Here is a 1,153,433-nt window from a genome sequence, read left to right as displayed (position 1 = left end):
GACTGATTCAAAGAGCATATAATCACTACGGACTGATTGTCCCAGCAAAACAAAACAGAGATTTGTGCATCTACCCGACGAAAAGTGTATGGAAAAGTTTGGGGTAGACATCACATTTTCAAACCACCCACCACACATAATGAACAAGTCGAAGATATTCAGTTATTTGTAGCTGACTATACAATATATATTACAGCGGGTCACCAACTCACCAGTAGCCTAACCGGTAACATATCGAAATTATAATAACACTTGTACAACATTCCCTTAGGTGACATAATGGATTACAACAAAGGAAGTGGCCAATTTGTGACACAATCATTAACAGTAACAAATGATAAAATGCGCACACGATTGAGATTGTCATGTCCGGTGACAAGTTACATATGTAAAACAAACATTGCCTTACACAATCTGTTTTTCGATAAAATTAAGTACCTATTTGGTTGGCCTGGACTTTCAAACAAACTATAAATACAATATTCCCAGTCTCATCCTCAAAAAAACAACAATCTTTAATTTTGAAATTGCTACTGTTAGGCGTACGTAAGTGTGTTGAAATTATGCATTTCACATCACGCATCCGCACCGCACTCCGCAGCTCCCACGCCGTGTCAAAGAGTCCAATTCATCACGAAAACAATACGGTACCACAATCACCACCTCAATAAACACTTTTTACTCGACAATAAACAAGTGAGAGTTATTAGTTTAACTTCAAGAAGATCTTATATGCTCCGGAAGTAGACACATTTATACGTCTTTTTGAAACGCACAACAGCTAGTCGGCACAACATTAAATTTAGCCTACTAATTCGTAGGTAGGTAAGTACTTATTACTGGGGCAGATATTACAATAGTTGACCAAAGACTACTTATCCTCCGACCAGCCCGCTTATATGTGAGCTCGAGATTAGTAACTTTTCGACTGATTAGGGGTCAACTTTTAACTGGTTTTAGTGGTAAAGCAAAGTGTTTCCCACGCAAGATGTGTTGATGTTGATGGAGATGGTACACTTTGATTATTCGGGACTTTGGGATTAACTTTTATCACTACTGAGATTTGGCACAAAAATCCACCCGGACTAATATCATTTTCACAGCTAAAGTAGGTACCAAATGAACTCTATTATACTAGTTAGCAAGTAGCCAACATAGGACTTGGATTACATATACGTCATCATTCTCTTTTAAGTAGAAATTATGCGTAATCCGAATATTCGAAACGTTATTTAAAGTATGAGCATCAGTAGGTACCTAACTTCAGTAAGTTACTACACCTAATGTTATCCAAACTAGCAATAAAATCCTCCGCGTCACCGTAGGTAGCAAAACAGGACGGAGATTGCCCATAAGCGTCCAATAACGACCACCCCGTTGACGCTTTAGTTACGCTGAAATGACGCTCAGGTTACGCTCATGTTACGTTCAGCCGTGGGAGCGGGTCGCTCCTAAATCTGACCTTTACAGTGCAATCTGAGATGTGTGATAACAGTTCGGATCTATTGCATGAGAGGTCGTTCCTCTTACAGATCCTGAGCTGTTTTATTTATGATACCTATAGGTACCTAAATAGACAGAATCAGAAGAATCGCTTGACGGTAAGCGGTTACCGTCACCCATGGGTACCCGCAATACCAGAGGGGTCGTACCAGGGTGCGTGCCAGCCTTCAAGATGGGAGTATCATTTTTCTTGAAGGTTTTCATTCATAAGAGGCTCTTATTATATTTTAACTTCAATGTTCCAATAAAGTTCTAAATTGTTGAATGATTTTTATTATTCATTTCTTATTTGCCAGTCCGGCACTGGAACAAACCCAAAGAGCATCTTATCAACTACATCGCGTCGGTACTCGCTCATACACAGAGTTGAGTCACACACATTGTCCACGACTCACTCTGAATGCATTTAATGAACTTGCGACATTTGAAGCTAATTATTCTCGTAATATTACACATAATACATTCAATCAAACCTAGTTTTGTTCAGCTAGTTTAGTTTAAACATATATTATAGAAAATACATATACCTAAATGTATGAACCCTTTTGTCAAATGTTAGGGATATGAAATCTTAACCAACAAGTCATGCAACTCACCCACCTACTCCCTTGATATTTAATTTTATGCATACGTGATTTTAACATTCGATATTCGATATGTCGATCCTAATCCCTCAACAGTCTACCCACCACTTTTATCGTTATCGAGTGTTGGTAAACAAACCAAATATGGCTGTCATCCGCCCCCGACATGGCCTTGTAGCCCTTACTGCTTGCGCAAGCGCTTTTCGGTATTAACAAAAAGTGCATCGATCGATTACTAGGATTATAAACTTTATTAACAACTATTAAAGTTAAAATTAGATTGAGCCTGAGGAAGGACTTGATGCCTTTTAATGTAGACGGTGATTGATTATAGGTCGCTCGTAAGTTGACAATCAATTATTAAAAAAGTGTTTCGCATAATTTCACCCGTCAATTAAAACATGTTATTGGTGTAATTGTGAGCCTTTTTTAAGTTCTTATGGATTTTAATGGCAGTTATTAATGACATTTTGTTTATTGGTAATGCATAATGTTGTTACTATATGGTTGATATGATATTGTATCTTCGTATCCTTATAAGAATATAATTTATAATTGTATGGTGGATTAAGTCCTTACACGTACCATCAATTTACCATATTTGGAAGAGGAATGGATGCTCACCCGCTGCAAAAACCATTTATAACGTATGTATTGTACAGTTCCTTGTATTTTTGATATTTTTAATGCTTAAATACGTACCAAAAAAAATCCATTTCGTCTAGCATTATTTCTAAATTTGATATAATTTAACCACATCCAATTTTGAGCAAAAGGAAGTCAATCCTATTTAATGTTAAAAAATTCATAAGTTTCATAACCAATACATATATTTAACATGCCCAAACTCGTCCGTAATGTAATAAAATAAGTCTTTATACGAATATAATGTTGTGCTGCGGTTGTCTATTTCACCAAATTTGGGGCAATCGTGGGCGCACGCGCACCCACGGCAGGTCAAAAGGAGAGGCTTCATCGTAGGAAGGTACTACGTACTTATGAGTAACATCACGTGAGAATTTGATCGTGATCTCTCTGTAAGGCACAGCTACTGGTGCCCTATTCTCTCTATATTTGCATTATAAAGATAACGATGCGAAAAGCACCTAAAAGTGTCGTTAGGGTCACACAGGATTATATGTATTTACTACGGTTGATTTATAAGGACTGCATCTTTATCGGGCGATTTAGTCACTTCTCTCTAATGAGCATTGAGCAAAGCATGCAAGGACTTTTTGAACGTCAGACTTTATAGACTTTCCATGTAACCTGTATACTTTCAAGCAAGGCTTACAGTTGCTAATAATGCCCTATGGAAGACATTTAAGGACTAGAAAAAAAAAGGCACTCGCTCCAAAGGTTATAGAAACGATCTCACTCAAAATCTAATCCCCTAAAGTTTATAAGTAACAGACACTACATTATTAAATTTGTTCATTAGCCTAACCTAACACTATTCCGTAGGCGTATATCGACATGTTACACGTTCCATCGAGGCCCTTCGAATGCCCCGTTATGGACCATATGGCCCGATAAGGCCTTACGCGGCCGCCCACGGACTGTGGGCGGGCGGTAGATCATTTTGAATGTAAACAACTTGTTGCGATTTGATAAAGTGCGTTCGGAATACAAAGGGATATAATAAGCTAGTTTGTAATACAATATGCGAGAAACTTCAGTGCCTATTCATTTCTTAGGAAAGTTGTAAAGGTTCAGGAAAACTCACGCGGCTATTTTTATACATTATTTATATAAGTTTCGATTGCCGTTTTCTATCATATCAACGATAGAAAACGGCCCTTGTCTTGGCCCTCAGGATTTGGCCGTATTTCAAAAAAGATTTCATGCCTATTTCAAACAGAATCGGCAGGAGTTAATTGATCGATGGATATAGCGTATTATACACGCATTAATAGTAACTAATATAAGGCAATTTAATGAACGTTCCACTAAATACATATTTATCGAATATTTAGATTTTGAAACAGAAAGTTGCCATCATCCACCACACAAGAAAGTTTCGTTTGATCACAACAACAGTGAAGATGAAACACTAACAAGGTGATTCTTTCCCAAATCGATTCCACGAAGACAGAAGCGCACAGCTATTCCGAATGCGTAGCTTATTTACAATGGGGAAGTGTTTAAGGGTTCAACCGCGGATTTATTTTACTCGTGGAAAAGTACAGTCAACCACATTTTTATTATTTAGGTACCATCACGAACCGCGATGGTTGAGCCAGGTTCTAGGTAAATTGGTTGTTTCAATACATACGTTATGGAATGTCCAATTATAGCTAGAACCCTAAATGGCTCAACAATCGCGGTTCGTGACTGTACTGTATGAAAATTTTAACATTAGATGTAGTTTTTTGAGAAGAACTGAAAACTATAGTGTCCATATCGTCGTCCACTAAATAACATCATTCATTTATTAATCTGGGCCCAGTTTTATAAAGTTACAAGTTACAGGTTACAAGAGTACAGGCTACAGGCACCTGTAATGCACTGTGAACGGCTACAGGTGTTTTATAAATACACATAAATAATTACAGTTGTAAAGAACCACGGTCAATCTCGATTACATGTGAAATCTACAGGTGTGAAGGACATCACTATTTAAAAAAAAACGTGTGTCATAGATACTCGGTTCTCTACTAAATTATGTGTTTTTGTTTGCTGTAAAATATTAATTACTGGAAAAATGGCCAGAAATGAAGGAAAAATCGAGTGGTTGAGAGCGGCGTTCCATGCCAAGGATATACTTTTTGGGCCGTTTTCAGATTCAGATTAAGTTAGATTTAATTAAATATTTACGTAATAAGTAAATAACATGTAAATAAGTACTCTTTCACATTCTTACATTAAAATGTATCGTTTCGGTAGCGGCTGTATCGAAAATTATGAATAGTACACTTTACCATAATGTGAATGCACTATACTTAAATAAAGAGACGAATGCTAATAAATCAACGACAAATATCGGCAATAATCCCTTTCCATTTCCTAGTAGATAAAATAAAACAAATCGTCAATAAAATCAATATCAAACATATTGTCACTTTATTTCCTATTTACTATATACTTATTTCAGATACATTAACAAAAACTGATAAGGTCAGTGCATGGAAAAGTATGCATGCCCTGGCACAATCGTTGGCGTTGGTGCTTAACAATAAAGAGTAAAGTTTAAAATCTCTCAGAAAACGAGTCTACAAGTAACTGCTGTTGTGCTGTTACAGGACTCAAGACGTATGTAAGTTTTTGTTACAAGTGTACCAATCTACACTTGTAATTTACAATATTTTTATAAAACGCTTGTTCGATTATGAGTTTAAAACTATAAAACTCCCGTATTTTCGTCTATGGTTGAGCTACAGGCACTTGTACCTGTAACCTGTAAAATTGTAACACAGTACTTTTATAAAACGCAAATTGTAAAAAACGGAGCAAGTGTTGCCAGTAAACGCCTGTAAACTTGTAACTTGTAACTTTATAAAACTGGGCCCTGATGGCAGTGTCCGTTCGAATTGGCGAATGCTAAACCTTCTAAAAGTTCTAAAGTGGAAGCCCGCTAACACCCGCAGTCGTGACAAACTCATGAATGGAAGGACGACATCTATCATCAATCTAGCAAAAAGCACGAGGCAATGGACAGAAGAAACAGGGGTGAAGAAATGGAGAGCCAGCCAGCCTACAGCCAGGTCAACCTGCGTGCATTCGGGCAAAGTTCACGACGACGCGTCGAATAGGCGTCGCATTGCAGTTTCCAAGTCAATATGTAGGTATGATTTGTCTAACACCGACTGTACCAGTGGAAAGACCACCCAACAACAAGCGCGCTTTGTTTGGTAAGGTCGAGGATGGCCGGACATGTTTTACTGCCAGCTTTACGAGTTCCTGACCAGATACAATAAGTACGCTTTGCCTGAGCCCTCAACTACGAAACCGAACGGTAAAAATGACGATCGTTACAGAGATCATACACAGGCCGCTTTTTCAACAAGTAGTGCAATAATCTATGAAGTAAATATACGCATAATTTTTACAATGGGACCCAACTCTAAATAATGAAAAACGGATTGATCCAACTAAAGTAAGTCAGTAAAACTAAATTTATTTTCGGTCCCTTCCACCATGAAACTCATGAAAGGGTTTAATGTTAATTGCAACGGTGCGTGCGCGTACACTGCGCGTGCGCGCATCCGGTGCGTGTTTACTTGCGCCGGCGCACCCCTTCCGCGCGAACTTGACATTGTCTTTGCTCTATTCCCGCGCCGGAAACAGGCCATTAGCACAAGTAAAATTTTCAGTACACTGCCCAACTAACAAATTGGTCATAAGATCTGAACCTTTTACGACTGATTAAACGTAGATGCGTCGTAAATAAGCAAGGTTTACAACGTGACGTTGTATAAATGTCATTTTTACAGTCGTATAAATGTCGTGTACAAACGTTTGTATAACATAGTAATAAAGCAATTTAGTCATTATCGTATAAAAGTTTTAACCATGACCTTTTCCCGGATTTACAACTTCAATATGACATCTTACAGCACTTTGGTCATAGAAAAGCTTTATGAGTTACTACTGTACAACTAGTCATAACATCAGCTTTTTACAGCTGTTAAATTGCTAAAATGCCATACAACAGTCATAAACATGACCGTCTTATAGCTACTGATGATCAGGGTAATGGCGGCCGTATCGTGTCGGCTTACGAGTTATAAGTCGTATATGAGTCATATAACTAATCAAAGATAAATATTCAATGAATTTATTAAATTATATATAATAAATAAACAATATTTAGAGGGGGCATTAAAAATGACTTACAAAACCTAGTAACATTCGTCGAAAATATTATGTTCGCATGCGTATCTGATTTGTTATACTCGTATCTAGTAGATGTCGAGTTACTAGTACTTAAAATGGTAAAAAGTATAATACTAATACTTATTACTGCTTTTCACAAATTGTTTGACCTGTTATGATACTTATGATTGAAACTGCTTCGCTGTTGCATTTCACCGACTCATATGTCGTACAAACGTCTGCGTTATGATCACTCTACAAGCAATTGCACTTACAAAGCGAGAACTTACGATACTTTTCCGACTAAAAAGACGTTTAATATATTTTTTATGACAGCTGTAGGACTAAATGTGCTTGCTTATGGCGATTGAGTGACCACTCTACGACTGTTTAGCCATAAAAACTGCGCCAAAATCGCGTTGTATAAACGTTTGTATGCCTAAAATTGCATACCAATAAGTTTTAAGAAAAACGTTTGTAAAACATATTTATGACTTATTTTTGCTAGTTGGGTGAACATTTACTTTTACTTACTTACTATAAGTCTACGTACCTAAATGTAAATGCCGAAAAAACTACTCACTATAGATATTTGGAAAGTGCGTGTTGGAAGAACTAAAACTGATGATAATGCATTACATACCTACATATACTATGAACGAAATAGGTATAAACTTTCCTGAACCAAATTGTTTATATTGTTGGATCATTTTGTCAACAGATTTTGTGGCAAGAGAGTAGGTAAAAAACTTAGCATACCTATCAACCTATAACGACCTACATATAACCTTGAGCTTACTGTGGGACTTTGTCAATCTGTGTAAGAATGTCCTATGTCCTATAAGTATGCTAGTACCTACACAAGAAATGTTGGAGTGAAGACCAGAGGTCGGTCAAGAGTTTGCGTTTTATTAGTGCCCATGAATACTTTCGGTATTTATTTAGACCATTTTGTTCGTAAAAGGTAACTACTATAACAATGCATTGTCACTCTCCAGAGATCTGAATTAGTTATGGGTCTAATTCAGAAGGAACCTGTTATTAAATCGGAATACGCCTGTGGAGCTTCGTTAGTTTTGCTTCAGCTCGAGCATTGAAAACATAACTGGTTGGTGCTATCAATTATTATTTTTAATTCGTTTGTCTTCAAATATTATGAATGCAGATAATTTACATCATTTACATGCAGATAATATTGTACTGGTAATAATTGTACTGTACAGGAAATGAAGGGGTAACAATGTTTCAGGGAACCGCCATCGCCACCGTGTACTGTACACTAACTGCAACGTGGTGCACATTCGCTTTTAGGTTCTCTATTTATGGAGTTAACTAAACACTTATGACACTGAGTCCAACGGGACGTTGCAATTACAATCATATAGAGTTAGACCAAGAACAGTCTGCAACAATGTTGATAGCACACGCAGTGCAAGTGTTATTTTAATAAACTTCAAACTTTTATGAAATTATGTCGTATTGAATATTTTAAATAACACCTGCACTGCGTGTGCTATCAAAATCGCTGCAGACTTTTCTAGATCTAACTCTACCGATATACCTACATATAATTAGAAATCCTTATTCGATCTATTTCAGATTGTATTTATTATGTCAATCTTTGTAAATTATAGGTACATACATAAAACGCTAAAATGTTATTATCGTCATTTTAGTTTATGGTTTGTCCCTTGTAATGCAAGGGGTTAAAGATTAATTATATTAACTCTCCCTTTTCAGAACAATTTCTGCTGAGAGGGACAGACCTTTATAAACTTAGCACCGGCCTCCTGTTTCCAAACCGTGAGATCCACACAACTGATTATCGTTACCGTAAGTAGAAGATCTCATGAGCGTCTTTGATTGAAATAGACGTCGGGATAATAAACGTCAGATCCGGTGGAGAGCATCTGTCCGTTATTCCCACACCCGCACTTTTTTCACTTTTCAAATTTCGAACGCATGTTTTTTTTTCTTAATTTATTGTTTCGGCGCATACGCCGAAGCTTTTTGTGATGGATTTCTGTGAGGACTGAGTTGAGTAGGTATAGACGGTCAAGCAAATCTTGTCAGTAGAAAAAGGCGCGAAATTCAAATTTTCTATGAGACGATCTCCCTTCGCGCCTACATTTTTCAAATTTGCCGCCTTTTTCTACTGACAAGATCTGCTTGACCAAGTATACCTACGGTATTTAATGCCAAATTATAATGCTAAAGTAGTTGTAATTTTTTTGACCATCAAAAATTTATTGCATCATAATAATATTTAATTACAATAATGTTTTTTTTTTCTACCAAAATAGTTTTGCTACGTACAGGCTACAATAAGTAGGTAGGGAACCCGTTTGCTATGCCTATAATAAATTTAAAATTCTTTGCCTTGTTATGATCGATTCAATAGGTAACAATCATTTCCCAAACCGCAATTTAGAAGGCGTGGCATAGCCTACAGACGCCGTATGGGGCGAGACAGGTGTTAAATCTGTAGTTCCCACAGCACAATGGCGTTTTTGCCGATTCCGAACAAGTGCCATCACTAGCTCTCGTAGACATGTCGAAAAAAATAATAAGAATAGAGATGGGAAGGTTGGATTTAGAAAGGTGTCGGTGAAAGGAATAAAAGTTTGTAAGAATAATTACTTAAACAACTTATTATGAGACCTGAACTGTCCTATAATAATTTAGTGCAGTATGGGTACCTCTACCTACTACTTGGGTTATACGTAATACGAAATATTTAGGGGTATAAACTAAAGAGCATTATTTTGAATTTGAATTCTCAAATGTGGTCTAAAACCATATTAAATATTTGTTCCGACGAATTAAAACTTCAGGTTTCCTGGCTAGTTCAGATTGATGTGCGCCTCGATGATAATAATACAGTCGAATCCAATCCAAAGTAGCTAACGGAACCAGCGACTAAGTGCAAATATTTATAAGTCAGATTTAGTAAGAAATAATTTAACGGTCCTGTAGCAAAAAGATAAATAAATTGTAAATCTACCTACTGCATTAATAAATATAAATAATCTTTAGTAGTAATTTTTCTGGAACTATCGACAATGATATGTCATCGTGTCATCACTAGACTTAGGTAACGAGCCTGGCATCTTCCGTACTCCCATGCATTATGGCCGCAACTACTATATCTTACAGTGTAACGAGCGGGAACTAGGAACAGAACACAATGTATTCATAGCGATAACATGCATGCTTCCTTGTTGCAAATTAGCTTGTACGCGGATTGGTAAGACCTATTTGCATCTAGCTCTGTCACCTCCTGTCCTGTGTAAGTTAATTAGGTATACTAAAGCTAATTTGATCAGGATCCCAGGTGACATCAGCATGTCGTGGCAAAAAACTAGAAGGCCCGGGACTAACGGCAGTATAGGCAACACATTTGACCATGATAGACCTTAACTCGTCAGAATAAGGTAGGTATACGAATGTTCAAGAGACTGTGACGATGGTACCTTAGGGCCGTAATTGCGAACTATGAACGCAGGAAGCTGGAAACAAGGCATCATCCAATTCTATTGTAAGTCGGCTGCAGGGTTGACACAAGTTTCTATATACGATTATCCGTTATTCCTTTACTTGAAGGTTCAGATTAATTAGGCAGGATCACACAGAACTAGCCGCCTCGCGAGATAATTGCCGCGCGAAGCAGCTCGTTTTGCGCGGGCGTTTAGGGCGGAGTAAACGCAATGCCTCGGGCGAGGCACGTCTCCACAGACCAAGCTGCCTCGCGCGGCAATGTCATCGCGAGGCGTCTAGTTCTGGGCCCGGCTATTTGTTAAAATGGAGTATTTGAACATAAATTAAAGAATCGGGGTGGCAGAACCTAATATCATAGAGAAATAAGCTCGTAGATCATTAGTTTCACCCCGTATTGCTTCCTCCGTCTTGCAAAAAATAAAGGAAGATCGATAACGGATACCTGGCCGCGCAGCCAAAATGCCAATCGCTTACGCTCCGTAGCGATCGAAACGCAACTGTCACTGTCGCGCTAATATGGAAGAGTGATAGAGAGACATAATGCTTTTCGTTATCGAAGCGATATCAATTGTAACCTTGGCTAGGCCGGCTGATGGCCTAGCCAAGATGACAATAAGTGATAGAAAACGCCAATCGAAACTTAAATAATGGATGGAAAAGGTCACGTGAATATTCGTAGCATCTGACGTCCCGACTCCCAATATTTTTTTTCTTTTCGTTTGGCGTTTGTCGTGGTGAAAGTCCTGCTAGCTAGATGTCCCAGGCAGGTATCGCCGACGTGACATAGGTGAAAATAATCTATGCGATCTGTGCGTCAATATATTGCCGAAAAATAGCGCAGGACCAAGAAAGATGGGACATTTGCGTGGCCAAATCACACTTTGGATTGACACTATTCCTCATACGCTCATAAATACTTCAGTAGCTAGGTTAAACTAGCAACCCTAGCTCAGAAACATTGTAAGAGCTTGAGAATGTTCACAATGAGGATGTGGCTAACTGCGACTACTCAGGTACGGTGGAGCGATCCACGTGACTGTGAGACTGTGACACAGTGGCTACCATAAATATCAGTACTCTAACTATAGGAACAAAGGAATATTAAGGGCCCGTTTACACATTGATTAGTGTTAAAAGTGCGAGATCATACATTTGCTAGTAAACGCAAGTAGGTACTTAACAAATGTATGAATTCGCACTAATCACTAATCAAAGTGTAAACAGGGCCTAAGACGCGCAAAGTCGTTTTAACATTTCTAACGCCTATTGAACACCTCGCATGGATTCGTAGGGATGGCAAAAATATAAAACATCAAGAATCATACTAATTATGCCTATTTATGATTTCTCCACTTATAACATAAAAACAAATAATATACATGAATTGTACAACAACAAAGAAATAGTCAAGTATCAACATTATCACAGCAACAACTAGGTATGCTTTGAAATCAAACAAAAATACATATAAAAAATACGGAACACTAAAAAACCTACCTACTGTTTTGAACATATTAGTACAAATGCGTAAAGTAAGCGGTTACCAAAGCCTGTGGACGCTTGCAACTCCAGCATACGTGCGCGCTGCCGAACATTCAAAAGGCTATACTGTGTGCAACCCTATTCAAAATGGTATTAGTTACTACACACACTACACATGGTATTAGGACATAAATATACTTCCTAAAAACTCCACACTTTATTAATGTACTATCGTCCACAAAAGGTCTAAACGTAGAGCTATAAGCCCTTATGCATGTCATAAAGCACAGCACAGAGCCTGTAGAGAGGCAAGCCCACTACAGTGAAGTAATCTCCTTCAACTCTCTCTACGAATGTGCCGCCCACGCCCTGGATGCCGTAGCCGCCTGCCTTGTCCCTGGTAAGATAAGATAAAACAAGGTAAAGATAACATTAGATTATATCAGGGGTCGGCAAACCACGGCTGGCGAGCCGCATACGGCTGTTTTGAAGTGAGAACTGGTGATCTCTAGTGTGGTTAGCTCTTTTTCACAATAGTTTGCCAATCCCTGGATTAGGTAATAGATTATATAACAAAGGATAAGATGGAGTGATAAACGTAGTAGAACTAAACCCAGATATCCCAGGAATTTGAATTTACCTACTTGGTATGGTATTTAAATATTTACTAGATTATAAGGCTGCATTTTCAAGAATGGCAATTTATTTATTGAGAGGCTGCAGTGTCCCACTGCTGGAAAAAGGCCTCTTCCCGATCCGGTGCAGTCTCTGGCCATTCCTTTAAAAAGCAGTCTAACTTGTCTGACCATCACGGACATGGTCTGCCTGATCCTCATTTTGAGCTGTTTAGGAATGTAACCTTTAGTATATCCCTTAAATTTGGTAACTTACATAGGTTCACCAGTAGCAATGTACCCGTTGATCTGGTCTTCATTCAGTTTGCCAAATATGACATCAGTCTTCTCGGTGAACTTGACTGTTTCGTTCTTGGCCTTCACCACCACTCCGGTGTATACTGTGTGTCCCCGCCCTGATAATCTGCCATTAAAAAATTAAATAACAATTACTTGTACCACCAAAACTATGTAAAATACAACCCAACTATTTACGAGTGAGCATAAGGCAATCAATAAGTCACGTACAACAATACAAATTTATGTCTGCCACTAAGATTAAAGATAAAGAAAATATCTTGGTTAAACTATTTGGATGAGCTAAACTAATGAAATGATATAACCAACAAACCTAACAACCTTGACAACATCTGAAAAGCGTCTGCTACAGACGTAGGCTTGCCAAACATCTCTCCATCCAGAGTCACCATAGTATCCGCTCCTATAACTATGTCTGGAGCCTTGCCCTGCCCAATCAGACGATTCTCAACTTCTAGAACTTTCTGCAACGCTGTCTCTTCCACAAAGTCCGAGAAATTCTTAAAACTTTTAGGATCAAGGTTCTCTTCAAATAGAGATGGACACAATCCTACTTTTAACCCCTAAAACAAGATTCACATATTAAAATTACCATGTTGTCGGTGCGTAAACCTAAAATGAAATCTACAAACAAGATAATACTTACTATATTTTCTATCAACTCTTTCCTCCTAGGCGAGCCAGAAGCTAGAATAATATTTTTCTGCTTCAAAACATGCATAACTGGTTGCAACATTTTGATAACGTTCGAACTTTATTCGCAGTAACGGAAAGGTCAATGGAATGTGCAGGACGCCTCGTTCTTAAAATTTCTAAAATATTCGGATAGTTTAATCACAAAAATATAGAACACTTTCAATATTTTGTATTTTCCAATTCTATCATTTTCGTTCGACTCCAAAATCCAAATCCGCATGAGGTTGACATTGACACTGACATTTTTAGGGCGTCTTTCATTATTATTAACTTCAAACGCGTTCTTAGAAGCTTGCTTTGTTGTAATGATAACTCCTTTGGATAAAAACTGTTCAAGCCATTGTTATAATCGCGGTACCGATGTTTAAAAAAATAGAAAGCCGGTTTTTTTATCGTAAATAATCGGTTTTCAACGAAATGTAATTAGCGTCAACGAAACGAATCGGTGGATATCGGTTTCGTTGTGCTTTTCCTTTTGTCGAACGTCGTTTTCGCATTTTAAACAGAAATACAACCTACAAATGGTGATGGAAACATAATTTTAATAAGATGAAGTCCGTTGTGGCTTATGTGCGCAATCTTCTAGGTTGGTGTGATGATGACCCAGCCATTAGAACAAGCTTCAAACGAGACAGGTATGACACTTGTTTACAACGTTTTAGTTATGGCGGCAAAGACCGTGAAAACTCAATCTTATTAGCTGATATACGAAGGAAAATATGTATAAAATACCCTTAAAAGTAGCCTCGAGGTTTTGGAAGTAAGTTATCTTCATATGGACGCGAATTGCGCATTGTAAACGGTGTTCACAGCGAGTTCTCTTTCAGGACGGATGACGATGTTTTGTGCGACGAGGCGCCGGCACTTAAGCGACTCAAGCAGCTGAGAAGCACCAATTTCCCCAACATTATGTCTTCTAATGGTGAGATTAAGTTCAAAATACTGTGTTCGCGTCTTACTATTAGTTTCATAACCATGCTGTTGTTTTAGATGCCTGGGAAAAAAAGGAAAAAAACGTTCGGTATGTTCCTATACAAGTAGAGAGTGGGCACCCTAGCACATCAACTCCACTGGAGGTGAATCGTTCAGGCGGCCGAGGCCGGACTGTGCCGCTGAAGTTAGTGGATGTGACGGGACATGAGCCGGCTACTCCACTGCGGAAGCCTCGGATGCACACCCCATTGCGACCAGTGATGCATCATGTGGTTGATGATGATGATGACGATGATGAGGAAGAGGTATGCTAATAGTGTATTTAGTCATGGATTAGTTAAAGTTGTCAGCCCAATTTTCCAACATGTAAGACAAGCCAGTCTCATTTCAAATCTTTCTACTATCAGAGACTTTTATAGTGATTTACATAAAAGTGGAGGATAATTTTTACAAGATACTGTTCTTATAATGTATTTTAATATATTTTAAGCCCGCTGTGAATAAGTAAGCCACAAATGCAGTCTTTATCTAACATAACTAATATACCGTTGAATATTTTTACTTACACATCTGTGTTGTTGTATTCACAATAGTAACAAAGTCAATCATTTAATTTTGTTCATCATGTGCACTGCTAGCTATTGATTACTATTTTGAGCATTGTGTTTGTCTAATATCTAATCACTCAGTAAAGTTGACATTATTATGTAAAATTCACAAATAATGTCATTTTAGGTCACATGGGTGGAGAGCAAGCCAGGAAAATCTAAAAAACCAGAAGTGTACATAGATCTAGAAGATGATGACCATGACCCGGAGGAAACTGAGAATGACGTCATATTCGTCAAGAAAGTCTCTGATCCCCAGGGAAAACCCTTCAAATTCTTTGTAACAAAAAATGATAGAAAAGAACCTACAAAAGATGTACCATACTACAGGATAAATAGAAAATTGAATGATAGACACTCCCTGTCACCTAGAAGTTACACTAAGTTTAAAGCCCCAGCTGGCATCATGAAAACTTATAAAAAAACAGCCATTCCTAAGTGGATGCAACCACAGAAACCCTGCGCCTTCCCACGGAGTAGACTGCTAGACACCAACGGTTCAAACATTAGATCAACACTATCAGAAGTATTCAATTTAGATGAGAAGAGAAATTACCAAGAGTTGATTAGAAGAGTAGCAGGTACTACAAAACCAGTATCATTCTCCAAGCCAATAGATATAGTAAATATAGCTGACGATTCTGCATCGTTCCGAAATACGCAAAGAGCGCAGAGGAAGTCTTTAAATGAAATAAGATTAGTTGAGAAAGGTCTCTTAGCGGAGCGAGAGGGCGAAGCATCTAAAGAATATGACCCTATTACAGTTGCATCAATCAACTCCTCAGACTCTGAAGTAGAAGTAGTACCTTCAGAGTCGTCAACTTCATCTTCAGTTAGAATCAACCCCATTAACTCGTTAAAAGACTCGTACAGAGATAAAGACATTACCTCGACGGATTGGCTCGCGAAAATAGATTCTAAGTATAGAAAGAAAAGGCAAGAAACTCAAGAGAAGTTAAAAGATGCGCGACGCGAATCTGACATTATTTCTAAGGTTAACTATGAACAGAAGTTAGCACATTTAGAGCATAAGTTGAAATATGAGCTGAGCATACCAGAGAGTCTCATTGAGGAGCCCCAGCCAACTGTGGAGCTTCCGGAGCTGACTCCGGAGCAAGAGAAACTGATTAATAGGGCCATAGGCCCTGGACCGTCGGGACAATTGATTATAGAAAAATTCAATTTAAGAATACACAGGTACGGTATTCCTACGAGTTTTGATTATAAAGCATTTAAATTAGCTAGGATTTATTCTAAAGATCAAATTGTTTACTACTTGTATTCTACTACTATGCACGACTAAGCTACCTCTTTTTCAAATTCGGTACATATATGGAATTCAAATGACTTTGCTGCGAAATTGAGTCACACTGTGGGCTTAAATTTGACTCACATTTACATAAAAACCGAAGTTTTTAAGATTTACATAAAGTCCGTAACAATCAAAATTGAATCCTAGATTTAAAACTTTAATGTTTGTTTTTGTCAGCAAATATACACCTCTGGGAGTTGAGTTTATATAATTATAACACACAAGAGCGAAACAAAACAACAACATTCATTTAAACATTCTTGCGTGTCTTTGTTGCACCTTTTCAGTACAAAAGAACCCATTGTATCCCAGTTTAAAATGGTGATAAAAACTAACATTTGTATTTCAGACGCGACCTCCAAACGCTGAGCGGGCTGAACTGGCTGAACGACGAGGTGATCAACTTCTACATGAACCTGATCATGCAGCGCTGCGAGGAGCGCCAGGACTTGCCCAAGACATACGCGGCCAACACCTTCTTCTACCCCAAGCTCATGCAGAGCGGCCAGGCCGGCCTCCGCCGGTGGACCAGGAAGGTGAGATATGCTCTCCTCATCATGCAGCGCTGCGAGGAGCGCCAGGACTTGCCCAAGACATACGCGGCCAACACCTTCTTCTACCCCAAGCTCATGCAGAGCGGCCAGGCCGGCCTCCGCCGGTGGACCAGGAAGGTGAGATATGCTCTTTTTAATACAGAAACCGAATCCAAAAAAAAATATGAATTCGCGACGATTCGTAGGAACGTAGACCTACATCCATAAAGGAGTACAACGCGCTTAACCCTAAGCTAAGGGATATATTTCCCACATACGGCACTTCAAACATGTGTTCTATTTTCAATCAGTAAGACTGACAGTCGATTGCCATTTTTGAACTATCAGCGTGGTAAAGGGTTAAGGTCCTCAGACCCCTATCCCACATATAAAATATTGGGAACACAGAATAACAAGTGTAGTCTAAAGCTTGCTGCTGTAGCTCTGCCTATTCTTGTGCAAATATACGACAAATAACTAGGTTCAGATTGTATTTTCATTGTGATGTTATGGAATGTCTTAATGGTAGTAAAAACGTCGCTCACTAAACTAGGCTTTTACAATTTATATCAATCTTTTTTTCCATTTTTTGCGTCATCTCATGCACTCTTGTCACGTGCAAATTTTCAATACTGGGTACTTACTCCTAGTTTTATTTGAAACTGAAAAACCGGTATCGTCTTGGGTCGTCCCATTCGTTTTTCATTAACTTCTTAAATTAGTCCTATTCTGCTTTCGTCACTCATTCTACATTGAAAGCCACCGCCGATTGTGACGAATGTAGAATGGGTGACGAAAGCAGAATAGGACTAATTTAAGAACTTGACGAAAAACGAATGGGACGACCCAAGACGATACCGAAAAACCAGCTAGGTAAGCACTAAACATAGCCACAGAACCTAATCAATTTAACTTGCAATGTTGGTCAACGCATGTAGACTATCCACTATCCCATACTTATCCACTACTTTATTGGAAAGAGACTTGATTCAGAATTTACTTTTGTTAGGTACGAATACCTGTTGTTTGAAGTCGGTCAATGTCATAAATGGTGCAGTGAAATCATCCGTCACGGCAGACTAAAGCAACTCATGACGTCAACTCCTACGAGTCGATTTTATTACGACGTACACTAAAACACTGACACTAATAAATAATAATACACAATATACGGTGGCGCACTATATCTCATTAGGCGCATGAGATTACTCGAGTCTCGTGCCGCCCAATGTACATTAGGATGTATACTCAGTTTCGATGGAATATTAACCTTCATTAAAAACAAAGTAGGTAGCATTTCATTTGTCTCGTAAAATTTTCGAACATACGAAATTCATCCCAATTGAAAATACACCTAGATTTTAACATCCTAGGCTATAATTTTGTATGGTGGGCGACACGCAATATTAAATATCGCTGGCTCAATATTAAGCTTCAGGTTTAAAGATATTTATTCTCTTAAAATACATACAAGTCACTATTTATTCTCTTAAAATACATACATACAATACACGAGGACAGACTTACAAATATTACGTTCTATGACATTGTTCAAATTTCAGTTCGATAAAAGTAAAACATAGAACCCTGTAATATTGGGCCCGCGATTTCTTAGTCATAAAATGACTAGTATGAATGTGGAGTTGTGTACAGAGTGAGCGTTCCAGGCTTACATATTTCTCTGTCGAAACATACAAAATTTCGACACAAATACGCGACTCTCCCGGAAGTTTTCGAATCAGCCACACCCGTTTACGCAGCAGAATGTATAACAAAATTGCGACGCATAAGACACGTCACTTCGTATTCGCCGCGTCAAGTTGCGGTGTTAGCATAGTTTAGTTTTATACTTCTTCTTCCTAGCGTTATCCCGGCATTTTGCCACGGCTCATGGGAGCCTAGGGTCCGCTTGACAACTAATCCCAAGAATTGACGTAGGCACTAGTTTTTACGGAAGCGACTGCCATCTGACCTTCCAACCCAGAGGGGAAACTAGGCCTTGTTGGGATTAGCCGGGTTTCCTCACGATGTTTTCCTTCACCGAAAAACTTATTGGTACGAGCCGGGGTCTGAACCCGCGACCTCCGGATTGAAAATCGGACGTCATATTCATATCCACTCGGCCACCACCGCTTTTATATTTAAGAGTCGCTAGATCAGTGCCCCAAACGCGTTAGTTCAGCGTAGCATTATTCCCGATCGCATTTTTCCCCACTAGCGTTAGTTCCGCGTTCCGCGTAGCCTTAGTTCACAACTTAGCTAAACGGAGCCCCGCGGGGCTCCTAATTCTGGGCGGTTTGCCCTTCTAACCTAATCTATTAATTTAGTGTGACATCCATGAAAAGTGGGGAAAAATGCGACCGGGAATAATGCTGCGCGGAACCAACGCGAGTGGGGAAATATGCGATCGGGAATAATGCTACGCGGAACTAACGCGTTTGGGGCACTGATTTAGCTACTCATATTTAATTGTTACTATGTATCGTTCCAGGTGGACATATTCGCGCACGACCTCATGGTGGTCCCCGTGCACCTCGGCGTGCACTGGTGCATGAGCATGGTCGACTTCCGGGCCAAGAGGATCCAGTACTTGGACAGCATGGGAGGAAAGAACCAGCCGTGCCTCAACGCGCTGCTGCAGTACTTGAAGGACGAACATCAGGATAAGAAGGGGCAGCCGTTTGATGATAGTGGGTGGAAACTGGAGTGTTTGAGTAAGGTGAGTGTAAAACATTGTACATTTTATTTATACTACGTCGGTGGCAAACAAGCATACGCCCCATGTTGGTAAGCAGTCACTGTAGCCTATGGACGCCTGTAACTCTCGTTGAGCTCTGGCAACCTTACCGGTAGGAACACAACACTATATGAGTAGGGTATAGTGTTATTTTACTGCGGTTTTCTTTAAGGTAAATCATTATCTTTTAATAAACTTAAGAGGATTCAGTACCCGGACAGTATAGGCGACAGATTCTTACTCTACTCCAATGACCCAAGGATTAATTCCAAAATAAGAAGGGACAACTTTTCAAACCAAAATGATAAGGGATGGACTATTTAAGGTGAAGTAACAGATATATTTTTAATAGCAGTATAAACGCAGCTTTGTACGTTTATTTCTGTAAATATTATGTAAAGCTGTGTTGTGTGCAATAAAGTGATTACTACTACTAAATATTAAGTAGCAGTTTCAGCTGGCAATTTCCCGAACATCCAAGCTAATATAAACCTATAATTGCAGGACATCCCGCAGCAGATGAACGGCAGCGACTGCGGTATGTTCTCGTGCACTTTCGCCGAGTTCTCAGCCCGCAACGCGCCCTATTCCTTCTCACAACAACACATGCCCTATCTGCGCCGCAAGGCCGCCTTGGAGATCATCACTGGACGATTGTTGCTGTAAAACTACTCATAGAACACTGTAGTTATCATCAATTGGTCAGATTACAAACTAGGGAAGTTCAAATGATACATTGTTGGAAGGCGGCCCTAGAGATCATTACCGGCCGGCTACTGCTGTAAAACTATAGATTGTAACCATCATAGCTTATCCATACAGGCCCCGTAGACAACATGCCAATTGCTAACGCTCCTTAGCGAACGAAACGCAACTTTCACTGTCACACTAACATGGAAGAGTGATAGAGAGGATGAGATGATGACATGCCTTATATCGGCCGCAGGGCAACCTTAAAGATCATTACTGGATGACTGCTGTTGTAGTCACAGGACATTGTAGTCATGGCCTATCCAGACAGCAAACTAGTGAAGAAAATAATTCCACATATCAAGAGAAATTACAAACATACTTTATCTTGGCCACTAGACAGCTTTAAAGATTACTGAATGGCTGCACATGATGCACTCTATGGGACAATGCAGTCTATATAGAAAACCAGAGAAAATGTATTGCCACACTAGTGTGAGGAAATGGAATGAGATAAAGGAATAATGGAACCTTACTTACATCAACTTAACGCTCCTATAGTGACTCCATCCATACAGCATACCAATAAAGTGAATGGGCTATATAGTGTTATTTATTTTCTTTATAATCTTATTGGAATAAAGATGTTGCCCACTATAAAAACCAGTGAACTTACAATCTTTAGTGAAGTGAATATACCATTTTTAAGGACTGGCGTTTATGGCCTTTATCCGTAAAGTGAAAGTAAAATGAAATGCGTAAGTGAAATGGTTTATCAGTAAACTCTACTTGGATTTGAAACATTTGCCTAAAGTGTTTGTCAAAGTTTTTTATCAGAAGCACTTTCTGTAGTTATTCTCCTTTTAAAAAAATTAAATACGATCAGAAACCATTCATCTACATAAATCTCTAATCTTATGTATTTTGCTTTCAAAAATATTTCAAGCTACAGAAAGTGCTTTGACAATTAAAGTTTTGTCAAAAATGCAAATGTGATAGGTTCTACAGTGAACCAATGAAGTGATTTGACAATAGGTGTGCAGAGGTTCCTAGGGTAGTCTAGGAGCTAAGAAATATTGTATTTACAATAAGTGTAACATCAGCATTTAATTTATTTACTAATCAGCCAATTTCATATTGCAAACCACATTAAATGTATTGCTGTTTATATCCTTATAATTGTTATTTACATTTATGCATCCAGATAAACCTATTCTGTTATATTAATTTGAGGGCTAACTAAAACTCCGGAAAATGGTAATTTTAAATCCCACAAATCTGCACTAAACTAAAAGCACATAGGTACTCTAGTAGTATTTATTAAGACACCTTGAATTTCAGAAGCATAAGTGTTAAATAAAAGTGCTTCTAGCATAGTAGATACTTCAGTTTTCTTTTTTTTCCGAAATCATCCCAATGCACCTATTAGTATTCATTGACACAAATAAATGTTCAAAATAAACAAATTTTGTAATGGAATTAATTCTAAGGCAATTCATATCATTTGCATTGACATTTTTCAATTATTATACTAAAATTTATTTCTACATCAAGAAATATATTTGCCCTGTCCATTATAGGATATGCTAACTGCTTATCTCCAGACCACCAGACCACCGAACCACCGGACCAGATCTCCGAACAGCTGGAGCTACCTGTTACCACCGCCTTCCATCAAGCATCAGACCGCAACAGTTGGAGGCAATTTATAAATCGCAAGTGGAGTCACGATCCTCAGCAATGGGGGAGCGATTAAGAAGAGAAGAGAGAACTGCTTATAATGAGTGTATGAACGATTTTTTCAGTGGGGGTAATTAATTTATTGCCAGCAAAATATTTGTATTAAACGATTTTTTTATTTAATTGAGGTTATGAATGAGTTTGATAAATAGCAATTTATTATTAAGTTCTTAAATGTGTATTTAACTCGAAAGCTGTAAAATTGTAACAGTTATTTAGATTATAATTGTTTGTACCTACTTCATCTAATGTGTAATTATTGTAAAAACACTAATGGACAGAGGCCTCATAGTTAACAAAATTTTGAATATTACAAACTAGACATTAGTGTTGACTCAAGCGTCAAAAAGCTTACTGTAATAGCTTTCCATCAGGGGCAGTATGCTTGCTTCCACCAAAGTTGTGTAAAAACACTAAATCAAGCAATTAAAGAATGATTTAGTCATTGCACTCAACGTTATGATCTTGTGATACTGGATTGCGACATTTCAGCACGTAAAAATACTTATTCAATGCAACTGGTGTATATAAACAAATTTAAGTGACACGTTTAATCTTTAGGATCACCAGAATGTCAGAAAAGCGCTTATCAACTCAGTGAGTATTAGCAGCTTTTATTTAATTTGTATAATTTAAAAGACTGAGGCACTGCCACCCCAGTTGTAATATTCTTCTCAAATAATTTTCTGTACATTTTTAAGATATATAATTGATTCACAGAATAGTGTTCTTCGAGCAACGCCGGCTTCCGCCATGTCGGAAGGGAGGAGCCCAAGCGATATCATACCGTACAAATCATTCTGCAGTTTTTGCGGGGGTAAACGTGCACACAGTCGCACTTTCCGTCAAAGACAAATTTTGCAAACCTCGATCTCTTTTTGTGTACCGATGAATCACTCCATGCATCGCCATAGGTACAGTTGTACCTATGCTTCGGCAGAGGGGAAATAGTACGAATGAGGTCTCCCTTCCCGTTGTTGCTCGAAGGTGTTGCTAAATGATTTGAAAAACTTATCACTTATGTTGTAAACAGTTACTTATATATTAAACATTTTAAAAGATATCTGTATATTGCGCATGTGCCACGTAAGCCGGACTCGACTTACTTTTAACGTAGACGATGTTTGATAATCAATCGGATAATAATTTATTATCGACCAGCAAAACTCATTGGATTGCGATCAAACTGAGTATTTGATATTTATGAATCGGGGTTCGTAATAAGATAATTATTCTCCTTGATAAATATCAGATAATATAATCGTTGGGTGATATTGATATATGTGTCCCTTAACTTCAAAATCGGGTAAATCCATTGGACCCTCTCAGCAAATATCTACCCTAAATACCAAAATCGCATAATCTGACAGATGGATTTACCCGAGTTTGAAGTTAAGCGACTCATATATATTTTGTAAGTGAATAAAAATGTCTTGCGGTGAATTTCTCTCAAGTTATTATTACGATAATTATCAAGATTATTATCCATTCGAACCCTGTTATGAATCTTGCTTGACAAAGATATGGGGGAGACGGTGTGTTGAGTAATTTGGGTTTGGATGGGTTTGATATTGATGTGTGTATGTATTAAAAATATAATTTATTCATACTTATTTCTCTAAGTGCTTTTTAGCGAGGTAAGATTCTATGCTAGACGAAATAAATTAGAATAAAAGCAGTGGAACTGAAGTTGATCATAGAAACAAACACATCTTAATAAGAATAAAAAAAATAAACTTAGGAAAGTGCTTAAAACAATTACTAAAGTCTATTTTTTATTCGGTAGACTAAAATGACATTTCATAATATGAACATTAAATAACATTCCATAGTATGAAATGTCATTTTAGTGTACGGAAAGAAAAAATAGATTTTAGTAACAATGTAAATGAAAAATTTATCAGAATTTGTACTTTTCATAAGCTGTTTCTTTGGAAAGAAATTTGTATGAGTGAAATGCCAAAGGTAGAAAGTGTATAGATTTCTCCCCATTTCTTTGTCAAAGTCTAGCTTAACGTTTCCTATTGTAAATTACCGTATTTTGTAATGTAATGTAATGTAAGTTACACTAAGTTATAATCATCAAAGTTGTTTTTGTTTCCACTAGTAATAGTCCCGAGAATTTTCTAATAAATAAATCTAGAAATAAATGAGGAGAATATGAATTTACACTTTTTTTATTTTTTTGTTTGATACGAGACTAACGGCTCGACTTCAAATGATTTACTTAGTACACGAAATTGTGTCATAAAAATAACAATAATTCATAATTCAAGACTCAAGAGGCTATCTCTATAATTAGGTACAACATTATAAAAGATAAGAACAACAACAACAACATTATAAACACACATTACAACAACATTAACAACATTATAAAGATTAACAACATAAAGATTAATAACATTAACAACATTATAAAGATTTTTTTCAGGCATATCTACAACATATATAATTACTATTCAGATTAATATTAAAGATAAGAAATATGAGATACTTAATAAAACATTTTTTTCATCTTTACCACTTGTACGTCACCATATCGAATTTAAATTCACAATAGGGATATTTTGGAAGACAACATAATGTTTACATTACTTATCACAAATTTAGCTTTGACTATTAACCCGCCGTGGTGACTCGCAATGAATGCGCAATGTAAATAAAAAAATATTTGATAGATCTAGCAACCGAATGTTAAGAGAGCTTAGGAGATGGATAGACCAACAAATGTCTTTAGCGATTTTGATAACCGTCGCAGTACAAGTTGTTATTTATACGACATTCATAATTTAATAGAAGTTTACATTTAAAATAACAGTTGCACTGCGTGGACTATCAAAATCATTGCAGACTTCTTGGTCTAACTCTAAGTACCTTCCTTGTTTAAGGGTAGCTACTCCTACGCTAAGGGCGGCGTAATGAAGACTAAAAGAGATTAAGAATGGCAGGATACTCTGATAAGTCTCTCCCGAAATATCGCTTAGGCCCAGTTGCACCGACCTCATTTAGCAGACTGATCAACGTCAATCAAGGGTGACAAGGGTATTTTGAAAATTGGCGCCCCGAGCCAATACATTTCGCCGCCCCAGAAGTCAAGGAAGAAAAACAAAATGCAATCCGGCAGGGGCAGCTTACGCCGCCCCTGGCGGATCTTTGGCGCCCCGGGCCATGGCCATAAATACGCCCCTGACAAACGGTTTGGTGCAACCGACCTAAACAGTCTATCACCGGTAAAGCGTAACTTAAACACGGCGGTAAGCGTTATTATATGGGAAGTTTCATACAGTTGACGTTAATCAGTCTGTTAAATGTGGTTGGTGCAACTGGCCCTTAGTCTTATGCACCATACCGTCTGTCACCGTTAAAATGCTCGCAAAATTGTATTACATGGGAAGTACATACAGCTTGGCAAAAAAGAGTAGAAATTAAAAATTGGCAACACTGTAGTGTCGTCCCGTATTCTTATATAAATTGGTTTGAAAGGGACGACACTACAGTGTTGCCACTTTTAAATTTCTACTCATTTTTGCCTAGTTATAAGGGAAGTTACACAGTTTACTGGTGAGTGGCGTTGATCATTGCGTCAATAGTGGCCCTTACACTAAGGCCTGAGTGGACGCTCGAGTTGAGCGTGCAGCGAGGCGGGGCGTGCGGCGTGCATGTTAAGGCTCCTCTTCACGTTGGGCCAACGCCAACGCCAACGAGGGTCGCAGCCATACGGTATAATGCGATAGCAATATCACTTGCTCCCTCTAACGCATAAATGCGTCCCTCGTTGGCGTTGGTGTTGGCCCAACGTGAAGAGGAGCCTTTAAACAAATGCAAACCTATAGGAGCGGCCTTAGTGCACGCTGCTCAAATCACTTGTGAGTCCGACGCCACGCTGCACGCCCCGCCGAACGCTCCGCTCCGAGCGTCCACTCAGGTCTTACACTTAGGGCCAGTTGCACCAACCACATTTGGCAGACTGATCAACGTCAGCCGGCGCGCCACGGCGCTTTACTATGAAACTTTCCATACATAAAAATTTAGCGAACTCTAACGATACGAACAGTTTGGTGCAACCGACCCTTAGTCTGCGTTGATCCTCAACAACCTCAGCTTGCCGTCGTCCAGCAAAGCTACGCCGGAGTCGTTGGTGCCGCCGCAGTAGCGCGAAGATGAAAACACAGAGACCAGTCGCCCGCGCAGCTGACACTGTCAATAAGTTTTTGGCAAAAATTTGTTGACTATACTTTTCTTTCCACAGGCAACTAATGCTCATCGAGACAATTCTAAAAACCCCAAACACAATTAGGTTTCGTTGTTTTATCACATAGTTCCTATGGCCACCTCCGGTCTACATCATCAGATCAGCTCGATGACACCATAATATTGCATTGTCACCCGACTTACGTATGTATGCAAAATTTCAGCTCAATCGGAAACCGGGAACTGGATCAAATTTAACTTGCAAGATTTGATTACAGATAGACAGACAACGGTCAGGTGAAAGTAAATAAAAGCTTGTAAAAAATCGAAATCAGTCAGCAGGTGCTCTGCCCTCTAGTTCACGCGACCTCCCTTGCTCGTTGGAGGGTCTGCCATCTTGTGGCCTAAATCGGAAACTTAGCATTATCATTTCGCGCCAAATGGGGGGGCTCCTCTGACTTGGCTGCCTGTCTTCATCTCTTTGAGTTCGTAATGCGCTCCAAAATGCTTATACTCGTAATATGATGATAGTGCTGATGGTGATGATAATGATGATTCATCAAAATATTATGATAACCTACCATAAACCCAGCCTGATGCACCTCGTGCGCTCGAAGTACGTGCGACAGCTGATTCGCTAGCAGGAATCTAAGGAATAACAAGTAAAGCTATTATGTACAGTCGCTATCAGATATAAAGGAGCGGCCGAGGTGCTTAAAAATATCTGAACACGCACTCTAACGCCTTGACAATAGAGGAGTTACTTTGTGAGCACCTTGGCCGCTCCGATATGATGATAGCGACTGTCCATCCTTGAAGTAGGTACTTTTAGTGCCTCAAAAGAAGTTGTAGCCCGAACAAAAGAGTAATTTAATGACAGCCAAGTGCACTTCCTACAACACACAACACCAAGTAATTTTTCAGAATAAACTGTTCTATTAGTACAGTCAGCCAAGAAAGTGGTCTACCACTTTTCGACTCTATCAATCGGAAGATACCGTACCTATATTTTTTTAAGAAATTGATTGTTATAAATTTCGTGTACTCTAGGCCGGAGCATAGTAAATCTTTGCAGCTAAATTGTGCCTACACCCAAATCCTAATGTTCAGAAATTACGTCTGAGCCAGTTATCGAACACATTAAGACGAGGTGTGTCAGGCAACTGATAAAGTAAACAAAGTAACCGGTCAAGCGCGTTCTGGTCGAATACGTGTCCGGTTCCGCGTTTGGAGTTCGCCGCGAACCCCTCGTTGGCGGCCAGCTCCAACGCCTGCGTAGCCGTGATCTTGTGCGGTCTGCAGGACAAACAGAAAACTTGATAAACAGCCGTAGCCAATCTGGAAAGCCTAAGCCCATAAATAGATTGCGTTCCCATAGGCCGCTGTAAGAGAACCTGAAGTGGGGCGCCCTAAACGAGGCGTCCATGTTGGACGACCATTTAAACGCAGCACATCTGTCTTGTCCAACGTACCTAATCGCATGCCTGCTCTAGTATAAAAACCGAGCGCCAGAACGTTTAGAGCCGCTGCTTTTTGTTCCACATAGACTGAAATCTATTATTAGGTATACACTAGAAGAAGATTCGATCACAATTTAGGTACGTGAGCGTGAGTCCACACCACACTTACGCCAATCCGTTTGCGCTGTATTTGTAAGAAATTGGATCATGAGGATGGGGACATAACTATATGTCTACGTACTTGACAGGGTCGTTCCACAGAAGCTCCCAAGCTATAGAGCTCTGCTCAGAGGGCTTCGGTAGTGGAACGGGGACCTTATCGATAGCTGATATTAGCGGGCACACCCACGGTGGGGGGATGCCGCCGTGGCAGCAGAATACCTGTAACCAAAACCAAACCAAAGCGTAACATGACGATGATGTGTGCTGCTAACTAGTGCGACCACTACATTATAAAACGCGTTTAAATTGTAGAAGAATCCGTTGCTGCAAGTATAATTATTTCAATTTAGGCCATAAGACGGCAGACCCCCTGCATACCGTCCCCAATATAGATTAGCTTTTAGCAATAGGTATATAATAGCCCCACACAATAAAAGAACACCGACCTGGCTATTCCCACCGGTTATCACCAATTTATGCAGAATTACAAACTGGCAACTATTTGATTACTTTTTTCCATCATAAAAACAAATTATTGTGTATTGGTGCGTGAGTTCGTATCCTACCGACTGCGCCATATTTTACTAATTTAAAAATTATTTCCTTATCTTTTACAGATATTTCAACTAACCCAAAGTAACATTTTTTTTCTAGCAACTCACCTTGTCGTCGACGACGGCAGCTAGTGGCAGCGCGTCAAAGACGTTGTTGATCGCCGACCACACTCTCGTGCCCTCTACTTCACCATACTTGGTTAGGCATTCACTGCAAAAAAGTTGTCTTCAAGTACTAGCGAGCAGCAAAAATAACTAAATGTGGTACCTATGCAAAATGACGTGCACACACTTGACTTCACTGAGCCCCACACTGAACACATTGCAACTTCAGAGGGCCTACCCCGAACCACGTTCGACGTGTTGCCTCCCTGTCGCACTTGTGAATTCGTATATACTTAGTGTGACAGTGAGGCAACACGTCGAACGTGGTACGCGGTAGGAATGCTAGTTGCAACGTTACTCATCATCAGAAACATAGAATTCGTTCTTACAAAATAAGCAGAAGTATATTGAAGTACTTTTTCCTGTTGAGCTGCTCGTGATCGAAAGAATGAACTGTGCCCTTAGTATCTCTTAGCATTTAGGTAACTAATTTCAAATTATTTAATCTGTTTGAAGTAAATTCCTAGGACTATTTTACCTAGCCTGTCATAAATATATTCTGCATAACTTACGCATGAAACGTGAACATTTTCTGTATATCCCTCGTCTCGTGATTCCCCCGGATCAATAGCACCGACTGCGGCCTCTGCAGCTTGGCCGCCAGCAGATACGCCATCAGCTCGCAGCCGTGCGGCCCGCGGTCCACATAGTCCCCCAGGAAGAGGAAGTGGGTCGGGGCCAACGTTGGACCCATCGGCCAGAAGGCGGTCTCCATCGCGAGGAGCGCCGATAAGTTGCCGTGGAGATCACCTGAAGGCGTAATGGGAGTAACGAGGGAAGAGTTAAAACGGAAAAAAGGTTTTTCTCTTGTTGAATCTTCTTACATAATAGTATCATAGCTAAACTGTAAAATTGTATCTGATGGAATTCCCTATTTTGTCAAAACATGCCATACGACTAATAATCGTATACGAGGGGCAAACTGAAAGTGTTTAGAATAGAAAAAGCTGAAGTAAATAGGACGTTACTCTTTATTTTAATGCGTGCTTTATCTCTTTCTGACCACGCGTACAAATTTTCATTAGGATAGGATTACCCCGAAGCGCACACAGCTCATTCTTCCAATGCCTTTTTTGTATGGCGATTTTAGGTCCTCGGAGGTTTTGTATGAAATTCATGAGGTACCCACCGGGATTCAAGCTTTTTTTGACACAAAATAATTTAAGCAAGATTTTTTTAACAGTGTCATATGAATACTGAGGGATATCAAAAACTACTGATATACAATTTTTTGCCAGTATTTTTTATTAACCGCACAACTTTGCGATGTAAACTTTTGACGTCACTCTTGAATGACATGCTTCTCTATGATCATCCATTGAATAACTACAAAAGCGATTAAATGTGTCATTTAAAAAATAAACAGACGTACAAGAACTAGGCTTCATTATGAAACTATAACTGAAGCCTACTGTAACTCTGTTGTTGGCTGAGCTCACAATGAAAATCGTTATAAATAGTAATACGTAAAAATTCTTAGGTCGAAATTGGAATAACGCTCGACGTACAATTTCCAAATTGCCATCAATCCTGAAACACAGATAACGACCAAATTGCATATACCTTAAAAAAAGTATAAAGAGTTATATTTTCATAAATAATATGCCTCTTTTTGTTATATGATCTCTAAGTAGCCTTTTCTAAGAACTTTCAGAGTTGCCTACGTAATGAAGCCAAATTCCTAGTTTTGAAACAATGGAAGATATCGCGTCAAAAAAAGTTAGGTACCACTAGGAGTAAGTCCGACGAGCGCGATAGTAGGTAATCGTAAGTACCTACACCACAACCCAAGTCAAAAACCTTGTGGGCTCGAGGAGTTTAAAGGTTAGAAACTCCAAAACGAAAACTTCAAAGATCATCAAGGGCTTCTCAAATTAGGGCACCTAGGTACCTGAGACCTCAGGCCACTAGTCGTCAGATCCAAGTTCGCATAAATAATTTCGAAATAAAATACACAGGAGGTAGGTAAGGTAAAGCAGTCATCTGGGAAATTTTAAAGGAGTATCTACAAAAAGTTATAAGTTTGGGAAAATTCAAATAATCTCACCCACAGCGTATATAGGCGATCGTATCCGCAGCATTCTCGGCTCATTGGCGCAGATGGGAGCCACTGCGTCTGCGAGCTTGATGATCAGGTTTCCCAAATCAGCCTCTTCGGCTTTATTGGCCCAGGCCCACGCCAGCTTGGCCGGGTTCACTTGGTTGCCGGCTACTGACGGCCGTTTCTGGACAAACAATTTTTACAAGCTTTTATTTCCTCTTGAGACCTGGTAGTATATACTTGTTTTGTAATTGAATTACAAACTCTGCAATGCAAAGTTATGCAAAGTTCAAAACAGATTTAAGATATGTACAAAAAATTTAACCCGGTGTCTCAGGAGGTTAAATTGCAATGTGTGGTGTGAATGTTCGGGTCAGATGCAGATGCACTTACGGTGTTAACGCTACTAATGGCGGTGGCGAAGTATCTGACAGCAGTGAGCGCGGCTACAGGTGCCGTGGATGGGCCCAGGACCTCTAGCGACAGGGAACCTAGAATTTTCGCTGTTGAGGGTGTCACCGCGTCTTCTGTCATAGAAATAAACAGTAACAGAACTGCGTAAAGTTAAACAATAAGATTACATAGGTTAGATACATGCGAATCCCATCGAGTTGAATTAGCAGCAGCCGAAGCAAGGAGGCATCCACTTACCTATCTACAAATAGAAGATAGGTAATGCCCAAATAAATTCTTCTTTGCTACATAAAGACTTTATTACCTACATAATACTTAGACCCATCCATGTTTGCATACCATACCATCTGTTATGCAGGTGAGAAGATATATTGGGTAACCTATGCAGTTCCAAAATGTGTATATGGCTATTAAACTGTCAGCACAGCGGAACACTTGTGACATAAAGTCAAATCCATATTAAAATACCAGAGTACCTCTCTGCCTAGAGGTACCTGAATAGTAATATTTGCGCTCGCTCGGTCTCCTATATTTATATTTCCAAATTTGGGTTCCGCCACATAAGCGAAAATCATTCTCCATTAACGTAACGTACTTTTGCTACACAAGACATTTTTTTTAAATGTGAAGCTAAGCAAGGAGGATGAGCCGACTATTGTGGTCGGATCCAACAGCCTTCCCTGTTAGATTAAAAAATCTCAATAGATACTTAAGGAAAATAACCAACAGAAAAGATCCAAATTCACAGCCAGTTCCCCGAGAAACGCTAGCGCCCCGTCCACAAGCACCAATTCAGCTTTCAAATACAGTCAAATAAGTGCTGGGCTGGGCCGGTTTTACTTCTGGAAAATAGTGGAGTAGATGAAGTACCGTCTATGGAAGCGAGTTCTAGCATCTCGTTGGTGCGGCGTCTCACTCGCACCGAGTAAGCTGCCACGGCATAGTCTACGCGGCGAGGAGAACTCCCACTCAGTTTACCTCGTCGGGATACACCGCTTTCTACTGTCTGCTGTCCGAAGGCTGTCGGGATAAATAATTACTTTTCAATCCAAGGGCCTAGCCAACACGACAATCGTTGATATAAAATGTCAATCGAAACTTAAATAATATTTAGAAATAGTCACGTATACTGCAGTATTCGAACTTCAAGATATTCACAAGAGACGACACGTACTAGATACATTCTAGATACGTTATAGTTTAGATATCAACTAGTTCTCTTTTGCAGAGAAATTCGGGCAACCAATGTCACTTTTACGTTAGATAGAGTAAGATATCTATTAGATGTTTAATTGGATCTCTAAGTCATATCCTGTGGAAATCGTCAAGAGTATCTCCAGAATCGCGCAAATGTTAAATTTGACAGGTTAGATCTTAAACATATCGTTATCGTATCTTGGTGATGTGTAAAAGATATCAAATAGATGTCTATTTCAAAATCCGAATCGGGCCCATAACCTCTGTCATCCTGATACTTTTTTTTCCGTTTGGCGTTTGTCGATTATCTTGGCTAGCCCCCCCAATTTGGCAGTTATTAGATCCCTGATATATCATAGATATTATAACTACGAAAGTAGGTACTTAACTGTCTTCTATCTCTTACCTCTTCATGTTTAAATTGAACCGATTTAGATGACATTTGGTACGAAAATGATTTTTAAATTTCGGGGAGGAACAAGATAGTTATTATACGCAGAGGAATTCGAAAGACATGCCAGGGAACAATCTGGATCTGGTAACGTTTAGAAACGGATCAGAAGAGCTTCAGCGTCAAAGAGTGGCCACAAATAATTTCTTTTTCACCACACCAGCTCGGAAATGCTTACTTTGCACTTCAAAAACTGATAGCAAAGTTGCATTTTATTCACATGTGAGGCAAAGTAATCAAATGCAAATTTTGAATTGTTTTCTTATGTTTGCTGGTAGGATTGACTTTTAAATGATGAATTTGGATGATAAATATTTAATAATGTTCATTTGGATTTGATTAGGTTTGATTTGGTTTGATATTTTACATTTATATTTGCTTCGGGTTGGTGTGGTGAAAAATTTTGTGTTTCACTCGGGGGCAAATTTTGTTTAACCCTCGTGCTTTGAAACCCTCGCAACGCTCAAGATTCCATTTTTCGAACCACTCGTTACGCTCGTGGTTCAATTTTGGAATCTTTCGCTTGCTCGGGTATCAATATTAGCACGAGCGATTAAACAATAACTTTGCCCCCTTGTAAAACAAATAACTATAGTTAGAGTTTAGTTTAAACCTACCTTTATGTTACTTATTAGGAATTCTGAAGTAGCTTGCGCACTTAAGTAGAATATCTATATCTAATATCAATGAGTAGGAAAACTTACAACGAGTCTGCACAGCTTTTGCCAAGTGTGGCGGTACTTGAGTAGGTAGAGGGCTGAAATCAGAGTATACAATAAAATTATCATGAAGAGTCTGTTTTTACTGTCACACAAATTATACCTAGACCGACCGCTTAAATGAGTCCTCGGGGCGCCTCCATTAACGAAACCAAAATTCGGAAAACAGGTTGCACGTTAAAAAAGTAAACTTACTGTTGGTCTTGAGCCTGTGGGCGAATCTGCTTCATTTGCCTGTCTCAAACAAAGTAATGAATGATTAGCTCAAATAACTGAAATCAAATCAGTCATAAAAATGTTCAATATTTCCAGAAAATAATATTTCAAGAAAGCTGTTGATAATTCTTTTGAACTGGGTTATTGTAACTAAAAATTTACTTAAGGCTGCTTTGTCTACTGAGGCGGAATCAAGCGGAGGTGTGGGGAATCGACCATCAGCAGAGGTTATAGAACAAAACGCGTCTATTACGACAGATATGGCCGCTAGGTGGCGCAAGCGCGAGCAGGCGTCCGTTCCGTAGCGGTGCGCGGCAATTACTATGGCTAGACACCAACATTGGTGTGGGCCGCATGTAGGTACTTGTAGCGACGCGAGTCGCGACGAAATCGCGGAGTGAGCCACGCCTGACGCAATGTTGATTGATACTCACTGAAGATCGATTAGGTAGTTGGCGATGCCTCGTTTGGCGCGCAGCATGGCGCTGGTCCCTCGGAGACGGGCTTCGCTGACCCCACGTAAGTAGTCCGTCATAGACAATTGGGAGTTGGGCTGTAAGTTCAGCTGCCTATTTCAACAGGAGCAATAATGGTTAAGGTGGAAGTTAGGTGAACTACCTACTTAAATTGTTTCTTTTTGACTATGGTAACCCCGTTAAAGGCATCCACGCCCGAAGTCATAGGTACCTCCCAAATTATACTCCAAGACATCTCAAAATTAAGAAAACTGACTGTGCCTTATCGACACTCATCTGACTCAGTCACTCATCTCACTCTCACTGATAAAAATAGGATGGTAGACGTAAACCCATATGGGAAGTATGTTACCTACCTGTGGGCCCTGATGTGGCACATTTATTGAAAGAGTAATATCTAATAAGTGTTACCTGTAAACATTGTCGGCGTCGCGAGCTACGCTCAATGCGTCAATAGGGACTTGCCGTGCAGCGCGAGCCGCCGCAACAAGTTCTTTAAACTCTACGTATTCCAACTTCTGGTCGCGATCGCTGTCGAAGTATCTGTGGAAACCCCTCCCTTATTGCAATTGATTAAGGTGAAGAAATGTAGGTATACATATTTATGAACTCGACTGTACATGCTTCGGTAAAACTATTACAGTGTATGATTTCGTAAAGGTAACAGAAAAAGTCAACGATGATGTGTCAATGAAAAGGTTTTGCTTTACCATTATTCAGATAAGAGTTATTACTTATAGCTTTATGAAAGGCTGAAGCCCGGTCCACATATTGACATAAGGGACGCAGTAGAGATTACCTGAAAATGTACTTGCACCGGATTTCCGCTGTAGAGCCGCTGTGCTGCGTAACGGGCTCCAGGGCAGCTGTCCACATCAGCAGATCGTGAAACGAGAGCCCGCCCCGGTTTGTCATGTCTGCAGCTCTGAAGCACAACCAAATAGTGAATGGACAATACTAATATTAATAAACATAAGTATACTTAAGTAGTATAAGCTGTATAATTAGAAAACCTGAGTTACTTTCACATAATTTTAGCGCAGGGGTCAGCAATTTTTTTGACCAAAAGGCAGAAGATGGGCGACTGTTTCTTTTGCGCTGTCCGACTTGTTTTGAAGTTGGCACTTTTTGCAGGTCGATTGCCCTATTGGCAGGGTTGAGTGCCGGAGTTTTGAGACTGCTGCTTATTGTCGCTCCACGTGTTTCGATTCATTTTTAGGATCATCTACCGATGCAACACTTGCAGCGTGTGCAAAAGGCCCGTGTATAGGTAGTAGGAATATGAGCAGTATTATCCTTGCATACAAATTTCTATGCAGAGAGGTGTTCAGTTATTCCTACAGCTTACTGTGCTTGCTGCGAGCGGCGTCGGCAGTGCGGGGACAGATCTACCTCTTTGGTTTTTATAGTTTTTGTCAACCTTGGTAGAAAAAATAGAGGGGTTAAGTATGTTAAAAAGGAATACCTAAACAGCCCCGGGCACTGCGGGTACTGCCAGCCAATATCCAACATGAGCTGCTTGAACAGATGCGGGCTCATGTACTGTGCGGGGTACACCATCTCCGTGAACTCACGGTACAAGCGGATCTGGTCTGCAAAAGTAACATAGGTATCAAGGTATAAATCCGCTAGGCTGATCGCGGTGAATCTACAGAACGGTAGAATGAGATCGAGAAAGGCGTTGCTCCGCTAATGTATAAAGGTAATTACGTCCCGTCCCGTACTTGTACCGTGTTTGGTTGGATCGAATTTCAGAGAGCAGAGTTAAAAAAATAAATTAATAATTTGACGACCGCTCTGGCCTAGTGGGTAGTGACCCTGCCGTGATGAAAATACTATCGCTACAAGACAGATAATTTAGCGCATGTTTAGAGGAAATGTTAAGACGACATTAACCTTCTTGGCTAGAAAATGTTGATGTCAACTTGAGCCAGTCTTCGAGACCACGGGGACAACGCCGTCCTCGAAACGTCGGAGGTAAATCTTAAAACTTAAATACGCGATTAAGTCCCGTTGTGCAATTTAATAATATTAACCTTCTTTCTTGTAATTAGCAGCGGCGAGCAGCTGACATTGCTGCAGCGCGGCGCCAACGAGGCTGCCCGCACAGTCCGGCCCAATCAGCGTGTTTTCTTCGCACACTTCGACCAACATACTGCTCTTCAGCTCTTGCTATTGGAAGTAAATTATCGTTTATAATATAAATAAACGAATAAATAAAATAAATATTAATTATGGTTAGTATAGCAACTTCGTGGTTTTCGAGGTTTTTGACATCTTATATAGTCAAAGTCATAGTTCATAACACTATGAAAATGCTTACACTTTCTTGGTCCTTGCATTGGTCCCCAGTAGCCAAGGCAGCCAACATGGCGATCTCTGGGCTGCGAAGACTGCAGTGTGCACGTAGACGATCCAACTCGACTGAGTTCACCCATTGACGGGTTTTGGCTCCCTAGTTTAAAAATATTATGAAAACTTGGATATCAAAAACATGATCACTTGATTTTTGCACAGGAGCGAAGCTTCACGACAATATCTGCCCGCGAGATAGATTTTTCGAATCCCTGCGGTTGAAAACTAGGATAACTAGTAAATCTTTTAACCCTTTATTTCCAGCCGCATCAATTTACAAGGTTATCCCAAATATAACCCATCTTTGACGATTAATTTGAAGACAACTCACATTTCGCGAAAGTGCAATCTAATTAAAACCTTAAATCGGAATGCTAAAGTTGAAATTCCATTGGCGCAAATGTGGTCGATAAATCGTACTATGCCTGGAATGGAAAAGGGTTAATAAAACGTATCTCCATGGGAGATTGTAGTATTGACTTACGCTGGCATTTTTAATCTTCATCCTTTTCTTGAGCTCAGACTTAACAGCGGTCTTGTAGACGACATGGTACACGCACGCGCTCTCGTGATCCGGCAGCCAGGTCTTTATGACCTGGAGCGGCTGGCATGCGCTCGCTTCGCTGCCGAATATCTAAACACCAACATTAACAAATCATAAACTGAAATAGATGCCATACAGGGCGTTGGGACGTATATAGTCTTGGGAGACTATGGGACATCACGGGAAAGTACCTTAAATATCGTAGATAGGATATTTTGCTAAAACAAGACATTATTTTAATTTAAAAAAACAATTTAAACTGCATTCATAGATTTTTAGGGTTCCGTATAGCCAAATGGAAAAAAAATCAGTTCTATGTACGGGAACCCCAAAATTTATTGTTTGTTTTTTCTATTTTTGTGTGAAATTCTTAATGCGGTTCACAGAATACATCTACTTACCAAGTTTCAACAGTAGGTATAGTTCTTATAGATTCGGAAAAAAGTGGCTGTGACATACGGACGGACAGACAGACATGACGAATCCATAAGGCTTCCGCTTTTTGCCATTTCGCTACGGAACCCTAAAAAGTGACCAAGCCCTCCAGTGGCCGAGGCTGGAAACGAACCGGCGTCTTTAGCTTATGCTGCGGGTATAACGTCCTCTACCTCTAGGGCGCCGTGGACATCTAGGTCACACCCTTGGCCACGACGACGGTACTCGCTCGTGTCAAATTTCGAGTAAGCATTATGCAATCTTTGAAAGGCTAGAGTCTGTGCGGAAAGAGTCGTGGCCCAATACATTTCACGACTTTGCTCTTTCCGGACAGACTCTACTCGTATACAGGATGTCCCAGAATTCGACGTCAAGCCGTAAACGGATTTAGACCAAGTCATAACAGATAACATAAATCCAACCCATGTTTTTTAAAAATTATGGTCACTTTAAAAATTCACAAAAAAATCCACACCCTGTAATGGTTCTTTAACTCTTGTTACTACAAATTCTACAAACTCATATGGAGTTGGATTTTTTTTTTGTATTTTTATGATAACTGTTATGACTTGGTTTATCATCCGTTTACGGCTTGACGTCGAATTCTAGGACACCCTGTATATAAGCGTGCTTGCACAGTAAGTACCTACTTTACGAATATCTTACGGCGAGTGTGACATGTGATTTATAACATTACTAGCTTTTGCCCGCGACTTCGTCGGCGTGGAATTAGTTCCAGGTTAGAGTAATTCTAGCGCCAGAATAAAATCTGATGGCAATATTTTTGAGCAGAATAATATGCTTTAAGTAATTGATTACACCATTTAACAGGCACCTCATTAATTTTCTCATTTCCACCCCCCCTTGCCACCGTCCATAGGAATGACCCGACGACTATGTCCTTCCCCGGGACTCAAACTCTATGCCAAATTTAAACATTAGGGGTTAGGGGAGCACCTGGCGACATCTATCGTAACAGTAGTACACTATCTTAACGGCACGCGGCGCCTGAACCCTGGTTGACTGAATTGAATACTGTCTTATACTGTAGGGTTGAGTTAGTCCAAGGGTTTTAAAAGAATCAGCAACGCACTAGTGATTAGGTACTAGTAGCTATAAATTTAATAACTTAATACAGTAACAGTAGGTACCTACCATTTAACTATCAAGCGGGCCGTACACTAGTTAGCCACCAATTAATTTGAATATAAATAATACCTAGTTGAATCGATGCAGTAACTAAACGCTGCATAAAATTGGAAAATACCAAAATTTAATTATACAATAATTTGGTACCTCTACATTAATTTTCTGGGCTGTCATATTCCAACAGTTTTTCTCGCTTTTGCTAGAAGGTAGCCAATATTCACCGTTAGCCTCTCGATTCAGCAAGTATGATCTTTCGGCAGAACAGTATGCCAATAAGGAAACAACATCGCACAAATCTTTGTAGTGCTTGAACATTTTGTTAACTTGTTTTTGAATGTATTTTGTTAGTACCGAAGTTCATGTATGATCTCTGATACTTTTAGATTTAGGTAATTTAGAAAGATACTAACAGGGTATAATAATATATGTGCAGTAATGATAATATTGATAATATTTATGTTCATCTGTCATCTCATAAATGCCATTTTTGTCAGCTTGATACCCTATGAACTATCTATGAACGAATTGATACCTAATTCGAGCTCATTTTGTCATTTCATAAAAATAGTAAAGAGAATGAAATAAAATGAACTCGATAACTGTTACGGAAAAATATCGAATAAGAAAAATGTTAAAAATAAAACACTATTTTTTTACTTGCACTAACTAAACGTTATCTATGTACATTTGTAAACAAATACAACAGATGGCGCTAAAAGCGTTATAATATAACATACGAGCTCGGTTGATTATTTTACATAAAACGCACAATCGATTACGAAAAATATAGTACAAATAAATCTGATTATTCAAGCCATAACTTCCTATGAAGCTGAGAAATTAACTGAAGTTCCCAAAATGACGATTTCGAGAGTATTGATCTCTAGGTGTATTATACGAAGTTTCTTATGTATATTGTGACGTCGTGATCACGCCACCTTTCTAGGATCAGTTGCTGCAATGTGATTGGCCGAAGCCGCTACTCGCCCCCCCTACTAATCAAAATACGGGACATTCAACATGTCTAGTGACGAACCAAACGATTCGATATTTTATTTCCACGTCAAAGTGAAATCGATTATTAACTCGATTGCTAATAAATGATATTGTTGTAAGAAACTGATAAACTTCACAAATTAGCTTGAAATTCTAAGTTTATTTCATTTTATGCTAGTGTTTATATGTTCAAATATTGTAAGCCTTCAATACGTAAAAATAGTGAAGCGATAGACCATAACGATTGTGATATTCCGAATAACTTTAAAAAAACATCGACTCGGTATCGGTCGCACTAAACTTCAAAATGACAACAAGAAAAACACAACACTAGTATGTACGAAATCGAAGAACGTTGAGTGTTTATTTCGCGTTTATTTAAAGTTTGGTGATAATTTACAAGTGAAACATTACGAAGAGGTGCGCAGAAATCTAAGGTATGTACATGTAATTAAAGTTCGCACTTAAAAATTGCGTTGAAAGCCTTTTGTGCGTTCCATGCATAACCTATAAGAAAAAACCGCTCACAAAATTTTGGCCTCGATTTTCTACTTTCCGAAAACGTGTGCCTATTTAACAACGTTGCGTAAATTAGTAATTGGTCCTAAGGAACCTCGAATTCTGACGGCATGAAATGCCACTCATTCTTTCATTTAACTTTTTCATACTCTTTTCCTACCTACACTTTCGAGTAAGAATTACGACTGTGCGTCTCCGAAATAGAAATCCGATGTCCGCACATGCATGCTTTGTCTCTCTTGTACTTTGTTTGTTGAAGAAACTAATATTAAGAATTCAGGAATTACTACACTTATGTTTTTTATGTTATCCCTTGTAACTATTTACACCAATAATACGTCTTTGTATCGAAATCATTAAGTTTACTTGGCGACACTGTTTATATGAAATATTACCTCCTCTTTGAGGCAATTAGAAATAGGATTGCATAAATTTTGATAAATATGGTTAAGATTACTAACAAACTATAATGAGTCATAAGCTATTAGAAACTGTTATGCTCTCCATATTGGTTAAGAAAACTGAAGGACCTATACTTACAGATTAAGGCTTCATTTAAATATAGTAGTAAAAGGGTATTATGATTAAAAATTTTGTTTGTGTAATCAACAATAAAACATTTTTTTCTTTTTTATTCTCTAATTTATTTTTGTAACGGCTGAGTGGTAAGTGTGTATGGACTCTAACTCAATGTTTTGTGTACAGCATGATAACTCCTGTAAATATTGGTTGCGATTAATAAAATCACTGATCCCTTATCACTTGAGTGACTGATAGTGATAAAAAACTGATAAAGTACAAATAAAAACATGATGTATTACTCGCTGATGGTCTGATTGTGATAATCCTATACAATGGCTCTTAAACTTTTGCCAGTTAGGCCTTTTAGAAATAGAAATAAATTATTATTATTATAGCTCGTTTTTTTTAGCATTAGAAAGAACTTGCAAGAAGGTAAACGATCTTAACATGTCTTTTAATTGATAAACGCTTTTTAAAAATCAAAAACCATTACTTATGAAAGCAGAAGAATATAAATAATCGTATTAGATTCATAATTGTTACATATTTGCTGTAACTTATTTTTAAAATGTATTTTTCAATTAAAAGACACATCAAGATTGTTTACCTTATTTCTAATGCTAAAAAAAACGAACTATAGAAATAGAAATACTTTTCGACTTTTCCTCATGAATGAATGATTATGACCATAATTAAGTTTTTGCTTTATGCAGAATGACTAAATATATTTTTATTTGATTATTAGTCATTAATTTTTTGGTTCTGAGTAAACTTTATGCATATTGTAGGTGTTTTGGGTAGAGCCCTAAGTCATCATCGTCCATTACTTTTAATGTTTAGTTTAGTTCTATGTGAATATTGCAGCTTAAAATGGTAGTAGAAATAATTGTATGGATCAGAGAAGAAAACAAGGGTTTTGAAACTTTTGAACCTTAACTTAACCGCAGTTAACTTAACCTAGAGAGTCCAGAGACTAAAATGTCAGCATAAGTAGATTAGGCAGGTTATAAGTAAATAACTGTTGTGGCTTCCAACCGCTGTGGCGATCGGTCATAGATAGACTGACCGACATACATATTTACATACATATTTGAAACTACAGACATTTAAATTCAAAATTAGACACCAACAACCAGAGGACAAAATCACATCAGTACACAACAGACAACCGAAGGAGGCAGACGAAGATGTCCGCACAATGACTTAATAAAAAATAATATATTACCATTACCACACCTTAAAGCTAATAGTAAGAATGATTGTGGTATCATTTATACATTAAACATTTATACTTTTATTTACAGAAAAGATAAAAATTCTCATTTAGTAAATAAAACAACTATGACACTCAGGTATAAATGTGCTGGTGCAACTGCTAGCAAAGTATTGTCGTATTATAACCTCGTAAGACCCAAGCCAATTTTAGGACTTTTGAATTTCGAACTTTCTTTATTTCTGTAAGAATTCATAACTCGAATTTAATTTGTTCTTGTACAAGTACGCGGGGACTTACGAGGTACACGGTTCACTCTTAGTCAGCAATGTTTATGTAAGATTGTTACCCGATTATAACATTCTGATTAAAAGTCCTGTTCTGAGAAAACGATTTCAATGGGCGGACGGGCGGTAGACAACAAAGTGATCCTATAAGGGTTCCGTTTTTCCAGTTTCAGGTACGAAAACGGAACCCTAAATCGACAAGACTCGAGTACTATCGCCCACACAGTTAATTGTACATCGGTGGAACTTACGCCTTTTGTAATAAGGTCCACCTGTGTACAGTTAGGAGTGTTACAACTCTAGGTCCGCGGAGGGGTCCTAATTGAGTCAGTGGCGGCGGAAGTTCAAAGTGCACGTCCTTGTTCCCCCAGAGACGGTCCGCCTATAAATATCTGTGCAATAGCTCAGTAGCAACGTGATTACCTGTGTTAGTAATCAGTAATTACTAATATCAATTGTACAATCGTATAAGATATGTAAATCCTAAAAAATCCTGGATCGCGCTGTTTCATGGTAACTGAATTGTCAAACTTTAAACGATAACTTGAGGTGGCGCCATCTACATAAGCTGCCTAAATCGAAATACGAATTAGTCTCAGATTGTACAGTCGACGTCAAAGAGATCTTTACGACTAACGTTACAAAAAATTATTTACACGACTTTATTGTCATAGCATTTAGGTCGTGTAAACATTTTTTTGTTACTTTGGCTGTAAATTTCTCTTTGACGTCGACTGTACAAAAGTGTAAACTGCGAGAGATGAAGATGATGATACATAAAGATACGAGCAATCTTTACGGCAGTAGGTATAGTTGATCTAAATCTGAATATTACCACAGAATAAATAATAGTACCTACTACCATACAGAAAGGAAGCTTCCTACAAAACCGAAGTTTGACAGCGGTTCAGGGTCGAATCATCCCAACTAACAAATTGGTCATAAGATCTGAACCTTTTACGACTGATTAATCGTAGATGCGTCGTAAATAAGCAAGGTTTACAACGTGACGTTGTATAAATGTCATTTATACAGCACTTTAGTTTTAAAGCAAATTGTGCTTAAATCACAGTTGTACAAACGTTTGTATAACATAGTAATAAAGTTTTTATACGACAATTTAGTCATTGTCGTATAAAAGTTTTAACCAAGATTTTTTCCCGGATTTACAACTTCAATATGACATCTTACAGCACTTTGGTCATAGAAAAGCTTTATGAGTGACTATTGTACAACTAGTCATAATATCAGCTTTTTACAGCTGTTAAATTGCTAAAATGCCATACAACAGTCATAAACACGACCGTCTTATAGTTAAAAGATAGGGATTACGACTTATAACTGTTAAGTTCTCAATACAGTGTTGATACGCAGAATGTTAAAATTAGATTGGAAAAAGTGGAAGCAGTTCAAAAGGAGCGGTACTTATAGACGCAAGGTTCGTCAGAATTGTGCTTCTTTACTTACTAGCACAGACATAACTTCAAAACGGTTTGTTTCGCCTAGTAGTGTAAGTACCCAGCACCTGCAGCCAAGAGAAATAAACGTACCGGAGAGTGATGGTTCCGTACATAATTTTTTTATTGAACGTACGTGTGATGAGGATTTCCATGAAAAAGAGAGTATTGTAAGCGATGATAGTAGTGATAATAACGAAAATGATAGTCAGAATATTATTAAAGATTCAGAATTCCGCGCAGAAGTGGCTAAATGGGCTTTAGAGCACAATATCCCGCATACTGCTCTAAAGGATTTATCTTGTATTTTATCTAAAAGACTGCCACACGTATTACCAAAAGATCCAAGAACACTGCTAATGACAAATAAGGAAGACTTGAGTATTACAGTTGTGGATTCTGGAAATTATTGGCACAACGGATTACTACGTCCCTTAAAGGAACGTTTGGAAAAGATTAGTGATGTGCCAGACAATATATCCCTAAATATTAATATAGATGGATTGCCAATTTACAATAGCTCGAAACATCAGTTATGGCCAATACTGTGCAACATTTATGAAATTCCCAGTTTACCAGTGTTTGTTATAGGCATATATGCCGGTGAAAATAAGCCCACTGATTTAAATGGCTACTTTAGTTGTTTTGTGGCTGAAATGAACGGTCTTGAAAATGGCTTAATAATTACCGACAAAAACGGATTGGAAAAAAATATTCAAGTGAAAATAAGGGCTTTTCTTTGCGACTCACCAGCTAGAGCGTTGATAAAAGGTAAATTATATTATTACATATATATTATTTTACATACATACTGTATAAAAACTTCACTAGTGATTTATTTTATTGAAATAAATCACTAGTGAAGTTTTTACCTATACCTAAATTTTATTTCTCGATACAGGCATATTAATACTTATGTTTCTGTATGAACTTGTTAGGTATACTTAGTTTTTATTTTATTTATTTCACTCTGCAAACTTGTATAGTTACTTATTAATTCTTTTTTATTCCGAATTATTTAAATTGGTAATTAATTTTGAGTTATGTTTCAGGAGTTTGCAACTTTAATGGGAAAAATGGCTGTCTGAAGTGCACTGTATTAGGCGAATATTCACATCGAAGCCACACCGTGATATTTACCAGAGTGGGCTGCCCAAAACGAAATAATGAAGATTTTCGCTTAAAGAAGTATGGGTTACACCACAAAAGTGACTCGCCTCTACTTCAACTACCCATCGACATGGTTGAAGATTTTCCTGTCAGTGATTCACTGCACCTTATCGATCTAGGAATCATGAAAAGACTGTTAACCGGCTGGAGGGATGGCAATTTTGGCACGTATGTAACAAAGTGGCGTGCCCGAGATATCGAAACAGTTTCTCAGTTTCTCTTAGGTTGCACCCTACCCAAAGAAATACACAGGAAAATGAGAGCTCTTAATGTATTAGCTTACTGGAAAGGGTCAGAGTTTCGCTGTTTCTTATATTACTTGAGTTTCATTGTCTTGAAAGATGTATTGTGTGGAGAAGCTTATCATCACTTTTTAGCCTTCTTTTGCGCCATAACTATATGTTCCAATGAGGAACATTTCATGTTTCTTCGCTTAGCCGAGCAGCTCTTATTTTTCTTTTTAGAACACTTTAGAGATTTATATGGAGAGGAATGTATGACAAGCAATATTCATAACTTGTCACACATTATTGATGAAGTACAAAAGTTTGGTAAACTTCAAAATTTTAACACTTATCCTTTTGAAAATAAACTCAACCAAATAAAGCAATTAATAAGACAGGGAAATAGCCCACTTGCTCAAATCGCAAAACGTTTAAATGAAAAAAATATTATTGAAATAGAAATGATAAGTGGTATTCAGAAAACAATCCCGTATATTAAAGTGTGCAGAAGTAAAGATGGTCCTATTACAGTTCTTTTTCTTGAAAGTTTTATTTTGTCTACACAATGGCAAAATAAGTGGTTTTTGACAACTACAAATGATGTTGTCGAAGTAAAATCAATTAATAACAGTGGGGATGGTAATATTTGTTTGACTGGATGTTCTATTCAAAATCTCCAAGACGTTTTTAAAACACCAGTAAAATCTTCATTATTTCACATATATAAATGTGCAAGTGACGTTATAATAAAACAAAAGAAAGTTTACCAATTATCTCATATAAAATGTAAGCTTGTTGTGACTAATTATAAATCAGAGTATTATTTTGTACCTTTGTTACATACACTGTAATTTATTTAATAAACAGTTAAATTTAAACAATCACGATTATTTTATTTATTTAGCAGTAACGAGTTATTATGTCGGTGGTGGCACGCTTTTTAATACCAAATTAAAGTAGATTTTTTCTTTGCTTTAGATAGAGGTTCAACGTTGACGTAGACGACGCACTTGATAAATAAAATAAACATATCTGCGAGAAAAAAAAAAAAAAAGTAAAAAAAAATTACAGTAGGTATGTTAGTAGTATGTAGGTATGTATGTTAAATTACAGTAGTATGCAAAAGCGTAATCTGCAAAACGTAATTCAAGACCAAAAAATGAGAGAGGCTGTATCAGGGACACAGCCGCTATGGCTGACGTGAAACGTGGTGTGGACCGCCAATGCGAAGGCCGAAGGCCGAGCTCCGCGTAGGGCCGAAGGCCCGAAGCGTCCAGGATTTAAGTGCTTTAACATAGAACAATAGTAAAAGTGTCTAAATGCGAAGGCCGAAGGCCGAGTTCCGCGTAGGGCCGAAGTCCCGGAGCGTCCAGAATTTAAGTGCTATAACACAGAAAAATAGTACAAGTGTCTAAATGCGAAGGCCGAAGGCCGAGCTCCGCGTAGGGCCGAAGGCCCGAAGCGTCCAAGATGTCAGAGCTTTAGCACAGAAAAATAGTAAAAGTGTCTAAATGCGAAGGCCGAGGGCCGAGCTCCGCGTAGGGCCGAAGGCCCGAAGCGTCCAGGATTTAAGTGCTATAACACAGAACAATAGTAAGTGTCTAAATGCGAAGGCCGAAGGCCGAGCTCCGCGTAGGGCCGAAGGCCCGAAGCGTCCAGAATGTTAGTGCTTTAACACAGAACAATAGTACAAGTGTCTAAATGCGAAGGCCGAAGGCCGAGCTTCGCGTAGGGCCGAAGGCCCGAAGCGTCCAGGATTTAAGTGCTATAACACAGAACAATAGTAAGTGTCTAAATGCGAAGGCCGAAGGCCGAGCTCCGCGTAGGGCCGAAGGCCCGAAGCGTCCAGAATGTTAGTGCTTTAACACAGAACAATAGTACAAGTGTCTAAATGCGAAGGCCGAAGGCCGAGCTCCGCGTAGGGCCGAAGGCCCGAAGCGTCCAGGACATCAGTGTTTTAGCACAGAACAATAATACAAGTGTCTAAATGCGAAGGCCGAAGGCCGAGCTCCGCGTAGGGCCGAAGGCCCGAAGCGTCCAAGATTTAAGTGCTATAACACGGAACAATAGTACAAGTGTCTAAATGCGAAGACCGAAGGCCGAGCTCCGCGTAGGGCCGAAGGCCCGAAGCGTCCAGAATGTTAGTGCTTTAACACAGAACAATAGTACAAGTGTCTAAATGCGAAGGCCGAAGGCCGAGCTCCGCGTAGGGCCGAAGGCCCGAAGCGTCCAGGATTTAAGCACTATAACACAAAACAATAGTACAAGTGTCTAAATGCGAAGGCCGAAGGCCGAGCTCCGCGTAGGGCCGAAGGCCCGAAGCGTCCAGGACATCAGTGTTTTAGCACAGAACAATAATACAAGTGTCTAAATGCGAAGGCCGAAGGCCGAGCTCCGCGTAGGGCCGAAGGCCCGAAGCGTCCAGGATGTTAGTGCTTAAACACAGAACTGACAGACTGGACGCTTCGGGCCTTCGGCCCTACGCGGAGCTCGGCTTTCGGCCTTCGCATTTAGACACTTGTAATATTATTCTGTGTTAAAGCACTGACATCCTGGACACTTCTTGCCTTCGGCCTTACGTAGAGCGCAGCCTTCGACCTTCGCGTTTAGTTAGACTCTTGTACTATTGCTTTGTGTTTGAATACCGAAGTCGCACATCTCGCGAATGCGTTATGTATTATAATAATTTTGGATAATATCTAAATTTTATCTGTAAAGATTATTTGGGGTCATAATGATTCACTGTATCTAGATGAACTTGAATGCAGCATTTGATGGGTAATTTTAAAATAATTAATTACAGCGTCACACCTATTTAAATAATTAAATGATCAATTCATTTTGGAGTAATGAATGTAACGATTAGGTACAATTTTTTTTGTAAATAACACACCAAAATTACGAGAATAGATATTTTATACGGGTAATACACGTTTTATAGCAAACTCCTTCGTGTCTTTCCTGTAGCCATCGCATTTAAGGGAATCTAAGGGTCTCCCCAAATATATCGACGCGCATTCGGCAAAAGCCGATAGGAAAAAGCTTTATGTCGGCGCAATAAGAGCGAAAAAGTCGTCGTTCGGCTCGGCTCGCATCGGCCGGCTTCTTCGCTCTTATTGCGTGGACATAAAGCTTTTTCCTATCGGCTTTTGCCGAATGCGCGTCGATATATTTGGGGAGACCCTAAAAGCATTTTTTTACGCAGCACCTTTACAGGCAGAATATTTCATTCAATACTTGAGACTCAAATGAGAAAAACGGGATATATATGAACCACAGTCGTTACCTTTTATAGTACCTAGTGTCCACAGAAGTGACCTTTTCTAAATTATGTTTTACCCATTACATCAGAAAGTACCTAACTAAGATTACTATATACTTACTAGCATTAGGAACTCGGGATTGTCAAGCAGCCGTCATACGTTATATGTGTTCTATCAAAGTACCTAACTCGCGCCGCCGCGCCGCCTTAGATGCTAATGCATTATTTGAGGAGATGAGCATGTATTACTACGGTGAATGTGGTATTAAAAGAACCGTTATTGCTTTATCTTACTATTTCAGGTATATTTTGTCAGTTTTGCGCCCTATTTTTCGCACACGGTGGCCTCAAACAAGAGCAGTGATAAAAATTCTGTAAAAACTGTCACATTTTTATGTTTTAGCAGCTTATTATAATTCCACGTACTTTATTTTACTCATTTTTCATTAAAATAAAATAAGATCTATCAAATGGCACCAATTTTACCGAAATCGGTTAATGGGCTGATGAGTCATTACTAAATGAACACTGAAAATAAGGGTCATTTTAGCTCCGAATACGTCGTGTCTAGCGCAGAATCAGCGCCATCTATGTCAGCGGCACGTACTGTTCCGAGTAATGGCTACTTTCTTCTATATATCTATATCAAAACTATGTTTGTAGGTATTATAGTTTCTGAGATATAAGCCGCCGCGCCATAACACTTTTCGTTACACTTGGTTTTTGGTCCGGCACCTCTACTACGGCTTTTTAAAGACGTTTCACGTCAAAAAAGTAAGAAATGTTGCCACTTTTTTACTAGCGCTTCTTGTATTTATGTAAAAATATTATTTTAATCGTAGGAGTAATATTACTAATAATAAATAAATTATCTTAGATCTTATTTACAAACAAATTATTGCAGTGGCAACATTGTCTTACTTTTTTTGGTCTTGAATTACGTTTTGCAGTATAGTTCTATCAATTTACTAAGGAAAAATAAATAGTAAGGAAAAGAAACTGCTGGATTTTTTACTGTATTTGTTTATTCAAAATTATCCGTGGCCTACTTGCTCACTTCTTCACACTCCCTTATAATCTAAATAATTGAAAGACACAGTCGCCATCAAATATATTAATGATATACACCCTGAAGTTCAGGGTGATCAAAAGCAACTGAACATGGACTCTGATAACACCCAGCCCCTCTAGCACATCTTACAATGCCACTTCGATCGCGCGCGATAGAGAATACCCGTCTCTTTTTAAGTGTACTATAACCTGAAAAAGAGGGTAGTCCCACTCGCGCCGCTTCTCGAGTTGCGCGGTTAAGGTGGAGGTTCGCGCCGCGACATAAACAAGCGACCGAGACAGAAGACCGCGACCGGAGACCGAGACCGTCACTTGACGTTAGGCAACGTATAAGCGACAGTTCGCGAAGAGACAGAGACTCTCGCGTCTCTGTCGCCTGTATCTGTCTCGCGAGCGAACTGTCGCTTATATGTTGCCTAACGTCAAATGACGGTCGCCGTCTTCGGTCACGGTCTTCTGTCTCGGTCGCTTGTCTCTGCCGCGGCGCGAACTTCCACCTTTACTAGAGGGGCTGACAATTGAGTCGTGTTCAGGTTTTTGTGAGTAAATAATTCGCTCCGATATATCTAATGGCGATAGTACTTACACTTTTATTAAAAACAGATATACTTACATAAAATAAAACTCAAAAAACAACTATTTGGGTAAACTTTAAACTCACAAACAAAACCCATATTGTGGAAAATTAGAACAATGCTAACAAATTTTATAAATCAATAAGAATAACTAAATTATTGATGGACAATTGTCTCATACAAAAATATTGTACACCTATGTACTAAATGAACATAAAAAAACTTTTTTTTTTAACAGAACATCCTTGTCACAATGTTGACACCGTAGGTTAATAATGGAAAGTTGGAAAAAATCGAACAATTTTTATAAATCAATAAGAAAAACTAAATTATTGATGGACAATTGTCTCATACAAAAATATTGTACATGTAAGTACTAAAGGAACATACAAAAACGTTTTTTTTTAAACAGAACATCCTTGTCACAATGTTGACACCATAGGTTGATAATGGAAGGTTGGAAAAAATCGAACAATTTTTATAAATCAATAAAAAAACTAAATGAATATTTTAAAAGTAGACTCACCATACAGTCAGCAGCAGAAGTTGCTAAGCGGGCGATGTATTCAAATTGATCTTGACGCGACTTTATTGTTAAGAGAATAAGAGCGTGTCAATGTAATTTTGAACAGCTCGCCCGCTTAGCAACTTCTGCTGCTGACTGTACAAAAATAATGGAATGAAATGGATATATACTGAGGGGACGTAAATGAACTTAATTTTTTTATAACAAATCACTATCATCACTGGAATTATTGTCTTGGGTAATTTTATGCGGATCTTGGTCGGATATGTTTGCTGCATTTACTTTTGTTTGTTTAGGTAGATCTGACAACGCTTGAATTTTTTGTTTGGTGCCTTTAGGCCTATTTCTACTAGTAGAGGCTCGAATTTGCTTGCAATTACTCCGGGAGACAGAGTTCCGCAGGACACTTTTAAAAAACATCGTACATTCCTTTTTTGTAAAGTGCTTGTCAGACATTCTGACTAAATCGAAAAAGAAATCGAATATGCGTATGTAAGCTCGAAAACATATCTTTGGTTCTTCTGTTTTAGAGCCTCCAGTCCAAGAACACTGATTCATAAACTCCCTACAAAATATTAAGTCAACAAATATGTATGCATTGTCAGCTCCTTTTCCTTTCTCTCTACCACACACCACAGAAAACTTTTTTACTAGTTCTGCTTTATAAGTAGCATCCTTTAGTTTCATTTCTAGTGTCTCAGCCTCTTCTGCGCTAGTGATTAATTTGAAATTTACTTCCTTCGTTTCAGACGTGACACACTTTTTAATTAACTCGTCGAATTGCGTACTAAGCTCTACCGTTTTAAGAAGAATGTGGTTTTGGTTTTCGCTTAACAGTTGTTGGTTTTGTAGAATTAATTTCTGGTTTTCTAATATTTGTGTCAAAGTTTCGTTTATTTTATCTGTGGTTGTTCCTAATTGTTCTTGATGTGGCGTGGTATGCAGTAGATAATTATAAGTTTCATCATTCATCACCACTTCTTGAGATTTGTTGAGTACTTCGTCTCTAGGTGATAAGAAACCTATTTCTATAGTATTCGGAAACGGCGACTGCTGGGTAGCAGGTTGAGCTGTTGAATTTTCGCCTCTTTCTGGAGTGATAGGATACGGAAACTCCGATACATTCGGCTGGCCGGTTGATATTGTGGCATTTGATGGTGTAAGCGTTGGATTTTGGGTAACTGTTTTCATTACCGATGCCGGACTTTTAATACGCGAACTTTGTTTCTCATAATCCTGAAAATTAAATTATAATATTAACTTTACAAACATAGGAAATCACAATAAGCGGCTTGTATGTGGGATAATTTGTAGTTTTTAGCTAAATAAACATTAATTATATAAAATATTAGTACACTTAAGGGAAGTACGGGCTAGTGCTCGTCACTCCATATAAAAAGTTGCATTTCGAGCTGCATCAGTCGCCTAATCTGCAAAACGTAATTTAAGACCAAAGTAAGACAATGTTGCCACTGCCATAATTTGTTTGTAAAATAGTAAATTCCTTTTGATAAATAATCACGCTAGGATAATTTATTCATTAGTAATTTTACTCCTATTATTTAAAAAAGTACTTTAATTTACTTATTTGTACATAAATAGAAGACGCGCTAGTAAAAAAATGGCAATATTTCTTACATTTTTTGATCTTGAATTACGTTTTGCAGTTTAGTTACTTTATTATCCTATTTATGTGAAAAACTATTTAATCTCACCTGATTTGGGAGGTGGAAATAGGGGACTACCGCAGCTTGAAATGCAACTTTATATATCAAGCGAACGCCATAATTACATTTCTACTCTTAGGGCTGGTGCCCACTAGTGTTTTTGACGGCGGTTTCTCGGCGGAGCGGGAATTCGGCATGCTCGCGGCGAGTACGGAAAGGTATCTCTGCGATTATTTACCGCCTTCAAGCCACCGCGGTGTCGTCGCGTGGGTGCGATGTCACCGCAGCGGCATGACTGAGACCGTAAATTTTCTACGCGTGCACGATTCCGCGGAGACACCACCGCCAAAAATGCCAGTGTTCACAGGCTCTTAGTTCCTGGGCTACCCAGGCGCTAGTTTCACGAATCTAAACAAACGACAGATACTCACCTCTAAACACTCTAGAGCCAAATTATCGAAGTTTCTGTTATGAAATGTTGTGGGCTGAAGCTTGTGAAGCCTTCTTTTTTGTTTAGCTGGACCTGGGTCTTCATTTTCTGTATCTGCATAAGGTTCAGTGTCCGAGTAATCGCACATTCTCTCTATTTCTTTTTCTGCTTCTTCATGTGATTCTATGTGTCTCCTTTTAACAGTGCAACGTGATTTGAGCCAGTTCTCTTCCGGACCATTATTATCATTTTTTTTTAATTTTTCAGCGTTTTTTTTAGGCCACTTCAAAATCCCATTATCCTCCCAAGTATCTGGAATGCTGGTTAAAACAGATTTCCCCTTTTCCACCGTTTGCACTATTTTATACGGCATGGCTGAAATCATGAAAGAAAAATATGAGCCAATAAGGAAAACGTCAGTGTGCTCGACTCGCTAGTGCCCATTAAATGACACCTATCACCTTTAATGGCATTGACATAATTCTAAAGATGACATGTATTGGGACAGCGTCGAGCTCAAGAACATCTATCTTAGTAATTAAAAATATGTAGTAGGACGACGATGAACCGGATCATGCCCCTAGGACAAAGGGGAAGGGGGTTTTCACGTCTAGCTGAGCATTTCTCAAAAAGTTTGTACTTATAACTATTACGATCACATCTTAGATTTCTATAAAAATTGGTATGCTGGTAAAGTACACGAAGCTGAACAACTTCCACCATATTTTCCAAAATGTCCCAGAAAGTTTCTATGAAACATTCCTTTTTTTTACCAAATGTGTAAGGAAATCTGGTAACAAAACAGGAATGTTTCATAGAAACTTTCTGGGACATTTTGGAAAATATGGTGGAAGTTGTTCAGCTTCGTGTACTTTACCAGCATAGGTACCAATTTTTATAGAAATCTAAGATGTGATCGAAATGTACAAAAATAAATTAATTCTACAAAACCAACAACTGTCAAGCGAAAACCAAAACCACATTCTTCTTAAAACCAAAGACATATGTAACTTCGTATAAGATGAATAAAGTCTAAGGAAAAAACGTGCCTCGGAAACAAGAAAATGTCATTCTCGGATAGATGCCGCACACACCTTTAGCCTAGTCTCGGCTAGATGGCGTGACGACACCGTTTCATATTTAACAATTTTAACACATATGTAGATATCAGTGAATGAACATGGATCAAAATGATACAAAAATAATAAAATCATTCATCATTTATCCATATGTATACATTTTTTAAATCCATAAAATCATTTATCCCTATGTATACATTTTTTTGATAATTTTATACGTTTTCATTTTGAGTTTTAGTCGTGTGTGTGTGATGGCAGTAAATTTACTGTGACTACAAAATTTACTATGACAGGACCCCTCTAAAACTCTAAAACAAAAAGAATAGATAGTAATCTATTCTTTTTGTTAAAACGGTAGAGCTTAGTGCGTAATTCGACGAGTTAATTAAAAAGTGTGTCACGTCTGAAACGAAGGAAGTAAATTTCAAATTAATCACTAGCGCAGAAGAGGCTGAGACACTAGAAATGAAACTAAAGGATGCTACTTATAAAGCAGAACTAGTAAAAAAGTTTTCTGTGGTGTGTGGTAGAGAGAAAGGAAAAGGAGCTGACAATGCATACATACATATTTATTGACTTAATATTTTGTAGGGAGTTTCTGAATCAGCTAGTGTTCTTGGGCTGGAGACTCTAAATCAGGAGAACCAAAGATATGAACTTTTTGAGAATTGCTCAGCTAACGAGTTACAAATTACAAGCGGTAAAAGTCTGTTTGCATCGAGACGTAAGTATTGATAAAAGACTTCCGCTAATATTTTTTTAACTTGTTGCTTCATGAAACGGACCACTGGTGTTGAAGAAATAGACATTAACCTTTATCTAAGTATATCAAGATTCCTAAAAATACGTAGGTATGTTGTATTAGCGATTTGATCGATGCTCCACAGCATATCTACTCCCCACGCGTCTCAGTCGCCAACTAAAACACGTCCTGACAAGCGCTGAGCGCTGCGCACTAGGGTTGCCAACTTTTTTTTGGTGCAATATAGTATTTTCCAGAATAAGGCATCAGGACTATAGTACATTTCAAAAAAATATAGTACTATACGTTTAATGGGAAATATAGTATTTCAGCGTACTATATATTTTTCCAAAAGTATATAGTACGGAGAGCCAAAATATAGTACAATTCTATATAATATGTAACGGTGCGTATAACGAAACGTTATGGCTCCTCTACACGATGGCCCAACCTATTGATCCAATATGTTGGGCGAACGTGTAGAGGGGGTATTGGTGTCGGTTGGCTTATATAGCGCGCGGGATGGCGATTTGTTGGCCGTGGTGTCGGTTTTTCGGCCACACATCAAAGGGATTGGGCAAGCGATGGCGGTACGCATCTACACGTGGCCGAATCCACAGTGCGTACTCGAACGCGGTCGAGTGCGGATGTTTGTGCTCAGTATCAATTTTCGTTTTTTTTTTTATTAAAATGACTAGTACGTGGCCTCGTTATGGAAGTAATGAAGGAATAGGAAATTTACGCAGACAGTACATTTACAATTTAAATAAATAAATATAACAATACATACTTATACTTAAATAAATGAATATTAGATACATATCTAACTGTATATAGTAAGTACCTACATTGCACAATTTGCACAGCTATGTTGGTAAGCAAGTAACAAAATTAAATAAAAATTATAATATGCTCTAAAATAATTTAAGCAAATTATAAGGTAACATGAAATTATAAAAGATATTTAATTAATTTAATTCTTTAAATAAAATCTAACATTAATTTATTTTCGGGAAGTAGGTATCATCAAAAAACTCTTGCAGCTACTACGACATTTTTTTGAATTACTTTATGATGCAACGGCTAATGCTTCCACGTCCATCTTGGAAACCAGTTAGATCGGTACTGAATGTGGCCATCGTGTAGACAAGGTCATCTCGTTGGTGCAGCGCTCGGCCATCGTGTAGAGGAGCCATTACACTATCAACCTTCATACTATTTCTGGCACCATACAAATTCAAAATTACCTTTTCAAATTCAAACCCTATTCCAAATTCCATTCAATGATTTTTATTTTCAGTTCGATGACATACTATCTGATCGATCAACATTATAATTTATTCTAACATACTGTACTTCAGTTTCTAAACACGTCCTAAAGTCTTAAAACTGCGATTTTAATAGTGAAACGTAATACATAAATGCTGTGCGGTACTATAGTGTTTGTTTAGTGGCCCTGCACACCTTCCAGATACCTACATTATCATCAAGGCACATATTGTGCCTTTTTATTTACATTAATAAATACCCATTCGTCCTAGATCCTGCCTTTGACTTACTATCATCCCCGTGAGGCTCCATCCACCTACCCCCTCACATAATATAGTACGGTTGGCAACCCTACTGCGCACTGTCCGGCGCCGGCTGTCGCAAAAAGGGCTCCTCTACACGATGGGCCAACGCCGGCCACTCCAAGGGACGCAGCCATGCGGTAGAATGAGATAGCAATATCAGTTGCTGCCTCTAACGCATAAATGCGTCCTTTGGAGTGGCTGGCGTTGGCCCATCGTGTAGAGGAGCCATTAGAATTTATTTTTCTCGTGGAATTACCAGTGTTGGGCAAAAAGTAATTGAATTACTAATTAACAATTGCAATTACAAAATGTAATTCCAACAAATAATTTCCATTACATGTGGAAAGTAATTAAAATTTTAATTACTAATTACAATTGCAAAATGTAATTAGTAATTAAATTATTAATTACATTTTGTAATTGAAATTTGTAATTTAATTACTTTTTTGAATTACAATTACTTTTATAGAATGCAAGTTTTTGATCATCTTTATTTCCAAAATCAGATGAACATTTTGAATGGTTTTAAATTTGACTAAGCAACATTGTAAATGTTAACTTTGGTTCATTTGGTTGGACTGTAGCAAAGGGAGGGCTGGGAGTTAGAATTTTTTTCTGATTAAGTGGTGTCATTATGATACTATTTTTAAATGATTGTAATGTGTAGATCACGTCAAAATAAGCATCTTTTACTGGAAAAACTTTTCTCTAAAATAAAAAATGGCTGAGTTAGACGCCTCCAAAGATTGATGTTTTTAAAGGGAGCTGGGACTTAGAAAATTTTCATCGCGAGTGGTGTCATTATGACATATATTTTAAATGATTGTTATAGAACACGTCAAAATAAGCTACTTTTACTTGAAAAACTTTTTTCTAAAACTTTATTAATAACTGTTTTAAAACCCCTGTTTCTTTCATTTTCTCAAAAAAAATTCTAAGTCCCAGATACAGTCCGCTATTTTCAATTTTAGAAAAAAGTTTTTCAAGTAAAAGTAGCCTATTTTAACGTGTTCTATACGTTACAATCATTTAAAATATATGTCATAATGACACCACTCGCGATGAAAATTTTCTAAGTCCCAGCTCCCTTTAAAAACATCAATCTTTGGAGGCATCTAACTCAGCCATTTTTTATTTTAGAGAAAAGTTTTTCCAGTAAAAGATGCTTATTTTGACGTGATCTACACATTACAATCATTTAAAAATAGTGTCATAATAACACCACTTTGTCAAAAAAAATTCTAAGTCCCAGCCCCCCCTTTGCTACAGTCCAACCCGAAAGGCACCTTAGGTCGGCGCTTACGTCATTATTAGCGGCGCCCCAATACTAATGCGGTGCTACGCGACGTAAGCGCCAACCGCCATATTCAACGTGGTTTGTCACATAGTACCCTGTAAAGGTATGATTCCAGGGATAAAAAATATGTTATAACGTTATCCAGCGTATAATGGAATTTATGGAATTCATAAAAGTTATTCTTTATAATTACTCCAAGTAAATTTGTTCATATTTGCATATTATTAAAAAGGTAAATGAAAAGTAATTGAGTAATTTAATTACTAATTAATGTAATTACAATTGCAAATTACACAGAAAATTTAATTACATGTAATTAAATTTTATGTAATTCAATTACATTGTAATTCAATTACATGTAATTCAATTAGTAATTAAATTACACGAGTAATTAATTACGCCCAACACTGGGAATTACCCATGACGGCTTGCCGTTCGCTCACATCGCACGCGATAGAAAAAAATGGCCATGGCGTCGGGGTTGCGCTATGCAGTGAATCTTCTGTACGTAGTAGGTACTATTATTTATTCTGTGGTATAAACACCTACGTTACGATTGGATCAACTATACAGGGTGATCAATCCAAATGGGTCAGTATGGAGAAGTCAGAAACTATGAGAGATAGTGAAATCTGTTCTTAGGAACCATGGCATCGATTTTAGATTTAATAATAATGGCATTCAATTTTTTTTAAATCCATCATACATAACCGGGATTCGAACCTGAATAGAATAGAATAGAATAGAATAGAATAGTTTATTTGTGTAAAAAAGGGTATAAATCGATGTTACATAATAATTGTTTCCAATCCTTAATTTACCATAATACATGGCGTACAAATATTCTTAAATTACTATCTAAAAAGTCGGCCATTTTGAATTTTTTTAATGTAGTTTGTTTTGTCTCGGGGCCCTCTATGATATTTGGTCGAGCACCCCCCACCTATCACGCATCTTATAAACGTATAAGTTGTCATACAAACAAATACTACACGCGATTACATAAAGAATATTGACCAGGGTCGAACCCCGGTTATGTATGACAAATTAAAAAAAAATTGAATGTTATTATTCTTAAATCTAAAATCGATGCCATGGTTCCTAAGAACAGATTTCGCTATCCCTTATAGTTTCTGACTTCTCCATACTGACCCATTTGGATTGATCACCCTGTATAGACTAACTACCCTAACGTTAACTGCGTTATGTAATATCGCTTTACATAAGAAGTGTGCTTACCACGACTTTAAAATTTACATTAGAATAAATACTCGTTATAGCGTCTACGTCAACTTACTGTCATGTCAGTCTGCATGCAACTGTAGTTTACGAGATGCAAACGTAAAATAGTTTACTACACAGCAACTATGATAGGTAGGTCTGAGTACATAGGAGACGGATACGGACATAAAGCCAGCCGTATGCCTGCATGCCATTGTAATATAAAAAAAGTTACATAAATCAATAAAGGACACGTACCATTAAAGAAGACGAGCGACGTTAGTGTTTTGATAACTCGCAACAGATACTACATTCATCGCTAGGATAATGATCATATATAGCGAAAACTTTGCAGTGTTGGCACCAAAAAAAATTAAACCGAATAAGCATTCTTATCATATTATTATTTGTTACGACAAAATGTTCAGGAATAGTTGATACCGTTGGGAAACCACAATTTATACATTTTGCATTTTTTATAAAATGCGTTACATGCCAGGGCCATCTTAATTCAATCAGTAATTCGAAATCTTCTTTCTTTAGGAAAACGTCGACATCCATAAAACCCCTCATTTTTTTTTGTTATTCGATCGTTCTACAAAAAAAGACGAATTACGGTTATTTAAAAAATAAATATCATTTTAAAACTTTTTGAGACATATTCATATTCATTTCTCCATATATGAGTGTTTTTAGGTTCACCATGCAGGTTCACCAGGGAACCCTGAATTAGGGCGATGGCGGCCGTATCGTGTCGGCTTACGAGTGTTTAGTCGTAAACTAGTGCTTTTAGTTATAAATGAGTCATATAACTAATCAGAGGTAAAAAAATAATTAATTTATTAAATTTAATATATTAAATAAACAATATTTAAAGGGGGCATTAAAAATTTCTTACAAAACCTAGTAACATTCATCGAAAATATTATGTTCGCATGCGTAAATGCGTGCGTCTGATTTGTTATACTTACCCATTTTAGTTACACTAGTAGATGTCATAAAGTACTTAAAATGGTAAAAAGTATAATACTTACTGTTTTTCTTGAATTGTTTGACCCGGCGTTCGATCCATACATTGATAGTACACAAACGTAGTTATGTTATGATTGAAACTGCTTCGCTATTGCACTTCACCGACTCATTTGTCGTACAAACGTCTGCGTTATGATCACTATACGAGCAAATGCACTTACAAAGCGAGAACTTACGATACTTTTCCGACTAAAGTGTCGTTTAATATATTTTTTATGACCGATGTAGGACTAAATGTGCTTGCTTATGACGATTGAGTGACCACTCTACGACTATTTAGCCATAAAAACTGCGCCAAAATCCCGTCATTTAAACGTTTGTATGACTAAAATTGCATACCATCAAGTTGTATGAAAAACGTTTGTACAACATTTATATGACTAATTTTTGCTAGTTGGGATGCTATCCCTTTCTAATACATGGCACTATCCCTTTCGGCCAATTAGGGTTGTCAAAATTCAAGTGATTATCTTATCTGTGGTCGTGCACGCAAAAGGAAGTCAAGTGGTGCCAACCCTAATAATTGCTCGGAGCAATGCTGAGCCGAGCGGAGCCGAGTTTGGCCGAAGTCAGGAGCTTCGCACCCCCTGATATTACTGTAAGTGTAAAGTAAATGTCAGGTCAGGGGTACTAGGCCTTTAACATCCTCCTTCTTATCTTACGAGTTACGAGACATAACATGACCTTTGCCTCCTAATGTAACGTAACCATAAAAAATAAGTAAAATAACACAAACACTCTTGCGACTTTGTAATATGTTTTGTAAACAAGCAGTGGAAATCGTAAAAAAACTAACAAAGTACCAAATGATATTAGCTTTCAAAAAAATACTAACGATAGTTATGTCCGCTTTCTAACTCTCTATAACTTAAGAAAAACGGACGGTCTATAAAAAATGTCATTGTCTACTTATAAAGACAATTCATTAAACTGAATATCAAACACGTAGAAGAAAATTAAGCAAAACTCGGTTTTACGATTTCCAAATTGTTTTGTAATATATATATATATATATTTGAGACAATTCTCAAATATGTTTTTCTGACACGTCCGGAAGAATGGTCTTTAGTCAATAATATTGTCGGAATACATAGGTGGATAGGTGACGTACCTATGTGACGAATTTTTCATGAGAAAATGAAAATGGTACCTACTTACCTACTGAAAATTAGTTTTAATAACCACATACCTACTATAATTCAGATAATCGCCGTCGAAATAGCTAAACCAATTAGAACTTAGTCAACTGAGTCAAGATTTGTTTTCAATCAGAATTTAAGACATTTGTGTCTGGTAACCCTTTTAAGAAGACCTCTGACCGTCCTCAAAACTTTCCTCTAAGTCACAGCGACTGGCCCAAAGTCCAACCTCCAGACATCATACGATATGACAATCCTAGCTGACCTACTGGTCGAAATCGATACGATGTCCCACAAACTTATCTGCGGACTTAAGACAAACTAATTGCCAATTGGACAAGTTAATTAATTTTAGTGGACTTTAGGATGCAGCTGGAAGGATCATGCAGATTTTAATGTAGTTTTCCTATGTAAAAAACTTCACTGCATAGTACATTGTGTATTAGTGGGCTGTAAACAAGAATTTACGATCGAGGATCGAGTGTGAACTGATCTACGCACCCGTGGGACGCACTGTTTTTAATCAAATAATCACACTTGCGAGGAAAAAATTAAAACTTCTGGCTAATTTCAGACGAAAATTACAGCCCTAGGCCGAAATTTAAGTTTTACGGACCGCATTGCCTATGTGATAAATAACACCTTTTACAAGCAAGTTCGATGATTTTTTTCTTCTTTGTAAATAACGGGCCTAGATAAAGTAACGTCTGTTCGTCCGTATTAGCCGTAGGTACCTTTTGACTTTTATTGTTATTTTTTTGTAAACATTTGGTATACGATTTTTTTTCATGTGAAGACTGTACGGCGGTCGCACAGCCACGATAACTCGTCGAGGACAATTAGAGCAGATCTGAAGCTTATTGAATCCTCGTCATGTACGTTCAGCCATTTTTAGTTCGTAGTGAATGGTGAATGTAGTTCGTAGTGCGTCAGTAACTGGCAGAAAGTTGCGCAGGATTGGGACAGATGGCACGCTCTCGTTTCGGAGGCCAAGATTCTCTTTGGATCGCTGAGCCGAAACAGTTAGTTAGTGATTGTAGTAATGTCGGAAAGCACTAAGAAAATGTGGCGTTCCATGCTCCTTTTCGAAGTCGTTTCGAGTAATACGGACACTATGTGCGCCTGGCGTCCGTTGGCTCGTTCGGTGGACGACATTCTGAAGATCACTGCGGGGTCACTTCTGAAGAGAGGCCTTAGTTCAGCAGCGGGCGATAAAAGGCTGAAATGATGAGAGATGATGAACGCTTTATGCATGGAACGCCACAAAAATAGAGATGGTACGTAAATGAATTGGCCTAACCTGCTGAACAAGGGGCCTAGTATCTAAAGTAGTATAAGCTGTAGTCCTTAAAGTAGTATTTAAGCTGTATCGTTGCCGCTGTTTATCGTGATAGCGATCATTACGGAGCCCCAGAAACGTCGATTAAACACGTTGTGTCAATAGTGGCGTTATAGTATTTATCGTTATATCGCGCTTACATACGATAATGGACAACGAGACATTTATAGAAGGCACGACCCAGTAGTGTTAACTAATATTATAATAGAGTAGTTGTCTTATTATTATGTTGATTAGAAATATAACAGTAATATTCTAGGCATGTGTCAGTGGCAGGGGGGGGGGGGGTAATGGGAATGGGGTTAGTCTCCGGTCTGCACATGATAGCACTGCACACTGCATATTTTTAAATAGGCACTTACATAAAAAAAAATCTTGTAAATCTCTACAGCGGGCTGAATGATTTCATTCATAAAGTGTCTACGCAATTTTGCAGCTAATTTTGTACCTAATAAACTAGGTACCTATCTAATTTCAAATAAAAATACGACATGTTCAATGATCATTTTCTCAAAATAGAATATAAACAGTTAATCCCTATAACCCTTGCAATTTTCTTTTATGAATGTTAGATAAAACAATTAACATACAATGAAAATTTACATACAAAGTAAAAAAATAATAATGTACATTAACATCTGTAAATATTAAAATTTTACACATTATGTATGATTAGACGCGAACTTGTAGGTAACTAAGAAGTGGTTTTAAGGTTTATTTAATTTGTTTTTCACATTAAGTAGGTACATTTTCATAGTAGCATTTTTATATAAGTAGGTACATAAATAAAAAAAATGCTTATTGTGATCTAACAAATCAAATGAACGCCCCTCAACCAATTATTTTAATTTGAAACAATAACAGAAATAAAATAAAGTCAATACTCAATATCAAATACTCCGCCCAATCGCATGATACCAACGATTATTTTTCTTAGTTGTACAAAGTCAAATACACCTACCATTGTCAAGAACAAACTAAAGATAATAACAATGTACGAGTAATAGTACTAAAGACTACTGTGATTAGCAACGTAGACGTGCTCTCTACTCTACAAATATGCCTAACGCAAAATGCGATACGCGTAAAAATAACTCTATAACCAATTAGGGACCTTCTGCGTATCAACAGAGGGTATGAAGTCCTCTGTGGGTCGTACCACGTGCATCAATATTGACACGCGTGGATTATAGGTTATTGTAACAATTTAATGCTCTGGTTTTATGACGTGGCCGGTCAAGGGACGCGATAACTGCAAGCATTGCTTGGATATAGACTAGTGGTAGTGGCCATGCGTATTGGTTTTGAAAATGACCAGTCATTGGTTTATTTTTGCATTAAAAGATAAAGGTTAAGGTACCGACTACTGGTGGGGTGCCAACAGTATGGTAGTTTGCCCTACTAAGTATACTGTTAAGCCACAAAAGAAATAATAGTACTACCGTACCAGAAAGGACACTTCCTACAAACCCGAAGTTTGACAGCGATTCAGGGTCGAATCATGCTATCCCTTTTTAATACTATCCATTTCGGCTATTTAGGGTTGTCAAAATTCAAGTGATTATCTTATCTGTGGTCGTGCATGCACAAGGAAGTCAAGTGGTACCAACCCTAATAATTGCTCGGAGCATTGCTGAGCCGAACGGAACCGAGTTCGACCGAAGTCAGGAGTGTCTCCCCACTTGAACTAAGCTTGAATGGCGGTATGCATCTGACACATACCTACATCTGAGAGCATTTCGCGAAGACTTATCTATTTAGATTGAGACTAATAGCTTTCAACATTAAGTACTAATCGCTTTGTTCTATACATTCGCTCTAGCTCACTAAGGAAGCGTATTCGAACTATAAAGAAGCAGATACGACCTTCAAACCTTCAAGAAAAGAGCGTACTCGCGCCTTAAAGGCCGGCAACGCACTTGCAACCCTTTTGGTTTTTGGTGTTGCGGGTGTCCATGTGCGGCGGTAATCGCTTATCATCAGGTGATCCGTCTGCTCGTTTGCCCTCTATATCATCAAAAAAATAGATAACGAAATATTGATTTTCGCGGTAGGCCATTTTGGGTAGGTACGCTCGTTACTCAAATAAATTCTTATGAAAGCGACTTCCACCTGAAATTTCAACCCACATACTAGGCCTCGTTGGGATGTCTTCCTTTACCACAAACCGTACTGGTAAATATCAAATAAAACTAATAGGTATTTTCGAACTTAAATAAGTTTAAAAAAATACTACTTAGTATATAAACCGGGGAAACCTATAATAAAAACTAGTGACTCAGTGCCTCACAAAAGAAAACGTCAAGAGTTGCCCCACTGACCTCTGCCCTATTCCCGCCCTTTGATCCGTGCTAAACCAGCGATGCTACTTCATTCATTTCCTTGTACTATGCCATTATTTAATTAAAACCATTGCATTACGTTTAACTCATTGATAGGGTTAATAATACCATTGATCACACTTGGCTGATATTCTTAAACCTTATTACGAAGATGATAAGGTCCACCGCGGGTCAATCAGGGAACCTAACAATGTTGCCGTAGTTTGTGCAATAAAGGCGATATGATAGGTTTTATGACTAATTTTTGCAATATCATTATCTCTAGTCTTAAAAATACTTAAACAAATCTTCTCACTAGCGAGCATTTTTAAGATCATAAAATGATTATTATTACAATAAAAATTAAAATTGGTTCGCCATTTTGTTTTTATTTGACATGTCATATTGGTATACTATTTAGCGCCAAGTTAACAGTAAATAGAGTACCATCGCCCACACTGTTAACTGTACATTGGTGAACCTTATGCCTTTTATAATAAGGTCCACCGATATACAGTTAGGAGTGTGGCTGTTAGTACTATCGTCCACACTGTTTACCTAATCCTTATTGCAAAAAGTCCACCGACGGTCAGTAGATATACAATATTGCTTATAGTTGGCTCTTTCTTAGTAGACGCAGCTCTATAGTGATGCGTGGAGGTTAACCGTTGAAACGAACCTCGGTCGATATCATACAAATTGTTTGGGGAAACCAGACCGCAAACGAGTTATGCTATGATTTAGTTTAGGTTGTAATTAGTTTTTCCTATATCATACCGAAACAGCGTGAGGACTAAGGAAGACCGCGAAATTGAATAAGAGAGAGACAAGTTACAAAATTTGACCATAGAAGATAATAGCTAAAAGTGAACAACAGGTGGATAAAGAACGAGTGACGAAAATATAGAATGCCACGAAATAAGAAATAAACCAACGAAAAACGAGTGAGAAGACCGATGGTGAAACCGTTTTACACTATCAGCTATCTGTGTGTCCCACTGCTGGGCAAAGGCCTCCCCTCTCCCTTCCTTGAGCAAGATCCCTCCAATCCCGCTGGAATGCATCCAGGTCGTCCCGCCATCTCTTTCTCGGTCTGCCTCTGCCTCGACTACCCTGGGGATGCCAGCTAGTATTAGATACAATACGATACTCCGCTACCTCCTTTACCTCTCGTTGTTTCTTACCTAAGACTGACCCTTCACGTTACATAATATTCATCTATTAACCGTCAAGTGTACTGCCCACATGTTAACTCACAATTCATATACCTTATTCCAAAAACATAAGATCCGCCGACCATTTACTGGCTGGGACAACTCACATACTCACACCTCAGTGTTTCTTATCACTCATTGTGAATCATTAAACAAACACACATTTGGACCGCGACCTGTCCATGCACGATAAACCCTTCGACCTGAATGATATATAGTTCTATATTAAAGTTCCAAGTCCTACGAGCCATGTCACGTATGAATGACCTAGCTGACGTTGACATTCCTCGATGGACTAGTTTTCCTTATTGTAACATCTACTATGTAGGCAACTTGTATCTAGGCTACTTCTAAGTAGTAATAGCAAGTAAGCGGTACAATCGCCATCACGCCTATTTATCGCCTATTTTATCGACTTGACAATTGACAATTTCATGCACATTTCTGGGTTGGTAATTAACGCGGTACATAGCGTCAATCAATGCTTACTTCTTGGACCAGTAATGTACGGTGAACTGTTAATGTCAGGAGGCAATTCTCAGTGTGGTGAAGCAGGGGCCAGATATACCGAAGCAGCAGATTTGTTCATAAATATTTGAACACCCATTCAAAGTTGTCATAGGATAGAATACCTATTTGGGCACACTGACTACCCGGATAGTGACTGTAGTTATACCTATCGTTGGATAGAGAATTTAATATAGAACAGTAGCTCATAACTCATAAACTTTGGTCCGCGTACCCTGGAAGCATCTCAAGAGTGGATCATAGATCAGCAGAACAATCTTGCTTTGACTTTCGTTAATGTATTTACTCGTGATAGACCTCCCCACAGTGGCCGATAAAAGACTATAAAAGGATGATTTATTTACCTCCAAACAGTTGCCAGAAAAAAATTGGTTGGTTCCTTGTTCCTTATCAATGAAAGAATTTACTACTTATAAACGATCACACAGTGACCCTCGTGCTATTCCAGTATGGACTTTGCCCCCATCGTCGCCATCCGGCCGCGCCATCCGCTCGATAATGTCACCAAACTTCTGCATTCTGAAAACACTACACGAGAGTAACTTGGCTGGTTACTCAATTCATATCTCACAAAAAGGTGTCTATTCATGATCTATTCTATTGGAGGTTGTATCTGTTCTCCTGATACTAACCTACTAACCTAACAATTTGTCTAAATCTGTATTCACTATTTTATATCTTCATTCTACTATTAAGTTCGACAAGGCTCAGTGAATTTGCACTCAAATACTTATTCAGTTTATTATCAGAAGGACAAAAATTCGATAGGTACGTTCGTTCATCAGTTCATGCGGATATTACGGGTATTATCAACACAATCTCATCATTAGAGTTAACCGTTTCTATTAGTTTTTAAAACAAATGTTAATCAATAATGATGGAAGTAACTATTCAAGTAAATATTTTAAATTTTGTCTTGGCCAAATCCTTTATTCGCCGATATACACATTATCGCCTTCGAAATAAAGTAAAAATGTGTCTTAGTGTTTCTGACCGCGGTTGTGAAAGGCATAGCGATAAAAATATTCGTAATACTTTGATGAATCATATCGAACCATATATGCTACGTCCAAAGGTTTTTCAACTCTCGGTGGGTTTTTGAATAAGTTAATACTCCACGTGCCACGTCAAATATCCAGGTGATATTTTAAAGTGTGTGTATAATTTCTAGAATACAGAATCTCATGTCGTAAGTTCAAACCGGTTTTAGAAATTTTTGATCGCACAGAAATACTTTTCTAGGGTTATAGCTATAGCAATCATTAGTTTTGAAACTTCTACGCTAAAAACCAGAAGCCAATAGTTTGCGATTAAGTAGGTATTCAAACATTGGTAGTATTGGTACCGTACATCAAAAATGTTAAAAGATAAGTACCTTTAGAAATTGAACTTATAGGTTCACATTTCATTTAAAACATTTAATAAAATCATGGTAGTAAAAATGTAAAACATTACAAAATATTTAATGAATTTCTGAATACAAGTGGAGTATAAGTATATAACACGTTAACACGACACTCGGTTGTCTTTGGACTTCGTACCCTATTATAGGAACAATAGCTCATCTAATTCGCAGTTTTCAGTCTTTTGTTACTGTAACGGCACATAAACGTACCATTGTGTCATTCTGAGGCTAAAGTACCACATTGTCGCTTGTCAACAAGGCACATACACTTATAGGCTTAGGCGCCTCTACATGATGGGCCAGCGCCGGCCAATCCAAGGGACGCAGCCATGCGGTAGAATGAGATAGCAATATCACTTCCTCCCTCTAACGCATAAATGCGTCCCTTGGAGTGGCCGGCGTTGGCCAAACAGATGCAATAAAGATTAGCTACCGTAAGAATTCACTTCTAGGGGACCTGCTGTAGCACTGTTCAGGTCAAAAGTCTTTATTTATGAGATTTTACGAATATTTCGATTCACTGAAAAAATGTTTGAAAAGGTAAAACTGTGTTATTTTACTTGAAATCATGGTCACTCGCTCACAACTCATTCCGAGACACGTTCCATTTCCATTGTCTCACGTGTAGGAGTCCTAACCACAGACATATCGCAAGTAGACATCGATCTGGAATATCTGGATCATATTTTCGTCTTGTCAGTGCGACCAACTGAGGCCCGTGGCCAATTTTGGCCTGTGCTCACTTCCTGTCTCGTGCCAGGGCCATTTTGTCCACTTTGCCATCTTATAGTTACATTACAACACTTTGACTTGTTCCGTGTCCAGAACTAAAACTACTTATACTTTTGAGTTTCTTTTCTCCATTGGTTTATTTCACTCCCTGTGATTTTTTCTTGCTAACTTAGGGCCCCCCCACATCTGGCGTCTTTCGAGCGTCGGCGTCTACAATTCTATGGCCGACGTCGACGCAACGTCGACGCAGCGTCGACGCAACTGCGCAGCGACGTCATTTTCCATAGCGCTGGACCGACGCCGACAGACGCCGACGCTCGAAAGACGCCAGATGTGGGGGGGCCCTTAGATTACACCTATTTTCTTACCATACATACACCTTTATCACGCGGCCGCAGTAGTCCTAAGAAGCGCTGGTTGATCGTCGTAATAGCGGATATGGAAGAAAACAATCTCACAGCTGAGGATGCCGAAGACCGGACAAAGGGGAGAAAAATAAGTAGGAATGCGGACCCTGGCGCTAAGCCTTTTTTGTCAGCTTGAAACAGAATTGACATACCTCTTGCCAGAGTGGTCGTGGTCATCATTGTGGATCTCAATGAGTGATGATCTTGCTAATACGGCGCCATTCGTCGCGGACTGCAGCTTTCCGGGTTTCAAAGCTGTAGGTTACTGATAAATTCATACTATCTTTTTAAAATTGACTACTTATATATATCTGGTGCCTGATCACGACTGCGAGTGACACCGTACTTCCTTCATCCATTAACACCATTGCATCCTATTCCAAAGCACTAAGATTCATTTTCGAACTTCAGTGAGATATTTTTAGCTCCCTGCTTGATATTATTCTATCAGGGGCGAGATTATTGTCTCGATTAATGTTCAGTAATAGCTTATTGATCGAAAGTGATACTTTATTATGGAATTTGTGAAACTAGTGACGCCAGAATTTGCAAAAAACTGACAAGTGGAATAAACCGCCTTTTGCCTAGCAGTTGGGTATCTATAATAATAGCTGAGAGCTGTCAAGATGCAGCTGCAGAACACTAACTCCTATACAATCGGAGTGTTCATATAATTGTGGGCACCTTAGCCGCTTTGATATCTCTGATAGAGATTGAACAATCAAAAGTTTGAGTTAGAGCCAAGTTCTTTGGTGGCGCTTGGCAGGTTATCTGACTTATCTGAAACTCGTTAATGTATTATGTATTTGGCTGTGCTAAATATTTAGGAATCTACTTAAACTCACGTGTACAGTATATCATGTGGTGCTATTCCCGTAATAGCTTCAAGACTGGACACACTAAATGTTGTTTGTTGATCTTTTTTTTTTGTGTTTTAGGGCAGGTTATATCTAACTTTTATTCTTGATATTCATATTGTTTAAATCATTTACTGAATAAAGCATATATGATCAAGTTCTGAAGTTAAATTAAATTGCGATGCGAACCTTCTCGTTTTCTAAAATTGGTTTCTTAAAAGATTCCGCTATTAGGTAAATAATATACAACAACATAACAATAAATGAGTCACTCGGACAGAAAATATATTTCTTGTGATTAGAATTTATTGTTACAATTTACATACAATAATGCCGGTTGAGTCCATACGTAATAAAGGCGTGTCTTCAATTACGTGACCTATCCCAAAGTCTATGAATCACATATTCTCCAGAATTTGAGTCGCCCCAAATTCTCCCATCTTCGTACAACTGAAAATAGGCTATTATGAACTCTATCCCTTTATAATAAGCTCAAATAATCCATTACTGGTTGATATTCCAGTACAGCTATTTCTGCTCCAATGCTTATAGGGCTGTCAACAAAAAATGCATTTGGACTTATTAATGAAGCCGCGGATGAAGCGAGTTTGTTTATCGCTGACGTGGTAGCCCTAGACGTGGTACAGACACCGCCAGACCTGGAAATCAAAAGGGCTTATTTACATGGATGTATTGATGACTTACGACTTTTGCAGCAGGCTTCTCTAACGTTATGGAATCTCTTCCAATCGCTCCGCAGCGTTTATGTGAACCAGTATTATTGTGTGGAGAGCAATATGCATAGTTCTTAAAGATCCAGGTCAGGGTGAACTGGTTAGAGTAAGCAACGTTACACTCCTAAGCTCCGTAAACAGTGAGAACTCTCGCCCGGCATAGCTCAGTTTCCGAACGCACGCCGCACCGATCAGACGCGTGGCGTGTTAACCAAAATTACACCATCTTGCCCCCAAAACAGTGGCTGTGATACCATAGTGATAGTTTTAATTGTAAGCTTATTGGAACTTGTTTAGGTGAGTCTTTTCTTTTATATAAATGTCCATTGCCGACCACGTGAGCGGTACAAAGTTTAACTTGGAGACTGACAGCAACGTTTTGTGCGTCTTTACCCTTTTTTTTGATACGTGGTTGATATAAAACAGAATTGAGTCAAAGATAATTCAGGTTTTGTTTCACTTTTGCGTGCGCGTCAAATTTCGCAACGAAATACTACAACAATACAACGCATCAGCGAAAAAACTATTTATGTGTGACCTACTTCATTTCAGTTGTTAAAAAATATAAATAATTTTTCGCTGCCTAGGTGATCTTGAATTCGCTTTTTAGCAATAAGAAGTTTCGCTGCTTATTGTCTAGGTACCTTAAAATTTCTCCCTCGTGGTTTTAAACTGTGCAAAGAAAATTTATTGTACCCATTGTCACTAGCAAAAGCGGTTTCTAACCTTTTCAGCATTGTTAACCCGATGAACTATCAGGGAGGCTGATTTTGTCCCCAAAACAAAATTGTTTTAATCAATCAATTCAAGAAAATGATGGATAAATTTTACAACTATACAAACTTAGCAACTATACAACGGTACATACTCAGCTATTTTACTTCCACTGGGGGAATTACCCCCAGATTCGGAATATATCTGCTAAAGATACGAAGTGATTACCTTCATTTCATACGTTCTTGCTTGCCCTCCTCTTAACAAGTTGTGTACATATATTTGAAAACTCTCTGCTCTGCTCATTTATTATACTAATTACTAAGGTTCACTGCGGATATTGTCGTTGGAACTTCAAAGTATTGAATATTGAGATATTTCCAAAAACCCTACCGCCCGGATGTCGTCGTTCCTTCGTTAAGTTTTTGTTTACATTCGGCCTCTATTCGTCATTAGTGTTGCGCCACGCTCCGGTCAATAACTTACAACGGCAGCCGAATTAGGAAACCACAACTTTCATAAATTTGTATACACTGCTCCTCCTAACGTCTTTACGATAAGGAGAAAATATGTATACATGCTTACGACTGTGCGTATTCGCGTGTTCATGTTAAACGCTTTGCCACGCATTTACAAACTGTTGCCGGTGAACAGCTAGGTAAAAATAAAGAAAATATACATGAAAAATATTTTTTCACAACATGTGGTGCGTAGTAATGTTAGAAAACATAATCAATATCACTAAAGTAGAAAAAAATTGTATGTGGCCTCAGGGTGTAAGGTGTAAGCGACGAAAATTAGGTTTAAAGATTCTCATAAAAGACATACAAGTCACATACTCGATTTGTTTTCCGAAGTCGAGTTCAATTCAATAAATAATAGAATAGAAAATAATGTACCCAAATATGACAGATCTTGTTGACATTTGACAACGTTATTTACGAAAGTTGTTTTCACTGAAATGTTACATATCATAAATTTGAATTGATATAAATAAAAGCTTTAAGTAAGTCTGTTGATAGATCATAATTTTCCTAAAAGGTTGCGATATTACAAAGAAATGAAGGTAAATTGGATGTTTACGTTATTCGCAATTTATTCGCAATTTTACATCTGTCGTATAATATTCAAGGTATATTTTGTTTCCTTTTGTTAGTGTATCATCGTAACGAGAACACACTCTTATTAAATCAGAGTATGAAGTATTTCCAGCTCCTTAAGGCCTAACAAATTGGATGACCCACCAAGTTGTTACTTGTAATAAGGCAGTCTCACTAATTCGGTTACCTTTTCTTCGGTGCTTTGATATTCCTTGCGGAGTCTGCCAAAACATTGAGCGAAATAACCGAATTACGAAAGAGGAATTTTGTAACATTCTCATTCTGTTAAAAATTGTACGGATTCTTTAAGGTTACCAAAATATCCGAAAGGGCATTCTTACAAAAGTCTACTTTGTCGGGATCGTGACGCGTACGGCAGCTAACGTAATAACCTGCAGAAATCTGTATACGGTTGAATTTGAAGCTAGGTACGTTAAAGGTTATCGTGCTAAATATGGTATTCTTAGCTTTATCAGAAACGTTAAAATATAGCGTCACCCGACACTTTTCTGGAATGCCTCAAAGAATTCATAAGAATCAATAATTTTCCGACTTGTCGTCAAGAACGGATGACGGAATCGTCATAAACAGGTACAAGAGATACAGATCAATACAAATAGCTGTGATATTACACCTTCCGGGAGCATACGGACTTATCGCCTACCTATGTCAATATTTGTTGTTGTGATTATTGTGCCCTTGGAGAACTTTAATCTTGAGATGTTGATTATTTAGATGTTGATTTTGGAGTTAACGTTACCTTGTTCGGTTTGAGGCTGTTTAATTATTTATACAGGAATCTAAACTTTACTTTACAAATGCAGTAGGACAGTAATTTGCCTTTACAAGATTTCGGAAAATCTTCACCACATTCATATATAAATTGACTTACCTGGGAAACTTCTTTAGTATGGAAAATCAAAAGATATACAAAACCGTCAGCAAAAACACCACGGTCAGATCAAAAGAGCTAAGATATACCGTTAATTATACTCTTAAAATTGCATGGTTTTTAAAATTCTTATTTGTTCGTCGCAAGGTTGTTTTTACGATGTAGTACTTACACACGATCACATGGCCGTTATTCTTGGCTAAACATTTCGTATTAGTCCATTCAGGCGTATCCCATCTGTTTTGCTCAGAGTTCATTGAACTGCACTATTTAAATGAAAACATTTAAATAACCATCATTATTATCATTAACATCTGTTTAAAGAAATTGACTTGCTAAGTACCTATACTAAATAGTTCTTTAGTCAGCAATTAGACTGCAGTCGAGAGGGTAGTCGCTTTTATTTTAAGTCTGTGACGAGCTCCCGAGTGGCATGTTATATTTGTAGAGGAATATTTTCGTCATTTCACAAATGATTGAAATTTTCAAAATAAAGTCTATTTATATTTAGCCTTTATTTTCCGTTTTCGCAATTGAGTTTGGCAATTAACTTCTGTTACGAAACGTTCAAAAATACTCTTTTTTTGATCCTTGTTCGTTGTAACTGTACTAATAATTAAAAAAAATCTGCTTATTAAATGTCCATACAATTTTAATTCAAGCTAAATAAATAATCTTATAAATCTTATAATTAATGCTATTCATATTGAAATTCATATTGAATTAAAATATTAAATTAAATGTATAAATTCACCAATCATTTAAAGCTCTATGTTAGAATTTAAGTATGACAATTTTATATTCAAAGCTTTGACAGTTAGAGCTTTCAAAACTTAATTTGTCATCCGAATTTCCAACTGTTATTCACTTTGCCACTCTGTATTTATGTAATTTAGAAAGTAAACCAGCGTTAATATTACGGTCTATTCATTATTTCACCACCTTTACAACACCTGAGATTAGCGAAATTTTTACATGGTCCTTCCTTTTTACAAGGAGCAAAAAAACTTCTATTTGAGAATTATTGATGCTTAAAAAGAAACACTTATTAACAATCAACTATGGAACAACGATAAGTATTGTTTTTTTTTTAAATAATGAAATTATTTAAATTAATTAATAACAAAGAAATTTCCGCTATAGAAGTAAATTGCGGAACTCAATAGCGAAAACGGTAAATATCTTCTTTATTTTAAAGTAATCAATTGTGATAGGAGACTTTCAAACTATGAGGATATGCATAGTGATCGAGTGACGACACGATTGTAATTCATTAATTGGGATTGGATACCTTAAACCATATGTAAAACCATGAACCGGCTCCATCAACATCATGCATTAGTAACTATGCCACCAAGATTTAGGCCCAAACTAGCTATCTTACCTGCCTTCTAGAAAACCACCGCGCAACTGATTTACCAACCTATATATTAAGTTGTGGGGTTGTTGCATTATTACGGACCATTATATAGCATTTGACCGGGTGAAGCATTTGTCGCTTCTGTGTTTTTGAAAGAACCTCAAAAGACCTGCACGAAAGACCGGTGTCCGTCGATAACCCTCAGGTTATCAGCGCAGGCGCTTAGACAACGATAAGGCCTAATTAACCCCTGCACCCAGATAATGGTGTTGCTGGGAACACTATCGAAAACAACATATCTTTGTTCAGTGTTGTCTTATCTGGCTTCAAAAATAATGAATTATACAATTTCATTCTGGACCTAGCGAACAGGTCAATGGGTCACTGTTCATGTTTGTTACACGATATTTTGAGTATTATTTAACCAATATTCATGAAATTTGGAAGGAACGTAGTTCACATAAATATAAATTGTTTTTAGCAATTCCTTTGATTCAACAACACTGCACCAAAACATAATTTACGATGTCTGGTTATGACACATCGAATCCCACGCGTGTGGAGCCTCGAGCACATTTATTGAATAGCAAACCAAAGCCATACCATACCTATTATGACTTCTGTATTTACTCCGGATATTGCCCGGATCAGACCGGATCGACAGAAGTCTATCGCCATATTTATATTTACCCTCCATCTGCTACAGATAATAAAACAAAACGATTCAATTTCACGGCCATCTGTTTATACCATCTACACTGTTTACTGATTATTCTTAAAACTTATTTCAAAGGCGTAAGGCTCACAGTTGGTCAATTAAGTGTTGCTCTTAGTATATTTATTCCAGCTTATCTTTAAAGTGGATTTGGCAAAAGGAAATGTTTATGGACCAAATTTTTCAGGAAAATGCCGTCAGTAGCTAACTTGACAAGATTTATAAATGAATTTGTAAGAGTCCGTTGTTGAACAGTGGCAAAAGTAGCAAAGCAAGCGAGCTGTTCAAAATGATTTGTATACATCTTTATTCGTAAGAGAATGCCGCTTAATAACCGCATCTACTTTTACTTCACTGGCTCAGTAACCCAAAAAGGTACTTGGCATGTGACATAAGAAAATGCCACTTTGCCTTATTCTGCGTCACTTCTATCGCCACTTGGAAGTGTCCAACTAGGGCGGAACTTTAGGGCTTCGTCACTCCAACGGTATATGGGACGCCCGGATGGACGTTTTCCACGTTTGCTGAATATGTATAGCAGAGCGTAATGTCATAAACCAAAATCTCTGTGATTATGACTGATCCACTAAGAGTACTAAGACAGGGGTTTTTAAAATTTCGGAAGTCACAAAGACAAAATCGGCCCCAGTAAGCTATATATAAAACGTGTATAGCGCTGTCTAGCTCACACAAGAGCGGTGTGATAACCGTGTAATGTAAGTAGCTTGGAAGCGACCTTGACATTGAAACGACCGGAGGGTTGAGGAGCGTGCGGCGTGCGGCCTCATTATCTGAGGCAGGTTTATTGCTCCGAGCCACAGGACCGTCGGTAATGAGTGTTTTAGGGTTCCATGCTTAAAAACTCGATAAAAATACCACGACCATAGACCCAAAAATAGTTGAATATAACCGGCTTCTGAATAGCTTCAGATCAGGATTTCTTTCTTGGTCTAAGACTATTATTCTTATATCACCACGGTGGCCATAAAGCGTGCCGCCATGTGCCCTGGTTCAGATATTTGCGAACACTTTGTCGAGTCCAATATATTTGATTGTGAATGTACACGCACAATATCATTATAATGTTCACCCGCCCGTGACTCAATTCCACGCATTGTTACGGCACCAAGTATTAATACTGACTTACTAGGGATAAAGATATTTGTATCTGTAACGAGTGCTTAGATATTTGCGAGCACCTTCTCTGCTCCAATACATTTGGTGACTATATCCACGCTCCACGCTCTGTCATTTGTTACTAAGTTTTCCCGCTCAATGCATTTGCATATGCGTGTGACACAGTTCCTCACAATCTTACAGCACGATACATATTAACTCACATTATAGACGGGTTGAGTTAATATGTATTCAAAACGCGAAAGTTTAAAATATTATATTACAGCACGATGTATTAGTTGTACATAGTACTGCAAGTTCTGGAGACAAAGGAGTGTATTGACTCTGTTACTCACCGGTGGATGAACTACTGTTGTAATCCTTTTGTTTATTTTATTGTTCCTTACTGTAGCGGTGGGCGAATGTACGATAGCGTCGATGTGTTTGTTTTGGATCCATACATAGCAAAGTCCATAGTCTTATGAGATTAACATATCTTGGTTGTTGCTAAGTGAATGTACAGTCACCTGCAATAATATATTACACAACGAAGGCAGCAAAAATATCTGACACGATCTTATTTGTAGAGTCATAAGAGCGTGTCACATATTTTTGCGGCTTTTAAAGAGTAACATATTATTGCAGGTGACTGTACGTTCCAGTTCCTCTGCAATCTAATCAAAACAATTATCGGCAGTATAACCAAAAGAACGTGGCTTACTGCAGATTTATTCTTTGTTTTTTATTAGTAACTTGGAATCAAACTGTAATAAATAAAGTAATTATTATTAATACCTAATTAATCTCATACCGTGAATGTTTACGCGCCATGGGTAATAAAACTAATAAAGTAAAATTTTTCGTCATGAATATTCCGGATTTTAGTAGATACTATATTGTGTTCCGGTAAATCATCTTCCGGATCAGAATTGATCTTTGGAATCTTAAAGCACGTCCTTTAACTTTACTATACAGTAGTTGTTGTTTGTGCTATTCGGTTAGCACGTACACCTACTCCTATAAAATATTGACGATATGCTGTCTCGTCAATCAAAACCAACACGACCGGCAGTACAAACGATGAATGGCCCATCAACAAAGTCCAAAGTAATCCCAACCTGACCTAAACGCCAGTAATACCACCGTTGTCAACAGAGCTCTGTTCACCAACTGACTTGCACTCGTTTCTTATTTCGACCATTTCAGAGGCCCAATCAAGTCCATCTCGATATATTTTTTCTATTCAATTGTCGTTTGCCTTCTGACCAGTCGTTACCCTTATTGCACTGAAAAAGGTACACAGTATACACCAATTTAACTGATTTATAATCATTATCACTAAAAAAATATTCAAAATGATACTTTGGGTTGGATCCTACCATTTGGCTTTTAAAACTGTTCCCTTTGTATCCAAAAACCCAACAACAACAAGACAAGACAACCTAAATCTAAGGACTGTTCAGTTTACTAAGCGGACACTCTTACACCTCTTTTAATCGGCGAATTTAAAATCAATTGACGTACAGCTCATAACAATATAATTAACAATCCCTCATTTATCAATTGCTACATATTTGTTCCCATAATAGTCAAATATTTTTCCCGAAGGACCGAACGAATTTGGAACATAGCAAGTTAGTTCTGCAATAAGGATGCACAGGCTAGTATTCACTGCGAAAAATCGTAAATATGTACAAATTTTCCAAGTTAAACGTGAATAAAATAATTAAAACATTTGCAGAGCATTATATGCTTGAAGATTTTACAAAATCCCGGCACAGAAGCGGCCCGGCCAATCCAGAAACAAAAGTATTGTCATGCGGCTGTTAAAATCAATAAATTACTTATCGGTTCGCGAAATTTCTAAGACAGCAGGCGTTAGAGTAGGCACAGATTAAAATATAAGAAGTATGTACAATAAATGGACCCATAGAAAGAAAAAAATGGACAAAAGAATTACAGAGCAGCGAAAGCAATCGAAAAAAAGAAGCGTCAAACTGTACTACATTTTACATTAAGATAAATTTCGTAGCATTTTAATGGACAACGGAAAATGCGTAAAATGTTGCTGTAGTACGTTACCAATGGCCCTGATGCTACCATGCCGTTGTAGAAGATCATATATTCGACGAGGAGAGTAACATCAAAATTGACCAATTCATGAAGAAAGTCCTTGTCTGGCAGGCAATTGGTTCCTGTGGCCTTAAAAAGTTTGTTCTATTTTGCGACATGAACTTTGGTTGCGACATTTACAGAAAATAATGCATCTAATAACGAGTACTTTCCGTCTATCAGACGCATAATGTCACCTCTTCATTTCGGCCTGATTTGGCAAGTGCCCACTATGCTGGTCAGAAAGTGAAGCTACTGAATTTGAAAAACATTGATTTCGTTCAAAAACAAGTCAACTCATCTAATTGCCCGGAGCTCCACTCCATCGAGTGGCACTAGACCAATGTGAAGATGCACTTAAAAAAGGGTAGATGAGAAGCTAAAACATTGAAAGAATTCAAACGAATGTTGTTTACAACTTGTCAAAAAGTGTCAAAAATTGATGTGCAGGCACTTGAACGGCGCAACCGTGTAAAAGTACGAAAATCTTACCGATGTTATTATATTATACTATATTTACATTAAAATGTTTTGCGTTGGTTTCCGTTTTTATTATATTTATCTAAATAAAGCGATTCCAGAATTAAAAAAATGTAATTTATACTTTTTTGTGTGTCCGCTTAATAAAATGAACAGTCCTTAATTAGGACCAACAAGATTTATACAAAATCGTAGGTCAGACGTACACTGGTCTAACTAAAAAGCCTGAATTGCTTTTCATGAATGGTCCCCTCGTGTCACGCTGTCCCGTGATGGTCAAAGTCCATGTTTTCGTGCCTCAGGCCATTCTTGTCCGCGTCCTCACTACAATTGCCTGCTGAACTTTGAGCAGCATTGTGGGCTTGTTTTGAATGATAGGCATAGTACACAAATGCGAGCTTGTTGTCTTTTGGACTAACATTGTTTTGGAATCCTGGCAAGTCTGGCAACCGACATGTTTGGAAATATGAATGATTATATTTACTGTTGTGCTTTTATTCAGCGTATGTTGTGTTGGTCTTGCTTGTTTTCATAATCCTTGATTATTCCATTATTTTCCGCCATCTACGCCCGGGAGGCCGCGTTAACTTAAATTTGACAAGATATAAAATTGGACACTTTACGTTTTCGATGCGGGCATTTCCGATGTTAAACCAGTTTGATCTACGTTCTAACAACTCAACAAAGAGCTTTGTGTGCGCAAACACGAATTGCTAAAGTTGAAATGAACACAAGAAAGTGAATGTTCCGTCGTTTCATTCGGAATGCTCTCAGTCCAAACTCTGTTCTGAGAGAATTGCAAACATTTCTAACTGAAGTTGAATTTTGTCGCGTGGTGCATAGTATTTGTTATAAACTTATATTCAGTAGGTAATAACTCGTTTCCTATAAATGTGTGTATTTATAGGAAACAAGAGTTATTACTACAAATACACATCTTTACAGACACAATGAAATACACGGTCAAAATTATTCTTGTGCTATTAATTATTTTGAAATCAAAGACTATAAATAGGTTTACACAAGGAGATGTGGCTGATTTGATTGGTCCTGCCTACTTGAGGCGCACAAACTCTTTTCTCGCTGTTTATCACCTATTCCTCAACTAAACATCAGGAAATGTTGATAATTTCATCGTTTCCCTCTCCATCTCGCCTGCACCTTCACGCACGCGGCATTAGTTTTTGAGATTTCATCTTGTCTTGATTCGTTTGCTGTCTTGTTTTCTTTTCGTCGAAAATCTCTTGAGTCCTCTCGTCTGCACCTCGCACTATGCTGGGACCTTCACGATCACGTGCGGCATCATTCCCCAGTATAGTGCTGGCGGCGCTAGCGCACGCCAGATCGTCTGTATACCTCCTGCGAATAAACACCATCTTAGTGTTAGTGCCCCGTAAACGATGAAGTAAGTCTTTTTTGGAATTTATGGTTTTGTTTTTGGTCGCTTCATTTCCATACCCATGGCGAAAGTTTTGTAATATCTTGAAACCCTGATTTTAAATCGTTCTTAAGGTAAATCTTGGGGCTCTGTTATTGGGGTATTGTTTAATTCAGCACAGTAGATTAACCAGCTTGGGTGAGATTAAAACTCATCTCATAGAAACTACGTTTCGGATTTTCTGGGAAATTTGTTGTATGATCCATCCTGAATCTTGACCCATAACGGTCGCTTCACATTCACACTATGACCATGATGCTCATATGTGTAGGGCATTTGACAGAAAGTGTTGAATGCATCTGTCGTAATTTTTAAACTCTTCTGTATTTAATTGAAATTCTTCATACCTAAATTTCATGCATTTTACCTCTCCAGCAGTGATTATTCCTGTTCGGAACGCTGCATTAAATTCACACACTGACCTAGTGATACTGACCCATTGCTTACTCATCTGTTTGACCTATGATTCGAAGATGTGCTAGGAAAACGTAATCATTACTTCCGTGTATTAAAATGTTGTTTGTAAAACAACAGTTTTGATACCGAGAAAACATAATTAGTCATACCATGTCGTGTTTCAACTGTCAACCAGGAACCTTGAAATGCCCGAATACCTGTCGATCAGGTTTACCTGATAAGAATTCAAAACTGGATGGGTAATCGCAGGCAGTCCGGGCTACCAAATGAATGTATGTACCTTACTTCTGTTAAGTTAGCGTACTCGTACAACTTGATTTCTCAGTTACAAAAACGTATGTGAAAGAAATACAGACACAGAAGTGAAGTGATCTAGACATCAACCGCGAAAATCTAAAATTGTAGATGTTTAGTCTATGTATTATTGATATCTTCATCTTATAGCTCTAGTGACAGCGATGTCAGGGACACAGACAATTTTCATTTCAAATATCGATATCCCGTTAGATTTTACACGGGGCAGTCAAAACTGACATATTATATTTATTCTTCTTTTTGCCCGATATCTACTTAACCCACAATGCGTATGCCTTATTGCAAATATTGCTAAGATCAGACGGCCAGTTAAGAATATTTCTGTTAGTACTTGAAATTCATACGGTAAATGTTCTAAATTACAAGAAGCATTCCAAGCATAATTAAGGTCTAGCCCCAGTTTTAATGGAATTAACACCACGACCGTGTGGAGGTTGACTCAATTCCGTCTCAATGTTGTGTCACAATTAGCTGCCTTGATCACTTGTAGTTAGCTCATAAACAAATTTGGATTCTAATTTGTCTTACCAACCTAATGCCGATCAGTTCCTAAGTGTTTGAGTATCCATTGCCCTCCCAAACCAAAGCTGGAACCCCGGAAATCCTCGATAGTAAATATCGAGGTTACTTGTAACTGGTTACTTGTTGAAACAAATTATTCGAGAAATGCATGAATTTTTGAAGTGAAAACTTCTTTAGCGGCGCTGAGCACTTTTTGCGGTGGGGAAAAAATGATAAACTCGATTCAGCGTAACGCGTAAAGTAACGCTGACGTCATGTGTCACGGACAATGTTATTCACCAAAGAATTTTAGTCATAACGTATCATAATCAGGTCAATTATTTAAAACTGGACTTTTATATTAAGCAATAAAGCTCAATGTTTTAATCTTGTACGGGCTGAAATAAGCGCTGGTGGCCTAGCGGTAAGAGCGTGCGACTTGCAATCCGGAGGTCGCGGGTTCAAACCCCGGCTCGTACCAATGAGTTTTTCGGAACTTATGTACGAAATATCATTTGATATTTACCAGTCGCTTTTCGGTGAAGGAAAACATCGTGAGGAAACCTGCATACATCTGCGAAGAAATTCTAAGGTGTATGTGAAGTCCCCAATCCGCATTGGGCTAGCGTGGGGACTATAGCCCAAGCCCTCTCGCGCTCGAGAGGAGGCCTGTGCCCAGCAGTGGGACGTATAAGTATAGGCTGAGATGATGATGACGGGCTGAAATACGAGGATCTCACAGTTACATTCTAACTTTATATCACTCAAATATAATTCAATAAAGCTACTTCTTGAAATCGCTAATAAAAGTGAACTCTAGTACTGGTGAATAAAACTCAAAATATCATGACCAAATATATTTAGATGCGAGGTCTGCAAGGTAACTTTACAATTTCTATTCGAATTTTAAACAATTAACGCTACAAATTTAAGCTCACTGGCCAGCAGTTTCGGAACTATAAAGTTTTTCAATAAAAAGGAGGATGGGTCAATTTATGCATAGTGCTGCAGACATTTTGGACTAATCATTGAGTGTTCACTTTTACGCTACAAATTTAAGCTCACTAGCCAGCAATTTCGGAACTAAAGTTTTTCAATAGAAAGGAGGATGGGTCAATTATAGTGCTGCAGACATTTTGGACTACTTGGACTAGTCATTGAGTTTTCACTTCTGTCGGCACTCCCGGAGTGCAACCCGTTGTTTTTTTTTTAGTTTTTCATGCAAGCCTATTGGAACATTAAAACTGTTTCTTTTGGTCTCAATATGATGAGATCAATTCGAATATATTTCCAGTATTTGTAGATCGTCTTGATAAATGTGGCTTTCCATTACAAAAGGGTCCTTATGGTTCAAGTGCAATAAGGACGTTTCCATCTGAAATTGCTACAGGAATTCTGATAGAAACGTCCTTATTGCAGATGAAGCATAAGGGCCCTTCTCTGATGAGAAGCCGATGAAGCCGATGGTCCCGGGTTCGAATCCTGGTAAGGGCAATTTAATTGTATGATGATACAGATATTTGTTCCTGAGTCATGGTTGTTTTCTATGTATTTAAGTATTTATATATTATATATATCGTTGTATTTATATATTATATTATATAAGCTTTCTTGAGCTTACCGTGGGGCTCAGTCAATTTGTGAAAAATGTCCTGTAATATTTATTTATTTATTTTATTTTATTATTTATGAGAAGCCACAAATATCTTTAGTCTTCTTTTACTTGCATTGTTCTAATGCCCATGGAGAATTGCACATTGTTATACTAATATAGACTTCGCATTTGTTCTGAAGTACCTCTAACACTAATCATCTCTATACTGCGCAGTAAGGCTACTCTGTTTGTGAAAAGCCATAATCAGAATGAAGTGAGTTTTCCTTCATTAATATTTATAGCTTACTCATTCACAGCGCGATAATGTTTGTGCAACAGATGCTACACAGGTACATTCGTTATATATATTAACAACACTCTGGCCATAGTTGGTCCTTAATGTGTTTGAGTTAAGGTTCATCTAATGTCAATTAACATCAGTTTGGTACCGTACTTTATCAGGCAATGTCAGGTCTGATGTTGACCCGGTTCTCTTGACATTGAAACATCCTATCTTTAATGTTACCAACTCCATGATCGTGTTTATCGAAAATAATGTTGTTTATTTAATTTAATGTATTATGTTATGTGTAATAGGTATATTACTAAAAATGCCAAGTCCTCGGTTGCGTTTGTTTTCCAATGTAGTTTGCAAATTTGTTAGTTGTTAGTTTGCACACTTATAATGATGCAAAAAATATAATATATCAATCCATGACATTCCTTCGTTTTGGCTTAGCGCGCGAAAGTGTAAGAAATATATTTTCTACCCATAAGCTTTTTAAGATTCGCTCCCAACTCCCGACGTATTTTTTCTATCCAATCTATAATTTTTACTATGTACAGTACACAATAGTGTACAATAGTCTGTTACTCTTCGAAGGCCGCAAAAATATGTAAAACGCTCTTGTGGGTGTACCAATAATATCGTGTCAGAATTTTTGCGGCCTTCGTTGTGTAAGATATTGTTGCAGGTGACTGTACAAATGAAGATGCGCTTAAAATGCCCATCAGTATTCAGTATAATAACATCACATAACTTTATACTTGCCTTGATACTCGTAGTATATCGAAAGCAGGCAGGTGCCGAAATATCTGTATGATCCATTTATTAAGCAACGTCATTAAAATATGCAAAGGCAATTTTACAAATGCATTGTGTTTAGCATAACTAGCGGTCGTAGGCAGAATAGCGATCGAGTCAGCTGTCAATTCCGCTTGCTAAATATAGTGGGAGGCGCGTCGCGGGAGTGGTTTACTGTTTTTCATAGAAACTATTTTAAACCGAATATTTAGTTAACCGGTTTCACTGTGAGGCAATGACCGAATTTGCGTTTGCAATTTTAGCACTTTCCAGCAGTTTAATCATTCAAAGTAGAATATAAATGATGACTAGCGAATTTAAACAGCATCTGGATATGACTAACAAGTGCGAGTGCTGGAAAATGCATAGTCAAAATTTGGAAACCGGTTATTGCTTCTATCGGGCCAACGTGTTTTTTAAGTTATACTGAGATAAATATCTAATCGGTCTTTCCTTTTGGGTTCAAGAGTCTAATCGAAGATTAAACAGGTAGAAATTGTCTTTCCCCGTCAGTCATTGAAGTAGGTCAATATTTAATTGAATGGCAAAATTATATCATCCGTTTATTCTATTTTAGTCTGTAGACCAGTGGTTCTTAACCTTTTCAGTCCGGTCACCCCTATGACTAACTAGGGAACCTGATTTTACCCCTCCTCCCAATGGTAATAAAAAATAAAACGTGTACGTTTGTTGTATTATTATATTAGGTTAGTTTATTACCCCCGTAAAATACCAGTTTTACCCCCACGGGGGTAATTACCCCCAGGTTAAGAACCACTGCTGTAGACTATTTTAGTATAACAGAATTTCGTGTTTTGTTTTCACAACACTAATATTTACGTCTTTCTCATGAATAAGTCAACGTGAATAAAGTTACGTCTGTTATTTCTCAAAAAATGTTCCAATTAGAGTTTTCCAATAACAAGCTTCCTGGCCCCTGTTTCACCAACGTGACAGGTGCGACGAATTGTAAAATCACTGTTGCTGACGTCACAGGCATCCATGGGCTACGGTTACCGCTTACCATCGGGCGGGCCGTATTCCTGTTTGCCACCATCATTGTATTATTACAAAAAACTTTATGATATCGGGAAAAAACAGATATTTCTCTTGCTAAGTTTATGACAATTGTCACAAGAAACACTACAATTGTCACGAAATTCCGACATATAACTCATTGCCTGTCAAGAATTACCTACAATTCTTCTAAATCTTTGACAATTGTCAGAAACTTCGCAGGAGAAATATCAGTTTTTTTCCGATATAATAAAGTTTTTTTAAAATAATACAATGATGGTGGCAAACAGGAATACGGCCCGCCCGATGGTAAGTGGTAATCGTAGCCCATGGATGCCTGTGACGTCAGAAACAGTGATTTTACAATTCGTCGCACCTGTCACCGGTGTGAAATTGGGGCCTGTTATCTATCAGTTTTTATACCGATGTTGCCGTTACGTGATTGAATACAAATAGAACCAGCTTGTTAATCTTTGGTTCGGTCGGGTCACTCAAGGTTGATATGGGGTAGTAAACACCGCTGGTGAATGTCACTTGATACCTACGTGTGTAAATCTTTTACTCGTCAGATGAATAGGTAATATATTATTATGATGAGCACAGACAATTGTTTCTTGGTCATGGGTTTTTTCTATGTATATAGTCTTTGTATATTTTATATATCGTTGTGTGTGTACCCACAATACATATAAATATATCTATATCTTTTAGATCTAACTGTGGAGCTTGGTTAATTTGTGTAGGGATGTCCTAAAATAATAATTAATATAATTCTGGTGTTTCATACACATATCTTCAGTCATTTTAATTTCAAATAGCCTTTGATGATTGTCGAAATAAATATATTTTATTATTATAATTGTTGCTCTTGTAGTGTTGTATCCTTTGTCGCTGGAAATGAAAATGTTTATCAGGCGGCAGTAATGCCTGTCAGAGCTCAAGTCGTTTATCCATATAATACCCAACATATAGCAGCTTATGTGGCGCAGTACACGTTTCAATTTCAAAAGTTAACCGATCCTTAAATTAGGGATTATTATAATGAATTATACTTTTAGTCAGTTTAGTGGAACAATTACCTTGGATGCACCGATACCTTTTATTGTTCAACTCACCTTTTCAAGTTAATAGCCCATAAAATTGTTATTTATTTAATAACTAGCTGTGGCAACAGATACAAACACTGGTATAACTAGAAACTTTATAGCCGTGACGTGAAATAATATTTTTTTAGTTCTATTTAGTAGAGCGCGCTGTGCATTTGTTCGTTTTATAAATTTAGCGGATTAAAACCCTAAATACTACAGACAATTACGAATATCAAAATACACAAAAATTTGTTAAAGTAACCGAAATAATTTTAAGCGGTAATAATGTCATAAGTGTTAACAATCTTGTCCTCAAGAATATCTTATTAATGTTATAATAACTTATCGATGTTCTTTTGTTACAGGTCAAAGCATACGGAAATGTTTATAGACGAAAACGAAGTGTAAGTACATCAGTATATGTTTACATCAACTGTTTATGAGATAGGTCAACAACAACAAGCTCTGCCGGGTTCCGCCGCTTGAAAGCTTTTTAATGGGAACGTTATACGTCACTTCTCCCCACACTCCCCTCATAAACCTACTCGTGTTTAGGAAATTCATACCTGGGCCCTATTTCACCAACGTGACAAATGTCGCATTTGTCGACATCACTGTTACTGACGTCACAGGCATCCATAGACTACGGTAACCGCTTACCATTAGATGGGCGGTGTGGTTGATTGCCACCAACATGTTAATTAAAAAAAATCTCCACTATATCGCCAGTAAATAAGTATTTATTTTGCGAAGCTAATGACAATTGTCACGAAATTCCGACACAGAACTCATTTGCTGTCAAGAATTATCGATAGTTCTATGAAATCTTGTGACAATTGTCATCATTATCATCATAAACATCACAAGAGAAATAGCTGTTTTTTGCCGATATAATAAAGTTTTTTTAAATAATACACTGATGGTGACAAACAGGAATACGGCCCGTCCGATGGTAAGCGATAACCGTAGCCCATGGATGCCTGTGACGTCAGCAACAATGAGACTTGTCGTATTGTCGCACCTGTCACGTTGGTGAAATAGGGGCCTGGTGACAAACGGGATGACTGGCATTTTGCTACATTGACAGTCGATAATAAACTAGAGCACTTTCAACCGGTTGACGAAACGTAGACACTATCATAGCGAATATTAATTAAATTGTTATTGCAATGCCATTTATTGCAATAACAATTTAATTAATTTTTGTGTTATTTTTACTTTAAAATCGTCGCGATAGTGAAAATTATTCAAACTGAAGTTGCTGAAGGTTAAAATTTGTGTATAATTGATTGTAGTTGACGCCCGTTGCATGTTGCCAACTGAGCGAGTGTTATGATTTGATTGGTTACTATACTCACTACTATCTTGAATTATCTTATCCAGGTTTTAAAATAATATTTACAAGTTTACTATTACGATAGAAAAATATGTAACTATATTTTACGATACTTAACGAAGGTATAATACCGTTATAACTATTTACGTACCTACATAATTTTAAACAAACCGCCATATTGAAATTGTCACTGAATGATGATTTCAATATGGCGGTTTGTTTACATAGTTAGCAAGTTCTATAGAATGACACTTTATCAATGTTGTGCCACACCAAAGAGTAGTTAGAACGGGTCGTGGCATAGGTATGTAACATATTCATACACATTGACCCATTTTTATTCGAATTTATATATTTATTCCCGGGGACCCGGGGGGGACCCGGGTATGTCCTTAAACTACGTCCAGGACCCGGGTATGTCCTTAAACCACGTCCAAACCACCGGTGGACGGGCAGCAGCGTCCCTCAAATTCGGTGTACTCGACTGCGATCGCCAACCCGCCTGCCAAGCGTGGCGATTATGGCATTCACCCCCCAAAAAAGGGGGAGGCCTATGTTCAGCAGTGGACGTCTTATGGCTGAGATGATGATGATGATGATGATATATTTATTATATGTCTTAGCGCGGCATGAATAATAATTTAATATCGATACTAGGAAAAAAAAACGATAAAAAATAAAGTCTTGGATTTACAACCTATAATAGGTACATAAAGTGGAAAAATAATAAGAACATAGATAAATCTCACAGGCAATAAGCGATAGTCAGACAATTCACAATAGATCATTAATTCATTACATACAGACAGCTGTTTACTACCTTTAATAATAGTCGGATTAGCCTAAATCTAAGGCTATGTGGGGGTAATACAGTGTTGCCAACTCGGATTTTGAAAAAATGCTAGACTAATGTCTAGATTATGCCAAAATTATACCAAAGATTTTTGAAACACCTATGCTAAAAAAATGCTAAAATATCACTTGAAATTAGACACTTAAAACACACACTTTTTTCAAATTTACTGCCTTTTTCTACTGACAAGATCTGCTTGACCAACTTTATATAGTCCGTTGACGTCCATCCGTCCGCAAAAGTCAAAATTCATATGAAAATATGAACCACATAAGGCGATGGCGCATATTGTTGCTGCCAAGTTGGTGCAAACTTGGCTTAAACTAAATTATGCTAAAAAATATGCCAGATGCTAAATGGAAAATTTTGGTGCCAAAGCGAGTGAAAATATGCCAGATCTGGCATCATTTATGCCAAGTTGGCAACACTGGGGTAATTAAGATATCGTCTAATGTACGTGTAGGGTCATAGGCTTTGATTTTATATTCGCAAGATTAAAAAAATTCTCTATCCTTGACTCTGAAAGTTTGTACTGACATGTTATAAGGAAACATTTACAAAAATGCTTACCACGGAATTTATTGCGGTTTGACTGGACTTTGGATTTTAGGTAACGGAACGACTGTAATAATGACTTTATGAAACAGGATAAATGCGGTTACATTTCACTACATATGTCTTAATGACAACATATAATAGTTGAATTTTGACCCGCTGTGCTGTTTGTAGGCCTAGTCCTTAGGCTTATCGACACCAAAAAATTGCAAGTACCTACAGTAGTCATCATTTAATTATCTTTATCTCCTCTATTATAAATATTATAATAGATAGTTTTCTGATCAATGCCTCTAGCAATGAAGACATTCAGATATTTTCAGACTCATTTTTTTATCAAAATAAAATACCTTCTTGGTGTGAACAATGTAGGTACTATATATATCTAGGTAGTTTATTTTTACGGTTTCTTGTAAAAAATGTAAAGCCAGAACTAATGAAAACAATTATAATTAATAGTTAAAGCCACTAAACCCATTTAATTTATTGTTTTGTTTTATGACTAACTATTATGTAGGTATGTATGTATGTATAAACTCTTTATAGTACAAATCACAAATTTATGGCATTGGATATGCAGTACAAAGGCGAACTTTTCGTTTAAGGGATTTCTTTCAGTTATTATTTTCCTATTTAGTATTTTATACGAGTAGATCCATAGGGTCTCCCCAAATATATCGACGCGCATTCGGCAAAAGCCGATAGGAAAAAGTTTTATGTCCACGCAATAAGTGCGAAGAAGCCGACGACGCGTCGGCCGGCGCCGGCCGATGCGAGCCGAGCCGAACGACGACTTTTTCGCTCTTATTGCGCGGACATAAAGCTTTTTACTATCGGCTTTTGCCGAATGCGCGTCGATATATTTGGGGAGACCCATAGCCGTCAGGTGTTCTACCGATATCTATTAAAAATAACTAACACGAGTTTATAATCTAATCAATACCACATTTCGTAACTAGCCGCGGGTCCGTCTTGAAATCCGTCTCCCAAGTTATCAGATAATGTATCGCGTATTAGATAAATACACTAGCCTACGTTATAATAATCATAGTCAGTCGTGTTTCATACCAAGTGCGAATAGGATGATTTCTGTCAAACGATACGGGTGAGTGATTATGATTAGGTAAGGAGCATTCCACGGGCTGTCCCGTACAAACGCATTTTATTTCCAGTGTTGCGACTTTTTTCTCGGCATTTAAAGCAGGCGACTATTTTTCTGTGCATATTTTTGACCATTTGTCATAGAAAAGGAAAATCTTATAAGTACCTTTAAATCTTCAGAAACTTCGCGTTTGTACAACGGTAGACGATTTCGTCGAATGCTCCTTAAGTATAATAGTATTAAGTATTGAATCAATTGCGTGACTGAGCTATTTTTCTATCCTAGGTACTAAAATAACAGTTTGAAAAGCCATCTTAATACTCAATCACCCTGATTTTTTACCAATTTTGTACTGTACAATAACACATGCTTCAAATAAAAATGTTTTAGATTATAATTGAAGTAAAAGTGCTACGGCGGGCCATAGAAGGATATAAAATGAAAGTTTTAGAGATAGATTGTTATACGATAGTCTATATATCTACATATTCATTGTGCCAGCAATCTTTAGTGTGTATTAGCTTTTAATTTTCAACTTAAAAGTTTTGACTTCTTTACATTAAAGAGTAATGACCTAACGACTTCCTAATCATATTGATGTGATAAGTATCTGGCGTTTAATGATATAATTAATTGGAAGTAGTTCTTACGATATAGAAAGTATAGAAACAACAATAAATGATTACTTAGAATCACTGATTTATTATGTATGTATGCATAGAGTCGCCGGTCCTAATGTAAACAGAAAAGTTCTCTAGAGAGGTTTTCTAATGTAGACCCATCTATTTGCGGTTTTGGACATATTACTCTTGGCGTCAGTTTATCCCTGGGGCAAGCATTTTCAGAGATAAAACACATATTTTTTTCTCGACTAGAGTCTTCTGACCTTACAAAAGTTACAAATAGGGCACGTACAGTCGTACATTTAATTGATAGGTAACACCAAAACGCAAAGTAGTCATAAGGTTGGTCATAGGTAATTGTAACTTTTTTTCTTATTTAACTATTTGTTTACTGTATGTTATTTCTGTCTTTTTTCTTCTTGTCTGTTACCTTCCGTGATTCTTCTCACTTGGTGGTCTCATCGGAAGATCAGCGCTGGAAGCCACAGCAACATGCGGAGATGGGGCCATTTCGTGGCACTATAATCTTATTTTGTATTTCCTTCTATAAAATGTATTGTACCGATTGTTTATGCTTACGAATAAATCAATTCTGTTCTATTCTATTCTAATTCATGGAACAATTATAATTATAACATTTATTACTACAAAAAAAATAGTTAATACTTCTTAGTACGACCTCTACAGACTTTGCCCGGCATGTTTTCTTTGACCCACTATCAAAGGTTATGTATCGTCTATCACATCCTGATACGATATTGCATTACTAAGTGGACGTGGTTAACTATTCGTATACCTTGTATCAATAGGTATAATGTCTATCAATGTTCATTTACTCTTATGACTGTAACTGATACTACCGCGTGTTGAGAATACGTTTGTGTCATATGGATTAATATTTGGGTAAAATAGTTTTTTAATTATTCCTAAAATAACAAAAATATGCTATAATTGACATTAATCGGTTTTTAAGAACATTATTTTTAAAAAGTGTTTTGCTATATCCGCATTTTACTATTAGGATAATTACACTATGTTCACAGAAAATTATCACAAAAGTGACATATCCAACACTTATGTGTCATATATCATACATTGTACGTTTAACATTTACTCATCAAAAACGGATATGGCAGTAATAAAATAGTTATTTGTTTTACAAGGGGGCAAAGTTGTTGTTTAACCTCTCGTGCTAATATTGGTATTGATACCCGAGTAAGCGAAATATTCCAAAATAGAAACCACGAGCGTAGCGAGTGATTCGAGAAGTGGAATCTTGAGCGTTGCGAAGGTTACAAGGCACGAGGGTGAAACTATTTATCATCCAAAATCATCATTTAAAAGTCCATTCTATCAGCCAACATGAGCAAACAACTCAAAATTTGCATAATATTACTTTGCCTTACATGTGGTTAAAATGCAACTTTCTTATCAGTTTTTGAAGTGCAAAGTAAGCCTTTCCGAGCTCGTGTGGTGAAAATACTTTTATTTCATGATTACCACTATATTCAAAATATCTGTATGGTACTATAAATAGTACACATATGTGCCTAAATGATAAATAAGTTCAATATTTCGTAAATGTAAACTTTTCAAGAAAAATTTTTGTTGCTTCTTTTCGCTCTCCTATAAACCAATGTAAGTGGCGTATGGTACAAATGTGTTCTCACCCGCCGATTCACCTTGAGAGGTTACTTTTTATGCAATTTTAATTGCATCGTAATGAGACTGACGTAAACGATGAATTGTTTTCTTTTGCACTTTGGAACATTGTTGTTCCAAAAAATCGGTGCTATGTACCTACTAGTAGTTCGAACTGTTCGAAGTAAAATTTTAGGCTAGCATGGATTACGTTCTGCCGAATATGCCTTAATTTTCTGGAATTTAACGAACATATTTTGCTGTAAGTATATGCCAGTGGACTACGAACGTGTTAAATAAAATTATCCTCATTACATTACTATTATACCAATTGTTACTCACATGATGTAATAGAGGCTGTCATGCGAAGCGTGCTTACTTTCACCGCAGGGCCGATGGACCAGAACCTTAGCCAAATGCCGACGATTTAGGCAATAGTGAACTTTCGGATAACGTCGTAAGGGCTTTCAGATTGCACTCGCAGTTGGTAATTGCCCTTTAGGAGAAAATTTCAAGTAGTTTCTAAAATATGTTTTAACCTTTGGCTCAATGACTTTAGTCTAGAAACTTCTAGAAGTCAGCTCGAAGTTAAAGCGAGTCCGGTTAAAAGCTAGGTTGTGTTTCTATGATTAAATAGACGCTTAGGTTCGCCAGTTTTGTACTAAAATTAATTAAATAACAAATCATACATATTGACAGTCAAATCAAAACATTACTTGGTTCACCAAAATAAAAAGGATCAACCTAAATAACAATAAATGACAAAATGAATTAACCAAAAATTGGTTCATTGTTCTTAATGATAATGCTGTTACGTTACTGAACTAAATTGACACAGTGACATAAATTGTATTAGAATTAATCACTTCATCTAATAGTGATTAATAATAGTAGTCGCTTGTAAACATGAACGAGTCGGAATCGATCAATGGAAATGAAACACATCTTAATAAGATGTTGCTGGGAAAAGATCTTTTCTAAGGATATTCGCAACGACTTGAACCACTTTTCCCTCATCTATACCTACGTACCTACGAGTACCTTGTCCATAGTGTTGACGATGGTACAGTTAAAGAATTTATTTTCCGTACCCTTTCGTACCTTGTCACAGTGACAATCAATACAAAAGTCACTTGGGACCTCATACTATTGTCACTGTGACAAGGTACAAAATGGTACTGATTGAATTCCTTGACTTGACCGTACATCGCGTTGATAACGAAAAGGGTAGGATTTACCCACGGGGTTGGACACGAGCAACTTCCGGCGACGTTTTAAAAATGTTTCCAAGCGATATTCCCTGGTGCTTTTCCTCGGAAAATGAAGACAATAGTGAAATAACGACCCCTAAATTTGTTAATCCAAATTTGTTAACAGTAACTGAAATATTTATTGTAATAAAATAGGGTGGAAATAGCGGAAATTCGGTTAAAAATTTCCTAAAAAGTTACACACTTTTTTGCGATCTCGAAGGTAGTAAAAGCTGCCCAGTATGACGTAGCTAAGACTGTTTGAAGTTTGAACCTAGACACAAATAAACACTGCTGGTAAAATACTCGTACACGTGTAACAATTAGCTATTCCGCTTAACTTTTATAACCTCTCACAATCATTATCTTCTTAAACACCAATAAATATCACATTTTCTACGTAATATTGCACTCCTTTAACATGTGATGTGTGGTACAAAGGGTAATGACTTTTTTACCCCACTTTGATAGCCGTATCTTAGATAACGAGGCGGATTTCGTGACTGATACACAATATGCATTGTTTGAAGAAAATATATATTGAATAAATAGCTACCACCATTATTTTAAGGCTCCTGTTCACGTTGGGCCAACGCCAACGCCAACGAGGAACGCAGCCATGCGGTAGAATGAGATAGCAATATCACTTGCTCCCTATAACGCATAAATGCGTCCCTCGTTGGCGTTGGCCCAACGTGAAGAGGAGCCTTTACTCGCAGGATATTTTTACGAGTTTACACACTACACACACTGACTGAGTACACTGACATAATTCGCTAGCGACTGCTTAAACTAAGTCATAATGCATAGCTCCCTCGTATTGACCTACTGACATTGGTGCAAGCGAGATGCACGTCATTTGAGTTGACGCAGTCGCGTTTATGGCCCCGTAAAACTCATGGTGAGGGTATTTATATCAATTGTAAATCGTGATTCGTTTTTTGTTTAGTTTACTTAATATGTAACAGCCCGGGAATCCTACAGTGTAAGAAAATAGCATTGATATTACATTGTTTAAAAATTACACGAATAAAGCAAATGCAACTCTGCTTCAATTAAAACGATATAAATTTCATCTAACTCAATAAGTAGTTGTTTATTGTTTATTCACAAACACCACACCAGCTTACAGTATATACCAAAACGCTTACATGCTGTATCATAAGATTAATAAAGAATTTACAATATATACTTACACAAAAAGTTAAACATCACAATCTAGGTACAAACACTTAAAAACATATATAGTTAGTAGGAGGCTGGAGGCCTATACTTGGATTTTCTTAGTCGTGCCCTACAACTTTTATTTACGGAACCATAGTGACAATCTTAATCCGAATCATTACACTGTACTTAATATTTTAGTAGTAGTAGTAAACTCTTTATTGTACAAAGAGACATATTAAAAATAACATACAATTAGCAAGAAGTACAAAGGCGAACTTATCCCTTTGAGGGATCTCTTCCAGTTAACCTTTGAGTAGATGAGAGGAGAGAGTGAAAAGAGGGTGACAAATGCAGCAAAATGTACAACAAGGTACCAGAAAGATAAAGGATATAAATACATACAAAATATTACAGGAGTGATCGTAAACTATCCCTTATCTAAGGCTTCTGTCATTACTTAAGCGACAACGTGACTCTCGTTAACTTTATTAATTGGACAATAACGCCTGAGAGCTGGTACATGATTAGTTGATTACATGCATATTTGCATAATTGTACATTTGTAATCTAGCTTCTACTAAGTGTATGTAGTTTTATGTTTTACACCATATAAAGTATTTCTATTCTATTCTAATTGTAAGTTGTTAAACTCCCACTCCCTTCCTCTTAGTATTTCCCTTTGTAATCGTAATTGCATCCTATTAGGGGATTAATTTTGGGACAAAAAACCCCTAAGTCCAGGTTATAAATTGCATTGTGAAAACTCTTCGAAATTCGATCAACCGGTTGCGTTAGGATGAAGAAACACCCGAACATACCAACTTCCACATTTATAATATTAGTACTAATGGATATTTTCTTCGTCATACTGTATGTAGTTAATTCATACTATTCACAATATCGAACAGTCATCATGTTTTGGGTTTTTAGAGTGACAATATTCTTATTAGTGGAATATGTAACTACATCTACGGAATTCAAAAGCTTATATCAAAAATGAAATATTTGAAAAAAAAAACTTATTTCGTCATAGGTGGTACACATCTACAATATGTGCATAAGTATAGGTAAATAAAGTACCTACTTATGTAGATCTTGAAAGCATCAATAATGAAATTGGCTACGACTTGTTATGTTTGGCAGGCATAAGACCTGAAAACATCAGCAGCAGATTTATATGAAGGTGAAAAATTATTCATATAAATAATCTACGGTGCAGGTTCTACTGCTCATAGAATTAACCTTTTTTTACTGTTTGTTGTTCATATGTAGTATACACTTTACCATGTCAATGGCCGTCCGTTTCAAGGGTATTTTCCTCACCTCACTGTTTTAATTGTAATGATTTACGGTCAGCCAAGAATGTGGTCTACCACTTTTCAACGCTATCAATCAGATGATAGTCAAAAAGAGGTAGACCACTTTCTTGGCTGTCTGTACCAGTGTACTCGTCCGATAGTCATTAACTCATTACAAGATAAAAACAAGAGTTGTAAAGTCCGGATTAAAAATGATTTGGCATTAAATGTGTAAATATCTTTTGAGTCCTGAAATTTTCGCATTTTTCTCTTTTGCCAAAACTTTCAAGAATGTTGGGGGCTTGGCACACAAAAAACTGCGGACACACTTTTCTGCATGTTCTATATTTACATGCGTATAGAAATAGTGAGTGAATAGATAAATCGGTCCGAAGTCCGCCCGCCAAGGCGCCGCTCAAGGTTCCTGATAATGATATAAGATTTCATGCGACCCGCTTGTTTGTGCCACTTGACGTGCTAATTGACTGATATGAGATACGGGATCTTATTACTTAAGGAATAAGGTAGTAGGACTAATAGGTAACAAAGACTCTGTACCAGACACACACCGACCGTTTCTGTTAAATGAGAAGGAGCGTAAAGCCGGCTTGCGAGGACTTTATCTGGCCCACCGCCGGTCCTTCGAAATAATTATTATACATGTGGCCCGCAAGGCGAAATAATGAAAATGCAGCTTAGCTGCAATTCTAGCCCTCCTCTGAAATGTCTTAAACTTTCTGGTACCCCATAAAACAAGACGTTGGCTGTGTTGTCTTGTTTAAAACATGTAAAAATTTAGTATACTTAAATACTACAATTTTGCGTTAGTCCATTAGTCTATCGCAAGATTATAATGATTAATGATACTTGGTTGTCAGGATTGCCTTCTTGACTAACGTAGGGCCCTAGGGCCTACGAGCGTACGTGATTGTGTAAGAGGCGTAACAAATTGCTCATACTAGAAGTATCCGTAGAGATGTACAAAAGGATAAGGTCCGTTAATGGTCTATTAGTTCTATTACGTAAACGTATCTGCTGATATGACATGACATGACTGACGCCTTTGCACTTCCGTATAGGTAAGTAATTTTTTTTTTCTTATTAGCCTGTAAGAGTGTCCCACTACTGGGCCTCCCCTCTTTCCCGCCATATGGTCCTATCTGAGGTACCTAACTGAACATCCTTATTGTTTTGAGGAAACTTGATTCCTCAGGTACAAGAGAAAATTGTTCATTTCTAAAATCCATTAAAGTAGCAGATCACAATATTCAATAAACATAGACACGGTATTGGTTGGGTTTGGCTCAGTTATTAGAAAAAATAATTGTAACCGTACAGTAGATGGCACATGTTCGTGAAGTTAAATATACAAAATCGTATTTTGAACAGTGATAAGAAAAAATGTTATGAGAAACACCAAAAAAATACCTCAAAAAGCTGTCTTGACTCTATAAGTAGCTAAATCTAATTCTCCAAGCTATTCAAGAGGCCTTGATTGAATTAAAAATGGAGCAATAAACCGATTCAGCGAAAAAGCTTTCTATAAATAAATACTACCAGTAATTCAGCAGAATATTAACAGCCCTTTTCAGTTAGTGACGTAGGTGTTCAAGTGTTGAGTGGGTGGCACTCTAGTGCAGCTTCCAATAAGTTCTCAGCTTTTCTCAAATAGACTCATATTCCTATTAGGAAGGTGGAATTTATTAAGCTTCCTCGTGTTTGAATCTTAGGAGACTTCCTTGTAGGTAATTTCGCTCTTAATAGAGTAATTGTGTTTATCATTTCAGCTGTTAGCTGTTTACTTTATGATTTTGAACTTATTGTGTGTTTATCCTTGCGTTGCCATTGCAAAATCATAGATTCATTCATTCAGATTGCGTAAGGATATAACTTATAACGACCTGATGGGTCGGTAAAGTTTTATGTCTGACTTAGTTGAATCGTTCCTTTTCGTCGGTGTCTTCGATCAATCTTTAACATTTCATCAGTCTTATTTGTTTTAAATAAGTATTTATATTGGCATACAGCGCAATGTTCAGTACTCTTGGTGTGGATCTAAGTATGAAGACTTGTTGAGTACTAACCTTGCTAAAATTACCTTTAATACTGAGTTAATCAAGTGACAACTTTAAGACACATCCATGGCGTATGCGCGTTTTTTCTTATGCCACTATGCACCTTGCCTTGTCTATGTTTCCGCCATGTTTCCCAAACCGGCCTTTTTGCGTGCTATGCCATTATGACGACATCTGCCCATTATAGTCGCATGTTATCGCCATAAAAGGTAAATTGCAGGTTGGTATACGCAGTTTCTTGCTGAACAGAACTTTAAATTATCTGTACCTACTCGTTTTCTAATGGCTCCTCTACACGAAGGGCCACCATGCTAAGCCTACTAAGATGGGCCAGCGTGTGGAGAGATGCAGCTTATGGCGCGGCGGAATGACGATGGGATGGCCACGGTGTCGGTTTTTCTAAAGTCTTTTCTTCTAATGTGACCATGTTATTTGCTTCTCCATGTAACGCCCTCTATATATTAGATATCTCTATATATCATGCACTATTATGAAATAATTAGCAGAAAAATGAATAGTAAATGGATGTTTTAGCCAGCGCTTCCTTAAAATATAACGTTTTATGTTGACTAGTTATGACAATAGTGCAGGTTAACATGTCAAAACTATACGATAACAATCTCGCATCTACATCGCAACATCCGACCGTGTAATGGCGACAGCGACGCGATATCATCGAAAATAATTGTGATTACACACGCCAGTCCTATGGACGAAACTATGTCGTTTTGCGACCGCTAGGTACTTTATTTTGCAATATTGTTGACGGACAAGGTTAGAAATAATGATGTGGACAAAGTTGTCAAGCATATGAATAATATGTTGTAAATGGCGGACAGATCGTAAAGATATTATATATCTATACTTTTAGTTACATTTATGAATATATTTTTGTCGCGCAGAAAAAAAATGCATCGTGCTTTGGTCATTTTAAATAAGAATATAATAATTAATAAGGCTCTACTAGCCACGAATAGATATAGCAAAGCATGCACTCACCAGCCAGAAAACGTCCTTATTTAAAAGTTGAACTTTTACTCGAGAAAGCCAGAGTTAATTATTAGTGTGATATTGACAATATGTCAATGATAAACCTTGAATACCCGCTAGACACCTCCTAAATGAAATATGTATGATAACAGTAATCATTAAAAAATAATGTTGTCTGAGTCAGTCCGAAAATGGACAAATATCGACATACACACGCAAAGTAATAATTATGAGCATTGCGGAACGTAATACGAGTAGGTATCTGTGGCCACCTGAGCATGTTAATATCCTAGCTCCAGGTACTCTAAATTTCCTAAAAAAAGTTCTCATTATGCCAGCAGGTGCCGTGGCTTCATAACTTAACTTTAACACCTGCTGAAGAATTTAATTAAATTCATAAGTATCATGACCAGACAGTCTAGCCAAATGTAATTAGTTTTACTTATTCCCATCCAAAAACTGCAGACAGAATTTAACTAAACTACGGACTCGGATAAACTACTCGTTTTCTGTTAGAAATGGGAAGTTTTGCAGGAGTTTAGGTAGCGTTTACGTTCTGGTGAAATTGCTCTGGCGATGTCCATTTGCGCAAATTAATGGTGATAATGAGGCCATTTGACCTTTCGGAATTACGCTTGCTGTCATCGTGTAAGCGTAAAACGAGAACGAGCTTTGTGTTGTCGGACGGGACTCGGGTTTACCTTGTTATGTTAGGCGTTAAATGTGATTAGTTATTCGGCTTTTACCCTTTTACGAAGCAATTTTATTCGACGCGGCTCAAATCAGCATTATAATATTTATAATTCCTCAGGTCGTGTAGTGGATTACAAAAAGCGAATGTTCAGAATGTAGAAATAGCCAATTGAGAGACGGTAACAAAATTATATAAAGAATATTTGATTTATCTGTAATTAGCTGAGTAACATTTAGCAAAATTTGGATTGCTTTTTCTGGCATCTCGACGAACGACAAAACGAGGCGTTAAACGAAATTGCATTTCCATTTGCGACAACTTTTTTGACCGTGACTTGTGCTACTTGGATCTAAGCCAGTTGCAACAATTCTCGTTGGACTCTCTATGAGATTAGTTGAGTCGTTAAACCAAATCACCATAACTTACTTCACTAACACTTTCGCTGCGGCAAATTGTTATAACACAGTTAAACATAGTGCATCGGGCCAAAACGACCTATAGCCGCAGCAACGTGTTAAAATTATCTTAAACTCTTGATCGCGATGCTTTAAAGTGTGAATGATGATGGTAATTCTTTTTTATTTCGCCACTTCTACTATTGTCCAAACCAGAATAGCAGAATTTTACATTTAGCACCCGACGCTATTCTCTTTCGTGTAGGCGGAATCTATTCTGTAGATAGTGTAGATTTTGGACTCAAAATTTAAATGTATGTCGAATTTATGGTAATTCTATCCCATATTTTCAATATAATACGAACATAAACGACGTTAGTCGCCATCATAGTGTCTTTATCGTTATATAAGAATCTGAAACCTGCAATTTACCAAGCCTTATTGTCCAATGTGTCACCACACATGGTAAAAGCTTTTATTGATATGACAAAGCGAGTTGGCTACGGTCCCGCAAGCTGCATACGAGTATGTAAGCGAACATCTAAATGTAGAACATGAAAAAAAGTTCGTGTATACGCATAACGCAACTTAGGGCTGGCAGAAGCTAACAAAGATGTATTGTGTAAATGTTACGGTTTCTCTCTCATTGTCCTGCTTAATTATTTTATGGGCCTTGATAAGACAAGCCAACCTTAATTGAGATTAGGGTCTGTAGGTTTCATGAAAGTTTTCTCTATTTATTTCTGATTTATTTATAAACTGTGTTATTTATAACTTACAAATGTTTACTTCTAGTCCTCCCGGGTTTCCTTAGCAACTGATCTACGTTTACTTTGCGTGATAACTGATAAATAATAATTTCGTTGATCTTTCCTACACTTCTTAGTGAAGGAAACGTAGACGTGGTTGTTACTGGTGCATCTATCATGGCGCCATTCACAAAATAAAGTACAATTTTGAGGGAGATGCGTTAGTCAGTTCAGGGGGTTATGACCATACCACCACACCATACCACAAAATGACCATTTTGTAGAAGATAGTTCTTGAATTTGTTTGCCAACTATATTGACTTTTCCAGACTCATATTATCATTCCAGATCATAGATCTTGTGGCATACCTACGCCTAAACATCACATGGCCGGATAAGATGTATACTTTTATCCTAACATGCCTTTTGCTGCCGAATATCCGGAGTCATATAGTCGTCGATAAATAATTACACTTTCAGATTTTCAGCCCTGCAGCTTATCCGTTCACAACCCATTCTCTACCCATCTGCAGCTATTACAACTTGAACCCCAACCCTCAACAAATACTTCCAACCTTAGAGTTCACGTAAACTGGTCACACATCCACACACACTGACAATGTGTAACCCTTATTGCAAACACATAAGATCTACGAACGATCAGAGCAGAGCGTTGTTGTTGTTAGTCTTTGTCTGTACAGTACGCATGCGCGATGCGTTCGCTTGTGGGTCACGGTCGCGGCAGGATGCATCCGGACTCCCCGCTGTGACACTGACCTATCTCGGACGCGATGGACATATCATTATACCTATATTTAAAATACTTGTAGCTCTACCTCATGCTGGCTGGCTATCACTCGTAGGTCGTAGGTGTATACACCGTTTTGATCGATAACCAAGCTATTTATGGAGTATTCAGGTTTGCTTTAGGTTAGGTGGGACTATCCTCTGATCGACACATACATACTCGTAGGTAAAGGTATTAGGAAAATCACGTCTTAATTAATACAAGTGGGTCACTCAGTAGGGTCTATGTAAAATAGGACCAATCATTTCTAATGGGCACAGATCTATTTATTGGCTAAAGTTGACTGTAATTGTTTTTTTGACGTTAACGGATTGAAAGTTGTGTCAATAATATTGTAAATTTAATTTAGTAGGTACCTATTCCTTTACTGACTATTCGTAAAATACAAAAACATTTAATATGCACTTAAAATGCAAAATACTTTAGTTTATTAAATGTGAAACAAGTTCGGTGGGTTACCATATATTTGTACTCGAAAAACAAAGTATTCGACTTAACCATACATCAGGCTACCTTTAAACTTGAGGCAACTTCAAGAAATCAGTATATCGGTATTTTTTTTCCGTAACTATTAACACCACTAATAACAACTCGATAAAAAGCACTCAACAGATGACTCAAAAGCACCTGACCGTATATATTTTTATTTTTACGCTGCAAGCTACTTGTAAAACAAAGTGTTCGACTTAATCGGGCGACCTCTAAATTCGCGGCGAACCCAAGGAAGCTCCGCCGGTTTCCGGCCCCGCGGCCTCGGCGTGGCAATGACCCCGTGCGAATCGCGGGCATCGCGGCCAATTGTACATTCTGTTTATTTCATCTAATGTCTGCAAATCTACGCGAATTGCTTAAGGTTTTATCAAATCCTAGCGTCAACCCGCGACTTCGTCTGCGTGGAATGTTCCTTCCTTGGGAGTCAAGCCAACTTCATCTAAATCGGTTCAGCGGTTTCAACATGAAGGGCTAGCACCTAGCAGATATAATACTTTAGCCTTTATAATACCTATTGGTAGGGAATTAGGGAATATCCTGAAATGAACTGCATCCGAAAGCAATGAAAACTGGTCACATTGTATAAAGGCCTCCGTACGAACTGACCTGTTCGCTCGTGAGCGGGTGTAGTTAGAAATTAAAAGTTGTCAGCCATTGCGTGCGTGATTTAAGTACAATGTTGGAACACTAAAAGTTGTTAGCAATTCGTTGGGTTTTATGTTCAAGGATTTACGAGCACCAGTCACATTACTATTTTATCGCTTATTCATTATTCTGAAACTAGTATTAAGTAATACTAGGAACATACATACATCACTGGCTTAGTGACCCAAAGAGGATCTTGGCCTCTGACACAAGAGAGCGCCATTCTGCCCTATTCTGCGCCACTTCACGCCAGTTGGGTATTCCGAGGGCGGACAGGTCTTTTTGGGCTTCGTCACTCCAGCGGTATCTGGGACGCCCAGACGGACGTTTTCCGCCCGGGTGCCCCACATACGCTCTTCTCACAGCACGATTCTCTTCCATCCTCTCCAGGTGACCAAGCCAGCGGAGTCGTGTTGCTTTGATCTCGCCAATTATATACTATAATAACAATTATAATACTAGGAACAATATCTTACAATTAATTGTTAATTGTTAGATTCTATTCCTATTGTTAGAAACAGAAATACTCAAATCTCCTTATGGTTTTTCAGACCGTATTATTACGGCTGGGAATATTTAATTTTAATTTCCTTCCTAAATTCCAAAATTAACATGATACATTCTGTAGAGCATGTTCCGTAACTTAGGAAAATGACGTTCACTTGAGTTGGAAATAGCTATAAAATTACCTGTATACCTTGATCCCTTTCATTGAAATGCTGTTTTTCCGCAACTGCGATTAGTCCCTTCTAGGGCACTAGATTGGCGCTTAAGGATTTTTCAATTAACTTAATGATACGGATAGCCTTTAGATTCCCTTAGGAAGCAACGATAGGAATGCGACGTTGGGGATATCCTTCATTGCTATTGTTAATCATGTAGTAACGATTTGAACTGAAGTTTACGGTGTCGAAATATTATTATAGGGACCTCGGTAAAAAAAAACCCCAAAAAATATTAGGCATGTAAGAACCAAAGTGTACCTATTACCTAAGAAGCGTGCATTTCATCATTATTACCAATTTACTTAGTCGACTTCGGTATATTCGCTGGCCCAATATTATACAGGGTTGTATGTTCCATTTTTAAGATAGTGGAAATTCGAGTTATTATAATATTTTAAACTTTCGCGTTTTGAATACATATTAACTCACATTATAGACGGGTCTAACGCGAATTATATTCAATTACCTTTATTTACCGACGTTTCGACACAGGTTTCACTGGTCGTGGTCGCGGCTGACTGATTGTCCCAGCAAAATGTCAAAACAGAGATTTGTGCATCTACCCGACGAAAAGTGTATGGAAAAGTTTGGGGTAGACATCACATTTTCAAACCACCCACCACACATAATGTTAATTATTGTCAATAGTCCGACACGCAACACTCACAATATCCACGCACTCGTCCGAAGATAGATCCTTTGGCTTTAGCTTCTGTATCACTGGTTCCCAAGTTGGCGATAAGTTGAAACCATCCTCCCTATTAAAATTCCTGGGGTGTTTCTTGATTTCAATTGCTTCTCGCACAACTCGAGGATAACCACTGAACGCCATTATTATCCTCGAGCCATTATTATGTATTCGAGTTATTGTCACTTTGACAATGTTCAAATTTCAGTTCACTTAAAGTGAAACATAAAACCCTGTAATATTGGGACAGCGATATGTTATCTGCTGAAGAGGCACCTGACCATTCTGAGCGTATGCATCTCTGAGATTGAAGCGTTAAAATTCCATGAACCAATTCTCCTTAGTATCTCGACTCGGACCAAAGTATCTCTGCAGAAACGTTGCAGAACCAGAGGGGGGCAGTGTCGCAGTAAACGAGTTTTTTTCTATTTTGGCACCAGCACTTCATCACGCCAAAGTCTTCAAGATAAACTTGGTTCGCAATGTTTTGTGCCCATTAAGGATAGTTATTAATCTCAGTAGGGACTCTAACACGAAAACTAAGCATATGATATTTTCGTCTGGAACGATACACATGTACGAACATCCGTTTACCATCGTCAACTGTTAACTGTCTATTCTTAAACCTTATCGCAATGATATAAGATCTAAATACGATCCGTTAAGTATGTTGTTATTAATACATTAGTCGATTATGTAACACACGACATTTTCTCCCCTGTTTGCAAATTTAGCTGTTGTTGTTTGCTTGTTGCTTTCATCTCGCAACTCCCAATTTACAAACAATAGGCATGTCGAAAGCGCCACGGAGGGAATTTAGTCCTCAACAACAACATTTGTTTACTTGACAAAAATAACTTTTAATTAATTTTGCCGGTTAATCCTGCCGGTACGCTATTCCATCAAAATCATTTGCATACTAACATCAATTGGGAATAGGAGATAAATTCAAACCTAAATCACTGTTCGCCCTATTTGCTTAGATGGTTTCACTGTATTTGGTTTCATTATAGGTAGTTCAGTTAATGTTTGATGTGGCTCCGCTGATAGGAAATGGCAAGCGAAATTGCCATTTGTGCTGCAATCGTTGGTTTGGGCTCATCGATGCTTTGACGAGTGACGACACAAAGTCATAATTCATAACGAATTGCTAGGTAGTTTTGGTCAGATTTAAGATATCGATATCAATGACATTTGAATATCATATTCAAATTTAATTAAAATTTTTGAAATCCGCCACTTCAACCGATATAAGAAACTACGAGTAATTCTTATTGGCATTAGATTTTGACAATTTTAGGTAGAATTTCTCAAGCCGCTTGTTGACCTTCTTAAGTTGACTTAACTGCGTGAGTTTTCTCATCGGAAGATCAGCGCTTAAAGTCACCAGCAACATGCTGAGATGAGGCTATTTGGTGGCACTTTCTTCTTGTACATCTTTCTTATTTATATTTTGTTTCCTTTGTGTTTATTTTTACAAATATAAATACTCCATTCTATTCTACTGTTATAACCTCTTGACGCCTTCACTAAATAGTTGTTAACGTTTGTTCCAGGCCGGAGTCATGGTGGGTCTCGCTGGCGCTGAAGGCGATCCGAGCGGTCGCGCTCGTGTTCGACGTGCTCACCTTCCCCGTGCACCTGGTGCTGCAGCGGCCATGGCGCAAGAGGGCCATGTCCCGCCGGATCAAGGTATACTTTGTCCATACTTTTATAGGTTGCCACTTATCTCAGGCGGTTAGTTGTATGTCAGCTACATAGCCGGAGTCATGGCGGGTCTCGCTGGCGCTGAAGGCGGTCCGGGCGGTCGCGCTCGTGTTCGACGTGCTCACGTTCCCCGTGCATCTGGTGCTGCAGCGGCCGTGGCGCAAGAGGGCCATGTCCCGCCGGATCAAGGTATACTTTGTCCATACTTTTATAGGTTGCCAGTTATCTCAGGCGGTTAGTTGTAAATAGGTGAGCTATGGAATTAAAAGCTCTGTTTTATTGGTCGATAACACGGCACGCGGGGATTCCCCGCAGGCGATTTAGTGACTGGTAAAGCACCGGGTAGCGATAGCTCAGTCAATGCTGCATGCATGCGGAAAACTTTCCGTAAGTGGAAAGCCGGTAAGCCTAGTGAAACTCGTAATGGCATGAGTTTTGGTAATCACCCGTATACCTCCCATCGACCATTCAAAACATTTCCCCGAATGTTGGCCCTATGGCATGCTTTATGGAAATCTTCCATACCCCACATGCAGGGCACGCATCGATCAATGAACTGAGCCTTTAAACTATATACTTTAATGCCAAAATAGTATATCTGAATTGATAAAAAATCGTTAAGTCGCTATTGTACAGAAAATTCGTTTTGCGAAAGATAAACAAGTACCTACCTAATGACGACGATAAAAACTTGCTTGGTAGGTACACTAACCAGTAGTGTACCTACTAATTTACTAAATGCGATTAAAACAGTATATAGGTGTTCCCAATACAGTGAGCTCATTTGTCTGAGCTCATTCTCCCAAACGTCTCAAAGCCCTCAAAGGTATATAAGACACACACAGTCCCTGATAATATTGCGTTGCTCTATTGAAAGCCGAACTGTCTAGACTCGGATTTAGCCCGCATCGCACACATAGTAATCTAATCTCGAATCCGCGTCTAATTTCTATATAAATCTGTCATGCCATATTTATTTATGATCATCTAGCGACCTTCACCAAGGAGGAGTTTTGGCCGAAGGGTGTCAAGTTTCGGCGGTTCCGCGGCCGGCTCCCTGACACTGCGGGGTTGCGTAATGCATCGCAGCCATAATGTGATTTGTAGTGTTTAGTTTTAAAATATATTTTTATAATATGTATGCTAGTTTTAAGGTATTTATGTATGGGCCACTAGTTGCCTGAAATAAAGATTTTCATTTCATTCATTCATTCATTATCAAGCCGATTAAACAGTGTCATTTTGATTAAACCGGAAACATAGAAAGGCCTTCGATTATCAGCAGCGTTTTTAAAACAATAACACGTCAGTGATCAATTTCAAACCCAAATATCTGTTTCCATATTTTTTCTGTTTTCTGCTTTACTCTCACTGGTTTGCTGGCAATTAGAATTAAGACTACCTTCTTCGCATCGTTATTACTATTATTGTGTTGAAACATCGTGGTTGCTGAGTGGCATTACGTTATTCGGTCATCAAGAATCTCACATGTTGAATACATACTCGTATACATTATTTTATTATTAAAAACATTCGTTCTTTCAAGTAAAATTAAATGAAATTAAAATAAACTTACTAACTTCTCCTTCGCTAAGATAAACTGACATAATTCGCACTGTCCATTGCAATCAGATGACCAATTAAAACTGTCACTTAACCGCATCAGCATTAATTAAGTGTACCCAAGCGTAAACCGCCTACATCCGATACTAAACCACATGTGCTGTATTTTCCACCACTCTAGCAAACTAGGTTATCTGAGCTAACTATCCATTCAAAACATTAGGAATTTATACATGAGACTGTTGAGACACTTTCAATATTACACGTCTATTTTCAAAGAGAAAATGTAATCCCTCTTGTACAGTCGCCATCAGATACGTACATGTCTTTCTTGTGCCAGTCTTTTAATTTGAAAGAAATGATTGGCGATTACTCCACCGACAAGAGCAAAGCTCTTAAGTTATGATGATGATGATACGTACATTACAACAACTTGTACAAAGATGAACTTGTCCCCCTCCAGCTAATTATGCGCCAGTTAGAGATATTAAGATTTAAAACCCATTCATGAAGACTTAAATATATACACGACCGAACGTCGCATCGAAAATCGAGCGATCATAAACTATTGCACACTCATGGTATTAACAATTTATATTTGCCTTCCAGGCCCGCATAATCCAAAGCAGCAGCGACAGCGTGACCGTCCGCTCCGTCGCTGAGCCCACCGAGCTCCACCTCCGCATGGTGCGCGACAACGTGCTCAGCATGGAGGGCATGCTGCGCGCCGCCGCCGCTCGCTGGGCTGAGAAACCTGCACTGGGAACCAGGACGGTGCTAGGTGAAGAGGATGAACCACAGCCTAACGGACGGGTCTTCAAGAAGGTGAGTCACCGAGCTCCACCTCCGCATGGTGCGCGACAACGTGCTAGCATGGAGGGCATGCTGCGCACCGCCGCCGCTCGCTGGGCTGAGAAACCTGCACTGGGAACCAGGACGGTGCTAGGTGAAGAGGATGAACCACAGCCTAACGGACGGGTCTTCAAGAAGGTGAGTCACCGAGCTCCACCTCCGCATGGTGCGCGACAACGTGCACAGCATGGAGGGCATGCTGCGCGCCGCCGCCGCTCGCTGGGCTGAGAAACCTGCACTGGGAACCAGGACGGTGCTAGGTGAAGAGGATGAACCACAGCCTAACGGACGGGTCTTCAAGAAGGTGAGTCACCGAGCTCCACCTCCGCATGGTGCGCGACAACGTGCTAGCATGGAGGGCATGCTGCGCGCCGCCGCCGCTCGCTGGGCTGAGAAACCTGCACTGGGAACCAGGACGGTGCTAGGTGAAGAGGATGAACCACAGCCTAACGGACGGGTCTTCAAGAAGGTGAGTCACCGAGCTCCATCTCCGCATGGTGCGCGACAACGTGCACAGCATGGAGGGCATGCTGCGCGCCGCCGCCGCTCGCTGGGCTGAGAAACCTGCACTGGGAACCAGGACGGTGCTAGGTGAAGAGGATGAACCACAGCCTAACGGACGGGTCTTCAAGAAGGTGAGTCACCGAGCTCCACCTCCGCATGGTGCGCGACACTGTCCTCACCATGGAGAGCAGGTTTGAAGTGTCACACTGATTAATTATCAGACATATATAGATTAACATTAAAAACGTATCCTAATTTCCAACCCTCTCACATTGCTCAGTCTCTAGTGTTACACACTAAACCAATCAATCAGTGCTATCCACACGGGATTAGAGTATAGTAAGTACCTACTCGACAAAGCGGATTGCGAGATGCGAAGCCTCACAAGAGACACGGGAGAGCATTCCCACGCTCGACCGGCCGATCGATCTGTATTAGTTAATACGTGTTTACATATACTTACACAGAATAATTGTAATAACGTTATAGTCGTAATCTTTTAGGCATGGCATGATATGCTTTTAGACACCTATGACCCCTAAAATGTAAAAACTCTTCAAATGGAGATCAGAAATTTGCGACTTCGTAGACGTGATATTTGTAAATTTTGTAATCGAAGAAAATTCCGATCATGTGTATGTACAGACCGGATTCATTTCTTTCAAATAATGTTAATTCATTTGCGACTTTACTTTGTGGTATTTTCTCCCATGATATCCAACAGCAGCTTTGGAAACATACTTTATCTTTTCATTTACTAGTAAGAGTTCTCATGGCCACGATCTTAACGTATGTATACATTTCCAGTTCAAGATGGGGTCATATACGTGGCGGTCGTACACGGACGTGGAGAACGAGGCGAGCCTGTTCGCGGCCGGGCTGCGCGAGCTGGGCTGCGCGCCGCGGCGCAACGTGGTCATGTTCGCCGAGACGCGCGCCGAGTGGATGGTCGCTGCCCACGGCTGCTTCAAACAGAGCATTCCCGGTATTTATACATAAACTATAGGAAATAGAATTTAGTCGCGGTTGGACTTGGAGAGCTGGGTTGCGCGCTTATTTCTCCAGATCCGCAAATGAGTCTATAGATGCGCGAACGACATATCCTGTTTGTAATTATTGCTTTAAACCCATGAAAAGTTGTTCCGCTATTTGAATCTCTGTCACATTAAGAATGATAAATAAATATTATTTTATTGCGTTGTCCAGAAAATAAAACCTCAAAAAGTTTATAATCAACTTCCCAAGGACTGCAATAAAACGTTATAGATCAATTCACCATTGAGTCCGAAGTACGCTCTAACCAATTTTCTATCAAAATGCTTGATAATCTATAATAATACTTAATATAATTTTTTTCCACAGTGGTAACCATCTACGCGACCCTCGGCGACGACGCCATCGCGCACGGCATCAACGAGACAGAAGTCTCCACCGTCATCACCACACACGAACTGCTGCCCAAGTTCAAGAAGATCCTGGCTAAAACACCCCTGGTCGACACCATCATCTACATGGAAGACCAGCTCAAGTCTACTGATACTAAGGGATACAAAGAGGGCATTAGGATTGTGGCATATAAGGATGTTCTGGAAAAGGGGAAATTCTCCAAAATTGGTGAGTACTTTATATCTATATAGACACCTAATTCAGACAGAAGTCTCCACTGTTATCACCACACACGAACTGCTTCCCAAGTTCAAGAAGATCTTGGCCAAAAGACCCCTGGTTGATACTATTACCTATATGGAAGACGTTGAAATCCATGGATACTAAGGAATACAAAGAAGGCATTGTGGGGATGTTCTGGAAAAGGAAAAAGTTCTGTCTTGGGTTGCTCTTACCATTCATAACACTGTCATTTTGTCCACAGAGTCGGTCCCGCCGTCGGCCGCGGACACCGCCATCATCATGTACACGTCGGGCTCCACCGGGGTGCCTAAGGGCGTCATCCTCTCCCACCGCAACATGCTGTCCACTCTCAAGGCTTTCGTCGACGCCGTGCCCATTTATGAAAGGTATTGGCTTGCTTTCCGAAACAATTATAGTAGATTCATAGAAAAATCGGATGCTAGACAGATTATATGAAAATAAGATCACAAATAAATTCTTGAACGGTGTTCACGCAACTGGAATTGTCGCACAACAAACCACTAACCTAAAAAGCCATTGCGTCTTGTAGCTATACAGTATGTGTCTGACCATGGGGCTTTAATTCCAGGGCTTGATTTGAGGGCTCCAGGGCTTGAGGTACTTTTACTATGGGACCAACCCTAAAATCGGGGAATTTTTTTTGGCTTTTCCATAGAAAACGTCGACATCTGATCAGCCAAAATGTATGAAAAAGTAAAAAAAAAAATTCGGAGTTGGTGCCATAATAAAAGTAGCTCAGTTTAGCGAGTAGAATCGAGCCCTGGATTTAAAGCCCTATGGTCAGTAACACCCTGTATATGTTATTAGTGAAAAACGACGTCGATGAAAGACACCTTCGCCTTTCTATGTCTTCTTCTTCTTCCTGGCGTTATCCCGGCATTTTGCCACGGCTCATGGGAGCCTGGGGTCCGCTTGACAACTAATCCCACCATTGGACGTAAGCACTACCTTCCTTCGCTTGTCTATGTATAAGTACTTTAATAATGTGGTTTATATTGTTTATAATTTGTATTGTTTTTATAGCGACGTGCTGATGGGTTTCTTGCCGCTGGCGCACGTATTTGAGCTGCTCGCCGAGAGTCTTTGCATCATCGCTGGTGAGTTACATTTTTACCTTACCATACCTTTAGCATTCACTCCAGTTGGGTATTTCGAGTGCGGACAGGTCTTGGGCTGAAGTGAAGTGGCGCAGAACAGAGCAAAGTGGCGTTCACTTGTGTCAGAGGCCAAGATACTTTTTGGTTCATTAAAGATTGGTTTCCCTAGGATAGCGGTGCCGTCATATAGCGGCCGTCTCCATACTAAATAATACGACTAAATATGGATGTCGTAGTATTTGTATAGAGACGGCCGCTATATGACGGCACCGCTTTCCTAGGAAACTAGAGCACAATCCAGTGATGTTTGTATGTATGTACTATGTATGTATATCTTTAGCATGGCACCGGCTCTGCATACGCCGGTTTTACTGCAACATGTCAATTCAGTGACGCTTTTATTTAATTATTCGTTAATTTCAGGCGTCCCGATCGGTTACTCCACTCCGCTGACCATGTTGGACTCGTCGAGCAAGATCATGAAGGGCACGAAGGGAGACGCCACCGTGCTGAAGCCTACCTGCATGACCACTGTACCTGTGAGTGATCTAAGTTTTTTACTTTCTCTATTTTAGACAAATTATATAACTTCTGACATGCTCGAGTAATTACAAAAATTCCCTCTTAGGCTCTCCTACTATATGTGGTTATGTCTGTGTCATGTTATCACCAATAAAATGTCAATCGATTCATTTTTAGGGTTCCGTACTTAGTGGTCAGTACTTGGATGGGTGACCGTTTTCTTTTTGCATTTTTTTCCGTTTTTTTTTTGCTTTATGGTACGGAACCCTTCGTGCGCGAGTCCGACTCGCACTTGCCCGGTTTTTATGATGCGGATGACACAGGGTACGTTTTAAAATTTTTAAAATTCTTAAACTGAATTGAACGAAAAAAGACTTTATAACGAAAAACAACTGTGTCAATCGAGATCAACATTTTTAAACTTTTTTTAATTAACTTTATTGTTGTGTAGCTAATCATGGACCGCATCAGCAAGGGCATCACGGATAAAGTAACCCGCTCGGGACCCATGGCGGCTGCTGCCTTCAAGTGGGCCTACACCTACAAGCTCACCTGGATGCGACGTGGATATGATACTCCTCTGCTTAATAAATTTGTAAGTGGCATTTTCATCCATGCATCAGTCAAAAGATGTGTATTATTGATTTATTGTACATCAATCCGCGTATTCTTAAAACTTAGCTAACCTCTGTTTTTACCCTTTCTAACAAAAGCAAATGTCATCATAAGGGTTTGTTAGATTTACCTAATGATACATTAAATTCAGATAAGTTATAGGCGTTTTAAAATTGAAGCGCTCACCTTGTACAAATTGTACAAGGTCATTCACCGCCAAATATGTCAAATAACGCGGCTACAGTTTAACATCAACGTTCGTGTATTCCCACTAGGATTTAAACTCAAATGATTTGGCGTGGCGTTCAGAGGGTGTTAGGGACGGTTGCACCAAACAGTCTGTCACCGTTAAAGCGTTCGCTATATTGTATGGGAAGTTTAATAGTTGACTGCTGAGTGGTTTCGATCAGTCCGCCAAATGTGGTTGGTGTAACTGGTCCTTATTAAGAGTCAACAGGAGTGGTCATTTCTCCATACAAACGTACTCGACTGTTTCTTCTGTGGGTTTTGACGCTAGAGTAATGATTTTTTTCAACGCAGATTAATATTGTCAATATATCCGTATCAGACCGTTTTGGGTTTTTTTTGTTTGTTTTTTAAGGTGCTAGAGTCCTTCAAAAACGGCCAAAATGGCTTAATTGACTATGCCGCAATGAGAAGCGTAGTATTCAAAACTGATATCAATTAGCCAAAAAGCAAAACGGTCCGATACGGATAATTTCATAATCATTTAGATTTCGAAGTTTGGTTAGGATTGGTTAAGTTTTGGAGGAGGAAACAGTCGAGTACATAACCTCGATTTTTGGGATTTTTATGCGGGATTTTTCGCTTTGTTCTTATTGCACTAGTTTTAGGAGTCGCTTCCGTTAGCGAGACGGGTATATTTACCTATAGTACATTATTGTCGAGGCTCGGAAGTAGCTACTTGCAGGCTGAGGATTCGTTTTAAACGGACGACCTTGGGAGTCCGTTTAATTGAATCCGAAGCCAGCAAGTAGCCTTCCAGCCGAGTCATATATAGTGCTTTTCTCAAAAATGGTGCAAGAAATATAAATATCATAGAAATATTTTACAAAAGCAACGTTCTTGCATGTATATTTTGACAGAAAAAGCCCTTGCCGCCTTTTTATTTTTTTAATAAAAAAAATAGAAGTGTATTTTTCTGCCAAATATACGCCAACCTATTTGAGACATCTAAATAGTCGCGGTACTAATCATCTGTTTGGCTGTTTAATGGGCCTGTGCCTTCATTTGATATGGTCATATCAACTTTTAAAAAGTTTGGAATTCGACAAATAATGGAATTTGTATGCAACATTGCAGTCCCAAAATCGAGACTGCAATGTTTTTAACTTTTTAATTTTTGACTAACCATAAACTACGCGCTTCGCGACCTATTTTTTAGATGGCAAAGTCGACTTTGCAGTCCATTTTTGAGAAAAAATATTTAAAGCTCAGCTCCCGGTTCGTCTTAATCTCGTGTCCCGTTTGTGCAGATGTTCTCTAAAGTGTCGGCGCTGCTGGGCGGGCGCATGCGGCTGATGATCTCGGGCGGCGCGCCGCTGTCGCCCGACACGCACGCGCAGGTGCGCGTGTGCCTGTGCTGCGACGTGGTCACCGGCTACGGCCTCACCGAGACCACCTCCTGCGCCACCGTCGCCGACGCGCACGACCGGTAAGCACCCGCATACCACTCTTTACCCCACTCTTATGTTCATTGTTCTTATATTCGGGGGCCGCCCCCGCCCCCGCCCCGCGCGGGAGGACTCGGGTAAGCGCGAGGTGTATAAAGCGTCGCAGTCGCACAATGGTCTACAGCAGCGGTCGGCACCGGCGGCCCGCGAGGCTCTCCCTTGCGGGCCGCGAGTCTCCCTGGCTATTTTGTATGTAATATTGACAAATGACAATGTCTAATAGAGTCATAAATATTAACGAGGTGCGGCCCGCGTCAATTTCGTTAAACGTAGCAGTATGTGGCCCTCGGTTGCTAAAGGGTCGCCGACCGCTGGTCTATAGTGAACTAAAGATTTACTTAGGTTGGAATCTCGTATATCGTTAATATAACTTGAAGTACAGTGAGCGCCCGACTTGAGACCCCACGTCACCATACTAGCTATGGGAATGTGCACAGATCACGCGAAGTGTTTTCGGCTACTTTTTGACCCCCCACCCCCCTCGCTATTTTGAAGTGCAGAGTGAAAATTTATGTCTTAACAAAAAACCCCAAGAAAAAGTACCTACTAGTTTCGTTCACTGTAAAAAATACACGTAAGATCCCTTACGCTCCCCCTCCCCCGACGTGATTTTTTCGTGACCCCCCCTCCCCCTATAGAACCTCGCGTGATTTATACACAAATCCTATATAGAAAAATGAATACTACTTATATTAAGGCTCCGACTCTACTGAGGCTTAATTTTTTATCCAGATCCACGGGTCGCGTGGGTGCTCCCACTACTGGCACGGACATCCGGCTCGTCACATGGGAGGAGGGCAACTACCGCGTCACCAACAAGCCATTCCCGCAGGTCAATATCCAGTTATCATCATATCATGTTCATCATAATAACTCTCTTTTTTTTTTTTTTTTTAATTATGCATGGGTTTACTCATGGCCACAGACTAGCCGAGGCGTAGACGCGGCCTACGATGGAGCGAGCTCGCCCAGAAGCTCTTGTTTTGCAATATAAAGTATTACTACAATGTCCTGCCGCCAGAGTGCAACAATAGCACAAACTATAGAATAACTTGTCTATATATTTATACTATGCCGTAACCAGTTTTTTGACAAGTTAGCACAAATTATTTGCTACGATTGAATATGATATTGATTCATCACTTCACCGCCTTGAGGCGGTTTGTTTACTATTTATGCTAGTGGCGCTCCCTACGCAGAGTTTTTCGTAATACTCCCTATTACAAATATTTAACCTTTCCCCTTATAGGGTGAATTTATAATTGATTGTTAATTTTTTCAGGGTGAGATTGTAATTGGTGGTGGCAGCGTGGCCGAGGGCTACTACCGTAATCCGGAGAAGACCCGGGAAGAATTCTTCGATATGGAAGGCCGCCGCTGGTTCCGCTCCGGAGACATTGGGGAACTGCACCATGACGGATGCATTAAGATCATCGGTTAGTATTTTATATACTTATAGGAATTTCTTGATAATGACACTACACCCCCTTGCTTTAACGTCCTGTCCGTGTGTATCTCATAACCCATACTTACATTTTAAAGTTAAAATGTATGGGTTAAATTTTACCGAATGGTTCCTTGTCACAGAAAGATAAAGAAAAAAGGCGCTAACCTAACTTTTAAAATATTTCCAGATCGTAAGAAGGACCTGGTGAAGCTGCAAGCCGGCGAATACGTCTCTCTAGGCAAAGTCGAGGCCGAGCTGAAGACCTGTCCCATCGTCGAGAACATCTGCGTGTACGGAGACAGCTCCAAGAATCACACCGTGGCGCTATTGGTTCCTCATCCTCAGCACCTCGCTGAACTGGCTGCCAGGTAGGCTCCGCCGGTTTGAAAAGTTTATATACAATAACTGAGTCGACAAAAAATCGTATGTTTTGGATTATTTAATCTGTTTTCAAATTTATACAATAATCGGTTGAGAAATGCGATGTAGACGAGAATAGACGGATATACGCTATTTTTGTTGTTCACATTCGTAAAATTATGTGAACCCATACACGAATTTTTGTACTGAAGTACGGAATTGTACGGAATTTTTGTTCCGAATTGAAGTTTAGAAAGTTAATTTCTTTTGATAGTTTTTTGAGTCTGAAAAATAGGTTTATAGGTACTACATAGAGCAACTCGGGTTTTTGCCAACTCCATTCATCTAAAACACTACACCTTTCTAACGCTAAAACGCTTATTCCAGGGCCGGCATCTACGAAAAAGACTTCGACAAACTGTGCAAGAACCCCCAAGTGGAACAGCTGGTGGTGAAAGAGCTCGCCGAGCACGCGAAGAAATGCGGCCTCGAGCGCTTCGAGGTGCCCACCGCCGTGAAGCTGTGCACCGAGGTGTGGTCGCCCGACATGGGGCTCGTCACCGCCGCCTTCAAGATCAAGCGGAAAGACATCCAGGACAGGTACAAGGAGGACATCAAGCGCATGTACGCCTCGTGAGCCGCCCGCTAGCCGCCGGCCGCCCGCCGCCCGCCTCTCGCACAAGGACGGCAAACAGGTTAAACCTAGTTAACATTCATCAAATATAATTATGTCATAATAATTGTTGGAGAAATTCCTTGTCGCTGTGACATTAGTTGGGACGTTTCAAACTGCGTATCGAAAGTTGTTTCCGATGCAGCTGAATGTGAACGATTGTACTGTAATACTAATTTAATTCGATGACATATTCGATATTCCTTGTTATAATTTCATCATATTAAATACGTTAGTCGAGATAGTAAATAGACAGTCTATATATTTAACAGTGATCTAAATTAAATTTGCGTGAAAAATACTTAAACTAGGTTTAACTTTGCGGTCGCCGTTTTTATGCAAAATCTAGTGTTCCCCTGATATTCTAGGTCTTTCAAATCGATAGTTAATTCTCTAATCATCGTCGGAACACTAGACGTAGCTGTAGGATACTTAGATATTGAATCGGGTCATCTGCTCACATTTCAATATGAAATATTGTAATAATGACATGTGAGTATATGATTTGCTTGTAAAAACTAGTTTCGTGTCAAACTAATTAATGTACCGGTACCGAAAGATTACCGGTAATTTTCTGCAGTACCGGAAATTCTACAAGTGTAGCCACGCGTCGGCAGGTCCGCGTTGTCTTGGCAATTCGAAACCATAATTTAACAACTTCTAGGTCATAACAAATGTATCGCTACTGATATCTATTAGGCAAAAATGGCTTGTTTCATGAAATCTAATAGTTTTACCATACTGATTCTATTGTTGATGGCTATTTTATGAACGATAGAGGGCCTTATGTATTCTCTTGTCATAACCATGAGCTTACAGCGTCAAAATACCGTAAACCTGAACCGAAACATCTACAGGTGAGACTATTCTAACATCACATATTTGACTGTTATGAATTCACCCTTATAGATATGACGCTAAGATCTGCCGTTTAACTGATAGCCTTAAAGTCATACATATAAGGGTCAATTTGTAACTGTCAAATATATGATGTTAAAATAATTTCACTGTAATATATTATGATATGACAGTAACCATTCCAGTGTTAGGTAAACTCAAGCACATTTAAAATACCAATTTTACAGAGTTATTTAAACGAAGCTTGCCTATCGTAGACATCAGTACCCGTACCCGCAAGGTTTCGTGCCGTGCCCATAGTCGGCGATTTCTGTACATAGATGTTATAATAAATATTATAAAGGATATGAGAAGCGCCTCTGTGAGGCGACCGCTGTTGTATTTATTTATTTCAATCGGGACCGTTAAATTACTCGCGTGGTAAACGGTCCTCGGGACCGTTAGGAAATGTACAGATTTCTTCAATGTAGTTTTGTATTTTGTAAATTATTTATGAAAATAATAGGTAGCTTAGCGGACCGACTAGGCCTCATTTTTTATAGAATTATTTGTATATCGTGCACATCACATAATCTTTTTTAGATATGTAAACGTTTTAAATATTTTATGCCAAATACAGTGTGTAAAGAACGAAATAGCACCGTAGTAAATACTATTTATACTCGGGGACTTTTTATATTAGCTATTTCTTTGATAGTTATAGATATTTTCCAGTAAAAGTCATTTTTATGTCAATTTGGTCCTCATATAGACATAGATTTACTAACGATGCGATTTCGTTCTAAAATAGAAATCACGCATTTGAACCCACAGCACCAAACTGTAACAAACATTCGCAGGAATCTTCCTTCGGCTCTAAGTTTCTATATTATAAATTATAATAATTTTGATATAAGTGTTGTACATATTTATGTCGAAATAGTTTTAACGGTAGCAATGCAACATGTGTGAATGGTCTCGATATATTGTATAGTACATCGCAACCATGTTCAGAGATTTCATGAGATTTATGTATATTTAAGACCCTCATGTCATATGCAGATCTGAATCATGTTGAGTGTGTGTGACTGTTTGGAGTTCGGTCTAACATTTAAGTTATGGGTTCGTGGCAATTATATAACCGAATTTATTGGATAAATAAACTTTTTCATGTCACTACCTGCTATGGTTACGGTGTGTCACTCTTTAAATCCTAAGGCATTTTAATTATTTACACATTTTTAGAGCACCTTACAAAACTTTGATCGCGGTGCTCTTATGGGATCACTTCGGTCTTGTTTGGTAGATAAGTATAGCCCCTTTGGGCCGTCTGCTTTACAGATGGGACAGAATAACAACAAGAAATAATTTGTTAACCCAATTGTATAATTGCCACGACCAATTTTGATAAAAACTACAGTTGGTTAGCGTCTCGAGGACGCTGAATGAGTGAGTGTAAGAACATGATTGGACCGCGCTCCGAATCGACTCGTAATAAATACTGAAATTCTTTAGAGTAAGTTAATTGTTATATTAGGGGCGGGGATGTTTTGCTGCTGTTGAACTTTAATAATAATTTTGCAATAATAGTTTCGATTAGTTCGGGATATAGCATGTAATGCATTAGGGTAGCTCAGTTGCGTTATTTTAGCCAAATCGTTTTATGATTTAGGATCGTGGGCGTCCGCCCTTAAAATTGTTACTTAGTTTTATATTTATCATGGCTATTATGCATTTTATTTCCGGGCGCATTTTGCTGAGCATTTACTCACCCCAGTTTGGTATTTCGTATAATGGAATTTAAAAATCAATGTACCTATACCCGTGCATAGAGTAGGTATATGTTACCTAGCTGTACGCATATTCCATCGATGTATTTAATGTGAACATGATTGTTACTATAATAGGTAGCATCATATTTTTCGATGTATGTAATCGTTTTGAATAACAAAATGGTATTAGCAAGTTATTGCTCAGTTTATGTGACTGCATTTTATTTGAAATTCTTAAAATACAATTGAAAACAATAAATGTTAATAAAATCATTATTTTCTGTTTTATTTCACCCTTTTAGGTATTTGTAAGTAACTCGTGATCCATGATAAAACTGACCCAATAAACATATGTTGGTACTTACATTCATAGTAAATGCTGAGATATATTAGGAATATTACTAATATTAGGTAACAGAAAGGTTGCCTTGAATTAAAACAAAGTTTGATGCTGTATTATTTATTCAGTAAATAAATAACATCTTAATTTCACAACTTCTACACGGAAGTTTAAGCTTAGAACAATAACGATGTCTTCTCCCTCGATGATAAATTATAATCTGACTATGGAAGGTCTTTGTCAAACTTTAATTTGGTCTCGACAATTCCCGGTACGTTACTCTATGTATGTAAGTATACGGGTGTTTTTCAACTCTTGGCTAAAACTTCATACTAAGCACTGACTGAGCAACTTTTGTTATGGGACCATCCCGAAATAAATGAAAAATTGGCTCATATAACACATCAACATCTGCAGACGAAATGTATGAAACAATTTTTTTTTTGCGGTTTCGGGATTGGTCCTATAGTAAAAGGTACTCGGTATGACCTGTATATTGACCTCGCAAGATACGTGTTTGAAATAACACCCTGTATAGATGATTACCTTGTGACGAATGCCGTCTTGGTTCGAGAAGTATGTTTGTAAAATATGTGTAAAATGATTTGACGTCAACAAAAATATAATATTCCCCATTGGAATACGGTCTATCAATAGATTAACTAAAGATGAGAAGAACAATGGAAATGAAATAAATATAATCACTTATTTCATAAAAAAGTGCTTACACATAATCAAGCATTTTCTATAGCGGGATACCCTTTGTAAGTAACAAAATTAGACTGCGCTAAACAAAATGGATTTTCTTACAAGAGAGTATGAAGGATGCTCAAAAGCATATTCAATGTCTGCAATAGTCTAGTCCACATAGAATACAGGGCGTCTTAATACCAGTGCTACGTCCTCGGCATATTTAATTATAAGGTGACCCATTACCCTTTTGAGAAAGACGTCAACTGACGCGCGCGGCTACAGGCAAATATCTAATCAACGTTCGCGCATTGCGTGGCGTTCAAAGGGGCTTTACCCTTGAAATAATCATATTGTTGTCAATTGTCTTATCAATCGTATTTCTCTAGTCGCTGGAATATACAGGCTGCATTCTATCATTTTGTCGATTTATATTACATGCTGTATGTTAATAATCGAGCCATCGAGTTGGCTAGCCCGGTATGCATTGCGCGCGGCTGCCGCGCGAGCCATTGTTCGATGGTTTGCCGCGCGATATGGAGACAAGGCTTTTATTTAGGTTCTCAGCAGAAAATTATACAGGATGTTACTCTGAAGTTATACAGGGTGTTTACGCGGTGCTCATCTTGCAGAGATGGCGTAGCTGCATGATCTTGATGTCGTCGGTGCCGAACTTGACCACGCCCTCCTGGTTCTCGATACTGATGAGCTGCCCGACGGCTTCGCGCTCTTCGCCGGCCACCACCTGGGATATTACATAATATTATAAGCTACGCCTATGTGATAGCCCTAGATAAAGTTGACATCTAGATTGCTTGTTGGTATTGGAGGCTTGTTGGAGAATAAAGGCAATAAGGTACATACAATATTTTGACTAACTTTGTGGTTTGGTAAAATAAAGGGTCAAAATTATTTCCCTTTTTCATAAAGATGCGATGAGATGGAATTTTCTAAGTGGTGGTATTAGCATGTCGGCCTACCTTGACTCTTTCTCCAGATGCGGGTACAACTGGCTCTAACAAAGCCCCGGGCACGTTGACAACGCGGTCTTCCCTGGGCAAGTAGACCGCGCACATAGCCCCGGACAGACCGCGGACCACGCCGGTTTGTCCGGCGAGACCGGCCAGACCGTCGTCTTCTGAGCCACGGATTCGGACTTCCACCTGAGAATTAAATGTTTGTTATACAGTCATTTAAGTCTCTTTATAATAGAACAGAGAATTGGTATCATAATCACATTAATTTAAACGTTAACTATCTTTACACATTACAAACTTAAATAAGACTTACTTAGATTTACGAAAAGTGTAATTTAAAAACTTAATTACATGCGATTAATTGTATTACGCAATTTGTATATGGGTACTGCCTGAAATAAAAGCTTTTTATTTATTTATTTATTTTTTATTTAAGTCCCGTTTCCGTAAAAAGTATTCTCTCGCAGGCTCGCATCTCCCGCCATTTTTAATTTTTACTTTTTAAATAGTGACGAGCAGAGAGAACAAGGATTACCGGTTATTTCTGGGTTAAAAACCGGTAAAAATTGTCAGTGAAGGATCACCTTTAGCACGATACATAGACAATAAATGCACTTTTTAAATGGGATATGCATAACGTGCATAGTCTGTCAAGTCATTTTCGTCAAGCCCCCTCCACACTCGTGCGCGAATCGGGGCTTCGTGCCGCGATTCACGCACGAAAAAAAAAATTTGGCGCTAAGGGTTATCTGGGATAATAGTCCCAGAGAAAAATAGGAATTTCGCGCCTTTTGCTACTGACAAACTTGTTTGACCAGCTATATTTATAGAATATTATCCTACTGATATAGAAATAGCCTATGGCTCTTATGGGGAAAATTCGAATTCGATCATTGAACATTGAATAGAGAATCTTCATGGCAAAACTAATCGAGGGTAACAAGATCACAAGGATTGCATTTTTTTGACACGCTAAAAATCTTAATGAGAAAATACATTTTCGTAGTATATATATTTTTTAAATCTAACTCACCTCTGTGGTGTGCCAGTCTCCGGCCGCCTCTCCGGCGAACGGGCTTCTCGGCGAATACCCGGCCGGCGACGGCGTACCCAAATAACCCGCCGCGTACCCTGCCGGCGACGGCGACGGCTGGTACGGGCTGTAGCTGTGGTCCGACCCGTACATCGTGCCCGGGGTTTGAGGCGTGAACGGCCCCGCTGCGTACGGAGCGGGATATGAAGCCGGGGATTCATCGAGACCGTAGTCAAAGTCGGTCCTAGCCGGAGTGGCGGCCGCCGCGGGATCCCAGGCACCGTGAGCGGGCGTACGCGACCCGTCGTGGGAAGGCGTCGCCGAGCCGTAGTGAGGCGTACGGTTCCCGACATCGTATATAGGTGTCTGGGAGCCGTGCATGGGAGTCTTGAGGCCGGTGTCGCGGTACGTGGGCGTGGCTGCGCCGGCGGCCGTCGGCGTCCGGCCGGGGGTACGGCTGTAGAAGGACGAGGAACCGTCTTTGGAAGGAGCTCCGACGTTCGCAATGTGACTCCGGTCGACTGAGATAGTTTGACAAGCGGAGTGGAGTTCGACTCTGGCTGTACTTCCTGTGGCATCTTTAACGATACCGACGTTGCCTTTGTATGGTCCTCCAGTGATTTTGATGGTTTGTCCGATGAGCTCTCTGTCTCTGGTGACGCCTCCGCCTCGACCCGCACCGCGACCTCTGCCTCTAGGCGTAGCCCCACCTCTGCCAGAAGGATGCATTGGAGATTGAATGCGAGGAGACATAAACCCAAGCGATAATTGGTTAGTAGCTGATGGATTTTTGTTACCACCGGCTAGCTGAAGATGTCGAGTCTTACATACGAATATACCACCGTTATCTAAGTACATTCTCGACTGCAGAAAAGCGAAATTTCTATACAGATGTTTAATCTCTCCATTGCGACCTGCGTGTGGTCCGTCAATAACTTTCACTATATCTTTCTTCTGTATCGTGTTTTGCTCGGAATCTAACGCTTTTGTGAAGCGATTTTCGCGTCTTTTCTGCAAAGCTTGAGGCTTACATTCAATCACTTTCCCTTGCATGCCTAAGACGTGGAAATTCTCCTTTTCTAGTCGAACTATGACTCCAACGGTCTGTGGATCTAATTGGACCATATCGCCCCATTGGAACTGTCCAAGGGAATCGACACCGGTCGCCATATCCGAGCAAAGCTGGAGATCTCTTGGTAACACTTCCAGCTCATGCATAGTCAAATCTGAGACTAATACAACTCTGTGAGGTTCTACTCTGACGATGAGACCAGTGTCGCCTTCATATCGACCAGCTAAAACCTTTACGTGATCACCCTGCTTGAAGTACTTTCTTAACTCATTAGGTTTGAAGACGAGAGGGTCTTTCAGAGCATCGTGTTTAGGCATGACGGTGATCATAGAGCCATCTATAGCTATAATCCTAGCTTGCAAGTTAGCCAGATCACCAGAGCACACTTCAACATTGTCACCCATAGAGAAAGAGTGCAGACTTGTCGGATCATCTTTGGCAGGCGCTGCAAGCTCGATATCTATTCCTTCTGGCTGCTCTTCAAATCTTTCCAATTCCATCAAAGTCGGCTTAACACCTTCAGCCAATATGGCTGACATCGTAAAGTTTTTATAAAGGAAGCCTTTTCTGGAGTATCTGTTGCCTTCAAATAGTAAGAAGTCGCCGTCAGACGTGACTTCGCCGCCGATAGCTCTAATGGCTTCGGGGTCGAATGGTTTGGCAGCGGGGCGTTTCTTCTTCTTACGTTTTGCTGCTTCACTCTCACTCTGAACTGTTCTTAAAGCTCCTCGCAGTCTAGTGTAGTCTATTCTAGGGAGCAGTTTGAGATGCACTTGGTTCTGAGCCAGATCCACATAGTCCACCTGAGCTATATCATCTTTGTATAAACCTCTCTTCAACCTTACCCATTGCTTGGATTTCAATCCTGACTGTTCCTTCACTACTCTCAATACATCTGTCATTTCCTTAATGGGAACCATGTCCTGTTTCCAAATACCCATCCTAAGCGTCCCCACATTATTAATAAGCGCTTTCACATGAGTTTGCTTGTACGCCTCAATGTAAATATACCCTTTCACGCCTTCTGGAGCGACAACGGATTTGATTTGGAATGGTTCTTCAGAAAACTGATAAGCAATGAACTTTCTCATAAGGAGCAACACTGTGGCTTTTTCTTCACCAATTCTGCATTTTACCATCCATAGATTAGGGTCTTTAATGCCTGGTAAGAGAGTCTGCTGTGTGATTTCATCAGACATTTCCTCGCCACCTTCACCAAAGTGTCTCAACGCAACGGATTCATCGGCATACTTGTTGCGGAAGTACTCCTCAATCTTCTCAGCCTTCTGTGTGTCCCAGAGGTTGGTGCCGCGACGCCGGCCTTCAATCTCTCGGGCCGTGGGCCCCATCTCGTCCACCTCGTTGCCGACGATGCCCATCTCTTGGGCTCCCTCTTCCCATTCGTCATCTTCTTCGACTTCATCATCTACCTACAAAGAGAGAAGCAGGTTTATGTATTGCTTTGCTTGGCCACTCCGCAAACAATATTTGAAATTCCTTAGTAGGATTTTTACTGCAGTTGGCTGTCCTGACAAGTTTGTGAACTCTAGATGTTTGTTGCAGTACCTACAAATATTTGCGAATAACTTTGGCACAATTAAATGGCATTTTTTTATTTTATTATGCAATTAAGTTGCATTTACCATTCAAGCTCATTAGTAGAGCTGATGAATGTTGTCTTTAGTTAGGATTAGGACACTGCTAAACTTCAGTTCTATGAGTCAAAACTTGGGGCTGCATTAGTAAAAACAGTAAAAATGGTAGAGTTGAAATTTTTTTACTGATAACATTTTTTACTACTATTATAATATTTTAACCATGTTTTGGACAAAGACTAGGTTTCTGAACCCTCAGTTTTGATCTTGACAAAAATTCAGTTTTTTGTTCACAGGCACTTTCCTCTACCTACGGTTTTTCCGTGTTGTCGGGAACGTTAGTAGCGTGTAGCTTGCCTGGCACTGAATGTGATAACATACTTGGGACTCGGTGCATGATGCATATGTAATCATTATGCAATAAATTTTACAGAACATTAACTAAGTATGACATGGGTTCATGGATTGCACTACAAGATGATGATAAACTACGAGTTGCAGTTGCACTTATGCAACCAACCTTTAGATTAGTGATTACAGAAAGAACAGCGGAAAGTTACCTCAGCCTCATCAATGATGAAGCCTCCATAGCGACTGTCCTTCTTCCGTTTCTTCCTGTGCCGTGCCTCTTCTTCATCTTCGTCATACTCTTCCGAGTCCACAAGGTCCTCGCCTTCTGGCTCTTCCTCATCCTAGAATTACAAGGAATTAGTTGTTGAAAATATATAGTATAGAGCATCGGTTGCCAACCTTTCAGCAGCCTAGGGCCACATAGTAGTTAAGGAAGTTGATACGGGCTGCACTTCGTTAATATGTGTGACTTTATCAGACATTGACAATATTACATATAAAAACGGCCAGGGGGGTTTGCGGGCTGCCTGTTGCCGACCGCTGGTTTACACTATGCACATAATCAACACAAGTGCACTTTAATACAAAAGCCATTATGGAAATAGAAACAAGGAATGATAAAATGGCTTCTTTAGTATATATCAACAATGCCCCCACTGTATTTATATTTGCATATAAGATTTAATATAGAAGGGTTTCTAATACTGACCTCAACTTCTTCATCACCAGAAGCCTCCTTGGCCTCGTTGTCTCGGTTACGGCTGCCTCCAGACCCGGCAGACCTACTCCTGTAACATTAACATTATAATTAGGTCTAATCTAATTTAAACTTAGATGTAAGTGTAACAGATTGTAAATCTGCATCACTGCGTGGCAAGTAGAGTTGCAGCACAAATAAAAAGAGTACAGAATTACACTTACAAATTTAATAATGTAGGACGTTATAGGAAGATAAACAGCTACTAAAATTATGGTTTTACCTTGATCGTGAGCGCGATCGTGAACGCGAAGGCGACCGGGAGCAGGAGCGCGAGCGGCTCGGGCTCCGGCTCGGCGTGCGGCTCCCCGAGCGGGACCGAGAGCGGGACACCGAGCGAGACCTCGCAGACCTATTCGACGCGGCACTCCGCCTGGAACGGTTCGACACCACGCTACCAGCCTCCGAACCGCTCCCGGAGTAATTACTGCCCTCCGAATCAGACATGACGATTTCAAACTATCACTGACTTGAAGCCATGTAATTATTTGGGAAAACTCACTACACTGCACTACAATATTACGCGTCTGTACCTCACGACACAACACAGCCAAATAAAATGTAAAATGGTTGAAGATAATGACAGCGGACATAAATCGTTCAGGTCAACAACAAAACCGCCTCGTTTTGAAATTCTTGTTTTCAATCAAAATTAAGATATGCTGAAAACAAGGTAAAGACAGTAAAATAAAATTATAGTACTCACTATCAAACGTTATCATAAAATATTAATTTTACACAAGTCCACACGAGTCAAACAACTTTCTACACTTTCTAAAAAAAACAAAAGTGCTGCATTTTGTCAATGGTAGTTGAGAGAAAAATTGCGATAAAAAATCTTTTCTTGTCTATTGATTCATCCATCGTTGCCCCACCGACTGATGTGAAATTTTCTCGATAAATTATTTAATTTATCGTTTTATAAGAAAATTCTACTTAGAATTAACGTATAGACTAACGGGGCAATCGTTAAATTCAACCAAAATATAGACTCGTGTCGCAAAACGTCTTAAACCCTCTTCCTGTATGTCACCTGTGCGTTCATCGGGCGACAGCTTCCGATCGGTTTCGCACGTCCTACAATAAACAATAGTTTGTTTTTGCGGCGTATTCACGCGGGCGATCGATCGCGTGCGGTGTTGTGCAGTGGTAATGGTCGGTGCAGTGGCAGTGGAGGTGGAGATGCATCAGTGAAGGGAAGGAGCGCTAGCAGCAGGGCTCGCCAGGGACTCAGATGTTGGAGACGCGAACCGCGCGCGCCGCAGACTCGGTGTGGGCGAGCAAGCCGCTGCCGGCGCCGCACGCCATGGCCAACCCGAGACATGGGAAAAACGCTCAGGTAACTACCACTCTTTACTGAACATCACCCTGCATTAGTCACTGACCTCAGTGTATCACTGAACCACATAGATACTAGTATCTTTGTAGCCAGCAACAAGTCTGTACCAGTTCCTTTGACAACCAGGAAGTTGATTGTTATGGAAGTGGAACCAGGCTACCCAATATAATATAGTCATTCTGGCTTAGAAAGAATAGATCAATTTGATTCTAGACTACTTTATAGATTCTTGATTCTGAGTTTAAATCTAGGACAAGGTTGAATCATAAAATCTGAATCTGGGAATCCCTACAGTATTTCTTTGACTCATATAACTATTGAAAGTCATATTGAAGTTATAAGACCCATGCCATTACCAGGGTAAAACCCATGATAGTATTATACTGAAACATTTTAAAATTCTTATAAGAATTGTAATGTCTTATAATTAAAGATATTTAGTAATTTCATAATGATCATCTGCAACCTACATTCCGTGGCTAAGGCCATGGTGCTAAGATCTTTTCCCCTGAGGACAGTCCTCTTTCTGTGGATTAATTGCATATTTTTGTATTTTGCATGAAAAATGAGGTAGCGTACTCTAACCACCCCAGCTAAATAAAGCTAACCAGTGTTTTCAGGTTGCTAAGTGCCTCCTTTACTGTACACGGAGTCCTTGAATAGGTATTTGTTCCTGTACATACTTTTACCTGTTTACAGTCTAGTTTTGTTGTTTCCTCTTTTGCTACAATACAGACAGATAGCATATAAACAGATAGCCCCATGTCACAGAATAAATAATAGTACTACCGTACAGAAAGGAAACTTCCTACAAAACCGAAGTTTGACAGCGGTTCAGGGTCGAATCATGCTATCCCTTTTTAATACATGACACTATCCCTTTCGGCTATTTAGGGTTGTCAAAATTCAAGTGATTATCTTATCTGTGGTTGTGCACGCAAAAGGAAGTCAAGTGGTGCCAACCCTAAAAATTGCTCTGAGCAATGCTGAGCTAAGCGGAGCCGAGTTTGGCCGAAGTCAGGAGATTCGCACCCCTGCCCATGTGCAGAGTGTGCATGGAAGTGTTTGTTTAGTGTGTTGTGTACTGTAATTAATGCTACTATTATAAGGGGAATAAGAGTAGGTGAATCATTTGAAGCTACTGATTTTCTGCTGCTGACTGTATCATATTGCAAATCTTATTATTACATTGCCATTTAACACATCTGTTTGTAATCTTTGTATAAGGATTTGTTTCATGTCCGAAATGTCTGATGATGTCTAACCTTGTGTATCATTATTAAACATGCAAGTAAACATTCATTTATGTAGTAATTCATGCCAATTTGTTAGTGTTACCAGGCGTGGCTCACTCCGCGATTTCATCGCTTTGCTACAGGTAGCTAAAAGTACATCCGTTTGGCCCCAATTTTGGGGTTTGCCATAAGCCGCGCGTGGCGCTGTCGCCACCTAGCGGCCATATCTGTGATGATCGTGACAGACGCGTTTTGTTAGAGAGTGAGTCTTCTGTACCTAGTACTATTATTTATTCTGTTGTGTTACTTTGCAGTGGCGGCGCGTCAAAAATCCGGGGCTAATTTGGCTTAAGGTGTATTCGGGTAATACCGAATGTCGGATAATTCCGAAAGGGGACTTTTATTATGATGGAATTAAGGGTGATTTTCATCTGAATTACAGTTTTCGACATTACCCGAATTACCCGAATCGGAATTACCCGAGTAAACCTTAGATATTCCCTTTACTCTCTGCTCAAACGTCCGTTCTTAAATAAATAATCCTTTAATGATCATACTTATGTCTGATTGACTAGTTTATTTTTAATTGTAATGGGACCACATAACATCATAATGTAGCAGCAAGAATGTAGACATTTTGTAATTATATGAGTCAGTTAATTAAAACAGTAAATTAGAAGGACTAGGTAGTGTTTTATTGCCATTCTAGCTCATAGGAAAATTCAAGGACATATGTTTTGTAGTCAACCAATTTTAACTCTGCACAATTTTGAATTGTGAATAGTCAGTTCTAATGGAGTTGGTAACTGTCTATGGTTTTTATAGATGGTGCGAGCATATGTTTCCCCTGTTTCTAGTTTTGCTCTATCCATCGGGCTAGCATTCTGGCTATTTACAGTCACTCCACACACTATTATTTAATAGGATTGACACGAAAAACTGGCCAACTCTATTATTCGCAAGGTAATATTCTGGGACTGGTTTTATATGTAAACACGCGCCGCTCACGCACCGCCCGGAAAACGCGCCTGTGTGACGAAGCCTTAAGCAAGTTTAGTACTAGCATATAATTGGTAAGGTTCTATTCACATGAATATTAATGTTTTTAAGCAAAGCACTGAAATCTGGGTCTTGTGAGTTGTTATGGTTAATTAAATTCGATAAAGCTGCATAGCAACTTTTACGTAAATATCGTACATAGTTTGATCAAGTTGTACGCTTTACATGCGCTCACGTCTGTTCATCTAAACTAAACTAAACGAAAGGCGCAATTCGATTCGCTATTTTCTATCGAGTTGCTTTATTTGCTATAGTTAAGAATTAAGTGACACATTGCAACAATGAACTACGAAGTGAGTAGTGAGTTCGAATAAGAGTAAAGTTATAATGTAGTCCTAACTGCTGTCAAAAAAATGATGTAATTAAAAATAAAATTGGTAATGCTTCCATACATATTTCTTTATTAATTTGTCGTCCAGCATTTCCCAAACTAAAAAGCCATGAGAGAATATTGAGTGGGCCCCGGAATTAATAGGGCATCTGAGCGTTACCAATAATATTTTCTGCCCCCTTTTTAAGGCAGCCAAGAGGTGGGTCCCGAACTTAGCAGTTTTTGTTAGGTGGGTCGGAGCCCAGTCAACTTTGGGAACCACTGACGTAGTCTGATCAGGCTTGGCATTTATCTCTGGCAAAAACCAACAAAAAAACCAATTTTATAAAACTATTAAAACCTCATTACGCAATGTTTACGTAGTTGTTTACAAAACCATATTATGTTGTCTTTATAAACATCCCTACATAATTGGTTGCGCACATAGACACCGCACTGGCATGTTAACTAATGTTACTAATTAACAGAGCCAGAGGAAATGTGACGCAGTGTCTGTCCTGAAGTGTTAAAATATAGTTGATTTGCCGTACGAGCTATGGATAATGTTAAAAACTATTTTAAATCTGATTAATTATTAAAATGGTTTTTCAGTGTTGTTGTTCATGTAATAATCTTGGCAGAGGAAACTGTTTTCTGGTACGTTACGGTTTTGTTCGATCTTAATGTGCTATTTCCTGAGAACCATACGGTTTTATACCACGCCGGTACAGCCTCGTCTCCATATCGCGCGGCAAACCATCGAACATTGGCTCGCGCCAGTGTTGCCAGGGCTCTGGAGTCCTAAGTTACGTTTCGTTTCCCTAAAAGTCACATTTTTGCTGCTCAAGTCACATTTTTATATTATTGTATTGTATGGGTAGTAGCTGGTATAGCTGGTCAAGCAAATCTTGTCAGTACAAAAAGGCGCGAAATTCAAATTTTCTATGAGACGATATCCTTTTGCGCCTACATTTTTCAATTTCGCCGCCTTTTTCTACTGACAATACATGTTTAACCAACTTTAAATCGATTTAGTTAGAAAAAAAAAAATTCAGAAAATAATATTTAAAAAAAAACTACTAACTTTACATGATTTTTCTTTTTGAAACACCCACATTTTCATACTTAATGCTATTTGTGATCGATTTCATGAATTTTAAGGCGTATCCAGACTAGTGAAACTCTTCGCCAATCTGATTAAATTGCCCGATCGAATCAGAGGCTGCCAGAGGCGTATAGATAACTACTAGGTATAATATCAAACTAAATAACACCGTCATGTCAAGGTAACAAGTCTAATTTTGCCACGACTATTATAATAAACATGATGGTGGATGTAACGTCAAAGTGCCACTGCAAGTGTCAACTTGGGTGCGTTAATCACTGCGTTTCTAAATAATACAAATTGCAGAATTAAACTTGTCCAAAATTCAACTAGCTTCAAAAGTCACAAAAATTGCCTCATGATCGAAAGTCACGCACATGTCACACGAGAAGGCGAAAAGTCACGAAAAATTTGACTTTTGTGACCATCTGGCAACACTGGCTCGCGCGGCAGCCGCGCGCAATGCAAACTCGATAGCTTGCGCGGCAGCCCGGTATCCTTTGCGCGCGGCTGCCGCGCGAGCCAATGTTCGTTAGATTGCCGCGTGATATGGAGACGGGGCTTACCAGTTACCACTCGGCTGCCAATTCGTTCACTGCTAGACTACGCTCGTAGCGCTACCTCGTCAACGATAGAATTGTTTTCTCGATATGAAGCGAAAATACTTTTTAGAAGTGTAACGATAATGTGTCATGATTAGGGCCCCCCCACATCTGGCGTCTTTCGAGCGTCGGCGTCTGTCGGCGTCGGTCCAGCGCTATGGAAAATGACGTCGCTGCGCAGTTGCGTCGACGCTGCGCTGACGTTGCGTCGACGTCAGCCATAGAATTGTAGACGCCGACGCTCGAAAGACGCCAGATGTGGGGGGGGGGCCTTAGTGCTGATTGTGTTAATAAGCGGTGCCTAAACCTTGCGAATAATCCTTGATTTTTGGAGTAGATGCTTAGGGCCGTGGGAAAACTTCGCTGTTCGGTATTTTAATGAGTTTTTTTAAGAAAAATCTCGTTAGATCTAAACATGTGTAACTGCTGGCAACTGCAAAAACATTAGGGAGTTCATACATGATACATACAAGTATATTTAGATTACTTCAGGTAATCCAAATATACTTTATACAAAACTGCTAAACAGTGCTAATCTTTCAGGAGGACGTGTGCTACGTGGTCGCGAAATACGACTACGCAGCGCAAGGCGCCCAAGAGCTCGATCTCCGCAAGAACGAGCGCTACCTCCTGCTCGACGACTCGAAACATTGGTGGCGTGTACAGAATGCGCGCTCCCAGTCGGGCTACGTACCTAGCAACTATGTCAAGAAGGAGAAACCTTCGCTCTTTGACAGGTAACACTAGTTCAGCAACCTACACGTGTGCTACGTGGTCGCGAAATACGACTACGCAGCGCAGGGCGCCCAAGAGCTCGATCTCCGCAAGAACGAGCGCTACCTCCTGCTCGACGACTCGAAACAATGGTAGCGTGTACAGAATACGCGCTCCCGCTCAGGCTACGTACCTATAGCAACTATGTCAAGAAGGAGAAACCTTCGCTCTTTAACAGGTAACACTAGTTCAGCAACCTACACGTGTGCTACGTGGTCGCGAAATACGACTACGCAGCGCAGGGCGCCCAAGAGCTCGATCTGCGCCAGAAGTGGCCAGAACGAGCGTTACCTCCTGCTCGACGACTCGAAACACTGGTGTACAGAATGCGCGCTCCCTTTCGGGCTACGTACCTAGCAACTATGTCAAGAAGGAGAAACCTTCGCTCCTTGACAGGTAAGTCACAAATCCTTATGGCATTAAGTCCGCATTTTGGTTAAATAAATATATAAAGAACTAACATCTTCTTCATCAGGAGTTTCGTTCAGAGTTGATGAGACGCGCGTGCCAGAGAGACGTAGAGATTAAGTGGCCAGTAAGCATCACCTTAAAATAACCTGTAGATTTTCTTAGGTTGCCCTGATACAATATTGAAAAAGGCGCATTTTTCGCAAATAATAACAATTCACTCGTTTACATTTTATCTAATTTTGGTGTCACACGCGGCGTATACGCGCACCAAAAAATTCGGACAATATGAGATAAAATATTTAAATACCGCTCAAACGCTATTAGCTCATTATGAACGCTCGCAATTGTGCTTCGGGAACTTTAAATTGCTCATCTGTCATCTGATGAATGAATCAAATGTGGTACAACTATAAGGAAAATATATTCAACCGAATAACTAAATGACGAATAATTTTATTACTAGGAAAACCAACAAAATTTCGGTCGAAATAAATGCATTCGATCCCAGTAAGGGGATTTATTAGTATGATGTCCACGGATAACACGATTTTTTTCCTGGATTATGGGTGTTTAAAGATAAATATTGTATATCAAATTAAGGTATATTATAATACGTGTCTGTCAAAACTACCGGCGCAAGAAACTCGGTGGGCTTGAGACTATATCGTGTAAGATTGTCCCATAATATGTATTTATTTGTATAATTTTTGTTTCAGTATTAAGAAGAAAGTGAAAAAAGGCTCCGGTTCCAAGACGCTTCCCTCGAACAGCTCTCCAGTCCGCGGCGGCACGGAGTCGCCCGGAGCGAGGCGCGTCGCAGAACCCACGGAGGCACTAGGGACCGCCGTCGTCAAGTACAACTATCAAGTAAGCTCCCATTAAATCACTTATTACAAAACCTTTCGTGGAAAATCCCTTAACTCGCTTCAATAGGTACCTTGTTATGCTACCTTACCTTTCCTCTGTCGAACTTCAAACTTTTAGCTATAACCCTGAAACTTGCTAAGTGCCCCCGCAATCTTGACTTGACATGTCAACGAAAATGCTAACTTGTGGCCCTTTGCGCGTTGGAGGGTCTGACATCTTTTAGAATAGAATAGAAATAGAAATAGAAAATATTTATTTGGCGTAAAATAACATACATTTGGTAGGTACAACATAAAGATTATAAAATAAACATACACCAAATAGGATGCCGCTCAGCATATGCAGTGTCTGTAAGATACTGCGCTGGTTTTCAGGGCACCCAAAATTAAAAACTAAAACTTAAAACTAATAAACAGGATTTTGGCACACGTCTGAAATCTATGCTTAAAACTTGGGCTTCTGTGCTGTCTTCTACAGTTCACGCTGGCTCCACATGGTTTTGTAATTTTTGGTTATCCCTACTGCCCCATATTGATTAAATGACGATAAGTCTATTCAACTACTGACTACTACTACTACTACTACTACTTAATGGCGCAGCGACCCAAAATGAGCCTTGGTCTCCGACACGTGTACACGACAGTTGTCTCGATCCTGTGCCATCTCCCGCCTACGCAACTGACGCGCACGGAATTTCGGCATTCCTACAAGGTTCACGATGACGCGCCGCACACCATAGCCGTGCTATTACTCCACATAACCAATAAATAACCGAGCAAACTGTTTTTCAGGCGCAGCAACCCGACGAGCTGTCGCTCACCAAAGGGACCAGGATCCTGATCCTGGAGAAGAGCAACGATGGCTGGTGGCGGGGGCAGTACCAGGGGCACACTGGATGGTGAGTCATCACCTCCTGGTCGTAGTGCTTTCAGGGTTTAATCTGTCGCTAAAGGGGCCCATCTGATTAACAGTTCGCCGGACGGTATCGGCCTGTCAGTTAGAACAACATTTTGACAGTTCCAAAGAACTGACAGGCCGATACCGTCCGGCGGACTGTTAATCAGTGGGCCTCTTAAGAAAGAACTTATATTTACGAAGGCGACTCCCATGTTACCTTCCAACCAAGAGGGATAACTAGACGTAGTAATTACTGGAATTAGTTCAGTTTCCTTACAATGTTTTCCTTTGCCGAAAAGCAATTCAATATGAATGCTACAAAGCATTATAAAAGTTAGTTAAAGAAGGAGGCAGAAGAGGCTTTAATAGCTAGTTTTTCTTGCTTATTTAATTAATAAATTATTTTAATAATTGCCTATAAATCGGATGATCTGTTTGTCAAGGTTTCCTTCGAACTACACGAGCGAAGAGGGCGATGCCGAGGACCCGGTCCACACTTACGCTATGGCGGAGAACGTTCTAGATATTGTTGTAAGTGCACACTTTTACAACATCTATTATATATTTAAACTTTTTAATACATCTGGATAGAAGTGCGATATAAATATATGGTTTTGTTTTATTGTTGTATTTACAGCAATCGATATTTCCGGAGAGTACGGAAATCCCATTATGTATTTTAATTTACTTTAAATCAAGTTTTAGAATTTTACCAGTCTTTACATAAATTGGTCTTAAATAACAAATGTTAAATATTAAACGAAAAATTGTACCAAAGTTTTCCTAAAGTTTCAAGAATTTCTGGCACCGCTCTGGAACTTCTGATTCTGGTAAAATTATGCAGTGAGTCGTGAGAGAACTCATCCGTTTCATCTTCTTAGTTTATTTTTTGAAGAAAATTACCTAAAATATAAGGTTTCGATGCTTCAGGTGGCGTTATACTCGTTCACATCGAACAACGAGCAAGAGCTGTCGTTCGAGAAGGGCGATCGCCTGGAGATCGTCGAGAGACCTCCCTCCGACCCCGAGTGGTACCGCGCGCGCGACTCGCGCGGCCGCCAGGGGCTCGTGCCGCGCAACTACCTGCAGGAGCTCGCCGACTACCTCGCCATGCCCTACAGGTAGCCTAGCCTACCCGCATTATACCGGGAGCGACCCCCCTCCGACCCCGAGTGGTACCGCGCGCGCGACTCGCGCGGCCGCCAGGGGCTCGTGCCGCGCAACTACCTGCAGGAGCTCGCCGACTACCTCGCCATGCCCTACAGGTAGCCTAGCCTACCCGCATTATACCGGGAGCGACCCCCCTCCGACCCCGAGTGGTACCGCGCGCGCGACTCGCGCGGCCGCCAGGGGCTCGTGCCGCGCAACTACCTGCAGGAGCTCGCCGACTACCTCGCCATGCCCTACAGGTAGCCTAGCCTACCCGCATTATACCGGGAGCGACCCCCCTCCGACCCCGAGTGGTACCGCGCGCGCGACTCGCGCGGCCGCCAGGGGCTCGTGCCGCGCAACTACCTGCAGGAGCTCGCCGACTACCTCGCCATGCCCTACAGGTAGCCTAGCCTACCCGCATTATACCGGGAGCGACCCCCCTCCGACCCCGAGTGGTACCGCGCGCGCGACTCGCGCGGCCGCCAGGGGCTCGTGCCGCGCAACTACCTGCAGGAGCTCGCCGACTACCTCGCCATGCCCTACAGGTAGCCTAGCCTACCCGCATTATACCGGGAGCGACCCCCCTCCGACCCCGAGTGGTACCGCGCGCGCGACTCGCGCGGCCGCCAGGGGCTCGTGCCGCGCAACTACCTGCAGGAGCTCGCCGACTACCTCGCCATGCCCTACAGGTAGCCTAGCCTACCCGCATTATACCGGGAGCGACCCCCCTCCGACCCCGAGTGGTACCGCGCGCGCGACTCGCGCGGCCGCCAGGGGCTCGTGCCGCGCAACTACCTGCAGGAGCTCGCCGACTACCTCGCCATGCCCTACAGGTAGCCTAGCCTACCCGCATTATACCGGGAGCGACCCCCCTCCGACCCCGAGTGGTACCGCGCGCGCGACTCGCGCGGCCGCCAGGGGCTCGTGCCGCGCAACTACCTGCAGGAGCTCGCCGACTACCTCGCCATGCCCTACAGGTAGCCTAGCCTACCCGCATTATACCGGGAGCGACCCCCCTCCGACCCCGAGTGGTACCGCGCGCGCGACTCGCGCGGCCGCCAGGGGCTCGTGCCGCGCAACTACCTGCAGGAGCTCGCCGACTACCTCGCCATGCCCTACAGGTAGCCTAGCCTACCCGCATTATACCGGGAGCGACCCCCCTCCGACCCCGAGTGGTACCGCGCGCGCGACTCGCGCGGCCGCCAGGGGCTCGTGCCGCGCAACTACCTGCAGGAGCTCGCCGACTACCTCGCCATGCCCTACAGGTAGCCTAGCCTACCCGCATTATACCGGGAGCGACCCCCCTCCGACCCCGAGTGGTACCGCGCGCGCGACTCGCGCGGCCGCCAGGGGCTCGTGCCGCGCAACTACCTGCAGGAGCTCGCCGACTACCTCGCCATGCCCTACAGGTAGCCTAGCCTACCCGCATTATACCGGGAGCGACCCCCCTCCGACCCCGAGTGGTACCGCGCGCGCGACTCGCGCGGCCGCCAGGGGCTCGTGCCGCGCAACTACCTGCAGGAGCTCGCCGACTACCTCGCCATGCCCTACAGGTAGCCTAGCCTACCCGCATTATACCGGGAGCGACCCCCCTCCGACCCCGAGTGGTACCGCGCGCGCGACTCGCGCGGCCGCCAGGGGCTCGTGCCGCGCAACTACCTGCAGGAGCTCGCCGACTACCTCGCCATGCCCTACAGGTAGCCTAGCCTACCCGCATTATACCGGGAGCGACCCCCCTCCGACCCCGAGTGGTACCGCGCGCGCGACTCGCGCGGCCGCCAGGGGCTCGTGCCGCGCAACTACCTGCAGGAGCTCGCCGACTACCTCGCCATGCCCTACAGGTAGCCTAGCCTACCCGCATTATACCGGGAGCGACCCCCCTCCGACCCCGAGTGGTACCGCGCGCGCGACTCGCGCGGCCGCCAGGGGCTCGTGCCGCGCAACTACCTGCAGGAGCTCGCCGACTACCTCGCCATGCCCTACAGGTAGCCTAGCCTACCCGCATTATACCGGGAGCGACCCCCCTCCGACCCCGAGTGGTACCGCGCGCGCGACTCGCGCGGCCGCCAGGGGCTCGTGCCGCGCAACTACCTGCAGGAGCTCGCCGACTACCTCGCCATGCCCTACAGGTAGCCTAGCCTACCCGCATTATACCGGGAGCGACCCCCCTCCGACCCCGAGTGGTACCGCGCGCGCGACTCGCGCGGCCGCCAGGGGCTCGTGCCGCGCAACTACCTGCAGGAGCTCGCCGACTACCTCGCCATGCCCTACAGGTAGCCTAGCCTACCCGCATTATACCGGGAGCGACCCCCCTCCGACCCCGAGTGGTACCGCGCGCGCGACTCGCGCGGCCGCCAGGGGCTCGTGCCGCGCAACTACCTGCAGGAGCTCGCCGACTACCTCGCCATGCCCTACAGGTAGCCTAGCCTACCCGCATTATACCGGGAGCGACCCCCCTCCGACCCCGAGTGGTACCGCGCGCGCGACTCGCGCGGCCGCCAGGGGCTCGTGCCGCGCAACTACCTGCAGGAGCTCGCCGACTACCTCGCCATGCCCTACAGGTAGCCTAGCCTACCCGCATTATACCGGGAGCGACCCCCCTCCGACCCCGAGTGGTACCGCGCGCGCGACTCGCGCGGCCGCCAGGGGCTCGTGCCGCGCAACTACCTGCAGGAGCTCGCCGACTACCTCGCCATGCCCTACAGGTAGCCTAGCCTACCCGCATTATACCGGGAGCGACCCCCCTCCGACCCCGAGTGGTACCGCGCGCGCGACTCGCGCGGCCGCCAGGGGCTCGTGCCGCGCAACTACCTGCAGGAGCTCGCCGACTACCTCGCCATGCCCTACAGGTAGCCTAGCCTACCCGCATTATACCGGGAGCGACCCCCCTCCGACCCCGAGTGGTACCGCGCGCGCGACTCGCGCGGCCGCCAGGGGCTCGTGCCGCGCAACTACCTGCAGGAGCTCGCCGACTACCTCGCCATGCCCTACAGGTAGCCTAGCCTACCCGCATTATACCGGGAGCGACCCCCCTCCGACCCCGAGTGGTACCGCGCGCGCGACTCGCGCGGCCGCCAGGGGCTCGTGCCGCGCAACTACCTGCAGGAGCTCGCCGACTACCTCGCCATGCCCTACAGGTAGCCTAGCCTACCCGCATTATACCGGGAGCGACCCCCCTCCGACCCCGAGTGGTACCGCGCGCGCGACTCGCGCGGCCGCCAGGGGCTCGTGCCGCGCAACTACCTGCAGGAGCTCGCCGACTACCTCGCCATGCCCTACAGGTAGCCTAGCCTACCCGCATTATACCGGGAGCGACCCCCCTCCGACCCCGAGTGGTACCGCGCGCGCGACTCGCGCGGCCGCCAGGGGCTCGTGCCGCGCAACTACCTGCAGGAGCTCGCCGACTACCTCGCCATGCCCTACAGGTAGCCTAGCCTACCCGCATTATACCGGGAGCGACCCCCCTCCGACCCCGAGTGGTACCGCGCGCGCGACTCGCGCGGCCGCCAGGGGCTCGTGCCGCGCAACTACCTGCAGGAGCTCGCCGACTACCTCGCCATGCCCTACAGGTAGCCTAGCCTACCCGCATTATACCGGGAGCGACCCCCCTCCGACCCCGAGTGGTACCGCGCGCGCGACTCGCGCGGCCGCCAGGGGCTCGTGCCGCGCAACTACCTGCAGGAGCTCGCCGACTACCTCGCCATGCCCTACAGGTAGCCTAGCCTACCCGCATTATACCGGGAGCGACCCCCCTCCGACCCCGAGTGGTACCGCGCGCGCGACTCGCGCGGCCGCCAGGGGCTCGTGCCGCGCAACTACCTGCAGGAGCTCGCCGACTACCTCGCCATGCCCTACAGGTAGCCTAGCCTACCCGCATTATACCGGGAGCGACCCCCCTCCGACCCCGAGTGGTACCGCGCGCGCGACTCGCGCGGCCGCCAGGGGCTCGTGCCGCGCAACTACCTGCAGGAGCTCGCCGACTACCTCGCCATGCCCTACAGGTAGCCTAGCCTACCCGCATTATACCGGGAGCGACCCCCCTCCGACCCCGAGTGGTACCGCGCGCGCGACTCGCGCGGCCGCCAGGGGCTCGTGCCGCGCAACTACCTGCAGGAGCTCGCCGACTACCTCGCCATGCCCTACAGGTAGCCTAGCCTACCCGCATTATACCGGGAGCGACCCCCCTCCGACCCCGAGTGGTACCGCGCGCGCGACTCGCGCGGCCGCCAGGGGCTCGTGCCGCGCAACTACCTGCAGGAGCTCGCCGACTACCTCGCCATGCCCTACAGGTAGCCTAGCCTACCCGCATTATACCGGGAGCGACCCCCCTCCGACCCCGAGTGGTACCGCGCGCGCGACTCGCGCGGCCGCCAGGGGCTCGTGCCGCGCAACTACCTGCAGGAGCTCGCCGACTACCTCGCCATGCCCTACAGGTAGCCTAGCCTACCCGCATTATACCGGGAGCGACCCCCCTCCGACCCCGAGTGGTACCGCGCGCGCGACTCGCGCGGCCGCCAGGGGCTCGTGCCGCGCAACTACCTGCAGGAGCTCGCCGACTACCTCGCCATGCCCTACAGGTAGCCTAGCCTACCCGCATTATACCGGGAGCGACCCCCCTCCGACCCCGAGTGGTACCGCGCGCGCGACTCGCGCGGCCGCCAGGGGCTCGTGCCGCGCAACTACCTGCAGGAGCTCGCCGACTACCTCGCCATGCCCTACAGGTAGCCTAGCCTACCCGCATTATACCGGGAGCGACCCCCCTCCGACCCCGAGTGGTACCGCGCGCGCGACTCGCGCGGCCGCCAGGGGCTCGTGCCGCGCAACTACCTGCAGGAGCTCGCCGACTACCTCGCCATGCCCTACAGGTAGCCTAGCCTACCCGCATTATACCGGGAGCGACCCCCCTCCGACCCCGAGTGGTACCGCGCGCGCGACTCGCGCGGCCGCCAGGGGCTCGTGCCGCGCAACTACCTGCAGGAGCTCGCCGACTACCTCGCCATGCCCTACAGGTAGCCTAGCCTACCCGCATTATACCGGGAGCGACCCCCCTCCGACCCCGAGTGGTACCGCGCGCGCGACTCGCGCGGCCGCCAGGGGCTCGTGCCGCGCAACTACCTGCAGGAGCTCGCCGACTACCTCGCCATGCCCTACAGGTAGCCTAGCCTACCCGCATTATACCGGGAGCGACCCCCCTCCGACCCCGAGTGGTACCGCGCGCGCGACTCGCGCGGCCGCCAGGGGCTCGTGCCGCGCAACTACCTGCAGGAGCTCGCCGACTACCTCGCCATGCCCTACAGGTAGCCTAGCCTACCCGCATTATACCGGGAGCGACCCCCCTCCGACCCCGAGTGGTACCGCGCGCGCGACTCGCGCGGCCGCCAGGGGCTCGTGCCGCGCAACTACCTGCAGGAGCTCGCCGACTACCTCGCCATGCCCTACAGGTAGCCTAGCCTACCCGCATTATACCGGGAGCGACCCCCCTCCGACCCCGAGTGGTACCGCGCGCGCGACTCGCGCGGCCGCCAGGGGCTCGTGCCGCGCAACTACCTGCAGGAGCTCGCCGACTACCTCGCCATGCCCTACAGGTAGCCTAGCCTACCCGCATTATACCGGGAGCGACCCCCCTCCGACCCCGAGTGGTACCGCGCGCGCGACTCGCGCGGCCGCCAGGGGCTCGTGCCGCGCAACTACCTGCAGGAGCTCGCCGACTACCTCGCCATGCCCTACAGGTAGCCTAGCCTACCCGCATTATACCGGGAGCGACCCCCCTCCGACCCCGAGTGGTACCGCGCGCGCGACTCGCGCGGCCGCCAGGGGCTCGTGCCGCGCAACTACCTGCAGGAGCTCGCCGACTACCTCGCCATGCCCTACAGGTAGCCTAGCCTACCCGCATTATACCGGGAGCGACCCCCCTCCGACCCCGAGTGGTACCGCGCGCGCGACTCGCGCGGCCGCCAGGGGCTCGTGCCGCGCAACTACCTGCAGGAGCTCGCCGACTACCTCGCCATGCCCTACAGGTAGCCTAGCCTACCCGCATTATACCGGGAGCGACCCCCCTCCGACCCCGAGTGGTACCGCGCGCGCGACTCGCGCGGCCGCCAGGGGCTCGTGCCGCGCAACTACCTGCAGGAGCTCGCCGACTACCTCGCCATGCCCTACAGGTAGCCTAGCCTACCCGCATTATACCGGGAGCGACCCCCCTCCGACCCCGAGTGGTACCGCGCGCGCGACTCGCGCGGCCGCCAGGGGCTCGTGCCGCGCAACTACCTGCAGGAGCTCGCCGACTACCTCGCCATGCCCTACAGGTAGCCTAGCCTACCCGCATTATACCGGGAGCGACCCCCCTCCGACCCCGAGTGGTACCGCGCGCGCGACTCGCGCGGCCGCCAGGGGCTCGTGCCGCGCAACTACCTGCAGGAGCTCGCCGACTACCTCGCCATGCCCTACAGGTAGCCTAGCCTACCCGCATTATACCGGGAGCGACCCCCCTCCGACCCCGAGTGGTACCGCGCGCGCGACTCGCGCGGCCGCCAGGGGCTCGTGCCGCGCAACTACCTGCAGGAGCTCGCCGACTACCTCGCCATGCCCTACAGGTAGCCTAGCCTACCCGCATTATACCGGGAGCGACCCCCCTCCGACCCCGAGTGGTACCGCGCGCGCGACTCGCGCGGCCGCCAGGGGCTCGTGCCGCGCAACTACCTGCAGGAGCTCGCCGACTACCTCGCCATGCCCTACAGGTAGCCTAGCCTACCCGCATTATACCGGGAGCGACCCCCCTCCGACCCCGAGTGGTACCGCGCGCGCGACTCGCGCGGCCGCCAGGGGCTCGTGCCGCGCAACTACCTGCAGGAGCTCGCCGACTACCTCGCCATGCCCTACAGGTAGCCTAGCCTACCCGCATTATACCGGGAGCGACCCCCCTCCGACCCCGAGTGGTACCGCGCGCGCGACTCGCGCGGCCGCCAGGGGCTCGTGCCGCGCAACTACCTGCAGGAGCTCGCCGACTACCTCGCCATGCCCTACAGGTAGCCTAGCCTACCCGCATTATAACGTGCTGGTTGTTTTTCAACCGTTTCTAGAGGCAGTTCGAGGTATCTCTGTATATATTGACTTGGCAACCAACAGTGTCTAATTCCTTTATAGGTTTTTTAAATATCGTGTTGTATTTAATCAAGATTTATAAAGATCCTCTAAAATTTCAGTTTAATTTAATCAAATTTTTGAACATTTGTAGTGAAGCGACGGAAGGCGGTCGAGCCGTGGCCGGCACCGGAGCGCAGGGCCGCGCCTGGTACTACGGCGCCATCACGCGCACGCAGTGCGACACGCTGCTCAACCAGCACGGACACGACGGCGACTTCCTCATCAGAGACTCCGAGACTAATGTTAGTATAACTACGCATACACGCGTATGCAAGTGTAATGTGCACACACATACGCTAGCGTACGTATACATAATTACAGACACACATGCACTCACGCGCACATACGGGCAATACACGCACGCCAGTACGCAAGCGCATGCACGCACGCACACACATACACGCATGCGAGACCTTTACACACACACACATACGCTAGCACGCACGTACACACACACATACACACGCACGCACGTATATTTAAGTCGTTTAAGATTTTAATACGTTAGATAGCACAATTTTTTTTGGAATATTGGAGCTAAATAATTGAAATATTCGTTAAGCAATAAAAGTTTAATTATTACAGCATGTAAAACTACGTATTTTTTAACAAAACATTTCGTTTTCAGGTCGGTGATTTCTCAGTATCCCTAAAAGCGCCGGGCCGTAACAAGCACTTCCGCGTCCACGTCTCCGGTTCCCTGTACTGCATCGGACAGCGCAAGTTCCCCACGCTCGACCAGCTGGTCGCACATTACCAACGGGCACCCATCTACACCAATAAGGTATTGTATTTATTTAATTTATTGTTATTCAAACGTACAGAGGTAAGGAATAATCCTGTACCATCATATATATATTTACGGAAATACATGAACGTGGTATGTTATTTCAGTCAGTTTTAGTACAAAAAGTATTAGGGTCGACTGAAGTAGTTTTGGAAAAGGATTATTCACTTCATCTGTATAGGTACTTAACGGGCCCACCGATTAATAGTCCGCCGGACGGTATCGGCCTTTCAGTTGTTCGGAATTGTCAAAATTTTGTTCTGACTGACAGGTTGATACCGTCCGGCGGACTGATAATCAATGGGCCCCTTTAGGACACATGGAACCGGGGCACAGCAATGACTACAATATCAGGCCAATATCGGGTAATTTGTACAGTCGACGTCAAAGATATGTTTACACTTTTGCACCTTTCTCCTTTGTAATAAGGCGAATAGCGTAAACATATGTTTGTCGGGGACAGTATACTGCAAAACGTAATTCAAAACCAAAAAAAGTAAGACAATGTTGCCACTGCAATAATTTGTTTGTAAAATAGTAAATTCATTTTGATAAATAATCACGCTAAGATATTTTATTTATTAGTAATTTTACTCCTGCAATTTAAAAAAGTACTTTTCTTTTACTTACTTATTTTTACATAAATACAAGACGCGCTAGTAAAAAAGTGGCAACATTTCTTACTTTTTTTGGTCTTGATTTACGATTTGCAGTTTAGTTCCGTATGAGGTTGTGACATGCCGGTGTTGCAGGCGGGCGAGAAGCTGTACCTCGTGCGTCCGCTGCCGCGCGCCGACCCGCCCTGCTGAGCCACACTAGCCACCACACCCGCCACCGCCACACTAGCCACCACACCCGCCACCGCCACACTAGCCACCACCGCCACTCCACACCGGTAGCCGCCATGCCATTATACAGCCTTTACTTTACACCAGCGGTCGGCAACCTTTTAGCGGCCGAGGGCCACGTAGTAGTTGAGGAAGTTGACGTGGGCCGCACTTTTGTTAATATGTGTGACTTTATCAGACATTGATGTTTGACAATATTACATACGAAATACCCAGGGGGCTCGCAGGCCGCAAGCGAGAAGTTCCCAGGCCGCTTGTTGCTGACCGTTAGACTATTTACTTATCCTAACGGCCAACTTTACTGTTTCGCGAACTGTTTCCATTAATCCGAACTGAACTGTTTTAATATCTATATCTAAATAAAACATCCCTAAACAGTATGCGAAAAAAAGAATTAAAATGGCGGAACCAAGCGAGGCGGATACTATAATTAACTTTAGATACCGTAATGAAATTACTGACTTTCGACGCTTCCTTTACTAATATTCCTCATTTCATTCAAAGTCAATTTGTAAACAACATTCATTCCAGTATACTGTAAAATTAAACTATGCAGGGCCTTGTATCAAAAATTATTAATCGTTCTGACTTAGTTTTAAAAATATGATTGTTTGATTGTTTTAAAAGTATATAAACTTGCTACAAAGCTGTATCAATCAAAAACAATTCAGTTTGCTCCTTATTCCATAAAAATAAAATCTGACCAAGTAACAGACAGAAATTTTGAATAACAAGGCCCTGTTAAGTTTAACTATAGGTACCTTGAACGATGAACATGACGTCAAATTGCGAATTTTCTCAGTATTTCATTGTTTTCAATGAAACAGAAAAAAAATCGCACTAAAAGTGTTCGCCATGTTTCCGACGCCAAGCTTTAAAACGCATTTCATATTTGCCAACCACAACATTGCATCTCTTTTCTTTGGCATAAAAAAATTAGAGATGCAATTATTCAGCCTTTGGCCTTATAAAGTTAGTCAAAACAGGGCCAATGTTTCATTAGTAACTTATCTTTGTTTCATATAGTACAAGTTTATAGGGTTTTTATACTAATGAAATATCGAACCCCTTAAGTAAATATACTCGAAGTGCCGATTTCGAATCCTACAAGAAATTTTAACATATGCATTACTGCATACGGTTTGTGTCTGTACCTTTTAAGGCCTAATTGCATAGTGTCCTACAAAAAAACCTTGCTGATCGACAAATCTTAAAAAAACTTGAGTCCGTCTGAACCATATGACTAGGAATCCTCTAGACCGAATTTAGAGCAATTATTTCATGCAAATGATGATGCCAAAAATGCGAGGGTGCGCGGGACGAGGCGAGCGAAGTCCCGTGCCGTGATTGGTCCGTCCAAAGACACGGACGTCACACAAAGACACTTTCGACTCGAACATGGAGTAAAATTACCGTATGCGTGGCAGAGGGGGTAGCGCGACTATGCTCAGTCTGGAGGATGTTTTGTCTGTAGCCACTCACATGCTTGATATTTTTCAGTGACCTCTATTATTATAGTAAAATAAGGGTGACAGCTGGTAGCTACAGTTACCAAAAGCATGTGAGTGGGTAGTCTGAACACCCAGACTGTCAGTCATAAAGTGTGGTATAGGTAGAAGACCACACCACACTTTATGACTGACAAAAGCTCGGAATTTAGGTAAAAAAAAACTTTTTGAGTAAATTAAATTCTTTGTAGGAGTACGAAATCGGCCACTTGTCTAGTTTAATACGGCGTTGATGCAACGCCGAAATATTAATAATTACAATAATAAACCAAAAATTGGCTTCTTTATTGCATCTCTACTAGCATAAGAGCATTTTCTATATCATATTATTTAGGTAAGTTACGAGTAGAGTAATGTAAAATGTTTCTATAGTTCATGTGTAGATACATGAGACGTGTGTGCGTCATAGTTTAAATGCTTCATACAAATTAATATATGAGTGATTGCAAAAAGGGCGGTTCGGTCAAGTTTTGATGTGTAAATAAGTTAATTATATTTTGACTACCAAGATCTTAAAAGCATGTAAATGAAAAATCACGTGACTTGCCCCCTTATTCATAAAACTTTACGGGCCTGATTTAGTAAATGTATATTTCATCCATAGTCTAACAAAACATGGTCTTCTCTTCCCAGAGTGACACAAGCCTACGTCACAATAACATTGCCACTTTGTATAGCGCTATCGCATATTATCATATAGCGCTGTCGCATGATGACGTAGGCTTGTGTCAGTCACGTGACCACGAAAAGACGGGAAGAGAGTACCAGGCGGAGTATATTATTATACCATGGTTTCATCCATTTCTTACAAATACATAAGTCAAAATGACAGATAAAGACAAACGATTATTAGCTAAGTGAGGCATGGAGCGCGTTTATGAATAAGGCTAGTCGTTAAGCAGATGATGTTATAGATATATAATGGTACATACCTCATTGGCCGAATGACCTAGTCATGTGGTTTATTTAGTTTACAAGTTTTTAAGATCTATATTAAATAGATTATAGATTCCTAAATAATATAGGTAGGATCTGCCAAAACGCCATAGATTCTTTTTTTATAAAATGACTGTGGATTCTGAGTGTGTATAGTTATTATTTAGATTTATTATACAGTAGTCGAATAATAATTTGCTCTTGACTACGGAAGATGATTATAAGTAGGTACTTTATTATAACTTTGACCTTTTGTAAACTTCTTGGTCTATAAATGGTTAATAAAAACTTCCCTTTTTGCAATTGTCAATCTTAACACATTTTATACACACCAGTACGCATATACGTTGTGATGTTTGGCCACGTAAGTTATATGTAAGTCATTCAGGGAAGTCGCGGGTCGGGGGATTTTGTACTTTTTTATAAAAGGGCATAGTGCCCTAGTAATACCTATATAATACCGGAGACTAGATAGTTGCAAAGTTAAAGAAAAACATGACGTGAATAATTTTACTATGATTTTCTCTCGTTAAATCTAAACGGTTTGGGCGTTTTGAGGAGGGTTCCTATACAAATCGTCTGATAGTATATGGTTTTGTGTAGTAATACAATTAAATATCTATGCATCTATGGTAAGATAAACCAGAGAATGACATGTGAATGGCTAATTTGCCATGGAACAATGGAGGTAGCCTGTCACGGTCGCCATGTAAGGTGCCAAAATGAAAGAACAACCTAATGATGAGTAAATACTAATTTATTTAGAATTATATCGGATAAACATGTGGCCAGTGGCTACGATATTCCCTACACGCGTCACGTTTTTCTTTAATTCTGCCACTATTACAATGTCTCTGTTTAAACAAAGTCAATGAGACAAAATAGTTTATTCTGATGCGTAATTATTAATTAATAATTATCATAGCGCTGGCTAGATAAATCACTATATTATTTCGTCTTATTGACGTTGTTTTGCGTAGAATAAAGTCTGATTAGGAACGCGTAGACTGTTTCAGCAACTATAGTCTTTTGACAACGAATTAGGTCCCAGTGCGAGGGAGACGGTCGCAGTTCAAACTGACATTCAATTATTTTTATTTAGTATTTAGTAACCATAACCCGAGCTATATTTCAAATAAATAACTATAAGATCTCGGTTTCATAATAGTTATTTATTTGAAATGTAGCATAGTTTAAGTTCTGATTTTATATCCCAGCCCACATACCTACTAAAATAACAGTGCATTGAAAATTTTCCTAATCATCCTGGTTTTGTGCCAATTTTGTACTAAAATTACAGATTGGTTGGACATTTTGACTCAATCGAACTATAATTTTTAGTATCTACCAGTTTTTAGTGTCTTTTTGTATATGTAGTTCTTCATAACTCAGATAAATGTACAGCACTTATAAATAAAACATTCCCTTAAAAACTTTGACGACCTGGAAACATATCGTGACTACTTTGAAAAATACTCGTATCTTGTTCTATCAATGAAAAGAAAAATGTGGTAACTATGTCTGGGATGCAAATAGAGTTTACTGCGTTTTAACACTTAACTTTGAGTAGCAGTGCGAGATACGAGATTTTATCGAAGTAGTGACGATATAAAAAAAAAATATTTTACTATAACTTTTTTACTATCTAAAGTGTGGACTTAGCAATCTTAGCATCAAGGTTTTTTGCCACTGTCTTAAAAAAAAGATGTCGTTTGAACTGCGACGGGTAGGATTGGAATCTCAGATTTCCGCTGATGTGACTCTCACTAGTCATAACGCCGGCATCACAATCAGCGCTTCGCTTTACATTATAACATTTATAACTGTCAGATTATACATTACATTTTATTTACGCGGTTATCACACGGCGCGAGCGAGACAGCGATATGCACATATAGCGATGTCTCGCTCCGACCAATGTGAAGACCGCTTTAATATACGACGGGTGCGGGAATCGTATATGTCTATGTTGAAATTGTGTAAAAGTAGACCTAATGTTGTTGCTGTAAGGTATAAAATAGTGGAACTACTTAATGAACTTTATAGTCAGGAAAAAGAACAAAAAATATATTATAATTTTAATATGCCGTGGATGAAGAGTAATACTTAAGCTGTGTAAGGTTTGGGGCAATTCTGTAAACATTAGGGCAAATGTAATTACTTTAGAATTATAACTAATCATTTATAGATTATTATGGCGAATTTTGCCAGTCAGGATTAGACAAAAAACTTTGGAAGTGCATCTATAACCCTTACCTATTAGTTGTTTTCTAGTATGTATATTTGCCCTAACGTTGATAAAAACATAGGTGTATACGATTCCTGTATATTTTTGTGTGAAATGAACGACGGCAGCTGTTGTGTTGTTTTTTTTATATATATTTATGTTAATTTTGTAGATATTTTAATTTTAACGCAATATATCACATCGATTTGTATTTTGGACTGATGTATGAGTTTAGTGTGGATGTGGTTTGTATACAGTCGTGGGTATTGACCGTATTAGGAACAGTCTTGACTGCCCATTATGGAGGTCCATCTCACAATTCGTTAACCTTATAGAAAAGAGGTGGACTCGGAATAATCTTAAATATCGTGTGCCCATCAATGATATCATATAACTATAGATAGGTTATATTGGTTCATAAGCAGCACAAGCATAAAAAATACTTCCATATTTTTTTCTATACCTGCGAAGAAATCTGTCATTTTTTATTTATACTCGCATTCCCTCTTTCATATTTGTTGTGTTGTTCGTGTGTCTCTTTCTCTTTTGGTGTGCGGGAGCTCGTTAGCGCGTGCACATCTCTCGCTTGCCTAGGCACGACTAAAGGCAACTTGTACAATTTGTACAAGGTAAGCGCTTCAATTTTGGAACGCCTATAACCTATCTTTAGTTATAATGTCATTGGTATCCATGTGTCAAGTGTAAAATTTTGATGGATCATCTTTTCGAAAATATTTCACATTCAGTTTCAATTTTATGCTCGCAATTTTATGTTCTTATTGTGGGAATGTGCAGTTTTATTTAAATTCTAACTATTCCTAGCCTAGCAACTACAGGATTGTGTATCGTCCAAGTAAGAGCTCCAATATAATGTATATGTTTAGGGTACATTCGGATACTTTTATAGTTAAAAATCCCATTACGTATTTAAATATCATGAAAAAGTTAATATGAGTTACTTTACCTGAGAAACATCTTTATATTCGGTAGTTGCGAATGAAAATTACTTCATTGGTATCCAAATGTACTTCAAAGAAATTATAAAAGTGTATCAGGTCAGGTGGGGTAAAAGGAAGAAAGTTTATTCTGCACGGGGTAAGAAATAGAATTATGATTCCAACATTTTTGCAATTTTTTAAGCATCAGGCTTAAAATAATTCTAGACGAACCAAAATAGTAAGAAAAACCCGTACCCAGCTTTTTTAAATAATGCCCCAGCATTCGTTTACACCGCCTATCTTCATATTGGCAGCGATTACATTTTGTATTGACACTTTCAACTGAATAATATTATTTTTATACAACATTTTGCTTAGCAGAGACATGCACCAAGAATAGGGTTTTGTATGTAGAATAAGATATAGAACTGTATAGATCGATCTCTATGTGACACGCACTGAATGTGTGTTGAGTAAACAACACGCACTGAATGTGTGTTGAGTAAACGACACGCACTGAATGTGTGTTGAGTACAGGGTGTTTTCCGTTCGCTTCCAGTATTTTATACAAGCATTTATTTTCTATATGTCCAGGATTGAATAGCTATAGTATTTAATTGAGACTCCACAGTAACATGTACCTTCATGAATTTTATGAGTTAGAATACAGACAGCTTTTGTGTAGGAAAACACCCTTTTGATTTTGAAATTACGTTTGCGAGTTTGGCATATGACTTGAGTTAATTACCTACAGCAAATAACTTGTCAGTATTATCCAATTTTAAAATTGAAATAATAATGATTTAGGAACCAATACATTATTTCGATGTCGTTCATTGTTGTGTGTTGACGACATGTATGTATTCTACGCATTTAATTGCAAATAAGTGTCTTTATGATGGCGATAAATATATTGATATTGTCAAAAAACCGCAAAACTCAAATGATATGCCAAACGCTTGACGAGATCTTTTTGATGTATTGTACTTTTGTACTCGGTAACGTAGAATGACAAATGTAGTGTTGTACATATTTTATATGATACCCTATTATTGACCAGGATATTTAATAAACATCGCAAGTCTTACGTTATACCGTTTACCGCTATACGTGAAACGAAAACACATTAAATATAAGAATTGGTTTGAAATGTAATTTTTTTTATATCAATGTCAAATCACTAAACGGACAATAAATTCCGAAAGACGCATTTAAAAAGCCGTAAACGTCGAAACACATAACTTTGGCAAGAAATTATCTAATATAAATAACGCTTAAAATTTAACAAAGGTTAAAAACCGATTAACGTATTAACAAAATTGTTGTTTGACTTTAAACTGTTAATTTTAACAGATGGTTACGTCTTTTTTCCATCACTCATCATAATTATATGGAGCTTATCATGTGGCTATGGCGTATAAACATAAATGATATTAGAATGTAGCTGGTGGTTCAAATCGAAGGTCGATTACGTCAGCTATCTTCGGGCGCACGAGCGCCGAACTATAAGTTCGTTTTTTTAGCATTAGAAATAAGGTAAACAATCTTGATGTGTCTTTTAATTGAAAAAAAAATCCATTTTAAAAATAAGTTACGGCAAATATGTAACAATTATGATGAATCTACGATCATTTTCATCATATTCTTCTGCTTTCATAAGTAATAGTTTTTGATTTTTAAAAAGCGTTTTTCAATCAAAAGACATGTCAAGATCGCTTACCTTCTTGCAAGTTCTTTCTAATGCTAAAAAAACGAAATATAACTAGGAGTCGAAGTGGTCGCCATGACCGAAATCAGCCGGAAGGATCATCATTAACAGATCATTACCATGATAGAATTGACAAATGCTTGCAGAAAAGGATGGTTGTATTAAATTCTAAACTGCATTAGTCTTCCTATTTCGATATCGTTCGGCACAAACACTTACGGGTCATAAAAACGACAAGTGTCAGTCATATTTGTTACTAAAATACATTTGACATTAGATAGCACTAACGTATCCTTAAAGTTTCACACTCGACTTTAAACCGCGCGGTTTGTAGATCAAAATACCGAAGGTTTGATATCCGGTGTGGCTCGGATTAAAAAAGGAAGCTTTACTTAAACATTGCCAAAAGTAGAGGAATTACGCAAACTTACATTCCTAAGCTTACACTAAAATAAACTGACATATTCGATGTACATTTCGAAACAAATTTGTACCTTAATAATAACCTAATTAGGTGCATTTTTGTTTTCAAAATTGTAAAGATTATGGTCATTTTGGTACCAAAGTACCTCCACCGGAATGAAGCTAGCTGTATTAAAATAAGGTTAGAGTTATAGAGTGATTGAGTTTTTTTTTATTTTTGTATTGCTCAAAGTGTAATTTAATTTGTAACCATGTGTTTGTACGTTTTCGTGTATATTCCCGTAACGATGATATGATACCATTGTAAGTGCAGTGTATAATATTTAACTATATAATTTATTTATTAATTTGCAAAATGGTTTTTATTTCATGTTCCTATCTTTCCCGTTTCAATGTCGTAATTGAAAAAGTGACTTATGTACATTCACTTAAGGTTCAATTCAATATTGAGTAATCTGTATTAATGCCCCCTAGAATCGGCTGTTTAAAAATAGTTAAATATATTAGGGGTCGATCGCTATTAGACTTTTGACGGATAATATCCTCTGGTCGTACTGTCACAGCAATAAATAGCAATTAAATTATCTGAACTACACAAAGAGCACCAATTTTTTGTAGGAGTGTCACTAGCTGCTATCGACTTCTAATAATACTGTTTTTTTTCTATAAACTATAGAACATTTTGATAACAATTCTCCTAGTACAAGTTGGTACTATTGTACCTGTTCTATCGTTTGTAGGGGCAACAAGCAGTTAACGTATAACAAACAAAAATAAAATAGGTCATCTTGTTGACTTAGCAACTACTATTGATTCAACAACTTAAAACTTCATTTAAAACAGTTGTATTTGCTGCTCGTTCGCTATGCTGTCACGTCGGGATAAGCTGTACGTTCAGCCATGGGAGGAAAGGAGGTTCCAGGACCATAGATCGAAGGTAAGCTTTGTCATTCAAAAAAATACTTGCACCATATAGGTATACTGAATTCTCTCTGGGCTATAACCGCGAAAATCGAAGTTCGCAAATTGCGGGGATTTTTCTCTGACACTCTAATTACGCCTTCATTGGAGTAAAATAGAAAGATCCCAGCAATTTGCGCATTTCGGTTTTCGCGGTAGCCGCTCTGACCATGACCACATCTAGTGTCTCTAGTGAGAGCGTTTTCATTCGGATCGGACAATGTGAATCACAAGCTTATCGAGTTACTCCAAATTAAAACCTTGTAGTGCCATGCCTTATGGGAAACGGTCGCAGAGATAGTTCAGAGCCGGAAACCGCTACCAACTTTTAGTATGTTGTTAGGCATGGCATTGGGTCTCCAAAACTGCCGAGAGACGGCGGCGCCGGCCACCTACTTCAGCGGAATGACGTCATCAAAATGACTCCCGCTTCGTTGCGAATATTGCATACTGCACCCAAATTATGCATAGCACATACACGTGTGGGGTATTAAATGAAAGCCAATTAAATAAACTATATTTTATTCATACAAAGTGTATCAAAATATGCAACAGTTTAAGAGAAATTTACAAAATAATAAAAATTACGTAAAAAAATATTCGATTATTTGGGTTTTACAACCAAACCAAAAGTCGGACGATAAAGCAATGTACTACAACATTAAAGATGACGTCTCAAGCCATACACTGATATCAATAAAATCAAAATTGGACCAAATATGTGGAAATTATGTATCAAAATGTAGATATTCGCCCATACAAATGCATAAAAGTTAAAAAAATCAAAATTGGTCATTTTCAGGATAATCCACATAAGCTTCTAGTATGTTATTAGCAATATGACCTGGAGTCTAAAACTGCCGGGAGACCATCGCTGTTGTTCCTCAGTTACAAATAATGACGTCATATAAATAATCACTGCCGAATTTCGTAAAATGTAAATTATAGCTATACCACGAGTCTCACATACACGTGAGTTACATGTAACGAAAGGTTATTAAATGTATTATGATTCACCTAAACATTGTTTGTAAAAAAAATGTACGGTTTCAGAGCTAGAAACAACGAAATACCACTTTTTATGGAAAAAGTAGATATGTATCAATTTTATAGCTAAACTAAAACCGTCAAAAAAATTTTGCGTATAACATTTAAAAAACTTATTATTCAACTATATATCACAATTTAAATTTTACATTTCCGACAAAAACTGTGGAAGTTGTGGAAAAAAAACTAAAGCGCCCCAACAATTCTACCTTAATACGCTCATATTATGCAAAGAATAGTTCTATTTATCGAGTATTAAATGAATGAACATTACATAAAATACATGAAAACGACATTTTCGAATGGAACCATAATTAAAAAAATAATAATTTACTTGATAAGTAAGCAAAATATTGTTTCTTTAAGTACCTAATCTCCTCCTTTCAAAGTCGGTTAAAATGTAGCTTTTGTGACCTGGGCTACAAAGACAAATAAATTGACACCTCATTTATCAAAATCAGTTCAGTAGTTTCATGCAAACGGTACCTACACATGCACGCATAGATAGCAAATTCTGCCGTAGTCGGACAAAAAATAAAAATTCAATAATTAGACCTTTACTATTATGGCCTGGCGTGGCTTGGCATCTAACGTTGAAACTCTCAGGCCGTAGATGTTAGCAGGCCTAGCGGGCGTCGTCTCGATGAGTTAGCAAGATGCCTTATGGAGGATTCGAATGATCAGAGGGAGGATCAGAGGGAAAATTCTGCCAGCCTTCTCAGCTCAGCCTTGAAACCCTTGCACCACTCAAGATTCCACTTTTATAAGAAGATCCTCTTTGCTTTGGGTCACTGAGCCAGTGATGTATGTATGTACAAGGCTAATCGAGGCTTAAATATATAATTATGTATAAGTGAACTGATAGGGCATTTACCTCGATAAGGCATTTTGTATTAGGCATGTACCTACTTACTGGCATGTAACTTTACATTTCTCTAATAATGTAGCGTTAGGCCATGACAATAAGAGTCTATTTCATATTAATATTTACCGCAACTACAGCAGGAACTGCTATCTACGTATGTAATTATGTATTTTTTACATGAAACAACTGAACTGATTTTGATAAATGAGGTGTCAATTTATTTGTCTTTGTAGCCCAGGTCACAAAAGCCACATTTTAACCGACTTTGAAATGAGGAGATTAGGTACTTAAAGAAACAGTATTTTGCTTACTTATCAACTAAATTATTATTTTTTTAATTAAGGTTCCATTTTAAAATGTCGTTTTCATGTATTTTATGTAATGTTCATTCATTTAATACTCGATAAATAGAACTATTATTTGCATAATATGAGCGCATTAAGGTAGAATTGTTGGGGCGCTTTAGTTTTTTTTCCACAACTTCCACAGTTTTTGTCGGAAATGTAAAATTTAAATTGTGATATATAGTTGAATAACAAGTTTTTCAAATGTTATACGCAAAATTTTTTTGACGGTTTTAGTTTAGCTATAAAATTGATACATATCTACTTTTTCCATAAAAAGTGGTATTTCGTTGTTTCTAGCTCTGAAACCGTACATTTTTTTTACAAACAATGTTTAGGTGAATCATAATACATTTAATAACCTTTCGTTACATGTAACTCACGTGTATGTGAGACTCGTGGTATAGCTATAATTTACATTTTACGAAATTCGGCAGTGATTATTTATATGACGTCATTATTTGTAACTGAGGAACAACAGAGATGGTCTTCCGGCAGTTTTAGACTCCAGGTCATATTGCTAATAACATACTAGAAGCTTATGCGGATTATCCTGAAAATGACCAATTTTGATTTTGTTAACTTTTATGCCTTTGTATGGGCGAATATCTACATTTTAATGCATAATTTCCACATATTTGGTCCAATTTTGATTTTATTGATATCAGTGTATGGCTTGAGACGTCATCTTCCCTAGTAGCATTTTCGTTGGGGCCCACGGTGCCAACGGTAGGGAAAACGTTGGGATGAGGTTCGTTCCGTAGCCAACATTAATTTTGTATTGGCCCACCATCGCATTTACCAACATTCGCTGTGGCACAGATGCCCAACAATGGGCCTTTGTGTATTTTGGTACCGTTGGCTGAACAACGATAATATTCGTTGGCCCAATGATGACATATATCGCATTTACCAACATTGGCAGTGGCAGTGATGCCCAACAATGGGCCTTTGTGTATTTTGCTACCGTTCGCTAAACAACGATAACATTCGTTGGCCAAATGGTGACGAATACCGCATTTACCAACATTGGCTGTGGCACGGATGCCCAACAATGGGCCTTTGTGTATTTTGGTAACGTTGGCTAGTCAACGATATCATCCGATGGCCCAATGATGACAAATATCGCATTTACCAACATTGGCTGTGGCACTGATGCCCAACAATGGGCCTTTGTTTATTTTGGTAACGTTGGCTAATCAACGATATCATCCGATGGCCCAATGACGACAAATATCGCATTTACCAACATTGGCTGTAGCATTGATGCCCAACAATGGGCCTTTGTGTATTTTGAAAACGTTGGCTAATCAACGATATCATCCGATGGCCCAATGATGACAAATATCGCATTTACCAACATTGGCTGTGGCACTGATGCCCAACAATGGGCCTTTGTTTATTTTGGTAACGTTGGCTAATCAACGATATCGTCCGATGGCCCAATGACGACAAATATCGCATTTACCAACATTGGCTGTAGCATTGATGCCCAACAACGGGCCTTTGTTTATTTTGGTAACGTTGGCTAATCAACGATATCATCCGATGGCCCAATGACGACAAATATCGCATTTACCAACATTGGCTGTAGCATTGTTGCCCAACAATGGGCCTTTGTGTATTTTGGTAACGTTGGCTAATCAACGATATCATGCGATGGCCCAATGATGACAAATATCGCATTTATCAACATTGGCTGTGGCACTGATGCCCAACAATGGGTCTTTGTTTATTTTGGTAACGTTGGCTAATCAACGATATCATCCGATGGCCCAATGACGACAAATATTGCATTTACCAACATTGGCTGTAGCATTGATGCCCAACAATGGGCCTTTGTGTATTTTGGTAACGTTGGCTAATCAACGATATCATCCGATGGCCCATTGGTGACAAATATCGCATTTACCAGCATTGGCTGTGGCACTGATGCCCAACAATGGGCCTTTGTGTATTTTGCTACCGTTCGCTAAACAACGATAACATTCGTTGGCCCAATGGTGACGAATACCGCATTTACCAACGTTGGCTGTGGGACGGATGCCCAACAATGGGCCTTTGTGTATTTTGGTAACGTTGGCTAGTTAACGATATCATCCGATGGCCCAATGATGACAAATATCGCATTTACCAACATTGGCTGTGGCACTGACGCCTAACAATGGGCCTTTGTGTATTTTGGTACCGGTGGCTAAACAACGATAACATTCGTTGGCCCAGAGAGCACAAATATCGCATTTACCAACATTGGCTGTGGTACTGATGCCCAATAATGGGCCTGTGTGTATTTTGGTACCGGTGGCTAAACAACGATAATATTCTTTGGCCCAATGATGACATATATCGCATTTACCAACATTGGCAGTGGCACTGAAGCCCAACAATGGGCCTTTGTGTATTTTAGTAACGTTGGCTAATCAACGATATCATTCGATGGCCCAGTGAGGACAAATGTCGCATTTATAACTATAGCCGGCCAAGCAAGTTTGTCACTAGAAAAGGTCGCGAAATTCAAATTTTATATGGGACGATAACCCTTCACGCCTACATTTTTTAAATTTGTCGCTGTTTTCTAATGACGGAAATGGCTTGACAGAGTATAACACCATAAACAAATAAATAAATATCACACGAGCATTTTAACAGAGGCCAGGGGCTGCGTGACGTCATCAAAATAGCTACCAGTTGAGTTTGCTTGTGGCGTCACTAGATGGCGTTACTGTCTCCAAACATCGAAGTTATAGTTATTTTCTCGATTATTCCGGATATAATCATAATATTTTTTTAAAGTAACTTATAAATCTAATAGCTATAACTATAAAATGTATACATACATTTAAAAAGTTGTATTTTACCAACATTTTCTCAATTTAAATTTCAAAAAACATAAATCTCGCTTACGAAGTTTCGAAGTGCGGTTAGTATATATACAAATTAGAGTGTATAGTAAGTGTACTTGCTTCGGCAGTACATATACTAAAATTGGAACGATACAGAGAAGATTAACAACAACTGCTGCCTAGGGCCTTCACGTGGATACAACCAATGCCTACCGTAGTGTAATTGTAATATTTATCAGCAAAGGCCCAACGTTGTATTACACAACCACTTACCTAACGTAGGGTAACTGTAGGACTCGTAAACAAAAGCCCATTATATAATTAGACTGTAGGCACACTATAAATTACACAACTATTTACCTACGGTAGTATTGTAAGAATCCTACACAAGGCCCAACGTTAAAGTTACAATGTTGGCCCTTTGTGGGACAAGCTGTGTTGGGCCTTCAATCTGGTGCACGACTACCTACCGACCTACCTGACTTGCCGTTGGGTAATTGTTGAATTTGCAAACAGAAGCACAACGAAAAAATTGCCCTTTTTTATTTTTTTGCAGTTGGCCCTACAGCAACTCATACGGCCAAATGTAACAATTAACCAACGATCAAACAATGTGTATAGGCCCAACCACGGCCCAACCAAAACCACCACCGTTGAATAATTGTATGATTTATTTAAATAGGCCCAACGAAAAATTTACTCTTATGGCCCTCTGTTGGGAATCTTCGGGAGGGCCTTTGTCGAGGGCCCTCCAGCAAATCGTACGGCCAAATATAACGGTTGCCCAACTAATACGAAAACAAAGGCCCAACAAAATCCCTACAAGAATTATGTATTTTTTACATGAAACAACTGAACTGATTTTGATAAATGAGGTGTCAATTTATTTGTCTTTGTAGCCCAGGTCACAAAAGCCACATTTTAACCGACTTTGAAATGAGGAGATTAGGTACTTAAAGAAACAGTATTTTGCTTACTTATCAACTAAATTATTATTTTTTTAATTAAGGTTCCATTTTAAAATGTCGTTTTCATGTATTTTATGTAATGTTCATTCATTTAATACTCGATAAATAGAACTATTATTTGCATAATATGAGCGCATTAAGGTAGAATTGTTGGGGCGCTTTAGTTTTTTTTCCACAACTTCCACAGTTTTTGTCGGAAATGTAAAATTTAAATTGTGATATATAGTTGAATAACAAGTTTTTCAAATGTTATACGCAAAATTTTTTTGACGGTTTTAGTTTAGCTATAAAATTGATACATATCTACTTTTTCCATAAAAAGTGGTATTTCGTTGTTTCTAGCTCTGAAACCGTACATTTTTTTTACAAACAATGTTTAGGTGAATCATAATACATTTAATAACCTTTCGTTACATGTAACTCACGTGTATGTGAGACTCGTGGTATAGCTATAATTTACATTTTACGAAATTCGGCAGTGATTATTTATATGACGTCATTATTTGTAACTGAGGAACAACAGAGATGGTCTTCCGGCAGTTTTAGACTCCAGGTCATATTGCTAATAACATACTAGAAGCTTATGCGGATTATCCTGAAAATGACCAATTTTGATTTTGTTAACTTTTATGCCTTTGTATGGGCGAATATCTACATTTTAATGCATAATTTCCACATATTTGGTCCAATTTTGATTTTATTGATATCAGTGTATGGCTTGAGACGTCATCTTTAATGTTGTAGTACATTGCTTTATCGTCCGACTTTTGGTTTGGTTGTAAAACCCAAATAATCGAATATTTTTTTACGTGATTTTTATTATTTTGTAAATTTCTCTTAAACTGTTGCATTTTTTGATACACTTTGTATGAATAAAATATAGTTTATTTAATTGGCTTTCATTTAATACCCCACACGTGTATGTGCTATGCATAATTTGGGTGCAGTATGCAATATTCGCAACGAAGCGGGAGTCATTTTGATGACGTCATTCCGCTGAAGTAGATGGCCGGCGCCGCCGTCTCCCGGCAGTTTTGGAGACCCAATGCCATGCCCAACAACATACTAAAAGTTGGTAGCAGTTTCCGGCTCTGAACTATATTCCCATAAGGCATATGACTATTGAGCGTAGCGAGAAGGTCAACAGGCATAAAGTGCAAATTTTGCACATATCTATACAAGTTTCAATTAATTTCAGCAGCGAGATTAAGTATATGTTTATTATTTAGAGCGACGCGTATAGCTGAGTCGGAACCCTTGTGTTTTTGCTGCAATGCACACAGAGTACAGCAAGTAAACCCATTTTTCGTGTTTAAGTATTTTTTATTGTTAATTAAACTCTGTGCATATTTTAGTTTTGTTCTTTGTAATGTACCTATTTGTAAATTGTGTTTTTGCACCATCCAAATAAACGTTTTATATATCATTTATTTTTTTAAATTAAGTAGGTACCAAGCTAGCATTGGAGGTACCGGTACCTGAAATGTAAAATTATATTTTATCAATAAAGACTTTGAAGTAGGTACCTACCTATATACCTACTACTATCGACTTTATATACCTATATTATTATGAATCATCATATTGTCAAGGTCCGCTCAGCGCTCCCTGCCATAGATGACCGACCCCCTCCCCCGCGCGCTCATGTCGCCGTGAAACTGAAGAAGTACCAACGAGAGGCCGACCGAGCCCGCAAGATAGAGCAGGACAACTATAGCTTGCTGCAGCGGCTCTCTTCTATAATGAAGACCAAGCGGCTTGATAACTGCTGGGAGACGCCACTGCCCAAGTAGGTGTGCCTATTAAAGGCTTTTTCACTACACCAACTCGGAAAGGCTTACTTTGCACTTCAAAAACTGATAGCAAAGTTGCATTTTATTCACATGTGAGGCAAAGTAATCAAATGCAAATTTTGAGTTGTTTTCTTATGTTTGCTGGTAAAATTGACTTTTAAATAATGATTTTGGATGATAAATATTTAATAACATTCATTTGGATTTGATTTTGTTTGATATTTAACATTTAATATTTGCTTCGGATTGGTACATATGTGGTGAAAAATTTTGTGTTTCACTCGGGGGCAAATTTTGTTTAACCCTCGTGCTTTGAAACCCTCGCAACGCTCAAGATTCCATTTTCGAACAACTCGCTACGCTCCACACAGGCGAAAAATCAATAAAAGTCGGACAAAACCAAAAAACTTCTAAGTAGCCCCAACAGGCAAAAACCAATCTTAGCGGGTAGTCCAATAAACAGTGCACGCTACTCGCATAATCATTTTCATGTTAGAGTCATCTACGCGACACGTTCTCATTCCAAAGTTCGACTTGTTCAAAGGCGAATATTTTAGTGCTCTGCGAAGTGTTACTTATGTGCTTACTTATTTATCGTTTGCTTTCAGAAAGTTGTGATTTAATGATGGATACCCTTCCAGGAGGTAATAACCTAATTACTAATAGTTACTTTTGATAGCTATGCTTGCTTGTTTATTATAAAAAAAAATAAGTGTAATGTCTTGTATTTTTTGCACATTGTTCAACTTCACCAAGGAGAAAAGTACAACTTCCTGATAGATCCGGTTTTGATATTATCAATTTTAGAAACTACAGAACTTGGGTTTTAACATACAACCATTATTTTATGCGACCTTACGCGACATTTTAACAAAATTTTCATTTTAATCGATGACTAGTTTAATCAAAAATGTGACTAAGCGACATTTTTTTTAGGCAAATGGCTATGGAAGACACTTTCAAGAGACTTTTAGTGTCTTCCGATCCTTATATAACAGGACTAAGAAAATTGGGTGGTAAAAAGTCGCTTCCCAAGAAGCTTCGCTTTTAGAAGAAGATATTATGATCAAAATTTAATAAAATGTCATAATATAATTGTAATTTTGTTTTTATTAGTTGGCAAACCTGCATTAATACGATTTCTATAATAATCCTAAATGTTTAGGTTTTGTCCGACTTTTATTGATTTTTCGCCTGTGTGGAGCGGTTAAACAACAACTTTGCCCCCTTGTAAAACAAATAACTATTTCTACTCACCGACTAGAGTTAGACCAAGCTAAGCTGGCAGCGCTTTTGATAGCTCAGACTGTGCAAGCGTTATTTTAAACGTCAAGCTTCTATGAATTAATTACCTACTTTTAAATAACACTTGCACAGTTAGTGATCTAACTCTAAAATACTTACTAGTTGAATTAAGACTTCGCGTACTATGAGTTCCAGACTTCACTATTAATTACTTCTTTGCTAAATTGTCTGAAAATTCTGATTATCATCAATTATCGCCAGTTTCCGTCATAAAGTGGGCAAGTTCTACGAAGAAGACGCACTGAGCGGGCGGGTGGCGGCGCGAGCTTGCTCGCAAGTGTCCGAAGACTCCTCCTACTCGGGGAATGTTAAATGCTTTGCCTGCTACCATAAGAGGGTAAGTTTCAAACATAAACCTAGTATTACATAGATGAGCTCTACGCGTGCCTCCGTGAGGGACAAAACATACGCAAAGCGACAATATTAAAAGCACGTTTTAACATTCCTGACAACATACCAAAAACAATCTACGTAATTCGGCCGGGTTATTTGTTGCCCACCATAAACCATACTAAATTCTTGGTGGGGAACAAACAAAAAGTGAGACTGTGACAAGGACAAGCAATAATACCGCTTTCTCTGCTACTTCTGAAATTTCCGTAAGAGCATCTCGTTCGGTCGTTTAGTCCCTCCCCCGTGTCATCTCTATATTATTATACCTCTATGGTTTCAAATGATACGCTTTACGAGTCTAAATAACAGTATTCATGTCATCAAATGTCTTGTGTTGGAGGCCAAGACTCATTTTGGGTCATCTCGCCAAACTAGTAGTAGTGTCGTCAAAAAAAATATTCTCATACCAATAACAATGTATTTGTTACAGAAAACCGTGCTTCAGCTCAATAAGGTGTACGGCAAACGCTCCTCTTCCTCCACCCTGCCTTCTATTTGACTGATTTTTTAAACTAAATAATACAATTATTATCTAAATAAGATGTAACTTTTTTGGTACACCATTTATAGTATAGTAAGGTTTGCGAATTGTAGTCACTTGTGTCATTAATTGTACCTATTTGTGGTGGTGTAACACGTATGAATCGTTTATCTAAACAACCACACACACTGTTCATCAGACTGATTTTGTATCATAAACAAAACAATAAACTGATATACCGTCAACATATTTTTTTATACACCTTTTATTATATAATTGGACTGAATACTTTGCAAATCTATTAATTATTTTTCGATACCTTTCCGAGTCGCAACTCTATCGTGCTGATAAATATGTAAAATTGTTTCAATGAAAATAAAACAACGATAAAATTGGACAGAATTTATTGATATAGATACAAATGGGCTCAATGTCATACTGAACATAATTTCATAGAGCCTACGCTCTTACGTTCTGAGTTAAAATGAAACATAAATACTATGTTATATCAAAAGCTGTCGATGCATACGCTAGTAACTCACGACGCTTTCATTAAAGCTATTTGAGTCATACAGACAGAAAAACGAACTGTCTCTCTTGTTACCGAAAATTAAGTGCACTGAATTCTATTTTTTGCCACAACAAAGTGCACAAAAAATATTAAACACAATCTTATTTTTATTAGAGCCATAAGAGCGTGTCGTATTTTTTCTCCAGTGAACTTAATTTTCGGTTACAGAAAAGGCCTCTGTACGACTCGTTTTCGTGTTTGTCCATCATATTACGAAATCGATAAAACAAGTGAAAAAAAAACAATAGATCATCACATTAGAGTTATCACAACGAAGCCGCAGCACCGTCGGCAGCCGATTTAACTTTACATCAATTATAGGAGAAAGTGTTGTACCTGTGAACACCATTTATCTTGTAAAATAAAATCCTGAACGTAACGATTGAAATGTATCCGTTTTTTTTTTACGTGTGGCAACACCAAGTTGCTGCGAGATTTCATTCGTTTCATTCATTCAACTCTGCAACGATTTTGACAACACATTGTGCAAGATTATTTATACGTCATTAGTTTCATAGAAGTTTGACGTCTAAAATAACACTTGCACAGAATGGTCTAACTCTATTTTACAAGATATCAATGGTGTCGACAACACTTAGTTTACCTAGTTTATACAATGTCGGTGCTAGGGCCTTTTTGCGCCGCCGAGCGGACGTGAAGTCGCTTAGTTTACTTACAGCTAGCCCCGCCGCCCGAGTATGGCGAAATAAATACGAACGTGTACAGTAGTTCACGATATACTTACATCATTCACCACAGACAATAAAACCATATTTAAAAAATAATTCATGACGTCTTATGAAGCTATATTAGCGTCATCTATTACAAAAGCATCTTTCTGACTTTAATTATTGTCTGTGGTCTGACATATATTATATTATGTAAGTTTATCGTTGGGTGATTTTGGCATAAGATGCTGTGGTAGTTTGTCTGACACCCTTCTTTTAAATCACTAAAAATATTTCAAGTACATTTTTAAATAAATGTTCTAATATATATATATAAATAATTGGAAACAATTAATTAACAACTGGAAGTATTCTATTTTGAATTTTCTTTTATTGTACAGTCAGCCACCACAAAATATACATCCAAATCGAGAAAAACATCTAAATTCCATATCAAATTTTAGCCACATTACTGGCTAACCGTACCTAAGTTGGTATCGTCTTGGGTCGTCCCATTCGTTTTTCGTCAAGTACTTAAATTAGTCCTATTCTGCTTTCGTCACTCATTCTACATTCATCACAATCGTCGGTGGCTTTCAATGTAGAATGAGTGACGAAAGCAGAATAGGACTAATTTAAGAACTTGACGAAAAACGAATGGGACGAACCAAGACGATACCCCTAAGTTATATAATCATTATACTAGGGCATCAAACAAACGGATACCACCGTCCATAATACCGCTATAATGGCTGCCTGCGATAATGGACGAAGGCACAAGCATCTAAACAACCTCCCTGCTAAATACATTCACTACAAAATCATTGTACAAAAATTACCTATTTACTTTTGAATCACGTGTATAAGTTATAACTCTGTATACATTTTTAGTAAAACGTCGCCATCCTATATATTTATTATATAAGAGGCAAACGAGCGGACTAATCGTCTGATTGTAAGCAATTACCGTCGCAAATGGATACCTGCAACACCAGTGGGGTTGTGTGTTCCCGACATTTAATGCTTATTTTATTCTAATTAAAGACTGGCTATATATTCTTAAGTTTATGGCGTAGGAACTAATTTTTAAGGAAGCGACTGCCATCCGACCTTTAAGCTTAAGCTTAAGTTGAAGGCAATATGAAAAATGTATACATATTTTTAACTATACAAATCACAAATATTTAATATCAACAGGGAGGTTGTTTTAAAATTCACTAAAGATACGTTCACGATTACTTAGGGTTTTAGTTGTTTAAGCGTGCTAAATAACACGATTATAACCGAAAGGGACGCCGCTATACGTGGGAGTGGGAGAGCATTACTTTCGCCATAAATCAATCGTGTCATAGAGCAAAGGCTTTGGGATTAAATCAAAACGTCATTCCTAGACTTATATACAAGCATTTAGTCTTATTACGACTTGTGTATGACTTTTTTGTATTCGTTCGACCCCAGCCCCCATTTTATAAAATGTTATTATAAGATTTAAATTACGATTACAAAAAGTCACAACCGTTTGTGAGTCACATGTGCGTCAAGGTGCAGCTTCTATCACATGAGATTCATGCATTTTAGTCGCGTGTAAAGTTCACGCGAATTTATGAATAATAATATTTTTTATGATGTTGTAGTTAACATATGCTATTGTGATAGTTACGCCCAACACATTTGTTGTAGTGCGTCTCGAGAAAAAATTGCGGCAAAGTAATTTAATTTCTTTAAATCCAAAGGGCGACACAATACATGTAGTCACCGCAAAGCAAGAACTGGCCCTTTTATAAACAAAACTAAGACCTACCGTTCAACTGATAGTCTTTGCGATATAAATCAATTATCTCAATAGGGTTATAACTGTCAAATTATATCAAGTGTAACGTTGCAACCACTGTAACAACGTATACACAGCAGCTATCCGTTTCGACGATCTCTGATCAAGCTAGAGCTGATATCACATGTGACTCACTCGCACTCTCGTGAAGCTTGTCTGCGTGCGCGGCGGGGTGGCGGGGCGACGCGGGGCGGGGAAGCCCTCGCGGGGTGTGGAGCGGCGCGGGGCGGGGCCGCCTAGAAGTGGAAGCCGTCGTGCGCGCCGCCCTGCGCGGGGTCGAACGTGAAGCCGCCGTCCGCCGCCGCCGGCACCAGCGTCGCGTCCTCCTCCTGCAATATTCAATATAAAGTTTGTCAAAGGACACTCATTTCAATCATAGACAGAGACAATCTTACTATCTTTGTCTTACACTGGTACTAGCACCCAAAAGAAAAGGATGAGTAGTTTTCCCAGTTTTTACAAACTGATAATTGGTTTGACCAACTATAGTCAACTTATTGACAAAAATCTCATTTTTGATACAAACTTTTACCGCTAAATTGTATTATTCTTTCAACAGTCACGTTGATAACGAAGCCTACGAGTGAAACTAAAAAAAACTTGTAAAAGACGGTTACTGACCTCGTCAGCAAAGTATTGCTCGATGATATCATAGGCCATCTTGTAGATCTCGTTCTTCTCGTGGCTCTGTAGGGCTTCGATGCGGTCCAGGCCTCCGCACTCCTCGATGAGGTTGGCCACTTCCACTGCGCCTTCGCCAGCCATCTTCAGCATGTTGCTGAGGCCGTCAAGCACCACCTATGGAGCAAAGATTTACATTTAGACTATGACATAATTCTTAACAAACACACTGATAAGGGCGTATTATCTCTTTCCCGCTCTCACTTATAGCTTCGTCCTTAACTAGCTAGGTCCGGCACGACCGTCTGTTACAGCGTTTAGTGTAACTCGTATTTAAGCATATCTTGTATCGCGTGCCGCTAAGAATCATCTTGACAGACAAGTTTATTGGTTACAAAGAAAAACTAGTGTAATTCAAACGCGTCAGGTATTGTATTGTATTGTAGTTCGGGTGATTTTCCGCAACTCGACGTCTTGCGCCTATTTTGCGTGATACTCATACTCATTCTTTATTTATTGGTAATAGGTAATTAGATAGGGGGTGGACTAGTCCTGCCAGCCTAGCTCCTCGAGGAATCCTATCAAACCTTTAATGTTGAGTAGGACCTCGGGGAGGTCTCTCGGGGATCCGAGATGTTTTGCCCTGTATGAGGCCAATCCGCTGCAGTATAACACCCCGTGAGAGGCTGTTTATTATGCATTAAAAGGATGTTTGCTTTTAACAAGGTGAATGTATTGACAGTTTAACAACAATGGCTTTAAATTTGTAGAAATGTTTTTATCTAAATTTATAACGTAATTCATGTTTTCAAACAATGAGTCATACTCTTGTTTGAGAATAAATCTGACGTCTGTTTAAACAAGTTCTTAGAATAAACATGTTTTTTTAATTTTAGCTTGTCTTTTAATTTGTCAATACGATTAGTGATGTAAATGAAAGTATTCTTCATTGAAACTGCATAAACAACTGGTGCAAGGAACTCTGGGGTTGATAGATCAAACGGCTTTCGTGTAAGCACTGGCCTGCGCCAATCTTTACCAAATGGTTACCAAAGCGGTCAGATTCCTTTAGGATGCAATCAAAACATGTACAGTCACCTGCAATAGTATGTTACTCTTCGAAGGCCGCAAAAATATGTGACACGCTCTTATGGCTCTACATATAAGATCGTATCAGATATTTTTGCGGCCTTTATTGTGTAACATATTATTGCAGGTGACTGTAGGTAAGTTAAAGCGTAATAGTGTTCAGAGGTAAAAGTTGCAGAAGGCTGTAACATGTCAACTTACATTAATAACTTGCGTGTCCTTGCAGCTGAGAAGATTGCAGAAAGGCGGTATGACCCCACACTGTATCAGTGTAGCAACCTGTTCCTTGGTCCCGCTGATGCTCAGGTTGGACACGGCCCAGGCGGCCTCCTTCTGCGTCTGGAACTCTCCCTTGCTGAGGTTCTCGATGATCTTGGGGAGGAGACCGGCGTCGATCACCGCTTGTACTTGCTTCTTGTTGCCCGCTGTGATGTTAGATAGGAACCATACTGCTTCTTTGCATATCTTTTCTTTCTGCGGACAAAGAAAAGTTGATTTTTGATTTTATTTTGTTGATTTGACTGTCGGGATTCGCGAAACACGAATAGAGGAATAATCGTCAGAAGTAGTTTTAGAGAGTGCAGTTACATAAAATTGTTAGTATAGACAGGACGAGTCCTAACCATTTTAAAATGTTAGGAAGTCTACAAATTGAAGCACTCGCACTGTAATGAATGGATAGATATTGATATAGCTTCCGAAATAATAAGCTAAAAGGTAATAGTAGGCAATTATTTAACACGCCTGTTGCTATGTGTATTGCACACACATATTTATATTGCTGTAAAACTCGCAGTGACATTACCAACCGACATCATGGGCGAGATAGCAATATAATTATGCGCGTGCAATAGAGACAGCACCAGGCGGGTCAATGTATGAAAATCTTTGTGGAAAGCGTCTCTTCTTTATATATTTTCACATTTTACTATTTCTTGTATTATAACTGCAGATGTAACACACAGAATGGAATAAATTGTCTGAATCAAATTTTTATTGTTTTTTTCTTCCTATCTTAAATGTCAGTACTTAAACTTGAAAATGTGTGTTATATTCACTAAAACAAAACTATAATGTTACCTGGTGTGAGAGCAGAGCAGGGAAGTGTGACAGCGCGTCACAGTTGAGCACCACCTGTGTCTGCTCGTCCGTGCCCGTCACAATGTTGCCCACAGCCCTCAGCGCGGCCGTCTGCACCTTCACCTCCTTGTGGGAGAGCAGCGGGATCAGCTTGGGCACAATGCCTGACTCGATCACCATCTGTATCTGGTCGTTGCCACCGTCTGTTAGGTAGCTGATCGCCCATACTGTGTCTACTAGTACCTGGAACAAGAGATTGTACAATTTATAATCTAATATTTTTAATTGTTAGTTTACTCATGAGTAAACGTAAAAGTTGGCAGGGTGGTATCCGTGTTGGTGGTCACCTAATCAGTAACTTGCGATTCGCCGATGACACGACCATAATAGGCGCCAATGAGACAGAACTCGCCGCATTTCTGAACAGGGTCGAATTATTCAGTGCGCAATACGGCCTCCATATCAACCGGAAGACAAAGCTGATGTTCATCGACAGAGCTGGGCAGATGCAGAGGACGGGGGAACTGCGTGACCTGGACTTGGTAGAAGACTTTGTCTACTTGGGCTCGCAGATATCCAGTAACGGAGATTGCATGAAGGAGGTCATAAGAAGGTCACAAATCGCAAAAACAGCAGTGAAGCGCTTGGAGAAGATTTGGAGAAACAGGAACATATACCGCCACACGAAAGTCCGACTTATGCGCACCCTTATCTTCTCCATATTCCTCTACGCCTCTGAGACATGGGTATGGAAGCCACGTGTGAGAGCAAAAATAGACGCATTCGAGATGTGGTGCTGGCGCAAAATGTTGGGCATATCCTGGACGCAACGCCGCACCAACGCGTCTATTCTCGAAGAGCTACATATTACCACCCGGCTTTCAACTACATGCTTCCAGAGAATGTTGACCTTCTTTGGCCATGTGGCCCGCCAAGACCCGTCCAGCTTTGAAAAAGCTCGTTCTGGTTGGGTGCGTCGAAGGGAGAAGGAGTAGAGGCAGGGCTCCAACTCGGTGGTCTGATGCCATACGCGACGCTACGGGCGTCAACATCCAGGGGTCAATACAGCTGGCCCAAGACAGAGGGGTTTGGAGAGCGGTGGTGAAGAACTGCACTCCTGATGGTCACGACCCTCAGCCTTGAGGAACCGACTAAGAAGAAGACTCATGAGTAGCGGCACTCTCAAGAACATTCTCCATTTTGCACAGAAAATGTTCTTGCCCGAGAATGCCACAGCTGAGGGCACTTGCAATTCCTGCTAAATAGGGAGACAAGCAGGTTGGCTACAGAGATCACTTTCAAATGTCCATTAAAAACTGGTTGAAGTCAGTTTGTTGAAATATTCATAGTGTTCTAAATTATCAATGAAACACACTACTTAATGGAATATTAACATTAGCTATTTCAATGACTTCTAAAGTGGTTATAAGATGTCTACAGGATCTATTACATGATTTGTGGCAATTTCAAAGGATATCAGTACTCAAAGCAAATGACTTCATGAAACAGTTTAAAACACTTATTTTCCTAGTCCCCAATTCTATCAACTTTTATTTAAAATGTAGTTTAAAAAGGTCTTTGTCAATAATTTCATTATTTGGATTTGGAATTCATGATAATTAAAAAAAAACGAGATACAATAAAGTAAATTCTGCTTTAAATGTAATTTTAAATTGCGCGCATTTCATTTTAAGTTAGTAGTGAAAATGGCAGTTCATTTAAAATATTCTTGTTATGATTAACTAATAAGGTCAAGTCAGGTCACTTGTTTGACGAACCAAGGCCATTCAAGTGAATGAACCCATTGCATAACTACTTGTAATATGTGAGAGATGTCCTTTAGGCAACTTCTGGAAAGTTTGTTTGTAAAATACCTTCTAAAATTAGGAAAATAAAATTAGTTTTAGACAAATTTATACATTCCTTTTTTCACTGGCGTTAATTATATACCTTAGATCTTGGTACTTACACATTATTATGTGTTCTTTTAAACTAACATAGTCAATTAAAAGTGAAACTACCCTCCATCTGTTACTTAGCATTTCGTAAATAACAGTCATTTTATATTGTGAAGGAATTACATCAAAACACATGGATCATCAAATTTTAACTTCCACACTTTCTACAACAAAATTTGACAATATCCATCAAAACAACACCCTACCTGCAAGAAATGATTTGATTTGATACAACTGTTATTGTTATGAATTTGATCACTAATAACAACAATCATTCAACTAGAAACATGCCTATAAAAATGTACAAATAATTGTCACAACTTTAATCTATTTTAGGAAACAAGGTTTGCCAACTAATTTTGTGAACTAAATGTATTCTCAGAACCAAGGATTAGTTAAACTGGTAAACAACAAATGAGTGTAATTTGAGAAAGTCAATTAAATGTAATTACCTCTTGGAAAATACTTAGCACCTTTGTATGTAAATAGAGCTATGGTGCAACATGTGGCAATTTTTGCCTTTCAGCGGTCCAGTTTACAAGATTGCTTGTATTTAAACTAAACATGTTGATGCAAAATGCAATGTTTTGTTAAGGTTTCGTCACACAGGCGCATTTTCCGGGCAGAGCTTGAGCGGTTTATATGTAAAAGCGGCGCGTCCCGCTCCCGCCCCGCCCGGAAAACGCTCCTGTGTGACGAAACCTTTATCTATTTGTAAAACAATAGTGTTTGTTATTTTGTTTATAATACTTACATTAATGTCACTGTGCATGATGAGTATGTTGAGTGCGGGGAGGATTTCTTGGATGGTCTTGACTGGCGGCGGCGGATCCTTACTCCTACACAGGTTCACAATCACCCAGGTAACGTTGCGCAGGAACGAAATAGGGATATCAGGCTTGATGAAGCTCAGGAGGGGCTGCACCATTCCTAAGTCGATAACAAAGTCTCGGAGCACTGGACCGTCACCAATGATGTTTCCCAGCGCCCATACGGCTTGTTCACAGACATTCTCGTGCGGGGACATCAGGAGTTGGAGGAAGCAGGGCACGGCGCCCGCGTGTACGACTTTGTTGGTTTGCGCGGACGTGCCAGAGGCGATGTTGGTGAGCGCCCAGGCCGCCTCGAACTGCAGCGTCGGGTTGTCAGCACGCGACAGGCACAGCACGAGCACGGGCAGGATGCCGGTGGCGATGAGCTCGTCGATCGGCGGGTTCTTGTCTGACGAGAGCAGCTTGCGGCACTGCTGCACGGCCGCCAGCTGTACTTCGGGGTTTTCGCCATTTGCCGCGTTCATCACCAGCTCCTTCAAGTCTGTCGACGCCAACGTCCTCTCGATCTCGTCCTCGTCCGTCGAATCACCGATGGGCACATTTCGCCGCTTTTGAAGGGTTTCCTCTCTTTTATTCTTCCTCAGCTCGACTGTCACTTCGTTTCTCCGCCTGCGCATTTCCTGCAAACGTACAAACGAAATTAGCAACTGTTATTAACAATTCCTTCATTTGTTTGAAGTGTTTCATGGGATAAAGAAATCAGTAAATACTTACGTCGACATCTTTGCCTGTGTTCTTGAAAACTTGCATGCGGTTTTTCGTTGGGTCAGTCGCCATTTTAATTGTGCTCGTGCACCGAGCGCTTTAAACGTGGTTATTACACAATGAAATAAAGAACTAACTTAAAATAAAGCTACGGGGAACTAAACAAACATGTTTTAACGGCACTTTATACGTTGCTGATTCATTAACCTATTTAACACGGAAAAATGTACAACTCCGTCACCCCTTGGATTTCTATTATTTTTTCTTTCTTTGTGAACGCGTAGACAAGATAGACTAAATGTCATAGACGCAACGGATTTGTAGTTTTTTTTTTAAATAGGGATGTCTAGCGTTTACCGGTTTACGTTTGGTTGCTTCATTCCTGTGTTGGCGGGCAGTGGGCGTGTGTGCAAGGGCCTTTAGGTGACTATTTTTACTTGTGGCAACATTATAGTTATTGATGTATGCAGTGGGCGGGAGGGTGAATTTTCCTTCTTTTTCCCCGCGCAGTTTGGGTGCGCGACGGGTTTGAAATATACGTAGTTACAAATAGAAAATATTTGCTGAATTTATTTAAATCTATATACGGGCAATATACGCCATTCATCATGACTATATTAACGAAGCCGAATGCTTTCATCCAAATAAAGAAGGACATGACAAAATGTCCCGTGGCCGACGAAACTATTTTAGTGGAGGAGGTGAGTATTTTGATTAATATTTCAGAATTTTCCTCCTTTCTTTACATTCATAAATTATATTATGGAAATTCCACTTTGACATGCTAGGAAGGAGTATATATATATTTATAATACGATTAAGGATTAAAGAACCGCATATCTACTGCGTGATACGTGTACATAAGCGATCTTGTGGACCATGAGAGACAACAATAGGGGCCAAAATCGATTGAAGGCGATCTGGGGCTGGCGCATACTATACTTTCTTTTTGCAGATATATGTAAATCGAATCGTTACCCATACCTTTTGCGTATAGTTGTAGAATTGCAGATTGCTTGTGGTTTTATTGGTGATCTCTTAATTGGAATCAACTGGGTCATATCAAGTTAATATGATTTGCGCCGGTCGGACCCTCGTTCGATGCGATGAAATGCTACTAAATCATGATATTGAGTGGCTAACACTGAGTCGGCTATAAAAACAAATAAAATTGGATAGTAGGTAATAGGTATGATAAGAGGATTTATGGTCAGGAAAAGGCTATACAGCTTTAATACCTACCAGTATTTCTAGAAATGTATGCATAAATCACAGCTAGAAGAGATGTTGTTTATCTGGTTATAGGTATCTTTTTTTCTGAGCTATTTAGAAACGCCAGTAAGGTTCACCAGTACCTAAAGTAATGCGCCACCTATACTAAATCATTGTATAGGTGGCGCATTATCGTATTATCTACCAGAATCATTATTTTGTGTTGTGTTTTTGTTTTTCCATTTGTAATTTATTGCTAAGCTTCATGGTATCGTTTGCAGCTGCTTGATACAAAATTAATTCAGACTATAATTACTCTACGCTACTCCACCTCAACTTAATCGTGTTGAAAACAGACACTACTTATTAAGTAGGTACCGTAAAATCAGGTAACTTTAGTCCATAGCTTACAACTATGGTCCAAATTCATTCAAACGCGAGTCCAACTCGACCAGTAGGGAAACCGGAGTTAATTTGCTTTCCTTTAACACATTCAGTGCCAGCCCGAGCTACGCGCTACGAGCGTAGCCGATAACACGGGAAAAACCGTATGTAGCGAAAAGCGCCTACGAACAGTGAACTCCCCTAGGGAGTCGCTGGGAATGAATGTGTTAAATTACCTACTAAAAGCACTAAACTGGCTGAAAGTTAGGCAAGCCGGTGGGAATCGAGATCTATGAACGATCCGTCACTGCCATTAAACCAAGTCGTGTTGAAACAGTGGGCCTACCGCGAACCACGTTCGACATGTTGCCTCCCTGTCACACTAACGTACGAATTTACAAGTGCGACAGAGAGGCAACATGTCGAACGTGGTTCGCGGTATAGGCCATCTGGACGTCCGCGGCGTATTCGCACTCGCGGACATTGTTTACTTTCTAAATTGTCTAAGTTTAGTTTCGTTTACTCTCTAGAACCTTGAGTTTTCACTACCAAGATTGTGTAATTAATCAAACAAACATCGAGAAACATACAAAATCTTACATGAATATAATTACTTAATGGCCTTATTTGTAATCTATTTAATTAGGAGTTATAAACACAATGGTTGTCGATTTGCGGAAAATGCCCAGTAAAATTAACTATTAACTACCACTGCTTTGTTTCATTACATTCCAATTAATCGTCATTATTATTTATTTTACTTGATTAGTGTAAGCGTTGTAGGCGCTTTGTTATAGTACTTACTGTAAGCCTTTTAAGGTAATTAAGTTAATATAAACTAAATGAAGCTCTAACGCCTCTGACTGTTGAGTTCAACTGTGACGTAGGTCGCGATCAACTTGGTTTTAGCTGTTTTAATGATACTTTTTTGAATTGTGATTAATTTCACTGATTGCAGTTAAAATGGGCATAATGGTCCTACTCAATTTATATGTAAATTAAATCGCTGAGGGAAAACCAAGGTCAGAAGTGGTTATTCGCCTATAACAATTTCACACGTGAATAAGCTAAAAATAGTTGAAAAGTAAACTTCTAGGAATCGTTTACAATAATAAAGAAATATAAATTGTCCTATAATGGTACCTTGGGGTAACCAATAATTTTGTACCTGTGGCGGTTAGGTCTAGCGAAGGACCCGGCCGGGGCGTTGCGCGAAATATAGGTCATGCCATGACCTTTTACATTTCGTTTACCTAGGGACTACGCAGGATGCTTTGATTGCTATTTGTTTACCAAACTATTAATTGGGAATTATAGTGTGTGACGGTTTGTTATTGCATGTTTTGAGTTTGAGGTACGGGTTGTTTGTTGACGGCTGTAATGATGCGATAGATGCGAACGTTACGTAGTAAGTACTTATACTACGAGTATAGGAATACTTACAATACATGCAAATAAAATAGGTACCGTGGTCTAAAAACAATGATTTTAAAATGTTAAAAAGGGTTCTATTTTATTTAGTCTTCGACTCCTTCTTTGACTTGACTGTGTAGGTAATTAAATTCATTCATTATTGAAAGCTATTTAAAAAAAGACCTCACAAAAATAGGAAATTAGGCACTAGACGTCGATATCGCGATAGACCAGCTAACAATATGATTTAACTGTGTTCAAAACCCGATAGTTTAAAATGATTTATATTATAACGTTCCACAGGAGAAGGTGGAAACCTACACCCCTAAGCCGGCCCCATGCGGCGGCGTGAGCGTGGGGCTGATGGTGATCCTCCTCTCCGTGGTGGGGATCTACTCTGGGATGTACCTGTTCCGGCGCTGCCTGCAGCCGCAGCCGCGTTATCAGGGCTTCTGCTCCATCCCTATTGATACCAAGCAGGTACGTTTAACAACATACAGATACAGATATAGGTAGTACTGAACTCGCGCTGGTGCTCTGCGTCGGTGTGTGGGTGGACCTGACGGTGACAGGTCCGTGGTGGGGATCTATTCGGGGAAGGATCTATCTCGGCGCTCCCTGCAGCCGCAGTCAGCCGTGCTACCAGGGCTTCTGCTTCATCCCTATTGATACCAAACAGGTACGTTTAATCAACGCTAGAGATACAGATATAGGTAGTATTGAACTCGCGCTGGGGCTCTGCGTCGGTGTGTGGGTGGAGCTGATGGTGACAGCTCCGTGGTGGGGATCTATTCGGGGATAGATCTATCTCGGCGCTCCCTGCAGCCACAGTCAGCCGTGCTACCAGGGCTTCTGCTCCATCCCTGTTGATACCAAGCAGGTACGTTTAACAACATACAGATACAGATATAGGTAGTACTGAACTCGCGCTGGTGCTCTGCGTCGGTGTGTGGGTGGACCTGATGGTGACAGGTCCGTGGTGGGGATCTATTCGGGGAAGGATCTATCTCGGCGCTCCCTGCAGCCGCAGTCAGCCGTGCTACCAGGGCTTCTGCTTCATCCCTATTGATACCAAACAGGTACGTTTAATCAACGCTAGAGATACAGATATAGGTAGTATTGAACTCGCGCTGGGGCTCTGCGTCGGTGTGTGGGTGGAGCTGATGGTGACAGCTCCGTGGTGGGGATCTATTCGGGGATAGATCTATCTCGGCGCTCCCTGCAGCCACAGTCAGCCGTGCTACCCGGGCTTCTGCTTCATCCCTATTGATACCAAACAGGTACGTTTAACAATACCAGAGATACAGATAGAGGTACCAGGTACCTAGTATCGAGCTAGCGCTGGGACAACGTGAATGTGGGGCTGATGTCGATAACTCCGTCAACTCCGTGGTCGGCTTCTACTCGAGATGTATGTACATAAATACGTGTATGTATAATAGGTACCTTAATTATCTGAAGTAGGTATAGGTACATTTCGTATAGGTAGACATTTCTAACATTGAAATAGCATATGAGAACATGCTTTAAAATTCCTTCTAAATGTTCCTACCTATAATAGCGCATAATAAAATCTGCACTTCGTCGTTTCCCAGACAGCCTGACGGGGTCATACTAAAGTCGAACAGTTTAGTGCTTACTTATACAAATCAATAGTACCTAATACAAACAGGAAAGCATGCATGTATAAATATATCGACAGCATCGCAAGCTGTTTATAGATGAGGTAAGTAACATACGATTTAATTTAATAAAATACTGTCGTTTAGAATATAAATACGTTTTTGGCAAAAATTTCATTTTTGGTACAAGCTTTTATCGCTGACTGTACTTTTCTTACGACAGACAACTAATACTCATCGAGACAATTCTAAAAACCCCTAACACAATTAGGTTGCGTTGTTTCATCACAGAGTTCCTACGGCCACCTCCTGTCTCCATCATCAGATCAGTTCCACAGTACCATATTATTGTATTGTCATCAGAACTACAATACAGCTGCCAATTTTCGTGACGCTACGAGCCTTGGAAGATGGTTAAATTAGTTACCTTACATTCCATTACATAGTTAGTTACATACAGGTCAACCTAATAAAAGCTTGTTAATTAAACAGTCGTGATATTTGCAAAATAGTAAGTAAGATCCATACTTGATTTCATCCTTTTATGAGAATTAGCTATATATCCATTCCTTATAGGCCTTCAGGTAAAAATGTTCGATTTCAAATATTATGGTGGGTATATACAAAATGACAAACCATGGATTATATTATATTAGAAGCAAATGTTTGAAGATTAATGAAAAAACAAAGTAAACTATAGCAATCTGCAATGGAAATTATTTATATCTGCCATTTTTTTTTCAAATCAGTTAAGTAGTTTAGCCGTGAAAGGTAACTAAAAGACTAAAAGTACTTTCTCATTTATACAAACAATACCATGGTAGGTCATATTAATCATACCATATAGGTAATTCATTTTTAGATTAAAAAAAAATCTTACTTAAGAAAAGCCTGTTTGAAACAACAGCAAATAATAAGAAACAAGAGTAACTACTTATATTTGTTCATGTTACACCAACAGAACCACTGTATAGGTAGCTTAGTAGATATTGTAATTAATAAATGCAAATGCATGTTTAATTTTTTCCGCTTAACCACAAAAGAGCAAACATGTGATGATTAATTATCGTCAACCCATAGGTCTTTACTGGATTTACAGTCGCAAATAACTAATTATAACCTCTGAGGTATTTTGAATTCCCGACAGCTAAATAGTTTTGACCATCAATCAAACTTTTAAAATCAGTTCTTGATTTGATATATTATACAATGCGAATTCTTACTCGTGCAATCATAATTATGTCATGATGGATTTTGTTTTCTTTATACGCCATTCAATTGCCAATTGTTTAGTTAACATTATACGAAGTAAGTATTCGGTGTTTCTTTGTTGTTGGTGTGCAAAGGGCCTCTCATACAATATTGTTATAGCCTATTCGTTAAACGAGTTCCATTAATAATAGTGTTAGTAACCTTAAACCCTAGACCCTGATAATGATGATGATCCACAGATTATTTTGAATCCAGCAAAGCCCTTCATAAATAAGTTGTTATGAAACACTGATTTAAACTTTCATGATTAGAAATTAAACATTATCAAACTGCACAACGGGACTTACACACATGGAATCCAGTCATTAGTAAATGTAAGCGGAAACGAATATCGACAGTCGATAAATCGAATATCGTTAGTGTTGTGTGTCGACAGAGTGACATCCCTAGTGCGTAAAACGTTCAAACTGATAAACAAGACCAACTGCGGGTAGTTCGAAAAACTCGCGCGGCTAGAAGATGTTGATGTCAACTTGAGCCAGTGTTCTTCGAGACCACGGGGACAACGCCGTCCTCGAAACGTCGGATGTAAATCTTAAAACTTAAATACGCTATTAAGTCCCGTTGTGCAGTTTGATAAAGTTGTTATGATATGAGATTTGACTGGAATTGATAAAACAATAATATTGGTAAAAATAAATAAATTTCCAGTTGCAGGAGTCAGCCCTGATCGAGCCGAACTACCGCATGCTCCCCATCCGCTGGTCGTCCTCCCCCGACCCCGACGTGCAGATATTCGCGCCCGACGACTCCGCCGCCAACGACGTCGCCAACTTCCTCCGCGAGGAGCTGGACATCGGCGACGAGGTGGAGAAGATCACCGTCTTCGATAATGGACGGCAGACCAGCTTCATTCACGACTTTGGCGCTAACTTTACTGGTAGGTCCTAACTTTATGGCGGTTGTCACACTGCCGCCGCGTCTCGTTGCGAGACGCGAAGCAACGGACTCGCATGCGGAGACAACGCACCAACGTCCGAGTTTTCTCCGCATCTCCGTCCGGAGCTGCGATGCGCGACGTCCCGCGTTGCTTCCGTCTCGCGTTCATTTCACATTCGAACATTAAGGTGAAAACAGTTCCTATTTGTCGATAAAATGGAAACGGAACTTATTCAGAACGCTGCGGTGATACTTTCAGTTTGTTTTTTGTACAATCGAGTCATAAAACGCAGAAGACACTGCATGGGTACATCCCTATTTACAAACCAGACCTATAAATGGGTTTTTTCCTAGATTACCAAGATTTAAGGCAACACGTAGAATTTTTTTTAATTGCACCCGTATGTCAACCTCGTCATTTGATTATTTGCTAAGCAAAATATTCGTCGCATTTAATATTCCAAATTGCTGGACGACTTTCAATTACAAAAATAAACTTATCGACGTCGATATCCATTGCGTCTACATCCTTCTTGCACTAAAATCCGTACGGCACTGCGGAGCTCGGTGTGACATACCCTGCGGCACGCACCGTGTCTCCGTCCGAGCGCGCGAGTCGTCGTGCGTCTCGCGCCTCCGCGCGTCGAGGCGGAGCCAGTGTGTCGTATCATGCGTTTTTTCTATACAAAATCAAGATTCTACATACAAAGTTAAAAAACGCATCAACGGACGCCGCTGCGAGATGCGGACCAGTGTGACGACCGCCTATGACCGTAAACTATAATTCTTTCTTTCCTTCCTTCCCTACCTCTTCTTTCTTTCCTTTCGTGTTTCTAAAAAAAAGTTTCTTAATAAGCGAACCACCAGGTCGAGAGTCCATTAGACCTTTGAAATCCCGCGAAAGCCGATGGTCCAAGGCCCGAAGCAAATCGAGGGAATGCTTTTGTTCGCGAGACCAAAGGCCGGGACCTTTAACACGACTTACACGACCCAATGGTAAAAGTGTCTTAAAAAGCGAACCGGCGAAGCGCGCCCAAGGCCCGGCGGTGACCTACAAAAGCTCCCAAGAAAGGTCTATGGAGAGGCCTCAGGAGAGCTTTTCATATGCCTCCAGTGTGTTCTATCGCTTGTATAATTGATTGTGCTGAAACAAATCTAAGAAGAGTAACATTTTTCAGGCATTGTGGACACCGACCGCTGCTTCACCATGGAGCTCGACCCTCAACTGGTCCTGGCTCCTGAAGCCTTCGTGCTGAGCATCCAGCAGGGCGGCGACTTCGACGTGACCCGAGTGCGCTCCACGCTCCGCGCGCTGCTACCTGCTCTGCCGCGCCGAATCCTGCCGGAACTGTGCCGCGCTAAGCCCGTCTACCGTCTGCAGAGCTCCGAGACAACCAGTATGTATCACGCCTTGCCACGCAAAGACTTGAAGAAAAGCCAATAATTCTAGAATTTAATCATTCAAGCTGAAGGCTGACCACGTAGGGACGAAGAGCCGGAGAGACCACGACTGCCACGGGCTAAAGGTGACATTCGGATGTCCACTGCAGTTGCATTACTGTTACGGCGTTCTTGTTGCCGCCACTATCCGCTAATGCTATCGCTAATGCCGATCAGTCAACGGCTTCGATAAAATTAATGACGGAATGAACGTCATAATATATTTTTATACTAATCCACTCCACTTTCAATATATTTTTGTTATTGTTATATTAATGTCATTATTTTATATACATAGTAGCCTGCTAGATTGCTATCTATAATTCTATAGTTCTAAACCAACCATTGTACCATTCCAGTCCGCAAACGCTCCGTGGAGCCGCCGGCCGACTACGTGCAGTTCTCCGGTCGCCACATCCACGAGATCGAGATCGAGAACCTCAACGAACTCATTCAGAACGAGAAGGAGAACTAAACTCTCCCGCGGCGTCAGCGGAGTCCGACAGGAATGTAAGTTCACACGATACGAAACAGTTGATTAATTTATTTTTCATGCTTAGAATCGGACTGAGCTAACTCCACACAAACTTTGCAAGTAAGTATCGTCAAATTTCTATGAAAATATGTGGGGACAATTACATTACAAGGCTTTGCGGGAGATCTTAGATTTACATGAATGTCCGTCAATAGAGATCTCAAAAATTCTGATATAAACCCAGAGACGACCCAAAAACACTCTGGAGAGCTGACCCCAAAATATAAAAAGGTATAAGACCTGAAAAAGAAGAAGAATAAGGTTTAGACAGTTATAAACTTTGACATGCAAACATGGGTGCAGAGTTAGCTTGTTCCGATTATACTAAAATGACAATTTGATGGTGACAATTTTTCCAACGGACCTGTCAATAAAGGTACAGGTCCATAATAATTTGGTAGTAATTGAACTGTCATTATAGATTTAGGTGGGATAGAAATAATAAAATAGCAAAAAATAGGGTTGGTTACAGAAATCAGTGGCTAGGCGTTTACAAAAGTCGATTCTGGCAAGACACATTTGAATATTAATCTAGACCTAAAGAATCTAAAGCTGCTAGCATTAAAGTTAACAACAGAGCTAAGCTCTTACCTTACAAAATTATGATCAGATTTCATTAGTGAAAGATATTCAGTAAAGGATGTTGCTGGTTTGTTACTTATTCCCATTTCCAAACCAGTTCATCCTGTAAGATTTAAGAAATTTAAAAACATTGAAAGGGGTCTTGGCATTGAATGAAGCACCTGATTTTCCTGGTGCGGTATAAAAGTGATTGGATTTAGAGAAGAGGATAAGAAAAGTTGGAAAATTAAGCAAAAATCTGGTTTTATTTCTCATTGAAAATCTATAACTATGTCCGAGACGGAGATAACAATGTGCTTAGGGAAAACAGAAACTTTCTGTTCACAATTGCTAGAGAGGAAAGGAGATTTAAAGTAAACAAGAATCTCAAAAGTATGATGGTCAACTTATATTTTTAATAACAAATAGGTGGTTGATTGAATAACATTATGAATCAGATGACAAAAGGAAAAGTGTCAAAAATACCACAGCTTTTGCAATTAAAACATTCTGTTTGTAAAATATAAAGTTCCATTGTCTACAAAGTTGGCTGACGAATCGTGAATCTTATTACAAAGACATAAGATCTACAGATGGTCAGTTAACTGTCGCTCTTAGTTCAGATCAGTATTCTGTCTGTTGCTGTGGGAAATCAGATGTGTGACTCCTAAATCAGACTTGGCAAACATCTAGCGTCGAATGACACGTCTAATTTCCGTCATCTTCACCAGAAAGTCATGTCTGAACTTTCTGCAAATAGCAAAATTTTGTTAGTTTCTACGAGGTTGTGAGCGCTCACCACGACTTAAGTAACGCTCAGCAAGATAAAGAAAACGCAAAGATGTTTGTTATGAAGAGCGCTTAACAAATAACAATAACGGGAAAATATACAAGATGTTTGAGAAAAAAGTTTTAAAGAAGGTCGTACAAGTTTCAAAATCTCCGTCTTCCAATGAATTTAATCAAGATTTACTGATGTAAAATCTAAATTGATGTGTGGCGGCATTACATACATTTTTCTGGGGAAAAACATTCATATTCAGTTTGTCCTTTTTGTGTGGTTTAACAACTTCGCACACTGGTCCATTTAACGCACAAAAAGGATACTACGGATTTGTGGAATTACGATTAATATGCGTTGAAATTTAACTATGCTGAAACCAAGTTTTAATCTGGATGGAAATGAAAAGTTTAGGAACGAAGCACAAAATCTCTCTGGGGAATTAGGATAGGGCAAACAAATATTTATAAAGTAAGATGTTCTAAATGTTATCATCTTAGAAAGACCCAATGAAATCAGGTCACTAACTGGCATGGTTTACTAATTAATATGCAGCGTTGCGTAGTAATGGTTTAGAGGGTGATCACAGATTCTGATCAATAATGTAAACTTAGAATTAAGATGGTTGTATTTGATGGTACTCTTATCGGTATGAGTCGTGTTGGATTCCACTGACGTCACATTCCGATTCTAGCAATTAAGTCTACCTTAGAAGATGGATTGAAGATCGAAAGAAAGTATTTCTCCTCTTTTGAGGATCAACATTCCATTTTCATCTTCAAACCATATTCTGACGAAATAAAATGAATTATTTAGAAATAGTCCAATTTAAATTATAAAATCGATAAGCACTTATATTTCCAAAGTACTTCGACACGACTTTAGTTTTAAGAACACATCACGGAATATAGCCAAAGATTCATATTAACTGTGTGATAGATATACATCTCATAGCTCACGGTATAGTCGAGATATAAAGATAAACAATATATAATGCAATAGTTGTAAGATTAGTTAAGTTCAATGGTAAATGTGCCATAGTGTTACGAGCACGCTAAATGTATTCGTCTTTTAAACGCAATGAGTATAATCGCTTCTAAAATCATGGACTTTTGAGGAGCTTGGACAACAAACTGAGTTTAGATTTGACAAAAATTCAGAGCGGAGTGTAAACCATCTAGGATACAAGATCACACGGCAGTGAGAAATTTTTAAAGGCAAGGATTTCTACTGTATCCAGGATCGTTTAGCTTCGGTATATGAGTTCGCGTCCGTGGTTCATACGTTCGAAGGCAAGTACTCTGCATAACATCAAATTTGAACGGTTGAACTACGTCCGCTTACCCGAAACTGGGCGCCATTTGCGATATTTCAATGAACAGCGAGGTCTTTTAGATTGTTCATCAGGAGGACATGGTTTCAAGCCTTCGTAGTTTTTGTATAGAAATATGCCAGTCGCGTCCAGTGTTCGGAACACGGACTCGATATTTCGTGGTTCTTGTCTCGGGCCATGGGATATTAACTTTGTGTTCTTGTACGGGAACTATTATTTGGGACGACATTCTATATTTAGTGGTCCTTTTGGAACTGATTCACGACTTTAGTGTTCTTATTTTAAAGCACCAGTTTTCCAAATCCAAACACCTTTGGAATTTCGTGAGTTAATTTTATTTTATTGCTTTTGTGAATTTCTTTTTGACCATAATATTACAGCTAATGTTTTTAAAAGTTTGGGTTAGAACGCCGCGCGGCCCGTGATATCAATAACATGTAATATCGTTATACTTTTTTTTAATTTTTAATAAATAAGAAAACAAAGTAGTTAGGGATAGTTCTCGGCCACTAAGTGTTCTATGTGAGTGTTCCTTAATTTGTTTTTATTTCTTTACCTGAACATCATTTCAATATCCACCAGTACTTGGCCACTGCTGGGTATTTTATACAGTGTTCGGATTTTCAATGGAACATGAGTTCAAATATTTCGATTTGTAAGTTCAAAAGCAGGGGCGAAATATTTAACAAAAAGTGTTCCCGTCGACCTAAAATACCTCATTATGTAGTTATAGTAAATGAAGCATTTAAGGTCGAGAAACTGTGAATTTTTAAATTCTAAATCCATTTTGCGGTGTTTATTTTTCTTTTAAGCGCATATTTTAAGAAGCGATTTACTGGTTGCATTTGAAAGCGTATTGGTTAGTGTGGACACGGTCTAAATCGTTGGCTACTACCGCCACCTAGTGGCGTGAGTTTTGCGTATGTTGCTTGATGTGAAGCTTGCAGCCGTTGTAGTTCCTGAGGGCAACGATAGGTGGCGCTGCAAGCGAACCAGATTTAGCCCCTTTCACGCTAACGACTCAATTATTAATAATTATTATAGGTATACCAACAATAGCATAATTATTGACGTACATTATATAACTAGGGATGTTTCCACTCGCCTATTTTTATTAGAGTATAGTTATTTGTGATAGACTTCCGTTCATCGTACCATACCACGTTGACCTACTCGGGCACCCTGTATTAGATTTTAGTTCTCATGTCGAATATTTGGTTCTGATCTGAAAGTTTTGCCTGAATAAATATTGCAAATGTCAGTGGTGTTATTTTTAGGTCATAAGCTGTGCAATGTGCATTCTTACTAATAAAATAAATAAAAGTAACCGTGTTTTTTATTTTCATTCCTTCCCGTATCCACCACTCCGTATGACCTATCATATATATCAAGACGTACGTCTGGAGCAGGAACAGCTTTATACGGAAGCGAGACATGGACACGAACCCAACGTGATGCAAACAGATCGAGCGCTTTTAAAAACTGGACATGGAGAAGAATAGAAAATATAAGCTACAAAGAGAGAAAAATAATATATAGTAGGCGGCTTCGAGCAACACCGGCTTCCGACACGTCGGAAGGGAGGGGCCCAAGCGATATCTCGCCGTACAAATCTTTCTGCCATTTTTCGCGGGGGGAAAGGTGCACACAGTCGCATTTCTCACACACTTACATACAAAATCCAATCTGTAATGATGACACAAATACATAGAAAATGACACACGTCAAAGACAAATCTTGCAAACCTCGATCTCTTTTTGTGTACGGACGAGTGACTAGTGTCACAACACGCACACTAACACATTTTCGTTGAAGTATGTCATTGTATTCTGAGAGATGAGAAGTCGGATTTGTCGCTCGACCGATCCGCAATTTGTACTGAGCGAGCAAAATCGATAAATCCAACAATTACTTGAGACTAAAATATAATAATTGTATTTAACTCGGCTAGTCTGTGGCCATGAGTAAGCCCATTCATAATTAAAAAAAAAAAATTAAATGTAATTTAACGTATGATATGTAAAAAAAAATATTACATGTGAAATGTAACACTTTCTTTTTGTAAATTTGATGTCCCCGACCTCTTTTTATAACAAAAAACCGAGCAAATAGGCATTTTTGTGCAGCAGTGTTCCCGCGCGCGTCTGGACTCGGTCTAGTGAAAAATCCAAGTGCAACTAGTTTTATTACCCGCGCTAGATTAGATTGACGCGCTAATCTTATATCTCGGCAGAGGGGAAATAGTGCGAATGCCGCCTCCCTTCCGTGTTGCTCGAAGGTAGGCGGACCTGGTACTCTCTTCCCGTCTTTTCGTGGTCACGTGACTGACACAAGGCTACGTCATCATGTGACAGCGCTATATGATAATATGCGATAGCGCTATATAAAGTGGCAATGTTATTGTGACGTATGCTTGTGTCACTCTGGGAAGAGAAGACCATGTTTTATTAGAACTATGTTTTAGGGGGACCTTACTCAGATCAACCTAGCCCCTAACTACCCTAGTAGCATTTTCGTTGGGGCCGACGGTGCCAACGGTAGGGAAAACGTTGGGATGAGGTTCGTTCCGTAGCCAACATTAATTTTGTATTGGCCCACCATCGCATTTACCAACATTCGCTGTGGCACAGATGCCCAACAATGGGCCTTTGTGTATTTTGGTACCGTTGGCTAAACAACGATAATATTCGTTGGCCCAATGATGACATATATCGCATTTACCAACATTGGCAGTGGCAGTGATGCCCAAAAATGGGCCTTTGTGTATTTTGCTACCGTTCGCTAAACAACGATAACATTCGTTGGCCCAATGGTGACGAATACCGCATTTACCAACATTGGCTGTGGCATGGATGCCCAACAATGGGCCTTTGTGTATTTTGGTAACGTTGGCTAGTCAACGATATCATCCGATGGCCCAATGATGACAAATATCGCATTTACCAACATTGGCTGTGGCACTGATGCCCAACAATGGACCTTTGTGTATTTTGGTAACGTTGGCTAATCAACGATATCATCCGATGGCCCAATGATGACAAAAATCGCATTTACCAACATTGGCTGTGGCACTGATGCCCAACAATGGGCCTTTGTTTATTTTGGTAACGTTGGCTAATCAACGATATCATCCGATGGCCCAATAACGACAAATATCGCATTTACCAACATTGGCTGTAGCATTGATGCCCAACAACGGGCCTTTGTTTATTTTGGTAACGTTGGCTAATCAACGATATCATCCGATGGCCCAATGACGACAAATATCGCATTTACCAACATTGACTGTAGCATTGATGCCCAACAATGGGCCTTTGTGTATTTTGGTAACGTTGGCTAATCATCGATATCATCCGATGGCCCAATGATGACAAATATCGCATTTACTAACATTGGCTGTGGCACTGATGCCCAACAATGGGCCTTTGTTTATTTTGGTAACGTTGGCTAATCAACGATATCATTCGATGGCCCAATGACGACTAATATTGCATTTACCAACATTGGCTGTGGCACTGATGCCCAACAATGGGCCTTTTATTATTTTGGTAACGTTGGCTAATCAACGATAACATTCGTTGGCCCTATGGTGACGAATACCGCATTTACCAACATTGGCTGTGGCACGGATGCCCAACAATGGGCTTTTATGTATTTTGGTAACATTGGCTAATCAACGATATCATCCGATGGCCCAATGACGACAAATATCGCATTTACCAACATTGACTGTAGCATTGATGCCCAACAATGGGCCTTTGTGTATTTTGGTAACGTTGGCTAATCAACGATATCATCCGATGGCCCAATGATGACAAATATCGCATTTACCAACATTGTTTGCGGCACTGATGCCCAACAATGGGCCTTTGTTTATTTTGGTAACGTTGGCTAATCAACGGTATCATCCGATGGCCCAATGATGACAAATATCGCATTTACCAACATTGGCTGTGGCACTGATGCCCAACAATGGGCCTTTGTTTATTTTGGTAACGTTGGCTAATCAACGATAACATTCGTTGGCCCAATGGTGACGAATACCGCATTTACCAACATTGGCTGTGGCACGGATGCCAAACAATGGGCCTTTGTGTATTTTGGTAACGTTGGCTAGTCAAAGATATCATCCGATGGCCCAATGATGACAAATATCGTATTTACCAACATTGGCTGTGGCACTGACGCCTAACAATGGGCCTTTGTGTATTTTGGTACCGGTGGCTAAACAACGATAACATTCGTTGGCCCAGTGAGCACAAATATCGCATTTACCAACATTGGCTGTGGTACTGATGCCCAACAATACCAGTTGAGTTTGCTTGTGGCGTCACTAGATGGCGTTACTGTCTCCAAACATCGATGTTATAGTTATTTTCTCGATTATTCCGGATAAAATCACAATATTTTTTAAAAGTAACTTATAAATCTAATAGCTATAACTTTAAAATTTATACATAAATTTAGAAAATTGTATTTTACCATCATTTTCTCAATTTAAATCTCAAAAAACATAAATCTCGCTTACGAAGTTTCGAAGTGCGGTTAGTATATATACAAATTAGAGTGTATAGTAAGTGTACTTGCTTCGGCAGTACATATACTAAAATTGGAACGATACAGAGAAGATTATCAACAACTGCTGCCTAGGGCCTTCATGTGGATACAACCAATGCCTACCGTAGTGTAATTGTAATATTTATCAGCAAAGGCCCAACGTCGTATTACACAACCACTTACTTAACGTAGGGTAACCTGTAGGACTCGTAAACAAAAGCCCATTACATAATTAGACTGTAGGCACACTATAAATTACACAACTATTTACCTACGGTAGTATTGTAAGAATCCTACACAAGGCCCAACGTTAAAGTTACAATGTTGGCCCTTTGTGAGACAAGCTGTGTTGGGCCTTCAACCTGGTGCACGACTACCTACCGACCTACCTGACTTGCCGTTGGGTAATTGTTGAATTTGCAAACAGAAGCACAACGAAAAAATTGCCCTTTTTTATTTTTTTGCAGTTGGCCCTAGAGCAAGCCATACGGCCAAATGTAACAATTAACCAACCATCAAACAAATGTGTATAGGCCCAACCACGGCCCAACCAAAACCACCACCGTTGAATAATTGTATGATTTATTTAAATAGGCCCAACGAAAAAATTACTCTAATGGCCCTCTGTTGGGAATCTTCGGGAGGGCCTTTGTCGAGGGCCCTCCAGCAAATCGTACGGCCAAATGTAACAATTAACCAACCATCAAACAAATGTGTATAGGCCCAACCACGGCCCAACCAAAACCACCACCGTTGAATAATTGTATGATTTATTTAAATAGGCCCAACGAAAAAATTACTCTTATGGCCCTCTGTTGGGAATCTTCGGGAGGGCCTTTGTCGAGGGCCCTCCAGCAAATCGTACGGCCAAATATAACGGTTGCCCAACTAATACGTAAACAAAGGCCCAACAAAATCCCTACAAGAAAATGCTATTAGGGTAAGCTTGTACCACAAATAAATGCCCTTACCTGGATTCGACCCAGGACCATCGGCTTCACAGGCAGGAAGGGTCACTATTTACTCACTAGGTCAGCCCAGACCGGTCGTCAGATAAAAAAGGAGAGGCAGAGGAAGACCGATGCGTGTATTCTCGAACCAAGTTAAAGAGAAAATCAACGTAGTGACGTAGCAGGAGCACAAAACAGTAGCAGAGAGAAGAACGGAATGCCGATTACTCCACCGACAAGAGCCAGGCTATTACAATTATGATGATGGCGATGAACATAACATTACTGTGGTATGCAAGAGTAGGTTACGTCTTCTGCTCTACAGGATTTGGTAAGCATTTTCGATTCAGCTTTTGGAACTTTTTCAACTTTTGGGATTCGTGGTGTGCTACTCTGCAGCGGCGCCACCATAATGAATACCAATGAATTATATGGTGAAATGATGTACCTAAAGAGTACATCATGTACCTATAATGTTTACGGCCGTACCTGTGCTAGGAAACGAAATAATCGGCATTGAAAGTGGCGCCGCTGGGGAGCATACTCCCCAGCGGCGCCACACAGTACTCATAGATAGAAATGATATTAGCTATTTTTTTCTTATGTAAATTGATGTACTAATGCTGTTTATTACGTACCTATTAAAAAAAGAATTATTTGGCATTGATTAGTGATTTTATTTACATTTTAATTCCGCGTTCCGCCTAAACGGTATGAGTTGTAAGAGAGGCGCGCGGGTGAGCGAGATGGAGATAGAAATTCTTCCCGCGGCACCGCGCTCCCGCGGCCCGCTCCGATTTTCAATAATAAATATATGTATTTGTTTATGCTTTCGTTATGTTTCTGTGTCTGTACTTCTGTATCAAAAGGAATAGTACATTATTGTCGAGGCTCGGAAGTAGCTACTTGCAGGCTGAGGATTCGTTTTAAACGGACGACCTTGGGAGTCCGTTTAATTGAATCCGAAGCCAGCAAGTAGCCTTCCAGCCGAGTCATATATAGTGCTTTTCTCAAAAATGGTGCAAGAAATATAAATATCATAGAAATATTTTACAAAAGCAACGTTCTTACATATATATTTTGACAGAAAAAAGTCCTTGCCGCCTTTTTATTTTTTTTAATAAAAAAATAGAAGTGTATTTTTCTGCCGAAAATACGCCAACCTATTTGAGACATCTAAATAGTCGCGGTACTAATCATCTGTTTGGCTGTTTAATGGGCCTGTGCCTTCATTTGATATGGTCATTTCAACTTTTAAAAAATTTGGAATTCGACAAATAATGGAATTTGTATGCAACATTGCAGTCCCAAAATCGAGACTGCAATGTTTTTAACTTTTTAATTTTTGACTGACCATAAACTACGCGCTTCGCGACCTATTTTTTAGACGGCAAAGTCGACTTTGCCGTCCATTTTTGAGAAAAATTATATTAAGTACGTTGTATTTTTTTTATATTTAAAAGTATATAATTAAATAACATTTTCTGTATGATAGAGTCAGACCACAGAAAGTATGCAGCGCTAAATAAAAAGTAGCTTTTAGAAATCAGTATGTGCCAACACCATAGAAAATACTTGTGAAATTTCGACCATATTTCGTCATACGTTGTATTTTTTTATAATTAAAAGCTGATAAATAAAATATAATGTTAGCTTGAGATAAGAATTTTATCTTGTTTCATTGCGATTTTCAGTAGTCGGGTTATTGTTTTTGAACTTATTTTTATCAATAATATTTTTGTTTTGGCTTTCGTTATGTTTATGTTTCTGTAAAAAGAAAAATAGTTGTTTTACAAGGAGGAAAAGTTGTTGTTTAACCGCTCGTTTTCAAGCTAAAGCATGGTTTCAAAGCATGAGCGATAGTTTCAAAAGTCAATTCTGCTAGCAAACATAAGAAAACAACTCAAAATTTGCATTTGATTGCTTTGCCTCACATGTGAATAAAATGCAACTTTGCTATCAGTTTTGTAGTGAAGCGGTTGGTGTAGTGAAAATTAAATTACTTAATGCAAATTTTGAGTTGTTAACTTATACGTTACGTATTAGGTATAATATGTATTGTCTTCGGTTACCGCGATTGTACGGTTTAACTCTAGAGTTGAACCGTACATAGAAGCTGTCACTCCACCTGAACAAGCTGGGTTCCGAAGTGAAAGAAGCTGCACGGACCAAGTACTGGCCCTTACGACTCATATTGAAGCTGGATACTAAAAAGCCTTGAAGTCCACAGCAGTGTTTATAGACCTGACAATTGCTTATGATACGGTGTGGAAACAATGTCTAGTTTACAAATTATTATCGGTGATTCCAAGCAATGAGATAGCGGATCTCATAACTGGTATGTTGAGCGAGCGGGAGTTCGAAGTGTTCTTGGGAGACGCTAAAAGCAAGAGAAAGAAACTAAATAATGGCTTGCCACAAGGGTTTGTTCTAGCTCCTCAGCTCTTCAATTTATATATCCACGACCTCCCATCTACAGACGCTACAAAATTCATATACGCTGATGACATTGCACTAGTAGCCCAGTGCAAAAATTTTACGTCTGGAGAAACAACCCTTATACCGACGACCTAGAAAAGCTAACAAAATACTTTCAACACTGGCGCCCAATACCCAGTGCAAGCAAGACTGAAGGTATCGTGCTTCCATCTGAGTAACCAAATGGCTACCTATTAACCAACATATACCGTTGGGAAAAACAAAGGGAAAAAGCTCAAATACAACCAGCACCCAAAATATCTTGGAATTACTCTGGATAGATATTTCACGTACAATGAACATCTTGTGAAGCTTTCCCAGAAACTATCAACGCGAAATAATATCCTGCATAGGCTATGTGGCACCTCATGGGGAGCATCTGCCGATTGCCTGCGCACCACTGGTATCGCACTGGTTTAATCAGCAGCGGAATACTGTGCCCCAGTGTGGTCAGAAAGCGCTCACGTGGGCAAGGTGGATACCAAACTGAATGAGACTATGCGATGTATATCAGGAACGGTTAAGTCCACTTCTTCCCATTGGCTACCAATACTATGCCACATAGCACCTCCACGCTTGAGGAGAAAACATACGCTCAGGAAAGAAGCTGAGCAGATCAGTTCCAAACCAGCATTGCCTACCCACAATGAGTTTTTCTACCCACCACCCCAACGCCTAAAGGCCCGAAGTACTGCGTATGCTGCTGCTCAAACTCTAAATTTATTTCTACAGAAACATAAACATAACGAAAGCCAAAACAAAAATATTATTGATAAAAATAAGTTCAAAAACAATAACCCGACTACTGAAAATCGCAATGAAACAAGATAAAATTCTTATCTCAAGCTAACATTATATTTTATTTATCAGCTTTTAATTATAAAAAAATACAACGTATGACGAAATATGGTCGAAATTTCACAAGTATCAAGACTATTTAATCCATTTTCTATGGTGTTGGCACATACTGATTTCTAAAAGCTACTTTTTATTTAGCGCTGCATACTTTCTGTGGTCTGACTCTATCATACAGAAAATGTTATTTAATTATATACTTTTAAATATAAAAAAAATACAACGTACTTAATATAATTTTCCTTTTGATACAGAAGTACAGACACAGAAACATAACGAAAGCATAAACAAATACATATATTTATTATTGAAAATCGGAGCGGGCCGCGGGAGCGCGGTGCCGCGGGAAGAATTTCTATCTCCATCTCGCTCACCCGCGCGCCTCTCTTACAACTCATACCGTTTAGGCGGAACGCGGAATTAAAATGTAAATAAAATCACTAATCAATGCAAAATAATTCTTTTTTTAATAGGTACGTAATAAACAGCATTAGTACATCAATTTACATAAGAAAAAAATAGCTAATATCATTTCTATCTATGAGTACTGTGTGGCGCCGCTGGGGAGTATGCTCCCCAGCGGCGCCACTTTCAATGCCGATTATTTCGTTTCCTAGCACAGGTACGGCCGTAAACATTATAGGTACATGATGTACTCTTTAGGTACATCATTTCACCATATAATTCATTGGTATTCATTATGGTGGCGCCGCTGCAGAGTAGCACACGATTCGTGAGGTCTACACCACAGAGCCACTAGTTGTTTAACGATGAGTATATACTTAAATAGAAGCAGCTGCACAGTTTTCAGATTTAACTATCCTTTCCCTAAGTCAATTCCAGCAGAAAATCATTTAGTTTAGGTGACGACATTTACATAATTCACGCAGATATCAAATCGGAGCCGGGCGCGGATGCGTATGGATTACCATATCTAATCAGATTCGGGCCAGCTTCTTTGACGACGATCGCATCTCGATCGAGGAATCTAAATCACTTCTTAATATTCAACGTCCGACTGCAAGATATTGACGAGAATAAATAAAATAATCTAAAGTTTGATTAGATTTCGCACTCTTAGTTACCCGCTAAACGAGATCGCGATAAAAGTAAGACGTAATTAAATGTAATGGTATGTCACGCCAAGTTTAAACGAGCGGGGATAAAAGAACAATCAAACTCAATTAGCTCTTAGTACTATCAGGAGTCGGATACAATGGCGGGTATAAAGGGAAATGCTATCGCAATACAAGTTAAAAGATAATGCTGGCGTACTCTCCTAATAACATTTGCATATCTTAATGCCGCCGACGCGATATATAGGAACGCGCCGCCGATATCAGCTAATATTGACAATAAACAAGGAACATGGAACGCAAACAAAGCGAAGAGCACCGGCGAATCGTAATTATGGATTAATAATAATGGATACGTTACTTAATTGTTGAAATATGGTAATTGGAGCGGATTAACTAGTGTTTACAGAGTTTAAGTACACATTCTTCGCTGATATGAGGCTTAAGACGAGTAATTATTGCTGGTGTTTCGGGACCTGATTCAATTTAGCAAACTTTATAGATAAATACATAATCGTATAGTAGTGTTACAGCTATATACTTAAGATGGGCTTTTTTGGCACAAGCTTTTATCGCAGACTGTACTTTTCTTTCCACATGCAAAAAATATTAGGATAGGATATCAAGAAGTGGTTGAAATATGGATTGCAATATTCGAAAAAAAAAAAGTTAGTTACATACGAACATGTCAAGTTAAATAAATGCTTGTAAAAATCGTTACCCTGCATACCAAAGCACAATCACTTTAGTATAAAGTATTTAAGCTAGTGATATAATATGATAAATTTTAAACAGAAGTATTTTTAGAAGAAGGAGATACAAGGCAAAAACCCGCGTTAGCGATTTCTTCCGTCGCATGTTTCGCGCGGCGTGGCATATCTTTCGTCCCCTTCTAATTTCCTGGCTTTACGTCCCCTCTTGAACCAGAGGTAGACAATAGTTTGGCTAGTTAGGAACTACGAACTATCGACTTTACTAGTTACATAAATAGTTCGCTTGTTAGACTTTGGTGGAAGAGTGGAGTGGTAAAATTAAAAAAAATGGATCTAGGTAGATTTCATTGTTAGAAAAAGTCGTTTTCCCGGGTTTCAGGCAAAAAGCTAGAATGGTCTGACACTAATTTAGGTGCAGATTTATCTTTTCTGTACCCAAAAGTTAACAATGTACGTGTATTAATAATTGTCACAATTTAGGTAGGTACAGCCCAAAACTGTTTCAGATTTAACAATTTCTTATGGTTTTAATCATCATTGGATCTAACCTTGAAGATTGCTCATTCTGATTGGTGCATGCAGAATGAATTTAAAGTCGTGTGTGAGATGCGCGCCAATCATCAAGACGATCGGCAAGGTCGTATCAAAACCATAACAAATGTTAAATTAGAATCGATGTCTGAATGCCGAATAAATTAATTGAATTTAGAAGTTACAAGTGTAGTGCGTAATAAGTTTACTTTCGCAATATTCAATTAACAATTACACTTCTAGCATATTTAGGTATAGAGCTGATACAGTGTAGCTACTTCCGCTGCCGTCGCGAGGTCGCAAGAACAATATGGGGTTTTATTAATTAAAAACTTTGAAGCTTCATATTTAACCCAACACATTCTATAGAAGCTTTGTGCAATAAACTGAAATAAGTCCATACAAAATGTAAGGTATTGTGTCGCACAAAACGCCCGGTGCCCGCCAAAATACGTCCGTTCCGTCCCACAATTCCATTTTTGAATCTCCAGCGTGCAGCGGCATTCATGCCGTCGCTTTGTGCGCTCCTGAATGGCGGTCCTTTCAACGGGAACACACGTGAAGTTCGTCAAGTACGCACTGTATTTTACAAATACGGGACAATCTACGAGAAGATTGAAAGAAAAATTATTTGGTGACTGTCAATTATTCCTGTGTCAAATTCATCATACGATGTTTTCTTTCACCTAAAAGCTAGTGGTGAGTATCAAAATAATATTTCGTGGGTACATACATAAGTTCCGACAAACTCATTGGTGCGAGACAGTCGGACGTCAGATCCATTCGCCCACCGCCGCTTTTAATTATGAAGTCGGTAAAACCATAAGTATGTAAAAACGTTAACACAGTAGTGATATTACGTGTCATGTAATTAATTCGGTTGGTAATACTATTAGTAGGAAACCTTAGTACCATTGCTATTAAGCGGCTTAGAGCCCAGCGACGTGGAATTGCTAATAACTAATAACGGTCGATTGATACCGTTAATTGTTCAGTTTTAAAGATGAATACTAACGTATTATCCTAGGTATGTACTTATTTATGTTTTCAATTGCAAAGTTTTGCTATTTAATGCGTTTCTTGTGAAATTTTGTGAGCAGGTTTCATGATTAAATAGGTATATTTTTGTCGATTCAGTTTTTTTGGAAATTACTCAATTATATTAATTTTAAGTTATGCTCGCGAGGTCTACAGCTCACAAAGCCAGAGCCACTAAGAGTAAAATGGTTTGTTCCTCTTCACAGTTAAACCGCTAAACTGATTTAGATGCCATTTGGTATGGAAATAGTTTAATGAGATCCAGGAAAGGGGAAGTGTTTTAGTAGTTCCACGCAGAGGAAGTCACGGGCGGATGCTAGTATAAAAATAAATCAGTAATTTCGCTTCCCACTCATTTCGACAAAGCATCATCCGCCTTTGGCGCTCTACCTACAACCCTGCCTGATTTCACGCATTACTGCATCCAAATACTAGGGTCACCTTCTGACCTTCCGTAATTATAGTTCGGGAGTGATACCGATTGCTTTTCGAGACCAAGAGACTCTTATTATTTATTTATTTAAAACTTTATTGCGCATAAAATTATAAGTACAAATGGCGGACTTAATGCCATAAGGCATTCTCTACCAGTCAACCACTGGGCCAAAAAGAGACTGTTGTTAGGTGCAGGTTTTATAATTTTGAATTGTTTTAATTGTTTTTTGTTTTGTTTTAATGTTAGATTCTGAGCAACATAACTGTTATTATTCATTAGTGGAAACTGTGTGGCTTGTGAATGTGTTATCTGATTTACTATATGTGTTGTTTTTGCCTGTTTGTTTCCCAAAGGTTTAAATAAATAAATAATAGAAAAGTTAAAACGATAATCACAAAACTACTACTACTATTTACAAAATAAACACTAATTAACATACGATGAAATAATAAACTCATCATCATAATCCATCCATCCATCCATCCATCCACCATCATCATGTGCCCCCTCTTACACAGAGGGGGCACATGATTCTGGTTAGTACAAAAACAGTTCTCGCTAGCAATTTCTAAACTGAAGGGAATGTACACTGCAAAGGCCAGGTATAGTCTCTCGATTTGGCGCACAAAATATCAGACTTTAATTTTAGCCAGGCCTATGTTATTTCCATACGACTTGCTTCCAAAGGCTGATCCTTTCGAACATTTTATTACAATAACGGTTTTATAACGCGGTTCACAGTTTACGACCAATCGATTGGGGTTCATCGGTTCTGCTGCTACAAGATAATCTTAAGATGTCCTTAGTATGATACTTTAATCTTAATTTTGTACGCTGCGAAGAAAATGTTTACTTTATTTAATTTATTAAAACAGCTTTTTACATAAATAAATTGAATCTTGGAAAACCGTTCTATTTATTTACGAAATATAAATAAAAGATTAAGGTATAATTATATCCATTTCCAGTGTCAAATCTCGACGCTTGTAGCACCTCAAGATTTGTCACAGTATAATGTTCGTCATCCGGACATCCGTGTAACGACCGTCCGGAAAAAACCGGACCCTTACAAGCCTTCCGGACCCGGACTAATGGCAGCATTTATCAAAATTGTAACATAAAAATACGGTTTTATTACATAATTAATTTTAATGATATGATCATGAGACCCTGATGACGCATTATGTGGGACATTGTGTTTAAGGGTGTGTTTTCCACTAGGTACCTACATTATAATATTATGTTGTTGGTATTCAGCGGTGCATAGTGGAGGTTGGTGTAGTATTGGTGTTTAAAAAATATGATAAGGTTTATTCTTATTTCATAAGGTACAAAATAGAACGACTTCAATATGAGTTGCACAGACTGATGTCAAAATGAGATCCTAATGAGTTCGTTTAGTGAAATTCAAATAGGTCTTCGAGCGACGTTCACATTTTTGAAGTTCGTAGATCAAATCCTTGTCAAAGTTACCCAAACTTCCTAATTCCAATTATAATAAACATTTTTTCTAATTAGCTCCTGGAACATGACTGATTTTCTTTTAATCTTTCGGTACAACGGCCTTGCTTATAAAATTAAATTTTGGACCTAAGGGTATAGATAGCGGCAAGATGGAGCCCGTGTTTTCAATAAAGTATTTTATGCTGGTCCTAGGAAACGTACATTGGAAAATTATGCAAATTGCTTTTGGAAAAATATATATTGAGGATAAATTTTGTAAAATAGGGCAAAGGTTTACGGAATATGTTATTATTAATTTATTCTCTTATCTAAGGTTTATCCAGAAATGAAAATATCAAAGGTGCATGCATACACAGTATAAAAACTTATTAAGTATTGTAACTTACCATATAAGTTAAATACGTCATAATTTCTGTAAATTATGATTTAATTTTCAATTCGGGTTTTAATGTATCGAAATAGCCACGTGACTTTTCGTTTTTCGTTTGTCAATGTACGCTTGTCATCTTGGCTAGGCCTTCAGATGTACAACTATTAAGCAAAATGGTGACCTTAGACCACTTTAAATTCGCAATAAGAGTTCTTTTATTTATGGCGGGGTAATAGAGTTATCATTTACCTAACCAATGAAAGAAGCGGTGGTGGCCGAGTGGATCTGACGTCCGACTTTCAATCCGGAGGTCGCGGGTTCAAATCCTGGCTCGTAACAATGAGTTTTTCGGAACTTATGTTCGGAATATCATTTTATATTTTACCACTAGCTTTTCGGTGAAGGAAAAACATCGTGAGGAAACCTGCATACATCCGCGAAGAAATTCAAACGTGTATGTGAAGTCCCCAACCCGCTTTGAGCTAGTGTGGGGACTATAGCCCAATTCCTCTAGTGCTTGAGAAGCCTGCGCCCAGCAGTGGGACGTATAATAGGCTAAATTATTTATTTTATTAATTACCAATGCCAGCCTTAGAAAAACACCAAACCGCACAATAAACGTAAATACATGCATAACCTCAGCTAAATTAAATGTGTGGCGCCACGTCACCTTGGTATGCCATTCCAAGGCTGGAGTCACAGGCCCGTGAAATTGCACGCGCACGTCACCTTTGTAAAGGTGGAACAAATAATTAAACTTAGACCAAGATAAGTCTGCAACGATTTTGATAGCACACGCAGTGCAGGTATTATTTTAAACGTCAAATATCTATGACATGATGACCTATAAACAACATAGTCTAATTCTAAGTATTACATTTTAAACACTCTAGTATTCGAATACTTTATGCCTATCGGGCTTAGATTTTTCTCGCCATATTTATTTACCAAATCATAAAATATAACTATATACTACTAGGTACTATATTATAGTACAAACTAGTTTACCGTATCGCCTTAGTAAAAACGCGTTTTACTTAGTTAAAAGTGCCAGTGTCACAAAGTGTCTTGGTGAAAACCAGTTACTATGTTATGGGTGTTTTTGGTTAGGTACCTATCTATTTAAATACGTTTATTTGTTATGTAAGTATTACAATGCTATTTAATATTTATTATTGAGCCTACGCATTTATTTCTTTCTGTCTAGACAGATAGATAAACATCTAAGCTGTCATTTGGATTTGTACTTATTTTACTTTGACTTAATTAAACGATTTATATTAACACGAAATACAGTACTTTCATAATCATTATAAACTTGAATAAAAATGTTAAATACGGAATTAAATGTAATAGTAATTATAATATATAAGATCATTATATAATAATTATAATATATAAGGCTATAAGAAACAGCATTCAAATTTTAAAAAGCTCTGATATTGCTTTTACTCTCAAAGAAGCGCGTAAAGTAGGTAAATAAGCGTGATGCACTAAGAGTAATATAATGGGGCCAGTTATGACATCAAAATGTTCGATTGAATTGGCATCCAGTTATCAAAATCAGAATAAGCCTCCAGATACAATTTTTAGAAGATTTTTGAATTATTAATGCCGCTCGTAAAAAGTCTTGCACTTGCTTGGCTTACATATTAATGCAGCTTTTAGCATACTTCCTCAAGATTTTATCAGATACAAAGTAATAGAGTAATAAAATATTGCAACAGATAATTTATTATGATTATAAAACTACAATGTTAGTGCTACGAGAGTGCTACAAGGCTACGGCGTAGCGCATAGACCCGATCGTAGCAACATACTTAACCGTAGCACGGCCACCATAAAATTAAAGTTAGCTTAATTAATTTAATATATCCATTAAGTCGATGCGAATTTGACAATTTGTTAAGGTTTTGAACTGGTTTTGATATGATCTTTACGATCATCTTTTATACTTTATAACAAACTTATACCATGTTATAATATTATTTTAAACTATTACAAAAAAACTGCTTTACACATCGAAAAAGAAAAAAAATACTGATTTTAAAAGTATATGAAATATATTATTGTACTTACGACAAAATGTCCCTTACGACATTTGAAATTCCCACTATCGATATACAACAGCCACACACTCATAAGTAAAGTCTAACAAGACAGCGCGTCATTGTGTTGTGGGGTTCGATTCCCGCGGCACTTGAAGCGCCATGTTTATCGCGACTATAAAACTGTTGGCCGCAGGTTACGATGATTTGCGGCACACCACCATAGAGCTAATAATGTAGACAGTACGTGTTGTATTAGTTTTGTACAGTGCAGAAAAATCTATGAAGAAAATGAAGTATATAAAAAAGGAGTATGTACAGGGTAGCTCGAAAATACTTTAACAGTAAAAAAATTGAATATTTTTCTTATTTAGACACCTTTATTAATATTAATTAAAAAGCAAAACTACAATCTTTTAACTGAAACAAAATGCTCGTCAAAATATTCTCTTCAGCTTTGATACAGAAACGCAAACATTTGTTAAAATGACCAAAAATATGCACAGTAAAAATTTTTGCCAACGTATTTTTGGGCCAACCTGAAGTTACTTTACAGTGGCTGCTGTTCCTCAACCCATAAACGGAGCGACAGCTGACGTCCACGAGGACTCATTACACATCGCCCGTAACGATTTTTACGAGTTTTCACCCGGGATACGATGACCGCCGAAATTTGCACTTAACTTGCGGTCTAGTTGTACCTTGTCACAGTAACAATCAGTTTGAAAGCCGCTGGGCAGATGTAGTGCATAATTATTTTCCATCGTATTTTCACGGAAACGTACGAGCATGTCTTGTTACAAAAAAAGTTCAGTCAGTTTTGGTACAATAAAATACTGACATTGACTAAAGTAGCATAACAAATACGAACGTTTCCGAGAAAATACGATGGAAAACAATTATTCACTAGTACATCTGTAGATCTCATATTCTACTGTGACGATATATTTCTAATTGTAGATAAAAACTAATTTTATGAACAAGACATGTAGTTTGTGGACAATTTCTCCGATATACCCTCGAGAGCTCCTAGACGTTTATGCTCAGGGACTAAAGTCCGGCTGAAGTTGATCGAACTTGGGTATTCGCGGAACTTCACGAACTTCGCCAAAGATCGCAATAATTGCTACTCCTCGCGCTTCACTAGCCGGAGCATAATTTTACGAGAGAGACCAAAATAGTGAATAGAATCAGGCGTTACTTTGCGGAAATCCATATTAATTAAAACCAAAATATTACTTTGCTAATCCGCGTAAAAAGATAACGTGCTAGTCAATCAGTGCTAACCCGTTATACTTACTTGCGTATTTTTTGCATACAATTAATTTTCCCACCCTCCCACCGCAAAAATAAATACGCAAATAAACATAACAAACCACCACCAAAAGAATAATACTCGACACGTGTTTCGCCTCTCTACGAGGCATCCTCAGGAGCTGTTGACGGTCTGACATCCGGCAACGGAACCCACGTCAGGAGCTGTTGCCGTAATATTTTGGTTTTAATTGAGAGAGACCAAGAAAAGTCTGCAGTGACTTTGATGGTATAGGCAGTGCAAGTGTTATTTTAAACGTCAAACTTCTATGAAATTATGACGTATAAATGACACTTGCACTGCGTATAGTATTAAAATCGCTGCAGACTTTTCTTGGTCTAACTCTATATAGTACAATGGAACCGCGATAGTACGAATCTCAAGGGAAACGCCAATAAGTTCTTGTTTAGGTTTGGTCTTATATCTTCTTCTTCTTCCTCGCGTTATCCCAGCATTCTGCCACGGCTCATGGGAGAGCCTGGGGTCCACTTGACAACTAATCCCATGATTTGACGTAGGCACGGATTTGCCGTAGTTTCCTTCACCGAAAAGCGAATGGTAAATATCAAATGATATTTCGTACATAAGTTCCGAAAAACTCATTGGTACGAGCCGGGGTTTGAACCCGCGACCTCCAGATTGCAAGTCGCACGCTCTCACCGCTAGGCCACCAGCGCTCCAAGAGGTTTGGTCTTATACCGGGTGTGGCCTGTAACATGAGCAAATAATTAAAACATAGATTGTACTTCTCAAACGGTGACACTTTTATTCAACAACTTTTAAAAATTACGAAATATTTAGACTTCCTATTTTTCATACAAATTAAATATTATATTCAATGGACGCCATCGCCATGCCATATCATTTATGATTGACGTTACTTGTCATGCCTTAAACATAACAAATTCGCAATACATTGCGTCTTAGAATAAACTTTAAAGTGTATTAAAAATCAAACCACAAATTATTTTTAAAAGTTGCTGAACAAATGTTGGTCAGTATGAGGAGTACAGCCTACAGTTAAATTTTTTGCTCATGTTACAGGCCACACCCGGTATATCGCATCGATATTTTCATAGGTTATTCTTCGTTTTAAAGAGATGCCATTTACATAAGTAAACCGCATGAAAAATTCGTATTAGAATGTAATTACCTATATACTCGTAATCGCGTAAAGTACAATCTTATTTTTTATTTCGATTTACAGGGGTTTTTGTATCTTCTCGGGTCGGGTGTACTTAGGGTGAAAACCGGTGGAAGATTTCCTTTTTTTCATTCATCAAGCGCATTGTAAAATGCCTAAATCGAAGAAAACCCAATCTTTCTCGTATAAAATTAGTACAGAGCGCCTTCGAATTAATCCAAAATTTCAAGAGAGGGTTCAGCGACTACCGGCGCGATTCGGGAAATGAATTAGAGATGCACCAGATAAGATATAGTAAAGATATGTGACGTTCCACGGCGAAAGGTATCATTACCCCGACTGAATATTAGAGCGGCGTTAATAATAAGCGTAAGCGCCAGCTGCCATAACGTACCTTTTGTCTTGGAACGTCACATATCTTTACTATTTCATATCTAGTGAATGTCTAACGGCGCGATATCTTAAAGTTCGAATCGCGCCGTACGGTTCATCTCGAATTGGAAGTAGCCCAACTGGAATAACATCACCTTACTGTATACTTAGTGAAGATAACGTTGTTTCTGATGGCGACTAAGGTTGTCTAAGGTTACGAGTACGTTTAAAGCTATACTAGCCTCAGTCTGCGACTTGGTCTGCGTAGAAAAAAAAAATCCAACGACAGCTGCACTACCGTTCATTTTACTATGGAAATTGGCAATAACACCGACGCGTTCGGTACCAGTAGTGCAGCTGCAGTCAGAAATGGAATGTTACCATTATAGTTCATTGTTTTAGACGCAGACAGGAAATTCGTTTAGTGAAATTTGGTTTATAAAATTTATAAAATACTATTAAAATAGGTATTTATTTACCATTACTCTCTGTGAATGGAGCAACTTTTTCCCCTAGATCCGTGACTGCGCCAGTTTTGCCCGCCAGCTCCATCTATTGTCTGCTCGCGTCACTACAGACCGCGGAAGCCATATTTTTCGCGGTCGACGTTTATTTGTGGTTTTTCGGATTACAGTGCGGAGGAGTAGTGTCTATAATAAATGTCTGGTCGCGTTTTTCATTCTTTATTACGCGGGGTCTACACAATCGAAGTCGGATTGAATAATAAAATGCAGGTTTTGTTTCGTGCTTTTGTTTTATAGAAATTAAATACTTATCGTCAGGTTATGAGTACCAATGCATTATGAAAAAAATATTATCTCCTTATATTATTAATTAGCATAGCCAAAAAAAAAAAAAGAAATAACATCCCGGTTGTTCGGAAAGACACTAGAAGGAAAACGCGACGGTCAGTGAAGAATCAAAAGCCTTGTTAAATAAAGAAATTACATAGTTTTTATTTTAATAAATACGTATCACACAATAAAAATATAATTTTATTAGCAAAACCTGGACCGATCATGTAAGTTAACATGGGAAAAATATCGATATTCGAGTTTATTGATATTGGAACAGGTAGGGTAACTGTCGTTTAATTTTGCTCCCTAAAATATGATATCGGCTTGGCACAATCATGTGTCAAGTACCTTCTTCTAAACGCATATTACATAATTCATATGTCCCTAATGTTTTTTTGTTATTTATTGTTCATAATAATTGAGCAAAAACGCGCTAGAATAGCAATACGCAACCTTTTTTATCAGGTCTACACAAAGGCGGTTTTGCCTTGGAGTCCCGGGTCGCAAGATAAGTTTGTTCTATGGTGACATTCATATGGCAAGGTATCAATACCAGGATCACCTTGCGTGTTGCCTAAATGTAAAAATGCATAAATTAAATTATTGCAGGTGACTAAAAAACACCCTATAAGTATTTTATTTCTGAATCAGGCCCTTTCAATCAATTAATCAGTCATTTATTTCGAACAAAAGTCCATAATGTGTTAGTAACAAACTAATACTTAAATCTAGGGTTATTACAAACATAACATTAAAATAGATTTTTACAAAATGGGGCAGTGCTTCAGCCACAACATACTACCCACCCACAATCTCTTTGCTTTGCCTAAAGGTTGACTGGTAGAGAATGCCTCATGGCATTAAGTCTGCCTTTTGTATTGTAAGGTTTTCTTTTGTGAAATAAAGGTTATATAAATAAATAATACTCACATTTAATTTCTATTTACTTTCATTGCTGACTCCCACAAACCTTCCTCGCTGGATTGACTCCACCATATTTACTTAGGGCGCCCGCAAACATTATGCCCAATTCTGAGATAATAGTTCCGGAAGAATATTGTCTTTGTTTGCTTATACAACACGTTTGTACGAACAAAAACACTCTTCACTGTCCATTGATGGACCTTATTACAAAAGACATAAGGTCCACCGATGGACAGTTATGAGTGTGGACGTTTGTACGAACACTAGCCGACTTGTGAATCTAATATAATAGACTTGGTTTGTTGTGATTTGAAACCGACCTGTAAAACGGTTATTCTCCATAGGGTTAAGTACAATAGATTTCTCATTTATTTGAAATGTAAAGTTAGTTTCGATTTTGAGTTATGATTTAGTTATGTATTGAGGCTGGGTTCACTTAGACGGCGCGGGAACTCGCATGCAAGTTAGGTAGGTACATGACGGTATTTGATCGGTCGGCTGAAAGAAGATGATTAAGATTTTATATATTACCTCTTTGGTAACATCAATCTTTTCTAGCCTTAGGTATGTAATTAGGTACATACTGAACTTAAGTCACGGATGAACAGATCACACATAACTTCCTTGTTGATAGAACCCTAAAACCTCAGTTTCCAATACAAACTAAAAATATTTCAGCCGACATGTCACAGAACCGTCTGAAAAGCCAGTCAGAAACTTCGTAACTATAAAGTCCCGCACAGAAAACGAAGTCCCCACACGGCCGAGGGAACTTTCTTAAAATCTCGAATTATTTTTCCTTCTGCCATTAACTTACTTTACTTGCATGGCGCGGGGAGCAAAGATTATATTAATTATAGATGCGGTATCCTTTTTTCAGGGGAAAGGGGGAGGCCTATGTTCAGCAGTGGACGTCGTATGGCTGAGATGATGATGATGATGATGATGATCCTTTTTTATAATATAGGAGGCAAACGAGCATACGAATTGCCTGATGGTAAGCAAACACCGCCATTCATGGACACCTGCAATAACAGAGGGATTGCAAGTCGGTCTATTGCTTCGGACCTTCAGTCTATAATAGATTACCCGATTCCATTAGAAATGCAACTTCCATTGAAGGATTTAAATCTAAACTAAAAAAGTGGCTTCTTGAGAAGATGTTTTACGATTATAGTGAGTTTTTTGACATTCCACTAGTAATTTGATAACTAATACCTACAGGCGTGACATTTGTATATTACTATATAAGTAGACTACATTTCTCATTGTTAATAATAATTTAGACATCTATATTGCTAATTTTAACAATTAATTTTATTTATATTTATATAATTTGGATTGTGTTTACAGGTATATGCACATTAATATACTAGACAAATACTAGTACTCAGTAAAAATTACATGTAACAATTGTTATCAATAAATTTTTCATTTCATTTCATTTCATTTCATTTCATTTCATTTCATTTCATTTCAAGCTTTACCGCGGACGACAGTTCATTCCACAATATGTCGACTTTTTAGGGCCCGATGGTTGACTGCCTTAAGGCATTAAGTCCGCTATTTGTACTTATAATTATATCTGCAATAAAGTTTAAATAAATAAATATGCTTATCTGTTAAAAGCAGGCAGTTTCTCGAGGAACGCGTACCGAGTAAATATAACAAAATATACCCCATGTGTGACGGTGATTGCTTCCCATCATGCGATTTGCATGCTCGTTTGTCTCAATTATCATTAAAAAAAGCGAATATAAATGTGTTCCCAAATTATTGAAGCGACGTATCAGACCCGTAATCCATCGTTGAAAGTAAAAACGCTAAGAAAGTGGGTAGGTATGTTATGAAATGTAGATGATATTAAAATGCCGCGATGGGGGAGAAAATATGTAAATCCTATCGCCTCACAGGGAGGCAGAGGTTATCCGAGTTCCCATATTCATCCCCAGTTTAATATAGTTAGGGATTTTGAAATTGTATGTGTGGAGAGATTTGCATACGCTAAGAAGAATGTAGACATTAAGTGAAGTAAGGAGTGCGAATTTGCGGCGTTTAAAGATTTGGAGTGGCAACTCAGATTTTATATATCTTAATTTGATTTGTTGTCTTGGCATGACACATCTGGTATGACTTGTTATAAGTTATGTTTTTGTTATGATACTAACTTGACACGACTCCCTTTCGTGCACCAATAATTGTGAACGATCGCTCGTATCGAAACAAGACAGCAAGATCAAAACCATTTAATTAGAATTGGCTTTTTTTCAACTGCAGCTACATTACTGGTGAGGCGTCGTTGTTTCCGCCGCTGTATCTGTCGATTGCCTTGATAAAAGGAGTGACGGCATAAACGTCATAATAGCGGCAGTAATGCAGCGGCGAATGTCACTATTTTATAAAGGAAATTACAGTAAAAAAAATACAGCGGCAAAAAAATTGATGCCGCATCAGTAATACAACTGCTTTTGACATTCGAATGTCACCTTATTGATGCTCGAGATGACAGCATGTCGTTTCAAGTTCTTATCTTAACAATAATAAATCAAGTTGGGATTTATATAGTTCGAATAGGCGTGTATTTAAAGGATTCTTCGTAATCTTTATTGCTTCGTAGACAATATTATTATTCAATTTTTATTAGGCATATTAAGTAAAGCTCTTACAAGCGTGGCATGAATAAAATAAGTTATCAAAACACTCAAAGAAAACGAAATACATAAATATTTTCTGCCTCATAATAAAACACTTTATAGCAAATAAGTTGTTAGGATTGTCATGGACGAATATTTTCAGTTTCATGTGAGGAATATTTTAATAATTTGTTACGATCATGAATTTGTTTTGATGCGACCTTGGCAAATCGTCTTTGTGATTGGTGTGCATCTTACCTATAATTCTTTTTTTTTAGCATTAGAAAGAACTCCACAGAAGCAAGCGTGCAGTTTTTATCAGGCTCTTTAATTGTTAATAATTATTGAATTATCTAATGTAGCATGGTCAATACATATAATTTACTTCAAATTATTACCGCTAAAAGTGCCGGATTTGGAACCACAAGCTTACTTCTGCGAAGTTCTTTCTAATGCTAAAAAAAACGAACTATACGTACCTACATTTTTCAGTACGTGCGTGAGCGATTTTTAAGATCATACCAAAAAATCAAAAATGTAAAAAAAAGTTAAATCTGACTCAGTCTCTAGTCTTTATTCGGTCTGCCTTCCCCTTGACAGCCATTTGTAGAATCCGTTGGGTTGGGTAGTGGGCATTGTACCTATTTTTAATTGATTTTTAGCATTATTTAAGAGCTCATCAACGTGCACACTAGCGCCAGTGCTAAGTAATCGTGATTATTTAAATTTAACGAAAGATATTTAAAAAAAGGGGGCATAGATTGACGAATCCAGCAACATAAAAACCAGTCTGATGACGATACTTAAATACAAGATACAGTACGTAGCGGCCCCCTTTTTTAAATATATTTCGTTGAATTTAAATAATCACGATTATTTAGCAGTGGCGCTAGTGTGCACATTGATGGGATTCTTAAATTAGGTACGTATTCTCGAAAACTCTACGGGACGCAATTATGCGTGAGATGGAGAAAACGTTGATCCCATTTCGTTCTACCGCATGGAGGAACATTCCAGTGTCCATTGTGTTGGCAGCAGACATACCCACGTGCATAATGAAGTCTCTTTTCAATATTTAAACTACTTTGAACGTCTTCTATAACCTAAACTTCTAGACCAGTAGTCGTGGCTATCCATATTTTCCTCCCGGGGACCGTAATGGTTAAGCCGCGATATAAGAATGTCTTATGACCCATTGAGTCTCTCCAGTGTTACGTCTTTTCAAAATGTTGCTATTAAACTGTTCCGAAACGTCGTATCTATCCTTCGCTTTTGACTGAATTTAACTCCTTTTCATATGTACCAACGAAAACGCATATACTTACGTGACACGTGACTATATACCTTAACTTGGCGCAATAAGGTTTGGAATTGATTAAGAAAAGTTAAGTGCGTTTTCGTTTGTGGCATTATGGTACACAGCCAAAGCCTCTATTTGCCAAGCTTTTTATAGAACTTGTGTGTCTTTTGTATCTTGGATAACAATATCCATGATATTTGATGAACTATTATAGTTAATACTTATACTCTGGCACACCCTATTTTTCAGTAAAAAAAGGCGCGAAATTCAAGTTTTCTATAGGAGGACAAGCTTCGCGCCTACATTTTTTTCCGCCTTTTACTACTGATGAACAGGGTGTGCTAGAGTATATATCAACCATAAAATTGGTCTTAAGCCCTTTAAAGGCCACCAAGAATACCTCATGGCGACCAAATTAATCGTGCATACCGCCAAGAGCGTTTATAGGAGTTAAGGACGACTCACGTTAGACCGGGCCGTGTCCGGGCCGGAGCTTCCAGCGCTTACTTTTATGACATAACAGGCGGTCGCGTCATGCTTTTCATTGAAAACGGTGCGCCGCAAGCTCCGGGGCGGACACGGTCCGGTCTAACGTGAGTCACCCTTTATAGCGTACACCGTCAACGACAGTTTAAATAGCAATGAGTTAGGCATGTACAAGATACATGAACTTTTTCTAATAAAAAATGGGGATAATAACTCATTAAGCCAAGAATACACTTTTGAGTCCTGGTCAAGGCTCGGAACCGGTTTTTTTTAATCCCAAAGTAGCCCAAAATTTTTAATTAATTTATGCACTTTAAGTAGGACTGTATCATGTATTTAGGTAACAACTTCGTATAATTAGATTATCTCATTAAAAATAAAATAATAAACCATAGAACGAAAAAGAACGTAATAATCCCGGTATTTTTTGTATGACGAAAAAACCGGTTCCGAGCCTTGGTTCTGGTTTGTTCTATAGGTTTTTTTTGTGCTCGAAGATTTGTATCTAACAACACAACTTTTCTTTGCAACGCCATATGCTTTGGACGCATGTTAACTCTACGCTGCCTACTGAACTATGTATGATATTCGGTCGCTTATAACCATTTGGTGAACTATGAATTTCTATCAGCTCTCCTTGGACGCTGCTGGAGTTAGGTCTTGTTATGGGTTGAGATGTTTTTAAAATCTCATCGTTTTCAGCAGTTTTATGAATTTTAATGTGGGTTTTTTAATTAGGATAGGATTATAAATCATCATTCTACGATTATAAATGGTATGAAATAGAACAATTGAACTAGTTAAAACAGTTTTAATAAAAAGAGAACACAAAATAATGGCAGTAACAAGTATATTTGCATTAGGTACTAAAGTACCTAGACTAGTAGACTTTAACTAAAGTTAAAGTCTGACTCTAGATATTTCTTTTAAAACAATGTTCTAAATATGCTAAGCATCTAATATTTCTCTCTGTTATAAATTCAAAATATCGGCAAAAATCTCAAACTTGGTATTGCAAAGTCTGCAATTTCGCTATATTTTAAGGTGACAGCATAATTTTATATTAAAGCTCAACCGAATATAGGCACTCGTAGAAGCAGAAAGAAAATATCCAATTTCATAGAAACTTGTGTTCAGCATCCGATCAATAGAGGCAGAATACTCAGAATAGACTGAGCTTACTCTGACCGGGTATACCTACCGATACTATACAGAGAGTTACTGACCATGGGGCTTTAAATCCAGGGCTCTTATTATGGCACCAACCCTGAAATAGGTACCGAAATTTTTTTTACTTTTTCATACATTTTGGCTGATCAGATGTGGACGTTTTCTATGGAAAAGCCAAAATTTATTCCCCGATTTTAGGGTTGGTCCCAGATAGTAAAAGTAGCTCAGTTTAGCGAGTAAAATCAAGCCTTGGAATTAAAGCCCCATGGTCAGACACATAAGGTTTACTCGGTTCCGAATGTCGAAAACTGTCGGGAACTCCGAAAGGAGACTTTTATTATGATGGAATTAAGGGTGATTTTCATCTGAATTTCGGAATTATCCGACATTCGGTATTATCCGAATACACCTTACTGTATGCCTACGATTTAATCGATAGCCCGATAAAAAAGTAGAAATTAAATAATGTTTGATAAAATAATTTGTGCAACCAGAGACTTCTAACTGATATGTATGTAAAGGGCGATATAAAGAAACGCGATGTGACTTCAATGGCGGTTTATTCTAAACTAAAAACATGGTCAAGCGCGAGCGGCATACCCACATATTTATATCTATAACTTATTAGTTATGTCTACCTACATCTAGTAATGTGATATACTAAAATGTCATTCTATGGAACTTGCTAACTATGTAAACAAAAGTCACTAGTAAATAGATTGATATTCGGAGACAATTTTAATATGGCGGTTTGCTTACATAGTTAGCAAGTTCTATAAAATGATACTCTACTTTCCCCCTTACCGATAGGTTCGATCTTGTACGTACAATCGACACTAGATAAGTACACACTAACTGCAACATTAGATTTTTGAAATGAAACGTGTCAAAAAATATGCTATAAAACTCAAAAGTTATCTACAAACACAAAAATTATAGTATTCACATAACTATTTATTTGAATGTCGCACTTCGCAGTTTTGAGGCAACGTATTTTTAAGGAAGAAAAATCTCAGGCAATACCAAAGGTAATCATAATCATTTATTCATACAATTGGTATTGATACTAACTTAACTATAATGTGAAGAACTTGTGGTATTAAGCGTGGTTTTACAGTACCTTAAAAACACAAAAAACTAGTGTAAAATCAAAACGCTCGCGATCCTAAGCTGTAGTCTATTTGTTTAGACAACGTATCACGACAGGAAACATAAAGATAATTTATACGCGGCGCTGGACTGTTGGACGATACTCGCCTGTTTTATAACTTATTCCGGCCTGGCACGGCACAGTGTGCATGAACTGGAGAGGGCAGCACTAGAGCCCCGTGTTTATTGGAGTTGGAGTTAAAGTTTTCCAATTAGGACAGAAGATGGCGAAATCTACAACCCACAAGGCAGCACTGCTTATTTTTGAAACTGATATTGTCAAGTTACATTTTTCAATTTTGGCGAGCAGTTTAGCCTAGTCGGTACTTTGGTAGTGACCCTGCCTATGAAACCTATATTTGTGTTAAGAGCACAGGTATTTGTTCGGGGATAATGGGTGTTTTATACGTAATTTTAAGTATTTGTATATTAATATCTTTGTCTGATTACCCACAATACAAGCCTTCTTGGGCTTACTGTGGAGCTTAGTCAATTTGTGTAAAGATCAGATATTATTTATAATTTAGGTCACAGGGCAGACTCCAACCGCACTCCTATTACCGTGACACTACAAACTGCGTCATCGTCAGAGTTACTGCATAATATACGAAGCCACAAAGCGTCATTTACTTCACTTATCAAATTCTAAGCACGAATTTGCCTTAGACTTTATACATCTTATACAATAAATGAATCTTTTCCACTCCCTTTAAGTATACATATATAAGCGCGTTAAAAACAATCACCGAACCCATTTGTTTCCGGAACATTTCTCCAAATGGCGCCCAAAACATACACGTTCCCTAGTTTTTATCTGTCCCATAAAATTTCATTAAGACCCAAACCCAATTACATACGTACCCATTACACCCTTTGAAAGCCTAATACGCATTTAAATTGAGTGTCCCGTACAATGGAGTGAACAAAGGTTACATTAGAGGCGTCTCAGGTAATGCATCGGTTTGCACGAGAAAGGACCAGATTTAGGGATGTGTATTATGAGTTATATATTAGATGATAAACTAAAAAATGTACCTACGGGTAATGTATAAACAAATTTTGGCCGACGACCAAGGTTATGATTTTCTTTTCTCTCTCTCTCTTGTCTATCTTAATACTACTTTGATTTGGCTCAAACTTTTAACCACTTCTAATCGATTATTCAATTTATGTACGCGTTTGCGATAAATTAAATGGATTCTGTACTGATTTTGACTGAGTCTTTGGTTATCCTATTTTCTAATAACCAATAATTACGAATAACGATGTAAAAAGTACTTAATCAGTCAAAAAACTTTTAGTATATGGGTCAAAATCGATCTAAGCCTTATATAGATATGTTGATACATAACACACAACACTTATACAGAAATCAACAAAAAAAATACCACCCATAAACGCGCACAAGCAAAAAATCCCAAACAGTTTTGGCAACCCTGCTTAATGAGCATATTATAAGGAGTTCCATTCATGAGAATAAATTAGAGTTCCGCGGACAATAGAACCGACCCACGCCGTAATTATTGTGTCGGGAACATTCGGGTTTTTCCGAGATGATTGAACGACTATTGTGAACTATAATGAAACTATATTTAGTATTTTGTTCGTTTGAGCCGAAATAGTTTGGGCTTATCTCTTGTTGATTTAGGTTTGCGTTCGTGGGTAATAGAATAGATAGTTATTAATAATAACTTATTAGAGTCTGTGCGGAAAGAGAAGAGTCGTGGGATTTGAGGGCGCGCCAGTGCTATTTTATGGTTTTTGCTATGCTGACAGCACTGGTCACGTGATTATAGTACGACACTAAAGGTCATGATACTTGAATCCCTTTTGTTCCGGTTTTTTACCACGGCTTACTAAACGGAGCCTGGTGGTGGTGTCGGCTCATCAACTCAATCCCCTGATTTAGCGCAGGCACTAGTTTTCTTTTTAAAACACACTTGTTTTTATGTCTCAGATACTAAAAAGTGACAGTGCGATTGATAAAACTGCTAAAAGTGCTAAAACTAGTTAAGAATCTGCCCAATACAACTGTAATTTTAGTACCAAACAAGATAGTCTCATTTATGTACTGCCTAATCTGTGCAGTCCAACAGTTATTAAAACCGGGTAAATCGGGTAGAAATTGGGCAATATAACTGTAATTTTATCTGGGATATATTTCACCCATTGTAAACTTGACTTGTAATGTATGTGTACATTATTAATAATAAATATGGATATGAATAAAAATAGTGCATAAGGAATCATCCATTAATTACGTCTCACGAATTTCTAGGTTTTTTGACCCCTCCCCCCCTCCTTGTCACACTTGGTCACATTTTGCAAATCCCTCCCCACCTTGTGTGACGTCACATTTAGGCAATTTTGTTTTCAACGAAATCGGCAATACTAACTCGGCTGTATTTTTTTTATAAAAAATATTTTTTGTAAAAGAAATATTAGTAATTTTATAACGCAAAACCAATTAGGAACGAAAATTACATTCCTACCTACCTCATTATTTAAATGTACAGCGATTAAAAAAATATAAATTAATTTTCGGTTACTGATGAATATTGATGAAGTTAAAGTGACGTCACAATGTTTGTGACTCCCCCCTCCCCTATGTCACAACACTGCTAAATATGAAATATAATTTCGTAACTAACAGAACCTACAAATAAAGAAATATTTTATTAGAAAAAGTTTTATTCTTTGTAATCGAAGTCTGAATTAAAATATTCAATGTCACTTATGTTTGAGCTAGCTTCAGAACAACCAGGGACACTCATAGAACTATCTTCATCTGAACTGGATGTGCTTGAATCCGGCACGTAGATTACGAATTCTTGCATATCACCTACTTAGCGGTCTTTTATTCGAGATGCCGTAGGTACTTTTACACAATCCTGAAAAAAAAATTTACATATAAATATGCATAAAATGGCAAGTATCAAGACTATTTGTCAGTTATTTTAAAGACCATGAATGACCTGCATATTTATGAAAATTAATATATTTTGAATGAATATACTTACCGATTATGTACCGGAGACAAGTTACTTAGGGGCCTTATTAAATAGGTAATTATTTAATATTAAATACAACATCAATACCCGCGAATAGCGGAAACACGTTCCGCGACTTTTTGTAAGTCGATAGTCGGCTTTTAGCCGTTTTCTTCCCGCTGACAAAACCGAACAATGTTAAATATAATTTTCCTTGTGGTTTTATGTACGGTTTTATCGTGTTTTGAAAATATTTTGTACATAAAACTTGCGGTTTTTGTTAATAAATATACAATGACAGAAGTTTGTTTACTTTTTACATGACAAGGTGTCAAAGGTTTGATTGCCATATAAAATTTAAAATGTTAGTTCCCGTTTCTGCCACGACTCTTCTCTTTCCGCACAGACTCTATGCTTTTCTTGACGTGACGTTTTTTTGTGTTTTTATTTTGTGTCTTAAAAATTGTGGCACCTAAACTATATTTTGTCACTTTAAAACATTTAAAGGTGTACATTGGAAATTACCTTTTAAAAATGCTTTCAAATGAACTTACCCAAAATGGAAAAGTTTTGATACCAGTTAATAAGTAAAACCATTAGGTATCTTAAAGATAGTAATTTTAATAAACTTAAAGCGTCCTTGATATTATCGGAATCTACAAAAAGAGCGTTTTATATAAGGCTTTCTAATTTTCTTGGGACAACGTCCTTCAAATACTTTCACGCAAATCACCGTATTATCAAATTAATAATTTCCTTCATTAATCACGCGATAAAATTCCCTGAAATATTTTGTCAAATTCCCTTGTCCATTAAATAATCTGTAGCCGCGTTAAGTTGATTGATTCCTGGAGAAGATGGATGGAGAGGATAATAACGACCCGATTTATATTAGGAAGATCCTCTTTGGTGATCAGATCTATTGTACAAGATTTAAAATAATTTCGGCTAGGGTAAACTACTTAATGATTGGGTTTTTGAAGTTATTCATCACTATTTTGGTCCTTTGCACTGTTGCGGAGATGTGGGTTAGTATAATTTACCCTAGTTACTTATTATAAACTTGAAAAAACGGCAATGCTCCAGACTGAATGATGAAGAAGTGTTATTTATTCATATTGGTGCCGTGACCAGGATTTAATTGAATTTAAATTAGAAATAATTTGTTTGAAAATAAGAGACTTGATTAATAATGTATCTTAGTTATTGTAATGATCAACGTTGCAATTTTCGCAGGTCTTACCGCTAATTTATTAATTATTAATTTATTTTACAAAATAGTTAAAGAGCTTTACAGTAATACTATACTATACCAAGGCACTGTGAACTGATGAAAATAGAAACAAATTAAATAATATATAATAGGGTAATTTTGAACACCTCGTCCGCTTAGCAACTTCTGCTGCTGACTGTACTAGCGACTGCGAAATAAACAGTCATAATCTGATTTTGTCGGTCGATTAAAATACTGGAGAGGGCTGTTTCTCTGAGTGCTCGTAATCAAGTGCGAAGGATCACTCGTAAGGTTGTTACGATTATTTTTAGGACTTAATACCAAGTCATTCTTAGCTAACTTTAACCTCTAGCCGCCCAGAGACCTATAAAAAGGTCTCCTGTTCCGTTCTAATTTAAACTTTGTGTTGACAAAATAAAATTTAATTTTGCTTGGCAAGGTTAGACGTATGGGCGGCTAGAGGTTAAGTATTATATGAAAACCTGCATAAAATGCCAAACATAGGTCGACAAGGCAGAAAACTAACGTAGATAGGCACTATTGATTTACTTGAATACGAGTAACGAATACCACATTTTATTAAATTTCAATAGCTCTTAATTAAAAATACCATTGCGAGTATAAGCTAAAACTCACTATAGATAAACAAAGTGAAGCTAAACAAAAAGCTTGTTAAAAAGAACAGAACAAACGACAACTAGTGCCCTAAACCGTAACTCCGCTTTACTGAAGACCGTCCAACCAGTCACGTCCATAAACAAACATTTTTCAACTCTGTGCCTGAGGACTAAGGTTCAAACTTGTGTGACTATGTTTAGAGACGCAGTGACGAATAAACTAGACCCGAAAAGATTCCAAACGCAATCAGCATGGGAAGCCTGAATTAACACGGGTTACCGTTTCTATGCTAATTTTAACATTCGAGTGTTTTAGCTTAGAAAAACAGAATGTTCACTCAAATTTAAAATATTCAGATTTTAAAATCCCATACTTTAATTATCTTATTTATGAGACGATAGTGGATGGCCGCTTTTCCACATAAACGTGGACTACATTAGGCATACTATTTATTTAATGTAATACGAGTATATACCTACGTGGAAACTCAACAGTTTTTATGTGGTTGGCCGGTCGAAGTATTTAGCAAATGGCGCCAGCATAGCTTGCACCCGTCGTTCCCTAGAAATGTGATCGTTAGAACCGTTTCCGAGATCCCCGAAATAATAATTAAATACACAAGAATTGCTCCTTTAAATGTATTAGAATATTCCATGAGTATGTTTTAGGATTTTGGGTGCAATATTAAATTGCCTCAGGTGGCATGAGCTTTCTCTGCCAAAAATGTGGGAGGTCGTGTCGCTCACGCATCGGCCTCCACAGTCACCAAACCCGTTGTCTAAACAGGCCGCGTAGCCAAGATGCCGATTGCTTACGCTCCGTAGCGACCGAAACGCAACTGTCACTGTCGCACTAATATGGAAGAGTGATAGAGAGACATAATGCTTTTCGTTGTCGAAGCGATAGCGATTGTAACCTTGGCTCGGCCGGCAGCAATGCATGAATCGTCTGCAATAAACGGAAAGGCCTGTGGTGATATGATTAAATTGCTTTATTGTGTAGTAATATGAAATATGAGTGTATTATCTTAATAAAATTATCTGTAATAGAAATAAAATAACTGTAGTAAAACAGCAGTGATGCCGCCTGCAAGGGACTCGGCGGTTTAGTTCTCGGATTTTTTCCTTTTTTGGGGAATTCAACCACGAGTTCTATAGCAGAGCCGCTTTCTATATAGATTTTCGTTCATTGCCCCCCTGTTGCTATCTCTATTGCACGCGCATAATTATATAGCTATCAAGCTCGCACAGTGCCATTGATAACCGACATCATGGGCGGAACAGCAATATACTTATGCGCGTGTAATAGAGATAGCAACAGGCGAGTTAATGTGCAAAAATCTCTATGGAAAGCGTCTCTGCTTTAGTGCCGTGAGTAAAAAGTGGTTTCTGAGCATTAACTAGGTAAAACATTTATAGGAATAGTTGTAACTGTTTTCTATCATTTGCGAGTATACTCCGTTATGTTGAACAATGGGATTGGGAATAGGATCAATCCCGATATCGATCGGTAGTTTAATTAATTATTTATTAATAGTACATTTCGATGCTAGTGCGGAAGGTATGTCATTACTTCACGAGTACCGAGATATCTTGCCACGAGCCGCAGGCGAGTGGCAAGACTCGAGACGAGTGAAGAATGACATTTCCGCACGTGTATCGAACGACGTTTTTTAATACAGTTGCGAAAAAATAAGAAAAACATTGTTAATCGTACACTAAACAAAAGTGGTAACAGTGACAGCTCGGTTAGACGTCGTCTTTAAGTATATTATATCTATGGGCGTTTGGCAGCTATTCCGTTCCATTCAGTCAACTTATTAAGAACGGAATTTTCAATATTGAATATTAAAAAATAAACGTGTTATAATGATGAAGAGGTAAGTAATTAAATATGAAATATGTAATATTTTTCGTATTCTTACATTAACGGTAGGTTTTTATGCTGATTACGACGTTTAAAGGAAACTAATATTAACACTCATCAATAAGTAGTCGTGAATTGGAACAAGTATAAATTTAAAAAAATTGGAAAAGTAAAAAGCACTAGTTCGAGATAACCAACTTTCCGCACGCTAAACAGCTACGTAAAGTAGCACTTTTTGAGCAACTGTATTAAAAATATCTTTTTAATACAGTTGCTCTAAGAGGAAGCGGAAACTACTTTTGCAATGTTTTCAGTAGAAAATTTTGGCTTAAATAGATTTTAAATTTCATATTTTGGTTTGAATAGGTTTTTAAATGGTAAGGTATGTTCATGATCGAAATTATTTGATTGTCATGTAGGTATACATACAAATAATAAATATAATAATTACGTTTGAATAAAAAACCCTATAAATTTTGGCGTTCTATAAATACCACCACCAGCAGGTAACATAATAATACTTTCATACAAGAATATCCAAATATCTTACGTATAATTTATTGAATACGTCAACCAAGCACTCAACTTTAATAAAACCGGTACAGTCGCAAAGAAATACCTTATCATCTTAGACTTAGGTAACATTATGTTACCAAGAAAGGTACGCCCATCACGCAAACAACGGTAAGAAACCAGTTAGATTTTATTCAATTGCAAGGATAACGGTTACATATGGTTAATTTTTAAACAAGCAGATACCTACATCTGCAAGCAATATTCCAAATTTTACATTAAAGGATTTTTTTTTAAATTTACGCTTCCGACAGGACTTGAACCCGCAATCTCCGCAATCCGTGCGTTTGTTCTAACCAGTTGAGCTACGGAAGACTACCAGAAACTCGGAAGAGAAAATTTTAAAATTTTTGCCTTTAATATAAACTTTGTGACAATGACAATTTATGTGTTTATGTTTGTTATGCGTTCCAGATATATTACTTATATCCTTATGTGCCCGACTGTCCGCATAAACCGCTAACTCAATATATTGGAAATGTCAATGCTTCCTTCGACTCCAACGGGATGCGTGTTTTTGTTACCTACAGATTTTCTTTTATTAAAACATTCAGGCCAATTCAAATGTACATTGACATTAGAATGATATTCGGATCATATTATTTAGTTATTATAAGTGCGTATCGAAATGCAAGATATATAACATCAGTTAAATATCAATCTGATATCAGTGAAGTACGTTCGAATTGGCCTGATACTTCCCGATTCGAACTTTAATACGTCAATTAACTCGTATTAACTTTAAGAAACGATATGGATTAGATGTATCAATGTCAAAAGTGACGTTTTTGTTTAAAGAAACTTAACATTTGACACTGACATATTTAATCCATATCGTTTCTAGATCTATTAACTGACGTATCTTAAAGTTCGAACCGGGCCGATAGTCTAGTGATTTACTTAGCGCGTTGACCCACGCTCACCCCAACGACGGTAATTGCTTGTCAGTAGGAGATTTGTATGCTTGATTGAATCTTATATCATAAAAAAGGCTAATAGGGTTTGCAAAAAGACCAATGTTCAAGTGTAAACATAATCTTTACTTTGTATAAAATGTGTTTGCATTTTTCATCTCGCTACCACCTTGAATAATCACAAAAGGCTTACACGAAATCTGCAGATTTTGCTTAACATTTATTGCGTCTCAAAGATATATATCTTGGCGCAACCTCACTTCTTGCAAAACCCTTGCAGTGTGGAAACGCTCACCCGTATCACGACTGACTAAGGTCGTTTTTCGCACAGGTCTCTGCAGCTAAGGTTGTCACCAAGTTTAAATAATTCATTGGCTGGCCGGCGGTATATTAACGGGGTACACAGCCCTGCTCTGGTTAGCGTTTAGCTTGAGCATCATTATCATAACTGACTTATTTTAAAATATTACGGGCCCAGCAGCTGCATTGAATTATCTACTGATGATTAATAAAGTATAACTTTTGGGGTTTTAAAGTTATTACGTAAATATACGAAATTTCTTATTGTAGTTAGAGAAGTGATAACAATTTATTTGATGGTGGATGATGATGAGGGTCTGGATTAAGAATGACTCACGCTAGACAGATCCGTGCCCGGGCCGAGGCTTCCGACATGTTATTTTCTATGACAGCTGATCGGTGATCACGTCATGCTTTCCATAGAAAACGAAGCGCTGGAAGCTCCGGCCCGACCCCGGCCCAGTCTAGCGTGAGTTATCCTTTAATCGTAGTTTCATTGGCATGTAGGTTTAACAGCATTAAAAGAATAGTCTTGAAACGGTGGAAAATGTGGCTTTTGACAGTCTCTACTTTTTGGAAAACTGCGGGCGGAAGTCTCTCGAGAATCCCAACGGCACAAGGACCAACATTAACGAGATTATGTTGTTCAACAGTAATGTTGCACAATGTTGCAGTACATTGTTGCACTATACTTACTTAGCTTTACGGCTACTGGGGTCGTAACGTCGATGCATTATTTAAGCTTTATGCACCTCACATAGTAGATACCCAATTTCGGAATGATCCGGCTCGAAGGACCAAAACTAATTTACTATCTTGAACTTAGGAAGAAAAGTTACACACGACACGTTCGTCTTTATAACACATAACGTATAAACTAAGCACATAGGCATACACATACATAATTTAACAATGACATATTATAGTATTGAAGGTATATAAGTGTTTAGTTTTTTATGGCTGTTACTTTGGAAAGAGGTTTTAAACTGTTTAGACTAAACTATTGGTAGGGTGACAATATAAATTACAATTAAATTAATTTTATCTAAAAACGGGGATATAAAAGTAACTTGGTTGTGTTAATGGCACATAAAAGTGATCGCCATCGATTACTGAATTAAAAAATCGCACTTGTAACCCCCCGGGTATTTTTCTGCAGGTTTGCTTCCTAATCCTACATCATAAAAAAAACATTGACATAATTTTTGATTTCGATAGATAGGTATGTAAAGATTGCGACGCTTAAACACACGACGTCTCTCTGACGAAGAAGTTATCGTGCGGTGGTTCCACGACGCAACGACGATCTTGCGACGGCACCCACTGTGCGACGCGGCCGTCCTCATCGCGGAAAACTATAAGATCATCTTTTCCGATCACAAAATCCTGCACTGCACCCGATCTATAACCAGCGTGAATAGTTAGTTCTTGCGTATTTTTATTCAGTTTATATATAAGTTTTTCAGTTGCAGATCCAATGTATATCCATTCGCTAAAACGATCGTTGTCATCGTTGTCATATCTTGAAAATATTGATATGTGCTTCTTGCTTATTATTCCTCTGAGTGGCCGCGGCGTGTGGATTCCAGAAAACAATAGAATATCACATTCATACAGGGTATTATCAGAAACAAAATATATATGACTGTCATCAATGATAAAGTCACTAATTGAATAATTTACTGAAAAAGTAAAATGCCAATAAAAGCCATTCGTTGCAACAAAATGAAATGCACTAGTATTATTTGTGTACCCTTCAATATGTTATATATGTATGAAATGTGGGGTAGACATATTATTAACACTTTGAGGGTAAGCCCTAAATAAATCAGTTGTGTCGTTGACTTGGAGTTTACTTTCGTCTCGTACTCATAAAAACCCTCAAATATTACTGGCGACGAGAACAAAGGACAATTTTCATTAAAAATAGTGTTTAAAACGCGTGCAGTGATTAGTAAATATGCCGATCGGCAAAATTGAACCGTTTGACTTAGCGAGTAAAGAGTGGCTAGCGTACATTAGGCGTGTCAAGCAATTTATAACCTTAAATGAAATAAAGGATGAATTACAAGTGGCTACCTTAGTGACGTTAGTTGGGGAAGCTACTTATAGTTTGATGTGCGATTTGTGTGCGCCGGTCGACCCTGAGACGAAAACTTTTACGGATTTAGTGAAAATAGTCGGCGACCATCTCGAACCAAAGCGCTCTGAAATTGCGGAGCGTCACGTGTTTCGTCAACGGAGACAGAAGGCGGGCGAACCTGTAGGCGAGTACTTGCAGGCTCTAAAACATCTAGCCAGTACTTGTAATTTTGGTACTGGTCTAGAGGATAATCTAAGGGATCAATTTGTATCCGGCCTATCGGATGACGATATGAGGTCCCGCCTATTTGCGGAGGCGACGTTGACATACAAGCGAGCGGTGGAGTTGGCTTTGGCGCTCGAGGCGGCGGAGAAGCACGCGCAGGCGAGCAGCTCGGGCAGCGGAGCGAGTGCAGCCACCGCGGGACACGGCGCCGGCGAGGCGCTGCACCGGGTGGAGGCGCGTGGCGCGCGCGCGCCGAGCGGCGGCGGCGGCGGCGGCGGCGGGCGCGCCGCGGGCCCCGGCCGCGCATGCTGGCGGTGCGGTCGACCTCACCGGGCGGACGGGTGTCGTTTTAGAAATTACTCGTGCGACAGCTGTGGTCAGAAGGGCCATCTCAAGGCGATGTGCAAAACGGGTCTTCAAACCCCGAGCGGTAAGGCGCCGGGTCGTAGACTACATTATCTTGATAGCGATGAAGAGTCGGAGTGCGATTTCTATAATATTAAAGTGAGCGGGAAAGATGACAAACCGTATTTAGTTCCGATGTTGGTGAATGGAGTGAGTTTGACCTTGGAATTGGACACAGGAAGTAAGTTATCTGCGATTAATACTGACTGTTATGAGCGGTATTTTAAAAATGAACCATTGCAGGTTAGTGATTTGTGTTTACGTTCTTACAACGGGACCCCAATAAAGCCCGTTGGTTACATTCTTGTCAAAGGTGTGTTGGGTGAACATGTGTCGGAAAACCTGAAGCTGTGGGTAATTAAGAATGGCGGACCGCCTTTGCTAGGACGTTCGTGGCTGAGACGTTTACAGATCAGTATAGTTGAAATTCACGATTTAATTTTACATTTATCGGAAAGTAATTTAGTTGATGATTTGCGGCAAAGGTTTCCGACCGTATTCACACCAGGTTTAGGCACTTGTACTAAAAAGATATCACTTAAATTATCTAACACTGATCCTGTGTTTATTAAAGCGAGGTCATTGCCCTTAGCACTACGTAAGCCGGTGGAGCGGGAACTCGAACGACTTGTGGCGGAGGATACTATTTATAAAGTCGATTATTCTGATTTTGGTACACCCATTGTACCTGTAATAAAAAAATCGGGCGAAATTCGTATTTGCGGCGACTACAAAGTGACCGTTAACCCGAAGTTGGTACAGGACCCGTACCCGCTGCCACGAATCGAGGAGTTATTTGCCGCGTTGAGTGGGGGCGAGCAATACAGTAAGATTGATCTTACAAACGCGTACCAACAATTACTGTTGGACGAGGAATCTCAACCGTTCACTGCCATTACTACCCATATAGGTACTTTTGTATATAGACGCACTCCGTTTGGTTTGAGCTGCATTCCAGAGAAATTTCAGAAGTTTATGGAGGAGACACTCAGGGGGCTGCGGGGGGTCGCGGTTTTCCTTGATGACATCGCGGTAACCGGGCGCGACAGGGACGAGCATATGGCTAACCTGACGGCGTTGTTCGAAAGATTGCGCGATGTAGGTCTCAGGATTAAATTAGAAAAATGTTCATTTATGCAAGATAGCATTGTTTACGTAGGGTTTATTATAGATAAACAAGGTTTGCATCCCGACCCCGACAAGATTAAAGCTATTGTGGAGGCGCCTGCGCCGAATGACGTCACACAGCTACGATCATTCTTGGGGTTGATTAACTACTACGCGAAGTTTATACCTAACCTTAGTTCAACGCTTTATCCGTTACATCGGTTGCTACGTAAGGATGTACCTTGGGTTTGGTCGACAGATTGCAATAAAGCATTTTTAGACGTCAAGAATGTCGTAGCTGGCAGAGGCGTACTGGTGCACTACGATCCCGACCTTCCGTTAGTGTTAGCCGTTGACAGCAGTTCATACGGCTTCGGCAGCGTGCTGTCACACCGCTTCCCGGACGGCTCGGAGCGACCTATATGTTTCGCGTCTCGCACGCTGACCGCGGCCGAACGGGCGTATAGTCAACTTGATAAAGAGGCGCTCGCAATAATAGCGGGTGTTATGAAACACCATCAATATCTGTATGGCCGTCATTTTATTATTAAAACGGACCACAAGCCTCTAACTTTTATATTTGGCTCTAAAAATGGTTTACCGCAAACGGCCGCTAGTAGGTTACAAAGATACGCGACTAGGCTGGCAGCTTACGATTTTGAGATTGAATTTGTCAAGTCTAATGATAATAGTAACGCAGATGCACTCTCGCGGTTACCGTTGCCGTGTCAGCGTAATAAGGATAAGGGGTTAGATGCAATGTCCTATATTAACTATGTAGAGGAGTCGTTTCCTATCAGCGCGAGAGATGTGGCGTCAGGGACGCAATCGGACGCGGTTTTGAAAAATATATGTGATTATGTTAGAGATGGTTGGCCGGTTAGTATATCAGCCGAGCAGGAGAAACCCTATTACCATAGGAAGGACAAATTAACATTGGATAGGGGTTGCATTTTATACAACCACCGGGTGGTCATACCGGATGGTTTGAGGCGACAAGTGTTAATGGAGCTGCACGAAGGTCACCTGGGCGTGGTAAAAATGAAGAATTTAGCACGCGGGTATGTATATTGGCCACAGTTGGACGCCGAGATCGAGGCGCTGTGCCGCGCGTGCTCCGCGTGCCGCCAGCAGCGCGACGCGCCGCCCCGCGCCACTCTGCACCCCTGGAGCTTCCCGTCGCGGCCATGGCAGCGTCTGCATGTCGATTTCGGTGAGTTTCAGGGTAAACATTATTTAGTGACGGTCGATGCCCATAGCAAGTGGATCGAGGTTCAAAAAATGGCTAGTACTAATGCCGCTGCGACTATACTCAAATTAAGAAAACAGTTCGCTCGATTTGGTCTGCCCAGTCAGATAGTAAGCGATGGGGGGCCACCGTTCGCCTCGGCGGAGTTTGCTGAGTATTTAAAAAAAAACTTCATCACGCACACAATAACGAGCCCTTATCGAGCGGCAGGTAATGGTGCAGCGGAAAACGCGGTTAAATCCACAAAGAGGGCGTTGAAAAAAGCGTTACACGAAGGGGCAGATATGGATGTAGCTATTTGCAGGTTTCTATTCCAGTATCGCAACACGCAGCATTGTACAACGGGTGTAACCCCGGCAGAAGCCCTGATAGGTAGGCGGCTGCGTGGACGATTAGATATAATCTTGCCCACTTTCGAACGAGCCGAGCGAGTAAATATGGCGCAGGATCGGGCCGGACAGCATCGGCCGGGCGCTGAGCGGCACGTGCGGCCCGGGGACACGGTGTTGGCGCGTGACTACCGCCGACAGTCAGGTAAGTGGGCGGAAGCAGTCGTCACAGAGCGTAAAGATCCGCTCACATATACAGTACGGCTCTCCAACGGACACGAGTGGAAACGCCACATCGATCAGCTGTTGCCGATTCAATCGGCGAAGAATCGCTACTCGTTATCACAATTCGAGCCAAAGTCAGATGTCAACAACGATAATGACGTGTTGCCTTCGACTTCGAACGGTAGGTCGAGCCCTACCCACAATGATGTCAGCGAGGAGTCAGATGAGTACCAGGACCCGTCAGAGGAGCCTCCGGCGAGCGCGCCAGAGGAGCGACAGTCAGGTGAAATGGGGCCTAATCCCACCTCCGAGGCGGTATCCACCAATCCACCTACGTCCGAAAGTAACATAGTAAAAAAACGACCTTTGCGGAGCTGCGTGAATATAGTAAAAGGCAAATACAAAGTGTAAAAAAAAAAGATATAATTTAGATCGCGCGATAAATTTACACATGTTTTTTTTTATCATTTAATAAAGGTTAAGTTTTTTTTTAGTTACTTGTGAATAGTTACCTAAATGGGTAATTCGGCATTTCGGAACCGTACTCCTTTAGTTTTTAATAATTAATAACAAACAGTTTTAAGTAATACTAGCCCGAGATCCCACTCATTACATCGGCCACTCAATTCTAGACCGTACGCAGTATATCATTAGGTTCATTATCTGTAGCGCCTTAGTAATAAGAGTTAAAATTAACGTACATATCTGTAAAATGCTATGGATGTTTAATAGGTACCGATTGTACATTTGTTTTCGTTCTAGAGATAAGTCATTATTATATTCTGTATGCTGAGCGCCGACTCGAGTTGTATCTAAAAATTTTAAAAATTTTAAAAATTAATTAACGCTGAGCGCCGACTCGAGTTGTATCTTAAAATTTTAAAAATTAATTGTAGTTAAGCATTTAGTTATTGTAGGTTTATATTATTGTTTGTAATACGTCGCAGTATAATTCTTTTGACTTACTGCTACTTCGTAGAGGTAAGGAACATGTCACAAAAAGAAAAAAAAAAAATGTTAAATTGTGTTTTTGTTTTTTTTTTTGTAACAGAGGGAGGTGTTATATATGTATGAAATGTGGGGTAGACATATTATTAACACTTTGAGGGTAAGCCCTAAATAAATCAGTTGTGTCGTTGACTTGGAGTTTACTTTCGTCTCGTACTCATAAAAACCCTCAAATATTACTCAATATAAAGCAGTTTCTTGAATGTGTAAGATCTTATAATATTAGGGCGTATGTCTTCGTTTATCTGTCTCCCAGCGACCGTTGTATTACTAGCCATATTATACTCATAGAATGTTCCGTCTTCTTTGACCATATACAAAGTCTGCGACGATTGGTCGAAGTCCATTCCCGTTGTGCTCATCATGTTAACCAGTCGGTGTTGCAGATCGTCCAGGAAGATGGCAATGTTCTGGTTTGAGTTAAGCTGTAGGTAGAGCACATTATCTGTGCGGTCGATGGCCATCTGACCAGTGACGGCGAACCCGGAGAGGATGGGCCTGCGGGAGTGGCAGCGGCCCGCGATGCAGGCGTCGCAGTCTGCGCGCGCGCCTAGCGACAGCGCGCTCAGCGTTAGCGCTATCGCGAACATGTGATATGCTGAAAAATCGGAGGTTATGGAAAGAACGTCCGACACTGATGCCAACCACCCTTAACCTTTTTATGATGATCGACACTGGTGCATGCTTAAAAGGCTTGCTTCGTGGCTTTAGAATTTTTTAAGGTAGAAAATCATTAGGACTTTTGGAAACCTTAAAATACTCGTAGTCTAGAAATTCGTTTTATTATTAATTGATCAGTGTGTGCTTTGTGCTTGCAATATTATTTTATGAGCTAAACTGACTTGTTTTACTTAACTCAAATTCAAAGAAACGAACTGGTGCCCTATGGATCGCATTGAATTAGCTGACCTTTTCATTCACCACCTATCTATGTATTACAAGAATTGTCAGCTACTCTAATGAGTCTGATGATATCTAAGATAACTCACCAACAAAATTAAATATACGTGATAATTATCCAATTAGGTAAATAATTTTTAGGATTTGAACCCAACAATACAGAGTCACAGATACAGAAATGTGTTTTTTACAGATTTATAACGTAATTAAATACAGCGATACGAGTAATAAGTTAACAACTACGTATTGCTCCACAAAAGTTAACTGCGACGTGGATACAACTTATACTCGTAATAGCCATATTTAATATGTGATTAAAATTTAAGAAAAAAAAGATAGTGGCATTAGTGGCACTCACGCAGTAACATCATAGAAGTAAATAGGGGAAGGGACGACACTGTAGCAACAAAGGGAAAGATGGAATACACAACTGACGCTGCGAATTCGAGCTATTTATACACGATATTATGATAAGGATTGCGGTGAACATGCTAGGGTTCTGTCTGTAGCAATAAGAACCCCGATAAAACAAAAATATTTTTAATGCCAAAATTTTGTAATAATGCCATACCGCCATACGACTGGTTAGTTCTTGAGGTGCAATTCTATAAAGTATGTTATCTGTATAGATTAAGATAAATCGGTCAAGTAGATTATGCAAAAAAGCTGTAATTCTTGTCATTATAAATTTTTAAAACTTTTTATAGCTTAATATTGTCTTCGGATACCGCGATAGTTACTCATGAAATAAAACTCTTGAAACGGATTATATCGCGTATATTGAATTCATAATATATTCCGACGTTTCGAACCCTTTACAGCGTTCGTGGTCAACGGGCGACTGAAGAAAAACTACACTGTGCAAAAACAACCCACTTACAAAATAATGAACCATCATAAACTTTAAATTTTAGGGGCAGCTATACATACAAAATTGGTTCATAAGGCTAATTCTACATTACAACTATTTTTAAGTAAAGATAAAAATTAAAAATACGCGATAAAACAATAGTTTTATTTTATTATAGCTTCCTTAATTTTTGTTATAAAACCCTTTATGTTGTGTAGTAAATTTTGTAATAGGTGCACCTTCTGATAACTGTATGAATGCTTCATTTACCTACTTGTTATAACGGAACTTGGGTCACATCATTATCAGCGAGTTATCTTTTGCGGCAGACCAACAATATCCTTTTATATTTGATCCTTTAAAAATATACATGAAATTGTTAGGCACGCGTAAACATAGTGATTATAGGTGCCCTGTATACTATTGTGAACTTTATATCTATCTATTAATTTAACTTTTATTGCACCAAAATTCTGAAAGTACCAAAGGAGAACTTCATGCCATAAGGCATGCTTTACTAATCAACGTTAAGGCACAGTAGAGAGTTTGTTGGTAATAAAAAGAAAAGATTCGAGTAAAACAACCGACAACTTTCATTTCTCAAAGAATCTTCTCCTTGTTAAATATCGGTTTAATTTAAAATGTAGTCACACCGGGCAAACAGGAATTCTTAAAAAAAATATTTTACTAAAGAAAACAGAAAGGTACATATATATAAAAGTGTATTCTGGTATACATACATATGTATAGGCCGCTAGTACAGTAAAAATTATAAGACACAGGAGTCTTCGATATGTTCGTACTGCCTGATGAAGTAGCCAGAGTGTGGTGGTTCGACGGAGCAACGCTTGTGCGAGAGCGCGGGCACCCACTGCGCCACGCTGCCGTCCGCTTCTCGAAACACTACGTGGTTATTTTTGTCAAACACAAAGTCCTGTATCGAACCAGAGGCATAAAACGCATATACATCTAACGCTCCCGTGCTATTGTCTCGCTTATAAATTATCTTGTCAGTTGAATTTCCAAAATACACATTATCATTGTTATCCACAGATAGCACATAGTTTCCTTTGCTAATTTCAGTTATATCGCCATCATCAACTTTGTAATAATATACAATTTCATTAGATACAAATAAAAGGTTGTTGCCACTGAAAACAAAATTGCTGATTGAGTTATTCACTAACTTGCCATATTGATAAACTGAGTTTTCCGCGGTATTATAATGGTATATACCTTGATTGTTTTCATCTATAAAGAACAAGCTATTACGACCATAATACATAAAATCAGGTTTTCTGTCGTAATCTTCTATTGAAATAGCTTGTGTTGTGTTACTAACTATATCATACTCATAATATGTATTGCTAACTTCTTTGGTACCCAAATATAAAACCCTGGATTGTTGGTTAATCGCTCTTCCCGAGGTTCTCATTACGTTAACCAATCTGATTTGAAGATCATCTAGATAGATGGCAATGTTTTGATTTTCGTAAAGCTGTAGATACAGGATATTGTCAGTGCGGTCGATGGCGAGCTGATCCGTTACTGGGAAGCCGGTGAGGATTGGCTTTCGGAAGTGGCAAAGACCCGCGACGCAGGCGTCGCAGTCAGAGCTGGCTCCAGTCACCAGAGGGACAAGCAACAGTAACATAGTCCAGCAAGTGAGCATCCTAGAAAAGAAGTAAAATTAATAAATTAATTTTAAACTCTATTATTGTATAATAAGTGTTATAAAATAAATTTAAAAATTAAAATTAACTACAATTAAGATAGCAAAAGCTAAAAAAAATTAAAATACCTATCATAATTGTTTTTTCACCCCACCAGCTCGGAAAGACTTACTTTGCACTTCAAAAACTGATAGCAAAGTTGCATTTTATTCACATGTGAGGCAAAGTAATCAAATGCAAATTTTGAGTTGTTTTCTTATGTTTGCTGGTAGAATTGGCTTGTAAATTATGATTTTGGATGATAAATATTTAATAACATTCATTTGGATTTGATTTGGTTTGATTTTGTTTGATATTTTACATTTAATATTTGCTTCGAGTTGGTGTGGTGAAAAATTTTGTGTTTCACTCGGGGGCAAATTTTGTTTAACCCTCGTGCTTTGAAACCCTCGCAACGCTCAAGATTCCATTTTCGAACCACTCGCTACGCTCGTGGTTCAATTTTGGAATCTTTCGCTTGCTCGGGTATCAATATTAGCACGAGCGGTTAAACAACAACTTTGCCCCCTTGTAAAACAAATAACTATTGTTAAACATGGTTGGAGCTTAAATGAATAGTTCAAGAATACTAAACAGGTAAGAACAGGAGCGCTTTATTGAATGACGAATATTTGAATAAAAAAAATGGTATTAAAAATAAAAAGTGATGCAATGTTTCCTGTTATACTTACTCTACTTAATAAAAAATTCAATTAGCAGAAATTGGCATAAGGAATAGATTATTGCAATGCCGCGAACTGAAGTTTGTGTTAGCTCGGAGCGATGGCAAGCTACTTATAGGCGAACCGCGACCTGGAGATATAGGTACGATTATGATAAACTAACTGTTGATTCATAAGCGTAATACAGGGTATATTTTATACGAGTTCATAGATTTAGTTTTGCAACATGTAAATCGGAAAACTATATGTCATACATATTTTATTGCACTTTGGAAAATTATGTGTACCTATTTTGTTGTTTAAAATTTAAACAAAACAAAATGTTTCTTTTTTCACTCGTTACATGCGCAAAAATAAGTAAATAAGTACGACTCATGCTTGACTGCACATTTGAAATAGGTTTTCCTGAGATCTATAGGCAAGGAACTATTTTGTATATCTTTTTTCAAATTTTTAGACCCAGTAGTTTCGTAGATAAAGGTGGGGGGGGGGGGGGGGAATTGTGTAAATATAAGGGTTCCATTTTTTCCTTTTGAGGTACGGAACCCCTTCAGGACCACAAAGTTGAATTCCTAAAATGTTGAATTTGCAAAAAGTTGAATTTGCAAAAAGTTGAATTTGCAGCATGTTGAATGTACAATGTACAAAAAAAGGTTACATTATTTTTTATTGTACAAAGGTTTGATTTCGCTCTGACTTTGCCCGCACATGTCATTAAAACTTACACCAGACGCCCGCGCGAATGACAGCTAACTGATATGATTCTAATATACTTGAAATCATTGAAATATCGGTTTGATGACAGATGCACAATTGCACATTCTAATTGGCCTATTAAACTTCATTAATAAAGAGAACATCCCTTACGAGCATTTTGCTAGCATATGCGGTTTAATTGACCCACTGGTTAGGGTCATTGTTATCAATCTTTACTTTGTTGCAGGTTGCAGTAGATAACTAAATCGCTTTAGCGATTATGTAGGTACAGTCAGTATCAAAAGAAGCGTGTCAGACTATGCGTCAAAAGTATCTAGGTACCATTCTCTGATAGTTAAACAAAAAGAGTTACGTATGTCTTAATTTATAACAATCTCTGTAGCCTCATAATTTCCTTAACTACCTACCTATTACATCATCTATTAGATTAGTTTTTCTTAACTTTTAACTTACGAATTGCGAAGTTGGCTGCCACGTCACAGGCTTAGCCTAGTGTGGGGCCACACAAGGCTAACCCTGTGACGCCTTTTGATTTTTGTTCACAAGGTTATTTTTAGGGTTCCGTAGCCAAATGGCAAAAAACGGAACCCTTATAGATTCGTCATGTCTGTCTGTCTGTCTGTCTGTCTGTCTGTCTGTCTGTCTGTCTGTCTGTCTGTCTGTCTGTCCGTCCGTATGTCACAGCCACTTTGTTCCGAAACTATAAGCACTATACTGTTGAAACTTGGTAAGTAGATGTATTCTGTGAACCGCATTAAGATTTTCATACAAAAATAGAAAAAAATCAATAAATTTTTAGGGTTCCCCATACATAGAACTGAAACTCAAAAAATTTTTTTTCATCAAACCCATACGTGTGGGGTATCTATGGATAGGTCTTCAAAAATGATATTGAGGTTTCTAATATCATTTTCTTCTAAACTGAATAGTTTGCGCGAGAGGCACTTCCAAAGTGGTAAAATGTGTGTCCCCCCCCCTGTAACTTCTAAAATAAGAGTATGATAAAACTAAAAAAAATATATGATGTACATTACCATGCAAACTTCCACCGAAAATTGGTTTGAACAAGATTTGGTTAGTAGTTTTTTTTTAATACGTCATAAACCGTAAACCGCAATTTTATTATGTTACTTGCTGTTACGGAACCCTTCATGGGTGAGTCCGACTCGCACTTGGCCGCTTTTTAATAAATATTATTCTATTCTATTCTCGATCTTTGTAGAACAACACTATACGAGTAGCAGATACTTTTGTACGCGCATTGTCGAGATATACTTATTTTGTGAATACTGTTGGTGCAAATTTCATACGCTTTATTAATGCTGACTGTACGTGAGGTAGCATATGTAATCTTTAACCTGACACGTGGACCTATACAATGCAGACATGTGCACATCATTACGGATCAGAGACCAGTCATTTATTTATCAATTTATTGATCAAATAAGTAACACAGCATTACAGTATAAACCAAGGCACTGTGAAACTATACAAAACTAGCTGTTGCCCGCGACTTCGTCCGCGTGGAATCTTATCTTCAACATTTTACATCTTTAGTTCCTATAATTTTCATATCCAAGCAATGTTGAAATTACTTTTCTTTTTTAGCAAGTTGTATGAACTTTTAAGTCAAGTGGACTTTGATTTTGGTTTCTGAAATTACTTTTCTTCTATTCTAATAATAGGTACCTATGCCCTTATACAAAGATTCAATTCCCGCGCTCGATAACATTTTTGATATCCATACAAATTTTCAACCCCTTTTTCACCACCTTGGGGGATGAATTTTCTAAAACGCTGAAATTAGTTTTCTTGTATTTGAGTTTGATACTCTTTTACAAAGTTTCAAGTTCCTAGCTTAAAATAAAATGTGCACCCGAAGACGAACTTTCATCCCCTTTTAACCCCCTTAGGGGTTGAATTTCCAAAAACGTTGCATTTTTTTTGTAATCGGCTATTATGTCTTTCTAAGAAGTTTCACAGCATTTGTAATGGATTCAAACTTTGAACCCCATTTTAACCCTGTTAGGGGATGAATTTTACAAAACGCTGAAATCACTTTAATTGTCTTCTAATAATATCCCCAAATACAAAGATTCAAGTCCGGCACTCGAAAAAATGTTTGATATCCATACAAACTTTCAACCCCGTTTTCACCATCTTAGGGGCTGAATTTTCAAAAACGCTGAAATAAGTTTGCTTGTATTTTAATTTAAAACGTTTTTACAAAGTTTCAAGTTCCTTGCTTAAAATAAAATTTGCACCCGCAGACGACCTTCCATCCCCTTTTTAACCCCCTTAAGGGTAAAAATTCCAAAAACGTTGCAATTACTTTTTTTTTAATCGGCTATTATGCCTTTCTAAGAAGTTTCAAAACCATTTGTAATGGATTCAAAATTTCAACCCCTTTTTAACCCTGTTAGGGGATGAATTTTACAAAACGCTGAAATTACTTTTCCTGTCTTCTAATAATATCCCTAAATACAAAGGTTCAAGTACCACACTCGAAAAAATGTTTGATATCCATACAAACTTTCAACCCCTATTTCACCACCTTAGGGGTTGAATTTTCAAAAACGCTGAAATTAGTTTTCTTGTATTTTAATAATATATCTTTTAACGAAGTTTCAAATTCGTAGCTCATAGGAAAACTTTAACCCCATACAAACTTTCATCTCTTTTTAACCCTGTTAGGGGATGAATTTTACAAAACGCTGAAATTAATTTTATTATCTTCTAATAATATCCCCAAATACAAAGATTCAAGTCCCGCGCTCGAAAAATTTTTCGATATCCATACAAACTTTCAACCCCTTTTTCACCACCTTGGGGGATGAATTTTCTAAAACGCTGAAATTAGTTTTCTTGTATTTAAATTTGATACTTTTTTACAAAGTTTCAAGTTCCTAACTTAAAATAAAATTTGCACCCGAAGACGAACTTTCATCCCCTTTTTAACCCCCTTAGGGGTTGAATTTCCAAAAACGTTGCAATCACTTTTTTTTGTAATCGGCTATTATGCCTTTCTACGAAGTTACAAAGCATTTGTAATGGATTAAAATTTTCAACCCCTTTTTAACCCTGTTAGGGGATGAATTTTACAAAACGCTGAAATTACTTTTCCTGTCTTCTAATAATATCCCTAAATACAAAGATTCAAGTCCACCACTTGAAATTTTTTTTTATATCCATACAAACTTTCAACCGCTTTTTCACCACCTTAGGGGATGAATTTTCAAAAACGCTGAAATCAGTTTTCTTGTATTTTAATAATATATCTTTTTACGAAGTTACGAATTCCTAGCTTAAAAGAAAACTTTAACCCCATACAAACTTTCATCCCCTTTTTAACCCCCTTAGGGGTTGAATTTCTCAAAATCGCTTCTTATCTCTTGTACACTTTATAAATGCAATCTGGTGTGCAAATTTCAACTTTCTGGCTTTTGTAGTTTCGGCTCTGCGTTGATGAATCAGTCAGTCAGTCAGTCAGGACACTTGCATTTATATATATAGATAGATAAAAGATAAGACAAAGAAAAATAATACACATAAAAATGAAATTAACTAAACATTAGATTTGGGCGACGACGTAACAGCGTGGCTCCGTAGCGTCGTCTGACTCGGCGTAGGGTCATGGGGCTTACGGATTTTTAACCGACTTCCAAATCTCAAAGAAGGAGGTTATCAATTCGGTTGTATGTTTTTTTTTATTTTTTTTGTTTTTTTTTTATGTTTGTTACTCCATATCTCCGTCATTACTAGATCGATTTTGGAAATTCTTTTTTTGATTGAATGTATATGCATACAGATTGGTCCCGTTTTTGTCAAAACCCAGTTCTGATGATGGGATCCATGAGGAATCGAGGGAACTCCTCAAATCTTAAAGGCATACATATAGTGATTTTTGGGTTTTTATCAACAAATCAAGCATATACACCCAAAAAAGTGACATTTGATGAAGTGAAACTGCTGATGATGATCAGAACGGAACTCTTTAACGACGTATAGTTCACGGTTGGCGATTTGTCCTCTTCGTTATGTTTGTTAAGCAAGTTAAGTTTTTAAGCCACATTTTTGTCAAGCTCGAGTTCTGATAATGGGATCCATGAGGAATCACGGGAACTCCTCAAATCTTAAAGGCATGCGTATAGAAATTTTTGTATTTACATCAGAAAATCAAGCATTTTCATTAAAAACTGTTGCATTTGATGAAGTGGAACTGCTGATGATGATCAGAACAGAACTCTTCAACGACGCATAGTTCACGGTTGGCGATTTGTCCTCGTCGTTATGTTTGTTAAGCAAGTTAAGTTTTTAAGCCACATTTTTGTCAAGCTCGAGTTCTGATGATGGGATCCATGAGGAATCAAGGGAACTCCTTAAATCTTAAAGGCATGCGTATAGAGATTTTTGTATTTACATCAGAAAATCAAGCATTTTCATCCGGTTCGGACCCGGACCTGGACTCGGATCCGGATTCGGACCCGGACTCGGACTCGGACCCGGACACGGACCCGGACTCGGACCCGGACTCGGACCCGGACTCGGACCCGGACTCGGACCCGTACTCGGACCCGGACTCGGACCCGGACTCGGACCCGGACTCGGACCCGGACCTTGACCCAGAAAACCACTATGATACCTTAACTAAATAAACAACTATGATTACCTACCATAAAATTAATGTAGGTACGACGCATAGTTCACATTTGGCGATTTTTCCTTTTCGTTATGTTCGTTAAGCAAGTTAAGTTTTTAAGCCACATTTTTGTCAAGCTCGAGTTCTGATGATGGGATCCATAAGGAATCGAGGGAACTCCTCAAATATTAAAGGCATACGTATAGATTTTTTTGTATTTTCATCATAAAATCAAGCATTTACATTAAAAACTGTCGCATTTGATGAAGTGGAACTGCTGATGATGACCAGAACAGAACTCTTCAATGACGCATGGTACACGTTTGGTGATTACGAATTTCGATTTTGACTTGGACTGGGACCCGGACTCGGACTCATACCCGGATCCGGTTCGGACCCGGATCCGGTTCGGACCCGGATCCGGTTCGGACCCGGACCTGGACTCGGATCCGGATTCGGACCCGGACTCGGACTCGGACCCGGACTCAGAACCGGACTCGGATCCGGACTCGGATCCGGACTCGGACCCGGTCTCGGACCCGGACACGGACCCGGACTCGGACCCGGACTCGGACCCGGACTCGGACCCGTACTCGGACCCGGACTCGGACCCGGACTCGGACCCGGACCTTGACCCAGAAAACCACTATGATACCTTAACTAAATAAACAACTATGATTACCTACCATAAAATTAATGTAGGTATAAAGTACGATGATGCCAATCTTACTAGCCCCTCCCGCTTAAACCCCCGTACACCGCACGGCATGCGCCATTAAGTGGGTTAGGTTAGGTTTGAACTGCGATCCTCACAGAACCGAACAAGGATTAGGTTAGGTTAGAACTGCGAGCCTTACAGAAACGAAATGCTTTTTTTTTTTTTTTAATATGCATGGGTTTACTCATGGCCACAGACTAGCCGAGGCGTAGACGTGGCCTACGATGGAGCGAGCTCGCCCAGAAGGTGCCTGTTCACTCTTGATTTTTGCTACTTGAAAAGTGGGTTTGATTAGGTTCGAACTACGATCCGCACAGAACCGAACTGCTATCTGAGGAGTGGGTTAGGTTAGGCTAGAACTACGACCCTTATGGCTCCTCTACACGATGGGCCAACGCCGGCCACTCCAAGGGACGTATGGCTGCGTCCCTTGGAGTGGCCGGCGTTGGCCCATCCTGTAGAGGAGCCATTATACAGAAGCGAAATGCTAGTAGAAAAGTGGGTGGTTTTACCTCCTTTTCTACATAGTGTACCATCTACAATAATCTTTCATCGGCCCCCATGGAAGTCGGTTTTTTTTTCTTAAAAATTATATATTGACGATACAATCGCTTGCGCTGATTAGTGCGCACGAAAGGGTTTTCGTTTACAATATCGTTTACAAGAGGAGGATATAGTAGACCGTAATCTATATCAATGCAATAGATTTAACTTCTTCGTTCGATCATGGACTTCAAAGATATGTACAACAAATGAGATCGTCGCTTTTGTAAGGCAATTTGGCCCTGAACAAACTAGAGTGAAACATACCTCAAATGAATCGTCATAATTTCTAGATTTCGATGGTCATAAAAGAAATGAAATATAACCGGAATGTTGAGAAATAGGTTCATATAATTGTGATATAAGCGATCCTGCGCCTTGTAAAGCTATAGGCGGTCGGTGGGTCGGTTTCAAATACTGCCTCAATCAGTATTCTGTTGAGCACACTAAGCTTTTTTAGGCAAATTTGGCCTTATCCTCTGAAAGGCCGCGGAACTAGAGTTCACTCAAGATGTCGACGCCAAGGATTCCGAAGCTGGCTATGTCAGTTAAGGCAGTAGATACTCTCAAAACGAGATACGAACATGTAAAGTTCTCATAACTACTCATCTGGTGAGACTGTGTGAATAAAGGTCATAAGTTTTAAAATATGACAGAAGACCTTTGTCCAGTAGAAAACGCCAAAGGCCAAAAAAACTGAACTCAGTGTTTTCATAAAATAATTTAATGCGGGTACACTCCAAACATAAAGATCTTAAGACTCAAACTTTATTCATACACATAAGCCCTTTTAGTATTTCAAAGTCAGCCGAGGACGCGGCAAATGTGCCAGAAAGATAAAAAGTAAAAAGAAAGTCTGCCCCTAAATCATCCGGTACCGAGATTCAGGGTCCCTTACGGTTGCGTGTGTACGTAGATTTATGCGTGCCTCTATTCGACAATCGCTTGTGACATGACCGGTATGTCCGGTATAAAATAGGCTCACACTAAACTGGTGCTATAATAATAATAGCTCCTTAGTCCGGTTCAAAGGATAGAAGAGCAGGATACGTATGCATTTGAGACATGAATTATATTCGCTATTCAAATAAGAAAATCCGACCGCATTCATTGTTCCTTATCTGAAAAGGCATTGGAATTAATATCTAAATCGGGGTCGAGTACTGGTGAATGAATAAGAACCCTCGGACCCAGTAATACGATTTATAATGACTTAATGGGAAATGAGCAGAAAATTTGACAACTTTGTGTCTTACTTCTAAACGTTTTAAGTTTTAATACTAGTGACTCTGTGCGCTGTATACCTCGCAAACTTACGCTCCGCCATTTAGATTTTTTTTCTTATCAATAAAAAAATCTACGTATTACTATTACTCACAAAATTTTATGAGAATAAGTAAAAATGCGACCTGGAGAGGAGACCTTTTTTGTCCAAACTGAAATGGAAACCTTTGATGTCGCTTGGTCAATAAATAAGGATCGCAAAACTTAAATATAAAACTAGGTAATTTCTAACAATTTTGTAAAATGTTTTTGCTTGCACTTTTATTGCCTTTTAGTACATTTCATTCAAAATCAAATAAACATTATTTACTATTCCTACAAATCTATACGGGGCGGTCGGTGGAGGCGGATGCTCTCTTCATATTGTTTCTTTCTGATCAGCGATAAACTCAAAGGGTCGAATTTATAGTTCCCTTACGCGAATTTAACACGAAAACTTCCCGTGCCTATTGCCGAACACATCCATTACTTCTTTAGTTCAAACAGGGTAAGCTTTAACTTAAGTCGGAGAGGTAATGTAAAGCGTACGCAGCGATGTGTTTGTTAAGAGAGTTGGTGGAGACGCTGGGATAGAGTCGCAGGACCGATTTATAGTTCGCACTACGTTGGACATCGGCCGAATGTAAATGAAAAGCGGTTCGCAGTTTATTGACTCGAAAGCTGTAATAGTTTTGAGCGGAACTGCTGAGTTGTCACTCAAAGTTGGAGCGAGCGATTCTCAGGCCAATTCGAACGTACGCTGACATCTGACTGATGTCATTCGGTTATAGTGCATTTCGCTCGTACATGTATTGGCGCGGGCGAGACGCACGATAGCTAAATAACATGATTGAAATATTCTGATGTCAGTAATACGTTCGAATTGTGCTGTTCGTTTATTTCAGTTGTAACAATGGTTCTTTTATTTTAGAATTCTGGGAAGGGTCGTACAAATAGTTTCTGTTGAAGTCTTGAATATCGTTGTTGACTAGTAGCAGCAACATTGAGACAACAACAGTTTATATTTAAGTTAAAATGGAATATTCCTTTGTATTAAATAAAATATTTATTACAACACAATTAAGTAAATATAAAACATTAAATTAGCTTAAAATAATAATACAAACTATCTCTAAACTAAATACACTTAAAATAAAAAGCCTATAAATAAAAAACGTCCCCCAAGTCACTGCCGATGGGCAGTGTGCCCAGAAGGCTGGCCGCATTGCCACGTTGTATGGCAATACTAATGCGTTGAGCAAAATATTAATATCCTTTGTATTGTATACTTATATTAAATATGCCCAGGCTATAAAGACTTGTAATATGGTAAGAAACGAATATAACTTAATTTTAAAATTTATCTACTTTAAAATATAAAGTATAAGTATTAAGTACCTACTTAAGGTGACGTTGGGATCTCATCTGGATCTCCATAATTGTTGCGGCATCTTTATTGCCGGCGCTATATCTGTCAATTTTAATTGACGTGTCAGCGAACGTTACTCATTTTGTCTAGAATATTGGAAGCCATTTATGAAAACAAACTAGGTATATTGAAAAGTAAACAAGGGGTCCATACTTATAAGCTAGTTATTCGTTAAGAAAGCTGTTGTTTAGCGCCCGGGCCAGGAATGAGGCGCCGGCGCGGCAATAATTCGGGGCGGCCGTGGACAGGTGTAGCTGTCAACAGGTTTGCTCTTCTTGTGACCACTTTACTTGACTTGTACCGGTCAGCAGAATATTATCAGCGCGTGAGGATATCTAGATATTTCTTCAACCAAAAACGTCACTTCTTACAGTGACAAGTGCCATTCGTATTTTATCCTGCGGTGGCAGCACGGTTCCATTTTTATCGCGTGTCACTTTTGCACTTACATCTTAAAAACTTGTTAGAACGTGACAGGTGATAATAATGCGACCGTGTTACCGCCGCAGATCGAATTTTTAAAGTATAATTTAATTTTAAATTCTCGAGGTGGTCACACGCCGTAGCTCGTAGCACGGTTTTATCGCTACGATGATTATTACCCATTGCACTGTGCTACAAACATAGACCTCGGATTCGTTCGTAGCCTGTTGTACTAACAGGCCAATTCTAAAGTAAGTACACTGACATCAGAAATTAAATCATGTTATTTAGTTATCGTGCGTCTCACCCACTCCAATAGATATACCAACGGACAAGTAGTAATGGATCAGACTACGCGCCTAAAGTAGCTTCCATTCTTTAAATAACTGAAGTATACATAAATATATTTATGTAGAACAATTAGACTGTGACGAATACTTTTGAATGTGAACTGTAGAAATATGTCTTTATTTGTACTTACGAATACTCCAGGGTGGCAGATACTTTTGGTGCTTTATTTTCTTTATTTCATATACTAGCGAAATGCACGGTAATACATTAGGAGGATTACATTCTAATATCAGTGTACGTTCGAATTGGTTGATTTAACATCGAACTTAAATTCGGATATCAAAAAGATGTAATTTTCATGTTAGTATCAATACCTCTTGGTGGTGAATTATAATAAGTAATAAATAATAATTAAAATAAGGAAATTTATAAAAAAAAAAAATATTTTTATAATGTTTGCGCACACGTAAACGGTATCCGTGCCGGCATGCATGCATTTCAGTGCATGTTCAGATATTAGTGAGCTACTTGGCCGCTCCAATAAATCTGATGGCGATTGAAAAAGGTTGTAAAAGGACTGTCGGACTTATCCGTGTCGGACTTATACACTAGTAGCAAATAAACTGAAACCCGAGTCATAAGAGGAACAACCCTTCGCGTGCAGTTGCCGTCGACTGTACATTACTAATGCGGATTTCTACTCATACCTAGACGCAGAACGGCGTATCTGCCGTGTTCTTTCAAACGAATACACCCTTTTGTGTAGAGGCGATGTAGTGTCCGCCGTACATACTCTTTACTGTCTCTTCATTTTCGATGTGTGTAGAGGCGATGAAGTGTCCGGCGTACATACTCTGTACTGTCTCTTCATTTTCGATGTGTGAAGTTATAAAGTGTGTTCGTTAATTTAAATATATAAATAAAACAGTTGTGTTATCCCTCAAATGATGTCAAGCTCAACAATAGTACATTACTACAGAGGCCGGGACGAAAGGGGTTGCCGGCCGAAGACATATAGACGGCCGAGCGAAGCGAGGCCGGATAGGTCTGAGCGCGGGCAACCCCATTTCCCGCCGAGGTATGTATAGTGCTTTTCTCAAACATGCAATGAAATAAATAAAATAAAAAATCCACGAAACCCAAGTTTTATATAGAAAAAACTAAAAGTATACTACACCCAAAATATAACCAACACGTACCTATATCATTATCACGCGTATGTTTTACACGAGTCGTGTATTTTTACTACCCGTATATTTTCATGTATCTTTGATTTTTTCGCCTTGTATCCGTCTGACTGTCGTTTTCGTCACATAAGTTTACATAGTCTTTCATGTTGATATCATGTTTCACATACATCGTTGCTTTATGCATCGAGTAAATAAGTATAATTTCCACAGTGTTCACGAATTTGTAGTTACATTCATTTAAAATTTAAAATATGCCACAAAACTGTCTCTAATAAACTGTAAGCCATTTTTCTTAGTTTCTCAAATAATAAAATTGCCATAAGCAACCATATACATACTTCGTCTTTGACTTAGCGGCAGAGGCAGCAAGTTATTTAAAATAAATTCTGCTTACGCTGCCAATTCCAACACCTACGATTACAATTAATATTAATTTCATTATTTCGTCGGAACTCACATTAAAGTAAAAAAATCAACAACGCACCATAAATCCAATAAAACAGAATGAAAATTTTTCAACTTTGCCTCCATAACAATTTAAAAAAATAACTACGCGTGTTTGAGTAGACCTTTTTACCGCTAACTTTTAGATGAAATATTTTAAATGTTTTTATTTGTGTAGTTAAATTTATAATTTAAAATTATAGAATTTGGTTAATAATGTATTATTTATTAAATTCATGTTGATTTTATACAAATAAAACAGCAAATTATGGCTAACATTGATTTTTGTTTCTTTTATAGGCGTAGTGGCAGAGTGTCATTACGAACCATAAAGCAAATACTGCCTCTAGTTTTTTTTAATGGATGAATGCCACGATGCTGTGTCACAAATATCTGTGAAATGAAAATTAAAAAAGAGGACTTTGCCGGCCTAGGCCTGCAAGATTTGTATGAAATTCCATTAACGACCTTTTGTCCTAGCCGCGCCTGAAACGTCATACTTCGCAGCCTATTATAAGGAACATCACATCAATATTTCATTGCATATTTGAGAAAAGACAGTTTTTTTTTATTTGACTCTTAAGGGATTGAATTTTCCCACTGTCCATGAAGTTTCCCGTCGGGGTTGGAAGGCCCGCTGGCAGCCGCTTGGTAAAAGTTAATGCTAGTGCCAATTTGTGCCATCAGGTTGCCAAGCAGACCCCACGCTCCAAATGAGCGTGAAAATGAGTTCAGCATCAAAATCTAAAAAAAAGTACGTAGGCCTCAAGAGTTCTTTGACAAGTCGATGAAACATTTACAATGACATCATTATATTATTAGTGAAATGAAAAATACATAGCAACATTACAAATACAACAGCCATCAATGATAGCGTATGAAACCACTCGCTAAAAGTGTCTCCCTTCCTAGATTACTTTACCAAACAGGGATTCATGATATTTTGCGCAATATTTAACGTTCAAAAGTATCTACTTACTACTTACAGTGTAATTGATGTATGTACAATTGTACATATTATAAAGAGACATATATTTTTGTTAAGCTAGCAAAGACTACCATTCTTTTTTCGCAAACACTTATGAGGCAATAATATCAGTATTTTGAATCTGAATCTTTCTGTCGTCTTTGAATTTGACTGTACTAAAATGTGTATCTATAAAAGTTATATAAAACTAGACGGGCCCGCAGCTCTGCTCGCGTAAATGAAATAAAGAGTTTGTTTTATGTACATTGAAATACCGACATTATTATGTATTCAATCCTGCCAGGATTTATAACTGTGATATCCATTTCTTATTAAATTGTAGCCGTTATTTGGATAACTTAGTTCGCAAATTTCTCAAAAAATGATGTGATTTGATAAAAGGCAAGATTGTATTTTTTCATCTACGTAGGTATTTATTTAAAACTTGTTTCAACATAAAATTTTTATTTATTTTATGTTGTGTTAAAGCCTAGTTGCAAGCCTAGTTGTGTTGTGTTAAAGCCTAGTTGCAAAACAGTTCATTAGATTAATTACCGCCTTAAGAATAATATGGACTACCACCGCCCATAAATCGCCTTTTGATTCAAACCTTAGTCTAATAAAACATGGTCTTCTCTTCCCAGACAGAGAGACACAAGCCTACGTCACAATAACATTGCCACTTTATATAGCGCTATCGCATATTATCAATATCATATAGCGCTGTCGCATGATGACGTAGACTTGTGTCAGTCACGTGACCACGAAAAGAAGGGAAGAGAGTACCAGGCGGAGTATATTATTATACCATGATACAAACGTACTCCCCATTTCCCTTTATGGATATTATAACATTACTTACTACGGCTAGGTACGGTGACGCAACGTTAGTCCTGGCCGACACCATATCACGCCATGTTTCTCGGTCTTGCGATAGCTCTCGCCAGTCGGCATGGCGGAGGTTGAGCAGGTCTCGAGCAACTACGTCGTTTCAGCGGTACCTTAGGCGTCCGTCGATCGGCTATCTCCCATTTTGTTGTCCCAAGTACCTACGCTCTCGGCACGATCCTCTCCCATTCTCTCAGTATCCGAGCCGCTGTGGTCTCTCAATATTTCGCCACTATATCGGAACACATCCTTATTTCTATGGTAATAAAGTTATATTACGATATTTGGCTGACTGCTGACTGTACATTTGCTTATTTTCATCTGGTCGCTCAAAAATATCTGAACATGCACTTTATCTAGAGTCTGTGCGGAAAGAGAAGAGTCGTGGCAGAAACGGGAACTAACATTTTAAATTTTATATGGCAATCAAACCTTTGACACCTTGTCATGTAAAAAGTAAACAAACTTCTGTCATTGTATATTTATTAACAAAAACCGCAAGTTTTATGTATAAAATATTTTCAAAACACGATAAAACCGTACATAAAACCACAAGGAAAATTATATTTAACATTGTTCGGTTTTGTCAGCGGGAAGAAAACGGCTAAAAGCCGACTATCGACTTACAAAAAGTCGCGGAACGTGTTTCCGCTATTCGCGGGTATTGATGTTGTATTTAATATTAAATAATTACCTATTTAATAAGCCCCCTAAGTAACTTGTCTCCGGTACATAATCGGTAAGTATATTCATTCAAAATATATTAATTTTCATAAATATGCAGGTCATTCATGATCTTTAAAATAACTGACAAATAGTCTTGATACTTGCCATTTTATGCATATTTATCAAGGGCCCAACGCTTTCTGTTCTATTTGACGGCGCAGCAACTAGTATCATTTTTCTCTCCTTGCTCTTTTAAAAATGACGTTTGTCAAAAAAGGACAACCATACTGTTGACAAGATGGACTTCAAATCCAAGTGTCCCCTTTTTAGGTGACCCAGGTTGTGCATGTGTGCGTAAAAACGTATATGTGTGCTCTTTTAGGGATGTGAAAAGTCGATTTTAATCATGTTATATATCGATAAACGATACACAGCGGAACGAAATAGCGATTAATTGCAGCTTCAATATCTTCGTTAAACATAAACATAATTGAAATGCTAATGGATAATGAATATATTATAATACAATAAATAATTCAATTATTGCGGAACACCTATTTTAGTAGGTATTTATGTATTTTAATTAAATATCTGAACTTTCCCTTGGTTCCCTGCTGGGGCGTGACTATAAAATTGTGATCTGATAACCACAATAAAGAATAAAAGCATTTTTGTTCATTTTAGGTATCGTTAAACCTTTGAAATAAAATTAAAATTGCAAGAAATGTCGATAGTTTATCGATATGACTTTATCGACATGGCTACAGCAAAGTGGGCCGCTTTGTTAATCAATCGTACACTATACTGCAAAACGTAATTCAAGACCAAAAAAAGTAAGAAAATGTTGCCACTGCAATGATTTGTTTGTAAAATAGTAAATTCATTTTGATAAATAATCACGCTAAGATAATTTATTCATTAGTAATTTTACTCCTACTATTTATAAAAGTACTTTTATTTACTTATTTGTACATAAATACAAGACGCGCTAGTAAAAAAGTGGCAACATTTCTTACTTTTTTTGGTCTTGAATTACGTTTTGCAGTTTAAATAAAAGTGGTCCCACTGACAGCTCGCTTGGAAGGTATCTGTATATTATTATATCTATGATATTTATATGTAATTTTTTTTTCAGGATTGTGTAAAAGTACCTACGGTATCTCGAATAAAAGACCGCTAAGTAGGTGATATGCAAGAATTCGTAATCTACGTGCCGGATTCAAGCACATCCAGTTCAGATGAAGATAGTTCTATGAGTGTCCCTGGTTGTTCTGAAGCTAGCTCAAACATAAGTGACATTGAATATTTTAATTCAGACTTCGATTACAAAGAATAAAACTTTTTCTAATAAAATATTTCTTTATTTGTAGGTTCTGTTAGTTACGAAATTATATTTCATATTTAGCAGTGACTTTTCGGTGAAGTAAAATATCGTGAGATGAGAGAACCGGACATATCCCAATAAGGCCTACCTACTTAGGGGCCATCCATTAATTACGTCACACGTTTAGGGGGTGGAAGGGGGTCAAGAAAATATGACATGTTGTGACATAGGGGAGGGGGGAGTCACAAACATTGTGACGTCACTTTAACTTCATCAATATTCATCAGTAACCGAAAATTAATTTATATATTTTTAAACGCTGTACATTTAAATAATGAGGTTTTTGGAAGTAGGTAGGTAATTTTCGTTCCTAATTGGTTTTGCGTTATAAAATTACTAATATTTCTTTTACAAAAAATATTTTTTTATACAAAAAATAAAGCCGAGTTAGTATTGCCGATTTCGTTGAAAACAAAATTGCCTAAATGTGACGTCACACAAGGTGGGGAGGGATTTGCAAAATGTGACCAAGTGTGACAAGGAGGGGGGGAGGGGTCAAAAAACCTAGAAATTCGTGTGACGTAATTAATGGATGATCCCTTATGCACTATTTTTATTCATATCCATATTTATTATTAATAATGTACACATACATTACAAGTCAAGTTTACAATGGGTGAAATATATCCCAGATAAAATTACAGTTCTATTGCCCAATTTCTACCCGATCTACCCGGTTTTAATAACTGTTGGACTGCACAGATTAGGCAGTACATAAATGAGACTCTATCTTGTTTGGTACTAAAATTACAGTTGTATTGGGCAGATTCTTAACTAGTTTTAGCACTTTTAGCAGTTTTGTCAATCGCACTGTCACTTTTTAGTATCTGAGACATAAAAACAAGTGTGTTTTAAAAAGAAAACTAGTGCCTGCGCTAAATCAGGGGATTGGGTTGACGAGCCGACACCACCACCAGGCTCCGTTTAGTAAGCCGTGGCAAAAAGAATAGATAGTATAGAGGGGTCCTGTCAAAGTAAATTTTGTAGTCACGGTACATTTACTGCCATCTATCGACACACGATTAAAACTTAAAATAAAATTGAAAATGTATAAATTAATTAAAATATGTTTACGGATATATGATTATTAATTTTTATTGTTCCACAATGACCCATGTTCTTTCACTGATACGTGTTAAAATTGTTAAATATCAAACGGTGTCGCCAACGCCATTTAAACGACAATAGGCCAAAGGTGTATGGCGCCATCTATTCGACAGTGACTTTTGCTTGACATCCGAGGCACGTTTTTTTCTTAGTCTTTATTTATCTTATACGGAGTTATATATATCTTTGGCCGTGGTAAAAAACTGGAACAAAAGGGATTCAAGTATCATGACCTTTAGTGTCGTACTATAATCACGTGACCAGTGTTGTCAGCATAGCAAAAACCATAAAATAGCACTGGCGCGCCCTCAAATCCCACGACTCTTCTCTTTCCGCACAGACTCTACCTACGTTATAACTTGCTAGAGTCTGTGCGGAAAGAGAAGAGTTGTGGAATGTATGGGGCCCCATACATTCCACAACTCTTCTCTTTCCGCACAGACTCTATCAAAAAACTTTGTTGTTTTAAATTTGTTTATAATATAATTATTTATAATATGACAATATTAATTTGATTGATGTCATATATGGCATAAGTCACTCGTATGGGCGTACACTAAGGTTGAGGTTGGCAGCACTTTTTATTTTACTTCGTGTAAAAAAACTCAGAAATACCTGTATACCAACCTGATAAACATAATTTAGGTTACTTTAACTTACGGATTTTTTGGTCTAATCTGTAGCCCCGCCAAACGAAAGCAACCGAGAGTTGCCGAGAGATGGCCGAATAAAGTTATTTTGAAAATTTCATTTGCTTATTGTAAATTAAATACGCATCGAAAGCGATAAATTTTATGTTCTAGTTATATTCTAATATTTAGATAATAGATTGGAACAGTTTTTTCTTATCATACGTGCGTCGTATTCGAGAAACGTGTCAAAAACTTTTTTAGAAATTTGTAAGGCGCCATCTCGCTTCTTCTCTCGTTTTTTATCCCGTTCTGGTTTTTCAATTTTATATATATGATGATGAAGATTAATATCAATTTATCCATAGAGTGCTTTGCTTAAAGCATAATTGAAAAGTCACTCGAATAGCTTAGAAAAATAAGCTTTTAATTAACCCCATGAATCGCGGGTAGCGGTGACACAGAACCGGCAGTGCATTGCGCTGCTTCCGGCGGATAATCACATCCGGCCTTCTGGAGCCGCCCGGGAATATACTTGCTTATGGTCGGAGTGGGGGTTCGGCGGGGATCTGTTTACAACATCATAAAAAGCTAAAAATAATGTTTTAAAAGTAAAAGAAACCGGGCAAGTGCGAGTCGGACTCGCGCACGAAGGGTTCTGTACCATAAAGCAAAAAAAAACGGAAAAAAATGCAAAAAGAAAACGGTCACCCATCCAAGTACTGACCACGCCCGACGTTGCTTAACTTTGGTCAAAAATCACGTTTGCTGTATGGGAGCCCCACTTAAATCTTTATTTTATTCTGTTTTTAGTATTTGCTGTTATAGCGGCAACAGAAATACATCATCATTTGTGAAAATTTCAACTGTCTAGCTATCACGGTTCGTGAGATACAGCCTGGTGACAGACAGACGGACGGACGGACGGACGGACGGACAGCGAAGTCTTAGTAATAGGGTCCCGTTTTACCCTTTGGGTACGGAACCCTAAAAAGAGTAACCATTTTTTCATATCGTTCAATTTATTAATATCACACTATAAAATACGACGTTTTAAGTAAACAATTGAAAATTTTAACTAAACTAAACAATGTCAAATTAATTAATTTCTTTAATTAATTAATTAAGACGACATTCTAAAATAACATGATATGTAGGTATGTATATGAAATAAACATTCAAGAAAGAAATTTCATACTTATAATTATAAAATTTCAACTCACTCTATTTTCTTTGTACTTACTTATAAAAAACGTTTGCAACGAAAACTAGTACCAAAAATATGTACTTAGATATATACCTACCTATGTTTATCATATTGGGGAAGCATTTGTAATTGTACAATGTGCCAACACTGGTGCCAACCGGTCGAAAACATCAAAACAAACTCCACCTTCTATTAACTTCAAATTAAAATCCACGGCAATCTCATTTCAAAAGCAATTGCAGTAAAATAGGTAAAATATACAAAGAATCCCCTGAAAGCGAGGTGTCCTTGCAAGGACAATCCAATTTGGTCTCAGAGCTAAACACTCGCACAGATAGGAAATACCCGTTACTTTCGCCGTGGACCAGTAAAACGAGAAGACTGATAGTGTCTATATAAAGTCACGTTGCTCCTATATTCAGTGCCATCTGTTGGACAGACGTTAAATAATGACCAGAAATGTAAACACAGAACAAAACTGATGAACTAAAGAAAACAAACTAACTTCACTTTTATTCAAAAGTTTGAGATGCGAAACAGCGGGACTAAGCAGACAAGATGACAATGATGAACAATTTTATTTATTTATTTATTTATTTAAACTTTATTGCACGATAACAAAATGTACAAATGGCGGACTTAATGCCTTAAGGCATTCTCTACCAGTCAACCATTGGGTCAATCAGAAAACTTGTACTTAGTGCAGGTGATGATGATGAATGATGAACATCGACTAATGCCGATTGAAAAAAAAATGTATCGTATCGGGTTGACGCAACGAAAAGTCACGTGATTATTTCGACATATTATTTCACTTTCGATTGGCGTTTTCTTTCAATGATTGTCAAGTGGCAATCAATAAGTACCTAGGCCTATTGCGTGTGTGTTAGTGACGCCATCTGGTAATATCTAACCCGAATATTGAAAGAACATACTTTGTAAGTATAAGCGCTATCTGTCTTCTTTTTCGTTCATGCTATCGCCATTTGTGTCCTTTCCAAACTCTAAGAATACTCTACTAGTTCAACCGTTCTAAGGCACTGTGCGGAAGCTCAAGTCGTATAATTAAATAGTTCCGTATCTAGACTGGCATACTTGCGATGCGTTTTAAAATTGAGTGGAGCTGGAATTTGCGTGATTCAAATCAAAGTTGTGGAGTACACTGAGTTGAATACAAACATGAACATGACGTTATTTGGACATTACTGTTAAGATTATACGTATAATTAAATAGTTTATACAGTTTCTATATTTTATTTTAAAATTTGTCATGCAATTTATTCCATGTATGTACATATAATTAATTACATTTGGGTGAGTTGAGGCGGCAAATGGCATACCAATACTTGAAGGTATTATTCCCATTTAGTAAGCAATATGAGAAGAATCAAATTTTGTTAAAATAAATGGCTCTGTTAAGGAATCATGGTAAAATCATATTTTACAATGTCTAAAATTACAATATTCTAGAGTCTGTGCGGAAAGAGAAGAGTCGTGGGATTTGAGGGCGCGCCAGTGCTATTTTATGGTTTTTGCTATGCTGACAACACTGGTCACGTGATTATAGTACGACACTAAAGGTCATGATACTTATATCCCTTTTGTTCCGGTTTTTTACCACGGCTTACTAGACGGAGCCTGGTGGTGGTGTCGGCTCGTCAAATCAATCCTCTGATTTAGCGCAGGCACTAGTTTTCTTTTTAAAACACACTCTTGTTTTTATGTCTCAGATACTAAAAAGTGACAGTGCGATTGACAAAACTGCTAAAACTAGTTAAGAATCTGCCCAATAAAACTGTAATTTTAGTACCAAACAAGATAGAGTCACATTTATGTACTACCTAATCTGTGCAGTCCAACAGTTATTTTAATACAAAACCGGGTAGATCGGGTAGAAATTGGGCATTAGAACTGTAATTTTATTATCGGGGATATATTTCACCCATTGTAAACTTGACTAGTAATGTATGTGTACATTATTAATAATAAATATGAATATGAATAAAAATAGTGCATAAGTACGTAGGCCTTATTGGGATATGTCCGGTTCTCTCATCTCACGATATTTTACTTCGCCGAAAAGTCTGCTAAATATGAAATACTTATAATTTCGTAACAGAACCTAGTAAACAAACTTACAAATAAAGAAATATTTTTATGAAAAAGTTTTATTCTTTGTAATCGAAGTCTGAATTAAAATATTCAATGTCACTTATGTTTGAGCTAGCTTCAGAACAACCAGGGACTGATGTGAGGAGCTGGATGTGCTTGAATCCGGCACGTAGATTACGAATTCTTGCATATCACCTACTTAGCGGTCTTATATTCGAGATACTTTTACATAATCCTGAAAAAAAATTACATATAAATATGCATAAAATGGCAAGTATCAAGACTACTTGTCAGTTATTTTAAAGATCATGAATGACCTGCATATTTATGAAAATTCATATATTTTGAATGAATATACTTACCGAATATGTACCGGAGACAAGTTACTTAGGGGGGCTTATTAAATAGGTAATTATTTAATATTAAATACAACATCAATACCCGTGAATAGCGGAAACACGTTCCGCGACTTTTTGTAAGTCGATAGCTTTTAGACGTTTTCTTCCCGCTGACAAAACCCAACAATGTTAAATACAATTTTTCTTGTGGTTTTATGTACGGTTTCATCGTGTTTTGAAAATATTTTATACATAAAACTTGCGGTTTTTGTTAATAAAAATATACAATGACAGAAGTTTGTTTACTTTTTACAAGACAGGTGTCAAAGGTTTGATTGCCATATAAAATTTAAAATGTTAGTTCCCGTTTCTGCCACGACTCTTCTCTTTCCGCACAGACTCTAATATCTTTTAGTTACGTAGGTATTCATGTTACTATTAAAACGACACTAGAAATTTTTTGTAGCACATTTTAAAACGTTGAAACATTCTCTTTAATGTGATATATTGTAGCATACACATTTGTAACAAGCACAAAAAAAGAAAGATCCAACAAAACTAAAAACACAACAAAGAGCTATAAACCTTACTGTAAGCATATCAAAATCCTTTCAGCAAACTAAAAAACCTCCTCAAAAAGGTTTGTTCTACGCAAATGACAATTAAAAATTTCAACTTGAGCGGGGTCGGAACTCTGTCTGCGAAAATATTACGTGTGGCCGTAAAAAATATAAAAATCGCTCGGACGGTCCGCGCGGTTATAAATGGCTAGTAATTAGGGCGCTCGTGCCGGCCACGGCCACACAGGGAACAGTATTGTTATTATAATTTTGTATTATAATTTTTAAAGCCTTATCAGATTATAATCAGAAAATCGCTCGACTATATCTATAATTAATCACTTAATAAGTAAAGTACCTGGTACCTAAATATATACAATATATTCGGCTAGGTCAGTCACATTATGTTATATATATTTTTTTAGGTATTAGTGTTAGTTTTTTTGGTAGTTTTAATTTAAGCTTACTTTTTATTCTAAGTTTGTTATTAATTATGTCTATGGTTTAAAAAAATAAAATAGTAAAGTTAGTACTAGCGATGTACGAAGTAAGAGTAAGCTGTATGATTTTTGTTACTTTAATTTCATATAATTTTTATTTATTTTATATATAGGTACGCTAACAATGTTACACCAAAACGTTTACACGGTTTATTACAAACAAACACAATCATACATGTACATTTATAGCTTAGTTCAACATAGAAATTTAACAATGTTCAATGAAAAACTTTAATAGGCAATAAGTTAAAAAGGTTAAAATTTAAGTTAAATATTATATGGGTCAATTTTCAAATAGGCATTTTTTGCTGTCCCACGGCTAAAACTCGAAGTCCATAGGACTAAAAGACTGGGTATGTATATATTTTCATTCAGTGTATTATAAGCTTTAAAAATTATGCACAACTGTATCAAAAATATTATTTGGTCCTGACAAAATCGCATTTGAAGTTCCAAAAACGGCGAAATTTGCCGTTTTTCGCGTGTCCCAGTGGCGGCATCGCGCAATAAAAAAAATCATAACTTTGGATGTAGACAACGTATTATAAACAACTTTGTATTTCTATAAAGAGCATTTTCTAGAGAATTGATTTAATCATATTGATAAATTAATGCGTTATTTAATAAAACAAGGGAAGCCTTTTTATCGCTGTCCCGCGCGGCACCTGTTTTGTTATGACTTAAATATACCCCCTATAATCTTCTTTGTCTATTGAATAACGGTTAGATTAAATTTACAACGCAATAGTGCGGTTAGTTGGGCATCGATTGACATCAAATGTAAACCCGGAAACAGTTTAATTTATTTAAAAACAGATAAAAATCTCTTTCGACATATTTTGGTACGACTACAACGACATTTGTATGGACGCTGGTTACATTGGTACATAGTTGGAATAAAAATATTTCTTTTATAATAATAGTTGCAAATATAGTGTTAAAATATATAGTAAAATAAATAAGTGAATCTGTTGTACTGTGTAGGAAATATCGCTAAAAAATATTATTGGCGACATGTCGCGACATTTGTATGGCGACATTTATACGGCTATTTTGACCGTATAAATGTCGATTGTGGCATACAAATGTCGACATAGTGCCATACAGATGTCGAGAAGGTGTTATACATATGTCGTCAGGGGGGTCCCTTTGTTTCCCATAAAGTTTTAAGTCATAATGTATTGTTTGTCATATTATCGTTAGTCATAAAACTGAAACCGTTAACTTTTCAGGATTTTTGTAAGGTTATTCTATAGATGGGTTAGGTTAGGTTAGGTTTGTTTTATGGCAATCCTGAAAAGTTACGCGTTTTTGAGAAAAATCAATTATGACTAACGAAAATTCGGACAAACAATACATTATGACTTAAAACTATTTGGGAAACAATAGAGACCCGTCGTCAGGGTCTTATAAATGCAACAAAAATAATAAATAGTGGCATATACATGTTGATACTGCCATATAATGTCGAAAAAATGTCGTATATATGTCAAAAGCGCCTTACAAATGGCTAAATAGTGTCATACAAATGTCGATCTTTAAACGTCCATATCTAGCTAACTATAAAAAGTACAGAGGTGCCTCCTACAGTATATTTTTTGTTGTTAAGAACCCTTCCTAAAACGATGATTATAAATCAGATTTGTCAAAAATAAAAAATTGCCATACAAATGTCGAAAAAACACCCTCTTCAAAAATTGACCCATATCTACCAACTACCAACTACCAACAACAATATAATTTCAACATAAAAAAATAAAATATAACCACTTCCACAGCTGGGATGATTATTCTATGTTTCAGTGTACCCCCAGCCTACACTCTGTACTTTTTCCTAGCCGGCCGTTACGCGGCTATAACGGCGCCGGCGAACTTTTTGCGAATATTATCCTTTTAGCACCGTGTATTATAAACGCTCCAAAAAGTAGGGAGCTCTTTAAATTACAATCTTTTTACTGCCGCGAGTCCGGCTCGAAGGACCAGCTCGCTAACAAATCAGCAGTATTATACCAACAGACCAAACTGGTCAAAAAAGTCATGCAATCGTTAATGAGGATAAGTATAAAACTAAATAACTAGACAATTTAGCTACATAAGTAGATTATATTAAAGGTAAATATAATTTATAGGTACTCAGTAGTTAACAGACACAATAACAATAACATTCGCGAATCACCGCTGATAAGAAGGTCTTGACCACACGATGTTTTCGTGTGAGCTAACTGGTTCTGGCCTTGGTCTTATTTGTGGAGTGGAAAACCCAATCATAACCCCCCCCTTTAAATACCTAATACATATGATATTATGTGGTTGACAAAATTACGAAGAAAAGCGAAAGGGCATTCCATTAGATGTTATGTGGATGCAATGATAAGATCACAGAATAACTAATAATACTTGATTCTTCTTCTTCTTCTTCTTCTTCTTCAGTCGGTCCCTCAATACTGAGGATCGTGACATCATATCCTTCTGTTGAAGACCAGTTTCCTCCATAGGGTTCTATTCCCCGCCATGCGCATGGCCTCGTGCAGTTTTAATTGCATAGGTGCCGTAATTTGAGCACACCATCTAGCAGGAGGAGGGCCCTGAGGTCTCGTGCCTTCAACTTTGCCCGTCATTATTACTCTTTCCAGGCTATTCGGAGAGCGACGTGAGAGGTGTCCGAAGTATGAAAGCATTTGGTCCTGGCATATCGTTGACAACCGGCGTTTTATGCGTAGCTCCTTCAATATGGACTGATTGGTACGCATTGGTAATACTTGATAAGATATACATAAGTTAGGATAGTTTTTATCACGGTAATAGTTATTCTACGCAGATGAAGTCATAAGCAGAAGCTTGAGGCCATTTCAATCTTACACCGTGATATCAAAATGATATGATTAAATAAAATATGGATAATGATGTCAGTCGCAAATAATACAACGCCTTTTACGCGGATTAGCAATAGTTATTTGTTTTACAAGGGGGCAAAGTTGTTGTTTAACCGCTCGTGCTAATATTGATACCCGAGCAAGCGAAAGATTCCAAAATTGAACCACGAGCGTAGCGAGTGGTTCGAAAAATGGAATCTTGGGCGTTGCGAGGGTTTCAAATCACGAGGGTTAAACAAAATTTGCCCCCGAGTGAAACACAACATTTTTCACCACACCAACCCGAAGCAAATATATAATGTAAAATATCAAACAAAATCAAACCAAATCAAATTCAAATGAATGTTATTAAATATTCATCATCCAAAATCATCATTTAAAAGTCAATTCTACCAGCAAACATAAGAAAACAAATCAAAATTTGCACTTGATTACTTTGCCTCACATGTGAATAAAATGCAACATTGCTATCAGTTTTTGAAGTGCAAAGTAAGCCTTTCCGAGCTGGTGTGGTGAAAAGTAATATTTTGGTTTAAACTAAAAGTTTTAGTAGTAGTAGTAGTAGTAATCACTTTATTGTACACAACACAAGTTTACAAAAATAAATTAATTAATTATTATTATTAATTATTATTCCTTTATTCATCATTTTTCTTAGGCTAGGTTTTTATAATATGTATATAAAAGTAAAATATAAAAACACTTACAAAACAATAAAAAATACATATAAACACATTATAAAAAACCTAACCTAGGGTGCCGCCGGCAGCGGGGCAGGGCCCAAGCTGCCGGTGGTCAGGGCCGCAGAGTGAGGAACCGACGTACTATACGCGCCGTGTCCAAAATTACCGCCTTCTGCATCTGACCCTTGATCCAGCCACCCAGCGAGAGTCTCTCTAGGTGTTGGTCGAGACTCTTCGCTATGAGACCGTTCGCTGACACGACTATCGGAACAATGATCGTCGAGTCAACATCCCACATGGCGGTAATCTCATGAGCTAAGTCTAACACACCTATAATTATTATTATTATTAAGTATTAAGTTTTATTTTGCGTTCCTCTAAATATGTCTATGAGTGTATAAATGATAGACTTTCAATAATTAGAGGTACAATCTAAGTTTCTAATGTCAATCTATACTAGTTAATAATGTAAAACATGGAAGATATTTCAATTAGTTGAAATTGCCCCACAGTCGAAATGGTCCCCCGCACCTTACGTATCTTTTTAGGGTTCCGTACCCAAAGGGTAAAACGTGATTTTTGACCAAAGTTAAGCAACGTCGGGAGGGGTCAGTACTTGGACGGGTGACCGTTTTTTTTTTGCCTTTTTGTTTTTTTTTTGCATTGTGGTACGGAACGCTTCGTGCGCGAGTCCGACTCGCACTTGCCCGGTTTTTTTGGATAGGCCACAAGATGTGATCGTAAAATGAAAATCAATTTGCTATTGCACATTACTCCACCTACACACCAAGCTATAAAACCTCTTCCCAAGGAATAGATGCTAAAAACAGAAGAATTTGTGATACTAGGAAATATCATCAGAATTTAATAAAGTCCGAAAATTTCAAATATTTGTTTGAAATGTTGTGTACATTTAAGTTACTTTGTGGTAGTAATAGTAGCAACCTCTTTATTGTACAAAAACGCATAAAGAAGTAACTTACAATTAGGGATCTCTTTCAGTTAAAATTTGAGTAGATGAGAGGAGAAAGTGAGAAGAGGGTGACAAATGCAGCAAAATCAGTCAGCTGCAGAGAGGTGTGAGTTTGCAGGGGGGTCACCTCTGTCTGCATGTACATGTACAACGAAGAAGCAAATGTACCTTGTTAAGTTGAATAATGAACTTATAAGGAATGTTCAGTCTGTAGAGTTTTTATAATAAGTATTTAGTGCCTTAGCTAGTTATGTCAATTTCTCTTTTATTACATAAATTGTAATTTAGATTGCTAACGATTCTTTTAAGTACAAAAATTGAAAAATCTTCCTAGCTGCGGCAGATCGGCGGAAAAGAATCAAACTTATTAAGAGTTAAAAAAATAAGGCCCTTAGTCGCTTATGGATCTTTCATATGGATGCCACAAATAATATATAATATACACACCTGATTGTTAGTGGTAATCTTCGCATTGCCGGAGGCCAAGAATGGCGCGAATAAAGCCTCTTATAAAACCATCGCCTGTTGCGAGACCGAGTATCTGCACACAATACAACAATGTTCAGTTTGTCTGTGCCGAGTGCGGGGCATCATTGATAGCGGGTAGATCAATCACAGATTCTACTTAATACAAAAATTGTGACAGGTTAACAGTTTATGAGTGTTTCAATAATAATTTTATGACACAAGTACATAGAACAGGAGTACAACAGGTAAGGCGTAGAACGCACAGAGCGGTGTGGAATCGTCCGCCGCGGTCGCACACAGTAGAGAGGCTTGAAATTTTGTATCTCGATGTAAGTAATCCGCCTAAAGCGGATATACAACGCTGTTACTCCGCCGTTCTGCGCGAGTATAGCCATGTATGAAACGGCCAAGCCTTAGTTTTTAAACCAAGGTGTAGGGTTTATTCGGTCTTCGGTTTTGCTAAGAGCTTATAACTTTTTTACAGAAAAAGCCAGTACCCAAGTCTTGGCCGCTAATTTCACATGGAATATCATTGGTTATATGTAGGTTTTGTAGCATTGTAGGCAGGTGACATTACGCTGGTATTGGCACCCCGTCCGGCAGACGTCAGCGGCCGACGATAGTTATTATATTTCTGCGATAGACACGGAATATTTCTCTCAAAGATGCAGCGCGCTTGCACCGATGCACTTCTATTTCCGCCCACCACACTCACTGTACTTTACACGGATTAGATGCTTGTAAAAAAATCCGTCCGTATATTATAATAACTTTAATATTGAGTGACGGATTGAAAGTTTTAATCACGACGACATAGTATTTATTAAGGAAATTAAAAGATATCACCCATTTTCTATTGCTGCAAAGCTCTTACAGTTGCACGGCGGAATGTGCAGCTCTTTCGTGCTGTCACAAGTGGAATGACATCAGAATCTGTCTCCAAAATTGAGTCACCACACCAGACAATGTTATATTAACTTAGTCAATAAAATGATTTAAGTCTTACCATTAAATAAAATACTTTAGTGTTTCCTATTTTAGTCAGCAAAATGTTACGCTTGTAAACAAATGTACTTAATACGATGAAAAATATTATAATAAGTATATAGTATGTTGTATGATGATGATGATGATGGTATCCTGTTATCCCTCATCAGGGACATAGGGCTCTCAGAAGGGTTCTCCACTGTTGTCGATCCTGCGCTGTCTCTTCGACTTTCTTCCAGTCGAGGCCAGCGGATGCCACCTCTTTGTTGACTGTGCGCCTCCAGGTGGTACGTGGACGACCGGGTCTTCTTTTTCCAGAGGTATGCCACGTCAGACCTTGTTTGGACAGGTGATTGTCTGGTCTTCACAATACGTGACCTATCCAGCGCCATTTCCTAAGGAGAATTTCCTTGTCGATAGGATTTTGGCCCGTCAGCTCCCATAACCTTATATTAGAAATGGTCCGTGGCCAATAGATTCCTAGAATCCTCCGCAAGCATTTATTTACAAACACCTGGAGTCTATTTGTTATGGTGTTTTTCACTGGCCATGTCTCACATCCATAAAAGAGGGCCGACTTGATGTTGGAGTTAAAAATCTTAATTTTTGTAGGGCGAGTGATGATTGTGGACATCCTCAACTGCGCATGAGTATGTTGTATACATGTTATAAAAGGTGATTTAAGCAAAGTGAGAAATATATATTGTGGTGACAAAAAATTTTGTTTTCCTATTAAATGCATGGCCATTCTTAATCATATTTTTACATAGAAATATTGAAATGTGACCTATATTTTTAAACACTTGCTGTCATCGCGTTGCGGTCAATCTTTAGTCAGTTTGCTGCCGCGGGGCGAGGTAATTCCATTCAGAATAGAGCGAAGCGTAGGCGAAGGGTTGAACCTGATCACCATACATGGAGCGTAGCGCCAGGTAATGGCGGCTGATGGCTTCCGCGCCGCGATCCGCCCGATATCCGCCGTCTATAATACGGCCGGCTCTCGGCGCCTTATTAAAAGTTGCTTCTTTGACCGTATTCTATTGGCAATGGTACACTGAGCAACGTTTGCCTCGGTAACTACGGTAATTGAAAAAAAAAAGTGAAACATTCGTTGATTATTTATGAGAAACCTGACTGGTTGACCGGCAAAATATATCGGTTTTTCAAAATGGCTCATACAAAAAATACAAATGTTGTTTTTCAATCAGAATCTTGGGAAACAACTATATACATATCATTCACCCCTTAACAACGGACAAAAATGATGGGTCAAACACTTTTTTAGTATACCTAAGTTAAGGTTAGAAGACTTTGCTGTGGACATCATGAAATAAAACTTTTAGCCTAACTTTTTTATAGACCCGTTAAAACCTACCTGTTTAAAGTTGTATGACAAGTCTTAGAAAAATGTATTCAAAACGTTAACTTTTGAATTGTTCACAGAAAATGAGCCGGTTTTCCTTGGATCCCTCTGACAATCCATGTTACCTATTTGAAGTTTGTAATGTGTTCTTCAACATTTAACACACTGCCCATTATCGTCTCAAACAGCCATCAACTATCAATTAGCAACATTTAACCCGCTCACACGTTTAGTCGCGTTAGCCGCCATTTTTGTCGCGTCAGCGGCGCCGACAAATGTAGCGGAAAGATAAGCTCCGCTCGCTGACAATATGCTAGCTATATAATTATAGGGTTTAAACGATAATGGTGAGCCATTGATTTGGATCCTATGTGAAGGAACTTTAAGATTTTCTTTTAGTTGTTCAGCCATCAACAAACTTTATGTTTCTTGGTTTCTGACAAAAACGTCCGGTGGTATTTTATGTCTGTCTAGCAGTTAATATTATTATTTTACATACAGTTTGTTCTACGTGCGAAGGATGCGTCATGCGTCTATCTGAAAAAAAATGTTTCTTCCATTATTTATCTAACCTTATTTTTTTCTCTCAGTTCTCAATAGATTTTTCCCATTTGGTAATAATTTATTTTAATTTAAATATCGCGTGCTTTCACTACGGATTTAACGTAGAGTCCGGGACCGCCCTAAGTTTTAATTCAAATCTGATAATTTTTATTCCAACCGCCGAGATAGCTGATAAGGCAGATTGCGAGGATCTGTTTTAATCATCACTAGGATTAACTGCACGCCGCTTGCATAAAATATTTTAATTTTATACGGAAAATGCATTAAGACGGAGTTTTAAGAAGTTAATTGATTCGCGCTCCGAGTTTTTAATGACCTTTACTTTGTGAATTTTAATGCGGCCGAGAATATATTATTTCAATTGGTGTCGCGGCCACATTTAAAGTTTGGATTATGCAGGGAAAGAACTGGATTTTTATTTGAATTTAAAGCTATTCGAGATTTTAAGATAGACGTGATTCTTAAAGTCAAAGAGATTTTTATCTTTCATCTATCTTTGATCTAACACATACACTTTGAAGCAAAACTATATGTGCCTAATGGTAAATAAAAAGCGTAACAAAAATTACAGCCCCTGTTATAGAGAAACACATAAGTCATAGTCGATGCATCGCACATAAATAAAAACAGCAAAACACCTCTCGCCGCATTGTAACATATTTTATTAAAACATCACTTTGTATTCATAAAAAAAAACTGGAAGACAAAAACCGGCCGTAATAAATCGTAAAATGCAAATGAACGCAAATGTTTTCCAAGAATTTAATAATTCTGCAAATACGGAAGTGGGGCGGCGGCAAGAAATACAATAACACTCGAAGCAGACTGCAATATTGAAATGCATTTATTTTATATGTCTATTCTTGGACACTGTTCCAGAAAGAAACAATTTTATTTGTAGAACTATATCTGTAGTTTGTTTTGTTTTATTTGGAGGTAAAGTAAAATAGAAGTCACCTCTCATTATCATAATTATTACAAGCTTCTCCAGGACTCTTTTTTTACAGGAAAAAAACTCTGCAATAACTTTTCTCAAGTCATTTCTTTTTTTTGTGTCCCATAATGTTTTGAAGCTGGCTTCATTTATTTTAATATTATCATGATTTAGGTAAAACTAATTATAAAAACGTGACTAAAACTAATTGACGCTATAAAAAATCCACACCCTTGCATATTTCCCAAGATGCAGGCAGCATTTCCTTGCTGGATTGTAAGGTTGATATACGAAATAGGTACGCGTCGCGTGCTCGATCAGTAGAGAGACGGTTCAGTTGAGCTTTTATTCGAGTTAATAATCCGTATGTTAACTAGTTTAAAATAATTTTAATAATAAATACAAATGTTCACTAATATCTTCAAAATTCACCGTAATTGTAAAAATAAAGCAAGAATATGTACCTATTATATACTGACGCTAAAAACTCATAAAACGGAGCGACGGAGCAATCTTATCGGCAGAGTGAACAAAAGACTAATAAATTGCGACAGCGCTTTAATTAATTTTATAGCAAAAAGATACTTTTAATTAGCAATATTTTGCTTTTCCTTAGCTTTGTCAGCTGCGACTGTCCACATCAATATTGCGGTTAGATTCCTCTCCCAGTGTTTTAATGGTTTTTATTAAGAAATGCTAATTAAGTTTCGAGTTTACACATTAAAATTTGTCCCGTTTTATACAAAAAAGTATTTGATAATAATAATATAATTGTATTTTTCTTGTGAATAGTAATTACACAAAACACACTGTTATACTTATAACAAATGACAGAGCTAAAGCATGTCTAATGCTTTTAGGTGAATTTTGAATCTATTTAAGGCTTCAACAAACGTTGCAACAAATGACATGCCATTTTTAATAATAGGGTTGGCCCGGTCGAAATATTTAGCAAATGGCGCCAGCATAGCTTGCCTAGCACAGCGGTACAACAGCAGTTTCATGAACGCTGCTCGCACTGTTAGTGCTTGAGAAAGGAGACCTAGGCTCTCCGAAACATGTTGCGCAAGTGACTAAGAACACGTGAGTTTAAAGCCGTAAAATTAGTTTAATGTTAGTCTCACAACAGTTTAAATTAGATTTAAATAGTTCGAATGTTCCTGAACCAAATTGGATTGTTCTTACGAGGACACTTCGCTTTCAGGCGCTGAATTCTTTGTATATTTTACCTATTTTACTGCAAGAATTGTTTTTGAAATGAACTCAATTTAGATTTTTATTTTAAATAGAAAGAGGAAGCTATTCTTGAATGAAGATTTTTATTTTAAATAGAATGACTAGACGAAGCAATTCTAGATTGAAGAGAAGGTTAATGTGAATTAACAAACGGGTGACAGTTTGTTGTTTAAAATAAGTTTATATTTTCTTACGTAATTAGGTAATACGTAAATTAATGCCCCTAGACTTATTGCTTTCCAATTCGTAGCGTAAAGCTTAGAAATTAATGATATGTGGACAAATTAACTGACATCGAGTGAAATCTCGGCAGCTCAGTTGTAAGAATGGGCTAGTGACCCAGAATCACGAGTTCGAATCTCGCCCGAGACGTTGAATTTTTCCACGTTTAATTTATTTCTAACTTTGTGGTACCGTTTGCAGACGTTTCTGCTTAATACAAAATTAATTAATTTAATTCGTAGCGTGTTTTAATATTTATTAATTCAATTGATTTTCCAACAACTCGCCTCAGAATACGGCATCTATAAAGGTCACAGAAGCCGACTGCTATTTTGATTCATTGCACTAGCATGTAATAGCCATAAATATGGATCTATACTGAGCCATCCCACATTCCATCCAGATTCCAGCATTACTGAAATTTCCCGATCTCATCTTTGAACTGCGGGTTCGAATAGAAAATATTTCATTGGAGAGTATTCTGAATGCGATCACAGTAGCATCGCAATTATATTAGACTGGCTTGTGCCCGCGTCTTTATAGGCGTGGAATGTGTTGATTGATAAAAACTCTTATGTTCTTACCCCGGGCTTCAATGTTTCTTAATACTTTTTAGGGTTCCGTACCCAAAGGGTAAAACGGGACCCTATTACTAAGACTTCGATGTCCGTCTGTCCGTCCGTCTGTCACCAGGCTGTATCTCACGAACCGTGATAGCTAGACAGTTGAAATTTTCACAGATGATGTATTTCTGTTGCCGCTATAACAACAAATACTAAAAACAGAATAAAATAAAGATTTAAATGGGGCTCCCATACAACAAACGTGATTTTTGACCAAAGTTAAGCAACGTCGGGAGTGGTCAGTACTTGGATGGGTGACCGTTTTTTTTTTTGCTTTTTTTTTTTTTATATAATCGGTTCAGTAGTTGAAGCAGAATTACTTTCGCGTTTAAAATACAATATTAGTACCTACGGAAGTGACGATAGGTTATAGGTTATAGGTTTTTGCGGGCTTGGTTTCCGCAACTCGACGTCGTAATATCGCGCCTATTTTGCGTAATGGGTTGGCGGCACTATTCCTGCCAGCCCAACTCTACCAAGAAGCCTAGCAGACCCTTGACGTTGCCGACGACTTCTGGGAGAGACCCCGGTGAGCCGAGGTGTTGTGCCCGGTATTTTGCCACCCCTGGGCATTCGAGAATGACGTGGGCGGCTGTCTCCTCTGCCTCCATGCACGCTCTGCAGAGGGAGCTATCTGTAACACGTAGGGTTAGTAGGTGCTTGTTAAATGAGGCGTGTCCAGTTATTGCCCCAGCTATAAGCCGGAGCTGTGGTCTCTTCAGCTGTCGAAGCCTCCGCGACAGATTGGGGTTGAGTGTCGGGAGGGCTTCCTTCGCCTGCCTGCAGGTGCCTAGGTTAGACCAGTATTGTTGGTGTTTTACCTTGGTGTTGTGTCGCAGCGTGTTCCGGAGCCAGGCATATGGCAGAGGTAGGATTGGCTCAGGTCCTGCCACCCTCAGTTCCGAGCCACCTCTCGCCAAGATGTCGGCTGCATCGTTACCTCGTGAGTTGCTGTGTCCTTTGATCCACTGCAGAGTTACGCCATTGGTGGTACATACCTCTGACAGAGCTTTGTGACATTCGTAAATTAGCCCTGAAGTGAAAGTATAACTTTGTAGAGCTTGTAGTACTGACCGACTATCAGAGAGTATGCGGATGGGGTAGTCCATTACTTCCCTTGAGACGATTGCGTGTGCTACCATTATAATGCCCATACATTCCGCCTGGAAGACTGTGTTATGGGCACCAAGTGGTGTCGAGATGTGTATGTTTAGGTCCTCTGAGAAAACCCCAGCGCCAGTGCCTGACCTTGTTTTTGATCCGTCCGTGAAGATTCTCAGCTCCCTTGGGTTGAGTCCTTCATGGGGTTCTTCGTGTAATTGTATTTTGTATTTCTTGTCGAAGACGAACTGCTTGGGTATCCTGTCAGTCACCGCTTCTATAAGCGGTTCCTTACCTATTGCCTCGTAGAGGATTTCGGTGTGTGGCACCCTAGGCGGTCTCCAGAGATTAGATTTTTTGAGACGTACCGCCGCAGCCAGCGCTTCTTGTTGTATAAAGAGGTGCAGCGGCGGGAGGCCCAGTAAGGCTTCCACGGCCGCGGTAGGTATTGTCCTCATGCAGCCCGTAGTCGCCATACAGGCCAACCTCTGGAGTCGTTGTAGTCTAGCCTCCACAGTGGATAGTTTGGTGCGTGGCCACCATACTATCGCACCGTAGCTTATTATTGGTCTTATCACTGCCTGGTAAAGCCATAGAGTTAGCCTGGGAGTTAATCCCCAGGTTCTACCCACCATTCTACGACATTGCCAGAACGCGACTGTAGCCTTATCAATTTTGCCATTTAGGTGATTACTCCAGTTCAGTTTGTTGTCAAGCACTACCCCTAGATACTTTACCTCTGAAGATAGTTGGAGTTCTGTATTGAACAGTTTGGGAAAGTGGTAGTTTCCCAAATTGCGTTTGTTGGTGAACATTACCAGCTCCGTCTTGCGGGGATTGACTGTGAGTTCGTTGTTAACGCACCAGCGTTCCACGATGGCTAGTGCAGAGCGGGTGACATCGCATACCGTACCTGAGTGGTTGCCGCTCGTTAGTATCACTATGTCGTCAGCATAGCCGATTGTGTAGTAGTGATTGTTGTTTAATGTTGTTATGAGGTCGTTCACCACTAGGTTCCATAGGAGTGGCGATAGAACTCCCCCTTGGGGGCATCCCTTCGCCACTAATGCCTGCTGTGTCTCGCCTGTCCCAAGTTTTATGACCCTCTGGCTCAACATGTTGTTTATCCATTTGGTCATAACTGCATTCGCACCGTGTCTTACCAGTGCTGCTGCAATGCTGCTGAACCTAGTCCTGTCGAAGGCTCCTTCTATGTCTATAAAGGTTCCTAAGCACATGGACCTGTTTTTAATCGCTACTTCAATTTTGCTTACCACTGCATGAAGCGCCGATTCTGTAGACTTGCCAGGGCTATAGTGTGATGAATCAAAATCCTTCGTACAATCAATTACTTTTATTTTACTCCAACTTCTTACTTCAACACTCTTTGACAATATTTAGTTAACAAGCCGTACCCTTCGTGCTACATGTTACTGGTTCAAGCGCCAAGCGAGAATGATCCCCCCATCCCATGGTAAGTTACATTTTATACTTTTCCCTCATTAGAATTGGCGGGTAGGAGAGAAGGGTCATTTTCGCGACTACCCACAGATTAATTAACAAATATTCGGGTAAACACAAATCACATTTTTAATCACTACCCACTGAATGCCATAAGTTTAACATAACTCACGCAAAATAATTATAATTTATTCTTGAAATCTTATGAAATATCACACTCGGCCATCCGACTGCGTGCTACCTCCGGTGCACGATCAACAATAATATCACACTCGGCCGTGTTGCTTATTGCCTTTTCAATCCTATTTTAGTTAAAAGTAGTCTGTTTATACAATACCAATACTCTTCATTGTAATCATGGTACACCAGAATACAATAAAATAATACAAAGAATTACAGCAACTTAAGTAGAGGTAAACTTCAAACTATTAAATTTACTCATGGTAGCAGGTATTGCAGATGTAAACGGTATTTATTCTTCAGACTAGTATTATTGTTACATAAAAAGGGATATTTAAATACCTACTTATACTACTAATCATGTAAAGTTTCACGAAATACATCGTCCGCACTGTCAAACCCTTTACTTTTACTAAAATTTACATCCCCATACGATAAGTTATTTTACCTAATTGCACGCAGGGTTATAGACACATTATTATCGGCACGTGCTTATAGAATATAAGCCCAAATTTCATTGCATTGATTTTAGTACTGTAACATACTTATTTTCAATTAAGTTCTACTTATAACAAACATGACGCGAGCAATAAAATTTGCCTGATATAAGAAGAAAGAAACAACTTCCACAGCATGAGCGATAATAATTGACATTAATAATCGAATTTTTAGACCTTCCATAGTAAATATAGGAACTGTTTATGGAAATAATATTTTGGGGAAGCTACGTGATTACAATAACGGCTTAATCAGGTTTCTAATTAACAGATGCAATTATCTAATGATTTTTTTCTCTGAAATCAGATTTTTTTTTCTTCAAATTACAATACTTTAGTTACAAACTTGATGACGTCCTCCACTGTAAGTCCCTCTTGAGCGTCGCCTTCTTCGTACTGGTCATCTGAGAGAGGCCCCCGTCGTCAGCGCCTACTGTGGTGACGACATCTGTCTTCAGGCCCCTCACGCTCGGCTGTCGCAGTCCACAGCGTCCTCTGTGGTAGATTCGCCGTCGCTGACTTTCAGCGTCTACCGCTCGCGACTCTGCATCCGTCGTGCTCGTGACGACAGTCTAGGTGATCTCGGGGTGTCAATATCGGAATCCATTTTACCCTGTAATTAAATTTCAGTGCGCTGCATGATTGGTTGTTAAACTTTGTTATCACCCTACGCCAGCGAGTTGTTAAACTCTTTTAACTCAAAATAAACTGTTTAACTCAAAATAAAACTCTATTAACTCAAAATAAAACTCTTTAAACTGTTTAACTCAAAATAAAACTATACTGTTTAACTCAAAACAAACCGTTTAACTCAAAACACATAGTTTAACTCAAAACACACAGTTTAACTCAAAACAAACAGTTTAACTCAAAACACACAGTTTAACTCAAAACACACAGTTTAACTCAAAACAAACAGTTTAACTCAAAACAAACAGTTTAACTCAAAACAAACAGTTTAACTCAAAATAAACAGTTTAACTCAAAATAAACTGTTTAACTCAAAACAAACAGTTTAACTCAAAACAAACTCTTTAACTCAAAACAAACTCCTTAACTCAAAACAAACTCTTTAGCACAAAACGAACTCTAACTCAAAACGAACTCTCTAACTCAAAACGAACTCTCTAACTCAAAACGAACTCTCTAACTATAAAAACGAACTCTCTAACTCAAAACGAACTCTTTAACTCAAAACGAACTCTTTAACTCAAAACGAACTCTTTAACTCAAAACGAACTCTTTAACTCAAAACGAACTCTTTAACTCAAAACGAACTCTTTAACTCAAAACGAACTCTTTAACTCAAAACGAACTCTTTAACTCAAAACGAACTCTTTAACTCAAAACGAACTCTAACTCAAAACGAACTCTTTAACTCAAAACGAACTCTTTAACTCAAAACGAACTCTAACTCAAAACGAACTCTAACTCAAAACTAACTCTAACTCAAAACTAACTCTTTAACTCAAAACTAACTCTTTAACTCAATTAACTCTTTAACTCGATCCAACTCTTTAACTCGATCCAACTCTTTAACTCGATCCAACTCTTTAACTCGATCCAACTCTTTAACTCGATCCAACTCTTTAACTCGATCCAACTCTTTAACTCGATCCAACTATTTAGCTCGATCCAACTCTAACTCGATTCAGCTCTCTAACTCGATCCAGCTCTCCAACTCGATTCAGCTCTCCAACTCGATTCAGCTCTCTAACTCGATTCAGCTCTCTAACTCGATTCAGCTCTCTAACTCGATTCAGCTCTCTAACTCGATTCAGCTCTCTAACTCGATTCAGCTCTCTAACTCGATTCAGCTCTCTAACTCGATTCAGCTCTCTAACTCGATTCAGCTCTCTAACTCGATTCAGCTCTCTAACTCGATTCAGCTCTCTAACTCGATTCAGCTCTCTAACTCGATTCAGCTCTCTAACTCGATTCAGCTCTCTAACTCGATTCAGCTCTCTAACTCGATTCAGCTCTCTAACTCGATTCAGCTCTCTAACTCGATTCAACTCTCTAACTCAATTCAACTCTAACTCAATTCAACTCTCTAACTCAATTCAACTCTCTAACTCAATTCAACCCTCTAACTCAATTCAACCCTCTAACTCAATTCAACTCTTTAACTCAATTCAACTCTTTAACTTAATTCATCTTTAACTCTAACTCTTTACTCTTTAACTCTTCAGATCCTAACTCTGACTTTCGACCACATCTATGGACTCTAGCAGCACACTACATGGCCACACTCATAAACAGCACAGCTACATGGCTGTAGACTCTAGCAGCACACTACATAGCCGCACTCATAAACAACACATCTACATGGCCGTAGACTCTAGCAGCACACTACATGGCCGCACTCATAAACAACACATCTACTTGGCTGTAGACTCCAGCAGCACACTACATGGCCGCACTCATAAACAACACATCTACATGGCTGTAGACTCGAGCAGCACACCTACATGGCCTCGCCCATGAACAGCACATCTACATGACTATCGACTTTCTAGCTGCGCACTACATAACCGCACTCATAAACAGCACATCTACATGGCTGTGGACTTTCTGGTAGCACACCTAATAGATGGCTGCACTCATAAACAGATGCACTCCTAAACAGCTCGCCTACATGGCTCAAAATAATTCAACTAAATAATCAAAGCGATCACACATAACTGGCTCATTAGACGTTGGGTCTAGCTATAACATACCACCTCCAAACAAACCTAAATGGTACCCGTAATATAGTAGTCTTAATATCCATTTGCAGTGAACTCAATAACAGATCTCATGTGGTTTGTTTGTCCTGTACTCAATGATACTATCAAAAACATATATATTCAAACCACTAATCATAGGATCAAGCTCTTGTGTACGTAGTATAATATTAAATATATGTAGGTACCTAATAACGTGGCAACTAGATCGTTCTTCCCGTACTCAGGTAATGGAACATCGGGTCCACGAGCAACATAGCACTTGTTATAGGGTACCGCCTATATGATATGTTACGATATATAGCTTCCCCATAGTTCAACAATTTATCAATCAGCGCCAGAGTTCTCATATTTAATAAAGCAGGAGCGATAACGGACCGCGCGCGCCGTGTGCATACCCCGTCATCAACTCAATATTCATTCAGCCGGTGACCGAAACAATAAAAATTATAAAACAACTCAAAAAATAAAATAAAAATAGTCTTGGAGTCGATGAAATCCCGCCCGTTCTTGTAAAGTTAGCACAGCCACTGACAAAACTGATTAACCAGTCATTTAATCAAGGAATATTCCCGGACTTACTTAATATCCATGAAATATCCATTATTAAACCCATATTTACAAACGGTGACGTAATCCATCCAAACCAATATCGACCTATCGCACTCTTACCCGATATTATCTTAATAAATGGAGTCTAACACAACTTTTTCGTAAAGTACAGTATTTTATCATTTACATTTTATTAATACATACAGAACATCTTAGGTCATAAAGACAACAGAACACATAGTTTAGGATTTTTGGTGGACATGACAAAAGCGTATAAAAAAGTATCACACGAAATCTTACTCTGTAAATTGTACGGGATGGGAATACGCGGCACTCTGTATATTTGGTTCAAATCAAATCGTACCTCTGAGACCGTAAACAATGCGTACAAGTAGAACACTTAGATAAGGACCGCGAGGAACTAAAGACCGTGACATCAAAATCGCGTCATATTGTTTATTCCATTATGTCAACATTTCAGGGAAGCGTTTGTGGATGCCTACTATTTCTTGACCTGCCAAAGATACTTAACACAGACACAACCTGCGTTATGTTTGCTGACGAAGCCTTTCTTCAAGATCATGGACTAACACTTTGTAATTCAGTGCAGACTGACATAAAGGAATCAAAAAGTGACACAACATTCAACAAAAACTGAAATCATTACTTCTAGAACACGCTTATTACTCAATTGACGAATCTATATTATCTATGCAAAACGATCATTGATTCCAACACATCGTATTGAATAGGGTTCTAAGTCCTAACAGTTACCTCCCATTATTAATTACTTATTTACCTACTATAACATTTTCACTTATTATGGTTAATAATTTTATTTGTAAAAATTGAATGACATGAAAAATTTACCAATAAAAATCTGTATAACAAAGACATTAGGGTCTGACCCGTCTGACTATGATGGTACACCACCTACATGGTGACTACACTGTTAATGACAACGTGTCATTAACCTAATGGAGCCCTTTATTCATTTCAGAAACCAATCAAAGGCGTTATCATGTATGACTTTACTTATTAGATAATTTAGCTCATACTATTTATTAGAATAGATTAAGATCAGTATTCGAAACTCACGTATATATTTAATATGCATGATGTAAATACTTTCATTTTAACGACAGCAAGTATTTAAACTAAATCTGCATGAAAACAGAGCACTTCACACTGTATGTTTCTTCACAATATGGGCTATTTAAATTTAAAACCACTCTGTTAAATGAAATTGTTCCTTTAATGACAATAAACTTACCTACTTGCCTATAACCGTACACGTACAATTATACATGTTTGTATCTTAATTGCTAATGGATTCATTAAATATTTATCCAAATCGTATCCAATTTCACTATAATCGCGATCACGTATCGTATATGCCTATGCTCGGCTAAACATCGATATTACACAAAAAAATAACATACTACTACACTGTACACACTAATCGTAAGTAAGTATTCAAATTCTAAGACAACTTGTAACCACGGTCTTATCTTAAACATGGCTCTTGTAAAAAAAATAAGGTTAACTCGCTCAATACCTGTACCGATTTTGATTAGGTAGACCAGCAGAATTCTAAATTATGTAATAAGTCTGCATTCGTTACTTCAACTTGACCATGATCGCGAATCTACATGTATTCTTAATCAGGTTTTGAGGTTACAAGCATTGCAACTTAAAACTTACTACCATAACGTCTGAGTATATAAAATATGTATATGTATACTAGGTACTCACACGTTCTAGTCCTTTTATGGGCGCCGTTGATCACCGCTTCTGACTTGTGATGAATCAAAATCCTTCGTACAATCAATTACTTTTATTTTACTCCAACTTCTTACTTCAACACTCTTTGACAATATTTAGTTAACAAGCCGTACCCTTCGTGCTACATGTTACTGGTTCAAGCGCCAAGCGAGAATGATCCCCCCATCCCATGGTAAGTTACATTTTATACTTTTCCCTCATTAGAATTGGCGGGTAGGAGAGAAGGGTCATTTTCGCGACTACCCACAGATTAATTAACAAATATTCGGGTAAACACAAATCACATTTTTAATCACTACCCACTGAATGCCATAAGTTTAACATAACTCACGCAAAATAATTATAATTTATTCTTGAAATCTTATGAAATATCACAATAGGCATGTTGGTTGGGATGCAGGGGCACGTTACTCAGCACCCTCTCCCTCAGATGCCTATCGCACAACCTCTCCAAGGTTTTAAGCATGAAGGAGGTCAGGCTGATGGGCCTGAAGGATTTGGGATCCGAGCAATCGCTTTTACCTGGTTTCGGTATGAAGATGACTTTGACCTCTCTCCACCGCTTCGGCACGTACCTGTGAGCCAGACAGGCGCGCAGAACGGTGGTCAGCTTCAAAGTGAGATGCCTCCCGCCCCATTTGAGTAGCGCAGGGAAGATCCCGTCCATTCCTGGAGATTTGAAGGAGTCAAAACTGTTTATGGCCCACTGCGTGCGCTGCGGGCTGATTACCTCATGTGTCTGCTGCCACTCGTCCTCCGACGGAGTGGTCTCCTCCTCCTCCCAACTTACTGGGTGCGATATCACGCAGTCCGGGAAGTGTGTTTGCACTAGGACCCGTTCCGCCTCCTCCGGTGTGTTGGTGAGAGAGTTGTCAGGCTTACGTAGGGATCCCAAGGTTATGGTTGAGTTGTTGGAGAGAACCTTCCTTACCCTGTTAGCCTGCATGGTGGTCTCAATGTCTGTACAGAATTTGCGCCAGGAGTTTGTGTTGTGTCTGTACCTGAGACGTTTCTTGTACTTGGCCTTGGTGGACTTGTAGCTATCCCAGTCCTCGTCAGTGCCAGTGTTCATAGCTCTGTTTAGTTGTCTCCTCATCTTGCCTCTGAGTCTCTCCAGCTCAGGTCCCCACCAGTTGTTCTTCCTTCCACTTCTAGTTGATGGGGTAGTTAAGGGACATGCCTGATGGTAGCAATCCAGGATGGTGTCTGTAAGGGTGCTTACCTGTTCTTCTATCTCAGCTATGCCTACTATCTTCTGGGGACCCTCCTGCTGTTCCAGTATTGTGTTTAACCGCAGGGTGTAGAGGTCGCGATTAGTCCTACGTGGGTCCCTTCTAGGCACTGCTGTGAGTGTTTTTACCTGAATGTCGAATCGAATCCATCTGTGGTCTGAGCATGACACCTCCTCCGATACATGCCAGCTTGTGATGTGTTTCGATGCTTCTTCAGATGCTAGGGTCAGGTCAATGATTGTCCTGCTGCGCCTGTTTATGAATGTCGGTTTCGAACCTGTGTTAAGGAGGTTGAGGTTTGTAGTAAATAGGTACTCGACGAGCTTCTTACCTCTTTCGTTACCTGTTTCCATGCCCCATAGGGGGTGGTGTGCATTTGAGTCGGTTGCCACGATGAGTTCGAACCCCGCCTCTTCGCAGTAGTTGACCAGCCTTGTCATGTCGTGCGGTGGTGGGTCGTCCGCCTCCGGCATGTACACAGAGGCTACGACCATCTCCTGCAGGCTGGTGTCTTGCGCTCCGTGTAGCCTTATGGCGCACACGTCTCTAGAACAGAAGCTCGTTAGAGGTTGCACATGTATATCTTTAGTTGTGTATATGCAGGCCCGAGGGTTATCCGGACCCGAGTAGACTGTTAGCTTACCTCCTAAGTTACGGAGACCGTAGACAGAGCCCCTTCTGACCCACGGCTCCTGGATCAGAATTATGGCTGTTGTGTTGACCTCCAACCACTTCCGGATCTGAGCCGTTGCGGTTTCGCTGTGGTGGAGGTTGGCTTGTAGGAATCTACCACTGGGCGAAGGGGGTTCCTCCACCAGGATCGCCCTCCTCCGCCGACATCGGCTCCTCCTCCCCCTTGCCGATGGCCAACTTACCCAGCCCCTGCGCGCATTCCCCCTCACTCTCCGGAAGTGACGATATTTATTAGCTGAATCTTGATATTTTTTATCCAATAATTACATTATCCAACCCCTTAATAATACAGTGCAATTATAATTAGTTTTTTGCGTTTATTGTGTAAGTTGTTAATGATAATTTTTCAGAAATTTAACTGAGTTCAAAGGTGTATGTGAAGTCCCCAATCCGCATGGGGCCAGCGTGGGGACCATAGCCCAAGTCAAGTAGTGGGACGTATACTGGGTCAAGCAAATCTTGTCAGTAGCAAACGGCGGCAAATTTGAAAAATCGCGGGTTAGCAACACTTGTGTTCGAATAATTCGAAAATCGCGTGTCATCTGTGTTTTATCTGTGGAATGTGGATCGCGAATGACAGCCATCATCTTTAAATTTTATATTAAAGGAAAAAATGGAAAAATTTACGCTTCCGGCAGGACTTGAACCCGCATCCTCCACAATCCGTGTGTTGGTCTTAACCAATTGAATCTTAAATAATTTAATAATAATTAATTTAATCTTTAATATAAAATTTGGAATATCGCTCGCAGAAGTATCTGCTTGTTAAAAAATTGTTTTAGCCAACATCTTTGTTTACATTCTGAATCGATTCTATTTCAAGAGATATTTCTGCTGTGTCACCATTAAATACCAATATACTAAATAAAATTGTGCTTTAATCAAAGATAAGGTGCCTACAATGCCTACAGTTCCAACTGATAAATCTAATAAAATATTTAAATCCAATAGGACATCTATCTGCTGAAGCAATGATTTTATTCATTACATTCTTGTTTAACGGCATATTCCACTTCTAATTTTATTTTGAGATCTTCAAATTCACCACACACCGCTTTTAAATTGTCCGTCCATACCATTTAATAACAATTTCAAACATTTTCAATAGAGAATCCACGAGTGACAATTTGAATTGACGTACGTAACAGGGCGCGCTCAGCGGAAAAAAAAAGTTTTGTTACGATGTACATTGTACATTGCTGCTTTTCTTAACGCAATACTACTCTTTGAGTGTTGCCCTACTTTAGTTTGCTTTACATTGCTACTGACAAGATTTGCTTGACGCACTATTTTATTTAATATTCTGACAGCACTGTGAAAAATCATTTTTGATGGAGCCACAAAAATATCAAGTTTTAAGGCACAGAAGTGTTTATAAAATAAGGCGTTAAGCTCATGAAATACGAGTATGTACTACACGCTCGCGACTTTTAGTTCTGGTACTCTTTATAATTCTATATACGGCTTTACAAATATTACATAAAGTTTGTAACGAGGATAATCCATGACTAAAACCTTTGCAAGGCAGTAAAATTAGTTAAAGCAAATAAAACATGCTTTCTGCCCCCAAATGGCGCAGCGCTTTTCAGTTTGTGAGGCATAGATTGCAGCGTTGAATCTGGCGCTCGCCTTTTTGCCCGCGACATTTATTGTTTTAATGGCAATGGCGTCCTCCACTCATATTTCTCTCGTTCTTTGTTAGTTTTTACTTATTACCGCAGCGCTGCAGTGGCCGTATGAATATATTCCGCACCGTAGCGTCGCTGTTCGCGCGATCATTGCGGATTAAATTTTCATTCCGAATTTTCGGCTGTTGGCATCGTTCGGACGCAAGAAGTGCGCGGCTGCAATATTCATAATCTAAGAACCCAGAACCTTACCGCATTTGTGTTTATTTGTGAGAAAAATGGTCCATCGGTCTCTACTGAACTATCGCCCACACTGTTTACTATATATCGGTGGATCTACGCTTTTTGTTAGTATGGTCCACCGATGTAGGAGTGTTGCTTTGTACATTGAAGCACGACAAAAATTAAACGTTCCTACCACTAAACAGGCTATTAATTTGGTGTTTCGCTTTCCATACAAAAACAATTGCGTTATATTAAGTAATTACACACTATTACTACATAAATATGTGCGCATCTATCTACTTTCGAATGTTTATTTGCGCTAAGTTGATAGTAAACCTTTGTTTTATACAGAAATCAGTCATTCGCGCGTGCAAGATGCACCATGGGCGAATGAGAACAAAATTAAGTACCTGCATTATTTAGATATAGTTAAAATGTCAAGTGTACTAAGTTTGAACTGGCCTCAAAGTAAGTAATAGTATTTCACACGGAAGGCTCCGCCCCACCTCGCATAGAATCACCCGACTCCGCAAAATCCAGTCAAAATGGGGATTTTGACTGAATTTGTCCACGCGTAAAAAAACTCAAGGCAAACAGTTAGTCCACACAAAAACATCGTATCGTCAGGGCCCTTTTTTTCAGGGTTCATGTATCAGAGGTGATTCGCAAATGTCCCGCTGACAACTGTCAACGGAAAATGAAATAATCTCTGTACATTATATCACTACACTTTATAAAACAAGGTCCTCTGCAGCGTCTGTCTGTTTGTATATTCGCGATAAACTCAAAACTACTGACCGGATTTTCATGCGGTTTTCACCTATCAATAGACCATCCATCTTTCCTGAGTCATGGGTGTTTTCTATGTATTTAAGTATTTGTATATTATATATATCGTTGTCTGAGTACCCACAACACAAGCCTTCTTGAGCTTACTGTGGGACTTAGTCGATCTGTGTAAGAATGTCCTATAATATTTATTATTATTCTTTATTCATCATTTTTCTTAGGCTAGGTTTTTATAATATGTATATAAAAGTAAAATATAAAAACACTTACAAAACAATAAAAAATACATATAAACACATTATAAAAAACCTAACCTAGGGTGCCGCCAGCAGCGGGGTAAGGCCCAAGCTACCGGTGGTCAGGGCTGCAGAGAGAGGAACCGGCGGACTATCCGCGCCGTGTCCAAGATCACCGCCTTCTGCATCTGTCCCTTGATCCAACCACCTAGCGAGAGTCTCTCAAGATGTTGGTCGAGACTCTTTGCTATTAAACCGTTCACTGAAACGACTATCGGGACAATGATCGTCGAATCAACATCCCACATGGCGGTTATCTCGTGAGCCAAGTCTAGGTACAGTCAGCGTCAGAGAGACGTGACTCCCCTAGTATCAGTATAGAAACTGTACAATAATTTCGTCATCACACGTAATGTTTGCGTAGCTGTGTGGTTTCATAAGCGGACTTAAGATCCTAAGAAACCGGGTTCGAGACCGATCCAAAGCGTTAGAATCTTTTTGGTTTTTTCTTTGTTTTGTTAAGTTCAGAACTATTGGAAACTAAATACGGGTAATATCAAATATTATAGTAGAAAAAGGAAAAAATAAAATAAAAACAATCTTAAAAACACTGTATTTTATTGGTATTTTATCTTTGCATAACAGCTGCATTGTAAACAACAATATTATAGTGTGAATTAATTAAAATTGTGGTATGTTACATAGGCTGCGATTATAGCTGTCTTAATAAGTAATAGCAAGTAATAGGAGGGAACCGGAGGGGAAATCCCTAGGATACTGTCTATTGAATATAGGCTGGTGGCTGTATATTGTCTTTGCCTTACACCATCAGAATGACAGAGTCATGAAAGTCCAGACAGGATATATTTTGAATGTCGAATCGCGCGTGATTAGTAGTTACTAATATCTATTATGCAGTTGCATAACAGATAACTATATATAAATATTGGGTTTGATTAATAATGGGTATGTATAAAACGCGAAGATATTCTAACCTTGCGAGCCATTAACTACGTTTCAGAGAGAAACAGCATGTTATCGGCCAGCGATAACAATATTCATCTCCTGTCACGTTACCACAATTTTAGGAAACACAACACTTACCTACTCGTATACCTTGTTTTTAGCATTAGAAAAAGGGTTAACAATCTTGACAAGTCTTGTTATGGAATAACGCTTCTAACAAAAAGTAACTATTATTTATGAAACCAAAGTAATGTAATACCTATATATCCTTGCTACATAACTGTAACATATTTACTAACTATAACTTATTTTTCAAAAGTGTTTTAAATGTAAAGACACGTTAAATGCTTCTCCCAATCGAAATCCTAATATTTTTTGGCAAAACTAAGACGATCGTCGCGATGCTTATTAAACAAACTTATTTTTTTTGCTGGTTTATAATGGTGTATCTGGGCAGCGTGCAAATGTCTTCTGACAGTGCTAAGAGATGACCCCAAATGTCTCAGCTGTTGAGCGAGTTGTAGTAAATGGAGCGTCGGTATGAATTTGCACAATACTACGGTGCCGCTGAGATTCCTCTGTGTAGGCAGAAGGACGAGGGCCTTGCCGATCTTCTTTAAAGTCACCCGTTCTTTCATACCGCCTTAGCCAATTTGCGAACCGTGTTCCTCTGCAAATAAAAAACACAATTTAAACTTAATAGGTCTATTAACAAAACATGGCCAATGAAATGGAGTAAACTCTAAATAACTCACCGCTATTTTCATTTCTCGTGCAATTTTTTTAATACTCTGGTTTTGTTCCCGAAGCACTACAATTTTCGATCTCATAAAAGAGTTTAATCGAACCATTTTAAAACTCAGTTGACACAAGTTTTCGGACAAGTCGAGAATAATATGTAATAACGTTACTACTTCGGCACACCTAGAATAGACGTAACGATGACGGTAATGATTTGCGGCGGATGCGAATTATTACAAAGTTACCCTAAAACTCAATTGTAATTTAAAAAATGCGAAACGGGATAATCATACTAAATTCAACCTAAACACATATTTAGTTAAAGATGTTATTACTCACTTTCGGATTCGGATATGAGGGTAGAGAAATAATAATAAACAAAGACAAGACTATATTAAGTATCTATGACTAAGACAAGGACGCATCGACATACGAGTAACTTCCACCTCTACGATTTGACGATAGTGATTCATATTTTCGCAAGTAATAATATGTGTTCGGTGGCTCAATGGTATAAGTGACGGACTAATGTAAGAACATGATGTAGTCTTAATAACAGCCGCGAGGTCCGAGGATCGATTCCCAACAACGGTTGGAGACAAAAGGGAAAAATGACTTTTTGAAATAATATGATGCTTGATACAGCTGTGGCGATGTTGAACTAATGTTTCGACGTTGCCGTGTGAGCTATAGTTTTAAAATCAGGGGGGTCACGTTTCTCTGACGCTGACTGTACTTACTGGACTTGTCCTTCTCGGCCTTCACGAGATTCTCATCATGGGGGATGGTGATGTCAACGAGCACGGCCCGACGTTGCGAACGATCTATTATCACAATATCAGGCTTATTGGCTACAATAGTCCTGTCAGTGATGATAGATCGATCCCAATAGAGCGTGGCACGACCATTCTCGAGAACAGGCGCAGGTGAGTACTTGTAGTACGGTACTTCGCGGTCCACAAGGCCATATAGAAGAGCAAGTTGCTGGTGAATAATCCTGGCTACGAGATTATGTCTGTGCAAGTACTCGCCGTTAGCAAGATGAGAACAACCGGAAATGATATGCCTGAGTGACTCTCCGGGACGGCGGCATGCCCGACAAATGTCGACCGTACCGTCCTTCAGGATATATTTCCGATAATTGTTCGTCATCATCACTTCGTCTGCAATTGCACAGGCAAAACCCTCGGTTTCTCCGAAGAGGTCCCCGAATCGTAACCAGTTCACCGACGCGAGCAGGTCCACATCGGGTCCCGTGAGGGCCTTGTAGAACCGCCCGTGTAGCACCTTACTCTCCCATGCCGCCTTGCGATCCGCAGTACTTAGTACCACAGGTTTGCGCCAGTTCTCGTTTGCCAAGGAAAGCGGCGTGAGGTTCCTATCTACTGCCACCACATCACGATGCATCCCACACTCGTTGTTAAGGAAATAGTTCCTGAGACTGTACACCTCACGGTTGTGGAGATCCTTGGCGTTTAGGAAGCCTCGGCCTCCACACTTACGTGGGATGTACAATCTCATAACTGACGAGCGTGGGTGTAGCATGCGATGTGTGGTGAGCAGTGATCGGACCCTCCGATCCAGGGCGTCCAGCTCGGTCTGAGTCCACCTTAGTATGCCAAAGGAGTATGTGAGTAGGGGCACTACCCAGGCGTTGAAGGCGCGCACTTTGTTGCCTCCTGACAAAAGACTGTTAAGGACTTTTGTGAGCCGACTGAAAAAGCGCTCCTTCACCGACCGTCTAATACCCTCGTCCTCAATACCCAACGACTGTGACATACCAAGGTATTTATAGGTTTCTGATTCAGAGATAGATCTGAAAGACATTGTCTCAGACAGTTGTAAATTTGTTGAATTTACAACCCTCCCCCGCTGTACATGCATAACCGCACATTTATCGACACCAAACTCCATGTTGATGGCACTACTGAAGACTTCCGTGGTTTTCAGTAGCTCCGACAGGTCCTGGTTGTTTGGTGCAAATAATTTGAGGTCATCCATGTACAGAATATTATTATTATTTTGTGTCTCCTTTTGGATTTCACGCGCCTATAAATCCCGGTCTTTTAATAGGCTTGCGTGGGGATATAGATCCAACACGTAGAGGCCCCTTGGAGAGCTTTAATGTCATGTAGAACGCCTGCTGGAACCCGTTCACAGGCGCAACAATAGACACCCATGAACCGGTCGCAGCAGGCATTGGGACTATTGTAGAAAAAGTGAACAGTTATTATTATTATTATGTATGTCATTTACATAATCTCGGGACCATGGGGTCCCGGACTTTTGGTAGGCGTGCGTGGGGCCGAAGCCAACACGTAGAGGCCCCTGGTAAATTGACAATTTACTCTAAGTGTGATGTGACACTAACCGACGATTACCCCTGTTTGCGCTATAGTAGTGCACCCAAGGACAAGCCCCGGTTAGTGTAGGACTATTGCAAGAAAAAGGAACAAAAAGAACTGGGCTATTGGGTTGAGATGCTAATGGACTGGTAACTGACTATGGAAGAAACTATGGCAACTGCCTTGATCATATGTTATAAAAACACGAAAAATAGGCAGGTGGTGACTCGCCAACTCACAATATGGGTCCCCGAAAACGGCCGCTCGCACGGAGCGACAAGGGGACAACATCGCGTGAGCGGCTCAGGGTGTGGAGAGGTGTGCACCGCTTTCTACCCAGTGGCTGTAAGCAGCCACTGTGCCAACGCGCGTCTTACGCATGTTTCACTTCCACCCTGCGAGCATATAGCTCTGACACCCCACTCTGGACGGCCGGTTAAGGCAAGCCAGAGGTGAGAGTCCTGCGGCCCCTGCTCAGTGTTCACTCCAGCCGGCCAATGAAGGCAAGCCGGAGAGAGGGGCCTGACCGACTCTCGGGGGTATGGGACCCAAGGGACGTCACTTCCCATTCAGCTCGCCACAAGCTGCCCTGGGGGCTTATTATTATTATTATTTTAATAGAGTGATTCTTGAGGAAGGCTTATAATTTGTTAATCCGTGTAAAGCCAGGGTTTTTGCGAAACTTTCTTGTCTAATTTTGTCTATTGGTAATATTAGTTACATATTTCTAAATACTGCAGTGTTAGCAAGTTGGTCCTTCGAGCCGGACCCGCGACAGTAAAAAGATTGTAACTTAAAGAGCTCCCTACTTTTTGGAGCGTTTATAATACACGGTGCTAAAAGGATAATATTCGCAAAAAGTTCGCCGGCGCCGTTATAGCCGCGTAACGGCCGGCTAGGAAAAAGTACAGAGTGTAGGCTGGTGGTACACTGAGATTACTGATGAAAAGTCTATAGGTAACTCTGCTTAGAAATATTTAGTGATTTATACAGGTCTAACACAATATTATCTCTTTATTTAACTGGGTTGCACCTGAACAGCTGTGGTTTGTCATTCGTGTGGGCGTGGGCAAGTAAGGACAAGTCCGAGCGAAAAAATGAACTCGCGAATGACAAGCAACTGATAATATATGCTGAATTCAATATCTTCTTGATAGGTCAGGTGCACGTTCAAATAATTCTCCCCCCCTCTCGCCAAGAGAGGGACAAGGAGCGGCGAGTCCCACACACCGTGCGTAAATGCATTCCCACTCCGAAAAAAAAGGTGCACGTTCAAATAGGCCTGGATGTTAATTAGTTCACAACTAAAATGCCCTGTGTGGCCGTGGCCGGCACGAGCGCACTAATTACTAGCCATTTATAACCGCGCGGACCGTCCGAGAGATTTTTATATTTTTTACGGCCACACGTAATATTTTCGCAGACAGAGTTCCGACCCCGCTCAAGTTGAAATTTTTAATTGTCATTTACGTAGAACAAACCTTTATAAAGGATTTTTTATAATTCGCTTAGAGTAAAGGCTAGATTATAATTTAGGTAGAAGTACTAGTGTTCGACACTTAGTGACATAAAGTGCCTATGTCGAATACTAGTGCAGCGTCGAGCACTAGTACTTCTACCTTAATATTTATTAGCAAGGCTCAGACTCTAACTAAAACCTTAGTTCGATGGAAAACAATAACGAAAACAAGTCTAATTCATTTCAATTGTATATCGTTACCCTGCATACCAAAAGCAGTATAATTTTATTGTAAAATATCTGGTTCACTGCTTTTTAGGTAGATAAAATAATATACGAACTAGACAAGTCCTTGAACGCGGACTAGGTACTTCCCATCAAGTACATTTTCGTCCGCCGCTTGTATAATAAAATAACTATTCCAAGGAGAGCTCCGACAATAACGCAGACCATTTCTCAGGCTTAGCCGTAACTGTCGAAACATTTCACCGCACGAACGAGAGTACTCACACTGGAGTTTACTTTTTTTTTAAACCAGTTAAGTGCCTACCGTAAAACTATAACTGTAGTCTAGTACTACAACTTCGGTCCAACAGAGTTTAAAAGGTACGTGAGGTTTCCTTTATGCTTAAAATATTTTGCCATGGTAGTTTAATTCAAATAGGCCGCGGACTGGAGGATCGGCAAATCAAGAACGTTCATATATTTGCCCACACTGTTAACTGAACATCGGTGGACCTTATGCCTCTTGTAATAAGGTCCACCGATGTACAGGGATTAATGTGTCAACCCACATTAATTTTTCAATAATATGTCAACTCAAAAAATTTACGCATAAAGTTGACATTTTATTGCAAAATGGATGTGGGATGACTCAGTTTTGCTAAACACCATAAAGTTAGGAGTGTTGCTGTTTGTAGGTAATTTGCCGCTGGACGCGTCGCGCTCCGCTTGCGTCCAGTCCGCGGCCATAGCGGTTGTTTTATGGCTTTTATGCGATAAATACAGCGTTAAACGCCATGCGTTTGCCGCACACCCATTTTACATCAGATAATCTAATGTTACATTTACTTATCTAGTTACATTATATTCCTAGATACTAATAACCTGAAAACAAGTAGTTCTGAGCTCGTTCGCTCACTTTAAACTTTAAAAATAAGCCAAGGCCTATAAATCTTTACTTTTAATTACACTGATGAATCTTTAGTATTACGATATATATTATATAGGTAATCGCAATATAACATGTAGGTACATGATACTAGACTATAGATTACAATATAATGTTACATTGTTTTACGCGTTAAACGCTGCGGTAAGCGCAATGGCATTTTTCCTACATTCCGTTGACGAATAGTCCGCGCGCTAAGGCCACTAAAGATGTAAACGACACCATGCCGTCTGCAATTTCCTTGTCGCGTTCGCGTCACTTACTGCACAACGGCTGTATAATAGTCGAATAACATCTAAGGTGAGGTCATCATTGCACCTCGTTAAGCGGATGTTTTATTTTAGGTCGAAATTATACCTTCTACGTGATGTGTAAGAAAGTAAGTGCATTGAGTATGCACAACTGAGACTTATGTCTCAGGCTATGCCGTTTGGCATGATTGTTCCCTGGCTTATACCGAGTGTGGCCTGTAATATGAGCAAAAAAATTAACTGTAGGCTGTACTCCTCATACTGATCAACATTTGTTCAGCGACTTTCGAAAATAACTTGTTTTGTTTGATTTTTAATACACTTTAAAGGTTATTCAAAGACGCAACGTATTGCGAATTTTGTTATGTTTAAGGCTTGACAAGCAACGTCAATCACAATGACATGACGTGGCGATGGCGTCCATTGAAGATAATATTTATTTTGTATGAAAAATAGGGAGTACAAATACTTCATAATTTTTAAAAGTTGTTGAATAAAAGTGTCACCGTTTGAGGAGTACAATCTATGTTTTAATTATTTGCTCATGTTACAGGCCACACCCGGTATGTACTGCTGAGCCTTAACCAAGAGATTTACCTACTCTTAATATGGAAAGGGGCAAACGGCGCGATTCGGGAAATGATTTAGAGACTCACTAGATATGATAAAGATATGTGATGTTCCACGGCAAAAGGTACCTTATGGTGACTGTCGCTTACGCTATTATTTACGCCGCTCCAATATTCAGCCGGGGCAAGGGTAACATCTTGCCGCACATATCTTTACTATTTCATATCTAGTGCATCTCTAAATCATTTCCCGAATCACGCCGAAAGACAGTTCCGGCGGGCCAGCTCGCACACTTCTTCGGTCCTCCTGCCACTATAGTGTGATTTACGAACCTAAAAATGAGAAAAGAACAACTATGGACATATACTTGGTCAAGCAGATCTTGTCAGTGGAAAAAGGCGGCAAATTTGAAAAATGTAGGCGCGAAGGGATATCGTCTCATACAAAATTTGAATTTCGCGCCTTTTTCTACTGACAAGATTTGCTTGACCATCTATAGTTACCTATTTATGTTACCATATATTGCCAGAATTAATCTTATTAAAACCATTAAAAAAAAAAACACATATTTATGAAATACCTTTTACTTAAATTTTATGATTGATCATCGTACTTTATTGAAATTGTGAGCCAAGTAGGTAACTAAATGGAGAAAGAATGCATAAAATCAAGAACTCAATAAGCAAACGGGATTTTACAAGCGCCAGTTCAAGCTAATGTAGTTATCTAGAGGTATAGTTCAAGAGCCGCCCGAAAAAAGTAACAAAGTGCATAAAGTACTATACTTACGCTCCGACTACTAATGGTATCGTAATACGTTTAATGTTTTAGTTGTTCCTAAATGCTGAGAATTTCTCTAGATCTACGAAGCACCAAAATTAATCTTTAAGACAACTTGTACATTTTTATTTTGTCTAAGACCTAGCATAAATTAATGTACCTTCTGACCTGACACACGATTTAATAAGATATATAATAGTTAGTATAACATCGCATTCTCCTACGTTGCAATCACACTTTTTTATGAGTTTTTGTTGATATTAAAATTGATTTTTAAAAACGTAAAACATATTAATCTTGCATTTCAGTGTGATTCTATAAATTTCATTTTATGTCCGCAGTAAAACAATTGTACGTTGTCTATAGTAAACATACCTATTTAATATAGTAAAAAAAATCTAAAAAACAATGTCTAGCTCTTAGTAGTACCTACCTTTCGTCGGCAATCGTCACTAAGGCGCGATTGGCCCGGCGATCTGGAGCGCCCTCGACTGCAACTCGGGATGAACTCCGCAGTAGTTCTGTCGAGTGTCCGGATTTTTGTACCTCTCGAGAATAACAAGTTTCAGAGTGTTTTGGGGATATATTTACAGCGAATAAAATAGAATAATATTAGATTTATATGTATAATATTGAAAGAACCCTATAGGAGATAGTAAAAAAATCTCTAATAAAAAACAATTTCTAGCTCAGAGTTTAAGAGTGTCTTGGGGAAATATTTACAGCGAATTAAATAGAATAATATTAGATTTATACTAATAATAATATTAGAACAAATCCTATTGAAGATAGTTAAAATAATCTCTAAATAACAATGTCTAGCTCTTAGTAACCTACCTTTCGTCGGCAATCGTCGCTGAGGCGCGATTGGCCCGGCGATCTGGAGCGCCCTCGACTGCAACTCGGGATGAACTCCGCAGTAGTTCTGTCGAGTGTCCGGATTTTTGTACCTCTCGAGAATAACAAGTTTCAGAGTGTTTTGGGGATATACATATTTACAGCGAATAAAATAGAATAATATTAGATTTATATGTATAATATTGAAAGAACCCTATAGGAGATAGTAAAAAAATCTCTAATAAAAAACAATCTCTAGCTCAGAGTTTAAGAGTGTCTTTGGGAAATATTTACAGAATTAAATAGGATAATATTAGATTTATAACTAGTAGTAATAATATTAGTATAAACCCTATTGGAGATTGTTAAGAAAATCTCTAAAAAACAATCTCTAGCTCTTAGTAGTACCTACCTTTCGTCGGCAATCGTCGCTGAGGCGCGATTGGCCCGGCAATCTGGAGCGCCCTCGACTGCAACTCGGGATGAACTCCGCGGTAGTTCTGTCGAGTGTCCGGTTTTTTGCAACTCCTGAATCGCAGAGCGTCTGGATTGTCTTAGCTAGTTTGAGAGTGACTTGCAGGCTTATTCTGATTATATTAACTGTATGATATATGATATGCTATGATATGATAGCACGAACGTAGAGTCGTTGTTCTTGCTACAAAAAAAGTGTATAAGAATACTAGCAAATATAAATGACATGGAGAGTTGCCTCCCTTATTTCAAAAAAATGAAAATATTAACGTTAACTTCACTGTACATTTTTGAATTACAAGAGATAACTTTCCACGGCATCAAAATCAGCGGAAAAGAAATAAATTAGTATGCACTTTCACAAATCTAAAAATAGTAAACTCCGGTCCTTACCATATGGCAGTCACAGTATATAACAACATACCGTTAGAACTAAAACATAGAGAAAGATTCAACATTCTTCAACAAGCTAAAAAAGTTTCTGGTTGAAAACTCATTTTACAATATAAAGGAGTATCTTAATTACAAGTCTTAATTATGTTAATTGCTAGTGTGTGCTAGTTTTTAAGTACTAGTTTTTAAGTATTAGTTTTTAAGTCTTTATGTATATTGCTGTGCCCCAGCGGGGTTTATGTTTGGAACATGTAAATATTTTAACTCCTTGTAAAACCCATAAAAGCAATGAATAAATTATGAATTATGAATTATGAATTTGATCTAGATTTGTGATTTGTAAACTTTGTATAGAAAAATTTTGCAAACCCTTCGGATATCTAAGATTTCAGTTGATAATTTAAGTAGGTAGGGTAGTATTGCTAGGTACTTGCACTTGCGTCGCGCCGCGAGCCGCTTGCATCCAGTCCGCGCAATAAGTTTGTACAAAAATGCCTACTAATTAATGCCTACTAATTATCATAAACACGAAAGTAACTGTCTGTCGGTTTCCTCTTCACGCTTAAGCCACTGAACCGATTTAGAGGTATGGAGGTAGAGCCCCGAGGAAGAACAAAGTTTAGTTTATTTCAATCATCATCATTCCACGCAGACGAAGATTGATCTGTATAATAATCCAATGTTATTATGGAATAATATTAACATCAATAAATTACTCTGATAATTAGATTAAGATTAATTACGACTCATAAGAGCTTTGTTGCTAGGCCTACAGGAATAAAGTTTATTTTGAGTTTGAGTTTGAAGTCATGGGCAGAAGCTACATATTATTTACATACATATTTATTTCATATCCATAAATACATTAAAGGCAAAGTTTCGAATATGAGATTTTATAAAACCATTGTAAACCCTGACCATTAGCCGATATTGCACCGAACGGACGCTCAAAGGTATAAATGTACAAAGCGATTGTGGTCCGTATCGTAATACATGCACGTGCAAAGAGTTCTGGCTAAGGGGCGATCGCTTACCGGACAAGGAGCTACGAACCCAACATCAGATATTCACATTTCTTTGAGTTTTTAGAAGGAAAGTTTTGTTTTTCGAGCATGTGACTAAGGAATGATTCATGCTAGAACGACCCGGGTCCGGGTCCGTCCGACACTTCGTTTTCTATGACGTGTTATCGGTGATCACGTAATGCTTTAGAAAAGTGTCAAGTGTCAACGCCTCGGCTAGGACCCGCACCGTTCTAGCCAAACCCGTACCGTTCAGTTTAAACTACACTGGCTGTGGTATTGCTGCGCGACGTTACAACCGATTGCATTGTTGTGGCAAAAGTCAAAATTCCGCGCAGCAACATCGATTTTGACATTTGCGATAGTACCTAATCCAGTCGGCAGTATTGTCGCGCTGCAATATTGACGTAGTAATGCTAGTATTCTGAATCCGAAAGGTGAACGGTTTTGTAGATCTTTGCCTAGGAGTAAAAAAATACAACAGTTGTACTTACTTGTATGAATATTCATAGTAACACTGCTAATTATTATGATCCTACAGACAAGAGCCGGCTCGCCTCACGCGCCGCGCTTCTAATGAAGTTGATTTAGATACCACTGGCAGTAATTAGATAAGATAAGATAAAGTTTATTTAGCTCAATAGGTTTACATCATCTTAAACATAATTTCTTGAGCTATGTTATAGCGGACCTGCGCGAACTTCGAGTCAACAATTGGCGGGAGGTCGCACAGGAACGAGAAAATTGGCGCTGTCTTGTGTCGGAGGCCAAGTCTCATTTTGGCTCGCTGAGCCAACGAAGTAAGTAAGTATGTTACATAGGATTATTGAATTCACAAATAGAAGTCCTGGAATATAAACATATTATAATAATAATATATATCTTCTCCATATGGGAATCGTACATGCTCACGGGCGCAAAGGTCGTACAATGGCCGTATTATGTCGCGCCGCAAACAGCTCAATGCCTTGATCTACGGGATATTCGCAGCCCGCGTTTGCTGAACAAGCACCACACAAGCACTAAACGGTAAAATAGGTTCCACGTGGAGCAAAAAGAAATACTTATAACGGGACACTCAGGTAAAGGTATATATTTCGCAACATATTTGGTCAGTTGAAAAAAGGCGACTTTGAAAAATGTACACTGAGAGAAAAATCGGCTGACAAAGCACAATAAATGCTTTGTCATTTTTTTTGTTGTTGTAAGAGCAATAAGCTTTGTGGCGAAAACAAAACGAGCTTATTGCCACCGACAACTTTTTTATTGCTAACCGTAAATCAACAGTTTATTGTATCGGTAACAATATTTACATTGCTACCGGAACAACCTATGTTTCCTTTGTCATGGCCTTCATATAATATTGCTAATTTATCAAGGTTAGACTTAGCTTCTACAACAAAGCATCTATATTTTGTCGTAGCGACCAAACTACTTTGCTGTTTTATCAAATCACGTGGCTTGTTACTGCAACAAAGCGTTTCTGTTTGTTCCAGTGACAATGTCACTTTGCAATGTTATCAAAGTTTTACCTTGTTGCTGGAGCAAAGATTTTATCCTTTGTTGCAGGTACAAACGTACCTTGCTAATTTATTAAAGTTAGATTTTGCTTATATAACAAAGCAGTTATATTTTGTTGTTCTAACAACTTCACTTTGCTCATTTTAAAACTAAAACGATTTGTTGCTGCCACAAAATGTTTTTTTTTTGTTCCAGTTACAATATCACTTTGCAATGTTAACAAAGTTTTACCTTGTTGCTGGAGCAAAGATTTTATCCTTTGTTGCAAGTACAACGTGCCTTGCTAACTTATCAAAGTTAGATTTAGCTTATATAACAAAGCAGTTATTTTTTGTTGTTCTAACAACATCACTTTGCTCATTTTTAAACTAAAATGATTTGTCGCTGCCACAAAATGTTTTTTTTTGTTCCAGTTACAATATCACTTTGCAATGTTATCAAAGCTTTACCTTGTTGCTGGAGCAAATATTTTATCCTTTATTGCATGTACAACGTGCCTTGCTAACTTATTAAAGTTAGATTTAGCTTTTACAACAAATCAGTTATCTTTTGTTGTTCTTACAACATCACTTTGCTCATTTTTAAAATAAAACGATTTGTTGCTTCCACAAAATGTTTTTGTTTGTTCCAGTTACAATATCACTGTGTAATTTAATCACAGCCCAACCTTGCTGCTGAAACTAGGTGATTTTCTTTTATTGCACTAACAAAGTGCCATTGTTATTATATTCAAATATGACTTAGTTTTTATAACAAAGCAGTGTATTTTATTGAAGTTAGCCTTTGTTGCTGCGAACGTTACTAAGGTAGGTACACTCGACGTCAAATCAAGACTTTAACAAGATTTTAACAAGATATAAGTTTACGACCAATTTAAGCACTAATACATCATTTCCCGCCCCGATTTCTATTCATTTCATAACCGAATATTGGAAACTCGAATAACCGGTTGTTACGGTTATTTTCGGTTATAAATTCTATGAATTTATCTTCTTTTTTGGCTGTGACACCTGTGACTATAATTTTTGTCATTCGTGTACTTAACGAAAATGTACCAAATTTACTTCCCTATTTATGAAATACATATTTTGATTGAATATTGTATCACGTCCAAGGTCATATTTTAACTTTTACTGTATTTTGTGTGCGTTATTAAATAATTACAACCGGCCGAGTGCGAGTCAGACTCGCGCACGAAGGGTTCCGTACCATTACGCAGAAAACGGCAAATAAATCAAGTTTGTTGTATACCCTACTTCAACTGTCTAGCTATCACGGTTTATGAGTTACAGCCTGGGGACAGACAGACCGACGGACAGACAGACGGACTGCGGAGTCTTAGTAATAGGGTCCCGTTTTTACCCTTTGGGTACAGAACCCTAAAAACGATGACTTCACTCACATTCCTTAATACTGTACATTTATTGTCGTAATTTTGTAATTATATTATTGTAATAAAGTTTATCATTTTTTGTCGAGATTCGAGAATAACCGTAACCGATTATAAACGATTATTTTTCGGGCATAACCGTAACCGAAACCGGTTATGAAGAGCCCATCAACGTGCACACTAGCGCCACTGCTAAATAATGGTGATTATTTAAATTTAACGAAAGATATTTAAAAGAAGGGGGCCGCTACGTACTGTATTTTGTATTTAAATACCTTTTGAATACATCAGACTAGGTTTTATGTTGCTAGATTCGTCGAACAAAAACGGCCGTTTTAACTTTGGATGCATAGATTGACGAATCCCGCAACAGATCTTTCGTTAAATTTAAATAATCACGATTATTTAGCAGTGGCGCTAGTGTGCACGTTGATGGGCTCTGAAGTTTGGCCGGTTATTGCATTTCCTAATCATGAGTGAAGTGAGTAATCGAGCATCACTCAAATCGAACCTTTACATCAAAAATGTCAAAAACAATTTCCCTCTTTAATTATTTTTTAAAAGTTAAAGGCACAAACTTATTCTGCCATTCAATTCAGTACCATTCAATATATAATATACTTGGTCAAGCAGATCTTGTCAGTAGAAAAAGGCGGCAAATTTGAAAAATGTAGGCGCGAAGGGATATCGTCCCATAGAAACTTTGAATTTCGCGCCTTTTTTTACTGACAAGATTTGCTTGACCAGCTTTAGTTTGTCAAAGGACTGCCGCATTTCAAAGATAGACAGAGAGAATCATACTACCTTGGTCTTGTATTAGCACCCAAAAGAAAAGGATGAGTATAGTTTTTTTTTGTTCTTATTTACTGACAATTTGGTTTGACCAACTATACTTAATTATGCAATAAAAAGTAATATAAGCTGTATGAACACGGATGAGATAAGTTGTTATTAAGTTAATATTACTGTATTGTTTTTTATTTCCCGTCCGCTAAAACAGGACAGTAATAGTTTGTTTTTTTTTTTTTATTTGAGTTTTACAATAAAGAAGAATTTCCCGTACTATTTTTGCTACAATACGGAGAACATTTCCGAGCACATTGGAAAAATTGATTTTTTTAATGCATTTGCGATAATTTTACGCGAGTGTACAAGATTTAATTCGTCACAAATTTAATTTGTCAATTCGACAACCTACCGAAACTAACTTTGTAAAAATGGCAACTCGCGGGCACGGGCGGGGTACGGGGTAAGGGGTATGTATGTTGTCGTTTCGTTTAGTTTTTTTGTCTTCAAATACGAATGTCAACGGTAGAGAATGGACGCGCGCCTATATTACTCAGTGCTACGATTCGATCACCAAGTAAAGTGCTTTTATTATGAAAAGTGCAAAATGGACATAAATAGTTTTCTTGACAGTGCCGGGCTGACACATTTGTCGCAGCGTATGGTGGGTAAGTGTTTATTTATTCTTATGAATGTTATAAATATGAAAGTGAGTTTTTATGTTTATTTGTTACTCTTTTATTCACGCATTAACTTTTCAACGGATTATCAAGACCATTTTCGTTTTTCTGCTAAAACATATTACTGCGTTCGATCGGGTCGGATCGGGTCTTTGGGGTGATGGAGTGTTATTTTGTGTACTCATGTCTGTATACATGCCCACAAATCAAAATATATCCAGCAGAGGTGCGACACAAAGTGTGAAAACACGAGGCGTGTTAAAATAAAACTTGATGTGTAGCCGTGTGTAGATATGACGGCCGTCAGTCCAGAGCACATTATTTTGGCTACCTCTATGAGCAGGACCACCGTGCTATTGTTTTGTACAAAGATGTGGATCTGAACTTGGAGTATAATATACCAAGACTCCAAGGTGATGGGTTCCAAAGTTTTCAAACTCATTGCGTCGCACTTTTGACCATAATTTGTCGATCCAACAAAACTATTGTCATATCGACAAAGGTACATATTTACTAACTAAACCTTGTTTCTGTAGCAATGTATAACATATTGTATTGTCGTTTCGGTGATGACCGGTCTGGAATAATGGGTAGTGACACTGCCTGTGAAGCCTATGGTCCTGGGTTCGAATCCCGGTAAGGGCATTTATTTGTGTGATGAACACAGATATTTGTTCCCGAGTCATGGGTGTTTTCTATGTATATAAGTATGTATTTATCTATAAAAGTATGTACATAATTATATCATCACCTAGCACCCATAATAGTACAAGCTTTGCTTTGGGGCTAGGTTGATCTGTGTAAGATGTCCCCTAATATTTATTTATTTATATCGACAAAGGTAACTATTAACTAGTTACAGAATGTTGTTTCTGTAGCGATTTAACTGAACTTTATCTTGCTTTCAGAGGAGGGAGTGACACTTGATTTTTTGCTGCAAGCAAATGATGAGGAGTTGTCTGAACTGACAACAAAAGTTGCAGACAAAATAAGACTGAGATCTTCATTAGAGAAAATTAGACATAAAGTTGGTAATTTTTTTTTAGTAGTTAAATAGTAGTATTATTATTGAAGATTTTCCGTAGCAGCTATAGTTTTGTAGTTCAGTTGTTAGTCTGGTTGAGTAGTAGCAAAGAGAATAGAGTATATAGAGATTCCGTCGTGGTAAATTATGTAGTCACAGTACATTTACTGCCATCTTTCAACAGAAGATTAAAACTGTTAGATCGCCATCTACTCGAGAGTAGGCTGAAGGTTATGGCGCTATCGCTTGAATAGATAGGAGGCTGCCGCCATGCGCCTATGGAAGGCGCCGAGGCATCTTCGAGCTCCCCGTAGGGTTAGGGTTCCCAGGCGTGTGGCTCTGATGCGCCCGAGGCTGGGGTGCTGCCACGGTGGCGCGAAGCCAAGCGGTGGGCCCTGAGCTCCCGCGTAGGCCGCCCCACGTGCCGTGCCGTGCTCCATCGCCGCGGACCTCGCCTCGCCGCGATCCCAAGGTGACACTTCGACAGGCGCCTCTTCATAGCAGAGGAGGACATTTTAAGTAAGTATCTTTATAATATTTAAAACTTTCGCAATAGACGTGAGATATATGTATCTTTAGTTAAGCGGCCCATATTAGGATATCAGCATAAGACCATATCATATTTGGCATATCACGATTACACGCCTATTATCACACGTTTCACGACAACAGCTACCTTGGTTGGCAGGTAGGTACATAAATAATCCTGACACCTTGACGTATTTATGTAACTATATAATGTGGTGACTGCGTTCAGTCTCGCTACCTTAATGACAGCTCCGTAGACACGGTCGCCACTCACCATCGGTTCTACGAGTCATGTAAAAAATATAAAAGATTTAAAATTTGAAATAACAAGTTTTGTATTAATGGATTTTCTTTAAAATGAGCTTGTTAACTGCATTTTACGTGTAAGTTTCTGGACTTTTATAATGCCACCTGCTAGGGTCTGTGCGGAAGGAGAAGAGTCGTGAAATGTATGGGCTCCCCTACATTTCACGACTCTTCTCTTTCCGCACAGACTCTATTTACTTGTTATTGTGACAAAAAAGTCTTAATTTAATTTAATTTGTTATTGTTTTTGGTTTTGGGTTTGTTTGTTTTGTATAACTTGCGATGCTCACTGATTTATTTTTATTTTAATAAGTATATATTCTCATGAAGTGAAATGTACAATTTCTTTTGAGAAAATAAATAAAATTTAAGCATAATACAGAATTCTTAAAATTGTTTCTTTTTTTCAGAACGCCCCTTTTATGAATGACCCCGGACTGTTCTCTCCAACGTCCAGCGCATGCAGCAGCCCAGTGCCAGTAGCTTTGCCTGAAAGGCAAAGTATATTAATTCTAGGACCAAATGGAACTCTTGAGGTATGTATTTTGAATCTTAATCCTTAAAAAAAGAATTCTGGGTGGGTAACGGAAATTTGGTGGGTAAAGATTTTAAATCATTTGAACAGCTTGGCAGATATTTCTGCCGGTGACTGTACCTACCTAACATTTTTTTTTTTCAGGGTACTCCATTAGAGATCAGACCAACTGTACAGCCCACTATACAACAGATCACACCTGTGCAACCACCTACGATACCGGCCACACCTGTGCAGCCTCCACAGCCTCCACAGGCGTTGCAAGATTATAATAGGGAAGGATACTTCGAACCAAAGGTAAAAACTGTTTTCATTAGTCTTAAGAGGATATTCCGCGTTAAAATGGAAAATCTGTCTTTTATTTTTATTAAAACACTTTTCAGTCTTGAAATCACTAAAAACGCAACGTTGCCAGCTAAGTTCGAGTCCAAGTGTCCGCTAAGCGATATTTTGGTAATTTTTGTGATTATGGAATTTTTAATTTTCACAATAGGATTGTGAACTATAAATATAAACTAAATTTTCCATATTGAATGCTCATACACACACACACACACACATAATCACGCCTATATTCCCGGATGGGGTAGAGTGGTAGACAGAGCGTTAGAGGTCACATCATGCCACTTTTGACAAAGTTTAGAGGCTTATGATATCATCAAAATCGGCACGCGGTGACAGGTTATCAGTCTATCGCCCACGGTCCAATCCATGTCCCTTTACTGATTTTTACAGTAGGTATGCAGTAGGTAAAGCAGCTGGAACATTCTATGTTTATCTTTGTCTCCCAGCCCAGCATGAAAGTTAAGCTATTGGTCATAATATATGTATAGGTAATGTATTATAAATGGTTGCATTTGATTGTTTTGCAGTTGGTGAGGAACAAGCAAATTCAACCGCGTTGCTGGGAATTGTTGCTTTGCTCCGGCAAATGCACACTATCGCAGTACCGAAAAAAAAAGTGTGGAGGCTGCCAAGGCACGAGGCAAGCACTGGTTTCCTGGCGCGCGTTGCAGCAGCGTCAGAGATTGCCACATATTGCCCTCAACAAGAGGCATTCAACCTCTCAAAAGGCATAGAATCAACCACACATACTTGCGGTCGGACCTTCATGGGCTAATATACACACGTATGAAATTGTTACCACTGCTGGAGGGCTAAGATATCAAGTATCCACCATTTGTGAGACTATAAAGGTGACGTATAATTTATACTGGGCATTGGACTTAGCGTACCCTAAGGTAGCTGCACCTTGTTGGATGTTTATCCAACGGGCCATATTTCAGATGAAATCTAAGTTTGACTCTGAAGGAGTTCCATTAAGAGAACTACTTTCGCTATTAAATTCGCTTGATCAAACTTTTAAACGCCTTTTGATAAGTGTCTCGCGCCATTAAACTAATTTACTAATAAACCTTATTTGATAATACCTAGCTTGATACAGTTGCGTTGACATTAACACGGCGTTCTTGACGTCCAAGGGGATAAAGCAGCTACACTTTCTTTGCACGAATATTGTAGAAAAAAGGAAAATGACTACTTGTGCGGTAGGTATGCAACACTTCCTTTGGCAGTTTTATTCGGTTGAGGAAGCACATGGCTTTTTATCATAAATAAGTTACAACTTTGATGATCATTACTTTGCATACCGTGATCAAGATGCTCCTTCCGAAGATGAGCCCGTATATCTTGATTATGACACTATGCAGTATCATTTTCCTTGCAATCTCATCAATATGAGTCATGGTGGGCTGACTATGAAATATGTTTTTTGCGTAAGCCATTGTAATGTAATTAAGTGTACTCATTACTACTGTTACTGTTCCCATTAAAGGTTCCGGCATATTGAAAGCAGTTTCGCCGCTGTACTAATAAACCATTCCTCCTATACACGCTGATGTTGGTCTCTGACGCGTCGGTCACATGCAGGAATAAGCACAATGCTCTATGAAACGCCGCAAAGCGACGCTGATAGATCTGCCGCGCAGACATGAGTATCGCTGTGCGGTGTCCCATACCTACAACATTATTTATTGGTCCGCTTGACCGATACCAGCGTTAGCAGGAAATCAACCCTTAAAAACGCAACTGTCCGCAACCGCGTTTGACCCGCTTTACTACAGCCATTATGACAGTTTGCGCGGGGTCATTGACGTCATTGTATAACTTCAACCCAATCCGGAAAACAACGCAAATGTATGGTCTAAATAAACTAAAGCTGACACTCAGCTCATACGTTTCCGTTGTTTTTCAATTAGCAACAACCCTTTCGGCTCGGCCACGACATTCAGTGCTTTGCGACGGCGGCAGCGATAACCATAGGTTGGAGCGAAACAGCGATCGGACCTTTCGTTCCCACCTATGGTTGTCGCTGCCGCCGTCGCAAGTCGCTCAACTCAGCTCAGCTCTCAAACTGCGCCGCCCCGCGCTGTTTCTGCCTTGCTTTTTAATGTGCCGAAGCCTTAATAAAGAAAATTATCTATGTGGACTTTAGAGTGGTCCAAAAAACGCTTTTTATATTTTTGAATGTGCTGTTATTTGAGGTCGGTAATATTGTAGGTAGGTACATGTAACAAAGGACCATGTTATGTTATTTTCTAGAGGCCTGGAGCCTCAACTGCTGTTACCTAATTACTTAGTGATTAGTAAAAGTATCTTTGAAATAAATACACATGAATGTACAAGTTAATGTTTTATTCACTATTTTTGCATTTCCCTCCTAGAACATAGAACATAGAGGGCAAATTTCTTTTTAATCACCGCCAATTAATTGTTTTATTTAAATAGTTTCTAGTAATGTAAGTAATTGTTTTAGTCATTACATAACGTCGCGTTGTTTTAAGCTGTCAACTCTGTAAACATAGTATTTTAGCTATCTATTGCAACTAACCAGTTGTGCCTACCTTACCAAACGTCTTCAGGGGCCGATATTATAAGGGGGCTAGCTGTAAGTTACAATTTACAAGCGGAAGTCTCTTTCTATCGTCTTCTGCTTGAATGAGACTTCCGCTTGTCTGCGCTAGTAGTTGTATCCATGAACAGAAAGCGCTGTTATAGCTATAGCAATAAAAAATGGCAGCTAAAATTATGAATAATCCTTTAAAATATTGCAAGATATATATTTTGTTTATTTCACTGTCTGATAATGTAGATTCAGGCTCTCATTCAGGATTAAAGGCTATTCAGTGTTTGTTATTTATCTGTCAGATTTAAAAAGTTTATTAGGTACCTTAATGAATAATGCTATTTGCGAAAGTATATATTAAAAAAAAAATATTAAGTATTGTTCATATCTAAGGCATAACACAAAACTAAACAACTTGCATGATTTTTGAAGAATACTTTTTCATACATTTTATAATTTAAGCTGCCTTTTTCTCATCGCTATGATGACAGCCTGAAGAGTGAGTGACTATTGATAGGGTAGCACCAACAGATTTGTTGGAATAGCTAACTAAATGCTGTGTTTACAGATCAGTGTGGACAGCTTAGCAACATGTTATTGGTATTAATTACAGTTGCTGGCATATTAAAAAGTAGCTTGCTCTCACATAATATAGGTATATTGTGTCACTGTAGCAATACGTTGTGAGACACACATAATATAATATTGTTGTCACTGAAAATTAAAAATGAAAATGAAAAAATGTTTATTCGGTTTTAGAATTACTTATACAATTGTGTGTTGGCGCCTCTTTTTAAGTAACAAATACCTGTGTTAAGAGGCACTCTGAAAACAAAAATGTTGTCAATTTTACAGCAGATCTGTGACTGCAAAACTGTATCACTATAGCAATATGTTGTGTGACACGCATATATTGTTGTCACTCTGACAACATAAATGTTGTCGATATGGCTACATAACTGTATCACTATAACAATATGTTGTGTGACACGCATATATTTTTGTCACTCTAACAACAAAAATGTTGTCGGTTTGGCTGCAAAACTGTGTCATTATAGCAATATTTTGTGTGACACGTATATATTGTTGACAGTCTGACAACATAAATCTTGTCTATATGGCAGCGGAGCTGTATCACTGTAACGATACATTGTGCGACACACATAATATCGTCAGGTGACAAGCAAAACTCACTAATTACCACCACAAGTTCATAGCCATAGTGAACCATATTAGTACTAAAAGAAGGTAGATTTTTGTTTATTTTTTTTAGTAATTAGTGACTTTTGCTTGTCACCTGACGATATATTGAATATATTAATATATTGATATTGATATATTCAATACATTTAGTGTGTCTCACAATGTATCGCTACAGTAACACCGTCCGCTGCCAAATAGACAACATTTATGTTGTCAGGCTGACAACAATATATGCGTGTCACATAACATATTGCTATAGTGGCACAGTTTTGCAGCCAAATCGACAACATTTTTGTTGTCAGTCTGACAACAATATATGCGTGCCACACAACATATTGCTATAGTGACACAGTTATGTAGCCAAATCGACAACATGTATGTTGCCAGACTGACAACAATATATGCGTGCCACACAACATATTGCTTTAGTGGCACAGTTTTGCAGCCAAATCGACAACATTTTTGTTGTCAGTCTGACAACAATATATGCGTGCCACACAACATATTGCTATAGTGACACAGTTATGTAGCCAAATCGACAACATTTATGTTGCCAGACTGACAACAATATATGCGTGCCACACAAAATATTGCTGTAGTGACACAGTTATATAGCCAAATCGACAACATTTATGTTGTCAGTCTGACAACAATATATGCGTGTCACACAAAATATTGCTATAGTGACACAGTTTTGCAGCCAAATCGACAACATTTATGTTGTCATACTGACAACAATATATGCGTATCACACAAAATATTGCTAAAGTGACACAGTTTTGCAGCCAAATCGACAACATCTTTGTTGTCACACTGACAACAATATGTCACAAAACTTGTTTTGATTATATGACAACGTTGTACACATTGCTACAGTGACACAGCTCTACTGTCAAATTAACAAAGTTTTTTGTTGTCAGAGTGACAACAATTAATCACAAAATTTGTTTTGACTTTATGACAACGTTGTATACATTGTTAATAGACATTGTGTTCTGGACAATTGTAAAAGTTGTTGCAGAATGTTGTTATATCAACAATAAACTAGCGACAATAAAAACGTTAACTCAATAGCAATGTAACAATGTGGGTTGTGTGGCGTTAAAGTTTTATTGTTAGATCAACAGTATTTTTCTCTCAGTGTAGGAGTGAAATGTCGAACTCCAATACAATTTATTTAGCGCGTTTGCTACTGATAAAATACTTTTCCTGACTATATATTTAAATTATGTGTAGACCCGTTTTTTTAATCCTGGAATATAACTAAATAAATAAAATAACTTAATTTTACTCATCTCATCGAATTCGATTGAATTAAATCTCACAAAAGTCATAAATTAAGAAATTATGGGTTATTACAATCTAAAACCTCAGGAATATCTTTTTGCGTCCATTAAGCAGGTATTGATCTATTTGATTCTGTAAGATAGATGTAGGTATAGTAAAAAAATAAAATTCCGTACCATTTCTTACTTTGTCACAATGACAATAAATATGAAAGTCACTAGGGATCCCATACTATCTGTCACTGTGACAAGGTATTAAATGGTACTGAAATGAAATTCCTTGCCACGCTCAGTTCCTAGTGGAGCTGCTCCAGATTTTAGCTAAACTTTTTTTTTCTTCATTGCATTAGCAAAGCCTAGTGACATGTGTATTTGTGTAGTTATTACTTTCGGAAGAGATCGCGTTTTATCGATATTACCGCCTGTTGGTAACCTCTGCTTGTGTTGCTGATTTTCTGTATTGTTTTCTTCAATGGAGGTGTGCAATTAAGAATATTATCATTGTTTCGCGATCGGTCTAAAAGAGTCTCTATTTCACTCAACATTTTAGAAGTTTTTACACGTCCCGACCAAAATGTAAAGAAAAATCTTAAATAAATTTTCCATTGCTCAGGCAAACGAGGGGCGTTATAATAAATCTCGGGCCCAAGGGGTCACGATATTATTCAATCCTTTGTGGACCAATTTACACTGATTTCGTGCGATTGCCGGCTCAAGGACGGGTTTTACTAGAGTTGCCATGAGAGCATGGCCGAATACCGAATATTCATTCGGCCACTTTCACTAATAAGATAGGCTACGTCAGCCACTTGCAAGCACACCAGCGGCAACAGAGTTAATAGCAGTCGCCGTGGCTGAATTCAGACATGGAGTTATTTTTATTCGGCCAAGAATCTTTATCTTTGTCCTGGAGCCAGATCGTCAACTTGTTATTAACTCTTATTTTGAGACAGCCGGCTCGATTCGGAAAATGAATTAGATCTCTACTAGACCTCAACAAGTTACGATATGGATAATTTAAAGATATTTGTAAGATAAATATGTCAAATTTGACGTTTCCGCGATTCTGGAGGTCCTCTTGAACGATTTCGACAAGTTATGACTTAGATATCTATGTCACGTCTAGTCGATATCTAATATAAATCTAGTTGACCTCTATATCGTCTCTAGATCTTGTGATTATCTCGTTTCCCGAATACGCTTGAACCTCGAAGACCGCTCGCATTGATAGGTACATGTGAAATAAACTGAATGTCGCCTGAGATGCATAGCAATTACCAAGATGTTCGTCAAGTTCATATCAAACCAGTTCAGAGTCGTAACAAGTTGTTAAATCTGAATTGTGCTCTTGTTCCCATTATTTGGGCCATTTCGGCAAAATGTGTGTACGTTTTGAGTCAGTTATATGTGAAAACTGGCCTACAAAAATAAAGTTGTCTGTGAATATAAAACGGAATTATTCAAAACAATCATTTAGCTCAATAGAAGTTATAAATATTTTATGCGCTAAGTTTAATGATTTGCGGTACATTTTAATTGTACATGTTTTATTTTATAAATAGGTGTGTAGTAATATTTATATTGTATTCGGCTGAATGGTTTGTCATATTCGACTTAGTAATACATTTTAAAAAAGTGGTCGAAAATACCGAATAGTTGAATAGAATTCGTAACATCTCTAGTTTTTACCCCTTTCAAATTGGCGATACTTTAACATCGAGTTTTCTTAAGAAAATGTATTTTTGGATCAAGATCACAGATCAAAATGGGCGAAGAACTCGCTCTTAGCCCATTTTATAGTCTTGACCTCGGGTCATTGAGAAAGAAAAAAACCGGGCAAGTGCGAGTCGGACTCGCGCACGAAGGGTTCCGTAGCATAATGCAAAAAAAAACAAAAAAAAGCAAAAAAAAAAACGGTCACCCATCCAAGTACTGACCACTCCCGACGTTGTTTAACTTTGGTCAAAAATCACGTTTGTTGTATGGGAGCCCCATTTAAAGCTTTATTTTATTCTGTTTTTAGTATTTGTTGTTATAGCGGCAACAGAAATACATCATCTGTGAAAATTTCAACTGTCTAGCTATCACGGTTCGTGAGATACAGCCTGGTGACAGACTGACGGACGGACGGACGGACAGCGAAGTCTTAGTAATAGGGTCCCGTTTTACCCTTTGGGTACGGAACCCTAAAAATATTACTATAGTTTAATTTCAATCTTTTTACTTCTACTTCTTCTACTTTAATTTCAAATTTTTCTGTATTCAAATCTAATCCTTGTCACTTTGACATAAAGTGCCCATGTCGAATACTAGTGCAGCGTCGAGCACTAGTATTTCTACCTTAGTGTCATCTAGATTCCGTTTCAAATAATTGAAGTAGGTATCTGCCTAAGAAGAATGTGGGCAACCGCTTCTTCATACAAACGTAGTAACCCATTTTCTAGTGTAAAATATTTTCCACAGAGAGAAAAATGAGGGTTACGTTTGTATGGAAAAGTGGTCTTCCATTTTCTTCGTAAGAGAAGCCTAACGCCAAATTGTAGTCTTTATATAGATTTTTTTATACACGTATTAATTAGGAGTATATACCTAAATACCATGAAAATATATTACGCTGAAATTAGACTACATTTCCAAGGACGCAAGGATAAACTATAACCAAACCTCTGAAGTCTAAAGAATACATTATAAGATTGTATTTATTTATCCTTATCCACGCCCGCGCCCTGTAATTTAGCATGAACTTAGCGCAAGGTGCATAAAAGACGCTATAACTCTAAAGAGCCATTGTCTGAACGCACGCCTGCCACTACAAATCAAAAGTTTCTCCACGGTCTGACAGGGGCACACAGGGATGCCTAATAATAGGACAATATTAAATAAGCCGAGCTAGTCCCACAGCTAGCTAGTCAAACTCAAAAAGGCTTGTGTTGTGGGTACTAGACGACAACATATATAATATAAAGTAAGCGCAAGGCGCGTAAAATATGCTATAACTCTAAAGAGCCATATTGTCTGAACACACGCCTGCCACTACAAATCAAAAGTTTCTGCACGGTTTGACGGGGGGCCACAGTGAGAGCTTTTACATCTCCAAATCTCATTAGTATTAGTACTCTACTCTGACATTAGGGATCTTTTACATCTCCATATTTAATGTATTTTTAAACTATATCTATCGGCTGTTGTATTTTTAATGTTTCTCTGTACATATTTTAAACGTCACTGTATGATGTCATTGTAAATGTTTTGTCTTGTAAAAGAGCCCTTGCGGCCTACATACAGGAAAAAAATAATGTATACATTTTTTGTTATCAGCTTGTTTTTTGTAAACTATATTTAACACCAGCTAACCTGTCCTCTTAATTCCCTGTGTATCTCCGCCTTAACTGTTCCCGCATAGTTTTCAGGTAGTGCGAAGTATGGTAATCCAGATTCACTGCTGGTAGCCTGCATTAACTTATTTATGCGTTTAGGATCCTTTTGATGCAATTTAATTAAATAGGACGAAACGTAAAAAAAGCAAAAAAGATTCTGAGCAGGTACATTCCTATAGGACGGGATACTAGGACATCATCAATTGATCGTGACAAGTTCGGACGAAAAAAGCGAGGCTGTTTAGACTGCACGAGACGGGCCAAACCTACTCCTGTCTTTCAATAAAAATATTGGCGATATATGACCTATACCTATTCTATTCTATTCTATTCTAAGAATAGGCTAGGCGGGCAATTTTTAAGTCATTGCTGGCGTTTCTAGTTAAAGCAATATTTTTTGTAACTAGGTACCTATTCTTTACATAATCCTAAAACAATTGACAGAACCTAAGGGTCGGAACAGGACTGAAAAGTTAGACCATTTAAGGCGCGGTATAAAATAAAACGCCCTTCTCAAAGTGCCCTTCAATGTAACCTATTTACTAACTGGAAATGTCCTTTTTCCAGTCCTTATGGCCCATTTTCTTTGTTGAGAAATAAACAGAGCTGGCGGACAAATGGACTCCGGACACGAGTGATGACTTCGATTCCAAGACGTCGGCTCGAGGGGGTATTACTGAAGATAAAAAGCGCAGTCGACTTGCCTAGATAACCAGTATACGTACTGTGAGCTCTTCGGCTACCCACTGTACAGTCAGCAGCAGAAGTTGCTAGGCGGGCGAGGTGTTCAAAATGATCTTGACGTGACTTTATTGTTAAGATAATAAGAGCGTGTCAAAGGTAATGTTCAACACCTCGCCAGCTTAGCAACTTTTGCTGCTGACTGTACAGTCACGCTCCGTTATTATTCAGCCATTTAGAGTAAGTATTGGTCGAGGTCTCGAGGTTGTAAAGACAGTCAAGAAACCGGGCAAGTGCGAGTCGGACTCGCGCACGAAGGGTTCCGTACTACAATGCAAAAAAAAAACAAAAAAGCAAAAAAAAACGGTCACCCATCCAAGTACTGACCCCTCCCGACGTTGCTTAACTTTGGTCAAAAATCACGTTTGTTGTATGGGAGCCCCATTTAAATCTTTATTTTATTCCGTTTTTAGTATTTGTTGTTATAGCGGCAACAGAAATACATCATCTGTGAAAATTTCAACTGTCTAGCTATCACGGTTCGTGAGATACAGCCTGGTGACAGACGGACGGACGGACGGACGGACGGACGGACGGACGGACGGACGGACGGACGGACGGACGGACGGACGGACAGCGAAGTCTTAGTAATAGGGTCCCGTTTTACCCTTTGGGTACGGAACCCTAAAAACGCAAGCTACATTACCTTGGTCATCATGCAAAACGAGAAGTATGAACTCCTTCAACTCATTATCCAAGGATTAAATTGGATTGGGAGGTATTGGATCTTCCAAGGGAAAAGATCGTCCGGACGTAGACGTTATTCATGGCTCAAATATCTCCGAACATGGTTTAAACAGACCACACGCTCATTTTTTCGCGCGGCTGTGTCTAAAATCCGTATAACCCTCATGATATCCGACTTCCAGATGGAAGAAGAAGATTGAAGACTGTCGAGCGAGGTCTTAGTTTACGTCAGTAGCCTGCTAGTTGGACTCGATGGCTTTCTGAACAGAGAAACAGGCTTGCAATTTATGGACTTTAAAAACGGTACAGATTTAAACCATGGACAACGTGTGGCATCAATAATTAAATAAATATGTATTAAAGGGCATTCTTATAAACTGAACAAGCCCCCACGGACGTCAATCTTAATTCCAATCAATCCTGGTTTGTATCCATCGATGGTTTCGGCAATTAAAAATACCTATCAAAAATGACTCGTGAAGTCTGACCCCGTGAAGTGTTTCGGGTAAGTGCTACAAGTAATAGTTGACAATGGTATACTAGTATATCGACAAGCGCGATCGAATAGTAAAACTGTATTGAGATGGTTTTGTTAGCGCATTGGTCGGTAAACTTAGTGAAAAGGTCGACAAATCGCGCGGAAGGTCTATTAGTCGGTCCATTAGTCGGCGAGACACTGGTCGAGCGCCGACCACGGCTAAGCTAATTAATTGCTCATCAATTTGGAAAGTATGTACGCTTATTTTTTTCGACGGTTGAATGTATCTTTATAACATGTTGAGCTTTGTACTTTAGCATACCTATACAGGGTGGAAAGATAAGTCGGGCCCTGGAGGGAAACTACCTTAAATTCTTAAGCTGGCTCATTTTACTTAAAGGAGACATTCCTTTATTTTTAAAAAGAAACAAAACTGTATTCAAAGTATTTTACTTTTTTTCTTCAGTTTGGCTTGTCTAAAAAAATCTTGAGTACTAAATATTACATTTTATGGATATTTTGTACGACAGATGAGTGTAAGACATAATGTTTCTTGGAGAAATGTTATCATTAACATTAACTGTATCGACTAGTAGAATAAAATTGCGAGTTTTTATTTTTTGGAATTTTTAGTCGGTTCGAGTCTCGGGCGAGGCAAGAGAATCTTAGAAAATCTTTGAATGCAGTTTTGTTTATTTAAAAAAATAAAGGAATGTCTCCTTTAAGTAAAATGAGCCAGCTTAAGGATTTAAGGTAGTTTCCCTCCAGGGCCCGACTTATCTTTCCACACTGTATAATTTCAGTGAAAATGGCTTTATTTATAGCTTATGCAAGATGGTCTAATAATAACCGAAAATAATCAGAGCAACTCTCTAAAACACTCATAGACAAAATATAGATGCTCTTAAAAAAGTTTAATTACTAATTTTGAAATTACTTTAAATGATGTAATCAAGTAATTAGACCTTTTTATTTGCGTTCCCCTAAATTTCTACATCAGTATATAATATAAAGACTAATGTAATACAACAAACATGAATATAAAAACTAAAACTAACTACAATTAAAATAACTAAACTAAAAAAAATTTAAAAAACCTATCAATAACATTTTTTCCCAATATGAAGAAGAAGAAGAAATACATTTTTATCAGTATATTATTTTATTTTAAAGCAACCTTACTAAGGCCCATTACAATTGTCATAATAAGTACGAGTAAGATTTCTCTTGCTAAGTTTATGACAATTGTCACAAGAAGCACTACAATTGTCACGAAATTCCGACATATAACTCATTACCTGTCAAGAATTACCTACGATTCTTCTAAATCTTTGACAATTGTCAGAAACTTCGCAGGAGATATATCTGTTTTTTCCGATATAATAAAGTTTTTTTAAATAATACAATGATGGTGGCAAACAGGAATACGGCCCGCCCGATGGTAAGCGATAACCGTAGCCCATGGATGCCTGTGACGTCAGCAATAATGAGACTTGTCGAATTGTCGCTACTGTCACCTTGGTCAAATAGGGGCCAGGTGGCTGGCTGTTTAAGTAAATTTACAGCAGGCGACAAAAGCTTGTTTACACCGAAGACAGACATTTCCTCAAGTTATTTGGTTACCACGTGGATATGTGGAGTCTTAGTATAAACGACTCAAGAAATGTGGATATACCTCACGACATCATGGCGACTCGAATAGGCCTCTTACTACAGTAGGTACGACGATATCCACACCGTATTTAACTATTGTGGAGATTGCTCCATAACTAGCATTCGGGTGAAAATTTTGTCTAAAATTGGCCCATTTATTAAGAAACAGCATGTCCGAAGTGAAGATTTCTGCCATAATTAACAGAATCGATAAAAAACCCATTTGGAGCAATTAGGGCCGCTCTCGGCAGTGAATTATTTCCAAATGAATTATTAATGTCAGTAAAAATACGCCTTTTACTAAATGCTTTCACGGAAAACTGGAAGTCAGATAATTGGGTTTACGAGTACCGTAATGAACGTATCGTGAAATAATTATTAACGGCTATAATTTATATTTTCTTTTAACGAAATAGCATGACGAAAAGTTACAAATAAACTTGGTTGTACTTATAATTTTTTGATGGTCCCTATATATTAGTATACAAAGAATTAGATACAAATATTAAAAATAAAAATAGACTAACTTATCTATAAAATAAAACTAAATTAAAACTAAAAACTAATACTAAATAAAATAAAATAAAATTAAAATATGTCCAAGAAATTGGGCCTCTTTGGCATGGTGCCGAGGACGCAGCATTTCCCCGCTGTATTGCTAAGCTAATACGTTGAGCGAGAAAGCTGCCAGCTCTTCGGTCACCAGTGAAGTCTATAAGCCTTTTTGGTTATTGTTAACCTGAAATATATGAAATACAATGACCTGTGTTCAATAACAGACCCCACTACCATGTCAGTTACTAAGATACAAAAAAAGACTGCTGTATTAATATTTATAATACTAGTATACGGTTACGAATATGGTGGAGGGTAGACTTAGTTTTTCTGCCAATATATTATTCTGCAGTTTGACAGATAAGTGCAATAATTTACACTGTAATTTTGTTTAGATTAAATAAATAAAAAAATACATATGTAATACCAAATACGTAGTATAACATGTCGAATGAACGCTGAATCATTTCATAATGTATACCTATCGCCAATTCGTCATTCGCTTTGCTAATCCAATCCCCTAAAAGCTCGGCCACGACATCGAGCGACTTGCGACGGCGGGAGCGATAACCATAGGTTGGAGCGAAAGGTCCGATTGCTGTGTCACGCTCCAACCTATGGTTATCGCTCCCGCCGTCGCAAGTCGCTCGATGTCATGGCCGAGCCGTAAGTCTCACGGGAGGAAAATAAGGACTACGTTTGTGTGGAGAAGCGGCCTTTTGCCATTCTAATAAGGTTTGCGACTGTCAGTTAACAGGAGGCGTAAAACCAAAATAAATAAAACAAAAAATTTGGCGCGCCACCAATACCAAAAGATTTTGTATGCTTTGTCGTCAGATTCTTCGGCTTTATAATACCTACTAACATTAGTATGATATGCAAGGTAACGAAATACAACTGAAAATAAATCGAGTCGAGTTATCGAGTCTTTTAAGGTTATGTTTGGAGTTGCACTTGCAAATTAACCTAGTTTCCGTGTGAATTTTGTCATGGAATTGGCCCTTGTAACACTTAGTTAACCCCCCCTTAACTGTGTCGCCTATATGTAAACAGCACAGCAGCGACGTGGCCACAATCAGAGCCGTAACTCGATGGCCGCACTAATCACGCGTTCATTTACATACATTCATTTGTTTTGCCGCGCGCCGCCGAATTTGCCGCTTGATTGTCCCGCGGCACATTTTAGCGGTTCGCCGACGTGGCCGGTCGAAAGGTGTACGTGATATTTTAGTGGAATAAATTTTACTGACATACCGCCTTTTTACACGATTGCTCTAAAAAAAATTGCCTAAAAAGAGTTTCTTTTTTCCCCTACAAGTTCCGTACGCGTTTATAAGTCTTATAAAAATTTACAAAATATGTTGAATATTCTTGATGTATGCATGTAGCATGTAATTTGTTAAGCATGACATTACAATTGTGCACCCGCATTTTAATTGGTGCTATTTATACGGATAAGACTACATAAACTAGCTAACTAAAATTCCAACAAGATTTAGCGTCCTTTTGATTGTTAAGCGTTTTCCTTTTTATAAAAAGCATAATACATATCCATATAAGTATATAAATGTGTACCTACTCTCCGAAATGATATCAAAATTATCTTCATCTTTATAAATGAAATGATGATACGATTTTGCAGTAGTAATTTATTTATAGCTTGATATATAATTTATTATATTATTGTACATATATTGCAATGGAAACCTCCATAATTATGAGGTACTTACAGTACCTATTAAAAAATCTCTTAACTTCCTTAGGAGGTTCTTTCGCCAGGATACGACTGTTAGAACATTATTGCTGACCAAGTGATAACAGGGGTTTACCACTTTATTCATAAACGCGCTACAAACCTCATTTAGCTAAAATTCGATATCTGTCATTTTGACTTATGTATTTGTAAAAAAGGGATAAAACATAATTTAACTAAATCAGGCGCTTTTATAAATAAGGCGGTTAATGTCCATCTACCCCGTTATAGCACAGATAAACCATCGTGTGTGCGTTAGGTGTCAAATTGAATTATTGCAACTATGTCTTTATTTACCCGGTCGGTCCAATTTTCAATTCGCTGTTCAGTTGTTTGTTTGCTCCGGTAATTTCTTTCGCTTGTGTCAATAGTGATATTAATTTGTTTTATGCAGCGAATGTGTAATGAACAGTGTGTAGTTATTTACGGTTTACTGTCATGGGAATGTAGAGGAAACTGTTTTTAATTATTTATTGAAATGAATTGGCTTTCATTACGGGTGTGGCCTGTAATATGAGCAAAAAATTTAACTGTAGGCTGTATTCCTCATACCTACTGATCAACATTTTGTTCAGCGACTTTAAAAAATAACTTTTAGTTTGATTTTTAATACACTTTAAAGGTTATTCAAAGACGCAATGTAGGTATTGCGAAATTTGTTATGTTTAAGGCTTGACAAGCAACGTCAATCACAATGAAATGGCGTGGCGATGGCGTCCATTGAAGATAATATTTATTTTGTATGAATAACAGGGAGTCAAAATACTTCATAATTTTTAAAAGTTGTTGAACCAAAGTGTCACCGTTTGAGGAGTACAATCTATGTTTTAATTATTTGCTCGTGTTACAGGCTATACCCGGTATAAGAAACGGTGTTTCAAGAATATTAATAGTGATATCGAGTTAATGAAGTATTAATTATTTTGCCGGGTTTGCGGTAAGAACTTAACGATTTCGATGAAATTTACGACACAGGCTTCCAGAAGTGAGAAATCCTTCGAATCGAGGTGTTGTTTCTGGGAAAATACGTTTTAATGAGTTTCACGCTTTGAACGATTTGGGTGAACTTGAGATATCATTGGCCTGTCACATCAATAAGATGATGGTTTAAACAGCGTCTATATTAAGAGTGCGGCACTTCCGCAAATGACTATTAAGCCCAATGCGAGAGCGGCAGCCGCGACCGCATAGCTGGCAGGAGAATGCCGTGCCCGGTGACGAAGGTGGGAGAGCGGCGCGTTGGTGTCTCAGTTCTCGCCTAGTGTGAAGAAGGCTAAACCACGCTTTATCGTGTGCAACTACCCCTTCACCCAGGGAAATTGAGATATAAGTGTTACATAATTAAAGTATACCTATATTTTTTTTTCGTTCTAAATAAGCGTGATGTAATTATCCCAGTTTAGCAAACCGTGGCTCTAAAGTATGGTTCTATTTTAGAAATTGAGACAAGTCAACAAGTACTTAGGTATACATTTGCGGCGATTTAAAATTTCAAAAACTAGTAATTTTACTGTTTTCTTTTAGACACCTGTTGGCGTTCATTGTCTCCGAAGTAATTATTTTTAACATAAAATAACCTCAACATTTGTACATTGGTCATATATGTCTGTGACCAAAAGTGAATGACGTCCAGCTTGTAATTCATCGAACACTAAACTGCAATTCCTTTTGCCTGCAGACTAGAAGTAAAAAGATTTAATAAAAACGAAATTTCCATCAATTGCGGTCCATAAATCCTATTTTTCGACCTAGGGCGGAAACTAGGGCGGTAATGTATTTTTTCATGACACTTGCTAAGCGATGCGGTCCGTAAATCATAAACATCCGAAATTGTCTTCTATATGCTTTTTACTGGTGCTTGATGCGGTCCCAGTACATATCATCTTGAAACTTAAATCATTGTCAAATAGAGGTGACAGCAGGGTGTCACCTATTGGGCATTAGCATGTCGAGCATTAGTACCACCACCTTACTTGTATTCCAATTCCAATTCAAACGTCCACCTGACATCAAAACGATGTCTATATAATTGATGTCACGATGTCAGTTATAGTCTGTATCTTTAGGTATTTAAATATAAGTAAACAAGCAATTTGTACATTTTCGGGTAGTTGTAACATTTATTGGTTAACCAACCAAATACAAAACTACCTGGATCAGTCACTGAACGACCTGACTTTAACCTACATTATTTGATCATGTATTTTGTTTACTTTTATTTAAATACCTAAAGATACAGAGTTATCTAGTTATCATTCGTGCGTTCACTTCGGTGTCGGCTCGGATTTATAATGAGAACAAAATTACATTATCTATTAGATATCATTTTCATGTCAGTTGTACTTTTAAAGGATGACTGAAGTTAGACCGGGCCGTGTTCGGGCCGGAGCTTCCGGCACTTACTTTTATATGACATGACAGGCGATCACGTCATGCTTTCCATAGAAAACGATGCGCCGGAAGCTCCGGCCCGGACACGGCCCGGTCTAACGTGAGTCATCCTTTAATTGGCCTCATAGCTATTGTAGGCTCGTGTAGCGACAGGAACTAAGCCAGTACGGGGCGGAATCAGGCATAATTGGCCCGGCTTGTACTAAATATTTCAATCATTATGATCATTTGATCATGTTAATCTAATAAAGGTACCTGCGTACCTACTTTAGCGAGAAGTTTTAATGTGAAGGCGTATGGTCTTATCAGCTGGAATTCCGGATAAACCCTACCTTATGCTTTTTCCCCTAACGGTAGACTGTAATACTGTGTATAGCAATATCTACTGTAGACTCCGTCTAACCTAACTGTGCACCGGCTTGAATAGAACAAAGTGAAAAGTGTAATTAGAAACTCTCATAGAAATTGGACATGATTGACGACATTTCCACACTTTGTCATTGCTAATGCCATGCAAAATTTGCTTGGTCCGCTCGGTAGGCTCGTGTAGCGACAGGAACGGAGCCGGTACGGGGCGGAATCAGGCATAATTGGCCCGGCTTGTACTAATTACGGCGGCATGTCCGTCGAGCGTCAAAAGGACTCATTAACTGTCGAAATAATGAACCGCGCGTTCAGGATTCATATTGCTGTTGTGTGACCTGTGACTGCACCGGGTTTTAAGACTCCTTTTTTGATTTCTGTACCTCAAAAGGAACAGGATCACTTTATTGTCCGTTTGTGAATTGAATTAATTAGACATTCACTAGATATGAAATAGTAAAGATATGTGACGTTCCACGGCAAAAGGTACCATTGCGCCGGCTGAATATTGTAGCGGCGTCAATAATAGCGTAAGCGCCAGCCGCCATAAGGTACCTTTTGCCGTGTTACTATTCTAGTGAATGTCTAATTCTTTTCCCGAATCGCGCCTTTTATCTCGGGAACGCGTCCGATATCAAGTTGAAAGTTAAACCCTATACCTACTTAGATCTATAATCCCTTGAAGCTGTGATAAAATCTTCTTAACAAAACTTAGTTCGTTCTCTAAGGACAAATGAAAATATCGTTTAGTTATATATAGCTGAACAAAAACTCGAAAACTCTCTCTTGAAAAATCCATTTGTTAAGTTTTTGTTTAGGTTTGTTACGTTCACCGTCGCGTCACAGATTAATTAGTATAACGATAGACATCCACCACCGAAAAAAAAAATTTTTTAACTATATTCATGTTAAACATATATGCATAAACTATATGCATGTTTGTTGAATACATAATGCGTTAGTATTATTTGTTGGTAGTTATGCAGCATTGTAAATGAATTTTTTTACATAAAAAACAATATTAAATAAATTAAACACTATAACAAAATAATACTGAATACCTAGGTGTTTATTCCTATGCCTACTCGTATGTAAACCTATATTCCGGCTGTTACTGGTCCAAATGTGCCTAAAATGCAAGAGGCGTTGTCGCGATGCCTGGCAAGCGATATTTGCTAGACCAGGTAAAATTCAAAACGGGAGTCGCAGTCCGCATCTCTCAAATTGTAATACAGTGAAACCTGGTTAAGTGGGACCTGGATAAGTGAGAAACCTCTATAGCTGGGACTCATGGTGCGGTCCCGACACTTTAGCACTGAATTACCTCTGTTACTGAGAAAAAACGAACCTCTATAACTGGGATTCGTTGTTGTGATTTTATAGTCACATTGACCTCTATAATTGAGACAGAGAGTGTATTTTACCTCTTTTACTGAGACTATATTTATAAGATTATATTTTCCTAATTGTTATTTAGAATTTTATAGGGAATTGACTTCTGTATCTGAGATAACGTCAATCTATTACCTCTCTAACTTGGACTTCATTGAACAATATCCGTATTCTTACTAACTCTTAGTCTATCCACAAAATTCCGCATTTGCCTAATTGTGTCTAAACAACTTCAAGTTTGATTTAGTTAATTTATGTAAGTACTTAAAACTATCGTAATGAAAGCTGAAATTTTGATAAATAACACGAAAAAATAAATTTTTATTTATTAAATTTCTAAGACGCAATGAAGTCCGTATCAAAATTAATTGAAAAAAGCTATCCTTTGGAAAATCATTCAAATTAAATTCAAAGAAATATTTAAACAGAATTAAAAAATATTTAGGGATAAGGATTATTTTACCTAAACATTTAAAGATATTTACAAAATACCTTATTAACCACCTCTATAACTGAGATATAATCCTCTATTCTCACCTCTATTAATGAGACCCTCTGTAAATGAGACAGAAATTTATTTGTACCTGGCTAACTGGGAGCCTGGGTAAGTGGAAAACCTCTTTAAGTGAGACAAATTTGCTCGTCCCTTGAGATCTCACTTATCCAGGTTTCACTGTAAATACTGAAATTATAGTAATACATATATGTTTACGAGGCTAGTGTCCTTGTAAGAATATGATTGAATTAGTTTCATTTTTAAATACCTATTTAAATTGTTGTCTTATCTATCAAGACCCACTTCTTTTTTCATATATTTTATTACCTAACTACTTGAGTTACGTATCTGGTTTATGTTATGTTATGTAATCTATAGTCACGTCGGATAATTGAAAATCGCGGACTCAAAATGGCTGCCGTGTATTAAATATAATCTCGCTGTTAGAATAAAGCCGCGAAGAAATGAGATTTTTGTCTTTATAGTTGCAAAACTCATTTCTCTCAAAATAATCATAGATTATTCAGAAATTAATGACGATAATAATATTGTATTAGACGAGATCATAAAGTAATAAGAGAAACAAATGGATAATGATGCCATTTGTCATAAAAATGCCAGTTCCATTATATTTCACATTAACTACAGCAGATATAAATAATAATGTGTCTTATGAACTTCTTCATTTTAAAGCCTGGAAATTAAAAGAAATGATCAACGCGTTGGTTTTTACCTTTTATCTCAATTACTCTGAAAAACTAGTTTTCTTCATGATGAGTAAGGTTTCCAAAGCTAAAGCAAAGGACATTTACATTTTGAACAAGTGCGAATCACTGCTTGCAAGGCATGGCACGGTGACTCGACCAAAATGAAACTTGAATGATAATTGTTCAGGACGACAGCGGTCGCTGCTTACCGCCCCGCTTCCCGAGCTGCTGGTCACGTGCGACCAGTCAGTTGCTCATAGGTCTGCATGTCCGTTGACCTATCAATGCTGTTAAATCCTTGCAAATTCACTTTTTAAGGCCAGGCAACTGGCTAAAGTTTGTTTGTGATCGTAAACACCTAGGTACTACTTTTGGACCTTTTTTGTTGCTTCCTCGTGTTCGCGGTTACCACTTAAGAAGCACCAAAGTTCAGAACCGCCAATTAAATAAGTAGAGACCCCCAGCTTGAGTCTCTGATCCCCTTAAATCGCACACAGCACCCGCAGAGCCTCGAACTCTCCAGACCGGGCTTAGTACGCCGAGAAGTCATTTAAAAATCGGGATCCGGAATCGACGGGATAACCAACTTTAATTACCCAACCCTTGCCAAATTCGAATCGAGATAACTGCGGTTGTTATTCCGATTGCTTATAGAAAACGATTAGGCGATAAGTATATTGATCCATGACAGCAATTTGAAAGAGCCTAATGACCTAGAACGAATGGAGATTTTTCATTCATAATTGTTTGGGTTAGCTAACAATTTGCTGTTTGAAAACTGACCGTGTTTTACGAGTACCTATATAATGCGGAGGAGGAAGAGGAAAGGAGGAGTAGAAGGAGGGACAAGAAAATAATGGTTTTTCCAACTAACAGCTTCTTCAAAAAAGAAGTGTACATGTTAAGGGTCAGCAACCCGCATGCCCTGTAGAAGCAGACGTCTGTAACTGCTTACCACCAGTTTGTCGCTAAATCTAGATTTGTCTTTTTGTTAATAGTAGGGAATAGCTTGATGCTTTTATAATAGTCAATAATGGACGCCCACCTGGGTGCGAGAATTAGGACTTTACTATTTAAAAAAAATACAGGCTTAGATCGAGATTTCAGTTGGACTGGTTTGATCTACTTCTCGCCTCGCCTTCCCTCAACAAACAACCAACACAGCCTGTAGTCGATTCTTTAAACTTCGGCAATGGAGACAATCTGCGCAATTATCTTGAGCTTAGCGCGGGGTTCGGAGTTGGCTTTAATTACTCTTACTCTAAACTGTACTGATGTGAAGTGCTAACGTAAGTCCCGATTTATGGGATTTAGACTGTTAGGAGACGAGGCTGCTGTTTTAAATTCACTTCATCCAGTTTCAATAACAAACTTATTATTCATTATTTACGACCTCATTGTGTCCCATTACCTAAATCATAGTGTCCCGTTAAGATCGGGAGCTGGCCGATCCAAAGACAATCTTCTGAAATGGAGAATCAGCCCGGGACAAAGTGATGTAGGTACTATGCGAATGTGGCGACCTGTTCCCCGTGTCGAACTACGCGCCCTACACATGACTCTCCGGGGGTTGGAGGTGGCAAGATATTGCCAAAATATTATTTAGTTATGATCCCTTCACACGATAAGAAAAAGAAGTGTCCCATTGCTGGAGAAAAACTTCCTTCTTTTCTTTCGTGTGTAGTCTCTAGGACTCCCTGTGGTGCCACCAGTTTATCACACGATCGGTTAACTTCACGTTCAGAATACTAGGCTCCATGGCCCGCAGACAAACCATATCACTCTGATGGAGAAATCCTTGACTCTTCGAAATCTGTAAATCTTAACCTGTAACAACTGCTTAAACTGCAAATGTTTTAGGTACTGATTCACCTCATTCAGACTTTCAGAGGGCTCTATACTGCCATATCTTCTCTGAAAGAATTTATCTACATGCAGCCTCGTATCCGAGTCGTTACCGTATCGTCTCCCCTCCGTACGTCGTACACGCTAAAACATGCAATTAAGGCGAACGGAACTGAAGACGCTTAACTTACGATGTGATCGCGATTAACTTGTTATTTGCAACTTACGCTAAATTTAGGGCCACGAATTACAAGTTTACGCTTTAGTTATAACAAATGTAGGCTCGTTATTAAAACTATTATATCCAACTTAGTTGATACGAGTTTAATTTGGAGTTTGATATTTATTTGGCCTGTTAAAGTGGCTAGTTAAGCTAGGGTGCTGGAAAATATTACTTTACTTGCTGCAAGATTTACTTGCCCAAAGCGGACTACGGCCTGCGTCGTCAAATAGCCATTTTCCCCTAAAGGCGCATATTTTGATTTTCTATTCCTTTGATACTCACCTGATTGGATATCGCTCGTATTTGTATGCATTTGATGACCAGAGAATGTACTAACTCGTCTAATACTCGATCAATTTTCATTTTAGCTAGCTTAAGTTTTTAGCTATTTGGCGTTACTAAAACTAAGTCAGATTTACGAGTACACCTGTTGCTTGTATAATGTCATATTTTACCCACTTCTAGGTACAAGCCTTTTCCTCACTGGGCCAAACCTCTAGACGCTAGCTGACGATGAATTTTTATGTGAATCTTTGAACTTCTTCGCTGATCACGGTTACCTCTTAATGCTTCAAGAGCAATCGGTAAGGTAAATACTCGTGTCATATTTTATACATAAGTTCTGAGACTGAGAACAAACGAATGAACCTCGAACTCCGAACTAAAAATCTAGTCTAGTAGAAAACTAAGGATAGGCCTGAGCGTAAGTTCTGAGAAATTTTACCCAAACCAAGATCTGAGCCGTAAGAGCCCTATATGAAATATTGATAATCATAAATTGTAGTTGTTGAAAAACGGGTGCTTTCATATCAGGGCCGCACACATATTTACTCGTTACGAAGACAGTGGTGTTAAAATAAAGCGTCAGGCGCGGCCCGCTTGACGCGGTCATCAATAAATGGGGTTTATCGGGCGCTCGCGAAGGCCCTTATGTTACCGCGGCGCCTTTAACACCGCTGCCTCATAGAAGTTTTGACGACAATGAGGATAGAAGTGAAAATATTAACGCAAATGGCGCTGAAATCACTTAAAAACCATGCCATTTGACATGCCGAATTCAAAGAAACCGTCCCTAAACCACAATAAAATAATTCTAATGTAATTTTTATGACAGTTTGATACACAACTAAGGTGTCAAAATTAGTTTCCTGGTTTAATTTTCCGCGTTAGTTAGGTTAGTTTGAGTAGGGCGAAACGGTCGGAATCATTTTTTTAAATACATAATTAATAAGTACAAAATGACACAGTATTTTGTCTTATATTGAAATTTGATAATTCTTTTGTAGAATGCAATGAAATTCTTTTGCAAAATCAAATAAATATAAAAGTAAACATTTATAATATAATAGGGATTCTCCGTTAGCCTACCCGCTTTAGGCCACCCTCCCCTAAAGATACCTATGAGATATACAAAAATATGGTGGGACAATTTTGTTTTAAGATCAATTTATTTATCTGTCTGGCCCTACACTTAAACACAATAGTGCAAAATACAGATAGCTCATCCACCTCAGGTTTCGTCAAAATAAAATAAGAAAATTAAATTAAATTAAATTAATTATTTAATTTAATTAATTTTTTTAATTTAATTTTAAGATTGTTTTAACTCTACATAATTCAGTTAAACTAATCGCGGCGCGAAATGTAATTTCATTAAAAGTAACATACCTATATTAAAGTTTGTATGGCAGCCGGTTTTGCCCTAACACATAATTTACAACGATGATGAATAAGTACTCGTAAAGAGGGGGGGTATAACTCAAAAGCCTTGGTTCACCAGGCCTGCTGTTTCAGATACCGGTCTACGGAAACATGATGCATAGGCTTACTTTAATTATAAATTGCGTTATTATAGTTTGGCAAGCCATTTCTGTCAGTAGAAAAAGGCGGCAAATTTAAAAAAATGTGGGTGCCAAGGCTTGACTTCCCATAGAAAATTTTAACTTTGTTCCTTTTTCTACTGAGTTAAGTGGGTTTGCCAGAGTATTTATTAGTCAAAGTTATTTGGATATTATAACGGTTTGGATCATATCCTATATTTGCCTCGCCAATGAAACCCAGGCCTTAGTCTTATATAAAACTTATAATAGCCTCCTGAGACCCAGAAGCAATTGTTTGGTTTTTGAAATTGGAACCCTTAGTTACGCAATAAAAACTCAAAATAGATTTTGTAATATGTATAAAAAATTGTACTTAGGAGGATAGGTCATACGGGAACCTATCTGAATAAAGATCTGAACTCTAAGTACTAGATCCGTCAATACGGCTACTTCGGTATTCGCTAAAATAAAGCGCTGTCTGCTTTAATGCTCCATATGTCAGCACTCAACTTTTAAACTTACAGGAGTTAGAAAAATGTTCCGATTTATACGATTAGGGTGACTATGTCGTAAGAATGTAGTAGGACATTTTGTAACCTGTTTTTTAATAAATGAGAACCAAATGTGGACATAATGTCTTTGGGTAGCATCGCTTTGGCCAAAGAGGGGTTTGCATGTTAATAGCTATGTATGATCAGACACATCTTTATAAATTACAGAGGAAGCAAATTTATAGCAAAAAAAAAGGAGTCAAATAAAGATATTGGATGATGGAAAGATACGAAGACGAGAGTTGTTCATGTTGTCAATTTGACGTTTTATTTTTTGTATATTTAAGAAAATCATGGTATACCTACTCAGTAAAGATTGAAAATGACTAGTGTTTGATTGTTAAAAAATATTTTATCAATTGTCTTTATCATAAAAAATGCTTATCTACAATGGGCATTGGGCATTTAAGGATCACATACAAAAGTGATACCCTAAATTCAATTAATTGAATGTATAAAAATACAAAGAAAGCTGTTTAAATACTAAAAGTCGTTCATATGGAATGCCATGTTTGTTATTGGTTTTCATTTATAAATATCCTACATACACAGCTAGTAACCATTTTTTTTTATTCGAATTGAAAATTCCCCCTTCCCTCCCTTTTCTGAGTCTAACATTATAACATTTATAGAAAAAAATTAAAACAACCCACTTAAAATGCTTAGGTTTGAAAATGAAACGTACTAATTATGTAGTGACTGGAAGAGACCCTTTGCACAGATTAATTCGCCTTTATAAACTGCATATATTTTGTACTTATATTGTAATTTTCACCTGTAATATGTACAATATTGTATGCCAAATGTACTTTAAAACCCTTTCTATGAACCCGTAGTCACCCTTTCCTTGTAAGAGGTGAGTTTATTGCAACAAATCAAAACTTACCGGCTCTGTGAATACGCTGTACATAAATCGTGCTCGCGATGGCACATTGTTCCCAAAGAAGAATGCCTTAACGACGAAAAGGCTTCACGTAGTCATGGTAAGAAATATCTAGACATATTTTCACCTTATTAACTACGTGATACGATGAAAGATAGTATACATATTTTTGATATTTATTGGTCGTTTTGCTTTAGATGGCATAAGTCTGCATTTCTTGTAAACATCGTGGGTTACTGACTTTGATGTGCATGCTTATTAACTGCATTTGTAATAGTGAAAGCAATTTGTTTCGTCCGATACTGAGCTGAAATAGAGTAAGCAATAATATAAGTGAAGTTAATCTTATTAACCAGGTAAGGAAGATAATATGAAAATATAGTAGGTAAGTATTTAAAATACAAAACACAAATTCGCCTTTTATCATTCTGAAATGAAATTTAATCAAAGAGTAGTATAATATAGAATTTAATTACCTATTAATTAAACCTAAATAGGATAAATTACATTATTTCATTCGTTACTCCTAATCTGCGTACCTACGTAATATTCCCTCAATCAATATAATTATGTTCCTTTAAAATGACATGTTTGTAAGTACATTCGCCATCTGAATGAGAGCGGCCAACGTGCTCTTAAATATATGAGCACGTCTCTATTGTCAAGGCGTTAGATGGCGTGTTCAGATATTTTGAGCACCTCGGCCGCTCCGATGTATCTGATGGCGACTGTGCTGCAATCAGTTGTAAAATAAATAAATCTAAATCTACCAGATCTTCAGTAAATGTAAGCACAAACCTGTCCCTTTGTGCATTAAGTTCTGTCGCTGTTATAATATCCTCGAGCATGAAAACAGCATTATAAGTTTAAATTAACCTTCGCGACATAAATCAAATGCATTTACACCTTCCTCTGTACCAGTTGTCTGCTCTTTCGTCGTTATAATGCAGATTTATTTAGGGTTCCGTAACAATAGGTACCTACAGCAATTTTTCAGTTTTCCTTAAAAAAATTGTTTGACCGATCGTAAGCGAAAACCTCCGTTTCGACTTGGACGAAAATGCTTTCGTATGTCCGGATGTTCTCGTCCACATGTCGCAATAGGGGGTATTACTGCCAATAAAATATGACATTGATGCATCAAGGCAGTTTATATGATGCATCAAGGGTCTACCAGTCTACCGGGAAACGTGAAAATCGAAATTTAGTTATCTGTCTTTTTATCACTCAAATCAATATGCAAGAGTGATAGAGTGGTTAGATAACGAAATTTCGATTTTGGGCCCGATTCGGACTTTGAAATAGACATCTATTAGATATCTTTTAGACATCACCAAGATACAATAACGAAATGTTTAAGATCTAACCTGTCAAATTTGACATTTACGCGATTCTGGAGATACTCTTGAACAATTTCCACAGGATATGACTTAGAGATCCAATTCACATCTAACAGATATTTTACTCTATGTAACGTAAAAGTGACATTTTTTTTTTATTACAGGACATTGATTTCCCGAATTGCGCTGCAAAAGAGAATTAGTTGATATCTAAACTATAACGTATCTAAGAGAATGGAACTAGTAACTCTCTCTCTCTTGTGAATATCTTGAAGTTCGAATACGGCAGTTTCTTGTTTCGCGGCAGACCCCCAGATTGTGGTGGACATAGGTAATAGGTATTGGCGCCCCCTACGCAGAGTTTCGAGTAATGTTCCCTATTCGCAACCAAATCTCCTGAAATGTTGTGAGCAGTTTCTATGATTGAATAGGTAGTGTTTTTTTGTCGATTCACTTTTAGTAATTTATCAAAATGGCGAAACCTTTTATAATTCAGTTTAAAGTTATGCCTTCTGAAAAAATAATTAATCTAAAAAAAAAAATACCGCTGAGGACAGGATTCGAACCTGCGCGGGTATAACCCATTGGATTTCAAGTCCAACTCCTTAACCACTCGGACACCTCAGCTGTGGACGATTGGTCGAAATTTACCGCCATTTTATAATGACAAATACTGTCATCACAGACTACCTACAATAGATACCGTTTTATAAAATGGTTATGAAGACTGCGAGGTCACATTTACTTCAACTTCAGTTATTGAAATTATGTGAAAATACTTAACAAGAGCATAAGGGATTGTTGTATATATGATTCCAATTTCATTCTAAATTAGAATATTAAATATTGGTTTGATGTCAGATGCACATTTGAATTGGACTGTAAGTACGTACGGCAGCTTCAATGTAAATGGCAGCCATGGGTCGACTGCTCCTTATGATAAGATATGCTCCTTTTACTTGTAAGTAATCTGTAGCGGTAATTACAAAAGTATTGTTCCATAAAATATACACTTAAACAAATATATACTTACTTTGATGCAATGTCATACGGTCGGTGTATTCGTTTGGATGAAGATATAAGGAAAATTACGACGAATAATTATTGTTATACTATTGACACGAGTTTGTTTTGTCAATTGTTAGACTTTACTGCACTTTTATTATTAAAATCATTCTGATTCTTATCCGCATTTTCTAGCATTACTTATGGGTCAGTGACAAAAATCAAGTCAGTAACCTACAATTTCGCTCGTAATCTTTGTTTATTAATAGAAGATATGATAAGGCAGTGAATAATGCCAAATGGGTACACCAAACATCATTATTAACCCAGATAACTATTCCCCGTACAAACGCTTAATTTAATAAAACGATAATCGCATTTATTGCCTCGCGGTAATTAATGACAGGTAAGCACATCACGCGATTAATAATCAATTAATCAAACAGTTATTAACTACCTGATTACTGATTTATGCGAGAAGGTACGGATGTAGGTTTTGGTAAATATAGAAGACTAGCGACCCGGCCCGGCTTCGCACGGGTCTCAAAACCTTAACAAATTATACACCTAAACCTTCCTCAAGAATTACTCTAGAATTAGGTGACAACCGCATAAAAGTCCGTTCAGTAGTTTTCGAGTTTATCGCGAACATACATACACACAAAGAGAGACGCGGCGGAGCGCGGTACTTTGTTTTATAAGGTGTAGTGATAGTGAAGTAATTGTGAAACCTTCCGTTCCACTTAACCGGAGAATAGTGTATTCAGACTATAGGTCTCCATGACACGGATTTAAAAAATAACAGTATATAATTAATAAAAAAAATACAAAAAGTTTCGCAGTCGGTAGGATTCGAACCTACGCTCCCAGAGGGAATCTGATTTCTAGTCAGACGCCTTAACCGCTCGGCCACGACTGCTGCTTGGCGAGTAGTCGAAATTCGCGAGTGCGTGCCAATGCACGTATGGGATGGGTACTTTCATTTCACAAAGTGCCACTTTTGCACCATCCCACTAACCCGGGGATTTACCGGTTAAACCGTTCACCCAGTGTCAAATTGCATTGGAAACCATGGTAACTTCAGGCCCCTATTTCAACATGGTGACAGGTGCGGCAATTGTCGACATCACTGTTCCTGACGTCACAGGCCTCCATAGACTACGGTAAGCGCTTACCATCGGACGGGCGGTGTGCTTGTTTGCCACCAACATATTAATTAAAAAAACTCCAATATATCGCCAGTAAATAAGTACCTACTTATTTTGCGAAGCTAATGACAATTGTCACAAGAAACACGACAATTGGGGTCATCATTATCATCATAAACTTCGCAAGAGAAATACCTGTTCTTTGCCGATATAATGGGATCTATCGTAGCCATTTGATTGATCATTATAACTTTCTTAATATGTATGTATGTAAGTACCTATGCTTTAAAAAATTGCTGCCTACTAAGTTTTTTCATTTTGTCATGTCTTGCAAACTATGTTACACGCCGAAATGTTTAACAATACGAATTAATTTTGTTGATACAGATTAATACAGATGTATTAACTACTTGTATGTATTGTGATGACTCGTCATTACAAATAGACTGAATATGGTTATTTGTTTTAAAATGTGGATAATGGTGTAGGTTTTACATCACGTATGTAACGTACGTCACGTGATGGTGACGTGACGCAAATCTACTTAATTACGGGCATGGATATGGATTTTTTAAATAATTTTGTACCTACATAAACATAAAATTGTATTGTTTTTTGTCTACTAAACCATAAGTACCATGTTTTGTTTTACGTAAAAAAAAATCTCAGAAATATTAAAAAATACTTTTAGTATACACTAATATTCAGGTAGACCAGGTAAGCTGGTTTATTATTTACGTGGTAGATAGGTGCCTATATTTTACGGTTTCTTAATAAATCTCTTGAAAATTAGTTATATGGATTCTATTAGCTATATACCTATACCTAACATAGAGATTTTTAAACAGATACGCGTGGCCACAGCCCCATATCAATCTTCGTGCATTCCAATAAGGTGCATGATGCCTCGCCACCCGCAGTCGGCATGGCGTTCAAAGGATTAAACCAGAGCGGCTACCGCGAAAACCGAAATTCGCAAATTGCGGGAATCTTTCTCTTTTACTCCAATGAAGGCGTAATTCGAGTGACAGAGAAAAATTCCCGCAATTTGCGAACTTCGATTTTCGCGGTTATAGTCCAGAACTCTGTAACCTCTTTCGTAGGTTCTATTTTTTTCTTATTTATCAAACGACAACTGCCCGAAAATCCGCCTTCATTTGGAAAGCTGAAAAGAATTGACGAGATACTCGGCGCGATTCGGGGAATGAATTAGAGATTAACTAGAAATGATATAGTAAAGATATGTGACGTCCCACGGGTAAAGGTACCTTATGCCGGTTGGCGCTTACGCTATTATTAACGCCGCTCCAATATTATTGCGGCGCTATGCGACGTAAGCGCTGGCTGCCATAAGATACCTTTTTCTGTGGAACGTCACATATCTTCACTATTTCATATCTAGTGAATATCTAATTAATTTCCCGAATCGCGGCGCCAGCCGCCATAAGGTACCTTTTGCAGTGGAACGTCACATATCTTTACTATTTCATATCTAGCGAGTCTCTGATTCATTTCCCGAATCGAGCCGACTGTGTGTGACCACTGCAACTTGATTGATTGCGGGGAAACAGTGCAATCAGCAAACAAACATTGCCATACTACTCGTAACTAGATGAGAAGAATATAGATGAGAAGACAGGTGGACATCATTTGCATCACTTTCGCACTTACATACTTGTTAGAACGTAACAGACATGGTGACAAATGATAAAAAACCGGCCATCTTGGCCCTTCTGGTTTTCATTCTCTCAAATATTAGTAAATTTTATACGAGTAGTACCTATGTAGATTGTAGATGGAATCTCAAAAACAGACTGGAGGCCAATTCAATCTTCCGGTGTACATTGTAATATCAAAATTATGTACTGACATCATCATTATCTACTGCCTAAGCTTGTGCGTCCAATACGCGTAGGTAATGGACAAATACGACTCGACTGACGTCATTCACTGACTTCAAAAAAGGCGGAGGTTATCAATTCGACCGTAATTTTTAGATATCATTTCGATGTCACAATGTTTGTATTGCTCTCTTAAATTTACGAGAGGCACTGCGGTGGCGACTTGATAGATTGACAGCGAAGCCACACACAGCGACACAGTGCAATCAGCGAGCAAATATGGCCGTCCTAATAGAAGTGGAGACCGATGGACATTTTTGCATGTACGTAGTTTTTCGTTCTTTTAGATGTTAGGGAATTCAAGAGCAGGAAATGCCTACCCACTATACTTAATAGGTAGGTAATAAGATAGAGAGTTACGCAGCCTAATGGTGACAATCGGAACCATACTTCTGTACTTGCGACATCCGTCCGTCCGTTCATCTCATGCTCATCTATCTGTCAGTCAGCGGGCTCTATCTCAAGAACTGTTATAGCGAAGCTAGTCGTGTAACCGATTTTAACTTCACAAGATGCGCATTCACAAGAGTATAGTTTGACCTCATTTTGGTATCACTCTACTATGTAGTGATGCGAGCGAGCTGCGTTACGAGTCCAAAATAATGAGATCAATTTTACCGCTCAAGGCCAACCGACCAGTTGACCTATGAATGTCACGTTTGGCTCCATCGGACATCTGATGGTGAAAGTACTTCTACCTTTATGTGAACGTATATTACGTGCTAATAGCAAGCTGCAGCGTTGACTGGGAGCGTATTAGGTTCGAATCCTACCGACTGCGGACCTTTTTTAACCGATTTCCAAATCTTAAAAGGAGGAAGTTATTAATTCGGTTGTATGTTTTTTTTAAATATCATAAACTACAACTTGAACTTTCCGTTGTCAAAAGAACAGTGTACCTACCTGATTCTGGAACGTAATAATATTTTAAACAAATATTTAGTCCTAAGTCTCGCCCGTCTTTGGGACACTGATTTAAACTCAATCGGTTCAGTAGTTTCAGAGCAAATTGGTGGTGACAGACGAACAGACAGACACACGATTAATTTCTTGCGTTATTGATTAACAATTTAATGCACATCCAATCCAAACAATTGGTACGCTTTAGTTACAAAATTTGAAATATTAGTACCTATTTTATTTAGGCTACTATTATCCGTCCCCGTTATCAATGCTGCAGTTCAATTAAAATAACTGTTGGAAAAACTCTAAATTCATCTTTAGTAGGTAGGTACATTAAAATAAACACAACTTTGCCATATATTTTTAATAGCACTAAAAATTGTATACGGGATCCATGGATCCATGGGCTTATTCAACATTCAGGATCTAGAATAAGTTTTAGTATCATTTAGAGGTTAAAAAGACTAGGCGAAGTCGGGCACCAACTATGAAGTTAGTTATGAGTGTAATTCGACCGCACACTATCGAAACCATACAATAAAATACTAGACAGATAAACTATCGAAATTTACGCACAACATCGCGACAGACATCAACATCAAGCGTCATTCTACATATTAAATGATTCCCATGTCCATTCTATTTTTATCTGTATCAGCAACTCACTATATTGCATTCATTATTTCATCATCATAAATCGAAATGTCGAGACCTAGTACAGTTGAGTTCATAAATATGTATACATTTTTTCACCTTATTGCAATGGGTTAAGGTGAAGAAATGTATACATATTTATGAACTCGACTCGACTGTACTTAAATATCACAGCAATAAAATAATAATTACAATTTAATAGTGAAAGTACCCATCACATACGTGCATTGGCACGCACTCGCGAATTTCGACAACTCACCAAGCAGCAGTCGTGGCCGAGCGGTTAAGGCGTCTGACTAGAAATCAGATTCCCTCTGGGAGCGTAGGTTCGAATCCTACCGACTGCGAACTTTTTTAAATATCAAGATAAAGAGTACATTGATGTAATGTTTATCTCGAAAAAATTCAGGGTTTTGTTGTAATTTTTTTCCGTTAAATTACATTGTATGATTTAACCCTTGTAATGCGAGGTAATGCCGTGTAGGTTTCAATCCTACTACAAGTATTTTCAGCGAGCATTTGTATATTTTGTATTGCTGTACCAAAAATATGTCATGTAGCAGAGTTTCCAAACATCAGATATCTGCTGGATAAATATAGTTGGCACCTTTTCTTTTGGCATCTTACATAATACATATTAAACTAAAATAACGGTTTGTTCGTTTCACCATAGCGAAACAAATAAGCTTATTTACTTATCTAACGTTTAACGTTATAAAGTGGCAATTAGACAAAAATTTACTGACGCAATAATAATTAAATTAATAAATATAACGATGACATATACCTATTAAAAAGCGTATTTTCAATCCATAATAAAGTGCCTCGTAACAGACGGCCCGGTCGTATTAAGGTCATATTAACCTCCGCAAGTCATTTAACAGCTTTATCTAATTCAAGTTTGGAACTGAATTCCGACCGGGCTTAGACGTTATTTATGGCCAGAGTCTCACGCAACATACTCGGACTCTGTCGAGAATAAAACGGTGCAAAAGGTCGTAAGTCGATATTAAAGTATAGGTAGTTAAGCCCTTTTTATTATTGCCCGTTAGGAGGATCCTTAATTTTAAGCGTGCGTTTGAAATAAAATGTTCATTCATTGAAAACGTGTTCATTCTAGAGCCGAGTGAGAGCATTGCATTGACATGAGATTTAAAAGATTGTGTTTAAAAAAGATTTGGTATGAAATGCTGGATTATTTCATTTTATTTTATTATCATAACTTTTTGAATTAAAATTTGTAATATAAATTTGTGATCATCTATTTATTAACTGCCGAAGAACGGAAATTGAAATTTAACATCTAAAATTTATAGGTAGGTACTTAATATCAATGTCAGATGAAATTTACATTAATTGTAAGACGGATCGGTTTTTAGGCACCTACATTACGAGTATTAAGTACTTAGTTTAACAGAAATTTACCAAATCTCAAATATTCCGTTAACAGCGCACCAAAACAATTTGGGCAGCCATTTTTCAATTTATAAGCTCTGATGCAGCAGGGGACATAACCAAAATGAGAGAGACAGAGAGAAAATAATACTTTCTTCTAGTTTAACTTTCCTCGTACAAAAACCCCATACATATTAAATATGATGTTAAACTTCCAGGCTAGTTCCTGAACATAGTTTCCACAACAACATGTACTTATAAAAATAGTCGTTAAAAATACGCAAGAGCCTCGTGGGACCGGCCTCGCTACAATGTTCAAACTAAAACAATACTAATAAATACAAATAATAAAGGGTGCTAGTTAGAATGGGGCCAGTAAACTAGCGGCGGTTATGGAATATATATTTTATCAATTTTTTTTTCAATTACCACATCATATTCTTCTGTCACAGGTATTTTATACTTACTAGATGACTCCAAACTTAACAACAATACCCTACTCTTTGTTAATAAATAAAAAAAAATCATTTAATTTTAATTTTTTCACATACTGTGATATTTTTTAATAATATCAAGTAGGTAATTAAAACTTAAATGATAGGCCAATGAAAGAGAGACAATCCCACCATACATTGTACTGCCATATCTCAAACGGCAGGGTTTTGATTGTGGATTTTTCCGTAATTATTAGCAAATTGTACACTTAAACCTTCCTTAAGAATCACTCTACAGGCAGATGAAAACAGCATGTAAATCCGTTCAGTACTTTTTGAGTTTATTGCGAAGATACACATACTATTACATATATAGTGATAGTGATAATAAGTCTTTAAAAAATCGGTAAATAATTAAAATCGCATATAATGAAAAAAATAAGTTCTTTGTAATCTGCCTATTTTACGACGCGCCCGCTTACTTCACGGCCCGCCCACTCGTACAGTTTGACGCCTAGGCTTACAGCGCCTATTTACTTTATTTACGGCCCCGTTAGGGGGCGCTGCAGAGATTATTACAATTTTAACCTTCGCCTAATGCCCTAACGGGCACTCAAGACAAGCGCCCCTAATGGAAAGTTATTTGCGCAGGTTCACTGAGAAACATGAAGAATAGGGTGTTTAAAGTGTTCGAAAAAAAATACAGATCTGTACAATTTTGTATTGACAGGGTACTTAATATAAATAACACATTATAGTAGTTGAAAATTGATAAATCCATAGACCATGAGGGCGATGAATATTTATATGAAATGGTTATGAATATGATCTGTAAGTGACATTTATGGTTGAAGATACACTCTGTTATTACTCGCAGAAAATGATTGCACACGACGACGTGCACTGACATCTAACCGATATTAGAATGGTATTGGAATTATATCAGTTAGCTGCGCTATCTACTTGAGCCCACTGCGTAATGTAAATGCCTTATCTGTGACATAGGGCCCGATTCGGATTTTGAAATAGACATCTATTATATATATTTTAGACATCACCAAGATACGTTAACGATATCTTTAAGATCTATCCTGTCAAATTTGACATTTGTGCGATTCAGGAGATACTCTTCAACGATTTCCACAGGATGCGACTTAGAGATCCAATTCACATCTAATAGATATCTTACTCTATCTAACGTAAAAGTGACATTGGTTGCCTGAATTGCGCTGCAAAAGAGAACTAAGTAGTTGATATCTAAAGTATAACGTATCTAGAATGGATCTAGTACGTGTCGTCTCTTGTGAATATCTTGAAGTTCGAATACGGCAGATAATTACCTACAATTCCATACGTAGATAATAAACTTCTTCAGATTCTAGTTTATCGATATTATTGTATAATTATCGTAGTATTTACGTCTCGGATATTACCGTCGACCTAAAGATAGCTAGTAACTTCGCATGAATGAATTATCTTAACACGAGTAAATTGAATAACGCCAGGTCAAGCTTTATCAACCACACCCACAACCCACAAACCTAAAGATAGATTATAATATATTAATAATGAATAATAACCATAATCTTGTTACATTACGTCAGGGAAGATAAACGTTGGGTCAAAGACTACTTGGTTATTTGGATTCCCAGAAATACGTGGGCCATTCTGAAAGTTTCTGGATTCTGATATATGAGAAGATTGTTAGCACCCTGTCTGTGCAGCATTGCCTTTTAGGTTATCTGTCATTTGTCACACCCGTAGGCCAGATGGCGCTGGCAGCCGCCGCAAGTGGTTGCGTTCAGTTCTACGAGGCCGTGCCGTACAGCTGCGATCGTGGCCCACCAAAATGGACTCGCCGGAAGACCAGCGCCGACTCTCGGGTCAGCATTATGCTGAGGCGAGCCCATTTCGTGGTAAACAATTTGTAATTATGTTTGTATTAAAAGCCTTGCATGTTACTTCTGTATGTACACTAAGTTTATCACGAAAAATAAATGATTTATGATTTACTTATTTTTTCTAAGTGGCCAGTCCAGGAATTTCAGTATGCCCTAAGTACTAGGTTATGTGTATTCAGAATCAACATCTGCGTAAAACCGGGTAGGTATACTTTTGGTTTTCGTGATAAGTAATCAGTTACCGAATAAATGAAAATGAAATAAATTCTTTCAATACGTAGGGTGAAAAAAAAATAATGGAGGGAAAGTTTGTATCGTATCGCTGTGACATCTAAGCTTTGTTAGAATTGGGCCGGAAGTCGTAGGCGGTGGTTAGTATTATACTTAAGTACTGAATAACTTATATATAACGAAGCAAACTGCTTACATTATAATATGTAAGTATTTACATAATAGCACGTGCTTTATCACATGTAGAGAATACAACTGTAAAAAGATAAGAGTTAGATAAGACCAGAATTAATTAATGATTATTTACTTTCTGTCTACAAACTACTTACATTAAATCACATTACGGGGTTTTTAGTTGTCGATTAGATTTGGATAAATTTTGGTTGGTTTCAAGAGCTCTCCTGATTCTAGGCGGAATAAATAATGTATTACTGTAAAAATGTACGCAATTTGCCGTCGAGTTACGTTATTATAATATCATACGTTTTCGTAACTCAGATGAAGAGTTATTAGAACATATATGATAAAATTGCGCTTATTTTTGTACAAAATAGGAAATTTCACCAACGACATTGTAACGAAATCTGTAAAAAAATCGATACCTGGCCCCAATTTCACATCGGTGACAGGTGCGGCGAATTGTAAAATCACTGTTGCTGACGTCATAGGCATCCATGGGCTACGATTACCACTTACCATCGGGCGGGCCGTATTCCTGTTTGCCACCATCATTGTATTATTTAAAAAAACTTTATTATATCGGAAAAAAACAGATATTTCTCTTGCGAAGTTTCTGACAATTGTCAAAGATTTAGAAGAATTGTAGGTAATTCTTGACAGGTAATGAGTTATATGTCGGAATTTCGTGACAATTGTAGTGTTTCTTGTGACAATTGTCATAAACATAGCAAGAGAAATATCTGTTTTTTTTCCGATATCATAAAGTTTTTTTAAATAATACAATGATGGTGGCAAACAGGAATACGGCCCGCCCGATGGTAAGCGGTAACCGTAGCCCATGGATGCCTGTGACGTCAGCAACAGTGATTTTACAATTCGTCGCACCTGTCACGTTGGTGAAACAGGGGCCTGGGGGTTTTCAGAAAAAATTGTCGTTTCAGAAAAAACGAAAAAGTGTCACGTTGTGGGCATATCTCCATGGTAACGTTGTGGACGGATCTCCATAGTAACGTTACGGCCACGTTTTCTTATGACGTTTTCACGCAAAATTATCGTCTGTAAAACGACTTTACAGACAACCATATTTTTTCTAAAAACCGTCAACTTTTGGGTTATTTAATTAGAATCAGAATCACGAGTACTATTGAATGAGACAAAGAAAAACAGTGTCCCCAGTTTTTCATACAACTTGGGGTGTCTGTTTTGTAACGGTCCATATAAAATGTACCTACTTATGTGAAAATGCAAATGTTACAAAACTGTATTAGTAGTAGTAGTAGTAAAACACTTTATTGTACAAAAAACAAAACAAAACAGGAAAAATAACATTCGTAATTAGTACAAAGGCGAACTTTTTTGGCGAGGCTGTATTTTTTTGGGACACTTTTTTTTAAGTCAATAGTCTTGCGATTCTGAGTAGAAATAACCGAAAAGTTGGTGGATTTTCGAAAAAAAGTAAATGGTATACTTTTATGTGAAAATGCCCACCTACCAAATAAAAAACTTGGTCCCAATAGTGACTCACACTGTATTATTTAACGCTGTTGTTTATTTAACGCTGTTGTATATTTAACGCTGTTGTATATTTAACCTTATTTCTGTTCAATACTTTTCTACTTTGTTTCCAATAAATCAAACAATACTTAGACGTTGGAGCTCGTCTCGTAATGAAAAGGTCGTAAGTGCTGATGTAATTCTATTGTTGTTCGACGTTCTGCATACGAAGCAGTGCAATTAGCATGGCTGGCTGATGACAGTTATGGTGCTATTGTTTAGTTTCCTTTAAATTGGCGGGGGTGGGAGGGGGGTGACTAGGGTAGCGCTCGGTAATAAAGTGAGAATAGAGAGGTAGGGATAGAAAATATTACTTAGAAGGTATAAACAATTTGTCCCAACTACCGCGGGCGACAGTTTCTTCCATAATCTGGCTGTGCGAGGCATGAAGTTTTTGCAGAGACGCACAGGTGAGGATTGCCAACCATCTAATTGGTTAAAATGAAAATGTTGTATTTAGGTATTTTATCTATAAAAATATTAGACTGAGTTACATTAAAAAAAATAGTCCGAAGAAAACAATCCACTAGTTCTTCTCCAGTATTAGTAGCAGTACTTCCTCTAATATGGAGTAGAAAGTCGGGAGACAAAGACGGCGGGTATATTGTGGATACCCTCTGCCCTTAAGACTTTAGGGCTCATTTAGATGATGCGAGAACTCGCATGCGAGTTTCATTACATTGCGGGTTTTGATCGGTCGGTTGAATTGGACTGAATGATTGTCGCGCGCCATCTAAATCAGCCCTAAAAGTTAAGTCGAGTAATATCGAGCAGTTTTTAATCGCCCCCTCTAATTGAGTTAGAAGGTAAACAATACCAACAATACTATTGTCCGCGGATTTTATGCCCGTAATTAAGCCTCCAAGCGATTTGTTTGTCTTTGCTCTAATTATTGTTAAGGTTACTTTTCAGGTAGAAATATCAATTTTGAATTGAATTCTGCTCGCTCAGCAAAGATTTTCTCTAACCATGTATTCGCGTTTGCTCAACGAGCGCGGGTCAATACTTGAAGGTTGCTAGAGGTGACATTGAAATGGTCGTCTCACTTGAAATAATAATTATGAATGTAGTTATATATGAGCGAGATGTAATATTGACGAGTCAGTTATGACAATGAGTAGGATAGAGACGATGCGATCCGACCTTCTCTTGACCGCTTGCTTTTCTCTGCCCCTGCTGCTGCCACGGCTACCTACGATACTTAACGTTATAAGTTATAAATCGATATCGATATACTTATAAATTTCACGTACATCCATCCTTACACGACATGATGCAAACATTCATCTCCTTTAGGCGGATAAGAGTGTCCTTTAAGTTTGTTTGGCATTTGATATTTGGCGTGGATATCGCGGCAGTAAATGTGCGCCGGCGGACGTTACTCATTTTATCGAAGAAATTGACAGATACATCGGCGGTAATAACAATAACGACGACGCAACAGTAATGCAGTTAACATTCGGAATTCAACTAATATAAACGCTGAATCACTTTAAACCGGGCCGTGTCCGGGCCGGAGCTTCCGGCGCTTATTTTTCTATGGCATGACAGGCGATCACGTGATGCTTTCCATAGAAAACGATGTGTCGGAAGCTTCGGCCCGGTCACGGCCCGGTCTAACGTGTGTCATCCTTAAATCGTGTCGGCTTCGTTATAAAATAATTCACGTTTATAAAATAATACCTGAAATCGAAAAAGTTGGACCAAAGCCACAATATTGTACATTAAAAATGCAACCGGTATTTTTAAGGGCGCGAATCTGATTAAAAATGCCGCATACATTGTTTACAAGGTTTTTAATTAGTTGCTTTTCTGATGATTAATAACAAATACTTTGCGTTCGTTCGACTTTAATAATTAAAAGGAATAATTCCTCATTATTATTGTGATGAAATTTGTAATACATTTCCATAAAATTGATTTTAAAACAGTGGAAATAATTGAAAGGGTTGGTTGTTTTAACAACTTAAATGGCTCTCATTTTATCCAACTTTACGCTAATTCAGATATACAGTTTTTAAGTTGGTTTAGCTAAAGAGTTTGACGTTTTTGTAATTTACTGCGGTTTCTATAGTATATGCTACGAAAATAATACTGACGTCCTTATTTAATAATCCTTAGACTACTTAAACGACTTACAAGTGACAAAACAAATTTTAAATGCATTTTAAGTTAATCTGACTTACCTATGCGAATGACACGGTGTAAATTTCAAACTGCTACATACATACTGGTACATTACTATGTAGGTACGCAATAAGGTTTCTATTAGCAATATGCCATACATTTACAGCAGCTGTCGAGCCTATATTTTCGTAAGTGTAAGTATAAGGAAACTCCGTACGACTTCCAAAATCAAAACCATTTCCATCTGCCAAATTTAATTCCCAGAAGCAATCAGGCGTCAAACGTGACTCAAGCCGTTTTTAAGCAGGAAAATATGCCCTTTTAGCTGCATTTTCCTTAGGGGACGTCTCCGGATGTACCTAATACGCGACAATCTAAATTCAGTTAAAAATCCAACAAATCGCCCTTATTACCATACAGAGCGGTCGGGTCGCACGCGGCTGGCTTCGGTTTTTCGCTCAAATTCGATGTTTTTTCGCCATAAAGTGAAGGTGTTTTGAGAATAATTGCCTATATCGTTGTTTTCGTTAAATGTCGTATTTTCAGTATTTTTCAGTCATTATTTATACATCCCTTAAGATCGCAGAGGGAATATGATTTAAGGAAATTCGATTGGAAAAAATATTAGGATTTTTACCCTAGGGTCGAAGAAGGGAAAATGTTTTTAAAAATTGAAGGGATGTTTACAATGTTCTTAAAAAACCGGGCAAGTGCGAGTCGGACTTGCGCACGAAGGGTACCGTACCATAATGCAAAAAAAAAAAACGGTCACCCATCTAAGTACTGACCACTCCCGACGTTGCTTAACTTTGGTCAAAAATCACGTTTGTTGTATGGGAGCCCCATTTAAATCTTTATTTTATTCTGTTTTTAGTATTTGTTGTTATAGCGGCAACAGAAATACATCATCTGTGAAAATTTCAACTGTCTAGCTATCACGGTTCGTGAGATACAGCCTGGTGACAGACGGACGGACGGACGGACGGACGGACAGCGAAGTCTTAGTAATAGGGTCCCGTTTTACCCTTGGGGTACGGAACCCTAATTAGTAATAGGGTCTCGTTTTACCCTTTGGGCACGGAACCCTAAAAAGTGTCAACCGCTCTAAGCATTTATGTTGTTTTTGTAAACATCCCTTCAATTGTAAAAATCTGTTTTCAGTGATAGTGCATTTTCCCTAATGCCTTACTAGTTTTCCATAAGGTCTTGGTGAAATCGAGTTTAGGTACCTTTAATATGTCCTCCCGTAATATATTTTCGCTTTTTTTTGTCTATATACGATTGCAACTTGGGCTAGGTCCCTTGTAGTCCTGCATCTGCCACCTGGTAGTTTTACAAAACAGTTGAATATGTCCTCGAGTGACCTCCCGTTGCTTCATTTATTAAAGCCTCCTTTGGACCCCAACGTGATCGTTTATTTGTGAAATGTGCTCCGTGAGCCAGACAGGATGAATAATTCAAAGAGACAGTGTCATAATACTTGTTCGATTTAGATAAACCATTTTTAAACTGCGTGCTTCCCTAGAACACCTATGGCCACATCTACCAATATTAAAAATGCGAAAGGAACTGTCTATCTGTCAACCTCTTCACGCTTAAACCGCTGAACCGATTGGGAAAAAATTTTGAAAGTTTGAATGTTTGAGGCCCGAGAAAGGACATAGGCTTTTATGATAGACATTGTTAGGTGGTCCTTCTATTAAGTACGAAATAATCCTAAAAACGCTTCATAGACTAAGAGCTACGCCCAAATCCAGTAATAAGGACAGTAGGTAGGTATAACAAACTTACTGTCTATATAGTTTCGTTGTTCATATTGCTATTTACCTAGCTTTCCTTCTGTTACTCGTATTTTAGCAAAATCATGTTACTTCGAAGCATGTTTACGCAACAAAATTATTTATGCTAGGTTAAGCATAAATGTAATGTTACTAAAACAATCGATTCCCTGATATTTTCTCAGTATTACAACAGTAGGGCTTTAATAAAGTAAACACTACCGAAAGTTGCCGGCAACTACGTAAACCCTCCAAATTCTGACGTGAATACCAGAACGACCAAAGCCCAAATAAGCTGCACGTAATTTTAGAACATAAAAGCCTAGCAATAAGCAGGAAAGTCCCGTGAAGGATAAAGTAGACTTGTGCTTCTTGTATTATCACGTGCAGAATTACAGCGATAGCCAGCAGCGATAGTGCGTTAATCTGCCATAAACCCACTGGCCTTTTAGCTACAAATTGCTGCAATTATAAGTAAGGAATCAAAGCAAAAAGGTTTCCCGACTTTTCGGTGCAAGGCTATTTGAGTTTTTGGGGTTGCCATGGCTCCCGAGTACTGCACGCATGGGAATGCATAATTAACCTATTTTGTCCCTATACTATACATAGTCTGATCAACAAATTTTGTAGTAACAGTAAAACCACTCGTCTTTTATTGGGTTTTATAAAAGTGATAGTAATAAATAGAAATATTCCACTTATCCAAATTTTCTCAACGTGGCATCTAAATAAGGTACCTACTAAGTTGTTAATGATTTTATTTTACATAATTTATCCATAACTTGAGTGGTAACCCTGGTAACTTATGTAGCTGCAGGTGTTTCTGTTGTCGTTTCACCAGTCTCTGTAGCGTTACCTCCTTGTTCTGTTTCGACAGTAGTTTCATTTGTTTCTGCACCCGTTGTTTCTGCACCCGTTGTTTCTGCACCCGTAGTTCCATCACCATCTGCTTGACCCGTAGTGGATCCTTCGTTATCCTCTTTCTTTGGTGTTGCTTTAGTCCAAGGAGCTCTAGTATACATTGGCTCGTTCGATCCTTCCTTCTTGTTCGCACAAGCGATGTAGATGACGACGTTGACTGGCTGGTTGAATACGGATGTCAATTTTAGGGCCAGGACGTTTTTCATGAGACCGCCTTTGACCTTTTCTACCCTGGGGCCTCTGCCTGCGGCAAGTCGGTCTAATACGCGGTAGTAGGAGATCTGAAATAAAAGGTTTTGTTATTTACGAGTGTAAAGATTAACCAATTTTGATGTACGTATTCTTCAATAGCGCCTACACATAAGGAATTAATTTTGTATGTCAAATTTGTAAATCTTCTACTCATTTTATTTCTTTTCTATGAATTCCTTCAACTGAAACTAATAACAGACATATTATATATAGGTAGGTAATTAATTGAATGCAATTGTCAAATTGTATGTTATTTCAGAATATCGTTATAAAATGAGAGCGTAACTTCGACTCAAGTTTCTAAATAGTTTCAGTGCAGTGCAGAGTAATTTCAGTCAATTTCAATATAAATACTTACTGGGCAGCTGAAATGTCTAACATATTTAGCTGTCACTGTACGATAATGCAGCTTCTCTTTATACAAATGATCCTGTGCTACTAAGATATCATCCGTGTTAAATATACCCACGTAGAGATCACGGATGCAAACAACATTTCCAAAAAAGAGTAAACCAATCAAAATATACCAATTCATAGTTAAAAAAACTTGTACCTGTAGGTAAATCTAATTGGAAATGTGTAATTTACATTATTTGTTATTTTATTACACTGTAAGTGCAATGTTTAATTGATTTAAAACTAGTTATGATAATTCTAATTGAATTTTAATTATAAGATTAGAGTTTTTAATCACAGTTTTTGTTTGACGGTTTTGGATTTTAATTATTAAGTAATTCGTTTATTTATACACGGCATTCGTGTATAGGATATTGGTTTGTTAATTATTATTAAATTGATTTATTTCGCAAACTGAGCTATGGTTTATTTTCCCTAAAACATTACATCCCCTATTCCTTAATATAAGTTTGGCCTGGCCAGCCACATAAGAGCTCATAAGAGGAAAAATCCTTGATTGCTGAGGTAGCCGTCATCGAAATCGACGTGGTGGACTATATATATACCTATTACACACCCTACGACCCTGGACTATATATACACCTATTACACATTTCGGGCCACGCCAGTGAATTAGGTAGTAAGGTTATCGCACGATTAACCGGCCAAGGCTTAGGGTAGTTTACTAAGTATGCCACTCAACGCAATGACAACCCCCTGGACGAAGTATTTTACAGATGGCTCCAGCATAGGTTTTATAGAAATCGTTTATTCAGAAAGAGTGTAAAGTGTTCAAGATATGTACCTAAAAATAAATACGAGTAGGTACCTATTATGGAAACATCTTACACAAATCGACCAGGACCCCTATTCGACAAGCGACGTTTGACGTATCGTGTTGATCTCCCGTTGATGTGGGAAAAATCATAAGTTCTCGAATACGTACAATGTCAAAATTTGACATTAACAATCCACAGTTAGGGTGACAAGCAAACCAAACCGAACCGCCCTTAGTTTAGAGTTGAGTTTTGGTTGTACCAAATGATATTATCCACCGTTGATGGAATCAACACTCAGTATGCAATAAAATCAACTGTTGATTTGACGTGGATGCGAAATCTGACCGTTGTAAATGTCGAATTTGGCACCTAGTCCCACAAATAAGCTCAATATGGCTTGTGTTGCGGGATATATTTAATTTTGTAATTTAAGCATATTGCAATGCGAAAAACATTTATACAATGTTTCTTGTTTGATATAATCAAATTTTAACAAAGTGTAAATTGTCCCTAAAACCAATACAGATATTTCATAACTCATAACTTATTTGATCGCAAGCATTTTCAAAGAAGCACCAAGAAAGCTGGTGGGACGGCGAGGTGAGGGATGTAAATGCGAATCAGCATACATCGTACACACGCGCGTTGTCATTCGTCGCCGTTCGTTTTGAGATCACAGTTCGGGATAGTCGCAGTATGCTAATTTACTTTTCCTTTTCAAGAATATACAGTAAGTATTCAAGAAAACAACCACCTTCTTTAAATTGCACGCAACTTTAAGGTTAACTATTAGAGAATGCGTCATTGCATTAAGTTGGCCTTTTGTACACTGAGTAGGTACCTATTTATTTTGTGCAATTAAGTATAAATGAATAAATCGCCCACTAGGCGTGTTATCAAGTTATCATACGTCACGTCGTCGGGCGTTCGTTTTACCAATGTACATGTGTACTTGTACACAGCGGATAGCCGCAGTAGGTACCTACTTACCTACTCCCTCCTGTCAAAACGATTTTAATTCTTGATGATTTTTCCGAGGATGGACATATCAAAACATGTTTTTTGTTAGGTGTACCTTAAATTGCTACTTCGCAAATTAAACTAAAGGTACTGTTAGGATTCAGACTACACCAGCTGCTGCCCCGAATGTCAGAACTCCGGGCAGTAACATAGATTCTGACCTTTGCGGTATTAGCAATGCAGCCGGCAGCAATGTCATTTAGTTATTAATATTTTTTGCAACCACAGTGTAACCACAGAGGACCTACCGCGAACCACGTTCGACGCGTTGCCTCCCCGTCACACTTATGTACGAATTTACAAGGGCAACAGTGAGGCAACACGTCGAACGATGTTCGCGGTAGGCCCTCAGATCTGAATAACTAGGTACATTCACAGTAATCAGAGTCATATATGGGCCGCCGCGCTGCAGCAGTAATGCCGCCAACTGTCTAATGGTAACATTCCATTTCTAACCGCAGCTGCACTACTGGTACTGAACGCGTCGCTGTCATTGTCAATTTCCATAGTAAAATTGACAGTAGTGCAGCTGTCGTTGGAAATGGGAATGTCACCTTAATCCAGGAAATGTCAAGTACAATGTACGAGTAAATGTATTGGCGAAATGACCTGCTGCCACAATTTAAGTCGGTGTCATTAAAAAGTCTCTCTTCTGCTTTCTAGCTTTTTGCTTTTCGATCCTCTCGAGCAATAAGCGACCAGCCAGCTATTAGCATTTGCGAACGTTTCCCAAAACTGCCGAATGCCGATGCACCGCGCAGTTATTCCCAGGTAGGGTTGCCATACGCCAGGATTTCCCCTGACAGCCAGTAGAAGCTACAGAAAAGTTTGGAGTTGGCAGAGATGGGAAGGTAATGGTGACGGAGGTTAGTGGCCCACGAAAGTTTTGGATATTGTAATTTTTTAGAAATAGCTGTTTAGAAAATGTCAGGTTTTTAGGGGATATCCGGACTTTTGTTCCATTTTTCATATGGCAACCCGATTTCCAGGTATCCACAGGATACAGCCAGCAATAGAAATAGTTGATGTGTATTATTATTTCTAATAGATCAGATCATTTTTATTTCTTAAGGTAACTCTATGCATTAATAGTGGTTTATGTGACTGTTACACAATAAAAGGCATTAAAGTATAAGTGTGGGTTTAACGCTTATACCGGTTTACTCGCAACTTGTTTCATCAATTGATACTAGTATTTAAATGCCTTATATTATGTAGCAGTCAGAAAAACTAATATTTTTAAATAAACTTTTAAGCAATGCGCACTATTGTCAAAGGACCAGAGATATGAGTCTCCAAGGAAATTCCTGAAACGCATGCACGTATGAATATTTAACTGCTTCTCCCTAACGCATATTAAATTTAGTTTTGTTTACTTTTTTACTACTTACTTACTTACTTTGTTGGCGCGGTGACCCAAAATGAGTCTTGGCCTCCAACACAAGAGCACGCCACTTTCATCGGTCCAGAGCGGTATCCCGCCAGCTTTCGCCGACGCCGAGCTCACGGAGATCTGCCTCCACTCTATCTGCCCAACGGTATTTAGGACGACCAACAGGACGGCGCCCAGTTGGTCGACCCAGGTAGGCCCTTTTGGCTGCCCGATCTTCACCCATCCTTTCGAGATGGCCAAGCCAGCGGAGACGATGCGCTTTGGTCTCACCTATTATGTTCGGCTCGGCTATCAGGTGTTCTATTTCGGCATTCTTTTGGATCCTCCAACTACCATTACTAGCTATTATTTATTCTTTACATATCTGTATGAAAAGTATAAAGAATTACTTACCTGCTGTGGCGCAATGACCCGAAGTAGACCTTGGCCAAGATAAAGTATTGTAAATACAAATATATATATTAGATTAAATTACCGCATTTTTTATGACGCGACCAAAGTCTACTAAAGTTTGATCCGAAGTTGTCTATAAAACTTATAGGGATTCCACAATTTAAAACAGCTTTTACCATAGAGACGGAGTGGTGTATGGCGTGGCATAATGTGCGGTGACGAAGCATTGTGGGTCTCTGGCAAGGATTATTCACCCACTAGACGGAACAACAAATATAGCTAACCCCGTTATCAATGTTGCAATTCATGGAAAATGAGAGTTGGTCAGCAGTAAATAATGTATCTATCACGGGGCACCCTACCTAAAAATCGTCCACGAAAAATATTAATTTCACCAAGAAATAGGGATATTTAATTCACTATTAAAATAATTTCGACACAATAGTATAAACTGAATTAATATTATGTACATACATTAAGAAAGAGCGGGCTCTCCTGATACAGGTACACATAGTGATATACTTACAAGGTGGACTCAAATCTAATTGCATTCAAATTGTACTGTTTATCACAATAAACATTTTTATATTCAATACGATATTCACATTAAAAAAAATACTGGGCGAGTTTTACTTTTTTACTTTAATCATTTTTACGCAGCTTTATATTGTGAATTCAATTTACATCAATTTCTTAGTAAAATGAATTATATTATTTCATTTGGATGAAGTTGGGCACCAACGGCGAAATTAGGGTTCCCTGCGTTATATGCTTTTGCCAATTCTGATTTTCAATGGATTTCAACATTGATAACGGGGTTTATATACTACCGTGATTGTTTTTGCGTTAACCTGTCCGAGCTCTACTCACAATGCGAGATCTATGGGGGGTTATCCAGAAACTCTGACATAGATCCATTCCCGGGAGTCGGACCGCCGCAAGCGATTGCAAAACACACTCCGCTTCGGCAAAGTTGGGTAAGCCGTGACTTTGTATTACGGATATAATACTTGGAGTTAGTTATTTGTGAAGCAATCTTGAAGATATTGTCATGGGTAAGGAAAACCAGGACAATCAGATGACGCGACATGAAGACTAGCATAGGGCAGCAAAAATAAATAAACCCTTACATCACTACGTAAGGCTTATATCAGCGACCTTCACCAAGGAGGAGTATTGGCCGAAGAATGTCAAGTTCCGGCGGTTTCGCGGCCGGCTCCCTGACACTGTGGGGTTGCGAACTGCGTCGCAGCCATAATTGTGTGTTTTTAGTTTGAAGACATGTATTTCATAACAATATGTATGCTAGTTTTAAGGTATTTATCTATGAGCCAATAGTTGCCTGAAAATAAATATTTTCATTCTTTCATTCATTCATTATATATATAGGTATGTGACAAGTGTACTACCAGTACACAAATCTGGGTCTTTGCAAAAGAAATCTTGCACAGGTTACAAGCAACCCAACGAGAGATACATCCATCCATGACAAGTAAAGTCACGATGTAACCAGGCAAATGAGTGTCGTTTAAAAAAAATGTACTCGTACCGGTCTTACACATTTTGGCAAAGAGTGCAAATTATTATACCTTTGTAAGGTAGTTATTGTATTATTATACGTTAAGTTCAATATTATAGAAATAGATATTCCCTTTTCACTGCGATAAAAAAATAGTCACATAAAACTTGAAATTTTATTAATATATCACAGAGCTAGTCAAATTGCCTTAAAAGCGTGTCTAACAAATGACTATCACGACTAAACAACCAAAGCATAAAACACACGGAACGCACTTCTCTAAAGCACCACAGCGGACGGGTGGTCCGAGAGACTCGCTGAATGTTTCAAAATTACTGTTATAATTTTAAATTGTGTACAAACTGACAGGTAATTCTAGAGATTTTTTGAGGGCGCAACTGTGCTTCAACAGGAAAATTATGCAAACATCCATATAATTCATCTCATCAGATCATAAGTAGAAGTGCTACATAAGTGCGTCCTTTATGTTATTGTTATTTGACGTTTGCTGTTGACGTTTGCCTTCGTATTTTTACGAAAACGTACGAACGTGTCTTGCTATTTCAGTCAGTCTCGGTACAAAAAGTACTGAAGTAGCATGACAAAAACGAACGTTTCTGAGAAAATATCTCAAAACGTTTGGAAAGCGGTCCCTGTGTTTCGACTGATAAATGATAAAATGAGACAGAGAGCGATAAATTAATATAAGTACAGTTAAACTCAAATTTTGAAAACACGGCGCGGCGTTGCTTACACTGTTCCGTTCCGTAGGCCCCGGGCCGCACCGCTCGCGTGCGACCGGCGATCGCGCGATCGCGCGGTAATCGCCACCGCGCGATCTATCGCGCTAATTATTAACAGCTGCGCATCAGTATCTCCTGTCGGCGGGAACGATATCGTTTATCAAGCGAAACTTTACGAGCGATGAAGATTGCAAGTTTGCTTGTAAAGCGATTTGGAGTTTAGGAAGCCTTTTTTCAAGCGGAACGGAAATATTGTGTCGATTAAAGAACCGAATTTTACAATTTGTTAAGCTTTTGATGTTGTTTTGATACGACCTTGAAAATCACCAGTATTAATGTGTCTTTCTGTTTTTTCTATCTTTGTAATAGGTATTATTGAGGAAATATATATTGAGGAAAAATCATTCATTTACATAAACAATATATACAGTGGTACTACTAAACTATAAGCTTAAATCTAAAATAGGCCCTTGAGGCCCTATATAGTTATTTGTGTTTGAAATGTGATTATATTACACAAAGGTTATTACTATATTAAGTCTAGAACGCGTCAGAGAATAAGTGAATTATGTCTGTCTAGAATATGGTGAGTATTTACAATTACATTATAGTTACACAATATACGTTAACAGTTTTCATCTATAAACCCTAAAGTTGTCCAGATACACATTTATCCATAATCTTATAATTTCGATATCGTCTGGTGACAAGCAAAAGTCACTAAATACTATCAAAAAATTAAAGTAACAATGAACTTTATTACACTTGTAACACGTTTTATTGTCCAATAATTTAAATGGTGTTAATTAGTGACTTTTGCTTGTCACCCGACATATATCTGTTATACTGTTTTTGCTTTTTTGTAACCATTTAATAAAGGAGGATAAGCAGGGCAAATTATTGAGGAATAAGTAATTAACTTCAGCTGAAAGACACAAAAAATACGGTCGAATTGATAACTTGTTTGAAGTCGGACTTTAAAAAATGAAGATATGATTAAATTAACGAATAAAATATATATACCTAATTAAACTTAGCTTAGTGCTAGATGGTCGGATGCCCGGTAGGCTAGTGGCATATCTACTATCTAGTCGCGCTGTATAACGATATCAATTCGCTAGGCAAGAAAGGAACCAGCCCTCTTGTCACCCGTAAGAATGATATTCTACATGAAATATGTACATTATTATAAAAACCTAACCTAACCCAGACCAAACAAGCCAATAAGTTAAGCCACTACGTGATTATAGACTATAACAATATGCGGTGACATAAATCGCGCCCTTAACATTAAGGGCGCCATTGAAGTCGCGAACGGCATTTTTCCTTCACAAATTCATTTTCCTTATGAATATTATAAATTCCGGTCGTGTTCCAGCGGAAAATAACGAAGGCACGGCAATTTTGCCGGCTAAGTATTTTAGTGTGAGCTTAGAGGAGAGGTTTAGGGACGCACAGACAAGAAAGCAGAGGGTTCACTTAGTACAACATGATGTCGGTTGTTGGAAGTCTTTTTATGTGAATCATATTTTTAATGTCATACCTAGTAACTGTTCGTTGTTCAAGGGAAAAATCCTGATTTTATAGTACTTATTTATATTTACCAAACGTGTATAAATTTGTGTTGAATTTTAGAGGTATTATAGAGCTCTTCCGTTAGAACGTGATTACATCCTGTCTTCTAACAAACAAAAAGGTGATCCGTCTATATATATCTTTATGTACTCGTTTGCTGGGCGTTGTAATTCATAATACATTTTTATTTTGACATGATTGTCATTTATAAATAAAGTGCCAGTGTTTTTCTCAGATGTGTAGGTAGATGACCGTCTAGATCAATGTGTAGATGACCGTCTATAATGGCTCCTATACACGATGGGCCAACGCCGGCCACTCCAAGGGACGCATTTATGCATTGGAGGGAGCAAGTGATATTGCTATCTCATTCTACCGCATGGCTGCGTCCCTTGGAGTGGCCGGCGTTGGCCCATCGTGTAGAGGAGCTATTAGGTAAGACTGACAATCTAAAAGCTTTTTCTTCGCTTTCAACTCTTGCGTTTGAACAAATTACAAAAGGTCGGTAGAGCAGGGTGGACTCTTCCTTTCTGACTGTGTCTGAGTGACATACGTATATAAATACGAGAATAAGATACTCTTTCTAGCAATAAATTTTATTTGTCGGTCTTCTCCAATTGACCTTATTATAAAGTGGCTTATCTGTAGGTACTACTCTCTGCAACAGTTCGCGCAAAAACAAAATGCTTATTAAAGCATTACGTTTCAAAACGGAAGCCTTGGTCTCTGCTGCGAATAAATTTTAAGTGTTTTGAGCGAATCTTAAACCTTAGTATTTATACATACCTATGTACTGAACAGTAAAATGTAAGTAATAGGGAGCCCCCTTTTCACCACAAAAGGGGGTTGAAAGTTTGTATGGATATCAAAATTTTTTTCCAGTGGTGGAGTTGAATCTTTGTATTTAGGGATATTATTAGAAGACAGGAAAAGTAATTTCAGCGTTTTGTAAAATTCATCCCCTAACAGGGTTAAAAAGGGGTTGAAAATTTTAGTCCAATACAAATGCTTTGAAACTTCTTAGAAAGGCATATTAGCCGATTACAAGAAAAGTAATTACAACGTTTTTGGAAATTCAACCCCTAAGGGGGTTAAAAAGGGGATGAAAGTTCGTCTTCGGGTGCAAATTTTATTTTAAGCTAGGAACTTGAAACTTTGTAAAAAAGTATCAAATTCAAATACAAGAAAACTAATTTAAGCGTTTTAGAAAATCTATCCCCCAAGGTGGTGGAAAAGGGGTTGAAAGTTTGTATGGATATCAAAAAATTTTTCGAGCGCGGGACTTGAATGTTTGTATTTGGGGATATTATTAGAAGTCAATAAAAGTAATTTCAGTGTTTTGTAAAATTCATCCCCTAACAGGGTTAAAAAGTGGATCAAAGTTTGTATGGGGTTAAAGTTTTCTTTTGAGCTAGGAATTTGAAACTTCGTTAAAAGATATATTATTAAAATACAAGAAAAATAATTTCAGCGTTTTAGAAAATTCATCCCCTAAGGTAGTGAAAAAGGGGTTGAAAGTTTGTATGGATATCAAACATTTTTTCGAACGCGGGACTTGATTCTTTGTATTTGGGGATATTATTAGAAGACAATAAAAGTGATTTCAGCGATTTGTAAAATTCATCCCCTAACAGGGTTAATATGGGGTTCAAAGTTTGAATCGATTACAAATGCTTTGAAACTTCTTATAAAGACATAATAGCCGATTACAAAAAAAGTGATTGCAACTTTTTTGGAAATTCAACCCCTAAGGGGGTTAAAAAGGGGATGAAAGTTCGTCTTGGGGTGTAAATTTAATTTTAAGCTAGGAACTTGAACTTTTTGTAAAAAAAGGTATTAAATTAAAAAAACATGAAAACTAATTCAAGCATTTTTGAAAATCATCCCCCAAGGTGGTGAGAAAGGGGTTGAAAGTTTGTATTGAGATCAGATATTTTGTGAGTGCGGAACTTGAATCTTTGTATAAGGGCATATGGTACCTATTATAAGAATACAAGAAAAGTAATTTCAGCAACCAACATCAAAATCCACTTGACTTAAAACTTCATACAACTTGCTAAAAAAGAAAAGTACTTAATTTTAACATTGCTTGGATATGAAAATTATAGGTAGGTACTAAAGATGTAAAATGTTGAAGATAAGATTCCACGCGGACGAAGTCGCGGGCAACAGCTAGTACAGTATAAACTAGCGCAGCGTCTAAAGACTACGAAGTCCGCTTATAATCAGGACTCTAGCTATCGTAAAACCACTTAACTATATTCCAGTATGGTCTACGAATTCAATATGCAATTTAATATTCACAGCATCAATACCAATGTTTTCTATGCTTTTGTTTCAATTTATAAAAACATTTATAAATTGAAGAAAAACTACGGAATTTGCCTTGGAACTACGAAATTCAAATAATAGTCATAAGCTGAGCGAATATAGGAGTTTTTAACCATAGGAAAGCCTTTGGACTATAGTTGGTTGGCTTTACGGTACACTTGTTTTTAGTTACGGTTTGTGTTTTTAAAAATCCTACCGCAGCTTTAGACCGAATATACTAAAAAAGGCAGAATTTTGACAAAAGTTATCAGCGTTCCCCATCTATTCATTCTCATAACCTACACGCTCGCTCCCGGGGCTAAGCAACAATCCATTGTTTCACAAAACTGGCCAACTAAATGTAGTTTTACACCGCGCATAAAGCGAAAGTTGCAAAAGGGGTGCCGACACAAAAACCTGGCTTGATTTCAACCTGATAACAATAGGCGGGGTTGCGATTGTACCAACCAACCAACAACTACATGTGTTATAAATGATAAGCATTAACCATGGCTGCGTCAAGGGGGATACACATATAATATAACAGCGCAAGCAAGCAATGTACGTAGAAGAAATGATGATGGTAGTTTTCAGTTGTTTTGTGGTAGGTAGGAGCGGAAGGCGAAAGGCAAACAACACCGCTGTTGATTAATCATTGTGAAATAGTATCGCGGGCACAGATAAGGCCACGGACTCCGATTTTTTATGGTAAAAGGCTAATTTATAAAGGGAAAACGATAGGGATGTTTAGTTCGCTATATACAGCTGATTGTAATTGTAAAAGTTGAGATAAAAGGAATGTGTTAATTGAAACAGAAAAGTGTGTACCGTGAAATAAGTTTAATAGGTAATTAATAAGCATTTATAGTTACTTAAATACTATAAAAAAAAATGAACGATAAAAAGGACTGATTTTGGAACTAGTCACGATAATAAATACCACAGAATTGTTATTGTTGTTTTTCTTACAGAACGGACGGTCTGCCCTATCCCGAATGGAATTACCTCATCCTCCGGCGGCAGATTGTCTGTGTTGGATGGAAAATCAGTTCGATTAGCAAATCGATGAGGGAAACATCAAGGTGCCAGTGGTGTCATAAATGTACGCTTAATAAATTCAGTAAACAACATGTTTTTCTTCTTCCACGTCGCCATGACCACGCCGCGCCGAAGATTATTAACTGACTCCTTTAAGAACTTACGTACACATAGATGCATAGATAATATTATATAGACACAGAAACTGCTTTGAATGATTCATGGTTAGTTTCATTAGACTTTTATCGACCGGGACCCGTGAACAAGATGCATGCGTCGAAATATCGGGAGCTCGAAAACAATACAAAAGGTAATCACGGATCATATCCCGGTCGATATCAGTCTAGTGACACAGAAACTGTATCCGTATGGCACCTCCTGCTTCACTTCACTGCTCGGCCAGCAACTCCTGGTTGCCAGCAGGCAGCACATTCAAGTGACTGCCAATCTTGTGTACGACTTTGCTTCTTAGGGATTTTCACTTTTACCATTCGAAAATTCGACGTTGGATCATTTTGAGTGCGCGTGTTTTATTTTAACAAAACGAACACGTACAGCACGTCGAGGCAACTAATACAGAATTTATACGCGTTCCAGCCCCGTTTTGGTGAAATAAGTCATGCGCCCATCCTCAAGAGGAGTAAAAAAAATTTGTGGCAACGCCCTAAAATTTTGTACTCACTTTTGTATTTTTTCTAACTTTCGAGTAAATTTGTTTGATATATCATGTTATTTCAAAAGCAGTACTTACAGTGCAGTGCCTTGATACTATTTAAACCAGACGATTTTAAGTTTTTAAGTAGTTATTCAACTACATTTTTTGGTTAAGGCCCCGCGCGAAACGTGATGCAAAGTGACCAAGAATTTAGGAACACTTTTTCTCTACTTTATTTAAAGAATTAGGTAGATACCTACATTTATGTCTCATTCATTAAATTTTTTGCTTGCTAATTAAAAACTTTTATTATTAGGTAGAGTTACATCAAGAAAAGTCTGCAGCGATTAGGATAGCCCACGTAGTGCAAGTGTAATTTTAAACGTCAAACTTCTATGAAATTATTATGACCTATAAATAACACTTGCAGTGCGTGGGCTATAAAAATCGCTGCAGACTTTTCTTGGTCTAACTTTAGTCTAAAAACTTCTGTTGTACGACTAAAACAACTAATGGATTATATTAAAAAAATTACCGAATAAGATAACTTTAGGCAAATTAGATCTACAATTTTCAATTTAACGAAGTTTTTCAACTAACACAAAAGTCCTGTAAAGTGGAGTAAATTAAGGGCTCAATTAGAAACTGAACGGTCCACAAAATGGCTTTATTTAAAGTTTTATGTCGGTGTCGCTAAGTAGAAATCTATTTATATTACGTGCACTTAAACTAAACAATGGAGTGAAGTTAGTAGCATCTTAGCAAGTTAGTAGGCAAAATGTAAACTTTTTAATGCTCATAAATTAAAAGTTTGATGTAAAAAAATCATTTTTGATACAAACTATTACTTATCGCTGAATACAATTTTCTTTCAACAGGGAAATAATACTCATTGAGACAATTCTATAAACCCTAAACACAATTAAGTAAGTTGCGTTGTTTTCTTATAGAGTTTCTACGGCTAACTCCAGTGTCCATCATCAGATCAGCTTGATGCCCCCATAATATTGCATTCTCAACCAACACGCGTATTCGGGAAACGAGATAATCACAAGATCTAGAAACGATATAGAGATCAACTAGATTTACATTAGATATCGACTAGACGTGACTTGGATACCTAAGTCATAACTTGTCGAAATCGTTCAAGAGGACCTCCAGAATCGCGGAAACGTCAAATTTGACATATCTATTTTGTCGAAATCGTTCAAGAGGACCTCCAGAATCGCGGAAACGTCTTACAAATATCTTTAAATTATCCATATCGTAACTTGCTGAGGTCTAGTAGAGATCTAATACATTTTCAGAATCGAGCCGCAACTTGTTGTGAAGTTACAGCTCAATCGAATATTGGAAGTGGGTCTATTTCATCATCATCATCATCATCTCAGCCATAAGACGTCCACTGCTGAACATAGGCCTCCCCCTTGATCCCCGGTGTATGCCATTATCGCCACGCTTGGCAGGCGGGTTGGCGATCGCAGTCGAGTACACCGAATTTGAGGGACGCTTCTGCCCGTCCACCGGTGGTCTTGGACGTGGTTTAAGGACATACCCGGGTCCTATTCATTTAGCTGGCAAGATTTTATCCTAACATACAAACATTGGAAGTTAAATAAAAGCCTGCTGTAATAAAAATAATGTAGAAAGATTTGTTGGCAGCGGGCAATTCTCGGTAGCTCAGTTATTAGAGCGGCGAGCCAGTATTCCAACAACGATCCTGAATTTTTCCATTGCTCCTTTATGTCTAACCATTGTGGTGTCATTTGCAGACGTTTTTGCTTAATACAGAATTAATCAAAGCTAGTAACTCGACAATCAGACATAACGCACGCCCGGAAATAAAGCAACTCTATCTGACGCAAATGAAAAACGCCGGCGCTAACCCGCCGTCAAAGAGACGTCGTTAAATATTTACACGGGGTTTAATTAATGTCCCCGATGAAATATTAAACTGTAGCCTTGTAGTGGGCAAGGACATACAGTAGATCTACAACTTAAGCACAACCATAAAACAGTTTTTTTTACACAGGGGTCGAACGAGCGGGTGAAACGCCTGATGGTAAGCAATTACAACACTGATGGACACCTGCATCTGCAACTCTGGAAGGGTTGCAAGTGCACTGCAGGTAGTACTTAAGTTTTAAATACTTTACAACTTTTTCTGGCCATAGTTACACCTAAATATTTTCAACTGACTGCCCTAAAGAGCTTACACAGAAGGTACAGTTACCTGACACTGAAAAAATATCTGACACCATCTTATTTATAGCGCAATAAAGCGCGTCGCATATTTTTGCGGCATTCGCTTTGTAACATAATTATTGCTGGTGACTGTATACACATTGATGAGTATACAGACATGACGTGCGCTTATAGATAGTCAAACAATTTTGTGTCCACTCAATGACGCAGTTAACTGAAAGTGAAACTGACCAACCGGACCTACTGTTCCTCGCCCCGTACGACGCGTTCGGGAGGTTGAGACCCGGCCTAATTAACAATTCTCGATACCGGCTCACCTTTGTGTTATTATATTTGTTACAACAGGCTTCCATTTGTTTTGCAAGGACCTTTTCACAGGGCGGGCAAACCATGGTACGAATATTGTATTTATCAACGTGTGTAAGTTCCTTAAGCCAGTCAGTAGAAAATATTATGGCGTAACTATGGCAACGACGTTTAAGTAGGTATAAGTTAAAATTAATATAAGTTACTTCTTCATTATTTTAATTTAGCTGCAAAAATATATACCTAACCATTGTATGAATGAAATCCACTCATAAAGTGGGTAGGTACTTTTGAAGCTCGTTGTTATGTTACTTTCAATTTAGCGTCATTATTGGTGGTGGTACAGAGAGCCTACCGCAAACTACGTTCGACGTGTTGCCTCCCTGTCACATTTGCAAATGAATTTACAAGTGCGACAGAGTGGCTGCATGTCGAACGTGGTTCGCGGTAGGCCGTCTGATAGCCTATCTGTACTGAGCATTAGGATATCGACTCCATGTCGAGCTTCTTCTTTCCCCTGCTCTTATTCCACGTTATGTGGGGTCGGCACAACATGTTTTTCTCTTCCATTCTCCTCTATCTTTCGTCTCCTCAGCACTCACTCCTTTCTTTCTCATATCCTCTTTCACACAATCCATCCATCGTTTTTTGGGTCTACTATCCGCTCTCTGTCCATCAACATTCATCCCTAACATTCTTTTGCCTATTTGGCACACACCACCACCACCACCACATTTCTGATAATGCAGGTGTCTCTTATAACTTTACTTAATAGTATCTGCCGGCGTATTATGGATAGCTTTATCCATCTTTATCCACGTGATAAAATAACTGTCACTGTTTAACACCATGGGATAGAAAGTGACGGACACCGTTTTATCACGCTGTCACGTAGACAAGAATGACCATCATATCCGTACTGAACATGTATGAAATCGCTTAAACTGCATCAATTGGTCGGAACGCCTACTCAACCACCGCAATTAAAGTTGTGACAAAACCAACAGCGGCGCAAACTTGCCCGAACTCCGAACTTGTCCGGACTTGCCCCAACTTGGTCGTTTTGCCCCTGCCCCTTTATTCCCTGAGTTCCCGATCGACTTGCGCGGTAATTTGATGACAAAAGATTCGGGAAGTGCTGGACTAAACTTGAACCATTCTAGTCTAAACCTTAGGTATAAGGTAGTTAACTTTAACTTCGGATTCAGACTGCACTAGCGCTGCTGCAGTATTGCGGCACGATATTGCTTCCGACTGTAATGCTGCTACAGATTGTAACTGCATAAGTGCATACAACTGCATAGCAACCTGGGTACTTATATTAATTTTCTCCACGCCAAAATATATTTATATTAGCCAAAACGTGCGGTTTTCTAAGTTTAAAATTTTAGTTTTATATTTTGAATGTCCATAACATAACGCACAAACAGATGAATAATAATACTAAATTAAAACAATCCTAAATATATCTAAAATAAAACAAGGAATATATAAAAACTACTGAAAGAGGCCTCCCCGCGCTACCCCCAACAGATAAACCAATTAAATATACCTAAAGAACCACTGCTAGAAAACCTACTTTCATATATAGAAACCGCGTACAAATCGGTTCACCCACTAAGTTTCACATACAGATACATACAGCAATCAAACTTACACCACCCTTCTTGGGTCGGGGTTAAAGATGTATCTCAATTCGATATCGTTTTGATGTTACTCTGAGTGCATAAATATCGGTATCATTAATATTAGTGCACGTAATTCACAATTTTCTCGAAGTTTCATCGATTCATTATGCTCAGTGCACAATTGAAATGTTTATTTTAGCTTTATTCAGAGACTTTGAGCTGAATTTGCACTATTATCTCTTACTAAGCTGAAGTGAGACCATTTTACTCGGTGAATGTATTGAAAGGCGATTTTGAAACTTGAAACTGCATTTTAGAACTGTTGAACGGTATCTGAGAGGGGATGATTAGATCCAATGACTGTTTCAATGTAACTTTATTGAGACTCAGGGCAATTCAAACTCACACTGACATCAGAATGATATTTTTATCACGTTATTTAGCTTAAATTTCGTGCATTCCGCTCATACTTGACCGTACCTACGTATTGGCGAGGGCGAGATGCACGATTACTTACTAAATAACATGATTCAAATATCATCCTGATCACAACCAGGCGTGGCTCACTCCGCGATTTCGTCGCTTTGCTACAGGTAGTTGTGTTACCGATGAGTTATATCATACAGGCCTCTTCGGATGTCGAGATAATCACAAGATCTAGAGACGATTTAGAGATCAACTAGATCTACATTAGATATCGACTAGATGTGACTTGGATATCTAAGTCATAACTTGTCGAAATCGTTCAAGAGGACCTCCAGAATCGCGGGAACGTCAAATTTGACATATCTATCTTACAAATATCTTTAAATTATCCATATCGTAACTTGTTGAAGTCTAGTAGAAATCTAATTCATTTTCCGAATCGAGCCGATATTCAGAGAAATTTCATTAATTATAATTATGTAACAAGTATTAGTTTCAATGCTAGAAAAAAGATCATCCTTACGCCGAGTAACCTAATACAAGGTGAAATTAAACAATACGTCTAGACTTATCGTAATTCTCTTGAAATGCTTTGTTTGCCATCTTTTGTGTAACTAACAATTCTACAAATTATATAATATGAAAGGTAATGTTTCATGGTTGCGTCACTTACAAGCTTGGATTGACGTTAGTACAAGATGTAGTGAATACTCCTTTACCACCGTAGTTTCACGGAAACGCACGGACCTGCTATTTTAGTCAGTCTCAGAACAAAAAGTACTGAGGTTGACGGAAGTAGCACGAGAAATACCTACGAAAGTTTCCGAGATAAAACGATGTGCAAAGGATTGTCCACTACACCTGTATCTACCTATAACACCATAGCACCAGAGGGCTGTAGAACAAGGTAGATGGAAAAATGTGATGTTTTCGTAGTTTCTAACTGTAGGTATTAATTAGAAATGGATAAGTTGCCTTACCCGCGGCGAGATATTGTCCCGGCCATGGTCCCGGCACACTCGTGTTAAGCTTGCTGTTACCCAAAAGTGGCTATTAATGTTTCCATTATATACTTAACTTTAATACCAAACTATAGAACGTTAAGGAAATGCAGAAAATATTCAAAATATGCAACTTTAGCGTCAAAAGAAATTCCCCCGATGCGGTAAAAATTAATAGTTTGTAAGAAATTCTGTCGCTCGGAAAAGTTGGACGTCTAGGGACGAGCGAGTTAAAAGTTAGGAGTTTAGGAGTCTCTCGAATAAAACATGCAGAAGCCCGGGCAGTATTCAAATAAAAAAAAATATTTGTTTGATTTTAATCTTAAAATAGCTCGCCTATTTGGTAAGAAAACACGCACGGACACGAATAAAAAAATCTATATTTTGTTTTAAAATGCAAATGCGCGTAGTGGGGAACTCAAGTTATTTTATATGGAATATTGTTCTGATACATAATGGCTAAAATAAATAAACATGACATCAACGTGACTTATTAAATAAGCAGTCGACAGACTAAGACCTTTGCAAACACGACGAGTTGACTGTTTAATTTGTATTCCTCGAAACAGAACAGCCGGATAAAATCTATATTATTTCATGATAACTCGTGGTATGGTAACAATATTTAGTAAGAGACAATTGTAAGCGTCTGCCAAAGGGGCTTTTTGTCACTGTAACATCGCCCTCACTGTTACTTAAGTGACCATTTTCAAACCTAAAATATTTTTTAAACAAATACGGCGTGCTGCCGGTGTCCAATGCCGGTTTTGAGTCGCTGCACCGGAGGAGTAAGTAGTAAGTAAGCAAAAATAAATACGTCTGCAACGATGTTACAAATGTTTAAATTAAAGAAATCATTGAAAAATTCACCGCTGCGGGCAAGACTCGAGCCTGCGACCTTTTAAAGCACTTGTAAAATAGCTCTTAACCAACTGAGCTATCGAAGCACCACATCTTAACGCTTGGTGACAGAAGGAATGGAAAAAATTGCAGTTCAAGTCATCCATCGCATAGCCTACGCAAACTACCAATCTTTACCTAGTTAAGAATTAAGTTAATTTGCAACAACTCGTTCGGACCCGTTAAGTGTATGTGGCTCTTAATTAGGTAAGAGGTAGTTTTGTTCGTGTATTTAATAACTTTGAAACTTGTGTTAACTGAAATTAAAATATGTAGGGTAGACCGAGGTAAATTGGATTACAGGATGAATCGGATCAGACTTTTTTTATATTTAAAATACGATTGAGACTGGAGTTGCAGACTAACGGCTCGATTCGGGAAATAAATTAGAGATTCGCTAGATATGAAATAGTAAAGTTATTCCACCGTCTATTCCAACTAACTTTCGAGTAGAAATTTAGAAAGGGGACTATAAATTTAAAAAAATTAAAATTAAAGTTCCAGGAACGAATTAATTATTACCGAGAATTTAAATAATCCACATTTCAACATGAACTGAAATACCCTCATAGAGTTAAATAGAACGAGTTCAAAAGCAATAAAATAATAAAACTTGCAATAATTTCTTCAGTTGCCTGTTAACTAAATTGAAAATATTTCTCAAAGTTAATTAATTGAATCTTCTTTCAAGCTCAAAAGCAAGTTTGCCCGCGTCTGTGTCAACTGAATTATTTATTCAATTGGATACAAAATAGCAGTGAAATTGAGTTGAGTATTTTACCCTATTGTGGAATTGTCAAATAGTCGTAAGCGCCTTGACATGTTTGTGAAGATACACTGTTTAGAAATTAGAGATGTAGCCGTATTGGAATCAGTTGAACCCAAGGTAATCCACCTGAACGGATGAATGACGTTTTAGTTGGAGAGTTAAAACGGTTTCTTAAACCGTAATTGTGCCTTAACTTATATTTTGCTGAATATTCAGAACTGGACTGTTGAAAAATAAAGACTGTATACCTATTTGAAGAAATAGAAGCATTTATGATTATAACTTATCGGAAAAGGAACACATTGTTCAAAAAAGTGTATCATATCAGGCTGTCAAGACAACTCACATAAAAACGATATACGGCTCGATTCCGAAAATGAATTAGATCTCTACTAGACCTCAACAAGTTACGATATGGATAATTTAAAGATATTTGTAAGATAGATATGTCAAATTTGACGTTTCCGCGATTCTGGAGGTCCTCTTGAACGATTTTGACAAGTTATGACTTAGATATCCAAGTCACATCTAGTTGATATCTAATGTAAATCTAGTTGATCTCTATATCGTTTCTAGATCTTGTGATTATCTCGTTTCCCGAATACGCGTGATAGCTCTTAATTGGATAAGAAACGTTATATTAAGCACATACATACATATTTATTGATATATATACAGAAAACGGAAGCACCCTCATTTCAAACTCGTTGTGGACATTTGAGTTACATGTAGACAGAGAGCTGACACCGAAAAATGTATAAAATTCAAAAACAATGAACACTTTATTTCAGAAAAGTTCATGTGCTAACTAACTAACATCTAAACTGTGAAATAAACTGTCGCCCTTCAAACCTGCAAGAAAATAATGATCTTAATGAAGGCTATGCACTTACAACCCTTGCAGGTGTCTATGGGTGACGGTAGTTGCTTACCATCACGCAATTCATCTGCTCGTTTACCTCCTTTATCATAAAAAAACCTAATTACTAGACTGTACATCGATGAAAGCCGGAATAGCAGGCCAGCAAGTTGTAAATACAATTGAATTAGCACATTTTTGAGTTCCTTGCAGCTGTTCATCAATGGAGGCCAGATTGGTAAAATAACAAGTTGTGAAATCAATTTGAAGATTATGTAATATCTGGGGGCCTAGGCAAGATGACAAACGTACCTAAATATAAGAATAGAATAAATAGAATTGATTTATTCGTAAGCACAAACAATCGGTAAAATACATTTTATAAAAGGAAACACAAAATAAGATTAAAGTGCCACGAAATGGCCCCATCTCAGCATGTTGCTGGTGGCTTCCACAAACAAGATAAGTATCTACAAATGCCAAACGAAAAGAAAAAAATGTATTGAGATGAAAGCTGCTACAAAAAATCTTGTGACTATTTCCAAACATTATTAAAATTTAAGTTTCTATCAGCTATTGCCTGTCAGCTATAGTTTTCTATCAACGATTTTGATGTTGGCTAAGCTCCTGGTACCTTTTTCCGGGTCTGGCTCCTACAGCAATGGCTGTTGGACTGCAATTAATGTCTCCGGGCAAACGGCTCGTTTTATCTCTGCTAATTAAGATTTTGTTGGTATTCAACAAAGGATCGCTCTGTTTCAGACACGGCGACACGGCGGTATTAAATCGCTCAAGACGGCTGCGGCTGCCACACAATGAACTAGGTTCAAGGAATTCTACAAAAGGACTTAATTTAAGATTGGCTTAATAGGTCTCTATGTAGTAAGTATTTAGGTACGCAATTGGGTAACGAATAAAATTAGGTATTTTATTAATTTTTGATTCGTTATTTTTGAATAAAATAAATAGAAATAGTTTTATTTGGTGTAGAAAAGTTGGAGAGTTTTGTCACTTTTTTTCGTGTAGTTCTCTTATGTTTATAACTAATAATAACATACCTGTTATAATAACATCCTGTTATAAAACATACAAAAGAAAACTTTTACGCGGTAACGGATGAGACTATTCTACATCAAAAGTACTATTTACCTTTAATAACAATTTTATCTAGGTACGTATTTAGAACAGTATATTTAATACTTTGGAATAAAAACGAAACGAAACGAAACGAATCGTACGAACGATCTTGTAAAAATACCTCGTGGTTTGATTTTTAATACACTAAGTTCATTATAAGACGCAATGTATTGCGAATTTTGGTATGTTTAAGGCGTGACAAGCAACGTCAATCACAAACATGGCGATGGCGTCCATTGAAGATAATATTTATTTTGTATGAAAATTAGGAAGTCTAAATACTTCATAATTTATAAAAGTTGTTGAACAAAAGTGGCGCCGTTTGAGGAGTACAATCTATGTTTTAATTATTTGCTCATGTTACAGACCACACCAGGTACCTATATACCGTGTCATTTGATGATAAAGACACCAATACTATTTTTATATGCCAAAATAAACTTAAAACGACGAATAACATCGCTACGTGGTAAAAGTTTCATTTAAATTTTTTGTCGCAAATGACTCGAGCAGACTCAGTCTAAAGTAGTTTTAGAAATTGGTAAAATTTAAAATTCAATTACTGAAAGAGTTCATTTATTCGAATTGTGATAATAACTGGTAAGTATAACCGTTTGCGGGCGCTTGGTAAGGCTGGTGTCACACCCTGTCATGGCGTGATAGACCGCAAGCACTTTAATCCAGTCACAGAACGAGCGTTTGACTCATAACAACTGTATTTCACCAAAAAATCTTCATCATCATTATAGCCTCCTTTCGCCCATTACTTCGTTTCGTTTATCCCGGTCGTGGGCTAGTTTTTATGTATTTTACCATAATATTTATTTAGCTAACGAGCGCCAGGCGCTTGTTTCATCCGAAAGCGGCCCGCACCAATCCGTTAAGATTTTTGATCAAAAACATGAAAGTGAAAGGGGGAGACAAGTTCAATATTAATTCACCGACTAAATATGCGTAAGTTTGTTAGATCTGAATAAAGTTGATGCTCAGAACAATACTTAACCTTTATAAGACGAAAGTGTAACTATTGCAATATTAAAATGTGACTGTTCATTAAACGAATCGTAACTTATGACTCAAGATCCACACTGGTGTCCTTTCAAAACTGCCACTTGTACTTACTAATCGAATCTATTTGAAACAAACTATTCATAACTAATCGGAAGTCAATTTTAGACTGGTTTTATTGATCACATCCCTCGTATATTTTTGTTACCACAAGGGAATGACTGTTTGTGGACGGCGCGTATCGTCCGCATCAAAAACACGCGTGGTCAAAACATTTCATTCCATTGGCTTTCGCAGCAATTTTATTGTTTTATACGTGAATTTTAAATTTATTTTTTAGCATTTTTGCTGAAAATCCGTTATCGATAAAAGGTTTTGTTAAAGATATCACTGAAGCGCTAGAGTAGAAAAACTGTTTTTTTGTCTATCATTAGATAATCAGCCATTTTGAATCGACGGCCTAAAACTAACATTACAATCTAATTTTACTTCAAAAATAGGTATCTAATAGTTACTTTAAAATTGAACACAATAATTTTAAGCTCAGCAAACTCTTCGCCACAAACTCATAAATCCACGAACACTGAACCAAACTTACAAATACTTCACCCGTGTACACGGCGCTACACATGTACAAATATTAAAGATGCAGGAGCTATCAGTGCCGAAACAAGTTTCAGAGCAAAAGTTGGCAAGTTTCTGTGAACCCAACTTTAAGGGAAAAAGACCTTTTAGTCCGAGCAAGAACGGAGGCGGTGAACGCTTGAACAGTATGTAAGGTATATGCAAGGCGCGGCCACTCAAAAATGCAATAAACGCACCTTGCAGACCGCGTTCCTCGCTTGGAAACCTTTGCATTCAATTTTGCATTATACGAATAATGCTGGAAAGTGCATTAGAGAGGCTTGTGAGGCCTGCTTAGAGTTGGAAAACATCGGGTGGTTTTTCATAATTTCATTTTCATAAAAACTAGTAAGTAGAAGTAAATAGTAAAAGTCGCAACAGTTGCAGTTGCCATCCGAATGTCACTTTGAGACTAAAAACATCGATCCACCGGAGTTGTCAAACGTAAGGTAGATAATTATGTTCAGAATTCAGAAACAGGGCTCGGAATGGCAACTCCAAATAGTTTTATTCATATAATGGACATTATAAAATGTAAGTACTAACCACATGAACATTAGTGAGAACTCAGTTGGCACTATGTTGCTCGTTTGCTAGAGACTAATAAAAAAGCATTGTACACGACCATTGTCTTCTTGCCTTTAAACCAACAACAATAAAAGAGGGAAAAATTTACTACGAATGTACTTTTATGGAACGGCATAGTGCAAATGTTTTAACTTTATTGTGATGTTAATATTGTTCATGGAAATATAATTGTAGCATCCTAACGACTGTCGTCCTACATGTAGTACCTACATACTCTACATAGAGCCCAATTAAATTTTGAATCTTTGTGAATTTGATACACTGCCGTATTCGAACTTCAAGATATTCACAAGAGACGACACGTACTAGATCCATTCTAGATACGTTATAGTTTAGCTATCAACTAGTTCTCTTTTGCAGCGCAATTCGGGCAAACAATGTCACTTTTACGTTAGATAGAGTAAGATGATAAGAGATGTGAATTGGATCTCTAAGTCATATCCTGTGGAAATCGTTCAAAAGTATCTCCAGAATAGCGCAAATGTCAAATTTAACAGGTTAGATCTTAAACATATCGTTATCGCATCGTGGTGATGTCTAATAGATGTCTATTTCAAAATGCAAATCGGGCCCCCAGTCTGTTCGGAATGAAGTATTATGCCCCACAGCCCCATGAATTCCACGACTCTTCTCTTTCCGCAAAGACTCTAGTGTTCCATTATAATGAGCCAGCAAATTTTGAAATCCAGTCAGCAGACTTAAGAAACATGCATTTAATTTTTCCACACGAAAAATATAAATTGACTTAGTCCACAGTATGTACGCTTTTACCGACGGACTTATTTTAATATTTTCTCGGGAGTAAAAGTCGATCAACGTCTTGTCTCATATAACATTTAAAACCTTCGCGATTTGAATACATGTTAAAATATATTTAAAGCCGGGTCTATCGCGACCGGGTTAGCCGTGACCAGGACCAGTGAAACCTGTGTCTAAACGCCGGGAATAATGGTAAGTATTAAAGTAAATTCACCATAGACCCAGTTTTAAATATGTTTTAATATGTCTTGTCTCATAGTTAAAAGGGTATATCGTTTCCGGACATCCTTATTACAAATAGTCGCAGTTGTACTAACTAGGTAACTATTTACTTACTTCTTTTTATATAGGTATCTGATACATATTTCATTCCAAAATTCAAGCTTATGGAAAATTTAATTAATAACACATCTAAATTTCAATGTAAAGGCGTTAAATCAGCACAGAAACGGGCAAGCGACCGTATCTATTAGCGAAAAAATTGCGATAAAGCCGAAAAAAGTAGATAAGAGACGGAACGATAAATTGTTAAAATTCCGCGATCGTGTAACAATTTTGTAAGTCAATTTTTCCGATACGAGCCATACCTAAGGGAAATTATCAAGATACTGTTAGTAAGATGGCGCCCGGAGAAGACGACAGGTTCTGTACAATTAATTTTATTTTTACCGGCTCTTATCTTCCAATTGAATGTATTGACCTATATTAACTTGGCACGACGCTATCGCAGTTTTTTTTGCTTGCTGTTTTTAAACAGCTAACCAATTTTCCCAATTTCATTCTTATTGTTCGGGTACTGGACAGGTATTCAGGATCTCGTTTACTTATACTATACTACTATACTATATTACTACTATACTATACTTTAACTAGTTAAAATCTCAAGGTAAAGTATAATGATTTGAATTTTTAAGATTACAATCATTCCCGTGACTGTACTGTATTCATGTAGAAGTCTTTAAAATGCAAAGGTCACTCTCGCATGGTACTCATATAACACGTCGTATTTCGCCACCGTTGGGGATGAATATGGGTATGAAAATTATCTCAATTGTTAACTTAAAATGTCCCAGATTTTGAATCCAAATCCGTATAATCGTTGCGTGATTCAACAACATGAACTTAACTTGATGGGTCTTGGGTGTCGCAATATACAAATTTATAAAATGTAGAATAGGAAAGTAAAATTTTCATACCCTGCGTGTATTTACCTTTTGGTTGCCATTTCAATCCGAACACTTGTTGATTGTCATTTATTTTATATAAAAAACAAAACACGCGCGACTGTCGAGTGACGGGATGAGTGTCACTCCCGCGCGGACCCTGCTAGCTCCAACTTTTTTAATTTCACTCAAAAAATCGTCCCGAGCTCGGGTCGTTAAATTAACAATGAAATATTGGTGCTTGATTAATGGCGGGATCGTTATTTGAATTTTGAGCGGTTGAAATATACGGGCGATTTCGATTTGCGTGTGTACAATGTTCGATCGTTTATTAACGAATTAATGTAAGTGGGCACTTAAATAAATTGTAATTTCAAATTTGAATATTGAAATACTATTGAAAATAGCGTTGAGTAACTTTTGAATGACTGTAAAAATTCGTTATTGCGGTGTACACCTCTCATAGCACTCACATCTCACCTCTCTATAGCATTTTAATCCTTAAAAGCATAAGTTTTTCTAATAGTTAGAGCGACTACCACTCTGAACTTTTCAAACAAGAGATCATCATAACGCAAAATTCGAACTTTATACTTTGATTTTGATATGATATTTCTTCCAGCACAGCCCACTAGAGTCGGACCAAAAAAAGTCTGCAGCGGATTTGATAGCCCACGCAGTGCAAGTGTCATTTATACGTCATCATTCCATAGAAGTTTGACGTTTAAAATAACACGTGCACTGCGTGGGCTATCAAATCCGCTGCAGACTATTCTTGGTCTGAGTCTAATTGTATAGGCATGTAAAAAGGGACACAGACCATGTGCTGCAATTTGCTCTAAATCTAGCATTTTGCACCATATATTTACTGAAAACATTAATTCAAATATGATTTAGTAGTAGACCGTATATGTAGACCGTTTTTTTTTAAATAATTCATGGTGGATTATACATACAGCAATCGAACACCGCATTACATTCGAACATTGAACCCCATCGTAACGGAAATAATAAAATCGATTTACTCCTAAACGATTCTTATATTCACAGTCATTAGGGATCAAACATAAAAGGGTTCTGAATTAATTGGATTCCGTCCAAACATTCCTTTCTAAGCGTTAACCGATTTTGCCCTTCACTAACCCTATAAAACAGAGAGGGAGAGATGATTTTATGTGAAGGATTGTCGAAAAAGTGGGAATAGGCGAGCAATTAAATTTTTACGGTATTTGATATAGAACAGATCGCTCGTGGGCCGTGGGTCCTCAATTATGGAAAATCTTCGTGTCGGGATAATTGAGTAACTGTGCGACGAAGAAAAAACAGTTGTTCCAACAAAGGATATATACTTAAACAGTTATAACAAATAATTCTAAATTTCTTAGAATAAATTAAGTGGGTAGTTAAAAAGGAGCTAAAACATTGTGAACTTATTTTAATAATTAGGCAATCTAGGTTAGGAACGTAATCTAGGTAACCTACGTTTCAAACTTGAAAAAATCATCGTAATTAAAGTTAAATACTATCAAGTAAGGATCGAATTTTCTCAAGTTTAAGCAAGGTCTTGAAGGTCGACGGTGCCTATAAGGCCGCAGTTTTTTTGAAGTGATTAAACTTCTTTAGCGGCGCTGTGCACTTGTTGCGATGGGTAAAAAATGTTAAACTCGCGACAGGTCACGAGACCGTAAGATTCGTAAGACGTAAGATGGACACGTGACCTGATCGAAAAACTGTTACAAGGTCATTGAGTTTTCACTTCTACCGGCACTCCTGCAGTGCAATCCGTTGTTTTTTTTAAATAATATACCGCTGTGTCTGGTAGCAAAGTGCACAAGACGCTGGCTTGCTCCTAGGATCCTAGGGCTACCCTAGGAGGCCTTCTTGGTCCCATTTTATTTATTATATGACTTCTACTTCAGGTTATAATTTATAAAGTAGTCTTTCTACTTGAAATAACACGGACCAAAATATTTTTTTATAATTAATTTGATTTATTTCCTATTGATATTGACCCTGACTGGACAGCGTACCTGTGAAGGTTCAAAAAAAGGTTATCAGTAATGAACTCGCAACAAAACGAGACCCTATTAACGATAACAAGTGTGTCTGTCTGTCTTTATTTATCAAGCTCGCAATTAAGCTGCTCTAGCCTATTTAAGTGTTTGCAAAGTTTTGTTTCGATTGTTAACTCTTCTCTAGTATAATGTGAACCCTTGTGTTACGACTAATAATAGTAATAGTAGTAGTAGTGTGGCAGTAGTAGTCCACATACTTCATCATCATCATATCAGCAAGAGGACGTCCACTGCTGGACATAGGCCTCCCCCAAAGAGTGCCACAATGACCGGTCTTGCGCCACCCGCATCCAGCGGACTCCCGCGACCTTCACCAGGTCATCAGTCCACATTGTGGGGGGTCTACCCACGCTGCGCCACACCACATACTTACACAACAAACACAATTTAGGTTAGCACGATTCACAAAGAACACAAATCGATTATTTTCTGGAAATCGTAAACTTCACTGAACATACTTCGGTATGCTGATTCTTCCTGATGCTCTGTGAATGTACTTCACCACGCGGGATTGTTATACCATTTAGGGTTCTTGCTAAATTGGAAATTCTATAGAGTAAGTATTGAACAACCAATTTAGCTAGGACCCTAAATGGTACAAAACGGTAGCTATCCTTATTGGCCTATAATTCTGAATGCGACACCGGGTGTAATGACTCCGGCCAAACTATACGAGATATGGGATATGCTTATTACGGGCATTAAAAAAAAATGCTTGGAGGGCCTACCCCAAACAACTTCGTTGTTCTATTTGCCTCTCTATCGTTCTAATTTGCAAGAGCAACAGAGAGCAAAAACCGGAGTTTAGATTTCGCGGTAGGCCCCAGTTTTCTACTGGTTTGTTTTCGACGCGCTTCATTCGGGTTCGTTGATAAGTCCGGTATTGGATTCCGCTTGGACCGTCATTTGCGCAAATACGTTTGAAACTGGGACCATTACGGTGCGAGGGTTTTACTCGCAGGTGTAATGTCTTTTGCACCGACTTACAAAAAGGGGTGCATTCCAGAGTTTTAGTTTGTAGGTAGTTCTAATTTTAGGTTATATTATATTCCAATATGTGTAGTCAACAACGGCAAAAGAACTCTTTTGATGAAATTCACAATACTTACACACAATAGAGAAGAAAATGTGGTGTTAGCTACTTTTCGTTTTATGGCTCCTCTACACGATGGGCCACCGCCGGCCACTCCAAGGGACGAACTCCTCTAACGCATACTTGAGCCCCTTGGAGTGGCCGGCGTTGGCCGATCGTATAGAGGAGACAATAAGAATAGATTTAGCTTTAGCGTATCCAAAAAAAAATGGTTTTAAGTTTTTAATCACTTGAAATCACGTAAATTTATTTACGATTTTAATAGAATTCAAGCGAAAAAAACAACTAAGTCAATCTGTGTGTCTATTATGCCCCGTATAACTACGCCATTTAAATGATGTCATGCAGTTATCGTGTATATCGCTCTTACTTGTCCGTACCTGTATTGGCGCGAGCGAGACGCACGATAACTAAATGAAGTTAGTCAGATATCATTCTGATGTCAGTGTACGTTCAAAACGACCTGTCAGATATCATTTATCCTGTGGCCTTTTTTGAATTTTAAGATACGTCAAATATTACGTCTAGATACGATATGGATTAGATAATTTTTAATGACAAAAGTGACTTTTCTTCAAACTAAACGTCATTTTTGACACTGACACATCTAATCCATATCGTACCTCAATGTAATATTTGACGTATCTTAAAGTTCCCAGTTTATTGTATTTTTCTTTTTACTGTGATAAGAAGTCGGGCAAGAGTAATAAAGAAACTATCACGCTCTTATACGGGTTGATACAATGACAAAGGTAATAAGAAAAAAGTTCCATTATCAACACAAAGAGATACGTTACTTTCTTACAACGCAATAATAACAGGTGAGTTTTGTGGAAGTGGCGGTAGGGTCGTTTCACTTATTACTGCCGGCCAGGGTTGTTACTTTACAGTCCTTTTTAAAATATAGGTACCAAGCGAGCAGCAGACGAATTACTTGATGTTTGGAATGAATTACCTGATGATGCAAACATCAGAGGGTTTGCAAGTGCATTGCTGGTATTTGAGACAGGAGTACGCTATTTTTTTGAAAGTATCTAGATATAAGTATATTAAAGTTTCTACAATTGCGAAATTTCTTCATTGAAAAAATTAGAAAATTTCTCATTCTAGTTTGACGCTCGAAATATTCCGTTTCCAAAATGAAGGTTAATTTAGTATGAAATTTCACAGAAATTTCTGAAAATGTTCCAACTTTTGTGACAGTGTTTTGTGTAGATACCTATGTAGTAGCACGTGTTCGCTCGTGTCAGCCCTAGCCGTGCGTAATATTGCGTGGCCATCTCTGCAGAATAACGAGCGGTGCGTGAGCAATTCCTTACTCTTATTGTTGCGTACGAGAGATCTAAATGGGTTTATGTTTTATTGCAATTTGCGGCTTTTTTATGCATGTTATTATTGAATTATTGTGTTTCTGGCATTTTTTATTATTACAGGGTGGCCCGAAATTACATTGTTTTTCACTCATTACTGTTCTTCACTTGACAATATACCTAATAATCTTGTATTCGGAATTCTACAATATAAGTATAGATACCTAAATATTCATATGTACAGTACGACTTAAAATAGTAGAATCACGTTAGCAGTAGGTAGGTATCTATTGTCTGAATTTACCTCCTTAATTTAATACTTACGCGAAATATACCTACACTAGTCGTCGAGTTGTGGAAACCTGCCCGTATTTACTACAATACAATACCTAAAAAACACCTAGATCAACTTAATCAGCGTTAAAATTGACGACAAAATGAGTTCAAGCGATTGGTTAATTTCATTCCGCAATTACGATCGGACCCCAAAGAAAATATGACAAAGGTGCCTCGTTAAAGCGAATGGCCGTTTTGCGAGCTTTCTACTCGATTTGATTAAAAAAAACGCTCTTTCCGCGGCGATTGATTTCTTGTACAACTTCATCTGACAACTTCACACCATCCCACTTTTAAAAACATGGAGCTAAAGTCTAAATTTGAATGATTCGATGGTAAAAACTATATGGTGCTCTTAACGATGGACCTCTTCATTTGGAATGGCATTACGATAAAAGAAAAGGCTTTCTTGACTATAAAAATCTTTAAAATATCAGAGCTATTGTCTTTTTGATGTGTACTTCAAAGAATTTACCTAACTTTGGATTTTTTTAACGAATCAAATCGAAAATGGTGTTGCAATGAGTTCAACGGGTCAAGTTACGGTTTTCAGTTTTGAAATTCGTAATTTGTAGATTTTCATAATTTTTTTTTAGATTTCGTAGGCAAAACTGAAAATCAAACTGTTTACAAAGTTTAATTATAATTTAAGTATATTTTCATAGGAGACTGCCGACATGTAACTGAATATCATAATGTTTATATGCAAACAGCAACATGTGGTACACCGATATTTATTTAACATAGTTTTGTGTCATCGGTTTACGGTTTCAATCACAACAGTAAGACATTCTTTATGTTCTAAGCAATATGTAGGTAGATGGAAATCTATCTTTGTTATCAATTTAATTTTGGGTTACATTCGGATTGCAAATGTCGCCGTGTTGTGATTGGGATAGAACCAATCTACTCCATCACTTATTTTAAGTGACACCGTCCGTTTTCCACCTCCGCAATACTGTAAAGTGAAAACCAAAATGAAACCTTGTACTCAATGCACATTTTTGATGAAAAAACACCAAAAGAATCCTTTTGAAACCCAATAACCCGAGAAACGGAACATATGTGAGCTGGGCTATAACCGCGAAAATCGAAGTTCGCAAATTGCGGGCATTTTTCTCTGTCACTCTAATTACGCCTTCATTGGAGTAAAAGAGGAAGATCCCCGCAATTTGCGAATTTCGGTTTTCGCGGTAGAACCTCTGTTTTATATTCACAGCATTATCACAGCAATAACAAAACCTACGTTACATACAAGGAATAAAAGCTACGCCCTATTACCATGCCATTAGCATAGCATTAGTGTATTGCGGTGTATTATACGATATTATACGGTATTGTAGCGCATCGTTTGGCTGCAATCGCAAATTATAGGTTGCGGCATGTAACTCCACGTCAATACCTTCCGGATATTTCCAAAAGCAATTATTGACAACCACATAATTTTGAGAAAACGCGTGGCAGATATTTGAATTAAAACATCAGTATAATTTTAATTGGATTGAGTATATAATAGTAGGATAGGAATCGTACTGACATTAAGCTTATTTAACGGTTTAGCACACGTATAATTACGTAGAGCGTAACTATCGTGGCTGCTCATACGCTGTTAGTGCTTGAAAATTGAGACCTAATTTAATAGTCTCTCCGAAACATGTCGCGTCTTAACACATTCGCTGCCAGCGACCCGTTACGCTACGTCTTACGTAGGCGAACAACGCGCGAACGCGGCGCGGCGCGGCGCGGCGAAATCAATCCTTTGATGCCCATAGAAGTGTCCTACGTAAGCGATCTCGTTGCGAACGCGGTGCGGCGCGATTTGCACGCGAATGTCAGGCGGCGCGGCGCGGCGCGGCGCGGCGGCGGCCGCTTTCGCCGCGCCGCGCCGCGCCGCTTTCGCGCGTTGTTCGCCTACGTAAGACGTAGCGTTAGGCGGGTGTGCTCTGAATGTGTTAAAAAACTTAAAACTTGTTGGTGTTTAATCAGAACCCATATGGTTCTGGTTCATCTGGTTCTCATTATTTATATATCTATAAACATTACACCGATATCAGTGCATCTTGCTTTTACGAATATTTTGGTGCAAAAGTAAGTTCTAAAATTGATTTAGGTAAGTATCTAATATCATTTAAAAACCTAAATACACTTTCCTCGTCTTGTCGTTTAAATAACATCGATATACCTAGCGATTAAATCCACCCGTGCTTCTATTTCAAGTAATTTACACCATGTACAAAACAGAGATTCAGGAGCGTTCTAAAGGGCCTACCGAGAAATTCGAATATCGAAATTTCGTTACCTGCCTCTCCGTCCTTCTCTCATATTTGAGTGAAAGAGAGGTAAATAAACAATCGAACGAAATGGTTTGCGATAGGCCCTCTGAGCCCAAAACAAGGGAAAGTTTCCCACGTTGACCTTCCACTGTTGACCCGGCAGACCCCAAACTAGCAAAGTCCAACAAGCCGCACTAATTATTTAATGAATCTGTAATTATATCCAGCCAGTACAGAATTTATGATGTTCATATTTTATAATTAGTTGAACTGGCTTGTTAGTAGGTAGGTACCTAAGTTTAGTGTTTTTACAAGCTTTTATTTAGTTTTACCTGACCGTTGTCTGTGTGTACCTAATCAAATCTTGCAAGTTAAATTTCATCCACTGCCCGGTTTCCGATTGAGCTGAAATTTTGCATACATATTGTAAGTCGGGTGACAATGCAATATTATGGTGTCATCGAGCTGATCTGATGATGGAGACCGGAGGTGGCCATAGGAACTCTGTGATAAAACAACGAAACTTAATTGTGTTTGGGGTTCTTAGAATAGTCTCAATGAGTATTAGTTGCCTGTGAAAAAAAAAGTACAGTCAGCGATAAAAGCTTGTACCAAAAATGAAATTTATGCCAAAAACTTATTTAGTCATCACTATAATTTTAAACATTATCACTACACCTTATAAAACAAAGTCCCCCGCCGCGTCTGTCTGTTTGTTCGCGATGAACTCAAAAACTATTGAACGGTTTTTCATGCGGTTTTCACATATCCTTAGAGTGATTCTCGAGGAAGGTTTAAGTGTATAATTTGCTAACCCGTCCGAAGCCGGGGCGGGTCGTGAGTGAATAAAAAATAATAATATTATAGGACAATTTTACACAGACCGATCTTACAGGAGGCTCAAAAAGCTTGTGTTGTATGTAATTATTAGAAGAACCAGGGTCCTGGTCTCCAGCAGAATAAGTGGAACAGATAGTCAACGCCAGTTCTGGGTAGAATCAATATATTTTCTATACAAACATATTCAAATATTGACATTACATTAGACAGTAATAGGTTTATAATATATTCTGCCAGTGCAGTACATATGCAACCTCCAATACGCCCTCTTAAACTATTACGGACATACATAATTACTTCTGTACTTGTCTGTACTCGGTACATAAAATAAAATTTATATGCTAAACTATCGTGCCTGACTGTACACAAACATAAAGATCCGCCAACAAATTAAATCGCATAAAAAGGAAAACTAGAAAAATTATTCTATTACCTAACACAAAACATTTAAAAAACATATAATAACACATTATAGTATCAAACACCTAACTATACTCTAGTCCGCCCTCTTAATAGGATAATTTGACAAGGATAAATCCTTCAAAAAACCTTTTAACTTCGGGCCAGAAACACTTTTAGTTAAGATGTCCGCTATCATTTTATCTGTTGACATATACCTTATTTCAACCTTATTAGCCAGTACACATTCACGGATAAAATGATACTTAATATCAATGTGTTTTGTCCTATTATGCATCATTTTGTTGGCTGCAATTTTATGTGCCGACTGATTGTCATTAAAAATGACTACAGGTTTACTCTCTACAGTAGTCAAACTGTGCAGTAAACTACGCAAATATAATGCTTCCTTTGAAGCTTGGCTCAGCCCTACGTACTCTGCCTCTGTAGAGCTCAATGATACTGTCGCCTGTTTTTTGCTTTCCCAAGCAACAATATTGTAGCCTAACTTGAAAATTAACCCCGTGAAGGATTTGCGATCGAGCGCGCCACCCCAATCTGCATCTACATAGCCACGTAAGTCTAAATCACCTGTTTTTCGAAAAGTGAGACACACGTTAGACGTACCTTTTAAATACCTTAAGACTCGTTTCGCGCACTTAAAGTGTATTTCATCATAACATGAATTAAATTGAGAAAGTACACTTACGGCGTGTGCAATATCTGGTCGCGTATTACAGGCTAAATAATTCAGACATCCTATCAAATTTTGGTATGGTAGGTGGCATTGGGAATCAGTCGATCTCTCTAATTTAATTCCTACTTCCATTGGAGTAGTTACCGGCTTAGCTTCTGTCATGTTAAAGTCCCTCAAGCAGTCCAAAATAAACTGTTCCTGATCGAGATGGATAAGTCCCTTCTCTCGTCTCAGTCTCATGCCTAAAACATGTCTAGCCGCGCCTAAGTCCTTCACCTTAAACTTGTCAAGCAAACCTGATTTTAATCTTTGCTTTTCCTGTTCACAATTGCCAAATATAAAAAGATCATCAACATAGATCACGACAATTAACTTCTTGTTACCTTTAAGCTGTTTTTGATACAAACACGGTTCTATTTTTGATTGTACAAAGCCTAAATTTAACATTTCACTATCCAACTCTTTGAACCAAGCATTTGAGGCTTGTTTCAAACCATACAGAGATCGCTGCAGCTTACATACCTTGGTTTCTTGACCTTTGGCGACTGCTCCTTTCGGCTGAAGCATGTAAATATCCTCTTTTATCTTCCCGTATAAAAATGCAGTCGTGACATCCCATTGGTCAATAAACCAATCGTATTCAGCAGCTAGCGAGAACAATAATCGTAGAGTAGAGCTTCTAACTACCGGAGAGTAGGTCTCCGTATAATCTACACCACATACCTGTGTGAACCCTTTCGCTACGAGTCTAGCCTTGTACTTCGTTACCTTGCCGTCGCTATCTTTCTTGATCTTGAACACCCATTTGCATTGGATTGGCTTCTTATCAGCTGGTAGATCCACTAACGTCCAGGTCTGGTTCTCCTTCAGTGACGTAAGTTCATCATCTATAGCTTTCTGCCATAATTCGCTGTCCGGTCTCGCCAGTGCTTCCTCTATGGTGACAGGATCTCCATCAAGATTGCTCTCTTTGGCATACATGACATTGCAACCGTACCGATCAACTTGTCTGCGTTCTCTCTGAGGATACCTCCTTTCTGATAGGCCAGGTATTATCACTTCGCCATTAGTGATCACCTCATCAGGTACGTGCTCATGCTCAGGTACATCAGGTTCAGGTCCTTCTATGTTCTCGTCTACAGCGTCAACAAACTCATTCTCGTGCGCTTCCGATACTTCAGGAACACTCGTGGATCCATTTAATAAACAGGTCTGACTATCAGAGTCCGTATCCAGGTTAATGATGACTTCCGACGACTTCTTGACGTTCTCTTTTTGAAGAAACACATTCTCTAAAAATTTGACGTCTCTCGCAGTTGTCACTTCACCCGTCTTTGGATTCATCAGACGATAACCTTTCTGATTATCTGGATATCCTATGAAAATCATTGGTTCTGTCTTCATATCCAATTTACGTCTCTTTTGTTTTGGTATAAGTCTATAGGCCAAACAACCAAATATTCTCAGATGACTGACATCCACGTCTTTTCCAGTCCAAAGCTTTTCAGGCACTGCATTATTCAAAGCTTTCGTGGGGCTCCTGTTCTTCAAATAAACAACAGTATTAACAGCCTCCGCCCAATATTTTTTGCTCAGGTTCGATTCTGACAGTAGTGTTCTTGCTTTTTCGATGATCGTACGATTGGCTCTCTCGACAACAGAATTCTGCTCAGGCGTGTAGGGTACAGTCGTCTGGTGTTTTATTCCTGCAGACTTCAAAAAGGCATTAAATTGTGCATTACAGTACTCTCCACCTCCATCCGATCTCAAGATTTTAATCGATTTACTCGTCTCATTCTCTACTTCCGCCTTATATTCACGGAACTTATCGAAAGTTTGACTTTTATTTTTCAAAAAATAAACATGAGTCTTTCGAGTATAATCGTCGATAAAAAGCAGAACATACCTCGAACCTCCGAACGACGGCTCTTCCATGGGTCCGCATAAATCAGTATGAACGATTTGCAGAACATCCGTGGCTCTCGTACCTTTGTTTTTAAAGGGACTCTTGCACGTCTTTCCTTCAATACAGGGAATACATGGTTCGCACAAATCTGTGCTCTTAAATTGCATACCGGTCACGATGTTTTTCATTTTCAACATATAATTTCGGGATAAATGGGCAAAGCGCTTATGCCAAACGTTAGAAATATTTTCATTTTGTTTTGACAGTGTCAAATAAACGACGTTGTTTTTCTTTTCTGTCAACTCGTAAATGCCATCGACTTCTTTACAACTTGCAATAGTTCGGTTCTTCTTTTGAATTACGCAACCTTTTTCGTCGAATATTACTTTACATTTCTTCTTGGTTAAGTCACTTACCGAAATTAAATTCATGGACAAATCGGGAACATGCATAACGTTTTCTAAGTTTAATTTTTCGTTCTCGCTGACTTGGGGCTCAGCGTTCCCCCGTCCTTTTACTGGTAATTTCTCACCGTTTGCTACCGATATTTTCATGCTGCCTCTTTCAGGTTTATAGGACAACAACCTACTCTTGTCGTGGGTAAGGTGGTTAGAGCATCCGCTGTCAAGATACCACTTATCTTTGTCAATCGCCTCCTTAGTGTTCAGGCACACATTCGCGGTCTTGGTACGCTCCTTGCATTCGGACGCCTTATGTCCTTGTTCGTGGCACCTGTAGCACTTATAAACAAACTTCTGCTTACGATCGTTAGGTTTAGGTGTAGATCTGGCATCGTTTCGTGCTTTACGTGTCACTAACGCTTGCTCGTAGTCCGTGTTCAACTTGCTCTGACGACCTCCTTCTTGCAACAATTTCGTCTTAATTTGCTCTAACGTGATTGGTTGGCCACTATTATCTACAGCCATTATGAGGGGACTGTATTCCGCCGTCAAACCACCGAGCAAAATCGATATCAACCAATTTTCTTGGATTTTTGCGTCAATATCATCCAATTGTTGGGCAAGGTACGTCACTTTGGATATGTAGCTCTCCATAGAATTGAAATTCTCCAACTTACAGTTAAAGAGCTCTCGCTGTATGTGGATACGTCTGCCCCAACCTTTATCTTCGTAGGCGTTCTTTAGGTTGTTCCAGGCTTCTTTGGCAGTCTTTGCATTGTAGACGTGGGTAAAGCACTCTGGCTCCAACAACAGGCAAATAGTTGTTCGTGCTTTCCTGTCTATATCAGCATTTACTACATCTTTCGATATTACCTCCCACCAATTTTTATTTTCAAGGTAATTACGTACCAGGAACTTCCAGTTTGGGTAGTCCGACGATCCCTTCAGCTTCTTTATACCACATATGCCGTTTTCTTTCTCTTCAGACATAATTTACATTTACGCAAGTTTCACAACTACTCGAATATTTCTACCACTGTTTTATAAACTAGCACTATCAGTGCGTGAGGCACATTACCTATTAGAAGAACCAGGGTCCTGGTCTCCAGCAGAATAAGTGGAACAGATAGTCAACGCCAGTTCTGGGTAGAATCAATATATTTTCTATACAAACATATTCAAATATTGACATTACATTAGACAGTAATAGGTTTATAATATATTCTGCCAGTGCAGTACATATGCAACCTCCAATAGTAATGAGGATAATAGGATGGAGTACATGGATTAATTTTATTTTCAGGCTCAAAATTCCATATTTTAAGTTCTGCCTAATCTACCTTACAAATAAATCATAATATTTATAGGTTTTATTTTACTGATAATTACCTACACTATTTGTTTTTCGCGTGCAATATATTTTATCGTTTCTTCAATACCTACCAAAAAACAAAACGAATAATAATTAATAAACGTCCAGAATTCCCACCAAAGAAAGCAATGTAATTATTTGGGAATGAAACGTCAATTTCCTGGCAACCCACGTTTTTGCGGAAACGTTCTCGTGTATTGCAGCGGGGTTGCCAGTGAGAAATGCTCCAAGAAATTGTATTGCATTTCTAACGGGGCTTGGAATACGTTTCCTATTTTTCAAAACCTTGAGAACGCGAGAAATTGCTGTGAAATAATAATTTTATTCTAAATTTTACGAGGCCGAAATAACATAATTTTGCGTAGCTTGCAGCAAAATTGTCAACAGAGACTTTCAATGACGATATTTTTGAATATGTATTATTTATTTTACAATAATCAAAATGAAGGAAAGAAATTCAATTTGATTCAAATATCGGTTGATGTCAGGTGCATGTTCGAATTGGCATATGAGTTTCAATTAGGTAAAAAAATATTCCGCCTGTAAAAGGGTGCAGCTCATAGTTTAGCTTTTTATCAAAGAATACAATAATACTTACTTTTGATTCTCTTAACTTTGCGATGTTTACAGAAAAGAAACGAAAAAATAAAATGTATATGACCACTGCTGCTGCTCTATTCAATACTATTTTTATCCATGATCCAATATACAAGGACGACAAAAAATACTATATTCTGTTTGATTAAAGTATAGTGCTCCATATAGTGCCACCGATGCTATTTTATGACTTTCATATTACGGGAAGCTGATAGAGGCATCAAACTGGGTAGGTAAATAATCTAAGGAAAAGCGCTATGCTTATGCTTTTCGTGATGACTGTACCTGTATTCTGTGTTCTGAATACGAATTTACACTGACATCAGAAATAATTCTGATGTCAGTGTACATTCGAATTGGCACATTTCAATTTGAATAATGTTATTTAGTTATCGTGTGTTTCGTCCGCGCCAATACCTACATGTACGGACAAGTACGGCTACCATCAGTTTGGCATTGACATAAACGCTATCGTGAACGTAATTTACTTTCTATATATCTCTTTCGCACTAATATGTCAGTATGAGCGAGATGCATGGAAAGTAAATTACATTCACGATAGCGTTTATGTCAATGCCAAACTGATGGTATCCGTAAAGTAGGTAAATATTAGCGAAATGCACGATTACTTAATGATATCAGTTATATTTCATTTTAATGTCAATGTACGTTCGAATTGGCATGTGTCAAGTGACGACACTTTAACAATTTTTTAAGGTTGGCCAAAAAATGCTTTGTAATTTTTTTCCTGCGGTATATTCTTAAGAATTTTAACAAACGTTGGCGTTTGTGTACTTATTATAACAAAAAAAAACTGGTCAAGTGCGAGTCGGACTCGCGATTCAAGGGTTCCGTACACCAGACAATTTTCAACAATTTTTTGTACGTGAAACGTGATGTGAGTGAAACGTCTTGAAAAACCCGAATGGGTCAATCAAAAACCAGATGTAACATGAAGTTTTCTGGCGTGGTGGCTTATATCTCTAGAACTCTGAAGATTAAATGCCGAACAATAGTACAAGTGTCCAAATGCGAAGACTGAAGACAGCTCCGCGTAGAGCTGAAAACTCGGCACGTCCGACAGGTCGCGCTTCCTACAACTTCCGAAAGTATTTTAAAAGCGAAGGCCGAAGAGAGATAATACCTACAGGCTGGCCAAAAAATAAGTGCATTCCCGTAGCCGGGGAGGTTTTGGGATTATACTGATCAACTTTTAGTATGGGACCAACCCCGAAATCGCGAAAAAAAAATGTATCCCCCTATAGAAAACGGATCAGCCAAAATGTATGAAACAGCCAAATTTTTCTTCGCGATTTCGGGGTTGCACGTTGTTGGCAACGGGAATACTTAGTTTATTTTTTGGCCACCCTGTATAGTGCTTTTTAAAACACGTAACAAAAGTAACCTAATTAAACAGTACAGTACTACAAGTACCATTGCGACTATGTGCCAGATACGGCCTAGTCGCATTTTTTGTCTTCAGTCCGACTCACGCTAGAAGCTACGGGACGCTTCGGGCCTTTGGCCTTATGCGGATATCTGCCTAGCCTAGGGCCTTCACGATAGCTGTCTACATCACGTTTCACTTAAACCATTGCGGCTGTGTCCCTAAAAAAACGTAACCGCATTTTTGTTCTTAAATCCGACTCACGCTTGACTATAGATTTCTAATAGGTTTTCCTATCATCTTTAGGTAAAGGACTATTTTGTGTATTTTTTTCAGAATTTTAGACCCAGTAGTTTCGGAGATAGAGGGGGGGGAATGGTCATTTTTTGTCTATTTTCTTGAATAACTTCTAAACTTTTTATCGTAAATTTATAAAAAAAATATATTTGAGATTCTCACAATGAGCTCTTTTGTTTGATATGTAACACGATATAGTTTTCAAAACTTAGTTTTTTAATTTTATCGTTTACCCCCCAAAAGTAGCCCCTATGTTTAAAATTTATTTGTTGACGTTACATATCCGTCTTTGGGTCACAGACTTACATATGTGTACCAAATTTCAACTTAATTGGTCCGGTAGTTTCGGAGCAAATTGGCTGTGACAGACGGACAGACGGACAGACAGACGCACGAGTGATCCTATAAGGGTTTTTTTCCTTTTGAGGTACGGAACCCTAAAAATACGTTATTGAACACTACAAAGAAAAATAAATGTTACAAACAGAGACAAGACTGCGCTACATTACTGCCGACTGCATTGCTGCTGCAAATGTGAAAATCAATATTGCTGCCGAAAAATATATTTACCTATTTATACAAAAGGTTAATGGTATATAAATAATCCTATAAAAGTAACTTAAATATATCTAAATATTAAAATATTTTAATCTAAAAGACCTCCGCGGGCTGTACCGGGTGCAAAAGTGCCCATGATACTTGCCGCGTTACCACGTTGGATAGCGATGGCCAGCCTTTGCACCAGGTACGAACCCGCGCGAGCATCAGAGGTCCTTTTCCTATATTGCTGCCCGGATTTGACATTTGCAGTAATGCAGTCGGCAGCAATGTCGCGTTCCAAAACAGCTGCAGCAATGCTGGTGTGGTCTGAATACGAACGGTACCTTATCGAAACGAAAAACCGACAATCGCAATTATTCTCACTATAAACAGTGCGTAGCAAATAATAGCGCAAATTGGTTGGCGCGCCGCAACTAGCGCCCATAAATCGAAACAACAAATTTAAAAACACTCAAATTAAATCTCGTTTCGGAACGCCATAATTCGCGTCCATATTTTATAGGGAAATTTTAAAATGGCGGCGCGGTGTGAATTGTTATGTGCCGGTAGGTAATTGTGCTGTATTTTTAGGAATATTTACGAAGAATATTTAGGAATATTTGCAAAGGTGCCCATGATGTTTTCTGACGCATTTTCACACTGGATTGCTGTGAATAGCTCGCGCTGGTAATATCAATAAAGAATGTGAGCAGTTCCAATACTTGTAAAAACTATATTACACAGAGCGATTGTATTTTTATTTTCAAGAATCTTCTTCTTCTTCTTCTTCCTGGCGTTATCCCGGCATTTTGCCACGGCTCATGGGAGCCTGGGGTCCGCTTGACAACTAATCCCATGATTTGACGTAGGCACTAGTTTTTACGAAAGCGACTGCCATCTGACCTTCCAACCCAGAGGGGAAACTAGGCCTTGTTGGGATTAGTCCGGTTTCCTCACGATGTTTTCCTTCACCGAAAAGCGACTGGCAAATATCAAATGATATTTCGTACATAAGTTCCGAAAAACTCATTGGTACGAGCCGGGGTTTGAACCCGCGACCTCCGGATTGAAAGTCGCACGCTCTTACCGCTAGGCCACCAGCGCTTTTTTTTTCAAGAATATTCTTAACAAAAATCACCGCTGGAACACCGCAGGTACGTCACTCGAGACACGATAAAATATCGTACGATATGCGATTCTTGTCTCGCGCTGTATAATTTTATGTGAGCACCAAACGCGCTCTCTTATTGACTCGCGCTAACTGAGACTATAACCGTTAAAGGATATGCGCAGTTCCGATACTTGCAATATAGGTTGCGATGCCTGTTTGAGTTAGTCCGTACGCGTGCGTGCAATTTCCCGGAATTGTTAAGGTTTTTTGCATTTTTTGCAAATATTATTGGTTTTCTACTATTGTTTTCGGTGTTCATATCGGCGCTATTGGGACAAGATAACACAATTGCTTGGAGCTATAAAAGGCTTATTGAAACTTTTTCTTACAGGTGTTGACAAAATTTAGTCTTCGTTTTACCAATACATTTGTTTATACACAGTTACACAGCCAGTCATATATAAGAGTACCAAAAAACAATTCAGTAATGTTTACGTAGAGCAATTTTACGCAATATTTAATCTACTAATCTCTCATGTACTTATAAGGACCCCTATTCGACAAGCGACGTTTGACGTATCGTGTTGATCTCCCGTTGATGTGGGAAAAATCATAAGTTCTCGAATACGTACAATGTCAAAATTTGACATTAACAATCCACAGTTAGGGTGACAAGCAAACCAAACCGAAGCACCCTTAGTTTAGAGTTGAGTTTTGGATGGTTTTGGTTGTACCAAATGATATTATCCACCGTTGATGGAATCAACACTCAGTATGCAATAAAATCAACTGTTGATTTGACGTGGATGCGAAATCTGACAGTTGTACGTGTCGAATTTGGCCCAAGTATGTTAAAATATGAAAATGGAAAAAATAACGTCACCACTAAAATAATTGACTCAAAAAACGTTAATTGCTTACATCACGTTTACGAGCCATTGTTTTGCTTTCGTTCTTACATATACATACATAGTATGTGATATTGTGCCAATATTTAAGAATCTCTTACCACTTCAAAAGTGAATCAGGGTTGATTTTTTTTGGTTGTTTTATTTTCGTAAAATTTCTATAACATTATGGTCGAGTTCCCTTTTAAAATGTAAAAAATCTTCCCCTGACTTACTGAAAATGTTGTGTCAAATTGGAATTTTGTGTTAATTCCGCCCATAATAAGCCCCTTCAAACGTACCAAGTTGTATCAAAAATTGACGGAATAATAAAAATCGCCCCATCACCCAAAAGTGTCCGACACACACACAGTAACCGAAGACTGGGGCGCGGAAGATGCAATCTGGGGAGCAGCGGGTCTTACAGGTGGCTTATGTGTCTAGTAATTTACTCCGACTCAGACTTGCACCGGCTCGAAGGCACACTCGGTGTAAATAAAACCATATTATTATTCGATTTAAATAAAATAAACAGGTCTTCTATCTAATCAACGAGGTAGAGTAGCTAATTTTCGTTCCCACGTTTTTAGGGTTCCGTACCCAAAGGGTAAAACGGGACCCTATTACTAAGACTTCGCTGTCCGTCTGTCCGTCCGTCCGTCTGTCTGTCACCAGGCTGTTTCTCACGAACCGTGATAGTTAGACAGTTGAAATTTTCACAGATGATGTATTTCTGTTAGCGCTATAACAACAAATACTAAAAACAGAAACAATAAAAATTTAAGTGGGGCTCCCATACATCAAACGTGATTTTTGACCAAAGTTAAGCAACGTCGGGCGTGGTCAGTACTTGGATGGGTGACCGTTTTCTTTTTGCATTTTTTTCCGTTTTTTTTTTTGCTTTATGGTACGGAACCCTTCGTGCGCGAGTCCGACTCGCACTTGCCCGGTTTTTTTATTACCTTAGTTTACACAAATGATAAAACACCGTGGAATTAACCGCTATATTTATAATGAAGGTATTATTGAGATCTCACTGAGTATTATTTTCATGTTTTTTGATATTTAGAATTTACTGTAGAAACATTGTCAATTGCGTAATTTGTTTGCTCTTTGTACGTACCAGACCTAGCAAAAATACTCGACTTGTAGGTACAAGTAGATACCAGCGCCCGCCGGATTGCTCGTACTATGGACGCCCGAAAATTAGATGGGGTGCAGTTTATTTGAGGGACAAATTATGTTCTTCAATTATTAAGGTATGAATACTTTCTTTATTCGAATATTGTTTTCGTGCCAACATAAATGAAAATGAAATAAGTAAAATACATAGAAAAAAAGTCAATTTAACTCTACTTTTTCTTAGAAAGATAAAATAATTTAAGAGTTTAGTTTGGCTTCAGACTCATGTGTAGGGTACACTCGATTAATGATGTTTTCATTTTAACACCTTACTGCTTTGCAATAAGGCAAAAAAATAAAAGTAATAAAACAAAACATGCCTAATATAAATATTTTAATTTAGTATTTGTCACTGTAACGATGCAAATAGAGTCAAATCTTTTATAATTAATTTTGCATTAAGCAGAAACGACTGCAAATGATAACACAATACTTAGAAATAAAAGAAAAATTGAAAAATTTGCTGTCTAGCGTGAGACTTGAACTGGTGACTCCAGGCTACCAGCCCGCAGGGGCCACCAGATTACCAGTTCTTTGAACAATATCAATATCAGCATGTCAGTTAAACGTAAAAGGTGACAGTTCCGAACAACTGACAGGCTGATATCGTCCGGCGAACTGGTAATCTGTGGGCCCCTTTACAGAGACTTCCCAGTTGTCAGTGAATATTTCCACCACATCCTTCATCCACACCTCCACAGCCTTATGGCTTGTTTAAGGATGACTCACGTTAGATCGGGCCGTGTCCGGGCCGGAGCTTCAGGCGCATCGTTTTCTATGGAAAGCATCACGTGATCACCTGTCATGTCATAGAAAAGTAAGCTCCGGAAGTTCCGGCCTGGACACGGCCCGGTCTAACGTGGGTCATCCTTTACCCATTGATTACTGTTGAGTGCGAATTTTAGCTACTTGCGTTTAGTGACAAATGTATGTACTCGCATTTAATACTAATCCATGTGTAAATAAGCCCTTAGTAAACATACACTTTTTTCAGAGAATGGTAATAGTTATTAGTTTTACAAGAGGACAAAGTTGTTGTTTAACCGCTCGTGCTAATATTGATACCCGAGCAAGCGAAAGATTCCAAAATTGAACCACGAGCGTAGCGAGTGGTTCGAAAAATGGAATCTTGAGCGTTGCGAGGGTTAAACAAAATTTGCCCTCGAGTGAAACATAAAATTTTTCACCACACTAACCGGAAGCAAATATTAAATGTAAAATATCAAACAAAATCAATCCAAACCACATCGAAATTAATGTTATTAAATTTTTATCATCCAAAATCATCATTTAAAAGTCAATTCTACCAGCAAACATAAGAAAATAACTCAAAATTTACATTTGAATACTTTGCCTCACATGTGAATAAAATGCAACTTTGCTATCAGTTTTTGAAGTGCAAAGTAAGCCTTTCCGAGCTGGTGTGGTGAAAATAATTTTGTTTCATGACATCCCATACTATTGCAGCTGTATTCTGTAATAACCTTTACAGCCCACCTGAGGTATAAAACCAACATGGCGGCAATTGAAAACCTTTTCATATTGGAGAAATTGTCTTGCCGCGAGTTTGTCGAGGTGGAACCGTTTACGGAACCGCCAATGGGCCTCCGGGGGCCGATATCGGGCAATACTTCTGTAGTGTGCCGATGCAAAGGTGTGTTGGGCGAGTTGCAACTGGCGAGTGGACTTGTATGCCAGCAACTTGAATGGCATTGGCTATGAAATCTGATGTTATTAAAAAAATATCTTCAAATAATTAAACAGTGTGTACATATGGATTTAAACTGTGTGTGCCAGGTTTTTTCTGTCCAATTCATACTTACGTTTTTATGTCAACATGATTTCATTTTGGTATCGTTCACCTGTGCATCTCGCTTGTGTCAATACCGGGTGTGGCCTGTAATACGAGCAAAAAATTAAACTGTTGGCTGTACTCCTCATACTGACCAACATTTTTTCAGCAACTTTTAAAAATAACTTGTGTATTGATTTTTAATACAGTTTAAAGTTTATTCTAAGACGCAATGTATTGCGAATTTTGTTATGTTTAAGGCGTGACAAGCAACGTCAATCACAATGATATGGCGTGGCGATGGCGTCCATTGAATATAATATTTATTTTGTATGAAAAATAGGGAGTCTAAATACTTCATAATTTTTTAAAGTTGTTGAACAAAAGTGTCACCGTTTGAGGAGTACAATCTATGTTTTAATTATTTGCTCATGTTACAGGCCACACCCGGTATATACCTATTATGCACGTTAGTACATGTTAATGTATGAGCAAAATGTTATCACTCCTCTTTTGGCCATCTTTGCAGCCACTTTAAAAGTATGTAATGGTAAAAAAATAGTAACTTGGATGCACGCGGTGTCAAGTAACTCGCACAAGCTAGTGCAAGTAACTGTACTGATAACTGATAAAGCCAATCAATACTGCACACCGACTTGTCCCTTCTTCGCCCAAAACGCAATTTGTTTGGTTTTCCTGGACTTTATAGCACCATTTATGTAGCTTTTATTCATTATTTATTTGACTGTTTATTATTATGATAAATCACTTGTTTTATCTAACGAGCTTTTATCTGTGAATTAGTTCACGTAAAAGTTTAATTTTCCCATCATACTGTGTTTTCACTACGTTTAAGCTAATCTTAATACCCCGCTGATTCCATTTCATACAGGCCAAACAGCGGCAGCGGCTAACGCTTGATGACACGACAATAGGTAGTATCAAAATGAGTACGGATATGATGGTCATTCTTGTCTACGTGACAGCGTGACAAAACGGTGTCCGTCACTTTCTAACCCACGGTGTTAAAAAGTGACAGTTGTTTTATCACGTGGATAAAGATGGATAAAACCATCCATAATACGCCGGCAGATGACAACAGCTACAAATAGTTAGACAGAATCGGCCTCCAGTATCTAAGCCTTCCAACAACACATCAGATATTCATGACACTCGTCAACATTCCTCCACTATCAAACGCTCTAATTCAGCTTTAAGAGCTAGGGATGACAGGATAAACGAAACGCCGCTGCTTTTACTGCGCCGTAAAACAATTAGAGGCAAACATGACGGCGGCGGCCCAAAGAGTAAGCCCAGGGGCTGTAAAGGCCTGGAATAAAATGGTAGTAAACGTTGACGAAACTTAACTTTTGTTATTCGCGGTTTGTTCGTCTAAAAATAAAATGGACGTGGTCGCAAAGTGAATTGCTAAATGGATAACGCAGCGTAGGTAGACCACCTACAATATCCAGTGATCTGAACCTAAAAGTATTTCTTGATTCAAGAGGTATTGTATGAATATGTTCAATTGCTATAAAGTAAGAGTATTTATGACAATGCAATATATCAAGTACAGATTTTAAAAGTAAAAATACTTAGAAGGCAGAAATCTGATTGAACTCAGCTATAACACTTTGTAAAAAATGATTACGTAAAGTATTCTGACAGTGCACTAGCTATAGTGTAAATATTTAATAACATGTATTTTATCACCTTCTCGGTTCAGTTCCTGCCTACTTCCACACCTGGCACCACTCTTCACGAGCCGCGATGCATAATAATGTCGTCTTTGAGCCGCGCGGGCGGTGTGATAAGCGCACTTCTTAATTATGGCCTTTATAATGTCATCCCGCGACACCCTAACTGGCGCAGTCTCGGTAAGATTTCGTATTCCTCTTCCATGACATTTGACGTATATACTTCCATGTATATATTTTTTATAGTATAAGTAAGTAAGTAAGTAAGTAAATACACTTTATTGCACCACAAAGAAAAATAAAATAACAGATTTACAGTGTAAATAATGGTAGCAACATGCTGTCTTATCGCTGTAAGCGATCTCTTCCAGACAACCACAGACAGAGAGACAGAGAGTGATAGTATAATACAGTTTCATTATACTTTTGACTGTATAAGCATTATTGACCAATATAAATAACAAGAACTAGTTTAACTACAAATATTGGTGATAATTCATGAATACTAAATTATTTTCTAGAAATATCTCAACGCCTTAGAAATATCTTTGCAGCTTTTATAATATTTGCAAAAGCAATAACATACAGAGGTACTAACTCAAAACCTCGCGTTTCAAATAAATTGCCAGCCATATTATACATGCAGTAACCTAACTTTGATTGCCTACTTTATGTACCTCATTACTCTGTCTGGCACTTTCGTTCGCATTACTTTTTCGTGAACGATACATATTTAACGAGTGAATTTTTGAATCGCAAGTGAATTTGCGACGGGGCGCCGTAACCTGGCTGTTTTAAATCCATTAGCTGTATTATGTAAACACCCCTCTCTGGCTATAATCTTTTCACCTTCGCGCAGTGTGAGTGTAACAGTAAGGGTATTTAATCGAAAAAAACCGGGCAAGTGCGAGTCGGACTCGCGCACGAAGGGTTCCGTACCATAATGCAAAAAAAAAAAACAAAAAAAAGCAAAAAGAAAACGGTCACCCATCCAAGTACTGACCCCTCCCGACGTTGCTTAACTTTGGTCAAAAATCACGTTTGTTGTATGGGAGCCCCATTTAAATCTTTATTTTATTCTGTTTTTAGTATTTGTTGTTATAGCGGCAACAGAAATACATCATCTGTGAAAATTTCAACTGTCTAGCTATCACGGTTCGTGAGATACAGCCTGGTGACAGACGGACGGACGGACGGACGGACGGACGGACAGCGAAGTCTTAGTAATAGGGTCCCGTTTTACCCTTTGGGTACGGAACCCTAAAAATCATTACACAAGGCTTTTCAATGAAACAAAAACATGCTGTAGGTAAAATCCGGCTTTATATTATGAAAATGATAGTTTAATACCATCATTTTCCAATGAAAACTTTGAGCTTTTCGTTTTGCATGGAAAAATAGATCTTACTTCAGTCACCACAACTTTTAAGCTTTCTCTTTAAACAAGAGGCCATAGATATTTGCAAATTATTTAATGAAATAGAAAAATTATTTCATTAAATCAGTTAGCTGGCGGAAGTTAGTACGCAGTTTGTCCTTTGTATACCTAATCAATTTGAAGATTTTAGCCATATGACTAACATCATACGGCAACCTAGCCCGTCTTTCTTTAAGATATCAATGTTACAATTTTCCAAATTGGTTCAGAAACGACTAACTACTGAGGTACCGTAGCAATAACTTAAAATGGATCTATATCTGAATCCCTAAAGTTTTTTCTCCTATCTTTGCATTCCCTAATATTGTTTGTCATAATGATAAGTTTTCCTAACACTCGTATACCCTAATTTTGGTTTCCCTATTATCGACTGGCCGATTTTTTTTTGTCCTAATATATGTTTTTCCCTAATGGCACTTTCCATATTGAGTATTTATTCTAATGTTATGTAGCATAATTCTTTTTTTGCCTAAAAATTATATATCCTAACCATCATGTTACCTAATTTTACTTAGCCTATCGTTTCTTGACCTAATACTCGTATGTCCTAATTTAAATTACCCTCCTAACCTAACCAATGGCAGCACTTCATTTTTGCGAGGATCGCAGTTCTAACCTAACTTAACCCACTTTTGTGACAACAGTTCGTTTTTTCGAGGGTCACAGTTCTAACCTAGCCTAACCTACTTTTGTGGCAGCAGTTTGTTTTTGTGAGGGTCACAGTTCTAACCTAACCTAACCCACTTTTGTGGCAGCAGTTCGTTTTTTTGAGGGTCACAGTTCTAACCTAACCTAACCCACTTTTGTGGCAGCAGTTCGTTTTTTTGAGGGTCACAGTTCTAACCTAACCTAACCCACTTTTGTGGCAGCAGTTCGTTTTTTTGAGGGTCACAGTTCTAACCTAACCTAACCCACTTTTGTGGCAGCAGTTCGTTTTTTCGAGGGTCACAGTTCTAACCTAACCTAACCCACTTTTGTGGCAACAGTTCGTTACCATTCATTATGGAAAGTAATTTTTATGATAATTGATCAATATAGCGGAAGCAGTTATAAAGTTGACCCAAAAATTTTTTATTAAGCTATGAGCTTCATCACATATGTTCCTTGAGTAATTCTAAGCATTTCAAGCCTGGGAGCCAATAAGAAATGTGTGTCTACTCGGATTTGTAATGGATTCAAACTTTCAACCCCTTTTTAACCCTGTTAGGGGATGAATTTTACAAAACGCTGAAATTACTTTTCCTGTCTTTTAATAATATCCCCAAATACAAAGATTCAAGTCCCGCGTTCGAAAATTTTTTTGATATCCATACAAACTTACAACTCCTTTTTCACCACCTTAGGGGATGAATTTTCAAAAACGCTGAAATTAGTTTTCTTGTATTTTAATAATATATCGTTTTACGAAGTTTCAAATTCCTAGCTTAAAATAAAACTTGAACCCCATACAAACTTTCATCTCCTTTTTAACCCCCTTAGGGGTTGAATTTCTCAAAATCGCTTCTTATCTCTTGTACACTTTATAAATGTAATCTAGTGTGCAAATTTCAACTTTCTATCTTTTGTAGTTTCGGCTCCGCGTAGCAAAAATCTCCAACCAAATTTTTCACCTTTTTACGTTTTTCATGTAAAATTACTATGAAATTGAAAAAACAAATATCAGCAATGAATTCTACGTCTTTGGTTTATACGAAAATGATACCAAACTTGCCCTAGTACCCACCAGGATCAGAGTAGATTTTTTTTAAAGATGACGGATGGCGGCCGTCTTTGTACCCCACCCTCCCCCCCACTTCAGGCTAGAAATGCTTAGAATTACTCAAATATCAGATGTGATGAAGCTCATAGCTTAATAAAAAATTTTTGGGTCATGTATGGCAGCGTTACATAACTGACTCCAGTAATAGGAAAAGTAACTGTTATGATAATAGATCATTAGGGCAATAGCCATTAGGTCAAAACAGTTAGAGCATGTTATTTTATGCTAAACATTGTTAGGGATTTCGAAAATATGGTAAAAAACTTTAGGGATCTTGATAGTTATGGTATAAATGCTTAGGACAAATGATTCTCAGGCTGACCATTACATTATGGAAAATAATCGTTATGACAATTGATCGTTAGGGCATGTGCCCATTAGGACAAACCAGTGTGATATTTCATAAGATTTCAAGAATAAATTATAATTATTTTGCGTGAGTTATGTTAAACTTATGGCATTCAGTAAGTAGTGATTAAAAATGTGATTTGTGTTTACCCGAATATTTGTTAATTAATCTGTGGGTAGTCGCGAAAATGACCCTTCTCTCCTACCCGCCAATTCTAATGAGGAAAAAGTATAAAATGTAACTTACCATGGGATGGAGGGATCATTCTCGCTTGGCGCTTGAACCAGTAACATGTAGCACGAAGGTTACGGCTTGTTAACTAAATATTGTCAAAGAGTGTTGAAGTAAGAAGTTGGAGTAAAATAAAAGTAATTGATTGTACGAAGGACTTTGATTCATCACAAGTCAGAAGCGGTGATCAACGGCGCCCATAAAAGGACTAGAACGTGTGAGTACCTAGTATACATATACATATTTTATATACTCAGACGTTATGGTAGTAAGTTTTAAGTTGCAATGCTTGTAACCTCAAAACCTGATTAAGAATACATGTAGATTCGCGATCATGGTCAAGTTGAAGTAACGAATGCAGACTTATTACATAATTTAGAATTCTGCTGGTAATCAAAATCGGTACAGGTATTGAGCGAGTTAACCTTTTTTTTTACAAGAGCCATGTTTAAGATAAGACCGTGGTTACAAGTTGTCTTAGAATTTGAATACTTACTTACGATTAGTGTGTACAGTGTAGTAGTATGTTATTTTTTTGTGTAATATCGATGTTTAGCCGAGCATAGGCATATACGATACGTGATCGCGATTATAGTGAAATTGGATACGATTTGGATAAAAATTTAATGAATCCATTAGCAATTAAGATACAAACATGTATAATTGTACGTGTACGGTTATAGGCAAGTAGGTAAGTTTATTGTCATTAAAGGAACAATTTCATTTACCAGAGTGGTTTTAAATTTAAATAGCCCATATTGTGAAGAAACATACAGTGTGAAGTGCTCTGTTGTCATGCAGATTTTGTTTAAATACTTGCTGTCGTTAAAATGAAAGTATTTACATCATGCATATTAAATATATACGTGAGTTTCGAATACTGATCTTAATCTATTCTAATAAATAGTATGAGCTAAATGATCTAATAAGTAAAGTCATACATGATAACGCCTTTGATTGGTTTCTGAAATGAATAAAGGGCTCCATTAGGTTAATGACACGTTGTCATTAACAGTGTAGTCACCATGTAGGTGGTGTACCATCATAGTCAGACGGGTCAGACCCTAATGTCTTTGTTATACAGATTTTTATTGGTAAATTTTTCATGTCATTCAATTTTTACAAATAAAATTATTATTAACTATAATAAGTGAAAATGTTATAGTAGGTAAATAAGTAATTAATAATGGGAGGTAACTGTTAGGACTTAGAACCCTATTCAATACGATGTGTTGGAATCAATGATCGTTTTGCATAGATAATATAGATTCGTCAATTGAGTAATAAGCGTATTCTAGAAGTAATGATTTCAGTTTTTGTTGAATGTTGTGTCACTTTTTGATTCCTTTATGTCAGTCTGCACTGAATTACAAAGTGTTAGTCCATGATCTTGAAGAAAGGCTTCGTCAGCAAACATAACGCAGGTTGTGTCTGTGTTAAGTATCTTTGGCAGGTCAAGAAATAGTAGGCATCCACAAACGCTTCCCTGAAATATTGACATAATGGAATAAACAATATGACGCGATTTTGATGTCACGTTCTTTAGTTCCTCGCGGTCCTTATCTAAGTGTTCTACTTGTACGCATTGTTTACGGTCTCAGAGGTACGATTTGATTTGAACCAAATATACAGAGTGCCGCGTATTCCCATCCCGTACAATTTACAGAGTAAGATTTCGTGTGATACTTTTTTATACGCTTTTGTCATGTCCACCAAAAATCCTAAACTATGTGTTCTGTTGTCTTTATGACCTAAGATGTTCTGTATGTATTAATAAAATGTAAATGATAAAATACTGTACTTTACGAAAAAGTTGTCTTAGACTCCATTTATTAAGATAAAATCGGGTAAGAGTGCGATAGGTCGATATTGGTTTGGATGGATTACGTCACCGTTTGTAAATATGGGTTTAATAATGGATATTTCATGGATATTAAGTAAGTCCGGGAATATTCCTTGATTAAATGACTGGTTAATCAGTTTTGTCAGTGGCTGTGCTAACTTTACAAGAACGGGCGGGATTTCATCGACTCCAAGACTATTTTTATTTTATTTTTTGAGTTGTTTTATAATTTTTATTGTTTCGGTCACCGGCTGAATGAATATCGAGTTGATGGCGGGGTATGCACACGGCGCGCGCGGTCCGTTATCGCTCCTGCTTTATTAAATATGAGAACTCTTGCGCTGATTGATAAATTGTTGAACTATGGGGAAGCTATATATCGTAACATATCATATAGGCGGTACCCTATAACCAGTTTTAATGGTTAGTTACCTATGTAGGTTGTTATGGTGTAGTTAGTTAACTTGTAAGTGCTATGTTGCTCGTGGACCCGATGTTCCATTACCTGAGTACGGGAAGAACGATCTAGTTGCCACGTTATTACCTACATATATTTAATATTATACTACGTACACAAGAGCTTGATCCTATGATTAGTGGTTTGAATATATATGTTTTTGATAGTATCATTGGGTACAGGACAAACAAACCACATGAGATCTGTTATTGAGTTCACTGCAAATGGATATTAAGACTACTATATTACGGGTACCATTTAGGTTTGTTTGGAGGTGGTATGTTATAGCTAGACCCAACGTCTAATGAGCCAGTTATGTGTGATCGCTTTGATTATTTAGTTGAATTATTTTGAGCCATGTAGGCGAGCTGTTTAGGAGTGCATCTGTTTATGAGTGCAGCCATCTATTAGGTGTGCTACCAGAAAGTCCACAGCCATGTAGATGTGTTGTTTATGAGTGCGGTTATGTAGTGCGCAGCTAGAAAGTCGATAGTCATGTAGATGTGCTGTTCATGGGCGAGGCCATGTAGGTGTGCTGCTGGAGTCTACAGCCATGTAGATGTGTTGTTTATGAGTGCGGCCATGTAGTGTGCTGCTGGAGTCTACAGCCAAGTAGATGTGTTGTTTATGAGTGCGGCCATGTAGTGTGCTGCTGGAGTCTACAGCCAAGTAGATGTGCTTTTTATGAGTGCGGCCATGTAGTGTGCTGCTAGAGTCTACGGCCATGTAGATGTGTTGTTTATGAGTGCGGCTATGTAGTGTGCTGCTAGAGTCTACAGCCATGTAGCTGTGTTGTTTATGAGTGTGGCCATGTAGTGTGCTGCCAGAGAGTCCATAGATGTGGTCGAAAGTCAGAGTTAGGTTCTGAAGAGTTAAAGAGTTAAGGTTGAATTAAATTAAAGAGTTGAATTGAGTTAAAGAATTGAATTGAGTTAGAGAGTTGAATTGAGTTAGAGTTGAATTGAGTTAGAGAGTTGAATTGAGTTAGAGAGTTGAATCGAGTTAGAGAGTTGAATCGAGTTAGAGAGTTGAATCGAGTTAGAGAGTTGAATCGAGTTAGAGAGTTGAATCGAGTTAGAGAGTTGAATCGAGTTAGAGAGTTGAATCGAGTTAGAGAGTTGAATCGAGTTAGAGAGTTGAATCGAGTTAGAGAGTTGAATCGAGTTAGAGAGTTGAATCGAGTTAGAGAGTTGAATCGAGTTAGAGAGCTGAATCGAGTTAGAGAGCTGAATCGAGTTAAAGTTTGATCGAGTTAAAGAGTTAGTTTTGAGTTAAAGAGTTCGTTTTGAGTTAAAGAGTTAGTTTTGAGTTAAAGAGTTCGTTTTGAGTTAAAGAGTTCGTTTTGAGTTAAAGAGTTCGTTTTGAGTTAAAGAGTTCGTTTTAAGTTAGAGAGTTCGTTTTGAGCTAGAGAGTTCGTTTTGAGCTAAAGAGTTTGTTTTGAGTTAAGGAGTTTGTTTTGAGTTAAACTGTTTGTTTTGAGTTAAACAGTTTATTTTGAGTTAAACTGTTTGTTTTGAGTTAAACTGTTTTGAGTTAAACTGTTTGTTTTGAGTTAAACTGTTTGTTTTGAGTTAAACTGTTTGTTTTGAGTTAAACTGTTTGTTTTGAGTTCAAAATCAAATCAAAATCAAAATAAACGGTTTATTTTGAGTTAAACAGTTAAAAGAGTTTTATTTTGAGTTAAACAGTTTAGAGTTTTATTTTGAGTTAAACAGTTTAAAGAGTTTTATTTTGAGTTAAACAGTTTAAAGAGTTTTATTTTGAGTTAAACAGTTAAAAGAGTTTTATTTTGAGTTAAACAGTTTAAAGAGTTTTATTTTGAGCTAAACAGTTTAAAGAGTTTTATTTTGAGTTAAACAGTTTAAAGAGTTTTATTTTGAGTTAAACAGTTTAAAGAGTTTTATTTTGAGTTAAACAGTTTAAAGAGTTTTATTTTGAGTTAAACAGTTTAAAGAGTTTTATTTTGAGTTAAACAGTTTAGAGTTTTATTTTGAGTTAAACAGTTTATTTTGAGTTTAAAGAGTTTAACAACTCGCTGGCGTAGGGTGATAACAAAGTTTAACAACCAATCATGCAGCGCACTGAAATTTAATTACAGGGTAAAATGGATTCCGATATTGACACCCCGAGATCACCTAGACTGTCGTCACGAGCACGACGGATGCAGAGTCGCGAGCGGCAGACGCTGAAAGTCAGCGACGGTGAATCTACCACAGAGGACGCTGTGGACTGCGACAGCCGAGCGTGAGGGGCCTGAAGACAGATGTCGTCACCACAGTAGGCGCTGACGACGGGGGCCTCTCTCAGATGACCAGTACGAAGAAGGCGACGCTCAAGAGGGACTTACAGTGGAGGACGTCATCAAGTTTGTAACTAAAGTATTGTAATTTGAAAAAAAAATCTGATTTCAGAGAAAAAAATCATTAGATAATTGCATCTGTTAATTACAAACCTGATTAAGCCGTTAATGTAATCACGTAGCTTCCCCAAAATATTATTTCCATAAACAGTTCCTACATTTACTATGGAAGGTCTAAAAATTCGATTATTAATGTCAATTATTATCGCTCATGCTGTGGAAGTTGTTTCTTTCTTCTTATATCAGGCAAAATTTTATTGCTCATGTTTGTTATAAGTAGAACTTAATTGAAAATAAGTATGTTACAGTACTAAAATCAATGCAATGAAATTTGGGCTTATATTCTATAAGCACGTGCCGATAATAATGTGTCTATAACCCTGCGTGTAATTAGGTAAAATATCTTATCGTATGGGGATGTAAATTTTAGTAAAAGTAAAGGGTTTGACAGTGTGGACGATGTATTTCGTGAACCTTTACATGATTAGTAGTATAAGTAGGTATTTAAATATCCCTTTTATGTAACAATAATACTAGTCTGAAGAATAAATACCGTTTACTTTCTGCAATACCTGCTACCATGAGTAAATTAAATAATTTGAAGTTTACCTCTACTTAAGTTGCTGTAATTCTTTGTATTATTTTATTGTATTCTGGTGTACAATGAAGAGTATTGGTATTGTATAAACAGACTACTTTTAACTAAAATAGGATTGAAAAGGCAATAGGCAACACGGCCGAGTGTGATATTATTGTTGATCGTGCACCGGAGGTAGCACGCAGTCGGATGGCCGAGTGTGATATTTCATAAGATTTCAAGAATAAATTATAATTATTTTGCGTGAGTTATGTTAAACTTATGGCATTCAGTAAGTAGTGATTAAAAATGTGATTTGTGTTTACCCGAATATTTGTTAATTAATCTGTGGGTAGTCGCGAAAATGACCCTTCTCTCCTACCCGCCAATTCTAATGAGGAAAAAGTATAAAATGTAACTTACCATGGGATGGAGGGATCATTCTCGCTTGGCGCTTGAACCAGTAACATGTAGCACGAAGGTTACGGCTTGTTAACTAAATATTGTCAAAGAGTGTTGAAGTAAGAAGTTGGAGTAAAATAAAAGTAATTGATTGTACGAAGGACTTTGATTCATCACACCAGTTATAGCAAGTGACTTTAGGACAAACGTTGTTAGGGATTCAGAATGACACCCACTTAAAATAACGTACAACTTAACCTTAACTTTTAGAAATTTTGAAATAGCTTAAAATGTTACGGTACTGCGCGTCTTCAGCAATGGCGTCCTATTAACGTTTTACTGTTGTCGCGTAAACCCCACTCCGCCTCGAGGATTTGTGCCTCACATGAACACGACGCCTTATACCATAGCTAATTTATCTGTTGCTGTCTTTGCCACTGAACTGAGCATGCGGCTTGCAAATATGAGGTCATGGGTTCGAACCCAGGAAGGAAAAGGAAGGAACCCAGTGTTAACTTAGGAGTTTTGACTCAAGAAAACTAGTAATTTAGTTTTCACCAAGGCATTTAGGTCACTAGTGTTATCTAATAATACAGTTCTTTAACCAAATCGTTTAGGAAATTATCATAACGTGTTGTCACTGCAATCAGTTTTATAGTACTTGCATCGTAAAGCTTCGCTTTTGCGAAAATATCCATTCATTGCGTACTAGCTTTTAATTGCCCGTAACTTCTTCTGCGTAATGATTTCTGGGATTAAAATACCACACAATTTTTGTTTCAATCCGGAGATCAATTCTAATTTAAAATTTTGTCATGGTTTTAAATTACTTTAGATGGTACCTTGATGATCGTCATGGTAACTAAGCGCGCATCTCACGCACGACTTTCACTTCATTTTGCGTGCACCAATCAGCATGAGAAGTCTTCAAGGTCGTATGAAAATAAAATCAAAACCTTAACCAAGTTTACAAAGCTCAGTCGGGCTCCAGTTACGTGGTTTAACTGTGACAAAGTAACAAACAGAGTTCACGCAAACAGAGAGACAGACGGCGCGATTCGGGAAATGAATTAGATATGAAATAGTAACGATATGTGACGTTCCATGGCAAAAGGTACCTTGTGGCCGCAATAATATTGAAGCGGCGTTAATAATAGCGTAAGTGCCAACCCCCATAGGGTACCTTTTGCCGTGGAACGCCACATATCGTTACTATTTCATATCTAATGAACGTCTAATTCATTTCCCGAATGGCGCCGAGACACTTTCGTGTTCTAATATTATTCAATATTATTAATGTTATTCTGTAAAAAAAATCTCGGTCTCATAAGAAAACGAAACAACGCCGCTGTGAACCGATTTTCGCTAATTTATCATATAAATCATTGGTATCCCTCAACTTCAGACTGAGCCTAGGGCTCGGTATACATTTCTGCTCTCTGATTTGTGGACTTTAATTTGTTTTTGATTAATTCTAGAACTAATCGGTTTGTGGGTAATAACTTTACAGCTTGTTTTACGATTAAACGAGTTAATGAATAATTGTCAAATACCCACCAATTTAATTGTAAATTTTAACACTCTTCGTTATTATTGTATTTATTTATGTAAATATTTTATAAATATGTGGTATTATAAATATATGTATTTTTCATTTATGTAGTTTATAAGTGTAGTATGCTTTTTTTTATTCACTCAATATATTTCTCTTTCTGCATCAATTGTAGGTAACTATTGGTGCAGTTTGGCCCTATAATTGACTGGTAGAGCATTTGGCATTAATTTCAATTTCAATTTATTTATTTAAAAACAAAATGCAACTTTACAGGACTAGCCTAAGTCATTACATTTCTTACACCTAAGTTCAAAATACAAAATAAATATAACATAAAAAAAAAATAACAATAATAAAAGTATGGAAAAATTACATAAGGTCATCATATCATAAAATTGGTATACATACATTAAATCCTTAGGTCAGTGACTCGCATAATTTCAAACACTCTCTCTCAATAACCGTCCAGCCGTCCGCAAACAAATCGCAGGAGTCAGGAGTAAAACAAATCGCATTAAGTCCGCCATTTGTACATACAGTATACAGTATGTAACTGAAAAGCAATTACTCAAACCCGTTAATGTTGAGGTCATACTGAGCAACTTTTACTATGGGACCAACCTCGAAAACGCGGAAAGAGAATTGGAAGTTTCATACATTTTGCTGGTCTGATGTTGAAATTTCCTATGGGAGAGTCAATTTTTTTTTCACGATTTAAAGGTTGGTCCCACAGTAAAAGTTGCTTAGTATGACCTAACCATTATTAATGGATTTAATCAATTGTACTTTTCTTTTGTATCTTTTTACTGAGGTGTGCCAATAAAGAGCGTTCTATCTATCTATCTATGGATTTGAGTAATTGCTTTTCGTTCAAATACATACTGTATATTTTGTGCAGTAAAGTTTATATTAATAACTAAATCACATTAAGTTGTACGATTAAATACGAGGCACATAAATACTTAGTGATCAATGTGGTCATCATTGACGACCGGTCTGGCCTAGTGGGTAGTGACCCTGCTTGCGAAGCCGATGGTCCTGGGTTCGAATCCCAGTAAGGGCATTTAATTATTTGTATGATGATACAGATATTTGTTCCTGAGTCATGGGTGTTGACACGTACATAACTAACATAACACAAACAATAAACAAGAGTTGTGATGCCATTTTCCGACGCAAAATACCCTATCAGAAAATTCCATGGTGGACTGAAGAACTTACTGAATTAAAAAAGAAAGTAATCCACTTACACCACCGTCTTCAAGATCTGAAACGCGGAAAGAAAGACCTCACTAACATAATTATAGAAATAAATAAGGCCAGAGATGAATACAGCAGAAAAATCCGGACTACATCTACTGATAACTTCAAAAATTTCTGCAATAAGCAAGACAGAGAAAACGTATGGTCTGTCACAAACAGATTGCTAAAAAGTACACCTCAGCCACAGCCACCGGCAACTTTAAAAATAGACGAATACAACTACACAAAGTCTACGGATGACACAGCTGAAAAACTTATGATCAAATTCTTCCCCGAAGATAACCCAACCGATGACTCTCCGTATCACCAGGAAATAAGAAACGATAATGTCAACACACAAAATACAATGAACTCTAATACGCAAAATAATGAACCTGCATTCACGACCGAAGAAATCAAAGAAGCCATATATAATATGAATCCTAAGAAGGCTCCAGGCGCAGACCATTTAACCTCAGATATATGTAGACATTTCATTGACTCGTACCCGGCACTTATGACAAAATTATATAATAGATGTTTGTTACTAGGATACTTTCCAAAGTCATGGAAATCCGCGTACATAAAAACTATACCGAAACCAAACAAGGCAGGTTATGGCGAGCTCGCCTCATATAGACCTATAGGATTAATAAATATTTTAGGGAAAGTTCTAGAAAAGCTTATTGCGAGGAGATTAACGTACTACATGCATACAAGATACGCCTGCAACCCCAAGCAATTTGGTTTTAAAGAACAGCAAACAACAACAGATGCACTAATTACCGCTATTGATACCATGAAGGAACTAAAACTTAACAAAAAATTAGTTATAGTAATATCCTTAGATATACAAGGAGCTTTCGACCACGCATGGTGGCCAGCCTTGATTAACCGGCTTAGTAACATAAAGTGCCCGATTAATATATTAAATCTCATACGTAGCTACTTCACAGAACGAACAATCACTTTAAACTATTCCGACGCCACCGTAACAAAAACGCAAACCAGAGGATGTGTCCAAGGATCTGTCCTTGGACCTATCTTCTGGAATACTATAACCGACACCTTGCTGGAACAAATATCACGAACCAACACCCACATACAAGCGTATGCGGACGACATTCTATTAATTTGTCACGGAAAAGATTTAATCGAACTGGAGTTAAACACAAATAGCATCCTAGAGATGGTATATACGTGGGGGGAAAACAATAAGTTAAAATTCGGACCTGCGAAAACACAAATGATCTCACCAACGCCGAAAGCCAAAAACGCCAAAATATTTTTTAACAATATCCAAATCCCATTTAATAAACATTTCAAACTACTCGGAGTAATTATAGACCAGCGTTTAACATTCATTCAACATGTAGAATACATAATTAATAAGGCACAAAATATTTACAAAAAAATGTGTATGTATGTAAGAGCTACATGGGGAGTCCATTCTGAAAATGTTAGCACAATCTACCGACAAGTCATTGAACCCACAATAACATACGCGGCTGAGGTATGGCATCACGCCATTAAATATAAAAAAGTGAACAAAGCACTTCTAAGCTTGCAACGTGGGTTCGCTATCAAAATTATACATGGCTTTCGAACTCTCCCAACCATACAATCGATCGCATTAGCTGGACTCACGCCCCTTCCGCTGAAAGTGCAAGAAATTGCTTCCATCGAAACTGTTATTTTAAATATTTTATATACCTAAATAAACTGCATAATAATACATTCATAAAAACTAATGAAACTAAGTAATAAAAGTTATAGGTCGCCCGTATTGAAAGCGAGGACCTACAACTATAATAATAGTTTAAAAAAAAAAGTCATGGGTGTTTTCTATGTATTTAAGTATTTGTATATTATATATATCGTTGTCTGAGTACCCACAACACAAGCCTTCTTGAGCTTACTGTGGGACTTAGTCAATCTGTGTAAGATTGTCTTATAATATTTATTTATTATTTATTTATTTATCAGTCTATGGAGGTTTTTTCCTGCTACCTCACAGCTCAAGAAATCATAAGCCGTAAAAGATTATAAATTAAACACCCCCTTGTAATTCCGGGAACCAAATGACACAAACCGTAAATCTATTATGAAAATAGGTTAGTCGCGGTAAGTAAATAATAGATGGCGATGCTGAGACAGATACAGCTATTAATAATTAACTAGATGTTGGTATTCTGGCGGTTTAATCTTCCTCTGTGTGTTTGTGTACTCGTACCTACAAATATACAATATCTGAGGCTTATTTGAAGAGTACGATAAATCGTGATATATCAGGATATAGTAAGTCCGACTCGCACTTGGCCGGTTTTTTATGACCACCGAGACAAAAATTGACACGATATCATTATTTTTCTTGATTTTCAACGTGGCTATATAAAAATAAATGTTGCAGATAGGCTGTAAAATTCACTAGACAAGAGACAGCCGGTTGATCAATACGTTTAAACAAGTACACTAATTAAATACCCGCCTTCAGGTATTTGCTATCAGTCTTACCCCTGGACGGAACCTAAGGACTAGCCACCGACCGCTAAGGCAAAACATTGTTTGTTATTTTTCCCCTAAGCGCTTACCTTAAGAGGATTACGCTGCGAGCAACACAGCTGTAATTTATCTTGGTAATGGCTCTAAAACCGGCCCCGCCCTTTTTGGATCTGCTTAAGAAAATCAAGGCCCGAATATAAAACGAGAATTCTTTAGCGAAGACGTTAATTTTGAGAAAACATCCTAGATTTATAGTCGCTGCTTCGTAAGTAGAAATTATGTGGGAGAGCAGTGACGGGCACATTTTAGATTTTAATTTATAATGGAACGTTTTGTTCTGAGTAGAAAGTATTCCCCGATTCTGCCGATAGCCCCCCATTTGAATTGATTGCGCTAGGTCTCAGCAGTGCCCGGCGCCTCCTTCAGGGACTTACGAAATACGCTAATTAAACAATACACCTTGTTCACCACGGTAACAATAGGCTTATCGACCCTTTTCTATTGTTCGATCTCGACTCGGGCGCGCTATTGTGTTACCGAGCATACTACCTGCCTGGACCCTTTCCTTAACCCACCGACGTCTCCATTCATGCTTTCTTTATGTGTGTATACTGTAGGTGTTTGTGATAGGTATTTTGCAATAGGTATTAGCGACAGCTATTTGCAATAGGTATTAGCGATAGGTACTTATTTGTGATGCATAGGTACTCTAACTACCTTTCTACTACTTTCACCTAGTCTTCCGATATAAAGTAAACTCGTAGTTACTTGTTTCTTTCTATTATTTAAAAAAATAACGAGGCGTGTGAGGCATTTCTTGTGCACTTGTGTTCATTGTTATAATAGCTTAATTGTTTTATTGATAGACGTCTATTATATTTTATACTGACAATGGATTTATTGTTTCCTATACCTATTCTTTTATAATTTGGGTTTGAGTAAAGAGAACGTCTGTTTAGATGAACTTGTTGATACATGTTACTTTGTGTGATTTAAAAAAAAGAACGAGACATGTCAACTGGTTTCAACATGATTTAGTCTAATACATCAACATTTCTTGTGCGTTGCTATTCATTGTTATAACAGCATAATTGCTTTATTAATAGACGTCTATTATATTTTATGCTGACAATGGATTTATTGTTTCCTATACCTATTCTTTTATAATTTGGGTTTGAGTAAAGAGAACGTCTGTTTAGATGAACTTGTTGAGACATGTTACTTTGTGTGATTAAAAAAAGGAACGAGACGTGTCAACTGGTTTCAACATGATTTAGTCTAATACGTCAACATTTCTTGTGCGTTGCTATTCATTGTTATAACAGCATAATTGCTTTATTGATAGACATCTATTATATTTTATACCGACAATGGATTTATTGTTTCCTATTATGCTTTTGAATTTGGGTTTTAGTAAAGAGAGCGTATGTATTAGATGAACTTGTTGAGACATGATTTTAACGGTACTGTACCCTGGTCATAGTGACACAGTATAAAAGCCGAAGAGAAATGAGTTTGAGTAAGTATTACCGTCGTGGCAGTCCACTGTATCAGAGCTCCTTGTATCTATTGCAGTATATAGAAATATAGTGTTAATTCAACAGTGAAGTGTTTAAGTGTTTATAGAAAGACCCAACAATGGATGTAAGTATGTCTTTTATTACCGTAACTTACTTTGTTTTGTTTTCACTTGTGTTCTTTGTGTTTTAATTATCAAGATCGTAGACAGTGTGTAAATTATTGTTTTATATTGTTTCAGTTCACTGAAAATACTTTCAAGAACTATTACTACCCGGATAATAATAAAGACGAATCAAGCGATGAAGAGGGTACGCTTGGTTTCAAAGTTAAACAAGCCATCGCAAAGAAACGTTCAGGAAACAATATCGATAGTTTCTTTGAACGACCTAAAAAGCAACCCAAAATTGTGAAACGGTCTTCGAATGTGAGCAAAAGTTCACCAGACGGTGTTGCAAACTTATCATCCGGACAAGACGACGGGGCGTATGCATCACATTTGATTAAAATCGAGATATATGATATGCAAACAATTAAAAACGTCCCACCCATGGAACACTGGAAGCATGCGGACTTCAGATTGAAATATTTTGCGTTGGAAGACGATTTGGAGCTACAAAATACGCGAAATATTATTTATAACATAACAAAGCAATTAGCTTCTAAGGACAGTAGTGTGAAATATTTTATAGATAATAAGAAACAGTGATAGTTATAATTATTAATGATAGTAGTAGCTTAATGATTGTGTTAACGTATTTCTCATTTTTTACCTCTCCTTAAGTACATTTTCCATGTAACAGATTATTTTTATTGTATAACATTACAACAAGTTTTAATTTAAACTTCTCACTTGTAAAGGTCACAGTCCCCACTCTTAGAAATCTTATACGTGTAGTCAACTATTTAAATGAAAGAAAGCACTGTATGATTTCTCATTTCATAATGGACTCTTTGAGCTGTGATGTCTACGATCTTGAACTTATCAGACTCTGTGAAGAAATAGAAGAAAATGAAGATCTATGCGAGGCTGCCCGTCTTGTGAGCCAACTTCATCGAGAGGCGTAAGTAAAAATATTCCTGTTCATACATGTTTATAACTCTTAACCGGTACCTGTTTAACAAAGGATGGGTCCCTAACTTGTTGTGACCTGAACTAATTGTTAGGATAAACGTGGGGTGGGAGAGGACTGGTTATATAAGCGGGGTATCTCGAGTTCATATCATTCAGTGTTTTGGTGCCGTGCTTGTATTGTGATATCCTTTTCCATAATGGTGTTTACTTATTATCATATTGGTCTCACCTTACCTCGTGATAAGATTGAGGAATTAAGTAAAGAATTTATTGTATCATATTTTCATAGAAATATTCGAATGTGGTACATTTCAAACAAATTACCTCACACGTTACTGGAAGATTCTGATATTATACCGTATTATACACCATGTGATGGGCATATAAAAAATTCCAAGGGGAATACTGAGTCATCAGATGTGATTGATGGAGTTTTGATGATGCAGGCCTATTGTCAGCAGTGTCGAAAAGACTTACGTTAGTATATACAACCAACCATTTTAGTAATTATTTTTATTTTATCTCACATTAAGATATTTATGTTTATTTTGTATTGTTATAGATCTTCTCAAATAGGACGGGGAGTAAAAAGGACAGCTGCAGTTTTGGAGACTGAAGAATTCTTGTTGAAGAAAAACCGTCCAGCGGCTGCTGAACCTGTCACATCAACATCACCCGAACCAGTTCCCGATGTCATTGTGAGTACAAATAATAATCATGAAATTGAATGTTCTGTGTGTAATAAGTTTGTCTCTAAAAGATATTTTAAAAATCATTTAAATAGTAATCTTCACAAAAATAATGTTTTAAGGGCTGACATTGAATGGGTTAATGTTCAGTTAATTGAAAATGCTTTTAAGAATAGGGTGGCCACTTACAGAATACTATTAAATGAAAATGTTCACCAACCATTTACTCCCGAATCTATTTTACTAGGAAATAAAGATAAAATCTTTGCATTATTGGATCGTTCCCTCACTGATCACCATGCTTTAAAAGTAAACTTTATTTTAAATGCGGATTTTACTCAAGAGAGCAAACAAGTAAATAATACATTTGATTTCCAATTATGTAACAATGTAGTTGATGTTAGCAGCGACAAAGATGAGATTTTCGAGTCAGTTGTTAAAGATATATTAACAAAATTATTTAACTTTGAGAGAAAAGATAGTGGATGGAGTTTAGTAAAATTTAACTATCTAGATGTCAATGTAAACAAATTTAATCCATTGCGTGGTTCTTCCTATATCGAATTACCACGTGATATTCAGAACAGAAAAGCAGTTATTAATGTAAAAAATAGTGATCATGAATGTTTTAGATGGGCTGTATTGTCAGGCTTGTATCCACCTACAAGTCATCGTTCAAACACTACGAAATCGTATATAGCGCATAAAAATAAATTAAATTTTGGAAATTTAACTTTCCCACTTAAAGTTGGAGATATTCAGAAATTTGAAAAAATGAATGATATAAGTATAAACGTTTTTGGTCTTGAATACAATTCGAAAAGTAAAATACATGATGTAGTAGGCCCATTACACTTAACAAAGTGCAAAAAAGCTACCCACTTGAACTTATTGTACATATCCAAAGACAGTAAGGGGCATTATTGCTATATCAAAAATTTATCTAGGTTAGTATCCAAACAATTATCAAATACACAGCATGCCGCACATATTTGTGATGGTTGTTTGTCGAACTTTACAACTCGTGACAATTTAATGAATCATCAAAGAAACGATTGTTTCCATGTTTGTACACATTTACCTTCAGAACAGGATAAAAAGAAAAACTGGTTCAATGAAAACGTTTCCTCCAATATACTTACTTTCGATAATTATGAACGTAAATTAAGGGTACCTTTTGTTATTTATGCTGATTTCGAGGCCTTTCTAAACCCGATTCAAACAGGTAAAATTAATCCTACTACATCCTCAACAACAAATATACAAAAACATGAGGTATATAGTTTTGGATACTATATTAAATGTTCTTATAATGATAAATTGTCAGTGTACAGAACATATAAAGGCAAAAATTGCACCCAGGAATTTATGAAGTATATGGAACAAGACTTAAAGGCCATTTGTAGGAGAAATACTTTTGTAAAAACTCCATTGCCTTTATCTAATGCAAATAATGTGCATATTTCTCAGAGTAGTACATGTTATATTTGTGATAAAAATTTAAACGAGGATTCAGTCATTTCCTATAATTACCATACTGGTCTTTATGAAGGAGTGGCACATAAATTTTGTTCTGAAAAATACAGGGCACCTAATTTTGTACCTGTATTATTCCATAATTTGTGTAACTATGATAGTCATTTTATAGTGCATGGGCTTGGTTTGATGGAAGGCGACATTGAACTGATTCCAGAGAACAAAGAGAAATACATTTCATTTTCTAAGAACTTGCAAATAAATAATCGCACAGTTAAATTGAGATTTGTTGATTCACTTAAATTTATGTCCAGTAGTCTTGACAAATTGGCAAAAAACTTGTTGCCTGAACAATTTCATGAATTAAAATTGAATTTTTCATGCGAGGAGGATTTTAAACGCTTATTACGAAAGGGTGTATATCCCTATGAACACATGTCATCATACGATTCTTTAAACTTAACAGCTCTTCCCTCTAAAGATGATTTCTTTAGTTCCTTGTCTGATAGTCACATCTCAGAGGAGGATTATGATCACGCAAAAGATGTTTGGTCTCATTTTCAATGCAAAAATATGGGTGATTATTCTGATTTATATTTAAAAACTGATGTTTTATTACTAACTGATATATTTGAAAATTTTAGAAACCTTTGTCTTAAGACGTATGGATTAGACCCCGCTCATTATTATACTGCTCCGGGATTAAGTTGGGATGCAATGTTAAGAACTACAAAAATAAAACTAGAACTCCTAACTGATATCGATAAAATAGCTTTTATAGCGAAAAATATTCGAGGTGGCATATCACAATGTAGTAATAGATATGCGAAGGCTAATAATATTTTTTTGTCAGATTATAATCAAAATATCCCATCATCATTTCTTATGTACTTTGATGCAAATAACCTTTACGGGTGGGCTATGTCTCAATGTCTTCCTACCGGTAAATTTGAATGGGTAAATACAGATACTGACTTTAATATATCTGATGACGCTGATCATGGTTTAATTTTAGAAGTTGATCTCGAATACCCTAACGAGTTGCATGACTCTCATTCAGATTTGCCATTCTGTCCTGAAAACGTTTGTTTGGGTAATTCCAAAGAAAAAAAATTAATTCCTAATTTAAATAAAAAAACGAATTATGTCATTCACTATAGAAATCTAAAACAGTGTTTAAAAAATGGTTTGAAATTGAGTAAAATCCATCGCATTCTTAAATTTCAGCAGTCTATGTGGTTAAAAAGTTACATAGATTTGAACACCCACATGCGATCACAGGCATCATCCGATTTTGAAAAAGATTTCTTTAAACTAATGAATAATTCAGTGTTCGGTAAGACCATGGAAAATGTTGCAAAACGTGTAAATGTCAAATTATTAAATAACTGGGAAAATCGAGGAAAAACACAGGGGGTTCAATCTTTGATAGCGAAACCCGAGTTCCATAGTTTATCCATATTCTCTGAGAATTTAGTGGCCGTTCAGTTGAATAAAACTAGAATATTTTATAATAAACCGATTTATTTGGGATTTTGCGTATTAGATATATCAAAAACTTTGATGTATGACTTTCACTACAGCTACATGAAAACCAAATATCCAGACAATCTTAAGCTTCTTTATACAGATACTGATAGCTTAGTATATCAAATTTTCACGGAAAATTATTACGCAGATATAAAATCAGACCTTAATTTATATTTTGATACATCTGACTATCCTCCTAACAATAAATATGATTTGCCGTTAATTAATAAAAAGCGATTAGGGTTTTTCAAAGATGAAAATAATGGTAGAATTTTAAAAGAATTCGTAGGTCTGAGATCTAAAATGTATACCTTAGATGTTGAAAAATATGACGAGAATGATGAGAAAACTGAAAAATACGGTGTTTTATCAAAAGCCAAAGGAGTCAATAAATGTGTTACAAAAAAATTTACTCTTGACAATTACAAAACGTGTTTATTTAATAAAAATTTGCAACGCGCTCAAATGCTAAGATTTAAGTCTACAAAACATATAATATTCACTCAAAAAATAAATAAAATATCATTATCGCATGAAGATACAAAACGATACTTATTAGAAAACTCTTCTGACACTCTTGCGTGGGGTCATTATAAAATACCGCAATAATTAAAAAGTTTTTTAAGTTGTAATTTAATCACACAGAACATTCGAATTCCAAATTATTGTTTGTACATTGTATATTTTTAAGATATTACTTGTAAACATGTAAAAAAAAAATGTATGAATTTTATTTTATTATATCTTTTAAGGAAGTTTTGTAAATAAGAAACAAAAAAATTAATGTTAAAAGTGTGATCATATATAATAAATTTATTTTTTTTACGTAATCCTTTTGTTTTTTTCTACTATATCTGAGTTGTTTAAATAGTAATCTTCTTTCTGAATATTACCATTTAAAGTCCATCCGTTAACATATCAACACTCACCCACACACACACACATACACATAGATTACGATATTTAATAATGATTCACTTTTATCATCCTTTCACCACCATTGTCGCAGGTCCTAGTGGCTGTGGTAAAACTCAATTTGTCACAAACTTTTTGAATAACTCCAAAGAGATATGTAATGTTGAATTTGATGAAATTATTTGGTGTTATGATGAAATGCAACCTCTCTACAATCTGGAAAATGTAAATTATAGTCAAGGAATACCAGATTTTTCAATTTTTGATGGGAAGAAACCTAAACTTCTTATTATAGATGATTTGATGAGAGAATCAGATGGACGAATCGTTGACATTTTTACGAAAGGTAGTCATCATAGAAACTTAAGTGTTTTTTATATTACACAAAACATATTTCATCAAGGTCGAGGTCAACGTGATATTTCATTGAATACAAGCTACATTGTATTTTTTAAAAATCCCAGGGATAAAACTCAAATACGCTACCTGTCACGACAAGTTTACCCAGAAAACTCAAAGTTTGTGGACGAAGCCTACAAAGATGCTACAAAGGAGGCTCATGGTTACCTCATGATTGACCTGAAACAAAATACAAATGACATATGCCGTTTCAAAACAAAAATATTTCCGTTCGATGGGCATTGCACAGTGTATGTACCTAAAAAGGGGTTTAAATATGATAAAAATCAGCATATTTTAGTCAGTTCTACATGATGCATGCAAGAGTAAACACATATAAACATTTACTTGAAGCATTGCAGTTGCTTAAACCCAAATATCGTACTGCGTTACTTAAATCTTGTGACGATGAAGAGATCAACATTATTTGTGAGTGTATTTATAACGTCCTAAATGGGAAAATTCCATTAGAAAAAAAAGAAAAGACGAAACTAAAAAAATATAAAGATATTTTAAGAAAATTAGTTTCGAAAGGGAAACATAAAATAAGAAAAACTGTTATAGTTCAAAAAGGAGGCGCATTTCTACCTATTATTTTAGGTGCAGTTTTAAGTGCTTTAGTGAACTCTTTATCATAAGCAAAATGGAAAACACAAAAAAAATGTTATTAGTAGAATCAGATTTTATTGAAAGACTGAAACGGAATGAGAGTCCACCCGAAAATTCCTCATCTCGGCTAGATGGAGAGATGCAAAAGATCCTTAAAAGTAAAATGAATGATCGCGAAAAGTGGACGTTATATTCTCAAGCATTACAAAGATTTCTACATTTTATTGAAACAGATCGAAAACCGTTTAGAATACCCATCGTGATGGAGGGGCTAGATCAAGTCATCAACGAAAGTAATGATATTATAAAAACAAAAGTGAACAAAAAGGAGGAGAATGAAAATAATGAGTCAGTTACAGATAATATAACTGAAGCAGCCACACCGTCATCGTTTAATACACCACCTGGTGAAATAAATCAAGAACTAATGCCAATCAGTCCATCAAAAATTATAAACATATTACCTAAATCTTATGAAAGAAAAGCTCGAACGTTGTTAGATTACATTGTTTCAAGTAAACCGAAAATTTGGTGGAAACAGACTGGTGAAGTTGTTATAAATAACCAAACCATTCAAAATAGTAATATTACTGATTTGGTAAGCGACACCGTTAGATGTCTTAAACGTCCTAAGCCAATTGGATGGGAAGTGTTTGCTTTACTTTTAAAAGATATCGAAGTTCCTAGGTCATGCATAGGTAATCCTACAAATTTAGCATTTATTAAAGGTACTCCTTTGATTGAACCCTTTACCCCCTCCACATCTGTGAAGACGAGAGCCTCAACAGATAAAGATAATAATACTTCTACACCTCTTGCTACACGGGAGCAAAAGAGATCCGGAAAGAAAATAGAGTGGGAAAGATGGACTCCTTATTAGACATTAACAGAATCTACTATGATGTCTCTAATCCAGCTGGCTATAGCAGTTTAAATAATTTATCAAAGGAAATGAAAGGTCAAATGAACAAAGAGGAAGTGAAAAAATGGTTACAATCTCAAGATACGTACACGCTGCATAAACCTACTCATAGACGATTTACTAGAAATAAATACATTCTCTCGAACTTTAATGAACTTTGGCAAGCCGATTTAAGTGATATGAGTACTTATAGTCAATATAATGATGGGTACAAATATATTCTTTGTGTTATTGATGTATTCAGTAAATATGCTTTTGCAAGAGCCATGAAGAAGAAGGATTCAGCAACTGTTAAACAATGTTTTGAAAGCATATTTACTGAAGCCAACTCTGTTCCCCGTCACATCCAATCTGATAAAGGTACAGAATTTGTTTCAAGGGCGGTTAGAGATTACTTTAAGAGCAAAAATATTAATTATTATACCACTAATAACCCCGACATTAAAGCAAGTATAGTAGAAAGGTTTCAAAGAACACTTAAAATGAAAATGTGGCGTTACTTCACTCATAAGAATACATATAACTACACAAATATATTACAAGATCTTTTACATTCTTACAACCATAGCTATCATTCTAGCATTAAAATGCGCCCAGTTGATGTTAGCTCTAATAATATTATGACTGTTTGGTGTAATTTATATGATCGCAAAAAAGATAGGCAAATTTCATCAGAAACTAAAAAACTAAATGTAGGTGATCATGTTAGAATCACTAAATATAAGCATGTGTTTCAAAAAGGTTATGAAAGTAATTGGAGTGATGAAATATTTATTATTGATTCGATTATTAATAGATCGCCACGAGTTGTTTATACAATAAAGGATTTAGAAGGTGAACCCATCATTGGTACATTTTATTCTAAAGAATTACAAAAAGTAACTTACCTCCCCTCCAACGAGTATAAAATTGATAAAATAATACGCTCGCGTCGAGTTGCTGGCAGAAAGGAAATACTAGTTAAGTGGCAAGGTTATCCTAATAAATTTAATTCTTGGATACCTGAATCAAACTTAAAGAAAATATGAGTGAAAATAGTTTTTATCTAACTTTGTTAAGTAATAGTTCATCAGATTACTACACGGATAACACGACTGCACATTTCTTAACTAAATTACCAAAGACCATTAAATTGGATGGAGAATGGGTAGTTGGGTTGGTGGAATTTCAATACCCTTGTTCCATGTATAATGTTCAAGAGCACGAAAACATCATTTATTTAAAGAAAACGGTGTTATCACCCACCGATAAAACTACAAAAATAGTGGATATAAAAACTCATATACCAGCCACTACATATGATAATATAGATCATTTTCTTCAAGCGTTTAATGAAAACCCACAGTTAAAAAATAACGTAAAATTTCGATATGATGGATTAACAAAACTGGTTGGAATAGCAACAACAAATAAAGAAATAACATCTATCATAACAACTCCGATACTAAGTCTGCAATTGGGTTTTAAACCGAGAACAAATTTAAAACAAAATACATTAGGAAAAAACCCTGCAAATTTATATTTAGGTTTACCATCTCAAATATTTGTTTATACTGATATAATACATCCACAAGTAGTCGGAGATGTTATTACTTCATTACTCAGAATAATACCTTTAGATCCAACTAAGTTCATTTATGGAGCTTATAAAACTCACATCTTCTCACCCGCTCATTATGTACCAGTTTTACGAAGAGAGTTCGATACAATTGAAATAGATATAAGAACAACGACTGGTGTCAGAGTACCATTTCAATTTGGATCTTCTTGCGTGAAGCTACACTTTCAACGAGTAAAATGATTTACAACAGATCGTCAGTCTCTTGTCCTTACGAACATTATTATTCACACCAAGCCGGCTCTGGGATAGGTATTGTCTATAAGGGAGTTCCATACCAACGAGGACATGGTATAGGCAGTTTTTTGGGTGGACTATTTAGATCAGTGCTCCCTTTGTTATCTAGCGGTTTAAAAACCATTGGAAAAGAAACCTTAGGGGCAGGGGTTGGTCTGTTATCTGATATGGTAAATTCTCGTCCTATGGATAGTTCCATTCGATCACGATTTAAGGAAGCGAGCGCTAACCTAAAAAGAAAGGCTGATGAAAAAATTGATTCTCTCATGTCAGGATCTGGGTATAAAATGTCGAATAAAAGAAGAGAACCGCTCATTACTCGAAAAGCATCGCGACGAAGAGGAAGTAAAAATAATAATAAAAATAACGATATATTTTCAAGTTAAATAATGTCATTTCTACACAATCATTCATGTGAATGTGCAAAATCAGAATTAGATATATTTGCCCTTCCATCAACTCAAACAAGTATTGAAAGCGGACATTGGATTCATTACAAACCAATTTCATCTTTAAGTGATGATGGCCCCATTGAATTTCAAGTACCTGGATCAGGAGATGACTACATTGATCTATCACACACAATGTTACATATTACTGCTAAAGTGTTGAATCAAGATGGGACAAAATTAAAAGCAGATGCCGGAGTTGGACCCACCAATAACTGGCTACATTCCCTTTTCAACCAACTTGATGTATATTTAAATCAAAAACTCATATCACCCCCAAACAATACATATGCTTACCGTGCTTATATGGAAAATCTTCTCAACTATGGACCGGCAGCCAAAAAAACCCATCTTACTTGTGGGTTATGGTATGAGGATACCCCAGATTTTATGGATACCGTTGACGCCAACAACAAAGGATTTCAGAAAAGACTAGAATTTATCAAAGAGAGTAAGCAAGTGGAAATGATTGGACATTTGCATGGCGATATATTTAACCAAGAGAAATTCTTGATAAATGGCGTTGAATTGCGTATTAAGTTAGTCCGATCAAAAGAATCGTTTAATTTAATTTGTCATCAAGATAAAAAATTTAAAGTACAAATAACAGATGCTAGTCTCATTGTTAGAAGAACAAAAATTAATCCTAGCGTTTTGTTAGCCCATCAAAAAGTATTGGCAACAACGACTGCGAAGTACCCCATTACGAGAGCAGAAGTTAAGGTTCTCACAATACCATCAGGGGTCCAGGGTAAAACATTGGATAATATATTTCTCGGACAAATTCCTAAACGGTGTATTATTGGATTTGTATCAAATTCAGGTTTTAATGGAAATTTAGCTTTGAATCCATTTAATTTTCAAAACTATAATATGAATTCATTTAGTTTGTTTGTAGATGGTCATGAAATTCCTTCTAAAACATTACAACCGTCATTTAGTTCTGGTTTAATAGCGGCGGCATATCACACCTTATTTTCCGGAACTGGTATTCATTTTCACAACGAAGGTAATGGAATAAGTAGAACAGATTATGGTGGAGGTTATTGTTTGTTATGTTTTGATTTAACCCCAGATTTATCTGCTAGTTCAACTTCACATTGGAATCTTGTTAGACATGGAAGTGTTCGGATAGAAGTACGCTTTGATTCGGCTCTAACTAGCACCATTAATTGTATCGTTTATGCAGAATTTGATAACATTATTGAAATAAACAAAAACCGTGATGTATCTGTAGATTATAATAGTTGAAAAACATAATTATATAAATACAATGTTTTCTTTCGTTTACTTTATTTTGTTGTAGTCATTGTTTGCAGCATCATCAAGACAAAAATTGTTATTAATTAAGTAATTATGGATACTAATGATATACAATTTTGTATGAAGAAATTAAACCCACTTTTTGAAACAAATGTTTTTGCTGCTAACAAAATACCTATTTGGGTCGATCTACCTGTCTTTATTGTTAGTAATTTGGACCCTGACACGAAACCAGGCTCCCACTGGGTTGCCATACACATTGATGTTACTGGTATAGGAGAATATTTTGATTCCTTCGGAAGGAAGCCTTCAGGTTACCATAACTTATTTTTAAAAAGAAACACCAGACAGTGGTTTTTTAACAATAAACCTCTTCAAAACCATTTTACTTCAGTTTGTGGTGAATATTGTTTAGTTTATTTGTATTTTAAATATCATGGAAAAACTATGAAAGATATGCTAAGTTTGTTTTCTGATAATTCTGTATGTAATGACCTTATATTAAGGAATATGTTTAAAACATTTTTTGTGAAATAAAATAATACGTGTACTTAAATAAGATTTTTTATTTTTTCATATAATACAAAGACCATTCTAAACTATACTTTTTTTTTAAATTTTATTATTTACAAAATATTTCTTAACATTCTTTGTTACTTAAAAACGAGACGACACAAAAAAATCTGTTACATGGAAAATGTACTTAAGGAGAGGTAAAAAATGAGAAATACGTTAACACAATCATTAAGCTACTACTATCATTAATAATTATAACTATCACTGTTTCTTATTATCTATAAAATATTTCACACTACTGTCCTTAGAAGCTAATTGCTTTGTTATGTTATAAATAATATTTCGCGTATTTTGTAGCTCCAAATCGTCTTCCAACGCAAAATATTTCAATCTGAAGTCCGCATGCTTCCAGTGTTCCATGGGTGGGACGTTTTTAATTGTTTGCATATCATATATCTCGATTTTAATCAAATGTGATGCATACGCCCCGTCGTCTTGTCCGGATGATAAGTTTGCAACACCGTCTGGTGAACTTTTGCTCACATTCGAAGACCGTTTCACAATTTTGGGTTGCTTTTTAGGTCGTTCAAAGAAACTATCGATATTGTTTCCTGAACGTTTCTTTGCGATGGCTTGTTTAACTTTGAAACCAAGCGTACCCTCTTCATCGCTTGATTCGTCTTTATTATTATCCGGGTAGTAATAGTTCTTGAAAGTATTTTCAGTGAACTGAAACAATATAAAACAATAATTTACACACTGTCTACGATCTTGATAATTAAAACACAAAGAACACAAGTGAAAACAAAACAAAGTAAGTTACGGTAATAAAAGACATACTTACATCCATTGTTGGGTCTTTCTATAAACACTTAAACACTTCACTGTTGAATTAACACTATATTTCTATATACTGCAATAGATACAAGGAGCTCTGATACAGTGGACTGCCACGACGGTAATACTTACTCAAACTCATTTCTCTTCGGCTTTTATACTGTGTCACTATGACCAGGGTACAGTACCGTTAAAATCATGTCTCAACAAGTTCATCTAATACATACGCTCTCTTTACTAAAACCCAAATTCAAAAGCATAATAGGAAACAATAAATCCATTGTCGGTATAAAATATAATAGATGTCTATCAATAAAGCAATTATGCTGTTATAACAATGAATAGCAACGCACAAGAAATGTTGACGTATTAGACTAAATCATGTTGAAACCAGTTGACACGTCTCGTTCCTTTTTTTAATCACACAAAGTAACATGTCTCAACAAGTTCATCTAAACAGACGTTCTCTTTACTCAAACCCAAATTATAAAAGAATAGGTATAGGAAACAATAAATCCATTGTCAGCATAAAATATAATAGACGTCTATTAATAAAGCAATTATGCTGTTATAACAATGAATAGCAACGCACAAGAAATGTTGATGTATTAGACTAAATCATGTTGAAACCAGTTGACATGTCTCGTTCTTTTTTTTAAATCACACAAAGTAACATGTATCAACAAGTTCATCTAAACAGACGTTCTCTTTACTCAAACCCAAATTATAAAAGAATAGGTATAGGAAACAATAAATCCATTGTCAGTATAAAATATAATAGACGTCTATCAATAAAACAATTAAGCTATTATAACAATGAACACAAGTGCACAAGAAATGCCTCACACGCCTCGTTATTTTTTTAAATAATAGAAAGAAACAAGTAACTACGAGTTTACTTTATATCGGAAGACTAGGTGAAAGTAGTAGAAAGGTAGTTAGAGTACCTATGCATCACAAATAAGTACCTATCGCTAATACCTATTGCAAATAGCTGTCGCTAATACCTATTGCAAAATACCTATCACAAACACCTACAGTATACACACATAAAGAAAGCATGAATGGAGACGTCGGTGGGTTAAGGAAAGGGTCCAGGCAGGTAGTATGCTCGGTAACACAATAGCGCGCCCGAGTCGAGATCGAACAATAGAAAAGGGTCGATAAGCCTATTGTTACCGTGGTGAACAAGGTGTATTGTTTAATTAGCGTATTTCGTAAGTCCCTGAAGGAGGCGCCGGGCACTGCTGAGACCTAGCGCAATCAATTCAAAGGGGGGGCAATTTTTTTTTTTTTTTTTTTTTTTTTTTTTTTTTTTTTTTTTTTTTTTTTTTTTTTTTTTTAGGTTCAGCAGGGGCGGTGGCTCGGCCTTGGGGTCAGGATCGGGGACCACTGAGAGGCGGGGCCAGAATCGGGGAATACTTTCTACTGTTCTGCTAATGGGAAAATGAGCTCTTTGTCCTCTTTGTTCGGTTGCTGCGTTTTTCTTTGACGCATTTACAATATTTATGGTGAAATATGCTCAGTGACAATACTGAAATGCTACGTACACTATTACAAAATTGACGACCCGATTCTAACTTTAAGATACGTCAATTAATAGATCTAGAAACGATATATGGATTAGATATGTCAGTGTCAAATGTGACATTTCTTCAAACAAATACGTCACTTTTGACACTGACACATCTGAAAGGGATAAGTTCGCCTTTGTACTAATGATGTGTGTTCTTTCATGTTTTATGTTTCTTTTTGTACAATAAAGTATTTTACTACTACTACTACTACTACTACACATCTAATCCATATCGTTTCTAGATCTATTAATTGACGTATCTTAAAGTTCGAATCCGGCAGTGAGCCTCATTTAGACGGTTCAAGAACTAGCCTGAAATATTTAAGAGTGCTATTACATTTCGGGGTTGAGCGAGTTTAAGTATTTTACGCGCTGCGGCAGGCCGTGCGAGCTCAGTATTCCGATCCCTTCTACCACACTCGCACTACAATGATGGATTAAACATTCTTGATCCTTCGCGAAGCATATTGAAATCAACCATAACAACACTAACTGTGTACTTAACTTATAAAGTCCTAAAACTGTTATTTGGTAAGTACGAAAATACTAAATGCAGTGCAAATGTACATAGGGGCTGTTCATAAATTACGTCGTCTATTTTTGACCCCCCCATCCCTCAAATCATCCAAAAATCATGCTTCGGATGACTCTGTTTCCTCCTACGTCATGCTACCATCATCCGATGTCCATGACCCCCTCCCCCCCTCCTCCCATTTGAAACGACGTAATTTATGAATAGCCCCATACTCGTACTTATGAACGTATATTACTCGAAAGAAATTATAGGTACTCGCTTATTTACAAGAAACAAGTTACAAGAAACTGAAGATACACAGGGTCTGATGATGGAGCTGGAAGGTGGCCACGGGTACCAGTCTATCATGTAACTAAACCACTTCGTGTTTGGGCTCGTTTGATTCGTCTAAACAAGATCTTTGACACTGAAGATACACAGGGTCTGATGATGGAGCTGGAAGGTGGTCACGGGTACCAGTCTCTCATGTAACTAAACAATTTCGTGTTTGGGCTCGTTTGATTCGTCTCAACAAGATCTTTGACACAAGACAGTACTCAGGGTCTGATGATGGAGCTGGAAGGTGGTCACCATTACCAATCAACCATAAAACTAAACCACATCGTGTTTAGGCTCGTTTTATTCATCTCAACAAGATCTTTGACACTATATAGGTGATACTCAGAGTCTGATGATGGAGCTGGAAGTTGGTTACCGGTACCAATCAACCATGCAACTAAACCACTTCATGTTTAGGCTCGTTTGACTAGTCTCAACAAGATCTTTGACACTAGGTGATACTCAGAGTCTGATGATGGAGCCGGAAGGTGGTCACCGGTACCAATCAACCATGCAACTAAACCACTTCATGTTTAGGCTCGTTTGATTAGTCTCAACAAGATCTTTGACACTAGGTGATACTCAGAGTCTGATGATGGAGCTGGAAGGTGGTCACCGGTACCAATCAACCATGCAACTAAACCACTTCGTATTTAGGCTCGTTTGATTCGTCTCAACAAGATCTTTGACACTAGGTGATAAACCAAACACGAAGCCCAAACACGGAGCCCAAACACGAAGTGGTTCAGTTATGTGATAGACAGGTACCCGTCGCCACCTTCGAGCTCCATCATCAGATCCTGAGTACTTTCTTGTGTCAAAGATCTTGTTGAGATGAATAAAACGTGCCTAAACACGAAGTAGTTCAGTTACATGATAGACTGGTACCCATGGCCACCTTTCAGTTCCATAATCAAACCTTGTGTATCTTCAGTGTCAAAGATCTTGTTGAGACTAATCAAACGAGCCCAAACACGAAGTGGTTTAGTTGTATGGTTGATTGGTACCGGTGACCACCTTCCGGCTCCATCATCAGACCCTGAGTACTATCTTGTGTCAAAGATCTTGTTGAGACGAATAAAACGAGCCTAAACACGAAGTGGTTTCATTGCACGGTTGATTGGTACCGGTGACCACCTTCCGGCTCCATCATCAGACCCTGAGTACTATCTTGTGTCAAAGATCTTGTTGAGACGAATAAAACGAGCCTAAACACGAAGTGGTTTAGTTGCATGGTTGATTGGTACCGGTGACCACCTTCCGGCTCCATCATCAGACCCTGAGTACTATCTTGTGTCAAAGATCTTGTTGAGACGAATCAAACGAGCCCAAACACGAAGTGGTTTTGTTGCATGGTTGATTGGTACCGGTGACCACCTTCCGGCTCCATCATCAGACCCTGATTATTATCTTGTGTCAAAGATCTTGTTGAGACGAATCGAACGAGCCCAAACACGAAATGGTTTAGTTGCATGGTTGATTAGTACCGGTGACCAAATTCCGGCTCCATCATCAGACCCTGAGTACTATCTTGTGTCAAAGATCTTGTTAAGACGAATAAAACGAGCCTAAACACGAAGTGGTTTAGTTGCATGGTTGATTGGTACCGGTGACCACCTTCCGGCTCCATCATCAGACCCTGAGTACTATCTTGTGTCAAAGATCTTGTTGAGACGAATAAAACGAGCCTAAACACGAAGTGGTTTAGTTGCATGGTTGATTGGTACCGGTGACCACCTTCCAGCTCCATCATCAGACCCTGAGTACTATCTTGTGTCAAAGATCTTGTTGAGACGAATCAAACGAGCCCAAACACGAATTGGTTTAGTTGCATGGTTGATTAGTACCGGTGACCACATTCCGGCTCCATCATCAGACCCTGAGTACTATCTTGTGTCAAAGATCTTGTTGAGACGAATAAAACGAGCCTAAACACGAAGTGGTTTAGTTGCATGGTTGATTGGTACCGGTGACCACCTTCCGGCTCCATCATCAGACCCTGAGTACTATCTTAAGTCAAAGATCTTGTTGAGCCGAATAAAACGAGCCTAAACACGAAGTGGTTTAGTTGCATGGTTGATTGGTACCGGTGACCACCTTCCAGCTCCATCATCAGACCCTGAGTACTATCTTGTGTCAAAGATCTTGTTGAGACGAATCAAACGAGCCCAAACACGAATTGGTTTAGTTGCATGGTTGATTAGTACCGGTGACCACATTCCGGCTCCATCATCAGACCCTGAGTACTATCTTGTGTCAAAGATCTTGTTGAGACGAATCAAACGAGCCCAAACACGAAGTGGTTTTGTTGCATGGTTGATTGGTACCGGTGACCACCTTCCGGCTCCATCATCAGACCCTGAGTACCATCTTGTGTCAAAGATCTTGTTGAGACGAATCAAACGAGCCCAAACACGAAATGGTTTAGTTGCATGGTTGATTAGTACCGGTGACCAAATTCCGGCTCCATCATCAGACCCTGAGTACTATCTTGTGTCAAAGATCTTGTTAAGACGAATAAAACGAGCCTAAACACGAAGTGGTTTAGTTGCATGGTTGATTGGTACCGGTGACCACCTTCCGGCTCCATCATCAGACCCTGAGTACTATCTTGTGTCAAAGATCTTGTTGAGACGAATAAAACGAGCCTAAACACGAAGTGGTTTAGTTGCATGGTTGATTGGTACTGGTGACCACCTTCCGGCTCCATCATCAGACCCTGAGTACTATCTTAAGTCAAAGATCTTGTTGAGCCGAATCAAACGAGCCCAAACACGAAGTGGTTTAGTTGCATGGTTGATTGGCACCGGTGACCACCTTTCGGCTCCATCATCAGACCCTGAGTACTATCTTGTGTCAAAGATCTTGTTGTGACGAATCAAACGAGCCCAAACACGAAGTGGTTTAGTTGCATGGTTGACTGGTACTGGTGACCACCTTCCGGCTCCATCATCAGACCCTGAGTCAAAGATCTTGTTGAGCCGAATCAAACGTGCCCAAACACGAAGTGGTTTAGTTGCATGGTTGATTGGTACCGGTGACCACCTTCCGGCTCCATCATCAGACCCTGAGTACTATCTTGAGTCAAATAAATACATATAGAATGTCAGGTCGTTTCAAATATTTTTAATCCTGTCCGGTAGTTTATTAAACTGTACCATTATAAATTATAATACTATAAAAACAGTGCTAGGATCAAAGTCTCTCGTTGCGGTTTACACGCACACAGTATAGCGTTTTACACGGCGCCCGCCGCACACAATGATAAAAAACCTCGTCGTCGCCGTTGAAAATGTGCGGAGCCGACCGACACACGTCCTGCCTGTACAAGCTCTGCCGCGGCACTGAGCTGGTGAGCGCGCGTCATCGGTAATATAGAGTAGTTTTCAAAAAATTGCCTAAAAATTATAGTAGAATTTCATAAACACTAATGTATACCAACAGTATAAGCAAACGTTGCAGATTGCTTGAGTATGAAAATGACTTCGATATTAAGTAGATTTTCGTAGAAATTGACACTTGTTTCGGAGAGAAAATTGAGTTCGTTTTACTTTGATTTTCTCTTTCTCAAAGGTATGTAGGAAAAATATCGTTTGATATGCTTAAAGTACAGGGTATTAGTAATACAAAATAGCCAGGTTTAGCAGAGAAAACTTCTCAACATTTCCAAATAAAAGCTTGCCGTTCAGTGCTTCACGCGGTTTTTCGGAAACGACCATCAGAAAAAAATTCATTACTTATTTAATAAGTCCTTTTTCTAATATTTACAACGATATTTAAAAAGATAAGAAGACGCTTTTACTGGAACAAGTACTCATTGTTTCTAATAAGGAGCACAAAGTCCTGAATTTCGTCGACTAGTATCATCAATTTTGCATTATTTCGACTTTTCTTGTAAGAGCGCTCTTAATATATTGCTAACTACAGAGTAAACAGAGTACAATGAATACAGTCGTTAGACAAAAAAATACATACAAGTTTTTGAACCGTCTAAGTAAATGAAGCTCTAGCTTCATAGAAAACCAAATTTAAAATGACGTATACCGATAGGCGAACACCTAATTTTACTATAATAATAATTGTTCTTTTATTTGTTGAATTTTTGTTGAAGAGCATTGTCATACTTAATACCATTTTTCACATAATTGTGCAAGTGTTGTATGTGTCCCTTTCCGATTTCATCTTGAGTTTAAACCATATTCAAGATATTTTTTTGCCTAGTTGCCTAGTAAAACTATTTTGAATATAATGCTATACCTACAAGTAATCGTACCATTCGTACCTAATTGACTTAGGCAGAGTTTCAAATTACATGTTTTGTTTTTTTACAAATGTTCTTATTGGAAAGAAACGAAATAAATCCTGAATGAAAACCTTGACAATCATCTTAACTAAAAAACCTTTAATATTTTTATTAAATCATAAATATCCGATTTTCGTGTCCTGAATAAAATACCGCAACCTGATACTAGAACCATCATTTATAATTTAAAGGCTATCGGGTATTTTATTCGGAGAAAGCAAAATTTTCATTAAACGAAGTTCATCTTTAAGATCCCGAAGTCTCTAATCGACAAGCTCAGATTTTAATCAACGGAAAAACTTGACAGTCTTCCAAACTTTAAGCACTTTAATCGGCAAACCCGGATCAAATTGACTAAACCACTCGAAAAGTTGTCCAAAAACTAGTAACTAAGTAAAATCCTTGTGCCAGAATAAGAGTGAATTAATTCGCAACAAGAAAGTTTGTTAAGGCAAGTGGCTTGTAGGAGTTGTAGCTAAATCATATTGATACGGGCCGGCTTAGAAACCCTCGGTTGCGCTGGCTGCTGTAAGACAGAAGTGATTAGCGGAAAGCAATTTTTTGAATACTTATTTATGTATGTATGTATGTGTGCGTGTCACTTTATTGCACATAAACAGGTGTACATAAAACGGACAAAACAAAACAAAATTAAAAATGTTATGCCCAAGGCGAACGTATTCCTAAAAGGGATCTCTTCCAGCTAACCTTTGAGAAAATTCAAAAGGAATAAATAAATACTAACAGGTGAAAGACAATTTAATATGGACAAAATAAATAGCAATATGAGAATTTTGGATACACATATAGGATAACTATAATCAAAAATAGTTAGGTAAAACAAACAAATAATCTGCATATAAAACCACTGAGTGTTGGAGTTAGGACCTTGAAATTTAAAATATACCTGTAACATAAAGTACCGACATTAACTCATATACCTGTAACTTATAGTACTGAAATTGCCTGTTTACATTCCTATTATACATTTAGTCAAGATGACATGGTTAACACGGGCGCTGTCAGTGTCAATTTCTTTGATGAAATCAGTGACAGTCGTAGCCGCCTTTTACTGCCGTTCAATCCGTAACTTATATTATAAAATAAATTTTATTGACAGTTACTAACCCCGCATTAACGTCGCAGCAGTAATATCGTAACCGTAATGCAGCCACATTTCATCCGCATATTCATAAATTGCCAACCATTCTTATAAGCAGAGGTCAGACAGGGTCAGCTATTTACCTTATAATTTGACATGTCTTACGTCATATTATCAAAAGGCAAATAGCCCCCACCCTTTCCGACCTCTGCTTATAAGTTACCAAAATTAAAAAATAGCGAGACCGTTGTTAATTCAGGGATCCAAAAATCTAACAAATTATGGGCTCAAATTGGGCGTGTGAATGGCTAGAATATCAGGAAATTAGTAAAAACAAAAATCCGTCATACACATTTTATTGTATGGTTGACTCTTTCGCATCTTTTCTGTGGACTGTGCAAAGTTAACAGAATCAACAGCTTATTTTTATACGGCACCTCTAAGGAGAGATACTCTTTTTCAGTACCTACCTACTTTGGATCCAAATAAGAAAACGTGATATAATAAATGCGGCTCGTTAACCTTTAGTATCTTGTCCTTGGAAGACACCTTTTCTGAAATATTTGACCCGAAAGACAACGCGATCGCTAGCGCTTGTGCCCCGCACCTCCCCCTAAAAGATGTCTCTTCATTTTACACCAAAAATAAAATCTTTATCCGGGATTACTGCGGCGGGGCCGCGCAATAATTTAGCGCTAATGGTCGCCTGCCCTCCGAGCGAAATCGAGGGAATCATGAACCCCTGACTCCTCCGGGACGGAATGCATTAATGTCGTTATGGCCTCTTTTGTTTTTAACAATTTGGCGGCAGTGTTTTTTTTAAGGCGAATGGTCAAGGACATTGTTGTATTACAGGTTTTAATGTAGTAGTAGTACCTAATCCCTTTTTTGCACACAACAGAGGTTTACATAATATTTACAGAAATAAAGGTTCAAAGGAGAACTTATCCCTGTAATGTACTATTGTGAACCCATGTAAAAATAGTATCGATAATCTAAACGCTCACTGCACACACTGCACTTCTCTCGTAGGTACTTTTATCTAGGTATTCATGTCTTTAGGCGTGAGCTAGATGCACGGACGACTGGCATCATTTAGATGTAAGTTTGTTGTTATCGAAAAAATGTGGAAGCTCAAATTATAAGAGTATCGATAATTAATCAATTCATCAAGCACGAAGTTGTTCGGTAGTTGCGTTATGAGCTCTTGTAAGGCGATAGCTGGACATTACAAGGTCTCGCGTGGGCTACCCGGCGTTGGCGCCAGAATGGTACACACAGCCGTATTCGAACAATGAGATATGGGTGATTCTTAAATTGTGTCCAAAAAAATTTTTTTTCATAAACGTTTTTATTTTTCACATATTATTACATATATCAAAAGTAAATACAAAAAGCAATTTTTTGCTGCATATGGTCAAGCTTAATACCCTCAGGAAAGGTAAATAAAATGAGTACATAAACACGGTTGTGACAAAGTGTCCCTCAGTCGTGACATTTCGGCATTTTGGTGGCCAACTCGGCTATTTTGATTTATATAGTTATTTTAACATAGGCTTAGTCACTCATATGACTACGACAAACCTAATGACAGCTCAGATGTTGAAATCAGTCAAACTATAAAGGCTGTGGAGCGTGACAAAGATTGAGATACACATCATACATACATACCAACGAAAAACATTTAATTTTGCTTTGGCAGTCGAGCAATAATAGCAAATGATCTGTAGCTAATAAAAATGCATTTCTGAAAGGTGCATGTGCCTCTAAATTAATCAAACGAATTAAGAATGACACGATCACGTGTCTATATGTCACGAACGTGGACTCAAAAGTCCGTGGTGGTGACAGATTTTTGAGGCCACGGTCGTGATAATTTGGAACATGTTCGATATTATATAAACATTTCCTTTGATTTTCCAAATGCCAATTTGATTTTCCACTTTATATTTTTTCAAAAAAAAACAAATATAACAAAATCTGGGGAAGTCACACTACACGGTCCGTGACATTTCGCACTTGTAATTATTTTTTTATATGTTTCTAATACTCTTAGGACAATACATTTAGGTTGACCTAAAACTAGAGGTAAATTTCTAAGTATATATATATATTTTTTTTTTATTATGAATGGGCTTACTCATGGCCACAGACTAGCCGAGGATATTGGATATTGATATAGAGTTTACCTATTTTCACAAAAATACATGCTATTCTTACGTGTTACACAAAAAATGCATAAGAATAAGAATTACCCATATGTCAAACAGCCAGCTGCTGCAACTCAGATGAAACGTCGGAATTAAAGGTAAAAACAATGAAATTATATCGCGGTAGACCCGTTTGTGTAATTAAATATGTCAAATTTAACTAGATATTGAAACGATATGGATTGGATATGTCAGTGTCCAACAAGTGTCAAAAGTGACGTTTTTGTTTGAAGAAACGTCAATTTTGACACTTGTTTGACACTGACATATCCGATTCATTTCGTTTCAATATCTAGTATTTGACGTATCTCATTGTTCGAATACGGCTGTTAAACGCGTTTCAAGATAAATATTTCATTATCTGCACACTTCCACATAATTAGCTTCATAATACGCTATCAATATTACACTTAAAATAACACAAAGGAATTAATGACGAGGCGATGTTACTAATATGGCGGTCGATAAATAACCCAATAGGTTCTAAATTTGATCTAGATCAGTTACATCATCAGTCAATATCAAAAGTGACATTCGTTCAACAAGAAAGATCCATTACAAAGACAGATCAAATTATAATCTGTTATTGTAATTAGGATACACCTCCACTTGGGCATTGTTAAGTGTTGTCTAGAGTACCTAAATTAAAAATAACCGCAACTAAAATATTTTAATCATAATATTATGAACTGCCAGATAAATTCCCGCTATACATTTGGCTTTTTAACGAGTTTAATGCAACAATGTTGTTTCCATATGAAATTTTGGAAACACAATTATGTACAAAAATATTCTAAAGCCTTCAACAATATTATCGTAGCGATACAGAAGCTTACCGAAGCATCAAAAATAACAAACAGCGAAAGTTGGCATTAAAATGTGCTGCAGCAGAGTTCTGGAGCCCCATCAAACCGGTAATCCTGTGCGCAGTTAAAATATTGTTTCCAGTATCTAATCTTGCTAATAACTGAACAATCTTATCTTATTTAAGCAGTGTCAAACTGACATAATTATTCGCTAACGTCTGCGTAATATTTTCTATACATCTCCCTCGCACTACGAGTAGTACGCGAGGTCGAGCGGGTTGCATAACAACCGGATAAGTGCGAGTCGGATTCGCCCACGAGAATTCCGTACTTTTTAGTATTTGTTCGGCAATAGAAATAAATCATATTCTGTGAACATTTCAAATGTCTTCGCTTCGGTTCTGTCGGTTCATGAGTTACAGTCTGGTGACAGACATACGGACGGATAGACAGAAAGACGGACAGTGGAGTCTTAGTAATAGGGTCTCTTTGTGTACGGAACCCTAAAAAGTAAGTTACGCACAGGCTAGCCAATATATGTCTGTGTCAAAATTGCGGTATACGACTACGAATTGACCGATTATCACGAGTTTAGATTGCGCGTGCGACTCCATATACCAAGCGTGACTTTGAAATCATACTTGAATATGGAGTCTCGCGTGAAAACGCAAGCCATGCTCTGTGGTCGAGTGGCATTGACAAAAGGAATATTCAAATCATGATAAAGTTTTTAAGCCAATGGAGCTTATACTATACCTGAAAAAATAAAACATTTTTTATGAAGTTAAAGTACTGTATATGTGTACTGTCTCACGGAGATCCACAAGCCGGGCTTAAAATAATCGCTCAACATGCCCGCTGATGATAAGCGGATGAAGATCCCCGTCCCGGACCCTTTCGGCGTGACTTTACGGCGGACATGTTGCTTGGACTATCATTTTGTCAAGGAAAATTAATTTCGCTCTGTTTTAGCAATCTGCTGCCGTAAAAATATAACTCTGTGGTCTAAAAGCTCAGAACTATGGCACATAATAAATAATAGTGCTAGGTAGGTACACGTTCAGGCTTTAACAAAACGCGATTATTACGACAGATACGACCGCAAGGAAGCGCAAGCGCGAGCACGCGTCTATTCCGTAGCGGTTGGCGGCAACTTCTACTGCTCGACACCAAAATTGGTGAGGGCCGAATGTACTGCTAGCGACACGACGAATTCGCGGAATTCGCGAAGTCGTTGCTGTCGCCACTGTTAATGTTTTCTTAATAAAATGAGTGATCGACAGAATGAACGTCATTATCGAGGCAATAAGGCCCCATTCGCACGACAGCTTAAAAAGCGTTGCGTTAAAACCCGACGTTGGCGCTTTTTTACCGTATCTAATATTTGTGTTCAAATGAACGCTTAAAAATCACTTGTGAGTCGTACTGCCACGCACGCATCTCAGTAAAGCCATACTTTATTTGCTATTACGACGTATTATTTGAATATAGCTTGAATATTTCAGGAATTAGTAAGCATAAAGGATGACCCACGTTAGACCGGGCCGTGTCCGGGCCGGAGCTTCCGGAGCTTAAATTTCTATGAGATGATAGGTGATCACGTGGTGCTTTCCATAGAAAACGAAGCTCCGGAAGCTCCGGCCCGGGCCCGGCCCGGTCTAGCGTGAGTCATCCTTAAGTTGACATTTTTAAGGTGAAACTAATAGTAATCTTGACGATTGACACCAAAAATTGACACTTGAAAGCCAACTAACAGCAGCGCCGGCGCTTTTTTAACGCTCGTGAGAACCGATACACGGAGTTCCGTATGATCAATTCAATTAACGGCCAACGCTCAACGCCGAAAATCGAACAGTGCTCGATAAAAAAGCGCCGCGCTTAAAAACCACCGTCGTGTGGATACATACATGGTTATCCCGTTGTGTCATTCAAACGCTTTTTTAACGCGCGTTGAAAAAGCTGTCGTGCGAATGGGGATTAGTTTCATTCAAACGCTTTTTTAACGCGCGTTGAAAAAGCTCCCATGCGAATGGGGGCGAATACACTGCAGTAAATGTCACTCATTTTAAGCGCACTTTTGTAAATGTCCAATTGGTACACATTCATAATTATTAAACTTTTCTAAAATACTCCTTGGGGCGAGTTACTATTTCTAAAAATAAATGCGGAAGCAATGAAATAGGGACAGTTAATATAGAATTCCGATTCGAAGTGCACCCTCGAGTGTAATAAATATTTGCAGCACAATATTACTACTGACTATGGTAGCCTGAATTGCCGTAGTAATTTGACGTAAACAACTTGGCAGTCAAAGAGCTTTGCGTCTCAAGGCAGCCGTCTTACATTATGTTAGAACTGAAGAAACGATCTACGAGTACATGCTAGGAAATTACTGCTTAGATGTTTGTACGAGGAGGTGGAAGTTTAGCAGGAAATAAATAGAATACTACGATTTTCCAAGCTAAGAGTAGTTACGATTTTCCAAACTACATAATTACTTACTACTAACGGGAGTGCTCCGCAGAATTGTTCGGATTATTCCTGCCGCTTTCCGTCATCCGTCTAAGCGACAACACTTCCATCTTCACCATTTAGATGGTTCGCAGTCCTAAAACTGTGCAACCTGTGCGTTCCTGCAGAATCTCCCTGCCTCGCATAGCTAAATTGTAGTATCAACTGTCAATGTCGCCTGCAGTATTTCCGGACCAATGCGACCTTCGGACCATTATATATTCCGTCGTATGCGGCCTGTCAAATATAATCATTGAAAAAGTGACCTTGACATTTAAAACAATAGATTTAAATTCACACGCACGGATCCGTGTCAGCAACAAGGGGATATAAGTCTAATATAAATATGCAAGTGTGCTCAGCTAATAGTTTTGATAACTGTACATGTAAGCAGCATGCTATATAACTGAATAGCAGCAGAAAAACAAAAGGCGTTCCAGTTGTTTATACTCGTAATGATCTGGCCCCTGTTTCACCAACGTGACAGGTGCGACGAATTGTAAAACCATTGTTGCTGACGTCACAGGCATCCATGGGCTACGATTACCACTTACCATCGGGCGGGCCGTATTCCTGTTTGCCACCATCATTGTATTATTTAAAAAAACTTTATTATATCGGAAAAAAACAGATATTTCTCCTGCGAAGTTTCTGACAATTAGGATTGTTCATTTTTTTTCAAATGTTCTATTTCGAAAACCATTTCGAGATATAAGGTTTTTAAACAGTTTCCGACATTTGCTGCGATATAATAATTGAGGATTGAAGATATTTCAACAAATATCCTTATGACCTTAGTTTGACCTTCTCCTGGGCTGAATGTAAAGTCATTGCATAATAAAAGTTATCGAACCATAGTAAATAAATCCGTCACTCACGTATTGTCAAAGTTATCATTGTCATCGATTGTCATAACAAATTTTTTCAGTTAAACCGCTGCGCTTGTTTGTTTCAATTTGATTTATAATTAATACCTAAACAGTAGATTTCATTGCTTAATAATATATCAAAAACCTTGTTCCTATGTCTGGGAATGATTCACAAAAATAATAGTTCGAATCCACGAAGACCTACGACGTGAAAGATGGTGCCGTGAATTAAACTTGGAATACCTACCTACTTCACGTGTTACACACAGTATTGCTGTGAGAATCACGTCGATGTAAGTATAAAATTAATATTAATTTACTACAATTAAGTATTTAAAAGCTCACTTTATTGGTAGGGTCGTGGTATCTATTTATTTTCTGTGGTAGGTAATGTAGCCAGAGTATCTAAAGGCAAACCGTTAAACAGAGATGGTGCCTACTAGAAAGAAGGAATATACAAGAATACGAGAAGAGTATGGCTATCCATACTCAAAATTCAGCCTGAAACTGCTTTAAAAAGATATAATTTCTAATTTCCAGGTACATGTTGCAGTTCAAGCTGATGATATCATGGTGGACAAGACTTAATAAAGAGTTGTGAATAATAAAACATGTTTTTGTTTACCTACTTTTTTATTAATTTGGGAAATATGTTATATATGTTTCCAAAAAAAATAGTAACTTTACATTAAATGTATGTTTATCATGTTCTGCACGAGCATCTGACAATGATGGCTTCTTGTTGACCATCCAGAAGAGAAGTGTATGGTTTGTTATTTACTCTGTTCCCAGGCATTATGTTGCCAGGAAGTTGTGAACTCTACAAGTGTGAATCAATTTAAAAATAGACTCGATAAACTATCTAAGCAGTGAAATCGTGCTAAGTGAACTATGATTTAGACGCACCAGCATCAGCTGCCTGTCTAAAACGAAATAATAATAATAATAATAACCGGTTCATGGGTGTCTATTGTTGCGCCTGTGAACGGGTTCCAGCGGGCGTTCTACATGACATTAAAACTCTCCAAGGGGCCTCTACGTGTTGGATCTATATCCCCACGCAAGCCTATCAAAAAACCGGGATTATAGGCCCGTGATATCCAAGGAGATAATAATAATAATAATTATTTACGGTCGTAAAGTATTACGACGATTAATAATTAATATGACGTTCGATTCAATACAAAATGCTCAACTTTGTTCTGGGCCCAAGTGCAGTTACATATCTCACAGCTGTATCTAAATAGGAATCACGATGACCTGAAATAATAGGATATAATTAGCAAAATTGGCATGTTCCTAATATAGTAGTATAAGTATGTAGTACAATATCCAAACAATGGTGACAAGCCGGTAGAAAGCACCCACTGGGTGCTAAGCTACCTTTAGCAATGGACGCTTGTAACGATTTTATGAATCCAATCTTCTTACAAATCGAATCAGTTAAAATATATATGATGTAGGTAACTTACATTTGTATTTTTGCTCCCTTGATTTCAGCCAAGTTATGGTTGATACATACTCCAATAAAACTAAGTTATATTATATAACTTAGGCAGATTTCTGGAATCAGCTTTCTCAAATTTATAGCGTAGGTATTTTGAAATTAATGATTCAAAATAAACGAGTTTTCCATTCCAGACGATTGTTATTTATAGAAACACGTGACACTGACATTGTCGACAGGTGACATTACAATCAATTGACAATGACAACTATTTTTTTAATGCTTGTTGTTGCTTGTGCATTATCCTAATCAGCCGACGACATGTAATTTACGAGAAGTCGTATCTCATATTTTCAATAAATTATAAATATTCAACCGAGTCACGAATTACTAAATCATTCAAATTAGTATCTTAAATTAACCTATAATTTCAGAAAAAAAATAAAAATGGGGGTCTAAAAAAAATGAACAATCCTAATTGTCAAAGATTTAGAAGAATTGTAGGTAATTCTTGACAGGTAATGAGTTATATGTCGGAATTTCGTGACAATTGTAGTGTTTCTTGTGACAATTGTCATAAACTTAGCAAGAGAAATATCTGTTTTATTCCGATATAATAAAGTTTTTTTTAATAATACAATGATGGTGGCAAACAGGAATACGGCCCGCCCGATGGTAAGTGGTAATCGTAGCCCATGGATGCCTGTGACGTCAGCAACAGTGATTTTACAATTCGTCGCACCTGTCACGTTGGTGAAACAGGGGCCTGGCCACAACCTTGTTGTTAGGTATAAATATTTTTAAACTTGTTCTAATTAACTTGCATCCTAAGGTCAATTGCTGTCGTGGCACCATTTTGCCATTAACTGTCAAAATACGCGCGCCTGGGCAATAACCTCACTCGTCGAAGATGCGTTAGGTTTTAGACTATCATTTTATTAAAAAAAGTACTGAGTTTAAGTGAAAATTACGTTGCAATTTTTTTTTTATTGTGGTGTAAAGTATTGTAGGCATTGCGAATAAAAGGGTTAAGAAAATAAGTAGGTAAGTTGGCTAGGTACCGATTGCAGATCAGTAAACGTTTTAATTTTATACCTACATTTTAATTCTACAAACAAATTTGCCTTTGCCTAGAATATAATTGAAGAAATAATGTTTTTCGCAACATGCACATACTTTCTAAGCGCTACGAATATAAAAGTACCCACCCAGTAATATCACGTTAATTTGGTTATAATACAAGCGAATCTCAAGTTTCAAGACCGATTTACAAAAACACAGCGATTTACAACATTTTTAAAATATAATGAGTTTAGCGAAACTGGAGATTTCCAGCGAAGCCAAGACTCGCTAACGAGGTTCAAATATTAAAAACATTCTCTTTACCGGAATTTACGAGGTATACCTATTTGCAAAACAGTAGGTCGATTTTGCCATTTTGATACAATAAGCCACAATACTGCCACAATAAGACTTGTGTGGTGGGTACTAGACGACGATATATATACTATACACATATATATAAATACAAATACATAGAAAACATCCATAACTCAGGAACAAATATTTATGATGAACACACAAATAAATGCCCTTACCAGGATTCGAACCCGGGACCTCCTGCTTCGTAGGCATAGGCAGTCTACCGACTAGGCCAGGAGGCCGTTAAATACGTGCTAAATTGTCTTGGCAAGTAACCGGCAGCGTAAATCGTGTCCGAATTGAAAAGTTCGCAGTAAACGCGCATAGATCAGGGCTCTGTGCGACGGACGCCGAATCACCGCCGCTATTTATCATGCAGCGATGCAGCTTAGGGACGGGGCGAGTCGGTAATTTTGTCGATTTTAGTTGTTGCAATTTTTCAAAATATGAATAATAAGTAGATTTTATTGATTTACACAGGTCTCCACATGATGATTTTCCTTATTAACAGCAACTTGTTATATGATGGTAATCGTACTAATACTTGAATAAAATGTCAATAATAAGTATGTTTATATCGTCGCCTAGCACCCATAGTACAAGCTATGCTTAGTTGCGATCTGTGTAAGATGTCCCCAATACTTAAAAAAAAATTACAACGTCCGCTGACCTACTAACGCCAATGCTGGTTACTACATGTTTGCCGCTCATGAATTTGCATATGTAAAAAAAAATATTATAAGTATAATTATTAAACTTACGCAACTATGACGCTATGAATGGGAATTATTTGATTTTTGATATTTATTATATATTAAAATATAACTTTTAGCGGGTTTGATCGTAAACTAATTTTGTTTGCCTTTATTTTAGACGTTTTGACGCAGGTTACACTGCTGGTCACGTTCGCGGATAATCATGTCCCGGTCCTGACAATATATAATTTAATTTGGAATATTATAACATCTTGATTTCGGAAAATTCAATGTTCCACACGATAGGGTACACTGTGTCCGATTCGCACGTCGCTCCGAAGTTTGAACGAGATGACGCTATGTGCGTATTATAGCGACGTCTCGCTCGCACATGTTTGCCTTTATTTTAGACGTTTTGACGCAGGTTACACCGGTCATGTTCGCGGATAACTCATGTCCCGGTCCTGACAATAAATAATTTAATTTGGAATATTATAACATCTTGATTTCGGAAAATTGAATGTTCCACACGATAGGGTACACTGTGTCCGATTCGCACGTCGCTCCGAAGTTTGAACGAGACAACGCTATGCGCGTATTATAGCGACGTCTCGCTCGCACATGTTTGCCTTTATTTTAGACGTTTTGACGCAGGTTACACCGGTCATGTTCGCGGATAACTCATGTCCCGGTCCTGACAATAAATAATTTAATTTGGAATATTATAACATCTTGATTTCGGAAAATTGAATGTTCCACACGATAGGGTACACTGTGTCCGATTCGCACGTCGCTCCGAAGTTTGAACGAGACAACGCTATGCGCGTATTATAGCGACGTCTCGCTCGCACATGTTTGCCTTTATTTTAGACGTTTTGACGCAGGTTACACCGGTCACGTTCGCGGATAACTCATGTCCCGGTCCGGACAATATATAATTTAATTTGGAATATTATAACATCTTGATTTCGGAAAATTGAATGTTCCACACGATAGGGTACACTGTGTCCGATTCGCACGTCGGTCCGAATTTTGAATGCGCGTATTATAGCGACGTCTCGCTCGCACGTGTGAATCGGACGCAGTGCGTCATGCTTTATAATCTTACAAGATAATCATACTTGTTATTCTGTCCCGTCCTCCAATTTGTTGGAGAAATGTCTTGTCACGTTCTACCTACTAAGATGATCAGTACATGGCCTAATTATTGGAAATGACTATCCGGAAGAGATTCCTTTTAAAAATATTTTGCCTTTTATGGTAACATTCCATTTCTAACCGCAGCTGCACTAAACGCGTCGCTGTCATTGTCAATTTCCATAGTAAAATAAACAGTAATGCAGCTGTCGTTGGAAATGGACTGTCACCTTTAAGGACAATGTGGCTAATTCCGTCCACTAGCATTTTTCTCGAACAATGAACAACATTGATAATTTCGTCGACAAAGCAGCGATTGCTTTTAGTTTCAGAGTATAATTTCCATGACTGTGTTTATCGACATCGGGGCAGCTCCAGTGCATAGCTCTGCCTCGTCACGCTTACACGCTATTCGCTACACCCGGATATTTGCTATAAAAATCGTATTAGAGGCTGAATCGCGATATTTTACGGATACTACCGCATACATCCGGATTTGCTCGGGAAACTTACAACGTATTAAATTTTCCACCCTGTAGAGCTGAAACGAATAGCTAAAGCTATTCATGTTAGATTTTAACGTATACTCGTAGTCAGATTTTTACCGTCAACATATCATAATTCATAATATGTCTATGTAACTGTACGACTACCATGAGTTGGCATTTAACATTCGCGTTAGCGACTGCGTGAACTCGATCGCACCAATCAGTGCAAGCGAGATGGGCTGCGATCGAGTCTACTAATATTACTTAGTAGAGATAATTATCTCTACTAATATTATAAATCCGAAAATAACTCCACCTGTCAGTTCTTTTCGGGATAAAGTAAAATAAAATTTATTTACAGTACATATGGTCCTATTTTTCTGCACTAGTGCGTAAAATAGCACTTTTCGTGCGATGTCAAAAGTTTAAAGGGCCATATGTACTGTAAAACGTTGTACGATACACGTGCGAATAGATAATTCGCAACTCGTGTCGATTTAAAACACTTCCTTCGGTCGTGTTTTAATTTATCGCCACTCGTTTCGAATTTCCTCTTTCTCGCACTTGTATCGTAAATAATTATTTTATCTTACGAGTGGATTAATGGACATTATGTACATGGCCAGACTTACCAAAAACACCTGTATAAATGAATAGCTACTAAAATAAAGAAACACAAAAAATCAGTCCTAACTTGTTAGATTCCTTGACGCAGCCAATTTTGTATCAATGTTTGCCAAACACCTTTGACGCGAGTTGGAGGGCGGGTCACGTACAAAGACAAAGACAACAAAACGACAAAAGTGCCCTCGCCAAAATAAATACAAAAAAACTCTGTTAAGCAATCGGAAAGTTTGAGACATAGCTCGCGGTTAGAGGTAAGGGGAATAAGGCTGGAGCTGAGAACGTGCGGATATAAAACAGCGGAACTTTAGTCTAACGTGAGTGAGAGCGGATTGTAAAAAAAAAACAAATACTTAAACAAATCGTTATTTAACTAATAATAAAATTTTAATTTTTTTGTAAAAATATTAATTTTAATTTAATTAATAGACTTAACGAGGTTACCCACTTATCGGGTCGACTTTCTTCAATATCAATCTCAACCGTTTTAGTCCGATAGCAATAACTTTTCAAGTTATAAGATTATTAATGTTGCCTATTTTTTACATATAGTTTTCAGACCACATACTAAACCTAAGAATAATAATTTGTGTCATCCTAGGTATTTGCTTAGGTAGAAATTTAGGTATTTCTTTTTTTAAACAGCATTCGGTAAAAAGAATATTCGAGATGAAATTCTTTGTTTCCCTGTAAAAGCAAAGTGGCTTCTGACGTACACACGCATTTTGTGTCATTTTCATCCACGGGTATAATGACATTTAATAAATACCTAATAGTGAACCTAAAATGCCTAAAATAAAATTATAGTCGGTAAGTGAAGTGTTGTACTTCACAGGATATATTATTCAAACAAATGTGTGTCAAATTCATCCACCGCTTTTATTTTTAATCTTTTTTTTTTCTTATAAACATCATGTATCTGCCACAAAAAAAAATTCATGTCATTAAGTTTACGTCTACATTATTATAATGCCACATCGAGACAACATTCATAATTTGGGTCATTTTTAACAACGGTTTTTTACTATTTGGCAAAATAAAACTTTGCATGAACGGCGTACGCGGGGAAGGCTACCTACGCGGGTAGCGAGTACCTACTTGCTCCCTTGGAGTGGCCGGCGTTGGCCCATCGTGTAGAGGAGCCATTACAGTGTATTTATTTCATTCGGAGGCATAATTATTATATTAAGTCTTTTCATAGTGTGGGAGTAGGTATGTTGTAAGTATATTTAAAAATAAAATGTAGGCTCCTCATACTGACCAACATTCGTGACGTTCGCAATCAAAAGGTACCACTTTATCCTTGCCATCAGGACTCTCTGACAGGTTATTTGTATAAAGATACAATCAAATTTCGTCTTTATGGTAAAGGACAAAGTGGTCCCTACCTTTTGAACGAGAATGTCACATCAGCGACTTTTAAAAATAACTTTTATTCGATATTTAGTACACTTTTTAAGATTATTTTAAGACGCAATGTATTGCTAATTTTGTGATGTATAAAGCGTGGCAAGCAACGCCAATTACAATGATGATGGTGTACATTGAATACAAGACTTCATACATTTTAAAAGTTATTGAAAAAAATATGTTCCTTTGAGGAGCAGAATATTTTCTGTTAGAACGATTATGAAACAATTGAATGAATTAATGATTTTATAGGACATTCTTACACAGATTGGCTTAGTCGATAAACAACGATATTATAGAATATAAGAAATTATGTATATATATATATATATAATATACTATAAGAAATTCCACTGCGAGTAAAAGGATGATAGTTGCTGAAAAACACCGAGCTGAGGTTTTTAATTTGAAGAGAAATGTAAGTCCGTGTCGCTAAGTCCATGTTACTTGTTTTAAATGTAGAGTTTAGAAACTAATTCGTGGTAGTAAACGATACAAATATTAGAAAAGTCCTTTACAACCTTGTTCGCTTCATATACTTATGGTAAAATCATTTTAGGGCGGATCATAAAGGGCAAGTAAAATAATAATTGTCAATAGTAAAATATGTCCTTAACGACCATATTGACCATACGAGATACGATATGAAAAATCATCAAGACAAATGAAGGGCTTAAAGGACGACAAAAGACATGTAAGTCATTTACAATCATATTTATATTAGCGGTAACCTTAACGATAATATCTATGAATTTCTAATTTATAACTGGTCATTTAAGCCCCTTTAGATAAGCTGTTTTTACAAGCTCATAGTGCAAAAATTGGGTCGTAAAGGCAACTTTTTAAGAGATATAAAAAATTTCACTATACAGAACGAAAGCGCTTGGAATTCTGAACAAAACTGTATATAACGACTACCGTAGGCTCAAAGGGCGTAAGGGACAAAATAGCAAAAATGCTGTTATACTCAGTATTTTTTTCTCTATCGAATAGTATATTTAACGTATCGATAACTTGAAAAAAATGTCCGTTAAGCCCTATGAAAAATCAATGCTTGAACACAGTTTTCCAACGCATTTGGCCGTATCTGCCAATTAAAAAAAATGTTGTGAGGCATTTTGGCGTAACTCCCAACTTTGTGTACGATACGCCCTTTTGCATCGGAAATTTTTGAGTGCTAAATGTACGTTACGCCCACAACTAATGTATAAAAAAAGTATAACTATTGTATATTTATGCGAGAGAGAGATTCAATGTAAGAGATACGCCGGCGCCCCCATACTATGTATAATTTCGGGTTTATAATTGTTGCTTTTTTGTGTTTAAGTGGGATGACCTAGTTATACCTACTTTCCTTCTCTTTTTTTTTGTTAAGTAGGTACTTGCATTACCTGCTCATGTGCTCATTGCTTTATTTATAGGGTTACTAAATTTTGACAATTTAAACTGAACTAGTGGGTACTTTTTAGAGATGCACCGGATATCCGGTTACTATCCGGTATTGGCCTATCCGGCTATTATTTTACTATCTGGCCGGATACCGGATAGTAACATTGCTTGATTTCAGAGTAATAAAATTGGATTTAAGAAACAGACACGGTCATAATCGTACTTATTTATTATTTTAAAACAATTTAATCATTCTACTGACTTGTACGCGCACTCATTTCGAACCTAGAAATGAGTGTGCGCGAACGTTTACTAGGAAACAGGTCAAACCTGCAGAATGCGCACCTGAAAAACCGAAACGTAGGTATAGTTCCTCTGACCGGATATTCGGCGGCCGGATACCGGATATTCGGCCGATGGTCAGGCCGAATATCCGGTATCCGGTATCCGGCCAAACAACTATCCCTTGCATCTCTAGTACTTTTTCATCAGTTTTATAAAAATAATAAAACATGACTATATTCAAATGATAATTATGGCGTTTAATTAAGGTTAGACTGATAACTATTAGTTTTGTTTCTGACTTGGTAATATTAATTAAGACGTAATATTAATATTTTTTGTTTAAACCCTAATTTACAGGATTAACCTTATGAAAGTTACTGTCTAGGTATAACGTTTGCATTTAAATCCATACAAGTACGTAAGCCTGGCCTTTTTCTACTCTAATGTAATGTCATAAATATGCGATCATATTCATTAAGTTTTACTGAATAGGCATATGAAATTTCTAAACTACTATTGTACCTAATAGTATTTTAGTATGTAAAAGTAAAATTTATAATCTAATTAACATTACAAACAGAAATAACGCATAATACTTTCTATAGTTAAATTAATTTGTTACAAATTGTTGTATATCTAGACACGCGGCAGCGTGTCAAGCCAAGTTCAAGCAAAGGAACTGGCTAGCCAGCGCCAAGTGTAATATTACACGAACCACTTGGTGCCACTTTTGACCCTTCTATAACTCAAAACATCTTTAACGTAAACACATAAAACTACGTGTGTTTAATTATATCCATAAGGACATCTAGAAGCCCAAATTTCATGAAGCTAGCTCAAACGGTTATAAAGATATGAAGGTCAAAAAGTCGTAAATTTTAAGACTGACTGACAGACCTATAGTACCTAAACCTAACCTACTTCCAGATGACCTAGAAGGATGAAATTTGGAATCCAGCTCAGTTATTGTGTAAAAGCGTAGGAAAAAATCTAAAAACTAAAAAAAGTTATAAATTAGGGGGGGTCCCCATACAAATTTCTTTTTTATTGTGACTGACATATAAGTACCTAAACCTAACCTACTTCCAGATGACCTAGAAGGATGAAATTTGGAATCCAGCTCGATTATTGTGTGTAAGCGTAGGAAAAAATCTAAAAACAAAAAAAAGTTAATAAATAGGGGGGGTCCCCATACAAATTTCTTTTTTATTGTGACTGACATATAGTACCCAAACCTAACCTACTTCCAGATGACCTAGAAGGATGAAATTTGGAATCCATCTCGGTAATTGTGTGTAAGCGTAGGAAAAAATCTAAAAAAAAAAAAAAAAAAATAGGGGGGGTCCCCATACAAAAAACCTGTAATACGCGCTAAACAACCGGCCAACGGTGTGTCGTTGGCGGCGCGCGGCACCACATAATTAATACAAAGAACAGAAGTAAAAAACATGCAGCGGAAACACAAGAAAAAACATTAAATCTCAATACCTGCCTAGTTTTCTTTACAAAAGGTATTGATATCCCATCAAAAACATAAACCTACTTTAAGATCTCACATTTTTTTTAAATAACAGCAATTGTTATAGGTATCCAATAAAGCAAAGAAATAGAGTTTAATACTTGTTTATAATGTTATTTTGTTCCTATAAATACATATTTGGATTTTGCATAGAACTTGGCACTCATTTAGATCTCCATTCTTTTTGCGGCGAACCCCACAGCCAAGCATAATTTTTGTATTGAACTTGGCTCTCCTTTTTACATTTATGTTTTTGATGGGATCAATATATACATCAATGGTAGGACAGCAGTAATTCTGTTGAAGTTATATACCTAAACAAATAAATAGAACATTGTTTTAGTGGCTAAGAAAACGACGTTTTCCACGTTTAAGTATTCAAAATAACAAAAATGTGGAAAAACTTAACAGTGAATACTACATCTCATTATATTTTAACTCTAGTAAGTGTGAGGTGATGACCTTTTCGCGATCGCAGGGGCCTATGGAGTATGAGTATGCCATCGGGGATGCTTGTATAGCACGTTCGGCCCGCGTCCGTGATCTAGGTGTGCTCTTCGACCCTGCACTCTCATTTCGCGATCATGTTCAGGCAGTGACGGATGCGGCTTACAAGAGGCTGGGATTCGTTTTGCGTAATTCTGGGTCCCTGAGCGTATACGCCACTCGCGTGCTCTATGCTGCACTCGTCCGGACCTTACTGGAGACGAATTCTGTAGTCTGGAGTCCGCATGAGAATAAATATATTCTCATGTTAGAACAGGTCCAGAAAATGTACCTAAGGGCTTTTGTATAAGAGGCTATACGGCTATTATCCGTACATGTACCCTACCTTATTCTTACAGGGTCAACTCGGGTATGACTCCTTACAGTTACGAAGGTCGCTCTCATTAGCCAAATTTATATTGGCAATCTTTAGGAATAAAATCGACAGTATAAAACTTGTCGAAGTCTGCGTGCGCCTGTTCGTACCTAACCAATACACCCGCGCGCGCCGGCACCCGCTGCTGGCGGGGGGCTCCGCGCGCACGCAGGCGCGCGCGCAGGCGCTGGTCGCGCGCGCGCACGTGCTGCTCAACTCCCTGCTCGAGGCACAGCCGCAGTGCGATTTATTTGTGAGTGCGATGGGGCGAGTGACGATGGAATGCAAGAGGATGTTAGAAATAGAGATGCCTAAGAGTACCATACCATAATGAATACATGTGTCTTAGCTGTATATTGTATTGTTATAAATAATGTTAAAAATGCTTTATGTTGTTAATGTGTTCCAATTTGTGCCGCTTTGGCATTAGCTGTAAGGTGCAATTTGTTATTTGAAATAATAAATAAATAAATCTCTATATTTTTTCGGAACAAAAATGTAAATTATAGTAAGTACCAGTGGCGGCGCGTCCATAAAAGCCGATTCCCACCGGCTTGCCTGTTTTTGGACGTTTTAGCAGAGTTGTAAAGGAAATATGTAAGCCAAATTAGCCCCGGCTTGCCTTCGGATATGTTTGACGCGCCGCCACTGGTAAGTACTTAGAAGTATAGTGTTCCCTAAATGCAAGTAGTAGCAATATTGGCAATATTGCAACGAAATTATTGGATTCACGCCAAATGGTACTAAAACAGTTTAAAGTTTAGTACATTACGCCCTTTTTCTAATAAGATAAACAATAAAGAAGAACAAAAAAATACATTAAAAAAAAATGTGCATAATTTACGTTAAGTATGGAAAGACTGGTTTGTGCTATTTATAATGAAAAAAAAAATGTTTATATTAAAATTTATTAATCCATATAATTAAGATATATTGAAGTTAGACTTGATTAGATAATTAGATATAGAAATCAAAATATTAATAACATTAATATAAATTAAGTTCAAGAAGTAATATTTTTATCAAAGAATGAAAGTTACCTCAAGTCACGGCATTAATAAGCAAATTTTACTCAAGTGGTACTTTTTCCCTGTCATTGTCACAAGTATATGATGCGTAACCGTGAACACTAAAGTTTGTAAATTGCGAACTCTTTCTCTTTTACTCCAATTAGACGTAATAAACGTGACAGAGAAAGATGTCCGCAATTTGCGAATCGCGGTAGGCCCTCAGGATGGATATGTCGCATATTTGTTAATCAACATTACGTAACGAATGTCAAAGAGGAATTTCACATTCTCAATGTGTATAGATATAAACAGACCTTAATTCTCTTTCTTACTTACACACTTACAGTTATTTTGCTAAATGGTGACATAATGTACAAGTTCTCTTTGTAGTAGTATAACTTTGCATAAGTTGCGTTAATTTGGCGCGCAGGCGAAGTAAACATGCGTTGCGTACGCAACGTGTGGTTTTTAGAGAGAGGCCCTTACCCGCCGTCACGCCAAGGTCGCGCCGCGCCCGCCGCGCCCGCTCCCCGTGCACGGCCCGCGTTGCCCGTTAAGAGCCACCCGCTAACGTCGTATGAACGCGAACATTATTTTTGTATTATTTGTTTATGCAATGGATGAAACTGACACAAATTCATATTTCTTATTTATCCCGCCTTTTATATTAATAAGGTGTGAACTCTAGTAACCTTAATATTCTTTTGTTATGGTAATAGCCTGTTAGAACAAAATTATCAAAAAATCTTATGAAGCTGTGCCTCAATAAGACACAAAAACATGTAATGTACATATTGATACGATTAAATGCGACGTCAGCAATTTATTTTAACTTTAATTATTTTTTGAGTCATTTTGAATAGTATGACATAGTATCCGATTGCAATGGACGTAATTGACACAAACTATGTTTTCACATTTAAAAAACTATCCTAAATGCGACACAGTTACATGTTTTCTCTCGAATATTCTTTTCTCCAAAATAATTCAAAATAAAAATAATTACCACAAATTATGAAATAACTTAAAAAGCAAATAATATCTGTGACACAAAACAAAATGTAAGATTAACATCTTAAAACAGCATTCGTAAGCGAAAAAAAATTTGACTTTAATATTACTTTAAGTTAGGGCTCAAAATATAGCCAGCGCTGCAGGACTATTTAGCTTTAACCAACAATTTCAAAACAGCGGTCATATCGTATGTCAGAGTCTGTTTGGAAAGACAAGATTCGTGGAATGTATTGGGACATTCCACGAGTCTTCTCTTTCCAAATAGACTCTATTATCAACTATCTTAACACTACAAAATACTTAAAACAATGTTAACAAATAAAATTTCAAATTTCAACTACCTACACTGGATGTTAATGCAACATAAAAATAATAATTTCCGTACAAATACAGTTTTTCTGCTAAACTTGAACATTTCCGCTCCGCTCATTCCCGCCTAAATCGGACCACGGCCTTAACCTGACAGCGGGTGTTTGTCGCACTCACGCCACAAGAAAACCGCCCCGTAAAAGCCTTACTTTTTGACTTGTTGATTAAAATAACATTTCGGAACGCGGCGAAGTTTTTCGAGGAATTACGCGCTGTGTGTGGATTGCAAACTTTGTTCACTAGCATTCTTCGAGGCTTTTTCTTTTAGATTAAAAGTTGAGAACTATAATGCGTTGTGGAAGAAGAAGAATCTTAAAAAGTAGGGTTCTCTCAGCGTGGATTCAAGTAACTTTTCGAACAAGCTTTTGGATTTTATATGAAAAGAGCCAAAGCGGAACCCTACAAACTCCTCCCTTCGGGTAAACTCAGCTCTGTTCGGCTCAGCGTTACTCCGAGCAATTATTAGGGTTGACACAACTTGACGTCCCTTTGCGTGCACGACCACAGATAAGACAATAGCTTGAATTTTGACAACCCTAAAGTTTCCTTTCTGTACGGTGGTACTATTATTTATTCTGTGACAGGTTTTGGGCAGCGTACGATTTTTACTTAAATAAAAATATTTTAATAGCACCTAAACATGCTGCTTAAAACGCCACATAGAATGCAGCGCCACCGGTGGCAAAAAATGCAATTATTTTACGATGCGCCTGGTATGAAGCCAGGAATATCAACGAATGCATTGCTCTGATCGATCTGCCGCCTCTTATATATAACCTCGGCAAATCTTAGTCAGATCATGAAATGGCGGCGTTTCATGATATGCCTAGGAATATCTTGATATGCCCGGTTTTACGATCTGCCGCCGACATATGCACCACGTTGCCGCTCGGGCATCACTGTCCGATGCCGCGAGTCGTTTTAGGAAGGTAATGAGCGAAGCAGAGCTATATCGCGCCAAACGCCGATATAGCGGACATAGCAACAAAAAAAAATTTGGCGGTGTCTGATAGACCGCACATCAGCCGCAGAGGGTTAAGAAAACGAAAAAACTAGATAAATATCGAAAGTAAACAATTTACGCCAGAATAATAATCAGTTAACCCTAAATACGTTTATACGAGTGAAATAAATAAGAATTCATTCACAATGAATTTCATATTAAATTGAACCATTTTGCGTCCGCTATAAGGCTGCTTTTCTTTTAGCTGACAATAAATGACGTCACCTGCAAATAACTACTTCTGTTCTGTATGATTCATTTTATTGCCTGCCGTTAAACAGAACATGAGCTTTTTTGAGTAATTTCAATGAAAATATAATATCTATACGTAAGTGATTATTCAATTTGATAATGTAATTCTAAAATGTAACTTTTTGTAAATTTGTTGATTTTTATAAAAATAGTTTCTATACTAAGTTATCTAGTCTTATTTAGTACCTTTAAACGAGCAATTCTTGTTTATTTATATGTAGGTATATTTCGGGGATCTCGGAAACGGCTCTAACGATTTCGATGAAATTTGCTGTATGGGGGTTTTCGGGGGCGATAAATCGATCTAGCTAGGTCTTATCCCTGGGAAAAGCACATTTTTCAGTTTTTGTATGTTTTCCTACTCGCTCGGTCACTCAGATATTATTTTATAAAAATAGTTGCTATAGGTATATATCGGATGACATTGCAATATTATGGTACCATCGAGCTGATCTGATGATGGAGACAGGAGGTGGCCATAGTAACTGTGATGAAACGTCCACTCTCCGCCGCTAAGTCGCGTTCAATTTTTTGATGGGGCCGTGTCGTACAGCTGCGTTCGTGACCCACAAATGGTCTCACCGGAAGATCAGCGCTGACCTTTGGGTTAGCATTTATGCTGAGGCGGGACCATTACGTGGTAAACTATTTATTTATTTTATGTTTAACTTTCTTTGTTTGTTCTTTACTTGTGTATGTTATAGTTTATCACGAATAAATGAGATGATTTATGATTTATGAAACAACGCCACCTAATTGTGTTAGGGGTTTTTAGAAGTATCTCGATGAGTATTAGTTGTCTGTCGTAAGAAAAGTAGGTACAGTCAGCGATAAAAGCTTGTACCAAAAATGAAACCTTTGCCTAAAACTTAGTCTGTGTGAGTACGACCAAATTCACCGTTAGGTACCTACTTACTCAAAACCCGAGGGACAATCAGCCCTGAATCACACCCCGTATGAATTACCGGCACTGCCCGAGATTCCAGCAGGTCGATTCTGGTTAAATAATTTATATAGAGCGTGTGCCAGGCGCAGTCAAACTCGAAAAATGGTTAAAGGCGATGTGTGGTGAACCCTCGTGGACGTCAGCTACCGCCTGTTGGTGAGTTACGACAGCCACCCAAACACGTAAAAAATTTTATAAATTTAATTAATTATCGCCTCACGGAAACTTTGTTAATGCAGATAGATTAGATGTTATTGTGAATTAAAAAAATCGTGAGCCGGTTGTATTACGGTGGAAAGACCGTCACATAGTCGTATGAACATGTGAAAAAAAGATACCCGCCTTCCTAGGCTTACCGCGGTCGCGTGAGTCTTGGATGTGGGGTTGAGGCATCTATTTCCGACGTAGTCTACCTGTCTATGGCATATATGGCAATACCATCGGAGGCGACCTTCCTGCAGCTTATTCGCTACGTCACGGCTTCCGAGGCTGCAAGGATGTAATTACGTTTATTAATTATTAAATAAAATTAGGAATTTCCCCCTAATATTGATAACAGATTAGTTTAACATCTCACATTCCCGAATACGTCCCTAGCTCGAACCCATAACCGGCAGTCGTAAAGAAACGTCGCGTTACACCGCCCACCGAAATTCTGACGTTGAAGCGATTTACAGTAATAGAAAATATAAAAATATGAGATATAAAGTTCTCGCCTTTGGCGTCTCCATTATCTTTACGACGGTGTTTGCAATACGATCGGAGATAAAGGTTTTATCGTGCCCGAGATGAAGTAGCATTTCGTACCTACAGGGTGACATTTAATTTGGGGACTCTTTTACGCTTTTTAATATGTGCGGTCACGCTCCGTGATTGTGCAATTAGGGCTATATAGTATATAGTATTATGCGTAGCTCCTACAGTATGGACTGATTGGTACGCATTGCAGTCCATGATACTCGTAAAAGCCAGCGCCAACTCCCCATCTCACACGCGTTGATACGCTTGTTCAAATTGGCTTGGTTAGTACTTACATGTCTCCGAACCCTACAGAAAGATTGGGAAAACCAGAGAACGCACAAGTCTAACCTACATCTGTCGTAATATACTACGATCCTTCCAAATCTTACAGCCTTACACTTTCGCTATTTGAATCCTCCGTAATTTCCTCGTCACAGCTACCATCGCTAGATATAAGTGAGCCGAGCTAGGTGAAGGCACTGACGCAATCGAGATCTTTTAGTTGTAAGTTTCTTATGACCAAATGGCGAGAAAGAGGGGAGGCCTTTGTCCAGCAGTGGAACAATCCTATAGGCTAATTAAAAATAAAAAAACCCGACTGCAAAAAAGCTATCTTTAGAAAAAAAAAATAACTGAAAAGAAAAAAACAAGTTCAGTAGTCGAGAACATTGAATCAGCTTCATGATTAACATTTCGTATGTCAATTTGGACCTTGGAATTTAAAAATAATGTCCAAATCGCTTGTGACGGATCCGGAACGAGGCATACGAATCGTTATGACACAGATAAAACAAACTATACATTCTTATACGAAACAGCAACTTCAACAGTCGGGACCCATTAAAAGTCTAGGCTGCGGCACTAATGTTGACGACAATAATGGGTCCCGACTGTTGAAGTTGCTGTTTCGTATAAGAATGTATAGTTTGTTTTATCTGTGTCATAACGATTCGTATGCCTCGTTCCGGATCCGTCACAAGCGATTTGGACATTATTTTTAAATTCCAAGGTCCAAATTGACATACGAAATGTTAATCATGAAGCTGATTCAATGTTCTCGACTACTGAACTTGTTTTTTTCTTTTCAGTTATTTTTTTTTCTTAAGATAGCTTTTTTGCAGTCGGGTTTTTTTATTAAATACCTATTCGGAGATACCCCACTCGACATATTTCGTTAACTTTTTTTTTTTTTCAATTTTGGCGCCTGGTTGTCGCCATTTTGAATTTTGATTACTGTCATGTCTTTAGTGACACCCGCAAGAGTAAGACGGTTCGATTGACGTAAGAATGATCAAAATCGGTTCACGCGTTTGGTCTCTGGAGTGCCACATAGGAACAAACATACTTACATACATACATACATACATACATACTTACATATATAGGCTGATAAACACATTACCCTCCTTTGCGTCGCGCAGTCGGGTAGTCGGGTAAAAATAGACGGAAGGTAATAGTCCCTAACCGATATTACAGGTTCCTACTTCAATTAGTATTATCTATACGTAGTTAAATTTCTACGAATGTAGGTAGGTAATTACCTAAGCTAGGTACCTACTTATTACCAAACAACTTTTATTATTAATAATAAACCCAAAAATAATTTCTTAGTAGCTAAGACCAACTTAGAATACATAAACTCTTTAAGTAAGTATGAACAAAACAATAAAACGAATCGTTAATTCACAATTCTGATCCGAGCCTAAGCATTAGTACCTATATATTAGTCCGAAAAATTCAAAGAATCGACACAACCAACAACGTCGTCTGCCCTCACGTGTCTGCCCGTTTGGGTCGCGCGCTGTATAAAGAAGCCCGCCCCCACTCCCCGGCTCGTCCCCTCAAGACTCTCCGGCTCCGCGCGCCGCGCGGCCGCGCGCTTCGCAAGTAGGTAGGGTAGGTAGGTAAGGTATTTATATGTGTTCGGAAACGTTGAAAGTAAAATAAGTAGGTATTATTAATTACCAGACTGTGGGACGCAAAGGAGGGTAATTTGTTTATCTCTTATTTATTTATTTATTCCAAAAAATGAAGTAATATCTCACCGTAAGCTGTAAGTGACGCTTTAGGTCGTTAAAACTATCTTTCGAAGCAGAAGCACTCTGGGTTTGTCAATAGTATTTTATACAATCGTGATATAATGACAGCTTTTTGAACCGAGTACCGCGTTTAGGTCACGTTCCCTTATCATTAAATTTGATTAGAATAGGTACCTAAGAAAAATTAAAAAATATAATTTAAATAGGTACTTACAGCTTCATTATAATATTTATATTTTTATTATAGGATAGTCATTAGTCACATTGGCCTCCATTGCGTCGCGCAGTGCAGTATTAATACTGAACAGAATGATTATAACTTTATAACGTTATAGATTTTAAATGGTCACTCTAAATGAAAAACTGTAAAAGAAACCTATAACTGATTTTTAAATACCTATTCGGAGATACCCCACTCGACATATTTCGTTAACTTTTTTTTTTTTTTCAATTTTGGCGCCTGGTTGTCGCCATTTTGAATTTTGATTACTGTCATGTCTTTAGTGACACCCGCAAGAGTAAGACGGTTCGATTGACGTAAGAATGATCAAAATCGGTTCACGCGTTTGGTCTCTGGAGTGCCACATAGGAACAAACATACTTACATACATACATACATACATACATACTTACATATATAGGCTGATAAACACATTACCCTCCTTTGCGTCGCGCAGTCGGGTAATAAAAAATGATAAGTCGTCACAACTCGCAGTGTGCGTTAAGTGAGCACACGCATTAATCAGCATGAGCGATTGTCAACGTCGTATCAAAACCTTAACAAATTGTTAGATCAGATTAGGACTCTTAGCATTATTAACTCTAGAGTCTATGTGGAAAGAGAAGAGTTGTACAATTTATCGGATCCCATTTCTCGACTCCTCTTTCCGCACAGACTCTAATTACCGTTATGTAAGTATATTTTGAACAAACTGATGTTTCTCCATGAAATTAAAAATTATTCAAGCGATACCTAGTTGTTTAGTATGTGCGAAATTCACCCTGTATGAAGATGTGTGAAGTAAGTATTATGAGCTTCGAAGGGAATGACCAAAGTTGTTAATACGTATTATGTTTCTGAAGACGTTTAGATTTACTCATGATAGACAAGACTTAAGTTAATAAAGCGCTGTGAATAATAAAACATGCTTTTGTTTACCTACTGTTTTATTAACTTAGGAAACATGTATAATATATGTTTCCCAAAAAAGAGTAACTACACAATATACATATATGTTCATCATTTTCTGCACGAGCAGCTGAACATGATGGCTTCTTGTTGACCAATCAGAGAAGAGTATGGTTTGTTATTTACTCTGTTCTCAGGCATTATTTATCTACCTACTATCGTAATGTATTATGACGATTGATATGACGTTCGTTTAAATACAAAATGCTCAAATTTGTTCTAGACCCAGGCCCAAGTGCCTTAACAAAATCAATCTCCTTTGTACATTACATATCCCACAGCCGTATCTGAATAGGAATCACATGATGACCTGAAATAACAGGATAAAACCGGCCAAGTGCGAGTCGGACTCGCGTTCCAAGGGTTCCGTACATTACACAATTTGTAACACATTCGCTGCGTTAAGGGAAGCATTTGGCCGTATTTGACTTTCCGCCGGTGCGGCAGCTATCAGCGCTTGTCTTACCCCCAGTGGGTTACATATCAGAATACCGAAAACTGATTTACCTAATGTTGAATCACCTATGCTTGATTCACCTATTTTTAAATTACCTATCGACCATTTTACCTAAAAATTGACTGACCTAAGTTTGTAATAACTAAGCTCAAATAACCTAATGGACGAAACACCTAATGGACGATATACCTAATGCACGTTTTATCTACTGCACGTTTCACCTAAAGCTATTATATCTAATGCACGAATCACCTATAGCTGATATACCTAATGGACGATACACCTAAAGCTGATATACCTAATGAACGATGTACCTAAACTTGATTTACCTAATGGACGAAATACCTAAAACTGTTAAACCTATCGCACGAAATACCTAAAGTTGATATACTTCGTGAACGAATTACCTAATGTCGATATGCCTAATGCACGGAATACCTAAAGTCTATATACCTAGTACAAAATTCATATCATTTTGCCGAATGATCAAGTGGCAACTCCACCCAATAAATCGTATGATTTCCTAACCTTACAGTAGAAACTGTTTGTTTGGATAACAACTTACTTTTTAGGCACTAGAATGATTTTGTAAGTCTAATAAAAAAATAGTTATCTTATCTAAAACTTAATTTTTGTAAGTTAACATCATGACGATGAAATAAAAGTCGGTTTTGTACTGTTTGTTCGCAGTTAACCTAACACGCTCCTCCTCGCTTTGCTCGTCGTCGCACCTATCTCGACTCTGGCAAATGACTAGACCTTATATTATAATAAAACATAGTAAGCCAATTGAATGATTTGGCTAAAAAAATTATACCAAATGTTGTATGTCCTAATAATATTCTACTAAACAATATTTACGTATATTTTTGATTTTAGGCACATATTTCGTTCATTAAGTGCATCGACTTCAGGTATTTCGTGCATTAGGTGTATCGAATTTAGGTATTTCGTTTATTAGATATGTTAACTTTAGGTAATTCGATCATTAGGTGTACCAACTTTAGGTAATTCGTGCAGTAGGTATATTAACTTTAGGCAATTCGATCATTAGGTATACCGAGTTTAGGTATTTCGTGCATTAGGTATATCAACATTAGGTGTTTCGTGTATTAGGTATATTAGCTTTAGGTATTTCGAGTATTAGGTGTTTCAACTTTAGGTAACTCGAGCATAGGTATTCTGAGCTTAGGTAAACCAATTGTAGGTGAAACGTGCAATAGGTAATTCGTTCATTAGGTGTTATGAGCTTAGGTTAATTAATCATTAGGTATTTTAAAAAATAGGTGAAACGAGGATAGGTGATTCAACATTAGGTAAATCGATTTTCGGTATTCTGATATGTAACCCCCCAGTGTGGCGGTGGTTTCTCTATGTTCTCGTGTGAGTAACAAAAAGATGACCTGTTGAGTCACTATACTTCGTACTTCAAGTATATTCTATTTCAAAAGAAAAATGTACGGGAAGTATTTTTGCGTAACGAACTGAAAGGTATTTTTTTTCTTTAGCGCGGCACGGGTACTATTTGTCCGTATTCCATCACCCCGTACCGCACCGAAAGGCGGGCACGTAGCGCTCAGATTGGTCATGTCATAGTGCTGCGCATTGTTCACGATTCCGCGTCGATACATTTTATTAATGCGCCAATTAAATCTATGACATCGATATTGAAAATTACCTACTCTAAAAGTCCGACCCCTTTTTATAATTATATGAGGATGAATAATAATGTTTTGAACACGTACAGACACGATGACGATAGTAAATATTTTGTCGATTATAAAACTCATTATCGATTCTTTAGTATCCCATTAGGTATATGCGGCCTGTGCGGCGAGGGAAGTATATTCCCGTAAAATTAAGGGTTTTGAAAAATGGAATATCTTTTGGAATTTTAAGTATACAGATCCGCGGGCGGCGGCTGCTGTATATATGTTACTGTAAAAGCCCGAAATACGGCAAAACCTAGGTCTTACCGGTAAATCGTAGTTTTTACCGATGCCGATCGGTAAAAGCCCGAAATGTTAAATCTTACTAGTTTACTTCGGGCTTTTACCAACACCGATATGGTAAATCCTAGGTCCTACCACGGCGACCGGTAAAGTTTGAATCATGCACTGATTCTTGAGATTATTAGATGATAATATTTAAGAAAAAAAACCGACTTCTATGGTGCCCGATGAAAGATTATGGTAGATGGTGCACTATGTAGAAAAGGAGGTAAAACCACCCACTTTTCTAGTAGCATTTCGTTTCTGTAAGGCTCGCAGTTCTAACCTAACCCACTTTTGTTCGGTTCTGTGAGGATCGCAGTTCAAACCTAACCTAACCCACTTAACGGCGCATGCGGTGCGGTGTACGGGGATTTGAGCGGGAGGGGTTGAGAATCAGTGCATGATTCAAACTTTACCGGTCGCCGTGGTAAGACCTAGGATTTACCATATCGGTGTTGGTAAAAGCCCGAAGTAAACTAGTAAGATTTAACATTTCGGGCTTTTACCGATCGGCATCGGTAAAACCTAGGTTTTACCGGTAAATCCTAGGTTTTGCCGTACTTCGGGCTTTTACAGACTCATGGATATAGTCTATTGATCAGAACGACTTTCAGGTCAAATCGATAACATTCCAGGTCTGTTGGAACCTGTACATGGACATGAACGGCCGCACGCACAGTGCGACAATAGGGCAACACTTCGGAGCGGCTGTAAGGTTGTCGAGAGGTGAGTCTGCGGTAGCCAGATCCCGGTGATCCGTTCAGCAGGCCGCCGGCGTAATGACATTTTACACTTCCAACCTGGAGCATAGGTCCCGCTCTTGCGACTCCGCTCTGGCCGGCCAATCAAGGCAAGCACAGAGGCGAGGGCCAGATGACAGGGCCCTCTGGAATAGGGGTCCGCGGTGTCGCCACTCACCGTCAGCTCGCCACAAGCTGCCGCGGGTTTATTATTATTTGATTTTATTCATAATTTTTCTTAGGATAGGGTTTTTATAATATGAATATAAAAGTAAAATATAAAAACACTTACAAAACAATAAAAAATACATATAAACACATTATAAAAAACCTAACCTAGGGTGCCGCCAGCAGCGGGGCACGGCCCAAGCTACCGGTGGTCAGGGCTGCAGAGAGAGGAACCGACGTACTATCCGCGCCGTGTCCAAGATCAGCCTTCTGCATCTGTCCCTTGATCCAACCACCTAGCGAGAATCTCTCGAGATGTTGGTCGAGACTCTTCGCTATTAAACCGTTTACTGAAACGACTATCGGGACAATGATCATCGAATCAATATCCCACATGGCGGTTATCTCGTGAGCCAAGTCTAGGTACTTACTAGACTTGTCCTTCTCGGCCTTCACGAGATTCTCATCATAGGGGGTTGGTGATGTCAACGAGCACGGCCCGACGTTGCGATCGATCTATTATCACAATATCAGGCTTATTGGCTACAATAGTCCTGTCAGTGATGATAGATCGATCCTAATAGAGCGTGGCACGACCACTCTCGAGAACAGGCGCAGGTGAGTACTTGTAGTACGGTACTTCGCGGTCCACAAGGCCATATAGAAGAGCAAGTTGCTGGTGAATAATCCTGGCTACGAGATTATGTCTGTGCAAGTACTCACCGTTAGCAAGATGAGAACAACCGGAAATGATATGCCTGAGTGACTCTCCGGGACGGCGGCATGCCCGACAAATGTCGACCGCACCGTCCTTCAGGATATATTTCCGATAGTTGTTCGTCATCATCACTTCGTCTGCAATTGCACAGGCAAAACCCTCGGTTATTATTATTATTATTTGTCTGTCTTTCCATATCTCGGGACCATGGGGTCCCGGACCTTTGGGAGGCGTGCGTGGGGCCGAAGCCAACAGCGCAGAGGCCCCTTAAGACAAATTTATCTAAAGGCAAGGGATACACGTGGCGGATACCATCTCCGAACGCACAATGTGATACATCCGGAGATAGTCCCCGCCAGGTGCAAAGACTATTATTATTATTATTGGGAGCCTATAATGTCCCACTGCTGGGCAAAGGCCTCCCCCCACTTTTCCAGTCTTCCCGATCCTGTGCAGTCTCTGGCCATTCCTTTAAAAAGGAGTCTAACTCGTCTCACCATCGCCGACGTGGTCTGCCCTTCGAGCAACACGGAAGGGAGGCGGCATTCCCACTATTTCCCCTCTGCCGAGGTACAAGATTAGCACGTCAATCTAATCTAGCGCGGGTAATAAAACTAGTTGCACTTGGATTTTTCACTAGACCGAGTCCAGACGCGCGCGTGAACACTGCTGCACAAAAATGCCTGTTTGCTCGGTTTTTTGTTATAAAAAGAGGTCGGGGACATCAAATTTACAAAATGAAAGTGTTACATTTCACATGTAATATTTTTTTTTACATATCATACGTTTAATTACATTTTAATTACAATTATTATATTTTAGTCTCAAGTAATTGTTGGATTTATCGATTTTGCTCGCTCAGTACAAATTGCGGATCGGTCGAGCGACAAATCCGACTTCTCATCTCTCAGAATACAATGACATACTTCAACGAAAATGTGTTAGTGTGCGTGTTGTGACACTAGTCACTCGTCCGTACATAAAAAGAGATCGAGGTTTGCAAGATTTGTCTTTGACGTGTGTCATTTTCTATGTATTTGTGTTGTCATTACAGAGGGCCTACCGCGAACCACGTTCGACGTGTTGCCTCCCTGTCACACTTACGTATGAATTTACAAGTGCCATAGAGAGGCAACACGTCGAACGTGGTTCGCGATAGGGCCTTTGATTGGATTTTGTATGTAAGCGTGTGAGAAGTGCGAGTGTGTGCACCTTCCCCCCGCGAAAAATGGCAGAATGATTTGTACGGTGAGATATCGCTTGGGCCCCTCCCTTCTGACGTGTCGGAAGCCGGTGTTGCTCGAAGGGTCTGCCAAATCCTCGTTTTGATCTGGGCTGCCACTCTGTGGCGATCTTGGCCCACAGCTCACTCGGCATTCGGCAGACATGACCAGCCCAGTCCCACTTTAGCTTGGCCGCTTTCCGAGCTACGTGTCTATCTATAAAATGAATACAGTTCTACAAAATTATCAACATTCCTATTGTGCAAACTTTTGTATGGACTGACATGGCTATTTGTACGTTAAGTACATTTTAATCATGTAGGAATAGCAATACATTTGACGTCCCCTCCCCTTCTGCAAAAATCTGCAGACTATTTTGAAAAGAAAATGACAGCGATGACGTCTCCAGTTACTAAATGCCACACACTACACAGGTTAATTCCAGAACATAGTGATTATATGCTCTTTGGTTAATTCCTCCGATGGTTGATGCTCGTACTGGCCAAACGTTTTGAAAGCTCGAAAATAGAAGCTTTGTAGATGCTGATTTTTTTATCAGTCAAACAGATTATTGTCAGATGCCATTATATAAAATTAATTAATATATAAAAATATATACGCTCTTTGCTCTAGCGCGTTGACTGGAGTATCTAAATCAATTTTTATAATTTTCTCCACTCAAGATGTCTTTTGCTATTGTTTTGATGCATACAGGTAAGTTTTTACAATGTCTCATGAATGTATCTATTGTTTTTTGCAGTGTTAGAACTTTAGGATGCAATACGGACCAAAATAAGAGCTCCAAGAGGGGCCTCGATTGGACCATTAAGCTACGGTCTGCTTAAGGGCGTCCGCTAGCTGATGCGGATGCTGATGATAACTGAGGGTCTACCGCGAACCACGTTCGACGTGTTGTCTCTCTGTCGCGCTTGTAAATTCGTACGTTAGTGTGACAGGGAGGCACGTCGAACGTGGTTCTCGGTAAGCCCTCTGATGGCTCTTCTACACGATGGGCCAACGCCGGCCACTCCAAAGGACGCATTTATGCGTTAGAGGGAGCAAGTGATATTGCTATCTCATTCTACCGCATGGCTGTGTCCCTTGGAGTGGTTGGCGTTGGCCAATCGTGTAGAGGAGCCATGAGCGGGTGAGCGGGTTAACGAACAATAGTACGAGCAACGCTAACTGGCGCGAGTGCGTGCGGCGGATTTTATCTACAATGACACCCGCCTGCGTGCGCCCGCTTCGTGCACCCGCGTCAGCTCGCGGACGCTACAAAACGTCACCTGCGACGGACAGCGTGCCGAGCGCGCATATTAAAAACCGGGCAAGTGCGAGCCGGACTCGCGCACGAAGGGCTCCGTACCATAATGCAAAAAAGGGAAAACAAAAAAAACGGTCACCCATCCAAGTACTGACCCCGTCCGACGTTGCTTAACATCGGTCAAAAATCACGTTTCTTGTATGGGAGCCTCACTTAAATATTTAGTTTATTCTGTTTTTAGTATTTGTTGTTATAGCGGCAACAGAAATACATCATCTGTGAAAATTTCAACTGTCTAGCTATCACGGTTCGTGAGATACAGCCTGGTGACAGACGGACGGACGGACAGCAGAGTCTTAGTAATAGGGTCCCGTTTTACCTTTTGGGTACGGAACCCTAAAAATTCTCCTCCTCCTCTCTATTTATTTATTTACTTAAGACGAAACAGGAGCTGAGTTTTAAATATTTTAGGTAGGTAAATATACCCGTCTCGCTAACGGAAGCGGCTCCTTAAACTAGTGCGATAAAGACAAGGCGAAAAATCCTGCGTAAAAATCTCAAAAATCGAAGTCTCCACTGTTTTCTCCTCAAAAACTTAACCAATCGTAACCAAATTTGGAAATCTAAATGATTATGTATAATCATTTCCAAATTTGGTTAATGTATAATTATTTGTGTCGGACCGTTTTGCTTTTTTGGCTAATTGATATCAGTTTTGAATACTACGCCTCTCATTGCGGCATAGTCAATGAGGCCATTTTGGCCATTTTTGAAGGGCTCTAGTGCAGCGATCGGCAACCAGCGGCCCGCGGGCCTCATGCGGCCCGCGAACCTCTCACTCGTGGCCCGCGAGCCTCCCTGGCTATTTTGTATGTAATATTGACAAACGACAATGTCTGATAAAGTCATAAGTACTAACAAAGTGCGGTCCGCGTCCACTTCGTTAGCTGCTATGTGGCCCTTGGCTGCTAAAAGGTTGCCGACCGCTGCTCTAGCGCCTTAAAAAACAAAAATATCAAAAAAAAAAAACGGTTCGACACAGACATTATTCGAGTGGACATTTTTATAAACCGTCATTTTTCCTTTAAGTCCACAGTCGCATAAATGGAGATGACAGTTGTCACCGCACCCAAGCTATGTGAAAAGCATTATACAATGAGATTTATAACTTTATGTAATTTTTGACTTAAAACCTAATGTTTTTATACAAGAATTACCACTAAACCAATATCACCTCCTTCAAAAACTTTGAAGTGTGTTAGTAAGATCAGTCCTTTCTTTTTCCAGTATGCAAAGTGTACATATTGGCGTTGGCGGTAATCATGATGGGTGTCTTGACGGGAAAACTGAGATTACGGTCGATCAAATACGACGCATGTATTGAAGGAAAATATTACTCGCGGAGACTAATTGTTAGTGGAAAAGATAATATAACCGATCAACTTGCTATTGACCGCCGTCGTAACATTCTTTATTTACAATTTAATCATGACTTGAACACGGGCATTTATCTGCATAATCTGGAGTCATTTCAAGTTTATCAGAAGATCAAGTCTTGTGGGATGGTCGTTGATCAAATCCAAGGCCTTTTTTTGTTAGGTTCAAAAATAGATAATGGAGTGCTATACATCTATAAATATGATGGTAGAGTAATGGGAAAGAATCATTATACTGGCCAGGCTTCTCCAGAAAAATTGATCCAGGAAGATTGGACTGAAGATGTTTCATAGATAAAATTAGGAACGGTTTGTTTTGTTACATGCAACGTACTCCAATACATGAGACATACTACGAGATTACACAGATTCAGGAGTTTAACCACGTACCTGAAGATTTAGTTGCGTACAGATGGAGACATTATGTATATTTAAGCAATTCCATTGTTTACCACCGCCGAACTGATGGCTCAACTATTCCAATTGCTAAAGGAAACTATGTTCTATCTTCAGATCAGAACGGTAATGTATTTTTAGCACACCCAACGTCCAAGATGATTATTAAATTTGATCCAAAATGTGAATCCAAAACATTGTACGGTATTTACAGATCTCCCCTGATAAAAGACTTTGTGTTTGACAAAGACAATAATATAATATTCCGTGATGCCAATGGCAGAGTGGCGCAGTGGGTGCCAGAGCCCGGGAATAGGCCTTGCGAGTGTCCCAAGCTCCAAAATGAAACCCGGGGACCCGTGCCTATAGCACGCAATAACTAGTGTACGGGCATATTAATTTAAACTAACACGATGTTCAAGTGTTAACTTGTTAAATATTAATAATAACGCCATCTATTTGACACTAGGCCAAAGGTATGGTGGAATCTTTTCGAGCGATGGCCCCGTAACCTTCAGCCTACTCTCGAGTAGATGGCGTTAATATTAATATTTAAGAAGTTAACACATATCAGTGAAAGAATAAGGATCAAAGTCAAATGGCGTTCTAACAGTTTTAATCTTCTGTCGAAAGATGGCAGTAAATATAGGTACTGTAGCTACATAATTTACCATGACAGTAACTCTCTATTTCAAATTCTCTTATGCTAACACGGGACTTAATAGCGTAAAACGCGCGTTGAACGTGACGTCACGTTCGAAACGTCAGGCCGTAAAGAAACGTAAAATTTACGCGATTAAGTCCCGTGTTAGTTTTAAAATTTGTGTACAGTATTTTGCAACTCATCTAGAGACATCTGAAGCCCGGGTTTTCGGTTTTATTTACCCCAAAAATTGTCATGATTAATAGTTTTTGTGAAACATGAAGTCCATCAGAAATCAATGTTGTTTGTAAAAACATCGCCACATCTCTGGTTCATGCTTCATGCTTACGCTACGTCTTACGTAGGCGAACAACGCGCGAACGCGGCGCGGCGCGGCGCGGCGAAATCAATCCTTTGATGCCCATAGAAGTGTCCTACGTAAGGTATCTCGTTGCGAACGCGGTGCGGCGCGATTTGCACGCGAATGTCAGGCGGCGCGGCGCGGCGCGGCGCGGCGGCGGCCGCTTTCGCCGCGCCGCGCCGCGCCGCGTTCGCGCGTTGTTCGCCTACGTAAGACGTAGCGTTACAGATGTAGCGCATAATTGTTGTCCATCGTATTTTCTCGGAAACGTTCGTATTTGTCATGCTACTTCAGTCAATCTCAGTAATTTTTGTACCGAGACTGACTGAAATAGCAAGACACGTTCGTAAGTTTCCGTGAAAATACGATGGAAAATGATGATACACCGTACCCATAAGCATTAAGGCTCCTCTACACGATGGGCCAACACCGGCCACTACAAGGGACGCATTTATGCGTTAGAGGGAGCAAGTGATATTGCTATCTCATTCTACCGCATGGCTCCGTCCCCTGGAGTGGCCGGCGTTGGCCTATCGTGAAGAGGAGCCATAACAAGCAACTCCGTACAGAAAGCCCCTGAGACCCTCCCCGAGCAGCATAACCACTGGTAATGCAGCTTTAATCATATACATGATAGTTAAATATGAATTATTATATATTTATTAGTTTTTAAATAATATTGTAGTGCGTGCCTAATTTGTTTATTGAAATAAATATGTAAAGTGGAAATAAATGATTTTATTTACTATAAACCTTAATATTTCTCGACAAGTAATAATTTTATTAATGTTTTTCCATGTACATACCCGCCTGCAATTTGTATGGGAACTGTACCCCAACTGCACATCAACCGCAACGTCGGTGTGCAGTTCCCATACAAGTAGTTGCAGTCGGGTTGCATCACTCCGTCTGCACCAGCCATTATATAGGGCCAGCACAGCTACAGCATGCAATCCATTGGATTGCAATCCAGCTGCACAATGGCAGTTCAAGTGCAGTTGACGTAACTGCATACAAACTGCACACTTACTGCGCAGTCTGATTGCAGTTGCTATGCAGTCCTGATGTCGACCGCAAACCGAGTGCAAGGTAGCTGCACTGTTGCATTGTAGTCGTGTTGCAGTTGGATATAACTGCATATTGTAGCACACACGACAATCGAAAGTTCGGTTTCTGCCTCTCAATTACTCTTGCCTATTCGATAGATAGAGAGGCAGGTAATAAAATTTTCGAGTTTCGCGGTAGGCCACCTGTAAACAAACCGCCTTGATGAATCAATGTCATAGTGAAAACTTGTCAAAAAACTGTTTAAGGCTTAGTATGTACCTATAAGTTACTCTATGGTTTAGTATGTGCACTAGTGCTGCACTCTGGCGGCAGAACATTGCAGTAATACTCCCTATAAATGAACGTCTACGAAATGATGTGTAAATAACACTTGCACTGCGTATGGTATCAAAATCGTTGCAGACTAGTCTTGGTCTAACTCTAGTGATTATATTCACTTTGACATTATATTCAAGTGGCCATTTCAAGATCAAAATCTAAAGATAAATTAAATTATAAGGGGCACATATTATACCGGATGTTTCTGACCATGGGGCTTTAAATACAGGGCTCGATTCTACTCGCTAAACTGAGCTACTTTTATTATGGCACCAACCCCGAAATCCCGAAAAAAAAAAATTTTTACTTTTTCATACATTTTGGCTGATCAGATGTCAACGTTTTCTATGGAAAAGCCAAAAATTTTCCCCCGATTTTAGGGTTGGTCCCATAGTAAAAGTAGCTCAGTTTAGCGAGGAAAATCAGGACCTGGATTTAAAGCCCCATGGCCAGACACACCATGTATTACTTTCTTAATACTCTTGAAATCCAATTTTTATTCAAAAATGTTTAAATGAAAAAGTTGTGAATTTGAAAAGGTAAAAGTAACTGTAGTCTGGCAAAAACATTTTGTCAGTAAGTAAGAAAAAAAGCTGTAGGTAGTCTCCCTTTATTTTGGGTGCTAGTACTAGCGTAAGACAAAGACAGTATGTTTCTCTCAGTCGGTGTTTGAAATGAGACAGGATTTAAAACATTACGTTTATATTACGTTATTTCTATGACAGTATGAATGACTGATTGTGATTAGATTTTTTTTCTACTTTTTCCACTACTACAGGGTGATTCAGGAGACGTAAGCAGGACTAACACTGCGCATTTCGTAAATTATAAGCAACTGTTTCGTATCAGTATTAATTAGTGAAGTTAACATTAATTTTCTAGTCGAGCAACACGGAAGGGAGGCGGCATTCGCACTATTTCCCCTCTGCCGAGGTACAAGATTAGCGCGTCAATCTAATCTAGCGCGGGTAATAAAAACTAGTTGCACTTGGATTTTTCACTAGACCGAGTCCAGACGCGCGCGCGAACACTGCTGCACAAAATTGCCTGTTTGCTCGGTTTTTTGTTATAAAAAGAGATCGGGGACGTCAAATTTACAAAAAGAAAGTGTTACATTTCACATGTAATATTTTTTTTTACATATCATACAATTATTATATTTTAGTCTCAAGTAATTGTTGGATTTATCGATTTTGCTCGCTCAGTACAAATTGCGGATCGGTCGAGCGACAAATCCGACTTCTCATCTCTCAGAATACAATGACATACTTCAACGGAAATGTGTTAGTGTGCGTGTTGTGACACTAGTCACTCGTCCGTACACAAAAAGAGATCGAGGTTTGCAAGATTTGTCTTTGACGTGTGTCATTTTGTATGTATTTGTGTCGTCATTACAGAGGGCCTACCGCGAACCACGTTCGACGTGTTGCCTCCCTGTCACACTTACGTATGAATTTACAAGTGCCATAGAGAGGCAACACGTCGAACGTGGTTCGCGGTAGGGCCTCTGATTGGATTTTGTATGTAAGTGTGTGAGAAGTGCCACTGTGTGCACCTTCCCCCCGCGAAAAATGGCAGAAAGATTTGTACGGTGAGATATCGCTTGGGCCCCTCCCTTCCGACGTGTCGGAAGCCGGTGTTGCTCGAAGAGTCGTGTTGAAAAAGAAAGGTAATTAATTTATTTACCACATGCATGGTCACCCTAAAATTAGAATACTAAACTACCGATATTTTGTGTCAAATTGAATTTCAAACACTGTCATCACAGTCTGGTTACTTTTGAAAACTCGTATCTCACTCAAGTTGACAGTTTATTTTCTTCGTAATCAAAATGTCATTACGGTTAAAGAGGTTTTATGTTTATTAATTAGGTCTTGTAGGGTGACCATTATTGTAGAGAATTAAATTTGCCCTCACCAAAAAGTTAAAAAATAGGAAAAAGTGTGGTTGTTTCACCTAAATACGACGGTGATCGATCAATTATCAGTTACTGAGTATGCAGGATTAGTCCTGCTCACGTCTCATGAATCACCCTGTATTTTTTTAAACTTTGGATTGCCATTTGCGTCAGTGTCGTCTGTTATGCATGATCAAAGAATATAATACTCACTTGCATGATTGTCAATATTGTCATAAATTTAATACATTAGTGTCAATTTCATTGAACTTGCTAAGATTCCTTTTTTTAAAGGTTAATGCTGTTGCAACCTCGTTTATCATAGATAACCATCAACGGGATTTTATAATATATGTCGTGTTTGACTTTACATTATTGTCAACGAACCTATAAATAAATCATAATGCTTAAATTATGTAATTTACATCAAATGCATTAAGGATAAAATTATGGTATCAAAAGAGCCCTAAAAAACTCCGCACGTAATTAAAAGTAGGTAAGTACTGTTTTTATCAATGTGCAAAAATAAAATAAGAGTACACAAAAAAAGCCTGACTGTTTAAGCTGACTTTTATGAGTATGCTGGGAACCACACAGAATGGTGTGGTGTTGGCGTGGCGTGGATTGGTGGCGCTCTGGACCGTGTTCCCAAAAGATGGTCATATGTATATTTGTAAGTATAACTAAAACATAAATCGATGTATGGCGTAATCGCAAATACAGCAATTATTATAGTATCATTATATTTAATGCTGACGCGAGAAATGTGCGATGCTTGCATTGTACATATTCCCGGCCAGGAGATGAGAAGTTGATAAGATGCTGAGATATTTTTATATAAAACTGATTGCTGTAATTAAATAAATTGAAACTGAAATTATTTGATAGATCCCCTAAACATAGAAGAGTTGAGTGCAGTTGCCGCGACGCGATGATCTTGTCTCTCAGGGGGTTGTCCGCTGTGGTTGTGCTCGGTCGCTGATGGGATGGAGCTGCGCGATGTGGATGACATCGAGGTTGGTCTGCGACCGCTCTCCGCTCTCTTTACGTTTATACGTGCTCCTAGCTAGTACTCATATACCTTGGTTATCAATAAATAAATATACCGAAATCAGTGTTTCCATCAAGATTGCAATCTACCATCAAGAATCATATCAACTCAGATGTACTATCCGTACAGGTAATGCACAAATGTATAGAGCATTCCCATTTCTGACCTCACTCGGATGTGACAGAGCTAGTTTGACGGTGCATGTCATATGATGCCCGGACGGTAAACGTGTTAATAACTTGTTTTACAGTTGGAGGAGGAAATAAAAAAAAAACTATACATAGGTACTGAAATGAATTGAATATTAATTATAGACTGAACCCACGTCTTGTCAAGAAAACACCTTGACGGAACTACTTAAACAACATAATTTATATCAAATTGCTTGCTAAAGACTATGAGCGACAAATTTATTTAATTTAAAATATGAATTGTATTTCAATAATTCCTCCACTGAAGTTGATTGCAATGTAATCAAAGAAGCACCATTTTCTTTGCAAAAATGTGACACACACGCTAACATACTTGTATAATAATTTAATTAAAATTTCAGCCAATAATCGTGCCACTGCTGGGCACAGGCCTCCTCTCATGCGCGAGAGGGCTTGGGCTTAGTCCCCACGCTAGCCCAATGCAGATTGGGGACTTCACACCTTTGAATTTCTTCGCAGCCGAAAAGCTAGTGGTAAGTATCAAATGACATAAGTTCCGAAAAACTCAATGGTACGAGCCAGGATTTGAGCTCGCGACCTCCGGATTGAAAGTCGGACGTCATATCCACTCGGCCACCACCGCTCACACACTTGTATGAATGATTATTGACTAAGAAAAGCTTATATTTATTGCGGGTACGTCTTCGAAGACTATGCTGCCAATTCAAACGTACACTGACATTAGAATGATGTGATTTAATTGTGAGCACCTCGCCCGCGCCAATACGAGGGGCGTTCAAAATATTCTCGGTATTGATATCTTACAACCTCTTCTTAAATTTCTTTCGTTACTGGCCGCTAAGGTTTATTCATTGACATTTAAAAAAAGTATAATTCGAACCGAGATGTTCTTTTGTTTTTCTACAATTGCTGAACAAACATGAACATCACGTGCGAATTGACAATGTTAACTAAATTAGAACATCAATGCGTCATGAGACTCATGAGATTCTCGACAAAACAGGGTAAAAATTAAAAAACCATAAAAGTGGAAATGGATTGTGTTTACCGTGAGTCTGCTCCTTCTTTATCTACCATTCAAAAGTGGTCAAGCGAATTTAAACGTGGAAGGGAGAGTATTGAAGATGACCCTAGACCTGGTCGGCCTGTAGTAGCTACTTCACAAGAAAATATTGATAAAGTGGAAAAACTTATATTGGAAGATGGTCGAGTGAAGGTAAAATCTATAGCTCAAGTAACCAATCTTTCTATTGGTATCGTACATGATATTATCCATGACCATCTTAATATGTCAAAAGTAAGTGCAAGATAGGTTCCGCGAATGCTGACTCAGCTTCAAAAAGACATGCGTGTAGCGTGTTGTTCCGATGTTATTGACCTGTGCGGTGAAAATGATGATGCGGCGCTGCAAAGAATAGTTACTGGAGATGAAACCTGGGTTCATCATTATGATCCAGAGAGTAAACAAGAGTCCATGCAGTGGCACATTAAGGGTTCAGCTCATCCCAAGAAGTTCAAGGTCGTCCCTTCAGCTGGCAAGGTCATGGCCACGATATTTTGGGATTGTGAAGGAATATTGTTAATCGATTATAAAGAAAAAGGTGTAAATATCACAGGACAGTACTACACTAACATTATACGTCAATTAAAGGATGCAATCAAAGAAAAGAGGCGAGGAAAGTTAACCAAAGGTGTTCTGCTTCTGCGTGACAACGCCCCCGTCCATACTGCTCATATTGCCAAGGCAGGTATTGTTGAATGTGGGTTTGAAACTGCTACTCACCCACCGTATAGTCCGGACTTAGCCCCCAGCGACTTCTTTTTGTTCCCCAATCTTAAAAAGCATCTGCGTGGAATTTTTTTTTCTGACGATGAAGCATTGAGGGCGGGAGTGGAGGAGCATTTTTACACCAAAGAATAAAAATATTTTTATGAGGGCTAAAAAAAATATTGATCGATCTTTTAAGTGGATGAACATAGGGGGGGAGTATATTGAAAAATAAAAATATCAAACTTTTCGTACTTGTTTGTTTTCATTCTCATACCGAGAATATTTTGAACACCCCTCGTACATGCACGGAAAAATAGATGGCATTTTGACATCAGTGTACGTTTGAATTTACTTGTTAGTCTTTTTTTAACCGACTTCCAAATCCCAAAGGAGGAGGTTATCAAGTCGGTTGTATGTTTTTTTTTTAATTTTTTTATTTTTATTTTGTATTTTGTATTTTTTATTTTTATTTTTTTATGTTTGTTACTCCATATCTCCGTCATTACTGGACCGATTTTGAAAATTATTTTTTTGATTGTATGTATATGCATACAGATTGGTCCCGTTTTTGTCAAAATCCAGTTCTGATGATGGGATCTATGAGGAATCGACGGAACTCCTCAAATCTTAAAAGCATACATATGGTGATTTTTGTGTTTATATCAACAAATCAAGCATATACATTCAAAAACGTGACATTTGATGAAGTGGAACTGCTGATGATGATCAGAACGGAACTCTTCAATGACGCATAGTTCACCTTTGGCGATTTGTCCTCTTCGTTATGTTTGTTAAGCAAGTTAAGTTTTTAAGCCACAATTTTGTCAAGCTTGAGCTCTGATGATGGGATCCATGAGAAATCGAGGGAACTCCTCAAATTTTAAAGGCATGCGTATAGAGATTTTTGTATTTTCATCAGAAAATCAAGCATTTTCATTAAAAACTGTCGCATTTGATGAAGTGGAACTGCTGATGATGATCAGAACGGAACTCTTCAACGACACATAGTTCACGTTTGGCGATTTGTCCTCTTCGTTATGTTTGTTAAGCAAGTTTAGTTTTTAAGCCACATTTCTGTCAAGCTCGAGTTCTGATGATGGGATCCATAAGGAATCGAGGGAACTCCTCAAATCTTAAAGGCATACGTATAGAATTTTTTGTATTTTCATCATAAAATCAAGTATTTACATTAAAAACTGTCGCATTTGATGAAGTGGAACTGCTGATCATGATCAGAACAGAACTCTTCAACGACGCATAGTACATGTTTGGTGATTTCGAATTTCGATTTTGACTTGGACTGGGACCCGGACTCATACCCGGATCCGGTTCGGACCCGGACTCGGACTCGGATTCGGACCCGGATTCGGACCCGGACTCGGACCCGGACTCGGACCCGGACTCGGACCCGGACCCGGACCCGGACTCGGACCGGGACTCGGACCCGGACTCTCACTCAGAGACCCGGACCTTGACCCGGAAAACCACTATAATACCTAAACTAAATAAACCTACCATAAAATGTGGATATGATGATGCCATACCCCTCCCGCTCAAACTCCCGTACACCGCACCGCATGCGCCGCCGTTAAGTGGGTTAGGTTAGGTTTGAACTGCGATCCTCACAGAACCGAACAAAAGTGGGTTAGGTTTGGTTAGAACTGCGAGTCTTACAGAAACGAAATGCTACTAGAAAAGTGGGTTTGATTAGGTTCGAACTGCGATCTTCACAGAACCGAACTGCTATCAGAGAAGTGTGGGTTAGGTTAGGCTAGAACTACGACCCTTACGGAAACGACATGCTACTAGAAAGTACTGGTTTTACCTCCTTTTGTACATAGTGCACCATCTACCATAATCTTTCACCGGGCCCCATAGAAGTCGGTTTTTTTTCTTAAAAATTATTTTAATTAAAAGTGTGTGAAGTGTTAAGGGGCCCACTGATTAACAGTCCGCCGGACGGTATCGGCCTGTCAGGTTGTTCGGAACTGTTAAAATTTTGTTCTAACTGACAGGCCGAAACCGTCCGGCGGACTGTTAATCAGTGGGCCCCTTTATAGAATCCTCTAAGCTTGAATCCAAATTCAACATGGATTTTAATTTAATCATGTTGCCAAAACCAAAACGTTATATTTTTTTAATCAAAAACCGCAGTTTACTTGTCTCGTAGACAAATGAATATTACAGTCGCGTTTGAAACCCTGCATTCCTTTTGAAAACACCTTCTGGCCGCTGACGGAGAGATATACTAATTCCCCATTCATCAGGAAAGGCGGCCTTATCTTTGTTTGCTATTTAGACTCGGATATTTAAAAAGACTCAAAGAAAAGCCTATTTCCGTTTGCACGTTTGCTTTGCGTCTCTATTTGACGTTACACAAGCGATGTTGGTGGAGGTAGCTATGATGATTTGAGGAACGGAAGGAATTCCAGTGATAGTATTACTTCTTTAGTGATAACGAATTTTATTGATGTGAAATTAAGTTTTTTTAATTTCTGGTTTTCTTTAAACGTGGTTTTTAATCTACAAATTATATCTCAGCCCAGTTGGAATGCACGAACGTTGCTTTTTTATTTAATTGGTGGAGGTAATTACAATTACTTCAAATACCTAATTAGCTATGAGAGTTGTGATGCTTAAATAATTTGTCAGCAAAAATACATCTTCTGATTTGAACAGGCGATCATTTATTTTTCTTATCCATCTGAACATTGAGAACTTGTCACATCTGGTGTAATTCATTTTTAAATAATCTAATCATAAGATTCTGTTGGAAGAGCGTGAACTATTGTTTTCAGAGTTCTTTCTGCGACTTAGTTAACCGGGGTCCTGTAGAGAGGAATCAGGCGGCGTTCTTATCTCTCTGGAGTTGACATTCGAGCCCGGCAAGGCCGTTACCTCAGAAGGTAAGATTTCTTTCTTAATTTTCGTCAGAAGCCGCATGCCACGCTATTCGCTTTCATTCCGTTGTCTCGTGTAACTCGCTGAATGTTATTTATTTTATATATATTCAGGGATAATTTTAGAGCATTACAGCTAGGGGCGGCAATGTACTGTAAAATTAAATATGTTATAGTAAAGCTATATAGTAATAAAATTATATGATGGAACACTTTAAACTCTCGCGTTTTGTACACATATTTAATTTGCTGAGACGTCAGTTTTTCCGTGACCACAGATGGTGCAACTCAGCTGAAACGTCAGAATTTAAGGTAAAAGCAATGAATTTGTCGAAGTGAGCCGACCCGCTAACATGGAGTAAGCCGAGATTCCTGGCGTGAGGCATCATCCGGGATATCATCCATCTGTATCCGGGATATTTCAGGAGATGTCAACTCCGGGCTATTGGTGAGCTAGACTCCGCTGTCGATCCGTGCAGCCAGCACCGTCCGAGGCAGAGCTTTTGGAACCGCCAGCCCGGTCGAGAACTCGATTTCTTCAGCTTCTGTACAGGTAAGCCTACTTATCATTTATCCAAACTTCTATCCTTAGTTTTTCCTTACATAAGGCGTCTTTAGCATAATCGACCATATAATATCACCAATAAATAGAAATTCTGTATTTTTAACCCTCAAGCAAAAACAAATTTAACGGCCTCCTAGCCTAGCCTGTGTATAAAAATAATAAACCTTGTATTAAAATAATAGTATTACACAGTAAAACATATAGATTATACATTAGTACACAAAAAATGGCGCTTAAGGTTTCGAAATCATTTGGTTATAAATTACAAAATAATAAACAAAAAAATAACAGAAAATTATTGATTGTCACATACATTCAATTTATTTATTTATTTTTTATTATTAGCCTATATTGTCCCACTGTTGGGCAAAGGCCTCCCTCTTATTCTTCCACGTATCCCTATCCTCCGAAGTCTCCCACCAGTCTCTGTCAAAAGCGTCAAGCTCGTCCCGCCATCTCCGACGAGGTCTACCGTGACGCCTTATAATTCGTGGGACCCAACGGGTGGCTGTTTTGGCCCACAGGTCTTCCGGCATACGGCTGACGTGTCCTGCCCAATCCCATTTGAGCTTGGCGGCAGTTTCAGCTACATCAGTTATTCCAGTTTTGGAACGTAGTATTGTATTTTTAATGCGATCGGTTAATTTCACGCTCAGAATACTACGTTCCATGGCTCGCTGACAAACCTTGAGTTTGGATTTCTGAGCCTTTGTCAAAGACCAAGTCTGTGCTCCATAGGTAAGGATGGGGAGAATGCACATGTCCATCAGTTTTCTTTTGAGTGATATAGGTAGGTTTCCCTTCATGTGCTCCTTCATGGACCAAAAGCTCCTCCAGGCATACATTCAATAAATTTGTAAAATACGCAACTAAGTGAAATTAGAAGATGATTAAGGTCGTATCAAAACCAGTTCAAAATAAATGTCGATGTGTAAAGATCACTATGTCTATGTCGAATAAGCGCTCTGGCTAGGCGTGCGGCAGCCCCTCTCATTGGACGTCCATGTGTGCCTAATGTTGACGAGTGCCCCCCGCGAGATGTCGCTTTGTCTAAATGCGCACAGCATCATTAGCAGGAGTGTGAATCGCGGTGCACTCATAAAAATTTCATTTGTCAATCTTAAAACAGGCAGTTACCGCGCATAGAGCAGATAAGGTCCAGAGGGCCTACCGTGAAATTCGAAATTCGCACGGGGATATCTCTCTTTTACTCCAATGAAGGCGTAATTAAAGTGACAGAGAAAGATGCCTGCAATTTACGTTCAGATTTCCGCGGTTATAGCCCAGAAGTTTACTTAGGGCCCGCGATTGTTGAAAAGAAATTTCAGTCGACACAAAAATAACAAGTTAACATGTAGGTAAGTTTTGGGACGGTATTAATATTGTTACGTTGAAATATTATTGGAATGGTTTACAAACGTTTTGTTACATCAATTCAGTTACTTTATGCTGTTTTGGTAAATTAATTTATAAGTATACTTAAAACAATTTAATTTAATTAATACAATTCAGTAAATTAATCTCGCTGTCTCATTTTCGGTGATCAACACGATCAAACTTATCAAAGTAACAAAATGACATAATTGGCACGAGCGTTATTGAGAATGTTTATTAATAAAAACATTGTGAGTTTTCGAAAATTTCAATATTGACGAATTAAAGTGTGGTTGTTTCACCTAAATACGACGGTGATCGATCAATTATCAGTTACTGAGTATGCAGGATTAGTCCTGCTCACGTCTCATGAATCACCCTGTATTTTTTTAAACTTTGGATTGCCATTTGCGTCAGTGTCGTCTGTTATGCATGATCAAAGAATATAATACTCACTTGCATGATTGTCAATATTGTCATAAATTTAATACATTAGTGTCAATTTCATTGAACTTGCTAAGATTCCTTTTTTTAAAGGTTAATGCTGTTGCAACCTCGTTTATCATAGATAACCATCAACGGGATTTTATAATATATGTCGTGTTTGACTTTACATTATTGTCAACGAACCTATAAATAAATCATAATGCTTAAATTATGTAATTTACATCAAATGCATTAAGGATAAAATTATGGTATCAAAAGAGCCCTAAAAAACTCCGCACGTAATTAAAAGTAGGTAAGTACTGTTTTTATCAATGTGCAAAAATAAAATAAGAGTACACAAAAAAAGCCTGACTGTTTAAGCTGACTTTTATGAGTATGCTGGGAACCACACAGAATGGTGTGGTGTTGGCGTGGCGTGGATTGGTGGCGCTCTGGACCGTGTTCCCAAAAGATGGTCATATGTATATTTGTAAGTATAACTAAAACATAAATCGATGTATGGCGTAATCGCAAATACAGCAATTATTATAGTATCATTATATTTAATGCTGACGCGAGAAATGTGCGATGCTTGCATTGTACATATTCCCGGCCAGGAGATGAGAAGTTGATAAGATGCTGAGATATTTTTATATAAAACTGATTGCTGTAATTAAATAAATTGAAACTGAAATTATTTGATAGATCCCCTAAACATAGAAGAGTTGAGTGCAGTTGCCGCGACGCGATGATCTTGTCTCTCAGGGGGTTGTCCGCTGTGGTTGTGCTCGGTCGCTGATGGGATGGAGCTGCGCGATGTGGATGACATCGAGGTTGGTCTGCGACCGCTCTCCGCTCTCTTTACGTTTATACGTGCTCCTAGCTAGTACTCATATACCTTGGTTATCAATAAATAAATATACCGAAATCAGTGTTTCCATCAAGATTGCAATCTACCATCAAGAATCATATCAACTCAGATGTACTATCCGTACAGGTAATGCACAAATGTATAGAGCATTCCCATTTCTGACCTCACTCGGATGTGACAGAGCTAGTTTGACGGTGCATGTCATATGATGCCCGGACGGTAAACGTGTTAATAACTTGTTTTACAGTTGGAGGAGGAAATAAAAAAAAAACTATACATAGGTACTGAAATGAATTGAATATTAATTCTAGACTGAACCCACGTCTTGTCAAGAAAACACCTTGACGGAACTACTTAAACAACATAATTTATATCAAATTGCTTGCTAAAGACTATGAGCGACAAATTTATTTAATTTAAAATATGAATTGTATTTCAATAATTCCTCCACTGAAGTTGATTGCAATGTAATCAAAGAAGCACCATTTTCTTTGCAAAAATGTGACACACACGCTAACATACTTGTATAATAATTTAATTAAAATTTCAGCCAATAATCGTGCCACTGCTGGGCACAGGCCTCCTCTCATGCGCGAGAGGGCTTGGGCTTAGTCCCCACGCTAGCCCAATGCAGATTGGGGACTTCACACCTTTGAATTTCTTCGCAGCCGAAAAGCTAGTGGTAAGTATCAAATGACATAAGTTCCGAAAAACTCAATGGTACGAGCCAGGATTTGAGCTCGCGACCTCCGGATTGAAAGTCGGACGTCATATCCACTCGGCCACCACCGCTCACACACTTGTATGAATGATTATTGACTAAGAAAAGCTTATATTTATTGCGGGTACGTCTTCGAAGACTATGCTGCCAATTCAAACGTACACTGACATTAGAATGATGTGATTTAATTGTGAGCACCTCGCCCGCGCCAATACGAGGGGCGTTCAAAATATTCTCGGTATTGATATCTTACAACCTCTTCTTAAATTTCTTTCGTTACTGGCCGCTAAGGTTTATTCATTGACATTTAAAAAAAGTATAATTCGAACCGAGATGTTCTTTTGTTTTTCTACAATTGCTGAACAAACATGAACATCACGTGCGAATTGACAATGTTAACTAAATTAGAACATCAATGCGTCATGAGACTCATGAGATTCTCGACAAAACAGGGTAAAAATTAAAAAACCATAAAAGTGGAAATGGATTGTGTTTACCGTGAGTCTGCTCCTTCTTTATCTACCATTCAAAAGTGGTCAAGCGAATTTAAACGTGGAAGGGAGAGTATTGAAGATGACCCTAGACCTGGTCGGCCTGTAGTAGCTACTTCACAAGAAAATATTGATAAAGTGGAAAAACTTATATTGGAAGATGGTCGAGTGAAGGTAAAATCTATAGCTCAAGTAACCAATCTTTCTATTGGTATCGTACATGATATTATCCATGACCATCTTAATATGTCAAAAGTAAGTGCAAGATAGGTTCCGCGAATGCTGACTCAGCTTCAAAAAGACATGCGTGTAGCGTGTTGTTCCGATGTTATTGACCTGTGCGGTGAAAATGATGATGCGGCGCTGCAAAGAATAGTTACTGGAGATGAAACCTGGGTTCATCATTATGATCCAGAGAGTAAACAAGAGTCCATGCAGTGGCACATTAAGGGTTCAGCTCATCCCAAGAAGTTCAAGGTCGTCCCTTCAGCTGGCAAGGTCATGGCCACGATATTTTGGGATTGTGAAGGAATATTGTTAATCGATTATAAAGAAAAAGGTGTAAATATCACAGGACAGTACTACACTAACATTATACGTCAATTAAAGGATGCAATCAAAGAAAAGAGGCGAGGAAAGTTAACCAAAGGTGTTCTGCTTCTGCGTGACAACGCCCCCGTCCATACTGCTCATATTGCCAAGGCAGGTATTGTTGAATGTGGGTTTGAAACTGCTACTCACCCACCGTATAGTCCGGACTTAGCCCCCAGCGACTTCTTTTTGTTCCCCAATCTTAAAAAGCATCTGCGTGGAATTTTTTTTTCTGACGATGAAGCATTGAGGGCGGGAGTGGAGGAGCATTTTTACACCAAAGAATAAAAATATTTTTATGAGGGCTAAAAAAAATATTGATCGATCTTTTAAGTGGATGAACATAGGGGGGGAGTATATTGAAAAATAAAAATATCAAACTTTTCGTACTTGTTTGTTTTCATTCTCATACCGAGAATATTTTGAACACCCCTCGTACATGCACGGAAAAATAGATGGCATTTTGACATCAGTGTACGTTTGAATTTACTTGTTAGTCTTTTTTTAACCGACTTCCAAATCCCAAAGGAGGAGGTTATCAAGTCGGTTGTATGTTTTTTTTTTAATTTTTTTATTTTTATTTTGTATTTTGTATTTTTTATTTTTATTTTTTTATGTTTGTTACTCCATATCTCCGTCATTACTGGACCGATTTTGAAAATTATTTTTTTGATTGTATGTATATGCATACAGATTGGTCCCGTTTTTGTCAAAATCCAGTTCTGATGATGGGATCTATGAGGAATCGACGGAACTCCTCAAATCTTAAAAGCATACATATGGTGATTTTTGTGTTTATATCAACAAATCAAGCATATACATTCAAAAACGTGACATTTGATGAAGTGGAACTGCTGATGATGATCAGAACGGAACTCTTCAATGACGCATAGTTCACCTTTGGCGATTTGTCCTCTTCGTTATGTTTGTTAAGCAAGTTAAGTTTTTAAGCCACAATTTTGTCAAGCTTGAGCTCTGATGATGGGATCCATGAGAAATCGAGGGAACTCCTCAAATTTTAAAGGCATGCGTATAGAGATTTTTGTATTTTCATCAGAAAATCAAGCATTTTCATTAAAAACTGTCGCATTTGATGAAGTGGAACTGCTGATGATGATCAGAACGGAACTCTTCAACGACACATAGTTCACGTTTGGCGATTTGTCCTCTTCGTTATGTTTGTTAAGCAAGTTTAGTTTTTAAGCCACATTTCTGTCAAGCTCGAGTTCTGATGATGGGATCCATAAGGAATCGAGGGAACTCCTCAAATCTTAAAGGCATACGTATAGAATTTTTTGTATTTTCATCATAAAATCAAGTATTTACATTAAAAACTGTCGCATTTGATGAAGTGGAACTGCTGATCATGATCAGAACAGAACTCTTCAACGACGCATAGTACATGTTTGGTGATTTCGAATTTCGATTTTGACTTGGACTGGGACCCGGACTCATACCCGGATCCGGTTCGGACCCGGACTCGGACTCGGATTCGGACCCGGATTCGGACCCGGACTCGGACCCGGACTCGGACCCGGACTCGGACCCGGACCCGGACCCGGACTCGGACCGGGACTCGGACCCGGACTCTCACTCAGAGACCCGGACCTTGACCCGGAAAACCACTATAATACCTAAACTAAATAAACCTACCATAAAATGTGGATATGATGATGCCATACCCCTCCCGCTCAAACTCCCGTACACCGCACCGCATGCGCCGCCGTTAAGTGGGTTAGGTTAGGTTTGAACTGCGATCCTCACAGAACCGAACAAAAGTGGGTTAGGTTTGGTTAGAACTGCGAGTCTTACAGAAACGAAATGCTACTAGAAAAGTGGGTTTGATTAGGTTCGAACTGCGATCTTCACAGAACCGAACTGCTATCAGAGAAGTGTGGGTTAGGTTAGGCTAGAACTACGACCCTTACGGAAACGACATGCTACTAGAAAGTACTGGTTTTACCTCCTTTTGTACATAGTGCACCATCTACCATAATCTTTCACCGGGCCCCATAGAAGTCGGTTTTTTTTCTTAAAAATTATTTTAATTAAAAGTGTGTGAAGTGTTAAGGGGCCCACTGATTAACAGTCCGCCGGACGGTATCGGCCTGTCAGGTTGTTCGGAACTGTTAAAATTTTGTTCTAACTGACAGGCCGAAACCGTCCGGCGGACTGTTAATCAGTGGGCCCCTTTATAGAATCCTCTAAGCTTGAATCCAAATTCAACATGGATTTTAATTTAATCATGTTGCCAAAACCAAAACGTTATATTTTTTTAATCAAAAACCGCAGTTTACTTGTCTCGTAGACAAATGAATATTACAGTCGCGTTTGAAACCCTGCATTCCTTTTGAAAACACCTTCTGGCCGCTGACGGAGAGATATACTAATTCCCCATTCATCAGGAAAGGCGGCCTTATCTTTGTTTGCTATTTAGACTCGGATATTTAAAAAGACTCAAAGAAAAGCCTATTTCCGTTTGCACGTTTGCTTTGCGTCTCTATTTGACGTTACACAAGCGATGTTGGTGGAGGTAGCTATGATGATTTGAGGAACGGAAGGAATTCCAGTGATAGTATTACTTCTTTAGTGATAACGAATTTTATTGATGTGAAATTAAGTTTTTTTAATTTCTGGTTTTCTTTAAACGTGGTTTTTAATCTACAAATTATATCTCAGCCCAGTTGGAATGCACGAACGTTGCTTTTTTATTTAATTGGTGGAGGTAATTACAATTACTTCAAATACCTAATTAGCTATGAGAGTTGTGATGCTTAAATAATTTGTCAGCAAAAATACATCTTCTGATTTGAACAGGCGATCATTTATTTTTCTTATCCATCTGAACATTGAGAACTTGTCACATCTGGTGTAATTCATTTTTAAATAATCTAATCATAAGATTCTGTTGGAAGAGCGTGAACTATTGTTTTCAGAGTTCTTTCTGCGACTTAGTTAACCGGGGTCCTGTAGAGAGGAATCAGGCGGCGTTCTTATCTCTCTGGAGTTGACATTCGAGCCCGGCAAGGCCGTTACCTCAGAAGGTAAGATTTCTTTCTTAATTTTCGTCAGAAGCCGCATGCCACGCTATTCGCTTTCATTCCGTTGTCTCGTGTAACTCGCTGAATGTTATTTATTTTATATATATTCAGGGATAATTTTAGAGCATTACAGCTAGGGGCGGCAATGTACTGTAAAATTAAATATGTTATAGTAAAGCTATATAGTAATAAAATTATATGATGGAACACTTTAAACTCTCGCGTTTTGTACACATATTTAATTTGCTGAGACGTCAGTTTTTCCGTGACCACAGATGGTGCAACTCAGCTGAAACGTCAGAATTTAAGGTAAAAGCAATGAATTTGTCGAAGTGAGCCGACCCGCTAACATGGAGTAAGCCGAGATTCCTGGCGTGAGGCATCATCCGGGATATCATCCATCTGTATCCGGGATATTTCAGGAGATGTCAACTCCGGGCTATTGGTGAGCTAGACTCCGCTGTCGATCCGTGCAGCCAGCACCGTCCGAGGCAGAGCTTTTGGAACCGCCAGCCCGGTCGAGAACTCGATTTCTTCAGCTTCTGTACAGGTAAGCCTACTTATCATTTATCCAAACTTCTATCCTTAGTTTTTCCTTACATAAGGCGTCTTTAGCATAATCGACCATATAATATCACCAATAAATAGAAATTCTGTATTTTTAACCCTCAAGCAAAAACAAATTTAACGGCCTCCTAGCCTAGCCTGTGTATAAAAATAATAAACCTTGTATTAAAATAATAGTATTACACAGTAAAACATATAGATTATACATTAGTACACAAAAAATGGCGCTTAAGGTTTCGAAATCATTTGGTTATAAATTACAAAATAATAAACAAAAAAATAACAGAAAATTATTGATTGTCACATACATTCAATTTATTTATTTATTTTTTATTATTAGCCTATATTGTCCCACTGTTGGGCAAAGGCCTCCCTCTTATTCTTCCACGTATCCCTATCCTCCGAAGTCTCCCACCAGTCTCTGTCAAAAGCGTCAAGCTCGTCCCGCCATCTCCGACGAGGTCTACCGTGACGCCTTATAATTCGTGGGACCCAACGGGTGGCTGTTTTGGCCCACAGGTCTTCCGGCATACGGCTGACGTGTCCTGCCCAATCCCATTTGAGCTTGGCGGCAGTTTCAGCTACATCAGTTATTCCAGTTTTGGAACGTAGTATTGTATTTTTAATGCGATCGGTTAATTTCACGCTCAGAATACTACGTTCCATGGCTCGCTGACAAACCTTGAGTTTGGATTTCTGAGCCTTTGTCAAAGACCAAGTCTGTGCTCCATAGGTAAGGATGGGGAGAATGCACATGTCCATCAGTTTTCTTTTGAGTGATATAGGTAGGTTTCCCTTCATGTGCTCCTTCATGGACCAAAAGCTCCTCCAGGCATACATTCAATAAATTTGTAAAATACGCAACTAAGTGAAATTAGAAGATGATTAAGGTCGTATCAAAACCAGTTCAAAATAAATGTCGATGTGTAAAGATCACTATGTCTATGTCGAATAAGCGCTCTGGCTAGGCGTGCGGCAGCCCCTCTCATTGGACGTCCATGTGTGCCTAATGTTGACGAGTGCCCCCCGCGAGATGTCGCTTTGTCTAAATGCGCACAGCATCATTAGCAGGAGTGTGAATCGCGGTGCACTCATAAAAATTTCATTTGTCAATCTTAAAACAGGCAGTTACCGCGCATAGAGCAGATAAGGTCCAGAGGGCCTACCGTGAAATTCGAAATTCGCACGGGGATATCTCTCTTTTACTCCAATGAAGGCGTAATTAAAGTGACAGAGAAAGATGCCTGCAATTTACGTTCAGATTTCCGCGGTTATAGCCCAGAAGTTTACTTAGGGCCCGCGATTGTTGAAAAGAAATTTCAGTCGACACAAAAATAACAAGTTAACATGTAGGTAAGTTTTGGGACGGTATTAATATTGTTACGTTGAAATATTATTGGAATGGTTTACAAACGTTTTGTTACATCAATTCAGTTACTTTATGCTGTTTTGGTAAATTAATTTATAAGTATACTTAAAACAATTTAATTTAATTAATACAATTCAGTAAATTAATCTCGCTGTCTCATTTTCGGTGATCAACACGATCAAACTTATCAAAGTAACAAAATGACATAATTGGCACGAGCGTTATTGAGAATGTTTATTAATAAAAACATTGTGAGTTTTCGAAAATTTCAATATTGACGTATATTTACGTATAACAATTCTGCCAACGGAACGAGGTACTCTGTGAGTCTTGCGCGCTCGAGGTCTGAGCCTCAGTGTGCGCCGCGACTCGGTGGTGGACGCACGTCGCCGCCGCCTCGAGTGACGAGTGATCGCAACCCTGTGAAGTGTCCGTGTCAGTGTTGTGAACGTGCTACTAACAGATCCTAATAAAACGGTGTCTGTGACCCCGTTACTTACTATAGTGCACTGAATTAGTTATATGCCGTTATGAACATGAATGAACGTGTTTGAAAACGCAGGTAGGTCAATTGATAAGGTTTTTGAGGACATAAGCTTTTTATTACTATTAATTGTACTGCTAAACACGTATTAACTGTAATACTCCTGTATAAACTCTAAAATAAATCGTTTTTAAAAGTCAGGATTGCTTCCAATTTAACCAAATCCCACGTTGGGCTCCAGTTATAACAACTTCGCCGAAACCTTGAGCGTACTTCAAAGCCATGTAAAGCAATGTTAGCTGACAATATAAAAGCTTTTAAAAATTTTCTCGACGTAAAGGCAATGAGCCATTTCGAACGCAAGCCTACATTATACGACGCGCGCTGAACGCAGCCCTTGACTGCTTTTATAAGTAGGACGGCCTCAAGAATCCCAAAACAGACCTTTGTTACTGCTTTGTAACGTATCAGGGCCTTTCACTCGTGCCAGCTCATGAGCTTGTATTTGAACGTTGAAGACTGAAAAGGGATTTATAACATGTTATTTTGTTTTCTCAGGCTCAGCCTTGAGGAACCGACACAGAAGATCTGTGTCATCAATTATTATACAAAACAACAGCTGTGACTTTAATATTAAAAATTATCTTATGATATATTAGTCTCGATTAAGTGTTAAATAGCACTACATGTCTACATGTCTAGGGCAGTAAAGTAACAAATGTTTCCAGGTTGAATATTTCTTACTATTTTTCTATTCGACGGAGCCGGAAATTGGCAACTTCGTTTAGCGCAGCACGCCAAAATTTTATGCTTCCAGCATGAAAAACACAAAATACAAATATAATTGTTTTATTTCGGAAATAAAATTATAACAATATTACATTTATGCTGGCCACCACACTAGGCATAGCCTGTCTTGTAGTGGACATAATACGGACACAGGTCATAAGTTAATACTAAAAACAAATATACAATGAGGCTTGAAGGAAAAAAACTATTTAGTTAAAAAGAAACGGTGAAGGAAAAACAGATTAATATTTTGCGTATACAATCGTTTTTGAAAATTTAATTGAAAAGGGTATGGGACCTAATTAATTTATCTCTACAACTGTTGATTATAGGTTAAGAAACATCCAAGTTTGTGTCTTTACACATGACAAATTAGTAGGCCACGCATCAATTTTGACGCGTGTTCCACGTAACTATGGGTTGGAAGCTGTCATTAAGACTGTAATGAGCAGGTCCCGTCTAAAACTGGAAACAGGGAAATTGTTATTCAGCAGCAATTTACATTCAGAACAGTTTCCGAAGTCCGTCCGTGAAAAATAAAGTCGTATTTAAATACAAAGTAGCATTGTTTTGAGGAGTATCCAGTCACCTTGTCGACTAGTGTTGAGCTGTGGTCGATAATTCCGCCACTGGTATTAGAATCCTTCTGGGATAAAACTTAGAACGCTTCGACGTGGAATGAGGTTAATATATTTATAAAAGCTTTTACGAGGATATAAAGACGTGAACCAGGCTGGCCGCTGCGGGCCCATCGTGACATTGCAACGTGAAATTTTAATCTCATTACCTGTTTAATAAATATTGATTTCCCAAAAGACCGTTGGAACTTTCCTGCTTTAACAGGTTTGTAAGTAATTGATTGTAGTAAATTATGCTAAAACAACGTTTAAGTTAGATTACGAATACGAAAAATGTGAAAAAAAAATGGTTATCTGTAGGTAAGTACATATTATAAAATAAACTCCGTTGTCGCGTCGGTACTTATGTCTATCTGAAGGTATGTTCGCGATAAACTCGAAACTACTGAGCGGATTTTCATGGGTTATTCACCTATCAATAGAGCAACTCTCGAGTAAGGTGTAGGTATATGATTTATTAAGATTTACCCGTGCGAAACCTCTAGTCATGTGATCAACGGGATGTAGGAAAAATTATATTTTACATTAGAATTATCTCAGACATTAGTTTTACGCGGTACACGCAGCGGTACGCGCATTGTCTTTTTCCTTACATTTCGTTAACATAATGTTTTCAACGCTGCGTTTGTCGCATAAAACAATCACGCGATTAAGTAACAAACAAAATTAATAAATTATACTGCTAACTATTATAATAACATAAAAATAACATGTATGCACTATTTGCTAAAGTTACTTCCTATCTGTTTTTCGATCCCATCGAGTTTTTCGGAACTTATGTACGAAATATCATTTGATATTTAACAGTTGCTTTTTGGTGAAGGAAAACATCGTGAGAAAACCGGCCTAGTTTCCCCTCTGGGTTGGAAAGTCAGATGGCAGTCGCTTGCGTAAAAACTAGTGCCTACGTCAAATCATGGGATTAATTATAAAGCGGACCCGAAGCTCCAATGAGCTGTGGGAAAATGCCGGGATAACTCGAGGAGGGCCCGCAACGCACTAGAAATTCTTCTGGCGCTGCAGCTGTCCATAGGCTATGATACCTAATTCCTTATCATCAAGCATATTATTTGCTCATCTTCCTCCTATGTCATAGAAAAAAAGTAACGCGAAACTATTAACCATACTTGTTAAAAATATACTTATATCACTGTACGTGGCAATATCATTCAACAAATCCTCGTACTTGATCGAACAATAATAACAAAAACTTCTTCAAACTCTTCGGTAGTTGATACGAATGTACGATATCTTCGCAAAACTTTTTACCCCGATAATATTTCTTTTTATTCTTTGTCGTTACACTTAACATCGATATGTTGTCGATGAAACAATATTTGAGAAAGGAAATAATGATATGAAAAAAATATGAAGGTGTTAATTAATGGTTAATCTTAGCCTCACACTTGATATCGGATTGATTTTAAATGATGTTAAAACACTTTATTTTATTTTTCATAAGCTTAAATATTCGGAAGTTTTACGGAACAATTATTGAACTGAGCACAGATGAAATAGGTACAGTCGACGTCAAATATATCTTTACATTTTTTGCCTTATTGGAACATGATATTAATTATTTTTATGTATGTAGTAGCTAATCGTACTCCTTACTTCCTCATGACTGGAGAGTCGTGATAACACGTCGTTATTTTGTGCACCAAGGCACTCCATTCTGCTTGATTTTCGCAGTGCTATTTAGCAAGTTACTTAGCAAGAAATAACTATGTTATTTAGCAAGAAATAATCCTTATAATGAAGCCTTTCGATCGGTATGATAAAGCTACAGGGTAATTTTTTTTCTCGTGTAGCGGGTTCGATTCCCGGTTCAATCATGTAATTATTTAAAAATCTAAAAATGTAGTTTAAATTGTTTTTTAAATAAAAATAATGTCTTCTTTCAGCAAAATATCGTATCTATGATATTAAAGGTACTTTCCCTTGATGTCCCATAGTCTTGGGTATAGACCCAATGAGTCGGTGGATATTCGCTGCTCCGTCGTCCATCCATCATACCCATTATTATAATAACATACCAGATCTTTTTCCAGAATTTGTAAATTAATTCGTGTAAGATTGTCTCATCGAACTCATCATCGTTGTTAATGAATAACTCTTTAAACTAGCAATATTGTAATTTGTCTAACAATTTGTTTACTTAAATGGAAAACTGACGCATGTTATTATACAAGTTAAAAGCGCAACCGCCATATCCGTACGTATATGTATATTAATGAATTGACTACGCTTATTATAACGGTATAAATAAAACATTGAATTCCTGTCGATATTTTGGCGTGAAACAGCTTTGAGCCTCCTGATTAAGTTTAGTTGGTACCTATCGATATTGGACTATGCATATTAACTAATATGCATTTATTCTAAATTGCCTTTATGGCACCGACATTTACATAGTCACGTTAAATAGAAAAGTGTAACAGTTTGTAATAGCAATGTAGGAGCACCATAAAACTCCATTGAAATAATAATGTTATATTCTATGCTTACATACTCGTATATTTTTAACTGAAGTCATATTTGTTTCGTTCTGTCATAAAGTAACAGCTATAAACAATACCAACAAACATGTATATTTTTATTTTATATTAAAAAGAAAATGATGTATATAAATAAGTAGCTTAAATCCAAGCATTCTTCTAATTATGTCATATTTACAACAAACTAAAAATGGAGTCCAATAATAAAACCAATTTATTTCTCACATCCAACAAATTGTTATCAATGGTAAAATATTATATCATTATTTATTGGAAGGATAAATAATTATGTACATAATTAGAGAATCCGATTTGGAAAATCCATTAACCAACCAGTAAATAACAATTTATTTAGGAACTTAACACTTGACAGTTTTGGAAGCATAAAGCCCCGTTTAATATATGAGAGGCTGTTTAACAAAATTTAACGAAATTTAACGATAATTAGTCCGACGGCGATGTACATAAATCACTCGGCCTTTGTCGGCACGGACAGATTACCAACCGTGGTGCGAAAATTATTACATTATACACCCTAACAATATAAGGAGTGTTATTGAAGAAAGGAATTATGGGATCAAGGGATGCATGAGGGTACTTATGCCTTTAATGGGTTTGAAAGTTCAAAGAATGGTATGTAATGAATTTTGATTCTTTTCGATATGCGACGTCGCGTCGACTGTACCCTATTGTAATGCATAATAAGTTTGTCGTAAGATGTACACTGCAATGAAAAAAATAAGTCCCGCCGAATCTTTGACGCCGGTATCTTCTCGGGTTAGAACCAGTGGTATTTTTTTACATTAAAGGATAAACATTTTAGAATATAATAGAAATATTTTTTTCGTAAGCACAAAAATAGAAGTAAAAAAAAACATAGGAAGGAGAAAAAGTCTCATTCCAGCATGATGTTCGTGACTTCCAGCGCTAATTCTCAGTTTCATTACGCCGCATGACTTAAGAACTGGTAGGTATTGATTTAGTCCCCGAGGTATGTCGGCCATTTTATTTAAAATTGTATACTATACTTTTTTTTTCAAATTTAACTAAGTAATTGTATGCTATCTACTCGGAATCACAAGCTCTTTAGATCCTAATAGGAAAAAAAGAAACACAAATTTTTATTTCCATTCTATTAGCATTTGTGTGACTTTGTGTGACAGTAGACCTTTGGGACACCTTTCTCCTATTAGGATAGAAAGAGCTCATGATTTTGAGTAGGTTAAACATGAAAATTTTTAAATATGAAAAGTATAGTCAGCCATTAATAACATACACTATGTGCTAGTCCGTTTTCAGCGAAGTAGTCATCATTTCCATCGCTATCGTAAATTCTGAGCGTGCATATCAATCGATACCGGTTCATCTATCAATGTACCCCGATGTGTTAGCTTCATTCTATATTCCTTGTTGGGGTGAAATCAGCCGGAGCGCGTCTGTGCGATCCGTCCATTTTATAGCGGCTCAAGCTGTCAGTGTCCATTGTATCGGGCCGCTTAGTAAGCCGGCCTTGCAATGCGATGCAGTGAGCTGAGTTATGCAGAAGAAAATGTTTTGAATGCAGTGATTTTGATTAATGCTAACACATCTATATACCACATATTGTACATAATATTGTAAAATGTATCAACTTCTATATACAACTAGGGAACAAAATATTTATTTCATTTTTCTTGGTTTGAGTAAAAGCCAAATAAAATTCACTTATGTTACAAAGCATGTTACTAAGCCTAAAATAACTGCCCCTGCATTGTAACTGGTTCAAAGGTGAACTGGCTATATAGAGACCCGTTAGACCAAGTACGGCCCAGAGCTTAGAGGATTTAACTTACGGAGACGCCATGTCTATAATTTTCGGTACAAAATAGTCTGCCGTTTTTTGCGGGGGAGGGGCACATCAAATGTACACGTAACGTAAACATAGCCATGTCAGATACTGGAATCAGTTATGTAACGCTGCCATACATGACCCAAAAATTTTTTATTAAGCTATGAGCTTCATCACATCTGATATTTGAGTAATTCTAAGCATTTCTAGCCCGGAGTGGGGGGGAGGGTGGGGTACAAAGACGGCCGCCACCCTTCATCTTTAAAAAAAATCTATTCTGATCCTGGTGGGTACTTGGGCAAGTTTGGTATCATTTTCATATAAACCAAAGATTTAGAATTCATTGCTGAAATTTGTTTTTTTTCAATTTCATAGTAATTTTACAAGAAAAACGTAAAAAGGTGAAAATTTTGGTTGGAGATTTTTGCTACGCGGAGCCGAAACTACAAAAGATAGAAAGTTGAAATTTGCACACTAGATTACATTTATAAAGTGTACAAGAGATAAGAAGCGGTTTTGAGAAATTCAACCCCTAAGGGGGTTAGAAAGGGGATGAAAGTTTGTATGGGGTTCAAGTTTTATTTTAAGCTAGGAATTTGAAACTTCGTAAAACGATATATTATAAACATACAAGAAAACTAATTTCAGCGTTTTTGAAAATTCATCCCCTAAGGTGGTGAAAAAGGGGTTGAAAGTTTGTATGGATATCAAAAAATTTTTCGAACGCGGGACTTGAATTTTTGTATTTGGGGATATTATTAAAAGACAGGAAAAGTAATTTCAGCGTTTTGTAAAATTCATTCCCTAACAGGGTTAAAAAGGGGTTGAAAGTTTGAATCCATTACAAATCCGAGTAGACACACATTTCTTATTGCCTCCCAGGCTTGAAATGCTTAGAATTACTCAAGGAACATATATGATGAAGCTCATAGCTTAATAAAAAAATTTTGGGTCAACTTTATAACTGCCTCCGCTAAGATAAATTTAATGCCAGTCCATACATGTGGTTGACATGTCGTTGACCATTGGCCGCCTATTTTCGACAGAGGGGAACGCCTGTTAATGACCACTCCATTTGGTTATATTCTCTAAGGCCCAGAGCGAGATTCACCACCTCATAAATAAAGTAAATCTGACCTAAGTTTTTCATCCTACGAATCCAGTGTTTTTCTAGAACCCATTAGAAATTGTAATAAGTTCAATGGCTTTTAAATCGGGAATTTAAATAATTTCGTGGAAAAAACAAACACAGCTTAGGACGTATTTAGAATTGCTTTTGAAATAAGCTCACTACCCAACTCTCAGCTTTTTTAAAGTTTTTTTTTGTCATCACAATTTACATTATCCTGACTTTTATACAATCCGATCTGTCTAGGTTCAAAATGGATCTATATCTGAATCCCTAAAGTCTTTTCTCCTATCTTTGCATTCCCTAATATTGTTTGTCATAATGATCAGTTGTCCTAACACTCGTATACCCTAATTTTGGTTTCCCTATTATCGACTGGCCGATTTTTTTTTGTCCTAATATGTTTTTCCCTAATGGCACTTTCCATATTGGGTATTTATCCTAATGTTATGTAGCATAATTCTTTTTTTGCCTAATTATTGTTAGGCCTAAAAATTATATATTCTAACCATCATGTTACCTAATTTTACTTAGCCTATCGTTTCTTGACCTAATACTCGTATGTCCTAATTTAAATTTCCCTCCTAACCTAACCAATGGCAGCACTTCATTTTTGCGAGGATCGCAGTTCTAACCTAACCCACTTTTGTGACACCAGTTCGTTTTTTCGAGGGTCACAGTTCTAACCTAACCTAACCCACTTTAGTGGCAGCAGTTCGTTTTTTTGAGGGTCACAGTTCTAACCTAACCTAACCCACTTTTGTGGCAGCAGTTCGTTTTTTCGAGGGTCACAGTTCTAACCTAACCTAACCCACTTTTGTGGCAACAGTTCGTTACCATTCATTATGGAAAGTAATTGTTATGATAATTGATCAATAGGAAAAGTAACTGTTATGATAATAGATCATTAGGGCAATAGCCATTAGGTCAAAACGTTTAGAGCATGTTATTTTATGCCAAACATTGTTAGGGATTTCGAAAATATGGTAAAAAACTTTAGAGATGTTTTGAATTTTCATTTGCATTCAAAACATTTGTATTTGTATTTGTATTTGTATTAGAGATCTTGATAGTTATGGTATAAATTCTTAGGTCAAATGATTCTTAGGCTAACCATTACATTATGGAAAATAATCGTTATGACAATTGATCGTTAGGGCATGTGCCCAATAGGACAAAGCAGTTAGAGCAAGTGACTTTAGGACAAACGTTGTTAGGGATTCAGAATGACACCCGTTCAAAATGAATGTTAGAGATCTGCATGAAAATTCGTACTTGTAACACGATTTGTGTAATCTTTTATATCCGAAAGAACACTTTTTTGAGACAACCTAAGTTTAAACATTAATAGTTATTGTAGTTCTGTGTATGTGATTGACCATATTGACTATGGATATACCGTAATTTGACTAATTTTAGGACCAGACCAACAGAATTAAAATTACTTTTTATGTTCGCAAAATGTTAGTATGCAATTATATTAAAAGGTTCCAATTAAGCGCGGCGTTAAAGTCTATATTTCTCTGACATACGTATGTGCAGTCAGCCGCAGATATATTTTATTTACCCCTCTTGCTTAGTTTGTATGCAACGATGTTTAAATATCTCTGCTGCTGAGCGTACAATTAAATTATGACTAACGTTACAGTAACCAATAACAACTGGCACGGAAATTCATGAAAACATTACAATGGCCACTCTTCGCCACAGCTTTTGGCTCGAGGCGTGACCTTAATGTACGTATAAGCCGAACAACATTAATTACCTTTAAGTGTTTTCGGATAGTGGGGCTGTACGGCCTACGTCCCTCCACAATAAAGGCTTTGTCTCAAACGACTGCGGATGGCGATGGGCTCGGCTTTAGCCCTGTGTTAGAGGTCCTATTCGTACCTGCAATAATATGTTACACAACGAAGACCACAAAAATATCTGACACGGTCTTATTTGTAGAGCTATAAGAGCGTGTCACATATTTGTGCGGCCTTCGAAGATTAATATATTATTGCGGGTACAGTAGCTAAATTAAATATAATATTGTCTTCTATTAGCAGGATAGTTACTCATCTCATAAAATAAAACTATTATCTCGGACTACGAGTATATTACTACAGGCTACATAACGTAAGTGAAAATGAATTGATTGAACTAGTTTTAAGCGCCCGTTTATATTTATGCCATAAACGCAGCGTTGAACGCATGCATCAACGAAATGTAGTAGATATGACACGTAAAATAATGTAATGTCATTAGATAACCTCATGTAAAATGGGTGTGCGGCAAACGCATTGCGTATAACGCTACGTTTGTCGCATAAAACAACCGCGCGCAAAAACTACGGCACAACTTATTTTCTAACCATCTAAGTGGTAGATCTATAAAATGACAGGTCTCAAAACCAAAGTGGCGGGCAACTATAAAACACATAATGGTTGCGATGCGTTACGCTACTCCGCAGTGTCAGGAAGCCGACACGGAAGCGCCGGAACTTGACACCCTTCCGCCAAAATTCTTCCTGAACTCTCGGTGAAAGCGACCCACTTTCGTTGCTCTTGAGTATTTACATGTTGTCTTATTTCATGCTAAAACTGGTGTTTCTGTGAGATTTGTAAACCTCTCAAATGCCCATTGCTCCGCATTTTTGACTTTTCATCACTTTTCCAAAAAGATTGACATAAATATCTAAGTACATAATATCGAAGTTCTTCATGAAATTAAGATACAACGAACCAAAACAGCCCGACACGAAATCATTTTTGAGAGGATCGCTTTGCTTGATGAAATGATCAGTTAAAATTGTCTAGGCGATTGCAATGTTACAAAATAAAACAATTTCAAAGCTCCCGCTCGAACGTTGTATAAACATGTAATCATTTTAGTAAAATCTAATTAGAGTTTCCTTAAAATTTGCTAAAATTATACGAAAAGCAGAATGAAAAGCGGCGGAATTTGTTGATTTTGCAGTTAAAATTTATGGTCCCAGGGAAACGTCTTAAATTTGAATTTTTCCGATTGGATTCGTTCAGAAATAGGATCCGTTGCAGGATTACGTGCGCCTCGCTCGAGTATGATTTACAATGGCGAGGAGCAGGCTCTTTGACCTAACGGTGCTATTTCAACTTAGGAACTGTGTTCAGAAACTATAAAGTTGTTAGATTGCCGATTTTTTTATAAGAACTAGACTAAAATACTTTAGGAATTTGAAATAATTGGGTTTCGTTGTACCAAAGATACATTGATTAAGATTGGTAAAATCTAAAACAATTTCGAATTTGACAGGTAAACCAGATGGCGCTGTACAGCTTTATACATTTTGCGGTAACTCTAATTGTCAAAAGTTGACGTTTGACAATCTCTCAATGACATCTGTTTCGGATGTCAAAATAAGGGGCACGATTTTTTTTTACTTTACCTCTGCATTGCAATAAATTCTCTTTGATTGTACTGTGATTATTATGATTATGCTAGTCTCGGAGTAATTAACAATGGAGCCGCCATTAACAGGCGTTCCCCTCTGTCGAAAATAGGCGGCCAATGGTCAACCTCATGTCAACCATGTGTATGGACTGACGTTTATCTGACATGACGTACCTATACATTTGATGTGCCCCTCCCCCGCAAAAAACGGCAGACTATTTTGTACCGAAAATTTTAGACATGGCGTCTCCGTTGGTTATATCCTCCTAGATGCTAGTGGACAAAATGATTAATCACATCACAAATAGTTGTTTTTACACTATTATTCAGGATAAGGTATCAAAATGAGATGAAAACCATATAAAATTGTCAAAACAGAATCTACTTCCCTGCCCTCAATCCTGCGACCCTTTCTAGCCCGTCACGGCCCTGAAAATTAGTAAATAATTCGAGTCACGCTGTATCGCGATTCCGCTTTCGTTGTTGCCACTTAATTCAACCTCTTGAAACGTAGTTTTTTTCAATGTACCCTTTTCAGGTTTTATTGAAAGCGTATATTAATTTTACGAGCAAAATTGCTAGTATACGTAGGGGTAACGCTGTAGATAGATGCTTTATTTAGGTAATGTATATCCATACGAGAACTTATTTTTCAGGTATACATTATTTTCTATCTGAATTATTTTTTATATCGCTATCTTTTACTTTCTTTCTTGACCCACTTCTTAGCTTAAGTATTACAAAAATTGTTTGATGTCGTAAATTTTAAAATATTATAGGCATTAAACATACAAAATAGTTAACTCTTCTGTGACTAGGACGTACGATAGAGTCATTTAAAAAGTTATAAATTGTAATGAAGACAAAAGCTTATCAGCAACAGACAATCTCAAACAAAACGAACCAAATAACGAAGATCCTTTACCCAAATCAGTGGTTGTCTTTTGCGTGATTAACCGCCATTTGATTTTTCCCATCTTATGGTTTCATTGGAAGTTCAGCGCTGGAAGCTGGAATTCGCCAGCAACATACTGATATGAGGCTAGTTCGTTGTACTTTCTCCTTTGTATGTTGTACTTGTTGTTTACGATAAAACATTATATTTAAATTTTATTTCAAAACATTGTGATGATCGAAATATTCAGCAATATATAAGTACAGTCACCTGCAATAATACGTTACTCTTCGAAGGCCGCAAAAATATGTAACGCTCATATGGCTCGACAAATAAGATCGTGTCAGACATTTTTGAGGCCTTCGTTGTGTAACATATTATTGCAGGTGACTGTACCTAACGCAACGTTGGTACCTACTAAATACTTTAAGCCCCCAGTCGTTACCATATATTTCATAGCGGCTCCTAAATGCATGCAACTCACGTCTCAGAAGATTTGCTTGGTAATAGCATATCTTGCAAGATGGCGGGCTCGAGCTGTTTTATTATGTGTTTATGGCCACCCTGGCTATCTGATCTGGAGGTCAGAACGTTTGTTCACAATCACTGCATAAGCACAGACTAGTCGCGATCCTAATCTGACCAGCATAACCTGAACTTTACACCGTAATAACATTTCGTATACGGAAAAACCGGTTAAACTGGTCGTCGTAATCTCCGACTCGTTCGATCTTAGTGAGCGATTGAAATGATACTTCAGGAGGTGGGGATGGCCGAGTGTATCATAAATGATATCTGGCAGATTTGTTCAATGTATGAGTTCGGGCTGTAACTCCTTTAGTATGTGAAGTTACGACGTGCAGAATTCGTTTCGATGTTTGCGAAGTTGTACTAAATTTGAGCAAAGTTAGGAGATAACCTTTCTGACTATAGCCATTGTCCAAGTCCACATAATGCATCAAACGATTAACATTATATGTAGGTATAAACTATTTTTCAAAGATGTATTATGTTTGTTTTTTTTATTTATGAAAAACATCAATGCAAATAACAAAAATAAAATTTACTAAAGCAATGTTGCTTGGCAGATTCATCTCCATACGAGAAACTGTTAATAGAATTCAAATTAACGACATAAAAAATGTTTCGTTCGTTAAAAGTTAGCCTGGAGGGCAAACCTATTGCCAACAACTTCAAAGGGTCTTTAATGAGTAGGCGTTTTCCGGGGTTTTGTATAAATATAAGCGCTCTTTCTTCAGTGTTTCGTCAGTGTTTTATCGTTAAATGATTACATTTTGCAACGAAAATGGGCCGTAATTTGTCTTTGAAATTGTATATAGTTTGAAATAAATAATATGTTTAAGTTTTTCCTGCGGCTTGGTATTACCATTCAACATAGATATACGTACATACATACATTATACAATCTAATTGAAGGGATGTTTACAAAAACAACATAACTGCTTAGAGCGGTTGACACTTTTTTAAGAACATTGTTAATCGTTTCAGGTGTCAACCAGTGTAGTCAGTTATGTTGTTTTTGTAAACATCCCTTCAATTAGTTTCACAATGCGACATATTACCGTATTAGATTTCTTCCCTCCACAGTTTGCATTTGATGTTTAAGTAAATCAAAAATTAAAAAAGCTCTTATTAATTTGACTCATCAAAACGAATCAAAAGTCCAATCCTGATGGGTATACTTGTAGCCATCGAAGAGTTCGACTATCAACCTTTTGCTTCCAACGTCAGATCAGTTCTGTTCAATGGTATCAAATTATAATGTATAAGTTAAAAAAAATCAATAGGTAAAGAAAATAAGGAGCAACTATAAAGCAACGCAATATTCCAAGCAAAATAACGCTACCGATATTAAAACCGCGGTTTTCTAATTTCCGTACGAAATCTGAAAGTGCATGCATGAAATTTCAGGAAAATGTTGGGTAAATTCAGATTATTTTCGCTTCGGCCGGGGCGTTTTATTGGCGGTAGGAGTTATGGGTTATGGACATTTTGGGGCGCCACACCCTGTATACAATATAAATCTACATAACACCGGCATACAAATATACTTCTTGTGTCGGAATACATAAGGGGTCACACTGCTTCGCTATTAGCATTTATACGTGGCTTTAAAATAGTTTGTTAGTTTAGTTTAATGCAAATCGAATGTTGATTTTGAGAATCACATGTATTACACTGATTTAAACTTTCACGATTATTTAACATTATGAAACTACACAACGGGACTTAATCGCGTGCGTTTCCCTAGTGCGCAAAACGTTCAAACTGATAAACAAGACCAAGTGCGAGTAGTTCGAAAAACTCGCGCGGCTAGAAGATGTTGATGTCAACTTAAGCCAGTCTTCTCCGAGACCACGGGGACAACGCCGTCCTCGAAACGTCGGAGGTAAATCTTAAAACTTAAATACGCGATTAAGTCCCGTTGTGTAGTTTCATAATCACATGTATTATCAACTTTATATTTAGGGAAACAGTCATATTTTACATTTGTGTCGCTTAACATCAAACTCGGGTAAATCCATTCGACCCTCTCACCAAATATCTACCCTATTACCTTTTCATAATACCACAATCGCATAATCTGACATATGGATTTACCCGAGTTTGAAGTTAAGCGACTCATTTGTTTTATTTAATATACCTAATAATATAAAGTTACTGTACAGTCAGCAGCAGAAGTTGCTAAGCGGGTGAGGTGTACAAAATGATCTTGACGCAACTTTATTGTTCAGAGAATAAGAGCGTGTCAAGGTAATTTTGAACTCCTCGCCCGCTTAGCAACTTCTGCTGCTGACTGTACGGTCGGTTCCCCTACTTAAGTACCCGAGTTGCCATACTAATTGTATAGAACAGTAGATACTTATGTCAGGGAACCGTATATACATTTTGTGGCACTTTCGGATTTTCGAAATGGTAGTATGGTCAATGTGGCTAATGCCGTCATAGGGACTATTCCGTCCACGAGCGTATATTTCTTTGATTATCAATCGCAGGAAAAAAAAAATCTCTTGATTACTGAAACTAAAAGCAATCGTTGCTTTGTCGATGAAATTATAAATTTTGTTCGTTGTTTGAGAAAAACGTTAGTGGACGGAATAGTCCCTATGACGGAGTTAGCTACATTGACCTTAATTTAAGGAAGTCCAATTTTTATATACCGTTATATACCGGTCCGAAACTCCGGCCCGGACACGGCCCGGTATAACGTGAGTTATCCTATATTATCTGCAGTGACTTACAGTTAACAATTTAATTATGCAACCTCATGTTTCAAAAGTTAATCAGTCAACCACCACATCATATTCTTCAAAAATAAAATATGCCATCATTAGCTGCAAATACTCTTGACTACAGTACATCTAAAAAAGTCTCAAAGTAAAAGCAAACACTCCTACCAAATAAACACTCTCAGAACCGCACTAAAAGCTGAATGTGAAAAAGTAACGCATGAAATGTAGACCCTCGCTGTGATATATTAGGGCTGGCCCCTTTCGAGAACATGGCCCTAATATTCCGGGGTTCAATATGATTATTTATAGGGGCTCTCTATGAATTTGACCTAGGGAAAGTCCTAAAAATCTCAGACGAGATGGAGTCTTTAGGCGGTCCTAAAGACATGAGTGACTTAGTTTTGCAAGGAAGCAGAATTACTTTATATAGCTATGTATACTAACGCTTTTGGGTATTTTGATTACAAGCTTTTATTTAACTTGCACTGTTAGTATAACAAAAACAAAAGCGGTATGTAAGCTTGATGGTTAAGTGTGGGCCAAATCTTGAAAGCTAAATTTGACCCACTTCCCGATTTCCGATTGAACTGTATAATACATAAGTCGGGTGACAATGCAATATCATGGTACCATCGAGCTGATCTGACGATGGAGACGGGAGATGCCCATAGGAATAGGAACTCTGTGATAAAACAACGCAACCTAATTGTGTTTGGGGTTTTTTAGAATTGGTCTCGATGGGTACTAGTTGCCTGTGGAAAGAAAAGTACAGTCAGCGATAAAAGTAGGATTGGACGACCGGTCTGGCCTGGTGGGTAGGTGACCCTTCCTGTGAAGCCGATGGTCCCGGATTCGAATCCCGGTAAGGGCATTTATTTGTGTGATGAACACAAATGTTTTTACCTGTGTCATGAATGTTTTTATTTATTTTTAAGTTTCTACCAAAAGTGAAATTTTTACCAAAAACTTATTTTACAATTCACTGGGCAAAAGTATCCTTTCTTAATTCAAAAAACCACCCTAAAACCCGCGAAGGAGCCCTTAAAAAGTTGACGAAACTTGTTGAGAATTCGCAAGAGTGTAACAGTCGAGAAATTATGAGGAAACATTGTTTTGAAACGGAAATTTACTGTTTAACAATATAAGGCAATTTCTTGAAGATTCTATTGAAATACACAATGGATGTTAAGTCAAGAAGCTCAGAAGGGTGGGATAAAGAATGGTATAATAATGGAGTGTTGTAATTAAATCTGAATACTTATAATATTTGTACGCTGTCAAATAAAAAACCGGGCAAGTGCGAGTCGGACTCGCGCACGAAGGGTTCCGTACCATAATGCAAAAAAAAAACAAAAAAAAGCAAAAAAAAAACGGTCACCCATCCAAGTACTGACCACTCCCGACGTTGCTTAACTTTGGTCAAAAATCACGTTTGTTGTATGGGAGCCCCATTTAAATCTTTATTTTATTCTGTATTTAGTATTTGTTGTTATAGCGGCAACAGAAATACATCATCTGTGAAAATTTCAACTGTCTAGCTATCACGGTTCGTGAGATACAGCCTGGTGACAGACGGACGGACGGACGGACAGCGAAGTCTTAGTAATAGGGTCCCGTTTTACCCTTTGGGTACGGAACCCTAATAGAATGACTAAGGTATTTAGACGTCCGTGTCCTCGTCACTGTCCCAGTAAATATCTTATTTAAAGTAACCTAAGACCTGTCACCGGATCCGTGTGCGTAGACGTATCCGTGCATGTTATATTTCTCTCGCTCACGCCTATACAATCTATACATGTACAGACAGGTACCAGCGAATTGCACAGTAATTAAAATCTTTTAAATATTATTCTGATGTCAGTGTACGTTCGAATTAGCATGTAAATTTCTAATTTAATTTTTGTTTTTTGATTTGTATGATGCCGCAGCAGTAATCGTCATAAGAATGTCACATTTAGGTACTCAAAAATACTTTCGGCAAACAAGGAATAGTAATTATATATTAATAATAAAACATATTGCTCATTACAGTCATTATTCCGGAGTGAATATTTGGTTCGTTGGGCTCTTTTTACGAGACGAGAATAACCGACGTATAAAATTAATTATAACGTAATTAAGTCTTTCTGAACATAATTATCTCCCTGAAAAAGAAAAGTTTATGCATATAATTATACTCGGGATGGTGCAATACAAAATATTCGTTTTTCTCACAGTTTGCTCGTAAAGGATATTATTATAAAACGTGTTTTATAAGTTTATATTACAAAACCAAAGGCTCAAACTATCAAACGTTTCAATTGTTTCAAAAGACCCCGCAGCAAACATAGGAAAAAAAATGTGTGATTTCAGTCAAATCTCACTAAATTTTAGTAGGTATGATGTAGATTTAAATCTCCTGATTATTATTTTTTATAAGACGATCATAACTACATAAGATATCTACATAATTCAACCTACTTACGTTCCTATTCGATAAAATGTATTTTATTGAATTATGGAAAATAACAATAAAATATCTTTTTATTGAGTATTTCTAGTACCCACTTCATTTAATTAAATACCTACACTCAATAATTATCACGTTTGTTTCCGTATAAAAATAACAAATGTATATGCATGCAGGTGTATGCACAAAACATATGCTTAAATAATACTAAACTAGTGGCCCTTTAAGTATTCTTATTATAATTTGTACAAGGACATTATTATTAAAGTTTTAAATATTTATACGAAAATGTTGTATATTTTAAAGTCGTATGCGTATTGGTTACAATGTTACGAAGCTTTTAATTATAATTAAAATTCATTATTATTTTCTTAGTAAAGTAATTATCTTACAAAATCATAATAATTAAGCAAAATACCCTCTGATAGGGTTTTTGGAGGAAATTCCCATTTGTTTTGAATTAATTTGGTTTGAATACTTCGCGCTATCTGCGCGGGGATCAGAGGGCCTACCGCGAACCACGTTCGACATGCTGTCTCTCTGTCATACTTACGTACGAATTTACACGCGCGACAGAGAGGCAACACGTCGAACGTGGTTCGCGGTAGGCCCTCTGGGACGGAATGTTTTTGTGTTTTTCAATGTACAGGCAGTGGTATATTAGGTACTCAATTATATGAGTGTGAATTGAAAATTAATTATGATTTTGATTTAGAACTTGTAACAAAACAATCTAGCGGGAAACCTATCCTAAATTAATAATTAGTTAAAGTTTTGAACTTGTATGATGCGACCTTAACGATCGCTCACGGTCATCGCCTTGGATTAAAAAAAATATTGTAATGTATTATTGCAATCAGCATATGCCTCCTCAATAACAATACTTTCCATTATGCAGCAGTCAAGTTCAAACGTATGCATAACAGCACTCCTAAATCCAAATACGATATCAGTATTTCACACAGACAGTCTAAAAAAGAGTAAAATAATTATTTCACGCCGCTCGGGCCTCCTTATGCATTCCGACCGTCCCCATATACTTATTACTCTTTTTAACAAAATCCCCAAGGTTTCAAAAATACGAATTCCGCTACATATATCCCTGGTCTTATATGGCTGAACCGTGAACCCACGAAAGCGTCAAATGCTAGCGGACTGAGCACGCGTCGGGCATACTAACACGTTTTCTCGTGTCCCCCTGACCCGCCTCACAAACCCCCACCCTTCCCCCCTCCCAACATAACGAGAAATGCCCAAATTTCAATGATGCATTAAACAGCTTCTGCGGCTGCGGCTGGGTATGTTATGTAGAAATAAGTTATGTTACATTTTTGCTTGCGGATTTCGTGGTGTAAGACGTTGAGATATTTTATATGGGAGGGTTGGTAATAAAATTGCTGGTGTGATGGCACTGGTTTGCGGAATTGAAATGTCACGTTTCCTGGTGATAAGGCGTTTGTTTTTATATCGTATATTGCTCGAAATGTGTTGTGATATGTGATTTTTCTATCCTTTTTGGGTCTATCACTGGCTCAGTGACCCAAAGAGGATCTTGGCCACTGACACAAGAGAACGCCACTCTGCCCTATTCTGCGCTACTTCACGCCAGTTGGGTATTCCGAATGTGTATATGTGTAATGTGGGTATTTGGGTATTCAGTTGGGGATGGGTTGGGTATTGGGTGGGGTTGGGTGTTGAAGATGTAATAATTTGAAAATTCTTTTACCGCCCTAGAGCGGTAATTAGCACAATTCGTGCCTATGTCGAAAATTTAAAGGGCCATAATTATGTGCTGTAAAACGTTGTACAATACAATTGTAATTCGCAACTCGTGTCGATTTAAAGCACTCCCTTCGGTCGTGTTTCAATTTATCGCCGCTCATTGCGAATTTCCTACTATTCGAACTTGTATCGTAATGTACTATTGTAGTGATCCAGTAGATTAATTATGTAGGTACTTTAAAACATAAAGTATATAAAAAGGTTGTCTCTGAAAATACATATACATATCAGGGATGTTGCGGATGCAGATTTTTTGACATCCGCGGATGCGGATGCGGATATTTAAAGCCCCACGGATGTCAAATTTGGTACCTAAAAACGTCAAATATTAAATTTTTTAGCATTTTTTATTTAAAAAAACGAAACCTTTAAGTATTTGAGCAAGAATATAGGTGCGTTGGCGTTGGCGGACTTTTCGGGATCTAGACGATTTCGTTATATACCTACAATAATGACGAAATTACCTAGCACTTACGCCGCCGGCGCCGCCGCTAAAACGTTCCTGTTACCGACTTGGTCGACATCTGCATCATGCGGATGCTCCGCATCGATTTTATGCGGATGCGGATGTTGAAAATAATGCGGATGTTCCGCGGATGCGGATGCGGATGCGAATATCCGCAACATCCCTGATACCTACATATCGGAATTTGTTGTTATTTAAAAGAAACTACAATGTTATTACAACGGTTGACTGGTATAGAATGCCTTTTGGCATTCAGTCCGCCATGTGTACATTTTTCTTTGTTTGTGCAATCAAGTTTAAATAAATAATTATAAACAAATTATTAGTATTCTGAATATTTTTCAAATTACACTTTTACAATGAATGTTAACGATTATTTTTAAAGTTACCTAATACACTACCGCAAAGAATAGTAACTCTAACAATCCGAATCCAATTAAACAAAAAAAAAATTAAATAATCACAATAAGTTTCACACAAATGTCACAGAATAATAATATTGTATTCCGAAATAGAATCTAATAAAATAAATATAAACAAAATATTCCACAATGAAAAATAGTTCAACGCCCGAGCTCCACTCGCATATTTATTATTAACCGAAAACGAATTCCGACAAATTCCACGGCTATTATTCGTAGTCTCACCAACCACAATTACTGAAAATTAGTCAAAGTTTCACCCAATTATAAGTTATGACACAAAAATGCTCCGCAGGTGGTTTTGCTGGATTATGGAAATACAATTCTCACGCTGATCGATGAAAATGCAATATATATGAATCCTCAGAAAGGGTCAGCGAGTTTTTTTTCCTTTTGAGCTCGTATACTCGTAGTCCTTAAGTACAACTATGGTCCAGTTATTAACGTTGATTCTGAACGAGCCTTTATGATTTGGACTCGTTACATTTATTTTGGAGGTTAACTACACTAATGCTCTCTCTATATTATACCGGGTGTGGCCTGTAATACGAGAAAATAATTAAAACATAGATTGTACTCCTCAAACGGTGACACTTTTGTTGAACAACTTTTAAAAATTATGAAGTATTTAGACTCCCTATTTTTCATACAAAATAAATATTATCTTCAATGGACGCCATCGCCACGCCATATCATTGTGATTGACGTTGCTTGTCACGTCTTAAACATAACAAAATTCGCAATACATTGCGTCTTAGAATAAACTTTAAAGTGTATTAAAAATCAAACCACAAGCTATTTTTTATAGTCGCTGAACAAATGTTGGTCAGTATTCAGTATGAGGAGTACAGCCTACAGTTTAATTTTTTGCTCATATTACAGGCCACACCCGGTATAGGTACTCAACATAATTTGAAAAATACTTATACATATTTTACTGAAACTTGAATTTGGACTATAGTTGTAAATTGTGGACTAAAGTTACCTGATTTTACTTCCGTAAAATATATAGGATTCTTCCTAAAAACCAGCGAATTATGCGAGAATTCAATTTTAAATATGTACAACAATCGTGTTCATATTCAGATTTCTTCCTACAATTAGGTACATTGCAAGTTAACAAAAAGAAAAGTCCAAGACGTGAACCGTATCAAACTATACATAAAGTAGACATAACATTATCGCCTCCAGACCCGCCCGATTTGAACAGCGACGTAATATAAAGTTAGCAACGCCTGTCCAAACACATTACTGCCAAGAGGGACCCGAACTCATTCGACCGTGCGTTGGAAAGAAAATTGTATTGTTTGTTCACACTGAGACATATTCGGACTGAGGAATATTTATTTATTTATTGACACATTTATTTACACGGCATTAAGCCGACCATTAACTAACAGGTCGCCGGACGATATCGGCCTGTCAGTTAGAACAAAAATTTGACAGTTCCGAACAACTGACCGGCCGATATCGTCCGGCGGACTGTTAGTCAGTGGTCGGCTTTACAGTTCACACAAATGCACCGCGAAACTAAAGTTTACCAAATTAACATAACTAACATACATATATAAAACAAAACATAAGACATTAGATTATGGGAACAAATTAACAAGTCAAGAAATTATCACATACAGGTACTAGCGAGCCTATCATCCATTATCTTACAATATTTCAAGCATTCGCGGCACACACATGCCCATCCAGCAGTAATATGATGTTGAATAATTGTACGGTTTAGACTCACTTGTTTTTAGTTATTCAATGTTGTTCAATGTTGTGTTGTGTTGTGTTTCAATGTTGTTGTTGTGTTATTCAATGTAAGTATGTCTCACAACAGTTTAAATTCGATAATATGATGTTACACGTTTTATATACAGTACAGATGTCTATCACAATAAATGCTATATGCTATATATATAAATGCCGGTATAACGCTTCAATTCCACCAGCTGACCCTTCGATTTGAATGAGCTATCTTGTATAGATATGTCGTTTTTTCGACTTACTTATTATTATCTACAACGTAAAAGATTGCCTGTAAAATATCAAAAGTGCGATGAAAATCGGAATGATTTGAGTCATCAGATGTGACTGTATAAATGATTTGCTTTTGAAACAGTATATTTAAAGATAATTATCTTAATCCCCATTAATAACCGTATCTCCTACATACAGTTTTTCTAGCCTGCTTATTTTTTGGTATATTCAAGCGGCCGTTAGCGGCCGCTATGAAACCAAAAGTGTTCACTTTTTTTTTATTTCATTTGCCTGTTTCGTACTCAATGAACGTCAAATGTTCATATTATGTGAAGGATTCCCTTTTGCACATTTCAATTATCTTTAAGTGGTTATGATTGTCTCTAAAAAGCTAAAATAAAAGATTAAAAAAAAGTCACCCTTAAAGTGCCCATCGAAACAAAACAGCGCCACGTGTTTACTAAATCACTTGTCAGCCAAACTTGTATCGAGTTTGACCCAGTTGGTTCCCGAGTGGCTACGGACATGGAAACGGACTACGATGTAATGGCTTCCATTAAAACTGTAGGTTAATCATACTCGACGAACAAAACCTGTCAATCTTCAGTTAATCGATTTTAAAATCATATTAAATTACACTAAACTACACAAATACAACAAAATACAAATTACACAGTTCTTTGTAGTTTTACATGTATGTGTAGTTTTACAAATTATTGGTGCAATAAAGAATATTTACATTTACATTAAACAACATTAGAATTGAAACTTAAATAAAATTGTACCTACCTATAAATACAGTATACAACTTACAGTATTTAAAAATTTAAAACAAAACATAATATCCTCAGAGACGATATTTAATTATTTAGTGAGCATTATAATCTTTGACCACTTGCTTAGGCACTGGTCCCACCGCGAGCTAGTAAGCTATGAGCTATCGGCTATAAACACGAACAAAAGATAAGCACTCCCGTGTAAATAAAAGAGACACGGTGATATTTATAGTTACTCGCCCAGCGGTGAGCTATAAATATCGCCGTGTTTCTTTTATTTACACGGGAGTGCTAGCTCGCGGTGGGACCAGTGCGTTAGGACGGTCTCCGTCTGCAGACACTACTACCAAATTGACAATAATAATATACTCGTATACCAAAATATATATAATTCAAGGAGGATGAAAATTTGAATGAAGAGTACTTATACCTTAGAGCATTTAATAACAGGAGTCGCCTTTAAGAGCTTACCCCTCTGCCGAAAATCTTGCACAATTGTGCAAACTTTTATATGGACTGGCATGGCTATATGTACGTTACGTACAGATTATGTAGAAATAGCAATACATTTGACGACCCCTCCCCCGCAAAAATCGGCAGACAGTTTCGTACAGAAAATGACAGCCATGGCGTTTCCAGTTACAAAATGCTCTAAGACTTGTACTTTTATGCATTGTGAATCGGAAGGTCAAGACAAAAAACAAAATAACATCTACCCTTCCATCGTGGCCATAAAATTCTCCAAGCCTTTTAATTGCAATCACGTTATTTAAAACGTGGGCCTGTTGAGCCTTTAGATTTCTACAATACTGTCCTGCGTATAAGAAATGTCACATGTTACAGCTAAATTCATGGTGGTTACGTCCTTTTAATGGATAGCAGGTAAGTGGCAGGGCGTAGGGTGGCGTAGGCGATTTTTAACGCGAGTCAAGTGGCGCCCTCTGGCATAAATTCAGGTTGGCGTTTAATAACGCGAGCGATTACGAATTACGCGTTGAGACCGCGACGCGATGCGTTAGTAATGTGATTTATTTGTAGGTAGCATTTGTGTACAGCACTTAAGCAAATATGTATGGAAATAAATATGGAAATTATGAGCGGGAGTTTTAGAACTTAGAAAGAGTTAGTCAGTCGAAAAGTTATAGGTCTATTACGATACAAGTGCGAAAAATAGGAAATTGCGAATGACCTATTCGCACATGTATCGTACAACGTTTTACAGTATAATTATGAACCTATAAATTTTCGATATAGTAACATTTAGTAACGTAATGTGCTAATTATCGCACTGGTGCGGTAAAGTGACACCATAATATGTACCTACTGTAAAAAGTTGTTATCATCAGATTGGTTAAAGGCTTGGCTGTAGTTCATTTGTATTGTGTTATACCTACTTACTTAACATAATACAAATGAACTATATGGAAAATAAATAACTAAATGTAATAAATAAACGAGTTTTTGTCCCAAAACTCGGCTACTTTCTAATAGAAGCACTCGCATTTATTGGCGCGAGGGAGTCGCATCAAGATCGTAACATAACAATATTAAAACCTTAACAAATTCAAAATCTGTTTTTTTTTTACTAACAAAATAACTTTGGACGGGTAATATGATCGACCAGATAATCCTTTTTGTAAGAGATCTTTAAAGAAAGTGCTTTTATAAAGTTTCAGAAGTCTGGTAGGTATCTAAAAATCTCAGAAAAATATCAAAACATTTTCGAGGCATGCTCTAAGCTTGCACACTCGTAATGCCAGAGGTAGACGTGCGAGCCGCCATGTTAATTACCGAACTGAGTCTGTAGCCAACTTTAGATTATCTTTTGTCTTTAGGTACAGACGGTGAGTACTTAGCATTCTTAAGAACTTGTTGTACGAATAGTAGGTAATTACTTATAAATCTGTACCTTAATGTTTTATCTTAAATATTTCATGTAAGTGCATATGCTAACTTTGCATAAGAACTAAAATCGTGTGAAACATTCAGGATATGTTCCTATCATTCTAAATTACAAACAACTGTTCGAAACATATTTTCTTTTAATACGTAATAATCTCTAAGAAAAATTGTGAAAAACAGACTGAACTGAGACGAATTTTGATAATAGAACAATAATTATAACTACACAAAATAATATAAAGGTATGGTAGAGAGGTATGAAGGAAAAAAATGGGATAAGGGCAAGTGAATGATAATAAAAAATAATGAAATAAAAACCAGCTCTATGGGTCTATGTAAACAACTGCGTAAGTTCAGTAAAATGTTAGATTAACAGCGAATAATAAATTCAACTGTTTAGCTATCACGTTCATGAGAAGCCTGGTGACAGACAGACTGATAGACATAATACATACAGACAGACAGACAGACGGACAGCGGAGTCTTAGTAATAGGGTCCCGTTTTTACTGAACCTTAAAAAGCTTTAAAAAATTGAAAAGCGGCGCATTGCGCCCACACTTAAAGCGCTAAAGTTTCCCGAGAACCTGGAATAATCCGTGGCGAAATTAAACAAGTTATGAATGGCCAACTCTAAAGAATAAAATGGGGACTCAAAGAATACGGCGGGCTTTAAGGAGAGTCCTTCAAACAGTTTAATTAAGGCGTCGTGGACAGAGAAGTTTTTTGCATGAGATTCCGTGTGATTTGAAATAAATGGTAATTTTGTTCCGTTTTAAAAGCAAGGAGGCATTAGCACATCATCATCATCTCAGCCGAAAGATGTTCACTGCTGGACATAGGCCTTACGTTCATTCGCTGCCCTCAACCAACGGTTTCTCACGACTTTAACCAGATCGTCGGTCCATCTAGTCTGTGGCCTTCCCACGCTGCGTCTTTAGGTACGTGGTCGCCACTCGAGAACCTTTCTGCTCCATCGGCCATCGGCTCTGCGAGCAATGTGGCCAGCCCACTGCCACGTAGGTCTGGCAATTCTCTGAGATATGTCGACAGCTTTGGTTCTCCTGCGGATCTCCTTATTTCTGATTCTATCACGCAGCGAAACTCCTAGCATAGAATTACGAGTACGTCATTCATTCATTCATGTTATTAGCACATCATCATAATATGATTCTATATTATAGAAACTCCAGCTGGTAATGGTGATGGCTGGCCATAAACAGACAAATAACTCTTTCTACGACGTGAGTGCTGATAAACGGTCTCTAATCATACACTATTTGACCACATATTGATGCAGATATACACTTGGTAATTTATATAGCGTTGTCGGCAGGCAAATTTTTGTAAAAGGTGATACCAGGCTTAAAAAAAACCCGAAAGCCGAAGGGTGTCGTGTTTCGGTTCCGGGGCAAACTGCCGAATCCGACACAAGATCAGACGATTCAACGGAGCCACGCCGTTTTGTCGCCTAAATAGCGTTTAGTTTTCTAAGTTGATAAAAATGCATATATTATTGTATGTTAGTCTGTATCTGTAAGGTATTTGTAATAAATATGGGCCTTGTTGCCTGATATACAATGTTAAATAAATAATTAAATAAAAAACTCATCTAAACCAGCAGGCGTATTTTGAATGGATCCACACAATTAAAAGAAACAGGCACTGATGACAGCGTCTAATGTCAGTGATAATGATATCACGCTGTCACGTAGACAAATACGACCATAATATCCAGACGGGACAAGGTAAGATATCGCAACAACGCTCTAGGACGGAAAACGCAACTTATCCGCCTTGTGCCGACCACCGATTTGCATCAGCTCGCCAGAAAAGTTGAACTTTCTCGACCATTTTACTTTCCACGTTCCAGGATCGCTTGTTGGTAATGAAAAAATCACCGCGACGCCAAATCGTATCGACCCATTACCCTTCTAAACATCATGGGTAAATTACACGAGCGCTTGCTACTTTCGCGCCTGCGACAGACGACCGACCGACTCCAACCGCCATTCCAGCATGCCTTTACTAAGAATAGAGGAACAGGCACGCAAATACTTCGTACCGGAAAGTTCATTACGGATGCCTTAGAAGCAAAGGAAAGCGTGGCCATGGTATCGACTGATCTGTCGAAAGCATTCGACTCCATTAATCACGAGGGTCTGACAAAGAAACTTCAAACAGCCGACGTTCCAAATAACATTATCAAAATAATAGAAAATTACCTGAGCGGTCGAAAAACCTATGGACGTTTCAGAACCACCAACGGCGAAGAGAAAGCGGTGCCACACGGAGTCCCACAGGGCTCTATCCTGGGCCCAATCATCTTCAACATGTATGTACATGACGTTTGGGACCCACGGAACCGGATCCGCGGACTAAAGCTTTCTCAATATGCCGATGACTTATGCATACTCAACAGATCTCCCGAACCGAACAGCGCAACGAGTCGTGCGGGCTGGGCCGCCGAAACAGTCATCGACTACTACCATCGCTGGGGACTGAAGTGCAACATAGAGAAAACCGAGTGTGCTATGTTCACTCACAAGAGAAAGTACCGCAGAACCATTCGCATCAAAAACGAGGTAATTGAATATAAAAACAGCATAAAATATTTGGGTGTACACCTAGACAAGACCATGACCATGGGTAAACAGACGGACTATGTAGTGCAGAAAGTACGACGGGCGCGCGGCGCTCTAGCTTCCATTATAGGCTGGCACGCTAAAACGGATCTGACGGTGAAACTAGCTGTCATTCAGGCCTGTCTACTTCCAATATTGGATTATGGCGTGGTACAATTACTCTCACGTTACAGTAAGAGCAACCTACTCAAAATTGAACGACAATACCGAATGGCTCTTAAGACAAGTGGACAGTTTCCAAAACGCTTAGAAACTTCACTACTCTGGGAGATGCTCGACTGGGATCCGTGGCACCTCCGCGCACAGGACTTAAATGAAGACATGCTGCGCCGATTCAGGGAAATGCACATTGCAGATCTAGACACCCCTGGTAACGCCTACATCGGACACAGGCAACACAACCCACTTCTAACTAACATTAGATTAGGAGAAATTGATTATGTACCAAAAAAAGACAGGAGTCGGCAGCTCAGCAAGCGAGTGACCGCTCCACGTCCCCATAGATTATAGGAAATTAGTTGTAAGAATAGGTATAAGACAGGACTAAAACGAAACATCTTTTAAATTTATATAAATTTATTCTGTACGCACACACTAACAAGCACACAGCACATACAACATGACACTTATACAGATCTTTCAGACAAACATAGGTAGATTGTAAGTAGCTGACACACCCACAGGCCGAACACACCACCGACCTGTTGGACATATAATGTAACAATAAACTAGAGAAATAAACACCTTTCTATTCTATTCTATTCTGTTGGTAATGCGTGTTTCAAAGAAAGTTTCGGGTATTGGAGTAATTAAAAATATTTTGTTGGGAAACAACGATCAGATAACTTTTTGCCTTCGACAGAATTAATTTTAGCTTTGAAAAGTTTTGGGATGGATTTACCCATTTATGCGTTGGATTTATTGTTGGGCTAGATAACGATTAAATAGCCAGATTGGCGAGTTGTTTGTAAGTGTTAAAGTTAAAGCATTGTATTAAATAAATTTTCATAAAAATATTTCATTAACCCTTTAACCGCCAGAGTCTGATATATAAGACATTACATATCCAGCTCATTTCGCCACAGTCTGATAAATAAGACAAAGATCTGATTTGGTTTTTACAGCACATTTATAACTCCCGTAACTTATGCCAACCTTACTCTGCGTGGTACAATTACTGTCGGTGGCGACACGAGCATGCTCGATCAAAAATTGCTGGCGGTTAAAAGGTTAATATCTTAACTTCATCTTTATTACTGACTTAAATTTTCACGATTGTTACATATTATTAAATTGTACAACGGGACTTAATCGCGTGTTTAAATTCTAAGAATTACTTCCGACGTTTCAAGGATGGCGTTGTTGTGTCGGTGTGTTGTTGTTGTTTATCTTTATCGGCTTAATACAATTTTTTTTACTTAATTTATAATAAAATATTTACTGACTCTTTGAATAGACTTCGCATTTATTTTTAAAGACTCATTAAGCCATTAGTTGAGCGAAGTGTTCTAAAGACCCATATCCTTGTAAAGTACTCTCGTCACTGGCCGCCTTCCAAGCACGTGTCGCCGTATATCATCATTGGCGCTACTGGCCGTGGCCGTGTGTCATGGCCTTAATAGCTTCGCAGCTAATATTAAACAATGCCTGATTTTATGGTCACTATAAAAATATGAAATATACTTATTAAGAGTAACTGGCTCATTAGTCTCATTACAAAAACCACAAATTGTTTTTTGAGATATGTTGAGCCCAATTCTGTTTAAAAAAAAAGTTTTCATCATAATTGTTTTGATACGACCCCGTCGCATATCAGGGTACGTGAAAAATATTTTACTCTTTGCAGGCCGCAAAAATATCCGACACGGTCTTATTTGTAGAGCGATAAGAGCGTGTCACATATTTTTGCGGACTTCGAAGAGTAACAAATTATTGCAGGTGAAGGTACGCCATTCAATTGTGAAGTTAAGATTGATTTAAGCATCTAAGCATATGCAGGGTAACTATAATCTCCGGTTATAAAAAATCTACTTTCTCCGTCCCTGTTACTTGATTATTACAAAATCAGAATTAATTATGTTCAGCCAAAGTTTTGAGTTCAAGTTTTTTTATATAATAAGACAATATTTAAAAACAAAGACGATGGGCACTTTTTTATTAGGTTATCGGTTATTTTCAAGGAGAACTGCCGTGAGCATTGCGAGTAATTGCATTATCTAAACTTTAGATTTTTTTTCAGACAACCCTTAGAATCTAAAGGTTGTCTGAAAAAAATCGCTTTTTAACGGTAAGACCGCCTGTTGTTTGCCTCCACTTGTGTAGCTATTTATATTTTGTATATTGAGGTATGCACTAAATACTATTTATATTGAATTGTAATAACTTTCGACTTTAAATAGCTATTGACCTCTATTCACTTCTCAAGCACCTAATCTGTTATCTTCTAAAATCTCAAAGACCGAACGCATCAACTTTAATGCAGGTAATTTTTACCAATTTCCTCCACACCGCTCCCGCCATTCGTCCCTCCGATTATTATTTTTAAAGCCTCGTCTCCGTACAAAAACGACAAAGCCCGGTATAATGCCTCTATCAATCACGGCAGTTAGGTGGGCATCGCTCGCACGCGCCGGCATGCAAATCGCACATACTTATCCCGCTTTTTACCGAACATCCAAACAAATTTATTCACTGAGGAAAACTGAGTATATCGGATCGGTTTGTGCGCTCGTTTTTTTCAATGCTCGCATATGTTTGAGTAGGCTACGATGTTGTTGGAAGAAACCACTAGGTACATACTGCATATAAAATCGACATAAATCTTAACGTAAAGCATCTAGCTAGATGAACAACAAAAAAGGAAAATGTATTTTTATAAAATAAATATATTTTTGAGTTCATGTTGATGGGGATTTAAAATTTGGTTTTGCAATGTGCAATTCAAAATAACTATTATATTTTCAATAAGTTCAATAATACATTTATTGTAGCTACTTAATTCTTATAAATAAACCAAATTAATATATATCAACTATCGGCATAGGAAAATTAACAAAACTTGCTACCTTTATCAGCTATTTGTATTCCAGTGATTTTTATTTGTTATAGTAGAAAAAAATTCTTAATACAAAACACGTACATTCGTACACCCAGGAGTAGGAGTAACCGAAAAATAGAGTGATCGGCTAATTGTTAGAATTTGTTACAACACAAAAAAATTAGAAGTTAATGAAGGAACTAATCTAAGATATCTATCGTCTGTTTTCTAAGTGAGATCAGTAGCTAAAAATAACAATATGAATCTGATATTTATGGCACTAATTAAACCTGATACCTGAAGCGTAAAATGAATTACGAGTAATAAAACGAAAAGCGCGCAAGGAGAACGACACCCTCATAATGACATCACGTAAAAGGAAGCCCTAAAAATGTTAGAACAATTTCAATTCAGAGACGCCGAGTCCCATGTGGAGCACACCAATACCCAACCCTGCTGTATGTTAAAAATCATCTCAGGCATCGGCAACCTTTCTGATTTATCTCTGGAATCACGACAAAACGTAACGAGATAAACACGCATTATGGCACAAAAAGCGTGGGCAATCCTCGGCCGAGGCGCGGATCGCAAACCTTTTCCTCTGTTTATTTAGGAGAATACGCATAAAATACACGCTGGTACGTTCAGGCAATCTGATAGTACCGTAATGTGAAGTTTGAACCTCATTTCCATGTTTATAAAGATGGCAAGATGCGGTTGTTCATATTACGTCAGAGATCTTGTTTATCTTTGTTATGTCTTGATATTTTTATTTTATTTCTGTGTTGCGCAATGTGTTGCCGTGCCGTCGGGAGTGCTTGCTGCCACTTTATTCGTCCCTATTCCTTATTTTTATTCGAGATATGTATCTGGAATGCCGTCGAGAAACTTCCCTAGGTAAATAAAATGCAAATGTTGTCCTAGGTACGTTAAGATACATCCTGAATTTAGTTAGTTCTAAACATTTGTATTTACTCGTTGCAGACTAGTACTTTTGATAAAACTTTTCTAACAACTAACAAAGCAATTACGTAGTTAATAGACACTGGCAAGAATAACGAAATGCAATTTACTATTTTAAAGCTCAAGAACTTTGTTCCTATTTGTACTTTATTTCAGTGTATTAGCTATAGTGATTTAAAGCAAAAGAATTCCCTTAGCAGTAATCAACATTTCGCCGGTTGAGAATAAATACGTTTGTGCCATATACATTTTTGGCAAAATCGTTATTTTAATCATTCCTAAAATAACAAAAATATGCTATAATTGACAGTAATCATTATTAAAAAAAAACTATTTTTGTAAATGTTGTGCCGTATCCGCATTTTGCTATAGGATACCAATGTAAGTGGCGTATGGCACAAACGTATTCTCACCCGACATTTCCAGAAATATAACCGAAAATTCGTATACTATATTATCAAAGCAGAAAAAGTATCTCGATATTTACATAGGAATCAACACCAACAGAAATAACCAATAATTTTAACTACAACTAACATTTTGACAGCGACATGAAATAGGTTCACGTCCAATGACGTCACTTAGCGACCTCTTCAACAATCTAACTTGTCGACTAGACTGGCCAACGACAGGCTAGCAACAAATTAAACATTTCTGTAGCTAAAATATTCCTCAATCGCAAATATCCTGTCTGTTATTTTGATTAGAGCTCGCTTCAACGTTCTCGTAATACCGAAGTTTGATATTTTGATAAATTTCCATAGTCTACATCACAGGAATAACATCGCCATGCTGGGGGCATCATCGATCGTGTTATTTCAAGTTTAGGTAGAATAACTTGCGATTAGGATGAGGCTGGGGTATATGCGGAGGCGGGGATCACTAATCTACATGTATTTATAACACTTGCTTGCATCTTCGGGCAATCGAGAGGACAACTAGCAATAATTATGATCTTCAAAAATAACAAAATCAAAACTCTTAAGTATGTTTCTCAAGTTCACTAACACATTTAGGGCCAAGAACCCGACTGTCGGGTACACTGTTTGTAGCGACTACGCGATCCATACGGCGAGACCGTAGCTACGCGCTCCATACGGCGAAACCGTGGCTACGCGCTACGTGCGTAACCCGTAGCACTTAGCGGCAATGAATGTACCTATACGCTAGAACAGAATGAATTAATCTCGATAACCGTCAACGTAATAGTTATTTGTTTTACAAGGGGGCAAAGTTGCCCCCGAGTGAAACACAAAATTTTTCACCTCACCAACCCGAAGCAAATATTAAATGTAAAATATCAAACAAAATCAAACCAAATCAAATCCAAATGAATGTTATTAAATATTTACCATCCAAAATCATCATTTAAAAGTCAATTCTACCAGCAAACATAAGAAAACAACTCAAAATTTGCATTTGATTACTTTGCCTCACATGTGGATAAAATGCAACTTTGCTATTCGATTTCGAAGTGCAAAGTAAGCCTTTCCGAGCTGGTGTGGTGAAAAATATCAAAATGGCTTTACTTGTAATTATCAAACTGATTTATTTACAAGTATATAAATCTAGAATTCTCAAAGCTTTACATTAAATAATATAATCAGATTAATTGAGATACCAGGCGTGTATAATTTAGAAGGAGTAGTGCCCATGACGGCGACCCGTCCCTGAATTATCGAGCGCCAATCGCTGCGGACATTATCTGCGATCATAATTGCCCCCCACTTAAGGTCCAGATTGTTTAGAATAATGAACGACTAATATATCTAGTGACGACGGTCGAGCGGTTGAAATGTGGTGGGAATTACGATTCGAAATGATAGGTACCTACTTAGGTAATATTTAATACCCGATATCTCAAGAGATTTAGAAGGTGCGCTGTGATTTTCTAGTAGGTTTTAGCTGTCTTTTTAAACTGAAATTAGTTTATACATTTGTATTATTACAATTTACTTAACACATTCACTGCCCCCGACGCAAATGTGCGTTCACCGCCATACAACTTTGTTCCTAGGCCGCGCCCCCTGGCAGTGAAGGTGTTAACTACAGTCCGTAGCTGATTCAGTAATTACAACAACTTCTTACTAACCACCTTAGTTAAAAAAACAATGATTAAACTTCGCAAATGTTTTAGATACAATAATTCGACAACAAAACGTTTTGAGAGTTTCTATAAAGTCTGCTCCTTACATAATCTTTAAATTGTAACTGGCCTGTGATGATATGCAGTTATATAAATACATGTCTACATAAAAACACTAGGTATTCTGAGAATAGTTAATACAATACACTAAGTACTTACATTAGCCCCTAAACGCAAGTAGCAAATGTATGAACTCGCAATAGTTGTACATAAATAAATGTGAAACCGGCCACAATTTGAAGGTCAGCCACACCTACACTTATTGACTTTATTAGAAAAAATAAATATCTAATAAACAATAATTTCACATTCACATCATATGTGCCCTAAATTACGTATAAGATTTAATATTAAATTTAATGTGTATTATAAAAGTAAGGGACACTCGAAGCGAAATGGAAACTAGGCCGAGTTTACATAGCAAAGAAACCTCCGATCAAAGTCTGTCTTTAGCGGCGTGATTGCATATTCAAGTAGACAAGCCCTTAGTTACGGGTGGGTCTAAAACACTTGTGTGGACCTTTGGAGAGCGCCAGGTAGCACCGACTCTTCGATCAGGGTGGAGAAAGAATACTTACTGAGTTACTTACTGCTATGGCGCAACGACCCGAAGTGGATCTTGGCCTTCGACACCAAAGACCGCCATGCTACTCTGTCCAAAGCCATTTCTGTCAAGTCAACAGCGCCAAGTTCGCTAAGGTCTTTCTGCACTTCGTCTCTCCAGCGGTACCTAGGGGGTACACAAAAAGAGGAGCGCGCGCTGCTGGTAGCTGAGCGGAAGATCTACCTGAACATGCTGGGACCCACACGTCGAGAGGACGGAACTTGGAGACTCCTCAAGAACCAGGAGAAAGAATACATAGTAAGGAAACTGCATACATCTGCGAAGAAATTTAAAGGTGTATGTGAAGTCCCCAGTCCGCATTAGAACAGCGTTGGGACTATAGCCCAAGCCCTCTCAGTTCTCACGCATGAGAGGAGGCCTGTGTCCAGCAGTGGGACGTATATAACATAAATATTTTTTATTTCTGATGTCACTGCACTTGTGTGTTTTTTTTGTCTATCACTGCAGTGCCAATGGAATGTCAAAAATAAATACGGTCAGTGTCTGCTCAAAGAGCCCCTAATTATTCATAAACTGACGACAACAAATAAACATATAATTATACAACTCGCTCTCGTAGTTACACGAAATCTCGGTTGAAAAATGCAACAATTAGAGATGAACATCAGACCGGCGGACATAGAACACGGACGCTTCGTAGCGTTCAGTCAATTAAATAAAATTATATGAATAATTCTTTATTAGCTTCGTCAAAATTAGAATGGCAATTATTATAATCCAAATCCACTCTGAGCTATATTTAAACTAAGTGAAACACTTAACAAAATAATAACATACAAGGGATCATGGAGTCCCATCTCCTCCGTGGGCGTCCGTCTAATAACAAACCAGAGGCTTAGGGCCCGATTCGGATTTGGAAATAGACATCTTTTAGACAACACCAAGATACGATAACGATATGTTTAAGATCTAAAGACATTTGCGCGATTCTCGGGATACTATTGAACGATTTCCACAGGATATAACTTAGAGATCCAATTCACATCTAATAGATATCTTACTTTATCTAACGTAAAAGAGAACTAGTTGATATCTAAACTATAACGTATCTAGAATGGATCTAGTACGTGTCGTCTCTTGTGAATATCTTGAAGTTCGAATACGGCAGTTATTTGATAGAGCCTTTACGTTAAATATCTATTATTGTCAGATTCAGAGTCATGTCAAATGTCATAAGGCATTTCGCTGAAGGTCTTATAAAAATTAGATCAAAATCGTATCAAATTGTAAAAACACAAACAGCCCTAAAATATGAAGTAGTTTATTTATTGGTCTCTAGTTACCTAATCAGAGGAGTTGCGCATAAAGTGGAATTTGGCTTGAAATTTGTAGTAAGAACTACAAAAATAGAATCTGATTTCTTCCACGTGTTCTTATATTTTAAAATATTTTCTATTACAATACTTCGTAGGTATTGTAATGCTTTGATTGAAACAATATGACGTCGTAATTTATTTTGATGGTACTTAGATACTTAGTAGGTACTTTACAAGTATGCGTATGGATCGCATTAATATTCGAATCATATTGTCATCATATTTATTCTGAATACGCCCCTACGAATATCTTCATCAAAAGCGGTTTTCATGTAGGCGTTGAAGGCGTAAAAGCGAAATTAGGTAATGTAATAATAGAATGTGGAACGAGAACTTACTATACTGTTATTATTGACAGAGATCGGCGGGAGTGAGCTATTTACCTTATAATTTGACATGTTTCATGTCATATTATAAGGCAAATAGCTCACCCCCGCCGATCTCTGGTTATTAATACACGTGTTATTCCGTTTAAGACGAAAGAAACAAATAAAACACTAACGGCGCGATTCGAACTTTAAGATATCGCGCCGTTAGACATTCACTAGATATGAAATAGTAAAGATATGTGACGTTCCATGGAAAAAGGTACCTTATGACGGCTGGCGCTTACTCTTATTATTAACGCCGCTCCAATATTCAGTCGGGGCAATGGTACCTTTTGCTGTGGAACGTCACATATCTTTACTATATCTTATCTAGTGCATCTCTATTTCATTTCCCGAATCGCGCCGTAATACATTTAAATAGTAGACTGTATAAAATACACCAAGAGGGAAATACATTACAATTCCTTATGAGAAACCTTCAGGGCCTCCCTGTGGCACCGGCCGGTGAGTAATTTATAATGTCACGTTAGAAAAAAAGCTTCTCTGTGTTACGTTCATGGTATAATAAAATTATAACTAGTTTTTTTCGAGGCAGTTTGCGAAAAGTAGTTTTAACTAGTGACAACGCGTTATCACTGAGGTGATACAGAAAACTAGTTTTAACTAAAAACGCGTTGTATTTATCTATTTCGTTAATCTTTATTGCACAATACATGAAGGTACAGATGACGGACTTAATGCCTTAAGGCATTCTCTACCAGTCAGCCAATGGGTTAAACCAGAAAGATTAAGTAGGTGCAGTGTCTTTTCCTTTAAAACGGTTTACATATTATTCGGATACAATCCTATAAAACTGAACATGCTGCCCTCTCTGCAATAGGCCACAGCAAATCGAATCAGCGGGCAAGGGCTCTCTATACCCACTCTATCGACGGCATAATTTCTTGTTTGCCGTTCTTAGACAAAAGCCATTGCTGGACTTAAGGAAATACTTGACACTGTGTTTTCACAAGGCTTATAATACTGCCCCACTGGTAGCTTTGAAAACCAGTTTGAAATTGGAATTGGTTGAGAATACGTTAAATATTTGATATTTTTCATGGCTGGTACTTGATATCCTCTAGCCGCCCAGAGACCTATAAAAAGGTCTCCTGTTCCATTCTAATTTTAACTTTGTGTTGACGAAATATAATTTCATTTTGCTTGGCAAGGTTTGACGTATGGGCGGCTAGAGGATATAGTAAATGTATGAGACGTTAAAAACAAATTGTTAGTATAGACTCACATAGTATCGATGGAGAATATACAATACCTGCTGAAAGAGTGATCTAAAAGACACGTGTCATGTACATTTTTGAAATAATTATTGTTTGTAAAAATTTGACGTGTAAAAGTGCCCCTGTGGCTTATTTGCTGAATAAATGTTTGATGTCGCAGTAAATGATGACGATTTTATCTTTTAATGATTTTTTGCTTATTTAAAATAATGCCTCTCAATTTTACGTCTATGTTTGTGAAACTGAATTCGTGAATGGTGTAAAATAATTTAATGTTTATTCAACTAGCAGCATTAACTTATGTTTCGTACTTAAAATTACATTTAACCTTCACATAACATATCTCTAGGGTCTATTTAAGGTATATTTTTTATATTTTGTATATTATAAGGTATATTTAAGGTTAGGTATAAAAGAAAACTACTATAAAGAAGATACAAAAAGCTTCCAAGCTTAATAAACGTTAAAAAAGCAAAAAAAAAGTAAATTGCCCGTAACAAAAGTAGGATAATGCTCGATTAAAAGCCAGTCGCCGCAAAATACTCGAACGATGCCGTGCCGTTAACAATTAGTAGTAATTAAGTTTTCTTCAATTGCCACCGAGTGCATGCCTCGCCCCGATAAATGCAGTTTATGCATTTATTAAGCGCATTGAAAAAGAGTGGATTAGTGGCGTGGATTTGTTTAGCGACATCCTAGCGTAGTCGGTAAATACTTCACGAGTAGGTCCTCTGTTTGAATCCCGGTGAGAGCATTTATTTCTGTATATATTTAACTACACAAACAGGTCTACCGCGATATAATTTCATTGTGATTACCTTAAATTCGGGAAAGACTTTCCGTGACCACAGCTGGTGCAACTCAACTGAATCGTCGGTATTTAAGGTAAAAACAATGATATTATATCACGGTAGACCCGTTTGTGTATTTAAATATTATGTGTACAAAACGCGAGAGTTTAAAGTGTTATATTTATTTATGTGTTTATTAATAGTTTTTACTGAGAACTGGGAGCCTATACTCGTAGAGCAATGAGATTGCGTCTTGCAATGCGGAGGTTGCGGGTTCCAACCCTGGCTCGGACATATGATGTGTGGTTTATAATTTTGTATCTACGCTAAACATAGGCTACATCAATTCCAAATTGTTTTTGCACGTAGCTGCAGAATTTTTGCACAGGTTATACGTGTGTTTCATTTTTTCGCTTCGGGTCGGTAATAGTCTCTTGCCACGACATCATATCGTGTATGAATGAAATGTACGTAGAGATAAGTTAACAGCACAGACTGGTATTGAATAAATAGTACCATCGCTATAGGAAAAAGCTCAAAATGTCTAGAACAGAGCTTTTCTCCTGAAATTAAGGTAAAAAAATAATTAAAACTCCCTTTTTCATGTAATGGTTGGGGATCTCGAGGAACCATCGCCATCTTCAAAAACGTATAACATGCTGCAAAATTTGAATTTTTGACTGAATCTACACTCAATCGTCTTGGTTGCTGGCATGGGTTTCATACACATTTTAGCTGATTTTCTTTAAGTTTTTCGTGATACTAATTTTTAAAAAACAGGCAGTTTCATTTTATTTTTCTTTTTATTTCGCATGCAACAAACAGCATGAGTAATATTCGAGGCCGTGTCAAATAAGATCACAGATCGACAGATTTCATTAATAACTAGTCTTTGGCTTAACTTAAGTTACGTGTTTATTCCATAGTTTTATACCACATACTCGTAGTAGCATATTTCAGTCATACCTTTATTTCTAGTTCATTCCGTAGATTTTTATGCTACCATAAAATGATTTTCATGTAAATCTTATCGATATGACTAGTAACATTGAAAACCTAATTTTTTTTATAATTTAAGTGTATTAATGTAAAGTTAGAGGAAATAATAATATATGAAAATTACTGTTCGTATGAGTCGTGCCTACTGCAAAATTAGGAAAATATTGTGTTGTAAACACGCGAAATACATACTTAATAACTTGCTGGTATGGTAATATAATTTAGCAAATACATGATAATAATTTTATTACATATATTATAAGATTAAATACAATAAATAACATTATATATACTATTACCCGCTCCGGCTTCGCACAGGTTTCACAAAACCGTAACAAATTATATATCTAAACCTTCCTGAAGAATCACTTTATCGACATTTGTAAATTGCATGATAATCCGTTCAGTAGTTTTTGAGTATAACGCGAACATACAAACACACAAACAGACAGACGCGGCGGGGGACTATATTTTATAAGGTGTAGTGAAGTGATAATTGAGAGATGTAAGTATTGTAACATTTTCCCACACTAGCCGAATTAAAGTTGAAATAATACGAGTAGTGCTAAATCGCACTATCCAAACAGCGTATTGTTAATATTTGAAACAAAAGTATAGTACATTGTAGGAGAGGACGGAAAACCGCTAAAAGATGGACGAGTGAGTTCGAGGGCCGACACGTTAGTGGAGGCCCTCGAATAATACGAGTCCATCTTTAGCGTTTCCGGCCGAGGCATTACATAGTGCTTTTCACGACTACTGCGAGGAAATAAGAAAACATTTACATAACTATAAGTACTAGCCCGCGATTTCTCTGGTAGCAAATTACTAGCCACTGCCTGTACTGTCTCTTGAATTTCGGTAGGCGTCAGCTTAAGAATATCATTTTCTTCACTAGAAGAACTCATTTTTATAGCGAGCGTAGATACGCGTTTCTTATATTTTTTAGTCAAACACAATATACACTATCCAATTCAGTAAGAATTTTCAGATCCCGCCTTTTTTACTTTTTTTACCACTTTTAAGAGGCGTTTTTCTGTTATTTGCTTCAAACCGACTCTAAAATTAGAAGCGTTTTTGCTAAAAAAACCACAAACAGCTACAAAAGTCAAAAACGCCTTAAGCGTGAACTGAATGGATAATTGTTAAAAAAAATGAAGTGAATGGTTTTGTCATTTCTTTTTTTTTTAAACAAGAAATTGGTTCTATAAATAACCTAATTTTATTTTTGAAGGAAAAAGTTGCGCAAAAAAAGACCTTTTATTGTTTTTTTATGTTTTAAATGATACTCATTGCTGTAGCGAACTGTCACCAATGACAGATGATGATAACAATGAAACATTGTAGTAGTGGTGGTTCAGGTGCTACAGCTATTGCCTACTTTCCAGCTTGGTTTTAGACCATCTATTGCTACATTTCCGAACAGTGGCGTGAAAAAGCTATATTCAGTACAATTTCCAAATTCCGAGTACTATAGCCATCTTCTCTATTAAAAATTCACCCCGGCGAAGTTCACCGTTATCGACAATGTAAAACTGTGAAATTGGATCTACGGCCCGATTCGAACATTAAGATACGTCAAATATCATTAATACACTTAAATTATTCAAAAAATTAGTTTTTCAATTTTACTAGTCATATAGATAAGGTTTACATGAAAATCATTTTATGGTAGCATAAAAATCTACGGAATGAACTAGAAATAAAGGTCTAGATACGATATGTATTAGATACGTCAGTGTCAAATGTGTCGTTTTTGTTTGAGGAAACGTCAATTTTGACACTGACATATCATATACATATCATATCATTTATTCAGTAATGGTCATACATTGTCATTTATATATACAATTCACTTAATATATAATCCATATCGAAATCATATCTAATCCATATCGTATCTAGACGTATCTTAAAGTTTGAACCGGGCCACTAGTAATTATTAATGGTGAAGTCTGGTTTGATTAAGAATTGTAATAATGTATGAGATAGGCCGAAAAGGTCCTGATAAACCTAATGTTTCAAATCGGCTTTTCAGTATAAGTTGTTATTACTAAGTTTTAAGTATTAAAGTTGTTATTTAAAGTCGAAGACTCGAAGAGTTTTAAGTATTAAAGGTGTTATTTAAAAATTATGCCACATTTTACTACCAAATATATAGACAAAGACATTTATTCATAATATTTTAAATATTACATGTCAAACATTATTCAGTTCTTATATAACATTAAAATTTTATACATAATTTTCACATTTTCATATAATATACATGATATAGTTATTATTAAATACCATTTATAAATATTTGGGTGGGACTATATAACAGGCTAATAAAAATAAGTATATTTTTTTGTGAAATAACTCATAAATATTTCACAAAATAGGCTACGAGTATAATGTAATTAGGTACTTACTGAAATTAATGATAACTTTAATACAAACTATGTACATACGTAGACGTAGGCATTACGTGTTGACATATTTATTGGAAAATGGAAATTTGTTCTTCAAAAAGGTCAAACCAAATAGCTGTCTAGAACTATTTATTGGCAAATGAGATATTGAATTCTATAATATACACATTCTAAAGTACATATGTTATTCAGCTATTCAGCTTACGATAAGTGAATTTTTAATGAGTATATTAAGTATCTAATAAGGGCATTTGAAAATCACCAAGACACCCAACTTTTTGTATACTATCATTCAAACTTAATTAACCCTTAATCAAATATCGGGAAATTATTTCCCACTTCATTCTCATTTACGAAATATTTTTTATCTTTTTAAAGGCAGCACTCAGCGATACCAACCATACAGATTTAAAATCTTAGTAACATTTTGAATTTGAAAAATGGCAACACTTATCTATTGGCCGCCATTTGTGACCATACGTCAAAGTCAATGTCAGTTGTTGTGATTTTTTTTGCAATAACGACAAGTTTTTTAGTGTTTTGAGGTTAAGTGCGAAAAAAAAATCTTGTAAGTGCATACACTGAATACTATCATAAACTAGACTTATTTTCCCTGTGTTTTGCTTGAAAGGAATTGTGATAACGATATGATTTAGCCAAGATTTTAAGGTTTTAGTAAGTGGGTAATTATTTCCCATTGTTTGTTCCTGAACGTACGATTTACAAAAAAATTGGTAGGTTTTATCAAGTGGGAAATTATTTCCCAGTGTTTGTTCTCCACCTAAATTTTAATTGGTTTCCAAAAATAAAAATATATGCCCGTTTGCCTGTTGCACAAAAAAATCTGTGCCTGTTTTTGTTTTCTTTTTTCTTTTATTTATTTCATTGATTTTTGAAGATAACGTTAAAGGCTCATACTTGAATTCCAAGCAAAGCCGGGGGGAGCTACTAACCAGTAAAAAGTTCGTAACCGTATCGGACAATGGGAAACTATTTCCCACTTCATTCAAAATTTTGCTATTCCGTAACGGATAACGGGAAATTATTTCCCACCGCAAAACCCCCCTTTCCCCCCACTAAAATTCTTTTTATATATTTTTTCGTAATCTACGCACCCAAATTACCTAGAAACCATTCTTAGTTTTCAAAAACCTCATAAAAAGTGTTCCGTTTGATTAAGGGTTAATATGTGACCCCCAAAATATTGATATTCAATTTATCATATAAAGATTATAAAGGGACCCACTGATTAACAGTCTACCGGACGGTATCGGCCTGTCAGTTGTTTGGAACTGTCAAAATTTTGTTCTAACTGACAGGCCGGGCCCCTTTAGGTTTATAATCAAACTCATACATTATTATTTATTACCTATTTGTGTGTTTAGCCAAAGGTTTTACTTGCCCAATATTGCCTACTATGCTAAAACTTACTGCTGTACACATCATTTTTACTGAAAAAGTAGTAGTAGTAGTAGTAAAATACTTTATTGTACAAAAAGAAACGTAAAACATGAAAGCACACACATCATTATTACAAAGGCGAACTTATCCCTTTCAAAAGTAAAAGTAATGGTATGGGTCAGTATTAATATAAACAAAAGCACAATAAACAAAAAATAACGTAATAAAAAAAAATACAGTTGAGTACTCTATCAGAAAATATTCTTTGGCTAAATTTAATATATATTTTAACTATAAGAATTGAAAATATCCTTACAAGCCTTAGAGCATCAAAACAATTTGTGGAAAAAGCGTTTTATCTTTGAAAAGTAAGGTTCGCTGGATTTAATACGGAACCTTCATAATTCTGAATGGCGGCCAGCGAACATGTTGCCTGACCCGGCTTCGCTAAACTACTGACCTGATAAAAAAGGTCTGCTCTAAAATTACGCGGGGCATAGGAGGTAGCGGGATAAGGCGGTATTCATATTGGAAGCGGATTCGCACGCCGCTCCGGTCTGCGAGCGGGATATCGCTATTCAAACATGCACATAGCGCTGTCTCATTCATGACCGTGCGAGTTCGTATCAGTGAGATAACCACGTAAATGCAAGTATCATAGAGCTGCCATACACGTGTGCTCGTGATGCCAACAGCCTACACTAATGAAACATGACAGTTTTATTTGATAATAGCCTCGATACACCACAATGATAAGGTAGAAGTACTAGTGCTCGACGCTGTCGCTGCACTAGTATTCGACATGGGCACTTAATGTCAAAGTAACAAGGATTAAATTTGAACACAGAAAAATGTTCACCGTTCAAATTAAACCTATATTACTTTGACATAAAGTGCCAATGTCGAATACTAGTGCAGCGTCGAGCACTAGTACTTCTACCTTACTTTTCTTTGTTGAAGACACGAATTACGAGTATAACGTTAAACGCGTCAAATCTAAGAAACCCTCTGTCTCTATCCGTCAATTTTGCCATTTCTGTTAGAAATAAGAAACAAAATTTAAAATAAGATTTTTAGTTATTTAGGTAGATACTTACCTACCTATAATTATATCGCTCACGCTTCTCTTGTGTTCTTAAACCACACCCTTCGGTTTACGTAAATCGGGGTGATTCTACCAAAACAGATTTCTTTCTGTATTATTTGTATTTGGCCTCCGATCCGATTAAGTGGAGCGCATTTCGGATCGAGTCCGAACATAGACTAGGAATCCTCTAGACCGAGTTTTGAGCAATAATTTCATGAAACCGATGATGCCAAAAATACAGGGGTGCACGGGACGAGGTGAGCGAATTACCTTGCCGTGATTGGTCCGTACAAAGACACGGACGTCACACAAAGACACTTTCGACTCGAACATGGAGTAAATTTACCGTATGCGTGGCAGAGGGGGTAGCGCGACTATGCTCAGTCTGGAGGATGTTTTGTCTGTGAGTCCGAACGTATTGTTGATTTTAGCCTAACCGCCCGATATAGTTTTAGGTAAAACAAACTGAACGCCATTTACACCCAATAACAGTACGATGATTGAACAAATATAACGATATTGGTTACTTGATTTCAGAGTACTCAAGAGGTTATGTTATTTTCTACAAACGTGACTGTCGGGTAAATGTTAGTCAAAATATTTTTGTAAGAAGAAGTACTACCATGGGCCCGTTTCTCAAAAGCTTGTAACTTATAATACAAGCGGATGTCACTTTTTGACAGCTTTTGTTAATAAGGGACTTCCACTTGTATTACAAGTTACAAGCTTTTGAGAAACGGGCCCCAGGCGGGAATGCTCAGTTTTTTACCCCCGACGCAAAAAGAGGGGTATTATAAGATTGACGCCAATATCTGTCTGTCGGTCGTTGGTCGTTGGCATCGTAGCTCTCAAACGGATGGACCGATTTTGATGTGCTTTTTTATGTAAAAGTGAGTTTGCTTGCGGTGGTTTTTGAGTGTCAGCTCTTTTCCAAAATGATGTAAGGCGTTATTGTGCGTATGCGTCCTTTTAAACTTTTAATATAATACTTGGTCTGATCTGATCAGCGGTCCATCTTGTTAAGAAGCTTTCTCAAGAAGTCTTCTACCCAATACCACATCGGTAAACTGGGTCCATATTGGGTTGCATAATAATTGATTGTCCTAATGTAATGTTACGCATAAAACTCATTTCGCATAGTTGTTTTTGTGCTGGAAATATTAACATTTCTGCAAAAACTATAACACAAACCTAACCTAACCTACCCTATTCTATACAACCTATGCAAAATATTTTAGAAAATACTTTCTGTTTCAGCTGGAGAAAAAATATGCGAAAAGAGTTTTATGCGTAACATTACATTATGACAATCAATTATTATGCGACCAGATAGAATCCCCGGTAAACTCCATTGGCATTGGTACTATTGATAGTAATTACCAAGTTCATACCCTAGCATTATACTCCCAACGTATTAGTTGTTAGGACTAATGGGCGAGCTTCGCAGCGTTTGCGGCTTGCGCACACTAGCTGAACTAGCTCATTAGATAGAGCACATTTTTCTTAAAAAAAGTGATTGTGGTCGGAAAAGTGGAAGACCTAAGAGCCCTCAAGCAACTAGAGAGATGGTCTGACCAATTTAAGAAGGCCACCTCCGATAAAGTCCATCAAGCGGTGAGTGATGTAACGGGACATCGAGATCGATGGAGTAACACAGGAACTTCAAAACCAAGTTATCACGATCCACAGCAATGAATGAATGAAAACATTTATTTTCAGGCAACTATTGGCCCATAGATAAATACCTTAAAACTAGCATACATATTATTACAAAATATATCTTAAAACTAAAAACACAATTATGGCTGCGACGCAGTTCGCAACCCCGCAGTGTCAGGGAGCCGGCCGCGGAACCGCCGGAACTTGACACACTTCGGCCAAAACTCCTCCTTGGTGAAGGTCGCTAGATGTTCAGTCGGAACGCTCGGCACAAAAGAATTAAAATTCACATTGTGTCGAGATTCCAACTTCACCAAGTAATGAGGGACCGATAAAGAAAGAAGTTCATAATTATGATTCTATGTGTATAACTTATAATGCGTAATCTACGGAAGGTAATCTTAACATTGCGTCACGTCGCTCGTTGGGGCGATGTATGGCAGTGCGGCGAGTCTGTGGGAATGATCGCAATATGGAATCAGCTGCGAGCAATGGAAAACTGACTAATATTATATAAACCGTCGCAAAATCGCGTACAAATCTGTAACTGTATGACCGCGCACTTTCTTTATATTGAAACGAATCGCAGGCGGAATCTGGCGACTACATCTATTGCTACCATTGAACTATTATTACTAACGTATAGAACCGGCACAGAGATCTAGTATTTTGCGCTATGAGTTGCTGTCGTTTTGACAACAAACCATAGAAGCGGAGCGTCAATCTCGCGACCTAAACGCGTAAGCGCCATGGATACTTGCGGCGCTTACGACGTTTTGGTCACATGGTACAGGTTGAGATTGCGACAATTTCATTGTTTAGTATGGCTTCTCTATAGCAACAATAACTAACAAAACACTGATTTAAACTTTCACGATTATTAAACATTATCAAACTGCACAACGGGACTTAATCGCGTATTTAAGTTTTAAGATTTACCTCCGACGTTTCGAGGACGGCGTTGTCCCCGTGGTCTTCTCCGAGACCACGGGGACAACGCCGTCCTCGAAACGTCGGAGGTAAATCTTAAAACTTAAATACGCGATTAAGTCCCGTTGTGTAGTTTGATAATAACTAACAACTCAATGATTGCTACGCACATACCAGCAGTTGAGAGCTTGGATGTATTTGATTCGTGACTTTAACTATTTATATTATTTTTGTTACAGGTAATAACGAGCCGAGTTTTATAAAAACTACGTATCCGCAAAGCCTTAGATTCACTTACCTTCTCTCGACGAGTTAAGCCGTAATAATAATAATAATTCGTCAACCAGGTGGCAGGGACGACCGTCCTGGCCCGCAGGATTTTATAAGGATTGAGCGAGGAATTTTTCAGGGCGACAGTCTGAGTCCCCTGTGGTTCTGCCTAGCTTTAAATCCCCTCAGCACCCTGCTGAAGGATTTGGGACTAGGTTGCCGGCTTCGGAGAGAGGGTGAAGTCATTTCTCACCTTCTGTACATGGATGACCTCAAATTATTTGCACCAAACAACCAAGACCTGTCGGAGCTACTGAAAACCACGGAAGTCTTCAGTAGTGCCATCAACATGGAGTTTGGTGTCGATAAATGTGCGGTTATGCATGTACAGCGGGGGAGGGTTGTAAATTCAACAAATTTACATCTGTCTGAGACAATGTCTTTCAGATCTATCTCTGAATCAGAAACCTATAAATACCTTGGTATGTCACAGTCGTTGGGTATTGAGGACGAGGGTATTAGACGGTCGGTGAAGGAGCGCTTTTTCAGTCGGCTCACAAAAGTCCTTAACAGTCTTTTGTCAGGAGGCAACAAAGTGCGCGCCTTCAACGCCTGGGTAATGCCCCTACTCACATACTCCTTTGGCATACTAAGGTGGACTCAGACCGAGCTGGACGCCCTGGATCGGAGGGTCCGATCACTGCTCACCACACATCGCATGCTACACCCACGCTCGTCAGTTATGAGATTGTACATCCCACGGAAGTGTGGAGGCCGAGGCTTCCTAAACGCCAAGGATCTCCACAACCGCGAGGTGTACAATCTCAGGAACTATTTCCTTAACAACGAGTGTGGGATACATCGTGATGTGGTGGCAGTAGATAGGAACCTCACGCCGCTTTCCTTGGCAAACGAGAACTGGCGCAAACCTGTGGTACTAAGTACTGCGGATCGCAAGGCGGCATGGGAGAGTAAGGTGCTACACGGGCGGTTCTACAAGGCCCTCACGGGATCCGATGTGGACCTGCTCGCGTCGGTGAACTGGTTACGATTCGGGGACCTCTTCGGAGAAACCGAGGGTTTTGCCTGTGCAATTGCAGACGAAGTGATGATGACGAACAACTATCGGAAATATATCCTGAAGGACGGTACGGTCGACATTTGTCGGGCATGCCGCCGTCCCGGAGAGTCACTCAGGCATATCATTTCCGGTTGTTCTCATCTTGCTAACGGCGAGTACTTGCACAGACATAATCTCGTAGCCAGGATTATTCACCAGCAACTTGCTCTTCTATATGGCCTTGTGGACCGCGAAGTACCGTACTACAAGTACTCACCTGCGCCTGTTCTCGAGAATGGTCGTGCCACGCTCTATTGGGATCGATCTATCATCACTGACAGGACTATTGTAGCCAATAAGCCTGATATTGTGATAATAGATCGATCGCAACGTCGGGCCATGCTCGTTGACATCACCATCCCCCATGATGAGAATCTCGTGAAGGCCGAGAAGGACAAGTCCAGTAAGTACCTAGACTTGGCTCACGAGATAACCGCCATGTGGGATGTTGATTCGACGATCATTGTCCCGATAGTCGTTTCAGTGAACGGTTTAATAGCGAAGAGTCTCGACCAACATCTCGAGAGACTCTCGCTAGGTGGTTGGATCAAGGGACAGATGCAGAAGGCGGTGATCTTGGACACGGCGCGGATAGTACGTCGGTTCCTCTCTCTGCAGCCCTGACCACCGGTAGCTTGGGCCTTGCCCCGCTGCTGGCGGCACCCTAGGTTAGGTTTTTTATAATGTGTTTATATGTATTTTTATTGTTTTGTAAGTGTTTTTATATTTTACTTTTATATTCATATTATAAAAATACCTAACCTAAGACGATAAATAAATAAAAATATAATAATAATAATAAAATGCTTTATTGCACACTACAAAAGAAATGGTACAAAAGTATGGCCGTAATGGGAACTAACGAGGTAAAAATACATTTATTTCGTAAAGTAACCGTTTCCATGGACGAATAAAGTTTTTTGTTACTCGTTCTCGTGGTTAAGTTCTTCTGGGTCACTCACACAACTCTGGTTGTATGACTCCTTGTCTTACATTATAGGTTAAATTTTCACTGAATATAATTTATTATTTCTTGTACAGTCACCATCAGATATAACGGAGCGGCCAAGGTGCTCACAAATATCTGAGCACGCCTCTATTGTCAAGGTGTTATAGAGTGCGTGTTCAGATATTCTGAACACATTGGACGCTATATTGGACTTGGACGGACGATATATCTGATGGCGACTGTATTTCTGGGCCTTAGGAGGTTAAAGAACATGCAACTGTCACGGTGATCAACTTAACTTCCGACCGTCCAACGCCACCCTGATAACTATACGGTAGGAAACTACCAAGGTCATTGATCAAAACCAAATATGAAAATTCTAGGTGTCCCACTATTATCACATTTGTCATCATTTCTGTTTCCGTCCACGCCCTCCGATTGAGCGTAGTATGCGTGCCGTAACCTGATATTTTCAGTCGTGACTTCGATCGGGTCTTAATACGCGCCGCTAGTATCGACTGGAATCGAGGCATCTAAATACTCGTAGCTCAAGCGAGCCGAGAAAACGGACGAACCAACTTATGGTGATCTTCAGATCTTTTAGATGGTGGTTATTGGTATCTCTGCATCTCACCCGCATTTATAATATTGGTACAGCCACCATCAGATATATCGGAGCAGTTAAGGTGTTCACTAATATCTGAACACAGCCTCTATAATAAGACCTTAAAGCATATTTTGACCTTGGCCGTTCCGATTAATCGCGACTGTACAGATTCGGTTTAGCAAAGTTAGTATTGACGACCTGTTTGTTTTTGGGTTAAATTTTATTCTTTGAATATGAATAAAATAAAACTGGCGTTATGCTCGGAGAAGAATGAAGATTAGGGCACATATTCGAGATTGGACTTTAGTGTTCGTGAAACCAGTTAATGTGAGATTCTAAAATAACAATGAGACATCGCAAACCGCTCACATACCTGTAAGCAGCATTCCAACTTTATATGACTGTTCCTAATTGGATTTTGACTAGACTACCTTCATCATAGATGATGTGATATGTGATGCTGATGAGTGATATCAAAGAGGAATATGATCGTTTTGAATTTTGAATATCGCTCAGAGGGGCTACCGCGAAAACCGAAATTCGCAAATTGCGAGGATCTTTCTCTTTTACTCCAATGAAGGCGTAATTAGACTGACAGAGAAAAATTCCCGCAATTTGCGAAATTCGATTTTCGCGGTTATAGCCCTGGTTTATTTGAGATGTCAACTCGGTACTCGTTAAGCGGTGGGAATGATATTCAAGGATGCCATACGTGACTGCCGAGCGGAACCGATTACTTACACCAATCGACGAGGGTTTTATTACTCTTTTATTAGTTGTGTTGTTGTGTAAGGCAGTGTTGTCGGGAAACTGAATAGGTGTTTTTAAAATAGTATCTTGTTAACAAAACATATCATGAAATGGCTTATGTTATCAATGCATAACTAAGAAACAAAGCGGACAAACAAACAGACATTTCTGTAGACCTAATAATCCTGTACCATTTAAATTGGTCTGCTGCCATTTTGATGCAATTTTAATTTGGCATACCTATTATGTCAGTAGAAAAGGCGGCGAGACGACTTCCCATATGTGACTTCATGCATTTTCTTAACAAATTGGCTTACCACAAGAATTACGCTTCGCTTTGATAATAAATATTATTTATTCTCAGCTCACCTCTAGATTCTTTGAGTGGTGTTAACGATTTTCGCAGCCGATTCAAATGCGCACCGGTTCGAACCAATTTCACATTTAGTTCAAATGCAGCGCGCATTCCTAAATAGCTGTTAGGAAATTAAATTGTTTTGAATATTGAGCGCGTGTGAGTTCCATCCTCTTTACTGTTGACTGAGAATCAACTTTATTGCAAAGCCATAAAGTCCATTGTAGGTCAGTTGTCTTACTTCGTGTTTTTAGTGCCCTTAGGTCATGCTCAAGCATATCGAACTAATGCATAATACTAGTAGTTTATGTGACTGTTACGTAATGAAAGGCATTAAAATATTGGTGTGGGATTTTGAAACGAGCTGAAAGTGAGCTTCATAAAATAACTTTTCATATATACTAGTGTTTTAATACCTTACTTAATTACAGTTACACTGCCTTATTTTACACATATTATAAGAACTTGATGTATTCAGGAACCTTCATGTAGTTGTCATTCCAAACTTCTCTCACATTTGCTTGCCATCCTACTGTTCTGACTGTTATAACTAACTCTCCCCGGCCTATTCGACCACGGCGACTGCTATCAACTCCGTTGCTGTCTCTGATGTGCTCGCAAGTGGCTGACGTAGCCTATCTTATTACTTAAGGTTCGCGAACATTGCGGGCATTGTGACTGACTGTTATATCACCATATTCACCATACTACTCGTCATCATTCATCATCATCATTTTAGCCTTCAGTCGCCCACTGGCCTCTCTTCGTGTACGCCACTTACTACTCGTACAGTAAAGCATGATATGCAATGCAATGAATTTTCATATTCTTCTTGTATTTAATTCCTGCGCAGTGCGCACTGGTACCACTAGAAAGTTGATTAAATTGGTACCACTAGACGAATCTAAAATCAAAATGAAAAACCCGTTTAGTACTTCATCATACCTATTATTTCATGACTGACTATTTGATCGAACAGATTATTTTTTTAAATCTCCACGGGAACGCAGCCAGGCTAATCCAACCGCTCATCAAATAAATATATGCCCGGCCAAATCCAATTTTTACCAGTTTATACGCTGATCAGATTAAACAAATTGGTTTTAGACGAAACTCGATTCTGATGCTTCGTAAGAATCGAGATAACAGGAGGACGATTCTGCTCTTACAATTAGGTATGGCATTCGTGTGATTTTGATACGAGTCGTGTCAACGGGTAATAATAAGCTCAAAAGCTGTAATAATAAGTAGGTACCAGATACCAGATGCACACCTTACCTCCTGATTGCAATCAGTGACCACCCCCCACCCCCTCCCACACTAGCGTCTTTTTCGTCTTTAGTCAGCTCTATGACTGCTGCTCTCGACGCAACGTTGGCGCGACCGCACAGCGACGCCATTTCCATAGCGCTGATTAGACGCCGACGCTCAAAAGACGCTAGTGTGGGAAGGCCCTAAGACGTATTTTCGCAAACGCAAAGATGGCGAACGCGATATAACCAGGAGCTTCGTCCAATGAACGATGAGTCTAACGTCATTAAGACCATAAAGGTCGGACCTGCAGTGGGCAGAGACGTGTTGCGAATGGGCGACTGAGTGCGCAGAAGTAAACGCAGGCCCACGCTTTAGGGGTGACTGGTTAGAGAAGGAAAGCCACGAAAAAATTTGACTGGACACGGACAGATGTGCTTGACCAGGTTCAAGCCTCTGTGATGCCTTCGATGATGATCAATCAGTGTGGTAAGCCTTGTCCAATCACAATAAAGAGTTTATACATACATACATACAATTCAAGGTCCAATCAAGTTGTTAAACCAGAATCGACTTCAAGGTGGATGTGCCATTTGCGAGTCTATTTTCAGTTAACCGATACCTAGATGGAACGGCGGGTTGATAAAATCGTGTCAATTTTGACGCGTTTCGTTGGCGGTTTTTATAAAAATAGCGGTGCAGAAATGGGAAATATGAAGTAAAAAAGAGATTTAAATATCATGAAATGTACAAGGAAAATAAAAGTTGATCATCATTCGTTTGCCCTTATCCCATTATTTTTGGTACAGTAATATTGTACCTTAATACTTTTTTTATATTTTAGGCCACTTGACTATTATTATTTGCTAAAGAGCAATTTTCGCTTGTATTTTTTTTATAAATACGAAGTTAGCCCGGACCACGAGGACAATTAAGACAACATTGTCCTATATATGCGAATAACAAAATCGTCTCGAACAATGTGCCTCTTCAAATCCATCGTTAATTTTTAATCTGATTATGTATTCGTAGCTATTTTATGCTTACTCATTGCCCGTACCTATTCTTTTTGTGACTACGCATCGAAATTTAATAGGCTTATACGTACTTATACTAATCCACATACCTAATACGATAATACTCTTATTTGAAATAATTCATTTGAATGAGCTTTTATAAATTTTTCTCTGCCTGCGATTTTGCCCCTGTAGATTTGATTAAAATTTAACATATCATTTATTCAGATATAACCTACCGATAATATGACTACTATGAAATTCCACGGTTGAAATATTTTAAAAATCGGTTTGATAATCGTATTGTAGGATTCGGGTTTTGTTTTCGTAACCAGAAATATCCTTACAACTGAGTACCTTTTCTTAACCCACAACCTTCCGTAGGTATTTTGTGTCAAATTAATTAACCATTGCCTAACCTAATAAGATAAACACCTGATGAAATATATAATTCCTCTAAGTTGCTATAGAAGCCTCTCTACTTCACACCCCACAGCCCTTCCCAATCTTCATATCTGCCTCCAAAATCATGCATCAATAAAATCAACACAAGTTTCCGTTTTAATCAATTAATTCGAGCCAAGGCCCTAGCCCCCATAAATTGTTGATAAAAGTGGCCAAGTCGTGCCCCCATCCGACCCCCAGATAACTTGGGGCCCTACCATGTGTTACCGAGCTTGACTTCGGCACTGAGCTGCTATGTGCCAGCACTACATTATGGTGTTACGCATCAATGTGTAATGTGTGTGTTTTTAGAGCAGTTCAGTTTCAATATACTTTAGTGCGACCGTGGTGGATAAAAATTTGTTTAACATAACCCCCCTTTTTCTTAAAACTTATCAACTTCCTAAAAAAACTGTTTTAAATTTTGCAACAAACTATTAAATATAAACTAGTGTACTGTTCGATAAATCTGACATCTGTTTCTGAATAACGCCAGGTACACAGTAGATACAGGTCTTAATCATACCTATAGTAGTAGATTTTACTTAATTTAGTAGTAGTGGAAGTTCATATATTATTTTATTCGATTATTTTATAAATGGCGGAAATGTTTGGTCAATTGTCTAGAACCAATAGTACGAGAGGTCACTGAAACGCACTTACTTTTAACTGACTCTTATCTGTCACTTAATCTAAATGTCCCGCGGTGTGTGCTCGGACCGACGCCAGCCCGATCTCTAAACCTCTATCGATTTATACTCTAAGTACTGAGTCACACTAAACTGCACCGTATGCAGTTAAAATAGAGCTTAAGGTTCAAGTAACGGTCAGATAAAGCTGGGTATACACTTGTGCTCCACGCGATTTGCTGTTGAAGACGTATGCGGGTCGAATACTGAAAAATAGAAATGTTTTTTAACTTTGTAACAACAGTTAAGTTTCGGACATTGTTACCATGTTTTAACTAAACTTTAAGAACGTTATTATCACAAACCTATACATATGCGTCCACCTCCTAGGTATGACAAATCTTATTGTAAAAGTTGTCGTTCAGCAATAGATACTGGTAGAGGATTTTGTACTTGCGGCCAGGGTTTAGCCAAGATGTCAATGGTCTACGCCTCAGCGAACGAAACGGTAATCTCTCTATACCACTCTTACCTATACTTTTTTTAATTAAATTTAGAATAAACTAAATCGACAATAACTCAACAGGTTTATGAAAAGTAACGTTCCTGTTCCACAGAAAATATAATAATAAAATATTCTATATCTCGAAGGTAGTTGACATTCAGTTTATTGCTCGTCTGTAGTAGTGAACCACGGTGCGCAGTCATAAAGTTTTATGATTTTTTTATTACATTATATTATATTCGTTTATTACTTAGCAAAATGAATCTGAGATTTTATGTGACTTGATATGCCGCATTGAGTTATATGTTAAAATAGGATATAACATTGGTTTTTTTCCTTACTAAGCAAAGCTTTCCGTGAATTCACATGAATGAAATATGCTGACGCAAAATAGTTCTAAAAATAAACGTTCCTGATTTGAAATTTAAACCGCTATAAACTTCAGTATAAGTTTGTTCAATAAAACATGCTGGTACACTTTCCAGAAAAGTTGGCTATAACAAAAAGGAATAATAAGGCATTTAATTCGTAGATTCCCGTTAATGTTAATTCATAAGGGAAGCCGTTTCAGCTCGGTTTTGTCGGAGGCGCCATTGGTAATTTTCTTAATTACGCCTCGAGTCGATATTCCTGACGTCAACTAAGCATTCGCCTATGGCGAACAAGTTTAGGGTGGCCTCGAGATCCATATGTAGGTGGACATCATGCTCGTACTGGTTACTCTTCAGTTCATAACTTTTATTTCCAGATGTATCCTTAGTTATTTTTTCGGTGCACAGTTTTCTGGGTCTTAATCTGTACTTGGCATTGGTCTGCGGCGTGATGTAATAATGTAATATACTATAGAAAAAGTGACCAAGGCCTCCAAAATCCGAGGTCGGTTGAGTCTTCAACTTTTTTAGCTAACTTCATGATCATCCGTCAAGGCGGCACCAGTTAAAATTTCTTGAGGTTAAGGCAGCCCTTGGAATGCTTATTGCCATGATATAAGAGGCTCTCGAAGATGTATGAAGATCTCTGACATCCTCTTTTGTAAGATCATTGGTATAGCCTTCAACATCCTGCCAATAATTATTGGCTTTCCACTTCTATAAAGACCAACGGGATGCGATGTAATAAGTATTATACCCCACGCAGCGTGGGCCACGCTATGCGTCTACTATTAGGACGGCGGAAAATCGTGCACAATGGAGAGGATTGGTGTACAAAACTATGACCTCATGTGGTCACGACCCTCAGTCATACGGAAACGAGAAAGTAGTCCGATTTGGGTCCCTTCCCACTGTTCAATATCAAGGTTCTCTTTAACCGAACGAACGCTCTGTAGCTTCTAGAATAGTGAGTCCGCTGCAACGACGGAAACTGTCCCATTCACGAGGTTATTTCATTCTGAAGACTAAGCTAATGACACTTAGTTCGCTGGGCATATTATGACCATTTTAATATTATGCAGATGCGATTCAGGATTTTACACTGAAATGTTTTGAAACCGCGACTTGCCCCCGCGATATTCAGGACAGGTTTCTTTCTCTTTCAACGCTGTATTACTACCGCGGTGATAACGTTCATTCAGTCGTTCATATTATGAAGGAAATTTTATTTGTGTGACTAGTTAAAAACCTCTAATATTATTGTAACAAAAAGTATAATAAATAGGTATCGAGAAAAGTTTCTTTGTTATTTTCTCTTTATAAACATATTATGTATAATATCCATTCATACATGATTCAATAAATAAAAGAAACGAATATCTCGTAATGGAGAATACGATAAAATATATCCCACTAAATTGTGATTGACATTACTTAGGTATGGGAGAATGATCTAAGAAAAGTGCTTACCAGTTTTATACCTATTGATGTTAGGAGTGCTGCTCATTTTGAAAAAGGGTACCTGCCGATTGAAATTAGAAGAATTCAAAATCTATGCCGCGCCGTGTGAATCTTGAAACAGAAGAAATGGCCAACGCTTAGCTAACTTTTACCTTTTATATCAATTACTATGAAAATATAATTCTAAAATATAACTGAATAAATCTACAGGGTGGAAAGGCACGACGATCCTTCCCGGAAGTATTAGGTCGTTTAAGTGATACAGAGCAGATTGGTAATGGTAAGAATCGTTAATTGAGTAAAAAATAAAAATACCAAATTTTCTACTTTTTAACTGTGGTGATAACCCTATAGCATGTGCACATGACGCCTAGATTAAGGATCTCCGTCGGGAAAGCTCGGGACTTTACGCTTTTTTCCGATCGTTGACAGAATCGCAATGATGTATGAATGACGTATAAATGACAAATAAATCAAAGGAATGCAAAAATATTACAAACAATTTTATTACTTCCTTAGTTAATTACTTTTTGCCAATATTTAACACTATCTTCTCTCCACATACGGTTTTCAAATGTACCTTCGTGTCTTATAATGTACGCCGCAGCCCGCACCCGAGCCCGCGCACATTGCCCATGCGATAGTGTATGCTCTTCTCATTTTTCCTCCGCAGATTGTCAAAAGCAGCAATTAATTTAATGTCCCGTTTCGTCCGCAATTTCACATTCCGTTTGGTACACCATATCTTTTACACAGCCCCACAAATTTGAATAACCACGAGCATCTAACAACGGCATTTTAATTTGAAGAATATGGCATTAGATAAGTAAAGTTCAATGACATTTTGATTTCAAACATCAGACGTCTTGTCTATTTCCTACCACGCAAGAAGGTTTATAAGTTAGGTATTTAAGAAGTATTTATTCTTGATTTATTCTTAGTATTTCATTTTTGCAAATTCATTTGATGTATCAAACACAACCTATTTGTATTTTTTTATTATTTTAGATATTTTCCAATTATTCGAAAAATTTTTTTTGTAACGTGTTAAGAAACTAAAACCTTTTTATCAGTCAAGGAAACCAGAGATATTTATAAGACGATTGCGTATTTTTGAATGTAACAATTTGAAGTGTCGTTGTAAACAATGTTGTGGTTAGTATTATTAATATTAAGGAATAACATAACTACTTCATTCAAGTATTGAACAAGTGGAACCACTAAGAAAGCGAAAATCCGGCAACGATTCTTACCGTGTTTAAAGCAGACCTAAGAATGGTTAGATGGCAAAAAATTAGTATAATTTCCTGTCGTATACTGATTGTTTACAAGTAAGTTCATTGACCCTGTCACCTGTTAGGGTTAGAACAAAGTAGTTTTTTGCATGGATGTTTAAAAGGCCATAATTTAGAAACGGTTGCCCATATTAACATAGGAGGAAATATAGAGCTTAGGCTCAACAATCCCCCTTTTGCGGAAAGGATCGTCGTGCCTTTCCACCCTGTATAATAAATGTCAAAATAGTCCTGGCAGCATTTCCTCGCTGGATTACTAGGCTGATACGTTGAGCAAGGAAGCTGCCAAGTCTTTGGTCTCGTGCGGCTTCTTTGAGTCTTTTCTACAGGTATTTGAATTTCGAAAGCGTTCATTAGTATTATGTACCAAACCTTTTTAAGTATGATCTGATCAAATTATGTAAAAAATCTCAAGTAAAACCGCAAGAAAACTCAAAGTAATGAAAACAGCTGTAGCAAACAAATATTGAAATACCAAGTTAAATGGAATTTTGATTTGATTCCTTCCCGCAGATTATAATTTCAAATTAGTCTTGAGATGAAAAATCGGAAAGTTGTTTCTCCACGTGAGCGCCACTACGTAACATGATTATGGTAATCTTGCGTGCAATTTGGATGGATTCTTTGAAAGTTCCTAATGTGCTAAACTTGGTAAACGTGTTCTGGGGAAATCTTTTGTTGATTACGTCCGATTCTAAGCTTAAAAGTAAACTGGAGGAGCGCTTCTTCATGCAAACTTAATCTCCATTTACACTCTGGGAATCAACGTTTTAGATTTTTTTTTTCACTATTTTTCACTATTTGATTTGTAAGATTGTGACGTAATTTTCCATAAAATTATTTTATATAGATTGTCATCACCTAACCATCATTTTAGTCATTTTTTGTACTTTTATAAGTTACCCATTTTACTAATTATTTTTGTGGGAATATATTTCCCACCCGATTTAGAACTTTATTTCGAAGTGATTTCAATTTTGAATAATTCCTGACACCCTAATGCCTAATAAAGGGTTAAGGATGACTCACGTTAGACCGGGCCGTGTCCGGGCCGGAGCTTCCGGAGCTTACTTTTCTATGACATGACAGGTGATCACGAGATGCTTTCCAAAGAAAACGAAGCTCCGGCCCGGACACGGCCCGGTCTAACGTGAGTCATCCTTTAAGTGTATTTTTCTGCATGCATGTCTATTGTGTCAAATCTTTACAAATGGACACAATCCCATAACTAACAATAGTCCATAACTTCATAACAAAAAGAAAGATGCATCTCAAGTGAAGCAAGCATTAGGCCACTGATTGGTGAATTGTGGGGCCTCGTTGCTGTTGCCTCTGGCATTTTCATCACTGCGACTTTTGACCTAGATTAAAATTTTCTTGGACAACACTGGCTGGTTCTTGCCTATTTTTTTGTGTTCCGTTAAAGTTTACTTGTACGAGTAAGTACCTATATTTTTATTATTGGGAGCGTGCGAAGTCGGTGGCGCTGATCGTCACAAACACAGGTAATCTTATGGAATGTCCGACATTAGTACTAGCGGCAGCTGCTTGAACTAATTTTACTTCATAAGATTTAACGTAGAAATTCCGACAAAATGAGGGCAGCACCAGTCGTGCACATAGCGAATTGCTGCTTAAGATTTTTTGGGCAATGTACGGCGGATTGTCGCAGCGGTGATAAATAGGTCAGATTTTTAACACTTTCATTGCCAGTAAGTGCTACGGGTTACGCTCGTAGAGCGTAGCCACGTCTTTGCCGTATGTATCGTGGTCGCTACGATACGAACAGTGTATTCGACAGTCGGGTTCTTGGCCCTGAATGTGTTAAACGTAGACACCTCAATTAAAATACAATTTATTTAAATATATTGTGTAATAATTGTATTGCAGGTACATATATGTATCCCTAACTATTGTCGTCTACTTTCCTCTTAAATAATAATAATATTAATAAGCCCGCAGGGCAGCTTGTGGCGAGCTGTTGGGGAGTAACGACCCCACGGACCCGAGTGCTCCCGAGAGTCGGTCAGGGTCTCCATCTCCGGCGTGTCTTCGTCGGTCGGAGTGGACCTCAAGGGGACCCGCAGGACTCTCAGCTCTGGCTCGCCTTCATTGGCCGTCCAGAGAGGAGTCGCTAGAGCTATATGCTCCAGGGGTGGAAGTGTTAAAGGGCATAACGCCGCGAGTAACTTCGGAGAAAGCGCAGCACCACCTCTCGACACCCCTGAGCCGCTCACGCCGGTGTTGCACCTGGCCGTCTTTACGATGGCGCATCAGGTGCCCATCTAACGAGTGGCGAGTCACCACCTGTCTCGATAACTTGTGCAAACAGTGTTATGGCAGGTGTCCGGACTTCTTTGCAATAGCCCAGTCTTTTTTCCACCCAAACTTAAACCATAGACCAGTATTCTGACCATATTCTTTACAATAGCTTCCAATGCCTGCTGAAACCGGTTCACGGGTATTTATTGATGTACCCGTGAATGGGTTCCAGCAGGCGTTCTACATGACATCAATTTCTCCAAACGGCCTCTACGTGTTGGATCCATATCCCCACGCACGCCTTATAAATGACCGGGCTCGAAAGACCCGAGAGTTTTAAAACGGAGATATTAATAATACGTTATGCTGTAAGTGAAACCGGTATCATAGTTATTTCTATTTTACAGTGAGCCCATGTAAGTTAGTCAAAACAAACCTTTTAGTTAGCTAAACAATATGCGATATTTCCGTTGGGTTTATCCTTATTTTCCGCTGTATTTGATTTTCCAGCCGTTTACTTTCTCATTCGCGTTATCGACTTTTCGGCTGTCGGTTTTTTATCTCCCCTCTTTTAAAGTTTTGCGCTAATCGCTCGGTAATTAATAATGTAAACAGCTCTTTGATAAAACCCTTTTATTGATAAAGTGTTCGAGTTTCTATACATTAATTTTTGAGATTTTTGTTTCATCAATTCTCATTGATAATGACGAATTACTATTTTTTTGTCAATATTATCATGAAACTTAAATGTTAAATACATTTAGAAATTTAGAGTTGAGTAAACTATTGTAATTGTGCTAAAATTTAGCTTTTTATAGAACTTTGCCTATTGTATACGTTCGTGTAGGAATGCAAGCAGGATCATGAATATTTACTTATTTCAAGAATAAAAACCATCTTTACTGGATGTTGAGTTACCTTCAAAATGAGTGATAAAATTATATCTTGCAATTAAAAATCCATGTAAACATTTGTAACCGTATTTTCCATTTCAACTAACAACTTAATTGCATTATAAATATAAATAAGGTCCTCTAAAGACCTTAAAGTGACTAAAATTTAAACACAAACTAACATTGAAACATAAATAAGCTTTCAAAACTTTACAGATGCGCGAGGTAAAATGATTAGGCTAATGAGACAATAATGGCCCTGAAAAGAACCGTTAAGGGACAACAAAACTCAATTAGGCCAGCAATTTATTTCCGACTCGCGGGACTGACCTCTGAGAGGATTTTCGCGCAATCGATATTGCTAGCGGTGCCTTTTCAAACGCTTTCTACTTCTTCTTCTTCCTGGCGTTATCCCGGCATTTTGCCACGGCTCATGGGAGCCTGGGGTCCGCTTGACAACTAATCCCATGATTTGACGTAGGCACTAGTTTTTACGAAAGCGACTGCCGTCTGACCTTCCAACCCAGAGGGGAAACTAGGTCTTATTGGGATTAGTCCGGTTTCCTCACGATGTTTTCCTTCACCGAAAAGCGACTGGCAAATATCAAATGATAATTCGTACATAAGTTCCGAAAAACTCATTGGTACGAGCCGGGGTTTGAACCCGCGACCTCCGGATTGAAAGTCGCACGCTCTTACCGCTAGGCCACCAGCGCTTTCAAACTCTTTCTACACTCTGGAGAAATGAAATCTAGTCCATTATGTACAGAAATTTTACAAATGGTAGGTTTTTTTGTTTATTGAGGTCTTATTTTTGGGGTCCCTTTGTTTCCCATAAAGTTTTAAGTCATAATGTATTGTTTGTCATATTATCGTTAGTCATAAAACTGAAACCATTAATTTTTCAGGATTTTCGTAAAGATATTCTATAGATAGGATAGGTTAGGTTAGGTTTGTTTTGAGGCAATCCTGAAAAGTTACGCGTTTCTGAGAAAAACCAATTATGACTAACGAAAATTCGGACAAACAATACATTATGACTTAAAACTATTTGGGAAACAATAGAGACCCCTTATTTTTATATATTTTTCAACATTTTTGCCTAAATTGGCGACAAAAAAGTAGGTATGTAAAAAAACTATTTTTGTCTTGATTTCCTTGAGATTTGCTTGACCATCTATATACTTATACAAAATTTAAAAAAAAAATACAATTTAGGGAACGTTTTACCCGTGGCCGATGGCCCAATATTCACGTACGTTCTCTGGATCATCTGGGTATAAAAATAACTAACGGTTCTAATGCCGAGATCTTACCTAATGTCTTGAAGGCCTAACGAGTACAGTGATGAGTCAGTACTCTTGACCGAGCGCTGAGAACCTCTAAACACATCGTAGCCGAGAAAATGGGCGAGACAGCCACTCAGTCCTCGACCATTTTATTAGTCCAAGACCACCCCCGCGCTTCCCGCATTGACAGGAAAATTCTTTGCGAAATGCACGATAACTGGCCTATAACCGCGAATATCGAAGTTCGCAAATTGCGGGCATTTTTCTCTGTCACTCTAATTACGCCTTCATTGGAGTAAAAGAGAAAGATCCCCGCAATTTGCGAATTCCGGTTTTCGCGGTAGCCCCTCTGATGTCATTCAGTTATCGTGCATTTCGCTCATACTTGCCCGTACGTCCTAGGTGCGGGCGAGACGTACGGTAACTAAATAACATGATTGAAATATCATTCTGATGTCAGTGTACGATTGAATTGGCCAGTACACTCGCAGGTGTAATGTTAACATCTGACTGTTATTTTGTTTCAATTTGCTTAAGTAATTATTTATTGACAATGTTTCTCTTATCAAATCCTCATCGTTAATCAACATAGCTGATTAACATTCGGCTGAATTAACTCGCTAAATAAATAAAGCTCAATTTCGTATGCATGAGAACTGAATTAAATTCCACCTGGCCTGTTATTCCTCTTAACCAAACTTAAAACTAGATTAAGTTGGCCGCGAGTTCCGTATGAACTATGCGTTATCGGAGCTCAGGCTTAGACTGGTTGAATAAAGGTTATGGTAGGTCAGCGTTATAGGAATGACGGTCTCGGATTTAAACGTGGACTGGGATCAGTGTGTAATGCCTCCATTTTCGTTCTAAACTTGATTAATTATGTGTTTTGCAATGCGGGCAAAAATTAAATGAGTAAAACGTAGACAATTATTTTATTAAATAGTCCAAATTGTACAGTATCACTCCTTCTTGACTTGCGAAATAAATAGTGAAACAGTTTCACTGGCCATTTTTTAAATTTATAACTCAACTACTTATTATTTCAAGGAATATAATTCTACTAAATCAGGAGGCCACAGGGTATCCGAAGATGCCAATTACAAACCAGTAAAATCAATTTAAACGTCATATTTGCATAGAAGTTTGACATAAATAGAAGAGTTTTCATAACGGGCTGGTCAATCAATTTAGTTTGATAGACTTTAATTACGCTCGGCTTGTTTTAGGCATCCGGCCTCGGGCGTATCTACTGGCTTCTCGAATTCGTCAAGATTCATTCAAAAATATACCCTAACATCAAACATCAAAGTCCTGTTTTTATTGACACGACACGCGAGATACGGTTGTCTTGGTTCAACCGTTTTACCAATTTTATCTGCGTTCCAATTTTGAATTAATAATTCCATTTTAGAAAGATAAAAGATGGGACAGTTCTTTGTGGCCAGTCTTGATTCTTCTTTTGTTTTTTTAATTAATAGGAAGACATTTTTAATTCGACGATTTGGAGCATGTTTGTAAATATTTGAATTTATAGAGCTGCTAGTAAACTATTTTGTATGGCATAAGACGTCGTTCTGTATATCACTTTTTTTAGACCATATTTTACTGCAGAGTTTTGTATTTTCGGAACGTCTACTTATTTTGAGATCTATTGGTAAAATTTTAATATTTTTTAAGTGTTGTTTACGTACCTTAAATATTCTAATACTAAATATTTTCTCTTTTGAAAAACATCTCTCTCCGTATATAAACCACTAAAAATAGAGCTTATGCCATTCAAAACTTTTATCCGAGCTATAAAAATATAAGAAAGTTAGCCTGTTTCATAACACCGTCTATATCACAAAGCCACGCAACCAAATCGGTCTCAATAGTCTTTATGACGCTATTAATAAAGCCTATAAATGCGTGATTCATATGCCTTCTCTTTTATACGGTCACACAAATCTAAAAGGTAATAACCGCTGTATGTAACTCTGAAACTTATGGCATTGCGTTCATCTGTTACTCTAACTGTAGGAATCAAAACGTCGTGAGCGCCTCACATGCTAATGTTCTTACGACGTTTTGTTCATAAAGGCAGGTTCTCGTGTGGATTGGAGTATAATTTCCGTAGGTAACACGCACGCAACACCTCGCCTAACTGATCTGGTTGACTGTTGCATAACATTGCCGGTTCAAGATGGATGTACCATCGAATTCGTGAGCAGAGCGTGTTCGTTTACTTACTACCACAGAATAAAATTAAATAATATTATACTAGGTACCTACAGAAGGTTTTTACTCTACAACAAAACGCGTCTATTACGAGAGACGCAAGCGCGAGAAGGCGTCCGTTCCGGGCGTTCCGTAGCGGTACGCAGCAACTAGGTAATAGTACCTAACCATAGGGTTAGACACCAAAATTGATGTGCCGTCATCTAATCCGTCAAGCCTGCAAGACTTACTAAAAACATACGTATACGTTTATTTTTAAACATATACTCCAGAACAAAACTAATGAGCTAGGTACTCAAAAGCCATCCAAATGAATTTAACACATTAAATTATTAAACGAGTCAAAACATAATTCCTCCATCACCACACGAGCCGATTAATTGGCCTTGTCACAATGAATTACTCCTTTCTTTCCGCCAAATCCGATAAAAACCCTTTAAACTAAACACTACACACAATTTAAAGCCCTACTCGAACGTGTTAAGATTCTTTTTCCTACAAAAGTGCGTAAAGAAAAAGGTATTTTGCTGTTTCATTGTAATAGGCAGTTTCTGTTGGTTTTTACACGTGACTCGGTGATCCTATTGCGGCAAACATGAACCAAATGGGAGTGTCACTATGATACGGAGGAAGGGGGACATGTGATTTGTTCGGATGTTGCATTATTTTTGTATATTGTTAAAGTTGATTGTTCAACAATTCATAATTAGCAGTCCAGATTTGGGAGGCCGGTTCGGATTTAATCATTCGACTCTTATTAATTTTGTTTTGATACGACCTTGACACATGAATGAGAGTAACTGCTAACGCTAATTGGTGTTTAGTTACACTTCGCGAGCGCCTCCATACAATATACCTATATCGCGACTTCAAGTTTGGACTTGCGCGCGAGAACGCAACTCATGATACAGCCGTATTCGAACAATGAGATACCTCAAATACTAGTTATTGAAACGATATGGATCGGATATGTCAGTGTCAAACAAGTGTCGAAATTGTCGTTTCTTCAAACAAAATATAACTTTTGCCACTTGTTTGACACTGACATATTCAAATACTAGATTTTTGACGTATCTCATTGTTCGAATACGGCTGCTGGTCAGTCTGGAGTCATTTCGTTAAGATGATGTTATATGAGTTGATGTTATATGTTATATGAGAGACGAGGGCCCTGTTCAATAATGCAAGTCTTGCTTTGCATCTCAATAGATTTGCGTAAACTTTAGACCAAAAGGCCATTTTCATCCCACTATCACTCGTAAAAACGTGTGTAAACATACCTGTGACGTCGACACCAGACAAGTGTAACAATGTTCACACCGGCGTAACCTCAGCATTGCAAATGCAATATTTTGCAACTAGACAGCAACACTCCTAACTTTACATCGGGGGACCTTATTACAAAAGGCATAAGGTCCACCGATGCACAGTTAACAGTATGGGTCATGGTACTAACTCACCAAACCATAACGACCTATCTTCTTACAAGTTTCATAGTCACTTACAGCCTTTTGGCTTTAAGCGTTGTGTTGAAAAGGCGTATATGCATACAAGTTTCATACTCACTTATGATGTTTCGAAAGAAAATGCACGGTAACGTGTGACTGACATACGAGATGCATTCGTGACGGTTTTGTACAAGTGAATTTGTGGGATAAAATTTAGATTTACTACTGTTTACGTGTTATGCGTCTTAAGTAACAACTTTTCATGTCAGAAAATATTCATATAAAGGAAGGATAGAGATATCTTTCAAGATTTTGTAGTGTATTAATAATCGTATGTTACTTTTGAGGATCTATTTCATCTGATTTCTTATAAAGGCATACTCTCGTGGAAATTTAATGAGAAATAACCAACTGGTTAAGTTTAGTATATTTTATTTTTATTTATTTATTTCTTTATTTAAACTTTATTGCACGATAACAAAATGTACAAGTGGTATTACTTAAGCAAAAACTTTAGCAAGTTTGTAGCTTTATTTAAAGACACAATTCCCATTGCTTGTCATTATCATTACAAAAACCAAGGTTTAAGTATCCAAGGAACACTGCGAGCTAAACTTAACAGCGTAAAAACTCACGTCTTAACTTTGTACACTTTTGCAAACGCCAATTTACCCCACGAGCTACTTTACTTTATTTTCATGAACTTTAAAAGAGCGTAAGTCACTATGAGTGTAATATAAAAATACAACATTTTGGTGGGCGGAATGTTCATTTTATTTTAGTAGCGGAAGATCGTAAGTCTCAATAAGTGTCGTATGGAAATGAAACCTATGATGTATCTCAATCAGAAGAGTGTAAGATCCTATGAATTTTCTAAAGAGATACACCGTTTTGGATTTGAATTGTACAGTAATTAAGGCACGCTACGTGTCGCATGCTGAGCGGGCTTGTGATCTGAATGACAATGTGTCAGATGCGGTGGAAACGTACAGTGTTGTAACTGTGCTAGAAGACCGAATATTGCATTTTCTATGGCGATACCAAAAATATTGTTATGTTATGTGTAGGCAAAATAAAACTAACATTTCGATCCCAAAATAATGTCATGTTGTTATTGTTCGCTCTCGCTCACGCTAATACATTATACGGACAAGTACGAGCGAAATGCAGTCCGCCATTTGTACTTATAATTTTATGTGCAATAAAGTTAAAATAAATAAATAAATAAATAAAATGCACAGTAACTAATTGACATACAGAGATCATTTTGATGTCAGTGTACGTTCGAATTGGCCTGTAGTAATACTGGTATTTGGGCGTTTTCGGAAAAAAATATTTGGGTAAAATATCACTGTCCTACGACTTTGGTATACTTTTTTACCGTCAAATACTGTTTTAAAGTGTACTACATGTATACAAAAATTGTAAAGTGATTTATTATCTGAGTATTTATGGTAAAAAAACTGATTAAATGGTACTTTAAAGTAAAGAAAATGTACAAAAGCTGAAGAAAGGGAGATGATTTTTGAGTGTCCCATGCACACTTTGCATACTTTGGATCCAAATATTATATATCTGCCTTCTTCTAGGCCCGAACCTGGTTGTTGCGTGATAAGATCGTACCAGCCAAAATCTATTAAAAACCTTATTTTTTAGCACCTAAAGTAAAAATATGCATTAAAGTTTAATTTATTGTTGTCCTTCAATATCGACGTAGTGGAAATTTCCACCAACGTCACGGAGTTTTTACCAACTTAGTAGCAAGAATCTACTAATATCATACGGATTTTTACATGATCGTAACATTATGGTCCTATAATTACCCGGTGTTTAGGTTTTACAAGGCAATTGGGCTCGAAAAAAGCTAGTGTAGGTTGTGCGTCACGATGTGCAGAAATTTGTTTTCCACAACGAACTGAATTAAACTGAAGATAAGGAGTCAATTATTGACTAAATATTTATGAATTACGTTAGATTATTATGTGTTGTATGATATCAAATAATTATAATTAAGAAAATTCAAACGATCAGACCGCTATTTCGCTTTATTAACCAACCGGCATGCCTACGTCACATCCAAAACGTTACGTGATGTATTAGTGGAACAAAAAAACGTGACGTATGGAATGAAAATGCACGGTTTACATGCCGTCAGTTTAAGTTGCCAAAATATAGTAGGTAGAGTGATATTAAAAACACACAAATAATTTTATTCTAGCTATATTCTTCTAACTACTCGACCTACTAGTAATTACTTAGCACCAGTGGCGGCTCGACCTAAGAAACGCTGGCAGGCGCAGGTTATGCTTTCGACTGCAGCAGTATTGCAGTACGACAATGCTAACTGCAAATGTCAAAAAACTGGCCAGCAACATCTATTTTGATTTTGTAGCAGTAATGCAGTCGGCAGTATTATCGTGCTGCAATACTGCTGCAGTCGAAAGCATAATTACTGCAGGAAATTTCAAAATCTGTTAACTTAAAAAACTGTAATAATAGGTATTAATTACTAAATTATTTAATTTAGTACAACATTAAGTAGGTATTAAATTAAGTAGCTATTTTCCGCACATGTAAACCCTTCATGTAGTTCCTCAACGCGATATTATGGTCCATAACGTCACTTTGTCCTACTGTGGCTGTGATTGATTTTATTAGAATTTATATTAATTTTTAGGATAATTGATACTGATTTCGATCTCATTTGCAAGAATAATATATGATAATTATTAAAAACAACTTTTTATAATACCTTTACCTTACGTTTTTTATAACAAAATGATTGCAAAGCAACAATTAAAACGAAAAATGTGACGTATTGGAAAGACTTCTTTAAATAACTTTATTGTAATACTTAGTATTGCAGTTGTTATTCGTTTTTAGAAAATTAATATTGTTTTGTATTTCAATAAATAAAAACTGGTTCACTTAAAACACTCCGATCTTCACTTAAAACCTGCCTAAAACTTGTAACGTAATGGATCGTCACATTCGCTGTCATTCAGTTTAAAGTGATTTATTAGGAATATAAATAATTTATATAGAAAGAAAGTAACATTTTCATAAAATATATAAATAGTAGATTTAATTCAACCCATTTTTAGTCAAAAAAAATTTTTTTTTGGTGTGTGGAATTCCATTACGTCACGGACTCTAATTCTAAAAACGCCCATTTACCCTATAACGATAGTATGACGTGCTACGACAATGCTTATTATACGCGTCATGCTACGCGGGTGCTACGGCGTAGCTGTTTCATGCTACGACAAATGCTACTCAGAAAGCGGTTTGTAACTCGTCTTAGGGACGCCTTTGGTATTGTAACACCCGGGGCCCAGTTCGAATTCAACAACTTGGTACGGTTTTGATACGTCCTTGACTGACGTCTTGCAGACCAATTTGAACGTACGCTGATACCAGACTGACATCTTACTGGGAAGCGATTTTTGAATTTCGATCGCTCGATTTCGTTACTCGAAAATCGGTGATATTATTGAACAAAATACACGAAATACATAAATCGGCCCTCTGATATCATTCAAATATCGCGCCTTTCATTCGTACTTGTCTGTACACCAATCAGCGTTAGAGTTAGCTATCTTCTTCTTTCAAATTGTTATATCTGAATGTGTCTCCGTATCTTGTACTTAATACAGTTACACACAATACACGGTGTAACATGAGTAAACCGAATAATTTTAACAGCGTATTCCTGATCATATTTAGAGACAAAAATGTCCTATAAACTTTTTTGAAATTCGCCTAGTTTCAAAGATATTATTAATTTAAAAAAAAACAAGTTTTTATTGTATACATAGTGTAAAAGGCCTTTTTGATGGTGATGTTGCTGTTATGGGACGTAGTCTATATATCCTTATTGATAGATGTCAAAAAGTGACAAGTAACACTTTGCAAAAAGTAGGTTTTACGAAAAAAAAATGTAAAAATCAATTTTAAGTGACAAGTTTACCAATAACATTTATTTTTTATGTACAAATACATTAAAAAAATTGAAAAAAACAAAACAAAAAAATATTTTTTTTTGGCGAAATTGACCAAAACTCATATTAAATTTTTTGCTTCTTTTGACCTCAGAAATGAGTGGTTAAAATTATTCGGTTTCCTCATGTTACACCGTATATATATCGTATTCTCAATCGAACATACGTTAAGCTTCGGGCGATAATTCTCCAATCGGATTGGGTGACAATTTCCTTGAAACTAGGCGACCAAGTTATATTTGCGGGTCGAAAAACAAAGCTTAAATATGGATGGAGGTGATACAGTAGAAGCACAGATGCTTTTATAATCATTTGGCCAAGCCCGAGATAGCTCGGGGCATTTAGTGTTCCGTTCGCAGCGTTGTATTTTACAAAGGTTGTTTGCCTGTTTTTAGGATTCCGTATTCAACTACCCTATAGGAACTATTATAGTTTCGCAACCCTTGTAGTTTTTACTTCATATTTAATATATTATTAATTCTGAGACAACTTTCTACAACATATGTAAATATTCCTAAAAACAATATCAATCAAAGTTCAGTTCTGTCTCTAGTCGTATACGTCTTCTTTATCATTTGAGTAAAACCAATCTTATTAAAAAAATTGTAAGGTTACTATTCTTGTTTAAGTTTATATTAAATTATTGACTGATTAGAAAAAATAATTTTTCTCTCTTGGAGATGTCATACTTTTTGTTTTGAAGGACCATTTTGTTTCCCACTGATGTGTAAAGGCTCGCCCTTTATTCCGCTACGGTTAGGTGCCCGTTCCCACCACTCTCTGCAAAATACGTCAAGATCGTCCCAGCATACAGTTGTTGGACCTTGACCTCGTCAGCTTACATAATATAAAAAAAACTGGGCAAGTGCGAGTCGGACTCGCGCACGAAGGGATCCGTACCACAATGCAAAAAAAAAAGAAAAAAAAGAAAAAAAAAAACGGTCACCCATCCAAGTACTGACCACTCCCGACGTTGCTTAACTTTGGTCAAAAATCACGTTTGTTGTATGGGAGCCCCATTTAAATCTTTATTTTATTCTGTTTTTAGTATTTGTTGTTATAGCGGCAACAGAAATACATCATCTGTGAAAATTGTCTAGCTATCACGGTTCGTGAGATACAGCCTGGTGACAGACGGACGGACGGACAGCGAAGTCTTAGTAACAGGGTCCCGTTTTACCCTTTGGGTACGGAACCCTAAAAAAGTGAGATAATTTCATTTTATACGTATGGGACAATGGTACTTTTATTAAGCTTTTTATCTATAGGTGCTTAGGGAGTTATAGCTTTTTTTTTTCAAAATTCATAACTCCCGCGGTAACAATATAGGCCTTTGTCTTTCAGTACATCTGCATACATTATTTTTATGAAAAAAGCATTTTCGTTTGAAAATGTGTTTCATCCAACTGCAAGCGTAAGTTTGTTTGCTAAAAAAGATACATGGAACACGGCAGCTGTGAAGTGAATTAACGAGAAAGGGAGAATAAACGAGCGGGACAGAAGAAAAGTAATGGTGGGGATGAAAAGTGAGGTTTATTTTATACGATGTCGGGATTTTAAGATATTATTCTGGAGGTGCGTACAATATCCTTTTGAAGAAATTTAAATCTCTTCAGGCATTTCAGAAAAGTACGTAATGAAATTGATAATATAAAATAATATTAATCAATCAGGCATGACTCAAAAACACATCCTAATTATTTCCCGCTAATTAGTAATATCATTTAATTAGTAACAACAAATTAAATAGTTACATATTGGGCATATTATTGCATGCAATTAGGTTTGTATCCGGTCGTAAAAATGACCGCTAATAAATGTAATAAACTACCACTAACAATAATGAAAATCTTGACTCACGGTTTCAGCTCTCTGTTTATGTTGTTTTTTTGCATCAGTTATTTAGAAAGTACACTTAATTACCTATGTTGATGACATTCGTAATTAAATAACTAAGGTTTTCTATTTAGTTGAACATAAAATAGATATATTTCAAGTCATATGTATGAAAATATAAATGAACAGAGGTTCGTTTTAGTTCGTTTAGTTTATGTCAAGTCTAGTTACATTTGTACTACAATGGCTGTCGTTTGTGGTCGCCCTAAATATATTTGATATGAGTAAAGAAGACACAGAGCGGTTAAGAAACTGTATATAATGTGCGTGTTAAAACAGGTTTGATTTATTTACCGCCTAGTTAACTACGCAATTAAAATAACACAGATGTGAACACGCTAATAAACATGAACTACTCACACTTAATTGCAAAAGCTAATAAGTTTTACACACGCCCAAAAAACTATTAAAAACAGGGAACAAAACAGATAAACATCAGCGGGACAGCGCCGTAAAGTATGATACAGCGAGCTACACCAAACTGCGCGATATAATGTAAACGTCTAAACTAACCGGTATCACGCTACGCACATGGAAACCGAAATTTTCATTAGCACGCCATCCATCGCGCGCTCAAGCTGACCCCTGCTAACGCCACCGCGAACCCGGCCACCGTTCTAAAACGCTTTGACAGTTTGAGCCATGTCGTTATAATTTACGAGGTGCGAGCCGCTCCCCGGCGGAATTTATTCATGGCGGTAATAAAATCTGTCCTGTGACGGCGCAGAGCAGGTTAATTCCTTTTTGAAATTCTGCAGCGCTGAAAGTGTTATTTTTCTAGTAAAAAACCTCCTTATCTAACCTTGGCGAATTGATTTTGTACATTTAACGCTACTTAATAAGGTAGGTGAGGGTTGGATGATTGTCTTCTTTTATTTGGAAAGAAATTGGGCTAAGTGTTTGCGAAGAGTTTTACACGAGTGCCTTTATTGCTTTTGGGAAACTTTGTGAAAACGTTATTGCCCGAAAAACGCCGAGTATAAAGGAAATATGGGAGTATTTAACTGATGTGGAAAATACTGTTCAAGTTTATTGTGATGATATATAGAATTCAGAGATGATTATTATAGAAATCTAGGGCGATCTATTAATACTAATGTAAGATCAAAACGGATAAGTGTGGCTGTGGGGTAAACGTGGCCTTCACATTTGGGCTGTTTACCTACACTTTGATTAGTGTTGTAATTTAGTTATGTGTAGTTTGTAAATTTTTATACAGTGTTTATTGATATAATTAAATTATTTTGCCAGGATTTGAACCCATACACAACATGAATATTAGTAAAACATAATTATACTAATTAGGTCAGTATCTTTTGTAAGTAAGCAATACAAAAGGTATTCACGGTCCATATCCCGGTTGATACAAGTCTTAGTGAAACTAACCGTGAATCATACTGTTATCTTTTTTAAGTGTCTTTGTGACTTGTAATTTTTCAGTCTAAATTTCTTTGATTACCTACTTACTATTTCTTTAATGCTCAATATCTACAACTCACCTCTAAAAAAATATTTAAAGCTAATTCCAATTATTCCTTTCATCTTGAACTTAGACAATCAACGTACTCTAGTAATTTAAGTTTCCATTTTGTTTGCCTCTCTAATCCATCTATGGGAAGAAATGATTGAAAAAGTTAAATTGGGAAAACATAGTTTTGTGCGGGATCACGTTGTTTGTGGCATAGTTGTGGAGAATTGAACGATTCAATTATAATTCTGAACAAATGTCATGGCTAGGTTTCTAATTGTGATCGCAAAATTACATAAAAAATATGTAAACCATTGATTAAAACTTTCACGATTTGGTCTTCCTAAACGGGCCCACTGATTAACAGTCCGCCGGACAGTATCGGCCTGTCAGTTGTTCGGAACTGTCAAAATTTTGTTCTAACTGACAGGCCAATACCGTCCGGCGGACTCAGTGGGCTCCTAAATGTTGATTAACAAGAACAACTGCGGGTAGTACGCGAAACATACAGATTTCGTGGAAAGAGGCACACTACAAATAACAAAATGCGTTTAATAGCGGCCACCAACGGTCGCGTGAATATATCAAGACGTAAGGTTTGCGGCTAGAAAATACGAAAAGCTGTATTCAGGAGATCCGGTAGGTGGTTACTATCCCTAAAAACATTCCAAGTGATAGGTGGCTACATTATTTCATGTCTTGCCATGTTAAGGGTTAATGGTATATCTTGGAATATACTGTTACGAACGCAAGCAATTAACGCAATCACATACTTAATTATTTCCGAATTCAATACTTCCAATGACACCTGACATCATTTCCATAATCGTTTTGTTATTTTATTTGACAGGCAATCTTGTACATTCTAGACCTGCGGTTCTCAAGCCTAAAAGAAAATAACCTCAAACGGTACTTAATTCGCAACAATACCAACAGCAGCACTCTTCACTGACCATCGATGGACCTTATGTATTTAACAATAAGGTGTACGAATGATCAATGAACAATTTGGACTAGTAAAGGGAGTCTGGCCTCGCCGCCATTTTTAGAGTGCATTAAGCGGGTTCATTAAGAGCTAGAGATAGGGTTATCAGTTAAATAGAAGTCATTTCGTTACGAGTAGAGTCTGTGCGGAAAGAGAAGAGTCGTGGAATGTATGGGGCTCAATACATTCCACGACTCTTCTCTTTCCGCACAGACTCTAGCTGTTTATTTTGGTATTTTTTTTTAGATACAGTATTTTTTTAAAGAACAAAACTTTGGTGTTATTTATATAGATGCAAAAGATTTATCTAACTAAGCTTCATCCTATGTATGTAGGTACGTTTCTCAAATAATACCCCCATTCCATTCAGCATTTTAGCCTAATCAAATTGATTGCCTTATGGAAAGCGATTACCGTAGTCTATGGACACAATTTTTTAGCAAATAATGTTTTTGAAAACCTTCAAACAATAATCACTTCCAAAAACCTACTAAATATTTGTACAAAAAAAATATTTTCCTTTTAGTAAAGCTAATCGTTTAAAAACAATATAAATATGTTAGCCACGACGTTAAGAACATCTTCAAGTCAGTAAATCAATTCCGAATAAATCATGTTCGGTGGCAGCCCTAACACGAGTTTTCGAGCGGAACTATTATTGGGTTTTATTTATGGACTTTCTCTATATTACCTGTGGCTACTGTATTGATGTTTGGGATAGTATTTACTATGGAGCGATTGGAGACCCATTGCTTTTACATTACAACCGAATGAGTAACACCACATTAATTTTTTTTTTTTTATAATTTGTGATTTTGTAGCTGTGTAAAGTGGATCGATTAAAGTTTGTTTTAGTAACTTTAATATATCTAAATATTAAAATATTTTAATCTAAAAGACCTCCGCGGGCTGTACCGGGTGCAAAGGTGGCCATGATACTTGCCGCGTTACCACGTTGGATAGCGATGCCCAGCCTTTGCACCAGGTACGAACCCGCGCGAGCATCAGAGGTCCTCTCCCTGATTCTACCTCCCACCTCCCTTATAAAAGCTATGGCGTCAGACCCCCAACAACCTGTTACCTCGAAGGCGAGTGGCACAAAATAATAATTATATTAAATATTATAGGACAATTTTACACAGATCGACCTAGTCCCACAGTGATGAACACACAAATAAATGCGCTTACCAGGATTCGAACCCGGGACCTCCTGCTTCGTAGGCAGGGTCACTACCGCCTAGTCTAGGAGGCCGTACATTAACCGAACCGCATATTTGATGGATTTAGGATGGCGTTCTACCCTGGAAGAGAAACAATATTTTTGTCTTAGACGGTACCGAGCAGTTATACTTTGATACTTTGATTTAAATAATTGTTTTTATTTTAAAATAACTATTAGCGATAACACTCATCGTTGCAAATAATAATTCTTCAACTATACATGTTACGTTTATCTTGTCCACAGTGATGCGCCGGGGCAGACCGAGGCCGTGACGTCACGCCGCCATGCCGCCGCTCGCGCTGTTGCTGCTGCTCCTAGTGCACGGGGACACCAAGACCGTGCAGCAGGACAAGCTCGGTGAGTGATTACACACTTTATTGTTCACAATTTAAGGTATATTTTAGCTTATCAGTGGCTAACGGCCGGGCCACGACATTGGGCGACTGGCTTATGGCTAAGGCGAAAACCATAGGTGGGAAAGAAAAGTCCGATCGCTGTGTTTCGCTCCAACCTATGGTTGTCGCCTTAGCCGAAGTCAGTCGCGCAATGCGCGGACCTAGGCCGTGACGTCATGCCGCCATGACACTACTCGCGCTGCTGAGCGCTGTGGTGAGTGATACTATCATCATAAATCCGTCCACTGTACAGTCAGCCATACTATTCGCTTAGCAGCTTTCCGCGCAAACTTCTATGCAGTAGGAAGGGTCATTTTTCTCTGCAGCTGACTGTACGCACTCGTCAAGAGACCCCCAGATCAGCCAATAAACGGAAAATAAATCAAGCCTCATTGCTAATTCATAGTCCTAAAAATTCTACGTAAGAAAAAAATACAAAAAGATGTTCAGGAATGGTCATTATTGCGTTACACAGATTGCGCCTTATAAAAGGTTAATAGAACAAAAAACTTGCACAAAAGAATTAGTGATTCACCTAATTTATGTACTTGCCTTTATATACTGTTCCAAGAACCTAAAACCTTTATATAACGCACCTTCTAAGTAAAATCGAACGTGTTGCATAAACCCTTCAATCGCTACTCCATTACAGCAATGCCCTGCAATTTCCCCGCATAGATTTAACGAATAATTGTCACCGTCGATAGCGTAATGTAAGAGCGCGCCAGCGGGTCGTTTGGTCGCTGTTTAATTATCGAACGGGCGTACGTGGACGTGGGTGTGAGGTGAAATGTTGCAGTGAAAATTGGTAGTGAATATTAGGAGGATAATTGTTAAAATTGTAGGATACAAATACAGTCTAGCCTTACACTGATTTAAACTTTCACGATTATTAAACATTATCAAACTGCACAACGGGACTTAATCGCGTATTTAAGAAGATATTGATGTCAACTTGAGCCAGTCTTCTCCGAGACCACGGGGACAACGCCGTCCTCGAAACGTCGGAGGTAAAACTTAAATACGCGATTAAGTCCCGTTGTGCAGTTTGATACAGTCTAGCCTTTATTGGACTAGAATATAAGAAATTAAGCCTCATTGCCACTGTCTTAAAAACTAAAAGGAACAAATATTAAAAGATGGCACATATATGGTGGTATTTTTATTAAGATAAAGGTAAAGATGAGGACGAAATCATATAGCAAATCATGTGTACGGAATTTTTCATGATCGATGATCAAGGATTAGGTCAGAGAAAACCGCAGCACTCCTCGTCGGAAACCGATTTAAAGAGTAAAATTGCAACTTAATCGGTAATTGTTCTGGTGCGACTTTGTAAAGGTGGCCACTGACGAGCCTTGCAACAGTCCAAATAGCGTGGCTACAATCCAAAATCGGTCCGTTAATGTCAAAAATGTACAATGTTTAATATTAGGATGCCGTCCATTTGGATAAATCCATTGTAACGGCATCCATTTGGAAGGCTCGTCAGTGGCCTGCTTAACAACAATTATGTTGACTGATTTATGTACAAGGAAGAGGTGAAATAGTATTGTAAAAGTCAGTAGATCGGGGTTTTTTGAACTTTTTACATATTCTCGTTTTACGCTGGCTATTAGTTACTCACTTGAGCTTGATATTGTTCAACTCTATTACCTAGGTAATAACGATGACGCTTGGTAGGTAGCTAGAGAGTTTTTTACCTAAAGCGAGTGATTTGATAAGAATCGTAGGCCATTTTATGAATACAAACCGGCGTCACCATATTAAAAGTATACACGGTGTAACATGAGGAAACCGAATAATTTTAACCACGCATTTCTGAGGTCAATAGAAGGAAGGAATGTAATATGAGTTTAGGTCAATATCGCCAAAAAAAAATTTTGTTTGGTTTTTTTCAATTTGTTGAATGTATTTGTACATAAAAATAAATGTTAGGTATTGGTAAACTTGTCACTTAAAATAGATTTTTACATTTTTGCTTTCGTAAAACCTACTTTTTGCAAAGTGTTACTTGTCACTTTTTGACATCTATCAATAAGGATTTTTAGACTACGTCCAGCAAAATCACCATCCAAAAGGCCTTTTACACTATGTAACAATAAAAACTTGTTTTATTTAAATTAATACTATCTCTGAAACTGGGCGGATTCCAAAAAAGTTTATAGGACATTTTTGTCTCTAAATATGATCAGGAGTACGCTGTTAAAATTATTCGGTTTCCTCATGTTACACCGTGTATATGCTCTTGTAATAACCTAAAAGTAAGTTGATGTTAAGGTCAGACTAGCAAAATCAGGGTAAGACTCCGTTATCTCATGCTGCCCATCGTCGTAGGAACACAAATAGCGGAGACAACTATTCGGTAAACTCAATGATCTGGAACCTTATTTAGTATATCCGAGGCCAATGGGGTGGAATGCCTTTTCTTAGTGGATATTTTCTACCATAACCTGTACATTGTGTTTTATGATTTAACCGTTATCAATTGACCACGTTTTTGGCAGTTAAACTTTCATAATATAACTGATGTTACGGTAAAAATCGTTGAATAAAAATTCGTTTAATCTTGTAATAACTAGTTTTTCGAAATGAGTGGGTCGCAACACTTAGGGCCAGTTGCACCAACCACATTTGACAGACTGATCAACGTCAGCCAGCGCGCCCCGGCGCTTTACTATGAAACTTTCCATACATAACTCTTTAACGATACGAACAGTTTGGTGCAACCGACCCTTAGTCTGGTTAACGTAACAAACTATCTACAAAAACAGTCCAACGAGCGTATTTACTCGTTAACTACTATTGGTTGATTAATAATCAACCAATCAAATAACCAAATTACCTATAATGAATGATTATAAATTCATTATATAATCCGTTTCAATTGTTTTATTTCATAAACAGAGGCCGGTTTGATGGGGAAAATACACCAGTACCAGTTATTAAATATCGACTCGAGTATTATCTTATTGAGTGATACATAATTATACTTATGTCATGTATCTAGTAGTTTAAGCGATCGAGTTCTATAGTGGCCTAGGAATCAAACTTGGTTAACTGTACCTAATCTCTGTCACTAAAAACCAATGTAAAAAACACATTTCTGAATTCTTCAAATACGTTTTAACTAGGAGTCACTACCGCAGTTTAAAAATGTTGGTTTAGAAGGATTTATTTTTATTAGAAATACCTCCTCCATATTTTATATTTCGATTTTATTCTTACCTTCAGGCAACCATTTTATTAACCTCAATTTCAGATTCCGTTCAAAAAGTTAATAAACCAACACAGATCAGCAAATCGCGGAACGTAACTTAGCTGATATTGCTTCCTGAACGAACAGACAGCGGAACGAAGAAAAATATCGCCCCCGCAATAAGTAAGATTGATAGCTGCCACGGACCGAATAAACAAGGAATGTACGTTGCTACCTTAGCCATAGACAAAAGCATACTACGACGTGTAATGTAACAAAACATCTGTAAAATTCAAATCAATTAAAAAATTATGCGACCGGGCCACCGGTTCACCACGGTGACAGGTTCGACAATTTTGTCGACATTACTGTTACTGACGTCACAGGCCTTCATAGTAGTAACCGCCAGTGTTGGCCGAAACGTTAATGCAATTGAAAATGTTGGCCATTAACCATTATAAATTGAATCGTAAACTGTAATCGTCCGTTACCGCTAACCATTGGACGGGTGGTGTGCTTGTGTACGTGCATTCGTTATGGGCATTCTAGTCTGAAATGAATATTTTGCTCCAATACGTGGAGCTTCAACAGAAGCTAGACGCGTTAGCTGACCGCCGCAAACTGCGAGCTGCAGCTCTCTGCGACCGGTTATTCGGTGCTGATGACAACGGTGGAAGGTAGACCAGATACCTACTCGTACTTTCGTTTACTTTCGTCGAGCGCAACATATCGAAATATTTTGAATAAGGTGCAAAAAATCACAAATATCTTGTAATTCAGAAGCCCTTTCTTTGGAAACATCTTACTTACTGTTGCTACAGCAGAAAGTGCTTCTACTTTAGAAGATATTTGGTGTATTACAAATATAAATATCCCGTTTTCGAAGGTTACCTCCCTATTAGGTACTTAATATGTTTTGATACTACAATAAAATTATCAAACGTCATTACTGTTTTGGAAATTCAACCTATAATATTCTAGTCATAAGCAGCTTATTCTGATGATTTGTATAGTGGTATAGAAATAAACAGTGCCAAAATAATTAAAAGGCCGACTCATCTTCCACGTATTCGTCGCGTCGAGTTTCTCAGGTAATGAGAAATACCGCGCCGGATAAATTAATTTGAGTGATGATGATGAGTTGATGAGTGGGTGTCGATTTACTGGGAGTGTTTGTGAGATAATAAATAATTAGTGGGTACAGTCAGCAGCAGAAATCGCTAAGCGGGCCAGGTGTTCAAAATGATCTTGACGCGACTTTATTGTTAAGAGAATAAGAGCGGTTCAAGGTAATTTTGAACACCGCGCCTTCTTAGCAACTTCTGCTGCTGACTGTATTGTAAGTACAAACAAATTTGTATATTTTTTTATTGTTGAATGTGTTTGTACATTAAATGCTATACAATTTTGGAAACAAATCATTATTACTTTATTAAATCTTCTTTTTTGTGTTTTTTAAGTAGTCACACTATATTACATGATTAAATTAAAAGTAAAAAACCAATGTCATATTTGTACTAAAAAAGTTATAGAAAAGGACAATTTTCGGTTTATTAAAATAATATCTTAATAATAATGAGATCGATTGAAATTTAAAAATTTCCTATGACCTTGAAGATCACTCACGCTAATTAAATAAGAGCATGCGCAATGAATTAAAATCGACATCCTTGTATGTGTGTCTGTAAATGCCGCTTTACTTGTCCTTGTTTCCGGGACATTCTACCTTTGTTATTTAAGTACTAAAAATACAGACTGCACTTCATCCATTAGCAACATCGCAGAAATAACTGCGGTTAGTTTACACAGATTGCACCTACTAGTTAGAGCACATGAGACGATTCACAGTCATAAGACATGTATTGGCGCTCAAATACTAATTGGATATCAGAGCGCGACCGCCATATTTCGGTTACGTTCACATGAAAGACCTGGAGGCCAAACCGAGATGACAATCGTATATTGACAAACGCAAAAAGAAAAGTAAGAATGTATCGGAATGACAGGTTCTACGAAAAGTCATGTGAATATTTTTGTACATTATTTAAGTTTCAATTGCCATATTATCTTTGATTGTCAACTTGGCTAGGAACCACATTGAGATACCTTGCTTGAGATAAATACTAGAGTGTTAGGGCCATAAGCGCCTAGTTGCCTAGTAAGTTAAGTAAGTAGGTTAAGTAATTAGGTATGTAGGAGGGGATCGTTACAACATGAACGGCTATTTAAAGTTTAAAAGTTTCTTTATACGAACTGAATACTTGCGCCAATAAACGTTAAAATATAGGTACTACTTATGATACCAACATGACACAACATGCAGTATCTGCTGTGTAATTGAACTGCGGATCCTGTCGATTCCGTATCATATCTATAACAAACCAACAAACGTTATTTCTGAACTTTGAATAGACCACTTATACTAACGTAAAATTACAATTATCATCAAAATGTTTTGATAAATTGACTGATAACTCAGTGTGAGAGTGCGAGTAAATTGTGCGACTTGTAGATGCCTAACTTTATAAACAAAGGAACGCTTTTACGTGGCGACTACGCAGATTTCATAAGTGCTTGATGCGAACTCTGAAGTTGGTAGTCTATGGTTTTAAAACACTGGAGTTTTCAACAAACTTTGCGAGAGTTTCGTCGTCAAACTACGTTGACATAAAGGCTCATTGTAATAGGAGTTGTGAATCACTTCCGTCCTTTTAAAAACTAGGTTTCTACTTAGAGCATAGCTGAAGTAGTAACTTCAACATTGCTGATTATTACGGTATATAATAAATAGAGGGCGGAGTACCGGTGGCAAATTTCACACAAAAGGTATGGAGTCGTTTTTATAATTATTATTTTAGGCTTGAATAATACAATTATTCATTTACCTAATGTACTTAGTATGGTACCTACTCGTAAATTGGAAGTAAGTACTTAACACTATGCACTAAAATTCCGATATAAGAAAGTTTTCTGGTAATAGATATAGTTAGGAGTATTTTAAGCCTCCAAGGAAGTGAAACCGTGCGAAATAAACTCGAATTGGTTCTAGATAGAAACCCAGATGCTGACGAATTAAGGAATATGATTACAATGGAAAATTATAAACAAGTCCTTAAACATGCAACCATGACATCGGTAGATGTAGAGCGATCGTTTTTATAACATGGATACGCACTTAAGTGTAGATTGTGAGGAGGACCTCGAACACATAATTCCAGTCCTCAATTGTAATTGAATGGTCTTGAAAATAATATATCGTTTGGCAGGTATAACTTCTTAGTCTAGTATTTAGTACCTAATGATAATGTTTTGATAAGAAAACATATTATTATGTATTATAGATATTAACAACATATTACATTATATTTGTATGCTCGTAAGATAATTTCTATAAGTTCCTAAAAATTATTATGCAAAATTAATCATTTATTCGTTATTTATTTAATCATAAGAATAGGCGACTCCATACATTTAGTGTGAAATTTGCCACCGGTACTCCGCCCTCTAATAATAAACTTATCTCCTAGGTATTTATGTAAGTAATAATTATTTTTGATTCCCATTTCATACCTGCCTTAGGCGGGGTACCTACTCGCTTTAGGCTGATGTCCCCTAAGAAGTGACTCTCTATACAGTAACTGAACGAAAAGGAATTACTCAAACCAAAAAAAAAAATTGGATGTTTCATACATTTTGCTGGTCTGATGTTGAAATTTCCTATGGTAGTCAATTTTTTTTTCGCGATTTCGGGGTTGGTCCTATAGTAAAAGTTGCTTAGTATGACCTAAATATTAACGGGTTTGTATAATTGCTTTTCGTTCAGTTACATACTGTATATTCGTTTCATTATGTTGATTTGAAAAACATACCTAACAAACCCATGCCTTTCAGTGGTCTTTAACACAAAACAACAAACGATCGCTAGAGTCAGCCAACGAAGCACAAAAGTGGAGGGGGTATTAGTGCGTCGTTACCTTTTACGCAAATTGAGGCGGTCAGCAGAGGTCAGCATTGCGGGCAAAAACGCAGGTACGCCCGAAGCTTGGGTAAATAAGTTTTCGAAATGTTTGGACGTCAGGTTGAAGGGTTTGTAAGTGTTAACACGACATGGTAGCTGCATGGTTTTATAGTCACTACAGGGTTCTTGCTAAATTGGGAATTCTATAGCGTAAGTATTGAAAAACCAATCTAGCGAGGAACCTTTTAACGTGGAACGTCACAAATGTTCTTGGTAAAATGAAATGAAATGAGTGACGGATTGAATGTCTTAACCTCGTGCCGCCCAATGTAAATTAGGATGTACGTTCCGATTCGATGGAATGTCGACCTTAATTATAAAAAAAAATAGATAGCATTTCATTCGTCTCGTAAACATTTCGAACAAATGGAATTCAACCTAATTGAGAATACAACAAGATTCTAAATTCCTTGGCTATAATTATATATGGTGGTCGGCACGAGGATAACCCATGCAAGGGTTGAAACTCACCCCCCACCGGGCGGGTAAAATTCCGCAAGCTTTTGTGTAAAAGTTCGCAATTATAGGGTAATTGTTCACATCGAGAAAATTTTCAATAAAGTATTTTTGAAATTGTCTGATCAATAGCCAGGTACTGGTTATAGTGCGTAGTTTTGTAACAGAGCCCGGCGGCTAATCCTATTTTCTATTGTTAAGTAAAACCGCACGTGCTACTTACCTGCAAAAAAGGGTCATACTCATTCTATTTGGCACCTGAGCGCGGGCTAGTCCAACGCTCAAAAAACCAGTGTAGGTGCGCTCTCCGATAACGCGCCTTTGTTACGCATGTCGATGACACATTTAAGACTGGTTCTGTAGTGTTCGACTCGCCGGCACTCAGTAACCGAATTACGCAGGTTTTTATGCAGGTGGTTGTGGCACGTGGCACGAGCGGTTTTACTTAACAATAGACAATAGGATTAGCTCGGGCTCAGTTACAAAACTACGCACTATAATTTAAGAATTAAATTAAAAGCACTTTATTTAACATATATTTAATAGTACTTCATTATTGTAATGCTGCGTGTGTTAACTGTTTTCACACTGCGTGTGCAGCTCAGATAACTTACTTACTCCTCTGGCGCCGCGACCCAAAGTGTGTCTTGGCCTCCAACACGACTGCTCGCCACTGATCCCGGTCCTGTGCCGTGTCTCGCCAGTTCTCAACCCGGAGCTCGCGCAGATCAGCGTCCACCACATCCGACCATCGATACCTAGGTCGACCAACCGGGCGGCGTCCTATCGGTTTTCCCTCAAACGCTCTCTTCACCGCCCGATCACCTTCCATTCGCTGAAGATGGCCGACATGGATGGATGGCAGCTCAGATAAAGATAAAGATAAAAAATAGTTTATTCAAGTAGGCATACTCGTATTACAATGCGCTTATGAACGTCAAATGCTCGCTCATAATGCATATTACAATGCGCTTATGAACGTCAAATGCTCGCTCATAATATGAACGCTCACGTGGTTCCAGTCGACACAAATCCTGCTAATACACACTTCGCTCTCATCACCGGTGAACGGTACACGGCGATATCTTACCCACAGCGTACTCTTACCCCGAATGGCTCTATACGTGTTAAATAATTACGTGCAGTGCCAACCCTTGCATTGTCATTAAAATTTCACCACTGACAACGGGGTCTGGTCATAACAGCGGCTGTCATGCAGCAGCGAACAGTACTAAAATATATGTATAATCAAGGAAATTGACAGATAGGTACAGCGCCCGCTTCAAGGCCGCAGAAGTACAGTCAGCTGCAATAATATGTTACTCTTCGAAGGCCGCAAAAATATGTGACACGCTCTTATGGCTCTACAAATAAGATCGTGTCAGATATTTTTGCGGCCTTCGTTGTGGAACATATTATTGCAGGTGACTGTACCTAATATCGCAACAGTAATGCAACTGCAGTTGCCATCCGAACGTCACCTAAGTCACCTTAGAGAAGTCACCTGCTTAGATTATTATTCCACTAAGCGTTACTGTTGAAATATTACCTGAAAAAGAAAAAAAAGTAACATTAACTGACCGAAACGTTAGTGAAGGTCTCCATTTTGAGTCTGGCAAACTGCATAATGCTTTCATAAGGCCGGATGTTCTCCTCTACAGGTCACAATTATGAAGCGATTCTTGTGAAATATTGTGGACAGTTAGTTAAATTTTTTGAAAAATATACAAATTGGTGGAAATAGGCGTAAAGTAATTAAGTGCCATTAGGATCTATGGCACTTAAGACCCTTGTGAGAACGCTGTGATAATATAACACTAACATTTTATTATCTGATCACGAGATCTATAGCGCCACTAGTTAAACTAAGAGAGAGAGACAAACGGCCAAAGCGGTTGCCAAAACCCAATTGATTTTTTTTTCAATCAACGTTATATTGAAATTATATTTGGGTACAAACACTTAATTTCATCCGACAAACTCCAAACATGTTAACCAAAACCTTTACACAATATCCACACTGTCAAGGGCCCTTAACCGCGTTAATGCAAGTTCGCAACTTCGGCCAGAACCGCTCGTCATGCTCCTCCACTTACAAAATGAGTTACATGACATAATGACGTCACATAATATTATACCGCGTGATAAATGATGGGGCTCTCAGCGTATTCTGGTTCGATGTAGTAACTCAATCGGCCATGACAATTTTGTTCGATAAAAGCGATGAGCTATAGATATATCATATAATATATGCATTTTAAGGAGTGTATTCGTAAGGAGTTTTATGGACGTGATATGAATTGGTTTACATTTTTAACGTAGGGGGTGATAAGTGTGAGATGAGTTTTATGCCAAATGTGGTTAGCAAAAACAGTTTTTTTCCTTAGGTTGGTGCAATTATTAAAAATGAGTATAGTTTTCCTGGTTCTTACTGATATACAAATTGGTTTGACCAACTTTAGTAACGCAGGCGGCATTATTGCTGTCAAATTTAATAAAAAGAAATAAAAAAATACGTCTTTTAAAGGAGGTAAGGTAGGTCATGATATTTTACCTAGCTGCTGTGCTCAGTAATGCTACATAAACAGGATAAACATGATGAGTATGTATTAACAAGAAAATTTCGCTTAGCGAAAATACAAATGGGCTTTAGGTTAAACATGGCGTAGCTAAATAATATACGGTACAATTTCAATAGTTTAAATAGCCAGCGCTATGCAAGTAACAACATCCATTAACGTTAGCCGCACATTCATAACAAGACTATTTTGCCAACGGTTCCATTCCAACTTTTAACTCACTTATTTGGCCCAACTCCCTTGGTTACCCCGCTTGAAAACTACACGGATGCGAGCAAAACATTTCATCGCAAAATATGAAACATTTTGATATTTTCTGCACAACCATTAATAATAGAAATCCGAGACATCGATCGATATCAATGCATTTTTGATTTCAAGTTCAATTCGTAACTAAACGAAGCAGAATTTAATAGAAACACATAAAAAAATCTTGTTATATCGCAATAAAACATTGAAATCATATTCACAAAGCCCTCGGTATAATGAAAATGTTTTCTTACCGTCACAGATTTATGAATACAGTTAAATACGTTCGTGTCGAGCGAAAATAACAGCGACATTATCGAATGAACTCTTTTTATTCGCAACACGATTCAATATTCCGTCTAGGAATCGCTATCGGTTTAAAAACGAACGCTAAAACGGATCGCATAAATTTGCATGACAAACGCGGCAGCGGGGGACATTACTTTTTTAAGAAAAATATGACGACCTTCCCTCGACGGAGTTTCCAGGTCTATTTCCATAAATAATAAATAACGATCGAGGACGAAGCAAAAAGCATTCTCGATATTTATTTTGTGCGCGAATTTGATCTACTTATCGGCTGAATCGGAGGTCGTCAGCTGAGGGGTCGCGTATTGTTCGATTAGTTCTTGTCAGCTTATAACGGGTGCTTCTTATGATTGATCGTTGATGAATTAAATGATCATTGATACAGTTAATCTTTCTTAATGTAAATACATTCATCATCATTTCATCATTTCAGCCGCTATACGTCCCACTGCTGAGCACAGGCCTCCTCTCATGCGCGAGAGGGCTTGGGCTATAGTCCCCACGCTAGCCCAATGCGGATTGGGGACTTCACATACACCTTTGAATTTCTTCGCAGATGTATTGCAGGTTTCCTCACGATGTTTTCCTTCACCGAAAAGCTAGTGGTAAATATCAAATGATATTTCGTACATAAGTTCCGAAAAACTCATTGGTACGAGCCAGGATTTGAACCCACGACCTCCGGATTGAAAGTCAGACGTCATAATTATCCACTCGGCCACCACTGCTTCGTAAATACATGAATAATAAGTAAATCTAATGCTTAGGCTAATGATTACAACAGGGAGATCTTAAGACCAGAGAGACATGGCCAGTAATTTATTGATATTATGTTTGTATGGCGTTGGCACCTATAATGCCGTCAAACTTAAAGGATACCACCAAACTATTTGTATCATTTTATATATTAATAAGTTGATCAATAGTGTAATAGTACTGCGGAACTTATATGATTAAGTTAGGTCACTGTAACATATTTTATAGACCGACCATCTTCTAGCTTAAAAATATAAGGACCGGCAACAACTGATGCGTTGTCTGTAAACCTTGTTAATATCAAATACTATACACAAAACATTAAGCTAGAATTTCTGCGAGTTTTCAGTCATACAAATACACAGAATATTCAACGCTGATTTGCCGTTATTTTTATTGCAACATAATAATGTAATTAATTTTGCTTGTTTCTACAAATAACAATCTGTTTTCTATCTCTAATTTTATTGTTGTTAAAGTTCCGCGAACGGGTAATTTGATAAGTTATTGCTAAAGTCAGTATTTATTTGCCTCTGGGTTTATTACTGGACGGTTAGCACGGGAAAAGGATGTCTGAACGGATCTATGACTGTTCTCATTTTAGTTAGCAATTGACAGAATGTCCGGCATAGTATCTTGGGGTTCAAATTCCTAATTATTTACCTCAAATAAAACTTAAATCATAAAAAAAAAAAATTATAAAAAAAACAATATTAATTGAAACAATATTTGGTTTTGTTTTGTTTTATTTTAAAACAAATCAAATTCTATTCTATTTTTAACCGACTTCAAAAAAAGGAAGAGGTTATCAATTCGATCGTGTTTTTTGGCTTTGGATTTTTTTTGTTTGAAATTATATAGTTCCATGTTAGTCCCGTTTTTATTGAAACCCAGCTCTGACGATGGGATCCATGACAAACTTAGGAGACTCGTCGAATCTTATAGGCATACATTATAGCATTTTTGTGTCTTCATCAATAAAGCGAGTATTTACGTTCAGAAAAAGTGACATTTAATGAAATGGAACTGCTGATGATGATCAAAACGGAACTTCTTATCGATGCATAGTTCACTTTGGCAATTTGTCCTCTTGGTGAAGTTTATTACTAAGCGAGTAAGTTTTATAATGAACATAACTCCTCAAATCTTATAAGCATATACAGTGAGTCAGTGATTTTTGTATTATGATCAAAAAACTAAACATTTACAATTAAAAAGTGCCGTTTGATAAAGTGGAACTGCTGTTGGAGACTTGAAGTCGTTTTTCCTTTTTTTTAAACATTAATTATCTAATACCATTAATTCAAGACTTGATTTACAAATTTTCTTGTATAGCGAGGCGCTAGAGCGGCTTAGGCGTTAATAAGTTTATAGTCTCTCGCGGCGCCATATTTCTGTATTAAAAAAAATGAAAGTGTTTCTCTCCTTTACGTAATTCTTTGTAGGTAGAAATCAAAACCCATCCTTTAACCTCTCCGGTATTGGTACAAATCAGTCACGCGATGAAAGCCCCGAGCTTTATTGCAAGCACTTTATGCCGGAGCTCTGCTTGATCGATCCTCGGCACCACACCCATACTTCTTTATTTTTTACAAACTTCATGTTTATGCGGAATAAAACGGAGTTTTGATGGAAACTATTAATATTCCCTGAAATTGAAAAGCTTTTGTGTGGCTCTTCTCCTCCTATTGTTTTATAGTCTGAATATAGAAGAATAGAATAGTAATATTTTTATTTGTGAGCACAAACACAAAAAAGAAATTTATACAAGCAAAGAAACATAAAAAGGAGAAAGTGCCACGAAATGGTCTCACCTCAGCATGTTGCTGGCAACTTCCAGCGCTGATCTTCCGATAAGACCATCGTGAGAATATCGTGTGATTTTTGACATGACATGACACGTGCCCTTGATTACAACGTGTAAAAATGTGTTATAATAAAAACGACGTTATTCCCCTTGTCTCATATTCCTGTAAGCCTGTTGAGTCCCATTGCATTGCTGAGCGCCCTGTCTTTCTTCCACGCGTGTCATTCTATGGCAATAGTAAGCCAATCTTTCCAAAAGACGTCAAGACCGTGCCGCCATCTCCTAACCTTCGAGGTCTGCCGTGACGCCGTACTATGTTTGGTGTCCTTAGTAGTTTTCTTGGCCCACAAGTCTTTTGGCATACGGCATATGTATCCGGCCCTTTCCTTCCGTACCTTTATTACTTTAAGAAATTATTTTTGTACAGGGCATTGATAAACACGCCTAACCCTACACCAAAGTAGCCTTCGTTCGAAGTAAACTCGAAACAAACGCAGTTATTTGGAGTCCCCATGAAAAACAGTACACGGTTCTAATAGAAAAAGTCCAAAAATCATTCATAAGGTTCCTCTATAAGAAGTTATATGGCTTTTATCCCCTTCTTTATCCCACCCTATTCGTTTTAGGTATGGTAGATTATATATCCTTAGAGTCACGTAGAAATATGTACCTAATAAAATTTTTTTTTCAATTAATTCGGGGATAAGTAACAAACCCACCATTATTACTACAAATAAGCCTGCGGGTTCCCCGTCTCTCCGCGAAACAGCTACGGCCCCGTAGCCGTGGTCTCTTTGCTGTACCTCCAGGTCGGACGCGCCTGCTTGCTACGTCCCCTCTTCACCAGGCTTTAACGTTGCTTAACAACATCTTGGACAGCGACAATGACCTAGATATTTTTTTCACGACGGAGTCTAAATTTCTAGGTGCATCAAATCGGTACATCGAATCAATCGTTACCACTAGCTCCATTACCTAATATGCTATAATAATTATTCGCTGGAAATATTTGACATTGCTTATGTACGACTGACTTAATTTTAATAAATTGCCCATATTGACTCATCTGCTTGACTTTACCCGAATTTGTATTTTTATGACTTTGTACTATAATTGTAATTCCTCGATTCAGTTTTATCCATGACATTTAATTAATTATTGCAATTCCTTGATTTATTTATATACATGACATTTAATTAATTATTGCAATCCCACAGTTTAATTATCCTTCAATGACATTTAATCAATTATTTTACTCCCTTGATCTCTCTTATGTAATAACGTCATACTCCTAATGTAATATCAGTAATGTGTTATAGATTTAAATCGAATGTAGTTACTTATAATATATTCACTCATTTATTCGAATAATGCATGTTGCTAGTTATTAAGTAATGTAATTCCAATTAGCACGTAAGGTTGAACTGTAAGTGTTAATTGTATGCAACAAATAAATAATAAACAATAAGAAAAAAAAAAAAAAAAAAAGTATATTGCCAGGATCCAATAAACTGGAAATAAAAGAAAATTTACCTATGTAATCCATGTGCCCTTTCCATAAAATTTAATTTATAAAATAATTTCATAAGACGGCACAAACAAACTCATAAATGTTACATCAAAGCATACGCCGCTTTATTGGGCAAGGTACGTTGCTAAGACAATATTAATATCCGTGTAGTTCCGTTACCCGGGTTTTTACGAGTACCCGGGTACTCGAGGTACACGGGACCTCATTTCGTTGTGAGTGGCGTTGAATAAAGTTGCAGCTATCTGGTATTTTTCTTCCGTTTTGTTTATCAAGTTTGAAATTGGTGACGCTGCGAGGAAAACATAATAAAGATTGCAGGCAATCACAATCATTTAAATTTTATGACTACTGCAAGTGAGCCCGATCCGAAATGTGTGCAAAAAATACCATTTAAGACGAAACAGGAGCTGCGTTTTAAATATTTTAGGTAAATATACCCGTCTCGCTAACGGAAGCGGCTCCTAAAATTAGTGCGATAAAGATAAGGCGAAAAATCCTGCGTAAAAATCTCAAAAATCGAGGTTTCGTACTCGACTGTTTCCTCCTTAAAAACTTAACCGATCGTAACCAAATTTGGAAATCTAAATGATTATGAGATTATCTGTGTTAAATCGTTTTGCTTTGTTGGCTAATTGATATCAGTTTTGAATATTACGTCTCTCATTGCGGCATAGTCAATGAGGCCATTTTGGCCATTTTTGAAGGGCTCTTGCGCCTTAAAAAACAAAAATATCAAAAAAGCAAAACGGTCCAACACAGATATTGACAATATTAATCTGTGTTGAAAAAATCATTGTTCTAGCATAAAAACCCACGGAGGAAACAGTCGAGTACGTTTGTATGGAGAAATTACCACTCCTGTTGGCTCTTAAGGAAGTCTTGAACGAAGACTACCATAAAATGCAAAACATGAAACCATGTTTATTAAAGATAATCCTTTAAATGCATTTAAAAGAATCAACGACTATTTAATTGTGCGCTGCGTTTGTCGATCGATTTATGGGAACTTGACTTAGTCCAACTACCTTTGGCCATTCCCGCGAATATAAATTTAGGGACAAAATCAATTTGGAAAATGTACGCTATGCGAGAGATATATGAACAGAATTTAATTGAATCAACTTCTCGGCATTGTTCAATACAATGTCTACGCATTCGAGCTACTCGTGGAATTTAGAATGTAGACTGTGTTAATTATTTAATTATAACTAGATACAGTCAGCAGCAGAAGTTGCTTAGTGGGCCAGATATTCAAAATTATCTTGACGCTATGTTATTGTAAGAGTAAGAAAATAAGAGCATGTCAAGGTAATTTTGCACACCTCGCCCGCTTAGCAACTTCTGCTGCTGACTGTACCTACTAGATAATATATACTATTTTCTATCGTAATCAGATAAATATACCAACATGAATTTGAAATAAAATATAGTCGAAACGATAGGTAAATATATAATAAAAAATACAATTAAATATATAAGTACTATATTTTTATAAGCATAAACATCTTTTAAATTATACTCGTATCCATATTGGGTTGCACACCGTATCAAAGTAGTACTGTTACTTTTAAACTGAACAATACACATTTTATACATTAAATACTCGAAAAACATTGAAAGTACATTATTTGTCAGCGAGGAAAAGCATTCTAAAAATAATTGTGTTAAACCTAATTTTGCAGCGATATTTTCATTAGCCAGCGATATATACTGTGGAAATAAATTAATACGTTCAGTGCCTAACTTTAATACCAATCTATATTTCTATTCAGCTGTTAATAGTATGGCGACGTGGGTAATTACATACTAATTAGTGAACTTAATCATTATATTAGGGTACTGTACATTTTTGATATTAAATATGCTCAATCAAACCGCCACACACACGCTCACTAGCCACTTGGCGGACATACCCTACGCCGGTACACCCGGATATACCCATATAAACTCATTTGCGTGTTTACCCAGTGCAACGACGGCCCAAGTTTCAATAGCGGAATGCGGATTCCCGCCGCTCCATGCGAAGTATTCGCGAATTTAATCAAACTTACTTTATCCCTCGTAATCCAGTGTGGTCTCATTAAAATAATTATTTACCGGGTTATGACTTTGGAAGTTAGATTGTGTAGGTGCTTATTTAAACAAACAAATTTAAATAATATGTTTTGTTCACTTCCAAGTGCGCTACAACCCTTCGTGGATCTTGGCCTTGTTTTGTCAAACAGTCGGTAACAATTGTACAACGTTGACAATAAAAAATGTGCATACTTGTACAATTACATACTGCGAATTAGTTGCTGAATTGCTCGCTAGATGTCGCTTTAAAATAAAAACTGGCGAATAAGTACCGTGAAAAATTCGTCAACGCATTAGCTGTAGGTACCTATAGCGAACTGCAAAGTTGTATGGATACATTATTTTATGCATGAATTCATTCATACTGGCATATATATATATTATTTAGTAGCTGGGTGTACCTTTAAAAATAAATTATACATATTTTAGGTAATACTTTGTATCAAAGTCAAAGTCAAATATACTTAATTCATGAATGCCTAGCAACAAGCACTTATGAACGTTTTACATACCTATATATTATCTTAAGCTAATTATCAGAGCAATTTATTGATGTTAATATTATTCCATAATCTTGCTTCTTTACCGAGCGCTGGTGGCCTAGCGGTAAGAGCGTGCGACTTGCAATCTGGAGGTCGCGGGTTCAAACCCCGGCTCGTACCAATGAGTTTTTCGGAACTTATGTACGAAATATCATTTGATATTTACCAGTCGCTTTTCGGTAAAGGAAAACATCGCGAGGAAACCGGACTAATCCCAATAAGGCCTAGTTTACCCTCTGGGTTGGAAGGTCAGATGGCAGTCGCTTTCGAAAAACTGGTGCCTACGTCAAATCATGGGATTAGTTGTCAAGCGGACCCCAGGCTCCCATGAGCCGTGGCAGAATGCCGGGATAACGCGAGGAAGAAGAAGAATCTTGCTTCTTTACCAGAACGTGAATGATAAAATATTACAAAGCTATATATCTAACTTTTTTTACAACCCCTAATTAAAAGATTTAACACATTAGTTAAATACATGTATATTTTATCATAAAGAATAAACACGGAAGAAAATAACAACAATTTCGCCCAACAAACTGTCAATTCGAAAACCAATTCCGAAACTAACACAACACAACACAACACAATGAGCCGTGTTTGCGTTGCTCACAAAATTCCAGTTTGCACTACTGAGTAAATAAAACCCACGCCCTTTCAGGCATTGTTCGGGGTTCAATTCAGGGACGCTTTTGTGACGGTGACATAGTTTGACCTGTACTTGTTAAAACCAAAAGACATTTATTTATTTAATAACACGCTTGACCTTGTAGTGTGTGCTACCCCTTACCCACACAATATATAGAGTGTTAGAGTATATAAGGCTACACATGTATCATTTGAGAGGATTATACCAATAATATAGCAAGCAGTTGTTTGTATTTACGTCCCACTTCACATGGCGATCCTGCCAGTGCGGCCTTGCGCTGCACTGGCGGCGCGCCACACCAGTCAGTGAAGGCCGAGATCTTTAATTTTTTTTTTAATCAGCACATAAAAGTGAGAAAGTGCTAGAACAGTAAAGTTATAAATAGACTATGTTAACAACATTGCAAAAACATTTAGTGGAGTGACTCAAAGAAGTGAACTTTTAAAATACCTAGATATTATCTTAGTAACGATTTAAATGAATGGAACGTGTTCCACGAGTTTATTACGTACGTACAAGAAGACTGGACTTTAACCCGTGGAGCGCCCTACACAGACACGTGTGCTGGTAACTAGTATAGGAGTTCCATACTACGGTAATTCTGGGGCGCTCCAGGGGTTAAATTAAAACCGGACAGTGATTACTTAAAAACGATTTGGGACAGTATGCAGCCGGGAGTTGTCGGTGTCCCTGGACTAGGACGGCGAGCCCGGGGCAGGAGGTACGATACGAGAACGGCGGCAACAGCGCAAACAGAGAGGTGCTTGACGTGAAATAATTGGCTAGGTTACGATTATTAGAAAATTCTAATAAATGATTGATGATTGGTGTAGTGTGTGTATTACGCCTTACCCACACACGTGCATAGCTTAGTATATAATGGCGTGTACTTGTTATTTAAGACAGAATAAACCTATATTTCGCACTATCGAGTTCTCCTTTACGTCCCACCTCATATAGCGTGTGAAGTGGGACGTAAATACAAACAACTGCTTGCTATACTATTGGCATAATCCTCTCAAATGATACATGTGTAGCCTTATATACTCTAACACTGTATATGTGTGGGTAAGGTGTAGCACACACTACAACCTAATCTTACTCATTCAAAGATGATACACAAAGATTGTAGCCGTGACCAACTGGTGTTTTATTTGTTTATTTAAATCTGCTACAGAGCATTATTTACTTACTTTGCTGGCTCAGCGACCGAAAGTGGATCTTGCCCTCCGACACTAGATTTCGCCATTCGTTCCTATCCTGTGCGATCCGATGCCATTTAGCACACAGCATTACAGTAAAGTTAAACCAAAGCACTGTGAAACTACAAGATAAAATAAAATACAAGGAAACAAAAAAACACATAAGAACAAAACAATACATAATTAAACACTACATTTAGGAGTAGATATCCGTTTTTATATGATGGGCATAAGACATGCCTCTCATTCTTGGAAAAGCTATTTTTAAAAGCTTTATGAGGTTGAAACTTCTTAGAAATGGTCTTGGCTTCGCATTGTTCGTTTCTTACCTCTTACTTCTTATGTATATTTTCATTGATTCTAATTGTCTGATATTATCATACCAGAAGCCTTAAAACTAATTATCCCAATTCTCAAATTGGACGAGCAGAAAATAAACAGGTATTCCAGTGATGATACTTGACTATATTTTTGAATAAACTAGACCGCACAAATTGCCTGACATTAATATTTTCATAATGGATTAAAGTCGTGGCCATCTTTTTTTGCGTGTATTTCTAATCGTTTACAAAAATAAGGCCTAAGCGTGAAGTTTAAGCATTGTTAGTGAGGATACCGAAGTCTTTTTACGACATCATCATTATCATCATCATATCAGCCCTTTATCGCCCACTGCTGAGCATAGGCCTCTCTTCTAGTATGCCACTTATCCCGCTCCATTTGACAACGGTTCTTCTTAACATACATTAAATATTATGTCTAGATACGATATGGATTAGATATGTCAGTGTCAAAAGTGATTTTCTTTCAACAAAAAACGATACTTTTGACACTGACATCTGTACTCGCATTATAAAATGTGCTGCGAAAGGCCTTCTTAAGATAATGACACATCTAGTAAATCTGTCTTTTGTTCAAGCTACGGGTAGGCGGAGAGAAAATTAAACAAAGAGTTAAGAAAAGTAACTAATTTATTCTCCGCCGCAAGCACACGAATAGGTCGTAGGGTAGGGTTCTAGGCCGGTACTGATTTTGCTCCGAGGACAGTTCCACCACGCAAGTACTCCCCTGAAGCTGCCGGAGCCACTGCGGGTTTGGAGACGGAGACGGACGAGCTGAGGGACGTCAGCTGGGCCGCTCAGGAACTGCCGGCTGGTCTTCACGGCTACGGTCTTAGCCGTAACTAGGCCCCCCAAAGGGGATTTTAAACACTAAAAAAATGATTCCATTTGCACTAAATGAGTGTAGGAACGGAATTAATAAATATAACCGTACAAATTCATTCTCGCCGGGCACGACAGACGTCGCTGCGCGAAGGCAAGCGAGCGTGCGCCGGCGACGAAAGCTAGATCTGTCCTCCCCTGATCGACTGGCGCGCGGGCCCGCGCGGAGAGAGGGTCCGCGGGACGGGGACGCCGCTAGCCGGTTTACGTCGAACAAAAGAGTGTTGCTCGAAGTACAGTGAGTCGCAATTAGAGGGAACAGTTTTGTATAAATAATATTAAAGTGATATTATTTTAGTGTATTTAAGACAAGTGATTATTATTAAAGTATTTATATTTTAATGCCATATAAGTTATTTAACAATCTAATTTAATTTTATAAATGGAACCTAGGTTACGTAACGTATCTACGTTACAATACCCCGGCGCGTGGTCAAGGATTTTATGTCATCTAAATGAAATAAAATCCGCAGAACTAAGCACTTGTTAATACGTTTCCATAAATCTTCATTCATACTTCACGCTTGCATAAAACATTAGTAATTACTCGAAAATACGTTCAAGATTACTAACGCACAATTACAAAATAATAATGAGGTGTCTCGTTACACGAACTAGAAACCCTACAAGTACCTTGCTAAATAGGAGGTATCACGCACTATTTTTAAATGAAATGAATATCTCCGGAAGGAAAAGGAGGCCACACTTCGCAATTGATTACGCAATTTCTGCACTGTGCGTACAGTATTTGGAAGTGAAAAGAATTTAGTTGTCAAAGCCATTGGTTATTAATAAGTCAAGAAAAATTGGGTGAATGTTGAACTAATTCAAAAAAACAACAAAATACTCCGTCTGTTACAACAGTAATTAAAAAAAAATTACGAACGTTTTTGGTTGTTTTTCTTAAAAGCACAAAAAATGTAAGAAGCAGAAAGAAGAGAAAAAACAACACAAAAATAAAAATCCAAAAAAAAACGTTTAAATGCAACTAATGCGTACGGAGCGTAAATGTACAAAAAAACAAAGTAACAATTTAGTTAAAATTAAAAAAACACACTCTAATATGGCCGACTGTACTAATGAAAAGACTACTGATAACGGTTACAATCAAAAAATGCCAAATAAGTAACAAAAAAAAATTCAACAAATGCGGCTGACTATACAGTGCGTACGATACAAAGAGATTGCAAACAAATTTACAACAATATACTACTCCGTACACTGTAGCTGCTGGCAACCAAAAAATAAAAAGAGGAAAAAAACGTTTCACAAAAAATAAAAAAATAAACCAAAACACCACACAAACACACAAACCACAGATACCCACTCAGAGCAAAATCAGACCCTATTTTTAAAAAAAAACCACGGTGAGGCGCCAGTGCTACGGGTAGGCGGAGAGGAAATTAAACAAAGAGTTAAGAAAAGTAACTAATTTATTCTCCGCCGCAAGCACACGAATAGGTCGTAGGGTAGGGTACGTTTTAGGCCGGTACTGATTTTGCTCCGAGGACAGTTCCACCACGCAAGTACTCCCCTGAAGCTGCCGGAGCCACTGCGGGTTTGGAGACGGAGACGGACGAGCTGAGGGACGTCAGCTGGGCCGCTCAGGAACTGCCGGCTGGTCTTCACGGCTACGGTCTTAGCCGTAACTAGGCCCCCCAAAGGGGATTTTAAACACTAAAAAAATGATTCCATTTGCACTAAATGAGTGCAGGAACGGAATTAATAAATATAACCGTACAAATTCATTCTCGCCGGGCACGACAGACGTCGCTGCGCGAAGGCAAGCGAGCGTGCGCCGGCGACGAAAGCTAGATCTGTCCTCCCCTGATCGACTGGCGCGCGGGCCCGCGCGGAGAGAGGGTCCGCGGGACGGGGACGCCGCTAGCCGGTTTACGTCGAACAAAAGAGTGTTGCTCGAAGTACCGTGAGTCGCAATTAGAGGGAACAGTTTTGTATAAATAATATTAAAGTGATATTATTTTAGTGTATTTAAGACAAGTGATTATTATTAAAGTATTTATATTTTAATGCCATATAAGTTATTTAACAATCTAATTTAATTTTATAAATGGAACCTAGGTTACGTAACGTATCTACGTTACAGTACGTTCCCTGAAAGATTGAAACAGTCGGTGGTCAAGCCTCTTTTTAAAAAAAATGATCGATGTCTTTTGAATAACTATCGGCCAATAACTCTTGTCCCAATACTGTCTAAAATTTTTGAAAAAGTCATGAAGGACAGGATTATCAAATTTACTCATGTACACAAAATCGTGGCAAAAGAACAAAACGGCTTTGTAAGAGAACGATCAACAACGCATGCTGTATATACATTGATCCGTAGTGTTACTGAAAGTATTGATAAAAAGACTCCTGTAGCTGTAATATTCTTTGACATGTCAAAGGCATTCGACCTCGTCAATCACTCTATGCTTTTGAAAAAATGCGAACATTATGGCATTAGAGGAAAAGCATTAGATTGGATTGAGAGCTATCTATATAATCGGAGCCAATGCGTTGAAATTAATAAGTTTAACGAATTGAATGAACTGACACAGTACAGATCAGATTTTAAAGTTAATACGAGAGGGGTACCTCAAGGCAGTGTCTTAGGGCCGTAACTTTTTGTTCTATACATTAACGATCTACCGTTAGTAACGAAACACCAAACGATCATGTTTGCTGATGACATATCGATTATCGTTACAAATACAAATAAATCAGAGGCACATGAAACAGTAATCAATAATGCAATCAGGGATATAAGTAATTGGATAGAGGCAAATGATTTAAAAATTAATATTGAAAAAACAAGCTGTGTTCAATTTTCAACTTATAAAGCAGAGCGTGTCCCATTGAAAGTAAATTATAAGGGACAAACCATAAATAACAACGACGCCGTTAACTTTTTGGGTATAGCACTTGACATATTTTGTAATTGGAAGGAACAAGTTGACAATGTATGTAATAAACTAAACAGGTTTGTCTTCGCTCTCAAAAGGTTAAGAAGTGTAGCAGGGGAACCAACCGCCATAACAGCGTATCATGGTTACGTTTCGTCACTTCTCCGTTACGGAATCATCATATGGGGCAACTCGACAAATATAGATAGAGCTTTTTTAGTTCAAAAGAGATGTGTACGCGCGATTTGTGGGGAAGACCCCTTAGCCCCATGTAAACCACTATTTAAAAGGCTTAATATACTGACCCTCACGAGCATTTATATACTGGAGCATGCAAAGTTTGTTAGAAATAATCCTGACATGTTCGCCAAACCAGTTCAGAATCCAAACTTGCGTGCACGTGATTTATTTCGTGTTACGAAACCTAAATCAAAAACAGCCTTAAATAGTAAAAATTGCTACATAATGTCCATTAAAATCTATAATCATGTACCTCAACAAATCAGAGTTCTGCCTTACAAGCTGTTTTTAGTGAAGCTTCGGTGTTGGCTAAGGGAAAAATGTTTCTACAATATAAAAGAATATTTTGATATATGCTCCTAATTACATTAAATAAGAAAATGGACAAAAGAAAGGTAAAAATTAATATTCTTTTTAAGTTATTTTATAATACTGGTATTTTGCCTCAGGTAATTTTTTATTTTTATTTTTTGATAGTTAATTTATAATTGTATGTTACTATTTTATACTGTTTATATTTAATTAATTTAATTTAATAGCTTTAAGCTTGACATGTAATATTTATTTGACGGTTTTATGTCAATATGATTGTGTAAAAATGTAAATACTTACCAATTTTAACATAAGTATAGAATATGTCTTCAGTTAACATAACGTGACAGTGAATTAAAATTTTCTAGATGTATGTATAGTGTAAAGTTTTGCATGCCTATACAGGGTGATTCATGAGACGTGAGCAGGACTAATCCTGCACACTCAGTAACTGATAATTGATCGATCACCGTCGTATTTAGGTGAAACAACGACACTTTTTCCTATTTTTAACTTTTTGGGGAGAGTAAATTTAACTCTCTACAATCATGGTTACCCTACAAGACCTAATTAATAAACATAAAACCTCTTTAACAGTATTTTGATTACGAAGAAAATAAACTGTCAAACTTGAGTGAGATACGAGTTTTCAAAAGTAACCAGGCCGTGATGACAGTGATGACATTCAATTTGACACAGAATATCGGTAGTTTAGTATTCTAATTTTAGGGTGACCATGCATGTCGTAAATAAATTTATTATTTTTTTTTTCAACACGAGTAGAAAATTAACGTTAATCTCACTAATACTGATACGAAACAGTTGCTTATAATTTACAAAATGCGCAGTGTTAGTCCTGCTCACGTCTCCTGAATCACCCTGTATAGTGGTGAATTATGTTGAACTACCAAATCAATGTCCACCGTCTACAATGTACCATAATTCTGGCAAATAAATACTATGACTATGACTATGACTGACATCTCTAATCCATATCGTATCTAGACGTAATATTTGACGTATTTTAAAGTTTGAATTGGGCCGCCAGGCAATGAGAATATTTTACCAACTCCGTCCGCAGACTTTATGATGCTAATTCATTCGCTCGACCGTCTTTAAAACTATGGCTTATTGTCAGACAATTCCGAGTTTTTAAAGAAATTACTCGGCAACTATTAAATATTTATTTAAAAAGTAAAAACTTGGTTTAAGCTCCTCTGCATCATTAATTACTTCGAAGTCGCTTAAGTTACTCTCCGTGTTTTAAATTTAAAATGTTTGCTCTTTTAAAACCTCATTAAATATTACTAGATTTAATTACTTTTTTTGTTTGAAGCACCGGATTTAACGTTTTTGCTTCAAACCACACAGGTCCATTGAAATTAACTTTTTAATTTCTGCTTGCCCCAACGACCTGTTGGGTATAAGGGCGACAGGATCACTTTTTTATCTTCTTTGACAACAACTGATAACGTTTTAATTTAGAGTTTTTAGAGTGAGTAAGTATTCATTTATGTATTAACGCAGAACATTGTAGTGCCTATGGATGGAACAGATAACAAAACAAGGATAGAAGCCACGTTATAATTTGCAAGAGTAGACTCCAAATAAAAGCTTGAAAGTTGATTGTATAGAAAATAAGTTAAGTGTATCGTTACCCTGCATACCATAGCAGCATAATTTTAATATACTTACCCAAAATACCTAGAGTCGGACCAAGAAAAGTCTGCAGCGGATTTGATAGCCCATGCAGTGCAAGTGATATTTTAAAAGTCAAACTTCTTCTTCACTTGCACTGCGTGGGATATCAAATCCGCTGCAGAGTTTTCTTGGTCCGAATCTAGTGTCATAGCCGAGGCATGCGATGAACTTCTAATTAAAGTTATTAAAATAAATATTATTATATTTATTCTATTATTCTTAAATAAAGTGCTTTTCTTTAGCCTGAACCTACAGTTTTAGGTTAAAGGCACATTTTTTAAAGACAATGGAAATATGGTAAATTATAAAATGTAGGGACCGTACGATCCATTAAACTTATTAAAATAAGGTAACATTAAACTAAGACCTCATGGTTGCTTAGATAAGATGCTACGGAATATTAACTCTCCTCTTCTTCTTCCTGGTCATTATTATTCCTATCTCTAGTTGGAGTCTGCCCTCCTTATACCATTCCGCCACTTTATGCGGTCTGCTGTCATACTTTTATCTATGCCTGCTGCCTCCCTGTTTTTTTTCTTTCCGGCGCTGTTCCAAGTTGTGAGGGGTCGTCCTCGGGCTCGGCTACCATCCTTTATATCCCTTATGTCCGGAATACTACTCATACGTACTCATACGTTAAATATCGATCTGCCATTTAAACTACCAATAAACGAAAAAACCCGCACTTATTCCAGTCACCCGCGGCATCAGCGGTGGCAGCTTCCCTCAAAATATTAAACGTCACAATTTAAAGCTGCTTGTTATTCGGCCCGTGGCTTGGCTTCCAATAATTACTTTACATTCGAAACTATAATGCCGTAAAAGACTATAGAGATTATAGGTAATTGAGAGACTACCTCTAAGCCTTCGGAGTGAAAGAAATCACTGACTTGAAGAGGTGTTGACGTTTTGTTCTGGCTAAAGAATAGAGTTAAAATATTCTTCTTAAATTCTTTCTTCTTTTCGTGTTGTGGTTCCTTTTTAATACTATGGATGCCCAGTAGGCAGCGCAGCGGTGTTGACAGCCCTGGGTCAGTCAGTTATGTGGGCATGCGGGGCCCACCAGTAGATGTGCCTTAGTTTACTAGCTGTGTCGCTGGTACACTGAGTCGACAGGCTACGGAGCAGTCCCCCTCAAAATATTGATTTTATTTATTTATAAATAGCAAACTTTTAAGAATTTAGGCAATTTTGTTGTTAACCGCCACAATTTGCCACGTACGTGAATTCTTAAAGATGACATACGGATGCCGTCTGCAAAAGCGATGGCGTCTGGATCAGCATTGCAACAGCGGCAAATAGTAGATGTCACTGTCATTTCCTTGATAAATTGCATTGTTGTCATGGCCGCATTACTGTCGCTATTAGGCCAATCAATGCGTTAATTTATAAAGATTCGAAATATAAAACAACAAGAAAAAACAATATTAAGTACCTATATTAATAATCATTCTACGCCAAACAAAACGCGACTTTTTCAAACTGAAGCAAAAATTGCGTGGTGCATTGTATTGAAAGCCAATGTCGTTTGTACACTGCGCCATTGCAGAGGCCACCGACAAACTTAAAATACCTCCAGCCTATACCTTACGCTATCACTATAAGGGTTAAATTGGCATAACCGCGGCCAATATTGGTAATGTCCCATTCGTACAACAGCAATACCGTGACCGCGCATACATTACATTATAATACATTTAAAACACCCGGTGTCGATTTATTAATTCGACGTGATTATGGTGAGATTATCTCGATGATAACTCGATGGCGATATTGTAGTTATGAAACTTATGAATGTGGTATTTATATTTAATGATTTTGGACGAGTTTTAGCCGATTTTGTTGTGTAGTAAAATGTAATGAAGTTAAAAAAAATATGTTATCCTTTATTTCTGTTAAGTGAGTTTTCAGGTACTATTGGCGTAAGTATCTATTACCTATGGTAGGCATAGTAGGTACCAACGGGCAATAATAATTGACAGGCAAATTCGAATGTACACTAACATCAGAATTACATTCAAACGAATCGTCGTCATTTCCCATCAATGTCCACATTAAAACCGCAACAAAATTTCAAAGAACTCAATTTCAAAACTATCGACAGAACAATTTAATAAACTAACATAAAACTAAAATACTTTAAAATGTTTCACAATTGTTACACGCAGTTATTAATTTTCCTGCTAAACTTTATTAATAAGTAACTCAGAAAACCCTCTCGTAGAGAAACAGGCAACATAATAAAATTTCTAAAAGAATGACTCTCAGTGATATTTAGCACAATGCGGCGCCTGTTCTAACACTTCTAACGCGTAATAACATTCCGAGGGAGCATCTTGGAGAAATAACTAGTTTATTAACTCACTAGTTCTACAGTTACCATTGTGTTCATCCTCATTTTTTCAAAAATGTAACTTGGTCACCCTAATTTACTTGGTGCCGTTCCGTGGGGCAGGTGTTGGGTGTATTGGAAATGGAGTAGAAAGAGGTTAGCCAAACTGTCCAGGACCGGAGTCAGTGATCAGCGTAGGTAATCCCATATAAATGGCCGGCAACACACTTTGGTGTTGCAGGTGTCCATGAGCCTTAGTAATTACTTACCTACAGACAATTCGTCTGCTCGTTTGCCTCTTATATAATAAAAAGAACCCCGAGTAACGTCATGACGAGACTGATGTACGGAGCTGGAAATAAAAATGACATTATTATCAATTTATCACAACATCTCTGGCCGCATTACCTGGTTGTCAGAGGAATTGTGTCTATTTATTAGAAGGCACGGAACACTTACCGAGGCAAGGATAAAGGCTGAGCGTTTTTATTACCTTGTTGTTCTATTAACTTTGCACTTCTGCGAAATGTAAAGCTAGGTTTACCTGATAGCATGTCGAATAAGAGATTTTAGACTGCTAATTTGTATACAGTAGATGTATGTACATCTGTATAAGGCTAGCATGTGATATTATTAATTAATATTTATTTTCACCACACCAGCTCGGAAAGGCTTACTTTGCACTTCAAAAACGAATAGCAAAGTTGCATTTTATTCACACGTGAGGCAAAGTAATCAAATCAAATTTTGAGTTGTTTTCTTATGTTTGCTGGTAGAATTGACTTTTAAATGATGATTATGGATGATACATATTTAATAACACGAATTTAGATTTGTTTTGGTTTGATTTTGATTGTAATTTTACATTTAATATTTGCTTCGGATTGGTGTGGTGAAAAATTTTGTGTTTCTCTCGGGGGCAAATTTTGTTTAACCCTCGTGCTTTGAAACCCTCGCAACGCTCAAGATTCCATTTATAGAACCACTCGCTACGCTCGTGGCTCAATTTTGGAATCTTTCGCTTGCACGGGTATCAATATTAGCACGAGCGGTTAAACAACAACTTTGCCCCCTTGTAAAACAAATAACTATTATTAACCTGCTATATCCCTTAGTAGAGCAAACGTCTTCCTCCCTTTCCACGCATCTAACTATATTGTATATATTAAGCTATTTTGAACGTATACTGACATCAGAATGAGTTTTGAATTATTTTATTAAGGTTATCGTGCATCTCGTGCGCGAAAATCCATGTACGGAGAAATACGAGTGCATACACGATAACTAAATAACAAACATAATTCAAATATATACAGTGTGGAAAGATAAGTCGGGCCCTGGAGGGAAACTACCTTAAATCCTTAACCTGGCTCATTTTACTTAAAGGAGACATTCCTTTATTTTTAAAAAGAAACAAAACTGCATTCAAAGATTTTATAAAACTCGCTTGCCTCGCCCAGGATTCGAACCGACTAAAAATTCCAAAAAATAAAAACTCGCAATTTTATTGTACTAGTCGATACAGTTAATGTTAATGATAACATTTCTCCAAGAAACAATTAGGTCTTACACTCGTCTGTCGTACAAAATATCCATAAAATCTAATATTTAGTACTCAAGATTTTTTTAGACAAGCGAAATTGAAGAAAAAAAGATAAAATCTTTGAATGCAGTTTTGTTTCTTTTAAAAAATAAAGGAATGTTTCCTTTAAGTAAAATGAGCCAGCTTAAGGATTTAAGGTAGTTTCCCTGCAGGGCCCGACTTATCTTTCCACCCTGTATATGTAATTCTAATGTCAGTTATACGTTTGAATTCGCCTGTTAGTCTAGGCCAATCTTTTCGAAAGACGTCACTGTCGCTCGACCACCTGTGAGATTCACCGTGACACCACACCTAGGTTTGGTGTTCAGTTGTTCACTCTATAGTTTGCTTGGCCCACAAATTGTTTGTGTGTGCAGCTCAGTCCCATTTAAGCTTAGCGGCTATATTATTACCCAGGATAACGAAAAATAAAGCGATTAACAGTTTTGCAGATGACGATACGTCAAATACTAGATATTGAAAAGATATGGAATAGATATGCCAGTATCAAACAAGTGTCAAAAGTGACGTTTTTGTTTGAAGAAATGTCAATTTTGACACTTGTTTGACACTGACATATCTAATCCATATCGTTTCAATTTCTAGTATTTGACGTATCTCATTGTTCGAATACGGCTGATTGTCGCATTACTTTTTTCTCATGAGTCTCATAAATAGTTAAGTGACGGAGTGAGAGTGGAAGAGTGCCTCACCTCTCACCCCACCGCCGGGCAAAGGCCGCCCCCCTTTCCCGCACTTTAAGCTTCCTGTATGTTTAGATCTCTCTAAATTCATAAACAAATTCCAACCGGTACAATGCAAAATATTAGCCAACTTAACCAGTGAGTGTCGTGGATCTCATTACAAGACTCATCCTATCTGCGCTAACAGGGTGGTTTTGTTCTGCTTACCTGACACTATTACGTCATAACTACTGTCACAAATTTATTAAACATACACCTTCTGATCTACATATTTAAGTCGGTTATTGTTTAACAAGGTAAATAGAGATATGACGTGGAAATAGACTGTGAATTCGAATTCGCCTGAACTGGCAAACTCGGTACGCGTTAGTTTTTAATTTAGAAATAGTTTCCCGGAATGTTATTCCCCGCGGTTTTAATAAGGTGTTAATACTAAAGTTGCTTGTTGTAGTTATTATCAAATGAATGTGAATTTCTATTGCATTTGTTTTAATTATGTTCATATGGCTTTCATCTAAATTATATGCAAAGTGGATCAGCTACACTCTTATAAAACCAGTTAAAAATTGCCTACTCCAGAGCACACAGTCGCTGTGGCCGAAATCGGTCAGGAGAGCATCATCATCATATGCAAAGTAAAATATTTTTAAAATAATGTATTGTTTATACTTTCATACTCTTGTTCTGAGGACAGAGGTAGCAACAACGAAGCCGCCGCAACAATAATTGTAGCTACAGTTGATATCCGAACGTCACATTAAAATTCAAAATATTGTTCTACATGTAGGCTAATAGGCTTCAAGGGCTCTTTCACAAGTGAACAACATTTAACTACAGTGACATGTCATTACCCTAAAATCTACAATGTATAACACTTTAAACTGTCGCGTTTTGTACACATATTTAATTAAAATAATTAAATATCCGTTTGCGTAATTAAATATCTACAATGTACATTTCAAATCAGTCACTACTTTGCGTAAACCATGGCAATATAATAAACGCATCACCGCAACGCTAAACGAGCTCTGGTAATGAATTTCAGTGACATTAAAGCATGCTGCTAATTTGGTTGTATATCTGTCTCTAACCGACCGAAAGGTCACACATGTGACCGCATTATGAAACTACAGTGGAACATCGGTAATTGGAACCTTGAGAAAGCAATTTCAATTTCAACTCATTGTTAACACAAACTAAAGTACTCCTTTCCCTTGAAAGCCCAAAACCTCCATATATTATTTAGCTTCATTAAGATCAAGTAAAACAATTGCCTTCATGGTGATTCAGTACCTATAATATTATCCCTACAACTTGAAAAAATAAATTTGACCTCTTCCTATATCTCGAAGTATTTAAAAAACCTATTGAAGAAAACAATAAGACTGCCCATAATACGTTTGTAAGTATAACATATGTCCGGAAGAGATCGCTCTTAAGCGCGATAAGGCCGACTGTTGTTACTTCTATCCAAATTGTCTTTATTTGATTATGTGCCGTTTGCCGTGGAACGTCACATACCTTAACTATTTCATAACTATAGTGATTCCTAATTCATTTCCCGAATCGCGCCGTATAAAGCTGGGTCAGAATCTATCGAGGTTCCACTGTTTTATGTGACCGCATTATGCATGTAAACACATACATTTACATTTACCGCTGATGTAGATAGTGCCATATTTGTAGATACTAACGATGTCGCGACACTTTTTCATCGTTATCGCGAATACCAGCGTCGTTAAATGTACAGCCGTTTCATTTCATGTTGTTGACCGTGACTCTTATTTATATACAGTTAAGGATTAATTTCGGGTAAATCGCTCTGTGTGGAATGAAATGTAAAAACTGAATATACTTGACAAGTCAAGATTATGAATTCAGTACGCTGTCAGATATGCTGATACTTAGCGCCAATCCCACTAACCCAGGGTTAACCCGTTAAACCGTTAACCCAGTGTCAAATTATACTCGTAGTGGTAACCATAGTAACTCTAAGTTTAACTGGTTAACCCTGGGTTAGTAGGATGGTGCAAGTGGCGCTTGACAGCAGATACTTAACCTCTAGCCGCCCAGAGACCTATAAAAAGGTCTCCTGTTCCATTCTAATTTGAACTTTGTGATGACAAAATAAAATTTCATTTTGCTTGGCAAGGTTTGACGTATAGGCGGCTAGAGGTTAATATAATTTACAAGTACGTTTTTTTTGTTAGTTTTGGAAACAATCCACTAAAAACAAATCCTTGATACATTTTAACTCTATGCTTCCTTGAGTCACTATGTAAATCAATGTAAAGTTACCTTAAACGGTCTCCGTAACAAATCGGCCGAGGTATACCTCTTCCAAAGGCACACTCCATCCCCTGTTCAACTTGTCAAAGGGTTTTGGCGTTTAAAGTTTCGCAAAAATACCCCGTCAAAATATTGGATATAATAAAACTCGCTTGCGTAACCTTTCAGATAAATACGGTACAACTAAATATAGGCGTACTAATAATACATTTTGTACTGACCGATTTCGTTGAAAGCGTTTAAAAGCCATAAAAACCCGCTCGAGTTCCGTGCGAGCGATCAAAGCTAGGCGCAACCTACCCACGACCTGCGGGCACTCCAGACATGCACTCGCTCGGGACGGATTCAGAAACGAACATTCAATACCAAATATACCAATTTATCGCTACGATTACATACATAGAGGCGTATTCAGAAACTCTACTTATACTTAAAGTAAAAGTCGGTCTGTTACTTGTCTTGCCTTTTTTTACCTAGCCTACTTTGGTGTCCCACTGCTGGGCATAGGCCTCCCTTCGTTTTCTCCACTCGACCCTGTCATCGGCATTTTCCCACCATTTGGAGTAGAATGCTTCCAAGTCGTCCCGCCATCTCCTTTTCGGTCTGCCTAAAATCCGGCCTGCACCGTCTGTATTCCGTGGGTACCACTCAGTAACCATTTTGGCCCACCTTGCTGGGTGTATGCATTGTCACGCTTAAACCGCTAAATCGATTTAAGTGGAATTTAATACGGAGATAGGTTGAGATATGCGAAAGGACAGGAGATTTGCTATGGAAGTAGGATGGTTGACCCTATAGTTGACCAGGCACCAGTAGTTTACCAGTAGATACAAAAATGCATGCTAAAATTTTTCTATCTTTGTCACACTCATATGGTCAACCATTGGCCCTAACTGGTCAACTACTGCTGCATCCACCCTACCTATTATTTAGGGTAGTAATGTTTTGAAAAGATGTGTCCCGCCGAGTTTGTTGCCGGTCCCATATTGGGATACCCTCCTCCAATTTAGGGGGGATTTAAATCTTCTCGAGGCAGAGATGTAGGGTTCGAGCGGTGTATCTTGATTTGACGTTCATAAGTGCATTGTAATATTCCTACTACTTACTACTTATTGTAAATTTCCATTAACCCGCATAAATGTTAATGTGGTTCAGTGAAGGGGACGGACTGAAAATCAGCGCTGCGCAGGCAATTTCTAATGAAATGACTGACGCAGCGTATGCTGAGCCCGTTCCTTTTGCCACACAATTTCTTTTTTAAATCTTATTATATTATGTAACCAGTATGCTTTTTGTGTTGCAATAAATGGTTTCTTATTCTTATTCTTATCCTACTTGAATAAACTATTTTTTATCCTTATCTTTAGAGCAGAATCTAAAAACTAAGTTTTTCTAACAAAATTAGTGACTATACTTAAAACAAGGTAACCTAGCAGTTCCCGAACTTAGCACAGATTATTTCAAGAACACATAAGCAGTATAATATATAATATTCTAAGTAAGTTTGTATCTTACTTGTTTTGATACAAACATCAAACGGTATGCATTCTAGATCGATTCATTAATACATTTTCGATGCCATTTCGATACGTCTAGTACACGATCTAGAATGCAGCCCATGCATTGGCAAAGCTATGATTTAGAATGAAAAATGGTCGCATTATTTATGCATTTTAATTTAGTTGATATTTCATGAACGTGACGCGTGCATGTAATTTGGTATTCTAGCCTGAATAACCGTAATGCTAATGATCATTTTAATGTGTTCATGCCTAATTGTACTGGAATACTTAAAAACATTTTTAATTACATAATAACAAAAATATATTATGAAAAATACAATGTTTCACCTTCATGGTTCTTTAGTGCATGTTCAAGTAGGTACTTGATTTGAAAGGATAATAATTACATATTTAGATTCTATGTTATAATTTATTTATATGATGGTTGACAGGCAGAGAATGCCTCAAGACGCTAAGTTCGCCATCTATACTCTTTTTGTATAAATTTGTGCTATAAAGTTGAAATAATTAAGCTAATCAAAATGTATATTATATATTTTCCGATGGTATACCTAAGGCCTGATTCGAATTCAATCTGCCAAATTGAAAACCCTATTAATGGTACTGAAGCTAGCTGAATCAAGATTTGTTTTTCCATAATTTATTGAAAATTTGTTTAAAAATTGTTATTTATAAGTAAATTCATCATTTTCCATTTCTTCCCGCTCCTGTCGTTAGTTTTGTTGTATGCCCTCCATCATACATCCGACAGTGTTTTTTGACAGTTTCTTAGTTTGAGTCCTATCAAGAACAATGTTTATTTTGAAATATTATATTGCATATAGTTTTTGTTGTTTTAACGAACTAATTCCTTGGACACTCCACTCCATACCGTTCAATAGGTCAATACTGTGGGACTTTGTTGAATCAAGTTTTTTGGTCCGATTTCGAGGGTACTGGCTTAAGCATGCTGATTGCCTCATAAACATCGTGGATCATCTCCAAATATTATCAAAGTAATATTGGAAATCCGCATTATTAAACTAAAGCTGCGAACCGTTTCTTTTAGTGATGTTGGTGTCGATTTCTCTGTCGAAAAGTAACCAATGCCCGGTAACTGACACCACATCGACGAAATTCCTGATACGCCAGATATTTGAAGATATGTCTAGATCCTCATTGTTTCATGGATATTGCAATGAAATTACCTTTCAGTATTGGTATAATATTAGGTAACAGGTTATGTTGGAAATTAGTTATGTGCAAGTTTCTTCCATACTTATCAAGTTTTTGACAGCAATTTGGCGCCTAATTAAAAAGACGGCGGCGTTTATTTGATTTTTTTGATCATCTTAGAATTGATAAAAAAAAAATTTTTTGGTATAATAATTTTGTGATTCTGATAATTATAATGTCGTAGTGTATATATAAAGTAAGCTAGAAAATATCCAAGAAAAATCACTCTGAATTTGTCAAATTTGTTTCGAATCAGGCCTTATTTCTGAAACACAGAAGTGTTCATAATGTTCATATATACAGCGTTGCCAAAAAATAAGTGCATTCCCGTTGCCAGGAAGGTTTTGGGATTATACTGAGCAACTTTTACTACGAGACCAACCCCGATATCACGACAAAACCCTCCCTAAGCTAAAAATGTATGAAATAGGCAATTGTTTTTCGCGATTTAGGGTTTGGTCCCTTAGTACAAGTTACTGAGTATAATTCCAAAACCTCTCTGGCAACGGGAATGCACTTATTTTTTGGCCGCTCTGTAGTGTATAAGTATTGTGATCGCCGTTAAAATGTATGTATTTGCTTTTAAACCACCACAGGATTTTTGTTCGCTTATTTTAAAAACAATGAGTTTGAACTTAAGATGTACTGGAATGTTATTCCTACAGCGAATCTGGATCAGCATAGCATTTGCCTCAATAGAACCTGTATAACTAAGATCCTTTCATCCTACAATTGTGTAGATCTAGTGATCCAACTTACTTGTACTGGAAAACCGGCGTCGAATGCTCGCTTGTTCTATACTTAAACAATAGGAATATCGCCTCTGGCGTTGACCGATCGCTTTAAACGGCTCCGTTAAAGTTTTGTATATTTTAGAAAATGGAAGACGGTTTCTACTAGTACCATCGCCCACCCTATTAACTGACAGTTCGTTAAATTTATTATAAAAGGCATAAGGTCCACCGAGTTAAAATGCGGTATTTTATTAGAAAACGAATGACTATTCATTGGTTTGATTCTTTATTGAATTACAGATAGGTATATTTTAGTCTATTTATTCTTGTGCAAAAATATAATAATTTTCCTGAGAAAAATTCTCTGGTATTTTTCGGACATCCCAAATTTTACCAAATCTTAAAGGTAATGGAGTAAAATTTACGAAATATCATTTACACTGATCTGTATGGCGAATTGGAGCAAATAATTTTTATTATGTAACTATTAAAAAACATCCAAATAACACCCTCATTTACAATATTATTAAGATTAATGTAAAATACGCGCAAAATTAATTATTTCACTATCCAATCACAATATAATTGGCAAACTACCTACATGTTTATACCGTGCCAGACCTCCCGTCGCCCATGTGACATCATATGAGATAAAGATTAATGTGTCCCTGCCGGGTGCTTCCTAAACGCTACAAATGGCCGTGGAATTGCTTCGGAGCCTCCTTTATCCTAAATACTACCATTCTAGTCTAAATAAAGCGTCTTTATGTCACTTTAAGTAAAATACGGCGTCCTGTATTGCAGCAGACGAGATCTACACTTTACTGTAAAAAAATATATAAATAAAAAAAGCATACAACCGAATTGATAACCTCCTCCTTTTGAGATTTGGAAGTCGGTTAAAAAGTTAACACATTTCAAAATTCCAGCTCCAAGCAGGCGTGGGTCACTTCGTGATTTCGTCGCGTCGCAACAAGTAGCTACAAGTACATCCGTCCCACACCAATTTTTATGCCTATCCATAGGCCACGCGTGGCGCTTGCGCCACCAGCAGTCATATCATATCTGCCCTAATCGTAACAGACGCGTTTTGTTAATCTTCTGTACCTAGTACTATTATATATTCTGTGCTCTAAGTTAGTTTCCTTTCAATTTGCTCCGAGCTCCCTACATTAGTTGTTTTATAAACACTACGGGAAAATTTGCAAAAAACTTTTACCACACAGCAGAGTTCGAAACTAGGTGTGATACGGTGGAGTTTTATTCTATTTTTATTTCTCCGTGAGGAGAAGATATCGCGAGAAAGTTGTCCCTGCACTGGAAACTTCGTCGGGCATTGATTCTGTTTTGCAAAACAATGGCGGGTGTATTCGCGACTTTGCATTCGATATATTCAAATTATATCGAAAGGGTGTTGACGGTGTTGTGTTGGTTGCGCTCGTTTCTATCTCTGTCTAAAGTGCTGCCTAACATTGCTTCGTGAATTTATTTAGTATTAAACTAATATTTAACATTTATAATAAATAAATATGAATACACAAGGTACCCACCAATAACCAGAGATATATTAACCACGCATTTCTGAGGCAAAAGGAAGAAAAGGTTAAATGAGTTTAGGTCAATTTCACCAAAAAATAATAAAAAAAAATTTCGATTTTTTTTGTGTTTGTACATAAAATGTCAATACTATTTGTAAAACTGTCACAGAATACTTCATCGATGCGTAGTGATGGCGTCATAAAAAGGCGTTTTGCACGAAGTAACAATAGTTAAAAAGATGATTTTTTAGGGCTCCGTACCCAAAGGGTAAAAACGGGACCCTATTATTAAGCTCTGCTGTCCGTCTGTGCGATGAAGCCGGGATGGGCCGCTAGTACACAATTATTACACTATAGCTACTGTTTCACTTAGACAGACAAGTTTAATAAATCAGGTTAAATTCGGCAACGCAACGGTTTGATTTAATCACATTATCCTTCTCCATTAATATTCGGATTGGATTAGTATTCAATGAAAATTTAATTTACGTTACAAAATACGGCTATACGAGTATTACTGAACGCTTACAGTTCCTACGCTCGAAGCAGCTTAAGTAAGAAATGAAACTTCTATTCAGTTCACTTATTTTGCAGAAATATCGGATTGCATTCCAAAGGAAACCGTTAAAACAAATGAGCACGCAATTAAATGATTTAGCTTTTTCTTTCATAGAATGCATTACGCGACTACTTTATTCTGTTGGTTGAAACGAATTGCATGACACTATTTTAATTTAATCAAGTAGCTTTATAACAATATGCACTAGCTTCTAACCGCGACTTCGTCTACGGGGGATGAAGATAATAATCATTGATAAAAACTATTCTATGTCTTTCCCCATGTCTCAAAGTATCTCCATACTAAATTTCACCTAAATCGGCTCAGCGGCTTAAGCATGAAGAGGTAACAGACAGACAGAGTGAGTAACTTTCGTATTTTTAAGGGATACCTACAGGATTAAACCACAACAGTACGTAGATGTCAACATGAAATATGTATAACATAATTTACTTGAAAAATGTTTCATACGGATCATTAAAAAACAAAAAAGTTTACTTGACATAACGTTTTCATCTAAACACAAAACCCTTCCCCAGTTTATACTCCCTTATAACCGTAAAAGCTTAAACTACTCAAAGTAACTCCATAAATGTTTTCCCCAGCTTCACAGCCCAATACAATACATAAATAGTAAGCAAACAGATGGCAATTAACATAAATAAACCCACGCGAGGGCACCAATAAAGTCCGTTCAGCGATAACTATCAGCCTAATGCAATTGAATAGCCCAACGACGCCCCGGGCGACGGCGGCGTACATAGTACAGTCTGTAGATAATTAAGGTCTCAACAAGCTATTGGGTTTAGGAATGGCGATAGCGTTACATGGGCATTATTAAGTTTATAAAGGATAGTGTCTGCTCGCGACTTTGTCCGCGTAGACGTCATTACTCTTTTTTATGATTTTATAAAATGGTGGGAAAATTCCGATGACAGGGTCGAGTGGAGAAAACGAGGCCTTTGCCCAGCAGTGGGACACCTAAGTAGGCTAAAAAAAGAAGGCAAACAAGCAGGGGAATTGCTTAATGGCATGCAGGCGTCGTCTATGGATACCTGCAACGCCAGAGGGGTTATAACTGCAATGCCAGCTTTTGAGATGGGACTACGCTCTTGAAGGTTTGAAGGTCGTATCAGTCCGTAAATAACTCAAGCGACAAATCATTCCACAGTAAGTACAGCTGTGAAAGATTACCCACGAAAGGAATTATTTTATTATTTTCCAGATTTGTACTCGTATGATGTAAATTCACTTCGGGTAAGAGAAAGAGAGAAACATTATTTATTTTTGCTTGGAGCAAGAGAAATAGTATGTTTCCCTAATCTCCTAGAAAATTCAATACAGTGCAAAAAGAATATTATTATTTGCTTCGTGCTAGAGTGTCAATGTTAAAAAACCGGTCGAGTCGGACTCGCGCGCGAAGGGTTCCATACCATTACGGAAAAATAAACGGCAAACAAAATCACGTTTGTCCTGGGTCCCTTTTTACCCTTCAGGTACGGAATCCTAGAAACTAAGTATTTTTGTATATGATTGTATAGAACTCTATGAAAATAACCTTTCAGAAAATATATTAAAAACTCCCATTTTCTCTAATAAACGACGTTAGTCTTCTCATTTGTTTGCTCATACTGTAAGTGTTGATGTCCCGCGGACACGCTAAATAGGCATTACAGGACTTAGATATACCGGGTGCTAATGGGAAAGGTAGCTCAAACCCTAATCTATAACGACGTATGCTTACTCGAATTAAGTATACTTAAGCTCTTTTAGAGTAGGATAGTGGAGGTAATGAGCATTCCTGTTGTTTATTCAGTGCCGTAAATTATGCTGTTTTTAAAAAGCAAGCGCGTTCGTTTGCAAACATGGGCATGTTTTGCTGGCTTAGTTTGATTCTACAGTAATACATTATGTTTTTGCCGACTTTATGAGCTCTATTTAAAGTCGTTTCACTACTAATGTCCTTACAGCAGGTGTTTGTGTTGTTGTAAATATTGGTTTTGATATATAGGGAGTATTGTTTTTAATATGCTTATTTAATGAAATTGATATTAGACTTCCGTTTCAGGATGCTCAATATCGAATGATCGAGAACCATTATTTGTTTGTTATTATTTGTTTCAAACTAACACATGCCAAAAATAAGCGAACTTGTTCCTTCATTGCATTATCTACTAGCCAATCATAGAGCACAACTGAACAACTGATTTTATAATAACTTTGTATTTGGCTTAAAAAAAAATTAAGATCAACATGTGCTTCAATGTTAGTTTTTTAAACGTATTAAATATGAAAAAAATTAAACTTTAATTCTCATTTATATGATAAATTATTATTTCTCAAGAAATATATTATAGGTCCTTTCGCGCATCTGTAATTCTTGAGAAATAAATCGTGCAAGACATTATCCCGGTATTATCCACAAACGAAACATTATTCTCATTTACCTGTACTTTTCATTAATAAATCACAAAATTAAACTTTTCGTCCGTGTTTACAAAAGCTTTAGTTCAGAGACAAAGCGTATGTCCGAGCACTGGTCATAAAAGTTAAATGCTACTTTTTGTTGTTCTCTGATCCTGTGATATACGTTTTAAGTACAACCATTTTCTGAAATAATCTAGGTACGTACAGTCAGCCAAGAAAGTGGTCTACCATTTTTCGACTCTATCAATCAGATGATCATAAAAAATGGTAGACCACTTTCTTGGCTGACCGTACCTACTTGCTACTTAAAAGAGGCGCATGGAACAAGTAATTAATGAAACTTCATTCGGATACAAGCAGGATTAAATCATAATAATCGTAATTTAATCTTTTTTTTTTTATTATGAATGGGCTTACTCATGGCCACAGACTAGCCGAGGCGTAAACGTGGCCTACGATGGAGCGAGCTCGCCCAGAAGGTGCCTGTTCACTCTTGATTTGAAGGTTGCCGGGTTATAAGAACACGGAAATATAGACGCCGGCAGGGAATTCCATTTCTTGGCAGTGCGCTTAAGGAAAGTAGAAGCAAAGCGCTTCGTGCGAATTGGTGGAATATCTACCATGTAAGGATGGAAACCGGCCGTGCGTCTAAAAGTCCGATGGTAGAATGGGGACGGTGGAATAAGCTCGTGTAACTCTTGGGCACACTCCCCGAAGTGCAGCCTGTAGAATACCGACAGGCTGGCGACTTTCCGCCGATGGGCCAAAGACTGAAGCTTAGCCGTTAGCTTCTTGTCGCCAATCATCCTCCTGGCTCTGCGCTCCACTGAGTCCAAAGCGGCGAGTTGGTATTTAGCTGAGCCATCCCACAGGTGGCTGCAATACTCCATACACGACCGGACTTGAGCTTTGTAAAGTGTTAGAAGCTGTCCAGGTGTGAAGTATCGCTTCACCTTATTTAGGACGCCCAGCTTTCTGGCCGCAGTTTGTGCTTTAGACTCAATGAAGCTGCTAATCGTCGCCGGTCAGCCCGTCGCAGCTAACCGGGTCAATGCGCCTTCTAAGGCGTGTGAATCACGGGCTCCCCTTTTGGAGAAGTCCTCCCGCACCAATGTAGATAAGGAGGGATTCACACTGGTGGAAAGGAAGAGCAAGGCGCGCAGGGCGCCCCGTAAGACTCTGTGTGGCACTGCGGAACCGGTTAATTCTGGTCTACGAATTGCGACACCGAGTAAGGCGCTCTACGTGTCTCGCCTGCATTACTCCGCCGGGGCCGACGAGGTGGTGGAGTACGTCCGCCGGAAGACTGGCTACACGCTGAGGGTGCACCAGCTACAGTCGCGTCACTATGTGCACTTCAGTTCATTTGTGGTGCGGTCCGCGGCCGCTGCAGGACACCATCGCAAGCGCGGACTTCTGGCCGAAGGGTGTGGTGTTTCGGCGGTACCGGGGCAACCTGCCGAATCCTACACCAAGTCAGACGACGCAACGGAGCCACGCTGTTACGTCGTCGCCCAAATCGAATGTTTAATTTGTCTTTATTTGTTTTTATTTGTAGTTTCTTTGTATTGTATTTTTCTTTTTTGTAGTTTCACAGTGCCTTGGATTTACTGTAATGCTGTGTTACTTATTTGACTAATAAATAAAATAATAAATAATAAAGATTTTGAAATGGCTGAGAGTTTGCTGTTTAAAAACTATTACGACGCGTAAGATTTGTATCATAATAAATTTTTTTATTCGTGATAAATTTAAAACAAAAGTATAACTTAAAACTAAGTATAAGTACTTACATAAATAAAATAGGTATGAGTTAAAGTTTACCATGAAATGGTCTCGCCTCAGTATAATACTGACACGAAATTTAGCACTGATCTTCCAGAGAACATTTGTGGGCCACGATCGCAGCCGTAGCGTGTATGTAGCTTTTTTTATGGTTCAATGCATAAAGGCGCTCATAATAAGCCGTTACAATATGCTACCTGTACTAAAACATGAATGTAATAAGAGAAACCCAATTTCAGATACTTCACCTTTAACATGCCTAATAAATCATTCCCAAAAACAGCTATTTTATCTGAGGAAAATTTGGAAAATCAGAGCCAAAACGACATTAAATTTTTACACAGACAGTCATAAAACGATCAAGTCATAACCACGGACGCACTTCGCTGCAATAAAAACAGACGTCTCGTAATTCAAGTTTTTTTTCAGCCATAAAGACATCTGGTTTATGTCCGTAGTTTAGAGTTGGAGTCTTTTTGTCGCAAACTTGGTAATTAGAGTCTGCATTTGCAACTTTGTCGCTTACCTGGGTTCAAACTTTTGGTTTAATTATGTTTAAGACGTATTTTCCGACGTTGGGACAAAAAGGGCTTAACTTTGCACACGTTCATATGGCGCTTGTAGCTTTTTAGAGGTAAACGGAATTAAAAGCTGCAGTAGTTTTGCAGGTGGATCCATGCGCAGCCATTATTAATTAATGTAGCGAGCAATATATGCTGTTATTTGATTTATTACTCCGTTGACACATTGTAAGGAGTTAGTTCATAATGAAGTAAGTAATAATGCAGCCTTCCTGTTTTTAACCGACTTCCAAATCCCAAAGGAGGAGGTTATCAATTCGGTTGTATGTTTTTTTTTATTATTTTTTTTATTTTTTTTATTTTTTTTATTTTTTATGTTTGTTACTCCATATCTCCGTCATTACTGGACCGATTTTGAAAATTTTTTTTTTTGATTGAATGTATATGTATACAGATTGGTCCCGTTTCTGTCAAAACCCAGTTCTGATGATGGGTTCCATGAGGAATCGAGGGAACTCCTCAAATCTTAAAGGCATATATATAGTGATTTTTGGGTTTTTATCATAAAATCAAGCATATACATCCAAAAAAGTGACATTTGATGAAGTGGAACTGCTGATGATGATCAGAACGGAACTCCTCAACGACGCATAGTTCACGGTTGGCGATTTGTCCTCTTCGTTATGTTTGTTAAGCAAGTTCAGTTTTTAAGCTACATTTTTGTCAAGCTCGAGTTCTGATAATGGGATCCATGAGGAATCGAGAGAACTCCTCAAATCTTAAAGGCATGCGTATAGAGATTTTTGTAATTACATCAAAAAATCAAGCATTTTCATTAAAAACTGTCGCATTTGATGAAGTGGAACTGCTGATGATGAACAGAACAGAACTCTTCAACGACGCATAGTTCACGTTTCGCGATTTTTCCTCTTCGTTATGTTTGTTAAGCAAGTTAAGTTTTTAATGCACATTTTTGTCAAGCTCGAGTTCTGATGATGGGATCCATAAGGAATCGAGGGAACTCCTCAAATATTAAAGGCATGCGTATAGAGATTTTTGTATTTACATCAGAAAATTAAGCATTTTCATTAAAAACTGTCGCATTTGATGAAGTGGAACTGCTGATGATGATCAGAACAGAACTCTTCAACGACGCATAGTTCACGTTTGGCGATTTTTCCTCTTCGTTATGTTTTTTTTTTTTTTTTATTTATTGTTCAGAACACATACAGTCATACATAAAAATATAGATATAACTTACAAAAAGATATAAGAACAGACCTGGAGGTTCATAATGTAAACATTAAAAGGTACAAAAACGTTTTGCGAAGAGAAAATAAGTAAAACATAACTGATAATACTACTACCTACTAATTATAGTCATAATTTATTTTATCAAGAGCAGTTTGGATCTCGTATGTTCTTTTAAAGCTGCAAGAGAGTGCATAAATGGATCGATGTCACAGAAATACTCATTATAGTTTTTTGATACTCGTTTGAAAAAAGTATGTCTAGAATAATTAGTTCGTGCGAAACTCACATAAAACAAATTACGAGGACGTAAGGAGCGATGCGGTACATTAAACATAATATTTTGTAGCAAATTTGGACAATTAATTTCATTTTTTAAGATTTTGAAGAAGAAAATTGTGTCTAAGAAGAGTCTTCTATTATAAAGGGAAATCATATTGAAATGTTTGGCTGACTTGGCTGATGATTCCAGAGGAGTACCGGTTCTGTAACAAAGTGCTCTCAAAAAAACATTTTGTATTCTTTCTAGGCGATTAATATGGACATGGTATTGAGGACACCAGATCACAGACCCGAACTCAAGAATACTTCTGACGTAAGAATAAAATAGTATTTTAAGAGTGCAGGGGCGTCTAAAGGGTTTACCCATTCGTAGTATCATACCTAGATTTTTATAGGCTCGGTTACAAATTTTGTCAATATGTTTGTTAAGCAAGTTAAATTTTTAAGCCACATTTTTGTCAAGCTCGAGTTCTGATGATGGGATCCATAAGGAATCGAGGGAACTCCTCAAATATTAAAGGCATACGCATAGATTTTTTTGTATTTTCATCATAAAATCAAGCATTTACATTCAAAACTGTCGCATTAGATGAAATGGAACTGCTGATGATGACCAGAATAGAACTCTTCAACAACGCATAGTACACATTTGGTGATTACGAATTTCGACTTTGACTTGGACTGGGACCCGGACTCGGACCCAGAACCGGACTCATACCCGGATCCGGTTCGGATCCGGACCGGACCTGGACTCGGACCCGGGCTCGGACCCGGACTCAGACCCGGACCTTGACCCGGAAAACCACTATGATACCTTAACTAAATAAACCACTATGATTACCTACCATAAAATGTGTAAGTATATAAGTATGATGATGCCAATCTTACTAGCCCCTCCCGCTTAAACCCCCGTACACCGCACCGCATGCGCCGTTAAGTGGGTTAGGTTAGGTTTGAACTGCGATCCTCACAGAACCGAACTGCTATCAGAGAAGTGGGTTAGGTTAGGCTAGAACTACGACCCTTACAGAAGCGAAATGCTAGTAGAAAAGTGGGTAGTTTTACCTCCTTTTCTACATAGTATACCTATACCATCTACAATAATCTTTCACCGGCCCCCATAGAAGTCGGTTTTTTTTTCTTAAAAATTATTAGTTATTGAAGCTATAAATTACGTGATTATTGAATAAAATTTTAGTCTTTAATTAGCATTCACTTGTTTAATTGCTCCTACAACTTAACACAACATGGCAGGATCGCCATGTTAGGTGGGACGTCGAATGAAATCTTTACAAAATATTGCTTAAACTGCTAAAATATTGCTTAAATTGGTTTTGTTCGTAACAAATCGACCTGTTTTATTTGTCATTTTAGTTTAGTTTGCGCAGCTGCCGCATGGCGCTAGATGTAATGTACGGCCAAGATGAGTTTGACCTGATAATGTAACAGCTGTATTGTACGTAGTAAAACCATACATAGTAATTTATTGTAATGTATTCTTGACTAATTGCTATCTTTGTCTTTTGTATTCTAATTACTATCTTTGTCTTTTGTATGTATTAATTTTGTTGTTATTGTTTATATATATATTAATTCTCTTGTTATTCATGTTACCTGTCGTGATTGTTTCACCGGATGGTCTTATCGGAAGATCAGCGCTGGAAGTCGCCAGCAACATGCTGAGATGAGACCATTTCGTGGCACTTTCTCTTTTTTATGTTTCTCTGTTCAGTATAAGTTTTTATTTTGTGTTTGTGCTTACGAATAAAATTATTTCTATTCTATTCTATTCTATTAATCATATTTTGAAGAAGGTAGTTATTGCCCCAGCAGACAAAATAAACTAGACCAATGATAAAGCGATAAATGAAGACATACCTTGATACGTGATTTGAAACTCAGAGGAAGCATTCGAAATGGTAATCTAATACCTACCTAAGAATATTATTATATTATTTTTAAAATCAGAATAACTCTCCATCCTGTAAAATTCTCAACATCTGTTCGGACCTGGCGGTAAATACCAGGGCATGCAATAAAATTCAGTGCGACGAGCACAAGTAATGTAGGAAGTGCAGTATTAGCAAGAAGGCCTTATGTTGGGATAACATACGCTCTTTAGAAGAATGCTGTGCTGGTGCGGAATGCCAAGGATGCTATTGCTCACGAGAACCAAGCTAGGATTACGAGAAGTGGTTTATATTTTTTTTAATTCAAAAGTGTGTGTGTAACGTACACACACACTTTTGAATACAAGTATATGGAGGATATTTCCAGTTTATGGGTGAAACGGGTTAAGGTGAAAAGAAATTTTGATTGGAGCTAATTTATATCTAGATATAAACCTGGACAACAAACTTTATGTACCAAAGAACTGACCTGAGATCTGATGTGCACAAATATGTTACTCGCTTTACAACATATTGCGCTCTAAAACAAATTATAAAACCTAATAAAATCTATTAAGTACGTAACTTGAAACAGTCGTAGAACTTTTCATTAAAAGTCTCACGCTAACCCAATTTTATTCAAGGAACATTATTTTATACCAAAAACGCCACATAGCGTTATGCCTACTAGTTAAGGAAACTTCCCGCTAACTGAAAACTAGCAAGTTCTACTTAGGAACTAAACTCGCGAAGTTGAAACAAAAATGAAGTCGTAGACGGTTAATTGTTTGAAACGGTTATTGCTCGTGTAATGCCGCGATAAATACCAAGTTTCGCAATATTGTCGGATCTTATAGCAATTAGTTGATTACACCGCGGCAGGGTGCGTCGCCAGTGTCGGCGAGATAACAGTTTGAGCTTAACATTCGTATGGTAATTCAATAGGTATCTTTTTGTCAATCGATAGCACCCATATGCAAGCATAAACTTGCGACATTACGCGGCATCTGTTAACAGAGTAGTACTTACAGACTTCAAAATGTCGAAGTATCATAGGTTTTTAACCGACATCTATATTCCGAATTTCCGAAGTAGGAGGTTCTCAACTCATCGCGATTTTTACCAACCAACTTATTAATCAACATATTTTACATATTATGTATACATAATATATCCTGACAAACAAATTTTCGCTACTATATTTGTTGTCACAGGCAGGAATAGTTTTCTCGCTAGTTTAAATATTTCTAAGATGTTACAAAATAAATGTATGAGCGCGTATTGTAATGACAATATACATGATAGGTATGGCTAGTACTTGTTGATAAATTATCCCATTCAGATAACGCCACAACGTTATGTATAATTTAAATACAATGCACATTCATACTGTAACTCAGTCAGTATGTAACATGTGGAATATGATTAAAATAGTTGTGTTTGTCCATGAGCAAAAGCTCTGCATAATAACCATGTGACAAATAAATGAAATCCAAAAATAAATTACCACATAACAGCCTGTATCCGAAAACTTATCCGGTAACACAAGCGCCCCGCCCTTACATTACAGGCGGCCCGATTACCCACTAAATAATAATTACTCGGCACTTTAATCACTCCCCTGCAAACAACGCGACACGCGACACTGATAGCGACAAACATGACTCCGTGGTATACGCACGCGAAGCGATATAGCTGCGATATTACTAACGATATTTGTCTTGTTGGCGATGTTTTAACTTGTCATGTCAGGCGACTTTTTACTATGCGACAGTATAAGTATTACGGTTTAACTCAAATATTGTTAGCACTCGCGCGACAAGTTTCACAACGTGTAATTTTTTTCTTTACAATCAAATTACAAATCCCGAAGAGTCGTTTTTATGATCCCATTTTTATTTGATATGGACTTGACTTTATTATTGGATGTCCATAATACGCGCAACAATTCACTTATTACGTGGTACGGATGAAATCTACTGGAATATACATAAAGTGTCTTCTCCTATTCCTATTCCTATATTGAATCGCTGTATACAGGAAATATTTAGTTGTTATGACTGCCTGCATGTGAGTTGTAGACCTCGAGGACCCCCATAACCCTACATCAAAAAATCTGAACACTGATTTTTTTAAACGAGAATCGATTGACAAATGCGACCACTAGAGGACAGCATGCGCACATAGGAGCATGCTCAAAGAAACTGGGATGTAGACCTTAGTCGGCCATTAAATAATAATGTCAGATCTCAATTCAAACAGGAGTTCTATATTTCGTATAACGCAAAAAAAGGCTATCGAACGGAAAGCTAAACGAGCCTCGAAGCTGATAGATGGAGTCGCATCGCGCGATCACCCCGCCGCTGATCATATTAAGATTGAATGTGAGCACTTAAACTCCCGCTTTCTACTAAATTAAATTAGAATTGCTCGCTTTTTACTGACATTCTAAAGGTTTTCTAAAATGGCATTAGATAAAAATAAATATTAATGGTAGGTAGAGGAAGGTAGCGTCACGCTGTGTGATAAGTAAGCGTTCTCAATAAAATGTCTGTGTACTGACAGTTGATTCAGATAAACAGGCAAATTTAAGCAAATAAAATAAGTGCAAGTGAAATTATGGAACACGAAAGTATCCCGTCTGGCCCGCATATGAGTTAATAAAATGCTACTGACGAGAGCAAGCGGATTCACCTCAAAACGTCGTGTCGGCGAATCTCTGTCGTTACTCGGAGTGACAGGACACGCTCTACACTTATACTCCGAGTGCATCCGTACTTTCAGTTTTAAATATATTATTTTACAAATATGCTAGTAAAAATATCTAGATTCTTCATTTAATGGGCTGCGTTTTCGCATAGCTTAAGTAAATCCAGAGAAGTATCTACTAAGAAAACTTAAAAAAGAAAGAAAAAGAGAGAAGAGAGAGGGAAAAGGAAGAGGAGAGAGAGGTAGTAAGAGAGTATGTATCTACTTTATTTTTTGGGCACTCGTGGATAATGTGGTTATCGAATAAAAGCTCCTCAAAGACAATAATTCACGTGCTCTAAATGAAAACTGTAGCAGTTCATAAAACAAAGAAGATCCAGGGTGACTTAAAAACGAACGTCCATAATGAATGTCCGCGGAAACTGCGGGAAATCCGAGCGGTTAAAAAAGAATACTTAAATACTTTCAAAGCTGTTTGAGTCGCATAAATAAATGCGACACTTTAAATAGGACTTGAATTGTTGAGGCGTGCAAGAACATTATTAGTTAATGTAAGTGGATGAGGAAGTTGCAAATTTTTTGATTTGTTATTTGATTCATTTGTTACAAGTTGTTTAGGTATAAATGGCAGCATCGTCTCTCTCGTATACTGTATAAGATTGTTCAAGGACTACTTGGTACCGTTGTGAACAGGTGGTAGTGAGGTAATGATGTTAGCTGAAGACGACGTTAGACGAAGAGACCGGTTCGTTTGCGGCATTGGATACTGGAGGGCTTAGTTAATTTTTTTGCATACACGGTGTTTTTTTTTAAACTCCGTTAACTTCGGGGTATGGCTCACGTCGAAGGCCCACTTGCACCATGCCACTAACCCGGAGTTAAGCGGTGTCAAATTGTACTGGTAACCATGGTAACTCCAGGTTTAACCGGCTAATCCCGATTTAGTGGAATGGTGCAAGTGGGCCTAAGGAAACTGATTGGCATTGTCATTTTTTTAAGGTATGGCGTTTCTTTTAGTTTATAGTTATTTAACATACTCGGGCCGATATATAATTATGTATCTAAATCATGTTAGTGATGTCGTTTATATATCGAGATCGAGATTTTGTCGTTTAGGAGGAGTTTTGGCCGAAGGGTGTCAAGTTTCGGCGGTTCCGCGGCTGGCTTCCTGACACTGCGGGGTTGCGTAATGCATCGCAGCCATAATGTGATTTGTAGTGTTTAGTTTTAAAATATATTTTTATAATATGTATGCTAGTTTTAAGGTATTTATGTATGGGCCACTAGTTGCCTGAAATAAAGATTTTCATTCATATATCGCGCGTCTCGCTCGCTCCAACACATAATATATTAGATACCATTTTGATGTCAGTGTGCGTTCAAATTGGTTTATCTGTCTATCTTCATTAACTAACATTTTCATTCAAATTCGTCTAAATTTCCACAATATTCAAGAAAACACCAAAAAACAATAAAACCCTAATTTCCGCACCAGTAATCCAATTTGCTTGAGATGAAATTGAAGGAGACATTTTCGAGCAAACCGGAATTTAATATGTCTGTAATAAAACACAATAATATCAAATGATTGCGACCAGCCACGTGAGACTGGCCGCAATCAAAATGCAATTTCGTTAGAGCGACGGAATATGCAGGCTTTTAGAGATGTTTAAAAAGAATTCATTTTCGATAGCGAGGGCCGGTTATTTCACTGACAAAGAACACGGCCAGCTTTCAGTCGACGGTGTACAAGAAGAATGCTTATATAAAATGTACAGTAATTAGATTTATGGAAAGAAAAGAGGATGTTCCTTGACTATGGAAAAAGAGAATTGACTAGATAGAAGCTTATTGTCACAGTCAATTTTGTATTCGCATTAAATTTACTGTCATCTTTCGATACGTTTTTTTCTAAAACAGTACACAATTGGTAATTTCCTCGTCAAAGTAGCGATTGCTGAAACTAAAAGCATACCTTGGTTGGTTGGTTGGCTTGGTTGGTTGGTATGGTGGTAGGTTCTATACTTCTTCAAACAAACTGCGACTATTAGCCCTTGGACAACGGGATATAATAACAACAAGAAAAAGTTAAACCACCCTTGAACAAAACATTCCCTCTCATCCTGATGATCTTTCATTTAATTTGACATTCATTGTATACAATTAAAGGTCCGTTTTTAATGATAACATTTTTCAATTACGCTGCTGGCCACGTAAAAAGCTCGATTAAAGTGAAATTGAATAAAAACAACCATTTGCCTCCAAGCTGTTTTGAAGAAAGATTTGAATGAAGTTTACTCTCGACATTGACTTTATAATTAGGGCCCGGGGCGCGGAAAAATTCTACTCCCACGATTAGTTCTCGTACCTAACACGCGCTGGCAAATCCGCGTCAGCTTATGTTGTCTGTCCGTCACATAACAGGTAATATTAAATAATAAAAAGAAATTGTATTATCACTGAAACATCATTTGATTTACGCAAATAAAAATCACTTTTATTAATCGTGTATTCAATCAAAAATAAACTGGAAAACTTCTGTAGATTAGTACAAAACTATACTGAAAACTTAAGATAATTCACTTTATTAAAGTACTATAAAATATATTAAAGTACTACTTGATAAATAAGGCTGTATCTAAGACTCAATACATTAATCACCAGCCCTCGGAGACATAGGTCAAATGTCGTTCATTTGGTATTAAAATTGTTTTATAAATCATTGGACATACTTGAGACCTGAGGTCAAGTCTGGAGACCTTTTGTCTCAGATATATATATCGGGTAGGTAATTACACAAATTTTCCAGTATCTCTGTTTTGATAATTTGCTCGAATAACAGTGAGTCTAATACTTAAACTCTTGAAAGGATCCTTGAAATCTACGAGCATAATTATTTTAATTTTAAATAATATATGTATCAGTCTTATTCATATGAAGAATAAACTTTATTTTAATTTTATAATGTGCATATTTTGCAATAAAAATGTCGTGGTAAACCTCACTTTGCAGAAAATGGAAATAAAATGTATTTAAGTAGTTCGGCTAAACATCAGAAACATTAACCCCCTTATTCATACAATTTTACGGGCCTGATTTAGTTAAATAATGTTTTATTCCTTTCTATTTGTAATACATAAGTCGAAATGACGGATAAAAGAGAAACGATTATTAAGGTACAATTCCATTTCCAACGACAGCTGCACTACTGTCAATTTTACTATGGAAATTGACAATCACGCGTATTCGGGAAACGAGTTAATCACAAGATCTAGAAACGATATAGATATCGACTAGATGTGACTTGGATATCTAAGTCATAACTTGTCTAAATCGTTCAAGAGGGCCTCGAGAATCGCGGAAACGTCAAATTTTACATATCTATCTTACAAATATCTTTAAATTATCCATATCGTAACTTGTTGAGGTCTAGCAGAGATCTAATACATTTTCAGAATCGAGCCGAATGACAGCGACGCGTTCAGTACCGGTAGTGCAGCTGCGGTTAAAAATGGAATGTTACCATTGGGTAGGTAATTGAGGCTTTGTAGCGCGTTTATGAATAAGGGGGTTAGGTTTTATCTGCTGTTTCCAGAAAAACGAGAAAGATTAAAAACAAAATGGCCGTTAGTAGGTAATTCAGTTTCGTAATAATAATAAATTGATTCTAGGCACTTTTATTACTTAACAAGAAAACTGTCATCTTCTGATGAGCTAGACATTATTAAAAATACTTGAGCAAAAATGCTGGGAACTCAAGCGGACGAAATAGCTTACTCATCTTAATTGGAATTTGTTTAGGCAATAATTATTCAGTCCATAGAAATGTAAGAAGAATATTGTTTAACAGCTTGCATTGTTGTAAGGAAGACAATTTGCTGGTAATGATTGTACGTATTGTAAAGTTACTGGAGTTGCAGGCGTCCATAGGCTACGGTGACTGCTTATCTTCAGGCGGGCCGTATGCTTGGTTGCAACCGACGGTTGTATACAAAAATAGTTAAAGGCGAATTTACTGTAACTGCTTGGCTTATCTAAATAAATTGTACTGTCGTAATGTGTTCAAGAAAAAAATGAAATTGGATAGTGACACTAAGGTTACGGGTTCACAAAATAATAAGTGCATGTATTTGTTGAGAACGAATATAATTATATTTTGTTTCCATTCCCCTAGTGTACATTTCATTCGATAGCGTAACGTGGCGTACGCGTTTGTATTAATTGTCATTTTGTATGGGATTATAAGTTTCCAAAACGTCCCGCTTGGCGCGCTGTTCAAAATCTCATGCAAAAATTATAGATATAACGCAAATGCGAACGCTTGTCACGCTATCGCATGAAATATCTATACCGTGGGGTTCTATGGGGTTGGGGTAAGTATGGGGTATGGGATTTAGGGGTTCTGAACTCTAGTCCTTTAATTAAACCGTAAGTACCTACCTACTATACGTAAATAGAAAATATGTCTCTATTCAATAAGTAGGTACCTACGAGTACGTACACAATTCACTGAATATTCCGGCCCTTCCTAAACTTAAATTTTCAGTTTCTATTTCCGACTTCCCCCCTCAAAATCAAACCTATTATGTAAACTGATTTCCATCGTGATTATTTATGAAACAAGCAACAGTCAGCAATTAAACAAGGTTCCTCTAAAATAAACTTAGAAGTTTGACCGCCCGGCACCCAAAAATAGCCGCTCCACTGACGCACAAGTTCTGAATTATAAACAGTGTAACATTTTGAACAAATTAGGGACAGAGCAGTGCACATGGCGGATTAATTTGAGCGCAATTTCACAAGTGAGTAAATAGTTGAGGGAGTAGACCACATGTACCGCACAAAGGGAGACGACGACGGAACTGAACTTTCAGCCGAAAAAGATAGGCAGGTTTACTTAGATTAGACAAACTCAGAGTCAACATATATTCTAATTAATACAGTTGGAAAAAAACCGGTCGTTTGTTTCGTGATAATTTCATTCTCGTGCTGAGGGTTGTTGTCAATTTAACAAAAGTATTGTAAAACGATGTCGCTTTATTGGTTACGTGACATATTCTTACTTTCAGTGTTTTTTAACACCCATAACTTATAATATACACGGTGTAACATGAGTAAACCGAATAATTTTAACCACGCATTTCTGAGGTCAAAAGAAGTAAAAAAAATTAATATGAGCTTTGGCCAATCTCGCCAAAAAAAAAATTATTTTTTGTTTCGTTTTTTCAATTTTTTGAGTGTATTTGTACATAAAAAATAAATGTTATTGGCAAACTTGTCACTTAAAATTGATTTTTACATTTTTTTTTCGAAGAACCTACTTTTTGCAAAGTGTTACTTGTCACTTTTTGACATCTATCAATAAGGATATTTAGACTACGTCCCATAGCAGCAACATCACCATCAAAAAGGCCTTTTACACTATGTAACAATAAAAACTTGTTTTTTTTAAATTAATAATATCTCTGAAACTAGGCGAATATCAAAAAAGTTTATAGGACATTTTTGTCTCTAAATATGATCAGGAATACGCTGTTAAAATTATTCGGTTTCCTCATGTTACACCTTGTATATCCTTTTCGTCTTTGAACATTGGTTTTATTGACAATATTATTTCATTTCAAATCAACAGATGCAAAAAAGGTTACTCAGTAACATAGTTGGTCAAGATTGCAGCGATTGCTACCCGTTTGCACTTTTGACTACACTTAAATCACCGTGCAACAAACCAAAGCTACACGCAGTAACAAATGAACAACTAATCCTCCTATCAACTAAATCCCCCAAAGATTAGCTCAACCAAAACCTAAGTTAAAGCCACGAAAACCCCCAAACAGACCGACTTAAGCACAGGTTAAGTAACAAATTACAGCTCAAGTCCAAGCGTAATTACGAGCGATCGCTAAATAACTTTATAGCGATCGTGCCCGTAATCAAGAATTGCAAAGTTTAGGAAAGCACTTAGAAACTGTAATTTGGGTCCACGTAATTAATATAACAAAATTGCTTAAACAAAGCCCATTTGGCTGTAATCGAGTGATTACTCGCCGTTAAAAATTTACAACGGCTATAAATGCTGCGGTGAAAGAGTTTTATTGTAGCTAAATGTAATGGCTTTTAATGGCTATCGGCTGTCTATCGCTTAAAGTATTTACCCTAGGGCCCCAACAGTGAATTGAACAATTATTCGCAAATAATTAAATGAAAACACATTAAAATAGGAAACAAAGGAAAACTACTTTAATAAAATTATAAATTGGTATAAATATCAAGTTTATTTTTGTTAATAAACTTTACACGAAATTAATATTTAAAAAAACTTATAAACTATCATATAGGTACGGAACAAGAAGCTAACAAAGCCTCCAGTGATTATACAAGTATTTTGCTTCTTCTTCCTGCCCTTAATCCCAATTTCATTTGGGGTCGGGCCTTCTTGTCCGTTTGCGCCAGGCCGGTCTGTCCTAGGTTGTCAACAATGAGATATTCAGAGTTTTTAGGTCCCTTTCGTCAGTGTACCTACCACCAAGTGGCGGGCCGTCCGCTTATGCCCCTTGATTGCTGTGTGCTATTAATGATCAGCACTGTTTTTACGTTATTGGTTATACTTATATATGATTATATTTTTTATTTATTATACAAGTGATTGTCACCTAACTGTATTTTCTTTCCATTGATTAATGTTTACCTGTACATTACTTCGAACTGTTTTTGTTAAAAATTATTACTGATACAAAAATAACACAATAGCCGACTTCCATTTCCGGAGCACCTTAAATATAATATAGGTAGATTATTTAATTTTAATTATGCGAGAATAAAATACAAGGAGATTTTATAATAAAAAAAAGAATGTACGAGTAAGTAGGTAATAATAAATACCAATTGGTTAATTAATTATTTAAAATTAATGCTTCAGTAAAATTTTTGATAATGATTAACTGGGAATGTGTTTAAAATTATAATCACTTATGAACATATTTTAATGAATAACGTATTTATTATTATCATATTGTACCTTTGCAATATATTTGTCGGCATATAAATCTCTACTAATATAACAAATGTGAAAATACATCTGTCTGTTACATTTTCACGCTTGAACCGCCTTGCCAGTTTACTCCATAACGATATAGGTACTAAAGCTTTGCGGTCTCGGCTGCCGCTCTCGCATTGGACTTACTAGTCATTTGCGGAAGTGCACTCTTATGGACGCTGTATAAACCATCATCTTATAAATGTTACAGGCCAGTGATGATGACATAATAAAACAAATAACGGAATGGATTATAACAGTTTATGCAAAAAGAACTTAATTTGAAAGGGCAGTGGTGCTTTTACTCAGTTAAGGAATTCTTAAAAGTAATCTTCTTAAATCATCATCATCATCATGCTTGTTAGTAATTACTTATTTTTAGTAAAATTTGCACGTAGTAAGTCGGGAGAATTATGCTGGAATATTTCGATGTTACATCTGTGGTAACCATGATTCTAGCAAAAAAAAATACAATTACAATTATTTTATATCTATCTTTAATAAATAGGTACTTTACATATTTTTTAAAAAACCGGAGCACCAATTTCAGCCTTACTTAAGCACTTTGGTAAATTGATAATTTAAGTAAAATTTTAATACTTAAGTACTTTTATACCCGAGAATACTTTACCTAATTTAGGAAAAGCCATCCATTTTCGTTTTATTCTTGACACGTGCCAGTTTTTATTTACATTAAAGGGATATTTGCTTTATTAATTTGAAGTGACTATAAAATAGTTATTACTAGCACCAGCGATCTGTGTCATTGTGCTTTTAACATTTACTTGTAAAGGTGAATGATATAATTCTTTACGTTTTTTATATATTTACATAAAGTAGGGAACATTTTTATAAAATGTGTAAATTGGTTGGTTTCGAGAATTCAATTTTCACGTATAAGTAGGGACTTAGGTATATAGGGCGTGATGTAACTTAAAAATATTTTTTTTTAATTATTATTTACGGCACCTCAAATAGTTTATTTATTGATGTGTTACGGGATGGCTCAAAATATGTGACAAATAAATTTAACAAGCATTTTCTTATTTGCACGTTACACGCACTTTAAAATTACATTAAAAATCAAAACAACATACTATCATTTAACTGAAACAACATATTACCTATCTTCAAAATATTCTCCTTTGGCTTAGATACACAAACGCGAAACTTTGTTAAATAATCAAAAATAAAAATTGAAAAATTTTGGGCTGTACTGTAAATAACATTGATAACACAGCGTTTACAAAACGCCTACAAAGCGATCTAAACTCATAAGATTTATCGAAATCCTAAAAAACCGAACATCGTTATCTCACGAAAAATAAAACCTGGTAAAGGAAACCGATCACGGACAAAGCCATAAGGCAAAGCACTACAACTCCATAAATCTTAGTACAAATTCTTCGAGCAAAGGCCACAAAGGCTTGGAGATAAAATAACTAGTTTCACCCTTCAACGGAAAAGGGACGTAAGTTACAGGTTTCCTCTTTATGATGTGACGTTCTGGCGAGTGGGGTTCGTAAGGGGGACCGTACCTGATCCTCGCCCGGTCGATACTTGACTCGAGTGACTGACTGAACTTTTGGCCTCCGGTACTCATGTTTAACTATTGTGGGTATAATTCGATTTGGTATAATATTTTGGATTGTGGTTCGTTGAAGCTCTTCGTTATTTATTTTATGTAGTGAAACATGTCAAGCAATTTTCGAATAAATACGTGAGCTATCTGGTCTGTTGCACAAGCACAAACATGTAAGTATGTTTGTGTTTAATGAGTCTTAAGGAAGGTTGGTCTTATACGTATCTTAGGTGACATTTAAACTGATTGTAATATATCAAGTTGTGAATCTGAACTGGATTTATATCATAATGTACAAGAAAGGTATATTTAAAGTTTGTCTTTATTTAAGTGCTAACTTCTGGCTGCGGCTTCATTTGCGTGGGATGATGATATATTTGATGAACGTTTATAATGTGATAATGAAAAAATATATATCCTATTTCCCTTCTCGGGCCTCTATCTCCATACCAATTTTCTCATAAACGGTTCTTCTGTTGGAAAAAACGAGAAGACGTAACAGATAGAATAGCTACTTTTGCATTTGATAGGTAAGTAGTATTAGGAGGGAGATTTAAGTACTTCAATATTTAGGACAAAATCCTATATTTAGTTTTAGTTACCTTTGTTATATCAAACAAATAGCCACATTTCAGTGTGACACGTTGCGTCGCTTGGCTGTGGCATATTTTGACGAGGATTCATTCGGCGGCCGGAATTAAGCCAGCGATTATGCAAACCTGAATTTACATGCGGCCGAAATAGAGTTCATAAATTTTAAACAGTTTTTTACTATGTACCTATGCCAGTACCTACTCATAGAATAATTCTATCAGTATGTCGTTGCGTATTTAACGCTTTACCTATATTACATCGTAAAATGCTAGAATGTTGATTATTTTATCTAACACTCTTAAATTTTCCATACTAACACTCCTCTAACTTTAGTAGCTACACCTAAGAGATGGACAGAAGGTGTATTCCGTGAAGGCTGTTATGTCAGCAATGTTTCTTTAATAGTACAGTCAACGGACTTGCTGGAATGAATCATAACTTTTACCAAAAAATTTGTTTGCCAGCGGAACACGTTGTTTTTCACCTTATAACCTTTGGCATGCAGCGATTTGACACCTACTCGTCAAGACAAGATTGGTTTTTAGTCTTCTCCTGTAGATAAATCCTCATTTATGTCAAGCGTAGCTGACACACACGGTCAGTACTTTTCAAAAACGCACAGATTTACAATAGCGCTGTATACGCGTGACTGATGTCAGGACAGACGAAGAACAAACCTACATCAGCTTCGACTTGTAACTTTCAATCGAAACAAAACCCGGCTAAATCTTTCGTCCCACGCTACCGACAACCCCTCCGAGTTATTTACATACGGAAAACATCAAGGACTTATTGATGTTCCTGATTTGATAAACAATCATACACGGAGCCGGTTCATGTTTGTTTTCTGTTGACGGTGCCCTTCGGTTCCGGATATGTTTGGAATCTTATTAAGGTTAATCGGTTATTGGGAAATAAAGAAGAATTTGTGAATACTCCGTTATTAAATATCATTTTAGGTAATGGTAGTTTTGTAGATGAAGTGTACTTTGTTGAAAAATCGTGGCATAGTTATGTTTTATGATCAATTGATCATGCCCCGGACTGACGGGAATTTTAAGGCAAAGGAAACTCTGACATATTATACCATCACTGTCGTAGACGATAAACAAATTCATTTTGAAATGGTTCTATGGCCTAGGAATCAAATTGGTTGACAGTAGTTATACTTGACAAAAAAAGAGCCACCCAAATGTGAAAATTAATTTTAATAGCCCAGAGTCGCCTTACATTACTAATATTTCCTTACACTGCTAATATTTTACACTCATCTTTAATGATACCTGTCTAATTAAAGCATAAAACAAAATGGCTGGGAGTAACAAGCAATCTCGTTAGTAGAGAGCTCGGATCACTACTTAAGTGAAACTACATTACATAGACAAATATACTGAATGGATGTCACTTTGTGCGACGCCTGTATTCAAATATTTTTTGGCTATAGCGTAGCTTTGAAAACTCGGACTAATAATCAAGCTAACTCCTGCGTGTCATTTGCAATGACAAACAATGTCAGCATTGATAAATGTCCTTTTTTTATAAAAATACGACGTTTATTATGACATCAGCAAATACCAGTAAATTGTAGTTTTTTATAGGTAGTATAATAAAACCCAATTTTTTTTATTCTTAAGAAAACTAAGAAAATCATTTTACAACAGTTTTTTCGTAAAGAAACCTCCTTGCTTTCCGAAGTTGGTTAAAATGTAACTTTAGGTTTCCTGTGTCCTAAAAACAAAAAGTTTAATAATTTTCACGAAAATTTGCTCAATGGAATGGCGGCATTACATTATATTTAGGTTTTTTTTCATTTAAAATTATTTTGTGTTTGTGTGTTATGTGTTAATTTTACACTAATAATATTTTTAAATCTATAAAAAAATATTCGGGTAAAAACGCATAAGGGTATGACAATATGGTAGTAGGTAAAACGTAGTAAAAAACCTTAGCATAACGTCATAACCCGGCATCAAAAGTAGAGGAGGACAACGTTCTTACGATAAAATGACTGCCACTTTTCGTTTTAAAAACATAAAATGTCTGCGGTATGTTTAGTGTGGACGACCGTCGCTTTGCGAAGCTTTGTACTTTGACGGAGTGTTGGTTTAGGCTGCTCATGACGTTTGAATAGTTACCTACTTATTGCGTGATTTGTGAGGGTTCCGAATGCAAATACAAGAAATTTAGGGTGCTAATCGAGCATCATACAGAGATACTGACTTTTGATTTTTTATTTATTCGTGATTCTACATTTTCGACACAGAATAGTTATACTAACATAATTATTAGTCTTGTTATCGTCCGTGAGATAATTGTTCTAGTACTTACCTATTTTTTTATGACTTACTCGTAAATATGTTGCTTATGCTTTAGTTTAAGTTATTGACACTACTTCCATGAATTTGAATTTAAAAAACTCAAAACACTTATCGTTTTTTTTTTCGGACAAATTCGTTCGAATCGTAATTAGTTTGAAGGTTATTAAAAGGAGTTATCGCTAATTTAACAGTTTATTTATCCAAACTGTAAACAAAGAGAGCAATGCTTAAAATATTTTGTCTTCGGCAATCTGATTTCTACAGAATACTCAAGAATACATATTTGAAATAATTCTAGTTCAAAGGAAACAATATTAATACCCGTTTCAAATTCTTGACGAGCTATACATTTAAGAACAACATAAATTGACTCTATTTAGCAACATTCAAGTAGGAAATAATCTAAACAAATATTTGTTTCGAAGATTCGATTTTCCTTGTACTTATTTCAAAAAACGTAAGCATAGGATACCTATAAACATAAGATAAAAGATCATTGAGCAAAACTAGAAAGACATAAAGATGTAGTTAAAAATATTGACATAATAAACTAAAAAATGTGTACGATATATTCAGAAACGTAGGGAATTGCAACCGACTTTCTCATATTAAAATTCGCCGCTCGGTCCCGAACTTTTGTATCCTGCACTTGCTAACTTCGGAAATCGATGGAGCACAAAAAGTTCGCAAGTAACGTTCGTGAAACGGGTAGAAACGAGCGAACACGAATGAAAGAGCAATTGTGGGGGAAACAATAGGGGAACAAAGCTGTTGGGACCGCAGACATTTGCATGAGGACGGGGTGTCAAGAGACAACGCGGTCTGCCCTCGCAAAATTACTCGTGTGAATTAAATTTGATGTAATGAAATCTGACGTATACATTCTTCAAAATTAAAAAGGGTTATTTGCTCTAGCGTGTAAAGTGCTTTACAATTTGCTTTACGAGATTCATGATCTGGGGAGGTATATCTACGCCTAACAGTATGGTGGTTCAATCTATTACGGAACCTTTGTTAAGTGTTGTACGATACAAAACGTTCAGGCAATTAGTTAAATCCTGAGGCTACTTGATGTCGTTTCTATAAGTCAGACAGGTCAGCATTAAAAGTAGCGTAAGGAAACGAAAAGCAAAAGCGTATCAGGGTGGCAGATGCTACGAAAGTGACGTGACTATTTCCATCCATTAAATATTTAAGTTTATGATGTTTTCCATCAACGAATATCATCTTAGCTAGGGCCCTAGATAGAGTACGCGTTTAAAGTATCTGCCATTTTCCAGCTGTTAAAAAAAAACAATTTAAAATAAAGACAATTAGACTGTGGCAAATACGTTTGAGCACCAACTGTAAAGATATCTAGATACTTTTAGCGTTTTGTTTCATCCTTCTTAAGCTGCTTAAACAACTTTAGTACAAAGCTTACATTGTAGAAAGAAATCAGAGTTCAAATGCGACTGGACATGAAAATCGTGATAGGAGTTAAAATTAGTACCTACCTCACGAACGACGTGTGTCATAAAGAAACATACAACACGACCATTCTTTCACTTTTCACAAGAAATGCATTTACTTCATTCCCAGTCTCAAAGGTGTAATTAGCACCGGCAATAGTAGGCTCTCAGACGCCACTCAGTTCCTGTTCGACGGTTGACTATTTTATTAGAAAAATGCTTAACTTTTATACGAAATTCTTACACTTACGTCTTTTCGGAGACTGGCGATTTGCAATTTGTTAACTTGCTCGCGCCTTGTTTGAGAATACGTGGTTGTTGAGTAATTACATAGGTAGTTACTGTGTTGACAAGTGTATTATTATAAATTGGAGTATGTGTGACAGCACAATTTTTTATAGGGAACAATGGTAAATTATAATTGCTATTTTAGAAGCATTTTTAGTAAACTAAAATAGTTAAGGTGCGGCAAGAGAAACATTGGATTCTGTCCATGATAAGTTTAAACAGTCCAAAAAGCGTGGCTGCAATCCAAAATCGGTCCGTGAATTCAAAAACGTACAATGTTTAATATTTGGATGCCGTCCATTTGGATGAATCCATTGTAACGGCATCCATTTGGAAGGCTCGTCAGTGGCCTGCTTTACAAGTGTTCATAGGCAAAGATCTATGAATTGTATAGTAAATAAAGTCTAAGAAACGTTGACCGAAAAATTCAATAAAAAAATATGTTCTAACAGACGGCGCCGTACAAATGTACGGCCAAATGGCCTAATACTTGAGTAGATGGCACACCGTTTGATATTTAACAATTTTAACACATATCCGTGAAAGAATATGAAGACATATGGTGTTCTAAAAGATTTAAACCTGTTTCCAAAGGTGACAATGACTACAAAATTTAATATGACTATAAGCCTTTATACCTATACTTATACAATTATTCTATTTGATATTGGTAAGCACTTATTGTCTTGCTTTTATGAGTGCGTACATAATATAGTCAGTTGCATGATTAGTTTAATGAGATTGATTTCAGAATGTATTATGTTATAAGTACATTAACATCTAATGGAACCATAATACACCAATTTCTATACTTTTATAATATTTATACATAATTATGTTGATATTACATCTTCACCCCGCCTTTTTGGTGTCACATTCCTTTTACGCGTACAAAACTAAATATGAAATAACATCATTACGTTAACCTTCGCAGTAGCTCCAATAAACAAACACATATTTTATTAAGCGAGTGTCACCCAGATCACCTTTAACGTCAGAATCCCAAACAGGAATGAATGTGATCCTGTTACGACGGCGAAAGCAATAACGGTTAATGTGTTTCGCATTTCTGAGCATTAGCAAATGCAATATATAATAAGCGGTAATGGTGGTAAGGCGAGTCTCACGTGGGATCGGGTTTCGTGGAGTGAGCGTTGATGGGCTCTAGCATGGCTTCAAACTCAGTAAGGCACTCTTTAAGAAATAAAATATAAAATAAAAAAGGCGTTTATTTCAAATAATTGATCCATAACGTTGTTAGTATAAATATCTTACAAACTATGTTAATTAGTAAAGAAAGTAATAACAAAACAACAAAAAAAAAAACTAAGAGCTTTTTATTAAAAAACTAAAAGCTACACCCAAAAATATTGCATGCTGAGATGAGGCCATATCGTTGCATATTGTTCTTCATATTTTTTTCTTATTTGTATAAGGGAGGTATCTTTAGTACCTAGCGATGAAATCGCAAAAAAGCCGTGACACAGTCGCGATGTTGTCACTGGTCAATGACCAATGACCAGTGGTCATATATCCTCGCACAAATAACAATAACAATATTTTTATTCACAATAAAAGTTTAACAGGCACGTTACAGTAAATAGGATTCTGCATCGATACAGCGATACGCTATAGGACTAAGCGTAAGGCACTGGTCCCACCGCGAGCTAGTAAGCTATGAGCTATCGGCTATAAACACGAACAAAAGATAAGCACTCCCGTGTAAATAAAAGAGACACGGCGATATTTATAGTTACTCGCCCAGCGGTGAGCTATAAATATCGCCGTGTCTCTTTTATTTACACGGAAGTGCTTATCTTTTGTTCGTGTTTATAGCCGATAGCTCATAGCTTACTAGCTCGCGATGGGACCAGTGCCTAAGCTTGGTAAGATTTTCTTCTCCATTTTATATTGATATTTTGTACGGAATATGACTATATTTTATAATTTTAGAATATCATCGGGATTTTGTTCCTCCGCTGTTGCTATTTCTTTAATCTGTACCCTATGAAATTGTCCGATTGTATGTATTTCTTTTCCAGTTTTGTGCTGCCAATTTGAGTTAATATTTTCCCCATCGTATTGCATAACTTCTCCCTCAGCTATAAACTTTGTAAAATGTTTGTTACACATTTTTTTTAACGTTGCTGGATGCAACTGAACACATTTGCAAATGTTGCAAATTATACTAAGTATTAAATATAAACCAAGTCATGCTAGCCCTCCACCCGCCATAATGAAAGCGTCCTGTTGCGTTACTTAGCGCGTAATGAGCATTCGCGTTAATTTGCGGCATTTTTGGTACAATTACCATTACCGGCGGTTACCCTGAGGTCCTGGCAACACCGACTCGGTAATGTGGCCATAGGCGCGTGATATTACTCAAGTTACACATTAGTAGCATAATGTCATATACATAGTTATGAGGCGCTGTTAAGACGGGTCCAGACGGTTAATTCAAGTGTGATTTCCATTTCATTTAGGTCTTGTTGTGTCGTGCTCCACCCGTATATATTATGACAAGTTTGGTCAGTCTGTGTGTTTGTTGGCGATAAACTCAATTACTGAACGGCTTTTCATACGGTTTTCCCAAATCGATAGAGTGATTCTTTGTTAACCCGTACGAAGCCGGGTCGCTACTTATTTGATAAACCTAAATACACATGCATGTCTAGCAGTTGTAGTCATTGCAGCGCAACATTACTGCCTACTGCATTTAAGGATGACTTACATTTTGGCATAATTTTAACATTTACATTTTACATACCAAAACTTCGGCCGTATACTACCGAAAATAAAGTTTTTTGCCGAAACATGTTTTTAATGTGAAAACCAGCTGAAACCGAAACCCCAAACTTCGTAGTAAATGCCTTGGTCTCTTACTCGACATCAGCAGAGCTAGTGCATTCGTAAGAGGGAAGTATAGCACGTACCTACTCGTCCATGCAAAAAGAGAAAACGTTATTCCTCATCTAAATATTCTCCATGATTTTTTTAGTATGTTATTGACACAATGAAAGACTAGGTTTACAGGTTATCCGTTTTTAAAATTTGCATAACAAAAAAAAGCGAAATCTATAAACCGAGAATATATTATGCTGAAGCGATCGACATCAAAATCAAAGTGATATGTTAATATATAGTTATTGGACACCGTTTTCTCCCGAATTGGAAATTATATGAAAAAAGTACCTTTTGTTAGGTAGTAACTTCCCTCTTAACTCGACGCAGAGCAGAGCCACGGCGAGCCAGCCACAATGCAGATTGCATTTATGAAATGGCACGTCGCTAAATAAACCTTATACGTTTCTGTTTAAATGAGGAAGCCGTGCTTTTGTTCCGAAATAACGTCTGCAGTAAACATTTACTGTTATTTTCGTGCACTGCAGATTTTTTGGCATGTTTTTTTTAATAGTTGGCAATATTGTGTGTATTTAATTAAAAACTGAGTTATGATACTTCATTTTCTTTAAATTAAAGGAAAAATTGCAAGATTCACCGAAAAAACCTTCTTATATAGATTCAATTTATAATCTTATATATTTCCGTGAACGGTGAATCATAATAATTATGTCAATGTTTTTTACAGAACAGTAGATTTTTTCTCAATTTCGGGGTTGGGTCCATTGTTGTTCAGTAGGTAGTAGGTTATGTAGGTTGGTTCAGTATAAAGTTGATATTCACTCCTCAGAGTATGATCAGGCATAACAAAATTACTCTGTGGAGAGGGATTTTAACAAAGTTTACTACAGAATGTTACCTCCAGCCGTTAAAATAGAGCGCTCTCGAACAAATCGAAGCTGAATGTTGTTCGTCGAAATGTATTATTATGCACCGAACTTTGCCCGCTCTGGATCCAAGGAAATATTGTTGCAGTACAAAATAAATACCTAAATTTAAAGCAGAAATGGGCAAAACAATAATACCTGCTTTTAAATTAAATACTTTGTATATTCTTACTTAAAGAATCTGTTTTTATTATTTATAATAAGACCCGTAGTAAACATAAGTTGTACAAACAGCAACATTTCTATCTAACTGTTCGTCGGTGGACCTTATTAAAAAAGGCATAAGGTCCCCCGAAGTACAGTTAACAGTGTGGGCGATGATACTTAGTTAATTTGACGAGCAGGATCAATTAATAAATATATAATAAATCAATTTAAACTTAAGCATTATGTTTGTCATTCTACCCGATTTAACCCTTTTGCAGTAATGCGTTTATTAAGTTACATTGCATTACATTCGATTTTAACTAACATACTAGTAAATGAATGTATGTAGTTACGTAAAAAACGTTCTAATCTACACAAAGTCTCCCATTTAAATTAATAACTGTTATTCTTAAAGTATTAATTTTAATTATATTTAAACGTTTTGTAAACAACGTCCAATTTCAATAATTATTATTAAAGTGTTTTGTAAAATCTCATAAAATATTTCTCGACGGTAAATTCCCCAATGAAAAAGGAAACTTTAGAAATGAAAATCCTCCCTAGTATTAATCGTTGTTTTTACCGTAGACAGTTCTGGAACGAAATCATTAGCAACTTGCTAGTGGTTTGCTTGGTTAAAATAGACCGCTTCATTGGATATTTATTTCATTCCAACTTAAACTATTTAAAAGTAATTTTACTGAGAACATTCATGGAAAATCAAGGAAAGAGTTATGAATACCAATCACCGATCCTAGGGGCTAAAATACATTTCATACCTGAAAATATAATTTAATAATTAGTGTTCATGCATTTAAAACAAAGCACGAGAAGCTAGCATGCGTGCTTTTTCTCGGGTTTCATAACTATCCAAAATGTCAAAAAATGTTACCTTGTCTTGAAACTATTTTTTTTACTTTATAACGTACACTAAGCAGATATCCTACAACCTCATGTAACATCAGGTTGGTAATACAATTGCACATTATGCCTTTAATATAGCACGAGATCCGATAAAATTGTACATCATGTTGCTTTATTAATAACATATGTGAATATGCCTATAATGTTAAGGTGTTGGGTGTTATTTAGTTACTTTATAGTTAAAGTTTAAGAGTGGCATTCCATTTCCAACTGCAGCTGCAATACTGTTCATTTTACTATGGAAACGCGTCGCTGTCATTGTCAATTGCCATAGAACATGAACAGTATTGCAGCTGCAGTTGGAAATGGAATGTCACTTTAATGGTAACCGACTTCGTTAGTTTCCATTATGCTAAATATTATATCAAAAATGTTTACCTATATTATATATAGTTGTGATTATTTGTTTCAAGGCACTACCGGTACTGAACGCGTCGCTGTTATGGTCAATTTCCATAGTAAAATGAACAGTAATGCAGCTGTCGTTGGAAATGGACTGTCACCTAAAGTATCACAGCAGAGACACAAAAGGCCATCACGAACCAGGTCATCCAGTCTTTTCTTAGTGGCCTACTGTTTGTTCATGATATCTTGTCGTAAGCCTTGCCTTTGTGTTTTAACTTTGACTATAAACTCCTGATAAATCGTACGTTTCAATCATATGAAAATAGCAATTTATATTACTAAAATAGTAACCTGCTAAGGTTATTATACCGGGTGTGGCCTGTAATATGAGCAAAAAATGAAACTGTAGGCTGTGCTCCTCATACTGACCAACATTTGTTCAGCGACTTTTAAAAATAACTTATTGTTTCATTTTTAATACACTTTAAAGTTGATTATAAGACGCAATGTATTGCGATTTTTTTTATGTTTAAGGCGTGACAAGCAACGTCAATCACAATGATATGGCGTGGCAATGGCGTCCATTGAAGATAATATTTATTTTGTATGAAAAATAGGGAGTCTAAATACTTCATAATTTTTAAAAGTTGTTCAACTAAAGTGTCACCGTTTGAGAGGTACAATCTATGTTTTATTTATTTGCTCGTGTTACAGGCCACACCCGGTATACAATTAAAACATCACACACAACGGGTGCGTAGTTCAATAGGTACTTACTGCGGAAACTACTTACCATCGCACGCAACCCTGCTTGCGTTAACGTGAGTTTCAAACTAAAATTGCACCCATTAGGGATTATTTTAATCGACAAGTTTGAATTATACCATACATTTTACATGAGTTCCGACTGAGGTTACTACAGGTCGTTTCATTTAACTATTGTGAGTATTGTTCAAAAATACTTGTTTTGTTGATTTAATAATGATAAATGATAATAATTTTCATATAATGGCTGTGAGTCTATGTAATGGAGTCATTTAGTATAATAAGAGGACATTTATTATTAAAATTACGTATATTTACCTAAAGTACTTACTGCTAGATTGTAAATTCTTGAATTTTAAGGCCTCAGCGTTAGATAACGTCCGAACCGAGCGTGAACTGAAGTGTCTAAAGGTACTGTTCAGGTTAAAACTACGTCAGTACGCCGCGTCAGTATTTCAGCGGGACATTTCTGCCACAAATGTCAAAATCGATCTTGCTGCCTGGATCTTTGACGTTTGTGGTAGCAATGCAGTTGGCAGTAATGTCGCGCTGGAATACTGCAATAGCGCTGGTGTAGTCTGAATTCGAATGGTACCTTGGTACCTCACTCGGTAATTGTAATGAACCATCTGCCATAGGGTTACATTCCATTTCATACCGCAGCTGCATTACTGTCAATTTTACTATGGAAATTGACAATGACAGCGACGCGTTCAGTACCGGTAGTGCAGCTGCGGTTAGAAATGGAATGTTACAAATAGGCGTTACAGGCCAATGATGATGAAGCAATAAAAATAGTTCAAACATCAGAGCAAGTGCGTTAAATAAATATAAATAAAGTATGAAATTATTCAAATGTTTATATCCCTATATTCGGCGCATGAAAATATTTTAATTTAAAGAGGTGAATAAAACAAATATGAACTGAAACAAAAACATATTCTGGAACTGGTTGATCCCACTGTGATTTCCAATACAAATAAAATAATTAATTTGTTTAATTTAGGTAAGTGTTTCCATTTTGAATGATTTATTTCATTTTACAATATTTGCTCAGGATTGTATTTTTACTAAATTTTACAGGCTACATTGTTAACGTTACCTGTAATGTTCCAATAATAATTATATATTTCTTTGTTACTTGTACTATGTATAGTTTGGTATCATCATCATCATCTCAGCCATAAGACGTCCACTGCTGAACATAGGCCTCCTAGTTTGGTATACTGTGTAATATTATTATTGGCTGGGCTATAACCGTATCGTTCTTTCAATTATGTTTAAGCCTTCATGTAATGATTTACACTACACATAATTATAATTACATACCTAACTACACAAATCGTTATAAAAACTATTTCATTAAGCATTCAAACGCCTTTCCGATATTTTTTGTTTAACAATTAGTAAACCTTATTCTAAAGATATACCGGGTGTGGCCTGTAATAAGAGCAAATAATTAAAACATAGATTGTACTCCTTAAACGGTGACACTTTTGTTCAACAACTTTTAAAAAATTATGAAGTATTTAGACTTCCTATTTTTGGTGAGTGACCCGTTCTTAAGATATTTAATATGTCTGTGTCTCACGGAAGTTTTGTTTTTAAAATTCCTATTTTTCATACAAAATAAATATTATCTTCAATGGACGCCGTCGCCATGACATATGATTTGTGATTGACGTTGCTTGTGACGCCTTAAACATAACAAAATTCGCAATACATTGCGTCGTAGAATAAACTTTAAAGTGTATTAAAAATCAAACCAAAAGTTATTTTTGAAAGTTGCTGAACAAATGTTGGTCAGTATGAGGAGTACAGCCTACAGTTAAATTTTTTGCTCGTATTACAGGCCACACCCGGTATGGCCCACTATTGATTAGTTAAGATTGTTTTTAGTTCAGTTATCAACAGATATCGGAGCGGCTGATGTGCTCAAAAGTATCTGGACACTCACTCTAACGCCTTGACAATAGAGGCGTCTATAATGGCAACTGTACATGTACAGTCGGTGCCCTATGCACTGTGACTCAGTCAACGGCAACTGTGACTTTCTATGGTTTATATCCAGACATATACATTTATTGTTAGTTTTCTATTCTTTTTGGCAATGTATATTATACTACAGTATACATTTTAATTTTAAGTACACTAAATAAATATAATATTAAAGAAATTATGTACCAATTTGTAATTGATTTGCGTTTTTAAAAATTAAGAAGAAATGTAAGATTTAAAAAAGAAGAAGTTACACCTTTTAATTATTAATCCATTACAGACTTATCGATACCAGATTTATCGACGTTTCATTTTCACAAACATTCGTTTAGGTATGCCACAAAAACTTCTATGTCTGTTTATATTTAGACGTATTCGTACTTAGTGGCCGGTCACCCAGGTGACTCGGCGACTAGGTGCTGCGTATCCGCTTTTCTAACCTTACAGCTAGTACGTCGACGGGGCACTTCTTGTACTACAAATCCCACGCCTAATATATGTGTCCTTGCTGGAATGGTTTTTTTCGTATCAAGATCAGCCAAGCACACGTCTTGAGGCATCTTATCGATATGACCATAAATTGTTTCTACTTTGCTCGGCCTTTTTAAAACGAAAGCGACCTTGGCACGAAGTTGCCGACAAAAAGTTATAGCTGTAAAAATATTAAGAATTATTGTCATGATTTATTCTGATTCACGGTTCGTTTTGTTTTCATACGATATATCTTGACATCAGTAATTAGTGGCATTTGTCAGACGAACGGAATCAGTATAGCCGAAATATTAAATATTTAATTAATTAAACTTTAACCTGACCGTGTTCTTTTTCGTAAATAATTGCGAATATTTAATTTCAGGTGTCGATTACAGTTTTTTAAAATCTGTTGCAATTATAACTCTTCTCGTAGTCAGGTAAAAATAAGAATGCGAGTGTAATACCTAAATAAATTTGCAAACAAAATACGTAGAGACGCCCTATAAAAGAGGCCTTGTAAGATAGTAGCAGAAAAAGAGAAGTGTAAATTTGTAGAGAATGCTTTTGGCATAAGTCCGCCTTTTGTACGATAAGTTTTCTTTTGTGCAATAAAGTTTAAATAAATAAATACTAAAACTGTGAATTATTACCAACATTCAACACAAAATTGAAATAAATTAGCATATCTGCCGCAAAAAAACCTACTTAATAAACCGAAAGAGAGCAGAGCAAAAAGCCCTCCATTAATTCAATAAAATTAAAAGTTCACCGACTTATCTAACAAGAGGTCAATCAGCATAAACTGTTGAAGAGGGTGAGGGCAAGAGGGGAGGTTCTGCTCGGTGTGCCGGATATTTAATATTATTACAGAATTTCCGGATGTTTCTCTTGTGAGTGCACAGCGCCCTGTTAGTCGCATCGCTGGACACAGTGCAATGCTCTTCGCTTTCCCGGATTTCTATTCAAATTTTCTTTCGCGACTCATTCTAAAAACAAACGGACGGCAAAAATTAAAATTGTTAAAGAGTTATCGAGTCTAATGAACGTTGAAGCAACGTTTAAATCTGAAAGAATCTCGGGAGAAACTGGGACTTAACTTTTTCAAGAATTAATTAGTTTTGAAACAATTTATAGCTGTACATTAAGCGTTCTGAAGATTCCCACGTAACGTAATCAAAAGAAAGGTTTTATTAGGCGTCGCTTTAACGATTCGAATTCAGCGAGCGCACCGCAGCGTTCAGGAATGATCAATTATATCTGCGATGTTACAAGTGAGTACAATATCTTTTGTTTGAAACACTTCCAGGATGCATTAGCTCCTTTGTTTATATTTAATTTAACAAGGTATTTCCCCTGATTATAAACAATAAGCGCCGTGTCGCCCCCGCCGCGCTATCGGCACATAATTATTTATCAATTTATTGAAACGGCACAAACAGATCCGGTGTTAGGGATCGATTCAATAAATAATCACAAAGGAAGCGTAAAGACAAAAGGAACAAAGGCTTTGTCCGCACCTTGGACGATACCGACGCAATCTTTGATTCTCCTTTGAGGCGTCTGAAAAGTGACAGGGCTATTATCGCGTATCAGCTGATTGACAGGCTCGGCCGCGAACGAAAATATGGCTTTCAACAGTTTATGAAGATTGATGCGCGCGGGAGTGATTCCTGTGGATTTGCAAATCGCGCTGTCAATTTTTATTTGGATTTATGATACACCCTGTAGTTCCTGTATAGGGGGAGGTGCGGTGTAAATGGTGTCAGGGCTTTTCCTGTCAATTAACAATTGGATTTTACCTTAACACGGCTACAGGATTTATTTTGTGACAATGTTGTTTAGCTTTGTTCGGCCTACCGAACGGATTCTACGCATTTGTCTTTTAGTCTACGAGAACACACTAGGCATATTTAATTTGATATGTATAATACATGACTGGTATGGTAATGTTTGCTACAGGCTGGTATTTAAATCATAAGTGAATTATATTTTAACTTTAAAATTGAAATAAACATTTTTGTGATAAAATACACAAATAGGGCAAATATAGGTAGGTATTAAACATTCATAAGGTAACAACCGATTCCGAAAACAGATTAAGTGCTTAATAATTGTATTGTAATTAAATTAAATGAATAATATTTAAATGGCAGACTATCTACCTATTTTCAGTAGATATGCATTTTATAGTCCGTGTAATACAAGTAGGTACATTATATTTATTAGATTTTAAAGTTGTATTACCATATGAAGAAAATAATTTGTTATTTAAGGTGGTTCGCCTAGGTTACTCAAAACTTAACTCTCGCTAGATGGCACCACTTTTGCAAAATTTCAGATTTTATTTTTTTGTGAAATGGTCTTGGTATTTGTATACTTAAAAGTATGTTTCGCGCACTCTTTAAGTAAATATTGAACTATTAAAATAAACATTGAATACTTCATTGTGCAAAAACCGCCTTTTTAATTCGATGGAGTGTTGCTGTCACGCTTTTTCCTACTATTACTCACACATGCAAACAGTGTTTCCGTGATCCTTGTAGTAGACAATTTCACACAACGTAAGTATGTTGCAATAGCGTAACGGTATGTTCGTGGAAATACGTGCAAGAGGATTGGGGTTCAAGACTGGTGCGAGTAGGTAATTTCTTTTTGTTTCTCCTTTGTGTTATCTTACCTTTAAACGAGCAATTATTAGATATATAATTATTTATTTATATATTTGGATGGTATCAGAAACGGCTCTAACGATTTCGATGAAATTTGCTATAAGGGGTTTGATCTCTTAGCTAGGTCTATGAGAAAACGCGCATTTTTGAGTTTTTATGTTTTGTAAGCTTTGGTCGGTCTCCCAGATATTCAATCTCCGCTTGGCAACTAATCCCAGAATTGGCATGCGCACTAGTTTTTACGAAAGCGACTGCCCTGACCTTCCAACCCAGAGAGTAAACTTATCCCTTTACGGCCGGGAAAAATATTTTGAAAAAACTAATAAAAAATGCATGTGAACCGTTTTCATTTGTTATGAAATACACGTAAAAAATGATAAAAAAAATCCAACGACCCTTCATCATAAAAAAAATCGCATGCACGAAAGTGACGTTCAGGATTTATCTGTAAATGCACGAACGTGCAAATTCATTTGGATTTGTAAAATGATATGAAAAAAACGCAACATTTTACACAACAATACACTAGTATAATAATAAGTTAAAGAACTTTACATAATCATCACAGTTCTCTTTAAGAATCAACACCGAATCATTTATAGAATGATTGAAAACAATAATCAACAATTATAAAGTAATCTCAATTCACCTACGCACATCATTTGGAAATCCTTGAAAACAGTGGCGTGCAGTGCATACAAAAAAAGGTAGGCACTAGGGTAGGCAGTCCATACAAAATGACCAAAAAAAAAGTTGCCGATTTTTATAGTTTGCGTTACATTCCTTCAAGAATGACTCTTCTAGAGCCCGATTTAAGTCTTATCTCCACTGCACGCCACTGCTTGAAAAAGTTCTCATAAAATGGATATTGATTTATTCACAAGTAAAAAGAAAGTATTTACATGTGTTTAATATAGTTTATAACTAATTCTGGAGCTGTTACATCAACGATTTGATCGAATCTTTTTCTCTCATCTCTTCACAACCCTAATATTGATTGTGCCTGAAAACTTGAACAGTTAGAAGTCGAGGAACATAATTTACTGTCTTTCCACTTAACTAGAACGTTATTTAATCTGTCATCATCAGCCGACTCTCTCCACGTCACATATCATTGTCGTCTTTGAATGTCAAACTCGATCTGTCAGGAATTCGATTCACCATTACTTTACCCGTGCTGTGTCATCTGCTATGATTGAGTTTTACAGCAAATAATATAGTTGTAAAGAATCTATGACGATATAAATTAACTACCTTGGCATATACTTCGAGAAAAGATCGAGTATAGACCAACAGCTGGACCTAACCCCAGTGACATAATATCACAGCCAAACTGCTTTATATGGATGTACCGAATTCAAGCATAAATTCGGCAGAATTATAATCACCATGCTTTTACCCTACTGGACGGGTTTTATACACCACGACCTGACACAGCGAAGCTAGAACATCGTCTGATTCTTGGATTTCATAGTGAATCCATTCCATAAGCGAATAAGGGGAATGAAGTCGTCGTGAAATTCTTCAATATTTGATACCTATATCACCATAACACAAAATTCAAAGAATTTGTCTGGCTCCTAATGGACGTCTTAAAAAATACAAACCTAAGAAACGGAATATATTATAAAATGATCAAACATATGCTATCTATTGTGATTTAAGTTTTTGCGCAAAAGCCGGATACTCACAAACTTGCAAATAGTTATGACAATTGATTCACGGGCTACGGCCGAACCCACAAATTCGTGCACTTATTTTTTACGAGCATGTAGTTTTCCCTAAATAACATATTTTTGCTCTAATTTGTGCTTAATAAACTCATTTAACTCTTTTACTGTGATAATTAAATATTAAATAGCAACTTTGATACCAAAATTATACGAAATTATGAACTTACGTGTGTCACTACTCACACCAAAATACGCCACCATCTTCACCACTGTCTTGCGACCGACTGATGCCATTGATCTACGGTATTTAGTACTCAAACGTGTCTCTAATATCTGCAGTTTAGATCGGAATAGGTTTGAGCTCGAAAAGACGATTTGCTTGCGGACAGGATTTTTTAAAAGTAGTTTGCAGGATTATATCGAACCGGTCGGAAAGGGTTATTTGGATTAGTCCGGTTTCCTCACATTGTTTTCTTTCACCGAAAAATAGGTATCGGTGTATAAATAGGTAGGTATCAAATGCTATTTCGTACAAAAGTTCGATTTATGATAATAAGAAAAATTAAATAAAAATAAAAAAACAATACGAAATTTAGGTGTAACAAAAATACAAAAAGTTATGTTCCAGCATACAATGACTGGGGATCGAACCGGGAATCTTCCGTTTGCAAGCAAAAAAAGCGACTGTTTGCATAACACGCCATGATAGTTCTTAGCTAAGCTGACGAACTTCTCACTTAGGTCAATTAACTACCTGTCAAATATCAGTGTCAACAAAATTGCACTAAACATGACGGCACTCCAAATTCGAGCCGTGGTCAGCCCGGCAACGTCGGAAAAGGTATGGCAACGTCGCAAATGTATCTGTACACGACATTTGTGACACACACATACGTAAAATTGATGAAAAGTTAACTATGATTTTTGCAAGATTTCTGTATGAAACATTGTTTTCCTGTTAATTTCGCGCAAACGAATATTCGAAAGAAGATAAATGCGGAAATATTTGTGTACTAATAGTGTGTAGTTACTTAATGAGCTTTGATTTAATTTTATATGAAAAGCGAAACACCTTAATTGTTACCTACTGTTTGTATGTTAGTATTCCTTAACTACTTAGTATTAAAAGGTACCTACTTTTATTAAAGTATTTTGCAATGCTGTTTTTGTTAGACTGTGAATTGGTTTTTTGAAAACATTCATATATTCTATTAAATGATGTTCATCCAAAACTATGCTGTTTGTGTTTCATCCAGCCCATATTATTTCGGGTATCCATTTTGTTTTGTTATTAAGCTGTTCAAATACGTAAACAAACTGAAACCTTTCCATTTTTATCAATCATAATATTATTTCAATCCATTCACATCTCATTTTGCTCGGCAAGCAAAGCCAAGTCGCTGATCACATTCGTGTCACGACCTTTCATCGCGTTCATTCAAAAATCGACACTGAGTTGCTTCAATAGGGTTTCTTTTCCACTGACAAACTTTTCGACACGAATCTTCTTTATCCTAATTTGAGCCTTATTGTATTAGTAAAGGGCTTCTTTTGGGGTGTGGGATTTGGAAGCGGGTTTCGAGGGCAAGAGGCGTTAGGCCCGAGAGCCATCGATACAGCGGACAATGTACATTCGAGCGAGCTCTCTACTTTCATCACTTATATTCGAAATAGCGATATTTTTCACCCCATTTTAAACGGCACTTTTGCTGGAGCCGTTTCAGCGTTATTTGTAGCTGAAGTGCTAATCATTTTCTGGTTTGTGTATGTTATTTATGTTTCTTTAGTTGAAACTAAACTCGTCGAAGCCTAGTGTGCTTGAAAACGTGTTGCTTATGGTACTACATTTGAGCGTAAGAGAAAAACCGAAGAATTTAATATTTTATTATATCCCATATTTTAACATTTTATTTTTGCGTAATGCGACTTTTAAAAGTTCTTTTCAATGTTTCAACCACAATTTTTCTGGCCATTCTTTTTTTATTAGGTCACAGAGTATAATAGGTCAAGATACTGCAAAGCAGCTTAAATTGTTTTTGGGACAAAATCATATCGCTACAATATCTTCTTCTTCCTCGCGTTATCCCGGCATTTCGCCACGGCTCATGAGAGTCTGGGGTCCGCTTGACAACTAATCCCATGATTTGACGTAGGCACTAGTTTTTACGAAACAAAACAAGCAAGTCAAGCAAGTCGCACGCTCTCACCGCTAGGCCACCAGCGCTTCCAAACAAATCGCTACAATATAAATATGAAAAATACAATACAATCAAAAGTTTAGTTTTTAATTCATATTATGTTTAGATTATGTGTCATTTTAATAAAACAATACAATCAAAATTGTGTAATTGCAACACTGATATGAGTGATGAATTATTTAACGGTCAAGATTAAAAGAAATATTCGATCAAAGCCTCTTCGCCTCCTTAAAGTCGTAAAAATTCTGCATAAGAAAAAATACAACAAAAGATAAGGTAATTGAAGATGAGGACCACCTCATTACCAAATTGTAATTATTGCCGTTTAAAATCTAAGTGTGCCCAATATAGGGAAGAGCTAATTTCTAGTTAAGTGCTATTTCGTCTACTGCTTGTAAATATACAATTCCTATGTATATTCAAATGTCTCTAAAATGATAACTGCACAAAAACTATGACCCACAAACTCAAAGAAAACTGCGTGACCCAATTGCATCTCAATAGTAGCGGCCGCGTGCCCAATCTACGTGGCATCGGTGCGTGAGGCACTATGGGGCACTACGGGCACCCCGTGGCACTTTGAGGCACTTCGGGACACTTGAGCCGCTAATAACGGACAAAGTGCTGAGGAGGAAATGTAGATGGGGCATGTTTTGCTGCGTTGAGGTTAAATATTGATAATGGAAACGGATTTTTGGCTATCCTTGTATCTACCTACTGATTTTTCCTTATAATCCAAGTGTCGACATTCTTGAGACGCATTAATGCTTATTTAGACTTAAAATATTCCAAAAATCTGAAGGCATCGTAAAGTTGATTTTTGAAAATGTTTTAATTGCAAGCGATAATGCAGTTAATACAAATTTGACACAAATAACATGTTTCCAGTCATCATCATCGTTCGCTTGCCCTTATCTCATTCATTTGGGACCGGCGCAGCTTTTCTTTTTCTGCCATACCTCTCTCTCGCCCGTCACCTCATCATTCATTCGTGCTTATCTTTTACTGAGGTGTAAAAGATAGGCGCGAAAAGCTAAAAGTAGTTATACTTATCTACCTCTACGTTTAAATACTCCATCCACTAACATTTGACTACCATCTTGTTAAATTGTCATCAATATAACGATAATCAAAACAACGCCACTAGTTCACAACAGATTTATTTCTCAAAACAAAACCGAATAGTTACACTAACAACACAGTTTTCAAAAAAAGTTACAGCTGCACGAGTACAGTCGCCATCAGATATATCGGAGCGGCCAAGGTGCTCAAAAATACCTGAACACGCACTCTATCGCCTTGACAATAGAGGCGTGTTCAGATATTTGTGAGCGCCTTGGCCGATATATCTGATGGCGACTGTACCTACCTTATAACGTATCTATCTAAAACGTATGTACTTACCTACGTAACATAAGTAAAGCATTGTAACGCATGTATTTGGCCAACAATTCAAGCCAGGTACATTTCTCAAACCGGCCATCATTCTAACTGCCTCGCGTCATCAGGAGGGCCCGAAATCCATCTTCATTACCAAAGAAAGCGGTACCGGCCGGCGCATTACTCGCGGAACTTTCCGACAGATTAAAGAAACGGTACGGTGGCGTAGTTACGGCGATTTTTAAGTGACGGATATTAATGGGAGTTTATTTCATAAAACGTTTAAGTAATTTTCACGGGATATAGTGTTGAACCTCTAGTGCCCCACCATACAAGAAACAAATTTATGCAAGTTAAATAATAAACAAAACAAATAGACGATTTTGGTTAGAAAGTAAAAGACAGAGTATACAGATTATTAAGCATAATGCAGATCCATCACAAAGAAAAATCATCTGTCACGTCTTTCCCTAAAAGTCGAATTATATTTTGTATATTTCGTAGGTGCGTACGCTCATGTGATTGACAGTTGGCGCGGTTCGGAAAATCAAAAAATTATTAACTAGATATGAAATAGTAAAATATCTTTATTATTTCATATCTAGTGAATCTCTAATTCATTTCCGGAATCGCGCCGGTTGGCTACAAAAACTATTACTTTTATACAGATGCTGAAAATTACATAGGCGCTTTGTCTTAGACAGCTTTTGTCATTAAAAATTAATCTTTAGTGAAGGCTGGTAATATGAAGTAATTTGAACTCAAAGATATGTTCATAATACAACCCTTGGAAAACTTTTAATAGGTCATACAAGACTCGCTCGTTTGCTTTAATTAAATGCTCGATACTACACATAGAACAAAAGGAAAATACCTCACGCATTTACAACAATACATTTTATATTAAAACGTAATTTGAAACATTCCCAAATTGAAATTCTTAGTACAATGTATAAAGAGTATGCCTCCAGCAAAATTCTTCAGAATACAAAATGTATTTAATTACAGAATACGAGTTCGTTCGAGCATGTGTTTAATTTCACACACACTCGAAAGCATCATTAAGAATCGTTGTCCTTTTCGAAACTGTGATTAGCAGAGTGATTAAATAGAACACCCAGCGTCAGGACCAGAAATTCATAAACCCCAAAACCACAATTAATATCACACCATAACAAATGCGGTGAACTTTCGTTGCTTATTTACCGACTAATTCATCAAGCAGACGAACAAACGTGAGGACTCAAAGTTGTATATGCCATTGGTAAAATTAGGAATTAATGTTTCTGCATAGAAATCTATTCACCCGCCGCTGGTTTTGGCGCGGTGGCTGGCGGTAAACCTAAGTTTGTTGCTCAATGGCGGCACTCAACCAATTGGGGGCATCTGCTTTTGTTTACTCCCCCCGACCCCCGGAGGTTGTAATTAATATTCATAATCACGTTAAAGAAACAGTCTAGTTGACGGTGCAATTTTACTGTTTTTTTGTTAGTTAATTAATTTTCGACAAATTGCTATTGATGGGTTTATTACTTTGAATGCGGAATTGGCGTAAAATAATTCAATTTTGCTTTAGTGTTTTGCGGTACCGAAAACTTATAAGTTCTGTATATGAATGGGAAGTCGGATTGAAATTTAAATATTCGTAATATCCTGACAATTTTGATGAGTTCGATACCACACACATAACCATACTGAGAATGCATTAATTGATGTGTATAAATATTTTAGACGAAAAGCTGAAAAGCAAGATGAAAAGCAACAGTATGTTATTAACTTATTATGTTAATTCTCCGAGTTTTGTGTGTCAAGGACAAAAAGGACAACAAACACAAATTATGGATAATGTCACAATTAAGCACCCACATAATTAAATTCTCTCTAGTTATACATTAAAACCTCTAGTGTTATTTTAATGAGCATAAAACATACTTAAAAAGGGTTGCTCATAATAGCCTCACGGTCCTTTTATTTTAGAAATTTTTTCAAGGGCAAACCCTGAACTTTTACCTGTAGGTGGAATTTTAAATGTCGTTTTAAGTATATGCATATTTAATATTTATTAACATACTTATAATGAATTAGTTCACTTAAAATTTACGATATACTTAATTAAATCTTGTAAATCAATTTTAATCTACTTTTAATTGCCGTATCGATCTGAAACTTCGCAAGTATAATACACGTAACACGTATACATAGATACATAATATACATAATAATTTGATACCATCGAACTGGTGGCCAGTGGATAATAACTAAATGTGTTTTCTTTTCCAATGAAATTCTTGACTGTAACTCAAAATAGGGACACAATAATATGTTCCTGAAATAATCGATTTGAATTCAATTATTCCAATGCCATTAACTTAAACAAAACTCGATGAAAACGGCTTACTTTTCAAACTTACATTAAAATATCAAATAATAATTATTGTGGTTCGCGGTGTTTACGCAGTATAATCCGATTATGTTGTTTCATTGAAATGAGTAATAATCTCTGTTGATAAATAATGCCGTGCGTTGAACGCTAATGAGCTGGTGAGAATATTACATTCCACACATTTTTTATCTGAACCCTCAGTGTACATTTCATTTGTTAGCGTGACGTGACGAACGCGTTTACGTTTAGTCTCATATTGAATGGGATTTTGAGTTTCCAGAACGTCCCGCTTGGTGCGCTGCACGCTGTTCTAAATCCCATACAAAATGAGACTTAACACAAATGCGTTCATCAAGTCACGCTATCGAATGCATTTGATCACCAAGAATCCCATAAATGAACATTCAACACGCCGCTCGTACGTAGGCCAATGTACGAAATTCTTTCACTTTATAAAGCGACCGATTTATCGGTTTTGTTCGAATGATGGCCGTCAAACGCATAATGGTGTCCTGATTTATATCAACAAACCCGTCAGTTATCACCGTTCTGTGCCCAAACGTCGTATGTCTACGAACATATCGTAAAATTACTGTTTTTTGGCGTCGTCAAACTACAGCGAATTACACGGCTGAGTTGTCTGCCTGGAAAATGCTGTCTTTTGCTTGTTTACTTCGTAATATATTTGAAACTAGATACGACCATGTGCCATGTGCGACCATATTTTATCGACAGTGCACAATAATTGTAGTACCAAAAGACAACACTGCTTAATAAACCTCTCCTCCTACATCCACAATGACTGGTTTTGTTGTTAAGAGAACTTATTGTTATATAGATTCATTCAGTTTTTGTCTGGATATTCTTTACCTACGAACATTCGTGTATTAGGCTAATCGTTTTCGCGCCGCCTGTCAGATAGGTGATACAACTCTGTCTTAACCTCTCAAAGGTAATTTAGGTAATTCGGAATCTCCTCGGACGCGCCATTGTGCAATCTAACACAACATCCCTTTATGTCGACATGTGAATACACATGTGTATATGTACCTCCATAATTATAATAATGCTACCTGTTTATATGCTGTTTCCAGGAAAACGGGCATTATACGTGACAAATGCTTTAACAACAAGACCCTGTGTCCTTGAGAGAAGGACTAATATTGCCTGGCTTAAATGTAATAATGGTTATTAGGTATACCTGTATATATTCCTAATTGATCGGATGATGATCTGTTCAGCGAGCATTGCATTAATCTGCATCCGGTGTGAAGGTTGCTTAACACTTTGGGTTGAGGAAATATGAAATAGGTATGTATATTTAGATTATTATTTGTATGTCTTTTCCATATCTCGGGACCATGGGGTCCCGGACCTTTGGGAGGCGTACGTGGGGCCGAAGCCAACAGCGCAGAGGCCCTTTAAGACACTTTAGATTATTACCTATCTATTTATTCATCATTTTTCTTAGGCTAGGGTTTTTATACTATGAATATAAAAGTAAAATATAAAAACACTTACAAAACAACAAAAATACATATAAACACATTATAAAAAACCTAAGTTAGGATTATTATTAATATTAACTAGTATCTGGTGTTCCCTGCAAAAATTCAATTAGACAAATTGTATCTTCTAACCCGCTTATTCATAAACGTTTACTAAAGTTGACAATCCGATAATAATCGTTTGTCCCTTTCCGACGTATCGGTATGATGGAAAGTGACAAACGATTATTATCGGCTTGTTAACTTTAGTAAACGTTTATGAATAAGGGGGTAAGTCGGTCCCTCACTGCTGAGGATCGTGACTCCTCTCCACTTCTCCCTGTCGGTTGCTTTATGGAAAGCGTTGTTTAGTGTGATGCATTTGGGCGGATATTTGGTCACACCATCTCGTTGGACTTGGTCTTCTAGGCCGTCTGTTGTCCACCTTTCCCATCACCACAAGTCTCTCCAAGTTGCCAGGGTCTCTGTGAGCTATGTGACCGAAGTATCTCAGTACTCGTTGAAGACAGATGGTGGATAATCTATTTAGGTTCCTTTTCCAAGACAAATTGTATGGAGATTAGGATTTTTTTTGTGTGTTCAGTTACTGGTATATTAAAAGTTTATCATAGTATTGAGTACAATCGCGTACTGACATATATCACATCAAAAAATGTTTATAGGTAAAATTCGTTCACCATAATATCAATTATAATATTACACAGACAACATATTTTTCTAGCATGTCATAGTTAACAAGTATCTGTCGCTATTTCAAAACAAACAAATGAAATTAAAATAGAACCGATTGCAATTAATATTCATGTTTTGCGAATATTCAAAGGCTTGTTATAAAAGATTTAGTGGATACATGCATAAGCGGTTTATTTTACGCACTCGAAACGAAAAATGGTATGAGTATTTAGGTTTATTGTTTTATTTGCGGCATGTTTCGAGTAAATATTTAATTAACTTAAGTAACGTATGTAGTATTAAATCACATAATCTCAATGCCACGTAAGCCAAGAGAAAAAATACAGTAGTATTAATATTCTACAGGTCTACCGTTTAACTAATTTGGTTAGTAAGAAGTTATTATTATATTCAACTAAAAACTGCTTGAAGGCTTGGCTGTATAAAGTAATAAGTTAAGTAAGTATAAAAGTTATAATCTAGGCTTAGTAACGGACGGTTACGGTGGCGGCGACATTTCCATCTTCCTTGGCAGTCCTAATACTCCATACTCAAGGAGCTCGGAATAACCACAAGGCTGTCCACTATCTGCTATCAGAGAATTCTTAATTATCGTTTGTGGTGCGCGTGCCGCGGTCGCTGCTGGAAGCCATCGCGAGCACGGACTTCTGGCCGAAGGGTGTGATATATTTCGACGGTTCCGTGGGAATCTACCGAATCCTACACCAGAGCAAGTGACGCCGCAACAGAAAACTGCGTCACGAAAATGTTTTTTTTAGTATTTAAGAGTTTTATTATTGTATATATATATATATATATATATATATATATATATATATATATATATATATTATGTTACTTTGTAAGGTATGTATCTATGGGCCTTAGTAGCCTGAAAATAAATGTTTTGATTAATTGATTGATTATTTCGGACACGTCGCTCGTAGAGATCCGGATAGCTTAGCAATGCTGATGATAGTTGGCAAGGTCGAAGGGGAAAGAGGACGCGGTCGATCGCCTACCCGATGGTCAGATTTCATAAAAACCATCACTGGCTTGCCAATACCTGAAGCTATTAAGACCGCCGATGACAGGAACACTTGGAAAAACATGGTACATCGCGCAGGAAACTCTTTAAACTAGACACGACCTTCAACAATTAAGACGGCGTCTAAGAAGAAGAAGTACTTAACTACTAAGATAAGTGGTTTACGTGTATTCTTTTCTACATTTTCCGTAATTTAATCTTTACAAAATCCCGTCGCCATCGTTTATTAAGAAGCCATTAAAATTAACTCATCCACCGAGCGCTTGTTTGCACTCAAAACACACTCAATTTCGCGGAAAAGCGAATCAATTTTCGACCGCCTGAAACGTTGGCAAACTTTGAGAACAACTTCAATAATTAAGGCACAGAACACACAGAGCGGTGAGAATCGCGCTCCGCGGTGGTTGTGAGACCAAATGTTTAAGTAGGTATATGAAGGTGTGGGTGGGCAAATCGGGTAAATTAATCACACTTGCATTGCTTGATTTCATGGTGTAACAGTATACATATATCCAGGCAAGCCGGCCACATTTTTCCAGTAATTGAATTGAGGTCGGGGATGTTATTAGATTTCAATATGCCGCGCAAAGGCGCAAATGACTGTGTGTTCTTCATCTAAGTCCATACTTATCCCTATGTCGCAATTACTTACCTGCATGGTATGACGCATTTACACACCCAGTTTTTAAATTATTGAACTCTTAGTTTTAGGACGCGCAAGTGTAAAAAAAAGTGTAACGCCCAATACGCACTATATAAAGCCTTACACGCAAAATATCCAAGCCATTTGTTAATTGAAACCGTGTGGGTGTAATGGGGGAGAATGGCCAGACGCACTATGCTCGGAATATTACATTTCTCGGTCTGCTGAAGTGTGCAGATAAAGGTTTGCTTTGTGTAGCCCATTTGTGATGTTCACTAGGTCAGATTAAATTTATGAGCTCCAAATATTGGCAGAAGGAAAAATACCTGAACTACATAAGTAGTTAAGTACCGCAGCTAATAAATTTATAGTACATTTTAACTAGTGGCTTTGTGAGCTGTAAATCTCGTGTAAAACTTCATAAGCATAGAAAATGTAAAAACAATAAATGATTAGAGTTAGACCAAGATAATAAGTGTGCAACGATTTTGTTAGCACTTGCAGTGCAAGTGTTATTTTAAACGTCAAACATTTCTTTTGGTTAGAATGAGACACAATTTTACAGAGGTTTGTAAGAGTTTGCCAAAGTTTATTGGGGTTAGATGTGATCAGGTAATTTTGAACACTTTGTTCGCTGAGGAACTTCTGCTAAACCCGTTTGATCAATAAAGTTGTTTGAAATAAGTACTCAATACCTGTAAGTGATACTCAAAGTAAGCCTATAAGTTTTCGCGTGGGTTGTTGATTCATTATTAGATTTAGTATCAAAATAAATTATAATGGGAAAAAGTTACGGATGAAAGTAAAGCCTTGAAAGTCTAGAAAATGTTTCATTTTACGGAGAACCTCTTACCTATCTTTACTTATAATAAACGGCACGTGTTTCTCTTTATTATTTGGCGGTTATCACACAGCCGCCGCATTTCGTTACGAAGTGCGAAGGGACAAATTAGCGTGCGGCGACGATGGTAAGTACGGTGTGGTACGGTGGTGCGGTTTGCTCCTTTCGGAGCTGCGATGCACGATGAACCGCGTTTATGAATGAAAATCTGTCTATCCAGAGCTTGGTGTGGCATACCCTGCAGCCCGTACCGCATCTCCGTCCAACTACCCGAACCCTCATGCGATTTGCACAGAGAGGCAGATCCAATGTGTTTTTGCAAACAAATCAACCTACAAAGTTCAAAAAACGCGCGGAGCAAAAACAAAAAAAAGTGAGGAGCAGTGTGATAACTGCCTTTTTAGTATAAATATTTTTAAAAAGTATGAAAAGACAGACACAAACAACACATTTTTTTTATAAACATAGGTACTAATATTATTAAATAAAACCTAACCAAGGGTGCCGCAAGGGTGCAGCGGGGCAGCAGCGCTCAAGCTGAACGGCACGTGTAACTTTTTATTCGAATTTGAATAATATTTCTAAACTTTACTGATAATACTTGTTTGTTTAGGTCGTTTTGCTATTTATTCTGTAGTTTAGGCAAAACTTTACGATCAATCAATTGAGCTGGAATTGTGTATGCCTACACAAATTCAATAACAATGTAATATTATCCTAACATCGACGACTAACTTTTCTTCAACAATGTGTATAAGAAAATCTTAATAAATGCCGATTTTAATGGGTCATTAAAATCAGGTTTATCTAAAAATATGATATGTGTAAAGAAAAGCACAGTCAGTATTGTTACCACCATTACAATAACATTTGTAAGCTTTCATAAGCTTAATATAAAAATATTTTTACAACAACTAACTTACATTTATGTTTAACAATTCTAACCAATTGATGCAATTCATCTGACTAATCTAAAAACCATCAATACCTAAATACTTATTTTCATCGTTTTTGATTTATAAAGTAGCTACAATTCTTCGAATAACATTATTTATTACGTGCCATTTCAACAAACAAAAACGTACTTTAAATCTGCATATCAAAGTATACATTGCAATGCAACGGCGGCCAGGTCGCAATCATCGAAAGTAATTATGCGGACAGCACTTCAATAGTAATTGGCATTACGATAGATGCATCTCTCCATGCATGTCCATTGGTTGCCTGCTTGTGGCGAGTTTGCGTGAACTGTAACGTAACCTCGAGATATTGTCATCCACTCTGTTAACTGATATTCATAAACACAACACAACAACGACATCAAGCAACAACAACACCAAACAACATGGTTCACTGATGGCAAGTTAAGAGTGTTGGTGACATTAGGGTGACAACTACAGCTAGATTACTGTTGCGGCTTCATTGTTGTCGTCGCTTTAACTGTCAGTGTCATAATCGCGGCAGTACCTACTGCGGCGGCGGCGAATGTTACTATTGTCTATTTATCGTATGGCAATTACATTACACTGTGTATTCATTAGCTACTTTATAATCTAAATCTACATTTTTCCAAGTAGTTAATGGCTGCACTCGTTATGGTTTTAAAATCTTCCACTCCATCCATCCATCCATCTCCATCCCTCATACCATCCATCTCGGGCCATTGTAGGGTACCTACTCATATTATCAAGGAAAGTTACAGATACAGCGACGGCAACGACAACGCCGCAATGCAGATTATTGCAGAATGCTGCTTCAGTTGACATCGAGAGTTCATCTTGACTGTTTTGTTAGTATATAAGCACCATTCGAACTTTAACAATTTGTTATTGATATGTTATTTCGCAAATTATCGGACACGTGACGTCAAGATGCGATGAAATTGACATTTAATTTGTAGATATGTAATTTATGTGTAGATTCTCCTCGGCATTAACTAGTATTGTTAAACTATCTTCAACTATCCCTTGCTCGGAAAGCAATTTGAATGACACTCCAGGAATCCTTCATAATCCACCTCCAAACGTAATAACTTCATATCCACCAAATCAACATACGACTATTTGCGATTGGGACAGATAACAGGATGTTACGGGACTTCGGACGTATTAGGTTACGTTGTCTTAGATAGTTGGTTGACAAGGCCCTCGATTGAGATGCCTGTGGGCCAGAATTTGCGGGCTAAATCGGACACATGGTCGTTAAGCTTGATGAAAGACAGTAGGCGGAAGGTTTAAGTGCTTTATCGAATGCAGGGAATTAATGATCGGAACTTAAACAGCTGAATTTAGAAGTTGATACTGGGTGATTTTGTATAAAATCTGTTTACGAGAATAGGTATAATTGGCACGGTAAATTTCAAGGTCTAGTCGATCCAAATTATAATTTCAATTTTTTATATTTTTTTGCATATGGTCGCATAGTAATAATTGGCCATAATATGGGCAATAATTGAGTACACCCTGTAAAATTATACGAAAGAGAAAAATTGATAATGTTTCTAGTAGGGCTAAAATACAAATTCGCAATTTACTGGAATTCCACAACAGAGTGTCCCTCGGAATACTTAGGAGAGATATTGTAGCTTGGTTTGAAGCTGATAAATTCTTCGAACAATTCCAATATTGCTTTGACCACCAAAGACGTCTACAGCCCAATATCAACCTTCGTGCATTGAGACAAGGTTCACGATGGCGTATCGCAGACGATAGACGAGGCGTTCAAAGGATTGACACTGATATAACATACTTCTTAACACAATTAATTGGCGCTAATCCCGACACGTCATTTTGCCTCTACGAAGAATTTTCGCTACATGTCGGGTAATCCATATATCGCCGTGTGCCTGCTACACTGCCACATCTCAAAAAACCGTTTTTTCGAGAAATCGCGTCTCAAAGTTTTGAGAGTATAGTTCAGGGTGTTTAATAGGATGTTACTCCTTTAGTTTTAGGTCTATGAATTTAAAATTTAGCCTTTTTTTACTCGGAATGATATAACCTTCCTTATGACCACGCCACTTTTTAAAAGAAATGTATATTTTTTAAGACACAAGGCCCGAAAGACAGGTATTTAGAGTTGTGGCCGTATTGCAGAAACGTTTTTTAAAGATTTTGAGATGCGGCCAAATTTAAACACAAAATTATTGGATAAAGGTTACCATGCAAATATAAATAAAAACACCAAAATAGTTAAAATCCCTTTATTTTTACCCGACTACGGCAACGCAAAAGGAGGGTTATGATTTTGACCGGTATGTATGTGGGTATGTATGTATGTATGTATGTATGTATGTATGTTCATTTGTTCCCTCATAACTTCTAAAGTACACATTATAATTTGACAAACGATATGTCATTCGAATTATCTTAATCGTCCGCTGGTTATAGGCTATATGAAGTCACAAAAAAATGAACAAGGCGTCCTCTAGAGGTCATAAAGTCACGAACGAAAAAAATAAAAATAAGTAATGATTACGTGATGTATATCATTTGAAAGAGCTCAGTTAGCACATTTCAAATATATAAATATTGTTAGCTTTTGCGACCGGCTTTGCTTGCATGCACCCGATGAAACATTAATTTATCGGGTAGGTAATTCGAACTACGAATCTACAAGCGCTCTGGATTCTATCCGCGTATTACCCGACTACGGCGATACAAGAAGGTATTTGAAAAATAAATTTGTTTGGCCGCTATAAACATAGTGTTTTTTTTAATGACCTGCAATATTTTATAACGTGAATAGGTATAGAAGTCCAAATCAGCCAAAATGTATGAAACAGCCGTACAAGAGACGTAGGAAGCTCGCTGTACGCGTTCCAAAGCCGGGCGCCTTCGGCGCCCTCATACTAGAGGAGTCGGGCGTAGCCTGACGTACGTGGCGCGCTGCAAGCAGTCCAAAGCCAGGCGACTTCGACTTTCTCACACTAAAAGTGTCGACATACGCTGGACGCTTACCAAATCCGGGCAAATGCATGAAACAGCCGTACAAAAGACGTGCGGGCACGCTGTACGTGTTCCAAAGCCGGGCGCCTTCGGCGCCCTCATACTCAACGCGTCGGGTGTAGCCCGTCGTCGTACGAGGCGCACTGTATGCGTTCAAAGCCGGGCGCCTTGGGCGCTCTTATACTAAAAGAGTCGGGCGTAGCCCGACGTACGAAGCTCGCTGTACGCGTTCCAAAGCCGGGCGCCGAAGGCGCCCTCATACTAAAAGAGTCGGGCGTAGCCCGACGTACGAAGCTCGCTCTACGCGTTCCAAAGCCGGGCGCCTTTGGCGCCCTTATACTAAAAGAGTCAGGCGTAGCCCGACGTACAAGACACGCTCTATGCGTTCCAAAGCCGGGCGCCTTCGGCGCCCTCATAGTAATAGGGTCGGGCGTAGCCCGACGTAGGAGGCGCACTGTACACGTTCCAAAGCTGGGCGCCGAAAGCGCCTCCATGCCAAAGGATAGCGCAGCCCGATATATGTGGCGCTCTGCGTGTATTTCTGTACTGGGGATGCCCTCGAAAAAGTAATATAAAGTGACTTCGAACAAGATCACTGTACGCGATAATAATAATATGTGTAACTCAGCTAATTATTATTTTCTAGGACGCAACTCAAAAGCTTCATTTAAAACGTGTGCTTTATAGCCACAACTCAAAAGTGGCTGTATTGCAGGGAATTGTCTGACAATTTATGGTCAAATGCATAAGGCCACTTGTGAGAAAAAGGCTCTTAAAGACCTTTTTTGCTATGGCTCTCGAAATAAGGTCGTAAATTGAACAATTTTGAATACGAATCTGCAATAATCCAGAAAATCAAAAATTTTGAATTGTGGCAGTATAGCAGGCACACGGCGATATGTTATCAGTTACGACGTAGCGCTATGGCAGTAGCTTAGCGGTGAACGTATTTAATTGAACTGTTGATACTTATCACTAATAATAAGTCATAAATAAAACCCTATAAATTATCTTAAAATATGCTTGTCATTGCAAAAATCATGACTGGCCCATTTTTTAAACAAATCACAATGTCTTGTATAAAATGCCATTTAATGAGAATAACGACCATCTCATTATCAAAAAGAAGGCACTAAATAAACAGGCCATTATTTAATTGTACCTACAGTCAAAGAAATAAACGAAGGCCTACATACTTTCTTTCAGGGAATATCGGCTAAAAAGCTAATAAGGAGATTGGTCACACAATCACTTTCTTTCCACTCATTTGGCAATTCACTACGCAGCACTTACCGTCTACTTATTTAGAACCCAAACGACAAGTATTCATATAATTTAGCTGCGCATACGACTTTTTAAATTTGGAGGGTAGTTTGCGAGGAGGACTTTGTAAATGAGTGACAATTACCTACAACTAGTGGGGAGTGAATGTTAATGATCGTATTTTATTATTCACTGAGGCGTTTGTATTGAGTATAACAAGGTCTTTATGACTAGCGGTTTTAGTAATAAGGTATTTATTTTATGCACGAGGGTGTTCTAAGCATTTGCGATTTTTCCATGGAAGATGTTTATTTATGTTTTTGCATATCAAATCTCCTGAAATTGGCTGACACATCTCAGAACTTACGAAGATGGACCCCAGTGAAAGATCCAATAAATATTAAAGAATAGTTTAAAGTCGTGTATACCCTATAAGCATTTAAGGGAAGATATTCAACTTTAATTGACATGTTCTAATCTAAAGCATCCAATCTAAAATACCTTTTTCCAGACCTTACCCAAATTTATTTATACATATTGCTTCCGGCTTATCTGAAGTATTCAATAGAAAACAATTTGAAACGTCGATAGCCAATGGCTTGGAAAGATAGGCCGAGCCGTGACGCCTGCCATCGTTGAGTGGCAGGCAATTAGGATCGCGGCCATTTTAAGGCGTGAGAAATAAAAAGGTTGATAAATTCCATAATTTGGAAGGCTTACGTTCTTTTGCAGTCTTGGTTAAGGCTAGGAATGGATAAAGGATGACTCACGCTAAATAAACCATCCGGGTCGAGGCTTCCAATACTTCGTTTTCTATAGACAGCATCAAGTGATCACCGAGGCTCGGAGGAGGCTTTTCATAGAAAAACAAAATGTCGGAGGCCTTGGCTCAGACCTGCCCTGGTCCAATATGAGCCATCCTTAAGTCTTCGACAGGTCTGCAGCTTATACAAAATCGAGATACAAGTCTGTTTATGTAAATAGAAGCTGCAGCTGTGAAGCGGTCGGCCTCAAGTTTTGGCTTCATCGGCCATTCAGTAGCTTCGCCCATTCTGTTAACTGTCCATCGATCGGTGGACCTTATGCCTTTTGTAATAAGGTCCATCGATTACACAGTGAGGAGTGTTGCTGTTTGTACAAATTAAGGTTACGTAATCTGCCATTACTTCCAGTATTCATATATTTTAGCCATATCGGTCAGTTTTACTATTTTATTTTATTTATTTCGTATTTTACGCACATAATGATATTTTATGTTTCATAATATTTTTTTTACTTATTTTTTAAACGTAATGTCCATTCAAAATCTAAACATATCAATCAAAGTGAAAGAAAACTATAATTAAAAAATCCTTTTTAAATTACTTGATTTCAACCACATGCTACATTGAAGGTATCAACTTAATTTTGCTATGAATTACATTATAGAAAAAGCATGCAATACCCGTGTATCAACGACCAACTGTTTCATAAACAAGAATCCGGGCAACAATATGAAGATTAATCCCCGCTCGAAATAAAAGCATCGCAAGCCTTTATTGAGATGACTGATGAAGACAGGTGCACTCATTAGCCCCCCCCCCCCTCCCTCTCCCGTCAAGAGGTATTAGGGAGCTCAGAAAAACCAGTGTAAATGGGTTTTCTGAGTAAACGTAGTTGCAAACTGAAATAAATTTCATATACTAAGGAAAAAATACTAAGGCCTCCAGTGCCCCATGCTGGAATCGAACCAGCGTCCTCTGCTATCACGGCAGTGTGCCATTCCGCCACCGGGTCACAGCGGCATAGGTCGAATTTTTCCAAGTATGTGTACTTCTTATTGAAGGTTTATGGCGCCCCCTACTACTACCGCTAATTTTTCGACTTGAAATAAAAACAAATTAAATTATTTTCTGTTATTAATTTAATTTGTTCTAATAATTGTAAACGTGGTTGTTATCGTGGTTTATATTTTGTTTTATAAGATGTAGTGATATTGAGTGAGAATGGCATCAATTGCTTAAATAACAAGAACAATCTATTTAAAACCCGCACACTGAAAGTGACTTATACAGAAATTGATTTTTAATATTAACGTTACAAGAATCGTACTCGTTACATATTATCCTTCGACGCTGTCACATGACATCCATAAGCCTGATGATAGAAGATTACTGAGACATTTGAACCACAGTCTATTGCTCACTCGCGAACCGGTCTATCATTCACTCACTCACTCGCGAATGGGAGGTTAAGTTTGATTGCACTCTGAGTGGAGCACTCAGTCAATATTGGAACTTTTGCCGGTTCTGATAGTGGATAAAGAATGTTATTACTTAAGTGACTTTGTACTGAATGTTTCAATAGTTTGTATTGCAAAGTATTATTTTATGTTGGATTAGCAGGTTTTTAACTGGACAAACATTATAAAACAGGACAGTTACAAATATCTTTATTTCTTATTGTAGACTTATTTTAATATTACAGTGAATCCGAATTTTAAAAACCTACCACCAGTTTTAGCCGTTAGCCCCAAGAAGATATTGTGGTATCTAAAAACAATTCCAAAGACTACTTATTCTCTTATGACAATTATATTCGACCTAGTGGAAAAACACGCTCCTATTCATAAAAATTAGCACGATCTATCTGTATCCAGTAACCTCGAGGAGTTCAGATCAAAAACTAATTTTTTGGGCTTATGTTGGTTAAGATAGTTGAAGCATTTTTGAAAAATGTCGTTTGTTAACGAAAATTTTGTGCCTATAGATAAGTAAAAAGTTAGTTTTTAAATTTCGAGCTTCATCAGAAATGTTAAAGTACTATTTGAATTCACATTTGCTTCCCAACGCGAACCAAACTTTTGCCCAAGACGCACTGATCAAATTGGAACTACTTTAGTATTCACCAACTTCGGCACCAGCGTACGTGTTTATAATTTATTTCAATATCAACACAACTCCGCTGCTATGATCAAAACTTATTAATTCATACAACCGAACAGTAACTATCCAAGGTCTCTTGAGGTTCAGAAACAATACAGTACACGAGGCCATTAACATGATAACGAGCTCGGCCCAAGTTCTGGATGGAAGTTACGGTTCTTGGAACTGAGTTGGACAATAATAAGTGGTGTTATTAGGTTTAGATTTTCGAGCAACTATTGTGAATTTGCGTAAATGATTGGGGACAATAGTTTGGGGGGTTATTTAGGAAGTTCTAAATCGTGTAAAGTTTCTAAACCTGTACTCTGAATTTGTTTATTTGTAGTGGGCAATAAACCATTTTATTTGTAGCCGTTAAAACTCTTGGGTTTTTCGAGGCCGGCCATTTATAAGGCGTGCGTGGGGATGCAGATTTATTGCAGAACCAGCACGTAGGGAGGCCGTTTGGAGAGCTTTGATGTCGTGTAGCTGTTATGTTGTATGCTTTTCACGTCTGCTGGAACCCATTCACGGTTTAAAATATCGTTATTCAAGTTTTAATACCTGCTTATTGCTGGCTCGGATTGATAGACACTTACTATTGCAAAAGTGATTTTGGATAAGTGAAGAAATGAAAATCATTGTATTGAAAAAAAGACACACTTTTACGACGATTAAAGAATGCTTTAAAAAATATCTTTCCTTATACAACTACTTTTAGCTGCTGTTCTCAAAGATATAGAAAAGAAAAACTTAACGATTGCAAATATATTATTTAAATGCCATTTTGTACGTATATTGTTTAATTATTTGGGTTGCCTTCTTAACCAAAGTCACTTATTTGTTATCACAATTTGAGTTCTCCCTACAGTAGTTTATTTATTAAGAGTCTAAACGAATATAGTACCTATAATATAAAGAAAGTAAAAATATATTCTTGTAGGTAATCCAAACATCATCTTCTAAAATAACTGGCTTTCATTCTTAGAAGCAAACCAAAGAAAGCTTATTGAAGTTTTCTTTTGTTAGATTTGTGACAGTAGAAATCCAATATCAATTCTTGGAATATTACTTTTTGTGCTGTCATGTCTTTCAAAGTTATAATATTTACTTACGACTAATGTTTTTGGTCTGTCAAAATTATTTTAATCACACAAATAAATGTTGTTGTTCCCTACACCGTTAAACTCGAATTTATACTATGTAACTTTTATCTTGTAATGTGCAAATATTTTATTATTATTAAATGCCCTCGGTATTCGAACCCAGGATCTCCAGCTCCCTAGCAGAGTTACTACTGAACAAGGCTGACAACTGAACGGGGCCGTCAAATGTGAAAATAAAAAACGTAAATAGCAAATCCTTTAATTAGTTATAAAGCCAACTGATTGCATTCGGACAATTTTAATTAACGCACAGTTAATTTCGCTTTCGGGCGTGTTCCCGCTATCGTGCCGCGCCACATTGAAATTGGAGCGAGGTTGCATATGACACACAAAAAGCAGTAGTGTGCGGAATTCGGGGGACTTTTGCCAGAATCGACACGCTGTATTGCCGTCGTCAGCTGTCAAGTTAGTAATTGCAATGTGAACTACATGTACAGATTTAGTGCGTAATTATTTTCTTTCGTATTTTCACGGAAACGTACGAATGTGTCTTATTGCTATTTCAGTCAGTCGTAATACAAAATGTACTGAGGTTAAAAGAAGTATCATGACAGATCGTCACAAGCCGTCATCAAGGCTACGCAACAAGCCAGATTGATAACGTCTCTTAAGACTGCATCGAGCAAAATCAGCGAAAAAGGCAGTCACCGTTTAGTGGCTAGCGTCCACATCTCTTGATAATTTTTTTTATAATAAATATCATTATTATCCCAAAGAGTGTGTTTACAACGAATCACCCTTGAAAATTTGAAATCTTTTACAATATAATAAATACACTCATGCAAAGTTGTACCTAAAACGAGATGAACGAGTGTCAGCGTTTAGTAAAATTTGTATAAAAATTTCGATGCTCAAGCTATAAAATCGAGTGATTTCGAAAGCCAGATAACTGGACTACAACGAATCAGGCTTTTCCTATTTTTCCTCTTAAAGACAACAGAGAAACTCAATCGTAAACGTAAACTTTCGTAAAATTTCCATACATCCGCCATATCTGTCAAATTCTCCTTTGAATCAGATGCCCGCTGTGGGCCGTCCGGAGCGGACGCGTACATAAAATCTCCCATTTTGACAGTTCATTTATGACATAAATTCATGTCCGTATACGAATGATGATACCAGTGAAAAACTGTGTTCAAAATAAATAGGGTAAATGAATAATGTCACACGGAGATCAAGAGTCATTAAAATTTTGATTTGTTTTTATTCATAAGTCATAATACTTTAAAAATATAACAAATTATATAAAAAATATACGAACACAACCAAATCAGTGTAATTAGTTTCTTCCTAATTCACTAAAAATGAAAAAAGTTTGAAGATTTGTTTTATCTTATTGGAATAAATTTTCATTGTGCTGGCATTCATATTACGTCATTTTAAAAACATATATGACATAATGTCAATATACTAGATAGACAATTTATCAACAAATTTCTTCACATTTTAACGTAAACAATATAAATTATTAAAATTTTATTTATGAAGACGAAGCAATGTTGTTCACATAATATCAGCAATAAAATTCTTAGTTTCAACCAGTTTTGTTGCTATTCTGAGAGCTATCACGTGCTTTGAAAGTTAATTCAATGATATATCATCAAGAAATTGAAATCAAGACTCGACCTGCAGTCTCAGCGAGTTTTTGTGGCTATATTATCAGTTGAAAGAACGATATTTAAAGCCAATACCGCAGTGGTCTGGTTTACGAGTACCTATATTGGTTCCATGTGACGATTTTTATATAAATGTATCTATCAAATTAACGTGCTTTTATTTCATTGATATTCGGTGCAAAACGATAACTCAGTAACGAAAAATAATTACTTATCAGAAATGCCTTAGGGTTTTTTTCAGTGAACGTTTATTTATAGGTATTTATGAGGTCTTATGTCTTATCAGAGTGGCTTTGGCCTTTGGACATTTTTGTAATGCTTTGTAATAAGGTAGGTGAGGTATCTATATCCCTAATTGTAGTAACCTTTTTTTGAATGAATTACAATTTAATTATTTAAATAAAAAAGTGGTCTACAAACATACATATCCGCTCGGTCCGCTAAAATAATTTAAGTGCCCTACATAATAGGTATATTTAAGATTAACAATCAGTAAACATCATTAATTACGCTCAAATGCTTGTTTCAAAGGTATAAAAGTACAATTTGCTAAGTAAACTGTCAATCTACATTAATTATAATAGATAGACTCCTAGAAGTCAGCTTACTGAAGATTATGAACAACATATATTATAAGTACTTTCTAAATAAAATACAATTTGTTTTTCCATGACTCATGTAGGCCGTATTTTACTATAGACCATTTTAAATTGAAGATGAAATTAATTCATGATAAAAGCTAATAAGGCCCGGTAATATTTTCTATTATTCTTGAACTTATGTTCAAGTCAGTGTTCAACTGTCAGTGCAAGTAACAAGGCCCGGTTCCGAACCAACATGGTATGGTTTTTTTATAAAACGTGTATTTTTCAAAAGCGCCGGAATATTTTTATAACTATTTTGGTATATATGAAGAAACATTGATTTGGTAATAATATCCTGATTATTAATATAACTATTTCAGTTAAAATAAAGGTGGGCCTTATATGCTTCACCTGACCTTATTCGTCCACATTTAGATCCTATAGCTATACGAGTATTTGGTCACTTTGGCCGTCACTCTCCATTTGATGCCGATTGTACTAACCATTAAAAGTACAGCTCATATGTACTTTTACCTGTACTGAAACTTAAGCATTTGAGCGTAATTAAAGATGTTCACTGATTATTAACATTACGTGTTAAAGAACCGTGTCCCGATTTGGGCCATGGTGCGTCCATTAATGAATCGCATACTAACGGATAGAGGTTTACGAGTACATTCAAAGAAAAATAATTATAGGCAACCCAATACTAGTGGCTTAGTATACCAAAAATAAGGGAAGAGGGGAAATGGTCGGCTCCAATCTATGAAGTCCAATCTATGCTTCATGCTTTTAGCAACTAGGGCAAGTTATATATCATTTTTGTATAATTTAGGGACGAGGAATTCAGTTTTTAAATAATCGTATATAGGTATAACGATTCATACAAATAAACTGATTTTTGCACAATAAATGATAATGATATGTAATTTTAGGACAATTTTGGTCTTTACAATCACAGTGTGGTGATTTGTACTAAATAAAAAATTGCAAAATCTAGGCCTAGCAACAAGCTCGTATGAATTGTAATTAATCTTAATCTAACTATCAGAACAATTTATTGATGTTAATATTATTCCATAATAAAATTGGATTATTATACATATCAAATTTAACACTAAGAATTTCACAGAAGGATCGTCAAACATTAAAAAGATTGTATAAAAAATACTAGTCTATAATTTCTAGAATAAAATCTAAATGTCAAAAAAATAAAAATAGGCACTCATATATTTTTTCTGAATATTAATTAGTAGCGCGTGGCGGTGATGATTTCTATTCAAATTGAATTATGGCCAAAGTCAAACATTTAAAAAAAAAACTGAATCTGGCATTTGAAAAGTGTGAATACAATGTTTTAATATTTTACAGATAAATTACAGGTGATAATTTTGTAGATGTGGAAGGTAGAGTTGTGCTAGGCGTGGTAAGCGGGTGCAGATGCAGGAGCAAATAATAGGCACCAAGCGTTCGTTTTCGCACACCGATTTATTGTCCGTTACGACACACAATACACACATCTATCTATCTTTATACAAACAGAAGGAGAAAGAGCGAAAGCCAAATAATAATTACAAAACACAAATTTAACGGGAAAAAGCAACTTAGTATGACAGCCTCGATAACAACGTTCGTATCTAGCTCTCTGCGCCTGCGGGAAGCGGGCACAATACATCGCTGTCAGCGCTGCAGCCGAGGGCGGATCGTTAGACCGTCAAACACGGCGCGCAGCGCTTACAGCTGCTCTAGGATTACTTACACAGAACAGAGCTCATACATGTGAAAATTATCTAATAATAAAATCGGTCGCTCTGTCCGCGGGTAATTTAATATATTTGGGATTTACAATAAACTATACATTCATCCCTACAATTTTACAAATGAAATGGGTTTCTGCCACCATTGCCACCCTATTATAAAGCAGTAGGCTTTTTTACTAATAAGGGATGCCCACCAAATACGCTCATAAGAACGATTTATTCTATAGATATAGGCTATGAATTATCTAATGATATACAGGGTGTAATCGTTAAGTGTAGCCGGGCTATAAATCCGTAAATATAACAGATATCAGAAAATTTCAAATTGATATCGAAAGTGCGTTATCCAATGAGTAAAATTACATTAATATATTTTTTTAATAAAAGCAGAAATATCCCAAACATTAACTTCAAACCCACCCATACATTTAGTACGACGACTCACCCCTCAAAGAACGTTGGTGTTGTAAGAGATAAATCTGCTTGAGATTCATTATTTGCGTTAATAAACTGTAATAAAATAATAAAACTACCGTTTCTGAAATAATAAATCTAACATTTATTTTTTAATCACGCCGCAAAGTTAATTTAGAAATATTTAAGGGGGCCCGTCAATGTATCGCACAAGAAGGGCGTCATTTCGAGAAACTACTGTAAACAAAAAATGTACTTCCTTAAAAAATAAGTGTTAGATTTATTATTCCATAAACGGTAGTTTTATTATTTTATTACAGTTTATTATCGCAAATAATGAATCTCAAGCAGTTTTGTCTCTTACAACACCGACGTTCTTTGAGGGTTGAGTCGTCGTACTAAATGTATGGGAGGGTTTGATTGGAAGTTAATGTTTGGGATATTTCTGCATTTATTTAAAAAAAGTTATTAATGTAATTTTACTCATTAGGTAACGCACTTTCGATATCAATTTGAAGTTTTCTGATATCTGTTATATTTACGGAATTGTAGCCTGGCCACACTTAACAATTACACCCTGTATAAGTTAATTCAGGACGCGTCATGGACCAGAACCCATACTATCCGGGACACAGTTCTTTAATATTATGTAGGACTAAAAAGGCCCTCTGTCGGTGCGGGTGACAAGGCCCAGTCCCGGGCCTTATTGAACGTATGAGATGAATTAGTAAATTTAAATATTTTAATATAGGTAGTTATGAGTTATTTGATTTCCCGATAAGTTTTAAGTAAGCATCACTTACTGACTTACAAAAGTATAAGTGTAGTACCTGAATTTTATTAGATGTTTTTAAAGCCTTATTATCAACAGAGCTTTAAAAATTAAGTTATAAGTGAAATATAATAAGCGTCTATAGTTGTAAAAAATGTTACAAGACCTATAACTAATGAAGGGATAATTTTAGATAGAGTCCACTTTTTTCGAGTAGGTAAAGTAGACGATTTCTTATATCTTTAATAATAAAACTCCTAGGTTTAATTTGGTCTATGTCTACAAACCGCATACCTACCATCGCACACCACCACACTGTTAACTGACAGTCCATAAACCTTATTACAAAAGGCATAAGGTCTACCGATGGACAGTTAAGAGTGTCGCCGTTTTGTACCTATCTTAATACAAAAGTCAACAACGAAAATAATTAATTACCTAATACGTCACATACCTATGACATGACATGAACAAACAAGGAAAGCTATATATAAAAAGTGTTTTTTCTCTGTCTTCTCACAAAGGAAAGCTTTGACAGTTTAAATTCCTCAAAGAAGGTCAGTAGTTAACACTAAACTCGAAACAGCACCTTTAAAAAAACATTAGGGGTCACTGACCTGTCCCAGTAAATTGAGGTAGTGTGCGTGAGCTGCGTTTGTGTGTGAAATGGGGTAATTTGACAGAATCTGAAAATTTACCCTCCTCGACGCCCTCTTAAGACATACACCGGACTGGATAGATTTATAATTTCCATCCATTCAAAAAATATTATTACCATCATCACTGCTTCCTCGAACACCACAGATCATGTCTAACAAGAATATATAGATCACGTAACAAAATCAAGATTACCATACGTAATTAAGAGCGCCCTAGACCGCCTGTTGTTGTTACCTTTGTCTTCATGTTTATGTGTGTCTCTCTCAATGTTTTTTGAGGTTGTGCAAAAAAGAGGATTTGTATTGTATTGACATTAGATGCTCCCATAGCCCTTTTACATACCTTCTTCAATTTGCCCCAGTCCTTTCCCGTTGCCTGCTCAAAGCTTAAAAACTATAAAGTGCCCATAGTTTAAGTAGAACAATGTTTTACCTGGACTGAAGCTTTATGCATACTTGGCTGCAATTGCTGCAAAAGTGCAAAGTGCTCGGAACTATCCGCAAAACTCGTTCGTCTGACAAATACTAAAGTCGTGCGAGTCGTATAAGGTGCCTGAACTGTCCGATCATTTATCCTCTCGAATTTTATATCTTTTGTAACAGTTTCTCGCTCTTTGACGTTTATGAGGACTCTCATTTTTTGACCTTTTAGTACCTACACGTTAACAAATAAAAAACGTATATACGCAATATTTTTTTTTAACACGTTAATAATTTTGATTGTATTTAAAGATTGATAGCTATTGATAATGTCGACAAAGAAATAAAAAAAAATACATTGGCATGCCATCTGCATATGGCGTTTAATTTGTTTTTTAACAGACTTCAAAAAAGAGAAGGAGCTTGATTCAACGAAGACGGCTTGGTTAAAAAAAATATTTTTCAACGCTTCTGATAACTAAATTTGGCATGATAACGTTTTGATAAATTAGCTTATTTAACGATATACACACACAAACATGGAAGATATTTCGATTAGTTGAAATTACCCCGCAGTCGAAGTTATCCCGCCGTCGAAGTTTCCCCGCTGCACCTTATACAAATGTCAGCTGTTTATGAAGACAGTTCCATATTCTGTTATAAGCGTCAGTTCCCCGTCAGCGTAAACCTTTTTATGCAATACTCATACTTGAATGTTTTTTTTTCTGTTGCAGCGGGCGTGCGAACGGTGGACGTCCAAGCCGTAGAGGGCATGGTGGCGCAGTTCCCCTGCGACCTGGGCACCGCGGCTAACGACAAGGTCTACATGGTATTCTGGTTCCGGGACGATGCTGGCATCCCGTTGTACAGGTCAGTACAGCTCAGTCATTTGTGTTATATCCATAGCGTTATTCAACCGGTGAACTATTAATTGAGACAAAGCACATGAAATGACCTTTTTATTGACACAGGATTTCTTTGAGATATAGCCGTATAAGCAGGTACCATAAAAACAAAAAACCGGGCAAGTGCGAGTCGGACTCGCGCACGAAGGGTTCCGTGCCATAATGAAAAAAAAAAAACAAAAAAAAGCAAAAAAAACGGTCACCCATCCAAGTACTGACCACTCCCGACGTTGCTTAACTTTGGTCAAAAATCACGTTTGTTGTATGGGAGCCCCATTCAAATCTTTATTTTATTCTGTTTTTAGTATTTGTTGTTATAGCGGCAACAGAAATACATCATCTGTGAAAATTTCAACTGTCTAGCTATTACGGTTCGTGAGATACAGCCTGGTGACAGACGGACGGACGGACGGACGGACGGACGGACGGACGGACAGCGAAGTCTTAGTAATAGGGTCCCGTTTTACCCTTTGGGTACGGAACCCTAAAAACTGACAATAGATAATATAAAAAAAATCGAATCATTAACATGCCACACCTCTTCAAATGTCATGTCCCAAAAAAGCACTATTAGGTACTATAGGCCCCGTGCATGAACTATAGGGGGCAGCATAGGAGCCGTCAGATTTTTGGCAAGAAGCGTAAATGTGTCGCTTATGCTTCCGATGTAGCGCACAAGATGGCAGAACCTACTATGCACAAGGAAACTTACCGACGAGAACGGTAGATGGTAGCACTTGCTTTGGCAATGTACATGTGCACATATATTTCCGATTCCTATAGGAATTTGTATCTCACAACAAAATTTTACTCAGCTCCCTTATTCTTTTAAGCAGTAAAAACAAGTTTTAAACAAAGTCCTTATATTGCTTGTCAGTACTAATAGGTCTAAGCGAAGGGAAATCAGGTTATGTCTACAACATTGTAAGCGCTAAACAGGGGTGTTATTGCAATTGCAAGCCATGCAAACGGCACTCGTTTACACTATAACATTTCACTGATTCTAACAAGAATAATATTTAAATACCTATGCTAACAAGTTGAATTTGATAAATCGTAACATAATTAGAAAATTTTAAACGTAAATTAAACAATAGTTAAATCATCATGAATGTGAATTTTTTAACAACGAAAGGAGGAATGTTAGAAATGTTTATTTTTGAAATAAAAAAATAAATTTCATAATATTACCCTGCAATATTTCACAAAAAAACGATAAATTAGATGTATATACGCGAGTAAAATGATGATAGATCTACAAGTGTACAAAAAGTGACACTAACCCATCCAACTCGCCAGTGCTTGCTAGTGAGTAAGAACGCAACCCAAGACACGCTAAGGGTTGTAAGCTCGGAGAACGGCCGGTAAACTTCGCTCCCAATGAGGAAGGAAGCTTTACCCAAGTTTACTCAATGACCTAGAGTCTAGGCGAGCTTTGTGGCACTTTGTAGTTTAGTTGCAGGTATTGTGTAGCTGGTGTTGCTAATAAATTCCACATATTAGTAATTGATGATTTTAAATTAGCTATAATAAATATGATTTAATAATCTGTTTTTCAATACAGTTGCTCAAAAAGTTGAACTTTGCTGTTCAGTGTTCGCAAAGTATTGCTTTATAATTTTCAATCTTTTTTTCTGACCATGATCCATACGCTTACACCAAAGAGTTGGATGTTCAAAAACTTTCTTATGTGTTTTCAACTCTTCTACTGTGTTCGACTGAACTACACATTTTATTAAGGCGCTCTTATACTTGAGTTTTACGTTTCCGAGGGGGTGAAGCAGACGAGTGGTAGTACAGGCGGGCGGGCGCCCCGCGCGCCCCGCCGCACCATTCCCGCGCAGCACGTCTACATCCTTATTCTGGCGCCATCGGTATTCTGAATATTCTGATTTGTCAGTTCCGGGATTTTTTCCGGCAATTAATATCGAATAAGGTTTATTAGCAAATTCGTATTTTAATGAGTACTTAATGAAATTATATACTATATGAGAGTATACCCCGACAAACTAAGAACCTAATCAAATTATACCAAATTATTATGCGACAGAAATTAGTACTTACTTACCTTAAAAATATAATAGAGTTAGACCAAGAAAACTCTGCAACGATTTTGATTACACACGCAGTGCAAGTGTTATTTTGAACGACAAACCTTAATGAAATTATGATTAACACTTGCACTGCGTGTGCAACCAAAATCGTCGCAGTCTTGGTCTAATTCTAGAAGTCAATTTCGGGCAAGTAGGTATTGAAAATAAGGAAGAATACTGTAGTTCGTTCTTTTAGCATTAGAAAGTACTTGAAAGAAGGTAAGCGATCTTGACAGGTCTTTTAATTGAAAAGTGCTTTTTAAAAATCAGTAACTATTACTTATGAAAGCTTATTTTATATATTAGGACTTTTATTTTATATAAAATCAATCAACATTTGGCATGATGTGTCACATCCCCGTAGCTGCAGGCGTCCATAGGCTATGGTGAATGCGGGTCGTATGCTTGCTTGCCACCAGTGTGGTATATAAAAACAGCATTTATTGGAATAAATTTCCATATAGCACGGTACGGACTTGGCGGAAATAAGGTAGAAGTACTAGTGCTCAACGCTGCACTAGTATTCGACACGGGCACTTTATGTCAAAGTGACAAGAATTAAATTTGAATACAGAAAGATCGTCGCCGTTCAAATTTAACCTATATTACTTTGACATAAAGTATATTGTGTAGCTTTCAAATGGAGCTCAACGGCTAATCCTATTGTCTATTGTTAAGTAAATCCGCATGTGCTACTTACCTGCAAAAAAGGGTCTTAATTATTTTATTTGGCACCTGAGCGCCGGCTAGGCCAACGCACAAAAAACCAGTTTAGGTGCGCTCTCCGATAACGCGCCTTTGTTACGCATCTTGATGACACATTTTAGACTGGTTCTGTAGCGTTCGACTCGCCGGCACTCAGTAACCGAAGTACGTATTTTTATGCAGGTGGTTGTGGCACGTGGCACGAGCGGTTTTACTTAACAATAGACAATAGAATTAGCCGTCGAGCTCCATTTGAAAGCTACACACCATACCCATGTCGAATACTAGTGCAGCGTCGAGCACTAGTACTTTTACCTTACCTAATATTAAACACAAAACCATTTTAGGCATTTTTGGACCACTTCCCTTAAAACGCATGTAGGTAACTCGGAAACTAAAAGCGGTGAAATGGTTACCACCATACACTAAACACTCCCACATAGGTATTTGAATCCCGTACACATATGTTTAAAAATGATTCAATTTGATTAATTTAATAGCCTTTAATAAAATATGTTTACACAATTTATCAATCGTGACTGAATTCCGGATTGGTTAGATGGGTGTGTGCCTTTGCTTCCCAACTTGTTATAAAATGACAATATGACGGGCGAATGTCTGAAATGTCACAGTAATTAAGAATTATTTTGCTTTTCTTCGTAAGTATGTTGAAAAACATTGTGTGTATAACATATTTGCATATTTATACAGTGGTTACCCATTTTATGAAACGTTCACTAAACTAGCATAGGTCCGACGCTGGCAGTGGCCACGGGCGTACTGGCGTGGGGAATGGGCGCAAGGTATTGCCGCGTAGGGTGTAATTTAGTACGCAAAACTTGAATTCATAAAATTATGAATGAAAAGATTAACGTATTGATAAAAGGACCAGCAATAACGAAGATTTACTTAAAAGCTATCAAATGAGGTAAGTTTCATATCCATTTTCGTCGTAGTACTTCTAAAATATGGATCAAAAGACAGCTTTAAGCATGTTTTCAACTTAAGATTCTATCGAGAAAATAATGAGCCGTTGTGTTTCTGACAAGCAATAACGTAGTTCAAGGACTAAAGTTATACATACTAGAAAATAATGCATGAAATCCTTGTAAAAGTCTGTAAATATGGTTACAAAAAAGCGCATTTTACTACACACCGCGCCTTAATTTGAAATTTATATAAATCATGTGTCACATTCGTAATATACACACAGCTACTTAATCAAACTGTGAGCAATAAAAACAACATTAATTTAATTTCATTGCTAGCCATATTTGCATGAAAAAGTTAGTCCCCTCGCAACAAAGTTGCCATAATGCGAGTTACCGCTATTACGAGTCGAAGTTTTAAAGTAAAACAATGCAAGGCAAATTTTCTGAAATTTTAATACAATTATAAATGAAGTGAATACGGCTTACCTACTTATACTATATAATACCCAGCATAAGTTTACTGTTTGTAGTTTTTTAGTCTCTATTTTTAACCTTATTTGTTTAGTATATCATGTTTGTAAAATTTGTTGTTTTTATTACAAAACTCAACAGGGATCACTGATTTGGTTGGATTTATTGGTAGCTTTTCCTGAAAACTGAAATATCAATAATATACAACAACAGTATTGAAACTGAATTATTTATTTGTTATCTAATACCCAAAACAAACTGAAATTATTTGTAAACAGGACAGCTGCCAGTTATTTTCTTAGTAAGGCAAATGAAAATTATGTCTTTCTGCTAAGGAATTTTTCCTTTTTATTCGACACTATTCCTTATCTATCCTTAAATAAAATTGTAAGATTTATTATACCTATGCGTTGGTTTGCCCCAACATAATCGGCTCTAAAGAAAGCTTGCGGTGGATGGAAACAAGTAGCAATTTGCGAATAAAGAAATTGAATTAATTTTCTTACAAAAACATGTTCGGCATATACGTTGGATTGTCGAGAAATTCTATATCGTATTTAATTTGTATTTGAATACAAAATACCTATTTCATATTAACTATGGCTTTTCAATCAAATTGCGATTGACTTCAAGTCCATTCATCACTGATCGCATCTATTAAATTTTGTCCACTCCGTGGAGTTTCACCACAATCAGGCGTCGGACTGCAGCCGACGGCGATAATTGCCGAAGTTCCCCGAACTACTCGCCGGGTGCAGTGGCAGACAGAAGCCTGATTCCGCTTAAATCGTCTGATAAGATTTCTTTTATACGATCTTTAGCCGCAAAGACTGATTGGTCTTCACAGAATTAAATCAGGAGTCGTCCATTAGTAATTTCGCTCGCATTTATTAGTGCGCTTGAGATGCCTGACGACACGACTGAAGATGGTATCAATATGAGATAAATACAATATCAAATTGTTATAGCAGAATCGGCCACCTACTCGCCTAACGTGCGGTGACAGACGGGGCTATTTTTGTGGTAGGAGTTATACGCTTTTAATTGCTTCGCTGCGAAGTTTGATGGTTAAGGGAAGAAATGAAAAGTGTACTCCAGAGAGAAACACTAGGCAAACTTAAGATAAGCAAGCATAAAGATGCGTACACAATTTCCAGCACCTTTCAAAATTAAATCAAAAGTCAACACAAATGTGTAATCGTGTATATTGCCTTTTTAAATGTAAATGGAATGTTTATAAATATAACTTTGTTTTGTTGTTCCTTATTTAGATAAGGGACTTCCTTATTTAGATAATACTATCCCAAACTTCGAGCAACACCGGCTTCCGACACGTCGGAAGGGAGGGGCCCAAGCGATATCTCACGGTACAAATCTTTCTGCCATTTTTCGCGGGGGGAAGGTGCACACAGCCGCACTTCTCACACACTTACATACAAAATCCAATCAGAGGCCCTACCGCGAACCACGTTCGACGTGTTGCCTCTCTATGGCACTTGTAAATTCATACGTAAGTGTGACAGGGAGGCAACACGTCAAACGTGGTTCGCGGTAGGCCCTCTGTAATGACGACACAAATACATAGAAAATTACACACGTCAAAGACAAATCTTGCAAACCTCGTTCTCTTTTTGTGTACGGACGAGTGACTAGTGTCACAACACGCACACTAACACATTTTCGGTGAAGTATGTCATTGTATTCTGAGAGATGAGAAGTCGGATTTGTCGCTCGATCGATCCGCAATTTGTACTGAGCGAGCAAAATCGATAAATCCAACAAATACTTGAGACTAAAATATAATAATTGTATTTAAATGTAATTAAACGTATGATATGTAAAAAAAAATATTACATGTGAAATGTAACACTTTCTTTTTGTAAATTTGATGTACCCGACCTCTTTTTATAGCAAAAAATCGAGCAAACACGCATTTTTGTGCAGCAGTGTTCACGCGCGCGTCTGGACTCGGTCTAGTGAAAAATCCAAGTGCAACTAGTTTTATTACCCGCGCTAGATTAGATTGACGCGCTAATCTTGTACCTCGGCAGAGGGGAAATAGTGCGAATGCCGCCTCCCTTCCGTGTTGCTCGAAGATCCCAAATTTCAATACATAACAATGGCGCCCAACGTCCCACGTTATTTGAATAACCGTTAAATCAGAAGCAACTTATTAAAAACGTTTTAATTCTATTTCAGCGTAAAGCCTTGTCTGTTGTGGTGGTTAAATTCGTGGGTTGTGCTGTATAGAGCAGAAAAATCGTTCTAAAAAAAAACGAAAACATGACTAAAAATTCGGTCAGGATCTTAATCATGCACAGAAAAGAGGTTAGACTATTATTTTTATATAAATGTATTTAATACTACACGATGACTAGAAAAAAAAATTAAAGTTGAATAATACAGAACAGACATATTAAGATGGCTGAAATGGTCGCCACTCAGCAACGCAGTTCTATTTGTATTTCAAAATGTTGTGAATTGTTTTGAATCACCAGTCCCTAAATGTATACTATAATAGCTTTAAAATGGCAGAGCGTCACTTTTTACATCAAGCGTAAAATGAAGATCATGACGCATCGTTTAAAGTCGTAAACTAAGTTGGCTTCAACGTTACAGGCCTTAAGAGTTCGTAACGAGGTTCTCCGGAGATCTCAATCTCGATATTCGTGGCGTCATCATCCTCAATGAGATACCTATTAATAGACAGCGCATAATGATAAGTAACTTTGTACTTATAAGTTCGTGATTATCTTAGTATTTAAAGTTTGGTTCGAGAATTGGGAATTATAATTTTATGTATTTCTTATTCAAATTACGAATTCTCTTCCCCACTTTTTTGGGTACAATTGGTTAGGTACGTTTTAATAAAACATACAAACAGAAAATACTTTTTATCTCATATCGGTTCGAGATTCAAATACTTACCTATGTGTTATACGCATTTGACGTAAAAATTCAAAGTAAAAAGAGCATGTATAAATGGTAACCGGAAGTCTATGGTCTTTGCTTCAAATTGCGAAATCTGTAGAAGGTAATCCATGCTCCTATCTTATATAAAACACTGGAACTTCGCCAGTTCGTAAATTACCAAGTGGACAAATTTTTGATAGCTTTTTAAATATTTTTTCGCGACTTAGGCACTCAAGAAGTTTAATCTCGTGAATAAGTTTTAGCGTGAAGAGACTGTGAGCTGGATAAGAGACTTAATTTAGCCAAGTCTTGTAAGATACGGTGTAGCTAAAAATAACACAGACACTCTTGTATAAAAGAAAGAACGCGTATTACGAGTCATTTTGTACATTGTCCCGCATGTTCCTATCTGTATCGGCGGCGCTCAATGACACTGTGAGAGCGGGACATAATTATTTGGGTGCGATAGAGATAGAATCAGGCGGGTCAATGTCTGAAATTTCTCGTGCTAATGTCCTTTCTTTAAGAACTTTTAACACTTACATTTTTCGCGATTCAAACACATACAGAATGAGTTGCGTCTGTCGCAATTTAATTCTTCTTCATTTCAGATTTTATTACCAGACATTGTAACTTTTACAGCATTTTTGGTGCAGCGGAGTGGTGTTAACGGAATCGGTATAAAAAATTTCAACCCCAATGATTCATCATCATCATCATATCGGCCAGAGGACGTCCACTGCTGGACATAGGCCTCCCCCAAAGAGTGCCACAATGACCGGTCTTGCGCCACCCGCATCCAGTGGACTCCCGCGACCTTCACCAGGTCATCAGTCCACCTTGTGGGGGGTCTACCCACGCTGCGCCTTCCGGTACGTGGTCGCCACTCAAGAATCTTTCCGCCCCAACGGCCGTCGGTTCTACGGGCAATGTTAATATGATTAATTAGCATTAATTACGTTAATATTACGAGTAACCTTAATTCACCATTTCAGTTGGAATTATCTATACCAATTCCGTTAACACCACTCTGCTGCACCAAAAATGCTGTAAAAGTTACGATGTCTGGTTATTACTAATGTGATATTAATTATTAAAATAGTAAATTTATTTTAATTGCGTAACATTTTTTATAACTTCAGATATTTCAAGTTACAAATAGTTTCAATCGATCACAACTTTGTGTATTTATTAATTTTGATAAATCTTACAAACAAACTCCATTACATAATTAGGTTTAAAGTATTCGGAGATTACTCCAATGCATTTTTTTTTTAATTATACCAATTTTTTTTAGGGAAACAGATATTTTCATTCTACCCCAGCACTGTGGTATTCACCGGTTAAGTTTAAGTATTAATTATAATATGAACGTGTTCATAGTCAAACTAAAATCCTTCAACTATCTCGAATGCGGAAAATTGTACTCACAGTATAACTTATAGTTTATCTTCTACGAATTCTCTTCTTGTATACCTTTCTTAAACTCCTGGCTCATATAAGCGACATGCTCGCAAAGTTTTGGATTAAGCCCGCTTATCAATGGACTTATTCATTAGCATAGTATATTCGCCGTTGCATTGTGTACGAAGTTGGAAGAAGTTCATATCACGCGGGCATCCTTAATTCATGAGGGTGGATTCTGGATTTGGTCGAACTGGATTTAATCAGAGAAACGTGGTGAATGTACCTACTTATAAGCTTTTCATTTGAAATGTATGTGCATGTCTAAAAAAGTGCAATATACCTACTCATCTTTCTACTTTTACACGCTTTGGATATAGTTTATAAATATCCGCGTTGTTTCGGATTTTTGCTACGGCTCATGGGAGTTAGCATGGTAACGAATACCAATAATTGACGGAAGCCCTGTTTTTATGAAAACAAGTGCCACCCACCTTTCAAATCAGAGTGAAACTTACAATTAGCCTTATTGGGATTAGTGCGGTCACCGATTGGTCAATATCAAATGATATGAAATTAAGCACCAAAAAAGTTATTACTATGAGACAGGGAATGAACCTCCGAATTGAATAGAATTAACATTTATTTAATTAAAACTATTAAGTTTATAAATGTATATAAAAATACTTGACTTGTAAATTATAGCGGTTTATTTTAGTTTGAAAGGCAATACAAACAGAATAAAACATAAAATATATAAAAGAGAATGTGATAACAGATTAGATTGATTAGGTTAACAAGAACAGTTTCAAGTTTTCTGCGACGTTCAAAATATCGTCTCTTTTAGAGGTACCTAAATAAATAAATTGATACTTTCATAGAAAATCATAAACGAAATTCCATGAACACTGTCGAAATTAAACCAGATGTTAGCAATTATTTCCAGTCTACAGCTCTTAAGCCATTTCATTAATAATTGTTTACAAACGGTATCAAACAAAAGCCGCCGCTTTGAAGTGTCTCTTATTTACGTGCAAAATAATTAATCCGCGTTAAGGAAGTCATTGTCTAAGTTCATGATTCGCACTCCACGTCCTACAGGGGGCGTGGCGGTGCCTCAACAGCAGATGTGGATGAAGGATTTTTGAGGTTCACTGATGTGGATATTTTTATATTCATTTTAGATGATTTCTTAATGTATTGTACTACTAGCCAAGAAAAAACAACAACATGGTTTTTTGATACTTTGACATTGAATACACATAAATATCGTTTGCTCTAACAGGTCATATTATTATTTTCTATACTGCAAAACGTAATTCAAGACCAAAATAACTAAGACAGTGTTGCCACTTTTTACTAGCGCGTCTTGTATTTATGTAAAAATAAGTAAATAAAAGTACTTTTTAAAATCGTAGGAGTAAAATTACTACTAAATAATTTATGTATCTTAGCGTGATTATTGATCAAAAGGAATTTACTATTTTACAAACAAATTATTGCAGTGGCAACATTGTCTTACTTTTTTTGTCTTGAATTACGTTTTGAAGTTTAGAAGAGGCATGAGGCATGTAATTCAGTGTGATAGTTTTATGTCTATTCTTTTACTTTACCTAAGTTGTTATTGATTTTTGTCAATTAGCCCCCTGATTATGTAGTAGTCTCTATCTGGAATCAATCGATCTAAATCTCTAAAAAGTTAAATGAATTAATATTTATTTCAAAATAATATGCACCGCATTTGGAAAAGCTTGGGAACGTCCATGTGACACGCGAATGTGGATGCTAAAATTACCGAATAAATTCCAGGATTGCGGATGTTGAAATCTGTACCCTCTCCCTAGATACAGAGTGCAGCGATGTGTCTCCTGTTCATTACGCAATAATTAACGCACAACAACTTCCCGTATTAATTAAATAAAACCTTACCATTTAAAAGTTACCAAATATTTCACCGTAGCCACTTAAGACAAATTGCCTTGGGTGTTTTTTCACCGTAATTTCACCGTTCGTTGGTGCCCGCGGCTTGAACAAGCCGACACCCTTTGGAACGTACGAAATGCCTTTAAAAATTCCTTCGTCCGACTGTCGGGTCCTCGGAATGCTTTCGGGATAATGAAAGCGCCATCTTGTAGATTAGTTTCTCTCTAATGAACGGGATGAACTCTGAACTCTTTAAGGAGTTCGCTAGGGGGAGTTCAAAAGATTTGCGTGAATAGAAGTTGTGTGTTTCAGTTAGTGGTGTTGCTTTTAAATGCATATATGAAAATACAGTTGGTATATAAAAACACTCCAAGCAAGCAAAAACCTTCTTATTAAGGACATAAAAATAATTGCGTTTTTGTAGAATTTTCGAATAAAATATTAGATACTATTTAGACTGTATTCTGTATAAAATCAAAAAATAATAACCATTTTTTTTACAATGTTATTTAGGTACTGTTGCTTAAATACCCTTCACCAATTAAATATCCAATCAAACTTTCCTGGTCTGTGCCATAAGCAAAAACAAAACGGAGTAACACAATTCAAATGCAATTGAACCAAATTTACATTTCAAAATTACCCGTCTTGCAATAATTGTAAGTAAATTAAAAAATCCAGCAATCAATCTGGCCCCCAAATTGTTACAATTCAATCAGGGGCCTAACGCGGCACGGTGATAAATTATGCCGCGCACGACATCCAAATAACATCCGTCTAATGAAGGGGCTAATAAAGGCCGCGAAGCGCCGCTTTCCCGGCCGCTGCCCCCGGTAGCTGCTATAGCAAGCGTGTTTTGCTGCTAGGTTAGGATGCTATTTTGGTGATCATGATTGATGTTTCAAAAAAACATGCTGTAATGTAAGCGACGGTTAAACTTGTAAGTTTTAGACTTTTTGCATTAATCTTACTGATTGAGTAGAATTGAAAATTCTGAACTTCCACTATGGGCTTAGCAACGAAATTGAAAAAAATAAAATTGTCCAATAAAAGCATCAACCGTAATAAAACCGCTAAAATATTGTTCACGTTTTCGTCAAGCCCTTACATAAAGTTATTCAGAATGCTATATAAATTATTCTGGCAGAATATAAACTCGGGGTTGGAAAATACCCACTATTTTAAAAATTGAAAGGTCTATGTAATGACTCGTTGAATAATACTCGAGTAATCAAAAGTAGATAGATAGATAGATAAAATACTCTTTATTGGCACACCTCAGTAAAAAGATACAAAAGAAAAGTACAATTGATTAAATGTAGATCAAAAGTAATCCGGATCGACTGTAACTGACACTTTACATAAAAGGAAATTTGTTTATTGGAGCTAAATTAAGAATCACTTGAATAAGTTTTGTTAATACCTATTTCTAAAACGTCAAGCACAATCGGTTCCGTTGCTCAAAGTTAAGGAGCTGTGGTTAATCTGACTGCTTTCTGTTTCTATTGTATAACTGCTTTATGTGTTCCAGACCTTTCTTATTTACCTATTCCTTTTTAGTGTTTTTCCTATAAATTTATGAATTTATATCTTTTGTCTTTTCGGCACCTTGTCATTACACGTCGCTTTGTTCTGTTTGATTGCTTGTTCAATTCAAAGGTTAACTGGAAGATATCCTTAAAAGCGAATTGTTCCGATATGGAAGTTACTTTTATTATGTATTGTGCAATAAAGAGTTTACTACTACTACGACAATATCGAAATGGTAATATAACTGTAGAGTTATCCAAAAGGTAATCAATGTTTACGACCATAATAGCGCATGATATTATTCGTACATACACAGCAGTAAAACCACAGCCCATAACCATACAAATGAAAAGCATCAGCTTTGTGGCTCACTAGATCGGATCGGAACCTCTCTAATTACTCCCGGGTCAGATATAGCTTACAAATCACTAATACAAATTCCGAATTAGAGCGTCATGTTCGACACAAATGATCCACGCTTCAACAGAATCACTACCACTTTAAGCTCGTAAATATAAGCGATAAACACAAAAGTCATGCTTGACCATCGAAAACGATAACTACTCAATTTTGTTTCTACTGCTATTGGAACAGAGTTCAAGTTCGCTTGTACGCTTTGACTATATAATTTGCTATTATGTTGACTTGTATCGATATTAGTGATAGAGTTTGTTTTTGTTTGTATCCGTGATAGTTGATAGCTTGCCAAAAAGTCACGTTTCTGGCGTATCGGGGGTAGTTTACGATAATTCGGGTTATTCGCAGCGCGTGTTTTAGTGGCTCTCGTTATCTTTCGAATAATTGTCATTGGTGTTGTGTTTTTGCCGGAAATGATTATTTGCTAAATTAATGATAATATCATTTCATTCATCGGTTTCCATGTGCTGCGAATATGCGAATAATGTATGGATATCACGATAACTTTGGGTTATACGTATACAATGAAATGAGTGTTACCGTAAAAGACTTTATTTATAGAGAATGTATTTGTCTTATGTCTACTGCTTTTTTTCTGTCTACATTTATTTAATATACGAGTACAAAAATAAAGACATGTCAGTTTATTTTTGTCCATTGTATGTTTTTCCATTTTGTTCATTAATTTTGTCACCTATCTTGATTATTTCACCAGAAAATCCGGGCAAGAGTCACCAGCATCATGATGACCATTTTGTGCCACTTTGCCTTCCTATTTTTTTCTGTTTTGAATAATTTTCTATTTTGTGGCTACGAATAAATTATTTATATTCTACTTACAATGAACCGACGATGCGCTGCTTGAACATGGTTTATTTGCATATTAATTTCTGCCAGGAAAGTACTGTTGGGCTGCTGTTGATATACTCGTTAGTCAGTCAGGATTATTGTACCATAAAAAACCGGGCAAGTGCGAGTCAGACTCGCGCACAAAGGGTTCCGTACCATAATGCAAAAAAAAACAAAAATAAAGCAAATAAAAAACGGTCACCCATCCAAGTACTGACCACTCCCGACGTTGCTTAACTTTGGTCAATAATCACGTTTGTTGTATGGGAGCCCCATTTAAATCTTTATTTTATTCTATTTTTAGTATTTGTTGTTATAGCGGCAACAGAAATACATCATCTGTGAAAATTTCAACTGTCTAGCTATCACGGTTCGTGAGATACAGCCTGGTGACAGACGGACGGACGGACAGCGAAGTCTTAGTAATAGGGTCCCGTTTTACCCTTTGGGTACGGAACCCTAAAAAGAGTTAAAAATAGAGTTGATGAAGGCCTTTTTCTAAGTTAAGATTTTTTTGATAACATACTTAGTAGGCAAACGAGCTGAAGAATCTGATAGTAAGCATTTAATTTACCGTCGCGTATGATCACCTTCAACACCAAATGGGTTGAAAGTGTGTTACCGGCATTTAAGATAAGAGGGTGCCCTCTCAGTCGTCCCTCCCACCTCCAATATTTAGTGTTCACTAAAAGCTTATAGAAGGTCGCAACTAAAAAGCAGGCTTGTAACCTTTTCACTGAGTAGAGGAATATTCCTGCCGGGAAGGAACGGACTTATTTCCGGCGCCGGCGGACGCAGTGCGTCCGGCCGCCGGTTGCGTCACGTGTCTGCCTTATGTGTACACGTGTGTAAATATTACATGAGAGACCGAAGTCAAGTTTATAAAAAAAACGGGTTGCACTCCGAGAGTGCCGACAGAAGTGAAAACTCAACGACATTGTAACTCAAAATTTTAATCACAGCGCCATTTAGTGCAAATTGTCTGCAGCACTATGTATAATTGAGGTTAACGCCATATAGCGTTATGCATTACTTGAAACCCTTAAGCATATCACTGTGAGTACTGCAGTTATATGAATACTAGTTTGAGGGAAACTCACTAGATGGCATTTAAATAAAAAAAAACCATGACGTCCGTCATACGTGACGTCACACAAGCGCCCTGCGCCGCCTAAATGAAACAGCAGGCTCAGGCATACATTTTCGCCTCGCGGTAGAAAGAGAGCGCTGGAGACAGCATAAGGCGTAACTCGAAGACTCGAAACTCGAGAGAGTTTATAACATTTTTTCCCCACCTCAAAAAGTGCACAGCGCCGTTAAAGAAGTTTTCATATCTCATGCTCTGAAAGTGGGTCGTTGTTGTTCTAAAAGGTGCGCAGAAAGTGATACGTTTATGCTCTAGTGCAGAAAAGTGGTGCACTCCTCTGCGTCCCTGTCTCACGAACAACTGGGTGGAAACAAAATGGAAAAATAGTGTCTTTATTTCCTCGCCTGAACAATTGGTAATTGTTTAATTTTACTAATCCCACGTTGATCCTTTTTTTTATAAAAAAATATGTAAGTGAATTGTTAAAAACTAATTATTCTTGATTTTTTTTCGTTGAATTCTATTTACTCGATTTCAAAAGGCGGGAACCAAAAGGAATACACTAAAAATATTTTTTTAACCTTACACTTGCGTAAATGATGAGCAAAGGCAGAATCTTATACAGCCACAGTTAAACGTTTGTACGATATTAAATTGATTTTTAAAGTTATTTAGCACTATAATATTCATGAAAATAAAATACAAGATAAAAATTACTTATATTATTAATTAAATTGTTATTTAATATTTAAAATACTTTTATTATGTTATTACGTTGTGCGGCGCACCAAGGTCGCGGTCCGGTCCGGTAGTCTATTGCGGCTTTTAGAACGAAAAAGTATAAAATTAAAAAGTAAGAGGCAATCCCGCTAATTTTCATACTATAATGACCAAATCATATTAAAATTACTGCAGTTTGTTAAAAAATGTGTGTTTTCGTAAATATTGCAATCTAAATGATTTTCGCTAGGGGTTATTAATCTTCACACATGTAAAGTCTTCGATTGCAAGTAAGTCCTAAGGAAAATAAATCATGGCCGTAGATTTATTAGCTACTTCCATTACTAGTTTTGCGAAATTTCCTTTACTTGTTTGGTTTCCTCGCATTCGATATGAAAAGTAGAGTGTTTAACTCGGGTGAAAGGCACCATTTCTGTCTCGGACTATTGGCGCTCTCACTGCGTTCGAGCGCCAAACTACCTCGACAGAAATGGGTGCCTTTCAACCCTTGGTTAACAATCTACTATTTCACTTCAAAAATATTGATAAATTGAGAAAAAATATTGAATTTAGCTAATTTTATACAATTTACTCAAATGGATTTTTACCTTTCGGCATATCCGAAATTGGTATTTAATAAATTGATAGAAGGTTATAATTCCAACAGCTCAGAATGATGTATTATGCTACCTGATGGGTTAAAACATGCACGTCAATATACGTCACTCAGTCATTTAGCCAATGACGTAATAGGTAAGTATTTTGTATATGGCGAACTAGCTGCTGCCCGCGACCTTGAGTGAAATGATGTTGATGATTAATAAATGATGTTAATAAATTTCATCTTCTTCAACTTGTTTAGTCAGTTTTCACTTTACTGCAAAATGAAAATCCCGTTAGCCCCGGGTTAGAGGAATAGTGCAAGTGGGCCTTAGATATTACATCCGCATTTTATTATGTGACATTTGTTGTTCCTTCATTTTTTAAATCTTTACTGCAAAATGGAAACTGTTAATACACCTTCTTCCTTCTTGAGCTTACCGTGGGGCTTGGTCAATTTGTGTAAATATTATAAAAAAAATAATAAAAATACAGACTACGTCCAAAGTAGAGAGTAAAAATGTTAAAATAGTCTTCGTTTGAAAATGCCAGCCTAAAAAGGAGCTATAAGATACTGTCAATATTTGATCACAATTATTACGGACATTTTAGGACATTTTCCTTCAGGCTAGAAACAGCCGTTACTCGTCAATGTAGATTTTTTAGGGGCAACATTTCGCACTTAAATCTTTATGCCTTGCTCTAAGCGTTTTAGACTGAAAAAGTAAGTTTAATGGACTAGTTGGATGAAAATGTAAATTCTAAACCTGACGTATCTCAGGTTTTGCAAATACAAGTTATACTACATTTTTTTTTGTCTTTATGAATGCGATCCCCTATGCCTGTTCTTCTGACCTCTCTGGATATTAACATCATAAATTATATTTTTAATACAGTTGCTCAAAAAGTGCTACTTTACGTAGCTGTTTAGCGTGCGGAAAGTTGGTTATCTCGAACTAGTGCTTTTTACTTTTCCAATTTTTTTAAATTTATACTTGTTCCAATTCACGACTACTTATTGATGAGTGTTAATATTAGTTTCCTTTAAACGTCGTAATCAGCATAAAAACCTACCGTTAATGTAAGAATACGAAAAATATTACATATTTCATATTTAATTACTTACCTCTTCATCATTATAACACGTTTATTTTTTAATATTCAATATTGAAAATTCCGTTCTTAATAAGTTGACTGAATGGAACGGAATAGCTGCCAAACGCCCATAGATATAATATACTTAAAGACGACGTCTAACCGAGCTGTCACTGTTACCACTTTTGTTTAGTGTACGATTAACAATGTTTTTCTTATTTTTTCGCAACTGTATTAAAAAACGTCGTTCGATACACGTGCGGAAATGTCATTCTTCACTCGTCCCGAGTCTTGCCACTCGCCTGCGGCTCGTGGCAAGATATCTCGGTACTCGTGAAGTAATGACATACCTTCCGCACTAGCATCGAAATGTACTATTTTACACAATTGTCCCTTCTTTTTACAATTTGATCACGGCAGAGATAAACCCCATCGTTTCGAATATTTCGATTCCTTATACCTAAGTTAGAAGCTTCCAAAAATTAGTTTTAATTTTGTTTTTTGCTACATTTGTATGAAAAAGACATCTATTTTATTACAAGCTTTTATTTAGTTTCACCTGACCGTTGTCTGTCTGTCTGTCTGTCTGTGTGTAATCAAATCTTGCAAGTTCAATTTGATCCACTTCCCGGTTTTCGATTGAGCTGATATTTTGCATGCATGTATAAATCGGATGACAATGCAATATTATGGTACAATCGAGCTGATCTGATGATGGAGACAAGAGGTGGCCATGGGAACTCTGTGATGAAACAACGTAACCTAATTGTGTTAGGTGTTTTTAGAATTGTCTCGATGAGTATTCGTTTTCTGTCGTAAGAAAAGTACAGTCAGCGACAAAAGCTTGTACCAAAAATGAAATTTTTGCCATAAACTTATTCCTCTTAAAATTAAACAACGTACAAAGAGCAGCACTCTTAAATGTCCATCAGTGGACCTTATTGCAAAAGGCATAAGGTCCACCGATGGACAGTTAACAGTGTGGGCGATGGTACCTATTTTATCGGCGAACCTAATTCACCTAACAAAACGTTTGAACTTATAATTACCAGATGTTGGAACTGTAGATAGAATCATCCAACTTTCCGTTACTCCTTGTTACTATCAAACTGCTAAGTAAGTTAAAGCAGATTTCGAGACAAACAGAGTTAATTTAAATGTACAGGTCACGCCGCAACTTTAATTGGAAAGGCGAGTGGAATCACGCCGGCGGAAAACCAAAGTAGTCCAATCAACAAGGCTTTACACACCACTTCATTATCATACTTAGATACTTGGCTGGCACTATGACCCAAAATGAGTCTTGGCCTAACACAAGGGCACACTATTTTGCTTAGTGCTGCGCGGATTCACGCCAGCTTTCAATTTCATATTAAGGCGAAATGATGGAAATATTCACTTTCAACGGGTAAATCTCGATAGCTGAGTTGGCAGTGACTAGTAGGTATCTCGTAGTGGCGAATTCAAGTTTCGCCTGAGACCGTGAACTTTTCATTTTTCCTTTATATCGAAGCATTTTGGTCATCTGCAGACGTTTAGCTTTATACAAAATAAGGCAATTACTTTTAGTATCGGAGGATATTAATTCTTACTGATGGGCAGGGGCAGACCAAGACGTAGCTATACACCGTGAAATTTTAGTGGTTGTTTTCCCGCAACGAAATGATTCTGCTATCGATATACAGTCGATGTGTAATCTTTTATTTACATAATGTTAAGAAATGCCAGATTTATAAATGTGTCGATCGAAACTCGAAAGTGACCTAACACCAGTAGTAGCACTGCAGTAGTACCTACCTAATTCTTTTGAGTGAATTAAACAAAATAACCTAAAAAGTACTTCCATTTATTTTTCCTTCACACATTTTACGTGCAGTTAGTTTGCAGATCCTTAAAAGTAAACATAACAAGTTAAGATCAAGCTTTTAATGATCAAAAACTTAAACACTTAACTTCCCGATACCGCAATAATTGTTCGAACTGCAATCCGCCACGTTCAATACACAATCACCTCTGCCCTGTGCATGTGCTGGCGTTTGAAACTGCACGTGGTTAAGCAGCCGCTGTGTTGCGGCGACAATTGTTCGTCCGTGTGGAACTTGGGGGTTTAAAATCCCCCGAAGACGCAGCGACTGTAAATGGTCCGGTTCCACGTAAAGTCGCCAGGCGGCGTGGGAGTCGTAGTTAGCCCTAGCGTAATACAGCTGCACCATCGCGACGTACTCTAAATTAGAATATTCGTAATGTCGATCCATTTTACTATAAATAGCAGTGATGACATTGACAGGATCTGTTATCACATTAGTTTAATAAGCGAAGAGGATGTAATTATTTGATTTATCAAAGTTGACACAACGTAATGGCAATCATCAAACTAATAAAAAGGTTTTATTTCAACTGTTAATCGTGAAGGAACAGTCTAAGGCCAAGCGCGCACCACGACTTTTTATCGCGCGATAATTTAGTCGCAGAAATGTAACGTATGTGTTTATAGGGCAGTGCGCGCATATGCGACAAAAAAATCGCAGCGATTTTAAAATTGTGATTTGTCACATTTTTCCGCGACTGCTCGCGACGCGATTGTCGCAAAGTGAATTGCAGCGTACGGAGTTGTATGGCCCCGCGCGCACTGCGATAATAAAATCGCACCCCTCAGTCGGCATTTCGCTCTCCAAGCGTCAACATATCGGAACTTTCTTCAATGGAACCACAAGATGAGACGCTAGATGTTGACCGTTTAATTATGGAAATAGAAGGAGATCACTAGAAACATTCTAGACTAGTATTTTTTATACAATTTTTTTTTATGTTTGACGATCTTTTTGTGAAATTCTTAGTATTAAATTTGATCTGTATAATAATATTAATAATCCAATATTACTATGGAATAATATTAACTTCAATAAATTGCTCTGATAATTAGCTTAAGATAATATATTATTATGTAAAACGTTCATAAGTGCTTGTTACTAGGCCTACATGAATAAAGTATTTTTGACTTTGACTTTTGACTTGTTTAACGACAAGCGACTGGTACGAAATCCATGTCGAGAATGAACAAATCGTCGACTTTTCATCGCAGTGCGCGCAGTGAATTTTCTGCGATAAATTACAGCGCGATTCTAAAATCGTGTCGCAAAAATTAAAATCGTGGTGCGCGCTTGGCCTAAGTAAATTTTAATTTCAGTTGTCAAACAGTAAAGCACTCTAGCCTGTTACACGGTTTAAAAAAGTAACATGTGCTTGTTTATTTGTTTATCTGTTTACAATATCCGGAACTGTCGTCGACTTGCAGTTTTAGTGTGTTACTATTGTTTTTCGCTTGTTCGAGTTTAGGTTATTTTTTTGTAATTTTTTTTTTTTGAAAACAGTTTATTTATAAGTTTGTCTATCATAATTCGAAAGCACTACCGATAGCAAATCGCCCTGCCGCGGGAAAACAACCACTAAAATTTCACGGTGTATAGACCAAATAAAAGAAATAGCTGGTGTCGTGTCGTATCAAGAGGTCAAAGCTATGGCTTATGAGAGGGAGAAATGGAAAATACTCCACCGACAAGAGGATACCTCTTAAATTGAAGAAGAAGAGATCGGAGGATATTAACGATTTTTTATTTAGACATACTCGCAATCTCACTGATCGGACTAGTCGTAGCCGGAAAAAGCTTATACCTCTGCTGTAATTAAAATTCTTATGCAGTTTCATCGCTGATAAGAACTTCAAGCGTTTTTTAGGGTTCCGTACCCAAAGGGTAAAACGGGACCCTATTACTAAGACTTCGCTGTCCATCCGTCCGTCTGTCCGTCTGTCTGTCACCAGGCTGTATCTCACGAACCGTGATAGCTAGAGAGTTGAAATTTTCACAGATGATGTATTTCTGTTGCCGCTATAACAACAAATACTAAAAACAGAATAAAATAAAGATTTAAGTGGGGCTCCCATACAACAAACGTGATTTTTGACCTAAGTTAAGCAACGTCGGGCGTGGTCAGTACTTGGATGGGTGACCGTTTTCTTTTTGCATTTTTTTCCGTCCGTTTTTTTTGCATTATGGTACGGAACCCTTCGTGCGCGAGTCCGACTCGCACTTGCCCGGTTTTTTATTCAGAAATGTACTGGCTCTGATATTAATATTTGGGTATAGACGTTCCTGCCACTGCGAGTGGAAAAGTAATTCCACTTGGTGGACTACGGAAATCGTTTGAGTAAGCATCTATGTGAGCTCGTCATGTCAGTATACGCATTGGTGTGAAAGCTCCTTAGGGCACACCGTTGAAAATATGTTGGCGTAACTATGGCAACGCGGTACAAGCAAAAGTTGTTATTTACCTAATACTGGACATTGACAAGCATTTTTGACCTTTCCGTCATGGTGTTGCTAACCGAACTATGATGGCTTAGAGAAAAGAGGGTATGGCTGTGGCTGCTTTTTTTATTTGCTCAACTATGGCGTTTCTGTATTAAACGAATGTCCCATACTCGTAGTTTATTGCGCTTATTTGTAATATCTGTATGAAAAACGCATTCAAAATGTATCCATCCACATTATTTCATCGTGTCCCGCTAGCACTTATAAGCCTACAAGGTGTAAGAGGAATAAAGTTAGTTTAATATTGGTATTATATTTTATAAATCAGAATAAGTACGCGCCGCCTGGGACTGACCCGAGCCCGAGGCTGATTAAACCGCTTTCAGAGCAAAATGTGATTTACTCAGGAACAGCCGTATTTTGAGTTGACCCTCACCGGTTTAATTGATAGCTAGCCACAGAACTAGAGCGTTAGGTTGCATATTTCAATAACGACGTGAATGAGGCAAATAGTACCTTTTTTTTTTTTTTTTTTTTTTTTTTTTTTTTTTTTTTTTTTTTTTTTTTTTTTTTTTTTTTTTTTTTTTTTTTTTTTTTTTTTTGACGGAGTGGGAATGCATTTACGCACAGTGTGTGGGACTCGCCGCTCCTTATCCCTCTGTTAGCGAGAGGGAGGGAGAATTTGGCCCTACCCACTAAACCCACTCCGGCGTTTCACCCTCTTTGCCGTTCGTGAGGGCGCACTGGGATCGAGGTCATTCCACCACAGCGCCCTCCGGCAGCCCCGGCTTGTCGCCAGGGCACCCTCACAATGCAGGGGGGGACCAGAAACGCTTGATCCCCACCCCTACGACGTGTGTGGGGCCGATGCGATGCGGGTTCGGTACCCACTGGCCCCACTAGGGCTCGAGGCGAGCATACGCTCCTCGCCTTCGACCCTGCCGCCTGCGTCGGAGAGGAAGCGCGTCAGCCGCCGCTTCTCGCTCCCTCTCCGCCTCCTCCTTCTGCGACATTACTTCTTCGCAGAAGGAGGCCACCGCTTCCCATTTCCTCTCGCTACCCAGCATCGCCGCTATTATGCTGTGTAGCGAGAGATCCGCCACCCCCGTCGCTGCCCTGAGGGAAGCTCTTTCCACGGCCCAGCGATTACACTCTTCCAGAGTGTGCTGAGCCGTATCATCCGCCGCGCCACATTCGTGGCACTGAGGCCCCGGCTCCCTCTGTATTTTGTGCAGGTAGTGTCCGAAACAGCCGTGTCCGGACACCACCTGCGTCACCCTAAAGGTCAGGGCCCCCCTGCCCCGATCCACCCACTCGTCCATTACCGGGAGAATAGCCCCTATGGTTCGGGTTCCATAGTGGCTATCCTCCAAGGCCTCCCGCCACCTCTCTCGCAGGCGCTCCGCGGCTCCCCGCATCACCCTCTCAACCTCCTCCGCGCCTGGGAGCTCCCCACGCCCCCTGGCTTCCGCCCTCAGCCGGTACCTGTCCGCCAGCACCCCCGCTTCCAGCTCCCAAGGTGGGGTGCCGGCAAGGAGGCATGCTGCTGCGTGAGAGGTGGTGCGGTAGGCCCTCACCATCCTCTGGGCCACCACCCTCTGTGGCCGACGGAGCAATGCCCTCGCGCGTCCCGTCAGTCGTCCGGCCCAAATTGGCGCTCCGTAGAGCGCCATGCTCCGGACGATCCCCGCATATAGCCGCCTACATGGGGCATTCGGCCCCCCCAGATTAGGCAGTAGGCGGCCCAGAGCCGAGGCAGCACCTATGAGACGAGGAGCCTGTCTCGCAAAGTGCTCCTCGAATGTCCATCTTCTGTCCAGGACAAGGCCCAAGTACTTGATGTGGGCCCTGACCTGGACAGCTTCGCCCCCCACCCTCACTGCAGTGCCTTCCGGCAGCTGCCCCCACGCCCTCGTTCGCCCGAGGACCATGGCCTCGGTCTTCGGCAGTGCGACCCTAAGCCCCAGGAGTCCTATGCGGTGCACCGTGAGCTCGGTCGCCACCGCTGCCCTCCTGAGCACCTCTTCCAGCTCCTTTCCCCGCACGGCCACCAGTGTATCGTCTGCATAACATATGGTGACCATGCGTGGAAGCTGCGACCCCCGGATCACCCAGTCGTAACCGAGGTTCCACAGGAGGGGACCCAGGACAGACCCCTGTGGGACCCCACACACCATGGCCCTCGCGCCCCGGACACCCCTCTGCTCATAGAGCACTACCCGCCCCGTCAGGTATTGCTCTATTACGCGCCTCAGATAGTGAGGCACTCCATGGTAGCGGAGTGCCTCCCCTATGACCGTATAGGGAAGGGACCCGAACGCGTTAGCGATGTCCAATGACACCGCCACCACTCCCTCCCCCTGGCCTGCCGCAAGTAGCCCGAAATCCCTCAACGCGCCCACCGCGTCTATAGTGGACCGCCCCCTACGGAACCCGAACTGGCTGTCATGCAAGTTCGGACCTGTTTCCACTAGGTGCTGCTGTATACGGGAGGCCAGGATTCGCTCGAAAAGCTTCCCGACCTCATCCAGCAGCACGATGGGACGGTAGCCAGCAGGCGAGTCTGGTGGGCGCCCCTCCTTCCTTAGTAGGCACAATCGCCCCTCCTTCCAGCATCCCGGGAAGCGCCCCTCCTTGAGGCAGTCGTCCAGGAGGGATTTGAGACGGTTCCCGAGGTGCTTGAGTGCCAGGAAAAGCACTTTTCCTGGCACTCCGTCCGGTCCCGGCGCTTTGCGCGAGCCCCTGAGCCGGTCCATTGCCCACTCTATCTCGTCGTCGGTGATGGGGACGACGACGAGAGGTTCCACTGGGTCCACTATTGGGGGGGCCATCGCCGGTGGGACAAAGTGCGGTGCCTCCGGAAACAGGCCCTCAACCACTCTCCGGAGGAGTTCTGGGTCCATGGATTCCATGGGTGGGGCGCTCTGCATTTTGTTGCGCACCATTCTGTAAGGGCGGCCCCATGGGTCCCTATTGAGGGTTGCCAAGAACTCCTCCCACCCCTCGTTCTTCGCCTTCTTAATGGCCTGCTGGAGGGCCCGCTTCTTCTCTGCCCATGCGGTGCGGAGGAGCTCCTCCTCCTCAGCGGTGTGCCTCCTCCTTCTGCACCGCGTGTAGGCCCGCCGGGCATTGTTGGAGGCCGTGCGGAGGGCGGCGATCTCCGGGGTCCACCAATAGACTTGTTTTTTGCCCCGGGCAGGCCGGGCCTGGGGCATGGAAGCGTCACAAACCGTCTCCAGGGACCTTCTGAAGTGGACGGCCCTCTCCTCGACTCCTCTTGGGTCCGCCTGGGGAGCGTTCCACGCCTCGATGATGGCGGCCTCTTCCGCCATTTCTCTGTCGAGGCGGGCCAACGACCATCTTGGGAACCCCCTTCTCCCGGCACGTCGGCCGTTAGGGCTGGTCGGCGCGGCCCTCTGCAGTGGGGAGACCCTCATGCGGATATATAAATGATCTGAGAGGGTCTCTTCGTCCTCCAAAACTCGCCACTCGGCAACGCGCGCTGCCAGGTCAGGGGTCGCGAAGGATAGGTCAACTATAGACCCCCCATTCCAGCGGACGCACGTCTGCGTGTTGCCGCGGTTGAGGAGGACCAAGCCCGCCGCCGCCGCCCAATCCTCAACCTCAGCCCCTCTGGGTTCGGTGTTTGGGGACCCCCATGCTCGGCTCTTGGCATTGAAGTCTCCCAACACCAGGATGGGCGCCTGGCCGGCCCTTCTCACCACCCCTTCCAGGTCCCCCAGGAAGCGCTGGAAGGCATTCAGCGGCAGGTTGGGGGAGAAGTATACCCCGACTACTATGAGTCCTCCCCATTTAGCCGCCACGAATCCCTCCCCTCTCTCTATGCCTATGAGGACCTCCCCCGGCACCGGGGCCACCAATGCCACCCGGCCGTCTCTAGACCCTACCCAGTTGGGCCGAGGAGGGACAGCGTATGGCTCTGCCACCGCAGCCAGTGCAACACCCCACTCCGCCATGTTCTGCATGAGCAGATCCTGTGCGGGAACGCAGTGGTTGATGTAGGCAAATAGTACCTGCGAGCAATGCTTTCGATTTGCGCATTTATAGTCCGTTTTTTTTAGCATTAGAAAGAACTTCGCAGCTTCACTTAGAGCGGTAATAATTTGAAGTAAATTACATGTATTGACCATGCTACATTAGATGATAATTCAATAATTATTAACAATTAAAGAGCCTGACAAAAACTGCACGCTTGCTTCTGTGGAGTTCTTTCTAATGCTAAAAAAAACGAACTATAGTGTTGTGTCCGGATTTTGGGCAGCGTGGGTAAGGTAATGGTATGGTATGGTATGGTGAGGTCGCGGGTTCAAACTCCGGCTCGTACCAATTGCAATGAGTTTTTTGGAACTTATCTACGAAATATCATTTAATATTTACCAGTCGCTTTTCGGTGAAGGAAAACATCGTGAGCAAACCGGACTAATCCCAATAATGCCTAGTTTACCCTCTGGGTTGGAAGGTCAGATGGCAGTCGCTTTCGTAAAAACTAGTGCCTACGTCAAATGATGGGATTAGTTGTCAAGCGGACCCCAGGCTCTCATGAGCCGTGGCGAAATGCCGGGATAACGCGAGGCAGAAGAAGTATAAGGTAATGGTAGCTCAACAGGGCTAAGTGTGCCATACGGGTAAGTAGGCCTAGCCATCACATTGCGCCTGTTTAGTGTTTACACATTGAATAGTGTATATTGCGAGTTTATACATTTACCATTAAACGCAAGTAGCAAATGTATTAACTCGCAAAATACACTAATCAATGGTATACTTTGTATAGAACCTATTATTATCTCGTTATAATTATCTTCTAAATTTTCATTGTGATTATACACGTAAAATCTATTGTTGTTGGAGTAATAAATAATATTTACTTATCTACTTACTAACCTTATGCCACACTTACCCGTACTGACCTTAATTAACTGCATACCTACACTTCCAAAGCCACTTAAAACAAAATCAGAATGAAATAAAAAAAGTTGAAAGAACTTGAAAACAATACAAAGAATAAATCGATCGATTACATTAAGTGGCATGTTATGTAGCGTGGAGGGAACTGTCTGGGTTTCGTTATATGTTAATTTGACGTGTGAATCTTTCAGGGAGCTTGGACTTAGAGGAGGGTTTTATGCCAATCTCACTTTGGTAGGAGATAAGTTTTACAAATTTCTTTTTTTTGGTTTTAAGAAAAAATAGAGAGCGTTTTTAAAATACAAAATTACTTTTAAAGGAAAATGGCCATGGCTCCATAGCCTAGTTTAAAACCAACAGAGATGAGAGTTAGGCAAGTTATTAGATACGTTAATGCGTGAAATAACGTAATTACATTATCATATTCGGCCTCATTCCATATTTCTCCATTAATAAAAAGAAAAGTTTATTAGACCTTCAAGAAAATAACGTCCCACCATTTTAAATGCGGAATCAGCACTTACAGTCAACGTCACAGCTATGTTTACATTTTTCGCCTTATTTCAAGGGAGTAAGGTGCAAAAGTGTTAACATATCTTTGACGTCGACTATACAAATCCCCTGGTTTGTAGGTGTCCATGGGTAGTTGTATTGCTTATTTTTGATTCTTCTGTTCGTTTGCCTTCTACCTATATCATCAAAAGTCGGCCTTCCAACGGGCCTAAGAGCAAAATAAATAAAAAGTTGATCATAAAACCACTTAAGTACTAACCTTAGGCAAATTTCTCCAAAACTTGATAGTTGACATCCGTGACATCCAGGTAAAATACAAGTCTATCCTGGATCTGACATTCAATCTACTAGGAGCCTGTGTTCCCAGACTCTAAAGTAAAATGACATATCTACACGGGAATTACAATGAGGAATTACTTTTTCTAATTTGAAATGAGTATGCCCAGAGGGACGAAGGAAAAAGTAAATTTCTACATTAATAGATTTGCGAGATTAAACAGCGGCCCGAAATTACCGTCGTTTGAAAAGGGTTTGGTGTTTTTAGGGTTCTATCAGTTATGTCACTATTGTAAGGTTTTGATTAATTTCTTCTGATTCCACTCTCGCAAGTGCGTGCGCTTATGAAGCCTGCCATACGTTACACTTTTTGCGACTCAGAAACCGCAAGAAATTAATCGCTGCGTCCTAAGCCTAAGGGAACTCGTAGGTATGCGATTTTAGTTACATCGGGGACCATTGAGGTTACATCGACTCAGCCGATCGATCAAAAAATGCAATGTAATGAAACTCGCATGCGAGTTCTTGCATCGTCTAAATGAGCCCTAGGGCAAGTAAAGAAATAAATGTCTCATTTTCTACTACTTTACCAAAATTAAGCAAGATATCTTGGTAAGCGGCGCAGTAGCGTAAAGGGGCCCACTGATTAACAGTCCGTCGGACGGTATCGGCCTGTCAGTTGTTCGGAACTGTCAAAGTTTTGTTCTTACTGACAGGCCGATACCGTCCGGCGGACTGTTAATCAGTGGGCCCCTTTAGTGTTGGAAAAGTATGTAGTGATTCTGGTTTTACTAGCTGTTTTTAAAATTATCCCTTTCGATGTTACCCAAAACATCTTATTTCATTTATCTGAAGGTGTGAAGCTAAGTGAAGAACGTTGTTGTCAATAAAAATCGTATATAACTTCAGAGAGAATCAAATTGAAGACGAAAGCAGCTCAGGTGGAATTTATTTAAGTAAAATCTCATGTAGTTGTTGTATGGTAATACTAAAACTTCCATTTTACTCAAAAAAAGTTACAGTGATTTACAATTTATAATCCACTCTAAACAAAATACTTTTATTTTAAATGAATTATTGCGAGATAGTAGTTTATGCGACTGCTTAAAATACATAAAACTACGAGTGTGGGTTTTTGAAAGATCTGAAAGCAAGTTTCATCAAAAAAATATCACATGAGTGTTTTTATGCCTAAAACTACGTACAGTTTTACTCGTACATAGACGGCTATTATACACACATATGACGAGTATAAGCACTGTATCATGTGTTAAGGAACTGCAGGTTACGACCGTCATTGCGGCCTTTGACCACTCACTCACACAATAAAATGTCATTCCGAATTCTCGACTGAATACTTATAAAAATGAGGTTTTAATCAAATACTTTGTTTTTCCGTGATGTTCGAAATTTGAATGTCATTATTAAATCGATTCTGACGTCATTATAACTCAATAATAATATCTTCACAATTCTAACCAAATAGTAAACTATTTATTTTATCCTGGCAGTAATTTGAAACGCAACGAAACACCGGTGACTCTGGGCTTTATTAAATATCAAATTTTACGTTCTTGGAATAAAAGTTTTTCAACTCACAAATGCTTTAATGTTACATTTTCCAAACACGTACTCGTTTTCATTTTAACCGCTATTAATATCAATTTTAATTAAACGTGATCAATAACGTATTGAACCTAGTCCACTGGACTTAATTAAGTAATAAATGCAGCCTGCACTAACAGGGGCAGCACCCTTTAACGCTGGTCAATAATTTAGCATTACCTCCCAAGTAACACAACGTAGCTGAATATTGTTTGAATAATAGAGCATGCCGTACTTAATGCTGAATAAGGTAGCTGTATAACAGCTGAATAAGCGTTATACAGACGTTATACAGAAGGTTTGGGCGCAAAGTGGGCAGTGCCCACGCCGCTTATTTCTGAATAACAGTAATGTAATAGCTATATAAGTGTATGCCCACACATTGAATCGCTGAATAACACTTGTATAGAGGCTGTCAAAAGCTTATATACCGCTTTTAAACCAAAGTTATCCAGCTTTGTACACAATGAATCAGTTATTCACACGTTATGAAGCTTTTGGTTCCAAAGTGCATTTTTACAGAAAATATATTCAGATATTTGTGTTAAATCAATGATTTGTCCTCCATTTTAATTTGTGAACTCGTGTCAAAGTGTAGTTTCTGCAGTGAAAACTTACAAAATAAGGAGGACATCACCCATATATTTATTTGATGTTTACAAAACTTCAATTTCATTGCGCATGCGACTTTACTGTTAATATATATATGCATTTTATTTAAAATTTTAAAGCGCCGCGTAAATAATGCACCGTTTCAAAAGTAAATATAGAAAATTTACTACTCCATATTTAAATTTGTAATTTTTCTGCAGTGTTTAGATGTTTTAGTGATAGAAAATGTACTTTAACAAGTTATGCTACGATAAAACTAGTTTTATAAATGAATAAAATGGGTTTTTCAGTTCATTTTCAATTCCTATATAATTGTAGAGGTTAGAAAGTGAGCAACCGTAATGGCGTCCGACTGTGCTGAATATAAGCTGCTGCCACAGCTATTATTGTGCTAATTTCTGAATAAGCATTTACATTATTCGCGTTACTAAGCAACATGTTAGATAATAATGGTCTTAACACAACAAGTTTTGAATAACATCAGTATAATAGTAATTGTTTTCTCAATCTTAAAGCCTATTAGGGTTCTATACACAAATAGTAAAAACCACATAGATCCTCACTACTTTGATGATAAAACATTATAGGTATGTAACACGGGCAATATTCAATCCTACTTCCCACTAATATTATAAACGCGATATAATATATAAGTTATATGATAAATCTGGGGGCACGGCAGTTTACACAGTTATTTTTTCCGTTATCAGTTCCGACAAATATGTAGTTGGTAAAGGTAACGCAAAGATGTACGACGTGAGTACGAAGATGTATATAGTATGAGTGGTATGGTTACGAGTATGGTATGAATATGAATATGGTATAGGTGCGAAGGTGAGGGTTTATCATTCATTCATTCATATTAGTAGCGGGTATCACGGGTATGAGTACAATAAGTATAGTTTGATATGGGCAGTATTGTTTAGGTATGAGTACGAGTACAGTGTGGGATGGATATGAGTAGACCCACTTGAAAACTAAAAACAGTCTGTTCAAAATCGACAGGAGAATCGATTTCGCTATGAGGGTAATTATTTTATTTTTCTCATACCCAGTCCAGTCTACAACTTTTTAATGCAACAATATGAATACCTAGCATTTGACACATTGTTTGCCCACTAACAACAACCTTAAATGGCCATTGGTAAACTTTATCTCGTTGCAGTAAGGTATGAAAATGGTCAGTTAACAGTGTTTACGATGGTAACTAGCAATTGTTTTACGTCATTAAAAGTAGAGATGCAACGGATAGTTGTTTGGCCGGATTCCGGATATCCGGCCTGGACACTGGCCGAATACCCGGTATCCGGCCGCCGGATATTCGGCCGGCGGAACTATACCTACATTTCGGTTTTTCAGGTGCGCATTCTGCAGGTTTGACCTGTTTCCTAGTAAACGTTCGCGCGGACTCATTTCTAGGTTCGAAATGAGTGCGCGTGCAAGTCAGTGGAATGATTAAATTGTTTTAAAATAATAAACAAGTACGATTATGACCGTGTCTGTTTCTTAAATCCAATTTGTTTACTCCGAAATCATGCAATATTACTATCCGGTATCCGGCCGAATAGAAGGTCACTATCCGGCCGGATAGTAAGATAGTGGCCGGATAGTAACCGGATATCCGGTGCATCTCTAATTAAAAGGACTATGCATCTTGTGTAAAATAACCAATCGAAGAGAATTGTTAAGAAAACTAAACCTCGATTTTTTAAATAATGGTTGGATTAAAGAATATGCGTATTTATTCCTGATGCGTTCAAAATAAAATAAAAACACGCTCAAGTTCAAAGCAATCAGACTCAAGTAGCACTGTTGACCGTGTATAAAGCTACGGAACCCTCTCCACTGCGCACTTGTTGATACTAAGCAGTAGTTTGAATAGCGCTTCTCATTGCGTTCATTTTGCAGCTTTTAGCAAGAAAATATAGTATATGTGTACTAAAATCGCTATAACTTAAGTATAAGTGTTGTTTTAGTATTTATTATTCAGACGTTATGTCAATAAAAGCCATAATTAACCCATATATGCAGCTACTGAATAACAAATAATATGTGGATTTTATTACAGCTTCCAGTAATAGCGTCCACCTTTATTCAAAAACTAGCGTTAAAACAGAAACTGCAACCGCTTTTATACAGTTGAAAGTCTTCACCGACGCTTCTTTTCAGCATTTAGTAGCCACTATCACATTTTTCTTAATATTGTCTGCTTAAAATCATACAACACAGAATATATACAGCTAATTGCTGCTAATGCTGCTATTATGCAGCTTTTAGTAACCACAAATGCTTTAAGCTGAATAATGTCTAAGTAACTGTGTAAGAAATAAGTATTATTCAGCTTTAATATGCAAAACCGATACTATGCAAAATTTATTCAGCATTTATTGGTATAAAGGCCCCACTAGGCCCACATATTGTCTTATTCCGAATTTAGTAATTTCCACCGCATATACACAAAATTTATGCAATCTTAATTTGAATAAGATGATAATTTTACTCTATTATCCTGCTTGTGTGTTACTTGGGCTGTCCTTTCCTTCGAATGCCCCATTAAATAATATAATTATTATATAATTATTATGACGACCGGTCTGGCCTAGTGGGTAGTGACCCTGCCTGCGAAGCCGATGGTCCTGGGTTCGAATCCCAGTAAGGGCATTTATTTGTATGATGATATAGATATTTGTTCCTGAGTCATGGGTGTTTTCTAAATATTTAAGTATTTGTATATTATATATATCGTTGTATAAGTACCCACAACACAAGCCTTCTTGAGCTTACTGTGGGACTTAGTCAATCTGTGTAAGAATGTCCTATAATATTTATTTATTTATTATTTATTTATTTATTTATTTATTATAGAATAATCCGACTCCATAAGGAACTCTGAGCTCACAGGTTTAAAATGTACAATATTCAAAGTTGCTTGCGTCCCACATTTATGGAGAAAATATAACTTTCCAGTCATGTGGACCAATTTCCGAAGCCAAAAATATAATATAAGTATAGAGAGCTGCGTTTGTATAACTATAATCCGTCGCTGACTATTCCTTATTCTGAGTTTGGAGCACCAACGTTACGCATTTGCTACAAAGATGGGAATTTTCAATTAAATTGAACGGGTTGATACGGGAGCGTAGCGAACACAATAGCGTCTGCTTAATAAACTACCCGATCGCTCCTGAATACCTCGCATACGAGTGACTAATATACGTACGTCTGCCGACATAAATCTATAGAACTGTACATGTGTGTATTATTTGGTCTAAGTTCTCGTATTTACTTTTGTTCTGATATTGCCGCAAATCAAACTTTAAGTTTTATATTTAATTCATTTTATTTGCACAAAGTGATGGTAGCCTGGCGATAATGTGCAATTTTCAATTACAACCCCAGTTTGTACAGTCGACGTCAAAGATATGTTTACATTTTTCGCCTTATTACAAAGGACTAAGGTGCAAAAGTGTAAACATATCTTTGACGTCGACTGTACCTACCAACGAGTTTATTGGAACTTATTTACGATATATATTGTTATTTCATATTTACCAACAGCTTTTCGGTGAGGGAAAACGTGACGAAACCGGACAAATCAGAATAAGGCCTAGTTTCCCTTCTGGGTTGTTAGGTCATGGCATACACTGTCATAAGTAACTAGTGCCTACGCCAATTCTCGGATTAGTTGCTAAGCATTAGCAGGCTACTAAAAAGCCGCGAGGAAGATTTCTTTATCTCTTTTTATTTATACACTATTTCCATATCCAATTTCATTTCGATAAATAAACTTTTAAATTAAAGTAAAAGACACAATCGGTAGTCCTGTTTGCCCGTGGTTAGGCTATCTTCGTCTAAAATTGGTAAGCCATTCCTCTTGAACCCATTACCTATAAGTCTTCCGCATAGTGCGGTGCGACGCAAATTTTGGGTCGCTTTGATCTCGTCACATTGAAATATAAAAGGAATATCATATTATTTTCGTTGGGACAATAATATGAAAATTTGTTGACTGTACGTACGCGTTAGAAAGAAAGCTTTATTGCTTTTTTTTATGATTACAGTTTTTGTAAAATAATAATTTCACATTTTCACTAATACAACCTTATGTTTTCAGCAAAATATACTTATTTAGCGAAAACCCCATATTGCATGATCGATTTATTTTATTTACAATTAAGTTATTATTATGAAAAATATTAAATAGTAAAACTAGAAGATGTCGATGTCAACTTTAGCCAGACTTTCTCCTAGACCACGTACAGTCGCCATCAGATATATTGGAGCGGCCGAGGTGCTCAAAAATATCTGAACACGCACTCTAACGCCTAGACGATAGACGCGTGTACATATATTTGTGAGCACCGTGGTCGCTTATTATATGTTTCACGCGATACTGCTGCTTGTGATATTTGTTGCCTAAATATTTCCTAAACACCCGAAAGTTAGTTGACAGTTAACCCCTAGAGGGGTGTACAATCGCCCTCGAGCAGGGAAATTGTATTTGGCGAGAAATTAAACAATCTAATGCCAGTGAAAGCGAATCAATCGAAAGCCAACTCACCCCGTCTCTGCACGCCGAACTGCTGGTCGGTACCGACACTCTCCATGGGCGAGCTGATGCTGTAGTGGCTGGGGCGAGGGTTTTTAGCACACGAATCGACAGTTTTAGCGTATTTTTGATTTATCACGACGAACGGACTTGCGCATTCGGTCATGAGCAGCCATCAAATCGATCTACCTTCAACTGGCTTTTATAAACGTCAAAATATTCGAAAAAAAACTACCCTACCAAACTGTCGCTAATTAATGCGTTCCATTTTACTATATATAGAAATGACATGTATCAAATAATAACAAATAAAACTAAACTAGATAGGTATGGTGTCCGGAACCATCAAGGGGTTTGTTCGCTGTATTTTTTTTTAATGTAATGTTTTGTGTTAATAAATATTAAGTACAAATAGTAAGTATTCCGAAAATGCTTTGAACCACATCTCTACTGATCATAAATACGTATCGGCACCGAATGCTAACCAACGCCTCCTAAAATATTCATGACACATTTAAACCCCTCAAATGATGGGACCCATCACATTGTTTCGAAGGGATGACTTTATGCTCATGTCAATATTGACTATGTATTTTTGGAGCCAGATAATGTGGTTCAATTTGGTTGGTGCGGTTTTTGGATAGGAAACATTATGGGCAATATAATTTTGAATGCCGATGCCAATCATTATACAGTTTATACGTTTATAGCGATAAGTGTTAGTATGTCATATGAATGATAACCTACATCATTAGGATGCTCTACGCAGTAGCATTTGTGAAAAGGTCTGTAAATTGTTATTATGCCGTTAGCAGAATATTATCTGCGCCAACTAATGTGACCATAGCGTCACTCAATTTAGCGCACGCGCTGGTCTAGTTAAGAAAATGTTTGTATCGGCGCAGATTAAAATAAGGTTAAGGAGTTGGCACAGGACCGGACGAGTTGGAGATTGCTCCACCGACAAAAACACAGCTCTGCTCTTAAATATAAAGAAGAAGAAGAAGTGATTAAAATGTACTTAAGTAGCGATACGGTATTTTTTTTATCGCTGTATCTCTCTTCCTAATAGCTATCTATTCCATATGGTGGTGCGGTCAGCTTTTCTGCTTAACTTTCTCCACTTCGCCCTGTCCACGACTTCGTCCTCGGATAACTTGCATTCTCTCATGCCCTTTAGCACTACATTCTTCCATATTTGTCTTGGGTCTGCCCCTGGATGTTCGACCTGGGATGAAAAGCCGTATTTCTTGCATTAATTCTTACGGGATAAGTTATTCTAAGTTTCTCCGTCAAAGGTAGCTTTACTCACCCAGCCGCTGTCCCGCGAAAGTTATAATATATCTAAAAGCTAAACATGTACCTACACTTACCTATTTACATGATAGAAAAAAAGCTGCCATATTCGTACTTCAAGATAATCACAAGAGACGACACGTACTAGATCCGTTCTAGATACGTTATAGTTTAGATATCAACTAGTTCTCTTTTGCAGCGCAATTCGGGCAACCAATGTCACTTTTACGTTAGATAGAGTCAGATATCTATTAGATGTGAATTGGATCTCTAAGTCATATCCTGTGGAAATCGTTCAAGAGTATCTCCAGAATCGCGCAATTGTCAAGTTTGACAGGTTAGATCTTAAACATATCGTTATCGTATCTTGGTGATGTAAAAGATATCTAATAGATGTCTATTTCAAAATCCGAATCGGGCCCAAGGTCTAATAAAGCGCTCACGAAGATAACGTTTTGTTGTCCCCTTGGGCCGTGATGTAACGAAATGTTTTGTACATTTATCTTCATCTTCATATCTCTTCTAAACTGAAAATCGTAATTCAAGACCAAAAAAAGTAAGACAATGTTGCCACTGCAATAATTTGTTTGTAAAATAGTAAAAAGTGGCAACATTATCTTACTTTTTTTGGTCTTGAATTACGATTTTCAGTATCATCATTCGTTATGTATAGCAAACATAATTTCTAAATAACGAGGAATATTCTATTGTCATAATAAATAGTCAAACAGGACTAATATACAGCTCCCTAGTAATTCTAACAAGAGAGTTAATAATGTAATTGTATTTGCACACTCTGACGTCGCTGCTATTGGATATTCCACAAATCCAAATGAGATTGTCGATGCTCGCGTTGCCTCATTCATTCGTATTGAATGCCTAGATGCTGATTATGACTTACCAAACTGTTATGGTTATGATATTATATTGACACGACTCACATTATAGTCATCATTAAAAGTATCGGATCAGATTTTGCATAAAATATATCTATTGTCTTAACAAAAATATCACAACACCTTATAAAACAAAGTCCCCCGCCGCGTATGTTTCGTCTGTTTGTATGTTCGCGATAAACTCAAAAAATACGAATGGATTTTCATGCGTTTTTCACCTACCGATATAGTGATTCTTGAGGAAGGTTTGTGTAAGCCGGGCGGGTTGCTAGTTAGGTATATATGTAGAATAATTAGAGTATGTCAGATACTTTTGAACGCGATCAGTATTCCTGAGTGACAACTTGGTGCGTTTCGCTTGCACCGTACCATATAGATAGATAACTGATTGATAACCATAACATATCGTTAAATCAGAATCAGCCTCCTAGAAAATTCTCTGTGCAGCTATGTGTGTGTGTATCTTTTGTCTTCAATATGTCTGTGACGGATCAGAATGTTGGGTATCATTGTAAGCGTGGTTATTAGATTTGAATGTCTTATATAGCAGCTATTGTTTACTTTATTAATTTATTATCATGCCCGTGAGATACACGTCGCGTCATGAAAGTATATAATATTTGCGTATTATGCTTTATATTATTGAGTATTTCTGTCAAGTCATGTCATACTCATTTCCCGGGAGAGCTTACGTCTTTTTGCATTCTTCCTAACATGTGAACAGATTTTCCAACATTATCTTTTATCAAAAGATTGAAACACTCGCTTTAAAGTTCATTTAAATGTTTAACACTTACAGGAATACTTTCAAAGAAACCGGCCAAGTGCGAGTCGGACTCGCGTTCCTAGGGTTCCGTACATTAAGTCCGACTCACGCTTGACTGCACACTTCTAACCGATATAATTTAAAAATTATAAAAATATCATATTTGAAATTCTCAAAATGATCTCTTTCATTTGATGGCTCCTCTACACGATGGGCCAACGCTAACTACTCCAAGGGACGCAGCTATGCGGTAGAATGAGATAGCAATATCACTTGCTCCCTCTAACGCATACTTGCGTCCCTTGGAGTGGCCGGCGTTGGCCCATCGTGTAGAGGAGCCATGACATATAACACGATGTAGTTTGAATAACTTTGTTTTTTAATTTTCTCATTAAAGCCCCCCCATGTGGCCCCCATGTTTAAAATTCATTTATTTACGTTACATGTCCGTCTTTGGGTCACTAATTTACATACGTGTACCAAATTTCAACTTAATTGGTCCAGTAGTTTCCGAGAAAATAGGCTGTGACAGACAGACACACGAGTGATCCTGTAAGAGTTCCGTTTTGTTCCTTTTGAGGTACGGAACCCTACAAACTGACAGATCGGTATCGTATCGCTGTGAGAGCTTTGCATTGTTCGAAATGCACCGTGAAACATATTTGTAAACATATCCCCTTATTCATAAACGCGCTACAAACCTGAATTACCTAATAATCATTTGTCTTTTTCTGTCATTTGGAGTTATGTATTTGCAAGAAAGGGATAAAACATAATTTAACTAAATCAGGCCCGTACCGTGAAACATATTTGTAAACTTATAACGCCGCTCAAGCCGCCGTTGCTTTACAAAACACAATAAAAATTAATCCTTGAAAAACCCGAACCGCAAACCGCACCGTCCCCAATTTCCGCTCCAGCGGCGACAGGGCCCGGAATCAATTCGGTATCAGGACGAAGGCTAATACGCAATAATAATCGTTTGCATGTGGGGCGGGTGAATTTATTCTGTAGTTCGGCCGATATTGGGACCAAGAGCTTGGAATACAAACATGTGACGGACTTTTAACACTTTTAAGTTTGGACTATTGCATATTTAAAACAATTCCTGTATTACTTAAAGACTTATGGCTCGTCGGAAAATGAATTAGATTTCTACTAGACTTCAACAAGTTACGATATGGATAATTTAAAGATATTTGTAAGATAGATGTGTCAAATTTGACGTTTCCGCGATTCTGGAGGTCCTCTTGAACGATTTCGACAAGTTATGACTTAGATATCCAAGTCACATCTATACGATATCTAATGTAGATCTAGTTGATCTCTAAATCGTCTCTAGATCTTGTGATTATCTCGGAATCCGAATAGGCCGGTTACTTAAGGTTCGTAATATAGTACCTATAGGCCAATTCGAAAGTACACTAACATCAATATGATATTTGAATCATATTGTGTTCTTCTTTGTCGTTATGCTCAGGGGCCCACTGATTAACAGTCCTCCGGACGATATCAGCCTATCAGTTAGATCAAAATTTTGGACAGTATCAAACAGCTGACAGGCCGATACCGTCCTGCGGACTGTTAATCAGTGGGCCCCTTTTTATATGTAAAGGTAGACCTACGAGTATATATTATTGTCAAATTTCATCGTCTCGTTAAAAAGATACCCGTATCTCGATCATTTTGTTGGGGCTTCAGTTGCCACGACCTTGGGCGGCAAAACTCGCGTCAAAATGTTGGAATGAAATGTAAACAAATTTATTCGTGATCGACCTGTGTTAACATATTCATTTAGAAGGCAGAAATTTACTTGTAGAGTTGGTTAAGTTGAACTTAAGCATAAGCAATATTTGAAACTTGTTTTTTAAAACCATTTAACTCAGTTGTTTGATCAAATGAGATTTTTGAAACTTTAAACGATAGTTATGAATGGTTTGATGATTACCAGTCGCTTTTCAGTAAAGAAAAACATTGAAGGAGCCCATGGGTTGGAAGGTCAGATAGATGGCTGTCGCGTTCGTAAAACCTACCGCTTTCGATAATTCTTATCATTTGTTGCCAAGCGGACCCCAGGGTCCCAGTCGTGGCAAGAGGGACGCGAGGAAGATGAATTAACTTGTAAATAACATACTCTTCCACACATTGCTGGCTCACGCATTATACTTTCAATTTTCTCCATGACTCAGCGTCCCCCAAAACTCGGCTATTGCATCCTTTGTCGCTATATTCAACTTGTTTTGTCACGGCTCTGAGGGCCTACTGCGAATCACATTCAACGTATTGCCTCCCTGTCACACTTACGTAAGAATTAACAAGTGCGACAGACAGGCAACACGTCGAACGTAATTCGCGGTAGGCCCTCTGTTTATTCGGATCTGACTCCGTTTTCGCTGGGATCATAATGGAGATGTTTGTGAAATGTGAACGCGAGGCTTTATCTATTTCTCGCAGTTGCTCATAATATTTTTACGAGTTTACGAAAATAACAATAAATGGTACTTGACGGCCGTTTGAAGGGATCAAATAATGGTTGATACAAACCTTTATTGAACAAATATTATAACTAGTATGAGTTTTTCGCCTATATCTCAACGGTGTAGCAAATTATGTCAATCTTCTCCTCATCGTAGCCAAAGGTAAATATTAGATTTTTTACGTCTAGTTTAGACTCTAATTTAGGGCTTTTAATTGGACATATAAAAGATCTAAATAATTCTTATAAAAGATCTAAAGAATTCTTTTAAAAGATCTAAATAATTAATATAAAAGATCTATATAATTCTTATAAACGTTTAGATAGTATAATCATAACCCTAATTTTGCGTTGTCGTAGTCGGATAAGAATAATGATGCAAGGAAAAAAATAAATACGAAAGCTTATGAAATGTATGTGAATTGAATCAAAAACAGACGATATTTGTTATGAAAAAAAAAACACTGTATTCTTTAAATGTGTTCAACGTTCAACAATACAATACAATAGCATGATATTGTCAAGAGAACAAGGCATTTTGTATTCTCTGGCATTTCCATTTCCAGTTAAATTGATCCGTCAATAAATTGACAATCCGAGTAATTTGATGACCAACGGACCTTTTGAACGTGAATTGGTAATTTTTTCATTACCCTTTGATGCATGTAGCCTTTGTAAATACAACGAGCAGTTAGGTAAATAAATGTAGCTTTCCATCAGAAAAGGGTCCTTATCCTTCATAAGGACTTTTTTATCAGAATTTCTGTTGGAATTTCAGATGGAAAGGACCTTTTTGTATTTGAAGCATAAGGACCTTTCTGTGACGAAAAGCCACAAATGTGTGCGGAATATGAAAAAGCTAACTATTGTAATAAACCACAAAACCTACTCGTATTTTGTATACTTATAAGAAATAATCCAGTCGGGAATCGAATTCGTTCAAGCCTGTATATTAAATTACGTGTTATGGTGCACCCACACTGGCAGTTATACAACATTATCTGACACGGACAATCTGATAGTATTGAATAGTGTTATATTTTAGTCGTTTATTCAACGAGGGTCTTAGGTTAGGATCTTACAATGTGAATCATCATCATCATCATAACTTAAGAGCTTTGCTCTTGTCGGTGGAGCAATCGCCAATCATTTATTTCTTGTGCCAGTCTTTTAATTTCCACATACGACGCATTATTTTTTATTATGCTGAGATAAGTGATTCTAGGCAATGTGAATATAAAAGTAAAATATAAAAACACTTACAAAACATTACAACAAATATATAAACACATTATAAAAAAAACCTAACCTAGGGTGCCGCCGGCAGCGGGGCAGAGCCCAAGCTGCCGGTGGTCAGGGCCGCAGAGTGAGGAACTGACGTACTATACGTGCCGTGTCCAAAATTACCGCCTTCTGACCCTTGATCCAACCACCCAGCGAGAGTCTTTTCTCCCTGTCACCCTGTCACACAATGCTATTATAACATTATATATTTACAAGGACCCGGGTATGTCTTTAAACCACGTCCAAGACCACCGGTGGATGGGCAGCAGCGTCCCTCAAATTCGGTGTACTCGACTGCGATCGCCAACCCGCCTGCCAAGCGTGGCGATTATGGCATTCACCCCCCAAAAATGGGGGAGGCCTATGTTCAGCAGTGGACGTCTTATGGCTGAGATGATGATGATATTTACAAGTGCTGGAGCACCATAAGCCCTATCCAAATCAAAACCATTTCTAAAATACATTTAGCAATATATCTCGGTTTATTACGGATAAATGGTTTCCGGTTCTGCCAAACAAAAACAGTAGTTAAAGTGAGATTTTTGGCCCCGTAAATCTAGCGTAAGCACCGGCTGCGGTTATATCCCAATCACATGAAGACCCTTAAAGCTTAATTAATAGGCGTTTGGATTAATTCGTAACTTTAGCCCTCAGTCGCTGGGCCCATCATGGGTGTGCCATAAGGCACGAGAGACGTGAACCATTGTAGTTTACATAATTACTGTTATACTCGTATTAACAAGTCCCTCCAAATATAACTAATAATTTAAACTTACAATAAGATATCTAAACCATGTCGTTTTCTTCTCATCATTTTCATGTCAAAGTGTTTTGTTCTTGAGAAATATATAACAGATATATACCAGATATATTAAGATATATATATTTCGGATATATAAGTGTTCCCTGATTTAGGTAGATTACCTATTTAAAGAAATTGTCTGCTATTATTTATTTTTCTGATGTCACCAAACTTTAATTGTAATAACTACCTAAGCTAGGGTTTATACCTATTATATCAATAAAAGTCAACTTGTTGCACATCCAACAATATTTTATGAAAGACTAGCAAGCATTTTTAATGGACAGTACATAGGCGTCCTTTATATTTCCTCAAAGGTCCGCAAATGTTTTTTCGTTATCATACCCGCTTCCGTTTATGCTTCCGCGCCGCTCTCCGCTACCGCCTGTCTCTCGCGCTCGCAGGGTCACGTCATGACTTACTTATGGACCGCCTCAACTAAGCTGTTTATCTCACTCACCCGCAACTAAAACTCTTCCCATGGATTACTATTACTGATCTTACCGGCCTAGTTAAATTGCTGCGCTTTAAGGGCTTTATAAAACAAGACTGTATTTACTTTATGTTACAAAATTGTACCAGTTTCAAGTGAGTTTCAATATACTTATCCCTCTTGTTAGCCTGATGGATATTAATTGGAGGGATGTTTACAAAAACAACATAACTGCTTAGATAGGTTGACACTTTTTTAAGAACATTGTCAATCGTTTCAGGTGTCAACCAGTGTAGTCAGTTATGTTGTTTTTGTAAACATCCCTTCAATTGTGCGTACGTTTTAGTAGGACTAGTAGGACTTTTTTAAGAACATTGTCAATCGTTTCAGGTGTCAACCAGTGTAGTCAGTTATGTTGTTTTTGTAAACATCCCTTCAATTGTGCGTACGTTTTAGTAGGACTAGTAGAAGAAAGAAATATTAAAGTTGTGGTCATGAATGGGAATTTTGAAGTGTGATATATGTACATGTATATCACCAAAGGTATATACATAGACATGTATCACAGCTGATCGCTCGGTCAGTGAACTCGCGGGTAGGTTAAGATTTTGATAAATAATTTAATGTCATAATTGGTGGTAGTTTTAACTTCTCTCTCTAAATATATCTTCTAATACGAACGGACGTGCATTTGCCTTTTTATTAGTTATCCCAGTGTTCCCGGCTCCTATATATCTCATTTGGCGACGAATTCGGACAATTAAGCGTGCGGCAGTGAAAGGACAGTGTTATAATGTCGATTGGAAAGTTGCAACCGTTTGATCCTAGCGCGGACGATTGGGCGTTGTATGTGGATAGGTTAGAACAATATTTCATTGTGAATAGCGTAACGGATGCATTGAAAGTGCCTACGTTAATTACAGTGATGGGCAGTGCAAGTTACGAGTTATTAGTGACATTGTGTACGCCGGACACACCTTCAACAAAAAAATTTGAAGTGTTAAAAGAACTGATGACTAATCATTTACAGCCTAAAAGGAGCATAATGGCGGAACGTTACAAATTTCGTCAACGAATACAAAAAAAAGGCGAGTCGTTGGCGGTCTATGTCGCGGATTTAAAGAAGATGACTCAATATTGTGATTTTAAGACGGAACTGGAAAATAATCTACGGGATCAATTTGTGTGCGGCATAGCGGACGATACGATTAGGCAGAGGTTGTTCGTAGAAGATGGATTGACATTCGCCAAGGCTTGGAAGCTGGCGGTTGCCATGGAGGCAGCAGAGAAAGACGCAGCGGCGGTCGATAGTAGGACGCGCGGCACTAGTAAAGAGGTTGTGGAAGTGCTGTATGCATCGGCCAGCGGCAGCGGGGCCAGAAGACAGGGCTCGTCGGGGTCCTGGAGGTCTAACGGGGCAAGCCAGGCAGCGGGGCGCAGCAAGGCGGCACCGCAGGCATGGGGCGGACGCGCACAGGCGAAGCCGGCGCCCGTGGCGGGAGCGGCATCGGCAGGAGCGCCGCGCGCTCGCGAGCAGGGCCAGTGTCGTGCTTGTGGCGGCAATCATGACGCGGCGACTTGCAAATTCCGCATGTATTCTTGTCGCGTATGCATGCAACAAGGTCATCTAAAGAAGATGTGTCCCCGACTACAAACCGGAGCTAGAGTGCATGCGTTGGACGCGAACGAGGAGGACGAGGAGGAGTTGTTGAACGAGGTACAATTGAACGCTTTATCTGTAGGCAGTTTAAGTCGTTATAAGCCGTTTATGATGACATTGGACGTTAACGGAATAGGTTTAGAAATGGAAGTTGACACCGGTAGTGCCATTTCATGTATAAGTCTTGAATGCTATCAAAAATTATTTAATAATCTACCTATTTTAACACCTAATGTATTAGTTAACTTATACGCAGGAGAAAGTTTACGCCCGGTCGGTAAAATTACTCCAATAGTTAAATATAAAAACAAAGAGATATCTTTAGATTTATTCGTTATAGATGGGGGCAAAAACCCATTGTTAGGAAGACAATGGCTGTACGAGTTGACAATGGGCGTGGAGCCGTTTAGTTGTAACAAAATTGATACCAAATTGGAACTTACTATGGATTCATTGATTTCTAGGTATAAGGATGTATTCGCGGACGGGCTCGGGCGGTACACAGGCGGCACGGTGGCGCTGCGCGTGCGCTCGGGCGCCGCGCCGGTGTACATGCGAGCGAGGCCGCTGGCGTACGCGCTGCGTGCACCGGTGGAGCGCGCGCTGGACCAGCTGCAGCGGGACGGCATTATTACGCCGGTCGAGACGTCAGACTGGGCCACGCCGATAGTACCAGTAATTAAGCGTGATGGAGGTATTCGCATTTGTGGCGATTATAAATTAACACTCAACAGATGCTTAGAAGTTGACCGTTTTCCCTTGCCTAGAGTTGAGGACCTGCTTGTCAAATTACACGGGGGGGAAACGTTTTCAAAAATTGATTTGTCTCAAGCCTATGCACAATTCGAATTGGACGAGGCATCTAAACCTTATACCGTAATCAACACGCATAAAGGCTTGTATATGTATAATAGGCTGATCTATGGGCTATCATCGAGCCCGGGAATATTTCAAAGGAAACTAGAACAACTTTTCGCAGACTTACCGCGAGTAGGCGTTTTACTTGATGACGTAATTATAACGGGAGTAGACAGGGAAGATCATTTGCGTACATTACATCAAGTGCTAGGACGCCTCGAGAAATTTGGGTTGAAAGTTAAGAAAGAAAAATGCTCTTTCTTCGCGGAATCGGTGCCGTATTTAGGGTTTCGCATTAGTAAAGAAGGGGTTCACACGTGTCCGGAAAAGATTAAAGTCATAAAGGACATGGCGATACCGGCCAATGTAACCGAGCTTCGCTCATTCATAGGAATGATTATGTACTATGGGAAATTTGTTAAAAATATAAGTATGACGTTAACACCATTATACAAATTATTAAGGAAGGGGGCTTCGTTTGTTTGGACCAAGGAATGTTCGAAAGCCTTTAATGCCGTCAGGCATTGTTTAGTTTCCAGTTCGGTGTTAGCGCACTATGACCCTGAACTTCCGCTATGTCTAACTACGGATGCGAGTTCGAGTGGCGTGGGAGCGGTGATTTCGCACCAGATGCCAGATGGTACGGAAAGGCCTGTTGCATACGCGTCCAGAGTGCTCAATGCGGCGGAGGTAAATAATTCTCAGATTCAAAGAGAAGCCTTGGGAATTGTGTTTGGTATAAAAAAATTCCATCAGTACCTGTACGGTCGAAGGTTTTTGCTAAGAACCGATCATAAGCCGTTGGTTTACATATTTGGAGATAAGGGAGGTATTCCGTCTATGGCCGCGAGCAGACTACAAAGATGGGCGGTAATTTTGTCTGGTTACCAGTATGACATAGAGTACGTGCCTACGGACAGAAATGGAGCTGACGCATTGTCCAGGCTACCAGTGGGGAAGCAGGCAGCAGACAGGACTGAGGTAACATATGTACAATTCGTACAGGATTTCTTACCAATTACTAGCGATCAAGTCAGAGCCAATTTAAAAACAGATGATCTACTGAGAAAAGTGGTTATGTACTTACAGTCAGGGTGGCCAGCGAAGTGTGACGATCCAGAGCTGCAGTCGTATTGGGTAAGGCGGCACGAACTGTACTTAGAAGCAGGGTGTGTCATGTGGGGCTACAGAATGGTGATACCCACGACATTAAGAAAGGACGTTCTACGTGAGCTGCATATAGGCCACTTTGGAGTCGTCAAGATGAAAAATCTCGCCCGGAGCTATGTTTGGTGGCCCGGCATTGATGCTGAGATCGAGAAAACGTGTCGAGAATGCACCACCTGCGCTCTGGAAGCACCAGCCCCAGCCAAATCTACACCACAAGCTTGGCCATATCTCGAAGAAGTTTGGAGTAGATTGCATATGGATTTCCTAGGACCCCTAAACGGCATGACCTATTTAGTAGTCGTAGATTCATCGTCCAAATGGATTGAAGTAAAACAAATGACGAGAACGACGGCAGATGACGTCATCAGAGTTTTGAGGGAGATGTTTGCTCGTTTCGGGCTACCCAAGATGGTGGTATCGGACAATGGCCCGCCGTTCACGAGTGGAGAACTGGCTCAGTTCATGCAATTTAATGGTATAAAACAAACCTACTCCCCGGTGTATCATCCATCTTCAAACGGAGCAGCGGAAGGTGCAGTAAAGCTAGTTAAAAAAACCATTTTGAAGGCTTTACGGGATAGGCAAGACGTGGACGCTGCGCTCCAGACATATTTACTGGCGTATAGGAATTCTATTCACAGTAGCACGGGCGAGTCGCCGGCGAGGTTGCTGCAGCGACGAGGTCTGCGCACACGGATGGACCTGCTGCGCGCTGACGCCGGCGCCGCTGCGCACGAGTGTGCGCGCGCCGCGCAGCTCCGACAGCGCGAAAACGCGGGGGGCGTCTCGAGGTCGTATAGTGTAGGTGATAATGTTTGGGCTAGGAATTTTAGCAAGGGGGAGAAATGGGTTAGCGGTACGATCACGGAACAATTAGGTTCACGTAATTATTTGGTGCAAAGGGAAGACGGTCAAATTATGAAAAGACATATAGATCAGTTACGCAATAACTCACGCTTAGCTATAACGGCGTGCCCAGCGGCGGACTACGACGATAACCATGATAACTCGGAGCCGTGTGCGCCGCCGGAGCCCGCCTCTGTGCCGCCCGCCCCGATACCTAAACGTGTGCCCGTGCCCGTAGAAAGATATGGCAATCCCATATTATATTAAGTACTACTTGTTTGTAATTATAGAATTAGTATATAAAAAAAAATGTTAAGATTAATACTGGATTGTACTTTAGAAATACTTAGCTATATTTAAGGAAGTTCTGTTATTCAGTTACTATGATATTATGTAATAATTGTCGTATCTATAGTGGAGACGGCTTTTCCATGTCAGTCTTATTAGCATTTACTTAAGGGTTCATTTCACCTGGCCTGGAGGAGCAGTTTTCACGGAATCCTTACTTGCCATGTTAGTACATGGCCGACGACCGTATACTATGTAGTCTTAGTTAAGTGGTAGGGTGTGATATATGTACATGTATAGCACCAAAGGTATATACATAGACATGTATCACAGCTGATCGCTCGGTCAGTGAACTCGCGGGTAGGTTAAGATTTTGATAAATAATTTAATGTCATAATTGGTGGTAGTTTTAAATTCTCTCTCTAAATATATCTTCTAATACGAACGGACGTGCATTTGCCTTTTTATTAGTTATCCCAGTGTTCTCGGCTCCTATATATCTCATGAAGAAGTTTATTTTACCATCTTTATTATTTACTATTATTTACACTACTATGAAATTCACGTAAATACAAACCTTAGGCACAGGGCGGACACGCCATACATCGAAAATCATTTGCGTTTATATGTGTGCACGGCACGTCTGTACACGCGTCATTGTGTGAGTAAGTGGCTTAGGGCTGACTCGTGCGGCGCGCGGCGCGGGGAAGGCGAAGCCGAGGCTTGCCATGGCCGGCCGAAGGACACGACGAGCGGCCCGCTGCGTTGCATAATTCGAACGAAATACGTAAAAAAACAAAATATAGGTTTATATTTTATTTCGCTCCAATTGTTGAATTGGCTTTGTCAGTTTATAGTCCTGCACGTACTTTGACTTTCAACACGCCATTATTAAATGTACCTTATTGTTGATGCCTATTGATTATTTTATATAAAATACATAATTAATTCTTAAATTCTTAAAATTAAATTGAAAATCAAACGCGAATGTCCCGCGACCAACAAGTTCTTTTTTGTGAAAAGAGTGTTAAACTAAAAATAAAACATTTACGAGGAATATCTGTGTAGAAGGTCTAGTTACCTTAGGTACTTTAAATATTAAATGTTGGCTTAACATTCACAAATTCAACGAACGGGTTTTAATTCATATGATATTATTATTTTTACGCAAAAGTATAGCCTTTTTTACTGATACATATTTCGTCTCTTTGGAAAACTATATTATTATTCATTTCTACAATAAGTAGGTGACCGTACATCGCACAATACACCGGCATTTTGAACGTTGCGTCATCGCGTCGCGGCGTCGCTAGCCGAATTGAGCGTAACTATGTCAGGAGTCCGTCAGAACTCAGTCGCGGGGCGAGGTAATCCGAGTCGGGGCGGGGCGGTGCGTGTCCGTTCTGTATGATAATACTATTACTTATTCTGTGCCTTAGGTATTTACGTGAATTTCATAGTAGTGCGATGCGTAACGTATTGAACCTATATAATTATTTAAATACCGAAAAATTTCCCTCCCTCATCCTTGGCGATAATCCTGTTTTTTATTGTCCTACTTTTCTCTTGTTGATTCTGAACTAGTCAGTAGGTAGGTACCAACATTTTTATTTTTTACTTGTATAAGTTATCAACAATGACTACTTTGTTAATAAAATATTCGTAAAAACTCATACATGGATAGGTAAAACGTTATTTTTGAAATATTTCATGCAAATAGCATTAGTTCTTAACATATTCTTTCTACATGGGATATTTTTACATTTTCTTCTCACAATAATCTACTTTGGCATACTTATACCGTATATGAAACATTTCCATTTGACATTTAATTTCATAAAACATTCGCGTTATTAAATTTCTGTCGGTGTTGGAAAAAACACCCTGACGCCACCGGGCAGGTCTTAAAATAAATATTGTGTTTCGACGTGGAAAAATAAACACTAACTGTATAGGAAATAATTATATTAGAAATATAAGGCTAACGCGATGTTTCATATTTCAGGGATAACGGAATACAATTTTTAGTAATATTTTAAAATTCACCGAGAGCGAGCGCGAACTTCACCTATAGGTAAGTATTAAGGTAACATTCTATTCTTGACCGCAGAGCTGTGTATTACAGCTCTGTACTAAATACTGCTCCTACACGTCGGTTTTATTGTCAATTTCCATTATAAAATGAACGACAGTAGTGCAGCTGTCGTTGGAAATGGACTGTCACCTTTATTATTTATTTCGCCTGCGTGTTATTTTTGTACCGATACGACCAAAATTTTCAAGTAAAGAGCGAATCTTAACCAGCTACGCACTTAGAACCACTCTGGTGTTGCGGGTGTCCAATTGTCCTTGAGGGATGGTAATTGTCGACAACCAGGCCCCTGTTTCACCACGGAGATAATTGTCACCTATAAGTGTCAATTTGTCGTACATTACTGGTCCAACAAGTAAATATTGACGCTAAGTATCGTTGATACCGTCAGTGTCAGGTGTCAATGGTTAGGTTAGGTCTTAGGCGATTCGTCTGCTCGTATGATTCCTATATAAAAAACATCTCCACGGGCTTTTCGAGCAATACATTCGTTCTGGCAACTCTCTATGTTCGATGATTCGATATGACGACAATTCTACAGATCCCCTAATTCCTAATTATATCTCTCAGGAAACTCAGATCATTGTCCTTGTAGTGTCATGATGAAATATAGCAGTGTTCTGTGTTATATCAGACAAGCCATCCAGCGTACTAAATTGCGGTTCTTCCTGCATCGCAGGGCTCGTCCCTTACATCTACCTAATTTCCTGCCTTATTCGCCAAACGTTTTGAGATTGGATTAAGGGTGAACGCTAGTATTATTTGAGCCTTGAATATACTATTACTAACTATTAAACTGAAGTAAGGACTATTTTTCTCAAGATGCATATATTTTTGCGATTTTTAATTCACTTTTACTAGGTACTACGAGTACTACTTAGAACTTTCATTCCAGCCAAAGTCGGGGCAAGAAATGGCCCCCTGTAATTATCCTCAGATACTCACCTATGACAAATTATTTATGGCTTAGTATACGGTGACAATATTTATGCACTTATATTATCTGTTTCCGTTTTTATTTAGAACAAAAAAATGTGTCAGATTTCTCAGCCTACATTGTTTCTGACTAGACAGCTCACCTTTATTTAATAACGCCATAGAGTCAGGCTTATACTGGTCTATTTTAAGTTAAATAATAGACCTTTATGAACAAGAGCTGAGCTATATCAAGGAAATATCGTTATCGTATCTCGGACACACGGACAAATGGTTGTTTCATTTACCAACGAGTTAATTTAAGGGGCTGAAGCGACGGTTCCGGACTCATTTGACAGCTTGACTTTATCGTGACAGTTGGTGAGAGTAATTAAGTTTGAGTATTTATCATCCTTATGAGTAAGGATTAGAAATTCTTGACACCATTTCGTGTTCTTGTTAAAATAATAGATGGACCATTTTTTTATAATTTGGAAATATGCATGTTAAAGTAGAATACTAGTTTATTGAGCAGTATTTATTATAATACAAACATAATTATTTATTGTCATAATAAAACACAACATATTTATGCATAAATATAAGAATGCTATTATAGGAGAAGAAAAGTGTGACACAATTTTCATAAAATATTAAACTTATATATCTATGAAACATTGTAAAGGAGTGATAAACAATTTTGGGCTGTTCAGATCCTATTAGGATCTAACAAACTCGTGATTATGAGTAGAAATAACGTACAGTCGACGTCAAAGATATGTTTACACTTTTGAACCTTACTCCTTTGTAATAAGGCGAAAAGTGTAAACATATCTTTGACGTCGACTGTACAAAGTTTCAAATTAAAAATAATATGTTTTGTAAAATTTTATTTAAAATAACTGTTATTTAAAACAAAGGCGGATATCATCACAATACTTGTAATATTATAAGCCTGCGGCCACGCAACGCTTTATTTATTTTTAATTGTGCTGATTGCAATTTATTTGCTCTGCGGTCCGATATAAATAAAATACCGAACGATATACCTATTTGCTTTACCGATATGTAATCCGATAATAAGCAAAATACACTTGAGTTAAACAAACATTTTGTTTCAATAAAATTAAAAATGTATAATGAGTTTTCATTTCATTTAAATCTACCTTTATGCCCGCGACTTAATATGCTTATAATTAATATACATATGCCACTTCCGTAGTCAATTTCAGCCCCGTTTTTCACCTCTATAAGGAACGATTTACGAGATAAAAATTATCCTATATCCCCTTCCCTGGGACTCAAACAATCTCAATAACGAATTTTATCTTAATTGGTTCAGCGGTTTAATCGTGAATAGGTAATAGATAGACAGGCAGATTTACATTCGCATTTATAATATAAGTAGGGATAAGATTCATGTGTAGTATAACTAAAAATTTATAAAATTAATTTAACTGATTAACTATTATTTACAGATATCACACAATTTGTTTTAAAATCATTCATTAGTAGCGTTTTATTTATTTGCCTCTGATAATAATATGTACCTATTTTAAACGAACCAGATTTATTCATGTATTAATTTTAATCATTTATGGCTTTATTCTTGAATAATTATTTACCATTTTATTTACATAACAATCCTATTCATGCATATTTACAGAATATACAAATGGAAATACAACAGAGTAAACCAGATCGCGTTATAAAAACTACTAGAAATCCAATCCAAACCGCTTACGTCTGGTTTTTCCTATTTCCACACACAGGAAGCATCTGGATATCTCATCCAGTACGGAGCGGGCATAAACTTCTTCTTAAGTGAACTCTATCACACATTTCTCGTCTGAGCAAAGTTTTGACGCGTGAAATCCAATATCCTCGTATAAAATTTTCAGTTCTGTTTCCGTGAGTATAAGGATAGTTTCCTGTTTAATATTCTTCGCGCGAACCGTGAAAGTGTACCGAACTTTAGTTATGCAACGGCTTCCTACACGTTTCAGCAAAGGCGAACATAAAAGCTGAGAACTTGGTGAATGAGCGTCCTCGACGAGTTTACCAGAAGCGGTCGGCGCGCGCGCTGGCCCGCGACCAAATCCACGCGAGCGTGTTACACCGCTCGCCTAATTCGTTTACACACATCAACTTTGCGAAGCGACCGCGTAATAGGCGACGCGTGAGCCGCTCTAACCGACTCATCCATACGCGCATCCCCTTCACGCCATTGTTTTTAACAAACTCCATTGCTCGCTCTTAGCTGGAGGACGGATGTTTGAGCCGCGCGCGAGACAATGTATATTGTGCGGGGAGGACGTTTTGTTTGCCACTTGGGCTGCCGCTGAATAGCTCATTTATTTAGTGTTTCGTGACATGGCTGTAATTAAACACGTTTTTATATCCCCATATACAAAAGTAAATATTCCGGTATCCGTAATCCTTTGTTTAATGGTGTGCGTAAACGCGTCACGCCTCTCGCACTAGGCGTATTCATTCGCAATAAATCTTGGTACTTTTGTTCATGTTTGGTATTAATGGTATTTAGGGCGTCTTGGGATTGGCTGCGATTATCGGAATGGCGCTAATTCGTGAGCCGCTTAATACGGTGCCGTTTAAAATAATTTAGCGGGTAGTGTAATGAGCAGTCGGCGGGGCACGGCATCCAGCCATTAGGCAAGAGTACACGAAACATTGTGGCTTAGCTAATTTATATTAGCCAGGTTTTTTTGATATCCTTAAAAGTACCCAGTTCTACCATTTGGATTTACGAGTAGACTGGACCAGCAGCATTACTGCCGACTTCATTACTGCCGAGCATTATTAGGACGTACCGTTATTGACCTAGAAGGAAAAAACTAAAAAAGAGTAAAACATTTTGCACAACTCCTGGAATGGAGAAAACTCGGATTACACTACTTTATAACCCAATGAAGGTATTAAGACGATTTCCAGCTTGCTGGGAATTAATTCCTGGAAAAAAATCTATTTTGACTTACCTATTTAACGATTGTATCGCTTATATTTATAAAAACATGAATGCATAAGTACTTTATTCATATATATGGTACAAAAACAAGTAAAAAAACAATAAATAAAATACAAACTATTCTAAAATAAAATAAAAATAATCTAAACTAAATCTAAAAAAGGCCCCTGTGGCAAGGTCCCCAAGATGCTGGCTGCGTTACCCCGCTGAACTGCCAGACTAAGCATGCATAAGTTACTTACTGATATCAAAATCGAAACATAAAATTTGATGTTAACATAATATTTTGCTTCATTGTTTGCTATATTTAGAAACCAGGGCGCTTTTACCCGTCCATTAAAAGTATAATAGACTTATTGACTATATTATCTATTCCGATTGTAATCCCATTCTTGAAGTAGGTAGTAAGTATTGTAAGTAACCATTATGTGGGAGGAGTAGAAGTACACTGCTGATGTTATTTTGACATTTCTCTCAAATAACAGGGCAATTTTGCTTTGATGTTTGTACAAATGTACAGTCTACGTCAAATAGGTATATGTGACGTTATCTATGAAAAGGGACCTTATTGTCGATGGCGCTTACGCCATTCTCAACGATGGTCCGATATAAATACAATGCCGCGCGACGCTATGCGGCGTAAGCGCCATCGACAATAAGGTCCCTTTTCATAGATAATGCCCCATATGTTTAGATACAAGATCTGATTATAAAGGAGTAAGGCGCATAAGTATGTTTACACTTATTATGTAATATTTTAGGACATCCTTACACAAATTGAATAATCTCCAAAGTAAGCTCAAGATGGCTTATGTTCAGGATCTCAGATAACTACCTACACATACACATATTATAAACAAACCTAATCTAAATAATAAAGAAAACACCCATGACTCAGGAACTAGTATCTAAGTATGCTCATCAGACAATAAAATGCCCTATTCTGGATTCAAACCCAGGACCATCAGCTTTGTATTCAGAAGTCACTACGAACAATGCCAGACAGATCATTTTTAGGGTTCCGTACTCAAAGGATAAAATGGGACCCTATTACTAAGACTCCGCTGTCCGTCCGTCCATCCGTCCGTCCGTCTGTCACCAGGCTGTATCTCACGAACCGTGATAGCTAAACAGTTGAAATTTTTACAGATGATGTATTTCTGTTGCCGCTATAACAACAAATACTAAAAAGTACGGAACCCTCGGTGAGCGAGTCCGACACGCACTTGTCCGGTTTTTTGACGTTGACTGTACTTAATAAAGTCTGTTTTGAAACTATTTATTGCTAAAGTACTCATTTCTTGTTGACATCCACCTACGCTGTGTAGGAGAGATGTTTAAGTACGCGTAGGATTATCAATGTTTCAATATTATTATCCAGTTAATTCTAGAGAATCTAAAGATGTTAAATAAATAGTATATAAATACCCTATGTACCTTGATACTGAAACATAATCACTGATATAATTACCTACATGGGTTGGAATCCCTATTAATATTATAAATGCGAAAGTAACTATGTCTGGATGTAGGCCTTATAAATAAATAAATAAAAATATAAATAAAATAAATATTATAGGACATTATTACACAAATTGACTAAGCCCCACGGTAAGCTCAAGAAGGCTTGTATTGTGGGTACTCAGACAACGATTATATGAATACTTAAATAGATAGAAAACAACCATGACTCAGGAACAAATATCTGTATCATAATACAAATAAATGCCCTTACCAGGATTCGAACCCGGGACCATCGGCTTCATAGGCAGGGTCACTACCCACTAGGCCAGACCGGTCGTCTTATCATCATCATCATTAAATATTCTTATCGTATAGACAACATACAGGGCCGTGCTTGCAGATTTTGTTCTAGTACAAACATACTTCCTTTTTAGAGTACATTTATTCTATGCTAAAGCTCACTGTAACTCTGAAATTGTTTAAACATGTTTTATTTTCCCTTTTGCCAAAAGCATTCTCCTAAAAACTCGCCTTTTCAAACCGGAAAAACCTTAAAATTTAAGAAAAACCCCGCAAAAAGAAAAAAGTACCAAGCGGACCAACAAACTCGCACCTTAGGGCTCAGTTTGCCGAAAACTGGCCCACATTAAAGATAAAAGGTGGCCCTGAAGGAATTAGTCGGAGACGCGCATCCGTCCACTTCCGGGTCCGGTAACTTCCGCCCGCCATCTTTGTATTCGTCACGTACCACATAAAAACGCTTTACCACTTCGCGCCCTGATTGCTTCGCTATTTATACCTCGAGAGAGACGTCCCGTATGAGGTTTTATGTTTTTCTCGATTTGAGGGCTTTGCGTGAGGGTTTTTGTGGTTTTCTTCCCTTTTTACATACAAGGGACAATGGTCTGTCACGGGCAACGTGCTTATGTTTTTGTGGGAGTTTTTACTGTGCTATATTACGGTGCCTACTTTCATTGTTATACAATTTCATAAAGCCCCTATGCCCAGGAGATAAATACAATTTTCTGTTGAGCGACTTTTATTCCTCACAATCGTGTATTTATTTATGATTAAATCGAAATGAAATAAGATTGCGGGATATAATAATATATGGGTCCACTGTGTATCTAATAGATACTATTTGAATAAAAGCTTAGAGCTCTATTAATTTCTATATACTTCCCGAAATATGTAACTAGTTGTAATATTTAAAAATTCACTATTAGCGACCTTAGGCCCGCTCTAACCAAACAACTAGCCCTAGTATAGGTTTTGTTTCTAAGCACCACTTGCACCATCCGACTAACCCGGGGTTAACCGGTTAAATCTGGAGTTACCATGGTTACTAGTACAATTTGACAATGGATTAGCGATTTACCGGGCTAACCTCGAGTTAGTGGGATGGTGCAAGTTGGCCTAACTGTAACATTAACTCTACAAACTGTAAACCGATTAACACACTAATACGAATTTTCTTTAATTTCAGGTACATCCACAAATCATTACAAATCCAGTCAATACCACCTTTAATAACAGGTCACAGCGACATTAGCATGATGCTACATCAAAAGTCAGCAATCAAATATGTGAGTATAGTGTATAAAGGAATCTAATAGTTGACCTTACCTAGCGCGCCATGATTGATGGAGAAACGCAAGGCTGTACGGAAATAAATACAAAAGCTCACCCACTGGAGTGCCCGTGGCTCCAAACATACCCAGAAATACAGTAATAGGTGTTGTTATGGCATGCCAGGGGAAGGAAAAGGTTGGAGCTAATAACTTTTGACAACTACAAGGCAAATGCTTTTATGGAATTAGCGGTAAGTCAACGCCCGCGGGACGGAAACTAGCGATGAACTAAGGATTTTTACACTTGGATTAATTTTACTGGGTATTGTGCTTTATAGGATTTGTCATGGGTGTTTGCGCTATGCTTATTGTGTGACTATATTCGCAGGGAACCCAGTTACTTGTTGTGTTTATCTTAAACTTTATGCTATTTTAAAGAGTACTGCGGTCAAGCTATTATTATGCTGTATTCGATAATTTTTTTATGAAACAAACTTGTTTTAATAGCATAAACTTTTTGAATTAAATATCTAGAACGAGCCTGAGACATTATTAAAATTCAACATTTACCTACTTCTGGACCTCAGGATGTTAAAATTGTTATTGATTCATAAACTTTCTAAACCCTAGAGAAAGAATATACTTAGCTGTTGTTAAAAATTTATCAAATAAAATAATGTTCCTGAGTCATGGTTGTTTTCTATGTATTTAAGTATTTATATATTATATATATATCGTTGTCTGAGTACCCACAACACAAGCCTTCTTGAGCTTACCGTGGGGCTTAGTCAGTTTGTCTAAAAATTGTCCTATAATATTTATTTATTTATTTATTTATTTTTATTTATAATATAAGTACAGATATGTACTTATACACATAGAAAACATCAATAACTCAGGGAACACACAAATAAATGCCGATACCAGAATGCGAACCCGGGACCTTCTGCTTAGGCAGGGTCACCGCCTAAGCTAGGAGGTCGTAGGATGTAGGATAAGAATCTACTTACCTAACATCTAAAGCGTGATTATCAGTGTAAGTTAAAGTTTTAAAGACTATGTGCTCTGGTTGCCTGGTTCTCGCAATAATTAAGAAACTGCACTCAAGTAGTTAACTGGATTTAAGTCAAGATTTAGTGTAACTATAGCTTTGTTTGTGTTCTTTTTGTGTATACTAGCGCACTATCTTTAAAATGGGAGCATAAGATACCTAATAACTAGTTGCTCAAGACAGCCACTACAATACTGTGTTAGACTTGACAGACGTTTATGAATCCTACGTAATTAATTCATACATTTGTTTTATATTTTAGGACAATTTTACACAGATCGACCTAGTCCCACAGTAAGCTAATTAATATATAGTTATAGTTATATATTAATTTTATTTATTTATTTAAGCTCAGTGCCCCGTTACCAGATATAATGGCTCAGTTGAGGATTTTAAAAACCTGACAATAAACGCGAGTTTGTATCTGCGGAATTGTAAATTTTGATCTTAAGTGTAAATTTAATAAGTGTGTGTACATATTGCCATACGATAAATAAATAATAAATATTTAAGCTTTATAGCACAATAAATGAAACGTACAAATGGCGGACTTAATGCCAGGAGGCAGTCTTTACTAGTCAACCAAGCCAATTAAAGTGACAATCCATTTCCAACTGCAGCTGCAATACTGTTCATTTTACTATGGAAATTGACAATGACAGCGACGCGTTTCCATAGTAAAATGAACAGTATTGCAGCTGCAGTTGGAAATGGAATGTCACTCTTAATCCTTATACACATAGAAAACATGCATAACTTAGTAACACAAAAATTTGTCATCATCATCATCATCTCAGCCATAAGACGTCCACTGCTGAACATAGGCCTCCCCCTTGGACCTCCATACGTGCCGGTTGGAAGCGACCCGCATCCAGCGTCTTCCGGCGACCTTAACAAGATCGTCTGTCCATCTTGTGGGTGGACGTCCTACGCTGCGCTTGCTAGTCCGTGGTCTCCACTCGAGCACTTTTCGACCCCATCGGCCATCTTCTCTGCGTGCAATGTGGCCTGCCCATTGCCACTTCAGCTTGCTAATCCGGTGAGCTATGTATGTCGGTGACTTTAGTTCGTCTACGGATCTCCTCATTTCTGATTCGATTACGTAGAGAAACTCCGAGCATAGCCCTCTCCATAGCTCGTTGAGCGACTTTGAGTTTTGAGATGAGGCCGATAGTGAAAGACCACGTTTCGGAGCCGTAAGTCATCACATCAAAAAATTGTAATAAACATAAATAAATGCCCTTACCAGGATTCGAACCCAGGACCTCTTGCTTCGTAGATATGGTCACTACCGACTAGGCTAGGTCGAGATCGTGAAATCAACGACAAGTATAACGTTATCAAGTGACATTACTTCATATAAATTAATCAACCATTAAAATTCCGCCCCGCATTTAATTCCCCCAATAATTACAGTCATTGTACACATTTGTATATTCGCCAGCGATCGGCCGGACAACGCCCGGTAAATATTTAAACCGCGGCTCCCGCGCCGGCCGCGAGTCAATTTGTCCGGACACGTCCGTGTTTCATTAATCGAGAAGTCACCCCTGTGCGAATGGCACGGTAGAGCAGGTGAAAAGTTATTTGTTTGGACGATTGAAAAATAAGGTATAATCAACGAACTCTGATATCAGTGTTACAATTCATCGAAGACAAGGGTTGGCAAAACTACCTATCTGTCGTAGAAAATCGTAACTTCACCCTTGGTGCCCAACTTCAATCCCTATTTTCAATGAACTGCAATATTGATAATGGGTATGATATTGATAATCGATAGCATACAAACATAACAGGCTTACTATTAAGATTTACTAAGTAAAGAAAAGAATGGATTGCGTTCTATGACGGCACCAAAAAGTATATGCACTGGGTATACTCGTATTAAGTGCAGGTGCAAATACTACTCTGTTAGCAGAAGCTAATAAAAAAAAGTGTAGGTATTTACTTTCACAATCCATCATCTGTCAAGAGGTGTATTATATTCAGCCTACGTTATTTTGGTACATTTTTAATGAAAAATGCATTTTTTAGAATGACCTATTTTCATTCCGATACATCTAAGGCAGTTCTAAAGTTTTTTTTTCTACTATCTCAGTCATTATATTTTGTTAATACGAGTAGAATATAGGTTATCTCTAAGGTAATAGTTAAAGTTTTCGATAATATAACCAAGCTCCAAAACCTGTCCCATCCGTGGTCCCGGTCCCACACGGCCGCGGACAGGGCAATTATTCGTAATGGATGTGCTAAGCAGACGCCGACTTAATGGAAAATGTATGAGTCGTATGACTCGACCCGCTTTGTGCTCGCATAATGAGGCTAGGACTGCTTTGAAGAGAAGTGGGTTAATGGTGTCACCGGGTGTTGCAGGACACTTCAGTTTTAACTCTTAAAAGGGGTTTTTATAGGGCCTATTTTACATATTGTCTCATATGAGTATGATTTTAAGGGGCCTACTGATTAACAGTCCGCCGGACGGTATCGGCCTGTCAGTTAGAACAAAATTTTGACAGTTCCGAACAACTGACAGGCCGATACCGTCCGGCGGACTGAATCAGTGGGCTGTTAAACCAGTTTTACCCTGCCTATCTCATTGCTATGTATTGTTCAGGTTTAATATCACTCTATATTTTAACTTTATATGATTTTTTAAGATGCAAATAAAGGCAACGTACTGAGCCTTTTTTTTACTTTGAAATTTACGCCAAGATTGTCAGACAACAATAATGTAAAAGTAAAAATGTTTAAAAAGTCTCCTAGATAAGGATCTTCATATAACAAAGCATAAAATATAAAATTGTAGTTTACAAATAATACAAAATATTAAGAGAGGCGAATGTAAAAGACAATCTGAAAATACAAATTCAAACAAATACTCTATGATTTAATTCAATGTATTTATCAATAATGTTTCGTCAGTTACATAGTGCGGTGCGTAGAATTAGATGCTCGTAGAAAGTTATATTCATTAAAGTTTGATAAGAGATGTGATTCTATTTAACGTAAATACTTGAGTAAATATATCATAATATTTATAATATCGAATGAATAGCTAACATGTACATCCGAGACACACGACACCCCTTTACATAAGTCCTGCCAGGTGGCTTGGGTTCGACGACGGTGCCGCCCTTCCACACATCGATTCAAATCCCTTTTCTACCCTAAAATTATAATCTATATTTGCGTATGTATATAATACCTAATGAAAATAGATGAACATTTAGCAGGTTTAATTTTGGTTACTCTTTACTTCTCCAATTATATTTTTTGTTCTTGCTATCAAGTCCTTTGAAGTCTTTTAAAAAGTTAAAAACCCTATTTAGTAAAGAATAGGATTTGTTTGACAATCAACAATTGATCATCATCACCGCAGCTATATTATTAGTTAAATTTTCCAAAATATTTGGAATATTAAACATACATATAGAAATACCATGACATCAATAAATTTCAATATGCCATATGATAGATAATGGCCAGAGTGTATTGTAAACTATCATTAACTGTCAATATCCAGGTTAGCTGTCAAGTAGAGATTGATGTAGCTGCAACAAACTAAAGCCAGTAATGGATTGAAACAAACACACAGACAGTGTTATGATTTTATGGAGTCATATCGGAGAAATGACATGATTTATGAAGCTATGATTAATGGCATGGTAATGGATACTTACAGTAGAGTTTTCAGACATTTTGTATTATTTTTGATTGAGCTTGTAGCGTACTATGTAGATATTACGAGTACCTATGTAATTATAATTAAGTAGTATATTTTATTATAATCTCGCGCGCTATTAATTAAAATATTTTACACTTGTGATGTACGATTAAAGGCGAGGGCACACAGCTAGCGACCTATGAGAATGCGCGACAGCATCGCTACTGGGGGCCGATTTTTGAATTTCGAGCGCTCGATTACGTCACTCGAAAATCGGTGGAAAACGGCGAAATGCTACTTTTTGAAATACGAGCGATCGAAATTCGAAATCTATTGGTATTGACCACTCTATTTCAATTCTATTAGTAGAATGCCTAGTAGTCAAGATATTATTTAACGAAATAAAATCGAGTGATCGAAATTCAAAAATCGGCCCTTGAATCGCTACAAAAAGTCACCATGGGCCAGCGGCCTTATATGGCCTGTGGTCTTTACTTTATATTTACTTCAATTAGCTACGATTAAACGTACTATAATTAATGTAAATGAAACTCCGAAAAGGATTAATTAGATCTGCTATTTAATGTATTCAGCTTATTTAAGTCATTATTTTTACGCAAATAGAGTTTATTTTAGCTTGATCAAATTATTTGATCGCTCGTAGCAGACTGATGCAACGCCGTAGCACTTGTATTGTAGCGCTTGTTAATTACACATTTAAGTTACTTAACAAAATTTAACCCTCTAGCTCAATCAAAATTGGACTCAAACCTAAGGCATATTCTAATTGTCATAACAGGTTGTGAATTTGATCTGGATTTATTAGGGGTATGATCTGTAGCTGTCACAGTGACATTTCTTCAATCACAAACGTCACTTTTGACACTGACAGGTGTTTTATATTTTATTATGTCAGGTGCACGTTCGAGTTGGCCTGTATATTGCTGTGACGTTTTAAATATAGTTGGTCAAACCAATTCGTCAGTCAGTAAGAACCAGGAAAACTATACTCATCCTTCTCTTTTGGGTGCTAGTACTAGTGTAACTGCCGTATTCGAACTTCAAGATATTCACAAGAGACGACACGTACTAGATCCATTCTAGATACGTTATAGTTTAGATATCCACTAGTTCTCTTTTGCAGTGCAATTCGGGCAACCAGTGTCACTTTTACGTTAGATAGAGTAAGATATCTAATAGATGTGAATTAGATCCTGTGGACATCGTTCAAGAGTATCTCCAGAATCGCGCAAATATCAAATTTGACAGGTTAGATCTTAAACATATCGTTATCGTATCTTGGTGATGTCTAAAAGATATCTAATAGATCTCTATTTCAAAATCCGAATCGGGCCCTAAGACAAAAATAGTATGATTCTCTCTGTCTATGATTGAAATGAGACAATACTTTGACAAACTATAAATGTAATTTATTTCTGAAACAACAAATCCAAATCGAGTTCATTAACCTGTTACAATCAGAATACACCTCCCTGTTGACATGGACTTGAAACTTCTACAAAATGTACAACTGACAAGAGCGTATGTTAACCCTTGTATTACCTGCAAGTATACCGCAAAGTTTAATCAAATAGGTTAATACCGGGGGGGTTTGACGGATCGGCCCCGGCCGAATGTAAATCGACGTGTAAATATTAAACCCGTTCGTTTTGGGGTCAAGGGATATTTAAAGGTTAGGTAACAGTATTCTAAATACAATGGGCCCGATTCGGAATTTGAAATAGACATCTATTAGATATCTATTAGACATAACCAAGATACGATAACGATATGTTTAAGATCTAACCTGTCAAATTTGACATTTGCGCGATTCAGGAGATACTCTTGAACGATTTCCACAGGATATGACTTAGAGATCCAATTCACATGTAATAGATATCTTACTCTGTCTAACGTAAAAGTGACATTGGTTGCCCGAATTGCGCTGCAAAAGAGAACTAGTTGATATCTAAACTATAACGTATCAAGAATGGATCTAGTACGTGTCGTCTCTTGTGAATATCTTGAAGTTAGTATACCTACGGCGGAATGTAGTGAGGTGTGAGATAAACATTTTGCGTGAGATGAACAATAGACTGCGCAAAAGTGTTTTTTCGCGTTTTTTATGCATTAAAGTTTAAAGTGGTTTGTAAATTTACATTGAAAACCTTTTTATTAAAATGTTTAAAGTGTTTACGAAACAGGAGTCAATCGTACTAATAACATAATCATCATCATCATATCAGCCTTTATCGCCCACTACTGAGCATAGGCCTCTATTCTAGTACGCCACTTGTTCCGGGATAACGTGAGGAAGATGATGATGAATTGACAGTCTGCCGTATTCGAACTTCAAGATATTCACAAGAGACGACATGTACTAGATCCATTCTAGATACGTTATAGTTTACATAGTTATCAACTAGTTCTTTCAACCAATGTCACTTTTACGTTAGATATAGTAAGATATCTATTAGATATGAATTAGATCTCTAAGTCATATCCTGTGGAAATCGTTCAAGAATATCTCCAGAAACGCGCAAATGTCAAATTTGAGAGGTTAGATCTTAAACATATCGTTATTATCTTGGTAATGTCTAAAATATGTCTAATAGGTGTCTAATTCATAATCCGAATCGGGCCCAGTGACAACGCCCGCATCTAGACCGTATGCAGTAGGCACAATAATATAATGTCGCGACAGTAATGCAGCTACACGGCCCGATTCCAACTTTAAGATACGTCAGTTAATAGATCTAGAAAAGATATGGATTAGATATGTCAGTGTCAAACAAGTGTCAAAATTGACGTTTCTTCAAACAAATACGTCACTTTTGACACTTGTTTGACACTGACATGACATATCTAATCGTTTCTTCAAACAAATACGTCACTTTTGACACTTGTTTGACACTGACATGACATATCTAATCGTTTCTTCAAACAAATACGTCACTTTTGACACTTGATTGACACTGACATGACATATCTAATCGTTTCTTCAAACAAATACGTCACTTTTGACACTTGTTTGACACTGACATGACATATCTAATCGTTTCTTCAAACAAATACGTCACTTTTGACACTTGTTTGACACTGACATGACATATCTAATCGTTTCTTCAAACAAATACGTCACTTTTGACACTTGTTTGACACTGACATGACATATCTAATCGTTTCTTCAAACAAATACGTCACTTTTGACACTTGTTTGACACTGACATGACATATCTAATCGTTTCTTCAAACAAATACGTCACTTTTGACACTTTTTTGACACTGACATATCTAACTCATGTCGTTTCAATATCTAGTATTTGACGTATCTCATTGTTCGATTACGGCTGACAGTTTCTGCAAGGCAGCATAACTGACGACACATTCAAAGAATTAAACCGTTTCTTTTAAAACTTCCTTAATATTTCATGGCAACTTTATTTTTCGATAGCGTATACTTACTACGCTAATGCGCTCTTTGCTCGTAATTGAAATACAAAATGGCGCCTAAACACCGTTCGAGTCACAAATTACGTGGTTTGTGGGTTTCAAAGCTTTTATTCGCGCACAGGTATTTTTCTTTAATAGTTGAGTGGTGCGAAAGAAAAACGTTATAAGAGTATTAGCTATGTAAGGTTATGTGAAAAAGTAAAAGGAATAACATAAATTAAATAAGTGTAATCTAATTACAATTGGAATAGATCTGTATGTTATTACCTAAATTACCTAATGTTCATCGTTATTGGTGCAATTTGATTTCATCTCAATATGTTTATGTTTAATGATTACGTTAACTCCATATAGTTGCCGCGTCTTCTAGGCAACCTATAAATGAAACCCACCGAAAGAGGAAGAGATAAGCTTAGACGTTCAACAACGACTTTGCTACACGCAATGATGAATAGGTAGTATGCGAAAATTAATCAACAAAAACAGATTCATTCGTAGGTAATGAAATTAATATGGAAATCTTTTTCGTGTTCTACCTCATGTATTCATGAGTATAAACTATCATAGTTTTATAATATCATTGAATTTGTCACTTTAAAAATATGTGATATCAAGTAAAATGCACTAGTATTCAAATGAAATATTAATAAATTTGTATAGTATCTGTTTTACAAAGTTTTGTATCCTATACCCATAACTTAGATAGGTATATACACTCTATTCATTTGATAGTAACGGCGTTATACCATTTCGCCATACATACTATAAAAGCGAGAAGCATTTGTCGAACACAACTATTTGAAACATTTACGCGCCGCTTTTATGCCATCAAAACATCGTAACTGCCTGGTATTTTATATGAAACTTACGGCTTTTTTACCATCCGCCCAAAACTGGCCTGCGACACGAAACCAACTTGCCAAATTACAAGACCGTTCTAAAAGGTACTTTTAAATATTTAAGTCTTTTATACATACGACTATTAGAATTTACCAAACTAAACTTTAAGTTCAAACTACAGTATAAGTAGTTTATCGTGCTATTCAAAAAGCGACCTTTTGCTAAAGGATTTAATATCAAAATATCGCTTTTTTGAATAGCATGGTTGCGTAGTTATGTCAGTTTGTAGTTGCTTAGAATTCAGCAGCCAAGTGGCCGAGTACACGAAACGTACTGCCTGTATAATTTTAACTAACGCAATATTACTGGCATTTTATGCATTTTGTTCGCCTGAAGAAATTAACAGTTCAGCGGAAGCGGAATATTGTATGGAATAAGCGGTTTTTACTCCCGATTCCGCATAATTTGAATAGCTTTCTGTATTAGGGGCTATTTGCTGTTTTGGTGCCTTTTTATGTTACGGTCGCCCAGTTTGGTATACACGTTGCCAAACTCCGGTAAATGGGAGTGTTGAATCGTTTTAGTAACCGTGTCGAGTGCTATTTACTAGGCTGTAAGGATAAAAAATAGAAATAGTGGCGCAAGTAAGATACAGTACAGGATTTAGTCGAATGACCTTCAAAAGATAATTTTAACATGACCCTTATCATAAAAGTGTCTGATCATGGTAGTCTTCCGTTCACGAAGACTTCCTAGGCGTGTCACAAAGTCCGTCTCCCATCTTATCGCATTTTTCAGTTTAATAGGAGTTCAGAGAGCACACTTCAAAAAGCTTATTATAACTACGACGTTCGTATCCCATGGGATATGACACAGGATCCGATACACTGGGCACAGGATATGTCATGACATATCCTGTGCCCAGTGTATCCTGTGTGAGGATACCTGAGTGTGTGAGGACACATAATAAATAATAGTACTAGGTACAGAAGATTCACTCTCCAACAAAACGCGTCTGTTACGATTAGGACAGATATGACCGCTAGGTGGCGACAGCGCCACGCGCGGTAATGGCTAGTCACCAAAATTGGTGTGGGACGGATGTACTTGTAGCTATCTGTTGCAAAGCGACAAAATCGCGGAGTGAGCCACACCTGCCAGGGATCATTATCGTCCTCAAATTTTAATTAAAAAACGCATGTTATTTAAGTCACAAATATCTTTAACATTCAGATTCAAGACTTGAAGGATCCTATTAATTATTGTCATTGTCGAAGATCAAACGAGCCAGTGAACATCTCAAGGTACGTTTAAATCGAGTAAAAAAGATCGTATCTCCAAAGAAAAAAATTACGCTTCTTCGTCCTTTTTATAACGAAAGCTGTTCTAATTAAGCAAGTATTAATTACTCTGCTTGCGGACGAGTACCTACGACTTAAAGTTGATATAAAAGGGCGATTTTTATATAATATTCTTTTAACTTACAACCTTTTGTAAGAGTTCATGGAGCTAATTATTTAATCCCAGTGAATAGCCCGATATAGCGTCTTTTTGTCGGATCTGGATTTAAAAGGTAGATGTTGAAATTTCTTTTGATATTGGCAGTTTTTTCGCATGAATGAATTTGTCTTTGCAAATGTTTAGGCTTCGGTTGACTTTTATTAAAATATTAGGTATTTTTTTAATTGGCCTATTTCATTTGAGAATAAATGTTTCGTTAAAATGGTTTCTTTGAAATTTTAGTAAAGAAATAAAATACATAGCAACACACTTTCACCTTGTAATAACAATACAAACCAAATTAATTTATTTTACTCCAAAACTCTTTGTATGAAATAGATATTTATTCTAAAATAAGCAGCCAAATAAAAATGCAAAATAATGTTACACACGCCAAGTTTAATCTCAATTCAAATCAAACCTGTCACATCAGTCAAATCCGTGTATATCTGATGATACATTTTTTTTGTAACGTGTTAAATAATTAAAATAGGCCCGACCATGATGACAAGTGCCATCCATCTTAGCGCTTTTCTGGATGTATTCTGAAGTATTGGACCTCAGGTTTCTTATGGATGCCTGGGCAACCTAATAATAATAATCAATTTTTTATTGTTTTGTAAGTGTTTTTATATTTTACTTTTATATTCATATTATAATTAACCTAACTTAAGAAGAAAAATAAATAAAGAGAAAAATAATCAATTTCAGTTTTTAAGAAACTACCATCTAACTTTCCAATCCAGGTGGGAAATACGATTTTATAGGATTAGCCTCTACTCGCAATTTCATCGAAAAGCAACTGGTACCTAACTAATTTATAAAATATAGGACATTTCGTGTCGTACAAAAGTTTCCTAGGAACTCTGGATTTGAACCCAAACCTTAGCTCTACTAGCTTACACCTAATTTATATTAATCACGCCAGATATGCAGGTAATATGGACACGGTATCGTTTGACCAATTAGTAAATCACTTGATCACTTGACACCTCATTACTTGAGATTGAATCAAGTATCGTGTTGCATTGCAATATCTTAATTAAATCAATATTGACCGGCGCCAGTAAAGATTTGCAATTCGACTGCATTTGCAATTAATTCTAGACTTTACCCCTTATTAATCAAACATAACAACCACTTAGTACGGACCTTTGTAAAATTTTGTATCTTTCTGACAAACAGAATTGTCAAAATGACTGATAGAAGACAGTATGATTTGAGAGTAGCTAGATCAGTGCCCCAAACGCGTTAGTTTCGCGTAGAATTATAGAACTATGTTGTGAACTAACGCTACGCGGAACGCAGAACGAACGCTAGTGGGGATAAAATGCGACCGGGAATAATGCTACCCGGAACTTACGCGAGTGAGGAAAAATGCGATCGGGAATAATGCTACGCGGAACTAACGCGTTTGGGGCACTGATCTACTCTGATTTGAGACATGTTTTTATATAACGCCATTAGAATTTGTCTTGTACGTTTAAAGAACTAAACACATCCAGTACGGCTACCATCAGTTTGGCATTGACATAAACGCTATCCTGAACGTAATTTACTTTCTATGCATCTCGCTCGTACTGACATATTAGTGCGAAAGGTATATATAGAAAGTAACTTACGTTCACGATAGCGTTTATGTCAATGCCAAACTGGTGGTAGCCGTACAGGTCTATTGAACGTGCCGCGAACACCACAAATGAGGTTAACCAGTCGCAAAACACGCTGATGATCAGGATCGTAAAATCTCTCATTCACGCTTGCATGGTCGTAAAGGTCTACAAGAGTGAAAATGACAATAATATGATCTCTGTGACTTTTCTTTTGCAGATAGTATATGCTCACTAACTGCTCACCAAGCTTTTTTTTAAATGACGCGAGCAGACCAATCACCTTCAACACCAGAGGGAGTTGCAAGTGTATCGGGCATTAGATGCAAGTACGGTCTTTTCTTGAAGGTTTCAAGGTCAGTTCATTCCACAGTTACGGAGTAACATTGCATAGTTACATATATGCATAGTAGGAGCGATTCTTGAGCTGCGTGTTTGCCAGATCTTGTTGCACTTTTAGCTAGGCTAGGTACAAAAGATAGATACAAAACACATTCAAATTTTGCAGATAATATACGCAGTCCATACCTATTCAGATATTAGAACAGTTCAGTTCATAATGTCTCGCTAAAGCCCTCCGTTCCCGTTTAAGTACATATTTAGTGCCTATTTTGTACCGACTAAATCCTATTTAAAGTTGGCGGTTCTCCAACAGTAATTACTGAGTCAAGTATTCATGTTAGGACTTATGTTAATAACGGTGGTTGGCTGAAGATTTATTTGTACTTTTGTCATAGTTGTGGCGTAACAATGATTTGTGTTCAGAAAAATATGTTTGGCGATAATGTGTGTTTTTGCTGCTCCTGTTTTATTTTTTATTACAGAATTATGGAAAAAAGGGATTTATTATTTTAATGCATACACAAGAATCATTCTTAACCCTTAATCAAACGGAACACTTTTTATGAGGTTTTTGAAAACTAAGAATGGTTTCTAGGTAATTTGGGTGCGTAGATTACGAAAAAATATATAAAAAGAATTTTAGTGGGGGGAAAGGGGGGTTTTGCGGTGGGAAATAATTTCCCGTTATCCGTTACGGAATAGCAAAATTTTGAATGAAGTGGGAAATAGTTTCCCATTGTCCGATACGGTTACGAACTTTTTACTGGTTAGTAGCTCCCCCCGGCTTTGCTTGGAATTCAAGTATGAGCCTTTAACGTTATCTTCAAAAATCAATGAAATAAATAAAAGAAAAAAGAAAACAAAAACAGGCACAGATTTTTTTGTGCAACAGGCAAACGGGCATATATTTTTATTTTTGGAAACCAATTAAAATTTAGGTGGAGAACAAACACTGGGAAATAATTTCCCACTTGATAAAACCTACCAATTTTTTTGTAAATCGTACGTTCAGGAACAAACAATGGGAAATAATTACCCACTTACTAAAACCTTAAAATCTTGGCTAAATCATATCGTTATCACAATTCCTTTCAAGCAAAACACAGGGAAAATAAGTCTAGTTTATGATAGTATTCAGTGTATGCACTTACAAGATTTTTTTTTCGCACTTAACCTCAAAACACTAAAAAACTTGTCGTTATTGCAAAAAAAATCACAACAACTGACATTGACTTTGACGTATGGTCACAAATGGCGGCCAATAGATAAGTGTTGCCATTTTTCAAATTCAAAATGTTACTAAGATTTTAAATCTGTATGGTTCGTATCGCTGAGTGCTGCCTTTAAAAAGATAAAAAATATTTCGTAAATGAGAATGAAGTGGGAAATAATTTCCCGATATTTGATTAAGGGTTAACTTACGTTCAAAGTTTAGAGAGGTTTAAAACATGATAGGTAAAGAGTTTATTTATTGGTCTTATTTTTGCAGGAAAGTCACCATTGCTACCTCTGCAAAAAAAACTCGAAAAGGCATTTTTCAAGGTGGGATAACTTTAGTCTAGTTCACTTTAAATTTAAATTGAATTGAATTGATATAGCCTTTATTCTTGACACATAAATGTTTACATTTTTTTATAATTATTCAAGTACTTATGTTTTATTTATTTATGTTTGTACTCTTCTATTTCCTCCAGGCGGCGCCACGCCTCGCGGTTTTTTGAGTCTCTAAATACTTTGAAGAAATATTATACCGGGTGTGGCCTGTAATATGAGCAAAAAATTAAACTGTAGGCTGTACTCCTCATACTGACCAACATTAGTTCAGCGACTTGTATAAATAACTTGTGGTTTGATTTTTAATTCACTTTAAAGTTTATTCTAATCGCAATGTATTGCGAATTTTGTTATGTTTAAGGCGTGACAAGCAACGTCAATCACGATGATATGGCGTGGCGATGGCGTCCATTGAAGATAATATTTATTTGTATGAAAAATATCCAATCTAAATACTTCATAATTTTTAAAAGTTGTTGAACAAAAGTATCACCGTTTGAGGAGTACAATCTATGTTTTAATTATTTGCTCATGTTACAGGCCACACTTGGTATGTCATTAGTCTAATAACCATGAACGCTTACGAGCCTGCGTATTTAAAGCCCATAAACATAAACCATTTAGCCCACTCAAACATGCGTAAGTAAATATGTATAGGCGTAACAGTCATAATCCCCGAACAAAAAACGCGGAATAAACGCACGTCAAGGCAAACATGAACGAAATTAAGTGTCAGCAACAGCGTGTAAATCTTATCAGGCACGCTCCGCGATTTTAAACAATCATGTCGCGGGCAGTACAATAGACGTGATTTACGACACGAGGATGGATTTCTAAGGACTTTGGTGTGTTTGCGGGCGGTTAGATTCAGATTCAGTTATGTTAGATAACGTGTTATTTTTAGGGTTCCGTACCCAAAGGGTAAAACGGGACCCTATTACTAAGACTTCGCTGTCCGTCCGTCCGTCCGTCCGTCCGTCCGTCCGTCTGTCACCAGGCTGTATCTCACGAACCGTGATAGCTAGACAGTTGAAATTTTCACAGATGATGTATTTCTGTTGCCGCTATTACAACAAATACTAAAAACAGAATAAAATAAAGATTTAAATGGGGCTCCCATACAACAAACGTGATTTTTGACCAAAGTTAAGCAACGTCGGGAGGGGTCAGTACTTGGATGGGTGACCGTTTTGTTTTTGTTTTTTTTTCATTATGGTACGGAACCCTTCGTGCGCGAGTCCGACTCGCACTTGCCCGGTTTTTTTGAATTCGGTGGCCAGAATGGTAAAAATGGACGGACGACGCAACATGAAAAGTCTTTTTTATATGTTGCGTCGTGTGAAAGCGATCATTTAAATACTTACACGTCACGTGCGTTTGTCGTGTTGCACTTCACAATTAGTGTTTTTTTTAAAGTGTAGGTACATATTAATAAAATTAAAATATAACAAGAAACTGCCAAACAAGCGTAGGTAGCTTGGAGTTTTGCGTAAGTACCAGTTTAAGGGATATTTTTTATATAATAATGTATTAGTTTACCTAAATGTAATATTTAACTTACCTACCTATATTTAAAAATACTTTCAATCCTATGCTAACCGCCGTTGAAATAATCCTTCATAGTGGATTTTCACTATATGCTTACTGTGTAAAACACACACACAAACAACTCCTTTATTATCAAATGATCAATGAAACAATTGTTTACATGACTGACGCCCCGAAGCGTACCAATATTACACTTGTCGTACGTTAAATTCATGTTAACAACATATTTCGGTAACTAATCCATCACTATTACAATGTGAGCAAAACGGCGCGAAAGCACGTTGTTCGTGACGTGTCGTGCCGTGCCGTGACGTGACGTGCCGGATCGGTAAACAAGTCGGCAGACTAGTTCACCAGGATTATGTAAATCACTGTTTGCTTTAATATGCGTGGCGTAATAATTTGAAACGGCGCTGTTGATGAGAGTGTCTTTGCTTAGCAAGTTAATTAAAATTAAGTTAATATTTATGTTAGATGTGAATCAATTTCGGTGGCTGTATCGACTGTCTGATTTGTTTGAAAGTTATTTCAATGTTGCTGTTCATTTTGCCCTTTATCGCCCTTTTCCTACAATTTTAATTTAAATGCAATTTACGCCACTGTATCAGAGACAATTCTGTATTTTTTTTTACTTCTACTGGGTCTGTTTGGACGAACAACTATTTATTGAAATAACAGCCAATACAAGTAAACGAGGGTTAACATAAACGTCCAAGATAATATTACATTTACAGGTAACAAATACTAAAATTCTCAGTAAATTGCTGCGTTTTTTTAATGAACTCTTTTATAATATAGTTTAATTTAAGACCGATATAATTATAATGTTAAACTTAGAATAACATTCATATTATATTATAATCTTTTAAAATTTTAGGCTGCTAAGTATTTTCAATAAGTACCTCTTTTGACACTTTTTTACGCAAATAGAAATCACTTATTTCGTATTCGGATACTTGTTATGAAACTTCAAATTGTGTCGCTTAACTTGAAACTCTGGTAAATCCATTCGACCCTCTCAGCAAATATTTACCTTATTACCTTTTCTTAATACCAAAATCGCATAATCTGACAGATGGATTTACCCGAGTTCGAAGTTAAGGGACTCAATTGCAATATAACGGTACATTTGGCATGTCACAGCGTATCTTTAAAACGTAATTTACCTTTCCTAATGTAACGTCAATGCATTAGGAAAAGCCTTTAAAAATAACAAAGCAGCGTCCCTCGTCCCGCGGGGGCCGATAATTCAATGCCGGGTCTGAATAGTGTTGGTAGAAAGGAAAAGACTCGAGTTCATGGCCCTCAGTTTTCTAAAGTCAGTTCTTCGCGTCCTAGAAACAATCGATAATTTTGCCACAGTTTTCATATAATACTTACAAATTTGAATAAGAATGTGACTCAACCCATGAAACGATCAAGGTCGTTCATATCTTTATTTCATAGAAATCGATTTAGCAGTTGAGTACCGTTGCAGTTTGATGATGATGACTCGTATATAAAAATAAAATAAAATAAAATTTGTTTATTTCAGACCATGAGATCCATATTTTTGTTAGCTAACATAATCCGCCGGTCTCTTGCATCCGTCAATGTGCCAGCTCTACTGGCATACTGGCATGGCCAACTGGCATAGCGAGAGACGACGGCAAGAGACCGGACGGTATGTCTCTGGTTCCTTGGGGTTTGGGAAGGGTGCTAGTGTGGGACGCTACCTGCGTAGACACTCTGGCCCCTTCTCACCTCACGGGAACCAGCAACCAAGCAGGTGCGGCAGCTAGAGCGGCCGAAAACCTCAAATTGCAGAAGTACAGGGGTCTCGGCCCCGAGTATATTTTTATGCCATTTGGGGTTGAGACCCTTGGCCCGTGGGGTCCTAATGCTGTAAAACTTTTTAAGGAGCTTTCGAAAAGGATTATAGACTTCACTGGTGACCGAAGAGCTGGCAGCTTTCTCGCTCAACGTATTAGCTTAGTAATACAGCGGGGAAATGCTGCCAGCGTCCTCGGCACCATGCCAAAGGGGCCCAATTACTTAGATATATTTTAATTTTATCTTATTTTATTTAGTATTAGTTTTTAGTTTTAATTTAGTTTTATTTTATAGATAAGTTAGTTTATTTTCATTTTTAATATTTGTATCTACCTTATCAATAAACTTATTCTTCCCACCAGAAAAACTTACATCCTATGTTAGTACTTACATAAAAACACATAACTATTAACTATTTACTAACCACTAACAATATACATAATGCGTGCAGAGAAGAACACGGGGCAAGATGGGTTATTTAGCCCTGCCAAAGATAATAGATAGTATAGAGGACTATTGCCAAAGGAAATTTTGTAGGCACGGTACATTTACTGCCATCTATCGAAATACGATTAAAACTTAAAATAAAATTAAAAATGTATAAATTAATCAAAATATGTTTACGGATAAATGATTATTAATTTTTATTGTTCCATACTGACCCATGTTCTTTCACTGATATGTGTTAAAAATGTTAAAATTGTCAAATATCAAACGGTGTCGTCAAAGCCATCTAGCCGAGAATAGGCCAAAGGTGTGTGCGCCATCTATTCGAGAATGACTTTTTCTTGATTTTCTAGGCACCTTTTTTTCTTAGACTTTATTTATCTTATACGGAGTTATATGTATCTCTGGCCCTGCCTATCACCACCTCTACCCAGTATTTTGTGAGGCGGCAGTCCAGACTTATAAGACTCGATTACGTCACAACCCTAGCCGGGCCCCGCGCGGCCATTTTCTGGCGACTCACGGACCTAATTCCGAACGTTATTGTAAAGGCCAGTAATTCGGTCTAATACGGATGCGTCTTATTTTCGAAGGGATTCGATGTGTCGCAGGGATTTGGGATTATTCTGCGCTGTTTTTAAAGTTTATAGGACAGCAATAATTTAATCTTGTTCAAATAAAGATGGAATCGCGACTGAATCAAAACTCGCCAACTAATAATCACTAAGTACCTTATAGTAATTAGTGATACTGATGACACGACTCGTAGTGCTTTTTGAGCGCAACAATTAGCGGGAGCGATCGTATCATACCATAAACTATTATTATTTATTTGTATGGCGCCTACTTGATATCCAGATTAACTATTACGGCCGTACAGCGGCATCTAATTTAGCTGCATCACAAGTGGCCCAAAAATTAATAGGTGGATGAAAAAACAAATACATATTTATTTAATTTTATCCTCATTTAGCCGAGATAAACAAACGCACATGTTTTTAATTGGTTTTATTCATAAAATGTTTGCATCAGTCAAAAATTCTTAATTAACGTATTTTTGGGCCCACCTGTATATAAAAATGTTATTTATTTATAAAAACAAAGAAATGAATAAACAAACATAATATATATATAGTTTCCTACCCACATTACCGACCAGTAAATCCTGTTTTACATCCTGTTTGACAAGTGGAAAAATTACTGTCTTGGGTGAGACTTGAACTCACGGCCTCTGGCCTTCTGGACAGTCTGTATACTTGTTCAGTACGTTTGTCATGGTCACATTTGTCACGACGGCGCGATAAAGACCGTGTCCATCTCTTTCAATCTCGTGGCGTTAAAAAGTGACACTTTATCACGTGGTTAAAGCCATCCATAATTCGCCTGCGGGAATAATTCAAGATCAAAAGCATTTCCGACATCATGACACTATCCAGACTAATTAACATACATATTATGAGATTATCTATAATTGGCTGTGAGGTAATTAATCACGCCTATGGTAATTTTATACTGCTGTTACAGTCCAAGCCCTGTAATCATTTTTCTAATGACATATTATGTGTATTTTTATGATTACTGTGTTTCTATTCTATTATTAGGTTTATTTTCTAATGTTTTTTCAACATTTTGCTCTAGTAAAGATTGTAAAGTCACGTCTGAAAATGTCGATACGGACAAAGTGCCAAAAATATGTAAACACGACCTTATACGCCCATATGTTAAGGTGTATACATATTTTTGTCACTTCCCAGACGTGATCGTATGATGTGTAATTTTTTTGAAAGGGTAACAATATAAGAGAGTATTTATTTAATTATTGAAAGTTAATTATACAAAAGAAAATCTTAATGTATATAAGGCATAAAATAATTACTTAATGTCATGATGGATTCTCGATCAGTCAATCTTAGGGCAAAGCTAGACAAGATTGTAGGCGGTACATTTAAAACCAAAGAAATTATTAATAAAAGAAAATGAGAGAATGAGAGAGATTTAGGTAGATGGTGTTAAAATTTTGTTCATGTTATGATACGTCCTTGACAGGAATCGCAGTGCACCTTGCGCGCGCCAATAAATGCATCCAAGAAGATTCATATCAAAACCAAATTGTAACATTCTAGGATCAGAATTTTGCTGACCGTTTTTTTTTCGGTTAGGTATCTCAGTTTTTTTTTTCAAACCCAGTTCTGACGATGCCGATGTGATACTGATACATGAGGAGCTAAGGGAACTCGTCAAATCTTATAGGCTTTTTTTTTGTATTTTCATCGAAATTTGCACTAAAATAGACCTCATTTAAACTGTCGTGAGACATACTAATATTGATAATATTGAATAATTTTACGGTTTAGACTCACTTGTCGCGCGAGTGACTTAAAACAAGTGAGTTTAAAGGTGGCCACTGACGAGCCTTCCAACAGTCCAAATAGCGTGGCTGCAATCCAAAATCGGTCCGTGACGGTCAAAAACGTACAATGTTTAATATTAGGATGCCGTCCATTTGGATGAATCCATTGTAACGGCATCCATTTGGAAGGCTCGTCAGTGGCCTGCTTTAACCGTAAAATTATTCAATTAAATAGATCTCTTCTTTATTTTATCCTTCTTTAGATTATTACTAGGCCGATGGAAAAGTTATTTGGTCTCGTTATCACTCGTCGCCGACTATACCGCCACAGCTGCACTCGATTACTTTATTTATCAAGGACTTCCCTAAGTTATGGCGGTCTTATCCCGGTGTACTGCCAAATCCGAGATCGAGACCAAAAGGGCCCATGTCAGTTCGCCCCAGTAGAACTGTTACGACCATTTGGCTTGAAGCGGTAAACCGTCCAGGTGATTTGGGCTCGGGCGAATAATTGGGTATTTGTACGGATTTATTTGCGCTGGCAAATTAGGCCAGGGTTGATAGAGTGAATGTTTTTTGCTAGCTTATTAGGTGTAGGAGATAAATGTTAGGATTCTTATGAAAATACCACATAATTAGGTAACGACTGCGGCTATTTTTACGGTATTTTTCGTAACGGTTAGGTGCGTCGCGATAGAGTCTCACGCGCGAGTTAGAATATCCATCTCTGACTAATAACCTTCGGTTTGGATACCTGCTCCAAATTGTGTAAAAATAACAATTACAAGTTTTACATTTCTAGCGCCGGGCACTTTACTAAAAATATGTCTAACCTAAATCTGTTGCTAATAATAATTTGAATTTTAAAGTTGAATTGACAAAAATGAGTGTACTGGTGTTTTATAAACGTCATTACTATCATATAATTTTATTTTGACAATATCACTACAAAATATGTACACTTAGTCTAACTCTGCACATAATTTATTTAACAGTAACACCGCTAACTGCACACTATGCTTATCAACATATGACGTGACATAACATATATTATATTTATTCCTATTCCCATGTAAGATAGTTACCGATGTAGTATCGAGATGATTTACCGCTTCGAGACAAAGGTTGTCCTCGCCACCATACATCACTCCTATTGTGCGGCGTTTTGCCTGAGTTTTTAAAACTAAGCTTAGTGCTAATGTGCAAAGTTGGTTAAATAAAAAGGGATATTGTGTATTGTGTGAATAGTTTCTGGAATCGTGTTGCGAGAAACTAAGAACAATAATACGCGGTGGAATAGTTAAAAGTGTTTACTGGTTTGTGCCTAACAATAATAGTCCAGAAAAGTCATTATTGTTTCAAAGATAGTTTTAAATGAGAACATAATATTAAGCTTGGAATAAATTTAAAATTAGATAAATTACTGCCTTGGATGAGTCTTGAACTCACGGCATCTGGGTCTATACTCCAGCGCACTGCCAACTGAGCTATCAAGACTTCATCCATAGCCAGCGAATTTTTCCACCATATGGGTCTGAATATAGCGTTTCGAATTGTTTAGTCCGCTGAGTAACCTTATGTCTTGGTACAGTCACCTGCAATAGTATGTCACACGACGAAGGCCGCAAAAATATATGGCATGATCTTATTTGTAGAGCCATAAGAGCGTGTCACATATTTTTGGGGCCTTCGAAGAGTAACATATTATTGCTGGTGACTGTACATTAAAACAACCGCTAACTTCTTCGCTTTTGTACACTTTAATCAAATTATTTTTAGCAAGTATCATTCTAGATTAGAAGTACAAAATGAACTAAAATCATCACTATCCTCTTCCTACTTACAGCCCCACTAAACTATAATACGTTAAAGCCCTAAAACTGAATTAAAGCCTTAATCAAGACACAAATCCAGCATTACGATGACACTAACGTGGGACTGAAAGAGAATTTACAATTGAAATCAAACTGAAAGAGACCACAGGTGTCCCGAGTTCTCAAGTGAGATAAACTATAATCCTTCGGTCATTACCAAAGCCGGTGTAAAACTTCGACAGCCGAATTCCCATAACTCACGGGTCCTCATAATCCTGGGGCATTAATTTATGGAGTGGCCGGACGGGCTCTTAGTGAAATATTAACGCGGACGCGACTTGGTTGTACCAGGGACTTAGATTACCTCTCATAGAACCCTTAAATAAATCTTTCATATGTGTGTGGTGGTCAAAAATCTAGGATTCAGATCTGGGTAGTGTTGTAATGGAAAAAGATGACTAAAAATCAGTCACGATCCTTATCACACATACACAAGCAAGATGTTAATCGTCTCATATCATGACTTGTAACTTCTGATGATTAATAAGCGATTTATATCTCAAACTTCCATAATTTTTGGTTCACGAAGATTCAGCCGGCCCAGCCAAGGTGACAATCGTTATCGCTAAACGAAACACTGTCCAATTAGTGCGACAGTGGCATTTGCGTGTCGATCGCTGGGCAGCGTTAGGCTTAGCTTTGGTATGTTGATTATGCGGCCTGGTTTTCTTTTTTCATAAATATGACTGTGCTTTTAAGAATGCTTGATTTACTTATAAGGTAGGTTTTTACAGCAGGCGTCTGACAGACGGATAACATTTTTCGATGTTGGCCCTCACGTTGCAGATGTACCTATAGACGCAACTAATATGAACGGTCGCACTCTCATGTAGGTACTACATGGAATCGATGGTACCTAGTTATGCGTAATAGCCGCGATCCGTCCTACAAGCTCCATCTAGAATAAGTAATCTGTGGGTGGAATACGTTAGGGCCGGATTAGTGCGTGAGTGGGGTGCGACGGTTTCTTGTATGAGCTTACATGTTAACATGCCTACATTTAGTATATAGGTCCCGCCTTTGAAGCGATTAATATTTAAGTACTAGCTTTAACCGCGATTTCGCCTGCGTAAAATTAGTAATTCCAAACCCCACTTAGTAAATTCCATTCCTTTTTTAAATCAAGTATATCCTTTCCCAAAAATCAAATTATCTCCATACCGAATTTCATATAAATGAAATCTAAAAAACATCTCATGAACACTAAAAAAATATGGGCGAAGATAAATAAGTGAAGTTATTATTTAATAACATAGGTAGACAAACAGTTAAGACGAAACAGGAGCTGAGTTTTAAATATTTTAGGTAAATATACCCGTTTCGCTAGCGGAAGCGGCTCCTAAAACTAGCGCGATAAGGACAAGGCGAAAAATCCTGCGTAAAAATCTCAAAAATCGAGGTATCGTACTCGACTGTTTCCTCCTCCAAAACTTAACCAATCGTAACCAAATTTGGAAATCTAAATTAATATGAAATTATCCGTGTCGGACCGTTTTGGTTTTTTGGCTAATTGATATCAGTTTTGAATACTACGCCTCTCATTGCGGCGTAGTCAATTAGGCCATTTTGGCCATTTTTGAAAAACTCTGGCGCCTTAAAAAACAAAAATATCAAAAAAAGAAAGACTGTCCGACACAGATATTGACAATATTAATCTGTGTTGAAAAAATCATTGCTCTAGCATCAAAAGCCACGGAGGAAACAGTCGAGTACGTTTGTATGGAGAAATTACCACTCCTGTTGGCTCTTAAGTAAATTGCTTGCAGTAGTTCTTACACCCTTGGCTGGTGCTCTTTATTTACCGCTTCCAAGGTCGTCATGTGACGACAGGATAGATACAACAAGCTTCGATAATGGTAAGACATTCGTTAATACATTCATTAGAAGAAGTTGCTCCAAAATTTTTAGTAGTTACTCCAAAATTCGGAATTAATTTAAATTTTAAAATTAGGTACTATAAGGTAGGTAGGGTGTGATATCTTACTATCTTAACTCTCATGTTATAACACTCAAATGCGGTAGTGATATAGTTTTTACATTATAAACGATTGGAGCATAGTGAGCAGTGAGGAGCAAAGTAGGCATATTTTACTGTATACATCTTACATTTCAATGTTTTCGGCTCCGCGCACACAGCCTTAATGTAAAAAATAAGGACGGAATCGTACAATAACCGGTCCAGTATTTTACTTAAACATATCTTGTAAAATTACCTTTAAAGTTACTCCAGCCCCAATTCTGACACCAGTTCAAGGGCATGGGAAAAACATGAAGTTGACAGGTGAGCCAAGGCGGGATAAGCCGTAAAGTTTTATAGGAGGCCAATAAACCAGCGGAGCGGAGCGGAGCAGAGGGAGCCAAGTAATTCATTATTCATATTCCGCGACGCGGGTGCGGAATGCTAATATTTAAACGCGTACTTTAATTATGGTTTGGGGGAATGGGACAATTCCGGTTTATGAATAGTTCGGGTTTTTGGTGGACAGAGTGCTTTTTTTAGAATTAAAATTTAGGGTGCATAAGCTTTGAGATGATATCCGAGATTGCTTTAAGGTATAAAAGATGGCTCCGGGATCTTACCTTGTTTCGTGTAAACAATACTAAAAATGGGTACAAAATCTTAAGGTAAATACAATACTTTAAGGAAAACATACCATCTTAAATAATTCGATATTCTTGAACTGTATAATATCAAAGTGGCCACTTGTACCTGTTACAGAAAAAAATGCGCATTCATTGAAATAATCGGATCAAAATCGTTGAAATAGAAATTTGTTACTTCTCGAAACACTTCCCATTGAGAATGAAATTAGGAGAAATGTTTATTCACATCAAGCATGTAGCCTAATTATTGATTTCTAATTAATATTATTATATGAATTATTGATTTCTTATTAATACGATTAATATTCATATATATGATTACAGTAGAGACGCAATGAGATGAATAAAATGAACGATTCGATTAAAAAGCCAACCTAATAAACAACCGACAGTCTGGTAGGTACATTTTGCCCTTAAATCGTTTCTTCTTCTTCTTCCTCGCGCTATCCCGGCATTTCGCTACGGCTATGAGAGCCTGGGGTCCGCTTGACAACTAATCCTATGATTTTCCCTTAAATCGTTTAATGGTATCAAATGCTGACTGTACTTTCACGACAATTTTACACAGTCGTGTTTATTTAGGCTTTTTAGGAGAGTTTTGTTTAATTTTAGCTTTTATGTTTAAATTTGGCCAATTACTTTGATATTACCTGCTTAATGGACACTTCAACACAATGGAAGCAGTGGTGGCCGAGTGGATATGACGTCTGACTTTCAATCCGGAGGTCGGGGGTTCAAATCCTGGCTCGTACCAATGAGTTTTTCGGAACTTATGTACGAAATATCATTTGATATTTACCACTAGCTTTTCGGTGAAGGAAAACATCGTGAGGAAACCTGCATACATTTGCGAAGAAATTCAAAGGTGTATGTGAAGTCCCCAATCCGCAGTGGGCTAGCGTGGGGACTATAGCCCAAGCCCTCTCGCGCATGAGAGGAGGCCTGTGCTCAGCAGTGGGACGTATATAGGCTGAAATGATGATGAATGATGAATGGACACTTAGTACAGTCAGCGCCAGATGTTGCTAAGCGGGCGAGATGTTAAAAATTACCTTGACACGCTCTTATTCTTTTAACAATAAAGTCGCGTTAAGATCATTTTGAACACCTGGCCCGCTTAGCAACTTCTGCTGCTGACTGTACCTAACCTAAGTTACTATTAAGAGTTGATCAGTATATTTCAGTATAGGTTCATAACAATATTGTAAGTCCAATGAGATTATTGCTTATAAGTAATTAAACTATATTATGGACCATATTCGGAAGCGCTGGTGGCCTAGCGGTAAGAGCGTGTGACTTGCAATCCGGAGGTCGCGGGTTCAAACCCCAGCTCGTACCAATCAGTTTTTCGAAACTTATGTACGAAATATCATTTGATATTTGCCAGTCGCTTTTCGGTGAAGGAAAACATCGTGAGGAAACCGGACTAATCCCAGTAAGGCCTAGTTTCCCCTCTGAGTTGGAAGGTCAGATGGCAGTCGCTTTCGTAAAAACTAGTGTCTACGTCAAATCATGGGTTTAGTTGTCAAGCGGACCCCAGGCTCCCTTGAGCCGTGGCAAAATGCCGGGATAACGCGAGGAAGAAGAAGAAGATTATGGACCATATTCGTTTGCACTAGCGCCGAGCTAACTAGGAGTCGAAGTGGTCGCCTAGGTAGAAATTAGCTGAAAGGATCATCATCATTATGAATATTTTGGTGGACATCATAAAACTTCTCTTATTATGTGTTTTTTCAGAGAAACAAAGATTTTTGCATGAAAATGATATAGAATGATATGAAAATGAAAAATGAAAAAATATTAATTAAGCAAAAAGTAATTACAAAGTTGCTAAACATTGGTAACCGCACTAGGCACGCCTGTATCGCGGTGACCAATAACATATAATGTTATAACTAAAGTATGTTTCAGTCGGTTGACAGATTTAATCGGTTGGTTTTGTCTACAACTAAGTATGTACTTATACATTTAAACATTAAAACTAAACTATTAATAATAATACAAATTAGTTAATTTTGCATATGAAAAATTTCAACTATTTCGAATTTGGACTATTTTTTCTGTCTCGTCGTAATTTAAGTTGGCTAGCCACTCCCTTATAAGTTGTTTTGCTTTAAATACTGGTTTTTCTTTAATATTTACATTTCTAGTGACAATGTTGTATATAAAACTAGATATATAAGGGTCAAATCGTTTCGCAAAGGCAGTACGAAACGGCGGAACTTGTGTTCGATACACTCTTCTTTTTAGCATATCTTTTTATTCATCGGTTCCAAGAATTTGCTTATGCTTGTTCACCACGATTTTGAGTATATATAGTTGCCGTACTGTTAGCACCTGGGACTTTTGGAATAACAAAGATGTTGAGTACCTGAAGGGTTTATTGAATATTGTTTTAAGGACTGCGCGCTGTGCTCTTTCAGCCTCGGTAATAACAGTTTTGCCAGCACTGCCCCAGCAGCTTATACAATATGTCAGAAGAGATTCACACAATATGTGAGATATGTCCAACCACTATGATCAAGCCACTTCTGGTGATGAAAAAGGATTTAACTATAATCTCTTCTAGTCTTCACCAATCAATAAACTTTAAATAATAAGACGCAAATCTTCCTACAATTTAGTAAATACGGGGGACTTCACATACCTTTAAGTTTCATGGCGTAGTTTCAAGTTTATAGACGTAAATCTAACGATTTTACTCATGGGACTTACTATTGGATAAGTAACTTTATATACAGGTTTACTCGGGTAATTCCGAATGTCGAAAACTGTCGGATAATTCCGAAAAGAGACTTTTATTATGATGGAATTAAGGGTGATTTTCATCTGAATTTCGGAATTATCCGACATTTGGTATTACCCGAATACACCTTATATGCTTTATCATTGTCTCTTTGGGAATCAACTATCTGTATTTGTCATTTACTTACTGTATATAAACTTGGCTTAAAGCAACTCCACCAACTTTAGCTTTACTATCCACAAATCTTTGATCGAAGATACTCGTATAAAGCCATGGATATCTTTAATGTCTCAAAGTCCTCAAAGAGGTCGCCTCCAGGTTGTTCAACCTACTACGGTCAAAACAAACATCATATCGCAGTTATACCTCTGTCAACGAAATAATTCAAATTAATCCGGTGATATTTTGTACTGACTTGGACACAACTAACGTATTACCAGCAGGTATATCTGAGGGGTTCCGCTGACCTATTTGCTAACTTGTGCTGCTAATGGACTGGCTGTTAGGGCGATGTCTGTGACTGCAGCGTGTAAATACATCATCAATCATGGGTAAGCGATCATAGCACAAACTTTGGTCCTAATATGGATAGATATACATATTCTGCAGTGATTTTGCTGGTACATGGTAATTTTTATCGTCTCTGGAAGTTTGCGCTTAAAACCTATTTTGTTTTGTATGTTTCCTTAGTTTTGTTAAAGTTTTTGTAAAGTAACGACGGCGACGATATTGAATATAGTTATTCATTCACACATACGACCTGATTCGAACAATGCTTATAAGATATCGCAGCGATACGATACTGATCTGTCAGTATCTAAATTGATGTTTATGGTGGAATAAATTACACTTTTAACACTGACATGTCAGTAAGTACCTATATCGTATCGCTATGACATCTTATATCATTGTTGGTAGTTTGTAAATGACTGCTAAGCTATTTGCGAGAGAAATAATACAGCAAATACAAATATTTTCTCTTAACAAGCAGTTTCTTTGCGCAATTATTCCTTTTCCAAGCAGAAACGTTTCAATTATCTACAAACAAATTAACATCGTTCCAAGTAATTCCAGAAGAAATTAAACACTAAAGTTTATGCTTTGCAAAGAACTTTGTTCCACGAATTTCAGGTACCGTTAGGTACGAGAGACTAATTAGTGACTTTCTTCAGTGCCTTACTGTAACCCTTTTCTGTTTTCTTCAATTCCCACCCTGCCTAGTGATGAGCTTAGCTAAAAAAAAAAAAAAAAATTCTTTATTTCAGACCAAAAGCGATCCATATTTTGTTAGTAACATTTTAGACTTAATACTATGTTAGTGGTTTCTAACAATCTGACACAATCATGTCAATATGTTATTATTTTAATATAGGTAAGTTATCTCTAAAAGCGTATTTTCGTTATATTGTATATTCATTTATAAACCAATAGTTTTGTTCCATTTTATTTTTATTTCCAAAGTATATGCTTCACCGCTCAGTCAATAACAGATGGCATGTCGAGTTTATGTTTAAAATATCAATTTTCTTTATCTGGGAGAAATTACTGGGAAACAGGAAAGCATTACTAGGATATTGTAAATTCCTGATAGTAAAATCCCGCAATTTTTATATTTTATTTTTAATAAAAATATTGCTTCGTGTTTACTTTTTTTACAAGCTTTTATCTAACTTGCCTTGTTAGTTAGTTTGTTAGTGTAGGTCAATTATTGGAAGCTTAAATTGACCCACTTCCCGATTTCCGAGATCAAATGACAATGCAATATTATGATGTAGGTAATGGAACTTATCTGATGATGGAGACAGGAGGTGGCCATGGGAACTGTGATAAAACGAAGCAAACTAATTGTGTTTGGGGTTGTTAGAATAGTCTCGATGAGTACTTAGTTGCCCGTGGAAAGAAAAGTACAGTCAGCGATAAAAGCTTGTACCAAAAATGAAATGTTTGCCAAAAACTTACTTATGTTGGAAAATTAAACACAACCAAAAACTACATCCGTCATCCGACTATTCTTTTGTTCTTTGAAGCTCAAATTTGGATTCCACAATACAGATTTTTTGGATTGTGGAGCACGTGTTAATCAAATAGAGAATATTTCGCGGCACACCACTACACCTGCCTAACAAGTCTAAGGGCTTCGGCACTTGAATGGCGAGACAAGGCCCTTTCAACTTGCACAATTACGAGTTTAGTGTTATCCCTTGTACGTCTAATAAGATTACTCGAGCTATTGTGCGAGCACAAAGGCTTGGTTGAGGTGATCCCGTAGTCCGAGCTACTGGACCCGGAGAAAAGAAGGATCGGGCTTATCTGACGGTTCACGGATGCCGTGTGGGTTGGAAAATGCTTTAGTTTTTCTATCTTTTTTGCGATATATTTAAAAATATATGTTTCTTGATACCTACAGAACGTTTCATTGTTGGATATTTGGTTCATAAAATGTATTTCATAAAGATATTCTTTCATACGAATGTGTTAAGTATTCATTTATTGCAAAATTTTCTTCTCATTTCATGCACCTACCTACGTGCAGGTGCCGGTTTGAAGGTAACAGTCTGATTATGTTGATTAAGGGCCTGTCCGCTTATTTCGACAAAATAATATTACATTCCTTAATCATAACCCTCCTTTTGCGTTGCCGTAGTCGGGTAAAAATAATATTGTAAATGTGATTTAATAAAATCATCATAACTATCATAAGCAAGTGTCTTGTATTTCCTTGTATATGTATTCTAATGATGTAGGTAAATAATAACGTAATTTCTTTTTATTTGCAGGTACGTAATATGAAGCAAACTATCTTTAGTTATTACTTAGGTAAGCTAGAACATACCTATATGACTCTCCTCGACACAATTTGAAGAGACCCGCTGCAAGCATCTGCCGAAGAAAATTCATTTTGTCTGCAGTAAAACGCTGGGCCGTAACTTAGGTAACAGCTACTAAGCGGCCCTTAGAGCGGCTTAGTACCGAAGCCTTCTTCCTCTGATCGCTGTAAAAGCATCTGAAGCACTTTCCACTGAGTGTTAGTCTAGTCTAAAGTAAAGATATTAAATGTGAGGCCAAATATAACATAACCTACAGTTATAAAATACGTCCATGTTAACAGAAGACTATTTATTGTGTGACAGAATGACATGAGAGCGATTCATATCAAAAACATATTTGGAACATCACAGTTCCATATTTAAACCAACACAGTAGGCGCTGCTGGATATTATAAACTACAAAATCGCTAGTTTATTTTAAGTCAAGATCTAATTCATAATCCGTTATTGCAATCAAAATACGCCTTTAGGAAATAGCTTGAATCTCTAATCCATGAATTAGATAATTTCCTATTTCTGAGCGAGACTCGAGTATATTCTAGTCTAGTTCAGTGTTATCAAAGCAAATAACTGGTTGTATTCTCGGCTGATTCATGTATAGGCATTATCTCGGCTTACAATTAGACATTTAGATCTTTAGGGGAGAGGAGACTAGCGAATAGCGGGTACCTCGCCTACTACTAGGCAGGCGATGTGTCGAGGACTAATTCGAGGTTTTATATGTTATTTACTTTTTATATATTTTGTCTATGTTTTATGGTATTTTGTTTTACCTTTTGTTTTTTACACTAGTTGTCATTAAATGCTGTTTGAAAGCCCAGCTTTTTCGTTTGCTCCCAAAATTTTAGCTATCGAAGTGGAAATTGTCCTGGATTCCGGGACACGATGTTTTATTTCAAAATTAAGTGAGAAAGTCAAAGTATTATAATAATGTAATTTTATTCCTATGTGAACACTCCTAGGTATTTGTAAGTTTTGGTTGAGCACCAGAGTTATGATATAATATAGGTATTAAAAGAATATGTCTGAGAATTGGACCGGTAGAATAACAACTGTAGGTTTTATAAAGTTTAAACTTGTAACTGTCCCGATTTCGTTCACGTAGAAAAAATCAAACTAACTTAGGTAAAATAATCTTCTCAGGACTCCCGTATTATTATGAATACCCAAAGTTATTAAATATTCAAGTTATTACCTATATTAAGTTGAACGATACTTTTATGGACACGTAACGTACAAAAGTTTAACAAATTCCCGAAGTATTGTATATTGCGCAGCACGAATCCAAACAAAGTAGGTTTCTTAATTACATTATCGTGTCGCGACGTGGCGTGAACTTTTTATCTTTTAATTAGTTACTTTCCGTTTTCGTTATTATTGTCGACTATTTATTTATTTATTCATTTCTTTCCTAATCACTTAGCTTAGGTTTGAAAGTGGTACGAAATACCTCTATGTCGTTAGCAATTATAAGTAAATAAGTAGGTACATAATATTTAATAACAGCTTCAATCCCAATTTATATGTATTAATGACGTGGACCTATAAATACCTTGACACCATTGTACGAGGAAAAAAATGATAGGTACATTTGCTTTTCACTTTCAGTACGCTAATGTGACTAATGTATGCTCATTAATCATTATAGGTAACCTAAACACAGTAGGTATTTTTCATAGAATAAAATATTCAATAGGTATAGGTTTATTTCTAATATACTCGTACATAAAAATAATATCAATCACTACCTACCTAACTAACTCGAATAATATAATTACTGTAGGTACTTACTGTTTTAGCTGCCATCATACGTACGTGGCGTAGTTCACTGACTCAGTGATTCAAAAAGTATCTTGGCTTCTGACACAATAGAACGCTACTCTGTCCTATTTTTCGCCACTTTACATGCCAGTTGGGTATTTTGAGGGCGGATAGGTGATACGTAGGTAGAACTTCGTTACTCTTCATGTCAGCAGTATCTGGGACGCCGGAACGGACGTTTTCCACCCAGGAGCCCTAAAACATATGCTCTTCTACCCCATCCTCAATAGGTAACCGAGCTAATAGCTTAATCGTGTCACTTGAATCTCGCCAATTGGGTCAAATAATGTTGGTAAATCTATATTAAATACAACACATAAATATTCTTTATTGTACACTCAATAGAAGAAAATAATAAAGAGAATACAGCAACTGAAATACCAGGCGGTCTTATATAGTTCAGTGAATGTATATTCTTTATTAAATAATAGAATTCATGTATAGGCATTATCTTGGTTTTGCAAGTATCCTCATATCTCTAGCACATGTCTGTCTAACTCTATTGTATAAAATATTCAATATGAATTTCCCGCAGACGTCAGCCTCTCGAGTGACGTCTCCGTGACGTGTATTGGATGAAAATCGGCGGCCCGTGTAATGTCTCTATATTTATATACGTAAAACGGATCTGTTTTCTGTTCAGCTACTGATATTATTATATTTAGAGGGTGTCTATTGATTCCCATAAAGTTTTGTCATAAATAATTTAAGTCCGCATTTTCGTTAGTCAGAAACGCGTAACTTTTCAGGATTGCCATAAAACAAACCTAACCTATCATTAGGATAACCTTACGAAAATCCTGAACAGTTAAGGGTTGCAGTTTTTTACTAAAGATAGTACGACAAAAAATACTTTATGGGCCCGATTCGGATTTTGAAATAGACATCTATTAGACATCACCAAGATACGATAACGTTATGTTTAAGATCTAACCTGTCAAATTTGACATTTGCGCGATTCTGGAGATACTCTTGAACGATTTCCACAGGATATGACTTAGAGATCCGATTCACATCTACTCGTAATAGTTATCTTACTCTATCCAACGTAAAAGTGACATTGGTTGTCCGAACTGCGCTGCAAAAGAGAACTAGTTGATATCTAAACTGTAACGTATCTAGAATGGATCTAGTACCTACGTGTCGTCTCTTGTGAATATCTTGAATTTCGAATACGGCAGTATGACTTTATTTGAAACAAAGGGACCCCATATTTAGAATAACTAGCCATACTTTGGGGCTATGTTTTTATTGCATTTAAATGTGTTCTATTTGTTCTGAATATCAAAACGACATAATTCCAAAATGCCTAAATGTCAAATTGTTTCCTTCTTGGAATTAATTTAGGGTAAGTAAATTTGAAATGGCAAATATCTCAAAATAACTTCAGTATTCAGGAACACGTTAGCGCCACTTGCACCATCCCACTAACCCAGGGTTAACCAGTTAAACCCGGAGGTACCATAGTTACCGGTACAACTTGACACTGGGTTAACGGATTTACGGGTTAACCCCAGGCTAGTAGGATAGTGCAAGTGTCGCTTACTTATTCTACTAATATAAGTATTATCAAGGTATTGCTACAGAAGTGCTTCTTATTTAGCTAGCTACTATAAGCCATTTTTAGGGTTCCGTACCCAAAAGGTAAAACGGGACCCTATTACCAAGACTTCGCTGTCCGTCCGTCCGTCCGTCTGTCACCAGGCTGTATCTCACGAACCGTGATAGCTAGACAGTTGAAATTTTCACAGATGATGTATTTCTGTTGCCGCTATAACAACAAATACTAAAAACAGAATAAAATAAAGATTTAAATGGGGCTCCCATACAACAAACGTGATTTTTGACCAAAGTTAAACAACGTCGGGCGTGGTCAGTAGGTACTTGGATGGGTGACCGTTTTTTTTTTGCATTTTTTTTCTGTTTTTTTTTTCATTATGGTACGGAACCCTCCGTGCGCGAGCGAGACCGACGAAATGTCAAATTTAATTATACACAATTTGTACAAGAAACTAACTACCAAATCTAATTACTTCCCTTAAGCAAGGCAGTAAAACTAAAGACTTCCGGCAGTGTCCAATGAAAAGTTAAAGCACAGTTAAGTTTGATAGCTCCAAACTTAATTTAATTAAAAGCTTTACAAAGTTTGGTGCAGCGCTTACATCAAACGTACTTGACGCAGCGCTAAACAAGGTGCATGTATTTGAATGTAAAGGTATCTTGCTTTTACACTATCACAGCAAAATCTGTGTTGAAAGCCATAGTTAAAAACAAATTTAGTCATCTATATAATAATACTTATGATCAAATGCGTATTAATGATGAGAATGTTGAAATAACTACGTCAATGCACTTTTTAATAATGAAGTCATGAAAAGTTTAACGCATATCGGATTTCGCATACTGATCCATTTTTTTTTCTCAGCTTGTATATAATTGATCAGGTGGGTAGACATGTGTGGGCAGCCATCTTAAATAAAAATGTATCTATGCGTACCTGATCCTTAAAAAACCAAATCGTTAGGAACTTGATATTTTTTATTGCTCATAGCTCCATACTATTAAAATAGGCAGCTTCTAGTCAGCTAAGACAGTAATGTCGATCGCTGACAAGTCGCGAGTCGGTTACGGTCATAAACTGAGTTACGGCCGATCGGATCCCGCGGTTTACGGCATATTTATGGACTGATTACGCCTCTTTTACTATACGAACGCCGTTCTGACACTTTTTTCTTGATATGACGTCATTCTGGGCGTATAATTGACTTTCATTGGAGTTGCTGACTTGAGACTTTAGGTGCTGAAATATGTGTGTCGCACATTACATAGGGTATTTTGAGGATTCTTTATATGCTAAGATAAGCGAGCGAGGTGCTCAAAATTATGTGGATAACTTTGTTGTTACGAGAATTAAAACGTGTGCAAATCTTTTTAAAAAATCTTTTTTATACTGCTGCTGGCAATTCCTAACTTTAGCAAAACATTTGCTTTCGTTTCAGGTTAATCGAAAGGTGACGTTCGGATGTCAACTGCAACTGCATTACTGTTACGGCGCCGTTTTTGCCGCCGTTGTATCTATCGATTTCGTTGGTTCGCATTACTGCATTACTGCCGCGATTATGACGTTCATTCCGTCACTTATTCAATCAAGGAAATTTATAGATACAGCGGCGAGGCGCCAACAACGACGACACAGTACAATGCAGATGCAATTGACATACGAACGTCAACTTAAAGCTTGCTGTTTAGCTTTTAAGTCTAAAATTTGAGTCCAGTTTAGCGCATTGAATACGCCTCTTTAGAACATTTTTGCCAATCTTGCCATCATAACCTTTTATTAGCCTTCCTTAACTTACATACTACTAAATATATTCCTACTTTCAACACAACTTCACTTCCAATTGCAGCATCTCCAGACCTCTTCACACAAACTCGCCAGGAGCTAATAAAGATTAGGTTGATTCGTCGTAAAGCGAAGTTCGGAGCAGGTACGTTATCTGCGATAGCGCTAATCGCCGCGTAAAAGCGCTTTATTAGCGCCAGGTCTCGGCGCAACTTACTTGCGATGCGTTATCAGTTATTTCGAGTACTTTGTGAGCGTGATGTGGGTTTCTATAGATTGTTTTGTTGATTCGCGGTCGTTTTGGACTTATTCTTAAATATAATAGGTAATATGATGTTTTGCGCGGCAAGTTTAGGTATAACCTGTAATGGAATCAATAAATTTCTAGTTACACTACAGGCTTATAAAGACAACGTAATTATTTATTATATATATATATATACACAGGAGTGATAGGAGTACCAATATGGCATGATTTTGGTTTTGTCAGCAGACTACTAATTATATTATAATACGTGCATTAGACTATTTCGACCCTTAATTAATACATTTTCAATAATTAAACCATTTTTTTTCTCAAAACCATCAACCGTCAAGAAATCCAAATCACAATCTCTCAATAGCCTCACCCTTCCACAAGAAATCGCTTAAAATAGGACTTCTATGATGCTCCTTCTACCAACATTGACTTAGGGTCTCCCCAAATATATCGACGCGCATTCGGCAAAAGCCGATAGGAAAAAGCTTTATGTCCACGCAATAAGAGCGAAGAAGCCGACGACGCGTCGGCCGGCGCCGGCCGATGCGAGCCGAGCCGAACGACGACTTTATCGCTATTATTGCGCGGACATAAAGCTTTTTCCTATCGGCTTTTGCCGAATGCGCGTCGATATATTTGGGGAGACCCTTATTATATTGTATATTTTTGTGTCTTAGGTGATAAAATTGTAAGCATATCTCCAATACACTGGCCATACCGTCTCGAACGCCAATGTCTACGACCAACTTCGAGTCCTTCGTTTAACGGCCGCGGGGTCCTCTCTATTACCCGTAGATAAATCAAAAAGTTGCCGTAATAGCTGCTTTATGAGCCACCTAATACAGCGCGAGCGCTAGATGATTACTTCGCGAGCTTTTATTGAGTGTCGGCCTTAAAGTGGCCAGTCGTTGCCTGTACTGGGCTCCAATTGGATTGGTGCTGAAATGTTGATTCAGATTGTTATACCGGGTGCTTCCTGTAACAGGAGCAATAAATTAAACTAAAGGCTGTACTCCTCAAACTGACCAACATTTGTTCAGCAACTTTTAAAAATTATGAATCCTTTAGACTTCCTCTTTTTCATACAAAATAAATATTGCCTTCAATGTATGCTGACATCAGTGTGTTTGACGTTACTTGTCACGCTTTTAACATAATAAAATTTGCAATACATTGCGTCTTAGAATAAACTTTAAAGTGTAATAAAAATCAAACCATGAGTTATTTTCACAAGTTGCTGAACAAATGTTGGTCAGTTTGGGGAGTAAAGCCTTTAGTTTAATTTATTGCTCCTGTTATAGAAAAGAAAACACACTGTATATCTTTGATTAAATTTGAGAAAAGTTTAACTTCGATGAAACAAGAATACCCAATTGATTATTGAAACATACAATTAGATACGCTGATAGGGATATTGCTTTTGTACGTTTTTATCTACAAGCTAAAACAACAATAAGGGCCGCCCCCCATCTAGCGTCCCTCGAGCGTCGGCGTCTGGTCAGCGCCACTCAGCGCTATGGAAAATGACGTCGCTGCGCAGTTGCGTCGACGTTGCGTCGAGCAGCGGCCATAGAATTGTAGACGCCGACGCTCGAAAGACGCCAGATGTGGGGTGGCCCTAACTTGTTCAATATTTTCAACAAAACAACGATATTTCATAATAACCAATAAGGCCGTTTTGGGGATGCAAATCTCTGACTTACCCCTTTAGACAATAAATACCGGTTGACAGCCTGCACCGTAATGAGCGCGTCGTCATGCTCTAGCTTTACCCTTACCATGAGTCGTACCACGGTTGGATTTGCTTTACCTACTCCACGCAAAACTAAGTGGCGAGTCAGGTTGTAAATCATCGAAAACATGCTTTCTCTTTTGCACTTGCACGGCTTCATAGAGGGGACTCGCAACAATAGTGCCAGTAGTAAAAGATACGAAACCTAACCTAACAAACAGACACACACAAACAGACAGACGCGACGATATGTGACGTTCCACGGCAAAAGGTACCATTGCCCCGGCTGAATATTGGAGCGGCGTTAATAATAGCGTTAGCGCCAGCCGCCATAAGGCACCTTTTGCCGCGGAACGTCACATATCTGTACTATTTCATATCTAGTGAATCTTTTATTCATATCCCGAATCACGCCGTTTGTTTTATAAGGTGTAGTGATACTGAGCAAGTTCTATACTATGAGACCAACCCCTAAATCGCTAGCATAAGCGGCCGCGTTTCTCATGGTATGGGTAGGTACAGTACGAAGTTTGGCAATATCGCGAGGATCCCCGATTTATGCCGTTTCCACGTTACGGTTTGGTTTAGCTTTAATAACGTTTGACGGGTGTTATGATTGATTTCGCTGTAATTTTGTTGAGACAGTGCTGACGGTGCGGGTAAACAAAAATATTTGCGTGAGATGGCGAGATTATTCTTGGAATTAGATAACGTAATGTAAGAACCTTACTTACACCTTATTAGTGTTGTAATAAATATTGATTTGGGTATCGTCTTGGATCGTCCCATTCGTTTTTTATCAAGTTCTTAAATTAGTCCTATTCTGCTTTCGTCACTCATTCTACATTGAAAGCCATGAATGTAGAATGAGTGACGAAAGCAGAATAGGACTAATTTAAGAACTTGACGAAAAACGAATGGGACGACCCAAGACGATACCTTGATTTGAATAAATAAGTATTTTTACTTAGTTTCGCCAATAAAGAGTATTCTAAATATCTATCCATCTATAGGTATTTACTTTTAATATTGGAAAGGTCACACCTAAAGATGATACGAATAGTACATATGTAGGAAGAGAAGTACCGAAAATGATAGATGAATTAAATATTGTCCTATTTTAATATAAAAGCACTGTAGCACGAGCGCCGAGCTAACTAGGAGTCAAAGTGGTCACCTTGGTCGAAACCGGCCGGAAGGGATCATTATCATCAAAAGCACTGATATTACATCAGTGACGTTCGATAGACAAACACACTGACAAACTGAAAAAGGTCGTCATTGGCCTACTAATATTCACTAGCACTAGTTATTCACTAAAAAACAACACAGACAGATATTACTACTATAAAACCTAGTTCAAATACCAGGAATCCAGAAACAATAAAAGCACAACTATTTACTCTCGCCATTTCAATCTGACGGAGAAATGAAAACAAAATCTCACAACGTCCGCTGTACGCGTCGTAATAAAAGTATAAACAAGGGTAAATGCATTCGAGTCGAGGATAAAGTATAAAATGCAGTAGATAAAGTAAATAGAGTGCTGTAAACGCGTACTCGGCGGAGGACTTAGGCACTCGTGAATGTGACTTATGACAGGTTTACACTGCATTAATATAAGTGGCAATATTACATGTAAGTGTGTGCGTAGTGGGAAATTGGTTGTGTTGTACCTACTCGTATGTAACTATTGATGATTAAATGCCGTTTACGAAGTTACCTAAAATGTAAGGTTACCCTTATCTAGTTTATATAACACGTTTTGTTATGTAAAATAGTGAAGTCATATTTGTATAATTCTCATTTATTGTGTATTATAGAACGGATACGCTCTATGATTGTAAATACATTTTTAATCAGTAATAAAAAAAAACCAATTGACGTGGCAGCATTACATGTAAGTAGGTATCTGCGTAGTGCCAATATGTCGATAACTAATCACTTCACAAACGGCAAGTTTTAATTTATATACTCGTTTAGTCTTGCCCGTTTGATTTGATGGCAATGCGTTAATATAATGCAAGCAATGCATACTGTTGTGATTTTAAATATAACACTCCCGTGAGACTCGAACATTAATCAATACGAGTAGTTTATGTATATTGTATAGATGAGATAAGATAAAATTTATTTCACTGAAACATATCCAAAAAATAAAACAATCATATTGACTGATGATTATCCTACCAGCCGATTTCGGTTATGGTGACCACTTTGATCATAACTGAATTACCTATATAGAAACTGTCGCATCCTGAAATAGAAACTATTAGTTTTAGAGGTATATTATTAATAGAGGTAACAACTACTACTCAAGTGTCATTCTATGGAACTTGCTAACAATGTAAACAAACCGCCATATTGAAATTGTCAAAGAATGAAGAATTCATTAGGGATTTTTGTTTACATAGTTATTTAGCAAGTTCCATAGAATGACTCTGTAAGCTTATGTATAGTTTACCTACTGTCACTTTTGCTACCTTGAAATTCTTTATGCTCTGTGTGCAAATTAAGGACTAGAGAAGGGTCCTTATGCTTATGGAAAGCCACAAATTTTTGTGCTTTATATGTTTTTTTTTTATTGATAATTTTACAGAAAATATACAATATTTAGTACCTTAATCTAATGTTTCGCCAAACTGTGATACAGTTTGTTGGCGGTATAAAAGCACAGATAGTCTTGGTATAGTCGCAATTCATTAACCAGTCTCTGACTACAAACAACCCTAGGTTGCCTATTATTATTAGCACCCTAATTATTGACGCCACTAACAATTTCGGGGACGTCAGGTCTCACCATCACAAAGCCAATCAAAACGTTTTCCAGAAATGCCCACTTTGCGGCCGGGCCCCGTTCCATTTCGTCTGATAATTTCATTAGCGGGGTAGAAAATACCAACTTCCCGATCTCCACGGCACTGCGGCTTGTTGACGTTAACAAGCCGCATATATTTTATACACATTATCACAATTGACCCTTTATTTTTTAGTGTATATACAAAACATTTATTTATATCAATATCAAATAATTATTCTAGTTAGTCGTTAAACAAAAATGGGACACATTTACACAAATCAACCCAGTCTTACAGTACGAGTTAGCTTGGTAAGGATTATGTTGTAAAAATATTGAAATTAAAATATTGGAAACTTGAAATAAATTCAAAGGTTATCTGCCGTATTCGAACTTCAAGCTATTCACAAGAGACGACACGTACTAGATCCATTCTAGATACGTTATAGTTTAGATATCAATTAATTAGTTCTCTTTTGCAGCGCAATTCGGGCAAACAATGTCACTTTTACGTTACATAGAGTAAGAAATCTATTAGATGTGAATTGGATCTCTAAGTCATATCCTGTGGAAATCGTTCAAGAGTACTCGTATCTCCAGAATCGTGCAAATGTCAAATTTGACAGGTTAGATCTTAAACATATCGTTATCGTATCTTGGTGATGTCTAAAAGATATCTAATAGATGTCTGTTTCAAAATCCGTATCGGGTCCTACTTATAAAATAAAATGAGACTAAACTTTCTACTTTATGTACCTAACTCAACTTATTTTTCGTTTCCATATTAATATGTTTATTTAAACTAAAAATACACCGTAAATACTTATATTCGTATTCAATAGAATATTACCGTTACGATGATAGGAAATTAACGTAACTTTAGAAAAAAATAGTAATTTGTTTTAACTATTTTTAGAAATAGAAAGGACTTTTAACTTCTGCTGTGTTATATTTCTAGCTTCCATTTTTTTGTACTTCGTTGTGACGGTATTTTTTTCTTTGTTTTTCTTTAAACAAGATTGAATATAAAATTCTAGCTTTTATTTCGTTTATACGAGTAGATGTAGGTTTTTGTTTCGTGGGCAGAGAACGTGTTAATGGTAATGGATATACAACGAACTCACCTGACAGATGTGTCTGGATTTAAAACCGTTTGTAATAATTTCCTTTGTTAAACGGTAACAAAAGGACCTATTTTACTAATGAGCTGGAATGAGTATTAAGGGATTTGCTGAAATCTGACTCGTTATGTTTAATTTCAGGGTTGAATTAGTCAGCTTCAAAAGTAGCGTATGAAACAACGCGCCAAAAGTATTTGCCACCATCTGACTAAAGTATATGGAATGCTTTTCTAAATTGGGATATATTACTACATCTACAGGTTCTCGTTCAAAAGTACAATACAATACAATACTCTTTATTGCACACCTCACATACACGTAGTCTAACTCGACTCGTAGTCGTACTTGTTTAAGTCTAATTGTTCTACCTGCATATAGAGACATAATATACCTTTTTGTAAAGTAATTAGAGAATGATACTTTTGATGCATAGTCTGAATTGATACGCTCCGATCTCCGTCTGATATAACGTTGACTGTACAATTGTTGCCAGTCCATTTACTTGTTCAAATAAATATAGGTATAAAGTATCTAACAATAAGTGCACTTTCACCTAACCTCTCAATACAAAAATAAATCCAAATATTACTAAATCCGAATTATAATACTAATTGGAGGTAAGTATCTACTTTGCATGATTATTCTTTTTAGATTACCGTACATTAAAATTTTGCATGTACAGTCAACGGTAAAAATATGGGTGTAGACAACTTACTCAAAAATATGTCCCATAGTTCTTAATTCACTGACATAAGAGTTATGGGACATATTTTTGAAATGATTTGTACACCCATATTTTTACCGTTGACTGTAACTCATAGTGGTCCTAGACTGGCTGTTATAAAACGTTATATAACGTTTTGTGACAGGAACAACATAGGTAATGAAAAGCTATCAGTAGTATCACGTTATTTCTGTCACATGTCACATGATACTTAACGTTAATAATATAACAGCCAGATTGGGACCACCATAGCTAAATAACAACCTTCATAAATGAATTGCCACGTAAAATTACGTATATAAACAAAACTATAAGTAGATAAATTGGATAGGAAATTGGCCAATCAAACTGTCAATTTATTATTCACGAAAAAACTGATAATCACCATCGATTTCCTTATAAATTTTATATCAAGTCACGGCAATTAGAACTTCCACATATTTTCCGAAAACGACCGTTTCTACCCACCATTGTAGCCATAACTTTACCTAAAACTCTGTCGAGCGTGCAAGCAAATCCTAGTCGCGAAATCGGTTTCCGAAAGCTTTTCCTCGAGCTCGGCCCAATTGCATTCGCACCTATTATTTCCGGATTTGCTCTGGTGGAAGTTCATTACAAGAAGGGTGAAAAGAAAAACGGGTGCTGCGCTGTACGAGTACAACTTTTTGGTGCAAAACTTTAGAGTAGAAATTGGTGTCGCGCTGCGGTGGCGACGGGAGTGCAGCCTGATCATTTGATGTTAAAATAATAATACTTATATGATTAAATTTTTTTACATGAAATAATAAGTTGCATAGGCGTACCCACGGTGGGGTAAGGTGGGGCAATTGCCCCACCCTGGTCTCCGAACATAAGCTAAGAATTTCTGTTACAACGTACCCAGCCTCCCCTATTTCTGCCCCACTCCTTAAAAAATGCTGCGTACGCCCATGATAACATGTGAAATTTAATTAGTTTAACAGATGATGTCGCAGATATTTATAAATTCGTATATTATTTTTTGTGCATGTGTCAGTCTCACATACTACCCGGTTTTTTACATTAATTTTGATAGAGGTAAATATACTTTTTTATAAATGAAAGCATATCAATATCCACAGAATAGTTCTTGTCTTTCCTGCTTGCTCTTTCTTTTTGGTTGATCTTTTAAAAAAATATCTAAAATAGGTACATATGTCTATACCTGCCTCTCGCGTCAAATGAGGGCAGGTCATTTTTATACGGAGTAGGTAGGTAGTTTGTCAAGTAAAATGTTTCAAGACATTTTTTTGGAAATTCAGGAAATTAATTTATTTAGAAATTGTAACCTTTAATTATTAAACACAATATAAAACATATTTACGATTATTTAAAATAACCATAAAGAAAATAGAATCGAAATAAATTAATAGGGATCTTTCCACGCATGAGAGCGTAGTGACGAGGCTGTGCTATCTCAAGTACAACAAGTAAAGTATAATAAGGTAGGTAAAAGGAACTCGCGCTCACAATACGTATTATACTTCGGCGCCGCCCACGCAGCATTTATTAGCATTACTGATCACAAAATACTTCTACTGTAATATTTGATTGTTCATTATCGTAAAGAAACTCTTAAGTACTATTTACCCGGCTACGTAAAACTACGTACGTACTTAATGTAAAATAATACATAAGCAATTACTTATCCTATAGTGATCGTCATATACAAAGTGAAATTTAACAATTCAATTACAATTAAAAGGCTCTGAAAAAAAAAATACAATTTAATATTACAGTTAATATACAATGGTATATACATCTATAACAAAATATTAGCCATGTCAGAATTATTAGAAATTATATTTAATAAAATTTTAATTATATTCGTCAAAATGTTAAAGAGCTTCCGAACCAGAGATGATGTGTTGGATATTTATCTCCTAAGGTATTGTAAATGGGGTTGAAAGTTATTTACGACCGACAAAGTCCCAACCAAAAGCTAGTTAGGTATAACACAAGATAATAAAACTCGTATTGACCCTCACCAAAAAGCATTATGTCAAAAAAAAATGTATGTTCATGCTTCGTCGTTTAATTATGAACTTGTAAAACCGCATAGTTCATTTTTAAACACGTCTTTGTCAGGCAATCCGTGCCTTCCCGGCCATAGTAATGTAAACACACAGTTTACGGTGTACGTCCAGGAATAACACAAAAACCACCGTTTTAAAACCCCAGTACTCTCATCATTCATAAATATCGTTGCAAGTTATGTGTTACACGCACGCTACGCCGCCGAAACATAAATTATAAAATTAATCAAAATAATTAATTCAAGCACTTATTCTTTGTGAATATAACATAACAAAATGAAACTGAAAACGGATTAATGGCATACGCTTCTTTCTAAAGCGTAGTTCAATACGTGCGAAAGAAATGCACTTATATTAATATTGAATTGATATTACATTGATTTGTAGTTTTCCTTTGATTAGCATTGCATGTTGAAAAGCGCTTCGCCGCTTGGTCTTGCTTGAGCTATGACTAATTAATGAGATTTTACTGAAAGAATTGTTAATCAAACTACATAGTTCATGGAAATTAAACTGATTAATGTAATTAGATTTCAATAATAGATATATGGCATGTATGGAGGTCCAAGGGGGAGGCCTATGTTCAGCAGTGGACGTCTTATGGCTGAGATGATGATGATGATGATGAATAGATCAGTCCGTTGTATTGCTAGAAGTCTTTTGTCTAGTAGAGAATGGAAATATCATATAACTTTAAGTATCTATCTCATACTCTAAGTATCTATGTCCGCATATATCTGTATATGCATTTAGCCTCCCAAGGCCCAGCCATACAAATGAAAAACCCAAAATTGTCCACTGAAATTTGAAGCTATAGTGCAGTTGATTTTTAATTGTTTGAAAATTTTACGAAACAAAAGAAATGCAACTGTGTTCCAATTGAATATGGTTTAAATTTCATCGAATTGAAGAGGTACTATAAGTAGGACCTTGGGCCTTAGGATGTTAAGTGTATGCAAATTCCTTAGACAGTCAATATCAAGATTTTGGCGTTACAATTCTCGTAGGTAACGTTGTACAAGAGCAATTAATTTACATGAGCAACTACCACCAAAATGCACATTTGCGATTCTGCATTGCCTTTACATACATTTACTTTAAATAAACTTTCAGTATATAAAGAAGGCCTATGTAAGGGGGAGGCCTATGTAAGGGGGAGGCCTATGATCAGCAGTAGACGTCTTATGGCTGAGATGATGATGATGATATAAAGTTTAGTGTACAAAATAAAACTTATCTAATCCTTTATAATGTAATCGGTAGTCAAGGGTTCAAACATTAATTGTTCTGAAAAAATCGTTCAAAAAATGAAACAATATGACAAAAAAATCGGTCTAAATCCTTTTTTACACACAAGAGGTTAATGTTATTCCTACATACTGCAGTAACATAAAAAACCGGGCAAGTGCGAGTCGGACTCGCGCACGAAGGGTTCCGTACCATAATGCAAAAAAAAAACAAAAAAAAGCAAAAAGAAAACGGTCACCCATCCAAGTACTGACCCCTCCCGACGTTGCTTAACTTTGGTCAAAAATCACGTTTGTTGTATGGGAGCCCCATTTAAATCTTTATTTTATTCTGTTTTTAGTATTTGTTGTTATAGCGGCAACAGAAATACATCATCTGTGAAAATTTCAACTGTCTAGCTATCACGGTTCGTGAGATACAACCTGGTGACAGACGGACGGACGGACGGACGGACAGCGAAGTCTTAGTAATAGGGTCCCGTTTTACCCTTTGGGTACGGAACCCTAAAAAGAATCCCAATTATACAATTAAGCAAAAAGCGAGGCGTGATTGGGGGCGGTAAATAACGCGCCAAGTTCGGCCGGGCTGTGATTATACCACGGGACGGACACCGACACCGGCGGAACTAGTGTTGTGCGACTGGCATTTTTCCACTATAGTCGAATAATAGAATAGACAATCGGGTTTTTATAATTATTTATTTATTTAAACTTTATTGCACATATAATTATAAGTACAAATGGCGGACGGTTGTTAGGTGCAAGTTTTATGATAGAAAAATTAAAACGATAACGATATTGTTAGTTTTATACTTTTTTGATATATTATGTTCTTAAGGATAGGTATTAGGTATGGTCAAAAAAGTGGATATAGAAACTTTTGATGCTGTTTTTAACGATACTAAGGTATTTTATATTATGGCGAAAAATCTGATGACATTGAAGATTTAGTAACAAATAAATATTTAAAAAAAAATACAAATAAGTATAGTGTGTGTGAAGTGGTAGTGTGGAGTGTAGACTGTAACTTTAGTGATGAGGGGTTCGTTGGGTGAAGCGTAGAAACTCGCCACTGGAACGCGCTGGCCGCTGTGCTGTCTCGAAGTCCGCTATACCTCCATTTACCGGTATATGTGTTGTGTGAAATAAAAACACATATATTTTAGTTTATTTACTGGAGAGTGTTCAGGCAAGTGATTGAGTTAAGCTCTCTGAAGTCTCTGAATAAGCTACAAACGGCTCGGGTTTATATAGGGAAATTGCCGGCCGTGTGCACCTTTGACTTAGTGAGTATTACATGCAGAGTCAGTTTTATTTATTTCTGCCAATCTCATTAATTATTAGCACGTATGAAAGGAACATGGATCCTAGACTTATAACTAGATACATAACATTCCACGCAATTCATTAACATAATATACGCACACAAAGTAAAACATGATATACACAAAAGTAAAAATAGCAAACTTATACGTAAAGATTAACCTAAAACATGCATGAACCCTAGCTATTTACGACAGGTAGTAAACAATTTATTTGCCATTTTTATTCCGCACTTCATTCCGGGAAAAGGCACATCACTACGCGATATAATCGGCCTTTTCTAGTTTCGTTCCAAATAAAACTGTTAGCGATATCTGTTTCGAGCATATTCCAGTTGCCCGCTCTGTCCACGGGAGCGTTTTACATGATTTTTTGTGCTTATTTCTGTATTGAAGTTTTTTGCCGTTCAAATCGATTGGGTAGGGTGCCGTTCATTGTGCTAGTCGGATATTTAAATTGGGATTTAATTGTTTTCTTTTTTTTTTTTTTAGTTGTTAAAAATTGTAATATCATCTTTCTTTTTTCTTTTTGTACTTACCTATTGATGTACCTACAAGCACCACCAGAATTTGTTGTTTGTTTGTTTGTGACCGACACACAACTCAAAGGCTCGGTCTGAAAACCAGCGCTGAGCCACCGGCACAGCACATGCTGAGACTGAGACCTATTGCCTCACAATAATTGTTAAGATTAATTATTAAGTACATATATGTATTAGTTAGTAAGTCTTTTTTTTGTGGCAATAAAATATTTGAAGTAAGTATTTGAAGTTTAATATATTATTAACCATTTTTGGTACAATACAATAAAATCCACAATGTATATACTGTATAAGAGTAGAAAAAGATGAAAACGCACATTAGTTTATTACCTAATATATGCAGATGTAGTGAACAATCTTATAATCCGGGAAACGTTCGTATCTGTAATCCTCCAGTCAACCTCAGTACTATTCCATGAAAATACGATGGTAAAGGATTGTTGACTGGTTACATTTGTAAGAAAACCTATTATAGTACTAAAATTAAACCTATAATAATTATAGGTTTTATTTTTATGTTTTGGCATTACCTAAGTCACAACATAATATCTACAAGCATTATATAATATCAAATTCACAAGGTTAGGAAATGACATAACAAAAAACAGATACACATGATTATAGTATTAAATTTAATAAAGTTAAATACCTAGCAGGTTTATGTTTACATGGAACCCTTATTTCCTATTAATAATTGTGCACTGTTATAACTGTTCCTAGTAAAACTGTGTGTGTGTGTTTCAGTGGATTAAAGTTAGTAGTTTTAAGAACGGATTACAGTGAGTGTTGGTCCATCGAGGGTGCACAGTGATTCACAACGCTTTAAGCGCGAGCGAGTGGAGAGTGGTTCACTCGTTTGAGATAATATAAAAGCACCCTAGCCAACTATAGCCTCCTAAGGCCCAGCCATACAAATGAAAAATCCAAAATTTGCCATTAAAATTTGAACCTATAGTGAAGGAAATAGAGTTGATTTTGCGTTGTTGGAAAATTGAACGAAACAGAGCAAAAGCGACTCTCTTCCAATTAAATAGAATTTAAATTTCATCGAACTGAAGAGGTCCTATATGTAGGACCTTGGGCCTTACGAGGATAGCAATTACGAGACTTAGAAATAAATGAAAAGCAGAAAATTTCAGTTTCGGGAGAACCAAAGTTGCGACTCTGGATCACTAGCCCATCGCTCTGCTAACTGAGCTACCGAGATTTCACTCGATGACAGTGAGTATTTCCACCGTATTCTTGGAGGATATAACCAACGGAGACGCCATGTCTAAAATTTTCGGTACAAAATAGTCTGCCGTTATTTGCGGGGGAGGGGCACATCAAATGTATAGGTACGTCATGTCAGATAAACGTCAGTCCATACATATGGTTGACATGAGGTTGACCATTGGCCGCCTATTTTCGACAGAGGGGAACGCCTGTTAATGGCGGCTCCATTGTTAATTACTCCGAGACCGTATTACTCATTATGCTCCTTATTATGGAGGCGCCTAGCGACAACTACCGAATAGTATTACACTAGGCTTTGTCCGAAATTCGACTTGCCGGCACTCGCGAATCAATAGGGAATACACTACCAGACGAGCTTAGTTGAACATAGTTACAAACTTGGCCCAGCGCTAACGTGCACCGCGAAATATCGTTTTTAATATTCAAGAAATTAGTTTTAAGATAAGCGTATGTGATATATTATGTGGAGTACCCAATGATTGGTCTATAGAAAAGTTGTTAGGGCGTTTTCAGGAATGGTTATAATTACCGATCTTACAAGCTTTCATTAAAATATCTCAGAGCCCAACTCCGCTATAAGTAAATATCCTGATCAGAAATGACAAAACGCCCCGCGTTAGAGTGGGTTGGGGCGAATCAGCCCTGATTGAGGCGCCGTTGGCCGTTTTTGCCGCGCCTCCCCACGGAGACAAATGAGTGGCGATGGCTAATCTCGAGGTGAAGAAAGGCTTTGTAGTAATTTGTATCGCCTCTTTATTGGAGGAGCTTCGTTAATCAAAGTATGCTGACTGTTGCTTTAAGTTCAAGAGGCCGTAAATATCAGGGGCCAATCTTGACAATCGGCCCCTCCATTTTTTGTTAAGAATTACCGTGAATTTGCCAATAGGCCAGATGATTTTTCAACATTTTTCACACGAATCGGTTGAGAAATTTGAACACAGAGGAGAACATCGGGACATGCGAAAGCAATTTAGCCCAAACTGAAACGGAGACCTTCGCTAACGCTCGGTCGATAAATTAAGTTAGTTACGATATTATTTTTTGTGTAAACAGCAACTTTTTTGTTTCAGGTACTTATACCAATGATTGAATTGAAGACCCAGCTATGTAAAAGCTATTTCTGGTAACGACTCCGATAAAATCTTGTTACAAATCTTCGGGTGACAAGTAAAATTCACTAACTAACACCATTGGAATTATTGGACAATAAACCGTGTTACAAGTGTAATAAAGTGCATTGTTACTTTAATTTTTGGATAGTACTTAGTGACTTTTGCTTGTCACCCGACGAAATATAGGTAGCGGTAAAAAAATATTTTCCTTCATTTTAGTACAAGCTTTTAATGACGACTTACTTCCGACATAACAACGCAAACCCAACTTACCTTTGTATATCTGTGGTTGACAAACATGTTGGTAAGTACGGTCGCCATCAGATATATCGGAGCGGCCATGGTGTTCACAATATCTGAACACGCGCTCATAACGCCTTGACAATAAAGGCGTGTTCAGATATGTGTGAGCGCCTTGGCCGCTCCGGTATATCTGATGGCGTCTACCATTTAATTGCATTTCACTGTAAAATAAACGTCGTCTAATAAATTTCAGCTTTACATAAATAATTTGACCAAAGAAAGTATCCAAACTATTCTTAAGCTGACCACTGACTAACAGTCCGCCGGACGATATCGGCCGGTCAGTTGTTCTGAACTGTCAAATTTTTGTTCTAACTGACAGGCCGATATCGTGCGGCGGCCTGTTAGTCAGTGGTCGGCTTTAGTTAATGTCTAGTAACCAGTCAAACAATAAATTATTTTATTTATTTCATCGTACGGCCAAATAATACTCGTAGATTCGAGTCACCTTAATTACTTGTAATAATGAATTAAAGAGCAATTGAGCTTCATTGCCCATAAAGCTACGTCCACACTAGGCGCACTTCAAATTATTGAAATTTCGATATAAGCTTTGCACCAAGGAGTATATTTAAAAGTGGCCAATAAACACATGCAGCTTTATGTTTCGTCATAAAATGCACTTGTAAGTATACGATGTGATTTATTATTAATTTGCGTAATAGCGCAGAAACGTCGCGTGTACTGGGCCCAATTTATGTTCGAAGCTCATAATTAAGTGCTCTTATTATTAACAACTTAATAACGCGGTAAGTAAATGTGAGTAAAGCATGCTTTGCACGGGAGTTATGTATTAATTAGTAAACAAAAGAAAATACGCGACGACCCAATTTTATGACTAAATTTTGACGACAGTTTTTTACCCATTAGAAGAATTTTATTTCAACTTTCTTTTTCACCCTTAATTCATTTTAGTCTTTTTTGCTCTAACTCGCAGTGCCCATCAAAACAAAAAATTAAAAACAATCCATTTTGATAGGTATTAATAACGTAAGAAAGGTACTTGTAAAAACAATACGTACGTATTTAATTATCTACGAGTACCATGCGCTCATATCAATGAAGTGAACTAAACGCATAAATTATTAGGTACTTAATGTTTAACTTTGAAGTCACAAGGTATAGCCCAAAAGCTGTAATTTAAAAAGTATACCTATTCATAGGCACAAATTTACCTAAACGAAATTCATTTGAAAAGCTGGCACTTGGCACGCTACGCCAAATCAAAAATTAAAAAAGAAAGTAATATTTTAAAACGGTATACTAACTCTACCGCAGCTTGGTAGAGTCGGGCCAAAAAAAGTCTGCAGCGGATTTGATAGCCCACGCAGTGTAAGTGTTATTGATACGTCATAATTTCATAGAAGTTTGACGTTTAAAATAACACATGCACTGCGTGGGCTATCAAATCCGCTGCAGACTTTTCTTGGTCTGATTCTAAACCTTTGCAAAACCCTTGGTAAAACAAGTTTTAAATACCTGGCAAAGCTATTCGGTGTCGGTCATGCGGAAAGCGATATGGATTTTTCCAACAACTGAGCTCATTGAGGAAGAATCATGGGATCATGTCAATTGTGCCCTTTATATGTTACGTGAGGTGACGGCTTTCACTGAATATTCCCTATTAGGGATAAAGTCGTCTTTGTCCTTAATCATTTTATTTGTTGTTGTTCTCTTGTACAGTCAGCTGCATAGATAGTTGACCCGCCAAGCAAACAAATTTTTATGGAGGAGGTTATCTCTGCAGCTGGCTGTACTTGTTTTTGCAATGAACTGTTTTACTACTGTCACTACATTCGGATATTATAAATATCATAAAATAAACAGGTTTTTCGTTAGTGCAGAACAGAATAATTATAAGCAAGATGTTATGATATTACGTAGGTAACAAAAGGGAAATAATATCACACATATGATGTGATATAATATGAAATGAAATTTTAATATTATTAAAATTTCATTTATAAGGTATATTAGTATGTGTATCATTATTTGTCACAAGTACTCAGTACAATACCGAGAAAAGTAAGTAATACCGTTTATATTGAAATAAATTTATTACAATAACTTTTATTGTAAACACAAATCGGAATAATACTGAAATAATCCCTCCGTCGCTTTCAGGGTTCTTATTCCTAACGCTACTGAACATAAGTAATCGGTCACGTCAAGAAACCAGTATCTTAGTGATTCCAATATCCATAACAAACTTATATGTAATGAAAGATCCACATCATTTTTATACCACGTTGGTGGCAAACAAGCATGGTAAGCAGTCACCATAGCCTATGGACGCTTGCAACTCCAGAGGTGTTACATGCGCGTCGCCGACCCTAGAAACCTGGAGTGTACAGGTTAGGTTTGAAGAACCTTATGCTGAGCGTTCGCGGTAGGAAATTCCTCTTAAACCGCACAGTGCGTGACCATTTTAGGTTCTAGGCTCGGAGTAATTAACAACGGAGACGCCATGTCTAAAATTTTCGGTACAAAATAGTCTGCCGTTTTTTGCGGGGGAGGGGCACATGAAATGTATAGGTACGTCATGTCAGATAAACGTCAGTCCATACATATGGTTGACCATTGGCCGCCTATTTTCGACAGAGGGGAATGCCTGTTAATGGCGGCTCCATTGTTAATTACTCCGAGGTTCTAGGCTGTGAGGACGAATACCCTGTCGACGGCAAGCAGTGCGGTGATACTTAGAAAGCAACCATTGGTATTATGTCACACATATATAACATATACCTAGGTATATTAATTTTATTATGGTACCTTGGTTAGCGTTGGGAACGGAGTCAGATAATCGTTGGACGGAACAAATCTCGGAACTGTCTAACCAGTCCGCCTTTCAGCTGAGACCGAACTTGGAATTAGTCCGATGCAATCCAATTTAAGCTTTATTCTTGAGAGCAAAATGCTCCAATTGCCTTGCGCTCTAGTTTTCACCTGGATGAATTTAGCCGTGATTCTAGTTTCGAGTTAGCCTATTCAATTACTAGACTAGTTTAGTTTGGTATTAGTGGAATACTGTAAAATTATAATCGGCGGCTCAAATCAAAAACACGTAATAAAATTAGGCAAGTAAATTTTGACTAAATTCGGCATTTTACCGTTTATTCGTGATTTATTAACTATGACGAGATTAATAATTTTCTTCCTTAACTAAAAAAAAAATTTTATACACATTTGCTGCTCCTTTTGGTGCAGAGTTTTTGTTATTTGCTATTTTAGTTATATTCAACTAATAATAGTAGCGGTAATTTTGTTTCTTTTAGTTATACAAGGAACTGGGTGGCGAAATAAAAATACTAATATCGTTCCCTTTGTTAAAATTTTTGTGGCATTATTCATAAACGTCTGATAAATCTAACAAGTCATTGATAATCGTTTGTCCCTATCCGTTATTTCGATGTTTCCATTTGTTAGAAACAGCCAAAAACAGGGGTTTCATTTGTTAACAAACATCCAAACCCTACCCTACCCCCTACCCTTACCCCCTACTACCCCCTACCCTACCCTACCCTACCCTACCCTACCCTACTGTTATGCCTACTTGAATAAACTATTTTTTATCTTATCTTTTTATCTTATCTTTATCTTATCTTATCAAAATTGAAGAGGTTGCTAAGTTAAATGAATATAAGTAGGTTAGTCCCAACAAGGCCTCTCCTCTGAGCTGGAAGGTCAGATGGCAGTCCCTTTCGTAAAAACTAGTGCCTACGTTAAATCATGGGATTACTTGTCAAGAGGACTCCAGGCTCCCATGAGACGTGGAAAAATGCCGGGATAAAGCGAGGAAGAAGAAGAAGTGGGTTAATCCGGAGTGTTGTACCCACAGACAAAACATCCTCCATCAGGCTGAGCATAGTAGTCGCGCGACCCCCTCTGCCACGCATACGGTAATTTTACTTAATGTTCGAGTCGAAAGTGTCTTTGTGTGACGTCCGTGTCTTTGAACGGACCAATCACGGCACGGGACTTCGCTCACCTCGTCCTGCGCACCCCCGCATTTTTGGCATCATCGGTTGCATGAAATAATTGCTCTAAACTCGGTCTAGAGGATTCCTAGTCTATGGTTGTACCAGCCCCTCAGACTAAATAAAATCTAAACCTAATTGCCTCCTAATACTCAGTTAATTACATAAGCTCATTCGCTAGATGATAGAGATGCCCCGAGTGACAAACGGCGGGAGGTCACGCTCGCGAACCACTCCGGCGATTAACGGCACGCCACGCTGTGGGCTTTACATATTCAATTAAGCTTTAGCATGCTGAAAGCAGATTATATGTTACATGAAATAGATGCTTGAGATATGTTTAATATAGACACTTAGGGTCGGTTGCACCAAACTGTCTGTCACCGTTAAAGCGTTCGCTAAATTTTATTGTATTTATGGGAAATCCCCAAGGAAAGAGGAAACGTTGCCGCCCAAAACAGACCTGGCGCCGGACTATTGTTGCAGAGGCGAAGGCTATCGGGAAGACTTGGAGCGAACTCAAGCACGAAGCTCAAGACCGATCCAGATGGCGGCGCACTGTGGACGCCCTCTGCCCCACCTCGGGGACATAGGACAATAAGTCAAAGTAAGTCATGGGAAATTACATACTTCACTATTGTTGGACGTTAATCAGTCTGTTAAATGTGGTTGGTGCAACTGGGCCTTAGTTAGTTAAACTGTGGAATGAGCTATCGCGAGCGGTATTTCATGAATGACACGTTCTCCAATAAAAGAGCGTACTTTCATCTAAAAGGCCGGTAACTAACTTGCAACCCCTCAGGTGTTGTAAGTGTCCATGAGTGACTGTAATTGCTTACCATCAGGCACGCAACGAGCTGAAAGCACGCCAGCCTGCTTTCATTCACTACCACTATGTGGCTGGTGTTCGCACGTGCCCTCAATGTGCGCGGGGATTCACCTCAATAATCGGATACGTCAGCCATATTCGGGCGCAAGAGCGCCGAGCTAACTAGGAGTCGAAGTGGTCGTCATGGTCAAAATCGGCCGAATTGATCAACATCAGGCACTTCGTCTCCTCGTTTGCCCCCTGAAACATAAACATGCAAATTGTCTGAAAGCGCATAGTACTGCCAGAAAGCAGCGAAAACAATAGAAAATGTGAAACACGTTTTACACAATGTGCTAGACATAAATATGTTTTCAATGAAGTCAAAGAGGTGAGAGTAATTCAATTAAGTGTTTAAACTTAGTCCTTAGTCCCATTCGTAACTTTAATACGTAACTACAAGGTCAGTTATATATTCAGTCGTCTACTAATTTATTCGTATAAAAATTAAACCATAGGTATCTTTTTTATTTCTGCGACTTGTCTTACAGTTTAGTAAATTCCACACACAGGAAGCGCTAAAGCTATAGAGCTTTGACTAAAGCTGTAGAACTTTCCCAATAAACAGACATATAAATACATTAAAATACAAATACCTACACATACTTACATGTGTATTCTATAAAACATTACCTAGGTACTCTTCTTTCTTCCTCGGTTTGAATTGTTTCTATTCGTAATGCAAAGAGTACAGACAAATGCTTTTCATGAATGTGAAATCACTTTGTTACATTATGCTGCTTGAAGACATTTAAAGAATGGACTTTAAATCTTGAATACCTAACGGCCCAATTCGACCAATACTTATAAGAGATAACAGCGATACGATACCGATCGATGTCAAAAGTGATATTTCTTCAACCAAAAAAGTCACGTTTGATATTTATCGCTGTGATATATTTGATCGGTATCGTATGGCTGTGATATCTTATAAACATTGTTCGAATTGGGCCGTAAGTTGTCGTACCGTGAAACAAGTTGACTTTACAACCTCATTTCTACGTACTTTCAAAAAAATATTTCTTTTTCGAAATCTTTTTGATATTATAAGCAATTACTTTTTTTACAGATTTCAACAACCATTTTGTAGTTCAATATAAAACTACTTTTTAGGCTACCAGCAATTGCCAGCACTTTTTAGGGTTCCGTAGCCAAATGGCAAAAAACGGAACCCTTATAGATTCGTCATGTCTGTCTGTCTGTCCGTCCGTATGTCACAGCCACTTTTTTCCGAATCTATAAGAACTATACTGTTGAAACTTGGTAAGTAGATGTATTCTGTGAACCGCATTAAGATTTTCACACAAAAATAGAAAAAAAGAATTAATTTTGGGGGTCCCCCATACTTAGAACTGAAACATAATTTTTTTTTTCACCAAACCCATACGTGTGGGGTATCTATGGCTAGGTCTTCAAAAATGATATTGAGGTTTCTAATAGAATTTTTTTCTAAACTGAATAGTTTGCGCGAGAGACACTTCCAAAGTGGTAAAATGTGTGTCCCCCCCCCCCTGTAACTTCTAAAATAAGAGAATGATAAAACTAAAAAAAATAGATATATGATATACATTACCATGCAAACTTCCACCAAAAATTGGTTTGAACGAGATCTAGTAAGTAGTTTTTTTTAATCGTTATAAATCGTAAACCGCAATTTTATTATGTTACTTGCTGCAGCTGCGGAACCCTTCATGGGCGAGTCCGACTCGCACTTGGCCGCTTTTTAATGTTTTCTGTTCTGGATGTATATGAACTGTGTAGGTCAAAGTCATTTGCTTAATTAAGCTATTTTTTTTCTTTTTAATGCTGAAAGTACTACGTTATATCAACATTCATCTTAATTTCCCTATCCCTAGCCAATTCTTGTCTTTCTTTTTCTTCATCTACCTTTTCTTCTTCTACTTTTAAACGAGTGTGCAATTCTTGTATATATTTATATTTCGGAGATCTTCGAAAATTTCGATGAAATTTGCAATATGGTGGTATTCGGGGGCGAAAAATCGATCTATTTTTAGGTCTTATCTCTGGGAAAACCCGTATTATTGAGTTTTCCAAGCTAAGGTTGGTCTCCCAGATATTAGATTAATTAATTACAGAAGCTATCACATATAATCAACTTAATACTTTACAGTTGTCAAAAAGCAAAATTTAATTTAACAATTAGCTAGCTTTCAAATTACCGATATCATTTGCTAATATTCCCTAGTGGCCAATTAACACCTGCGGTCTATCGGTCTGCGGCGACGGGCATTGTTTATTCCGTAATGAGCCAGCGTTAAAACTATCGCAATAATTTTAGCTTTATTTTTATTACATTTTGTGGTGCAGAGTTAAAATTGCCGCTCCTTTACTGGCTAGCCGGTCACAGAGGCATCGTGTTCTACCAAATCATCATCATCATATCATCGCCAGTTTTCGCGGTCCTCGGCCAGGTTCTTTAGGTCCCTGTAAGAGACAACACTTGCTTTTGCTTTTAGTAAATAGTTGTTGTGTATAGCTTGCTCGTGGTTTTCCTCTTCCTTTCCTAGCTACAATCTAGTACCACATACGTACTCGTAAGTTAGAGAGTAAGTAAGTAAGTAGTGGCGAAGATCTTCGAGAATGGACTGACAACCCGTCTATCTCAGTTCCTTTTGAACAATAACTGCGTATCAGAACGCCAGTATGCGTATAGACCGGGACGATCTACCACAATGATGGCGCGTGAAGTAGTACGCCTTATACTCCAAGCGCGTGAACGAAAGCTCGAGGTCGCAGTCCTTTTCTGCGACCTCTCGAAAGCTTTTGACGTATGTAGTTGACCACAACTTACTATGTTCGAAGCTCTACCACTATGGTGTTCGAGGACCTGCGCAAGACCTGATGTCGGACTTCATGCGCGACCGGACGCAATACGTAACTGGTCAAAGAGGTAGTCTGAACTCACATGGGCTCTCGACCGCCATCGGCGTCCCCCAGGGATCATCTCTGTCAAATGTGGCTTTCTCGGTCCTTCTCAATGACTTGCCCATGGCGGTAAGTGAGGGCGAGGTTTACATGTATGCGGACGACGTTGCTGCTATCGTGACCGCTCCAACCATTGACCAACTGGAGTTGAAGTTAAACACGGTTGCCGGGCAATTATCGAACTGGTTTAAACATAACGGTCTCATTTTAAACTTAACCAAAACCCAATTCATCCAGTTCGATTTGTCCGGACGCGGGCGTCGCCCGCTGCATGTGGAACTCGCCAGTGGTGTTATTGGTCAGGTCAGTACTACTTCTTTCTTGGGTTTTCATATTGACCAAACCCTAACGTGGGAGAACCACATTGAATCCATCTGCGGAAAAATGGGAAGAGCTTGTTTTGCCTTGGGTAGGCTGACTACTGTTCTTCCGCGGCAGGCAGTCCGCAGCTGCTACTATGCCAGCATACAGTCCATAGTACAATATGGGCTTGAGCTATGGGGACGCGCGGCCGACTGGCAGCGTGTTTTCCGGCTTCAAAAACGAGCCGTAAGATCTATGGCTCGAGTACCATGGCATGAGTCGGCTAAGCCACACTTCACCGCCTTGGGTATCGTCACAATGCCGGGTCTCCTAATACTCCAGACAGCCGTATACACACGGGAGAACCTGGATAAATATCCCAGACGGGGTGAAAAAAGCGACCGTGTAACTCGCTATGGACACAAATTAGCGGCAGTGCCACGTAGTCTAGCCAAAACGGCTAAATCTATACATGTTATGGGCCCCGCTGTATACAATAACCTACCAGTATCCATAACTGATGCGCCTAGTCTGATGAGTTTCAAGGCTAGACTCAAAAATTGGCTGATTGAGCGGCCGTTTTATAGTGTCGAGGAATATTTGACCTCAAAATATTTATAATGAATACCAAATAATGTTAATAATAAAATAACAATAGCAGTTAAATAATGTCACAATAATTGACTTTTTAGTTTACTTAATTCTCCTTTGTTTTTCTCAAATGTATGAATCTTGTATACTTATTTATAAATCTACCTTTAATGTAGTTTAGTCATGTAAGCCTGACCTGTAATTTATATTATCAATAAAATATGAGTATGAGTATGAGTATGAGTAAGCATGACACGGTAACCGATGTTTATTCATTTTCATTGTTAAGGTAAGTAGAGGTTATTATTTTAAATATTTTAAGGATGTGTGCTTACGTTTGGATTTTTAACTCAAGTGTATACGTAAGCAGTTTTTCAAACCTTAACCCAAGCTCCAATCGAGGCTTGCTACCCAGCCTTTAATAGAAATGCGCTATACAAACATTTAATTTAAACTCCATCCAGTTTAAAAGAACAAAACTGTCTTCAAACCATCATCTTCCAGAATCCCATTTGTGCACGCCGTGTTCCCTATTTCATTTCATCGCACAAACAAATGAAAGTCGCCTCGGTCCGCACGGTAATATCCTGGCACAGGAGAGCAAAGCGGGCCGGCTGATAGAACCGGACACAGATCACCTCAGCTACAAGATAGGGCGTGTCGACAGATCTACAATTTACAAGATGGCCTGTCATGTTGCCTGTGTACGACCAAAATCGGAATGATATCAATTATTGTCATCAATGGAAATATTCAAGTCTGAAATAAAATGTAATTGCGTAAATTATTAATATTGTGTAACAGTAGGTATATTCCAAGACATATTTAATCACCCACCGTAACTCGTGAATACAGTTTTATGGCTCCTCTACACGATGGGCCAGCGCCGGCCACTCCAAAGGACGCAGCCTTGCGGTAGAATGAGATAGCAATATCACTTGCTCCCGCTAACGCATAAATGCGTCCCTTGGAGTGGCCGGCGCTGGCCCATCGTGTAGAGGAGCCATTACGTATTTTCAAGCTCGTACGCTTACACATAATTAAAGTAGTTACGCAAAAGGGAAACAATCTTGTAGACATATGAGAATAGAATACAAACGTGACCACTTTTGAGATTCATGACGGCCGCTAGCGGCCGCTCGAATGTACCAAAGCGAAAGGGAATTACGGACTGGAAACAACGAAAAGCTGTATTCAAGAGATACGATGGGTGATTATATTTTGATGTGGTGAAAGCAAATAATTTTCAAAATCACAAATTATATCTGAATCAATCGCTTCTCATGACACTTGGTCGCAGTTTTGATATTTGACAGGCAATTATGTACATTCTTGATCTGTGGTAATAAATGTGGAAGTCGCGCTCTTCGTAAACTTTTCATTCGGTAGGTATTTACTTAGTCTGTGACGGGCGACAACGGCCGACAAAAGCCGAGCCAATGTCCGAGCTCGGCTAGTTTGCGTCGGCCTACACACGCGATTCGGTTTGCTAACTTTTAAATGTAAATTGACTGTGAAGCGACCTGGAATGCTATTTGTACTGGAGTTCTTGAGTTTGTTATGCAATTGCGCGAGTGTTGAAGGTGGTTTAAACTTTAATGAATACCTTTACGGTAACAGGGTTTTCTAACGATACCTACTGTCTCTATTTTGCTTAAATTAGAGACTCTAAAGTGTTCATCGTGGAAGAGGTGTCGTTATTTTAGCTTTCGAATTCAAGAGAATATTATTTAATGCTTTATACAATTTCAAGCTAAGCATCTTAAGCAGATAAACTTAATTAACAGGAAAATATACCTACTCAGGTAGATAAGTGTTTTGTTAGTTAAATAGTTAGTGTAAAAAAGTAGTTTTGCTTTGATTAATACGCTGAAAAACTTAATTTGTACCGGCGCAGTCTGCGAGGATTAGACTATTTACGTTACGTTTGAATAATCTGATACATGTTCTATTTACATCAGTTTCAACAGATTTCTAAATCTGTTCTATTTGTATCCATATTTCGTATCATCCCGCATACTGAACCGAGACTCAGCCGCAAGCTTCTAAATCGTGTTAGAAATAGACTCGAAACCCCACGGCACATGCCTCACGCCCAATATTATAAGACCGTACTTCAAAAAGTAGGACATTCAAAATTCAATTTAAAAGTAATAGAAATATGGTTGAAAATAGAATTGCACCTGTTTAAAGTATCTGTCCAGCGTACTGGACTGCAGTCCGCGCGATTTGGCCGCTGCTTCAGGACGGCTAAGTTTGTCTTGCAAGCCGAAAACGTCGTAACCGCCGTTTAGTTTACTAATAAGTTTTTCGTTTTGGTTCTAAGGCGCGAGTTTGTTTTAAGCCTTCATCTTGGCTCTTTACCCCTATCTCCGCAGTTCACATGTACCTGCTTACGAATGTTATATTATGTAATATACTTTTCTAACTAGTTCATAGCTGAGATTCGTAAATATAGGCGGTATTAACATTTTATAGGTATTTTTTAGGTGTTATGTTAGATTTTGTTGAACACATATAGGCAAACAGCACAAGCATTGCCAGTTATAACAAAGAAATAAATCTTAGGGGTTCATACCCTTACTTTTTATGGTAAGTATATTCTGATATTTTGACACGATTACATATTTATTTACGTAAATATTTCAAAGAAGTAAGAGTAGAATTTATGAGTGAATAAACTATTCGACGGCGGAGTACCATGAACTCCTAACAATTTTTACTAAATGAATGAAAATGTGTATTACTAAAAATATTATTAAGTTCTATTCATGGTATTTCGCCGTCGATATACTGAACCGGTGAGCTCTATCTTAGGCTCTGTCTTCACTTTCCATTAGATGTGACTAGAGCCAATCGGCGATCAGATTATAGAAAAAAAATTACTTAAATGCATTAACAATGTACTTACATATACAATAGAACATATTTGCATGATACATAGCAAACGTGGTGAGTTGAATTCGCTTTATGCGAACCAGTTTTGTTCTACTGCAACATTTGTTTGACTTAAAGTTGTTTCCACGTAGGATTCAAAAGCGTAGGCTTTCTCTCCCCACGCTTTGTTCTGGTACCATCGCCCACACTGCTAACTGACAGTTCGTAAACCTTATTACCAAAGGCATAAGATTCACCGATGGACAGTTAAGAGTGTTGCCGTTGGTACAACGGAAAGCCGACCGGAATCGAATCTCGACGCAATCTCGTCGAGTCTCCTGTGAAACCTCGACGATGCGGACTTTTTTATTCATTGTTTTCGGATATCTGGAAATGGATATATTCGTTAACCTTTAGCTTACTAATGAATAATAATGGAGAGTACTCAGAAATGTATAATTTTAAAAGCAGGTTTCCATTTAAGTCAAATGACAAAATTTTGCGTCAGGAATTTAAAATAGTTTTCGTAAAATCGAGAAGTAAAGTTAATCCCATCCAATTACTCCATCAAATTGTCAAAACTATTATGAAACTATTCATGAGTAATTTGTAATTATAAAACGGTGCCACAATAGTCATAATTACTGAAAATATTTAATATTGACCATTGTTTCACACTAATAACTCCTAATTCCGACCAGTACAAATGTTCACTCGTTCTTTTGATCATCATTCATCAATCACAGTGAGTGGAGTCAATATTAGCATTTCAAATATTAGTCGGTCTTATTAATGAGTTGCGTAAATCGGTACGCGGCCGTTTGGTGAATTATTGAGACTGCCTTTGGTCGTTCAAAGGCCTGAGAAGCTCGTAATATCTAAGAAGCTTATGTTCCCCGCCTGATAGCAAATGTTCAGTGATAGAAATGTGAAATATTCCGTATTTGAAACCGACGAGCATTGTCTAATATTTATTTTTAAATAATAGGAGCCAAGCAATTAAATACAACATCATCCGTAATAAGCTTTTGGAAATATGATACTTAACTCTGGCCTTGTGTATATAAGGTCCTATTGAAAAATGAGTGTAATGACCTCACGTGGTTTTGATAAGAATTATAATATACTGAATTATTATATATAAGAATTATAATCAATTTACAGTATAATATACTGTAAATTGATTAAATAAGCTTAAAATTTATTGAACTATTTCATAAAAAATATGTTTGTGCTATACCATTAAAACTGTTGCTGTCTAATTTAGTTGTTTTTATTTTTTAACTCTTTACTGGCGCAGTCAGTAGAACTTCAAATTGAAACTAGTTGCAAACAAAAGTATAATGTTTCATTCGGATGACGACTGCAGTAAAATGAACGCTGTCGATATCGCTGTCAATTTTATTGATAAATTGCGTTTATGTCGTTAGGTAGATACCGCATTGATGTCGCCATTCATTCAATTCATCACTTATTTTATCATGAAGATTGGCAGTAGCATCGCTTGTGTTATCGCTGAAGCAGTTACGCTGTAAAAGCACCATTCACAGCAACCCAAAAAAATTGCGCCTTTGAATTTAGAACTTTATTTTATTTCTGTTAGAGTTCAAAACTCGAATCAAATTTATACTTTCACAAGTACGCTGGGACATACGAGGCTATGTAATAAGCAACAAAACAAAACAATCGCACACGGTGTACTCGTACGGTACCCACCCACATCCGCGGGATAAGGAAACGTCCGCGATGATATATCGTTGTCGCTATCTCACAGAATGTTTAGGTACGAGTTATACGACACATTCGTTCTTTAAATAACGGTCTGCGAATTAAGAAATTGACAGATTTGTGAACATCAGCTGTATTTAATATCAGTTCTGACATGAATGTATAGGCACTACAGAATAATTTAAATTTACATTGTTATAGTATTTTTATTTAGTATAGATAAACAGCTAGGATAACATGTTCTACATTTTACATCGTCGCCGGCAACACGGCATTATTATATATAAGCCGGTGTCCCACTGCTGGCCAAAGGTTCCCCCCTCGATTTCCATTCGTCTCAGTTTTGAGCAATCTCCGGCTCTTCGTTAAGATATGCATGTAGGTCAGCACGCCATCTCCGTCCGGGCCCGCCAGATCCTTACACGTCTTGCGGCACCCATACCGTGGTTATTTGGGCCCACCTCTGTGGGTGCATGCGGCAGACATGGCTGGCCCAGTCCCATTTCGGCATGGCGGACTTACGGCCCGATTCGGCTTTTGAAATAGACATCTATTAGATATCTTTTAGACATCACCAAGATACGATAACGATATGTTTAAGATCTAACCTGTCAAATTTGACATTTGCGCGATTCTGGAGATACTCTTGAACGATTTCCACAGGATATGACTTAGAGATCCAATTCACATCTAATAGATATCTTACTCTATCTAACGTAAAAGTGATATTGGTTGCCCGAATTGCGATGCAATAGAGAACTAGTTGATATCTAAACTATAACGTATCTAGAATGGATCTAGTACGTGTCGTCTCTTGTGAATATCTTGAAGTTCGAATACGGCAGTTCCAACAACAGTAATGCGCGTTTTTACACGACATTACACGATACATTTTATCCGTTGAATATCAGTCGGCGGATTAACAGAGTGACACACTCACATAACGTCAGCTGTAGTTGCGAGGGAATAAACTGAACATTGACGTGGATGTATTAACATTTTGGCAGTTTACAACTTAATAATCAGGAAAATATTTGCCGTATAATTTTATCCTCATTTTGCTGAATGATTTTGTATGTCATTTTAACACTCTGTTACCTATTGCTCAAATTTGAACTGTGTTTTCGAAGTCCATATATTTATGAGGTAGGTAGCAAACAGTTTTTACATAAAACATTTTTGCTACTTCAAATTTTCGTGATTCTAGAAGTATAAAGCCCTTCGATAAGTAGCTACTAGACTTACTTTCACAGATATATTGACTACCACCTGACCTTATTTCTAGCGAATAAAAACTTTGATCTTTGAGACAAGGAAATGTCTGTCTTTAGTGCTTTTTATTTTTGCTGGCCTATAAAGACCAGAATTGTATCGTAAACCGTTAATTTATCATAAGCCAAAATGTCCACCGCTTATATAGATTTTTCCAATAATCAGTATAATACTTGGCCATTTGCCACTCTTATAATATCAAACGGACCCACATAACTTCATCATGTCATATTACAGGGGTTCTATCAGTACACGCGAGTACAGTAACTTTTAAACTGTGGGACCGCCTCCAGACGATATCAGATAGGATAAGCGGGAATTTCGCGTGCCTCCATTGGCAATATTGGAGATAAGACAACGCTTCGAGCACGAGCCTCATTATTTGATAACCCCGATCGGTTCACGATGTTATACTGGAGTTACTTCGGAATCCTTTAATTGGAGCTGCGACATATTTACTGGGTAGATGTTTTACTTATTACTTTTGTGAGCTTAGTTCCCTTTTGTGACTATCAGAGCGTAGATTCGACAATCTACATTGTTTTATCGGATAAAGAGTATATTATGAGTATGAACGTTATACAGGTAGATAGCGACTACCTCTTAATGTCGGTAAATACCACACTGAGAGAAAAATCATCACCAGGAATTAAAAAACAGTTCTGTACTGGGGGAAAAAAATAAGTTTTAGTAATAATTATGGACGTTTCACTATTTCTGTAAAGTTTATTTATTTCTACAAACAGCTCAGTAATCCCAAATATAATTTCAACAAACAGATAATAGAAATTGCAAGAACTAATAGAAGTTACAAAAGTCAATTTGTTCCTATTAGTGAACTCTCCTTGTCCCCGGATTAAGTTGATTTTTGTAATTCTAAGTGTGTTTTTGTTGTACTTTTCTCTCAGTGCAATTTGTAGTTGTTGGGTGATGGAAAACATTTAAAGTTTGGCCCAACACTAAGAAAGAGGATTTACGGCCAGAATTCCCTCTGGATTAAGAGATTATATTGTGATTTAGAGCAGTTTTCTATGGGTAAGTACCTTAGGCTTAACCTTGTATTGCTAAAGTTCTCGTAGTTGCCCCTAAAGTGTTAAATAAAGTTTCATTGGTGTCAAGACACCAAACTCAAGAGCTTTCGACATTAAGACGATGTTTGGTTTGGGCCCATCGGATGCTGTGTTCATATGGAGTTGACAATGCAATACGTATTTACGCACTCAATAACTGAGAATATCTACACAAAGGCTTACTTCTGATCTCATTTCATACGAACGCGCCTACGATCATAAATAACTAATTTAACTGTGATCTTCAATTATTTACTGTTGTCTTTGATTTGACTTAATACTTGGATTTGACTTTACTGGTTCACCATGCACTGAATTCTCTCGCACTCGGGCCAATGTAAACACAGATCCACAGATTTACGAGGTTCACACCTGATGTCATGAAGGATTTATAGAGAACAAATCACAAGTTTTGATAACTCGACGAAGGGAGCCGGGTGGCATAAAGATGAGATTTGTGTATACAACAGGGTCTAACACCATAGAAGAATTTCTCTAGGAATAGGACAAAGCAATTAAAGTTAATATTGTTATTATTTGACACGGCAATTATTATAATATGTATGCTAGTTTTAAGGTCTATGGGCCAATAGTTGCCTGAAAATAAATGTTTTCATTCATTTGTTATTTTATTATTAATTTACAGGTATAGTAATTTACAACAAAAAATCCACAAATAAGGCGAAATTTAATCTAATTAGGTATCAATTGAAAATTCCATTTACTTGAAAATACTTTCACTTTTGTAAACAATGTCCGGCCCGCCAGAGGCTGAGTGGTATGGTTTTAAAAAGGCCCCCCAAAATTCTCATACACACTGTGCAGGGATCGATTGAAGCAACCTATACATTATTTAGAAGCGCCATCTGCTCCGCGAGATAATGGCGACAGCGAATTGAATACAAATTTGTTGTTATTTTATTTGGGACAGGTTTAGGGCAAGTAAAAGTTTAATGCGTGGCGTAATGGAGTCATTCTGTTTTTATTGGGCGCAATCAAATGGATGGTTTCATTGATGAGAAGCCAATTGGGCCTTATTTTTGTAAAAGAAGGATAACGAAACGATAGTATTGTTACCGTGTGGAGAGCGTTAAGTATGATTATTGTTTCTTGGTTCTTTATATTCGTACATTCTACTTATGTGATTATTCGTTATTCTTCTCATCACATGATATATATTATTTATTTCACCATATCACACCACGCGTCAAATAAATCCAAAACTGTTAATACAGACTGAAAAACTATTTGGAGGATCAGGTATTATTATCAATAATAGTTATTTACGATACAATAAAACACGACCGAAGGGAGTGTTTTAAATCGACACGAGTTGCGAATTACCTATTCGCACGTGTATCGTACAACGTTTTACAGTACATATGGCCCTTTAAACTTTTGACATCGCACGAAAAGTGCTATTTTACGCACTAGTGCGGGAAAATAGGACCATATGTACTGTAAAATATATTTATAAACCCATTTTTTATAGTACCTACTATTTTGCCCACTTGTAAGTATCTATTTCGTCTCTAAGGGCAACATGTTCGAATAGTTCCATGTTAAGAACACTAAAAATATTTCGATAGGTTTAAAAAAATAAATTACTAGACTGGTAATGATTTCATTAAATCTCTAATTCGGGACACTTAAGCTTTATTCGGCTACACTTTTAAAATTACACTGTTATCGCGATGGTAGTTAATGCCCCACTAATGCCATGATACGGGTTATTAACGTGAAAGCGTAATCAAATGTAGTAGGTATTTCCGACCTTATTTTGATTGGTACCGACTATGATTTATGTTATAATGAATACTTACCTACTTCAGTTTAACGGAGGTACTTGCCTGTTTAGTAAATAATATTATTATTTAATAAATATGAAGAAGCTTTTGCTATATGAAAAGAAGTGTAAAAACCGGGCAAGTGCGAGACGGACTCGCGCACGAAGGGTTCCGTACCATAAAGAAAAAAAAACGGAAAAAAATGCAAAAAGAAAACGGTCACCCATCCAAGTACTGACCACGCCCGACGTTGCTTAACTTTGGTCAAAAATCACGTTTGCTGTATGGGAGCCCCACTTAAATCTTTATTTTATTCTGTTTTTAGTATTTAGTTTTAGTAGTAGTATTTTGACAGATGATGTATTTCTGTTGCCGCTTTAAACCTTTAAAGTTTTACCCATTAATAATGTAATTTGATGCATCCGTTTCCGTCGACGCCTTAAAACCTATTCAAACTCACCTACTTTTTCACATTTCGTCGCTGAAGTGCTTCTTTCCGTTAGTGTTCTTTCATATGCAATGACGATGCAAACTTTGACCCGCTGACTTCCGAAGCTCGTCAATAAACGTTCGCAAATATAAACACGTTGCGACAGATAAACAGATCGCAAAGCGCGAGTATGACACAAACAAATCGGTCAATACTCGGCGTCGAAGCGTCTTCACATATTTAATTCAGCACACACAGGCAATATCGTTACGTACGCCGTGCACCGCTTCCGAAACGAGCGGGGCTGTATTCCTGTAGTTGTGCGAGCGATGGCGTCTAGGTGTCGAAAATAAATTTGCGATGGATCGGTTACTAAATATTTTTTTCTATGATATAGGAAGCAATCTCTCTCTCACACACACACACACACGCACGCACGCACGCACGCACGCACGCACGCACGCATGCACGCACGCACGCACGCACGCACGCACGCACGCACGCACGCACGCACGCACGCACGCACGCACGCACGCACGCACGCACGCACGCACGCACGCACGCACGCACGCACGCACGCACGCACGCACGCACGCACGCACGCACGCACGCACGCACGCACGCACGCACGCACGCACGCACGCACGCACGCACGCACACACCGCTGGTGGCCTAGCGGTGAGAGCGTGCGACTTGCAATCTGGAGGTCGCGGGTTCAAACCCCAGCTCGTACCAATGAGTTTTTCGGAACTTATGTACGAAATATCATTTGATATTTACCAGTCGCTTTTCGGTGAAGGAAAACATCGTGAGGAAACCGGACTAATCCCAATAAGGCCTAGTTTACCCTCTGAGTTGGAAGGCCTGATGGCAGTAGCTTTCGTAAAAACTAGTGCCTACGTCAAATCATGGGGTTAGTTGTCAAGCGGACCCCAGGCTCTCATGAGCCGTGGCGAAATGCCGGGATAACGCGAGGAAGAAGAAGATATTGGAAGCAATCTCACGCCTGAGGATGCCGAAGACCGGGCAAAGTGGAGAAGATTGATTAGGAAAGCGGACTCTGGCGCTGGGCCGGGAAAACGCTAGGTTTAAGAAGAAAATATAGGAATTATTATCCCAAATTAAATCCCGGTCTTTTGATAGGCTTGCGTGGAGATATAGATCCAACACGTAGAGGCCCCTTGGAGAGCTTTAATGTCATGTAGAAAGCCTGCTGGAACCCGTTCACAGGTGCAACTATTATTATAGTCGCTTACCAAATATGTAGCTTATAATGTATTTGAGGTGCACAAAATACAGAATACCAACAAGCAAAATACCTTACTTAAGTTAAAATGTTACTAAGCTCATGTAAGCTCCGCTTTACGCAAAGTTACCCAGCAGTGCACAGTAAGCGTCGTTGCTTACCGTGCATGCACGTTAGCCGTGTTCCGACTCGATTTGGCCAATCTGCGTGTGAATGGGACGGAGTTTGTTTCATTTTACCTCTTTTTGTATGAACTTGGGTGTTGAAATGTGTAGGTAATTCTAATTACTGAGGTGTTTTGCCGTTTCTATTCTTTGTTAATATTTTACTATAAATAATAGCACTGATTTTTGCGTATTATTTAGTTCAAATGTAAAACAGAAAGGGTTTTTTTTAAACTTTACTTTTTACTTAATCGGTGCCCTAGTATCTTACGTGTGATACTAACGCAATTTGGGTGGCATCAGTATCAGACGTGTGTCAAATTGCTTTACATCAATTTGTTGTATGATGCCGTTCGGCGGGCTAAATCTAGGTTGTATTAAACTTTAAAATCCGTTATGCCTTTGAGCTACGGGGATCAGAAAAAACAACGGGTTGCACTCCGGAAGTGTCGGCAGAAGTGAAAACTCAATGACATTGTAACACTTTTTCGATCAGGTCACGTGTCCGTCTTACGTATCTTACGGTCACGTTACCTGTCTCGAGTTTCACATTTTTTCCCCGTCACAAAAAGTGCACAGCGCCGCTAAAGAAGTTTTCACTTCAAAAATGATATAAGTAGTAAGTAATTAATATAGATAACTCGTATATTATATTATATTCTTACCTCTAAAATCTGACTTCATTTGTTAGTTGTAAGAAATGTAACAACACAATTCCTGCCATCGTTTCGTGTCGAATCGAGGCCCGAGGTCTATTTGTAGTGTTACTAGCAAACCAAACATGAACGGTCGATAGAGATCAAATAGAATAGTGTGGAGCGCTCCAAGTTTTGTTTTTCTTTTACTGTTATTTCGGCGTATGGAGAATATGCCATTAGAACGCTTTTTCTTCGTATTTGAGGTTAGATAAAACGTCACTAATGGCTTTGCAGAAATGAGCTTTTAACCTGATTTAGGCCCACTTGCACCATCCCACTAACCCGGGGTTATGCGGCTAAAACGTAAACTGTCAAATTGTACTGGTATCCATGGTAACTCCAGGTTTAACCGGTTAACCCCGGGTTAGTAGAATGGTGCAAGTGGGCCTTAGAATTTATAAGAACAAAATGGTTTGGAGTGGATTTGAGATTAATCGGGCGAAATGTGAGACTGTATCAAGATTGTTTTAGTTCAAGTACCTATCTACGATGTGTTTTTTTTCTGCTGGATCTTATTTTCTTAGCCAAGTAACCACTCTTATGCTTTATGCAACTGTAGTTGCAAGCTGTGTCACCCTTATTTTCACATAATAATAGAGGTCACTGAAAAATATTAATCATGTGAGTGGCTAAGCTAAGATTATGATACACTGAACTTTTAACTTAGATATTCATAACTCTAAATAGTTTTTCGGTGTATTTACTGCTAATATTAGCGACGTTTCTCTAGATTTGAGATTGTATTTGATTGGTTTATTTAAATTTTTGGTCTCTTCTATAAAATTACTGTATGCTAAACATTACTGTCATTCAATGGTCAATACAGTAGCTTTTTAATACCAAGTCGGTAACAAACAAGCATACGGCCCGCATGATCGTAGCCTGAATTATCTACCTACAACCTGGGTGCCGGCAACTCCAGGGATGTTTAATGCGCATTGCCGACCCTTTAAGGTATATATACTCCTTTTTTGAAGAACACCATACTCCCATAATTTAGTTTTCTTCCAAACAGGGTGCGCGACACGTCTAAGCACTAAAATGCTCTACTAATTAAATAAATTACAGTAAAATACACTGCAGATTACGTCAAAGAGCACAACTTTATATTTAGGTTTTTGTAAAGTTCAAATTCTGTTTCAAGTTTGTCTAAAATCTAGCACTAAAATGAGTCCTTCTGATTTAATACCGCTAACACCCAAGTGAGCGCCTGTCACTTCAGCTAAAGCTCGCTGTGTCATAAAAACCGTTTTTATTAAGCCAGTTCTACAGTTCTAGCTCAAACTTGTATATTTTATGAGCTACAATCACGTACGACGCCGTAAAACAAATGAACGAACTGCTGACGCCCGCTTTGCTGTTAACAATTAGTATGAACAAAGTTATGACAAAGCAGTTAAGTTATAAGGACTTTTTTTTTTAATTTACTTATCATAAAGTACACAACAATTTTATAAAACATTATATTCCTGGCCAAACTGCAATTGCAGTTTGTTGGCGAGATGGCGCTCATCTTCACGTTCGAACATACATATTATGCTGTGCACTATGCACTAAATACTAAACTTAACTTAAATACATACTATCCGAAAAGCGAACATGCATGGCGATTATGTTGACAAATCAAAAAAGATAAAAGTAGACTGTCAAATTCCTTGACAAAAATATTATTATACATATATTATAATAAAAGATGGGACTGTCCTACAATGAGTAATAAAATTATCATCATCACGTACTATTGCCTCCACTTAACTGTCCATCCGTTGACCTTATGCCTTTTGTTATAAGGTCCACCGATGAACATTTAGTGTTGTTGTTTGTAATACTTAACAAATGCCACTATCCTATTTAAATCTGTCACCCTTCCAAGCTAGTAGGCTAGCTACATATCAGTAACCTTCAAACCTTTAAGTACTACTTAACAAATAACAAAACACTACCCTATTTAAATCTGTCACCCTTCCAAGCTAGTAGGCTAGCTACATATCAGTAACCTTCAAACCTTTAAGTACTACTTAACAAATAACAAAACACTACCCTATTTAAATCTGTCACCCTTCCAAGCTAGTAGGCTAGCTACATATCAGTAACGTTCAAACCTTTAACTACTACTTAACAAATAACAAAACACTATCCTATTTAAATCTGTCACCTTTCCAAGCTAGTAGGGTAGCTACATACCTATCAGTAACGTTCACACCTTTTAAAAGAGCGTTCTCCCATATTAAAGGCCGGAAACGCAGTTGCAACCCCTCTGGTGTTGCGGGTGTCCATGGGCGATGGTCATTGCGGCTGTCTGTTTGCCTCCGATACCTATCTATCGATTTAGAATACCTAACTACCTAAGGGTATTAGGCCCCCCCCCCACATCTGGCGTCTTTCGAGCGTCGGCTTCTACAATTCTATGGCCGACGTCGACGCAGCGTCGACGCAACTGCGCAGCGACGTCATTTTCCATAGCGCTGGACCGACGCCGACAGACGCCGACGCTCGAAAGACGCCAGATGTGGGGGGGCCCTTATTCTAAATCGATGTCTATATATCATAATTAGAATATGTACTACATCTTAGAGACAGCTATTTAAAACAATCATCAAATGTATGGAGAGTATTACTACAAAGTTTATTTTTATTCTATAACTAACTCTAGTTACAACGAACGTTAACTGTAATTAAATCTTAATACCCTAATTAATAATAAAACTTAACGCCCATTTATAATGACTTCCCTGTAATTACATTTACTTGATATCCTTTTCATCTTCAAGGCTAATATTTGTAATTTTAAATAGATACGGCTCCACGTGGAAACGTGTATATTAATTTTAAATAGTAACTACGCGTCTTCTTCTTCCTCGCGTTATCCCGGCATTTCGCCACGGCTCATGAGAGCCTGGGGTCCGCTTGACAACTAATCCCATGATTTGACGTAGGCACTAGTTTTTACGAAAGCGACTGCCATCTGACCTTCCAACCCAGAGGGTAAACTAGGCCTTATTGAGATTAGTCCGGTTTCCTCACGATGTTTTCCTTCACCGAAAAGCGACTGGTAAATATCAAATGATATTTCGTACATAAGTTCCGAAAAACTCATTGGTACGAGCCGGGGTTTGAACCCGCGACCTCCAGATTGCAAGTCGCACGCTCTCACCGCTAGGCCACCAGCGCTCACCGCTAGGCCACCAGCGCTCACTAAATAGTAACTACGCGTGTATTGTTTATTTCTAGTGATCGGTAGCAAGTGGGTTAATTCCATGGCCGCGTAGTCAATTTTATGTAAGGGAAAGTTATAATTTTGAAGGAGACGGTTAATTAAGGTTCATAATAGAGGTTAAACTTAATAATTTCAGCTGAAATTTACTTTACAGATTCCTTTAACTCAATAACGCTGCCGTGAAGTGAAACCTTGTTACAGATCACTAGTTAAAATCTGTTTTTAATAATAATGAAGCTAAACAACTAACAAAGTTAAAAAAACATAGCAACGCTACTACCGCAAATGTCAAAAATCCTAACATGAACACCTATTTAGAAATTTATGATGCATTTAGCAGTTGTTGCTGCTAACACTGCTGCCTGATGCTGCTGCTGACTGTATTGCTTCAAAAAACGTCAAAAAAGCCATTTCGTCGACACACTTAAGTTTGTTAAATTTCACGTTTCCTGCAGTAGTAGGCAATGCATTCAGCTCTTCTTATCCTCTAGCCGCCCAGAGACCTATAAAAAGGTCTCCTGTTCCATTCTAATTTGAACTTTGTGTTGACAAAATAAAATTTCTATTTGCTTGGCAAGGTTTGACGTATGGGCGGCTAGAGGTTAAATATAAGTTGGAGTAAATAATTCGATTTTTTCATCGATTTTTTATCGTTTTTTATATTTTTACGAGCAAATCAGACAAGTTTTTCTCAATAAAAACGGGGGCGTATTATACTTACTATGTCTCCCCTGTCCGTCAGCCTGTCAGCAGGCTTTATCTCAAGAACCGGTTTTTTAGTGAAGTAAATCCGCAAAAGGCATACAAATATTTGAATTTCGAATTCAATCAGAATACAGGTAGATGGTCAAATATCTAAACTATCGTAATATCGACTGCGATACCAATCGAGTGAAGCCTCGCCGAGATTAAAAAGCAATAACAACGGCGCCCCTTTAAACATTCAATATTATCGGAAGAAAAACTCTTTCGCCCGGCGAAATAAGCTCACAGCTATTATCATCTAAAGTGAATTGCAAATTTAAAGTATTCCCCGGGATTCTCTAGAAGGAAAAACAACAGCTGAACGTTATTTTCGGTAACGATTTCTCATAACGGTTTACGTTGAAATAATTGTGTTTTTATAAAAGCGGATTCATAGAGCCTTTTACAGTCAAAACTTTTGTAACCCCACGATAACTCAATGGGTATATCCACCTAATTCAATCTTTACAGCGTCTGTTTGACTTGCATCGACCTTATTGTGATTTGCAAGACGACACTATTAAAGAATCTAGGATTTGTTGTTAAAAACTGTCATGAATTTGGAAGTTTTGGTTGATAAGAAAAATCTGAATTTTGGCTCATTAAAATGGCATATGAATTATTATTTTATATGAGTATCATAAACTATCACCTTACACGAAGCAACTCGTTATTAAAAAAAACCGTTTCTTAACAAAACGAAACGTATTCGTTTTATTCACGCAAAACTCACAACGCTGGGACACGACAAAAAGACGCGAATGCCGGTGAATTTCTAAAAACAAACGCGAGGTAAAATAAAGCCTTAGGTGTTTGCGTCGGATGTCAGTCGTATATTCGCGGCACTCTGTTAAGGAGCCGCCAGGGAAGGCCTCGGCAGGGATGAACAGGCGTCATGTTTAAATTTGCAATTCAACTAGAATACCTTCGCCCTAACTACCAGTGTCGCTCCCTTCCATATTTGATAAACAAATATGAAAATGAACTACAGTCACGCGAAGATCGAAGTTTCCCTCTTGTTTTGACAGGAGGTGTTTTCTGACTCGTATAGGGGCGTCGATAAGTACATATTATATGGTTTCGTTCTCACCGTTAATGCGTGCTGGGGCTGGCGCCTTTTTTATTTAAACCTCGATTTTGAGACTCTACAATGTTTTCGTAGGAATACAGATGTATATTTTGGGTGGGCTCTGCAATATGAGAAGAAATGAGGTTAAATTATTAAAATGTTATTTGAGCAAAAATAAAAAGTATATTTCCCAAACAATACTGAATTGTTAATTGCTGCCGTAGTGTAGTTTTTCGAAATTGTATCTGTGTAAATATTAAATTTTAATTCTTCGTTTGTTTTAGCATAAGAATGAAGGTAAGCGATCATAATGTATCCTTTTATTAAAAAAAACAATTTAGTAAAATAAGTCCCAGCAAATATATGACTATTTATCATATCATATACGATTATTCTTCTTCTTCTTTTTTTAAATTATATTGGAAATCTTATTCTTAAAAAGCGGTTTTCAATAATTTTCATTAAAAAGGCACGTGAACCAGATTGTGCACTTTTTTTCTAATGCTAAAAAACAATACAAAGTAGCAGGAAGCTTTCGACAACATATCTTTAAATCAAAGTATTTTTACGCACGGAAGGCCAGCCCACATTTCCTCTCCTGTCAAAGGTATTTGATTCCATAATTCAATTCAATTTTAAGCGTATTGTTAACTGTCGCGCGTATGCTTGCCGCTGACAGTGATATGAAACAAATTGCTTTGAACATTATTTTGCTTGTCAATAAGCGGGCGTATTTATTCACTCCATCCATTTACAAAATGATGGACACTTTAATTAGCACGTGAAGAGATAACGTGTTTTCAAAACGTTTACCAAACAACCGTTATCACTCGCTCAGGGATGAATGAATCTTGATAAAGATTTATCGCGAATGCTTTCCAACAATCCGACGATAGCGCATCTGCTCGCGCAAAAACCTACGAGCCGAGATAAGTCGTTGGCCGGCACTCAACTCCGTAAGATAAAACAAAACATTACGGTAACAAGGCACAACGTTATCCAATCTATTTCAGTCTATAGAGACATCGAGTACAATATGGCTTCGGAAAATACATTCAAATGTATAGTCAATTACATAAATGTCTATCAATTCCATTTTAGGAGCTCAAGATAATCGGCGCTCGGCAGCTTCGGTAGGTATGTTTAAATTCCTTTGAGTCTCGTGTTATAAAGCTGGCTTGTTGAAAGAGAGTTTTTCTACATCCCGATTTATCAGTGGTGCCGAGAAAAGTGAGAGACACCAATGGTAAACATGACGAGCGCTCGACCTCCTTTAAATAGGAACTTATGTTTCTCTGTACGTGACGAGAAATTTACTAGAACCTAAGTTCCACAGTGAGGTTTCGTTAAACTTTATTATTTTCGAAGTATTGACTTTTATTTACCAACCTTTCACAAAACTTTCCTTTTCACCTCGTAAGCTATTTGTAGATTGAGAAAAGAACTACGCGCATCGTAAACTGGCGCAAGTGTAAGAATTATTTTCCGTTACGAAGAAGTGAGATGAAAATTTTTCTATTCAATAAGAGTAATACCTACAGCTGACAGCACGTCAGGCGTTACCGCGCGTCTGGCAACGTGTCACGCATGATTTGACGCGATCGTGACGTCACGTCGTCGTTGCCCGCGGCTACGCGGCTAGTTGCCGCGCGAAGAAGGGGTGAGCGGCAAATTGACAAAGGGGCTCGGAGTGGATCGTCGTTTTGCGAGTGACGGCGAGCGGCGGCCGGAATACGGGATGAGCCCCAGGCCTCCGGGGGAAATAAAACAACACGGATCCTGTAAAAAATATGATGCGGGCAAGAGCTGCGAGTGCGAGCGGTGTTAACCACAGCTGAACTTGGATCTGAAAAACTAAGTCCAGTGATATTTATGGGGTCCCTTTGTTTCCCATAAAGTTTTAAGTCATAATGTATTGTTTGTCATATTATCGTTAGTCATAAAACTGAAACCGTTAAGTTTTCAGGATTTTCGTAAGGTTATTCTGTAGGTAGTTTAGGTTAGGTTAGGTTTGTTTTATGGCAATCCTGAAAAGTTACGCGTTTCTGAGAAAAATCAATTATGACTTACGAAAATTCGGACAAACAATATATTATGACTTAAAACTATTTGGGAAACAATAGAGACCCGATATTTATACCTCTAGAATTTTGATTAAGCAACTCAACACACAGAATTACTTAAGGAGGTACCAATGATTTGGAATAGACTAACGGCTCGATTTGGGAAATGAATTAGAGACTGACACGCGTATTCGGGAAACGAGATAATCACAAGATCTAGAAACGATATAGAGATCAACTAGATTTACATTAGATATCGACTAGATGTGACTTGGATATCTAAGTCATAACTTGTGGAAATCGTTCAAGAGAACCTCCAGAATCGCGGAAACGTCAAATTTGACAATCTATCTTACAAATATCTTTAAATTATCCATATCGTAACTTGTTGAGGTCTAGTAGAGATCTATTTCATTTTCTGAATCGAGCCGTCACTAGATATGAAATAGTAAAGATATGTGACGATCCACTGCAAAAGGTACCTTATGGCGGCTGGCGCCGCGATTCGGGAAATGAATTAGATATTCACTAGATATGAAATAGTGAAGATATATGACGTTCCACAGAAAAAAGGTACCTTATGGCGGCCGGCGCTTACGTCGCATATATAGCGCCGCAAAAATATTGGAGCGGCGTTAATGATACTCGTAGCGTAAGCGCCAACCGCCATAAGGTACCTTTACCCGTGGGACGTCACATATCTTTACTTTATCGTTTCTAGTTAATATCTAATTCATTTCCCGAATCGCGCCGATATACTTCGCAGTCGGCTTGGCCTTTAGTTTTTTGCTACAAAAAAAATTAGATAGGTATTTCGCCTACCAAAATGCCGTTTCTTTACACTATACATATATATGAGTACACTATATACATATAATACATTATGTATATAATATGCTTCGCTGTCGCTTGTCCTCTAGAGTCGATGCTCGAGTCACGCGTCGCCGCTCCATCACCGCTAATGTCCCGCCTCGGGCAGATCACTCACGATACGACGTCTTACATTCAACTACTAAACAATTTTACACTCGCACCTAGAGCTAGCCTAAACAAATATTTGATGAAAAACTTTTACGGATTGACCCAAACGAAAATGTTTTACGATGTAAACAAACAGTAAAAACATTTATAATGGTAAAATAATTCGTACCTGATTCACAATTTCTGAAATAGAAATTATCAATCAGGAAGTGTATCAATGCCGAACAAGGTAGGTAGGGGTACTACCCAGTCAAGTCAAGTAGTCAAGGTAGGTACTTAGGTTCAAATGGTGATGGCTGAATAATTGTCGTTAAATGAAAGTCTAAAGTCATTGGAAACTAAACACACTACCTCAGAATAAATAATAGTACTAGGTACAGAAGACTCACTCTCTAAAAAAACTCTGGGGCGGAACGGATGTACTTTTAGCTACCTGTAGCAAAGCGACGAAATCGCGGAGTGAGCCACGCCTGACAATACGTAATACATGTACAGCGACCTGCAAAATTGCATGGACACATTATGAATGGAATAAAATTGATGTACAAATGTAGCTTGCATTTAAGCCGGTTAAAAAACGCAAAAATCTCTGTATGCAACGTTTTACTCTTTCAGAGAATAATTAAAATGTCGAAACCAGTCGGAGTAATCACAAGTTCGCTTTAAAAAAACAACGCATTAACAAAATTAAACTGTTACCTAACGAAACTGAATTTGAACCAAAATTCGTGCGATACAAAGTTTGCAATAATTTTAAAAAGTGGATTTCTCGCTCGAATCCGCATATACATCGGCAGAAGCGACGGCAGGCGCTAATTAAGATCACATTACTCAAAAACTTTATAATGAAGAGCGCTCTCAACACAGTAATTAGATTTTTCTTTTGTTAAAATCCGGAGGCGTGGGCCGAGTTATTCCCTCTCGGCTACCTGAATTATTCGGGGGAAAACGTATTTTTTTATAATTTCAGAAGGAAAGTTTCGAGGGAACTTTTTTGATAAATCTATAATTTCGAGATGAGTTTTAGGGTACCGAGTCTTGGAATTTGAAATACGGCTTTCCTAGAGGTGTTTTCTTTCTTTTCTTTGGGTAAACATTGTGGGTGCCCGTTGGGAATAATTCTTGCAAGAATAGTGTGACGAAGGCGACTCTAATATGCTCGCGAAGTGAAGGCGCCACGCGGGAATTAGACTCAGTGTTATATTGAGTTATATTTTTTGAAATAATACGACGTGAACAAAGCAGCAGGTACCTTTATTAATATTATTGATTTGATTTATTTCAATACCTACAAGGTTTTATTAACAGCTTAACTAAAAATTAGAGGAACTTCTGCCTATGAAACAAATAAAGAATATAAAGATAAAATCGATTAATCGTTTGTATTCAGTGCTACGTTCAAATAATGTATGTAGATAACAATAATCCATTACTGTAATTATGCATTTTCAGATCAAATGTTTTTGTTACACATGATGTTAATTAAAGGAATCATCAGGAGCCAAATTCAGAAACAACAATTCAACAGCAATATCAATATAACATCATTGCTTTGCGCTCGCATGTATTAGGAGCATCATATAAAAAATACGTTTTTAATACCATTTTAACAAGGCATATCGAGAATATACCCCAGACGATAAAACACAAAAGGTATTAATTGCTTTTAGTCTTCCATTATGGTTGCGTGAGTCAACGATAATGGCCGATGTCTGTTCGGTACCAGAGGGCTTACCGCGCATGTTCGAAGTGTTGCCTCCCTGACACACTTATGTACGAATTTACCAGTGCGACAGAGAGGCAACACGTCGAACGTGGTTCGCGGCAGGCCCTCTAGCTACAACAGGCAACGTGACTCTTACTAATTACGCTATCGTGAGCGAGTATAGCTTTCGAACAAATCAGCATAACATAGTCACCAGCCATCACCGTTGACAGGGCGTTCTTTTTCACACCCTAGAACTTATATGATCAAGTACTTTTCGCGGATTAAAACCAATTTCCTACCACTCTCCGCCTGTGGAATAAATGCACCACTGAGGATGATAACTCATCTTTGAATAATAAAATAATAAATAAATAAAAAGCGCAAATACAAGCACTCGCACATCGACATTACCCTTGTTTAGCACTGGAGACATTCGATTCGACCACTTGCTTGCATTCAGAGGACCTGCCGTGAACGACATTCGACGTGTTGCCTCCCTGTCACATTTACGTAAGAATTTACAAGTGCGACAGAGAGGCAATACGTCGAACGTGGTTTGCGGTAGCCCTTCAGTATGTAGGCAACAACAGGCCGCCGTAACATGCGCATTTTTATTCACGTGAATCCCCGCAAGAACGCGCTCGTATCCGCTAAAGTAATGACTATTCCCATTGTATGTTGTAGTTATGAAGAACAATTCTTTATCCGCGCACGTGCTCGCTCAGTAAAACAATGTCACTCGACATTAAAATGAAAAAGCTAATCTGCATAAAAATAAAAGCGGTGCCTTCCCGATGACTGAAAAAAAAACGGTACGCCTCTATAATTTTTTCTGGCGTAATCTCCTTTATGGCTATGCAGTCGTGTTCGCTTCTTTTATGCCCGTGGCTTTTGAACGTTCCTAGCGATTACATTAAAATCATAGGGCATGTGGGCTCCTGATTTATGGAGGGCATGGGCACTTAATTTTACCCTTGTTTATTGTAATGCGGCCCTTCGCTGAGCCGGGGACGGCAAACATCGCGGACCCTAACCTTGCCTTGGACTTATCCAAATCTACAACACCCTTTAACTACAAAGCCCTTGTACTCTAAAGCTTCAAAACAAAGTATAATATCGTATTACAGTAGTTAGGTAAGGTATCTACTTATAAGTTTCTTTATGTCACCCTGTAATAAGATTATTTATAAATAATCTAAATAATTACCTACAGGAGAATCCAGGTCGACGATATAGCGCAGAAAGTTGCCAGGCTTAAGTGTTAATAGTGAAAGGAATAGAATAAAAGTTTTTGTTTGAAGTGAAGGTACGAGTATTTGAGATTGTAGAGAACAGTTGGCCACGGACAGCATATGATAGGTCCTTGTAAGATCCTCAGGGTAGTCTACGTGGGACGTATTTTGATATGTATTGGCACAGTTAAAACGAGAATCTCGTGAAGGCCGAGAAGGACAAGTCCAGCAAGTAACCTAGACTTAGCTCATGAGATTACCGCCATGTGGGATGTTGACTCGACGATCATTGTTCCGATAGTCGTGTCAGCGAACGGTCTCATAGCGAAGAGTCTCGACCTGCACCTAGAGAGACTCTCGCTGGGTAGCTGGATCAAGGGTCAGATGCAGAAGGCGGTAATTTTGGACACGGCGCGTATAGTACATCGGTTCCTTACTCTGCGGCCCTGACCACCGGCAGCTTGGGCCCTGCCCCGCTGCCGGCGGCACCCTAGGTTAGGTTTTTTATAATGTGTTTATATGTATTTTTTATTGTTTTGTAAGTGTTTTTTATATTTTACTTTTATATTCATATTATAAATGACCTAGCCTAAGAAGAAAGATAAATAAAGAAAATAAAAAAACTATATTTCACTCAGAGAAACATGCATAATGGCCATATTAGAAATGGGTACTTGTACACAAATCAGCTGCCCACGTATTTGAGGTTTCCATTTTCAAACTGCGCAAAACCGATTGTAAGATTCATGAATAGACATGCCCGCATGCATTACACCAAACGGCAGTAGTAAATTACCATGGCCCATGCTTTCCCGGTTAGTTATGTGAGGTTACAGCTTAATCCGCCGGCCGCGGCGAGCGAAATGACTTTCTTCCTTTATTTACCTGTGCAAAAAGAAGCGCGGCTTTAAAGCGTTGCAGTCCCGCAAATATTTGATAAGTATTAAATAAATTCATATTTGAGTATTATATTAGATTACTTCTATTTGAGTTGGTATGCTCAAATTGAGCGATAAAAGGCCCGTTTGTTTGCGGATCGTTCGTAAAAACTAAGCCTCCGGCATCTCAATTCGCGCGCTCAAATAACAATCTGCCCAACTCGGCCGTCGTTCGCAGTTTTTCTACGGCTCCGATAGGCATGAGGCAAACGATAGCTGTCATCAAACCCGTCAGCTGAAAATAGAAAAGAAATTCCCTTACTGACCTAAATAAAATCATAGACACATAAAAATGTCACACTTTAATTAAACAGAGTTATAATAAGTATTATTACTTACGTCTTTTCATCAAGGTTTACGAAATAACGAATGGAGACTTAAAAGCTAAGTAGGTATCTTCTTTTTTTTTAAATTTTAACTGAGTGTTTTAAAAAATAATGTTTTATATTGATTTAGTAGGATTACGGGTACGGAAATTTTCCGACGATCCGCTTAAAAAGGATTTTAGAAATTTAAGATGTTTAATAGAAAAATACTTTGGGAATTTATTGGCATTGCTTTTTAAAATATTACGGAGCTTTGGTCCCGGCGGGCGGTGATAGATCGCTGAGTCTGCGCATCTGGAGCTATATTCGACAAGCTTTCTTTGCCCATTAAATTATTAAGTATATTATTTATCTTGCTCACTGCCAAAACTGGTAAACAGCTTTAAATTGAAGTCACTATAACAAATCATGACGAAACAATAAACGATTTCCTTCCTTACCTACCTACACTACCTACAGTGTAGACCTAGCCTAGGATTTTGGGTTATAGTGGCAACTAAGCATACTAGACTAACGCGGAGGAGAACTTAAGATTTTTTTCGCGAATTAATGCAACTTATTAATTTAGGGTCGGCAATGTTCATGTAACACCGCTTACCATCAGGCGGGCCGTATAAACGTGGTATAAAAACCCGAGATTTAACTTACTCACGATTTACTCTACCCAAAGTTCATTATAAATGCATTAACCATCGCTTGTACGTTTTACGACGCCTTATAAAAAACAAGCTTAGAACAGAAAACACTATAAAAGCATTCGAATCGCATTGGAGTCAGAATTGTCGCGCTGCGCAATATTATTCGCTTTCATACGACCCGGGGCTGAATAACGGATTATTGTTATTGGCTATTGTGGACTCCCGCCCGAAAAGGCGGCTCGATTTAGTTTTAGATTCAAATCGTAGCGAAGAGGATGAATACATATGAATTGGCGTTTTAAACCGATTAAAAAAATTAAAAAAAAGGAAACTACTTACTTACTTGACTGGTGCGATGACGGTGACCCAAAATGGGTCTTGACCTCCAACACAAGAGGACGCCACTTTGCTCGATCTAGAGCGGTATCACGCCAGATTTCGCCGACGCCGAGCTAACGGAGATCTATCTCCACTCTATCTGCCCAACGATATTTAGGATGACCAACAGGACGGCGTCCAGTTGGTAGACCCAAGTAGACCCTTTTAGCTGACCAAACTTCACCCAGCCTTTCGAGGGGGCCAAGCCAGCAGAGACGCCAGCAGATTCTGCTTACATACGCCAGACGATTCTGTTGCCAGGCGGGAGCCGGAAAACTTTGAAAAGCGTATTATGATTGGTAGTCTGTTCGAGATCCTGAAAACGGTGAAAAATGGAGATACTACTCCTAAAAATACGTGTGATACCTCATTAGATTCGTCATGATACCTAGAAAAATGTATTCGAAGCGTGTATGGCATGGTGGATGGAGGACGGAGTAGTGGACATGCACCGACCCGCTGGGTGGACATAGTAAAGAAGGCCTGCCAGGGATCTACACAGGCGCCTATTATTATTAGGAAGCCGGAAAATCGTGCAAAATGGCGAGTCTTGGTACACTAAATACTGACCTCATGTGGTCGAGATCCTCTGTCATGCGGAAACGAGGAAGAAGATTCTGCTCATTTTGAATGAGTTTTATTGACAACATTATTTGTCCAGTTAAAAGTGAGACACTTTTTGAGGTAGTTTTACTGTAGAAATTTGTACCTACAAATTGATTCGATAATATCAAAATTACCGATGCTCTCCAAATGTGTTATGGGGTTTTTTGAAAACATAGTTTTCGGGAGTATAAAAATTCTGGATATTTGTATCAATAATTAATTAATGTTCTTATTTTTAGGGCACAGAACTCAATTACAATATAAAGCTTTGTATGACGTATGATAGACTGAATATCATGCCAGTTTTAGACAATAACCATAGTTCAAACCTTCAAGCATTCACGCATAGATGTCAATGCTTGTTAGCATTAACAAGCCCTACATTGTGAACTCGGCCTTAGGCTTTGTGTGGCCTGACAATGTGACTGTCGTCACCAATAAGTTTCGACATGTCGCATTGTCGCGCTCAGTGACGAGTTTGTCACGTTGGAATCAATGGGTGGAACAGGATGTGTTATGGTTTTTTATGGATGTGTTCGTATGCAATTTAATAGGTATCGTTGCTGTTGAAATGAGTAAATTATTTTTCTTATTAGTAATACTTTTCATCCGACTTAAAGGTCTGTGCACACCGTCTGCGTGTGCGTGACGTGCACGTGTGTGTGCGGCGTTGTAATATACAGGTCCTTATGAGAGACGGCACACCGCTTGCGTGACGTGTGTGTGTGTACGGCTCCAACATTTTAGTGCACGCACACGCGCCGGTCACGCACACGCAAGCCGGTGTGCACAGGACTTAAGCGGGTTACTTTACAAACACATTTCGGCCGTTTCGAGGATCATCAACTGAACAGGACCAAGCCCTTCAACTCGCTTCACTCGTTCGTTCCCGCACTCACAATTGACGCAACACATTATCACGTTGCTTTTTCTGACGCGATACGAAAAACTAGTTTTAACTGGGGAAAGCGCGTTATAACTAAAAAGTTATTTTCGTGTCATGGTAAAATAATAACAAAATCTAATACCAAAAGCACATAAAGTTGTCGATGATATATTAAGTAAATTTATGTCCACCAACTTAAGTTTTTATATTTTTAAGGTACGCAATACAAAGACAGTAAGTTACAAAAGTATATTATTCATATTGCTGTATTACATAACGAAAGTACACCGCTCCCGTAATGTGTAATTCCTTTGGGGTAAAATCAAATATGAAACAAATGAGCGACGTGCGGTTGCGGCTGCCGCTGACAAATATTTCAGCTGCAGTGTATCCCGCCTTCATTTATTTTTGGTATGCTACGAGGATCCGGATGCGAGCACGCGAACGTTTTGTTTTCGTTGAGTTCCGTGAATCTGACCTATTTGGTAGCCTGCTCAATATTGCTTTTAGAATATAAAAATAAAAATCGTCTTTGAATGTCCCGCCCTTGTCTTATTTATTTTTTTCCTAATGTTTATAGTTACTTGGAAGTCGAGAAGCATTATGCTGATGCCGACCATTTAAAAGTAAATAGTTAAGGAAGGGCATCGTTAGCAAGGTAATTGAAGAGCTAGGTAGCAAAAAATACTCAGCACTTGCAGAATTACTCTGTTTCACCTACTTGCCAGTATTGTAGGGGAAACAGATTCAGGAAGGCTTCTCTACTTGTAGCACCATAAGTTATCATAAATCTATGATAATATTAAGTATATTAAGAACAGGTCACTCACGTATTTTCAGTCGAAAAACGCTCTGCCAGTCTGCGCCGGTCCGTCACCTTCAACGCAAGCTCCTGATGACACTTCTCAGTACAGAGTGAAACATGTTGAGCGTTCCAAAATACATGAGTCACTCGTTCTTAAAGGTGGCCACTGACGAGGCTTCCAACAGTCCAAAAAGTGTGGCTGCAATCCAAAACGGTCCGTGAATGTCAAAAATGTACAATGTTTAATATTAGGATGCCGTCCATTTGGATGATTCCATTGTAACGGCATCCATTTGGAAGGCTCGTCAGTGGCCTGCTTAATATATTATGTTCGAGTCTCGCGGAAGTTTTGTTATTAAAATCTATGATAATGGTAAATATATTACGTGTTTTTATTAAGTAGGACATGAAGGTTCCTATCCAGGAAATATACTTTTCTTTACATATTTTTTCTTAAGAACACAAATATCGGCTTAGTTTCTTTCAGATTACTAAATTATTTATTTTGTCCACAGTTTCGACGTGCGAGGCAAGCCGCTCTCCGAAGCGCGTCACTGGTCCGCGCCAGAAGTATTCGGGCCGCGCGCCCACTTCGCCACCTCGCCGCCGCCGGCCGCGCTCCTAGTGCGAGACGTCAAGCGGCGGGACGAGGGCGTGTATCGGTGTCGGGTGGACTTTAGGAACACTCAGACGACTAGCTTTAGATACAACCTCACTGTTGTTGGTAAGTCTTCCATCTAATATTATGTTTCGTCATGCTCCTCCTCTATCTATAGCCACATGAATACGAATAGAATAGGCAAGTAGGTACTGAAACCACACTGGTCCGCGCCAGAAGTATTCGGGCCGCGCGCACACTTCGCCACGTCACCGCTGCCGGCCGCGCTCCTTGTGCGCGATGTCAAACGGCGGGACGAGGGCGTATATCGGTGTCGGGTGGACTTTAGGAACACTCAGACCACCAGCTTTAGATACAACCTCACTGTTGTTGGTAAGTCTTCCATCTAATATCATGTTTCGTCATGCTGCTCCTACTCGTATATCTAATATAGACACAGGAATATGAATAGAATAAGTACTAAAAATACACTGGTTTCAGCCAAAAGTAGCGCCATAAGAGTATTTTGCGACCTCCACGCCGTATCAAGTTGTATACGCTGTATCAAGTTAGCGGCGATACATTATTATAATATGGCCAACCTACTTACAAAACCAAATTTTTTCTAAAAAACCCAAAAGGCAGACTGAAGCTGGTTGTGCTAGCTGGAACTTTAAATCCATTAGACTTTCTATATTAAGATGATAAGCAATAAAAGCACTTTTATCATATATGTTTATCATATATGCATGCAGAAGTAATATATCAGTAATTTATTTGTACTTAGTTTCAAATATCACGTCTTCAAAACAAGCGCCAGATTACTTAGATATCGCGAACTAGATATCCAAGATCGAGGACAAATTCTTCTTAAAAAATGTGTTACATGATATTTACCCATTGATTTTCAAGAAAAAGAATGAGAAAAGCTTTAATATATCACTCACCTACAGCGGTAGGGATCTCTTTTACATCAATTCACCCGCGTAATTGGTAGAAACTAGATATCAGAGGTATGTCAACGTCTCTGCCGACTCGTATGAACGATATTCCACATTATATCTGATTTATGGAGTTAAACCACAAAACCTTTTTACTTCGACAAAATATTATTTCAATCAGCAAGAGGAAACCATTGTTATTTGTTCAAACAATTTTACAGATATAGCAATTTTATTTTATTTTATTTATTAAGCTTATGTGTGTTAATAATTATTTATTTATCGTATGGCTATATTATGTCACTGGATAGGTACAAAACTGTAAAGAATATTATATAAGTAAGTATACAACTAACTTAAAATTTAAAATTTGGCCTTACTCTGGTCAGCAGCCGCTTCTTTAGTCAGGGTATTAAAGTTCATGTGATTACCTCTATAATTAAAACCCCATTTACGTAATACAAGGAAACCATTCTATAATTGTTGATTAGCAGTTTGGGTTTTAACTAACTAATCATAATTCCCGTCTGAATTTGGAACCATTTTTTGTGGTCAGCACAATGAGACAAGATCACGTACAAAATGCAATATATGTACATGCAAAGCAGGAAAAAGTTCGTAAACATGAATTTTAGTCCGACTTCTTCAAATTTCATTTCAACGGCAAGATTTCTTAATTCCTATTCGTCATTAAACTGTTAATTAAAATCGTTTCCCAAAACTCATTAGTTCCAATAGTTTGCCAAGAAAGCTAACGCCAGCAAGCGACACACTCGATTTGTGGCAACCATATATTACTCCCCAAGATGTAGAGTAAGTCGCGAGGAACTGCATTCCGTTCAGTAGGCCTGCTTTACGATCGCGTTAATTGATCAGGAGGTAAATGGAATGTGGATGTTATTTATCTGAAAATGTAGGTAGGTGAATACTTCATTTTATACCGGACAAAAATTAACTATTTAAGCTAGGGACAAACTGAGCTCACGCAACGCAATGTATGCAATGCATTATGAAATCTGAACCCTGAAAGTTGTATGCTTAGAAACATATTATGTACTTGTCATACATTGCGTAGGTATGACAATTTTGTTTCTAAGCATAAAAAATTCAGGGTGCTTAGAAACAAATACACTTGTCATACGTTGCGTAGGTATGACAAGTATGGTTCGAAGCATAAAAATTTCAGGGTACAGATTTCATAATGCATTGGATACGATGCGTACGTGGGCTCAGTTTTTCCCTGTTTAAAAAAAATATCTTGATCTCGTTATTATCCAAAGTCAAGATATTTTTTGTGACAAGCTAGCAAGAGATAGCCTAAGTATGTATTTTGCAACAAATCATACGTAGTTTTTTCCATCCAAAATTATTTTTTGCATTAAGTGCTAGTTTTTATTTTTATTATGTAGTTACTAATTTTAACAACAATTCATCTTCTTTTAAATAAATGATTAGGTTAGTAAGTAGGTAATTACTACTTTACCTAAATGTTTCGAGGTTAACACATAATGATATAGTGTGGCATATGTCATAATAACTATAATGGCCGATCTCTAGGTAGTTACAATCCTAATGTAATTGTTTGTTCCATGAATAAGCATGTTAATAATATATGTCGCGTACTTCAAACATTTCCACCAACACGTATTGCCTCGTGCTTAAACTTAACATAATTATACACAAAGGTGACACTTGTTTGGGATAATAATTACTATTATCACTAGTCAGGTTTCCTTAAGAGCCGTTGTGCACTGTTGACTAGTCGCCGGTGACTTAGTTTCTCGGCGACCAAATCGTATGCTACTAGGGCCAGAAGACCAAGCCGAGCGCAAGCATCACTAAAATATGTTGTGTTCTTCACAACTATGTTCAAGAGGGAGACGGATACAAATTGGTCGCAGTGTGAACACTACCATTTGAAGCCGTGTGTCGCCGGCGATCAGCAGTCGCTTGTGCGTCGCCACTACGTAGCAAGTCGTTGAGTCGCTCGGGCGACTGGCGACTAAGCGCGTAAACGCCCATTGAAATTATATAAAATTAAAGTCGCCATCGACTGCGTCGCCGGCGACAAGTCGACAGTGCGTAACAGCTCTAAGATCAATCCTTCGTTACTAGTATTATATTAAAATAAATAATACTTTATACCACCACCCACACTGTTAACTGTACATCGGTGGACCTTATGCCTTTTGTAATAAGGTCCACCGATGTACAGTTAGGAGTGTTTCTGTTTGTGCGTAAGCTCCAAGGAGCTTTAGAACGAGCACGGCACATTTACCTCTCGTCTATGAATAGTCATTCATATACGATATTATTACGGAGAAACCATAAAGAACGAATATGAACACAAGTGCGTAATAAAATCTTTACCCGTACTAACATTCACTGGAATTACCGATTAACGTGACAAAGCGCCTCGTTGGTTGATTTCTATTTAGACTCCATACAATCCAGTGGAGGTATTCCAAGTTTATTGGACGATAACACCACAGACAATATGTGTTGGAGTACCTAGACCACGCTAACGCGCTTGTTTTGAGTGCCATCGATGCGAAGTGGCAACAGCTTCCAAGCGTTTGCAGTCAAATCCTTTTTTTTAACGCACGGGAAACGTGTTTTATCCGTGCTGCACGAATATCATAGTCGCATTTTTATCACTTTGTCATATCATGCGTCAGTTTCGTTTCAAACTTGCTAGAACGTGACAGATGATAAAAACCGGGCAAGTGCGAGTCGGACTCACGCGCGAAGGGTTCCGTACCATAATGCAAAAAAGACAAAAAAAAACGGTCACCCATCCAAGTACTGACCCCGCCCGACGTTGCTTAACTTGGGTAAAAATCACGTTTGTTGTATGGGAGCCCCACTTAAATCTTTATTTTATTCTGTTTTTAGTATTTGTTGCTAAGCGGCAACACAGAAATACATCATCTGTGAAAATTTCAACCACGGTTAGTGAGATACAGCCTGGTGACAGACGGACGGACGGACTGCCGGACAGCAGAGTCTTAGTAATAGGGTCCCGCTTTACCCTTTGGATACGGAACCCTAAAATGGCGACCATAATTAGCCTGGTGATTATCTGTGTACCTACCTATATTTATTCGTTTCTCTGAGTAAATCGTTAAATAGGACTAGTTAATACCTCAACTACCAAATACTTTTGAATTTATTGATATGGCCATGTAGCTATCCCGAGAAATCCTACTTAATAGTCGTAAAGCCAGGAAGGAAACAAAAGATATGGCGCGCCGCGCGAAACAATCAATAGAAGATAAGGCCGTCGTGCAAGTTTTACCTTTTGTACTTCCGATTAAAAATTTTGCTCGTCAAATTTCTATATCACCAGCTATTTAATACTAAAATCATACTGTTTTCGTAACTTTTTTTTATCGGACTCATTTTAAACTATCAAAGTTTTTGTTGGTAATATGTTTCGTGGTATTTTCCCTTGATTAAAATGCGTTATCATTATATAAAACTACAATTTTGTGTTAGCCCCTCTTAATGGTCAGATGTTATCAACTTAATCTAAGCCAAACTTTTCCGTGATAACGCGACAAGAATATTAACTTAACCTTCAACCTTATTTTGTGTTATTACTTTTTGTTAAGGACGGTTTTTGTATAGGTACTTTGAATACAGTCCATCATTCTGTAGGGATCGCTGTAGCTGGTACACGCTTGATTTACACACTAAACTTAGTAACTGCAAGTGCAACATCTATTAAACACAATGTCTATGCTGAGATCAAATCAGTTTGAGCTGTGATCGATGGCAGAAACTTCAGGAATGTTCAATCAATGTTGCTCTTAGGCGCTCGATTTTCATTAGTGCTGATGATACCGTTTATTAATTTAATCAGCGGGCGTGTCACGTCGTGCGTGGATGGATGGAGTGGACCCTTGTCACAATAGTGCTGACTGCAAGCAAAAGATGTGTAGATGTAGGATAGATATTGCTGCTAGCCTTCTTTCCCAGTATTTCAGCGTGACTCTTATGTGTTTGACGTCCACTCGGATCGGTGGGCCAAATTGGCTACCGAATGGACACCGGAGTTTAGCTAAGGTAGTGTTTAGTTTAGGCAGAAGCAGACCAAAAAAGAGCGCGCATTTTGCAGCAATCGCGGAAGCATTCACCAAACCGATATTAATGGCGTAAGAAATGGGGGGTCTTTGCTCAAAGGGCACAAAACAATAGTCTTTAAAAAACGTCTGACATTGACGTCAGATATTAGACTCCATTTTCAAGCAGTGAGCTAAAAACACGTTGATATTGCGCCACGTACTGTTGCTCGGCGCGCAGCTCGCTATGCTATTGCTTAATAGAGATACAACTTTTAAACCCTTAATTAATTGAATGTGACATACTTACTGATCTTTCGGTGTCTTGTTAAGAAAGCATTTTATTAATCTTTCTGATAATCGGATTTTTTGTGTAATTATATGCTTTGAAACCTTGCGAAAGTAATACAAAACAAAGCTTTCTAGTAGATTAAGAAATACCAAAAGATTAGCAAATTTAAACGACACTTCAGTGGGGAGCTCTACTTTAACATGTAGAAAAAGCTAAAAAAATTACGCTATCCCAAGGTTGCGAATTTGATATTGTATACCTGCATATTGCGAGATTTTTAGTATGACACCAATTCTCGGACAAACTAGTAATTAATACATAAATTCAATAGTGCAAGTGACATCAATTCACCTGTTAGCTATCAATGGCGCTGATTTTACATTCACCCAAAATATTTTAATACTTTGATAAATAATATATTTTAAAAAGCTGATCTTTTAATCTACTTTCGATAGGTACTCGCTATATTCAATATCATTTCCATGAACTTTAAGGTAGCTGCCCGATTCGAACTTTTAAATACCTACGTCAATTAATAGATCTAGATACGATATGGATTAGATGTGTCAGTGTCAAAAGTGACGTGTTTGTTTGAAGAAACGTCACATTTGACACTAATCTAATACATATTGTTTCTATATCTATTAATTGACGTATCTTATAGTTCAAATTGGGCCGTAAGTAAGTAAACAAAATACTAAAAGGCTGGAAGTTGAATAAAATGACATAATTAAACATGCTACACACGCAGCCGCCCCGAACGGACTCCTAACTTCTAAAGGAAGATAACATTTTGCGAGCATGGACGCGGACTTTAGCAACTTTCAATGAAAATTGTTGCGAACATACTGACTTTATTACTTTTGGAAGGATATGAGAAATAAATATAGGTAATGTTATGCAAAATAGAAAATGACTGACTTTATTAGCGTGATCGTGATTTTAAAATGGAATATTTTTAGACTGTTTGTATCTAATTGAGCGAGCGTTAGTCAAGCTCTCCGTTTCAGCTTGGGTAACAATACTTTCTTATATTCGGATGTTTTCCTCTACGGGTCGCATTTTCAACTTACCCTCGTAAAATTTTGTGAGCAGGTTCGATGATTAAATGTTTTTTTTTTGTCGATTCAGTTTTTGAATTGTTTGAAAAGCTTTAAGCTATATGTATTCTCGCAAACACAGCTCACAGAGCGACTTGTACATTATTAGACCCGGTAGTGTGATCAAACGGCAAAAAAATCCTAGAGAAATCCCTTTCCAAAATTCCTCGAGGCAAAGCAACGTAGCCCACAAGATTTAGTTCTAGATAGATTGCTTGAAATTATTCAATCTAATCTTAGAACTTGGTGGTTAATCGACTTAATAGGAGTTTAGGCTATTTCTAGCCCAAACCTATTTGATAGGATTCCAAGTAGGTACTGGAGTTCGACACGAAATCTACTGAATCTTGTTACGATAGGTATTGAAACCTTTTGATTGGTTGATTTTCTCTTCAATTGGTACTGAATCTCTTCAAGACGGCAATTGGTTCTCTATTTAACTCGCAATACATTGTAAAACAAGAGATTTGCGTAAACCCCAACAGTGTTAGGCAGCCAACCCCGCTGTTCAAGGAAATTACCTACTTAGTTGCCTCGTGCACACGATTATGGTCCTCGCCCTTTGGTGACAGGGGCTGTAATGGTGTGGCCCCACGGGAAGGATGCTTAATCACGAATTGATGAGGCGAGCTAATTACGTTCCGTAGCTCGCGATATAATGTACCGTTGGAAGTGTACAATTAAATTGATTGTTTGGTGCCACCATTCATGGTATAAGTTAGTAGGTTTCTCGTTATACGAGTACATGACAATTCATCAAAACTAACATATGTACTTGTACCTATTGTTGTTAAAGATTTCTACAACAACAATACAACCTCTAATAAGTAATAACTATAAAGGTATAAAAGAAGACATTACAGAATATTATACAAATGTAAGTTTATCAGTATGTGCGCGTCATTCTTAGGTTTTCTGCGATCTTGCCCGAACTGTTTTAGCACAACATAATATAAGGAAATATGAGTTGACCCCAACTCGACTGAAACCGCGACATTAAACAACGAAACATTTCATAAAAAACCGCCGCATTGTTTCTTTTATTCGTATATCCAGGTCAAGCGCGACTTCCATTTCCGCTAACAAATCATTATCGCCTACAAAAGTGCGTGTAGACGCTGACCTTACACAAATGCCATGCAAATGCTAATCGCTGCCATTGCTACACTCAAGGTGATAGTGCAGGCAAATGTCACCGCTATATCTACGCACATATAGGCTGAAGCTCCAGATTCGAGACTTCAAGCTATTCCTATCGCTTAGCACGCGCGTAAACGAGTCCTAGTTTTGAGAAAACCAGCGTGAAGTGACTTCTAGCACCGTATAAATAATAGGTAGTAATAGTGCGCTTAATACTGGTTTTCCCGAGTGTTGCAGGCAATTGGAATGAAGCCTCAGGTGCGCGAATCCGCGCTTTTAATAAATTGCGAACGTCGTCGCCTTCGTCTTGTGTTGTCGAGAATTATGGTTCGGGAAATTTGCAGCTGAATGAACCGGCGAAAACAGGTGCAGGCGTTGTAGGCAAAATTAATTCTAAATATTAAGCGCGGTGTTCTGAAACGGCTTTTGACTATGGGTACCTAGTTTGTCTTATTGATGTAACTTGATCTAACATAGCTTCGGTGAAATATGAGACGCTGAGATGTGGGTTGCCTAGTTTATTGGATCTATAGTTTTATAAATCGTCATCATCATCATCTCAGCCATAAGACGTCCACTGCTGAACATAGGCCTCCCCCTTTTTTGGGGGGTGAATGCCATAATCGCCACGCTTGGCAGGCGGGTTGACGATCGCAGTCGAGTACACCGAATTTGAGGGACGCTGCTGCCCGTCCACCGGTGGTCTTGGACGTGGTTTAAGGACATACCCGGGTCCTGGACGCAGTTTAAGGACATACCCGGGTCCGGGTCCGGGTTTTATAAATAATACTACGAGTATATAATATACTAAATACTACTCTTTGATTACAATGCACTGTGAATCATTTGAAGAATGCATGAATAGAAATATTTATTTTCCAGAATATTTATTCGTTTCAGTACTAGATCTAACACATGTAGCGCATTTGTAGTTGACGTATTCACGCCGTCGTATATATATTTGCAATATACCTATCGTAACATATTATAGGTACGCAACTTGTTTACTTCGGAAAACCTCACAGAACAATTTATATGGACTTTTTTTAGTATTTTTTATTCTTATAGGTAGGTGTAATCAGTTCAGTTCGGTATAAACTATTTAAATGGCTTAGGTTATTTAAAATGTAATACTCTTAATATTTACAAACAAGCTGTCATATTGAATTATTACGTCCCAGCCTACAACGACTGCACAACCTAATCACAGCAGGCTATATAACTCTCTTATACAGCAAATCTCGATATAACCGGTATCTGTTTCCAGTAATTGGTCACAGCTCACAGCGACAGCCCACGCTTATTCCCATCACTTCAAGCATTATATACTTACACAAACCAGTATAACTACGCTCTCTGTTTACACATAGTTACTATCAACCTCAAGGTCATAATTGTACAAAGTTGGGTGAGCCGCGACTCGTTTGTGTAGAGGAATACGCGGCCAGGTAATCTGCCGTCCGGCTCCCGCGCGGCACCGTTAATTTGATCGCATTTCCGTCAACGGGTTGTTCCCTTTAATGAGCAGCGGCCCCCCGGGCCCGGCGTAATTGGCCGGTGCCGGACGCCGGACAGCGCCGATAATTGCCCGTCTCTTTTGCCGGACGGCGCCACGTGTCGGGGCTTGATGGGATGCCCGTGCCTCCGATTTGTTGGGTTGCCATTATGGCCGGTGAACTAGTTACATGACTTTCAGAATAGAGGACTTTTGACTTCCCTTGTGTTGTACAAAGCGAAAAATGTAAACCATAATATAACGTTGATTGTTTGACTGCTGAAGCAAAAGGAATATTAGCTTAATTTTTGATCATATTCTACGATACTTTTGGAAAACAAAAACGTGACAGCATTTCGTATTATATCTATTACATTTTCATTTATTTCGAACAAAATCGTAACGTGCCTGATACAATTCCAGTTTCACAACTTGAGATGTATTATTCTGCATTATTTACCTGACTGCTGGCTGGTGACGCAGTGTAGCTAATTGATAATTTCTTTCTTTTTAATATTTACTAAATCACGCTTTTGTGCTTATATATATTCCGGGGAGAATTTAACTACTGGTGATTTTTAATTGTAATGTAAGCTACTTACCTACTTACTCGTATTTAGACATATCTTGATTTATCAAGCTAGATAATATCTTGTTATACCTATTCAAGAAATCTAAAACATAAATATTTATTTTGTACATTTATGACTTGTCAAAAGTGCTCATTTTAAACTTAAGCTTACTAGAATAAATAATTTTAGTTTTTTAAAGTTTAAAATAAGAAAATAGAGCATCCCCTTACAAAATGTAAACAATATTTACGCGTTGCAGTATATTACAGGTAGTAGACTTGCAAACTGCGCTCACAAATTTCAGTTTTAAAAGAGTAGTTAGTCGTAAATTTGCTTTTCTTCATAAAATTCAGAATAGCTCAGGGGCGTAACGGCTTGATTTCACGCCAAGTTCGGTTTGGCGCTGCCCGCTCGGGGCCTTATTCTTGAATGCATTTGACGTTCGATAATTATATCGAAAACATATTGGTTGTAACTTATAGTCGCGCACTGTGCAGTTTCTGAGGAATTTTCTCTAGCAAACGCACCGGCTATGGAAAAAACTTTCGAGCTTAGGTTTTTTGGCGTGCACTGAGAGAAAAGTACAACAAAAATACACTTAGAATTACAAAAATAAACTTAATCCGGGGACAAGGAGAGTTAACTAATAGGAACAAATTGACTTTTGCAATTTCTATTAGTTTTTGCAATTTCTATTATCTGTTTGTTGAAATTATATTTGGGATTACTGAGCTGTTTGTAGAAATAAATAAACTTTACAGAAATAGTGAAACGTTATCTTACTAAAACTTCATTTTTTCCCCCAGTAGTACAGAACTGTTTTTTAATTCCTGGTGATGATTTTTCTCTCAGTGTGGCTGCACCTAACTAAGTGATTCTTTAAGACGGGCACAGATTCTAAAATAGTTTTTGCCAATGCCTGTAAGTACGACATGTGTGAATTTGAAAGGTCAAACCTTCCTAACGTGTGGGACATAAGTATATGTACCTACTATGATGTACAGATTTGGCTCGTGTAACCATAGAAGAGCCAAAAATGATTGTAATTGAAAAAGCATTCAACTGGTGGCCACTAAGGTGAAAAGACGTTAGACATTAGGTGGTGAACATGAACCGTGAAAATGTCCTTAAATTTAGGCTGAAGACATAGCCAAGCCGTTGGAACAAGGCAACGCACGACTTGTAGCTACGAGCAGCAGTGGCTATTTGTGGCTGACATGATACTAAAGATAGTGCTTACAGGTTCTCAACCAATCTATATGCATATTGAACCAGTATTACATCGGTGTTGAAGTCCAGCTTCTGAATAAGACTCTGGTCCACTTTCGGGTAACCGCCTTTTGCCATGAAACCTGTTATCTGCGATATTGGAGGCGATGATCGCCGCGATTGGATAAGTGGCCGGGCGGAACGAAATGCCGGGAGTGGTTTATGTTTACTTTTTAGATGAAACTGTTAGTTTGAGCAGTACAGCAAATAGTAGCAGATAAAACAACTCTCCAAAAGTATCTGCCATTCGAGAATACTCTTCCAAAAATATAGGTAGGTATACTTTAACACAGGTCGCGTTCATAGAATAGAATAGTTTATGTGTAAAAAAGGGTATAAATTGATGTTACTTAATAAGAAGTTGAATTGATGAAGTTGAACAGTATTTGTTACAGTCTAATTGTTACATTAAGGCGGGGTGCACCATGACCGCCCCCCCCCATTTGATGTGCTGATCAAGGTTATAATGGTGCTAACGAACGTTAACTGCATATTATTTGGGTTGGGTGGGCGTGGGGTACGTTAGAGACCTATTTCTTCTTGTTGAGTTATTAGAGAATGATAGTTGTTCATTATCTTCCTCGCGTTATTCCGGTCTTTGCCACGGCTCATGATGAGAGCCTGGGGTCCGCTTGTTTTTACGTTTCTAGTTTTAGTTTAGAACGTTTTAAAATAAAGAAAACAAATGTTTTCTAAAATAACCAAGAACTCGTAAGTGGCTAGGCTTATCTTATCATCTATTTCATTCATTCTAATCTATTTCATTCAATTTTCGTTGGATAAAATTTACAATCATGTTATTTAGTGTCAATGGTGTACAAACACGCAACGTTGGAATGACAATAAATTGTCACGAAGCTGAACTGAGTGTTTATTTTATGACTTAGTGTTGTTCTAACAGAAGGCACAATAGAGTTGCTACACATTATTTTTAAAATTACCTACTTATTTATGCCAATACGGGTTTTGGCATTCACTTTGGGGTCTATTTACACATTGATGAGTGTTTATTGCGACTTCATACATTGCTCCGCCAGTTTGAAAATTTTACAAAAACTAAATTACTTATTTTTTTATATATGCCATAGTTAAACTGATTATTTCTGTGTAAAAGAACCTCTCTTGCTTACGATTAGGACATGCAAAGACAGAACAAGTTGATCTAATCCAGCATCGTTCTAATATCTATAGAGACTTAAAGTTATAATTACCTTAAAATAATATTTTGCTCCAACCTGAGCGCACTTGTCATCTCCGCGATAACAGAAACTTCCGCGGAAGATGACCGGGGAATCGAGGCTTAATCGAAACTTTAAATCACTTTGCTCGGATCCGCAAGACTTTGTTGCCTTTCCATCCGAGCTGATCCACCGCGAAACGGTAAACAGATACCTACTTATTTATCAATTAATATCAAGAGTTAGTCAGCTCAAAAGTTTTAATTGGAACCCGGAAAGGACAGGCGAAAAAGCTGTACCTATGCAACGCAGAGTCAGTCACTTTGACTGGTCGGTATTAGAGGTTAAAGTTAGATCGAGCGCGCGGCTCCGACGCCGAATGTAAAACCTAATTGCCCTTTGATGCTTTAAATGGGACAGGCCAGAATAGCTTTTATATACAGCCGTGCCAAGCAAATACGGGTCTTTTTCCCTTGCGGCTTGAATTGGAACAATGGCATAGTGGGAATGCATGGCTGCATGGTAATCGAAGTGAATTGTGAGCAATCACCTGCGTTGTATTAGGCTGATTGGCTATTAATCTGATTTGGATGCCTCCGTACTGTTTGCTGAGTAAACCAATAATGGTGCAAAGTGAGAATAGGCTTAAAACTGGAATAAATACTTTCATAAGTAATTAATAATTAATTAATAAGAATCATGTTATTACGTCTATTATTCCTTTATTTTAAATAAGAATAATTTAACTTAGGTACAACACGATTAGAATAAATTCAATTAAAACTGTATTGTTTAACAAAGTTGCTGATGCTGGTTGTGAGGTTTCTTGGGAAGGAAAGTGAGTCTTTAAATAGGATTTAATAATTGAATGAGAATTTATAAGGGCTTCAGTTTTTAAATATACATTTCATTTCTGAAATATTTTTTATTCGTAGTTTCATTGAGATGATCGTAAAAATCTAAGTTAAGTACCTTTTTTTTTCTTTTTTTTTTATGAATGGGTTAATGCACTAATGCACAGACCAATGGTGATTGTCATATGTCTAATAAAATTATAATATGTTCATTGTATTTTAAAACGGCACTCAATTAAATTCAGTTATCTCTTCACATATTCTGCCATGGATTTAAACATATCGCACGATATTAAACCCAAGATTCCGTAAGTAAGCAGTTTAAGAATATTCAATTAGCCTCCACAACATTCGCCAACACGCTCCGGTATCTTCGAACATAAAATAGAGGAAAGCTAAAACTTCGTGACACGCTATGTTTAGAGAATCCTAAAATACAGGAACGGAGTTCCCTCGCAGGTCCCTGGTGGAACGGTAACGAACCGGAACGATGCCGTCACACCTGCCGTCTCATATCATAACGCGGAGTATTTCGATCGCTTGTCGCATCGTCTTGGATAAACCAGTCTGGTCTTTTCTTGGCTTTCCTTTCTTAGTGCTTTTGTGATTAAATCTGCCTGGTAAAAACTATGTAAAAACCGCCTTATGTTTTACAAAAAAAGTGAAGGATTTAATTTTTCCCATGGATTGTGTTTACGTCACCAAATAACTATTAAATACCTCCCATAAATTTTGCATGGGGGACCTTGATATTTACGGATCTTAAATACATAACGAGAGCCCTTAATGTACATACACATTACACATATCTTACAGACTAACAAACGATCAGCAACATCAATATTAAAGTTAACGTCCTAGTGCTCGACATACTGGATGTCCAAAAGACACCCTGCTGTCACCTGTATTGACAATAGGTGAAGTTTAAAAATTACATGTACTGGGACTAGGGTTGCCAGATGGTCGGGATTTGGCGGGATTCTCCCTATTTTTAACATGTGTTCCCGATTCCCGACAAAGTGAAACTGGTCCCGAAAAACAGCTTCACGTTATAAAACAATAATGTCAAGTTCCGAACTGTCGCCGAGCGAGCGAGCTGACGTAGTGCCAATAATGTAAAATATCGTTGTTTTTAATATAATCACTTTAATATGAATGTATTCTTTTTTCCCGAATTTAGTCCCAAAATCCCGAAAAAATTATATTGTTTCCCGATAATAGCGCCTTTCGATCTGGCAACCCTAACTGGGACAGTGATGGACACTCGGACGTCTACCTTAGTTAATAACAAAATCAAGTGACAGATATCACGTTGAAGATATACAGGAAAAGCTTAGTACTTACTCGTATTGTGTAATTTTCAGAATCGCTACGCCCAGCGTGAGATGAGAAGCACCAGACCGCGTAGCCAAGATGCCAATCGCTTACGCTCCGTAGCGATCGAAACGCATCTGTCCCTGTCGCACTAATATGGAAGAGTGATAGAGAGATATAAAGCTTTTCGCTGTCGAAGCGATAGCGATTGTAACCTTGGCTAGGCCGACAGTGTTTCTCATCTATTCTGAGCGTTCCTAGAAAAAAGGAGCCCGTCAGGGTCTATTCAACTTTAGTATTCCAAGAATCGTACGCGTTACGCGAGTGGTATTTCCAATGAAAAGGGGAACTAAGAGTTAGGGAAGCTTCTTAAGATGCTTTATTCTGCTGGAAAGCTAAAAGAAAATAATGGATAAGTATTAAATCATTTTTCAAACTGGTAATATTCATATTAACTCATTGGTACGAATGATGATGAGAGAAGATGGCCGATGGGGTCGAAAAGTGCGAAAAGTGCAAGCGCAGCGTAGGAAGTCCACCGACAAGATGGACAGACGACCTTGTTAAGGTCGCCGGAAGACGCTGGATGCGGGTCGCTTCCAACCGGCACGTATGGAGATCCAAGGGGGAGGCCTATGTTCAGCAGTGGACGTCTTATGGCTGAGATGATGATGATGATGATGACGAATGATGATTGGGAACCATTTCAAAATCGACAACTTAAGAAATGGCCATGGGAAGAAGCCGTGGGTTCTCATACCATGAATGGAAGACGCAGGGTATTAAGGCCCATGCACAACAATGTGGACAAGCAATATAGCCGATGCACCTGTTGGAAGAGGCACAAACCCCCTAGAATTTTCTCCATAATGTCAAGCGCGACTTCAAGAATACTCGTAGAGTCAACACAACTCATGCTCAGGGCATTTAGACTGATCGTTATTCAGGCACTTGAAGGAAACTAACCACCACTTAATAATCACCGGTGAAACTGTCTAAATTGTCTGCCTCATAGCTGGTTCACATTAGGCAATACGTGTTAGGCGATGCGAAGCGCTTGTGACTCTTAAAATGCCAAACATGGACACGTTATTTAAGCTAATGCCTTATACTTTGTTATTATAATCTTAGATATTTGATTAGGGACGGCGTACTTGCATACACGACAACGTTAAGTAAAATAAGTTAGAAAATGTGTTAGTATAGTTAAAATTGATTAGTAAAAAATTGGATGATTTAGCGCCCATATTTAAATGTAATTTGCTGACAGGCTGATATCGTCCGGCGGACTGGTAATCAGTGGGCCCCTTTAAAAACCTACGACCACAGTACATACTGTGTACCTAGGTATAAGTGCCTATCACACACATAGTTATATATAAACAAAAGACAGAACTGAGCACATCATATATATAAAACACGAAATCATTTTCTGAGAATTCAAAGTTATTGCACTCAACTATAACGACGTAGCGATAAGACAGCGCGGAAACTCTAGTCTGTTCTATAAAATTTGCCTGCATCATTAGCGTCACGAGGCAACAGGCAGAAAAATGTCTCCAGTCGCTGAGCTATTCCGGAGCAAGTCAAGCCAGCCCGGTGTCATTCTAACAGCGTATCAAGCACTGGCAAGACGAAGGATCAGCTTAACCAGTACTAGTGAGAACTTCGATCACGTAGTTGACACGGGTCTCGAGATACAACGGTTTGTTACCAAGCAAGACTTACGCTCGCTCGTGAACGAATGAGAACATGCCTAGACATTTCCTTATTCCTACATTTTGTTCCGCGGATCGTGATTCTAAGGATAGAAAAGAATTGACACTTGAAAGGCTGGGATAGGCTTAAGAATTTAAAGGTCGAATCAGATATGTGATGACCTTTTCTGAATCCGTCGAACCCTTTGCTATAGATACGCTTTGAATCGCATCTAACCCATTTGGATCACAAAAGCGGAACAGACGGATAGTGTTATTTTCATGGGCCTTATTTTAATTTAATATTATTTAACTGTAATACCTTTCCCATTGTATCGAACGCCATGAAGCGCACACTTCGAACGTGCACGCTCAACGCTGACGCCGACCACCATACATTTGTTTCAACCAATAAGTAATTGGTTAGCTTCCAGTAGACCAGAAAATAATGTTGATATCATGAGCATTTTTCTACACTTAAAGTCATAACACAAGGCACAGGTGTGTTATAAAAGTGTTTCAAGATATTGCATCGATTCTGTTACAGACTCGCAAATATTTCTGGCAACTGTGAGTAAGGGAAAAATTATCGAGTAGTTCAACGCAAACTGTATTACTAGTGACTAGGTATAATAAGAAATTCCGGTATATATTATAAGAAACTAACGACCCGTCCCACAAGAAAATCCGTTCAGTGGTTTTCGAGTTCATCGCGAACATACCGGGTGTGGCCTGTGACACGAGCAAATAATTAAAACATAGATTGTACTCCTCAAACGGTGACACTTTTGTTAAACAACTTTTAAAAATTATGAAGTATTTAGACTCCCTATTTTTCATACAAAATAAATATTATCTTCAATGGACGCCATCGCCACGCCATTTCATTCTGATTGACGTTGCTTGTCAAGCCTTAAACATAACATAATTCGCAATACATTGTGTCTTTAAATAACCTTTAAAGTGTTTAAAAATCAAACTACAAGTTATTTTTTAAAGTCGCTGAACAAATGTTGATCATAATAAGGAGTACAGTCTACAGTTAAATTTTTTGCTCATATTACAGGCCACACCCGGTATATTATAAGAAACTAGCAACTCGTCCCACAAGAAAATCCGTTCAGTGGTTTTCGAGTTTATCGCGAACATATCTAGGTACATACAGATGCATTGCGGACTTTGTTTTATAAGATGTAGTGATACCAGATGCCTAATAAGTATGTTCTGGTTCTATGAGGAATCGAAATGTCGTGGGAATACTGACGCGCAACTTTGACAGTCGTAGGCCTGCTAGCGCAAGATGGGAGTGAGTCGTACTTATCATCACCTGAGAGCAGGCATTCTGTACACTACGCAGTTAGAAGCTCATGGAGAATGCAAGCTGCCGTAGCGCCAGACTGATGGTGCCGCATTAAGAGAAGCGATCGCATATTTTATTCATCGCCGCAGATAGGCGCACGAAATTAGGAAAACAAACGAACAAAAGGCGAGAGATTTACTTTCGGCTTATCTTCTCTGTAAACGGGCGGATGTTACTGTTTACTGACTTTTTTTTTTTATTTGTTTTTTACGGTTGTTGAGAAATTTAAACTCGGGATTGCTCCGACGATTGGCTAATATTTTATTTGGGATTTGTGCTTCTTGGTTATGCGATGAGGTCAAAATTGAACACGAAGTTTTCCCTGGCATATAACGTCTTTAACCCTTAAAGCGTTTGTGTCACTTTTTTAGTACAGGTACTAAATGTGACACCAAGTTTAAACACTAAGTGCAGGCTAGAAAAGGAAGTACGTTAAAGAAAGTGCAAGAATTGTACTTTTTTTCCTAGTTTAAGACAATATCAGACAAAATTCGGTTTATGCGCAGGCGGCAGTTGAAATTTGAAATTCGCTGAATTTGCGACGGAGTGTGTTCCTGACACCATAGAATATAAAGTAAATAGCCAAAGTGTTTTCTTTGCGTTGATATTATTACTAGATGAGTTAGACATTGTTATTTAATATAAAGCTCATTAAATCATAGATTAATTCTAAGTCAAAAATTGCGAAATAAATCATGTCCCATTTTTATGACATTGTCGATAGTACTGGTAACAAAGTACCATTTAGCACGTCCTAAAAAACGGACAGTGCCGGCTTGTGCGGAGACAAGATTGTGACAGAAAACGGACATTGCCATACTTAGGGTATATATATTTTTTTCATTTATCGTCGTTTTATAGGCTATTGTTGCGTTGGGGTTATGTTATACATAAGTATATGTATACATTTTTTTATATTTTAGTCTCAGGTGGTTCCACAATCTGACTCAGAAGAGTGAGATGACAAAAAAGACGACGATGAAGAAATTTTACTAGAGGCAGATTGTACATCTGCCTTGCCCCAATCTGACTCTTTTTCAGCCAGGTGACTTTCTTAGAGTATGTCAAATATGATGGACAAATATTATGTTTATTTACGAACACGCGTGCTTTTATTCTTATTGTCGTGCTATTAAAGTTTAGTGCGCCTCATTGTGAATGGCACTATCTGTATTTAAATATAATTTCGAACTAAATAGTCCTTGTGGGAAAAAAGTTGTTCATAATACTCGACCTGATGACCTAAACACGACCTGTCCGCTAGTACTCCATCTACAAAACTTAATTCCTCGCCATTAAATGCATAACTCGCTTCAGTATTCAAATTATTGGCACGTCTTGAGATGTCGGTTAAAACCTATTTCAAGTCGATGATGAAGATGCTGTTCATGAGACCTGTAAAATGTAATATTTACAAAATTCAGGAGAGTAAATAGCTAATTTCGAATCTAGTCTTTCATATATATGTCGAGCAGACGAAGCAAAGCATTTCTACTAGGGTACAAGAACATATTATTATAGCTAATTATGTCAAGCACCCCCAACTAAAGCTTGCGGTCTGGGAGCATGACATGGATAAGACTCTGGTTCTCGCCAAGGAGAAGCCATATATTCCCAGAATGTTGCCAGAGGCCATTGAGACTGAAAAATATCTTAACTTTTACAGAAACTACAGCTATTATCTACCACCAGCTTACGTTTCAGATAGTCCGGGTAATAAGAAAACAAGCAAGACATAGAACAGTGAGACGATAGTGATAAATGGTGTGGTCATTTAAGTAAAGTAATATTACTTACAATAATTGTAATGTGTAACTAGCTTTATGAGACTATTTTGCATGTATACGTAGCTTTAAAATGTATATTTTTGTTTAATATATCTGTACGTGGGTCGTTTTACACATCAACACTAGAAGAAAATATAGTATTATTATGTGTCCCATAAGATTTTTCTTCTTATTAATATAAATAAACATTTTTTCCAAACATTCATTAGTGTGTTATTGAAATAATTTTAAATTTTCTTGCCCAGTTATTCTTTAATAATTTTTATTTTCTTAAACTGTATAACGGCATTGTCCGTTTTTTAGGACAACCTTGGTAGCAATCAATATATAAGGTTCGTGGCAATGTCCGCTTTAACGGACGTCCTGAAAACCCTACTTTCAGAATACTTTTAATTTTTTTTTCTTGAATATAGTACTTTTTTACTCATTACTATCCCCAAAAACATTCCACGTGATAGGTGGCTACATTATTTCATGTCTTGCCATGTTAAGGGTTAATTATAAATGTTTCACTGTACCTAGATAAGCCATTTTTCTTCCCATTCTTGTTCTAATAGTGCTATTTTGGGACTGATTGGTATTTAGCAGTGTACTTCCATGGGTTCGTTTTGGCAGCCTATCAAAATTTACTTATAATTTAACTGCTTTGCTAAAAAACAGTTGGTCAGCAACTGTCTAACCTAACTTAAACCTTTGCTGACTATCGTGATTGACTGATTCGTTAGCTAAACAAAGTATAGGAATATAATATCTGGAAAACCATTTAATAACTTCCGTTTCTTTATTTCTCTTCCTTTAAAATCTACAGTCCTGAACAAATCACATTCAGCAAAACTAGTTCTAAACATGTTATTCCTTTTCAGTGCCTCCAGAAAAACCGGTGGTGGTGGACCGCTGGGGGCGCGTCATCAATACCACCACGTTGGGCCCGCACCAGGAAGGCGACGATGTTCTGCTCACCTGCCGAGTGCTTGGCGGTAAGTAACCAACTTATCCTTGCCGTATCTCTGGAGAAACCGGTGGTGTTGGACCGCCGGAGGCGCGTCGTCAACACCACTACGTTGGGCCCGGACCAGGAAGTTGACGATGTTCTGCTCACCTACCGAGTGCTTAGCGATAGGCAATCAACTTATCTTACCGTGCTTCTAGAGAATTTAGTGGTGTTGGAACGCTAAATACCACCACCCTGTAGGTATAGGAGGCGGATGACGTGCTGATTACTTCTGGGTGTATGGACTTATATTCTCAACTAAACTTCAGTCCACTCACTTAAACAACCTAAAACACCTCTTTACACACCTTGCTTTCTAATACCAATCTAAAATTAAATGACTCCAGCAGTTTGAAATGTATATAAGTGCACATATCACAGGCTCCCACATGGAACTACGTAGCAAGTCACGCCTAACAACTACCAGTGCCACCTAGTAAACTCATCACGGGTCTACATCAATAGTTTCTATCGCCCACATTGTTAACCTGTCCATTAGTGGACCTTATTACAAAAGGCACAAGGTCTATCGATGGACTATTAAGAGTGTTGCTATTAGTACCTATCCGTAAGTAAGCCTATTTCTTCCACAAGATGAACAAGCAAGCACTAATGCTGATATGAATATTAATAATAACGAAAATACTATTGCCTCCTATGTAATAAAGAAAATCTACATAATCAAATCGGATTGGCATTTTCAAAGATAATTTTAACAAGCAGTACTCGTAATTATCAAAGCCGAGAATAAACTCATTAATTAAACTAATAATCTCCTTCAGAAAACAGAAGGATCTGCTTTCTATGAGTAAATTCATGGAATAAGGTTTCGTGCAACTCGAAACTAATAACATTTTCTCGGTAGAATGCCACGCAATTATCCGAGCTTTATGAATTTCGAGCTAAACTCGGCTTCTTGAGTGTTTAAACCTTGCTTTTGTTTAAGCAAACAGTATTTGAACCGAGTGAATTACGAATAATTTTTAACAAAATGATGATTCTTATTAAACACGTAGATAAGCATATTTTTAGGATAGAGCATGGTTGCAGTGTCCGCCACGACGAGAAAAAATAAACTCATAGATGTAGTACAGTCAGCAGCAGAAGTTGCTAAGCGGGCCAAGTGTTCAAAATGAATGATCTTGACGGGTCTTTATTGTTAAGAGGATAAGAGGGTTTCAAGGTAATTTTGAACAGCTCGCCCGCTTAGCAACTTCTGCTGCTGACTGTACCATCCTTTTTATAAAGAAACCCAGGATATTATAGAAGGGACGGTAATATGCGTAAAGCACCATACCTAAAGGATTTGCACTGCATTAGTTTTAAAACGGATTTGATTCGTTTTTGAAAAAAAAAACATGTATAGCAAACTAAAATTGAAACAGTGTTATTTCAGTTCCGTATTCTACATGCACAAACTGCATAAATAAGTAACTTTGTTAAGCAACGTTGGTAGTAGGTATACATGCACACATACAGAATAAATTAACCGAATTGGTTCGAATAGGCATCCAATAATTGCCAACTCTCAATCCAACACAATGTCCTACGCCGAACAAACCAATCCAAACCTATATTGACATTAGAATGATATTATAACAACATTAGACCGATAAGTACAAGCCAAATGCACGATATTTGAATGACATTAGTTACATTTCAGTCCGATATTAACCTTTTGGACGCCAATGACCGATATATCGGCACTGCAGGTTCAACGCCAAAGACCGATTAATCCGTCATAGACCACAGAGCAACACAGACCTACGTGCATATGCATAAAGTTCAATTTCAGTTTTGACACTTCGGTGACGTGGCGTCCGAGTGACAGCTTTTGTGTTTGACATGGCGTCGAAAAGGTTAATCATCAGAGAGCGCAACTTTGGTGCCGATGACAGACGTATGACGTGAAGCTAAATACAGAGTGTTGTTATCTAGATTACAGATACTTAAACAAATAACAATTTATTAGCCTCTTTAGTTTACTGATATTGAAACTTGAGAGTTTTTATACGTACTGGCCACGTATAACTATAAACACATAACTAACTGTCTTTGTCATGTTAAAAACAAGATTGTTGGAAATGACAACCAATTACTGTATACTTATTTTTTTATTAGTAAAATATAACCGAAATATTATTGTTTGAAGTCGCCATGGAGTCTTTGCAGCCGTATTTGCAGAAATTTCCTTTTCTGATAGTAAAAAATGAAAAAATGTGACCAAAATTTAACAGCAAAAGCAAGCAATATAGAGAAACATTTGAAAACAACAAAGCATATTGAACGAGAAGGAGATCGTTTCGTATCGTTTTTTAATGTTTACATTATTTTTTGTGTAAATTACCAAGCATTTTTATAAATAAAGAATTATATATATATATATTATCATTATTAAGAATCATTGAGGTGTTACAATGTTGTTTTAAAAAAACATCCTATATGCGACTTAACGTCATAATGACGTCATCGGCACCAAAGTTGCGCTCTCTGTTAATCATCATCCACCACCATACCATCGCCCACACTGTTCTCTCCATCGGTAAATGTTATTACAAGAGGCATAAGGTCCACCGATTGTCAGTTAAAAGTATTGCAGTTTTACAATCTCCAATGATATGTTACTCTTCGAAGGCTGCAAAAATATGTGACACGCTCTTATGGCTCTACAAACAAGATCGTGTAAGATTTTTTTGCGGCCTTCGTTGTGTAACATATTAGGCACGTATTGTACCGTTCGAATTGGCTTGAATGCTCTGCGCCAAATACAGCCGAGTGGAATGTTTCACACTAATCCGGGCTCCAAAATGGCGGAACAGGCGTCCTTCTCTTTTTGTCCGTTGTCTGTCGCCATGCTATTGACGTTTTGAAAAAGGAACGAGCAGAAGTTAAGCTTCGTTGTTTTGCAGGGTTTGCGACAGTGCTTTTATTTCTGGACGCTTCGAAGTGTTTCGCCTAACGAAGGATAAGGTAAAGAGGAATCCTCCTCTTCTCTTTAGGATGGAGTATATCCATACTAAAGAGAATATTCGAAGAATGCTTATGAGATGACACAGCGATACATAATTCTGGTTGTAAAATATCACTTTTGACACTGACAGGTCAGTTTAGTATCGCTGTGTCTTATAGGGATTGTTCGAATAGCGCCGTGAGTTTAAGGGTCACACGAACCCACAGACTAAAATCCGTTCCCATGATATAAACGCTATCGAAAACGTAACTTACTTTCTACGCATCTCGCTCGTACTCGCATATTAGTGCGAGCGAGATGTAGAAAGTAAATTACGTAGACGTTAGTGTAAATGTCAGTTTTGACACTGTCAGTGACTCATGGTATGGGTACTGGTCGATATTCAGATAAGAATGTAACTTCCCTGTACGAAGCGCGTTCGATCACGCTCGGCAGACAATTCCTTTGCATAAAACGAAGCAGAATAATGTACTTAAAGTATAATATGAATACGATTTAAACTTTGTTAATTTCCTTATAATCTAGTTATATTTAGATACAGTGAATTACAGTGGCCGTTGCAGCTGATGATATATGACGTTTCGTGAACCGAAGTTTTCCTTTGATTTTGCGATTTTGCAGGATTGGTCTTTACGATCCAGCAAGGATTGATTTAAGAAGTGGAACCACCAAGATTTTTGATGTGAATTTGCAACTATTATTATCTTGATATCTATAACAGAAGCTACTAGGTCAAGTTTGGTAGCATTTTCGTATAAATCGGGGATGCCGATATCGTTCCGTATCACAAGTTAACACTTGACGTTTACGTTAACGTGGACCGCATTCCATCTTCTACTCATTTGTGATTAACTTGAACAAATTATGATTCACAATGCAGTTTATACTATAAAGTACCATTCTATGGAAATTGTCACTGAATGATGATATGAATATGGCGGTTTGTTTACATAAGTGGTTAGCAAGTTCCATAGAATGACACTTTTTTAAGCAGTTTAATCTCAGTTAAAATAACAGTTGGTATCACCTGACACTCGAAGCTTGTAGCGTGTACAAAGTTTTATTAATAAACCGAAAATGAAGCATAACTCAGGCTTCTGTCTGGTCGCATCTGCCCGTTTTGCAATTCAGCAACTTTCGAACTATTCAAATGGGATGCAATTCATTAGAACGATAGTTAAATGTTTTTGCCGGTTGCAACAATAGTTGGTTCGAGTTTGTGTGGTACCGCCGCGGGCGTTGTCAAGGGTTGTCACCCGCAGCAAGTTTGTGCTCTTCAGAGCGGCCCGTATTTTGTAATTTCTTATCTTTCACTGTGTTGAAACCTGATTTTTCAAGCGTCGCGACAACTGCCTATTAGTTGGTCGCGAAAAATAATTTCGTTCGTTTTCTGTGCCTATTTTTAGCGCTTTGCAGGGTAGGGCAAAACCTATAAAAAAAGCTTTCAATCAAAAAAGTCTTAATCTTATCAGATTTAATTTTATGTGATTTAAAAAAACATAATTTTTTTGAAGATACCACTAGTATGACTTGTGCTTTTTTAATTAATAAGCGACGCGCCTCAACAAACTAATTGTATGTGTCGCGTAGAGCAGGCCTTGTTCTAGATAAGTACGTAATATCTTTTTTTTTAACTTTCATTTCATTATTCGACTTAATTTCATAACTTGTCAGGTATTAATTAGGTTTCATTGTATTTCAATTAAAAAGCGCTTTTTTTCAATTACTTTGAAAACAATTGCTCAAAAGTTGAACAAAATGTTACACTCCTTTAACTTTCTAATTGTAACGATTTGAAACACTTCATACTGTACTGTTACTTTATAAAAAGGCAACCCTAGCAATGTCGCGCTCGATCGCGTTGTTTTCACGCGACAAACTTTGTTTGCTCGCCTCAAGTGTGTCGACTTGACAACCCCCCCTTCCCCGCCCCTTACACAAGAACGCTTTTATCAACCCCCAAAACGATTCTTTATTATAATCGAAAAGTTTCTTACTCAAATGTTATCGGGCTTCAGGTATTGAATTTCTTAAAAAAACTCGTCGGTGCTAAGTGATCGCATTGTTACGAAAATGGAACTGAAAACTTTTTTTAGTACAAAAATAAATTTACCCAATTTCTTAATATTTTGCTTAAAAATATTAATACTAATATGTCATTTTTAAGTCAAATAAATTGAGTAACTTATCTTAAAGAGCGTTTTAAATATCAATGTTCTGCTCGATGTGCGGAAATCGGAGATGCATTTCCTGGCCCTGGCTCCTTCTTACTTCATCTAATTATAATAACTTCATCACTTTCCAGGCTTTTTGCGGATTGCTTTGCCACTGGATATAAGATGTACGAAATCCCTTCTCATATTTAAAAGCCTTTTAAAATCACTGTACCTCTGTCTGCTATAACTTGCCATTACTTTCGTATGTATTTATTTTGTACAACTCTTCATTACATATATTTTTGATGTTTGATATCTAATGCTGTTCTCCTAGTATTCTACTCTACCTAATCTTATTTTGGCATTACGAGGTTGGGCACTTTTTAACTTAAATCGTAATAAAACCGTTACTTTTTAATTATAATCAACTTCTTTTTTCGTACATCATTAGCACATGTATATCAACACTATAAATCACACGATTCATAGATCACATTAAATAGGTATAAGATAACGTCAAGCAGCGTGTTCTCGGCGGGACGGGTGTATTTTTCTTCCCGGCGAACGGGCTACATACACAGAAATGCTTTTATCTCGCTAAACATTCCTACAGCCGGAGCAGAGATCAAGCTATACATAGGTAGCACGTTGAACAAGGTAATACCCACATTCTTGATCAGTTCTGTTTGACTTCGTGGCCTTTTCTTATTGTGAAATTTACTACCATTTATCAAACGAGAGCGAAATCTTGTGGTAATAATGTGAATATGGGTAAATGTGGTTGGCCTTCACATTGAGGCCTGTTTACACATTGATTAGCGTTACGTAAACAAAATATAAACAATAAGGCTTGGCCGTTTCGCAAACATCACAGGGCGTAAGGTGAAAAATGTATTCACTATTGACTTCACTGTTTATTGTTATTCTGTTCTACAATAATATTATACTTGTAGTAGCGAAACAACCAAGCCACATGTGTTGACTAAGGTATAGAGTGTGTGAAGTAAGGGCTTGTAGAGTTAAGGGCTTGGCTCTTTACATAAGGTCTGATAACTTTTTGACAGTGCGAGCTATTTATATGGGCTCGTCTTGGTAACATTTTACATAAAAATGGTTTTGATGGGATGCTAACCACTGGAACTCATCTGGCATAATGTCCCACATGAGTTATTTTACAGATGAGTATATATAACATTATTGGTTCACAAAAGTTGACATTATTTTCACTTTGAGCCCTATTTTTACTTTTACATCCGTTACGACACGCTGCACACAATTAATTTCAATCCCGCTAAATCTAAAGATATTTACATAATTGCCTATAAATTCATTCCCCAATTAAAAATATCTCTTAAACGTTAACATTTTCCCAAATTAACAACGACAGGTATCGGCCCCGAACACCTCGACAATTTCAAAATCGCCAGATTCCAATCAAAGTGACTTTTATTGGATTAAGTGTATAACTCAGACGTAATTCCGATCGACGGGGGCACCGTATTTGCATAATCGGGAAATTGATTGAAGCGTAGTCGCAGTCCCAGAGGCGAGAAAAGAGTCCGTGTTAACGGAGATGCCCCAATGAAGAGACGGGCATTATTCGATAAAATTTTAACAAATAATTGTATTCCGGTGTATTATAGAAATAGAAATAATTTATTTGCAGAAAAGGGTACAAAAAGTATCTTATGTTAAATGTACATTACATACAATCGTTTCACCTTCTACAGCTGTTGATAACCATCATGCAAATTTTATCTTTTGTAATAGTGTTTTCATTGGAACAAATGTAATGAAAAATTTCAGTACATTCTATTTGACCATAGATTTATATATGATTTCTATCTGGTCATTTTGACATTTAGATACATACATAGGTACAGTAAAAGTAAAGGTAGGCACACGAATATCTAAGAGCAAACCAGGCATAGTACGTGGCAAGATATGTTTGCCATTTACAGTAACAAAAAAATTACATTAAAAAAAGACTTAATCGCGAGTCTTCTCCAAGACCTAGGGGACAATGTCCGTTCTCGAAACATCGGAGATAATTTTTCACAAAATAAATGTGTTAAAATCGTCAAAATTCAAATCAGTCTCCTTTTTTCCCATCTCTGCCTAACAGCAGGGCTTAGTTCGCCTGTTGCGTCGGCCCTTCTCACTTTAAAATTAACTGCACGGACAGCTCGTCAAAGATCCGACGTCTTTTTGTCACAGATTTAGAATGAATCCACTTAAAGCCGCTTTTTCTGTCTGAAATGGATTGTACAGTCTTCAGACGAATAACATTTACGCTAACATGAAACCATTAATAAGAAAATGGACGACCGCTTGTCGATAATACAATTGTTAGTCTCCATTTTTCACTTTGGAAAATATTTTAACAGAATTTGTATCTGATTCATAGCTGTGTTTTTATTTTGAGACGAGTTGGACGCGAAAACCAAATTGCGAACAAAGGACTATGCGTCAAAATTGCCCCAAAACCAACAGAGTTGAGAATTAGGTCATTAGATAGGTATTTCTATGTACTTCATTTTGTTCTACGGGCACCAAGCGGGATTCCATTGCAGAACTGAGAAATTGGTATTTTAGTCAAAATGTCGTCACCCTTATTACCTAGGCAATAGAGTCCACCGCCCGGCGAGCGCGGAAAATCATTCGGTGTGCTCGCCCGGCGGCGCGCGAACATCTACCCTGCAGCAATTAATTTACTTACTTGGACTCCATTGCCTAGGTAATAAGGGTGACACATTTTGGCTAAAATACCAATTTCTCAGTTCTGCAATGGAATTCCGCTTGGTGCCCATAGAATAAAATGAAGTACATATAAATACCTATCTAATACCTTACTCTCATTTCTGTTGGCGTTGGGTCCAGGCTCCATACAACGTTGCCCATGGTCCTTTTAGGAAGAACTCTTATAATATTATTATGTTCAAAAAATATAAAAAGATAAACTAAGGGCCAGCAAATTACGCATAAAATTATTATTTAAGTTCATACCTATACTTACAGAAAAGGATATTTTGAAACTACATTTGTAAGTATTAGCGGTCCATTTTCCTCTTAAAGTTATATAAAGTTATAGCTACGATTAAATTTTCAAACTCACAACGTTTAGTAATAATAAATTATGCTACTTTGATAAATTGATGGCCGTTCCGTTTATTAATTTAGGTTAACTTTGATGTGATACTGGACCGGTTCAAGTTTTCTCTAGTTAAGTGAAATTGGTTAATTGATTTAAAGAATTCTCCTTGACACGAATTTCAGAAATGGCCTCGACTATACCCCAAATCCAATTTGAGAGACCGATTCTGTTTTGATAATTTTATGTCTTGTTTTGATATGACATTGAGTCAGCGTCACATGAGAATGTTGAGATGGATGAGTGACGAGGAAGGATCGGATTAAGAATGAGTATATAAAGAAAGTTAGAAAGAAAGCGGCAACGAAGAAGATGAGGAGAAGTAGATAAGCGTGGTATGGACATGTAATGAGGTGGGATGAATGCCGTATATACAAAATAATGTCAGGGATGAATGTTAATGTTCGGAGAGCTGATGGTAGACCCACAAAACTATGGATGGATTGTGTGAAAGAGTATATGAGAAAGAAATGAGTGAGTGTTGAGGTGACGAAAGATAAAGGAGAATGGAAGAGAATAACATGTTATATACATATTATTATAACATGGGATAAGAGCAGGCAGAAGAATACGATTTAATCAGCGTGCACCGCCAGGGGCAGTGCCAGACTGCCCCAATCAGCATAAAACCCTAACGCTGATTAGTTCTCACGAAATTCAATTAGGAATAGACTCATACGGACTTATTGGAGCGCGTGAAATTACCGATGACACGACTCGACGTCGTATCAAAATAAGATGACATTAATACATTGTAAGAACAGAATCGGCCTTTGAGTCTCAATCAGGGGTTGTTTCGAGTGAATACTTCATTTTGTCTGGAGCGTTTTGTTGTTTTTCAAACGCCAAAGTTCTATATAAAGAGCAAGGTTATTTGCCGAGCGCTGGGCGAGGCGAAGTGCTGATCCCTCCCAATAGATGGAACATACACAAAAGACTTGCGCTCGCTGCGTTTGCACTTCTATGGGCGCTAACTTCATTGATCTCGCATTATTCGCTCGCAAAATTAAAGAAATATCACGAAAGGAAGACAGAAAGAAAATGTAGCAGGACAACTAAATAGCGTGATTCAAATATCATTTTGATGTCCGTTCGAATTAGTTTTTGAGTTAAGGTACAGTCACCAATCACCTGCAATGATAATTATGTTACACGACGAAGGCCGCAACAATATCTGATGCGATCTTATTTGTAGATCCATTAGAGCGTGTCACATATTTTTGCGGCCATACCATAACATAATATAATTGCAGGTGACTGTACCGTTTGGATTGAGACTGCGTCAGCATTACTGCTGCAGTATTCTGGCGCAACTTTGCTGATATCTGAATGCGAACAGGTTTGCTTAAAATATTGAAAACAGATGGTTCATACATTTCATAATGCTGTCTCTAGAAGGTAGTCTATGACAAGAGGCAAGACAATACGCCGAACGGTGACTCGCAGTTTTCATTTAGCGAACAATTGAGAAACGCTCGTTAAAGACTTCGAGATCTGACAATCATTGGCGCCTTGGCTAATCTAAGATTACCTATTAAATTTGTGGTTTAGCTTTAAGAGCGTGAAGACTGGCTAAGCTAAATTAAGCCTTATGTCAGTGTATAAAATACTGACGTATTCAACATGTTTCCATATTATTTATGATGTGTGCAAGGTCCCTCAGTTAGCAATTGGAACTCTCATAGAAAAAAGACTCCAAAAAATCCGAAACATAAGTCAAGCGTTTTATAGTTTTTATTTTAATTGGACTCCTGTTATGACGTCAATTATAATTTAAAGCGCCAACTGAACCACCAGCGGTTCAGTATTTTTAAATATAGAACTGACAAAGTCCGCAAATCGAAACGTTTCTATTTTTAGGATTCCATAGCCAACATTGCAAATAGAGAACTCTTATAATTTAGTCATGCCCGTCTGTCTAGTAGATAAGTCATATCCATTTTAATCGGAAACTATAAACAACATTTTAATGAAAATTGGACCGTAGGTGCATTAAAGTAGTAAGGAAGTAAAAATAAAAAAGGTGCGAAAAATTAAGAAAAAATAGCTCTTGAGCCATTAATAAGATTTTCCAATAAATGTTCCCTTGTCATTAAAAGGTTAGGTTTAAGGTTTGCTTGCATGGCTTTTTCATATCGTATGTATGAAGGTATGGTATCCCCATTATGCGTGGCCCGACACGCACCTGGCCGGTTTTATCATAATACAATAAGCCTGACCCGATTCACGAACTCTGCTGCGCTATTGATTAGGTCCGCGAATCGCGTCGGGCTCGAATATAAATTAACGTATCAAAATGACATTACAATCGTATCGATTGCATGCAATTTGTTTAAGGTGACGTTCGGATTTAGACCGCACCAGCATTACTGCTGCAGACAACTGCATTGCTGCCCCAAATGTCAAAAAAGTCATTTTATCGAGAATCTTAGATGAAAATTGTTTTAAACAGTATTGCTGTCGATTACAGCGCGACATTACTGTTGACTGCATTAATGCAGGAAATGACAAAATCGCAGTTATTGTCCGGATACTGCCGCAGTAATGTTGGTGTGGTTTGAATATGAACGGAACCTCACTAAACTCGCAATCACATGAGAACGTACACGATAAAGTTTAGTGAGATTGAATGGGTAGTATCAAGTTTCATGAATAACACCCTCAAGCGTGTTCGCGGTTTTTCAACTAGTTTACCTCCAGTTGATGCTGCGGAATAGTTTGACCGACCCAAGAAATAATACACCGAGCAAAGTTTCCCGCGAAATAAACTGAGTTCTCTTCGCTTTGAAATTGTTTCGAACGGAGTAAATTGAGATATAATTAAATGGCTACGTAAGGCAGGTAACCAGCACTTGTTACTGTCAACACAAATCCAAATTAAACCCATTGACATTTGGAATTAGATCCCCGAAACCGCGCCAGTGCCCCAGCACTGCGAGAACTAATTCAATTTGCTCGGAGCGGAACTAAGGACGCTTTACCGTTCGAACCCGGCTTAACAAAAGCACATAGCGGTTTACAAACAAGCAAACAAAGGACCAGTCGAAAGGAGCCTGCGGGCGACGAATATCGACGACGACGTATTGTTTCACGTACAATACAGTTAAGTATAACATGGTAAATTGGTACTCTAAGCGCCACTTGCACCATACCACTAACCCGGGGTTAACCGGTTAAACCGTAAACCCAGTGAAAGTATTATGGTAACCATGGTAACTCCGGGTTTAACTGGTTAACCCCGGGTTAGTGGGACGGTGGGTTAGGACGGTGTAAGTGGCGCTAAGTAAGTATACACGAATGGGGAATTTTATTCCATGAGAATGTCGCTTGCGAAATGCGAGGCTTTTAATACCTATTCAAAATGTCATTCATCTGCTACCCTAAGGCCCAGTTGCACCAACCACATTTGACAGACTGATCAACGTCAGCCGGTGCGCCCCGGCGCCTTACTATATAACTTTCCATACATAAAAAATTTGCGAACTCTTTAATGATACGAACAGTTTGGTGCAACCGACCCTAAGTTTGCTGCAATAAGACCGCCTGTTGCTATATTTATTTAACTTCTCAATCTATTCCTGAATTTGTTTTATTTTGTGGTGCTATAAAGTACCTATAGTTATTAACTTACTTCTAAAAATACTAAGTAAGCGATATTTGGTCTGATAATATTTCATGAGTTGGCTAACCTATCACAGTCCCATATGAATGCAAATCTTTATTTCAGGCAACTAGTGGCCCATATATAAATACCTTCCTTACAACCAACATACATATTATAAAAATATATTCCTACTTCAATATAATTATATTGTTACTTTTTATTCCTTATCTTCATTTTATATAATACTTGAGATTTACGCATTTGATTGAGGTAGCTGCCATGTACCTAAAATAAAAGCATTTGTAAGCGATATTCTTGTGTCTTGCCTCAGATACAAACATCGATACAATATTATTTTCTCAGAATCTTAACTTCCTTCAAGAATTCCGGATTCCGAGAAGGTTTACGCAGAATCATGAGTACTCTGTTATTCTACTACTAAAATATTATTGATATATTACATTTATCGTAACTTGGAAGCCATTATTGGCTTATACTAACAATAATAACCACTAAGTTTTATAAAATAACATTCCGGGAACAAAAAAATATGTGAATTGATTTCCGGAAAACGCTTCAACAACCATTTCGTGGAAACGTGTGATATTGAATTTCATAACTTCCATACAAGTGCACTTCCAATGGTACCTCTGAGTCCGAGATTATATTTATTACTCAAAACTCAAAACTACATCCAATTTTTACCGATAACACCACTAGGCTTTCTTAAAAACCTTGTGAAATTCATGAAAACTGTCGGAACTATTATTGTAACCGCTATACAAGTGCACTCAAATATACCAATGATACATCTGATCCCGAGAAGAAATAACACACATGATTCAAAGTATCCGAAAACACCCAACACATCATTTCATAAAACCGTACTCTTTGTAAAATTCATGAAAACAGTCCGAACTATCATAGTCGGCTAGAGCGGGAATCCACGCAGCGCCGAGCATGATAGCATCCAAGCGTAGCGAAGCAAGTGCACGCATTCTACCGCGCCACTGGTTTATACATTTTAGGATTCCTGTTTCACTCCGACATTTGCATCGGGAAAGCCAGTTTAATATGTTATCCTTTGACTCTCTTGTAGATTACGCGAGTTGAGCTATTTCGTGCATTCATCATAGTCATATTTGGCTCGGGTGCCGGTAACGTGAGCTAGTCATGTTTGTCGGATATTAATCAGGAGTCCATGTTAATGACACGCTACTACTTTAATCGTGAACGTTTATTTTGGGAGTAAACTTGTTTATCGGTGAAGGAAAATAAGTTGTACAGGATTAACGTTCTACCTGTTATTTATTCATGTTACTCGGAATGTTGAGGTTTATATTTTAATCATTTTGTAAATTCCTAATTCGCTCAGTTGTTTTGCCGTGTTCTACGTCTAGTATGGTGCTCATATGGGACATGTAAGCAATGTCACTGGCAAGTCGGCTTAAACTTAGCAACGCAGATCTATATTGTTTTTTTTTCCTGTATCGGTAATGAATCCTTCACATTACCTTATTCATCATCATCATCATCATTATCATCATCATCATCATCATCATCATCATCATCATCACATAGGCCTCCCCCAAAGAGTGCCACAATGACCGGTCTTGCGCCACCTGCATTCAGCGGACTCCCGCGACCTTTACCAGGTCGTCAGTCCACCTTACCTTACCTTATTGTAGGCTCTAATTAATCTTGTTTTTTCTTCCACAGGGCGACCAGAACCAACAGTCCGATGGCTGGTCAACGGCGTTCTAGTAGACGCCGAATATGAACAGAACACCGGTGACGTCATCGAGAACCGCCTCATGTGGCCGGCGATACGGCGCGCTGACTACGCCGCTGTGTTCACTTGTCAAGCTGCTAATTCACAATTAGTCCCACCACGAGAAGTGTCCCTAGTCCTGGATATGTTCTGTAAGTTGGTCACACTATCTTTTATCAAGCGTACCAACTAAAAAAAAAAGGCGAGTGATAGATTTGGCAACGTTCTGTGCTAGGAGACACTGAGTAAGAATTGAAATATGATGTTTAATGGCGACCATATACTCGTACGGTATACCAACTGCGACTTATCTATTTTCTGACAAAGTGTCATAAAAAATGTGTACCTATGTAAATATTAGAGATTACAGTCAACATGATCTATGGCTTATTAGATTTAGTTTGCAATCTAGCGAGTTCATATACATGATATCAATACCCCTCTGCGACACTCAAATATTTTAAAATTCAGAATGAAAATTATCTTTAACTTGAATACAGTTTGGTGTTTTATCTATGAGTTTTAGTTATAGGTAGTTACCTCCGTTTTAAGTATATGTGAGTCATCAAAATTAAACCTAATTTATTGTTACAGTGAGGCCACTAACAGTAGAAATACGGAGGCCTACAGAAATAGGCGAAGGAGGCTCTTTAACGGCCGAACGGCGGTACGAGGTGTCCTGCGAATCGGCAGGATCGAGGCCGCCTGCCGTTATTACGTGGCACAAAGGCAAGCGGCTGCTAAAGCGGATCACGGTGAGTCCTAGAATAATCATCCTAGAGGCCTAAAAAGTCTTAGCTCTATTTGTAAACGTTAAGATTTATTAAGCATGGACATTGTTACCGGGATTATGTAATTTTAAATAGAAGTCACATTAGTCATAATTTCATGACGCACCAAATGTCTATGCATACCTACAAACCTAAAAACAAACTGGCGTAAACATCCTAAAACATGAAACTAATGCGGACATGAAAATTGTCAGCGAGCAAATTTTAAAAATACTAGTCTTAATGCATGTAGGTTACATCAAAAATAACCAACATTTTCCTCGACCTAAATAACAAAGCTCGTATATTTTAATATTGCGAGTAGATCCAGGTACCTATCTTTAAATTGTCAAGCATCACAATAAACATTTCTAAAGACGTGCAGAGGCCAGCCAATCGCCTAATGGCAGACTTACGTATGTCAACTATTATTACAGTCGCATTGTAGCATTGAGATCCGGATTCAATGCAGGCATTACTTGGGTTAAATGTATATGTATTCAAACCATATTACGATTTGGAGATGCAATTGTTAGGGAATTCAATACGCTTAATCAGTTTGCTGCGGTGGTTATATTGCGTGTAGAAACATTGACAAGAATACTAACATTAGCTACTGTCTCTTTGTATTCGGTTTGGTTGTTTAATTTACTAAGTATGTCATTTTTGAGCTTAGTAATTTTTCTTCTACTGACTGATACTTGTGCGTACAAATTTTAATATTCATTACCATTTCTAGAAAAAAACATATCACCGAAAATCACACCGCAAAAGCGTTGAGATAGCCATTAACTTTCTAAATCTATCCGCCTCAAGATCAAAGCGTTCTTAGCGACGAGCTGCGGAAAAATACTTTAAAACCGTAATCTCAAACGTAATTTAGTTTGGTTGGAGCTAGAGTTGTGCGTGCTCGTTCACTGAAAAGATCGCTCCAAACTAGTACAATCTTACAAATATATTAGTGCGGTCTTTTAGTACAGTAGTACACCGAGACAAACTGAGCATAATTTAGACGTAATAATCCATGGCCCCGACGGAAGACCAGCGCTAGCCTTTAAGTAGGCTAGCACCTGCTGAGTCGGGACCATTTCGTGACCGTGGTAGTATTACCTGTTGCTTTATCTATTAAGTTTTGTCACGAATAAAAACATTCTATTCTATTCTATTCTATTCTATTCTAATAATGTAACGGGACCGTTTTTGCGAACTTTTTGTAAAGTAGTACTATTCTAAATTTATTGTCTCGCTTACTCCCGTGAGTTGCCGTCACCGGCTATGTGCTGTGTCGCTCATATTAGCCGAGAGGCGTTCGGTCGTCATCGCATGCGCTCGTCGTTAGTTCATTCGGATGTCGGATCCACGTGGAATCACTCGGATCGCTTTGCTGTCAGTGTCACTCCTCGCTCCCGTTTTACGTGTATTATTTTAAAAGCAGAACCATTAGGGAATAGTTCGGTATAGTAAAGTACTTTAGTACATGTACTGCACAAGCCTAGTTGGAGCGTGTAAGGAAAAGGTCGACCGAACTAAGCTTCTAATCAATCCGAGATAATTCCCTGAGCCGCGTGCAATCTCGGCACTAATTGAAGCTCAACCTGTCAATACTTCTTCGTACCGCAAATATAAGTGCTTACGTTGAACTAGGTAACGAGATCGATTAAACAAACCTTCAGATGTCAATTCCACTGCCATTTACCACTGCTCTATATAATTCTCAGGTTAAAATAACCCAGAGCCCAGTTCTGTTTTACCAGTTTGATATGGTTACCACCTTTTCTTGATAAGACCTTTATGGTTGTCTGTTTAGCGGCTCACGGTGATTGGTGCTGACGAAATGTAATCAAAAGTCGGATTTTAGGGCATTTCGGTCGCTCTTAATTGGTGCGCATGAGATGTCTGATAATTCGGCTCAAGGTGTTATCAAAATGAGATGAAAACCATATAAAATTGTTAAAACAGAATTAGAATCCGTATATTCTGAGCTCCGAGTGCTCAAACAAACGCGTTTTAGTGTATGAATATTTTATTGTGAAATAAAGTGATATTTCTGGCTTAGCGTTGGCAGAGTAGCGCAAGGAGCGCTTTTATGCAAATACGCTAACTCTGTTGGGCCAATAAAGCTAACCGTTTATGGGAAATGTTTAACGCAAGGTTCTAAATGGACTTTAAAAGAAAATGTTGAGGTAGAAGCAATGGTGCAAGGAGAGGCAGTTAATTGTTCTATGCTTCTTTAAGATTTTGTGCTGTACCTACTTATTTATTAAAATTTGACACGTTTGGTGCACGAATAAATTGTCAATATTTATAAATACGCCTGTTGTTTAACCTATTCCTCTGTATTATTTGCATTGTTTTCTGTAATGAGGTGTGCAATAAAGAGTATTTGTATTGATTTAATGTTACATACTAATTAGTACATTTCTTGCTTTTTTATTACTTATACAAAAGTCTTTATTTCTTTTAAATGCACCCTTTTCTTCAAACGTTTCTTTGCACTATCTGTTAGTTAAAAATAGGTCCAATTCAATCGAGCAATGTCCTTAGAAGTTCGTTGACTTTTCGCTAATGGGTGCTATTCTTGGAATTGGCGAAGGTAATTTCTTGAATGTGCATTAATTTAACTATAATTATCATGCATAATCTGTTATTATAAAATGTAATTTACATTTTTATGGTAACAAATCAAAACTATTTATATTAAATGTGTTAAAGCTATTTGCACGCCTATTTATCCTTGTCAAAAGCTTACTCATAAAGGGAATTACTGCTTTATTTGAACTTGTTACAGTGTAGTTAGGTTAGAAGTTAGAAATGAACTAAATAAAATGTTTGATATTTATAGCATCTCATCGCACTTACTTACATTACAATTATTTACTTATTTTAAAAACGGGCTAGTGTGAGTTACTCCGTATGACTTTCATTCGCTTATTCATTTATGCACGAATCGGATTTTATGCACATGATACTAAATTGAATACAATATTGCGCCACTATGCTGATTTATAGGATTAACTATATGAACTGATGATAACGAACTTGTTTTCTGATATAACTCCTGTACAGTTTGTATCTTTATTAAAGTCATGTGACAAGAAAGGTATTACGAATGAATGTGGAGGGAAGTACGAGGAAAGGAAAACCGAGGAAAAGGTGGATGGACTGTGTGAGAGATGATATGAAACGAACGCAAATGAATGATGAAATGACGGACGACAGAGAGGTGTGGAAGAGAAAGACATGCTGCGCCGATCCCAAGTGAATGGGACTAGGGCAAGAGAATAATTATGATGACAGTTTGTATCATTATTCAGTAGTAGTGAGCGAGTTATCAAACAATGATTAGGTACGTCACTACTTTCCATGAGCAAAACAATTAAAGTGTGGCAGGTACTTTCCAATGTAGACTGTACCCATACAACCATTTCCAGTCGCCGTTACGACGCGGTGTAGACACATCTTGTGTCGACACCGTCTGTTTCGGTCACAATTCCAGTCGCAGAGTCGTCGCCGTGTCGACACAGTTACCAGAAATGGGGAAGGGTCGACACATGACACAAAGTGACATAAAGTGTGGTCGCCGTGTGCACACATTGTTACTAGTTTGCGACTACTTTATGCCAAAATCATTCGTTCATTCGTTCATTTTGTTCCTGTCAAATGGAAACTGTCAGATGGAAAAATAGTTAAATAAAAATAAGTGACATTAATACGCCATCTCTAAAACGGATTACAAGACGTAATTATATATTGTTTGCATTTATATTACAATAGGACTTAAATTATTATGGGGAATTAAACTGCTCGAGTGATTTGATAAACTAAGTGTAATATAATCAACGCGCCACCAAATTGTTTTAGTTTAGCCGGAAATGAAATTGTTTACTTCTCAGTGCCTGTGTTCATAAATATATTATTTGATGCATTTTTAGTACTTCGATGCGTATACTATACTTAAATAACAGAAATAACGCTTTACATACTACGAAACTTGTTAATTATGATGTATAAATATGGTTTAAGGCTGAGAAATATTGCAGTCACAAAGTAGTCGCAAATGTTTCGACTTTGTGTCGACTCTGTGTAGACACATGACACGCGCTGTCAAAAGTAATAACAAAGTTATTGGATTTGCAAAATGGCTCCTTGTGTTCATTTGTTTTCAGATATTCTCAAAGTGTAAAAATGCCGTGGTCAGAGATGGGACTTAATAGATTAACTGTTTATTCGACTAATTAATGGAATAAAAAAAGTTAATTCTCAAATTTTAATCACGATTAGTTTAGTCGACCTAACATAGATTGAAATTGAATTAATCTGAACATTAATCGAATAAATTATCGATTAAATCTCGGTTGGAAGTTGACAGGGGGCCATTTATGTACGTAAAAATAATAGAAATGTCTTGCATGCAGATGGTAGCCAAACACTTTGTCATAAAAGTCGAGATGGGTGTCGATTTATAGCTTTTAGGGAGTGCCGATTTCGAAAATGATGACCATTTTGGAATCCAAAATGGCCGCCATGCACTGTGTCATAAAAGTCGTCATGGATGTTGTTTTATACGTTTTAGGGGGCCCCAATTTTGAAAATGATGACCATTTTGGAGTCCAAAATGGCGGCCATGCACTATGCCATAAAAGTCGTCATGGGTGTCGTTTTATAGGTTTTAGGAGGCGCAGATTTCAAAAATGATGACCATTTTGGATTCCAAGATGGCGGCCATGCACTATGTCATAAAAGTCGTCATGGATGTCGTTTTATAGGTTTTAGGGGGCCCCGATTTAGAAAATGATGACCATTTTGAAATCCAATATGGCGGCCATGCACTATGTCATAAAAGTCGTCATGGGTGTCATTTTATAGGTTTTGGGGGGCGCAGATTTCAAAAATGATGACCATTTTGGATTCCAAGATGGCGGCCATGCACTATGTCATAAAAGTCGTCATGGATGTCGTTTTATAGGTTTTGGGGGGCGCAGATTTAGAAAATGATGACCATTTTGGAATCCAGAATGGCGGCCATGCACTATGTCATAAAAGTCGTCATGGGTGTCGTTTTATAGGTTTTGGGGGGCGCAGATTTCGAAAATGATGTCCATTTTGGAATCCAAAATTGCGGCCATGCACTATGTCATAAAAGTCGTCATGGATGTCGTTTTATAGGTTTTGGGGGGCTCCAATTTTGAAAATGATGACCATTTTGGAATCCAAAATGGCGGCCATGCACTATGCCATAAAAGTCGTCATGGGTGTCGTTTTATAGGTTTTGGGGGGCGCAGATTTAGAAAATGATGACCATTTTGGATTCCAAAATGGTGGCCATGCACTATGTCATATAAGTCGTCATGGGTGTCGTTTTATAGGATTTAGGGGGCGCAGATTTCGAAAACGATGACCATTTTGGATTCCAAGATGGCGGCCATGCACTATGTCATAAAAGTCGTCATGGATGTCGTTTCATAGGTTTTAGGGGACGCAGATTTCGAAAATGATGGCCATTTTGGAATCCAAAATGGCGGCCATGCACTATGTCATAAAAGTCGTCATGGGTGTCGTTTTATAGGTTTTGGGGGGCGCAGATTTAGAAAATGATGACCATTATGGATTCCAAAATGGTGGCCATGCACTATGTCATAAAAGTCGTCATGGATGTCGTTTTATAGGTTTTGGGGGGCGCAGATTTAGAAAATGATGACCATTTTGGAATCCAGAATGGCGGCCATGCACTATGTCATAAAAGTCGTCATGGGTGTCGTTTTATAGGTTTTGGGGGGCGCAGATTTAGAAAATGATGACCATTTTGGAATCCAGAATGGCGGCCATGCACTATGTCATAAAAGTCGTCATGGGTGTCGTTTTATAGGTTTTGGGGGGCGCAGATTTCGAAAATGATAACCATTTTCGATTCCAAAATGGCGGCCATGCACTATGTCATAAAATTCGTCATGGATGTCGTTTTATGGGTTTTAGGGGGCCCCGATTTAGAAAATGATGACCATTTTGTAATCCAGAATGGCGGCCATGCACTATGTCATAAAAGTCGTCATGGGTGTCGTTTTATAGGTTTTGGGGGGCGCAGATTTCGAAAATGATGACCATTTTGGAATCCAAAATGGCGGCCATGCACTATGTCATAAAAGTCGTCATGGATGTCGTTTTATAGGTTTTGGGGGGCTCCAATTTTGAAAATGATGACCATTTTGGAATCCAAAATGGCGGCCATGCACTATGCCATAAAAGTCGTCATGGGTGTCGTTTTATAGGTTTTGGGGGGCGCAGATTTAGAAAATGATGACCATTTTGGATTCCAAAATGGTGGCCATGCACTATGTCATATAAGTCGTCATGGGTGTCGTTTTATAGGATTTAGGGGGCGCAGATTTCGAAAACGATGACCATTTTGGATTCCAAGATGGCGGCCATGCACTATGTCATAAAAGTCGTCATGGATGTCGTTTTATAGGTTTTAGGGGACGCAGATTTCGAAAATGATGGCCATTTTGGAATCCAAAATGGCGGCCATGCACTATGTCATAAAAGTCGTCATGGGTGTCGTTTTATAGGTTTTGGGGGGCGCAGATTTAGAAAATGATGACCATTTTGGATTCCAAAATGGTGGCCATGCACTATGTCATATAAGTCGTCATGGGTGTCGTTTTATAGGTTTTAGGGGGCGCAGATTTCGAAAACGATGACCATTTTGGATTCCAAGATGGCGGCCATGCACTATGTCATAAAAGTCGTCATGGATGTCGTTTTATAGGTTTTAGGGAGCGCAGATTTCGAAAATAATAACTATTTTGGAATCCAAGATGGCGGCCATGCACTATGTCAAAAGTCGATATGGATGTCGTTTTGTTGGTCATGGTCATCATTTTCGAAATCTGCTTTTCCTAACACCTATAAATCAACATCTATGACGGCTTATATGACAAAGTGCACGGCAGACATCTTGGAATCCAAAATGGTCATCATTTTCGAATTCTGCACTCCCTAAAACCTATAAAACGATATCCATGACGACTTTTATGACAAAATACGTAGCCGCCATCTTGGAATATAAAATGATCATAGTTTTCGAATTCTGCACTCCCTAAAACCTATAAATCGACATCCGTGACGACGCAAGTTATCTTTATTTTCAGATCTAACAAATTGCTACAGAATACAAAGGACAAAAAAAGAAGCGAGGAGGTAATGAAACAAGCAAAAATACAGATGATTCCTCGACGCAATTGGATGCTTCTTAAATTGTGTCCAGATTTTTTTGTCATAAAAGTTTTTATTTTTCACATATTACTCTCACAAGTTCCGTGACATTTCGACCTTGTAATTTTTTAAGTAAATGTTTTTGTTTTCTATGAGGATCTCACTAGAATAATATAATCAAGGTATGTTTATATTTGATGATTGAAATAGTAACGCAAAAAAAAAATATATTTGTGTTTATATTCCTGCCGAAGACTTTTATTTTTCCTTTTCCTTCTACACAAGTTTGGTCAAGTAATAAGAATTTAGGGCTCTCAATTTTATTTTGACTTCTACAACAGTAAAGCTACGAGGCCATGTTTGGTATCGTTTTCGTATAAATGCGCAGTACCAAATTTAGTTATGGTATCACATTGACACCATTCCAAAGTAAAAACATATAAACTTACTTTCTTTTAAACTCCTCTTCACGCTTAAACTGCTGAACAGTTTTAATTTAAATTTAGTACACATATATTTTGAGTCCCGAGACAGGACATAAAAAGTTATCTCAAAAATCATCCTTTAAAGGTGTGAAATGAGGTGTAGGGGGGAATTCAGAATTGACTTCTTGAAGTTAATACTGTTTAAGTTTAGGTTTGAAGTCATGTTTTTTTTATCATTTTTAACTAAATCAAAGATGTAGACCATCCCAAATTTAATATAAATCGGTTCAGCGGTTATTGATTTCCCGTACAAATTTCCACGCCACTTTTCACACCTTCAAAAGGTTGCTTGGTTATAAGATCTATCCTATGTCCTGTTCCGGGACGCAAACTATTTCTATACCAAATTTCAACGAAATCGGTTCAGCGGTTAAGCGTCAAGAGGAGTTTAAAAAAAACCGACCAAGTGCGAGTCGGACTCGCGTATTAAGGGTTCCGTACATTAAGTCCGACTCGCGCTTGACTGCACATTTCTAATAGGTTTTCCTGTCATCTATAGGTAAAGAACTATTTTGTGTATTCAGACAGACAGACATACAGACGCACGAGTGATCCTATAAGGATTCCGTTTTTTGCTTTTGAGGTACGGAACCCTAAAAAGATTTTTTTAATTTTGTGGAATGGTGTCAATGTGATACCTTAAATGGATTCAGCAACCCAGATTTATACGAAAACGATACCATACACGGCCTAGCACCTTCACTGATGTAGATATATCAAGATAAAATTGAGAGCCCTAAATAAACTTTCAAGAGCGGATATCTCAAAAACTATTCAACATATCGAAAAAATTGACGGAATAAACTTGTAACAAATTAAATTAACTTTCATTTTGTATAAGTGGCCATGTCGCTAAGATGCATAGTTTCCGAGATATAATCGAAAAACCGGAAAATGGGACCTTCAAAGCCCCCTCTCTTCCCCCCGCTCAAGGGCTACGGCCGGGGACTTTTGATATGTTCACCTCCTAACTTGTCCAAACCAAGTTACAGAGTCAAAAATTGTGTTCCGAGCATTTCCCTCTACAACTTTTTTGAGCATTCGTTGGCTGACCTAAGTAGCTTATTGCATTTCTTTAAAAACATTTCTGTAAAAGGTTGACGGGTGTTGGGTGTTTATATGGTTTTCATTTGCATCGCCCATGATGACTTACTAGAATTACTTACGAGCACACGAGACACTAATAGTAGTTTGACAAACCTTGGTTTTCAAGAGGTATTTTAAATTGACATTTGCTGTCACAAATTTTCTGTCAGATTTAGTCGCAAACCGCACGCAAAGTGCACACAAATGTGTCGACACCTTGTTACGGAAAAGTGTACACACGGCGACGACACTTTGTTTCGAAACAATTCTAGACACATTGTGTGGACTCTGTTACGACACATCTGACATTTAGTTACCACTTTGATGATTCTGCGACTGGAATGGTTATATGGGTAGATTATATACCGTCCATTATCTATTCGTAAAACTTGTAGAAAATGGCTTATAAATTTGGCGTAGACATTATGATTTTTACTTGTTATATTTTTGTTATTTTTTTGTTATTGTTACTATTTTCATTAAATCTTAAACTATATAAAGTCCCCGACTCTTCTCTTTCCGCACAGACCCAAACTAAGAATTTTATCCCATCTTTCCCCAGTAAAATGTCTATAGCTGTTCCATTTCCCTTTAAAGTGAGGGCGTCAATTTTCGTTTGATCCCGTGTCTCAAGTGTAATTAAAGCTTCTTTGCGCTCCGCCATAAGGCGGTTCATATTGTCTTTTTGTCGTGTTAAGGTGGGCACTGACGAGTCTTTCAACAGTCCAAATAGCGTGGCTGCTATCCAAAATCGGTCCGTGAATGTCAAAAACGTACAATGTTTAATATTAGGCTGCCGTCCATTTGGATGAATCCATTGTAACGGCATCTATTTGGAAGGCTCGTCAGTGGCCTGCTTTAAGAACAGCGGGCACTGCAATTTATGAAACAGTGCCTCAAAATGTACAAAATACAACGGGGTCAGTTTTAGAAACGGGGTCATAAATTCAATTACTATAAATGATCAGCATTCAAACGTATCAGCTTAGCATCCTGATGCATCAGGTGTAACCTAAATATAATTATTGTTAGAGTCTGGCTACTGAAATTTTACCTAAATTATTGGCGGGAAATTCAAAAAATCTTGGGCTGGTCACACTTTGTGTAGTAGGAATTATAGTTTTGATACTAGACAATATCTTTGATATTCTGTGCACAAATAAGGTACCTAAGGAAATAAGCTAAATAAACGTTTAAGTGCACTCAAAGTCAGCTCACATAATTTCTAACACTATTTAAAGTACAGTCAACGACAAACACACATGTTTACGTTCCAATATTTAGATTTTATAGATATTTTTCAGAACTTTTAATTTATCCGTTTCTTTATACACTTGTCCTATTTATGAGATTCAGGCATTAATAAATTCACGTACTTAATCAAAGTAATCGGCAAATGTTAGAACTAGTACTTAAAGTATCAAAATATTTATAGAGCACCAACCTCGTATTTTGTTTACATTTGGTTAGAAGTTGTAAACATTGCACTTTTTCATTATACAACGCTACACGTCGACTTCGCACATTGTCGTAATTATTTACGAGCTTAAATAATAGTTTGTGAACCTCACTCAGCATAGAAATTATTAATATTATTTAAAATAAACCCCATAAAAACCGCAAACAATTTGAATGAATGACATAAATCGACAACTGACTTTTAGCTTTTTTTCAAATCATAGACAATTGGTGATACAACAACGAAATATCTGTCAACAATTTTTGGCTAGCCAGACTCTATTAACGCGTTAAAAAAGACAGCTGAAACTCAACAATCTCTGACACGAAAATTCGATACAGTTCTGTACATTTTCGTTCCCCAATCCTCTAGTGACATACAAATCCACAATATAGGTAAAATATGGGATGAGCTTGTTTGTGATAAATGAGATGAGCATTGAGCATTCAGCGTGTTGAGTATTGAGCATTGAGCGTGGCTGAATGAGCGCTAATTGGCGGCTCGCGCTAATCTAGTTGCCTCGTATCGCAGCCCGCTGTTGGTTTAGGCCCGAGCTTGGGGATGATTGTGGCCACTAAATGAGCGATCATAGTTCTCAAAAAGTGAACAACACTAATCTTTTGAGAGTCTACCTACTCTTAGTATTCGTGGGCTGCAGAGGTATCAATAATCTCGTTCGTGATAAATCTGTCTTCACTATTCACTTGGCTAAGACTAATTAATTAAAAGGCAATACTGGCATAATAGTTCACATTTTTATAATGTTGTATGTCCTGACTGTGGTGTGTGCAAGATTATGTTCCCCAGTTCCCCACTAAACTATAAACTAAAACAACTGCATAACTCTCTAGCTTACCAAGATGTGGTAGGGTAATTTGCAACAAGAGTATTTGTAGAGTTCTAAAAATGACTTAGGTACTACATACCTAATTTATATCTACGAATTTGGAATATTTATTGCTTTTCGTTTTTTTCAAGTGACTTTTGTTAGTATGAACAATGTTTGTAAATATGGCATTGGTGTGGTATAAAAACTGTCAAAATTTGAACTTACTTTATAACTACAAAATACACATTTTTATTAATTTACCACGAGTTTTCCCGGTATCTTCTTGGGTCGTCCCATTAGTTTTTCGTCAAATTCATAAATTAGTCCTATTCTGCTCTCGTCACCCATTCTGCATTCGTCACAATCGTCGGTGGCTTTCAATGTAGAATGAGTGAAGAAAGCAGAATAGGACTAATTTAAGAACTTGACGAAAAACAAATGGAACGACCCAAGACGATACCGTATTCCCGCTACCCGCTCCACTACCCGCACATTTCCCAGCCGCACCGAAGCCGGCCAACTTTTTCCCCGAGTGTTTCCGTAAGACCCCGATATTAGATACGTGGTCGTTTTGTACAGTCGCCATCAGATATATCGGAGCGGCCAAGGTGCTCACAAATATCTGAGCACGCCTCTAATGTCAAGGCGTTAGAGTGCTTGTTCAGATAATGTGAACACCTTGGCCGCTCCGATATATCTGATGGCGACTGTACCAAACTCTTACAGATAGCCGTAATGCCAGACGGCACGTGAAGCCATTATGATTTTATTCCACCTAATATTTTCCTTGTTCACGTATCATTATAGCCACTTAGGAAGGCTTGTATCAGGGATATCGAAGGTATTGTTTCTTGAGGGTCTGATATTGTGAAAGGTTTTATTGCTTAGCCAATAGAAATTATTGTCTGTAGGCTACGTCAACTTGCGCCTCTATTGTTTAATAAAATGTAAGGAATAAGAAACAAGAAGGATGAAAACCTTACGCCATATAATAATTTCATTGATATTGTCTATTGTATTATTTAAAATTAAATGTACTATGTTTGTTATTTAGCAAACATTTATTTAATTTTATAATTGGGTGATACAAATTATGTAATAGTAGTAATAAATTGTTGTTCCTTACTATGACCATAAACGTTTTATGAGCAATAAGACTTTGTTTGTTAAGCAAAACATAATAAATTACTGTATGTGTGTTATATTTTGCTTAAAGAAAACCAATTTTATTAAGAATATACAGGGTACATAAATAATCATACAAAAGTAACTTAAATATATCTAAATATTAAAATATTTTAATCTAAAAGGCCTCCGCGGGCTGTACCGGGTGCAAAGGTGCTTTTGCTTAAATGATATTTGTTAAATATGTAAAAAAAATGGAACTCGGCACACTTCCAGTGTATGTTTATGATTGTTTTTTTTTATAATACATGATTGTTTTTGGTCCGGCACATTTTTATTGTTTTACTTTTATTTATTATATCGCAGTTTTTTCGATTTAGGCACATTACTTATACGTCTGACGAATTTCAAAAACCTATACCGGTTCTAATCCTACACCATAGTCCCGAGAAGGTACCGGTGCAAGAATATTGGAAACCTATCATTCAAGTCTGAATTTAGCTTACGATTTCCGTTGCAAATATTCACCTTTGAGTTTTGTAACAGACCGAAGTCAAAGTTTGCCAAATGTATTTTCTATAAATATCTTCCAAAGTGCATTCTCTTTTAGGAGTCTGTGTATCAATATATCATTGTACATTTCAGGACATACATGTTCCATTAGTGGCTTGCTGTGTCAGTCACTGGATTTTATCAACGACTGTAGTTGGGTTGTGCTTTCCTTATGCGCACTGCCAAGGAATGGAATTCCCTGCCGGCGTCTATATTTCCGTGTTCTTATAACCCGGCAACCTTCAAATCAAGAGTGAACAGGCACCTTCTGGGCGAGCTCGCTCCATCGTAGGCCACGTCTACGCCTCGGCTAGTCTGTGGCCATGAGTAAGCCCATTCATAATAATAAAAAAAAAAAAAGCTCGGCCAAACTACTGTACCTAAATATATACGAAATCTGTAAGAAATGCACGTAGGTATAATAAATGATACTTCTACTACTATACCGGGTGTGGCCTGTAATATGAGCGGAATATTTAACTGTAGGTTGTACTCCTCATACTGACCAACATTTGTTCAGCGACTTTTAAAAATAAGTTGTGGTTTGATTTTTAAATACACTTTAAAGTTTATTCAAAAACGCAATGTATTGGGAATTTTGTTATGTTAAATTTAAGGCATGACAAGCAACGTCAATCACAATGATATGGCGTGACGATAACGTCCATTGAAGATAATATTTATTATGTATGTAAAATAAGGAGTCTAAATACTTCATAATTATTAAAAGTTGTTGAACAAAAGTGTCACCGTTTGAGGAATAAAATCTATGTTTTAATTATTTGCTCGTGTTACAGGCCACACCCGGTGTACTTTGTGCCGTACTAACTAGTAACTGTGCTGTGATAACTAGTCTAGTTAGCGCATGCGGTCCAAGTAAGATTATGCCTGCACCGGTGTAGAATTATAATATGTATAGTATTACGATATCAGGCGGCCTAGCCAAGGTGACCATCGCTTGCGCTTCGCCATCTCCATATTGGTGTGACAGTTGCGTTTCGTTCGCTATGGAGCGTTAGCGACTGGTATGTTGTCTATGGGCCAGAATTGTAATCCATACTTAATGCGAAAGTGTGTCTGTCTGTCTGTCTGTCGATTACCGCTTCACGCTTAAACCGCTGAACGGATTTAGTTTAAATTTGGCATAGAGATAGTTTGAATCCTGGGAAAGGACATAATATAGTTTTTATGTCAGAAGTCATCCCTTAAGAGGGTGAAAATGGTGGTGGAAATGAGAAAATTAATGAAGTGCCTGTTAATTAGTGTAAACAATTAAGCATAGTATGCTCGAATTGCAATTAGATTTTATCCAGGCGCTGTACTTACTCTAGCTGCTGAGTGCTGGTACTACTTTCATGCAGACGAAGTCGCGGGCAAAAGTTAGTAGGTATATAAGGTTCATATTATGTGATTACCATCCAAAGGTAGATTTACTCATCCTGCCGCAGTATATAATATATACACGAAGTATTTATTAAGAAACCAATTGGTTGGCGGCAAAATTTGAACCCTGAAAGTCTTAAGACGAAACAGGAGCTGAGTTTTAAATATTTTAGGTAAATATACCCGTCTCGCTACCGGAAGCGGCTCCCAAAACTAGTGCGATAAGGACAAGGCGAAAAATGCTGCTCAAAAATCTCAAAAATCGAGGTTTCGTACTCGACTGTTTTCTCCTCCAAAACTTAACCAATCCTAACCAAACTTGGAAATCTAAATGATTATGAAATTATCTGTGTCGGACCGTTTTGCTTTTTTGGCTAATTGATATCAGTTTAGAATACTACGCCACTCATTGCGGCATAGTCAATTAGGCCATTTTGGCCATTTTTGGCGGGCTCTAGCGCCTTAAAAAACAAAAATATCAAAAAAAAAGCAAAACGGTCCGACACAGATATTGACAATATTAATCTGTAATAATAAATAAGTCTGTTGTAATAAAAAAATCATTGCTCTAGCATCAAAACCCACGGAGGAAACAGTCGAGTACTTTTGTATAGAGAAATGACCACTTCTGTTGGCTCTTAAGTCAAAAAAATGAAAAGACTTAATAATGCCAGTTATCGATCTCAAATATTTTTTTTTACTGTACAGTCAAGGAATTAAAATTCCGACCCATTTCGTACTTTGTCACAGTGACAATCAATATGAAAGCCGCTAGAGACCTTATACGGTTGTCACTGTGACAAAGTACGAAATGGGTCGGAATTTAAATTCCTTGACTGTACATACAACTTCAATCATTTAATAAAAGTATTTGAAACAAAAAGTGCAATTAATATTGCATTCAATCTAAAATGATTACAAACAGTGTAAATAATTAATACGAACAAGATCCATTTGTAAAAGTAGGAAGTCATTAGGTTTTTCTTTAGCCAAAATTAGTCAGTCAAATTTAACTTTTATTCCCTTTGAATACATCTTTAATTCTGATACAATTTCTCCTACACCTAAATTCGTTATCTGTCGACAACCGCGGCGATGCCGACGAATTTCGATGAATAAATAAACAAGAAGACATAGAATATTCACCGCAACATATGTGTGGGTTTAATAAGACGACTGTCCTAATTGGATAGGAACAGCTCTAAAATTAGCTTTATTAGATTCTCTTTAAGTTTATCAGGCGAAAAGACCTGGAGTGAGGCGGAATATAAGGCTATGTACATGTTTAATTTACTCAAATAAAGTAATAGAAAATATGTGTTGCAATACACTTAAGTGTTTCGTAATGAAGCCATTATAGTTGAGTCGGGAGCCCATAGTGAAAAGTGAAGTGTTATTTTAAACATTAAAGTAGAGGAATAGACATTTTCGATAATAACATTTCTAAAGGCTAAAATGAGATAACATATCCGCGCCCTATATTACTCGTATAAAACGACTCCGCCGCATTAGATACTCGTAATATCCGCGCGCTCGATATCACAGTAATCCAGATTTACTGAGTCTAATATCGAAAGTTCTATAACGGTGCGGATCCGATTACACAGTGGCTATTAACTCGCTCGGTTTCTGAAACTATTTCAATAGGCTTTGCTTGTTAGCTCGGTTCAGGAACAATATGAGTATCTGAGTTCAATGCAGATTAAATATGGAATATGCGAAAGTTATACAAACGTGCATTTAATAATTAAAAAGTTAACTGTTTTGCCTGCAATGTTTTAAGCCAAGCGAAACATATGACAACTGAAATATTTGTTTCTATTTCTGTCTACTGACTTAATAGAGGCTGATCCTAATTTCCCAATTTGTTATGGTTTTGGTACAACGTTGATTAGTGCGCATCGTGCGGCACTCCTCACTATCTTCATGGTCGCATCAAAACCAGTTCCAAAACATTAAAAAGTGTTAGGTCTGATCCAAAAACCCGTATGGTTTCGGATAAGGTCATCACAAAGCATTTTAAAATTATTAAGGTATTTAAGCAGAAATTATCAATAAACAGAATAGACGTCATATAGGTATGAAAGAAAAAGTGTGTCACCTTTCTGTGTCAAAAGCTAGGATCCAAATCCAACCACCATCACCATCCAGCGTCTTTTGCATCCGACAGATGCCATAACCAATAGGCAAAACACTAATCAACATATATACAAAATATCGGGACTTTATTTTAAATGGATGTAGTAGTAGTTAAAAGTAATGCTAAACGGTTAGTCCATGCGTTTTTAGAGGCGCATCGATTAGCGGTCTAATACACCCGCCTGGCGCCGTGCCAACGCAACGCACACTACCACCTTACTACCATTATTTTGCTGTCATTTTCTTATGGATGTGATAGGTACGAGCTGGATAAGTCGAGTCGACCTGTTAAGTCGTGTCAAATTTATATCATATATCATATCATTAATTAAAATGTGATGAAATGTTTATCAAAAGCAAGTAAAATCCACCGCACAGAATTCACTAGCTACGCCCGTAGCACGCTTACGTGAGCCCGTAGTAACCGGATCTACGAGTGCGCCACTCTGCTACGCGTCAAAGCGCCACTCGTGCTACGACACTGACATTTACTCGTAGTAAATCTAGTCTACAGTCTACGTAACGTTTGGGTGAGTGATAGCAGAAGATTTTGCTATATTGCAATTAAATAGTATTAATGTGTTATTGATGTATTGATTCCATCAAATACATTTATCTATTATCTCGTTGTCCCTTTTTCTCCAGTTTATGGTTTAGAAAAGGATGGACTGAGATTAATAACCGATTATTATCAAACATTATTTCTTAATTGTTTGCCTTAATAACGATGGTAATTTATTTATCATTCGCTTGATCTCGCCCATTCACTTGAGGTCGGCACGTCATCTCTTGTTTTACTTGTGTACCACTCATTTATTCATTATCATCATTCACATTTTTTTTTAATATCTCACACAGTCCACTTTCCTTCTTTTATTTATTTTCAGAAAAGTGTATGGTACATTTTAAACTTATATTAGGTTTGCCAAATTTATATTGTGAAATGATGCACTCTTTATCAACGTTAGTACCTTAATTTACCTTCCCTCTACCATCCACATTAATTGGTAATTCTTAGATTATTACTTATTATAATTTCAATAATTAAATAGCTTATAAACGCCTGGATAAGGCACTAGATCTATAGAACTGCGCGATAGCTGCAGATCGTCCAGTTGAAAACTCAATTATTCGCAAACTCGTCATCATCATCATATCAGCCCTTTATCGCCCACTGCTGAGCATAGGCCTCTCTTCTAGTACGCCACTTGTCCCGGTCCTGAGCTAATCTCATCCAACAGTGACCCGCAATTTTCCAAACTGCTAGGAATTAACTGGAATATTAGCATTCATAAGCGGATAATGCGAGCGAGCGATCTATAACAAAACCCTTTGAACGCAGCGGTCTTATTCTCAGTGCGTAGAGAGTCCGTTTCAGGAAAACCAGTTGTGTTGATTAAATTTTTCGGACATTTCTTTTGAATTAATTTTAACAGCGCCATTAAATATTAAATCGAGATATGTTTGATGAGAACCATAATATGAGTATCCATCCAAATAGGTTCTTCATATGGCATACTTGTACAATATTTTTTTTGCTGCTAGTATGAAGCTGATAATTTCTTGCCTATACGTATAGTATCGTCACGAGGACATTCGCCTTAGTTTCGTGAGCGACAGGAATAAGTCAACGACGTTTTGAATTTTACACTACCGTCCCGAGTAGGAGCCGATTTTATAAAATACGCGCGTATTTAGTGTCACATTCATATTATATTTAACTGGCAACTTATATTTTATATTTATACGGATAGTTATTCTGAATTAGAAAGAGTGTTATGAAGTTTGCTTATGTTTAGTGAATTTACCTGCTTATGGCGTGCCACTTTTAAAACCCTTTTGTGTCTAACATTTGATATTGCAAGCAAACTTAATATAAAATATCCAGCTCGTTCCAAAAACATCTAACAGCCGTATTCAAACAATGACGTCAAATACTAGATATTGAAATGATATGGATTGGATATGTCAGTGTCAAACAAGTGTCAAAAGTGACGTTTTTGTTTGAAGAAACGTCAATATCGTCGTTTCAATATCATCGACATTACAAACGACTGTAAGCTGTCAATGATTATTAAAAAACCGGCCAAGTGCGAGTCGGACTCGCGTTCCAAGGGTTCCGTATATTACACAATTTTTAACAATGTAATTTTTATGCGAAACGTGAGTAGAAGAAGTATCTTTAAAAAATCCGTATGAGTCCGATCAAAAACTGTAATTAAGTCCGACTCACGCTTGACTGTACATTTCTAATAGATTTTCCTGTCATCTATAGGTATAGACCTATTTTATGTATTTTTTTCAAAATTTTAGACCTAGTAGTTTCGGAGATAAAGGGGGGGAATGGTAATTTTTTGCCTATTTTCTTGAAAAAATCTAAACTGTTTATTCGAAAATTATAAAAAAAATATATTTGATATCCTTATAATAAGCTCTTTCATTTGATATGTAACATGATATAGTTTGAAAAAAAATATTTTTTAATATTTTCATTTACCCCCAAAAGCGGCCCTCATGTTTAAAATTCATTTGTTTACGTTACATGTCCGTATTTGGGTCACAAACTTACATATGTGTACCAGATTTCAACTTGATTGGTCCAGTAGTTCCGGAGAAAATCGGCTGTGACAGACGGACAGACAGACAGACGCACGAGTGATCCTATAAGGGTTCCTTTTTTTCCTTTTGAGGTACGGAACCCTAAAAAATGGCATCTGAACTTAACTGAACAATATCTAAAAGTCACTTTTTGAATTAATTTGAAATCAGCCTGACCGCCGTCCAGCACCCGTGTCGGTTACGTCACGGTGGAACAAGATAATCCTTACGCTCGTGGAAATGCATCGGGAAATATCATCGAGTGGGCCGGTAGTTAACCCTTCTTTGCATGGTGATGGAAATTTCCATCATAACATTGTCCTATGAAATAAAAGTGCTTTTGGAGGTGATTGATATTTATTTTTAACACTGTCAACTTTCAACACTAATCCATTTTCAGATTTTTGACATAAATTTACGCAGTATTTTAATTTATAAAAAATACATTCGTCGCCCCCATGCTAAACTAACATAACTGTAAAAAACACATTTTTGAGGAGAGCGATTAGAAGCTCCTAAAAATTCCTTTTTTTTTTTTTGAAGTAGTCGTTGCAGTTGTATTGATATAGTATACACACAGTGTTTTCAAAATGCATGTATTACATGATCAATTTGTCAGATATGCATTATTTTATTGGAATTGGGAATTACAGCACATTCGCAATTTTGCATCCCCATAGATAGCAAAAAAAAAATAAGATTTTTCACCATAGTGAACTCACGAAAGTACCACTTTCGCAAATTATAAATCCATTTAAAACATTTGGACCGAGGTAAAGTTACGAAAATGACAGTTTCGTGTGTTTACTCTGGTGTATGTGAATGCTTCCTATTCATTTGTATAGAAATTCAGTTGCGAACCTGTATTTATTTTTGATTTCAACAAGAATATTTTGCATAATCAAACACTTAAAAGCAAAAAAGAGTAGAAATTAAAAAGTGGCAATACTGCCGGCCTAGCCAAGGTTACAATCGCTATCGCTTCGACAGCGAAAACCATTATGTCTCTCTATCACACTTCCATATTAGTGCGACAGTGACAGTTGCGTTTCGATCGCTACGGAGCGTAAGTGATCGGCATCTTGGCTACGCGGCCTGTAGTGTCGTCCTTTTCAAATCAATCTAAGAAAAACCTGACCTTACTACAGTGTTGCCACTTTTTAATTTCTACTCTTTTTACCTTGATGCCTATGTAGACAGCTATTGACCTGTCAGTTCTGTGGGTGTGCGTAGACTACAGTGGCCACACTCACGTCTACGCGTGCCTGTACAGGTCTTACGGTGATTTTGGGGGATTTCAACGCCTACTACATTGATTGGCTTGGGTCCTGGTCCGCCGACCACGCAGGAAGGTCTGCTTACGAATTGTCTCTGGCCTATTAACTCTCGCCACTGGTAATTTCCCCCACGAGAAAACCAATACCATACAGGCTCTCTACTAGACCTTCTGCAGACCACACGTCCGGACGGATATTCCGTCTCAGTGAACGCGCTTCTCGGTTCATCCGATTACTGCCTCTGGTTTTTTTTTTATAAAATTATATTCATCCAATCACTGTCTAGTCCGGACACTTGCACCATGCGATCCACCACGGCCAACTAGCTCACGACGCGTACGGCAGTATAAATCAGCAGTTTGGAACGGACTGCGTGAATTCTACGCGTCGTACCCGTGTAGGCAGCTCTGATTCACATCAGAATATCCTGCGCAGCCAATATCCCCGAGACGATACTGGTGGTTTTTTGGGGCATCAACAGCAATACAAAAATGGATTGTTTCATTCCCAATTCGGTAATAGGTGCGGGAGCAAAGAGACGTCCTTGGTTTAACCAGCCCTGTAAAGAAGCTACAGTTTGCAAGGAAGCCGCTTACATGGCTTGGACAAAGGCCGTAGCTAATAAGGATCCGAACGTCTCAGATGTGAAACGCAAATTAAATGCTGCCTCGAAGTCCAGTAAAAAAGCCATTATCAGAGCCAAATACGATTTCTCTGGCAAGATTACTGAAAATCTAGCGGGCTACCCAGTGGGGAGTCGCGCGTTCTAAGCACTTGCCAAAGCTGCCGAAGGAATTTTTGTCAGTCTTCTTTACCACCACTGCGAAAAGCTGACGGTGCTCTGGCTCACAGTGTAAAAGAGAAAACCGATCTTTGGTACTCTTTTTGCCTCGAATTCTGCCTCGAATGACAACGATAGCTCCGTGCCGCCCACCATCCCGCGGTACTCATAGAGTCTGACCAGCGAGTCGTGTCACAAAAAAAACGTGGGAATTTCAATAAGAACTGCACCTGGCAATAAAATTACTATGAAAATAAATGACAGTTTGAAACTGACAGCTTATGTGATAGGAAAAAAAGTTGCCATATAAAGAATTTAAAAAAAATAGCCTGTGTCACGACTCCCTGATCAGACTCTATGCTAGAAATCTCTATCACGCAGAGAGATATTCGGCGGGAGCTGCTATCTTTCAACGTTTATAAGTCGAGCGGGCCAGACAGCATACCAGAAGTTGTGTTTAACACTTCCAGTGCCAAAGCGCCCCCTTCCCAATACAAAATTAACAGTCCCAAACTCACAAGCGGTATTGAGCCTCGGTATTAAGTCTAAGGAGAGACTTTACCTCCTTGTATGTGTTCTACCGCTTGTACGATGATCTATGCTCTGAATAATAGTTTGACATGATGCCAACGGCCAGCTTCTATCACCGCACCGCTCGCCGTCGGCAGGGTGTTCATCCTCACACCCTAGACTAGATTCTTAAAAAACCGGGCAAGTGCGAGTCGAACTCGCGCACGAAGGGTTCCGTACCATAATAAAAAAAAACGAAAAAAATACAAAAAAAACGGTCACCCATCCAAGTACTGACCACGCCCGACGTTGCTTAACTTTGGTCAAAAATCACGTTTGTTGTATGGGAGCCCCACTTAAATCTTTATTTTATTCTGTTTTTAGTATTTGTTGTTGTTGTTGTAGCCGCTATCGGCTACAGAAATACATCATTTGCGAAAATTTCAACTGTCTAGCTATCACGGTTCGTGAAATACAGCCTGGTGACAGACGGACGGATGGACGGACGGACGGACGGACGGACGGACGGACAGCGAAGTCTTAGTAATAGGGTCCCGTTTTACCCTTTGGGTACCCTAAGAACCCTAAAAAAAGAAGTGTACAGGCTGTTAAAAGGTCTAACTCTGAAGCTAGCTACGGACGCGGGACGTGGTATAAAATATAGCAAAAATGCGTTTCAAGTAATCTTGTAAACAGTACATAAATAATTTTATTATAAACTTACGAAAACGCCTGATTCGCATATTTACTTGTAAGTTACTCTAAAGGTACAAACGAATTATTTACCTTAAAAACTCACGGAAATGCAAAATTCGTAAATTTTAACTGGCTAATTTATGTGATGTGGTAATAATGGCCACCGTGGCCACCATAATAAAGTAACGAATATGCCCGATTCGCAAATTTCCTATGGCTACTTTGTGGTTATATCTATTTGCCACCATAGTAGATTAACGAATGAGCAGTTTCGCAACTATGCTAAAGGTTATGAATGTAGATAAATATTAAATGCCACCATAGTAAACTGACATATGTGCCAGATTCGCAAATTTGCTGTAGTCTTCTTATGTGGTTGAGCAATAGTTGCCACCATAGTAAAATAACGAATGTGTAGATTCGCAATTATGCTATAGTTTATTAATATGAATGAGGAATAAATGCCACCATAGTAAACTACCGTATTTGCCAGATTCGCAAGTTTTCTATAGGTTAATCGTACCGGTCAATAATAATTGCCACCATAGAAAGCTAACGGAAATGGCAGATTCGTTAGTTATTTACTGGTGTCGGCCAAGGAAAAATACCTTATCTACACTTCGCGAGTCTACCATGGGGTAAAAGAACTATTAAGTCAGATTGGTACAATGGTAACTCTGAAAGCTTAAAAGATAGAAGTCTGAAAATTGGTCACATTGTGCATTGTCATATTTGGTACAGAATTACATCAATAACTCAATTTTGACAAATTTACACTTATGTTAGTTTAGCATGGGGGCGACGATTGTTTAAAGACGAAATTTCGGAAAACTTGGAAAAACCTGGAAGTTGATGATTTTTAGTAATATCGAGTGGGCCGGTAGTTAACCCTTCTTTGCATGGTGATGGAAATTTCCATCATAACATTGTCCTATGAAATAAAAGTGCTTTTGGAAGTGATTGATATTTATTTTTAACACTGTCAACTTTCAACACTAATCCATTTTCAGATTTTTGACATAAATTTACGCAGTATTTTAATTTATAAAAAATACATTTGTTTAAAGACGAAATTTCGGAAAACTTGGAAAAACCTGGAAGTTGATGATTTTTAGTATGTGATTTTGGGCAGATTTTTCAGGGATTGTAATTATTTTATATTTACAAACTATATCATAGGAATATCACAAATAGTGTACCTTTCTGATGGCAGTAATTTTTTTCTGATACCCCTTACTAATAGTTATGTATTTACAAAAATATGATTTAGCCTATGCAACTTCTGACACTGATTTCGCAGTGAAAATCGATGATGTAATTTTTTTTACTATTTTTCCCAGAATCAGTAAATAATTACGTGACACATATATTAATTACGGGCAAAAATAAAAAATCATGCAAAGAAGGGTTGATTATGTCTTTGCAACTACCGATGCAACTACCTCTTGCACCGGTGGGGATGGAAGGACTCAGCCTTGTGTGAATGAGGTGAAGAGGCCCAAACCATGGAACACATTATCCAGCGCTGCCCTCTGCATTCATACTCTGGACCACCGGAAGACCTCCTTCATCTCACAAACCATGCAGCCGCATGGCTGAACACACTGAATGTTGACATCTGACTTAATAATTGTTTTGTTGTAATTTTAATTGCTGATTTGTGTTATGTTATGTACTTGTGCCATACGACTAAAATAAAAATGTCTTTGCATAATAATATTGCCTGTATTGAGAGAATTGATTTGTTGATGGGAATATTGAAAGCCAGTTTGAATGCCTGTGCAACAACTCGTGATAGATGGCAGTGTCAGTGTAGCTTTTGTAGCAAAAGAAAAATATAATGATGTAAAGAGTTGTATCAACAGGCCTCCACAAGTTGGCTGAACCATTACGTGGCGGAGAACAAAAGGGCAAAAAAATATAAAAAAGCAATAAGTTATTCATATTGTGTTTTTTTAGATGACAGTCTTTTTTTCAGTCAGACGGAACTCACATATAATAAATATAAACGGCTTGATTCTAACTTTAAGATATGTCAATTAATAGATCTGGAGACGATACGGATTAGATTAGATGTCAGTGTCAAATGTGACGTTTCTTCAAACAAATACGTCACTTTTGACACGACACATCTAATCCATATCGTTTATAGATCTATTAATTGACGTATCTTAAAGTTCGAATCCGGCAGAAATTCTCAATTACCGGCTACTTAGATTTTGGTTGCAATATTGATTTTGTTATGTCGAAAATTTCTTTAGAAATATAATAAATTTCTCCATAGAAAATTTTATATAAATTCATTGGGTTTAAACGTGTAGGTAAGGTAAGGTAGGAAATGAAGATAACCAACAATGGCGGGCCATCCTGACAGAATCAACGTTCTGCTCCATTAAGCTTAGTTACCAGAACTTTGGCTCGAGCAATGGCGGCGGAACGATAGTAGAGGACTTTTCAAAAGGCAGAAGATAAAAAGTTACTACTCGTATGAATCAGATAGGAACTAATTTACGCGGTGGGGTCAGTTTTAGGTATCGATGTGAAATGAAGATAAGAAGTTGGTAAAGTTTCACTACCTATGTAGTTTTTATGTCACAATCAACACACTTATTAAAATAGATGTCGCGCTGTTAGCGCCTGTCAAGTGAAGAGATTGTTGGTTCAAACCCACCACTAGGCTTTTTATTAAAAAACTGAGTTACCATCGTCTAAATATTAAAAAAAATATGTAGGTACTGACATTTTGAAAGTTTTACTTTAAATTGACCATCCAATAAGTAAACAATGCTTAAACTACTACATGACTAGAAACAAGATTGTTAGCATTCAAGAAGCAAATAACGTATTCAAGTACCAGAGTCAGATGTCATTTTGTAATCCTTTTGAGCCGTTCACGCAAATGGAATCCTACAGTGTATATAGGAATTATCTCAAAATACATCCGAGAAACTAGATGGGTGCGACTTGGGAAGCCCTTTCGCAAACAGACTAAATCAGCTCAGCTCACAGGATTTCCTTGCGCACTAAGGACATGATACAACTGCTGTGCTCCTTCCATTGATTAAGTATGTGCTCTGTTGGATGCCAGCGATCCACCGAGCACTTAAGCAAAGACATCCGTCGAGGCGAAGTTACTTCAGTATGCAGTCTGTCCAATGAGTCGCGCTGACTGTATCCGTGTTAGACTAGACAAACAAACTTATACGAGACAAACAAAATCCTAAATTGGATTTTGTCTTTTGTGGACTATGGATTTGTTTGCAGCAAACGCGCGTCCAAACATCGGTGCCCCAGATTTCCGCAGAGCTAATATGGACTAAAGAGGTTCGGCTAAAATTAGAATTCTTGCCACGCGCGCGGTTAAAACGATGCAATCGTCTCCAATGGCGTTCTATATTTCACCGTCCAAAACAAGAAACATTCCATTTGCTATAAATTCCTACTAAATCGGGTCGCCTGCAAGAAATGCAGCATTTTAGCGGTTGTAGTTTTTGTCCTGTACGGAAATTAAAAGAGGAACGAATCGTTCCCTGGGGGCGCAACGAACCGATAAATTGACCCTCGTCTCGTGTTCGACCAGTTTTATGGGTCATCCGCGAAGGGGCCTAATTCCTAACGTCTACCTTTTGCACCTTTAATTTCGGGACAGTTGGTGAGTTGCTGACAGCCACCTTTATATTTCAATCCGATCGGGAGGTCGGATTAAATACATCTGTGTTAGGGGATGGACTGATCTCATTAACCCTTTGTGTCGGGATACGGGCGCCTGCTTGTGATTTGTGTAGATATTTGTGCGAAAGGTGTATTTTGACGTCGACCCAGTACCATAATGAATTAATCAACTTATGTTTCTATATTTTCGGATCAATATGGAACAGTAAAAAAAAAATCAAATTGCGCCTTAAACATAATGAATTCAGCATGAACCAAATTTTTATCTAAGCAGTAGAGCTTACATCAAAAAACCCGTCCATGATTTTGCTGATCTTTAAAAAATACAATGTTCCAGAGCTGCACTGATGTGACGCATATACTGCGAACTGCCGGCCTAGCCAAGATTACAATCGCTATCGCTTCGACGACGAAAAGCATTATGTCTCTCTATCACTCTTCCATATTGGTGTGATAGTGACAGTTGCGTTTCGATCGCTACGGAGCGTAAGCGATTGGCATCTTGGCTACGCGGCGTGGTTCTTTAAAGATCTAATGTCCATCCTGTAAGCTAGCCATGATAACTCCAATTAACAACACATAGCCACTAAAGAGGTCAACACACAAGCCGGTTTACAACGCCCCGGCAGCGACATTCGGGCCGTGAACTAATCCGGTGCAGAGATAATGCATGTCGGAAGGCAAGCGAAGTGACGCAGCTAACACGATGAGACGAGCGAGTGCGCCGGGCGCCCGCGGCGTCGCGGAGGGCGGACTGGATTGTAATAAGGCCCGGGACAGACCAGCTGATCGGACCAGGGTATGGAGCTAAGCTATTTGGACGTGATGAGAAATATCACTGAGCTTTTTGAGGACGCGTTACTTCCTTCCAGTCTTATTTTGCGGCGACATGCGAATGGACCTTAGGACTTTATTCTTTGATCTGAAGTAAAAATACTCATTCTAAATTTAAGTACCAACAGCAAACTTTATATACCTATAACAGATTGACGTCCGGGATAGCCTAGGAGATAGAAATCATATGTGTCTAGAAGAGATAAGAAATAATATATTTTTGACACATTGAGAGTTTAATACCATTATAGTAAAAAAAGACTTCTTTAGATCACCTCTTTGACGTCTGTTGACGTTACATATTTGATATCGATATCGGTTACAACCCTACTACGATTCTCTGCGGGCGCATCGCTCTAATTAATGCCCACCGACCTTGGCCCGCGGTCGTGGCCACTAGTGCGGAACGCTGCCTAACAACGTCGATAAATTTGATAGCGCCCGGTAAAATAAATATCGAGTGTTCGGGCTGTTTTGGCTATTGTGTTTGAAAAATTTTACTGAACCGGTAAATCTTCGATCACTATTTCTAAACTCAATCGACTCTTTAACAAGACTGTCTTTAGAATCAAAGAAAGTTAATTTATAAATCTAAAATTAAGTGTTCATAAAAAATATGTATAAAGTCTATCAACTATAACTTTTTTCGGATTTATAGAAGCGATGACGCCACAAATCAAAAAAAGTGAGCACCTAGTCTAACTTATTTTTTTTAATTATTTGAGCCCACGTTGGGTGCCAATAATATGTCGAGGGTAAATGTAGCGTGTAAAGTGTATGTCGTGACAGGAATCAGGAGGGGGTTATAATCTTCAAAAATAAAAGGCAGGCGTTCTAAGCAGAGGATTATTGTTAATTAAGATAAACAATAATATTTAAGGTAAAATGTTCAGTATGTAGGTATATGTATAGTCCCTTTACATATAATTACAACTAACTATCCCCTCTACTGTTATTTAATAATGACAATAAGACCATTTACTTTTTTGTGTTTGAGTGATGAATTCCTCCCAGTTGGTCATATTGGCGCCCAACGTGGGGCGCAATTTATTGTGAAATAATAAAAACTTGCCATGTCGTATGTCGAGTTACTTTTTTCAAATAGTTGCATCATCGTCACTTTACTGTAATACAAACTAAGTGCAATTATAAAAACAATGATTGCATTCAAAACTAACGTTCGTGATTAAATCGTAAATTACCTATTTATAAAACCAGAATATAATTCCTACGGTAATATTGTAACAGATAACACGCATAATGAGATAAAGGGCTAATATCCAACAAGGATGAACCAAGCGGTATACCAGAAACCACAAACTGGCATATCAACGACGTGTATCCCCGCAACGGTATCGACGCATCCGCCCTCTCCTTGATTAAATATGAGGCCGATAAAGACGCTAATGGATTAAGGGCCCGTTGCCAGTGCGGCGTGGACTTACTTTAATAGCGTGGCCTTATAATTAGCGTTATTAGCAGCACCACTTTTTGAAAACAATTTAGCTTATTCATAGACATACATAAGTTGCAGGTTTGTGTCGAGAGTTGTATTTAGGTGGCGATTACAATAGATCAGGGATGATCGCCGTGATACATAAGCTTTGGAGCCTTATATAGCCCCTAACAACAAAAAGAAGAAGATACTTGATGTGAAGTATAATATCTGTGTTATGTTACTATGAATAAATATTTGTATTTTGGGAACTGTTATGTAAAGCAAAAACACTACAACAACTGTAATGATTACTTGGAAATGGATTAAATGTCACGTAGAAATTAAATACACCGACTCTAATATCACTTTAGCAATTTTTTCTACATAAATGTTTCATTAATTATTAAATTTTTACTATAATAAATGCACTCATTTATTATAGTAAAAAAAATAATAATTAATGAGTAGTCATCATGATTAATGAGAGATCAGAATTTTTTTTAGGCAGTACTTACAGTAAAAGTACTCAAAAAATACATTTTAAAACTAAAATGGAAGTATACTTTACGCACCTTCATTAAAAAATGTCCAGAACGGAAAAAAATGCTCAGAGTTTAAAAATTACCTTTATACGGGTCATATCATCTATTGTTACTAACCAATTGATAGACAAATAATACGATTCCATGAACTACATATCACACGCTCCGAGAATAGCCGCCTTAAACGTCTCAAGCAATTTGCGATACACCGGATTTCATAATAGGACCCCAGTTCTCAACACCTGGCTGCCTTTGTCGCTCTTTTATGCCTTTATTTCTTATACGACAGTTCTACTTACTTGCTTACTGTTCTAAAATTACTATCTCAGAAAATATACAAGAAGAAGTTGTTTAAAGAAAAGTTTTCAATAAAGAAAGAGTGATTATTCAGTAAATAATGTACGTACATAGGTACTAAGATTTTGCTCAATGATGGTGTAGAGTTGGTATTTATGACCCCCCCTATTCTAAAACTTTAAGGCATGAGTTAGTTAAATTATCTTTTATCCCTTTCTTACAAATACATACATGAGTCAAATTGACAGATAAAAACAAACTATTCATTACTAAAAGTAATTCGTTTTTTTCGCGTTAGAAAAAGGTAAACAATCTTGATGTGTCTTTTATTTGAAAAACACGTTTAAAAATAAGTCACGGCAAATATGTAACAATTATGAATATAATACGATCATTTATATTCTTCTGCTTTCATAAGTAATAGTTACTGATTTTTATTTTTAAACAAATAAGTTACTGATTTTTAAAAAGCGTTTTTATTAAAAGACATGTCAAGATCGCTTACCTTCTTTCTAATGCTAAAAAAACGAACTATAATTCAGGCCAGTAACGCGTTTATGATTGCATTCAAGTCTAGTTCATACATAGTTAAGTTTACATCCTATTCGGCCGTAAGATCCCGTATCATATTGCTCAGGTACTCGCATCTCTCGAACGTTTGATAGCTCGTGAAATAGGATTAGAACGTCGTTGGGAACGGAATCGCTGTTCAACCAATTCAATTATTATGGTATGATAGGTTTATTCTGTAGCTCACATTTCAGTTTCAATTTTAATAGCTTATTAGACTTGTAAGCTTATGTTGGAATAGACACCCTGCTGAATATATTCGCTGCCAATGTTCTTAGATTTACTGTTCTTAGACAGACTTATTCTGGTCTAACTCTAGCTACCTCTATATTTTGCGAAAGCAGATAATTTTTGCCATCTTTCGTTTCATTTCAATTTTTATTACAATTAATATAATAGTAATACGTACTCGTAGATTTCTATAATTGAAGGGATGTTTACAAAAACAACATAACTGACTACACTGGTTGACACCTCAAACGATTAATAATGTTCTTAAAAAAGTGTCAACCGCTCTAAGCAGTTATGTTGTTTTTGTAAATATCCCTTCAATTGTTACAGTCAAGTGTCAGGTCGGTATTTGGAGAACATAAATAAAACCCCATTTTATTCACACACCACTAATAATCCATCCCAACGCAGTTGCAGCCGTAATAACATTCGCGGTCTACAATTTCGTATCATTGAACCTTGGAGCGTACGAAAATCTGGGAGCAACTCAGAGAAGTCGGCAAGTCTGGTGGGTAGTCACGTGGCGAGCAGCTGCGCTGGCCCAGTGCCAGCGCCGGCGCCGCCTGCGATACTCCCAGTTAATAAATCTTTGAGGTATTCAGGGCCATTAGAGGCAGGACTGACGGGTACAAGCGTTAAGGCCGTCTGGGGCAATGAAAACGCTTGGGAGTCAAGTCTACTTCGCAAGATGCTTTGGGTGGGTGATAGAATATGCTGCCGTATCTTAGACATTGTAAGATAGTACCGTTGATATATATTGCATTTTTGATTCGTTTTTTGTTTAATGAGCGAATTTACGAATGTATGAACATAATAAACTAGTGAAAATTCTGGTTTGGGCTTGACAGGAAAGCATATCAAAAAATTATCACTTTTTATTAATTTTAAAGTAAAGGAATACATTTGAAATTATTGACAAAAACAAAATAGTCTCGTCCGTGTAAACAATCAATGAAATTTTGGTTTCAATTAAAAAAAAAATTACACAGGGATAAATGAGAAGGCAGACCCTAAATGCTTCGGAAATACCGCAACATTTCCAAGTGCTCCAAAACTAGAATCTATCTCTTTCTAGTAAGAAAATTGTCCTACGTACGAGTATCCTACCTAGTATTTTCGCCTGATTGGTACAGTCAGCAGCAGAAGTTGCTAAGCGGGCGAGGTGTTCAAAATTACCTTGACACGCTCTTATTCTCTTAACAATAAAGTCGCGTCAAGATCATTTTGAACACCTGGCCCGCTTAGCAACTTCTGCTGCTGACTGTACTTACCTACTAGTTAACATTTTGCTTTGTAATATCACGCGTAGCCTTTGAACCTCTAGACGCCGTTCTATCCGTAGGCATTCCGAAAACGTCAAGCTATCACCTACGTGTCCAATTTGACTACAAAGAATGACAGCTTGTCGCCCAGAGTTAAGAGCCAAAAGGAGTGGTCATTTCTCCATACAAACGTACTCGACTGTTTCCTAATATTGTCAATATCTGTGTCGGCCGTTTTGCTTTTTTTGATATTTTTGTTTTTTAAGGCGCTAGAGCCCTTCAACAATGGCCAAAATGGCCTCATTGACTATGCCGCAATGAGAGGCGTAGTATTCAAAACTGATATCAATTAGCAAAAAAGCAAAACGGTCCGACACAAATAATTTCATAATCATTTAGATTTCCAAATTTGGTTACGATTGGTGAGGTTTGGAGGAGGAAACAGTCGAGTACGAAACCTCGATTTTTGAGATTTTTACGCAGGATTTTTCGCCTTGTCCTTATCGCACTAGTTTAAGGAGCCGCTTCCGTTAGCGAGACGGGTATATTTACCTAAAATATTTAAAACTCAGCTCCTGTGTCGTCTTAAGCAAGAGCGTTATCAATATCATGGTCGCATTTTTATCACCTGTCATGTCTTGCGTCACTTTCGCACTTACGTATTTGTTATTAGAACGTGACAGGCATGGTGAGAACTTTAAATTATAAAGAGCCGACCATCTTAGCCCTACAGGTCAGTGGTGACATGGCTATGTGTGACAAAAGTAACTTGTTTCTTAGTTCTAACATACACAATAAACAAATTTACAGCTTTGAAATTTCGCCAAACTGCGGAACAGTTTGTTGGCAAATATATATTTTAGCAACATGGTCCAAAGATCGGCTTTTATAATTTAACTACGCCTTAGATGGGAATGAGACAACATGGAAAATTTCATGGTTAAGTAAGCAAAGGCTCGAAAAATGTGAAAGGCTCGAAATTGAGTATAGTTATATTCCTTTTATTTCCGAATAAATATAAATACTCCTGCATTGTTTCTTGAATGGACTTACTTTATAATTGTTTATTCTAAGGGACGTACCTATTGTTTTCTGGCCTCGCATCAAAACGGGTGTTTGTAGAAGAAAATTGGAAACAAGTCCGTTGTCCCAACAAAATAAATAATAAAGCTGCCAGAAAAACACTTTGGAAAAAACCCGGATACAATCCTTTAAACCTTTAAAATAACAGATCGGAATTGAATGTGTTAGATAAATATTATTCTTCCTTATTTCATATATAAATAAAATATAGAAATATATTTATTTATTATACAAAAAGGACAATAGGTACATCATACAAAAGAAGACACAAAATTTACACATAAAATGACAAACTAACAAAAATCCTTACATTTTATAAATATATATAAATAAAAACACTTAAAAGTGGCATATTCTACTGTTAAAATATATTTAATATAACAGCTGCTCCAAAATTGATGGATTTCGTGTAAATAAGTTGTGTAACCAGTGGGTTTATACTGAATCGCATTTTCACCTAAAAATATTCGGCAAAACCGCTTGATCATCGGATCCACCGCGAACGGAAAAGGAATGGGAGAAAAAGTTGTTTTTGCTCGTATTGATATTGTGGTGTAAGAAAAGTAACGGCCTCATGAAAGGGTCATGTTTTGGTGAATGTGAGCTTTTTTTTAGCTGCCCATACTTATTTAAAAATAGTCGTGGGGCATGCGTTACATTGTAAAAAAAAAATACTGGATTATTATCTCGTAACCTTTTGAAATCAGTTATTTCATAATTTTCCCTAAACAAGAAAACTATAAGGTAGGTGTTGGCCCTGATTATTATTTGGCTGCAAAACTAACATACAATTAGCATAATTATAATTTTTTTTTTTTAATGAAAATAAAATATTATATTGATTTCTGTTAGGTTCTAGCTTTAACATGACGGCATATAAAAAATGGTATAAGTATTAATTTTTTAGAGCAATAGTTATTAACCCTTAAAGCGTTTGTGTCACTTTTTTAGTACAGGTACTAAATGTGACGCCAAGTTTAAACACTAAGTGCAGGCTAGAAAAGGAAGTACGTTAAAGAAAGTGCAAGAATTTTACTTTTTTTCCTAGTTTAAGACAATATCAGACAAAATTCGGTTTATGCGCAGGCGGCAGTTGAAATTTGAAATTCGCTGAATTTGCGACGGAGTGTGTTCCTGACACCATAGAATATAAAGTAAATAGCCAAAGTGTTTTCTTTGCGTTGATATTATTACTAGATGAGTTAGACATTGTTATTTAATATAAAGCTCATTAAATCATAGATTAATTCTAAGTCAAAAATTGCGAAATAAATCATGTCCCATTTTTATGACATTGTCGATAGTACTGGTAACAAAGTACCATTTAGCACGTCCTAAAAAACGGACAGTGCCGGCTTGTGCGGAGACAAGATTGTGACAAAAAACGGACATTGCCATACTTAGGGTATATATATTTTTTTCATTTATCGTCGTTTTATAGGCTATTGTTGCGTTGGGGTTATGTTATACATAAGTATATGTATACATTTTTTATATTTTAGTCTCAGGTGGTTCCACAATCTGACTCAGAAGAGTGAGATAACAAAAAAGACGACGATGACGAAATTTTACTAGAGGCAGATTGTACATCTGCTTTGCTCCAATCTGACTCTTTTTCAGCCAGGTGACTTTCTTAGAGTTTGTCAAATATGATGGACAAATATTATGTTTATTTACGAACACGCGTGCTTTTATTCTTATTGTCGTGCTATTAAAGTTTAGTGCGCCTCATTGTGAATGGCACTATCTGTATTTAAATATAATTTCGAACTAAATAGTCCTTGTGGGAAAAAAGTTGTTCATAATACTCGACCTGATGACCTAAACACGACCTGTCTGCTAGTACTCCATCTACAAAACTTCATTCCTCGCCATTAAATGCATAACTCGCTTCAGTATTCAAATTATTGGCACGTCTTGAGATGTCCTACGGTTAAAACCTATTTCAAGTCGATGATGAAGATGCTACTGTTCCTGAGGCCTGTAAAATGTAATATTTACAAAATTCTGGAGAGTAAATAGCTAATTTCGAATCTAGTCTTTCATATATATGTCGGGCAGACGAAGCAAAGCATTTCTACTAGGGTGCAAGAACATATTATTATAGCTAATTATGTCAAGCACCGCCAACTAAAGTTTGCGGTCTGGGAGCATGACATGGACTCTGGTTCTCGCCAAGGAGGAGCCATATATTCCCAGAATGTTGCCAGAGGCCGTTGAGACTGAAAAATATCTTAACTTTTACAGAAACTACAGCTATTATCTACCACCAGCTTACGTTTCAGATAGTCCGGGTAATAAGAAAACAAGCAAGACATAGAACAGTGAGACCATAGTGATAAATGGTGTGGTCATTTAAGTAAAGTAATATTACTTACAATAATTGTAATGTGTAACTAGCTTTATGAGACTATTTTGCATGTATACGTAGCTTTAAAATGTATATTTTTGTTTAATATATCTGTACGTGGGTCGTTTTACACATCAACACTAGAAGAAAATATAGTATTATTATGTGTCCCATAAGATTTTTCTTCTTATTAATATAAATAAACATTTTTTCCAAACATTCATTAGTGTGTTATTGAAATAATTTTAAATTTTCTTGCCCTGTTATTCTTTAATAATTTTTATTTTCTTAAACTGTATAACGGCATTGTCCGTTTTTTAGGACAACCTTGGGAGCAATCAATATATAAGGTTCGTGGCAATGTCCGTTTTAACGGACGTCCTGAAAACCCTACTTTCAGAATGCTTTTAATTTTTTTTTCTTGAATATAGCACTTTTTTACCCATTACTATCCCCAAAAACATTCCACGTGATAGGTGGCTACATTATTTCATGTCTTGCCATGTTAAGGGTTAACTATTCCTGTATGCGTTTGACTTTTAACTATAGCATAATATACATAAATGTAACAAATCGAAAATTCGTATCGGTGTAGGAAAGTTTTTATACATTCTTCTATTTTCTACAAAAACTACAAAGAAAATAAAACAAGTTTCCTTTGTAGTCTATATTTAAGTCAGTGTTAAACGAAACGATTTAGTAGTCTCTTGTTACCTTCACAGCCCAATTAAAAGTTAATATTTAAGTTTATCTTCAGTACGTATCTTGTTCTTCGTGACCTTTCAAAGTCTGAGAAATTTCTAGATCAATTAAAGTTTTATTCAGACAACGCAACTTAGCTACGTAGAACAACGTAGCTACGCTTTAACACATTCATTATCACTAAGTGCTACGGGTTACGCTCGTAGCGCGTAGCCACGGTTTCGCCGTATGTAGCGCGTAGTCGCTACGAACAGTGTACCCGACAGTCGGGTTCTTGGTGTTGAATGTGTTAAAGGTACCACTTTATTTTAGTCAAGGATAGATATTTCCAGTGGGTATCGAAATATATAGAGCCGTATAAATTTACATGGAAGTACCTACAGTCACGGACTATTTGTTGAGTCATTTAGGGTTTACTTTACATTAGGCATTTCATACCGTTTGTATTGACGATGAACTTAGCTTCAACCTTAGATGGATCAACTATTAAAGTCCATCTTACCACTAGCATTAGATTTACAAAGAAATTTGAAGTATAAGTATGGTAGCCATCTATACACTTTATAGTGATTGCCAGGTCGGTTTAGAATTACCTTGGTCTGACTCAGCCGCTTAAACATGGCTTATTAACAGAATTACAGTCTTACCCCCTTATTAATAAACATCTACTAAAGTTGACAAGCCGATAATAATCGTTTGTCCCTTTCCATCTACCAATACGCCGGAAAGGGACAACCGATTATTATCGGCGTGTCAACTTTTAGTAGACGTTTATGAATAAGGGGGTTAATGAGAGTTGTTCATTTAATACGTCGTAAATACAGCGCTCATTAAGTAAGAAACTCTTGTCTGAATCTGGGCACTTTTATTCTTTTTAAAAGCTCTTTGTTTATCATAATTTAATCAGCGGACGATTGCTGCAAATTGAGGTATTTATACGCGCAGTTTAATAAAAAACCGGCCAAGCGCGAGTCGAATACGCGCACGAATGGTTCCATTATCATTACGCAAAAACCGGGCAAGCGCGAGTCGGACTCGCGCACCAAGGGTTCCGTACCATAAAGCAAAAAAAAACGGGGAAGAATACAAAAAGAAAACGGTCACCCATCCAAGTGACTGACTGACCACGCCCGACGTTGCTTAAGTTTGGTCAAAAATCACGTTTGCTGTATGGGAGCCCCACTTAAACCTTTATTTTATTCTGTTTTTAGTATTTGTTGTTATAGCGGCAACAGAAATACATCATCTGTGAAAATTTCAACTGTCTAGCTATCACGATTTGTGAGATACAGCCTGGTGACAGACGGACGGACAGCAGTCTTAGTAATAGGGTCCCGTTTTACCCTTTGGTTACGGAACCCTAAAAACGGCAAATAAATCACGTTTATTGTATGGGAGCCTCACTTAAATATTATTTATTTTATTACTTTTATATGTAATATGACTGTTATTTCAGTTTGCATTATTATAAATATTATATAAATAAATATAGTATTGAGTTTGTCCACTTCATATCCGCTGGTTTGGAATAAACAAGTGCAACTTTGCACTGATGGCTGATTTCCCCCGACGCGCCTCATACATACATTAACGAAGTCATACTTGCAACTGCTTGCACCTGGGGCCGTGGAAGCGGGCAGCAATACTCACCATTATTAGGAGCAAAGTAACTTTGCAATTGCTTTAGAAATAATTTTTAAGAAAAAAAAACCGACTTCTATGGGGGCCGGTGAAAGATTATTGTAGATGGTACACTATGTAGAAAAGGAGGTAAAACCACCCACTTTTCTACTGGCATTTCGCTTCTGTAAGGGTCGTAGGTCTAGCCTAACCTAACCCACTTCTCTGATAGCAGTTCGGTTCTGTGAGGATCGCAGTTCAAACCTAACCTAACCCACTTAACGGCGCATGCGGTGCGGTGTACGGGGGTTTAAGCGGGAGGGGCTAGTAAGATTGGCATCATCATACTTATATACTTACACATTTTATGGTAGGTAATCATAGTGGTTTATTTAGTTAAGGTATCATAGTGGTTTTCCGGGTCAAGGTCCGGGTCCGAGTCCGGGTCTGAGTCCGGGTCCGAGTCCGGGTCCGAGCCCGGGTTCGAGTCCAGGTCCGGGTCCGGGTCCGAACCGGATCCGGGTATGAGTCCGGTTCTGGGTCCGAGTCCGGGACCCAGTCCAAGTCAAAATCGAAATTCGTAATCACCAAATGTGTACTATGCGTTGTTGAAGAGTTCTATTCTGGTCATCATCAGCAGTTCCATTTCATCAAATGCGACAGTTTTTAATGTAAATGCTTGATTTTATGATGAAAATACAAAAAAATCTATGCGTATGCCTTTAATATTTGAGGAGTTCCCTCGATTCCTTATGGATCCCATCATCAGAACTCGAGCTTGACAAAAATGTGGCTTAAAAACTTAACTTGCTTAACAAACATAACGAAGAGGAAAAATCGCCAAACGTAAACTATGCGTCGTTGAAGAGTTCTGTTCTGATCATCATCAGCAGTTCCACTTCATCAAATGCGACAGTTTTTAATGAAAATGCTTAATTTTCTGAGGTAAATACAAAAATCTCTATACGCATGCCTTTAATATTTGAGGAGTTCCCTCGATTCCTTATGGATCCCATCATCAGAACTCGAGCTTGACAAAAATGTGCATTAAAAACTTAACTTGCTTAACAAACATAACGAAGAGGAAAAATCTCGAAACGTGAACTATGCGTCGTTGAAGTGTTCTGTTCTGATCATCATCAGCAGTTCCACTTCATCAAATGTGACAGTTTTTAATGAAAATGCTTAATTTTCTGATGTAAATACAAAAATCTCTATACGCATGCCTTTAAGATTTGAGGAGTTCTCTCGATTCCTCATGGATCCCATCATCAGAACTCGAGCTTGACAAAAATGTGCATTAAAAACTGAACTTGCTTAACAAACATAACGAAGAGGACAAATCGCCAACCGTGAACTATGCGTCGTTGAGGAGTTCCGTTCTGATCATCATCAGCAGTTCCACTTCATCAAATGTCACTCTTTTGGATGTATATGCTTGATTTGATGATAAAAACCTAAAAATCACTATATGTATGCCTTTAAGATTTGAGGAGTTCCCTCGATTCCTCATGGAACCCATCATCAGAACTGGGTTTTGACAGAAACGGGACCAATCTGTATGCATGTACATTCAATCAAAAAAATTATTTTCAAAATCGGTCCAGTAATGACGGAGATATGGAGTAACAAACATAAAAAATAAAAAAAATAAAAAAAATAAAAAACATACAACCGAATTGATAACCTCCTCCTTTGGGATTTGGAAGTCGGTTAAAAATACAGATAAAAATAGCACTTAAAGTTAGGTCGAAAGAAATATTATTTATGCCTACGTCATAATGTCATAGAAGTTTGTCGTAAAAAATAACACTGCATGTGCTATCAAAAACATTGCAGACTTCTTGGTTCAACACATTTAATATTTTTGTATGTACTTTTTTTCTAATAATGAAATCATTTATTTACAAACAATATATATACAGTGGTACAACTAAACGAAATTAATAACTAGCTTAAATTTAAAATAGGCCCCTGAGGCATTGTACCAAGGATGCTGGCGGCATTTCCCCGCTGTATCGCAATACTGATACGTTGTGCGAGGTAGCCGCCAGCTCTTCGGTCACCAGTTACGTCAACCAGACGCTTCGCGATTTCTGCGAACAACTTACGCGCGCTGGGACCCCATGGACCTAGAGTTTCAACTCCAAATGGTACAAAATGGTACTCTCTACCGAGGCTCTTATATTTGTTACGTTTTAGAATTTCGGCGCTTTCCGCCGCCCCGCCCGCTTTTACAGTAGTCCGTTGGAGGTGGGACGGTGCCAGCGTGTCTACACAGGTAGCATCCCACACCAGCATCCGTCCCAAGCTCCAAGGAACTAAAGACACCCCGTCGGGCCTCTTGCCATCATCTCTGATAATACCAGTCGGCTCAAGAAGAGCAGGCACATTGATGGTGGCAAGAGACCGACGGATTATGTCATTAAGCGACGCGTGTCTCGAAAAACGGCCTGCACTTTTTTGACAAGATAATCCGTGGTGTCCCAGTCGGTCCACGTCTGTGCCACAAAAGCATATGTGTGGCGTACACACCGAAACCCCGAGTCGCAAACCAAACCTTTTTTCCTTGCAACTGCCAGAGTAGATTTCGAGATTATTCTATTTTGATATGGTTTTGATATTGTTCTGAGACGACCTTGACGATCGCTCGCTTTGATCGGTTTGGGTGAATTACAATCACCGTCACCAACCAAATTAGAATCGGCCTCAATCTATCGCGAATCAATCAGCGAGAGCGATCGTATCATAACTAACAAGTGCAGTACAGTGCTCCATTACAGCACCCTGTGCTATAATAAGCACATTACGTAACTTCGTCGATAATTTTAAGGGCCATAGTAAAACGTTGTTCGATACACGTGCGAATAGGTAATTCTCACTTGTATCGTAAATAACTATTAAAAAATATGACTGTGACTTACTATGTGAGTAGCTTCGGTTTAAACCATCGACTGACACGACGGTCGTTATTGGCAATTCATATATTGTAAGTATACCCCGCCCGTCGATTTCGAAATACGTTACCAAATTAGTCTTAATGGTGTTTTGTCCGTTTTACAGATAAAAATGCAACCTCTCGGCTGAAATAAACACAATTTCATTTATTCACTACATCTTTTTTCCAACTTAGCAAAAAGAAAACCTACACACGTCAGCCCAAATGGCAAACGTTGTCAACAAAACATCAGCGGGACCATTCATCAACCTTTCAAGTTATTTTTATAAGCGAGCGAGCATCGGCGAGATCGCGCGTCAAATGATACCCGGTCCCCCGTGGCGACGTCATATCTGTCGGGCACCATTAGCGACGGTACCCTCGTCACGGAACCCGGGGCAAACAAAAAATCAACTGTTTTAATAGCGGCATTTGTCTAAATGTAGCTTGAAGTTGGAACTTGAAGGGTTGTTTGGGCCATTTCTGTTCAGCATTCAGTTTGTTGTTTCAAGGTTTATTAACAGGATATTATTCAAAATTGTAATAAATACCTATGTAGAGTCTTACTTGCAGATCATTTAGCCAATATTATCATTATAAACGAAATGAACAAGTGATGTAAAAAAGAGATAAAATTGGCATACATTTGTAATTTTCAGTTCGCCTCTCTTTTACTCATTAAAATGACCCCCAACGACATATCATAACATAATCTCGTCTGCCAAGGTGTTTCGGCAGAAAAAGCCCTGGCAGACTTAAATATTCCTGAAATTAGGGTTCATACTTACCGACTGGAATTGGTTTCATCGTGGTATCAGATGGGTTAATGTACGGTAACCGATGGTCATCTTGCTTATAATCTCGTCTGCCAAGGTGTTTCGGCAGGGAAAACCTTGGCAGACTTATATATTCCTAAAATGGGGGTTCATACCTACCGAATGGAATTGGTTTCATGGTGGTATCAGATAGGTTAGTGTAGGGTAACCGATGGTGACCATGCTCACATAATCTCGTCTGCCAAGGTGTTTCGGCAGGAAAGGCCTTGGCAGACTTATATATTCCTGACATGAGGGTTCATACCTACCGACTGGAATTGGTTTCATGGTGGTATCAGATGGGTTAAATTAGGGGTCCCGGTGGCCACCTTTGAGAGCGTCTGCCAAGCACTTCCGGCAAAAAAAATACTGGCAGATTTCGCTTTTCTGTGTCTACATGTAAATTTCTAACTGCTGCCATAACTATTTCGGTATCAGATGGGTTAAATCAGCACCCTTTTTTCGCACCGGAAGTGGCCTTCTTTTTCGTACTTTCGGCAAGTTCCGCCGTGGCAGACTATCGAATTCGGAGTTAGCATCACTTTTATGGGAAACCATTGTGCATTTCATCATGGTATCAAGTCGGTTAGATAATTTGCGGCCGGCTCTTCTACTACTATACCTAGGTAATGAAATAAGTGCGTTTGTATTTGTATGTTGGTGTCGTAGAACTAGACGATCTGCACCCAGCGTCATCGATAGACTATCGGGCTAAACGCTCCGTTTCCTTCGTCACACAATTTATGTAGTATCGTACCCCTGGTATATCGCACGGAACGTGTATTGTCTTGAGATCGGCCGCGTCTGCGTTTGTCTTGCTGAGTTATAACTCGGGTTACCTTTATTATGTTGTTAGCGTAGACTACCCCGCAAAGACTCCGCCATATGAAGCTTTACGGCTCGGCCACGACATCGAGCGACTTGCGACGGTGGGAGCGATAACCATAGGTTGGAGCAAAAGGTCCGATCGTTATGTCACGCTCCAACCTATAGTTATCGCTACCGCCGTCGCAAGTCGCTCGATGTCGTGGCCGAGCCGTTAGTAGCTTAGGGCCACTTGCACCATCCCACTATCCCGGGGTTGGAGTCCTGGAGTTACCATGGTTACTAGTACAATTTGACACTAAGTTAAGGGTTTAACCGGTTAACCCCGGGTTATTGAGATGGTGCAAGTGGCGCTTAGTGGTGAGGCGTGCGGTTTTCAAACCGAGGATTCGATGCCCGGCTCATACCAAGGAGTACATCATTGCGAAACTGGGCTAATCCCAATGGTGCTGGGTTAGAAAGTCAGATTTCAGACGTTTTCGAACAATGTTTCAAACGCTGACTTTCTACGCCGCTGCCCCTCTGCCACCCCCTGGTGACGCCCATGATGGCTTACACAATGCTGACCGTTTAACAACTATCGTTTTTTTGGCACTGCGTAGAATCTGGCATGGGAACATGAATGCAAGTTTTCATCCTACATACTCCGTCCATCGTGTAAATGATCTGTGACGTTTAACCTGCGCTATGGGAAATATATCGACGGCCGATAGCCGCTAAACACGATCGCTCCGTAATTAATGAATATTGAATTAACTGGGGATAAACGTGCGCAAGACGTGGATCTATGGATGAAATGCTTAAGAATTAGCCATAAGGGAGTAAGAAAGTTCTTCTAGCTTCTCGAGAGGCAGGATTTTATTGTTACATACAACTAGAGCAGCATTTACTTACTTACTACTTAAATACTACTGTGGTGCAACGGCCCGAAGTGGATCTTGGCCTCCAACATCAAAGATCGCCATGTTCTGTCCAAATTGAGTTACGCTGATGCCGTCTTTGGGGCGTGTATGCTGGCGCGGACTTCGGTATTAATTCAACGCATTCAGAATGCTTGTGCCCGTTTTTGCTTCTCTGTCCCTAGCCGTTCTCACATCACACCATTTTTGAACCGTAATAATCTGTTAAATATGACTGCCAGACGTACCTTGCACTTTGCTTCATTGCTTTTTGGAGTTATTCGCGATAAACAGCCGTCTTATCTATTTGAAAAACTAAAGTTTTCGAAAGGTCATGTACGAGGTGCTCTCAAACTTAACGTTACACAACATAGTACGTCCGCTTTTCGTGGCAGCTTCCGATATGCTGCAACGAAGTGTTGGAACGATTTACCGCCACCAATCAGAAACTGCAAATCCGTTACCTCTTTTAAGCAAAACCTAAAAAAGTATTTACTCGCAACCCAACAAAGTTATTAACTAAGCAGACATAAATTCCAAAAGAGATATATACTTGCATATTCGTGAACTATAAGAAATATTTGTGATCTCTCTCTCTCTCTCTCTCGCTCTCTTTCTTTCTTACACGTGTTCTGTTCCTGTTTATTAGTTTTAAGTTTTAGTTTTTAATTTTGGGTGCCCTGAAAACCAGCGCAGTATCTTACAGACACTGCATATGCTGAGCGGTATCCTATTTGGTGTATGTTTCTTTTATAATCTTTATGTTGTACCTACCAAATGTATGTTATTTTACGCCAAATAAATATTTTCTATTTCTATTTCTATTTCCATGCTAAGAGTAGCATAACAGAAACGGCGTTGGTTAGAGAACCAACGCCGTTTCTGTCCAGTCGACGGCGCCGAGATCGCTAAGGTCTTTCTGCACTTCGTCTCTCCAGCGGTACCTAGGGCGCCAGACGGCCTTCGGGCACTTGGCAGCATTTATAATGTAAAGTCATTTTTTATTGCGACGTTAAGAGCGTTTGAGGGAAAACCGACAGCACGCCGCCTGATCGGTCGACCAAGTTATCGATGGGTGGATGTGGTGGACGCTGATCTGACGGCACAGGTCGCGTAGCCAACGTGCCAATCGCTAACGCTCCGTAGCGATCGAAACGCAACTGTTACTGTCGCACTAATATGGAAGAGTGATAGAGGGACACAAAGCGATTCGTTGTCGAAGCGCTAGCGATTGTCACCTTGGCTAGGCCGACAGGACCGGGATCAGTGGTGAGCGGTCGGGTCAGGTCAATTGACACACTTTGGGTCACTGCGCCAGAGGAGTAAGTAAGTAAGTATTTTCGTTCGATTATGATCAGTGAGTGAGTGTGAGCAAGAGACATTGCGAAGAGTATCAAATAAATTTCCAGTGAATTAGACATTTCAAAAGTTGCAATCTGTGGGTGCTAGTTTGCATGCTATTCTTGCATTTAATATTTCTGAATAAAAAAATGTGGAGGTACGTGTCAAATTTTCTGCAAGTTCTATGCAAATTACGGGTCAATTCGTACAATTCTGCTCGTACTCGTAATCGTACAATCAAGTATTGGGGCCGGCGTGACGCACGATAACTAAATAACATAACTCTAATATCATTCCGATATCAGTATACGTTCGAATGGCCAGATTTGTCAACGTTCAACCTTGTTCGCTTTAAAAAAGTCTTTAAAAAGTTACACAAACGTTTTAAATTCAATGTTGAAATGTTAAATAACCCTGTATGTACCATCGCCCACACCGTTAAAGGCATAAGGCCCACACATCGGTGGGCCTTATGCCTTTTGTAATAAGGTCCACCGATATACAGTTAGGAGTATTGCTGTTTGTACAAAGAATAACCCCATGTAACCAGACTACGACACGTGTCGCAACGGCTACAATAAATGAACAAGAGATAAAATGTTACCTGCTTTTGTACTGGATATATTTAGAAGCGCCGGGACTGCGCTGCACAAGAGAGCGACATCTAGTGGGATGATTAGATTTTTTTTAAAGCTTAGTGGAAACTAATAGAACTAGTAGCTGTATAACGTTAAAAGTATTTTATATATCTTTCTATATATATGCTTCGGGTTTCAATTCACACTCATTCGTAAATTCTTGTTTACCGCCTTTACAATACACAATGTACTACTTATTGTTTCATCACCTCTAAAACAACTCGAAATTTTACGTTAAGTAGGTACCTTATAATAAAGGAAAAGTTGTAATAAAAGAAAGGGTTTAGATGGTGTCATACCAGAAGGTTAAGGAGTTGGCAGAGGACCAGACGAATTGCAGATTGCTCCACCGACAAGAGCTGACTCTTAAATATACTTAAAGAAGGAAAGAGGTACCTACGAAAAAGTCAAATTTTGTGTCATTTACATCTCTCAGATAAATTTTCTTAAACCTTTACAAGTAATTAACATTGGCTTTGTTATACAATGTCTGCTGTCAACGACTTAGGTTGCCTAGAGACGATACTAAAGCTAAGGTACTTCGCAAAACTTCTGTGGAACTCGAGAGTCTAACGTCTATTGTTGAGGGCTCTTAGAGTTTAGTAAGTCTCAATTAAATATTTACAAGATGTTAAAACGGATTTCAAAGCACCGAAATAAGATACATTCTAATTCTAATTGAAACTAAACAGTCAGCATCAAAAGTAACGGAACAAACTTCGCGTCAAAAGTATCTACTAGCTAAAAAAAATTCTAAGCGCTTCATGGCAAAAATGTATGAGTATTCAGCTGTAAATAAACTAAACTAAAAGGAAAGAAAGATAATATTTTGTTTCTCAACGGCTATTGACGATCCGTGACCACTTATTCCCAAGCATCTTACTTTTATCGTCAAAAAGGGAACAGCAAATAGTATCGGCATGAACTATTCCATCTGTACACATCTATGAACGCTTCATAATAAATACACCGGAAAAGCCCTGGTTATTCTATGTACTTGCGCTCTTCTATGTAAATAACGGAAGAGTTTCGACCTCAGTAAATAATTTACGCGTTTTTCCTGTTCGCTTTTATTTGCGTTTAAGAAAGCAATTTGGGATCTCGCCCCATATTGGGACTATAAGATACGTTCTTTGAAAATGCGCGCAAGAACACAATTAAGGGACGCGTGTTTTGTGTGGGTGTTTACTCTAAATATAGGACGACCTTTTTGTAATGTATTAAATATCAATTTATAAGTATGACATATAAGTAATTTATGGCTATGTTTCATTAAATTTTGCTTTGATGTAAACGTATGACGTACGTATATAGCCGGGTAAAAATAAAATAATATTCTCACTAATGAAACGTTGTCTTGTATGTATGATGGAAAAATATCTAATAAAGGTTAGGTGTAGGTAATTGTATGTTATTACAATTACCTAAATCTTAAGTGGGATGCTATTAAGCAATAATATGTCAACACACATTGTTAATTTTTCAATAAGATGTCAACTCAAAAATTTATTGAAGGTATAAGCAATACTTTCTCAGTGATGAGAAGGGAAGCTATCTTGTTACTAGCTATGTGTGCAAACACTGAGCGAACGCATTGCACGGTTGTTGAAATCATATTCCAATTAGAAATAAAGTTTCATAATTAAGTTTCGAGACAATTTTTTTAATAAAACAACCATAAGTACGTAATATACGTGATAAAGACTTTCGTGCTTTACAATATAAATTTCAAAATGTAGATTTGTTATCATAGTTATCGGAAATTTACTTCAAATTGAAATGCAATAAGACTCATCTGGCGTGCGGCGTCAGGTTATATAAGCTTAGAGCTATTTTACCTAACCAGCTTTGTGAACGCGGAAAAGTGACGTTTCTCGCTACCGGGGCCTCTTCAAGGGAGGGCTTAGGTTCCAATTCAGATTGTTTTTCCATTATGTCGTGTCGTTGAGATATTACGAAAAGTATTAAATCTGGAATAGATGGTGAATGAATTGAAAATATAATAAAACTCACTGTCTCGAACTAAAGTGACTGCGAAATGACAACTTGAGATTGATGCCACTACACATGCAGCTGAGGCTCAGATATGCCAGATATACTTAGCGGAATATGCTTTGGTGATACGCATTAATCTCACACACAACTTTGACTTTGCATGGCTCCAATCGTTATCATCATAACTTGTTGTATCGGAATAAGATGAAAACTGTAACGAATAATAACTAACTGTAACATCTGAATAGGGCGTATACTAGCACAATATTACCTACAAGCAGAACTGGCGTGCATATTTGTATCGTATTATTCTCCAGCATAACTTTATTGTAAAGCGATTAGGCCGCGGCACTCACGTCCTCGTTCCCGGATTCATTAAATATGAAAGGGTTTATTGGGAAAGTTTGATGACTTGGCAAAATTTGTAAACCGCCGCGGAATTTTAAACAGCAATCGAAGCCGGGGGTGTCATCTCGATCGCTTGATAAGCGCGGGAGAGGCGAAAGCTCAAGGAAACCAGTATAAGGGGACACTCCGATTACGCATAGTCATTATGGACCTTAAGGTCACGTTAAATAGAAAAGGGTGGTATTGTTTCGCTACATATTATTATGTAAAAATCATTAATATATCTCCTACTGGATAAGTAAAACGTCAACAGTAGTCAACACAATCAATATCTGTTGGTTAACTGCTGTCACCAATAAGACGGTTACACTGATTTATAGAGTTATTTTTAACTACACCTAAATACGGATGAATATAACTTATTTACCATGTAAAAGTTACTTAAATATATCTAAATATTCAAATATTTTAATCTAAAAGACCTCCGCGGGCTGTACCGGGTGCAAAGGTGCCCATGATACTTGCCGCGTTACCACGTTGGATAGCGATGGCCAGCCTTTGCACCAGGTACGAACCCGCGCGAGCATCAGAGGTCCTCTCCCTGATTCTACCTCCCACCTCCCTTATAAAAGCTATGGCGTCAGACCCCCAACATTTTAATATTTAGATATATTTAAGTTACTTTTGTATGATTATTTATGTACCTTTAACCTTTTGTATATTAAATAAATATTCCTTTATTTACCATGTATTTATGTTTGTTTTTACGAGTTAGTGATATTTCGATACAATTGCACATGCCATTTTCACTGAATATAGAATGTCTTGCGAAATTACAATTGTAAAATCGATTCCACCTTGTATCGACAGTTATCAAGGGGTTATACTTATAACAGCATCATTATAATTTAGATAAGAGCTTGGTTCTTGTCGGTGGAGTATGCGCCAGTATTCGCGGTCGTCGGCCAGATTCTTTAGGTCCCTGTAAGACACGACATTTTGCTTTTAGTTGTTGTAATAACAGCAATAGCTGTATAGATCTACGAAATATTGCCAGTACCATCTAAAACGTTTCTCAACTATCCAATGGTCGTGACAGCAACAAGAACATGAAACGAGAGCCGCAGGCGACGCGGGCGTTGCAACTCTCAAACTACTTTAACTTTCGGACCGGGTGACCGATCATCTTATGCTTTGAGTTCAAAAGATTTATACAAATACTGGCTTTTGATCGCGGCTTAGCTTGCGCGGCTGCTTATGTAAATGTGTAGCGCTAAACTGTTGAAGAACACGAAATAAAAACTGGAAAGTTGCTAAGCCTTTTTGAAAAAGTAAAAAGTGGATTACATCGTAATTATTATCAAAATTAGCATTTTTAAGCGAAATTATCATGCATATTATATTCTCATTTCGGAGGTTCTTATTGAATTTCTCGAATATTTACTTATTTTTCCTTAAATGATAAACGACGACAAAAATTTCCTTATTTTTCTTATAAGAATTCTTTCCTGGAAAATTTAACCAGACTGTCAGTTATTTTTTCCGCATGGAACCTTCTTTTTGGTAACAAAAACGAATCGATTGACACCTCATTCATCAACATTACGAGTAGATCAGTGGTTTTGAGGCCACGTTGGAACATAATACGACACAAACACGGACTAAGTAACTTCCACAGGTATGTGTTCCTGAAGAAAATGTTATAAATTTTCACATAGAAGCGTGGAAGGTGAATTGAATATCCTTTCAAATATTCTAGAATATTCATATCTCACTAAAACTTACATTAGAATCCACTCAAGTGCAAAAACATATCCTACAAAGCGGATATCCTGCGCCATATAATCAGAGTATATAGACAGTAATTTCCTACGTTCAAGTCTTTATTTAATAGTTCAGATAACGCTGGTGAACCAGCGAATGAGTTTAAATCAGGCATTGTCTCAAAGGCGGAAGCGGGGGTGGACGCGGGCGCGGTTTTTTTAAGGACTGCATTTGGACAGCGATTTGGCTCGTAGATTAATAGGGGATAATTATCCGAATGCTGGCGCAGCGCCAATGTGGGGAAGCAGGCAGTGTGGGGCTGATGCAGCGGAGTTTCGACTGATTTCTATGTATTGTGTTCATTTTGATACTAGATACTTTACTTCGTTATGTTAAACTTGTAAAATGTAATAACATTTTAACGCAGAAAGATTAAGTTTTACAACACTTGATTGAAGATCGGACTTTTTTGACTAGGTAAATACTAACAAAGTTTCTATCGTTGTTTTGCTTCTGTACAACATTTATTGATAGAGTAGACAGATTCTAGGCCTCTTCTCAAAAACAACAAATTGTAGTGAAAACTTTACGGACAAGATTTTTCTTATTAAATGAACCCATGTAACTGACATCGGGCATAGCCAAAAAGCTAATAAATTTTCAGCTTATTCATTCGTTATTTTAACGAGATCTAGAAATAGTCAGTACCTACATCGAAATTTAATAGTTAGAAGAAGGGTGGAAGTGGCATATGAGAGCATAGAAGTGGCATAGCTTTAATAAATTGCCTTTAAATTTCAAATAATTCTATTTTTCCGTAGCTGGAATAATCGAATGAACGAATGTTCTTGGCAGGTGATGAAACGTGAAACCTTCCCGTATAAATCAAACTTTCTTGAAGCAAGTCACAGCATATCGAAAGGTGTTTGGTTAAACGACTGGTACTCGTATCGAGCTGGTAAGCCAGCGGAGCAGAAAACATCAATTTACATGTCCTGTTCATGCAATTAATAATTATTATTAAATTAAAAAAACCCCTATGCAAAGATTTTATGCCTTAAATGTCTTAGACCATTTTGGCAAAGGATGATTCTGTTCAAGCGGCTGGATTTATAACAAACATAACTAAGAACCATTGCAAGAAAACTCGGTTTCACGTGAAAAACCCACATCAAAATCGGTCCATCCGTTTGAAAGCTACGATGCCACAGACAGACATACGGACAGACACATTGGCGTCAAACATATAACACCCCTCTTTTTAGGCCGGGGGTTAAAATAGCAGATATCAGAGTAGTGATTTATGAAAACTTGTGCCAATATGCAGACTATTATGTCATTATAGTGCCTGCATAATCCCCTCAGTCGGAATACCCAACTGGCGTGAAGTGGCGCAGAATAGGGCAGAATGGCGCTCTCTTGTGTCAGAGGCCAAGATCCTCTTTGGGTCACTGAGCCAGTGATGTATGTATGTATGTATGTAGTGCCTGCATAGCGCCTCTGCGCTCATAACAAGCACTGCATAAAATACAGTGTGCTTTAAAACCCATGAAGCGTGAAATCCTCGGCATAAAGCTACAATCAGCCCGATTTGAATTTAATATACGGCAAATATTACGTCTAGATTCGATATGGATTAGATATGTCAGTGTTTTTGTTTGAAAAAAAAAACGACACTTTTGACACTGGCATATCTAATCTATACCGTATCTACCTAGACGTAATATTAAACGTATCTTATAAATATGTATATACCTATCTGAGAAACGTTTAAATTCTCACGCAATCATACATGGCGTCTCCTAAGCGTCATTACCAACTCAAGTCTAGTCGTGCTATGCATTTTTTTTAAGAATGACAGTACGCTATACGAAAAAAAAATCATCGATCGTTCACTATTTTATGAAGGTCACTTATTTATAAACGAATACAATCTAGCACAAGGGATGGAAAAGAGGCTAATGACTAATGTTGGTAAACAGACAAAAAAATATATAACGATGAATGATGAGTGCTCACAAAATAAGTATTCGTAACTGTCTGAAACTGACGTTTCATTGCTGATGAGGAAAGAGTTAACAATATCAAAAATATCATAGTAGTACTTAACTCTTGTATTTCATAAGAGACTTTTTATTTCTTGCACTCTGCATATATACAGGCCTATTCGGATTTCGAGATAATCACAAGATCTTGAGACGATTTAGAGATCAACTAGATCTTCATTAGATATCGATTAGATGTGACTTGGATATCTAAGTCATAACTTGTCGAAATCGTTCAAGAGGACCTCCAGAATCGCGGAAACGTCAAATTTGACATATCTATCTTACAAATATGTTTAAACTATCCTACTACTAGTTACGATACACTAGTTGAAGTCTAGTAGAAATCTAATTCATTTTCTGAATCTGAATGCTGGTGTTGATGTTGTTGTTGGTGTTGGTGTTACACGAAATTATAACACCATATGTACCATATGATAACAAAATATGTATTAACAACCTTGTGAACAATCCTCAAATGTAGCCTTTGTTCCTATTGTATTGTATTGTATTTATTTATTGCATTTCACATGTATATTAAAGGTTTTACAAGTACTTAAGAGGTATGGGTAGGTACACAAATGACACATGAAACCCTGATGGGCGCAGCAATGTAGGTAGATATGTAAACAATAAGGACTGTTAAATTTACTAAGCGGACATACTTTATTCAATATTAATCCTCATTATAAAAACTGACTGATATTATAATGGCTGGTTATAAATTAAACATAGATAAGTCTATCAATTGTTGTGTATACTTTTATTGTTGTCAAAATATTTTTCACGATGGAGCGAATTAATATTGAAGATCGCAAATTAATCTTGCAAAAATGGTGTACAGGCCAATTTTCAATGCGGAAAATTGCGAATCAGTTAAAATGCTCCAAGTCGGCCGTGTTTCAAATCATAAAAAAATTTGGGGAGCATCATACACTCGCCGATCTACCAAAATCGCGGCGGAGAAGTGGCCCGGCAAACCGAAATGTGGAAGAAAATGTCGTGCGGCTGTTAAAATCAAAAAAGTACATGTCGGTTCGTGATATTGCAAAAAAAGAAGGTATTAGCGTCGGCACCGTACAGAATATCGAGAAAAGAAATAACATACGGACATATAAAAAGCAAAAAACGCCGAAGAGAAGTGCCGAGCAGCAACTACGGTCAAAAAAAAGGTGCCGTAATTTATACGATATTTTGCTGCAAAACAAATCGCGATGCATTCTAATGGACGACGAAACGTACGTGAAGTTTGACTGCAGTACGTTACCGGGGCCTCAGTATTATAATGCAGTTGTAGGAAAAAATGTACCAGACTCCGATAAAGCCATAAAAATTGATAAATTCGGGAAGAAGGTCCTAGTATGGCAGGCAATTTGTTCCTGTGGCCTCAAAAGCACGTCTTATTTTGCAACCGGAACTATTGGTGGCGAAATTTATAGAAAGGAATGCATCACCAGACGGTTATTTCCTCTATATAAAAAGCACACTATCCCCCCTCTGTTTTGGCCAGATCTGGCGAGTGCTCACTATGCTGGTGACACAGTGACGCTGCTAAAATCAAAAAACATCGATTTTGTTAAAAAAGACGACAATCCCCCAAACTGCCCGGAGCTCCGCCCCATCGAGCGATACTGGGCCATTGTAAAGAGACACTTGCGGAAGGATGGCCGAGAAGCTAGTACATTGGCAGAATTTAAACGGATGTGGTCTGCTGCTTGTAGAAAAGTGTCAAAAAGCGATGTGCAAACACTTATGCGACGAATCCGGGCTAAAGTCCGGAAATTTTACCGTTCTAATTGAATGTATTGTTCTTGTGTAATATATTACTGTATTTTAATATTGTTAATAAGTATTCACCGTAATAAAAATATATTTGTTCTAAGAAATCCGTAAACGAACCTATTTTTGATGTCCGCTTAGTAAATTGAACAGTCCTTACTTGTCATTATATATGCCCGCATAATTTCATATTTTAGCATTATACAATTAGATAGGTAGATACATTGTTACTTTCGCACCGAGACCGTGGTACTGCTGCTGCTGGTAAAAGTTTGACCAGCAGCAGTTATTATTGACTGCATGACAACATCTGGACGGTGGTAAGTTTTGATTGCTTAGCAAACACGTAATCGGGTGCTGTTTACTGTACTCTGACGTGTGAAATTAGAACTGTGTATCTTTAGGTATTTAAATAAAAGTAAACAATAAAATATCTGATCATTCATGAGTCTTGTTACAATGTGATAAGGCCAACTTATTCCTAGTTACACCTGCAGACATAGCCTGCACAACATAGTGTTTGTTACCTAACGAATAGATATTGAACATAACATGATTGCCATGAGAATAATAATTCACTATTACCTATCTGGAACACACATACAATGATGAGCTTAATTACCTCACAGTACCTAACTGCCATCTGCTGCTCGACTGCTCGTGACAATCGGTTTTCTCATATTTTTACGTTGATTCACAAAACTTGTAGGGAGCCCTGCTATGACATGTGCTTTAAGGGTTTCTTAATGTTCAGATTGAATTTAATTCCATCAGTATCAGAACTAACTTTACCAAGTCTTTTTCAAGTTCCTACACACGAACAAAAGCAGGACATAATACATAACTCATAGGATAATCAATAGCGACCAGTTCCCGGATTTATTTACATCGATTGGAACTACATTTTTAAGTGTTCAATGCAGCCCTTTATATTCCTATAAAATACTCCGACCAGATTGGCGTGGGGCTGACACACGCACAATGCCCTATCAATTATTCAATATTTCACAACAAACGAGCTACATCGCCCACAATTAAATTGAAAACGGAATAAATTCTCTAGAGCACAAAAGCGCTAATAGAGCAACCATTGTTCTAAACCGAATAATCCTCGATAATAACCGTGGAAAGTGCGCCGGCGATTATGCTCAGCGAAAGAACGTTGGCAGTACGCCAGGGTGGATGTCAAGAATCGATAGTATAAAACTTTTATTTGATATGGAATTCAAGTATATTAAGTAATAAAACCGGATTAGCAAGCTGAAGTGGCAATGGGCAGGCCACATTGCACGCAGAGAAGATGGCCGATGGGGTCGAAAAGTGCTCGAGTGGAGACCACGGACTAGCAAGCGCAGCGTAGGACGTCCACCCACAAGATGGACAGACGATCTTGTTAAGGTCGCCGGAAGACGCTGGATGCGGGTCGCTTCCAACCGGCACGTATGGAGGTCCAAGGGGGAGGCCTATGTTCAGCAGTGGACGTCTTATGGCTGAGATGATGATGATGATAATGAAGTAATAAAAACAAATGTATGTATTACCTTAGAAAACCGTTTTAGTGAAAACTCGTTTGTCCTAAAACTAATTTACCGTGTCGCCTCAGTGAAAACGAGTTTTCAATATTAAAAATGAAAACTAATTTGATTAATCGTAAAAAAACAGAGTTAGCATGGCGGTCTTTGGTGTCGGAGGTTAAGATCCACTTCGAATCTATGCGCCGCAGCAGTAAGTAAGGTATTAAACACGCTTGATGACACTGCACATGAAACTTTTAACCGCGCAGTCAAGATTTTTCTTGTAAACCACTAGTTAATAAATATTACTGGCGTTTAACTTCAAGTATCCCAGTAATTTTATATTAGCATAATCCCGGCAATAACCGTCAATAGTGCGCTAGCGATTATGCTCTTCGAAAGAACGCTGGCGTAGCGCCAGCGCGGACATCGGGAATCGATACTATAAAACTTTTATTTGATATGCAATGCAAGACTAAGCTCCTGACATGCGAGTTTCGAGATGCTGAGGTCTTATTCAGAAACAAATATTTCATTTTGAATACGAGTCACTATGATTTGACAGAGGTAATTTAATAATTGGAAATGTAAATTACGAAAAGCATTTACTGGAAGCAATTCATATTATCAATGTTTTGCACTGATCATTCGCAAGTACAGCAAAATCATTTACTACATGTAATATTTTGTAAATCATAAGCTGAAATGTCATATTATACTAAAGAAAACGTGATACCGTCAGCCCTCCAGTGGCGGGGGCCGGATATACCCAATTTCGCGAGTCTTTGAAATCTTTGAAAATCTTTCAATCTTTGAAAGACTTAGATGCCAAATCTAACGTACACCTTGATATCAAACCGATATTTGAATACATGTACGGACAAATCAGAGCAAAACGAAAGCGCGAATGACAGCTAACTGATTTGATTCCAATATTATTAAAATATCGGTTTGAGCAGTTTAGACTTCTTTGAAAAAAAGACTCAAAATATTGAAAAATAATTTGATTTGTTCCCTAAGTAAAATGTATGGTAGTATTCAATATCATTTTAAATGCATAGTTCAGAATAAGACTCCAGGTAGCTGACAGGTATTGCCCGGGTTTCGGACCGGCCCGGACGGAATGTGGAATTTGTAGATGCTCCGGTTTTGATATCGAATAAGCTTGACCAAGCGATTCATGTTAACTTTATTCCATTTTATGACTAGCTTTCGAAATTGGGGATTGTCGGATTCTGATACTGAGGAAATTATTTCTTAAATTTTGTTTATCTTAAGGGGAATTTTGGTTTTATTATTACGGATAAATGAAAGTTTGAATTAGCCTCAACGTTTTTAGCGTGATATATTTACTATGTTGTTAACATATCAGTTAGTAAGTTTCGAATATTTTGGCATCGTTACAAGCGCCATGTTCGCGGATCGTTTACAGTATAGAGTACAAGTCTTACACCACTTTCCAATCCCATTCCAATTCTTATTTATATTCTTGAGAAACAAACTTTAAAGCACGCTATTCGTGAATGAAAATAAATACAAACAACACCGCTTGCTAGAAAATGTCTTATTCGAATCGCTGATCGAGCGTAGGAAATTGGAAGGTAATATTATCAGTAAAAGGTAACAAATAGTCGGTTTTCGATATGTTTGATTTCTAATTGAGAAATCTGTATAATAGTAGCGCCTTAATGAAAATCAGAATGCCGTTGGTATATTTTGCCCGATTGCGTCATACTAGTGCTTGCTCTTTTAAAAAACGGCAAATTCAAAACGCTCAGATAAACCTGGGTTCCATCCCGATTAGAGGCGAAGTGTGCGCTCGATCGATCGCACTCGCCACAATGAAGTTAATTTCCTTACGTAAACACTCGCCACTCCGACTAAACTAACTCCGCACAGAGGAAGCGTTTCCTCTACGGAGAATACGGGCCGAGGAACGATTACACAGTTGGTCAATTCTCGATCGTTTGTAGCTTTTCGAATTTTCGATTCGTTTGTTGGGATGGTTTACTTATGTATAAAATTCATTACGTTAGCTTTGATTTTTCTTTGAGTTCGTGACCTAATGTAATGTAAGATTTCAGGGCCTTTTTAGGGTTCCGTACTCAAAGGGTAAAACGGGACCCTATTACTAAGACTCTGCTGTCCGTTCGTCCGTCTGTCACCAGGCTGTATCTCACGAACCGTGATAGCTAGACAGTTGAAATTTTCACAGATGATGTATTTCTGTTACCGCTATAACATAAAATACTAAAAACAGAATAAAATAAAGATTTAAGTGGGGCTCCCATACAACAAACGTGATTTTTAACCGAAGTTAAGCAACGTCGGGCGGGGTCAGTACTTGGATTAAGTTCACGTGTACAGTAGGTATAAGCTTGTGCGTCTAACACTAGCAACATGTCACCTGTAGATGCGTAACACGAAACTATAAGGAAAGAACTTATTGATTTTATACTGATATTAATTAGTGCATCTGACCTGCGACTGAGCTACCTAGTACCTATGACATTAAGGGCCACTTGCACCATTCACTAACCCAGGGTTAACAGGTTAAACCTGGAGTGTCACCATGGTTACCAGTACAATTTGACACTAGCTTAACGTTTTAACCGGCTAACCCCGGGTTAGTGGGATCGTGCAAGTGGGCCTAAGACTACCAGTAAACCAATATGAAATTGAGATTATATTTTGAATTTCGAATGCCTTTTAATGATTGTATGTAGTTACTAGTTACAAAGTCAAATAAGCAACCATGCATTGCCCACACAAAGTATGTTTATATCGTACTAATTACGCTGCTAGCACGAATTGGGTGTAATAAAATAACAAGTTGGGCTTTAATTTGTGTACAGGATTGAAGTCCGAGTGTCATCACCCCCTAAAGAGAGGGGGGGAGGACCACAACTCTTTGTGAGAATTAAACCCGCTCTCATATTTATTTTGCGCTGCCGGCGCTGCTCATTTTTATTACTCTCCTATTTCCACTTGCCACTGTCTTGTTTAATTAGGGAGGGGCTCGCTTTTTATCTTTTAATGTTCCAACGTTTTGATTTTAATAGTGCAGCTTTTCATCCGCGACTTAATAATGTAATCTCCGGGCCGATTCGGCTTATCTTTACGAGCCACGAAATCGTAGCCACAATCTTGAATAAAATTATTTTAACGAGGCTAGTATTGAAACGGAGCCGCAGGCTTTACAATAATAGCTGCAGTCGTTAGCTTTTTGAATACGGGCGGTTCAGGTGCCGCTTATCTGTGTCGCTCGTTTCGCTAATTTCGCTGCAGAAGCACGCCTCGAGCGCTCTCAGCATGAGACACCCTCGCTTGTCGGCTTGTTAGTGTAGCAGCCAATCCGTTGCCGCTCGTGCTCGGCGCACTTTTCGAACCCCTTTGCGCAGCGGAGCAATGGATACTTATCAAGCGTGACATCCACTTGAGATTGTATCTGTTTTCGTCGCTGAATTGTATTCGGCGTTCGCACCTCCGGCATCAATGCAGCTGATGCAGCGATTAAATTCCACGAAGTTCCTTATCTCATTCGATCAGTCACTCCTGGCGACGCCCGTCGTATAATGTGGATATTTTCCTTCGCGCGGAAAAATTTACTTGTCAGAGGGGTTTCTGTTAAAACTTTGCCACTTTTGTAAATCTGATAAGAGGGGACAAAATGCTTTTTGCTCTCGTGAAAATATTGTTGGGTAAAAATCACTTTATGCTGCATAGGTATTGGTGAGAGCGAGAAAAAGTATGAAGAACAGAAATCAGATTTTTGATTGCCGCTTCAGTATAAATTATATGCCCGAGCGTAGTTAATTTAAACTTAACAAGCTTGTATATAAACATCGTTGGTCTGATTAACTTGGCGAAATGCTTGTTTTGTGTTCGATCGTCTTTTATTTTAAGATGATTCAGAATTTTGGGTCTACAGTCTTCAATACTAAAGACTCTGTTTCGTACCTCGGGTACAAATTCTGCCAAGCAGAGTCACTCAAAAGCTGCAATATTGTGTTGTGACAAACGTAAGAATGACAACTCATAAAATTTTATGGAGCTGATGATCTGAATACTTAAGTTGCCGAATGATAAAGCGACGTAATTAGTCGTAGGCCGTACTCTGTAGGGTTGCGACAATCAGTCGCGCGACGCGGTCACGCGCCGGAGATAAATCGCGGAAAATCGCGGCGGCGCACACAGCGCTTGTTTTTTTTTACCTTTTTTATATTATTTGATCGTTTATATTTTCACAAGACACGTGAACTTAGGTGTTACAATTAAATAGTACTGCTAAACTGCAAAACAGTGTGATTGCAGTTTCGCTCTTCGTCTAAAGTCCTCGTTTCTCTTTTTAGGAGCATCACAAACATTTACCTTTAACCGTAAAAAACGTATACTGCCGTATTCAAACAACTCTGGGTGGCTAAATATTTGTAAATAATACTATTATTCGTGTTCGTTCTATATCGGTATCGCGTATTCAATAAAATAAAGAAAAAGTTTTAGCCTTTCTCCATTCAAAAAATATTTGCAAAATCTGTTTGATATTCGGAGTGTAAGACTTCCATGCCGCAAAAAACTCTGGCTTTAAATCTGGCTCCCATAATAAAGGAAAATTGGAACATGAAGCTAAAATGTAGACAATGACGCGCAATTCTGCACTTTTTTAAAGACGTGGATAAATCTTTCTAAATGGTCGACCCCTTGAGAAAAGATGCCTAAAGTAACGACCACAGTAAATGCACTAAAAATGCTCATGTCTCTTACAACGTACCATAATCTTCGTCCTCCATTTCACTTCACTGTCACATTGCGTCGGTCAGTAAAAACTCACTTAAACCCACACACTCCGCGGACAATTGTACTGAAACATCTTTACGAGGCACGTGACGAGTCCGTTCTTTACCATTTCATAAAGCCGCAACTGACGCAATTTTTTAAGTGAACTATGTCATTTCATGGAGGCTAAAGTAGCCAACGCCATTCGGGTAAAAAGGGCGCCACTTAAGTCGGGGGGAGGGGGGGTTGCACTTTGTTGCGCTGTAACTTAGTAAAGTTTTTAGTGCTCTTGAGTTTATATCCGTGGATTGTTCGGCAATGTGATAACAAAACAAAAGGATTTACCTAGATGAATGTAACTTAGAAAATTCTGTAAAACCTCGCTGTCATGTTATTTGTTTCTTCATTGGGAATACAAGTTAGGAATTATTTTATTTATTTTTCTCTACTAAGTAGTTTCTAGCTCAAGCTTGATTTAAACTGATTACGATATTTAAAGTATGTTTGTGTTTTCTTTTAAATATAGAATATGGGACGTTTAATTTATACAGAAATGGAGTGCTACAAAGTCGTAAAAATAACAGTGTCATTGTAAGCCGTCCTCACAAAGCGCCCAACGTTGGATTATTTCTACAGCCATTTCGTGCGTTAAAAATGTGTCCTGTTTATGATTTTTTTTGGGAAATTTTCATGTAGCTATTTTGCGTCGCTGTTATTTTTTAATGTTTTTATTTAGGATTTTAGCAGCATTCCAACCAGCCAGCATTATTCTTCGTGAAACATAAACGACCTGGCGACGTAGCACGGTCGCGTTTTTATCCCTTGTCACCATGCCTGTCACGCTCTAACATGTATGTTAGTGCGAAAGGGACGCGCATAGTGATAGTCGATAAAAATGGAACCGTGCTGCGCCCGCAGTGCAGAGTGTGTTCTGCCTCAGTGTACGCCGCCCTTTATCATTGTCTCATTCCTTTCTTTTTAAATTAGAGCGGGATGTCACGCGCCTCTCGCTCCGTTACAATATTCATAATTCAGCGTTATTAGAGCGCGACACGTGACTGCGCCGGAAGCGACGTGACGGAACGTGTTCAAACGGAAACATAATGTAACTAATATAGTTAGAGTAAAACAATTGTTACAATGTACCATCGCCCACACTGTCAACTGAACATCGATGGACCTTATGCCTTTTGTAATAAGGTCCACTTGAGTGTTGCTGTTTGTACGGGATTCTATAATGTGGTTTTCGCTCTGATGCAAATCCGAACGCTAAGTACTTAGTCCAGTCATTATATCCAAAAAACCGACCTTACCCGTGAATAATCAGTTCTTGGATTTTTTTTCGTAGGTCCCTCGGGGGGTCACTGGGAGTGTAAATTCAAAAAGTAGACTGAATCAGGCTCCTGTGTATATTCGAAACACGGTTTTTCTTGAATAACTCGGCCATTTTTGATTTTACAGTTAAACCGTGAGGACAAAAATTTTAGGAAATTTGATTCTCTACAAGTTTGGTCCTCACAATTTTTCAAAATATTTTCATCATCTCGTTTATTTTCAACTTTACGGCATAAATGAAGAGGACATAGGCCGGATACCGGATAGTAAGGATATCCGGTGCATCTCTAGTGTGAACAAGACAGCGTTAAGGATGATTCACACTAGCACGGTTGGAGTCCGGGGCGAGGCGTCCGAGACTTCGTTTTCTTTTCTACATAAAGCGTCACCTAATCACCGAGTAATCGTAGTATAAGATGCCTCGGCACGCACACAGACCGTTCTTCCGTGGATCTTTTATGCACGTATGGATATCGTAAGGTCACATCGCAACTGAACCCTACGTCCTCACACTGGAGCATCCATATGCATCGGATCCAGATGCGCATTCAATGTGAAGGCCATAAGCCATACCGCGACGCAAGGGTGAATGGATAACAAAAAGAAATCAATCAGATAAAGCGTAAGTTTGAATTGGCCTCCCGTACGTACACTCCTTGAAAAACCCGATATTGTTTTATAGGTCAATTCGAACGTGCACCTGATACCAAACTGATATTTGAATCATATTGGAATCATATCAGCTATCATTAGCGCAAACGTCTTGCTCGCACTACATACATGTACGGACAAGTCAGAGCGAAATAAAACGCTAACTAATATGAATCCGATATTATTCAAATATCGGTTTCATGTCAGTGCACGATCGAATCGGCCTGCTAGTCCCTCGAGAACACGGCAGCTCATTCTACAGCCGGATTCGCGAGAGCAAATACTGAAACCGCACCGCGAACTCTCCTCGTTATCTCACTCGCGATACCACAATAATACGTCTAACTATTATTATAAATCAGAGCACAATAGTTAACCGGATACGAAGAAAGTTCGCTTTTCCCTCCGCCTTTGAGCCGAAATAATTGTGACGCGGGCATGCGGGGGTGGGTTAATACAAATCCTGAGCGTCGTATATCAAGGGCGGAATATCTTAAGCTATTGTGTGGTTACGTAGGCGGAAGTGTTGACTTCACTTCAGCTGGAGCCGCGTTCAGAACGAGCGAGTTAAATACTCGCACATTAGTTTATTCATTGCTGAAACTAATGCCTTCTGGGCGAGCTCGCTCCATCGTAGACCACGTCTACGCCTCGGCTAGTCTGTGGCCATGAGTAAGCCCATTCATAATAAAAAAAAACTGCACATTAAAAAAGCTTGTATCATGCAATTAATAAAACAAATTAAAAACTCCTTCTACAGCTCTTTATGTAAAATCGAGTGAGGGCATACAAATGTACAATGTACAAATGCGATACTTAATAATAACCTAGTGTAGATAATGATCTACGAAACAATTTAGCTAATAAATATGTCGTGTTAAACTACAATTTCCAGCGAATTTATAATTTGTATATTGTGTTTATTCGCTATTATTCTTAATTAAATTATTAAGTAGTCTTTACTTCCACATAAACTGCAAAACGTAATTCAAGACCAAAAAAAGTAAGAAATGTTGCCAATTTTTTACTAGCGCGTCTTGTATTTATGTAAAAATAATTAAATAAAAGTACTTTTATAAATTGCAGGAGTAAAAATACTAGTAAATAAATTATCTTAGCGTGATTATTTATCAAAATGAATTTACTATTTTATAAACAAATTATTGCAATGGCAACATTTTCTTACTTTTTTTGGTCTTGAATTACGTTTTGCGGTATAGTTCAAAATTTCAAATTGAGAACATTGCGACATAAAATAATAGAAAAGAAATGAGGGCGCCACTCTCTACGTAACTGGCATTTTTAACGTAAAATGCTTTTTAACACATTCACGGCCCGATTCTAACTTTAAGATAGGTCAACTATTAGATCTAGAAACGATATGGATTAGATATATGTCAGTGTCAAATGTGACGTTTCTTCAAACAAATACGTCACTTTTGACACTGACACATCTAATCCATATCGTTTCCAGATCTATTAATTGACGTATCTTAAAGTTCGAATCCGGCAGTCAGTGCCAGCCCGAGCTACGCGCTGCGAGCGTAGCCGTTAACACGGGAAAAACCGTATGTAGCGAAAAGCGCCTACGAACAGTGAACTCCCCTAGGGAGTCGCTGGCACTAAATGTGTTAAACATGGAAATTAAGTATGTAAATTTTTTAGTTCTATTTTATTGTTACCCAATTTTAGCGTCCTACCTGGGCAAAGGCCTCCCCTCCTCCAATCAATCTCAACCCTATCGTTTGTACTTTCCAGCCAATCCAGATAAGATGCGTCCAAGTCGTCCCGCCATTTTCTTTTCGGTCTGCCTGAACCCCGGCCTGCGCCATCGATGGTGTTCCGTGGGTCCCACTGTAACCAATTTCTACTATTTTTGTCGCACTATAAGCAGCATCGCAAGCACTAACTACAGTACTAACTAGTCAAGTGCGATACAACGCAACTCTTGAGTCACTGGCGGAAAGCCAGCCGGCTACGTATTCATGCCCGAATATTCTCCGCGGCGCCGAATTCGCGCACTGCATACATTCGCACCAATCCACACAAATAACGTTAAAATGTGCTAATTCCATTAAAAACTAGTTAAGTCTAATAAATGATTCTGTATGACCAATTCATTGGTTTAATAAGGTGTGTTAACTGTAAATTGGCCCCGAGTTTGACAACTGACGCCATGATTTGATAACTATGTTTTGGGGTACTTAATTCATTGTTCAACTAGGAGCAACTTGAACGTTTTAGCTTTAGCTCCATCTGTTTTAGCTGTAAAATTCAAATTATTATGTCCTAGACTTAAAAAAACATCTAATACAATAAACTTATCTTTATATACTACGAGTATATTTGAATAAGAAAGTTCAACGATGTATTATACATCGTAATTCCACGCATATAACCCACTTTTCTGATAATCTAATATCACAGTATAATAAATAAAGCTATAAGTCAACTTAATCCTTATAAATCCAATAACTAGATGATACATTTCTAAGAAAAAAATATCATATTCACTACTATGATATTTTAATACAATCCAAAGCTATTATGAAAGCAGCTTTTTATACTGAGCTTCAGAATCGCCTACGCCTATAACACAGGCGTATTCGGATTTTAATAATTAGATCTGGATCAGTTATGGATCTTGTTGACACTGACAGATCAAACGCACTGGAACTTGACGTAGTGACGGCGTTTTATGCATTGCGTTTTGTCATAAAAGCATTTTGCTGCGTAAATAGTATGTTTATCTCTTTTGAACTTTTGTAGGTACATATAAAATTCAAGTTATATTCATTGTGCTCAGCACAGTCAAGTGTAAAAATATGGGTGCATAAAAATTACTCAAAAATATGTCCCACAGTTCTTAATTCGCTGATATAAGAGCTATGGGACATATTTTTGAATACAACGTGTGCACCCATATTTTTACACTTGGCTGTACGTGACTCATGAATGTCCACTAAAGCCTACTTCTATCAATTAGCGACACATTAACATTCAAAGAGCGCAAGCGCCAAACAGGTCAATGGCGTTTACGCCCTTTAAGTGCGAAGATCGTTAGTATTCACACCACGGCCCACTACTTAGGCGCACTTATCTCCCGATACGCGGCCATTCTCTAAGCCACTCTAAGGTAACAGTACCGATGAAAGGCTTAACCGAAGGCACTATTAACTTGTACCTTGCGATAAAAAACATCTTGTTACTATATTTATGATAAGCAGATATTGGGAGATTTGGGAACGGTATTCTGATTTTAGAGTTTGTTAAAGTTTTGATTTTGTTAGGATTTACGTCAGCATAACTCACAGTGCATCTCGCGTGCACCATAGCTTAAAATATCGTCATAATCTAAACAAAATTTTAAAAGTTGAGTAGCGCCCGTGAACACACATAATTGGCTTTTTTTGGCAATATTTATATATTTATCGGACTATTAATTACTGACTCTACCTTTACATTTCAAATATAATAACCTACTTTTGTTCGTAAACGTTTTCGCATATTGTTTATGCTTAAATTATACAAGCAATACATTATACAAGCTTAAATTCAACTTCATAATTTATGTGGAAATTGAGAACTTACAGTTATTACTTTTTCACGACTTGGAGTCGTAAATCTTTCCTGCTTGTAGAAAAAAGGTGGAATTTCTCAACTGGAGTGGCGTTATTTGTCAGATTAAAAAATGCTTGCGATCAAAATTACCTGTTTATGTGCAATGAAGTGACATACATACATACATACATAAAATTTAAATTTGATTTAGGTGAATCAGAATGTAGGTACATAGCTCATTATAATAACTTGTAAAAAATAGACAGTCAAAGAGCACTACGGCTCGATTCGGAAAATGAATTACATTTCTACTAGACTTCAACAAGATACGATATGGATAATTTAAAAATATTTGTAAGATAGATATGTCAAATTTGACGTTTCCGCGATTCTGGAGGTCCTCTTGAACGATTTCGACAAGTTATGACTTAGATATCCAAGTCACATCTAGTCGATATCTAATGTAGATCTAGTTGATCTCTAAATCGTCTCTAGATCTTGTGATTATCTCGAAATCCGAATAGGCCTGCTATTTAAGTACACACAAACAGCAACACTCGCAATGGTTCATCAGTGGACCTTACCTATTACAAAAGACATAAAATCCACCGATGGAGTTAACAGTTGGACGATAGTACTCCAAATTAAAGCACATCATTCTACATGTTTACATAATACTTTCAGATTTTAGCATTCGGTCGTTGGACGAACACCCCTTAAAAAACGAGTCCACTTCATCCGCTGGACAATTCTAATTAAATTATATTTATTTCCGAGTCGTCTCTTATGAAAACGGCCGCAATTTAGAGCGCGAGATAAAATGAAGCACCTTCGTGCATAATTTAAAACGTAATAAAACGCCATGAAACACGGCTAATTAGACAATAAAATTCCTCAGCGAGGGAACGACGAATCAAAGGATGAATCCGCGACGGATTAACAATGAAACGGCAGATTTAATTATTCAGTTAATAGCTGTTCTAAGACACACGCGCACACACACACATTCATGCCCATGGACCCTCGCCAAAAACACCGCATTGTGAAGCTTCAACAAAAATTGACAGTCACCATATTAATAATTAACGTTTTTGTCGAAAAATATGAACGCAACTTAGCATGGGAGTGGAATCGCGAATCGCTTAGCAACCATCTATCAGCAAGCCTATTATGGATCGCTTTATCCACATTTATCCACGGGATAAAACAACTGTCACTTTTTAACTCTGCGGGATAGAAAGAGACGGACACCGTTTTATCACGCTGTCACGTAGACAAATACGACCATCATATCCGTACTGGTTGCTAAGCGACCTGGGTTTAATAGAAAAACGTGCTACAAGGAAAAACGCTTCAAGCGCGGCAATTTAAATTAAATTCTAATCTGCGAAATCACGACCGAAATCAAATACGTTCGTAGCTCCAGATCTGATCTGAGATCATTTTACGATAATTGACTTAGGATTTTCATTCACAAAATGACGCCTCGCCTTCGACCTTTCCGGAATTCGGAATGATCTTTAGTTAAGTACGAGTACCTTTGATTTTTTTAATGTTTGAATATTTTTTGTGCACTGTTTTAGATGCTGTATATTTAAGTGGTTGCAAACGAGTATACGTAGTTGAGTTTTCCACACTATAATTCCTATAATTAAATATTACTATTATTAAAATAGAGACAATATTTTCTGAAATCATTGGTTGAATAACACTTTCTATACACAGTCTTAGCTTAAACCAAAATGAAGGTACACGTTCACATTAATTTTATTATAATGCCAGTTACAACTTCAGTAATTTTAAAAGCTTGCAAAACGTATTTAGGTTGTTGGCTTTAGGTCCTTAACTAATTACTCTAATTAGGGTCTTCATCATAATAGCACTTTGTCCACACATAATGTTATTTGATTAAAGTAGGCATTATTTAGATTCAAACTAGTAGATTCTTAGCACCAGATTTGAAACACCCTTTATTTTAATTACGCCAAAAACCATTAAAACAGATGTTAAAATCTATTTGCCTATTTTTGTCATTCGTTTCCTCACATAAAAGCGAAAATAAATTGTTTTTGTATTATACATAGAAGAAACCTCTTTACACATGTTTATGTAGGTCACACTCGTCTGCTTCTTTTAGATGTAAACAACATAATAGAAAACGTATTTGTATATCTCGTTCTCTTTGAAATTGTGTTTACGTAAACACGGAAACTGCTTCAGCATCTTTTAAATTTCCCACTTGTTTTTCTCCTTCACTCCATCGGATGAAAACGTCTCTCATGCAGTTCTCGAACTACAAGTTTATTACGGAGTGTTCATAACCAGGCCGCCGAAGTTGCTCGGCGCCCGCCGTCAATACGCGCTGATTGCGCTGCACTGACAACTCGATTATCGATCCCGCGATGCGATTATACAGAGTTAAACTCGCATTAGAATCGATTATCCCACCGAGCTCCAACGTTGATTACCTAATTACCAAAGTTTAACCAGCTTTCTTGGCGTACGCATTCAAGTTAGAACAATACGGTTTCAAACATTAGCGGGCGTAAGCTGCTTTCATTTTATGTTAAGCTTGAATACCTACTACCTAGTCGCTGTGTAGAATTTGGTATCTTCATTATTTTGCTGGCGAAATTCGTAACACTCATTAAAATTATTTAGTTTCTCGGCGCACTTTTGGGCGAGGTCCGTCTTCATTACAACATTTTAGAAGGCTTCGTTTGGTAACGCTATACTTAGTACCCGGGCATCACAAAATATGTGAATGAACTGTTCTAAAGATTCACAGGGTTATACTTACATTACGTTAATCAAAATGGCGCGAGATTCTATACTGCTTTAAGTTTATAAAGTGCAATCACAGATTCTTAATAACCGTACGTTAATAGGTAGGTATACGTCCTACTAACCTCTAGACTACGTACATACGTAACGTACCTACATTCCACTATTATTCGGTAAATGGCTCCACTCACAAGAGGATTAATTCCCCACACTAACCCAATGTAGATTGGGGACTACAGAGAATAGGTCTGAACTAAAGAAGCTATTGAAGTTTTAATCAAGTATACAAGCTTAATATAAGTATCTGTGCTTCTGTAGTAACTATACTGGACATTGTGGTGTTTGAAATCAGGTAGATTCGGAACTCTCCATTTAATTGGAATTAATAGGCCGAGTGGTTTGCTCGCATCTCGAGTGTACATAACACTTGCTCGGTACACGGGAGGCAATTTCATTTGCAAATGCTTGTTTGCCGGCAGCAAACAAATTAGCGGGCAATCCGCAGGTGTCGTGACATATGTGTGTGTGTGTGTGTGTGTATGTGTATTTGAGTGCAGTGCGTGTGTAAACAAGCAATCGGTACTAGCTCGTGTCAATGCATCTTATTGGAATGACGGTTGATTTGTTTACTTTGGTCTTGAATACACAAATTCAATGGTATCAAATAAACATTATACTATTGTGTTATGTCTGCTACCCTACCACCTCGAAAACAATGTATAAAGCAGGAAGAAAATCACTTTTTTGTTATTCTTGCTTTGAAGTATATTCGCATGTTATAGCGTTTCGAAAATAGTTTTAGCCTGTATCAAACTTTGTATGGATTTTGCATAGGTGCTCCGAACTTCTTAGCTATCAGGACCAGAAGACGAATTCAAACCTAAATCTGTCTAAAACCTTAATACTGAGGGCCTTTATCGCATGAAATAACAGGTGCCTATTTTATGTTTCCTTTTTACAGCTCTCGCAATTTTATTAAAATCTACCCCTCAGGCGTCTGATACGTTTGTAGGTACATACTTACCCATCTATCAATATTAGATGTTTGGCATTGGCTTATCAATGTTTACCTTCTTAATACGTGATACATCTATAATCTAATGTTTAACTTGTCTTTGGTTTTTATTCGTAGTTTTTTTTTGTTTCCTTTTGTCCTTATTTTTTAGTTTCACAATGCCCTGGTTTGGTATCACTTACTTGAGTAATAAATAAATAATAAATTCTAGCTCAGCAAAACCATCGATGGCCAATTAACAAGGATTACAATGCACACTATCTCACACATGATACAGAACAAGTCAAACACCACGTTTTCGTTGAACCTATTCATTACGAACGGAAACCGCATTAAGTAGCGGCAGTAATAATCCTCTAACCGTTGTTCCTGAACGATTACCCCTCCGAGTTCCCGGAATGTAACTATTCGGCTTCCTAGCAATCCGTTCAGAAATAATTCTGACTTCTAAACTTACTTCCACTCAATGGCCGGGGGCATACGAAAATATATCGGCGGGAAAATGTCAGCCTTTCCAAAGATATTCGAACATACTTTTGCTTCTATGAATAATGTACCTCTAATCATTCTAAGTTTGTTTGCGTGGACGGTGGGCCTTTCCAAATGAAATCAGGTAATTCGTTCACATAGGGTTTGGTTGGCGAAACGATAGTTTAAGTGAAGACGTAAAGTAATGGAGGCTAGTTTATGGTGTAATTAGGAGCCGCTTTACGACTCTGCGCCGCGGGAACGTTCTCACGGCTCGGCCGCTTTGGCTAACAGTTTATGGTAATCCTTAACTGAGTCCATAGACAAAGAACACTATGAAAATGCCTTACTCTAACCTTATTCTCTAAATATTACTTAACTGCTGAAAAAAAACTAAGGAACGATACTTGGTAGGAAAGAATGTTTTTGAATGAATACAATATAAACATATCATACATACCTCCCGAAAAACTCATTTGTAGGTACGAGCCATGGTTTGAGCCCGCCTCTTTTACCGCTAAGCTATCAGCGCTTTCAATTTTCATATTATGCCTGCGCTTTTTATATGTCGTGGCCAGATCTTAGAATTTATCATTTCATGGCCATAATAAATACAAGTAGGTACCATGACTCACATATCTTCTGATGAACACGCTAATAAATGCCCTTACCAGAGCGACGACTATATAACAGTATTAATTACCAACAGCTGCAAAGGTCCGAAACAGCAAGGTCGACTGACAAAGTTTCTAATAGTTTTCTATTCTAACCGTTCGATAAATAATTAAACTAGTTAACAATGCTGAATGCTTATTCAGTACCTATTAATTAAAAAACTTAATAATCAAAATTTTACAATACCTCCTCGCGCGCTTACATGCCCTTGACTCCCTTGAGTTATTAATGTTATTATGGAATAGCGGAATATACACGTGCCACAATTTTATGTAAACAACTTCGGAACTTTCTATTTCTCGTCGCCCTTGACGAGCCGAATATTAGATTAGCAATTTCATTTTGATTACGAACCAATCAAAGTTATTTCGATGGACAAGATTTATAATTCGTTCGAAAAGTTTTCTTACTTGCGTCACTTTTTGTCATGTTTCATTACGCTGGAGTGGCTCTGGCTCTTTCCGTAATGTAATATTGATTATGATTTGCCACTCAAGCAATCTTGAATGTCGGTTGTCTTAAATATTTTAAGAATGCTCTATATAACTGAATTCTACATGAGCAGAGCGCATGCAAAGCTCTTTGCGCATTAAATATATAGCTCAAAAAACAATAATAATAAGAAGCACCGCTCCGAGTATGTTTATGGCTTTATGCACCGGACGTGGCTGTATACACGACGCGCATACTGCAACGCCAGCGTTTCGGGCCGCAGTTCATAAAGTGTGAAATAATGCGTCCTGCACGGACCCGCTGAAGCATGCAGTAAGCGAGAGTTACGCGCGCGGCGTGTGGCGTGCGGCGTGCGGCGTGCGGCGTACGGCGTGCGGCGTACGACGCCGTCGCGCAACCTAATAAGCCCCGGCTGGCCGCGCGCCAGAATTATGACACTACAACTGCATTCGCAACGCAGAACGTCGTAAGGAGGTACACGTTGAGATTCTCCGATTGCCTTATGGACTTGGTAACACGACAGGCGCACTGAGTCAGCTGCGATTAAGATTTTTGCACCGACTCCTATCCAGAATACGCGGGCACTTATTTATGAATAACTCCTTGAAAAATGGTCAGCATTTCGCCAAGTGGAATGCAGATAATCTTGCATAGCGTTAACACTGCTAGTACTACTGGGTATAGCTTGAAACCGACTGGATATAAAGACGTAATCTCGCAACAAATTATCGTTCTTTATGTTCCGTGTCACGGAGGGCATGTTGAATTTATACCGCGACAATTTCGACAATGCGCCAATATGAAGGCGTAAAAGAGGGGAAAGGAATACAGAAGAATGTTACATTACATCCATTGAAGTGTACGTGACAATGATGGCGGCGGCGCGGGCGCTGCGGATTTATCGTACTTACGTGATCGTGGAAAGATATAAGCCCCACGGATAACGAAGGAGATGTAATCGCTGCATTATTGATAATGTGCGAGACAAATCCGAGCGTCTGCAGCCGGCGATAATCCGCTACGCCGGGAGGATATTAAAAATAAACTTGAAAGCGGAAATGTTAAAGTCATGAAGAAACTTTTAAGAGATTAGGTGATAAGTAAATTTAATAAGCTCTAATAATTTAACTTTTTTGACAGTTAAGGTGACAGTCCATTTCCAACGACAGCTGCACTACTGTTCATTTTAATATGGAAATTGACAATGACAGTGACGCATTCAGTACCGGTAGTGCAGCTGCGGTTAGAAATTGAATGTTACCATTAAGCTGACGTTCGGATTACTGTTGCATCATCATTGTTACCGCCGCTGTATCTATCAATATCTTTAACAAAATGTGTGACGTTCGCCACCACATAACTGCCGTCACTCATTTTATCAAGGAAATTGACAGATACAGCGATAGAAGTAACGACGCCGCAACAGTAATGAAGCTGCAGTTGACACCCGAACGTCACATTAATATCTTATATAATGAAATGAGCAATTATTTTATAATAATTCGGCAATCTCGGAAACGGCTCTAACGATTTCGATGAAATTTGATATATGGGGATTTTCGGGGCATAAAATCGATCTAGCTAGGTCTCATCTCTGAAAAAACGCGCATTTTTGGGTTTTAATTATGTTTTCCAAGCAAAGCTCGGTCTCCCAGATATTTAATAAAAAAAATATACCTAGACCAAAACACGGTTTAAAAAAAGTTTAGCCTAGTGCTTCAAAGTGTAATTAATTGATAAATATTTATGTGAGGGTTAATATTTCTTTGTACTCAAGAGGGATTAGGAAAATCGAGTAAATTACGGTGATCTCAGCTGGGTATTATCGGTCGGATGCACTGTGTAAACAGCCGATGGTTTGCGTATCGGTCGGTCCACCTGCAGCGCCCGCATAGCCGCTAATCCGCCTAGGCGACGTCCTGCGATCGTAAGCCAATAAGATGACTTTAGAGCGTTTTCACATTGTTCAATGCATTATTGTATATTCGATACAACTAACAGGCCTATTCGGATTTCGAGATAATTACAAGATCTATAGACGATTAGAGATCAACTAGATCTACATTAGATATCGACTAGATGTGTCTTGGATATCTAACTGCCCTATTCGAACTTTAAGATACGTCAGCTAATAGATTTTGAAACGATATGGATTAGATGTGTCAGTGTCATAAGTGACATTTTTCTTTGAAGAAACGTCACATTTGATACTGACATATCTAATCCATATAGTTTCAAGATCTATTAGCTGACGTATCTTAAAGTTCGAATAGGGCCGTAAGTCATAACTTCGTTCAAGAGGACCTCCAGAATCGCGGAAATGTCAAATTTGACATATCTATCTTACAAATATCTTTAAATTATCCATATCGTAACTTGTTGAAGTCTAGTAGAAATCTAATTCATTTTCCGAATCGAGCCGTAAGGAAAAAGAAAAGTAAAATGTGCCTTTTTCAAAACTTTTTATTGACTTGCATTACTTGCAGTCTATGGTAGTATCTATGTATGTAACTATGTTTGTACGGGTCAAATCTTGTTCTTATAAGGCACTTGCTCCTCGTCATTATCGGTGTTGAAGTCAGGTACTCGGAACAAGAATATTAATGATTATCGACGTATAGAAGCTGAGTAAGCAACTCTCGAACACGATGCTTGAGCATCCCGAAGCCTGTAAAGAGTTATCTACGTGAGCTAAGTGCACGGTGCGCAGTCTATAACAGTAGGTACCTATGTAGGTACTCTTCAATAGAATTTGATCTACTAAAAAGACGTAAGGTGTATTCGGGTAATTTCGTATGTCAGATAATTCCGAAAATGAGATGAAAAGAACCCAAAATTCCATCATAATAAGAGTCCGTTTTCGGAATTATCCAACGGTTTTCGACATTTGTAACTATCCGAATATACCTTGTTGTTAATACGGGGTGTTTTTTCAACTTTGAACCGAACTGGGGAACTGGTTCATGATAGGGCAATTTTTATTGTAGGTTCCTTAACCTTGAAACATAATTTTTTATCATTTTAGTTGACGATGATGATGATAAGTATGTAGATGTTTTGTACGACTATGAGAGAGCCAATATTTTTTTCGCTTTTTCAGGGTTGGTCCCATAGTAAAAATTGCTCATTATGATCTAAATATTCACCACCACAAAATAACGCTAAGGTAAAGAATACCCTGTATTATACAGAGTGTTTTACGCTAGTGTGGTAGGGGTGCGAGCTAGGGAAGTAAGAGCAAAGACCACGGCAGGGAGCGTGTTGACCGAGCGCTCCACTCTCGCTTATTAGCGACTCTTTCAAGCACTCGGGAATCTTACAGAGCAATCCATAACAAGGACACTGTGCCCAGAGCAACGTTTTCTCCTTTTACCTACTTATATTATTAAATTATTATAAATATGAAAGTAATCTTGTATCTTTTTCTGTCTCGGTTACCTCTTCACGCTTATACCGTTAAATCGATTGAAATAAAATTTAGAATGTTATAATCCGTGATTTTGTGGAAACAACTAACGATTTAATTAAAATATTAGATTTCAGAACAACACGAATAAAAAAAATGAACAATGAGACCATTCAGAAAGTTACTTTAATTTTTACTTTTGTTTGTTGAATCTGATTTAATAGCAACCATAACATTGACAAAGGAATAAATATTTTTTTCACATTTTTGACATGATTTCGATAATAAAAATAGGTATGTTTGTCTACTTGTATTTCGTTATACTTATCAAAAAATAAAAGCAACTACTTACATTCTTGTAAATTTCTATATAATAACGAAACACATTTTCCTTGTTTCAAGGAATATGTAACATACTCGCGAGTATTCTTGGAAAATAATATTTTAAAATACTTTTTATTACAAGCTAAGAGCTTTACAGAAATTTGCACTTTATCACATTGGAATATACGAGGTTTCATCTGAAAATAGATTCTATAATAAAGAATAATGGAGCATACATTTTTAATAACCATAAAAGTCAGCCGGAGCGTTAACAGCGTACATTGTTTTATCGCACCGATATATCCCGGCATGGCTCAATGAAAATTGAATGCACAGTTTGCCTCGATTTGTGGTGGAGGATTTGAAATGAAAGCTAATGAAATATGACAGGAACGCAATGACGCGATCACGCCCGCCGCGCTTCACGCCTCACTCCCCCCGCGCGCCGCGCCGCCCGCGCCTCCGCGTGACAAACGGCTGCTGACTCGCGCGCCGATACTCGCCGATCCGCTCGGATAAAACTAACGAGCCTCTGCGCTTTTGATACGTTAATATTGCACGATAAAGTTGTTTCGGGTTTATTCAGGCCGGCGAGGAATAAGGGCAAATTGGCACTATTTTTTGCGCCGTTTTTACTTTATCGACGCTCGGCTACAATGAAAGCCGTGCATGAAAATGTAGCCGCATGCAGAGTAATTTTACGACGCGTTAAAAACGTTTATGCGCTTGTAAATGTTACTTGCAATATAACATTTGCACAATGAAAAACTCGAATGGATAAGTTGTTGATACGTTCATCTCACTATAACATCAGATTATACTTTTAACACTAATATCAAGTAAGTAGGTAAGTATATAACACTTCTACCGTATTTGCTCAGGTCGGTATCTCCAGATCAAGCGTCCGGGTCTCTCTGTAACTTGATGAAATAATCAACGATATTCGAATGAATTGCATAAGTATATAACACATTTTTTACCGAGCGACAGCGAAGGTCTCCGTTTCAGCTTGATCAAAATTCTTTCGTATGTATAATTACAGATCACATTTTTCAACTGATTTTCGTGAAGATAAGCAAGTTCGATAGGTAATAAGTAATAGAAATTTTTATGTCGATAAAATTTTTAGTAATTTTTCAAAATAGGGCTTTCATGGGTTTCTCGAGGTCTACAGATCACAGACCACTAGTTATTAATTATCATTTTATTCAAGAGTTACCCATGAAGGTTTATCGCTGTCGATATGAGTCTATTCATGTGCAATCAGCCGACAGACTTCGGTAGGCCACCTGCCTTGTTACATCACTGTAGCAGGATCAATGGATGCGGCTGGCGACCGCAGATACCGCAATATCATAGGTAGTTTAAGGGTAACATTCTATTTCCAACGACAGCTGCACTACTGTCAATTTTACTATGGAAATTGACAATGACAGCGACGCGTTCAGTACCGGTAGTGCAGCTGCGGTTAGAAATGGAATGTTACCATAACAGGTATTCAATGTTTCCGATGTGATACTGATCTGTCAGTGTCGAGAGTGACATTTTTGGTTGAAGAAATGTCAAAATCTTAACAAATTGGTAAATCATAATCGGAGTAATGTTTACTAATAGCTTCTTACATTTACTAATTGCAACTTACGTGATTTTCATATCATATGGCAAATATTTGGACAATGTGGTTTCTACAAATTAAATTTGTATTTTTTATAACTGGTTAGTTACTTTGACGAAAATTTCAATTTATCACTCGGCATATTTAATTAATAAATATTTTATTTGTATTCATTACATGAGTAACCCATTTAAATACAATAATTTTAATATATATCTCTGAGATTGTTTATAGTTATAATTAATATTGAATTTATAACTGGTAACATGGCTAAAATTTAAGCTTATTAATGTTATGATTTATCCGATGTAGCAACATAATTATTTTTTAATCTGTCAACATTTGGTAAGAAACAGAAGAATTTACTTAACAACATTACATTGAAACAGAAGCGTGGCTAGTTTTGTTTTAAGAAGAAACCTGGCAAACTTAGCTAATCTCAATAATTTTGTGTAAAACCAAACTATCTCCAATAAATCATAATATAGTTGTAATCGTAATTTTATTAACGTTTACACCGATTTTGGATTGGAGTCAAAATCGCTTGTGACGGAAAGCTGGCCTGTAGCCATGACCTTCTAAGACAGACTCTTTGACCTTGACAAAGGTCCGGTAATTTAGTTCTAAAGTTACGACCGTTAAAATCTAATTTCATAGGAACTTTGATAGCGGGCTCTTCAGCCCCATCTGCTGGCGCCATATTGTGATATTGCCCTTTAAATTGAACCCATACTTAAAGTGGTATATCACGCAACGTCTATCAAGTTAGGGAGAACCAAATGATTTGTGGTCTTGCACTGTCAAGCATAGTTTTTGTTTGACAAAGGGCATTTTCTATGTAGTATTATTATTTACTAACTTCGTCTGCTTAGAAAAGTACTTCCATATTCATTACCATAGTAAATTCCATCATCCTTTTCACCTTAGAAAATGAAAAAATGATTGAAAGAAAATGATTTCCGAGATAAAAAACTATTCTATGTCCTTTCCCGGAAATAAAAATCTCCGTAGCATATTTAATTCAAATTGGTTTAACAGTTTAAGCGGTAAGAGACACAGATACGATTTGCTTCTAAGTAGAGTTGAGTTTTTTTTTTTTTTATTATGAATGGGCTTACTCATGGCCACAGACTAGCCGAGGCGTAGACGTGGCCTACGATGGAGCGAGCTCGCCCAGAAGGTGAAAGAGGTGGGAAGGTGAAGTTGAGTATAAGTAGGGATAATACGGTCGGAGGAATGCTGACCTGCAGATAGCCGTACATTCACTGCAAGAATAGGCTACGTAGCCACCTGAGAGCTCACGATCGTCGCACTCCTTAGCTCGTACAAGCTCAGTCGCCGTGGCCGAAACCGGCCAGGACAGGCCATCCTTTGGGGTTGTGCACAAATCACGCGAGGTGTTTTTGGCTACTTTTTGACCCCCCCTCCCCCTTGGTGATATTTGGTGAGATTTTTGGCTAACCCCCCTCCCCCACACAACCTCGCGTGTATTTTTTTGAATTTTTTTCACTCGACCTAATATTAAGGTAAATAGTATTGTATATAGAAAATCTTGGTTATTTTTCTATTTTCTTTAAATAGACTCGCTATTTTGAAGTGCAGAGTCACAGGGCGGACACGCCATACATCAAAACTCGTTTGCGTGTATATGTGTGAACGGCACGTCTGTACACGCGTCATTGTGTGAGTAAGTCGCTTAGGGCTACTATTTACATGTTTTTGAGTTCACGGAGCGTTATCGTTGTACTCGTAACGTAAATATCAAACATTTTTATTCCTAAAATTAAAGGATCAAACATAATTTACAAGATGGTATTTTCTCCTAGATCCTTGCTATAATAAACTGTTCTATTCACAGGTCACAGCTAATATTATTTGAACGTATATGCGAACTCACCCGTAACCCGTAAAGGCCGTAAAATATTACGTAAAGTATGGTGCGGCAATAAATTACCTACCAAAAATGTCATGTCGAATTGTCGATACACAATTAGCGTGGACTAAATATAAATAATTACAAAACGCTACTTTTTAATATATGTATAATAAAAATAAATGTTCTTTATTTCGTGAATTTGAAAAACAACCGACATCGCAAAATACATCGGCATTTTGAACGTTGCGTCATCGCGCCGCGGCGTTGCTAGCCGAACTGAGAGTATGTCAGGAGTCCGTCAGAACTTAGTCGCGGGGCGAGGTAATCCGAGTCGGGGCGGGGCGGTGCGTGTCCGTTCTGTATGATAATACTATTACTTATTCTGTGGCAGAGTAAAGATATATGTTTAACGAAACCGAGAAAAAGTATCTACTCATGTGGTAGGTTTCTTTTTCTTAGTTTCGTTCACTGAAGAAAAATACACGTGAGGTTTCCTTATACCCCCCTCCCCCAACGTGATATATCGTGATTTTTTCGTGACCCCCCCTCCCCCCATCGAACCTCGCGATTTGTGCACAAGCCCTTTCCTAGCATATTGTGCTAATAGTAACGTTTTGTTACAGGAGGAGGTCCGTGATAACCTAACAGTCAGCGTAATGAGCTTCGTTCCTACGCTGGAAGACGACGGCAAGGCGATCACTTGTCGAGCAGAAAACCCCAATGTGACTGCGTTACATATGGAGACTTCGTGGACGATTAACGTTGTCTGTGAGTATATCAAAGTAGCCTAGATTTAATTTTTGAGTTTGAATATTGTAATGATTACAATGAGGCTAATTTAGGGCTAGATTTATGATTAATTTATTTTGTTATTGATAAATGTGTCTTACAATGAGTGACATGGGTGTATGTTACAAAATATTTTGGCACATTTTTATGACTAGGATCTGTACCTTTATAATAATACATCGTAACAACTTTACTGTGCCTAAAAAATACAAACACATCGCGAAAGAATTGCAATCTTTACAAGTGCGACCCAAACAAACAACGCGAGTAACAAAAACAGACCTAAACAAAATGTATAGTACAACTTTTATCAAAAGAGGTTCCTTATAAAACATACCACAACACAATACAAAACTACCTAACATTGACATCCTAGCTCGAGCTGGACAATGAAATAGAATCAACTTAGTCAAACGCAACTTCCTAAGTAGCCGGGAACAAAGGATTGGAATACCGTTGCCCAAACGAAACGCTCCCAAAACTTATTGGATACAATCTTAAAGTACAAAGCCTCAGGGAAGCAGACTAAGTAAAATCTAGATAAAAAGATTCTTTGATTTTGTAAATGGAAGTAACTTAAAGCGCTTATGTTTACTAAGAGATCAAAGCTAGCCCTTGTTAATAATTCTGAGCCTGTAAATAAAATTGTATCCTCAGCTTTTACTTAATCTCGTATCAAAAGTTGGAAATTTCGCTAGATTTCGAAAGCCAATTAAAGTATCATTTTAGTCTGTTGAAACAGCCGTGTCACTCTTAATTTAAATACCTAGGTAGTCCACTTATATTTAAGATGGATGCATGTATATATTGGCTGTGCCTGTGCCTTCTGCCACGCAAGATTCGGTCTGTATTATTTCTTTTGTTCCCCAAATTTGTAGATTTCTCAGTTTTAAGGGCTTTCTTACCAGACCAGAAAAAGTTACTTTCGCATTTAGATTATACAGAATAAGGAACCTACAGAATTAAGCATTCATGATGTACAGTAGGTTGGTACTCGTATTTTATGCAGGCTGTAAGGTATCATAATAGGTACCTAAGTACGCCAAGAGCGTGTCCCCAATAAGTATGACGCGCATAAAACTATGTTTTATAAATAAACGAATGCATATATACAGATACTTCAATTTTCACCGACACAAGAACAGTTTTCATCTACAAACATATTTTAGCTTACTCGTATATTTGCACGAACATGCTGAAGCAGTATTATTGGTTTACAGTTATAGTCAACATTCTCTTGAGACGTCTTATTTTATATCACATATGCTCTGTCCAAGTGTGAAACACCTCGCAGCTCAGAATATACTGCAATTGCACACACTTAGAGGTCCTTAGTCTTAAAAAGGCGTTACTGTTTCTCAGACTGAAATAGACGTTAATTCTTCAAATTTTATTAATATTGAAAAGGAGACTGTATAGCTGTATAATTGCAGCTTCTAAATTACTTAATCAGCTTAGATGGCACGCAGAAAGCTTAAGCTAGAAAAGGGCTGAAGTCTGCGGGAAGTCGGAGAAATGTATACAGACCGAATCTCAGGCAGGCGGATACGCGTGCAGAACTATAAGCTAGAAATGATTTAAACTAAGACAGCAGTAAAGTGGCTTGACTTGACGTAAAATATTTATTTGTGTCTTTTTTTACATTATATTGCATTATACAATCATAGTGTGAGATAATCAACGGGATATCCCAAACTACAATATATGAAAGAACAAAACAGTGTTTCTATTCTATAGGTAGTTTCTGAAGCAAAGATGAAACAAAAGCGGAACGGTTCGAAAAGATAGCGGTGCTTGCCTGCATTTGTCGTCGATATAGTTTTCATAGTCGATATAAATTTTATTTATTGTACTGCAGTGGGAAGGCAAACATAACCCAGGGTAACTGGAGCGAAGTTTCTTGGAGATAACATGTACAATGTTTTAAATATATTATTTAATGTGAGTCGGCATGGTTGCCCACTGTATGGCTTCGGAGGAGATTTCTCCCGCAAACATTAGCTGTGGCTCGATTTCTAGATTTTGACAGCGCTCTCTATGTAGGTATATGTATATTTCTACAAAAAGGTCGGCAACGCGCCATTTAGTAAGAAATCCGTTAAACGTTTTAATTGACATACCGTTGAAGATTGCCAAAGCTCACAGACTATTTATATAAGTGCAGCTAAGCACATGATTCGTCCACGCAGGTATTTAAAAAAAGGCACCTTTATGCTGGTGTTCATACCATGCTGACTGTTTGCCTTCTTTAGATCGCAAAATTTGCATTAATTTCACACTATTCTTATCATTAGGCACTTGAGTCAAACAAATTTCAGAAAAAGGACTCTCAGGGGACAAAACAATAAAAGTTAACGACCCAGCTACAATATCACCTTTTCCTTGTAGCAGTCTGTCTTTTGACTATAATTTTGATACTGTTTGTATTCACAGATCCTCCAGTGGTGCGGCTTCGGCTAGGCAGCACGCTGGCTGGCGGAGACATCAAAGAAGGCGACGACGTGTACTTCGAGTGCCACGTGCGTGCAAATCCGGTCGCGCGCAAGCTCTCGTGGCTACATGACGTGAGTATTCTTCATATGGTACCACATCCGATGTAATCTGCAAAACTATTTCGCAAGCCGGGCTAGAAAAAATAGTGTTACTTTACCTACATTTCACTTGTGGGAAAAGAGACGCATGATTGTTATTTAATGATTGACGCGCCCAATAGTTTTGCTGCCTTGCGAGTGTCCACTCGGTATAAGGTATGAACGAAAGTTTTAATTATTCATCGCTATTTCGTAGAGAGTGGCGGCATCTATTAGCATTTCTATTCTAATGACAATTAGCGTAGTACTCGTAGGAAATCACGCTAATGATTTTTTTATTTCATATTCCTCGAGCTTCATCCTTTAAAAGTCGTCTATTTTTTTAGCTTTCTATTGAAACTGAACTTTCACGTTTCGCAAAGTCTAAATTTAAAGACCTCGACCTAGTTTCACGAGATTTTTTATTTTATAGACATCCAAGCCTTTTAAGTTGTAGGTCGACTATTTTTTTAGTATTTTCTGAGAACGAGTTTCTTTGTGCCTAAATTCCACACCGACAATTTTAACACTTTGTACTTACCTATATTAGTCCGACATTCCTTTTTAACAAGACAATTCCAGAGTCTACGGACGGTTTTTGAAATTATTTGTCACGTCCAAGTTTTTCACTTTACATTGACAAGGTTCTAAAACGTCCAACATTTTCATGCGACGGTACAGAACGCTCGTTGACTCCCAAGTCGTTGAATCATGTATGTAAGGTTATGCATGGCGGGAGTGCAGTGTGTTCTCATTGGTCGCACAAATGTTACATGAACCAGGCTAACATGCTCTTGCACGCGGTCGAATGTTGATGCGAATGCTGAATGCGACCCTGCGGCACCCCTTCTAAGGCAGAGTCGGCACTCGTTGGTAGTTTTAGACGGTAGTCCTCCACTGGTTAGGCTGTCATCCCCTCTGGTTCCCCCCGACCAGGTGGCATGCGTAAACGCATTTCCCCAACGTAAAAAAAAGGGTAACATGCTCTGTCTTGCGCGCGGGTGCGTGCACGAAGTACCACCGCGCCTCTGACCCGAGGGTTGCTCATACTTTTTTTCAACAGGCGTGCGAGTAAATGAAGACAGCGGAAGTAATAACTGACATTTGAGACATTTCGATATCATTCGCCCGTCTATCACGACATGATATACTATGGTATATGACTATACTTATACCATATTGGCGCGAGCGAGCTACTTCGTGCTCCATAAGCGTTTTTTTTTTATTAGCCTATAGGAGTATCTTACTGCTGGGCAAAGGCCTCCCCTCTTTCCCGCCATTTGGTCCTATCCGATGCACGATCCATAAGCGTTAGGAATAACAAATCCCCTTGCGAGGCTATTAGCGTAATGCGGTCCGAGCGGCCGCGCCATACATTTTGCAGCCAATATTACATACTTCCTCCTGTCTGAGCACCGACTTTTATGTGGGAAAGGTAAAAAATTGCGTTCTAGTTATAATTTTACTATCTACTGCCCGCGTTTCGTTACGTAGAATGATGTTATCCATGAAACTATCAGGATAGTTTCGAAAAATAGACACAGAGTCATTTTTCGAAACTCAAATTAGGTTTCTACATATTTTTTTATCTAAATTAGCTCCACGGACGAGCGTATAGACAAGATTTACTTTCGCATGTTACAGGGGTCGGACAAAAAGTGCGGATGACGTAAAAATGACGTAATCTTGCACACAGGATGATGTTTGAGTTTGTATTTAAACTTCCGTGTGACATGTAGTAACAAAGTAGTATTAATGAAGTAACGGAAAATTGCCACAATATTCGAGTAAAGATGACATTTTAGAGCGTTTTCTTATACATTAGTAAATATAAATTTTAGCTAAATATAATCGTGAAGATACAATAGCTAAACAATAACGAAGTCAATTTATTGTTCATCTGATTGACAATGTGTGTCAGTCAAAAACGTACTTACTCATTTCAAGTGGCGATATCGTTTAATAAAGAGGTTGATAAATGATAAGTAAGGATGATCCCCGCTGACGTATAGTTATTACGAATCTCGAAAACAAGTTAAACTGGGCCTTAGCTTACTGTCAACTGCAAATCGTTTTTGTACATCTCAAGTAGATGGAATGTTAACCGTACGATCGATGCACCACTAATCACCTTGTTTTGTGTGTCGGCAGATTTTTATTTTACTGTATGTTTAAATACCCTCCATGTTATTATTTAGTTCTTTCGCTAATTTCATGCAAAATAAATGTATTTGTGTAGTTTTAAGTTCTCATATAAGTGAATTGTCAAATTCTTAATGAGAATAAAGAATCTTAAACCTAAACCTAAGTGATAATTGTTTATGAAAATCAAAAATACTATTTGAAATCATCCTATAAGTGGTTTGACGTCATCGGCACTTTTTGTACGACCCCTGCGCATGTATAATATTAGAAGGTTAGCAGCAAAGATTATTAAACATAGATAACACGCTCCATACCATACCACGTGCCACATCATTGTTGTAGGTGGCACTAATCACTATTTTTGTTTGCATCTTAGCTTTGTGCGTAATGAAAACTGTCACCTTACCCATACTTCGAAAGAAAATTAATCTTACCTGACCGCTGTCATAGGCGCAAAGGCATATTTTCATTTAATGATGCCTACCTTATGTTTAAAACACGAACCTTTAATTTAAAAAATATTCACAAGACTACAATAATTAAGATAATGCGGTCATCCTAATAATTAATGACCACGACCGCAGACTGTGAATAGCTAATTTAAAATATTACACGCTAATTCGCGGTCAAGATTCACGCCGGCAATTCCACTTTGACTGCCACTTTTACAACCCGCCATACCGGACCTCATTTCGATGGCTCTAAATGCTACATTGTCGGCCGCATCAAACTCGCCATCAAATTGCAAGCATGTACTTTGTACACACAATTTGCATTTAATATCGTACAATGTCGTCCAAATATGGCGTCCGACATTGTCGTGGTCTCACGGGTTCGGATTAATAGGTCCAAATGCGGGGGAAAAATCTGTGGGCGAAATTATTGTCGTTACCTAAACGAGTCGTGTTGTACAGTCAGCAGCAGAAGTTGCTAAGCGGGCCAGGTGTTCAAAATTATCTTGACGCGACTTTATTTGTTATGAGAATAAGAGCATATCAAGGTAAGTTTGAACACCTCGCCCGCTTAGTAACTTCTGCTACTGACTGTAATCCATAATCATCATATCAGCCAGCAGAGGACGTCCACTGCTGGACATAGGCCTCCCCCAAAGATTGCCACAATGATCGATCTTGCGGACTGTAGGTGTAATAATATAATATAATACATTATTATGTATATGTTTTCCAAAGGGGTAATTAAACTTTCAAATTTCGCTTTGATCTCATTAGTTTGTTGATTCATTGCGAGTACGTGCCAAATAAATACAGTACCAATTTGTAAACGAGTTAATTAAGTTAAATTCTGATGTACATAAGTAATTTGAAAAATTATACGCTCCACCGATTGCGAAGTTTGAAGTTTAATTAACTTAAATAGGCATTGGTCTTCGGTTGATGGCCTACGCGGGAAGATAACAACATGTAGAGATAAAAATCCCGTCAATTAGATGATGAAGCATATGCTTCAAATTACTCATATGAGTATAACCCTGCCACACATACAAACTCTGGTGCCAATTTGATATGGAAGCGCAACCGCTTATTTCAGTTGATTTTGATATATCCTCCTCAGTCTTTCACTCTTGACAGATCGGTCGTGTTTGTATGATGAGACGTATCTATCGTGGATAACGCAGCCCCCGCAATGCGCCTCCATTTGCCACGGTCTTCGGCGTTACGGGAACATTGGACTATGGTGGTTTGTGTCGCAGATTTTATCAGGTCTGGCCAGCGCGTAGGTGACCGACCTCGTGACCGCTTGCCTTCCACTCGTCCTTGGACAACGAGACGTTCCATGGAGTTTTGGTTTCGTGTTACGTGCCCGAAGTATTTGAGGATTCGTATTTGAACTGTCGACGATAATCGATTTTGATATATAAGTGATGTCAATTCTTAGTATTCTTACGTACATTTAATACAGAATACAGATTTTTATTGGTAAAAATAAAAGTACATTTTACAATTCATCAATTTCATTCCTATTTTGTCCGTACATGTATTGGCACGAGCGAGATGCACGGACGAATGATAGCAAAATGTCATTATTTTGATGTCAAAGTGTAAGTTTGAATTGGCCTCCTGTATTTAATTTAAACACAAGATATTAAATATTTACAAAAATGAAGTTCTAGGGATAAACTTTTTATTTTTAGAGTATTACCTATTCTAGGTTTCTTCAAAATAGGAGTGTAAAGGTTTTTAAATGATCGGCTAACGCGCATGTGACACCTAGCGGGCTGATTATCTGTATGGCACCGATGACACCGACGTGTTGATTAAAACAGAAAAAGTAAATGTATGTGTAGTATGGGTCTAGATAAAGCGCAGCGTCGACCGACTAAGGCATTATGTATTTATTTAAACGCTTGTAGCATCGTCCCGGGACGATAAGTGCCCAACAAAAACACGTGGAAACAATACAGGGTACAAAAAAGCGAGGGCGGTGATGCGTGTCGCGATCCGTGTAACAGCGCGCGACCGATTGCTCCTGAAAGGGTGAAACGGAACAAAAAATAAAAAGTGTACCCCGCCCGCGCCCGCACACATTGCCTGATTAAAACACGAGCCATATTGACTACCTCCGCTAGACTGGGTATTATAGTTGTAAAGAGTTCACGAAGGCTCACAGTTATAGCTTCAAACAGATACCTAGTGATGGCCGAAGCGGCCAAATATATCGTAATACACATTTGTTAACATAAAAATAAGCATTTGTAATGATATCTATTTCATGCTAACTGTAGATACCTACAGTTAGCATGAAATAGATATCATTACAAATGCTTATTTTTATGTTGACACATGTGTATTTGAACACCTCGCCCGCTTAGTGACTTCTGCTGCTGACTGTAAGCCATCATCATCATATCAGCCAGAGGACGTCCACTGCTGGACATAGGCCTCCCCCAAAGAGTGCCACAATGACCGGTCTTGCGGACTGTAGGTGTAATAATATAATACATTATGTATGTGTTTTCCAAAGGGGTAATTAAACTTTCAAATTTCGCTTTGATCTCATTAGTTTGTTGATTCATTGCGAGTACGTGCCAAATAAATACAGTACCAATTTGTAAACGAGTTAATTAAGTTAAATTCTGATGTACATAAGTAATTTGAAAAATTATACGCTCCACCGGTTGCGAAGTTTGAAGTTTAATTAACTTAAATAGGCATTGGTCCTCGGTTGATGGCCTACGCGGGAAGATAACAACATGTAGAGATACAAATCACGTCAATTAGATGATGAAGCATATGCTTCAAATTACTCATATAAGTATAACCCTGCCACACATACAAACTCTGGTGCCAATTTGATATGGAAGCGCAACCGCTTATTTCAGTTGATTTTGATATATCCTCCTCAGTCTTTCACTCTTGACAGATCGGTCGTTTTTGAATTATGAGACGTATCTATCGTGGATAACGCAGCCCCCGCAATGCGCCTCCATTTGCCACGGTCTTCGGCGTTACGGGAACATTGGACTATGGTGGTTTGTGTCGCAGATTTTATCAGGTCTGGCCAGCGCGTAGGTGACCGACCTCGTGACCGCTTGCCTTCCACTCGTCCTTGGACAACGAGACGTTCCATGGAGTTTTGGTTTCGTGTAACGTGCCCGAAGTATTTGAGGATTCGTATTTGAACTGTCGACGATAATCGATTTTGATATATAAGTGATGTCAATTCTTAGTATTCTTACGTACATTTAATACAGAATACAGATTTTTATTGGTAAAAATAAAAGTACATTTTACAATTCATCAATTTCATTCCTATTTTGTCCGTACATGTATTGGCACGAGCGAGATGCACGGACGAATGATAGCAAAATGTCATTATTTTGATGTCAAAGTGTAAGTTTGAATTGGCCTCCTGTATTTAATTTAAACACAAGATATTAAATATTTACAAAAATGAAGTTCTAGGGATAAACTTTTTATTTTTAGAGTATTACCTATTCTAGGTTTCTTCAAAATAGGAGTGTAAAGGTTTTTAAATGATCGGCTAACGCGCATGTGACACCTAGCGGGCTGATTATCTGTATGGCACCGATGACACCGACGTGTTGATTAAAACAGAAAAAGTAAATGTATGTGTAGTATGGGTCTAGATAAAGCGCAGCGTCGACCGACTAAGGCATTATGTATTTATTTAAACGCTTGTAGCATCGTCCCGGGACGATAAGTGCCCAACAAAAACACGTGGAAACAATACAGGGTACAAAAAAGCGAGGGCGGTGATGCGTGTCGCGATCCGTGTAACAGCGCGCGACCGATTGCTCCTGAAAGGGTGAAACGGAACAAAAAATAAAAAGTGTACCCCGCCCGCGCCCGCACACATTGCCTGATTAAAACACGAGCCATATTGACTACCTCCGCTAGACTGGGTATTATAGTTGTAAAGAGTTCACGAAGGCTCACAGTTATAGCTTCAAACAGATACCTAGTGATGGCCGAAGCGACCAAATATATCGTAATACACATGTGTTAACATAAAAATAAGCATTTGTAACGATATCTATTTCATGCTAACTGTAGGTATCGCTGATTGGCGCCTTTATGAAACTGATAATTTATTTTTATGGTTAACAATCCCGGATGCATCAGTAGGTATGTGAAACGCCGCCAGTGAAGACCGTCCTAAAGTTTACACTTCTAAAGTACAATATGAGCCGCTTAGTTGCTTCTTTGTTTCTTACTGTTGCACTATGTTACAACACACGTAACTAACAACAATCGCCCGTTGCTCATGGAACTGAAGATTTGTTGAGATTTATTATAAAATTTACACATGTAAACTCAAGTCGTCAAGGCAGCCGTTCCAGTGATAAGTAGTTGCATTTTCAGACTACATTTGTAGTAATCGCGAGTCGTTTTATTTCATGATCATGTTCTTGTTCGGGGTCTGTAGTCGCTTAGCAACGAATCTCAAAAATTGGCGCTAGTGCCTACGCCAATTTTTAAAACGATAATTCTTTACGAAAGCGACTGCCAAGTGACCTTCCAACCCAGAGGGGAAACTAGGCTGAGATTATTCCAGTTTCCTTACGATGTTTTCTATGACGAAAAGCGAGATAAATATTAAAAAGTATATCGTACTTATTTAAGTTCCGAAAAACTCAATGGTACCTACGAGCCAGAGTTTGAACCCGCGGCCTCGACTTGACACTAGGCAACGAGCGCTTGTGTTCCGTCTAATAGAAGAGTGATCTGTGAACACAGTACAAAGCGATTATCGGACCGTACACCGCCATCTATTACTTTATCCCCCACCCTTCATTGTTATGCCAACAATAATGTTGGACTACTTTGTTATTATTAATCTTTTGTCGCCGAATTCATTTGAAGCCAACACAGCGATTGCGATTAAAAGTCTGAACGACAGCTGAATTGTTTTTTTGTTAATCTTCGCTCGTAAATTCATTAGGACGAAACGTTACATTGTTTGAGTTGTGATGGAGGAAAAAATTACGGAATTACGACGCCGTTAACATGTTTTGGAATTGTTTATGTTTATGTTTGTTGCGGGCTGATTGATGGGAATGGGTGGAAGTAACATTTTTTATGCTTATAACGCCGAATACGCTGAAATTTTGCACGTTATCAAACTGTAGGTCAGTGTAGGTGTCGACCCACAACGGCATTCTGCATATGCATTTCTGGGTTGAGAAAGCGGAAAGGTGTATGAGTGTTGTGCCTTGGACGATGCAAAAGCGATTGTAAAATCCTACTTAATTAAATGAGTCGCTTAACTTCAAACTCGGGTAAATCCATCTGTCAAATTATGCGATTTTGGTATTAAGAAAAGGTAATAGGGTAGATATTTGCTGAGAGGGTCGAATGGATTTACCCGAGTTTGATGTTAAGCAACACAAATGATATTCTATTATATTTCGTCACTTCATTTTTCAGATAGAAATGTATATTAACCATGTAGTTTCCTTATTGTACAGGTAGCATCGCACACATTTAAGAGTAAGTATTTTGAGTCATTTTGACTTAAAACTGAGAAATAGCAACTTCCGCCCACTTCCGGTTACCGCTCCCCGGCGTGGGGGGCCGCTCCGCTCTTCATTCTTTATTTGTGCGTGGTAGCGTCCACACGTCGGTCTAATTGCCGAAGTGTTGGGCACAAGACTACATTGCTTTTTAATAACGATCTTCGTTTCGTGCTATGGTGTTAAATGTGAGATTACATTTTATTCGTTGCGCAATATGATATTTTGTTATTAAATTCGTTGTGCAATCCTTTAACTTGAAGGACATACATACATCCTGGAGGTTAGTCGAGAACTAACACGAAGGAATAAATCATCCTGGGGGTTGGTCGTGAACCAACACGAAGGAATAAATCATCCTGGGGGTTGGTCGTGAACCAACACGAAGGAAAGTCTGTTCGTATTTCGAACACCGATCGTTGCGCCTTGGGGTTGGTCGTGAACCAACACGAAGGCTTAAGATCGAACAACACACAACGAAAGAAAGGGCCTAGATATTCATATTAGCGCATTTTTGATAGTAATTATATTTTGTGAGAAATGTATTGCCATTAAAATGGAAATTATAATTGTACTATAGAGCCGAGGGAGGCTTTCTTTTTATTTGGTTTTAGATGGCCCAACATATGAAATATAATTGAATTTCTACTATCCAATTGTCTGAATAAATTTTACTCACACCTAACCCATAGTACGGTAAGTACTTAAAAAAAGTATAAGAAAAAGAATCCGAATACGCCCAGAGGTCGAATGTGAATCCACACGAGATTATATCTCTCAAATTTTATAATTAACACAATAGTACATTGTTTTTATACTACTCCACATAAATAATATTAATATAACTTGTCTCTAAAAGTGGGAATCGCTAGGTGTACCTAGGTATGGGGTATGTACCTAGGTATATCACGTCAGATTACTATTGTAAGTTTAATTTTGCTGACGTATTATAATATTTGATGTATGAAATTAAACAAATGAAGTGGTGCCCTGGCAGTGCATACATTTTGGTGACGATTTTTTAATTTATACAGATACAGAGACAGATAATATTATTAGTCAATATTGTTATGGGCGATGAAACTTTAACAACTTCGGTTTACCCTTATATTAAATGGTATAAAAATGAGTACCTTCATAAAAATATGCTTATCGAGATCGCTTATAGGCGAAGTCAGTAAATAGGCACTTTTTTATCTGTTTGAAAATTAGTTTTTATAATTAAATTTTTAATCATCCAATTATAATAAGTATCTTTACCTAATTCAATTGAATTAGAAGAAGATGAGTATTCATCATTATTTATCTAATAAACCCACTAAAACAATCGGTGAGTACTGAATACGAAACACTACGCCTTTTCTTCATGAATACAAGAAAATGTCGAAGCTGACAAAGTGTCAAGCACTATTAGAGTATCATCCACTTGAGTTAATAAATTTAATGATAAAGCAGTTTTCTGTACATTTTGGCGTGTTACATATATGAAGATATCTCACAGATATTTATTGTTTATGGTTGTAAATAATGGGTAACTATTAGGTTAATACCTATTCATACATTCATTTGATTTTATGTAAACAACAAAACAATTACCCTCTGATTATCCTATAAAGGATTACCTACCCTCAGATCATACTTAAAATATTATTTTTAACTAAGTATGTGTAATAGAAACCGTAAAAAATAAATGTATGTATGGTATGGTTCAACTGTCATGACCGACATGGTCATGGTCATGGTCATGGTAGTCTTTCAGCCATCTTCAATACGAGGGAACCTACTATGCAATACGTTTTTGCGAAGTTTAAAATATAGGTACCTACCTACATATCATAAATTTAGTATCCGGGGGTAGTTGGTGGGAACCCACTAATTGCACTTATTTTTCTATGTAACCATACCACTGTGTCACATAGCACATGTTATTAATTAGGCATCACATTCATAATATAAATCATGGCGTTAAGATGAAATCACTAAATAGAATATTTATTTTCTAAACTCGCAATACAACCACAGCCAGTAGCGATACAGCAAAAGCAATATAATTATTATGCCATTAAGTGTGTATGTTTTTAACACATTTTAAAAATATACAAGTAAAGTGCGTCTCACAATATTAATTCGTTCCCGACGGAGCGAATATTTGGATACAAATCATAAGTTTTGAGGCTAGATGCTTAATACCTGAAATTCTGTGAATTGAATTGTTATCGTGGTTGATTGCTGTACCTGTTTCGTTGGCCCTGCGGGAATAGACGCTGCAACACCAATATTTGTGCAAATATCCAATCGTGTCTTGCTGTCAATATTCTTAAAATATAATAAAAAGATTCATCTCAGGTATCACTATTTAAATGTAAAGACTCCTCACATGGAGTCAGATACAGTACCTAAACTAATTACAAAATAATGATGACATGTTTATGTGCAATAAAGTTACATACATACATACATACATACATGATGTTTATTGTACGCTGACTTTACCTAATCAGATTTAAATGATTATTATTATACACTTCAATAGCTCGAATACTAGTAAGAGGAATATACATATACACTCATCTTTATAGGCATGTAATATGAGCGCAATACTAAACATTTGAGTTTGGGTAAAATATGATCTTGTTGAAAAGATTAGTACGAAAGTTGAGTAACAGTAATTCTATAAATTTTTTTTTTTTTAATATACCTTTGGCGATGCCACTCAGCATAGTTCGTGACTGAACCGAAAGCATAATTTTACTATGCAAGTTCATATACATATTTTCTATATTCCACGAACATGATGGATTTTTAATTTTTATAAATAAAATAAAATTTGATTTGAAAAATATCAAAATATTTTTTTCTCGGATAGATCAGAGGACTTAACGACGTTAGACAGGTTATTAGCATATACATACATAATATAATGTATATTATGTATATACATAAAAGAAAAAAGAAAATAACTCAACAACAACAAGTTGAAAATCTTGTAACGCGCTAGGCCGCGTGAGTCTCTTCCCGTTGTACTATTCGTTCAGCAGGAGCTGCTGTAAGTCGAGATGTGGGCATGCGCCTAATAACTGAATTTTCTCATTGTCGCCGTCTGCTCAGAGAACATCGTTAACAGGATGAGTCGTGAAGACGGACATCACGCGGCCAACGCGTCACAAGCGCCAAGACGCGGGGAACGATATCACAGCCACAGCGTATCTTGTCCTGATGTCTGGAGGAGGTATCGCTGGGTTGTATCATTAGCCTAAATTACGTCCTTTTTCGTTATTGCTCGTAGACGAGCCTGTATTTTCATATTTCATATCAATACTAATATAAGTCTGTACCGCAGATAAGGACCGCTATTGAACTTTAATACAAAAGAGACCTTTTGTGTACTTTCACAAAAGGACACTTTATGAGTTTATAAAACTTTTTCAAATCGAATTAAAGTTAATAAAGTTGACCACGAATTGTATACAATTTTAGTCGATTATGATTATGAACAACAAATTGGAACGGGATTATTAGATTTTGTTTTAACATTCTATACGTAAAAAAAAAAAAAAAAAAGAACTTAGCTGTACCTAATATGTACTTGTAACATTTGATGAACTTGCATCAATAAATTACCTTCGTGCTTTTAAATGCTTTATAGTTCAATTCACACAATACACTTGTAATAGGGGAGGGTGAGCTCTGGGTAAGTGGTCCAGAACCCCCAAGATCTACCTACTTAAAAATTCAAAAATGCTTACGGCTAACTACGAGCATAGATAGGGTCGTGGTTTCTGCCACTATGGAGTGAGAATAGATATCCAAATATTTAAAGTAGGACGCCAGGATACTATACTCATCAAACGTATGACATATCCAAATGAAAATACAAATTTATTTACTAAATACTTTTATTCACTTTACATCACAATAAGACCTGCTGCGGCCTCGAGACTTAACATTTAAATTACGTACCGTAACTATTACTAATTAAATTTAACTTAAGTACATCTCAGGCATATTTGGGCCTGTAATACACACAAAATCCTACATAGGAATTGCAGGTTTCATATTAATAATAGAATTTACCATGTAGAAAGTTCACGTTAAAAAGAAATTCAGACTTAAATATTGTTTATCCTTTCCAGCAAAGGAACACAGTCACTAATGTAAATATAAGTTTTTAACTCACAGTTTTATCGAATAAACACTTCACCTCGAGTCCAAAAATTAAGTGGAGAAGACGGCTTCCCCTCTAGCATGGTGCGACACCACCCTAGATCTTCCAAAAGCCATAGGGCCAATAAGGGACCAAGAAGGCAAGCCAAGGGCCAAGCCAAGGCAAGAAGTAGGCCTAGCCAAAGGACAGGCCTAGCCAAAAGGACCCTAGAAACAAAGAGAATGTTCTAGGTTTTAGAGAGGTTATGTTATAAAAAGTTATATTTATATTTAATTGGGACAACGCGCGATTTAGCTTGCGGAAATAAGAGATTAAAAAAATCCTTACCGGTTTCTAGGCCGAGTCCCTTATATTAGACACCAGACGTGGCGACGTATGCGCACGCGGTGAAACAAAATGATGTCTCATCTTTGTCAAGGGATTGCTGGAAAATCACACCAAAACACGACATTAGCTAATTGCAATTGACAATAAACAACTTCGCCTTTCCTTCCGTATATTTAGAAAGTGTGGACAACTCACCAAGTTGGTTTGAAAGAGGTGAAAAGGTTATGCCGCCATTACCGGCGCATAGGAAGCTAGGTTAATCATATTTTGGGCCAAGCTGGAACAAAATATATCAACGATTAAAACATTGAACACCGAATTTAACCGAGTTTTAGGAAATACAATCTTTAAATAAAATACATACCCCATGAATTAATTGCCGACCTGATGTCGAAATTACGTCTTACATCTTGTCACGGAATATCCCAGTGATCAAGCGAAAAATCAAATGGCAAAAGCCACAGACAAAGTGGTGAATGGAAAACCTCCCATTCAATGACATCGCAACTGACCGGATCCAATTTACAGAAAACCGAAGTCACCAAAAATAAAAAGAATTACTAATTTCGAAAGCTAAAAATAAGGACATTATTTATAACTACGAATTGCAAAATATAAAAGAACACATACTAAATGTTTATTCATAAATACTCTTTATGTATGACTGATTGTTTGTGCCAAACCACAGACAACAAACCAACTGTCATTGACGGACGTCAATGTTTATGACGACAGAAAACAACACTGTTTCAACCCGTTTTACCAAGTTAAAGCCATTTATATGTAGTATAACCATGTACAAATGTACTTCCCTGGTGAAATGTGTGATCTCCAAAGAAAACAAAGTATTTATGTCCCAGCACAATGCAGGAACGAAAAATGGATGCGCTAAATGCGACGATTCATAGATGATTGATGACCTACCATTCCGGTAAGTTTTATCCTCTAAATATAGCCAAAAGCGTATATGTGAAGATTAAAAACAACATTACTGGTCTCCGACCTTGACCTATCTACTCTAATACCCGTGTAGAACGTATATCAACCACCAAATTCTTACCAAACAAACATCTACTTTTCTAACCTATAAAGTGCCTATCTATAATAACATTCAGACGTTTATAACACTGGGTGCCTACCCTAAAGTGTTACAGTTCATCTTTAGTTGGGTTAAAAAAAAATTTTTTTTTTTGAAAAAAAAATTTTTTTTTTTTTAATTTATACGTCTAATATGAAGTTACACCTTAACTTACCAAACTTAACCACGAGAACACAGATAATCCGTAAAGAAAACACCTTATGACAAAAATTATACCTATGACTTGGTGAATGGCCAATTCAACCAAGGAAATCTAACAACTAATTTTGAACCGGATCTACTTATTACTAGTGAATACTTACCTAAATCTAGAAGAGGATGTCAAAGACGGCAACCCGAGAAAAAAAAACTTTCCCTTTATTAAAGAAATTGCCTATCACCGACAAAGGTGGAACTAAGTAAAGAGCTGCATCATCTAGCCAATACACAATTCCTAAATCGACAAACAAAAGTTTGGTCATAGTACAGAGTTTATTGAGAACGTAGTCTCGTTTCACGATTTAATAATGTTTTATAGAGTAGTCCCACTTAAGGGTTTATAAGTAAAGTAAGTTTCTGTAGTTTATTCAGATTATTTACTGTTTTATGTCTTTATAAGGACATATCAAAGATTAAGATTGGTCCGTATGCATCCGGTACCAATATATATAGAATCAAATACATGGAACAATTACCCGGTCTGATGAAAACAAGCTTGCGCCAGGCTGCATTCAGTTCAGTAGGTAAGTTCAGTATTTTGTATCATATAGGATATTTCAAATTTAAATATTGAGCCAACAAGTGAAAAGACGAGTACCGCTACGAAGACGGCTCGGCTTCACCAGGACGTACAATATCTTTTATATGAAAGTTACCTAGAAGTTTTCCTTCTAAGGATTTTAAAGAGTATACAAGAGGACTTAATTTTTTATGAATGACACACTTGTCATAACGGGGCGCTAATTTAGCGGAGAAATGTTTTGCTGCATTTGACAATGGGAAACATCTTTTATAAACGATTTGTCCTTCTTCTAGTTCTACGTGACGCTTCCTCATGTTGTAATACCTAGCGTTACGTTCATGGGAGGCGATCAACGAGTTACGCACTTTTTGATATATAGTTTTAAGCTCTTTAAGTTTTTCAGAAAACTCACCGCTGGTATCTAATTCGAGCGCGTTTTGATCTATAGGACCTTCACTATTATAAAGAGAACCATCTAGAATCATCTGACGACCATGTGTTAGAAAATACGGTGTATCTTTAGTTACTTCGTGACGAGCTGTATTTAATGCACATTGTATTTCCGATATGTTCTTATCCCAGTTACGGTGATCAGAACGCACGTATGAAGCAATAGTTCTTACAAGTTCACGGTTCACTCGTTCCGTTTGATTCGTCTGAGGATGATATCTAGGGTTATAGAAAATATGAGGGACATTATATTTGGACATTAAGTCTCGAAAGTCTTTTGAAGTAAATTGAACACCATTGTCGCAGAATATATATTTAGGAACCCCATGTATAAGAAATATCCCTTTTTCCATACACTTAACTATAGCTTTCGCAGTTATGTTGCGTAGTGGAAACAAAGTCACATACTTACTGAAATAATCAGCACATACAAAAAGATACTGATTTCTCAAATAAGACGGAGGAAAGGGACCAAGAATATCACAAGATATGGCTTCGCCTGGTGACGATATACGTCGGGGATTACCCATCAAGCCAGGACGAGCTAAATTAACAGGTTTATAAGTTTTACATATTTCACAAGAATCGACGTATTCTTTCACGTCTTGAAACAACGTAGGCCAATAATATAAGTCCGCTATTTTGGAATGGGTTTTAGCCACGCCAAAATGACCGGCAGTAGGATCATCATGATACTTATTTAAGATTTCATTTCGATGCTCATAAGGGAGTACCAGCTTCCAGTCAAATTGAGCTGTCAGACGATACTTATTCTTAGAGTAACGGAAAAGTTTATCATTTTCAATTTTAAAGTTGGGAAAGAGAGAAGGTTTTTCAGATACCTTTTTATATATATCAAGATACCAAGGGTCTTGAGTAGTAACAGAATTTATAGAACTGACCTGAATACGAGAAAGACAGTCAGGTATGACATGTTCTTTGCCCTTCCGATGAATAATTTCAAAGTTAAATTGACTTAATCTACACGCCCATCGATTTAATCGTCCAGTAGGGTTTTTTAAGTTTTGGAACCATTTTAAAGATGCATGATCAGTTATAATATAGCATTTTCTCCCTTCTACATATGCACGAAATTGCTCGAGACCATAAATCACAGCTAAGAGTTCGCGCTCAGTAGCCGAATAGTTCGTCTCTGGTTGGTTGAGTGTACGGCTGCAGTATGCGATCGGATGATCGATCCCATTATAAGACTGAGTCAAGACCGCGCCTACGGCGTAAGAAGATGCATCCGTATGTATATAGAAGCTTTCATTAAAGTTAGGGCATTTAAGAATAGGAGAAGAAACTAAGGCAGATTTAAGTATGTTAAAAGAATCGTTAACTTCATTTGTCCATTCAAATTTTACTTTCTTACTCGTCAAGCGAGATAAGGGACGAGCTATCTTTGCGAAATTATTAATGAAACGACGGTACCAACCGCACATTCCTAGAAAACGTTTAATATCCTTAGCATCTTTAGGCGTAGGAAAATTTAAAATTACATCAATTTTAGATGGATCGGTTCGCAGACCGTATCTATCAACTAAATATCCTAGATATTTCAGTTCACTCCTACAGAAGGATGACTTTTTCATATTAATAGTTAAATTTGCTGATTTTAATTTTTCAAAAACCGCTTTAAGTAATCTTATGTGTTCATCGAAATCGGAAGTACAAATAATTATGTCATCAATATAACAGAAGACTTTGTGATCAAAATGTGAAGTAAAGAGGTTATCCATGAGACGTTGCATAGTCGCAGAAGCGCCTACCAAACCAAAACACATTCTATTATAGTGGAATAACCCTTTTCCTGGTACAGTAAAACTAGTTTTCTCCTTGGAGTCTTCACTAAGAGGAATCTGATGATATGCCGCACTCAAATCAAGAGAGGTAAGGAATTTCGCATCGCGTAAATTATCCAGTATGTATTGAACATGTGGTACGGGATACGCATCAGATTTTGAAACTGCATTTACTTTTCTACTATCTAAACAAAGTCTTAAGTCTCCGTTAGGTTTTTCCACCATAACGACAGGAGAATTCCATGGGGAATGAGAAGGTTCGACAATTCCTTCTTTCAGCATACGATCTACCTCTTTAGCTAGTGCAGCTTGTTTAAAAGGACTAAGTCGATAATATTTTTGTTTTATCGGAGGAGTATCTCCGGTATTTATAACATGTTCAATTAAGTGAGTCTTTCCCAAACCAACCTTATCAGTATCAATTTGATCAAAAAGAGATTTAGTAGCCTCAAGTCGAGACTTTTGTTCAGAAGATAAAGAGTCATAAGTAGTAAGTCCTGTCTCTGACGGTAAAGCGTCAAGACTAGCAATATAATGAGAATCAGTTTTTTCTATATCAGTAATGAGACCTGGAGCTAATCCATAGGCTCTCCAAAAGTTTAAACCAAGTACCATTGGAGTGGCAATCTCCGGTTGAATATTAAAGTGTATAAGTTTAACTTGACCTTTATAATTTACTGGTAAAACCATATATTCAGTAGATACGATTCGATGATCGTCAGCTACGTTCACCATAACAGGTTTCGTATGTTTTTGAATAGGAATTCCACCTGTGGCGAATACTAAATGGCTGTTGTGGCCCAGGAAACTAACACTGGCACCACAATCTAACAATGCCTTGAAATTCAAGTTAAGTATATTCAATAGCGCATATACCCTATTGTCTCCCTTTGGAGGATTAAAGAAAATCGTCTTTTCTGCGCGATAGGGAGCAGAAGGTCGACATTTATTATTAACAGAAAAGACCTTATTTAGTTTTTTGTCTTTGAGTTACATTTAACACATTCGGGAGTTTTCACCCCTTTTTCTCCACATTTAAAGCAAACGATATCTCTAGAGCTCTTGCACTCTTTAGTGTTATGGTGGGACCTACCACATCTAAAACATTTTAGTTGAGAAGAGCTTTGTGCTGCCGCAGCAACAAAGTTTCTGGAAGAATTAGGAAAACGAGACTGGAAGGACCTATTCCTAGGTTCAACGTTCTTTGGTGGATGTTCTGATGAAGAATTATTTGACTGGTTTGATAAAACCGGTTCACGAAATTGTTTAGCCTTAACCTGAGCTAGTTCTATGCGTTTACACAACGACTTCAACTGCTCAATCGATCCTATGTCATGTAAAGCTAAATCTTTGGAATACTCCGGACGAATGTTTCTCATCATAGTATCCAGCTTTTCTTGTTCAGGAACCTCTTTTGCAAGACGCTCATACATTCCTAGAATGGTCGATACGAAATAAACAATAGTTTCAGACTTGGCTCGAGTCCTAGCCCGTATTTCCTGTAACAACTGATGATCCAAATCAGGTATATATCTATATTATATAAAGCCGCAACCCGATGATTAATTGACATGATTGTTCTCCCAGAAGGAGGTTTGTGGGGTATTTGAGTTTGGTACGGTCGTATAGAGGGCGGTCTGGTGACCTCCAGAAAAATCCGACTTTTGGTCTACCGTCTTTCGTCACAAAAATGTTGAACGGCCCGGCTAAACGGTTATACTTAGTGGGGGGGTGCTCGACCAAATGTCATAGAGGGACCCTGGCAGTTTTTGACGCCGCCATTTTTTTTTCAATATGGCGGACTCAAAATGGCGGCCGATTTTCAAGTTTGTCCTAGCGCGCTGAAATTTTGGTCACGGAATCTCGGGGTCCCCTGGATTCGTATGGAAATTTTTTTTTTTGAAAACATCCAAGATGGCGGAAAAAATGGCCACTTTTATTTTGTATGGCAACTTTTAAACGGTGCAAGATAGGTGGGGGGTGCTCGACCAAATGTCATAGAGGGCCTCGAGCGAAATAAAACTGCATTTAAAAAAATTCAAAATGGCCGACTTTTTTTTTTTTAATTTTTCAAGTTGATCCGAGCGCGCTGAGATTTGGCATGGTGGAAGATAGTGAGCTCTAGATTCCTATGAAAAAAAAATTTTTTGAAAAAAATCCAAGATGGCGGAAATAATGGCCATTTAAATTTTGTATGGCAACTTTTAAACGGTGCGAGAAAGGTGGGGGGTGCTCGACCAAATGTCATAGAGGGCCCCGAGACAAAACAAACTGCATTTAAAAATTTTCAAAATGGCCGACTTTTTTTTTTTAATTTTTTCAAGTTGGTCCGAGCGCGCTGAGATTTGGCATGCGGCGAGCTTGGGGGCCCAAGATTACCATGTGAAAAAAAAATTTTGGAAAAATCCAAAATGGCGGCGGACACGGGCCAAATTCAAATTTCCAAGTAGGTTAAGCGAGCCCGAAGGGCGAGCTTCAGGCTGGGAGGCCGAAGGCCGACCCCGCGGAGGGCCGTCAGGCCCGGAGCTTCATCTCGAATGTCCAAGCATGCTCCACCCCCAGTAATTTTGGGCGAGGCCGAAGGCCGAGCTGCGGGAATGACGAACAAAGCAAAATCCTATATTAAAAGTGTATTAAGCGAGCCCGAAGGGCGAGCTTCAGGCCGGGAGGTCGAAGGCCGACCCCGGCGGAGGGCCAAATGCCCGGAGCCTCCACCCCGACTCCCAAAACGCGAGGCCGAAGGCCGAGCTGCGTGTAGGCAGTTCCTGCAAGCGTTCTACAAAGTCAACTATCTTGATAAGCGAAGCCGGCGGGCCGAAGGCCCGACGGCGGAGCGTCGAGGCTCGCGAAGGCCGAAGGCCGAGCTCCGCGTAGGGCCGAAGGCCCGAAGCGTCACACGAGAGGGGGAAGTTGGAGCTTAAACACGACCCAATAGGAAAAGTGTCTTAGACAAGCGAAACGGCGGGCCGAAGGCCGAAGGCCGTAGGCCCGACGTGAGCTTGTCAAGACACTTTTACTATTGGGTCGTGTTTAAGCTCCAACTTCCCGCTTAAGTCCCAACGCAAAACCAACCCCCCCAAGTGTTTTAATAAGCAAAGCGACGGGCCGAAGGCCCGGCGCTCAGCTTCGAAACCCAGCGAAGGCCGAAGGCCGAGCTCCGCGTAGGGCCGAAGGCCCGGAGCGTCCCTTTCGATTTCCCAAGCACGCGAGGCCGAAGGCCGAGCTGCAGGAATGAAGTGCTTGCACGCGGATCTTTTCTTTCTAGCAAAAGTACAACTTTATTTATTTCTCCCTTTGGAAAAAAAACTACTACACAACAATAACAACAGCAGAAATGGACTGCTACCAACAATGTGGGTTAGGTTAGGTTAGAACTGCGACCCTCACAGAAACGGACGGCTACCATAAAAGTGGGTTAGGTTAGGTTAGAACTGCGACCCTACTAGAAACGGACTGCTACCAAAAAAGTGGGTTAGGTTAGGTTAGAACTGCGACCCTCACAGAAACGGAAACAACACGCGTACCGCGGGGCCCTCGGGCCCCGCGCACAGGGCAAAATCTAGTCTATATTATTTAAAGCCGCAACCCGAAGATTGATTGACATAATTGTTCTCCCGGAAGGAGGTTCGTGGGGTATTCGAGTTTGGTACGGTCGTATAGAGGGCGGTCTGGTGACCTCCAGAAAAATCCGACTTTTGGTCTACCGCTTCCGGTCAGAAAAATGTACGACGGCCCGGCCAAACGGTGGGAGGTAGGTGGGGGGTGCTCGACCAAATGTCATAGAGGGACCCTGGCAGTTTTTGAAGCCACCATTTTTTTTTCAAAATGGCCGACTTTTTTTTTTTAATTTTTTCAAGTTTGTCCTAGCGCGCTGAAATTTTGGTCACAGAATCTCATAGGCTCCTAGATTCCTACGAAAAAAAATTTTTTGGAAAAATGCTCTAATTGTTGGAAAACTGGCCACTTTTGTTTTGTATGGCAACTTTTAAACGGTGCGAGATAGGTGGGGGGTGCTCGACCAAATGTCATAGAGGGCCTCGAGGCAAAACAAACTGCATTAAAAAAAATTCAAAATGGCCGACTTTTTTTTTTTCTTTTTTTCAAGTTGGTCCGAGCGCGCTGAGATTTGGCATGGCGAGAGATAGAGGCCTCTAGATACCTACGAATAAAAAAATTTTTGGAAAAAATCCAAGATGGCGGAAATAATGGGCATTTTAATTTTGTATGGAAACTTTTAAACGGTGCGAGATGGGTGGGGGGTGCTCGACCAAATGTCATAGAGGGCCCCGAGACAAATCAAACTGCATTTAAATTTTTTCAAAATGGCCGACTTTTTTTTTTTAATTTTTTCAAGTTGGTCCGAGCGCGCTGAGATTTGGTATGCGGCGAGCTTGGGGGCCCAAGATTACCATGTGAAAAAAAATTTTTGGAAAAATCCAAAATGGCGGCGGACACGGGCCAAATTCAAATTTCCAAGTAGGTTAAGCGAGCCCGAAGGGCGAGCTTCAGGCTGGGAGGCCGAAGGCCGACCTCGCGGAGGGCCGTCAGGCCCGGAGCTTCACCCCGAATGTCCAAGCGTGCCCCACCCCCAGTAATTTTGGGCGAGGCCGAAGGCCGAGCTGCGGGAATGACGAACAAAGCAAAATCCTATACAAAAAGTGTGTTAAGCGAGCCCGAAGGGCGAGCTTCAGGCCGGGAGGCCGAAGGCCGACCCCGGCGGAGGGCCGAAGGCCCGGAGCCTCCACCCCGACTCCCAAAACGCGAGGCCGAAGGCCGAGCTGCGTGAACGCAGTTCCTGCAAGCGTTCTACAAAGTCAACTGTCTTGATAAGCGAAGCCGGCGGGCCGAAGGCCCGACGGCGGAGCGTCGAGGCTCGCGAAGGCCGAAGGCCGAGCTCCGCGTAGGGCCGAAGGCCCGAAGCGTCACACGAGAGGGGGAAGTTGGAGCTTAAACACGACCCAATAGGAAAAGTGTCTTAGACAAGCGAAACGGCGGGCCGAAGGCCGAAGGCCGTAGGCCCGACGTGAGCTTGTCAAGACACTTTTACTATTGGGTCGTGTTTAAGCTCCAACTTCCCGCTTAAGTCCCAACGCAAAACCAACCCCCCCAAGTGTTTTAATAAGCGAAGCGACGGGCCGAAGGCCCGGCGCTGAGCTTCGAAACCCAGCGAAGGCCGAAGGCCGAGCTCCGCGTAGGGCCGAAGGCCCGGAGCGTCCCTTTCGATTTCCCGAGCATGCGAGGCCGAAGGCCGAGCTGCAGGAATGAAGTGCTCGCACGCGGATCTTTTCTTTCTAGCAAAAGTACAACTTTATTTATTTCTCCCTTTGGAAAAAAAACTACTACACAACAATAACAACAGCAGGAATGGACTGCTACCAATAATGTGGGTTAGGTTAGGTTAGAACTGCGACCCTCACAGGAACAGACTACTACCAGAAAAGTGGGTTAGGTTAGGTTAGAACTGCGACCCTCACAGAAACGGACGGCTACCATAAAAGTGGGTTAGGTTAGGTTAGAACTGCGACCCTAATAGAAACGGACTGCTACCAAAAAATTGGGTTAGGTTGGGTTAGAACTGCGACCCTCACAGAAACGGAAACAACACGCGTACCGCGGGGCCCTCGGGCCCCGCGCACAGGGCAAAATCTAGTCAAATTCATCTTGTAAAGCCGCGGTGACTTCTTTATAAGTAGTAAGTTTCGTACGTTGCGACCGGAACCACGACAACGCAGGACCTTCGAGAATCTCAGGAAAACCTCTATATATTCGGCTTTCGGAAATTCTTCTAGCATCTCGCAACTCTTCGAGGCGAGACAGGAAAGTACGAACACAAGTGTCACCTTTAAATTTCAAATTTAAAGAATTTATATTAAAAGTCTTATCCGTTTTGTAAATAATCTCTCTAACAATACGAGATTCGTTAGGAGATTGAAAGTCATCATTCGAACCAGACGACGCAGAAGAGCCTTGCTCATTCAACCGATCCAATAAAGAAGTAATTAACGTTTTCAACAGAAGTACCGCTTCGGTCTCCTGAGGCAACCGTGAAATACGACACAATAGATATTTGCAACGCGAGGATAGCCTGTCGATCGCCGCTGCTGATAATTCTCCTTTTGCTTCTAACTCTATCTCCTCTACCTTATGCTGACAGAGTTCTAATTCGGAAGCTTCATTACTTATTACCAAGTCCTGGAACTTCAGACTACCCTTTTTGGCTAAATCTGCAGTTTGTTTCAAAGCTTGACACAGACTGGATCTACGTGAGATGGGATTAACCGGAAGTCTGCGAATCGCTAATTCATGTGACATTTCGTCTTTATGTAAATGGGTGATTTTACAACCAGCTTTTATGAAATCCATTTTTCAAGATTGATATGTAATATCAGAAGTAAGTCAGTATAGAGTTATAATATTTTAAAGATAAGTTAAAATTTTATTAGATTTTAACAGTTTTTAAGTATTTTAGAATATTGAGAAAATCTCTTTAAGTATAGCTAATTATTTAGCGTATAAAGTATAGCTTTATTTATAAGTTGGTTAAATTTATAAGTTTAACCTCCAACACAAACAACACTTTCAAACAACAACTTGCAATTCCCTTTACATATAAAAACCTTAATACTAAAATATTTCTAAAATGTTTCACTTGGAAATGTCATACTCCATAGGCCATACGTTGGGCACGCCACTGTAATAGGGGAGGGTGAGCTCTGGGTAAGTGGTCCAGAACCCCCAAGATCTACCTACTTAAAAATTCAAAAATGCTTACGGCTAACTACGAGCATAGATAGGGTCGTGGTTTCTGCCACTATGGAGTGAGAATAGATATCCAAATATTTAAAGTAGGACGCCAGGATACTATACTCATCAAACGTATGACATATCCAAATGAAAATACAAATTTATTTACTAAATACTTTTATTCACTTTACATCACAATAAGACCTGCTGCGGCCTCGAGACTTAACATTTAAATTACGTACCGTAACTATTACTAATTAAATTTAACTTAAGTACATCTCAGGCATATTTGGGCCTGTAATACACACAAAATCCTACATAGGAATTGCAGGTTTCATATTAATAATAGAATTTACCATGTAGAAAGTTCACGTTAAAAAGAAATTCAGACTTAAATATTGTTTATCCTTTCCAGCAAAGGAACACAGTCACTAATGTAAATATAAGTTTTTAACTCACAGTTTTATCGAATAAACACTTCACCTCGAGTCCAAAAATTAAGTGGAGAAGACGGCTTCCCCTCTAGCATGGTGCGACACCACCCTAGATCTTCCAAAAGCCATAGGGCCAATAAGGGACCAAGAAGGCAAGCCAAGGGCCAAGCCAAGGCAAGAAGTAGGCCTAGCCAAAGGACAGGCCTAGCCAAAAGGACCCTAGAAACAAAGAGAATGTTCTAGGTTTTAGAGAGGTTATGTTATAAAAAGTTATATTTATATTTAATTGGGACAACGCGCGATTTAGCTTGCGGAAATAAGAGATTAAAAAAATCCTTACCGGTTTCTAGGCCGAGTCCCTTATATTAGACACCAGACGTGGCGACGTATGCGCACGCGGTGAAACAAAATGATGTCTCATCTTTGTCAAGGGATTGCTGGAAAATCACACCAAAACACGACATTAGCTAATTGCAATTGACAATAAACAACTTCGCCTTTCCTTCCGTATATTTAGAAAGTGTGGACAACTCACCAAGTTGGTTTGAAAGAGGTGAAAAGGTTATGCCGCCATTACCGGCGCATAGGAAGCTAGGTTAATCATATTTTGGGCCAAGCTGGAACAAAATATATCAACGATTAAAACATTGAACACCGAATTTAACCGAGTTTTAGGAAATACAATCTTTAAATAAAATACATACCCCATGAATTAATTGCCGACCTGATGTCGAAATTACGTCTTACATCTTGTCACGGAATATCCCAGTGATCAAGCGAAAAATCAAATGGCAAAAGCCACAGACAAAGTGGTGAATGGAAAACCTCCCATTCAATGACATCGCAACTGACCGGATCCAATTTACAGAAAACCGAAGTCACCAAAAATAAAAAGAATTACTAATTTCGAAAGCTAAAAATAAGGACATTATTTATAACTACGAATTGCAAAATATAAAAGAACACATACTAAATGTTTATTCATAAATACTCTTTATGTATGACTGATTGTTTGTGCCAAACCACAGACAACAAACCAACTGTCATTGACGGACGTCAATGTTTATGACGACAGAAAACAACACTGTTTCAACCCGTTTTACCAAGTTAAAGCCATTTATATGTAGTATAACCATGTACAAATGTACTTCCCTGGTGAAATGTGTGATCTCCAAAGAAAACAAAGTATTTATGTCCCAGCACAATGCAGGAACGAAAAATGGATGCGCTAAATGCGACGATTCATAGATGATTGATGACCTACCATTCCGGTAAGTTTTATCCTCTAAATATAGCCAAAAGCGTATATGTGAAGATTAAAAACAACATTACTGGTCTCCGACCTTGACCTATCTACTCTAATACCCGTGTAGAACGTATATCAACCACCAAATTCTTACCAAACAAACATCTACTTTTCTAACCTATAAAGTGCCTATCTATAATAACATTCAGACGTTTATAACACTGGGTGCCTACCCTAAAGTGTTACACACTTGTGTAGAATATTATATACACAATATTAAACTTGGTGTGCAAACTACGCAGGTGGGCTACACTGCGTTCGATATATAGTGATAACTATTTTACTAGTTGATCGCCTAAAGGGTTAAAAACGCAACCCATTAACACAGCTGTTTGCTAAAGCATTGATTTATTTTGGGTCAGTTTAGTTTACCATACTTCTGGATTCCTTTAGGACAGCAGTCAATAAATCAGAAAAAATACTATCATTGTTTTTTCATGAAAAATGATCAGAAGATCGTATTATTTTAAAACAGAATTGGTTAAGTTAAAGGACTGCTAAATTCCGGTTTTGAATCGTATCACTTATTACACCAAAATATGGTACATTTGGGACACTAAGTTAAAACCCAAATACAACTGAACAAAATAAATTCCAAAGGAAAAAATAAAATAAAAAATAAAGTCCATATACTTATATCTATATATAATACATTATAAATAAATATACGACGATGGCGATTAATGTATAGTCCATTGTTTTGCAATATTTAACGTTTTTATAATTATCTCGTACTACTTTGATGAGTAGCGGCCTAAATATTTTGCATATACGAAAGGCCAAATAAAAATATGCATTCCGGTTTAGCACCATGGTTAACATAAACAAATAAATTTCAACTGAATGACTTATTCTACTTCGGACCAAGATAGATATAATTTGTCTTTAGTGTTTCACTATATTGCTTTTTTTACAATATATTGCTGATGTCAGTGCGTTGTGTACGTAACGTATAGTACCTATTTAAAAATACTGCGGTTATTGGCATATAAATTGAGAAAAACCAAAATGCTTCGGGACGCCCGGGCGTCGTTCATGCGATAGTTAAGAGAAATATCCTAACTTGGACCAAACAAAAAAAAAAAAGTAAATAAATAAAAAGATAAAAGAAAAAGACAATTAAAACTTTTATCTTATTTCAACCAAAACTTATATCTCTAAACATCTACATGGTTAATATACATTTATATCTGAAAAATGAAGTGACGAAATATAATTGATGATCAAACGAACTTCTTGAAGTGAAGTTCGATCGAAATTATATGAGTCACTTCATTTGAAGATATAATATAAGGTCCCCCCCGCCCTAGAACCCTGATATAAGTTTTGGTTCCTGCCTTCTCTAAAAATAATGAAGAGCGGAGCGGCCCCCCACGCCGGGGAGCGGTAACCGGAAGTGGGCGGAAGTTGCTATTTCTCAGTTTTAAGTCAAAATGACTCAAAATACTTACTCTTAAATGTGTGCGATGCTACCTGTACAATAAGGAAACTACATGGTTAATATACATTTATATCTTCAAATGAAGTGACTCATATAATTTCGATCGAACTTCACTTCAAGAAGTTCGTTTGATCATCAATTCTATCACCAAACCCAGGGGTGAGGAGGTAAGACAGATTAACTGGTGACGGGTAATCGTACGCAATGTGTATTTATTTTCTTGGTGCGGCCCTGCTAGAGCTTGACTGCCTTTATGATGTCTACTATTTTACCACCTTTTTTTTATTACCTTTTCTCAAATTTTTCTGATGTTAATTTTTTCAAGTTGACCGATAAGTATATATTATTATGTGCTTAAAAATTCTAAGCATCATCTCTTATAGTATTTTTTTAGGGTTCCGTACCCAAAGGGTAAAACGGGACCCTATTACTAAGACTTCGCTGTCCGTCCGTCCGTCCGTCCGTCCGTCTGTCTGTCACCAGGCTGTAATTTGAAATTTTTGTTTATGGAACACCGTTAATATGCTGATTCTCTTCTTCCTCGCGTTATCGCGTTATCGCGTTAATATGCTGATTATTCACCCTGAATTATATATTTTCCTTCTTTTCCTTCCTTTGATCAGTATGAAGAGAGGCATCGGTCATTCAACTTAGCTTTATTTACATACATTTCAATCATCCCGACAATTTTTTAATTACTGAACGCAGTCAAAAGACTCAGGAGTTCATTTATTCGCAGCGACAGGTGACATCTCTGCAAAAAAGATTATTAATGTTCAGGGACTAGATTAGAGCCGTGTGAAGGTTTGTTTGGCTTTTTGTTTCGCCCCGAGGGAGGGCGCTGCTGAAGCTTACTGTGTAATGAATTGCTGAGGCCGCTGGTACAAATATTTTATTACAGACATATCGCTCTTGTCAAGGTGTACAATTAGGTTTAGTTTAAGTTTCATATTATTATTGTCTATGTTAAGTAATAAATACCTAAATATTGTAGTTGTGTTCTACCCTTAAGTCAATGCAAGAAAATTCCCAATCCCTTGAAGCTCATTAAATTACGTTTGAAACATGAAAATATTTCTCAATATTTTTATTCTTGCCACAATGTTTTTAATACAAACTTCCTTTTCCCTTATTACCAGAATCAAATTTATTCCCATCAATATACATTTTAACATTATCCATCGGTAACAAAGAATAACGAGCGAGGCGACATTTCCAATATTCTGATAGAAGATAGTAATGAGGCTCCGAGACCACTTTGTAATGAAATATGTTCCTAGAATAGTGTTCCGTTTTGCTTTGACTTTGCCCGTCTCTTGGTAGATTTTGCTTTGAACTAGCATTCTGGTCTCTGCATGGTACTTAAGCGGCGAGCGAATACGAAACTTAATGTAAGTACAGTTTAAAATAGGCCGAAAAATGACGTGAAATTCTATATTTTGCACCATTATTTACTACTGCAGCTTCATAGTATTTAATTACATGATTGTTAACTTTGCAACAACCCAATACAGTGGGCGCTGGTTCATAGAAGACGTTAGCTGGCTTCAAAGTTAGAAAATTGAGGTTGAGCTAAATGTAAACTTCGGAAGCTTTTTCTTGTTGATTTGTAGGTAGACTAAAGCTGACAGAAATAGAGAATTAACTTTATTTTTAATTCTACCTGATCTTCAAAGCAGAATCTATTTACACGCTTCCTTTTGTTTACATGCTTTAGGAAGGCGCATAAAATGTCTTCCTACCTGCTTGTAGGTATTTGCTCGATAAAAAATAATTTAGCATGGTTAGAAATTTATGGTGAATCACAGTATGAGATGTCGCTATGCGCCTTACTAAGCCGTTTACAAAAGGAAGGGATTAAAAAATTCGCTCGCGTTTGATAAGGTTAGGTAGCTCTGTTGGTTAAAACCGATTAGACCGGTGTTCCAAAAGATTGCAAGTTCGAGTCTTGCGTGAATTTTTAAATTTTTCCTTTAAGTTCAAAATTCGTAGTGAGTGATACAACAATTTGTAAGTGCGAATCAACCTCAAGGCCAGGCCGCCTCAAATATTTCGTAGGTCTAAAAGTCAAAACTAAACGCAAGTGTAAACAATTTTCAAACCGTAAAGAATAGATATCCTATTTATCATCAAATAAATATATGCGGCGTTTCAACCTTAAAGGACGTACGTCTGGACTCACGTTCAAATTAGGCAGCGCATTCAACTCACCATGCAACCATTCAGCAACTTTAGGCTCCGTTACAGACTCGGTTATTCCGCTATACACCCAACCGCCGAAGTAACCACGTGATGTACCCTAAATATAACTACACTCAATTTTATCGCGAACAGAATAAGGTTTGTACAGGTAATTTTGTGCACATAACTTGTGTTGTTCGTTGTACGCTTTGAACGAATCTCCCTCGAATAGGATTTACGTCGAGCTCTGTAACAAATTCCGGCGAAACATTTTATCGCGTTAACCCTTGTTCGGGCGAACACTTCGCTAACTTTTTTAATATCGGACACGTTGAATTTAATTTTTATTCCAGCCAGAATCTCACTGTAAACGTCCGTCATCAATTACGCCCACAAACATCCCTCCCTCCCCGCAGGCCTCTCATTATTAACTACCCTCGAATGAGCTGTCAAAATAATAAGACGCGGCATAAATTTCTCGTCTCGACCGCCATTTTGCTTTGAATTTATGTATTGTAATCCTCCCAATTACTCAGCTGCATCCCGACTGATGTCGAATCATATTTCTGCGGATCCCTTTAGTTAAATCGCTTCCGGAGTTTGATTGTTAGGGCCTCGCTATCTCGCTATTCGGCGTTCTCCAAAATGTAATAGGTAGGTACGGATATTAATTGGTATTGTGCCGTAACACTTGGAATGGATATTAGCCATTGTTTAAGATATATTCAAATGTGAAACGTTTTTAGCACAATTATACTATATTTACTTGTAACTAACAATGAAATCAAATCTTGCAAATAGAGATTAACCCATGTACCATGCCATGATTTTTCGTTGCAATTAAAAATAACTGTATGATAAATCAATAATTTTTGATACCATAAAACTAATGATAGAGCCAGAAGATGTACGTATGGTGTTATGTCTTCGGTGGTTACTAGTAGACCCCTGGACCCATATTGGATGATTTTGAAAAGTCCAAGTTTTCGGGGGTGTTTAAAAGTAAGTATGTTTATAAAAATGAAATATTCGAACGAAACTTATTTCCTATAAAACGGCTCCTTGTACAAACAGCAACACTTTTAACGTCCATCGGTGGACCTTATGCCTTTTGTAATAAGGTTTACGAACAGTTAACAGTGTGGGCGATGATAGCGGCAAAAAGCTTTTAATGTCAGGGTGCCTAAGTCGGTCTACGTTGCCACAGAGCGCATGTCGAATAGGCCCTCAACAGTCCCGACAAAGTTGGGACTGCTATCAGCGCCGGTGGTGTTGAACTTCGAACAATGCGGCGAAGAGTGCATTTTGTGCATTGCTTACAACTCCGTCTTATCCGATTTGTGCATATTTACATCGGTTCTGTGCTATATGTGCTGTCAACGTCTATTTTAAACCATCATGTAGCCTGATGAGTCGTTTACGATCTTAGTAGGAAAAAATGTAGGCACCCTTAAGAGTCGAAATTTGTCATTATACTAAGTACCTATACATACATTAACCATCAATATGATTCAAATTGTGGACTTTGTCTTGTTAGGTCACTGGTACCTAGCTGAACGTCCATAGAACTCGATTCCCATCGGCTTGCCTGATATTCAGGCTCTTGGGCCACTTTCGTTAAACTTATGAAGAAAAGGAACCTAGGGCAACTCAGCTACGGCTTGCCTACGAACAATCTAGACGCGCCGCCACTGTTAGGTACTAAAAATTGTTAAGACATACAAGGCAGGGGTCCAAAAGAGCTTTCACAGTTTCAGATTTTAACTCTTTTCAAAAGCGGGAGACATGTCACTGCGACTTTAACCCTTTTTGAAAAGGAAATACTTTCCTTATCCTCTTTTTTGGGATATTACATGTAGACAATAGCTAGGTTAAGCTAAGAGGGAGTGTTCTTAACAGGGTGTCGTGGAAGTAACAATGGAACCTTTCGCTGCAAAAAGAGGGTAATAAAGACATGAAGGGTGATCGGCAAAAACGACCACACCGTCAAGACTTTGACCAAAGAACGCTGCTTGAAGTAGATTGTTTCACATGGCGCCACTGGCGAAAGCCAGTGAGAAAAGCAAAAAAAACCGGCCAAGTGGGAGTCGGACTCGCGCACGAAGGGTTCCGTACCATTATGCAAAAAAACGGCAAAAAAATCACGTTTGTTGTATCTAGGAGCCCCAATTAAATATTTATTATGCTCTCTTTTTAGAACTTATTTCTTGTTATAGCGGCAACAGAAATATTTATTTATTGCACAAAGTATGTACAAAAATGTACAAACAGAAACACATCATGCAACATGTGCAACAGAAATACATCATGTGTGAAAATTTCAACTACCTAGCTATCACGGTTCATGAGATAAAGCCTGGTGACAAACAGACAGACGGATGGAGAGACAGAGGGACAGCGGAGTCTTAGTAATAGGGTCCCATTTTTGCCCCATTAGGGTCCCCTTTGAACCCTTTGTACGGAACCCTAAAAATCACTATTTACACCAAACTGCTTGCCCTAATCGTCTACAATATAACACTCGTAAGCCGTGTTACAATTTAAATTCTCCTAGCTGAATTAGTACCTTGTTTAATTTCCCAAAGATTTGATAAATCAAGTAACGGAATGTTGTTTCTCAGAATCTGGAAAGTTCGGTGTTCCAAGGAGTTCCCTTTGCCAAACGGCCCTGAAAGTGGCGGTGCATTCCCATTGGTTTAGCCAGCGGGAGAGAGTATAGTTCTCGGGTGGTCCAGTGTAACTTGAACTTAGATAAAAAACTCATTATTGGCACACCTCAGTAGGTAATAGATACATGGACCTTAGGAAAAAACAATTGATTAAAGATAGAGACAGGCAACAACAGGCGGTCTTATCGCGGCAGATGAACAAGTTTGTTTGAACTTTGAAAAATTAAATATACTTTGCTTGATTTGACATTTCTTACAGTTCGCTTGTGATTATTAGTGCACCCGAAACGTATTACGCGAAATGTCAAAAAAAAACGTAAGATTCCGGAAAGAAACAGGTTTGTTGAAAATAAGCCTAAAATTAAAAATGTTTTAGAATCCTTACCTCAGATTGAGTTCTTTACACTGGTCGAAGAACTGGTAAATCGAGGGTAGATTTATTATAAAACTGTTAGAGACTACATGGGACTAGAGTAATTCATTCATCAAGATTTCAAAAAGATTCAAAAATTAACCAATTCACGACTTTGCGTCGCAAATGTAGATTCGAAAGTAGAGTTCTTAACATCTCCTTTACTGGAGGTCAATTGGAATAAGTCTAGTCTCCGATCAACCCAATTTCCGATCGAACGTGATACCCGTGACCCCTGTTTCTACCCGACCTTACACATTACACATACGTAATACAAAAACAACAGTAAATTAATAACGGCGAGCGCGTGGCGAGCGTTTTGAAGGTCAAGGGTTAGAGTTGCTTTGTAATTGAGTAATATGTTGCTTTTCAAGAATTGTAATATAATCAAAATGTATAATTGTTTTATTCAGTAGGTATAACTTAAGTTCCCTCAATCACACGAAAATATTGTGTTTATAATAACTATATTCGTAATAGTTTATAGTTTTTGATTTTTAAATCATTAAAGTCATTAAACAATCAAAACGGCTCGCTCGTTCCTAGAGACCTATAAAAAGTTCTCCTGTTCCATTCTAATTTGAACTTTGTGTTGACAAAATCAAAATTTCGAATTGCTTGGCAGAGGTCTGTCTGTCGTATGGGTGGCTAAATTATATTTATTACAAGTTTAGGTTCATATATTTGTTATTCTCGTCTTAAAAAAATATAGCTTCTAGGTTAAGCTTGATTACATGTTTCATAATTGCAAAATGTTCTCACTTAAATTCAAACCTAAGCTAAATAAATAAATAATTAATAATTGATAATAAATAATTGGCATACCCACAATACCTTATTTCAAGGTCTGTGAAGTAATTTGCCAATATAAATAAATACCCGCGCCCTAAAGTTACTTTCACGGTCACGAAAGCAAAAACCCCGGTCCCGGTCGGTATGGTCCCGGAAAACAAATAAGTAAGCAAGCGAGTAATATAGCCAAGTTAGTTCCGCACCAATGGCGAGCGCTCTCCAAATAAGAAGCATGAGTAAAATAATGATTTGTTTTACGATCTCAAAGAAACTCATACGGAATCTAATAACAGCAGAACAAGCGGGGTTATCAGGTGGAAAATTCTCTCTTTATTCGCTAATGACAGCCATTTCCGTACGCGATTGCTGAGACGCGTCATAATGGGGTTTGATTCGATCCTTTCAAAGTGGGGATTGGTTTCATGCGTGCTGACCATCAGGGCTTCAATACGGTAGTACTGAAATGCTTAGAGCTTGTGCACACTGACATTCCATGTTTTAGCGAGATAAAACGGTTTGTTAACGCGATCTTGTTAAGTGGGTAGGAAGATAGATCTACTTATATGCCTATAAAAAACCGGGCAAGTGCGAGTCGGACTCGCGCACGAAGGGTTCCGTACCATAACGAAAAAAAAAACGAAAAAAAAAAGCAGAAAAAAAACGGTCACCCATCCAAGTACTGACCACTCCCGACGTTGCCTAACTTTGGTCAAAAATCACGTTTGTTGTATGAGAGCCCCATTTAAATCTTTATTTTATTCTGTTTTTAGTATTTGTTGTTATAGCGGCAACAGAAATACATCATCTGTGAAAATTTCAACTGTCTAGCTATCACGGTTCGTGAGATACAGCCTGGTGACAGACGGACGGACGGACAGCAAAGTCTTAGTAATAGTGTCCCGTTTGACCCTTTGGGTACGGAACCCTAAAAAGTAAAAAATGACCTTATAAAGGATAAAGTAAAATATTATCCTTTTTATATGCGCTTGTAACTGATAGGTATGTTTGAAGTTGGTTCCGAACCAGTGGTATCTAGTTTATTAAAATATTTTCATCAGTGTCTGTGGCCTATTAAATTATATATGTAACTGTTATCAGACATTTTAGGAAGGTGCTCACAAAAATCTCAACATAGCTATTTAGTCAAGCCCTCATTTGTAGGGTCACTCTAATATTTATTGAATGACTGAGATACAATTACAATGTTGAAATATCATCTAGACCCTAAGGACTAAACCCAAGGCTAGAATGGTTTAACTATAAGTAATCAAAAGATTACACTGGCCACTGTGCCAGAAGCGTTTTGAGAATTGCTGCTACAGGCACAGCCAGCGACAGCTTTAACGGGACACGGCAGAGCATTAATTAGAGATTTGGCGCCGCTCTGATTAGACGCTTGTGACCGGCCAGGTGACGCGCGGCTTAACTGAATCTTGTTCACGCGCGTAATAGCTGTCCCGCTCTGTGTTTGAGCGACGGCGAAGCGCAATCGCTGATGTTCCTTCGTGTACAGTTGCGCAGAATTCGAATAGGTAGTAATGTTGCATAATAAAATAGTAAGTTTATTTGCTCCTAAAATATTACCGGTGGTTTATTGTATTTCTTTACAATACCAAAAGCACCATCAATAACAAGTGCAAAATGTTTAACCAGAAAATGTTGACTAGCGTTTTGATTTTCGTTTTTGGTGCGATGATCAAGATTTTAAATGCAGTTATAGTTTTGGTGCCGTGACCAGGATATCATTTAAGTCGCAAGTTACAACTATATTTAATCAGACACTATCTAGCTTGCTGGCTGATTACTGCTGGAGCATAGCAAGTGGCAACTTCAACAGACCACTTACAGATCGGAGAAGAAAATATCGTAGCAGGAGCATTCCACGGGCTGTCCCGTACAAACGCATTTTATTTCCTGTGTTGCGACTTTTTTCTCGGCATTTAAAGCAGGCGATTATTTTTCTGTGCATATTTTTGACCATTTTTCATACAAAAGGAAACTCTTATGGCTTTAAATCTTCAGAAACTTCGCGTTTGTACGGGACAACGGTAGACAATTTCATGGAATGCTCCAGCAGCATATCTGGGAGCTACTCTCCGTGCCCTATTTACAAATCTAGCTTGTATAACAATTTGAAATATGTACGCTTCTCGCTCCACAACATAGCATAGCTCCACAAACACTCTGCTTTGCGTATGTGTACCCTAGCCGATTTTCGTCTCTTTCAGAGTCGAGAGCAGTTAGTACACATGCAGAAGTAGCCATTTAACATTAATGACATTTGCTTAGCAGCTTTACCGTCGGTACTATGAGCAATATTTGTTTATTTTTACGAGCGTTAAACTTTTAAGAGATTCAGGGGCAGTGCTGGTAATAGCGGGTACGATTGTTTCTCATTTGTGTTAATGTTTTATTCGGGGTTCGTGCTGACAAGCTCTCGTTAAAAAGGTCCGGCGCGCTAATTGTTTAGGGATGGTGCCTTCGGCCATCTTCCGTTTTTAACGAGCACACCTTTGAACTTGGAATGCTTAACATAGAATACATATGTAGGTATATGAATATAGTCAATGTAACAAGATGTCTACGGACTCATTTAGACGGTGCAAGAAGTGGCATGCGAGTTTCATTACATTGCGGTTTTTGATCGATCGGTTGAATTGGACGTAACCAACACTCCGCAATGTACGAGTAACTAAAATCGCATGCGAGTTCGCGCGCCGTCTAAATCAGCCTTAATAAAGGAAAATTGTGGAGATGAAAGAACTAGTGATGTGCCGATGAGAACGTTCTCGTTTCTGAGAATTCCTTTCCGAGAAAATTTCCGGAAAATTTCCAACTTTCTCGAGAACGTTCTCTTATTAGCACAAATAAGTTACCTACTCGTATAAATATGAACAACCTTAATTTTTTTAATGGAATGACATATTTACTTTTGTTAAGTTTACGCTTTTCCAATCAAATAACTTGTTTGGGCAATTGTGTTGTTTTACTCATGGTTTTTTTTATCAATTAGTATTATTTTTTATCGAGAACGGCACATCGCTAGAAAAAACTAAGTTAGTAAAAAAGAACTAAGTTAGTCAGGTAAAAAAGCTTCAATTCGATAAATCCACTTCATTTTTAATAAAACATTTTAAAGCAATCCTTAACTTTCCCAGTCTGAACCGGAAATCACAATTTTCCGATATTTCTCCACCGATTAAGAACAAAGCGAAAACCGTGATGTATTTTTAATTTTAATGCCCGCTTTACTCCGGCTTTTAAAACGTTTCTATTCTCCCTTTCGAAACAACAGCGTCATTGGGCGTACCTAAATGGTTTGTTTGTACCGTGCGACTTCATTAGTAGAAATTAAATTTCGTATCCTTCGTTAAGCCACTCTCATGTACCTAGCCCCCCTTCCCCCTCCGGGTCCAATATTGGCGTGCGTATTCAAACAAACCACATAAGTGGCCCTAGAATTTCATGCGACGGCACCGAAATTGCACGAACAGAACTGGAGGTAGATTGTAATGTAACAATTCGTCATGGTTTTGATAGGACATTAACAATGGTCAACATCAACTTCAACATCAACATTTATTCAGCAAATAGGCCACAAGGGCACTTTTACACGTCAACATTGAATTTACATAAAAGCAAAAATAATAACATCAACAATTTTATAAAATAAAACTAACAATTCAATCTAACGTATTACAATTACTAAGAGATGTATATGGTCTCTTAAGGTCTTGATGATGGGCGCGCATCTCACGGACGACTATCACTTCATTTCGCGTGCACCAATCAGCGTGAGCGATCTTCAAGGTCGCATCAAAATAAGATCAAAACCGTAACAAGTCGTTAAGTCTGAATTGGGTTCTTGGGTCTACATATAGAGGTGTGGCGAATGCGGTAGGTCTGCGTTTTATTAAATACCAGCTGCAGTTAGCAGACTTTGACTCCTTTGGTCATGCGAAGGTGTATTACTCGTACATGTTCCTCTTCCTGGAAATGGAGCCAGTCCATAAGGGCTGATATAGACGGCGCGCGAACTCGCATGCGATTTTAGTTACATTGAGGATTATTGGTTACATCCAATTCATCCGATCAACCAAATACCGCAATGTAGTGAAACTCGCATGCGAGTTCTCGCACCGTCTCAATGAGCCTTAAGTTGAAAGAGCTCAGTTTCTCTTGGTGCACTATTATACTGAAAAATCGACCTAGTACCTTTGTGAGATTGTACTAGTTTGGAGCAATCTTTTCAGTGAACGAGCACGCACAACTCTATATATGATTGGTAATGGATTCCCGATTTCCTTCACGACCACTTTATTTTTAAACCCAACATAAAAACGGGTTATTCTTTTTATCACTCTATGCAGGTTTGTTTATATTGTCCAAATCACGTATTCGGCGTTGTTTATCTAGGAGCTAGGCGGCACGCGCGTGCATGCCCAAAACCTTTTGTTAAGAAACGAGTAATATTTTTCAGAATATAACGACTACCTTTATTGTCCGTTCAAGTGGGCCCGGCGAGAAAATAATGGGAGGGCCTTTTGTACATCTGGTAATGCCCCCCCCCCCCCTCCTTTTATAAGGACATTTAGGTTTTTATTTAACATGCTAGGGTCCAAACTGTACTTACAAAGTAATTTGATGCTAAATGGTCGGGTGTGGAGGTTTCATTCGCGATGAGCGGTGATTCTTAATGTTCCCATATTTTCAGCGAAGCAATTGCTTTTGTTTAATATCTAGAATATTTTAGGACCAACAGATGTAAGCGATTAGGCCTAAAGCAATGATACCCATTAAAGCTTGTATTTTTATAAGTACTTGGAAAACTTGTAAATTATAGGATGTTTCAATATAAGTAAAATCACGATACTTGCCCAAAAAGTGAACTTGCAGCAGCGCGCAAACAAAAGGTTTTGGTGCTTTAATAAAACGCGCCGGCAAAGGGATTCCAAACAACATTGTCATCAATAACTACTTACTTCGCTGGCAAACTCTTATATGCCCCCGTATGTCCCGGCCTCTTTAGTGCATTCAAAATGTGTGTGTGTAGGTGTATTTTTAATTAGGGAGAAAATCATCGATACTCTTCGACGGTGCGTCTATCTTTGAAGATTTACGTACACCATGATTCATTTCGAGAAAAAAATGTTAGTAATAGTTATCGGCTGAACACAGTGAACACAGATACAATGGGCCCGATTCGGATTTTGAAATAGATATCTATTAGATATCTTTTAGACATCACCAAGATACGATAACGATATGTTTAAGATCTAACCTGTCAAATTTGACATTTGCGCGATTCTGGAGATACTCTTGAACGATTTCCACAGGATATGACTCAGAGATCCAATTCACATCGAATAGATATCTTACTCTTTCTAACGTAAAAGTGACATTGGTTGGCCGAATTGCGCTGCAAAAGAGAACTAGTTGATATCTAAACTATAACGTATCTAGAATGGATCTAGTACGTGTCGTCTCTTGTGAATATCTTGATCGAATACGGCAGAATGTCTATGATCTGCGGCTCAAAAATGTTATTTCCTTTAACCAAACTCTTTTGTCGACAGGACCGGCCTTTAGCCCACAACGCGTCAGCGCGCGTGTTCCATAGCAACCAGAGTCTCGTGCTGCAGAAAGTTACGAGGCACTCCTCGGGACGGTATGCTTGCTCCGCGCTCAACGCGGAGGGAGAGACTGTCTCGAACGAGCTACACTTCCGTGTTAAATGTGAGTACAAAGTCATCATAATTCAACACATTCACTGCCAGTGCGAGCTACGCGCTACGAGCGTAGGTGTCAGATTTACTTTAGTATTATCGTTGATAAAATAGGAAATAAGGATGTAAGGCAGTTTTTAATTAAGACTAGTTAATTATTGCTCAAAGTAATGTATTTATTATAGCGACAACTACAAGGTTTAGAATATGAAAAATGGTAGACATTATTTAAGTAATATATTTATATAAGCAGATTGTAAGTAAAAGTATATTGTAGATTTACGGAACAATTAATCGGCTTTATTATCACATCATTCACAAAAATATTATTTTATGCGTAATAAATATTGGTGGCTTAATAGTTAGTACTGGCTACCTTAACGTACACACTTGGCATAGTTTAAAATAGTAATAAAGATCGAGCAATAAGCCACATGATGTATTACACCGTAATCAGTTGGAATATACGTTACATAGTAACTATTAAAAACTCATCAAAGGGTTATATTCACATTAAAGATTGTAACGTACATACCATCAGACTATAACACAAAGAAAACATACAGAAATTTATAACAAGTCATAAAATCACAATTAAATAAAATTGACACTTAACTTCGTTCGTCGTCGTAGCTCTCCAACTGAGAAGTGACCCACAACTGTCAGACACCCGCTTATATTCGATTAGACTTCACCCCTTCTACCACTTCTTGGTGGGAATAACAAGTAAGATGTTTCCTGCACATCCGGTTATTATAATAATTCAATTCAACAAATGTATTTGCTGCATTTAGTTTAATTTATTATAGAATAATTAACGCAAACTAATACAAATTTAATATCATGGCTTATTATTATAAAATACTTTATTTACCTTACTTATGTTCTGACAGTTATGGTCAAGAAATATACATGGAGGGTAGTTGTGTTATTGAACAGCAGTTCTAACTTATTATTTCGATATAAGTACGTATTAGCTTAGCAAAAGTGAACCATCTCGTAAAAATGTAAGTGTGATCTTTGTTTTTATACTACGTATCTCACATAGGCGACACGGGTTTTCCCGTTTGTAGCGAAAAGCGCCTACGAACAGAGAACCTATCTAGATAGCAGTGAATAATTATTTTAGTCCACTGTATTCTCAACAATCATCGATATTATAAAAATTAAATGAAATTAAATTATGACTTGCTACTAGTATAAACTAGTGGCTCTGTAATCTGTAGACCTCGTGAACCCACTTGGTTCCGTCAATTGGAACTGTTTATAAACTAAATCTACAAAAAAAAATATAGGTAAAATATGACAGGTAGAGGAGAACAGCAGGATATCCGGACAGACATACAAACATACAGACAGCTGTTGGTAATACAAACGCTCGGTCATTCAGCTCAAATGTCATCCGCTACACGGCGAACTAGTTACCTATTGGAAGTTTAACCAGCCAAAATCCTGTAAGTTCCAAAAATAATACCGCAAAATGTGCGAATATGACAGGAACTTACCCAGAAAGACGTCGGTGTAATATGAGCCATCCTTAACTCGTGAGCAGCGCTCATTACCGCTCAGCGCTGAGTCGCTCAAATGCGCCCAATTCATTAATCGCACCAACCGCAGTAGCGCCTCGCGGCCACGTGGCGCGGGCCTTTATCACTAAACTCAAGCCAAAAAGTCGCATCTCCAGAAGACTTCCATAATCACATACGGCTTTCCGCAACCCAGATTCTAACTTACGTCTCCCCCACACCCAGAAACGCCTCCAGCAAACTTTCCTCTAATTGTTTTTCCCCGACGTTTGCCGTCTGAAAGAAAACAACGACTCGACTTCGTTGCTTAGCAATTTAAGACTAAATGGAGTTCTTGCCTTTTTTATTCGAATTAAGCGATCATTCGCGCGCCCGATACGCTCAACATTTCAGGCGAGTCATAACAATGGAGCAATCGGTGGGGAAATACTTCAAATTGTACCTGGCACCGCTTAAAGTATCTGAAAGGATTTCTAAACAATGGTCAATTAGAAAGCGGATTTCGCGGCAGTGATTAAGCACCGAAGAGAAATAATGGATATAAATTAAATAAGAGTCGCCGCAGGTGTGTACCGTCACAACAAGACGGCACATTTAATGGCGCATTACTCGGGATGCGGTAATAAATTGTTGTTGCTCGGCGAATTGTTTTGTAATGAAGTTACTCGGAGAGACGATTGGCCATTACGGGCCGTTTTTATCGCATCGCCGCGTCCCGTGCACTCTTTACGGCTACTTATTGCCCTTTAATTACTTTCTATTCCGACGGGAAGTTTCAGCGCGCTCATGTAAAGGGGTTCCGTGTCCTAAATACAATTAGTGGGTATAGCGCTGAGACTACCGATTTGCATATTTCGAAGGGCCCTCAATTTGGAATGTTTGACTTCGATTTCTCTAACAATTTTGGCATAAATTCTTGAACCGTTAAGGGTATATCAACATACTTGAATCAATTTCAACATCTACGCAGCATTTTCGCGTGAATTTCGTAGCTGTTAGAATTTGGGTCAACAACAAAGTGAGCGCTCGACGCTTGCTTCTAAAGGCAATTAGCGGTGGCCATAGTTTTCCGTACTTCCCGGGCCGCTCACCCATCGCGCTCAATTACAATTTAATATGTAGGCTTGCCAACGGCCGGTCCGACCTTGCATCAATATTAAAAGAGATCTTCAAATTAATTGTAACAATCGTCGGCTCCTTTTGCATTTTAAATTGTTTCGGGTAACTTGGCGCCGGATCGAAGCGGTTATTTCTGTGATTCATTTTTTATTATCAAACTTTGTTGTTGGCTTTTTTGTGTGATGTTGACACGCAACCATACTTCTACAATTATGACACGTCGCTGAACACTATTCACGCCTCGCCTCGCGTCAATTTTAAAGGCTCCGATAAAACAATGCTGCTCGACTTCAAGGAAGCAATTTTCCTCCTGTCACGGACTCGCCCAGGCGCTATGCGATGTGTAGGTAATGTTGTGAATGCCTCGTAACCTTGGTGACAAAATTAAATAGGGATCGAGCTCTCCAAAGGCACACACCAGCTGTATTTTTTTAATTCCATTCATAAAGTATGCACTTTTACAGCTCGTTGTACATGACAGAGACACAAATATTATCTCACTACAGAAATTGCATTCGGTTGAGAGTTAAGTTCATCGGCATAGTTCAGAAGTCTGTTGGTCGACACTTGGAGTGCTTCCAACGCCTGCAGCCATTCCTCACAAATAATAAAAAACTCAACAGAAGAATAGTAAACAAACATTGAAAATTCGGGTAGCCCTGCCAAATTACTTTGAATAGAATAGAATTATACGATCCTCCGATGAGACCATCAAGGGAGAAGAATCACGACAGGTAACAGACAAAAAGAAGAGAAACATAAAATAACATAGTTACAGTGACAAATAGTTAAATAAGAGAAGTTATACAACCAGAAGATACAACATAAAGACTGAATTAAAGTAAAATTTCATAGATGGACTGAGTATGATGCTTCATCGGTCCGGTCTAACCATACCTTGGCCTGGCTTTGATGACAAAACTTGTAACCAGTTACCTAAAAGGAGATGCGCTACAAAAGTAGCTAAGCATAAGGCATAAGGAAAATCTTATTACATTAAACTATTCTCGTCTCACATACGTGCCGTGGAGGATCGCACCGCTTAACGTACGATACACTCGGTGTCACCGTTCACTTAAAGAGAGCGAGCTACGTGACTGACCCGGCTCCTCCAACGAAGTCTTCGAAACAGTAAGGAATGTTTTGTTTCAAGCGTAATTCGTCTGTACAATGAGCTTCTTTGAGCGCTCCTCGTAATTTGAATATTTTCGCTTTGATCACACCCAAGTGATGTCGAGAACGCGTTTATTAGACGCAACTTGGTAATGATGCCGACATTCAAACTGGAGGGAATTGATTCCTTACAATGAAGTAAAATACGGTGTGTGGGGCGGGCTGATGTTAATCGCGATTAATTTATCACTGCATGTGTCGCGGCGCTCGCACTTGATCAAAGTCTGCGAGTCGGGACCGCCGGCAACTCTTCAAAGGCGGCACAATTGCACGGGAATTGTATTGGGGTGGGTACTGCCGTTTTTCAAGCATCGATAAGGCTGCTTTTCCACTGAGGAAAATCCAGCCTTTCCAGCCTTGCTGCTTTTAAGGAGACGTAATGGAGATGAGAGAAATCAACCAATAGCATTTGTTGTCATCTAAGTATACTTGTCCGGTCCACTGGATCAGTCTCAGTGAAATAATAGTCTAAAGCCATATAAGTTATAATTCTGGTGAAGCTTGTCACGTTAATATGTAGGTCTCCAAAAACTTGCAATACAGCAGAGTACCTAATCGTTTTTTTCTTATGTTCGTTGTTGCTGGTATAGACAGTATACCTTAGAAATTACTCCATTTCCAACTGGGTATTTTAGAAGACGGTCTGGTGGTGATCAATCCCATAACAAAATTATTTTTCTAATGAATTTGTATATGTATAAGAGTCAAATGAGGATAAAGAACAAAAAAAATACGAATGAACATTTTATTAAAACCCATGTATGAGCACGTAATTTGGAGAAATAATTAACCCCTTTACTGTTATAATTATGCTATTTCAAAAGTAGTAAATTGGTTCAATGTTAATAATTTAATGTTAAATGAGAAAAAAACTAAATGTATTAAGTTTGTCACTAGTAGTAACGTAAGGCATGTGCAAGCAAGTGTCATTGTGAAGGATGAGGAATTGGAATTAGTTGATAGTACAGTTTTTCTTGGTATAACTTTAGATTCTAAACTCCAGTGGGGTCCCCATATTGCTACTCTTTCGAATAGACTGAGCTCTGCAGCTTTTGCAGTGAGCAAAATCCGTCAGTTAACTGATGTGAAAACAGCTCGATTAGTATATTTTAGTTACTTCCATAGCATTATGGCATATGGTATTTTACTGTGGGGCGGTGCTTCAGAGATAAATACCATTTTTGTTCTGCAGAAGAGGGCTATTCGAGCAATATACAAAATGAACCATAGAGACTCACTTAGAGATAAATTTAAGGAAATTGACATAATGACAGTGCACTGTCAATACATTTATGAGAATATTCTGTATGTACATAAAAATATTGTAAATTTTAGGAAAAATTGTGAAATCCATAATATTAATACTAGAAATAAACATAAGTTCGCAGTGCCCTTCACTCGGCTCCATAAAATTAAAAAATCATTCATGGGTAATTGTGTAAGATTTTATAATAAACTTCCAAACCATATTACTGAATTATCTATTAATAAATTTAAGAATTATGTAAAGCGTAAACTTATTTCCAAAGCTTATTATACCACACAGGACTACATGAATGATAATACAACGTGAGATTAATTGTTATTCGAAATGATTATTTATTTATTAGGTATATTTGATTATTGATGAGGAAATGGATATTCCGATGTAATATTATCTACTTGTTTGTTACTTATGCTTTTTTTTGACATTTAGATTTTATTCTAGAAATTCTAGACTAGTATTTTTTTATACCATTTTTTTTTAATGTTTGACGATCCTTTTGTGAAATTCTTAGTGTTAAATTTGACATGTATAATAATCCAATTTTATTATGGAATAATATTAACATCAATAAATTGCTCTGATAATTAGATTAAGATTAATTACGATTCATAAGAGCTTGTTGCTAGGCCTACATGAATAAAGTATATTTTGATTGATTGATTGATTGATATATATCTACTAACGCAGCAAACACATATATTTCGACATGAACAAGAATCTCTAAAGCTTTGCTGAATATAAATGAAATTTCTGCAATTCTGAGATTTACGCAGTTAACTCAAAAGTACCTAGTTATAAGATACGAAAATAGAATAGCCTACCTATACAGGAATACAAAATACATGGAAATATTAATGTTTGTTTATTGTACGTTCCAATTTGTATTCATGTCTTCAGACGCACCATCATGTCGCACCGGAGCTGGCTCGCCCTCCGGCGTGTCCGTAGTCGGCGCGGCGCGGGGCGAAGCCGTAGTCATCGTGTGCGAAGTCGACGCAGACCCACCTGCAGCTGTGTTCAAGTGGAAGTTCAACAACTCGGGAGAGACCATAGATGTGGCTGCCGACCGGTATACGTCCAACGGCAGCGCTAGTAGCCTGAAGTAAGTAACAAGTAACAATGAAGATCAATGATGTCCAATATCCATAATAGAGGAAAAAATATTTATTACAACACTATTAAGTAAATATAAAACATTAAATTAGCTTAAAAATAATAATACAAACTATCTCTAAACTAAATAAACTTAAAATAAAAAGCCTATAAATAAAAAACGTCCCCCAAGTCACTGCTGATGGGCAGTGTCCCCAGAAGGCTGAATAGAATGAACCCACAAGATATCTTTTTCCACTAAGGTCTTAATTTTTTTTTGAGAGACTAGACTCTTCCACAAAAAATGAAATAAACAGTTACCCTTCTAGAATGATTGTGTATCAAATTTCGAATAATTTTTAAACTGAAATAAATGTCACATACTAAGAAAAAGTGACCAAGGCCTCCAGTGCCCCAGGCTGGAATCAAACCGGATAGATATTTATTTTCTGAAAATAATTTAATTTGTTCTAATACTCGTACCTCTAATAGTATAACATGTTCAGTAAATAATTAACTAAGAAACCAAGTTTCAATACTGCTCCCTTAATGGTCTCGAAGTACTTTTTCCTACGTCACAATTCTCAAGATGAGTTACAAAAATTTTAAGAATATCTTTGTCTCAAACCTTGTTTACAATGTCAATGTTGGAAACCTTGTGTGTATAGATATACGCCGGTGGCGGACTTGGACTACGGCACGTTATCTTGCTCGGCGTCCAACGAGGTGGGCTCGCAGCTCGCGCCCTGTGTCTTCCAAATGGTAGCTGCTGGTAAGCCAAGAAAACAAGATTTTACTTACTAGATAGATAGAATAAACTTCCTGGGCTTCTAAAATTGATAGTAAAATCATGAATCATGATCGAATGTTTTTGATGAGTATAATTTTTGCCAAGCGGCATGCTGTCAATTTGGAAGTCATACCTTGAACCTCGGCTCTCAATATCAAATCTCATTATTATAGAAAACTTTACCTCTTCCCAGGAATTGTCATTCTTTGCCTTGCCTTAAGCGCTGTCAGGAACTGTACCTAACGTCTTAGTGTAACATTTCATTTCCAACGACAGCTGCATTACTGTCAATTTTACTATGGAAATTAACAATGACAGCGACGCGTTCAGTACCGGTAGTGCAGTTGCGGTTAGAAATGGAATGTTACCATTAACAGATTATTCAACAGATTTCCAATAGGTTGACAATTTCATTAAACATTCATTGTTGTACAGGCAAACCGCATCCGCCTCGCAACTGCTCCTTATGGAATCAGACGGCGGAATCAGTGGAAGTGGCATGCCTGGCCGGCTTCGACGGTGGTCTGCCTCAGACTTTTCTGCTGCAGGTCTACTCTGCGGGCGAGAGCGTGCCCAGGTAAGTTACATTAAGGTAACTCATCGTAAGGATTGGGCGCACTACATTTAGTATACACACTAACTCGAGGGGTTTAGTATACACACTAACTGCATAAGACCCCTCGAATAACCAGGAGCGTAACGTAGACTACATGATATTAAATTTCAAATTAAGTATTGTTAAATAAATAACGAACCATGTATATAGACCAGACAAAATGTCGGTAAAAATTCCAAGTTCCTCATACCTACATTATTATTCCGCAAATTAGTACCTGTACGAACATCCGTGGCTAAAAGGCAAACATCATTATTTTAATGTCCAACGTAAAGCATGAGCCCTTCTCGCTATATTTTATTTCCCGTACTATTCCGGAGCCCTCGGGAGTCCGTTAATGAGAGCGCATTATGGAAGGGACCAGCGGCGGCGACAATGTTTTTATCCAGCCATTTGGGCCTGCGAGACTTGTGGCTATTCTTTAACTGGTTTGCAGCGGCTGTGGGCTTATCCCTCTTTTTCGTGTGGAAAAGCGGATCATGATTATAGTTGAAGTCTTAGCTTAAAAGGATTAATTGTCACTGTTCGACATATTTTTTAACAATTTATTTGTAAGTGTATTTTTATTTTCTGGATATTTTTATTTTCTAACAGAAGATATGGTTATATAAGTTTTCGTACAGAGAAGTCCTGAATCTCAATAGAACTTTCGAATTTCTGTTTGCATGTATTCGTTTATTGCTTACAAGAGCTATATCGCCTTCTTACATCCAGAGATCCTTTTCTCATTTAATTAACACCTAAATTTGCAGTAAACATGCGTAAAAGAGTTTTGCTGGTCAGCCAACAGAGCAGCTGTGAAAAGCTTCGCGAACAAACAGCCCTGTCTAAATAAAATATCTGCGTCTACCGTCTCTTAGAGTCTGATGAACTCATTCGTGCTCCTAAAGGACGATTTGCGCGTTTCCTCACACGGTTGACGACGTATAAGCAGGGGATAATATTAGGTCAGGTTTGTATATTCCTACAAATTTGACAAATATAGCAAAAAGGTATTTCTTTTTACTTCTTGTGGATTACTCCGATCCATCTTTATTAGACTAGTGGCTCTGTGAGCTGTAGACCTCGCGAGCAGAGCTTAAAACTGAGTAAATGTATGGCGCCGTTGTTTAGAAGAATTTAGAGAATCTAATTTGACAATTAAAACCTTATCTATCGAACCTGCTTACAATACGCTTAGCCCGCGCTTGATTAATAAAAAATACGAAGTTTTTAATTTTTTTAAATAAAAAAATAAAATAAAAAACAACAATTGATATGAAATTTAAGTGTTAAAAAATACAAAAACTTATATCCCAGCATATATGTAATTACTGGGGATCGAACCCAGACCTTCCGTGCAAACAAAAAAAGCGAACGTTTGCAAAATACACCATGATAGTTTTTACATGAGGTGACGAAATTTAGCTACTCATTCTCAAGTAAAAACTAAATATCCAAAACCAGCGAAATAAATTTTCTGAATTTTTCGACATTTAATCTGTAAACATGTCTCAAAAAGAATACACTCTTATAATACCGATACGACTATTTGTATAAGTGCGAGCTATCACAACTTTTCCATTTTGAAAAATTTTCAAAAACCGGCTCGACAAAAAATTTTTATCGGTTCATAGAATTCGGTTACAAAATTTCACGAGAATCGGTTAAGAATTGCAACCTGTAGAGGAGAACATCCGGACATACAAAAGCAAAACGCCCGAGTTAAAACGTAGACCTTCGCTTCGCTTCGGTCAATAAAAAAAGTTGCATTTACTGGGGATCGAACTGGGTACCTATCCCATATCCCTGCTTATAAGCGGCAGAGTTCCAACTGCGCTATGATAGCATTTAGTTGAGCTGACGAAATTTGCTTACTTATTTCGAGTAAGAATTTAAATATCTAACTAATCTAAATTCTAAAGAGAATAGATTGTATAGGGGACGTGCATGAACTATAGGGGGCAGCACAGGAGCCGTCAGATCTTTGGCGCGAAGCGTAGATGTCTAGTTTATGATTCCGATGTAGCCCACAAGATGGCAGAACCTACTATGCACAAGAAAACGTACCTACGAGAACGGTTGAAGGTAGCACTTGCTTTGGCAATGTACATGTGCACATATGTTTCCGATTCAGGCCACAAGATGGCAGGCCCTCCAACGCGCACGGTCCCTATAAGGGGCGTGCGTGAACTATAGGGGGCGGCATAGGAGCCGTCAGATTTTTGGCGTGAGGCGTAAATGTGACGTTTATGCTTCCGATGTAGCCCACAAGATGACAGAACCTATACTATGCACCTATGCATTAGGAAACGTACCTACAAGAACGGTAGATGGTAGAACTTGCTTTGGCAATGTACATGTTTCCGATTTAGGCCACAAGATGGCAGACCCTCCAACGCGCACGGTCCCTATAGTAGAGGGTTATTGTCATACTAAATTTTGTAGTCACTGTAAATCAGTGCTGTAAATTTACTGCCATCTTTCGATACAGGATTAAAATGAAAATGAATAAAAAATATCAATAAATGTATATATGTATGGATAAATGATTTTTTTTATTTTTAGAACGCCATATGATTTTGACCCATGTTCTTTTACTGATATGAGTAAAAATTGTTAAATATAAAATGGTGTCGCCATCTAGACGAGCATGGAGGCCAAAGGTATGGGCGCCGTATATTCAAGAATCAAATTTTCTTTAAAGCGCAAAAAGCCATCATCTCTTGCAAAAATTAAACGAATACGCTTAGCCCGCGCTTTTCAAAATAAAATAATAAAATAAAAAACAACAATTGATACGAAATTTAAGTATAAAAAAATACAAAAAGTTGTGTAGCAGCATACGATTACTGGGGATGGAACCAGGGACCTCCCGATGCAAACAAAAAAAGCGAACGTTTGCAAAATGCGCCATGATAGTTCTTACTAAAGCTGACGAAATTTAGCTACTCATTCTCAAGTAAAAACGAAATATCTAAATACCGCCAAAACCAGCGATACAAATTTTCTGAATTTTTGGACATTTAATCTGAGCTGTAGACCTCGCGAGCAGAGCTTGAAATAACATGGTGCTAAGAACTTTAAATACACCGTGTTTTTTTTGATTTCCGTTAATTTCAAGGGTGCATTCCTGAGCTTAAATCAAGTAACTTTCTCAAAGACACCGATGTTCTAATTAAGTCCATTTCGGAGATAATCCATAATTTATTTTTTTACTATAAGGCCTCTACAAGCGTGTACACTTGCCTTAGGGCCGGCTTACATATTAATTAGTGTTTAGAATGAGTTCATACATTTGCTACTAAACTTAAGTACAATCTCGGTCGATTGATGTACGAAATGACATTGATATGTTACAGATTTCAATTGTTTGGTTGAGTTAAATGTAATGCCCGTGTTACAACAACGCTATATGCTAAATTTAATTACTTTTTAAACAAAAAAAAAAACAAAAAAGAAAACAAAAAAAAATTTTTTTTTTGAAAATTAACTATGCCATTTAGTTCTTATAAACGTACTTAACTATACCCCGAAGTTAACGGAATTCAATAAAAACACGGTGTATAGTAAATTAAAGAAAAACAATACGAAATTTATGTGTAAAAAAATACAAAAAGTTATAATATCCCAGCATACAATTACTGGGGATCGAACCCAGACCCTCTGTGCAAACAGAAAAAGCGAACGTTTACAAACTGAGCCAAATAGTTCTTAGATGGGTTGACGAAATTTAGCTACTCCTTCTCAAATTAAAATTAGTTAAAATTAAATATCTAAATACCGCCTAAACCAGCGATAATTTTTTTCTGCATTTTTTGCTATTAACTCTGTAAACATGTTTCAAAAAGAAAATAGGCTTATGATATCGATACGACTATTTGTTTAGGCGCCAGGTATCACGACTCCGCCATTTTTAAAAAATTCCAAAAACCGGATTGACAAAAAAATTTTATTTAGTCATAAAATTCGGTCACAAAATTTCACGAGAATCGGTTAAGAATTGCGACCTGTAGAGGAGAACATCCGGACATACGAAAGCAAAATGCCCGAGTCAAAACGTAGACCTTCGCTTCGCTTCGGTCAACTAGGTACTTAAAGAAAGAAGAATCACCAAGCAAAATAATTTCCTAATAATTCTTTAGTTTGAAATTGTTAGTCCAGATTCATGCCTATAAAATACCGGTCCTTACCTTACTGGAACGGCCGTCAAAGCTATTATGCCTAGCTTTAATAGCGAAGCCGAGTAGGCGAAAGATCATTGCCGAAATAGCCGCAATCAACTCCATGAAAATTCAAGCTAGATTGCACTCTATTCCAATGTGAGAAGGTTCAAAACGTAAAAACACTATGAAGCGAGTTTCCTTGGACGTATTTCAGTGCATCCTAAAAGGTGCTCGCTAATTAGTATTATTTAACTATGCAGAATGCATGCACAAGACGTGTACTAGCAGTGGTCGGCGCTGTAGGGAAATTCACCCGATTCAATTAGGTTGCCGCTGTAAAATGCTGTACGACGACAGAATAACGACTTGACAACGTTACAAGAATTACCCAATTAGGGATGTTACTGTAACGAGATGAGATATGCGCACATATTATTATAATATATAGTGTTCCGTAGAGGAACAGATTAGTATTAATCAATTTCTATGCATATTTAAATAGGTATTTTTCTTATACATACAAAGCAACACAATTAGTAAAGAATATATTTTCGTGTACTTTGTAGCTAGATATTTTGAACTGGCAACTGCATTTATCTCAAAGCCTTTACTTCCGGCGCGACCTACCACCGCGCCACCTAGCGAGGATAAAAAAAACTTCTCCTGCCGTTAAATCCCAATGGCCGCGAGTGCGCCGCGCTCCGATTAAAATAATTCATATCTCGAGTCCCGTCGCTGCGATTTAAGTGAAAATCAACCAGAGACTTATTAGTGACCCAGTGCCCCCTATGGATATATGCAGCTGTCGATAAAGCAGAGCACCACGAGGTCTGCTAAGGTGCTACTGGATTTATGTAAGTCGCTCTCAATTTATCGAAGCTACATAATTTTTTGATCCGTTCGATCCGGATTTTTCTTTCTCTGGTTGTGTTGCTCTTGTATTTTGCGATTTTTTGCGGTATTTCGTACCCAGTTTTTCGTTTAGACACGTTCGTAGTTCAATTTAGTATTGTCATTGCCGCCATCTTTGTCTCGCAAAATGGTTCCTAACCCTACAGACGGCAATACTGAAGCCGACACATCGTGTATTACACAAGACATATTCGAACGAGATCTAATTCTCGACGAATTAAAGACAACATTACAGTTCGCAGCGACAAATACAGATCAATTTCGTTCAAGAACTACAGATTTAACAGTGCATCAGCGAAAGTTTACTAAGATTCAAACTAAAATCGAAAAAGCGTTAATTAAATTGCAAAGCTTCAACAAAGAAGCCAATATTAAGATTCGTAACGATTTTAACGATTTGTATTACGCGATAGTTACACATTTAAATAACCTAAAGGAGGTAGACGTAGAAAGGCGTCGCGCGAGCCGCGCGCTTACCCCCAACGAAACGCTTAGCAACGATCGTCGAAATTTACCAAAATTATCGCTTCCCGAATATCACGGCGAACCGACTGGTTGGCCTGCCTTTTTCGATTTATTTCAATCGCTGGTACACAATAACAATGCCTACACGGATGCGGAGAAGTTTAGGTATTTGCTCCTTTCAGTCAAAAACGAGCCACATAATTTAATTAAATCGATTCCCATAACGGAAAGTAATTATACAATTGCGCTCGATATTCTAAAGTCCCGTTATGACAATAAACGCATTATCGCATCACAACATCTGGATAAGTTGTTCGATATAGATATTTGTTCCGCGCGATCAGCTGTTGCTATGCGAAATTTACTTAATGTTTATCACGAAAACATAAAGGCGCTGGAAGTAATGGACTTTCCGGTTAAGGAATGGGACTTCGTTCTGTTAAATTTATTATTACGTAAGATTCCCGTGAATACATGAAAAGAATATGAACGTTCCTTAACTAACCCGGGCGAAATACCTAAAGTTCAAGGCCTAATTACTTTCCTCGAACGCGAACTTTCAGCGGAACAGATGATTTCAGTTTCCAATACACAGTCCACTCGAAACAATTCCTTAAGTAGTAAAAATAACACAAATATAAATTCGAATCAAATAACACCCAAGCGTGTTTTTGCAACAACTGCGACGTCAGCCCAAAGTCGACCTTACGACGATACAAATAAGGTTCGATCTTGCTTGAAGTGTAAAGGAATGCACTCCCTTAATAAATGTTTAGAATTTTTAGACCTATCAGTGAAAGATAGATTTGCATTTGTTAAAACAAACAATGTATGTTACAATTGTTTATGCCCCGGGCACGACTTAAGGAATTGTAAATCCAGTTTCAAGTGTCGTAAGTGCAATAAACGACACCATACTTTAATTCATTTAGAATCAAACATTCCGCAACCGATTATCAATGAAGCTACGGACTCGGGTGCCGTCTCGCTCGCTCTTACGGAGCAGCCCGGCCCTAGCAGCCCGTCAGCAGTTCACGGCGTGAATGAACAGAGTTTAGGTAGTTTAAGGAAACAACCTAGCACGGTTTTATTATCAACAGCGATGGTTGACCTTTATTACGAAGGCAACAAAGTTGCTACGATTCGCTGTATGTTAGATAGGGGCTCACAAGCAGCTCTGATTACAGAATCGTGTATGCAACGACTTAATTTACCGCGGCAACATGTTAGCGAGCCGCTGGTCGGTGTCGGCGACTTGCCGCTGGAACCTAGGGGTACCTTCGTGTGCTCAATTTCGCCTAAGGGCAAACAAAATCCAATCATTCCGTTAGAGGCGTCTATTCTGGCGAAGTTAACCCGTCAAATGCCTAGTGTACCACTAGCACCTCTCGCTGATTGGCCTCACTTGCAGGGACTCGCTTTAGCCGACCCTGAATTTCATAAACCTCAGCCGGTCGACATGATACTCGGCGAGGACATTTTCATGGATATTGTTCGCGATGGCATTGTCAGAGGCAAACCTGGCACGCCCACCGCAATTAACAGTGTATTTGGTTATTTGCTAGGAGGTAAAGTGAACTTTACTTCCGATGTTTCGACTCCACGCCATACTTGCTTTACGTCGTTTGACAACGACAATCTTCAGAAGTTTTGGGAGCTGGAGTCAGTACCAGAGATGCGGAGTTACACTCCCGAAGAAAAGCTATGCGAATCCTTTTTTCAAAAGACGCATACGCGTGATGAAACAGGGCGATACATGGTCGCTCTGCCATTCAAGCCCGATGCACCGCCGCTCGGCGAGTCTCGGCAAATTGCCCTAGCACGATTCCATAAATTGGAATACCGTCTAGAACGTAACCCCCAGTTGAAGGCGGATTACCACGCTTGCCTCCAGGAGTACGTGGATCTCAACCACATGGAGCTCGCGGACGATAACCCCCCCGCTGGCGCGAGTTATTACCTACCTCACCATTGTGTGTCAAAAATTTCCGAAACTACACGCACGCGCGTAGTCTACGACGCTGGGTGTCGCACGACAAGTGGACACTCGTTAAATGACGTTTTGTTAACAGGTCCTAAGTTACACTTAGACATTGTTGACGTTCTTCTAAAATTCAGATTGCATAACATAGCATTTTGTTCCGACATCAAACAGATGTATCGCAATATTCTGGTGCGTGAAAGTGATAGGGATTTTCAGCGCATCCTTTGGCGCCAATCGCCCGAGGAGCCTCTGCGCGACTATAGGCTTCGTACCGTTACATTCGGTATAAGTAGTTCCCCTTATCTCGCGTTACGCACAATTAAACAGCTAGCTCACGACGAAGCTGAGCGTTTCCCGCGCGCCTCACCAGTGTTACTAACTGACGTCTTTGTCGACGATGTGGTAACCGGTGCAGATACCACAGCCGAGGCCCTCGCTCTGCAGCAGGAGCTGATAGGTATTTGTGCCACGGCCGGGTTCGAATTACGTAAATGGCAAAGTAACTCGCCAGCTATTCTCGCTGTTACGCGATCCCCAGATTCTCATGGTGAGCGGCGCGAAAATGTTCATTTTGCCGAAATGGAAAATGACAAAGGGGCCAAAGTCCTTGGACTTCAATGGAATCCGGGATCAGACTCATTTAGTTTCAAAGTACAAAGTACTTCTCGGGCCTGTACGAAGCGGGCTATTCTCTCGGAAATTGCAAAAATTTACGACCCACTCGGGTTATTATCTCCGGTGACATTGTTTGCCAAACATTTAATTCAATTGCTATGGTTAGCAAAAGTTCCTTGGGACTCAGAAGCCCCTATCGATATAGTTAACTCGTGGACGAGTTTTGTTAGCGAGCTCCCGCTCTTATCTCAAGTTTCATTTCCTCGTCATATTTTTAATACTGACGACTTCGATTCAATCGAAATTCACGGATTTGCAGATGCAAGTCAAATTGCGTATGCCGCATGTGTTTATAAATATTATAGGACATTCTTACACAGATTGACTAGTAGCTCCACTTCGGATTCGCCTTACTATTCCGAAAATGGAATTAATGGGATGCGTGATCCTGTCAAAGTTGATAGAAAGAGTAATGCGCATTTACGGTGATCGCATTCGCCCCGATCAAGTGTACGCGTATTCAGATAGTTCCGTCGCGCTCGCGTGGCTTAAGTCACCCCCGCACGAATGGAAAACGTTTGTCTCTAATCGCACCAGTGAGATTTTGTCCCGTGTCCCGGCGAGCTGCTGGCGTCACGTCCCGTCAGCTGACAACAGCGCTGACCCGGCGTCGCGCGGTCTGTTGCCCGCCGCGCTCGTACAAAATGACTTGTGGTTCCATGGTCCCACATGGCTCCAACAAAGTCACGACTCCTGGCCTATACAAAAACCGGTAGTAAACACAGCGGAGGAAAAACGTAATAAAATTGAATCAACAAATATTAATTGCGCATGTGTGTCCACATTGCCTACTTCCCCGGACGATGATACTCTTATTACGCGATTTTCGTCGCTAGGTAAATTAGTTCGCGTCACGGCATTAATATTTCGTTTTTACAACAAATGTAGAAAACATAACCAAACGCTCCTTGAGTACATCACCGTACCAGAGTACCACTTTGCATTAAAGCGACTTATAATGATTACGCAACAACAAGTGTTCGAAGACGACATAAAAAATATTTCGTCAAATAAATCCCCTTCGTTACGTTTGCGGCGTCTCGCGCCTATTCTAGATAGTGAGGGATTATTACGCGTCGGCGGACGTATTCATAAATCGATTTTACCTTATGAGTCAAAACATCAATTAATTTTACCTAAACGACATCCTCTTACAAATCTTATTATTGACAATGCTCACATACACGAATTGCATGCCGGTCCGCAGTGCGTGCAAAACTCGCTCTTACAGCGATATTGGATTATTTCGGGTCGCGACATTGTACGTCTACGCGTGCATCGTTGTATTCCATGTTTTCGCGCACGCCCCCCTCGCGTGCAACCTCGCATGGGCATGCTTCCCTCGGTTCGCTTGCGCCCCGCGCGCGTATTTAGTAAAACTTCGTGCGATTTTTGCGGGCCATTCTACGTTCGCGCTAATAAAGTTCGTAATGCAAAAGTAATAAAATGTTATGTTGCAGTTTTCGTATGTATGAGCGTTAAGGCTGTACATCTTGAGTTAGTTTCCGAACTTTCCACAGAAGGTTTTTTAGCTGCGTTGCGTCGTTTCACGTCCCGCCGAGGATATTGTACAGATATATATACCGATTGCGGACGTAACTTTGTTGGTTGTAATAATTATCTTAAAGAATTATACGCGTTCTTACGTAACGATTCGGTCATGAGCGCTCTCAACCAACAAACTTTAAAACAAGGATTAACTTGGCATTTTCAGCCACCGTATGCTAGCCATTTCGGTGGACTATTCGAAGCGGCTGTTAAGAGTTTCAAAACCCATTTATATCGCGTAATAGGTACACAGACGCAAACATATGATTCTATGCACACGCTGACCTGTCAAATCGAAGCGGTACTTAACAGTCGTCCTCTCTGCGTGTTAAGTTCAGACTCTTCCGATCCGTTGCCTCTTACGCCGGCTCATTTCTTAATCGGCGAGCCCCTAACGGCCCTACCGGACGTTTCTTTGATCGACGAAAACCCTAGTCGTCTTACACGCTGGCGCTGGGTACAACAAGCTGTCCAGCATTTCTGGCGTAGATGGAGTCGTGAATATCTCCATCAACTGCAACAGAGTACAAAGTGGCTTCAAGATCGCGGTCCCGCCATCCGTGAAGGCACTGTTGTTGTGGTATGCGATGACCACTTGCCGCCGCTACAGTGGAAACTCGCGCGCGTTCATGCTGTCCATCCGGGCACTGATCAAGTTATTCGCGTCGTAACTTTAAAAAGTGGGAACACCTTGTTCAAAAGACCCGTAGTTAAGGTCTGTCCCTTACCCTTAGAATAATTCCTACAATCGTTACGACTCTTAATGTTAGCATTTAAGTTAGGTATAAGTTTCTTATCTTGTTGAACTTTCGCGTGTTCTTTTAAAAGACACTACGTGTTTTTAAGGTGAGCGGCATGTTCCGTAGAGGAACAGATTAGTATTAATCAATTTCTATGCATATTTAAATAGGTATTTTTCTTATACATACAAAGCAACACAATTAGTAAAGAATATATTTTCGTGTACTTTGTAGCTAGATATTTTGAACTGGCAACTGCATTTATCTCAAAGCCTTTACTTCCGGCGCGACCTACCACCGCGCCACCTAGCGAGGATAAAAAAAACTTCTCCTGCCGTTAAACCCAATGGCCGCGAGTGCGCCGCGCTCCGATTAAAATAATTCATATCTCGAGTCCCGTCGCTGCGATTTAAGTGAAAATCAACCAGAGACTTATTAGTGACCCAGTGCCCCCTATGGATATATGCAGCTGTCGATAAAGCAGAGACTTTCCAAATCATCATACATAGACCACCACGCGGTCTGCTAAGGTGCTACTGGATTTATGTAAGTCGCTCTCAATTTATCGAAGCTACATAATATATAGTATGTATACTTACAAGGTGGAGTCTCATTGCTTTCATAATTTAGACAACGATGTCTTCAGGCGAATTTTGGCTTACAAAATTCCAAGAAAATAGACTTAATAATTCTCTTTGGTTAAAATTTCAGAATCATTTTGTTGGGTGAAAATTCGAAATGCAAATATTTTATTCTAGGAGTAAACCTCAAGGGATTCTTGACATGGCAATAAAATATTGAATATAGCAGCTTATGCAACAGTTAGGTAAACATTTTTATATTGACCTTAAAAATCAAATTCTACAAATAGATCACTTTGTGAAGACGTTGTGACACTTAAAGTTAACAATATGTACATACATTATATTTAGTAAGTAATAATGTTACAAATCCCCAATGACAGAAAATAGTACATTTCGATGCTAGTGCGGAAGAATGACATTTCCGCACGTGTATCGAACGACGTTTTTTAATACAGTTGCGAAAAAATAAGAAAAACATTGTTAATCGTACACTAAACAAAAGTGGTAACAGTGACAGCTCGGTTAGACGTCGTCTTTAAGTATATTATATCTATGGGCGTTTGGCAGCTATTCCGTTCCATTCAGTCAACTTATTAAGAACGGAATTTTCAATATTGAATATTAAAAAATAAACGTGTTATAATGATGAAGAGGTAAGTAATTAAATATGAAATATGTAATATTTTTCGTATTCTTACATTAACGGTAGGTTTTTATGCTGATTACGACGTTTAAAGGAAACTAATATTAACACTCATCAATAAGTAGTCGTGAATTGGAACAAGTATAAATTTAAAAAAATTGGAAAAGTAAAAAGCACTAGTTCGAGATAACCAACTTTCCGCACGCTAAACAGCTACGTAAAGTAGCACTTTTTGAGCAACTGTATTAAAAAAATAATATTCTAATAAGTTGTATAGGTGTAAAGGTTAATGTTCTGAAAGATATCAGATAAGATATGTAATTGATTAGTTTGACGACTTTGATTACAATATCAATATTTTTTGTAGAAATATTTTCTATTTGGTATTAGAATTAAATCATAAATCTATCGGATAAATGGGCTTTAATGCTTTAACACACGTACCTATTACGTGAGGATTGCGTACCGATTATATGGAATTCCAATTAAGTTAGGATTAAATTAGTTGAATCGATTCACTGATTGAAGGCCCAGGATAAACAAGCATAACATATTGTATATTCATCTAGAAATTACTAAGCGAGCTTACTAAGTTCAATTTATAAAAAAAACCGGGCAAGTGCGAGTCTGACTTGTGCACGAAGGGTTCCGTACCATAAAGCAAAAAAAAAACAAAAAAAAGCAAAAAAAAACGGTCACCCATCCAAGTACTGACCCCTCCCGACGTTGCTTAACTTTAGTCAAAAAACACGTTTGTTGTATGGGAGCCCCATTTAAATCTTTATTTTATTCTGTTTTTAGTATTTGTTGTTATAGCGGCAACAGAAATACATCATCTGTGAAAATTTCAACTGTCTAGATATCACGGTTCGTGAGATACAGCCTGGTGACAGACGGACGGAAGGACGGACGGACGGACGGACGGACGGACGGACGGACGGACGGACGGACGGACGGACGGACGGACGGACGGACGGACAGCGAAGTCTTAGTAATAGGGTCCCGTTTTACCCTTTGGGTACGGAACCCTAAAAAAAGAACACACATTCGAAATGCATTTTCTTATAATATAGACCTACAAGGTTTGTTATAATCTTTCATGAGACGGACAGACGGAAAGCGGAGTCTTAGTAATAGGGTCCGGTTTTTACCCTTTGGGTACGGAAACCTAAAAAGGGAATGCATGTTTCAACTGCGTGAAATTAAGTTATTGGGTCAGTTCATAAGATTCATTTTACAACGCCATTAAACTCGCGCTTGTATCATTTTTAATTCATAGAGTGTGCTTATTGAGCTTTGGACGGCACCAAAGGGCTTACCACGAACCACGTTAGACGTGTTGCCTCCCTGTCACACTAACGTACGAATTTACAAGTTCGACAGAGAGGCAACACGTCGAACGTGGTTCGCGGTAGGCCTTCAGGCACAAAAATATCTCAAAGCAGCCTCATTAAACTTTATCCATGTTAATTATGGAAAACGCCATACACATAAGTAAAAGGGAAAGTTCAAATCGCTCCATGGTCCAACATGGTCAACATGGGTAGGTCCGCTTCACGCATTATCATTAGCGTGGCCTTACATTCACTACATTGTACATTCCGGGCTCGGCCTCGCAGATAGGCCCACGATTTATTCAAAAGGAAGGGTTTCGGAAGGTCGCAAAGAATATTAATTACAGGAATTTTATTTGCGTTTGCTATTTAATCTTAATTACCTTACGCGCGTCTTTGAAGTCCGAAACGTTCGCGTAGGCACAGTTCTTGGACGATCCCTATATGTTCACAATAGTTATAGTTATCTAAATTAATTACACAAGAATTATGATAAAATATATAAATTATTGGAAAGTTAGATAAGAGCTTTATATGTATTAGTAGGTACTTTAGTGTTTCTACGTACGTACTTAGGTACTAGTATTAGCTAATAATGTACATATTTCTGTTTTCCAATAACACCAATCAAATTATTCACCTTTCCTGTATTTTAATATGTCTGAGTCACACGAAAGTTATTTAATTAAAATAAAGTTATGAATTAAATTTGGTCTCTATTTAATCGTGGGTAGAAACAAATGAATATCATATACTACACGTGCCACCTACGTCTATTGTCTACCCGATAAGGGCCAGATCAGTAATTCGCTTCAGAATTTGTTCCCCCGGGCAACACCGCAGGCAAGTTGCATAATAATGCCAACTTTTGATCGAGAACTTCGCGGGATATGGGGAGCGGTTTATTTGAACGGGTGTCAGGTGTGCGAGTCGCGGTGAAATGAGTATTCCCATACAATATTCTGTAGAACGGTGTATGAAAACTTAGACTGTATTCTACGCTTGCAGAAATCTAAGTAACTTTGGGAGCATTTTTGCAAACAACTGTGCGATTTTTCACTTTTTATTCTGATGAGGATTAAATTATATTTGACTTGATCTACGCGTATTGTCCCTGATTCAGTTCTACAAGTATTTACAGATTAAAATCAAGTTTCAAACTCATAGAAATGAAAGGAGTTTCTGATTTCAATAACGCAAAAATCTCACTGAGTTTTATGAGATTAAATACTTCTGCCTTTAATTTAAATTTCAGTCACATCCGCAAAACTGATGATCCAAATTAAAGTAACGGATCAAAGCACGGTTTCATTTTGTCAATGTAACCTGAGCGTCGGCATTTTTTAATTGTTTTTCTGAAACAAAAACCTTCCCTAAACTTGTCTCATTTGACCTGACGACGTGAGTGCTTATTTGAATATTTAGCGGTGTTTTGTTGACAGCGCGGTTATCCCGCACAGGTGTGGGATGTCGTCCCGATATTATAGGTACACGTCTGTTGTTCACAGCGCCTTCTGTAAATATCGGCATGGTGGACCATTAAGCCAGAACCATGATCACAGCTTAAAATCTTCAGTGTTAAGGCCCAAGGGCTGCTAAATTAGACCATGCGCACAACGAGGCACAGGCACATCGCAATGTGTGCATTATAAATATTTGATACCAGTTTCTTCTCTATCCCCTGACAGTATATTTGCTGATGACGACCAGTAAAAAAATATACATTATCTACAGTCAACAGCAGAAGGTACTAAGCGGGCGAGGTGTTCCCAATTACCGTGACACGCTCATATAACCTTAACAATAAAGTCGCGTCAAGACCATTTTGAACACCTCGCCCGCTTAGCAACTTCTGCTGCTGACTGTACATCTCGGTCAATATACACATCGGCCAAATGCTTCGACTATTGACACCTATGTCAGAAGTTTCGATGTCCATTGGAATGCATGTCCGGTCTATTTAAAAAGCAAAGATAAAAGCAAAGATAAGATTTGTAAATAAATAAATAATAAATATTATAGGACATTACACAGATAGACTAGTTAGACTATAGTATAGTGTAGTGTAGTATAGTATAGTTAGGTTATAGTTAGACTTGTAGTCGTATACACGGTATTTTGTGAACAGAAAGGCTCGTAGTGACGAGCCGTGGGCCGAAAAGTAACAAGATGGATTTGCCGCAGCTGCGCGCGGGGATAAATGAAAGGCGGCGTTTATCACCCCGTTTTGTATAGAAATTTAATTACCGAATACCGGAGTGCGAGTGGACTCGTAGATTACCGGTACATAACGGCTTTCGGGTGATACTTAAAGAGAAATCCGCTCGTAAAGTATTCTTTATCGTAATATATTTTAGGGTACGCTATTCATAACCATTGTTACTTTTTGTACACGCTGATCATCATCAGGCTTAAGGCATCCAATGCTGAACAAAACTTTTCACTCAGAATATAATATGTAAAGACTGGAAGGTTTCTGACAACCGTGGTGAACTTATTGAACTATTATTACTATGTATAGAACCGACACAGAGAACCAGTATTTTGCGCCATTGAGTTGTTGTTACCTATTATGACAACAAACTATGGAAGCGGAGCGTGAATCCCGGGACCTTAACGCGTAAGCGCCATGAATTTTACGGCGCTTACGACGTCTTGGTTATATATTACAGGTTGTGATTGCGACAATTTCATTGTTTGTTATGACTTCTCTATAGTAATAATTACTCAATGGGTGAACTATATTTTTGGTATAGGTAATGCTCTTTCACTTGAACACGTTGGCGTAATCTAACTAGGTTTCTAGGATTAATCTCATTACTACGACTACCTACTGCTGTGGCGCAACGACCCGAATACTTGGCCTCCGACATCAGATACCGCAATGCTACTCTGTCCAAAGCCGTTTCCGTCCAGTCAACGGCGCCGAGTTCACTAAATCTTTTAATTCTATGTTATTTAAATTCTCAACAATGCACAATTTTTATGATCGTGACTAACTGCCGTATTCGAACTTCAAGATATTCACAAGAGACGACAGGTACTAGATCCTTTCTAGATACGTTATAGTTTAGATATCAACTAGTTCTCTTTTGCAGCGTAATTCGGGCAACCAATGTCACTTTTACGTTACATAGTGTAAGATATCCATTAGATGTGAATTGGATCTCTAAGTCATATCCTGTGGAAATCGTTCAAGAGTATCTCCAGAATCGCGCAAATGTCGAATTTGACAAGTTAACTCTTAAACATATCGTTATCGTATCTTGGTGATGTCTAATAGATGTCTATTTCAAAATCCGAATCGGGCCCTATATCTCTTGAAAAGTTCCTTGCCACCCTACTGATGTCCAACTGAATTGTTAAACACTCAACTACGTGTTAATTCGCAGAGTGAACCTGTCGTCAGACGAGCCCTCATGGACGGTGCGGGGTCTGGAGTGGGACGTGAGGTTCCGGCTGGAAGCCGTCGCGGTGAACGGGAAGGGCCGCAGCGCACCCGCGCGGCTCGACGACGTGCTGTTCCGGGATCCTGAGAAGAGAACAGGTCAGTGGCAAACTACTTTTGAAGTGAAAACTTCTTTAGCGGCGCTGTGCACTTTTTATGATGGGGAAAAAATTTTAAACTCGCGAGAGCGTAAGACGTAAGACGCTTCGTAGGAAGACGTGACCTGATCGAAAAACTGTTACAATGTCATTGGGTTTTCACTTCTGCCGGCACTCCCGGAGTGCAACCCATTGTTTTTTATCAAGTTGATGTCTGCGAGCGGTACTAAAAAGGTGTTCAGACATATTAAGGGAATGGAAAGATTCGCAAGTACTGGTAAGCTTCCGTAGCTCAGTTAGTTGATAATGATTGGACTGGTATTCCAAAAGGTTACAAGTAAGAGTTTTATGGGAAGCGGTGAATTATTATTTTTTTCCTTCAATAAAAGGTCAGTTGATACTTTAAGTATAATACATTATGTTGTGGTAGATTTGGAGTCATTGGTTACAAAAGGGACAGGACAATAAACACACATTAATGAAGAAAGATACCATTTTCTCTGTTTTATTTTTGTTGAAAAAGGAAGTCACTGTTCTCCAGAAAATCATATTATTATCACAAAAAAGTAACAGCATCTCTAAGTATATATAATGTACGTGTAAAATAGCCTTGTCGTAAATTATGTAGGTAGCTAGTCATAGCGCAATGCTGGAGTTGATAACTGATAGAAGAAACTCGTCATAAATAAAATATGATCATGTAGAATAGAATAGAATAGAAATACATTTATTTATGACACACAAACGCAGATGACAAAAACATGTTGACAAATATACAATGTATAACATGACATGTAATGTATAACATGTAATAGTGCAAATATCAGTCAAGGACAGAAAAAAAACTCCTTTATTTGCAAATCTGCAGAAAATTTGCGTTTCTAGACAGTTTCTTTCATATTGGTGACGTTCCACGGCAAAGGGTATCTTATGGCGGTTGACGCTTACGCTATTATTTAGTCTGTAAGTACCTGACAATCACACGGTTTATTCAGCTTGTATATTACTGTACAGCTTGAACTTACGCCCTTTTAATCGTTTTCAATCAACCTATTTAGATTTCTCTAGCAGACGCCCATTCTAGATTTAGCTTAGCGCAAATATCTGAGTCCCAAGCAAGTTACTTAAACTATCTTTAGAGCGGTTTATTTTCTGCGAAGCGAGCTTGTCACCCGGTTGAGCTCGAGATATTACGATATCGAATATTATATTGCAGTGCTCTGGATCACGATCCGAAATGCATTTATATTCAAAATATACAGGTTTAGAGACATAAATAATACCTTGTAATAGGTTAATCTGTATAAGTACCTATAAATGTTATGTAAAGGTGACAGTCCATTTCCAACGACAGCTGCACAACTGTTCATTTTACTATGTGAATTGACAATGACAGCGACGCGTTCAGTACCGGTAGTGCAGCTGCGGTTAGAAATGGAATGTTACCATAAAGATGACGTTTGGATGACAACTGCAGCTGCATTACTATTGCAGCATTAATGTTAGACAGAGAGAGGAATAAGTATAGCTTTCTTATTCTGAAATTACTGCCCAAGAGTACATTAGCCCTTGCCTTTCAAGATAAGAAGGTTACTTTGCCCAAGTAATATCAGAGTGCCTATTATCGCTAGTCCCAATTATTACAGAATGTCTGAGTACTAGTGAAGAAAGCTTTCTAAAGATGCTTACAAGGCCTTAGAAATCATTACTTGGTGATAAAATAAGGTCTAAGAGGATTTCAACAGGTATACTTGATAATATTCGTATGAATAGATATTTTTAGCAATCGTTGTAAGAAAAATTGTAGGGCAAATCGAACTTTCTTTGTTAGTTGAGTTGTGAAAACAAGTCAGTTTGTGAAAAAATGCTGTACGTTTCTGATGTTTTCTATAGAAAACTGAAGTGTCGGACGCATCGGCCTGGATTCGGACCGTTCTAGCGTGAATCATCCTTAAGTTATCATTATCAGCAATTCTGGCATTTATGTTGCCTTATAAAAATACTAATTCTATGCACATGCATTCGCGGATAGAAGCCAGAAGCTATGACGATACCTAGGTATACAGGGTTGAGTCGTGATCCAGAACCACTTTTTCTGACTCTGTAAATGATCCACATTATCATATGGTAGTATTTGATTAAAAGATAATTACTTTAATTATTCATATTTTTAAAGAAAAATTAATGTTATACTAAGTAATTATGGTCACCCTATGACTTTTGACATACGCTGTATGGAAAGCGACAAGACGTCACATTGAGTAGGGTCACCAAATTGTATGCAAAAATGTTTTTTCCTACTTGTCATCTGGCAAATAATCATCATTATTGGTGATAAACAATAATTAACAACATCATTAGGCTCATCTTTGGATTCTGTATGATGTCTGGCTCTCTTGCTCCACGACCCCGAAATCACCCTGTATTATAAATCGACCAAAAGTCGATACCTATGTGTATTGTTTCCGAGTTTACGACAAGCAGATCTTGTACTCGTAGGTACAGTCAGCAGCGGGCGATACGTTCAGCGCCGTAAATCCTTATTACCACCGTCTGCAGCGGCACTTTAAATATTTACATTTACGGCTAATACAGTGGAGACTGTACGCCGTAAGTTTGCTGACTTTGGGATTATTTCTTTTTAGTTTTCTGAAATTGGTATAGGAAATTGGCACTGTAAAACTCCTGTGACCCTATAAAATTTTAAATATTTTTAAAATATAAAATACTTGAAATATATGATTGTAGGTAATTTATTGTATGAAAAATCAAAAGGTATATATACCTACTAATTCTGTATCGTATTAGGTGCATATATGTATAACTACATATATCTAGAGTATAATTTATACGATACAGCACAATGGAGAAGTTAGCGCAAAAGTAGCGAGGAAAGGGAATATTTGATGAAATGTTGGAATATTTCTAGCTGCAAGTTCCTAGGCTGCTATTCCAATCGCCTGCCAAGCTACGAGTAATCTGTTTGCTTGCTAGCCCCGAGTGCAGGCTGGCATGTTTGTGCCCGAGCTAGTGGCAAGGCGGCGCTCACTTTCACTTTTCAGGCCTGTGCACGCCGGTTGTGAGTGTGCGTAAACGTGCACGTGTATGTGTGCTTAATATACAGTACAGATCCTTATGAGAGACAACACACGGCTTGCGCGATGTGTGAAAATTTGTGCACGACTACGCATACATAACAGGTGTGCTCTGGCAAAGGCTGAAGAAAATGGTCGGAGATTGTGCACATCATAAACCTCGTAACTCCCCCGGAGGAGTTCCGAGGTTTGCGACTTAAGCCGACGACATACTGTATTCTAAGAGCATTGGCTACTTACGATACGTTGTAATATACTGATGCTTATGAGAGACGGCACACCGCTTGCGTGACGTGCTTGCACGGCTCTAATGTATTAGCGCACGAGCACGGGCACCTGCACGGCTACTCACACGCAGCCGGTGTGCTCTGGCCTTTATTGAATCTTGCACTGGTGTTCACCTCGAGGTCATGATATACAGGTCCATTTAAACTCAAATCGCTTGCGCTTATGAAAGCAATAAGAACAGTCTCGCTCGTTAGTGAGCGAGCAACACGCCGCAACTTTCACTCAGTCATTCTTTGGATTATTCCCGATGACTTTCAGCCCGACGTTTCTAAGATGTCACAAAGACAAATTTCGGAAGTGGAACGAGTTGGGTCTTGCTTACGTCTGCTTACAATAGGACAGACGGCCCGATTCGAACTTTAAGATACGTCAGTTAATAGATCTAGAAACGATATATATATAGTCCTCCACATCGTTTTCGATGACGGCGACCTCAGCAATTAATGTGGCTGGCCAGGCCAAACTTGTTCTTAAAAACTCTGTCACATTCACGGCAGTAGAGTTGACCGGCTGTGTTGTACGTATACACATAGGAGGGCTTAGAAACGATATGGATAAGATATGTCAGTATCAAATGTGACGTCTCTTCAAACACACATGTCAGTTTTGACACTAACACATCTATTCCATGTCGTTTCTAGATCTTAATTGACGTATCTTAAAGTTCGAATTACTATGTTAGTTCGAAATTTCCACGCAATTTACGAACTTTGATAATTCACAGAAACCTTTGTGTTTTATTTCAAATACCTAAGATCAAGTCAAGAACCAGAACTAATCTGAGATCCAAGACAAGGAAACAGCATCTCACACCTAGTAGACCTTGATTAAATTGCTAGAAGCATTAAGGGAATGAACATTGTAAGTTATCTTTGATCTGAGAGTAGTGAATACAAACACCTTTAGATATCAGAACTAAAGATCATCCAAAGGTATTAATTACGTCTCATAGATCCCGCACTGTAAATAAAAACGTACTCGAAATAAAAGGATAGAAGAAACTGTGATCGCACTTGTACTGCTATTAATATTATGATTAGAGTCAGACACTTTCAGTAATAATATCATCATTTTTATACGTCAGCAAGCGTTTCTGGGAGCAATAATCTCTGTTGTAGTCATTTAGTTATTTTTGTGGTAACTTGTTATTATATTGTAACTTGCTATTCCATCATCAGCTCAAGCTCTAAAGATTACCAATTCAGACAAAAAAGTAACGTTCCAAATCTACAGTGGTCTACGAGAAATTTGAATTTAGTTGGTTAAAATGTTCAATGATTAATATGAAATGATTAATATGATAAACAAACGATTGATATGAAAGATGTACAGCATTCTAACTATTAGCGCATGAAAGCGCTTATAAGTTTAGTGAACAGCAGAATTAATTTCATATGCTCCGTCTAGCAGGTAAAATCCGTGTCCTAAGATCTTCAATTTGAGACCAAATAGTTTACCCTGGACCTTAACATTGATGAAAAGACACAGGCCGATTCGAACGTACACTGACATCAGAATGATACTTGGATCATATTATTTAGCTATCGTGCGTCTCACCCGCGCCAATGTACATTCACTCCCCTTGTGGTCTCCTGTGATGGCGCTGTCGGAACGGAATATGAATCCTTCATAAAAAGAACATCCCTTAAGCTCCATGAAAAATGGTCCAAACCATACTCACAAATAATCAACTGGATCAAAGTCAAAATAAAAATATCAATCATCAGAGCGGTCTCTCTAAGAATTAGAGGAACGAGAAGAAGGATAGAAAGATTTGGATCTGCAGACGGCTGTGGAATATCCATCCTTGAAGATTAGATTTCTCTTCTTTCTACCGCACAACTGTTTTTTAAATACGTTTAAAATTGTATTATTTAACGTAATAAATGTGTTATCAACTTTTAAAAAAAAGGTACCGTCGCCATCAAATATAACATAGCGGCCAAGGTGATCACAAATATCTGAAGACGCCCCTATGCCCCCTATTCAATTGTCAGGGCGTTGAAGTGAGTGTGCAGATCTTTTTGGAGCACCTCGGGTGCTGCGATATATCTGATGGCGACGTTATGTACGACCAAATAAGAGCGAATGCTGACTGACATCAGTTAAATGTCATTCTGATATCAGAGTAGCGACATTCGAATTGTCCCACAGGGTGTCGTAGCTAATCAGCGGAGGGGTATGTCGACTATTTCTTTGAAGCGTATAATGGGGATTCCGGGCAAGTTCGAGTTGAGTCGTTATTGTGATGTAATTTGATTCAAGGACGCGAGAGTAGTGATGTGCTGTAATTGAATTCCTCAGAATATTCTTCTGTTCCCTAAGGGGCTACGGCCAAAACCGAAATTCGCAAATTGCGGGGATCTTTCTCTTTTACTCTAATGAAGGCGTAATAAGACTGACAGAGAAAACTACCCGCAATTTGCGAACTTCGATTTTTGTGGTTATAGCCCTGAATAATTCCCTAACGACACATTAAAATCATCAGACATATTCGAAAAATAATTCAGTTTTGTTTTATTATATATTTTTTTAATTTTAAACTTTTTTGCATATAAAAAAATACAACAGGCACCTTATTGCCACTATTGGCATTCTCTACCAGTCAACCATAGGGCAAAACAGAAAAGCGTAAATGTGGGTGCAGTGAGAAAAAACACAAAACAAACGTAACTTTTGAGTGATATTTATAGGTAATATAGATAGATAAGTCATTCATCATCATTTCAGCCTATATACCTATATAGGCTACTGCTACCCACTGCTGAGCACAGGCCTCCTCTCATGCGAGAGAGGGCTTGGGCTATAGTCCCCACGCTAGCCCAATGCGGATTGGGGACTTCACATACACCTTTGAATTTCTTCGCAGATGTATGCAGGTTTCCTCACGATGTTTTCCTTCACCGAAAAGCTAGTGGTAAATATCAAATGATCTTTCGTACATAAGTTCCGAAAAACTCATTGGTACGAGCCAGGATTTGAACCCGCGACCTCCGGATTGAAAGTCAGACGTCATATCCACTCGGCCACCACTGCTTCCTATTCGATAGATAAGTACATGCTATTAAATATAATTATTATAAAACTTCAGTGTATACTTGTAACCAATTTTGTTGTATTGTAAAAATTAGCTACAAGAAAAAAATTCAGGGTCTATACCCATATATCCAGAAAAAAATTACATGGTGACTGCTACCTATTTATATTGGCTACTACATAGTAATTGGCCACGCTTAGATAACAATAAGGCTTCAATTAGCTGTCTCTCTGATTTGTTAGGAAAGGCCAATTACTATGTAATGGCCAATAATTATAGAAGTCACCCTATGTGCATATGATTTACTTTTTTTAAATAATAGTATATTTAAAATTATATTCAATTTCATTTTACACCCACCAAAGTTATCCAATATACTCGTATTCTTATGACCGGGAATATTCCGGGGCACTTTCTAGAAATATTACCACTCGGGAATAATTCCCACGGCCCATCTCTAGAAGGGAGGCTTCTGAGGAGCCTCTTGATTAATCTCGCCGGTAAATCCGAGGCGCGTTTAATTAAAATGGGATTATCTGGAGGTTGCAGCGGCGGGCAGCTGCGCCAGGTACCTACCACCTTTTTGGCGCTTCAGGAAATTGTGCGTTTGATATTTTACAACCGATGTTGAAGCGTTATTCATTTCAAATTTAAAATATATGTCATACAGGTACTAAAGAGAAAATACCAATCCCTTCAGTGGTGTGACGGGGTAGCTAATAGAACCAAGGCGTTAGCCACATCTAATCCATATCGTATTTGACGTAAGTACCAAATATTTGACGTATCTTAAAGTCCGAATCGGACCGACAGATTTTGTTACTTTACTAGCCGTTTTTCTCACTACACGCATCATTTTTAAAGATTCAATTTATCTCCATCATCTATTATTTTTACAAATGTAGCGATCTCAATATAATAAATAATAATATAATATAATAATTTAGCCTATATACGTCCCACTGCTGGGCACAGGCCTCCTCTCAGGCACTCAGCACGAGAGGGTTTGGGCTATAGTCCCCACGCTAGCCCAATGCGGATTGGGGACTTCACATACACCTTTGAATTTCTTCGCAGATGTATGCAGGTTTCCTCACGATGTTTTCCTTCACCGAAAAGCTAGTGGTAAATATCAAATGATATTTCGTACATAAGTTCCGAAAAACTCATTGGTACGAGCCAGGATTTGAACCCGCGACCTCCAGATTGAAAGTCGGGCGTCATATCCACTCGGCCACCACCGCCTATATAGGCCAAGAAATAAGAAGTTATAGAGGGAAATGCTAGGAACACAATTTTTGACTCGGTTACTTTGTTTGGACTAGTTAGGAGGTGAACATATCAAAAGTCCCCGGCCGTAGCCCCGGTGCTGGGGGGGAGAGGGGGGAAAGAAGGTCTCATTTTTCGGTTTTTCACTAATATCTTGGAAACTTTGCGTCTTAGCGACATGACTACTGAGACAAACCAAAAGCTGATAAAATTTGTTACAAGTTTTATTCAGTCAAGTTTTTCGATATCTTGAATAGTTTTTGAGATATCCGCTCTTGAAAGTTTATTTAGGGCTTTCAATTTTATCTTGATATCTACATTAGTGAAGCTGCTAGGCCGTGTTTGGTATCATTTTCGTATAAATCGGGGGTGCTGAATTCATTTTTGGTATCACATTGACACCATTCCTTAGAAAAAACATATAAACTTTAAACAAATACCTTTTTTTTTAAATTCCTCTTCACGCTTAAACCGCTCAACCAATTTAATTGTAATTTGGTATACAGATATTTCGAGTCCCAAGACAGGACATAAGATACTTTTTATCTCAATAATCATCCTTTAAAGTTGTGAAATGGAGTATGGGAGGAATTCAACTTCGTCGACGAAACTGAATTCCTGAGGTAAATACTGCTTAAGGTAAGGTTTGAAGTCATGTTAGGTATCATTTTCATCTAAATCACAGATGTGTACCATCCTAAATTTCACCTAAACCGGTTCAGCGGTTATTGACTCCTCATACAAACTACCACCCCACTTTTCACATTCTCAAAAGATGCTTTTGCTTATAAAAACCATCCTATGTCCTGTGTCGAGACTGAAACTATTTCTATACAAAATTTCAACGAAATTGGTTCAGCGGTTTAAGCGTGAAGAGGGATTTTTAAAAATATATTTTTTTTAATTTTGGTTTTACTTCGGAATAGTGTCAATGTGATACCATAAATGAATTCAGCACCCCCGATTTATACGAAAATGATACCAAACATGGCCTAACAGCATCACTGATGTAGATATCAAGATAAAATTAAAATCCCTAAATAAACTTTCAAGAGCGGGTATCTCAAAAACTATTCAAGATATCGAAAAACTTGACTTGATAAAACTTGTAACTAATTTTATGAGCTTTCGGTTTGTCTTAGTAGTCATGTCGCTAAGATGCAAAGTTTCCAAGATATCAATGAAAAACCGAAAAATTCGACCTTCTTACCCCCCTCTACCCCGCAGCACCGGGGCTACAGCCGGGGACTTTTGATATGTTCACCTCCTAACTAGTCTAAACAAAGTTACGGAGTCAAAAATTGTGTTCCTAGCATTTCCCTCTACAACATTTTTTGAGCATTCATTTACTGACCTAATATAATAAATAACATCGAAAAAAATCAAGGAAAAGAAAATAATTTCTCGCTGGAAAGCTGCGTCACGATGAAACTGTATCGGATTGAATAGGGTCCTACATATTATATCAAGTGTAAAATTACTTATGGAAACGTAATACGCATCAGTGTGACGTGCGATCGAGCGTGAAATGTTGCGTGAGCCCGTGTGCACACTGAGGTACTGACCGTTTGATGTACTTAATAAATGGTAAAAATATATACTTGATAGCAAAAATATAAACAAGCGCCGAGAATCAGTATTTCTTTTTAAAAATGTGGATTCTGGGAGCGATGACCAAAGTTTTTTTTTATTAGTCTATAGTAATGCCCCACTGTTGGGCAAAGGCCTCCCCTCTTTCCACCTATTTGGTCCTATCCGATGCGCACTGCTGCGACTCTTTACAAAATGTGTCAAGGTTTTCCGGCCGTCTCAGTAATAGCAAAGTTAGGTAGGTACCTACTGTGTTTTAATTAAATACCGAAAAAGCCCCTCAAAAAACAAGATACCTCAAAATGGGAGTCTCCGACAACCGCGCATGCCTATGCATGCCGCGCATACCTGGCCGCCATTTTTAATGTTGAAAACTTGCCGCCCCGCGGCTGCGCGCCGCACGGCGGTGAGTACTCGTACGTTTTAGGGCCACCCCACACAGCCGCCTCGAGCGTCGGCGTCTAGTCAACTCTACTCGACGCAAGGTTGTCGCAACTGCGCAGTGACACCATGTTCCAGAGCGCTGACTAAACTTCGACGCTCAAAAGGCGCTAGTGTGGGTTGGCCTTAACGCGCGGTGTGCCCACGGTCCTTCCGTGCCTTACCCACAACGCGATTACGCAGCAAATTGCGAACCCATGCCTCACCCTTCAATCAAACATGCCCAATTTCGTACCCAAAGCGTTCGAAGCTCTCATTCCGATCGGACTATAACGAGAAACAAGCTAGTACAAACCAGAATAAGGCTCCCATTTTAGGTACCTATATAAAATTTCGCAATCACGCTATAATAAACATAAACGCCCCAATGTTGTTTTATGTAATCTGGCAAATAAAATAACTCTTATTCTGATTCTGATGGACATGGCATCAATAATGGGCTATAATATACCATAAACCCTGTAAAAGAAGTATTATTTATCATGTTTCTAAACACTGGCAACATATTGCCAAAAACAAGAGCTTTGTAGCTGCTTAAGTTGGACGTTTCATCATTTTTTGTTTATTTTAAAATAAAAGACGCCATACTTGCCCATGACTGAAGAAAATAAAATTTTCACCACACCAACTCGGAAAGGCTTACTTTGCACTTCAAAAACCGATAGCAAAGTTGCATTTTATTCACATGTGAGGCAAAGTAATCAAATGCAAATTTTGAGTTGTTTTCTTATGTTTGCTGGTAGAATTCACTTTTAAATGATGATTTTGGATAATAAATATTTAATAACAGTCCTTTGGATTTGATGTTGTTTGATATTTTACATTTAATATTTGGTTCGAGTTGGTGTGGTGAAAAATTTTGTGTTTCACTCGGGGGCAAATTTTGTTTAACCTTCGTGCTTTGAAACTTGAAACCCTCGCAACGCTCAAGATTCCACTTTTCGAACCACTCGCTACACTCGTGGTTCAATTTTGGAATGTTTCGCTTGCTCGGGTATCAATATTAGCACGAGCGGTTAAACAACAACTTTGCCCCCTTGTAAAACAAATAACTATTATTTTTAATTATACACTGAAAGAATTTTTTAGTTGGTTTTACCATATTTCAACAAAATTTATGGGTTAATATAGCACCTACCCTTGAGTTTTGTTGAATCAACAAAAACTGTATTGTTGATCAGTTACGGTAACTTCAACTTATTGCATATTTGTTGATTCAACATTTCAATATAATGGTAAAATTAACCCTCTAACAAGGGGTTGATATAGCACCAACCCTTCGATTTTTAGTTGTTTTTACAAGTAGCACAATGGTTAATTTAACCGTCTAGCAAACTATTAATTCATTACTTAACCTTTACATTTTTGTTAGTTTTACTAGTTTGCACTTGGTGCAAACCTGTAAAAACAACAAACCATGACAGTAAAATTAACTCTCTAACAAGGTTTGGTTTAACGCACTTGAAATGTTAAAAACACAAGTATGTTTGTGTTGAACCTACTTACTTTCAATGGTTAGTTTTACTAGTTTGCACTTGGTGCAAACCTGTAAAAACAACAAACCATGACAGTAAAATTAACTCTCTAACAAGGTTTGGTTTAACGTACTTGAAATGTTAAAAATACAAGTATGTTAGTGTTGAATCTATTTACTTTCAATGGTTAGTTTTACTAGTTTGCACTTGGTGCAAACCTGTAAAAATAACAAACCATGTCAGTAAAATCTACGTGTTTTTAATGTTAGATTAACCCTTTTACTCAAGGTTGTGTTAACCGAGTTACTATATTGGATCAACTCTTACTATATTGTTGGCTCAACCCAATATATTTTAAATACAGCCAACAAAATCGTGGTGTTGATTCAATCAATGTTTTGGTGTTGAATTTACCTGATTTATAGGTTAAATGTACTTTCAAAAAGAGGTAGGGTTAACAGTCCTGCACTGTTGAAACAACTTTGGCTGTAATAGTTAGGTCTACATGTATGTTTTGTTGAATTAACCTCGATTAAATAATAAAACTAACAGTGTATTTTTGTTGAGGCAATAAGTGTCTTGGTGTTGTATTAACCTAGAATCAATAGTATTTTCAACAAAGCAGTTTTGTTGTGTCAACATATACTAATTTTATTGGGAATACTCAAAATTTTTTGTAGTATCAACCTAGATAAAATAGTATTTTCAACAAAACAGTTTTGTTATGTCAATGAGTGCGTTAGTGTTAAAAATACCTAATCTTAATGTTGAATTAACCTTTAAAGCATAGGTTGGGTTGACTTCGATTAAATGGTAATTTTAACAAACTCGTTGTGTTGATTCAATCAAATGTATTGATGTTGATATTACCCGCTTTAAAGGTTAAATGTACTTAAAAAAAAGGGTAGGGTTAACAGTCCTGCAATGTTGAACCAACTTATCTTGTAATAGTTAGATCTACATGTATGTTTTGTTAAATTAACCTCAATTAAATTATAAAATTAACAGTGTAGTTTTGTTGAGGCAATAAGTGTCTTGGTGTTGTATTAACCTAGAATCAATAGTATTTTCAACAAAGCAGTTTTGTTGTGTCAACATATACTAATTTTATTGGGAATACTCAAAATGTTTTGTAGTATCAACCGAGATAAAATAGTATTTTCAACAAAACAGTTCTGTAGTATCAATAAGTGCGTTTGTGTTGCATCTATCTGATAAAATACTGTTGAATCAACCTTTCGAAGTAGAGGTTGGCTCAACACGAGCTACAATGTTGAATCAACTTTCGCTTTAGTTGTTAGGACTACAACTTGTTTTTAGCGGAAGTTGATTCAACACTGTAGCTCGTGTTGAGCCAACCTTTACTTCGAAAGGTTGATTCAAGGCCTTTTTTATCTGTGGAGCCTAGTACGCTAAATTGTATGTCTGACATAAAGCATTCGTCCCTTTCTGGCAAATATGCGAGTGGAGAGGACTAATGCTTTACGTCGGACATAAAACCTAACAGACTAGGGGAGCAGGTACATAATATGCAACACAAATGCAAACTTGATACAGCAAAACTGTTGTATTGACAATACTATTATGTCTAGGTTGTTAATACTAGGTACAATACAAAACATTTAGTGTTCGCAACAAAATTAGTAGAAGACACTGCAAAACAGGTTTGTTAAATATACTAAATTGATTCTAGGTTAATACAATATAATTACATAAGTTCCTTGAATATTTTGATAAATTTACACACATTAGTCAAATTCACACAGATAGGAAGTAGACACGACACTAAACAAAAATATCTTCTGCATGCGTAGGTACACATAACTTTCAGTCAAATAAAATAGAGGTTAATTATAGCCTAACTAAGAAAACAAGTTGGTTCGGCATAGCAAGTACTGTAAAAAGAACATTAAAAAACGATTCATACGACAAAAAGTTTATTCTTAAACAATTGAACCTACCACAGGTAGAAAAAAAATCGAATTAGGTTTAGGTGGCGCGCATATTATGATGCTTTATACATATATATATATATATGTGCGAATATATATTCAAGGTGTTACAAAAACCCTGTATACTTAACCCGAAACCTAGTGACAGTACAGTAGGTACTCACAAAACTGAACAACTTTTCCCACGGAACATGGGTCATGAAATACAAAATGGTTTTTGGGATATATAGTAGCATATTAGATTAAATATGTTCAAATCTAAAAACGAAAAGATATAATAGCTCGACTGCATTTCAATCAGGGCTCGGAACCGGTTTTTTGTAAAACCCAAAATAGCCCCAATATTTTTAATTATTTTATGCTCTTTACGTAGGACTGAATCATGTATTTAGGTAACAACTTCTTATTATTAGATTGTCAAAAATGAAATAATAAAACCAAAGAACGAAAAAGAACGTAATAATACCGGTATTTTTTGTATGAAGAAAAAACCGGTTCAGAGCCTTGATTTCAACTGCGAAACGACTACAAAATCGCAATGGGGTAGGTGGGCTGAGTTGCGTTCTCGCGCGCGACTCCATACATCTGGCGCGACTTCAAGTATGGAGTCGCGCGCGAGAACGCAACTCATGTGTATCATTCATTAATCTTATTTAGTATTTGCTCAGTCATGGCTGGCTCTAACAAAATATATAATTTATTATAAAATAGACTACTATGGAAAACACTCTAAAAGGTAGCCACCTCCCTACAAGCAATTCTGCCATAAAAAATTTACTACACAAAGCTGCCGTCCTAATAAAATACGCAGTAACTATGTATCAATCTCATATAATATATAGTTATTGCATTATTCGGGTTATTCGCACTAGTTACCACCAATTACCAGTGGTAACTACTGGGATTTTTTTCCCAGTAGTTACCACTAAAATTCAACAACTAATAAAAACAGTATATATACTGTTGTATATACAGGGTGTTTGGTACATCGTTTGCCAAATTAAAACGGCAGATAGCTTGAGTCATTTGCTATGTTCTCATACCTAGAAAAACAAAATTGGCCATGGTATTTTTTTACAACTACGAAAATAAAAATTTGAAATTTAAGTACGAAAAACTGTCATAGAAGGGAAGAATTTTTTTTGCACCAAATTAAACATTTCTAGGCCTGAGAAGATAGCAAATGACTCAACCTATCTGCCGTTTTAATTTGGCAAACGATGTACCAAACACGCTGTATATATTGTACTTTAATAAATAATTATACTTAAGCCGATTAGTGTTTCAGTGAACTGCCTTAAAAGTGATTAAAAATAAAAATAAAAACAGTTTTACCCGTGCAAGTGCAAAAACTAAAATAGTCAATGAGAAATTAACGCTTGAATGAGATTTATCTTATTAATTGTAACTCGAATTAATTATACGGACGAACATACAAATCAGTTAAAAACAAACTATTATTTATCACTTTAAGGCAGTTTACTGGAACACTAATGGACATATCATTATTTATTAAACTACTCTGTATTTATACGATACAATTTATACTGTTTTTATTAGGTTTGAACTTTAACAAAAAGGGTAAAAGGTGGAGAAAAAAATCCCAGTAGTTACCACTGGTAACAGCTTGGTGGTAACTAGTGGGAATAGCCCCTATTTTTCCTTATATTAGGACGGCTGAAAAGTGCCCTATTGCTCTATAGATAGTGGCGCCTATATACCAAAATTTATATAAAACATAGAAATGATAGCGTTTGAAAGTTGTAAAACAGTACTATTTTCTAACGGTACATTAAATGTTGAAGCAGAGTGCCAGAGTTTTGAGAGAAGAACATAAACCGAGTGATGCCGCCTTAATTGCAGATATTAATAATTTTGTACCAAATGAGGTAGTTGATTTCTACTTATATGTAAACCTGTATGAACCTGCATGTACACTATCTTATGAAAATGTATGAATTATGACTGTAAGCAGCTGGTTTATGATTTGCAGATGGAGTTGGACTTTCAGCTCCTCAGATTACATACTTTACATTAATTTGAAGGAAACCTTGTTTTCTGAAATATGTTAAACATAATAAAATACCCAATAGGTATAACTATTAATATTTCACCCTGCAATACATATCTCCATTAGGCACCAAATGAGGAACTATTGGAAGACTTGTAACGTTCTCTAATTTAAGGCATTCAAAATTACTCGTGCAATTAGTTTCGTGTAGCTGATATGCTTGAAGGTGGTCATTGAAACCAATATTAATAAGAACTTTACATAATAAAAAAATGGCTGGCTCTAATTTAAGTATATAAACAATTTTGTAAAATATAACTTCTTGCTCATTGAAAATGGTAAAAATTAAACCAGGCTTAAACATAGTGCCATATTTTGTCACCCAATTTATTCGAATATCACGTATACTAGATCCGTTTACTGTCGCGTTGGTTAATTCAGGAATCATTGTAGTGTTATCAACGCTTCCACATGTAAGTCTGTCAGAGAAACCCTGCCTAGTATGAACTCTTTGTGCAACGTTTAACTGTTGTTTTATCATTAAAGTGAGAGGTATATTGCGTTTAGATGATGTATTATAAGCAGTTTGTTTTAATTGTTTGTGTTTTGCTTCAAATCGCATGCACCAAATGTGCTTTAGAGGTCCTATACGTTTTATAATATGAGGGTAGTGTATCATAAAATGATGTTTAGGCTTTAACGTGTCATTAAAGTATTCGAGATATTGTTCATGGTGTTCTGTTATTAAATATTTGAGATATTCTACTGTTGAACAGTCAATTTCAGACATTAACAAAATATCAATAATTTTTAACAAGTTCAAAAATAAGTTCCAGACTCTGTCATCTTCTGGAACGAGATCTCCAATAAGAAAAGGTAAAATATTAACGAAACAAGACATCTCAGATGCACTCATTTTTAATTTTTTATTTTTTAAATTGTCAATGGTTATTTCCGTTGCGGGCTTTTGATCTAATTCCTTGGCAGAATAATCAAATAATGATAATCGGCTGTTTAAAGTGCTCAAACTAAATAATTTAGTCCTATGAACATAGTGCAATAACATGTTGCATATATCGTAATGACAAACACCTTCAAAAATATCGTGCATGATATCAACTGCCATATTTTCAGTTACATGGTAGGTTGGAAGAGTATTGAAAATACTATCTCCGTATACGCCTGTTCCGGTTGGGTCATTTGAAATTAAATCTTTAGTATAATTGTCTTTGTTTCTCAAAGTACAAACTGACTCAACTGTTTGTTTACACATTACTGACTTGTGAGTTTTACAAATTCTGCAGTAATAATTACTGGAAAATGATTGACTAAATCCTAACAAATAGTTTAAGCCCAAGTTATCGCCAATAATCAAACCAAGGACAAAATATACTTTTTGTGTTTTACTTTCAATTACTATATCAATACCTTCTGTTTCCAAATCTTTCAATTCACTGATAAGTAAATGAAAAAGTGAATCTTTACCAAACTTTTTTAGGGATGTGTTAAACAGTGACGCAACTAGTATATTTTCCAATAATGATAAATACTCCAACGGAAGAGTTGGAAAACTCAAGTATGTGGCTGCGATGGACTGTTTGCCTGAATGGCTGCCTAAAGCATTGCCCGTTTCAAAATCATCAAAATATAAAAAATAAGGGATGAATATTCCACTCCTACCTAAAATTTTCGATTTCCATAGAGATCCTTGAATGAAATTGCTCAGTGGCTTTCCGGTTTGACTCTGTAAATTTTCCATATTTGTTAAAGTTGATTCAAACACGGATGGTAGTTCAAAAAAACATTTAAACAACTCCTTCAGTGACACCATTGTCCCTTTGGCCGTTTTAGTTTGTAATATGTTAGAGCCATTTTGTAAGCATGGTATCACAGAAGAATCTATTATATATTGCTGGGGTTTAATATAACAACCTAATCCTTCAAAGTACTGTAAAAGTTTCCATTCTGTGTCAACTTTTTCAAACGGAGTGGAACATACATCAATTACAGCTTGAATAGAACTGTTGTTTACAGCATCTGACATGTAATGACTTAAAGTCTCACCAATCACTTTAGTTATGTTCTGTGTTATTTCAGTTAAAATGTTTGCTGCCGTAGCCCTGTTTAAATTTGGATTGCTATAAAGGGACAAAGCAAATTGTAATGCTTTGTTTTGTAAATTTTCAATATGGCTGTTATCATAAACGGTTTTTTCATTTGTATCAGCTATGTCGTCTGAACTGGTTAGCTTTGAAACTTGTGAAAAAGCACAATTAGGTAACGTATCATTTCGTAATATTTCTGTTTCACAATTTTCAATACATGTTACTTCAAAGTCATTATTTTGTTCGGATTCATTGTGGAGAATACAACTACTACTCGGCTCACTTGATTCACAATGTGTGTGTGTATGATTTCTTTGTGTTCTAATATTAGTAGCATTATTAGATTGAGATTTACCCCGCTTACAGATATTGTGACTGAGTAGATGTCTCTTATAGCTTTTTATATTTTGAAAGCGTCTGTTGCATGTAGACTGTGCACAACTATATTCAGATAAATTATTATGTTTCAAGTCAAAATGTAAAAACAAACCTTTCAGGGATTTTAACTCGGAATTACAGATAAAGCAATTAAACGTCATTTTCACTAAAGAAACATTGATAGTAACTTACATTAAATCTGCAATTAAAGTGGCAACACTCGGAAATGTATGATCTTGTGGCGTGTGAATTTCATAAAAGTACCGTTGTATGAACATCCACGGCTGAATACTCTCGCGGGGATATTTTATATCAAATACATGAAAGGTTTTGAAGCAAATGTCAACAGCTTTTAAAAGAGACTCCAGCTGGTAAGTGACGTCATCAAAATTGACGTAGAACTCCGTAATATTTTCGACGTCTGGCCCGACGCAAATTACCACTGGTTGGCATGTGAGTCCTTTCTTAAGGTGGATATCCCGACGTGTTGCAAGGCAATTCTGAATGTCACTCTGAGTCTAAAACAAAAAAAAAAGTTTATTACACATTTGACATCAGTGATTCCGAATAAGACAAACCCAAAAATTGGGTTTGCTTCATGGTTTGCCGAATATGCCGATTGAAATATCTACATTTTACAGGTTTAGTATACACAATAAAAAGCGCTTGTGGCCTAGCGGTAAGAGCGTGCGACTTTCAATCTGGAGGTCGCGGGTTCAAAGCCCGGCTCGTCCTAGTGAGTTTTGCGGAACTTACGTACGAAATATCATTTGATATTTAGCAGTCTAGAAAATAATAAAATGTAAACTGTATATTTCTTACAAAAAATATTCAATAGGTACATGCTTGGAGTACTTAGCTTAGGGTAACATTCCATTTCTGACCGCAGCTGCACTACTGGTACTGAACGCGTCGGTGTTATTGTCAATTTACATAGTAAAATGAACAGTAGTGCAGCTGTCGTTGGAAATGGATTGTCACCTTTAATTTATATTTATTTTATATTCTTAGCTAAGACGCTTTTCGGTGAAGAAAAACATCGTGAGGAAACCTGCATACATCTGCGAAGAATTCAAAGGTATATGTGAAGTCGTCAACCCGCATTGGCTAGCGCGGGGACTATAGCCCAAGCCCTCTCGCGCATGAGAGGAGGCCTGTGTCCAGCATTAGGGTAACATTCCATTTCTGACCGCAGCTGCACTACTGGTACTGAACGCGTCGGTGTTATTGTCAATTTACATAGTAAAATAAACAGTAGTGCAGCTGTCGTTGGAAATGGATTGTCACCTTTAATTTATATTTATTTTATATTCTTAGCTAAGACGCTTTTCGGTGAAGAAAAACATCGTGAGGAAACCTGCATACATCTGCGAAGAATTCAAAGGTATATGTGAAGTCGTCAACCCGCATTGGCTAGCGCGGGGACTATAGCCCAAGCCCTCTCGCGCATGAGAGGAGGCCTGTGTCCAGCAGTGGGACGTGTATATGCTGAAATATTTTTTATTATTATAGTATACAAAATAAGGTATTAAATTAAAAATATTTACCTTCACATGCAATATCAAGCTGTCACGTGATTCTAATATGGTCGGTTTGTTATATTTTTTTTGGTCAGCCAAATCCTTTGACGAGCGCTAAAAACAGAAACATTTATAAGCAAAGGGTCAATATATGTAATATAAGTAAATAAATAATATAAAAATCTTAACAAACATTGAGTAAATAACTGTATGATAAAATAGAGACCACGAACTGTGAACTATCTGTGAACCATCGACTTTTTTGAGGTCGATTAATAAACCTATGTTAGGAGAACCAGACATGTGTGACATTTAAAAGAAAATTTGGAGCATTTTGATATTTTCTCGGCACCTGTAAAATTTCTACCACTTTACGAGTTAAAAGTTGAATGTCCTATTCGTCCATTATGTTTTATGGTTTCAATATAACAAATAAAAACTATGTTTTTTTTGTTCCAGTCATGATGGGATGTATGGTGCCATTAATTTTAAAACAAAGAATAATCAATGAAACATCAAACTTAAGCAGTTCTATGGCTCCTGTTTATGGTAAAATCTTGCCAGTGTTTAAATTACTGGTGCCTGTTCCATTGTAGGGATGTTTACTAATTTACAATAAATGTATCAAAACCTATCAGCTATCTTACCTTTTCGTTTTTATCGTTCCTTCTATTATCAGATCTGCCGACAGTCGGGACAAGTTTCCCACAAAGTAGGGACAAAGCAATAAATGTTTTCGTGTCTGAAATTAAATTTAAATTTTATTAGTGAATTTTATTTTATTATAGGTACCTACTTATTAGAGCTTATTATATAATATGGTCATGTAAAACAAAGACGATTATTATGTATAAGATCAGGTAAGGTAAAAGCAACCTAATGTTTTTTCCTGCAGTGGCCCAATTTCTCGATTCATCCACATAAGAGAAATCTATCTCTATCTCGCGATAAAATTTACCAAAGGCAAAATTTACCTTCTTGTGTTGTGTTGTTGAAGAGGATCTTCAAATCTTGAAATACTTTCACGCCAATAAAAGCAGCATTAGCTTTTTCTAAAAACTCTGGAAACTTCACAAACAGTGAGATGCCCCTTTTAGGATGGCTGTATTCAAAGTCCAACTCAATCTGCAAACCATATAAAATATTAAATACTAATCAGTGCTGAAAGATAATATTTGTCACAAAATAGTTAATCCGTTAGCACCACTTGCACCATCCCACTAGTCCGGCGTTAACCGGTTAAACCGTTAACCCAGTGTCAAATTGTACTGGTAATCGTGGTAACTCCAGGTTTTACTTAATTTACCTAATTTAATATCAATTTTGACGTGTAATATGTAATTATATTATAAATAAATGAGTATGAGTAACCGGTTAACCCCGGGTTAGTGATTGGTGCAAGTGGCCCTTAATCGTTTAGGGCCACTTGCACCATCCCGTAACTCAAGGTTATGCGGTTAAAACGTTAGCTTAGTCTCAATTTGTACTGGTAAGTCAGGTTTAACCGGTTAACCCGGGGTTAGTAGAATGGTGCAAGTGGCGCTAAATTAACTTTCACAGGAATAACTATTTTACCGCTTTAATAAAAATGTATACTTACAAGCTGAAAGCCAAAACTCTGCTTTAACAAGGGGTATTTCTTTAATATGTCTTGCAAATTTTTGGTGGAGTTTTTGTAATCTGTTTGTATGCGATATTTTCTAGTTTGCAGCCATTTATCTTTTACTTCTTGAAACGGCTCTTTGTTGTACTGAAGCCATATAACGGTTTCCTCGTCTTCTTCAATGTCTGCTGAAGATAATGATGTTTTAGTAAAAAAGTAAAATGCAAAACAACACATGAAAAGTAAATATAAAACACGTAAGAGCAGACAATGTGGCCAAATACTTTGCAACAAATCCTTAGTATAAGGTACTTAATTAAGGGGCCCATATCGGCCTGTCAGTTGGAACAAAAAGTTGACAGCTCCGAACAACTGATAGGCCGATACCGTCCGGCGGACTGGTAATCAGTGGGCCCCTTTAAGATGGGTTGCGACTTAGATATACATTTGGCTACTTTGTCTGCTATCATCCTGAGCAATGAAATCAGGATTTTCCATACATAGTGACCCGATTACATTGATCTTAAGTGTATTTGGTGTTGACTCTGTAAACTAGTACACCAAACGAACACCAAACATTGCCAATCGGGGGAAATAATTCGTGTGTAAGCCAATTTTAGCATGGGTGTAGGTAATGGTGTATTAAAGAAAATACTAAAAGTACCGGGGGGTGGGGGTGAAGCTAACGGGTAGGGGGGGTTTTAAGGTCACTTTTCGTAGTTTTTCGTAAATAACTCTTAAACGGTGGCCCGTAGCAAAAAAAAAATCTATTACATAAGAAATCTACAAAAAACATTCAGTACACTTTTTCGCTAGGATCAATATTTTAAAATGTATTAATAATATATTCGCGCCTTTTTATACACGTACACACACTTATTATACACGTATTATTTCCGCTGTAATTCCTTCGTTTACTGGCCTAAACATGTAAGTAGTTAGGTAGGTACCTGAATGTTCCTGATCAATATTTTCAATTTGAAGTTTTCTTTTCCGGCCAAGAACACCTTCTCGTTTTAATAGTCTCCTTTGATTATTATACCTATCTATCAGTTTTCCTTTGGCAGGTCTATATTTGTTGTTGTATTTCAAACCAGGTATGTAGTATGTCTCCTAAAAACAGACAAAAACGCTGTGACGTAACTATACTCGTAGTTAGCTAACTTCAGTACCACGAGCTTGACATTGATCTGACACTGACATATTCGCTAGCGGTGTGCGTAACTTACTTTCTATGCATCTCACTCGTATTATCAGTGTTGGGCGTAATTAATTACTTGAGTAATTTAATTACTAATTGAATTACATATAATTTAATTGTTTGTAATTTAATTACATAAAATTTAATTTTCTGTGTAGTTTGCAATTGCAATTACATTAATTCGTAATTAAATTACTCAATTACTTTTCGTTAACTTTTTTAATGATTTGCAAAGATGAACAAATTTACTAGGAGTAATTATAAAGAAAAACTTTTTTAAATCCACTCTAACCAGGATAACGTTATAAGAACATATTTTTTTATCTCGGGAATCATCCCTTGAGAGGGTAAAATGTGACAAACCATGTCGAAAGGTACGTTATTGCGGTCTGCGCTTACGTTGCGTAGCACTGCATTAAATAAGGCGTCGATTGCGTTGTCTTCGATTTTGGTCCACCCTCTTGGTACATCACATACATAATGCCTATCTCTATCTACTTACATACATTTTAGCTAAGCGTCTATTACATTTTCAATGAAGCAACACTAATCTAATTATACTTATACAAGATATCCCATAAACCAACGTCAAAACGAAAAGGGCTGATAATAAGGCACATATAATCCATCATTGTGTGTGTGATGCTATACAGCACGACCACGGAAGATTTTGTATAAATTCACGAAAAAGATGCTATCTGGCACGACCACGCTTTATGTTATGTTATAGCAGTCGCTTTCATAAAAAACTAGTGCCTACGCCAATTTCTGGGATTAGTTGCCAAGCGGACCCCAGGCTCCCATGAGCCGTGGCAAAATGCCGGGACAACGCGAGGAGGAAGAAGAAGAAGAGTACGGTTCTATCATCCGATCAGGGTGCTTAGCCAACATGCCAATCGTTAACGTTCCGTAGAGTTGTATATAGTCATCTATCTCTATCACTCTTACATATTAGTGCGATAGGGATACAGAGCTAGCGTTTCGTTGTGGTAGCGCAAGGGATTGGCATGTTGGCTACGCACCCATGCACCCAAGGTGCCTAGCCAAGATATTTTTTTTTGTTTTTAATTTAATAACCAAATCTTAAGGTACAATTTAGATGTTCTGGGGGCCTGGCTAAGTTACCAATCGCCTACACTCCGACAACCGACAACGAAGCGCTTTCTGTCTCTGTCACTGGAATCTTACCTACATATTAGTGCGATAGAGAGACAGAGATAGCGTTTCGTTCTCGTGGCGCAAACGATTGGTATGTTAGCTAGGCCCCCAGAACAGCTAAATTGTACCATTTGTAATACCTAATGATATGGTTATTATCCGGTATCCGGCCAATATTTTAATATCCGGCCGGATACCGGATAGTAACCTACTATTCGGCCGGATACCGGAAAGTAACATTGCGTGATTTCTGAGTAAACAAATTGGATCTAAGAAACAGTTTATTATTTATTATTTTAAAACATTTACTATTATAGTCCCTGGTGTTCACTTAATTATACGGCAAATGATGATGATGGAATTTCCTTTTGCAGAGTTGCTCCTTTTGACTCACAGATTGATTTACGAAGGGGAGCCAATCGAATTTTTGATGCAAAATTTTGACTCAAGGGTCCCCTTGATTTTCCCTTGAGGTCCCCGAAATTTGTAAAAAATAAAGTTTTGCTATTTGGTCAAGTTTGGTATCATTTTCGTGTAACTCAAGGATGCTAAATTAGTTTCTGATATTTAATTTATACGGTTTCATATAAATAATTTGAAAAAAAATGAAAAATATAAACTTTCTATTTTTTTTTCCAAATAAAAGCCGATATTTTTCTTATTATAATATGCACACAAAAAATAAAAATTTCATGAAAAAGCCCTACTATTTCTCGTTATAAAAAGTATACATATGGCAGATTTATTCTACATTAATGTGACCAAAAAAATTTAAATGTAGACCTACTTTCGACTACCCATTGAACAAGATACAACGGTGTGAGCTACAGCTTAGCAATTTATGATGATGAGATCCCTTTTTACTATACATAGTGAGTCCTTAGAACCCTTAGATCATTTTAGGAAGGAGATTCACCTTGATTTTTGATACAGTCGGGATGAAAGGTGGGGTGATTTGTCCCATACAATCATAAATTTACGCAAGCACCTGTTTAGGTTTCTGCAATAAGTTTGATGACATTTTCGAGTAAATCAAAAGATAGAAATCATTTAGGTAATTAAGTATTCAAAATACAAATTAATAATGTCAATATTGACTAATATTTAAATTATTTTCCTCCGTATAGTTACGTCCCTTAAATCGGATTACGTTGTGCACCAAGCATAAGCAATGTTAAAGAGTATTTACAAATATATTAGGCAGTAAAATCTTTTAAATACGAAATAATGTAACTATTAGTCCATTGCTCTTTTTTTCTTTTAATTTACTCGATAATGACACCAAACTTAATGCAGAAACCTAAACAGATGCTTTCATAAATTTATGATTGTATGGGACAAATCATCCCCACCCTTTCAATCACACCGCACCAAAAATCAAGGTGGCTCCCATTCCTAAAATGATCTAAGGGTTTTAAGGACTCACTATGCCTATCTGTGGGTATCTCATCATCATCAAACGCCGTAATTCTCATAGCTGTAACTCATATATTTGTATACTATTCAGTGAGCTGGTGGTCGAAAGTAGGTCTACATTTCATTTTTTTTCTCTATATTTTTAGACATAAATATACCATGTGTATACTTTTTATAACGAGGAATAGTAGGGCTTTTTCATGAAATTTTTATTTTTTGTGTATATATAAAAATAAGAAAAGTTTTGGCATTTTATCGAAAAAAAATAAAATTGAATTTTTTTTTCAAATTATTTATATGAAACCGTTTAAATTAAATATCAGAAATGAATTTAGCATCCTTGATTTACCCGAAAATTATACCAAACTTGCGCACATAGCCAAACAAATTTTTTTACAAATTTCGGAGGGCACCCCCCCTTAAGTCAAAATGTTGCATCAAAAATCCGGTTGGCTCCCCCTCCTAAATCAATCTGTGAGTCAAAAGGAGCAACTCTGCAAAAGGAAATTCCATCATCATCATTTGCCGTATATCACACTTTTATGTCGTGAGCTCCACGGACTATAAAAACCGTTTATTATTTTAAAACAATTTAAACATTCCACTCACTTGCACGCGCACTTATTTCGAACCCAGAAATGAATCCGCGCGATCGTTAACTACGAAACAGGTCAAAACCTGCACAATGCGCACCTGAAGAACCGAAATGTAGGTATAGTTCCGCCGGCCGAATATTCGGATATTCGATACCGGATATTCGGCCGATGGTCAGGCCGAATATCCGGTATCCGGCCAAACAACTCTCCGTTGCATCTCTAGTTATTATTAAATTAAAAACATAAATTGGCATCTTAGCTAGGCACCTTGGGTGCGTAGCCAACATGCCAATCGTTTGCGCTAAGGCAACGAAACGTTATCTCTGTATCTGTATCGCCCTAATATGTAAGAGTGATAGTCTGATAGAGACAGAAAGCGCTTCGTTGTCGGAGCGCAAGCGATTGGCATATTGGCAAGGCCCCCAGAACAGCTAAATTGTACTAAAGATTTGGTTATTAAATTAATACCCCCAGAACGGCGAAATTTGTACCTATGTAATGTACCTAATGATTTGGTTATTAAATTAAAAACAAAAATTGCCATCTTGGCTAGGCACCACGGGCGCGTAATAGCCAACATGCCAATCTTTTGCGCTACGACAACTGTATCTGTCTCTATCGCACTAATATGTAAGAATTGTAAGATTGATAGGTACAGAAAGCAATTTGGATAAAACAAAGAGGGTGACCATAAATGACGTAAATGAGCTGCCTTATATCAGACCTTTTCATTTTAACGCTGGTTTTTGGAACACTTGTATACTCATATTACTTACATGCAATAACTACCTACGAATAATGCGTATAAAAGTAGGTAACCTTTAATTCCGTGGGAATAAAGACTTGAATTGCTTCAGCTATAACCATAAAATCTTCCTTTTTCATGCATTCGTTATGCTTAAGGTACCACTCAACAATACTTTTGGTTAGATGGGATCTAAAAGTAGCGTCGAGCTTCTTGCACGTTTTCAAACGTGCCAAAACTAGTTTACCGTGGTTATTATCGTTCAAAATTGTTGTTATATCGATTTCCTATGAATAAGAATCAGAAAATAAATAAAGACAATATAGTGGATACACAATTAATACCGAGAAAGCTTTGTGGTAACTGCATAACTAAGTTTGTTTACAAAGGTTTCGAATATTTAGTGTTACGTGTGAAAACAACAATTTGTTACTTATACAGTTTAGGATTTTTTAATGCCACCTGTAGGGAACGTACTTGTATACTTACTTCAATATCTCAAAAAAGGCTAAACAGATTTTGATACAATTTAGCTAAGAATCATCTCGATTAAAAAAAGCGGTCCATCCGTTTAGATGTCACAGACAGACACACAAGACACGTGAAATTTTAATTACTTACCCCTCTTTTTGCGTCAGGGGTTTATAAAGACTAACAGACCGATAGACAGACAGACGGACGGATAGACATGACGAAATTATAAGGCTTCCCTATTAAGACCTACGGAACTCTATTAAAGGCTTCGTCACACAGGACACAGGACGCGCCGCTTTTAATACAAAACGCTCACGTCCCGCCCGGAAAACGCGCCTGTGTGACGGAACGTTTAGGCCGCGGACTGGCCCCTATTTCACCAACGTGACAGGTCCGGCAATTGTCGACATCACTGTTACTGACGTCACAGGCCTCCATAGGCTACGGTAACCGCGTACCATCAGATGGGCGGTGTGGTTGTGTGCCACCAACATGTTAATTTAAAAAAAACTCCACTATATCGCCAGTTAATAAGTACTTATTTTGCGAAGCTAATGACAATTGTCACAAGAAATACGACAATTGTCACAACATTCCGGCACAAAACTCATTTGCTGTCAAGAATTACCGAAAGTTCTTTGAAATCTTGTGACAATTGTCATCATTATCATCATAAGCATCGCAAGAGAAATGCCTGTGTTTTGCCGATATAATAAAGTTTTTTTAAATAATACAATGATGGTGACAAACAGGAATACGGCCCGCCCGATGGTAAGCGATAACCGTAGCCCATGGATGCCTGTGACGTCAGCAACAATGAGACTTGTCGAATTGTCGCACCTGTCACGTTGGTGAAATAGGGGCCTGGACGCACGCGGTCCGCAGCCTTAAAATTCGTGTAAACAACAATTTGGACATGTAGTTTTAACCTATTGTAAAGATGGTGTGCACAACCCATGCCCAACAAACTGTAATACCAAAGAGGGGCCGTCGGGCCGTTTCTGGGAATAGGAAATTTAATTAAAGGAACAAAACCAAGCAACCCCTATGGGTTGCAAAACACTTAGAATAATTTAAAATAAAAATAAAATAAATATTACTTATAGGACAATTTTACACAGATCTACCTAGTCCCACAGTAAGCTCAATAAGGCTTGTGTTGTGGGTACTAGACGACGATTTATTTAAAAGATTTTGATGAAATAATCACTTTTTTAGTAATGACAATTAAAATTAAAATAAATAAAAATTCTAAGTCCCAGCCCCTCTTTGCTACAGTCCAACCAAAGAAAGAGTCGCGTCACTCGAATGGTATTGGTCAAAACCGCATGAAAATCCGTGCAATCGTTTTTAAGTTTATCGCGAACATACAGACAGACGCAGCAGAGAACTTTGTTTTATAATATAAATTAGTTAAGTAATGCTCAAACACTTACGCGTGGATTTTTTCCGGATCGAGGGTTCTCGTTACAGCTGGACACACTGGATAAACTGGACGCACGCCCTGATGGACTACACGGCGCTGATATACCATCATTACTCGAATCTATGTCACTTGTTGTTGCCGCTTCCGTTGACGTTTCCTGCAACCATAACCATTTCAGTAAAGAAAGGAAAACTGTGGTTTTAACTAAGAATAATGTGTCATTTCAACAAAAGCACAGCTTTTGATTCAACTACTTAATAAGTAAAGGTTGACAGGTAAGTAAACAATAGGTACGTACGTCTATAACTTTGTAGAGCTGTTCCAACCCAGATTTGAACAAAATTCTGTCTCTTATATTCGGAATGAGTTCCTGTAACTCTTCAGATTTCATACATTTCATTAATTCGAGGGATATATTGTTATCTGAAATATGTTAAGTATTGCACTGTTAACAATAATATCTGGGAGACCGAGCTTTGCTCGGAAAACATTATAAAACTCAAAAACCGGGCAAGTGCGAGTCGGACTCGCGCACGAAGGGTTCCGTACCATAATGCAAAAAACGGCAAAAAAGAAAACGGTCATCCAAGTACTGACTCCGCCCGACGTTGCTTAACCTCAGTCAAAAATCACGTTTGTTGTATGGGAGCCCCACTAAAATCTTTATTTTATTCTGTTTTTAGTATTTGTTGTTATAGCGGCAACAGAAATACATCATCTGTGAAAATTTCAACTGTCTAGCTATCACGGTTCGTGAGATACAGCCTGGTGACAGACGGACGGACGGACAGCGGAGTCTTAGTAATAGGGTCCCGTTTTACCCTTTGGGTACGGAACTCTAAAAATTGAGCGTTTTCGCAGAGATAAGACTAGCTAGACTAGATCGATTTTTCGCCCCCGAAAACCCCCATATACCAAATTTCATTGAAATCGTTAGAGCCGTTTCCGAGATCAACGAAATATAAAAATAAATAAATAACAATAATTGCTCGTTTAAAGGTACAAGATTCATGAGATAAAACAACACAGAAATTTACCGTGAATCAATTTAAACAAGATGGCGACCGACAAGCTCGCTTTCATAAGTAATAGTTCAAATTATATATTATACTAATGTTTTAAAAGCATTTTCCAATAAAAAGACACGCCAACATTGGTTACCTAATTTCTAACACTAAAAAAAACGAAAATAATCCGACAACGAAAATAACAAACACGTACCTTCGAAGCGTTTAATGGTTTCCGCGGAAATGCCCCATTCATGCAAATATACGAGACCTTAAAAAATAAAAACCCTATTACCTTCTTAATTTATAACAATTAGAGTTAATTACATAACAATCATAATGTGTTCTTACCCACCAATGTTTAAATCCATTATTCCCGTCATAATGTATCACTAGTTACATGTACACATCGCTGCACGAATTCGGATAAACTGGCGGTCGCCGATGGCCGGACTGGCCGGTGGGGCGGAGGCGCGGGGGCGGGGGTTGCGCAAGCGTCGCCTCCGTCGTCACCCGTTCGCGCGCACGAGTTTCGAATAAAGGTTTCCATACACGCAACGCATGGCGTGTCAGCGCACACTTTCTATTGGTACCTATTGGAGTAAATTTAATGAGATAGTAATGGCACTATTACTGGGCTTTAAAAGGGAATAATAAGATAACTATTGAAATAAAAAAAATGTGGGTTATTTGTGTAATATTACTCGTTAGGTAGCGGTTTAGGTATTAATATTTAGAATTGAAATTGTGATTTTAAATTGCAGACCCATAAGTAAAAAAACGACAGAAGCGTTTAATGGTCCAATCATAATGTATCGAGTACCGCCACGGTCTTTGACATGTGATGAATACCTACACATTTTTAGGGTTCCGTAGCCAAATGGCAAAAAACGGAATCCTTATGGATTCGTCATGTCTGTCTGTCTGTCTGTCTGTCCGTATGTTTGTTCTTTTCTAAAACAAATATTTTTTCTACCTATCCAGCGATATGGAAATTTTATGTTAAGATATCTTTGCATGCTATATTAAGATATAGACGGTCAAGCAAATCTTGTCAGTAGAAAAAGGCGCGAAATTCAAATTTTCTATGAGACGATATCCCTACGCGCCTACATTTTTCAAATTTGCCGCCTTTTTCTACTGACAAGATCTGCTTGAGCAAGTATACAAACCAATATCGCAAAATTCTTATATGAACATACTACAAACAGCATCTTAAAATACAAACGGCATCTTAAAAGAGAAACAGATATCTCTTACTCGCTCTCACTTATGGATGCGACGCACCAAGGTCGCGGTGCGGTGCAATAGAGTAAAATAAAATATTGTACCGTGTATGGCGTCCTTTAAGACGCGTCCTTCGCCGCCGTCTTAGTTGTCTATTCTAAAGACACCTATTTTGTCTTACTTTTTACCATAATAACCACTATAACTAGATATGCAATTTAAAAATAAATCCGCGTATTTGGAGGTCAGAGTTACACTAGAAATTCGATGGCGATGGCACGTCACTTAACATTGTGAACATTAGTAACAGCGAATAAAACCGAATACTGCCGAAAATTAAATAAACGAACGCAAGTCAAGTAGGTAACCTATTGCCATGCTTCTCGCACGTGAGCTAGCTAGACGGATATCCTTTTATTATTAATTAACTTCGATGTTCGACAAAATGATTTAACACGTAAATAAATGACTGCATATGCAATCCGCGAAATTTGAAATTCGCGTTAAAGCGAAACCGCGCCTAATAATGGGGTCACGTACTTAAAGCGATATTACTGTAAAAGTAATGTAAAAATGTGAAAAGAGTTGCGATTTTAAAAATAATAAGGAAAACCAGAAAATACGTATGCGACTTTGCTAATACAGCTTAGCAAGTATAAACTATATTATTGATGTCGATTTTACCTGTTTATATTATTGTTATCCCAACTGTTTGTGTGAATTCTGGTGAAAATTATTCTAGGTTCTGTTTGTAATCGAATGTAGAGATGCAAGGGATAGTTGTTTGGTCGGATACTAACCGGATACCGGACATTTAGCCTGACCGTCGGTCGAATATTCGCCCGGCGGAACATTTTGAGTTTTGCAGATGCGCGTCGCGTCGTGCAGAGCCTCTACCATCAGTTTTAACATTGACATAACGCTCACGTCTACGTAATTTACTTTCTGTACATCTCGCTTCCACTATTGCTCGCATATGCGAGTACGAGCGAGATGCATAGAAAGTAAGTTACGTAAACGTGAGCGTTATGTCAATGTCAAAACTGGTGGTAGCCGTACAGGTGATGACTGATGACTGTTTCTTATACCTACTTACTTACCTACTTCATTATTTTAGCATTAGAAAGAACTTCACAGAAAAAAAGTTGTGGTTCCAAATCAGGCATATTTAGGGTAAAATTTTGAAGTAAGTAAATTATAAGTATTGACCATGCTACGTTAGATAATTCCATTACCTATTATTAACAATTAAAGAACCTGATAAAAACTGCACGCTTACTTCGATGGAATTCTTTCTAATAGTAAAAAAACGAAGTAAGTAAGTAAGTACCTACTTATAATTTCGTTCGCGCGGGCTCATTTCTAGGTTCGAAACGAGTATTATCATGTTATTTTTACCACACCAGATGGCAAAGGCTCTTTTGATTGTTCAAAAACGAATAAGAAAGTTGCATTTTATTCACATGTGAGGCAAAGTTTACATTTGATTAATGCAAATTTTAAGTTGTTTTCTTAGGTTTGCTGGTAGAATTAGCTTTTAAATGATGATTTTGAATGACAAATATTTAATAACATTCATTTTGAATCGATTTGCTTTGATTTTGTTTGATATTAATTTACAGTTAGTAGTTTTCTTGTGTTGGTGTGGTGAAAAATTTTGTGTTTCACTCGGTGGCAACATATGTTTAACTTCTCCTGCTAATATTGATACCCGAGCAAGCGAAAGACTCCAAAATTGAAACACGAGCGTAGCGAGTATTTACTATGGGTAATCATATATTATACTGTTACTGTCTGGGGGGCCCTGGGCACGGGCCCCGTGTGCCCTTATGGTAAAGATGGTACTGCTCAATCCGCATGGGGCTAGCGTGGGGACTATAGCCCAAGCCCTCTCGCGCATGATAGGAGGCCTGTGCCCAGCAGTGGGACGTATATAGGCCAAATTTATTTATTATTATTAATTATTTGTTGTTTTTAACTGTTTATATTGTTGTCCCAACTCTTTGTGTGTCGGTTAAATCAAACATTTGAAAGGTCTAGTTCAACCATTCGAACAGGCTGATTTAGCTTTTTGTATTAATAGCAGCGTTTTACCTACCTACCATTAAAACGCTTTCATTGTGTACATTCATATTTGAGAGCCAATGACGAGGGCTCCGAGCGCTACCTGCCTCGTTGCCCCACCTGGTGCACAGGACCTGACGTCACAAGGTAGGGATGGAGTGGGGAGTATTCGTGGTTTGACCGATCTGTTACAGGAAATCAAGTTTGCTACTCTCAAATTATTTATTTATGTTAGGCTTCAAATGACGGTTCAAAGCTTAATGTTGTTTTTACCTTTATATATTGTTATCCCAACTGTCAGTGTAACAGTTGAAACAAACACTTGAAAGAATTATGTCTATCGTTTTTTTTTGTACTGGACCTAACCTGTTTATACTGTTATTTAAACCCCAGCACGTGAGTTAGCTTAGCCATTCGAACATGTAGTTTTTACCTGTTTGATATTGTTATATCAACTGTTTTTGTGACGGATAAAATAAACATTAAAAAGAGTTGTGTCAATTGACTTTTTGAAGTGAAAACTTCTTTAGCGGCGCTGGGCACTTTTTGAGGTGGGGAAAAAATGATAAACTCGAGACAGCGATCACGTGACCGTAACGTTTAGATGGCCACTCATTTAGATGGCATTTAAATCAATAAAGAAAAACTCAATGACATTACATGAAAAAGGTTCTAATCTTGTACGGGTTGAAATACAAGGATCACACAGTTACATTCTAACTTTATATCACTCAAATATAATTCAATAAAGCTGTGTCAATTGACTTTTATTTTAAAGGATTTAAACCGTTCGTATCGTTATTTTAACCTTAACTCGGGTGTTCGTTTAACCATTCGAACGCGTAGATCTAGCTTTATGTCGTGCTATTGTTTTTAACTGTTTATATTGATATCCCAAATGTTTGTGGAACGGTTGAGACAAACATTTGAAAGGGCTATTTTACCCATTCGAACAGGTTGATACAGCTTTTTGTATTGATGTTGTTTTTATCCTTGTATATTGTTATCCCAACTGCGTGTGTGTTAGTTAAAACAGACACTTAAAGGGGCTAGTTTAACTATGCGAACAAGCTGATTTAGCTTTTTGTATGATGTTGTTTTTACTTTTGTATATTGTTATCCCAACTGTCTGTGTGACAGTTGAAACAAACACTTGAAAGGGATAGTTTAACTATGCGAACAGGTTGATTTAGCTTTTCGTATGATGTTGTTTTTACTTTTGTATATTGTTATCCCAACTGGCTGTGTGACAGTTGAAACAAACACTTGAAAGGACTAGTTTAACTATTCGAACAGGTTGATTTAGCTTTTCGTATGATGTTGTTTTTACTTTTGTATATTGTTATCCCAACTGTCTGTGTGACAGTTGAAACAAACACTTGAAAGGGCTAGTTTAACTATGCAAACAGGTTGATTTAGCTTTTCGTATGATGTTGTTTTTACTTTTGCATAATGTTATCCCAACTGTCTGTGTGACAGTTGAAACAACCACTTGAAAGGGCTAGTTTATCTATGCGAACAGGTTGATTTAGCTTTTCGTATGATGTTGTTTTTACTTTTGTATATTGTTATCCCAACTGTCTGTGTGACAGTTGAAACAAACGCTTGAAAGGGTTAGTTTAACTATTCGAACAGGTTGATTTGGCTTTTCGTATGATGTTGTTTTTACTTTTGTATATTGTTATCCCAACTGTCTGTGTGACAGTTGAAACAAACACTTGAAAGGGCTAGTTTAACTATGCAAACAGGTTGATTTAGCTTTTCGTATGATGTTGTTTTTACTTTTGCATAATGTTATCCCAACTGTCTGTGTGACAGTTGAAACAACCACTTGAAAAGGCTAGTTTATCTATGCGAACAGGTTGATTTAGCTTTTCGTATGATATTGTTTTTACTTTTGTATAATGTTATCCCAACTGTCTGTGTGACAGTTGAAACAAACACTTGAAAGGACTAGTTTAACTATTCGAACAGGTTGATTTAGCTTTTCGTATGATGTTGTTTTTACTTTTGTATATTGTTATCCCAACTGTCTGTGTGACAGTTGAAACAAACGCTTGAAAGGGTTAGTTTAACTATTCGAACAGGTTGATTTGGCTTTTCGTATGATGTTGTTTTTACTTTTGTATATTGTTATCCCAACTGTCTGTGTGACAGTTGAAACAAACACTTGAAAGGACTAGTTTAACCATTCGCATAGGTTGATTTAGCTTTTTGTATTAATGTTGTTATTACCTATGTATATTGTTATCCCAACTCTCTGTGTGACAGTTGAAACAAACACAAGAAAGAATTATGTCAATCGTTTTTTTTTGTATTTTACTGAACCTGTTTATATTGTTATTTTAACCCCAGCGTGTGAGTTAGTTTAACCATTCGAACATGTAGATTTAGCTTTATGTGTTACTGTAGTTTTTACCTGTTTAATATTGTTATCTCAACTGTTTGTGTGACGAATAAAACAAACATTTCAAAGGGTTGTGTCAACTGCCTTTTTTTGGTAAGGATTTAACTTGTTCATATCGTTATTTTAACCATATTTCGGGTGTTCATTTCACCATTCGAACGTGTTGATTTAGCTTTATGGCTTGCTGTGGTTATTACTTGCTTATATTGTTATCCCTATTGTTTGTGGAACGGTTGGGAGAAACATTTGAAAGGGTTATGCCAATCAGCTTGATTCCAACATTAACATTTATATTAAAGTCAACTATTGTGAACAGACATAATTAACAAATTTATTTTGTTGTTTCTGGTAATTAACAAATGGTTGAATATCTTTTGTTGTTTTAACGTATTTGTTTTGTTAACTTTACTATTTAAATTGTTATTTCAATAATTTGAACAGTAAAATCAACAATTACCTATTAAACTTTGCAGGAATTGTTACGCCAACATGTACAAATAGGTAAATACAACTGTTTTCATATCAACAAAAACTTTTCTGTAAAAACAACAATTTGTTCATTTTGCTTTAACCCATCATTTTGTTAATTCAACTAATTTGTCGCCAACACGTGCAAAATCAACCTTTTCCTTCTTTCAGTGTACGAAAACGTAAAGGACGAATATGACATTAACAAGCAAAGCGGTACTACAGGTATAAATGTACTTCAATTATTCTCTTAAATCTCTCATGATTGGTACCGTACTACAGACTGGTTTTCAGACAACTTGATTCACTGGCGGCTAAGCCAATGGTAACACAGCAATCGTTTACCTTCCTTCCACCAATTCGGTCCGTTCATTTTCACCGAGATGAAAAGACAACAAGTTACTTTAGAGCCATCGATCTTTGTCAATAACGATACGGCTGAAAACAGTGGAATAAAGATATTGAATTTGGGTCGCGGTCGCCCGGCCGTGACTATTCCGGTTGTAGACAGGCTGAAATAGCTTTCGGCTTGAGTTTGAGACGGTACATAAGGTGCAGGGTTAAATTTACGGAGCAGAGAAACAGTTTCAAATAATCGTATTATCGTCAATGTTTATCTTGCATGACGTTTCCTCTGTTTTCTAGTCTATATGTCGCAGTCGGATCGTATAATCCGCCGTATTACATTACGGCTAGCCGTTTCCAAAAACAGGGGCGTTTTGAAATGTGGCGGTTTAACGATTAGCCGTATTGAATGCGGCTGAATGAGAATCCGCCGGAATGTATTCGGCGCCATACGTTCTTCAACACGGCTAGCCGTAATGTAATACAGCGAGTCATTAGCCGCCGCTTTGACAGTTTTTAGTTCCGATTTTTAACACTCGTGGCGCTGCCTGACAAACGCTAGGGTGTCCATCAAATCTGGAGTTTGTCGGACTGTTTCTTTTCAAAAAAAAATTTCCTTCGCAACTTAACTAGACGTTCGCGGGGCTCCTATTTCTGAGCGGTTTGCCCTTCGGGCATCTGAAGCTACCTAACGAACCTAACCTACCTACCTATTGATTAAGTGAGACGTCCGTAAAAACATTACACTTTGGGGAAAAAAGCGTAGGTAGGTAATTAGGTTAGGTTCGTTAGGTAACTTCAGATGCCCGAAGGGCAAACCGCCCAGAAATAGGAGCCCCGCTTGCGGGGCTCCGTCTATTTAAGTTGTGAAGGACATGTTTTGGAAAAGAAACACATGTAGTGCGGTGGGACCATGGTAGAAATAAATTAAATTGCAAACATTGTCAAACTCCGGTTACGTAGGCGACCGAAAGAACTGGTCACTCTACAATGTACGATGCGGCTAAACGTGGGCCGCCTTATTGAAGAACGTATCGCAGTGACAATCCGGCTAATCGTCGAACCGCCGCATTTCAAAACGCCCCTGTTTTTGAAAACGGCTAGCCGTAATGTAATACGGCGGATTATACGATCTGACTACGACATATACACTACCAGCCAGCGGATTTTAATAAACTATGTATATCAATATCACATATGCTTAGTAATTATGGTCGCGCTAATCACATATGATATACTTAATAAGGTACCTACAGAATTCGATTACATTCGGATTAGTAAGAGACGCAAGCACATCATGACGTATGCGTGTGATGTACCCTTAAGCAGTGCGCAGCAGTGCTTCTGCAGTGCATTTTAATATTCGTTTGCATCTAGCGTCATATTGTTATGGCCTAAGTAACGTATGAATCCTTAGAGTGCTGCTATTGTATGCACTTTAGGCATGCTTTTCAGAAACCATGGAAAAGAGAAACGGTTGCAAAGCTGTTACTCTATTAAGTTTCTTCACTCCTGCACTTAAAGATACAGAGTTGACTCGTGTTAAGCAATCTCGAAGACAAACATTAACAGAGAACTCAGTACACTTCGCTAGTACCATCGCCCACACTGTTATTACTGACAGTTCGTAAACCTTATTACAAAAGGCATAAGGTCCACCGATGGACAGTTAAGAGTGCTGCTGTTTGTACGAATAAAGCAACGAAACTGGCGAACGCAATATCAAGCAGACTGTTCTGACACTGAGCATTTCAGAAAGTAGCGAAAGGTACCTTTCCAATTCAGACTGCATCAGTCACTGCTGAAATATTGCGGTGCGACATTGCTTACGAATACATTGCTGTCGGAAATGTCATTTATAAATGTTTAGTAGTGAAGTATCTCACTTTAGAAACGGCGCGAAAAGTGAAATAACGAAATCTTATATTATACTATTTACAATTACTATTGTCTATAATTATTATCTGTCTAAGTTGTCTGTACCGCTCAATAGATCAATAAGTATCGAGATCGAAACTTAATACCCTTAAGTTTCGATCTTTAATGTCGAATATACCGGGTGTGGCCTGCAACACGAGCAAATAATTAAAACATAGATTGTATTCCTCAAACTGTGACACTTTTGTTCAACAACTTTTAAAAATTATGAAGTATTTAGACTCCCTATTTTTCATACAAAATAAATATTATCTTCAATGGACGCCATCGCCACGCCATTATCATTGTGATTGAAGTTGCTTGTCACGCCTTAGACATAACCAAAATTCGCAATACATTGCGTCTTAGAATAAACTTTAAAGTGTATTAAAAATCAAACCACAAGTAATTTTTAAAGGTTGCTGAAGAAATGTTGGTCAGTATGAGGAGTACAGCCTACGGTTTAATTTTTTGCTCATATTACAGGCCACACCCGGTAGAATATGCCCTAGAGCTAATTCAGTAAGCAACACGCCAAGATAATGCCCATCCGGTGCCTTGATGTGACTTGATAAGGAAGCATTGTGGTGCACGTCACGTGTCGCCGGGTGTACCGAGCACAATGGCTCGTACACGTTGTAAATAATTGTTTGTAACCGCGTTGACTTGTAACTACTAAAGGTGACATTTGGATATCAACTGCAGCAGAATTAAGGTACCGCTCGGATTCAGATTGCAACAGCATTACTGCAGCTGCCGCAAATGTAAAAAATCCATTTAGCAACGTCGATTTTGGCATTAGTGGCAGCATTGCAGTCAGCGGTTACATTGCGCTGCAATCCTGCTGCAGTAATGCTGCCGACTTAATTACTGTTCGAAATGCCAAATTTATTATACCTAAATGTTTTTATGATTTAGTAATTTTAATATTGCAGCTCAACGTTACCTCCATCAGAATTGTTACCACAAATAACAAAATAGATATAGTTGCCCGGATTTTTGATATTTGCGGTAGCAATAATTCTAATGTATCTGAAACCGAACAGTGCCTTAATTATGCTGTCAGACAGCCACGGTGATAACCATGATCTCGCCTCAGTACACCCAAATGCACTAGGGAATAAACAGGATTTGCGTGAGGACAATGCACTTATCCTTATCACATCACCGAGCGATGCACAGTGCACATGCTTACCCGCTGCCTAATGAAATCAAAGGCCTAAATATCGTGTATTGTGGTATGATCAGAGTCTGATCATCAGACTACAGACAGATATGCCAGGTTGCAATATGTTTCCAAATATGTAGTTGGTAAAGTTTTCGAAAATTTTACAGGAATCAAAGGGCTCAATTTTTGGAAATGGGACATTTTGATTTCTATTTTCGAAAGAGAGAAGTGAGGTTTCCGAAAATTTTCCAAGTGGAAATTTCGCAATTTTGGAACTTTCCGATGTAACATCAGTAGATCAGACTATTTACGTCCAATGATAGCATAGGTATCCTTTTATAGAAGAGATACAATGATTTTTATTCACTACGCTAATCAAGAGATTTAAAATTATTCGGTGATATACCTACGCAGCTCATAAGTAAACAAACTCCTAAATAAAAAATATCATGTAGTCGAATAACTTATAGTAAAATAAATATTTTTACAGTCAGAAGATTCCAACGTATAGATACGATGTTTCCTACATAATGGAAACGCTACTAATGGGTTACGGGCTACGACATAGAACATTAAGGAGCATTTACTTAAAGATTTTTTTTTCTTAGCCTATTTGAGTGTCCCACTGCCGGGCAAAGGCCTCTCCATAACCCCCGATTTAGTGCTTCCTCCGGCCAGTTGTAAAGGAAATTAAAGAAAATATAAGAATGAAATATTCAGGCGCCGCAAATTATAGAAAATACGTGCCTACAATCCCATAATTACACTTAAAAAGCTGTCAATTCTTTTAATTACGTCAAGAGAATTTTTTGAGCACTGTCACAATCAAACAGAAAATTGCCGTATTGAACAAAATTATACTGCGATTACGAGTAAAATTGGTAGTTTGTTACAATTATACCTACTACGGTCTAGTAATTGTCACTTCATTTAAATTAACGACGTGTTTTCTTGAAAAATGTCTGTTGTTTATGTCGCCAGAATAATAATAAAAAAAATGGAATCTGTTGCTGGCTGACCCGTTTCAATGACGGTACAGAATAAATAATAGTACTATGTAGGTACAGAAGACTCGCTCTCTAACAAAACGCGTCTGTTACGATCAGCACAGACTGGCACAGATATGGCCGCTAGATGACGACAGTGCCAGGCGCGGCTTATGGCTTTTCCCCAAAATTGGTGTGGAACGGATGTACTTTTAGCAACCTGTAGCAAAGTGACGAAATCGCGGAGTGAGCCACGCCTGATAAAGAGGATAAAAAAATAAAAAGATTAGGATGGTAGTGGTAGTGGATGATAGATAACGTTTTAACACACGTACATTTACGCCATAATAATATATAACTGCCATGTTGCTATCCTATTCAAAACCAATAATCCTTAGGTACCTACGATGTGCTAAAATTTAAATGCAATAGAATACGGATACATGTAGGTACCTACTAATAAGAGTAATAAGTACCGCAATACATTTTGAATATTCGGACACCCTTCTTAAGGGCCCTAAACGTTGCTAATGAAATGTATCATTCATCTGCCATTAGTGAAAACAGTAGCAATATTTTCAATATACACGCATCGAAAATTAAAGAAAACTTTTGTGCAATTCCTGAACACACGGATTTTAAATATTCGATAAGTTCATTATCCCGCGTTGTTGTGTCTCCTCCCGATCGCGACAGTCTTCCCCCGAGCCAACTTTAAAGAGCATCTCATTAATCGCATTTCCCCCCTCGCTAATTACCCTCTCGCACCGAGCTCGTAATTATATCCTTATTGCGTTATCGCCTCGGCTCGATGCTTCCTCATACACATACTAATTAAGTTTCGTTTCATCGTCCTTTCACTGAGATTGCTCTAGGGGCTAGCGATAGAATTTCGTAGGGACCAACGGTTTTAACGCGTGCCATTTGGTTTAAAAACCCGCCTTAACAATCATTTGTTGTTTGTTGTCGCATTATCGATAGCTAATTACACTAATTCGATTGAAGTCTCATTACCATATCGTCGACAATGTCTCCAACCTAACGCATGCATTTTGCGATAAGTTACTTTTTAGTCGAGCTATTTATAATTATGCACTTAATGCGTTAATGGCTCTATGGATACACTAAATCAAGGCCTTCGAACGCCATATCTAAAGATTAACGACTTCTAGAAAGCAGAAAGATCACGTGCTACGCGACACGGTAGGAATGGCGTGATCGGTGGTAAAATTTACCTCCAAAATTTTTGTTTTGGATTAGAATCCTCTGGTATGTTAGTGCTATATATTTTTCACGCCACTGTTCGGAAATGTGGCAATAGATGGTCTAAAACCAAGCTGGAAAGTAGGCAATAGCTGTAGCACCTGAAGCACCACTACTACAATGTTTCATTGTTGTCATCATCTGTCATTGGTGACAGTTCGCTACAGCAATGAGTATCATTTAAAACATAAAAATCAACAAAAGGTCTTTTTTTGCGCAACTTTTTCCTTCAAAAATAAAATTAGGTTATTTATAGCACCAATTTCTTGTTTAAAAAGAAAAAGAAATATCAATACCATTCACTTCATTTTTTTTTAACAATTATCCATTCAGTTCACGCTTAAGGCGTTTTTTACTTTTGTAGCTGTTTGTGGTTTTATTAGCAAAAACGCTTCTAATTTTAGAGTCGGTTTGAAGCAAATAACAGAAAAACGCCCCTTAAAAGTGGTAAAAAAAGTAAAAAAAGGCGGGATCTGAAAATACCTACTGAATTGGATAGTGTAAATTAGGTTTGACTGAAAAATATAAGAAACGCGTATCTACGCTCGCTATAAAAATGAGTTCTTCTAGTGAAGAAAATTATATTCTTACGCCTACCGAAATTCAAGAGACAGTACAGGCAGTGGCAAGTAATTTGCTACCAGAGAAATCGGGGGCTAGTACTTATAGTTATGCAAATGTTTTCTTATTTCCTCGCAGTAGTCGTGAAAAGCACTATGTAATGCCTCGGCCGGAAACGCTAAAGATGGACTCGTATTATTCGAGGGCCTCCACTAACGTGTCGGCCCTCGAACTCACTCGTACATCTTTTGGCGATTTTCCGTCCTCTCCTACAATGTACTATTACCCAGCCCGGGCCCCGCCGAGCGGCCCGCCGCGCGTTGATCACTCCAGCACACACGACTCATCATTTTTATTTGGTCGGCGTTCGCCGCGCCATTTGTCGTCGGCAGCGGCGCGCCGCGTTAAATCACGCTTTGCAGCTATTTACGACAGTTATAGATTCGAGGATGCGTCGCGCCGTACATCAACGGCTTTTCCATCCTCGCCGATCACGTCTAAAAAGCTAAACTAGCCATAACTTAGATTTTATTACTATTGACACAGCGCGGTTTTACAGGCCCTACAGCGATTTATATTAAAAATAGCCACCTTTCGGTATAATCTCGCCGGACAGCGTTGAAATATGACGCTCGGGCATAATCCGCCCTTTGTTCGGCCACTATCTGGCTCGACCGCCCTAAAGTATAATCTCGAATTATTCTAACAAAAGTTATCCAAGTCCCGAAATAATAGCCCGCGTCCACAGACATATATTATTAATATTAATAACTAAAAACGTCATTGTTACCAAAATGAAAACCAAGCGTATTATTATTTCAGTGACGACTATGAAACTTAGATATGGTATTATTTGTGATGGCTTTAAAAACATAATTGGATTATGGTCCGCTTGCTGTGATAGGAATAAGTACCTACGTTTATATGTATAACAAAAAACGTGTTTATGGAATTTCCCATTGTATACGAACCGTTTCTGTCCTCTGTATTCGTATTTCTACTATCCGTTTAGTTACACGTCTGATGTGCAGTGCTTTATAAGCGGAAGAGATTACCGAGCACTAAAAAAGTTGGCGGCGCAGGTGCGCGAGTCCGCTCGCTTTATGGCGCTCGCTAACGTGTGGCCACTCGCTGCAGCGAGGATATGAGCAACCGCAACGGCCCGTTTGCAAACTTAAGGATTATGTAGGTACTTAATACAGGCCTTTGCGTAAAAACTAGAGCAAATATAGTCTAACTGCCATATTCGAACTTCAAGATATTCACAAGAGACGACACGTACTAGATCCATTCTATAGATACGTTATAGTTTAGATATCAACTAGTTCTCTTTTGCAGCGCAATTCGGGCAACCAATGTCACTTTTACGTTAGGTAGAGTAAGATATCATATCCTGTAGAAATCGTTCAAGAGTAACAGAATAGTTGTAAGTGTGGAAATAAAAATAAAATAAAATAAAATAAAATAAAATAAAATAAAATAAAATAAAATAAAATAAAGAGTATCTCCTCGCGCAAATGTCTAATTTGACAGGTTAGATCTTAAACATATCGTTATCGTATCTTGGTGATGTCTAAAAGATATCTATTTATAATGTCTATTTCAAAATCCGAATCGGGCCCTAAGTTAAGCACCTAACTTTCTTGTCTTTTCAATCCTGCCTTCCAGGATGTTTAGGAAAAAGTTGTCAAGACAAGAGAAGAAATGAGCCGAATAACATCTCTATTAATTTGGCATACCACTCCTGCTATTTTTATTTATTTATACAAAATCCTTAGTAATTCTAAGCCAACTTTTTCAAGAAGAAATTAAATATTATCGTTGTTAAGCTAGAAATACAGATTTAAATCGGGTTGTTTCGTGAAACGGATGAATATCGAGTTGCTAAGTTGCTATGGGCCGGCGCCGGCGTTACTTATCTGGCTCGAAGGACCTTTATATTTGCAATACTGCTGCTAACTAAAACCACGGTTATTAATGTTATTATGGTAGTTCCTTATTATATAGTTGAAATACAAATTAAATTACTCATGTATTACCACAAATCCCCTCAACTATTTCATAGATGAAGCTTATAAATTAGACACCACAACCACACTTAGATGCTCCCATACCTACTAATATAGTATCTATGGGGCCACGAGCACTTATTTCGGTTGCGTTGAAAAATAAATGTCCCAAGTGAGTTCTACGATTATATACATATACATATATGGGCTACGGTTGTAGTGCATAATTATTTTCCATCGTATTTTCACGGAAACGTACGAAGGTGTTTTGCTATTTCAGTCAGTCTCGGTACAAAGACTACTGAGGTTGACTGAAGTAGCATGACAAATACGAACGTTTCCTAGAAAGTACGATGGAAAACAATTATGCATTACATCTGTAATTGTTGTATAAAATAGTGTACCTACTCGTAGCATGCAAGTCGGAATTTGTGCTTTTTTAAATACCTATGTTTTTTTTTTATTATGAATGGGCTTACTCATGGCCATAGACTAGCCGAGGCGTAGACGTGGCCTACGATGGAGCGACTGAAGGATGGAAACCGGCCGTGCGTCTAAAAGTCCGATGGTAGAATGGGGACGGTGCAATGAGCTCGTGTAGCTCTTGGGCACACTCCCCGAAGTGCAACCTGTAGAATACCGACAGGCTGGCGACTTTCCGCCGATGGGTCAAAGACTGAATGTTAGAAATAGTAATCTACTCTTCGTTAACAAATTCATAATGCGCTGCATGCTTGTAGTGGTACTTTACTTACATAATGTAGCAGTCAAAATACAATAGTGCGCCCGATTCGGATTTTTAAATAGACATCTTTTAGATATATTTTAGACATCACCAAGATACGATAACGATATGTTTAAGATCTAACCTGTCAAATTTGACATTTGTGCGATTCTGGAGATACTCTTGAACGATTTCCACAGGTTATGACTTAGAGATCCAATTCACATCTAATATATATCTTACTCTATCTAACGTAAAAGTGACATTGGTTGCCCGAATTGCGCTGCAACAGAGAACTAGTTGATATCTAAACTATAACATATCTAGAATGGGTCTAGTACGTGTCGTCTCTTGTGAATATCTTGAAGTTCGAATACGGCAGAGTGTTTCTTCACGACTACTTGTGGGTCGCCGGTAAGATCCCAAAACTACTTATACCCGTATACCATCTCGTCAAATGAATACATTACGCCAACTTAAATCATTAATGCCACCCTTATGATTAATATTTACATTAATTTCATGCAAATTGCCGGTTTGTCGCTAATTTCTTGTTATTTACGGGCAAGACGTGGCGCGGCTGTCTCTCGACGCATCACTGTTTAATCTTTATTGCCTACGCAACTTGTTCAGACTTGGGCTTAAAGGCGAATTAAGTTCGGAGTGCCACAAGGAGGTGAATTTGGACCTGGTGTCTTCTTCACTTTACCAAAACCGTGAAAATTAGAGTGTCCAATTTATTTTTGTTAGCGGGCGTGAAGAGGCATGTGGCTGTGTCTTGGAGCATTACTTTTTTTTATTGTATATGTAACTCGATACGTAGCCTTAAAGCTAAGTGTAAATAAATAAATTTCTTTATTTCAATAACATAACAACTAAGATAACAACAAGTTAAAGTAAGGTTAGGTTCAAAAGAGCAAGGAGGCAAAATAGGGCTAGATATATTCTACTTTATTAAACAAATACTGAAAACCAGCTAATTTCTCAACATCATTTCTAAACGCATCACAGTTTAACATTTATTATTTGTTTACTCATCATACTAGGCAGACTTGACTTCATGGGGCATAAATATCCGACACTTAGAAGCAATGATTGAATGTAGTTTGGTATATTTTAAAAATCGACAATATTTTACAAACAATTATACAAAAATAAGATTTTTTTTATATTATGGATATGGATATGATATATCCTCTTACGTGTAAAAACATTACAAAATTAGCGCATTAATATTGACAATTAGCACTTTTATAAAACACATTACAATTGTAACAGACGCATGACGCATATTAAACGCGCCAAGTGCTTATTCCAGCCGGATGCTGAGCGACAGCAAGCTAATAAGTAATGAAGCATAAATTCTCCCCGATGCATCTGATGCACTCAGAGCACTGAGCAGTAATGCTCTAATGGATATTGGATCTTGCTGCAATCTTGACGTAAGCCAAGCCGTGTCAAGTGGTTGGATTTTCCTTTTGAAGGCCTTGGTAATTCTTTTTTTATACAATGTGAACTAGGAGCGTTTACTGAGTTACTGACGGTTTTTGTGAGTGGGTTATTCATTTATTGTTTACCTACTCACAAAATTACTACATAAAAATACATTTAAAAAATACTTGTAACTCCACGGATTGATAACGCTTTAGTTCATAGTCATCCGACATCACATTGAATATTTGATATCTGAACTGAACTCAAGTGGACAAGGAGACGCACCTCGCTGCGCAGGGTACTGAGGGGACCGAGGAGGGAAATAATTAGTTTTCGAGTAGTCGAACTATTTCGTCGTGTTTCCTGAATACAAAATAGTTCAGCCGCGGACCATGGCAACCGAGAATTACTCTTAATGCAACTTTGTTTTTATATCGGTGTGGTAAACAAGGATTCTTGAAGTCGAAAATCAATTTTCATACTGTGTTTTCTGTTACTAAGGGCTTGATATTCTGTACGTCCAACAACGTACTTTCAAACAGTCGCAAGAAAATCGTGAGAAGTGAATTGGAGTAATGTGATCAAAGTTTGAAAAATTTAAGCATTTGTACAAATAATTCATCAGCGGGCAACGTGATCGCTGCTCAGCACTGTTCTGACTTTCTTGATTTAGGCTCTAAAAAATGATGTCCGAGTGACTAAAAATAAGTGAGTTAAGACGTAGAATTAATTTCATGTTACTGTGACTCAGGGCAGTTTAAATTTGGCAACCCTTAGTTCTGAAACAGAATAAAACAATATATTCATCTCAACAATTATTTGGGCCTTGTCAACATGCCAGCTTTATCGAAAAAGCACAACAGGTAAACACGGCCATACACGGCAGAACAATAACTTCAATCGAAAGTACAATTTATTGTCCAAGTCAACTGTGCGGCGTCGTAAGGATGCTTACCGATGCCGTAAGGCGTTAGTGCACCGCAAAGCCCGCGCTGGTGTCATTCCAGTTACTCTCAAGTATGGACGAGGTCAAAGCAAAGTCAAACCAGTGTAGAAACGCTTTACATTTGGCTTAGTTGTCAAGGATCACTTTACACTGGTCCACTAAAAGATTCAACACGACAGAGATGGCATTAAGCATGGGGAATGCATAGAAAGCACGTAAGATACGTGCCGTCGTAAAGTGAGGCGCAGGTGTCGAGTACTCTGCCTAAGAGCTGTTCTATTCTCAAAGCTTCCAGTACTCTATTTTCTAGTATACAAGCTTTAGGTCTTTTATATTCGTAGCAACTATAGGTATCCTCTTCTACATTAAAACACCTTTTATGCTTTCAACACTGACCATGTTTTGCCCTTTTACTTTTAGTAAAATTGGTTAGCGTAAGCTCCTCAATGTCATCAAATCAGCGGGTAAACATGTCACCCTTTCGGTACAATAATAACAACGTGAAATAGAAAAAATATGATGGCTCCCAAGTTTGACGTTGTGTTTTCAATTCCCGTACCAGTGAGTTTCTTGGGATTCACGTGGAATATCATTAAAATTGATGTTGACCAGTTCCTTGTTGGTGAATTGTACACGTCGTGAGTAAAGCTTTACACGTCTGTGTAAAAATACAAAAATTGCACCAATTCGCATTGTGATAGCGTGAAGATTTTGGCCAAAGCCCGCTTGTGCAACGAGAAAAGCCCAGCAATGTGTATTCAGACTGGTGATGATGGTAATATCGCTGTAACAGAAGGTCAAAAATAATTAAAATAGGTGCGTTTGTATGAACAATATATAAGTATATTGCTATGGAATAAACACTTGAACAGCGACCCACGGCAGTTCCAGACCGATATACGACCTTCAAACGTTCAAGACAATAGCGGACTCATATCTCAAAGGCCGGCACCGCACTTTCAACTCCTCTGGTGTTACACTCGTGTCAATACGCGACGGTAAATTGCTTACCATCAGGCGATTTGTCTGCTCGTTTGCCACCTATATATACAAATACAAATGCATTTATTTATTTCACTTCATGACAAACACGATCACTGTGCAGAAAAGTCTATGCCTACATTCTTGAGGTGGTAAGCTTTGTGAACACCGTCACTGTAATGTGGAAGGCACAGTTTGCTATTACATTTTCTCAAGCTGCTATACAGTTATGGCTTGACTTCTCAAGCTAAACAGATGACGCAACCATAAACAGACAGAATTTAGATAAGATAGATATTATTATAAAAAGGAAAGAAAATAAACGGTTCAAAAATGATGTTTGCTGTCCATTCCAGTCAATAGTCTGATGACGATATAATTTATTGTATTAAGTTAAAATCAATCTTCTAATTTTCCTAGTTTTGAAAGGGTGGTCTTAGGTTTAGTTCTGGTCTGATTCGAACTTTAAGATACGTCAAAAAATTGCTAAAGATACGACATGGATTGGATAAGTGTCCAAAGTGATGTTTCTTCATAAAAAAACGAATTAACCCGTTCGTTTATTTATATATTTGGCATAGGTACTTATCTATTTCATTGGTCAATATGTATAATACGTAATATTATACGTATCCTAAAATAAATAAAAATTAAATGTGACATTTATCTCCAAATGCAAACGTAAAATGTAATTAAGAGATATTTCTCTGGAAAATCTTTTATCTACAACTCTGATACGGATATTTGAATACCGAAGTTCACTTCACTTAGATCTCGTGAAATATGATGCATTGTCATGAGCCCAATCCAATGAGACAGACGTTCACAATCTATATTTATGAGCTCGACGTAGTAAGCGTTGGTACAGCCCCATACATAACAATGTTATTGCACAAGTAGCATTGCATGGAAACAATTTTAGTAAACCGATACACGGGTAGGGTACATACTACACTATTAAAAGAGGGATGGCCCAAAGGTATCGATAATGTATATCGTCGCCTAGTACCCATAGAACAAGCTTTGCTTAGGGGCTAGGTCGATGTGTGTAAGATTGTCGCCAAATATATTTATTTAATTAGGTTTATAGGTATAATAGATAATATTCATTTTAAGTTGCTCTTGCTCAATATATTTTGTGCTGTATGTTATAGGAATCAGTCTGGTTTATGGGCAGCTTTGCAAGGACACGGCAATAAAAAGTGTAGAGCCGACTGATCGTGAGGCACGACCGGTCGGCAAACATGTCGGGCACACATGTCGGACAAACATTGTCGTGGATTTATTTATTTCAATCCTAGAGTTAGTACACGCAGTCCACGTGTTATTTTAAACGTCAAACTTCTATGAAATTATAACGTATAAGTATAACATTTTGCACTTGGGTATGCTATCGTTGCAGACTTTTCTTGGTCTAACTTTATATTATTGAAACTATAAATAATAATAGTTGTAATATACTTATTTCACAGTTGACTGAAAAATATACATACATAATTATGTTTATAAAATCTTCATTTTTTATGAAAATTAAAACAGATACATTTTTTTTAAGTTTGGTGAATGATATTGCTGTTTTATTATTTTTATTCGTTCTTATTGTAAACTTTAGTTTATTTTATTCAATCTCCAAATTATAATTTATTTTGATAGCCTATTAATGCACAGCAGATCGCAATCATATACCTACCTATTTTCAAATGTTTAACTGATACCAACCTAGATTTTTTTGTACATTTTCAACTTAATTTATTTACATTCAATTTAACCTTTACGTCAAGTTACAATCTAAGTAAATTCATAGTTAATGTAACTTTTGATAACACCGACATTATTTTCAAGCACAATTTCTCACAAACTTGATAAATTTGTTAAGTAACTGTATGACATCGAAAATGAAGCGAGTACCGGCAAAAGTTAGTCGTTAGACGCTGACGCTGTCGACAGCAGAGGTGTCGACGGCCGAGCGCCGATAATTTATGCGCGCCGACGCCGACGCCGGAGCGCGCCGATAAATCACCCCCGCCGATACGCGCCGGACGACGAAATGAATAATCATTATTCATTGCACTTTATCAATGATTTATGCGCGTTATTGTATTTTTCCGTTCGTAATTAATTCGGGAATATTGCAGCGCAGCCGGTTGCTAATGGAGGATAATCAGATACGCGGGTGATTGAAATAAACCTTTGTGCGTACGACGCTTACAGTTGAAGCGAGCTGACGCTATGTTTGGCTACTATATTTGTCGCGTGGGAGCTAATACAATCAATTTTGTGCAATCGTTTTCTTGTAGCGATTAATAATACTTGTACTATTTACGGCTACAAATTCTTACCTTTCTGTCCTTTGATAAACTTATTACTAAGCTTACCATGTGTACTTATTTTAATTTAATATCAGTAATATGTTGATTCACGCATCATCACAATTTTCATTCTTAATTAGGTGCCTCTACGGCTTAAAAACCCTACTCAGTTTTGATTGAACGGTTTTTATGTATTCACATTTTATATTTTTACCAATGCAGCATTTTACTACTCAGATATCGAACCGAATTAAGAAGGTAGGTACCTAACTACCAATAAATTTTACACGACTCTCTTGTTTTCCCCTATCGCTGACAAAGAAGCAAATCAGTTTAAAAACTTAATTGCAAAAGGTAACGAAGACACGTCCGACGTCCGTCGCCATTATAGTAACGTGATTCCATTCAGGTAATAGCTACTTCAGACAAGTTTTCACTAAAGTACGTAAATGCACGTACTTTGCTTGTCAAAGTTCATGCTCCGCAGAATTAATGTCATAAAAGTGGTTGAATATCATTACGATTCATGATCTAAGTAGTTTTTGTTTTAATGTTATGATATTTTATGGATCTTTACTGTACTCGTTTAGTATTATTTAAACAAATATAATTATATTTATAATCAGTAGTGTTTTCAAACCCTCTTACTCGAAGCAATAAGGAGCGAACCATATTAATCAAGGAAAAGACATCAATATGTATATGATTATTTTTGATCTGGCATTTCTACTTATCAATTTAGTTGGTAAAATCGTTTTGCCCTGGAAAGGCAAGTTGGGATGCAAGTTTAAAGTCTGCTGGCTCCTTGACATTTCCATTGCGTTAATCTTTATTTTAATATTGAATAGTAAATCACGCAAAAAAAATTACCTGAAATACCTTATATTTACATACGATAGTAATTAGTTAGGTTAGATATACCCTACGTCACTCCGACATTAGTGTATGTTACATTTAAAGCGATACCTATTAAATTAGGTAAAATATCTGTGCCCAGAAAATAGCTCCAAGAAAATACTTCCTATATCACTTTACGTCGCCTTTGAACCTTACTGTAACGCCGGATACTAGATTAAATAACTCTATCAAAGGAGGCATTGGAAGGTAATCTCGACCGGTATTAAATTAAATCTTTGAGCTCGGGCTAAATACCGAAGTTATCAAGTTTAGTATCGGATCCGTTTTAAGAAATTTGTGCCCTCGTCCGTTATTTGACTTAAATACTTTAGGTACATACAGAATTATACAACTATCTACCAAATTTAGACATGTGTATGTATATGAGTTTACTAGTTAAGTAAATTCATTTTAATGATTTTACATGGATATCTTATTTAGCAGGTAAACAGCGATATAAACACTGAAACCTCGTTTATGGCATTATTTATTTTTATCTTTTTTTAATACTGAATCGGTGGCAAACAAGCATACGGCTCGCCTGATAGAAAGCAGTCTCCGTAGTCTATAGACGCCTGCAACTGCAGAGGAGAGATATTACATGCGCGTTGCCGACCTAAACACTCCTCACCTTCATTTAACTCTGGCAACCTTACTCACCGGCAGGAACACAACCCTATTATTAGGGCCTATTATTTGGATGCGGTTTTCTGTAAAGTGGAGGTACAATAGAATTTTACCTATAAACTGCCGTATTCGAACTACAAGATATTCACAAGAGACGACACGTACTAGATCCATTCTAGATACGTTATACCTAGTTTAGATATCAACTAGTTCTCTTTTCCAGCGCAATTCGGGCAACCAATGTCACTTCTTTTACGTTAGATAGCGTAAGATATCTATTGGATGTGAATTAGATCTCTAAGTCATATCCTGAGGAAATCGTTCAAGAGTATCTCCAGAATCGCCCAAATGTCAAATTTGACAGGTTAGATCTTAAACATATCGTTATCGTATCTTGGTGATGTCTAAAAGATATCTAATAGATGTCTATTTCAAAATCCAAATCGGGCCCTATGTCTTATTTTCACAGTTTTCAAATGTTAGCTTTAAAATCGTTAATAAGGGCTTACCTGCAAAAGCGAGTTTGGTGATTTAGGACGCAGTAACGAACACGCCGCCGCGATACATTAATTATTAGCCAGCTAGAATAATCCCACAAGCGCGTGTGGGCTCAGACGGCTTGAGGAAGTCTTTGCATCCTACCGCTGCTTTGAAAATTGCCTGAGATTAAATTTTCACAAGTAAATCTTCCGTGGACTAAACTAATATATATACTATTAAAATAATACTATACTTAGAACGTCTTGTAATTTAACATTGCATAATAGAATGCAAGCCACTTCAAGAAAACGGCTAGATTGGTTTGCAAAAGAATGTGTCTACAATGTGTTTTTAGGCTTAGCATAAGAGCAGCCCTATCCGTATTTTTCCAAGCACTACTTGAACCATCCCACTAAACCGGGGTTAAGCGGTTAAGCCGTTAACCCAGTATCAAATTGTATTGGTAATCATGGAAACTCGAGGTTTAACCGGTTAACCCCGGGTTAGTGGAATTGTGCAAGTGGCACTGATTAATTAGAGTAATAGGGAGTCTACGGGTACAGGTCGCGGCATTCCTGTGCTAAGCTTGCTCGTGGGGAAAATTAACAATTTAAAGCAGCATCTAGGTATTATCATTATCAAACACAACACTCTACTAGTATACTCTCTGGAAGAGCGTCCGATTGACAAGAGAACACACAGGTCAAGTATACGCTGATACGCGTGGCTTGCGTCAGCAACTCGACCACGCATATGGATGTTTCAGTGTCGAATTAAAATGTTTCGGCGAGCGAACACGGACGTTGAGTATGCTCGAAGATGCGAGTGGCCTTTGACGATCACATGCGGACATATCTGGTGATCATATGATCGCTGTGCGTAATGTCAAACTATTCCGCACATATTCATGTATACTTGTTTGAGATTCATGATAAAGTCTTTTCTCAAATGGGGTTGGAATATTATTTTTCTGTTAGATAATATTACATTTATATGGTTCATCAACATCCCTACTAATATTATAGAATAAATGCATAAGTAACTTAACCGATTTAGGTCAAATTTGGTAGAAGGGAGTTTGAAGCCCGAGAAAGGATAGTTTTTACCAAACATCATCATCATCATCCAACTACCAACTAGCCAGATATTTATAATATTTTGCCGTTATAAATTGGTTCCAATGAATTGAAAAGATCACGAATAGCCGGGTAAAATTTGGGTTTAGAAGGTTTACATTAATTTGTACGAAATGAATGATTTATGCGTGCAGGGACCCGGAAGGAGTATCGTCGCCGCGAGCACCTGCCCTAACCCTTGATTAATTATTGAAGTTACAAATAGCCCGCATCCCCCGCCGACTGCGCCAAATCGTTTCATTGTCCCACTTAGTGAGATGTCGGCCGAGACTGATGTGGCCACGCGCTTAACTTTGCTAGCATTGTTACTGAATTTATTGCAATCCACATTAGCGTGGTCGCAGTCGAAATTGAGCAGGGACATGTTGTGCCAAGTTTGGAAGTAACAAGTCGCGCGAAGTTGTCACATGTGCACGTAATATGCCGCGGTCCGCACCGGGGCGTAGTGCCGCGGCGACGACGGCTCAGAGCACTGCTAATTGCTTCTAAAACTTCGCACTTGCCGAAATGGATTGCGGACACATCGCCTCACCTGACATACGAGTCGTCTCTTGGAGCCTTAAACGTTTGAGGCTCGAGTTATTATCCAAGTTATATTGGCCATAAAGTCTGCCCACCGTTGACATCGTAGTAAAACTGAGCGCCCCGGCTCCTGTCTGTTCTAGCTTTAATTACCTGAGTTAATTAGAGCCGTAGAGCGAACTTTTTGTTCGATGGCGATCGAACTGCATCACCGGCGCATAAATGACGCGAAATCCAATTATGCTACTCCTTGTGACACCCCCCCTCCCAGCCTTTTCAATTAAGTTATTAACGGTGCGATCTCGGTCCCACGGTGGAACTCTTTACACAAAATGCTAATTCTGACTCCTGTTCCTTTCTGAGTCGTTCCAATTTGATTTGCCTTTTTTATTACAATGAATCCTTTAGAATATAAGCGGTGAGGAACCTTGATAGCTCGTCTTCTGCTATAATGTATTATTTCAGCGTTGGAATAATATTTATTCTAGAAATGTCGGAGGTCGCGAGCAACGAAGTAAAACAATACAGCCACCAGGCATTTTTGAAGAATGTTACAATAATTTTCTCTCAGCTTCGCTATCAGTTCTTTCACCAATACGGTGTGAACATTCGAACTCATCTGAAACATCACTTCTATTCGATGTTTTGGGAATCTAGTACTCAGCAGAGCGAAGAAAATTAAGTGTTTTGTTAACGTACAAGTCGAGACATTAGTGTCCACGAAACAAGGTAGAAAATTGAGTTGTAAATTTTATTCTTATATTTGGAAACGTTGTGGAATATGGTTTCTGAAACGTATTTCAGCAGATCGTCATATTGCAAGCGATAACTGTTATTGATTATTATTTTCGCTACCCGCGAATCGGTGATTCCGTAAAATATTGGATAATTAATAAGACTTTTCAACAAGAGTTATGTATATTATTATGATAATCTGTTAAAACCTGTTTTATTGTAAGGACTGTAATTATTAGGTTATTATAAAAGGTTAATATTTAATAATTATGTTGGTACGATGACTCTTTGACTATTGATGTTGTTACATAGAAAAATAGTCCGTTTAAAAAAATAATAATGTCATATTTTTGCAGCATCCGACACGGGGCTCGGCCTAGGCAGCACAGCAGGCGCCGTCGGCGCGCTCGGGCTCGGCGCCGGCGCCTGTGCGCTCCTCGTCGGCGCGTGCGCGCTGTCACGCCGACGCCGATCGCGAGCCAAACCGCCGCCGGCGCCCGCGGTGCGCGCTACTATGGCCCCTGCGCCCGTCGAGGACATAAAGAGGCCTGATCATGATGACGCCGAACCGGACCTAATACCAAATAATTACTGTAAGTTATATTTATTAAATCCTATAGATTTTTTCTCTAGCAATGCGACCGAGTTACGACTTTAAATGGATATGTTTCATCTAACAAAGATTTTGAATTAAATGCTTCAGTGACAATGCTACGAACTTGACAATTATAAAAAGGCATAGGAAAATAAAGAAACATAGACAAATATATGAAAACAATTAGAAAATGACTTTTCATGTACCTATAACGACGGTACAATATGTATGTATGTAAACTGAAATCCGTTAGATAGCATGAATTCACTTGAGTCTCTCCGAAATACTAAACACTACTTAAGAACAATACTCTGAAGCATTTTAAGTACAGGCTTTCAAAATAACTCACATAAGACTCGAACTATTTCTAACTATAATAGGTAGGTAGGTACTTACTCAAGTGCTTATTTCTCAGATTTCTCTCGCTCACTTTCAAATCGTACGATTTCTTGAAATCGTTTGAATACTTTCATGGCATATCATTATTCGGTCATGTCATTGTTATCCCACCAAAAACATAAATGTAAAAAAGGAGAGCCAAGTTCAATACAAAAATTATGCTTGGCTGTGGGGCTCGCCGCAAAAAGAATGGAGATCTAAATGAGTGCCACTGCCAAGTTCTATGCAAAATCCGAATATGTATTTATAGGAACAAAATAACATTATAAACAAGTATTAAACTCTATTTCTTTGCTTTATTGGATACCTATAACAATTGCTGTTATTTAAAAAAATGTGAGATCTTAAAGTAGGTTAGATTTGACTTGGCCAGTTTTCATTATATCAATCATTTTATTTATATTGTAATTCTGATAAAACCTGGCCAAGCCAAATCTAACCTACTTTAAGATCTCTCATTTTTTTAAATAACAGCAATTGTTATAGGTATCCAATAAAGCAAAGAAATAGAGTTTAATACTTGTTTATAATGTTATTTTGTTCCTATAAATACATATTTGGATTTTGCATAGAACTTGGCAGTGGCACTCATTTAGATCTCCATTCTTTTTGCGGCGAGCCCCACAGCCAAGCATAATTTTTGTATTGAACTTGGCTCTCCTTTTTTACATTTATGTTTTTGGTGGGATATCAATACTTTTTGTAAAGAAAACTAGGCAGGTATTGAGATTTAATGTTTTTTCTTGTGTTTCCGCTGTATGGTTTTTACTTCTGTTCTTTGTATAATTATGTGGTGCCGCGCGCCGCCGACGACACACCGTTGGCCGGTTGTTTAGAGCGTATTACAAGTTTTTTGTATGAGGACACCACTTATTTTTTGACTGAACTTTATTTTAATATAGCAAATATAATAATACATATATTGGGGTAGTTTCAAATATCTGCTTGTAACGGTTCCAACGCTACAATAAAAAAAAAATTTTGTATGGGGACCCCCCCTATTTTTTAACTTTTTTTTATTTTTAGATTTTTTCCTACGCTTACACACAATAACCGAGCTGGATTCCAAATTTCATCCTTCTAGGTCATCTGGAAGTAGGTTAGGTTTAGGTACTTATATGTCAGTCCCAATAAAAAGTGGTTTTTTTGTATGGGGACCCCCCCTATTTTTTAACTTTATTTTATTTTTAGATTTTTTCCTACGGTTACACACAATAACCAAGCTGGATTCCAAATTTCATCCTTCTAGGTCATCTGGAAGTAGGTTAGGTTTAGGTACTATAAGTCATAAGTCAGTCTTAAAATTTACGACTTTTTGACCTTCATACCTTTATAACCGTTTGAGCTAGCTTCATGAAATTTGGGCTTCTAGATATCCTTATGGATATAATTAAACACACGTAGTTTTATGTGTTTACGTCAAAGATGTTTTGAGTTATAGAAGGGTCAAAAGTTGGTGCCAACCAAGTGGTTCGTGTAATATTACACTCGGCGCTGGCTAGCCAGTTCCTTTGCTTGAACTTGGCTTGACACGCTGCCGCGTGTCTAGATATTGACTTGATATTAATTCCACGCGATTTATATAACCGATAGATTTGGTTAGCGGCATACCCACTAGCCGAGTATCACTTGATTTGCCTCGCACGAGGCAAGAGTCACGAGGCAGCCTGAAAGCGCTTCTAATGAACGAAGTTTCGCCTCAACCGACTATACTCGCTCGTTCACTTATCTCATTTGCTTATAAAGGAATACGTTATAGTACAAAAGTTATTCACTTGCTTGATTATAAAGGAATGTGTACAGGTAATAGGATAAAGTATTTCGCTTCCTTATTCCTTATTGGATGTATAACACGTGTAGGACTGTAGGTGTGATATACAGGATGGAGATGGACTAGGGACCGATTAAGCTTGGCACCGACTTGAACAAAAAAAGTGAGGGAGTGCCAGTATAAATGTTATATTTTCATAGAAATGTGACAATAATAGCACACTTTATCATTGCAAATGTCGTGCAGAGTTAGCTCGGTCGAACTCTATTGAATTTTCTGCAACCCCCGAAATAACTACACTAAATACTAAATAAATAAATAAATAAATAACACTCTCACCTCTCAACTTGCTATTATATCCACTTTATTAAAGTAAATCCTTCTCAAATTCTAATTGAGATTGACAAGAAGCAGCCAATAGTTTTATTCCCATAACTATCCACTCTATCCAGACATCACCCTAAAAGACTTCATGTATTGGATTGCATAGATATGTACTCGTTAATTTTGTATTAGGTATTTTTTATTTTATTTCAAATCTTCGTTTATAGTACGTAAGGATTTACACTGATACAAATTAAATAAAATTATTTATAAACATATTTCGAAATATCTCCAAATTGATAGCTTTTACAATGAACTTGTCGGTTTAGTCCTTTGTTCAAAACCACCCAGTATGCATAGCTAGGTTTCAAATTTAGCAGGAAATGAATTCAGAATGTTGTTCGTACGCAGATTTATTGAAGCGATGAGCAGATGAGGGTTAACATGAGCCGTGACAGCCGATATTACGACAAAAAAACTGAAAACCCAGTGATATATTTTGCGATAGGTGTATTTTAAATATTCTCTGACAAACAACATGCCCGAACACGCATGACGGTCGTAAATAGTTTATCATATTGCACAGTAAATACAATTTTGTAACATTTATTTTCACACCCGTATACGTCAGTTCATTCAGCGGGCATAAAGTGATTGCACCTTTATGGCAATTAACTATATTTTGATCTATTATTCTTTGGAGATCGGTTAAATCATACTCTTCTATCGCCTGTTGTCGTGGCCGATACATTCTATGAAAGTTTCAAGCGCAAGAGCATGACACGATAATTAAATGGTGCAGTTCCATTCTAGGGGATCCATAAATTACGTCATCGATTTTTGACGATTTTTGGACCCTCCCGGAATCATCCAAAAACCATGCTTCAAATGACCACTTTTTCTCCTACTTCATGCTACCGTCATCCGATATCTAGACCTATAGACCCCCCCCCCCCTAATTTGAAATGACGTAATTTATGAATAGCCCCTATTCGTATTGAATACCATACCATTGTATTGTACTCGTGATAACGGGAGTATAGTTGTATAAAATTAATTATTCCAATTTGTCTTAATGAGGCACAGAGTGTGTCAGAATTGAAAGCATCCCTAATTAGATGAGACATTTAATATTTACTTACTTCAACATTTACTCTTGATATAACAAAGCAAATTTAATCATCTAAAACGCTTCAAGAGGCATTCTAGTCCCAAAATACCTCCGAAACAATACGAATTATTCAACAAAATGACTAATTTCCTCAGTCAATAAATACGGTCTCCAATTCGATCTCATTTCGATTCAAAACGTGATTACAACGTTAAATTATAACGGGTAGGTACAGGGTTCTACAGGTTTGAATTGTTCGCGTAAAATTGTTCTCAGACGCAATGAAAAGGAATTAAAAATATAGAAATTAATTAACCTTTTTGTCGTCACGTGACAGTGAAGTAATAAAGAATCGTCAACGCCATGTCAAAAATTTCACGTAAATAGTTGTTAGTAAATAATTATTTTTAATCTGTTTAAGAGGACAGTGGATGGCCGCTTCTCCGTACAAGTAGTCCCTATTTCCCTCCCTAGATAATATTGATATTATAGAAAATATATTTAAACTATTTTGATGTACTTATATTAATCATAGCTATAGTCCGACATAAAATTGAAGAAATTAACTAAAATAAAACAAAACAAACCTATACTAAATTGTTTAAGCATTTTACGTAAAAATAGTGTCAGTTACGTAGGAAGTGGCTCCCTTAATAGTTTTCTACAATTTCTTGCCGGACGATATATGTCCCATCTTTCTTTTTAATATTTTGATTATTAAACATAAGAGCGATAAACAAATTCCATACACATTGTTACAAGCTCCTAGCTTGTATGTATGTATGCAGAAGCGATCACGTCCCCTTTCGTCCTAAATAGCTTTACAAGTGCTTATTGATATGACGGCATTTCAAATTTGAGACACATATGATTAACACTACGAGCAGCCATTGCAACCACGAAGGCGTACGGCAGTTGCGACGACGTGACGGCTAATTAACGACTCGCATGCGGGCGCACTAACGACACTTTGAGACGAACTTACCTCCTCGATTCCTCATTCTAGGGCAATTACTCTACCATCAGATTTTGCGATGCAGAGTTCGCAGAGTAAAAAGAGTAGCACATAATATACGGCCCAATTCGAACTTTAAGATACGTCAGTTAATAGATCTAGAAAAGATATGGATTAGATATGTCAGTGTCAAACAAGTGTCAAAAGCGACGTTTCTTCAAACAAAAACGTCACTTTTGACACTTGTTTGACACTGACATATCTAATCTATATCGTTTCCATATCTATGATTTGACGTATCTTAAAGTTCGAATATGGCTGATAGCTTAGTATATATTATTATAAGCTTAATAAAGTGTTTCTAAGCTTATAGTCCGTTTTTTTTAGAATTAGAAAGAACTTCGCAGAAGTAAGCTTGTGGTTCCAAATCCGGCACTTTTAGCGGTAATAATTTGAAGTAAATTATATGTATTGACCATGCTACATTAGATAATTCAATAATTATTAACAACAAAAGAGCCTGATAAAAACTGCATGCTTGTTTCTGTGGAGTTCTTTCTAATGCTAAAAAAAAACGAACTATATATTACTTATAAAAAAAATAACAGTTCACGTTCAGAAGTGCTAGGTTTATAATTGCTTTAAATGATGTTTAACCACGATCTTAAGAGCGGCGGCTCGATTCGGGAAATGAATTAGAGATTGACTAGATATGAAATAGTAAAGATATGTGACGTTCCACGGAAAAAGGTACCTTATGGCGACTGGCGCCGCGATTCGGGAAATGAATTAGAGATTCACTAGATATGAAATAGTAAAGATATGTTACGTTCCACGAAAAAGGGAACCTTAAGGCGGCTGGCGCTTACGTCGCATAGCGCCGCGATAATATTAGAGCGGCGTTAATAATAGCGTAAGCGCCAACCGCCATAAGGTACCTTTACCCGTGGGACGTCACATATCTTTACTATATCGTATCTAGTTAATCTCTAATTCATTTCCCGAATTGCGCCGCGGGAAACACAACGTCTCATCCATTAGTAAAGAAAAATAAACACACATCGGTTTTGTTAGTTATTATTTTGCACGTGATAGGCTTGTGTCTAATATCAAGTACAGGTGGCCAACTTGGAGGTATACAACTTTATTTTGCCGCCATTTTGTTTTGGCGGCAAATATGACAGTTGTTGCATGAAAATTACTTTGTGTAGATACGGCAAATTTGTTATGGAGCGTTTACAAGACGGGGACACGTGTCACGCGCCACGAGCCACAATAGAAACATTAAAAATAACGTTTCCCGGTCGATTAATTTCGTGAAACGGTGACATTGACTGGCCCCCAAGATCGCCTGATTTAACAGCTCCTGACTTTTTTCTGTGGGGCTATCTAAAGGGACGTGTCTATGCTAATAGGCCAACGAACCTTCAGCAATTAAAACAAAATATTCGAAACACTGTTGCTGAAATAACGCCAGAAATGTGTGAAAAAGTGATGAAAAACGCGATGAAAAGGGTTCGCATCTGCCATGCTGCTAGAGGTGAACATTTGTCTGACATTATTTTCCATGTGTAATTGCTGACCCTACATATTATATTTAACAAGGAATACTTAATATTTTTTATGTTTTATAGAATAAAATTTCAAAAATAAAGTGTATACCTCTTATTTGGCCAGCCTGTATGTATATCTAAAACACAGTATCTACAATAATTTTTAGATTAACAATGTCTATGCCATATTGCACAAGCAATGCGCAAAAGCACAGGCTTTTGATATTGGCTAGAGTTGGGCTAAGCTTTTTCTGCTTGGCATTTGAAATGACAAAGTGCGCAATGTCCTCAATAATGTCAAATTCTTATGAAAACATGACGTTTATAATGACACTGCTTCACAATGTTCTATTCAAGTCGCTGCAAAGTTAGTTTAGACCGACTCTATGTGCGAAGTGCTTTGAGGAAACTGAAAGTCACGCGTGCCGTCGCAAAAATGTGACTTTTCGTGAACCAATATTGTCACACTATCTTTCAACTGTCAAATAACTAATGTTTCCTATAACCGCCGCCTACGTACATTTCGTTCATCACAAGCCACCTGAGGGCCTACCGCGAACCACTTTCGACGTGCTGCCTCCCTGTCACACTTATGAACGAATTTACAAGTGCGACAGAGACGCAACACGTCGAACGTGGTTCGCAGTAGGCCCTCTGAGCCGTGTCGCGTATTTTTACGGACGGAAGAGTTATGGCGCAATAATACCTTAATGCCTATTATTATAACACGCGTTCCAAACACGTACGGACGGGCATTAAACTGATTTACACGGCTTTTTAATTGCTACCGCCGAATTTTTACAATCTCCATGAAACGATCGTAATGATTATGGCGGTTTGGAATTCAATTTGAAGGTCAACTTATATTGTAGTAGAAGATTAAATTGGGCTATTTATTAAGTATGTTTTCTGAAAAGAGACATAATATTTATAATCTTGATTGTTCCCTAAGTTTCAAGATCTCTTCAGCCTTACGCAATCATGGCATACAGGCCTATTCGGATTTCGAGATAATCACAAGATCTAGAGACGATTTAGAGATCACCTAGATCTACATTAGATATCGACTAGATGTGACTTGGATATCTAAGTCATAACTTGTCGAAATCGTTCAAGAGGACCTCCAGAATCGCGGAAACGTCAAATTTGTCATATCTACAAATATCTTACAAATATCTTTAAATTATCCATATCGTAACTTGTTGAAGTCTAGTAGAAATCTAATTCATTTTCCGAATCGAGCCGTCAGTTTCATTGGTCGATATAAAGCGTTCTAATGGCATGCGTTATGGAAATCTCCCGCACCCTGCAAGCGGGCCCTGTCGACCAGTGAAAACAGTTCCCCGAATGCGGGCCCTATGGCATGCGTTATAGACGTTATAGCACCATACTGCATGTAGTGCAGCATGGTGCATGACTGCTTGACTGTACTGCGGAACTTGTAAGTAGCTACATCGACTAGTACATGGTCTTATGGCTCCTCTACACGATGGGCCAACGCCGGCCACTCCAAGGGACGCAGCCATGCGGTAGAATGAGATAGCAATATCACTTGCTCCCTCTAATGCATAAATGCGTCCCTTGGAGTGGCCGGCGTTGGCCCATCGTGCAGAGGAGCCATTAAAGGTTATGTAAAACAATACGTCTAGGCGTAGTCATATCTTAAGAGCTTGACAATTCTCAAATCAAAAACTTCCAATAACCATCGTCAATATTCCAGCGAATTAAATTTATCAGAAAGGATAAAAGGTGACCTCTTATATTCATAGTGACCGCTGGCCCGGCCATAAATCGCGAGGTAATGAATGCCGTTCTCGCCGCAATAAAACCCGTTATGGAACCTCATATCTCCACTATCCCTTTAAGGGCGGGCGACACGCGAGCTCCGAGCTCTTCACGTTGATTAGTTTGGAAAGTCGGGAAAACTGTAACAGACATATTTTAATTAGGAGTGCGAGGTTTGTGGGAGAACTTTCGATATTGTTATTACAAGTTTACCGCTTGAAACTGAGAAAGTAAGCTTAGGTTTTGTTTATATTCTAGATAATACAGGGTGGCCAAATAAGAGGTATACACTTTATTTTTGAAATTTTATTCTATAAAACATAAAAAATATTAAGTATTCCTTGTTAAATATAATATGTAGGGTCAGCAATTGGACTGGAAAACACATGGAAAATAATGTCAGACAAATTTTCACCTCTAGCAGCATGGCAGATGCGAACCCTTTTCATCGCGTTTTTCATCACTTTTTCACACATTTCTGGCGTTATTTCAGCGACAGTGTTTCGAATATTTTGTTTTAATTGCTGAAGGTTCGTTAGCCTATTAGCATAGACACGTCCCTTTAGATAGCCCCACAGAAAAAAGTCAGGAGCTGTTAAATCAGGCGATCTTGGGGGCCAGTCAATGTCACCGTTTCACGAAATTAATCGACCGGGAAACGTTATTTTTAATGTTTCTATTGTGGCTCGTGGCGCGTGACACGTGTCCCCTTCTTGTAAACGCTCCATAACAAATTTGCCGTATCTACACAAAGTAATTTTCATGCAACAACTGTCATATTTGCCGCCAAAACAAAATGGCGGCAAAAAAAGTTGTATACCTCCAAGTTGGCCAGCCTGTATATCTCCACCGATAAATGCGGCATTTTCTTGCGTGGGAGATCGTAGCAGTGGTTGCTGTCTATTTGTGTCGCTTAACTTCATACTCGGATAAATTCATATGTCAGATTATGCGATTTTGTTATTAAGAAAAGGTAATAGGGTACATATTTGTTGAGAGGGTCGAATGGATTTAGGTATCCGAGTTTAGAGTTAAGCGACACATTCATTTATCTCAGAGTCTTACTCCATTTTTGGCACAATATTCTTCTTTATGCTTTTAATGCAGACAGCAATATTTCGTCTTAGAAAATACCGAGCCAATTTTCAATGTTAATCTTTTTTCTTGTCGCGTTTGACAGGCCTGAGAAAAAGGTGTCTGTGTGGTGATAAGAAATGGGGTCGAACTATATAAGAGTGAGCGAGATGCTCGAACGAACATCAACGTAAACGTGGTGTGTACCTTATTTTAGGTCATTACACGCAAGTTGATATTTTGCTTTTCCCTGATATATTGTCTACAGAGTCGAATACTCCAATGTCGCGAGGCCTAGCTAAGATGACTTGGCTAGTAGCTAGCAGTGTCCCATTGCACGTTGATTGTCAACTCTTTCTCAAGTGACAAGATAGTAATACATACCTTCTCAAAAATTCTAGTTACTGTTACTTAATTACATGTTGAGCTTGTGGACTATAGTTAAAGTATTAGACTATAGTTTTACAATAGGTAATATAGGTTTTACGATACACAAGAACCTTGCCGTGATCGAGCCAGTGCTGTTCCCTAATGTATCTCATTCAATCTCAGCACAATACATACTCGTCTGCATTGTCCGATCGGATCCGAAAGATTCTTACAAGAAAATTGTATCGCTCGTTGCTCGCCGTGATTCTGAAGAAGATTACATTCGATATTAGATCGTTTCCCTTACAACGAAAGATAATCTTAATTTAATCAATCGAGTGATATTGGATAGGAGGGTCAAACAGATCACTGTGTTACGTTCTTTCCTGTGGACATACACAAAGTTAAGGGCTATAAAGGTTAATTTTCTTATTTAACCCTAACCCACGTAAAAAGGTCCTCCTTTTATTTACAGAACTATGATTAAATCATTACTTACATGCCCACAAGCTGTTAACTATTGCCCACAGGGGAGAAAAATGTACAGTTCGCGCGAACACGCTAGTTTTCTCTCCTGTGGGCAATAGTTAACAGCTTGTGGGCATGTAAGTAATGATTTTATCATAGTTCTGTAAATAAAAGGAGGACCTTTTTACGTGGATAAGGGTTCAATAAGAAAATTAATCTTTATAGCCCTTAACTTTGTGTATGTCCACAGGAAAGAACGTAACACAGTGATCTGTTTGACCCAGGAACGGTGCAGTCTCTTATCACATTTCTCATTAGACTTTTAAAGAGTATTCGTAAATATCAAAGTAGAAAGTGTAGTTAATGACATTTCAGGGCCTACTGTAGAAATCAGAATCATAAAAATCAGATCATTGCAATTATACCCTATTAATTATTCTTTAGTTTCTAAGTATACTGAAACAATTGATTGTGTCTGTATATTTGTGGTTAAAGTTTGCAAAAAAGTTAATAAAAATATTATAGAAAAGGAATTGCTCCTAATTTTAGTAAAAGAGCAGTCCTCCAGTTCAGTTCCACTTTTGATTACTCTAAAAAATTCAAGAGACCAGATTTTTTCTTTGACTCAGTTACATTTTTTAACCTACCAATGGGTTATCATCAAAACTGATATGCATAGGGAAACCAACATTCGTAAGAGACACTGAACACCATGGCTTTAAGAGCATTAGTATCAAAGTGTCACAAAAACAAAACTCAAAGAACCTCTAGCCTGCATGTTAGTGCAAAGTTTGGTTTTGCAGGGTGTGCGCAAAAATTAGTGTATTTGGGATTGAAATGCTCTCTCGTATTAGTCCCAAAAGCCGACTGCATTGTGAAGAAGATTACATTCGATATTAGATCGTTTCCCTTACAACGAAAGATAATCTTAATTTAATCAATCGAGTGATATTGGATAGGAACGGTGCAGTCTCTTATCACATTTCTCATTAGAGATTTAAAGAGTATTTGTAAATATCAAAGAAGAAAGTGTAGTTAATGACATTTCAGGGCCTACTGTAGAAATCAGAATCATAAAAATCAGATCATTGCAATTATCATCATTGCCCTTTACGTCTATTGCAGACGATTTATGGTGTAACATACATTACACCGCCTGGGACGGAATTAAGGAAACGCAGGGATGCCCAGCACCTGCATTACCCTCTCGGCTTCACTGTCTTATGCCACAGGAAAAGCGAGCCAATACGTGTGGATACAGGTCAGCTGCAGGAATCTGCCGCATATTTCAGGTTGGACCCTACTCGCGCCTTACGGAAACTCCATTCCGGCATTGCAATTATACCCTATTAATTATTCTTTAGTTTCAAAGTATACTGAAACAATTGATTGTGTCTGTATATTTGTGGTTAAAGTTTGCAAAAAAGTTAATAAAAATATTATAGAAAAGGAATTGCTCCTAATTTTAGTAAAAGAGCAGTCCTCCAGTTCAGTTCCACTTTTGATTGTTCTAAAAATTCAAGAGACCAGATTTTTTCTTTGACTCAGTTACATTTATAGGGTTTTGTACCCAAAGGATAAAACGGGACCCTATTACTAAGATTTCGCTGTCCGTCCGTCCGTCCGTCCGTCCGTCTGTCACCAGGCTGTATCTCACGAACCGTGATAGCTAGACAGTTGAAATTTTCACAGAAGATGTATTTCTGTTGCCGCTATAACAACAAATACTAAAAATAGAATAAAATAAAGATTTAAATGGGGCTCTCATACAACAAACGTGATTTTTGACCAAAGTTAAGCAACGTCGGCAGGCCTATGGAACTCTCCGCGCGAGCTCGGATTTATACCTACGAATCTGCTCCCGTTCACGGTAGAAAAGCAAGCCAGTTGGTTGCCACACGCGCGTACGTCACCGCGCGCCGCACTGTCAATTTTTACGATAGTTACAAGCTACGTAGTAGTTACCTACTATTGAATTTCTTTAATTAAACATGTAATGTTTATTATGTATGACAAATGTATAGTTTTAGATATCTATCTATTTAAAATAGGTAGCAAATTTTTAATTTATTTTGGTAAATGTTTATTTTAACGACAGTAAGTTAACTTTACACCGGAAAGTGCCTACACATTTTTGCTCTGGTTAACTTATAATTAATTACCTGTATTCATGGGGTTTCTATTATTTTTCTTTATTGTGTAACATTAATCTCTATCTGGTTTTAAATTACACGAAGTTTTAAAACTAATTCTTGCTGTGATTATTGCGCGGTTTATAAAACGGCGTAAACACTGCGGTTAAGGCAGGGACATATGACCTTTTAAAATGACTATTTCGCAAACACTAACGCATAATTGGAATATGAGGTATAATTTAAGATTTAGCTTTCCTTTTATTTCACTCCGTGTTTAAGTAGGTATTTATTTATCATTTCTAAGCGTCAGCAACCCTAGCGTTGTGCCGGTGCGCGCGGTGCGGGGAGCTGCGCGTTGAAGGTTATTCCATTGTATTTTTGTGTAGGTATCAAAACGGTAGGTATTTGCGTTTTGTTTGAGAGATAAGTATCTGTTCGTAAGAACTATTATATAATCTGTGACGTCGGGAGTGGTCAGTACTTGGATGGGTGACCGTTTTTTTTTTGCTTTTTTTGTTTTTTTTTTGCATTATGGTGCGGAACCCTTCGTGCGCGAGTCGGAGTCGCACTTGCCCGGTTTTATTTAACCTACCAATGGGATATCATCAGACCAAAACTCATATGCATAGGGAAACCAACATTCGTAAGAGACACTGAACACCATGGCTTTAAGAGCATTTGTATCAAAGTGTCACAAAATCAAAACGTAAAGAATCTCTAGCCTGCATGTTGGCGCAACGTTTGGTTTTGCAGAGTGTGCGCAAAAATTAGTGTATTTGGGATTGAAATGCTCTATCGTATTAGTCCCAAAAGCCGACTGCATTGGAGCTTTGAGCGGCGATAGGTTTGACGTGTTTTATGCTAACTCGGAGTGGATTTCGCCGGCCGCCACTAGCCGCGGTCGCGGTCTGGAGGCATATTCAGATCTTTGAACTATGATACCTATGTATCTTTTGTGTCACAAAAAGGCAGTCATGAGTACTTGGAGTTTTATGGGTTAATTTACGTATATTTCACTCGCACGGTATGTTTTGGAGAGAGGGCTCCATTTTCAATCACTGGGGGAAGTTTTGTCCAGCAGTATTAGGTAGATAGATGTTTTTTGACTATTATGATGATGAAATGCGCCGGATAATTATAGTTTTTGGTATAATATTTTCAAATCTGAATTTGCTTCCTGTTTTCAATTCCGAGTGTCGCCGCGTTGAATATTCACGATTACATCAATATTCATGAATACATCGCCGCTTCTGTTTCAAAATATTTTTCAATACACCCTGCGACGTTCTCTGAGGAAGCATTGTATTGTAAATTAATTGTGAAAGAAAAATTCATAAAAAAGCAATTATCGATTTATTAATTGATTTAATAGTCTGCCTACCAAGCAGTATATTCCGTATAATAGTCAGTGATCGGAATTAAGAGAGCTAAAATTCTTCGCAAGAGAACATAATAAGAGGGCGTACAGTCAGCCAAGAAAGTGGACTACCACTTTTCGACTCTATCATATGTTTGATAGTCGAAAAGTGGTAGACCACTTTCTTGGTTGACCGTACATTGAGTACGCTCTCGCTATAAATATGTAATTTTACCCCCTTGTGACACAATCTACTATTACCCAAGCGGTTGTGAGCACAAATATACAAAAACACCTTCTTAGTTTCATATACATGTCCGAGGTAAAACAAATATTCTCACATGAAACCAAATTGGTTGCCATTATCAAAAAACTCCCCCTCTTAATTATTTCCAGTACACTAGGCTTTTAATTCAAGCAATTTAAATTAACTCAAGGCACATTAGTGGCCCGCTATTAATTATTTCTTGCGTCGTGACTTGGCGTCTTTGAATGTAGTGATTAATCAGGTTTTTTCCGGGAGATAAATCTGCGCGGGCCCCGCTAATTTATGTGGACACCGCGACTAAGCCCCGGCTAAATAAGAGTGCGCCGATTCATCTTCACAAGCCTTTCACTTTAAACGCTATGTTTATTTTTAGGAAGAAAACTTTAGAGACTATTTTCATGGCAATGTTGTGTTGTCTAATTATTTTTAAAGTCAGGCGAAAATAATGTTATTTTAGAAATCAGGAGGTTGAAAAGAAAACGATCTTTATTTTTAAGCGAGCCATTATACAGCCGATTTTATGGCCTGAATGCCAGTATCTATTTTTTCATACTTAAAACAATTTACAAGGTTATTTACAAAATTTATCAATAAGTAATTAAATATATTTATTACAATTTTTAATATGTTGATTAACAGGGAGCGCACGAAGCTAGGTCAACAGCTCACAACTAACCACTATGATTTTAGCACCTTATTCGACACGTGCTTATATACTTTATAAGTTACTTTCTGGTTAGGTATACTTAACATAGAATACTCTAGAATACGTAGTATACGCACGTATCAGCAAGTATTTGGAACTACAGTAAGGCCCGGCAAGAACAGCTCCATCCACTAATAGGAGCTTCCCCCTCGCGTTATCAGTACGAATCTCTTAACACATCCAATTTGCTTCGCCGGAAATTGGGAAAAAACTACCGCTGATATCGCTACCACGAGGCGATTTCCCTTTTAACAGTGTAATATGGAGTCCTATTTTGATTAAACCATCATATTATTATTAAATAAAAAATATCGGGGAGACTGAGCTTTGCTCGGGAAAAAACTCCAAAATGCGCGTTTTCCAAGAGATAAAACCTAGCTAGATCGATTTATGGCCTCTGAAAACCCCCATATAGCAAATTTCATCGAAATCTTTAGAGCCGTTTCAGAGATCCACGAAATATATATATAAGTAAATAAATAAACAAGATTTGCTCGTTTAAATGTTTTAGATAAAACACTTTATTAGTCTGGGACGCCACGTGTGTAGATACCCTTGAGCAGTCCCACCATCAAGAAATCTCGACCAAGGCTGGGACGGCACCCGAAGCGGCCGAGCACCTCAAACGGCGCGAATATGCAGCCATTGATTCTGGTTGCTTTTTTGAGCCGTTTGGGGTAGATATGGAGACCCTCGGGTCCTGAGGACTCAAAGCGCATATTCAGGGAGCTAGCGAAGCGTCTCACTGAAGTTACGGGTGATCGAAGGCTGGTCCTTGCCCAGCCCTCTGAATTGACATCGGCGTACAGAGCGGCAATGCCACCAGCTTTCTGGGCACCCTAACATCTGGCACCGAGCTAGGCCCCACTACTTGTAAATATGTATATAGATATTTTTACCATAAGTAAAATTTTGTTATGATAGGAGTCAAAGAATCGCCCTTATCGATGCGGTGCGAGATACGTGGAGGCACTAAATACTCAAGGACATATATATATCAATTGACATGGAAATCATGTCAAATTGTTAACACAAAATTGGCTCCAAGCCGTCACGGTGCTTATTTGTTATTGTCAACCAATTTACAAATATTAACACGCAATAAATTGCTCATTATCCTATCTCGTATCACGACGTTTTTCCACGGGCATTATTCATCCGGTTTTAATATTATTTCGATAAATGGCCATTTTTTACAATGTGATGAATATAGCCATAAGGAGATCTATCAAACGTAAGTGAATATCACCGAAGTAGGGAAATATTACATGCTACGGTGAAAAGTATTTTTAAAAACTATTTTCCAATATAATCTAGTTGAAGTTATTTTTTTTTATTTCAGCTGTCATTGGCTAATCTTGGTCTTGAATAGCTAGCTCCCTCGTCATTATCAAGTCGAGCTGTCGAACTTGTGAAAATTACGTCGAAAGGCCCAATTAGATTTTTAAATATTGTTTTTATAAATTAGCATCAGACTTGCAAAGCAAGCCACCCTTTTGATTTTATGTACCTATGTGTATTTTGTGAGTAATTTTAATACAACAACTGCCTATACAGTTATCATGAATTTTGTCGTCATTTGGAGTCACTAAAAAACTACTTATAAATAAGCTATTGTCAAAAATATTTTTAATAAATTAGTACACACTTCTCCAGATCTTTCTAATGATTCTTAACTCAATATGTTTATGTTTTTCCATTAAAGGAATTCATTTGGCTACCTTCCAATTACATCATCATCATCAGATCAGCTCCATGTTAGCATATTATTGCATTATCATCGGAAATATGGAAGTACCTATGCCAAATTTTTTAGGGTTCCGTACCCAAAGGGTAAAACGGGACCCTATTACTAAGACTTCGCTGTCCGTCCGTCCGTCCGTCCGTCCGTCCGTCCGTCCGTCCGTCTGTCACCAGGCTGTATCTCACGAACCGTGATAGCTAGACAGTTGAAATTTTCACAGATGATGTATTCCTGTTGCCGCTATAACAACAAATACTAAAAACAGAATAAAATAAAGATTTAAATGGGGCTCCCATACAACAAACGTGATTTTTGACCATAGTTAAGCAACGTCGGGAGGGGTCAGTACTTGGATGGGTGACCGTTTCTTTTTTGCTTTTTTTGTTTTTGTTTTTTTTCATTATGGTACGGAACCCTTCGTGCGCGAGTCCGACTCGCACTTGCCCGGTTTTTTAAGTTACAAGATATGAAACACATACAAATGTGACGTCTCACGGGTAAAGGTACCTTATGGCGGTTGGCGCTTACGCTATTATTATATAATGCCGCTCCAATATTACTGCGGCGCTATGCGACGTAAGCGCCAGCCGCCATAAGGTACCTTTTGCCGTGGAACGTCACAAATATACGCGGCAAATCTAAATAAAAGTGTGAAAAAAATGTGAGCATTCGTTTTAAATATCAAGCAGACCACTTTTACATTAGCGCGAAAACACGAAAGCGACTAATTGTTCGATTCGTTGCTGGTCATTAATGTCAATCCATCGATTGGTCGCTGGAGACGCTCGTCCTGTCAAGCTCTGACACGTGATGCTTCCAGTGCGGCGTCCTTTTCTAGCAATTGCTGCTGCATTTTTAACAAAGTAACCTCTATAACAAACAAAAATTTCTCAGTTCAGGGTTTTTTTTGTTTTCTTGTGTGTATTTAAAGGGGGTTTTGCTTGGTTCATAAAATATAGGACAACGTATAAATACGTTGATAATTTTTTTAAGATATTTTTTCTTACTTATACATTTGTTACAAAATGACATTAAAAATGAATAAACACCCCAATAATCGACATATTAAGATCCAATATTCAGCACCTTGCTGTCAACTTTATTGCCATGACATTTCGATTGAAAACGTCGATTATTGTAGCACGGGTACAATGCCTCTACGTTATGTCCGTTAAATAATTTTATTGTAGTTTGTATATTTTCTGAAGTGTTTTTTTTGTCACAGGCGAATCAGCGGTGGGCATCGGACGACTAACGGCAGCATCCCCTGCGCGTACTGCGCCCGCGCCGCTTTCCACCCCAGCAAGTGTAAGTACATCATTTCACTACAATTGGCCTGTTGTCCAAATCCTCAAATGCTAACGCTTACAAAAGCCTTATTACTTTAAACAAGCGTTATACAATGACCAAAACTTACATTCGATTGTTATTTTCCAAAGAGTCATAGCACTAGTTTTTGCTAAAGCCACTGCTAACTGACTTTCCACGCTTGTAGAATAAGGTTCCACCAGAACCGGCGTCAAAGAGAGCTTCTCTAAGTGAATTGCGAGAGATTCAGTAAATTTTTAGTTATCAAGCTTGCTTCTACTAGTCCTGTTCCGTTGTTTAACTACCAACCCATATCCCGCGCTCGCTATTTTGCTAATTACAATAACTCACCACCGCAAATAATTCGCACTTCGCACTAGATTTGCCTTTGAGTGACTACCAAAGTTGCATCGGGCGTACAAAAACGAAACTCCTAAATCGTATCGGATTCATGGGGCCAAAAAACCCATACCCGTCAGTCTCATTGGAATATTGAGTCGGCAATCCATTTGTGCGTGCGGCCGATCGCCCATTACCCGCGACACACACATCAATCCGATCACATTCTCATCTCTTAAAAGCCCCCCTTTCCCCCTAGTCATCTGATATTGGGAATAACTCTTCCGTACGTGCCATTAGTTTCCCCTATGAAGCGACTTCGCGACTAAATTGTTACGTTTCTTAGTTGAAATTAAGTGGGTCTTTCTTGGTATAGACGCTGCAGCGGTCGAGAGCGGTCGAGTGTAGTTTATTGAAGTCCGGTAGCTTCGTAAGATTTTGTGCCGCGTGCACGGCTTGCAAGAGCATTTTCTCGCCCACCTAGTCTATAAAGAAAATGACTCACTTTGCGGCCATTGACAAATATTTCACTAAAATTGTAGATTCTTCTTTAGAGAGTCGTATTATACGTAATTAACTACACAGTATTTGTGAAGTCTGACCATACTCTGAGGGGTGAATAAGTAGGTCATACTGAACTACTTTTACAACGGACACAGCCATGAAATCGCCAAAAAGAAATCGGCTGTTCCATATGCCGATCGGCTGCCGAAATGTTCATATAGGCAGGTGTAATTTTTTTTCAGGGTCGGTCCCATAGTAAAAGTTATTCAGTATGGCCTACATATTTGCCCCTCTCACAGTATGGACAGACCTACTTAACAAAATCACTCAGTATTGTCGAAACAGAACAGATTCCAACAACACTCAAGTCAAGACAATTAAAAAGAGCCACTTACAGAGATGTTCACTTAAAGCGACCTATTTTTATTTTCTTGAGATATTTTAATAGTAGTAAGAACTAGCTGTTTGTATTAAGGTGAGGTATGCCCGGGGAAAATTTTCAGATTCTGTCAAATTACCCCATTTCACACACAAGCACACGTCACGCACACTACCTCACTTTACCGGGACAGGTCAGTGACCCATCCTATTTTTTTTAAGATGCAAATGAGAGTATTTTGAGTTTCGTCTTAACAACTAGCCTCTTTTGAGGAAGAGAAACTCTAAAAAAGTTCCATTGAAAGAAGGAAGACAAAACAATATATTTTATGTTGCTCTCCTTGTCTGTTCATGTCACATGTGACGTACTTAAATGTAAATTAACTAAATAATCGAATTCATTAGATACTCGAACTAAATAAACCGAATAAATACAGAAGTCGTCAAATGAAAAAAGTTATTTAGGTACTACTCTAATTAATAGGGCTTTCGATAAGGCACAAATCAATTCAATGACAATTTCATTAAAATCATATGTGTATTCCGATGATATTATTATTATATAACTTACCTTAGCTTAGCTTCAATTTGTATATATTTAGTTATACTAGCTACTAAGCAAAATTTGCATGCTTCTTCAAGTGAAATATAGGGGAGAGCGGGGACAAAGGTAACTGCGGGTGGAAAGTAACTATTGCTCTGTAGGTTTATCTAATAGACAAAATACCACTCCGCTGCTATTAAGCGATAGACAGTGGTGCCCCCTTCACTCAGTCAGCGCATTCAGTCGAAACGAGCGCCACGTGCTATTAGGTTGTGTGAGAGGACGCAACGTGACGCAAAATTTTTCGAATCAAAAGTACGTTTTTTGACTTTTAGTTCTTTGATGTTTATGTTGTATTAAAATTCATACATTTTCTGAATATTTGCATATCCCCTAGAGTGGCATTGTCTGGCTAGGTCTCTATGGTGGCGGGGAGCCGGGAGATGGACAGATATAACAAGCCGTTGAATGGCGGCGCCTCAGATTTAACGGTGGCTTGAGGTTGAATGGTGCGGCAAATTTAGAAAAATATACGTCAAGTGGCGGCGCCTCCATGGGTGGTCATCGCGAATTTGACGTGTGCTAGAAATTTGACCAATTCTCAAAAATATGTATGATTGAATTGAATTCAGCATAAAATAGCTTTTTTGATTGTATAGGTACCAATGAATTTCATTATATTTATTTGAATTATGCTGGACTTGATCAAATCTCATATTACCAATTATTTTTTCTTTCATGTATAAAAATATGTATAATTAGGAAATAAAACAATTGATTGAAAAAAAGCAGTCTTTATGACAAAACATTACATTTAACACGATTCACACAGTTTATTTCACTTTTTATCACTGCGTATTCCATTTGTGTACCTTTGTAAGGACAATGTTGTTAGCAAATAAATTTCTGGTTTCTGAATGTTCGCGGCTCGACGGTCGGTGCGTACGAAGTCTGGTGGGGCGTGAACATCACGCCATTTCTAAAAAACATTATTTTACGCGGGAATTCAACCTTTAAGGAATACCATCCTTGTTTAATGAAGAATGCATCTTGCAAAAGTGAGCAAGCAAGGCATAGTTTTAATGGTTTTATTTTAGGCGCAAAATACGGCGTCGCACAGAGGCCGGGAGACGGTCTCTGCCACACACGGGCTTGTTGTGACGGAACCGTCTCCCGGTTCACCGCTAATTGGGGAGTGTCTGGCTCCCGGCCTCTGCCACGCAGGGGCATGTTTTAAAAATGGCCGCGCCATTTTTCCTACCGTTCAACCGGAGGCCCTGCCACCCGAAGGGATATTGATTAGATTGATTGCAATTTATTTTTCTCGCACACGTTGCGTTTCAAATTCAAAGATATCTTTCATGTTTTCAGAAAAATGCGGTCGGGTACAAAAGTAACAAAGCCATACAAAAGTAACATTTACATCCCATACAATATACCTATTGGATCTATGCCATATTAGTAAACGATGTATGCCATATTTGTAAGTGAAAAAACTCTGACCCCTGAATTATCTGATTAGATAACATGTTTATAAGACAATAATTGATCTCATCACTTGAAATAAAAACAATTTCTAACGAGGAATTAATATTGATTTGTTTTCTTAAAATACTAATGTTTATGTAGTTGAAATGCAAATATTAAAGTGTGTTATCAATAATAATTTACATGATTAGTAGGTACTTTTAGGGTTCCGTAACTCAAAAAGAAAAAACGGAACCCTTATAGGATCACTCGTGCGTAGGGGTCACAAAACCGTGCGTATTTTATAAAACCGGTTTTTCGTTTTTGTGAGATTGCAAAACCAGGTTTTCGGTTTTTTCGGTGATTTCCTCCACGTAGCTGCTGGCATACTCCACGCCTTCCTTACTTGGAACACCCATCCCTTTACATTTGAGACTTGAATAGCCACCATACCGGCTGGGGATAAAGGAAATCTGACGCCAACGAGAAGGCGATCATGGACTGGGCAGATAGGAACAAAACAACACTGTTTTAGTCGTTTCTCACAAAGGCAAAGGAACTTTCAAATCAGCTCGATGGAGAAGTGAACCCGGACCTAGTCTTCACAACAAGAGCAATAGACGGTACCCCAGTGACCGCCGAGCTGTACGCGCTAGCGGATTTTCCACACTCTCAACACAGCCTAGTATTAGTTGTCATAGGTCTGAAAAGGTCTGAGTCGTATCCTGCCTAACACAACATCGCGGAAGTTTGCTTATGCTGATGATGCCCTTGTGACACAAAAAGACAGCTTGAAAATTGAACTAAATATCCTGGAAAAGGACCTGGATCTATTAGATGACTATTTCTCTCAGTGGCGTTTGTGCCCCTGCCCTTCCAAGACCGAGGTGTTCTGCGTTCACCAGTGCAACAAACTAGCCAACACGGAGCTGATATTAAAATTCAGAGGCAATCTTCTCCGACACAACTTTCTTCCTAAATATCTCCAAAGCATCCTGGATTGAAGCCTTAACTTCAAGGACCATCAAAGCAGTCTATCTGCAAAACTGGGCAAATAGATATAACGTTGGAGACTAAAAAGCTGTTCATTTATACAATTAGTGCGTATAATGTATTGTTTTTTTAATTTGCTCTTCAAAATAATGAAACTATGTTTACAAAAGTGTAAAATCGAAAAACTCGAAAAAGCCGGTTTTATTAAAGTAAAAACCCGGTGTTGACAATTGGCTGTAAACCCGGTTTTTCCGGTTTTTTCGATTTCGGTGAAACCGGGTTTGTGACGCCTACTCGTGCGTCTGTCTATACGTCTGTCACAGCCAATTTGCTCCAAAACTATTGGACAAATTAAGTTGAAATTTGGTACACATATGGAAGTCTGCTACCCAAAGACGGACATGTAATATAAACAAATGAATTTTAAGTATAGGGGGCTATTTTAAGGGGAATATGAGAAAATTAGAAAACCAAGTTTTGCAAACCATATCGTGTTACATATTAAAAGGGCTTATTTTGAGGATCTCAAATATATAATTTTATATAAAACAGTTTAGAAATTATTTAAGAAAATAGGCAAAAAATGACCGCCCCCCCCCCCCCTTATCTCCGATAATATAGGGTCTAAAATTTTGAAAAAAAAAATACACAACCTTCTACCTCTAGATGACAGGAAAACCTATTAGAAATCTAGAGTCAAGCGTGAGCCGGACTTAAGAAAGAAAACGCGGTTGGGCTGTTTTAAGGACACAGCCGTAATGGTTTACGTGAAACTAGCTGTGGACAGCTTTTTCGAAAGCCGATGGCCGAGCTACGCGTAGGGCCGTAGGCCCAAGCATCCCTCAGAGGCTTTTTAAAACGCACGGCCGAAGGCCGAGCTGCGGGAGGTTAGTGCTCAAACACAGAACAATTATAGTTCAATTGTCTGAATGCGAAGGTCGAAAGCCCTGAAGGCCCGGAGCCTCCGACAAGTGCATGCTCCCCTGAAAGGAGATTGTCGATTTTGTTCTATCTTTTGCGAAGGGGTCATCCATTAATTACATTAGACGTTTAGGGGGAGGGAGGGGTCAAGAAAATGTGACATATTGTGACATGGGGGAGGGGGGAGACACAAACTTTGTGACGTCACTTTAACTTCATCAGTAACCGAAAATTTATTTAAATTATTTTATTCGCTGTACATTTAAATAACAAGTTTTTAAAACGATAATCGTTTTTATTCGTTTAATTTTCTTTCCTTAGCAGTGTTGGGTTATAAAATTACTAATATTTCATCATCTCAGCCATAAGATGTCCACTGCTGAACATAGGCCTCCCCCTTGGACCTCCATACGTGCCGGTTGGAAGCGACCCGCATCCAGCGTCTTCCGGCGACCTTAACAAGATCGTCTGTCCATCTTGTGGGTGGACGTCCTACGCTGCGCTTGCTAGTCCGTGGTCTCCACTCGAGCACTTTTCGACCCCATCGGCCATCTTCTCTGCGTGCAATGTGGCCTGCCCATTGCCACTTCAGCTTGCTAATCCGGTGGGCTATGTCGGTGACTTTAGTTCGTCTACGGATCTCCTCATTTCTGATTCGATCACGTAGAGAAACTCCGAGCATAGCCCTCTCCATAGCTCGTTGAGCGACTTTGAGTTTTGAGATGAGGCCGATAGTGAAAGACCACGTTTCGGAGCCGTAAGTCATCATTTCTAATATTTATATCGTCAAAAATATTTTGATAAAATATTTATAATACTTAGGTGCTTACTTAATTCGATTTGGCGATTTCGTAGAAAAAATGTGACGTCACACTAGGGGGAGGGGTTTGCCAAATGTGACCAAGTTTTTTTTTTTTTTATTATGAATGGCCTTACTCATGGCCACAGACTAGCCGAGGCGTAGACGTGGCCTACGATGGAGCGAGCTCGCCCAGAAGGTGCCTGTTCACTCTTGATTTGAAGGTTGCCGGGTTATAAGAACACGGAAATATAGACGCCGGCAAGGAATTCCATTCCTTGGCAGTGCGCATAAGGAAAGTAGAAGCAAAGCGCTTCGTGCGAATTGGTGGAATATCTACCAAGTAAGGATGGAAACCGGCCGTGCGTCTGAAATGTGACAAGGAGGGGGGGAGGGGTCAAAAAACCTAGAAATTCGTGTGACGTAATTAATGGATGACCCCTAAGCGATTGGGCCCTATACCTATACATTACTGGAAAAACGCGTAAGAAGTCTGCAACTAAGCGTGAGCAGGTCTTGATAATAAGAATTGTGGATAAGCTCTGTCAGGGCCACAACCGCAATTGTTTACGTGAAACGTGGTGCGGACAGCTAGTGCGAAGGTTGATGGCCAAGCTCTGCGTTGGGCCGAAGGCCTGACGCATCCGAGAACAAATAATTGGTTTAAGTACGAGTAGCTAAGTGAGAAGGCTGAACTGCCGTATATCGCGACCATCGAATTTCGCAAATTGCGGGGATTTTTCTATTACACCAATGAAACCGTAGGTAATTAGAGTGACAGAGAGAAATGCCAGCAATTTGCGAACTTCGAGCTTCGATTTCCGCGGTTATAGCCCTGTTATCTTGAATTAACAGAGATACACCTAACAATGAAAAAAAAAATGTAGGCACTATGCTTAACATAATACTTGAACAAAAAAAATGGGTAACTAACTATCCTAAGATAGCCAGCTGTGTGTGGACAAATTGAATAAACAGTTGAATGTACTTAAGAACTTCGCTTTGCTCGCTCGTTCAAAAATGTGTGCAGTACGGAACCCTTGGGACGTGAGTTCGACTCGCACTTGACCGGTTTTTATTTTGATTTGATATGTCATATTATATTAAATTACAGCCCACTGTGTCTTGTTACTTTTGACCCACAACGTGTTACTTTCTGCACGCCAACGGGGTGATTAGTAACAAAAAAGGATTTTTTAAAAACAAAATACACAATTATAATGTTAGTCAAGACGTTAATGTACAGATCATGCACTGACGTTATATATGATACATTAAACTCATCAAAATAATAAGGGTTAACCAGAAACTAAGGTCAAAGTACAAAGTGTTACGTTTCTCCCCGCTCTACCCTACGCATCCAAAATTACTGTCCACCTATGTTCATCACTATATGTATTTTTTGCAAATAAATATATGGTTATCTTTATCAATAAATTAAGTCCTGGCAGGGTGGAACTTTCATTTTGGCGGATTCTTTCTCTCTGCATCTGACTGTACCTATAGCTGTTACGGCAATTTTTTGGTAAACTTACGGTTATATGTTCAGACTCTGAATCTCTATAGTAATTTAAGACGAAAATATTTAAAATATATGGACATACCTCTGGTCCTTGAACTACGTCCAAAGAGAGGTATGGGAATGGGAACTGAGAATGACATCTCGCTTCGTGTGGTAGGGCACAGCACAGCGGATGTCATTCCAGATCTAGAGCAGAGCTCAACCTTACAGAAATCTGCAGCCAAATAACACTAGCACTAGACTCTACTCATAGTGTCCTTCCTGCCGGTGAGTATGGTTGCCAGTTATCAACGAGGGGTGCGGAGTGTTAGACTCGGCAACGCGCATGGAGTTGCAGGCGTCCAAAGGCTACGAAGATTGCTTATCATCAGACGGGTCGGGCCGTATGCTTGTTTGTTAGCGACGAGGTATAAAAAATAAAATTAAATATGCACAGAATATCATTGAATTAAAAACTTTGTTTTATTTTATAGTAAATTAGTATAACACTCGATACACAGGCAATCACAATCCAGGCCGCAGCGATTTTGGGCTGTAAGCCTCGTAGGCCAGTAGGTATATATCGGCCTCACAAGCCGCAAAAACTCGCTAGGACTGAGTCTAGACCGTAGCCGTTTATTTATTCTTGATTTCATGAAGGTTTGCAGAACAGTACGTAACCGCATTATACATCTATCTTAGACGGACCTCACAGCAACAAAACAGGTTTACCACTGCACGATTTTCAAGTAGTACACGAAATATTTACATAATGTTCCGTATTAATAGGTAATATTTGAAGATCAAAAGTTCTGTAACATAAATACAAGATCACAACATTGTCTTCACAGTTCATTGACGTTGACGTACAAAAGTACGTCAAATAGGTATGCAATATTAATACCAGCATAATGAAAATTAATTCCAATCAGTAAGTATGAGTCTTCAAACTTTTTTCATTCTAAGCCGGGTTTCAAGGAGCAAATTACTTAAATGATATTGGAATCGTATTGTTTTAAGATAGTTTACTGCCTTTTTCAACCATTATGCCCCAACAAATCAAATCTAAGATGAGACTCGAGCTCCATCTGATGATAATTATTTACCCTGTTTTTTTAAATAGTATTTGTCTACTGGTATACTTTTTCGTATATGTATATGATTTAATGTCGAAATAAATGCCAAAATCAACTGTCATTTTAATTAAATTTGCGATACGTGTGCTTTGATCCGAGCCCAGCGGGCATCTGATCAAAGAAGTTGCGTGCACGGAACCGCTGATATCATATTTTGGAACTTATTTATTGAATGTGAAATTAAAAAAAAAAGTAATCCTGGTAGTCGCTCAAGCATACAATTGCGCGTTATTAGAAGCAGTTTTCATATTTTTATCTTTTGTGCACAAATTGTTACGAATCTTGAAAGTCCGTTTTAGACCTATGTTCGTGATCGTTTTCTATCGAGCAAAAGTCAAAAACTTAGGATTCTAATCACTCTAATCAGTAGAAAAAGAGCTCAAGTTTGCTAATTGAATGTATGGCAGCTGTATCGTGATCCAAAAAAGAGCTACGGCTTTTAAAAAACTCCGTTTTCTGAACTCACTGCACCTTAAATGGTGCAGGGATATGCTGCGAGATATATCGCCGGCTCAGTTCTGCGCTAATTAAATTCTTTCTGACTCGGCACACACACTGGATTAGGTTGGCCACTTCAAGCAATGTCGCTGAATGCACACACTCCTACCCAGTCCAGTTAGCAGGTCTGATTCATAGTTGTGGATGTATTCCTTAGTTTTTTTAAGTATTAGAATAAAAACAAAAACACTAGACAATCTTTATTTTTTAGAAACCTGGAAGGATTCCAAAATATGACCTAGAAATTACGTAAGACGTAACCGTCTCCGCCTAAAAACTGATTTGATCTCTAAAAAAAAAATTACCGACACAAAAATGAAGTTCATGTACCTACCTACTATCAAGTATACTTAATTGGCAAAAATGTGTGTAGTCAAATTAATGAGTCTCAGGGCGACAGCTGATTTTCAGTCCATAAGCAAAAAACTTAAATTTAAAAGTAAAATGAAATAAGTAATTATGCAACTTTTAATCCAGAGGACGCGAGGTCAACCCCTAATAGCTCGAATCTATCATAAGTATCTGAGAAAATATATAATCTTAAAATAATTAGAGCGTTAATTTCATTATATGGCGGCGGCTATACCGGGTGTGGACTGCAACACGAGCAAATAATTAAAACATAAATTGTACTCCTCAAACGGTGATACGTTTGTTCAATAACTTTTAAAAATTATGAAGTATTTAGACTCTCTATTTTTCATACAAAATAAATATTATCTTCAATGGACGCCATCGCCAAGCCATAATCATTGTGATTGACGTTGCTTGTCAAGCCTTAAACATAACAAAATTCGCAATAAATTGCGTCTTTGAATAACCTTTAAAGTGTATTAAAAATCTAACTACAAGTTATTTTTAAAAGTCGCTGAACAAATGTTGATTAGTATGAGGAGTACAGCCTAAAGTTAAATTGTTTGCTCATATTACAGACCACACCCGGTATAGGTTCTTGTGACTCTTAAGCTAAGTAGTTAGGGTTTGGAAGAGTGGCACATGGAAGCCTACTTATTAGCCTCCGCTATCTGTGGACCTCTTTCGTTTAATAATGATGATGATAAATGGATTTAAATGACTCGGCGCGCGCCGACGCGGCGCGCTTCGACGCCGAACGCCGCCTCCGCACAATCACGCTCCGCCGCCGCCGAATAATGCCGCTCCGGCAACTCGATTAACATTAAGCTTAACGAATTTAGCATCGCTGACGAGTTTGCATTAAAATTCAACTCGCTCGTTACTTTATCGGTCGGCAACTCGGTTAACTGAAGTTCGATGTTTTTATTTGATGGGGACTTTGCAAAGTAAATTCAGGATGGAAGCTTTCGTGTAAATACGATAAAGTTTAATCTGAAGGAGATGGGGCGGGCCGCCTCCAGTCTCGCCGTGACCGATTTTAATTTGTTAAGTTACAAAAGCTCCATTCATAAAGTTTTATTGGAGGCTTGTTGTATGGCTGTGACATCAGATTATAATATTATTAGTTATTTCGATATTCTGTGACAGTTTGTGACATATTGGTAGTTACCACTAACCATCACTAAAATTTAAATTTTTGGCATACTGATTGAACGTAAAACCATATTATGGGCCCAATTCGGATTATGAAATAGACATCTATTAGACATCTTTTAGACATCACCAAGATACGATAACGATATGTTTAAAATCTAACCTGTCAAATTTGATATTTGCGCGATTCTGGAGATCCTCTTGAACGATTTCCACAGGATAATATATGACTTAGAGATCTAATTCATATCAAATACATATCTTACTCTATCTAACGTAAAAGTGACATTGGTTGCCCGAATTGCGCTGCAAAAGAGAACTAGTTGATATCTAAACTATAACGTATCTAGAATGGATCTAGTACGTGTCGTCTCTTGTGAATATCTTGAAGTTCGAATACGGCAGTATGTTACTTTTTGTCTTGGCATATCTAATCTATATTTATTTTTATTTGTGGTGTGAAATAAAGAGTTGTTGTATATCTTCAATAGGGGTTGCTGAATTTTGTAATTATCAATAGAATCATAAATCAACTAATATTACTAGTGGCTCTGTGAGTTGTAGACCTCGCGAGCAGAGCTTAAAACTGAGTAAATTAAATAAAAAAACAACAATTGATATGAAATTTAAGTGTAAAAAAAATACTAAAAGTTATATCCCAGCATATAATTACTGGGGATCGAACCCAGACCTTCCGTGCAAACAAAAAAAGCGAACGTTTACAAAATACACCATGATAGTTCTTACATGAGGTGACGAAATTTAGCTACTCATTCTCAAGTAAAAACTAAATATCTTAATACCTCTAAAACCAGCGAAATAAAATTTCTGAATTTTTGGCCATTTAATCTGTAAACATGTCTTAAAAAGAATACACTCTTATGACACCGATACGACTATTTGTTTAAGCACGAGCTATAACAACTTTTCCATTTTGAAAAATTTTCAAAAATTGCCTCGACAAAAAAATTTTATCGGTTCATAGAATTTGGTTACAAAATTTCACGAGAATCGGTTAAGAATTGCGACCTGTAGAGGAGAACATCCGGACATACAAAACTAAATATCTTAATACCTCCAAAACCAGCGAAATAAATTTTCTGAATTTGACATTTAATCTGTAAACATGTCTCAAAAAGATTACTTTCTTATGATACCGATACGACTATTTGTATAAGCGCGAGCTATCACAACTTTTCCATTTTGAAAAATTTTCAAAAAATGGCTCGACAAAAATTTTTTATCGCTTCATAAAATTCGGTTACAAAATTTCACGAGAATCGGTTAAGAATTGCGACCTGTAGAGGAGAACATCCGGGCATACAAAAGCAAAACGCCCGAGTCAAAACGTAGACCTTCGCTTCGCTTCGGTCAATAATTTCAAAAGTAAGATAAAGTTACTTTTAGTTTGCCTAATACCTCTCCAGGCTTTAACTGTTTAATATTTGATAGTTTGAGATCCCAGAAAGGACATGGCATATTTTTTATCATTTATCATCATCATCATCCCACGCAGACGAAGTCGCGAGCAGAAGCTAGTTTATTGTAATTATTGCAAACCAGATACGTATTAAACTCAACCATTGATTGATGAAACTACGTTTTGGTTAATTACATTGAAGTTAATGAGCTCATTATAAACAGAGTTAGTAACGAGATAATAACATACACTAACGTCGTTAATATTAACATACATGCTTTTAATTAACACAACATACGGCAACACGACTGCGTGAGGATATTGTCATCGGCTTTCACAAGGGACGATAATAAAGATAGGAACCGGGCGATCAGACTTATCTTAACCGCTAAAACTTCCTAAAGGGACACTCCGAATCACTCAGTTACGGCTATATTGTAAAAGAACTGATAGAATCAACGCGAATTTTATCCTGGCTTCAGAAAACTTGGTAAGTAAATACAGAGGCAGTGTCGTAAAGCCCGCGCGCGTTTATGGGACTTCAGCTCATTTTTATCGCCGCGGGCCCAAATGGACGCGGACCTTGTTACAATTGATGGCTTATTGATTTTGACGGACCGCAGGCAGATTGGCTTTCGCGGAGGAAGATAAAGGGCCCTTTCGATTGACGCCTAGTTGCAGATTGGAATTTATAGGTGACGAGTTTCATTTGAATTGAGTTTGGATTTGTTAGTTAATTAAAAGAAACAAAAGATATGGTGCGCCGAAACTTGCGATAGTTGCGATGGAAGAAATGACCATCGCGCGGGTTTTTAGCTTTTATCAAATACTATGAAAATACATTTCTGTTTAAAATTTTTGGTGTCATTTTCCCAGGAAAAACATGTAAAAATTTAATATAAAAACTGCAATTTTGAGTTAGTTCCTTCAGACAGTAGAGTAGAAATGGGATGAAGGGTGACAAAGTAATAAGTAATAATAACAATTCAGTCTATATGTATACGACTGATAGACATTTTTGTTCATTAAAATCTGTTAGCTTGTTTCGACGTTACCATAAAACCCTTGAAATAAGAGTGCACAGCTTGTAAATAAAATTACCCCATTTTGCTTTGAAATCCAGTAAAAATATAAACGTAGAAGAAATCATCTTAAACGAATAAGACATCTTGTTGATTTGTGCGCCAATACCACGCTCTCCGCCGCAGCTGCCGCGGATATATCGCTCTCAAAACCACATTTCTCCCCAATAGCCGAACTGTCTACAGTTTTACACTTGGCTCAAATAAATTATCCTTACGTGATGCCGAGGGCTATTATCAGGCTAATATGTGAATTACTGCGCGCACTGCACGTGGAATACATCCATTAAGAGATATTAGTTCCGTACGGTTGTTTACAGAGATAAACTGTCGCGTGAAAGTGTTTGAACAGTTTGAGATTTCATATTATGATGAAGCTTAAACTGGTATTTTATAAATAGCTTTTTAATTTAATTTATTTTTAGGATTTTAAATAACAGTATTTTACTTTTTTTTTTTTTTTGTTTTTTTTTTTTTTTTTTTAACCCCTCCCGAATTTATTAAATTAGTAATTTCTTAGATTAGTTTCCTACGCGCTAGATAATAGAGGCTTGTAGCGTGTTTATGAATAACACTAGCCACTAGCCAATAACGTGTTCTTAATTAGGCGTGTAGTGTTGACAGACACGTGTCGTGTCAACAGGCCACGCCGCTGCCGCGTCACGCGTCACAGGTCCCGTCGCAAATCGCAAACGGTGCGTGGATGTTAAAGGGTTTAGACCACCGCGCCGTCTTCGTCTAAACTATCTATTGTTGACGTTTGGAATTGGGATAATTAAGACGAACTCAGAGTAAGAGGAGTGAGGATTAATGCAAAAACTTGATGGCTGTTGTTGATCTTTGCTGAAACTATCAATTATAATGGCCAATCGGGATAAGAACCACTCAGATTAGGTTAAGTAGGGATTATTGCAAGATTTTTATGGCTGTAGGTTGTGCTGATCTGGTTTGCAGCAATTCTTGCTTGAAGAAGCGAAGTTAAATGGTAATAATATGTACGAGTATAATCTTTATTGTGAAAAAAAATACAGGCATAAGATACATTTCTCTCGCATTAAAACAATAACTTATTTTTAGGTATTAATATAACTAAGGCCTAATAATATTGCCTAATTAGTCCGCACGGCGAGAATCAAATTAGTATTTTTACTTTCTGAAATATTAATGAATTTTATTATTTAGGAGAGTGCAGATCGTTATACTACTCTAATTTATGTAACAAAAGCATATTAACTCTTGCGAACAAAAGGTTAAATCTGCCAGTTAGCAGGAAATCTATTCATTGTCTCATTAGACAAAGTCAAGTCAAGTGCATTAAATCGTGGCGCGCCCGCCGCCGCGCCTGCAAGGGCGCGTTTTAATTAAGCGTGTGATAGTTTTGTCTACGCATTTTGTCGTGTCACTTGTTAGGTCGGTTTGTAGGTAAACTATTTACTGTATATATTTCCACTCAATGTAAGAAATGTAAATAAACAATATTACGTGACCCGGTTAATCAGCTAATGCAATTTACATTTTGTATCTACCTAGGTAGATCCTACTTAGCGATATAATATTCTCTCAACCGTGGAACGCGTGGTTTTTTTCGATCTTTTTGTGATAAATACCTAACAAGAGGCGTAGTTTCAGCTGTAGCTTTATTCTCCTCTGCGGTTTGACCAACGGGTCTAAGAAGGTCAAGGTTGGTTGTTTATCACTGCCAACGTGGCTACCTTTCTATAAAGCGTATAAGTGCTAGAGTAACGCATGCTGATATACGATATATTATAAACAATAAAAGTACTCGTACAGCCATTACGTAAATATATAGCTCAGTCCTTCATATAAATTGTACTCTACAAGTATTTTTATCAGCAAACATGATCAGGATCACGATATTTTTTAAATTGGGTCAAGTTTGTGCTCCCCGTTGAATTAGTTTTAATTCCGCGCTATCTCCCGCGCGACAATGGACCGGCTAATTCTGCGAGATGCGTGCGCGATACCGCACACACGGCCTCATTACCCCGCTGATTGGATGGCCACTGCACACACGGGGGAGCCATTATAATAAATTATAAGCGCAATCTTAGTTCCGCGACTAGTTAATTAGTTCCCACGATTCGGGATGGCTATAATTTGTAGTTAGGCTCACAATGGGCGGGCTGATTGCGTGCGACAATCGATGGTTTCTACAGGTTCTATATATACGCAGGGCCAGCTCTAAACGCATACCGATACTAATCGAAATTGAATAGGTAGGGCATTAGATATAATGCTCTCGTTCCCGTTCACATTCGAAGGTGTACATGTGCTTATAAGCTTATAGAATACTACGCAAGTAGGTAAGTAGGTACTATATACGTGCGTGCAAACGTTAAGTAATAATAATAATGTGCCCTTTATCAACTTTAATATGTAAAACATTAACATTAAAGCAAGCATAGTAAGTTCTAAATTAGCATTTCGTGTTTATGAAACCTACTAAAAAAGTTGAGTTACTCAGCTAATATTAAAATAAAAATTTCGTTTGTTATTCTCAATTAGAACGCAAATATGAATGCCGTGTTCTTCAGTTTTCATATTTTTAACGTACCGATGAAATACAATCAATTCGTCACGTGTAAAGTCAGGTGTAAATTTCGTAAAACATTTTTTTTACACAGGCTCTCAGATCAGCTAAACCTTTAAGAAAATGTTCTTCATATATGTTACTTTATAATGCTCTTGTCCGCCCTTACCTCGAATATGCATCAGAGGTGTGGAACCCACATTACGCCGTCTACATTAATGCTGTGGAGGCGGTGCAGAAGCGTTTTCTTAGAGCCCTCCACTACAGACTCGAACATACAACAATGTCATATGACAAACTACTTGACAGGTATAAAGTGAAGACGCTGGCAAGCAGACGCCACGCCCAAGATGCCACAGTGTTATACAATATATGTACAGGTCAGTATAACTGCCCTGAGCTACTTGAGGCTATTAGTTTCCGAGCTTCTACCTATAGGACACGAAATCTGTCCCTATTCGCGGTCCCGATAGCTGCCACTAACGCTGGGGTGCGAGCCCCGCTGCGTAGGATATGTAATAATTACAACAAACGCCTAGTCTCGGCTGACATATTCAATAATACTAGAGTTAAATTTAAACGCAAAGTCAGCTCGTTACTATAACTTTAATTTTAAGCTTCTATTATATTGTGTAGCTTTGTTTCCTTTGTTTCTTTGATTGTTTCTTTTGTATCTCATATAGTACCTAATAGCTGTAATTTATATTTATGATAAAACTATGCGTGTGTATGCGTTCACATATTTATACTTGGAACGTGTTAAATGTCGTTATGTAAATTTTTAGTGTAAGTATAGTATAAGTCTGTTTAGTCCCGATCACACTGCTATCCTAAAACTATTGTCGTACATCCTAGTGGGAATTGTCTTAGGATGTAGGCTAGATCTAAATTTAGTAATTTTGCCTGTAAATATTATTGGCCTGTATCTGTTTTTTTCCCCAATAAAGAAAATAAAGAAAATAAAATAAAATAAAATAAAACAGGCTCAACTTAACAATTCAGTTCATATTAAAACAATATAAAAATATTATAGCGAACATCTATGAAGTAGGTACCTATATGAGCTATGTTCTTAATATGTATCATAATGAACAAAACTTAGCCATACCTATTACCTATTGGTTTTTCATTACTGTTACCGCCGTATGTAAGGCAATATGATAAGATTTAATGTCATATTTGTCACGGTCTTTTCTAATATCAGTGCAGCGTAAAATGATGATGTTAAACATATGTGCATTGTTGCAGGCGTGCAACGGTCCCGGTGCATCATGGACGTGGGGCGCGCGGCCTCGTGAGCTCGCGGTCGGCGCACCGGCGCCGCCGCCAACAATCGGCCGCAGCGCCTCCGCCACGCTGCGCGCCGCCGCCGATCTCAACGTCGACGCTATCAAAGAAAAACTGCTCGACCACCGGATCCCCGAGTCTTGCGTCTAGTCTAATTTAGGTGAATACGGCGTGCCCCGTCGCTTTCGACAAAAATGTTATCACTCCAATTACTTCGTCTCTCTGTCAGAGAACATAGTTATCAATTTACGAATATGATTGCTTTATTCTTATTTATAGCAATATTGTACTTACAAATATGTACGTACCATATCAGAAAACATATCAAGCTTAAGTCCTTAAATTCAGCCACGACATTTTATTGTACATAATCTCCTTTAGTCGAATAGGTAACGAAAGCCTCGGAGGTGCTTTGTTGAACAAAGCGCTTGAATTTCGCGAGCTCTGTCAACACACGCTGCAATCAATTTGAGTGGTGAGGTAACAAAAATTCCGTTTATGAGAGTAACAAAACAAGAAATACTCCTGAAAGCCCGGGCGGAGCGTTCACGTTACAATTTTAATTTGTTAGCCAGCATTAGATCGCCGGCGGCGGGGCGTGCCGATCCTTGTACAGTTGCGATGTCCCTGTCTTGTAAATGTGGTAGGTAGGAACCTCTCGGGGTGCATTCTCTTCACTCATTCCTTCAGCCGTGCGCTCGGAATACCCTTGCATATAAATGTTGCCAATTTATCCTAGTACCTTCGTTGTTTATTTTGCTTAAATATTTACATTTGTGTTGACCTCTGACCGCTAGGACTCTATGGGTACGTATATGCCTTTAAGGCTAAATTCGTATCTAAGTAATAGTCGTACCTGCTTCTGACATCTCCTGAGACCCACTTTCCTAGCAAATTAGCTTTTGAATAAAAGAGTTGGGCATTCCGAGCGTATATTTCCGAAATTGAAGACTAACATATTAAATTACATAGTTTTATTGACGAATCGTATGTAAATAGTATTTGTAAGCGACTGAATCTTTGCCACTTTTTTACATGTCTACGAACTCTAGCCCGCTCGCGGTGCGCGATGTCATTAGTTTAAATGGATTCATCGTTATCTGTATAAATATCATAATACATTTATGTAAATAAAATTTGTACTTGACTCTTAAGGTTTTAAAGTCGGCTTGGAAGCGCGAACCGGCCACTTGCGAGACATTCTCGCCGAATTCACATTTGACATTAGACGCAAAGCAAAGCAAGTCAAACGAAATGAAGAGACATCACGTTGGTGGAAAAGTTTCGCAATTAGGCTGCCGTGAGTATTGTCGCGCGCGGTTCACTGTACATATTATTTACACCCAAGCTCTGACGATTTAACTCCTACTTTATGTCCAGAGAATTGTATGTGACGTGAGAAAAGTCTGCCGCATTGCTCGGCCAATACGGGAATGCTCGTTCGAACACATAGATCAACGGTCGGCAACCTGCGGCCCGCGGGCCGCATGTGGCTCGTGAACCTGTCACTTGCGGCCCGAGAGCCGCCTTGGCTATTTTTATTTATGTAATAGTGACAAACGACAATGTCTCATAAAGGTATAAATATTAACAAAGTACGGCCCGCGTCACCTCCGTTAACTACAATTTGGCCCTTGGCTGCTAAAAGGTTGCCGACCGCTGACATAGATAATTGCAAATTCAGGATTCAGGAGGTGCGCGCAAGGAACGCCGATTAGAAAACGATCTTAAAAACCCGATGTAAACTTGATCCCATTTTTATATTACAGGACCGTGCGTCCCACTTGCGGGTAATAATATAAACAACAATTAATCTAAAACAGATATATGAACTTAAAACACCTCTAGGTGTTTTAATTTAGGTTATCTGAAACATCCATGCACGTTAATTTCCCGGACGTTTTTAATTCTGTTACGAGGCATTTAAAACAAGCCCGAAGCCGTCTCTGCGAAATCACGGGAAAATTAACTTGATTACGGAGTCAAAATTACGTCAATTTTATTTTTACAAGCGAAAACTGAAGCATTTATCAGTGTGTTCGAACGAAAATTTAAATTCACAAGTTGGAGGTAGCATTACTGAAATGAAAACATATCTTTCTGGCGCAGCCGACGCAACGGAGCGTATCACGTAAATATCAGTATTGTATAAAAAAACAGAGGTTTTATTGTGTCGCCTTCTACGGTCGGCGGGTAGGTAAATGATTGTTAGGTAATTTTAATTTGTAAGTAAGAGATTTGTTATTATAATGTTTAACAGCTCGAAGAGTTCGCCCTACTGTTGACTTATTTATTTACTTTGATGAAAGATTAAAGGTTGTCTTGAAGTACACTTGGCGTTTTACTGCGATACTCCTAACCTAACATCACACAGTATTTTTTAAGTTAGTCATCTGGGATCATGTTATTATTATACCTATATTGTTTTGCACAAGGAAGCAAACACAAGCTCTTATGTCCCTACAAATAGCTCCAATAGATTTTTTTTATTTATTTAGAAAACAAACAGCCTTTTACAAATAAGTCTTACAAAAATGACTAAAAATATGCCTAAAGTTTCATACCTTACTGTAGACTATTACATTGAAAAGTAGCTCTTTCTTTATATTTCTTCTTGCAAAGAAAATAAAGCCGTCTAAACACTCGAATATTCAACCAATATAGACCAGCGGTGGAACAAAAATGGGTTTTGATAACATTAAAGTTTTTTCTTTTTTGATATGTTATTGTAAGCATGTTAAATAACATTCATGTAAAAAGTTAGAAAATTTTAGGTGGAGCGTTCGGCCATATTTAAATTTTCAATTTTTGCTAAATAACTATGTAAATATAAAATTAAAGTTACAAAAAACTTTAACATATTCAATAACACTTTAATTTATTCACAATATTCGGTTTTTAGAAATCTGGAACAGCTGCTTTCTGGTGAACGTAAAAACAGGAATTATTATGTAAATACAGAATTAGAGTAGCTGATATTGCAAAATTACGATATTATCTATCAACTTAGTATACATGTAAAAAGTTAGAAATGTAGACAATGTGCTTGTCTAGATATTGATTTCTCGTTAAGCAGTATAGCCAATATTGAATTAAAGTTTGTAGAGTTAATATTACACGGTCATAATAAAGATCTTACTTCTCACACAAAAGATTAGAAATATAAAATCACGGCGACACTAAATACTGATACGTAAGTATGCATTCCGAGCTTATATGTGACGTTCCACGGCAAAAGGTACCTTATGGCGGCTGGCGCTTACGTCGCATAGCGCCGCAATAATATTGGAGCGGCGTTAATAATAGCGTAGGCGCCAACCGCCACAAGGTACCTTTACCCGTGGGACGTCATATATTAAGTTACATTTCAAACGCGCGGCGTTTGCGCGCGCCGCGCTGTGCGCCGTGGCAGGAGGCAGCGATCGACGGTCGCGGGCTAGCGGTTAGCGCGGTGCCCTTAAAAATACGCAAAGCGTTTATAAAATTATTATCAATGGTAAATAGTTATTTTACACAGTACACTAATGGAAACTTACCTTCCCTTATTTATTTCTATATGTACTAGGGATTGCCCGCGGTTTCGTTTACGTAGAATTCGTTATCGTGTTAAGTATAGAAATAATAGATACATTTGAAAATTATTTTAGGTGCATTGTCATACAGATAACTACCCTTGTTAAAGTATTCTTCAAATTCAATACACAGGTGTCATTTCAATATAATTTTGCTTAATTTGGCGCTTTTAGGTTATAAATGACTAGCGACATACATTTTATAAGAGCGATCATCTCCGATAATATTTACTTTATCATAAAATCAATTTCAAACTAACGTTATTCAATATTTATCATTTTAAAGTCAATATTACCAACCAACTGATCCAATTTACCTACGGTAACAACTCAAAATTTGCATCAAATTAAATGCCACTTTTCTTATCCGTTTCGAACAATCAAGAGGGCCTTTACGAGCTGATGTGGTGAAAATTTTATTTAACCTTCGTCCCTTGAAACCTTCACTACGCTCAAGGTTCAACTTTACGAACCACTCGCTCCGCTCGTGGTTCAATTTTAGAATGTTTGAATTTGTCAATGTGCTTCCTGCCTCGCACAGCCAAACTGTGGAATGAACTGTCCGATACGACCTTCAAACCTTCAAAGACCCCCATCTTAAAGGTCGGCAACGTGCTTGCAACCCTTCTGGTGTTGCGGGTGTCCATGGGCGGCGGTAATCGCTAACCACCAGGTGATCCGTCTGCTCGTTTGCCTCCTATTTAATAAAAAAAATTGTTTCGCTTGTTTGGGTATCAATATTAGCACGAGCGGTTAATCAACAACTTTTCCCCTTGTAAAACAAATAAATAAGGTAGGTGAGGTGCAGGCATATGAGGCCCGGCGGGTAACAAGGCCCAGCATTCAAAAATAGCAGTTGCTCCCTATTATTCCCAATTATTCTGAATTTGTACTTGTTGCTAAGAAGGCCCACTGTCAGTGCAGGTAAAAAGGTCTAGTCCCGGGCCTTATTGAACGTATGAGATGAAATATTAGATTAAAATATTTTAAGATAATTTTCAATATTTTTAATCTCTTATTAATAAGGTCGATTTGAAGAAACTTCTATGAAATTATGACTTATAAATAACACTTGCACTGTGTGGGCTGTCAAAATTGCTGCAGACTTTTCTTGGTCTAACTCTAATATTTTTTCACTTGCTTTATTGACCTAAAGACGTTTTAAAGAATCAAAAAGTCTAATAACATTGAGGCACTTATACTTTTTAAAGGCAGTAACTAATTACAAGTGACTTTTTTTTGTTAATACATAGGTCGGTGGAATTTCCATGTTTGGCGGTCCTCCGCCTTCTCTTTGACAGCCCGATACTACACGAGTCACGACGTTGATCTTTTCCTTTATTTGATCCATGTACGCTCTCCTTGGTCTTCCCCTCTTCCTGTTTGCTTCAACTTTCCCTTCTATGATATTTTTGATAAATTCGTCGTGTCGTATCAGGTGCCCAAGCATCCTTCCTCTTCTATTGTCTATAGTTCTTAACAAACTCCCCCTCTCTCCTACTACATAGGCCACACTGAATGTTTTGCACTATTGGCCACTGGTAAACATTTAAATTATGAATTGTATATTTAAAAAAAATACAGGCTTTTGATTATGGAATGTGACAAATGTTGGCGACAAATCGATCGTCTTTTGTTTTTAATGGCTTGTCAAAGTAAGTCAGTGCGTTGAACGTGGCTTTAACGCGAAAATATTTTTAGAGCTATGATTTTGTTATGATTTTAAAAGTTCGCTTACTCCGCAAGAGTGTAGTGCTTGCCTTCAAAATGCTTTTGGGATTGAAGCACCACATCTGAGCATCGTGAGGCGTTGGTATGGTGAATTTAGTAGAGACAGTATTATTCTAGGTAATGATTTTCGTGATGGTCGACCGTCCACGGCGATCATTCAAGGAAACGTGGCTACTGTGAGACGACTCATTGAAGAAAACCCACGAATCACCTATGACGAAATTTGAGGACAATTAGGGATAGGTTCAGACAAATACAAAAGATTTTACAAGAATATTTAAAAGTCAGGAAGCCTTGTTGTCTTTGGATTCCTCACGAATTAACTTCAGTCCAAAAACAGGTAATTTTTGACTGGTGCCGAGAAATGCTGCGTAAGTATATGCAAGGAAGTTCAAATGCTGTATATAACATCGTTACAGGAGATGAAACCTGGATTTACTGCTACGATCCGGAAAAAAGGCATTAGTCCAGTCAATGGGTCTTTCGAAGGTGACAGGAGGCCCATACAAGTTCAACAAGCCAAAAGCGTTGCCAAACATTTTGATCGTCTGTTTTTTTTAAACGCGACATTTTTGTACCGTACTTTTAAATAATAAAAGAACGTTAAATATGTACTGAGCAGTACACTACCATTTGTGTGCTCGCAGTCATTGAAAAAGACCGCGAGAGACGACCGAGAAGCCGCATCCTCCTGCGTCATAATAATGCGTCCACCGATACCGCAATAAAGGCAAAAACATTTTTTAATTACGAAAACGTGGAAAATGTCTCTTATACGGATTATAATCCAGACATTGCACCCTGTGACTTCTATCTATTTCCCAAAATTAAGGATTTAATTTGGGGTTTGACATTTAAGACCCTGGATAAGGCAGTTACTACGTTTCATCACCACGTCGAAAAATTGCAGTCAAGTGATTGGGCCTCATGCTTCCAAAAATGGTCCGAGCGAGTGAATATATGTGCATAGAATGTAAAGGGAAACATTCTGAGAAGCAATAAATGTATTATTATGGTTATAAATGGTTTTATTCAAAAGTTACGCAAAACTTTCAGTATGCGTAAACCTCTTCGTTAGTTTTCTTTTCTTTTACGATAGAATTGCGAAAAATCGATATTTTGCAACAAGTGACGAATTTTAAAACACGGTCAAAGGGAGTGTTTTAAAGTGCTTATTATAGCACCGGTGTCGTAATGTAGCACCAGATGTACTGTAAAAATTATGTTAAAAGATAATACTTACTGTTACGAATAAATATTTATACTGTAAAAAAATATCCCACCAAACACATTTTCATGTAAATTTTGTTGCTAAGACGAAACCATAAGACTAGCACTGTCAAAAAGTTGTCAGATCTCTTGTCGAGCCAAGCTTCAAACTCTACAAGCCCTAACTTCACTAACTCTACACCTTAGTCAAAATATGTGGCTTGACTGTTTCGCTACCGCCACATGGGCATAAGGTGAAAAATTTATTAAATTCATTATTTTTAGGGTTCCGTACCTCAAAAGGAAAAATACTGAACCCTTATAGGATCACTCGTGTGTCTGGCTGTCCGTCTGTCACAGCCTATTTGCTCCGCAACTACTGCACCAATAAGTTGAAATTTGGTATACACATGTAAGTCTATAGCCCAAGGACATACATGTAAAGTAAATAATAGAAATTCAAAAAAAAATATATATATATCAAATGAAGGGGCTCATTGTAAGAATGTCAGATTTATTCATAATTTTAAAATAAATAGTTTAGAAGTTATTTAAGAAAATACGCAAAAAATGGTTTTTTAAAGACATTTTACTCACTTTTCTCTAAAAAAAATATATTGTTAAAAATTGTGTAATGTACAGAACCCTTGGAACGCGAGTGCGACTCGCATTTGGGCGGTTTTTGTATTATACTTACATACAATAGTTCTTGTAGAAACGAAACGGCCAAGCCACTCACTTTTGGTGTAGAGCTAGTAAAGTTAGAGGGCTTGTAGAGTTAGAAGCTTAGCAAGAGATCTGATAACTTTTTGACAGTGCGAGCCTTATGGTTTCGTTTGGGCAACATTTTACATCAAAATGTTTTTGATGGGATTTCACTTCTTTTTGTAAGTTGTTTATGACAATCTTCCATCCCCTAATTTAAAGGGTTGGGGGTGATTTAATATTAAAAATCCTGAAATAAGTATCTGGGGGCATCTGTTACACAATGTACTTCTTACTGATTCCCCATATAAACCCTTCACCCCGTAAGGGTAAACTTTGGGGTTGAAATCTGCCTTCACCCCGTAAGGGTAAACTTTGAGGTTGAAATCTATTCTATATCCTTCCCCATAACAATACCTATCTACATACCAAATTTCAACTAAATCGGTTCAGTGATTATTGATTTCCCATACAAAATTAAACCCCATCTTCATCCCCTTAGGGATAAATTTTTTTTGAATTTATTTGTCGTTTGTGTACTAAAACTATCTTACATACCAAATTTCAGCTTCTTAGAGGACTTCAGGAAGTACCCGGTATTGATGATCATCAAGTGAGTGAGTCAGTGACGAAATCGAAGTTTTTAGATATGAATAAAATCTAAAGTATAAGAGCTATGCAATTGATATGCTTAATAAGTCCGAGAACTTTGTTTATCTGGTATAATCCAACCCCAAGTTATGAGGGTTCCAAAAAACGACAAAGCGCTTCGAGAAAAGGTAAATAGTGCCCTTGCGCTTTTCTCGTCTTGGCGGGGGCACTGCCGTGCCCCCAGATGTTAAAGGATGAGACTACTGTAACTAATAAAGATTTATGTTTAGTTACCTACTATTTTCGCGTAAAATAGACAATTTTTATATCTTTAGTTATTAAGACCCAAAATAATTATTTTCACTTATTATAAATAAATCCTCCTGTTATGAAGTATCAAATATTGTTATTTGTATATGTATAACTCTTAAGTTAAAAACAATAAAATCTGTTATTACCTACTGTCAAAATGATTATTTTTTGCGGGATTAAGTAATACTCTGGTAGTGTTCAATAAGGCCCATAATAGGACTTTTATAAAAGGTATATTTTCCAAGAGTATCGTAATATTTTTATAACTATTTTGGTATAATGAAGAAACTTAAATAAATGAGAAACCTAGTGAACCTTTGAGTGAGTTTTTCATACTTCATGTCCTGTTTATTAAAAAAAAACCATTTTAATTTAAGGTGAGGCATACGTATTCCGTGTGGGCCGTATAGGCATATACGGCCCACACGGAATATACAATAAGGTAAGTGAGGCCACTTACCTTATTGTATATTCAGGATGTATACCGTGTAATATTGAGCAGTTGGTTTATAATATACATATTATGATATTGACGTTGAATAGGACAGGACATGACAATAGGAACCAGAAATAGGTATAGTTGGTCAAACCAATTTGTCAGTAAATAAAAACAAAAAACTATATTCATCCTTTTCTTTTGGGTGCTAGTACTAGTGTAAGTCAAAGATAGTATGATGATTCTCCCTGTCTATGTTTGAAATGAGACAGTCCTTTGACAAACTATGTATAGTTTTATCATTTATCAAACATTACGCAGATACCACAGACTAATAGCCCCTACAATCACATTTGGCAACAAACGCATAGCTCACTACCCCGTACCTCGCTGTAATAGTGCATGGTCTAAAAGGCATTTTTCATTTTTGGCACCATACTTATATAACAAAGCACACAAAACCCTTAATATAAACAACATTAGTAATTTTCAATTAAAAAACAAAATTAAGATTTGGTTAAAATCATTAAGTTATACTGAAGCAGAAGAGCTATTACGCTGCGTGTTCTAGTACATACATTCTAAAATAACCAGACACACACGCGCGTAAACACACAGAAACACACACATATTCTAAAAATCAGACACAGAATACTCACACACGCGCGCGTACACACACATCACAGTTTCATCTTTCTTTAAAATTAATTTTAATATTGTTAATATGTCATATAAAATGTCTAACATTGTAACATTACCTACGCTTGTAATTGGGAAGGTACCGGGTTCTGGAGACACAGGGAAACCTACTTTGAGAGCCAGGAACCAATGTTATGTAACAACTCAAAGTTGCAATAAAGATTATTTTATTTTATTTTATTTTATTTTATTTTATTTTATAGTAAAAAATAGTTGTGAATATCTTGTACATTTTTATTACAATATTAGTCAAGATAATGAAATATAGCTGGTCAAGCAAATCTTGTCACTAAAAAAAGGCGCGAAATTCAAATTTTCTATGGAACGATATCCCTTCACGCCTACATTTTTAAATTTGCCGCCTCTTTCTACTGACAAGATCCGATTGACCAGCTGTAGGTATTTTTACTTAATAAGATATTTTAATTTCACGTAATGTCCGCATATAATTTATATATGTGCACGGTAAACAAACAAATGAATGATAAGAAAAGACAGACAGTGTTACTGAGCGGGAGGTGGGGCGAGGGGCGAGGTATAGGTAGGCTATGATAGGCTCTCGAGCGCCGCGCCGGCGACGGACGGACCAGCGCGGCGTATCTATGAATTTCGCGCCTTTTTAACTAGATTTTACTATTACAATGCAAGCTACACACAGAAATTTCTTACTTTCCATATATACGCTGCATATATTATTTTATAGTAATAGACTTATTTTTACAGACTCTAATTCAATATTAGATCTTATAGGACAAAAAACGCATATTAATTCTAAAGCATATATCTTATTCTTCTAGCTTTTTAGCTTGCCTATTAACTTATAAATTTAGATATGTTGTTGTGGATTTATTAAACTTTAATTCAATATCGACAAAATAATAAGCTAATTGTAGTTTGACAAAGAAGCACGTTAAAAAAATTTCTAATAATTTTACATTATAAAGCGTCATACATATTATAAACAATGGAACTTAAACATTGCACTTTAATTCAATATTAAAAAATCATTACTAAAAATATATAAATACCTAATTTATATCTAACGCTCGTTCTAACTTTTCATCATATATAGCATATATGCTTAAAAATATGTCCTATATCAGATAAGTATCACTTTTTCAACTTTAGAATTATCAAAACTTTTCGTGCAAAAATCCGGTCCCACTATTGAGCTAATACTCTCCAACCCGCACTAGTATTTGTTGTTTATTTTATTATTCAGGCTCTTCATATAATATTGATAGGAAAACCTCGCAGTACTCGAGTCGAGACCCGGCTACAAGTGCTTCGATGAAGAAATATCTTGTAGATACCTACTTGTTTATTTATATTACCAATAAAAAAATTAAAAGCGCTTAAAACCTATATTTTATTAATAATCCTATTTCATTGAGATAGTTTCATTTGAGGCTGCTGGCAATATGTGCAAGTGTTATTTTAAATGTCAAACTTCTATGAAATTATGACGTTTAAAATAACACGTTCAGAGTCTGCTTTGCTATCAAAATCGCTGCCAACTTAGCTTGGTCTAACTCTGATACGTGATAACCTTCATGCACAAACTTTTTCGCATAGATTTCCAGTTGTATCAGTAACGCCATCTGTGGATTGTTGTGCGCGACACGAGACTATAGCCTCGACTATGCCAAAACGTGCCTTCATCTGCGATAGTACCGCCGCTCGCCGCTAGATGGAGCTTGCAATGGATGCAGATACTAAAAAATAATTTTCAGGTATTGCGCGACTTTTAATTCTAGTTGTAGATAGGTATTTAAGTACTTAATAATTTATCCAACGTTAATAATATTATGTAATCACTTACAAGGGGTCTCATTAGTCTCATAAGAAGGCTTATATTATTATTATTTATTCATCAAGCTAATGGAGTGAGCTATGCTCAGAGTTTAACTTTAGCTGCAAAATAGAATTAAGTAGATGCATTAACCTCTGATATAATATTCATATTTATTTTAGTAGATCTAAAATACACGATCTGTAATCACCGACATATTGCCGACTTCACCATTTGTACTCTTTAGAACCACGTCACTTTAGCTCGTTTGACAATTTCGTACGGCGCCCATTAATAACGCTACAACGACAAGGTACTAAAGTGTACAGATGTTTATGACGCTGGCTGTGAGCCAACGAGGCGTAGCTTCCAACTTGATTGAGTTTCCTTAAGTCGTAAACAAATTGACTTTGTGAAGTGTGCGAATAAATGAAGCGGGAATATTGGGAAACAGTCACACTCAAATGTGTATATTGCTAAATTGAGCAACGCTGTGAAATGCCAATTATCCAGGATATTCATTTTGACATTTCCTGCCGCAATGCTGCAGTGGTAGGTAAGTCTGATGCAGTTGCAATACGAATTACGAATGTAGCCTTAAGAAACAACTCTACACTTCAGAGGAAATCACATCACCTCAGTGAAAAATAATTTCTTTTTCGTTATCCACTCACTCTGCGCGCACCTTGCTTGTACCAATTTATGAGACATGCACATCCGCAAAATTGCATGGCCGGTTTATGAATTAATTTATTTATAATGTTTACAAGCAATTTTGCGACTCGCTGTATTGCAACCAAGATGAGATTAATTGGTACTATTTGAAAAGGCGTCTGGCCTGTGTCTTTCTCTAAAAAACTAAATTCCCTATTTGAGTTAAGTTAAGAATATCCCTCCTCAAAGTACTCTCCTATTAAAAATGAATCAAATTGACGACAAATACGACTAGAAAATTTACGTTAACCTCAATAATACTGACACGAAACAGTTGCTTTTAATTTACGAAATGCGCAGTGTTAGTCCTGCTCACGTCTCCTGAATCGCCCTGTATTTTTACGCTTCATCTTCTATAACAAATATCCAAATCCGCGAAAAAAATGTGTCTGCGTTGCAAATAAATAATATCGAATGACAATAGGCTCGCATGATGGATAGCGACACACGGCCGCATCCGTGAATGATCCGTTACGCGTCACTATACGCGGCGGATCATTCACTCATTCATTCGTTGTGTCGCGTGTCACCATCGGTCATGAAGTAGTGATGCCCTAACGATGACATTTTTTTTAATTTTTTTTTCATTAGCCTGTTGTAGTGTCCCACTGCTGGGCAAAGAGGCCTTTGCCCCTGATTTCCACAACTCCCGTTGGTGTGCCTTCTCCAGCCAAACATTTTTATAATTTTTATATTTAAGTATATCAACTGTACTGTCAATAAGCTTATAATGAATAATGATGGGTAAGAAATGCATAATCTCATCTTACAAAGTGATTTTCAAGGTTTTCAAGTGCACTTAAAAAAAAAAAACAAAAAAAGGCTAACTCCTTTCATGAATTCAGCTGGCTACGATAGTATTCCATCGTATTTTCTCGAAAACGTTCGTATTTGTCATGCTGCTTCAGTCAACCTCAGTACTTTTTGTACCGAGACTCACCGAAATAGTCTTGCTATTCTGAAAAAACGATGGAAAATAATTATGCACTACATCTGTAGGTAAATTTTGGTTTCATCTGGTTTCATACAGTTCAGTGGATGTTTCATATCACGCTTGGCACGTGCTAGACTCTGTTCACGCTAACTTTGCATGACCTTGGCAGTAAGAAATGACAGTCATATCCCTATAAGCTTCACACTTGACGTAGCTCTTGGTATGAAAACTTAGCGGGTTCGATTTCAGCTAGTGTGCGTAGAAAAAGTTAGTTGAAAACGAATAAAACCACGAAAGAAATTTAAACAAGTAGGTACCTACCTAAATATATATAGCTTCCTTCCCCATCACTATCCCCAGGCCCCCGCGACCCCTGCTTTGTCAAAGCAATATCATAATGCACACGTAGGTGTAACGAATATAGGTATTCCTTTTACATAATATTACGTCTACCTAGCAATGCACGCACGAGAACTTTCCAAAGTTGCGAAACTTTCCACATGAGAAATTCTCGGTAACTTCTGAGAATGTTCTCGAGAACGAGAATTTATTTATTTATCGTTGTTTATACCTTGAATATTCACGATAGTTTAGGTGTAGTCCTTACCCCCAGAAAATTCTGACTTTTGGTCGTCCGCTTCCGGTCAGAAAAATGTATGACGGCCCGGCCAAACGGTCAGACTTAGGTGGGGGGTGCTCGACCAAATGTCATAGAGGGACCCTGGTAGTTTTTGACGCCGCCATTTTTTTTTCAATATGGATGACTTTTTTTTTAAACATTTTTAATTTTGTCCTAGCGCGCTGAAATTTTAGTCACGGAATCTCGGGGTCCCCTAGATACTTATGAAAAAAATTTTTATGGAAAAATGCCACAATTGCGGGAAAACTGGCCACTTTTATTTTGTATGGCAACTTTTAAACGGTGCGTGATAGGTGGGGGGTGCTCGACCAAATGTCATAGAGGGTCCCGAGACAAAACAATCTGCATTAAAAAAAACCATATGGCCGACTTTTTTTTAATTTTTTTCAAGTTGGTCCGAGCGCGCTGAGATTTGGCATGGCGAGAGATAGAGGCCTCTAGATTCTAAAGAAACAAAAAGAAAATTTTGGAAAATAATGTCGAAAGCCGAAATGTTCTCTGATATACAGTGAGAATTTAAGCAACTTATTGGTAAATTTATCACATCAACAAAATAGCTAACTGTAATAGACAATAATATATGCATAATAACATTTAGTTTTAAGTTATGCCTATTTAAACTTTATTTCAAGTATATTCTCTTGTTTATACAATAATTTCCATGTTGCAGGAATGTTCTGAGAACATTCTCGAGAACGTTTCCGCTTTTTGGGAATGTTCTGCAATTTGTACATTGCTACTATACATCGATCATCGCGAAATCTAATTTAAAAAGAAAACTAAAGTGGTTTGCTTTTCGAACCGAGTCTTTGTATTATTTTCGTATAAAAAACATATTCCTTTTCCATATTGATCTTCAGAAAAACCAATTCCATTCTAAGGAAGAAAATGGAAGCGGGTTTGCTTAGCAGTTCACTTCGTTTCCTCGTTGAGTTGCAGAAAAGCACGTTGCATTTATTCCACTATTTACCCGAAGCGATTTGAACAGATTCAAGTGTTCGCTGTCCACTACTGCGTGGTCGCGTTTTTATCGCCTGTCGTGTCACTTACCCACTTGTGACGTGACAGACGATAAAGATGCTACCATACTATGCTGGTGCCAAATTAATCGACTTGGAACGGCATGGACGGCATGTCTTTTGAGGATTTTAAACCTGATTTCCTGACTTTTGCTTCATAGAAAAAAATCACAGGTTTAAAGCCATTTGAATCTAACATTTTTTTGCAAGAAGCTAAAAATATGACTATTGTTCTTAAAAATTCGATTCAATTTTATTTTTGATCGAATTCGTTGATTACTTATTTTTTGTCAAAATGTACAAAATATAATTCGAACACATATGATATTATATCCACGATCACGGGCACGCACAGCCATCTCGCTCACGCTTATGCTCAGTGAGAGAGAGACAAGAACCTGAACCCAAGGGGCCTTAAGGCTAAAACGGAGCGCGCATTGGATTCGATATCAATGCATATATTTGCGAGAAACGGTTTCAGTTGTTCAAAGGCACGCATCTATCCTATCTCAGCTGTTTACCTCGATGAACCCGGACAAACAAACAATACGATCAAAATAAATTACACTTGAAAGGACGCACATGTGCATTTAAACGCTTTAAAACAACTCAAAACGAGAGGGTTTCGCTGAATTCGTGTTAGCAAATCTACAACCAAGAACTATTTTTGATAGAGTGACTTTCGGAAATAATAGCTCCAAAAGGGTACAACGAGGTATGAAAAGTTCGTGAAAATAAAAACTTTCAATGAAAACCATAGCAAACATATCGGTCAATTTGAATTTTTTACAAAAATGTCTTTCCTTCTTAGTAAACAATTATCAAATACATAGTTGTCCCCGTTCAAGGCGGCCTATTCCGAGGGACGGGTAACTACGGAACCATACACTGAGCATGAACCTACATACAGACTGACATGCTCTTCGCCAGTTTTTCTGTCAATATTTGCACATTTTAGACAATGCTGAGGACGCCTACGATACGGTACTAAATTTTCAATGGTCATATACTCAAGTAGCCCGCAATTATCGGTACGCATTGTGAATCATCGAAGCTCCTAGACGTAGAGTATTGAGAGCTCGCAGACTTCTGTCTCGATAATAACTTGCCCAACTAATCCGAGGCGAGGAGCGGAAGCCAAAAGAAAGGATCCGGAGTTGCGGAGTGCTTTGGGACTTCATTTCAATTGCTAACCAAGCAAACCCAAGTCAGCTGTAATGAACCAAAATAATGCTCTTAGCGGTGGCTGCTGTAGCAACAGTAGGGGATTTTTCTCTTCCTATGCTATAAAAATATTTGTTTTAGAGAGAGTTTCTTGCTGTAAATTAATACGCATTCAGTCACCTACGTAGATATGCAATCAATCCTTGGTTACCAAAAAAAGAAAATAATCAAAATAACAGTTTCAACAGTCCCGTCTGCGTTTTAAATTTCTGCTTATCTTTAGCCAAAATATCAAATCATGCCAAATCGACATTCTCCACTTTATACCCCATACGATCTCCAGACAGCTTAGCATGGCTTGCGCTGTCTCCATACTTGTCATTATAGTAGGTAGTCATAGCAGATTTCGTTGTTCACACTGGTTTCCAAGAACCCTTGACTCTCGTTAAGCTATGAGAACACACAGCCTGCATCGGAACTGTCCTTTGTTCAACCGCAGTGAACTTGTGACTGCTTCTTGCAGAATAATATAATATATTATAATAATAATAATATAATGGGACCCCATGGTCCCGAGAATTTGTAAAAGACAGACATAATAATATAATAATAATATAATAATAACAACAAATCCGGCGGAACAGGGGGGCCCTCTCAGCAGCCTGGATTGACTACAAGAAGGCCTATGATTCGGTGCCTCACTCATGGCTGGAGAGTGTCTTAGAGCTGTATAAAGTTGATACAGCTTTAAGAGCCTTTCTAAGCGCGTGTATGAGGCAATGGACCACAGTTCTTCGTCAACCAGGAGGCGGGGATGAACGCCCTGGCCCGCAGGATTTTATAAGGATTGAGCGAGGAATATTTCAGGGTGATAGTCTGAGTCCCCTGTGGTTCTGCCTAGCTCTGAATCCTCTCAGTACCTTGCTGAAGGATTTAGAACTAGGTTGCCGGCTTCGGAGAGGGGGTGAAGTCATTTCTCACCTTCTGTACATGGATGACCTCAAATTATTTGCACCGAATAGCCAAGACTTGCTGGAGCTACTGAAACCCACCGAAGTCTTCAGTAATGCCATCAACATGGAGTTTGGTGTCGATAAATGTGCGGTTATGCACGTACAGCGGGGGAAAGTTGTAAATTCAACAAATTTACAACTTTCTGAGACAATGTCTTTCAGATCCATCTCTGAATCAGAAACCTATAAATACCTTGGTATGTCACAGTCGTTGGGTATTGAGGAAGAGGGTATTAGACGGTCGGTGAAGGAGCGCTTTTTTAGTCGGCTCACAAAAGTACTTAACAGTCTTTTGTCAGGAGGCAACAAAGTGCGCGCCTTCAACGCCTGGTTAATGCCTCTGCTCACATACTCCTTTGGCATACTAAGGTGGACTCAGACCGAGCTGGATGCCCTGGATCGGAGGGTCCGACAGCTGCTCACCACACACCGTATGCTGCACCCACGCTCGTCTGTTATGAGATTGTACATCCCACGGAAATGTGGAGGTCGCGGCTTTCTAAACGCCAAAAATCTCGACAACCGTGAGGTGTACAATCTCAGGAATTATTTCCTCAACAACGAGTGTGGGATGCATCGTGATGTGGTGGCAGCTGACAGGGGCCTCACGCCGCTCTCCTTGGCGAACGAGAACTGGCGCAAACCTGTAGTACTAAGCACCGAGGACCGCAAGGCGGTATGGAAGGATAAGCAGCTACACGGGCGGTTCTACAAGGCCCTCATGGGACCCGATGTAGACCTACCCGCGTCGGTGAACTGGCTAATACGATTCGGGGACCTCTTCGGAGAAACCGAGGGTTTTGCCTGTGCAATTGCGGACGAAGTTATCATGACGAATAACTACCGGAGATATATCCTGAAGGACGGTACGGTCGACATTTGTCGGGCATGCCGCCGTCCCGGAGAGTCACTCAGGCATATTATCTCCGGTTGTTCTCATCTTGCTAACGGCGAGTACTTGCACAGACATAATCTCGTAGCCAGAATTATTCACCAGCAACTTGCCCTCCTATACGGCCTTGTGGACCGTGAAGTGCCGTACTACAAGTACTCACCTGCGCCAGTTCTCGAAAATGGTCGTGCCACGCTCTATTGGGATCGATCTATCATCACTGACAGGACTATTGTAGCCAATAAGCCTGACATCGTGCTGATAGATCGATCGCAGCGCCGGGCCGTGCTCGTCGACGTCACCATCCCCCATGATGAGAATCTCGTGAAGGCCGAGAAGGACAAGTCCAGCAAGTACCTAGACTTAGCTCACGAGATAACCGCCATGTGGGATGTTGACTCGACGATCATTGTTCCTATAGTCGTGTCAGCGAACGGTCTCATAGCGAAGAGTCTCGACCAACACCTAGAGAGACTCTCGCTAGGTGTTTGGATCAAGGGTCAGATGCAGAAGGCGGTAATTTTGGACACGGCGCGTATAGTACGTCGATTCCTCACTCTGCGGCCCTGACCACCGGCAGCTTGGGCCCTGCCCCGCTGCCGGCGGCACCCTAGGTTAGGTTTTTTATAATGTGTTTATAATTTTTTTTTTATTGTTTGTAAGTGTTTTTATATTTTACTTTTATATCCATATTATAATTAACCTAACTTAAGAAGAAAAATAAATAAAGAAGTTATAATATAATATAATATAATATATTATACTGTACTGTATGACTACCTAAATGTAAGTTAGCATGTAAAAACTTTTCAAACACAATACTGTATTGTTCATGAAATAAAGAATTGAATTGAATTGAATTGAATTGAATTGAATAATTCTCAAATCTCTGCCGCTGCGATGATGCTCTAGTTTACTCCAATTGCTTGCTTATACTTACTATTTAATAATCTACCGTTTTATTGAGACTTTTGTTAAGAACAGTACAGCTACAGGTTGAAGCTGTACAATTCTCCTGTACTACTGTTCTGAACTGATAAAGTCAATGAAATATATTGAACCTAGTTTAAGTCCCGACTGTCCTTTTGTTCTCTAACCGCAGTGAACTTGTGACTGCTGGGGCCTTACCATAATATGCATGCGGTTTTATTTAAGACCTAAACTGAATTGCTAAAGGACGGTGTTATGCGACTTATACTATAGCTCCGTCCTTAAGCAATTCAGTTTAGGTCCCAAACAGAATCGAAATAAGGACATTATTGGTAAGACCCCTGTACTCCAAATAGCTACGCTAGCTACCTAGTATAAGTAGGCCTTTTCGGTACGCTGTAAACGTCTGTTTGCTTTCCAGCTAAACAGATTAGTGAGGATTTTAATGAAACTATGCAAAAATAGTAAATATATAGGTATATAAACAATACAGGCGTCTAAATTTAAGATTATAATGTCATTTTATGTCACCCGTAAATATATCTAGATATAATAACTATATTAAAATACAAGATGTATAAGAATAAAATAACGTCATAAATACGTAACATGATAGCTAATTGTGTAATGTAATAATTTTATAGTCACTTTAGCGTAGGTTAATTAGTATTGTTGCTTTGTACTATATATAACCTATCGCTCTGGACATATAAAACGGTACCTACTATAGAAACGATCAAAATTATTGAAAAATAATAGTCAAAAAGATACAGATAAGAAACACTACACAATTAGCCTGACAATAAAATGATTCTAATCAATATATATTATGCAGTATGCACAACATCAGCGATCTTCCAGTGTTTGCTATTAGCAGTCTGATTGTACTGTACTGACGTATAATTATTACAATTACTGTGGATAGTGTGGATCATTCACCAAGTGTTGTCGCTGAATCAAAGTATTATAATACTCGTAATGAAGCTCCGGTCCGGTCCCGGCCCGGTATAGCGTGAGTCAACCTTAATGCGGCGAACGGTCCAGAATCTCAATAAACTTCATTAATTTCATTATACTGACACTTTAACAGCTGATATTATGCAACATGATCCCATGATACTACAGCCTAACATCCACCCCATATATGCTAGTAGACCTCGACGCTCTCCTGGTGATGTACGGTGTCCTGTCTGAACATCTCCACGTCAGCCTGGGAGTCCGCGTGGATCATCTTGGCGCGCCCCTCCTGCAGATAAACAGTCACAGCGATGATTCGTAAAGGTAGATGGTGCCCTACGACAAGAGAGTCCCATTTTTTCTATCCTCGTTAGGAGAACCGACCCCACCTAACGTGGGAACGAGCAAAGAAGAAGAAGAAGAGACAAGTACGCGGGAATTTACTATTAGGCTTTGGAAGGGTAGGTAACGTAAAACGAATATGTTGAATTTGAAATTGCTTCTAAGAACTTATACTTTTTTGTGTTTTTAATCAAACAGAACAAATGGGAATTAATATAGTTTTCCGAGGTTCGTCTCTTTTAAGCTTACATTTTTAGGAGGAAGGAGGAAGAGGTATTTACCTCACGTTTGTGGAAACGTTTTCGATAAATCGGTTGAAGAATTTATACCAATCTAAACCTTTGATAGATTCGATATTAATCGATATTTTGATAGATTTTTTTTTACTTTTACAAAATGCAACCATAAAAGTAAAATGAAAAATATAATCCAGGAAAACCTTTAACGCTAAAAACACATAATTCCTAGCTCCAATTTCCCCTATAATATCAGGTAAAGTAAAAGACCTACAATGTCTTTAAGTTATGTAAAAACAATTGTAAACGTCTGATTATAATTCAATTCCAATTTCAATTCACCACGTTCTGAGTCATGGCTTGTTCAACAGGTCTCCATCGCCATACAGCGGAGTAGCGCTGCTAGTGTGATGGGGACCTTTGGACCCGGCATGGCTCAGAACGTGTTTTAGTTTCTTAAGTTTTGTACATATTGTAAAATATATCCATTGAAATCATTATTGTAATAAAATAAATCGAATTTCTTTATAAGTACCTTGGGATGCATCATGATAAAAGGCAGCTCAGCGGCGAGCTCTCCAGCGAGGGCGCCGAGGTACAGCTTCACCTTGACGCTGTAGGAGACCACGATGCCAAATGCGTCGCGTTGGTCTGGATCCAGCATCCTGCCAGCGTCAAATGAACTTAGATTAAATGTGGATACTCAAAGATTTTATGACGAGATGGATAACAAATTTGACGAGATTACTTAGATTGACGGGGTTAGCAGTGTTAGCACTGATTGACTAGCACTTTATCTTATCGCGGATTACCAAAGTAATATTTTGGTTTTAATTAATATTATGAATTTCCGCATAGTAACTCCTGATTATTGATTCTGGTCTTGAACCAGCAATATGTTAATAGCATTTAATCGCAATATCGCTTATGAACCACGATTGAGATTTTGTATGTACAATGTATTCTAGAAATTCGAGTTTTTGCCTGACACTGATTATTTTAAGCCAATCCGCCAAACCATGAAACATGGCTACTTGGCCAGACCAAAAAACGGATTCCTAGCATTAAAAAGAATAGCGTCCGTAAACTATATTCCAGTGGCATGCTCCATTTGCAAATGTTTGTTAAATATATTTGTAAACATGAAAAAATCCTTACAGAGTGGTAGACGCAAGCGTGGCGTCGCCGCGTTTCAGCTGACCGTCGAGGGCGATGCCGCGCTTGTCTCGGTTGGCCGACAGGGCTGGAGTCAGGTGCAGCACACGCTGCAAGCTGGAACCTGGCTGTAGCGGGCATCCATCCCTACACATATGCTTATTATTAACACAAATTGGCAAGATTTTATGCTAAAAATTATATTCTGCAGTGTAACAATTTGTTACCACTACAAAGCCTACTTAAAGGCTTTTTAGTGGTCCTTCCCCTCAAAATATGAAGAAATATTACCCGGGCAAAGAAACACTCACATCTCTGATTAGAAGAATGGAGTCTCCTACTTAATCAACAGTCAGATAAGTTAATAGAGTGGTCGTAATTAAAATATAATTTACTATTTATTTATAACTGTGACCGCAACTCTATCTATATTATTCCATACGTCCCTTTGAACGACGTTGCGAGAGCACTAAACTTAGTCACCTATTCGATGAACAGTGAAATAGTTAGTTCAAATATTACTATAATAATAATGCAAAGTACAAAAGTAATTATAAATCATACTAACTGTGTCTCCACACTGGCAACGATATTGCGGTACTGCCCGCTCTGGAACAACACCACATCAACCCCTTGCTGCACAGCCGCCTTAATGCGCTTGACCACCTTGTTGCTATGGTTACGGATGGACACGTTGACAGCGATGCTCTCTCCGTGCATATACAGCTGCTTGTCCAGCGTCAGCTCTAGCTCGAGTTGTCCAGGAGACAGCACGAAGTCCTTGCGGACTACGGTGCACGGCTGCGGGCCAGGCTTGCTTGGCGCGTATTGGACCTTCCGAATACCGAGGGCGATCGTGCTCCTAAATAAACATACAAAGATAAATTGATATTCAGAAATGGTCTCTACTATGCCATAGCTAGATTTTTTGGTGCAATTATATTTTCTTTATATGGCACATGGCCAATAAAATAATGATGGCCCCAACGATTTTGACAGCAACGAAGAACGTTAATATCCTTTCGGAACAGTGTAGCAAAATGAGTATTGAGAAGGGGTTTTTATTATTTTGTCTACGTGAATAAAGAGCAACTGACACTAATACCAAGTTATCATCAACCGCAAGGTTCACCCTCCTACCCTAGCGCAAAAATGTGACAAAACAAAGAGCCCTAACTTGGTGTGTTACCTCTAGCTATTTTAGCGTACAATCAGACATACCTGCGATGAGAACGATCAATCTCAGAGTCCCCAACAAACAGCTTGACGTAGTAATGCACGCCGCAAGGCTCCCCCTCGTCTTCCAATGCCGGCTGAAGAGTCACGGAGCCAGGCGCGCCCGCTGGCACAGTCAGACGGAACGCGAACGCGTTCGCACCCAGCTTCTTTATAAGCCGCTCCTGTTAAACAGAAACAATTTCAACTTTTTAGGGTTCCGTATACCCAACGGTAAAACGGGACCCTATTACTAAGACTCCGCTGTCCGTCCGTCCGTCCGTCTGTCACCAGGCTGTATCTCACGAACCGTGATAGCTAGACAGTTGAAATTTTCACAGATGATATATTCCTGTTGCCGCTATAACACAAATACTAAAAAGTACGGAACCCTCGGTGGGTGAGTCCGACTCGCACTTGTCCGGTTTTATTTATGATATAGGAGACAAACGAGCTGACAAATTAGAAGGAATAGGTAACTATCGCCAATGGACACCTGCAGCACCAGGGGAGTTGTAAGTGCGATACCGGCCAAAGTTTCTCTAAGGTTTGTTTTTATGACATAGGAGATAAACGAGCAGACACTCATGAGAGTAGGTACATTATTTGTTGGAATTTCGGTATGGGAATATTCTCTTCAATGAAGGATCCAGAAGGACCATTAGGGTCTCCCCTGATATATCGACGCGCATTCGGCAAAAGCCGATAGGAAAAAGCTTTATGTCCACGCAATAAGAGCGAAAAAGCCGTCGACGCGTCGGCAGGCGCCGGCCGATGCGTGCCGAGCCGAACGACTTTTTCGCTCTTATTGCGTGGACATAAAGCTTTTTCCTATCGGCTTTTGCCGAATGCGCGTCGATATATCAGGGGAGACCCTTACCATTTGGTCGACATTTATTTAGTTCTGCCACTTTTGCTCCACCACGCGTAATAGCCAATGAACTACGAACTAATAATTTAGGATTTGTTGCATGTGAATATGGTAAACAATTAAAAAATGTTAATGGGTATTATGTAGGTATGTTAAATTTAAATATGTGCGGTTAGGACAAAATAACATTTATATACCTATTGTATAAACGAATTTAAAATAAAATTATAGAGACCCGTATCAGTTTATTAGAAAAATAGTCTGGTCGTCGATCGTCGTTACCTATAGTTCGTTTTTTTTAGCATTACAAATAAGGTAAACAATCTTGATGGGTTTTTTAATTGAAAAACACATTTTAAAAATAAGTTACGGCAAATATGTAACAATTATGAATCTAATACGATCATTTATATTCTTCTGCTTTCATAAATGATAGTCACTGATTATTAACAAGCGTTTTTCAATTAAAAGACATGCCAAAATCGCTTACCTTCTTCCAAGTTCTTTCTAATACTAAAAAAAACGAACTATAACTACAATTCACTTTTTTTATCAAGATTTTATTTTGGACGGATATCGGACACACATCCAAAACGCTGTGGAATTCGAGTCGCCCTAGTGCTATAAAAACGTCCGTTAGCTGTTATAACACTTCGTTTATTTCAGTTTTAACAAGAACGCAAGGAATTTTAACCTCTCATGGGGGCCGATTCTGATCTCACCATTTGTTAAGGTTTTAATATTTTTATAATTCGACTTTGCTCGTATAAAATGCTTTAAGCGCAGTGTCCAGGTCGTGTCTTTAAGGCAACGCTCGCATTAGTGCGCGTCTTATCAAAGTCGTATATAAAAAGGTCAGAACTTTATAACAAGTTGTAAGCCCTAAACAACAATACAATATTATCTAATAATACACTCTTTTTAGGGTTCCGTACCCAAAGAGTAAAACGGGACCCTATTACTAAGACTTCGCTGTCCGTCCGTCTGTCCGTCTGTCCGTCTGTCTGTCACCAGGCTGTATCTCACGAACCGTGATAGCTAGACAGTTGAAATTTTCACAGATGATGTATTTCTGTTGCCGCTATAACAACAAATACTAAAAATAGAATAAAATAAAGATTTAAATGGGGCTCCCATACAGCAAACGTGATTTTTGACCAAAGTTAAGCAACGTCGGGAGTGGTCAGTACTTGGATGGGTGACCGTTTTCTTTTTGCATTTTTTCCGTTTTTTTTTTGCTTTATGGTACGGAACCCTTCGTGCGCGAGTCCGACTCGCACTTGTCCGGTTTTTATTTTATTTTCATGGATACTGAAGTTTTTGCTCTATTGGACATAACCTAAGCCAGAACGCACAGCTTTTTTTTTCAAATCTAGGGTTAAGGATGGCTCACGTTTTGACCGGGCCGTGTCTGACCCGGAGCTTTCGGCGCGTCGTTTTCTATGGAAAGCATCACATGATCGCCGTCATGTCATAGAAAAGTAAGCGCCGGACGCTCGGGCCCGGACTCGGCCCGTTATCCTTTAAATCAGAATCGGCTTGAAGGCAGTGTAAACCAGTCTGGCTGCGGTTCATTTAAAGCTGTACTTATAATGAAGCAGTTGTGCCGGCCCCGGCCCGCGAGGAATGCAATAACGGCGCGCGCGATACCTGCCGCGAATGCTGGCAGAGAATACACTACATTCCTGGTCCATGTGGCTTGAATTTACCAGTTTGTAAAAGTGTCTTGTTAACCGTAGTTTACATACAAACACTACTGTAGCTTTCTCTGAAATAACTACGAACAAAATCTACCCAGTTAAGTACCTGCTGCTCCTGTACCTATGATTTTTGTAGACAATTTATCTACTCTAGAGGAAATCGTACTTGTGGTCATTTTATTGATATCAATTTAAAAAAGAGCTAATATACAAGGCCGTTTTTGGTACAAAATAAAACATAATTACACACAACAATGAGATTCGACTTAGTTCGTAGAGTGAACAGGCACCTTCTGGGCGAGCTCGCTCCATCGTAGGCCACGTCTACGCCTCGGCTAGTCTGTGGCCATGAGTAAGCCCATTCATAATAAAAAAAAAAAGTTAAGTCGAATCCTAATTTTCATTTATATCTAGTTAGATAAAAATGAAAATTAGAAGAGAAAAATACAAATTCCGGGAAGTGAACTTGATTTCTGTTATCAAGATGATAAATACAACACCTTATAAACTCGCAGTGCATCTCTCGAGCACCAATAGATGGGTAGGTACCGAAATTTTCAAATTTTAATATCGCTCCAGGTTTTGGCTAGTCCATTTTTTAGAAAATAAATAAATTAATAAATAAATATGTGGGGACATCTTACACAGATCAACCTAGCCCCAAACTAAGCAAAGCTTGTAATGTAATATGGGTGGGTGTAAATGTCCCAAATACTTTCACTGCTATTCTGGACGCGCGATAAAAAGACGGATTTTGCTCCGATTTGTGCCCGAAAATAATACAATACTGTAACTGACTGCTAATTATAAACAAAAGAAGGCAAGCTTGAAGCTACCTGCGTACGAGTAGGTTCCCAGTTCCTCTTCTCCGGCGGAGGATACAGCTGTTCTGAGGCCAAGAACAGCTCCTTATAGAAGTTCAGCCCCATCACTTCATCCTCTTCGCGTCCGTAGCGGAAGGTGCACACCACCTGGCCCCATACTTTGCGTCCGCGCACGTACTCTTCATCCAGTACTACAACGCCGTCTGCGCAGTATTAACTACCATTAACATCTGAAGGCTTATTATGGTCACATTTAAGATTATAAAGATGGCGACTGTAGCAGCATTGCTGTTGCGGCGGTACTGCCACAGCGTTGAGGCAAGTGAAGTCAAAATTCAAGAATAAATTTCGAATTCAGAAGCATTTTCTGTCAGTAAATTATGACGTTGTTTTAAATAAGTATACCTATACTTAGGTAACGTATGTAACGTTTTATCATTGATCATGCCGCCATCAAAAGCTCGATGAAGTTGTACGAATTTTAGGAAAAACAGTGAATTAAACCAAACTGAGTTTTAAAGTTTAAAATTTAAACAGACATTATTTGAAATGAAATAATTACTGTCTTGATATGCAACCAAAATTTTTAGGACAAACTATTAGGTATTATTTACGAATTTCTATATTCTATAGCAAAGGCGAGTGTTTGGAAATTATTAAAACAGCATGGTATTATGTATATACTTAGGCCCTAGTGGTCCCAACATCGTTAGACAATCTAGCAATCGATCTTCTTAAGCTTTAATAAGTAAATGTACGAGTTAGACTTTAAATGGACCTATCGAGGCGTGCCAAGATGGATGCCTGCACCGCCTGCCGCTATCGCCTCGTGTAGGGCAAGTAATTCCATTACTACTAGCCACGAGTCTAACACTTAGTTGAACCAGTATGAGTGCCGCTTTCCAGATTCAAGTAGATACCTATAACTACTGACAATTTTAACCGCCGTATACTGCTATATAAGACATAAAAAATCGGGCTCATTTCAGTGTAACGTCTTATCGCTGGCGACATGAGCACATCCCTTAAGCTCCGTGAAAAATGGTCCAAACCATACTCAAAAATAATCAACTGGATCAAAGTCAAAATACAAATATCCATCATCAGAGCGGTCTCTCTAAGAATTAGAGGAACGAGAAGAAAGATAGAAAGATTTGGATCTGAAGACTGCTGTGGAATACCCATCCTTGAAGATTAGATTTCTCTTCTTTCTACCGTACAACTGTTTTTAAAATACGTTTAAAATTGTATTATTTAATGTAATAAATGTGTTATCCCCCCATGAGCACTCTCGATGAAAAAAAATTATGACGGTTAAAAGGTTGATAAGATAACTAAACTTTCCACTCCAGAGAAATCGTTGACTTTAACATACCCGTACGTAGGGTACATACTCGTACATCACGAATAAAAAGGACAGTTCTAGTATTCATGAGTTGATTAATTATTCTCTTCCTTGTGTTATCCTCATCGCTGAGGGATGTGACGACTGTGGACACTCGTCATTAACTTAGTGCTCTCAAAGCCTCTTTGTCTTGGCCTCGGTGCATGATGTGACCCATCAGTGCGTCCAGTGTGCAGTGATTAATGATTACTAATTCGTACCGGTTCATTTTGGTACAGATGTTACGAGTACATAGACATTTACCACCATTTCCACAAGTGCTTGTGCAGTTATCGTCTAAGTATCTTGTAACGTGTCGTGCCAGTACAGTCATAAGGGCACACGGGGCCCTTGCCCAGGGCCCCCGTCCTCAGGGGGCCCCGAGATCAGACACTAACAGTATATTTGATTACCCATAATAAATAGAAGGTCATAGTAGAAAAATGTTAGTTCAATTTGCTTTCTTAACTTTCCAAAAGGGCCCCTATGTACCCAAGGGCCCCAGCATAGTCTAAGACGGCCCTGTATAAGGCAACCTCTCCACTGACGTGGAGATGAGCGGAGATGGAAGGAGACGTGTGAGAACGGAAGGTTGGACGATTTCGCGCTACGCATAGATCTTGCGGATCTAAAGGTTCACGATTCACTTGTTCTACAGTCGCCATCAGATATATCGTAGCAGCCAAGGTGCTCACAAATATCTGAACACGCCTCTATTTTCAAGGCGTTACAGTGCGTGTTCCTATATTGTGAACACCTTGCCCGCTCCCATAACTGTACAACTTTCGACTCTTCGACACTTGGAGAATAATGACTCAGGTAAAAGTTAAAACTTAATAAACACGTGCGAAACCCGCGATTAAACTGAGATCTGTTAACGCCAAGCTGTTGTTAGTGGTACGCCATCGGTCTTAGCTGTGATGGATGGACTCCTGACTCCGCCTTAACGCCTCACTCAATCCAAATGCAAAATAAGCGGTTGATAATTTTAACCCGTGGAGCGCCCTACTAGCTGTCACACGTGTTTTCTCTGGTAACTAGTAACTAGTCTGGTAACTAGTATAGGAGTTCCATACTACGGAAATTCTGGGGTGCTCCACACGGGTTAATTACCACTCTAGGGCAGTAAAGTAGCACCATATGTACAGTAAAAGTAATTCGCCACTCGTTGCGAATTACCTATTCGCACGTGTAATAATAGAAAAAATAATGGGGACTTTTAACGCACCAATAGGTTCGACGTACGAGATATGATCCACGAAGTCCCTCTTCGCCATATACAGGGTAAGTTTCCCGTTCGGGGCACATTTCTTGAACACTTTGAAGTTGTACACCATTTTGACTGCACTTAGTTCGCTGCTAGACTAGCACTGAGGGTGGATGTGTCGGTGTTTATATACAGGATTATTTTGTGTGTGAGGCTTCTCAGCCGGTAATCTTGTTCCCCTCGTTAGGGCTCACGTGAACGGAACTGCTTCCTACGATTTCTGTGAATCACCCGCACCATTAAAGGTCACGCGACATAACATGAATTTGTCTTTTTTTTATTTAAGGAAAATATTGTTGGGGCCCAAAAGAATTTATTTTTAAGCGCTTTTATTGCTGACTGTTCTTTACATCCCTAAAGTAGGTACACCCAATAACAATAAAAACTATTTTTTTTATGCATTCGTCTTTTCTTATGAAAAAGATAACAACATTGGAAATGTTTTAAAAATTGGGATATAATTACTAGTGTAGTAGGTTAGGTCCCTATTTTCCGAGTCTATCGGATCATGCTACCATCTTCCATTCTTTACATATTTTGTTTAAAAATAGAACAAGTACGTATAGTCAAAGAATTTAATTTCCGCACCATTTCGTACCTTGTCACAGTGGCAATTACAGCTTAGCAAAAAAGAGTAGAAATTAAAAAGTAGCAACACTCTAGTGTCGTCCCTTTCTAACCAATCTATATAAGAAAAAGGGACGACACTACAGTGTTGCCACTTTTTAATTTCTTTTTGCCAAGCTGTATTAAGAAAGTCGTCGCTATGGACCTCATACTATTGTCACTGTGACAAGGTACGAAATGTAAGGTACCTACCTACTGAAATTAAATTCCTTAACTGTACCTACTTGTTCTACTTTTAACCAAAATATGTGAATGCGAAAAAAATGCTCAACTTGCGTGCTTGGTATCCCCATATTTATGGGAAGTGAAATGGAAAGGACTCCATAAAGCAGCAGCATAAACGCGGTTTTACTGTAGATTGAAAGAGTGGCCGACTCCGGCTCGTAAAGTGCCCATATTCAATAAGCACAGATTCGGAATAAATAAAGCGATCAGCATTACCCTTCGTTGCCATAAGGCTGAAACACATCGCAAGCGTAACGCAGCGGTCATTCTCGCTTTGCCGGTACCTTACATCGCTTGCATTGAGTACCTACTGTCGGCCTAGATGACAATAGCTATCTCTACGACAGCGAAACGCTTTGTGTCTCTCTATCACTCTTCAATATTAGTGCGACAGTGACAGTTGCGTTTCTATCGCTACGAAGCGTACGCGATTGGCATGTTGGTTACTCGTAGGACTTGCATTCCGGAGTTCCGGAATTTCGAAATTCCGGAATCTCGGACAAATTTTCCGATATTACAATTCCGGAATTTAGACCATTGAATATCGAAAATTCCGGAATTGGATTTAAGTACTTTTATTAGATTTTACTATTGAAAATTGCTAATAAACTACACTATGCTGGTGTTATTAGCCGTCGCTGATAAAAGTCTGAAGTCTAGCAGCATGCTGCATTAACTTGCCTAATTATTTTCATGAACTTAACCATCGAATTATTTACTTTTGATACATGCTAAAGGAAAGCTATACATTTAAGGTAAACGGCCCCTGTTTCGGCAGGTTAAGGCTCTTGGGAGTGAGTTGAGAGTTTGTGTATTTTTTTAAATATTACTAAGCATATCAATACCTTGAAAGCTTTTGAATATGTTATATTAGTTCTTTGTTAATAATTTAATGTATAAACTGTAGGGTTTTAGTTGAAACTTTTTTTTATATGAATTTTTTCGTGAACCTCTTATTTGGCTCCCATTTCGTGATACAAATTTAGGTCAGCTCCTAAATTCGTGAATTCGTGTCCCCTGTTTCGGCATAAAGTTTTCTTAGAGTAATTGGTGATAAATTGATAATTTGCTGATAATCATTTTAAATATTTAACGGTCTTACCTACTTACGAATAATTGTAAGGTCAAATTAATAATAATAATTAAAAAAAAGTTAAATTGAGAGCTAGCTTAAAGTTTTTTGTACTCCTCGACTTTAATGGTTGAATTAAGACTTAGGTAAACCATATGGGTACTTTAATACTTGATTAAAAGTCAAACTATTTAATTTAAATAAATAAAAATAAAAAATTAAAAAAAATTAAAAATTATTAAAAATAAAAATTATTTACAAAAAATAATTTAAGTACTATCTTATACATTAAAAATAAACATACAAGAAAATAAATCAAATTTCAATAATAAATAAAATTGTGCTAGTAGTTAATACTCGTATGAGAATATACGTGGAACATACCTTAAATTTTTTAACTCGGGTCACATTCAAACTGGTTTTATGAGAATTCTAGTGAAAAAAACATATACCGAATTTCGCTCATACGAAACTTCATGAAATACATTAATTGTTTTCTAATTTTTTTTTTTAATTATCTTTGTTGTTATATTTAAAAACAAGCACTCAAAATGTATCTAGAAAATCCTTGATTCGTTAGTGGCACGAAATAGGAGACACACGAAAGATAAAATGACCGCTATTTCGTGAGTCGATTTATTGCAATTTTAAGTTATTTCTATGCATATATTCAATCTCTTTTCTTATCAAATCAATTACTAAGGAACCCACAGAAACACTCCCAAAAACTTTTATTCGAATGGGTTTAGCTTTTCCTTCCTATAAGCTTAACAAGTGAGAGCGCGCACCTTACGCCTAAAAAAAGTGCACGCATACAACACAGCTATTCGCGGCCGTCTAACAGTTTCGACCGTCGTATTACTCTTAGTTTAATCACTAAAATATTGGTTATCATTTTATTGAAGAGATTAAATAATACAGATTTTTTTCATATGTATAATTTGAATAAAAGATATTTGAATTCCTTATTATTTGCGCCAGAAAAAAAACTAACGAAATAACGTACTAACACGAACTTGGGGCCGTTTACCTTACTTGCCCAGAATCCTTTGGATATTTTATTCTCAATTCAGAAAGAAGCTTCCTCAATGTATGATCTCGGCTTTTGTCGTGTAGCAGCACGTTAAATTCTGAATTAGGAACTAGTAAGGAAAAACCCAACTTGGAAAGCGTAACGTTTGTTTATATACTTAAAGGTTCAGTATGTAATAGGTATAGCTGAATAGGTACTTTCATACATAAAAAACATCTTTAACTCGGCAACAATTAATCGTTATTTATAGGTTACTTAACACAAACAATGCCCTTTCCGAGATCAGAATCCCCATCGGGACCTTGATCTTCGTAAACAGAGAGCCCCTAGGTAGGCTTCGAATCCGTTATATTTAGACACTATAAAATTAGCCATCAAATGGTTTGACAGCAGTCGTAATTTCCCCAAATAAATACGCCGTATCATTGAAGTGAATAAAATTGACTCAATTGATTAATATTTTTCAATTAATAGTACTTCTAATTAAATTCCACCAAAACAATACTGTCTTTAATAAACGTAAAGTATCAGAATTTCACATTTTTTGTAGCTTTTTATTAAAAAATCGAATAAAAATATGATTAACCCTAATTCCGGAACCAGTTCCGGAATTCCGGAATTGGGACCGAATATCGGAAATCAGTCCGGAATTGGAAACCGTCCGATATTGCAAGCCTAGTTACTCGGCCAGAAGGCCTACCACGAAACACGAAAAACGAAATTTAGTTCACTCTTGCATATTCGAGCAATAGATTTTACTGCAAATTTGAAGAGTGCCCGATTTCGGCTCGTAAAGCGGCGATATTCAATAAGCACAGATTCGAAATAAATAAAGCCATCGGCATTAAACCCTTCGTTGGGTTAGGGCTCATTTAGACGAAACGGGAACTCGTATAGGTACGATTTTAGTTACATTGCGGACTATTGAGGTTACATCAATTCAGCCGACCGATTCAAAAACGCAATGTAATGAAACTCACATGCGAGTTCTCGCACCGTCGCGCGTCGAAATGAGCCCTTAAGGCTGAGCTATAACCGCAACAATCGAAGTTCGCAAATTGCGGGGATTTTTCTCTGTCACTCTAATTACGCCTTCATTGGAGTAGAAGAGAAAGATCCCCGCAATTTGTGAATTTCGGTTTTCGCGGTAGCCGCTCTGGAATACATCGCAAGCGTAACGCAGCGGTCAGTCAGAGCGCTTACTGCGAACCACTTTCGACGTCTTGCCTCCCTGTCACACTTACGTACGAATTTACAAGTGCGACAGAGAGGCAACACGTCGAACGTGGTTCGCGGTAGGCCCTCAGTCTCGCTACGCCGGCGATGACGTCACTTGCGCACGCGGCGCTTCGTTCATTCACCCGTATTGTATTCACTCGTGCGCTTGTGTGGGAGCAAGACGGACTTTCTAAGACACTGCGCAACATAGCATAACATTCTTATTAGCATTTTATCAAAGGTTTACTGCTTTCAGTGTATCAACAATGAACATTAACGCTTTTAAATCGCATAAAATCCTATTAAATTTCTATTCAAATTCTGAAGTGGTGTTTAATTAAAAACACTAGAGCCACCTAAATCATTTTCGGTGGTGAACTACTACCGAATAGCGACTCATTTAGGATATTATTTATTAAACTTTATTTCACAATAAAAATGAGTATAAATTGCGGACTACGAGAGTATTTAAAGACATTGCAAAATGCACTGGTAGAGTAGCATCCAATCATAGAGCAAAACAGTAATTCTCGAAATTGGGTGCAGTGCAAAAATATATTTATAAATTGTGTTAAAATAAGCCAAGAATTATAGTTCGTTTTTTTAGCATTAGAAAGAACTTGCAAGAAGGTAAGCGATCTTGACATGTATTTTAAATAAAAACGCTTTTTAAAAATAAAAAACGATTACTTATAAAAGCAGAAGAATATAAATGATCGTATTAGATTCGTAATTGTTACATATTTGCCGTAACTTATTTTTCAAGTGAGTTTTTCAATTAAAAGACACGTCAAGATTGTTTACCTTATTTCTAATGCTAAAAAAATGAAATATAGGCGTGGAACGTTACTTTATCGCTCCGCAATAAATTCGGTTTACACTGTATCAATACATTAGGCAATATCTAACTGTCATTTGGGATATAAAACTATTTTTAATCGTCCCCGGTGGACACATGTAATTGTCGTTATCAAAATCTACGTAGGTAATATGACCCTCTTGCATTATAAACACCGCACCTGTCGCACCCAAATTTCTAACCCTTATCGTACCCAAACTTAATCAAGCTCTAATTACTCAAGTCGCGTATTTCTCGACAGAGGTCGCGGTGCGATGACGTCACCGACTCTCGCGCATCACAACAGACAGTTACCGGCGCGCCGCGTCGCTACCTGCGCGTTCTTAATTCAAACTTTAGTGAATTGGCACTGTTATTAATGAAACTTAGCTGTTATTTATATTGTAGTGAATAGCTGAGACAGTGCAGTGTTAAATACCGAGTGGTACTTATATATATAAGTAGTGTTAAGTGTGTGTTTACGCGCTGCTTAAGAATACAGTTACTCTAGTTGTTAAGAAATCACAGTTTCGATACTTTCGACCTAATAAATAATAGCTGTCATTCTTAGTGCAACGTGAATGGTAGTGAGTGATAAGTGTGCAAAGTTTTAGTGTTTTTGAGTGTGAAATAAGTGACTGCGTGGGTTGCAGACGTTTAGGAATGCACTGTTAGAGCAGGTAAAGAAATCGTTGCTTTGACAGTTAGTGACCTAATAAATGTTTATACACTAAAGAGCAATGAAAACGGGTATTTTTTTTAAGAATATTCATGCAAATTGTACTTGCTTTTATTGCTATTAAAAACTAAAATATAATACTTTTTGTATTATATTCAAAATATTCTCCTTTATTATTGATGCACAAACACAAAAAAAAGAACAAAAAGCAACAATGTGCCGCAGTAAAAATCTTTGTCAACATATTTTAAGGCCAACCACCAAACCAAACTACATAGTCAACGTTAGATCATATTGTAATACTTTTCGCCGAATAACAATCGATAGTTTCAAAATATCTGCCGTAAAACACTTACCTATTTTTTTTGTTTTTTTTTTATATTTTAAATCAGGCAAGAAGGCCCATACCGTAAAACGGGGTGAGTGGGTTTCGCGGGGCGAGTTGGGGTATGAATGGGGAGAGAAGGTTTGAGACGGGGGTGAGAAGGGATTTTAAGGCTACTGCTACAAAAATAATGTATTGCAATTTAAAATGGGGCTATAGTAATACGCATGATAAAAAAAATCGATCCAACAATCTTCCAAAATCACCTTTGTATGAAAAACCCTCTCACCCCAAATACGAGGCACTACGGGGTGAGGTGGTTTTTCCTCTTTATCGTCAAAGTTATGAAATGGAACTACCCAAAATAAAATACAAACTAAAATACAAACGTCCGAACCACTTATTATAAACACCATTCAGTTTTCACATGTAAAAATAAAATTTTATCGAGGTTTGAAAGTCAAATTTCACCCAACTCACCCCATTTTACGGTATTACAAATACTAAATACCAAATAAAATTTAGGCGACCAAACGGCGTGGCTCCGTTGAGTCGTCTGAACTAACTCAAAACTTATCCCACTAGAAATACAATAATACAGGCTGATGAATAACACAGATGCCAGTGCCAGAAGCTGATAAATTCAATTAAAGTAAAGCCAGTTTGAATAACCAACGCGATTAGGCGGCGTAATTAAATCGCATACTAATACAACAGACGCGCAGAATGGAACGGAACCGTTTACTTTTGTACGTGTTCTGATTGCACTGGACTGAATTATACAAAATAATAGTTTTTAATTGCTATGGGAGCTGGAGACCTCGCGAACTCATGGTTCTGTAATAAAACAAACAGTTTTTTGTGTAACACAATCCAAAATCCAAACACAATTATGGAAATTGCTCACAAAATTTCACGAGAATTGGTTGAGAAATGCGACTGTAGTGGAGAACAGTGAAAATACGATACCATTTGTGGCTTGGCTGACATAGAAACGCTTCTCTCACCCTTTGCGATCGCTCGGTCAATCTCGGCTCGGATCGAAAGTCCGAACAGCCACTTAAGGCTAGTGGGTAGCTTTTCTCCCTTAGAAGATTTTTTTTTATTAGAACGATGTTAATCATACTGTAAATATGTTAATGTTAAACTACGGTATTTCTGGACCGATACCTTCTTCGATTTCCAACCTTTAAGAAAAGAGCGTACTCCCATCTTAAATGTCGACAACGCACTCAAAATGCGGCGGTAATCACATACCATCAGGCTATTCATCTGCTCGTTTGTACTGTATTCATATACTCAACATTATAATTATGCATTTTTCAGAAAAAGGCGTCGCTAGCAGCATGCAGAATGCAACAGACACCACGCCACCATCAGGTAATCCTCACGACCATCTCATAACTTTCACGTCTCAAGCGTGGCCTTTCAGGCTCGTGGACCTATTTTATTTTCTTAATGCTGTTACCAGTGTTTGGATAAGTTAAGTTTGCCGTGAATCATACACAAAAAATGTTTCGCATTTTACTGCGGACCTGTAATTTACTTAGGTATATGTAGCCGGACTATATCATCTAAATCATCTTCCTCATGATTATCCGAGTCAAATAACTTTGAAGTTAACTATCCTTTAAATAGCCAGTAAGTAACTATAAGTCTGTATCTTTAGGTTCCTATTTAAAAAAAGTAAACAAACAATTTGTACATTTTCGGGTAGCAATAACATTTATTATTTAACCAACCAAATACAAAACAGCCTGGATCAGTCACTGAACGACCTGACTTTAACCTACATTATTTGATCGTATAATGTTTTCATCTACCCTCAAATGGCTTATAGAACCATTTGAGGGTAGATTTTGTTTACTATTATTTAAATACCTAAAGATACAGAGTATAGTTCAAAGCAGCTTTACAATTTCTAGATTATCCAGATAGCTCGCTCCATCCCACTCCGTCATCGCCGGCCACTATCTTAATAAAAATCTCTCATTTCCCGCATCGCATTCCGATAATGTAAACACCGACGCCTTGCACAAAACATCCGCGCGATTAGTGACGTTACGTCACGAAATATTCCTCAGATGGTAATATTTACTAAATAGGAATAATTATGCGAGGATATGTGCTTAGGAATATTTGAAATTCACGAAATTTTCGAAAATATGGCAATTATCTTTTAAACATCTACTACAAACTCTGTAGTTTCCTCTCAAATAGTAATAAGCATTAGTAGTAAAGCAATAATAGTCTTAACTACTTTACTCGAAATTGACAATTAATATTCCAAACTAAAATAGACAAATACATTTGTTTGTACATATTTGTTTCATTGTTTCAAGAAATTCAAACATGCCAACGGAAATATTCTCTAGGCCCATCGTTCATTCATCATCATCATTCTAGCTTTCAGTCGCCCACTGCTGAGCATAGGCCTCTCTTCGTGTACGCCACTTATCCCGGTCCTGGGCTAGTCTCATCCAAAAGTGCCCCGCAATTTTCCGAATGTCATCCACCCAACGCAACGAGCTAACGGAGCCCATCGTTAACCACAAATTAGTTTAAGTGATTGTGGTGCCTATAATTATTACATTCCCAAGTACTAATAAGTATTCGTTTAAAAACGTAACTTTATATTTCATTGCTGCCCGTCACTACGCGATATCCCGCGATTTTACCGCGATGATTTACCACAGGAACCGGAACAGGCCGCGCCGAATCTAAATTAGTTTCACTGATTTGCTGATGTCTACTGCGAATCTGGAATTACTTTCCGATGGTGAAATATTCGGTTTTGGTATATGAAGTGAGACTTTGCCTGTTTACAGCAATCTGCTTGAATTACATAAACAAAGATTTAATAGTTATTTGTTTTACAAGGGGGCAAAGTTGCTGTTTAACCGCTCGTGCTAATATTGATACCCGAGCAAGCGATAGATTCCAAAATTGAACCACGAGCGTAGCGAGTGGTTCGAAAAATGGAATCTTGAGCGTTGCGAGGGTTTCAAAGCACCAGGGTTAAACAAAATTTGCCCCCGAGTGAAACACAAAATTTTTCACCACACCAACCCGAAGCAAATATTAAATGTAAAATATAAAATAAAATCAAACCACATCAAATCCAAATGAATGTTATTAAAATATTTACCATCCAAAATCATCATTTAAATGACAATTCTACCAGCAAACATAGAAAACAACTCAAAATTTGCATTTGATTACTTTGCCTCACATGTGAATAAAATGCAACTTTGCTATCAGTTTTTGAAGTGTAAAGTAAGCCTTTCCGAGCTGGTGTGGTGAAAAAAATATTATTCCATGCGCTTCTGAGAAATACGTATTTGATGTCTATGCGACTCCTGAAGTCAGCCAAAATTTTTACATAGACATAGAGTCTATGCGGAAAGAGAAGAGTCGTGGAATGTATGGGAACCAATACAAACTACGACTCTTCTCCTTCCGCACAGACTCTGTTTTATTTAACATACCTATTTAAATGAATTGTGGGAAGTTTTTTTTTCACCACAACAGCTTGTAAAGGCTCGGCGCTTTATAATTTAAGAACCGATGAGAAAGTTGAATTTTATCCAAAAGAGAGGCAAAGCAACGGGCATTTATATCAAACCATGTTCTTTTGCGTTCATAATTTTCACCCTTACGTACGTATTAAGCTGCGTACTAACGTAGCATAACAGTTAATTTACCAGTCGGAACATTAAGCCTGCTACTTGTAAGGCTGACTGTAACCGCCCACTTTAACTACTAAGGTTTCTTGAGCTTGAAAACATGCGCTAGGCCGATCAACGTCAAATCGTGACGTTGACATAGTAATAACTGCTATTCCACCTATCCAATTTCGTTGTCCAATGTGTATTACGGCTCATGTTTTGCTTTAATGAGAGAGTGAGACGCACTGACATTGGATAAAGAAATTGAACAGGTGGAATACCACCCATAAGTAGGTAAACAAAGCAGGCATGGTATTTCATTGCTGCAAATCTTTATATTGGTTTAGACTAATGGGAGATGGGACTTTATAGTCTGAATTTTTACTATTATTTATTCTTTGCCTCTAATGTTTGTTGTAAATATTACAGGCGTGGTGGAACTGCGCGAAGATATCCCACTAAAAGCGGGCGTCAGTAGCGGCGGCAGCTGCGGCACTCCACGCCTCATCGCTGGATGCTTCGCTGCCCTGTCCGCGGCTGTGACTATAGCCCTGCTCACGCAGATATACTATGGCGACTACCAGGTACTGTATTTGCGTTACCTGTGTCTTACATAGAGGAGTAGGTATAGTCTTCCTTACCGTCTCGGTGTATATTATGAATATATCCCACTAAAATTGGGTGCCAGTAGCGAGGGAAGCTGCGGCATTCCACGCCTCATCGCTGGATGCTTCGCGGTTCTGTCCGCGGCTGTGACTATAGCCCTGCTCACGCAGATATACCATGGCGACTACCAGGTACTGTATTTGCGTTACCTGTGTCTTACATAGAGGAGTAGGTATAATACCTGTCTTCCTTACCGTCTCGGTGTATATTATGAATATATCCCACTAAAATTGGGTGCCAGTAGCAAGGGAAGCTGCGGCATTCCACGCCTCATCGCTGGATGCTTCGCGGTTCTGCCCGCGGCTGTGACGATAGCCCTATATAAGTATATTAAGTATAGTATAGTATAGTATGAAAATATCCCACTAAAAGCGGGTGCCAGTAACGGCGGTAGCTGCGGCACTCCACGCCTCTGTGATGTCTCTGCTCCGCAGATATACTATGGTGACTACCAGGTACTGTATTCGCATTACCTATGTCTTACATACAGGAGTAGTACCTGTCTTCCTTATTGTCTTGGTGTATATTATAAATATCCCACTAAAATTGGGTGCCAGTAGCGGGGGAAGCTGCGGCATTCCACGCCTCATCGCTGGATGCTTCACAGCTCTGTCCACGGCTGTGACGTATGTGAAATTTCTAGTGCTGTGTGACTGTGCTGAGTTAGATCATGGATCACAATAATATAGACTCATTGCTTATTTTGTGTTGTATACAGTTGGTGCCTCACGGCTCTGTGTCAAGCGCAGCGGAGGCTTGCTCTTCAGCCGGCACGGGCGCTCTCAAAGCCGGCGGACGAGCGATGGACGCCGCTGCCGCCGCTGCGTTATGCCTAGCGTTGCTCGCGCCGCACCGCACTAGCATTGACGCGTAAGTCAACACACAGTGTGATGTATACAGTTGGTGCCCCATAGTTCCGTGTCAAGCGCAACAGATGCTTGCTCTTCAGCCGGCACGGGTGCTCTCAAAGCCGGCGGACGAGCGATGGACGCCGCTGCTGCCGCTGCATTATGCCTAGCATTGCTCGCTCCGCACCGCACTAGCATTGACGCGTAAGTAAACACAGATAATTAGGTATTTGCTATACAGCACGCCAAGCACTATATTGAGGCAAGCTCTTCAGCCGGCAATGGGGGCATAGCCAAGATGGCAATCGTTGATAGAAGTCTCCAATCGAAACTTATAAGGATATGATTTACCTATCCAAAAATTCTTTCCTCACTCCCGAGACAGTGCCGGAAGCGAATGTAAAGAAAGACCCACACCGCTTAAATACTTTACCTAAGTAACATATTTCTAACATTCCGTAATAGGTATTCCACCACTCGTATTGTTTACTCATATTTTATTGTGTAAGCAACTCAGTCCGGTAACTTACGAATTTATGTTTATTATATCATATTATTATGAATATGAATAGGGCCTACCAATAAGACTACGTACCTGGATCGGGGGGCACGGCAGTGCCCCCGCCAAGTCGAGCGCGAAGCAAACACTGCCGTACCATCCTTTACTGGAACCATTTCGCCGCATTTTCAGGCCCCTATTTGAGAACCTCTGGATAAGACCAGAACGCAGAAATTTTGGTCATCCAGTAAGCTATAATCACATACTTAAAATCCAAAATTTCAAGTCGGTAGGTCATTTAGTTCCGAAGTTAAGCGAAAGCAAAGTTTCGCATTTATGAAACTCACTCATGATCATCAGAATAGAACTAGTACTTCCCATAAACTCAGAGAGCTGAAATTTGGTACAGAGTTAGGGTTTAATGGCCACATAAAGGGAAAACCTAAAAATATTGCAATATCAGTCACGTTTTAAAGATCTAAGAACTGCATAAGTAAGTTTGTAATCCCATATAAATATATGATATTACAAAGTTACTGTTGCAGTTCCTACAAATAGTAAAGTAAAGTAAAGGTACACTACGATGTACGATGTGAGTATGAATGAGGATATGTTTAGTTATGATATGTGTACACATAGTATGGGTATGAGTACCCGAAAAGAAGGACTGCCTACAAAAAGAGATGAGATCCCATCAAAAACATTACATGTAAAAAGGTGCAAGTCTCGCAACGCTTTTACTACAAAAAAGTTTTGAGATGTAATGTGAAACCAAGTCGGTTATTTTAATCAGTGCCAGGGGGTGTTAAAACCGTATCAATAAGATATCTTTAATTTGTAATACGTATAATGACTTGGCCATCGCACGGCTGCATAATGACAAAAGGATCATCGTCACCTATTAAAAATAATTCTAATTGAACATAACGCTATCGCTAATTGCAGTTTGAGCATTACACATATTTACGAGTACGGTACGAGTAAAGCATTATGTGCGATTGCCAAGTCATTATATGATGATTAGTGACGGATTACTGAATATTATTTAATTATTAGATTTAATGAATGGGCAATACGAAAAACTGTTGCTACTGTACAAGAATCAGAACCGGAAAAAAAGAAAAGAAAGATTTGTAATAATAAAAAAACTACTCCTAAAAAGAAAAAAATGTGTTAAATAAGAAAATCTAATAAAATAAATCAATATGCCCACGTTTCTACAAAAAGAAGTGAAATCCCACCAAAAACATTCTGTAAAAAACTAGCCAAGTCTCGATGGAGCTGCTTGTTTATCTCTAAAAAGTAATGAAATCTAGACAAAGTCGTGCCAAGTCTAAGGTTCCTTACTGCGATTTCTTTATTATTATAGTTAATGTTGTGTGACTTGGCCGTTGAAGGGTACACAAGGGTACAAAACCAGGTGCTCCATGACACCATTGCACCATCAACGTTTTCCAAGTGGCAATTTTCCATCGTCAATGGGTAGCGGTTCTGGCGACAGATTGGTGCAATGGTGTCATGGAGCACCTGGTTTTGTACCCTTGTGTACCCTTCAACGGCCAAGTCACACAACATTAACTATAATAATAAAGAAATCGCAGTAAGGAACCTTAGACTTGGCACGACTTTGTCTAGGTTTCATTACTTTTTAGAGATAAACAAGCAGCTCCATCGAGACTTGGCTAGTTTTTTACAGAATGTTTTTGGTGGGATTATAATTTATAACTTTAGAGTTCGTAAACATAACCTAAAGCGCTGCACGTAATTTTTTATAACAGCGCCATCTAGTAGTGAGCAGTGGCACCACTAAAACAACGATATACTTATTACACTCATTCGTGCCTGTAGCAGCCGCTAGGCTTAGAACGGCGCTACTTGCGCGAAATCAATGTTTTATTAAAAGGACTAAAGAACGGAGCGGAGTAGTTACCTATATTAGGGCGGTATTCCACCTGTCCAATCTCAGTGCGTCTCACTCTCTCATCAATGCAAAATGTAAGACGCAATACATTGGGCAAATAAATTGGATATGTGGAATAGCACCGTGCAGATTTTGATAAAATTTGGTGTATATAGGTACAGGTATTTCTTTATTCTGAACATAGTAAGCATAATTTCACCGTTTGCCCCAAAACCACTATTTTTTATGAAATAGGAGGCAAACGAGCAGACGGATCACCTGATGGTAAGCGATTACCGCCGCCCATGGACACCCCCAACACCAGAAGGGTTGCAAGCGCGTTGTCGGCCTTTAAGATTGGATTACGCTCTTTTCTTCCACTTCCACTGAATTATGAAAAAGTTTGCTACCTTCCTGATTCAACGGATGATTACATAATTTTTTGTCTGAAGTTGGGATTTTGTATTTAATCCACTTAAATTTTATTGAAATAAACTCATGGGCTTTAGAGGAACGCATAAAAAAGTTTTAATTACTGGATTGCAGCACCTCAGTAATTTTAAACTAAGTACCTAGTTTAATTAGCTAATTAAACCTTTTTTTGCGTTACTCTTTTGTCCAAAAGTTTAAGTAGGTACTATAACAAAAAAAGTCACCAAAATAAAAATCAGTAATAGTAATATTAAAAAAGTATTTCAGTTAGCAGTACCAGTTAGCCATCAGATTAAATGCATTTAGGTACATTAAAATAAAATTCGGTAGAATACTGCTGCATTTATCAGGTGGTGTATCAGGTTTCTTTCCTTCACTTATATGTTTATTCAACTCTACGTGACTCAAACGCAAATTCTCTTGTTCAAAATGAATAATTTATCAAAAAATATTTATGCTGTTTCCATTACTGTATATTGAACTTGATTCCAGACATTTGTTATGTTTGTACTCTGTTAATAAAAACTTGTCATGTAGCCAAAAAAAAGATAAAAAGAAATTGTAAGTCATTAATGTCATATATCATCACAAGAAACATTAATTTTTTACCAAGGTCATTGTCAGCAGAAAATAGTAGATTACAATTAGAGATGCACCGGATATCCGGTTACTATCCGGTATCCGGCCTATCCGGCCATTATTTTACTATCCGGCCGGATACTGGATAGTGACCTACTATCCGGCCGGATACCGGATAGTAACATTGCTTGATTTCGGAGTAAACCAATTGGATTTAAGAAATAGACACGGTCATAATCGTACTTGTTTATTATTTTAAAACAATTTAATCATTCCACTGACTTGCACGCGCACTCATTTCGTAGGTACCTCTAGAAATGAGTCCGCGCGAAACGGGTCAAATTCTGCAGAATGCGCACCTGAAAAACCGAAATGTAGGTATAGTTTCGCTGGCCGAATATTCGGCGGTCGGATACCGGATATCCGGCCGGTGTTTAGGCCGAATATCCGGTATCCGGTATCCGGCCAAACACCTATCCGTTGCATCTCTAATTACAATATAACTGCTTTTTGCACGTGTATTATTTATACAATGTTTTACAGTACATAAATGACCCTTTAAATTTTTGACATAGGCACGTATTGTCTTTAATCCCGCCCTGTCATTGTCAATTTTGTCCTGTCAATTTTGTCATTGTCAATTTTGTAGTCACGGTACATTTACTGCCATCTATCGACACACGATTAAAACTTAAAATAAAATTGAAAATGTATAAATTAATCAAAATATGTTTACGGATAAATTATTTTTATTTTTTATTGTTCCATACTGACCCATGATCTTTCACTGATATGTGTTAAAATTGTTGAATATCAAACGGTGTCGTCAACGCCATCTAGCCGACAATAGGCCAAAGGTATAAATTATAATGGCGCCATCTATTCGAGAATGACTTTTTCTCCACATCCGAGGCACGTTTTTTTCTTAGACTTTATTTATCTTATACGAAGTTATATATGTATATCTCTAGTAGAACCATACCTAATATAGTGTACCTACTGTAAACACCATTGCGCATCAAAACTAATGCCTGTATTCGGATTTCGAGATAATCACAAGATCTAGAGACGATCTAGAGATCAACTAGATCTACATTAGATATCGACTAGATGTGACTTGGATGGATATCTAAGTCATAACTTGTCGAAATCGTTCAAGGGGACCTCCAGAATCGCGGAAACGTCAAATTTGACATATATATCTTACAAATATCTTTAAATTATCCATATCGTGACTTGTTGAAGTCTAGTAGAAATCTAATTCATTTTCCGAATCGAGCCGTAGTGCAATTACTATTTGTCCTTATTACTCGCCACCACGAGTGTCACTTTACCCTTTATCTATCAAAGAGATTACGATAACGATTATGATTGCACTTTATATAACTTCCGTGTTAACACAATTTTCAGTCTTATGTCATGGACAGAAAGTTTATTATTACTTGATTGTCTAAGCTGTTTACTGTTGTTGCAATGTGGAGAGGATGTGATGAGTGCAAAAACACAAATAACTTGTAAAACAAAACAACAGAAGGCGTATGGTGGATGGCGTTATCCACGTGATAAAGTGAGCGTCACTTTTTCTCACCACGCGATTGAAAGAGACGGGACCTGTTATTATCATGATGTCAGGTAGACAAAAAGACCATCATGACCGCGCTGGTGACGTTAGGAGCAGGACCCGAATACTATACACATTGCTTACGGTTATAGTTGAAGATTTCTGGAAATTACATCTCTGTATTTACACGGCGCATTATTTTTAGGGTTCCGTACCTCGAAAGGGAAAAATGGAACCCTTATACGATTACTCTTTTGTCAGTCTGTCTGTTTTTGCTCCAAACCACTGGACCGATTGAGTAAAATTTACCACACACACAAATACGAACGTACTTACATGTGCAAAATATAATTTAAACACAGAAGTCATTGATATTATAATTATATTCTGTTAAAATAATAGCCGCAACAGTATTAGGTTCTATAAAATTCCCACGATACAGACTGTGCCTAGTGAGGGGATCAACATACTGCTTTTATTGTTTGTGTATTTCTTGAAATAGATATATCTTAAATTTGAATGTTTGGGGCGTAAATAAAAAAGATCCTGTCGCTTCTTTTCGCCGTCGCTCTACGCGATAGCATTTCCATCTTCTCAATTTAAGTTCGGTTTTCCTAGGATAGCGGTGCCGTCATTCAGCGGCCGTCTCCATACAAAATAATACGGATATTTATAAGATTTTATTCTGGATGAGTAGTATTAGTTGTATGGAGACGGCCGCTATATACGGCACCGCTATCCTAGGAAACCAGAGCTTTAGAATACTTTAAATGGTTGGCAGTCCTCAACTGTGCGTTTCTCCAGAAACTTCCTACCTCGCACAGCTGAACTGTGGAATGAACGCCTGCGGAATTTCCGGACCGACGCGACCTTCAAACGTTTTTTCTATTGTTCAAGTGCTGGTTCTATCTGGTTTTTGCACAAAGGCAGTTTGCATATTTTAACGTCATTTCTTTACTACATTATTTGAGTTCGTTAGAATTGGGCCAAGCTCACTCTGGGCCCGATTCGGATTTTGAAATAGATATCTATTAGATATCTTTTAGACATCACCAAGATACGATAACGATATGTTAAAGATATAACCTGTCAAATTTGACATTTGCGCGATTCTGGAGATACTCTTGAACGATTTCCACAGGATATGACTTAGAGATCCAATTCACATCTAATAGATATTTTAAGTACTTTATCTAACGTAAAAGTGACATTGGTTGACCGAATTGCGCTGCAAAAGAGAACTAGTTGATATCTAAACTATAACGTATAGAGAATGGATCTAGTACGTCTCGTCTCTTGTGAATATCTTGAAGTTCGAATACGGCAGTCTGTTTGGCACAAGCAATGACGAAGTGTAGTAATGTCAAATATCTCATAATTATGAATTTAATTTTAGATGTTTGCACTGAAAAGCAACAGTTTAACCTGACAACTAAGCTGAACACATTAGCCTGGCCCCTCTTATCGTGACTAATGTGGTGTCATGAACTTCCTATAGGCAAAAAGTTATCGCGGGTCGAGTAATTAATTTATGGATTATATCACGCCATACTTCAATTAGTAAATAACATAACCGATACAAGATATAATCTACTGTGGTACTCCACAGTACGCTACATAGGCATAATTAGCTAGGGTCGCCGTTGCCAATTACGGCATGGATAACTAGGTATGTATCCAGCCTAAATAATTAAATTTCAAAGTTTTATTAGAACAAACTTATCAAATTTCTAACTAATAATTCAGCCTATATACCGTATATACGTCCCACTGCTGGGCACAGTCTCAACGAAATACAGGAAATCGAGTGGTCGAAATTCAAAAATCGGCCCCTTGATCAGGTCACGGGATGGCAGACCCACCGACACGCACGTCTCTACAACAACTCTCATTATAGTAGAAAACCTGACAGATTGCGAACTCGAATTGGACCTTCGAATTAAAATTTCAAATTATCAATGATCCTAAAACACTGTCATTTAATTTATAGCAATTTTACGGTTTTGGTTACCTTGGTATAAATTTTGGTACCTAACAAATTGTACACAAAATTTGAACATGGATTTTAAAATGAAGCGAAGATCTCTACCATTTGCGGCGTAATAACAGCAAGCATTCAAACTTCAAATATCTCAACTTGATTTGATAATTATATGACATCTCATGACTTGTGTGTTGGTGAGAGCAAGATGCACTGAAAGTATTTCAAATCAAGAACAGGTATCAAAAGTGCAAATACGGATCCAGGTGTTTTTTTCAACGAGACAATAGATCTGCGTAAAATAATGAAACAAGCGTTTACTTTAACGATATTCCTATCGGCAGCGCTCTATGTTAAGGCAAACCAGTGGGAATACAACCTCAAGATCCGCTCTATACGTATACAGAGCACAAAATAAATAGTAATAGTAAGTACAATAGAAGGTTCACTTGAGGTTCGCTCTCTAACAAAACGCGTCTATTACGACTGATATGACCGCAAGGTGGCGCAAGCGCGAGCAGGCGTCCGTTCCGTAGCGGTGCGCGGCAATTACTATGGCTAGACACCCACATTGGTGTGGGCCGCATGTACTTGTAGCGACGCGACGAAATCGCGGAGTGAACCACCCCTGCTCAGAGCTCAACCTCATACTGGTCTTGTAAAGCAATGGTGTGGTAAGGGACAAGAATTGTAAGAACTAAAATAATAATCACCGGCGAGCGTCACCAGCCTTTGTGCTACTCGAGTTGTTTACTCTTTACTAAATACAAAAAATACCTATTAATGTACGTAGAAGGCATTGTATAAGACATGCTTATAACAATGACATTCTATTTTTTTTGAGTTTTGGTCATTTCATTTCAGAATTACGAGTAGAATACAAATAGCCTTTATATAGAGCGTATGCTTAAAATATTACCACAGAATAAATAATAGTACTAGGTACAGAAGACTCGCTTTCTAACAAAACACGTCTGTTACGATCAGCACAGATATGGCCGCTAGGAGGCGACAACGCCACGCGCGGGTTATGGCTTTCCCCAAAATTGGGGTGGAACGGATGTACTTTTAGCTACCTGTAGCAAAGCGACGAAATCACGGAGTGAGCCACGCCTGATATTACAGACATCTCGACAACGTTTGAAATGAAGGATTTTTTACACCTCATGGGTACTTATGTAACGGTATCGGATATAGTTTATTAACTATAAACTATATCCTCGTAAGGCCCACGGTCCTACCCGAAGTACAAAATTTGCTTCAATGTAATTTAAACCATTTTCAATTGGAACAGAGTTTTTTCGGCTTCAATACAAAAGGCTTCAACCATATTTTATTTATTATTACCTTGACACGCTCTTATTCCCTTAACAATAAAGTCGCGTCGAGATTATTTTGAACAACTGACCCGCGTAGCAACTTCTGCTGCTGACTGTATATGTATATGCTCGGAAAACATAAACCTTTTCCGGCAATCTAGGAAAAAGTTAAAATTATGTTTTTTTTTACAATTGTTCCTTTTTACCAGACATAACAAAAACAGCAAATTATGTTTATTTCGCCGCTGGCACGTGTAAGCAATTACCGTGTTCCTATTCGTCAAATTAGCGTGTTTACTTCGTTATCCTTGTCCGGTACGTGTGCGTACGCCCCTTGGGCCTGTTTTAGACCGATAACATTCATTCGACTGTTATTAAATTATCAGCACATGTGGCCAAAATTAACGTGCCGATTGAGTTATAAAATCTCAGTGAGTATCTTTATAGGATCAGCAATTTAAAATAGTAAAAAATATTGGGTTATTTTATAGAAAACCTCGGCATTGGATCAACACTTTTTTGTGATTTCGATGTTAGCCTCTTATTTTAACTTAGCCTCACATTAAAAGTTACCGAGTAAGACAATATGAAAAAACACCATGTATGCTGAATAACTTCAGAGTAGTATCTTCAGTGATTTAGGCTTTTATGTCTCGTCAGTCAATATCTGAAGAAAGGACTGTATAATATATAAAGTTAATTTAATTCTACCAAAGCCTCACCGCCTCCTAAAAGTCCTAAAAGATCTGCATATAAGAAACAAGTACAAAAAGATGAACGATGTTACAGGCTGGTCATTTTTTCCATATAACTAATACCTAATTGTAAATGTGACCTAATTGTGATGTGTGTGAAGGGTTAAGATCGATTTAGTTTAGTTAGTAGCACTGCAAAAACAAAGTTTACATATATATACTTACTCATAATGCTAAATATCTAAAATAACTATTGCACCGGACGCACTAACTGCGTCATACGATCAGATAACAGTTTGTAAACAACGCATGCGCATGTGTACAGACGTCAAAGATTCACTATTCACTTTAAACCTTACTCCGTTGTAAAAAGGCGGTATATTTATGATGTTGATACGTGCTGCATGCGCGCATGATGCATAAACACAAGAAAACACTGACTGGCGTTTCTTATCGCGATCATGACCTCTATAAAATCGGGTATGAATTAAACTCGTGGCTGTTTTGAATGATAAATCACTGCAATGCATTTGACGTACTGTTTTAGTGCACATTTAGTACTAGTAATGTGAATTTCATGCTGCGATTGTAACTGCTTTCAGCGTAAAACCGTAAACCATGCGTCGTAGTGGTGATGTAAAATAATGATGATTGTTTAGAATTGAATAGAGAGTTTTTATCGAGGCAAAATACAACACGTAAGGTGGTGACGGTGACACTGGTACTGGACGCGGTCCCTGTACCTACATGTCATATTGAAACTTAAGTCATTGTCAATAGAGGTGACAGCAGGGTGTCATCTATTAGGGAGCAAAAAATTAAACTGTAGGCTGTATTCTGCATGCTGACCAACATTTGTTCAGCAAATTTTAAAAATAACTTGTGATTTGATTTTTAATACACTTTAAAGTTTATTGTAAGACGCAATGTATTGCGAATTTTGTTATGTTTAAGGCGTAACAAGCAACGTCAATCACAATGATATGGCGTAGCGATGGCATCCATTGAAGCTAACATTTATTTTGTATGAAAAATAGGGAGTCTTAATACTTCTTTTTTTTTTAAGTTGTTGAACAAAACCGTTTGAGGAGTACAATCTATGTTTTAATTATTTGCTCGTGTTACAGGCCACACCCGGTATTATAAGCCACGAAATGGTCCCGACTCAGCATGATGTTAGCCTGGCTGGGCTAGCGCTGGTCTTTCGTCTGGGCCATGATCTTATGCAACACTGTGTGACACAATATATAAAACAAATAATAAAAGACACACATTTAAATATTTTTGCAGTTTCCTTTCGTTACTATGTTATTTCGTTTTTTAATCGAATTTGAGAAATTCTGTGGAAGAATCAAATGTCTCCTAAAAATTTTAACCGAATTCTGGTCTTGACCAAATAAGCATAGTATAGGTACTTGCCTAATCTTAAAAATTATCAGTACACGAAGAACTTTTTTATATCATAGGCCCCATAATAAATAAAAAGGCCAATATAATAAATAAAAAGACAATGACAATTACAAGAAGTGTAATCAGGGGTGCTATTCACAAATCAACGTCTACAAGCAAGGGGTAGTCGATTAACCGTCAAGTTGACGTAACTACTCTACACATGAGCCTTAATGAACATACTGTGAAACAAGGTCAAATAATCTCCATAGCATTTACATAAGTACCTTATGACGACGACGCGAAGTAAATAGATCTTGGCCTCCGACATTTAGATCATGTCACTCCGCCATGCTTCTCTGTGCAACCGACGCGCGACGGCGCCGAGTTCACCTAGGTCTTTTAATACTTCGCCTCTCTTATACATAATCGTTAGAAATTGTTTACGAACAGCGGACAGGCAATTAGTCCACCGCAATAATGAGAAAGCTATCTTACACCTACTGCCGCGCCGACAAGATTTATTTGCGGCCTCGAGTCAGAACCGTTGTATTGTTTAATTGTAATTACTGTCATTGTTGACGGACTGCCGGTGTCATAATATACAGTGAGTAAATCTAATACGGGCGAATCTCTTAACGGTGGTTAGTATAGGACAAAGTAAAGGTAATTAGATAACATTTACTTAAAGTTGCAACAATAATTTTGTCCATACAAAATAATTCAGCCCGCAATGTAATGCAAACACACTCACGTTAAACGCTCGTCGACAGTTACTTTCAAAAACTCCTATTGCGTATGTAATGTCATTAACTGTCATGTGTGGGTAAATAATAAATAAGTATGATGTTTTTTATCGGACGAAATTACTACCTAGTTTAAAATCAAATTACATCAAAAAATCTTATTAAAGCAATCATTTATTTTAATAACGACCCATTGAAATTACAACTGAAATGTACTGAAGTTGCTGAAATACTTACCAAAGAAAACCAACTAAAAAAGAAAACTCAAAAACACAATTTACAACGATACAAATTCTGAGAAACCTGAATTTAGTTTTGCCCCCTCCACCCTTCCAGTTACGGGCAATCCTTCGCGAGCTTTGTAGTGTTTCACCGTAAATTAAAATCATGTCCATTAATTCAGGAGCAGTAAAAGTTGTTAAAAGAGGCATTTTTATAACATACGATTACTATTGAATCGAACGACTGACATTGTCAAATCAGAGTTGAAATAAAATAAGAAACTTACAATTCCACCAAAGAGTTTGCCACGTTTTCACACAATGTACCAACCAAGTTTTGTGGTGTTTAGACGGTTTAGTTAATGCTCGAAATGATTTTGGTAATAACTGTACAACTACTATTAGGCGGGCCGTATGCTTATTTTCCGCCATCCTGGTATAAAAAATCAGGCAAATTAAATACGAAATGAATACACAATAATCACTTATGAAATACTGATATTAGATGAATTTTCAAAAAGGATGTGCTATCAAAGGTGCTTGTCTATTGCTCAGATTAGAAATAATCACGTCAAGTGCTGTCATCGTGACTGATTAAAATGAAGTCAGTTTCTTGTTGATAAACATGATAAATAAATAAGATTTAATATCTTTTAACACGCCTAGTAGTACTTTTATCTACCAAAATAACTACAAAACATTAAACGCAGTGTAATGCTAACATGTATTGTGAATGTTCCTCCAGATAGGTAAGTTTGTAATTATGCTATTGTTGTACTGCTAATGAACATTTGACATTTCGGTACCGCAACCATGTTTACAGTACATTGCTGCTGAGAAATTTAAAAAATAATAATTATGGGGTCGTAATGAACTGCAACTCAAAAAAACCTTTTACTTCATGATTAGACTAATGAATACTATGTCCGATTTAATTTATCGCCCGTATTAGATTTACTCACTGTATAACCGTCTTACACGGTCGTTAGTCAGTTTTAATTACTTAAAACTACTTAATCTCGAGTTAAGGATGACTCACGTTAGACCGGGCCGTGTCCGGGCCGAAGCTTCCGGTGCATCGTATTCTATGGAAAGCATCACGTAATCGCCTGTCATGTCATATAAAAGTATGCGCTGGAAGCTCCGGCCCAGACACGGCCCGGTCTAACGTGAGTCATCCTTTAGGCAGTTTAGGCTAATATGTCCTTGCAGTCACCGCACATATTTCAATTATTTTTATACGTTTCATCATTTGACACCATTACCAATCATGCCTAAATACCTACCAGACACAAACGCCATATGAAAACAATAATATAATTTTGGAACACAAAACAGGTCCATATAATGTCACCTTACCATGACATCATGTCAGACGCATTTGATTTAATGCAGTTCCAACATTTTTGATATCTATTTAAATGTATTAGTATGCCTATACCTATTAAATGACCTAAAATGTTTTTATCAAGTTAAGGTCAAAAATCTGGGCAGCTACATCGATTTTAACATTTGCAGTAGCAATGCAGTCCGCAGTACTGCTGCAGTAATGCTGGTGAAGTCCGGATCCGAACGGTACTTTAATTACTATACACAACACGTGTCTATCTAGTTACATATTATTACTAGTGGCTCTGTGAGCTGTAGACCTCGCGAGCAGAGCTTAAAACTGAGTAAATGTATGGCGCCGTTGTTTAGAAGAATTTAGAGAATCTAATTTGACAATTAAAACCTTATCTATCGAACCTGCTTACAATACGCTTAGCCCGCGCTTGATTAATAAAAAATACGAAGTTTTTAATTTTTTTAAATAAAAAAATAAAATAAAAAACAACAATTGATATGAAATTTAAGTGTTAAAAAATACAAAAACTTATATCCCAGCATATATGTAATTACTGGGGATCGAACCCAGACCTTCCGTGCAAACAAAAAAAGCGAACGTTTGCAAAATACACCATGATAGTTTTTACATGAGGTGACGAAATTTAGCTACTCATTCTCAAGTAAAAACTAAATATCCAAAACCAGCGAAATAAATTTTCTGAATTTTTCGACATTTAATCTGTAAACATGTCTCAAAAAGAATACACTCTTATAATACCGATACGACTATTTGTATAAGTGCGAGCTATCACAACTTTTCCATTTTGAAAAATTTTCAAAAACCGGCTCGACAAAAATTTTTTATCGGTTCATAGAATTCGGTTACAAAATTTCACGAGAATCGGTTAAGAATTGCAACCTGTAGAGGAGAACATCCGGACATACAAAAGCAAAACGCCCGAGTTAAAACGTAGACCTTCGCTTCGCTTCGGTCAATAAAAAAAGTTGCATTTACTGGGGATCGAACTGGGTACCTATCCCATATCCCTGCTTATAAGTAGGGCTCGCGGTCGAATCCGTGTTTCGTTTACACGTTTCGAATACCCGTTTCCGAATAACACGTACACGGTTTTCTGGCCCGTTCCGCACGTGTAATTAAGAAACGTGTAATTAAGATCCGTTTCCACGGATAAACGGGTATTCGAAGAAACGGATCTTATTTACCCGTGGCTCCGGACACGTCCTTGACGAGTAGCGAAGGAACGAACCGGCGTACTTAAGAGCTACAAATGAATAGACAAAATTTTTGCCGCTGCATATGTTACAATTTCTTGTGTAGACGTGTTCACCTTATTACGCCGACATAAAGCTTATAATTGGCTGTGGCAGTTCTGATAATGGTTTGGGAACCTACTTGTTTTCGGCGATATCAGACAAAAGGGTATTGGAAAACAACACGTTCTAATGAATAGAACACCACCGGCCGGCATTTATTACCTGAGCACTAGTGTGAAAGTGACCCAAATGAACATGAATGATTACCAATTTTGAGATCTATATTAATGTATTTAACAATATAATCGCAAGGTAACCAAGGTAGTGAAATCCTGCGCTTCGAATGCCGCTTGTGTGTACTTTTTTTTATCGTCGTTCGCAGATTTGCTGTTTTACGTGCAGCAGTAAATTGATAAAAATAACAAATAACCACAAAGTAATACATAATTATTTTCTAACCGTTATTTTTAACCGTTAGTATTTGTCTGCACATCTATTCTTCACGAAACTTTATTACTTAAACCATTATATGTATATAAAATGTGTTTCTTTGATTGAAATATAATTATGTAATGAAATTAGCTTACTAGCAATCATAGTAAAAAAATGAAGGCTTTAAACTAGGGACGAGTAGGTTTAAAATTAAAAATAGTAGACTATAATATAGAATAGGGACACCTACTTTGATTCAATATATTGTATAGTTGACTAAATATGTTCTATCAACACAGTTATAAATAATTAAAAAAAAATCGTACGGCAAACGAGTTCATCTGAAGTCAACATTCAATATGAGACCTTGCATACCCAGACCTAGAGCATTGATTGGGTCAAACTGTTTCAGATCCGTTCGGGCCGGTTTTAAGTACCCGTGTAAACGGAGATACTAAACGGAGATACGTATCTAAGAAACGTTTCTTGGATACGTATCCGGATCTCGGCGGTTCCGTGTAAACCGTGTTCTTAGCACCGCCGGTCTTAAGAACACGGGTATTCGTTTCGGCGTGTAACACGGATACCGGGAGCCCTACTTATAAGCGGCAGAGTTCCAACTGCGCTATGATAGCATTTAGTTGAGCTGACGAAATTTGCTTACTTATTTCGAGTAAGAATTTAAATATCTAACTAATCTAAATTCTAAAGAGAATAGATTGTATAGGGGACGTGCATGAACTATAGGGGGCAGCACAGGAGCCGTCAGATCTTTGGCGCGAAGCGTAGATGTCTAGTTTATGATTCCGATGTAGCCCACAAGATGGCAGAACCTACTATGCACAAGAAAACGTACCTACGAGAACGGTTGAAGGTAGCACTTGCTTTGGCAATGTACATGTGCACATATGTTTCCGATTCAGGCCACAAGATGGCAGGCCCTCCAACGCGCACGGTCCCTATAAGGGGCGTGCGTGAACTATAGGGGGCGGCATAGGAGCCGTCAGATTTTTGGCGTGAGGCGTAAATGTGACGTTTATGCTTCCGATGTAGCCCACAAGATGACAGAACCTATACTATGCACCTATGCATTAGGAAACGTACCTACAAGAACGGTAGATGGTAGAACTTGCTTTGGCAATGTACATGTTTCCGATTTAGGCCACAAGATGGCAGACCCTCCAACGCGCACGGTCCCTATAGTAGAGGGTTATTGTCATACTAAATTTTGTAGTCACTGTAAATCAGTGCTGTAAATTTACTGCCATCTTTCGATACAGGATTAAAATGAAAATGAATAAAAAATATCAATAAATGTATATATGTATGGATAAATGATTTTTTTTATTTTTAGAACGCCATATGATTTTGACCCATGTTCTTTTACTGATATGAGTAAAAATTGTTAAATATAAAATGGTGTCGCCATCTAGACGAGCATGGAGGCCAAAGGTATGGGCGCCGTATATTCAAGAATCAAATTTTCTTTAAAGCGCAAAAAGCCATCATCTCTTGCAAAAATTAAACGAATACGCTTAGCCCGCGCTTTTCAAAATAAAATAATAAAATAAAAAACAACAATTGATACGAAATTTAAGTATAAAAAAATACAAAAAGTTGTGTAGCAGCATACGATTACTGGGGATGGAACCAGGGACCTCCCGATGCAAACAAAAAAAGCGAACGTTTGCAAAATGCGCCATGATAGTTCTTACTAAAGCTGACGAAATTTAGCTACTCATTCTCAAGTAAAAACGAAATATCTAAATACCGCCAAAACCAGCGATACAAATTTTCTGAATTTTTGGACATTTAATCTGAGCTGTAGACCTCGCGAGCAGAGCTTGAAATAACATGGTGCTAAGAACTTTAAATACACCGTGTTTTTTTTGATTTCCGTTAATTTCAAGGGTGCATTCCTGAGCTTAAATCAAGTAACTTTCTCAAAGACACCGATGTTCTAATTAAGTCCATTTCGGAGATAATCCATAATTTATTTTTTTACTATAAGGCCTCTACAAGCGTGTACACTTGCCTTAGGGCCGGCTTACATATTGATTAGTGTTTAGAATGAGTTCATACATTTGCTACTAAACTTAAGTACAATCTCGGTCGATTGATGTACGAAATGACATTGATATGTTACAGATTTCAATTGTTTGGTTGAGTTAAATGTAATGCCCGTGTTACAACAACGCTATATGCTAAATTTAATTACTTTTTAAACAAAAAAAAAAACAAAAAAGAAAACAAAAAAAAATTTTTTTTTTGAAAATTAACTATGCCATTTAGTTCTTATAAACGTACTTAACTATACCCCGAAGTTAACGGAATTCAATAAAAACACGGTGTATAGTAAATTAAAGAAAAACAATACGAAATTTATGTGTAAAAAAATACAAAAAGTTATAATATCCCAGCATACAATTACTGGGGATCGAACCCAGACCCTCTGTGCAAACAGAAAAAGCGAACGTTTACAAACTGAGCCAAATAGTTCTTAGATGGGTTGACGAAATTTAGCTACTCCTTCTCAAATTAAAATTAGTTAAAATTAAATATCTAAATACCGCCTAAACCAGCGATAATTTTTTTCTGCATTTTTTGCTATTAACTCTGTAAACATGTTTCAAAAAGAAAATAGGCTTATGATATCGATACGACTATTTGTTTAGGCGCCAGGTATCACGACTCCGCCATTTTTAAAAAATTCCAAAAACCGGATTGACAAAAAAATTTTATTTAGTCATAAAATTCGGTCACAAAATTTCACGAGAATCGGTTAAGAATTGCGACCTGTAGAGGAGAACATCCGGACATACGAAAGCAAAATGCCCGAGTCAAAACGTAGACCTTCGCTTCGCTTCGGTCAATTAACACATTACGTATGTACCGAGTGTTTAAAGACAGGATAATTGTCGTTAATTAATTTATTGTTATTGTCCCGACCACGAATGTTCGTTGGTGACGTCACGCAGTAAAATCGCCGATGTAGATAATTTGTGAGTTGTGAGCACCTATATAAATACCGTGCGGGCATTCACGGGTATACAGAAGTAGCGTATAATTGTTTTCTATGGTATTTTCTCGAAAACGTTCGTATTTGTCATGCTACTTCAGTCAACCTCAGTACTTTTTATTCCGAGACTGACTGATATAGCAAGATACGTCGTACGTTTCCGTGAAAATGCGATAGAAAATAATTATTTTAATCTTAAAAATCTTGGGCTTCAGTAGGTACAGATGAGTGCATTAATTACCTGCTGGAGGCCGATTCGACGATTTTATTTTGACACGACCCTGGAGTAGCTAGATCAGTGCCCCAAACGCGTTAGATCCGCGTAGCATTATTCCCGATCGCATTTTTCCCCACCCGCGTTAGTTCCGGATAGCATTGTACCCGGTCGCATTTTTCCCCACTTTTGATGGACGTCACACTAAATTAATAGGTTAGGTAGGTTAGGTTCGTTAGGTAGCTTCAGATGCCCGAAGGGCAAACCACCCAGAAATAGGAGCCCCGCGAAGCGGGGCTCCGTCTAGCTATGTTGTGAACTAAAGCAACGCGGAACGCGGAACTAACGCTAGTGGGGAAAAATGCGACCGGGAATAATGCTACCCGGAACTAACGCGGGTGGGGAAAAATGCGATCGGGAATTACGCGGAACTAACGCGTTTGGGGCACTGATCTAGCTACTCCGACCCTATTAAATCTGCGTGTGCCGCGCAATTCGCGCGAGTCGCTAAATGCTAATCGGCCCTCACGAAATGCAATCAGGAGTAGGTACAGTTCTAATTTAACAATCTGTTATGGTTTTCAACTAGTTTTGATACGACCTTGACGATTGTCTTCCTGATTGGCGCAGCACACCCTCCCTCAAGCCCCAAATTTACGGAATTCGAGGCCAAACTGTACTTACATAACACCTGAAGGGACTTACCTACTTTCGTTTCGTCCCTTTATACACTTAAGGGCAACAACCACTCCGTTCACTTATCATCTTGTCAAATAAGGACGTGACATGAGAAGGTAAGGAACAAAATGTGATATAAGTATAACACAGCAGTGTCGTTTAACTTTTATAGGGTTCCGTATCCTAAAAGTGTCAACGGGACCTTATATCCAATTTTACTTTAAATGACAGATAATTACTCGTATCGGTATAGTACACTTCGATCTACGAGTACGTTACGTATACAGGGTGTGTCTGACCATGGGGCTTTAAATCCAGGGCTCGATTCTACTCGCTAAGCTGAGCTAATTTTATTATGGCCCCAACCCCAAAATCCCGAAAAAAATCTTCACCGTTTCATACATTTTGGCTGATCAGATGTCGACGTTTTCTATGGAAAAGCCAAATTTTTTTCCCCGATTTCAGGGTTGGTCCCATAGTAAAAGTAGCTCAGTTTAGCGAGTAAAATCAAGCCCTGGATTTAAAGCCCCATGATCAGAAACAGACTGTATAATTAGATAGGGTAGAGATCAGCATCTGACTCTCTCTCTCTTTTAAGCTTCTTTATATATTATTTTATTATTTTATTTCAAAATTTACCTCTAATTATCAAATCTGTATTCTACGCATCTTGGTAAATCTTATGTTCAATGCCCCACAGTCCTCACGACACAGACTCGACCTAGTGTGAGGGCTATTGTTTGTTCTAAGAAGCTGTTGTACATTGTTAATTTTAATTTAATTACTAAGGTTTCATGTCATGTCAATTTGGCAAATAAATATATTTGTATAATTGTATAAAAAGCAGTGTACTGTGCTTAGCCTCCTGAGTTCCTTTAAAAGAACAGATCAAAATCTAATTTTAAACTATAATGGAATAAAATAAGGTTTCTACATTCAAAACTGCATAAATGACTCTGGGTCTTAGGAGGATAGAGCTGGTTTAATCAAACATTTGCTTGTATAATGGCCTTTTAAAAACCAAGTATTCTTCCTCAGGAGCGGAAGCCTCCTTTACTGGGAGTACCGCAACCGCACCGCGCGCGATGAAGGCCCCACGCTCATGGAGTGGGGGGGACCGAACCATGGGGGCGTGCCGCGGCTACTGGTAGCGCTGGCGCAGCTGCATGCGCGGTATGGCGCGTTGCCTTGGAGCCAGGTGCTGCAGCCAGCCATAGACCTCGCCAGGTGACTGTTGTCTTTCTTTGTTGTTGTTTTTTTTGTCCTAATGTGTTTAGGTTCAACGGTGTTGGAGAGGGAGGGAATGAACTAGAGTGGGGCGCGGCGAACGCTAGCGGCTCTATGTATTGTATATTGTATAGCTATATGCGCGGCAAATAGCCCATTAAGAGTACGGTACCTTAGAGGGTCCAACTGCTTTATAGCCTGCCATCGATCGCGCCAGATAAATTTTGTCCAAATAAATTTGTTTTATTTATTTAATTTTTATAGTATACACCGTACAAAAGGCGAACTTAATTAAACTCAAGGGCGTAGAAAGCATATCATTCTAAGATTTTAAGAGAATACTAGGCACCTACGTAGGTTCGTACGTAACCTACTTATACATAGCTATGTATTAGATTTTACGAACTAATTTAACATTAAAACTATCATTACGAAGTAATAAACATGTGAGTAGCTTTTCTAATACCTAACATTATTTACCATATTATGAGGCTGGAAATTGGCAACACTAAAACAGACATCATTTAAAAAATATTTTGATTGCTGAAGTCAATTGATGCCGCACCCGTTAGAGTCATTACTTTTAGCATCTTTAAGCACTTAAGACGAGATGGAAAAAAAGACGAGATTGTGATGAATATTTACATCATCATCATCATTTTTCAGCCTATATACGTCCCACTGCTGAGCGTGAGCACAGGCCTCCTCTCATGCGCGAGAGAGCTTGGGCTATAGTCCCCACGCTAGCCCAATGCGGATTGGGGACTTCACATACACCTTTGAATTCCTTCGCAGGTGTATGCAGGTTTCCTCACGATGTTTTCCTTCACCGAAAAGCTAGTGGTAAATATCAAATGATATTTCGTACATAAGTTCCGAAAAACTCATTGGTACGAGCCAGGATTTGAACCCGCGACCTCCGGATTGAAAGTCCGACGTCATATCCACTCGGCCACCACTGCTTGTTAATTGAATATGTACCTACTTTAAATTAATCACAGACAGTATCAGAGTTTTCTCTTACTTTCAAAACATGGCGTATAATTTGTAATCATACAAATCACTTCAGCCGTCGCTGAAAAACTGAAAGCCTTTTATAGTTGTCGCGAACATATCGCGAACCGGCTAATAGCTGCCAGCGTCATGGGGTAGATGGCGCTCGCAGTCACGTTTAAGTTAAAATAACCGCTTCTAGGTTATGGTGATTTTTTGGGGAGACAAGAGGGTAGACGCCGAACGATGGCGATAAGAGGAGGTTATGTGCGAACAAATCTACGGAGGGAGAATTTTGCTTTTGGATCAATTCAACGAGTTTCTTATGGTGTTATTATATTAATGATGTGTCTCTTGTAAATTGTGAACAGCGTATATCAGTAATCAGAGTGAACAGTGATCCGAGGGAATTGTTGATGGCTAATATGAACTTATGGTAAACTAGTGTGAGGAATGGGGTCGCTATAAGGGGAGGTTTGGAGGCGACTACGAAGTTCAGGAAACCAGGTGGATAATCAGGTGAATCTAATTTTATATGCAGGTAATAAAGTAGGACACCAGCAATGAGTGAATCGTCATCTCACTAACGTCCAGGCCTCATATAGGTATGTCGTATGATTACATATCGTTGACCAATCTCAGTAAAGGCATCATCTCATTCGATAGGTTAACAACCTGTGGTGAGCTTGACGACATGGTGGAGATGCTGGGATTATTTATGCACATGCATAATCATCATCAAAAGTAACATATGAAAAGTCAATTTATGTAATTATGCACGTACAACTTAAGAGTTAATTTTTTTGTTGGTTCAGGTCAATTTAATGTTTTTTTTCAGGCTTGAAATGAAGCCCATATTTATGTAATCCTATTTTTGCAAAAAGGCGTTAAGCTGGCGAATATGTTTGTGTTTCAGCGGAGCACATATGCAATTAAGTGCCTACATTTTATTGAACATTCTTGCTCTTTGATATACAAGAGATTGTAAATGTCAGTAAATATATATACATAGTTTAAAAAAAAAAAGGTATCTAAACACATGAATTTCCTTGGTATATTATTTAAATGCAATAATATAGTTTCAAAAATTCTTCTTGTAATACAAAATACTAAAAAGCTCGCTTTAATCTTTGAAAGCAGTGTGTTAATTAATCAGTCCTATAGAGTGCAAATTTGGAGTTGATTCCTCATGATAAGCAGTAGAATGGAATTCCAAGTGATGGTTTGGAATGATAAAAATATGTATTTGAAAGCATTAAGTTATATATTTAACGTTTCACAGCAAGTATTTGTCACTGGTTGATGTGATAAAAATGTTTGTGTCACCAGGGCTGCAAAGTTTGTTTTTTAACCTACGTGCCTTGAACCAGTCGCAACGCTCAGTATTCCAACATTTCTATGTTATAAGAATGAGAGAGTGGCAAAGATTGTCACATCAGAAAAGATAGTACAATATTGGTATGTTTACTATAAATTCTGTCAGAGAGGTGTTTGTAATCAGTTTTTAAACACTAGCTTAGTAACACTACCTTCAACAAGAGCCATGGAACTGCTTAAGTCTCAGATTTCATTACTTTGAAACCAACCATTACGTACATTTTTCATTGAACATGTCTAAAAACGTGGGGGACGAAATGGACATTCAACTCAAGTTTGAACGCCCTAAGCAGTAGAAACTTTACACGTATCAGTAATAATCCAATAGAAACTGAAATACATATATGTCATGTATCAAAGAAAAGGTGAAGAAGCCAATATTTGATAAACATAACATGATTTTTTCTCAAAGTTGTGAATAATCTCATTGTTCTCTTAAATATCATATGATTGGTACCGTTACCATACCCGCTCATGCCTAATAAGTTTAAGTTGAACAGGAGGTTTAATCGTAATCTATATTTAGGTTTCTGTTATGATTATGTTCACAAGAACATAGTTTCATTTTGATATTTATTATGTTTGATGATGTAGTTGACAAGTTGCTTTACTTGTTTAGATTTAGTTACCTGACCAATCTTTGATAAAATCATGCACTAATAAAAATTTACGACATTTTGGATCAAATAAGTCTTAAATGATTCACGGTTAAGGGAAAGGTAATCACGGTTCATATCCCGGTCGATATAAATACATTTTGAATTAAAGTTTGCTGGTCGATTTGTGAACCAGCATGGATCCTCTCAAACAACGACTTTATCACCTGAGCTAGAAGATTCAAATTATGCAGTTGACCAACAATTTAACATTACTACATCTGCATTATTATTAGTACATCTGTTTTAAAATTGGGTCTTAAGTGACGATTAGGACCTTTTTCGTAATTTAATTAGGTTTAAAGAAATTTTAATACACATAAGAATATTACAATTCACTTACATGAGTTAACATACTTATATTAAGAATTAATTATCTTGCCGAGTACATTTTTATTTGTTACATAATATTAAGTGAAAAGTTCTTGCAAAATTGACTCAAAAATAATATATATGTAGGTAGGTATACATTTTTTATTTATTTTGCCCGCAGCGACTTACACAAGTAAGTACGCTTTATATTAGTTCCCATGCGCGAGCGCAGGCGCGAGGTCTCAGGCTAACCAGTACTACAGATCGCGGAATGCGTAGCGACTATGTGTGTTGGAGATCATGGTTACTGAGCTAGCTCGGGTGCGCCATTAACTTGCCCGCGCTCGGCAGGCGATCAGAATAGTACATAGCATGGTATAATAATAGTCAGTAACACAGCTTATAAAACAGAGGATGTACTTATAACTAAACAAACATTTTATATTTACATTTATAAAAAAAATATATATATATAAATTCATATTTCAATGTTAAATGTAATGTTCAAACAATTCAATGTAAGACATAAAAGAAATCGCATAAATGATTAGATCTGTTAAAATAATTATACTCGATTTTTTTTTGGCATCTATGCCTTTGCAATTTTGTTTGTAACGTTGCAGGAGTTAAGATCTTAATATTAAAATAATAATCATATAATCATAATCATAATCTCACATTCATTGTTCTGTGTGGCCGAATAGTTTTAGAACCAAATTGAAAGTTTATTTTAATGCGGGTAGTTGATATTATGGCTTACCAACTGTTGTTGCTTACAAACCAGTTTAGGTCTGACCTCCGATCTTGTGTATTTTCTATTACATCGGTATCTAGTTAAATTGGTGATAAACAATATTTTGTGATCATGATGTTCCACGCCAAGTTAATTCTTATTGGATGGCATGCTTTTCTAGAACATGCATTGCTTGCAGAATACCCGCTTCATCACAAATTATCAGCTCAGCCATGATTAAACTAGTTGTGAGCGCAAGCGTGGTGAATTGACAACAATTTATACTGCGTATCTTTTCATGAAACGAATGTATCATGTTTAACGTATTAGCCTTATACTTATATGATCAATATTTTTACAACAACACAATATTCTTTACATATGTAAAGGAACTTAACACATCACCCATACAACCATTTCCAGTCGCCGTTACGACGCGGTGTAGACACATCTTGTGTCGACACCGTCTGTTTCGGTCACAATTCCAGTCGCAGAGTCGTCGCCGTGTCGACACAGTTACCAGAAATGGGGAAGGGTCGACACATGACACAAAGTGACATAAAGTGTGGTCGCCGTGTGCACACATTGTTTCGGGTTTGCGACTACTTTATGCCAAAATCATTCGTTCATTCGTTCATTTTGTTCCTGTCAAATGGAAACTGTCAGATGGAAAAATACTTAAATAAAAATAAGTGACATTAATACGCCATCTCTAAAACGGATTACAAGACGTAATTATATATTGTTTGCATTTATATTACAATAGGACTTAAATTATTATGGGGAATTAAACTGCTCGAGTGATTTGATAAACTAAGTGTAATATAATCAACGCGCCACCACATTGTTTTAGTTTAGCCGGAAATGAAATTGTTTACTTCTCAGTGCTTGTGTTCATAAATATATTATTTGATGCATTTTTAGTACTTCGATGCGTATACTATACTTAAATAACAGAAATAACGCTTTACATACTACGAAACTTGTTAATTATGATGTATAAATATGGTTTAAGGCTGAGAAATATTGCAGTCACAAAGTAGTCGCAAATGTTTCGACTTTGTGTCGACTCTGTGTAGACACATGACACGCGCTGTCAAAAGTAATAACAAAGTTATTGGATTTGCAAAATGGCTCCTTGTGTTCATTTGTTTTCAGATATTCTCAAAGTGTAAAAATGACGTGGTCAGAGATGGGACTTAATAGATTAACTGTTTATTCGACTAATTAATGGAATAAAAAAAGTTAATCCTCAAATTTTAATCACGATTAGTTTAGTCGACCTAACATAGATTGAAATTGAATTAATCTGAACATTAATCGAATAAATTATCGATTAAATCTCGGTTGGAAGTTGACAGGGGGCCATTTTTGTACGTAAAAATAATAGAAATGTCTTGCATGCAGATGGTAGCCAAACACTTTGTCATAAAAGTCGAGATGGGTGTCGATTTATAGGTTTTAGGGAGTGCCGATTTCGAAAATGATGACCATTTTGGAATCCAAAATGGCGGCCATGCACTGTGTCATAAAAGTCGTCATGGATGTCGTTTTATACGTTTTAGGGGGCCCCAATTTTGAAAATGATGACCATTTTGGAATCCAAAATGGCGGCCATGCACTATGCTATAAAAGTCGTCAGGGGTGTCGTTTTATAGGTTTTAGGAGGCGCAGATTTCAAAAATGATGACTATTTTGGATTCCAAGATGGCGGCCATGCACTATGTCATAAAAGTCGTCATGGGTGTCGTTTTATAGGTTTTAGGGGGCCCCGATTTAGAAAATGATGACCATTTTGAAATCCAAAATGGCGGCCATGCACTATGTAATAAAAGTCGTCATGGGTGTCGTTTTATAGGTTTTGGGGGGCCCCGATTTAGATAATGATGACCATTTTGAAATCCAAAATGGCGGCCATGCACTATGTCATAAAAGTCGTCATGGATGTCGTTTTATAGGTTTTGGGGGGCGCAGATTTAGAAAATGATGACCATTTTGCATTCCAAAATGGTGGCCATGCACTATGTCATAAAAGTCGTCATGGGTGTCGTTTTATAGGTTTTAGGGGGCGCAGATTTCGAAAACGTTGACCATTTTGGATTCCAAAATGGCGGCCATGCACTATGTTATAAAAGTCGTCATGGATGTCGTTTTATAGGTTTTAGGGGGCCCCGCTTTCGAAAATGATGACCATTTTGAAATCCAGAATGGCGGCCATGCACTATGTCATGAAAGTCGTCATGGGTGTCGTTTTATAGGTTTTGGGGGGCGCAGATTTCGAAAACGATAACCATTTTCGATTCCAAAATGGCGGCCATGCACTATGTCATAAAAGTCGTCATGGATGTCGTTTTATAGGTTTTAGGGGGCCCCGATTTAGAAAATGATGACCATTTTGAAATCCAAAATGGCGGCCATGCACTGTCATAAAAGTTGTCATGGGTGTCGTTTTATAGGTTTTGGGGGGCGCAGATTTAGAAAATGATGACCTCTTTGGATTCCAAAATGGTGGCCATGCACTGTCATAAAAGTCATCATGGGTGTCGTTTTATAGGTTTTAGGGGGCGCAGATTTCGAAAACGATGACCATTTTGGAATCCAAAATGGCGGCCACGCACTATGTCATAAAAGTTGTCATGGGTGTCGTTTTATAGGTTTTAGGGGGCCCTGATTTCGAAAATGATGACCATCTTGGAATCCAAAATGGCGGCCATGCAGTATGTCATTAAAGTCGTCATGGCTGTCGTTTTATAGGTTTTAGGGAGCGCAGATTAAAAAATAATAACTATTTTGGAATCCAAGATGGCGGCCATGCACTATGTTAAAAGTCGACATGGATGTCGTTTTGTTGGTCATGGTCATCATTTTCGAAATCTGCTCTTCCTAACACCTATAAATCAACATCTATGACGGCTTATATGACAAAGTGCACGGCAGACATCTTGGAATCCAAAATGGTCATCATTTTCGAATTCTGCACTCCCTAAAACCTATAAAACGATATCCATGACGACTTTTATGACAAAGTGCACGGTACACATCTTGGATTCCAAACTGGTCATCATTTTCGAAATCGGCACTTCCTAAAACCTATAAAACGATATTCTTGACGACTTTTATGACAAAATACGTAGCGGCCATCTTGGATTATAAAATGATCATCGTTTTCGAATTCTGCACTCCCTAAAACCTATAAATCGACATCCGTGACGACGCAAGTTATCTTTATTTTCAGATCTAACAAATTGCTACAGAATACAAAGGACAAAAAAAGAAGCGAGGAGGTAATGAAACAAGCAAAAATACAGATGATTCCTCGACGCAATAGGATGCTTCTTAAATTGTGTCCAGATTTTTTTGTCATAAAAGTTTTTATTTTTCACGTATTACTCTCACAAGTTCCGTGACATTTCGACCTTGTAATTTTTTAAGTAAATGTTTTTGTTTATCTGTGAGGATCTCACTAGAATAATATAATCAAGGTATGTTTATATTTGATGATTGAAATAGTAACGCAAAAAAAAATATATATTTGTGTCTTGTATTCCTGCCGAAGACTTTTATTTTTCCTTTTCCTTCTACACAAGTTTGGTCAAGTAATAAGAATTTAGGGCTCTCAATTTTATTTTGACTTCTACAACAGTAAAGCTACGAGGCCATGTTTGGTATCGTTTTTGTATAAATTCGCAGTACCAAATTTAGTTATGGTATCACATTGACACCATTCCAAAGTAAAAACATATAAACTTACTTTCTTTTAAACTCCTCTTCACGCTTAAACTGCTGAACAGTTTTAATTTAAATTTAGTACACATATATTTTGAGTCCCGAGACAGGACATAATAAGTTATCTCAAAAATCATCCTTCAAAGGTGTGAAATGAGGTGTAGGGAGGAATTCAGAATTGACTTCTTGAAGTTAATACTGTTTAAGTTTAGGTTTGAAGTCATGTTTTTTTTATCATTTTTAACTAAATTAAAGATGTAGACCATCCCAAATTTAATATAAATCGGTTCAGCGGTTATTGATTTCCCGTTCAAATTTCCACGCCACTTTTCACACCTTCAAAAGATGATTTTGGTTATAAGATCTATCCTATGTCCTGTTCCGGGACGCAAACTATTTCTATACCAAATTTCAACGAAATCGGTTCAGCGGTTAAGCGTCAAGAGGAGTTTAAAAAAAACCGACCAAGTGCGAGTCGGACTCGCGTATTAAGGGTTCCGTACATTAAGTCCGACTCGCGCTTGACTGCACATTTCGAATAGGTTTTCCTGTCATCTATAGGTAAAGAACTATTTTGTGTATTCAGACAGACAGACATACAGACGCCCGAGTGATCCTATAAAGATACCGTTTTTTGCTTTTGAGGTACGGAACCCTAAAAAGATTTTTTTAATTTTGTGGAATGGTTTCAATGTGATACCTTAAATGGATTCAGCAACCCAGATTTATACGAAAACGATACCATACACGGCCTAGCACCTTCACTGATGTAGATATATCAAGATAAAATTGAGAGCCCTAAACTATTCAACATATCGAAAAAATTGACTGAATAAACTTGTAACAAATTAAATTAACTTTCATTTTGTATAAGTGGCCATGTCGCTAAGATGCATAGTTTCCGAGATATAATCGAAAAACCGGAAAATGGGGCATTCAAAGCCCCCTCTCTTCCCCCCGCTCAAGGGCTACGGCCGGGGACTTTTGATATGTTCACCTCCTAACTTGTCCAAACCAAGTTACAGAGTCAAAAATTGTGTTCCGAGCATTTCCCTCTACAACTTTTTTGAGCATTCGTTGGCTTATTGCATTTCTTTAAAAACTTTTCTGTAAAAGGTTGACGGGTGTTGGGTGTTTATATGGTTTTGTTCGATTATTATCATTTGCATCGCCCATGATGACTTACTAGAATTACTTACGAGCACACGAGACACTAATAGTAGTTTGACAAACCTTGGTTTTCAAGAGGTATTTTATATTGACATTTGCTGTCACAAATTTGCTGTCAGATTTAGTCGCAAACCGCACGCAAAGTGCACACAAATGTGTCGACACCTTGTTACGGAAAAGTGTACACACGGCGACGACACTTTGTTTCGAAACAATTCTAGACACATTGTGTGGACTCTGTTACGACACATCTGACATTTAGTTACCACTTTGATGATTCTGCGACTGGAATGGTTATATGGGCACTTATACTATTGTGCAGAACGGGCGGTCTTATCGCTAAAAGATTGATATCTTCCAGACAAGCAAACCAGGCTATTATAATGGTATGTTTTGCGGATCCATATTTTCACTGGGCTTTAATCAGAATCATTGAGTTTATTTAAAAACTCGAATTTTACACTCACCTAGTTTGAAGGACTAGATCCACTCATATCATAAGATGTTAATTTGGAATTCCTTGCCTCGTCGTTGTTTGTTGTTACAATCGTAAGGAATTGTAACGGATTGGTTTCTTAGAAGTCGATATAATTTAGTTGTAATGTGCCTGGATGAAAATGCAGGAGGCAATTCAAATCAGATTACAATTTGATGTCATATGTACTCGTACAATGTACATACTACTCAAACTCAAAGGACCAGGAACATCATTGGAACTCAATCAGAATCACTCAGCCATTCCAATGGTACCAGCAAAGTGCCAAAAATGCCACTCGCTAGATTAAACAATAGTAACATACTCAATTGGCATGCATGATATTTCTGTTCTGAAAGATAAACGGGTAAAATGATTGTAAACGAATAAAAAACTGCCGAATTAATTTAAACAATATTCACTTACTTTACTTATGGATTGCGTATATCAGCGTTACATTAAGGTTCCAAAGACTTGTCTGTTGATGTAACAAAGTATAGTATCTCAATTTATTCCCAATTAACATTCCAATATAGATTGTTATCAGAGAGTCAGTAAATATCTACTTGGATAACGGTAAATGACAAAGGCAAAACTGTTTAGTATAAGTCACCACCAATACGTTTGCACTTGAGCAATACCCTAAGATATAGTGACTTCCTATTATTACTGAACCATTGATTCTTAGTGTGGAAAGTCCATAGATTAGTGATTAGATAAAGTAGTAGTAGTAATCACTTTATTGTACACAACACAGGTTTACAAAAATAAATTACAGTAATGGAAGTACAAAGGCGAACTTATCCCTATAAGGGATCTCTTCCAGCTAACCTTCGATAAAGATTAACGAAACTTCTGAATTGTGTATATATGTACATACGATGAGACGATGACCCAAACCTAAAGGGTTAAAAATGCTAAAATAAATTATTATTGAAAAGACTCCCAATAAAAGGCATACTTATTGAATGGCCTACTGGTTTCTATATTATCTGCTAACTGATTTAGATACTTCTAAGTACATACTTTACTTTTACTCGAACAGAAATAGATAAGGGAGTGGGAGATAATTTAATGAATAGCCATGCATAACTAATATGATTTTGTTAAATGAATTGGAATCAAGCAACACATATTAATTGATATCGCCTACCCAATCGAGATACTAAATACTAAAGTATACGACCCTACATATTCATAATAATTATAGAGACAGTAGTAAGACCATGGTGGATAGGTTTCTGAATAAGAGGAATTCTCAAGTATTCGGTTATTTAAAAAAAATGTAATAAAGTATTTTTAACAATGATAGTAGTCATTATCCCACTCAGTGCAAGTAGTTATAAAATTAAATGATGGTATAATGACAAAGACATGTGGCGAACCTTTTTCAGTTGCTTACCTCCGCCTGCGAAGCAGGCCGCTAAGTCAACACAAGAGCATTTGTTACAGAGTATATTACCTATGTATAGGTAACGAAAAGGAATAGCAGGTATTCGCTGCGTGCAAAGCAAGTGGTGGGGGGAGCCGAAACAAACTCAGCGCTTGATGTGGCTAAATATGACAAGTTTGCAAGCAAGTGTTTCTGTCAATTCACATACTTTTCAGTTATTTTGTTCACGTTTCTTTTGCCTTAAAAATCATATTTACAATAAAAATGGGCCACGATAGATGTTGTGTGGTAAACTGTAATAATACTAGACGGTCTAGACGAAACATTAATAATAAATAATAATTTTATAAATTTCAACACTAGGCTAGAAATTAGCTTTTTATATCATATCATATAGTATCTATTCCAGGCTCAACAGCGTATTGGCTAAATATCTTATTTCGTCTGTCAACACAGCTTTTGCTTAGATGTTAATAAAATAGTATAGATAATACAGTGTGTACCAACATTCGGTGATTGTAATATTATGTAGTTATAATGCCTGTATTGCCTGTTATTGAAAACTGCAAAGGCTTACCTTTGGAACGTATATAGTTGTCTGTCGTCTATCACAGCAGACATTGTGATGCGAGTGAACATTATTTTTAACACAAAATGTGTTGATTTAAACCTGTGAAGAAGGAAGGAAAGGGTGATAGGTAACTTCAATTAAGTATTAAACTTTTTATGTTATAGTAAAAGGAAGAGATTAATCATGAGCCAAGTAATTATTGGTGTAGTTATGATCGTGGCATCAACTGTTAGCTTGATTATCAGATTTAATCAGAATATTGAGATATAAAATGCAGGCTGCAGCTACACAAGAATCAGAATCACAATTAAAATCAGATGTCATATAATGAAGTACAATAGGTATCTGTCTTCATTAATTTTAATATTGCTGTGAAATATCGGAGTGTTAAGGAAATGGTATTTGTTTTATGTACGACTACTACAGGAGCAATAGTCACAAGACAGTTATCAGCCTTATTCGTTGCACTATCCTCTTGAGTCACAGTGTACAGTTGGACACCTGTCCTGTGTGGTTCTTCACCAGTGCTCACCATCAGTACCTAGATATGCTAGCCTGTAATGTGGCTTTGTCTTTAATATTTTTCTGTTCGCCCACCGTGTGGCCATACGTTCATCCCTATCCCTACGCTTCCTTGCCATGTGGCCAGTGATTATGAGCTTCTCCAGACTATAGGGTCCTCTTCTGCCTCGATAGCAGAAGAAAGTACGTGCGCGATGAGTACAAATAGTGGATAACCTCGGTTTCATGTTGGGTTCGTCGAGACTTGATGCAATTTCACCTACTGCGTTCAAGCATTCTTCGCCAGTACCACATCTCAAATGCATCTGTCATATGGTGGGTTTCAGTTTAATAGTCTAGGTTTGGACATGTACAGAAAGTTCGAGAAAACAAGGCGTCCGCATTAGTGTGATCTTTATTGTATGTTCTCCCATATGCATACCCTGGCTAGTCGTTTCACCGTACCTTTGGTCACCTGAACTCTTATGACCACCCTTTGGTCGAAAACGCCATCGTCGCTTATTTAAGATCCCAAGTAAACCAACAACTTGCCTCTAGATCGTGCAATTCATTAGTACTCTTCATTTTAACAGGAATATCGACATACATCAACTCCGTCTTATTTCTTTTGATCCTAGGGTATGAATCTGGTCTGGAAGGATGAAGTTAAGGACTCATATCTGACATGCTCAATTTTAGAAGCAAAACCGCAAGTTACTTTCCACAGGCACTTAATCTAATTATAGTCATGTCATTTGCTTAACTGAGGTTATTGATACGTTGGCTACCAAGTCTACCAACTCAGACACCACCCTCACAGCCTTCATTGGAAGGCTTGAGTCATTATGTATTCACCGATGTTAGTGAACAGTTGCACTCCTTGATCAACTTTAAAAAGATAACTCGACGTGTTATCCCCATTTCTCTCATAACCCTGACATTTTACTCCAGTTAAGGAAATCAAGTCTTTGCGAAAGCCTTTAAAGAGTATACAGACAGACACCGCGCCCACTGTAATTTCTATTAATTGCCACATTGAGTATTTGCTACTGAGTGAGTACTCTTCTATGTCTCTCATGGTTCTCAAAGCTGTGAAGTGGAAATTCGTGAATAAAGGAAACAGAGAGGGTCAATTTGATAGACAACAGTGAAAATACCGTAATACGGGAAGCTGGCGATTATTACACTTGAAGATCTGATCAGTTACATCAATTCAAGAATAGTTGTAAAGTTGTAATGAATCGGTACCTCGGTACAGCTTGCTTTGCTGTTTCTACAATCGTTAGCATGACTGATATATATGTACAACACGGGAAAGTAAATGTAACGCAGTAAGAAAGAATTGTTGACAGGTTTTGTAACTAATCAAGATGAAAATAAAGTGCTTAGTTTATATTATTTGAGTGTACGTATAGCTCAGGTTAAATCCATAGATGGCTTTCAGACCTAATAGAGAGGCTGACACGACTGTCCCAACTTATTTAAACTAGATTATTTCACGCCAGCATCAGAAAATGATAATTAAAAACTGCAGTAATTTTTGGCACAATATCCATTTGATAAATCAGAACGAACTGCAAGAAAATGTGTCTTGACTCGAAATAAGTGCCTAATTTGAGCTTAGCTTAAGAAAAAAAAAATGTTCTCTCGAGTTGTAGATAAAGTTCTTTTTTACATTTTGATTTGTCATTAAATGAGAATAGCGTAATTTTTCCTTGGCTGGGGAGGGCTGCCGGACATGAAGTAGATACACGTAGGGATGGATATGTCAGCAGTGTAGGTTTAATGAATAAGCAGGTAGATTAAAATACTTCACATAGTAGATTACTGCCAGTAGTATTAAGTAAAGAGAAGTGGGACCTTAGGTTACATACACACGTCACGTTCGGATAAGACGGTTGCTTTTGTCTGTGTAATAACTATCGTTCGATCGCGCGGTCGCCGCGGTGTTTAATAAAGTTACAGTTGTTTAATTACGCAAATTATGCTGGACATTATGTATACGTCTGCTGTAGTAGAAGTTGTGACCCTTGAAGTAGTGAAACAAGTTATTAACGATATCACAAGAGCAAAGCAGTATATAACATCACATATGGTAGTCATAGATAAAATATAACGTGAATGGAGTTCTCACTGTCTAACAACACCGATGTTTGGTATGAAATCGGTGTTGCCACGTTGTAATTAAGGACTGCTTGGAGCAATTTGGAACTGAACGCGCGAGATTATGAGAAATACAATAGTAATAGTCATAGGTAGACAGAGAGATCAGTAACGGACCAGAGATGACAAATCGCAGCCGTGATCCTACTCAGCTCAGCTCAGACATCGTGCTTACGATGTCTGATGATCCGATGGCTTAGTCGCTCACACCAATCTCAGGATCCTGCTTTCAGTCTCAGATCAGAGATCAGTTAGTTTAGCACAGATATCAATTAATCATATAATTATCATATCAAAGATCATATTATTAATCAGTTCAGCACAAACATTGATGAATGCTCAGACCAATCTCAGGATCAAATTATTAATCAGCTCAGCACAAACATTGATGAATGCTCAGACCAGTCTCAGGATCTTGTTCTTTATCAGCTCAGCACAAATACAGATGAACAATCGGATCAGTCTCAGAAACGGTGTACCTCAGCACATATCTATAACATCATCAGAAATTGTACGAAATCTCAGGTCATGCCGATTCACAGCGCCAAAGCCTAGAGAGGCATTCAGAGGATGAAAATCTCAAATACATTATTATTCACATTAGTGTTCTTATCATCTAATTGTTGATTTATTTACATGTTTGCCTATGAACATCTAATTCCAATTAAAAGAGTAGCTTCTTCCTGCGGGGCGGGAGTGTCGCGAACATATCGCGAACCGGCTAATAGCTGCCAGCGTCATGGGGTAGATGGCGCTCGCAGTCACGTTTAAGTTAAAATAACCGCTTCTAGGTTATGGTGATTTTTTGGGGAGACAAGAGGGTAGACGCCGAACGATAGGGATAAGAGGAGGTTATGTGCGAACAAATCTACGGAGGGAGAATTTTGCTTTTGGATCAATTCAACGAGTTTCTTATGGTGTTATTATATTAATGATGTGTCTCTTGTAAATTGTGAACAGCGTATATCAGTAATCAGAGTGAACAGTGATCCGAGGGAATTGTTGATGGCTAATATGAACTTATGGTAAACTAGTGTGAGGAATGGGGTCGCTATAAGGGGAGGTTTGGAGGCGACTACGAAGTTCAGGAAACCAGGTGGATAATCAGGTGAATCTAATTTTATATGCAGGTAATAAAGTAGGACACCAGCAATGAGTGAATCGTCATCTCACTAACGTCCAGGCCTCATATAGGTATGTCGTATGATTACATATCGTTGACCAATCTCAGTAAAGGCATCATCTCATTCGATAGGTTAACAACCTGTGGTGAGCTTGACGACAATAGTTTAAGATTGTTGAAAATTTTATGTTCACCTTCGTAAGGATCACTGGTTAAAAAAGCATAATAACAAACTGTGGTTGTAATATTTTGTGTTATATGTACCTAATATACCTAAGCATTACATTACGCAAAAGTACCTACCTATATTAAGCTAGATAGGTACTATAGGTAGCCTCAGTAGCCTGCAGATATTGTACCTACCTACATCCATACAGTTTTACTTTATAAAAGTTTACCTACTTTTTATACTGTCGGATTTTATATGTTTTGGTATTTTACTAGTGACCCAGACAGGCTTAATTAGTTATGAGTTAGATAACATTTTATTTTGAATTCACCAAGGACGTTATAAACAGGTCAAAATATAAACGCAAAATTTATAGAATAAATTTAAGATAAGACACAAATGACACAATAAAGAGCGTAAGGAAACGACCTTCGAAAACGAGATCTAAAGTAAAAGTTAATTAAAAACAACATTTCGTGTTCAAAGGAAAGATTACAGACCGGAATTCTGGCAGCTAATTTTGTTAACATTCCCTTGCCGCCATTTAGACTGTTAATAATGTACCTCGACTTTAAATATGTAAATTGTCCCTGCTTTCTGTATTAAAAGTCGTTATTGATGTAAGAATATTACATAGAAATCCATAAAGTTTTTGACATCATTAATATCATTATTTTGGAAGCGCCGTAAAACTATGCGATTGACAATGTGCATGACTACCTATAATGTACTTTGACGGTTGACGTATAAATCTCAGCCTAAATTAGTTCAAATTTTTGACTCATTTGTCATAATAAAATTAATAATTTGTACAAGTAAAAAAAACGTTACTTCTATTGTCGCTTTATTTACTTTGTGACACCGATTGGCACACTATAGACTAGTATAGACTAATAGGTAATATTATGTCATTTCAACTTTCTATTACATAATCCATAACCTGTTAACCGACTGACATCATCACTTTTTTTTAACCAAATCGGCCGTATACCAAAAATGTGGACTGCCTTTAAAATATTTTCTCGGCGACAGTTTTACGACCTTGCCGAACATAAATGTATATTATTATAATTTGCAACAGTAACACTCTGAACTGACCATCCATAACCCTTATGTCGTTCCAATAAGGTTTACAATCGGTTAACAATAACTTGTTTACCACAGATCATCTCCGCGAACTGCACGTGTTTGTACTCTATCGGGTTTACCCCGTGTCATAATTCTGTGTTATTAGTTTATTAGATGTCGAAGCATAACAATGATGCACTGATTCATGCAAAAATCACCGGGCCGGTAAACTACTGTATTGATGCTATGATAGGTACGCAACCGTTTTCCGACTGACATCAGGAAAAATATGAAAACTATTCATGTTAGTAATGCTAATGAAAAACGAAAAACCATGCTAGAAAATAATGAGGACAGACATGAGAATATGATTGGCAGTGGTATTTATAATTGGAGTGGTCTATCGGAATTTATTCTTCTTCTTCTTCAACGTGCCATATCCTAACGGATGTCGGCGATCACCATGCGAAAGTCCTCTCTATGTTTCGCCACTCTGCCCAGAGTGGTAGCGTCCGTAATACCGGTCCAACTCCTTATATTATTGCACCATGATGTTCTGGGTCTTCCTCTACCTCTTTTTCCATCAATTTTTCCCTCAATAATAGTTTTTAGTAACGCATATTTGGTGTTCCTAATCGGAATTTATAATTGGAGTTAAAAAAAACGTGACAAATGAGTTCATAAGATACTAGGGTGATACCATTAAGATGCCAAATGAATTCCTCGCTAGTTTTCAATAACGAATATAAAACCAGTCTGCTATCCGAACAGAACATAACAGCCGCGAAAACCGTTGGAAAACGCATACAATCATTTACCGTATTCTCGCACACTAAATTCCAAATTCAAACTGGTTTCCTAATGGCTGTTACGGCTTTTATGCGTGGGAACAATTTGTTTGCGAAATTTAATAATGATAACAATTAGTCTGCCTCCTTGGCAGTTTCGTAATTAAACATAGCATTGAATATAAATAAACGTCTACCTACAATAACAAAACTATAAAAATGTTACTTACCTCAGTTTTTTGGCGTTTTTGTATAAAATACTTCACGCATAGAATCAGTGAGGTAATCTATAGGCACATGACTCACAGTGCATTCTGCTAGAGTCAGACCGTGAAAAGTCTGCAGCGATTTTGATAGCCCACGCATAGGGTTTGCAATCCGGATCCGAAATGTATGAAATTATCCGGATCTGGATCCGGATCCGCGGATATTCCCATACATTTCGGATCCGTCGTGCAAACCCTACCCACGCATATTACGCAGTGCAAGTGTCAATTTAAACGTCAAACTTCCATAAAATTATGACGTATAAATTTAATAACACTTACACTGTGTGGGCTATCAAATCCGCTGAAGACTTTTCTTGGTGCGACTCTATTGGTCCGAGAGAGATGCGTTTCAAATTATGTCACAATATTCATAATTCACAATTAGAGCGTGTTCACATTGTCCGATCCAATATCGGATAGAACCAAATCACAATACAAAAACAAAATGTACTTTATATGTTTATTTATTCATTTAAGAAATCTGTATTACTAATAAAAAACGAGAGAATCTGTATTAGTAACGTTAAGAGGGAAGGGAACGGCCGATTCTCTATACAAACGTACTTATAGTGCCTATTTTCCTCTCTGGGTATCATTATGTATATTTCTTTATGGATAATATACTTAAAACATATTGTCTCTGGATATTGCCATTGTGATTTTTGAAGTGAAAACTTATTTAGCGGCGCTGAGCACTTTTTGAGGTGGGGAAAAAATGATAAACTCGATACAGCGTAACGTAACGCTGACGTCATGTGTCACGGACAATGTTATTCACCAAAGAACTTTAGTCATAACGTATCATAATCAGGTCAATTATTTAAAACTGGACTTTTATATTAAGCAATAAAGCTCAATGTTCTAATCTTGTACGGACTGATATATACGAGGATCTCACAGTTACATTCTAACTTTATATCACTCAAATATAATTCAATAAAGCTACATCTTGATAAAATCGCTAATAAAAGTGAACTCTAGTACTGGTGAATAAAACTCAAAATATCATGACCAAATATATTTAGATGCGAGGTCTGTAAGGGAACTTTACAATTTCTATTCGAATTTTAAACAATTAACGCTACAAATTTAAGCTCACTGGCCAGCAATTTCGGAACTAAAGTTTTTCAATAGAAAGGAGGATGGGTCAATTAAACATAACGCTGCAGACATTTTGGACTAGTCATTGAGTTTTCACTTCTGTCGGCACTCCCGGAGTGCAACCCGTTGTTTTTTTTTACATAATTGATATTAACCATCTATGTCACTTCATTTGACTTTTTTATACATATTTAGCGAGCGTGTATTTCCATAAATTTTTTTAAGTTTTCCTAATAATTATTTAAATCCGAAAAAAATCAAACGAAAATCAAACATAGCTGTGGTTGACATACTTCTGTGTCAATATATCTTTAATAATGTTAATATCTAGAGAGAAAAATGAGGCCTACATTTGTATGAAAAGGCGATTTCGTGCAGACATTTACTTTCCTCTTAATGCAAAGAAAGCGAAGGCGGTCAAAGGTTGCTGTCTTTCTTGTAGGGGCCATCCGATATTCGATATCGGATTGGCACTTCCAATAATTTTCAGCCATGTCGAGCCGCCGTCAGCTGTCAGACGACGATTTTTTATGTTTGTGTGTAGGTACATCCCGCGGCCCGACTACGCGGAAGTTAGATCCGAAATCCGATATCGGATTGGACAACGTGAAAACGAGAAAGAATTATAAGATTTACATAACGTCATCGTGACATCAGATAAAGTCATTATGACTTTAAATTGTAGAATCTTGTTTGTAGAAACTTTTAAATCCAGAGTTCCTCTAATTTGAGGGTCAAAATAGTCGAATTTAAACTGTCGTGAGACATACTAAGATTAAACTAATTTTACAGTTTAAAGTCGCGATTCATTCCATATATCGATGATATTTTATTGATGAATGTTTGTACCACTTTTTGCCATTTGCGCAAAATTTGCCAAGATAAGCCGTGGCCGTCCAAGAGCAGGTGAAAAAAGCTTAAATAGTCTAAAAGTCCCACAGAGTAGGTAGGTATTTTCTATTTTTTTATCAGGTGGGTTTCATGCAGCCGGCCACCGAGCTACAACCATCTCATTCCACAATAATATGTCCAGTCGGTTAGCATATATATTTGTAGTATTCTTAGATAATGTGGCGACTCATTTATTTTTACATTCGTAGATAATTTTTGCTACTCGCTGTAGCTATTCTTACAAACCATCAATTTTTACACGCTCATAACTGTCGAGCGTACCTATTATCTAGACACGCCAACGTTTCCAGCCAAGTTCAAAGAAAAATAACTGGTGACGCTGCAACCGTGTGTAATCACACGAACCATTACGAGCTACTTTCAACCCTTTCACCACTTGAAACCCATCTTGAATACAAAATTTCTTAAACGTAGCTCAATCAGTTATTGATAAATTAACGTTTAAAAACAGGCATTTTTGTGACTCATAGATCAAAAACCTCACCCACTTCTAGATGACCTAGAAACTTGAAATTTGGCATGAAGGTAGACTTTTAGGTGTTTACAAAGGAATAAAACTGAAAACTGATGGAAATAATCATATATGTATTGATAATTATTACATTAATATACATTGACTTATAGCTGAAAAACCTAACCAACTTCAGAAACATGATATTTGGCATGGCGATAGACTATTAGGTACTACTATCCTTTATAATTTCAGGATTTTCTACACAGCACAGAACTTGGCGCCCATATAGATCTTAATTCTTTTGTCGGCGAGTCACCAACGACACATATTCTTAATATTGAACTCGGCTCTCATTTTACATTTATGTTGTTGGGATAATATTATCTCAGGATATAAATGTTCGTGTGAATGGCCGCTTGTACGTAAATCTAGCGATTTGGTAGTCTGTACGGGAAGAGTCATGGAATGTTTTAGTTCCCATACATTTCACAGTTTCTTTTCCGCACAGACTCTATATATGCAGAAATAACTAACGATGTTGCCTACTCAAGCTGATTTTGTAATGTTTCTGTTTTTTAACCTTCTCCAAAAAGGAGGACAACAGACGCGTTATCATGGTATCAAAATTAATTGTGTGCGTAACATCTAATGGCGTTCTTGTCTAGACTTCTAACAAGCCTTTGTTAAACTTTTGTCTTTATTCGCCATTTTTACATTGTGTGTTAGAAAGAGATAAAATTTAACAGAGGTTTGCTAAGTTTTATGAATAAAGGGCTGCAGCAAAATTGTCAAATCTTCGACATTTTCTCGAAGAGTTGAATTGACAATTTCGTTATTCGTAAAAGCAAGAGCATAGTTATTATTACTATTTATATTAGGATTAGCATCATTTTTAATAATTTTTATATAGACTTGTGTCTGAAATAAAGTGGTTTTTTTTTTATATTACTTCATTTCCTTCGTCTTACTTGGTCTTACACTATTGTCAGAGATAGGTTATTTTCAATCTTAGTTGCGCTTTTCCAAGACTTGCGAGATATGTGAAAGCATAGAACAGACAATGACAGAGTGTGAAAGCGTCGTCACCATCCTCAAATTCCTATGAAAATATGACGTTTATAGTGAGACTGTTACACCGTACCACTGATTCTTAATTCACTGCTATCAATATCACCAATTTTAATTAAATTAAATCATCTTCTTCTTCCTCGCGTTATCTCGGCATTTTGCCACCGCTCATGGGACCCTGGGGTCCGCTTGACAACTAATCCCATGATTTGACGTAGGCACTAGTGTTTACGAAAGCGACTGCCATCTGACCTTTCCAACCCAGAGGGGAAACTAGGCCTTATTGGGATTAGTCCGGCTTCCTCACGATGTTTTCCTTGACCGAAAAGCAACTGGTAAATAAATATCAAATCATATTTCATACATAAGTTCCAAAAAACTCATTGATACGAGCCGGGGTTTGAACCCGCGACCTCCGCATTGAAAGTCGCATGCTCTTACCGCTAGGCTATCAGTGCTTTTTTTATTTAAATTAGACCATAACGATGCGAAAAGATAGTCTTTGGGTGAATGCCAACTGGCGCCGTTCAGTCGGCACTTGATACAAAAGCGTTAGTTTACCATTTTTTATCGTTGTCCGATTGTCAGTTGCTAAATATACTCGCTTGTCTTCTAAATGGGCTAAATCTGGGGGCCAATTTTTTTATGTCGAGCACTTGATTTCATGATTCTTTTCAATATATTTCCACTACTTAGGCAATTAAATTCTACTAATAGAATTGAAAAGAGTGGTCAATTCCACTAGATTCCCATATCTAGGTATGGCTAATATTTCAAAGTTATCAATTCGCCGTTTTCCACAGACTTTCGACGAAATCGAGCGCTCTAAATCCAAAACTCGGCTCCTGATCTAATAAGAAAACCGCGGGTTCGGTCGGGAACTGAGGAAGCGGTATTACTTATGAAGCATAAGATTTGAATACCGGAATTCCGAAATAAGTACCGAAATATCGTACCGATTCTTACGATATACCTAATACCGGAATCGTAGAATTGTAAAAATTCCGGTATTGGATTCCTTTTTTAGTTTTGTTTTATTAAAAAGCATGAAAATTAAGACAAAAACTGCGACAGTTGTGAACATGTGTCACTAGAAAATTTTGGAAAACTTTTACTTTCGAGAAGTCTTAGATTAATATGGATCTATAGTCGCACCAATAAAAGTCTGCAGCGGATTTGATAGCCCACGCAGTGTAAGTGTTATGTATACGTCATAATTTCATAGAAGTTTGACGTTTAAAATGACACTTGCACTGCGTGGCCTATCAAAATCGCTGCAGACTTTTTACGGTCTGACTATATTTATATTTAATTGACTTTTAAACCAAAAGTTTGGCAACATTCATGTCATCATGAATGTTGTTTTGTCTGGACCATATGATGTTGGACCGTGAGTTATCTTAGTCCATTCAGTAAGTAAACATTGTAAACATGGACGCTGGGAGCGAATATATGTAATATTAGTGTCACCACTTACAACAAATAAAACTCCCAGAAGATGGACAGATCTCATAAACTCCACAACAAATTGACAGGTAATTCATTGAATCTCTTCCCACGCTTCGAAAATGGAACTGGGACACTTCGTGACCAACTATACATGCATATTATGCCTGTTATCAGACATAAGCATATATATATTCGGGATACTTAAAATGAAAAGTTCCTCAACTTCATAAGATACAAAAAATCCAAACTAACACAAAAGAGTAGCATCACTCAATCATCATTACAGTCTTTCCTTGTTTTCACTACACAAATATTATCTGCAAAAGATCACTCTTAAGCGATAAGAGTCTACAATAAAAATTGTGTTGTTAACAATATCGAGCATATTATGCACAGCTTTTATGCTATTTTTAGACATGCAATAAGAATACTGTATTGTTGTCAACAGAGGTGGTTACAGTGTGTCAAGAGGTTTGGCGATGGCGGCGAGCGGCGCCGGACGCGCCGGTTGGCTCGTGAACGGCGTGCGCGCCGACCCCGCCTACGCCGACTATCTTGAGACGCTGCAGCGCAACACTAGTGCAGGTACAAGAATAACAAACAGGAGGTCAAGTGTAGATTTAAATGTTTAACTAGATTTGTTATTAATAATACAAAGTTTATACGAATCAGAGTGCATCTAGTGCACACTGCGCATATCTATGTATAAGTGCCTAACGATGCTTTATGTTACGGCGCACTTAATGGATTTCTTATTAGTAAATTCGTGCGCAATTTGTTTGTACTATATTAGTCATCAATAAATATATATTTACAAATCAAAATATATACAGAGCTAACGGCAATGTGGTCAAAAGACGCAAACGCGGTGCGGTTTTCGTCGGCGCTAGCGAATCCAGCTGGCGGCTGGAGATTTTTCGTCGGCGGCGTTGGCGCTGCGTCTGCGGCGAGGGCAATCGTTGCGGCGATCGAGACACCCTTCGACGTTGATGAGGCTGAACGCAGGTTGGTGACACTTGCCTTTTTGTCTCAACTCTCAAGTCTATGTCGCAAGGAACATTTTAGGGCCATTTCAATCAACCACGATTGACGGGCTGATCACCGGCACTTACAAGTGAAGTGCAAAACTTGACATATTGTAATGAAATTAAGCTAACGTTTTAACTATGGCAATTGGTTTGGTGAAACCGACCCTTGTCTAGTTTCCACTAAGCATTTTTCACACTGAAATGAGGAGATCCGTAGACGAACTAAAGTCACCAACATAGCCCACCGGATTAGCAAGCTGAAGTGGCAATGGGCAGGCCATATTGCACACAGAGAAGATGGTCGATGGGGTCGAAAAGTGCTCGAGTGGAGACCACGGACTAGCAAGCGCAGCGTAGGACGTCGACCCACAAGATGGACAGACGACCTTATTAAAGTCGCCGGAAGACGCTGGATGCGGGTCGCTTCCAACCGGCACGTAAGGAGGTCCAAGGGGGCGGCCTATGTTCAGCAGTGGACGTCTTATGGCTGAGATGATGATGATGATGATTTTTCACACGTGTATTTCGGGTCAATGATAAAATGTATTTATAATAAAATGCGTAAGATCAACAATGTAGGTACTATAACGTAGCGTAACGTTTTACAACAAAGGCATTATATAGCGTAGGTATTCTTATTTATCCCATCGTTAACAAAAATCAAATTTACAACAATGTAATCGTTTATCCGTTGGTTAGGTTAGTTTGATTTGTTGTTTGATTGATTGAAAACGCAAATGTATACAGGGTAGTTGCTGCTCTTGTGAATGAAGCGTACGAAGAAAAATCGCCGGCCGGCGGCGTGGCGACCGGGCTGGCTGTGGTAGATCCCGTTGACACCTACATTGCACTTGTCACGTACGTATTTACTTGAATGTTATTTGAACCTTTGTGTTTTGAACCTGTAAAATTGCTTATCAATTATTTCTGTTAACCTATCAAATTATGTAAACATAAAAAAAATTGACAAAAGTTTTGACTTCCGCCCACTGCCCACCAGAAATGAAAGACTATGGAAAAATAAATTCAGAAATTCAGAAATTTTATTTGCTAAAAACATGGTCATCTACGGTGGTATGGTGATAATCTTTTGAAAGTTGCAAACATTGTCATTTTTACTTTAAAGTTACCATACTGTATCCAATGCACATGTAACCTTCATTATAAATAGGTATTCCTATAATGTTCAACCATGCTTTCCACAGCGTGGTCGCTAATCTACTAACTGTATTTATAACCTAATCCCACCTTTAATATATTGTTCTGTGAATATAGAGGGCTATCGGTGCCGTTCGGCTCATTACCACCCTGGAGCGTGAATGGCACGGGCGGCGAGGGCAGTGCTGCCAACGCTCGAGATTCGCCCGCTGCACCGATTGATCTTACACCTGCCATTTTACTCAACGAAAACGTCTGTGGTTAGTTTGCCGTAGTGTAATAGTAGAAAGTAGATTCGAATAGATCATTTTAAACAACAAGTGGTCACTCTCGTCTGTGAACTATAATTGTCAGCTTGAGTAGGTAAGAAACAATATCACACAGATACAAAAGAAGAATACCTAGCTGTTCAGTTTAGCTGCTATGTAAGCCCTTAATACTAAAACAGTTAAATGTATCTATGCTATTTAACCCGAGGAATGCAACTTTAATTATCAACATTGACTAATTATCGCATAAATATGTAGAAACTACGCTAACCTTATCATAATGTGTTGTCACGTACGCAGGTACTCGCTACGTCCTTGGGGCTGAATCAACAAGCGCACTAGTGCAAGCAGCTGCCTCGCTAGCAACAAGCGGAGGCGACGAGCTTGGGCCAGCGATAGAACGCGCCCGCGTCGGCGTGTTACCAGGCGGCGTGCTGGCATTAGAATCGGCGGCGCCGCCTTCGCTCCAGCCTCTAGTCGGCGCGACGGTGAATGCTTCTCTTCCCTATGCTGCAGTTAATGTAGTACAGCAGAGGGGCGATGCGCTCGCTAGCCATGCCGACAGTCGCAGCGGTGGGCTTTCTTCGCGTTTCTAACATTACACATGGCTAACATATTTGTAAACAATAAAGTATTGTAGATTTGTAAAATTAAGTTTCCAAATGAAAGGTTGCCTCAATCGCTGTAAATGTATATGCGTCTGTAACAATTTTTATGTCATTTTATAAATGGGTTTCAAATTTATTTCTTTAAATAATGTTGTCCAGTATTATTTGAAATATTATTCTTACTGCACCAGTGCGGACTTCAGAAATTTTCTGTATTGCCTTAAGGCATCATATCAGCTATTTGTGAATATTTATTTTTATTGTGCATTAAAATTAAATAAAAATAATAATAAATAAAGTGATAAGCATTTTGAATACCATTGGTCCGGCAGCTTGTTATATGGTATGAAGACTTTTAAGCATAATACTCATAAAAACTTTATATTATTTTTATGAACCGCATTTATATTGTTAACTACTTAAAATAAATATATTTATTTCGTTATCGTATGTTACTGTTCAATAAAAACGTTGCTTTAATTAAAACATGTTGTTTTATTGATAACCCCAAAATTGATTTATACACAATAGGTTCGTCTGGAGAATGTGCGAAATTCTAGTATGTATAAAATCACAATACAAATGCGTTTATTTCATTACTTTTTACAGTAAATATAGCTCTCTCGTGTCGATTTAAAACATTCCCTTTGGCGTATTTCAATGTATCGCCACTCCTTGCGACTTTCTTACTTTTCGCACTTGTATAATAATGTAGGTACTAATACAATACAGTTGTTTTAAGGTACCTAAGGGCACAGAATAAATAATAGTACTAGGTACAGACTCCCCATACAACCATTTCCAGTCGCCGTTACGACGCGGTGTAGACACATCTTGTGTCGACACCGTCTGTTTCGGTCACAATTCCAGTCGCAGAGTCGTCGCCGTGTCGACACAGTTACCAGAAATGGGGAAGGGTCGACACATGACACAAAGTGACATAAAGTGTGGTCGCCGTGTGCACACATTGTTACTAGTTTGCGACTACTTTATGCCAAAATCATTCGTTCATTCGTTCATTTTGTTCCTGTCAAATGGAAACTGTCAGATGGAAAAATAGTTAAATAAAAATAAGTGACATTAATACGCCATCTCTAAAACGGATTACAAGACGTAATTATATATTGTTTGCATTTATATTACAATAGGACTTAAATTATTATGGGGAATTAAACTGCTCGAGTGATTTGATAAACTAAGTGTAATATAATCAACGCGCCACCACATTGTTTTAGTTTAGCCGGAAATGAAATTGTTTACTTCTCAGTGCTTGTGTTCATAAATATATTATTTGATGCATTTTTAGTACTTCGATGCGTATACTATACTTAGATAACAGAAATAACGCTTTACATACTACGAAACTTGTTAATTATGATGTATAAATATGGTTTAAGGCTGAGAAATATTGCAGTCACAAAGTAGTCGCAAATGTTTCGACTTTGTGTCGACTCTGTGTAGACACATGACACGCGCTGTCAAAAGTAATAACAAAGTTACTCGATTTGCAAAATGGCTCCTTGTGTTCATTTGTTTTCAGATATTCTCAAAGTGTAAAAATGACGTGGTCAGAGATGGGACTTAATAGATTAACTGTTTATTCGACTAAGGCCCACTTGCACCGTCCCACTAACCCTGGGTTAAGCGGTTAAACCGTTAACCCAGTATCAAATTGTACTGGTAACCATGGTAACTCCAGGTTTAACCAGTTAACCCCGGGTTAGTGGAATGGTGCAAGTGGCGCTAATTAATGGAATAAAAAAAGTTAATCCTCAAATTTTAATCACGATTAGGTTAGTCGACCTAACATAGATTGAATTTGAATGAATCTGAACATTAATCGAATAAATTATCGATTAAATCTCGGTTGGAAGTTGACAGGGGGCCATTTTTGTACGTAAAAATAATAGAAATGTCTTGCATGCAGATGGTAGCCAAACACTTTGTCATAAAAGTCGTCATGGGTGTCGTTTTATAGGTTTTAGGGGGCGCAGATTTCGAAAACGATGACCATTTTGGATTTCAAGATGGCGGCCATGCACTATGTCATAAAAGTCGTCATGGGTGTCGTTTTATAGGTTTTAGGGGGCGCAGATTTCGAAAACGATGACCATTTTGGATTCCAAGATGGCGGCCATGCACTATGTCATAAAAATCGTCATGGATGTCGTTTTATAGGTTTTAGGGGGCCCCGCTTTCGAAAATGATGACCATTTTGGAATCCAGAATGGCGGCCATGCACTATATCATGAAAGTCATCATGGGTGTCGTTTTATAGGTTTTGGGGGGCGCAGATTTCGAAAACGATAACCATTTTCGATTCCAAAATGGCGGCCATGCACTATGTCATAAAAGTCGTCATGGATATCGTTTTATAGGTTTTAGGGGGCCCCGATTTAGAAAATGATGACCATTTTGAAATCTGAAATGGCGGCCATGCACTGTCATAAAAGTTGTCATGGCTATCGTTTTATAGGTTTTGGGGGGCGCAGATTTAGTAAATGATGACCATTTTGGATTCCAAAATGGTGGCCATGTACTATGTCATAAAAGTCGTCATGGGTGTCGTTTTATAGGTTTTTGAGGGGGCGCAGATTTAGAAAACAATGACCATTTTGGATTCCAAGATGGCGGCCATGCACTATGTCATAAAAGTCGTCATGGATGTCGTTTTATAGGTTTTAGGGGACGCAGATTTCGAAAATGATGGCCATTTTGGAATCCAAAATGGCGGCCATGCACTATGTCATAAAAGTTGTCATGGGTGTCGTTTTATAGGTTTTAGGGGGCCCTGATTTCGAAAATGATGACCATTTTGGAATCCAAAATGGCGGCCATGCACTATGTTAAAAGTCGACATGGATGTCGTTTTGTTGGTCATGGTCATCATTTTCGAAATCTGCTCTTCCTAACACCTATAAATCAACATCTATGACGGCTTATATGACAAAGTGCACGGCAGACATCTTGGAATCCAAAATGGTCATCATTTTCGAATTCTGCACTCCCTAAAACCTATAAAACGATATCCATGACGACGCAAGTTATCTTTATTTTCAGATCTAACAAATTGCTACAGAATACAAAGGACAAAAAAAGAAGCGAGGAGGTAATGAAACAAGCAAAAATACAGATGATTCCTCGACGCAATGGGATGCTTCTTAAATTGTGTCCAGATTTTTTGTCATAAAAGTTTTTATTTTTCACATATTACTCTCACAAGTTCCGTGACATTTCGACCTTGTAATTTTTTAAGTAAATGTTTTTGTTTATCTGTGAGGATCTCACTAGAATAATATAATCAAGGTATGTTTATATTTGATGATTGAAATAGTAACGCAAAAAAAAAAAAATCTGTGTCTTATATTCCTGCCGAAGACTTTTATTTTTCCTTTTCCTTCTACACAAGTTTGGTCAAGTAATAAGAATTTAGGGCTCTCAATTTTATTTTGACTTCTACAACATTAAAGCTACGAGGCCATGTTTGGTATCGTTTTCGTATAAATTCGCAGTACCAAATTTAGTTATGGTATCACATTGACACCATTCCAAAGTAAAAACATATACTTTCTTAAAAGAAACATATTCTTTCTTTAAAAACTCCTCTTCACGCTTAAACTGCTGAACAGTTTTAATTTAAATTTAGTACACATATATATTGAGTCCCGAGACAGGACATAATAAGTTATCTCAAAAATCATCCTTTAAAGGTGTGAAATGAGGTGTAGGGGGGAATTCAGTATTGACTTCTTGAAGTTAATACTGTTTAAGTTTAGGTTTGAAGTCATGTTTTTTTTATCATTTTTAACTAAATCAAAGATGTAGACCATCCCAAATTTAATATAAATCAGTTCAGCGGTTATTGATTTCCCGTACAAATTTCCACGCCACTTTTCACACCTTCAAAAGATGATTTTGGTTATAAGATCTATCCTATGTCCTGTTCCGGGACGCAAACTATTTCTATACCAAATTTCTACGAAATCGATTCAGCGGTTAAGCGTCAAGAGGAGTTTAAAATAAACCGGCCAAGTGCGAGTCGGACTCGCGTATTAAGGGTTCCGTACATTAAGTCCGACTCGCGCTTGACTGCACATTTCTAATAGGTTTTCCTGTCATCTATAGGTAAAGAACTATTTTGTGTATTCAGACAGACAGACATACAGACGCACGAGTGATCCTATAAGGATTCCGTTTTTTGCTTTTGAGGTACGGAACCCTAAAAAGATATTTTTTTATTTTGTGGAATGGTGTCAATGTGATACCTTAAATGGATTCAGCAACCCAGATTTATACGAAAACGATACCATACACGGCCTTGCACCTTCACTGATGTAGATATATCAAGATAAAATTGAGAGCCCTAAATAAACTTTCAAGAGCGGATATCTCAAAAACTATTCAACATATCGAAAAAATTGACGGAATAAACTTGTAACAAATTAAATTAACTTGCATTTTGTATAAGTGGCCATGTCGCTAAGATGCATAGTTTCCGAGATATAATCGAAAAACCGGAAAATGGGACCTTCAAAGCCCCCTCTCTTCCCCCGCTCAAGGGCTACGGCCGGGGACTTTTGATATGTTCACCTCCTAACTTGTCCAAACCAAGTTACAGAGTCAAAAATTGTGTTCCGAGCATTTCCCTCTACAACTTTTTGGAGCATTCGTTGGCTGACCTAAGTAGCTTATTGCATTTCTTTAAAAACTTTTCTGTAAAAGGTTGACGGGTGTTGGGTGTTTATATGGTTTTGGTCGATTATTATCATTTGCGTCGCCCATGATGACTTACTAGAATTACTTACGAGCACACGAGACACTAATAGTAGTTTGACAAACCTTGGTTTTCAAGAGGTATTTTATATTGACATTTGCTGTCACAAATTTGCTGTCAGATTTAGTCGCAAACCGCACGCAAAGTGCACACAAATGTGTCGACACCTTGTTACGGAAAAGTGTACACACGGCGACGACACTTTGTTTCGAAACAATTCTAGACACATTGTGTGGACTCTGTTACGACACATCTGACATTTAGTTACCAGTTTGATGATTCTGCGACTGGAATGGTTATATGGGTCACTCTCTAACAAAACGCGTCTGTTACGATCAGCACAGATATGGCCGCTAGGTGGCGACAGCGCCAGGCGCGGCTTATGGCAAACCCCAAAATTGGGGCCGAACGGATGCACTTTTAGCTACCTGTAGCAAAGCGACGGAATCGCGGAGTAAGTCACGCCAAGGGTTAGGATTACTTACAGCTGTGGCGCATCGACCCGAAGTGGATCTTGATGGCCTCCCACACCAAAGACCGCCATGCTACTCTGTTCAAAGCAGTTTCTGTCCAGTCGACGACGCCGAATCCGCTAAGGTCTTTCTGCACTTCGTCTCTCCAGCGGTACCTGAGAGCCTACCGCGAACCACTTTCGACATGTTGCCTCTCTGTCTTATAAATTCGTACGTAAGCGTGACAGGGAGGCAATACTTACGTCGAAAGTGGTTCGCGGAAAGTGGTCGAACGCGGTTCGCGTGGTTCTGGGGCGTCCAGACGGTCTTCGGCCATTTGGTACTCAAGAGTACGCCCTCCAGACTGCGCGATCTTCCCTCATCCGGACTACGTGCCCGAGCTATCGGAGTCTGGCGGTTTTCGTTTCTCCAATGATGTTCGGATTAGGATTTTATAATGAAAAAGGTAAGGGTACTTACAGCATTCTGGATTGGGGCTTTGAGCATTTATTATTCACGAGTAAAACATACAGAATATAATATATTTAACACGATGAAATTTAATGGTGATCAGGAATGTTAATAACAAAACTTCTGTATAAATACGAGGTTGAGTTAGTTGAGGTATAGCATCGATATGTTCCTACTATGCCACATGTATCTTTAGCTAGTATAGGGTTTGGTTTGTTCTCGGTTATGTTCAAGGACATCTTAGTCCATGTTGTGAACCAGTTTTTTACGCGGAAAGTACGTTCCCCTTTGACAACTACCTTATCACACTCGGTTACGAACGTGGAAGAACAATTCCACTCAGACAACTAGTTTTCTTCGCGGAAGATACTTTCCCCCTAGACAACTAGTAGCTGAATTCGGTTAAGAAAATGGAATTAGACTTCCACTCACATAACTGGTTATCTCCGCGGAAGAAATAGTGCGTCTAGTTAACCAGTTATCAAACTTGGTTGTCTGAGTGGTATTAAGAGCTGGGTACATGGACACCCTATTTTTATTAGATTGTTAGTCGTATTTCAACATTAAAACTTAGGTACGATAAAAAATAACTTAGAATTGTGTTAGTGCTACTGGTACATAATAAATGATACCGATAAAATTGCATCTGTATATTCTGTATACTATAGATAGGAAGTAGTAAATTCATCATAGATAACGTCACAATATGGATATTATACAAAATCACTCAAACACATTCTGCCGTATTCGAACTTCAAGATATTCACAAGAGACGACACGTACTAGATCCATTCCAGATACGTTATAGTTTAGATATCAACTAGTTCTCTTTTGCAGCGAAATTCGGGCAACCAATGTCACTTTTACGTTAGATAGAGTAAGATATCTATTAGATTTTAATTGGATCTCTAAGTCATATCCTGTGGAAATCGTTCAAGAGTATCTCCAGAATCGCGCAAATGTCAAATTTGACAGGTTAGATCTTAAACATATCGTTATCGTAGCTTGGTGATGTCTAAAAGATATCTAATAGATGTCTATTTCAAAATCCGAATCGAGCCCATTGCTCCATGCAGCTATAAAAAACGCGGAAATCTAGACTAGCCCGCACAAACAACCTACTTGAGTACCTGCCGGCCTAGCCAAGGTGACATTCGCTAGATCGCTGATAGCGATACATACAAAAATAATGACGTCATAATTCCTCTACTTTTTTTGTGATACGGGTCAAATTGATTCAAATGGCATAAAGATCAATCGTATCGAGTTTTATAGCTTTAATTTGCAGCATATTACTGACTTTCTGGGTGTACCGCTAACACCATGACGATAACGAAACGC

The 1,153,433-nt window shown here is 38.0% G+C and overlaps 16 protein-coding genes, 3 long non-coding RNA genes and 3 other non-coding genes across 26 annotated transcripts; 10 read left to right on the top strand and 12 right to left on the bottom strand.

Annotated features, from left to right (window-relative positions):
- Positions 1 to 11,719: 11,719 nt before the first annotated feature.
- On the bottom strand, positions 11,720 to 13,727 carry LOC134664198 (dTTP/UTP pyrophosphatase). The gene is made up of 4 exons (XM_063520784.1): positions 13,461 to 13,727; positions 13,136 to 13,377; positions 12,774 to 12,920; positions 11,720 to 12,279 (listed from the first exon to the last, which is right to left on the bottom strand). Exons 1-4 carry the CDS (start codon positions 13,548 to 13,550, stop codon positions 12,141 to 12,143), a joined length of 618 nt encoding a protein of 205 aa, XP_063376854.1. The 5' UTR covers positions 13,551 to 13,727; the 3' UTR covers positions 11,720 to 12,140.
- Positions 13,728 to 13,922: 195 nt separating this feature from the next.
- Positions 13,923 to 24,232, top strand: LOC134664058 (sentrin-specific protease-like). Its single transcript, XM_063520628.1, has 7 exons — positions 13,923 to 14,145; positions 14,338 to 14,432; positions 14,501 to 14,748; positions 15,179 to 16,248; positions 16,713 to 16,899; positions 19,388 to 19,615; positions 20,138 to 24,232. The coding sequence occupies exons 1-7, from the start codon at positions 14,060 to 14,062 to the stop codon at positions 20,297 to 20,299; spliced, it is 2,076 nt and encodes a 691-aa protein (XP_063376698.1). The 5' UTR covers positions 13,923 to 14,059; the 3' UTR covers positions 20,300 to 24,232.
- Positions 24,233 to 26,125: 1,893 nt separating this feature from the next.
- Positions 26,126 to 38,925, bottom strand: LOC134664060 (uncharacterized). The gene is made up of 18 exons (XM_063520630.1): positions 38,743 to 38,925; positions 36,958 to 37,101; positions 36,436 to 36,567; positions 36,149 to 36,284; positions 35,578 to 35,704; positions 34,912 to 35,037; positions 34,524 to 34,655; positions 34,071 to 34,205; positions 33,406 to 33,458; positions 31,924 to 32,073; positions 31,042 to 31,166; positions 30,646 to 30,823; positions 29,111 to 29,348; positions 28,542 to 28,644; positions 27,959 to 28,098; positions 27,443 to 27,553; positions 26,839 to 26,905; positions 26,126 to 26,263 (listed from the first exon to the last, which is right to left on the bottom strand). The coding sequence occupies exons 1-18, from the start codon at positions 38,908 to 38,910 to the stop codon at positions 26,138 to 26,140; spliced, it is 2,391 nt and encodes a 796-aa protein (XP_063376700.1). The 5' UTR covers positions 38,911 to 38,925; the 3' UTR covers positions 26,126 to 26,137.
- Positions 38,926 to 44,245: 5,320 nt separating this feature from the next.
- On the top strand, positions 44,246 to 45,984 carry LOC134663368 (uncharacterized). The gene is made up of 3 exons (XM_063519731.1): positions 44,246 to 44,360; positions 44,642 to 45,493; positions 45,962 to 45,984. Exons 1-3 carry the CDS (start codon positions 44,246 to 44,248, stop codon positions 45,982 to 45,984), a joined length of 990 nt encoding a protein of 329 aa, XP_063375801.1.
- Positions 45,985 to 50,597: 4,613 nt separating this feature from the next.
- On the bottom strand, positions 50,598 to 52,732 carry LOC134664197 (uncharacterized). The gene is made up of 2 exons (XM_063520783.1): positions 52,516 to 52,732; positions 50,598 to 51,653 (listed from the first exon to the last, which is right to left on the bottom strand). The coding sequence occupies exons 1-2, from the start codon at positions 52,660 to 52,662 to the stop codon at positions 50,616 to 50,618; spliced, it is 1,185 nt and encodes a 394-aa protein (XP_063376853.1). The 5' UTR covers positions 52,663 to 52,732; the 3' UTR covers positions 50,598 to 50,615.
- A 27,212-nt stretch (positions 52,733 to 79,944) lies between these two features.
- On the top strand, positions 79,945 to 119,733 carry LOC134664042 (long-chain-fatty-acid--CoA ligase 4). 2 transcript variants are annotated; one of them, XM_063520608.1, is made up of 15 exons: positions 79,945 to 80,029; positions 86,444 to 86,482; positions 105,721 to 105,856; positions 108,044 to 108,259; positions 109,598 to 109,775; positions 110,153 to 110,404; positions 110,661 to 110,805; positions 111,464 to 111,537; positions 111,961 to 112,076; positions 112,511 to 112,654; positions 114,171 to 114,349; positions 115,101 to 115,200; positions 115,651 to 115,804; positions 116,003 to 116,183; positions 116,563 to 119,733. In XM_063520608.1, exons 1-15 carry the CDS (start codon positions 80,025 to 80,027, stop codon positions 116,810 to 116,812), a joined length of 2,169 nt encoding a protein of 722 aa, XP_063376678.1. In that variant the 5' UTR covers positions 79,945 to 80,024; the 3' UTR covers positions 116,813 to 119,733. The 2 variants fall into 2 exon arrangements, with proteins under 2 accessions (XP_063376678.1, XP_063376677.1); XM_063520607.1 differs by lacking the exons at positions 79,945 to 80,029; positions 86,444 to 86,482; positions 105,721 to 105,856; positions 108,044 to 108,259 and adding an exon at positions 108,768 to 108,921.
- A 192-nt stretch (positions 119,734 to 119,925) lies between these two features.
- Positions 119,926 to 126,842, bottom strand: LOC134664037 (transcription elongation factor SPT5). The gene is made up of 6 exons (XM_063520600.1): positions 126,496 to 126,842; positions 126,225 to 126,303; positions 125,725 to 125,856; positions 122,498 to 124,999; positions 121,468 to 121,650; positions 119,926 to 121,232 (listed from the first exon to the last, which is right to left on the bottom strand). The coding sequence occupies exons 1-6, from the start codon at positions 126,717 to 126,719 to the stop codon at positions 121,098 to 121,100; spliced, it is 3,255 nt and encodes a 1,084-aa protein (XP_063376670.1). The 5' UTR covers positions 126,720 to 126,842; the 3' UTR covers positions 119,926 to 121,097.
- A 214-nt stretch (positions 126,843 to 127,056) lies between these two features.
- On the top strand, positions 127,057 to 144,788 carry LOC134664056 (SH2/SH3 adapter protein dreadlocks). Its single transcript, XM_063520627.1, has 9 exons — positions 127,057 to 127,611; positions 132,466 to 132,659; positions 133,824 to 133,974; positions 134,766 to 134,872; positions 135,315 to 135,402; positions 135,802 to 135,992; positions 143,258 to 143,408; positions 143,795 to 143,950; positions 144,706 to 144,788. Exons 1-9 carry the CDS (start codon positions 127,507 to 127,509, stop codon positions 144,760 to 144,762), a joined length of 1,200 nt encoding a protein of 399 aa, XP_063376697.1. The 5' UTR covers positions 127,057 to 127,506; the 3' UTR covers positions 144,763 to 144,788.
- A 69-nt stretch (positions 144,789 to 144,857) lies between these two features.
- LOC134664036 (uncharacterized) lies at positions 144,858 to 152,897 on the top strand. The gene is made up of 2 exons (XR_010098194.1): positions 144,858 to 148,143; positions 148,181 to 152,897. It is a non-coding gene; the product is annotated as an uncharacterized LOC134664036 (long non-coding RNA).
- A 509-nt stretch (positions 152,898 to 153,406) lies between these two features.
- Positions 153,407 to 163,558, top strand: LOC134664059 (uncharacterized). Its single transcript, XM_063520629.1, has 4 exons — positions 153,407 to 153,478; positions 161,161 to 161,357; positions 162,868 to 163,003; positions 163,490 to 163,558. The coding sequence occupies exons 1-4, from the start codon at positions 153,407 to 153,409 to the stop codon at positions 163,556 to 163,558; spliced, it is 474 nt and encodes a 157-aa protein (XP_063376699.1).
- A 3,238-nt stretch (positions 163,559 to 166,796) lies between these two features.
- On the bottom strand, positions 166,797 to 173,178 carry LOC134664044 (importin subunit alpha-4). Its single transcript, XM_063520612.1, has 6 exons — positions 172,906 to 173,178; positions 172,113 to 172,811; positions 169,401 to 169,643; positions 168,522 to 168,794; positions 167,232 to 167,408; positions 166,797 to 166,939 (listed from the first exon to the last, which is right to left on the bottom strand). The coding sequence occupies exons 1-6, from the start codon at positions 172,966 to 172,968 to the stop codon at positions 166,847 to 166,849; spliced, it is 1,548 nt and encodes a 515-aa protein (XP_063376682.1). The 5' UTR covers positions 172,969 to 173,178; the 3' UTR covers positions 166,797 to 166,846.
- A 49-nt stretch (positions 173,179 to 173,227) lies between these two features.
- On the top strand, positions 173,228 to 185,655 carry LOC134664051 (uncharacterized). The gene is made up of 5 exons (XM_063520622.1): positions 173,228 to 173,597; positions 176,209 to 176,385; positions 179,451 to 179,679; positions 180,857 to 181,075; positions 181,478 to 185,655. The coding sequence occupies exons 1-5, from the start codon at positions 173,505 to 173,507 to the stop codon at positions 181,591 to 181,593; spliced, it is 834 nt and encodes a 277-aa protein (XP_063376692.1). The 5' UTR covers positions 173,228 to 173,504; the 3' UTR covers positions 181,594 to 185,655.
- A 136,769-nt stretch (positions 185,656 to 322,424) lies between these two features.
- On the bottom strand, positions 322,425 to 322,506 carry Trnas-uga (transfer RNA serine (anticodon UGA)). Its single transcript has one exon. It is a non-coding gene; the product is annotated as a tRNA-Ser (tRNA).
- Positions 322,507 to 323,721: 1,215 nt separating this feature from the next.
- Trnas-aga (transfer RNA serine (anticodon AGA)) lies at positions 323,722 to 323,803 on the bottom strand. The gene has a single exon. It is a non-coding gene; the product is annotated as a tRNA-Ser (tRNA).
- Positions 323,804 to 327,755: 3,952 nt separating this feature from the next.
- On the top strand, positions 327,756 to 327,837 carry Trnas-aga (transfer RNA serine (anticodon AGA)). Its single transcript has one exon. It is a non-coding gene; the product is annotated as a tRNA-Ser (tRNA).
- A 10,056-nt stretch (positions 327,838 to 337,893) lies between these two features.
- Positions 337,894 to 338,878, bottom strand: LOC134663367 (uncharacterized). Its single transcript, XM_063519729.1, has 2 exons — positions 338,622 to 338,878; positions 337,894 to 338,292 (listed from the first exon to the last, which is right to left on the bottom strand). Exons 1-2 carry the CDS (start codon positions 338,796 to 338,798, stop codon positions 337,894 to 337,896), a joined length of 576 nt encoding a protein of 191 aa, XP_063375799.1. The 5' UTR covers positions 338,799 to 338,878.
- Positions 338,879 to 374,149: 35,271 nt separating this feature from the next.
- On the bottom strand, positions 374,150 to 374,581 carry LOC134664196 (uncharacterized). Its single transcript, XR_010098225.1, has 2 exons — positions 374,387 to 374,581; positions 374,150 to 374,193 (listed from the first exon to the last, which is right to left on the bottom strand). It is a non-coding gene; the product is annotated as an uncharacterized LOC134664196 (long non-coding RNA).
- A 102,768-nt stretch (positions 374,582 to 477,349) lies between these two features.
- Positions 477,350 to 1,064,195, top strand: LOC134664041 (nephrin). The gene is made up of 17 exons (XM_063520605.1): positions 477,350 to 477,647; positions 552,349 to 552,462; positions 654,556 to 654,691; positions 795,959 to 796,167; positions 815,968 to 816,081; positions 829,697 to 829,900; positions 830,343 to 830,503; positions 907,715 to 907,859; positions 910,314 to 910,444; positions 948,713 to 948,872; positions 954,845 to 955,049; positions 955,708 to 955,811; positions 956,265 to 956,406; positions 972,868 to 973,022; positions 1,027,371 to 1,027,607; positions 1,044,854 to 1,044,936; positions 1,061,827 to 1,064,195. The coding sequence occupies exons 2-17, from the start codon at positions 552,390 to 552,392 to the stop codon at positions 1,062,013 to 1,062,015; spliced, it is 2,448 nt and encodes an 815-aa protein (XP_063376675.1). The 5' UTR covers positions 477,350 to 477,647; positions 552,349 to 552,389; the 3' UTR covers positions 1,062,016 to 1,064,195.
- Positions 934,062 to 935,822, bottom strand: LOC134664057 (uncharacterized). Its single transcript, XR_010098197.1, has 2 exons — positions 934,871 to 935,822; positions 934,062 to 934,772 (listed from the first exon to the last, which is right to left on the bottom strand). It is a non-coding gene; the product is annotated as an uncharacterized LOC134664057 (long non-coding RNA).
- On the bottom strand, positions 986,137 to 1,002,243 carry LOC134664043 (uncharacterized). 3 transcript variants are annotated; one of them, XM_063520609.1, is made up of 11 exons: positions 1,002,164 to 1,002,243; positions 1,002,023 to 1,002,079; positions 1,001,100 to 1,001,224; positions 1,000,812 to 1,000,958; positions 998,976 to 999,188; positions 994,736 to 994,898; positions 993,783 to 993,973; positions 993,157 to 993,307; positions 992,830 to 992,924; positions 992,210 to 992,296; positions 986,137 to 991,180 (listed from the first exon to the last, which is right to left on the bottom strand). In XM_063520609.1, the coding sequence occupies exons 1-11, from the start codon at positions 1,002,189 to 1,002,191 to the stop codon at positions 990,851 to 990,853; spliced, it is 1,587 nt and encodes a 528-aa protein (XP_063376679.1). In that variant the 5' UTR covers positions 1,002,192 to 1,002,243; the 3' UTR covers positions 986,137 to 990,850. The 3 variants fall into 3 exon arrangements, with proteins under 3 accessions (XP_063376679.1, XP_063376680.1, XP_063376681.1); XM_063520610.1 differs by having other exon boundaries at positions 993,783 to 993,970; XM_063520611.1 differs by lacking the exon at positions 998,976 to 999,188.
- A 17,147-nt stretch (positions 1,064,196 to 1,081,342) lies between the features above and the next one.
- On the bottom strand, positions 1,081,343 to 1,090,280 carry LOC134664047 (arrestin homolog). Its single transcript, XM_063520617.1, has 7 exons — positions 1,090,131 to 1,090,280; positions 1,087,531 to 1,087,721; positions 1,084,130 to 1,084,308; positions 1,083,477 to 1,083,770; positions 1,082,912 to 1,083,055; positions 1,082,289 to 1,082,418; positions 1,081,343 to 1,081,464 (listed from the first exon to the last, which is right to left on the bottom strand). The coding sequence occupies exons 1-7, from the start codon at positions 1,090,237 to 1,090,239 to the stop codon at positions 1,081,366 to 1,081,368; spliced, it is 1,146 nt and encodes a 381-aa protein (XP_063376687.1). The 5' UTR covers positions 1,090,240 to 1,090,280; the 3' UTR covers positions 1,081,343 to 1,081,365.
- Positions 1,090,281 to 1,095,503: 5,223 nt separating this feature from the next.
- On the top strand, positions 1,095,504 to 1,146,550 carry LOC134664046 (glutathione hydrolase 6-like). Of its 2 annotated transcripts, XM_063520614.1 has the most exons (10): positions 1,095,504 to 1,095,862; positions 1,097,513 to 1,097,566; positions 1,100,284 to 1,100,438; positions 1,101,239 to 1,101,390; positions 1,120,673 to 1,120,861; positions 1,143,781 to 1,143,917; positions 1,144,166 to 1,144,337; positions 1,145,108 to 1,145,218; positions 1,145,636 to 1,145,778; positions 1,146,088 to 1,146,550. In XM_063520614.1, exons 2-10 carry the CDS (start codon positions 1,097,533 to 1,097,535, stop codon positions 1,146,381 to 1,146,383), a joined length of 1,389 nt encoding a protein of 462 aa, XP_063376684.1. In that variant the 5' UTR covers positions 1,095,504 to 1,095,862; positions 1,097,513 to 1,097,532; the 3' UTR covers positions 1,146,384 to 1,146,550. The 2 variants fall into 2 exon arrangements, with proteins under 2 accessions (XP_063376684.1, XP_063376686.1); XM_063520616.1 differs by lacking the exons at positions 1,095,504 to 1,095,862; positions 1,097,513 to 1,097,566; positions 1,100,284 to 1,100,438; positions 1,101,239 to 1,101,390 and adding an exon at positions 1,101,424 to 1,101,572.
- Positions 1,146,551 to 1,153,433: the final 6,883 nt, after the last annotated feature.

The sequence above is a fragment of the Cydia fagiglandana genome, chromosome 4, assembly GCF_963556715.1.
Source record: "Cydia fagiglandana chromosome 4, ilCydFagi1.1, whole genome shotgun sequence".
NCBI lineage: Eukaryota > Metazoa > Arthropoda > Insecta > Lepidoptera > Tortricidae > Cydia > Cydia fagiglandana.
This window is presented reverse-complemented; position numbering and strand designations above follow the sequence as displayed.

What these genes read in the sequence shown, in the direction of transcription:
- LOC134664047 (XM_063520617.1), bottom strand. Translation starts at nt 1,090,239, where the DNA reads ATGGTGTACAACTTCAAAGTGTTCAAGAAATGTGCCCCGAACGGGAAA. An exon ending in CTCGTACGTCGAACCTATTG is followed by an intron (nt 1,087,722 to 1,090,130) that starts GTGCGTTAAAAG and finishes AATACTGCGCAG; the next exon opens with ACGGCGTTGTAGTACTGGAT. An exon ending in ACGCTTGCGTCTACCACTCT is followed by an intron (nt 1,082,419 to 1,082,911) that starts GTAAGGATTTTT and finishes TGACGCTGGCAG; the next exon opens with GATGCTGGATCCAGACCAAC.
- LOC134664060 (XM_063520630.1), bottom strand. Translation starts at nt 38,910, where the DNA reads ATGTTCAAGCACTACAAAGATTTGTGCGATGTTGTTTCCTTATTGGCA. An exon ending in TGCTAATTACAAGAAAGAAG is followed by an intron (nt 35,705 to 36,148) that starts GTTAATATTATT and finishes TTACTTTTGCAG; the next exon opens with ACCAGATCCGCTTGTACCGT. An exon ending in TCGCCACCGCCATTAGTAGC is followed by an intron (nt 30,824 to 31,041) that starts GTTAACACCGTA and finishes TTGTTTGTCCAG; the next exon opens with AAACGGCCGTCAGTAGCCGG.
- LOC134664042 (XM_063520608.1), top strand. An exon ending in CCATGTCCCGCCGGATCAAG is followed by an intron (nt 105,857 to 108,043) that starts GTATACTTTGTC and finishes TTTGCCTTCCAG; the next exon opens with GCCCGCATAATCCAAAGCAG. An exon ending in CTTCAAACAGAGCATTCCCG is followed by an intron (nt 109,776 to 110,152) that starts GTATTTATACAT and finishes TTTTTTCCACAG; the next exon opens with TGGTAACCATCTACGCGACC.
- LOC134664198 (XM_063520784.1), bottom strand. Translation starts at nt 13,550, where the DNA reads ATGTTGCAACCAGTTATGCATGTTTTGAAGCAGAAAAATATTATTCTA. An exon ending in AAGAGTTGATAGAAAATATA is followed by an intron (nt 13,378 to 13,460) that starts GTAAGTATTATC and finishes ATCTTGTTTTAG; the next exon opens with GGGTTAAAAGTAGGATTGTG. An exon ending in GCTTTTCAGATGTTGTCAAG is followed by an intron (nt 12,921 to 13,135) that starts GTTGTTAGGTTT and finishes TTTTAATGGCAG; the next exon opens with ATTATCAGGGCGGGGACACA.
- LOC134664046 (XM_063520614.1), top strand. Translation starts at nt 1,097,533, where the DNA reads ATGCAGAATGCAACAGACACCACGCCACCATCAG. An exon ending in AGACACCACGCCACCATCAG is followed by an intron (nt 1,097,567 to 1,100,283) that starts GTAATCCTCACG and finishes TAAATATTACAG; the next exon opens with GCGTGGTGGAACTGCGCGAA. An exon ending in CACCGCACTAGCATTGACGC is followed by an intron (nt 1,101,391 to 1,120,672) that starts GTAAGTCAACAC and finishes ATTCTTCCTCAG; the next exon opens with GAGCGGAAGCCTCCTTTACT.
- LOC134663368 (XM_063519731.1), top strand. Translation starts at nt 44,246, where the DNA reads ATGAACGGTCTTGAAAATGGCTTAATAATTACCGACAAAAACGGATTG. An exon ending in AGCTAGAGCGTTGATAAAAG is followed by an intron (nt 44,361 to 44,641) that starts GTAAATTATATT and finishes GTTATGTTTCAG; the next exon opens with GAGTTTGCAACTTTAATGGG. An exon ending in GTATATTAAAGTGTGCAGAA is followed by an intron (nt 45,494 to 45,961) that starts GTAAAGATGGTC and finishes TCTTTGCTTTAG; the next exon opens with ATAGAGGTTCAACGTTGACG.
- LOC134664037 (XM_063520600.1), bottom strand. Translation starts at nt 126,719, where the DNA reads ATGTCTGATTCGGAGGGCAGTAATTACTCCGGGAGCGGTTCGGAGGCT. An exon ending in TCATCATTGATGAGGCTGAG is followed by an intron (nt 125,000 to 125,724) that starts GTAACTTTCCGC and finishes CTCTCTTTGTAG; the next exon opens with GTAGATGATGAAGTCGAAGA. An exon ending in GAGACTGGCACACCACAGAG is followed by an intron (nt 121,651 to 122,497) that starts GTGAGTTAGATT and finishes TTTAATTCTCAG; the next exon opens with GTGGAAGTCCGAATCCGTGG.
- LOC134664041 (XM_063520605.1), top strand. Translation starts at nt 552,390, where the DNA reads ATGCCGCCGCTCGCGCTGTTGCTGCTGCTCCTAGTGCACGGGGACACC. An exon ending in CGTGCAGCAGGACAAGCTCG is followed by an intron (nt 552,463 to 654,555) that starts GTGAGTGATTAC and finishes TTTCTGTTGCAG; the next exon opens with CGGGCGTGCGAACGGTGGAC. An exon ending in GCTACACTTCCGTGTTAAAT is followed by an intron (nt 948,873 to 954,844) that starts GTGAGTACAAAG and finishes TCATGTCTTCAG; the next exon opens with ACGCACCATCATGTCGCACC.
- LOC134664059 (XM_063520629.1), top strand. Translation starts at nt 153,407, where the DNA reads ATGCTGTCACGTCGGGATAAGCTGTACGTTCAGCCATGGGAGGAAAGG. An exon ending in TGGGAGACGCCACTGCCCAA is followed by an intron (nt 161,358 to 162,867) that starts GTAGGTGTGCCT and finishes AATTATCGCCAG; the next exon opens with TTTCCGTCATAAAGTGGGCA. An exon ending in TTGCCTGCTACCATAAGAGG is followed by an intron (nt 163,004 to 163,489) that starts GTAAGTTTCAAA and finishes TATTTGTTACAG; the next exon opens with AAAACCGTGCTTCAGCTCAA.
- LOC134664058 (XM_063520628.1), top strand. Translation starts at nt 14,060, where the DNA reads ATGAAGTCCGTTGTGGCTTATGTGCGCAATCTTCTAGGTTGGTGTGAT. An exon ending in ATGACGATGATGAGGAAGAG is followed by an intron (nt 14,749 to 15,178) that starts GTATGCTAATAG and finishes ATGTCATTTTAG; the next exon opens with GTCACATGGGTGGAGAGCAA. An exon ending in TTCAATTTAAGAATACACAG is followed by an intron (nt 16,249 to 16,712) that starts GTACGGTATTCC and finishes TTTGTATTTCAG; the next exon opens with ACGCGACCTCCAAACGCTGA.
- LOC134664044 (XM_063520612.1), bottom strand. Translation starts at nt 172,968, where the DNA reads ATGGCGACTGACCCAACGAAAAACCGCATGCAAGTTTTCAAGAACACA. An exon ending in CTGCTCTGCTCTCACACCAG is followed by an intron (nt 168,795 to 169,400) that starts GTAACATTATAG and finishes CTTTGTCCGCAG; the next exon opens with AAAGAAAAGATATGCAAAGA. An exon ending in AGGACACGCAAGTTATTAAT is followed by an intron (nt 167,409 to 168,521) that starts GTAAGTTGACAT and finishes TTTGCTCCATAG; the next exon opens with GTGGTGCTTGACGGCCTCAG.
- LOC134664043 (XM_063520609.1), bottom strand. Translation starts at nt 1,002,191, where the DNA reads ATGACGGGAATAATGGATTTAAACATTG. An exon ending in AACCATTAAACGCTTCGAAG is followed by an intron (nt 1,001,225 to 1,002,022) that starts GTACGTGTTTGT and finishes AACATATTTCAG; the next exon opens with ATAACAATATATCCCTCGAA. An exon ending in TATTGATCAGGAACATTCAG is followed by an intron (nt 993,974 to 994,735) that starts GTACCTACCTAA and finishes CATTATCTTCAG; the next exon opens with CAGACATTGAAGAAGACGAG.
- LOC134664056 (XM_063520627.1), top strand. Translation starts at nt 127,507, where the DNA reads ATGTTGGAGACGCGAACCGCGCGCGCCGCAGACTCGGTGTGGGCGAGC. An exon ending in TCGTCAAGTACAACTATCAA is followed by an intron (nt 133,975 to 134,765) that starts GTAAGCTCCCAT and finishes ACTGTTTTTCAG; the next exon opens with GCGCAGCAACCCGACGAGCT. An exon ending in TACCTCGCCATGCCCTACAG is followed by an intron (nt 135,993 to 143,257) that starts GTAGCCTAGCCT and finishes GAACATTTGTAG; the next exon opens with TGAAGCGACGGAAGGCGGTC.
- LOC134664051 (XM_063520622.1), top strand. Translation starts at nt 173,505, where the DNA reads ATGACTATATTAACGAAGCCGAATGCTTTCATCCAAATAAAGAAGGAC. An exon ending in TCCCTATTGATACCAAGCAG is followed by an intron (nt 176,386 to 179,450) that starts GTACGTTTAACA and finishes ATAAATTTCCAG; the next exon opens with TTGCAGGAGTCAGCCCTGAT. An exon ending in CTTTGGCGCTAACTTTACTG is followed by an intron (nt 179,680 to 180,856) that starts GTAGGTCCTAAC and finishes AACATTTTTCAG; the next exon opens with GCATTGTGGACACCGACCGC.
- LOC134663367 (XM_063519729.1), bottom strand. Translation starts at nt 338,798, where the DNA reads ATGAATTGGTATATTTTGATTGGTTTACTCTTTTTTGGAAATGTTGTT. An exon ending in TTAGACATTTCAGCTGCCCA is followed by an intron (nt 338,293 to 338,621) that starts GTAAGTATTTAT and finishes CTTTTATTTCAG; the next exon opens with ATCTCCTACTACCGCGTATT.
- LOC134664197 (XM_063520783.1), bottom strand. Translation starts at nt 52,662, where the DNA reads ATGTGCGATTACTCGGACACTGAACCTTATGCAGATACAGAAAATGAA. An exon ending in TGGCTCTAGAGTGTTTAGAG is followed by an intron (nt 51,654 to 52,515) that starts GTGAGTATCTGT and finishes TTTAATTTTCAG; the next exon opens with GATTATGAGAAACAAAGTTC.